We start from the raw sequence: 1,153,433 nt of genomic DNA, 5'->3' as shown, positions 1-1,153,433 counted from the left end.
ATGATTGGGGTCATTCTTAGAATGTGCCTACCATGGATACTGCAAACCGGAAACCCAGCCTAATGCTTCACTGGGAGCCACATGGCCTCAAAGCAGGCACCAGTATCCTGGTAGCTCTCCTGCAGCCCATAGGCTTCCTAAAAGTGCCAGGAGAAGATTCTCATCTTTTCTTATTTCAATCTCCTCCAATTCCAAGAGATTCCTTCATTCTCTCCAAGAGCTGGCTGGCCTAAACAGGAACTGAACCAATAACTAGTCTAAAGGATAGGATGATGACAAAGAAGTTGGGGACCAATAAAAGTAAACATTTAAATGTATTTATATGTCTAACTAGAAACTAGAGGACTATATCAAGAAATAGTAGCGAAAATTATTTTTCCTGTCTTTATAAAAAATACAGTTGGTACTATGCTTCCCCCAATAATTTTTGTCTTCTCCAACTTCACGTCAGCTCCAAGCTGCAAGAATGCAAGCTCTCTGCTGGTTCCCCACACAATGAAACCTGAAATGTCTGAAATGGCGACCAGCAATTGGTGCTAATTATGATTCAAACCTGAGGATATAAAGGTCTCTTCAACTCAGACAAGGCACACTGCTATCTAGAGAGCCACTGGCTCAGCTTTTCCCCTACCCACCACAGCACACAACTTGACGGGATGACACATCTGCCTCAGATTTCAATAAATGCCCCTGGGGTAGAATGCAGAAAGTAGGCATTCTTACTTGAAAGAACAGAAGGATCCTATAACACTCCAAAGTATAACAACATGTCCTAATGGAACACTTTAACCAGTAAGAACTTTCTGTCTAGCCTAGGATTTCTATGTCATCTTTCAAACCTCCAACAATTAAATGAAAATTTATAGCTGCTAGTTTTCTAAATAGCTCTCCTCTGTGGCCTTTCCTGAGACCCTGAGAAATTGCAGAGTTTTTTTTTTCCTCAAGTCTGTAAGAGACTGTGCATTTTTTACCTTGTATTGCCATTATTTTTCTTATCACTTCTTGAGACTATTACCCTCTTGAGTGTGGAAACTATGTCTTGTACATTTCTATATAAGTCAATGTCTGGCACATAATAATTGATTAATAAAATGTCTAGTGATGCATGACCAGTCTGCTTAGTGTTCTGTGTTATTTTTCCTGTTGTGCTGTTTTGCTTCTAAGTCTTCTTTAAGTCCAAGGTTATATATTTATAAGTTAGTGGGTTGAATTAGGATATTGACTTTTAGTGTGAGCTAACCAAAGAGACTGGCTCTGTTTCTCCTTGCAACTAGTCACAGTGTGAGCTTACTGGGAGCACCTAGGATGGATTCACAAGGATCTAGTGAAAGCAACAAAACCACAGAAATTGATTGACAAAGTTCAAACAGGGACTGGTAAATCCCTCCAAAGAAACACTGAGCTCCAAAGGAAGGTTTAATTTGCGTACAGACAACCTCTCACACCACCCAGATCCATTTGCTCTCCTCTGTCATAGGAAACTCCAAGACTATAATAGATGTCTTTAAAAAAAAAAAAAAAACAAAGAAGGGATTCACCTTCCTTTGCTGAGAAGAGAGGTACAAGTCCAATAATTCATATTCAATATGGTGGCCAGTTGTGATATCCTGGAAGATTAAAACAAGAGTTTCTAAAACAAGCTACAGTCTTACTGATTTAGTTGGTCTAGAGGGAAAATTTGATATTCATCAACTCCTTTATCAACTATGCATCCTAGATTCCCTTCACCTTTGTCTGGTATGTTAACTGGGCTTGGTTGTTTGCCTAGTAGTGTGACCTAGACTCTAAATCTTAAGGGATCTTAGTTCTTAGTTGTTCATTATTCTGCCTTTGTTTAGACATGCTTGCTAGAGTTGACCATAGTCATTACCAGACATGGAAGTATGAAGGGACACCTCAGAGATTCCTCTGGATTATAGACCTGCCCTCTTAGTGTAGCAGTCACTCTTTCTCCTTATAGTGATAGGATAAATTACTGTGGCCATAATAGTCATGCTCTTCTTAGTCTATTGGTCTACTGACATATGAGGAGTCCAAAGTGATTTGGTAGTAGTTACAATACCTAGTTTAGTAAAAATTCACTTTATCCCCTGGAAAAGAATTTTCCCTCACCATGAAACTAGGTTCTGTAACATGGCAGAATCTAAGATTAATGGAATGAAAGCACAGTTTCCATAAGTGGATCACTGGGCATGAGTGGTTGGTGGTCATTTTCACTTTCATTTCTAATTCTCTGGAGCAATGTATTTGAATTAAACAGTTGAATTAAACTACCAGTTCAAAATAAATGCTATATCTTGAAAGATAATATCTTATACTGTAAGCATTGTCCCACTGCTCTGTCCTAAGGCACTCGGGTGAGTTTTCACTGGCCTTTCCACTTTTATCAGACTGGCTGTGTCTAGGGAATAAGGCGCATAGCAAGATCGTAAACCCATAACCATGAGCCCATTGCCATATTCCCTTTGATATAAAATGGGTCTCTTTATCAGAGGCCATGTTGTGTTGGATCCTTATCAATGGATAAGACTTTTTGTAAGCTTGCAGAGGATCCTGATGGGAAAAACTCTATAGGAAGGGACATTAAACTGATATCTGGAGTATGTGTCAATTCTAGTAAAGGTAAATGACTTCCTTCTCCAAGCAGAAGGATTATGTGATCTGCTACTAGGTGGTTGCTTGGTCTTCCTGAGGATCTGTTCCTTGATTTTTGCTTCTGGCATTTGCCTTCAGCAGTGACAGTGGTTATATCAGCCCAGGGGAGGAGTAACTTGTGTTGTTGAGCTTATGCATAACCTACCTATATATCTCCACGGGGTATCTATTAATTTTCCAAGCACAGAGATATTGAGGAAAGATGTATGGCTGACATCCTAAGCATAGGTCATTCTGCCTTCCTGCATTAGATGCTTTCTGGTAACATTAAATGAGAGACACAGAGATCTGTACTTTCTGACCACTATTCCTTCCTGTTCTTCCTGATACACATCAGACAAATCCTTGAATTGCTATGACTTGGGAATTATTCTTTTCAGACCTAACCTTGTACTTTTCTATCATGGCTATGCTGAGACCTAACCCTGATTGCCAACCAAGAGGGGTGGTAGAGGTGAGTCTGGAGATAAAGAGAATCACTTTTTGAGACACCTGCACCAAAAAGATAATTACATGGTCTCCAGGAAAGTAGAGACTATTCTCTTCTAGAAAAGACAGAGATGTTACTTTTACTGGCCAGAAAGATCCAAGAGAATTGGTGGGTTCCAAATTCTCACATTTATTTCCTCAAATGTTACTTCCCTTGGTCTTGTGCTTCTATTCTTTTTCTATCAAGGACAAGATTTAGGCAAAGAGACCTATTTAGACTATGTATGTATCTCCTTTGTAGTCCAGTCATGCTTATAGTAAGTTCCTGGACCCAATTTAATCACATTTGTACTCCGAGACTGCCAGAGAAGACTGACCTAAAAAGCTCTGATAAAAATCTTCTGGTCCTCATATTCTTCCTTATGTTGATTTGACTATCTTTTGTCTTTTATTTTCTCAACCATATCTCTAATGTTATCTAAGGAGCCACCTAACTTTATAACTTTTATTTAAAAAAAAAAAAAAAAAGCTTTGCTGCCATACCAAGTAAGAGCTACAACCTCTTGATCTCCTAATGGCTTGCCCTTCAACTGCACTACACCAATATCCACAGGTAAAAACTCAAGTGATTACAATTTATAGAATCTTACTACCAGAAATGGGTCTTACTGTTTCTAGACAAGTGGGCAATATAATTTTAAAATCTTGTTTTCTAGAACCACTTCTGGTTTTATCCAAGTCCCTATAAAGCAGAGCTTAAGGCAATGATTGAAGTGATAATACCTTATTTAGAAGAAACAAGCCTAAAGGTACAAAGGTGAGAAAAAATAAGTAAGTGAGGGAAGGAAATATGAGAAGCAATGCAATGCATTTTGTCACACTGGCCACTTTCTCTCAGTAAGTCAGGAAGACTTATAGCAGTTTGCTGTCAGATATGTTTGCTTGACCTGCAGGATTTCTTTAGAGGGTTTACAAAGAATTTTTCACCTCAGAGAAATCCCCCAAAAGATAAATGGGGTGAATTTATCTGACTAGCTCCCTTCTATCTCTCATATGTCATTGCTCTTGGCTTGCCCCATTGCACTAGATCAACTTTATAGCAAATACGAGCCATTGCATAGTGTTTGCAAAAATATCTAGCCTTGAAAGCAACCAAATATTTGGAAGCCATATAAAACAATAACAGTTCATGAAACAAAATAGACAGATATGTGAAATTGACTCTTAAATAAGTTATTATATAACTTATAAGTAATTAACATTATGGAGAAGAGTGAAGAAGAAAAAACCAAGAGAACCAGAAATCCATAGAGAATTGGTAGGAATTTTCTTCTGACCTGATTCTTTAAAAAAGAAAATCCAAGAAAAAAAAACAACATATCTTACAATTCTACCTTAACAATAAATAACTTCGGGGCACCTGGGTGGCTCAGTGGGATAAGCCTCTGCCTTCATTTCGGGTCATGATCTCAGGAGCTCCGCATCATGCTCTCTGCTCAGCGGGGAACCTGCTTCCCTTCTTCTCCACCACAACACCCCCCACCCTGCCTCTCTGCCTGCCTCTCTGCCTACTTGTGATCTCTGTCTGTCAAATAAATAAATAAAAGTATTTTTTAAAAATGAATAAATAAATAAATATCTTCTACTACAGAGAAACAGCAATGATTTGAAAATTAGCATACAAAAATTAAAATACTTAAATAGTTGGTGTGTACTCTTTTACAACAAATTTGTTTTAAAACTTTAAAACAAATCAAACACTTGGTGTAAAGTAGAGGCAAAGGAACAATTTAAGGAGTTCCCATTCTTGAGTGAATGGATAACCTGTGTGGGCTCAAAATAATAAAAATGTACTAAGAAGGGTGTTGTTTCTTTCCCTGGAAATGTAGAAATGTCATTCTATAGGGTACTTGAGAAACTTCCTACTTGTTCCACGGTATCCCCATATGTTGCTGAAGTTCAAACCAAATGGGAATGAGGATAATGACCCGCAACACAAGGGAGCTCACCAATTCTCCATTCCAGCAGAAGTATTCTTGCCCAAATTTAATCAGTTTCAAGAGTCAACATTTTTAATATATGATGACTTTGTCAACACGAACCAACTGAAAATATGTTGGGAGCATTGATTCTTGGAAGAATATGCAGTTGGGGAAGTTCTTGGAGAACTCCATGGGAATAGAAAATGACTTCCTGGCCAATAAAACATCAAAGATATGAAGAGAAGGAAGATATTAGCTAACAGTGAAGGGAGCCAAGTGCTTTCCATCCCTGGTGACATCAGACAAAATGTCCATAATATTCATGCTTCAGGAGGCAATTGATGCTAGACAGATAAGAGCTAATGGGGCTAGCTTCTTTTCTTATAAAAAAAGGTGTGACTAGATCAGAGCTCAGGCAAACTCAGTGGGACTGTACCCAGTTAAATGGAAAGATGCTGGTTAAAAAGGGGCACAACTGAATTTTCTTGTTTCATCCAAGGCTAAATTCACATAGTAGAGTCTTGGGAGAGTTGGGAGTCTGAACACAGAAATCTCTCAAGTTGTCCATGACTATATAGGAAAAGGAGTAAAACATCAGTTGTGCAGGTTAGCTGAATAGCTCTTAAAGAATGAAGCTCTTCAGCAATTATCAGAACCTAAATCCACTTACTCATTTCTAATCTAGTGTTGTAAAGTATGATCTGCTGATTGAGCTTCTTAACATATCTTCAAGATATTTGCCAATATTCTAAAAAAGAAAGAAATAGGAAGAGTGAAAGAGAGGGAGAAACGAAGAGAAAAAGAAAGATCATTTGTCAATATTGTAGTGTCAGAAGCAAATATTATTCAAGCCCACATTCCATGAAATTTAACAACCTAGTAAGGTCAAAGATTGCACAGGTTAAACCTTCCCTTTTTTAGTGTAGGCAAATAAGATTTTTTTTTAAGATTTTATTTATTTATTTGACAGACAGAGATCACAGAAAAGGCAGAAAGGGAAGCAGAGAGAAAGGAGGAAGCAGGCTCCCTGCTGAGCAGAGATTCCGGATGCAGGGCTCGATCCCAGGTCCCTGGGATGATGACCTGAGCTGAAGGCAGAGGCTTTAACCCACTGAGCCACCCAGGTGCCCCAGATAAGAATATTTTAAGATCTTTTCTTTCTCCTCTACTTTTTCTCCAGTAGAATTCTTTAACAGTGGATTTTTCCGATCTATATTACTAGAGAAGTGATCAATATTCTTTCTCCCATCTCAACTGAGCAACCCTCAGGAGCTCTAAGACTATTGGTCTCCCTGTCTGTGTCTCTGAAAGCCAGTATGATAGAACTATAAAGATCATAGAGCTGGAGATGGGGCACAAGACTACTGATCACAGCTCTGTCACTAACTCATGTTGTAACCTTGAACAAGTCATTTTTCTTTTCTAGGTCAAAGTTTTCTCATCTGTCAAAGGAACACATTCAGTGAATAATTGGTAAGTTCAATTTACAACTTAGAGATTCTTTAATTCAAAATGTAATTTGGGATCTAGATTTCCCTGATACTTTCAGACAGCTCATTTACTTCAATCAAGATTGGAGTTTCTGGATATTCAGTATGTCTATGTCACAGGTGTATGAAAATAATTATTAACTTTCTTAAAATTTGTGAACTTTTCCAAGTTCACTTTGGGTACTTTTGAGGAACTCTGGAAGAACTTATTTGCATATCCAGTCTCAGTGGCCTGAGTGATTTGAAACATGTCTCTCAGGTGGACAAATCAATTCATTCTCATAAATGGGTCAGTACTTGTTGGTGCTCTTTGGGAATAGCCTTTCTGCTTAAGAATATTTTAAGAAGGAAATGGGAACTATTCAATGCCTTTTGTCTTTCAAACTCTGCCTCCCAGGTCCAATGGACCTTTAGCAAGTACCCAATATGAGAGAGAACCAGCGGGTTACGAAGGCATTTGCAAAAGAGTATCCATTTGGATTCAGTAATTAGTGCTGCTCAATTTTTTATTATCCTCACTATGGTTGATTGAATGCAAATTCTTCATATATACAGTTACTCAATGGTTTTCTTTTTTTTAAGCACACACCCTAATATGTAAGATAGAGAGAGATGAAAAGGATCCCTCAGGAAGCTTTACTCTTCTTACATTGCTAGAAAAATGCTTCAAAGTTGGCGAAAGACCAATTTTTAAAACCGTTTAGAATATTGCTTCAAGGAATGAGGTTGTGTGATATCAGATGCTGCAAACTCTCAGTTCCCATCTATAACAGAGTACTCTTTCAACAAATGTTTTATCTTTTTTTTTTTTTTAGGAGCATTATCAATACCGGAGAATTGGCATTCTACTTGATTCAACCCTTTTCCCTAAAACCATATCCTCACTGGAGTTATAAGGGTTGAAATGAACAATTATATTGTGTTGGAGATCATCTGTTTCTCCTTCGGATTGACTCTCTACCCTTTGTGCCATGTGACACAGGAGACTGGTCTATATGAATGTATTATTGGACTAACCTGCTCTCTACCTTCCGGTGGGTATGGTCAATGGGGAATACCATCAGGAAATCAAAGGGCAAAAGCAAAGTGAGGCTGAGTGTTTATTGACCCACACCTTCCCATTATAACTGGTGACTTTCCATCAACCAAAGGTCTAATCCTCGGTCAAGCAGTTTTCTTCTTCCAGCTTTCTCTGCCTCTAGGTTAGTATCCAGTCATTCCTCTTGCCCATCAAGCTAGTGTTTCCATGCTACTAGCCAGACAACACTCCACTATTCTTTATGATTTACCTGTACCCAAGAACACATTGGCAAATAGTCATTTTTTTTCAAATTTCTTTTTCTCATCCAGTTTGTAGCATACCTCTCTTGACAGAACCCTGCCAATGCACATGGTCTCTAGGGATCTCTGTTTTGAGTTGTTCACTGCTATATCTCCAGCACCTAATACAGTGCCTAATAGGCACTCAAGTAGTAGTTGTCGAGTGACTTGTTCTCTAAATAGGGCTTTTGCACAGGCTTCATGGAGCCAAAGCCTTTACAATTTTGGAGGTTCTCCTTAAGGAAAAAAAAAAAAAGACTATCTCAGCGTTGCCAGGTTTACAATAATATATGACTTTATTTGTAATGCCTCTCCCAAGACCCCTATTGAGTCCCATAGACGAAGGGCCCTGAAACTCAAGCTTCTCCAGCTTCAACTTGCCTCTCCTTGGAACAAACCCAAAGTTTCAAGGAATCGGCCAGTTGTCTGCACTGAAATATGAAGAGAACAGCACAGTGTCATGCAAAATTCATAGAAGTAGGAGTCAGATTCACAGTGGGGTTTCAACTCCTCTGCCTATTAGTTATGAACTTGGATAGGGGACTCAACCTCCAGGAGACTTGGTCTATTTCATCTCTAAAATGGAGTTAATAATTCTACCCTCAGAGGACTGCTGTGAAGATTACCTAAGATCACAATGTAAAGTTCCTGGCATACAGTAGGTGCTTAGTGATCCTTCAACCTTGCCTGGTGAAGGTCTTTTCCCAATAGCTTTCTTTTAAGCCTTCCCTAGGCCCATTTCCTCTCTGCTGGGATTGAATTGGATTTTACTCCTAACTCCCCTGAGAGCCAGCTAAGCAGCTGCTACTCCAGGGCCAGATCATGGCCCTATTCACACCAAGTTCTGGAGTCAATATTTGCACACTGGAAAGTCTAACATGCAACACAGTTTGCCTGAGGCCAAATATTCAGTCTTATTTGCCAGGGATTCCTTTATGTCACCAGCCATAACTCAGCCAGATCTCTGAGGAGTCCTTTAGATGCTCCAAGCAAATTTTTTCATTCCTTTCTCTGAGAAAAAATTCTCCCCATATTTCATTTTCTAAGTGATCTCAATGGCATGTCATTTGCCTTTTTACACAAACATTATGGGGTTGAGCAATCCACATTTTAGAGCCTGGCTTACAATTTTTTTTTAATCTATGTGCTCTTTTATTAATGTTCTCCTCTTCTAGTTACTCAGATATGAATTACACCCAAATCCTTGCTTAAACAACACAAAATCCATGAGGACAGGGATGATATGTGCTTGATTCATCACTGCACTCTCAAAATAGAACATAGTGCCGGGCATGTAGTAAATGCTCAATAAATATTTTTTGAATTAACAAACAAATTGTTGAATATATCATGCAGAAAGGAATACAAAAGAATGACTTGAGGGATATTGGTTACAAGGATAAACTTAGAAATCAAATATGGGCAACATTTTCTACTGTATAATCTTTTCTACTGTATAATCAAGGGTTACTATCTTGTAGGGCAGTAAGGTCCTCATCCTGGAGGACTGAAGTAGAAACTGGTCTCAGGAATTCTATAAAGAAAAAGTTTGTATTGAATTGAAGGTAGAAGTTGGTCACCTCTAATTTTAATTCCAACTCTGAGTATATAGGATTTCATAGAGTAATATTGCCTAAGTTTAAGTAGTGGTTTATGGCAATTTGGGAACCTAATTTGTCTGTGATCTAGCTTCAGTTCCAGTATACTAGCTTCAGTACCTTGGCCAAGTTACCTTCTCTGAGCCTCAGGCTCTGCATCTGTAGAGGAAGCATAAACACTGGCTTCAGGATTATTGTAAATTAAATGAGATATTAAATTTAAGAACCCTCAAGTGCCACTCTAAGTATCTATTAATCATCCAACAAATACCAGATTCCTCCTCTACCCCCCCATCCCTTAGATGTGCATTCTTAATAAAGGTAGAACAGTTAAGGAGTTCCTTTTTTAAAGAGGTTGCTACTTCAGTTGGGAAGACCTGGTCTGTTAGTCTATCCCTGGACCTAACCACCTTGGTGACTTTCAGCAAATTGTCATATACAATCTTTAGTCTCTGGCTCTTCAATTATGACAGCAAAGCCTTAAATTAAGGCTCCTCAAGTTGTCTTATGTCCTGAAGATAAGTTTCTTCAGAAAGTTCCATTCACCTACATTTTGGGACTCCTTAGATACTTGGGAGTGATATCCCCCCACTTCTTGTTGATTTTTCTGACCATTATAGGCAGGATCCCAGCATATGGCTGAATCTGACCTGGTCTCATGGGTATAGTACAGCACACTTTGGGCTTTGTAAAGTACAGTAAGCCACGTGTGTAATACATGAGCTAAAATCAACCCAATCTGGCTGACATGCAGGTATCTTTTTTGAGGCGGACCTCTTTCATGATAACTTAATTTCTTCCTGGAATGAGATTGAAGAATAAATACACTGAAGCTATTAGGATAAATATTCAATTTTTCAAAAGGGAATGTTCTTAACATTAATGGCTCTGGTATCCCTCTTGCACTACACAATAGGGCCTTCCACTCCCTTCTAGAAGCCCTCCCTCTAAAGCCCAGAAAACTTATTCTCTGTTAAACCTGTACTTCCATAGGCACAGCAGGGACCAGATCATTTTTGCCTCCTTCCAGGAAACCCTACAGCACACTGACTTCTCTGCCTCAAATCTGATTAGTTCTTCAAACAAGAAGCCTAATACCTTGTCATTGTAACCTGCCCTCCCCTGGGAATAATTTTCAAAAATAATAATATGAATAATAAAGCATAACATTAAAATGGGGTGAGCTATTCAATAAAGATAAAGAGCAAGGGGTCAAGAAAAGACTCCTTTGCTTCTAACTGGGAAATTAAACTACCCTCTCCATTTTGGTTATAAAGCAAAGCAAAGATTTCATTCAACTGTGAAGGCAAAAGTTCTGATTGATAGAGCTGTTATCCTTGGTTAGCGTTATAATAACTTAAGTTGGATGGGTTGACTTTAAGAAAAATTGATTTCGAAAATGTGCCTCTGCCTCCATGTCTGTGTTGAAGTCATAGCCACCCTTCCCCCATCCCACCATAGCACTTGCTCAAAGCACTGTCATCATTAATGAGTGGTGTTCAGGTTCCACATGGTTTCAGGCCTCCATCCACAGGCACAGGCACATCCTGGAGTGTTAAGCTTTGAGGTGCTCTTGTCCAGAGGTTCCAGTGAGACCCACATGTTTCTGTCACTTGTTCTGAATTTCAGCAACTTAACTTGAAGGTCTGCCACACTGAGATTTTCAGGAACCTTCTCCAGAACTATGTTGTCCCAGCTCAAAGGGTCCATTAGGATGTGACTGAAGTTTGAGTCCACAGGCACAGGAATGCTGTGGACTAAAATAAAAAATGGAGAGGAGGCCACAATGCAGACACCAGCCTCCAAAAAAGGAGTAGAAACCAAAGCACCTGAGTTTCAGCAATGACAAATCCCAAGCACCCTCTGTAAGTTGGGCTGTTTCACTTAACTTCAACCCAAAATCTCTATTTTAAGGTGTCATTTTTAACTCCATGTTATGAGATAGGCAATGAAGCTCAGAAAGGTTACATGACCTTAAGGTCACAAACTTGTTTCAGAGGTGAAATTTGAACTCACATCTTCTGACTTACAGTTTTGTTCTTTTCACCATATCACAGTATTTCTTCATTGAGGTTGGAATCCTGGCTCTGCTACTTGGTAGCTGGGGGTCCTTGGTCAAGCCACTTACTCCCTCTGTGCCTTTTTCTATAAATATTGAGGATGGACCAGAGGACTGTTCTGGTCCCAAGAACCACTGAAAAGGACAAATTCTCTGACTCTCTGATGTAAAAAGAATTGTTACTGATTGTCTCTCAGAACCAAAAGAACAGCATTAAAACCCCTCTTGGAACAGAATTAAAACCATTAATTAAAACCATCAAACCATTAAATTAAAAGTATCTTGCAATCAGTAAGAATTTTTCGAATGGTCATGGCTGCCCATAGCTTCAGGATAAAGTTCAAAGTTCTTACCTTAACCTACAAGGTCCTTGATCGCCTTTCTTCCTATTCCTTTGCCTTCCTCTCTCCTTAATTCCCAAAGCAGGTCTCCCTATACAGCACTACCTCTCATCCCAGGCCATAACTGCAATTTCCCAGTCTGCATGCCAATCCTCCACTAGGTGCCTTCTCCCCTTTGTTCATCCAGATACCCAAACATATCTTTTAAAAAATCAACTCTGCAGTCTCCTCTTCTGGGAAGCCTACCTTGAGTCTGGCTACATTTAGATTGCCTCTCCTGTGTTCCCCTACATACTATGGGGACCTTACTCATAGCAACTCTCCATAATGGCCCGTTGACTTGCTTTTCTTATTTACCAGATTGAGAATTCCTTAAGGACAGGACTATGCAGAATTTGTCATGTATCTTCAGCATCTATCACAGCAACTGAGGCATAAAGAGTGATTTATAAATGAATTTGAGTAAAATGATTAAGTCAAGATCTATTAGGAGATGGCCAAAAACAAAAATGGAAAACACTTTCTATTTCTAAGAGCCAAATTCTTTCCGCCACCTTGGGGTTTTGCTTACCTACACAATTTTATGTATCACTCCCTTCTGTGCCTTTCTACCTCCTCCTATCTTATAATAGAAAGACTATTTCCTAAACTCATTCATAAGTATCTTTGATACGTTCAAGCTTAGCATGTGCTCTTGACTTTTACCCACAATTGCTATGAAAAAAATCTCCCTAAAATCCCACTATTGTTTCTTGTGGATTTCCACATTGGAAGTTTTTATAGAGTTGAGCCCTAGGTAAGTTTAATTTTCTCTCAATGAATTGGTATCATTTCTCCCTTTTGACAATATAAGCTATAGAATTAAGGATAATTTCATTTTCACTTTAGCTTCTAAGAAGTATTTAGAGCCAAATTTCTGGTCTAATCAAAGGAACTATATAAACCTGGTGTGTGTATTTATATTGTTATTGTATTTTCAGGTCTCTACTTCAATTCAACAACATTTATGGAGAGCCTACTGTATGCACAAATCTGTTCTGGGGGCTCGATGTATACCAATTAACAAAACAATTGAAATTTTACCTCATGGAACTTACCCAGTTTAAACATATATAATTTTTATGTATGTCATATGAATTAATTCCAAAGTTAATGCAGTATAAATGAAAGCTGATATATCTATACCTATACTCATATCCATCTATCTACTTATCTATTTATCTCCCTGTCTATATATATAGAGAGAGAGGGAGAGAGAGATCAAGTTGATGCTTATATTTTTTAAATACCTGGCTCCTTCTTTTATAATGCATTTATTAGAAATATGTCACTCATCTCAATTTTATAAATGCTGACACTCACAGATTTGAAACCTATAAGAAAATTATAAAATGCTGGTGGAATTAGAACTAACTCATTTCAGAATTTCTTAAATAATGGTAATAGAAAGTTTATAGGCAGCTTCAGTAATCCCTAATCAGCGTTTTCTAACACATTAGCAGTTGGTGTCTGGAGTCTGACATTTTCTGTAAATGAGTGCCTGACAGTTTTAAGTTTGGGCTTCTTTTGCCTAATAATTCACTCTCTGCTATCTAAGGAGGAAACTTTATTTTCCAAGATGCCCTACAAAGTGTCAAGGTCAGTCTCCCAACCTAACCCCCAGGACTCTCAGCTTCCTACCAACACCAACTACCTTGATTTGAAGGCTTCCTAGCTTTAGGTCAGATAGTACTTCTGCTAGGATTAGAAGGGCTTCTTCTGAGATGTACCTGTCAGTCTTTAGAAATATCTAGAGAGGTTGTTTGGTGTGGTTTGTGTTTCATGGGGAAGGGTGTTGTGGGAGGAAGTAAAATGGGCACTGTGTTGTTTTGTTTGTTTTACATTTTAGGACTTAAAAGATAGCCAAGGCATCAGTTAAGAGCAGAAACTACTTTACTGACTAAGAATATATAGTTTGTAATATGGTTAACAAAAGCATAATGTACATTCCATTGTACACATGAAACAATGGGAACCTCATATATATGTCCTATTCGACTTCCTGCAAAAGAGTTAGAGAATACCTTTAAAGTAAAATGGCTAAGTCAATATGATCAACTGTGTCTATCCTCTCCCCCGACTCCGGCTGTTGTTGAAATGCTTCCTTGGGGCCTCATGCTCTTAATTAGTATGCTAGCCCTAGATCCACACTGCTTGATCTGTCAGAGTAGCAACCAACAAGGGCCCTCACTGGGGAGGAAAATGGAAATCCATTCACTAAATCAAACCCAACCTATACCCCATCTCAGCTTACTTTTCTTTCTCAATACCATATAGAGTACACACACAACAATGCTATCTAATCTAGCTTAATTCACCAATCAAAGATTTAATGAATTACTACTGAATATGCAAAACAGGCAGATTGACTAAAAAATGTGGATAGAAAAAGCACCAAAGACAGGGACCTTATACAAGGTCACTCCTGATTGTGGGATCACAGGATATTGCCACTTGTTGACTGGAAGAGTTCACAGTTTTTCCTTTTCTTTCTTTCTTTCTTTTTTCTTTTTTCTTTTTTTTTTTTTTTTTTTACATATTGGAAAAAAATGTGAGTTTTGTACTACTACAGCAAAACAAAGAGCAAAGCAAGTCCCTAGTTCATCATTTACATATTTGGTTCCATTTCCTTTTGAAAAATGTACCACATTCCCAACAACTTATTTTCTTTTCCCTTCAGGAAATTGCTGGGAAAACGTGCTCCCAAGCTATTGATACAGGAAACATCAACATATCTTGAGTGCATTTTACTAGATAAAAGAGCCCCTCCCCAAAGGCTGCACACTCTCTGAATTCATGCGTGCAGTATTCAGAGAAAGGTCAAACTGTAAGTGCTGGAGCACAAATCGATGGTTGCCATGGTTGGGAACAGGGACTGGGCTGCTCTAGAAAGAAACTATATGACAGCATTTTGGTAGAGAGAGAGAGGTAAGTCTGTATTGTGATTTCAGGAGTGTTTGCCTTACTTTCTGTGTTTATCAAAACCCGCAGGATTATATGATCAGGAATTAATTTTGTTTTATATAAAATAAAAAATAAATAAATGTTAAAGTCCATGTAATTTGTTTGGATGGTGTGATAAGAAATCCAGTGATGTATCTAATAATTATGAATTTAGTATACTAATTAAGATATATATTTATATCATCCTTAGTCATTAACTTTTAGCTATAATGATGTCTAAAGCAATAGCAGAATTTTGCTAAGATAGATCCAACTATTTAAGTAACTTGTAATCATAGACACACAGAATCTAAGGGTTCTAAAAGATGTTGAGAGTCATTCACCAGTAGATAGATTAACAAGAAAAAAAAAAGTCCTCTCAATACGTTCAGGAAAATCATCTGACAATAGCTAACATCCAATTCTGACTAAAAAACAAAAATAGAAACAAAACCCTCCCAGCACACGAGGCACAGAAGACAACATCCTCAATCTGATGAATCACATCTACAAGAAACCTAAGGCTAACATCATACGTTAACAGTAAAAGATTGAGTGCTTTCCTCTAAGATGAACAACAAGTCAAGACACCATGCTGAATGACTTCTCTTCAACTTTCCACTGAATGTTCTTTCCAGGCCCGTGGAGAAGCTTAAGGAACTTAGGGAATGATAGATATTTCATTATCTTGATTATGGTGATTTTTTTTGCATGGAGATATATACATTCACACACATACACACATACACATATATATATGTATGTATGATTTTACATATGTAAGATTACCTAATATATAATATATAATTTTATGTATTTATATATTATATATAATAGAATATATATAATATATATGTTATCACACCATCCAAACAAATTACATATATATAATATATATATAAAATTTATGTATACATATATATTATTTATAATAGATTATATATGTATACATAAATTTTCATGAATATTTACCCAGCTACCACTTCAAATATATGTTTTTTATATAACAGTTATATTTCAATTAAGCTTTAAGGAATGATGTGATTTAAGCCAGGTGCCTTCACCAGCTAGCAACCAAAGGAAAGAACTAATTATGTGTTTGGCACTATGATTAAGTACTTTATCAAAACCAGTGATACATGACCAAACTGGGGCATGAAGTACTTTAATGTATTGTTGAAAATTAAAAAAATAAAAATAAAAACGCCATTATTCCAAGCTTAAAACAAAAGCCATTTTATGGTAGCTCATGATTTTGCCGTTAAGTATAAGAGCAGGGCTCAGTTATATGATTCTTCTGTTCCATGTAGCATTGTAATCTCTGAGTGGTATTTATCCAGCAAATCCACTTTGGAAGATCAAAAATGGTATTACTCCTATGTCCGGTGCCTTGACAGGCATAGATAGAAGGCTGCAGTCAACTTCAACATTTTCTTAATTTTATTGAGGAATAATTGTATAGATTCAAAGTAAACAATGTGATGATTTGATATACATTTATACTGTGGAAGGATTATCAAGATCAAGGGGACTTTTGACCAGAGTGTCTACACATGGCCTCTCCACCATGATGGTCTCTGGTTAGTTCCAAAAGAGAGTGTCCTGGTGAGCAAGATGGAAGCTGCATGACATTTATGACTTAAGCACAAAAGCCACAGGGTCACTTCTCCCATATTATATTGGCCAAAGTAATCATAAATTCACACAAATTCAAGATGAGAGAGCATAAACTCCATCTCTAGACGGGAGGAAATGTCAAAGGAGTTATGATTATGTTTCAAGACCACCACAGGCACACAGGAAATATTGGAATTGTGATTTAAACCCATGGCTTTCACTCCAAACCCCATTTCTTTGCACTGTCTGAGGATCCACCAAGTCACAAGCTTGCAGGGAACTACTGCAAACTGGAAAGCACCAATTTAGGATTAGACCGAGAATCCATTGTTAGGTGTGTTGATCTATCACCAGAAGCTAGAAGTCCAGCTTTTTATGTGAAATCTCCCAATTGAAAACTGTTAGTAAATAAATTAGTAGATATTTATTAGTAGATCAATTTGAATTATAGTAACTATAAATTTTAATGCACAGTATGCAATGTTTAACTGTTTACCATATGGTTTGAAATATTCTGTTTAGTTTTGGTGTCTAGAGGTAATTATTTGTTTCCTTCAAAGCAAGAAGAACATAGGTTGCAAGTTCAGGTTAAAAGTCGGCCTTATGGTTCAGTCCCAATTTTACCACTTGCTAATTCTGGGCCTGAAGTTAAGTCACTTATGCTCTCTGAGCCTACATCCTCATTTGTAAAATGGGGATGATGCTAACAGCATCTCATAGGACTGCTCCGTGAAAAAATGATGCAGTGTATGTAGGAAGTCCAGCATAGCTAATGACACACAGTCAGTTCTGTCAATCAAACCCATCATCATGTAGGGAAAAACATCCTCCCACATTTTGGCATGAACCAGTGTGGAGAATTTTCACCAACAGTCAAAAGACCTGAGTTTTATTAGGGGTTCTACCTCTAGCTTTTTTTTTTTTTAAAGATTTTATTTATTTATTTGAGAGAGAGAGAGAGAGAGAGCACAGGGGGAGAGGGAAGGGCAGAGAGAGGGGGAGAACTAGACTCCCCACTGAGCAGGGAGCCTGAAGCAGAGCTTGATGTCAGGACTCTGGGATCATGACCTGAGCCTAAGGCAGATGCTTAACAGATTAAGCTGCCCAGATACCTCCCTACCTCTGGTTTTTTGACTTCAGTTTTTGGTTTTATCACTTCAGAGTCTTGGTGACCTCTTGTACAAAATCAGAATAGTAACATCAGCCCTACCTACCCCAGTATGCTAAGAGAACCACAAATTATCCTTGGGGAAGAACCTCATAAATTGTTCCCAGTATCTAAGGCATAAATATAAATACCACCATGGGTCACTGGACATTCTGACCCTTCAATCAGATGTCAGAATCAGAAAAAAACAAAAAACACAGGATTGACTCTTGGCTGTGGATCAGCAAACAGAGAAGCTAAGAGGAAGGAGGAGCTTGCAAAGCTGAGGACCATTTCAGGCTGTGAATCAGAGAAAAAACATGAAAAACAGAAAGCATGAAAACAGAGGTCATGGTCCACACAGAGACTAAGGACCAGGCAAGCAATATGATGTGCACTGGGCTGTGGAGATTAACTGAACAAGCTCGTGTGAATTCTATGACAATGTCTTACACATACATTCAATGAGTGTTTATTGAATTTGACTCTAAGCTATTATGAAGTCAGGCAGAAGACTAAAGATGTTTCCTCTTTAAAACTCAGAGCACACACACACACACACACAGTGCATCTAAAACTAGTCAAACCTGAATAAGCTCTGGGAATTGTACCAGTGTCAATTTCCTGGTTCAAATAATGTTGTACTTAGTTATGGGAGATGTAACCACTGAGAAAAACTAGTTGAAAGTATACAAAAGACCTCTCCATACATTTTTTTGCAACTTCTTATTAATCTGCAATTGTTTACTAATCTTTAAAAAATTTAAAAATAAGGCACAAACAATGAATTCTGGAACTCTGAAAAGAAATTTTAAAAAAATTAAAATTAAAAAAAAAATAAGGGGAAACAAAATATAAACCAGAGAGAGAGAGAAAAAAAGAAAGAAAGAGAGAGAGAGAAAAAAATCAGCAAGACACTAACAGCAGAAAATGAGGCAGAGAACAGGAAAGGGTGGAGGGAGGCAGAAGAAAGTACAGGAAATCCACAAATATTGGAAAAGGCTACATGAAGCCTCCAGGGAAATGAACAGCTGTGGAGTGTGAGGCCTAAGGTCTCAAATCTGAGGCCATTTTCTCTCACAGCCTAGAAGTTTCTTGCATGGTTACTATTCTACTAAGAAAAGTATCTCAGGACCCAGCCAGACTAACAGCTACAGATAGAAATAGGTAAAGGGAACACATGACTAGAAAGAGACGGTGTGCGACATAACAAAAAAGGAGACAGGGAAAGAAGAGTGGCCATCAGAAAAGTTACCATAAGTAGGTCATTCATCATGCTGTGTGTAGTTTATGTATGTCCCAGAGCTTGCTCTGAGGCAAAATCTTGAATGGTACATTTGGCTTTCATGCAGATTGGTGATCATTCTCTTGTTTATACAATCCACAGAAAGGTTAATTATGCTAGTGACTGTGGTTGGGAAACAATTCCTGGAAAATGCTTTGGTAACAACAGGTTGGCAGTATATGGAAACCATCTGCTTCCCACAAATGTTAAGGTAAACTTTCAAACTTGTGAGGTTAGCAATTACAGATTGTATACTAGTTTACTGGAGGGAAAATACATGCTGTGCTGATGTACACTTTCTGGATCTTCTTGACACCCAAACAAAAAGGAACACCGTGTTATAAGAAGGATGGTCTTTGGGCATATCAAAACTTTGGGTAAGTCATCTTTGTTTGCATGTATTAAGGCCAACAGAACAAGAACATCACACAAGGGAATACAGTATTTATACTGAATGTCTCCTAAGTAAATTAAGCCTCTCTGGTTTGCTCTTGCCTTGACCCACTAATGGGAACAGGATCATAGATGGAAGATTTGTTTCTTATAAAAATATTCAGTTTATTCTACAAAGGAACATAAAATGCTGCTCCTCTGACCCCGTGGCCTGAGCTGTTCTCAAGGGCTGCAATTGTGGTTGTTCCAGCTGCTTTGTCATGAAGCCGTCTACTCCCCAACTCTTCTGAAGGCAGAGCTACTTGGCTCCTACCTCCACTCTGGAGGAGAGAAATGGAAATGGCTAATGTGCTCCCAACTTAGCAAATGCTGTCAGGGCTGGTAATCCATCACTCTGAGGGTACTTCTCAAAGAGGCAGATTCTTGTGAAAATCATTCAGCTGAAGCTTAAGTAGAGTGGAATTCCAAATTATGAATGGCAGTAGGGAGTGGACACAAATCATATATGCTAATGGAAGTGAAAAAGCTAATTGGTCCCTTGTGGTTTCAGCCTGACTAGCAACACCTTATAATACTTAGGACCTAGGTGGCTTGTGTCCATTACATACTGGGAAATGGCCACATAAATATAAGTATTAAAGTTTTAGGCCATCTTAGATCTATAGATGATTAATACTTTCTATGTAGCATTCTTACCCTGACTGTGATGCTTCTGCTAGAGTCTGGGAAGGTAGGGGGGGAAATGTTGTTTTTTACCTCAATTTGTATAGGCGAACACCCTGTAGGAATGTTCATAAAAAAGAAAACTTATATCCCTATTGGAAGATTACAGATTATTAAAACAAGCACAAAATTGGAATCAGATGGCTTGTTTGAATAGAGACTCTGTCACTAAATGCTGCACCTTATGCTGGGTAAACTTGATCTCATAATTCTTGATCTCAGAATTCTCATAACTATTGTTATGATAGATGGATAACAATAATATGTTTCTCATAGGACTGCTGTGTGAGAGTTGGGTATCTCTCCCTGGGACAGATAACTATGAATCCCTCTTCCCTGTGTATCAGGTCTCTGTTTGGTATAGGGGTTCATAGTTTCCCTGCCTATATTCAGAGGAAGGACCTCTCCCTAGGCCTAAGTGGTTAATTTTGACCAGTCTAAGTGAAACATAATCATGCCATTGTCATAGAAAATATCTGGTTTAGGAGTAAGCATGTGACAAAATTCTGGCCAAAGAAACATCTGAGAAGACTTTGGGGGAAGGAGTTCTCTGTAAAATGGATTATTCACTCTTACATAGAGCCCCATAAAGACAAACTTCACTTTCCACCTCAAGACAGTTTCAGCTACACATGGCCCCTGTAACTTCATCAGCCATGTAAGGACCATGAGAACAGAGCTAAGAGAACTTTAGAGAAGCTTAGCTCGATCAGTGATAGGATGTGTTCATGGATTAAAAGCCAAAGAGCCTCATCCTATCTCTGGACTTCTCATTGTATAAGATAATAAACTTATTTTGCTTGAGCTACTTTTTTTTTCCTTTTTTTAACTTGTAGCAGCCAAGGTAATTCTACCTGCTAACAATATAAAGACAAAATAAATAATGCCTGAGAGGACTACTGTCTTAGGTATGGGGTAAACCAGAGACAAATGGAAACAAAGTAACCCAGCTTTCAGTCATGTCAGATTAGGACTATACTAATAATAGCTGTCCTCCACTTATTATCATGAGCATATGATAAACTCACTTTGGAGGAAAATGTCATTACCAAGAACTTCTATAAATTCCCATACATAGAATCTGGGATTCAAATAAACATGCTAGACATATTGACAAGCAGAACTAAGAGAAATACACAAATAATAGAAAAGGAACCAGAAATGACCTGGTTTGTGGAAGCTTCAGACATGAACTTTAAAATAACTAACATGTTTTTAAAAAAATAAATGAAAAATCTATCAAACCAAAGTCCAGGACCAGACGACTTCCCAGGCGAATTCTACCAAATATTTAAAGAAGAGTTAATGCTTATTCTTCTGAAATTATTGCAAAAAGTTGAAGAGGAAGTAAAGCTTCCAAATTCATTCTATGAAGCCAGCATCACCCTGATACAAAAACCAGATAAAGACACTACAGAAAAAAAAAAAGAAAGAAAGAAAGAAAAAAAAAAACCGAGATCTACAGCCAATGTCTCTGATGCCCATAAATTCAATAGCCTTAACAAAATATTAGCAAACTAAATCTGAATAAACATTTAAAAAAATCATTCACCACAAAAATCATGTGGGATTAATTCCTGGGATACAAGGGTAGTTCAATATTCACAAATCAACATCATACATTACATCAACAAAAAAAGCATAAGAACCATATGATCATTTCACTAGATGCAAAAAAGCATTTGATAAAGTATAGCAATCATTCATGGTAAAAAAAAAAAATCTTCAACAAAATAGGTTTAGAGGGAACATGCCTCAACATAATACAGGCAATATATAGAAAACCCCATGGTTAACAGCATACCCAAAGGTGAAAAACAGAGCTTTTTCCCCTAAGGTCAGGAACAAGATATGGATGTCTACTCTCACCACTAGTATTTAACATAGTACTGGAAGTCCTAGTCACAGCAATCAGACAACAAAAAGAAATAAAAGGCTCTAAATTGTTAAGGAAGCAGTCACATTTTCACTATTTGCAGATGGTATGGTACTTTATATAGGAAACTCTAAAGATTCAAAAAAAAAAAAAAAACCTGCTAGAACCGAAAATGAACTCAGTAAAGTTGCAAGATATAAAATCAGTGTAGAGAAATCTGCTGGATTTCTGTACACTAGTAATGAGGTAGAAGAAAGAGAAATTAAGAAAACAATCTCATTTAGAATTACACCAAAACTAGTGAAATACCAGTGGAATTCTGATCAGAATGGCATTGAAAGTGTAGATTGCTCTAGGCAGTATAGACATTTTAACAATGTTTATTCTTCTGATCCAAGATCATGGAATGGCCTTCCATCTTTTTGTGTCTTCTTCAATTTCTTTCATGAGTGTTCTGTAGTTCCTTGAGTACAGATCCTTTAACTCTTTGGTTAGCTTGATTCCCAGGTATCTTATAGTTCTTGGTGCTATAGTAAATGGAATCATTTCTCTAATTTCCCTTTCTGTATTTTCATTGTTAGTGTATAAGAAAGCAACTGATTTCTGTACATTGACTTTGTATCCTGCCACATTACTGAATTGCTGTGTGAGTTCTAGTAGTTTGGGGGTGGAGTCTTTTAGGTTTTCCATATAAAATATCATGTCATCTGTGAAGAGAGATAGTTTGACTTCTTCACTGCCAATTTGGATACCTTTTATTTCTCTTTGTTGTCTGATTGTTGTTGCTAAGACTTCTAATACTATGTTGAACAAGAGTGGTGAAAGTGGGCATCCTTGTCGTGTTCCTGATCTCAATGGGAAGCTGTGAGCTTTTTCCCATTGAGGATGATATTTGCTGAGGGTTTTTCGTAGATAGATTTTATGAAGTTCAGGACTGTTCCCTCTATCCCTATACTTTGAAGCATTTTAATCAGGAGCGATGCTGTAGCTGGTCAAATGCTTTTTCTGCATCAATTGAGAGGACCACGTGGTTCTTTTGTCTTCTCTTATTGATTTGTTCTATCACATTGATTGATTTGCGAATGTTGAACCATCCTTGTAACCCAGGGATGAATCCCACCTGGTCATAGTGGATAATATTTTTAATGTGTTGTTGGATCCTATTTGTTAGAATCTTGTTGAGAATCTTAGCATCCATATTCATCAGTGATATTGGTCTGAAATTCTCCTTTTTGGTGTGGCCTTTGCCTGGTTTGAGGATCAGGGTAATGCTGGCTTCATAAAAAGAGTCTGGAAGTGTCCCTTTTGCTTCAATTTTTTGAAACAGCTTCAGGAGAATAGGTGTTATTTCTTCTTTGTAAGTTTGGTAGAATTCCCCAGGGAATCCATCGGGTCCTGGGCTCTTGTTTTGGGGGAGGTTTTTGATCACTGCTTCAATCTCATTACTAGATATCAGTCTATTCAGGTTGTTGATTTCTTCCTGGTTCAATTTTGGGAGTTTACAGCTTTCCAGAAATACATCCATTTCATCTAGTTTGCCTAACTTATTGGCATATTACTGTTGATAATAATTTCTGATGGTTGTTTCTACTTCCTTGGTGTTAGTTGTGCTCTCTCCCTTTTCATTCATAATTTTATTAATTTGAGTTTCTCTCTTTTCTTTTGGATTAGTGTGGCCAGTGGTTTATCGATCTTATTGATTCTTTCAAAAAACCAGCTTCTAGTTTCATTGATACATTCTACTGTATCTCTAGTTTCTATCTCATTGATCTCTGCTCTAAATCTTGATTATTTCCCTTCTTGCATGCATAAACAATGAATTTTGTTCTGATGAAAAGAAATTAGAAAAAGAAAAAATAATAATAATAAAACTAATGAAATACCTAGGATTAATCTTAACAAAAGAGGTGAAAGACTTTTACTCTGAACACTATAAAACAATGATGAAAGAAATTGAAAAAAACAAATAGAAAGAGATTCCAAGCTCATACATTAGTAGAAAATTGTTAAAAATGCCCATACTACCCAAAACAGTCTATAGATTTAATGCAATTCCTAACAAAATACCAACAGCATTTTTCACAGAACTAGAACAAATAATCCTAAAATTTGCATGCAATCACAAAAGACTCCAAATAGACAAAGCACTTGTGAAAAAGAAGAAAAAAACTGAGTAGTATCACAATCCCAGATGTCAGGATATACTACAAAGCTATAGTAATCAGAACAGCTTGGAAAACAGACACGTAGATCAATAGAACAGAACAGAGACCCAGGAAATAAACCCAATCAATTTATGACAAAGGAGACAAAAATAAGCAAAGGGAAAAGACAGTCTAGTCTCTTCAACAAATGGTGTGGGGAAAACTGGACAGCAACATGCAAAAGCATGGAACTGGACCATTCTCTTATACCATGCACAAAAATAAACTCAAGTGGATTCAAGACCTAAACATGAGGCCTAAAACAATAAAAATCCTAGAAAAGAGCATAGGCAATCGTTTCTCTGTTATCAGCCACAGCCAAATTTTTCTAGATATGTTTCCTGAGGCAAAGGAAACAGAACCAAAAATAAATGATTGGGACTACATCAAAATAAAAAGCTTCTACATAATAAAGGAAAAAATCAACAACAACAGAAAAAGACAACCTACTGAATGGGAGAAGGTATTTGCCAACGATATTCCGATTAAGGTTTAGTATCCAAAATATATAAAGAACTTATGCAATTCAACACCAAAAACCAAACAATGTAATTTAAAAATAGATGGAAGACAGACATTTCTCCAAAGACGACATATAGATGGCCTACTGATACTTTAAGCAACCCTCACTATCACTTCTTGTCGGGGAAGTGCAGATAAAAACCACAATGAGATATCACCTCACACCCATCAGAATGGCTCCAATCTAAAGTACCAAGTGTTGGAAAGAACATGGAGAAAAAGAAATCTCCGTGCATTGCTGGTGGGAATGCAAACTGATACAGATACTATGGAAATAGTATGGAGGCTTCTCAAAAAATTAAAAATAGGATTGCCATATTGATCTAGTAATTCCCCTACTGAGTATTATCTAAAGAAAATTGAAACACTAATTCAAAAATATACATGCAACCTATGTTTACTGCAGCATTATTTACAATAGCCAAGATACGGAAGCAACCCAAGCGTCAATCAATAAATGAATGGATAAAGAAGAGGTGGTATGTATATACAATGGAATATTACTCAGCCACAAAAGAGAATGAAACCTTGTCACATACAACAACATGGATGGTTCTAGAGGGTATAAGGCTAAGTGAAATAAGCCAGGCAGAGAAAGACAAATGCCATATGATTTCACTCATAAGTGGAATTTAAGAAACAAAAAAAAAAAAAAAGAGAGAGAGAGAGAGAGAGAGAGAGAGACAACTCAAAACACAGACTCTTAAATACAAAGAACAAACTTATGGTTATTAGAGGGAAGATGGGGGGTGGGGTGGAATGAGTAAAATAGGAAAAGGAGATTAAGAGTATACTAATCCAGATGAGCATGGACTGATATATGGATTTTTTTCCAAGTCTTTATTTAGATTCATATAGTTAGTATATAGTATAATATTAGTTTCAGTAGTAGAATTTAGTGATTCACCACTTACATACAACACCCAGTGCTCACTGTAAGTACCCTCCTTTGAACTGTTGAATCACTATATTGTGCACCTGAAACTAATATAGCACTCTATGTTAATTATACTGAAATTTAAAAATACATACAGAAGTAGATTCTCTTCCTTAACAACAAACAAACAAACAAACAAAGACTCTGGAACTAAAAAAATATAATAACCTAAACTAAAAATCCAATATGAGCATCACAATGAAACTGAAGTCAACAGAAACTATTCAAGCTAATACAAGGGGAGCAAAAAGCATGGAAAATTCAGAAAATACCATTAGAATATATGAGAGATGATTAAAAGGTTTATCATGTATATAAATGGAATCACATAAAAAGAGAAGAGAAAGGGTCACAGGCAATATTTGAAATAACTAAAAATTATCCTAAGTAGACAAAAGACATAAAGTTATAGATTAAAGCAGGATATAAACAAAGAAAACCACACCTAAGCCTATCATACTAAAACTACTAAAAACCAAAAACAAAAATCATTTTAAAAGCTGCCAGAGGAAAAACCACATTTACTTTCAAAGGAGCAATAACAAGACTTAATGGCTGACTTCTCAGTAGAAACTTTAGAAGCTGTAGAACTATAAAAATGCTTTTAAAAGCGCTTCAAGGAAGTAACTCTCTACCTCAAAACTAAAACCAACGAAAACTGGTATATACTCAATAGAAATAAGGGCTTACATCTACAAAAAGAAGACATGCACAGTCATGTTCATCACAGAGTTACTCTTAATGGCCAAAAATGAAAAACTCTAGCATCCATCAGCCCTCGAATGGATAAACAAATTGTGGTATATTCATATACTGGCAATAAAAAAAATGAGCGTATAGTACTCATACAAGATGAATTACTTCACAGACCTAATGTTGAGTCTAAGAGCCAGAAAGAAAAGTAGATATTGTAGGATTCCATTTATATGAAGTTTAAGAACAGACCAAACTAACTCATGGATGAGAACATGGCATTGTAGTTAAATCTGTAGCAAGGGTCTTGTCTGGGAGAGGGAATGAGAGAGCATTCGAGGCATTCAAAACCTTGACTTGGGTGGCACATGCAAAAATTCATCAAGCCAAACACATAAGATTTGTGCTTTTTAATATATGCAAGTTGTTTCTCAATAAAAACTATGTTATTTATATCAAGAGAAAGAAAGCAAAGGGTAAATAAAGATATTTCCATACAAGCAAACAAACAGAAAACTCTCAGAAAACGTGTTGTCAACAGAATTACACTAAAAGAAATATGAAAAGCATTCTCTAGACAGCAGGAAAATGATCCCAGACCATAAAATAAAAATTCAGGAAAGCATTAAGGGCAATTGGTAAAGATACATAAGAATATAAAGTTAAATGACTACTCTCTGTATAAAACAACAATAATAATAATAATATCTTGTAAATGTTAAAATGCATGTATTACTTGAGTTGGCATTAATCACCAAAAATCAGGGAGAGAATAAATGAAGTGTAAGGGTTCTAGATCCTAGCAATGTCTGGGAAGTTATAAAAGATCTAATTAATATTATACTGTAATTAGTTAAGGATGCTTGTTATAACTTCTTGGTTACCCACTATGGTAAAAGAATGTATAACTAGTTAATGGAGAACAGATCATAAAGACATACACGGTAGAGAAAATTGAGCCAACATACCAGTATACACATTAAGTGGACTAAATATTTCAACTAAAGACAAAAGTTGTCAGGTTGAATGAAACACAACACAACAACATGCTCCTTATAAGGGACACTCTTTAAACATAAAAACATAGACAAACTGTAAGTAGAAAGATAGCTTCTTCAGCCAGGTTTCCACAGAAACAGACCTTGGCACAAGACTTTGAGTTTAGCTTAGGGGATGCCAGGATTGTGCATAGGGTAGTAAGAAAAATAAGATGGAGAAGAAAGGAATATGGGATCTATTAATGAACAGTTTAATTCTTGAGGCAGCCATAACTGAATCCTGGCATGGACAACTGAGAGATGGTATAAAATATGTACTGCAGTTGTCTCACCAGAGGGATAAGGAAACTGACGTATTTACCCCTAAACTCCCTACCTTATTGGTAGAAGTCTATCTGGGAGACCACTCACCACCTACATCCTCCCTGCCCCATGAGTCATACCAACAACACTTCAATTAAAAAAAAAAAAGAAAGAAAGAAAAAAGAAAAACATTTTTAAAGGTAAAACTGTCAGGGAGAGTCATGGCTGACTTCACAAGGACTCCAGAAGATCCTTTGACAGGTCCTGGAAGAGGGAACACTGAGGAAATATGGACAGGGCATCAGTAGCTTCAGCCACAAATGAAAAATGTCTATCATGCAAACACTAACTAAACAAAACAAAAACAAAAACAAAAAACGAGTGTGGCCACCCTAATATCAGACAATATAGACTTTCAGGCAAGACATGCTAGCAGAAATGAGTATTTCAAAGGAACGCCTGGGTGGCTCAGTCAGTTAGGTGTCCAGCTCTTGATTTCAGCTCAAGTCATGATCTCAGGGTCTTGAGATCGACTTGTGTTGGGCTCTGTGCTTAGCAGGAGTCTGCTTAAAGTTCTCTCTCTCCCCCTCTGCCTCTGCCCCCCCACCCATTCTCTCTTTCAAATAAATAAGTCTTTTTAAAAATTTCATTAAAGATTTAGCATTTACTAATTAATATAAATTCAGTTGCATAGCTTCACAATATATAAAATATAAATTGATATAAGTAAAAGGAAAAATCAATCAACAATCATAGAAATATCAGCATGTCTCTCTCAAAAATGATATGTATGCTGACAAAAAATATCAGTTAATAAAAAATGGCTTAGCCATTTGATCATCTGACTTGGTTCTGGCTCAGGTCGGGGTCATGGGGTCCTGGGATTGTGGGATTGGGCCCTGCTTCTGGCTCCATTCTCAGCATGGTGTCTACTTGTCCTTCTCCCTCCTCCTATGCCCCTCCCTCCTACACTCTCTTCCCTCAAAATAAAATAAAATCTTTTTTTTAAAAAAAGGACCTGAGTCACCTGGGTGGCTTAGTTGGTTAAGCAGCTGCCTGCGGCTCAGGTCATGGTTCCAGGGTCCTGGGATCAAGCCCCGCATCTGGATCCCCACTCAGCGGAGAGCCTGCTTCTCTCTCTCTCGCTCTGCCTGCTGCTCTTCTTGCTTGTGCTCTCTCTGTCAAATAAACAAATAAAATCTTAAAAAAATAAAAAATAAATAAAAATAAAACAAGGATCTGAGGGGTGCCTGGATGGCTCAGTGGATTAAAGCCTTTGCCTTCAGCTCAGGTCATGATCCCAGGGTCCTGGGATCAAGCCCCACATTGGGCTCTCTGCTCACTCGGGAGTCTGCTTCCCCTGCCCCTCTCTCTCTGCCTGCCTCTCTGCTTACTTGTGATCTCTGTCTGTCAAATAAATAAATAAAACCTTTAAAAAAAAAAGGATCTGAATAACACAAATAATACTCTGAAACTAACTGACAGAACACTGCAAATGAAAGCAAGCAGTAACATAACACACATTATTTTCAAGTGTATAAAACATTTTTCAAAATTGACCATAAGCTAGACCATAAAGTAAAGCCTCAACTACTGGCAAATATTTGAAATCATAGAGAATATGCCTTCTCAAAACAGTGGTTTACAGCTAGAATTCTGTAACAAAAATCTAAATAGAAGATCCCTAAAATTAGGACACCTGGGTGGTTCAGTCAGTTAAACATCTGCTTTTGGCTCAGGTCATGATCTCAGGGTCTTGGGATCTAGCCCAACAAAGGGCTCCCAGCTCAGCAGAGAGCCTGCTTCTCTCTCTGCCTCTGTCCCTCCCTCCCACTGCTCATGCTCTCTGTCTCTCTTTCTCTCTCTCTCTCACTCCTGTGCTGTCTCTCAAATAAATAAATAAAATCTTTTAAAAAAATCCCTAAAACCAAAAATTATGTAAAATATTTCTAAATGATTATTGAGACAGAATAAAAATGGAAATTAGGAAATACTTTGCATTAAATTACAATAAAACATATAAAAACTTGAAGGATACTGCTGAAGTATAAGATTAGAGGAAAATGTGTAGCCTTAAATGCACATTATTAGTAAGGAAATTTTAAATATCCCAAATCCAACATTTTAAGTAATTAATTCAAACAGTAGAAGGATGGAAAAGTTTTTAAAAAGCAACAAATAATGAAATGGAAAAAATACAATAGAGAAAGTGAACAAAGCAAATTGATTATTAGAATAACAAAGTGAATAAATTCCTAGCAAGGCTTAGCATGAAGAGAGAGATAAAGAGATAGAGATGATAATCAGTTATGTAAACGATCATTTCATAATATATTTTACAAATATATCTTTAAAAAAAGAAAGAAGGATAAGAGGATATTCTGAATAACTTTATGACAAAATTTTAAATTTTTAAAATTTAAATAAAATCACCAAATTCCTTAAAAAAACAAAACTTGCTTAAATTGATACAAGAATAAATAGAAAATTTGAATGAGCTATATCTATTTAAAAAGTTAAACCTCCAATTAAAACAATCTACCAAGGGTGCCTGGGTGGCTCCGTTGGTTAAGCTTCTGCATTTGGCTCATGTCATGATATCATGGTACTGCAATCAAGTCCTGTATCATGGTCCCCACTCAGCATAGATTCTGCTTCTCCCTCTTCCCCTCCCCTCTGCTCGTGATCTCTCTCTCTCTCTCAAACAAATAAATAAAATCCTTAAAAAAAAATCTAGCAAATGTAGAAGTCTCGAGGCTCAGAAAGCCTAAGTGGTTAGTTCTTTCATATATTTAAGGAAGAACTACCAATCTTAGACATTTTTCCAAATAATAGTAAAGAGAATTTAACTTTATGAGACCAGCATGACTTTGATTCAACAATCTAGCAAGAATAGTACAAAAAACGAAAATGTGAGAAAATTGCTCTCAAGAACATGTAAAAATCCTAAACAGTAAGAACAATTAAAAATTAACCAGTCCAATCTAGCATATGCAAACATGATTGTTCCCAAGGCCAGTTAGGGTTTATTCCAGAAATAAAAATCCCTGGTTGGGTTAGCACTCAAAGTTCAATCCATGTAACTCAGTATATTAACAGAATGAAGAATAGAATCACGACAATCTCAATAAATGAAAACATTTGATAAAACCTAACACATTTCATTCTAAAAATTCCTAGCAAACTTGGAATAGAGTGAACTTTCTTAATTGGATATGTATTATCCTTTAAAAACATATCAATTATCACACTAAATTGTGAAATCTTAAAAATTTTCTCCATGAAACTGGAATAAAACACATGCTTAAGGGGAGCCTGGGTTGCTCAGTCATTGTCTGCCTTCGGCTCAGGTCATGATCCCAGGGGCCTGGTATCGAGACCTGAATCAGGCTCTCTACTTGGCGGGAAGCCTGCTTCTCCCTCTCCGACTCCTCCTGCGTGTGTTCCCTCTCTCGCTATGTCTCTCTTTGTCAAATAAATATATAAAATCTTTTTAAAAACCATGCTTGATACTAATGTTTCTATTCAAAAGTGTAGTGAGGACTTGACTGGTAAAATAAGGGAAGAAGAAAAATTAAGAATGGGTATGGAAGAAATTAAAATGTTCTTATTCACAGATGACATGATTGTATGCAATAGACAATCTAAAAGAATATACAATTAAAAGTAACCAATGAAATTAACAAGGTTAATAGAAAATGTTTTTGTATAGCAATAACAAGTATAAAATAGCATTTTTTTCATTTTGTAAGTTTTTATCTAAATTCCACTTAGTTAACATACGGTATAATATTAGCTCCAGGTATAGTTTTCAATGACTTATCACTTAGAACACTGAGTATTATCACAGCAAGTGCCTTCCTTAATATCCATCACCCATTTAGCCCATGCCCCCACCCGCCTCCCCTCCAGTAGCCCTCAGTTTGTTCTTTACAGTTAAAAGTCTGTTTTCTGGTTCACCTCTCTCTTTCTTTCCCTCTCTCACTCTTTCCCATCTGTGTTCATCTGTATCGTTTTTTAAGTTCCACATATGTGTGAAATCATATGGTATTTGTCATTCTGACTTATTTTGCCCAGCATAATACTCTCTAGCTCCAATTGTAAATGGCAAGATTTCATTCATTTTTTATGGCTGAGTAATAGTCCATTGTGTATACACACATACACACACACACACACACATCACATCTTTATCCACGGACACTTGGGCTGTTTCCATAATTTGGCTATTTGATAATGCTGCTATAAACACTGGGGTGCATGTATCCCTTTCAATTGGTAAAAACAAAACAGTATTTTTAAAATGCCATTTACAGTAACATCAAAGATATGAAATACTTAGGAAAAATAATGAAAAATGTGCCATGCAAGACTTCTGTACTCACAATTATGAGACATTCATTAGAGAAATTAAAGAAAACCAAAATGAAAGGAGGGATATGCCATGTTTAAGTATTAGAAAATTCCTACTGTAAAAATGTTAATTCCCTTCAAAGTGGTTCACTGGAATCAATACTACCCCATTCAACATCTCCGGCTGAATTAGCTATTTGTTTTTGTGAAAATTGATTAGCTGATTGAAAAAGTCATGTAGAATACAAAAGACTAAAAGTAGTGTCTTGAGAAAGAAAATACTAGAAGATTCACCTACCAAATACAAAGACTCATTTAAATCTACACTAATTAACACATTGTAGTATTGGTAGTACTGACATGTAGCTAGACAAATTCAACAATAGAAGACTAGAGAGTATTCAAAATTAAACCTATACTTAGGTGGTCCCTTGATCTGGACAGATAATTCTCCACAGTGCAGTAAGGAAATAATGCACTTTGCAATAAATGGTACCAGGTCAACTGGAAATTATTATGGAAAAAGTAAGTCTTGGTCCCTTCCTAACTACAAAAACTATTGCCCATGAAATGTAGATCTAACCATAAAAAGTAGAACATTAAAACTTCTAGGAAAAGAGATAATATCTTTATGACCTGAAGGTAAACAAAGATTAAACAGGACACAAAATCAACAACATAAGAGAAAATGTTATAAATAACACCATATAAAACTTAAGTATTTTATATGCCAAAAACAGCATTTAAGGAGTAAAATGTCCAAACACAGAGTAGAATATATTTGCCAACATATATACAGCAAAGAATCCATATCCAGAATTTTCAAAATAATTTAAAAAAATAATTTTTTAAGAAACTTGAAAAAGTTTCATTTCATAAAAGGAGACATGCCAATAAGCATATGAAAAGGTATTCAACTTTGTTAGGCATTAGAGAAATGCAAATTGAAATTATAATAGCACTACATATCCAACAGAACAGGCAGAAATTAAAATTTTTTAAAAATATTTATTTACTTATGTGACAAAGACAGAGATCACAAGTAGGCAGAGAGGTAGGCAGAGAGAGAGAGAAGCAGGCTCCATGCTGAGCAGAGAGCCTGATGTGGGACTTGATCCTAGGACCCTGGGATCATGACCTGAGTTGAAGACAGAGGCTTTAACCCACTGAGCCACCCAGGTGCCCTGAAATTAAAACTCTGACCACGCCAATTGTTAGCGAGTATGTGGAGCTACCAGAACTCTCATTCTTCGCTGCTGAGTCAGTAGGTTGCACTACTCTAGAAAACCCCTGGAAGTATCCAATAAAGCTAAAGATTCACACACAGATGGTCATGCTAGCTACTGGAAACACAGACATAACCTGTCCTTGTACAAAAATACTTTACAAGAGCAGCAGTCAATTAAGTCCTAGGTAGCAGTCTCTGGGTTTTTCATCAATAAAGCCAAGTAGGTATTTTTACACCCAATATATAGAGGAGTGTAATGAGGCTTAGGGAGGTTGAACAATGGTGCAAACTCACAAAACTATAGTAAAGACCGAAAGATCTGATCTCTGTCTGTGGGATTTCCAGGCCTTATTCCTAACTGCCACCCTCTACTGTGAACACATTGCTAGTAGTTACCTATTTAGGTAAATAACCAGACCTAAGGATCTCCCACTTCCCAAATGATTTTCCTAGCACCTATCTTTCTTGATCTTTGATGAACAGTGTCGATGTGAGTTGGAAAAGGAAACATGTTAGGACATAGCAACAGCTTGATTTCTTACAAAGTTGTCTGGATTTGGGTCCCTAGAAGTGTTTTCAGGGTTTGCACATGCTGAAGCCAGAAGGGCTCTAAAAGTGTTTGTGCATGAGCACTCATTTCATTAAGTCACTGAAGAAGAAACATCCTTCACTCTCCAAGAAAGCTCTGGTCCTTCCACACTGTAGAAGAAACTTCTCCTTATTCTCAACCTGGTCTTGGCCTCAGGCTGCTCATTTAACGGCAGAGAGAAGACCACACTGAAAACCCTTCTGTGGGACATCTTCCTTTCCCCGTACACGTCTTTCACTGAAGCCAGCTCAAACGTTCACGTACTTACTCTGCACACTTCAGCACTCAGTTTCCTATTCCTCTAAAATCTCATTAAAAATGTGTTTGTTGTGGACTCCAGGCTGACTCAGTCACTTAAGCATCCAACTCTCAATTACGGCTCAGGTCATGATCTCAGGGTCATGAGGTGGGGTTCTGCACTCAGCAGGGAAACTGCTTGAGATTCTTTCCATCTTCCTCTGCACCCCCTCCCTGTGCTCATGTATGTGTGCACACATTCTCTCTCTCTTAAAAAAAAAAAAAAAAAAAAAAAAAGTGCTTGTTGTTCACCTAGTAGTGATTTTTATGGTCTTATCTCAATTAATCCTCATCACACATTATTAGGGTAACTTCTGAGATTTCCATTTTGGAGAGGAAGAGAGGGAAGGTCAGAGGTATGAAGAGGTACACTCAAGGCCACACAAATATTAAGGGACACAGTCAGGATCTATAGGATACTCGAGATCTCTCTTGCCTTTCTACATACTACCTAAATAAAGCCCACAGCCAGAGGTAGAAACACAGACAAATACCTTCGTTACCTGGGGCTCTGCAAAAGGCTGATCGGACATATTTCAGTAGCTTCTAAAATATTAGTAATTGAATTGCATTACAATTATTAAGGTTCATTTTATAATTATTTGGGCCAACTCCACATCCCTTCCAACACATGTTGTTTCCTGTCTTGCTAATTATGGCCATTCTAACTGGTGTAAGGTGATATCTCAATGTAGTTTTCATTTGAATCTCCCTGATGGCTAGTGATGATGAACATTTTTTCATGTGTCTGATAGCCATTTGTATGTCTTCATTGGAGAAGTATCTGTCTATAACAGGCCTCTTTGGAGAACAGTGTGGAGATTCCTCAAGAAATTAAAAATAGAACTTCCCTATGACCCTGCCATTGCACTACTGTGTATTTACCCCAAAGATACAGATGTAGTGAAAAGAAGGGCCATCTATACCCCATGCATTCATGTCAGGCCTTTAGTTGACACTGGATGCCAGGTACTGGGCTAAAAACTAGAAATTCACGGGATTATTGTTAAAATTATGACAGCATGTTACCCATCCTCACAGACCTTACTATCTAATTGGAAAAATATGCAATTTAATTAGCAACATGATCAAGTGTGCTATCTATTATGATAGGGACAACTATGACCTAGATTATCAAGTCAATATACAGTCATAATCAGAATTCTGTTGCCAAGAGCTATGATAGAGTAAAATATATTTTAGGTTTAAATCCAGGCATTATCAAAATAAACTTTGGGCCTTTTATATGTATGTACTTTAATAGCTAGAAAAATCTTAATTTTTTGGATGATTCAGAATAAATGAGAGATTATTCCAATATGATTGATTATCTGCCTTTGTTTTACAGTAAAACCAAAGCCCATTAACATGTATGGTTCTACCTTCTCTATCTAACAGAATATTGTAGAAAGAGCATGGTCTCTGGAAACACAGACACTGAGTGTAAATATCAAGTGTGTCTCTAGTTTTTCTAGTTTTTTATTTTATTTCTGTTAGAAAAAAAACATTCAAGAGAATACTGGCAGAGACTTGCTGTGAGAACTGAGGAAAACAATGTATGTAAATATACTTTGTTACGTGTTCTATCAATCAGAACCTTTTGGTTCTAAGTGCTAAAAATCTAACTTAAATTAGCTTTAAAAATGGTATTTATTCCCACCAACAGTGTAAGAGGGTTCCCCTTTCTCCACATCCCTTCCAACACATGTTGTTTCCTGTCTTGCTAATTATGGCCATTCTAACTGGTGTAAGGTGATATCTCAATGTAGTTTTCATTTGAATCTCCCTGATGGCTAGTGATGATGAACATTTTTTCATGTGTCTGATAGCCATTTGTATGTCTTCATTGGAGAAGTATCTGTCTATAACAGGCCTCTTTGGAGAACAGTGTGGAGATTCCTCAAGAAATTAAAAATAGAACTTCCCTATGACCCTGCCATTGCACTACTGTGTATTTACCCCAAAGATACAGATGTAGTGAAAAGAAGGGCCATCTATACCCCAATGTTTATAGCAGCAATGGCCATGGTCGCCAAACTGTGGAAAGGACCAAGATGCCCTTCAACGGATGAATGGATAAGGAAGATGTGGTCCATATACACTATGGAGTATTATGCCTTCATCAGAAAGGACGAATACCCAACTTTTGTAGCAACATGGACGGGACTGGAAGAGATTATGTTGAGTGAAATAAGTCAAGCAGAGGGAGTCAATTATCATATGGTTTCACTTATTTGGGGAGCATAACAAGTAGCATGGAGGACATGGGGAGATAGAGAGGAGAAGGGAGTTGGGGGAAATTGGAAGGGGAGGTGAACCATGAGCGACTATGGACTCTGAAAAACAATCTGAGGGTTTTGAAGGGGCGGGGGGGTGGGAGGTTGGGGTACCAGGTGGTGTGTATTATAGAGGGCATGGATTGCATGGAGCACTGGGTGTGGTGCAAAAATAATGAATACTGTTATGCTGAAAATAAAAAATAAATTTAAAAAAAAAACCTCCTCTAAACAAATTTTGCAAGCTAAGTGCCTCCTGCTTGAAGGAGTCACTAGAAATTATCACAAAATAGTCCTAGTTTTCCAGGCAATACTTTGGAGGAGAAGGTGGGACTGACATGCATCTGGACCTGCCGGGCACACCTACAGAAGTCAGACTCTAAAGGCAGTCAGCACGGAGTGGCAGGACATCCGAAGGCACCAGGGATGGAAGTCACATACAGAAAATGCCTATGGAAAATCTCTAGAAATTAATGTTTTGTTTTTTTAAGAAATATTTTTATTAAAAATTTCCCAATATTAAAAAAATGGTATTTATTGAAAATCATGTCCACACAGAAACCACACATGGACGTAAAGCTGCTTTACACATCGTTGCCAACACCTGGAGGCATCCAAGAGGTCCTTTAGTTGGTAAATGAATTGATAAACGGTGGTACATCCATGCAGTAGAATATGATTCAACTCTAAATAGAAATGAGCTATCAAGCCATGAAAAGACATAAAGGAACCTTAAATGCACACTCTTAAGTGAAAGAAGCCAGTCTGAAAAGGCTCCTTACAATATGATTTTGACTTCATGACACTCTAGAAGAGGCAAGGCCATGGAGACAGTAGGTCAGTGGTTGCTGGGGATGGCAGTGGGGCACAGGGAGGAGGTAGAGCCCAGAGGACTTCTAGGGAAGTGAAAATACTCTGTATGTCACTATAATAATGGATACATATCATCATACATTTGTTCAAACCCATAAAATGTATAACAGCAAGAGTGAACCAGAAGGTAAACTATGGACTTGGGTGACTATGTATCAGGGTAGGTTCACCAGTTGTAACCAAATGTACTGTAGTCAGGATAATAGGGGAGGCTCTGTATTGTGGGGTCTGGAGGATAGGGGAAATTGCAGTACTTTCAACTATTTGGTGAACTTAAATTTGCTCTAAAAATAGATATTTTGAAAACAAAAATGGTATTTACTGACGCCAGTGACTGAGAAGGGTGGGGTGGTTCTCACCCCATCCACCATTGGACCTGGGGGCAGAAGTGAAACCACTGGAATGCTCTCCATCTCTTGCCTTTGGTACTCTGTTGACTGGATTCTTTCCCACCATAAATAGTCTTCTTGAGTCTTCATACCTCATCCTGGTTGGCAAGGCTACAGAAAAGAAGGTGTCTCTCTTTCCACTCTTGTATATATAAATCCTAGGGATTCTGATTACCCAACTTTCATTCTTTCCCTACTCCTTGAGTCAATTAATGAGACTAGAGTGAATTATTGTGACTGGCTAGGAATGGTCATACTTTTACCCTATGGCGACAGGAAGAGGTATGTGGAATGATCAGCAGACCTATCAGAGCACTGTGGAATATGTTCTGCTGGAGGGGCAATTCTCCAAAGAAGAAGGGATAGAGGTAAGCAAGCTGGAGAGTCAAATCTATAAAATCCACTACCACTACCCAGCATACCTAAACTTAAGGTCTGTGGGTGTCTACAGATACCTCATGTTATTCTAGCTCTGTGATCTAGGCTTGGACCTTTCTCTGCTCTGTGCTTCATTTTCCTCAGCTATAAAATAAGGCACTTCATAGGGCCATAAACATTACATGAAATCATAAACCTAAGATGCTTTGTATCTTGGACATAGAATTGCTCAGTAGATGGTAGCCATTCATGATAATATGAATTCCCAGCTCAAAGATATGGGAACAAAGGCTCAGAGAGGTTGTGACTTGCCCTTGGCCACATCCCCGAACACCATGATAGAGAGATCATAACAGAAAGTACAAGAGCCCGGAGCTCTGCAGACATTCTTTGCATGCTGGGAATTACACCAATGATTTATCAGTGATGACATCTGGTCCTGAGGGAGATAAGGCTCACTTATAGCTGTGCTTATAGCTGTGCTTCGGGATACTCGTATAATAATCATAATGTCTTGTACTGCATGGTGCTTTTATTTTTCAAAGTGTTTCCCATCAATTACATCATTTTACTCTTAAATATCCCTATGAGTCAGGGAAGACATTATCACCATTAGTTGTTCTTATTATTGATTTTTTAATGCCCTGTTTGTTACAGAGCAAATATAGCCATTCTCATTTTTTAAGCTGTTACAATTTTTTTTTCAATGAATTCTGGTGCTTAGCTTTCTCTAACTTGAATTGTTGTCTCCAAGTTGAAAATGGCAAATTTCCTTGACAAATGCACAGCAAGATGGCTTAGAAGAGAATCGCTAAGGAGTGGGAGAGCTGAACATGCATTTTTACATGCAAACAAATGGATTACAAAATATGTGTTTCCCAATCCTGAACTTCTGCAGGAGCTCAAATCAGGAAGACCAAGGAATCTGTGAACTAGCTAATTCCACAAGTTAGCAGATGTTCACATGGGTCCCAGGCAGTTGCCAAATGAATACATTTCTCAATGTAAACAGAACCAATGGAAAATCTGGGCTTCATGAAATCTTGAAATCTGCCAAATTACTCCAGCTGAATGAAAATGAATTCTTACCTTTTCTCATTATTCAGAATAGAAAGTCTGATGCAGAAGGGGGAGGAAAAGGCCTAAAGTTCCAGATTCTACCACTCGGCTTTGCCACTGACTAGCTGTCTTACCATAGCAAAGTGATCCCTGCCCCCTGAAGCCCCAGTCCCTTCTGGAGAATAGAGATACCATTAAATTCTGAGGAAGGTAGATCTGAGTGTAAATCCAGCTTTCCTACATTATGAAGGCATGACAAGTTATCCAATTTTCTCAGCCCTAATTTCATCACTTGAACTGCTTATATTTGACAATTAAATAGTATCAATATACATGAAGACCTAACAATGTACCCAGCACATAACCAAGGTCAATAATCATTAATTTCTCTTTCACTAGAGCAAAACAATTAAGTCTACACAAACTTAATAAATACACAGATACATACATAGGTACATACCTACATACTTAGGTACATATATATATTTATATACACATATACACACATACATATATAGTATTATGCAGATAAATTAAAATACAGTCATTTAAAATGATCATAAGTATATGTAATATATAATGTGTAATATATAGTACATTTTTATACTCCAAGATTTTTGAATTCTTGAATAAATATTTCCTCTTCAAAAAAAGCATCACTGTGTAAAAGTAGGATAGGCTCAGTCTATTCTGTTGCACAATAATTATTGAATACCTCCTCTGTGCCAAGCACTTTCATGCATAAAACTACTAGTAAAACAGATGTGGTCTCTGCCATGTATCTAATGGATGTTCAGGCAGTGATAACAAAATGTTGCTCCTCCATGAGCAAAAGTACCTAGGGAGGGAATCTGGGGAACATGTCAAAGGGACCTAAACTCATTCTTAACAGAATTTAGCCAGATGAGCATAGAGGCAGAGGATTCTAGACAGAATGAAGGGCATACAGGTATTAGCTTTAAGGAAGAATCTGAGAGATGTTTCCTAAGGCAGAATCTGTAGGAACTAACTGGTCAGAGACAAAATCTTTATCTACACACGCACGATAAGCAGCTACCATATGACAAAGGTGATCCTTGCAAGGAATTTCAATTTCTCTTAAAAGAAAAAAAAAAAAGGTCAGTAGGCACATCTATAAACACAAAGCAGAGAAAAGCTTAGCTGTTTGGCATGCTTGGGTAGCCAAAAACCTTGAACAGGTCTCTAAAAGTAATCAGTGTCACTGCTCATCCAATGTCTAATGGGAAATCCGGTTTCGCAGTCTGGCTAAATCACCCATGGGTCATATGCCTTTGGGCATGTTGCTTAACACCTAGACCTCAGTTTCCCCATTCTTAAATGTTGACAGTCATAAACCAGTCCACTCCTCTTCTCGACCATTCACATAAGACCAACAACTTTAATGAAAGGGGTGTTTTGATATCACCTCCTGCCCTGTGATTTTATGCATTTAACATAAAACCTGATTTTATCATCAGCCAATAACCACTTAAAAAAAATGGAAACATCCTTGTATAAAAAGACTCTTGTGGGAATAGTAAAGGAATTGGAACTCACTTATAAAAATCAAGTAGCAAAACGATTTAGCTGTTGGTTCTCTCCAGCCCGGGCTGTGCTTTGCATGAGAAATGAGCTCATCTTTGAATGTAGCAGATTCTGCTTGTTTGGGTAGTGCTTCTAATCGAGGCATATATATTTTCCCTCAATCACAGGAAAACAAATTGTCAGTGGCATATTGCTTTGGTATTTCAACCATTTGTTGGATTTCCCGCCTCCCTAAATGTCTTAAACAGAAGCATGAAGCATGAATAGGCCAAACTAGAAAACCCAGGATTTATAAGCCTATTCGAACCTTGTAAAGATTTGATCAGCAAATATGCCAATTGATACACCATAATGTTTTACAACTGCAGTTGTCTTGGTCTATAAAACTTATTATAATTCTGAAGGGATTTCTGCTTTCTTTGCAGACATTTCTGTTTTACTGCCACCTAATGTTGTATATTAGAACTAGCACTTCTGCCGTTGGAGTTTCAGGAGGCAGATGTTTCCAAGTATAGGAGAAAAAAATGATTCCGACAGGCATCTTTCTCTCCTGTTCCACCTTGCTTTTCCCATGCACACGTACACTATTCCAGCCAAAATCTATAAGGTTCTAGGATGGATAATGGCCTAGGATAGAGAAAATATCCCAAATCTACTTTTGCCAAAAAGCCGTGATCTTTAATATCTACTGGACCATTAACAAAGCTGATATTCTGACTCCTATCTGACTTCTCTTTTCAAAATCTCTACCAGTTCGAATGCAGCACAAGAAGCTTCTGGTCTGAGAAGTTAGCAGCCAGGATCAGTTCCTCAGATTACTAGGCTTAACTTGGCAGACTCATTGCCCTGGACCAGCACACTGGGATAGCAAGTAGAGTTCTTTCCTAGGAGATTCCAGAAGTACAAAGCAAAGGAAGCAAGAGAAAAATCTCAGTCCCAATGTACTGAGCATACAGAAAGAAGAAAGGTCCTGTTCTACGGAGACTCAATGAGTTCCCACAGGAATATTGATTCTAAGGCTGCGCAGAAATGTTGAGTCCCAGTAGATCAATTATTTTTAATCCAAGAACAGCATCCCCACAGTGAGAATTTGAAATGGATGAAGGCCGTAGGGAGCCTGGGTGGCTCAGTTGGCTAACTATCTGACTTCCGCTCAGGTCACGATCTTGAGTCTCAAGCCCCAAGTCGGGCTCCCTGATCAGCTTCTCCCTCTCCCTCTGCTCCTCCCCTCCCACTTGTGCTCTCTCTCTCTCAAGTAAATTAATAAATCTTTTTTAAAAAAGAGATAAATGGATGAATGACTATGTTTTGATTGTTATACGGAATGGAGTACACTCGAAGAATCAAGGGTTCAGGGGTTAAAGTGGCTAAATGTTCTGCAATATTCCAGACTGTCTTGCACAAGAATGCCAATACCATCCCACCAGGATTGAGAAAACTCTTAATTCCTTCTTTCTTTCTTTGATAAAGGATTTTCTGAGCCCCTTCATGTCAGACCTCAGATTAGCATCTATAGATCTGATCATAAAGACACAGCTTCCCATAAATTTCAGAAGATCCTAGTGGGTAATACAAGTCTTCTCACCAACACACTCACACTTTACTGTTGTTTTCTTTTTTCCCTTCAGAATTTGGTATCTGGTAAGAAAGCCAGTTGAGCATAGCATCTCGCCCCTGTCAGAGATGAGGGTGTCCTCCAGGAGAAGGTTAATTACTGGCCAAAGATGCTATGGTCCAGTGCACTGAAAGCATCACACCCCCAAGAGACTCTAGCAGACCTGCCTTCTAATTGTTAGTGTTCATACCAAAGTGGAGAGAAACATCCTCTCTTTTTTCTTTTGTGTCACACTTTGTCATCTGCTTACCAAACAGATGCTGCTTGTGTCTCTGTCCCTTGGAGTCTCACTACACTATCTCTTTGATCATTTGCTTCTAGTTATGTGCAGATGTGGGCTACATGGGTGGGATACCTAAATTTCAGATAAACACCATAAGGTCTCTCCTATTTCAGGCTCAGTCCTACATAGTCACATAAAACCAAGTCATTTTTCTCCTTCATACAAACCCAACACCTCAGGTTCAGTTCATTGGATACTTCTAAATCTCAATGTGAAACACTCCCTCTGGCTACCCAGGAAGTGAATCAATGTCCTTATACATGTTAATGATAGACGGTTGACTGATAGATGGATGGACAGGTACACTAGAGTATCACATGTAAAACACCTGACATATACCTGGTTCACCATTTTAGCTATGATAATTAATACATCTTTGACAGCTCTAATGTTAGCAATGCTATTTCGACATAGGGCTTGAACTCACCACACTGAGATCGAGAAGTGGATGCTTAACCTACTGAGCCACCTGGGTGCCCCAGCAATGCCATTTTTAAAATGAAGAAACTGACACAGAAGAAGAAACAGAGTTAGGCTTCTAACTTATCTCTGACTCCAAAGCTCAGACACTTTTAATCAAATCCTACCAGTTCTATATTCCACACTGTGTAAAAATAATATCTTTGAGACCATGTAACATGTTAATATCACATGTAGGCCACTGTGTGGCTACTCATCAAGTTGGTGCCCTTAGTTCTTTAAACATGGGTTTCTCTCTCATCACGCTTTGGTGAGGGGGTGTTCCTCTGGAAGCTCTGGTCTATACTGGTTAGACTGCAGCTTGCAGCTGAAGCCAAAGGAGGTATCAGCTGTGTCTTGGCAGAGCCTACATCGCATGCAATGTATACCAATTCATGCTACTCTAGAGATAATAACAGGCAGATGACGGAAATAAGTGGATATCTTTCTTTCATTATGTGCTGTGGGTGGATAAACCGTAAACAACATTTCCTGCATTTGAAAGTGGTAAATGCAACAGATGGAAAATTTTCTGTTAATAGTATATTAGAAATCTTACATATCTTAATTTTGTTTGTAAATACAATCTTGTTCTGAATCATAGTAATTTTTTTCTGTAAGTGTGGATGTGGTAGACATTACTAGGGCTCATCAGTAGCCACTTCTCTCTTCTCAGGCATACAGAGACCATACTTCCCTGTCCCCTTTTTTATGATGTAGGCCATGGTACTCATCTGCCCAATGGGCTTAAGCAGAAGCAGTGCATATGTGATTTCTAGAACAAAGCACTTAGTTCCAGGTGGGTAACCTTCCACAACTTTCTTCCTTTTTGCCACAGTCATCACACAAGTATGTGTTGAAATGAGGCGCCGTGGGGTCCACAGAGACCAGATTGCTGAACCAACACATAGAGGTAATTGTCCTTGAGAACTGCCTAAATCTAGAGCAGAATGTGCATGAATAAAAATAAACTTTTCTTTTCTTAAGCCACAAAGCTTTAGGCATGGTCTCTAACCACAGCATAACTTGGACTCTCATGAGCAACACTATGGGTGAGGTCACTTCATTCATATTCTAAAGTAGAATCCATATCTCTCTGTCCAAATCAAAAATAATATATGCATTTTAATCTAATACTCAGTGTCTTCAACAATCTGGGCCCAACCTACTATCCAAATTTTATTTTCCACCATTGCCTGAATGGAACTAAACACAATCCCTTGACCACATCGTACAATTTTTTTTCTTTTTTTTTATTACCACTCCCCCCGCTTAGAATATTATCTCTCCCCTTTTCCCCCGTGTGTTAATATCCATCAACACACAGCTAAAAAATTTCCTTTTTGTGATGAGAACTCTTAAGGGCTAGTGGGCTCCTGGGTAGCTCAGTCAGTTAAGCATGTGTCTTCAGCTCAGGTCATGATCCCAGGGTCTCGGGATCAAGTCCCACACAGAGCTCCCTGCTCAGTGAAGAGCTTGCTTCTCTCTCTCCTCCTCCCCTCATGCTCATGATCTCTCTATCTCACTCTCAAATAAATAAGATCTTTTAAAAAAGATCTAGTCTCTTAGTAACTTTCAAATACATAATCCATTATTATTAACTATAGTCACTATGCTGTACGTTACATCCCCATGACTCACTTATTTTATAACTGAAAACTTGTACCTTTTGAACGCCTTCACCCATTTTTACCCATCCCCCATCCCCTACCTCTGGCAACCACTAATTTTCTGTACCTATGAGTTTTGTCTTTTGTTTATCAGATTCCACAGGTAAGTGAAATCATACCATATTTGTCTTTCCCTCTGACTTATTTCACTTAGATAATGCCCTCAGATCCAGTCATATCATTGCGAATGGCAAGATTTCCCTTTTTATAGTTGTGGGCGCCTGGGTGGCTCAGTGGGTTAGGCCTCTGCCTTCAGCTCAGGTCATGATCTCAGGGTCCTGGGATTGAGCCCCACGTTGGGCTCTCTGCTCAGCAAGGAGCCTGCTTCCCCTTCTCTCTCTGCCTGCCTCTCTGCCTACTTGTGTTCTCTCTCTCTGTCTGTCAAATAAGTAAATCAAATCTTAAAAAAAAAAAATTCCCTTTTTATGGTTGAATAATATTTCATTTTCTAAATATATAATAGTTTCTTTATCCATTTATCCATCAGTGGACACTTAAGTTGTTTCCATGTCTTGGCTACTGTAAATAATGCTATAATGAACATGAGAGTGTATTATCTTTTGAGTTAGCATTTTCATTTCTTTGGATAAATATCCAGTAGTGGAACTGCTGGATCATATGGTAGCTCTATTTTAATGGTTTTTTTAAAATTTTTTTTATTTAAATGTTTTGAGGAACATACATACATGCATAGTGGCTGCACCAATTTGCATTCCCACTAACAGTGCATGAGGATTCTCTTTTCTCTACATCCCTGCCAACACTTGGTATTTCTTCTCTTTTTTGATGCTAGCCATTCTGACAGGTATGAGGAGATACCACACTGTGGTTTTGATTTGCATGCCCTTGATGATGAGTGCGGTGAAATACCTATTCACATATGTAGTCATCTGTGTATCTTTTTTGGGGGGGAAAAAAAGTCTTTTCAGAAACCCTGCCCATTTTTTTTAATTAAATTGATTTATTTATTTTCAGAAAAACAGTATTCATTATTTTTTCACCATACCCAGTGCTCCACGCAATCCGTGCCCTCTATAATACCCACCACCTGGTACCCCAACCTCCCACCCCCCACCACTTCTTTTTAATTGGATTATTGGGGTGGGGTTGCTATTGAGTTTTTATGAGTTATTTGTGTATTTTGGATGTGACTCTCATATCAAATATATGATTTGCAAATATTTCCATTCGGTAGGTTGCCTTTTCATTTTGTTCATGGTTTCTTTTGCCATGCAGAACTTTCTGGTTTGATATGGTCCCACTTGTTCATTTTTGCTTTGTTGTTCTTGCTTTTGAGGTCAGATCCAAAAAAAAATATTGCCAAGACCAATAAGAAGGAGATTACTGCCAATTTTTTTCTTCTAGGATTTTTATGGTTTCAGTTCTCATATTCAAATCTTTAAACACTTTGAGTTGATTTTTGTGCATGGCATAAGACAGTGGTCTTGTTTCATTCTTTTGCATGTGGCTGTCCAGGTTTTTCAACATTACTTATCGAAGAGACTGGTCTTTTCCCCACTGTACATTCTTGGCTCCTTTGTAACAAATTAATTTACCATGGGTTTATTTCTGACTTTCTGTTCTGTTCCATTAATCTATGGGTCAGTTTTTATGCCAATATCACACAGTTTTTACTACTATAGTTTTGTAATATAGTTTGAAATTAGGAAGCACAATGCTTCCAGCTTTGTTTTTCTTTCTCAAGACTGCTTTATCTATTTGGAGGCTTTTGTGGTTCCTTACAAATTTTACAAATTACAAATTTTAGTATTGTTTGTTCCATTTTGTGAAATATTACATGGAATTTTGATAGAGATTGTTATTAAATCTGTAGATTGCTTTGGGCAGTATAGACATTTTGATATATTAATCTACCTAGTCATGGATTATGATTATTAATGAATAAACTCTAACTCTCCTATTGGTAATTTTGAGAGGATCATTCAAATCTGATTCATCATTGTATCCTCAGCAACTTGACCTGGGGCCTTAAAATTAAGCCCAGTAAATATTTAATAGATATGGATATATCCATGCTCTAATATAGTAAATTTTACCATAAAATCAATAGAGGCCTTTTTAGGTCACTATCAAGAAGCATTTCTTTTCTCAACTAGTTTCTTACCTCCCCTACAAAAATGCAGCATATTCTTAATCAAGCCATGCTTAGTAGCTGGTGGGGGTACTGGGCATTGAAAAGTCCTACATCTACACAAATTCTTCTTCCAGGACATGAAGCCATATTAGGAAATGGGGTTTCCCAAGAATTTCAGAATGGAGGAGTTTATGGCATCGGGCTTGGTGGTTGGCATTAAGTAGATTGGAACTTGGAAGAGGGTAGCAACAGCACTGATATTGAGAATATAAAGTGTGCCAGGGCCAGTTTTAGGTTTGTTTTATCACTTGTTCTTCTCCACACATCAGGCAGGTATTATAGAATGGTGGATGGTGCATAAGCTTTGTAGGCAGACTGCATGGGCTTAAATCCCAGCCTTGCCACTAATTGACCTGGGTCAAGGTAATTAAGTCTCCTCTACCTCAGTTTCCTTAATTGAAAACAATACTCCCAGCCTCATAGAATTATTGTGATGATAAATGTGCTGGTAAAAATAAAACAATAAAAAGAGGGCCTGCAACTACTGGGTATTTACCCCAAAGATACAGATGTAGTGAAAAGAAGGGCCATCTGTACCCCAATGTTTATAGCAGCAATGGCCATGGTTGCCAAACTGTGGAAAGAACCAAGATGCCCTTCAACAGATGAATGGATAAGGAAGATGTGGTCCATATACACTATGGACCTCCATCAGAAAGGATGAATACCCAACTTTTGTAGCAACATGGACGGGACTGAAAGAGATTATGCTGAGTGAAATAAGTCAAGCAGAGAGAGTCAATTATCATATGGTTTCACTTATTTGTGGAGTATAACAAATAACATGGAGGACATGGGGAGATGGAGAGGAGAAGGGAGTTGAGGGAAATTGGAAGGGGTGGTGAACCATGAGAGACTATGGACTCTGAAAAACAATCCTTGGGTTTTGAAGGGGTGGGGGGTGGGCGGTTGGGGAAACCAGGTGGTAGGTATTAGAGAGGGCATAGTTTGCATGGAGTACTGGGTGTGGTGCAAAAACAATGAATACTGTTACGCTGAAAAGAAACAAAAAAATTTAAAAAAAAAGAAGGCCTGCATATAATAAGTGTACAATAAATACTGCTTTGAAAAACAGAATGATGTAATTGTTATCATCCTTTCACAGATTAAGATGCTAGGCATGAATGCTAAACCCACACTCCAAAGACACACAGTAGTCTATGACAAGGTTGAGATTTGAACCCAAGCCTTCTGCTTCAGAGTCAATGTTCTGAATTCTTCTACCACAGCTTCTCTGAGGGCTTCAGAATCACTAGGCAAGCATTTTACAAAGAGCATCCATGCTCCATCTGGCTGGGGGGAGGAATGATTAGACAAGGTGCTTTGTGAGGATCCTTTCAACCTTGAGATTCTATGATTTAGAGATGTTCAAAACTAAAAGCAAGTAAGGTTCCTAACAATCTGGGGCAGAAGTGGCCAGAAGGGTCTTTCTGTGGTCTCAAATTTCTCTGTGGTCATTCTTTAGAACTTTTAATCCAACCACATTTTTCCAGGCCTCTTGTATTATACTATAAAGATTAAAAACCCATGTTCCAAGAGAAGATGTAATGCTTTAGAGTCACACAGATATGAATTTTCACCACTGCTCTGCCATTTATTTGCTTTAAGTCTTAGGCAAGTTATTCAGCCTCCTTTCTGTTTAATCTCTACCAGATTCCTATGTTTTGTGACCTTCTGGATACTGGGTGTACTGGTCTCTTGAATGGAAATGATGTAAACTCGTGAATTGTTATGGGTGACTTTTCTTCCAGTGGCCTTGGGATCAGAAAACATCAGTGTATAGTGGAAAAAAGAATAAACAATGCTGATGTACAGAGAGAAGTAGAAAAAGAAACAGTTAGAAAAGGAGAATTTTCCTCCATGTCCCTAATTGTGTCAGAGGGCTATTCATTTCTGCACTTGGGTTTCATGACAAAAACACCTTTTGCTAAAATTTGCTTTAGTGGACCTTCTGCCACTGGCCACCAATACTCCTGTATAATCCAGCACTTGAGACCAGATTCCACATCAGCAGGACAAATAAAATAATATACCCCTTATAGGATCATTATTGAAATTAAATGAGTGCCTCTCTCAGTGACTGGCACCTTAAATAAACAGAAGATGCCATCCTTTGTTAAATTGTGGTTACTTAACATTGTCATTATTATACTATTACAAATTATCCAACATGTATTTATGATCACGTACTAGGTATCAGTAATGTGCTTAGAACTGGCTACGTAACGAATAAGACAGAACTCACCATCAAAAGGCAACTCAGCAGGGGAGAAAGATCTCGAACCAGTAATTATAGTGAAGAGTAGTGGGCGGTAAGACTGCTGGTTTACTGAAGAGAGCACACTTACCTGCCTGGGGATATTGAGAATAGATAGCTTCACAGAGCTGGTAACATTTGACTTTACCTTCAAAGTTAGAAACGGGCCAGGTGGAAGATATTTCAAGAAAACACAACCACCTCTGCAAAGACGTAAGGGATAAAATTTATGGAAGTTTTAAGGAATTGCAGGTAATGTGGGGACGCTTCGGTTAGGTGATGGGAGACAGAAAGAGAGGGCAGAGACAAGGGTGGAGAAATGGGCAAGAACTAAATCAAGGGGGCCAGAAGAAAGGGTGTGCATATTATATTAAGGAAGTAAGGCTAACAACAACAAATTCTTACCAGATACCAAACACTGTTCTAAACGTTTGTTAATTCCTTTTGATCTTCCATTATAGTAGGTCTTGGTATTATCCACAAAGAAATAAAGGTACAGAATGCTGGAAGTAACACCATACTAAGGGCAGAGCCAGGTTTGGAGCCCAAGCAATTAGGGTTTGCACTGGGTTGAATTGCATCTTAGTGCTGTAACAAAAATACCACAGACCAAATTACGCAAATAACCACCACTCGTTTCTCACAGTTCTGAAGTCTGGAAAGTCCAACATCAAGGAGCCAGCCAATTCAGTTCCAAGAGTACCTTCGCAGGGCCCAGAGAAAGGGAGTACGCATCCCTTCGCTTCCTTATCCTTTCAAGGGAACTACTTCCATCATGAGGGCCTGCCCCTTATGACCTCACTTAAACCTAATTATCTTCTAAAGGCCCCATCTCAGATGCTATCACATTGGGGATTAGGAATACATATGAATATTTGGGGGGGGCCACATTCAGTTGATAGCAAACTCTATCCCCTTCAAATTAAAATCCTAACCCCCAGTATATTAAAATGGGAGCTTATGGGGAGCCTGGGTGGCTCAGTGGGTTAAAGCCTCTGCCTTCGGCTCGTCATGGTCCCAGGGTCCCAGGGTCCTGCTCCCCACCACCTGCCTGCTTGTTTGCCTATTTGTGATCTCTGTCAAATAAATAAATAAAATCTTAAAAAAAAAATGGGAACTTATATGGAACCAGGATGATTGCACAGGCAATTAGTGACATTATCCTGGAGTAGAGTGGGTTCAGGTGTGCACATGGGGAGAGCACTACGTGGGCAAACATAGAGGCTTAAGTTTACCAGCCAAGGAATGCGAAATATTGTCCATAAACCACCAAAAGCAAGAAGACACAAGCATGGAACAGATTCTCCCACACCTCCGTCAGAAGGCACCAACCCCACTGACACCTTTTTGGACTTCCAGCCCCCAGAATTGTAAAATAATAAATTTCTGTTGTTTCATCCCCCAGTTTATCGTATTTCATTATGGCGAACCTAGCAAATTAATGTAGGGCCCAAAACTGACCTATCTAATCAGTATGTGATATGATCACATGATAGTTTCTCCAGAACTATGGGAGGGGTTTTAAAAAGGAAAAGAAACTTGGCCATGTTTGCACTCCGTTATGAAATCAGCCTGCTGTTACTCTTTTTACCCGAAGTCCTCCATTAGTCATGACGATCATTGGCTTGGGTCCTGTATGTTTCTTAGGAGGAAAAAGTATGATGCCCCAAATTCTTTGCACTACAGCTCAAGTTAATGTCAGTATCTGTCCCCTCTATTTTTGAACAGGGACCTCAATGCAAAATCCTTCATTTTTATAGATCTATGATTAAACTGTTCAAAAAAGCAGTGTTTTATTTTTTAAACTTTTTGAAGGATTGTATTTATTTTAGAGTTGGGGGATGTGCAGAGCAGAGGGAGAAAGAATCTCAAGCCTACTGTGCTGAGCACGAAGCCCGTCCTGGGGCCTCAATCTCAGGATCCGGAGATTATGACGGAGCCGAAATCAAGAATCGACCCCATAACCAACTGAGCCACCCAGGTGCCCCGCAAAAGCAGAGTTTTATTGCTTCCTGCTTATAAATCCATTCTACTTTGACTTACATGGGCAAAAACAAAACATTGGAGACAAGTATTTTTTCTCCTTTTCCTTACTCTATTTGATGGTAAATGTAAAATCATGAAGTTTTAAGAGGGAGCATTCTTTGGTTTCCTTATTACAGCTATTCATCTTTCTTTGGGGAAAGAGGGAGCCGACTCTTTTGGAAGACATTTCTCTGGAATATTTCTCTGGTGACTTGTAATCTAAAGCTGTTGAATTCAAGGAAAGTTTTAACCACAGTATTTAATCTTCTAGAGACATTTATTACATAGCTTTTTGTTTTGCCTTGTTTAATATAAACCACTAGAGAGATGTTTCCTGGTTGTGTCATTTCATAAACCAGAGTGTGAAGTAGAAAATCCCAGATAAGAAGAGGCCACTCCTCCTTCTGAATTCTGTCAGAAAATCTGCATTCTCAAAGGGAACTAGAACCTTAAAACAGCGCTAATGAAAACATTAACATTAATAATAATAGTAGTAACAACAATAACAATGGCAAACTTCCACAGAGGAGGTATAGAGTAGTGACGATAAAGATACTTCTAGAATCAGACACACCTGAATTTTTTTGCAGCTCTTAGTCTTCCTAGCTACATTCTCTCTGAGCAAGTTATCTTCTCTAATCCTCAAATTCCTCATCTCTAAAATGGGGATATTAAATCCTTATTTCATAAGATTGTTGTGAAGATCAAAGAAGATATCAAATGAAAAGGTTTTAGCACAATGTCTAGCACATAATAAATATTCACTAAATGTTAGCTGCTATTGTTATGAACAAGAATGCAATTTATGAAAGCTTATTACATGTCAGGGGCTCTAAGAATATTATCTCCAATCCTGATAGCAATCTTCAGGGTAATTATTGTTTGTCTCCACCTCAAAGATAAGAGTGAAATTGCTTATTCAAGGTCATTTGGCTAGGAAGCAGCAAAGCAGAGGTTCCCTTGGGTCTGAAAAAATATATCACATTTCAAATGAATACCTTCAAACTGACAGAAGAGCTACAATGAAAATCTCCCTCTAGGTCACTGTGTTTCGAGTTGGCATTTATAAAATCTGTAAGTCAAGATAAGGTTAAAGGAGAGTCTTTAGTAGAATATCTGATCTGATCAAAAGCCACTTACTTCTTCAAGCTTCATCACAGAATTAACAATGAAACTTAGAATGGCATTGACTCACTGCACCCCACATATGAACCTTAGCAACCTGAAATCTGAAAATCTCTGCATTCACAAGGGCTCTTCAGGTAAAGATTAACAAATCTCACCTCAAAATATCTTAGAGGGAAATTTTTCACTTCTGTGTTTGGGAATTCTAGAATCTTTCTAGCTTCAGGCATAGCTGGATCCAGGCTCTTTGCTCTCATCCCTTTCCCACACTGGCTCCATTTTTCAGCTCTGATCTAGCTTCCTCCTTATCTGCTGAAAAGAAATCGATGTATTGATATAAATATCTTCCCACAGCCTCAATACCTTATCCTCACACTTTAGTGACCCCAACAGATAGGCCTCTTTTTCATCCAACAACTGTACATTGGTCATCAATAAGAACTCTGTTTGGCCTACTTAAGTCACAGACTTGTGGTCAGTTCTTTGAAGAAGTGGGTCCTTCAATAACATTGCAGTTGTTTCCTATGGGTGCTATAATCAGTTATCACAAACTTGGCGGTTTGTGATAATACAACTTTATTCTCTCAGAGTTTTGGACGCTGGATGCCCAAAATTAGTCTCACTGGACTGAAGTCAAGGAATTAGCAGGGTCTGGCTCCTTCTGGAGCCCCAGAGGAGAATTTTTTTTTTCCTTGTCTAGCTTCTGAAGGCCACCTGCATTCCTTGGCCCAAACCCCTTCTTTAAATCATTCTAACCTCTTGCTTCCATAGTCACATGTCCTACTTCCTCTTCTGTAGTCAAATATCCCTCTGCCTCCCTCTTCTAAGGACACCTGCAATCATATTTAAGACCCACCTGGATAATCCAGGAAAATCTCATCTCAAGATTCTTAACTTAGTCACATCTGCAAAGTCCCTTTTGCCACAGAAGATAATATTAACAGGTTTTAAGGATTAGGACATGGATGTCTGAGGGATCATTATTCAAAGTACCAGAAGCATAGTCCAGGAAGTTATGGCAACCAATGCAAACAAATAGTCATACCATCAGGCAAAGAAAGACAGGTTTTATAAAGAGAGAAACCAGATTATACAGAGAATGGAGAAACCATTTGCAGCTTCTGGGGTCTGACTTGGCTTCTGGACAGATAATTGTAATAATGATGATAGCAAACATTTGTATTGCCCACTATGTGTCAGCCATTGTTCTAAGTGGCTTACTTATATAACTCAGCTAATCTTCATAAAAAGTCATACTCATTTTATAGAAGAGGAACCTAAGGCACAAAGTTTTGCCTAAGATCACTTTGAACTAGGACAGCTAGGATTTGAACCCAAGGTATCTGACTCCCAGGTACATACTCTTGACCATTTGAGAGGTAACTTACAGAATGGATGGCAGGCTGTCATAATGAGTAAACAGAAGGGTCCTACAGAGAGAGAACAGAATGAAAAAGGCACAAAAACAGAAAAATAAGAAGCAGATTCAAACCAGTTGGTAGACTGTGTGGGACAGAGCATAGCAAGCCTGGGAGAAGTATTGGGAGATCAAACTAGAAATCTAGCCTGAGGATAAGGCAAAGAAGACTTTGAAACCATAGACAACCTCTGTGACTGGTGGGAGTCCTTTGAGACATTGAGCTTGAGGCAGCTTCTCAGAATTGTGCCTTGGAGGACTAATCTGAGATCAAGGTAAACCTGGGCTGGAAGAAGAAATAGGAACCTGCCCCCCTTCCTCTACTCTGAGGTACTTTGTATATCACAGAATGTGCCTGTGTGTCTTGCTCCCTGAGAGCGACCCCTAGAGGGAAGTTGAATGTATCACCATGCTGCATGTGCCAACAGATGATACAGAACCGCAAAACACAACAGAGCCAGAGGGCAAGAGGCAGGTAGTACGGATGCTGGGCTGCTGCTGGAAATAGTAGGAACATTTTAGAGTCAATTTAAAGTGTCTTTACCCATGTTTGTTGAAGTCTTTAAACATAACAAAAATTTTCTAGAAATTCGGGAGATACAGGAATATATATATATTCAAATCGAGGTTCTGTCCTTTGCCTTGGTGGGGTCTTGGGTAATTAGTCAACACCCCAAGCTCTATTTTTTAAAAATCTTTAAAATACAGGGGCCCCTGAGTGGATCAGTTGGTTAAGTGTCTGCCTTCCGCTCAGATCATGATCCTAGGGTCCTGGGATGGAGTTCCGCATTGGGTTCTCTGCTGACAGGGAGCCTGCTGCTTCCTCAGCCTCTGCCTCTCTTTCATTCTCTCTATAAATAAATAAATAAATATCTTTTAAAAAATAAATAAAATATAAATCAAATTATGTTACTAGTAATTGTTAATGTATAAGGTAAGAATAGTTGTCTGGCTCCACTGTGGGATCTACTTTTCCTCATTTTACAGATAAGGAAATTGAACCTCAGAGAAAAGAATGGATTTATCCAAAGCCATACAGTGGAAGGGTCTGGATTTGAAAGGACAAGTGCAAGATTCCAATTATCCGCCAATCTCACCAAGGGAAAATCAAGCTTCAGGGAAAGAGCAAGACGAGTGTGACTACACAGGTGAGCGGGATGAGCTTCAAGAAAGATGCTCACAGGTCTTGGAGAAGCTCCAAAGCACAGATTTGATAACGCGGATACTCTTTGCCTCTCTGCTGGAGCACTCAAGCGCCAGCGGCAGGGAGGCCTGAGCCAGGCACAGCTGGATGGAAACTTGGTCCCCGCCTAGCAACAGCCTCTGCATCCTTAGCAACCTGGGAGGAAGCTGCTGAAGGAGCCAGTGCAGTGATTCGCCTGACTCCGGAGCTCCTATCGCCTGTCCTGTTCCCCGCAGGCCACCGCAGTTCTCGATCCCCAAGAGTACCCCTGAGCTGCCTGGGTGGGGAAACGCTTGCCTCAGCAGTAATGCCAAGTCCCCTGTTCTATCTCAGGAAAGGGCTCAGGACTGATGCGCAACTGCTAGGCAGAGAGGGTACCCCACTGTCAGAAATTGTGGTTCCTAATATTTCCAGACAACTTCAAAGAGGCTGCAGGTCCCGCTGGAGAGGGCTACCCACTCAGAGCACGTCTTTCTTTCCTGTAGACCACATACTAAGTGAAGCTGGAGTCCAGGGAAAAGCGCTGGTCTACCTCAGACCTGGGCACTAGAAATGGGTCTAGTCATACTTGCTGTGTGAGTTTGGTCAAATGATACACCTCTCTTGGTCTTTGCTTACCAATCTGTAAAGCATTTGGATTAGAATGGTCTCTGAAGAGCTTTCAGTCTGGGAAAGTCTCTGAAAGAGAGTGATCAGCCTGGGGCCAGGTTTATAGAACTTCTAAGTTGTCCTTGGCCTTAGACCTGTATAAGCACATAGCATTTATCTAGTACAGGATCTCAACTTCAGATTCACCAGATTATTGCAGAAACACACAGCAACAATAACAACAAAAATCCCTCTTTCCTATGCACAGCACTCCTTCAGATGCAATCTTATTGGATTCACCCTAAATCCCAGAAAGGAGAACTGGAATTATCCCAGTTTTGTAAGCAGGGAGACTGAGCAGTGAGAGCTGAATATAAGATCTTCATATAACCCAATAAAGCCCTGGTTTCCTCTCTGACTTCATGGGAATCCTATCTGGCGTCAGGAAGGTAGCATCTCCAAATGACTCAGTAGACCTGTTTTGCAGATCTCTTGAGTGAGATTCCCAATTCTGCTCATTGCTGATTCTATGCTATTGAGTAAGAGACATAACTACATTATGCCTGTTCCCTCAACTGTAAATCAAGAATGATAATAGTAGTTAAGAATATCTTATTATGCCTTTATTAAGAATGTCAAGTGAGATAACATAGGTAAAGCATTTGGTCCTGCTATTGTTTTTGTTAATACGGACAAGGATGCTAAACCAACTAATGGGAAATCAAGAGGAAGAAAGATTTACTTATTTTCCAACCCAAGTATTTGAAAGGGCTTTGAGAAGAAGCATGCCTTCCATTTGGGAGACTCCCCCTGGATCAGAAGCAATGCATGAGACCCCAACTATTTATTTTTAAGGATAAAAAAATGTGGTGAAAATCATTGGAAGTAAACACTTTCGGTGCCTTCTGGAGAAGCCAAAGATGTAAGTTTACTGTTTGACAAATATCTGCTTCACTGGGAAGATAATGAAGTCTGGGTCTTTTTTTCTTAATCTAGAAATTTACATTTTTAAAATGTTGTCCATGGGAAATTAAGTCATTAAGAAGTAACAGTAGAAATAAAATAGTGTTGATAACTTCCATGAGCCTTGTTTTCCTGATATTTTTCATCTTTTTAATTCCCCTTACTCTTTAATTACTTAGGCAGTTTTCTCAAATTGATGAGGAATATGAACATTGAGACATTTATAACTATTAATGAGGTATTGCTGCAGCTTCTCATCACGTTTGTAATCTCCTATAGTAGGAATTTGGAGGGGAGAGGGGGAAATAGTGTTAGTCAATTTTTATGGATTAAAGGAGTGGGATTAATAATGAATCATAAATTATAAGATTTTCACTTAAGATTCTATACTCCTCCAAGTGAGGGCTTCTCAGAGCATAGCTAAAAGGTCTTTCTTCTCTTCAGGCTCATCACAGTCATATTTGAGGGAGCACACTCAGGTATCTCTAAAATTCTCCAGATACTTGGCACAGAAGAGTATGACTAGGTCTCTCTTCCAGCATTTTGGTGGTTCACAAAAGAAAAGGAAGGCACCAGACCTATCTTTCATGTAGTAGCCATTCCATTAGTAGCAGCAGTCAATAGCTTTTCCCACCTGAGATTATTTCCATAGCTTCTGCCTTTATTTCAGAAACCCACAGACCAAACAAATAGACAAGCAGAAAAGATCTGGCCTCACAGAACATAGGTGCAGAGAGTAGTGGATATCAAACCTGGCTGTCATCAGAAACATCCAGAAAATCCTTTAAGAATAAGGAGTTGGGGTCCAACCCAAGACCTACTAAATCAGAATCTCTGAAGATAAGGCCATCCAGAACACTGCTGGGGAGCACAAGCTTAGCAGGGGAAGTTGGTTTAACTCTCCACCAACACTGTTGTCAGACTAGAGAAATTCAAAAGTGAGTGCTGTAATGAATTAGTAATGTCTGTCCTGACACAGGAAGTGAGTTTTGCAGCCCATGAGTCCTGCATCTGAGATATCTATAGAGCTGACAGATATGGACTTGAATTCTGGTTCTGTGCCTTCCTGGCCTTTTGACATTGAGACAATTAATCTCTCTGGCCTCAGATCCTACCATCTCTTAAGTAAGGCTAAAACCCATATACCCAGTAGGGTTGTTGTAAAGACCAAATGAGAAAAAGTATGCAAAACCCCTTTTCAGTGCCTAGTAGTATGTGCAACATGCTCAATCCATGATTCTATTATTATGATTGAAGCATATCTTTCCAGGGATGTGAGATATTTAATAAAAAAATCAAATCATAAGTGACTCTTAATCTCACAAAACAAACTGAGGGTTGCCGGGGGCAGGGGGTTTGGGAGAAGGGGGTGGGATTATGGACATTGGGGAGGGTATGTGATTTGGTGAGTGCTGTGAAGTGTGTAAACCTGGTGATTCACAGACCTGTACCCCTGGGGATAAAAATATATGTTTATCAAAAATAAAAAATTTAAAAAAAAATCAAATCTCATTCTATGGAATGCTTGCCATCCCTTTTATACTCTGTGTCTGGGATGCAGTCTACCTCTTTGTTGTAGATGAGAAAACGAAGATGCTGTGATATAACCTTATAATAATCATAATTATAATACTAAGATCTTCCACCAAAGGCCCATGGTTCGTGAGGAACGTACTAGGATCTGTGTGGATGCTCTGCTCAGCTCTCCTCCCATCCAGAAGCTGACATTGCTACTAGACTAATTCCATTCCCATCCAGGGTTCTTTGTTTAGCCTATTTGTTCCAAATCCCTCCCCCCTTTTTTTCCTAAGAGTATCAGAATCTAATGTTCCTAAAGAGTTTGCTGGGGGAGGATCCTTGTCCTTTTAAATATGGAAGGAAAAATTCCCTCTGTCTTATAAAAAAAAGTGCCTTTTATTTTTTATATTCTTTAAATTTTACAATCTAAGAAATAAAAGAGTACATTAGATTAGATACATAAATTGTGAAATAAAAGGCATAGTTCTATTTCTTCTGTGATAATGGTAAAAAAAAAAAGTTTAAAAAAATATCAAGATAGGTTGCTTTGCTTCTGTTTTCTCTGGGCTTGATGTTGCTATTGCTGGAACGACATAGGACCCCTGACATGCTTTGATAAATAGTTCTGTATGGTTCAAAAACAAATGATTCTCAAAAGGGTTCTTATTGCCGAGGTAAGAACAGACCCACCACTATCATGTCATGTGTGTCCCAAAATCTGTCTCGGAACCATTTTAGTTGGGCTTTCTCTGTAGCTTTCAGCCTGAGCCTCAAAAAGGCTTTTTCTATGGGTTGAATCTGTTGAGTCCATTAGTAAAATATCTATGTATGAAACATTAGTGAGGCTTTTTCTGCCCGAGGTGGCTCAAATTCATTCTTAAGGAATTGAGAACATAATCTTTCAAAATGTTAATAAGACCATTTTATGCCTCACCTCCCACCCCAGCTCCTACAACACAAATGCCCAGCACACCAGAGTTTGTGGGATATAATCCATATGGTCATCTTGTCTGCAACAACTAGAGGCTGGGAGGGAACCTGGACATCAACAGTCAGGTCATGGCATCTTCTGGTATTATGATTCCAAACCCCCACAAACTACCAGATGAGCCACTGATGGCCTACATGAGGTACAGCAGAAAGGTCTGGGATCAAGTAAAATCTTCCAACCCTGATCTAAAGTTGTGGGAAATTGGCAAGATTATTGGTGGCATGTGACGAGATCTCACTGATGAAGAAAAAGAATATTTAAGTGAAGACGAAGCAGAAAAGAGAGAGTACAATGAATCTATGAAGGGCTATCATAATCTCCCTGCATACGTTGCTTACATAATTGCAAAAAGTCATACAGGAGCTGCTTTAGAGGAAGAAAGTCAACAGAGACTCTTGCATGAGGAAAAGAGAAGCTTACATGAGCATCCAGCCTGCCGAAGATCCAGATGGCTATGATGATGACTTTTCACTGAAGCATACGGCTACCACCCGTTTCCAGAGAAACCACCACCTCATCAGTGAAATCTGTAGTGAGAGGGTAGAGCCAGACGTTCTGTCAGTTGTCACAACAGCTAGTAGGCAGGTCCTTAAACAATGGGTTCAGTATTTAATGGTTCATCAGTGAAAACTAGAAGCTGAACTTCTTTAAATGGATGAGCGACCACCAGAAAAAGAGGAAACTTCTGGAAAGCACAGATTCATTTAACGATGAACTTAAATGGTTGTATGGTTTGAAGTGGAATGGATATGGAAAAAATTGTCACTGAAATTGCATAGGAAGAGGAACGGGCTGGTGAAATAAAGGAGGAAAGGGAGAAAGAGGCCACAGAGCAAACTGAATGCAGTCAGCATGGTTCCTGAGGAAGAGCAAGCTGTGAGTAAGACCTAGGAGGAGAAAGACCAACAAGAGGAAGCCTGGGTGGCTCAGTGAGTTAAGCCTCTGCCTTCCACTCAGGTCATGATTTCTGGGTCCTGGGATCGAGCCGCACTTCAGGCTCTCTGCCCAGCAGGGAGCCTGCTTCCCCCTCTCTCTCTGCCTGCCTCTCTGCCAACTTGTGATCTCTCTCTTTCTCTGTCAAATAAATAAATAAAAATCTTAAAAAAAAAACAACCAAAAAACCAACAAGAGCATCCCAGTGGAGACAGAGAAGACACACCTTGAAGAAGCACCAGAAAGACAACAGAATGGTGAAGAAGAAGACACATCTACTCCTGATGACAAGGAGAGCAGGCAGGAGGGGGTGAACAGTATGGCTGAGGAAGGGACCTGTGAGAGTAGCACTGGCTTAGAGAACAACAGTGGAACAGCGGAGGAACCCAACAGACCCCACCCCAGAAGATGAGAAGAAAGAATAAATGTTGCCTTGTTTGATGTGTTCTAAGTACTTGTTTAAATGAAAAAAAAAATGGTTTTTGAGTTTTTAAAAAAAGGAAACATAAGTGAAAGCAAAAAAAAAAGGAAAAAGTCTCTAAAAAGAAAAATCACAAATGAATAATGGATGAAAAACAGAAATCTTCCCATCTAACCACATTTAGTTCATACTTCCCGTAGGATATTTGGAGAGGATGGAATAGGATGGCAGACCTGAATGTGACCTTCATGGTGTCAGTGAGGGTATTAATTTGCTAGGGCTGCTGTATCAAAGCTCCACACATGGGGTGACTTAGACCACACAGAAATGTATTGCTTCACAGTTCTGCAGGTGAAAAGTCTGAAGTCAAGGAGTTGGTAGAGCTGTGCTCCCTCTGCAGCTGCCCAGGAAGGAGAGCTTATAGGTCTCTCTCCCTCCTTCTGATAGTTTTGTGCCTCGTGGCAGCATAACTCTAAAATTCATATGGCAGTCTCTCTGTATCTGTGCCTATGAGCAAATTTCCCTTTCTATAAGAACGCCAATCAGTTGGTTCGGGGGTCCATCCTATTCTAGTATGACCTCAATTTAACTAACTATATCTGCAATCACCTTATTTCCAAATAAGGTCATATTCTGAGGCCCATGGGGTTAGGACTTCAAAATATGAATTTTAGGGTTCAATTTAGCCCATAACAACTAATCTCCCATTTTACAGATGGAACAACTGTGAACTCTATTGGGCTTAAAGGGAGGCCAGTTACTAAGAACTAAGACTGGAGTCGAGCTCCTTTCCTCTTTTCTTAATTTAGCCTGTACAGTTATTGACAGATGAAAGGAAAATACTCAATACCCATTTAGTAGTCAAGTTCTTTACAAAGGAGATCAATCTCCAGGTTATAAAGAGTGAAACAAGTGTACCTGAGATTCATGACCATCATTTGCCTCTCAGATAACTCCACCAGACTTCCAACCTGCTCTTTCTCTCTTTCTCTAATCCACTTTATAAAGGCGTGCTCCCTAGAGGGTAACCTATGGACCACCAACATCAGCCTCACCTGGGAGTTGGCTAGATGCAGATTCACAATCTGCATTTTTGTTAATTCCCAAGTGACTCCTGTGTAACATTCCAATTTGAGACGCCCACTTCTCAACTATGGCCAGCATCGTCTTCCTAAAACACAGATCTAATGAGATGCCACCACCTCTAGGCACAGATTTACCCCTCCCTCTCCCCCATAGGTTTCCACAGCACTGTTAAGGGACTGTTATACTCTGTGACAATTTCCTATGCATTTCTGGCTCCTCCATTGGACTGTAAATCCCGTGTGCACAACTGCACCCCAGCACTGAGTACAAAATCTGATACATATTGAGAGCCTAATAAATGAACTAGAGCATGATGGATGCCAAGAAAAATAAAGATCTAGAAAGACAATACATAGTTGCTTTCAATCCAAGTCTAAAGGCCCAGGTTGCTAAAGTTGCATGCAGATGTTACCAGGGGACCCTGAGGAGTCATCTTTGATGATAGCTCATGGAAAGCAAGATAATACCAACTGAAAGGAGACAAATATTCCCATTTTCTAAAAGGAGATAAAAGTAGGTAATAAAACCACAAAACTAGAAGCTTGTGGGCAATCCCTGGCAAAACTGCAGGCCAAAGAATTAAATATATTCATTGTGAAAACAAAAACAAAAGTGATGGACACTAAGGTTGGCAACACGTTGACTAAAACCAGATTATGCTAACACGGTGGTGACTGAACAATTGATGTCAACATTCTGTGTTAGAGGCGGAGAGGCTGAGAGGATTGGTGTGGGGCCCTGTTTTTAGTCATTTTTAATCCATAACTGAAACCACTTCAGTAAACATGTAGGTTTACTTAGAGGAATGCTGAAAAGCCTTGGCAGGAAAATGAGCTAAAACCAAAAAAAAAAAAAAAAAATGAAATCAACGGAGATATACGCAAAGTCTGTCCTCAGGTAAGAGTGCATGTAAATGATCATATGGAATAAAAGTTTGGGTTTCACTTGCTGCAAAAGACTAGAAAATCTATCTGTCGGTCTCTGTTTCCAATTCCTGGCATGGAGCTCTTAGAACCCTTGCAGTTTCCCAAGAGATAAGAGCACCAGGTGCATCTTTTGTCCTAATATTTGGTCTTTAACCCTGGTTCCTGACACAAAGCCCCTAAATACCTTGGAATTTCCTGTCTCTACTCCCCTGAGGATGGAGAGCTCTGGAGAGTTAAGGATGGAGGCTGGTCACCAGAAAGACCAAGCCACGATTACCAACTTAGAACTTTCAGCTCTACCCTCTACCCTCTGGAAAGGGGAGAGGGGCTGGAGATTGAGTTAATGATTAAGCATAACTACATGACGAAGCCTCCCTAAAAATCTCAACTGTATGAGGTTCAGAGAGTTTCCAGATTGCTGAACACATCTATGTGCTGAGAGGGTGGTGTGCCTGGAGGGGCCATAGATGCTCCACACCCCTTCCCACATACCTTGCCCTATGCATCTCTTCCATTTGGCTATTCCTAAATTATATTCCTTTATAATATTCAGTAATCTGGTAAGTAAACTGTTCTGAGTTCTGGGAGCTGCTCTAGCAGTTTCATCAAACCCAGGGTGGGGTTGTGAGAATCCTATTTTATAGTGGGTCTATCAGAACCACAGGTAACAATCTAGACTTGTGACTGATGTCTGAAAGGGGTGGGACAGACTTGTAGGATGGAGCCCTGAACCTGTGGGGTCTGTGCTAAATTAGGTAGATAGCTACAGAATTTAATTGAATTGTAAGGATACCCAGCCAGTGTTGAAGAATTGTTTGGTATGGGGAAACCCACACACATTTGGTGACTGGCTGTATGTGGTAGTCGTAGAGAGTAGAGAATAAAATGGAGTGTTTTTTCCTTTACATTTCTGTTTGTGCTCAGCATGAGCCGAGAGCATCCACAGAGAAGGATGCGGGTGGCCCAATTATTCAGAATTGGATACATCCCCTGTGCAATACTGCACCTCCATTTGCATGCATGCCATAATTTAGAAGGGATCCTGCCACACTAGAAGTGTGGATGCTAAAGGTATAGCATGATAGAAGATCCAGGGTATAAATTGTGGCATAGGGGAACATTTACAGAATCTGGGGATTGAGTTGCTAAATAAAAAAGGAATTGGATCCATTTCAAGAAATTCCTGTGAGTAGAGATGCTTCCAGTGAATAAAGCTGGCTTCTCTAGTTCCTTCCAGTGCCAAGACTCAATGACCCAAAGCACTTCGTTCTAGTTACACTGCTGTTGGTATAGTATTGTCATGTACAGAAGAAGTGGGTTGCAAATTTTTATAGGAAAGGGTAGCAAATACTTGTAATAATATGTGTTGATATTGATAGCCTAGAAATATAAAATTTTGGTATTTTCCCACATGACTATCCTGGAGCCTGTCATTTTTTGGTCCCTCAAAGCCCTTCATATTAATACATTATTGTTTCCCTTTCTTGAACTTTTTAAAAGCACTAATGTTAACAGTTTTATAAATTAATGCATATATGGAATTCCATCATCATTCCTTCCAAAAGCATTAATTGAGCACCTACTGAGTGCCAAGCCTTAGGAATACAGCAGTATACCTAAACTTCTAAATGATATATCTAAACTTCTAAAACCTAAACTTCTAATGATGGGAGACAACATAGCAGACATATGAATAATGACTGTTTAACTGAGCATAGTGCCATGAAGAAAAATAGAGGAGGATCATAAAGGGATGTTGAGTCACAAAAGGTGCTCCCAGAAGGCCTCTGAGCAAGTTATTAGTTAGCAGTGAGCTGGCTAAGATTGGCCCTAATTTATCCAGGTGGGCAAGGTTCACCAGATTCCAACTTCCCATATAACTAGCAGTTCTAGTTTCTTCTTCCTGCTCCTGTCTCATAAGAAGAGGCTGCAACTTCCCACAGCCCCAAGTTCTTTAAATACTAGACATCTGGCTTTCCTAGCAACTGCTGTACACAGCACCTGCTACAAACAGCACCTAAATTGACCACCTGGAGCCCAAACAGATTTTTTTGTACAAGGCTGCCTTATGCTCACTTCATAAAAAGTGAGACTGTGTGGTTTTCCAGAAGCACAGTACTCAGAGATCAGGGCACCCATGTAGCCACCACTATCCTGCCCTGGAGGTTCACCCTGTCCCAAGTGACACCACAGGTGTTCACCATGATCCTGGTAGAAAGTAAACCATGAAGATCTCTGGAGAAAGAGCATTGTGGGCAAAGGGAACAGTGAATAGAAAGCCTTTGTGACATTTAAGAAGGAGCAAGGAAGCTAGTGTTGGTACAGCCAAGTGCACAAAGCGGGAGCGGGTAGAGAATGAGGTCAGAGAGGCCAGCAGGACTCAGGTCACGGGCTATGTGGACCATGGTAGGAACTTAGAATTTGTTCTATGTAGAGTGGGAAGCCATTGGGAAATTGGGAGCACCATAAAGAATAGTTCTGGCTGCTGTGTGGAGGACAAGTTGGAAGAGACATGAGTAAAGAGAGAGAGATCATTTAGGGAGTCATGATGGTAATCTATGCAGGAGATTGTAGCAATGACCAATTATAACCTCTATGTAAAACCTGGATAAACATTTGTGATTTATTCTTTTTTGAAAAGAAATAACTGATCATAATGCCTTATCTTTTTTATTGCTTTTCTTGCTATATAATCTACATACTTTAATATCCATGAACTCAATCTTTCCTTAAAACAGAGCAACATCAGGGCACATACTATTATATCCATTTTCACAAGTCCACAGTGATGGAGTATTATGTTAAAATCATACATCTCGTGCCTTTTTACTGCAGAAAGCTGTTTCTTTATAATCTCCTACAAAGGGTTGCAAGACATAGGCATGAAACCTACAATAAGAGTATATGGCAGTACGTAAATGAATGCCAAATCAGTGTTGTAAAAAAAAAAAAAATAGGCCCCCATTAATCCTAACTATTGAGACTATGAAATAAAAGTTGTAATTTTACCATTTGAAATCCTGTATTTTAAAAAATAGAATAAAAAGTAAACAGAAAAAACAAAACACTATGTACAAGATTATGACAGGGAAAAATTAATCCTCTTAAATGCGTGAGGTACTCCTGCAAATCAGTAGGAAAAGGAAGAGCAGCCCAATTTCACAAAGTGACAGATCTATGTGGGCAATTCACAAAAGAAGAAATAAAAATGAACACTAGATACGTGTGTGTGATGGGGTGGGGGAGATTCACTCTGAGACTAAAAAAAAAAAAAAATTAAACAGCAACTAGTCATTATTTTTACCAATAAAATCAGAAATATTTTTGTAGTGGAGATATCCAGGGTTGACGAGAATTTAGGGAAAAAGTACTCATATGCCATTGGCTTTTTTTTTTTAAAGATTTTTATTTATTTATTTGACAGAGAGAGAGAGGGATCACAAGTAGGCAGGGAGACGGGCAGAGAGAGAGAGGAAGAGAGAGCAGGAAGAGAGAGAGGGGAAGTTGGCTCCCCACTGAGCAGAGCCCAATGTGGGGCTCAATCCCAGGACCCCAAATCATGACCTGAGTCGAAGGCAGAGGCTTAACCCACTGAGCCACCCATGCATACCGCTATCAGCTTTTAAGTATATTTATTAAAAGCCTTAAAAGTACATGTAGTTTGTGATGAACACTGGGAGTTGTACCTAAAGTGATGAATCGCTAAATCCTACTGAAACCGATATCACACTATATGTTAACTAACTAGAATTTAAATAAAATCCTTAAATAAGTGTATGTACTATGGCATAAAACAGCTCTATCCATGAACCACTTCTGTAGAAACAATTATAGATGGATATATAGTTTGGTTTCAAAAATTTACATAATAATGTACAAATCCGCTAGTAGGAAATAGATGACCTAATTCAGAGGAGGATGATTCAGAAAGAGTTTGTTTATAAGAGTAAGAGAAATGCACGAATATAGCAGGAACTGTGGACCAGCAGAGGCGAAGTTGGACAGCCCCCTGCAATGTTGTCGAAGAGGGACACTCTGTAGAGGGACCCTCTGTAGCTCAGGCTGCTTAGAGAAATGTAGTGACCTTTGAGCAAGAAACACAAGAAGTTTAAGGCAATGTTGCACAACAGAGCCATCTTCTGCCAGGGCTACACATTGGCCAAAACCAGCCAGAATCAGAAGGCATGAGAGGAGATCTTTAGTCTACACAGATCAGCTTTCTGGGGTAAGGAAGACTGCAGGGAGCTAACACAAGGAACATGTCCAACAGGGAAGCAATATTTAAATGAGTAACATTGGGGCAACAGTAAATGTTCAACAAAATAGGACTAGTTAAATTAACTCTTGTATCTGCATGCAATGAAACACTAGTTACACATATAGAATGTTCTCACAGAGACTAAGTATCGATGTGTAAGGATATCGGCATTTTATGGTGGACTGGAAATTCTTTTAAAAGATTATAAAATGGTATAATTCTAGTTTGGTTTAAAAGCAAAACAAAACAAGTTCTTGTGTGTCTAGGTAGAAATTTTCTATAATGAAATAATGTAACACCTTGCCACATTTAATTTAACCACTTATAATTTTGGGAAATCACAGATTTATATTTACATAGTACACTTTTTTTAGAACTTAATTTTTTTAGAGCAGTTTTAGATCCACAGCAAACTTGAGAGGAAGGTACAGAGATACCACATACACCCTTTGTCTGGATTTTTGCATCATCTCCTCGATTATCTGCAGCCCCCACTGAAGTGATACATTTGTTACCTTTGAAGAACTCACATTGACACAGCATGATCCCCTGAAGTCTATAGTTTACATTAGGGTTCATTCCTGGGGTCCTTCATGCTAAGGTTTGGGGCAAATGTATAGTAGTAAGTATCCATCAACATAGTAGCATACAAAGTATTTTCCCTGCCCTAAAAATTCTGTGCTTCATCTATTCATCTCTTTCCTCCTTCCCTATAGCATGCTTTTTAATTCAATAATATCCCGATACCCCTAGTCCAACCTAATTAAACAAAGTAAAATAGCAATAATTATTACTCCCATTCCCATAGACCATGTGGATGTATCCAGAGGGTAGTTTATGGAAAGAACTGTTTGTGCTACATCCTCTCACAATATGGACAGAAGTCCTGGCTCAGAAATTGTGCCTTAAAGCACTGAGATAATTGGGGGAAAGGTAAGCCAGTTGCACAATCACTTTGCTTAGAGTAGCAAAAGCAGAACAGGCTAGACTGCTGTGCAAAGGACATTAAATTTCAAGCTGATAAAGACTGGCTCAAAGATTTAAAGGCAGCACTGTCTGCAAAACTCTTGGGTATAGGCTACCTGAGGACATCATGATGAGATGATGTTTGGTTTTTTTGTTTTTGTTTTTGTTTTTTTCCTGTAAAATGAAGGAAACAGATTCTGAAGAATTGTGCTTAATCAGAGCAGGTTTTGATACTGATTAACCTGCGTTGGTTTTTAAAGAGAGTGACTTCTAGAACTCCTATTCATGGTTACTCGTAAAATACAAGGTGGTCAGTTAGGTTACATCATCTCTTTTTATCTATTTAAATAAATTTTCCTCAGTTCTTATGTACTACAAAATTTTGATCTTTTAAACTTTAGTTTTGCCTATCAATAAAGAAAGTTCCAAGATTCCAGTGGCTTTCTTATACGCTTACAATGAAAATACAGAAAGGGAAATTAGAGAATGGATTCCATTTACTATAGCACCAAGAACCATAAGATACCTGGGAATAAACCTAACCAAAGAGGGAAAGGATCTATATTCGAGGAACTACAGAACACTCATGAAAGAAATTGAAGAAGACCCCAAAAGATGGAATACCCTTCCATGCTCTTGGATCGAAAGAATAAACATTGTTAAAATGTCTATACTGCCTAGAGCAATCTATACTTTTAATGCCATTCCGATCAAAATTCCACCAGTATTCTTCAAAGAGCTGGAGCAAATAACCCAAAAATTTGTATGGAATCAGAAGGGACCCCGAATCACTAAGGAAATGTTGAAAAACAAAAATAAAACTGAGGGCATCATGCTACTTGATTTCAAGCTTTACTACAAAGCTGTAATCACCAAGACAGCATGGTACTGGCATAAAAACAGACACATAGGCCAGTGGAACAGAGTAGAGAGCCCAGATATGGACCCTCAACTCTATGGTCAGATAATCTTCAACAAAGCAGGAAAAAATATACAGTGGAAAAAAGACAGTCTCTTCAATAAATGGTGCTGGGAAAACTGGGCAGCTATATGTAGAAGAATGAAACTCGACCATTCTCTTACATCGCACACAAAGATAAACTCAAAATGGATAAAAGACCTCAATGTGAGACAGGAATCCATCAGAATCCTAGAGGAGAACATAGGCAGTAATCTCTTCGATATCAGCCACAGCAACTTCTTTCAAGATATGTCTCCAAAAGCAAAGGAAACAAAAGCGAAAATAAACTTTTGGGACTTCATCAAAATCAAAAGCTTCTGCACAGCAAAGGAAACAGTCAACAAAACAAAGAGGCAACCCACGGAATGGGAGAAGATATTTGCAAATGACTGTACAGACAAAAGGTTGATATCCAGCATCTATAATGAACTCCTCAAACTCAACACACACAAAACAGACAAGCATATCAAAAAATGGGCAGAAGATATGAACAGACACTTTTCCAATGAAGACATACAAATGGCTATCAGACACATGAAAAAATGTTCATCATCACTAGCCATCAGGGAGATTCAAATTAAAACTACATTGAGATATCACCTTACACCAGTTAGAATGGCCAAAATTAACAAGACAGGAAACAACATGTGTTGGAGAGGATGTGGAGAAAGGGGAACCCTCTTACACTGTTGGTGGGAATGCAAGTTGGTGCAGCCTCTTTGGAGAATAGTGTGGAGATTCCTCAAGAAATTAAAAATAGAACTTCCTTATGACCCTGCAATTGCACTACTGGGTATTTACCCCAAAGATACAGATGTAGTGAAAGTTCCAATATTCCAAATGAAAGAGCACTCCTTTTGAACTCAGGTGATGCGAGAGGTGTTTAAAAGGAGACAGCACTCTACTTTATGACTAACATAAAATTATCATTTGTCAAAGGCTGAGAGAGGCTCTGTGCTAAATATTTTATATATCATATTTTGATAAGAATTATTTTTCTAACATCACAGAGGAGAAATTAAAAATTAGAGATGTGAAATAAAATGCCAAAGTGAAATGACATTTGGAGCTAGGATTCAGAATCAGGTCCATGAGACAGATAGTCCATGTCTTCAACTTCTATACTAATAGTGATTATAATTATGGGCAAATTTTGCACAATTATGGAAAAGATTTCTTTTTCTTTCTCTATGCTGTCCTTTCTCAAACTTTAGTGTACACAGGAATCATTTGACATGTTTGCTAAGAATACACATTTATTTGTCCTGTTTTCAGAAATTCTAACTCAGTGAGTTTGGTGTTATCCAAGTTTGTGTTTTATTATCCAGCACCCTGCATGATTATGACCCCCTCGGGTGGTCTGAGGTTCAAAGGTTAGAAATCACTGTCACTTTCTCCAAGTCCAAGCTCTTCATCCAATCTGGAGTATTTTTCTACCTCTCATTTCCTCTTTCAACTACATTTTATATGTCAGTTCCTTGGTGAAAGAAGATTCCAAAGTGAAGTAAGCATTTCTAAGAGAATCATTCACGGAGGGGAGAATATTGAGGAAGCAAGGCCTGTGCACTGTCTCCTGTTTCAATTTTTGGACTTTTGACTTTTGTCATTTGCAACTTGACAATTGCATCTCCACCACCTCTTGAGACACATCTTTCACCTTTGGACTAAAACCATACAATGTAATATCTATCAACTAAATAGCCACTGTCTATTAGTTTAACTCTGTCAGCACCGATCATAATTCCTTCAAAACAAGCTATATAATCTCGTGGCTTTTGCCTTTTTAAGCTTGCACTTCCCACTTGCAATTTAAAGCACACTTTCAATTTTGGTCAACCCTGTGTCTCTGAGATTGCAGTCCCTCAAGACCCCACACCAATGTTTTTGCCTGCTTTCTAGACTTTTCCCCTTGGCCAACACCTTCATAGAAACATTTCCATCCTCTTTAAGCAGATTTGGTTTGAAATTCCTCTATGATCTTTTTACATCCTCTATTTTTTTTTCAGGTATCACACTATTTTTTCATAAACTTGAAGACAAAATAGTCCATTGGATGCCAATACAACATTGACCAATAAAGTAGTAATGCACCGCTGAAGGACAAGTCAGATAGAAGGAAATATCCATGGTGTAAATATATGTCTAATGCTGTAGAACTGCGTGATTAAGTGAAGAAAGAAGGACGCAAGGGAGTAGGTGTGCTGGGGTATCACTTTCTATGAGCTAAAAGTACTTCCTACCAAAGAACAATTGTTGATTGGATGGGTTGCTAATTCTGTGTATAAAATAACCCTTTTATTTTATTCTTCCCTGAAAAAGTATACTTTGGTTATTTTCATTGTTTTCAGAATTTGGCTCAGTGTTTTAAGGAAAGAAATGAGATACACTGTAAATATCTTTGGGAACATAATGAATTCCTTGCACCTGGGAAGTTTACAAACCAAAGTTGAATGTCAGCCACTTACGTGTTCCAGAAGGGGACTTTAAGTCTAGCTGGGAAGATAGACTAGATGGCTTTATATATGTTTTCTTTATTAACACTAAAAGAGGATAAAAATCCTATTGTTTAAAACAGACAGTCTGTATATTATGGGTATAAAATTGAGGAGTCATGCGGAGGAAGGGGCATATGCTTTAGATCCACACAGATCTAGCTGTGAATCCAAGATCTCTACTTGCAAGGTGGCCTTGAGTAATGTACTTAACCTCTCTGACCGTCCATTTTATCATCGGCAGAATATAGTAATATCTACTTTTCAGTATTATTAGGATAACATGAAAGAATTTATGTAAATTTATATGTGGTATCTGACACAGAAAAGCACTTAGAATGTTAGCTCATATAGTTCATTGATGAAGAGATGATTCTGGTATAGGTTTGGGAGTTAAAGTACTTTAAAAATCTTTCTGAAGACTAAATTTCTATGATAATAATATATGGTATGGCTCTCTGGAATTAAAAAAAGAAGAAGAAGAAGGAGAAGGAGAAGAAGGAGAAGAAGGGGAAAATAAAAGCCTCACACTTCATCACAATAACATTTGCTACATTAACACAGACTTCACATTTCAGCTTCCCCATGGAGTTTGGTGAGATTTTCAGCTGCGCTCCCCTCCCCAGTCCCATTTTATATTTTTATTTGGTTGTTGTCTTTTTCAAAAAGGAAAGTCTGGTTGTGTTGATTATCTGCTATTACTTCCAAATAAGAACATGCTTTCATTTACTGAAATTAGATCCCCATTCACTGTGTTGGCACGCTCAGGACTGTCTTCTCCAGAGGGTTGGAGGCCTGTTAGATGGCGCACAGTTGGAAATCGGTGGCACTGAGTCGCTGCCAAGGCTGGCAGACCTTTAAGATGGCATCTGGTGACCTTTTTGCTGAGCCCCCCGGGTCCTCCATTTGAGATTTGATGTTCTCGGCAGGGGTGTAATCCAAATCAAATGTGAGATCTGGTGAGTTGGAGTCACAGGGGAGGTGGGCCTTCGGGCAGATGATGCTACCAGACGCCCTTGCAATGTTTCTTTCTAACCCTGAGCCTCTGAGCTGTGGTAGAGGGTGGCACTGTAGGGCTGGTTTGCAGGAAGAGCCCAGTGTGACAGGAGACAACGGAACAGTTTTCGCCTCATTTATTTATCATCCAGCAGTACAGTAATCCTCTCTAATTGCTGTAGTTCTGGGATGACACTAAACTCTTCACAGCATCCAGAAGTGCAGCAGCTGAGGTCAGAAGTCCCTATGAAGAAGCTAGTTCTGCCTTGCTTCCAAGAGAGTGTTGGTGGCATTTTTTTTTTCTTTCTTCTGAAATGGCAAACTCCTATTTCCAGTACCTCAGGTAGATAGTACACAAGTCTAGAAGAAAGAGCTAGGAGTGTGTGAAAAGCATAACAACCAACGCATATTGACACATTGTTTGTGCTAACAGGCACATGCCATTTCTCAGTTGGGGAGGCATTTCATGATAATTTTAAAGTGCTATGTATGTTGTATTTTGTTTTTTGATTTTTGTTTTTTTAAACCAGCTTTTACTTTGAACATATTTAACAGGTTATTTTTGGTTTTACATCTCCTGTGACTGTTTTAAAAGGCAGGCAGATACATTTCACGTTTCTTGGGCAATTCTATCCTGAGACTGTGCACAAAAGGATTCCACGGTGATTAAAGCAAAGTTGATCGCCTTCAGCCTGAGGAGTTAACTCTCAGCCCCAAACCCATCTTTGCTTTTAAATTTGCACTTCCTCCGCCTCTCCCTTCTGCTCCTCATATAATATAAACATCCATGGATTCTCTCTGGACCCTACTACCACTATGTGGGCATCGCGGTGCAGTCAGGCCAACTTAGGTTTAAATTCTGGTTCAAATTCTGAAAAGCCATGTACATTGGACAAACCACATAAACTCTCTGAGTCTTCATTTCTTCATCCTAAAATGAAAGTAATACAAGCACTTACCTAATACAAGTAATACAAGCACTTGATCTGAAGATTAACGAACTAGTAGTGTATGTTGAGTGGCTATAATGGGATTGTCATGTATTTAAATGCTCAGTAATATTATTTTTGCAACCATTGCAAATCATAGTTATTTCTCTTTTATTTATTTACTTACATATTTATGTATGTATTTATTTTTTATTAGAATTCAGTATTATATTATGTTAGTCACCATACTAGTCATCATTAGTTTTTGATATAGTGTTCCATGATTCATTGTTTGTGTATAACACCCAGTTCTCCATGCAATACATGCCCTCCTTAATGCCCATCATCAGGCTCACCCATCCCCCCACCCTCTCCCCTCTGAAACCCTCAGTTTGTTTCTCAGAGTCCACAGTCTCTCTCCTCCTCTGATTTCACCTCCTTCATTTTTCCATTTCCTTCTAATGTCTTCCATGTTATTCCTTATGTTCCGCAAATAAGTGAAACCATATGATAATTTACTTTCTCTGCTTGACTTATTTCACTCAGCATAATCTCCTCCAGCCCCATCCATGCTGATGCAAAAAAGTTGGGTATTCCTCCTTTCTGATGGCTCAGTAATATTCCATTGTGTATATTGACCACATCTTCTTTATCTATTCGTCTGTTAAAGGGCATCTCGGCTCTTTCCACAGTTTGGCTATTGTGAACATTGCTGCTATGGAGATTGGGGCAAATATGGCCCTTCTTTTCACTATATCTGTATCTTTGGGGTAAATAACCAGTAGTGCAATTCCCGGGTAGTGGGGTAGCTATATTTTCAATTTTTTGAGGAACCTCTACACTGTTATTTCTCTTTCCTATGAACTTCAAACAGCACTGATTCTTTGTAATATTCATTTGACATTGATTTATACACTAATTAGGTATGTTTCATATTTATGCAAATTTTATATGAATTTCTTAAAGCATGTTATAATAATATAATATCTATCTATCATATATACACACACATAAAACCACACATATTATATATATAGTCTCACTGAATTTTCACAAAAGTGATACACCCTTGTGACAAACACCAAGATCAAAAAAACAAAAAAACAAAAAACCAGAATAGTACAGATACCATGGAAGGCCCTAGGGCTCCCTTCTGGGCTGTCTATTTCCCTAAAAAGGTAACCACTACATAGAAGCTATCAATCTGACTTCTAGAAGCAAGTTTATACCAGTTGGTGGGGCACCTGGGTGGCTCAGTGGGTTAAGCCTCTGCCTTCAGCCCAGGTCATGAGCTCAGGGTCCTGGGATCAAATCCCACATCCAGTTCTCTGCTCAGCAGGGAGCCTACTTCTCCCTCCCTCTCTGCCTGACTCTCTGCCTACCTGTGATTTCTGTCTGTTGAATAAGTAAATAAAATATTTTTTAAAAAGTTTATACCAGTTGTTAACTTTATTATTTGTGTTGTTTTGGGACAGCCAAATGAAATTAAATTTCTTGAGGTCAGAGATCATATGTTTTATGTCTTCTCTCATTGCAAGAATTATTTGTTAAATATACACTATTTGTTCTCACATTCCCACCTTGCTCTGTTATCATTTGACTGCACCTGTCTGGCAAATCCCAGCCTGGAATGAGTCTGACTCTCGCCTTCTCCGCATCTCCACAAGGACGTCCAGGCAATCCTAGAGAAGAACATGCATCCTCTCACACTGAAGCCACAAAATTGTGGTCTCTAACCTTCATGGATACTTGTTCTGATCAGCTCTTCTCCACTCGTCATAGTGGTTATCTCAGGCCATCTGCCCTTAGTTCAGACTTCCTTCCCTAGTGCTTCCCCCTTGAGAGCCAACAGGTAAGCATATCTTCTATAACAAGATGAAAGGCAAGCTGTCACCTGATATACAAATAAACTTGCCTATAGCCTCACCTATCTCCCTACTACCCCCAATCTGAGATTTCATTTCTATCTCTGTTCTCTCAATGATACCCCATCTCCCTTTGTCAGTGTTCATCATATTTCATCAATAATGTCCTCTCTTTCCCTCTGGCCCAGTGGATTCTTAACCATTGGCATTTAATGTGTTGAAGTGCCCACAGTCCTTCAACATAAAAATAAAGCCCTATTTGAAACCCATATTGCACTCCAGTCACCAACCCCTCTCTCTCCTCTCTTGCAGCTAAACTTCTTCACAGAGATTATAATCCTGGTATTTGGTTTCTTGACTCCCTCTTTCCCCAACCCGCTTCAGTCTGGGGTCCACCTCCATTACCTCACAGAAGCACCTTTGTCAAGACGCTTGTCAGTGTCCTTAAGGCTTAATTCAATGGACATTTTTCAGAACCCACATTTCTTTAGACCCTCTGACACTGCTGACAATGCCCTCTCTCTGGAAACATCCTATCGTACTTTGCGTCCAAGACCCCATACTCCTGATTCCCCTGTACTTTACTGAGAATTTCTTCTAAATCTCCGTTAGGACTCTTCTTCTCTATGTAAACATAGGTGTTCTCAGAGTTCTTTTTTTTTTTTTTAAGACTTTTTTTCTATCTATGCTGCCATGACCAAGAAGATTATTATAAAAAGTATACATACATTCAAATCATTGTCTGTGGTTTGGCTTTTTCAAATCAGTAAATACCAGAGCGACTGTTTTATGCTCAGATAATACTTTTTTTAAATGGATCTTTTCCATTGCATCAGTACTAACGGCTAAAGTTTATAGAATACCTTCTATAGTTATATTGAAATTGACTTTCCTGATTTCAAAATAATATTTTATGTAAAAAATTTAGAATAATAATGTTAAAGATAGTATAGTAATATTCTGAGTTCTACTACCCAGAGAAACTTACTATTTACTTCTGGCATTTTTTTACACATTTTTCTCACATAAACATATATATATATTATGCACATGCATCTTACATAGTTGAGATAATTATATTTTTCACTTATTTGTATAACTGGACATGTTTTTGTGTCATTAAAATTATTACTATTTTCGTAGCTTTATAAATTCTATCATATGAACACAAATGAAATGCTCAACATATTCACCTATTACTAAATACTTAGAGTTTGAAATTTTTCTTCTTCTATATTTTTACCCATAAAAAACAATCTTAAATATTGATTTAGTAGGTTAAACCATTACAACTTCCTGACTGACTCTTCAAATGTTTTGTCAGGTCACCCACTATATTAATTATGTTTATTTATATGGCCATTAGCATTTGACTTTCTTACTTCCAAAGACATTTCCTAAATTTAAAATGATGTCTTATATACTTGTTTTGATTTGTGAGTCTTTAGTTATTAAACAAGGTTGAATCTTTTAAAAAATTAAAAAATTGTGCTGTTTATTTGTATCTATTTGAATCATTCCTACAGTTTCTTTTTTCCTTTTCTTTTCTCTATTTAATATTAAACTTAAATGGAGGACTACTGAGAGAAAAAGAAGCCACAGAATGAGAGACACGGAGCAAGACTGCAGCTAGCAAACCCCCTTGACTGGCCAACCCTAAAAATACCCATTAGATTTGTCAGTAAGATATGTGATAACCTGCAAGGTTCATTTTTTACACCACCATTACTTACCTTAAGGATCTGAGAGGATGTGGATTCTCTTCGTTCCACCATGCTGAGTTACCACTGTTCACACCACGAGACTCATACCTTCTGTTTCTTACGCCAGCCTGGTGTATGCAAGACTGCCCTGTGATTAACAAAGAATAAAACTGTTTCTTCACAGCAAGGAAAATGAGAACTTGAAGGCAGAACTCAAACAGTACTCCAGAAATCCATGAATGGTGGTACAAGGCAGATGAGCACAGACGCCCCAGTTCCTACTCATCCTACTGATCAACAATTCAATCATGACCCAGAGGATAAGGAAGAAAGCAAGGACCCAGAGAACAATCAGAAAACAGAGAACAACCAGAAAGTCCTAAAAGGAGCACTCAGTAGCGGATTTCTGGATAGCAAAGGAGTGACGAATACCCAAACTTTCCTTGGTAGTTGACTAGGAAAATTCAGGATTAGGTTGGAAACAGATTCACACCACAGGCTCTTGTTCTATTGGTAATTACTATATTATTCTTAAGATAGACTTGGAATTTGTTTCTTTTAAGTACAAAACTAAATTTTTAGGTCATTTTGTATATTCCATCCTGGTTGACCACCAACCATGTTGGCCAACCTACTCTATCGGTGGCTATCTCAGTGATACTCATACAGCAATCTGAGTAAATGTACATGCAAATTCAGGGTGTGTTGGGTGGGGAAGGTTTGTCTGCTTTAACTTTACAGGAAGAGATCATTTATTTTCAAAATGCAATGCAACCATTCTACATATCAAAAAATTATCAGCCAAAAATCTTGACAGAAATATACATCTCTGTACTCTGTTAAAAATCAACCAAACAATCCACAACAAACTAACATGATAATGATAAATCTATATGATTAGTAATTTGTAATTAAAAGGAAAGAATAGCAGCAATTGAAAACTGGATCCAAATCAAAACAAAACTAATGATTCATTGATAACAAAGTACCATTTCCAAAAATTGCTGAAATTGCAGTTAGACAGATACATAGAGTAGGAGTTTTGCAGTGCTGCCAAGCATTAAGTGACAGCCAAATATTTTAGTAGAATACTGAATTAGAGTCTGCAGTAAACTCTAACATAACTATTTTTAGTTTATAATTTTAATAGCCCTTGCTAAATCACTCAGATACTAGCTAGTCTTTAGTCATCTGAGAAAATAAAAGTCTATGGATTTGTGGTCTTTTGCTCATTAAGAATTCTGCAAAGCTTATAATTTAAAGTGGTTAATGGCCCCCCAGAGGACCTCAGACCATACTCTGCAAGGTCTAGTTGAATGTGGGTCCAGAAATGAAAGTATCTTGCCCAAAATGTCAGTGGCACAGCCCACACTGCAAGCTGAACCTTCGAAACCCCCAGTTAACGCATTCTTTTGACTTTTTTTTTTTTTTTAAGATTTTGCTTATTTATTTGGAGGAGAGAGAGAGAGAGCATGAGTAAGGGAAGGAGGGTGGGCAGAGGAAGAGGGAGAAGCAGGCTCTCTATTGAACAGGGAGCCCAACTCTGGGCTCCATCCCAGGGTCCTGGGATCATGACCTGGGTTACAGGCAGAGGATTAACGAACTGAGCCACCGAGGTGCTCCTTTTTTGCCTGTCTTACAAGTAGTTCTTGAATTTAAAGCCTGGTTGAAATAGGACATAGTACATCAGCAGAGGTAAAATGATCCATTCTGAACTTCTAAAGACATCTGAGTTTTTACATAATTTTGACTCTAGCTTTAATGTATTTGTTGTTACTCCCTAAGGATGACCTTGGTAATAATAATAATATAGTTATAAAAAATTTTATTACTGCCTAAGTAATTTATGATTACTTCCAGGTAAATTTAATATTTATTCCTTGGAATTAATCCTTTGCAGTAGAAACCGGTGTTTTTGGTATCACTATAGTGTAGATGATAAAACCAAGGCTTAGAAAAGTTGAAGTCACTCTTAAGTGTAGATATAAGATGTTTATCCAGGTTTTCTTCTCTAGTCCTTTCTTCCTTTTTAAAAAATCATCTTTTTTATTATTAAGTATTGCATACTCATGTACAATTTTGGCAGATGGAGAATATAAATAAGAAGAAAAGAAAACTCAATGAAAGAAAAAATAATAATAATATTTCTTTCTCTCCTTTTCTCTATGCATAGATATAGAATAATTTTGTATATAGCCTTCATTATCCTGCTTGATTCATTTCATATTAAGAAATTTCATCCTGGCTTCAAAAAATTCATACAAAGCATCATCTGGAAAGGCTATGAGAATCATACTCTCAGAGTGAACATTAAATAGCATTTACTATGTGCCGGGCACCATTCTAAGTTCTTTACATGTGTTGACTAACTTACTATTCCCAAGCACCCAAAGAAGTAAGAACTCTTATTGTCTTCAGTTCATAGATGACACAAATAAAAAGCAAGGTCAAGCACCTTGCCCAGGTCAAAAGGCTAAGAAGTGGCAGAGCCATAACCAAAGACCAAATCCTAAATCCTTAATCACCAACTGTATTCATTCCATTGTATGGCTATAACATGGCTCATTTGACTAATCCCTTAATGGTGGGCATTGAAGTCATTTATAGTTTTTCTCTTACAAACAGAAATTTCTTTCTTGATACTCCCTCTACCACATCAAGCTGCCCATTTCTGGTACATTCTGCATTCGCCATTATCATGGGCAGAATGTTCTTTGAGGAAGCTGTCCTTGGACCTTCAAGATCTGGATTCTTTGCTAACTCTGTCCTGCCAGAGGGAGATGATTTGCCCCTCCCCTTCTACAACTTGATGAGGTTTCTTGTGGAAGACTCAGCAGAGCTGACACCCAGCCACCAAATACAGCAAGACCTCCTGGGAGGTGTGGGGCCTGACTAATTGGTTCTGTCTGCCGAGTGTGTGGTGCTGGCCTGCCAGATGGCAGCCACAGTTGCCTGGTATGGAGACCCTCATTACCACCTTGACTAAGTGGTAAATGGAATTCTGCTGCAGTGAAAGAAGCAAACCAATCAGAACTCCTTCTAGATCCTTCTCCCTCACACATAGATGAAAATAAGCCTTCCTGCCTGGGATGTAACAGGCAATCTGGACTGCCTGAATTTGTTCCAAAAGAAAAGTTGCTGATAAAGACTGAGCTAACGTGGGTGAGGACAGGCAAGTGTGAAACTCTTTTCTAAATTACAGATCAAATTTGAAGATCATCATTAGTTAGTAGGAGGTAAGTAAAGCTGAAAATGCTATGAGAACCCATGATTTCACGTATCTGAGAACAGCAAGATATTTTAGAAATCAACAAGTACAAACCTTCACTTCAGAAGTGAAGAAGGGGGAGCCCAGAGAGCTTAAATGATCAGTTTGAGGTCTCACGAGTCAAGCACCTACTCGTCTCAACAGTAGCCCTACAATATTTTTACTCCAAATTCTGTACCTTATGTGTCTTTGAAAACACAAATATCATTTGTATTATTTCTCAGAAGAATCAGCTCAGCCTGCTCTCAGAAAATAAAAAAGAATGTGTGACTAGCTACAAACTCTGTAGCACGGTTTCAAAAATAAAATTAGAGTGTGTTTTTTGCATCTGGCAGCATGAAAATGAAAGTGTTAGTGCTTGCATTTTAATAATTATCGTAGTTGATGGGTTATGTGTTCTTTTCAAAGCACTTGTGTGTTTTATCTTGTTTGTTCTGCACAGTAGCCCTCTGAGATAGGTAGAGGCACATGATGTCATCCTCATTTCGTAAGTGAATAGACAGATGTCAAGGACATTGTCACTTGGCTGTGCATTGGTAGATTCACTAGGTTCAAAACAGAACCTTTTTTCTTGTTCTTTTTCTGTGGTCTGTGGCTCTCAGAACAGTTTCAGTACTCTCCCAATTATTCCAGCGAGAACCCTGAGCATGCTTTCTTCTTCCCTCTCTGAGTCAAATATCCATTGATATTTGCCCTTTAAATTCTGCCCCCTATACCTCTCAAAATACCTTCTTACTTCTGCTTCATCTGCCATCAATCTAGTCAAACCACCATACTACTTCAACAAGATGATTTTAATTATCTTCAAACTGACTCTGCTTTTCTCTGCTTCCCTCTCTGTACTGGTCAGCTATTACTATTACAGTGCAACAAATCACCCTAGCACTCAGTGGCTTATAACAATAAGCATTTGTGCTCCCAGCTCCAAATATGAGCTAAGATAGCTTTTGCGTTTTTTATATATATTAGATTTTTCTCAGCTTGGTTCCAAATGGTAGATTTGGTTCAAGTCTGCTCTGTGTTTTTCTTATTGTTCTGAATCCAGGGGACTCCTCAAAGCAAGTTCTTCTTATGGTAATGGAAACATTTCAAGAGGACAGACTCAACCACAAGTACATTTTAAGTCTTTGCTTATGTCATGTCCACTAATATCCATCCCATTGGCCAAGGCAAGCCACATGGCAAAGCACAATACCACTCAGGTAAGGATATATATATTCTGCCTCTTTTAGGAGGAACATCAAGATTACTCAAGTGTGGCCACTACTTAAAACACTTAAAACCATTATTTAATACTCTTTGCCCTAGTATAAAATGAAAATTCCTTGACCGCCATTCCAACTCACTTCTATCCACTCTCTACTTCTCCCCTTATCCACCCTTCCCTAAACAACCTCCATTTCCCCAATAGAGTTCTGTTCCATTTTAACTTCTAGGCTTTGCCAATGCTATTCCTTTAGTATGAAAATTTCCCTTCATCTTCATTTAACTCCTAATTATACCAGGGGTTCAATTTAGATATCAGCTCTACCAAGAAGCATCATTGACCGATTGCCAAAATAAGTGTTTTTCATAAGGTAATCATAAATCAGTCTGTACATTCCCTTATAGCAGTTGTTGCTATACTATTAAAATGGGTCGTTTCTTCTAATATAACATTGTGTGTCAATTGTGCTCAAAAATGAATTAAAAAATTCAAAAGCAGTGGTGTGAAGTAGGGGCTAATATCTCCATTTTATAGGTGAGAAAACTGAGATACAGTGACATTAAGAAACTTGCCAATGCTCATACAACCAGTCGAATATTGGTGGGTCTAGGATGTGAACCTAAGTTGTCTGGATCCACCACCCCCATGTTTCCCAATCTCTTTTTCATTATTGGACCTCACCACTTAGGAGAAAAGGAAAACTCTCCCTAAAGAGAGAGCAATTAAATAACAAGAAACACTGTTTTGTTGAGTAGAGTTGAACTTTGAAGCACTAGAAACCACTGTAATATTTTAGAAATATTTGCCCCAAAGAAACAGTCTTTACCACACTTAAGGGCAATTTTTAGAAAAATGTGTGCATTGGGACACCTGGGTGGCTCAGTCAGTTAAGCAACAGATTCTTGGCTTCAAATCAGGTCATGATCTCAGGGTCCTAGGATCAAGCCCCCGCATCGGGCTCTGTGCTCAGCTGGGAAGGCTGCATAAGGATGCCCTCTCTCTCCCTCTCCCAATACCCCTCCCCTGATCACATTCTCTCTCTCTCAAGTAAATAAATGAATCTTTTATTTTTTTTTTTAAGATTTTATTTATTTATTTGTCATAGAGAGAGAAGCGAGAGCAAGCACAGGCAGACAGAGTGGCAGGCAGAGGCAGAGGGAGAAGGAGAAGCAGGCTCCCTGCCAAGCAAGGAGCCCGATGTGGGACTCGATCCCAGGACGCTGGGATCATGACCTGAGCCGAAGGCAGCTGCTTAACCAACTGAGCCACCCAGGCGTCCCAATAAATGAATCTTTTAAAAAAAAATGTATGCATTACACTATAATGCTTCTCATAAACACATAATTTATGGTAAAACTTCTTGAAAATACTTGCAAATAAGTGAATAGGTCTTTTATAAATTTAAAAAAAAAAAGGCTTCCTTGTCTCCTTCCACAAGTCTGTAAATCTCCTGAAAATAAGAATTTCTTCTTCACTTTTGTTTCCAAAATGGTTCTCTCTATATATTAACCCAAAGCCAATATTCTATTAATTGACAAATGCTAGAGGCTTTCACATTGGAGTCCGGAAGAAGTCAAGGATATCTGTTATTTCCATTGTTCTTTAATTTTATGTTGGAAGTATTGGCCAAAGTAATTAAACAAAAGAAAACAATTATAGGCATAATAATTAGAAGGGAAGAGGAAAAACTATTTTCAGATGGTAAGATTATACATATAAAATTTCAAAACAGATTATGAAGAAACTACTAAAACACTAAGAGAATTTGGCAAAAACATGATTTTATCATCAACATATACAAATCAGTGTCCCTCACATATATAAACAAAAACTAGTTAGGAGTTAGGACAAAAGATAGAAGACAGCATTTACAATAACAAAGCATAATTAAATTAACTAAAAAAATAAATAAGTCAAATGAATAGCCAAACATAACAAGAAATGTCCAAAACTTTATGAGGAAAAAAAATAAAACTCTCCTAAAAGACACAAGAGTAGATTTGAACAACAGAAAGGTATAGTATGTTCTTATATGAAAAAAGTTTACATCATCAATCTCTATCATAATTCCAATGGCTTCTTTTTGAAGAAATATAAACCCATCCTAAAATTCATATGGAATCTCAAGGGACCCTGAAGATCCAAAGTAAACCTGAAAAAGAAGGTACTACAAAGGTACAATAATAAAACCATTATGGTACTGTCATAAAGACAGATATAGAGACCAACAGATTAGATAGGGTCCATAATAAATCCTCATATACATGGTCAAATGATTTTTTTTTAACAAGGGTACCAAGATGATTCAATGGGGAAAAGATGGTCTTTTCAAGAAATGGCATTGGAAAAACTGGATGTCCATATACAAAGTTTGCAGTTGGACCGTTATCTAATACCAAATACAAAAATTAACTGAAAATGGATCCACGACTTAAAATATAAGATGTAAAATGATAAAACTCTTAGAAGAAATATCTTCAGATTGAAGACAAAATCTTCAGATTGGACCTGACAGTGATTTTTTGGATATGACCCCAAAAGCATAGGCACCAAAATAAAAAATTGACAAATTGGGTTTTATGCAAATTAATTTAAAAAAAAAAAAAAAAAAGTTGTGTATCACAATACCCAGTTGATTGTAAAAAGGCAATCCACATGTTGGGAGAAAGTACTGGCAAATACCATATCTGATGTGAGATTACTATTCAGAATACATAGAGAACTCCAAAGCTAAACCACCAAAAAAGAAGCAATCTGATTCAAAAATCAGCAAGGACCTGAATAGACATTTCTTTAAAGATTTAAAAATGGACAGTAAGCACATGGAAAGATATTCAACATCACTAATTAGGGAATGCAAATCAAAAGTACAATGAGATACCACTTAACACCCATTAGGATAGCTACAAACATAGAAGACAAAAAAAAAAAAAAACAGAAAACAACAAATGTTAGCTGGGATACGGATTCATTGGAAACTTTGTGCATTCTTGCTGGAAATGTAAAGTGGTATAACTGTTGTGGAAAACAGTATGGTGGCTTCTCAAAAATTTTTTAAAAATTAAAAACTTAATTACCATATCATCCATTTCATCCACTCAAAAGAATTGAAAGGAGGGTTACATATCCATGTGCTTAGTAGCATTATTCACAGTAGCTAAAATGGGGAAGCCACCCAAGTATTCATCAAAGGTAAGTAGGTAAGCAAAATCTGGGGTATAGGCACATGATGGAATGTTATCCAGCCTTACAAAGGAAGGAAACTCTGACACATGTTATAAAATGGATGAACCTTGAGGACAGTAGGCCTGTTCCAAAGAGGCAAACTCTATGTAATTCCACTTACAAAAGATACTAAGAGTAGTCAAATCCTAGAAACAGAAAGTAGAAGAGTGGCTGCCAGGGACTTGGGTAAGGAGGGAATAGGTAGTTATTGTTGAATGGGTATAGATATTCAGTTTTGTGTGATGAAAAGAGCCATGGGGATGTATGGTTGGGGGGGGGGTGGCTGGACAATAGGAATGTACTTAATCCCAATGAACTGCACTCTCAGATATGTATATTTTTACACATACATATTTTTATGTTTTTATGTTATGTATATTTTACCACAATAAAAAAAAATCTTAAAAAAAGTTAACATAATCAATCCTCCTTAAGGTAATTTATAAATTTAATGTGATTCCAATAAAAATGGTACTATATTTTTGTTTCATTTTCTTTTGGAACTAGTCAAATTGATTAAATGTTAATTTGAAATAACAGTCAGGAAAGAAGAGTCAGGAATAGAAGAGAAATGGGTGTAAGGCTAGCCTTAACAAATACAAAACACAAAATCTCTGTATCTAAAAGAAAATGATCTGGGCCCAGGGATAGATAGGAGACTACAGAATTGAAAAGAAATATCAACAAACAGACTCAATGGCATATTACAGTTTTGCATATAATAAAGAGGATATTGCAAATTTGTAGAGAAAAGATGGACTTTTTAATAAATAATACTGGGATTATTGGATAGCCACAGAGAAAATTTTAAATTGGGCCTCTCATATATTGTACATATATATGATATACACTGGGATATATTCCAAATGGACCAGAGGCTGAAATATAAAAAAATAAATTTACACAATAGTACAAGAAAATGGATGATTTCCTCTGTAATCCAAGATAAGGGGAAATTTCTCAACTGTGACTCAAAATGCAGATACAATAAGAAAAAATGTGATAATTTTGACTAGCCATATGTGGCCAGAACCACTGTGTACAAAGTATACATACATACCTGACAAACTGAAGAAAAAAATCTGCAATTTGTATCATAAATATATCCCTAACATATAGCATCTTCTATCAAAAAGAAAAAAGAAAAAAAGACAGTAAACTATTAGAAAAATGGGCAAAACATATGGACAGTTCACAGCAAGATAAATGTACATGGTCCTTAAGCATATCAAAAAATATAGCGTTGCTCTTAATAAAAGGAACATAAATTAACACCACCCTGAGATATAATTTCTCACAATTACATTGGCAAAAATCCAGAAAATTGACAACATACTTTGTTAGGAGGCAGAAGAAATTTAAAGTAGAAAACTGCTTTGGCAGAAAATTTGGCAATAATTAGCAAAACTACATATGCATTTATTTGTTGACATGAAAAATCTCACTTTCAGTAATCTATCCTAAGGATACACTGGAAAAAATGTGAAAAGATTTATGTAGAAAGTATTCATTGTAACATTATTTGTTACAAAAAATATATACATAAAGACCTAAATTCTCATCCATAAGGGATTGGTTGAATAAATTACAGTACATCCACACAGAGTATTTTAAAACTTTAAGAAGGAATGAAGAATATCACAAGGAAATAGTTTGACAGTATATGAATATCACTGTGTATCATTGTATGGAGTAATCTAGCTAGATACAGCATTAACTAAATGAAAGCAAGGTGAAAAAAAATACATAGACTATGCTTCGAGGTATCTATCTATTATCTATCTGTCTGTCTGTCTGTCTATTGTCTATCTATCCTCTATCTATTATTTATGTTTTTCAAAATGAAGGAATTAATAAAAAGAATTTTTTAAAGTGATTATCTCTTGGAGATAAAGGGAAAATGTTGGAAGGATCAAAAACAGAAATAACTCATCTCTGAATTATTCGTTTTTTAGATTTGGCTTTGGAATCACATAAATATTTCACATAAATCTAAAACAAATTTAAAAATTAAAAAACCAATTCCTAAAAATCAAAAACAAAATAAGTCTCTGTTAGTTATCTATTGCTGAATAACAAATTGTCCCAAAACATAGCTACATAAATCAATATAATAACCATGTATCATCTTGCACTATATCTGAGGGACAAGAATCCAGGAGGAGCTTAAATGAGTGCGTCTAGCTCAAGGTCTCCCCTGAAATATCACTCCAAATGTTGGCCAGGAATACATTCACCTGAAAGCTTGACCACAGCACGAAGATGCACTTCTCTGCTTATTTGAGTGGCTATTGATAGAGGCCTCAGCTACTTGCTAACTGTTGCCAGAGATAACAGTCTTTTTTGTACTGGGGCCTCTCCATAGGGCTACTCAAGACATGGTATCTGGCATCCCATAGATGAGTTATGCTGGAAAGGAAGATAGAGAGATGTGCGCACCCAACCATAGCAGTAAGCCCAATCTCTGTAATAACCTAATCTCAGAAGTGACACGTGATACTCCAATATTATACTGGTTACAGAGATAATCCTCATGAGATGTGGTGGGGGGAGGACCACACAAGAACATGAGCCCTAGGAGGCAGGGACTACTTAGAGCCACCCTGGAGGCTGGGTACCACATGGACCTATGTACTCACTGAAAATAAAATCAAAGAGAATGAAACTATTATAAATGATTTTTTTAAAGAGGTATTTATTTACTTGAGAGAGAGTGTGCACGTGAGCCAGAGGAGGGTCAGAGGGAGAGAGAGAGGGACTCCCCGCTGAGCGTAGAGCCTGATTCAGGGCTCTATCTCACAACTCTGATCTTACAGCCCTGAGATCATGACCAGAGCCAAAATGAAGAGTCAGAGCCTTAAGGAACTGAACCACCCAGGCACCCCAAAATGATTTTAAAACACAATGACTTCACTGTGTGTCTCTAATGGGATGTATACCCTGAGGAAAATATTTTTTGAAAAACTGTCTCCAAGTGTTTTCAGTAACTGTTATGTTGACATTGTTATTGTGTGTATGTATTGTAGAATAAAGCAAATGAGTCATTATATTGGTGGTTTTAGATCTGGGATTTCTAGTGTAGGAGAAATGAAATATAGATATAGTATTGATGAGCTTTTATAAAACCCCAAAGTCCTAACATTTGAAATGGGAATATCAGTATGAACTCCTTTTAAGAAAATAGATTTCCTAACTTTGTTCACTGGAAAAAACACAGAAACAAGGACCAACCCTATAACAAGGACTACTTGAGTACCTGTATCGTGTTTGGTAAATTCTGAAGGCTGATCCCAGCTTTGAGCTGGAAAATCTATTTATACCAAAAGCAGTGAAGAAAACCAACACCACTTTTTGTCAAAAAAAAAAAAAAAGATTTGGAATCTAATTTAAAATGGCTCTCACTACAAACAAACAATCAAAAAAACAATCAAAAAACTCAAACCACTTATATTTGGCTATCAATAAAACAATATATACAATTATAGTGATTTAAACACATTATATATATTTAAATCTCTACCTTTATAGTGATTCTTAAGAAAAGAAAATAACAAAAGCTTATTGGTCACCTCTGAAGAATACTAGGGAACAAACTACTTTTAAAACTGTTCAATCAAAGGAGCATTTATTGTTTTCCTTTTCTATATAAACTGTATTTTAGATAATAGTTAATGAGGGCAGTTTCTCTGGAGAATAGTATTCCAATTAATCTATTAATAAAGGAAGATTTATAATGGGATAAAAATATCATCATTTCCAAAATTCTAATGAAAAAAATAAAAATTTAAAAAAAAATGGACTAAAGCAATGAGTAATCAGCACCTATGAAAAGAAAGACAACCTGACAGCATTTGTTCACATGAGGCAATGTACCAGCTATGTAAAGATCTTACTTAAGACAATTGAACTTGAAGAAGATCAAGACCCTAGTTCTGGCTATTATTTTACAATAAATAATGTGAAAGTCTGTTGAAAAACATAGAAATACAAGCAACAAAATCCAGACCATGGAAAATTTTATAGGGCAGACAACACAGCTTCTTCAACAAATAAATTTCAAGGGGAAAAACGGCGCACAAAGGGGCAGGGGGTAAAGGAAGAAGTAGAATTTTTAAAAGGTGTAGAAGATTTAAGTCAATGGCAATATATGGTTCTTATTGGTTCCTGTTTTGAATAAACAAACTGTAAAAATAAGATCTATCAGATAATTGGGAGCTTTTGAATAATTGCCTGGATATTAGATGATGTTAAGGGATTACCATTTTTTTTAAGATTTTATTTATTTATTTGACAGAGAGGGATACAGTGAGAGAGGGAGCACAAGCAGGGGGAGTGGGAGAGGGAGAAGCAGGCTTCCTGCTAAGCAGGGACCCCAATGCAGGGCTCCATCCCAGGAACCTGGGATTATGACCTGAGCCCAAAGCAGTCACCTAAGGACTAAGTCGCCTAAATCCCTGGTGCCCCAAGGGATTACTATTTTTTAAGGTATATAATGTTATCATGGTTATATTTTCAAAGAGTAGTTATCCTTAAGGCAATGGTTCTCAAACTTTAGCATGCATTACAAGTACTGGAGGGCTTACTAAAACACAGATTTGGGGACCCCAAGCCCAGAAATTCTCATTTAGTGGCTTTGGGCTGGGTCTCAAGAATTCACATTCCTAACACATTTCTAGAGGGTGCTGAGGCTTCTAGCCCAAGGACATCACTTTGAAGACCACTTCTTTATAGAGGCATCCTGAAAAAGATTCGGATGAAGTAATAACACCATCTGTGATTTCCTTCATTTCTGGTCGCGGGTGATGTGGGTATAAAAAAAAACAAGAATGTCAGTTGATAATTACAGCTTGGAGATGAGTATATGGAATTCCCTTATCCTATCCTGGACACATGTGTCTATGTTTGAAGTTTTCCATAATCATAAGTTAAAATCTAAAGAAAATATAAATTTTTTTAACAAACATAAACAAAACAATCAAATGATTAATTCTAATATCGTGTTGGTTTATGGTATATATTAACATCCTATGTTAAATCTATTAATTTGGAAATACTGCTTTTTTTTTCAATTCTACATTTCTTGAGAAATCTTATCAAGCTTTTTATATGCATCTTTCTTGTGGTTGTATTTATTATCACTAGCATCCCTTTTTGAGCCATTTAACAGCTTTCTAGAACACGTCAACACCTTGGTCTAAAATGTTGAAAAAACAGGAATTTTCAAATCTGCATTTGATGCTGTCTCTGCAGATTTTCTCACAAGCCCCAGCTATGCATTGCGCAATATTAAGATAATTTGTTGTGTCACTTGTCTTGGAGGAAAGTGTTCACGGACTGCACAATACAACCACCTTAAAATAATTTATTAGTGATCTGAAAAAAAAAAAAAACTTGCAAGTTTCCAACACCCCAAGAAGATTTACTAAATCTGTGTTAGATTTCTGTGCTCCTTTTGTAACAATTCCTCTAGGTAACTATCACAAAACTAGTATTATGCCCCAAACTCATTTCAGGCTATCGTGTCATCCACAAACACTGTTTTGTGATTCAAAGCAAAGCAAATGACAGAAACTTATAGTACTGGAGATTTTATAGATATTCTGCTAATTCCTAAAGTCAGAAACATGGTGATTCTTAGTCAACATTTTCCATTTTATCTATTTTGACACTTTGTGGATACATTGTTTTGAGAAACAGCAGTCTGGCGTGATTGATGTCAGTGAAGAGAGAAATGTAAACTCCCACATATCTGGGGCCTGAACAAGCCATCATCGCCACTCTGACACCATGTTTCTCTATTTGTTCTTCCAATCTGGTAGTGTTCTTAAATGCTGGGAGTCAGCAGGACACAAGACAGTTCTGGCCCACCCATAGCTCACACTCTATTGGAGGGAAACAGCAAATACCAAAGTTCTGGAATTCACAAAGTGTTTAAAATACATTATAATACTCATTGCTTGCAGCAGTCCTGGGAGTAGAAGGTATATTCCTCTTTCCATAGGAGAGGCCATAAAATTTATTCCGTGATAGTTGGGCTGAAAGATGAATGAGGGCCGAAATCCTACCTGCCTTGCTCACTTGTACTCATAGTGCTGAAAACAAAGGTCCTCGGTAAGCTTTGGTGTTTAAATGAAAAAAGGGACACCTTGACTCCATGGGCTTGATGAAGTATTGATACGTAGTCCTTCAGAATACTGCAGTGTAGAAGTGTATCAATTCTCAGAGACAGAAAAATATCTATATGTGGCTGAAAATGGAAATGTTTTCTATTACCGAAAAAAATTTCCAGTGAAACATGTTGTTCTAAGAAACACCTGATGGGACACCTGGGTGGCTCAGTGGGGTAAGCCTCTGCCTTCTGCTCAGGTCATGATCTCAGGGTCCTGGGATCCAGCCCTGCATCGGGCTCTCTGCTCAGGAGGGAGCCTGCTTCCCCCCTCTCTTTCTCTGCCTGCCTCTCTGCCTACTTGTGATCTCTCTGCCAAATAAATAAATAAAATCTTTAAAAAAAGAAGAAAGAAAGAAAGAAAGAGAGAAAGGAAGGAAGGAAGGAAAAAAGAAAGGAAGAAAGGAAGGGAGGAGAAAGAAACACCTGAAATAGCTAGCCAGATATTTAAAAGATGGATCTGCCTTGTGGACAGAATGCTGAATCTTTTCTCCTGCTGGGGTAGTGGTACAAAGCAGGGATCAAGTCTCATCTGCAAATTTACTAGGAGGTAAGTTTTGGAAAACTCTGACCTAGTAATAGCTCCGCTGAAAACATACCCATGGCTCCCACTGCCCTCAGAAGAAAGCAGAGGCTAATCAGACTTGAGGCAATTCACCCTCATTCTCCTGTCTCCCTCTGCAGCCTTATCTTTTGCCTTTTCAAAACTTAAACTATGCTCTGGAAGTATTCCTCTCTCTCTTAGGAGCCTGTGTGTACCGTTAAGGTTTTCAATATCCAGTTTCCTTTTCCTGGGCCCTTCCTTCTTCTCTTCTTCCCCTCTACTCGTTAGCCTATTCAAATCCAAATCTAATTCATCTTTCAAGCCTAGACTTAAACGTCATTGCCTCCAGACCTGGGCCACCAAGCCCACATTAGGTGGTTCTCCGGACAGTTCTGACAGTGACCCTCACTGCTCCATGTGGTGCAGTCATGAGTGCTTGCTGTCCCCTCACATCTACAAGCTCTGTGAGAGCAGGAGCCAAATCTGTTTTGTTCACTGTAGGGCCTATCACCAGGCTTGGCCCAGGTTAGCAAGCCATAAATATTTCTTAAATTATATTTAATAAACTTACTTAACTTCTGAAATATAAAAGGGTGCTAAGACTACCTGCCTTATAGGCTTGTTGTAAAGATTTTTTTTAAACAAAATATTTTATTCTTTTATCTAAGTTCTCATATCCACTTCATAGCCCATCTTTATTTTTTTATTATGTTAGTCACCATACAGTAGTACATCATTAGTTTTTGATGTAGTGTTCCATGATTCATTGTTTGTGTATAATACCCAGTGCATCACTGGGCTAGCCCATTCCCCCACCCCTGTTCCTTCTAAAACTCTGTTTGTTTCCCAGAGTCCATAGTCGCTCATGCTTCATCTCCCACTCCAATTCCCCCCCCCCCTTAGCTTTTCCCTTTCCTTCTCCTAATGTCCTCTATGCTATTCCTTATGCTCCACAAATAAGTGAAACCATATGATAATTTACTTTCTCTGATGGACTTATTTCACTTAGCATAATTTCCTCTAGTCCCATTCATGTTGATCCAAAAGTTGGGTATTCATCCTTTCTAATGGCTGAGTAATATTCCATTGTATATATGAATTACATCTTCTTTATCCATTCATCTGCTAAAGGGCATATCAGCTCTTCCCACAGTTTGGCTATTGTGGAAATTTGCTGATATGAACATTGGGGTGCATGTGGCCCTTCTTTTCACTACATCTGTATGTTTGGGGCAAATACCCAGTAATGCAATTGCTGGGTCACAGGGTAACTCTATTTTTAACTTTTTGAGGAATTTCCATACTGTTTTCAAAAGTAACTACACCAACTTGCATTCCCACCAACAGTGTAAGAGGGTTCCTCCTTCTCCATTTCCTCTCCAACACTTGTTTCTTACCTTGTCAACCTTTGCCATTCTGACTGGTATAAGGTGGTATCTCAATGTGGTTTTGATTTGAATCTCCCTAATGGCTAGTGATGATGAACATTTTTTCATGTGTCTGTTAGCCACTTGTATGTCTTCTTTGGAGAAGTGTCTGTTCATGCCTTCTGTCCATTTTTTGACATGGTTATCTGTTTTGTGTGTGTTGAGTTTGATAAGTTCTTTATAGATCCTGGATATCAGCCCTTTTTCTGTAATGTCATTTGCAAATATCTTCTCCCATTCCATGGGTTGCCCTTTTGTTTTGTTGACTGTTTCCTTTGTTGTGCAGAAGCTTTTCATCTTGATGAAGTCCCAAAAGTTCATTTCACTTTTGTTTCCTTTGCCTTTGGAGGCATATCTTCAAAGAAGTTGCTGTGGCCGATGTTAAAGAGTTTACTGCCTATGTTCTCCTCTAGGATTTTGATGGATTCCTGTCACACTTCAGAGTATAAAGGATAGAGGGAATACTCAACTTCATGAAAAACCCACAGTGACTACCATTCTCATTTAGGGAAAAGCTGAGAGCCTTTCCCTTGAGATCAGGAACATGACAGCATGCTCATTCTCTCCACTATTGTTCAACATAGTACTAGAAGTCTTAGCAACACCAAGTAAGACAACAAAAAGAAATAAAAGACATTTAAATTGGCAAAGAAGAATTCAAACTCTCTCTCTCTTCACAGAGGACATGATACTCTATGTGAAAACCCAAAAGACTCTATCCCCAAATTACTAAACTCATACGGCAATTCAGTAATGTAGCAGGATACAAAATCAATGCACAGAAATCAGTTGCTTTCTTATACATGAACAATGTAACTATAGAAAGAGAAATTAGAGAATCAGTTCCATTTACAATAGCACCAAAAACCATAAGATATCCTGGAATAAACCTAATCAAAGAGGTGAAGGATCTATATTCTAGGAACTACAGAACACTCATGAAAGAAATTTAAAAAGACACGAAAAGGTGGAAAAACATTCTATGCGCATGGATCAGAAGAATAAACATTGTTAAAATGTCTATGCTGCCCAGAGCAATTTATAATTTCAACACCATCTCGATCAAAAAAGTGCTGGAACAAACAATCCTAAAATTTGTATGGAACCAGAAAAGATCCCAACCTGCCAAGGAAAAGTTGAAAAAGAAAAACAAAGTTGGGGCATCGCATTGCCTGATTTCAAGCTATATTACAATGCTATGATCACCAAGACAGCAAGGTACTGGAACAAAAACATACTCATAGGTCAATGGAACAGAATAGAGAGCCCAGATATGAACCCTCAACTCTATGGTCAACTAATCTTCAACAAAGCAGGAAAAAATATCCAGTAGAAAAAAGACAGTCTCTTCAACAAATAGTGCTGGGGAAAATGGACAGCTATATACAGGAGAACGAAACTTGGCCATTCTCTCACACCATACACAAAGTAAACCCAAAATGGATGAGAGCTTGTTGTAAAGATTAAATGGAATGGCATAAACAAAGCATCTGTATTGTGCCTTGTACAGATTATGTGTCCAATAAATGTCTTGTTATTTTTATGTCTATTCTAGAACTCTCTGCCACTCCTGCTCACTCCTCCCACTCTAGAGAGCCTCTTGATTTTTCTTTAAAATGCTTCATGACTATAAAGCTCCTTTAGTTTTTTATCCATACTGACAGGTTTTTTAACATGCCAATCAATTGAGTACAGACATTGAGTTTCCAGTGAATCATTCTGGGATCTGTCTCCTTTCAATTGTCTGATACTAAAAATAACCATGTGTGTCAATTTGTACCCAAGATGTTATTTTTATCTGGTATGATAAGATAACAGATAGAGTGACAACCGCTTTTGAATGAATAGTTCAGTAACATTTCCCACAAAAAGGGGACATGAGACATCACAGGATCACATGGGGGAGCGCCACTCTCAGGACGCACAAGTGAGGCAAAAGCCCAGGCTCTAGCTTTTACTGAGGTTTCCACAACAAAGGCAAGGCAAGGTAAGGTAAACAGCTTAGAACTGGCTAGTCTGAATAATTCCAGCAGGCTTCAAGCCTAAGGACTGTCCCTAGCTGTTTAGTATCTGGACTGGGTTGATTTGGGGCAGGGGAAATATTTGCTTGAAGAGAAATTAATTAACCCTGGGAAGGGCAATCTCTTCCAGCCAGCAAGGCTACCCAAGATGTCAAAACATCATAAAATCTAGAAAATTTTTAAGCATAATTAATATACCATATTCCATTGCAAGAGGGAATGACACTTTATCCTTGACCTTTGTTCCATCATTTATTCCATTGTAACCTTTAATAACATTGCTCTTAGGATAAAACATGCTGAGCTTTTTAATCTCTTCTATCCCATTCTTGACAAAACTTCTAGTTGCCTTTGCTGCCCTTCCTCAATCTGCTAATTAAAACAGCCTAGGGAGGTGCCTGGTGGGCTCAGTCAGTAGACCATCTGACTCTTAATCTCAGGGTTATAAGGTCAAGCACCACTTTGGGCTTGGAGCCTACTTAAAAGAAATAAATAAATAAAAATAAAACAGCCTAGGATACCTTTATCTCTAATAAGAACTTTACTTTTGCCTATGAATACCTTATGTTAGATCTACTTTTCCTTTGTCTAACACAGACACCTCCTTTCTTACACAAAAGAAACAGCATTGTTTTATTGTTAATATATTTGTCAGACATGTTAATTGTGTAATGCTGAGATTGATGTAGAGGCAAGCTTTCTTTTGGGGGGACTGAATGATTCAATGACTATATGGGCTGAAGTTATTTGGAACTGGGAATGTGTTTTAAAGATTTGTTCTGAGGTGCCTGGGTGGCTCAGTGGTTAAAGCCTCTGCCTTCGGCTCAGGTCATGATCCCAGGGTCCTGGGAGGGAGCCCTGCACTGGGCTCTCTGCTCAGCAGGGAGCCTGCTTCCTCCTCTCCCTCTGTCTGCCTCTCTATTTGTGATCTCTTTCTGTCAAAAAAAAAAAAAAAGTGTGGTTTCCTTTTGTTTATTTTACTTATATCCATCAGAGTAATAGAATTAAAAGGTTGGTTTCTTTTTAAAAAATAACCTTTACTATTAAGCTATAAGATACAAAGCTTATTTTTATTCATATGTGAAATTCTCTAGTCAGAATAGACAAGAATAGAAAATAGATTGTCTCAGCTCTATTTGATTTCTTTTTCAAAGACTACTCTGTCCTGACTTTCATTGTCTGCTCTTAGCAATATTGAGGTGGTTACAGATTTAGGATAATGGACTCACTTGAGTCTCATTGACAAGTTGGTCAGTCTGTAAGTTATGAGATAAGAATGGTGAATTTGACTAGGATATATCAGGACAGTTCCTAGAGAGCTACAGGTGCGAGGTATCTTTAAAATATAATATAACCACCATTTTTCTAATTAGGAAACCAAGACCCGTAATTGGGAAGGAAATCGTGCATCACACCCAGAGAATTAATGGCAGACCCAGGGTAGAGATAAAGGCTCCCCAGTGATAAGTCCAGGGCTCTTGCTCTGAGCACTGCACTTTCCAAGCTTATACTTGTGGGTGGATACAAAGCACAGTCCAAGTGCAACCAAATTCTAGAGGAATATATTCTACAATAGGAAAAGTAAGAGCAGTGGGTAAATCATGAGTGAGCATGTGCTGATAGAAAACCAGGCCAAAACCAACCTCATAGGGGTAGTATGAGAATTTAGTAATATAATAAATATAAATTATCTGGTCATGTGCTTAGCATCCAGTAGACACTCAAATAAATATTGGTTGTCCCTCATGCCCATCTCTAACCAACTATAATTTGTTGTATACTGATGATAAGTATGTAGTAATACAATGTCACTTAGTACAACCACTATGAATCTTCAGCTTCATCAAATTCTCTGGTGTGAGACCAAGTTTATATCAGAACCTTATACAGCTTCCCTCCCCAACCATTACCTCCTCCAGCACTGTGGAGTTGTCTGCCCACCAGAGGTCCCTAGGATGTCATCTAGACCAGAAATGGAAATAGACAACATTCCTTCAGTCCTTTCCTGGGGGCAAAGAGTCGGGGAAGGGGAGGTTATTAAGATTTTTCACTTAGTTTAATAAGGCCTTTTTCTCAAATAATCTGAATATATCTGTTGGATATATCTAAATATAAGCCTATGCTATATATAATAAATTTATAAGAGATGTGAGAGAGACAGAAGCTAAAGGCTAGGTTAGGCTATAGTAACAAATAGTGTCAGTGGCCCAAAACAACAAAAGTTTATTCCTCACTTACATTTCTATAATTAGTCAGCAACCATATTGTCATCTTAGCTCCAAAACCCAGGCTGATGAAGCAGTGACTCTGGTATATTTTGGGATGTGCTGGCAGAGGGAAAAAAAGAAGGCTCTAGAGCATCTCATGTGAGCAGTTTAATCCTCAGCCAGAAGGAGCACACGTCACTTCTGCTACTTCTTCACTTCACTACTCATTGGCCATAAATGTTCCCATGGCCCTTTCCAATCACAAGGCAATCAGGAAGGGAGAATAATAGGCATAGTTGGTAAAAAGCACTAATAATTATTATATTCTATTTTTAAAGCCAGTTTAAAAACTTTTATTGAAAGGGTTTTTTTGAAGATTTTATTTATTTATTTATTTGAGAGCGAGAACACAGGTAAGAGGGAGCAGAAGGAGAAAGAATCTGAAGCAGACTCGGACTCTGTGCTGAGCTTGGAGCCCAATGCAGGCCTCAATCTCACGGCCCCGAGATCATGACCTGAGCTTGAACCAAAAGTTGGAAACTTAACCAACTGAGCCACCCAGCTGCCCCTTCATAAATTCTTTTATTAAGACATTCCCAAATGCTCTATCTCACCTGGCATTTCCCTTATGGGCATTTCTTTCTTTTACATATCCACTAAATGAGGATGTTCTGTTTCCTATTGGATTTTCAGGTGAATTATGGAAAGCTCCTCTGGTTTTTAAAAGCTGCAGCTTCCAATGATCCACCACAAAGCAAAGAAGCTGTAGGCAGCAACCAGAGGAAATCTCAGGGTTGTCGTCATCATGGCCAAAGGGTCTTTCTTTCTTTCCTTGGGCATAGTGCTCCTAGGCTTCTAGAACAGGTGGTAATTTTTCAGGTCATTTACCATAAAAGTTCACCCAATGTAGAATCACTGTGCCCTTCACCAACAGCCATCTTATGCTTGTCATTTCCCCTCTCTCATACACAGGCCAGCACAGAAATTTGTTTGCAACAATTGCATAGGTTTCTTGAGATCAAGCATGTGTCTTATTTTAATGAGGTTGCCATGTGACAATGAAAACCCTCATGGAATAAGAAATGATCATACACTGGTGCAGAACTCCAGTCTATAAAATGTGATTACAAAACTATGTTCAGTCAATGAACTCCTGGCTTACAGGCACTAGCAAAGAAGGGTTTCAGGTACCAGAATCAATAATGTAATCTAAAGGGTAAGAAATGACATAAAGTAAAATAGGATGTGAGGGGTATCTTCAGAGAGGAGGCACAGTAGAGCGTGCTAGTCTCTGTGTTCTCCAAGGAAATTGACAAACTACAGTGGTTGGGAGCATAGCCTCCATTACCAGAAGCCCAAGCTCAACCCCTGTTTCTGCCATTTAATGGCACTGTAACCTTGGGCTAGTCACTTACCCTCTCTGTGTGTCCATTGTGAAATGGGAGTCATAAGAGATACCCCTTCACTTCATAGATCTTGAGAATAACTTAACCAATGCAAAGTTCTTAAAAACAGTAACTGATACAAAAGAAATGCTATATAGGAATTTTTTTAAAAGATTTTATTTATATATTTGACAGAGAGAGATCACAAGTAGGCAGAGAGGCAGGCAGAGAGAGAGAGAGGAGGAAGCAGGCTCCCTGCTGAGCAGAGAGCCCGATGCGGGACTCAATCCCAGGACCCTGAGATCATGACCTGAGCCGAAGGCAGCGGCCTAACCCACTGAGCCACACAGGTGCCCCTGCTATATAGGAATTTTTTTTTTTTTTTTTTTTTAATTTTTTATTTTTGATAAACATATATTTTTATCCCCAGGGGTACAGGTCTGTGAATCAACAGGTTTACACACTTCACAGCACTCACCAAATTTTTTAAATTATTTTTAAACTATCCTACCAGAAGACACTCTTTTCGGTTACAAATAATGTGACATAGTAGTTAAGAGTTGCCTTATTGGAATTGATCCCTTCACTCTAGGATAGTAGTTTCCTGTAAAAATGGCCCTGGATCAAGTGTTGGACTTGCTTCCTTTCTACAGTGTGCCCTTTTAATGCCTTTTTATATTCATTGAATACCAGCTGCTGGCCAGGTGAACCTTGCCGAGCACAGTGAATGCAGAGGTTGGCAAGGTCCAATCCTTCCCTCAAGGCTAAAAGTGCAAAGAAAGACACTGTCAGGTAGGTATACCAGTCAAATATCTGGAAGCAGCTGTCCTACGAGGGCCATGAAGTCCCAGAAATAAATAATAGTCAGCAACCACACTTCATAAAACACAAGCCATGAGATCTGGGCCCTGTGAGGTGGCAGACTATGCATTAAAGACATGGCTACCCACTGGCAGATATGGGTCTTAGGAGTGCAGGACAGGATGGCACTCCTGAGCCCTAGACTAGGTTAGATCTCTCTGACACTCTGTGGTATTTGGCCCCACCATCCTTTCTCTTTCTGACAGCCATTGTACCTGTAACTACTCCCTTGACATCTGAGGTTAGTAATAGTGTCTATCCTGGATAACTCAGTATTTAGTATCATGCCCAGCACAAGGTAGACGCTCACTGAATATTGTTTAATGTAATTGGCACCTCCAATGATCCACTTGCAGAGACATCTGGATACCTACTCTATAAAAATGGTGTACACAGAGGGATCACTTTGAACTCATGGGAGAAGGTGCTGGTTGATACATACCAGACGGCATATCTGTGGAAGTGCAGAACTGATGGCCTATCATGAACCCAGGTTCTTTGTTAATTACCATGCTGCAGAAAAAGGCCCTCCCGTGTTCTGTCAGGAATAGCCTTTAGGGGGACAGCTCTGTGATGTTTAAAAAGCCTCCAGCATCACCTGTGGCAACAAGCGTGGCAACAGCTCTCTTTACCTAAGTTGGACCAGATGAAACAATGTTCCACAGCAGGTTTCCTAAGAAACCCCACCAGCTGAAGCAAATGGGTTCATACAACTCCTGCTCATTTTGTACTTGCTGTTCAGAGACAGGGGCCAAAGGTTCATGAATTCCTACCCCCAGGAACTGGCATTGCAAGAAAAGGAAAGAGGAAAGAAAACTGGCGATTCAGATCTGGGACAGATACATCTGATGACCAAGGTCTTGGTCATGTGCTCTCTCAGCAAAGAGAGCCTTATAAACCACATAGTTGGCATTTTCCTCCACTAGACTGAGAGAATCCTGAGCTGGAGAACATTCTGAATGGGGAAGGAGGGTGTAGAAACTTTATGACCTAAACAAAGTTAAACAGCCACTCCTTCTTTCCTGTAATAAGCTTTCAGAAAATATGAGCTATTAGGCAAAACTCAAGTAAAAGTCACAGAGCAAAAAGAAGATAGAGGGGCACCTGGGTGACTCAGTTGGTTAAGCAGCCACATCTTGATTTCAGCTCAGGTCATGATCTCAGGGTCATAAGATTGAGCCCCACATCAGGTATTGCACTCAGCAGGGAGTCTGCTTGAGATTCTCTTCCCCTCCCTCCATCTCTCCCTCTGCCCCTCATCCCACTCACATGTACACCCTCCCTCTCTCTCTCTCTCTCAAAAAAAATCATTTAAGAAAATACAATATGACCTCTAGTAAAGGTTAAATACATATAAAAATAATCAATTCCATGTACTGTATAAGATCCTCAGGAAATAGTAAGAAACAAAACAGACTTGAACCACATCTGATGGAACAGTCTAGCAGGGAAGTCAGACATGAAACAATAGCTAAAGAAATAAAAATGTGATTGCAACCTGAGGAAGACTTATTAAGGAAAAGAAGAAGGAATTATGAAAGAGCTGATCAAGCACAGGGTGCTAGAGAACCACTGAGGGCCAATTAGGAGCACCACTTCCAAGATCCTTATTCAGTGACAGCCTCTTCTTTTTTTTTTTTTTTTTTTTTTTTTTTTTTTTTTTTTTTTTTTTTAAAGATTTTATTTATTTACCTGACAGAGAGAAATCACAAGTAGATGGAGAGGCAGGCAGAGAGAGAGAGGGAAGCAGGCTCTCCGCCGAGCAGAGAGCCCGACGCGGGACCCGATCCCAGGACTCCGAGATCATGACCTGAGCCGAAGGCAGCGGCCTAACCCACTGAGCCACCCAGGCGCCCAACAGCCTCTTCTTTTTTTTAATTGTGTTATGTTAGTCCCCATAAAATACATCATTAGTTTTTGGTGTAGTGTTCCAAGATTCATTGTTTATGTACAACACCCAGTGCTCCATGCAATACATGCCCTCCTTAATACCCACCACCAGGTTCACCCATCCCCCTACTCTCCTCCTCTCTAAAATCCTGTTTGTTTCTCAGAATCCACAGTCTCTCATGGTTCATCTCCCCCTCCAATTTCCCCCAATTCACTTTTCCTAATGTCCTACATGTTATTCCTTATGTTCCTCAAGTAAGTGAAACCATATGATAATTGTCTTTCTCTGTTTGACTTATTTCACTGAGCATAATCTTCTCCAGCCCCACCCATGTTGATGCAAAAATTGGGTATTCATCCTTTCTGATGGCTGAGTAATATTCCATTGTACATACAGACCACATCTTCTTTATCCATTCTTCTGTTGAAGGGCATCTCAGCTCTTTCCACAGTTTAGCTATTGTGTCCATTGCTGCTATGAACATTGAAGTACATATGGCCCTCATTTTCACTACATCTGTATCATTGGGGCAAATACCCAGTAGTGCAACTGTTGGGTCATAGGATAACTCTATTTTTAATTTTTTGAGGAATCGCCACACTGTTTGCAAAAGTGACTTCACAACTTGCATTCCCACCAACAGTGTAAGAGGGATCCTCCTTCTCCACCACATCACCAACACTTTTTGTTTTTTACCTTGTCAATCTTTGCCATTCTAACTAGTATAAGGTGGTATCTCAATGTGGTTTTGATTTGAATTTCCCTGATAGCTAAGGCTCCACCCCCAAATTACTAGAACTAATATAGCAATTCAGTAATATGGCAGGATACAAAATCAAGGCACAGAAATCAATGTAACTGTAGAAAGAGAAATTGGAGAATCAATTCCATTTACAATAGCACAAAAAAAAACATAAGATATCTTGGAATAAACCTAAGCAAAGAAGTGAAGGATCTATATTCTAGGAACTACAAAACACTCATGAAAGAAGTTGAAGAAGACATAAAAAGATGTAAAAACATTCCATGCTCATGGATCAGAAAAATAAACATTGTTAAAATATCTATGCTGCCCAGAGCAATGTATAATTTCAATGCCATCTCAGTCAAAATACATTTTTCAAAGTGCTGGAACAAACAATCCTAAAATTTGTATGGAACAAGAAAAGACCCCAAATCACCAAGGAAATGTTGAAAAAGAAAAACAAAGCTGGGGGCATCACGCTTGATTTCAAGCTATATTATAAAGCTGTGATCTCCAAGATAGCATGGTACTGGCACAAAAACAGACACATAAGTCAATGGAACAGAATAGAGAGCCCAGATATGGACTCACAACTCAATGGTCAACTGATCTTCAACAAAGCAGAAAAAAATATCCAATGGAAAAAAGACAGTCTCTTCAACAAATGGTGCTGGGAAAAGTGGGCAGTTATATACAGAAGAATGAAACTTGAAAATTCTTTCACACCATACATAAAGATAAACTCAAAATGGATGAAGGACCTAAATGTGAGACAGGATCCATCAAAATCCTAGAGGAGAACATAGGCAGTAACCTCTTTGACATCAGCCACAGCAAATTCTTTCAAGACATGTCTCCAAAGACAAAGGAAACAAAAGTAAAAATGAATTTTGAGGTTTCATCAAGATCAAAAGCTTCTTCACAGCAAAGGAAACAGTCAACAAAACAAGAGGCAATCCACAGAATAGGAGAAGATATTTGCAAATGACATTATAGACAAAGGGCTGATATACAAGATCTATAAAGAACTTCACAAATTCAACACCAAAAAAACAGATAAACATTTCAAAAAATAGGCAGAAGACATGAATAGACACTTCTTCAATGAAGACATTCAAATAGCTAGCAGACACATGAAAAAATATTCATCATCATTCAATGATATTCTATTGGCACCTTGAAGTCATCCATGGTGGGAGTACTTACACCATGAAAATTAGTAATGCAATAAATTAGGGCATTATCTTTGAAAGCAGGTTATTAAGGTTTATTGACACATCACTGAAAAGAAGATGATTTACAGGAGTGGAGGCTTGGAGAAGTCACAGACTGTCCTTGTAGGGAAGTGGCACGTTATGTTGAGACAGTGGAAATTAGGAAAAGCTTCTCTGCCAAGAAGATAGCTGGATCCAGAAGGAGACATCACTTGAATGTTAAATGAGTAAACATCTCAAACTAGTTTCATAAAATAAATGACTATAATGCTTTATCACCTATCATGGGTTTTCACCTTTCATTTAAAGTTACAATAGTCAGTGAGATAAACAATCATAATTATTAGAAACATATGCAAAATCATTACTGCCAAAACTTTTCTGAGTTTTCCAGATACTAATTGCAGAGTCAAAGATAACATGGGAAGTTCACTTGATTCAAGATTTCCTTCTATAGAAGGAAATCCATGGTTACAGGGATCTGGCAGGATCCACTTTGCTTTGCCTGTGGCAAGGGACAGTTTGGAAATTTGAATTGCCATCAATAATTATATGGGCTTAAGAGAAGTAAGATCAAGCAGCTAAAGTAAACTACTGTGGTCACTTGTAATTTTTCTTCTCAACTTGGAAAAAAGTTTTGGTTTATGTTCTAGCCAAATTCATTGGTGCCTCCTTCAGTGGTCAGTAGAATAGAACAGATTGGAGATAATCTGTGAAATCTCCATGCAAAGACCCCATGATAAGGTTTCTGAAATCTAGAAGCTCTTATTGAGTGGGTTCTCTGGGTTCGTGGTGTATGTCAGAACTGAGAAATGTGGTATGGAAACACAGCAGCTTTGGGAGGTTCATGTGTCACAGACTTTCCCCTGCCCCTCCACAGAGTACTGCTCCTCCAGAGGCCAGCCCAAAGTCAGAAGTGGGCGAGAACCTACTGGAGATCCTGATGGCACTAAGGACAATCCATGGCAAACTCAACATAGAGGGCCTCAGTCTGAATTTCCAGAAGGAAGACTACTCTTTCTCTGGCTCCCTGCCCCCACCAAGGTAACCAAAATTAGAGTTCCAGTGTGTTCATCTCCAGAGCCCACCTCAGGATCTAGCAGAAAGCACAGCTATAATCTGTGTTCTGCCCGTGGATCACATTATACAATTGTTTGTTTTCTGTGCTTGAAATGAGAAAAACAAAAGGAGAAAGGAATTGTAGAATGTGCATAATTGGTCCAGGAATTACTTGGGCTGAGATATGTTCTATGTTAATAATAGAGAATATGACAACACTCAAATACTATTTCACAATGGAAAACAAACAATTTTTCCAAGGCCAAATGTTCATTTCTCACACGCTCTACCAGCTTCCAGTGACATCAGCATGTGGTATCCCATTCCTTAGGAACACTGAGTTTTTAGGAACTAATGTGATTTATCGCTGATAGAGATTAATGTGCTGTTTTGGAGAATTAACAGCGCAGATGTGTTTTATGGAAGAGGATACAGAACCACATAAACTCAAGTGTTGTCTTGAGCCAAAGAAACCCTAGTCATAAGGCTACCTTGAATACAGGCAAAATAATAATTACAATTATTACTACAATTCCATCAATAACAACTTATCACCTCCACTTTATTGAATTCTTACTAAGTAAGTGCCAAACCCTGCACTAAATGCTTTATTTACTCTCTCTCATTTAACATTTACAGATAACTATAAAATCCAGATGGATATTATAATACCAATTTAATGAAAAATACTGAGTCTCAGGGCAGCCAACGGAATCATCCAAGGGCCACAGCTAGCAAGTAGCAGAGCCAGGGTTCAAAGTACAGAAGAGTACTGGATATTGAAAGTCAGAATTTGAACTCTATTCACCAAAAGATATCTGGAACTATCCATTGAGTTAAGAATGTAAGACTTAGAATTCCAGAGGAGTAGAAGGGATTTACAATTTGGGTGGGGGGGGGGAGGATAACAAAGAATGTGCTAGAGAAAAGATTGGAAAATACCTTTCATCTAGTTAAACAGGAGTTAGAATGGAGGGGAATTAAGAGGAATACATGACATTTATTAAGGAAGCAAGGACACAGGATGCTGGAAGTAGATTCTTATTCCAGGACAGAAGCAGCTTTCTCTATGCTTTCATACAAAAACAAAGGTCATGATAGTGTGTACATAGTCTGTTATGTATGTGAAGATTACACATGCAAGCATGTTTCACTGGGGAGCACACTGCAGAAGTTTCCACACAACATAAATGGCTTTTATTATGTTCATAATATCAGTGGAAATAGAATAAGAAGCAGCAAATATTTGTTAGATTGGAAATTACGTGATACCATCAATGAAGCCTGTATGTTCTCAGGTGATATTAGTAGAATAACACATAAATAACTTGTAAAGCAAAATAAATTTGTTTAAACTCTTTTGAGTCTTCAGATTTTTCAGCTGGAAAAAAAAAAACTGGGTTCAAATATCTATTTCCTGTATCTGTTGTGAGGATTAAACAAGATAAGTGTGTGAAGGCACTTCCCACACTAATATAGGAGGCACTCAGTAAACACTAGTTTCTTTCTCTTCTAATAAAAAAAAAAATCAGTATTTGGTTAAATTATTACTCAAAACAGCCCAAGGAAGAAGGATATTTCCAGGGTCAAGTGATGGCCACATTGAGCACTGGCTATGAGAGCTGGCCCTGAAAGCTTAAATTTGTGGTTCATGTCCAAAGAAATGGGGCACATTTTCCTTGAAGCTGGTCTGTCTCTTTTGAGCCATCTGGCATCTCTTAAGACATCTGGAACTCACTCAGAGTATATTGCAGTCTGGGAGGCATGTAAAATAGAATTCTGTTTCCCCAGAACATGAGACAAATTGAGGCCCAAGGGACATTGGATACAAAAAGCAGCAGCAGCTGTACCCTCGCATTCATGTTCCTAGACATAGGACTTCAGGCTAGACTGGGAAAGGCTACGAGTTGGAAGGGCTTCTCTTTTTGAACAGCAATTTTTAATCTCCTTGGAGTGTAGGGAAAAGAATCACAGGATTCTTAAATTTCTCATGAAATCTACATTCCCTGTGCCCTTGCAGTGTGTGTGTGGCAGGGATACCACCCTTGCAGTCATTTCAGAGGGCTCACAGATCACCTGTAGCTTCTCAGATAAATAAATGTAGTCTTGAAGGATAATCTTGCATCTTGCCACTCAAATGAATGAAATTTTGCCATTCTCAAAGAATAGTCTAAAAACATGTCAAATATCTACCATCCCCATTCCGTTGACTCACACCTCCTGTTCCTCTAGTTCAACTTTGATGCAATGATGGCTTCTGGCAGGACTGCTGAGGCAACATAGATCCTCATCCAGTGTTCTGAGTACTCTTATAAGCCACTAAGGACAAGAGACTATTATGAACTCAGTTCCTGAGTTCTCCAGGAGCTCAGGGGAAAGGTGCCATTTTAAACATGACATAGTTCTGTATGACAAATGCAGTGACGGCAGTAACTTGGAACACAGAAAAAGAACAACAACATAGCCTGGCTCAAAACCCATCCAGAGGAGATGATGCAAATACTAAATCTTACGGGACAAGTGAATTTGGCAAAGAATTAGGAGGAAGGCAGAGACAATGATGGGAAAAGTATCCTAGGTAAAAAGAACAGTGTGAAATGGGACTGAAATAAGAGAGAGCACAACTAATTCAGGAAACTGGAAGTCATTCATATAGACAGAATATCGTGGGTGTGTGGTGGCTGGGGATGGTGGGAGATGCTGCCCAAGTTGATGTTAGAAAGGAAAGTTGGAGCCAATTTATGATGGGTCTTTCTAAGGAGCTGAACTTCGTCCTGAGGCCCAAAAGGATCATCACAGGATATTAAACAGTGAATGATATGATCAAATTTGAAATTTGTAAAAAGCACTCTAATGGAATATGAAGAATCAGAGGCAAAGAGACCCTCTGTACTTTAAATGTAGAAGGCTATTCCAATAATTCAAGCAAGAAATTAGGAGGTTTTAAATCAGGACGTTAACAGGAGAGATAGAGATATTAAGGAGGTAGGAAAGTATATCTTGGTGACTAACTAGATATGGGCCCTGAATTAGGAAGATCAAAATGATTCCCAGGGTTCTGGCCTTGGCAACTTGGTGAGTGGTGGTACCATTCTCTGTGATAGGAAACCAACAAGGAGTAGATTTAAAGGGATGGGGTATAGGATGAGGGGCTCAGTTTTAAACACTTTGTTCTTGGTTGAGACAGTAAAGCTAAATAATGATTTAAAGATCTTTAATATACAGGTCCTTTATAGATAGATATAGACAGATAGATAGATAGATAGATAGAGATATATCTTATATCTATCTATCTGTATATATAATATAAAGGTCTTTAATATAATGAAGCCATGGGAGTAGTTAGGGTTACCCAAGGACATAATGGAAAGTAGAGGAGGACACTTATTGTTAAGGAGTAGGTAGAAGAGAAGCCAACAAAGGAGACTAAAAATAATCACAACTGGCATGGGAGTGGTCAAGAAAGCCAAAAAAGAGATTTATAGAAGGATGGCATGATTAGTCATGTTATATGATGTGAAGAGACAATCTATAATTAGGACTGAAGGGTACTCATGCAATTTCAAACCATGGAAGTTACCAGTGACTTGGCAAATACAGTTAAAGTACAGTGATGGGGTAAAATGCAAATGGAGCTTTAAGTGGGAAGAGAGGAAGTTGAGAGAGCATCTGTGCACCACTCTTTCAAGGAGCATTTTGGGGAAATGAATATTTATTTCACATGTCATTTTCTAAATAACATAGACATTTTATTTACATTTGATTAAAAAACATTTCCTTACTAAACAGAAGAAACTACACATAATGAAATGTTTTCTTTTTGAACAAGGGTCATCATTATGAATATTCAAGCTTTAAGCAATTTTAGTAATAATCCTGAATAACACTAAGTTGCCAGGATTCTGGTAGATGTTTTTTTGCTCCTTTATAACTGTCAGCTCTTAGCAGCCATCAATCAATCTGCTTCTAGGAACCCTGATGTACTATTTCTAATCTGCTGTTCATTTTAGCCTAGAGCAAAACTCAATGTTGCCAGAAGTAAATGAACTGTTTTTAGAATAACCTCTTACACTGATGTTTAAAAATACATTAATAGGCTATAACTATGAGGATAATTCAATTTTTATTTAAGGAGTAAAATGGCATAATGTGACTAATTTCTACCTCTCTAAATTTATTTTTGCCACCCTCTGCCCATACACACTCTAGTCTTTACTGTCTTCAACTCATTCATTCACTTCCTTGTTCATCTATGTATTTGTTTGTTCAATAATTATTGGCATTTTATTTTTCAATGTGGTGCTAAACAAATGGCCATTGAAAAATGAATAAAACACAACTGCAGGCCTCACTAAGCCAGTGTCTTTTAAAGAAACTCTAGTGACCACATCATTATAAAAGGGTATAAAATTATAGTAGAATGGATAATGTCAAAATATATGCGGTTTCTAAAAAGTACCATACTCTATCTCATCCATTAATCACACATGGTTTTCTTCTGCCTGGAATTTTCCCTGACCCCTTACTCTTCTGTAAACTAACTCGTTGTTTTGCTTTGTTTTGTTTTGTTTTTCTGTTCCAAACTGATCTTCTTTCCTCTGTTAAGCATCCCTGACAGGACTTCTCCATACCTAGGAAGTAACATGTACAAGTATTGAACCTAGATGTATTGTTTGTTTCCTTCCATAAAGATAAACAAAGATTAGTTTTTATGTCACTGTTTTACGGTTTAGGTTCTATTATTATTCTGCTATGTTCCGACCAACAGATCAGGAGATGAGTGCCACTGAAGAGACAGTTTGTTATACACAGCTTCCAAGGCAAGGGAGCATGGCACACCCACACCAGCAGGGTTGGTCAGGCGGCAGGCAGAGGGGATGAAGGGAAAATGTGGACAGGAGCCCTTATCGTGGAATAGGAGAGGCAGGGTGAGCCAGTTTAGGATTGGCTAGTTTGAGCGACAACATGGATGGAACTAGAGCGTATCATGCTTAGTGAAATAAATCAAGTGGAGAAAGACAACTGTCATATGATCTCCCTGATATGAGGAAGTGGTGATGCAACATGGGGGCTTAAGTGGGTACGAGAAGAATCAATGAAACAAGATGGGATTGGGAGGGAGACAAACCATAAGTGACTCTTAATCTCACAAAACAAACTGAGGGTTGCTGGGGGGAGGGGGGTTGGGAGAAGGGGGTGGGGTTATGGACATTGGGGAGGGTATGTGCTTTGGTGAGTGCTGTGAAGTGTGTAAACCTGGTGATTCACAGACCTGTACCCCTGGGGATAAAAATATATGTTTATAAAAAATAAAAAAAAATTTAAAAAAAAAAAAGATTGGCTAGTTTGAATAATTTCAGTGATCCCTGAGGCATAGGGGTTGTCCCTATTTGCCTAGTACTTGACCCTGGGGTGATAAGGGTAGGGAAATAGTGGCCCCAGTGTGAGAGCCCCCCACCCCCCATAAAAGAAGAGGTTGCTTTGCATATGAAAGAAAAACACACTTTCAAGCCTGTCCTTTACCCTTGCTAGGAACTGGTTAGCCTTGAGAGGGGCAATCACTCCAGGGTCAGCACAGCCCTGATGTCAAATCATTAGAGTAAAAAAACATGCATAATACAGTCACTGTACTGAACCTCCTCTCAGAGTAATAACAGTAGCTACAGTTGAGATCAAGCACAAATTAGACATCTCTTTCTTTGCCCTTTCCTTCCTTCCTCCTCCCACCCTTTCCTTCTTCCTTCCCTTCCTTTCTTCTTTCCTTCTTTCTATCCCTTCTTCCCTTCTTTCTCCTTTTCTTGTTTTCTCTCTCTCCCTTCTCTCCTCTCCTCTCCTCTTCTCCCTCTTTCCTCTCTTGCCTTTCTTCATCTCTTCATTTCAACAAATATTAATCAAATGCATACTAAAAGCAAGGCATTATTCTAACTGTTTATTTTCTCATGTAACCCTCACAGAACCGTAGGAATTAGAAAATACTAGTCTTGTTCTGTAGATGAAACACTGGGCACAGAAAGGTCACACAAATCACAGGCAGCAGATCTTGTGTCCAAAATAACTCCTGTTTCATTCCAAAGTCTATGTTTAAACATTATGCTAGGGGTGCCTAGGTAGCTCAGTCAGTTAAGTGTCCACCTCTTGATTTTGGCTCAGGTCATGATCTCAGAGCTATGAGATCAAGCCCCACATGGGGAACCACACTGAATGTGGAGCCTGCTTAAGATTCCCTCTCTCCCTTTCCCTCCCCACTTCTCTACTTCCTCTGCCTCTCCAACCCCCACATGCCCATGCACTCTTTCTCTTTGTCTCTCTCTCTCTCTCTCTCCATACACACACACACACACACACACACACACACACACATATGCTAAGCACACAATATATGCTACCATACCCCTAAAGTCTGACATGTCACCCATCCACCAAACTGAGAAATGATTTGTCAGCTAGACTCAGAAAATATTAAGTACCTGGGAAACTACAGTGACTTATCCAACAAAAATTTACTGGGCATCTGGTTTCTAGACTAAGTTCCATCATTTATGAACTGTGTAACATCAGGGAAGTGACTTAATCTTTTTAAGTATTGGTTTTGCCATGTATGAAATGCAGATAACAATACTAGCTGTGCTAATATATCAAGCTTGTTTTATAAACCAAAGGAGATACACAAAAATATTTTACACTTTACCTGTATATTAAGTACATATAATTTCTAGGCCTTGACCACCCATTTCATTGCTGGCAAAAAAAAAAAATATTTTGAGAATATAGTTATCTTTTATTAAGACATATCAAAGAGAATAGCAAAAATGTGGCTGGCAAAAATTTAAGATCAGCATTTCAAAGTTCAATGGCTTCTGAGTAATGAACTGCACCTCTGCATCAATCAAATAAAAATTTGCTAATTTTATTTTAATTTTTTACATTTTAATTCCAGCATAGTTAACATACAGTGCTGTATTAGATAAAATTTAAATCTTAATTTCATTATAATGAAACTCCAAATCCTTTCTTACTTTGCAGGTCAGGACTATATATGGAAAACATGGATTATATCTAACTTTGAGGCTCCTGGAGACACTGCTAAATCATCAAGCTCTGGGTTACCATGGTGAAATAAAGTAAGTTGATTTTTTATTCTCATAGTCCTCTATTAGGATACCAAACACTGAGATCTGTTTTTAGAAGCTTCATGTGTGAAGCAATCAATTTCTATTTTTAAAAATATTTATTTATTTATTTTAGAGAGAGAGCACATGTGCGTGGGGAAGGGGCAAAGGGAGAGGAAGAGAGAATCTCAAGCAGACTTCCCACTAAGCATGGAGCCTGATGCAGGGCTTGATCTCATGACCCTGAGATCATGACCTCAGCTGAAATCAAGAGTTGGATGATCAACGAACAGAGCCACCCAGATGCCCCTGAAGTAATTTCATTAATTGAAAATACTTAAGAAATGTTTGCTTAAATTAAGACAGCCTTCTTGGTCATCAAAATACAAAGCAGAAAACTTTGAATTCCAACCATTATAGACTATCAAGAGTCAGATTTACCATTTCATCTGAAATAACTTAAAAATAGGACAAAATATATGAAGCAATGGTTTTTCAGATGTTTATACCAAGCAGCACAAAACCGTGATTCCCTAAAGAAAGAAAAATAAATGAGGCAAGCTAAGCTTATGGAACAAGAAGAGGAAATCCAGACCCCAGAATTCTTCTTCCACTAAAGAGATGGCATTTGGAGTTATAGAAGGCCAAGAAGGCTAGAATGCACAGTACAGAGAAGTGGAGAAGAGAGATCCCCCAGAGAGTTCTCTCTGGAGATTTCTAAAGAGTTGCTCTTGAGTACTGGCTAATGTATCCATTTGAGGAAACTACCCATGGCCCTGGGGTGAGGAGGAAAAAGAACAAAAGAAAGAGACAGAAAAAATTTTAGGTCTTGCACAAGGGTTGAGAATAGTTCAGGTCAACTTAAAATAGACTGTTATAAATATAAGCTGTTATATATAAGCCTCATGGTGACCACAAAGCAAAAAGCTATAGAAGATACACAAAAGATAATGAGAAAGAAATCTAAACATATCACTAAAGAATCATCAAATCACAAAGGAGGAGACCAAGAGATAAAGGAACAGAGGAACTACAAAACAACCAGAAAGCAATGAACAAAATGGCAGTAAGTACATACCCATCTATAATTACTTTAAATGTAAATGGACTAAATTCTACAATCAAAAGATACAGAGTGACTGAATGGATAAGAAAGAAACAAGATGCATTTATATGCTGCCTATAAAAGACTCAAATCAGACATAAGGATAACACACAGACTGAAAGTGAAGGAATAGAAAAAGATATTCTATGCAAATGGAAACCAAAAGAACGCCAGGGGAGCTATAATTACATCAGACAAAATAGACTTTAAAACAAAGATAAAATGGAGATGAGAGTGTTCATAACCATCAGAGCTATACTACAAATATTAAAAGACCTCAGGCAGAGGAAAAAGATAATTTTAGATCTACACCAAAACACTGAAAAGTACTAGAAATAGTAATATATGGATGAATAAAAAGTATATTTCTCATTAAAAAAAACTCTTTAAAAGAAAATTTACTATTTAAAGCAAAAATATTAACAATGAACTATGGGATTCAGAATATAAGTGCAACATTTGACAATAACATACACAGCTGCAAGGGGGAAAAAAAGATGTACTTGATAAGGTTCTTATATGTATTATAATTTTGTTTGAAAGAAGAATATAATAAGTTAAAATGCTAATTAAAAAGATAAAAAGGATACACATGCATACTTAAATAATAAAATATTAAAAAGAGGAAAATGAAACAAGAAACAAATAAGATAAATAGGAAATAAATATCAAGGTATTAGATTTAAACCCAACCATATCAAGAATTATATTAAGTATTAATGATCCAAATGTACCAATAAAAAGTCTGTGATGTTCAGATTTCATATAAAAAGCAAGATTTAACTAAATGCTGTCTACAACCAACACATTTAAAATAAAAGACATACTAAAAGTAAAAATATGGAAATGATACACCATGTTAACTCTAATGAAATGAAAGTCACCTTGGTTACATTAACGTCAAATAAAATGCATTCCAAAGCAAGGGATACCAAAAAGTCGATTCATCAAGAGAACATAACAAACCTAAATGTTCATGTCCTTAATAATATAGCTTTAATTTACATAAAGAGAAAACATAAAACTTAAAGGAGAAACAGACAAATTTACAATTACAATTGGAGAATATAATATCTCTTTGTCAGTAATTGATAATAAGCAGTAATAAAATTAAAAAATGGACAAATGATCAAATAACTTGATCAATCAAGTAGCAATTACAGAATACTCCATATAATAGCAGAATACAGATTCTTTTTCATCATACATGAAATATTTAAAAAATTAAATCATATTCTGAGCCATAAAACAAGTCTCAGTAAGTTTAAAATGATGAAATCATATAAAATATGTTCTCTGATCACAACAGAATTAAAGTAGAAATTAAAAGCAACAAACAAAAATCCTGGAAATCTCCAAACATTATGAAACTAAACAACACACTTCTAAATAACCTATGGTAAGAAAGAAAAAGGAAATTAGAAAACATTTTGAACTGAATTAAAATGAAAACACAACATACCTGTAATTTTTAGCTGTTCTCTTTTTCTCACATTTCCTATTCAATCCATCAAAAATTAATTAGGGAAGCAACTCGATCTTCATAATACCCCCAGAATCTGGTCACTTCTCACCACCTCTATTGTTAATTAACTACATTTCATTCAAGCTACCATTGTATGTCTCCTGGATTAGTATAATAGCCTCCTAACTGAACTAGATTTCTCCCTTGTTCCTAGTTTATACTCAGTACAGTAGCTACAGTGATTTGTTAAAACCTAAAACAGTTTATGTCATTGTTTTGCATGGAACTGTAAGAGAATCTTATTTCACTAAGAGGAGGAAAAAAAGAAAAAAAAAAAAACCCAAGTCCTTATAAAGAGTGCTACCTGATTTGCTCCCCGATTACTTCTCTAGCTCCTTCTACAACTACCTTTGCCCATTCTGTTCCAGTTACCCTGTAATCCTTGTCCTTCTGACACGTACCATGCATATAACCACCTTAGCAACTAACCTCTGAATACTTCCTCTACTTAAAACACTTGTTTACCCAGATATCTACATGTTAACTCGATCATCTTCTTTATTTTTTACTCAAATATCACCTTGTCCACCTAGTCCATAGCCTACACTAACCACCCTAGTTAAAGTTGTAGTCTCTCAGCCCCTCTTCCTCTTACCCTGCTTTCCTTCTGCTTTCTTCAACACACTTCTAATGTATTCGGTGATTTGCTGATATATGATGTTTATTGTTATCTGTTGATCTCTGATAGACTATAAGCTATACTGCCAGGGGTCAGGAAGATTATTTGTTTTGCTCACTGATGTATCCTAAGCGTCTAGAGCATGGCCTCTTAGAATTCAATTCGCACATATTAGAATTCAATAAATATCTGTGAAAGTGAACTGAACAAGGGAAGGGGTAGAATGTCAAGATACTCTCAGGGATGCCTAGTCAGACACAAATTCTGACTAGTCCCTCTCGTGGCCAAATTGAAGAAGGCCGTTCCTAAAGACCTCATCAAAATCAGGTTCCTTGTGCTATCTTCTTAGCACTCAGCTATTTTCTTTCTTAAAACTTATCTTTATTTGTAATTACATATTTATTTATGCGATTTGATACTTTAACGTCTAGGTAGGTATCCCCATGCTGGCAGGGAACATGACTGTTTCCTTCACATTATATCCTCAGCATCTTGTAGGCCAATACTTGGCACATGATAGTCACACAGTAAATATTTGATTAATTCATTTATTAATTTATTTAACAAATACTTATTGAGCTGCTACTGTATACCAAGCACTACTCTAATCACTGGGGACACAGATATGAATGCAATAGTCTCCTCTCTTGTGAATCTTGTATTCTAATGGGGAAGAGAAACAGTAAAGAAGCTGGAATATGTGACATATATTACATGATGATTAGAGCAATACAGAAAAGCAAAGAAGGGTAAAGGTTACAGCAAACATCAACTGATAAATAAATGATGGAAGGAGACTGAACCTAGCCAATGAATTTCCACCAGGCCAGCTTCAGGACATGGGGGTTTCCCTCATCTAAAACCTTGGAGGTGGCTGAGTAGCAGGGAGGAAGGTGGTTAAGCAAAAAAAGCAGAAAAGTGGGCTAAGAGCCAAGTAAAAACCAATCATCTAAAATTGGGAGTCCCAAAATACCCCCCAAAAATGGAGAAAAGCAAGTATCAGCACTCACATTATACCTGCTACATAGTATACTTGATTAAAAGATAGGGTCCAGAACCAAGATTCCAGGAAACAAATATATGAGAATAAAGGGATTGGGGAGCAAATGAGGTTAGGCTACATATATCAATATTGTCAGTTTCCCGCTATTTTATGTGCATATCAGAGAAGCACACTGGTTTCCTTATTCACCTGTCTTTGACCTTTGAATGTTCAAGGACATCAAACCATGAGAACTAGTAAAGAATTGCATTTATAAGTGATAAACCTGTTTCATCCTTAAACAGTCCTTGGCTAAAGCTTCTTCTGTTGAATTAAATCCATTCTGTTAAGGGTTTTGTATGCAAACCTATATCCTTAAGAGATTAAAGATGCAATTTAGACACACATTTTAGGAGCTGAATGCACGAATCATTATTTTAGTACATATTGTCCATTAATCTGCTGTTCAATTGGGAACCCATTTGGAATGTGGCTGCTTGCTAATTAGCAGGATTCTAGTGCTGAGCTGCTTCCTGATTAAATGTCCTTTAGAATCAATAAAACATCAGGAGGGATTATGGTGATGTGGGATTAGCCCCATCTAACCAAATAAAATGAGTTGTGTTCCCTTCTTAAACTGTCACGTTGCAAGAGCTGATGAGAGGAGCAATTTCACGAACGATGTTACAAAGTTGTTGTTTTTTGTGTTGTTGTTGTTGTTTTTTAAACTGAGATTTTGTTTTTTGCCATTTGCCTACCAATTAGCAGAGACATTAGTGAATGTCTGCTAGGGTAAGGCGATTTTGAGAAAGACTTGATTACGATTTCAAATCTCTACTCTGAATCACCCTTATGTAAAATGAGTTCAGGTTGTGTTGGATGGAAATTATTATCCTCATTCTTGGCCAGGAACACGTAAGTCAGAATTAGCATTTAATGTTTCTGTGTGACTTTGCAATAAATGGTAATTAAGGAGGGCAGAGAGAGAACAGGAGGCAAACTAATACCCTAAAATTGTATTGGCAAAATTAAATGCTTCAAACCCAGTTTAAAACACAGGCACACAAGCCAAATTGTGTTGGGGGAGGGGATAAATAATGAAGCTGCTCTGGAAGCTGCATAAATAGAATGCAGCAATTGACACAGCCACAAGTAGGACTTATCATACACATCTGGTCCATTATGAAGAGTGCAATTAGGTTGAAAAGGACCGGTTTGATAATCCCAGGAACAACCAGAGGATTTTAGGAGATAAAGCAAACATGAGGTGTCCGATTCAGCAATTACTTGTAAATGGGAATAGGAAAATTGGTAGATAGTGAGCAATTAGAGAAATGTTATGGATCTGCCCATCAGCTGGGTCTTGGGAACTGGACCTGGCTCTTAAGAGTTCACTAATTTCGTCTTCTTTTGCAGAAGTCCATATCCATATGGGGTCTGAATAATAATAATAATGATATTATTATTATTATTATTATTATTATTGAGTCAACATTTATATACTGGTAACTATATTATAGGCAATATTCTAAGTGTTTTATAAATATTACCTCTTTTAATCCTTGTAAATGCTCCATGAGGTAGGTACTACTATTTTTCAAAAGAGGAAACTAGGGCACAGAGAGGGTAAAACCAATAGGTAACTGATTAATGAATTCATCAATCAGTCTGAGTCAAAAGCAGGTTCTCTAGCTTCAGAGTCTTCACTCTCAATACACCATATAGACTCTCCTGCAAGTCCTAGGAAACTCAGACGCTTCTAGGACACTGACTAAGCATAAGGGCTTTAGGCAAACCCACTGAGTTCCGTGGCTGGCTCCATTCTTGGGCTTGGTACTGAGCAGTCTGGATTTGAGGAGCTCAGTATCTTCAGTCCTCTCCCCTAAGACCCAGGAGAGGTGTGAGATACAGATACAAAAGCAAGGAGGCTCTTAAGTTCCAGGGTGAGTCATGATCCAAAGAAGCCCAGGGCCCAGCCCAGGAGGCAACTTCCCCTCACTGGTGGAGCACCTCCCCTAGCCCTTCAGCCACTTACGTTGGGGAAAAGCAGCTTTAGTCCTGGAATCATATGGATCTAAATAGAAAACCTTGCTCTGAAATGCTCTAGTTTGGGAAAGTTGGGCAGGTAACTAATTTCTCTTAACCTTAATTTTCTCATCTGTCAAATGGAAACAAAAATTATTTTGATGGATTTAAGAGTTTATTCCCTTATGAATCAAGGAAGTGTTGTGCTTCTCACAGTTAACTGGAAGGCAAAAAGAATACAATGCAGGGCCCTCCATCAAGAAGGTGAACACAAAGGAAGATGGTGGAGAGGAATGAGCGTCCCAGTGGCTGAGTTAAATGACATAACAAAAATAACCTCCTGACTTGACGCTGTAAGGGACTGATTCACGTGGCACCTTATATGCGCCAGGCATGGGACTAAATGCTTTACATGGCTTATCTCATTTTACTCCTAATAGCCCCATGAGTTATGTTTTTATATCCACTTCACAGATGATCAAACTGAGATTCAGAGACCTTAAGTAAATTGTCCCAAAAGCTGGGCTTCATTGAATCTTTATTTCTGTTATGGGCTGAATTGCATCTCCCCAAATTCATAAACTGAAACCCTAACCTCCAGTAACTTACCCTATGACCCTGTTTGGAGATAAAGTCTTTAAAGAGGCTATTGAGTTAAATAAAATGAAGCTATGAGGGTGAGCCTTAATCCAGTCTGACGGGTATCCTTACAAGAAGAGGAAATTTGGAAATAGAAACCCCAAATATGGGTTAACACAGAGAAAAGACCATGTGAGGACACAGTGAGAAAGTGGCCATCTACAAGCCAATGACAGAGCCTCAGAATAAGTCGAACTTCCTGATACCTTGATCTTGGACTTCCAGCTTTCCAAGCCATAGAAAATAAATTTCTATTGTTTAACTTCCAGTCTATGGTATTCTGGTACAATAGCCTACCTGCCTCCTCCTTCTAGAATATTCTGTACTCTCTCAGCTGGAGGAGAATATTACAAGATCCTTAAGGGAATGGCATGATAATTAAATGCTTCAAACCATGGTATTTAAACTATGATTCTAGCAGTCTGAACAAGCTGGCACCTCAGTGCTATTTTACACTACATTTCAACTGAGCTTGGGGAGACCTGTAGGGACTAACCAGGTAAGAGAAGGAGAAGAGTGTCTCAGAGGGAAAAAGAAGCAAGCAAAAGTATTGTGGATTTGGAGAACTAGGACTATTATTATGGCAGCAGCATTCATTTCATAAGCTGGAGAAATGTAATGGGCTTAGGAAGTAAGCACTGACATACTTTTGGTTTAAGCCTTTATGAAACTCATAAAGAAACAGGTCACCTGTAATTAATTTAATCAAGATTACCAGGATGTTTCTATGAAATAGGCCACCTTTTGTATGTTTGGTATGTTTAGGCTTTTGTTCCATGTTATTTTGATATATAAGACTTACTATATAAAATTACTTATTGTATAAAATGTCATCCACATACTGTATAAAATATTAGCCATTTAATAATCCATAATTAAAATTTCAATGAATAAATAAAGAGGCAAAAACTTCACCAGTAGCCAAAACTAATAAGCACTCTAGTGCCAAAATCTAGAAGGAATCTCACTAACTATAAATAAATGGAATCTGGGAAAATCAGTGAGTTGGCATTCATCCTTGGCCCTGTCTACCTGTGAGAAGTACAACTGACAGAAGATCTCTCATTCTTTCACCAGACTTCCCCTTGATTTGGAGGCCCCAAGTCTTTTTTTTTTTTTTTTTTTTTTTTTATCCCCAGGGGTACAGGTCTGTGAATCACCAGGTTTACACACTTCACAGCACTCACCAAAACACATACCCTCCCCAATGTCCATAATACCACCCCCTTCTCCCAAACCCCCTCCCCCCAGCAACCCTCAGTTTGTTTTGTGAGATTAAGAGTCACTTATGGTTTGTCTCCCTCCCAATCCCATCTTGTTTCATTGATTCTTCTCGTACCCACTTAAGCCCCCATGTTGCATCACCACTTCCTCATATCAGGGAGATCATATGATAGTTGTCTTTCTCTGCTTGACTTATTTCGCTAAGCATGATACGCTCTAGTTCCATCCATGTTGTCGCAAATGGCAAGATTTCATTTCTTTTGATGGCTGCATAGTATTCCATTGTGTATATATACCACATCTTCTTGATCCATTCATCTGTTGATGGACATCTAGGTTCTTTCCATAGTTTGGCTATTGTGGACATTGCTGCTATAAACATTCGAGTACACATGCCCCTTTGGATCACTACGTTTGTATCTTTAGGGTAAATACCCAATAGTGCAATTGCTGGGTCATAGGGCAGTTCTATTTTCAACATTTTGAGGAACCTCCATGCTGTTTTCCAGAGAGGAGGCCCCAAGTCTTGACCCACTAAAAAATAACACAAGCACCACTTTCTGTAGCTGCAAGAGTATTGTTAGCCTGTGTCCGTACCCACCCAAGGGTACATACGCATACGCTTAGCCACATACTGCTTTTCTGTACCAATGCAGAAAGCACAACTTCAGAGAATGACAATGCAAAAGTTTGGGGTGGGGAAGGAGGGCAGGGGCAAACCTGGCTGTGATGTCTGCATTTGATGAGGCATAATTCCTGCCAATAAAGTCATGTGGGTTGGAGCAGAGAGAGGCAGATCCCTGGTAGTCATATATGCAAAGTATATTGATAATGACATACATGCTAATTTCATGTCTAATACTCAACCCACCTGAGCTGGTCCCAACCAAGGGCCACCAGGTGTCAGTGAGGGTTGGCACTCACTCTGTGACTGTAGGACTAAATAAGCAGCGAATAGGACCAAGGAAAATCTATGCAACTGATCTGTTGAGTTGTGCAGAATGTGAAGAGTTCCTCATTTGACAGTGAATATAGAGAACTCCAAATATGAGATCTAATTTTAAAAATAATGCAGAATACAGAGAAGAAATGAGAATCCTGCAGATTCCAAATAGCAGCAAATTCTTGAAAATGATTACTCTAAAAACTAGGAAATGTTTAGAAAACCATTAATGTTCTCTATAGGCTGTATGGAGCCATGTCCTCTATTGAAACCAACTGGAAAGTAATAAGCATAATAAACTACTAAAATGAAATTTAGAAAGCACTAAAGTGAACAGAAGAAACTGAAGGAACTTGGTAAACATGGACAGTTTCAAGGAGCGGAAGCTTTTATAATCCAAATTAAGTGATAATCAGGAGTGTAACTATATGTGCTGATATATGTCCACTAGACTAAATGGGATCCCTTGTCTATACTGCATCATTATGTTGTACACCAGAAACTAATATAATGTTACATATAAATTAGATCTCAATAAAAAATTATGAGACAATCAAGGAAATCTGATCATTGCTAGATAGTTGATGATATTAAGTTATTTGTATTACATTTTTAGGTCAACAAACTTTTTCTATAAAGGACCTGATAGTAACTCTTTGGGTTTTGTGAGTCTACAGTCTATTTCCACTACTCAACTGTGTCAGTGTAGCTTGAAAGCAGCCACAAACAATGTATAACAAATGGCTGTGGTTATTTTCCAATAAAATATTAATTAATTGATTTTCTTGAGAAAGAGAAAGCAAGCATGATTGGCCAAGGGAGTGCAAAGGAGGAGGAAGAGAGAGAATCTTAAGCAGACTCCATGATGAGTGTGGAACCCAACGTGGACCTCAATCTCACAACCCTGAGATATTGACCTGAGCAAAAACTTAGAGTTGGATGCTCATCCAACTGAGCAACCCAGTCACCCTCCAATAAAATACTATTTACTAAAATAAAAGAGGTAACCAGGGATCAAAAAAAAAGTAAAAGTGATACTAGGTAAAATCTATTAAGAATATCAAACTTGAAAGTTTTCCACAAAATTTAGAAACAAAAAACAGAGAAGAAAATGAGAGAAGATAGTAGACATAGAAGAGAAAAAATAGAAATTGAACCTAAGAGGCCTTGGCATTGTGGAAGAAGAAACTAGAAAAATGGAACAAGAACTAGCAACAAAACCTACAACTGAAAAAAAAAACTTTGCAGAGATGGGAAAAAAGAAAAAAACCTCTGTGTACAGATCAAAAGGACTCAGTATGACTAAGATAAATGAAGGGAAAAATACATCCATGTCTATCCTAACAAAAGTTTTGTGTTTACAGAGACAAGAAAATTACTTAAGGAGGCAGACCAAAACCAAAATAAAACTAAACCAAAGCAAAGGAAGGAAAACATTAATTTTAAATGAACCCAAATCAGATTGACCTCAAACTTCTGCAATAAAGAATACCAGAAGACACTGGAGCTGTGTTCAGGAGAAAAAAAATGTAACTGAAATAAAATTATATTACATTCACGTGTAAGGCTATATAATTCAATGGTTGAGCATGCAAGATTTGGAGTCAAACGGCCAGAGTTTAAATTCTGGCTACCTCATTGAAAACGTGGGTCCTTGGGCAACTCTTTTACACGTTTCATAGGATGGCTATCTCAATTAAATGAGATAATGCACACAAAGTACTCAGAATACTTACTAAAGGCCATTTTAACTTAATAACCTAGTGGAATTTAGAATTTGAGCTCAGATTTGCCTGAATATAAAATCAGGCTCATAGACCTTGTCCTCCAGTCCTGAACTCTCTGACTCTGCATTGGAAGTTTGGCACCTGCTTCTGTGATTAGATTTATAGTGCCTGTTATGGTAACTGGAACCCATTATCCCATTTATTTATTTATTTATTTATTTTGCTCATTAATCTGTGTATTTGTTTATTTCCTTCTCATTCTTATTATTCTTTTTGTTTTGTTTTGTTTTGTTTAAATTTTTTCAATTTATTTATTTTCAGAAAAACAGTATTCATTATTTTTTCACCACACCCAGTGCTCCATGCAATCCGTGCCCTCTATAATACCCACCATTCTCCCATTTAAATTGTCAATGGCTCTTTGAAGTTCCTAGGGTAATGTAAAGAATACAGAAGCAAGAAAAATTTAATTAGAAGGGTCTCAAGGATTTCATTGATCACATAAATCCTATACACTTGAATCAGGCAGTGTCCAGTCTCAATACTTAATAAACTTTTCTCACAGTCTCCTCCCCCTACTATCAGCACTATTCAAGAAGGGGCAGAAGAGTTTCTGGTGCTGTTGGTCCAGATGACTTGTCCCATATTTGATAACTCCTAACAGCTCTGAAAAAACAAAGGTTATGCAATATGGAAACATCGATGATCTAGATTTTTATTGTCACATTGTTGTGGCTGTTTTCCTAAGGGTCAGAAGATGCTGTAGGCCTAAACCTGGCCCTCCTAGGAGGACAGAATTGCAGCAAGCATCGAAGTCAGGAGTTGCTTCCCTTGTAGCTCACTTCAGATCTGTGCTAATATCAGACCTTTGTATGATCATTGATATTTCCCAACAGTGCTGCTTTTCCAACATTCTTTCCCTGTGTATCCCTTCAGCAGCTGATAGAGTCATCATCTTATCAGGCTTATGATTTCTGCATACCTCCACCTTATCTATTCTTGTGCCCAAACTGAAATGAATCTCCAGAGGCCAGATTTCCATACCAAAAAAAAGAACTACTCTGACTTGAAATGTCATGTATGGGAAAAGTCCTATGAGGTATAAGCAAAACAATGAATCGTTTTTATTTAAAGAGTAAAATCACATGATATTAAAACTCTTCTAGAAAATCCAGGGCTTCTATATCTCACAACTTGGGCTTTATATTTCCTTAACTACTGATGGGCAAGGAGGAGATAACAATTCTTACCAGTCGCAGTTTGGTGGCTAGCAACAGAAACTGCCTTTTGTTAAGCTAAATAAAAAGAAATATTTTGAAAAGATATGGAGTTATACACAAAACTGGGGGAAAATAAAACTTTGGGAGGAACCAGAGCCAAAAGTTAATGAGAGATACAGAGACAGGGAATGGGAGAGAAGGAGGAAGGTAGGGAAGGGTATGTGGAGAAAGTGATAAATAGATAGTGATTAATTAGACAAGGTGAGTCACAACACTGGCCCGGGTAGGGATATTGATTATAGTCCATCATCCCAGAGAAGACCATATTTGTATATAAATGGAGGATGGATGCCAGGCAAGCAAAAACAGGTAATTTTCATGACCAACATTTTCCTAAAGTACTTATAAACCTTCAATGACCGTCACACGTAAATATATGCTTAATGCTCTTCCTGCTTGGAGATTTCACTAAATGTTATCTATTTGAACTCAGAACTCCTTTCTATCCGCTCTTGTGTTTTTTCCTGTATCACAATAGTTCCCATTCTTGGGAAGACTACAAATAACATTTCTAACTCCCTTGACACCAAGGTTCTGGAATTGATTTAAGTTCCATCAGTGAAATGCAACTGGGTGAGATTTGAAAGGCAGAAGTGGCGGGGGTGGGGCCAGAGACATTTTAAGTATTTACTTATTTTCCCAAAGTAGTAGCAACTCCAGACCCTGGCAGGCAACAGTTTTTGCCTTGGCCAAAATGTATTTTGTACTGCCTAGTCACCAACCTCGCAGTCAGGGACAACTGAGACATTTGTCAAAAATTTCTGCAGTTCACTGGTCTCTAGAACTGTGAGGCCTAATTCTGAGCCTAGCAGCAGATGCCAACCTCCATTCTACTAACCCCTGAAATAATTCTGTAGGCACCAAATTTCCTATATCAAAGCCCTGTTCTAGTAGAGACCCCTAAAATAGTTTGTTTCCTGAATTATACCTTGAATGATACAGGTATCAAAAAGCTCCTTCAATATCACTATCAATATAAACATTGACCTTATTGCACATTCTTTCAGAGATTTCTACATTGAGTACCAATGCCACGTTTACTTCTCTTGTACAGATGGCAGAATTTTGTTGAATTGTTGAACAAAGCTTCCTCTGATTTGCCCACAGGTGAGTTTGGCGGTTTAGTTCCTTGAGAGACATCCCAGTTCTCAGAGCCACTGTTGACTCTGCTGCTTTGCTCCAGTAGTTTTCTAGTTGGGTTTCATCTTATTGCTCTCAGAAATGTAAATGGCACAGCAGTGCAGGAAAAATAAGACTCAGGATTGCCTCACTGGCTATTCTTTTAGACCAGGGGGATCATAAAAGGCATAATTCTCCAAGTTGTATTATATCATGAAACATTCTCTAGTGAGCACCCTTTCAGATGAATGCAGCTCTTAGAGAAGAAGTGGACATGATTTATTAGAACTTCAGTTGCACAGTCCCTTAGATCTAGGAATGCCACAGCTAGGTAATTACCCTACTGGCATCTCAAAAAAATAAAATTAGAGTAAAATAAAATAAAATAAATGTTCAGTGTATCATTTTTTGGTAAATGCCTGTAAAAACAGAAGTAAAAAATATTTTAAGTTAAAAATAAGAATGGAAACAATAAGAAATCCTTCAGGGACAATTTAATTAAATTACGGTATATCCAACTGATAAAGTTATGCAGCTGTAAAATAACATAGCTGGCCTTGATACAGGAAGATTTCCAAGACATATTATTAAGTGAAATTATAAAGATTAATTTGGGCAAAATATTTAGCAATTAGCAAGTTTTAAATGTGACAGGTGAAAAAATATGCATTGATATTAATCTGCTGTTGCAATTTCTGTTTACTACATTCATCAACCATTTAGTGATTACCTTTTGGATCAAAACACAAGGTACCAAAAGTTTGAGGGGAGTGGTGGTGTCTCAGTTTGCATTCCAGCAGAACAATAACCTTCCTGGGTATTTCAAACAGGGAACTTAAAACAGAGGATTAGGGGACAGGTTGCACAAGCTTTAAACAAGCAAAAAGAGGATAGTGTGTGTATTCATTTCCTTAGGGCCACCATAACAAAGTTCGACAAACTGGGTGGCTTAAAATAACAGAAATCTATTGTCTCACAGCTCTGGAGACCAGAGGCCTGTCCTGAAAGCAAGATGTCAGCAGGCCATGCTCATTCTGAAGTCTCTAGGAAAACATTCTTCCTTACCTCTTCTAGCCTCTGGTGGCTCCAGGCATTTCTTGGCTTGGCTTATGGTTGCTTAATTCCACTGTCTGCCTGCACCTTCACATGACCTTCTTCCCTCTCTCTCTTTGGTGTCTCTGTATCTCCTTTTTCATATAAAGCCACCACTGTTCATTGGATTTAGAGCTCTCCCAAACCCAAAATGACATCATCTTAACTTGATTACATATAAAATGAGCCTGCTTCCAAATAAGGTCACATTAACAGGTACTAGTGGTAGTACACAATTCAACCCATGACAGTTGAGGTAACCCAGAGCTTAGGAGTTGTGGAAACCAGCTCTCATCTTTAGTGCTGAAGGAACATAGTGAAAGGTGTACTGTTAGCAGAATCTTGGCAAGTGCTACTACATCGCTGATTCTAGGATCTCCAAGAATAGGCCAAGCAGCTAGAGAAAGAATTTTGAAGGAGGTGCCACACAGCTGGTTACACCATGTAGTTTGAAACTCAGTGTTTCACAAATAGGGCTGGTGCTTGGATTTCTGACAGAACACAATGTGGTGAATGCTGGACCTACTGAATGGGATGTCCTGTCGCTATTCATCTAGATTTTGAATTTTCACATATGACTTTTGCTCAAAATGTTGAAAAACACTTCAGAAGTCTCCTTCAGACGCAAGAATGAGGTTCAGGAGGCTTCTCTGACAGCTCAATCTTAGCAACAGCAGTGGCTCTCCCCTGATGATGGACAGATACTAACAAACTCCAAAAACAAGAAGAAAATACTTCTACTCTACTCTCCCCACAGTTTAATCTCCCTCCAAGCATCTCCCCTTTCTGGAATTTAGCCTGAAGCCAGTAGGCCAGGGAAATATACTTGTAGATCCCCATCCCAGCATTATAGAAAAAAGATAGAAGGGATGTGCTAGAAGACAATAGGGTAATAGCAAGTGAGGGTTCATTTTTCACGATGTCATCTATAACTTCAGAGAACTCAGTTTTGTTGAAAAAACAAAACAAAGACATTCAAAGGTGATCACAACAAACGTTTAAACCAAATGCTTTCTCTTTCTCGCTCTAATATAAATCCAGGTCACTTGATGCATTTGTTTGCTAGAGTCGCTTACACAATAGATGTTTACTTTCTCAGAGTTCTGGAGACTAAAAGTTTAAAGTCCCAGTGTCAGCACGTTTGAAAGTGTAGTGAAAAGAAGGGCCATCTGTACCCAAGTGTTCATAGCAGCAATGGCCACAGTCACCAAACTGTGGAAAGAGCCAACATGCCCTTCAACAGATGAATGGATAAAGAAGATATGGTCCATATATACAATGGAGTATTATGCCTCCATCAGAAAGAATGAATACCCAACTTGTATATCAATATGAACAGGACTAGAGGAGATGATGCTGAGTGAAAAAAGTCAAGCAGAGAGAGTCAATTATCATACGGTTTCACTTACTTGTGGAGCATAAGGAATAACATGGAGAATATTTGGAGAAGGAGAGGAAAAGTGAATTGGGAGAAATCAGAGAGAGAGACAAACCATGAGAGACAGTTGATTCTGAGAAATAAACTGAGGGCTTTGGAGGGGAGGAAAGTAGGGGGTTAGGTAAGTCTGGTGGTGGGTATTAAGGAGGGCACGTATTGCATGGAGCACTGAGTGTGGTGCATAAACAATGAATCTTGGAACACTGCAAAAATAAAATAAAATTTTTTAAAAAGAGAAAGAAAGAAGACTTTCTCCCCTTGCCTTGCAGATGGCCTCTTTCTCACTGTCCTTACATGGTCTTTTCTCAGTGCAGGCACATCCCTGGTGTCTCTTTGTGTATCCAAATTTTTGGTCTTATAAGAATACCGGTCAGACAAGTGTCTTCATTTTAATGAGTTCAGTTGAACTGAATCACCTCTTTAAACAGCCTGTCTCCAAATACAGTCACATTCTGAGGTACTAAGGGTGAGGACCTCACCATGTACTTGAGGGGGGCGCAGAATTCAACCCATAATGGATGACATAGAAAAGTGTACAAAAAGATGAGCCAAAGTCTCACCTTTGCAACTAAATAACCATCTTCTATTGGAACACTTATTTTACTTCTCTTGGACTCATTTTTCTCATCTTTAAAATGAACCCAAAGTAGGAAAAAAAATACCTGCTCTATTGCTATGAAAAAGTTTTTTAGGCAATATTGCACTCCACAGAGCATAGGACTTTGACTTTGGTGAAACTTCTATTGCACTGTTGTTGTGATAGCCCATAGCTTATTGAGAAATTTAATGCCTTAATCTCTTCCCATTTCTGTGTTGCTGGAGCTGTGATGATTAAGTGCTTCTAGGCACTGAGGGAGGTACATCTTACTTGCCTGTTTTCTTGAAAGAAAATACATTATAAGAAACTAAAGGCAGCTACTCCTTTTGGGTGTGAAGAATTGTGATTTTTTTTTCATTCCTGGAGCCTCATTTCACTCAAAAATTCTATAATGACCTATTAAAATGACTCCTTTTTATAGGTACTGCCTTATATAACAAATTTATCTCACTGGGACTCCCAAGAATCCTATTAAATTCTTTTTTAATGCATACATGATAATCATATAAATACTTAATATCTGTGACTTGGGCTAAGGTCTAGAATGCACTAGTTTACAGTTGGCAAGACCAACTAGAAGACTAGATAAAATATAAAACAACATCTTTTTTAAAGCTATTATTTGGAATTCAAACTGAATACCAGGAAAAAAAAAAAAAAGAGGAAAAAACCCTCTGGAAGAAGTTAACATCATATAAAACCTTGAGACTTATTTATACAAAATGTCCAGCATTCAATTACAAATAATCAGGAACGATACAAGACAGGACATGGATTTTCAAATAACTGTAATTAATATGTTTAAGAGAATGGATAAGATGGAGAATTTAAGTAAGTCATTTGAATTTATAAAGAATATCTAGAACAGAAAAACATAAAAATTAATTTTTAAAAACTCACTAGATGAGTTGAACAGTAGGTTGAGTGTAGCTGAAGAGAGGATTTGTGAACTGAAATATAGTTCATTAGGAAATATCCAGATTGAAGCATGAAGGAACAATGAGGATAGAACATACCAAAAAAAGTATATGAGACATAAAGGAAATGGCAAGAATATTCAGTATACATCTAAAGAAAGATAGGAGGAAGAAAATAGAGCTAAAGCAGTATTTGAAGCAATTATGATGAAGAAATTTCCAAAAGTGATAAAAGACCTCAAGCCACAGATTCAAGAAGTGTTATGAACTCCCATGGAGACAAATAAAAAAGAGCTTAGACCCCTCCAGATATGCTATTGTCTGAGGTCTAAAATAGTATTTCACGAAAATGAAGTATGGCTCCAACTTTAAATCTCTTTGTTGTAGAGCCTGTGAGTGAGGAAGAGGAAGAAAAAGCAGGAAGCACAGAGCAGGGTTATAGCAAGGCTGCTAATGGAGGGAAATTGGAAGGAATAATCATAATTTCAGAGTCTCATTGATCCCTCAAACATCTCTTGAAGACCTATCACTCAAGACAACACAGAAAAATGACTAAGACGTGAAAAGAAGGGGCATCTGTACCCCAATGTTTATAGCAGCAATGGCCACGGTCGCCAAACTATGGAAAGAACCAAGATGCCCTTCAATGGATGAATGGATAAGGAAGATGTAGTCCATATACACTATGGAGTATTATGCCTTCATCAGAAAGGATGAATACCCAACTTTTGTAGCAACATGGATGGGACTGGAAGAGATTATGCTGAGTGAAATAAGTCAAGCAGAGAGAGTCAATTATCATATGGTTTCACTTATTTGTGGAGCATAACAAATAGCATGGAAGACATGGGGAGTTAGAGAGGTGAAGGGAGTTGGGGTAAATTGGAAGGGGAGGTGAACCATGAGAGACTATGGACTCTGAAAAACAATCTGAGGGGTTTGAAGTGGCGGGGGTGTGGGAGGTTGGGGTACCAGGTGGTGGGTATTATAGAGGGCACGGATTGCATGGAGCACTGGGTGTGGTGAAAAAATAATGAATACTGTTTTTCTGAAAATAAATAAACTGAAAAAATTTAAAAAAAAGAAAATAAAACAAGGAAGAATAACCACTAAAAAAAAATGACTAAGAGTTTAAACTCCCTTTTATTAAGGAGAAAAAGTAATTCCTACTTAGAACGGTTTCTCTTGACAGGACAGAAAAGCTAACTCAGTTGGTTTAGACAATAAAGAGTTTTGGTTTATGTAAATAAAAAGTCTGGTGGCAGTAAGAGCCATAGGCTGGTTTGATGTAGTCATTAAAAATGTCAAAATCTGGGGGGCACCTGGGTGGCTCAGTGGGTTAAAGCCTCTGCCTTCGGCTCAGGTCGTGATCTCGGGGTCCTAGGATCGAGCCCCGCATTGGGCTCTCTGCTCAGCAGGGAGCCTGCTTCCCTTCCTCCCCCTCTCTGCCTGCCTCTCTGCCTACTTGTGATCTCTGTCAAATAGATGAAATCTTTAAAAAAAAAAAAAAAAGTCAAAATCTGGGATCTGGTTTCTTTCTGGCTCTCTGCTCTGCTGTATATGGTGCTGGCATCAACTTTAGGCTCTACATGGTAGTGCCTCAACTTCTCCAGACACTTGAATAACAAAATAGCTATGGTAGCCAAGGTCATCATATCTTGACAGCACTCTCTTTTGGCCAGCCCTGCCCAGAAGAAGAGAATTTTATGAGTTGAGAAACTGTAGCAGGTGTCTCCTCTCATCTCAGAGGCTTAGACTGAGTTTTATATCCACCCTAGAACCAAGACTGTGATTAGAACACCAGGATGGTCTTCAACTAATCAGAGACCAACCTCAGAGCTGGAACTTGGTGTCGTTCTTACCAAACCACAGCACTGGGGGGGGGGGGGGGGGCCCAAAGTAAAATATAGTTGCTATCACCAGAAGGGGGTAATGAAGAGGACAATTGCCAGAGAAGAAATGAATGATGGAAGAAAAAGAAAATCAATTCCAGTCACATGCATGGCCCATGAGCCCTTCAGTTCTGTGAATAGTTAAACTTCTCTTCCCCTTTCATCCCACTTCGGCTAAGCTGTCCTCTAAGCAATTGCCTGAATGTACCAAACACTTCTCCCTCCCTTGGACCTTTGCCTTTATGATAGCTTTTCCCTGAAATGCTCTTTCTGCAGACATTTGCATGCCTTTCTCCCATGTTTCTCAGGGCTCTATTTGAATGTCACTTGGAGAGGCCTTTGGTGAATTCCCTCCCTAAAATAGCAACTGCCACTGGGACACCTGGGTAGCTCAGTCAAGTGGCTGCCTTCAGCTCAGGTCATGATCCCAGCATCCTGGGATGGAGTCCCACATCCAGCTCCTTGCTCAGCTGGGAGCCTGCTTCTCCCTCTGCCTTTCCCTGCCACACTGCCTGCTTATGTTCTTTCTCACTCTCTGACAAATAAATAAACTAAAATTATATAAAATAAAATAAAATAACAACTGCCAAGGCATTCTACCCCCATAAATGGCTTTAGCTATGTGTCTAGCCCTTATCACTACTTGCCATTACTTTACATAGCTTTTGCCCTCACCACTGTAATGCACACACTCCATGGGAAGATTCTGTCTTGTTCATTGTTGTATCACTGTTAGCATTTAACGAATGTTTGTTGAATGAGTGAATGAATTAGAATCTAGACCTAACCCTACCTCTGTTGTCTTTTTTTTTTTTAAGATTTTATTTATTTATTTGACAGACAGAGATCACAAGCAGGCAGAGAGAGAGAAGGAAGCAGGCTCCCTGCCGAGCAAAGAGCCCAATGCAGGACTTGATCCCAAGACCCTGAGATCATGACCTAAGCCAAAGGCAGAGGCTTTAACCCACTGAGCTACCCAAGCGTCCCTACCTCTGTTGTCTTAAGCAAGAAACCAAACCTGGTGTTGCCTCAGTCCCCTCATTTGTAAAATGGAGGTAATTTCTACCTCACAGGGTTATTCTTTAGGTTGAGTAAAAAAACCTGTGAGAAATGTCTGGCATATATAGATATTTAACATATATTTATGCTTCCTTCTCATAAAAGTTTCGTTCACTAGGTCCAATGAGGCCAGAAGCCTTTATTCAAATCTGTTTTCTCCCGTGGCTTCACTTTAGAATTACCTAGGGAATTCTTTAGAAGTCCTGAGCTGGGTTCTCACCCTTCGAAATTCTGATTTAATTGGTCTGGTGTGCCGCCCAGGCACTGGTAATTTTTAAAGCTCCCCAGGTGGGAGCACATTAGCAGCCAGCGCTGAAGACCACTGATTCAAAGTCATTAGTGGGGAGCGGGGGAGGGGAGGGCCGGCTGTGTGACTGTCAGAATCCACTGGAAGCCCTGTAAAACCTGGCCCTTCCAACACCTGGAAATCTCTAGAAGCCAGCTTGGCTTATTTCCTCCAGTACAAATCATCAACTGGCAGACTAGACAGATGGTTATTATTTATCCTTCCTGCTGTGTTAGAAAGAAAAAAAAAAATTAGCTCTGCCTCGGGTTTCTCAAACCATTTTTACATGTGCAAACCATTACCTTTTTATATGCTCCTAGATATTAGAAGGGAGAAAGGGAAGCTTAAGTGAGATCAGGAAGACCAGCATTTATTTTCTGCTAATGTAACTTCAAGAAGTGCAGACCCCAGAAAGAAACTGGCCTGGGACAAAGACTAGGTTCTAGATCTTAGGCTAAAAGGGATACTATACAGGAACAGTGCCCAGAAAACTGCCTGGCACATGATAATTAATGTTAAGTCCTCTCTTCTGGGGAAGCCAGGTTTGTTTAAGACCACTGAGCATCTTCCTGTGTTAAGTATTTTTAGTTGGTAACTTTTTTTTTTTTTTTAATCTCCACAATCTTCCTGCAAACTGCTGGTCCACTTTTCACAACGGACAAAATTAAGATCTGAAAAGCTGCAGCTAGTAAAAGCGAGAATCAGGTTTAGCATTCAGGTTTGACACCGAGTTTATCTTATATGCTCTATACTGCTTCTAGAATCCTCTTAACTCTCAGCCTTGGTAATTCAGAGTAATTAGAACTTTTCTTCACTGGCAGCAACCAGAAGGCTTTTCTCTCATATACAGGGTGAGAAGAGCAGGGCCCCGGGCTGCCTGATGATGATGGGTTCCTATGACAAATTTGCAGCAATTAAAACAGATCTGCCTTAGCTGGCTATCAGGATTCTCATGAAGCATCTATTAAGTTGTCCTCTATCTAGCATCTGGGTTAGGGATGGGCAGATAAAGAAATGCAGAGAAAAAATCCTCCTCCCATCCGGTCTGAAAAGGAACTGGGAGAAATACAACTATCCACTCAGCAGCTTTAATTTCTAAACTTCCTATCAGGGCACATGGTCATTCATTTCATCTACAAACATGGACTGAGTACTTATTCTACTGCTCGGTGCCCGGGTTGTGGACATTCTGAAGTCACATTGTCTTCATCAGGAGACTGAGGGTAGGGGATTGATAATGAATAACAGGTGCAATATTAAAGGGGCAGCAAAAGCTTTTTTAATCTGATACGTACGTTAATTTACATGAACGTCCTTACACAGATGACACTATTAGTTCACATTTACTGAACACTTGCTATTTCCAGGTGTTTGCTTTACAGCTTCTAGCCCATTTATCCGTAATAAACTATGGGTGGTATTAGCCACCTTTTGCAGAAATGGAGAATGAGACACAAAGAAGACAAGTAACTTGCCCAAGGTCACACAGGTCATAGAGAAAGGAGCCAGGACGGACTCAATCCTAGGGCATCTGGCTTCAGAGCCTCCACTCTCTACCACAATGTTACACTGCCACTCTCCACCTTTTGAAAAAAAGAAAAAAACTTAGTAATTGAACCATCTTTATCGAAAGCGGTGAGAAACCATATACATTTGTTAATGGCATACTTGAATTATGCACCAAATACAGAAATCAAAGCTCCCAGAAATCGTTACGGTGTGGTAGTTGCTTGGATTTGTAAAATAAATGAGTAAGTCAACAAAGGTGCTAGTGATGAATGAATGATACCCACCATAAGACTGAAAACACCTGAGCAGAAGATCTGCATGTCTTTTCCTGGATCCTAAGGAAATTTCTATTCATAAGGCAACAGCCTGAGCAAGTAGTACCTGGACGGTAGAATCCTCCAGGTTAGGAATAATGTTCAAACTTCTGAACACTGACAGGAGTAAGGAAGGGGGAAGACAAAGTTTTTACCTGATCCTTGAGGCACACACCTGCATGGAGTGAGAGGCAGAAGTTCGTGCTTTGGGGAAAGAAGCTGAACTATGGAAAGAGGCCCCTTGCTGCTGCTTGCCAAACTCTAGAAGTCCTCCTGATTCAAGGCGATGCTATAGGCTATTGTCTCTGCTTATCTGGAACAATCTGCCACACAGGAGGCATTGCCAGCATCACTCTGACCTGGAAACTCCTATTCATCCCTCAGGGGCCCCCAGTTTAAGTGTCACTCCTCCAGCAAGCCTTCTCCGATCCTCCCCAACTCCTGCCCCATCTCAAAATAAGTGTAAATATTTTCACCTTTTCCTTGGTTGTGTTTATAGTAGTTTATAACCCAATAAAAATTTTGAGTAGTAATTTAGCATCAACTTGCCCTCTGTGAGCTCCAACAAGACAGGTACTAAAGCCCCAATCTACCAATGTATCCCTATCACCTAACACAATGTCCGCCACCTAACAGAGCCTCCACATTCTCTTGGCCTGGGTGCATACGTGTAGATGTTAACATAAGGAGAACAAACTAAACCCTTCCAATTTTTTCTTGCTTGTCTAGGGAAGAACTTAAAGAAAACCTCTGGCAACACAGGCTAAAGTCCCGGAGATGTCTCCAGGCAAAACAAAACATGTGGTGTGCACCTGGCTCTACAGAGCTGGAGGAGGGGCTTGGCCCATTTTTTGCCTTGTATTCTCTGGGGCTGGGTTGGGCCCTCCCTTCTGGGTTTTTGGTTTCCACCCAGCACCTTGATGTCAGGCTCCCTTTGACCTTGAGACTCTGCTGCAACAGAGAAGGGAGGCAGAACTCTGAGAGTCTGTGGATTGGTTCCTGTCCTTGCTGATATGCATGCAGAAATCACACGGTGATGGGCCTACTGTCTGCCCCAAGAAACTGGACTTGTAGCTTGTATACAGGTGTCCTTCCAAAGCCCGTGACCAATCCACCAACTGCCATCAAAATAAAAGATGGTTATGAGACCTATTTTAACATCGAAAGCCCAGCTTCCAGAAACTGAGGGTGACCTTTTCCCCAGACATCACATTTTAAAATGTAATGGGCTCTTTGATTTAAAAAAAAAAAAAAAAATCTGGCAAGCAGTTAAAATCCGTATTAATATTCCCAGCACTTAGCCAAAAGAAGATGCAGACGGAATTGAAAAACAGCCTGAGTTTTTCTGTTGTTGTTGTTTTTTAAATGCCCGGATTAGAACATAATTCATCTTAAAATGACGGGAGGCCTCTTCACGCACTTCACACTTTGAAATATTTTAGAAAATAGTATCCATTTTGGCAAGCCTCTTGCCACGCAAGAAACAACAGCAAATGCTTTTCTCCTTGAGTGTTAAGTCTGTTGTGAATAAGATTATAAAAAATATACTTTGCTCTTTTATTTTGCCTCTTGTTGAGGATTTTACTGCATCTCTGCAGTAATTGATTCTTCTCACATTCCTCTATGAGTAGCATTCATTGCCCCACTTTTAGAGAGTGAAATTGAAGCAGAAGTTTGGTAAAGCACATTTCCTCTTTTCCCAGAGAAAATCATTTATTCATTCCCTTATTCATTCAGTAAACATGTCTTTAGAACCAACTATGTGCTGGCCACTAACCAGACCTTGAAGGTCCATGGATGCCTACCTCAGAGGCCCTGTCTCTAGATCTCTGGTAGAGGAGACAGATACTCTAACTTCAGGTCACAATATCCTCTAATACATGCTGTGATGGACAAAGGGGTCTATAAGGAATCACCCCTCACACCACCTGGAGCTTTGGGGAAGGGTCCCCCACAAGAGGTGAAATATGAGTTGAGTCTTGAAGGATGAATAGAAGCCCAACCAATGAAGACAGGAGTGGTAAGAAGGGCTCTCATGACAGAGGGAATGGCATGTATAAAGCATAAAGACATCATACAGCTTTATTTTTTTCCTGGAAAAAGATGAGAGAAAAAGATACATACATACAACTAAAAGAAGAGAAGCAATAATGATAACTTGAATGGTCTTATGTGCCAAGTAAGGAATTTGGACTTTATCCTGATACAGTGGGACCAAAAGAGTATAGGGCATGTTACTTATTTCCTTACTACTTACTCATTTAGTTAAGCCTAATTGAGGTCCATACAACCACCCCCCACTGCCTTTAGTGGTCAAAGAGAATGTTGAACTATCTGAAAGAATACAAAAATTTATTTAAAAACAGTTTCTCAGATCCAAGGACCTCTCTGAATTCTCTAAAATCATCCACCAAAATCTATGCCAATGTGCATTTAGCTAAGTAGATTATCCAAGTATTCTTCAGATTTCTAAAGTGGTCCAAAGCTCTAAAAAGTATAATAATCCTATTTATTTACTTTGTGAAAACCTTCAGCTCTTTCTCAAAATTGATTTTATCAAAGTAGAATTCTTTTATATTAATCTCTTGACAATTTTCTGGCTGTTGGTCATCCATATGGTTATAATTTCATATAGCATTCTACTCTTTCAGATAAAACAGTGCTTCCCATTCCCCACAGCAGCCTAATGAGTGTTTGTTAACAAACTCAAAACTTGGGGTCTTATTGCAGTTTCCATTCTTCAGGCCTGTGGGATTTTCACAGCTTGTATGTGAGAAGTTTGAGACAAAGGTACAAAATGAGAAATTCAGATATTTGAAAATTGGGGAAAGCACAGATTTACAGAAGTTAGAGACATAATTCTATGGCAAATTAGTTAAGATTATTTGCATCAAGGTGAACAGAACGAACTCTACCAATTTAATACAACCTAAGGACAGACCCGTAACAATGAACTAAGATCAGGATCTTGGCCAACATCATGAATTCCTGTATCTTTTCCTCTTCTCTCTTCTGTCGGCTTCATAACCTCTATCTACCTATTTTTCCATCTGTCTGTCTGTCTGCCTCAGTAGACCATCTTTTTCTCATTTCCAATACAAAGAGGAAAACCGGCTAGAGTTCCTACATCTCACAGAGAATGGCCTGTTTTTCTATCTTTCTGTCATTATCACTCACAAATAGTTCCAAAACCACTGGACAACAAACATACTGTTCATTGGCCCATTTTGCATTTGATGCCCAGGCCTGCACCATGTACATACCAATTCTTTCCATAGCCATGGTGATAGGGAGGATGGGAAATTCCTGGAGCAGCAGGGTTCGGCAGATCGAACAGGTGATGCCACTGTCTCTCTTCACAGTGGATGATAGGATGTCTTACATGGTGCAGTGGGAACTCATCTATTTGTGCTAAAAGCATCTCATTTTGTGCTGGACACTTAGTTAGAATATCAAAATGAGCTGGATGTAACCTCTATACCCTCCTTCTAGTTTTGGGTCTACCATTGACTTGTGATCTTAGTAAATCACTTCCACTCCCTGGGCTGCAGCATCCTCTGTTAAAGGAGTAGGATTGCCAGACCACAGAGGGGCTTTATGGTTTGTTAGAATGAACCCATGAGCCTAAGATAATATCAATATTGTTTCAATCACCTTTTGTCAAGAATCTCACACTCATGATGCATTTTCCCATCAAGAAATTATAAGCATTGCCTGAAGCCTATCCTACTATCCCACTAGTATAAAAAAAAGTAGAATATCATGAAAAGTCTGTTACAAAAACCTTTGTTTTGTGTAAATCATAAGTTTAAACTGAATAAAGTCATGATTCCACCCTTCCCTTAAAAAAAAAATACTATTTATATACAGCAAGAATTGGCAGATATGGTCCTATGGCACTGAGGATTTGAAACACATCCTCTAACTTTACAAAACCAGACCTTACAATAAATATTGCTGGCTGTGTGGCCTCATCTTTGGCCAAGAGACCGGAGGAGCTCTGTGCAGTATATGTATTGCCAGTAAGATGCTTGTGTTATTTTGGTGGAAAACTCCAGAAGAAGAACCACAACCAAAAAACCTTCCTGCTGAGATTTCAGCCACCTAAGATCCCCTGAATGCTCTGAAGTTCAGGCCAGTCTCACAGCCTTTTTTAAGTCCAACCATGAAGAACCCGTCTGAAGAATATGAGACATGGATTGACAGGTTCAAGAAGCTGGAAAATGCCCTCTAGCAGTGTGATTGGAGTAATACAGGTAAAGTGAGAAGCTTAGAGCTGTTAGGACTTTCCATGTGTGTTCTAGTCTGGAAGTGGACACCTCCTTTTCTTTCACTTCTTAACAAACACAGTTTGTCCATAAACCATGTGCACTGGCACTGGGAGCACAATTGGGAAATACAGAGACGAATCAGAGGAAGACCTGAATCCCCCACCAAGTTACTCACAGTCTCTTTGTGTCTTTGATCCTCCTCCATTCAACTCCTGGAGTCTAACCTACAATCCAGTCTTGTAACTCCCAACTGAAATCTTCAGTGTGCCCACTGATAGGCTGAACTCCAAACTCCCTAGCAAGGCAAAAGCTAGCTCTGTCCACCTAACCAGTCTCTTTTTCTTCAGTGGGTATTCTCCCAGTATCTCCTACCCTATCATAATGGATAACCTGCCTTCCTCAAACATACCATGCTTTCTCCTGTGGCTGCTCCTTTTCTCACCCTATGCTCTCCATCTGAGTTGTCTGCTTTTCTTCTTCCTACCCCACCCCCACCAACTCCCTATCTTGTCCACTTGGCTAGCTCATGCCTAAACATGTTTCAGGTTAGAACTCAGGCTCTACTCCTCTGAAACTCCCCAAATTTCCCCAGACAGATCTAGGCTAACCTTTATCTGTCCTCCTAGAGTTCTGTAACAACTATTACCATATTTGATAAATATCTTTTTCATTTGGAGACTTACTACAATCTCACCGGTAGGCTATATTCCTTTTCCCACGCTTGCACCTTGCACAGTTCTGTTCAACTTTTTTTTTTTTTTGAGGGAAAGAAGAAAGGAATGAATGTAAACACATAAATAAATCCAAGAAGAAAGGTAATAGATACCATTACAGTGTGCAATGTGGACATTCAGAGAAAGGAGTATTCCTTCCTAGTGAGGCGGTCAGGGAAGGTTATCTCAGTGTAAAATTAACCATTAAGGATAAAGTGCAGTTTATATATAAAGAAATGAAATAGATCTTTCTGGCAAAGGTGTGCATTAGCCAAGAAAATTGTTATGTGTGAAGCTCAGTGCAAGAAGTTTTGATTGGAAATAATATAAGGGTTATTAAGAAGAATGTTAAATGATAAGGGTAGAAATGTAAGACTCCAGATATAGAAAGATCTTAGATGCCAGATCAAGGAATTCAAGTTTAGTTGCAAAAGAGTAAGTAGCATTGAGCATTTCTAAGAAAGGAAGGGTTATGATGAAGTTGTATTTCAGAAAGATCCTTGATGGCTATGTGCAGATGGAAGGAGAAAGAGAAAGTAGGGAAAGGGGTAAGGATTTGCAATGTCCAAGTGAAAATGAAGTCCAGAACAAGGTCAGAAACCTGGAGAAGAGGGAGCAGATACAAAAGGACATGGACTAAAATGGTGGTACTTTTTTTTTTTTTTTTTAGATTTTATTTATTTATTTGACAAAGAGAGAAAAATCACAAGTAGGCAGAGAGGCAGGCAGAGGGTGGGTGGGAAGCAGGCTCCCTGCTGAGCCGAGAGCCTGATTTGGGCCTCAATCCCAGGACCCTGAGATCATGACTTGAGCCGAAGGCTGAGGCTTAACCCACTGAGCCACCCAGGCGCCCTGAAATGGTGGTACTTAATTACATTCTGTAGTTATGGTGACTTAGTGTGTTACATGTGGAGCCTAAAAACATGGAACCCACAAAAGTGGCGACTAGAATGGTGGTTGCTGGAAAAAATGGGAGCTGTTGTTCAAAAGGCACAAACTTTCAGTTAGAAAATGAACAAGTTCCAAGAATTTAACATACAGCATGATGATTCTAGTTAACGATGCTATATTGTATACTTGAAAGTTGCTATGACAGTAGAGCTTTAATGTACTCACCACCATAACACAACCACAGTAAAGTGGTAATTACATCTGATAAAGGATATTTTAACCAACCTTATTGTGTTAAACATTTCCCAATATATACATGTATCAAATCATCACATTGTACACCTTGAACTTATAATATGGTATATGTCAATTATATCTCAGCAAAAAAATAGGGGATACATTAGCACTCTCTAGAAATAATCACATAACAGTAGCAATGCATTTTCTGTTTCATTTTGTTTTGTACTCTAGACCACATAAAGTATAACTACCATACAATACCTCAGGACTTCTAATAATCACTTTACCAAAGAGAGGAGGAGATGAAAATTTTAAATAAAAAATTCATCTGGTTTATTAAACTTCTTAAACATGAACTTTTAAGTGTTTAAACTTGTTAAACACAGAGCCCAGCACTGTGCTAGAGGCTGGACCAGAAGGAAAAACAAAAGAATGAGACATGATCTCTGGCCTCAGGGACATTTGGTAAGACACCAAAGGGGTCGGTTATGTGTCCGCCTTCAGCTCAGGTCATGATCCCAGGGTCCTGGGATTGAGCCCCACATCAGGCTCTCTATTCTGTGGGGAGCCTGCTTTTCATTCTCGCTCTACCTGCCACTCCCCCTGCTTGTGCTCTAACTCTGTCAAATAAATAAAAAATCTTTTAAAAAAAAAAAAAAAACGTCAAGGACCTTTTAGGTAAGACGCCAAGATAGATAATAGTTAAATGCTAAAAAACAAACATTCTCAAGGGCAACATATAGCAAAGTATTATAACTGAAGAAACAAATATGAATTGAGTTTTCCGAAAAGGTTCCATGGAAAGAGAGCTTGAGTGAGACTGCAGGAAAGGCTGAGGTTGACTTTGGATAGCTGGAGAAGGCATTCTGAGTTGAATGAAACCATCTCCTGCAAAGCTTAGAAGGTTTGTGCTAGATTAGATAGTAAAGTTGAGACCCTACTGTAACTCTCAAGTGCTAGGCTGAGGCTTAATCCTCTACCCAATGTTCACCAAAGTTTCGATCAGAGGAGAGCACCATAAAAGAAGAGACGGATAATTTAGGGAAGATACTGGAGAAAAGGAAATCATCAAAAGGTTACCGAAATAATCACGAGGATGGAGTGACAGGCATTAGGGAAGGCACCTGATGTGATGAGCACTGGGTGTTACATCACCTGATGGACTACTGAACTCCACCTCTGAAATGAATGATGTTCTATATATTGGCTAATGGAATTTAAATTAAAAAATAAATCACGAGTCTAGGTATTTATACCATTAGAGTGGTGACGGGGTTACAAACAAATACAAAAAAAATTCAGGTGGAAAGGGAAGACATTCCTAAAGAAAGAAGTGCTGAGTGGCAGTGAAGGATGATGGATCATAAACTTAGTTGCTAAGAGACTCCCCAAAGACTGGGACCTTTCTCATACTTCTGAACTGTTCTAAGGAAAAACAGAGTTTTGTTGACTTTGGAGGCAGATTCCGGCAGATTTGAAATGCCTCTCTCATGGCCTCTTCACTATTTATGCTTGTTTTCTCTGTTTCTATGAAATTCATTAGCTCCTTGTCAGCCAGGGAATGTGTCAGCCTGATCTATAACTATCTTTAATGAGGAAAGAGGATTAACTGAGGTCATTTAGTTGGTTTATTAACCACAGTATTTAGCTGACCACCACAGCTTCATTCGAGACACTGAGCAGATGATACCTTCTTTGCCTATTGATGAATCAGTGTTCTCTATTATGTGCAAGGAAATATGTAGGCCAGAGTGTTCTTCATTCAGGGTGAAGACAGACCATCCATCATCAAATTAGTGTTTCTGGGAACCTACTCTGTGCTTATGTTCTAACAGGGGTTGTCAAGAAAATATCCTTGAGGAGAAAGAATAAGAAATGACTGTGAGTAACTGGTCATGTTTTCTAAAGAAAGAAGGGGGTTGGGATAAATGCTTGGGTGAATGGTAGATTTGGAATTTTCCCAATGAACTGAAGGCTAGATAGAAAACGTTTTCCAGTTCAAGGAGGCCGAATGCAATGAGAACCCTCAAGGACATTCTTTGCATGAGTCTGGCCTTTGCACACAGCGAATCACTAACTCCTCACATAAACCACATGCTGAAGGGATTAATGGCCTTATTTAAGGAGGAAAAAGCCAAGCTCAAAGTGGCAAAAGACTAGCCAGTGGGAAGTGGAGGCATAATTCAAACCCAGTTCTGTTGGACTTCTCCTACACTAAACTCCCATGGCATAACAGAAAGAACATGAGGTTTTGCTTGTTGCTTTGTTGGTTGTTTCTTTGTTTTTACTGGGAGACTTAGATGCAAGTCCAGACTAGACTAATTGCTGAGCCCTGAAGACCAGTTATTTAGGTTCTCCAAGCCTATTTTCTCATCTATAAAATAAGACTGATAATAATAAAACATACCTCCCACATGGAGAGAGGATCACACGAGATTTGAGAGTTTCTTTGCAAACTATAGAATGAAGTGGATGTTAAGGAGTTTCTTCTTCTTATGCCTTTCATTTTGGCTCTGGTGGGACAAGAACAGGCTTTTCAGCACTAAAATAGATTGTAAGGGTTATTTTATGCAGCTTTCCTGGGCAGCCCCAAATGACAGTAAATTAGATACAAATTTCAGCCAATGGACTTTTGTTTGACACTAGGATTCCTCTACCAATAGTAAAACTTAGAAAATAGTAGAAAATGCCCCTACCCACACCAGTGGTGATTCCTACATGTATTTTTTAACACTACTTTTAATTTTTAATTAAATATAAACTCAATTTTATACATTTTTAAAATTTCTTCCTATTAAGACACATTCTTATTTATTTTGACTAATATTGTTGCTACAACTATTATAATCGTCCTATAAGAATGCTTGTATTATGGGTGCTTAATAGTCCTGAACACTGTGTTAAGATTTGTTATTTTATTGATTTTCATATTGTTTAATTATTCCTATTTTAAAGTTGAGGAAACTGAGGCTCAGAAAGTTCAAGTGTCTTCCTCAGTCAGACCCTTACTCCAAAGCCCATACCTTATATTTCCAGAGGCAGAATATGAGGAAATATCTTGAGGGATCCAACCTAGACCAGACCAACAGTAGACATCCAGTGGAGAAAATTGCAAAGATGTTATTGACCAACTCACAGAAAGATTTCTGCAGAGGAAAGGATCAACATTCTAATAGAAGAGAGAGACATAAACAACCCTACACAGAACAGAAGATAAGCAGAGATGGGATGGGGTGGGATGGAATGGGACAGGATAGAAATGAATTAGAACTGGATAGAATACATCACATTAGGGCCCCAGCTATCTGCAGCCCACTGTTAGGAACACCCATCACAAAGAGGTTCAGAAGGGAGCACCATGCCCAACAGTCCTTGCTCATTTAAATATGAACAATATTTGGCCACTTAAACAGAGTTAATAGGTGTCCAAACTCTAACTCTAATAGACTGGTTGTGGTGTTTCATTTTGTAAATGAAATGACAGGAGGACCGCATCTGGCCTCTTTGAGAAAGAAATTCACTATCATTGTTACAGCCTGTACAAGTACAGGATGATAAAAGAACAAACTGCAAGGGATGCATCTTCAATTCCTATAAAAGATACTGAAAGCTTTTCTTGACACCTGTGGTATAGATCTCCACAATTCAAAGAACATCTTTAGGAAACGATCTGAGCCTTACTTGCAACAATCTCTTCCCCCTTATTCTGTGATGGAGTGTAGTGGTTAAATGCATGAATTCAAGCAATCTTGGACAAATGACTTACCATGTCTATGCCTCAGTTTCTCCCTCTATAAAATGGGTTTTTGTGAGCATTAAATATATCACTACTGGTAAAATGTTTGGAGGCATAACTGAAATATAGTAAATGTTATATACATGTGTAAATATCAGTCACTATTGTGATACTCTAGCTAATTTTCTTCATATCTTACCATCTTAAAGGTTGGGGAGCTTCCTGAGGTAAAAGGTACCTTCTTTAAATCTTCTATATTCTTAAGCATAGTATCTGACATATATGAGCTCACAATTAGGGGCTTAAGAATGAGTTATTCATCTTTGCTGATGCCATGCTCCCCACTTAAAGCTCCTCTCCACAACTCCCCAAGTCCACCTACCCTTAACTTGGAAGGGACCTTGGCATTGATGCATATAACGGACGGGTACAAAAGAACATCCTGTGGTGATACACACTACCAGCCCAATTACACAGATTCAGACTCTGAGCCATGAGAAACGAGAGGATGTACCTGTGATCACACAGCAAGCAGGAGGGAGTCACAGTAAATGCATGAATAAATGAAATGAATAAAATGAGCTGTTTGAATCCTGCATGTTTAGGAACGTGTTTGGCGACTTCAGTAAGAAAAAAATAATAATAAACCAGAAAAATTAGAAATTTATTTTAGCAGGCACCCCCTTGTTTTAAAAATTGGCCTTTAAAGTTTTATAACCACAAAGAAGAAGCTTAAATTGCTTTAGGAAGCTGAAAGTGACAAAAATATTAGCATTTTGTTTTTACTCAGAAGTCATTCAAGCTAATATAGATTTTTTTTCTCTCTCTCTCTTTTTTGGTTTCTCCACAGGCTTTTCAAAACTTCCCACCCACCCAAACCAATTGCAGGAGTCCTGGAGAAGGAATAGGCCAGATGCCTCATTCACAACTACAATCTCATTTACAACCTGTCCCTGAGCCCTCAGAAAATTGACCAAGCCTTGAGGTAATTCCGCGCGGGAGAAAATCTGCTCTCGGAGCCAGCCCTTCGGTACTTAAAGGAGCTATGATAACAAGCCCATATTGTGAGAACAGATGTTTCTTTTATCTTCCTTTTTACCCAGACACGTGTTTCTCCCTGGCCTCGGTGAGGCTGATACGGTGACTGGAGATCTGGAGATGCTCTGGACTTGGACTTTTATTCTGGCTATAATGCTCCCTCATAAGCAGCTCAGAGTGACCCCCCCCCCAAAAAAAAAAAAAACAGGATTCCTCTGCCAAGATAGCAAGAGCCCAATTTCTTTAAGTCCCCGTCTATTCTAATAAAGCTCCTTATTAACATTACATTATTTTTTTCTATATTCCTGATGAAACTTTGTTTTTGCAAACCCTGCAACTCCATAGAGTAAAAAATATGCTAGATATTGTTGTCAACCCCCCAAAATGCCTGTCACATAAGAGACCTTGACACACCATTTTTGGATGAGTAAACTAGACTTTTCCTATACTTACTATTCTAGGAAGAATTTACATCATAAGAAAAATAAAGAATTCCCAGAGAGTTCTCTGAATAAGTGAGATATTTTCTATAATACAAAACTAGATGACGCTACACTGTCCCCAAAGATATTTTCCCAAATATATCTAAAACTTGGAAGTTTTAATGATTGACATATCGGACAAAGGGTTCTGGAAGTAGGTAACAGCTTTGCTCTCTCTGGCAGGAAAATCAAGCAAAACTTTCCACAGGTTCCCATAGTTCTTCTATCCAACTTTGCATCTCCCACAGAACTCGTACTCACACGCACATCACACCACACAGATAGTATGAGCTCACCAAAGGAATACTGACCCAGGACTTCAGAGAAAAATGTGTTCCCAGAACCATCATTAATGCTGAGTGACCTGGATTCTGGTTTTCAAATTTGTGTGGGAGACAGGACAAAGGGAGTTAGGTCAAGGGGGAAATTAAAAAGCTCTCTGAGCATCCCTTTTTATCCATTTTTATGGAGGGGGGGGTCTCATAAAATCTTATAAACAAAACCTTAAGAACAAAATAATTTTGATCCACAAACATTGAAGATCTCCAAGGGCTCCAAGTCTGACCTGCTTCAATTTTAATAATCCCTGAGTAACCCAGAAAAAGGCCTCCTGAGGCCAGCTGACCATCTCTCTAACATTCTAGAACCCTTGCACCTGATAGCTGCCTTTTAGGTCAGAGAAGTAAGCAAACAGATATGGCCTTTCTCATGCTACCGAAATGTCAAATGAGGAAAATTAGAATATTAGAATATTAGAAAATTAGAACATTAGATCAGACAAATAAGCATACATTGGGCAACTAACATGTGCTGGGAACTGGACATACTTTGTTTCATCCAACTCTGACAATTCAGTGTGGTGTGTTTTACCATATTGAGTAAATGGTACTCAACACTGTTGAGGAAAGAGAGGCTCAAAGAAGTAAAGGGTAGAAAAACTGTTGGGCTGTTCCTATTGATAACTGGCCAGGGGGATAGAGCCTTCTGGAGATCATTGGTCACACACCTAAGAATGTCCTGTCCACCCTACATCTCTGTGGGGAAGTAGACTGGAAAGAGGGTTGGATGATGGGAGGCCCTCAACATGAAGCCAGGGTTATCAGACTCAATCATGAGATTCTGGAAGCTATAACCTTACCTTACCCAATTCTTTGTGTGCAACATCTAGATAGCCTCAGCACTCACCAACTCACACAATTAGAGGAAACTCTGTTGACATACAACACAACATGAAAGATGCCCCAGAGCTATGCGACTAGAGGTCACGCACACCACAACCTCCTACAGAGCTGGCTGACTAAATGAATGCTTCTGCAAGTGCATGGCCATATCTGGATCCACAGTCACCCCACCACTACTACCTACCCTTCAACAGAGAGCAGAAAAAAGAAAAGGCTTTGTAACCAGCCAAAATCCAGCTCTGGCACTTGTAGGTGGTAGCCTTGGCAAGTGTTTAAGCTCTCTGAACTTCAGTTCCTTCAACTGTAAAAGAGGAATAATATAAATACTTAGAGTTTCACAGGAGTGTTTTAAACACTGAGAGTCATGCCGTTTGGAAAGTTCTTGTACAGAACTTTCTGGAGATGGACCTTTCTTGGGCCCTTTCCCTCAGCTGCCGAACATTAGGACATTTGAACGATAGTCCCTGAAATGACATAGGGACATAAGGCTACCCCATAGCTAAAACAAATTTTGAGGTTCATCTGTCTTCTAGAACCGAGAGATAATTGTTTTTGGATCATCTTCTGTCTGGAATTGTCCACTATTTTACCCCAAGGGGTGTGCGTGTATGTGTGTGTAAGTGTCTTCATGTGTGTGTGCACACAAATGTGCACGTGAGGGCCTTTGCAAGACTTCAACTTTGCAAAAGTAAATGCTCATTAGCTTTTCTCTGAGTAAACATTAAAAGAACCAAAATTCAACTTAAGTCATTGATAAATCTAGGATACCAAGGTGACAATGTGATAGCAGATTTTGGATGAGGTCTTACCTTGAGACAAACCACTGGACAGAGAAAGGAAAATGCTATGAGGTCATTATGCTTTAGAATCTGGTTTGACCTGTATCCCAGGACTTCTCCATGATTTGCTTATGGAAAATCTGTTACCTTTCTCTCTCTCTCTCTCTTTTTCCCTCAGATCAGTGTTGTTTTGTACACTCCCTGTAACGGTATCACTGGGATTTTCTAATACTGGGGAGAGAAAGTCTGGTGTCTGTGGTCTTGAACAGGTTTCTCTAGCAGAACCTTTCTACATAGGTATCTGTGTACAGTGGACTGTTCAAACTCCAGTATGCCCTGGAGAGACTCAGGGTCAACTGTGTCTGCCCTAACTGTCTGAAAGCCTCAGCCCCTAAAGATGGATCACTGAAGACATGGTAGAGGCTGTGAATCCCAACAGCTGGGCAGACTCCTTCCCAGATATATAACCATGAGCAATTCATGATCTATCTCACAGAATCATTCATATTGAAGGAGATAATGGGACAAACTGCCCAGTACTATACCTCTCACATAGACATACTCCATTAAGGGAAACTGGCTTTCTATTTTATTCTTATACAGTATCTCCATTTACCCCATTCAGTGAACCAAATCACTGATGCCTTTTCCAAGTACAGACCCCTTCCCAGCTAATAGGCGGCTCAATGATCATGTGGTCCTGGAGGACAGAGATCCAGCCCCCCACATTACTGTTCTCCATTCTCTCACTTGCTCTGACTCCTCCCAGTAACCCAGCTCAGGTGACATTACTACTATGCCCATTGTACAGATCAGAAACTCAGATCAGAAGCTCAGGGTGATCAAGGTACTTGCGTAAGGGCTAATAGCTATTGAATGACTGAAGCAGGATTAGAACCCACGGCACCACTTCAAGTCCAACAGCGACTTACAGGTCACAGAGCAAAGAACCTGCAAAATTCTCTCTAGGATGCATGGTCTCTCTCCCCAGTAAGGGCTGGTGTCTTTCCCAGCTTTGTCTCCAACACAGAGCACAGATTCACCCCCAAGTAGGCACCTGGAAAACACCTGTTGAATGGAGCCCCCGCATGAAACTTTGGAAGCCCCACAGCCTTCTGCCCTCTCCCGGCTCTCCCAGCTAGATCACTGCCTTGTGGGGACTTGAAGGAAAGGTGTTTTCAGAACTCTTGGCATTGTGTGTTCACACAAGCAGAAACACAACTGTATAGATCACGCAGTCCAAAGAGTTTGCTAAGTGCTCCCTGACTCTTCAGAGGAATTTCCCAAGATCATTAAGAGAAAGAATACAGGGTTTGATATTCTAATTGGGATCAGCAACTGGACAGCTTCGGAGCAGGCCAGAGAACTGTGAAGCTCTACAAACAAACGCTGGCCTTTCTTCTCTTTCTCTCCTCTCCCCTCCTTGTTAGAGCCTTTCAGCTACAGTTCCAATGCTCCCTAGCAACAAAGGCGGGGGTCCCCGAGCTGGGGTGCCTCAGGAATGCCAGCCATCCCTCTCATTAGCATTCAGGGCCCTTCATCTGCCTGCACAGTTAGCTGCAGGACCATGCAAAAGGCAGTGGCTTGGAGGAGGCCCCGCACTTAGCGTGGCTTGTTGGGAAATGGGAAGCCTCCAAGAAAAGTTTCCAAACAAAAGGCATCAATATTATTTGTGGAGCCATCAGACTGCCTGGGACACAATATGGCTCTGGCTCAGCCACATGCTCTCTCCCCAGGTTCTATGTGAAGTCCTGGTGGGGACTTTCCAGACACGTCATGGCCCTGTGTGCCAACACACTGGAAGGTCTCCCTTCTCCTCCCCTCTCTGCTGCACAGTCTCTCCTCAGACTCAGTTTATGTAGCTTGGACAATGGGTAGACTCTAGCTGGCAGTGGGAGAGTCCAGAGGAAGGGAGTTGACAGAGAGTAAATGGTCAGATGGAAGGGCAATCACAAACAGATGGTGCTGCTAGGAATGGATTCCAGACAAATTCGCAAGCAGATTGAGCTCTGACGAAGACTTAGCTGGTGGAAAGCAAGCAATTGGTGCCTTGCACCAAGCCTTGCTCAAAACACAGCTCTCCAATACACTCTTCAACAGTTCCACGAAGGGACTTCTACTGGGTTCTGTCTCACTGGAATTCCCAAATACTGTTCAACAAGCCAGTCCCTGGGAGATTCCAACCAGCAGAACCATTTTCAACAGTCTCATATTGTCTCTAAGTAGAGTTTCCTCCAGACTCCCTATGTTTGAACACCTCCAGGGATGTGGACCTCATTACTTGCCATCTCTAAGACAAGTCCTTCTCCAGACAGCTCCAATTTGTTCTTTTGCAATTGGTCTCTATCTTAATCTCCTTTCTACTCTCCATTGTGGCCAAAGAGTATGTAAAGTTTCATCAAGAAATCATGGCAACAGCAACTGTACTAACCTTGTGTCTGGCCCTTCCAGGCATCGGGGAGTTAAAAACAAAACATCACCACCACTGCCACCACCAACACCAACAAAAGCAACAACCAAAAAAAAAAAAAAAAAGAAAGAAAGAAAACTTTGTTTCTCTCTTCTAGAACTGACTCCAGTTGGGGAGGGTGCTAAGGAAGGGGCCCTTACTGTATAAAACTTTCCATAATCCATACCATGACCTACACTCTCCATTTCCACCTTCCTATGTATGTACCTCTGAATAAGAAGCCCATCCCAAATAAGTCATCTCAGCCTCAGAATACCCCCACCCCTTCCCTTGGTTAGCAACACTACTTACTCCTTACTCAACCATGGCACCACATGCCCTTGCATCCAGCGTGTGACAGAGAGCATGAAGCAGAAAGGCAGGTATGAGAGGCACTCCCCTTTGGGTCCATGAGTGGAGGAAGGACTGGATAGGTAGATGGATTTTGATTCAACCAGAGAGAAGACATGCTAGCAATCAGAACTGGTAAACAATAAAGCGGGCCACTCCCTAAGGTCAGTAGCTTTCTGTCCACCAGAAGCACTTGAGATGGATAAAAATTCATCAGGGATGGGAACGATGAGCAGGTCCTTCCAAGTACAGGATAACACAAATGATGGAATATTTGGGTTATGAAGCATCAGATAGCTTGCCAGGTCTTGGACACCTTCACCCAATGACAGAGAAGGAGAGAAAAGGTACCGCTATCCTTAGACAGGCTTAGTCTCCTCTGCTCTTATGTAACCATCATCACACTTGTAATTAAATCAGTATTTTCTTGCATTCAGTCTAGTCAGGCCCTGGCTCTTTCTCAGGCAGACCCAAAACAAAGAACTCTACACAATGGGAGCTTGCAGAGCCTGAGATCGAATCTACACCCTGCCTTTGGAAGACCCATTTGGGGATCATTATTCCCCCACCTCCTGAAGGAATTGATTTCTGACCAAGTCAGCTGTGATGTCCTGTGCAGTATCTAGGGCATGTTTCCAGGTAAACCCTCTATCCTGAGGGAAGACAAAAAGCGCAAGAACCGGCTGGGAGTGGAGTGAAATGCAAGAATGGTGGGCATTTTGCAGGTAAATATAATGAGCCTCCAAGAAATTCTGTGGCTTTGCTGAAGGTGAGGGAGCAGCTGGAAACAGATGAGAACTCTCCTTCCCTCACACCGCCCTTAGGGGCATTCCTCGCCAGTCCTGCCAGTCCCACTCCCTCCTGGCTTGTTTTCTAGCCGCAAGCAGTACGTCTGCCCACTCCAAGAGCCAGATTGGCAGAGTGCAAGAAACTGTGTTCCCACACACTGGACGCCTTGGGATCTGTGTCCTGCTGCCTCATGCCAAGGTTCCCTGAACCCAAGGGAAGGGGAAGGGAGCTCTCAGTATTACACACATGCTGTGGGCCCAGTACTATAATTTCCCCTAATACTCATGACAGCCTTCAGAAATGGGAATTATTCCCACGTCACAAATGAAGAGCTGAGGCTTAGAGGTTCCGCAAAAGAGCGGTAGGGACATGATTTAACACAGACCTTCCCAGCTCCAAATCCTGTGATGACCCCCACCCTGGGTTGTCTATGGGGGCAGAAATGACCTGGTGCTGCTTCCTTCTGGGGCTTCTAATAACCTCGGATCATTTGTGTCTAGGGAGAGAAAAGAGGAACTCAGACCTGTACAGTTCTCTCTTTTTTATTTAACAAGTATTTACTGAGCACCTACTATGGTCAGGCCTCAGTAAACAGTTTGTGTGCATTTCCCAAAATAGTTCTAAACTTCCCAGAAAAAATGCTTTTGCCCAAACCCTGCTGACCGACTTGGACTTCCTTCCTTCTAATACTGACCTCTGTCTGGAATTGGAGTGTTGGTAGCTTCTCTCCCTGGCTCTTTTTGGATCAGAAAATGCAAGCCTACTCCCATTTATCTCTCTCTCCTCACTTAATCCTTCTCACTCTGTGAACACCACTCAGCCAACACTATGGTTTCCCTGGGCCCTCTCTGGGGTCTCGATGAGGCATGAGTGACTTATTCCTACATGGATAACTTAGTTATTTGTTGGTCTGAGGCCATATGGAAACCACAGATATACCACACAGATCCTTCAGCAGGAAGCATCTGTCATTCCTATCCACCCATCCATCCATTCATTCATCAGTTCAACAACAGCAGCAAAAAGACACCCCACTGTGCTTAGATACCAGGCATACGGAGATGAATGAGGCAAGACTCACAGTCTGGAAGCAAAGGCAGACACTAGAGATGTCAAGTCCAACAGAGTCTAAGAGCTGTGCAAGAGAGAAGCCAGGAGTACCCGGCCACAACGGAAAGGCACACAGCTCAGCCCAGTGACCACAGCGTGGCTGTTGTCAGGGAAGGCTTCCTAGAGTGTTTAGGACTGAGCCAAGTTCTGGCAAAGGAGAAGCAACTGGCCAAAACGGGGATGGCATTGGCATGCTTGGGTGGCAGGGTGGAGTTCTCCAGGTAGGCCAAAGATGATGAACAAAACCCTTGAGACATGAATCTACCCTCTGTTCTGGGAACCATGAGCTGTGGTTACCTACACTTCAAGCATGATGCTCCAGGAGAAAGTGGAGGAGGCAAAGCTGGAGATGGTAGAATCAGGTCTTGAAGGCCCTTGATGCCCAGCCAAGACTCCATGCAAAGCAGAAAGGGCTGTGGTATGATCAGATGAATGTTTTGATCGCTCAGGGGCCATTTGGGGGGAAGCTCTGAGATGCAAGACGAGAGGCAGGAAAACCTCTTACATACGATTTGTGTGACTTGGGTAAGTCACTGAACATCACTGAATCTGAGATTCTTCATCAGTAAAACAGTAGGATTTAAAGTACCGATTTACCAGAATCATTATAAAGACTGGATATAAGGTGTGGAAAACACGCACAGTGCCTAACACTAAACAGGTCTCATAGAGTGGTAGCTACGTGTTTTATAATATTCATGTTCTAGAATAACCTGATCACAAAGACGAAGGACCTTGCCGTAAGAACAGCCTTTCTTAGGAAAGGCACGAAGGATAATGCCGTCAGCAGAGCCGCTTCAAGGGAGTCATTGACACGGACGCACACACACAAGTAAATAATTTATGTGTTTGAGCCATTTTTTGAAGGCCCATTATTATTCCTACTCCCTGCCTCACAGTGACGCTGGTAGTCACAGTGCATTAGTTAATTTCATGGCCCTGTTGTGAATCTTACAATATTTCATCCTCCTAATTCAAAATATCCATTCCAAGTGGTTCCAACTTCACAAATAAATAATTCCTGTTGGAAAATGGAGTTTTTCCATCTGCCCAGCCCATTTTCCATCTGTTCCTACGAGCTCGTGGTAGGACGGAGCTGGATCTTGAGGCCCCGTTGATTAGTCCTGATTTAAGAAGGAATGGTTTTCTCCCAGATGGATCGTACATTAATGATGAAGATTCATTTCCCCCGTTATTAGTTACTATGTTAGGAGACAGTTTTAGAGATCTGGAAGTGGACCAGAAGCATGCTAGATAAAAGGAAGGAGAGAAAAGTCACATTGACCTCACTCCCACCATGCACTTGACCTTATAGGCACTGTATGCGGGGCACCCGCGTAATTTGACCATTGCAACAGCTCAACAGGTAAATGTGATTACGTCTATCTGACACATGAGGGAACTGAGGGTCTGCAGGGCTTTAAAAAGTGCCTAAAATCAGATACTATGTAAATAAGGGAGCTAGAACTGAGTCCCCAACTCAGACTCTTTCCGTAACGCCAGGGATTCAGGGGAGTACTGTGCTTTTTGAATGGAAAGTACATTGACCAAAAAATTATGATGTTGTTTCTTTGGATAACCATGTCATATTATAATAGAAGAGTATCCAGTAAAGGAAAGATAATCCATTTTTAGGCCCTTACAATAACATGGAGCCGGACAGAGGAAGACATTCACGTATTGATACAGTCAGAATACAGCTCGATCTTAGAACTTACACCAGTGAACTATGAGTTAGAAAACTTGGACTCCTATTTTGGATCCCTGACTTATCTTTATAGCCAAGACAAATCACTTAATACCTCAGCCTCAGTCTCCTCAACGGTAAAGTGAATCTACCCTATGTTGCCTCTTCAGGGAACCCCAGAGTATGTGGAAAGGCACACCTAGAAGGAGCATGTAAGCTTACAAAAGGGAGGACAATTTGTCAATGGTTAAATTCAGTGCAAGTATTAGATGGCATTTTCATTTCTGTGCCTGCTTGCAACAAAATGTTGGCCCGCAACAAGATCAGGAGTTTGTGTCGGCGGATACATCCAGGCAATCCTTCCTTCACTGAGAAAGTCTGGTTACAAAAAGACATCAGTTAAACTAAATGGGGTGCTTAGTGATGCAGATGATTTAGGCAAACAGTCTATTGGCCAACACCAGCCTGTGGCCCACACACTGAGTTTTGCCGTCTAGACTACCTCCAGGAAAGTGGATGGTATAAGCACTGGCGTAGACAGTCTCAGCAGACTACTTACCAGCTTTATGTGATCTTTATCAAATTATTTAATCTTACTGTATCTCAGTTTCCTCTTCTAACAGAACAACACAAAACTCATTGGGAGGTCATAAAGATGAAAAGAGGCCATGACTACAAGTGTGACTGTGTAAAACAGGGCCTGGGACATAGTGGCCAGAGCAAAAGAGTTATTCACCGTCATCACCAACCTAAAGCATCTGTCCTCCTGGTCTACCACAGTGTGTAAATTCCCACTACTAGGGGTTGAATTTGGTGGTGGTACAACCAACTCAACTCAAGGAGGTTGTGGAGCTATTGGCATCCCGTGGACAGGGCCAGGGATATTGTAATACACAGGACACCCCCCACAATGAGGTATTATCCAGCCCAAAACATCAATAGTGCCAAGGTGAAGAATCTTGCATTGGACTCATTCCTTTGGTTTGAGGTCTCCTGCCATCATATGAAGATTTAATAATATACTTCAGGCTTTACATAAACTTGTGGTTTCATAGAATGGCAGTCCTAAAAGAGACTTTCGACCCTAAGAGTCACCATTGTGCCATACAAATACCCGTTTTACTGGAAGTAAACCTCAGAGGGGCAAGAACTTCCCTTCTCCCTCTCTCATGTAGTAACGGAAATGGTAATTCTGTTTCTTCTATCTTTCAGTCTTACCTCATAAAAACACACATGCCCAGATTGATCAGAGAAACCCAAGGTCAAAGTCACCAGGCTACCAACTGAGAGAGCTAAAATTACACCCCATGTTTCCAGATCCAGTGGCTAAGAAACTCAAGCAGGGGAAAGGTCAATGTAGCCCAGGGCACTTGCAGCTCAGAAACGAGGCTTCGGCATTTCTTGACCCTTCACATCCATAAAGCTCAGCACAGAGAAGGGAGGTGGGTGGGAAACAGGGTAGCAGCAAGAAGCAGTGAACTTGGAGTCAGTCTTGGAACCAAGTCCTGCTCTCTGACTCTTCTTCTGTGTTACTGACCAATTATAGGAAGCCTGGAAGACTTGCACCGTATCTGTTGAACACTCCAAGCCCAAGGTCGGCAAAGTTCATCCTCCTTTATTCCATCTCTCTCTTGGTCTCAGATTCTCCACTCATGAAATAATGATAATAAAATGTACTTATCTCAAACAGCTGCCTGTAAGATCGAATAAAATCAAAAGTGCAAATGCAACTTGTTATTAATGACTAAGAGTACAAACAATTATTAGCTGTATAACCTTGGAGAAGTCACTTAACCTCCCTCTGCCTCAACCTCCACATCCACAAATGGGCTTCATAATATTATTACTTTCCTCATACTGCTGTTGTGAGAATTTAATGAGTTAATATACATGACGTACTTAGAACAGTGCCTGACATGTAGCAAATTTTATGCAGAGAGTTAGCTAATATTGCAACTAATCATACTTTGCCCTCTGGATCTTTCTAGTGAGGTCTAAGAGCTATCCAAATGCAATCTTCCTAAGTAAATTGTGGAACTCTACGACAGCCAACAAGGACAGGGCAAGATTCTCCCAAAAACTCCATGATGGTCACCTTCCTGTGGACGTTATTTCAGGATCAGGAAACAACAGCTCCCTCTGCTGCTCAGAACTGAAACAGCACCATGGTCCCCTCTGACAACTTCATTAATATTCTGTCCTTTCTGCCCTGCCAATCTTGCCTCTTGAAAATGCTCTTCCCAGACTGATGAAATTGCTTCTATGTACTAATATCATCAGTGAGGCATTTTCCTAAGCAGCTGACTCATGACTTTTTTTCTTTTTTTTTTTTTTCCTCCAATCAAAAGGAACCATCCTTCTAGGCTCTAGTTAGAATTTGAATAGCTCCAGTTCCCATTCGGAAGCAATGCTCCGGAGCCTCAGTAACTGAAGAGGGCATTCTCCCCACTGGGAAAGAAGCAGTGGAATTGGAGCATATAACAAATTGTTCCCATCCAGCAATCACTTTGTAATGTGACTATTTTCAAGGTAAACTCATTCGTCTTGTTGAACAGATGGCAAAAAATAAATAAATAAAGGTCTATCTTTGCATTTCTGAGACCCTTAAAAAAAAAAAAAAAAAAAACTCTTTCCCAGATTCAGAGATGAGTAAACAGGATTTTTATCCAGATGGGTCCCATGGCCTGAGTAAAATGGGACAGGGTAAAATAAGTAAACACTTATTTCCTCAGTTGGAGGTTAACACTCACTGAAAATCTACAATGTCAAATATTTTTAAGTATAATATCCTTCAATCTTCACAAAAGTTTGGTCAGCTAAAATGTGCCATGCCCTGTTATAAATGCAGGAACTGAGACTCTGAGAGGTCCAGGCAGTCACATGATTGGCACATAACAGGGCCAAGGATTTGAGCTTTTTCTAACATACCATGCTGTCTCCCAAAGACTCAAAATCATTCCGGGAAGATGGCAGCCTACAGGTTGGTGAGATAGCCCCAGAAGTGATTGGAGAAGAGGAAAGGGATTCCTCTTTTCAAAGGGGCTTCTAAAGGGCTTGAGGAGGGCCACCCCTCCAAACCTACCCCAGGAAGCACCCTCACTTATCCTGCAGCCTCCTAGAACATGAACAAGCTTCCAAGTGATGGAGTCTTGCCTTGGGTCTGTGCCATTCCACCAAACATTTGAGGAAGAAATAATACCAGTTCCATCTGAACTCTTCCAGAATATAGAAGAGGAGAGAACACTGTCCAATTCATTTTTCAGATTACCCAGATACCAAACCAAAGACATTACAAGCAAAGAAATCTATAGACCAATATCCTTCACCACCATAGGCTCAAAAATCCTGAACAAAATATTAGCAAATGAAGTCCAACAATACATGAAAAGTTTAATGCCAAATAAGATTTACCCTGGGAATGTAAGGCTGGTCCAGCAACCACCATATCAACGGACTAATGAAAAAAAACCATATGATCACCCGGTGTTCTCCAGATGAGAAACTAAAGCCCAGGGTGGAAAAAATACATTCTCAGTGTAACAAATCTGGTGTGACAGATCTGACAAATCCAGATTTAGAATCCAGCTCTCCAGACCTCAGAGTTGTGTGGACCGATCATCCCACGGTGGGAGCCAGAGAAGGCTCTAAAGTATAGACAGACAATAATCCAGAGGCTTCTTAGCAGCTATCACATGAAGTGAGGCAGTCGGAATGAGCTCCCTCTAGGCCACACTGTGCTCAGAAACACCTGAGGTCCATGCACAAAGGCACAGACCCGAGAGAACACTGGGTTGGTGGGGAAGGACTATGTGCCCCCTGTAAACTTTCCAAAACAGGTCGAAATTCCAACGGGTGAAACCATGACATAAAAAATCTACTTTGTAATTTGAGAAATATGAGCCAGGCTTCTTTCGAGGCAGTTTTTATTTTTTTTTTTTTTAAAGATTTAATTTGTTTAACAGAGAGAGAGATTACATGTAGGTAGAGCAGCAGGCAGAGAGGGGAGGAAGCAGGCTCCCTGCCGAGCAGAGAGCCCAATGTGGGGCTCGATCCCAGGACCCTGAGATCATGACCTGAGCCGAAGGCAGAGGCTTAGCCCACTGAGCCACCCAGGAGCCCCTCAAAGCAGTTTTTAAAAAGTCACGGAATTTTTATTAAAAGGGTGGGGTGCGGAGGAGGCTGTAAACACTTTGGTATAGCAGAAATGACCCAAACCTCCCCATTCTACCACCGCGCTGGGGGCCGGATCAGCAATGTTCACTTTTGTCAATACCCTACACTAAGCCATTCAGAAAAGCTTTTTGACTCTTCCTTAGTAATCTGATATTTGAGTCACTATCCTAAAGCTGGTAGTTCCTTTACCTTATTGGAAAATAATGTTCAGATAAAAGTGTCTTTTTTTCCTCCAGACAAATTCTCAGTGGTTCTGTCCCCAGAAAACCTTCTCTCTCCCGGCCATTTCCCCTCCCCCAAACATAAATACACACACATACACACACACACCTCCTTTCTCTGCCTCTTCCTTACTGGATTCAGAATTGGTTAGGCGAGGTGAACGCAAAACACCTGTGTCACCAGGGGAATAATAGCTACAAACTAGCCCCAGCCCCAGCATCTTCAAAGTGAAGTCGAAATTCAGTATGCCTTTGCTCCACACATTTCCTCTCAGACAACTCTTTTAAGTAGACTCAAATTGCTTTTGAGCTTTACAGTTTAAAAGGGACTCAGATATGTAATGCTGCTGCTGATCTCATAACCCCAATTTACAGACAAGGAAAGTAGAGCCCAGCAGGGTGGGGAAGTTTCCTCCACTCCCCCAGCCATGAGCTTGGATCATGCTGCAAGGTGCAGAGGTATTAGAGCACCTGACCCAGCAAATATGTAAATAGTGAATTAATAATAGCAACCATTTAGTGAGGTTGTTTTTTGTTTGTTTGTTTTTTTTTAAGAGAGAGAGGGAGGTCAAACACAAGAGTGGCATGGGGGAGGGGCAGAGGGAGCGAGAGAATCGTAAGCAGGCTCCAGGCTCAATACAGAGCCCTACACAGGGCTCGATGTTAGGACACTGAGATCTTGACCTGAACTGAAATCAAGAGTTGGATGCTTAACCTACTGAAACACCCAGGCGCCCCCCATTTCATGAGTTCTTACTGTGTTCCACACACTGAGCTACTTACTTTCTCTTCAGTATCTCATTTAACCCACACGCCTACCCTGTGAAATAGGCGGGATTATATGCATTTTAACAATGAAGCTGGGAGGTCATTCAACATGTCCAAAGTTAGACGTAACAAGCAATGGCAGGCTCAGGACGGGAACTTGAGCCTGAGGCCAGAGTCTGTGCTCTCCACGGCCCTTGACCGAATCCTGGAAAGCCAGGGATACTGAAAGAGGGGCACACAGTCTGCTGTGGGGTTAGAGTGCAGTGGAAGTGGGGGTCCTGGAAAGTGGTTGAGAAGCGATCACATGTGCTTGGGGGAGGGCATATTGGAGAAGAAGAAACAGGAGTTGAAAGCTGTCTTGATTGAGGAACAGGATTTGAAAAGGCACAGATGAGTGAGAGAAGGACACCAGGATTCTGGATGGAGGCGATGCCGCCGACAGAGGCTCAGAGGTAGAGAGTGTACTTTGTGTGCAGAGAACAATAATCCTGTCTGGGGGGAAGACACGGGCACCTGCTCTCATGACCCAACCGTCATGTATTTTGCAAGAAATGTGATACTGAATGATACTGAATGATAAAGGATGGAGGTCTTCATTCTATGCATTTTTTATGAATTATAGTCAAAATCATTCCTGTAAATATGGTTTCTGCACTCAAGATACCTGCCTTCTAAAGAGAAGGTAAACAAATGAGCAATTTCAACCCAGCAGTAAGTCCTAGGAGAGGGTTGGAACGGGGTGATCCTACCAAGTGGGACCTCCTGAAGGCATGCCAGAGAGTGAGGAGGGGCTGGTGGGCATTGCCCACGTGGCGAAGGATGGGGTCCTGGATGGAGGCAACCATTTGTTTTGAAGGCCCAGGCAGGAAATGGACCAGAGCTTGTGTAGGGGGCTGCAGGTGTCGAGCACGGCCAAAAAGGAGAGAGCAGGTGGGAGCTGAGAACATGTGAGGCCAGAGGGGCCTGCAAGGGGTCAGCTCGTGATGAGGCTGTGTGCGATGTTGGAGGATACGGTGTCCTGGCCCAGCGCGGGCACGGGCGGGCTTCCCACTGCAGCCAGCAAATCAATTACGCCCTCCACCGACTTTCGCCTTGTGTGTTTAGAAGGCACGGAGCCAGCCTGCCAAACATCTGCTCTCGCTATTAAGCATGCCATGGTAACCATTGCACTCCCGGGCGTCAGCGCCACCAGGATCGGTAATAATCACAAGTGTCAAAAACGAGAAAGAATGGAGAGGGAAAGCTGGGCAAAACCCAGCGGCAAGATGATTGGGCTGGCGGCTCCACTCCGGGGCCCCGCCAGCTGCACCTTCTGCTGCCCCTGTTGGGGGCAGGGGAATTGATGCGGCTCTGGCCTCCTCTTGCCCCTTCTGTTGATCCCTCTCCCTGTATTATTCATCCGCTGCTTCGACCGACATTGGAAAATGCGCCTCGCCTTTGCCAGAACAACATATGTGCCCCTGCGTCATTGTGTGTGATAGATAAACCCGCCAACAGCTCGCCAGACCCGGGGGCCCTCTGGGTGAAGACCCCACATTGACACAGGCAGGCAGCGTGGTGTCCTGGCAGGAGCGCAGCTCGGAAGACAGAGCTGGCTGAGGAGTTCAGCCTCTGAAGTGGCAACTTCGCGGGCTTGAGACCAGGGGCCAATCTCCTCTCATCTCCAAACCCCACTTGTCTCTTTTGTAAAATAAGGGCATAGACGCTCGCCTCATCGGGTCGTTGGAGGACTCGGAGATCATGCGTGGGAGACGTCTCAATGCCTTTCACGGAATAAGCATTCAAGGTTAGCTACTGTGATCTTTTGTGAAAAAAACTGAGCTAAGAAAGAAAAAGGAAGGAAGGGAGAGAAAGAGGGAGGGAGGGAGGAAGGAAGGCTAGGCGCTATGCTGAATTCTTTCTCCAAATGATTGATTCTCACAACCTGCAAGACAGGCATCATTATCTCCGTTCTACCGAGGAGAGGACTGAGGCTGAGTGGTGAAGTGACTCGTCCAAGTCACAGAGCTAGCAATGGCAGGCCAGGGGAGCACAGGGCCTCCTCCACAGCCCACACCTACTGCTGGAGCCACGCTGCCTCCCAGCCCTACAAAGTTCTCCCTGTGTTCAAGGGAAACCTCCTCCTTGACCCATATCATTCGTAAGTCCCAGTTCTGCTGCTGGAGCCTAGGCTCTCTCCCAGACAAAGCCCTTCAAAACCTCAGAGCCAGATCTCATCACCCCAGTCTCCTTTTCCCCGGAAGGACAGGCCCTGCGCGGCTCGGTGGCTTCTCACAGAGCCCCTTCCTGCCTGGAGCCCCGGGCAGGATTCCCTGCAAGCTAGCTGGCCAATGCCTCTCTCCCAGGTGGGCCCAGATCCCGCGCTCCTGGAAGCCAGCCGGGGCTGATATGCTCACTTTGAGTCTCTGCATCGGGGTACACACTGAGTACCTGCATCCTCGAGCTGGCAGGGCTGGTGCCATCAATTGGAACACACCCAAGCCGCGTTTCAGCCTTTCCCCATGCTCGCGTCCAAGCCAAGCGCGCGGTACCGTGGGCTCCAGCGCCCTCTTGTGTAGAGGGAGAGACATCGCAGGAAATAAACACGGGACAGAGGGGGAAGAGGAAGAATGGGGGTTGTCTCTGTTTAAGAGCTGTGAATTGTGTAAGCCTGATGATTCACAGACCTGTACCCCCGAAGCAAATAATACATATGTTAATAAAAAAATAAAGAAAAAGAAAAAAATAAGAGAAATAAGAAAGAAAAAGGCGGTTGACCCAATCCACCCCCACAGCTGCTGTAAATTTGTGTTTCTAGCTTGAATGCCCTACCAGGTTGTTGGGAGGTGGGAGATTACCCTGCAGGGATCTGTAGGCAAACCTGACCCCTGATGACGTCAGTCTATGCTGGAGAAGGGAAGCCTAGCCCCATCCCCCCCCCCCACCTCATTCCTTTGGTAAAAATCTCATTTAAACCCCCATCTCTAGCATTCTTCAGCCATGCTAAGGACGTAAGGACAAGAATATGTAGCCATGCCTAGTCCCAAGTATCTGAAGTAGAGACACCTTCTCACCTCTGCCCTGTAGGGCCAAGGAGACAACTGTGTGAGAAGGTCATCCAAAAAATATGCCCATTGCCTGAGCAGTGAGTTAGTCTGGGGGCATTTGGAGACTCCTTCCCACCTCCCCTGTCCTTGGAATATAGGTTCAGCATCCTTTCCTGTCCTCAGGAGCTGCTGCAAGGATACAGCCTTGAAACAGTAACGGGGTACTGAGAACACCTGCCCAACATTCGTGACTTCACCCAGTTAAGACCTTTTTATAATCTTTTAAGGTTTGGTGGGTGGGTGGGGGCAAGGCTCCATTCCTCTTGCTCCCGCCCCAGGCAAGCCTCATGGGTAGGTTCCCTTTGCTTATTAAAATGTCCACCTACCAACCTGGAGTGGTGTGCCTCTGGGCTCCATCTCTCCCTGTGTTCCTCGTAGAGGGGCCTGGCTTCGCATTAGGTCTGGGAAGCTCCTGAGAGCGTTTCCAACCAACAGCAACACAGTAAGAGAAATGGATTGAGGAAGGCCATATCTGAGGCAGTGACGGGGAATAATGAAGAGCAAGCTGAGGTCGGAGAGCTCCTCAGGTTAACTCTCAGGGTTGTGGAAATACCCACCACTGGTCCCACTCTCCTGCTTTACACAAATGTTATATGGGAAGTTTTGCCCAGTAAATCAAGCAACCATTCCTTTCTCTACCAAAAACTCTCAGGGGGGGTCATTGGGCAAATCATTTCTCATCCTCTGTGCCAGGTGGTGTCAAAGGTCCCTTCAGTTCTAATACTCAATGAGCTCTAACATAGAATCATCTCCAGATCAGTTGCAAGTGCCCTGCAGACTCCTGAGAGACTGGGCCACAGGATGACCAGGATTTCATAGCAAAATACAAAAATATACAGAATACATTCCCATGGAACATGAACCATCATCAAATATTTATTGAACATCTACACTACTCAACAGACATGGTGTTGACATCATGGTTTTCTTCCTTCGTGGAAACAGGTCAGTCTTCAAGAAGCTGAGAATAAACAGCAATATGAAGGATTTTTATTGCCTTCATTGAGCGTCTTTACAACGAAGGGAGCTTGTATGTAGGAAAGGAACTCAAAATTACAGCTGTCTTATCCCTCATATAGAGGGCTATAGAGCATCAGCTTTCCCTGATCAAAACTTTTCAGTGGTTTCAAAACTTCATGAACGTAGCATGAGCCACTGAGTCCCACCTTGATTGGAGCCATGGGGAGAGGTATATGCCTATCAAAAGAAATGCCACATAACTGCCCTTTTTGCATTTTGTGTGCTCTGTCCCTCTACTTGTGCACCTCATGGCTCCCCACCACTCCCACAGATCCATCCTCTGACTGGTGACAACCAGTCCATAGAACCACACACAGGGTCCCCATCCATGCAACTGGTGCTGAAGACCAGAACTGCGGTACCCTAGAGCTCTGCCGAAACCCTCCATGGAGAAGCCCTGTGCGGTGAAAGCCAGCCACTAGCTGCCCTGGCCCCCTTCCGCATCTCTCCTCCCTAGTTCTCCACCAACCCTGCCAGCTAGATTCTCTGCTAGGAGAATCTAGTTACTTTCTTCTGGGAGACAACTGGGACAAAAAGGGGAAGGAGTGAAGTGGGAATGCAAGACAGAAAAGAGACAGGACAGAGGGGAGGGGAACGAGGGAGAAGAAAAAGAGAATGGTGAAAAGAGGGGGTTATAGCATAGTTTCAAATGAATTCATGGGATGCCACTCAGGTAATCCCATCTCTTGTTTGAGAATTTTAGAGATCTTTTGTAAACAAATATTTGGAGGAGGGGGCAAAGGGAGCCGGCACCACAAGGTTTTTGTTAAGAGCATAGTTTTGGCTTCAGATAAACCACTCTGGATTCATCTCTGCTTCCTTCAACACCACCATCTACCGATGGAGATCCCAGTGAGCATGGGGCTCCCTGCATCATTTTCAGTTCACACCCCACCCATTTGGGAAAGCACAGAGGAGTTGTTCCTTCAATAGGAGCTTTGGGGTAGATGACCTGGGGGCTTCCTGGGGATGTGAGCCACACCGTCCTGGCCAGGCTGGAAGATGGTCTGGCAATGTGTCTTTTTACATGGCTTGAAAAAGTTGAGTCTTTGACCTCGATCTCAAGACACAAATGATTCAGATTTGTAAAAATACCAATAAACAAGCATGATACTACCCCAAAAGGCCAGTATTTTGGTACTCAAAAACAGCATGTAGCAGCACAATTCCATCATGTCTACACCCAATGCAGTCCATTCTTTCTCAAGAGATACAAATACGAGCATGAACTTTGCCCCACGATGTAGACACAGGAGGCAGAGGCTGTGTTGAGTGTGTTTTCCATCTCATTCAAAATTAAAGCCCAAAAAGCCAAGCCTTGCTCACAGAGACATACCCAGAGACGACACACACAAAGGCAAGTCCCATCTGCAGGAGGCAGATAACAAGGCAGGTGCAGGCAAGCAGAGGCTTCCACAGCCCAGAAAGGAAATGCCAGCCCAGAGGACACCTCGATAACAGAATCCTATCCCTGCTGCTCGTGGTAGGCCATGTTAATGCAGCTTAAGGGTTATTTTCTACTTTAAAGAATAGGTCGAGTTTTAAAGCCTCGTCTTCTTCCAGCTGACAGGCTCATGCTTTGCCAAGCTCCGTTAAATACGGACTCATTGGAAAGGAACAGCCCTTTCTAAAGAAGAAATTGGATGTGTGTTTGTGTAAACCTCCTTTAAGAGGTTTGCATAAGCCCCTTGTGATTACATGGCCTGGAGATTTGTTCCTGGCTTTGTGGCTCCTCCGGCAAGAGCTTCCTTTAGTAGTTATCACAGCTCTTTCTTAAAACTTGTGTAAGCTTTTGTATCGGGAGTTCTCAACCAAAGCCATAAAACCGCATCTGCTCAAAGGCTGGCTGGCTCGGAGAGGGAGGCCAAGGTCACATTTCAATGGGAGGAAACCAGGGAAGGTGAGATAGATACTGGGAATGCAAAATGAATGGTTTGGGGAGTCCTTTTGCCTGAAGACCTCAGGTTTCCTTGATCGCAATACCTTGTCCCCTTCAGCCACCCACCACCAGCACTGCCTGAGACATAAACGCCCTATCTTCACAGTGTATTAACAATTACCCAGAAAATAAAATATTCAATCCCAGGTGTTTGGTTCGGAGACATGGAGCAATGTATACTATTTACCTCTTTCTTCCAACATGAATTTAGCCAACTTGGTCAGTGTGTGAAGACGGTCCCAAATAGAGCTTTCGTCTGTCTTCATGCCCACTCACTGTTGCCAAGAAGTTCCTACTAAAAAAATCCAGTAGGGGCTCCTGGGTGGCTCAGCTAGTTAAGCGTCTGACTCTTGGCTTGGGCTCAGGTCATGGTTTCATGGGTTGTGGGATCAAGCCCTGTGTCCTCTGGTTCCTTACTTAGCAGGGAGTATATGCAAACGATTCTCTCCCTCTGCCCCTCCCCCTGCTCACATTCTCTCTCTCTAAAAATAAATAAGTTAATAAATCTTAAAAAAAAAAAAAAAGAAATCCAGCTTTGGTTTTTATTGTTGTTGTTTGTTTGTTCGTTTGTTTGTTTTTTATCAGTCCCACTTGCATTTTCCCTGGGAAAACCTACTTAGTCCTCACCAACAACCACTAACAGTTTTGTTGCACATCTGCACTGATCACATTAGGTGTGTCATTAGTACAATAAAGCAAGATGAACAAGGACTTCGGAGTCAAACAGGCCTCTGGTTCTTAGTTCTGCCATTTACCTGATGCATGGTCTATCTGAATCTCGGTTTTTTCGACTGTAAACTGAGGATAGTAAGAACTAAAGAAAATGTATATCATAGGATTGCTATGATAATTCTTAATTAAATGAACTAATAAATATTCTTAAGGTACCCAGGATGAAGCATACTTTTTAGAAATGTCTTCATGAAAGATTCCAAGTAAAGACTGCCCAGAAAGGTCTTTGGACATAGGAAAAAATGAGGAAGGAGAAGAGAACTGCTCTGGAGGTTTGAGGCACCATCATAAAAAGTCTGGGATGAGCCTACATTACTCCCAGGCTGAGGGTCAAGCTTAACCAGCACTGCTTCTATCTTCCACTCTCTTGCTTCTGGGTCAACTAATGACAGGACAAATAAGGATCTATGATACATGTCAGAAGGTAGATCTAAATATCACAACTCTTCCAAAATAAATTAACCATGCCATACACCAAAACCATGGGACCTTACCAACTCACACAACTAACTGGTTACCAACTAACAAAATCTTAACACCTGTGATGCTCAGTTACACTATAACACCAAGGTCACTGCTATTGTTTCACTGGGAAGCTGATGGTAGGACCATCACACAGCAGCCACAGAAAAAGGGTATCTGGGGAGTCTATGCTGCCAAACAGACAAGCTGGACCACTGTGGCAGTGGCTGACTACTCTCAGTGTCTCTTACACTCTGTGCCTTTTCTCACAAGTATGATAACTCTCTTCTTGGAAGAAGTTGGAAGTTGGAAGAAGCCACATGTCTGCTCTCTGAACACTGCTCTTCTTGCTCCAAACACACCCTCAGTTGATTTCATCTGGACCACACCCTCAGTTGATTTCATCTGGACCATGGATTTGTGTGCCACCTACATCCAGTGTTTCTCATTTATATTTCCAGCCTGGTCCTCTCCTCTGCACTGCGACATGCAACTCACTACTCAATATCTTCACTTGCATGTCTAAGAGTTACCTCCAATTTAACAGTTCCAAAAATGAACTAATTCCCCACCGCCATCACAACTTCAAACCTACCCCACCCTCTTTCAAAAACATGACAACTCAGTTGATCAAGCCAAAAGTTCAGAATCATTCTTGATGCCTCTATTTTTCATATACTCCATATTTATGTTATCATCAAGTACTATAAATTCCCATCTCAAAATGCATCTTCATTCCACCATATTCTTGTGACCTTCCAAATATCAATCTAGCCAAAGATCCCATACATTATTACAATAGACTCTTAATAGACCCCAAGCTTCAACAGCAGCCCCCCAATATAAATCTTCTTTCCATATAACATGAAGAGTTAGTCTTTCAAAATATAAGCCAAATCATGTCATTTCTTGAACAAAACCTTCTGTTGGTTTTCCATGGCATTCAGAATAAAAAGCAATCACATTTTTTAAAGGCAATCACTCTTTAAATCTTTATAATCATTCAAATTTTACTGAATCAATCACACTGCAATTTTAAAGTAAATTCACAATATGGAATATTCACTCCATTTTCCAGAGAAAAGAAATCAGGACTTCAGGGGACATGAGTCTAATTAGTAGCCAACCATGAACTTTGGATATATTTCTTATACACGGGGAACTCCCCATATTATACATGTTATCTCCCCAAAGTAGAAGGCAGAACTCAATTTTTCTAGTTTCCCTTGAAACTAGGACATAGGCATGTGACCTAGGCCCACCAATTAGTTGCCACCTTAGCAAGACTTGCATTCACAGTATAAACTGAAAGTAAGCAGGCAATGCTTAAATCCATTCCTGGAGTGGGTAGGTGGCACTGATGTAAACTTCCATGGACCTCAGTGCCAGAAGTCCTCCAAGTAGTACTCAGCCTCCACACTGCCAGTGCCTGGTAGAGGTAAGATGGCAATTAAAGGCATCCAGAAGGCATATAGGTATTGTTCTGCCTGTGCAACCTTGGGCCCCATTCTCTGTCCAACCTGGAGTTTCTTTGACCTGCCTAATACTTCTCATACATTTTTCTTAAACCAGTTCAGATGGATTTTCTTTTTTGCCATGATTAATCAGAGATCAAATCTCTTAGAACCTTGAAAAAATTAAGTGGATGGTCTTGTGCTTTCAGAAAAAGATGCATTAATGGGCCAAATAGATAAAAACTCTCATTAATAGTCTCAGATTTCATTTCTTTGGTATCAAAACAGCATAAATTATGGTCACTGTTTTGTCTTATAATCTTGAATTTACAAAATATGTTTGTACTAATAGAATACAACTTTTTTTTTTTAAAGATTTTATTTATTTGACAGAGAGAGATCACAAGTAGGCAGAGAGGCAGGCAGAGAGAGAGAGGAGGAAGCAGGCTCCCTGCTGAGCAGAGAGCCCGATGCGGGACTCGATACCAGGACCCCGAGATCATGACCTGAGCCGAAGGCAGCGGCTCAACCCACTGAGCCACCCAGGCGCCCTAGAATACAACTTTTATGTGTTTATCTTTCAAGTGAAATCTTATGTTAAACCCTAGTATCTATAAGTATTCTAATAAAAAAAATTTAGAGCTATCTTGTATATAGATGAGAGAACTGAGCCCAGGGAGAAAGTTATTTGTTCAGAACTTACGGCAATTCATAGACAGATGCAAGGATACACTTGAGGCCCCCTGACTCCCAATTCCATGTAAGTTTTAATTCAAGATGGTGTCTCAGTGAAAAGTGGGGATTCAAACAGGTACTTCACGACCATGTTCATGGCACCATTCATCACAATAGCCAACAGAGAGAAATAACCCAAATGTCCACCAACAGATAACTATGTATAGAACATGGAGATCCATATACAAAATAGGATATCATTGTCTTAAAGACAGATGAAGTCCTAATATAACCCACAGCATGGATGGACCTTGGAAACATTGTAAGTGAAATAAACAATACACAAATGAAAAATACTGTATAGGAAACATCTAGAATAGCCAAAATTTTAAAGATAGAAAGTAGATTAGAGGTTACTAAGGACTACATTGTAGAGGCTTGGGGGAGTTACTACTTATTGTTTCTTAGACCTTCTGTATGAAGCGACAAAGAAGTTTCAGAATTAACGGTGATGGTTGCACTGAACTATACACTTGAAAAATATATATTATGCATAATATTATATGTAAATATAATATAGTATGTCGTATTGTATTTATATATGATTTCATTTTCTATAATTTGATAATGGAATACCAACAAACACTGAACCATACACTTTCAAGGAGAAAACTGCATCTCAAGTTGAGATTATACATATATAGGCGAGTGAATTATATCTCAATAAAACTGTTTAAAAACAAAACATCCAGATGACATGAAACAATTTTTAAAATTATTGGAACATTAGAAATGATACTGTCTCATCAGTTCTCACTCACTGGAACCACTTTTGAGTTCACAGGGGAAAACAAAAAAGTATTCAAAAGTCGAATAGTTGCAAAGAGCTGGAACTTGGGCTCTTCTCAGAAACTGATGGGATGAACCCTACAGAATAGATGTTTGAAACACCCTAGAGTGAAGTCAGTTATCACTTTTAAACCTGTGAGATAGAGTGCCAGCCCAGTGTTCTGGCAGACATTGAATTCAAAGAATACCCAGTTCAGTTCCAACTTAACCATGTGCTCATTGTACTACATTGTCTATTGTCCCCTGGGTAAGGCCAATTGTATCAATATTCAGTTATTTGTCTGGATAATGAATACAAGCTGCCAGCCTTTGAAACAGCAGGTTATATGAAGTTGGAATAAATCAGCCCTTAGAAAAACTGTCCGGTGTGTCTCACAAAGGCAGAGAAGGAAACGCCTCGTTTCCCTTGTAAATCTTTTCACCTGTTAAAATTAGTTTGGGTAAAAAGACAAAACAAAACCAAAATTTGGACATTCAAAAATCAGTGCTGTGCACTTTCCAAAATGCCTGATTCATGGGTTTAAATTCGAATGTGACCCAGGTTGCAAAAAATACACCTCCATTTATTGGATTCAGAAACACACAGAACTATGGACACCTGCAATATTCCTTCTGTGAAACCCTCTAACATCTTCCCAGCACTCCTGGAATAAAACCTATACTCCTTACTCTGGCTTACAATCCTCTACAAGATATGACCTTGACTGTTACTCCAAGCTCATCTCCTGTTCTCTTTCTTGGATTATACTCTGGCCACACTAGTCTCCTTGCTACGCGTTGACACCTACCAGATTTTCCCCTTATCAGAAACACTTTGCACACACCCTCCCCCACCTGGGATGCCCTCCTCACTACCTTCCCACAACCTCCTGCCTCAGTCTAGTTAGGTCCCCATTCAAAGGCCACTTTGTCAACAAGGCCACCCTTGATTCCAGTACCCCTTCCTTCCCTCTGACATCTCTCTTTGGCCACTTCCTCCATTTTCTTTCACAGCAATTATCACTACCAGAAATTATATTCATTTGTTGCTTTTTTTTTCTTTTCTTTTTTTTTTTCCTCTAGAATGAGGACAGTGTTTTTACTCTATCTATACACTCATCATGATAGCCCCAGGGCCTAGAGCGGTGTCTAGCACAGAGAATTTGCTCAATAAACACGGGCTGCACACATAAATGAATGCCTCCCCCACTCACCACCAGAATGTAAACCTCAGTAAGACGGTTACAGGGTCTTAGCAAACATTCCAGGGGGGAGTGGACCTGGACTCTGAGACAAAGGGCAGTCCCCCCTTATCAGAAGGGCTTTGATTTGCCCCAAACATCCTGGCCACCATCTGTATTCTAGCCCCAGCAAGAGCGACTATGACCAACCAGAGGAGAGCTTTTCCTGGGCTCTCCTAGGATTTCGCCAGCTCTGTGATCGTCCTTATCGCTCTCATTCTGCTGGCAACACAAACTTTGAGTCTCTTCCAGTTGCTGAATATCCTTCCCATGCCAGTTGCACCGCCTACCTGAACCTCTTCCTCTAAAGCTAAGTGACTCATTTGTTTGCTTAGGATACAGCATGCATGCATTTAATTATGCACATTCAAACCAGCCACAGATCCAACAAGGACCAATGTCTTGTTCACTGCTGTATCTCAAGTGCCTGGGTGCATTGGATGGAGCCTGGTACCCAGTTAGGATCTCAGCCCATATTTGTTGAATGGAATCAACAGCAGGTCCCCGTTCATGTTCCCGGTACGTTGACTGCATACCTGTCTGTGTAGTCACAGTGCTGGACAATGAGTGCTCAGAAAAGAAAGGAACTATTCTCTGCTCCGGAGCTGCTCCTGATTTCCTGGTTTCCATGGCCTTCCCTGTTTCTGCCTGGCTCCCTGATTAGGGTTCTTTCTAATACCCCCTCAGCTGTCCTCACTGCCTCCAACACCAATTAGACAATGCCTGATAACTTCACCTGGCATTCTGCGTGTCGGCATCTGGATTCCCCCACCCCTAACAAGTCCCATGCCTCCTCTTGAATCTGCCATTGCTAAGCACCAGCTGATGATTGCCCAGACAGAAGCCATCTGCTGGTTATTAAGGAAAGTTAAATAAGCAAAGGAGCTCCAGGGAAGTTTAGCAAGAAAAGAGCACCATATGCATAGAGAATTGGCAACCGGTTGGCCCCTCTGACACAGGGTTCATTATGGCTATGTTAAGCATGCTTCACTCGAAATTATTCAGCTTATTGGCTCATGGGAAGCCCGTCTGATAAACCTGCCCTGGTGATTCTCCCTTGCACAAAAGCCGCCCCAGGGCACTTCATTATATGCGTCTGTCATTCTCAAGCAGCGTCTCACCAGGGACCAGGGTGGGCCTGGCTCAGGACACCAGTAGTTCAAACGACATCATACTTTCTGAACTTTGTGTTTGTAGTGAGTCAAGGGTGAGCAAAACAGACACTGTCCCTGTTCTTGTGAAGATTATCTTGTGTTTGTAGTGAGTCAAGGGTGAGCAAAACAGACACTGTCCCTGTTCTTGTGAAGATTATCACCATCTCTCCCCATCTCTCAATGACAGACCTGGGAAGCAAGAAAGGAGATCCAGTCCAAAGTGGTTCTCAGAGGTCATTAAAGGTCAAGACCAAGAATGTCAAGCCATCACGTAAAAAAGGAGGTAAAGCTATGATACTCACCCAAAGGGGGAGAAATTAGCTGGATATGGAAGGGGAGAAAAGCAAGATCAAAGGAGAAGCCAGGAGCATCCTGAGTGACTAAGAAGAGTGGGACCCAGGCTCTGAGAGCTTACTTTTTTCTTTTTCTTTTTTTTTTTTTTAAAGATTTTACTTATTTATTTGACAGACAGAGATCATAAGTAGGCAGAGAGGCAGGCAGAGGGGCAGGCAGAGGGGCTGGGAGTGGGGGTGCGCGGTGAAGCAGGCTCCCTGCTGAGCAGAGCCCGTTGCGGGGATCGATCCCAGGTACCAGGATCATGACCCGAGCCTAAGGCAGAGGCTTTAACCCACTGAGCCACCCAGGCGACCCTCCTAGAGCTTACCATTAATGACCAGAATTTCCCAGTGCATAGAGAGGCTAGAATGGTGTTTAAGAAGCAGGGTGGGCTCATTCACATGTTTCTTCCTTCAGTATTAGCTAATTAACTAATACACTAGACCTCATGCTATATGATCCAGAAGATAGAGAGGCAAATAAGAAGCAACCCTAGCCACAGGGTTCTTTCAGGATTAAGTAAAAACCAAAGACACTGAAATACTAGACACTCACAAGTGTCTGATTTAGTTATATGAAATAGCGACCAGTTTTTTGTTTTAGTTTTTTAAAGTGAAGGACCTTTAAAGAAATGCCATGGAGGGTTGAGTTGAAACGCTATTTCAAGGTTAGAATAATAGATAAGGTCACATCTTTTTTTTTCTTGGGCCTTGAAAGCCACATGGAAATTGGACACACAAACACATAGTCAGGAAAAGCCTTAGGGATAAACGAAAGGAAACAGGTAAGGCAGTATTGTGTAAAGAACATAAACGTAGGGGTCAAATTGATGGGGGTCAAATTAATGGGGGTCAAATCTTGGCCCTGCACTTCCAGTTGAGTGACCTTGGGAAAGTTATTCAACCTCTCTGAGTCTCAGTTTTCTCAGCTAGTGTGGAGACTGTTTTCAAAATGTGGCTGTAATGTTCCCTCCCCTACTCCCTATAAAGTATCTTTGCCTCTCTTCCCTTCTTAAGGAGCCAAGAGAATATGGCAAACGTGATCCTGTACCAATTAAGGCTTAGGCTTCAAGAAGCCTTGTGGCTTCCGCTTTCTCCTCTTGGAAGCCAACCATCAGGGAAAGATACTCAATCTGGATGACTGAGTGGGGGCTGACCACATGGAGAGAGAGGCCATGTGGGTGAGAATCAAGGTGCCCTAGCCGACAGCCAGCATCCATGCCTCTGGTGGTAAATGACACCATTTTGGATCTCCCAGGCTCAATCAAGCCACTGCAAACAGCACGACATGGAATTGAGATGAACATCCTTGCAGAGCTCGGAAAGCACAACGCCCTGACCCACAGAACTGGGAATGATGAAATGCTGTTCTTCCAAACCCCTGTGTTTTGGGATGATTTAGATACCTGCTATAGCTGGCTAACAGCCCAACTATCTAACTCATTCCATACACCTCGATACCACAAGAGGTGGCTGAGTGTGGTCATTAAAACAGACTCAACTCCACATACTCTGACTCTATGGGAGTAAGGACTTGGGCATCCATTGCAACAGCTAGAGGAGCAAATGTCAGGGAGAGCGAATGTCACTGAAGGCTCAGCCTTGCATATTGCAGGGGTGGTTCTAAAGAGCTCAGCATAAAGCTGGTACCGATCTCTGGGAAGTTCCCACTAGCTGTGTCAGCCTGTAGCAGTAAAGCAAATGGTGCCAAGAGCTTGCAGGAAAACCTCTAAGAACCCCTAATCTGCCCTGGCTTGTGGCTGCAGCTGACCCTTGTTTCTTCTTTTGCTTGTCCTTCCAAATCTCCTGCTAGTGCCTCTCACTGGCCAGTTCTGACCTGAAACCCCATAGGAAGAGGACTCCAGCAAATGGAGTCCATAGCTGCCCAGGGTCCTTGGAGAGCACCTGGGACATGGAACTGACAACAGAATGTGCAGCCCAAGATGCTGGTCCATAATGGTTAGAAAGTCTTACTTGTCCTTTTTGGTTTCTAGAACTGGACCATGTCCTTCCCCTCTCCCCTCAAATCCTCTCAGGTTAGGTGATAGAGAACATGATGAAAGAAAGAAAAAAGAAAGGAAGGAAGGAAGGAAGGTGGAGGAATAGAAAGAAAGGAAGGCAATGGTGTAGGGAGGGTTGGAGAGGAAGGGAGGGAAAAAGGGAAAGAGAGAGGGAGGAAGGGTTTGAGAGGAAGGGAGGGAGGGAAAGAAAGAAATGATCACCACACAGATAATAGCAGCCATCCTAGGGCAAAACATAGACAATGGAGCAGAATACTCCTGGGTGACTAGGGCCAGTATGAAAAGTCCCTGGCAAGAAATCTCCTGCAAAGGAACGACATATCAGATAAAGGACTAGTGTCCAAAATCTATAAAGAACTTAGCAAACTCAACACCCAAAGAACAAATAATCCTATCAAGAAATGGGCAGAAAACATGAACAGGCATTTCTGCAAAGAAGACATCCAGATGGCCAACAGACACATGAAAAAGTGCTCCATATCACTCGGCATCAGGGAAATACAAATCAAAACCACAATGAGATATCACCTCACACCAGTCAGAATGGCTAAAATCAACAAGTCAGGAAATGACAGATGCTGGCGAGGATGCGGAGAAAGGGGAACCCTCCTACACTGTTGGTGGGAATGCAAGCTGGTGCAACCACTCTGGAAAATAGCACGGAGGTTCCTCAAAATGTTGAAAATAGAACTGCCCTATGACCCAGCAATTGTACTACTGAGTATTTACCCTAAAGATACAAACGTGGTGATCCAAAGGGGCATGTGCACCCGAATGTGTATAGCAGCAATGTCCACAATAGCCAAACTATGGAAAGAACCTAGATGTCCATCAACAGATGAATGGATCAAGAAGATGTGGTATATATACACAATGCAATACTATGCAGCCATCAAAAGAAATGAAACCTTGCCATTTGCGACAACGTGGATGGAACTAGAGCATATCATGCTTAGCGAAATAAGTCAAGCAAGAAAGACTACTGTCATATGATCTCCCTGATATGAGGAAGTGGTGATGCAACATGGGGGCTTAAGTGGGTAGGAGAAGAATCAATGAAACAAGATGGGATTGGGAGGGAGACAAACCATAAATTACTCTTAATCTCACAAAACAAACTGAGGGTTGCTGGGGGGAGGGGGATTGGGAGAAGGGGGATGGGGTTATGGACATTGGGGAGGGTATGTGCTTTGGTGAGTGCTGTGAAGTGTGTAAACCTGGCCATTCACAGACCTGTACCCCTGGGGATAAAAATATATGTTTATAAAAAATAAAAAATTTAAAAAAAAGAAAGAAATCTCCTGCAAAGGAAGAATAATGATGTCTTTTACCACAGGAGATTAAGGTGTCTCACTACAGAGATTAGGATCTGCCTCTCCCGTGATTGGAGGTGACTGAGGTTTACTCATGATGAAATTATTTGGGAGACATATGGAGTCTGCAGACTTCATGGTAGCTATTGGCATTCACTCATTCACTATAAAACCGTTTTCGGAACTCCTCCCATGAACTAGGAAGGTTGTCAAAGATAGTTTCTTCCCTCATCTTGCAGAAAACTGGGCAAAAAAAATCAAACATCTATAACACACACACACAAGTGTGTGTACATATATGTATGTATATATCTGGGTGGGGGACAATGTAAAAATGTTATCTAAGCACCAAATGAGGAAGCAATTGATTCTAGGGTTCAGGGGTGGAATTTGGAAAAGCTGAAAGACAAATGACTTTTCTATGCATACTTTTGAAAGCTGTCTAGAAACTCACCACAGACAAAGGAGGTCAAGGGCACTTCATACATATGCAAAAGCATGGAAATGTGCAAGTGTGCGGTGCCACCTGGGACCCAGAAGTTGTCCAGAAGGTCTGAGATCAAGTATTTCAGAGGAGACAGCCTTCAGAGTCAGGGTAGAAGAGTGGGTTGTGTCAAGCTTGAAAGACTCCTGAAAGCCATTTTGGAGAGTTCAGATCCCATTCTTTAGGTCAGCAGTTTCCAAATAGATTTTCATTCCAAACAGATTTTCATTCCCACCGAGTGTTGCACAAGACTCTCCACTGGGATACTGAAAAAATGTTTGAACTTCTATTATTATTGATGACAATAGCCATGAAATGGAGTCCCAATAAACCAAAACAGAATAAGGTGTTGAATAAAAAATTTCAAAAATAATCAAATATAACCAATCATATTGCTCTCACCATGAAATGTGACTATTAATACAGTGAGATGCTTTATAATGCTAATTAAAACATTATAAGAATTGTTCTTATTTTAAAGTTTTATTTTTATGTGTTTCATAACATACATGATTTATAACTATAGTTGTACCTAATAGGGTTTATAAATAAGTAAATAAATCTGTGTTGTGGGTGCATGCTGAAAAGAATTTTACTAATAAATGTGCATAATCAGAATATTCAAAGGGCACTCCAGCAAGTAACGGAAAGTCGGCAGAGAGTTTCATGTTACTTAGTAGCTGATATATGTCAGTTTTTGGACATTTCACTCTGGCAACTGTTCAGAGAATGACTGAAGGAGGGAAAAAAAAAGAAGCAGGGAAACCATTTAAGAAGATATTTCAGTAGTCAAAGTTGGAAGTAAGGGTGCCTGAATTAGTTCTTTCCATTGTTTAAAACTCTTAGGAAAAAATGCAGTTAAGACTATTTGGAAGCGAGGGCACCAATTTGCTTAGTGGGTTCTGTGGTGCTAGGTTCCAGGTTATGCAAGATCAAAGAAGCACTCCATCCCTTAAAAATAACTCAGGCTCTTGGTAGCAGGGACACAGGGGTCCATTGGAATTTTTTAACTGGGTTTTGAGAGGTTATGGAGATTTCCTCTATTATAAAGCGAGGCAAAGGGCGTTCCAGGCCATGGGATCACACATTCAAAAGCCCAGAGTGAGGAGTGTGCCTGGCCTGTGCAGAGAAAACAGAAAAATACCCTTACATGGAACCAAGGATAGAAAGGTTAGCTGGCCTCAGATCACAGAAGGCTAGGAATGCTATGCTCCCTACGGAAGTTTTATCTTGTGATGAATGTAAACAAGGGACGTTCTCTGAAAAAAATAGTGGCATAGCTAGATTCTCCCCAGTAGCCTTCATCAGGGAGCTTCGTGGGTGGAAGGAAACCAGGACAGAGCAAGAGTTCTCCCAGCAGCTGAACTTCTGTAATTTCACCTTATAACCACAGGGGGGCGGACTCAACCCATTGCATGTCGGATGTGCTCGGGCTCAGCTCAGAAGAGCCTTCCCACTGCACCTGAGCATCCCAAGAATCACGCACTCTCGAGCAGTTCTGTGTTGCTTGACTTGGGGAGAAAGCACTTTTCAGAAATTATGGGTGTTTTTAGGATTCTCGTGAATGTCCTTGGGATTCCTCAGCCCCAATTCTTCTCTGTTCTTTTAGCTTTCAAAGTGCACAGACGACATCTCCTAAGACTGGGTGTTGCAGCCCCAGACAGACCTCATAACCACCACTTGCTTCCCAAAATTCAGGACACCACGTAGCCTTACCCCATTCCCTCTATTTTCTAGATGAGAAAGCTAAGTCCCAAGCAGGGCCGTGACCAAAGCCAACAGTACAGGTGGGAAATGCACGCAGCTGGAGAGACAGAACAATAAGAAAGATCACGGGCGCCTGGGTGGCTCAGTGGGTTAAGCCGCTGCCTTTGGCTCAGGTCATGATCTCGGGGTCCTGGGATCGAGTCCCGCATCCGGCTCTCCGCTCAGCGGGGAGCCTGCTTCCCTCTCTCTCTCTGCCTGCCTCTCTGCCTACTTGTGATCTCTCTCTGTCAAATAAATAATCTTTTTAAAAAAAAATAAGAAAGATCAGGAGCACAGGTCATCTGGGTCCCATCCTGTCTTCTTCTCTTACAGATGACTAACCTGCGGCAAGCTCCCTCTTCTCTGTTCCTCCGTCTCCCCATCTCACCGTCCTCCGGTTAAATTAGTTTCTAAAACTCTGTTCAAAATGCTTCCAATGATGCCAATGTGTTTAACAAGTACCACATGTACCAGGTGTTCCTACATGGAAGATTATGTTTCCATGTGGAGAAGTTCCATTGGCGCTAATGGAAATAGAGCAGGGGTTTTTTTTGTTTTGTTTTGTTTTGTTTTTTTGCTATGTGTGAGAAATGTTATTTTTACCTTATGAGAGCTAACCTCTTCACTATCTTTTTGAATATTTGACCTACCTACGTTAATGTCTCCTTCAGATTGCTTTATTTTCTGTACTTCCAAAGATGTGAATTCCTCTTCTTCTCCTCCTCCTCCTCCTTCTTCCTCATTGCTGACACAGTCAGTCAACAAATACTTATTGAGCATCTATTATGTGCTAGTCACTAATGATATCACAGTGAATGAAACAGATTAACATCCTAGTTGGGAGCAGAGGAAGAGAGAATAAGCACAAATAAGAGTATACAGCATGAAGAATGAGAATTTGTGCTTTAAGGAAAAATGAAACAGGAAGGAGAGAAGTTGTCATTTTACACAGGGAGGTCAGAAATATCCTTTGTGAAATGATAGTTTCTGAGCAAAGACCAGAAGGAGGTTAGGGACACAGCTGTGCAGGTGTCTTGGGAAAGAGCTTTGAGGGCAGAGAAAAGAGCAGGTGCAAAGGCCCTGAATCAGGAGTGTGCGTGGCACATTCACAGATGTTAGCATGACCACAGCAGGCTAAAAGGAGGCAGGTAACAGAGAAGGGCAGGGAGATGAGAAGAAGCAGATGACACTGGGCCTTTTAGGACATCACGAGGCTTGAAGCCAGTCAGCTGCTCTCCGAGCGACTGAATGGTATGACCTGATTTTGGTTTTTAAAGAACTGCTCTGGGCACAGTCTCTCCCTTGCAGTCCTGCCCACTGCTCCCTTGCAGTGTATTCAATAAACTTCCATCTCCTTTGTTTTGCCTTGAGTGAGTTCTTTCGCCGCCCATACTGCTGGTCTCCACCCAGCCCGGTCCCCCCACATTTGGTGGCCCTTACAGGGACCTTCTGCCATCCCCAGACTTTGATGGGATTCGCCAGGAATTTCTCATGTCTTTCCCTGGGTGGACCAGCCCTAGGACCCTCTGGGGGAGCTGACTACTTCCTGCCGAGCTGACTCCTTAGCCAGGATCAGAAGCCCCAGGGGGGACCAGCCCCACCAACCTTGCCTGAAAGGGTGAGGGATTTCCCCTCTGGCCCTTCACAGGGACCCTTCCCACCCCTCCTTTCTGTTTACAGCCCTTTGGAGGCCAAACCCTAGTCCAGTTGGAGATCTCAGACAGCTGGAGATCTCTGGCCAGCGTGTGGAGGTCTGAGGGTGAACACGCCAGACAGCCCATGCCTGTGATGGTGAAGGACCCCTTTCCTCTCCTCTCATGCTCTGTCCGCACTGGGGCCTCTGTTCCCAACGTGCAGCGTATTTGGCAGTGGACCCTCATCCAGGGTCAGTCTGCGCACATTATGGGCTCGACTGGGACTTTCCCTGACCCCCTGGCTGACCCCCAGCCACCTTGCAGCTTTCTCAACCCTCCCTTTTTACTTTGTTCCTGAGGATCCAGCGGCCACTTTGATCTGCAGCCAAACTCCGCTTCTCCACTTTTGAGGAGCTTCCTTCTCCGGGACCGTGCAACCCAGCAATGGTTTTCCTGGAAAGAAACCTGGTCGTGTGTCACCTGGATTCTTCCCTTCTTAGGACCCCCCCGGCCTCAATACCCCTCCTCCTAGTTACTAGTCCCCTTCAATCTCTTTGTAGAATTTTTCTCTTCCAGAATCCAACACTTCTACATACAAGGGATGGTTCGACAAGGATCCCAGCCCATACCGTTGCAGAGTCCCCTCCCCCAGGTCCCTCAGACCTGGTCGCCAGGGGTTTTCACTCAGATTGCCTACCAGCATGTAAATACAATCCCAGACCATGCTCCGATCTGCAACTGCCCAGATGCCCTGGTGGGCCAGCAGGTGTGGGCAGGGACAGTGCACTGTGCCCCGCCTACAGGGGGCAGCTACTGAAGATGAGCCTTGCACCCAGATGCCAAAGATCTGTCACTATCCATCTGTCAGAGGGGAACCTAGAGGCCCTCTTGGGCTTGAGCCATGGAAACCTGAGTAAGGCAGGAGGCCCACAGTGACCGCCAGGCTGAAGCCAAACAGGCTCCTTCGATGGTCCACCTCCACACAGCCATAAGCCCCAGCTGACCCCCAGGCTGCTTAAAACAGGGCACGGGTACCAAAAAAGGAAAATTCCAAACATCTCCATACCTCCTCATCCCCTGCCTTAACGACAGCCCCCCACCACGGCCTCCTGGCCGTCTGTCCTTTGCTGTCCTGCTTGCTGCTCCTCTGCAGTATATTCAATAAAGTTCTAGCTCCTAAAAACCACCACCAACAACCACAACAAAAACCCCGAAAACCTGAAAGTGTATAAACACCTCAATGGCAGCCACAGAAGCAGGAAGACCAGCCTTTCTGAAGAGATGTTAGCAGCGGACGCAGGGAGAAATGATTGCCTTCTGGATGTAGTCTGGATTTCCTGATTAACATCTGAAGTATAAGAAAGAGAGAAAATGAGTTATTATTCAAAAGCTCTTTGCCTGAGAACCTGGAAGGATGGCCTCCTCACGCCGGAGAGCCAGGAAGGCTCTAAGAGGTGTGGCTCAATACAACGGAGTCAGGTTACCACCGAGATGTCCCTTGTAACTGACGAGGTCAGCGGGCTCCCCAGTCCATGATGAAAATCAAAATGGAAAGAAAAGCCAGAAAAAATATGAAATAAAAGAAAGTTGAGGAGTAGGGGGAATAAGACTAAAACTCTATTGAAGAAAATGATTAAGCTTCTATAATTTCATAAACAAAGGCTTCTACTAGTGTGTGAATAGACTGATCCACTGACAGAGAGCCCACATAACGTTAAATCCGTACATATGAGCGCAGGTAGACACAGCAGTTAAAGAGAGGGAGAGAGAAGGAGTATTTTTAAAAATCTTTTTAAAGATTTTGTTTATTTATTTGATGGACAGAGATCACAAGTAGGCAGAGAGGCAGGCAGAGAGAGAGAGGGAAGCAGGTGCCCTGCTGAGCAGAGAGCCCGATGCAGGGCTCGATCCCAGGACCCTGAGACCATGACCTGAGCCAAAGGCAGAGGCTTTAACCCACTAAGCCACCCAGGAGCCCCTGTATTTTACTTTTTAGAAAAAGAGTATTTCAGATTGGTAGGAAGAAGACAAATTAATTAGCAAATTGGATAGTCATTCTGGGGAAACATGAGGTAAGAGCTACACCTTCTTCTCATAGGAAAACAAGTGTCAGATGGGTCAAAAACATTAAAGTAAAAACCAAACCATAGCAGAAGTCAAATAAAATGTGGGGAAACTATATTATATTATCACATTTGGGATGGTTTTTCTAAGCATGACATGAAGCTGGAAAGCCCTGGGGGTGGAAAAAAATTGGTAATTCTGACTGTGTACATTTAAAAAACAAACATTTCTATATGGTAAAAAAAAAAAAAATACTATAACCAAAGTCAAAAGACCAGGAACAATGTGGGGAAAATATTAACAATGTAAATAATAGATAAAGGTTTACTTCCCTTAATGTATTATGGTATACACAAGTTAGTTAAAAAGAGAGCCAGCTAACCAATCGGGAAAAAACTGGGTGAAGGTCATGATTTCATAGAAAAACAAATGTAAATGTCTTTTACAGAGATAGGCACAACATTACTTTCATTAAAAAATTTAACTTTCATTAAAAGTAACGTAATTAAAAAAAAATAATAGGAGCGCCTGGGTGGCTCAGTCGGTTGAGCTGACTCTTGATTTTTGGCGAGGTCATGATCTCAGGTCCTGAGATCAAGCTCACATCAGTACGGAGTCCACTTGAGGATTCTCTCTCTCTCTTTCTGCCTCTCTTCACCTCCCCCATGCTCTCCCTCTCTCTCTAAAATAAAATAAAGTTTTAAAAAAATAATAATAACAAATAACAAAACTGAAGTCAAACACAATCATTCCTCATTAATCCAATTAGCAAATAACCATCAGCTCTAAGTTGGCAAGTCAGTAGGCGAACTGACACCCTTTTACATAGGTCACAGAGACTGGAAAAACCGGTCATATCAGTATTTAAATGAACCTCCTCTGATCCAATTAGTTTACTTGTATGAATTTAGCCCGTAGACATATTCACAGAAGAATTTTTAAAATGCAACTATATGCGCCTTCCCCAAAGCCTTGTTTATAATTCAGCTGCTAGAAACAGCATCAGTGCCCGTTGGAATAATTTTTAAAAACTACTTAGATCTGCACGTCCTTACATAAAATGATTGCCGAGACATGTCAGTACCTGAAAATTACAGGGATCAGGATCCTATCTATGGCCAGCAACACTGTGTCCATGAACAGGAGACGAACGCACATAGACATACACAGCTACACACGGAACACCGAGACCCGGGCATGGCCTCCCCTTCCTCAGCTCCTGGCCCTTCAGCATGCCCCAGTGGGGATTTCTCGCCACTCGAGGGGGACACGCTGAGATGAGCAGTGATTTCCACCATGACGACTCCAGGTGTCCCTTCTTCTTCTTCTTCTTTTTTTTTTTTAAAGATTTTATTTATTTGACAGGCAGAGATCACAAGCAGGCAGAGAGGCAGGCAGAGAGAGAGAGGAGGAAGTAGGCTCCCTGCTGAGCAGAGAGCCCGATGCGGGACTCGATCCCAGGACCCTGAGATCATGACCTGAGCCGAAGGCAGCGGCTTAACCCACTGAGCCACCCAGGCGCCCCCCAAATGTCCCTTCTTTGTTCTGGTCTGACTTTACCTCCACAGATCCTTCCTTAATGGAAGATCTTTCTTCTCATTGTCCTCTTGAGGCCAGTCCTTGGCAGGAGCTTGTTTAATCTAAAATCATGGAAAGAAATCCAGACTTGCTGACACTGTCTGGAGACTCTCAAAACGTCAACTTCTGAACGTACTCGCCCAGATTTGTTTGCCCTACTTCCAAGAACCACTGGCTCCTCTCCTTATCATCCCTGTCTCATATCCCTCTTTCTCCATGCCTATTTTCTCATGACCAATCTATACGCTGGTTTTAAAAAAAAAAAAATTGCACTTTCAGAACTCTCCCAGTGCCAGCAATTATGAAAGCCTTTTTCTGTTTCTCCACTTGACTTGTCTTTACTTCAGGATGCTGGTTTGTTCCTTCTCTCTTCCACGTCTAAGCGTTGGCATCCCCAAGACCCTCTCCTGGGACCTATTTTTTCCTCCAGGCATACTCTTCCTCCGTGATATATATCATCCAATCCCACGACTTAAACACACTTCTTCACAGAACACCAGACCTGAACATTCAACTGTCTACTTGACATGTCCACTTGGGTAGTCAATAAACACATCAAATTTAACATGGCCAAAAGGGAATTCTTTATAAACCCGATCTTTCTTGAGTTTTCCCCATCTTAACAAATAACACCACTACCTACAATCAAAACATTAAGCTAGTTTTTTTTTATTATTGTTAAAAATTAGGGGTGCCTGAGTGGCTCAGTGGGTTAAGGCCTCAGCCTTCAGCTCAGGGCATGATCTCAGGATCCTGGGATACAGCCCCACATCAGGCTCTCTGCTCTGTAGGGAGCCTGCTTCCCCATCTCTCTGCCTGCCTCTCTGCCTACTTGTGATCTCTGTGAAATAAATAAATAAAATCTTTTTTTAAAAAATCAGATGCTTTAGGGGCACCTGATTGGTTCAGTGGATTAAGGCCTCTGCCTTCAGCTCAGATCATGATCTCAGGGTCCTGGGATTGAGCCCTGCATCGGGCTCTCTGCTCGGTGGGGAGCCTGCTTCCTCCTCTCTGCTTCTCTACCTACTTGTGATCTCTGTCTGTCAAATAAATAAATAAAATCTTTTTTTAGAAATTAGATACTTTACCTTTCTGTGCCTCCATTTGTAAAATGGGGCTCATAACAGCATGTACTTCAGAGTGTGGTCATGTGGACTGAGGAAAACACCAAAAGATCTTGTCATCATTATTTTTGATTACTCTTTTTCTATCACCAAGCTCATCTTATCAATTCTCCTTCCAGAAAACTTCCCTGAATCCCTAGTACTTCTCTTCATCCCCCCTAGGACTCCATGCTAAGCCATTATCTACCAGTTTGCTTCCTACAATGATTTAACCAGTCTCCCTTCTTCTCTCTCACACTTAAAATGTATTTTCTTCAAGGAAGATAGGGTCATTTAACAGGAAAAAAAAAAAATCAGATCATGTCACTTTTTGATTAAAAAGCCCCGGTGGCTTGTAATCAGAACTAACATAAAACCTAAACTTCTTACCCTGGCTGAGAAATTCCTTGCCTGACATAATCTCCCTACTTCTCCCTCCCCCACGCCCCTTTTCTTCTTCAGCCTCTTCACTCTGCTCTGGACACACAAATATACCAAGATTCTTCCCATGGTAGTGGGTAGTGCTTCTACGTGGATTCTCTTCCTGTCCCCAACCACTCGAGCATTTCAAGCTCCTTCTTAGCATCAGATGGAAACTCCCTGCTCAGGGAGAACTTCCTAGGCCACTGAGTCTCAGGTAACCACTAGTCCTGTTCTTTGGCCCCTTTGTTATCTTGTTTTTTTTTTTTTTTCTGATTAGTGTTTTGGGCTGATTTTTTTTTTTATTGGCTTATTATCATTTGCCTTCAAGCAGAACATAACATCCATGTAAGCTGGGGTTTTATCTCTCTTCTGCCTCATTGGTCAGAATAGATACTGACCCATGATAAATGTTCAACAAATAGTTGTTGAGCAATAAACGAATAAAGTTCCTCAGCACGTGTAGTACCCACCTGCATCACCTCACCCCGCTCTGCAGTCTAGGGCAGGGTTAAAGGTCCTTAGTCCCTGGTCACTGTCAGGGTGTGTAACAAGTTTGATCAGCCACCGTATCGTTAGGCTTCACCTTGTTGAACTTCCAAAAAGAGTATAAATTAAACCAGATCAGCAAATTAGTATTATGAGTTCGTTGTGCACGTAATAAAAGTTCACAGATGGGGAGCTTTCCAATCCCAGAGCTGAGGTGAAGCTCGAGATGTGTCTTTGGAGAATGGCTTATGAAGTCAAAATGAGGAGGCTATTTAACTGTTACAAATGACCGGGTCTTTCAGTGGGGGGTTCCAGACAGCAGGGATAGGTAAAAGAGATTATTTTACAGCATTTCAGGAAAATGACTTAAAGTTTCTTTAGGGAGTATCAGAAGCATTTACAAAGAATAACCCAAGTTAACTTTTGCTTATGTTCATGAAAGAAGCTAGATTTTGTGTTGGTCACATGACTTAAACAGTATTGTATGCTCAGGGAATTTTCAATTTGGCCTCCATTTTGTATTTTACTTTGACAACCTTTGAACGTAACTCCTAACCTTTTCTGGACTAACATTACGATAAAATTGGCATCAGACACCGATGCCAACCCTCTAGCCACATCCACCTGTGTCCTTGTTCTTCTATTTAATCCATCCTATTTTGCCATCTCTTGTTGATTCTTATCACCTGAAAACATTTGTCCTTTGTTGCATGATGCAATGTATTTACAGGAGTATGTATGCATTGTTATGTACGTCAGTGTGAAAATGTGTGTATATTTATATGTCTTTTATATGTACTACATATATAGTAATGTGTATATATGTATATATGCATATATATAAATCATATATATATCTTATAGATATAACACATATATACATAAAACTTTGGAACTTTTCACATCTATTATATTTATATCTTAATAGCACCTGATTTTCTTTTGGGAAATTACAACTTCTCCATGATGCAGCATCATAATGGGATTATAAATCAAGGCACCTGATCTCCTAGCAGAGGCGCAAGCTCAGGACCTAAGCCAGGCCAGCAGGAATCTCAAATTTTGAAGCCCTGAAAGATTAGGAGAAAGGGGATAGAGTTCATTCTTTCCAGCAGCAGCCCTAGATGGAATGGTGGAACGATCTGGAAGCCTAGATGCCTAGAGATGCCTTAATGGGGTTCGGGGTGGGCTGCCCTCAATGTGTCACTTTGACATATTGATTATTTTGAATGAAAATTACTGAAGAAACAGCCAATGCAAGAAAGACATTCTGAATCTCCTTTGGCCTCCTGAAAGCAGAAAATAAATGTCCCATGTGAAGGGTGCCCTTCCTGCACCTGGAGGGTGTAAGGCATTCTTAGGGCCAGCTAGAGGAAATTCAGGACCAAGAAGCCTGGATAAACAAACTTTGTAACCTTTTCACTAATTTGCCATCCCAAACACAAACCCCTTTGTTTTGTCAGTTCTTCACAAATTATGGTTTCTTTGTCTAACAGGTATAAAAGCTGACCACTTTGGTCACTTTGAGCTTAATATCTTTGGGGTTTTCCTGTGTACAAAATTTATTTATTTTTTTTTCCTGTTAATCTGGCCTCTGTCAATTTAATTATTAGGCCAATCAAGGAAACTGAAAGGGAAAAACGGGACTTATTTTCTTCCCCTACAGGTTTTAATCCAGTCCCAGATCTTGTCCTGTTTTGAAGCCTATTCTCTGAATTTTCAATTAGTTCTCCAATCCTGTCCCTTTGTAAGTTTTCTAGAATTGATTTTGGGGTTTTTCTTTTTTTCTTACATGATTGTTTCTTTATTCTTAAGAATCAAATACTTTATTCCACGTATATATGCAATATACCTAATTTTTAACATTTCAGTTTCTATCTCCAATAGCTACTGAAATAATACCTTTATCATATTAACACTTCCATCTTTCCCCCTAATTTTTCTGAATTTATGAGACATGATGGATCAATAATATTTGTAAGTCATTTCAAAACTAAATAGAACAAAGCAAGGAACCCTAAAATAATAAAGCAAAGGTAGGCAACAACTTAAAAGTGCATGCAATCAATAACATCATTTGCATGGGCACAAGTGTGTTTGTCTGACGGAATCAATTGGAGCATTTGTTCTGGGAACTTTATGAAAGTTTCCAACTGCATAATTTTGGTGTACAGAGAATGTCAACTAAGTGCTGCAGAAAGTAAATGCTGAAGAGAGAGAAACTCCAGTTTCCCAAAACTTTCCAAAGTTTCCAAAATTCTTACAAAGAATGTAGGAATGTAAGATAAAATTATAAAGATACTTCACAGATCATTTTCACCCTCTTTACCTCACTGGAGTTGCCCTATGATTTCAAGGAAGATACTTAAGAATTGCTGGTGTCCAATTTAGTCCTAAAGAAAGTATAGCTCAGAAAGGCTAAAGGATTTCCTGAAAACCCTACAGGAATAGACCTTGTGTCCTTAACCTTTCACCTAATTCTCTTTTCATACATTATAGTTCCCTTTTATCTTTTTTCTCCAAAAAATTTCAATCTTATGAAAGAATTGGTCATAATACTCCCTTCGAATCCTCCCCTAGATTTGCTAGTTTTTCACTTTTTACTGCATTTGTGTTCCTGTTTTCTCCCCCTGCTCTACCTCTCCCTCTCCTTCCTCCCCTCCCCCTCTCCCTCCCCCAATTTCTGTTGCTCTGAACCTTTTGGGAGTTAATTACAGGCATCATAATATCAAAAGAAATTATGGCATGTATATACTAAAAAGAAGGATGTTCCTACATAATCATAATAAATTATCACATTTAGAAAATTTAGCATTGACACAATGAAAGTTCTGTAATTTGAAAAGACTTTTCTTAGAGCAGTTTTAAGTTTACAGAATACTGAACAGATACTACAGAGTTTCTGTATATCCCTTCTCTCCCTCACTCAGTGCCCCCTGTTACTAACATCTTACATCTTGAATTAGTGTGGTTCATTTGTTACAACTGATGAATCAGCATTGATACATTGTTATTATTAACTGAAGTCCCAAGTTTACATTAGGGTTTACTCTTTGTGTTGTATAGTTCTGCAGGTTTTGACAAATACAATGTCATGTATCCACGATGACAACATCATACAGAATAAATTCCCTGCCCTAAAAATCCCCTGTGCTCTAATTGTTCATTTCCCACTTCTCTCCCCAACAAACTCCTGGGAAATTTTTACCTTGTTACTGTCTCCATACTTTTGCCTTTTCCAGAATGTCGTGTAATATCTCGTCTTTCAGACTGGCTTCTTTTACCAAGCAAATTGAAGTTTCTCCCATGTCTTCTTTGGCTTGATAGCTAATTTCTTTTTATTGCTGAATAATATTTCATTCTATCCATGTATCACCATTTGCTTGTCATTCACCTTTTGAAAAACATTTTAGTTGCTTATGGTTTGACTTTTTTTTTTTTAAGATTTCACTTATTTATTTGACAGAGATCACAAGTAGACAGAGGGGCAAGCAGAGAGAGGAGGAAGCAGGCTCCCTGCTGAGCAGAGAGCCCAGGACCCTGAGATCATGACCTGAGCTGAAGGCACAGGCTTTAACCCACTGAGCCAGCCAGGCACCCCTATTTGGCAATTACGATAAAGGTATTATAAATATGTGTGGGCAGGCTTTTGTGTGCACATAAGTTTTCAGTACATTTGGATAGATACCTAGGGGTATGACCGCTGGATCATAAGGTAAGACTATCTTTAGCTTTGTAAGAAACTGCCAAACTGTCTTCCACAGTGACTATATTGTTCTGTACTACCATTGGCAATGAATGAGAGTTCCTGTTGCTCCACATCCTTACCACCATTTGGTATTGTGGTTTTTGTTTTAGTGGGAGATTTTTATTGTTTTATTGTTGTTGTTTGGTTTTTTGGTCTTTTGATGATTTTTTTGGCTTGTTTGCTTTTTTGTTTTTTCCTTTGCAATAGGCTGTGTTGGTATTTTATTTTGTTTTTGTTTTTTAAGATTTATTTATTTTAGAAAGAGAGAGAGAAAGAAAGAAAGCATGGGGGGAGGGGCAGAAGGAGAAAGAGAGAATCTCAAGCAGACTCCCTGCTGAGTAAGCAGCCTAATGCAGGGCTTGATGCCCCAACCCTGAGATCATCACCTGAGCTGAAACCAAGAGTCAGATGCCTAACTGGCTGAGACACTCAGGTGTCCTATATTGTTCAAATGTACAAAATTCCCTACTGACATACAATGTTAAGGGTCTTTTCATAAGCTTATTTGCTATCTGTGTATCTTCTCTGCTGGAGTGTCTATTCAGATCCTTTGCCCATTTTGTAATTGTGTTGTATTGTTAAGCTTTATGAATTCTTTGTATATTTTGGATATATTTAGAAGAATTTTTCCGAGTATGGTCTATGCAAATATTTTCTCCAAGTCTGTGGCTTGCCTTTCCATCCTCTTAAGAATATCACAGTGCAGTTTTTAAGTTTTAATGTAGTACTTAACTTTCTTTCATTGCAGTTGTATCTAAAATAGAATTGCCTTTGGCGGCCACAAGATGATTAGGTTTCCATACCTACCTGCCAAATCTTAAAAGTATATATAGAGGCCTTAACTAGCTTCAATCATGTATACCATCCAGATAGTCTCAATACCACTTTCTTTTAAGGTTGTATTCTTGGGGCAGCTTCCGGGAACACAGATGACAATCAGGTGTACATTCCAAGGACGGGGTGGGGGGGGGGTAGAAATGGAATCTCCAATTGCCTGGATCCAGTTCTAGAGTCAACTGACACATCTTCTTGATGACCTCCCCCAAAAATCCATGAGGGAAGATTTAATCCCATGTCCTAAAACAATTGCCCTTGGCCTGGCCTTTGATGTTTGGGCAGAATTTCAGCACATATCCTAAGCAGAAAGATTGGAGGGGAAAAAAGTAAATGGTAGGATAGAGCATGATACAAAAGTATAGAACATCACAAAGCAAGTAGGACTTAAATTGAGGCTTGAAAGATGAATAGGATGTTTAGAAGAAGCAGAAAGGGCACTCCAGGCAAGAGGTAAAGGTGAAAATAAATATGACTTGTAGAGAAAAGTGTGAAGTCAGGCTTACCTGGAGCCAAAGTGCTTTTTTGCAGGTAATTGGACTCTAAATCAGATGGGTTAGGCTGGATAGGAAGGAGGCTGGCAAGAAGTCTGGAGGCTTTAGAAGCTGAGAATGAGTGTTTACAGGTGATCCAGGGAAGAGGAACTCCCTCCTGACATACAGTTCAGGAAAACAACACTCATTCTTCTCTCAAACAGAGCTGGATTTGATTTTTTGCTTTGCTACTCACTGGCATTTTGAACTTGAACAAGCAATTTCACATCTATAAACTTCAGTTTCCTGATCTGAAAAGTCAGGACAATAGCACCTACATCTCAAGTCTGCTAGAAGGATTCAATGAAATAATCGTGTACAATGTCCTAGTAAGGTGCTTTGCATATAGGCAACCAGAGGATTAAAATTTTTATTTCGGGATTAGAAGACTTAAATGCCAAGGGTGTGGTGTGTTCCTTTAATCTAGCCACAAGATTAGAGTCACATGGGGTTTTTTTGGGTTTTCGTTTTCCGTTTTTTGTCTTTTTTTTTTTTTTTTTTTTTTTTTTTTTGTGACAGTATTTAATATTCCCAGAACTTAGCTCATACCCTGCCAGGGAGCAGTGAAGGAGCCAAGCTGAACTACCAGAGTCTGAGGGCATTATGTGAAAACTGACAAGCAGGCAGACTCTGAAGACGATATAGTTAGTAAGATGATCAAACACAAGAACAAAACTCAGTCCAAAAACAGCTAACTTAATCATTCTTGGAATTCTGGTTCCTGAGTAAGGCCAGGAAGAGTGCAGCTTGGTTCAAAAAGCATGAGACAATCCGGATTTTTATAAGCCAGGGTAAAATTTACCCCTGGGTAAGAGATAATGTCTGGAAATTGTCAGAGGACAGATTGCTGTGTAATATTTTGTTTCCTTTTTATGTGTTAATTATACTGGATGTGTTAGCTTTATGCCGACTCATTGAGCTGTGCACTTAGGATTTGTGCACTCTTCTGTGTGTATGATAGACTTCAAAAAACTGTAATGCTTTTTACACTACAAGCCCAGGCCAAAAGGGTCTACTCACCACACATTCACATAAATGAGAGAAGCATTGTAAATCTGCCTTGCTGTAGAAAAATGGTCAGTTTTTGTGGAATTAAAAAACTGAATCTCAATCATTAGAAAGTTGTGTGTAAATTAGAGTATCCTGTAATACGGATGGTTTTATCTTTTATGAAATGAAACCTACCCATCACCTGCAAAGAACAAAAAATAAGAGCAATTTTTTAAATGGTACGTAACTATATTCCACACTCTGTGTTTTCCCTGGAGAACCCATAAAATCATAGAATCTCAGAGTTGGAGAGTCTGAAAGTCCATTTTAATCCAGCATTCCACCTGACATGTATATTTCTCTCCAGCAATCCTGTTCTAATTTCTCTTTGAATGATTCCGGTGACAAACAACTCATTAGTGCCTGTTCCGCAGTTACTGTAATCAATTTTCTCATAGGTTATATTAGAAAATAATGAGTACAGGTCTTTGAATAAAGACTAGAGTTCTTATTTTGACTGTGTCACTTATTCTGCCTTTGTAAGCTCCATCAAAACACTTCATTGCTCTGAACTTACTGGACCATCAGTAAAAAAAGGAATGATAATTTCATTTTATTTTTTAAAAAATTTTAAAGTCTTTTTAATGAGAGCAGAGAGCAGGAGAAGGAGAAGGAGGGAGGAGAAGCAGGCATCCTGCTGAGAAGGGAGCCTGATGGAGGGGGAGAGCAATCTCAGGACCCTGGGAGCATGACCTTGGCCGAAGGCAGACACTTAATGACTGAGCCACCCATGTGCCCCATAATTTCTCTTTATAGAGAGGGTTATGAAAATTAAGTCTGATTCAGCCATAAGTTCCCAAATATTTAATACCTACCAGGTTTTCAGTAAAAGTATGGAATTTTACCTGCACTGATCAGTGGATGCATTCCACCGAAGCTCTTAACTATAATTATCTGAACACTAATTATGTGAAAGGAATAGTGAATGCATTTTTTTCTAACTCTCAAAAGTGTACTTTCATGTAAGTATGAAGATACCCCTCTGTTTTCTTATAGAAGCTTTATAGTTTCAGGGCTTATGTATAATTCTTTAGTCCACATTGGGTTGACTTTTGTATACGATGTAAGATAAGAGCCCAATTTCATTCTTTTGCAGGTAGACTGTTTTCCTAATGTCATTTATTGAAGAATTGAAGACACTGCCCTTTCCTCATGTGTAATCTTGGCACCCTTGTCAAAGATCATTTGAACATATGCATGTGGAGTTGTTTCTGGGCTATGATGTTCCATTGGGCAATATGCATGCTTTTATGCCACATACTATTTTGATTACTAAATATGTTTTGAAAGCAAGAAATGTGAAGCCACCAGCTTTTCTCTTCTGTCTCAAGATTGTTTTGGCTACATGGGGTCCTTTGTGTTTCCATATGAACTATAGTATTATATTTTCTATTTCTATAAAAAATATTATTGTGATTTTGATAGGAATTGCACTCAATCACTTTAGGTAATATGAACTTTTTAACAATATTTAGTCTTACCATCCATGAACATGGGATTCTTTCATTTATTTGTGTCTTCTTTAATTTCCTTCAACAGTGTTTTATAGTCATCAGTGCATAAGTCTTTGCCTCCTTGCTTGTTTTATTCTTTTTTAAGAAAAACTAATGTTATTTCTGTTCATAATTGCATAATCTTACATATAGAAAACCCTAAAGATTCCACACCAAAATAATAAACAAAACAAAACAAAACAAAAAAACAAAACTGTTAGAACTAACAAGTGAATTCAGCAAAGTTGCAGGATACAAAATCAACATAAAAAATCAGTTGCATTTCTATACACTGAACAAGAAAAATTTGGGTGTCGGGTGGCTCAGTGGGTTAGAGCCTCTGCCTTTGGCTCGGGTCATGATCCCAGGGTCCTGGGATCAATCCCCACATCAGGCTCTCTGCTCAGCAGGGAGCCTTCTTCTCCTCTTCTCTCTCTGCCTGCCTCTCTGTCTACTTGTGATCTCTGTCTCTCAAATAAATAAATAAAATCTTTTTTTTTTAATCTAAAAGAGGTCTTTTTTTTTTTAACACTCTGACACTCTTGATTAGTGTAGTTAGACCATTGACATTTGAAGTGATTATTGATATAGTAGGATTAATATCTGCCATATTCATTACTGTTTTCTACTCATTTCTCTTGATTTTTGTTTATCTTCAACTCTCCTTCTGCCTTTTCTGGTTTTAATCAAGCACTTTAAATAATTCCATTTACCCTTTTGTTTTAGCATATCAATTATAGTTCTTTTTTTTTAATTGGTTGCCATAGAGTTTACAATATACATACATGTCCAACAGATCCAAATCCATTTATTTTTTTTTCTTTTCAGCATTACAGAATTCATTGTTTTTGCACCACACCCAGTGCTCCATGCATAATACCCACCACCTGGCTCCCCCAACTTCCCATGCCCCGCCCCTTCAAAACCCTCAGATTGTTTTTCAGAGTCAATAGTCTCTCATGGTTCACCTCTCCTTCCAATTTCCCTCAACTCCCTTCGCCTCTCCATCTCCCTATGTCCTCCATGTTATTTGTTATGCTCCAGAAATAAGTGAAACCATATGATAATTGACTCTCTCTGCTTGACTTATTTCACTCAGCATAATCTCTTTCAGTCCCGTCCATGTTGCTACAAAAGTTGGGTATTCATCCTTTCTGATGGAGACATAATACTCCATAGTGTATATGGACCATATCTTCTTTATCCATTCGTCTGTTGAAGGACATCTTGGTTCTTTCCACAGTTTGGTACCGTGGCCATTGCTGCTATAAACATTGGGGTACAGTTGGCCCTACTTTTCACAGCAACTTCTTTCAAGATATGTCTCCAAAGGCAAAGGAAACAAGAGCGAAAATGAACTTTTGGGACTTCATCAAGATCAAAAGTTTCTGCACAGAAAAGGAAACAGTCAACTAAACAAAGAGGCAACCCACGGAATGGAAGAAGATATTTGCAAATGACAGTACAGACAAAAGGTTGATATCCAGGATCCATAAACTTCTCAAACTCAACACACACAAAACAGATAATAATATCAAAAAATGGGCAGCAGATATGAACAGACACTTCTCCAATGAAGACAAACAAATGGCTACCAGACACATGAAAAAATGTTTGTCATCACTAGCCATCAGGGAGATTCAAGTTAAAACCACATTGAGATACCACCTTACACCAGTTAGAATGGCCAAAATTAGCAAGACAGGAAACAACATGTGTTGGAGAGGATGTGGAGAAAGGGGAACCCTCTTACACTGTTGGTGGAAATGCAAGTTGGTGCAGCCACTTTGGAGAACAGCGTGGAGATTCCTTAAGAAATTAAAAATCGAGCTTCCCAAACCCACTTTTAAATAACACTGTCCTGCTTTATTGGTAATGCAAGTATTCTTTAATAGTTTTCCTACTTCCTTCTCTTAAAACATTTCATCATTTATATCACTTATTTATAAGCTATAATCACTGAAATGTTATTTTATTTTGATCTGTTATTAGATTAAGAATAAGAAAAACAAAAGTTATTTTACTTTCATTTATTTCTTCCCTAATGTTCTTCTTTTCTTTATGCAGACCTGAGTTTCTGACCTCTATGGTTTCCCTTTTTTCTGAAGAACTTATTTTAACATTTCTGGTAAGGCTGTTCTATTGGCAGCAAATCCCTTCAATTTTTGTTTGAAAATAATCATTATTTCTTCACTAGAAAAGCTTAATAATTATATTTAAGATTTACTTCTATATAAACATATCAGCAAATATTAAACTGTTATACTTGTAATTTGAATACTATAATATAAACACAAGACACAAACTACCCAATGTTAAATACTGATCTCCTCTGCCTGACTCTGTAAATATTGAGTATTTTATATTTTATTAAAGGAACTTTTAGAGTCTTGTCAATATTTACATTATGTACTATTATTCCTCACCAAAATCTTCATGAAATCTAAAAGGCTGGTATTAAGGTAATTATTTTTTTTCTTCTTGAATATTTTAAAACATGCCAGTTTAGATTAGACTTCAGATTTCCAGGACACTATGGATATACTAACACAGGACACATGGCTATTTTTTGCCCATTTAAGTTTGTTTGCAATATGACAGAAATGCCTTCAAATTTCAGATAATGGTAAAAAAGCATCCTAAGCAAATAAAAAAGATACGATGGGTCAAATTATATCTTAGTAAAAAACAATGCCTCATATCAATCAATTTTTAAACTAAATCCTTAAAATCATTTGAAAACATTTGTGTCTTCTAATTGTCCATGTACTTATGTCATGGAAGAAGATACAAGACAAGTAATAGAAGTTTTAAAAATCTTAAACTATTCTAATTTCTAAAATAAAGAATTTTCCAATTAAGAAATTATCATTATTGTTTAGAAAATAGGCCTTATGCATAATCTCAAATTTACTTTAAATGCTTGACATGTAATTTAATACCTAAAAATATTCTAGCTGAATAACTTATTAATATTTATAGAGTGTTCCTTCTTTGGATAGACAGGATTCACAACAGCTTTCAACTAATGCTGAAAAAAAAAATCACTTGATAGCTGTTATCTTAATTACCGATTAACTTACTAGTTCCTTATCACTTTATTCAGGAATTTATTGACATAAAGACCAATGAAGAGAATAATTTGAAAATTTCTCATTGTGCAACTGTGCCCATTAGTAAAATTAAGAATTTGATACATCATTATATATATTATATTACTTATACTTAGTTGCTTTACATGTTTCCATGTGTGTGATCTGACCAAGTAAAAAAATGATTTGACCAACAACAACAACAAAAGCCGCATGTCAAGCTTTTTCCTTTTTCTTGCTTTCTTTCCTTTTCTTTTTTTTTAAGAGCAAATCAATGATTTGGAAGATTTGTTAGTACAAGACAGAACACAGGAGAAAATCACAAAGTGGCACTGAACGCCAATGCCAATAATTATCTCATGTGGTTATACCTAAGGATATTAATAATGTTTGTGTTATTCACTATTCTTTATATTCTTTCTTTCTTTCTTTCTTTGGTAGACAGATCACAAGTAGGCAGAGAGGCAGGCAGAGAGAGAGAGGAGGAAGCAGGCTCCCTGCTGAGCAGAGAGCCCGATGCGGGACTTGACTCCAGGACCCTGGGATCATGACCAGAGCTGAAGGCAGAGGCTTTAACCCACTGAACCACCCAGGTGCCCCGATTCACTATTCTTTAGAACAAAATCAAAGCCATTAACTTGAACCTAAGATATACACAATTTATGCAAAATACTTTTAACAAGTTATGTTACATTTTAAAACATTAGGAACAAAATACCTGTACCAGTTTGTATTTTGACTTAATGGAACAAGAAGGGAACAATACTCAGCTACGGAAGGTTATATTAATAGTAATAAGTTCTTAAAGTTTAAAAATGTCTTCCTTTTCCTTTATACTTTCCACATGCTACACAATGCCCTGAAAGTATTCATTATAGGAAAACAATGTCAATCATAGACTTTAGACTTTGCTTTGGAAAGTGATGAGAAGCAAATTAGAAGGTGAGGTTTCATCGTTGTTTTTGAATAAGCAGTCTTAACTTTTCTTCTCATGGAAATTTAAATCATCTTATTATAAATCCAACTAAACATCAATTTTTGTGGCTTTCAGGTAAAGTCCAACATTTCATTTATATAGTCTGTGAAAAGAGGTCCTGATTTTGGAAAGATAGAAAAGAGACTTCAATTCTGTTCTGTTCTGTTCTATTTTATTTTATGTGACTGTTTATCTGTATGTTAAGACTATGTGTGTATGCTATTCCACTTCAAAACTGTGGTTCATGATTTGAGTCCCTCACAGATGGGGAGACACAGGATGGCAAGGAAGGTTGGAACCTGAGGCTCTAACACTGTTTGGGGGCTTCAGAGGAGGAATCTCACATGGCAAACCAAAAAGGAGAAGGAAGACACCTTCTTACAGTGTTAATTAAGCAACTGTTAAAGACTAGGCTCAGGGCTAGGGGCTTTGATGTAATGCTTTTTTAAATTAAAATTTAATTTATTAATATATTTATACATGTATACATTTATTTATATACATATGTGTGTATATACATTTATTTATATACTTAAGTGTGTATATACATTTATTTATTTATATGTTTGTTTGTTTGAGAGCAGGGGGCATTGGAAGAGGGAGGGAGAGAATCTTAGGCAGGCTCTACACCCAGCCCTGAGATCTGAACCTGTGGGCAAATCAAGAGTGCATGGTTTAACGACAGAGCCAACCAAGCAATCCTTGATGCAACGCTTTTCAATCTTCAAAAAGTTACAAATACAGTATCTTGCTCAGATGTGTGGCAGACCCGTGGATTTATTGATTCACCGCCTATTTGCCACTTAACATTTAGGTCTCAGTTTCCTCAACTGTAAGATGGAGCTAAGAAGAGCATTTTCTGTCTGCTTTTGTCAAAATTAAGTGATTCATGCACAGAGGCGAGTGTGCCGCCTGGCATTTAGTTAAGGCGCCCAAGAAACGCCTGGTGCTGCTGATAGCATCACTGTTTACCTGGCAAGATTCCAACTGTGAGATGAGGGAGGGTGATTGAAAAACACAGAGCTCAAAGGCCTGCGGTGCTCTCAGAGACGTGGAAGCGCTCCGTGGTCTCAGAGACGAGCTTCCTCAACGGAAAAGAGCAACCCTCCGAGCCTGGCCTTTTCCAAGACCTCTTCTGGAGGGCAGCCGGGCTGACGTGGGGTGTGGGGTCCAGGGAAGGAAGGAGGGGAGAGAGAGGCTCTCTGGGCGCTGCACGCGGCGGGTGGGGCGAACAGCTAGGACGGAGTTCCCACCCGGGGCGCAGCGGGGAGGGCGCCAGGGGCGGGGCAGAGTGGGGGCCTGTGGGGAGAGGCGAGTTGGGCGGGGCGAGTTGGGCGGGGCCAGCAGGCGGTCCTGCAAGCTCAGCTGCCGGGACCCGCAGGGACGTCGCCTGCTCAGAGCTCCGCAGAGCAAGAGGAAGAGAGAGCTATGCTTGGGGCGGTGGGCTCCCTGGTGGCCACCGTCTGGGCGGTGCTCCACCTCCGCACCCTCCTGCTGGGTGCCGTCGCCTTTCTGTTCTTTGCTGATTTCCTCAAAAGACGGCGCCCAAAGAACTACCCCCCAGGTCCCGTACCCCTGCCCTTCGTGGGCAACTTCTTCCATCTGGACTTTGAGCAGTCTCACCTGACGATTGAGCGGGTAGGAGCGGGCGAAGGTGCAGGGCTGTGCCGGGACCCTGACTTGCAGGACAGGGGCTATCCCGGGGATCGAGGGCGGGAGGCTGGGTGGCTGTGCAGCGAATGCAGGTTCCTTGGTAAATCCTGCTTTGAGCCTCGATTTCCTCGCTGTCTACTGGTATGATTACACCTGTCCTTTCTAGAAGTGAAATATTATTCACTGATTACTATTTAAGGGTGCCAGACATGTTACAGTCTCTAGCCCATTTAGTTGTGTATCTTGTTAAGTGGTATTGCAACATCCGGTTTATAATAGGATCACTTTGTCCTCTTTAATATTTTTGTCGTGGGGGTGGGGGTTTGGGGAAGCGGTACTTACCTTCTTCGCTGTATTTCCTGAGTGTAAAATGATACAGGACTCCCTAAATCCTCACCACTTGTCAGTAACTTAGCCCCTCCCTTTCCGTCTCCTCTCCCTGATATCGGCGCTCACCGAAGTAATTTGTTTTAAAGTGTCCCTCTGCTTAAATATTCTTAGCGCTTCCTACTGCCTTCCAGAGTTAGGGATCCACTTGGAACTTCTTCTTAGGGATCCACTTGGAACTTCTTCTTCTTCTTCTTCTTCTTCTTCTTTAAGATTTTATTTATTTATTTGACAGAGAGAGAGATCACAAGTAGGCAGAGAAGCAGGCAGAGAGAGGAGGAAGCAGGCTCCCTGCTGGGCAGAGAGTTCCATGTGGGGCTTGATCCCGGGACCCTGGGATCATGACCTGAGACGAAGGCAGAGGCTTAACCCACTGAGCCACCCAGACTCCCTGGAACTCTTCTTAACTCAGCCTCTTTCAACCTTTTTATAATCATGTCCCACCAGGGTTTCCTAACTGTCCTCTCTGATTTCCTTCAAATTCCCTCCAGCATCCAGCCCTCTCTCAAAAATCCTCAGCTGGTTTCTTGTCACTCAGCTAGGTACTTCTGTTATCTGTCACTACCTAGCTGAGTGACAACACTGTGGTAGGTAGGTGACTGTGAAGGTTAAATAAAACTATCAGTGATCAAACATGGCTTTTAGTAGGTGCGCAACAAATATTTGTTCCCCCTTTCCTAGAGGTGCCCCGGGCACTTTAAACACATGCTTCTATACTCAAATACAGGTGGAGAAGGTTTTATCAATTTCTTGGAGAAACACCCAATTGGGAACACTAAGTGACAGGAAACACTAAGTGACAGGATTAGTAACAGAATTTTAAAGCTAGGCTCCTAAACCTATACCCTTGTTTAAGAAATGTGTTGGGCGACTGGGTGGCTCAGTTGATTAAGCAACTGCCTTCCACTCAAGTCATGATTCCGGAGTCCCAGGATTGAGTCCCACACTGGGCTCCCAGCTCCATGGGGAATCTGCTTCTCCCTCTGACCTTCTGTCTCTCATGCTCTCTCTCACTCTCTCTCTAAAATAAATAAATAAAATCTTGAAAGAAAGAAAGAAAGAAAAGAAAGAAATGTAGATGTTGCTTAAGGGTGCCTGGCTGGCTCAGCTCAGTCAGCCGAGTATGTGACTCTTGATCTCAGGGTTGTGAGATGGAGCCTGAGTTTGGGTGAAGAGATTACTTAAAATCTCTTTAGGAAAGAGAAAGAAATATGTTGTTTAATTTCCAAGTATTTGGAAATTTTCCTGCTTTCTATTAATGATTTCCAGTTTGATGTCACTATGGTAAAAGGACATATGCTATATAATTTCAGGTCTTTTAAATTTGTTAAGGTTTGTTTTATGACCCAGCATACAGTCCCATGCATGCTTGAAAAAAATATGTATTCTGCTACTGTTGGGCTGAGTATTCTGTATGTATCAATTCGATCTCATCAGATGATCCTGTTGTTTGGTTTTCTATGCCCTTCTATACCCTGACCTCTTACCTATTGATTCTATCAATCACAAGGAGAGGCATGTTGAAGTCTCCAACTATAATTACAGGTTTGTTTATTTCTCAATTCAGTTCTGGTAGTTTTTCCTTTTTGTATTTTTCATCTCTGTTACTTGGAAGATGCATGTTAAAATTAATATATCATCTTGGTGAATTGACTCTTTTGTTATTATGTATAATAACATATGTATAATGTATAATATATCTCCTTATCCCCGGTGATTTTCATTGCCTAGGCTTTTGCTGATATGATACAGACACACCAGCCCTTTGATGATTATCTGCATGGTGTGTACTATATTCTTTCACTTTTAACCTATTTGTATCATTCTATTTGAAATGAGATAGTATATAGGTGGACCATTTTTTAAAATTCTGCCAATCTCTTTTATTTTTTAAAGATTTTATTTACTTATTTGAGAGATAGAGAGAGAACAAGCAGAAGGAGCAGTAAGCAGAAGGAGAGGCACACTCCCTGCTGAGCAAGTCCCCATATGAGACTCCATCTCAGTACCCTGGGATCATGACCTGAACTAAAGGCAGATGTATATCTGACTGAGCCACCCAGGTGTCCCAATCTCTGTCTTTTAATTGGTGGATTTAGATCATAATAGTTAATGTAATTGTTGATAAGTTAATACTTAAGTCTGCCATTTTGTTATTTATTCTCTATTTTTCCCGTTTCTTATTCCCATATTACTCCTTTTCTGTCTTCCTGTGGGTCACTTCAACTTTTTTTTTAAGAATTCCATTTAATTTATTTATACTGCTTTTTAGTATATCTCTGGATTGTGTTTAAGTGTCTGCCTAAGGATTATAAGAGGCACATGTAGCTTAATACAATCTACCAGTATTACCATTTTACCACATCAAGTATAATATCGATTCCTTACAACCAGTAGGTACTTTGGTTCTCCCTGCTTGATAATTATCTTGAATATTATTTCTATATATATTGAGAACCACATCAGACAATATTATAAACTTGCTTTTAACTGTTAAACACACTTTTTTTTTAATTCAAGAGGAGAATAGTCTATTATATTTACCAATTTACCCTTTATGTTGCTCTTCCTTCATTCCCAAAGTTCCTAATTTTCTACCAGTATCATTTCCTTTTTACATGAGGAATTTTCTTTAGCCCTTCTTCTAGAGCTGGTCTGCTGGCAAAAACTCCTCTTAACTTTCCTTTACCTAAAAATGCCTTTATTTCACCTTCATTTCTGAAGTATATTTTCATTTAACGTAGAATTCTAGATTGACAATTTCTTTCACTCAACATTTTAAAATGTCGTACCACTTCTTTCAGGCCTCTGTGATTTCAAATGAGAAAATTGCTGTGATTTGAATTGCTCGTCCCCAAAAGTAATAAGTTGTTTTTCTCTGCCTGATGTCAAGAAGATTTTTTTGCTTTTATTTTTTTAAGATTTTATTAGGTTATATCTTTTGTGTGAGAGAGAGGGAGAATCTGAAGCAGATCTGTGCTGAGTGCAGAGTCCAACCTGGGGCTTGATACCATGACCAAGATATCATGATGTGGGCTGAAACCAAGAGTCGGACACTCAACTGACTGAGCCAACCAGATGCCCCAGTTTTTTTGCTATTAGTTTTCAGAGATTAGATTATGGAATGTCCTGGTGTTGATTTCTTTGAGTTTATTGGATTATTAGATCTGTAGTTTGATCTCTTAGCAAATTCAAGAAGTTTTCAGTCATTATTTCTTCAAATTTTTTTTTATTCCATATCCTTTTTCCTCTCTTTCTGGGACTCTTGGATGGTGATGGTGCAAATGTTACATCTTTTCTTATTCTAACATAGGTCCCAAAGGGTCAGATTTGTTCTTTTTAATCTATTTCCTCTGTGTTGTTCGGGTTGGATACAGTCTATTGATCTGTCTTCAGTTTCACTGGTTCCTTTCTCATTTCTGTTCTGCTGCTGAGTTGCTTTATTGAGGTTTTTGTTTGGGTTATTTTATTTTTAAGTTTTAATTTTTCCCTTTGGTTCTTATATATATCTTTTACTTCTTTGGTAAGATTTCCTAATTTTTTATTTTTTAAAGATTTTTTAATTAAGGAAGAGAAGAGGAGGGGAGAGAGAAAAAGAGAGAGAAAGAGGGAGAACCCAAGCAGACTCTGTGCTGAGCATGGAACCTGATGGAGGGCTCAATCTCATGACTCTGAGATCATGAACTGAGCAGAAATCAAGAGTCAGATGCTTAAGAGACTGAGCCAGTGAAGTGCCCCCCAATTATTTTTAAACTTTTAAAGAATATTTGTAATTGTTTATTGAAACATTATAGCTGATTTAAAATCTTATTCCTATAATTCCAACATCACTGTCATCTCAGTATTGGTATCAACTCATTCAAACAGATTTTCTTGGCTCTTGGTAAGGTGAGTAATTCTGGAATATGTCCTGGACATGTTGTGCTTTATATGACTTGGGACATGTAAATTCTTCCATTGTGGTAGAGAGTCAACCTGTTTATGGTCAGAAGCTCACTTTTGTGGATTGTGGCTCAAATGCCAATTTAAATTATAAACCCTCTTCAGCACTTCTAATCTTTCCCTCTTATGTGTTATCCACGCACAGAGGACTCCATCTCCACATTCTCATCAGTACAGGCTAGGAAGAATGAGAATGGGGACAAAAGACCACCCCCTCCCCCAGTTCTGGGTAGGGTAGCCTCTTCCTTACTGTAGGGAGGATGGAAGTCAGAGATCTATCCATATATGCTCCATGGGGAAGGAACATCTCCTTATTTCTGTAGATAAAGTGTAGAAATAAGAATTCTTCCTCTTAACCCCTCTAGTTTGGGGGTGAAATTTACAGTTCAGCTCACAGACTGGGCAAGCAAGGGGCATCACCTCGTTACTACAAAGATCGGTTGGGTAAGGACAAGTTCCCATCCATGTTTTCCACTTATGCAGCACCCATTAGGGTGGGGGAGAATCACACCTTTTTTCATGCTGTTGTCTCCAGAATAGGGACGGAGAAAGGTTAAAAAGTTTCTGTCTTATCTGGACAAGCTTTTTCTGTCACTTTGGCTAGAGAAAACAGTACTTTCTTGGAGTTATTTTTGCTGTGCTAATTAGAGTAATGATTAGTAGAAGTAAAATGGAAATTCTTTTACTCAATCTTGTCTGGAAGGGAAATTTGATCTGTGCCCTTTTTTTACCATTAAGATAGAGCTGATTAGAAAGGGTAAATGATTTACCTGTCATAAAACTGGCTAGTAGTGAAACTGAGGCTAGGATCTCATCCATGGTCTGGTGTTTTCTCATCAAGTCAGACTGTTACATTTTACTCCATATAGGTTCCCATTTCTTATATTTTTGGTTGTAAAACAAATGGAGTCAAATGGTTCATTCAGTTACAATGAATTTTACATTCCAACAATTTGGAAACATTAAGTCCCAACGATTTGCTGGGTCTTGTAGCAGGATTTAGATGTTCATTTTCATTAATCTTCACACACACACACACAAAAAAAACACACAAGTCAGGTATTCTCTTGTGGTGGGTCCATTTTGCCATTGAGGAAACTGGCTGAAAATAATAAAGTTTTTTGCTTGAGTTATTCAGCATAGATAATGGCAAAATGAGAAATCTCTGGAATCCAAGGCTTCTTGACTCTTACACCTATCCTCTACTTATACCACTTGACTTTTCGTGGTAGAGGATAATGGATTCATTGATTCAACCCACATTTATGAAGTACTTACCATAGGACAGCCACAACACAAAACAGTGTATGATGAAATGTGTGGTGTAGACTCATGGTAACCAAATGAGGTATCAGGAGATGAGATCACAGAGAGTGGGGAGCCCTAGAGACAACCTCTTGTAGAATGTTGGGATAAATTGGGCTGAGCTTTTAAATGCATGTCAGGCAAGTGGCCATGTGGAGTTAAGGGGACAGGAGATTTTTTTTTTAAACCCGAGGAAGTGGCATGAGCTAAAACATAGCAACAGTACAGTGAGGAAACTAGCCTGTTTAAATGGCATGATGGGAACTTTTTGTGTGTTATTTCCCCTATTTTCTAAACTTTCTCTATCATAGCTATATGACCTATTAGATGAGCATTTATCAAAATAAGAGAAAACTGGACTAAGGTGGGAGAATGGTAGATAAGGTGGATAAATGAATTAGTTAAGATACACATTAAGCTGTTTATAACAGAGGCCTAAAAATACCGTAATGTAAAAAAAGATGTATAAAAGATGTAAAAAAGAGACTTACTTTTATTCCACAAATGATTTCAGATGTAGGCAGGAAGTCAAGGAGCAAGAGGCTGCTTTATATCTCAAGGTCATCCAAAAACTCCAGTTCCTTCTATGTTGTAGCTCTGGTCCTGAAACCCCTTTGTATCTGAGTTCTGCTCTGTAGAAAGGGAAGTAAGGAAGGTGGTGAGCAAGCAGCTTTCATTTAAGGCTGAGACCCAGAAGGGGAATATGTGTTCTCCATCACCACTACTCCTGTACCATTGTCTACACCTGGAGAAGCTGGGTAATGTGATTCTTGATTGGGAAGTCATGTGGCTCCTTAATTCTTAGGGAGTGCCATCACTCAGAAGAAGGGAGAATATTCATCCTTCCATTTAAAGATGAAAACTAAAGAAAGAGTTAGAAAGAGCCCAAACTTTATTCCCCCAGTGCTAAATCTCTGTGCCTCCTTTTCTGAAAACTGAAAATGCTTTCTAGGATGGTTAAAAAAAAAATCACATAACCCCATGAACATCAGTTTGTTGTCAGAGTGCCAAGCAGTTGATGCTTATTTCTGTAGCTATACCACTCTTCCCTTTTTTAAAAAAATTGATAGCAAGAAATTAAAGGAAAGCCACTGTGTTGCATAGCAGGCATACCTTCTCTGGCCTCCTCACTGGATGGGCTCCATTATCCCACTCTCTGGCCTCTTCCCCTTCATTGCTTTGTCAGTACCTTACCAGAGTCCCTTTGCTAAAATATGCTCCCAAATATATCAGTAACAATACAGAAGTTGATTATTGATATTAGTATTATGGCTAATCCTGCTATAACCTCCATTTTATGGATTTGGAAACTGAGACACAGAGAAGTCAGATAACTTGCCCCTAAATCACACAGAAACTCACAATTGGATTCAAACATTTGTAGGACTTCACAATCCAAGCTCTTAAATACTCAATTCTATTGTGTCTCCTATTCAAACATCTCCAGAATCTCAGTTACAAACAGGACTTAAACTATTTCAGCTGGCATGAAGGGCCTCCTCCATCTAGCTCAGATCGCCTTGCCAGCTTTGTCTCCTATCTCCTTACTCAAACGAAGAGCCTTGTCTTCTATCTCCTTTCTTTTCCCAGGAACCTGTCCTGGCACCTGATCCCCCTATGTGTTTCCTAACTTGGCCCCATTGAATGACTTATTGTACAGAATAGTAAAAAGAACTGATTATAGTCCTGTGTGCTCCTTTAGACTGTGGAGCTTCTTTAATATAAGAGCAGATCCATGACATATACTAGATTTTTTTTAAAAAATTTTATTTCTTTTCAGCGTAACAGTATTCATTGTTTTTGCACCACACCCAGTGTTCCATGCAATCTGTTCCCTCTCTAATACCCACCACCTGGTTCCCCCAACCCCCCACCCCCCTCCCCTTCAAAACCGTCAGATTGTTTTTTAGAGTCCATAGTCTCTCATGGTTCACCTCCCCTTCCAGTTTCCCTCAACTCCTTTCTCCTCTCCATCTCCCCTTGTCCTCCATGCTATTTGTTATGCTCCACAAATAAGTGAAACCATGTGATAATTGACTCTCTGCTTGACTTATTTCATTCAGCATAATCTCTTCCAGTCCCGTCCATGTTGCCACAAAAGTTGGGGATTCATCCTTTCTGATGGAGGCATAATACTCCATAGTGTATATGGACCACATCTTCCTTATCCATTCATCCGTTGAAGGGCATCTTGGTCCTTTCCACAGTTTGGCAACCGTGGCCATTGCTGCTATAAACATTGGGGTACAGATGGCCCTTCCTTTCACAACATCTGTATCTTTGGGGTAAATACCCAATAGTGCAATTGCAGGGTCGTAGGGAAACTCTATTTTTAATTTCTTGAGGAATCTCCACACTGTTTTCCAAAGTGGCTGCACCAACTTGCATTCCCACCAACAGTGTAAGAGGGTTCCCCTTTCTCCACATCCTCTCCAACACATGTTGTTTCCTGTCTTGCTAATTTTGGCCGTTCTAACTGGTGTAAGGTGGTATCTCAATGTGGTTTTAATTTGAATCTCCCTGATGGCTAGTGATAACGAACATTTTTTCATGTGTCTGGTAGCCATTTGTATGTCTTCATTGGAGAAGTGTCTGTTCATATCTTCTGCCCATTTTTTTTATGATTGTCTGTTTTGTGTGTGTTGAGTTTGAGGAGTTCTTTATAGATCCTGGATATCAACACTAGATTTTCAAAGGATTCTGTGACTCAGAATAGAGTAGGAACCCATCGTTAATGATGCTTTATTCCTTATTTCCTTAGGTCTGTTTTTCATTTCTTCTTTCTCTCTTTCATTCTTTTTCTTTATCAGATAGAAATATTGAACTATAAAAGCAATACAGGGATGGCTAGGTGGTTCAGTGGGTTAAGCGTCCGCCTTCTGCTCAGGTCATTATCCCACAGTCCTGGGATAAACTAATGCATGGAACTTCTTGCTCAGCGGGAGCCTGTTTCTCCCTCTCCCTGCCACTCCCCCCAGCTTATGCTCACACTCTCTCTCTCTGACAAATAAATAAATAAAATCTTTAAAAAATAAAAATAAACAAAAGGAATACAAACACATTAAGAAAATATTTAAGAATACAATTTAGTGAGAGGGAGAGAATCTTGCCCCTCCTTATGCCAACCCAGCCCCCACCACATACCCAAACATGCTGAGTAGCCGCTCTATAAGATTTGGTATATATCTCTCCAGACTCCTGTGTAATAAAATAAAAATATTCCTATTTGTAACTTTTTACTAGAGCTTCTACCAATCAGTGAGTAAAAAAGCTGAACTTCCCAATTAAAAAATAGTTAGAAGAGATAAATAATCTTTTTAAAAAATAATGCATATATTGGGGAAAAGGTGTTAAACCTTAGTAACATATAGAAACAGCATGCATTGTTTTGTCTATTAGAATGGTATGTGCATTATGAATGAAACCAGTTTTAGAATATGCATTCAAATAAACCAGTTACACTCTATCTTGTCTTCTCTTTCAAATTTCCTTGGGATTTCTGAGTCATCAGAAATTGAGAACTTTGGGGGAGATTGGGTGCTCATCGGTTAAGCATCTGCCTTTGGCTCAGGCCACGATCTCAGGGTGCTGGGGTTGAGCCCCACATGGGGCTCCCTTCTCAGCAGGGAGCCTGCTTCTCCCTCTCCCATTCCACCTGCTTGTGCACTCTCGCTCTCTGTCAAATAAATAAAATATTCCTTTAAAAAAAATAAGAATGGTATGTGCATTTGTGCACACATGTGCGTGTGCACACACGTGTGTGTGCACATACACACACACACTGCTCAGGGCAGGTCATATTTGGAAGGAGTCGACCTTCTCTTCTCCTGCCTGGGAAATGAGAATTGCTAGACTTTTACTCTTTTTCTTTTCCTTTGTGTCTTTGTTCTGTGGGTTTTTGAGTTTAAGAACTTAGAAGAAGTGGAATCTTCCCAGTTGTCTGCCTCGTGGGTATCAGGGTTCAAGCTGTTATCTCACTAACCCTCCCTTCTCATTTTTCTTCATTCTAAAAATTTATTTTGTTCCACCTTATTATGTAAGTACTTAATCCCACATTTGGAATTTTGACCATTTGTCTTAAATTTCCTGTCTCCTATTACTTTCGTTCACCTTTTATAGTTCCTGGGTGAATTCTTATCTCTTTTCTATCTTCCTTTCTGATATTAAGCCTATTTTAGCCTCCTGAATCGTATTTTTAATCTCTTTTGTTCTGTTGTTCTCTTGTTTGGGTAGTGACTTGGTGATTGTTGTACATTGGGCAGCATGCTCTACACTACAATGTTCTCAGGTGCCCAGTGTGTTACACATTTACCTCCTGTAAAGTGATCAGCAAGATTATGGGCACAGTGCACGTGAGAACGAGAGGCAGGGGTAGGGTCTACTGAGAGTCATCTCTTGAAGGAACAAGTCAGGAAATACCTTGATTAGTAGCCATTCACTCTCATCCAGCTCACTTGCACATACCTGCGTATTTGTGCATACTTGTGACACACCACACACTCTTCCGTTCTCTTCCTCCCACTCTCTCCCTCCCACTAAACTCTAAGGGTCTGGTGCCTTCTCAGGCTTGAGAAGCAAATCTTACATAATGCCTGACAAATTCCCTTCACCACCCAACAGCTTTGTTACCTTGGTGACATTACTTGGGCTAGGACTCTTTTTCCTTTTCTGAAAGACAAGGAAGATCATTAATGCCAGAGGGTGGTTTTAAGATTAAATAAAACAAACAGTGAAAAGGGCCTCACATGGCACCCTGTGTCTATGTGCCTTCCTCCAGCACATCACCCATGTGCTCTCGTCCTCTCTGTTGCCATGAGCCCAGTCATTCCTCAGAGACTCAGGCAGCTGTGCGCCAGGTACCAGAAAACCAAGTGCCTTTCACACAGTTGCTTTCATTCTTCCTCACCAAACTCTTTGAGGGAGTTTGTTTTGTTTTATTTTTTCCTTTCTGTAGCTGAAGCTCAAAAGAAAAAAGAAAAGTGAAACAACTTTCCCAAGAACCCACAGCTAATGAACCATAAAGCTAAGGTGCCCACATTAGTCAGAACTAGAGTGCTTTTCTGCACAGTTGGTCCCAGCTAAGACTTGAATTTTCAAGTTGAGGAAAGGGATATTGTCTTCTACTTCAACACTTACGATTTACTAAAAAGTCCATGATTGCAACTCCAGACTTACATTAACAATATCAGCCTTCTTTGGCCTGTCACATGTTCTGAATTATCTCCCCTCACTAGACTCTAAGCTAAGATGCTCCTGGGTTAGAGACCTTGTTTGTTTTATTATAGTTACATCTTCATGCCTTGTTCTTAGGAGAGTGGTGTAGGTTGAATATATGAATAAATATTTATAAAGAACATACACATCCTATAGTGAATTCAATCCAACTCTAGTAGAGAGGAGGAGAAAGGGAAACAGAGAAGAAATGTTCCCATCATGCCAAGGTACACATAGACTCTCCTCAGTACAAGATCTTCCCCAGCTACACAAACCCCCTCCATTCCCGGACACACAGACATGTACATATTCAGTTGTGACTATTTTTCAGTTTGTGAAGAAATATGGAAACATTTTTAGCATGCAGCTTGGTGACTTACCTGTAGTTGTCGTAACTGGATTACCCTTGATCAAAGAAGTCCTTGTCGACCAGAACCAAATCTTTGTGAACCGCCCTGTGACTCCTGTCCGAAGACGTATCTTTAAGAGCAATGGTAAGTTTCTTAACCAATGTAAGGTGGCTGTGTTCAATAGTCTATGATCTGTTAAAGATGCCTCTGTGGCTATAATTCTCCAACACTCTCATGGAGCAGGCCCATTATAAAATTTCAGAAATTAAAGAACGCTGGATGCTGGATGCCCACAATTCTCTACTGAAGGCATCTCTTAGAGAACCTGGCAGGTTCTGTCAGGGATTTAGAAGAAGCTGGGTCTCCTGCCTGAACTCACTCTGGAAACACTGATGAACAAGTAATTGCATTACTCAGTGATGGCAGAGAAAGAGGCAATGCATTTTCTTTATCTCTTTCTGCTTCCTGCTCCAATCTCTTCCCCTAGGCAAATCGATGCAGCTCTGCTTCCTTCTGATGCTTATGTAAGTCCCTCTTCTTGCCTCTAGTTCAGTGCTTTCTTGTTAGGGCTGTTACAGCATCTTAAGCCTTCCATTCTGTGTTAGAACACTTTGGCAAGAATACTTAAAATCGTCATTAATAGATATAAACACTACTGTATGTTGGCTAACTGAACATAATAAATGAATGAATGAATGAATAAAATCTCTGTAAACCCCCCAAAAATAGAAAATAAATGTTTTTTCAGTTTCTTTATTGGCTATATATATTCAAGTTTTTGTGTTATTTCTTAAGTTACTTTCAGTAATTATTTCTTGGAAAATTCATTTTAAAAAATAATAAATGCAAAACATTTAAAAATCTAAATGGATAACTCAAATCTATTACTCTACCAAAGCACCATTTCTTTCAGTTGCTTTCCAATTCCTTTTTGATATAGTTAATCTTCCAACACTACCAGGCACTACCTACAGGCACTACCAACACAACAGTTAGTAGTGCAGATAAAATCTGTGTCCTTAGGTAACTTACATTCTATTCAGAAAGACTGCATCAATTTGCTCTCATAACTTAAAGCATCAGTCTTATTAAGATATGTACAGGATGCATTTATTAGTGGCATCTAACCTAGTCCTTGGATTCAAGGAAAGCTAATGTAGATAAATGACAATCAAGTTAACAAAATGAAGAGGCAATCAGGCATATAGACTAGAATAGAAAAGTTCTTGAGGTGGGAAGAAGATCAGTGAACTTGAGGTAGTAAAAGGTAGCCAGTGTGGCAAGTGCAGGGATTAAATGGAGATAACGGAAGGAAGATGAACCTCTTGAGGTTGGCCAGGAATTGTTCACACAAGTTCTTGTTAAGTGTGTTGGGTTTTATGCTAATAAAAATGGAAATTCTTGGTTTTAAGTAGATGAAGGAATCACCATATTTATGTTGTACATTTTAAAATCTTGTGTAGTTTGCCCCATAGAAAATGGCATACAAGGAGCAAGAGACTATGGTAGGATTTTAGGTTAGAAAAGGTCGCAGTGTCATATGATCTCCCTGATATGAGGAAGTGGTGTTGCAACATGGGGGGCTTAAGTGGGTACGAGAAGAATAAATGAAAGAAGATGGGATTGGGAGGGAGACAAACCATAAGTGACTCTTAATCTCACAAAACAAACTGAGGGTTGCTGGGGGGAGGGGGTTTGGGAGAAGGGGGTGGTATTATGGACATTGGGGAGGGTATGTGCTTTGGTGAGTGCTGTGAAGTGTGTAAACCTGGTGATTCACAGACCTGTACCCCTGGGGATAAAAATATATGTTTATAAGAAATAAAAAATTATATTAAAAAAAAAAAGAAAAAAAGAAAAGGTCGCAGTGTAGACTAGGGAGATGGCAATAAATGACAATAGAGTAGATTAGACCAGGTTAGTAGCAGTGAAGATTCACGAATTTGAGGTATCCAGGGGGGTAAATCCAATAAGATATGATGACCTACATGGAGATGGAAAGCTGAATGAGGTGATGATGACACCAAGTGGGTAGATAATAGGAGGAATATTTGGAGTAGGACAGATGTTTAGCTTGGGTGTGGAGTTGCATGGAGAACATCATGGATATGCTGAGTTTGAAAGGCGTTTATGTAGTCTAAGCCAGTCAAACAGTGGTGTATGTTTGGAGCTCAGGGACAGAAATAAATATTCACTATCAATAGATGCTATTTAAAAATTTAGGAGTTGATGAGATTGGCGTGGGGTTTTGGGGAAGAAGAGGCTTTATAGCTTATCTTGAAGAACTCCATCATTTCAAAATTTGATAGAAGAGGATGAGCTAGCAATAGATATGGAAAGGAGGAAAATCTGTAGGGTGTGCTGCCCTACAGATTTTGTTAAGTATGTTGGGTTTTATGCTAATAAAAATGGAAATTCTTGGTTTTAAGTAGATGAAGGAATCACCATATTTATGTTGTACATTTTAAAATCTTGTGTAGTTTGCCCCATAGAAAATGGCATACAAGGAGCAAGAGACTATGGTAGGATTTTAGGTTAGAAAAGGTCGCAGTGGAAAAGTCCTCATACTGCTGAAGGGAAGGCTTCAGGGGAAAAGTCCTCATACTGCTGAAAGGTCAAGAAAAGTAAGGTTGAAAAGTTCCCCTGGATTTGACAAAGATGGCTATCTCATGCAGATTGTGGAGGCCAAAGTCAGGCACTCAGAGGAGTTGGAGTATTCTCTGGAGGTGAAGAAAAGAAAGGAGGGTGGCCTTATCTGTGTCGTAAAACAAATGAATTTTTTAATATAACAAGATTTTTTTTTCCTTTACCTTCCCGTGTGCTATTCTTTCTGCATGGAATAGTCACTCTTCCTTGCTTTCTTGAGTCATTCCTTATCTTTCAAGGTCCAGTTTAGATAAGATGTTCTTGGAAAGCCTTGCTTCCTTATGAGTGTGTATTTTATCTTATCCATGAGTGCATTCTTAGTATGTAACATAAAACAAATATTTCAGTATATTTATGTGACCAGTAATCAAAGCATGGACTTTGGAATCCAGCAGACCTGAAATGCCTCTTCAGCTGGTTATTCTGACCCTGCAAAGTAAGGGTTATGCCCATCTCATAAAGTTTCTGTTAAGTGCTAACTTACATAATGCAGTAAAAACACTCAGGTCTCTGCACTAGCAGCAATGAGGCTAGCCACTATATCCACTAGTTTGGGATTATTTCCCTGAATAGTTTTCAAGTGGCTTAATGCCCTTCGTCTTCCCACCAATACATAGTCCCATACCATTTGCCATATATTTACATAACAGAATAAGAATATCATAATGTTGGCTTTTTCATTTCCAGGATTGATCATGTCCAATAGCCAAACATGGAAGGAGCAAAGAAGGTTTACCCTGGCAACACTAAGAAACTTTGGTCTAGGAAGAAAAAGCTTAGAGGAACGCATTCAGGAGGAAGCCCATTACCTCATCCAGGCAATAGAAGAAGAGAATGGTGAGTTGTTTCCTAGGACAGATGCAGGAGATTGTGACTCATTCATTCACTCACTGAACAGATACTTACTAAGTGCCCAAGTACCTACCTTGTGCACAGCACCATGCTAGGCACTGAGAATATTACAGTGACCAACCAATCATGAACCTGCCTTCACGGAGCTCTAGGGTTACGCACAAGAAGACTGGTATTAAACACATTCCTGATTTTAAATGCTGGTCGTTAGTATGACTTCCCAGGTATTGACCGAGTTCTCGCTGTATGTCAGACCCTGTGTAGGGGGCTGTGGTCAGAACTTCACAGGCAAATCTATACTCAGTATGTTAAATGTCATGAAGAGCAGACTCTCAGTAGAAAACAGAAACAAGCGAATCAAAGGATTCATCTCTTCTTCCACCTCCAGGACAGCCTTTCAACCCTCACTTCAAGATGAACAATGCAGTTTCCAATATTATTTGCTCCATCACCTTTGGGAAGCGCTTTGAGTATGAGGATGAACAGTTTCAGGAATTGCTGAGGTTGCTGGATGAGGTCACGTGTCTGGAGGCATCAATGAGATGCCAGGTAAGGGGTTCTCTTTCTGCATCTTGGACAAGAATACTGGAGCTGATGTCAGACACAGATGGGTTCCAACTAAATATCATCTTTTTGTTTAAGCTAAAGTTATCACCTTTTATAATTGACTTCAACTCAAACTTATTTGAAATCAATCTGTTGACTTTAGTGTTTTTTGATAATATTATTGGATATTGACTATATACAAAGAACATTTCTAACATGCATGCAAAGAATAAAATGTCCATGTTATATACCTATACATCCATGTCATTTTATCTAAAAGCAAGATATTGCCACTGACTTTGGGTCCCGCCCCTCCATGTCCCTCTCTAACCCAGCCACTCTGCTGGCCCCAGAAGTACTCTTCTGTGCTTGGCTTCTCCCTTGGCAGGTTGTTTGCAGATTATCTGTGTCAGTTGCTCTTTTCCTTTTAAAATTCTGAATAGTATTTCATGGTATGAATATGCCACTGTTTGTTGCTCTATTCTCTATTGATGAACATTTGGGTTGTTTCCAGTTTGGGGATGTTATGAATAGCTGCCGTGAACATTCTTGTACCCTTGTTCATGTGACATGCCCACTCATTTCTCTTGAATTTATACCTGGACGTAAAAGATGTCTAAAGGTTTCAAAAGCAGTTACACTACTTTACCTGCCCATCCACACTTGACATTATCAATCTTCTCATTCCATATAGACCTTTGGGGTTCAAACATCACCCTTTCCTTGGCGGACCCTGCTCTCCATTTTGTCCCTCTGGGTCTGTGAGTCTGTCAGAAACTGCTCAGCTTCTTGGTCTCTCAACCACTTTCCTGGATTTGGAAGAGACTTCTACGGGAAAAGCGGCCCTGTTAAGGCCACCTCTCTAGTACCTAAAAGTGGATTTATTTTTATTTATTCCTGAAAAATATCTTTGCCTGGAGCTTTATGGACCCATCGCTTCAAAACCAATAAAGCAGTTAGCTTTTAGCAGTTAGCAGTTAGCAGCGTGATTCCTGACACATTTGAAGTATGCAATGAATGTGAGCTATTATTATTGTCAAAGCTATTTTGAATTCCTTGTTCTCATTTCTAATCACAGCAGTCCCAGTTCAATAATTCCATGTTCTCCAGTCCTATTAAGACAGAAAGTCATAAGAGTTAAGTGGGTACCCAGCTGATGTTCCCCAAGGAAAAGTAATTCCTGAGAGGGTAAGAAGGGGCAGTAGGGTAAGGTTATTAAGTATTTTTTGGAGTCTCAAAATAGGCCAGGCATCTTGATGGACAAATATAAACTTTATCTGTTAATTAAAAAAAAAAAAGAAAAAACCCTTTAAAAATGAAATGACACATCATGGTGTATACAAGCAGACCTGGGAATGTGTAAGTAAATCCAGATAGTGGTCCACTGGTTTTGTGCTAGGTGCTATATGGATCTCGTGTCATCCAGCCACCAGAATAATCCCAGGGCCCCACTGGCAGCTATTTAAACTAAGGAGCAACAAATTGTATCATCATCATCATTACCACCACCAAAATATTATAGTTAAAAAGCAGCAGAGCTAATGGACCTATATCTGTCTCATTTTAAGTCTAGGTGACTTTCCATTTTGTCATGCTCCTTTCTACCAGATATTATTAGAGAAAATATTTTTAAAAGTGCTTTCTTTCAGTAAAATGTCTTACCTACATGGAGCTTATGTCATAGCAGGGCAGGCAAATACATACACATGAAACACATATGTGTATCCTACACACACACACACACATATGAGTGATAATTCTCCTTATGAAGGAGAATAAAACAGGATAAGGGAATGGAGAGAGGGTAGCAGGGGTGCTTATAGGATCATTAGGTTTTAAGATCCCTCCAGGGTGGTGATATTTGGAGCAGCACTTTAATGAAATGAGGAACTAGAGTTCTACAGATTTCAGAGGAAGAGCATTCTAGCTGGAAGGAATAGCAAATGCAAAGACCCAAACAAGAACATCCTTGATGGCATCATAGAGGCCAGTGGTGCTACGCTGGAGTGAGTAAGAGAGAGTAAGATGGCAGGGAGTGATAGCAAAGGGGGAGACGGTTGTGTGGGGGGTGGGGCAAAGAGGGGTTGGCTGGTGCATGCAGAGCTTATGTCAGGAGAATGATGTAGAGTCATGGAAAGTCACTTGAGGATTGAGAGCCAAGAAGGAAAATGATCTGATTGAACTATTAAACGATGCCTCTGGGAGCTCTGTGGGGAGTGGGTTAAGAATGGAATCGGTGAAGCTGATGGAGGCTGTCACAGCACCCACGTAAGAAATGCTGGTGATTGGTACTAGGGGACAATATCGCTGGGGCAGCGGGATGTGGATACACTTCGGATGGAGTGCTGAAATGCTTTGCCAGCAGGTGAGAAGAGAATGAGAGAGAAGAGTTAAGGTGACCCAAATTTTAAGAGCAAATAAATGAAAGACAGAGATGATCAATTATTTTGTCTTAAAAAATGGGCATCAGATTGTCTCTATGAGTGTTTTGTTTTTCTCAATTAGCTCTACAATCTTTTTCCATGGATTATGAATTTTCTTCCTGGACCTCATCAAACACTCTTTAGCAACTGGGAGAAACTGAAATTGTTCATTGCTCATATGACTGAAACCCACAGGAGAGACTGGAACCCTGCTGAACCAAGAGATTTTATTGACGCTTACCTCAAGGAAATAGAAAAGGTGAGGGAACCAAACTTGTTTCTTTGTTCTTAAAGAACAAATGGGGGTATACTAGTCTCCCATTGCTGCTATAACAAATTACCACAAACCTGGGGTTTCCGAACAACACAGATCTATTCTCTTTCAGTTCTGGAGGTCAAAAATCTGAAAGCAGTTTCACTGGGCTCGAATCAAGGTGTTGGCAGGGCTGGTTCCTTCCGGAGGCTCTAAGAAAGAATCTGTCTCCTTGACTTTTCCTTCTAGAGGCTGCCTTGATTTACAGCCACTTTGTCTATCTTCAAAGCCAGTATGTAGCCTCTTCTCTGCTATCATTCTTACATCTTATCTTTATGACCCCCTTGCCTCTTTCTTATAAAGACTCTTGTAGTTACTTTGAATTATCCATAATAATTGTCCTGCATCAAGAATCTTAACTTATGGGGCACCTGGGTGGCTCAGTGGGTTAAGTCTTTGTCTTCAGCTCAGGTCATGATCTCAGGGTTGTGGGATTGAGCCCCGCATCAGACTCTCCTCTCAGCAGGAAGTCTGCTTCTCCCTCTCTGCCTACTTGTGATCTTTCTCTGTCAAATGAATAAATAAAATCTTAAAAAATATATATTAATCGTAACCACAAAGTCCCTTTTGCCATATAAGGTAACATCCACAGGTTTCAGAGATTAGGATATGGATACCTCTGTGGGTCATTACTTAATTTACCATGGGGCAGTCAATATAGAGGCAGCCTTTCATAGAGTATAAGAGCAGCATTTACTTAGGATTGACAAGGTAAGTAGAAATAAAGATAGGGGTTGAACAATATTTGGGTTGAGGCCTTGAGGATGCCCAAATACTACCTGTTCATCTTCTGTTCTCCATGCTTTGCCCATATCTGAAGGAGCTATATATAAAAGGAAAACTAACAAATAATCTTCAAAGGACTCTTTCATTTTTAGCTGGACCTGTGCCCAGTTGACTGTCCCTTCCCTTAGCCCCCAGCGCAGAACACAAGAAGAGCTAAGCTGGATGCCAGAGTTCAAGCTCAGGGCCCGGGTGGGACTTTTGCCTTCCTCCCTGATCTTCCTACCACTCACTTTCCAATATTATAGGAAAGACGCAGGGAAAAGCCACATTGGGGGGACTGCCTTCAGCACAGTAAACCCTGTGGTCAATGAACATCCAGGCATCAGTGTCATAATCTTTCACTCATTAGCTTAGTTGAGCCTCCTCTTGGCGTTGATAGATTGGTGGATTTCTATCCACCTCCTCTTTTATTTCACCATATTGGATAACATTAGTAGAAGCACTGATCTCTCCCCAGAGGAGGAGACTTTCCTTTCTATATGTTGTTCAGGTATGGGGCCACACATTGAGAGGTCGGTTGACAGATTGAAGCTTCCAGGGGAAGGTGACAAAGATGATGGAGGGCTGTGAGGTTGATGGAATCAAGCTTTCTTGGTTTCACCTAGAAAGGAAGAGATTAATAGGGAAATATGAGAATTGTTTTACATAAGAGGAGCTCAGTTTATTCTTCCTGGTATCAGTACAAGCATGTGTTGAGTATTTGTTACGTGCTCTTTATATCTCATGTAATTCATAATGCCATCTTAAAGGGCACATGTATTTCATTACTCTTTTTTGAAACAGGAAACTGAGGTGCATAGAGATTGACTTGCCCTCGGTCATGCAGATAGTTCACAACGATATAGCTAATATTGGAATCCAGGTCTGTCTTTCTATTAAGCTGTTTCTCTTTCCACTGTACTAATAGATTCTCCCAAATTATAGGCATAAACGAAAAAGTTATCTTGATTTTCATCCACCAAAGCCAACAAAAGCTTCCAGCATTTGGGGCAGGAGGATGCTAGTGATATTGCATAATAAGCCTCTACCTCTTGAGCTGGCCAAGAGGGATCTTTTCTTTCATGTTCTCACCCTAGGGTGAAGCCCCTGTGTATTGTAGCAACCAAGAACCAACTGAATAAACCAATAAACATTGTGCTTTCTAGAACAGGAACAATGCTACATCAAGTTTCCATGAAGAAAATCTCATCTATAGCACCCTGGACCTCTTCTTCGCTGGAACCGAGACAACTTCAACCACACTGCGCTGGGGTCTGCTTTACTTGGCCCTCAACCCAGAAATCCAAGGTGAGCATGTCAGGGAGTGTCCCTGGGCCCGGACAGAATGGTACCTCTTGGAGCATACTTCCCCCTAGCTGGGGCTAGAAGATAGCATGGTAGAATGAAAAGCTAGGACAATCATGAGGTGATACTTGAAAACGGGTACCTTCTTCAGTTTTTCTGTTGGATTCGGATGGGTTCACATCACAGCAATATAACAAAGTCCCTGCCCTCAAGAAAACCCAGAGTCTAGAGGGGAGTCAATGGAGTCAATTGACATTGTGGTGAGTCCCAGGAAAAGACTGACATTCTTACATGAAATCTGGTTACAGCCTTCCGTCCTTGTAAGTAATGTATTCTGTTTCCCTGTGGATAATGTTCAAACTCCTTAGTCTGGCATATCACACCCTCTGATGTGCCTCCTTCTGTCTGTCCAGCCTCAGCTCCACCCACCCTGCATGGTGGTCTCACTAAATTACATGGTTGTTTTTTAGTTTTTGTTTTGTTTTGGTTTTGGGGTTTGGGTTTTTTTTGTTTTGTTTTGTTTTGCACTGTCCTTATTTATGCCTCTGCCATCAGGACTGCTCTTCCCTTTACCACTTATGTAGTTCCACAGTTTCTCTATATGGCAAATCTCCAGATGGCGCTTGAAGAAATCTGCTCAAATACAACCTCCTCTAAGATGTTCCCTCATGCTTGTAGGAAACTACTTCCTTTAAAGATGACTTTAGGATTATTAGGATTATTTTCTTCCTCTAGAGATGCCATAATATGCCTCCACTGCTGTGCTGATTGCACATTATTCATGTATCTTCCCCAAAGACTATTGTCCATTCAAAGCAGTGATGGTTGCAATCTTCTTCTTCTTCTTTTTTTTTTTTTTTCCTCTAGGACCCAGAACAGTTTGAGCATAGGAGAGACTGGATATTAGGATACAGTTTTTCAAACTGTGGGTAACAGTTTGTTAATGGGACATAAAATCAATTTAGTAGACCAAGACCAACATTTTTTCCTAAAATAAAAATAGAATAGAAAAGATCAGAAAAGATTTTCCCATGTAGTAAGGATAAATTTGTTCATGAAACTATTTCTTTCCATAATTCTACATAGAAGTATGTTTCACATGTGTGTATATTTGTGTTTATGTGCCTTTAGTCATGATGTAAAATGCTTTTAGAACTATGAATTATATTTTCTAAAAAGCTGAAAAGCTACCTCATTAGGTTATAGATTTGGCTTCTGTAATAAGGTCTCTAAAATAACAATAGCTTAAAATGATGGATGTTTATACCCATCTTCATAGCAACTTTATTCACCACAACTAAAAGACAGAAGCAACCCAAGTGTCCATCAATGGAAGACTGGATAAACAAAACTATTCAGTCTTAAACAGGAAGGAAATTCTGACACATGCTCTAACAGGGATGAACCTTCAGGACATTATGCTAAGTTAAAGAATACAGTCACAAAAAGACATATACTGATAGTTCCATTTACATGAGGTTTCTAGAGTGGCCAAATACATAGAAACAGAAAGTAGAATGGTGGTTTCCAAGGGCTTCAGGATAGGAGAAAATGAGAAGTTATTGTTTAATGGATGTACAGTTTCAGTTTCTCCAGATAAAAATTCTGGAGATTGGTTGCACAATGTGATTATATATATATATATATATATATATATATATACACACACACACACACATATATAATATTTCATATATAATATATATTATATGTATATTTTATATATAGTATATATATAAAATGTATATTTTATAATATACATATATTATAATATACAATATATTTTAAAATATACATTTTATATATATATAAAATCACATTGTGCAACCAACATTGTGTGTTTATATATATATATACACACACATATGAGTATATATATATATATATATATAAAATCTTTAAGCTGTATGCTCAAATATGGTTAATATGGTAAATTTTATGTCGCATATGTTTTACCACAAGTTTAAAAATGTTTTAAATGGCCAGTGAGAAAGAAATTCACTTTATTTCTCTCTAAAGTAAAAAAGCCTGAGCTGGACTCTGCAGAGCCCTCTGAGCTCTAAGGTCCTCTCAGCATGTTGCTCTGTTGTATCTAGAATGATGCCCTTGTTTGCACTCTCAAAGATGGCTCACCTCAAGGGCTGCCTTTCCTCGAAGAAGTAGGGAAGAAGGGAAGAAGGAAATGCATACCCTTCCTTTAAGGATATGTTTTAAGTATTAAACATCCCTTTTACATAGAGTCTGTTGACCAGAACATAGTCATGTGGTCACACTTAGTCACAAGGGAATCTGGGAAATGTAGTCTATAGCTGGGCAACCAGGAGTCCTGCTAAAATCTCTACTATTGTAGAAAAAGAAAAAAGAGGGAAAAAAGGTATATTGGGGCACAGTTAGCATTTTCTTTGACTTGCTGGGTGCTCACCTAAACTAGTTCATGTAAATCTCAAGATCTCCTTAAGAGGAATGTAGATCATCCTCACTAAGAAGAGAAAACAGAGGCTCAAAGAGTTTCAGTAACTTGCAGCAGTAATGCTGCAGAGCAAGACTTTGCAACCAGATATATCTAAATCCAGGCCCACTTTTCACTCTGAAATATCTCCTGAAAAACCAGAGTCTATAATGCCTGCTATAGTTTTAGCCTTTTTTCTTTCTTTCTTTCTTCTTTCTTTTTTTTTTAGTCATTTTAATCCTGATTATTCCGTTCTTCAGCTTAATCAGGCTTAAGGAAGGTTGTGGAATAATAGAATAAAAAACTTTCTTTTCCAGAAAAAGTCCAAGCTGAGATCGACAGGGTGATTGGTCAGTCACAGCTGCCGAGCTTAGCCACTCGAGAGGCCATGCCCTACACCAACGCTGTCATCCACGAGGTACAGAGAATGGCAAACATCATCCCCCTGAACGTGCCCAGGGAAGTGACAGATGATACCACGCTTGCTGGATACTACCTGCCCAAGGTAACCAGGGACTCCCGGCCTCAGATCCTCAAGCCCATCTTTTTAAATGGTAGAAACTGTGACCAATACCCTTGTCCTAGGGAATCGCTTACATGAGAAGAGTGCTGTGTTACACCGGAGATAATACTGGCTTTTTTTCCCTATGTGTGGTCTTTGGAACGTTAATTCAACTAGACATTAACAGGTATTAAGCTGTATGCTCAATACCTGAGGGGAAGGGGGATTCCATGGTCAAGTATGATTAGGCAAAGACTGGCTTTTCTTTGCTGTGGGATGTCTCAGTTTTTTTGTTTTTTAACCATGTGATGTGCATTATGGATCTTTGTGCGGATCAGCAAGCAGCAATTCTCCGTCAGACTTTGTCGTGTGGCCCTTTGCTTTGCCAGGGTGGAGTTTCTCACAGCACTAGGGACCTGCCAGGCTTGGAAAATTTTGCCTCATAATCATGGGGTTATAGAATATTGAAGAATGAAAGGACATTTGAGACCATTTACACCATCTAGTTCCATCCATGTTGCTGCAAATGGCAAAATGCCATTCTTTTTGATAGCTAATATTCCATTGTTTATATATACCACACCTTTATCCACTCATCTATTGACATCTGGGCTCTTTCCATATTTTGGCTATTGCGAACATTGTTGCTATAAACATTGGGGTGCATGTGCCCTTTCAAATCACTAGGTTGGTATCCTTTGGATAAACACCAGGTAGTACAATTGCTGGGCTGTAGGGTAGCTCTATTTTCAGCTTTTTGAGGAATTTTCATAGTTTTCCAGAGTGGCTGCACCAGCTTGCATTCCCACCAACAGTGTAGGAGGGTTCCCCTTTCTCTGTATCCTCACCAACATCTGGTTTCCTGAGTTATTCATTTTAGCCACTCTGACTGGTGTGAGGTTGTATCTCATTGTGGTTTTGATCTGTATTTCCCTGATGCCCAGTGATGTTGAACATTTTTTCATGTGTCTATTGGCCATTTGTATGTCTTCTTTGGAGAAAGGTCTGTTCAGGTCTTCTGTGCATCTCTTGATTGGATTATTTGTTCTTTGGCTGTTGAGTTTGATAAATTCTTTGTAGATTTTAGATACTAGCCCTTTATCTGATAAGACATTTGCAAATATCTTCTCCCATTTGGCAGGTTGCCTTTCAGTTTTGTTGACTGTCTTCTTTGCTGGGCAAAGCTTTTGATCTTGGTAAAGTCCCCATAAAGCATTTTTGCTTTTGTTTCTCTTGCCTTTGGAGACGAGTCTAACAAGAAGCTGCTGCCGCCAAGGTCAGAGAGGTAACTGCCTATGTTCTCCTCTGGGATTTTGATGGGTTCCTGTCTCACATTGAGGTCTTTCAACCATTTTGAGTTTATCTTTCTGTATGATGTAAGAAAATGGTCCAGTTTCATTCCTCTACATGTGGCTGTCTAATTTTCCCAGCACATTTGTTGAAGAGACTGTACTTTTTCCATTGGATATTCTTTCCTGCCTTGTTGAAGATTAGTTGACCACAGAGTCATTGAAGGACCATTTCTGGGTTCTTTATTCTGTTCCATTGATCTATGCGTCTGTTTTCGTGCCAGTACCATGCTGTCTTGATGATGACAGCTTTGTAATAGACCTTCAAGGCTGGCATTGTGATGCCCTAAGCTTTGGTTTTCTTTTTTAATATTCCTCTGGCTATTTGGGGTCTTTTCTGGTTCCATGCAAATTTTAGGATTGTTTGTTCCAGCTCAGTGAAAAACGCTGATGGCATTTTGATAGGTATTGCACTGAATCTGTAGATTGCCTTGGGTAGCATAGACATTTTAACAGTATTTGTTCTAATCCATGAGCATGAATGTTTTTCCATTTCTTTATGTCCTCCACGGTTTCTTTCATAAGTGTTCTATAGTTCTCAGAGTACAGATTTTTTACCACTTTGGTTAGACTTGTTCCTAGGGAAGTTATGGTTTTTGGTGCAATTGCAAATGGGATCCTTAATTTCTCTTTCTTCTGTCTCACTGTTAGTGTATAGAAGCGCAATTGACTTCTATGCTTTGATTTTATATCCTGTGACTTTGCTGAATCCCGATGATCAGTTCTAGCAATTTTGGGGTTGAGTTGTTTGGGTTTTCTACATAGAGTCATCAAGCCATAGGCGAAGAGTGAAAGTTTGACTTCTTTGCTGATTTGGATGCATTTTCTTTCTTTTTGTTGTCTGGTGCTGATGGTGGGACTTCCAGTACATTTTAAACAATAGTAGTAAGAGTGGACATCCCTGCCATGTTCCTGATCTTGGAGGAAAAGCTCTCAGTTTCTCCCTCTTGAGGTTGATATTTGCTGTGGGTTTTTCGTATGTGGCTTTTATGATATTATGTTCCCTCTATCCCTACATGGCAGAGAGTTTTTATCAAGACAGGATGCTGTACTTTGTCAAATTTTTTTTCCCTGCATCTATTGAGAGGATCATTTGGTTCTCATTCTTTCTCTTATTAATGTACTGTATCACACTGATTGATTTGCTGATGTTGAACCAACCTTGCAGCCCAGGAATAAATCCCAATTGGTCGTGGTGAATAATCCTTTTAATGTACTGTTGGATCCTATTACTAGCAACTTAGTGAGAATTTTTGCATCCATGTTCATTGGTGATATTGGTCTATAGTTCTTTTTTATTATTATCTTTGTTTGGTTTGGGGATCAAGGTAATGCTGGCCTCACAGAATGAGTTTGGAAGTTTTCCTCCTATTTCTTTTCTTTTGAGACAGTTTCAGAAGAATAGGTATTAATTCTCCTTTAAATGTTTGGTAGAATTCCCCTGGGAAACCATCCAGTCCTTGACTCTTGTTTGTGGGGAGATTTTTGATTACTGATTCAATTTCCTCACAAAGGAAACTTTGTTCTCAAGCTGCCCACCAGTCTTAAGATCTCCGCGACAGCTCGGCCCTCTGGTGTCCTCTCTGCACACTGCACATACAGTTCCTTTTCTTTCTCAAGGTCTTGGCCGGCTTCTGTGGATCCATTCCAATTTGTCTAGGCCCCTTTGCGTGTGCCTTATCTGGGGACAGAACCGGAGGCGCTTACCCATTCCTATACCTATTCCTACAGCTGTTTCCATTCACTGTTTTCTTACTGATTGCCATCTTGTGGGTGAAGGCTGAGGTCTAAGTTATTTCACAGGTGCTGTTTGCATTTTTCTAGCAATTCGTTTAGCTCAACAGAGTCGTTCTACCCCTGATTTTTAATATCAGCTTTAATAAAGACCATGGGAACTGAGAAATCTGACTGTATCTTTTTTTATTTAAAGATTTTATTTATTTGACAGACAGAGATTAGAAGTAGGCAGAGACACAGGCAGAGAGGAGGCTGAGAAGAGGAAGCAGGCCCCCTGCTGAGCAGAGCGCCTGATGTGGGGCTCGATCCCAGGACGCTGAGATCATGACCTGAGCCATCCAGGTGCCCCTCACTGACTGTATCTTATAGAAGCATGGAGCCATGGCTTTGACATAAACTAGACCTTGAACAAATCATGGCTCTACCTCCTTCCACTGTATGACTCTGGGCATGTCACTTCATGTCTCAGAGCTTTGACTGACTTATCCGTACAACTTTAAAACTACTCCAGAGGTGGAGGTAAAATAAGATCATTCATGTAGTGTTTAGAAAATGCTCAAAATAGCCATTATTTCTTTAGTAATTTAATAAATGTCCATTAAGCATCTAAAATGCCCCCATCTAGGAAAACAACTCTGAATAAAGTAATCATGCAAGTATGTACTTATAAACCATGATAAATGCTCAGCTGGGAGAACTTGCTGGTTTCCATAAAGATATGGAACTAGGAGTAAAGGGCTTCCAAAGGGAAGTGTTTGAGTTGAGGATTAAAGGATGATTGAAAGTTAGATCAGTGATAGAGAAAAAAGGCATTCCAGGCAAGGTGAAGAGCTTGTAAAAGGCCCTGGAAGTGAGTAGGAACATAGCATTTTTGAGAAACTGAAAGGCCGCCTCTGTAGTGTGAGCGCAGATGAAGGAGAGTGGTCCAAACTGGGGGGGGGGGGGGGGCGGTCAGCAGATGGGTCTCTCAGCTAAGGGTGGTGGGAAGCTACTGAAAGGTATTCAAGATGTGGGTATGTGGATGGGTGGGGCATCACTAAATCCTGTTCAAAGCTCACTCTGCTTTTAGAGTGTGGAGCAGTCCCTGTAGGAAGATCCCTTCTTCAGACAATAGAATCTACACTTCCCTGGTCAAATGCCCTGCAAACCCATCACTTTAAGCTGTCCCATCACAAAGAGCAGGGGCCAGGGTGGGTGGGAGAGTGACTGGGCTCGAAAGACAGTGAGTTGGGGAGGGGGAGGGAGTCTGTGGGGTGGGGTGTGATCAGCCCCTGGTGTGGGAGTCAGGGGACTGCTACTCTTCTGAGTAGGTGTGTTGTGTGGGTCAAGCCTTGCCTGAGTCTTTGCTGCCTTCTCCAGGGGACCATGATCCTGACCAATCTGACTGCACTGCACAGGGACCCCGCAGAATGGGCCACCCCCGACACGTTCAATCCGGAGCATTTTCTGGAGAATGGACAGTTTAAGAAAAGGGAAACCTTTCTGCCTTTTTCAATAGGTGAGTTATAAACAAATAGGAGTGTCTGAATCTAGAGTCTTTCTCTTAGCCCGTCCCCTCCTCTTCTCCCTGCTACACGTTACACAGAGCCCTCACTAATGGAATACACGATAATCTGCTTATCATTAACTTAAAAATAAATAGAAATTGAATTTGTGGTCCACTGTCATTTTGGTGATGACACTAAGGCTTCCAAGGGGAGGAACTGGAATTTGAACCCAAGTGGTATGACCTGAAGCCCAAGGGGCATACCACCCTGAGTGTACCTGGACGGATTCTGATTAGATCTTTGTCTTACTTCACCTCATTCTGTCACCTTTGCCCACATTGGACAAGTCCTCCCTAATAGGAAAGCTGCTATGAGATGTAAGAATATCTTCCAGTCTTCTGTCTACAGTAGCTTCAAAGTTTGTATTTCAGTACCAAGTCCCAGCTGTAAATTTCAAGGATTATAATTATTCTTGCCTCACTGGTGCTCTGCTATTGAGAATTTTATCATACCCTCTTAATTACAGACTTCATTTGCAAGCACATGATCTCACTTAATCTTTGCAGCAACCCAGTTATTAATAATTAGACAGGAAAGTGAGCTGTATTTCCATTCTTAATATGAGCTGTATTTCCATTCTTAATATGAGGAAATATGAGCTGTATTTCCATTCTTAATATGAGAATAAGGGAGAGGTTTCTTATCCAAGATCCTGTGCCCCAGAAATTGGCAGAAGAGGGGCCCAAGACTCAAGGTTTTATACTTCTGGTCTACTGCTCTCTTTACCACAAACTGGAATCTAACTCATCTTCCCACTTAAAGGCCCTTCCACTTTGATTGAGAATTCATCCCACAGCTATCAGTTAGCATACGCATGCATAACAGTCCACAAACTCAGTGCCTTAAGACAATAAGTTATTAAAACTGTAGTATTGCTTACAAGTCTATAGTTCAGCTAGGTAGCTCTGCTGGGTCTTAGCTGAGTTTGTTTGTGTGTTTGGGAGGTCAGCTGGCTGAACAGCTGATCTAGGATGACCTCAGCTGGAACAACAAAGCTTTCCACATTACCTCTCATTCTGTAGCAGCTAGCCTGGTTTGTTTACATGTTGGTGTTAAGATCCCGAGAGAGAGAATGGAAGCATAAAATGTTTCTTAAGGCTCGGGCTGGGGACCGACATTCTGTCGCTTCCACGGCATTCTGTTGGCCAGTGCAAGTCATAAATTCAGTCCCACCTAAGGGAGTGGAAAATACTATAATTTTTGGTGGGAAAGGGTATGAAGTCACATATGAGTACATGGAGAAGAGGGGAATTAGAGCTGGTTTGCAGTCAGTTTTATCCCCATGATGGAGGAGAATGAAATTCAAAGAAGGCAAACAATTTGGGGATTCCCACAGGAGGGATGACAGAATGAGAGTTAGCTGAACAGAAGAAACAGAAATCTAAAAAATCCAATGAGTTAAGAAAATGTCAGCACACTATTTTTTTCTTTCCCACCCCACTCCCATCTTTGGCACACAGTTGCTTTTCCTGCTTCTTGGTCTAGCACTTTCTGGAGACAGCGTCCCTAAGAGAGATATGGACGGCCCCTTCTTTTTTCTTGGGAAAGAAGATCATGTGTGAAATTACTACTTGTACATAACCAGGGAATATTGTGAAGCTATTTTGGCAAATTCCTATTTTCTTTTCCTCACTGAAGTCCTTCCAGGTTGATCTGACATGGCAGCAGGCAGCTTCAGGAAAGGCAAGAGTTTGGTTCCTTATTTTTCAAATAAGATCGTTTGGTCACAGAAGATGAGGTTAGGAAGAACTTTGCTCACTACCCACAGCCGGTTACTACTGGTTTCTGACTATCTGGGTCTGGTTTTGTCATCATGAATGGATTCTTCTAGGAGAATCTTAGTACTCACAGGACAGCTGACTAGGTACCATTTTAACAAATTTGCTCATCATGCTACGTGTGATGGGTAGAGAGAAAGACAGAGGGAACAGAGATGAATGAGACACATGCTGGTAGGAAACACAGGCCCCAAATAATGTAGTAGCAGCATAATTGTGCTGCACGTTCACATTTACTAAACACTTCCGCAGGTGTTACCTAATTTTATTTCCTCAACAGCCCCTTCTAGGCAAAGGACAAAATGAAGGCATGCATACATTAATGAGTTTAAGAGTATTTGATTACATGGGAAAATACAAAGTAGCACATGCAGCACAGAGAATTATACCAGTTATAGTTTCCAGGGGGATCCCCATAAGGACCGTGAGGAAATATGTCAGAATGTTAACAAGGGCTCTTGTAAGGATTATGGGATTACAACCATCTTTTACATCTTTTATCATCTTCTTTATACCTTTCTTTTTCATGCATTTAAAAAAGAAGTCTGTGATGAATATGTATTACTTAGGGAGAAAGTAAGTTATCATAAACACACACACACAAGAGATGGCAGAAGTGAAACTGCAGGAGGCTGTTGCAAGGAAGAGGAGAGTAGAAGCCTAGAGTGGGGGTCAAAGCACAAGTGAGATGAGGTGGGGTCTGCGCAGGGTGGCTGTGGTGGTGATGGGTCGTATACAAGGGATACAGATCCAAAAAGTAAACCTACTGATAATAATGGGAGGAAGTTACAAATGGGGAAAAAAGAGAAGATAGAATGAACTTTGGTGTTGAGTTGGAACCAGAGGTTATCGATATGAACTCAGATTTCTGATAGGTAGGTTGGCAGATATAGAAATATAGATGTAAACATGGATACATATACATATATTTAAATATATACTCAAGTACATACATACAGATTCCCCAGCTCTAGCCTCTGATGTGCACTGACAGCAGCACAACCCTGATATCAGCAAGCATGCCAAATGCCCAGATCTTGGTTTCTAGATATCATTATCCACTAAAAGGAATTTGGACTTCTAGAAAGATGGCTGATTCTAGGGTTGGGAAAGGGTAAGATGAGCCTGAAACACACTGTTGTGCCCAAAAGGTAAGGAAATACCAGCTTGAATGGGCAGCTAATAGCCAAATCTGGAACACCTTGAGCATCAAAACAAATAGTGATAACAAATTATAACCCTTTGAATAAAAATAGGAATCTCTGAACTCATACTGATATAAATAAATGGGTAGAAAAGTGGGTATGAGTGAAAGAATTTCCTTTAGAAGAATTATAGCTAATAGATGTGGAAGGAATGATGGAATTTTAAAGCTCATGACTTGGCAACCATCAGAGTAATAAATAATTTAGCCAAGAGACAGCAATGGAAACTAGTGGATGAAAGGTCAGTGAGGAATGGCTCATTAACATAGTCTTAAAGTATTTACTAGTTACAAAGAGAAAAATAATCATTTTACAGGGGAAAATTTGGTAGACACCACCTTAATTGAGTGACCAAAGTTAACACCACCAATAACGGGACAAATCAAAACTGTGTACCACCCAATAGAAGGAAATGAAAACACAGCCTCACTTTGGTGTTACTCCTATCAGAAATGCATGACCTCACGACCTGAATCTAATCATGAGGAAACATGAGAGGCATTTATCAAGTAATCTGTTTGTTGTCTTCAAAAAAGCCAGTCATATAGACCTGGTGTGGATACACACACACACACACACACACACACACACACACACGAATAGCATTCAGCCATAAAAAAGAATGGACTCTTACCATTTGCAACAATATGGATGGCATTAGAGAGTATTATGCTAAGCGACATAAGTTAGTCAGAGAAAGACATATACCATATGATTTCATTCATATGTGGGATTTAAGAAACAAATGAGGAAATGGAAAAAAAGAGGCGAGAGACACAAACCAAGAAACAGACTCAACTATAGAGAATTCATGGTTACCAGAGGGGAGGGAGGTGGGTGGTTGCCTGAAATAGGTGGTGGGGATTAAGGAGCGACTTGCCATGATGAGCACTGAGCAATGTGTAGAACTGTTGAATCACTATGCCGTACATCTGAAACTAATATAATACTGCACGGAATTAAAGTGAAAAGCTCAGTAAGAAAAAAAAATGTCAGACATGGCAGCTTGTCACTTGCATGACAGCCAAATGCACCAGTTGATACTCAACTGGCCCTTTTCCAATAAAGGGCATTATTGGGACAAATAGCAAAATCTGATTGGGGATCTCGGGGGCAAAATGGTAGCAATGTGTCAGTTTGCCTGAATTGGTGGTTATACTGTAGTTATGTCAGAGAATGTCCTCGCTTTTAGGAAATCCATACTAAAGATTTCATAGGTAATATAGACAAGGCACTTTCAAATAAATAACTCAGAAGAAACAAGTTCTTTGTATTATTCTTGCAAGTTTTCTGTACTTCAAAAGTGTTTCAGAATAAAAGGCATGCTATGGAAAGTATCACAGTAAAGAACTGTAATATGCAGAAAGCTATTTTAGTAATCCCACCATCCAAAATGTTTTTACTGAAAGGTAGTCTTGTGATAGGCATTAAGGAGGGTACATATACCATGGACCACTGGGTGTTATTTGCAAACAAATGTACTGTATGGTGACTAACATAATAAAAAAAAATGTATAAAAAATAAAGGTAGTCTTTTAAATTGTATTCTTCCATTTTTTGAGAATTAACCAGAGGAAGTTAATGCTAAGCTATTTTATAGCTAGAATGTTTATTATTATCTAGGTGATGTGTTAAGCTAGTTTGTTTTTCAATGTAAGTTATTAAATTCTTTGATCTATTTGGATTCAGTGTATAGCCCACCCAACACATAAAATAAGGTTCCCATTTTTAGTGTGTGGGTTTATTTGTTTTGTTTTGTTTTTTTGTTTTATTTTGTTTAAGGAGTAGAGGACAGAGGGAGAGAGAGAGAATCTTAAGCCCAACACTGGGTTTGATCTCATGACCCTGAGATTATGATCTGAGCTGAAATCAGGAGTCTGACACTTAGCTGACTGAACCACCCAGGTGCCCCTAAAATAAGGTTCCCATTGTAAACACACACACACGCACACGCTCCCCCTGATGCCCAAATCACATGGCTAGAAGGCGCAAGGAGTTGAACTGGATCTCCCTCTGCCTCCAGTTCCTCCCTCACATAACAAGGAGTGAAATGGTGCCAACTGTGGGCCAAGGGATTCGGCAAGGGACACGCCCCCCTCGTTAGAAGCAAAATCCCCACTGGAGAAGGACTGCTATGTTTAAGGACTATTCAAGGAAAGAGCCTGAGAAAACTCCAATGTAGAGGGCCATCCATGGCCATGAGACCCGCAGTCATGAGGGAGGAAAACATGACATAAGGGAAAGACATCTTGCATTTTAGAAACTCTGCTCTGAACTTTATTGGCTTATACTTTTCTACAGTCTTAAGGAATGAATAAATTAATCAACACAGAGTTTTTTGTTTTGCTGTCTGCTAATGTTGTTTGCTGACTGATTTTTGAAAAGCCTTTCAGCTAACAGTTCCACTTTTGAGGTCAACCCAGGCCTCCTCCCTCCTCTTTTGTCCTACACCCTGTGCCTTCACCCTGTGGGGCAGCTGCCTGACCCCTGAAAGCATTGGGAGTTTTTGAGTCCAGACTTACACTTTGGCCTGGACGGTTGTCAGATTAAATGAGCCTCTGTACATAAAGCTCTGGGACCTATCAGCCCCTTCTTCTGCTTAGGTTTTGCAAGAAGTAGGAGATATCAGTTCCGGGTGGGCACCCACACCAGACGGAAAGATGATTTGTCTTGTGCTTTTGCCTTTCAGGAAAGCGGGTATGCCTTGGAGAACAGCTGGCCAAGTCTGAGCTGTTTATTTTCTTCACGTCCCTTGTGCAAAAATTTACCTTCAGGGCCCCCAACGATGAGAAGCTGAGCTTGAAGTACAGAACGGGCATCACCATCTCCCCAGTCAGCCACCGACTCTGTGCAGTCCCTCGGTCCTGATGTCGGAAGTCGCCGGGCAGGGAGAGGAGAAAGGAAGGCAAAAAGTGGTGCGCCCTTGAAGGCACTGGCACCTACTCAGAAGGGAGGTGATGAAATGGAGCGTGACTCTAAGGGACAGCCATAGGAATTGAACTCAAGAGGAAGCACAATCCAAATCCCAGCCTTGCTGTTTTCTCTGATGGAGCCTTGAGCAGATCTGTTATGTTGTGAATGATTTACCTTTTCATCCAGGAGATGAAAAGCAGATAATGATTCTTCCTCTAAAGGAATGGACTTTGAGTGGTTTGGTAACCATACAGCTTATCAGAAAAGTTAGAGCTGAAATCTGCCTTTTTCCTGCTTGCTTCTTTAGACATGGATTTGCTTCTAGCCTGTGATGGTGGCTCAGGTCACAGTGGTCCCAAATGTTTGGTAAGAGTTAGAATTTGGACCCTGGGGCAGCCAGAGGCTGCCCTCAAACGCTGTCACACTTGGTGGCACTATCCAAGCTTTACCTTGCTCCCACCCTAGAATGGCCCTCTGGGAAGTCAGCTAGGCAGCTAGTACTCCCTATTTGTATGCAGGTTTCTACAAGGAAGCAGTTTCTGTAGTTTACTTAAGGGAATACTACACTGGCTGTGGAATCAGGACCGAGTAGAGTGTGACCACTACCAATTAAATGCGGGGAACATGTTTGGGAAACAATGTGGAATTTACCTTCCATCCGTAAGAGTATCTGTTTGCCTCAATTCCTCTATCAGGCATCTTTCCTCAAGGATTTAACTATGGGGTGGGTGTGAACTTTTCTGGCAAACAGATGGTCAGCTTTTGAATGGTTAAATATTACCAGCCTAAACTCACCAGAGCCCTGGTACAGTATTTTATAGTAGGGAACCAGAAATGCCAGAATCTTGCTCAGTCCTTCTGCATGTAGTTGCTGAGGGGAGACAATGGGAAGAAGATTGAAGGTCAAGTAATGGACCATCAGTAACGCTGATGGTCCATGGAATTTGACGTCAAACCCCAATACAAACAAACACAAAAACCCCTGCCAAACTGGACTAAACCATATGGGAGGTCTTTTTCCCCAAGTTGGAGACCTTGTGTGCTTCTGCCTGCTCCTCTGGAACTCTGCTACCACCATGTAAACAAGCCTGTGTAACCCGATGGAGGATGAGAAGCACACTCTAGTCATTGCTGTTGCATCCCTAGCTAACAGCTGGCTGACCCCCAGAGCTCTGCTGAGACCATCTGAATGAGCTGGACCCAAGCATATCCAGAAGCTGAATGCAGACGCATGAGTGATCCCAGCTGAGACAAGAATTGCCCGGCCGAACCCAGCCTAAACTGCCACCCAGAGCTTTAGGAGTTAAATGGTTATTGTTTTAAGCCACTGTGTTTTCAGATGCACTGTTACACAGCAGTAGCTAACTAATATATTCCTTGAGGGCAGGAACAGTATCTGTCTTTTTCGAGAACAGTGCCTGGAACATGATAGGACTCAAAAAATAGTGAATTAAAATAAGGTAGAATCATTATGGGTGCTAGATTAGACCTATCACTCCAAATCAGATCTCTGCCACTACCCCTCTGTCCTTTTCACCTGATTCCAATGATCTGTTTCTCAGTCCTCATGCCAACTTCTGTTACAGTCCTTCAGGAACGAGGTAGGAGGAGTGCAGGCTTGTTCTTACCTCACTGTGTCTGTTCCATTTCCCAGGTGGCTTTCTGAAATGGGGCCACCAATTCCTTTCCCCATGCTTATTTCTTAAGAATAGGCTGATGTCCCTGGATGGGTATTTTATACTATTGGGGTCACACTGTGTTTTTGTGCATTCACCATCAGCTGTGTGTTCTGCTCTGAAAAGTTAAGAACTTTTCCCTCTGCTTTTAAAGCAGATAAGAAATTAAGCAAGAATAAAGGGTCGAATGGAAAGGGCCACTTTCAGGGGCTGGCCCGGGATCATTGATGATGCCTGTTGCAACAGTCAGGGTCAGAACAGAGGTCTCTCTTAGTCCAAGTACATCAAAGGTCCAAAGAGATCACAGGGCTCTGAGGTACCTAAAACAACATTAAAGATTCAAGGGGGTGGACTGCAGGCCATACCTAAATTCAGTTCAAGGTTTTACCATTTATTAACTTCTGCCTGTGAATTAAATAGGCTACTTTACTTTCTTCAACTCGTATCCTAATCTGAAAAATAGAATTAAATAATACCTACTTTGGTAAATTATGAAACTGATCAAAAGAGCCATTATCCCTCTCTGGGTTGTCTCTCCTTGTGGTACTCGGCTCCATGGAACAGTTATGGATAACCGTCTTGATGCATCCAAGAATGGCCATGTCACTTGCTCAATAAAATAGCAGAAGTTCCACAAGCTCAACATGTTTCTTTCTTCTCTGCCACGAGATCAGCAATGTCCCAGATAAAGTTCTGTCAGCTTATATCCAGGTGACAAAGACATAATGCAGAGTCCCAACTGATTCATGATGGACATGCAATAAGACAAACCTATTTTGTTGTGAGCCACTAAGATTTTGGGATTTTGGGTTATGCAGCGTAAGTTATCCTCAACTGTCTGATACATCAGCAATTTAATTGAGAGGACCATATATATTTGTGTTTGTAGTTACTGTGAATACCAAATATGCATGTGGGTCTCTCTCTATATATACGTGTATATACATATAATATATATACTATATATATAGTACTGTATATACATATATATATGTATATACACACACACTACATACACTTGGCATGTAATAGATTAAATTGTAGTTGTAATGCTGTTACAGTCCTTTCAGGCAAAAACTTGTGATTTATACAGTTTTTCTTCTAGACAATTTGATCTTTTCCTCGCTGGATCACAGAGCAATAGATTCTATTAACTATAAGATCATTATAAATCCTCTGATGGGCTGCCCAAACTCTGCAACCCCTGGGCCTTCGCGGGCAGTCTAGGGGAACGGCGCCCTGTGTGTGTGGACTGTGCAGGGCCCTTATGTGTGGACCTGCTCCTTGGCCGGGCGTATGATAACTTTTGTGATCTGAAACCTGCTTGCTTCATCAGTCACATCTTTTAATGTTTTTGCCCAACAAGTGAGCTCCTCTCAATCTCCTAGACGGACTAGGTCCTTTGTCATTGTCATGTTTTTAAAGATGCTTCTTTTTTCTGTAAGAGGTATCTCATGACACAGGACAGAACCAGTCTGAATGTCAACTCTTCAGTGACATTTTTCTTGACTCTCAGCCAGTTGGTTGCTCCCTCCTCCATTCTCCGAGGAGTTTATTCAAAAGTTTTCATTTCCTTTATCCAAATAATCTCCCAGTTACACTTGCTCACCCAGGCTCCATCCCTAACAGTTTTGGGGCAGAGTCGATGCTCAGTAAATGTTTGTTGGACTTACAGGATGGGGAGAGCAGCTGAGGGGCTGAGGCAGAGCAGGAGCACCAACGGTCCAGTGTCAGACATTTCCTGTGGCTACGTAGCGAGTCTCTGGGCTCTCTGTGCCCTAACCGCACATTCAAAGACTGTACACTAAGGTCCCTTCTTGTTCTAGAAATCTCACCTGTGCAGAGAAAATTCTGAAATGGCAAAGTGAGGACCTCCAAAAAGCCACTCTTCCACAAAAGCATCTAGAAAACTAACAAAAGTTGTCAAAATCCATATTCCCAGAACTCTGAAAAGTAATCAATGTCTTGCCATAATCTGAGCATTTGTTTAAGGTGGAAAAAAAAAAAAAAAACAAAAGAGCTGGATCTCAGTAAGAACAGCAAGCTCTGTGGCATTTAACTTACCCTAGTCCCATTCTATTCTCCCCAACTCTGCAGTCTCCTTAAAAAGCAGCAGCCTCGCTACCACAGAGCTGAGAAAACCAAGCGCCAAGGAACCACTGGAGGGGGCAGGATGGGTTTGGAGAACCCCAAAAGCCCGTGCCCAGACAGCTGTCACCCTTTGACCTGTCTGGCAGTTCACCGAAAAACCCCATTCTCAGGGCTTGTCTTTATTTGACCTGACTCAAAGTGGAGTCTGTGTGAAAAAAGTCTGTATTTGTTGAAAAAAAAAAAGTAGGTAACAATTGTGCAACACTATGGTAACCAGGGTGGGGATACCAGTTGGTGCTAACAAGAGGATTACAAGAGTAAACTGGGGAAGGAGAAGTCCATGGGAGCTTCCAACGGCTCTGACACATCTCTGGGAATCTAAAAGGCCAAGCACATGGAAGGAATCTGTGCATGGCCAGGAAGGATCTGAGAAGGCTTTAATATCTCATTCTGGCTGACCTTGAGTCTCTGCATGAGCAGCAAATTAAATCTAAGAATTGTGAACTACCTGCTAGCGTGTCCAAGACGTAACCTGCTTCATAGGCAGAGCCTCGAGAGCCTTACTGGTTTCAGGGCATTTAAGGAACCCTCTGTCCGAACCTGAGCTGAACACGGTACTAAGAGCAGAGCATCCAGTCGCTGCACATGATGAAAAACAGAAATTTTGCAGAATCCGTCCCAGAAAGTCACCAAACAAGAAGCAACACAAACTACAACAGTAATAATAACAGACCTACAACAGTAATAACTACCACCTCAGGGTGGTTCTTGATTTCCAGAATTTCCACATTATGTCATTTAATAGGTCAAATTTTTAACAAACCAATTATACACCACATAAAGAAATAGCAAACTATGTTCGGCACACAGGACACACAGTGAACAACAGAAGTTCCCTGAAGACACACAGGCACTAGATTTATGAAACAAAAAACTTAGGATAAGTTATTCTTAACAACTTAAAATACTAGTAAATTCTAATTAATACTATTTCAATTGAAAAGCCTTTAATAGGAGACATTTTTGCATATACTTATAATGTAGAACTTATTTTTATATGTAAGGACGCATTGTGAAAAAAATCACTACAATCAAGCTGCATAACTTATCCATCATCTCTATAGTTAATTTTGTTGGGAGGGGGGACAGTGGGCAGGGGGTTAGGAGCTATCCTTTCAGAAATTTCAAGTATGAAATGCAGCATTGTTAACTGTCATCATCACGACGTATATTAGATCTCCAGAACTTACTCATCCCACATGACTGAACCTTTGTACCCTTTAACGAACACCGCCCCATTTCTCCTACCCTCCAGTCTCTGGGCAACCACAGTTTTACTCTGTTTTTATGAGTTCAGTTTCAGATTTCACACTTAAGGGACATCATGCAGCATTTGTCTTTCACTGTCTAATTTCACTTAGCACAATGTCCAGGTTCACCCTTGTTGCCAACGACAGTATTTCTTCTTTTTTCAAGGTTGAAAAATACTCCTGATTTCTTCTGGTTGCCATAGGAAAGGACTGTCTTCCATTTCTATTAGCACTTTACTTTCTAGCCTGCTTTATTCTTTCTTATGGATAGCACATAGTCCTGGGTTTTTTTTTAACCCATTCAGCTGCTCTGTACCTTTTGTACCTTTTTTTTTTTTTTAAAGATTTTATTTATTTATTTGACAGAGAGAGATCACAAGTAGGCAGAGAGGCAGGCAGAGAGAGAGAGAGGAGGAAGCAGGCTCCCTGCTGAGCAGAGAGCCCGATGCGGGACTCGATCCCAGGACCCTGAGATCATGACCTGAGCTGAAGGCAGCGGCTTAACCCACTGAGCCACCCAGGCGCCCCCTTTTGTACCTTTTGTACTAATGTACATTATACATTAGTGATGTTGATAAGTTTAATCAATTTTCATTTAAAACAACTATTGATACAGAAGAATTTATTATTACCCTTTTATTAAATGATTTTATCGTTCTTTTTGAAATTCTTCTCTCCTGCTGTCTTCCTTTGTGTATTTTTTTTAATTGATAGGCTTTGATTTTTTCCTCATTTTATTTTATGTAAATTCTGTATTTTTTCTATGGAACTTAACATAAACTATTTTTTCTTTTTTTAAGATTTTACTTATTTATTTGACAGAGATCACAAGTAGGCAGAGAGGTAGGCAGAGAGAGAGAGAGAGGAGGAAGCAGGCTCCCTGCTGAGCAGAGAGTCTGATGCGGGGCTCAATCCCAGGATCCTGGGATCATGTCCTGAGCTGAAGGCAGAGGCTTAACCCACTGAGCCATCCAGGCGCCCCAAGAGACTTACATAAACTATCTTAACAGTCAGTTTCAAGTGTGTAATTTCACTTATAAACAATTCTGTACACTTTTACCTCTCTTTTCCCCTAACATTATACATTAGTGATGTCACAATTGACATCTATTTATATTGTGTGTCCCTTAACATCATTTATAGTTATTAATATTCTGCCGCTTACCCACCACTGTGAAGTAGTATCACATTACATTTACCTTGGCCAATGACTTTCATGCTTCCTATGCTCTTGTGCTGCATTTTAGCATTATTTCATTTCAACTTTAAGAACCCCCTTTAATACTTCTTTTCAGGCAAGTCTAGTGGTGATGAATTCTTTCAGCTTTTGTTTATCTAACCATCTTTACCACCCCTTTATTTTTGAAGGACTGGTTTGTCAGGGTAAGTATTCATGGGTGGTGGGATTTTTTTTTTTTCTTTCAGTTTTCTGAATTTATCATCCCTCTTCCTTCTGGACTGCAGGATTTCTGCTGAAAAATCTGCCCATAATCTTAAGGGAGTTTCCTTGTGTGTAACATGTCATTTTTCTCTTGTGTCAAAATTCTGTCTTTAACTTTTGACAATTTGATTATAATGTGTCTTGGTGTGAGTCTCTTTCATTTTACTTGGTATCCTTTGGGCCTCGTGGATCTGGATTTCTATTTTTTTTCTTCCAGGTTTGGAAAGTTTTCAGGTGTTACTTCTTTGAATAAGCCTTCTGCCCATCTCTCTTTCTTCCTTGTGGGACTTCCATAATGAGTATCCTCTAAGTCTCATAAGCTCTCTTCACTTTTTCATTCTTTTTTCTTTTTGCCCTTTTTACCAAATGATTTCCAATGACCTTTTCATTTGTTAATTCTTTCTTCTGCTTAATCTAGTCTGTCACTAAAGCTTACTTTTGAATTTTTCATTGTAGTTACTGTGTTCTTCAACTCTGTGATTTCTGTTTGGTACTTCTTAATATTTTCTCTTTGTTGACATTCTCACTTAGCTCATGCATTATTCTCTACACTTCAGTGAACACCTTTATCATCATTTTTTTTAGTTCTGTTAGATAAATCAGAAATCTCCATTTCATTAGGGTCAGTTTCTGGAGATATACCTAGTTCTTTTATCTAGAACAGATTTTCCTCTTTCTTCATTTTCCTTGAGAGTACACATCAGATAAAACACCCACCTCTCCCAGTCTTCACAGAATGGCCTCAAATAGGAGATAAGCTTCACTAATCAGCCTGGCCAGAGACTCTGAATGCCTCTCAAGCCTTCGTGCTTGTCCAAGCTGTCACCTTTGTTTTTAGTGGCCCCCAAGAGAATAGAGTATGCCAAATCCTGTCAGTGCTCAAGACAGATAAGATAAAAGCCAATTCCCCGAATAGCAGCTGGAAAAGTTTGGAGCACTAGGTGCAAGGTCCAATTCCTTCTCTTCTCAGGGAGAAGCTGGGAGCAGGAGTTCATCACTCATCTGCTCTACACTGAGTTTGGAGAGGAGTTGTGGCAAATCCCTCGCTCTCATGGAGACCATACACTCTTTCAAATGGCTCTTTTGTTCTCTGTTGCCCCCAGGGTCCTAGCAAGTGCTGGGTCATGCTCACTTTCATAGATAACTGGGTTAGAAGCCAGTCCGTTGTTAGCAGCTGAAAAGCCTGGGGGGGAGAGAGCCAAAGTGTGAAGTTGAACTGCTTCTAGGGAGAAGCTGGGGACTTCGTTTTATTACTATATCATGCTGGGTATAGGAGCTGTGTGAAGTGTGCATACACTTGTACAAAAATTCCAAAAGATTGGAGAGGAGTCAAGATGGCAGAAAAGTAGCAGGCTGAGACTACTTCAGCTAGCAGGAGATCAGCTAGATAGCTTATCTAAAGATTGCAAACACCTGCAAATCCATCGGCAGATCAAAGAGAAGAAGAACAGCAATTCTAGAAATAGAAAAACAACCACTTTCTTAAAGGTAGGACTGGCGGAGAAGTGAATCCAAAGCGATGGGAAGACAGACCCCGGGGGGAGGGGCCGGCTCCCGGCAAGCGGCTGAACAATGGAGCACAAAATCGGGACTTTTAAAAGTCTGTTCCACTGAGGGACATCACTCCAGAGGCTAAACTGGGACGAAGCCCACGCAGGGTCAGCGTGGTCTCAGGTCCCGTGGGGTCACAGAAGGATCGGGGGTGTCTGAGTGTCGCAGAGCTTGCGGGTACTGTAACGGGAAAGCCGGCTACAGAGACAGAGCCAACAGTAAGCTCACAGCTCGGGGTTACCTTGAACTGGTCACAGGCTTGGTGAGCTCGGAGCATGGCCAGAAGTCAGGCAGACGGGAGTTACTGGGCACTGTTCTCTGAGGGCACACGGAGGAGTGGGGCCCCGGGCTCTCAGCTCCTCCGGGCTGGAGACCAGGAGGCCGCGATTTATATTCCCATCCTCTGGAACTCTACGGACAGCGCTCAGGGAACAAAAGCTCCTGAAAGCAAACCCGAGCTGATTACTCAGCCCAGCCGCTGGTAAGGGCGGTGCAATTCCACCTGGGGCAAAGACATTTGAGAATCACTACACCAGGCCCCTCCCCCAGAAGATCTACAAGAAATCCAGCCAAGACCAAGTTCACCTATCAAGGAGTGCGGTTTCAATACCAAGGAGAGCAGTAGAATTCCAGAGGAGGAGAAAGCAAAGAACAGAACTCATGGCTTTCTCCCTGTAATTTTTTAGTCTTGCAGTTAATTTAATTTTTTTCTTTTTCATTTTTTTCTCTTCTTCTGCTAAAACTTTTTTTTAACTTTTACCCTTTTCTTTTTTAATGTTTTTAAACTAGTTTATCTAATATATATATTTTTTCTTTTTTATACTTTTCTTTGTTTTCTTTTTTTAATTTTTTTTTTCTTTCTTTCTTTCTTTTTGAACCTCTTTTTATCCCCTTTCTCCCCCCTCACAATTTGGGATCTCTTCTGATTTAGTTAAAGCATATTTTCCTGGGGTTGTTGCCACCCTTTTAGTATTTTACTTGCTCCTTCATATACTCTTATCTGGACAAAATGACAAAGCGGAAAAATTCACCACAAAAAAAAGAACAAGAGCAGTACCAAAGGCTAGGGACCTAATCAATACAGACATTGGTAATATGTCAGATCTAGAGTTCAGAATGACAATTCTCAAGGTTCTAGCCGGGCTCGAAAAAGGCATGGAAGTTATTAGAGAAATCCTCTCGGGAAATATAAAAGCCCTTTCTGGAGAAATAAAAGAACTAAAATCTAAGCAAGTTGAAATCAAAAAAGCTATTAATGAGGTGCAATCAAAAATGGAGGCTCTCACTGCTAGGATAAATGAGGCAGAAGAAAGAATTAGCGATATAGAAGACCAAATGACAGAGAATAAAGAAGCTGAGCAAAATAAGGACAAACAGCTACTAGACCACGAGGGGAGAAATCGAGAGATAAGTGACACCATACGATGAAACAACATTAGAATAATTGGGATTCCAGAAGAAGAAGAAAGAGAGAGGGGAGCAGAAGGTATACTGGAGAGAATTATTGGGGAGAATTTCCCCAATATGGCAAAGGGAACGAGCATCAAAATTCAGGAGTTTCAGAGAACGCCCCTCAAAATCAATAAGAATAGGCCCACACCCCGTCACCTAATAGTAAAATTTACAAGTCTTAGTGATAAAGAGAAAATCCTGAAAGCAGCCCGGGAAAAGAAGTCTGTAACATACAATGGTAAAAATATTAGATTGGCAGCTGACTTATCCACAGAGACCTGGCAGCTCATAAAGAGCTGATATTTTCAGAGCACTAAACGAGAAAAACATGCAGCCAAGAATACTATATCCAGCTAGGCTATCATTGAAAATAGGAGAGATTAAAAGCTTCCAGGACAAACAAAAACTGAAAGAATTTGCAAACACAAAACCAGCTCTACAGGAAATATTGAAAGGGGTCCTCTAAGCAAAGAGAGAGCCTACAAGTGGTAGATCAGAAAGGAACAGAGACCATATACAGTAACAGACACCTTACAGGCAATACAATGGCACTAAATTCATATCTCTCAATAGTTACCCTGAATGTTAATGGGCTAAATGCCCCTGTCAAAAGACACAGGGTATCAGAATGGATAAAAAAAACAAAAGCCATCTATATGTTGCCTCCAAGAAACTCATTTTAAGCCCGAAGACACCTCCAGATTTAAAGTGAGGGGGTGGAAAAGAATTTACCATGCTAATGGACATCAGAAGAAAGCAGGAGTGGCAATCCTTATATCAGATCAATTAGATTTTAAGCCAAAGACTATAATAAGAGATGAGGAAGGACACTATATCATACTCAAAGGGTCTGTCCAACAAGAAGATCTAACAATTTTAAATATCTATGCCCCCAACGTGGGAGCAGCCAACTATATAAACCAATTAATAACAAAATCAAAGAAACACATCAACAGTAATACAATAATAGTAGGGGACTTTAACACTCCCCTCACAGAAATGGACAGATCATCCAAGCAAAAGATCAGCAAGGAAATAAAGGCCTTAAATGACACACTGGACCAGATGGACATCACAGATATATTCAGAACATTTCATCCCAAAACAACAGAATACACATTCTTCTCTAGTGCACATGGAACATTCTCCAGAATAGATCACATCCTCGGTCCTAAATCAGGACTCAACCGGTATCAAAAGATTGGGATCATTCCCTGCATATTTTCAGACCATAATGCTCTGAAGCTAGAACTCAACCACAAGAGGAAGTTTGGAAAGAACCCAAATACATGGAGACTAAACAGCATCCGTCGAAAGAATGAATGGGTCAACTGGGAAATTAAAGAAGAATTGAAAAAAACCATGGAAACAAATGATAATGAAAATACAACAGTTCAAAATCTGTGGGACACAACAAAGGCAGTCCTGAGAGGAAAATATATAGCAGTACAAGCCTTTCTCAAGAAACAATAAAGGTCTCAGGTACACAACCTAACCCTACACCTAAAGGAGCTGGAGAAAGAACAAGAAAGAAACCTTAAGCCCAGCAGGAGAAGAGAAATCATAAAGATCAGAGCAGAAATCAATGAAATAGAAACCAAAAAAACAATAGAAAAAATCAATGAAACTAGGAGCTGGTTCTTTGAAAGAATTCATAAAATTGATAAACCCCTGGCCAGACTTATCAAAAAGAAAAGAGAAAGGACCCAAATAAATAAAATCATGAATGAAAGAGGAGAGATCACAACTAACACCAAAGAAATACAAACTATTATTAGAACATACTATGAGCAACTATACGGCAACAAATTTGACAATCTGGAAGAATGGATGCATTCCTAGAAACATATAAACTACCACAACTGAACCAGGAAGAAATAGAAAGCCTGAACAGACCCATAACCAGTAAGGAGATTGAAACAGTCATTAAAAATCTCCAAACAAACAAAAGCCCAGGGCCAGACGGCTTCCCGGGGAATTCTACCAAACATTTAAAGAAGAACTAATTCCTATTCTCCTGAAACTGTTCCAAAAAATAGAAATGGAAGGAAAACTTCCAAACTCATTTTATGAGGCCAGCATCACCTTGATCCCAAAACCAGACAAGGATCCCATCAAAAAAGAGAGCTATAGACCGATATCCTTGATGAACACAGATGCGAAAATTCTCTACAAAATACTAGCCAATAGGATTCAACAGTACATTAAAAGGATTATTCACCACGACCAAGTGGGATTTATTCCAGGGCTGCAAGTTTGGTTCAACATCCGCAAATCAGTCAATGTGATACAACACATCAATAAAAGAAAGAACAAGAACCATATGATACTCTCAATAGATGCTGAAAAAGCATTTGACAAAGTACAGCATCCCTTCCTGATCAAAACTCTTCAAAGTGTAGGGATAGAGGGCACATACCTCCATATCATCAAAGCCATCTATGAAAAACCCACCGCAAATATGTTGGTGGGAATGCAAGCTGGTGCAGCCACTCTGGAAAACAGCATGGAGGTTCCTCAAAATGTTGAAAATAGAACTGCCCTATGACCCAGCAATTGCACTATTGGGTATTTACCCTAAAGATACAAATGTAGTGATCCAAAGGGACACATGCACCCGAATGTTTATAGCAGCAATGTCCACAATAGCCAAACTATGGAAAGAACCTAGATGTCCATCAACAGATGAATGGATCAAGAAGATGTGGTATATATACACAATGGAATACTATGCAGCCATCAAAAGAAATGAAATCTTGCCATTTGCAACAACATGGATGGAACTAGAGCGTATCATGCTTAGCGAAATAAGTCAAGCAGAGAAAGACAACTATCATATGATCTCCCTGATATGAGGAAGTGGTGATGCAACATGGAGGCTTAAGTGGGTAGAAGAATAAATGAAACAAGATGGGATTGGGAGGGAGACAAACCATAAGTGACTCTTAATCTCACAACAAACTGAGGGTTGCCGGGGGGAGGGGGTTTGGGAGAAGGGGGTGGGATTATGGACATTGGGGAGGGTATGTGATTTGGTGAGTGCTGTGAAGTGTGTAAACCTGGTGATTCACAGACCTGTACCCCTGGGGATAAAAATATATGTTTATAAAAAATAAAAAATTAAAAAAAAAAAAATATCATTCTCAATGGAGAAAAACTGAAAGCTTTTCCACTAAGGTCAGGAACACAGCAGGGATGTCCATTATCACCACTGCTATTCAACATAGTACTAGAAGTCCTAGCCTCAGCAATCAGACAACAAAAGGAAATTAAAGGCATCCAAATCGGCAAAGAAAAAATCAAATTATCACTCTTTGCAGATGATATGATACTATATGTGGAAAACCCAAAAGACTCCACTCCAAAACTGCTAGAACTTATACAGGAATTCAGTAAAGTGTCAGGATATAAAATCAATGCACAGAAATCAGTTGCATTTCTCTACACCAACAATAAGACAGAAGAAAGAGAAATTAAGGAGTCAATCCCATTTACAATTGCACCCCAAACCATAAGATACCTAGGAATAAACCTAACCAAAGAGGCTAAGAATCTATACTCAGAAAACTATAAAGTACTCATGAGGAAATTGAGGAAGACACAAAGAAATGGAAAAATGTTCCATGCTCCTGGATTGGAAGAATAAATATTGTGAAAATGTCTATGCTACCTAAAGCAATCTACACATTCAAAGCAATTCCTATCAAAGTACCATCCATCTTTTTCAAAGAAATGGAACAAATAATTCTAAAATTTATATGGAACCAGAAAAAACCTCAAATAGCCAAAGAGATATTGAAAAAGAAAGCCAACGTTGGTGGCATCACAATTCCGGACTTCAAGCTCTATCACAAAGCTGTCATCAACAAGACAGCATGGTACTGGCACAAAAACAGACACATAGATCAATGGAACAGAATAGAGAGCCCAGAAGTAGACCCTCAACTCTATGGTCAACTCATCTTCGACAAAGCAGGAAAGAATGTCCACTGGAAAAAAGACAGCCTCTTCAACATATGGTGTTGGGAAAATTGGACATCCACATGCAGAAAAATGAAATTGGACCATTTCCTTAACACCACACACAAAAATAGACTCAAAATGGATGAAGGACCTCAATGTGAGAAAGGAATCCATCAAAATCCTTGAGGAGAACACAGGCAGCAACCTCTTCGACCTCAGCCGCAGCAACATCTTCCTAGGAACAACACAAAAGGCAAGGGAAGCAAGGGCAAAAATGAACTATTGGGATTTCATCAAGATCAAAAGCTTTTTCACAGCAAAGGAAACAGTTAACAAAATCAAAAGACAACTGACAGAATGGGAGAAGATATTTGCAAACGACATATCAGATAAAGGACTAGTGTCCAGAATCTATAAAGAACTTAGCAAACTCAACACCCAAAGAACAAATAATCCAATCAAGAAATGGGCAGAGGACATGAATAGACATTTCTGCAAAGAAGACATCCAGATGGCCAACAGACACATGAAAAAGTGCTCCATATCACTCGGCATCAGGGAAATACAAATCAAAAGCAGAATGAGATATCACCTCACACCAGTCAGAATGGCTAAAATCAACAAGTCAGGAAATGACAGATGCTGGCAAGGATGCGGAGAAAGGAGAACCCTCATACACTGTTGGTGGGGATGCAAGCTGGTGCAACCCCTCTGGGAAACAGCATGGAGGTTCCTCAAAATGTTGAAAATAGAACTGCCCTATGACCCAGCAATTGCACTATTGGGTATTTACCCTAAAGATACAAACGTAGTGATCCAAAGGGGCACGTGCACCCGCATGTTTACAGCAGCAATGTCCACAATAGCCAAACTATGGAAAGAACCTAGATGTCCATCAACAGATGAATGGATCAAGAAGATGTGGTATATATACACAATGGAATACTATGCAGCCATCAAAAGAAATGAAATCTTGCCATTTGCGACAACGTGGATGGAACTAGAGCATATCATGCTTAGCGAAATAAGTCAAGCGGAGAAAGACAACTGTCATATGATCTCCCTGATATGAGGAAGTGGTGATGCAACATGGGTGCTTAAGTGGGTAGGAGAAGAATAAATGAAACAAGATGGGATTGGGAGGGAGACAAACCATAAGTGACTCTTAATCTCACAAAACAAACTGAGGGTTGCTGCGGGGAGGGGGGTTGGGAGAAGGGGGATGGGGTTATGGACATTGGGGAGGGTATGTGCTATGGTGAGTGCTGTGAAGTGTGTAAGCCTGGCGATTCACAGACCTGTACCTCTGGGGATAAAAAATATATGTTTATAAAAAAAATTTTTTAAAAATTTCCAAAAGATTAGTCATTACCTGTGCAAGTCAACTCCCAGAAATAGGTAAAGTTAGAAGACAAACTATCAGGCAGCAATCGGAAAAGTCAGGCAGTAGTATAGTCTCTCTATCCAGATGCTGGATAATATTGCAGAGTGAGCCGAGATGAGGAGTCATAACAAGAGCCTGCAGGGTCACTCAAAACTGCTGCTTTCTCTGTAGACCCAAAGGGACTAGTGAAGGCTGTGCCTTGTCAACTCCTAGAGACAAGAAAGAAGTTAGACCATCAGGCAGCAGCTGGAAAAGTCAGGGTAGCAGATGGATAGTTCAACTCCTTCCAGAGAGAAGCTGAAAGCTAGGTTTTTCCCACTGGAGTGAGCCAGTAGGAGAAGCTACAGTTAGTGCTCACAAGCTTGCTCAAGCTCCCAGAGAATGGTAATTGCCTATCCCATCAGCTTCTACATGCAAGCTAGTTAGTAGGTAAATCCTCAGGCAGCCGGTAAAGTTAGAGTGCTAGATGTCCAGTAAACCCTTCAGGGAGAAACTCTGAGATTTACTGCCTGCTCCTAAGCACTGAGCCAGGGGAAGAGCCCCAGAAAGTGTCAGTGCACCCATTTAAAACCACATCCTTGTAACTGGAGGGTATTGTGCTAAGTGAAATGTCAATCAGAGAAAGACAATTATATGGTTTCATCACTCATATGTGGAACGTAAGAAATAGCACAGAGGATCACAGGGAAAGGGAGGGAAAACTGAATGGCAAGAAATCATAGAGGAAGACCAACCGTGAGACACTCTGGACTCCAGGAAACAAACAGAGTTGTGAAACGGGAGGTGTGTCGGGGGCTGGGGTAACTGGGTGATGGGCACTGAGCATGACACATGATGTGATGAACACTGGATGTTATAAGCAACTAATGAATCACTGAACATTACATCGAAAGCTAGTGATGTAATATATGTTGGTTAATTAAATTTAAATAAATACAAAATTAAAAAAAAAATAAATAAAACCACGTCCTGGCTCTTTGAGGTCCTAGGAGACTAGCAAATACCAAGCCCCATCAGCTCCCAGAGATGGCTTAGTTAGAACCTCATTCTTCAGGTAGCAGCCATAAAGGTTGACACGGCAGATGTATGGTACAAACCTTTCACTCCCCAGGGAGCAGCTGGTTGTTGGGGGTCTCCCTCCAACAACACAGCACATTGCCGGGGGCGGGGTTTATGCTGAGAGTCTGTTTCAGCTTTTCCTACCTGTTTCAATGGGAGCACATCCTTAGTCACCTAGTATGCACAAGTCTCCCTCAACTGTTTTTCCAGATTTCTCTCAGAGCCATGGATCCATGTGAGACCCCGTATTCGTTGAGTCCATGGACGGAGGGTTTCTTAATTTCTTGTCTATTCAGATGCTCCTTCAGTGCACTTCCCTTATCTCTTCAGAGCGTCTTGACACTGGATTTCTAAAGAAATTCTGTACCTCATCAGCAAGCCTAGTTTGGCTGGTACATATGTACTGACTGTGTAGAAGACACTGTGCTGCAGGGGAAACAGATAACCAGGTATGGCCAATGATCTCAAGAAACTTAGTGCAGCGGGGCAGACAGTTGAGGGAAAAACAAAGTAGATCACACTAAGGTCACGAAGACAGGGTTGGAAAATTTCAGAAAAACAGCTCTTACCTTGTTTGAGAAACCTTGGAAGGATTTACAGAAGAGGGAAATATTTGAGCTGAAGCAAGAGGCAAGACATCTAAATTGCCGCTTTTACCACTTACTGATAGCAAGGTGGCTGCAGCCCAGGCGACCAGGGAGTAGAGTGCTTTGTCATCCAAACCATAGACAGCTTCGGAATCCGACTGCAGCTGTATCCCTGAGCATGCCATTGTGTACAGCAAGACATCTGAAAGCTTTACTTCACTACATTTCTGTGATTGCAAAACCACCTGAAACCTCAGAGATGCAGAATGTATATATTCAACCTAGGCATCCAGAACAGACCTGTCCAATTCCATTTTCTGCAACGACTGAAATTTCCTTACTTGAACTGTCCGACACTGGAGCCACGAGGCATGTGTGGCTGTGAGGGAATAAAACTTAACCAAAATTTATGTTTTAATACCTGTTGTGGCTTGCAGCCACCATATTGGTCTGTGCAGGTCAAGAACCTTCGGTTGTTCTTCGTGAACTAATCACAAAATTATGTGATGATGTTGGCCCAGGATTTATTGCTAAGTTCAGAAAGTTAGATTTATAGAATCACGTAGTTTTGGGAATATGGGGATCAATCTAAATTGAGATGAGTTTTCACTTTTTTCACCATTTTTGCATATTTGGTGCATGAAGTTCATTCATGTGATAAAAGAACTATTTATGAGCATTTCTTAACAGCAACAGGGTTAAACCTTTCCAAGACCTGTTCCAAGAACATGGAACACCTGAATTTTCCTAAAAATTTCACAACTCATTTTAACAAACATGTAGAGATTGTGGCGGGGGGGGGGGGGGGAGTTGGATGCTGGGGGAAAAAATAAAGTAGCTTTTAAAAAAACTGCTTATGAGAAATTTGGGCTGGAAATGACAGCTGGTATGGCTGGACAGCAGTATCAGAGATCCAAGTGTCTTCTTCCTTGTTCTATTGTCCCTGAGGGCTCCCCCTCACTACTATTCACACCCTTTTGGCCAGAACTTAGTTAAATGGCCCCACCTAGTTACAATGGTGTCTGGGAAATAGTTATTCTCCCTGCCTCCACTCCCCATCACTGGATGGCACAGGTAACAAACTAAAAACATGGCATTCTCTTACTGAAGGAAGAAGGGGAGAATGGATGTGAAGAGGTAAGTAGTAATCTCTGCCAAAGAAAACCCCCAAATATTCTGGATTTCATGGTAATGCAAAATGTGTAGATTACAGTGATGAAACTGGAGACATAAAGGAAACATCAGCAAATCACTTTTACACATCTTCTTATTCACCAAAAAATTCAAATGAAAAACAAAGTGGAAGAATTAAGTTGATGCAATTATTTTTCTTTAACAAACTAAATATTTGAAGTCCTTTATTTAAAGCAGCAAATAAACAGTGCACTTGTACCCGCTAAAAAATCCACTGTAACTGTCAGACACAGAAATCAGGAAATTTATTTAAAACCTTTCACAACTATTATACTGTTATTGGACAATCATTTAAAATAATACCCTAAATACTTACAAAAATAAATCAAGTATTGCTTCTATTTTTCAAGTGTCAAAGTCTTTGCCATAGAAAATAGAAAGAACCTTTTATAAACTAAACATAACATTGAAGCTACATCAAGTTTAATAACTGCACGCTATTTTCTTTAATGGTTGTGCTTTACAAATTTCCAAACAACTTTGCGATGTACAGGTTCACAATAGGAATGTATGCATATAACCATACACACACATTTTTACATAGGAATGTTTTGCATTAAATATGCATACAGAGAACCTAACACAGTACTGTAACCTAAAAGCCACCCCACAGAGCCAAATGTGCCAAAATACAGAAAGAGGCGTAGATGTAGAAGCATTATCTAACGCTCAAATTAGCAATCCAGTTACCAAAGGTGATGACATTTTAATGAAGGATACTCAGTTTAGTGTTTCTAGATAAGACATTAATTCTTAATCTATATTAAATCATCAGTTCAATAGCCTTACTCATTGAAAAAATAGAATGAACTTCAAATTTTCTCAATATATTAACTGATCACTGTCATACATATACACACTTTTTATTTTAAAAAGAGGAATATTAATCTCAGAGCAATGCTCAAAATTACGGATCATTTCCAAATTGGTCTGTGGTTTAATCTTTTATCACTGAGACATTCAATTCCTTATCAGACAGAGAAATGCTGGATTTCTCCTCCCTGGCATATGCACTCAAGCCTCACAATACAGTCATGTATAAATCATGGTTCGTGATGAGTATTTATAATGCTGCACCACCCACAGGGTGTCAATCTCACTACATTAACCAGATGTGGAAAAGAATCTCACTTCTGATCAGTTCCTGAATTTCCATATGGTTAATCACAATAATACAGAACTTTACATTACTCTTGTATAAATACCTCTATATTGAGCCTCTTAAATTCTACTTATCAACTAGAAAAGTGGTAAATCACAAAACTTTTTCTCTATTAAAAAAAAGAATCTAGCCTTCTGTCCTAGTTCAGAAATTGCATGAATTATTTAGAAATTCCAAATATAATAATTGAAAATCTAAGAGTAATTGACTGTGAAAATACTAATTTATTGAAATTGATGTTTTACAATAAATTCCAATAAAAGGGAGCTTGAAGAGCTTGTAAAATCTCAAGTAGTAAAGTAACTACTACAAAGCAAGTAGTAAACACCAAAGGAGCAGATGTTTTACATTGACCAAATATACCAAAATGCCATAATATCTGGAAAATTTTAATAGCATGCTAAAATATTTTCAAAGGGCTATTTCGTTTCACTAAAAGTTGCAGGCAAGCAGACTCTAAGAATATACAAAAATGCAAACCAACACAAAAATTGCACCAATAAAAAAACATCAAAATCTAAGAGGTAGTCAACAGAAGTAACCCTGATGAGACAACACATCCCGGGAGCTGCTTCCTAGTCTTAAGAGACCTAACTGCAGTAGGTAATTCATGTATCGTCAGTGATTAGAAAAAAATGGACCGGCAGAAAATCTAGAAACCAAGTATTTAAATGAGTAATACTGTAAATGGAACAATACTCATATACGCTGACAATAAAATCCAGAACAGGGTCTACTGCAGGCCAAATCTGTCCTATGTCCAGTTTTTGTAAATAAAACTGTATTGAAACACAAAAATATCCATTTTGCTTATATATATATTTTTATGGTTGCTGCTCTACACCTAGAGCAGAGGCCAGTACTTGGGCCCGATCACATGGCTCAGACATCCGCGGATAGGTATGCAGTTGTCGAACGGCTGGAAAGGTTAACAGTGAACGTCACAACATAAACTATTCAACTCTAAGGAATGCAAACTGCTTGTTATGTCACAATTCAGTTCCGTTTCATATCTGAAATAGCTCTGACATTTTTCTTTTTTTGTCGTCAAATATCAAAGGGTATTTCAAAGTTACTATAAAAAGGTTTAGTAGAGCACCGTCCAACAGAACTTTTTGCAACGATGGACATTTTTATATCTGCACTTTCCAATATAGTAGCCACCAGCCATACGTGGCTGCTGAGCATCTGGAAATGTGGTTGATGACCAAGGAACTGAATTTTTCATTTTAATTAGTTTTATTGAAATTGCCACATGTGGCTTGTGGCTACGATACTGGAGAGCACAGATTTAACTCAAGTAAAGTTCTGAAGTGTGACTCATAAAAATGGCCCCCCAAATTAGAAAACAACACCTGTGAAAAGATGAGCTTTGGACAGAAGTGCACTGAATACCAAGAACTGAGTCCCAGACAGGTTCCTTAAATTCGTAAACAGAAGTAAGACAGATTCCAGACTGTTTCCTCACTGTACTACCTCCTTGCAGTGCATGGAAAAAACTATTATAGTATGTTTTTCAACAAAAGCCCTGATTATCTTGTGCTTAAAAGCAATAATTATAATCATACTAAAAACAGGTATAATGTTTCACACAAATTATACTTTTTGCCTTGCTTCCCACCAGAAAAATCACCTTTTGTAAAAATCCGTTCATTCCACACCATGAGCATGTCAACCATGCTGTACAGAAGCCCTCGTTTACAGCAGGGACACAGAAGAACTGTGAAGTCTCCTGGATCTGCAGAATCTCCAACTAGTCCCTTTTACTATGGCAGAAGTCACTGCAATAGTCCAATCTTCCATTACATGATAAAATAGACCCACCTGATGACAGATTTGAGGATAGAGGTAAAACCTTTTATATATATATATATAAAATATATATATATATATAGTCAAAAAATATAACTTGTATAGTTCTCCATGTACCTAACTCAAGACTATTTTTATAACCAAAACAATAAAATGAATAATAGATATGTTTTTAAATTACTTACTACTGATTACACATTGTAAATTAACCAAGTTACTGGTAAAACTGAAGACATTAAACTAAAATATACCAAGTCAATATGAACTTACAACACTCTCAGAAGACAACTGTTTGAGATGTGTGCCTAATTACCTCTTCCAATTACTCAAGTGTGCTCCCTTAGAGAAACAGCTAATTCTGTATTTTGTTTCCAAAGTCAGCTGGCGAAATTCATTTTATGCATACTGATTTTTAAATAGCTGATATCCACCACCATAAATTTCTTTTTCAACCTGGAAGTTAACTGAAGGATACAAACTATTTTAAGGGCACTTCTGTTTATGTTTTCTGTTGTAGTTTAATCGGGTGTGGTAGCAGGAACTTTGACAGAGAGGTTTCTTCTGGCGTTGGTGATGTGCCGCTGCTGTGCCAGGAACGACCGTGCGGGAGCACACGCCCCAGGGTCCTTGCAGGCACCACTGCTGCTCACGAGTCTAGATTCCATCCCCAGTTTCTGGAATGCTAGACTCTGAACAAACATAAGCAAACAAATAACAAGACTATTTAGAGTTTGTAAAATGCTTTTCACAAAAATTAAGTCATTTAATCCCCCAAATTCGATAAAGCTGCTGTCCTCCTCATTTTATGGACAAAGTAAAGAGTTCCGAAGCTCATTGACCTGGACATCATCATGCTAGCAAGGAAGAGGAAACGAAGGCATAAAATCCAGTTCCTCTATTTTAACCTACTGAATTTGAAGTCAATAAAAAGAGCAGCTTAAAATAATAAGGTTAACTTTAATTATAGCAATAAAAAAAGGTAAGTCTTTATGTTCGGGCCTTCACTCTACCCACTGTGAGCATACACAGCACAAGAGAAAAACTCAGATCAACGGATCTCAAATATGGTCCCCAGAATATCATTTGCACCAATGGGAATTTGTTAAAAATACAAGTTCTCCCCTGTAGACTCTGGCCAGACCTACTAAATGAGAAGTTCTGCACATGAGTACAACAACTTGTGCTCTAACATGTCTTCTGACGCATGCGTCACAGCCGACATTCACTATCGCCTATCTACATACTGCTGCATGACAAAGGACGGTGATTGCGGACGGTGAGTTTCATAGGAAGAGGAATCATTCCCTTCTCTTACTAGACACACAACACGATTTTACTAAGCTTAGAATCATGAGTAACTAGTGTAATACACAGAAAATAGTAAATGTTCAAAAGACCTGGGTAGAAAATGAATGAATAATGTGTATTTGGCTCAAATGTATTTAATAATTTATGTATCAAAAGACTACAGAGGAACAAAGACAATAATACACCAGTCCTAACTAGGCTGACTGACTCATGAAAGAAGTTTCCATGAACACCTCACCTATAATTTCCTTCACAGCCTTGCTAAATTAAGCCGGATTTTACCAAACAGAGAAGGGAAGGAAAGAGCAGACAAGAAGTACAGTGGCACAGAAGAGCAGGCATGTTTGAAGCAGGGCACCCAGTTCCGTGTGGTGAAGCACCATGTGCACACACGGACAGAGTCCATAAACTGATATTCTCTCATACTAAACAAGCAGCAGCTAATGTAGATAATGGCTGTGTCCACTCTCTCTGTAGATTGAAATAACCCAAAGGAACCATATACATCATGAAATATGATGAAAACATCTTGCTGAGAATAAGGATGATAAAACAAAATACACTTCAAATAATGTTATACTACTCTCTCCTTGTTATAACAGACTATTACTGAAGAGCATTCCTGATTAAAACAAAAACAAAAACAAAAACAAAACAGTGAGGGGCACCTGGGTGGCTCAGTGGGTTAAAGCCTCTGCCTTTGGCTCGGGTCATGATCTCAGGGTCCTGGGATCGAGCCCCACATTGGGCTCTCTGCTCAGCAGGGAGCCTGCTTCCCTTCCTCTCTCTCTGCCTACCTCTTTCCCTACTTGTGATCTCAACCTGTCAAATAAATAAATAAAATCTTTTAAAAAAAAAAAGTGAAAGATACAGAGGTTTTCAGGACGTTAAAATAAATGTTGAGTACTAGATGTACTTAATTTTGCCTTGCACAGATATTCCTACTTCTACAAAAACCCATATGAGGCACAAATTAAATATTTTCACTCAAATAAGACCATTTTTGAAATATTTATGAACTGTTGTATGTGTGCTTCATGAGTATCAACTAAAAGTTGATGAGTCACAAAATCAATTTAGTGATTCTGAGAAGGTCAAAATCAACCAAAAACATCAAACTAAAATATATATGTAAACATATACAGGTACTGATCTTTGGTATAAAATGTATTCCTCCTATGGTTCATGGTCAAAATGTTTGATAAACACAACATCCAATCACTGGCTGCATGTCAACTCACCTTATTGTACCAGGCAGAAACAATGAGTTTTTCTTCATAATCACGGAATTTTGCTACTTTACATTCACTCTGGAAAAAGAAACAAGGACTATCAAGATCCCAGAAATAAACTGAAACTACCAAAAATGGAATCATTTTTCACTGTGCCCATTTAGAATTTAAAAAATGCACTGTGCGGCATAAAGCAGTCAAAATCTGAACACAATCATGGAGAATGCACACACAATGCCCTTAAGAAAAGAGTAAGACCATGACTAGTAGATATTTATTTCAGAAATTTTGCTGGGAGAACAGATGTTCAATAAGAAGAAACTGAGATTTTCATGCTACTGTCCCTACCTCTAGAAAAGAAAGTAGCAAATGGCTTAAGTGACAAAACAGAGCTGCACCTATGGAGGAGTGAAAATGAAGGAGAGAGAGGATATAGTAGAACATATCCCAGAAAATCCTTTAAAATCCCTATAAAGCTTAACACAAATTTTTATCTCTTCATTCTTGGTGATCTGAATACTAGACTGCCTGTGGCCATGTTTGCATACTACCATCGACATCCATGTCTTAATTCTTCAAATATAGCAAATATTGTAATTTCACTGAGCACTTGATACAACTGACTCATATAAAAAGCTATAAACTAAACCATCAATGTTCCTACAGCAAGTTGCTCATGTGCCTCCCCCCTTTCTTGTATGCTTTCTGTACTGTGAGCATCATGCTATAATATATATGACAGAAAACATTTTGCAAAGGAAACTACAACATGCCTAATCATAAAATCTACGAACATACAATTCCAGAGTGAAATACGTAACCTAGCTGTAAAAATGATATCATCATTAGCACAAAAATAACTTTTAAAACTTAAAAGACTCAGCAGCTAATTAATGAAAAGATGTCATCACTACCACAGCTGTGCCTGATTAATAACCAATACTGCCACTTTAGTGCAAGGGCTTACTGGATTCTGTGAGCACTTTCTTCCCCTAGGAATTGCAGCTGAAGAGTTTACTTAGTTTCAAGTGTTCAAGGAACAGGGAGAAGAAAAGAGAAAGAAAATCTGGTTAACTGAGTACAGTAACTTTTTTAAACGGTGAGTTTGGTCCTTTTCCTCTCCTTTCCTCCCTTATTTCTTTCATATTTTCTGAATGAACTCTAATCTGTATAATTTTAAAAGGAGCTAATATAGCAGAGCTCTATTAGACACTAAGGGATATCCACACGATTGGCCATTGTGGGGAAGAGAGATACAAAGCAGCAGAGTACATACACTTGCAGAGACCAATCTCATGGGCTAGAGAGACTGTAATAAACACAGAGTGCTAAAACATGACATCTCTAACTTATGACCTCAACAAACCTCTTGCGAGACTTGATCATTTACAGCAGATATGTGACAGCAACTAATCACCAGGGTTACACAGGATAATTCAAAAGAAATGTGTGAATATGAAAATTTTACCTCTAGAATCTCAATTCTTCTCTCTTTCTCTGCCAACTGCTTTCTAAGTAGCATTATTTCAGCTGATGCTGGATTTAATTTGGGATCTAAAGTTTTTATTACCTGTTTAAAGAAAAAAAATTATATTTTACATTTACTTTATCTTATAAATTATGGAAATATAGTATCATCATCTATAGTATCTCTGTAAATAAAGTGGTAAAATATCCAGAAAGTAAAATTATCCAGGTACTAACTATGGATTACTTGGCAATTAAATTTGAAAAACATAACTAGCATTCCATAAAGGTCCAATGGTTATCAAACTTCAGTACAAAAATGGAAAGATCCCTCTCCCAAAATAAAATTTCCTTTCTCCAAGGCTTGGTACTCAGACAGTAATTTAGTGTTACTAAGCTTTGAGCACTAAGGTCTTGAAATAACACTTTCCATATTTATAATGATGAGTATTTTTTTAAATTAAGATGAATTTGATAATTATATGGGAACTTACTGATTGTACAAAGTATCAAAAAATTTCATAGAACAATCTTTTCTACTACCATTACCTAGTTAAATGTAATTCAATGCATAAGGATCAATATAATGGAAATTGGTGATTTTAATCTGCAAACCAGAGGGTGGCTCAATCACATTTATGGAAATTACTAAAAGCTAGGTAAAAAGACATTCAGTCAGAATGTTGTTCAGAGACTCAACCAAACTATGTAGCCAGCAGTATAACAAAAAATTAACTCAGAAATATCAGGTGTACATTAGGAACAAACAAATTTCCAATAATAAGAGCATCAGTATGATGTAATTACAAATCTATTAACAAAGATTTAAAATGATCTAAAGACTTAGGAAGATTTCACCTATATTTATAGAGGTAAAGGAAAAAGACTAAAAGGTAGTATGTTAAACATTCCTGCAGGTCGTTCAAAGCAATTTGCTGAGTGCCAAATATGGGAGGCACTGATGGGGACAGTGGGGATGTAGGGGACTTGGTATGTGCCCTCATAGAGGTCACATTATAAAAACAGAGTTTAAATCATAATTTAACTACAAAGACACACTACAAAGACACTGCTTGTGACTAAGAGCATTCACACTTTTGCAGTTGAGAGAAACAGGATGGTGGCAGCGCCTGACTGCATTACGTTTAGCAGGGGTCTCGAGGTGGGTGGGTGGAGCTGGGTGCCTGCATTCTGCCCATGAAATGAGGGTGAAAGTGGTTCACGGCTCCCAGGCCTGCCCCGTCATGAGTCTCCTCCAGTGCAGTCAAGGCTGGCCTCCCTCATCTACCAGCTGGACTATCTCCAGTGAGCTTGGGAACGCCATGTTCAAGGAGGCAAAGCCTCTGTCAGCTGGGGGCTCTGGCAGATTGCACGGAGCAGAGCCCCTCCCACACTGAACGATGGGCTTCCTGTGATCAAGAAGTAACTTTACCTTCTGAGATTGTGAGGTTTAGCTATTGATGCAGGTACGATACATAACTTATGAAGCTTAAACATAAAAAGAACAAAAATACTAGCAGCATTTTAAAGCTTCATCATATAATCCTTTTATTCAATAACTAGAAAAAATATATTAGCATTCTCTAAGAGAGAATACTTACAATTAATTAGGAAAATATCCAGTATTCATGGAATAGAAGATTTTATGAGAACAATACTTACAGATATTTAAGTTTCAAATAAGGCAAAAAATATTAAGTCTGGTAAACATCGACTGAATAGTGCTTAACTATCTCATCTAGACTGAAGACTAAAACTTTAAACAAGTCCCAAGAGCTAAATTTTCACAAAAGGCAAACTTTCACTTTAAGAGCTAACGCCTCCATACTTCCTAACAGTCATCTCCCCTAATGAGGTCACTCCAGTCCCCCCTGAAACTGTCCCAATAAAGCCCCATGTTTGTTTTACCCGATGCTCATGAGTGAGAGTGAGAGAGCACGAGAACTGACCCGCAAGGTAGGTGGGAGGGAACAAAGTGATGGGACCCAAAGACAGGAGGAACAGTCCCACAGACGGGACTGGCCTAATAAGAAACTGAGTCAGAAGACTTGGGCTCCAAAAGATTAGTCACTCACATTTCTAGCTTTCTCCAAGTACATTTTATATCTCTCCTCCATCGCTTTCATATCTTCATCTTTCTTCTGAAGAGCAACTTCAAGTTCACTGATCTTTTGTGCTGTTATTGAAAAGGGAATGAAACATGACCGATTTAAAATATTCCCTTTTCACACAAAAAATCAATCATATTTTTTCTAAAGACTGATAAGAGAACTTAAAAGAGAAATGTTTATTTCTTCTTTGTAATGAATTCTTATCTAAAACTTTTGAACTACAACCAATACATTCTTGATCAGTTCGTATTATTCTTTCTTAAAAAAATATCTATAATCTGCTTTATCTAGCTATTTTTCTACTTTGTCTCCAGTGTTTCGATGAGCAAACACACTTTACAATGTAATCACAAACATCATTAGAAAATAAAGCATTCCTTCTACACAATGTTTAAAGGTTATTTTAATTTGATTATACATTATTTTATTTATATTTCCATAGTATTAATTCTACTATATTTTACAATGTTTGATACTCCTATATATCAATCAGTTCATTTTATTAGATCTTTTTTTTTTTTTTGCTTTAAGATTGGATCATTTATTGATTACTTAAATCACTAGAAAATTATCATGGTTCTTCTTTGCAATGTATGTATTTATGGAGTGTCCAGAAACCGGTACACAGTTCTTGCATCCTTCAACTGAAGAGGGCAAGTCCTTAGACGCAGTCTGATCCAGGTTTTTATAAATACCTACCGTTCTGGTTTACATCTGGCTGAAGATCTTCAATGAGTTCCTGTTTCTTCTGTAATTCTTCCTGGACCTCAGTTAGTTTTTCCCTAAGTAGTGGAAAGAGCATGGAGTTTTGGAAGCAAACAGACCTAAGAATGAAAACTGATTTCTGCCACATAATATCTGTGGACTGTGGGCATATCACTTTCTGATCCTGAATCTTCTCACCTGGGAAATGCGAGTAATACCTGCCAAATATTATAGGGGTTGCTGTGAGAAGGTAAGCTGCCTGGCACATGATAGGTGCTAAAAATGTTAATTTTTTCCCCTTGCCATCCTTGCTTCCTAAGAAAGTCAAAGGAAATATTTTATTGGTTAAACATCCCACATCACATAGTCAAGTTGTGACAGTTGTCTGCTTTGTAAACTCTTCAAATGACATTAATGATTGAAAAATGTAGGATCTGGGATCACTGGGATGACTGGGATCACTGGCAGGCTGAACATTTTAGAACATTGTTTTTTCGCTTCTTGGTGGCAGTGATGAACCGTTCATTGCCATCAGGGGATTTTTCTTATAAATGAAATCAGAAAAGGACACTAACATTAGAAGTTTTTAAAACCCTTCCCCTTTCGTATTTGAAATGAAATATCAGTTTTACTTACATATGAGCTTCCAACTTCTGCTTTAGTTTGCTGGACTATAAAAATTAAAAAAAGTTGCTGTAAGATATCTATTGTGACAAAGATAAATTTTCCAGACATCAAAATCTCTTTACTTCCTTTTGAAGTATATTACTTAAAATTATAAATGTTTAAAAAAATTGTATTTCTAATAACATACTTGTAAAAACATAAAATTTTAGGTATTATTGACTTCAAAGGGAAAGGAAGTTAGGAAATGAACGAAGGATGGGTACAATAGTAAAAAGAAAAATACTTCCTATTTCTTCATATTTCAATACCATGAAAATAAAATTTAAACTTGAAAGAAAAATAGCAAATGCAAGCTGAATGTGATATACTGAGGAGTATCAAACACTTAAAAATCATTATTTAAAATATAAATTTTAAGATTTTAAGCCTTTAATGAAGAATAGACTTAAATAATTATCTTTAAAATAAAGCTTTAGCACTACAAATATAAGCACTTTAATATTAACATCAAAATGAAGTAAATTTTGTTAAAAAATAAAATTTAAAACATAAAACTTCCTCTTTAAAAAGGAGGACTTTAAATTGCAATACTTGTTCAAGATCCTCTACTGACTAGATAAATGAAAGGTTTAAAATATATGATCTGAAATATAACTCAGACACTAATATGTTTTAAAAAGAGAAACATAAAATCTTTAAATTTTTAAAATTCTGCAATCCAAAAATGTACTCCCCCAAAATAGATCCCATTTTAAAAGTATTCCCTAATGTGGCTTAGAAAAATATTTGTATTAGAGAGGTTACAATACCGTATATATGCACATACGAGATGCCGCCACGCATGAGACGATTTCTATTTTCCAAGCCCCCGGGGAAAAAAGAGAAAATCATATAAAGCATATAAAAGACAGAGAGGAAACACAACCCCTTCAGTCTTCTCCCTCATCTCTTCACCTACTCTTCATAACCATCTCCCCCGTCAACACAGGCACAACGATCTCACGTTCTGTCTACGGACACTGAGCCCTATCTTTTTGCTGTTAAATGCCTTCCTCCCTCCACTCTTACTTCTTTTCCCCACTGCACACAGAGATCCAACTACAGACACACTGCTAGCTATACTCAGATTTGGGCTGTTCGATCTCTGCTGAGTCCTCTCATCTGCCTCCTAGAATGTTTGCCATCTAAGCCCACTAGAAATGGCGAGGCCCTAAGCCCGCATGCAGGGAGGGAAGAAATAAGGAGTTACTGAAGTCTTCAAAACTGCATTAAGGTTTCTGTCCTCTGGAGGTTGGTGTGATTCACTTCTCCGATGCTCTTTAGTAGAAATCATTGTCTTACTCTCTCCTTCCTGTTAAGTTTTCCTCAATTCTGACGGCTGACTACACTTAGGCCTTTTCTCAAGCCTGAGAAAAGAGCTGTGAAGACCTCACTTGCAGCATGCTCTCAATCAGGAATTCCTATGAATTTAGGTGTAGCTGTTGAAGTAGGACAGATAGAAATCACCTTCCAAGATGTACGATTAACGTATAGGTTCCAAGTTGGCAAAATCACTGCATCTTTATGCAGATATATACGGTATTCAAGGGCACCCCCAAAGATAAGGGTAGGACTTTCAAAATACAGGACTAATTTGGGCATCAGGACCCATGGCGGAGAGTCCACACACAGCAAATTATGACAATACTTAAGTCACTTACACTTTCTCCTTCAGCCTTGGAGCCTTGCTCCTGTAAAGACTTCTGGAGGTCCTCAATCTGCTGCTGCAATTCCCGGATACGCTCTCTGCTCAGCCTGTTGTAGGATGAATCATACATATTTACTTGTATTGAAAATCAACATAGTTATGGATCTATAAAGGTACACCTGTGCAATTTAACTCACGAAGTATGCATTTCATAGCAATAACGAATGCCCAACAATTGTCAGTTGCTAGGTATAATAAAGAGTGTTAAGTATAATAGGCTACCAACAAGAAAATATTTTTTAAAAAGATGACATTTTATCATGGACGTACATATGTCCGCATTTAAAGATGTCAGATACTTACATGCCAGCTGTAAAAGCACATCAATTCTGCACTGTCTTCACTGGTACAAAAAAATCAGAAAACGAGCTCAGTTTTCCTATACTTGTATCTTTAATGAATGGGAACTAGGTTTCTTCTTGTTGTTTCAGACTTCACAGTCCACCATTTCACCATTTCCCAACCATTTCTTTTAAAACGCTCTATTTAAATTAAAGAGACTAACACTAGCAACCAGGGCAGATTTCTAACTTGGCAGAATCTCATTCTTTAAAAACCCTTTAAGAGTAACCTGAAATGAGGTTACCATCAGGAGAAAGCATCTCTGTCTTTTCATGTATATATGACCCAACACATCTGCCTATAATAACGCTCCACTGTTTCACGATTGCAGGCATCACATACATGCAGGCATCACTCACATGTCTATCGTCCTATAGTAATTCTTTGAAAGCTGACACTTCCCATCTCCAGTGCTGATATTGAACTGCATGGGATAGTAATATCTGATGGTCCCCTCAGAAAGCTACAATGTTGATGTAGTACTATACATACAACTTTGAGAGACAAGGTTCAAGTGTATCTAAAATTCCTGGTGGGCTCTAAGATCTAATAAAGTTTGGTCAAATAGAGTCAAATACTTTTATAGCAAAATATGCTATTTATACGAGGCAAGTTAGCATATTGGTTAAGAGTCTGGACTTAGGAATCAGACTGACAGAAAGTTCAAATGTGGGACTGAGAACTTACTAGCTTATATCTGTGGACGAGTTACTTAGCCTCCTTGAACCTCAGCTTCCTTATCCATGAAAGAGAGATATTTATAATTCTCACTTCATAGAATTCTTAAGAGGATTTCTGAGTGAATACCAAAAAAGTGCTTAGAAAAGTGCCTGTCATATAGTGAACACTGTAACAATGTTTTATATTTTTTTAACATTCTATTTCTTGAGCACCTCATTGGTATCAGATGAGTACACCATTTACTTTTATAGCTGAAGATACTAAGTGTGAGTCTAACTTGCCCAGCACAGAACAGCTAATAAATTTAAATAGAGGAGGGGCTTAAATTTGACTCCACAGTCTATGTTCTATCCATGTACACACTGCAGCCCAAAGCCAACAGGTCATGTATTCACCTGTAAACTTTCTGTGGATTTGAAGACATATAAATGAAATTCAAGAATAAGCAAACTGGTTAATAAAGTATGCTGAAATAATGAACACGAAAGGCTGAAAACAATTTAAACATTAAATCCTATTTTTTTAATTTAATTTTTTCAGTGTTCCAAGATTCATTGTTTATGCAGCACACCCAGTGTTCCATACAATACGTGCTCTCCTTAACACCCACAACCAGGCCCTCTCAACCCCCCATTCCTCTCCCTCCCAAAACCCTTAGTTTGTTTCTCAGAGTCCACGTGGTCTCTCGATTGTCTCCCTCTCCGATTTCCCCCAACTCACTTCTCCTCTCCATCTCCCCATGTCCTCTGTGTTATTCCTTATGCTCCACAAGTAAGTGAAACTGTATGATACTTGACTCTCTGCTTGACTTATTTCACTCAGCATAATCTCTTCCAGTCCTGTCCATGTTGCTATAAAAGTTGGGTATTCATCCTTTCTGATGGAGGCATAATACTCCATTGCATATATGGGTCACATCTTTATCCGTTCGTCAGTTGAAGGGCATCTTGGCTCTTTCCACAGTTTGGCTATTGTGGCCATTGTTCCTACGAACACTGGAGTACAGATGGCCCTTCTGTTCACTACATCAGTATCTTTGGAGTAAATACCCAGTAGTACAATTGCACAGGCATAGGTAGCTCTATATTTAATTTCTTAAGGAAATCTCCACACTGTTTTCCAAACTGGCTATACCAATTTGCATTCTCACCAACAGTGTAAGAGGGTTCCCCTTTTTCCACATCCACTCGAACACTTGTTTACTGTCTTGCTAATTTTGCCATTCTAATTGGCATAAGTGGGTATCTCGATGCAGTTTTGATTTGAATCTCCCTGATGACTAATGATGATGAACATTTTTTCATGTGTCTGTTAGTCATTTGTGCATCTGTTAGCCATTTGGATGTCTTCTTTGGAGAAGTGTCTGTTCATGTCTTCTGCCCATTTTTTGATGTCATTTCTGTTTTGTATGTGTTGAGTTTGAGGAGTTCTTTACAGATCTTAGATACCAGCTCTTTGCCTGTAGTGTCATTTGCGAATATCTTCTCCCATTCTTGAAGTTGCCTTTTTGTTTTGTTGACTTTTTTCCTTTGCTGTGCAGAAGCTTTTGATCTTGATGAGGTCCTAAAATTTAATTTTCCCTTTTGTTTCCTTTGTCTTTGGAGACATGTCTTGAAAGAAGTTGCTATGGCCAATGTCAAAGAGGTTACTGCCTATGTTCTCCTCTAGGATTTTGACAGATTCCTGCCTCAAGTTGAGGTCTGATCCATTTTGAGTTTATCTTTGTGGATGGCGTAAGAGAATGGTCCAGTTTCATTCTTCTACAGCTGTCCATTTTTCCCAGCACCATTTGTTGAAGAAACTGTCTTTTTTCCACTGTATATTTTTTCCTGCTTTATCAAAGATTATTTGATCATAGAGTTGAGGGTCCATATCTGGGCTCTTTACTCTGTTCCACTGTTCAATGTGTCTGTTTTTATGCCAGTACCATGCTGTATTGATCACAGCTTTGTAGTAAAGCTTGAAATCGGGCAACGTGATGCCCCCAGTTTTGTTTTTCTTTTTCAACATTTCCTTAGCTATCTGGGGTCTCTTCTGGTTCTGTACAAATTTTAGGACAGTTTGTTCCAGCACTTTGAAAAATGTCGGTGCAATTTTGATCGGGATGGCACTGAAAGTATAGATTGCTCGGAGCAGTATAAGCATTTTAACAATTCTTATTCTGCATCCATGAGGATGGAATGCTCTTCCATCTCTTTGTGTCTTTTTCAATTTCTTTCAAGAGTGTTCTGTAGTTCCTTGAGTACAGATCCTTTACCTCTTTGGTTAGCTTGATTCCCAGGTATCTTATAGTTCTTGGTGCTATAGTAAATGGAATCGATTCTCTAATTTCCCTATCTATATTTTCATTGTTAGTGTATGAGAAAACAACTGGTTTCTGTACATTGATTTTGTATCCTGCCACATAACTGAATTGCTGTATTAGTTCTAGTAGATTGGGAGTGGGGGGTTTTGGATTTTCCGCATAAAGTATCATGTCATCTGCGAAGAGAGAGTTTGAATTCTTCTTTGCCAATTTGAGTATCTTTTCTCTCTTTTTGTCATCTGATTGCTGTTGCTAGGACATCTAGTACTATGTTGAATAAGAGTGGTAAGGGTGGGCATCCTTGTCATGTTCCTGATCTCAAATGGAAGGCTGCCAGCTTTTCCCCATTGAGGAGGATATTTGCTGTGGGTTTTTTTCATAGATTTTATGAAGTTGAGGAATGTTCCCTCTATCCCCATACTTTGAAGCGTTTGCATCAGGAATGGATGCTATAGCTGGTCAAATGCTTTTTCTGCATCAATTGAGAGGACCATGTGGTTCTTCTCTCTTCTCTTACTGATCTGTTCTATCACATTGATTGATTTGCAAATGTTAAATCTCCCTTGCATCCCAGAGATAAATCCCACCTGGGATGGGATGCTGTACTGTTGGATCCTATTAGCTAGGATCTTGTGGAGAATCTTGGCATCCACATCATCAGGGATATTAGTCTGAAATTCTCCTTTTTGGTGGGGTCTTTACCTGGTTTGGGGGCAGGATAATCTGGCTTGATAGAAAGAGTCTGGAAGCTTTCCTTCTGTTTCTATTTTCTGAAACAGCTTCAGGAGAATAGATATTATTTCTTCTTTGAATGTTTGGTAGAATTCCCCAGGGAATCTGTCAGGTCCTGGGCTCTTGGGTTTTTTGGGAGGTTTCTGATCACTGCTTCAATCTCATTACTAGATATTGGTCTATTCAGGTTGTCAATTTCTTCCTGATTTTAGTATTGGATGTGCATAGGTTTCCAGGAATGCATCCATTTCTTCTAGGTTGCTTAACTCACAGGCATATAACTGTTGATAACAATTTTTTTAAAGATTTTATTTATTTATTTGACAGACAGAGATCACAAGTAGGCAGAGAGAGAGAGACAGAGAGAGTGGAGGCAGCAGTCTCCTTACTGAGCAGAGAGCCCGATGTGGGGCTTGATCCCAGGACCCTGGGATCATGGCCTGAGCTGAAGACCCACTGAGCTACCCAGGTGTCCCTTATAATTTCTGATGATTGTTTCTACTTCCTTGGCATTAGTTGTAAGCTCTCCCCTTTTATTCATAATTTTATTAACTTGGGTCTTCTCTCTTTTCTTTTGGATTAATTTGGCCACTAGTTTATCGAATTTATTGATTCTTTCAAAGAATCAAGTTCTAGTTTCATTGATGTGTTCTATTGCCTCTAGTTTCTATCTCAATGATCTCTGCTCTAATCTTGATTATCTCCCTTCTTGTGCATGGGATTGGCTTAATCTGTTGTCAGTTTTCCAGTTCTTTAAGATGTAAAGAGAGCTTGTGCATTCTGGACTTTATTTTTTTGATGGAGGCTTGAATGGCTATTTATTTCCCCCTTAGGACTGCCTTTGCTGTATCCCATAGGTATTGGACTAAAGTATCTTCATTCTCATTGGTTTAAATGAATTGTTTAAGTTCTTCTTTGATTTCCTGGTTGATCCAAACATTCTTAAGCAGGGTGGTCTTTAGCTTCCAAGTGTTTGAATTCCTTCCGAACTTTTTCTTGTGGTTGAGTTCCATTTTCATTATGGTCTGAGAATATGCAGGGAATAATCTCTGTTTTTTGGTATCGTTTAAGCCCTGATTTGCGACCCAGTATGTGGTCTCTTCTGGAGAAAGTTCTATGTACACTTGAGATGAATGAGTATTCTATCGTTTTAGGGTGGAATTTTCCGTATATATTTATGAGGTCCATCTGGTCCAATGTGTCATTCAAAGCTCTTGTTTATTGATATTCTGCTTGGATGATCTATTACTGAGAGTGGCGTGTTAAGATCCCCTACTATTAATGTATTCATATCAATATGATTTTTTATTTTGGTTAATAGTTGGCTTATGTAGGTGGTTGCTCCCATATTGGGGGCATAAATATTTACAATTGTTAGATCTTCTGGGTGGATTGACCCTTTAAGAATGATGCAGTGTCCTTCTCTATCTCTTGATCCTCTTTACCTTGAAATCTAATTTATCTGATATGAGAATCGCTACCCCAGCTTTCTTTTCAGGCCCGTTGGCATGAAAGATGTTTCTCCATCCCTTCACTTTCAGTCTGGATGTATCTTTAGGTTCCAAATGTGCCTCTTATAGACAGCATATAGACAGGTCCCCTCATTTTATCCAATCTGCAATCTTGTGCCATTTTATGGAAGCAGTTAGGCCATTCACTTTGAGAGTGATTATTTAAGGAAACATTTTTATTGACATCATGTTGCCTATGAAGTCCTTGTTTCTAAGATTGTCTCTGTAAATTTTGGGTCTATTTCACTCTTGGGTTCTTTCTTCTTTTATAGAATCCCCCCTTAATATTTCTTGTAGTGCTGGCTTGGTGGTCACATAATCTTTTAAACCTTGCCAATCTTGGAAGCTGTTTATCTCTCCATCCATTTTGAATGTTAACCTTGCTGGATAAAGTATTCTCGGTTGCATGTTCTTTCATTTAGTGCCCTGAATATATCTTGCCAGCACTTTCTGGCTTGCCAGGTTTCTGTGGACGGGTCTGACATTATTCTGATGGACCTTCCTCTGTACATTAAGAATCTCTTCCCCCTAGCTGCCCTCAGGAGCTCTTGTCTAAAATTATGATTCATGAATTTCACACTTAAGTGCCTTGAGGTCTTTCTAGATTCATTGATCTTGGTGGGTGTTCTTTCTGCATCTAGGACATGAATGCTTGTTCTGTTCCCCATATTGGGAAAATTTTCATCCAGAATTTGTTCAACTATATCTTCTAGTCTTCTGTCTTTTTCCACCCCCTCGGGGATCCCAATAATTCTGACGTTGGAATGTTTCATGGCATCATTCATTTCCCTAATTCTGTTTTCATGGCTTCTAAGCTGTTTGTTCCATGCCTCCTCCTGATCCTTTTTCTCTATCATTTTGTCCCCTAGATCACTAATTCTATCTTCTCCTTGGTAACCCAGCTGTTAAGAGTATTTAGATTAGACTGGATCTCATTGATAGCATTTTTAACTTCTTCCAGGTCAGCTGTCACTTCCGCCTTTAGAGATCCTACATTGTCATCAATGGTTTTCTCTAACCTAGCCATTGCTTAGATAATTGTTATCCTGAATTCCCTTTCTGACATAGTATTTATGTCCATATCCAATAGTTCTCATCAGGAGGGCACAGTCTCTGAATTTTTCTTCTGTTGGGTGTTCCTCCTCCTAGTCATTTTGGTGAGAGGTGGTTGAGGGGATGTATAGCTGAATATATCAACCACGATTCAGGCAAGGTGCATCCTGGAAAGTTTTGGAGCAATTGGAAGTCACCACCAAAAAGAAAGAAAAAAGATAAAAAGAGAAAGAGAGAGAGAGAAAAAAAAGAGCCCCAAAAGTAAGATTTATAAGGTATACAAACAGAAACAAACAAAAAGTCTGACAAAAGTTAATGACAAGGAAAAAATAGAACCCAGCCAAAATGAACCCCAAGGATGAGATTTATATAACACCAGAACAAAAACGAATACACAGAAACACTGACAGAAGAAGATGGGAGGTGGTTATAAATCTTCGAGGTGGGCAGGGAAGGTTATTTTGATTCTTCCTGGGTGTACCTTGATATCTTTGTTAAAAGACTCACCTTCTCGGAGATAAAAAGAGAATAATACTGGTTTATATATAGGGGTAGTATTGATTAGGGAAAGAGGATTACCTTGAAGCTTGTAGCTGTATGTATACTAAAAAAAATAGAAAAGAAAAATAAAAACAGGTATATGTATGAGAAAAGTTCAAGTTAAAAGGTTATTATGGAATATGTTGTATTAAACCTCTAGTTGTAATGGTAAGTAGGTTAAAAAAATTAAAAAGAAAAGGAATCATGAGAACAAATAAAAAAAATTTTATCTATGAAATATACAGGTTAGGGCAATACCAGGAGCTTAATATATTGTTTTCCCCCTCTCATTCTTTTGGCTTGCCTTCTGGGGGAAAGCACATTGCTTTTTAGTCAGTCTTGCTTGGGTTAAGTCATCCTGTCCCCTATCAAGGGGCTGGGCTCTGTGGAAACCCATTTTTCAGGGCTTTTGTTCTATGGAGGTTTTTGTTCTTCAGGGTCTTTTTGCGGTCTTTTTGCTTTTCCGAGGTTTAGTGGAAAGCAAACTGCACCCAGACCTCTGTCTCAGAGAAAAGCCTCAGTCTGCTCCCCTCTGGGTGGTCCAGAACACAGAGACTCCCCTTCTGCAAACTCCACTGAACTGTATGACCTCCCACAGGTGATGCACACACCCAGCCACCGTCTCAGGGGTCGCCTGAAGCACCCGCTTGCCTCTGCACTCCTATACCACTAAAACCATGAGCAATATTGGCCCAGGCAGCCCACTTCTGGTGACTGCCGTTGCCGAGACTGCTGTCTGGGGTCCAGACCTCACAGATGCACAGGTCACAGGAGGCTGCTACCACAGATGGATTGTGCTGGGTTCTCTCATGGGCAGGCTGGGAGTGTTCAGACCTTTGGCCAGGAGCAGGAGGCCAGGGTCCTAAAGAGGGCTGGCTGGCACCCACACCAAGCTCTCTCAGGCAAAAGGGGTGGGGGAGTGTACTCACAGCCAGCGGTCATGCAGGGTGTGCAGAGTGCAGAAGGCTGTGGACCTAGCAAGTTGTTGGTGGGTGCCCACACCAGACTCTCTCACATGCAGGCATGAGTGCACCCAGGCCAGCAGTGGTGCAAGCAGCCAAAAGCCATGAGCTCAGGGACCAAGGAGGCTCCACCACACTCTCTCCGGCATGGTCACCGGCAGTGGCCATCTTGGGTTTGTGGGCTTAGGACCATGCCCATGACCACCCGATTCCACCAGTTACCCCTTAGGCTCCTTTGCTCTTTTTGAGTGCCTTCAACCAGACTGCAAAATAACGCTGGCCACCCCCACCACAGGGCACTCTCGTATTGGGGTATTACTTTCCAATGGGTTGCTTCTGGTGGCTCCCTCCCCCTTCTGCTTATCCTCCAGTATCAGTCCAAGCATTCCTACTCTGCTTTGCCTCTCCACAGGTGTCTTCTGCCCCTGTAGAGATCCAGAAGTATACACTCCTACATCAGCCTACAGGCTGATTTCACGGGTGTTCAGAGTGTTCTAGTAGATATTTAGCTCACTTTAGGGGACCAGTTGAAACAGGGTCACCTACTTCTCTTCCATCTTGCCCCTCCTCCACCTAATTCCTACTTATTTTAATTACAATGACATCTCCCACTTCTGTGAGACCAGATTTCATGGCTAGCTAATGAAATTACAAAGCGGTTCACCTTTGCTCAGTTTCCAGTTCGTTCATCTTGCGGTGCTTCTGTTCCAGCTCTTCCTCAAGTTCCTCAATACGCTCGTTCTCGCTACCTTCCTGTTGTAAGCGGAGCATCTTATTTTCATGTTGCAGTCGAATAAACACTTCCCTAATGTTGAAGAGCAAAGTCTGTTTTTAAATTTTTTAAATGTACATTTTACATTTTTTTACATTCTTAACTTTAAGAGAATTCCTGTTCATGCAGTAGCTGTCATTTAAAAATGCCACCAAGAGAATTCCTGTTCATGCAGCAGCTGTCATTTAAAAATGCCACCAATGCTCCTGAAATTTTTTAAAAGAAAACTACATACACTGTAAGACTGTCTCAACAAACAAGTAATAAATTTTTCAAAGCAAAAGTATTTTATATTATATTATATATCATTAAATATTATGCAAATCCCAAGAGAAACAGGAATTATTTTACTGGTAACTTAGCTGCTATTCATTATAGCATATCTTCAGAAAACATATACATTAAAAGCAATGGATTTAAGAAATCAGTTTGCTTAATTTTTTTTTTAAAGATTCTATTTATTTATCAGATAGAGATCACAAGTAGGCAGAGAGAGAGTGGGGGAAGCAGGCTCCCTGCTGAGCAGAGAGCCTGATGTGGGGCTCAATCGCAGGATTCTGGGATCATGACCTGAGCCGAAGGCAGAGGCTTTAACCCACTGAGCTACCCAGGCACCTCTGCTTAACATTTTTTAAATATATTCTTATGACAGTCATATTACTGCACCTAGGTTTTTTGCTGTCAGAAAACAATTTTTATTAAAGGTTTACAAATACACATTTTCTCTCTCTCTTTTTTTTTTTAAGATTTTATTTATTTATCTGACAGAGAGAGATCACAGTAGACAGAGAGGCAGGCAGAGAGAGAGAGAGGGAAGCAGGTTCCCTGCTGAGCAGAGAGGCCGATGCAGGACTTGATCCCAGGACCCTGGGATCATGACCTGAGCCTAAGGCAGCGGCTTAACCCACTGAGCCACCCAGGCGCCCACAAATACACATTTTCTAAAATGCAAACAAGAGAAATGATATTAAATAAAAAAGTAATGTTCTCCTACCTTCTGCCTCCTTAAATGTAATTTCTTAAAAGCAACTAATTTCAATTAATCTCAATTTGTGTTCTTCTGAATGACAACATCATGACTTTAAAATACAGGCTCATATTATGGCTTTTTTTCATACAGCTATTTTTAAAGTGATATTAATATCACTGGGTATTAATGACGTTTAAAAAGTTGCTCTCCAGTCCAGCATGTAAAGAGCTCTGTCTTAACAACAAAAAATCTAACAGAATGAAAATTAACATATTTGCAAACTGTATCCTGAGTGAAAGCAGTCACAAAAGGCCACCTATTGTAGGACTCACATATGTTAAATTCCATAACAGAGTTGATTCTCCGCTGCCTGCTGCTGGAGCCTGAGGGGAGGCAGGACTGAGGAATGACTGACTACTCAGAGGCACAGGGTATCTTTTGGGGGGAATGGAATGTTCTCTAATTAGATGGCTGCACAACTCCATAACTATGCTAAATACCACTGAGCCATACGGTTTTAAATGGGTGAACTGAATCTCAATAAATCTGCTTAAGGAAAGAGTAGAGTCTGAAGTAGTAAATAAAACTGTTACCACAAAAAGGAAAGGAAAACCATAAAAAATACCAGATTAGTCAAATAGCTAGAAGCAAACATAGCAGTAAAATACCGCGATAAAAGTTGGTTAAGAGATTCTAAAATTTGTATTTTATTTAACTTCAGCGTAATCCTTTTGCCATTATTAACAGCTCTTCTCTTATTTGTTTCACCCACGTGGATTTGATGCCAGGTATAAGGTTTTTCCATTGAGTTTAGAGGTAGGAAAAGAAGTTCAACACATAAAAGTCATATTATAAAAACTAGAACATTTTATTCATATAGTTTGTGGAATTTTACTTCTAATAAATTCTAAAACTACTGTAGTAGCAGTAACAATCTAAGAAGTTCAAGTAGATGAGACAAAGTAATTTTGAACTCCATGACTAATAAAATGGAATATCCTGAAGGCTAATAATTTTTTTAAAGAAGAAATATTTCTAATATTAAGTATAGATTATTAATCAATAAAAACAAATTTACCTATATTCCACTGGCATAATCTCAGCAGCAAGATTCTCATAACTTTTTGTAGCAGAGGCATCTAAACAACAACAAGAAATGATTAACATTTCAGTATTTCTACCGTTAAAAAAAACTTTTCTAAATCCAGCAAAATTCACCTGTTTGGTTTAGGTGATCTTGTTGTACTTGTGAACATCGAAGTTCTTCATTTGTTTCTTTCAGAGTATCACGTTGCTCTATTAGTCTCTAAAAAAGAATTGTTTATATGAGTGAAATATTTAATTCTGCCCACCAGAAATGTACTTTATGCTTATAATAATTTATCTTAATTTCATAATTGTTGCTTAGTTACTTAAAAGGGACAATCTTTTAGTTTTCGTGCTAAGAGATAATCTTCTCTTACATAAATCCCATAATCTTTATACAACATAAATCTTGTGATTTCCCCACTAGATAATTTATTTGAACCAAACTGATATAATTACACAATGGAGTATAAATGTGCAACAGCAGAGTTTTTTAAAAAAAAAAAAAAGCATGGATTTTAGAGGCAAATAGATCACAGCTTGAACTCCAGTTTCATTATTTACTAGTTATTATATCACCTACAGTGAGTTATTTGACTTTTTGGCTTTAGTATCCACATTACCAAAATGGAAATGTAGATACATAACCCTTGCAGAAGTGTCTTGAGTAATGAGTGAGGTAAAGTTAGTGGTTACTTGAAGAACTGTGATCTTCATGATGGGTATTAAGGAAGGCACGGATTGGATGGAGCACTGCATGTTATACGCAAACAATGCATCATAGAACACTCCATCAAAAACCAGTGATGTACTACATGGTGACTAACATAACACAATAAATCAAACCAACAAAAAGGAACTGAGGCGCCGGTACTGATACACTGTTATTAACTAAGGGACATCAGGGTTCCCTCTATTTTACTTTTATGGGTTCTGACAAATGTATAATGTATCCATCATTACAGTGTCATGGCCAATTGATTTTCAACAAAGGTATTAAGACAATAATAGGGAAAGAATAATCTTGTCAACAAATAGTTCTGGGACAACTGAATAGCCACACACAAAAGAATGAAGTTTGATGCCTATCTTACATTATTTACAAAAATTAATTCAAAATTGTTCACAGAAACTGTAAAATTAAAAACAAATATAAACACAATCTTTATAACCTCATATTACTCCGTGACTTCACAGAAATACAGCCAAAAAAGCATAAACAAGGACAGAAAAAAACAGGTAACTGATTTCATCAAATGAAATTGTATATAGCACCACCAAAAAAATGAGAACCCACAGAATAAAAGAACATATTTTCAAATCGTATATTTGGGAAGGAAGTTATATCCAGAATCTATAAGGAGCTCTTACAATTCAATAAAAAAGCAAATAACCTAGATAAAACATGAGTAAGGGTTTTGAAGAGACATATCTCCAGGGAAGACATACAAATGGCCAATAAGTACATGAAAAGATGCTCGACATCATTAGTCATTAGGGAAATACAAGTCAAAACCACAATAAGATACCACTTCATACTCACTAGGATAGCTAAAATTAAAAGTCTGATAAGTGTTGGCAAGGATATGCAGAAATTAAAAACCTTTAGAAATTGCTGAGAATTAAAAATGGTTCATCTACTTTAGAAAACAGCATGGTAGCTCCTTCAAAGGTAAAACATAGTTACCATATGACCAGCAGTACCATGCCTAGGTATGTACTCAAATGAAAATACATGTCTACATAAACATTTGTAAATAAATGTTCATAGCCACATTATTTGTTTAATAGCCCAAATGTCCATAAAATGATGAGTGGATAAATAAAATGTGGTATGTCTACAGAATGGAGTATCATTCAGCATTAAAACAAAGTACTGATTCATGCTATGACATGGATGAACTTTAAAAGCATTAAAACTATGTGAAGGCATCTAGTCACAAAACTGACACCGTGTAGGATGACATATTCTGGACAAACTGGCCAAATCTTCAGAGACAGAAAGTAGATTAATGGTTTCAAAGGCTGAGGGGAGGGGAGCCAGAATGTAGGGCGCTGCCAGTACACACACTAACGAGGTGACGACAGTGCTCTAAAATGTGCCTGTGGTGAGGGCTGCACAACAGGGAATACACTAACAACCACTGAATCGTGCACTTCAAGTGGGTGAAATTTATGGTATATAAATTATATCTCAATAAAGCCACTAAAAAATAAAATCTGTGGCCCTTGCTCTCGAGAAGCCAATGGTCTAGAATGGGAAAACATGCAATGAGACATATGGCCTTGCCTCTGTGACTTCATCTTCCCTCATGAAGGAATAACAACACTGCACAGTAAATTTCTACTACTTTCTTCTACAGCAACACTTGGATTGGGAGTAAGACAGAAGATTTGATTTACATGACTTCCATTCTTAGAACAGCAAGGATAATATTAAACACTAAAAGAGAAGACAGACATATTACGCATCAACTATATTCATGTGTACCTCTTTTTCCTTAAGTAAAGCTTCATGTTTTTCTTCAAGCCGCTTCATTTCAAATGCTAGTGTATCTGCCCTTTTGGATTCAGAGGAAAGTTTATTGTGAAGATCTTGAACCTTTTGTCAGAAACAAAAGTAGATAACAAAAATATAAAATATTAATAGTTTTTAGAGTTTAATAAATGAGAAACTGATTGGAAATAAAATCTATAATAAGAATAAGTAATCCTAAATAGTTGTAGAAATAGCATGTAAATAAGAGCCTAAATTTTAAAATACCCAAATAATAATTTAGTAAAAAAAAAAAATCAGTCTTCTATTCCAATGTTTCTCCAGGTTGCCAGATAAATAGAAAAACAGAGTATCACCAGTTATAGCTCCATTCTCCAGGCAATTACTACTGGTTACCAGAAATGTTAATAAGCAATAAAATGCCCAAAAATATATATAAGCTCAGAAGACAGTAAAAAGGGAAAGACCTAGATAACTTAAATTCAATCATCAACCCTGGAATTAAAATTACAGGTAGAAGAAATCTATCATAAGTTCATAGCCAGCTACAGGCAATGTTTCTTCAAATCTCTATCATTCTGAAAGTATCAAAAGGAATCAAAAGAAAGCTGAGCTCTTTTGATTTTATTAAAAAAATTAAGATATTTTCTGGGGCACCTGGGCGGCTCAGTCGTTGGGTGTCTGCCTTCGGCTCAGGTCATGCATGATTCCAGAGTCCTGGGTTCAAGCCCCGCATTGGGTTCAGTGGGAAGCCTGCTTTTCCCTCTCTCACTCCCCCTGCTTGTGGTCCCTCTCTCGCTGTGTCTCTGTCGAATAAATAAAATCTTTTAAAAAAAATTAAGATATTTTCTTACCTGCCTCTTGTATGTTTCTAACTGTGTACGTGCTGCATTTGCCTTCTTCAATTCTTCTTCTAAGCTGACTGTATTATGCATATACATCATGTTTGTTTCTTGTAAAGTTTTCACCTGCTTGCGAAGGTCGTTCAGATCTTGTAGTTTCTGACGATATATCTCGACTGTTGACTCTAGTTTATTTGCTTTATCAGAGGTGGCCCTACAATAATAAAGACTGCACATTACTGGGTAAGAACCAGTAAATGCATAAAGAAATTTTATTCTATCTGTAAAATTAGTCAACCAGATAATCAATTGGTTGAAACAAGGAAAAAAAAGGAATGAAGAAAGAAAGAAAATGAAAAAGACAGACAAAAGAAATAAACTTTGTGGGAGCTTTGGAAAAAGACTAAAATCCATCATTGAACCTTCTTGTTGCAAAGGTATCAAAACAAAAATGTCTTGAATTTGGCATACTAAATTATCAAACTGTTTCATACAGCACAATGTGTAAAAAAGAATGGTTTTACAAATTCAACTGAACAATTCTAGGCTCCTCTGTAGCTTATAGGCCAATTTTGCTTTGTGTCTAGCATTTAGTAAGTATTTGATATATTTAGGATGTTGACTCAACTTACAATTTGTCTGACAAAGCACTTTGCTTTAGAATTGTATCTACCTGACCAACTAGGCTAGAGCAAAAGTAAATACATAAACCAAATCACTTTCCATCACATGCAAGTTCAAACGAATGGGTATAAATATTTTTATATCAAATGGACAGAAAAACTGTGCAACAAAATGGCCCATTAAGAAAATTTAACAGAAAATATAACGAGTATATAGATAGTCTATTTACTTGATTAACATTCCATAGGCAAAAGCCAAATAAAAATTTTATATACTGTCAAAGAGAATAAGAGAACCTTGGGATAACCCTGAAATAAATATTAAGATACTTACCTATACCTATTTTATATCAAATGCCAAAACATGGATTGAGAATGCTTTCCCTTATGTAAAAAGTTCACAAGATACACTAATGAGTACAAGGAGGTCAAGCTAAATGTATCTAAAGGTGGTTCCCAGCTTACACAGTTTTAAGAAAAAGGTATCATTTGGGGTTTATGAATTTTAACATGAAATTGTGCTACCACGGGTGGCTCAGTTGGTTGGGTGTGTTTGACTCTCGATTTTGGCTCGGGTCATGATCTCAGGATTGTGAGAATGGACCCCATGTCTGGGTCTGCGCTAAGAGTGGAGCCTACTTGGGATTCTCTCTCTCCCTTTCCCTCTACTCCTACCATCCCCTCATCCTCCCTCTCTTAAAAAAAAAAAAATTGTGCTAAAAGAATTGAATATTATCCTTAAACTGAAATTATCATCAACAAACATAAAATAAGTAAAGACTAAGAGCCTGGATAAAAACTGACCAGTACTTGATACACAGGAATCACCCTAAGAATCCCTGATTAGACTGTGGAATACCAAAATGACTAACGAATAACTTAGAAGTGACATCATTATATTTAGACACGCCATACCTAAGAACATCTATTTCATCTTTCAGGGCTCTTGTTTCTTCAGCAAGACTAGTCAGTTCATCATTCCTATGCTGAAATTCAATTAGTTGCTTTTCAAGTTCTTCACAGTGAACACGGTAATCATCCTTTGCAGCTTCAAGCCTTGAGTAAAGAAAACAAGTACTTATAATGTGATTTTCATCACTTGTTTTCTTACTGAGACATGTGCTTAGCAAGGCATACTTAAAAAAAAATTTTTTTTTTTTTAATTCCACACTCAACATAGAAAGGCTAAGGATTAAGACACTTTCAGCTCCTGGATTTGAAACTGGCTGAGAATAAACTTATTGTTCTGAATTTTTATTTTCACTTCTGAAACACTGTGCTTCATTATCTCTAACTCTAGTAAGAGTTTTAATATCTCATAAGATAAAGAGAAAATATATAGATATTTATTAAAATTACTCAAAAATATATATCACATGAGAAGTGGTAAAATAGTAACTCTAAGTAGACTATAATAAATTAAGGATAAATACTTAAACTCTATAGCAACAACAAAAAGTAAAAAGACAATATAGTGAATAAAGGCAAATATTTAAACAAGTATTTAATTTACCCAATGAAATGCAGAAAAGAAAAACAAAAGGATATGACAAATGAAAAACAGCAAACTGACAGACCTAAATATAACTGTAACAAAAATTACATAAAAGGGAAACAGACTGCACACCGATTAAAAAGGCAGAAAGCATCAGACTAGATAACAAAGCAAGGCTCAAATATATGCTAATAACAAGAGATGGTTTAAATATAAAGGCACAGATAGACTAAAAAGATTTTAAAAAAACACCATGCAAACAGTAAGCAAAAGAAACTGGGGTGGTTATGTTGGCATCAAACAAAATAAATTTTTAGAGTATTATTAAAGTATTTAATTAATTTTTAGAGTATTATTAAAGATAGAGATATTTCTCTATAAAAGGGTCAAAACATTAGAAAGCCATATCATAAAAGGGTCAAATCATTAGAAAGCCATATCATAAATGTGTATATGCCTAAACATAGCTTTAAAATACATGAAGCAAAAACTGACATATAAATATAAAAGGGTCAAATCATTAGAAAGCCATATCATAAATGTGTATATGCCTAAATATAGCTTTAAAATACATGAAGCAAAAACTGACAGAATCAAAGGCGGAAATCCACAAACCTACAATCATTCTTTAATACCAGTCTCCAATAAATGACAGAAACAAAAATATCAGTAAAAATACAGAAGAGCTCTGAACAACACTATTAACCAACTTGATTTGACACATATAGAACATGTCAATCAAAAACGACAGAATACACATCCTCTGCAAGTTCCAATGGAACAGTCATCACAACATGCCGAGCAATAAAATAATATTAATAAGTATCTAAAGACCAAAATCTTGTGAAATATGTTCTCTAAACATAAGAGACTTAAATTTGAAATTAGCCCACAATAAGAAGTCTAGAAAAGCCTTCAATACTTGGAAATAAAACAACACACTTCTAAATAACACACAAGTCAAGGAAGTTATCACAAAGGAAATTAGAAAATATTTGAGAATGAATAACAACAGACAGACAGGCAGTCAAACTTTGGACACCCAGCTAAACCAGTGCTTAGAGGAAAATTTACAGTTTTAAAGGCTTATATTAGAAATGAAGAAAGGCTTGAAATCAATCATCCAAGTTTCAACCTTAAGAGTCCAGGAAAAGAACAGCAAATTAAATTCAAAGTAAGTAAATAGAAAGAACAGAGATCTAAAACTAGTAATATGGAAAGCTAATAAAGTATTTGAAAATATTAATAAAATTGATGAAACCCTAGTAAGAATGACCAAGAAAAATGAGAAAAAACACAAATTACCGATATCAGGAATGAAAAAGTGAATATCAATATAGCTCCACAGTCATTAAAAGGACGATAAGAGAATATTATGAACAACTATATGCCAATAAATTCAACAACTTAAATGAAATAAACATATGCCTTGAAAAGCACAACTTATCAAACTGACATAAATGGAACAGAAAACCTGAGAAGCCCTATGACTACTAACAAAACTGTATTTGTCATTAAAAGCCCTTTCACAAAACTATAGGTCGATTGCTTTATTGATAGATTCTACCAAATATTTAAGGAAGAAATATTATTATTCTTACATAAACTCTTTCAGAAAATAGAGGAGGAGAGAACACTTCCCAATTATTCTATGAGACTAGAAGAACTCTGACAATAAAACCTGAAAAAGATATTACAAGAGAAAAAAAGTTATAGACCAATATCTATATGAAGATAATCAAAAAATTTTTCAACATATCAGCAAACCAAATCCAGTCATATATATGCAAAATAAGTATGACCAAACTGATCTAACCATGAAATATAAGATTGTTCAACATTCAAAAAATTAAACGATCATAATAAAAGAATGAAAAAGAAAAACTACACTGTCATTTCAAGATGTAGAAAAATCATGTCAAAAATCATACCAATTAATGATAAAAACTCTCAGCAGCCAGATATAAAGGGGAACTCCTCCAAAATGATAAAAAGCACATTAGAAAACTCTACAGTGAGTATTATACTTGATGGTACTTAACTGAGTGTTTTCCCCCTAAGACCTGGAAAAACAAATTAAGGAAATTTGTTTTCCTAAATTAAGGAAAAACAAATAGAGAGCAGAAATTATAAAAGGAAGATGTAAAGCTCTGTTAATAGATGAGATGACTGAGGATGCCTTAGATTTTCTATACAAACAAATTACTAGAATCAATAAGTGAACTAAGAAACTTTATAAGACATAAAAGTTTCAAAATAAAAGATCAATTTCAATATATAAAAAAATCACTTGTACATACTTGCAGCCACTTTTCAGAATAACTTAAATTGTATATGTAATAGCATCTACTATGGAATAAATTTAATAAAACACATACAAGACTTCTCCACTGGAAACAACACAACACTGCCGAGACAAATTAAAGATTTAAATAAATGAAGATACCATATTCATAGAAATTCTCAATATATTTATCAATTTTATACAACCTAAATCATAATCACAAAAGGTTTTTTAAATAGAAACTGACTAGCTCTCAATTTTAAATGAAAATACAAAAGACAGAATAGCCAAAACAAATTTTGAAAAGAAAGAACAAAGTTGGAATACTTATACTACCTGATTTTAAGCTTATTCTAGAGCTAAAGTAATCAAGACCATACCACATAGGTATAAAGACAAACAGATAAAGGAAAAAGAATTAAAAAGTCCAAAAAATGACCCAAATTTTATGGTTATATCATTTTTCACAAAGGTACAAAGCAATGTGGAGTAAAACTAAAATTCTTTTGAATGATGATACTGTAACAACTAAATACCCATATGGAAAATAAAAATAAAGTTTGACTGTACACTATTTTTATAAAAAAAAAAATCAATTCAAGATGGACCATAGACTTACATGTAAAAGACAACATGTAAAAGACAACACTGTGAAGGTTCTAGAAGAGAACAGTAGAGAGTATCTTCATGGCACAGAAGTAGACAAAGATTTCTTGGGCAGGATACAAAAACACTAATATTAAAAATATCGATAAAATAGACTTCATCTAAGAACTTCTACTCATTGAAAGTCACCATTTAAAAAATGCAAAGGCAAGCCACAGAATGAGTGGGAAAAAAAATATTACTACACACATATTTGACAAAGGACTTGCATCCAGATTTTTAAAAATTCCTACAACTAATTGATATTGACAAATAACCCAATTTAAAAACAGGTCAACAGTATGAAGAGACAACTCACCAAGTAAGATATATATATATATATAAAATCTTTAAATATATATATATTTAAAGATTTTATTTATTTATTTGACAGACAGAGATCACAAGTAGGCAAAGAGACAGGAGAGAGAGAGGAGGAAGCAGGCTCCCCGCTGAGCAGAGAGCCCAATGGGGCTTGATCCCAAGACCCTGGGATCATGACCCGAGCTGAAGGCAGAGGCTTTAACCCACTGAGTCATCAGGCACCCCATAAGATACATTTCTAGTAAGATGTATTTCTAGTAAGATATATATATATATATTATATATATAGCAAGATATATTTCTAGTAAGATATATATTTCTAGATATATTTTTAGTAAGCACAGGAACAGGGGCTTATCACATCACTGGTTATCAGGAAAATGCCAATTAAAGCCCTAAGGAGATACTCTTACTGAACTATTTAGTTAAAAAGATAAGAATTATGCTATGCAGGCAGAACAAGAGCAGACTCTGCTCATGGAAGGATAAAATGTTATGACCACAGTGGAAAATGGTTAGGCAGTGTCTTTTAAATTAAACATAGAACTATTATATAACTCTGCAATACCACTATATATTTACTAATGAGAAATAAAAAATGTCTACAAAATTCTTATATTACCATGTTCAGTCTAGTTTTACTTAAAACCTGGAAACCCAAATGCCCATCATCTAAAGGAAAATGGATAACTAAAAGTGTGTATGGGGCGCCTGGGTGGCTCAGTGGGTTAAGCCTCTGCCTTTGGCTCAGGTCATGGTATCAGGGCCCTGGGATAGAGCCCCGCATGGGGCTCTCTGCTCAGCAGAGAGCCTGCTTCCCCCACCCCACCCGCCTGCCTCTCTGCCTACTTGTAATCTCTCTGTCAGATAAATAAATAAAATCTTTAAAAAAAATAAATTTTTAAAAAAGTGTGTATAACGTGGAATAATTCCAAATATTTGAATACAACTCAGGCATAAAAAATAATGAATTACAGATACATTCAAAACATAGATGAAGGCTCACAAACATGCTGAGCAACGGAAGCCCGTCACCAAGGAGTTCATACTGCATGATTCAGTTAATGTTAACATTCTAGACCAGAGAAAACTCATCTATGGTAAAAAATAATCACAAGAATACTTAGCCTCTGGGAGGTGGGTGTCAACTGAGAAAAAGCATAAAGGAACTTTCATCTCAAATACATAAATCTTACCTTGCAAAAGAACTGTAAACATATTGAAGTCTTATTAATAGTTTGCTTAAGACAAAGATAAGGTTAGCTATTCTTAAATTACTTTCTATGTGCTTTGGAATTGAGTATATGAGTACATATATTGAGGAAAATGGGAGCCAGGTTTCCCATCACTGGAGAAGGAGTTTCCAGTATGGAAATGGAGAAGATCAGAATGAACCATGAAAACACAGAACTGAAATGAAGGATATCAAAATGAGATCACTGCTCACTGTTCACAGTGAGAGACATAAAAACCAATGCAGACATGTGTCCATATAAGCATATGAACACAAGCCGGTGTAAATGTGAACATAGGCAAGCATACTTCTTAGCTCTGTACGCTAAAGGGGCCTCCAAGCAATGACAGAAAAACTCATGTGGAGCACTGGATCTTTGTTTCTAAATAACACTGTCCATAAAAGGAATTAGAGATCCTTAAAGAAACGGCTGACTGCAGGGTAGGGAAAGGAAGAGACGAGTCTAGAATATTTTGTTGCACCCGAAAGTAAGAAAGTGCTCGAAGGACTGTAACCGGTGAAAGGCCACAGGGGCCAACTCAAAGGGCTCCCAGTGGTCAAATCTGGGACAATTTCACAATTAAATTAATGATGATACTACGGATTTATAGATCATGAAGAATCCATTAATAAATGCAGTGCATGATCCTGGATTGGATTCTGAACCAGGAAAAAAAAAAGTCATAAAAGACAATGAGACAACTAATGGAATTTGAATATGATCTGTGGATTAAATAATAATATTGTATCAATGACAGATTCCCTAATTTTAATCACTATACTATGGTTTAGAAGGGAGTTCTTTTTGTTTTAGGAAATACATGCTAAAGCATATAGGGATAAAGGTGCATGGCTCCAACTTACTCTCAAGTGGTTCAGAAAAAAATACGCAAATCCCTAAGAATATGCAGTGTGATAGCGAATGGGGAAAAAATGCAAAACACTTGTGGAATCTGAATAAAAGGAATAAAGGAGTTCTTTGCACCATTGTTGCAACTGTTTTTGTGTTTAAGTTTGATATTACAATAAAAGAAGGAAAAAAAAGTCATAGAGTGCAATTAGAGTGCCTATTTTCAAGGCCTTATAGCTCCAGGCTCAGCAGCAAGCACACAAGAGACAATGTTTATTAAAGGCAAGATGTGTAACACCTTTTTTTTTTTTTTTCCAAAGAAGAAACATAAAAGTTCAAAGAGCATTTTTTTAGCTTAAGATTTCCGTTTTTTCCATTTATTATCAGGTTCCCTTTCATCCAGAAGAAACACCCCATTCTCTCCAGGCCTCAGCAGTCACTCCCTTTAACTCCTATTGCATTTGCACATGGCCTTCATTTGGCCCTTATTACATAAAGTTATTTTGAATTGTTTTTTGATTTTATAGACATATCCCACTTGCCTACCTAGCTTGCAAGCCCTGTAAAGGCAGGAACCACCTGTACCATTCGGTATTTTCAGAGCTGGATTAGTGTCCTAAGCATGCTATAAAGCTCCAGGATGCTACAGCATACTGTAAAATGCTTAATAAGTAGTTGTTGATAAGATTTTACACCTCTAGTTTAACAGAACTCTGTGGAAGGATTTTTATTAAAAATGCTACCTGAAGTTTTCTTCCTGTAATTGTTCTAGCTGTAACTGTGCATGAAAATACTTTTTTGCAACCATTGTATTTGGATCATCAAAAGAGCCATCCAACTGGTCAAGTTTTTCATTCATCATCTCATTTTCAGAAACTAATGAATTCTTTTCATCTTGAAGTGCAGTCACCTAAAAAATAAATAAACAAACAGAAGAATCAATACCAAAAATCCTTGGAGTCCGAGTTCACATTATAATTGTGACTAAACCATTAAATTAGTTTGGTCAATCAGACTAGATAATTTTTAAGGATCCTTCCAAATCTGGAATTCTGGGTATAAGAGGTTTGAGTCAAACAAAAAAGAATCAAAATAATTGATTTTTATTACTTTATTAATATATTTATTAATTTATTATTAACTAATACAGAGAAAACAGAGTTCATTCATATAAGGAAAATATTTTCAAATTATGTGCTTGCCTAGTTTTGGGAAGAATATCATTCTAAGTCTCTAAAATTATGTACTGATAAACTTCAAAAAATTAATTTGTTCCCATTTTAGTTATAAGTTTGTTATTAGGATGTTGATACCTTCTAAGCCAAAATACACATGTTTATGCACAAAGTTAGTTTAGGTTCATAGTAGAAAATTATCAGTTACATACCATGCCTTCAGGGACAAGCACATTATTTCATTAATGAATCAATAACAAAAAGCTGAATTAAATCCATTTGCATATTAAGACTATTTGCTTACATTTTAAAATGGATAAAAATATGTAATTTTAGAACCACATCAATATCAGTACCTGATACGCTGTTATTTTACTTACATTTTTATGCAACTCCTTTTTCTTTTCCATTTAAAAATGTCTTTAAAAATTTATTGGTAGACTATAACCCTTTAGAAGACCAATTTATATATGATTTAATTACGATCTGTTTGAAAAAAATGAAACTTTGACCTCTTATGACTTTCAACATATTACTATATAGTCTTGTGGTTATTCTCTTTTCAATAGGTATAATTAAATCAACCCAGTTATGTGAATGAGACTATATATTGACACAGACAACTGGTAATAGAAAATTAAAGTCAAATGATACCTTTTTAAAAAAAAATTTTAATTTTCAGAGTCCATAGTCTCTCATGGTTCACCTCCCCTTCCAATTTCCCCCAACTCCCTTCTCCTCTCTAACTCCCCATGTCCTCCATGCTATTTATTATGCTCCACAAATAAGTGAAACCATATGATAATTGACTCTCTCTGCTTGACTTATTTCACTCAGCATAATCTCTTCCAGTCCCGTCCATGTTGCTACAAAAGTTGGATATTCGTCCTTTCTGATGGAGGCATAATACTCCATAGTGTATATGGACCACATCTTCCTTATCCATTTGTCCATTGAAGGGCATCTTGGTTCTTTCCACAGTTTGGTGACCGTGGCCATTGCTGCTATAAACAATGGGGTACAGATGGCCCTTCTTTTTACAATATCTGTTTCTTTGGGGTAAATACCCAGGAGTGCAATTGCAGGGTCATAGGGAAGTTCTCTGAAAAACAATCTGAGGAGTCTGAAGTGGTGGGGGGTGGGAGGTTGGGATACCAGATGGTAGGTATTATAGAGGGCATGGATTACATGGAGCACTGAGTGTGGTGAAAAAAAATGAAAACTGTTATGCTGAAAATCAAAAATAAGTAAATAATTTAATTTTATGCTTTTTTCAGTGTTTCAAAATTCATTGTTTATGCACCACACCCAGTGCTCCGTGCAATACATGCCCACCATACTACCCAGCACCAGGCTCACCTAATCCCCACCCCTCCCCTCCAAAACCGTCATTTTGTATCTCAGAGTCCACAGTCCCTCATGGTTTGTCTCCCTGTCCGATTTCCCCCAACTCACTTCTCCTCTCCATCTCCCAGTGTCTTCCGTGTTGGTCCTTAGCTCCACAAGTAAGTGAAACCATATGATAATTAACTCTCTCTGCCTGACTTATTTCACTCAGTATAATCTCTTCCAGTCCCATCCATGTTAATACAAAAGTTGGGTATTCACTCTTTCTGATGGAGGCATAATACTTCATTGTATATACAGACCACATCTTCTTTATCCATTTGTCCACTGAAGGGCCTCTTGGCTCTTTCCACAGTTTGGCAACTTTGGCCATTGCTGCTATGAACATTGTAGTACAGATGGCCCTTCCGTTTACTACATCTGTATCTTTGGGGTAAATATCCAGCAGTGCAATTGCAGGGTCAAAGGGTAGCTCAATTTTTAATTTCCTTTTTTTTCCTTTTTTTTTTTAAATTTATTTTCAGCATAACAGTATTCATTATTTTTGCACCACACCCAGTGTTCCATGCAATCCTGAATAGGGAAGTTCTATTTTTAATTTCTTAAGGAATCTCCAAAATGTTTTCCAAAAGTAGCTGCACCAACTTGCATTCCCACCAACAGTGTAAGAGGGTTCCCCTTTCTCCACGTCCCCTCCAACACATGTTGTTTACTGTCTTGTTAATTTTGGCCATTCTAATTAGTGTAAAGTGGTATCTCAATGTGGTTTTGATTTGAATTTCCCTGATAGCTAATGATGATGGACATTTTTTCATGTGTCTGTTAGCCATTTGGATGTCTCCTACAGAGAGTGTCTGTTCATGTCTTCTGCCCATTTTTTGATGTGATTATCTCTTTTGTGTGTGTTGAGTTTGAAGAGCTTTTTATAGATCTTGGATATCAGCCCTTTGTAGTGTCATTTGCAAATATCTTCTTCCATTTCATGGGTTGCCTCTCTGTTTTGTTGACTGTTTCCTTTGCTGTGCAGAAGCTTTTGATCTTGATGAAGTCCTAAAAGTTCATTTTTGTTTTTGTTTCCTTTGTCTTTGGAGACAGGTCTTGAAAGAAGTTGCTGTGGCCGATATCAAAGAGATTACCGCCTATGTTCTCCTCTAGAACTTTGATGGATTCCTGTCTCACATTGAGGCCTTTCATCCATTTAGAGTTTATCTTCGTGTATGGTTTACGAGAATGGTTCAGTTTCATTCTTCTACACATAGCTGTCCAATTTTCCCAGCACCATTTATTTTATTTCTTTTTAAAGATTTTATTTATTTATTTGACAGAGAGAAATCACAAGTAGATGGAGAGGCAGGCAGAGAGAGAGAGAGGGAAGCAGGCTCCCTGCTGAGCAGAGAGCCCGACGCGGGACGCGATCCCAGGACCCTGAGATCATGACCTGAGCCGAAGGCAGCGACTTAACCCACTGAGCCACCCAAGCGCCCCCCAGCACCATTTATTGAAGAGACTTTTTTCCACTGTATATTTTTTCCTGCTTTATCAAAGATTATTTGATGATAGAATTGAGAGTCCATATCTGGGCTCTCTACTCTGTTCCACTGTTCAATGTGTGTTTTTATGTCAGTACCATGCTGTCTTGATGATCACAGCTTTGTAGTAAAGCTTGAAATCAGGCAACATAATGCCCCCAGTTTTGTTTTTCTTTTTCAACATTTCCTTAGCTATCTGGGGTCTCTTCTGGTTCCGTACAAATTTTAGGATTGTTTGTTCCAGCACTTTGAAAAATGCCGGTGCAATTTTGATCAGGATGGCCCTGAAAGTATAGATTGCTCTAGGCAGTATAGACATTTTATTTTAACAATGTTTATTCTTCTGATCCATGAACATGGAATGCTCTTCCATCTCTTTGTGTCTTTTTCAATTTCTTTCATGAGTGTTTTGTAGTTCCTTGAGTACAGATCCTTTACCTCTTCGGTTAGCTTGATTCCCAGGTATCTTATAGTTCTTGGTGCTATAGTAAATGGAATCAATTCTCTAATTTCCCTAATCTATATTTTCATTGCTAGTGTATGAGAAAACAACTGGTTTCTGTACATCGATTTTGTATCCTGCCACATTACTGAATTGCTGTATGAGTTCTAGTAGATTGGGAGTGGGGGGTTTTGGGTTTTCCATATAAAGTATCATGTCATCTGCAAAGAGAGAGTTTGAATTCTTCTTTGCCAATTTGAATATCTTTTCTCTCTTTTTGTTGTATGATTACTGTTGCTAGGACTTCTAGTACTATGTTGAATAAGAGTGGTGAGAGTGGGCATCCTTGTCGTATTCCTGATCTCAAACGGAAGGCTGCCAGCTTTTCCCCATTGAGGAGGATATTCGTTGTGGGTTTTTTCATAGATAGATTTTATGAAGTTGAGGAATGTTCCCTCTATCCCTATACTTCGAAGCGTTTGAATCAGGAACGGATGCTATAGCTTGTCAATGCTTTTTCTGCATCTATTGAGAGGACCATGTGGCTCTTCTCTCTTCTTTTACTGATTTGTTCTATCACATTGATTGATTTGCAAATATTGAACCACCCTTGCATCCCAGGGATAAATCCCACCTGGTCATGCTGGATAATCTTTTCAATGTACTGTTAGATCCTATTAGCTAGGATCTTGTTGAGAATCTTGGCATCCACATTCATCAGGGATATTAGTCTGAAATTCTCCTTTTTGGTGGGGTCTTTGCCTGGTTTGGGGATCAGAAGAAGCTGGCTACTTAGAAAGTGTCTGGAAGCTTTTCTTCTGTTTCTATTTTTTGAAACAGCTTCAGGAGAATAGGTACTATTTCTTCTTTGAATGTTTGGTAGAATTCCCCAGGGAATCTGTCAGGTCCTGGGTTCTTGTTTTTTGGAAGGTTTCAGATCACTGCTTTAATTTCGTTACTAGATTCAGGTTGTTAATTTCTTCCTGATTCAGTCTGGAAAGTATATAAGTTTATGCATCCATTTTTTCTAGGTTGCTTAACTTACTGGCATATAACTGTTGATAATAATTTCTGATGACTGTCTCTACTTCCTTGGCTTGGTCGTGATCTCTCCCCTTTCATTCACAATTTTATTAACTTGGGTCTTCTCTCTTTTCTTTTTGGATTAGTTTTTCTTTTGGATTCAGTGGTTTATTGAGCTCATTGTCAAAGAATCAGCTTCTAGTTTCGTTGATGTGTTCTACTGTATCACTAGTTTCTATCTCCTTGATCTCTGCTCTAATCTTGATTATTTCCCTTCTTGTGCATGGGGTTGGCTTAATCTGTTGTTGGTTTTCCAGTTCTTTAAGGTGTAAAGAGAGCTTGTGCACTCTGGATTTTGTTATGTTTTTGAGGGAGGCTTGGATGGCTATGTATTTCCCCCTTAGGACTGCCTTTGCCGTATCCCATAGGTTTTGGACTAATGTGACTTCATTCTCGTTGGTTTCCATGAATTGTTTAAGTTCTTCTTTGATTTCCTGGTTGATGCAAATATTCTTAAGCAGGGTGGTCTTGAGGCACCTGGGTGGCTCAGTGGGTTAAGCCTCTGCCTTCGGCTCAGGTCAGGATCTCAGGGTCCTGGGATCGAGCCCCACATCGGGCTCTCTGCTCAGTGGGGAGTCTGCTTCCCCCTCTCTGCCTGCCTCTCTGCCTACTTGTGATCTCTCTCTCTCTCTCTGTCAAATAATAAAATTTTAAAAAAGAAGAAGAAGAAGGAGGAGGAGGAGGAGGAGGTGGTCTTTAGCTTCCAAGTGTTTGAATTCCTTCCAAATTTTTTCTTGTGGTTGAGTTCCAGTTTCAAAGCATTGTGGTTTTAGTATATGCAGGGAATAATCTCAGTCTTTTGGTATTAGTTGAGCCCTGATTTGTGACCCAGTATGTGGTCTTCTGGAGAAAGTTCAATGTGAGCTTGAGAAAAATGAGTATCCTGTCTTTAAATACAGTATAGGCAGATTACAGACACTGTCCTCCAAATGAGCAACACAAAGGCTTGGAAAATTGTTTCCAGACAGACTGCAGGAGAAAGAAGCTTCTCTTCCTAAATTTAAGGCATTCATCCATCCTTGCCATGCAAGCAGTTTAGTGACTATTACTTAACATGTACAATCCTAAATGACTGAGATACACAAAAGAATGAAGAGTTTGAACCCTCCATATCTTTATGGTAGAAATGTAAATAATTATGCAACAGAAAATATTCAAGGTGCTTTGATGGGAGCATACCATAACGTGGGGGTGGGACACAAAGAGAAGAGTAGCTCATTCTAGCTGGAGGTAAGACACTGTCACAAAAAGATCAACTAAAGAAAAACAATACCGTCCGTCTTCCAAAATGGGTCAGAACCCTCTAAAGAAGGCAGAGAAACAAGGGCAAATTTAGTTTTCAACAGCTGGTGCATAGTTAACCTGGTTCCTATCCATGTTTTACAATGCGTGTTCGGAGCTACCTTTAACCACAGACTGAAGGAAGGGGTAGTAAACATGCAAATTCCTTGTGCCACACCGTCCTGTCTATGCCTTAGAATGTCCAGTGGGGGGTTCTAGACATCTCCTTTAAGAAGCTCCCATGGTTATACTTTCTTTAGGTTCATAGTGTACCCATCTTTATCCCTCCCTGTTTTTTTTTTTTTTTCCATTTCTTTGTTTCTCTCCTTTTTTGCCATCTCTCACCCTCTCTCTCTTTCTGAGTTATTCAAGAGACAGAAACATTCAAAAAGTTTTTTTAAAAAGTCTCATTTTCTTATATCACCCAGATTTAACTTAATTCTTACATTCCATCTACATAGTTAAGAAGAATGAAATACAAAATTCTATAGCTACAGCTCCCCTTTATCACATTAGAGTCAAACCACTGCCTTGGACAGAACTTATCTTGTACCATGGTGGGCAGGAATATGTCTTCTCTAACTCATCATGAGCAGGAATGACCGGCCACTGCTCCCGCAATAAGTGAAGGATTGCTTCCTATCTCTGCCAGGTGGTAGGAAAAAAGGCTGGGAAAGGCAGAATAAAAGCCACCGGCAAACACATCAGAACTTGCCTGAAGGCCCCATAATAATCCTGACTACAACAGAACCAGATGGCCAAATCAGAGTTTCTCAAAACTTCACATCAAAATGTCACATGGAGATTTCGCTCTCTTTTTTTAAAGTACACATTATGGGGCCTGCCTCCTCATTTCTTGGATCAGAATTTCACTTGTCCCAATACTTAAAACTGTAATTTGCACAGAACCAACACAGTTCTGTCTTTAAAAGGATTCAATCTTTACCAGATCTTTCACCACGGAAAATCTCCACTTTTGCATTCTTTATTTCGGTTAAAACGTGTGCTACTGAACTGCGTCAACAAGTAGTTTCTTCAAAAAGGGCTCGTGAGGGGCGCCTGGGTGGCTCCGTGGGTTAGGCTGCTGCCTTCGGCTCACGTCATGATCTCAGGGTCTTGGGATCGAGTCCCACATCAGGCTCTCTGCTCAGCAGGGAGCCTGCTTCCTCCTCTCTCTCTGCCTGCCTCTCTGCCTACTTGTGATCTCTGTCAAATAAATAAAATCTTTAAAAAAAAAAAAAAAGGGCTCGTGAGTCTGCATCTGAACTCTGTCCGAGTGCACGGCTGCTTCCCTGCCTAGGCACTCTGCAGATACCATGCTTCCATATTCTGGGATTCAAGTCGTAGGGGAGCCTGATTTTTTCTTTGTGGACAGTGTGCCTTATTATCCTGAGTGACTGGGTACTTGTTTCCCTTTATTCTTGAAGTTCAATATCTTACCTAGGATAAAGCCTGGTGTTCAACATTATTCACTGATTTGTTTCTACAGATCTACAACTTCTTTTTAAACCTCACTTTGTTGTTCTACCACTTAGTCTATTTTACTGATGTGTTCCTATGAAATTGTTACACAACAGGAAGCAAAGTTTATTTTCTAAGCTTGGCTAAAGTCTTTTACATGCTCTTTAACCTGAAATGTTTGCACCAATGCCATACTTTTATTGTTTTCATCTAAATCATGCTTCACTGGCAGTTAAGACCGCCTATATTTTCAGTGTAGTTGAAGACTTCCTGGACACCCTTTCTACTGTACCAAAGTTCCAGTATATCTTCCCTTCTAAGTTATCATTGGGACTGTTTTCCCTCCACACCATTCTACAGCCTTGTGAATGGTTAGGAAAGGAGGCGAGTGAGCTGGGGCAATAGGCAGTGCTTTTTTTGTAATACCTGGGCTATGATCTCATGTCGGAGGTTTAAATACCTTCTACCAGGGTGTGAAAAGTGTATCTCATTCCCAAGAAGGCGTTTCTTTAGGCCTCAGACCATTCCCCCAATGCAGTATGTAGCTCTAAAGCCTTTGTTTTTATCAGGAGTCAGTCTGGGTGGCCCAGTCAGTTAAGCATCTGTCTTAGGTTCAGGTCATGATCCTGGGGTCCTGGGATCGAGCCCCACATCAGGGTCCCTGCTCAGCAGAGAGCATGCTTCTCCCTCTCCCTTGCCTGCCACTCTCCCTGCTTGTGATCTCTTTTCTGTGTCAATAAATAAAATCTTAAAAAAAAAAAATTTTTTTTTTAAAAAGGGAGTCCGGTCCCCTAAGCTCTTAGTCACTCCTCCTCAGTCCAGTGAAAGAAAACTGGAAGAAACAAAGGGTGGCTTCCCTCCTGACTGGGTAGACTGCAGTGAGAAGTATCAAGATTTCTGTGGACCCCCCACTCCCACATGGGCTAGGAATAAAGGTGGTGAGATCGAGCCCCATGTTGCTCTGTGAGGAGTCTGAGATTCTCTCCTCCTCCCTCTGCCCCTTCCCCTACTCATGCTTTCTCTCTCAAAAATAAATAAATAAAATCTTCAACATTAGCTTTGTTCAAACACAGGACTGTTTTTTTTTTTTAAGTTAAGGTTGAAAAGACCAGGATTCCAGTGCTGTCACTGCCTTAAATAGCTGAGTCATTTAGACCCGCACCTCTTCTCTTCTCCTTATTTGCAAGCCCTTAAGGATTAGAAATATTACTCAGCCCTATCATTATAGATATTTATCTCATCAAGCAAGGATAATACTACTACAACCCTTGTTCCTTGTCTTCATACTTTGCAGAGAGTAAATTATTTATGTAACTCAGTATTTGAACAAAAACATGCAATTTACATACAGCATATTATGATGGTACAGCTACCCTTTTGCATAATTTTTCAAGACTTACTGTATAACTTTTGCATATGCATTTTCATTTAACAATAACAATACATGTAAACACACATAGCACTTACATGTGTCAGGTCCTGCTCTAAGTGCTTGACATATATTAACTCATTTAATCCTCATAATCACTCTGGAGATATATACTATCATCATATTATTTCTCAAAAGAGAAAACTAAACTATAAAGAAATTAAGTAATTTGCCCGAGAGGACACAATCAGCTAGTAGCATAGCCTGGTCTAAGTGGGCTGGTTTGACAATCTACCCCACTACTAACTACTGTCTCTCATAGTAAGTTTATTTTGCCAACACATATGTGCATATGAACTCAAGAATTATATACACATGTTCAGATACATGCATGTTAGCAAAACTTAGCTGGTACTCCCATTTATGGAGGGGGGAGAGTCCAAGCACTTTTAAATACTTCCATAAATGACCTCCCTTATATATTCACATTCTCTGCAGTTGGTATGTTAATTTCTTTTTTTTACGAAAGAATCTAAAGGCTCATCTAAATACCTGAAATCTACAATTAAAACGATTCTCTCAAAGGAGTAAAGTTAGCAATTTTTAACTCTTAGAGAAAAATAATTATGAAATTCATACTTGAATATTCAAACCTGTAACAAATACTTTAAATTTGCCCTCCATGAAATGAAACCCAACCTCCAAAACACATTACCAGTGAATTATTTACAATACAACCTTTGTAAAGAGGACCTTTTTCTCAGACTGGTTCTTTTCCGCACCTGCATATCTAGTTCTTGGCATCTTTGCCTCAGTTCTTCTTTTTCTGCTAGTGCTTCTTGAAGTTCTTCCAATGCCCTTTTAAGCTGAAACACAAAATGTCCTGATTCTTAATAAGACGTGTTTTGACACAAATTGGAAAATAGACTATATTAAACATGGTTATATACACTATATTAAACATGGTTGTGAAAATGTATTAGCAAGTCTCCATTTGAAACTTTCTAGGGTTACCAAGCCAATTATACAATATAGGAAAAGGACTGAGCACAGTGTCTCTGGCACATAGGGACACTCAATAAATAACTGACTACTCAGGGTCGGCAGGAAGATTTTAAGGTAGTTGCCTTATGCAAATAGACAGCTGTGTGAAATAGCTGTTTGGGTAACGGGAGAAGGTGTTGATTAGTACAGAACAATGATGAAGGGCTAACTGTGGATGGAAATCATGCATTTATATTCAAACAAATGGCTGTGCTTTTCTCAACAGTGCTCAACTGTATGGATGTAGCAGTAAAGAAGGTATTCATTATAGTTTTGATTTGCATCTCCCTGATGATCAGTGATGTTGAACATCTTCTCATGTGTCTGCTGGGCATCTGCATGTCTTCTTTGGAAAAATATCTATTCATGTCTTATGCTCATTTTTTAATTGGATTATTTGTTCTTTGAATTTTATAAGTTAACTATAGAGAACAAGCTGATGGTTACCAGAAGGGTAAAGGGCTGGGGGATGGGTGAAACAGGCCATGGGGAGTAAGGAGGGCACTTGTCATGATGAGCAACGGGTAGTGTATCAAACTGCTGAATCACTATACTGTACACCTGAGACCAATATTACATAGTATGTTAACTAACTGGACTTTACATAAAAACTTTTTAAAAATTCACCTATTAACAAGTAAGTCTCAATGTTGTTTTTCTGTCAATAATATTCACACAGTCTCATTAATGTTTAAGGCCACAGTCCCACAGAAATAAAATTTTATGTAAATCTTAATGAAAAAAAATTTTTCAATGTGCCTTTTTTAAAAACTGAAATATCATTAACATACAGTATCATATTAGTTTCAAGTATACAACATAATGACTCAATAACAACAATGAAACGATGCTCAGATGCCATGAAATAGGTGGCAAAGCCTGAACTATGTTCGGTGCTATCAGGCCCAAGGGCCTCTTCCAACCCTTGTCAAAGGAAGTGCTAACCTCCTCCCCTTTCACAGAACACTCCTTATGAAATCTTTAAACCACAGCATATTAGAGGATATTGTTTAATTTCATCACAAAAAATTTAGAAAAACACAGTATGTTTAAATTCAAGTAAAAATTTCATAGAAAAAGTTTTGAAGTATTTCATGAGAGAGAAGTGATACTCATGAAAAACAGATGTTCAAAAATATAACAGAAATAGCACTAGATGCATTTCCCTGTCATTATACCTTTCCCCTACAACCCAGGTTGGGTTACATTTCAGAGTAGAGTGCCTTCTGCCCAGGTGAAACAGGCACGCCATAGAACCAGGGAAAAGAGAGCTGTTTCTTCAACAAGGCAAAAATATATTAACTTATTAGATAAATTAGAAATCAGCAGAATTTTTCCATTGTCTACTATTAACAGTGTAACCATCTAGAATGAGCCACATATGTATTACAAGTTTCAGAAGAAAAGTTAAATGTCACTCAGTTCTTTGAACATGAGCATAAAAAATTCTGGAGACCAACACTACTTGCAGTCATGAAGGAATGCATAATAATATTCAGCTGAGATATTACAGAATAAACAACCTAAATTTCATGGAGAAAAATATTCTTGTAAATGTTCTCCAATGAAACCCTTATGATACTAATTGGCCAAGCAACTGTATGACTGTTTTCAACATTTTCCCCAGTTACTGAGATACTCACCTGTTGCTCTAATTCTCCAACAGCATCATTTGTAGGAGAGCTCAATATTTCTTTACTCATCAACTAGGAAATTAAAATAGTAAACTTAAGTACAATAAAGAGATGTTATGAAGTAAAAATAGGCTTACTTGAAAGGAGAGTAAGATGTTTTACAGTTAGTTTTCCTTTGTCATAATTTGATGAACCTTACAATATTATTCAAATAAAAATTTTATTAGAGGCTTAAGCTAAATAACACAATGTTCAACCATTACATCAGTGAGAACATCAGAAGTAAAGTGTACTTGAAATACAGAAATATATTTAAAATACCTATATACTGAAAAATTACAATCTAAGTTCTAAAAGATGAACTACTAAATAAAATTGATAAATAATAATAATAAAGATTCTTCCATAAAATAACACTTTTAAAATACTGCCTTTAAATTAGTGATATGGTAAAATTCCTAATCTGAGAAGTCATTTTTAAAGTAGGAATTACAGGGCATCTGGGTGGCTCAGTGGGTTAAAGCCTCTGCTTTTGGCTCAGGTCATGGTCCCAGGGTGCTGGGATGGAGCCCCACATCAGTCTCTCTGCTCAGCAGGGAGCCTGCTTTCCCCACCCTCTCTGCCTGCCTGTGATCTCTGTCTGTCAAATAAATAAATAAAATCTTTAAAAAAAATAAAGTAGGAATTACAATTATATGAGAAAAATGGAGCCTATAAAAAATAACATTTTTGCACCTGAAAGGCAAATTTATGGCTGTGATGCTTTAAATTCAAGCCAACAATGCAAACTCAGAGCACACAAACTTAACTTCCTCTGAGAGATCTCCCTCCAAACCATGCCCCTGCCAAACTATGCTTGCCCTCCCTAATCCCTAGGTTTCTTCTGCATTCCACATCACTCACTCTGTTAAGAATTAACATGTTCCATGTGAATTCTGAATCCTTCTGGATGACTTTATACAACTGGACTGCCTTGAACCCAGGCTACCTGGCTTCCAGACATATCACCCACCAGTATTTGCTCCCAGTACTAACGTTCTGAAAATGAACACAAGATATATTTACACACATGCTTTACCATTTTGAGAAAAACTGTTCTCATTGGCAGGGAAAAAAGAAGAAATAAAAATTCTGTTCTGGTTAGAGGTTGTTTATCCTGCTTAGGTGAAGTTATCTAAGGGAACCTGACATTATAATCTTTTAAAATACAGAAGAACTAAAATTGTGCTTGAAGTCTTTTTAAGATATTCTGGGTAAAGAAAAGAAGGGAAGACACACTAGCTTAAGATAAGTAAACCTGCTGCAAAGGGCAAGTTTGTACAAATAAAGAAAAACATACATCCATAAGATTTTATGTGAAAAATTTTGTGCCATTTGGTTAAGGATTTTCATATATATGTAAACAAAATAAAAACTTACCTCTTGAATAGCAGTCATGACCACATGTTGAACAGATTCTTCCAATGTCATTATATTTTGAATATGTTCTGTGATTCAAAAACAAACAAACAAATCTGATAAAAATCTACCGTTTACCCATGGAACTTTAGTCATTCAATTAACAGCATAAAAGTTCATTTATTATACACACTTCTTTATGCAAGTATTTTTCCACAAGAAATAGGTCCATTAAAATCAGATAATCAGAACTAAAAATATTCATATTTTTAAACATTTTATTTTTCATAAAGAAGAAACCTCTAATTTTCTTATAAGAGAAAGAGAAAAAATTATAATCTTAAAACAATTATGACAATTTCCTCCCTGTTGTTATATATTCACTATTACAGGATGAATCCATACATATTAAGTGAATTCCTAAATCTTCGGCCTAGAAAGTTACATTTTATCACCTACTTAGTTCATTTCAGGAAGGCTTTTAAAGAAGGGACTTATATAACCTCCTTAAACGCATGCTCAATATTCATCAAGCCTCATCTATGCCTTACCACACACGGGCAGTAAGATGATTCTGTCCCAATAAGAGATGAGAAACCATTTCTTATTTGAACCATATTCAAAAATATGAAAAAAGTTTCATATTTTTGCATATTTCATATATTTGCATAATCCACTACAATTACGTTCTCTAGCTAAAACAATTTCCAAAAAATTCCCAATTTAAAAAAAAAAAGCTTACTATTTTCAAATGCTTTTATTGTTTTAATAATTCTTCTGGAAAACTTCTGAAAGTTCTTGTCTTTCTTTTATTTGTAAAGCCAAGAACCGGACAAAGATTCTGATAGATTCTGGTATGCACCTGATCACTAAGTAGGGAGTGGTTGGGAAAGGGGAAGAATTAAGTAGAGAAAGGACAGAGATGCAATTGTTTCCTTTAACTGGATTTTCTGGAAAATGGAGTGTTTCAAGCCTGCTAAAACCTTCAAAAAAATTATTTTTTCCCCCACCAAGATAAACCGGGTACTACTAGCCAAACAAATTCATTCTTTCAAAACTGAGATTGCTGCTATACCTTGGAATCATTTTGAACTCAATTTTCCCTACAATGTATAAAGGTGTGTTAAAAGAACACACATACAAGGAGACTAAACAATAGCTATTCAACTATCAATGGATTAACAAAGAAATCAGAGGAAATAAAAAAAAAAAAATACATGGACACACAATAGTAACCAAAACACTACAGTCCAAAATCTTTGGAATACAGCGAAAGCAGTTGTAAGACGGAAGTTTATAGTGAACCAGGCACATCTCAAGAAACAAGTCTCAAGCAACGTAACCATATACCTAAAGAAACTAGGAAAGGAAGAGTAAACAAAAGCCAAAGATAGTTGAAGAAAGGAAATAATAAAGATTAGAGTGAAAAAAAAATGACACTAAAAACCATAGAAATAATCAATGAAACCATAAGATGATTTAAAAACATAAAACTGAGAAGCCTTTAACCAGTTTCATCAAGAAAAACAGAGTCAACTCAAATAAATAAAATCAGAAATGGGCCGCCTGGGGGCACCTGGGTGGCTCAGTGGATTAAGCCACTGCCTTCGGCTCAGGTCATGATCTCAGGGTCCTGGGATCGAGTCCCGCATCGGGCTCTCTGCTCAGCAGGGAGCCTGTTTCCTCCTCTCTCTCTCTGCCTGCCTCTCTGCCTACTTGTGATCTCTCTCTGTCAAATAAATAAATAAAATCTTAAAAAAAAAAAAAAAAGAAATGGGCCGCCTGGGTGGCTCAGTTGGTTAAGCAACTGCCTTCAGCTCAGGTCATGATCCCAGAGTCACAGGATCGAGTCCCACATCGGGCTCCCAGCTCCATGGGGAGTCTGCTTCTCCCTCTGACCTTCTCCTCTCTCATTCTCTCTCTCTCTTTCTAATAAATAAATAAAAATCTTTTAAAAATTTAAAAAAATCAGAAATGAAGGAGGAGAAACAGTAACTGACAACCACAGAAATACAAAGAATTACAAGAGAATATTTTGAAAAACTATATGCTAATATATTAGACAACTTGTAAGAAATGAATGGATAAATTCCTAGAAACATACAATTTTTCAAAATGTAATCAGGAAGAAATAAAAAAATTTAAACAGACCTATTCTAAGTACTGAAACTGAATCAGTAATTTAAAAAAAAAAATAACTCCCAATAAACAAACATCCAAAACCAGCTGGCTTCACAGGTAAATTCTACCAAACATTTAAAGAGTAGTTAATACCTATTCTTATCAAACTATTCCAAAAAAATAGGAGGAAAACTTCCAAATTCATTCTATGAGGCCAGCATGACCTTGATATCAAAACCAGACAGACACACTACAAAAAAAGAAAATTAGAGGTCAATATCTCCGATGATCATAGATGCAAAAATTCTCAACAAAATATTAGCAAACCACAGCAATGGCCACGATCACCAAACCGTGGAAAGAACCAAGATGCCCTTCAACGGACAAATGGATAAGGAAGATGTGGTCCATATACACTATGGAGTATTATGCCTCCATTAGAAAGGATGAATACCCAACTTTTGTAGCAACAGAACTGGAAGAGATTATGCTGAGTGAAATAAGTCAAGCAGAGAGAGTCAATTATCATATGGTTTCACTTATTTGGGGAGCATAACAAATAACATGGAGGACACGGGGAGATGGAGAAAAGAAGGGCGTTGAGGGAAATTGGAAGGGGAGGTGAACCGTGAGAGACTATGGACTCTGAAAAACAACCTGAGGGTTTTAAAGGGGTGGGAGGTGGGAGGTCGGGGTACCAGGTGGTGGGTATTGGAGAGGGCACGGATTGCATGGGGCACTGGGTGTGGTGCAAAAACAATGAATACTGTTATGCTGAAAAGAAGTTAAAAAAAAAAAAGAATATGCAAAAAAAAAAAATTAGCAAACCACATTCAGTAACACATAAAAAGGAACATTCACCATGATTAAGTGAGCTTTATTCTAGGCACCCAAAGGTGGTTCAGTATTCACAAATCAATGTGATACATCATATCAACAAGAGCAAGGATAAAAACCATGTGATCATCTCAATAGATGTAGAAAATCATTTGACAAAGTATAATATTCACTCATGATAAAAACCCTCAACAAAGTAGGTTTAGAGAGAACGTATCACAACATAATAAAGGACATATCTAAAAATCCCACAGGTAACATCATGCTTAATGGTAAAACAATGAAAGTTTTTCCTCACGATCAATATCAAGATAAGGATTTCCATTCTCACTACTTTTATTTGACATAGTACTGGAAGTCCTCACTGCAACAAGCAGACAAGAAAGGAAATAAAAAGCACCTAAAGTGGTAAAGAAGAAGTTAAACTGTTACTATTTGCAGATGACATGCTACTATATATAGAAAACACTAATGATTCTACCAAAAACCTATCAGAATAAATAAATTCAGTAAAGTTGCAGGATACAAAATTAATATATAGAAATCTGTTTTGTTTCTATATACTAATAATGAAGTAGCAGGAACAGATATTAAGAAAATCCCACTTACAACTACACCAAAATAAAATACCTAGGAAAAAATTTAACCAAGGAAGTGAAAGATTTATATTCTGAAATCTTTAAAAAATTGATGAAAGAAATTGAAGATGACACAAACCAATAGAAAGATATACCATACCATACTCACAGACCTAAAGAATACTGTTAAAATGACCATAATACCCAAAGCCATGTACAGATTCATTGCAATCCCTATCAAAATACCAACAGCATTTTTCACACAAACAAAAAACCCTAAAACTCTATGGAGTCACTAGAAACCTTGAATATCCAAAGAAATCTTGAGAAAAAACAAGGCTGGAGGTATCAGAATCCCAGATTTCAAGACATACTACAAAGATGTTGTAATCAAAATAGTCTGGTACTGGCTTAACAACAGACACATAGATCAATGGAAAAGGATACAGAGCCTAGAAATAAATCCACACCTATATGGCCAATTAATCTATGACAAAGGAGGCAAGAATATACAATGGAGTAAAGACAGTTTCTTCAATAAGTGATGCTGGGAAAACTAGACAGCTACATGTGAAATAATTAAAGTGGACCCCTTTCTTACACCATACACAAAAATAAACTCAAAACGGATTAAAGACCTAAAACCATAAAATTCCTAACAGAACACATAGGCTGTAATCTCTTGGACTTAGCAACATATTTATGGATATGTCTCCTCAACCAACGGAAAGATAAGCAAAAACTAACTACTGGGACTGTACAAAAACAAAAGCATTTCCATAGCAAAGGAAACCAACAACAAAACGAAAAGGCAACCTACTAAACAGGAGAAGATATTTTTAAATGATGTATCCAATAAGGTGTTAATATACAAAATATGCAAAAAACCACTACAACTCAACACCCAAAGTACAAACATTCTCATTAAAGAATGAGCAGAGGGCCTGAACACTCTTCCAGAAAATAAATACAAATGGCCATCAGATACATGAAAAGATGATTAACAACACTAGTCATCACAGAAATGTAAATCAAAACCACAATGACATACTACCTCACAACAGTCAGAATGGCTAAAATAAAAAACACAAGAAACAAGTGTTGGTTGGGATGTGGAGAAAAAGGAGCACTCGTGTACTACTGATAGGAATATAAATTGGTGCAATTACTGTGGAGGACAGTATGGAGGTTTCTCAAAAACAAAGAGAAATCCCATATGATCCAGTAATTCCACTGTTGGGCATTTACCCAAAGAAAACCAAAACACTAAATCAAAAAGATATATGCACCCCTATGTTTACTGCAGCATTATTTATAATAGCCAAGATATGAAAGCAATCCAAATGTCTTGTCAATAGATGAATGAATAGAGAAGATGTAGTACACACATACACACACACACACAGACACACACAGTGGAGTATTACTCAGTCATAAAAGAAGAATGAGATCTGGCATTTTCAATCACATGGATGGATCCAAAATGTTTAATGGTAAGTGAGGTAAGTCAAATAAAGACAAATACCAAATGATTTCACTTACATGTGAAATCTAAAATAAAACAAAATAGAACAGAACAGAACAAAACAAACGAACTCCTAAACACAGAGCTAGCTGGTGGTTGTCAGAGAAGGGGTGAGTGAGAGGATGGGTTAAACAGATAGAAGGGATTAAAAGGTACAAATTCCCACTCATAAAATAAATGAGTCACAGTGATAAAAAGTAGAGTGTAGGGAATATATTAAATAATATTGCAATAACATTGTATGGTGATAGATGGTAACTAAACTTATCTTGGTGAGCTCTGAGTAATGTACAGAATTGTCAAAATCAATTTACTATGTACCTGAAACTAACGAATGTCAATTATACATCAATAAAAATAAAAAATAAAATTAAAATAAAACTAAGCAAAAATGTTATAAATAACCAGTAACTGAAATAGAAATGAAGCATTAATTAAATAAAAAATAAGAAGGATAAGAACAGAAAAATTCTAGATTTATAAATTAATTGCTATTTGTCAAGATGTAATTAAACATTTATGGATGTTTACCATGAGCAAATTCTTCTTATTTTGTGGGGAAAAACCCAATATATAGATCTTTGACACTATCTCTAAGTGAAAAATAAACGCCTAACGAAAAACACCTGCCCTAGGAAAAAAAATAGCTGGCTGATGATAGAGATGGACTAATACCAAAGTTTTCTGATACTCAGTCTTTGTTCTTTTTTATCAATAAGAAATTAATTTCATACATTTTCTTTTTCTCTGTCCTAAATTTGTTCTTACTGAATTTAACTGGTCTCATATTCTTACTTCATTAGTTAGATAAGACTGAATTTGTCTTCTAAGGTCCTGGTTTAAAGTACTATACAAACTTAAGTACCCAACATATTCTTATAAAGGTGATGTACTAAGACCAGGTTCGGACGAATCACATAAAAAACATCAGCATCAAAAATCTTACCACCCAGCCTGATGTACGCCCTGAGAGAAGTAAATCTTGGTCTGTTCAGTTCATCACTTCACTACATCCAACCAAAAATGATCTTTTGTACTCATTAGGATATTGATCACACCATTTGTATCTACCAGTATAATATACCGATTCCATTTATGTCATCAGACCGCTTAACTGGAGGATACACTAGACAGGCATTCTTCTGAAAAGAGCAGAGTATCACTTGAAGAAGCCTGGATTATAATTTAGTATCTGCATATTTATTTACAAAAATCTGAATCAACCTAAGCTTCTTAACATGTGAAACAGAAAAATGTATCAGATAAATAAGTAAAATTTTTACTGAATGTTCACTAAGTCCTAAGCACTGAATATGCAAATTAAATTAATTAAACTAAAACACATTTAATTTGGTCACTGATTATAAATCTCAGAATCCAGATACTAATAGAATACTCAAGATTTGTAGCTTTTTAATGACAGAACTGGGCTAGGCTTAAGATCTCCTGGTTACATTTCCAGGTACTCTGTGACAAGATACAATAGTAAATTGTTGTACTATGTTCTATAACAATGTAGGTTGTTTCTAGAAAGCAAACTTCCCCAAATAAACTTTGAATTAATTGAAATTCACTTACCTTGCTTCTTTTCACAATTGACTGCACAACCTAAAATAAGCTGGAGCAATCTCCCAAGCTCCACAGAATCCGAACATTCAGTTATTTGGTTTAAATCAGGGATAAGTTCTTCAGAAATCTGCTGCCCCAAAAACTGCAGTATTGAGACAATAAATTAGATAACTCATTTCTGTAGATTACAAAGAATTTATTATCTTTAACTATTACAAGGAAAACAAATTAAAAATAGGATTATGAAATGGCTCAGATAAATTAACAAATTGATAAATCCATAATTATTGACTAAAACCAGTTGGCAAAGCTCAAGCAGCATCCCAGAATTTTGAGTAACCAACCGACAGCAACTAAAATGATTTTACATCCAATATCCTTTGATCCCACCATCAGAGGGATTAAGAAAGCCCTAGACTGATCTTTTATGACAAAACTTAGGCCTTTCCAAAAATAAACAGATTTATGTTAAGCTGAAAGATAAGCATATTTTGGTGCATGACTGATTAATAGAAAAACACAATATAAACCATCACACTTGCAAATGAACAGCAAAAACAGCAAATCTAACTGGATTAATCTTTCCTAGCTTTATCTTTCCTTTTTTTTTTTTTTTTAGCTCATTAAGAAGTTTTCTTGGCATTAAAATAGCTCTAAAATGAGTTTGAGGCATTAATAGGTTGAAAAATTTCAGTCTTAAAATTGCTGGAAAAAATTACAAGTATAAATATGTGACAATTTTAAAAAACAGAAACCAGGTCTTTTGATGGCAAAAGCAAACCAAAAGTTTTCAAACATAAGCAATAAGCTTTCTTATATCAAATAATCATACTGGGGAACTTGTTATGATACTGAATAAGAAAAAAAAACCTACTTGAATAGTACTATCTGAAGTGACACTAATACAACTTTCATTTTGCCTTTTTCCTAATTTACTTGTACAAAAGCATAATTTCACAGTATACTTTTGCTGCTGTTTGCATTGAGAAGAAATGTCAAAATAATACTTTCCATAGGAAAAACTTCAATTTAATTATAAAGTCTACTTTATAGCATTGCATAAAATCAAATCATTTAGAAATGAAGGTAATTCTCTTGGAGAAAATAACAAATATCAAAAGTATTAATATAGAAGCAACATTATTTTACAAATCAATAAATTATGTTTAAGCCTGTTCATGTTCACAAAATTTGAGTGTTCTGAGAATAGCAAAAAAAACAATACTCTAATTATGAATTACGTTTTAGTAAGATGTTATAAACAAAAACCCAGGTTATTTTTTCTGGTGTCGATATAAATATCATATAGAATTCTGTATTTAAACAAAGTCAGATTTTTTCATACCTCACTGTAATAACTCATAATTCCTTGAAGTACCTTCTTTAAATTACTAGCCTAGTGGGGAAAAAAAGAGTAAGAATTCAATAAATTATTTCAAATTAGTAATGAAAGAAAATTTATGCCAAGGTGAAAGACATATAGAAACCCTGGCCTCATAAAAATGACAATAAAAAAACATGTATTAGAGTTTTATAAATACAAGCATATGATATTTTTAAACATGAAATCTTTGATCAAAGTTTGATTAAAAGTGTCTTCATGCTTCTGCAGGTTAACCAGAGTAGTTCTACTTAAAGTGAGGTGCAGTGGAGTACCAACTTTAAAGATTTAGCTATGAGCATGTCCATCTCCAAGTCACGAGTGAGTAACAGGGTTTCTACTTATTTTCTTGACACAAACAACAGATAACAGGACAAAATGCAAGGAATAATGTTTTCTAAGCTTTATCCACTAGACAGTGTGGAACTCTAATTTCTGAGAGAAGAAAAACAAAAAAGATGAGCCCAACTCTAGCCCAAGATTTCTCTCGGGAGGCAATTTTCATTCCATGAAATAAACTGGTAGAAACTAAACAAAGCCTGATGTTCTCACTGAGTTGAGGAGATAGACATCAGAAGTTCAGGAAGGCCAAGAGAGTTAGAATTTGCGGGGCAGACAAATAAAGAGGTAAGCACTATGGAGAGAAAATGCTTCAGAAATCTGCACAGTTTGTCACTTTCAGCTGAATACCAATTCACATGTGCATGGGTGAAACTCACTGAGATTAAACAAAAATAATTTCACTTTTTTTTTCATTTTTTTTTTCCCAGTCAAGAATAACTCCCAAGAAAAAACAATTCAAGGAAATTTAAGTGAAACAATTCCCAGAGATTACACAGGGCCACAAAACATTGAAATTCCCACCAGTCAGAGTGAAGAGACTATCTGCATCCACAAGCACTCACTAAAGACCCAGAAAGGTCACACCTTGGTAATTGGTCTAATCTAGCCCTAGAGGAAAAATAAATCTAGATCTGTCTCCTAACCTTCAAAGCTTTGGAAGGATCAAACCAATTCACCAACTATCTTAACTGCCTGCAAGAACAAAGTCCAACATTCTTTAAGGAAAACACAAAATTCAGTGCTCAACAATGAAATTCATACTATCTAGCACCCAATAAAAACTACTACACATGTGAAGAAACAGGAAAATGTGGATCATAAGGAGAAAACTCAGTCAATAGAAATGTGCCAAGAAATGAGAAATGAAAGAATAAGAAGACAATAATGTTAAAACTGCTAGCTTCAAAATGTTCATGGATTTAAATGAAAACGGGAATATAAGAAGAGAAATGGAAGATTCTCTTTTTTTCTTAAAGAAAAAAATAGAGATGGTCTCTAGATAAAAAAAGGAAGACTCAACTGTTAGGCATCTACACAAAAGACCTAATATAAAGACAGATTAAAAGAATTAAAAAAAAGATACACTCAAGCAAAAAATAATAAAATTTAATTTTAATTATTAATTTAATATATGACAAATTAAGACTTCAGAACAAAGATGGCCAGAGATTAAAAAAAGGCCATTCATAATGATAGATTCATTCATCAATAAGACATTCAAAAATTAATGTATATAAACTTAAGAACAGAGATTTGAATTATATGATTTAAAAGTTAGCAGAACTGAAAGGAGAAATCAACAAATCCATAATCATTGTTAGAAATTTAAGGACTCCTCTTCCATAACTGATAGAATAATCAGCCAGAAAAATCAATAAAGATATAAAAGAGGCAATAGTACTATCAATACATTTAACATAATCCATCTGCAGAATACATGTTGTTTTCAGGTACACAAAAAACAGTACCCAGACAGACCATATGTTAGGTATAAAATAAGTCTCAATATAGAGTTATGTTATCAAACAAAAACTGAACTAAATTAGAAATAAATAAATATAAGAAAAGTACCTTAAAAATCCTCAAATATGTATAATTTGAAATACCTACTTCTAATCTACCTGTGGGTTGAAAGAAACCCCATGGGAAATGAATAATTTTGAACTTAAGGAAAACAGAAACACAGTATGTCAAAATGTGTGGGATGTGTAAGGCAATGTTTAATATTAGGAAAATAAAAGACTAAAACTTGGGATTTCATTTCCCACCTTAAGACACAAGAAAAAGAAAGAGAATATGTAAGTAGAGGAAAGGAAATAATACAGAGAGGAAATCTATGGAATAGAAAACAAAAGCTAGTTCTTAAGAAGAAACCAAACGAATTTGAAAAATGTCAAGTCAAGTTTATCAAGAAAAAAAAAGGCAAGACATAAATTGCCAACATCAGTAGAGAAAGAGGATACATCACTAAAGATCAGAGTCATTAACATATATTATTATCAAAATAGTTAAGAACAACTATCACAGAAACGATTCCAAGATCCATCAGTAGGTGAATTGGTAGGTGACTGTGGTGTATCGATGTACTAAAACACTACTCAGGGGAAAAAAGAAAAAGGAAAGAATTCCTAACACAGGCAACATGGATGAGTCTCAAAAACATCAGTGACTGAAAAATGCCAGACACAAAGAATAGTAAAGAATATATACCGTCTGATTCCATTTATATGGAACTCTAGAAATCTACAGTGACAGAAAGCAGATTCATGGGCCAAGCGAGGAGTGGGGATTAACTGGGAAGATGCATATAAGTGCATGTTTTGGGTTAATGGAAATGTTCCACATCTAATTACAATGCTAGTTACATAGGAATATACATGTGTCAAACTCAAACTGTACACAATAAAATGCACCCTTAGGTTAATTTATTAAAAAAGATTTAATTGATCTTAGTGTTAATTTTAAAATCACTGTTTGGATTAAATGCTTCTACTACTTATTCTGCATACCTTTATTCTCCAGTTGTCACCAATATCCTCTTTAATTCGGCTTAACCAAGATTCATTGAACCAAGCTACATCACTGAAACAAAAATACAAAAGGAAAACATTAAAATGTTTTTGTTACATAGAAACTACTAAATTAAATAAATATTATGTTATAACAATATTTTATATCCTAAACCCTCCCCTTAATAAGAATAGTAAATATTATTTAAATGAATCCACTGAATTTTTAGTGATTCCTAAGGATTTCTTTTGATTTCTCATAATAAATTACTTAATTCATTAACATTTTCAATTTAATAAACATTTACTAAGTATGTCATATTAGATACTCTGATGGCAGGCAGATATAAAAGTCCCAATCCTCAAGGGGGAAAAAAAGAAGAAAACTAACATTTTTAATGTGCCTACTCTGTATCAAGCACTGTGCTTGCTGCTTTTCCATAGTGCAACATTTCAATATCATAGTAAGTGGCAAAGGATTGATTATGATTATCCTCAAACTTACTCTTCAGGGAACAAGATGAGAAAAGATAAGTGATTTTCCTAAAGTGATACTAGTACATGGCAAAGTCCAAAATAAATCTATTTGATTGTAATTGAGTAGAATAAGTGTAATGAGAAATCTACAAGGACAAATTTGGTTTTAAACTTGTAAAGTTAAGTCATATTAATATGGAATGGCAAGACAAAGAATTGCTATACTGATTGCTTAGGTTTTAAAGAATAACATTTGGCTAGAGTGAACTGTGCTAATAGATCATACATACTCTAAACAAATATTTGGATGTTTGATCTGAGTAAGCAATTGAGCAAGATTAAACTTCATATGCAACCTCATAACTCTCTGGACATACCCTTCTTTTGCTTTTTTGTACTGACACATCTACATATCTTAACTAGACTCTTGGCCCTAACATTTAGCTCCTTTTCTCATATTTCCCAGAACTTCAGTGAAACTCAAGGGACACCCAATAAGGGGACATAAGACTGAGAAAGCAAAATATGGATAAACTGTTTTATTAAAAAAAACTAAGAATCAATATAAAAATTATTTTTTAACTCCATGATGGTATTTGTCCTCAACAGTTTAACCAACTAAATACAGACAGTAATTAACACCTGTGGGTTACTATACACAACATAGTTGTTTTGCTTCAACACACACCCTGACACTTTCCTTCTTGAATAATCAAAAGGTTTACTTGCTTAACATATCAGACTGTGATCTGTACAGATGCATGTGCAACTGGACTTTTATGTATTAAGACCTCAAGGTAAAAATCTATCAGGAGAGGTTCAAGATACCAGATTTCAATGATTACAGCTGAATCCAAGCACTGGTGTTAAAGTCAGGCCAAAGCTATGCAAATCCAGGGTTTCAGATAATTACCTTATTCTTTGACTTTAACCTCCACTTCATGTATAGACTGAAGAATATCTGAGTACCTCACAGAACAGTAAGAACTAAATGAAATAACATATGTATAGGGTATATAACAATGTTTTATAGTTTAATAAATACTCAGATGTTGGCTATCAGGATTTATCATTTCAAATGCTCAAATATGTGCTGAATAAATGAATGAACAAACAAGTACATGGTACTTGAGGGCTCTGGGTTTCTATATTCTTGTCTCACTCTTTTTCCTCTAGCAAAAATGTCTAGTCAAAGGCAAAAGAAACAAGCAGAGAAGCTATCTATAGTTTAAAGTGGCCAAATTAAGCCTTTTAGGGGAAGTCACATGCTATAATATTTATAGTTCTAGTGGGTTGAATTGTGTCTCCAAAAAGATATGCTCATCTCCTAACCCCTGACACCTGTGAATGTGACCTTATTTGGAAATAGGGTCACTGCAGACATAATCAAATTAAGATGAGGTCAAACTAAATTAGGGGTAGGACCTAATCCAATATGACTGGTGTCCTTCTAAGAAGAGGAGAGGACATACAGACAGAGAGGGAAGACAGACACATGGAGAAGAGACAGAGATTACAGCTTTGCTCGGGTGGGGGTACCCAGAAGCTGGAAGAAGGAATGATCCTACCCTACAGTCTTTGAAGAGAAGAAGGCCCAGCCAATATCTTGATTTAGGATTTCTAGCCTCCAGAATTATGAGAGAAGAAATTTTTGTTGCTTTAAGTCACTTACTCTGTGGCACTTTGTTAATGCAAACCCTAGGAAATGAATGCAGTTGTAGTTACAGTTTTTCCTCTTGTGCTTTTTAAAGATCTACATATATTTTAAAAAGAGATATACACAGATTATGTATTCAGACCAGAGATAATAATTAGGGACTTGTAGAACCCTAATGATAAGCCCATGGTTCCCATGTCTAAGTTACACAGTTTGGGCACTGAATTTCTTTTTTTAAAGATTTCTTTTTGTGGGGGAGTGAGCCAGCAAGGGGGGAGGGGGTCAGAAGGAGAGGGAGAGAGAATCTTAAACAGACTCCATGCTGAGTGCAGACGCTAATGTGGCGCTGGATCTCATGGCCCTGAGATCAGGACCTGAGCCGAAATCAAGAATCAGACATGTAACCAAATGTGCCACCTGGGCGTCCCGGGCATTGATTTTATGACCTTATTCTTTAGCATACCTGCCTCAGGTGAATAATAAAAGAATTATTCATTTAATCCTGCTACTTCCTTAGAAAGCAAAATTTCCCTTCTCATCTTCAGTAACAACTTTGATGTGATTTGATACGAGTCACAGTAGCAATCAATGCAGTAAATAAACTGTAACATATACAAAGTGCTTGAAGTGTTCAAAGAAATATGGTAAAATGAGCCCTTTTAGCAGGAATATGAGAGACTAATGCAACTAGGAAAAAATGTATGCTTCCAAGTTTCACTATCCAAATCCAGACTTCTGGAAAGGAACAAAACAAGAAAGGAACTGAAAAAGAAAAATAAATTTTAAATATTCCTTAAATGACAAGGAAGCTTAGACAGCTAAGTACATGCAAAAACAGCCAAACAAAGCAAAAAAAGAGGTTTCGATCAATTTTAGGCCAGTCTTATGTTTTATGAAAAAAGAGAGCTTTATAATGGGTTGACTATTATATTATTTTTAGAGAGAAGTATTAGTAGACAGTAAGAGACAAAAAAGAAAACAAATAAGAGGAAAATCCGAGAGACAGAGGATCAGCAGTGACTGTAGAATCCACCAGATTATGGAAAATGAGTTGGTGATAAAGGGTAGACTTTAAATTTGAATTGGCCCTACTCATCAGGTACAGTATAGGGAGTCAAAGAGCCACTGTATCACATCTTGGCAAAAACAAGTCTCTTCCATTATGTTACAGTAGAAAAGCTATCAGAGCCACCACAACACATATAAATAAGAGCTTTGGATGACACTGTTGAATCAAAGAATGCATACCAGCCTTACAGTCTATACCAACCACAATGTAGCTGCATCTACACCAAAACCCACAACTTACTGCAATGAGAAAAGGCAAGGTGGACATTCTAACGACAAAAAACAATGAGGACTTTTCCCATGTCAATATCCAGAAGGCTTCCTTCTGACCAATGAAATCACTTTGAAACTAATCAGGGTATAAATTAAAAAATGTTTAAGAACCATTTTTAAGAAAACAGAGGAAGAAGGCATACTTTAGAATGACTACCAAAAAAATGTTAACATGTTAAGTTTGTCTCTTAACGTGTTAATCTTGAGTTAACCAAAAAATCTATTTAAATTACATCATGTTGAAGATGCCAAGTAACTAGAATTTTGACATTTTAAGTTGTTTTTCTGAGGGTGAGAAGGAATTTTGGCAAATCCACCTACAGGGTTTTCAACGTCAATCACAACAAACCTTGACAAAATGATGGCAACAATTAAATAAACAATCTCTGGCTATGAAACAAGTGACAGAGGTAGGATTCTTGTCTCATTGAAGGATTATTATAAGAATAAGCAAGTACAAAATCAATATGACTATCAATTAATAAATTGGCTCCATTTGTTCCTACAAGGTGTAGAGCTCATATTGCAGATGTTATAATCGTAATCCTTGCACAATGTTTGGCAAAAATTGGGAAATAATGGACTTAAGAGCTTTTGATACTATTAATTAAACCTAATGGGTCTAACCCAAACAGAATTATTAGTTAAGATTCCTCAATATTTGTGACTTCAAATTTCTTTTATACCTCATTTTATTAGTAGTAGAGTTATAGAAGTTCTACTTTTAATTCAAGTATAGATTTTAAAATTTAATATTTTCCAAATCCAGTATTTATATTTCAGTTATCTCTAAAATAATAATCTTCACACACTGACAGCTTCCAATAACAGTAATACAACTGGAAAAAATTAAAAGCAATTATACCATTCATTTAAACTATATACACACTATATATATATATACACACTATAACGTGTCTGTGAACAGAACAAGTTTAAAATTAAAATCTCTTAAATAGATAAGAATCTTGTTTGCTCATTTAGTTAAGATGGACCTCTGTGAATAAGCAAGAAATAATCAGGTTGTAAACTTTTTTGTTCCCCAGATGCAATAGTGTGTTGGTACCATATGGCTCTCAGGACTTTGTAGGATACAGTTTCAGTGACTTTTAGAATGTGAGTCTAAGCTTTCTTCCTCGGTGTTGGGTTTACAATTCTTTCAGAATCAGTCTAGACCACCACTTACATTTGATGAAGAACTTGTGCCATGGCAACTCCATTAGTCAGCTGTTTGACATCTTGACAAGGTGCAGCAGTATTGAATGTCTGCAGCTAAAATGACATAGAGCAAATTACTTCACTGCCTCTTTACACTTACAGGGTAGTGTTACCAACCCTCCCAAACATATATATACATAAATGAACATGACCGAGCTAAAAATTGTCCTGTTTTGTTTAAATTCTGATTGTGCCTAACAAATGAAACTATATTAATAAGTTTCTATGGCTATGTAATATTTTTATAAAAATAAACACTTAACAATTCATAAAATCATGAATAATCATACCTAAAATATTTAAATACATTGATGCAGTGTATGAAGTATTCCAGAATTTCTGAAAGCTGCATGTAATGCTCTTAAGACAGACAGCACTGTGTTCATTTTTAGGAGAATAACATCAAAAAGAGCTTTAGGAAAACCTATTATTTCAAATTAAAACTTCACTCACATCATGTGGTAGGACAACAAAGGCTAGAAATGTCAAGTCTAAAACTATGTAATTGACCACTAAGCTCTGAAATAAGGCAGGGCCTTAGCCTGCCATCCAACAATTAGTCTCAAAGCATGAACGGTCCAGAGCCCACCCATCACATCAAGTTGTTTCTATCCACTTCGGTTTTAGATACTACTCTTTTCAAATCTCTATGTTAAACATTCATGTTCATGCTAAAAAGAGAAGTGGGGGTGCCTGCGTGGCACAGTCGGTTAGGTGTGTGACTCTTGGTTTTGGCTCAGGTCGTGATCTCTGTCTGGGTTGTGAGATCAAGCCCTGTATCAGGCTCCACACTCAGTGCAGTATCTGCTTATGGCTCTCTCTCCCTCTCCTTCTGCCTTTCCCCTCTCAAATAAATCAATCTTTAGAGAGTGAGAGAGAGAGAGAAAACAATAAGCAAATACAAGACAGAAGAATTTTTCTAATAAGCAAATACAAGACAGAAGAATTTCTGAAAAGCAAATTACAACAGAGCTACAATGGTTCATATACTTCCTAGAAATCTCACCTGAACCCATTATGATCTTAAATTAAATACATTATGACTCTCTTTTCCTACACATATTCATCTCCTTTACTATTCAATCATTGTTCTTTAGTTCACCACTTAACTGTCTTAATCTGATACAATTCTCTCCCCATGATTCACATTTAGTGATTGAGATTCTATAAATTTATCTCCATTATGCCAATACAACATGAAAGGGTGACACAGACAAATCTAGACACAGTCACTTTCAAAGTATACACACAAAGATAGTTTACTGAGCTCCTACTCTCGTGGACACTGTAATATATGATGGGGTTACAAAGGAAAATCACCAGTTTTCTACCCTCAAGCAGTTTCAGTCAGGAGTTAAGAGGAGAGGAGAAAAAGACATAAATTATTTCTAGAAAATGCCATTCCCAGTCTCATGACACAGTATGCACAAATTGTTCTGAAATAGATGGGGGTTAACTAATTCAATTAGGGCTGTATTTAGGAAAGACTTCTTAGGGATGATGCCTGAACAGAAGGTCTTGAGTAAAGAAAGGGCCAAGACAAGGAAGCTTCAGGAAATAGAAACATTGTAAGAGTGCAAATACATGAAAAGAAATGGTATTTTTAGGCAACATACAGTTTGGTATTACTGGATTTCCAGTGCAAAGAGGAAAGAGAAGGGGTGACAACCAAGGAGGGGTAAGAAAACAGATATGGGTCAGGACTCTGGAGGGCTATGACAAGCCTGGACTTACCCTTGATGGTATGTATCATCCTTATAATAGGAAAGAGAATAGTTTCTACCTCAAAAGAAGGTGGTGAGAATTAAACGAGTTAGCAAACAAAGCAAACTTAGATCAGCACCTAGCACACGGTGCAAGCTCAACAGCTGTTAGCAATTAACTATGATTCAGGGTTTCTCAAAGTTTGGAGTCGAAGAACAATACGTATGAGAATCCCTAGACCTATTAAGTCAGAAAATCCCTAAGTGATTCTTGTGCACGCCGGTTTTTAGAACCGTCACTCTGGGTGATGATGAATCACTGAAGAGTAGTAAGGAAGAAAGTGACACCTTTAACATATTTTGAATAGCAGCAATAGTGACACAGAGAAAGGAAGGGAGTAATTTTACACCTGAGTCTGATAGAAGATTCCTGCAATGGTCTTGTTGATAAAATGGACGGCTTAAGAGATAATTAAGGTAATGCTAACTAAAAGGACAGAATGAATTGATGGAATTTAAAATATAAAATAACCTGGATTTTGTAATGAAATGGATGTACAGGGAAGAAAAACCCCAGGGGATCTTTAAAAAGAAGACAATCACATATTTTCAGGTAAACTGTGGCTCCTACTTTTCAACCCTTCCAACTGACCGTTTCCTTCACTGACTTTTTACAAAATGTATATAAGTTATCTAAAAAGGATAATTTTAGAAGCACAGAATATTAAGTAGTAAAGAAATATGTAAAAATGTACATATACTAAGTAGTTGTCTTGTCGCCCACCATGTCAATTAAGATTAATTTTTCCTTCCTACAAACACAGAAATCAAAGTGTCTTTTGAAAGTTCTTTAACTAGTTGCAAAGTAAACTAGATAACATAGATTATGAATTATTTGGCCAAATATAAAGGCTTTATAACTAAGAAGAGTGAATAAATTAAAAAGTTTGGTATGGGTAAGGAGGCCAAAACAGAGGGCAAAGGAAAAACATCTCCTTTCACAATATTCTTTGTAGAAGTGAAGAAGCCAAAGTCTTTTTAGTGAGTGGCCCAAAAGGGACAGACAGAGCTTCCTCAGTAACCACAGTGTTCTGGCAAATAACCATCTTAGTTTCTTCTTTATCTATAAATAAAGCAAATAATCAGAACTGTGGAAATGTTGTCCCTGAATTGCTTCAATGTAAATGTCACCAAGATCAAGGGGAAAGGGCGGATTTTCACAACTGACAGCCAATGAAAACTGAACTTTGGGTAAGCTCTATTCTCATATTCTCTTCCTCTACATGCTCATTTCCGGAAAAAGATTACTGTTTTGAGTTTCATGGTTTTCATAAAAATGATTCAGCCTTCAATATTTTTTGTTAATCTGGGCATATATTTGGCACGAGTTTTTCCTTTACCTGCCTGTCAAAGTCAAAGAAAACAAGAACTGAGAAAACCATTAAAACAAATATGGTTCAACTCTAATTTTATTGGTGAAATCAAAGTCCAAAAATTTTAAATTTCCAAAAGTCACCGAGCTGAGAGGCAGAATTAAATTTTTCTTCATATGAATATTTAAAACTCTCATATACTCCCTCTACCTTGTAAATGGTGCCCAAATTTATCCTTCAGCCCTAAGTTTTTTGCTAAGTAGCAGTATAACATTTTTAAGAAAATTATTTTAAGATGAGTTCCAAATTATAAAATATAACTTAATTGCCAAAAGAGGCACCTCTTTCCTAACCAGCTTTTCTTTATGAGTTCTCAAATTGTTAATGTTGATTGTTCTGTCCCAGAACACCGTCTGGTGCTGAAAGAACACAGTCCATTACCAACTATCTTCTCATCTCCATGATTTAGCCCCATCATAAATTTTTAATCTTTTATCTCCTACTAGTTCCCCTCAACATGTAACATCACTCAGTATGGTAGGGAACACATTAAGAGATGAGAGGTATCATGACAAGATGTGTGTATTCCACTAACTCTTTTGATCTACTGCCAAAGGAGACCATTTACATTACTGCCAGGGGTTCTTCCCTATGTTTAGAAATTCATTTCCCCTGATTTCTACTGAAATTTCTACTGCTGAAATCCATCAATCCTCTATAATACAGTTAGAAGTTCACCTCAGGTATCAACGAGAACCTACTTAATGGTGAAATACTAGTCTCTGAGGTCAGGACCAAGACCAGGATATTGACTATCACCACTTTGATTCAATGTTGTATTGGAGATTCCAGCCAGTTCTTGTTCATGGGGACAGAGCAGAAAACCAGTCATACAAGGGCTCTGACCCCAAAGAGCAAATAGGAGGACTTCAGAAACTGTTAAATATTATAGACACAAAGAAAGTGGGTAACAGGTTACAAAGTGATAGGAGTGGGGGCGGGGGGGGGGGAGGGCAGGTCAATCACTGTTAACTGATTAGGAAAGATGACAACAGATCCAAGAACCAAATGATGAAAAGAAGTCGGCCACTAGAAGAACTAGAAAGAGAATATTCTAGGCAGAGGAAAGAAAGGTTAAGAAAAACCTGATGTATTAAAAACTGCTTAACTTCCTCAAGAAATAGAAAGTGCAGCATATTAGGCATGGCGAGTGTGGCATCAGGAGAGTTTGGAAAACTTGGGGAAGTGAAGTGACATCAACAATGCAATGACTGGTAAAGACAAAATAAGATACCAAAGTTCACTGGGAATCAACTGGACAGGTAAAGAGAAGCCAACAGACAGAAGAAACTAAGGCAGAATATCATTTCACAATGGAAGCATCAAGTAAGATAAGGATAATATATCATAGTTTGTCAAATCCAGGAGGTGTAGGCCTTAGAAAAAAGGAACTCAAGTGCAGTGGGTTGAGGAGTGAATGACAGTTCAAGAAGTATAAAGGATGAGTATTAAAAAACTCAAATAATTTGACTGCACAGGAAAGTCTCCTGTGTGGTTTTAAAAGGAAGTGACGGCTCTTTGTTCTTTCTCTTTAAGGTAAGGAAGATTTGAGTAAGCTTACATGTAGAGAGGAAGGAACCAAAGGAGAGGAAGAAACTGTAAATACAGAAAGAGAATAAATGATAAAGCAACATTTTAGAACAGGTATAAGGGACAGGATCTAGAGCAAGAGCCAAAGATAAGGAGGAGGTCATTTTCCTGAGAGAAGAAAAGTTGGGGGCTCAAACAGGGTACTGACAAAAGTTTGCAAAGAGAAACAGGTGGAGCCGTGTGGTTGTTCTTAGTCTTTTTATGGCTGGGCATGGTTATGCCAACAGGAAGACTTCACTATAACAGCATTCGTAAAGGCAACAACGCTGCACAATAATTCCACCTTCTCTGCAGTGCTTCAGCAGCCTGGGAACTGGAGAAGCAAATAACCTGTTACACTCTGTCATCTATACCAGTTTTGTAGTTTTTGAAGGAATACTGCCTCTCATTGTAAAAGTACACAGCTCTACCACTCCAGCAAAAAAATAGAAATTTCTTTGATTATTCTCAGTATCTGTCTTCCTTAGTGCCCTGACCAAAGTAGGAACTCAGTAAATATTAGTTCAAAGAATAGAAACAGTCACATAACATTTTAAAATACTGTGAGACAATTCAAGAAAACCCTATACTTCCCCACCACCTCATATAAGTCAATGACATCATAAAGACTAAGTTTACTATTTAACTCAGATGTTTGAAGCAATAAAGTAACAGATTAGGATACACCCTTTAATTAGCCAAAAACACCTCATTAAAAGCAATGTTGCCTCATTTCATGACAGTTTTAAAATACAGCATCTAAATCCCAATACTTATTTTAAATGAAAGTACAGATGAACAGTTAGCTAATTGCTTTTAACTCAGAAATTCTATATACTTGTATTCCACTTATAACAAAAGCTATTTACCTCTATACTGTTTTAAATTACGGTTATTTCCAGTAGACTTCATACAGGGCCAGAAATCTTCTCTGATTTCTCTCATTCTTGTGAATTACTCAAATTAGGAGATTGCTAGGGAATCTCATCAACAAATTACTACCTCCTGATCCAGTCTGTATACATCCCATTGTGTACACACTCCTCCATACACAACAAGTTTGGGGATGGGCACCATCAAAAACACCTTGTGGACACACCATTAAGTATCAACCTTGCCCGATAAGGTTTATAAATAAACTACTGGCTGAGCACCTCCAAAAGGTGAGACATCATTTTACTGAGGGGAACACTGGAGACAGAGTCTGCCTGTCCAAACCAAAAACAAATTAATTAGAAATACTAAACATGCACAGGGGCGCCTGGGTGGCTCAGTGGGTTAAGTGTCAAGGACTTCATCTCTTGTAAGTTCAAGCCTTCCTGGGCGCAGAGTCTACTTAAAACACGCACACACACACACCCCAACCCTAAACACGCACAAAGTGCAAACGAAAATGCCAAGTCTCTTTCTTTAAAGAAAATGCTGTCCACTCAAGGGGGGAGGCAGCAAGAAAAGGGAAATATAAGCCCCCCACCCCAACATATCTTTTTCTGCACACAGGAAATATATGCAAATATCCCCTCTAAATGCCTTCTACAAAATCAGATGTCCTGGGATCCTGGAGGAGCTCTCATGATTCAGGAACCAAAACCACCTCTTGGCCACCTGCCTCCAAGCAGAGCAAAGTGGTTCCGGTGGGAGGGAAATTTCGGAGGGGGCCTTCGCTCCCGAGTGGCACAAAGATCCGTATAGGAAGGCTCTTCAGCAGACAGAAGGCAAGAGAGTCGGTGGCCCAGAGGGAGAAAACAGGGCGGCAAGGAGTAAAGGGGATGGACACTAGGCTCCAGCCACAGCTGTGAGAAGCACGATCAGGGGAGTAAGAGGAGCGTTCTGCGTCCAGAGCTCCCTTCACCCCTCCTTCGTCTCCCACAAACATACACACACACCTGCCTCGAGACCCGCAGGTGGCACTCTCACGGTCAAGGGCGACGGGAGGCGCGGAGGGCAATGAGCCGAGTCTGCGGCGCAGGTGGTGCGATTCACTCCCCAGGCTCACCTGCGGAGAACCCGGGGCGCCGGGCAACTCGCCTGGGCCCCTCGGCCCCCTCGACCTCTCGTACTCACCCAGATGATAAGGCTGTCGCACAGCGGCAGCTCGGACTGCGAAAGCGGCTGCGTCTCTTCCATGGTCTGGGCCGCCGTCTCCGACGCCGCTGACACCGACACCTCCCTCCTCCCCGCGCTCCGCCAGGAGCCGGCGTCGACGACCTGCGCGCCGGCCGGGAGAGCTTGGTAGCCAGGCCCAGCGCCCGCGCGGCTCACGCGCGGAGCCTCGCGCTGCCGACGTCGCCGGCGTAACCCCCTCCTCGCCACCGCCACCGCCCCGGTCCCCGCTCCGCCCCACTCCGCGGCTCGCCCCCTCCCCCGTCTGGCCAGACTGCGCGGCTCTGCACCTGAGCCCCGCCCCCTTCCGCCCCTCCCTCCCCTCCCTCCCCTCCCTCCGCTCCCTCTCCTCCCCCACTTCCCGCCCACTCCCGCACACCTCTCTCCGCCGTACTGAGTGACCAGAGCGCGCACCAGTCACAAAGAAAGTAGGTGCCCGAGAGGGGCGTGCGGGGCGGGAGGGGGCGGGAAGAGCGGGGATAGGTTGCGCAGGAGGGATTGCTGATTGGACGCACCCTCTTGGCTTTGACCAATCAATGTGAGACAAGACAGCCTCCGGGAGGGAGTGCGAGAGGGTGGGAAGGGGTTTGTGACCTGGCAGGTGCGGTGAGGGCGGGGGCGCGGAGCGCGCGTGCGCGGCGAGCGTTGTAGAGGCTGAAGCTCGCGCAGCCCCAAGGGCGAAGAGGCAGCGGGGCTCCAAGCGTAAGTCGGGCGGGCTCAGGCATCTTCGCGCCTCCTTTCTCGAGGTAGGGCAGCTCCTGGCTACACCTGAGGAGACCCCCGCTCTGCTGCCATGATGTCTTCAGAAATAGATCCCACCCAAGAATAAAAACCACTCGCGATAGGGAGAGCTGATTATCTCCTGGGCGTTCGTTGGCAAAGGACATTTTAATTTGCAGACATGGGAAAGAAATGTGTTTGCTAAGGAGGGAAAACTACCATAAAGCTGTTTTAAATAAGCTCTCACGAGATCACGAGCCACGGGCCACCGGCAATTTTATTTTAAATGGGGTAAAAGGACCATTTTCAGGTAGGAAAATGGAAAATGAAATCATCTTTTAGTTTTCAAAAAACATGGAATTTAACAATGTAAAATGCTCCCGATTTTGTCTTTTTTTGAGAAGGGGGGGCGGGGGGACTTAAAGTTGGAAGCTCTCCAAGGTACTGATGTATGGCTTAGGCAGTTGAAATGGGTTGGGATATTCTTAATCTTGCTGTTGATTTCCATCACTTCACTCATTCATAAACTCATCAATTCATGCGCTGTGTAAAAATGCAGCTGGCTCAGTTATATTGCCGCGTCTTTATATTTAGACATTTAAAGTTTAAAACTGATGGATGACTGCAATTAAAAGCCATCAAATGTAAATCAGTCTCATTCTAAAAATAGAGTCCTTGCATTTGCTATCAAGTCTCTTAACATTATTCCAGAACTTTCTTACCCCATGTGGAGTCATTTTATATTTCTGGACACTAGCAACATCAGTAAAGTAATTTAATGAAGAGGAAAAGATCTAGGAATTGAAGACCTGGTCTTAGTCTTGACTTTACTCCCCACTGCTTTGTGCTGTGGAACCCAAGGTCTACATTTCTACAGTGATGCTAATGACACTAACCTTCCCAGTCTCCCTCACAGGGACAAACTGATACTGGATGTGTAAGAGTTTTATGAATTGAATAGTCTTTGGAAATATGAGTTACTACAATCATACATGCTTATCAGGAAGAGTCACAAGTGAATTACTAGGAATATTTAAGAAGAGTAACTGGGGGTCAAATGAGTTATCCTTCTAAGCTCTGTAGAAGCAGAGAATAGATCCTCAGGGAAGGATGTTCAGTTGTCTTCATGATACTGGATCTAATAGAAAAATATGTGAAGGAAATGATCAGTGAATTCAAAGAAGAAGAAATACAAATAATTCAAGCAAATATAAAAAGGTTAGAAAAATGCAAAACATGAATCATTGAAATAAAACAATGAAAAAAATAATGTTCAGAAGAGTGAAGCACACTTTCTTTCATATAAAGCTGGAACAAACATTTTTAGAATGATTTTTCTAATTTTCTGCAATATTTATCAAGAAACTTTAAAATATCCATGCTATTTAAACCCATGATTCTGTAATTCCACTTCTGATCATAAATTCTATTGAAATAATCAGAAATGTAGTCAGAGGTTATGAACAATGTTATCTATTGCAATTCTATATATGCTGATCAATGTACATACAATAAACCAGAAAGGTTAACTACATTATAGCCAATTTATAAGATAGAATATTTGGCAACTAATAAAAATAATGCTTTGGAGAATATTTAATATAAGTTCATCATGATATATAACATTAAATTGAAAATTCATGTATTAAAAGTATGAGCCATATGATCTCAAAATTTTATTTAATATGTGCATTGCAAGAAGACAAAGGAATGTTCATTAAATGACTGTCATTTTTATTTATGGATAAAGGGATTATTTTCTGTAATCTGTATTTTTCATCCTGCAATTAGTTTGTATTATTTTATAATCAGAGAAATATATATATTTTTAAAGTGCCTGATACAAAATAGTCTATCATTTTCCAACTGTTGACATTCATTTCCAAAAGTTGGCATCTATATTTGGAGCATTGAATGAAACTGATTTTTAAACACTAGTTGTGGGGTTTTAAATTGGAATAATCTTTTGAAAAATTTTTGACAATATATATCAAGAATATTTAAAATCCTCAAAGTGTTTAAACCAATAGTTTCTACTTCCAGAATCTATTCTAAGAAAATAATCAGATGCAAACAAAATTGTTGATTGCAGTGCTAGTTATCAAAGTAAAAAAAGAAACAGCCATTAAATGTCTGAAAGAAGAGTGATTAAACACATTATGGTATATCCATACAATAAAATATATTGTAGCTATTAAAATATTTTGAAAGAAGTTTAATTGCTCAGGAAAAGGCTTAAAGAATAATACTAAAAGAAAAAATTGATGAAATAAATCTGTATATACAGTATGGCTCTCTCCCTCTGTTATATATATACTGTATTTGTATGGATCCCTATTTTTGTATCCATGTGAGTATACATATACACACTGAGAGAGAAAGAGTAGAGAGACTAAACAAACCAAACTATTAATAGTAATTTTGATGATATCAGGGTATTGAAATAATTCATAAGTTTTACCTTCTTTGTACTTTACAGTAATTTAAAATGTTTCTTTGGTGATTTTATTATCAGACAACAACCTGTAGGATGAAAATGATTAAATTTTTAATATGGTTAAAACTTAATTTGGAAGAATACATAGAAGAGTATACACAAACACACACACACACAATCTGTGTATCTGTACAGAAAGAGATTGAAAAGAGAGTTGGTTAGAATTAAGCACAAACTTTAGAGTTATGGAGACCCGATGATTTCTTATTGCCTGTGTGATCTTGAGCAAGTCAGTTCATTTCAGTAAGCTTCAGTTTGTCTCTGCAAAATAGAATAATACTTGTATATATTTCTGTCTATTTCTACATTGGTTACGGATTTTTTGGTGGGAAGTGGGAGAAATCAAACTTGGGCAACTTTATAAAGAACAATGTTGTTGCAAGGATATGAGAAATCTTACAGATTCAAAGGAGTATCTGAAGAAGCCAGCATGGGATAGAGCAGGTCCCAAAGCTGCTCATCAGAGGCAGGTAACAAATCTATGGAAGTCTTCTCAGGAGAACACCACCTAGATGAACATGATCAAATGGTTGCTAAGTTTTTCTCAGTCGTCTATTCAAGATTCAAGTTCCAGAGAAGGTGCCCAATTGGATTGTCATAGGATATGTGTTCAGCCCTTTGCCATACACAGAGCAGGTCCCCAGATACTTCTGCAGGACTAGTACCAAGGTGAAATTACAGGGTGGTTGATGGAGGGTGAGGGAGATGGATGCCTGCAGGCAAAAATAAAAACAATTCTCTCATAATTTCACATGGTTGTTGTGAAGATCAAATGCATATAAAATGCTTAACAGAACATAACTGCTCAGTACATTTTAGCTGTTATGGACACTGTGTATAGGTCTTGGGATGTGTGTGTGCATGCTTATGTTTCAACTCATTTTTTAAAACAAAGTAAATATATTAGAATATTAGCTGTGGTTATTCATGGTGACTATTTTTATTTTCCAGTTTCATCAAAGTGAACAAATATCACCTAATTAAAATAAAACAAATAAAAGATTAGCAAAATTTAATTAAAATTCAAAAATACATTTTCTTAGAGAAATATCGGGTCAGGATGAGATTTTAAACTCTAAATTGGGCTAGACGTGGATGGAGAAATGCTAAAAGAGAATCCCTGATTAAGTATCTCCAATAGAACTGCCATAGGCTCTACTTGTAAAGAGGAAATCTGTACTTTGCACCTACAAGTGATGGAGACGTCGAAGGTTTTCCCTACTGATATCTAGATGCCCTAAATAGCTGAGAGTGGACCTCAGATAGAGGAAAACTCTGGCCTGGACAGCCACCAATCTAGATATTCAGACACAGCACCCACTCCAGCAGAGTAACCAGCTGCAAACATTCCAAGTGGACCTCATTAACAATGCACTGATTCCTGAAGCAAACTATTGGGCCCCCAACACACAAGATCCTTACAGCATTATTTAGATGCAGCTGTACCTTGGGTAGTCCCTCAAACAAAAGTCCTACAGATGTTTTAGGGACAGAAGGAAAGAAAAAGGGGTAAAGAAAGGGAGGGAAGAAAGAAGGAGGAAAAACAATTACAACATAGGCTGGATCTCAGCAACAGAGAGAGAGAAGCAGCCAGAATGATGCAAGATCCATCATAGGGGTTAACTTGGTTTTCTGTAGGATACCCCCAGGACTGGTCTGCAGTCCATGTAGTTCCAAAGAACTATGGCGGACTTGGGTTATGTCCAGTCAGCATCAAGGTCCAGAGGCAGTTACATGTAACAGCAGATACTTCTAGATTGATAATTTTCAGAACCTGAGTGAGAGTTTGGAATGGTAGTGTCTAGGTTCTGGAAAAGATTCACAAGCCCTTGTCAGAGTTCTTGGGAAGAGAAATGATGACAAAAATTGACATTTTAAAATTGCTTCTACTTCTTAGGCCTGTGATCCCAGTGGGGGTTAGTGCCTAGCTCTACTAACTACTGTTCTGGGTGTAGGGAGTAAAGACCAACCCCAGACACCAGCCAGGCACAAGCTTTGGCTTTTCTAATAAAGAGAAAATCTTGGACAACGTTGACTTGGCCGCTCAGTGGATCTGAACGTTTAGGTGATGGGGTTGGGACAGACTTCATCTATCTCCACACATACTTCCAGCTGGGGGGCCTATTCAGGTAGAGATTGGAGGACGAGGATCAAGAATGGGGGCTACTTTCCCCTGTATAAAAGGAAACAACTTACCTATTCCTCACAGTGGCCAGGAACTGAGTCCTGTTATGAAACTAATGATACAAGGAGATTGTAGGTGGCACCAAGAATTTTGCTTCTGGTGCTTTTATAGTTCAAGCTTTAAGTTCAAGAGACTTTCATATCATTTAGTAAAACTGCCTTTTCATGCAGTTTTTCAGTTCAGTGCTTCCGAGCAATGTTATCACTAACCTGGTTGGCTTCCCAAAGAGAAGATTTCGATGGAGAAGTTCAAATTAAGGGTGAAGCCCTCTCTGTTACTGGGGCATGTACATCTATATAGTACAAGGGAGTTTAAATGTATGCTATAAGCAGAAAAACTGCAGGCAGTAGGTTCTGAGATGGAGATTAGCAGGCAGGAGGTTTATTAAGAAGCAGTCTTGGGAATTAGCTGTGGAGGAGAAGAAAGGGAAGCAGAAGTGCACAGAGGGAGAAAGCAGGCTGTGGGGCAGTCCTAATGAAAGTTTAAACCAGCTCCTGGGGAGCTCTGAAGCTAGAGTGGCCCTTCCAGGTTGTCTAAGTTTGGATGAAAGTGACTTAGTCTACAGGCCTCCATGTTGATCAATCTCTGGATGTGAGCTCTCCTGGAAAGGTGATGTACCAGTCAAGGCCATTCACAATAGCATCCCCAAATGTTGCAGGCCTGGGCATCACATCACATTATCTTCTGGGTGGACATGGTATGCTATCATTTAGAATGGTAAAGCATTATAGGGGCACCTGGGGGACTCAGTGGGTTAAGCCTCTGCCTTCAGCTCAGATCATGATCTCAGGGTCCTGGGATCAAGCCCCGCATTGGGCTTTCTGTTCAGCAGAGAGTCTGCTTTCCCCTCTTTCTCTTCCTGCCTCTCTGCCTACCTGTGATCTCTCTCTGTGTCAAATAAATAAAATCTAAAAAAAAAAAAATTTAGAATGGTATAGCATTCTAAGTGTCAGCAATGGAAAATTATCTCTAACTGCAGCAATAGTATAACTGTAAAGTTAAAACGGTCACAAAGGAAGAATGTTGGCATTGTTTCTTACATTGAAAAAGTTCCAAAATGGAAGGGGATTGTAGTCACAGATATAATTTCATGTGGGGACTTGGTGTCAAATCCCTAAACAGAGGCCTCCTTAGAGTGCTTGGGAAACAGAAGTTAAAAAAGATAAATCACAGCACAGGGTAATATTATAAATCATATTTTTAAAAAGACTTATTTGCTTATTTGACAGGGGAGGAGCAAAGGAAGAGGGAGAGAGACAATCTCAAGCAGACTCTCCACTGAGTGCAGAGCCCAGCACTGGGCTGGTTTCCCCAACCCATGAGATCACGACTCAAGCCAAAATCATGATGAGCCAGATGCTTAAAGGTGCCCCTATAAATTGTATTTAAACTGATGAAAGGGATGTTTATTCAGCTATTTATTGAATTAAAATTTATATTACCATTTTATTTATTAGGCATACTTAAATTCATCCCAAAGTCCTCCATGAAGTAATTGGACATAATTATTTTATTTTGTCCTAAGTAACTCAGATGATAAAAAAATAAAAAGTTGTATGTACTATTTTTTTCAAAAACTTAAAAAGGCAATAAAAAGACATATAGTAAAATGTACTGATAAGTGTAATCAATCTAAAGTATCACTGAAACTTATAAATCCTATACTTTATATTTCAGTTTAAGTGAATCACAAGACATGTCTTCATTTTACACTCTGTTAAAGAGATGATCTATGCTTATCATTCCATTGATGACCTATTTTTTATGTACAAAAATCCTTCTAATCCATGTAAGCAGATTTTAAAAATAAAGGCCAAATGCTGACACATAGTGGCTAATCATTTAATCCAGGGATGTCTATCTCTAAAAAACCAGTAAAATCTAACTTTACAGTATAACTATCTAAGGTACCTTCTATTGTCTCCAAGGGTATTGAAAATTAATATTTTTAAATGAATGATTTAATTTATATAAATGGAAAGTGGATAGAATCATGTCCTTGAGACAAGATTCACGGAAATAAGAAGAGCACGATTTCTAAAGAAGACATGGACCACTGTGCGAGAAATACTTCTTATATTTTATGAGAGCCTGAGAAAACTATATTGGATACCACTGTGGTTAAAGACAGTATTCTGAAACCTCTACACATGTACGAGTTGAAAATACATTAAAGTGATGTTTGCCAGAGGAAATGTATCTTGCTCATTCTCCACGTATTATATCACATAACTTATATAGAATGTAATACATCTTAAAATACAAAAATGATAGAAGAAATTTATCAGGGCATTCAAGGACAGAAGGAGAGGGGCTACCTAACCATAAGCAATAAGTGGGCCTTAAGAACAAAGAAGAAAATGCCAGGAAAAATGTGTGAAGGGTTTATTAATATGAGCCATTGTAGGAAGTACCTAGAAATCCAGCTACAGGAATTTTTGAAATTACTTAACTAAATAAACAAATACTATGTAATGCATTTGGAAATATTTTCCAGAGATAGCAAAATCAAAACAAAAACATAAAGTAAAAACAACAACAATAAAACTGATCTGGGCTTAGCCTTATATGGAAAAGAGAGAAGCTGCACATTTTATTAAAGTAGGAGATTTATACCATAGACAAAAACAGACTCTAAATGATGAAAGAACTCAGTGGAAGACAGGAATCCATCAAAGTCCTAGAGGAGAACATAGGCAGTAACCTCATTGACATTGGCCACAGCAGCTTCTTTTAAGACACATCTCCAAAGCCAAGGGAAACAAAAGCAAAAATGAACTTTTAGGACTTGATCAAGATAAAAAGCTTCTGCACAGCAAAGGAAACATCAACAAAACAGGCAATCCACGGAATGGGAGAAGATATTCACAAATGACACTACAGATAAAGGGCTGATAGTCAAGATCTATAAAGAACTTCTCAAACTCAACACCCAAAAAACAATCGTGTCAAAAAATGGTTAGAAGACCTGAACAGACATTTCTCCAAAGAAGACATACAAATGGCTAACAGACACATGAAAAAATGTTCATCATCATTAGCCATCAGGAAATTAAAACCAACCACACTGAGATACCACCTTACACCAGTTAGAATGGCAAAATTTGACAGGGCAAGAAACAACAAATGTTGGAGAGGTTGTGAAGAAAGGGGAACCCTCTTACACTGTTGGTCAGAATGCAAGGTAGTACAGCCACTTTGGAAAACAGTATGGAGTTTCCTCAAGAAGTTAAAAATAGAGCTACCCTATGACCCAGCAATTGCACTACTGGGTATTTATCCCAAAAATATAGATGTAGTGAAAAGACGGGCCACCTGAACTCCAACATTCATAGCAGCAATGTCCACAATAGGCAAACTGTGGAAGGAGCTGAAATGTCCTTCAACAGATGAATGGATAAAGACGATATGGTCTGTATATGTAATGAAATATTACTCAGCCATCAGAAAGGATGAATACCCAACTTTTGCATCAACATGGACAGAACTGGAGGAGATCATGCTAAGGGAAATAAGTCAAGCAGAGAATGTCAATTATCATATGGTTTCACTTATTTGTGTGGAACATAAGGAATAGCATGGAGAACATTAGGAGAAGGAAGGGGAAAATGAAGGAGGGGGGAATCAGAGGGGGAAATGAACCATGAGAGACTATGGGCTCCAGAAAACCAACAGGGTTTTAGAAGGGGGTGGGTGGCTTAACCTAGTGGTGGTTATTAAGGAGGGTACATATCGCATGGAATACTGGGTGTTACACATAAACAATGAATCATGGAACACTACACGAAAAACTAGAGATGTATTGTATGGTGACTAACATAACATATTTAAAAAAATAATAAAGTAGGAAACTTCACACTTTAATAATGTTTTATATGAACACAACTCATAACTAAGAAGATATCCAATCCTGAGGCTATAAACACCACCACCACCTAAAATGGGTTGAGCAGTTATTAGGTGCTGTTCACTATTCTAAGTGCTTCATCTGTGCTACTTCATTTGTCCTTAACAATCTGACAAAGTAGTAATATTTTTTATTTTCTAGATGAGGAAACTGATGTATAAGAGGTATACCCAAGCATATACTACAAATAACTTGAATACTTCAGAAAATCTCTTTTCAGATGTAAAGAGAATTGTCCAAGGGGAGATCGGAATGGCTTTTTTAACTCTTATTGAAGTATAATTGATACACAAAATTTTTCACACATTTAACAGAAACATACTGGTGAGTTTGGACATGTCCACATACCTATGAAGCCATGATCACAATCAAGGTTCTACACATACCCATCACCTCCAAAAATTACCTTGTAGAGGTAAAACCAATTTTTAAAGATAATCATTGCAAAATAAAATACAGCATGTACAATTCTTCAGTATTTATTGTGTCTATATTTTCCCTGTTACTGAAATATTTTTTCAGGCAGTCAAGATTCTTTTTGTGCAACACTGTGAAACAAGTGAAGCCATCACATCTCGTTGACTGAAATTAACTGTTACCTGTTAGAAATCTGCTGACTAAAGGCCAATGACAACAATAGATGTTTCAGAGACCTTAAAAATATTTGAGATTTTGACACCTGTTTTTCATTGAAGTACAGTTTACACAAAATGTTACATTACTTTCAGGTGTACAAAATAGTGATTCAACAACTCTCTACATTATGCTATGCTCACAACAAGTGTAAACTTGAACTTTTACTTCAAACATAATTCTTCTTATAAATTCCACATGATTTTTCTGAAGAATAACTGGCCTATTAATAAATAACTGGCCTATTCTTTGCGGTGTATTTTATTTAATGTACAAAGTTCTTTTTTGGTTATAGTTAGCCACATTTTTTTTCTCTCTGCGTATATATATTTTAAGAGTAACAAAAATAATTATCCTTTGCCCTTAAATACTTCAGCATCTATCTTCTAAGAATAAGGACACTCTCAGGCACCTGGGTGGCTCAGTTGCTTGAGCAACTGCCTTCGGCTCAGGTCATGATCCCGGACTTCCAGGTTCAAGTCCCGCATCGGGCTCCCTGGGGACAATTCTCTCCCCAGGAGTGGACTCCCTGTCCACTTCTCCCTCTGACCTTCTCCTCTCTCATGCTCTCTCTTGCTCATTCTCCCTCAAATAAATAAATAAAATCTTTTAAAAAAAAGAAAAAAGAATAAGGACACTCTCTTAAGATAACCATATGTAATGGTCAAACTTGGGAAAATTAAATTTAACATTATTTTTTTTAATTTTTTATTTTTTATAAACATATGTTTTTATCCCCAGGGGTACAGGTCTGTGAATCACCAGGTTTACACACTTCACAGCACTCACCATAAATTAAACATTATTATTTGATGCAATCCTTCTTTAAATTTACCTGTCCCCAGTTTTTTATTCTTTTTTTTTCCCCCTCTGGAACCCAAATCAAGGAATCAAGAATCATGCCTTGTGTTTATGGCCATGTCTCTTTTGTCTCCTCTAATGTAGGTCAGTTCTCCATCTGGGTGTGTGCGTGTTTATGTATTGTGGTATTTCATGAATGCAACATTTTTAAATAGTTCAGTCCAGCAAGATTTGTCAGATTGTTTCTTCATGATCAGACTTATTGCATGATCATGTTTAGCAGAGATGATGCTGTGAGCTCAGTGCATCATATTGGTAGGAGCATCGTACTGGATTGTCCAGTTATGGAAAAGGTTAATTTTTATCATTTAGATAGGATGGTGTCCACCAGATTTCTCCATTTTAAAGATGTTTTTCCCCACTGTAATTACTAAATAATCTTGAGACTCTGTGGATATATGGTTCCTCAAAACTTTATCAAACAGGGTTTTTAGCATTCATGTTACTGTCTGAATTATTCCTATGGTGGAATATGATTTTCTATTTCTGTTATCCCTTTTACATCCATTAGTTGGCACTACTCTGTTTTTACTTTTTTATTTTATTTTTATTTTTTAAAAGATTTTATTCACTGAGAGAGAAAGAGAGACAGAGAGAGCACAAGCAGGGGGAGAGGCAGAGGAAGAGAGAGAGGCAGACCCTGCTGAGGTGGGACCTGGATGTGGGGCTCTATCCCAGAACCTGGAGATCATGACCTGAGCTGAAGGCAAAACCTTAACCATCCAAGCCCCTAGGTGCCCCACTATTCTGTGTTTTAAAAAGAGTTTTTCCTCTTCTGTCCATTCCTACCTTTAATATTTTAAAGTATAAATATGGATTCATAAATGTATTTTTATTCAATATAATATAATCCATTCTAGACACTATTCATTTTAATCATCAAATTGTCCTAAGCTCAGCCAGTGGAACCCCTTCAAGTTTGTCTCTGTGTCCTTTCTGCACACCTCTCCTGTTTTTTAAATGCTTCTATACTTCCTGGGACAAGATGTTTCAGGTTTACTTGGTGTTTTCATGTCCCTAACCTGGAATCATCCATTGGCTCCATTTTGTGAGGAATGATGTTTAGTAAGGCTGAATTTCACTTACTGGAACCAAACCAGGTTCCCTTACCAAACCAGGTTCCATTTTATAGTTATTTCATTCATTGGACATTAGATTTTAGGTTCCCTGTTAAAATGAATATGTTCTTATAAAAGTTCAATATTGAACTTAATAGTCATTTATTATATTTTAGGGTGAAAGTATATATCATGTCATGTATTTTATAAGGGATAAGAAGCCAAGGGAATGACAACACTGAGCAATGTGAAAATGGAGGGACAATGGAGAAGTGAGAGGGACCCATGATGAGGAAAGAAGGCTGGTGTGAATTTTTCCTCTTCCAGGCCCCTCACATACAGGACATAAATTAATCCTCACATATATTCTTATTTCTGCAAATGAAGAAGTAACTTGTTCAAAGTTGCAAAGCATATGGCAGATAGCCCAGAATTAACCTCCCTTTTTTTAAAATTTTTTCAATTTATTTATTTTCAGAAAAACAGTATTCATTATTTTTTCACCACACCCAGTGCTCCATGCAATCCATGCCCTCTCTAATACCCACCACCTGGTACCCCAACCTCCCACCCCCCCGCCACTTCAAACCCCTCAGATTGTTTTTCAGAGTCCATAGTCTCTCATGATTCACCTCCCTTTTAATTTAATTGTAGAAGCCTCACCTATGCCTTCCACTACTACACCATGCCATTCTGCAAGCTGAGCGAGGAGGTCTGTGGGTTGAGAAGACAAAGTTCACCCACTTCTGTATTTGAGAAACACAAGCTGTGATCATGCTGTCTTCCTATTTCACTTGTAGTTATTCATTGTGATTTGCATGCACAGTCACCCTCACAAACTTTGTCCTTCAGTTGACAAAAAAAAAAAAAAAAAAAAAAAAGCAAAGCTTCAAGTGTTTCTCTGTACTGCTCAGGAAGCCTGTGGGAAATAATTCTATTTCATTTGCTTTCAGTGTTGATTCAAAACGAACAGATAAGCGTCTCAAATTGAATGCTGTCTCGGTTGGATTATTCATTACAAATATTGCCTGTTGCCAGAAGTTAGTGCTAATGGTGGGAAAGCTTGCTGCAGGCTTGTAAGAGATAAATGAGACAAAATGCCTGGAAAACAACGTTGTGTAGAAAGCCCCGAGGAACATGTTTTTCTTCCCTTCTTCTTATTACCTTGGTGGGGTTCCTGAACCCTCTTGGTACTCAGTTTCTCACTATAAATGCGGATAATAATAGCTTGCCTGCCTGAAGAAAGAAGGTAGTATATCTAGGGCAACATCACCATCACATTTTAAGTACATTCTATAAATAGAGTATTTCCTTTGACTCTGGAAATGTGGGGAATTATAAGGCAGAGTCTCTACCTTTACTATGCTTACCATGTAATTAAGGATGCTGGACTTGCACATCAAAAAGGCAAATGAATAATATAGAGACATAGCTGTAACAAATCATGTGTCAAAGAGGAGAGAAAGGATTAATCACTGAGGACATTATCAGCTTCCCAATTTAAAATAATAGTAAATTACAACTTTCTCTTTTTTCCTACCAATGTCTGAAAGAAAAGAAAGAACAAGGAAAGAATAAAGGAACAAAAGGATGAGCGAAAAGTGAAGGAGGAGAAGGGAAGGAAAAAAAGAAAACACAGCAGGAGCAGTAAAGGTAACTACATAGGTAAATGTACGTCAGTATTTTAATGTGTAACTCCTCATTTTTCCTATGTGATTCTTTAAAAAACTGCATAAGATAATTATAAATCTATGTTGATGAGTACACAATGTATAAAAATGTAATCTGTGGCAATAATATAAAGGGAATGACAGAGTTATATACAAGAAAACATATATAAAATTGAAACTAACTTGACACTCACTCAAAGTATATTGCTATAAATTAAATTGGTAATTGTAATCCCCTAATTAGATGGCAAACCACTAAGAAAATAACTTAAAAATGTGTAGGGGAAAAAATGAGAAAGGAATCAACATACTAGAAAATATATATATTTAACACAAAAGAAGGCAGTTAAGGAGGAAATGAGAAAAAAATATGACATATAGAAAATACATAGCCAGGGGCGCCTGGGTGGCTCAGTGGGTTAAAGCCTCTGCCTTCGGCTCGGGTCATGATCCCAGGGTCCTGGGATCGAGCCCCATATCAGGCTCTCTGCTTGGCAGGGAGCCTGCTTCCTCCCCGCCTCTCTGCCTACTTATGATCTCTCTCTGTCAAATAAATAAATAAAATCTTAAAAAAAAAAGAAAAAGAAAAAAAAGAAAATACATAGCCAAATAGAAGTCCTTCTTTATCATTGATTGCAATAAATGTAAATGGAATAAAAACTACAAACAAGGAGCACTGGGTGGCTCAGTCAGTTAGCATCTGACTTTAGCTCAGGTCATGATCTCAGGGTCCTGGGATTGAGCCCCAAATTGGGGTCCCAACTCAGTGGGGAGTCTGCTTCTTTTCCATATCCCTCTACCACTCATTCTCTCTCTCTCTCTCATAAATAAGTCTTAAAAAACAAAGATTCCAAACAAAAGGCAAATAATGGGAGAATGGAGTAAAAAACATGACTCAGCCACATATTTTCTACAGGAGGCCAACTTTAGATCCAAAGAAAGCTAAGTTGACAAAGGAAATGAAGTAAATTCCATCTAAATACTAACAAAAAGATAGCTGGATTGGCTATATTAATACAGACAAAATAGAGTTTAAGAAATAAATTGTTACAATGGACAAAGAAGGACATGACATAATGAGTAAAATATCAGCCCATTAAAAAATATACCAACTATAAACCAAGCCCCAAAATATATGAAGCAAAAACTGACAATTACAGATAAAATACTTTAATAATAATAGGACACTTAAATACCCCACTTTCAATAATGGATAGAACAATGAGACAAACAATCAAAAAGGAACTAGACATCTTGAACAACACTATAAACCAACTAGATCCAAGCGACATATAGAGAACACACTACCCAACAGCAGAAAATACATTCTTCGCAAGTGCACATGGAATGTTCTGCAGAAAAGACCACACATTAGGCCAAAAATAAATCTCCATACATTTCAAGTGACTGAAGCCATACAGTGCATTTCTTCTGACCACAAAGAAATAAAATCAGAAGTAACTATAAAACTCCTAGAAGAAAAATGGAGGAAAAGCTCATGACATTGTGTTTGGCAATGATTTCTTGCATATGACCCCAAAAAACACAAGCAACACAAGCAAAGGTACAAAAGTAATTAAACAAAAAATCTCCTACACAGAAAAGTAGGTGGCCAATAGAATGAAAAGGCAAATAAGAGTGGGAAAAAATATCTTAAAACCAGATATTGGATAAGGGATTAATATCCAATATATTTAAGAAATTCTTACAACTCAATAGTGAAAACAAGTAACTTGATTAAAAAATAGGCAAAGAACTTGAGTTGACATTTCTCCAGAGAAGGCAGACAGTTGCTAACACATATATGAAAAAATGCTCAACATCACTAATCATCAGAGAAATGCATATCAAAACCACAATGTGATATCACATCTGTTAGGATGTCTAATATATTTATTAGACATCACATCTAATATATTTATATATTAGACATCACATCTGTTAGGATGTCTAATATATTTATATATTTATATATGTACATATATATATGTATATATATATACACATACATATATTTATATATATGTATGTGTATATATATATATAAAACAAGTGTTCATAAGGATATGGAGAAATTGGAGCTCTTGTACATTGTTGGTACATGTAAAATACAGAATGATACAACCTTTGTGGAAAACATGATAGGATTTCCTAAAAAAAATTGAGATTAGAATCACCATCTGGTTTAGTAAGTATATATCTAAAAAAATTAAAATTAGGATTTCAGTGAGATATATGTACTCCCATGTTCATTGCAGCATTATTTCAATAGCCAACATATAGAAATAACTTAAACATCTATCAACTGATGAATGTGGAATATACATACAATGGAATATTATTCAGCTTTAAAAAGAAGGAAATCTGCTGTATGAGATGACATGGATAAACCTAGAGGACATTATGCTAAGTAAAATAAGCCAGTCAAAGGACAAATACTGCCTGATTCCACTTATGTGAGGTATCTAAAATAGACGCTTAGAAACAGAGTAGAATGGTGGTTGCCAAGGGCTAGAGAAGGGGAAAATGGGGAGTTGCTGTTCAGTGTGTACAAAGCTTCAGTTATGTAAGATAAATAAGTTCTAGAGATCTGCTTTACAACGTTGTGCCTATAGTTAACAATACTGTATTGTACACTAAAATTTTTTAAGATAGTAGATTTCATGTTTAATGTTCTTACAACACACACACACACACATACACACACACACACAAACACACAAATCCTTTTAGAAGGGAAGGATGGAGAGAGGGAGGAAGAAAGAATAGAAGAACTGGGAAATTCACAAATATGAAGAAATTAGACCACACATTCTTACACAGCCCATGGGTCAAAAGAGAAGTGACATAAAATTAGAAAATACTGTGAGATGAATGAATAAAGAAACATATGATACAGTTAGAGAGTGCTTGCTCTGAGGGAAGCTTATGGTTCTACATGTCCACATTTTAAGAAGAAAAATCTTATGTCAATAATCTCAACTTCCTACGCAACTAGCAAAGAAAGAGCCAACTAAACCCGAAGCAAGCAGAAGAAAGTAATAAAGATTTGAATAGAGATAAATGAAATAGAAAAATAAGTGAAATAAAAAGTTGGTTATTTGAAAAAGTAGCAAAATTACCAAAGCTTTAGCTCTACTAATCAAAGAAAAAAAAAGATTCAAACTAAAATAAAAAATGGAACGGGACATTACTGTTGACTTTACAGAAATGAAATGATTATAAGAGAATACTATGAATATTTTTAATGTGATATTTTACATTATTTTGTTAAACACACACAGTTTCTAAAAGTTGCACAGCAGTACACAGCTCACATGTACTGATTTCATGTAGCCATGGTCCATTTCAAGCCACATACTGTTATACCATGCTCTTTCATACTTGGCCCATTGCCAGCAAAAAGCCCAGATGTGTGTTCTTTTTTTTTTTCTTAAGCTTTTATTTATATTCCAGTACAGTTAACATACAATGTAATATTAGTTTCAGGTGTGCAATATGGTGATTAGACATGTCCATACAATACCCAGTGTCATCACAACAAGTGTACTCCTTAATTCCCATCACCTACTTGACCTATCTCCCCACTAATCTCCCCTCTGGGAATTATCAGTTTGCTCTCTATAGTTAAAATGCTGTTTCTTGGTTTGTCTCTTGGTCTCTCTCTTTTCTCCCTTTGCTTATGTGTTTTCCTTAAATTCCACAGATGAGTGAAATCATATGATATTTGTTTTTCTCTGACTTATTTCACTTAGCATAATACTTTCTTGCACCATCCAGGTTGTTGGAAATGGTAAGATTTCATTCTTGAGTAATACCCTGTTGTATACATATACTATCTCTTTTTGGTCAGCTCACCAGTCGACTCACATTTGTATATCAACAAATTAGATAACCTAGATGAAATAAACAAATTTCTCAAAACACACTACACACACACACACACACACACACACACACACAGACCAGCTATCAAAACTGATTCAAAATGAAATAGAAAATCTAAAACAAGTAAGGAGATTGAATCAAAAATCAAAAGCCTCCAACAAAGGAAAGCTCAGAACTGGATGGCTTCACTGGGAGAGTCTACCAAATGTTTTAAGAAATAACACCAATCCTCCTCACACTCTTCCAAAAAAACAGAAGAGGAGGGAACACATTATTCTATGAAGCCAGCATTACCCTGATATCAAAACAAGACAAAGATATAACAAGAAAAGAAAATGATAGGAAAAATATCCCTTGTGAATTTAGGTGCAAAATCCCAACAAAATGCTACCAAACCAAGCCAACAGCATATTAAAATGATTAGATCCCATGACCAAGTAGGATTTATCCCAGGAATGCAAGGGTGGTCCAGCATATGAAAAACAATCAATATATTATACCATATTAATAGAAGGAAGAAAAAAAACCACACCATCATCACAATTGATGCCAATATATTATACCAAATTAATAGAAGGAAGAAAAAAAAACCCACACCATCATCACAACTGATGCCAAAAAGTTACTGGATAAAATTCAACCATCTCTCATGACAAAAATACTCAGAATAGTAGGAAAACAGGGCAACTTCCTCCACATGATAAAGGCCATCTATGAAAATCCCACTCAGTGTGAAAGAATGAAAGCCTACCCTAAGATCAGAAACAAGACAAGGATGTCTACTTCTGCCACTTCTGTTCAACATTGTACTGGGAGTTCTAGTCAGAGCAACAAGACCAGAAAAACAAAATAAAAAATTAAATTAAATTAAAAATAAAAATAAAACACATCCAGATTGGAAAGGAAGTGGCCAAACTATCTCTAGCCACATATGACCTGAATATATCATATATACATATTTTTAAGTAAAAACTTTTATGCAAATGCTTATAGCAGCACTATTCACAATAGCCAAAATGTGCAAACAACCCAGTGTCCACATAAATTGTGGTATTCACATCCAATGGGCTATGAAAAAGCCATAAAGAGGAATGGAAGTACTGACTCACGCTACAACACAGATGAACCTTGAAAACATTAAGCTCTGTGAAAGCAGACAGACACAAAAGGCTGCATACTATAGGACTGTATTTACAGGAAATGGCACAGACACAGAAAGCAGATGAGAAGTTGCAAGGTGCTGCAGGGATGGGGGAATGGCCAGTGACTGTCCAAAGGGCAGAGTCTTTGTGGAATGAGGAAGGTATTCTGGAATTTTCAAGTTGTAATAACTGCAAAACATTGCGAATGTACTAAGCACCACTGAATTGTACACTTTAAAATGATTAAAAGGGTGAATTTCTGTGATGTGAATTTTACCTCAATTAAAAAATACAGAAGGAAAGAGGATATATTTCATAATTCTTATTTTATGCCCAGCCTAGTGCTAGTCATTTCCCAACTGTATCTCACTGATCCAAGTGGACATTTGTCCATAAATAGGTCATGACTTCATTGAAGAGAATTTGCAAACTGGAATTAAAACTTCAGAATTTGCTCTAATTCCACCTTCTCTAGGAAGCATCCCTCTTAACTCTTCTAAAACAGAAAAAAGTGACTACATTGTCCGTAATGCTTCTCTATCTTCACCTCCTGATATCTGAACACATCATGCTTTGGTCTTAACTTTTGAATTTCCTTTCTTTCATGGTGACGTGCTTCTTGTCTCTCTTACTAGTCTGTGAGCTCCTTAAAATCAGGACTTGTCCTTTGTTTTTACATTTCTGTGCTCAGCACATAGTACATGCTCAACAAAGGTTTTCATTGGCCAGCTGGAATTTCATATTTGGTTCCTATAAGTATACTGCATTAATGGCTCCTAAAATAGCCATGTCTGTTTGACTTGCCTGTGCAACACTCAGCATCTACTTCCCAGAATGAAACTAGGTCACATCTGGGACACATGAAGAGTTTTAAGAAAATTTCCCTCTGAAATACAAAACCCTTAAATGTATATCAAATAGAATCAAGCTGATCATGCCAAAAAATTGTAAAGGATTAAAACTTTGCTTCCTTATTATATTTTTGGGTTTTGCTCTTTTACTTCATTTAATAAGTTTTATAGCAACAGGATGATTTACACATGTTGAAAATCAAAACAGGATGAAAACGGCAAAAAGAAAAGCAAAGTGTTTTACTTTATGAGTCTTTTTCTTCCTGAATCCTCCTCTACACTATGGTTATTTTATACAAGATCTGTCTGTCTGGTTATGAAGATAATTTATAAACAAAGGATCTAAGACATCTCTGCTCTCTTGTAAAAAAAAAATCAAAATATGAAAAAATATGTATCAACAGAGAGGCTCTGAGGAAGAGGACCTCTCCTGACTACAGTCACAGGATGGTTTATTAAGAGAAACACTTGGAATGAGCTGACTTTGGTGATTTCTGGGAATAGCAGCAGAATTTGCTAGATCCCCATAAATGTTTTGTTGTGCCTGCTAGATCCTGGGAACAATACACTTTGTGGGCACTAGTTACTTCTGCTATTGTTTTAAGTCATTCTGAAAGTTGACCCCCTTTTTTTGTACATGAAAAAGAGGCAAAATATTTTCTGATGGTACATTATTTGAACATTGTAAATCATTCCAAAAAGTGGGTTAGGTACATGAGAATACTAGTCATTCCATTAGTCATATTTTGCCCACTCACCTCTACCATACACCCAAGTATATAAAATGGCACAAAGAACTATGACTTGCTCTTTGTCACCTCATTTGTATTTAAACTGTATTAAAACTGAGGACATTTTCCATCTTCAAAATTCTAGCATGCTGTTGTTGTCCAGAGTATATCAACTCTGATTTCCTTTCTTCTGTTCACATTCCATGTTGGGAGAAGGGGGCCATCAGGTGGAAAGGATCTGAGTCCTGTATCTCAAGTTCTTGAGATACCATGATTTCTTTTATCCTGTCTCATTCCCCTTTGTTCAGATTTATCAGCATTTATTGAATATCTATCATAAACAGTGTCTGTGCTTGGCCTGGATTAGGGACTCAAAACTAGGACTCTATTCCCTCCCTCTTCCATCTTGCTATAAATATTCATTGTATCAGTCAGGGCCCTGGCCACGAACAGAATGGATGCTCACAATGGACTCTGATGAGAACTTAATGAAGGGACTCAATACAAGAGTATGAATGCAGTTGAGGAAACAGAAAAGTGATCAGAGGCACCAGGCATCTAGAAGCTGTTACCACTCTTAGGCAGAGTATTTTGGGAGCTTGGTGAGAGGTGGCACTATGGAAGGCTTCTGCCATCAGTAGCTGTAGTTACAGAGGGTGGGGTTACCATTACTCTCAGCATTGATGCTAGGGAGAGGTTACTTCTTATTGGCTGAGCCAAACTGGAAGCCACAGGGCAAAGGGGTCCTGGGGGACGTAGTTTGCAGGGTCAGCTTCCCATGGCATGGAGCAGGGCAGAGAAGAGAGGGGAATGGATTTAGGTGATCAGAAGAAGAATAAAGTGCATTCACTTTAGAATTTAACTTTGAAACAACATGTTTCAAAGTAGTATTATCCAAATTTTACAAATGAAGACATTGAGGTCAAGTTTAAGTAATTTGCTGAAAGTCGCATGGCTACTAAATATAGATAGGATTTAAATTCATGCTTTCCAGTTCCACTTCTGTTCTTTTTTACCAACACATTTCTTTTATGCTTTCCTTACAGGGCTTTCCTTACATCTTTGACAATGTGGGTCTTGTAAATGATTTGTCTCCCATTTTTAATTTAGCTACGAGGAAGTTCAGAGTCAAGTTTTAAGTCCCCCTTTGCTAAGGGTGTAGGATTTTATGGATTGCATTTTCCAGTGGCCTTATCCCATTATTTGATCTAATTTTCCTTTTTTTAAATTTCATATTTTCACATTAAATATTTTCTTCCATTTTTTTTAAGAAGTAAAGGATAGGAAAATGAATAAATGAGTGTGTAACTGTGGGCCTGTGCTTAATCAGTCCTTTTCTCAATCCAGTCATGACTCACTGCATAGGGACTGCCAGCCCATCCCCTCCTCCCTCAAATATACACACCCATGATCTTTGCTTTAGAGTTTGATTTTACCACCACAGTTGTATTCTGCAAAGTGCCCCCACCAGCCATTGCCAATCAATTAGAATTGGCAGGGGAACTAAAACCTACTTACAATGTAACATGACCAGTAAATTAACTGATAATACCACAAGATATTTAATATGGAAATGCCCAATGGAGAGAGTGGCTTCCATGTTTAATGGCAGGCACCCTGAGAGCTTTTCACTCAGGCTCATTGTATGTGATGAGCATCAGTCTAGTCTGTTTCTCATACTTCAAATACATTAGTAAAAGTCAGGATGAACAATACGTGAATGCACTGCTTCTTTAAGTAATTGATTTTTCTTCTCCAGACTCAAATTTGTGGCATTATTCCAAGCATGTCTCAATGGTTATTTTTTGAAAAAGTGCTCTGCTATTTGTTTTTCTCATCCTCGATAAGGGCTTATTTGGCCTTATTAATAGAGTTAGCTCCGCTAAAGTTGAAGGGTCACAATTCCATTAACTAGCATCCTGAAGCAGCACTATACCATTCAGGAGAGAGTAGAATTCATTTTAGCAATCCAAGACTTGGATTCCACTCAAGACCATTTAGTGAAAGCTCCCAAGGGGCTATTATTAAAAACTCTTGCCCATAAGATTATAATGGCATGGAACAATATAACAGTAAAAATATTACTGATAGTAATACTTTCTTAGAGTTCTATAAGTATTTGTAGATTATGTGTTTTCATATGTAATATCTCATAACCTCAAAACAAAACTTTAACAAATTTCTTTTAAACACATGCATACTCTCTCTGTGTATATAAACATATAATCAAAAGAAGAGTTTGATTCTGCAGGGAAATCTATCCAAATTCACTGATTTGGCATCATGAGTTATGTTCTTAACCAAATTGTTCAACTCCAGCTGTTGTGTGAAACTCAGGTACAGTGACTTGCAAGCTTCGACCATGAGAAATGACTATTCCTTTACTCCAGCTGGTAGCCTGAGCATTTTCTCTTTCTCCCCCAAGTCAGGTTGATGAGACTTCAATATTAACACGGATGTGGCTATTTCTGCTTTAGATACAGAGAATTACAGACTAATATTTTATGTGTTTGAGACTAAATTAACAAAATGTTCAGGATTTTGACCTCTACTAATGATAATCTTCCTTGATGTCCTTTTCCATGCCTTTTCCATTCCTCTCTTTGTTTCTAAGATGAACAATGAGCATGTTGATGACGTTTTTGCATATTAAAGATTTTTCATATATTATCTCAATGTATTTCTATATTGTTCTATGTAGTAGGTATCATGATGCACACTTTAGTGTGGAAGATATTCATGTTCTAGCCTTCAGAACTAGACAAACTCTGGGAGGGCCCACAGATCCAATGGTGTCATAGTCATTGGTAGTTTTCATTTATTATTGATTCCAAAATATCCATTGTGTGTCTCTGTGTACAACACAACACCAGAGATTATGAGGGATACACAGATATACAGAACAACCAGAATATGTCATCTATGTCCCAGAAGTAACTTACAGGCAATATACTTCTTCCTACCCTCAGGCCATCCCAAGTGCCATTTTGTCTACAAGAGCCTTCCTAACTTTCCTTAAGTCTTTGTAACTTTTCTAAGCTCCACGAAGATGTATCAGGCTCTGTTCACTAGTATATTCCCTGTCAGCAGCCCAGTGCTTTGTGCATAGCAAATATGCCATCAGTGTTTGTTTACTGTGTACACTCAGCATATAATCTTGATGTCTCTTGAAGCCCCTATAATAATTACAGTTCCTGCTGTCCTGATGCAACAGCTCACATTTCTCTTGCTGTTGCTTCTGACTCTCAAAATTCTGAAAAATAGATGATTCTTCAGAAGGTCTCAAAAGTCTTTCCCCATGACAATTTGTACTGAAACTCTGCCTGGGCACATTGTCAGTCTGAAATGGAAAAGCTGATCAGAGAAATTACTGGAGCTCAACATAACACCTAACATAATTCACCAGTTAAGTGTAAAATTAACCAGTTTCTCATTTTTTTACTAGAAATAATAGCATCATAAATTATAACCTGTTTACAAGTCCAGAGTTTCAGCTACATGGTTGACATTCAGTATGTAATATCCATGACAAATTTAGAATAAAATTATTTCTTTAAATGACTAAAACTCCCAAACTCATTCTATAAAGCCAGCACTACCTTGATCCCCAAACCAAAGACCACACTAAAAGGGAGAATTATAGACCAATATCCCTGATAAACATGGATGCAAAAATTTTCACCAAGATACTAGGTAATAGGATCCAATAGTACATTAAAAGATTTATTCACCACAACCAAGTGGGATTTATTCCTGAGCTGCAAGGGTGGTTCAACATCACCAAATCAATATGATATACATCACACTAATAGAAGAAAGGACAAGAACCATATAATCCTCCCACTAGATGCAGAAAAAATATTTGACAAAATATAGCATCCCTTCTTGATAAAAATTCTTTGCCATGTAGGGATAGAAGGACCATATCTTAATATCAGAAAAGCCATTTATGAAAAATCCACAGTAAACATCATCCTCAAAGGGTGAAAAGCTCTCTGTTTTTTGACCTTTCTTGATTCCTGAGAAATTAAGGAATAGATCCCATTTAAAATTACACCAAAAACTTGAGTGCTGTGAAGTGTGTAAACCTGGTGATTCACAGACCTGTACCCCTGGGGATAAAAATATATGTTTATAAAAAATAAAAAAGTAAAAGTAAAAAAAGAGTTTTATATAAAAAAATAAAATAAAATAAAATTACACCAAAAACTGTAAGATACCTAGGAATAAACCTAACCAAAGTGGTAAAGGATCTGTACCCTGAAAACTAGAGAACACTCATGAAGAAAACTGGGGAAGACACAAAGAAATGGAAAAACATTCATGCTCATGGATTAGAAGAACAAATATTGTTAAAATGCCTATGTTACCCAAAGCACTCTACACATTTTGCACAGAACTGGAACAAACAAACCTAAAATTCGTATGGAACCAGAAAGACCCTGAATAAACAAAGGAATATTGGGAGGGAAAAAAAGCTGGAGGCATCACAATTCCAGACTTCAAGCTGTGTTACAAAGCTATAATCATGTAGACAGTATGGTACTGACCTAAAAACATACACATAAATCAATGGAACAGAATAGAGGACCCAGAAATGGACCCTCAACTCTATGGTCAACTAATCTCCGACCAAGCAGGAAAAAATATTCAATGGAAAAAAGAGTTTTTTCAACAAATGTTGTTGGTGAGAATGTGGAAAAAGGGGAACCCTCTTACACTGCTGGTGGGAACGCAAGCTGATGTAGCCACTCCAGAAAACAGTATGAAGTCTCCTCAAAAAATTCAACATAGAGCTACTTGGTGACCCAGCAATTGCACTACTAAGTATTTACCTAGAAGATACAAATGTAGTGATCCAAAGGGGCACTTGCACCCCAATGTTTATAGCAGCAAGGTTGAAAAAAGCCAAGGAGTATGGAAAGAGTGCAGACGACCATCAACCGATGAGTGGATAAAGAAGATGTAACATATATTTGCACTGGAATAGTACTCAGCCATCAAAAAATTTTTTGAAATCTTCCATTTGCAATGTTGTGGACAGAACTAGAGGGTATTATGCTAAGTGAAATAAGTCAATCAGAGAAAGATAATTATCCTATGATTTCACTCATATATGGAATTTAAGAAACAATACAGAGGATCATAGGGGAAGGGAGGGAAAAATAAAAAAAGAAGAAATCAGAGAGGGAGACAAACCATAAGAGACTCTTAACTCTAGGAAACAAACTGAGGGCTCCTGGGGGGAAGGGGTTTAGGGAGATGCGGTAACTGGGTAATGGGCGTTAAGTAGGGGCATGTGATGCAATGAGCACTGGGTGTTATATACGACTGATGAATCCCTGAACTCTACCTCTGAAACTCATAGTGTCCTATATGTTATTTAATTGAATTTAAATAAAATAAAAAATAATATTCTGAAGTTGTTACATAGATATAAGAACTATTACATATATTTTTAACTCTATGCAACTTTGGTTGTTGCCATTGTCATCATCATTATAACCACAGCCTTCTTTTCAAACATCTGCACATTTTTGACATGAGCATTGGGTCTGGCACATAGCTTGTGTTCAATGTTTTTGAGATCAATGCATACATATTTACTATGATTGATACTTGACAAGAACTTTACAGTGTACAAAGCAAACAGTTTTCCAGCCATTATTCCATTTGCACCACATAACAACCCAGTGAAGAAGGTACAGGAATGAATACCGACTCTTTTTTTTTTTTTTTTTTTTTTAACCAACTCTATCTTAAAAAAAAAAAAAAAAGCTACCTCCAGAGATTGATTGTCCAAGTTCAATAGCAATTAGTATGTGTGGAGTTGCCATTCAAAGTCAAGTCTTGAGACTCCAAGCCCCAGCACTCTCCTGGCTTGACTTTCAAACTTAAATTTATGCATGGGGGAAGGACTGAGAATTCCTTAGCATGTTAAATGGCACTCAATGGATTTTTTAAATATCAAAATAGAATTGGTGTATTTTTTTAAATTAGATACTCATTAATCTAAACAGACACAGGCACCATTAAAACAAATTTAGGACCTGAAAGCAATTTAATACATTGTCTTAGGACTAAAATTAGAGGAAACCGCAGGGTGTGTGGAACAAAAACAGCCATGCTGTTAGTGAACTGTCAGCATCTCTTAGACCGAAGGAGTGAATAATTATCACAAAAGGGAAAGAAAAATAAACCATAATTAAGCAATGGCTGTAATAGTGTTCCCCTGGGGATAATTATTTGTCTCTATTGCATTCTAACAGCACTACTCTAGAGTGATGTAGAATCTTCTATCTTCATTTTTATAGTTATATTTGACACGTGCAATTTTAAATTTTGCTTTTTAACAAGCAAATTATTTTCTTAATGTGTCTTAAACCTTTATATTTTACGTTAGACACTATAAACTCCTTAAACAACTAGTGCCTCATTATTTAACAACAACAGACCATTGTTTATTCATTTGGCACAACAATCAATAAACATCTAATAACTTTGAAGTAATTAGAGCTGTTCAGAAAAGCAGAACCACCTCAGGAGTTCCATATAACTGGAATCCTCAGGATAAGGCAGGTGGTGGATGCTAAAGAGAAAATTATTGCTCCAAGTAATAGGATGGGCCTCTTTATATCGTTGTTAATTTTTACAAAGTGTTAATTGTCCTAATTTCAAAAGACAGCCTCAATTTGCTTACAATGAAAGTACAGTTATTTATAATAATAAAAAATAACAACAATCCCAGCATTCACTTAAGGTAACTAATCAGTGAGGAAGAAGGAGAGGGGATATATTTTATCATGAATTCATAGGTTAGGAAAATGTAACTATGTAGAAAACATAGTCATGGAGCACCTGGGTGGCTCAGTTGGTTAAGCCTTCAGCTCAGTCATGATTTTGGGGTCCTGGGATTGAGTCCCACATCAGGCTGCCTGCTCAGTGGGGAGTCTGCTGCTCCCTCTCCCTCTGCCACTTCCCCTGCTTGTGCTCTCTCTCTCCCAAAGAAATAAATAAAATCTTATTAAAAAAAAAAAACAGTCATGAGTTTTTAGCAACTGAGTAAGATTGAGAACCATTGTCCCTCATATAAGTGTATGTTATAGATAAGGCCTGATGAAATCCAAAACCTAGAAAGGTAGACTATGGTGTGGCCTGGTGCAAAACTGATTGCCAGCAGAGAAAAGCTTATGGGAGGTGGGTGGAGAGATGAGGAAGTTGGTGAGGTTTCTACTTCACCTAGTTCTACATTTCTCGGTTAAGCAGGATGCATCTCCTTTCCTATCTAAAACCCTTTGATGGCAACCCATTACCCTTATGAAAAAATTTCAAATTCTTACCACGGTCTTCAAGGTCCTGCATGAACTAGCATTTGCAGTCACATCTTCCCAGGATTACTCTTCTCATATCATGATGGACCTCTACCAGTTCTTCAAAGGCATTGAGCTCTTCCTACCCAATGCTTCTGCAGGTACTGCTCCTTCTATCTGAAGTGCCTTCTCCATGCCCTTCCACCTGACTAATTTCTATTCATTTAATAGATTTTGGTTTAAGTATCCCTTCTGTAGAGAAGACCACACTGATTTCCACCTCACTCCCTTTATCTTAATCATACCTTTAATTCTTTTACGTGGTATCTGGCATTTTTCTTCATTTCTGCCATTAATAACAACCTATTTGTACCCTTATCTACTTGAAGTTTATCCATGGGTTAGTATACATCAACACATATATTTTCTAGCTCTTTCTTCAGAGAGTCTAGAAGTACATCTAGCCTGAGAACTTGGGTTTCTAATACCTTTCTTCAATAAAAGGATCCAGGCCTTCTTGGAGAAATAGTTGACTCCAGTACTAGGGCAGAGTAAATTCAAGGTGAGTCTGGAACATCTTGGAGTGACAGGAAGCAAGGAAGTGCTTTAAAAATAGTGATACGTGAAAAAGACAGTAGTCAACCTGCAAGAGCTCACACAGACCAAAGCTGGAAGAGTTGTTTCCAGAAAATAAATAATGATAGCACTGGATTATAACCTAAAGAATAAAATAAACATCCATGAATCCACACTGATATAAATGATTGAGGAGGAGGGATTGATGTTTCTTACAGATGAATTACAGATAATAAATGCAGTCGCTCCCTCCCTCCAGGAGGTAGAACTGCATTCCTCTCCCTTGAATGTGGGTCAGGCTTAGTCACTCACTTCTAACTAATAGAATAGAAAAACATTAAAAAAAATTAAAAAACTAATAGAATATAAACATAAAATAATAAAACAAAATAATATAAAATAAAATAATAAAACATTTTTTAAAAAGCCTTTACAGTCTGACTTAAAATACCTCAACTAAATGCTTAAGGTTAACATCACCAGTGATAAATCATGTTTTTGGCATGCATCCTGGACATGGGGTGATGAAAAAGGCTCTTCACTCTTATATTATCCATTCAAAAAAATCCATAACTACCATCTCTTATGAAAAAGTATCAGACAAACCCACACTAAGGGACTTCCTACAAAATACCTGACCAATAATTTTCAAAGGTATCAGGTCATATAAAACAAAGGAAGTCTGAGAAACTGTCATAGGCTGCAGAAGACTCAGGAGATGTGATCATGATATTGTCTATTGCAACATAGTTAATAGTATTGCACCATTGTGGAATGTTAGTAATGATAAATATGTTATGGTTGTGTAAGATGTCAACATGAGATACAAGGGGAACTTTCTGTGTTGTTTAAACTCTTCTCTAAACTGATGGCAAAATGAAAAGTTAAAAATTTAAAACTAAGGATGTACTATATGTTGACTAATTGAATTTAAATAGAGTTAAAAATATCTTCTCCTGGGGTGCCTGGGTGGCTCAGTGGATTAAAGCCTCTGTCTTCGGCTCAGGTCCTGATCCGGAGGTCCTGGGATTGGACCCGGCATCTGGCTCTCTGCTCGGCGGGGAGCCTGCTTTCTCCTCTCTCTCTGCCTGCCTCTCTGCCTACTTGTGATCTCTGTCAAATAAATAAATGAAATCTTAAAAAAAAAAAAATCTTCTCCAACGAAACTGTAACTCCACTAGCAGGAGTCATCCTCTAGTGATCACTGCTGTATGCCCATGCACAGGGGTGCATGCTGGATATCCCTTTGGGTTCTAGAGTAGGCTGTGTGTTTGATTCCTGGCTCAGCCACTTGTGGACCCTGCAATCAGCAAGTCCTGTAAGCATTCCATTGAAATACCTCAGCTTACTCATCTGAAAAAGGAATATAAGGTGGTTGTGAGAACTGGAGGCCTCAATATGTGTAAAACATGTATAACAGTGCAAGTTATCATTGAACCAATTCCCATTTAATCTATCAACACTGAGTGAAAGAATGAATGGCACAAGGCTTTTTTCTTTTTTGTTTCGGCTAAGAGCAAGTCACAATTCCATCAACATCAGAAAGAATCTGGAGAAGAGGTTCAGAGGACAGAGTAGGATGAATGGATTGGGGGCTTCATGAGGTACACAGTAATGGGTTGGCATCAGGATGGCAGAAGTAAGAGGATAAACTGGGGGATGGCTAAGCCAGGAGCAATACTGATATGGAAGTACATCTGTGGGCCTGTGTTTTGATTGGTAATGAAAGTCGACCAAAAAGAGCAATTAGCCTCTCTGGGGCACAATGCCCTCAGGTGGGTTCTCCATGCTTCCCCGGTTTGCCTTGTGTTTGCAGGGGTCCGATTCTTGCACATTGTATTTCTCAGCCTCCTACTTAGCTGGTTTCACATGAATGTGGCCAATAGGAGCCACGAGTGGGAGACTGGACGGTAGGAGAAAGTGAGAAGCCCGAGTTTTATCTCCTTTCTCTGTCTTGGACAGTAATTCCAGCAGCAGCTATACCTCTTCCATCAACAGACCTGCCATGGTCTCAGCTTCTGGCCAGAGGCCAGTAACACCACCTTTTCCTCTGTCCTTCCAGTCCAGGGTCTTGGCGGCTTCCTTCCGTAGTTATCCTCTGGGCTGCCTGTCTTCTCTTTGACTCTCAGCTTGTCTATCGCCTGTGTCACCTATCCCTGGTTTTGAAATCCCTCTGATGAAAGCTCAGGTAGCTTCTAGTTCCTGGTTAGACTACAGAAACAAAAGGCATGATGGGGCTCCCTGTTTTCCAGACTGACCGGAACTCTGAGGAGGGTTTTCCAGTACTACCACAGGCAGACGCTGGTAGTATTCCTAAGCATATATTACACAGTCATTGTGCTGTGAACTTGCCTGGGCTTTGGGGCATTGTCAAGTTTAGAAGCAGGTGCCAGTGAAAACCTGTTTACGTTTCCTCATACACCACTGTCTTCTGGGCGGTCCCACACAGAACTAACAAATCTGATGGGAGGCGGAAGTTTCAGAATCCTAGACACAACAACAGATCCAGTGGCAGGTCGGTCGGGGTTATGTCATCTGAAGAGCCCAGCCTGCTCTGAAGTATGCCAGAGTACTGGAGCCAGAGCAGGGTATCTACACCATTCTAGCCCCTGTAAATTCTGGCTGGGTCTTCCTACAAGAAGATGCTTCTATCAACAGCATTTTGTCTCTGGTATTCATTTAGACCACGCTTTGCTTGAGTCCTCCCTCTCTGTCCCCCTCACTTGGCCTCCATCTCTTCCGTCTTATTCCCCTTGGGAATAAGAATTTGGCTTGGCCAGCTATCCTACCCTTGACCTTGGTATCTCCTCCAGGACATCATCCTGGCATTTGTCTTCCAGCTTCTCATATATCCACCACTTTGATGAAGGATTCTACTGCTACAACTCCACTGAAGACCTCACCATAGTCTCCCTTTTACTTTATTTTACCCCTGAAAATAGGAAACCAAATGAAAGACAGGACAAGAGCTGATGATGAGACTGACAGCCATAGTCAGGCTTCAGTAAAGGAAAGAGGGATAGAAACAAAAAATTGGCTCAGGAGCTGTTTGCTATGGTTAGAGCCTAGACTCTAAGGTGGAAGAGGTAAAGATGCATGGGAAATCCAAGAGATTTCTTTTAAAGGATAGTAAAAGTAAAAAATATTTAATTAAAAGACACACTATAGCTTACAGTGTACCTAATTCATCCCTTTTAACCCCATACTGCTGGTTATATAAACATTCACATTCATCTGAGGGACAGCAGCAATAGTAGGTTTTTGGGTTTTTTTTGTTTGTGTTTTGTGTTCTTTTAGGGTCAGGAGGCTTTAGCTTCTCAACAACTTCCACCAGCTTTCCTCCTTAGTTCTTTGATCTGGACACTTGACATTTTCTCATTCTATGGAAAGGGATCTGCAAAAACAGTTTAGGACAAGCTGTTAGGTTTTCCTTTCTACCATATTGTGTTCCCTAAGAAATTTCTGTTTAGAAATTCTAGATTGTCTACTGAAAGTAGTAGTTTGGGTGCCTGGGTGGCTCAGTCGGTTAAGCCTTAGCCTTTGGTTCAGGTCACAATCCCAGAGTCCTGGCACAGAGTCCAGTATTAGAGTCCCTGCTCAGCAGGAAATCTGCTTCTCCCTCTGCCCCTCCCCCTGCTCGTGCTCTTTCCCACTTTTTTTCTCTCTTGGAAAAATAAAAAATCTTAAAAAAAAATAGCCGAAGTAGTAATATCTATCACATATTGACCACTGCACTTAAAATATATACTTTAATACCAGTGGGTACCATGTATTTAAAACACTATTATTCAATAATTCAGTATAACCAGTAGCCTTATGCTGTACTCTCAAACAAGTCACAAATCATATATGCCTTCTTTCTATCACGTGTAAAATTCGATCTGGCATTATTCACTTCCTCAGAGATGGCTATTTGATGAAGAATAATGAAAATCTTGATCACTACAAGCTGATACTCAGCTGTGATTTGCTCAGCCTAGACAGCAGACCATTATTAGCTAAGAGTGAGAAACAAAATGTATCTGAAATGGGATATTGTGAAGAATGGGTTTTGCATTCATGCAGACCTGGTCTAAGTCTTGGCTTCACTATCTACTGGCTTTGTGACCATCGATCATTTATTTAACTTCTTTGTGTGTCAGTTTATTTATCTGTAAAAATACAGATAATAGTATGTCCCTTACAGTGTTTTCTTTTCTTTCTTTCTTTCTTTTTTAGAGGATTAAATAAATAACATTGTCTGATCTGGTATTTCTGGCATTTAGTGGCTTGTTATTGTTGGTGATGGTGTTTTAAAGTATATTTCCTGGAGGATATTCTTTCTCACTCCTGTTCCATAGAGCCCCCTCCCAGAGACAGCACGAGGTTGGAGCCATAGTTATATTGAAATGGTTCTTTCTATTTATTTATTTATTTGATAGAGATCACAAGTAGGCAGAGAGGCAGGCAGAGAGAGAGAGAGAGGAAGCAGGCTCCCCCGCTGAGCAGAGAGTCCAATGCGGGACTCGACCCCAGGCCCCTGAGATCATGACCCGAGCTGAAGGCAGAGGCCCAGCCCACTGAGCCACCCAAGTGCCCCAACTGAAATGGTTCTTAATGCCAGGTGCACTTTAGAATTACTTTGGCATTTTCTTTTCTTTTTTTTATCATGAAAGATTTTATTTATTCATTTGACAGACAGAGATCACAAGCAGGCAGAGAGAGAGGAAGGGAGGCAGGCTCCTCGCCATCAGAGAGCCCGATGTGGGGCTTGATCCCAGGACCTTGGGGTCATGGCCTGAGCTGAAGGCAGAGGCTTCAACCCACTGAGCCACCCAGGCGCCCCTACTCTGGCATTTTCAAACATAAAAATGGGCAACATCCCAGAGAAATTCAGTTCAAAGTCTATTGACATAAGGTCCAAGCTCAGCAGGTAATTCTAATGTGCAGCTGGGAGTGAGGGTCAGAGTGAGGGTCAGAGGAACCATGGATCTGAATTTGGATGATGTGAGAGTTGATATTATTTGTCAGTTTAATAGGACCATGGGATGCCCAGATATTTGATTAAACATTATTTCCTGCTGTGTCTATGAGGGTGTTTTGGATGAGATTAGACCTGCAGACTGAGGAAAGCAGATTGCCCTCCTAAAAGTGGGTGGGTATTATCCAATCTTTTGAGGGCCTGAACAGAACAAAAGGGCAGAGGGAGAATCTGATCTCTGCTGAACTGAGTGAGCTGGGACATTGGTTTTTCTTGCCCTTCTACTGGGACTTAACACCATCAGCTCTCCTGGTCCTCAGGCGAGAGTATGCCACCAGATTTCCTGAGTTTCCAGCTTGCAGAAAACAGATTGTGGAACTTCTAGCCAATTCCTTACAGTACATTGCTTTAAATACACATATACATCTATGTGTGTGTGTGTGTGTGTGTGTGTGTGTGTCTTTATCTACATTTATATGTACTATTGGCTCTGCTTCTCTGAAGAACCCTAATACAGATAACATTCTTATGATCCTTGGTGCTCTTCAAATTTGAGAAAACAACCTATTCTTCTCTGTTAAGAAACATGAACCTCCATTTCCCTAAAAACACTAATTATAGTTGGGTATCACCCTAGACTCAGGCCCAAGGTGGAAGGATTTGGCCAAATATATTTGTATAAATATATGTACAGTATGCTGCGGAGTTATCTAGTGGGTAAGTATAAATTAAGTCATGTCTATATTCAGGGGCCACTCATGGATGTTTATATATTTGATATGTGTGTATTAATACATTGTAGTCATTACTTTTTTGGTGCAAAATTTTTCCTATCTTAGGCCAGTAGAAAACCCTTCATGTTGGCTCTAGTATTATTTTAATATGACCTAATAGTCTTTAATAGCGCTTATCCAACGTTAACCACTATTACTATTAGCTATACTTCTTGTTACATGGATGGTAATATTCTTGAAAATGAAGGCTGTGATTAAAATAGAGTCTGAGAAACAGTGAAGTTTAAAACACCAAGTTTTTATACAAATGTCAAAGGGTTATGGCGAGAGTAAAAGAATAGGGAAAGGCTTAAAAAGGGCACACATTGTTCTCTCATGCTACATTTACAGTCATAAAGGATTTTTTAAACTACTTCCTTACCAAGTCAATCACCTTTATAACAAAGTCAACATTGTATTTACTTCCTGCAGATTTTATAAGCTCCCAGAAGTTTCCTGGTAAGCCCCTGTATTAAAAAGAGCAGGTGATATCAAGGCCAAATGCATGTTCCTGACATAAATAGCAGGAAGTCTAAGAAGTGTTTGTTGTAAGAGGAGTAGGATTGAAGCATATGCTTGAATATCTATAAGCACAATATGTCCCACAGCACTATAGAGCACCTGTGTAGAACAGCTAAGCCATATGTTTCTGAAATCATACTTTAAAAATTACTATGTAGATGTCAAAAAGGAAAATGCACATTTGCACAAAAAATAAACATGTGTTTGCTATTAACATAACTCTTCATGGTTTCTTCAAATCTTTCTTAATTGTAACAAGTTTTTATCTTGTGTATACCAAAATGTCTTCTAAAATCATGGAAGTGTAACAAACTAAAAATCTTAGAAGCATATTGTCAAAAGAACGATACTAAAATTTCTATACAATATTGGACTTCAACCAGCATGTCTTTAATGCAACTCATGGAGTTAGTATTAAAAACTCCATGGGTCACAAAAGAACCAGCAGTCTATTAGCCTTTCGTATTTGTTTAGTCTCATGTGAAGAACCTTCTACTCTTTTTAGCCAAAGGCTTAATGTTATGTTAAGGTGATCTGTGAGGTCTGTGTACAAGTTTAGGGTTAGAGTGGGCAGGAAAGGGACATTAAGAGAGATGAGGGAGATGTCTTCAGCCTGCTGTGTGTGGCTAGAATATATAATGGAATATATAGAGAATATATGTAGAATATATATATATATATATACATATATATATAATATAACAGATAAGAGATATACCTGGAATATATAACAGATGAGAGGAAGACTTAAAAGTTAGAATAGATGGAAATACTAAGTTTAAAAAGATCACACAGAAATGCAGGATTGTATTATTAGTATTTGACACTTGCTATCCCAGTGGTTCGATTTATGGTTATTCTAGAGCTATGATTTAATTTAACTGAAAGGATAATTTAATTGAAAGACTTCTTACAATGCATTTCCAAATTGAGGTCTTCTTTGAACCTATTTTTAATGGCTAGCTTAGACATTGATAATTAGTAACATTCATTTGTAAGACATTATTTGATAAAGCAGTGAATATAGTAAATTGATATAGTAAAGGAGTGAATAGCATTTTGTTTCTATAATTAGGTAAGACAACCAAATTTCATTTAATAGCCATTAATTTGCTGAGTAAACCTATTCACAGTTCACATGAAAGAAAACATTCATACAACTCCGGTCAAAACATTATGACCTCTTGGTTAATTAGGGTCCAAATTACTGGGGCGGTTCTACATGAGTACAATGAGATGCTCTGTACAAACCTTTGATGGAGTAAGTCTGGGATATGCTTCACAGATCACCTCTCTCTTGGAGAGTCACAATGTACACAGCATATCAAAAGACTATTCTAAGATATTCTTTAAGAACAAAGCCTATTTAACTCACTGTTTTCCAAACTTAGTTGACCATGGCTCTTTCTTTTCCAAGGAAAACCTATCATTATTCTTGTAAAATATGTTGGCTTCCCTGTGCTCCCAGACTTCATTGGAATAGCAGCATGCCCAGTCTCAGTACAACTTTGCCAGTCCCTAGCGGTGGGCTGGGGATACGCAATCTGGCCAGGGAGACCAAAGAAGTCACTAAGGGGCTGTTCCTTGATTGAAAAAAAAAAAAAAAAGGTGGTGGCATAGAGAAAACTTATTATGCTTTGGATGCTGTTACCTGAAAAACAGGATGCCTCTAAAGGCTGTGGCATAGTGCAATCAGGAGTGACAAACCTGAGGTCAAAGGCTGGGGGAACAGAAGGATAAAAGAGCTTGTCTCTGGTGGGATGGTTGAATCCACAAGTCAACTTAATGACAGCTTGCCTCTATATTTCTTATAAAGGAAATAAATATCGTGCAAGTCACTATTAGGAAATCCTGGCATAGAAATGCTGCTGATTTCCTGTGAGATTGAGCATTCGGTGCATGGTTATGGGGAAATGACCCATGACGGGTTGTTCAGGGCTCAGACCACAGGGATGAATTTAGCTACAAGTCTTTCCTGATACAAGACTGAGCCTGTTGTTCTGATCATGGCGAAGTTGGCCTCATAGGGGTCAATGTAGCTCAAATAGTATAGGATATTAACAGTGAAGATCGATGATGCAGAGGTATGGAACAACCTTAAAATTCTGTTTTCCACAACAAAAGTTGATGTCTCACTTTAAGCTACGTGTTCATTGTGGGGTGCTCTGAGTCATTTTCACTCTGGAACCCAGGCTGAGGGAGAATCCCCATCTGGAACATTGCTAGTTGTTCTGTAACAGAAACAGAAAAGCTCTGGGGATTCACACACTGACAATCAAGGACTTGGTCCAGAAATAATACCCACCATCTCCCCACGGCTCATTAATCAGAACTGGTTACAAGATCCCACTTAACCACAAGGGGGCCAGAACAGGAAACAGAGAACACCCACCAACTGCTATCACTCACATCAGAATGGTTGCCACAGCGATAGAAGTTTCTAGTCAGAAAGTATGCCTGAGTACCTTGGATTCTTTCTGGGAGGTTTGTCTAAGGCCCAGGTTGGTGGCTAGAGCATTATAGGGCACTGGATTTGGCATTTGCCAAATGTTAGATAATGTATCAGAATTCTAGCCAAGCGGCCTCAAATTCAAGGCAGGATTCTAGCCCTAGGAGGAAGACTGGAGGCCCAGTGAGGCACTTAGCCTTGGCTTCTATTAGCTGAGTCTAGGGCGATAACCCTTTCACGTGGCTTAACTTGAGATGGGACGTTCTGGGGCCAGGTAGGACAGGAGAGATGATTTTAAGTCAGAGGAGCAGGAAAGAGAATTTAACCAACCTGTGGTTGAAGGAAAGCCACAGAGAGTTTCAAAAGTCAAATTTGAAAGAAGTAGTGAGGCCAGAAATAAGAGAATAAGTAAACAAAACCTGAGCTCAGGAGAATTGCAGGTGTAATGAAATGTAACATGAGGTGTGGACTTTGACGTAGGGCTTAGGAATAAAGCAGTGTGCTACGTGGGAGGACTCAACATTTCTCTCGCTTTGTGATTAGCAAAGGATCATGGCACAGCGTTAAGGGGTCATGCTGGGTTTGACAAACATGTATTTATATTTTAGGGGAGAAGTCTCTGATTTGGTGGGGCTCCAGGTGCCCAGGGGCTAATGGTAAAAAGATAAATTCCAGACCCACTGGCAGGAAGCTGGGGGTGGTCTGAACCGGATACATATGGCCTGCTCTGTCTTGGTTACCTCAGGGATGGAGCAGAGCTGAATCTAAAGGGAGAAGACGTTCAGTACCTAGAGCTTAACAGATCTCAGAAAGGCAGGGCTGGACATGTTTCCACTTGGCTCATTTCTGGATGAGTCTCTCCAGACATACCCATGTTACTGGCATCCTTGGGCCTCTTGAAGTACCTATCAACTCTGATGCTCATTGGCACCTCGCTCGACATTTCTGTGAAATCTGTTCCTGGATATGTCTGTCCCCTCTCTCTCAAGCCTAATGCTGGCCCCTTCGTGCATCAATAGGGACTGTTCCAGATCTCCTGACATTGCAAAAGCTCAATAGCTGGCTGGGTTGTTGATGATGGAACACAGAAGATTTACTCCTAGAAACAGGAGATGATGTTGTCCACCTTGACCTGAAGCAATGCTTCTAGAAATCTGCTAACGCAGAAACAGACCAGTTCAGGAGAAAAACTGGCATTTGTGGTACTTCTTTTTTATGTGAGGCATGGTGCCGGGCACTTGGAAACATCATCCCATTTATTCCTCACATCAGCCACGAGGCAGATTTTCTTTCCTCCTACATTATAAGATAAGAAACAGAGACGCAGAGGTCAACCGGCTCGCGGGAGGTCACATACCACGTCCATTAGTAAGCAGGGGAGCTGTGATGTGAAGGACTCAGTGACTCCGTGGCTGGAGGCTTTCTCACTTTACCACTCTGCTTGCCAAGAGCAATAACACAGGACTTTGATCAACCAATGAGCATCAGAAGGGGCCTCCTGGATATTTATACATCTGCTACAGAAGGGAACCGTGGAGGAGAGAGCAATTAGCGAACGAACTAATGAATCATCCTCTGTTGTGCAAATAAGCTAATTGAATTTATTTAGGAAGAAGCGGTGGAGTCCTGCTGCCTCTGTGTTGCAGTCACACAATCTCGGGCCAGTTGCTTAAACCCTCGGAGCTGTGGGTTTTGTCGCTGGAAGATGCGATCCCACTCCTTGCCAGGCCTCCCTCACCAGTTCATTACAAGGAGTTGCTGAGGTAAGGTATCGGCAATCAACATGAAAACAGTAAAGAAATAGGAGAGACATCCTCATTGGCTTTGTCTAAATATCAGACACACACCTTCCCCCTCAAATGTGTTAACGTTGTCCGGCAGGCAGCCAGGATCCCCCCACACCCCGCTGCCCCCAATTTTTAATAAGAAAACACCTCTACTGGAGGCTTCGGGCAGGACATAAGTAAATAAAACTGAGGTCCTTAGAAACACTTATTTAAATATGTAATCTTTAAGTGATCTTCTGTGCAGAATGGACATTGACCGTAAGATTTGGGGTATGTTAATGATACATAACACCTGAATTGATTAGTGGTAGCATTTGTTTTTAAGTTACTTTTGTTTCATGACTTCATACAATTGTCGAATATTCAGAAGTACTGGATAAAACATCCTTTTAAAAAATGCACTTTTTCTTTTTAAGTTCTCCCTCTAGAAACTGGAAAAGTGGGGGGGGGGAGTTTTTATATTTGACTCCCTCCTATTACTGTCAACAGAAGTTAAGTGCATTTATGAAGACGCAAGGCAGCACAAAGATTCCTCTGTGATTCATCAGAATGCCCATCTTAAGTATAATTACATTACACAGCCCCACTCAGTCGTTAGTTTCTTGTTTAGCGACAATGTCCTTCATTTTAAATCCTTTGATGGTAATTATCTGTAACTATGCCCTTGAATTTTGAAAGCATGCGTACTGTGGCCCTGCTGAACAATGGCTATTTCTAAACTAGGATGCAATTGGCTTCCCCTAAGGGACCGTACGGGAAATGATCTGGAACAACACTGAAAATCTGCAAAAGGTTTCGGAGCTTGAACTACAATCCACAATGAAGGTGTGTGGTTATCTGTATGTGTGTGCAATAAAATCCTAAAAGCAACTTGTTAGGTATAAGGCATGATTTTCTTAATCCTTAAAGGACGAACCATGTCCAGCTTTCAAGTGTTTGGCTTCACCTAAATGAAGGCATATGAACATGTATCACAGAGTGGCCCCAAAGTGAGGTACTTGTGAGGTATTTCTAGTTCTCCTAGTCTACTTTGTGCAGAAGAGTATCTTGTGTTTGTGTATTTGTTCATCCATCGAGCACCCAGCATGCTGGCACTGTTCAGGTGCAGAGGACACAGACCCTATGAGAGTCAGTGCGCCATGCAAGAGTTCACAGGCCAGTGACAGAGGGAACAAAGAAACAACCCCAAAGAACCTGATTAATCTCAGGCTTGGGAGAAATAGCGGATCATGTTAACATTTTAGCTTCCTCCCGGGGCACCTGGGTGGCTCAGTGGGTTAAAGCCTCTGTCTTCAGCTAAGGTCATGATCCCAAGGTCCTGGGATTGAGCCCTACATTGGGCTCTCTGCTCAGCAGGGAGCTTGCTTCCCCCTCTCTCTCTGCCTGCCTCTCTGCCTACTTGTGATCTATCTCTCTGTCAAATAAATAAATAAAATCTTAAATTTTTTTTTAGCTTCCTCCCGACACCTGCTGATTTGGTCCTTCTTTCCAGGTGGGAGTTTCCAGGATGTGTCCTACTGTGTTTTCCCCGCTCCCTTTGGAACTTCCATCCATCTATCTCTCTACTCCCTGCCGCAACTGGCACCACATGCAGGATACTCCGAATATCAAGTCCGGCAAGCAGTCGGGGTCTCCCCAGGAGAGGGCATCCCATCTGGATGCCTCGTTTGGACCCCAGCAACCTGCGGCGTCGGGTCTGAGGGTTATGGCACCTCTACAACATGTCAGACTGTTCGGCCGTCCTGGTCTTGCATTCCCTGCCTCCCTATCCCTGCTTTTGTTCTCTTGGGCTCTTCTGAAAACCACATTTATGTTCTTCACATATGGCAAGGATTTTTGGTCAAAACTAAAAACCTATACAATGTGTTCCTTGGCAAAAGGATTCGTTAAGCCAGGCTGGCTTCAACTTGAAAGAAAAGCTTTCAGTAGGCAGCAAAACAAAACAAAAATCCCACAAACCACTCTGGCCACATTGTAATTCTTATTCATAAAAGCAAAACATACTTACCCTTCACATGTGTGCATTAAATAAAGCCCCCTTTCCCAGGGCAGGAAGGTGAGTGTTGGAGTCATTAAAATTTTTGTTCTCAAGCTACACGTGGTTCTAGAAATCCACATAGACACTTAACGTTTTTCTAACATGCTGGCTTTATAGTAGGGAACTGAATCATTTTCTTAGGAATTAACCCTCCGGCCAGATGGCCCAAAGAGAACCCTGTAGAAGTGGTTATCTGGGGACTGCTATTATCTACAGGGCACCATGCTAGGGACCTTACACGTAGGTTTCTCAGATTCCTTACCACTAGCCCAACAAGGTAGGTAGCAGGATTATCTCATCCATGGACAAGGAAACAGAGGCCTGGAGGTTAAGAATCTTGCCCAAGACCTTTCAGCCCTTCTATCAGGCTCCTCATCACTGCTGAGATGCCAGAGGCTTCCTAGTGTTCCCATAATCTTTGCCTCATCTGGGTATGTTTTCCTTTTTCTATAAAGTGTTGGGAACCCAAGATCAGGTTTGAGGGGGACAAGCAACTGGCCTTGGAGCATGGGTCCCCCACAGCATGCGCCCTGGGACTAAAGAGTGAGTGCTGGGGGCAGAACTGCTCCCCAACGTCACAAGGGGGTGACCCCCAATGCTCTACCCCAGGGCGATTCTGAAAGGGCGGACTCTGGACAAGCCGCTTCTCCGTGCCAAGCCTCACTTTCTCAGCTGGGGCGCGAGGTTCGTGCTGCCTGCCTTGCAGCCCTGGAGCAAGGACTGGAGAGAACACAGAGGAAAACAGCTAGTCATTCTTCATTCCTGCCCTCCGTGTTCCTGCCGTGGGCAGCTACTGCATTCACTCCTGCTTTTCCAGAGCAGGCCCAGGCCTGTCCCCGTGTCCGAGTCAGTGCTGATCAGCGTTAGCGGTTGGAGCTCGTCTGGCTGTGGTCCTGACCACCTGCCTGGGTCCTGCTGTTCCGGACTTTTCCTCCAAGGTGCTGAGTCTGACTCCCCAGTCCTCCTCCATCATCCCCTCCTCTCCCTAAGCGCTGGCTGGTGTCTAGCTGAGTGAGCTGGGCTTTCTCCTGCTGCTAGACTGGACATCCACTCCCACCTTTAACCTGGACCGTATCTAAGATGTCGATATCCTTTGGACACCATGGAATGCCATCGTAGAGCCGGCCTTTGCAACTGGGTGGGGTCGTCCTACTCAGTAACTTTTACTGTTCTTATTTTGAGCATCTTCTAGGTACCCGGCCCTGCAAAAGACAAATGTGGCCTAGGCAGCTGAGCTGAGTGCTTTATGCATATCATCTCATTGAAGTCTCACTGTCATCCTGCAGAGTAGGTACTGTTAATTAATTCATTTTAAAAATGAGGGAACTGAGTCTTAGGAAGGGTAAGGGTCTTTCTCAAGTCACACAGCTAGTGAGAGGGAAAGGCAGCTCTGAGCCCCAAGCCAGGGCCCACAGCCCTTACACCATGCTGCCTTTCCCTCTACCTGTCAACCCTCTGCTGCCTCCTGCTTTTCTGGGTGTTCGATCTTCTTCAAGGCAGCAGGGACCCTCTTTTATGGGAGCGTCTCTTACAATGTACTTCGATGGATTCACTTATGTGTCTCTCTCTCATTAAAGGGGGACCTCTGGGCCCTGCTTTTAGATAATCCGTGTGCTCCAATGCTTTCCACAAGACCTGGAACAGAGTAAGTACTTCGAGATGTTTGCTGACTGACTCATAGTAATTCTTCCCTCTACTTGCTGAAGCCTATATGTCCTCTATCCAAACTCATCTGACTTTCGAAGGCTCTAGACTCAGCATTAGTAGTTACTCGTGGGTCTGAGATGGCGTGTGAGTGTGTGTATATATATACATTATATGTCTGTGTGAGTTTATGCATGTATTATGGTGTCAACAAAGGAACTCTTTTTTGTTTTGTTTTGTTTTCCCAAATACTTGTCTACATCAAAAGCTTTTAGCCATTATGTTTCTTTAGTTTCCTTTAATCTGGAAACTTTCCACAGCCTGCCTTTGTCTTTATTACACAGACATTTTTGAAGAATATAGTCCATTAAAAAATAGAATGCTGCCCATTGTGAATTTGTCTGTTTTTTTTTTTTAAATGATTAGATTCAGACTATGCATTCCTAGCCAGACTGTTGCTATGACCTCAGGCTCTCACATCTGGGGGCACGTGATATCCATCTACCCATCTGAAATTAATTTTGATGACCCAATCAAGATCCTGTCCCATTTCATCCCAATATAATTAATGTCATTTCTCCTCTTGTAACTAATAAACTATCTGTGAGGAGACATTTTAAGACCATGCACACACCCTGTGACTTGTCAAAATTCCCTCCTGGATCCGTTCACAACTCCTACCTGTACCTTTTTTTTTAATATGAGGATTGCAAGATGAGGAGTCTGTCATTAAATGCACTGTCTGATTCTAGTCTGGATCCTGTACAGGAAGGGAAAAACTGCCCTAAAGGACTTGGAGTTACTGACGAAACTGGAATACGAACAAAAAATTGAATCAAAGTGCTCTATAGAAGTTAAGTCTGTGGAAATTCACTCTCAAACGACTCCAAAATTCATATATACAGACATGTGTGCATACATGTGTGCACATGCATACACATGTGCAGAGAGAATGTACACACGATAAAGCAAATGGGGTGAAATGTAAAAGGTAGTTGCATGGGTGTTTCTAGTATCATCCCTACTCTTGCCACCTTCTTGTAAGTCTGAAATTATTTCCAAAATAAGAGGTTGAGAATAAGCTTTTGGACACCTACAAAATAAGCATTAGATGGCCTACCTACAGCCATGCAAGTCTTTCATTCAATGGCTGACACTCAGCCACCAAGTACGAGCTTCACCTGGACTGACTGAGCCCCAAGGTCTAGCGGCACAGGAGACCCTGGGACCCTGTGTGAAACTTGTGTCTTTCTGGTGGTTTCTGCAGAAACTGCCAGCTATATAATGGTGGTACTTTGAAATGGAAGACTCTAGTTCTGGTTGTACACGTCTTGGTTGTCTTTATTAAAAGACAATACAGAAATGATAAAGCGATACCTAAAGGATCTCGAATGTAAGATGAGAAGACAGAGGTCCCCGAAGGACCTTCTGGCACCGACACCTGCAAGGTCTCTTCAGTCTCCTTTCATGATCGCTACGTATTCCTTCTGGTGCTCAACCAACTTCAGGAAGACTTGGTATTTCTTGTCATAGTATCTGTGGGAGAAAAATGAGTATGCTGAATGGTCTCAGACCAAACCGTAATGCAGCTTCCCCTTATAATCAGAAGAACAAGGATGTAGCTCTTTGGTTGTGCAGACATCTCCCATTTTCTGAATGCTGAGAGCATCCCGAGCCATGGATCCTCATGACTCACAGCTGTTATCTGCAACCTACACGGGCTGTTATTATCCTCGTTGTAGAAATAAAGACATTTGCTCAGACAGGCATACTGAGAGTCTAGCTCCACACTGGCCAGGCTGGAATGCAAACTGAGGTCTGTCTGACTTCATAGCTTCTGCCATGACATACTAAAAGGGCCCAGGCTCAACACAGGCCCTTTCTCACTGCCAGCTTCAATAAGTATTTCATATATGAGTAGCCCAGGTTTGATGACTGGTTTAGAAACCACAGGCTGACCAGGGATAAGAATGAAGATTTTCATCACCCTTTGTGGATTCTACACCCGTTTCCTTTGTAATCCACAGCAACGTTTCCTTTGCAGACACCTTTATCTGGGAGTAAAACCCCGTGAAAATGTCCCTGATGTTTTCCCTCTAGATGTGCCTTGTGGTCCAGGCACCCCAGAGTGGACCCTGCCCTCCCTCTACTCTTTGTCTGGGTCCCGGTAGACCTGTCATCCCTGAACCTGTTTGAATGAGATATTGGCCCTGAGACAGAGGGCACAGCAGCCTGATTCTGAAAGGTATAATAGCAGCTAGAATAAGTTATAAGTGAACACTTGCACCTTTGTCCTTACTCCTCTTAGGCTGGGGGAGCTGACGTAGGGTGAGGATTGATGATGCCAGTTGAGCATGTCTCAGCAGATTCTGGAATGGTCTGGAAAGAAGTCCTCAGGAAGGAGTTTTGATGTAAGCTTGTGAATCAGAAGAAAGAGACTGCAAAAGCAACCCTGGGTATACACGGGGACTTCTTATAACATGCAAAGCTAAGTAGATTAATATGAGATCTACCCAAACCATTCTTATGAGCTGTAATGGGGCCAAATACAGAGTCAAGAGGTGAACTCTGAAGCCTGGGTTGAATCTCAGCTTGACCAATACTAGCTGTGTGACACTGGGTACACTACTTAAACCATCGGTGTCCAAATTTCCTTATATACATGTGGATGAGAGTAATTATAGGAGCTATCTCAGCAGAGCGGTTATGTAAATTAAATGAGGTAATGCAAGAAAAGTACTTCAAACAGTGCCTGGATCTTAGTGAGTGTTATTAGTACTAGTTACCGTCACTACATTTTTAAAAAAAATCCATATTCCAACAATATCATCAACCTTGTGGTAAATAATTTCTACTAAAAGCTGCTCTATGAGCCTTGAAATTTATTAATCCTAGAATGATTTTTTTTTTAATCCTAGAATGATTTGAGGGACAGAAATTTTATCCTTCTAATGACACTCTATGATGGTTTAACATTAAGTACTTCTTACATTATATGAGATGGATTTTGGGTTGTTTCTGGTTATTGAGTCTTAAGAATACTCTGTATATCCTACGTATTAAGTCTTTGTCAGATATATGATAAACAAATATTTTCTCTAATTCTGTAGATGACACTATCTGTTGATAGTGCTTTTTAAAGCACATTTTTTTTCCCCAGGGCACTTTCAAGTGGCTACTGTGAGTGCACAGATAAATTCGGCCAGACATAAGGCTGAGATTTGGGATCTTCCTAAAAAGCACATTGAACCATGGTCACCAGATTATGCTCTCTGCAATCCTGAATTTTAACATCCACTGCATCCCCTTGCTTCCAAATTCTCCTCACACTCAGTCAGTGGATTCTGTATGGCACAGACCTAAGCCAGTGTCTCATACAGAGAGTAATGTGATTTGAGGTAAGGAGATGCTGAAGAGAGTCATTCTGAAGGAAATGCCATCATTCTACTGGCAAACCTTGGGGCTGCCTGTAGATGGTGCCAGAGTACCACGTGTACTGCCTCCACAGAAGAGAGCTCCCAGCGGACTGAGAAGCTAAAGATTCTTTTCAAGAGAACATGTGGATTTACTGAAGGAACTTATAAATAGACATCCCTCAAAAGTCTTGGGAGGGTCAGCAAAGAGATGGAGAAGAATAATCTGTTTCTACAAAAGAAGGAAGCTGCTAGGCTAGGTTCCCAAGGCCATTGGGAGCTCAGACCTCTCCATGTTCCTGACTTGAGTTTCCCCCAGGTAATGGCCTGCTTCTCTGACCCCTATATATAGAGGGTTTTACATGCAAAGGGTTAACAATCCAACTCCACTTGGAGACCTTCTTTCAGAAAAGGAAAAGAAATTGGATTGCTTTTTCATGGACATTTCCAACTCTGTTAAATACCAATCATGCTTTGGTGGGATCAATACCTTTGCTGTTACAGAAGGTGGAATTTGTTTTCATGCTTAACTTCAAATACAACTGTAAAGTCACTTGCACAACTGTTCTCCATTTTTATTTTAAAAAAAAATGTTTTTTAAAGGATTTTATTTTTTAAGTGATCTCTATGCCCAGTGTGGGGCTCAAACTCATGACCCCGAGATGAAGTCACATGTTTTTTAGACTGAGCCAGACAGGCACCCCTACCTTTCCATTTTTTAAACTCACTACTTATGGCTTAACACAGGTCTTTTTCATCTGTCACTAGATTATTGCAAAAGCCTTCCATGTGGCCTCTCCTTTCCCCTGTGGGCCTTCTAATCCATCCTCTCAGAGGGATCGTTCTAAAATCTGCAGCTGAACGGGTCTATCACTATGTAAAGCTCAGTATCCCCAATCTGCCCACAAGGTGAGGTCTGAGGTCTTCAGGAAGGCCTCAGAGAGTTCCTTATGAGATGACCCCCTCCCATAATCCCTCCCCAGTGTTTTACCTCCTGCCTACCCCCATCTCATACTTTGTATTTCAGAATTCTGAACTGTTTATAGTTATCTGAACATGGCATGCTGTTCTCACCTTTATAACTTAGCATATGTTATTCCTTCCAGTGAGCACGTCCTCCCCATCTCTTTTAAGCATTAAAGTTAGTGAGACTTCATCTCCTCCCCAAAGTTTTCTCTCACATGGTCACACTGCTTTCTTCCTTGGGCTACTCTGTTACCTGGTAATACTTCTATTGTAGAACTTATCCTTTCCTTCTGAAATGATCTACGTGCACACATAAGATTATGTCTCAGTCTCCTGTAAGCCCTGCTTATAGGCAAATTAGCATAATGCTGTGAATATAGCAGGAGCTCAAAAAATTAGTATTTTGTGGATTAGGGTTGAAATACTGATCAAGGGGCGCCTGGGTGGCTCAGTGGGACCTCTGCCTTCGACTCAGGTCATGATCTCAGGGTCCTGGGATCAAGCCCACATCGGGCTCTCCACTCAGCAGGGAGCCTGCTTCCTCCTCTCTCTCTGCCTGCCTCGCTGCCTACTTGTGATCTCTGTCTGTCAAATAAATAAATAAATAAACTCTCAAAAAAAAAAAAAAAAGAAATACTGATCAAGGTCATGTTAAGTCCTTAGTGCCAAGTGATGCAAAGGGCAGAAGAACAGACAGATGTTACTGTGTCCTTTGGTGGAACCTATAAGCGATCCCCATTTCAGAACGGAAGCTCAGATGTACTGCTAATGACCTCTAGGGGAAAGAACCCTGGCCTGGGAGTTCAGAAGTCTGTATTTGACCCCCAGGTCTGGCCCTACCTAGCTCTGTGACATTAGGTAACAAAGTGACGTTACCTCTCTGGGACTTGGTTGTATCAGCTATTAAATGAAAGAACTGGATTCCTGGCCCCCAAGGTTTATTCTAGCTCTCCAGTTACATGTCTTTGTCCTCATTCCTCAGCACGGTGCATATAAAAATATAAGCTTACCTTTTATCCTCAAGTCTGGGAAATACGACCTTCCCAACTTTGCTCATTCTTGCCATTGCCTCCTGTCGAATGGAAAACAGAACACAAAGAGCTGAACTGGAAAGTTAAGATCAAAGCAAGAACATTCTAGTTAGAATTCCCTCTCCCTTAAGATATTTAGTGAGTCCATTTTTTTTTTCAACTTACTCTCTTTGATAGTAAGAATAAAACCCAATGAACATTAAAAGTTACACCTATGACCACACAGCCTGGGCTTAATAAATGATTCAGTCTTGAGGGCTCCGGGGCCTAACCAACCTCAACGGCAAGGCACTTTTGTGACCACCTGCAGGGAGTGGGGAGAGGAACTTAATTAAGTCTTCTTGTTACCTGGGCATGAAGGCTTCAGAAGGCAACATAATCAGCCACTAAGTGCATTGTTTACTTAAACTCAAGGTAACTACAACTGAATGGAAAATGGAACCCACTTTGCACCTGCTCTCTAGGATAACATCCTTAAGACCTCTTCTGTCAACATTTAAGTTCTTTTTCCTCAAACTATGAGCACAGATGTGAGGCCTCTGGGCTGAGTCTGATTTACTTGTCTTTACAATGGGGCAATGGAGCAGACAGCGAATGGCAGCATCTGGGTGGATGTGGCTGGTGTGTGTGGCACTGAGATCAGCCACAGTTATCATTATTAGAAGGCTCCATTATCAGAAGGAGAGGGTTAGGTTTCCTTGGGCAGTCTCCCCAAGCCAGTAAAGCAATGGAAAAGTTAGGGGAATGGAGTGGCCTCAAACTTTGGAGTCCGACAGACTTGCCTAGGGAGAGGGCAGGCAGTGGGGAGCCACAGTAGGCCCACCTGAGGAATCGTTATGGAGCCCTAATTGTTAAGGGTATAGTTATCCAGGGTTCACATAGGTATGACCTCTCATTATATTTATTAATTACTCAATATGTACCAGACATTAGGTTAGATTTGCAGAAGACATACTCTTTGTCCTGGGGAAGCTTACATAGTAGCTAGGGAAGGAGTAATTTATACATTATTTATATAAATTTATTTATATTTACATAAATGTACACATTCTGTTTATTATTTACAACTGATTCCCCTCTGGTATGCCCAGAATTTACTGGTTTACGTGTTCCTTCCTTCTCACTCCCTGCCCTCCCCAGAATGGAAGCTACTTGGGGCCAGGCACTCTGTCTACTTATTGCTTACCCAACATCTAGAATCTCCATAAAATAAACCAAGCCCCTTGTATGTGTCAAGAGCAGCACTGAACAGAAAACAGAGATGGAGACGGCATGGGTCCCTTCACCATAGGGAAAAGACATTTACTGTGATCAGAATAGAGGGTGATAAACTTTGCTTTGTTAGAAATAGATAAATTTCTTTTCAGTAGTTATTCAAGGGTTAGGAAACTTGGTATCGTCTCATGGGCTAATCACTTATCCATACTGCCGCTCTGGCGAGGATGCTCTACCAACTTTTCCCCAAGGATGGCATGAACATTCTGAATGAGTTCTCTGGTTTCCCAGCCCTCAACGGATTTAAAAGTGCTGACTAGGGAATCAAAGATGCTGACGTTAGCAAGCACAGTGACAACAGAAAGAAACAGCAGTTTTAAGAAAGGAGGAGATTTTCTAAATTATGAAAAACTACTGGAAAGGAAACCAAGGTTAAAAGAGCTGGAAAAGGACAATCTGGGGCCATTTTGTGGAGGGATAAACAGCCAAACACATCTTGAGGTTGCTGCCGTTCCAACTCACAAGGATATTTGAAGAGCTCTGCTCACCCTGTATTTTCCTTCACAGACTTAAGTTTTGATTCCCTTAAAGTAAGCCTCACTCCATCTTGTGGAGATGGGCTCAGCAATGCCCAGCACTAACTCTGCCCCTCGTTCTCTTGTCCTGTCCTTGCTTTTTTTTTTCTGAGTAGCACTCTTCAGGGTTTCCAGAATGGTTCTGCCTCTTCTCGCTCCTTGGAATCCTGAAAATGGCCTTGGGAAATACTCCTCTGGGTTGAGCTTACGCCTCAGCCTTAAGACGACATTCCAGGACTGCCTTCCAGGGTGGGACCCAGGAAACTTGTCTCATAGAAGGTGCTCCACACACGCCCCTTCCCTTCCTGCTGAAACAGATGTGTGGACACATGGAAGATGGTAAGGCTTTCTTCCTTTCTTCACATTACCTTTCCTGTTTTTAAAATAAATTACTGAGAAACAAATAAAGGCACTAGAGATTTCAAAGGTTTAAAAAGAGGTTCTTTTGTTCGCTTAAAAAAAAAGCACAGATTTAAACATTAAACTTAGCTCAGGTATTGACTCCACTGAGGAGGCTTTTTCTGACTCATCTCTGCTGCCTGCCTCCCACCAAGACTGAATTATTTGCTCCCACAGCAACTCGTGCTATGCCATCTATCCTAGCGTTTATGACATGGCACCACAATTTTTTGTTAGCACACCAGCCTCCCCAGCTAGACTGTGAGCTCCTTAAGACGGGAACTGTTATCATTATTTCCACTGCCAAACTCAGCATCTGGTATATCGTGTGCACTCAGGGAAAGACTATGGGATGAATGAACTTCAGGGTCATACACGTGACAGAATGCTAAAATGGAAGTTTTGGCTGAGATCTAAAGTTGACAGATAAAAGATACCAAAGCGAGCTGGAAAACAGACCACCCTGAAGAATTTGTAAAAAGGGTGGTTGAGGACCCATTAATCAACTCTTAAACCTTTTATCCACATGGAAGGACAGAAAAAGAGATTTTTTTGTCTTCCTTTCTTTTTTTTTTTTTTGAGCTAATTGTTGGCTTATTGTGCGTCAAGCTTACTTCCAGGGGAGGGCTGAGAGGAGCCTCCCTCTTCACAAGTCAAGAGAGCAGGGCTTCACTGAGGACAACAGGGAACGGATCTGCTGTATCCCTGAGGTTGTGGGACACTGTGGACTGAGTGGGATTCCCGTGTGGAGGAGAAGGGCTGGCGGCAGCTTCAGTGTGGAAGTGACGGAGCCAGCACTGGAATCAGCCAGCAGTGCCAAAGTCTATCAGACTCCAAAAGGCATGGCTGGTCCCCATGGACCCTAGGTGCCCCACATGTGGGAGAACTGTCATGGACTGTCTCAGACACTGTCTAATATGGCTACCGCATGAGGCAGAGGGAGTCTGCATGAAGAAGCTTGAGTTGACCTACTCAGTGTCTTAGGAAGGAAGAGAAGAATAAATAGTCTACTAGAGTAGCATTAACAAGGACAAGATACTGTATGTGGGAGATTTCCAAAAGTAGAGGATTTCCAGAAAAATCTTTGATGGAGCCTAGTTACAAACACATAGTAGGCAAAAAGAACTAATCAGATAAGAACTTTTTAGACCTCTGACCTCTCTTCCCATACGCCCTCCAACTACCTCAAGGAATAAGAAAAAAGTGAGTCTGCTAGAGAGGCTCTGTGTGGGGAGGAGAAGACTAATCCCAGCTTTGTCCTCTCATGTGCAGCAGACCCCAGCTGGGGAGTGGGGAGAAGCCTCATCTTTAGAAGAAAACTCATGTGATGATTATTATATATTCCTTGATCATCACATTTCTGAATTTGGGCCATGTCTTACAACTTAAAAAGGCCCTAAAGCTTGTGCTACCTAAGAATGACTTTGTACTTGATCTAAGAAAGCAATGCAACTACAAGCATTTTTAACCAGGGCAGAGAAAAACTTGTTCTACTGCACAACAGTGAGGGGACGGTGGGAGTCATAAACACAGTCGTTTCTCACTTCTATCTCAAGAACCGTGTTTGTCCTAAACACAAGTTATATGTGCACAATAAATACTGGATGAAAATACATTGGAATGTTAACAGGTTCAAGAGCATGGGTGGTAACTTTTTTTTCTCTTTTTTGTCTTTTCTAAATATTCTGCAGTGGCAAATGTGGATCTGATAATTTAAGGATAATAAAAAATACTGCATTCTAAAATATATATATAAATATATATATATATATATAATGCTTCTATAGTCACTCAAAACAACTCGTGTTCCTTTCGTATCCTGGGAGGCAGAGCTCATCACTGGTCCTGGACCCGATATAGAGGGTGCCCAGGGAGTCACTGCTGTCATCAGACACAGCATTGCTGGCTTTTTAAATTTCTCCAGATCACTAACATAAAGCCAAAACCTCAGGAACCCGCCGGCTGCAATAAATCTGGAAATTACCACAGCATAACAATATGAATTTATTATGGGAATGCTGACACGTGCTAAATATAGTCACCCCCCCACAATATATTTCTGTTCAGAAGGGTTTGTTTGAAGTTGGCCTCAAAATTCATACTTTTTGTCAGCAGGCAGGGGCTGGACAATCTTAATTTGCAGCACGCTACCCTCTTTGTGTGAGAGTCTAGACAGCACAATGAATACAGTGACTTTTCTCTTTCCTTTTTGCCCACACAATGAAAGCTTTTTACAAACAAAATATTTTGTAAAATCGCATTTTAATCACTTCTTTTCTTTCTCTCTATAAGGCAGCGCTATAAATAAACCATGAAAGTTCACATTTGATCGTCACTTCTGAAAGCAAGTGAAGGGTTTCTGTAGGAAAAAATAGGGGCCCTGTACCATGGTCATGAAAGATCGCATTCATGGGGTTTGACCCTGCCCTGCTGTGTCAAGGCCGCGCTACCACTCTGCAGGCCACAGCACCAGCAATCCCCAGGCCTGCGTGGGCCTGGGAGACACCCAGTTCTCATGTGTTACAGCCTGGCCTGGGAGCTAGCAAAGGGCTTGAAGCCTACACTGGGTGAGTTACCCAGGGAAATTAGGTTAAGGGAAGAAAGGGGCTCTTCAACACCCACAGAGAGGATGGGGATCCCCTGAGTGGCAGACACACTAATATTGGTAATGTGAGGAATGGGGGATCTGGTACCTTCTGCACTAGCCAGGGGAAGCGAAACAACAGCCTCAAGAATTTGGGAAGGCCATCAGGTAGCCTAGACCTAAGCACCAAAGGCCACAGCAAGCTTGGCAGTGTCCATAGTCACAGTCTACGGGGAAGAATGATTGGGACCTAGCCTGGTGGGAGCTATACCGTGCGTTCCCCAAAGGCAAGAACTGTGTTACTGCAGGTGTCAACCCTAGCTTGGTCCTCGTACTCACAGGTGCCTGGTTAATGTTTGCTGAGTCGCTGAATGAAAGGGTGAGGACTTTCATCACGGAGGCAATGTAAGATCATGTAAGCCAGTGTTTCCGAAACAGCGTATGCACTCCAGGGAGTGCACAGGAGGACCCATTAGGATTCCAGGAGAAAATACTAAGAGTATCATATGATTTCTAGTCTCAATAAATTAGTTAAGCTTTACCAGCATTGAGTACGCAGATCATCACCAGACTGGTCAGTTGGTCCACACACTGGGTAGACATGAGGCACGCAAGAAGCGTGAGGCTTCTTAAAAGCAGCACGGGATCTCTACACCACGCAGGGCAAGAGAGCACGGTGACTGCCCGTGTTCCCAGCATCCAGAGACATGTCCATGTTGTCACTTACACATTCCAGGCTACTGGATTTACAGGTATTACATAGTTTCATTTACATTAACCTTCACAAAATGGACAAGCAGATGAAAAAGATTTAGTCAGTGGATTAAAGGTAACAGTGATCATTCAGATCCAAGTAGATTAAAAAATAGTGACACTTTTACTTGGTACTAACTCTTCATATTACAATACAACAGCAATGAAGACCTGATCAGATAAGACAAGAACTGGGAAGAAATCAAAATGATCTAGAATACCAGCTGAGATATAAGTACACAGGCACATGCACAATCATTCGGAAGTCATCAAAAAACTAAAAAAAAATCATTAGAAACTCATCTGGCCATAGATATATAATAGACCTTGATGTACTGCATAGTGTTAGTATGAAAGTAAAGTAATAGGCAAGAATTGGAAATATTTTATTGCAGCTGTACTTCATCTGCCTTACAGTGCACGGAATCTACCATTACAGTAGAACACAACTATGCCTTTACATCAACAAGTTTCCATGTATTGAAGATCCAAGCTTGAACGTTTTTTGACTGATTGAAAAAGTGTGCTGTCCATTGACTTAGCAGCCAACTCCAATGGCCATTGCTATGTTACTGATTCAAACCAACATTTCCCAAGTACTTTCTACTCTTATGCTGTGCATGGTGCTAATGGCTTTATGTATGTGACCTTTTAAAGCCCCAACATGACTTTATGACATCGATATCATCATCTATCCCCACTTTATGAATCAAGGAAGGGAACACAGTACAAAAAGCCATAAAGCCATTTGTCCAAAGCCATAAAGCCAATATGCAGTGAACCAGAATTCCAGTCCAATTCTCAGTCCAGGCCATTGCTTAGTCCCACACACAGACTCAATGCTCCTGTCCTCCCTGTAATACAGAAAGCTTGGCCCTTGAGTGAGTCCCCTAAGCTTGAGTTCAAATCCTACTTCTGCTGCTTATTACTTGTGCGAATTTCCCGGGTGAAAAGTGTGTGTGTGTGTGTGTGTGTGTGTGTGTTTGTATGTGTGTGCACAATAAGCCAGTACACAGTCCACAGCACCTTTTTCCAGAGATGCTGACACATAGTTCTGAATACATGAATCTGCCTTCTTCACGAACTCTGAGTCATTTTACTGGAAAACAAGTTCACATGGTAAAGTGTGGGCTGAGGCACATGACCCCTCCATAGAAAAACAGAAAGTAGAGCAATGTGATTTTGTTCCTCCAACAAACATGAAGAAATGGCTAGTTGTTCTCGTATTTATTTTGTTTTGCTTTGCTTTTGGATACAGTCATCTTTTGACCTGCACCTGGTATTCTGTGAACCTCCAGACATTGATGACAACAATGTCAATTGAGAAGAAGGGATGAGAGGAAGGAAAGAGTGGGAGAAATCTTCATCATTCATCATGATGTGGAGACTTGCCCTTTGTAATTTTTAAGTTCTATCCATATATCTGTATACCCACCTACCTATCACATGTGTGCACACATAGGTCTTGTTTAGGGTAGAAATTACACAGGTATAAACATTTACCAAAATTCATCACAGTGTGTGCTTAAGATCTGTGTATTTCACTTTATGTATAATCTATCTTAATGCAAAAATTAGAAAAAAAATATATATGTATATATATATATACATATATATAAATGAATGTGTTGGAATATTCATATTTTTTGTAATTTTTAATTATATAATACCTTCCAAACAAAACAAAATCTAAACGCCCAGCTTTCCAATCTTGACTGCAAATACACCTCATATTAGCCTCCTGATCATAAAGGGGGACAGGTATGCCGAGGCCCTACAATGCTTCAGGAGATGGAGATGCTAGCAGAAAAGATACTGGGTTTTTGAGATAGGTTTGGCATTGTATCTGGGCTCTGCTAACTTAACAGATACGTGAACTAAGCTTCAGTTTTCCCATTTATAATGTGGGAAGAATAACACCTCTTTGCATTGCCGATGAAAATTCCCATATCCCACTCTCTGATTAACCTGGGCTAACTTGTCTCCTGATTTCCACTTTGGTCCCCTAAGACCCCCAAGCTCAGTCAGATTGATTTGCAGAAAAAGCAAATGTAGTGCCTTGATTAAGACAAAAGACTGACTACAGCAAACTGCCAGGGTTTGAAGTTGGGCTTGACCACGTACTGGCTGTACAATTGTGGACAAATGATTTAGCTTTTGTATTAGCCTCTGTTTCCCCTTCTAAATATGGGGACAGTTAATAGTATGCCTCTCCCTGGGCTGCTGTGAGAGTCACACGAGTTTTTCAGGTAAAGCACTTAGTACCAGTACATAGTAAATGCTCCATGCATTTTTACGTATTTATTAGCCTACTAGCATGTGGCCAGGAGTTGTTACTGGATTCATTCACTGCACTAAGAACTGTGCCTGACCTGAAGAGGGGATCAATAAACATGTTGAATGGATCCATGAATGACCTAAGTTAGATTCTGTCTCTCTGCGCTGTTTTTACACACAGTACATCTGACACCAAATTTGTGGTTTTTTTCCTCACGCCAATCAATTTCCCACCTCTTGAGACACCAACGGGGTGTCCTACAATTCAATCCAATTCTGACACCACCCAGAGTTGGCATTAGACTATAGACTTACGGGTTTGGTCCCACATGACTACCTCCTACCCTAGATGCCAGTCACAAGTCCCTCCGTACTTCTGACTGACTATGAACTGGGGGTTCCCGTGACCAGCTGTCCTATGTAGGATTGGATAATTTGCTAGAACAGGTCACAGGAAACCAGTTCACCTACTCTTATGGGTTTATTATAAAAAATGTGATTCTGGAACAACCAAATAGAAGAGATTCATAGGGAAGGTTTGGGGGATTGTGGGATGTGGAACTTCCATGCCTTCTGGGGGGCACTAACCAAAGCTCTCCAAACTCTGTTGTTCTGGGGTTTTTTATGGAGGTTTCATTACATAGGCTTGATTGATAAAAATCACTGGCCACTGATTGAATCAACCCTTGCGGAAGCTGTCCATGATTCCCAGCCACCAGTCATCTCATCAGTATACAAAAGACACTTTTTACACCAGAGATTCAAAGGGTCTCAGGAGCTGTGTGCCAGGAACCACGGACAAGGATAAAATCTTTAGTTTTTGTTCTATTACAGTTACTCTCACTATTAAACACGCAATGGACCGCTACTGCTTTTTGAATAACGTTCAGATTTTACAAAATGGCCTAGAACCTCGAGATGGTGCTTTGCTGTCATCTACAACCTTATTCCCATGCCCTCACTCACTGTCCTGCTCATACTGGAAACAACCAGTATCTTGCTATTGACTGAACAGGTCAAGCTTGCCCCTGCCTGCTCTTGCTCTCCCAGGAATGCCCTATCTCTTGGATGTTCGACAGCCTGCCTCTTTCATGATTTAGGTCCTCCTCAAATGTAATCTTAAAGTGGCCAGACTTTGCCATTTGTCTGAAACTTCTCCCAAACATTTTCTATCAGATCGTCTCATTTTCGTGTCTTTAAAACCCTTCATAGCACTTAGCATCACCTGAAATTATATGTTAATTTATCTGCACCCTCATTTACTGTCTACCTCTCCCTTTGTGGCCCTCACCTCTGCTCCTCCTTTCTGAAACTAAGCTCCACCAAAGCAGGGTCCTTGGCTTTCTTATTCTTTGATGTATCCCTAGCTTTTAGCAGGGTTAATATTAGTTAATTGTTAGCTGAGCATACATACTCAGTGAATTCTTATTTTAGCAAAGGCACTGTGTATGTCTCGCCTCACGTGATGCTCAAAACATTCTGTGACAAAGGTCTTGGGATTTAAGTTTACAACAGAGGCTCAAAGAGGTTAAGTGACTTGCCTACGCTAATAAGTAGCTTAGGTAGGATTTACAACTTGCCTTAACTCATGAATAATGCCAGGCCTATTCCTTAAAGAGCTCACAGTCAGTCCATAGGCAGATCTTCAGGTTAGTTCCTGATAACTTATCTTCCGCTGATGACAGTAGGGCCCTGCAAAACCCTAAAAGCTTGCTTTCTCCACAAAGACAAATTCAATTACAGCCATCAGCCATTATACTGTGTTTACAAAGGCAGGAAGGTGGATTTATTGATGTATAGAAAGACTGTTCATATTAATTTTTGAAACAAAATGACTGCCAGCTGTATGACCCTGAGTGAGCCCCTTCTCTTCCCTGGGACTCCCTTTCCTTATCAGTAAAATGAGGGGGTTGGATTAAACAATTCCTAAAGTCTTCCCAGGTCTGCAATCTGTTGGTACAATGCATGTAGCTTTTTAAAAAATTATCTTAATTTTTTTCAGTGTTCCAAAATTCATTGTTTATGCACCACACCCAGTGCTCCATGCAATATGTGCCCTCCTTAACACCCACCACCAGGCTCACCCAACCCCCACGTCCCTCCCATCCAAAACTCTCAGTTTGTTTCTCAGAGTCCACAGTGTCTTATGCATCATCTCCCCCTCCGATTTCCCCTAACTCACTTTTTTCTGTCCTTCTCCTAATGGGTCTTCTTTTGATTCACTCTCAGTTGACAAGTGAAATGGTGAACTCCCGGTGGTACATTTTAGTAGGGTTTTACTAGGTCCACTCGGAGAGGCAACATGCCCACTGTGATTCTCCAGCAAGGCGCAGTCTCATTCCAATTTCAGTCACATGACCCTGGGAGGGTTTCTACCATAGGGAAGGCTACCCACCATTGCTGTAGTATCTGGAGGCCAGGGTAAGTACTGGGGTCCTAATACATGGCGTGGCTGCAAAGCCCTTGGGTCTGAATATGAATGGCTGAGCAATTGCCCATCCTATTTACCTGAGTTTCACTCGCCTTCTATGGGTTTTCTAAAAGCCAGAATATCAAGCTTCTTAATATAAGCACCAGACAGATTACAGACTCAAAATTGCAAGCCATGACCCATCCAGTAATCTATTATCGACTTGGGAAAAAGGGTCCTGCTGATATTTCTGGCTGAGATTTCGGCAGTGGGCTGGAACAGAAACAGCCATAATAATAACCATCGACAATGACAACAACAACAACAATTAGTAGTAGGAGCTAACATGTACTGTTACTTCCTGCGGCTCAGAACAGTATTAAACACTTTACTTACTTTATATCCACACTTGAAATATGGGGGAAACACACAGCTTTGGAACTTGTACCCTTACGCCTTCACTGTAGAACAAGGGCTTCAGTGATAACTGAGATCGTAACTCCAATCCTAGCTCTACCATTGAGCACTCTGAGTCTCAAATTTTTCAATTTGAAAATGGGAGTTTTGATACTTACAAGTTTGTTTTGTACAAATTAAATGCATAAATCTAAAGTTATTATTACTACTCTTATCTACCCATCGACCGAAACAAACCCTATTTTCCCAGGAACTATTAAAAGGCAAGAGTTGACAAGCATATACTTGGGTATATGTTTCAGGCTGGTGACGTGGGTGGGCTGGGGAAGGTGTTGGGTGTCAATATTCTTATGGCTCTGCAGAATTATTTCTAGACAATTATTCCTCCATCAGCAAGCAAAAAGCTTTGCCCCTTGGAGGTTTGTATCACATGATGACAGGCATACAATCATACCCGCCTCCTGTGCAGCTCACGGCTATCACCCTCGGGCCTCTTGCTTTGATCCCTATGTTAGAAGAAGCTGAAACCTACATCACCTGGTCTTCTCATCTAGTCATTATCTTGGAAGATTTGAGCATCCAATTACAAGACCCAACCAATGCTTGAGTCTTATGGTTTCAAAATGCTTCCAACTCTATGACCATTCATCTCCACTTTACTCCAGCATTTATCTCCACAGCCATACTCTGAAACTTGTCATCCACTTACTAGTACATTTATGTATATTCCAATGCTCTAATAGCCACTTGCTGGCTTCAACTACCCATCAGTCCAATGATCTCATTTGTCCCATCATTCCTACCAAAAGTCCTTCTTCACCTCATGGTAATTCTCAATCCCTTCCTTTTCTTTCATTCTGCAGATCCTTTCTGGCTCTAATTTCTCTGGTTAGCTAGGGTCGAATCCACCATTTATTATATCAAACACATTGACAAATAAGAATCATCAAAAATACTTTCTTAGTTGCAAAGTTCAACTGGTACCTCTAATTCACAGAAATTATATGGCCAGGATATGCCTCATTTATAACTATAAGACAGAAACCTCTATTAGGGCAGAGCAGGCCAGTGGGAGATTGCTACTCGAGAAAGTACAACATCCTGAAAGTTCTCAGCATTTGAACACCTTAGAAATTTATACCACCTGTCTCAAGTTAACTCCATACAGAGAAGATTCTCTGGCCAACAGATCAGGATTCATAACTAGCAGCAAAAAAACAAAAACGTGACAGTATTAAGATAGTGCACAATGACTGAGCTGCAAGGAATGTTGGGTAACTACTAGGATCAATTTCTCTGTTTAGGTTAGGTGGTAAGAAATCAAATTATTGAAGATATAAAGTATCTATAGACCCATCCATCCCACTATATTCTTTAAAGCTCCCTGTACTGGATATCCAACTCTTTGGGGCCAAAGTCATATTGAAAGTTGGTCCTGGACGCCCTGGTTTAGCTTTGGGGGCTGGCCTCTGACTGTCTTTAGTATAAGAGTCCTTCTGGCAAAGCCAGAATTCATTTCAAACCAACTTCAGGAGGGAGAAGACAAGGAGGGAGCTTGAATCAAAAGCCAGGAGTTGGGAAGGCCAAGGAAGGTACCAAAGGACTAAAGCAAGACAAGGGCTGGAGGGAAACTGAGAAGCCAGGGGAAAGACGAAGTCAGACAGAGAGAGGGAAAGGAGTGGAATGCAAGTCCTGAATAAACTATCATGGTGTCCTTTCAATTTGGTTTATAAGCTTTCTTTGTTCCCAGAGCCCCATGGTTTCCCTCTATCTGAGCACTGAACACACAGTAGGATAAATGTCTATTTACTTATATGTCTCCCAACTTGACTATGAGATCTAAGAAGATAGAGGCCAGCAATTTTTATCAGTATTCCCAGTAATTGATATAATGTGACTCTTCAATAAATGTGTGTTGAGAGAATGAAAAAAATGAATGAGCAGATGGACTAATGAAATAATGAGTAATCAGGAGTGGGGAATCTGTATAAAGCAACTTTGGGATCTCCCTCAGTTGAGCTTTTTGGTGTTTCCTAACTCTCATTTCAACAGTCTTCATTGTCAGATGTCATAGTTATAGTTCTAGGCTCTGGACCAATTAGATGGGAACCCTGGCTCTTCTAATTGAATGGCCTGGCCAATTTACTAGCCACTTTGTGCCTCAGTTTACTCATCTTCAAAAGAGAAATAATGGAACTACTCACAGAGTTATTAAGATAAAAAAGAAAATGCATGCAAAGCATTTAAATTAGTACTTGGCACAAATTACTAGCTTAAAAATTGGGATTATTTGTATTGTTATAATTATTATACCCATCTCCCCCCCAGCACTATACAGGACCCTGTAATGTTTTCTTGAGTGCTACTATTTAAAGACAGTACAGTACTTCCTAATCTTCTGCTCCATGTGACATGCTGCCTGGGCTGGGGAGTGATAAAGAGCGTGGAACGAAGAAACTATCCAACAATGAATACCAGCTGATTCCTCTGGTTCATGAGGGGAAAGAAGATGAACAATGAGCACAATGGAGGCTGTGGAGATTAAAAGTTTAGGAGCTTCTGGGTTTAGAAATATGGCATCTATTTTTGGATTGGACTTCTAGGCCTTTTACCTATAACAAACAAAGAAAACAACAACTATGTCACCTGTAGTTATGACTATGAGCTTGCTGTGGCTTTCACAGATGTAGGGCATTCAGTCCACTTCTCTCTAGTGACTAAATTATAGACAGGCACATGATGTACTGGAAAGAGAACTGATCTGGAAATAAGGAGGCTCTGGTCTTGCAATAACCTTAGTCTAGGCTCTATAACTCTGAACAAGTTGTTTCCTTTTGTTGGACCCCAGTTTCATTCTTCTCCAAAATGGCAAGTTTGAGCCAGATGTTACTTTCATGGTTTAACAAATGGTTACTGAATGTTTGCTGTGTGCCCCAGGCATTGTGCTAGGCACTACGGATACATCAGTGAGCCTGACAGCTCTGATCTCTAGACCTCATGGAACTTAGAGTCTACAAGAGGAAAACTGATGCTATAGGAGAAGATCAGAGGGAGATAAAACTACTTTGAGGGAATGACCTACAGGTACAAAGGGAGTTGGCCCCAAAAAGATGGCTGATGAAGAGACATCTACACTGCACAGAATGCATATTTGAAGTTGAAATATTATAGCACATTTAAAGGGCTGAAAGAAGTCCAAGAGTAGATACAATGAACAGAAAGAGTGAAAACAGTCAGAATTTGATGGTCTTATAAATCATTATGCCAAAGTGAAATGGAAGCCACTGGAGGGTTTTAAGTAAGAGCAATCCTATTCAAATTGTAGAAGGTCACTTTGGCCAATGCACAGACAATGTATTAGAGAATGGTGAAAATGAAGGCAAGCACACCATTCAAGGGGCCCTTGGAGCAGTCCAGGTGAGAGATGACGGTGACCAGAAGAGCATGGTGAGTGTGGAATTAAAGCCAAGTGCAATGATTCAAGAGACATGAGGTGTAGTTACAAGGTGACTGTGAGAGACTGAAGTAGAAAGGAAGGAGAGGATGGGTTCATAATGTCCTTGAGGTTCTGGCAGAGGAGAGTGAGTAGATGTGGCCCCATTTACAGACTGTGCCATGAATGAGATGGTGCCAGTCCTGCAAACGAAGGTCGAGTTGATGAATTCAGATTGAACACGTCTGAATCCAGGTACCTGTGAGCCCTCTAACAGGTTATATGGATAGCTGCTGAGCTATGGGCTGTAGACAGCAAATTAGTCCTCAGAAGTAGATAAGATGGACAGAACCCTCTAGAAGATCAACATATAGTGCTGAGTGGAGGACAGAGGGGAGCTGGCAAATGAATCTGAAAAGCAGTGTTCAGAGCAGTGGGAGGAAAATCATGTACGTACGTTGTCAGTGGAAGAACGTGTGATTGTGGGGACTGTTCCATGTTGCAAAATGCTGCCAAAGGTAAAGCCGGGTTAGGACTCAAAAGTCCTTTGTGCTGAGCAACGGTCTAGGTTAGCATCAGTGACCTAGGCTAGTACAACTGTGGAAGTAAAATCCTGCAAATCCTTGCTTAAGGTTACCACAGAGAGCAGTAGTGAGGAAATCAGGACAGTGAGGATAGTCATCTTTTAAAACATTTTGATTGTGAGAAGATAAGAATTGGAGGGGGCTAACAGGTAGGAGAAAGGATTTTATGTTTAAGATGAGAGTATGTGTGGTAGCACTGTCCAACAGAAATAATGTGAGTTATGTTAATTTTAAAGTTTCTAGGAGTCACTTAACAAAGTGAAATGAGTATTTTATTAGCTTTTATTTAATTTATTATACCCCAAATATTATCATTTCACAAGTAATCAATACAATTAGTAGACATTTGATGTTCTTTTATTCACAGTGACTCTTTGAAATCTGGCATATATTTTGCACATCTCAAGTTGCACTAGCCACATTTTGAGTGCTCAGTCATCACATTCAACTAGTGGCTGTTATATTGGACAGAACAAGTCTAGAGCACATTTCCATGCCGCTGAGAAGGAGCTAGCAAATAGATAGGAGTAAGAATGGATAATGGATTGAGTGGGCTGCCAGAGGCAGTGGGGGATGGAGGAGTCTCCAATAACAGGCTGTTCCATTATAATCTCTTTCAACACAATAAATGTGAAGGAGAAAAAGTTTGCATCTGGATATAGGCAGTGATGTGCTGATAAAGGTTAACAACTGGCTCTACGAAAAAAAAAAAGCCTACTTTGTAGCATCTGCCAATTTCGCTAGTGTAAATCCTTCCACTGTGGCCATCTTCAAGCTACTGATGTGATGTCAGTGAACACAGAGCTGGGAGGAGACATATGCAGTCAGCTCTCATGCCAGGTGTGAACCAGCAATGGTACATATGACTGGACATACAGCTGGATGGCAGTTATCTTTCTAATGGCTTCTATTTTCTCTTTAAGGTGGATGGTAGCTGAGAATAAGTAGGTCCTGTGTCTGAACATGAGAGGGAAGATGAGGCTGGGAATTGAGGGAAGTTTGATGGGGTTATTACAGAAAACAGGCAATTGAGCTGATATGTTAGCTTCCTGTCAGGCAACAGAGGGACACTCAAACTGGGCAACTGAAGCAAGGCTTAATCATGGGTTTGTTTAAAAGAAGGTTTGGGAAAAGAAACCAGCAACCCGTGACTAGCAACAGTGGGGAGCCATGACTGCCTCCTACCCTAAAGGAGCAAGGAGAGGGAGAGACTCCCAACACCCAGAGAGAAAGCCAGAGCGAGAGGGCCACCTGCAGGAACCGTGGTCCATGGTGGATGGATTGGCTAACCTGTGGGAATGGAGTAAGGAGGGAAGCCATAGCTTCCATCTCTCCTCTAGGCTCCCGCTGGTGCCTCCCCAGGGGCCACACCCAACTCCACACCTGGGTAAGGGAGGCTGGCTGGGGACAATGACACAAGCCTGCCTTATGGTTGTATAGTACTTCCTCACAGTGCTCAAATGCCTTTAGGAAGGCAGAAGGCAGGCAAAAGGCTGGCTTCATCCTGGGTTGGGGTTTGGTAAGACAAAAATGATGGGTAAACAAATAAAACGGTCATGTAGATACTGGCTAAGTGGAAAGAGAGAAGAGGGACAGGAGGAAAAGAAAAGCATTCCTTCAAAATGCATGTTAACTCTGACAGGCCAGGAAACTGAGCAAAGCAGTAATGTGGCTTCTCCAGACAAAGCTTTAGTGGTGGAGTCAGGAGATATGTCTGCCCAGCTTGAAAGCATTTTAACCTACTGTTGCATCCACAAGCAAATAAACTGCTCACTTATATACACAAATCATTTAAGCAAACTATTTCTTTTAGCTTTTAGTTGAAACTAAAGCACTATTAGAATTCTCTACCTCCAATATTTAAACTAATCTACACTTAAAAGTAAGGATGCCCTTGGGTATTTTCATTACAGAAGCTCATCCCAAATGTACAAGCTAAGAGTTAAAGTAGGCTAAGATGAGGAAGGTAAAGGGTGTCTTTACCGTCCCCCCTCCCCCTAAGATTTTTATTTATTTGAGACACACAGAGAGGGAAAGAGCACAAGCAAGGGGATCAGTTCAGGCAGAGGGAGAAGCAGGCTCCCCGCTGAGCAGGGAGCCCAAAGCAGGACTGGATCCCAGGACCCTGGGATCAGGACCTGAGCCAAAGGCAGAGGCTCAACTAACTGAGCCACTCAGGTGCCTGCTCTGGTCTTTTCTGAAATAAAAGGGGAGTCAAGTTCTCGGGCATGCTCAGTTCCTCGCTCCATGTCTGCTCTGGCCGCCCCTTCCAGCATGCCTGACAGAGCACTTACGAGGGCTTCTTCATGCCCCACGATGTGGGCAGACGGGGACAACGTGCCATATGACCTCCCCCATGTGTGCCACACGGACAGAAGCCATGCACGTTCCCTGCGGCTGGCACACGGGGAGTGCTCAGTGGTGATGGGTTGAACGGAATCTTTCAAGGACCACGTTTTCTGTGTCCAATATTACACGGTCTGACAGCAGGATAAGAGATTACAAACCTCAGCTGTGGAGCCAGAAGCAGTGCCCAGGAAGACCTGGAAACAGCTAGGCTGGAATTCCGAGGGCCTCCTCCCTCTTCGCTCATTTATGAAACTTCCTCATTCATTCAACGTGACTGATACCTGACAGGGAGCTGTGAGGGTTCGGTGGGCCCAAGGACGCAAAGCTCCTGGTACTCATCAGTGCTCCGCCAAGGCCGATTCCTTCCACCTCCCTGTTCTCCTCTGCTCCTTCTTCCTTTCTTTCACTTCCCAGCATTGTCATGTTTTTCTGACACTGTATTCCATTCACTGAAGTTAGCCGTGGTTGTCCTACAGCTTCCTAGCCATGATCACTCCTGGGTGTGTGTGTGTGTGTGTGTTTTGTTTTGGTCACCTTTGGGCCTCGGTGACCCCAGGTGACCATTTTGTGGAAACTGCGGCATTTTGGATTGTGGCTTTTCCCCCTTTGAATAAACACTGAAAGCTTTCTTTCCCACTTATTCCAACTCTCGTTTGCCATCTGGTGCCTGGGTTGGCCGCATCTGTGTTTGCTTAATGACTTTAGGCAAAGGCCGAGTTTACATATGGGAAGAAGGAGAGGGCTTTGCTGATTTCTTCCATATGTTCATTTATTCGTATATTATGATTTTTGTAATCTCACCAGCAAAGATCCCTTCAGACAATCCTCGCGCTGTTCCCGGGGACCTGCGTCTCTGTGTGTTCAGCTGGGAGCTGCCATGAGAACATTTTTGCAGCGTCTGTTACCTTTAGCATAGCTCGGTGAGGCTTTCAGACAGGTACAAAATTAATGTTCGGGAGATTCTTCTTTTTGAACTGAGGAGGAGGCTCATTAGGCTTGGGTGATTCTGTGGAGCTGGGAGACCAGGGTTCGAGACCCTTCTCTCCATCTGTGAATGGGGTGGACGCAGACAAGCTCTGTGACTCTGGCCCTCGGTCTGCTCACTGCGTGTCAAAGGGCTTGGGCTGGGTGGGCTCCCACCCCTGCAGGTCCCATGAGGACACAGCTTTCCCTCTCCCCTTTCCTCCTCTTCCTCTGGTTCTGGGCTTCCGGCTCTTCTAGAGCTACACCTCAAATGTGTGCTTTCCTTCTCCCCAGCTCCTAGGCAGAGGTGTGCACGGAGGGAAAAAAGCCAAGAAAGGCATTCCATCTTCTGCGTAATGCAGGAATGGAAAAGGACAAGCTCTATTTCTTGTTTTGGAAGAAGACATCTTGATTTCTTTTTCTACAATACACTTGGGCCTCAGCTTAGGGTGATGGCTCACGAGCTCTGGAAAGACACAGACCTGGATTGGAAACCTACCTCTTCTCTTCCCAACTTGTGGCCCTGAATAAGTTTCTTTCATTTTCCTAAGTGGTAACTTCCTTCTCTAAAGTGGGACTACTCCCTGCCTTGCAGGGCTGGTGAATGGAGAAGTGATCATTAATCCTAATGGTGTTTTGCATAAAGCAAGTGCTCACAAATGTTGGTTACCTCTGTGCACAGTGGATTCAGTGGTGAAATACCACAGTGTTGGCAATGCCTCAGAGCAGGAAATGGACAACGCCCAGGGAAGATCACAAAATCAGCAGATGCTGATTTTGACCTAGAACTTGGGACTTGGGAACTTGGGACTTCTGACTCGTAGGCAGCAGATCTTTCTCAGGAGCTGAAGAGAGCTGGGGAAAAATAGGGGACTGGGTTGGAGTCACTAGAGACCAGATGATGGCTAAGGAAAGAAGGTGGCCTAAGCCTTACTCGAGAGGGCTGGTCAGTGGAAGAGAGATTCTCCAGGGAACCAGGGATATGCACAGGCCGGTGGCAAGGGGGACTGGACCTCTTTTTGTGAATGTCCTCACATTGCTCTGAGACGTTTTCTCTCTCTTTTTCACTCTCCCTCTTTCTGTTCCCCTCCCCCTCTTTCTGCCCTTAGTCCTTCCTGACTAGTCTCTGTACCCAGGAGAGTGAAACCCAAGAGAACAAAAATTATTTGAATGAATGTTTTTGGATATGGCCTGACGGGTGAGGTTTGATAGTTTAGGCAGGAAAGCTTTGCTAGTTTATTTGAAAACACCAAGTTAATCTGAGGTAACTGAGAAATAATCAGGTCAGAGGCATGAAGAGAACGAGAAACTATCTTGTCCACAGCCTCTTCCTGTGGCCCTCTCTGCTCAGAAAGATGAGGAAGAGCAGTGTGGGAAGGGCGCTGTCTCTAAATCCTTTTTCTGTCACAGTGCTCTCTTTTCTGTCAGAGATGAGGGTTCTCTCCTGCTCCAGGGACTGTTTCAGCGTATGGAGAAGCAAGGGTGGGGGGCGGTCTTGGCATTCCTCGTCCTCCACCGCCTCACGTTATGTATGATATATACGTATGTATAACACCTGCATCCTGTGTGTTCTGGCTTAGCTGACATTAAAGGGACGTGCAGGCTTTAGCATGCATCCAGCAGAGGACAGATGGAAGCAAGGAAAGACACATGTGAGGAATGAGAAGACCAGTGTGGTTGGAGCAGAGAGCGAGGTCAAGTGTGGGTGAGAGAGAACCCAGAGGCAGGCTGGGACCAGGGGAACTTGCAGTTTCCCGGGAGGCCCTGGGAGGCCACAGGGGCCACCAGAGGGCTGCCCTGCTACATTCAGTCTGCCATGAGCCAGGTGCAGAGGTTGGGGGAAGGGGACTCTGGGCAGCGCTGGTAAATGAGGGAGATGCACATAGGTAAGAGAGGAGTCCGGGAGGCTTGGGTGATGGATCCAAAGAGGTGTTAGGGGAAAAAGAGTTGTCAGAAGTAGACAAGAACTCTTAGATTTTCGGACTTAGGCTTTTGCTCCCATTTCTCCCCACCTCATACGTAGAGGCAGAGTGAGAACTAGTAGGCACCAAGAGGTGTTTGCTTCTACAGATTTAACCTGGCTCCTTCAAGGTCACTGGGTAAGGGAGAAGCAGAGCCTCAGCCTGGCCTCCTGTTCAGAGAACAACAGCTACAAGAAAAGAACATCAAGAGAAATAATGTTGCAAAATTCCTCACAGACCTGGCCAAAGCTTACATCAGCCAGTCATGTGCCTTTTAAGCTCTATTATTCAGTTAAGAAATGAATTTGTCCTTGCCTTGTAAGTGCTACAAGATCTGGCATTTAACACCTGAGATGTGAAGGCACTTTTTTTTTTTTTTTTCTTTTTAAAGTAGCAGAAGCTCTGGACAATCTGGGAGTCCTAAGTGCAACCTCTGGACAGCCAACACAGGGCCTGAGGCTCAGACCCTTCCACTGAGGCATCTTCCAGTTTCCTCAGGGTGTGAGCGGGAGACGGAAGGACAAGAAATTGCCTGTCAAGACAGAAGACATGAGGCCATCGGCAAAGGTAGGGCCCTTATGCACGGACATCTTGGAGTAAAACTATGGCTGCCTGGAATAAGCCTCTATCTGGGTGGGGGTGGGGGGGCAGTGGTGGGGAGACTCCAGCCAGGAGTGAATGTGTGTGAGATTTGGGCAGGCAATTCACAGTTGGGGGAGGTAGTCAGCAGTTTTTTAAGGCTAGAATGCAATCAGGAGCTCCTTTTAAATCAGAAACTGGAAGAAAACTTCCTCTCCTTCCCCCACACGCATCTGCATCAGGTTCCTACTTGGGGACCACACTTCACCTCCACCTTTGTGGAAAAGGTAGAGACAGAAATAATCATTGCGACGCATGAAGCACTCACTAGTAACAGTGGCTAACATCCTCGGGTACCCTGTGAGCTTGGCATCATGTCAAAAGTATACATGTCTCATCAATATTTGCAGCAACCCTGAGAGACTAGTATCACCATTACTGATTCTGTTTTATAGGAGAAGAAAAGAGAGGTGAACAGAGGATGACTAACTTGCCCAAGGTCACCCAGATAATAAATGGTAGTATGTTCAGGATTCAAACCCACGCAGGAGAATCCATTTGCTTAACTCAGGGGCTACCGAAGGGCAAGATGGTGGACAAGGAGTGGGGACAGGTGTGCACTGTCTCTAAAGAATTAAAATATAATAATAAAACCTGTTAAAAGATCCATTTCTTTTTTCTTTTTTTTCTTTTTACCATTACATTAACAATACATGAGTAGTAGAATCTCCCCTCTGGAGCAAACATCTCTTACTGGATGAATCCCCACCCCTCCTAAGCCACTGGTTCAACCATTCTAGAAGGTAGAAATTTTATGTCACATTTTGCAGATTTCTAATCCCATCCGAACACTCTCATTGTACTCTGTGCGACTCCTTTAAGCCCTAACAAGTATACTGGCTATATGCGCCTGTGTTTCTTTCTTGTGTATCTCTGCCACTGGACCATCAACTCCGTGAGGGTAGGGGCTGTGTCTACAGTTCAGGCTGAAGCACCTGGCTTAACATTTTGGTGGGGTTTATGCAAAAAAGATACTTGCTGAATGAATAGATGGGTAAAGGAATGGTCAATCTAAAATGCCGCTTCCTCCATGAAGTCTTCCTTGAGGGAAGAAAAGCCTTGCTCTTTAGAGGGGAAGGTGGAACAGGTAATATTGGCAGAAGCAGTCAGAATGAGCTGGGCTCTTCTCTCCAGAGCCGCCCTGGAAGTTCTCTGTCAGGTGTGAAAAGCATGGGTCCCCAGGTAGCTTTGAGTTTCATGGCACCCCAACATTCCTTAGGGAGCCACCATTCCCAGGAAGGAAAGACTCCACTCTTGGCACTGATATTTGAGAGCTGGTACTTTCCAGACCTGTCTAGGGCCAGAAACCACTCATACTAAGGCACATATTTAGGATTATTTTTAGGATGCCCAAATCCTTAAGATCTGGATACAGAAGATCCCAGCGTGTTCCTTAGAGAATCTACTTGGTTTTTGGCACGTTTCTAAGTTGCTAGATAAATGGAACTTTACAAACAGCTCTTTGACCTGGGATGTTTTTATTTTGAAAGGGGAACATGTTCGTTTATAAGTTCGGTAAAACTAAGATATATTTTGCTAAAGCACTGTGGAGTCAGCATGCCTTCAGCAGGTCTCTTCAAGCCCATTTGTTAAACAAGACTGTAATCCTTTGTACAACATTCTAGATGTCATGCTATATAACGTCCTCTCCTTTTTTTAATCCTTTAAAATATATTTCTGTATTTTGCACCTAAAAATAAAATGATGTACGTTCCAGGCAACCTTTCTGGGTGGTCCACTGTGAGAGAGGAGTTCCCAGGTCTTCTCTGCGAGGTGGGTCACGGCAAGGTCAGTCCTGCTCAAGGCCAACACCCAGGAGGGGGGCTGCGTGAATCGCTTGGTAAGGTCGCACACCGCAGGCAGAGGTGCTCTGGCATCACGGAATGGTCTAGAGTTTAACATGGAGTCTGGCAGAAAAGCGGCAAAGACGAGGTCACGTGGAAAGTTTCCTGAGCCCCAAATTCTGCCATGATATATTTGAAAAGTTCCCTGGGGTTGAGGGAAGGGTCCTAAAGAGAAAAGACCCCGGTGAACGGTGACACCGAAAAGCTTGCCTATTTCTCTGACTCACTACCTGGAGTGTTCAACCTACAAGTCACTTTAATGAAGGCAGTAACTCGAGAAGATGAAGGCTTACACATGTGTTATGTCTGGCAAGAAAGGATTCGTGGAATAGTCCACGTACTACAAGGCACGTTTATTGTATCGACTAGCTCTAAGATGGGGAAGCCAAGAGCAGGGTCCCAAGGGAGTGGGACATGGTGGGGGGAAAGAGAAGTGTGGCTAGCAGGAACTGGAGGGCCAGGAGGTTCTCTCCAGCCCTTCCGATCTTAAGGAGTGGGAGACCACTAGATCCCAGGCAGAGTGAGCTTTAGGAGTATTTTCCCCTTTTGCCCAATGATGATCCTATCCTTTCCCCTGTCCCCCTTCCATCCCCCTCTCTCCTTTCCGTCTTCCCCTCTCTTCCTTCATATGTGTTTATTGAACATCTACCATGTGCCAATTACTATTTTAGGCTCTGGCAGTCACTGGTGAACAAAATCAGCATGGGCCCCGCCTTTGGGAAGCTTGGAGCCTTGTGGAGGAGACAGACAGTCAACAAATATTCCGCCAAATATCTGTAATCACGCGTTACAGTAAGTGCTATGAGGCCGAAGGACAAGGGGCTACACCATGTTGTGACAGCAACACCGGCTTAGATGCAGGGAGAGGGGGCGGTCAGGGGATCCTTCTCTCCAGAAGTGCCATGTAAGCTCACAGCTGAAGGAAGAGGAAAACCTAGGTCAAGAAAAATTTATATGTGTGTGTGGGGGGGCTGCTGCATTACAGCCAAGGGAATAAAAGAAATAATAATAACAATAACAATGATGACTCAAGCAATAGGTAAGACTTAATGAACAGTTACTATGTGCCAGTCACATCTCTAAACATCTAATAACTACTTATTCATTTAACCCTCACAACAACCCTGCGAGGCAACTTACCATTATGGTCCCCATTTTTCAGATAAGAAAAATAAGGCCCAGAAAGATGAAGGGGCCTGCCCATCACATAGTGAGAGGGTAGAGAAACCTGGATAAAACTCAGGTAATCTGGCTCCAGGAAAGGAAGACCTGGTGGACTAAGGGAGTGAAGGATAAGACAGCGAGGCTGAGCTGTAGCAATTGCAGGAGTGGAGGGAGACGGCGCAGCTAACCACTCAGGGACCATCTGTTGTAGAATTTTGCCTAAATTCAATGGTGGAAACCCACTGCAGGGGTCTTGGGAGGGGGTGGGGCTCCCCTTCTCCTGGGCCTTCTCTGGCAGTAGTGGGGAGCCTGGAGCAGGTGCCCAGCTGGGGGAAAAGGCAGCAGTCCAGGTGGGAGTAACAGGGGTTTGGGTCAAGTACCTGGTTATGTAACTAAACAATGAGCTGAGCTGAGCTTCTCAGTGCTTTCCTTCCCTTCTCTCTTTGCCCTATCCCCACGCTTCTCCCTCCCCAGGCTCTTTGTTCCTGCCCCCCTCAGCAGCAGGCAGAGGACCCCTGGTAAGAGCCCGTTCCTGTTCTGTTTGCTAAGCTGCAGACTCTGGCATTCTGTCACCTTCCCCAGGGCACCCTTCCCGCCTCCCAGACTCAGGATCCTTGTCTCCCTCGCCTGTGTGCCTGCCGGGAGGGAGCAGCTGCTGGTATCTAGAACCCAGCTGTTCTCCCAACTTCTCGCAAGTGTTTCTAAGCGTCAATGCTTCTAATTAGTTAAAATAGGAAGGGGGGGTGGTAAACAGAGGAGCAAAAGAGATACCTAATTTTAGCTGTAGCCAAAAGGACTTTCCCTCAAATACACTGTGATCTCAAAATACTTAGCTAAGCGCATATGGACACGGTGGGGAGAGGATCTGAAGAGCTGCAGAAGGAACACTCAAAGCCAAACGGGACAGCCCCTGCCTTCCCGGAATGCGGGGCTGGATCAGAGAGGAAGGCAGTGCGAACAGACTGGATCCGGACCCTGTGCCAGGCACTGTGCGAACCCCGGGTGAGCCTCAACGCAGCAGCGCGCCGCCCCTTCCCAGCCCGAGGATGCTGCAGGGACTAGGACCCCCCTCATTCTACAGAGGAGGGAACTGAGGCTCCGTGGGGCTGAAGGTGTTTTGTCCAAGATGACGCAGCTAAACCTGGGTCTCTCTGACTTCAAAGTGTCTGGCGAGAGGAAGATGGGGTCTCAAACTGAGGACAGATCGAGGGAAGTGGGGGAGGCAGCTTTCACAGATGCAGGGCAAAGCATGAGGACAAAAACCCAGAGGATGCCGGCTCTCAGAACACACAGTGGCATTACTGTAGAAACTGGCATGGATCACATGGGAGCCTTGATGTTCTCCACTCCTGAATCCCCTTCTAGCCCTCACGAGATGTCGTCAGCGATTTACAGGTAGATCAATCATTTGGTGAATGCCCCCCACCTTTCACTATGGCGAAAAAAGAAAAAAGATTAAAATAAAATCTCCACCGCTTTCTGCAATCAAAGAAGATACCATTTGGCAAAAGAATCTGAAGTGGCTAATCCCACCCCCTACCCCCAGTCCACCTTCCTAAGGTTGTGATGGAATCTGGGCTCCTTCAGAAAATGGGCCACCTGGCAGGACTCATCACGTCAGCTTCCTTCATCTCAGTTCAAGCTTAAAAGGCCTCTTCACTGGGAAGCTCCCCAGTGAGGTTTTCCACACACACTTGGAGACTTTCCACAATAGGCCTTTGAAGCGGCCTGAAGGATTCCGGGAAGCCCGGCTCGCTGGGCTGAGGTTTGAAGAGCAGAAGCCCGCATTTATTTTTCTTTCCCGCCTTCTTTGACAAAACTCCCCCCCAGCGGTTTGTGGGCCCTCGCCGAACGGCCCTGATTTTCAGGTTACTACTTTTAGGGCTGAAGTCTTAAAAGAAAAACGACAATAAAGCACATTGTAAGGAAGCACTGATACCATAAAGATCTGTTTCTGTGTTTGGCTCCTCGGCCAGACTCTGAGTCGTGCCTTAGTCATCGTTGTCGCAGAAGGAAAATGAACACTGGCCCAACACAGACTCGCTGCATCACGCAGCATGGGTGACATTCTGTCAAGTCACTCAGACTTTCGGATGGGTGATGGGAGTTACTACTCCCTACCTTGTATGGAGTACTGATGCTTATCTGAGGCGGGGTGAGAAAATCACTTCACACCTTGTCTGCCACGGACTTTATCAGGTCCCTGCTCTTCCTCCCATTCCCCCCTGCCCTGGCCAGGGTGGCCCTTGCTCACATGGTCTAGCCCCTACTCATTCTCTACAACTCGACTAAGGTGATGCTCTCCTCTTCTGGAAATGTTTTACCTCCCTCTTGCCCAGGCCAGTTCCAGCACATTGCTTTTTTTTTTTTTTTTTTGAATTCACAAATTCAATTAGCCAGGTATAGCACATCATTAGTTTTTGATATAATGTTCAATGATGCATCAGTTCAGGATAATACCCAGTACTCATCACATCACATGCTCTCCTTAATACCCATCACCCAGTTACCAGAAGTACATGGCTTCTGTGCTTCAATACCTCCCTATCCCCTAATCGACAATCTGTGTTTTTTTCCATTTTCAGTGTCTGCCCACCATGCCCCCTACCACCACCGGAACAACGTAGACATGCGGTGTTTTCTTGTTCATTGTTGTATCTCCTTACTGAGTACAGTGCTTGGTACACTGACGTGCTCAGTGAATATTACCTGACTCATTGAATTACTTAATTTTACTTACCTACTCTGAGCAGGTACTTAGTCTAGGTACTGAAGGTAGAGCAGTGAATAAAAGACACATAGTCTCTGTTTTTCTGTAACTTTAATCCTGGTATGGAAAGTCAGGAAATATGTTAAGGAGAGTGCTTCGGTGGCTCAGTTGGTTAAGTGTCTGCCTTCAGTTTAGGTCATGATCCTGGAGTCCCGGGATCGAGTTCCACACTGGGCTCCCTGCTCAGCAGGGAGTCTGCTTCTGCCTCTGACCTTCCCCTTCTTATGCTCTCTCTCTCGTTCTCTCTCTCTCTCGAATATATAAATTAAAAATCTTTTTTTTAAAAAAAGGAAATACATTAAGGAGACAGACAGCTATCACTTGAACACTACAGGGGTTTGAGGCACCAACCCTCTACACACCTGAAAATCTTCATACAACCTCTGACTCCCCAAAAACTTAACTACTAATAGCCTACTATTGACTGGAAGCCTTACTGATAACATACACAGTCAATTTATACATATTTTGTATATGCATTATACACTGTGTTCTTAAAATAATAGAAGATGTTAAGAAAATCATAAAGAGAAAATGCATTTACATTACTGTACTGTATTCATTCAAATAATCCACACAGAAGTGGACCCACGCAGTTAAAACCGGTGCTGTGCAAGGGTCAACTGTATGGAAGGATTCCTGGTGATAAGCTCCAACATGTAAAAACATCAGAAGTCCTTACTCCCTTCCTTCCAACAAGAAAAAAGCTAAAACACTGAAAATCACTGATCTTTCTTGGACTGACTGGAGAAAAGAGGTTTCAGGACAAGCCACCACCCTGAAATCTAGAGAGACGAGAATCCAGACAGTGATAGCCGAGATCTTCTACTGGAACAACACACTGGTATGGGCCATTCAGTGGTCATTTTGAAGCACTAGGGATGAGTGTGAGACTGAGAAACTTAGGGGTCGCAGTCTTCGTAAGAAGCCCACGCTAGCATCTGTGTTTACTGCCAAGAACCTACAGGATCTCACTGTGAAGAGGCAAGAATGTTGCCCCCTTGACTCCAGCAGGGGGAGAAAAAGACTAAACGCTGTGAAGTATGCCAGAGTCCAGTGTACTCCAGCTTTCCTGTCTCACCTAAGAAGGAGGAAAAAAGACAAGAAACATTAGTGAAGGTCACAGTCCAGGGACAAAGGTTCAGTAAAAGCTAAGATTTAATCAAAACATCACAGAGTTCTTTCCCTTCTTTATACCTTAAAACTACACCAACAGGCCTCCAGTATAATATCTTAGAACAAAAAGAACTACAAGAAACAGCCTCTATCTAAGGAGGAGCTCCTGGGGAAGGGCAAGGACGGAGCGGGCAGTTTAAGCCTAAAGTAAGAAGCAGCAACCAAGAAAAAGAACAAAGAAGAAAAGAAGTAATAAAAAGATAAAAGAAATAAAAAAGCAGAAATCAATTAAATTGAATACTGGAAAATATTAGAGAAAATGAAAGAAACCAAAAGCTGTGAAAGAAAGAAAAAGACCAGTAAAACTGATGGAACTTTTAGCCAGGCTAACCAAGATAAAAAGAGAGAAGGCACAAATTACTAATAGCACAAATTAAAGACAGGTCATTACTACTGATCGTACAGACATTAATCAGATAATGTAAGAATCCTATGAGCAACTCTGTGTCCATGAATTTGATAATTTAGATGCAGTGGCTTATTTCTTTAAAAGATGTAAACTACCAAAGTTCCACAAGGAGAAATAAATAATCTGAAGACAGCTATATCTATTAAAGAAATGGAATTAATAATTAATTACTTTCCACAAACAAAGAACCAAGTCTAGAAGGTTTCATAGTGAATTTTATCAAACATTTAAGGAAAAAAAATTATACCAGTTCTTTACTACCTCCTCCAGGAAAATGGAAGCAGAGAGAGACATCCAAACTCATTTTGAAGTCACCATTAGTCTAGTACCCAAACCAGATAAAAACATTACGAGAAAGGAAAACCAAGAACCAATGTCTCTCATGAATATAGATGTAAAAGTCATTAACAGCAAATCAAATCCAACTGCAAATAAAAAAAACAACACATCACAGCTAAATGGGATTTATTCCATGTATACAGGATGGTTCAACATTCAAAAATCAATAATTTAGTTCACCATATCTACAGATTAAAGAAAACAAATCATATAATCATATTAATAGATGTAGAAAAAGCATTTGATAAAATGCACACCTTAAAGTTCATTCTTTGCACTATGATGTTCAACTTTTTTTTTAAGATTTTACTTATTTATTTGTCAGAGAGAGAGAGCAAGTGCACAAGCAGGGGGAGCAGCAGAAGAAGAAGGAGAAGCAGGCTCCCCACTGAGCAAGGAGCCTGTTTCAGAGCTTAACTCCAGAAGTCATGACCTGAACCAAAGGCAGACACTAAGCCAACTAAGCTACCCAGGCATCTCCAATGGCTTTAGCAAATGTGCAAGGTCACATATTCACAATGACAGTATCGTGGTAGATTCACCCCCCACCCCAAAAAACAATCCCTGTGCCTTACCTATTTGATCCTCCTCCCACTCTCCCCAAGTTGACAACCTCTGATCTTTTTACTGACCCAATGGTTTTGCCTTTTCCAGAATGCCACATAAGTGGAACCATGCAATATGTAACCTATAATGGAATGTGCTGTATGTGTCAAGCAAGCCAACTGTATTACGAGTATATGAAACAATCTCACTGAAGGTTGTGGAAGATAAAGGCGCTGACCTTAGGAACTTTGGAAATGAGAAGAGTTTGTAAAATTGAAGGCAAAAGAGACTGTATAACAGCACTGTACTCCAGCTGATAAAGTCACAGTGCACAGGGGTGTGGGTTAAAAATTCTGGTATTTCTACAACTGGACAATTGCAATTAAGGAAATGTAGGGTGGATGGTAGGAGCCAGGTCTCTCAGTATTTGAGTGGGAACTTACAGATAAGCAAGAGAGGGAGGCTAGGATGATCAGTGTGCTAAGAGACTATGGTTGGAGATAAAGTAAAAAAATGGTTAGTTTCATACAGACAGAGCTAATTGCACATATACATATTTATAGATATGGTTATACACACTGGTTAGTACACACACAGGTATTGGCAGGGAGGGTCCAGAAGCAACAATAGCTCAGTAGCAATGAGCACATTTAGTGGCCAGATCTTGGTTTCTGAGATCATACTCCAATAAAAAGAATCAGGGCTCCTTGGAGAAGTGACTGATTCTAGTACTGGGGCAGGAAATATGAAAATGAGGTTGGAGGATCCTGTAGTGTCAGAAAGGAAGGAATGAATGAAAAAGATCACACACAGTTAGAGGTCATTCAGAGAGATAAAGGATCCAACTGAGGAGTTCCATTGGCCAAAACCAAAAAAACTGAGGAACAGAATAAAGTAGTACTGGGTTATAGCCCCAAATTGCACATAAATATCTATGAGTTCACACTGTCCTAAAGAAATTGAATGAACAAACAAATGAATGAATGATTGAATGAGAGAGAAATGTCCCATGCAGAAGAATCCCAAAGTTATATAGATATCTCAGCTTTGAGGAAGTGCAGCATAATTTTCTTATGTGTGGGCTGCACACAGTGACTACAGGGAAAGAGGGAAAACAAAGGAATTTTACAGTGGAAAAAGACGGCACACAATGATCTCAGCTAGATGATCAAAGTCAATGCTAACAGTGATAAGTCATGTTGATAGTATGTATCTCGATATAATGTGATGACAGTGGCACTTTGTCTCTGTGGTCTTCTCCCCCAAAAACTTTAACTCTGGTCGAATCACAAGAAAAATATCAAGTAAATTCCAACCGAGGAACATTCTACACAATATCTAACCAGTACTGCTCAAAACAGTCAAGGTCATCAAAAACCAGAGAAGCCAAAGGAGACATGATGACTGAATGTAATGTGATATTCTGGATGAGATCCTGGAACAGAAAAAGGCCATTAGGTAAAAACAGAAAATCTGAATGCATCAGGAACATTAGCTAATAATGTACCACCATTGGCTCACTCATAACACCCCTAAGACGGTAACAGTAAGGGAAAGACGGCAATCTGAAGGGAAGCTGGGATGGTGTTTATAAAAGCTAGAGCCCCACAGTTTTTCTATAAGTAAACAAACAAACAAACAAACTGTTCTAAAAAATAAAGCTTGTTAAAAGAATATATATGCATGTACATATATTCCAGGACACACATATTATGTCAGGCGGTTCTATGACCTAGAAGGAAAAGACAAGTTGGGTGAGGACGATGGAGAATGAGGGGGACAGGCAGTCTGCATGGGGAGCCAGTAAGAGCATCTCTCTGAGAAACTGGTATTGGAAAGGATATCCGCTAAAGCGTTATGGGAGGAGAGACGGAAAGGGAGTCAGGGAAGGGGCTGCGTGAACATCTAGGGAAAGAGGATTCCACGAAGAGGGAACCAGAAGTGTGAAAGCCCTGAGGCTGGGGGTGTGCTCAGCTCGCACAAAGAAAAGAAAGAAGCCAAAGTAGGTGGAGTGGCCTGGGCCAGGAGCAGAACAGCTGGTGATGGAGTCAGAAAGGGGGTGGGCGCCAGGCCAGGGAGGCCCAATAGGCCATAGGAAGCAGGAAGCCAGTGAATCAGTAAATGAGATGAATGAAAACTCTTTCTCCTGAAATTTATTCTAGGTCCTCCAGCCTTTTTTTTTTTTTTTTTTTTTAAATGAAGGGTCATCATAATACACCTTCCCACAACCCCCCACAAGAGCACACACAAATATTCTATCATAATAATGCCAAAATTTCTTAGCCTGCAATTATTCTGACAAAGCCCTCTAGTCCCGGAGAAGCTAAGGCATGCCATCTCCTCTCTCAAACAAAAATCTCCGATGGTTTCTAGGCAGGCAAAGTGAAATGAAGGCTTGAGGCCAACTTTTCACATAATTCAATTGAAAAGAAACTTACATATGCCTGAAATCTTTAGATAATGGAAAGAAAAGTGGATTTTCCTCTCTTCGTTATTAAAGTAATTGGCTCAAACTCTCATTTCATTTTGTACTTGTAGGCACAACCCAGAGTCTGTAATTAGTTTCAAACCACCAAAGTAGAAACAGAATAAAACCTCAACTAACTGAAGGGCCTTTTTTTCCTTGACATACTTGGCTTTGAATGGCTACAGGCAAAAGGCACCAATCCAAAGAGTAAGCTTATGACTGGGACTTGCTTAAAAAAACAAAATAGCTTGCAAAGTATGTCTTGGGTGAGTCCAATATGAGACCCTCACCAGTCACCTTCTCCATCTCTACTCCTAGTCCCGTGTTACGAAGAGACAGTGTCCTGGATGAGGACAAAAACCCCACTTGTCAGAGGCCAGCCCACCAGGCTCATCACCTGCATGCCAAGGTGGGCACCAGAACTCTCATCAATAAAGATGAAATTAAAGACACCTTTCTGTGAACTTTCCTGTAATAGAAATGTACATAAAGACATTCTACTGCATGAGCATGGGCGTAAAATGTGGCTCTTAGTAATGGGGACTCCATCTCAGAATATCTTGATCTATTTAAGATCAAGGTGCTACACGCAATCATTGGACATGTCTTTGGGGAGCGAATCCTTCTGAACCTCAATGATTCCATCTGTAGAATGACAATTATGGTATCTGCCTGTGAAGCCCTTATCAATATTAAATGAAATAATGTCCCTAAACCCCTAGAACAGGGGTTTTTTTCTAGCTTTTTTTTTGAAGATTTTATTTATTTATTTCATAGAGTGAGAGAGAGAGGCAGGGAAAGGGGAGAAGCAGTCTTCCTGTGCAAGCAGGGAGCCCAAGGTGGGGCTCGATACCAGGACATTGGGATCATGACCCTTGCTGTAGGGAGACGCTTAATGACTGAGCCACCCAGGCATCCCAGTGTCTAGCTTATAATAAGTGACTGATGTATGTTTTTTATTTTCTTTCTTTTTAAAGATTTATTTATTTATTTTAGAGAGAGAGACAGGATGGGGGGACAAGGGAGAGGAAGACAATCTTGTTTTTAATTTATTTATTTTTATTTTTTTTAAAGATTTTATTTATTTATTTGACAGAGAGATCACAAGTAGGCAGAGAGGCAGGCAGAGAGAGAGGGGGAAGCAGGCTCCCCGCTGAGCAGAGAGCCCGATGTGAGGCTCAATCCCAGGACCCTGGGATCATGACCTGAGCCAAAGGCAGAGGCTTAACCCACTGAGCCACCCAGGCGCCCCAGAGGAAGACAATCTTAAGCAGACTCCCTGCTGAGCACAGAGCCCCTATGGGGTTTGATCTTAGCCTTGATCATGCCCTGAGCTGACAACACGAGGTCAGACATTTAACTGACCATGTCACCCAGGTGCCCCTGTGTGTTGCTTTCTTTTATAAACCTATTTCTATACCCTGTATTTGTATCTGACATGGATGTATCTCCTGATAAATGCTGAATACGTAACTGTCAGAACGAACTGTCTCACCAATGATACCTTCTGTAATGTCATCAAGCCAGGAATGATCCTTTCTGTAGTGACACTATGATGCCGATAGTCACAACCATTGATTGGGCACTTCCGGTGGGTCAGGGGCTGTGATCTGTGCTCACACACATCACTTCACTGAGTCCTTGCACCTGCCTAAGAAGGCAGGCCTTCTCTCAGCTCCATTTCATACGTGGAGAGCTGAAATGAGCAATTTTCTAGGCTGGCGCGGCTGGCAAGGAGCAGAACCGGATTCTGAGCCCACATCCTTATGATTTCAGAGATCATGCTCTTAACTGTTGGACACCCCGTACAGTCATTTTAGAGCATATTTAAAACATAAAAGCCACTTTTGGCTTCTTTCTTAAGACAGACTCAACTAGGGTGAACGAGGCTTCCTGTTGCTCCCCAGAATAGCCTCATCCAGCTGGACCGGTGGCTACCAGGAACAAATGGGACTGGTCGGGCTGCCAGGCACTGGCCTTGAGATGTCTGAACAAGTCATTCAGTTCTGCTCTGAGGAGCATCAACCTGGTGGGGAGGCCAGGCATGCCAGCGCTGGCAGGAGAAGGGGGGATCCCGGCTGCTGGGGGCAGGGTCATCTTGAGTAAAAGAAGTCAAAGTGCCCCAAGGGCAAAGCAAATTATTCCAATAAAAGGAGCTGGAGGAGTGGTCCTGGGTGACTCCCTACTGTGGCAGGAAGCTAAAACTAAGGACATGGGGAGTGGCCAGGAGGCGAGGGGGGAGGGTCTGGGGTCAAGGGATGCAGTGAAAGGTTCTAGACAGGCTATGGGAGACACCAGGCTATGGCAAGCCTTCTGACTTCCAACAGTTCTCAGGGATTTGCTGGGCTTGTTCCTCTGGGATATTTCTATTTCTGCGTCTTTTCTCTGTGGCTCCTTCCCATGATGCCCTAATAGGAGCTTCTTCTTTTTAAACCTGCCTTGTGTTCAAGGGCCCCCAACCCCGATGCTGGGCCATCTCCTGGAAACTGTCCACGCACCCCACGCCCCTGGTCCATCCTCCTGTCCTACCTCTCTAGATTCATAGCCACCTACAGTCCGGACTAAAGAACTTTTGAATGCTTGCCGTTGTTCTAGTATTTTGATTTTTTTCACCCACTTAGACTGTAATTCTTTTCCCAGTAACAGCTGAGATTGTTTTCTTTAATGTCAGTTGCAGCATAAAACAAATGTTCTAAAAGCTCCTACTGACTTTTATTCTGAGGGTTCCCAAATGGAGTGTAAAAATTCCTGGGAGCTCAGGGGCGCCTGGCTGGCTCTATCCGTTTAGCATCCAAACTCTCCATCTCAGCTTAGGTCTTGATCCCATGGTCGTCTGTTCGAATCCCACCCTGGGCTGGAGGCTACTTAAAAATAATAATAATAAAAAAGAATTCCTGGAGTTCAGAGGTCGGGAGTGATTTCTTCTATTTATTTATTTATTTAAAGATTTTATTTATTTATTTGCCAGAGAGAGAGCACAAGCAGGCAGAGTGGCAGGCAGAGGCAGAGAGAGAAGCAAACTCCCCGCTGGACAAGGAGTCCGATGTGGGACCCGATCCCAGGACCCTGGAATCATGACCTGAGCCGAAGGCAGCGGCCCAACCGACTGAGCCACCCAGGCGTCCCTAGTTTCTTCTTTTAAATCAAGACAGTAATACCAATTCATAGAGTTGTTTGATGGATTGAGATAATGGGTATAAGCCTGCTGAGTTGAAAAGACAATCTGGCAGAAGAGAAGGAAAAGGCAGTTGGAAGTAAGAGGAGACAAGGGAGACGGAAAGGAATTCTATGGGAGGATGTGAAGAACTGCTAGTGAAACTGATGAAGTCAGTGTCTTCCGTGTATCAGGCACTGTGCTAGGTGCTTCATCTACATGACGTACAAGACACTGGTAAAGAGCACCCATCCTGGAACCAGGTTACTGGGTTCCAATCCCAGTTCCATCTGCTACCAGCTGTGTGAGCTGTTATTCAAAATGCCTACGGCGTATTTTCTTCATCTTTAAATTGGGATAATTTAAAGCAGGAGTTGGCAATTTTTTTTCTTTCTGCAAAGGGCTAGATAGTAAATATTTCAGGGTTTCTGGGACACACAGCTTCTGTTACGACTCAGCCCCCCAGTTGTAGCATGAAAGCAGCCACAAACTCTATGTAAGCAAATGGGCATGACTGTCGTCCAATAAAACACTGTTGGCAAAAACGGGCAGCGTGCAAGAATTGGCCCACAGGGAGTGTTTGCCAGCCTCTAATATAGCATCTACTCCACAGGGTCCAGACGACTGAAGAGCTAATGAAGCTTGTGCTTAGAACAGTGCCCTGCACAGTAACCACTCCGCAAAGGTAATTATAATGAACCCGTGCAATAGGTGTTGGAGTGCCCTCTTACAGGGAAGAAAACTGACGTTCAGAAATGACTGAGTAACTTCTCCAAGACCTGGCATCTTCTAAGAGTGGCAGGGTCAGGCTCAGGGCACAGACTTATGAGACTCTGATGTCTATAGCTGTCCACTGTGACTTTTATTAGCTTCCAGGATCTTATCAGAATTGAGACCTTATTTCACAGACCCAAAGGGAAACTGGCTCTAGTCCTGTATGTGCATGTGTTTGGGGACTTGACTCAATCATGGGGCACACCGCGGATGATGAAATCGGGCCCGAGATCCAGATGGGCATTGTCGGAAAGTCCCCAACTTCACTTCCTTTCCATCCTGATTCCAGTCAGTGGAGAACAGGTGTGGAATCCGTGTTCACTACCCTCTTGGGTGCTTACACAGTTCTCAGCCTTCCCCGGCCTCGGCGTCGGTTTCCTATGACACTGGTGGATCAGCTGCCTTTGGGGAGCCCTAATTAAGTGCACAAATAGGGCAGCTTTCCCAAATCCCACATTCGTTCTGCTTTGGAATGCCAGAACTCTTCTACCATGGAAAAATGCTTCATGCCCTGACTCTTAACAAACCCAGCAAGTTCAAATGCATTTCTGGGGTGGGGGGTTGGGGGTCAAGAATCCCAAGCTGTTATGTGAGAAGGCAAGGAAAGAAAGGGCTTTTCTTGAAAGAGGGAAACAAAGGGCATGCAGAAATGTCACCCAAATGCCCGCAAACCCTCTAGCTTGCCCCAAGTTGTTCTTTTGTCTGAAAGCCTTGAAACTGTGATTTATGTAACTCTCTCCTCAGGTCAGTAACTGGCTTCTTAAGCCTGAGATTATGAAGCCAGTGATGGCGATTTCTTTCCATATGTCATACACACGGAATAACAAGAAAAAGAATCTCCATTAAATGGCACAGACTTGGTGCATTTCAAAACCTTTCAATTTTATCACCATTTTTCTCTCTTCCTCCTCCTCCTCTCTCCCCTCTTCCACCCTATAGCCACGTCTACTATCCAGTTTATTCTAGGGAAAGTCTCTCTGGTTCTGAGCTGAGAAGACACCGTAATGATGGGTTTTGTGCATGTGGATTTAATAGCAATCGGCTGTCTTCTTTATGTTTAATTCCACATCTTCTGGAGTAAAACCGTTTAGGCTGCAGTCCCCCAAAGGCACTCTATGTTGTCTACATCCACAGTTCAGTGGACCACTGTGTGGATACACTTTCCCTCATCAAAGGATGGAAAGTGGCTTTGCCTTCAACTTGATGTTCCTACGAGACAATGTAATGGTAGAAACCACTGGGCTGGGAGTCACCCAGATCCATCTACCACTAAGTCTTTGAAGCCCAGAATCTAAGTGGATCTTCCAGGCTCCAGGCTCCAGGCTGACGGATGCAACCATTCCACTGGCTGCCATGGGCTTTCTGCTCAGGGAAATAGCGGCCTCTGTGGGGCTTGCTTTCTCAGGAGACATGAAGGGACCTTTAGTTAGGGTGGCCCTAGTTTATTATTATCCCAATAAAATTCACCTTTGAGTCCTAAGGTTTCTTAATTGATTACTAATAACTACACCAGGACACAGACATAGGCTGGGTCTGTGTGGGATGTATAAACTGTCAGTGGTTGGGTGATTTGGAGAAGTAACTATCACAGGCCCCGTTCTCTCTAGAGTCACAGGCTATGGGGAAGTTTCGAACTCTTCATTTTGATTTCAATGCTCCCATTCTGTGTTTCTTCTTCTGACAGACTGCCCCAGAATTCAGACAAACCCAACTCCTCAACATGTACTCTGACCATTATGTCGTAACAAACAGGAGATCTTAACATGAAACAAACAAAAAAATCACCATGACCTCAGAATAGATCGATTTACATTTAGCTTTGTTAAAAACTCAATACACTGCTCTTATTTTTTCAGTTCCCATTGGCTAGGGAAACTTCGTTAGGGGCCGGCAGGGAGGGCCTGCTTCATGGGTGTGTCCTCTCTCTGTCGCCCCCGGCCCCGCGTCAGGAAGAGCCCAAGCTTGGGGCTTAGTGATCTGTAGTCATTGTCATGAAATCCTTCATAATTTTATTTCTGAATCTGTGCTTTGCAAGTGAAGGCTGATGGGACAACGGAGCGTGGGCTGGGGGGCCTGCTGCCGCCTTTCCTTTCCTAGAGCTGATTCTTGGCCTCCGGCTCCCTGCGCTCTGCCCTAAAGCATATCCCACTGCTGACCCTGCACCTCAGGGGCGGTGACAGGGCTACAGAAGGTGGGGGACGTGGAGGGGCAAGCACTGATGTGGGGAGATCCAGCATTGAGCCTGTGGCGTCTCGGGGTGGGCCAAGGCAGCGGCTCTCCCTGCCACCTCCACTGCCACCGCGAATGGGGTGGGTGACGGGGAAGCTGGAACCCCCCGGGGGTCACCTGTCAGCCAGGAGCCGAGGCATCAGGCCAGTGGGAAGGGGAGACTCCCCTGTCTGTGATCAGGGCCTCCCACTTTCATTCGGCACTGGACCCCACAAGCTATGCAGTCGGTACCGCCTGCCGTGGCCCTCGACGGCATCTCAGAACTACCGGACTACTCATAGACCCTTGTCCCTAAGTAGCTCCCCACTTCCTCTCACTTGTGGGTAGACTCTTGGAGCAGCAGCTGTGAGTCCCAGACTTTCTTGTGGAGGGCCAGTTTCCCCAGGGGCTCAGCACTGGCCTGTCGGGAGCCATTTTACACTCGGCTGGCCTGGGTGGCAAACTGTCATATTTACCATCCTTCCCTGGTGGCGGCCCCTCACGGTTTAGAAAGCACTCTTGTCCTGTGTGTGTGTGTGTGTGTGTGTGTGTGTGTGCGCGCGCGCACACGTGCGCGCACACACTCATTAATCTCACTTTCTCCAGCTGGGTGAACGTGAAAGAGTTTATACTTTAGATTTTCAGACAAATCCAGGTTCGGGTCCTGACACTCTCAGTTTCCAGCTCTGTAGCTTAGAGCAAGTGGTTTGCCTTTTTCTCAACTTCAAATTCTTCAATTTGTAAAGGGAAATACTAACATCTACCTATCTCACTATGCTAACTTACAGATTAACTGTGGCTATATAGCCAAGTAAGTGACAGGCGATCCATTGAGAGATGAGTAACAATGCCCCAGGCATCCTTCTGACTGAGGGGACCCCCCCACTGTTCATGGGGGCAGCACTGCCTTAAGAGGGAAAAAGCCAATTCTTTGACTCAAAAAGCCCATTTTTACTTGAGTCAAAATGGGCAGAAGACATGAACAGACCCTTCTCCAATGAAGACATACAAATGGCTATCAGACACATGAAAAAATGTTCATCATCACTAGCCATCAGGGAGATTCAAATTAAAACCACATTGAGATATCACCTTACACCAGTTAGAATGGCCAAAATTAGCAAGACAGGAAACAACATGTGTTGGAGGGGATGAAGAGAAAGAGGAACCCTCTTACACTGTTGGTGGGAATGCAAGTCGGTGCAGCCACTTTGGAAAACAGTGTGGAGTTTCCTTAAGAAATTAAAAATAGAACTTCCCTATGACCCTGTAATTGCAGTACTGGGTATTTACCCCAAAGATACAGACGTAGTGAAAAGAAGGGAAACATGCACCCCAGTGTTCATAGCAGCAATGTCCACAATAGCCAAACTGTGGAAGGAGCTGAGATGCCCTTCAACAGATGAATGGATAAAGAAGATATGGTCCATATAACAATGGAATATTACTCAACTATCAGAAAGGATGAATACCCAACTTCTGCATCAACATGTATGGGACTGGAGATTATGCTGAGTGAAATAAGTCAAACAGAGAGAGTCAATTATCATATGGTTTCACTTGTTTGTGGAACACAAGGAATAGCATGGAGGACATTAGGAGAAGGAAGGGGAAAAATGAAGGGGGGAGATACTGGAGGGAAAAACAAACCATGAGAGACTGTAGACTTCAAGAACTAAACTGAGGGTTTTAGAGGGGAGGGGGTAGGGGAATGGGTGAGCCCGGTGATGGGTATTAAGGAGAACACGGATTGCATGGAGCACTGGGTATTACACGTAAACAATGAATCATGGAACACAACATCAAAAATAATGATGTACCGTATGGTGATTAACATAATTTTTAAAAATTAAAAAATAAATAAATAAAAAATAAAAATTAGAAAAAGAAGGAAAAAGTTCTGGATAGGTGAGTGGCAAGAACTCTGGACATCTGAGAAAATGCTTCTTGAGGAGCGAGATTTGAGCACACGGCCCTAGTTATTTTGGCAGGTGAGAGGAAGTACTGAAATTGAAGGTAGAGTAGAAAGCATCAAGTATAAACACTACCTCCTTCTCATCACTTCCACGTTCTTGCCCTGCCTTCTGGAGAGGCCAGCAGACCTTCTGTGATTGCACTGGAAAGGTTCCGGAGGGCAGCATCAGATGTGTTTGGGATGAAGATCCAGATTCCAGTCTCAGGCTGTGTCTCTACAACCTTGGAACATCACCTCCCACTCGGGAACCAATGTCCCTTTTAAACGCATTAGAACTAGATGTCTTTGAAATGCATCAAACTAAACGACTTGTTCAAACTTATTTCAGCTTTGACAGAGAAAGGACAGTTGTAGGCACATATTCTGTAACATGCTGAGCCATGCCTGCTGAACTAGGGTGGGCCCCGTCAAAGCAGTGGCTCTCGTCCAGGGGTGCTGCGGATGCCTGGAGCAAGGCCATGGGCTGGGGCTCCGCAGTGGCATCTGTCTGAGGACTCCCGCATCTTAATTCACACCAAGGCACATGTGTATACTCGAATGGGCTGTGACTGACTTCGTGACCCAGCCATTTTCACATGGGGTGTTTGAACAGTCACCACCAAATGGAAAGAGCACAGTGGGCTGTAGTGATGGGAATTCTGGGAATACTATTTATGGCTGTGTTTTGGTTTACCTTTGGTCTAGTACACAGGGTACAGTTGGAAAACAGCCTCAGCTGAAAACACTCTTCTGTCTTTCAGGGCAAAATTTCCCAATCTTTACACACAGCCGGTCAGCTCAAGGCTCCTACCCCTGCCTCTGCCTCCTCTAGTCTCACAGAAAATCGGGGTCATCCCTCCCTCCTGCACTCCCTCTCACTTGGCCTCTGAGTCATTCACAACAGAAGCAGGACATATATTAACAGCAAATCATGAGAAATTGGGGGCTCGACAGACCTGGGCTGAAATTCCAGTTTCTCCATTTTTTAGTTGTATGACCCTGAGCAAGTCAGTGAACCTCTCTGACCCTTACTTTCATACGTAAAAATGGGAAATAATAGCTCCTACGTAAGAGGACTGTTTTCAGAACCAAAATGAGACGCGGCACTGCAGATAGATGCTGATTGATATGCTTAATTGTGTTTTTCTCTCTGCCCTAATCATTTTGGCTTGCTCCACAGAAACCAAGCTTCTGCCTCAGTTTCCCTTCCTGACTGCAAGTCTCTTTTCTCTCTTGTGTTCCAGATGCAGCAGAACGGACTGAGGTGGGAATGTGGCTGAACAGCCATTCCTTCTGCCGAGGGATCTGTCCGCAGGCAGGGATCCTCCCATGGATGAACAGGAGATATGAGTATCAATAATAGCTCATTTTATTAAGCATTTTCTTTGGGCCAATTTATTACCATATCCCCCTTATAAAAAGCCTAGAGGTAGGCACCATTACCCATCCAGTTTTACACATCAGGAAATTGCATGTTGGAGAGGTTAAGTTCAAGGTCCCAGGACCAAGAGTGGTGGAGACTGAATTCTAACCCAGTGTCTGGACTCTAGAACCTTCTTTTGTAATCACCAGCCTCCCTGCATGTTCACTCCTGTCCTTCTCTAGAATCGTCATCACCGTAGCCACCACTGATTGAACACCTATAATCAGTACAGATGTTATGCCATGTGACTTTCCCAGCAATCCTATGAAGGAGATGTTTGCACATCCATTTTACAAATGAGAAAGCTGAGTTAGAATAAGTATGTCATGCAGAGTTAATTGGCTATGAAAGGAGCAGATGGGATTCAGATATTACATATATTCTCCTTATAGTTCCTTGAACACTATACAATGGGCCACCTGCTTTATAAGCATTAACTCTTTTAAGAGCTCTGTGAGGCAGGTGACACTAGAATTCCCATCTTAACAGACAGGAAGACGGAGGCAGAGAGAAATTAAGAAACTCCCACCCAGGACTCACAAGTAAGATTAGCAGAGCTGGGGAGAGGGTGGTTGGGTTATGGACACGGGGGAGGGTATGTGCTACGGTGAGTGCTGTGAAATGTATAAGCCTGATGATTCACAGACCAGTACCCCTGGGGCAAATAATACATTATACGTTAATAAAAATAATTTAAAAAACAAGAGTGGCAGAGCTGGATTTTGAAGGCAGCACTCAGTCCAGCTCGAGCGCCTGAGCTCCCAGCTTCTAGAGCACTACATTGATATAAGAAATGAATGATGCCAGCAAGGTGAGGGGAAGTGGGGAGGGTTTCAGAGGCAGAGGGAATTACCTCTGCGTGGGTTAAAGGCTAAGGGAGCCCAGGAACTACAAAAGCTCTGGAAAAAGGAACTCTCCACCCACATGGATTGAAGCAGTCCCCCAGAGCCCTGCCTGGCTCTCTCCTCCAAAAGGGGTCGGCCACCCTAGAGAATTTTCCAACATTGAGCAATGGTGTAGGTGTTTTGTTTCCCTTAGGCCCACTGAGATGCATCATGAGGAAATTGCCTTAGTTAGACTCTTGAGCAAGCTGATTCCACTATTCAGCTACAAAATCCTCAGAAGAGATGGAAGTCAAGTGTTTTAAATGGCCAGTTGTATTGAAATATCCAGGAGGGGGGAAAAAAGGCCTTTTGTCAGGAAAGACAGAAACAAACATGTATTGAGCAGTGACCACATGCTGAAACGTGGGAGTTGTTAAACCTCATAATAACCTTTGAAATGGTGATTCACCCCATTTTACAGAGAAATAAACCAAGGGACAGAGCAGCAGAATCATGTCCCCAACTCAAGTAGCAAGTAAAGGATCCTAGATATGGCCCAAGGCCCATATATATGCCTTTAGGCTACATGTTCTCAGCTGGATCTCTGTTGCCTTTCATTCTTCTATGACTGATCCATATGGTTTCAGAATTTTCCCATAATTAATGGTGAAATGACCAAAAATGTCTGCATAAACCCACAGACCATTCTGCTAACCTGGTGTGTTCTGGTCTAAAATGTTAACATTCCGAAAAATAGCTTGAGAAGAAAAAGTACTTTATAGGGAACATTTCCAAGAAATCCCAAAGTCATAAGGACAGGGAAGAGCAGATGTGAGTATATGAAAATTTAAAACTTCTGTACAAGACATCATAAGCAGAGGTAAGCAGAGGTAGATGGTGTGGGACATATTATAAGAAAGTCTTCAATATAGATGACAGAAAACAGACGGATATATAGAGCATATGAAGAACTCCAAATCAGTGAGAAAAAGACAAATAATCCCATAGGAAAATGAAGAAAGGATATTCATAGGCCATTAACAGAAAACAGAAATCAAGGGACCAAGGATACAAAGAAAATGTTCATTCTCACTACTAACAGAGCAAAGGCAAACAACTATGAACAGTCATTTTCTGCCCAAGAAATTGGCAAAAGTGTTAAACGACTGACAATACCCAGTGTTGGCAAAGGCACAGGGCCACTGCTGGCAGGAATACAAATCGGGACAGCCTCTTTGGAGGATATTTTGGCCACAGTTAACAACATTTTAAACATGCACAATCCTTCCAGTAGTAATTTTTTTTTCTATCTCTCCAAGAGAGATTTTCATACTTGTATATAAAGAGCCATACCAAGGAGGAGCCTTGTATCACCGTTTACAAAAGCGACATACTAGGAACCACCTAAGTGTCTATCAACAGGATGACGGTTAAATAAATTTTTAGTATACTCAGACTCTGAAATTACTATCAGTGATAGATCTGGGGCAGCTCTATGTGCAGTAACACATTCCAGGATATCTTGTAAGTGAAAACAAAGTTGTAGAACAATCTATACCATACTATTATACATAGGCCCCTCTCTAGGTCTGTGAAAGCATTAAAAAGGTTAAGAAAACATATACAATGTACAATAGTGATTACCCCTAGGAGCAAGAGAGGTTTGTGCCTTATGTCTTTTACTCTACAGTTCTGTACTGTTGGAGGTCTACTATCATTTTCCCCATACCTAAAAAGAGCAAGTTGGCCACTGAGAGGGAAGCACTTGCCTTGTTCTATGGGTTCTGTTGAGCCAGGACTGAGAAATCCTCTGACTCAGGGCTGAGGTGTCCGCCTCTGCTGAGGGAAATGGAAAGCAGCTCACTTGGAGGCTGCCTTTCCCTCCTTCTCTCTCTAGGAGCCACAGGTGCTTAGAGGTCGGGACATGTGTGTGCACACATCCCCATTCTCTCGTACACAGTGCCACTCGAACTACTGCACAGACTAGTGCACGGCGCAAGAACTTCTGAATCATGGGCCAAAGTGATTCTTGTCATCCTGATAAAACTTGTACACAATCACACCCTGATGCAGCCACAACAAAAATAACAACTTGTCAGACCCCGTCAGCACCAGCCTTGATTTAAACCACGGGGTCCGAGGGGCACAGATTGGATGTGGAGTTCCTTAAATAATGGCTCTGCTGGCCTAAAACATAGCAGATGTTCCCTTAGCCCTAGCTCGCCCAAGACATAAACTATGTGTTCGGGGGAAAGCAAAGTCAAATGACTCATGACAGAGTTTGTTTTTAGTATGAATTATTTTTTCTGGCTCCTTGCTTTTAAAGACGGATCTTTTTCAGATGGGCTGAAGCAAGGGCTGCTGGGAGCTGGGCTCAGGAGCCTTGCCTTCCCACTGCTTCTGAAAGCAAAACGTGGAGCCCTGAGCAGAGAGCTTTATTCCCCATCAAGTTCACTCCCAGTGTGCTTTGCTGCTGCTTTTTCTTCTCAAAATAAACCACGTAAGGGCGGCCTCAGGGTAGCTGGGTGAGCCGGTGGAAAGAGCCCTGGATTTGGGGTTCAAGGGAACTGAGCTCTGTTTCCAGCACTACCATTTACCAGTGGCAGGATGCTGGGGAAGTCACGTGACTTCTCTGGGCTGCAGTCTCCTGGGGTGTGAATTGGGAAGAATAAGCATCGCATTGGGTGGTGGTGGGAATTCAATGAGGTAGTCCAGGCAAGGTGTCTGCTCCTCCCAAGAGGCACTCAGTTAATGGCACTGTACTGGATTCCTCAGGGCAGAGATGGTGTTCTATTTGCCTCAGTATCCCCACAATTTGCCCAAGAATGGGGCAGAAATATTTAAGCGATGAAGGTAACAATGTACTTTGTACTGTTTTCACTGCTTTATAAAAATTATCTCACTAGTGTTACAATTAACCCTATCAGGTAGAAACAAATGTTACCCACATTTCCTGATTGACAGAAAAGGCAGAGAGAGATTAGGAGAGCTGACTGAGGCCACGGAGGTGGTCAGTAGAGGGGCTGGGATCTGAAGGCTTGCTGTCTGGCTCCAGCCAGAGCAGGAAGAGGAGAGGGAACATGGACAGAGCAGAGGCTCCCCATGTGGAATCCGAGGGAAGGCTACATCAGGAAGAGCCTACCTCTTGGATCACTTCAGAAGAACAGACACAAGGGGAAGGAGAAGGACATCAGAAGTGTGGTCATTCACAGCCCTGTGAGAGCACAGGTCATGGACAGCCAGAACTAACATGTGTGTGGCAGATTAGAACAGCTTCTCAGGGTGCTCTGGGCCTGGAGATGCCCATGTTTCTGAAGGAACGAGTACCTCAGGATAGGGCTGCTGCCCAAGAACGATGAGGGAGTTCCTCAGCAGGTGCCCATTTATGTTTGCCATCTCCCCCTCCTTGGCCGACAGAACTAAAACAAACACAGAATTCCAGGGCTGGAAGGGACCTTGGACATTGCTTGGCATTCCACCGTATGGGTTAGAGAAACATTATCTACTCAGTGCCACACCACAAGTTAACAGTGGAGCAAAGACTGGAATTCAGATCCCTACTCCCCAAACCAGCAATCTGCTTCTGGCATCTAAAACACACCTGTAGTGGGGTGCGTGGGTGGCTCAGTTGTTAAGTGTCTGCGTTTCGCTGGATCGAGCCCTGAATTGGGCTCCCTACTCGTCGGGAAGCCTACTTTTCCCTCTCCTACTCACTCGGCTTGTGTTCCCTCTCTCTCACTGTCTCTCTCCCAAATAAATAAATGAAATATTTTTTAAAAATTAAAAAAAATAAAACACACCAGTAGCCATTGTTCCTTCTATGCACAGCCCTTAGGTGAAGACTTCTTATTTCAGTCATTCATTCATTCCATAGTTTTCATTCAAGCAGTGTTTAGGAAAGACAGGAATGTTGGCCATTGGATGTGGGGTATGTCCCAATCCCATTGATAAAGCCATCCCCAGAGTAAGATGACTGCTTAGCCTGCTACCCCAATAAATCACTGAATAACCTACTAGGCAAGCAACCTCTTGAATAAGAGTCTGCTTACAGGAAATAATGGGAAAAATCTGGAACAGTGATTTATCAAGGTGAATTAACAAAATACCTTTTGGCTTTATGCTTCCATCCCCTGAGCTGCCCCTACAACGTGTGTGTAAACAAAAACGCTAAGCATTAATTTATTCATTCATACACTCAAATTCACATTTTCTTCACAATATACAGATGAGTTTATTTCTGGATTCATAAATCCTTTGTTCCCAAGATCCACAATTCTTCATACCCTTCCATCTCAGACTCTCTCTCTCTCTCTCACACACACACACACACACACACACAATGTATGCACTTTGTTCAATTAATATTCCCAAACTTTGTCTCAACTATCATTCCTTCCGAATGCTTTTCCTGACTCCTCAAGGCTGGGGAAGCTGCCTCATCCGTCCTAGCACACAGCCCCTTCTATCAGTTGTCTATTTCACTGTATTTCTCCTCTGCACTATTGTAACAAACTTGAACACAAGGACTGAGTCTTTCCTGTTGTGATTTCTGTGAACAAAGAGACAGACCCTCAAGAACCATTTGCTGAGTAAATGAACAAACTCAAGAAAACACACAGGAGAATGATGATTATGAATAGACTCTGCCCTCAGGAAGCTCCCAGTCTCGTGGGAGGCAGACACACAAAGGAGCATCACCACACATCTAAGAAGTATTCTATCCAGGGTCTGCCCTGTGCTGTGGCAGAAATGACTCATGAATGACTGACCACCAATAAGGTTGGAGTTCACTTAGGCCATATATTTACCTTAATCTGACTTTATAGAGTACAAACGTGTGGCATAGGAGTCTATGTGGAAGACACACAGAGTGTAACTTTTTTCACTCCAGTTCTCTTGCTTGTGAACTTCCTTGTCCCCTGACTGCCATGGATGGTATCTCAGGATTTTTCCATTCCAGACCACTTCTTTGGATTCCGTGAAATCAGGGTCTGAGACAGGGAAAAAAAAGAAAAGAAAAGAAAAGAAGAGAGAGAAGAGAAGAGAAGGGAAGGGAAGGGAAGAGAAAATGCCAGACAGCTGAGAAGGAAAGACAGAGGAGAGATTCACATCACAGAATTCTCCGTACTCGACACACTCCAGCCTCCCACGTCTTTCTGCTTTTCCTCGGACATGTTCAATTCATTCCCATCTCAGGGCCTTTGTACTTACTGTGCTGCCACTCAAGCCCCATTTCATACATCTCTTCCTCAGGGAGGCCTTTACCACTGCTCACACAGCTGGTCCTTCATGCTCCTTCTGCTCAGTCTCTCTTTGTTCCCTTGTGTTGCTTTACTTTATTTCACAGAATTTTTTGCTAGCTGAAACCATACTATTTGTTGTGATTACTTGTTGCTACAATTACTTGTCACTGGATTCCTCGCTACTAGAATCTATGAGGACAGACATTGCTTTCACTTTCACTCTTCTTTTTTGACATTTCTTTTTCAAAAGACACAGCTGGAGGTACTGAGCAGGAAGAGACAGGTATCAAAGGGTGAAAGAGATGCACAAGCTCCCAAAGGGAAAGGCAGTTAATGGGACAAAGAAAATGAACCAAACTGACTCTGAAAGCTCAAGAAAGAATTAATAATATTAACTCTTTTATTGCACACTAACATAGCAGGCTCATGCAGGCCAGTGTTTAATTTCCCTTTTGGGAATGCATAAGCTTTCTGTGAACATATGTAAAATGGGGGTTACCTGGCCTATGATATTTTTGTGGTGACTAAAAGAGTTAATTCAGGTAAAGTGATTTGAACAGTACTTCGCAAAGAGAAATCATCAATAAATGTTGCTTATCATCATCACCACCATCTACAAAGAGACATGACATACAGGTACTGATAAGAATTTTAGGGAGGGGGGTGCCTAGGTGGCTCAGATGGTTGGGCATCTGCCTTCAGCTTGGGTCATGATTTCTAGGTTCTGGGATCAAGCCCCGAACTGGGTTCCCGGCTCAGCAGGGAGTCTGCTTCTCCCTCTCCCTCTGTCCCTCCCCACACTCATGCTCTCTCTCTCCATCTCAAATGAATAAATAAAATTAAAAAAAAATTTAGTTGTTGTGCACTGCTGTGCACTGTATTTACTTTTTCTTTTTAAAATGAAGCGTAGAATTTCTACAGTAGACAAAATTAAATATATGTCCCTTGTTTTGAATTGAATACAGGACAAAAACAGTCTTATAAGAATCATTCATCCCTATTCATCACCAAAGGATCTTATTGTTCTTTAATAAACACATTTCTGATGGTATTCATTGAAGATGCAGAAGTTCTCAGACACGGAGACATGAAGAACCAGGTAGGAACTCTGAGAAGCTGCAAGAAGACAGAATGAATCATCCGTGGAGAGGATACATAGGCTGACAGGCCGAAACAGAACTTTCTAAGGACTAACACAGAGAACAGTGAAGAAAGATAAGAGAAGGACATTTAGATAGACGAGAAGCAAGAAATTGGCACAAGACAATGAATCGAACTGCCACAGCCAGTAACCATTTTAGTGAAATCACTGTGGGAAATCCCTGTTAGCAAGGACAGAAACAGCAAAGAAACTGCTGAAAACAATAACAAGAGTTAAACACTTAAATAAATCCAATTATATTTGTTAAGAACTTAAAAAAATAAAAATCAGCCAGAGAAGAATATATTACTCTTAAGTTTGGCTCATGCTTTATAAAAAGTTCTTCCTAGCTCCAGCCCCTTCTGGTTTGTCGCCAGAGTGAAAGCCTGGTGGATGGAACTCACAACCTACCTCACCAGGCTGACCTTGCCTTCTCTCTCCTTTAACCCCAAGACCCACAAGCATTTTTGTCATTGCACCTGGAAAGAAGAACAGGGGGATTCCTTTTTTAAAGGTTACTGAGAACCTGCTAGCAGTACATGTCATATTCCCTAAAGCCCCTAGGTGTCGCTAGTACAAAACAGAAATCTGAAGCGTCAAAAGAAAAAAAAAATCAAGAGTACATTTAGTACAAAACACTAAAAGCAATAACAGCTCAAAGGCAGACTACATTTATTACAGAAGCTACGATTTAGCATCTCTAAGACAATTATTAATTTCCTTTTTAATTCAACTGCTCATCCCACAAAGAGACATCTCATTTTTCAGTCAGGAAAAAAAAAAATCTCAGGGTTATTTTCTCACTCTAAAACATTTACACTGATGGGCTCAGTGCAACCCCACACAAGGCTAACAGTCTGTAGTCGAAATTGTTTTATAATCAAGATTGGTTTGATAGAACAAAAGAACTAGCACTCAGAGTAAAAATATAAGACACAAATGAGGGTTGGCCAGAGTAAAAATACAGTTATGTTGGTTTGATAGTCTACCAAAAGCTGTAATCTTATTAAATATATTTAAACATGGTTTTCATTTAGATTTGGCAGCTTGATTAATGGGATGTATTAAATAATACCTGGCTGCTAAGAGTCTATTTGGGAATCCGTGCCACATAAAACACGCAACACGTACAATTCAGTTTCATTGTTATTTAAGGCTTCTCTGTTCTCTTGGCGGTGTGCACACACATATTAAAAATTAAGTACAAACACTCAATGTATGCTCAAGCCTTTTAAAAGGCTTTCTCTTTAAACAGAAACATGCAATGGAAAATGAACTCAACTGTTGAAAGGTAATGGATTCATCCCTTTGGGAACAGCTGTCCTGTTTATCAAAAGAGAAGGGGAGGGTCAGAAGCAGAAAAAAAAAAAAAAGAAAATTCCTAACTGGTCTGCAAAGAGAGATGCCCAACTTCAGAGAGGAGCCGAAATCAGTTTCTAGAGCCAGGCTTCCTTCTTTGCCTGAGTTGAGAGGTCGCATGAATGGTAACTTTCACCAGGAGGCCATGGGGGTATTGGAGTGGGAACAGAGTATCTTAAGATTTGGGGAATGTGTTAGTAGCCAAATAAATGCAGGCAGATGCTGCCTGATTCCCAATTCATTAAAGAAACACTTTTATTTTTTAATGGTGTGGGGGCATCTGTCATTTTTTGGGGAATTCCATTTGGCACTGCTCAAGGCGTTAAGAGTCTGGGGGTGGGAGGGTTCTTAACCTCCGGGGTGATTAAGAACAATCCGGGAGACAGATCATGGGAATAATGCAAAGAGCCATGTACCATGATACAGTTCTAACCAGTGTGTCTGATGGAAAAATAATATATTTGACATGGAAAAGCTGCACAATAATGAGCATTCTCTTTTCTAAAGTCAAGAGGTTCCTTAAAATCCTCGGGATGGAACAAGACATATCAGAGTGGCCAAAATGTCAGATGACTTCACATTATATCCCTGAACAACCCAGTGAAACGGGTCACATTATTATTATTTTTTAATTTGAGAGACTATGTTTAAGTCCAGAAAAGTCCAGAAAAGATCTTAAGCCTCAGAAAGAAAAAAGAGCAAGCTTTTTTGATACAGGTATCATTCTGTCCATTTACAGATGGCAGGATGGAGGCCCTGAGAGGTTCAACACATTACCCCAGATCATACATTTAGTAAGACACAGAGGGTAGCAGTGGACTCCAAGGCCATTTTACTTGGAAATCCACTTTTTTAAAAAAAAATTTTATTTATTTATTTGACGGAGAGAGAGAGAGAGATCACAAGTAGGCAGAGAGGCAGGCAGAGAGAGAGGGGGAAGCAGGCTCCCTGCTGAGCAGAGAGCCCAACATGGGACTCAATCCCAGGACCCTGAGATCATGACCTGAGCCGAAGGCAGAGGCTTTAACCCACTGAGCCACCCAGGTGCCCCTACCTCTGCAATCCCACTAATCTCCCCATCACCTCCTTGCAAAACAATGGAGGAAGAGGGGCCGAGGCCTTTCAGAGATTCCTTCCCCTGCTGCCACCATCTACAATGAGCTGTCTATGCCCCTCGCTGGATATAATGCATGGAAATGTTGAGCATGCTGGTTTTCACAGCTATGATGGGTACAATCAGGAACCACACGGAACAGGCTGTGCTGCATTAAGAATACGACCAGGAAAAAAAAAAAAGAATACAACCGGGGAAGAACGGAATTTGGACAAGCCCTACCACCACATGGAGGAAACTTGAGACCACAATGCTAAGTGAAATGAGCCCATCACAAAAAGGCAAAGGCTATATGATTTTATTGATGTGAGGTTCCAGGAGTCAACAGAGTCAAGTCACAATCATAGAAACAGAAAGTAGAATGGTGGTTGCTAGGGGCTGGGGTGGGGGGATGATTGTTTAGTGGGTACAGAGTTTCAGTTTTGCAAGACGAAAAGAGTTCTGGAAGTGGGTTGCACAATGATGTGAGTAATATTTAAGACTACTGAGCTGTACGCTTAAAACTGACAAGGTTTTTGTGTATTTTGCCGCAATTAAAAAACAAACAAACAAAAAACCAAAATACAATTAGGAACACCTTCTCCAGTGGTCACTTACAGTAGTCTCTTGCCTGGCATGGTATGAAACATGACCTTCTGAATTATTGGATTTGTGGAAGTAAAACTCCTTTTATGGTACATCCTGGCTACTCTTCTGAAAAGCAGGAAGTCTGGAGGAAATAAGTCTTTTTTTTTTTTTTTTTAAACATGTAAAACTTTATATCTGCATGCTTTATATGAATTCTTATCTTGGTTTGACGAGCTAAGGCTCAACAAAGCACTTCCCGGCTCTTGAGTTCCAACCTCCTCATCCATAAAAAGAGGGAGTGAGTGAGGTGATCCCTGAAGGCCCTTCCAATTCGCTGATTCGGATTCCTGTTTTTCCAAATGCGAACACTGTCTACCTCTTCAGTATACTTCATTTGTTATTGACATTTATCAGAACATTTTTGCAAGCCACTAGTTGCTTCTGAATGACCTATTCATTGCAGGGAGGACTAAAGCAGGGAGGAAGGGTGCAGGAGGAGGTAGGCTGACAGGAAACAGAAGAGTTAAAAATGTCCCGGAAGGAGCACTGGACTGGGAGTCTGAGCCTGTGAGGTTCAGCTGGGACTCTGTCATTTGCTAACCGTGTGACTCAGAAGGGAAGAAAGCATTTACTGGGGGCTTCTCTGCATGAGGCGCTTCCATACACATTATTAATTTACGATCTTGGCACTCACAATCATTTCCATTCCCAAGTTCTTCCTGGAGTATTTATTATATATAATATTTTTTCTAAATTCCAAATAAACCCCTTTTTCTCTTTGCTTTAAATGGCCATGTCTATATCTAAGCACTAATACCCATGAGAACCCAAGTATGATGCTGGTGATACTTCTTCCTAATACACTAAAATATATACCCAACTATTAGAAAAAGAGTGTCTGCTTGCCAACTCAAGTGATCTTGGGTGCCGTTGGTGGTGTATGTGTACGTCTGGAAGATGCCACACTCTCGTACTTAATTGCCAGTTATGGCTGCTGGACACTTGAGACATAGGCTTTAGAACTCACTCAAGTTTGAACCAACACACCCAAAGCAATGTGCTGGTTCACAGTCCTCTTGTGTTTAGAATGAGTGGGTTCTATAAAACAGACTAGAGAGTACTCCCAAGATTTTCCAATTTCAGGGACACTAACATTTCCAAAATTACTTTGGAGACTGACATACAGTAAGCACATTTTTATTTTGCCAAGTAAGAACTCAAAAAAGTATTCTCCTACAAGGTAATTAAAAAAAAAAGAGAGAGAGAGAGAGAGGACTTTCTATACCAAATGAATGGGAAGAGAATGTAAATCATTCAAGAAAAATATTTATAATGTTCTGCTTCCTGGTCTATATTTCTCCATCTGGTGAAAACTGCCACGGGCCTGCCACAGACAGGCTCAGCACCATGGGCCCCAGATATAATGGGAGACAGCTCTGGCGTCAGTGGAGTCTGAGTTCAAGTCCTGGCTGTGCACTCACCCCATGTGCACCTTTGTGAAGCCCGAGTCTCAGCTTTTCGGGTGTAAACAGCTCACTGTGGTGAAGATCAAATGTGGTTCAGTGCAGAAAGTACCTCATACAGTGCCTGGCCTGGGGTAGGAGCCACAACTTAGCTTTTTTTTTTTTTGCCTTTCTCATCCTATTGCAAGGAGGGCTGCTCTCAGAACACAAAATGGTGATGTACGGGAAAGTGCATTGAAAATGTGTTCTGCGGCTCTAGTTGTTTCTGTGGATCTCAGCTTAGCAGCTACTTCCTCTGGGAAGGGAAACTTTCCTTGACCCACCAAGCTGGGTAAGAAGCCATTGCTCCTGGTACCACAGTGCTCTGTGCCCTGCATCTGTCTGTTCACTTGCCACACTGTATTCAAATTGCCAGGCAACTTCTCCCTTACCCCAGGAGGCCCCAAAGAGCTCCCAGAGAGTGGGGACCACAGAGGTCTTACTTATTTTGCTGCTTTTCGGCCATCTTACACATACTTGCTGCCGAACTCAACAAAGGTGCACTTTTCATTTGTTAAATGCACACATTAATTGATGGGAACATTGGCAGAATTTTTCAAATTGCTTTGTGGTACTGCTTGTAGTATGCTTGACGCTTTGGACCATGGGTTTATGGCAGCATTCCCAATGTTTGGTCCTAGAAACTTTAGCAAAGTAAGGTGCTCCAAAGCTAATTCTTTGGTCAAGTAAATTGGGAAAGACTATGCTCTATATGCCTCTCTGTCCCAGGAAATTCACTATGTACATTTACATGGTAAAGTCTTATAAGACTTGCTATAAGGATACCTAGTTATCTTGAACATAGCATTTTTCAAATGAATTCCTTTCATTTTTTAATACCCCAAAGACCACTCTTTGGAAAACTATGGCCTATAGAGAACGCGAGCTCTGAGCAAATTTTCCTGATGGTTTCTATCAGTTCTTTGTACTGGTTCTCCTTCCCCCACTTAAACCAAGCAGCTGGAATCAGGAGAGACGTAACATATTGGGTTGGACCAAAAGGCAATGCAGACAATAGAATCTTTGAGAAAACCAGACATACGAATGAGCTGACCAGTCCAGGAACTGACCAAAAGTATTTTGACAATGACCAGAATGCTCTCATCTCTGTCCAATGTCAGAGCTTTTATATGTCCATGCAAATACATCACTGCAACTGCATTTCTTCCCCTACTCTTCCATCATCATCACTGCCATCACCATGACCACCACCACCATGACCACCACCATGCCTTCAATCACCATGACCACCACTATGATTGCCATCACCATGACCACCACCACCATAATCACCATCACCTCACTTCAGTTGTATGGTTCATGGCCTGTGCCTGGCTTTGCTCTAGTTACAGGTACTTCCTGTATTAACGTATTTAATCCTCACAAAAAGCTCTTAAGGGAAGGGCTAGTGTCATGTCTGTTTTCCAGAGATGGAAACTGAAGTGTGGAGAAGTTAAGGAAGACTTGCATTTTGTAGGATCGGTAGATCAATATACAGATCTGTGCTAAGAAATCTCACTGATTAAGAATCTGAGCTTGTGCATTTCAGTGACTGTTTCAAGGTGAAGCAGTCTGTGAACAGCCACGTCTATCTGATTCCGGTGCAAGCCCTCTCTACCACATCAGGCTGCTTTCTGGTGTTAATAATACTTGATCTTTGTGAGTTATTTTATGTTTCCTAAGTACTTCCATACCCTTCATTGTTTTTAAATCTCCTGACAACACTTTAGACAAATATGATCATTTTATAGATCTTACAACTGAATCTCAGAAAGTTACTACTGGTCGTAATAATGATGACAATATTAATGATCGCTACCTCCCACTTTTGACAAACTTATTGTTCAAGGCAAAACTGCTCAGAAAGGGTAGATTTGGGGCTCAGATGCAAGTCTTCCCATGCCAAGTTCAGAGTCGGCTCCACCCGTGAAAGGCGGGTCTCTCCAGCAAGATTAGCCCAGCTGTGGCCGAGGAGAGAGGTTTACAGCACCAGCTCGGCATTCAGTTGGTGTGGTTTTTAAAGTAACTCAACATCTGTCATTAATTAGAGTTCCTGTTGCCATGGTGATGGTTTATTATTGCTAGGCTGATAAGATGGCCAATTCAAGAATACTATCTTTCTCCTTTTCCCTCTCACTCTCCAACAAAGATTTTTCACTTTCTTTCTCCTTTTACTTATCAAACATAACTGACCTTTGGCCACAAAGCATGATGCCGTGTTCTCAAGCATGGACCCCTGTTGGTTCCCTAGAGATAATCTCTGGAATTTTTTTTTTCCCTTTCGCTCAATGCAGAGGCTTTGTCAGACCAACTTTGATTCACATTTCATTTCTCATACTTATTAGCTCTCTGAACAAGTTAATTATCTTCCCTGGGCTTTACTTTTTCATCTGGAATAAGTGATAAGGAGGCCTAACTGGCGAGTTTATTTTGAGAATTTGATGTAACAAATATGAAGATGCTGGCACAGGGTCTGGAAGGTAGTGGATACTCAAGACAGGATAGCAGACGTGATCATTAACATAACAGCAATAATTATTATTTACAAAAAGATGAGACAAAACAGGCATTTAGGGTTGGGGCCTGAGGTCATTTAGCCTTCACTCGTTCATCAATTATTCTAATTTCTTCTTCCTCTGAAACTGTCTTTTTCTTTACAGCTCCTAACCCAAGGCTCAGTGTATATTTACTTGTATTTATTTATTTAGCTGCCTCTTAGCACTCAACTCTAAATGTGATGAGAATTGGTGCGAAGGTTATTTTGCTTATCATCGTACCTAAGGGGATATTTGTGGAATGAAGGAAGAAATATTTACCAAGCTGCTATTCCAAGTCAGTTTCTGTGTTAGGCACTGGAGATATGGAAATAATTAAAGCACCATTCCTACCCTTGAGGCATTCACATAAGGGATCTATGAAAATTGACAAAAATAAAGGAAACGAGGCATTCATCCCAACTCCAGAAGGGGTTCTGATAAATCCAGTGGCATAAATGGATTTAAATCTGCAGTAATCTTCTAGCACAAAGCATCAATGTGGTGTGTGGTGTGGATATCTCAAAGCTCTAGGTGCCAAGAGGGATTCAAATTGGTGGTGTTAAGCCCCCCAAAGGAATTAGAAATTCTCTTTGAAACACAGAGTTTATAAAGAAAGAAAGAAAAAGAAAGGGAAGGTCTTTCAGAGGGCTGGCTCCCCGGCTCCTCCCAGAACAGTCTGATCCCCTCTGCCGGTGAAGCAAGAGGTCAGATCCCCAGACGGAAAATCAATCTCTAGTAAGAGTCGCTGGATAGAATTTCTAATTCACCAGTGCCATGACACGCAGTCTGTTTCCAGCCAAGGAAGATGAGGCCCAGAGGCTTTCACTTCCCCAACCCACTGTACACGGTCAAGCCGAGCTGACACCCCTTTGCTAGCAGCACACTGCGTCCAACCGTCACGTAGGCACAGAGGGCCCGTCGTGACAGCCCTCACACACACCTTTCTCTGGAAGGATTGGGTCTTCCATTTTTATTTTATTATTGTATTATTAAGTAATAGCATTAATTCTGGGTTGATGCTTTTGAAAAAATCGAGTCCATTGCTGCTAATGCTCTACAGAGCCCCTCCAAGGCTGCCATGCTTACGGTGGGGGGAAGACAGGGAGTGACGGGGTAAGCAGGAGCCATGGCTCCCCACTTGTCTTTTCAGGTACCAGCCTCCCACATGTCCAACTGCTTTACATTTTTTGAAAACTAGACCTGATTCTTTCAGTGTAAATATGAGGAATCAGAGGCCTGAAGAGGTAGACCTGTTGCCCCAGCTCACACATTAGTCTGTTCTGAACTGGACCACTAAGGATGGGGAAGCTTATTTTTGAAACGTGAGGGTAACTGAGAATCAGAAGGAGCAGTCTGGAGCGAGTGCTGGTGTGAAGAGGGAAAGCTGTTTCAGCTATAATCTAGGTGGTCTTGGATCGGATTTTATCTGTTAAAGACTTTAAATCCAAGTCTATCCACAGAGGCACCACAGCTTTAAGCGGCTGGCTTTCTGTGTAAGCAGCCAAGTCTCTATAAAATTTCACCCCCAATTCAGTATAACATACATACATCCAGCACCTACTACTGGCTAAGAACGAGGAAGACTTGGCCTCTTATTCAGAACTCCCACTCAAATGGGGTAAATGGGACACTGAAACATCTAAGCACCAGAGATAAGCACAGTGGGGTAGAGAAGGGTAGAGGTGAACCTTACTAAGAAGAGTTTCCCAAGGGACTTCACAGAGATGGGCTTCAGTATTATCCCAATGAGCAGACTCTAGGGTCAGAACATCCAGGTTCATAGCTCACCAGTCTTGTGACCTTGGGAAAGTACTTAACCTCTTTGTAATTCAGCCCTCCTAGAACGCAAAGCACAACTCCTATCAGGACTTCCTGGCACTCTGGTGAGTTAATATACAAAAAGTACAGGGACAGGGGCCGTGCATACTACATGAATCATTTTCAGAAGCCCCCTGAACAGAGGGGGCCCCGGCAAACTACAGTACACTGGATCCACTACTGCCTGCTGTTTCCTCGTAAGCCGAAGCACTTGCTTGAACCTCCACTTCGGGGTTGTCTATGAATTTCTCCTCCGGCGTCTGTAGTGGTTAGTCAGCTTACTGAGATGAAGACAACCGCTATAATCCAATTATCAAATTGTCTGGACTGCCAGGATCTCTCCTCATCAGAGATGCTGACAGGTGAAACTGACACGGCCAGCTTGGTAGGAATTTCACTCTGACAGGCTCCATCCAACACACGGGCTCCTCCCAGCAGAGGTGTCGGCTGACAGGGAGGGTGGTGGGGAAGGGAGAGGGGGTGATTCTGAGCTGGCGCATGGTGGGTTGCTTGCTTCCCACAGCCCAGCGGCATTGTCTCAAAAGGTGCCTTCTCCATCCTGAAATCCTCAAACATGGTATGTCCCAAACCCCCTAAACACAGACAGATGTGCTCTAGTGAAATGAGACAGTATCTGGGGGCATCTGAAGAGCGTTCCCTTCTATTTCAGGGACTCCTCAAAACTGGAGATAAGTAATAAAGCTTTGTTATTACTCCCAGCCTAAATTAATGTATAGGCTATTTTATTAAGCAGGAAGCAGTGTTATCACCCAAGCACTATTATCACCTAAGCACTAATGTTGTTGATTTTTTAAAAGTGAGACTATTAGCCTACAACGTTTTTTGTTTTTAACAAGAGAATCAAGGGATGTTGGGCAAAGGATTCTCCCAAGACTCCTGATCAAATTCCTAGTTGATCTGTTTATAGTTAACCATCCCCACCTCCAAACAACTCAGTCATTACACACAGCCTTCTCTCTGGCTACACCGACCTGGGGCTCTTCCCAGGGGTTCAGCTGACTGTCCTCCCATCCGTGTTTATTCCTTTGCTCTCACCAGCACCTCCAGAAAAGTCCTCTTCCTATTGCTTCTCTGCTTGTAGGTTAACATCTCCATTTCAAGCCCCACTTCTTATCCCAAACCATGCTTCTCTTTCTTCCCTGCTCTGGCTGTTAGCTATCAGAGAGCAGATGATGTACTGACATGCTCTGGCTTTGGGTTGCTTCATTTTTACTCATCTAGCCTATCAGGCGCTTGACAGGTGGCTTTTCCTTTTTAAAAAAACTTTTTTTAAATTTTATTTGTAAAAAACATGCTTGGCCCTATACCACATAATCCAGCACTCTGATATCACCCATAGAAAGAGTGTGTGCTTGGGGACAGAAAAACCTGCATTCAATTTCCAGCTTGAATGTTAACACCCAGTAGGACTTGGGTGAGTTCTTTCAGTTTTGTGAGTCTGTTTACTCATTTGTGAAAATGGATACAATACACTTTCCAAATATTGTCAGAATTAGGTAAGAACAATTAAATGTCGTCCCATAAGGAAATTTTTACAAGAAGACCACAGCAAGATGAGTCACACATGAGGCCTCCTTACTATCTGCTTTGAACCAGGAAGAAAGCTTGGAAAACTCTGGGGAACGGAGGCAATTCTCCAATAAACACAGGCTCTGAGACATATAAACTTAAGTTCAATTCCTTAATATGTGACTTTGGGCAAATCACTTGCCCTCTCTGAGCTTCCACATCCTTATTTGGGGGAGTCTGAGTAATCACATACCGAACACAGCGACTCAGGGGGTCAGGGGGATGACGGGCGGCTGTGGTGTGGCTAGAGCTTAGAGCTGGGGACGCCAGGCTGGGGCTGAAACTAAAGCAAGCCTGAATGGCCAGAAGTGGAGGATGAAAGGAAGAGGCTGGGAGCTGGAATCACACGGGAGCTGTGGCAGCTGCTTTTCTAGTAAAGGGAGAGGTGACCTAACGATGCCCCTCTTCCTGCCCGTCAGCCTTCCACCGGTGTCCCCCACTGGCCAAACCTACTCAGGGACCAGCTGCAAGGGAGCCTGGGAAATGTAATAGAGAGCAGAGTGTGGCCGGGAGTGGGGGAGGGGAGAATAAAGCTATCTGAGACCAAATAGGCAAATGACCAGCCCAGCCATCTTTGAATAATACATCCAAAGCAATGGCACAGCGTGATTTAGACAGTCGGCTATTAATAGTATTGATATAGATATCACTATAATTTTGTCCAATTCGCACCGAAAGTTTATTCATACTGGTAGCTGTGCTAAATACTTTATACGCATCATCTCCTTGAATCTTCACAACAAACTTAGGAAGACGCACTCTTAATAGTCTTATTTTCACAAATGAGGAAACCAGCTCAGAGTAGAGAAGGGGTTGACCAAAGGCATGGCTATGGCATCTGAACACAGGGTTAGAATACAGATGTAGGGGATCCTGTGCCATTAACTGTGCTCTTGGCTGTGGTTCTAGCTATGACTTATAATATGAATCATAGTGCTAACAGAAAAAGGGAGGGTACTGGAAAAGCGGAAACTTCTCATAATTACTGGGAGGATATTTTGAAGACCTACACTTCCAGGGATGAAAGCCTAGAACACTGTGAGCATTAAATGTGCCCTTAAAAAAAGTAGAGATTTTTTAAAAATGCATCACTTAATGCAGTTTATATAAGTCCATGGTGTTCCCGCTTGAAGGCAACAGGGTATTTTTGCTAAGAGGATGCCAAGTTCAGTGGCCTCTGTAGGCTTGCTGTTTACTGATACTTGATATGCCTCAACATCTGTTGCCCTTCTCGATTGATGGGTGCTTCATTTTAGCACTTCCCCGATGCCAGGCTGCTGAAAAGCTTTGGTACTGAGGTCCCATAAGACACTCTTGGGTCACTGACACAGCTTCACTTGTAAAGCTGGCTGAAGGCAGGAATACTGAGGGAGGAGAGGTGAAGGGCCATGCCATCCAACAGCCCTGCTGCGTGTTCTCAGCTGTACCCCTAGGTCAAGTAACACCTTCAGAAAGTTATAAACCCCCGTGATCCTTTACTTGAAGTCAAGTTTCAATATCATGCTCCAGGCTCTTCACAAAGTAGTACATGATGAATTCTGCTGCTTTTGTGAAAGTTCCATGGAAGGAATTTTTAGGTTGAATTTTAAAGGAATAGCAATTTTAGAATTTGGTACCAGGGAAAATGTAGTCTCTTTTGGTGAGCTGGTATACTTTCTTGAGTCCATGGAGACCATATGACTTGACACATTTCCCAGTTTCGTCTTGGCCGCCTAGAGGCTCAGAGTAATTTCCTTATTTATGGGTCAGAGACCTAGAGGCCAATCTGCCCCATAAATCTGTTTGGTTTGGCACTCACCAATCCAGGGTTAAAATAATCTGAATTTCAACGTCCTCAGGCAGAGTATACGCTCTACAGCTTGGCGAAGAATCAAATCATTTTTTCCTTTGCTGGTATCTTCCCATGTTTATATGGATCACCTGGCACCTGAACACCTATGAATTTGAGGATCCCCTGGTCTAAGGGTTGGTGTATTCTCTTCTTTCTACATAGTTTCTGATTTGTGAGTTTTATTTTGCTTAGTTTTATTCTGCTTATTCAAATATCATAAGCTTCCTCAAATCCTTTAAGAAAGTAGAGTATAAATGATAAATAAAGAAATTGTTTTCTTCCCTGAGCAAAATGACCAAGATCAGTACAAGCAGCTGCATTTTCACGGCAGCCAATGGCCAGTCATTCCTCTGGTCATTTAGCCCCACCTGCTCAAGGGTTACTAAGACTAAAGGTTACTATACCATGGTGGGCTCGGCCATACCTTTCCCTCAAGCACAAACAAGAGAGAATTTCTTCCTTACTCGTGAGTGACGGGCCTGGACATAGTCACATGATGTCTGTTCTGTCTCTAGCACGTGTGACATAAATCTAGCTCTAGGTGCTCTCCCAAGGGCCGCAGGGCGCCAGTGGGGTGGGCCTGCCATGAGACTGCCTGAGTTGAAACCCTCATTCCACGCTAGCCCCCGTTGTGACCTTAGGCCAGTATATTGGTGTCTTGATGCCTCAATTTCCTGCTTTATAAAGCGGGACAACAGCACCGCCTACTTCACAGGTTTGTGACGAGGATGAAATTAATACAGGAAATGACGTTAGTGTTTTCTGGTGCACCAGGCAAGTTTGCAGCGACTCAGTGGGTCCATTCCTACGAAAGTGAGGCTCAGAGAAATTAAGTAGTTTGCCCACCTGGGTTTGTTCACAGAGCTAGCTGGCCGAGAAAATGCCACACGCCAGAGTGTAGCAAAGTCACTTAGAGGGCTACCTTTTCTCTTCCGTCCCATTATTTCCTCTCATAAGTCCAAAACAGATTCAGCTCACTTAACCCTCTTCCACGCACCCCCATCCCTGACAGGCAGCTAACAGAACACCACACAACTGAAGCTCCAACAAGTACTAATATTTATTAGGTGGAGCTGAAATGGAGAGAGATTTGTGTAGGAGTGAGGCACGGGTTCCTTTCTCTGCTTTCTAGAAGCCCCTCCACTGCAAAGCTTAAGAGCAGACCTGGGGTCATCTGGCCCCTCCCCTAAGTTCCAGCTCCTTCACTAGCTAATCCTCCATGGCCCAGTTCAAATGGACTTTTAAGGACTTCCCCAGAAGACACGTGTTTATTGGTCCATCACCCCACTGTATAGCAACTGTAGTCTAAACAAATGATATCCAACATTAACTAAACACTTCACATTACATGTCCTAACGTGTTCACTTCTTACAACATGAATTATGAGATGATATCTCTATGATGCAGATACTACGGTGATCTTTTATAGATGAGGGATCTGAGACACAGATAAGTAACTCACCCGAGGTACATACAGAGCCATGATTTAAGCCCAGGCAAGGCCCTAAAGTCTTTGCCATTCACTTAGTATAGAATTTTTCATAATGGTATCTGTCTGTGTCTATTTCCCCCACACTAAGTTGGAACTACCTAGGACTGTCCTTGTCGCATAAATGACTCCTGCTGCTGAACCCTAGCTTAAAGAGTTATAAAGGGATGGGGCACCTGGGTGGCTCAGTGAGCTGGGCATCTGCCTTTGGCTCAGGTCATGATCCCAGTGTTCCTGGATCGAGCAGACTCCCTGCTCAGGGGAAAGTCTGGGTCTCTCTCTCCCTATACCCCTTCCCTCGGGTCATGCTCTCTCTCTCTCTCTCTCAAATAAATAAATAAAATCTTAAAAAAAAAAAAAAAGAATTAAACAGGGATCCTTCTCACCTACTTGAATCAAGGCCTACATGCACACCTTTCCCCACTGAGTCTGCTGGCATCTGGCTAGCAGAGCCCACCCGAACCCCTGCAGCAATGGAGAGCAGAAAATGCATCCTGACACCACAGGAAGGACCGAAGTAAAAGGTACATTAATGGGGACAAAAACAAGCCAGTGGAGTGATTAATTTGGCCTCCCCTTCAATATTATGTTTACACAAGTTGATTATATAGCACTTAATTACTAATTTGCCCTACTTAAACCAAGAGTGCTTTTAATTTTTAATGAGATAAGGGAAGAAAATGCCTTTACTTAGTAAGGAGAGCTATTTTATTTCCTTCTCTTGTTTGGCCCAGCCAATTAATAACATTTCTAAGGAAATGCATCCCTCTCATGAATTCTTTCTCCCCACCATCTTCCCGACCTCCCAGGTTTACAAAGAGATGGAAACAGACAACAGGCCACTTAGAAACAAATCAGCTTCACCTTCTGATCTGGCTGGCTGGGTCAGGAAAGGCCTTGTGAAATGTAGAAACATGGGACCTATAAATGGTGCTATCTGATTCTTGGAGCATGGGGTACATCTTTCCCAGAAACCATGAGTTGGTAGTTACCGACAACACAGAACACAGCCATGGGCGTCCAAACAAGCCAATCCCCTATGATCCTGCATTATTTCCTGGATGTGAATGTCAGGTAATTTTAAGAACACCCCAGGGCAAGTCCAAGATTGGCATCAGATCTGGACTTGACTGTCAGCTCTGCCGCTTACTGTCAGAACATGGACACATGACTTAAACTTCCTGAGACTGGGCCGGCACCTGGGTGGCTCAGTCGGTTAAGCATCTGCCTTTGGCTCAGGTCGTGAACCTGGGACACTGGGATTGAGGCCTGCATTGGGCTCCTTGCTCATCAAGGAGTCTGCTTCTCCTTCTGACCCTCCCTCCTCTCATGCGCTCTCTCTCTCTTTCATTCTCTCACTCTCAAATAAATAAATAAAGTCTTTTAAAAAACTAGAAAAAAAAAAACAACCTTCCTGAGACTCAGTTTCCTTACTGTAAAGGTAAGGTGAAGAATCTAACTTTTGAGAATTAAGTACCATCGTTATAACACCTTAGCACAGTGCCCTGCTCAGAGAACCTGCAGGACAGTATTAGTCATTTTTTTAGTGGAGGTACGGCAGGAAAATGGAAGCAGGAATAAAGGAGCACCTTTTGAGGGCCCTAGGATGTCTGTCCTTGTCTGCTGTGGCATCTCCATAAGTCTCATTCAGATAGCCTGGCCATAATGCTGTAAGGAGCCTGCCCCAGAATGTGAACGGATACCCAGACTCTTTCACCGAGAACACTGCAGTGTGAATGTTCTGATGCAAGTCCCTCACCTCATCACCAATCAGTGACAAACCATTCACAGATGAGCCTCTGGTCCATAGTCAACCTAACAGCCCAGCTTAGATGCCTGAATTGGTCCTTTGTATGTGCTCCTGAAGACCCCTTGCCCACCCTTCTCTGGGCCTTGCCGGTCTCACTTGTACCAAATGTATCAATGAGTTCCCGCTAAGTCCAGCCAATGAGGAAGCCAGCTGTAAATCAGAGAGTGGGAGGAAAATGAGGTCAGTTACTCAGTTTTCCTTCCCGAGTCACCGGCAAACAGGCTGACTCAGTAGTCTCCACACAGGCCTCTATTCTGGGGTTCTAGAAACTGTACTCTTCACCTCTTACGCTCCAACTGTTACAAACCCCAGGGTACCACATCCTCCCTTGTGACTTCTCCATGCCCTGGTCTACAGTCTTGTACAGAGTCCCTCTACTAAATTCTCTCCGATTATCCTAATATGAAAGTGCCTTCTGTGCAGGTGTAGACTAACACAGTGACATTTTTAGGTATATCTAAATTCTAGTGGTCTATTTTTTAAACAACTAGTTATTTATTTATTTTTAAAAGATTTTATTTATTTGTATTAGAGAGATTGAGCCTGAGGCGGGAGGGTCAGAGGGAGAAGCAGACTCCCCAGTGAGCAAGGAGCCCAATGCGGGGCTCAATCCTGGTGTCCCAGGATCATGACCTGAGCCAATGGCAGACGTTTAGCCAACTGAGCCACCCAGGCGCTCTGTAAACAACTAGTTTTTTAAACCGGTAGTAGGTTCTTTAAACAACAGCAATCACACTCAGCCCCAGAAGAATCCATTTTCATTCATGACAAAGCTGAATAACCCTTCGCTTTGAAGTCCTAAGCCAAGCCTTGGATTCCGGCTCCATCCCTTTCAGCCACTGGCTCTGTTTGGTAGGTCATTTCCCCTCTGCCGCCTCCCTTGTAAAATTATTCTAACAGGATAGGAAATGTCCTCATATACGACTTTTAATGTCATATCAAATTTCTAAATGTTCGAATTTCTTGGCTATGCATATTATGACAGACATGCCATTCCACTTTCTGAACACAAGGTTCTTTCCTACGCCTCACTGCAGAGTTCCAAATACCTCAGATAAACAAATGCAAAAAATTTTTCTTTCTTTTTGAATATTTCTTGATCACTTGCCTCCATGTTGCAAGCAAAACTCTTTCATTGACCTCAGTACACCCTCTATACATCCCATGACCCAGAATCCAACTTTGTCCAATGGAACGTGGTATGTAGGTATGTATGTACGTGTGTATGTATGTGAGTATCTGTGTGTATCATCTTTTTGGGCCTTTTCCCAAGTAAGAAAAATTCCTGACTTACCTAAAGTTCTTGTTTTTCCTGGTCTCCTATTTAGGTTCACAACCCAATCTATTGTTCTGAACACTAAGCTCATACATCAGGGGTCTGCTCTTCATGAGTTATAAGAAGGGAAAAAAAAAATTATATCCAACTTACTCATTTCCAGTTTATTCCAAAAGGGGATTTTATTATGGATGACCATTATAATAGGAAATCAATTACTTGCAAGCCTTTGTTTCCACAGAAAGATCTTATACAGCTTTTTAGATTTGCACCAGTATGAAACAAATGGTATCTTGAACAAAACAAAGTTAAATAGTTTGGTAAACTCTATTTTTACAGTTCTGTAATCCTTCTAAGTTTCTAAAGGTCTCAGTTGAAGTTTGGCCCCTGTTTGCTGTTATAAAAAGTCCCATTCTTAAGTTGCTAACTAAAAAAAATGGGAGGGACATACTTGGGGAAAAAAATGTTTGTTAGCTTAAATCTTTGTATTAATAACAATAGCATAAAAAGTGTCTCTTAATTAAAGCTCTGAATTAGTTCAAGTGCTTTTTTGTATCTACCTCCTTAAAAAGTAAATATAGGTGGATTATGATTAAAAGGAAATAAATAAAATAAAATAAAATAAAATAAAATAAAATAAAAATAAAACAATACAGGTGGGCAGGGTGTGAAGTCTTTCCCAGGCAAAGGAATTAGAAAATTTCCAAACCAAAGAGGGCATACTTCCTATTTTTTATTTCTAAACTTGATACCCAAATGTGTGCTGTTGAGAATTTCTGTAAACCACACCACCCTGTGAAGGGCAGCTGCACTGCCATGCTGAAATCCATGCCTTTCCCAGGCAAAGTGTGTGTATTTACTGGGATATGGTTTGATGGAATAAAAAGAACATTGACTTTGTATCAAGTACATCTTGATGTTTCAGAGTCTCATCTGCACACCAGGGACTGTCATACCCCCACTTGATCCACAAAGAGTCTATGAATGGTAAGGGATGGAAAGTGACAGGCTCTGCTCCTACATCACCCTGGAAGGAGCAGCAGAGTCAAATGTTATATACTCTCTACTGAAATAATTAGAATTTTGAGCTAATGTTTTGACTTTCATACCCATAATTCCATTCTGCAAAATAGATTGGAACAGGAGATTTACAATTAATCAGAATCTGAATACGTCACCTTTTTTATTTTTTGAGAGTGAGCGATACTTGAAAAGAGAAGAATGTACTGTTAACCAGGTGTGGCAATAAGTCTAATGAATGTTAGAGCCAGCATCACATTCTTAATTTAATCCTTCTTTAAACTACTAATTCTCATTCCAGGATTTTCTGTTGACTTTCTATGAGGCATTGACATGTGGGACAGGACACTCAGAAAATTCAATCAGAAATCTGAATCTATTTAATTAGAAACCAGAATCTTGTATCTCCAGAAACACACGCTTAAGCAGCAAAGGGCAAAAGGCAACTAAAGAAAGTTGATAATATCAGGACCATATGTGAAATGAATAGGATTATAAAGGGCCTCGGGATGAAAGCTAGATGGAACTAAAATTCACAGCAGTAGACTCCTCGTATGAGAGAAATGGGAGCCCTGGATTTTCATCCACCGTCGGTGGGAGGATAAGCCATTAATATGGATCCGAATTCTAAAAGTTGGGAAACTTTTCAGCCAAACAATTATATCTCCTTAATTTATTTTATGGAAATAATTTAGGGTATCTGCAAAAATCAGCTACAGAGATGTCAGCTGCTGCATTCTTTAAAATAACAGACACAAGGTAAATATTTAAAATGAGGGGATTGCTGAAATAAGCGGATATAGCCCATGGGATATAAAATTATGCGACCCATAAAAATGACAAATAAAAATGTTTACTACATATTTTTGGGTGGGAGAAAAACTACAGAAGATGATACATTGTATGAACACATTTTTGAAATTTAAAAAAGTGTAAAGCGGTTTAAAATTATGTATAAAAATACTAGAAGTATAAAAACCAGAGTCTTACATACTGGCAATTTTAGGCTAGTAAGATCAATGTGTTTGTATTTTTTTTTTCAGCTTTGCTGAATTTTCTTACTTTTTCCCAATGAACACAACTAATAATTTGTAGCCCAGGAAAAAGGTGGGGGGGGAGCAAATGAAGAGAGAATGTGCCAAGAAATGGGATGGTTCCCAATTTCCAAACATCCCGTGATGTGTCAGTCTCTTCAAACCTCTAGCAATGAAAATCACGATCATCAGCCTCACTTTGCAGAATGTAATCAGGCAAGTAGCTTGTGACAGAAAGCCAGACAGATCTCAGACTCACAGAGAGCGGGCTCCCACAGAGTAAGACAGAACGGAGACATACTGGGTCATACATGAGATCACAGGCTTTGCAGCACAGGACAGGTGAGGAAGAGAACTGGCTCTGAAGGAAGTAAACTTTTTTTTTAAAAAAAGAATAGGAGAGGCTTCAGCGAAGCCATGCGGATGTCTGTAAAGGCCTGACCTCCAGGCCAGACCACTGTGGTCAGTGCGGATGGTTTCCCTTGTGGGCGCACATCACAGCAAGGGTGAGTAATCACAGCTCTCAACAGGCCACTTACACGAATTGGTCTGCAAGACACAGGAGTCTGTCTGGAACACGACAAGGAAAGCTGATGGTGGGAACACACGGAGTCAATGGTTTACAGAGGTGGCAACCCTCACGCCATGGGGGGAGAAAGGTTTTGATTAATTGGTTGATTCCAAGGGTTTATTTTCTTTATAGTGGTACGTGCCTTACATCGGGAATTCTTTATCTCTTGTTACAGTCCCCTTTTGCTGATTTCTGTTTCAGAGGCTTCCTCCGCTGCTTTTTTTTGGGGCGGGGGAGTAGGGAGCAAATGTCCACATAAATAGCACTGTTAGAATTAAAGCTTTTTTTGAATAAATAGATTGGGAACAACAATAAGAAAGCTTTGTCTTTTAAGATAAGAAATTACAGAAAGCTGATGACATCTGCAGGAGCTTGAAGGAAGCAGAAAATGGAATGTCATTTTGTATTTCTGCCTCTTTGCCATTCGACTGAGTTTTCTTTCATAGCATCTTGAAACTGGTTTCTCGTTTCACGTGTCCTTTGCATTTCTTCAAACTTCACTACTATCTGTGCTTAGAGAATGTGAGCACATTGGTATTTCATGAACTTTTTTTTTTTCCCCCAGTTTGTTCCTTTTCCAAGGAGCAAAAAAGAGGGTTTTCTGGGAGCCTAAAGAAGGGTTATGGGTTGCTCCCAACTTTCTAATCACTATTATTTGCTTTCTAGGACATTCAGAATTAGAGAATCATTTCATAGTGCATGGACAGCCAAGGGAGTGATAAGGGGTGACTTCTGGGAGATCAGGAGAGGTCAGATAAAGAGGTCACAGAGGTCAAGACTGCATGGATTCCATATTCCAGTGAATAAAAGGAGCAAGGAAGATGCCCCCTTGAGTCTCCTCCCACTTACTCAATAGTTGATCTTTTACCATGAGGTGGCATCTCTGTGGTTTGATTCCATTCTACTGATTAAGCTACAGATCTGAGCTATCTGTGAACATAACCATGCCATGGTACCTGCCACACTATCTATTGGAATAGAGTTTTGAAAACTACTAAATGGAGAACACCATTTCTAGAGAGAGACAACTCTTTAAGAATTATTAGTCACTCTAGTCTTTAATGCAGATGGATGGCTACATCAGTACCCTCTGTGGGATTCTCATTTGAAAGGGGGACTAGCAGGAAGCTTTTGATGTCTAAGGTATGGGAGGGCAGGAAGGAAGCAGGAGGTAGTGGGAGAGAGAGACTATGAGGATGGCCACATGAATGAATAAAAGAATAAGAAGTGGAGGCCAGGCACTGTTGGCAGGCTTTAAAATGTGAAATAGTAATGGCCCCCATGCTGACTAATCTCTCCCCTTAATATTCCACCAGAACATTCTACCCACGATCCCTCTTCATCTGATAAAATTTCCCCAGGATTGCAATAGACAGACAGGTTTTCAGTTATTATAAATAATAAAACTGCAATTCTAAATCTTTCTGACCTATTGCTATCACTATAGGAAGGCAGAGGGCTCTACCCCTTACTCATGGGCCCAGAAAATCGGGAAACCCTGTCTTCCCTAAGATCTCTTTCCTAGGTCTGTAGTCTGGGTCTTCTAAACTCTTCCTAGTCTTTCATTCTTCTGGAGGAGATGAGTCTGGCAGGGTCTACCAAAGTCTGTGCACTATGGTAGTGTAAAGTGAAATCCTCCTTCCAACCACTGAATGTGTGGTCTATGAGAAGAGAAAGCAACATTGAGTTGCTGGCAGGAATTGCTCAGCTTTCTTACAGGAAGGGGTAGCAGGCACCTTGAAGACCAAGCAGGATCTCTCAAGTTCAAAGAACGAACTGTACTGAAGTTCTAGTTGAAAAATATGAATCACAGGGAGAAAGCAAATCCATCGATTTGCCAGAGCCTTCAGCTCATCCCCAGACCTGGGGCACATGGGGTTCGTGCCTCTTCTTTGGAGAGGGGTGAATGAAGACAGGCCTAAGTTCATTTACATTTCCAAAGTGGTTCTGAACATCATCGCTATAGCGATGTTGATAATTATACCTGGGGCTCATTCAGGTCATTAGAGTTTTCAAGGCTCTTTATCTCAATAGTCCCACATGAGTGGCAATTTTAAAAAGGAAATAAGCAAATTAAGCAAGTACCTGGAGAGGCCAGGTGCCACTGCCTGAAGACAACAGCAAGCAAGCACAAGGGTCAAGACGACACGGTTCTTTTGGGGATACAAGGACAGATGAGCTTTCAGGGCTCTCTCAGCTGGGGACTCTCTTTACTAGATTATAGCGTCTCCTAGAAATTCTAGTCACATGGGGCTCATATTTCTTTGGTTTTAACAGGAGAGAGGAGCTTGTCTTTAAAATGCTGTAAGACTTGCAGCTGCTACTCGAATCACCAACCCCAATATTCGATGCACCCTATCTAAGATTCTGTTCCAGAAGATTCACAGAAAATCTCATGTACTGACGATGATGTCAGTGCGGAATTAAGTTCAGTTTCCACTTAGGGAAAGATGTGAGCGGAATCGTCTTGGAGCTAGAAACTCCAGACTTGACCAAGATATCACTGAGGTCCCTAAAGTCACGGTATTGCATTATCTATCTCATGAAGCAGGCCCCCTCCCACATTACTCTTTGTTCAAGCTGCAGACTGACTCCTGATTTGTGACCGACGGCATTTCTTTTCAGAAAACACAGCTTTAAACATTTAGGAAGCCAAAAACAATTTTTAACACAAAAAGAGAGAGAAAAAATAAAGTGAACAAAGTATAAAAAGAATGAAAAATCGGGAAGGGATATAGATCCAGAGGACCTCAGTTTCAATTTTGCGTCTGCCCTGTATTAACTAACTGCAGTCTTGGGAAAATTACCGAAAACCCCTCGGAGCTTTGGTTTCCTCTATACAGAACACAAGAATGAAAACATCTTCTCTTCAGGCAGAGAGGCCATCAAGATCAGTGAGATGCCTTAGTCCGCCCATGCCACTGTAATGCAGTGCCATAGACTGGGCATGTAAACAACAGAAACTTATTTTCTCACGGTTCTGGTGGCTGGACACCCAAGATGAAGAGGCCAGCAGGGTCAGGTTCTGGGGAGGGCTGTCTTCCTGGTTTGCAAAGGGCCTCACTTGGCAGAGAAAGCCCCAGTTCTCTGGTGTCTCTTCCTAGGGAAGGGCACTAAGCCAGTCATGTGGACCCCACCCTCACAGTTTCACAAGACCCCAATCACTACCCCAAAGACCCAATTTCCAAATACCATCACACTGGGAATTAGGGCTTTAATGCAGACACATGGGGGGACGTGTTCAGGGAACAATATGATGCCAGACTATGCAGGGCCCCTCGGAGCATCTCTATGGTTTTGGTTTAGCTACTACTTGTCCCCGGAAGGGCATCTCGTGTGAGAACATCTCCATAAGTGGACCCATCAAAATACTAACTGACAAGTCATTGACAGTTCAACAATAAAGAACTCCATGCAGTGTTTTTGAGAGAATACCAGAAAATCCAGAAATTGTTGAGAATTGAACTGTACCAGTTGATTATAAACTTCAGTTAAAAGCCACTTAGCATTCATGACTTGGGAAAGGTATTTCACAGACATCGTTCCCCAGGTTTGGCCACTGTGCAGGACATCACACGTCTCAAAATGTGTACAAAGTGCACAGATAGCGAATTAGACTTGTGCACCTGTGTTTCTAACAGTGTCCCCTTTGGTTCTGTTACCTTTTTGGATCTCTATTGTCTAAACTCTGTTGCCCGTGTAGATTACAGATGCCAGGAAGATCACAGGAAGAGCTCCCAGCACAGTTACTAGTACACAAATAGCACTCTAGTGACTAGGTTTCTGGTGGAAAACCCGGCTTCTCCTCCGGACCTGGAGACCATGGATAAGTCATTTAAGCTCTCTGAACAAATATTTCTTGAACTCTCTGTTGAGGCTGGGTAGCCAGACTCCTTGGTTCTGGCATTTACTAGCTCTTTCAACCAAGGCCAACTTATTTCACTTCTTCATGCCTTAACTTCTTCACCTATAAAACGGGAATAACGGGACTATTTGTACATTCCTGATCTAGAGAAAGAACTCAAATGTACTCCTTATGATTATTACAGATAAAGAAATGGAGTGAAGAACAAAATGGTCAGGTCACAGAGCTAAGGAGGCAGTCAAGACAGGATCTGAGCCCAGGCAGCCGGAGTCCTCCTCTGCTGCTTCTCCACCTTTTCATGAACCCATTGTTAATATTATTATTTTATCACTCAGAGTCTCTCCATAAAACCTACGTATGAGATGTCTTTTGCAATTTGGTGGCAGGAAAAGCCTTGTCTCCCACAAGAAACTAACATTTCCTCTTTTTTGAAAACAAGAATTACGCAATTTATCATGGGTTCGTTTTTTGTCTTGGCTGCCAGGAAGCTCAGAATCAAATTCTGTGCTCCATCACGGCCACTGAGTTATTTCCTTCTTCCTATATCTTTGTTCCCTATTTTCCTCTTTAATTCTTCTTCTTCTTCTTCTTCTTCTTTTTTTTTTTTTTAACACATTCTCATTTGTATCCCTTATTGATAGAGCCCTCGAAATTATTTGGAAAGTGGTGGGCGGAGATGAAATAAGCAAACAGAAATCTGAAATTTACATGAAACACTGACATTTTGAAACTTACCTGTGTCATTTGCTACAAGAAATTTTAGAAAAAGGTCAACAGGAAATTAAAAGAAATAATTTAAGAGCTATTTTAAAGGAGAAAACAGAAAACTAACAGAAAAACAGAATGACCAGCACTAACAGAGGCCAAGTCAAATGAAAACCGCAATAAATATGTCTGAGGCTAGAAGTGTTTGTGCTTTCCCTGGCTGGAACCTATCATTTCTTAATTATATCCTATGTGTGTTTTGCAAGATGTGAGCTGCTGTCGAGAGGAAGGATAGCCTCAGACAGGGGAGGAGCCACGTCCCACCCTTTGGTCCTTACATACCTGTACAGAAGCGAAATCTCCCGAGGCACAGGCACCCAGAATAGCAGCGCCCACAAGAACAGACTCCACCTCTTGCGACAGGACCACAGGCATGCCTGCACAGGACAAGGCACACCTCGGTTAGGGAGCCAGCAACAGAAACACCTGACATGATGTGGCGTGAAGGCCACAGTGGGCACCCTCTGCCTCCTCCCCAAGTGCTCAGGTCCCTGGGCTGACCTGATTCTAAAGGATTTCACAGCCTGCTGGTAAGGCACCCAGGAGCCCCAAGGGACCCGCCACCCCATGTATCAACTCATGAGACCTCTTTGCCCCGGTCTCCCAGGCTCCTGCTAGCTGCTACCTGCCATTTGGTTCAAGTTCCCTTCAACAAACACTTCTTGAGTGCCTCATGGAGCGCGGCGAATACAGAGATGGATCTGACCGGGTCCAGCTATCCGGGGCTCAAAAAGATGGTGGATAAGAAAGAGATAACGACCATGCTGGAGGTTGGTTCTCCAACTGAGATGCACTAAGAATGGGGAAGAGTAAGGGAGTGTAACTAATCCTTCTGGCAGCTTCCTATTTCTCTGCCTATAAGCCTCGGACCTGATGCCCACCCTGACTGTCCCCTCCTCTCCTGGCCATGCTAGCCTGGCCTCCTTGTTTTCTTGAATCAGCTTCAGGGCACTTGCCCATGCTGTTCCTTCTGTCTGCGTCACTTCCTCCCAGATGCCCACACAGCAACTCCCTCTGTGTCCTTCGTGTATTTGTATAAACCCCCATTTCTCACTGCGGCTATCCCGACCCACGACTCCCCGCCCCCCCCACCCCCATTTTCTCAGCATCTTCCAACACTGCATGATTACTTATCTTGTTTACCATCTGTCTCCCCTGCTAGAACAGAAGCTCCGTGAGGCCAAGCACAGGGTTTCGGCCACAGCTGAACTGAGACTAGTTAACCACGATCTAGCACATGGTAAAGGGCTTAAATGGTGAAAGAACCCATGTCCCAGAGAGGGAATGGAGGTTCACCAGAAAGGCGATGGGCATTATGGAGGCATCTGAAGGATGGACAGTGGTCCACCAGGCAGCAAGAAAGTCCTCCACATGCTAGCTCCTGGAAGTGGAGGGTTCACAGTGGGTTTAAGGTGAACAGAAAGAATTTAGAAGTCTCAGGATTTTCCATGTGTGTATATATGTATAATATAAATAAAAAATGTACAAAATGTAAGTATAAATGCATTTGCTAATCAGGAGGTGGCAGCAGACTCCACAGAGGTAAGCTCTGTAGCCAGACCTGAAAATCTTCTACTCTAGACATTAGACTGACTTTTCCAAAGACTGGTCTTCCTGTCTTTTCTGGGAAGAGCTCCCTGACACATTCACCCTGGGGGGTGGGGGGCTCCCACTACCTCCTGACTCCTCCTGCTATTTCCAGGCTGGGTCAGCTGCCCAGGCCACCTGGACAAAGGGCGGAACTGAATCACCACCACCACCACCACCCCCGCTACAGCCCAGGGGGCTCGGGAATACCAGATCCCCAGACCGCAGGGCCCACCTGAGATTCTGCTGGAAAGGATTGGGGGCGGGGTCTCTGGGAAAAGCTCAGAGCCAGTTCACTGGCCCTGGGTCTTTCAGAAGTTACTTAAAGGTTTAGCTTCGGTTTCCCAGTGTGTAAAATGGTGATGAGAGTAAGTCTTGTTCAGGAGAGATGCACCCACGGGGCTCAGCACATCTCTAGCCTCTGTCAAGCCCTTGAGAACGGTGGCGGCTACCATCCCAATGAAGACTGATGGCGAGTGAAGGCCTTTTATGTGCACTTCAGCTGGGCTGGAAACGGGAACAGTGGGAAGGGACAGCGCAGGTGCCCACCCACTATCTAGAGGGGAAGGACAGTCACCGGGCCGCCCAGAAGGGCTGTGTTGGCCAAATCAGGAGAGCACTGCATGCCTTTGCAGAATCCAGGGTTCACACGGACGGGAGAGTGACTGCGGCCATCCCTGTGGACCCAGCCTCTATTAGAAGACAGCAAACACCTCCAAACGCCATTCACCTCCCAGCCCGTCCTGACCCTGTCAAAACCCTAACAAGCTCTGAGCAGGAAGGAGTGACCTGCAGTGTTCCCTCCCCTTGGGAACAGGAAACCAGAGTGAACCTGATGAATCCCCCATCAGCTCTCCAGCTGCACCCTAAGTTATCTAGAGCCAGACGGGGAGAGTTTGAATTCTGGCTTCCTTGCTGATCTAGCTGTGTGAGCCGGGGCCAGTTACTGGACCTCTTTGTCTCTGTTTCCCCATCTACAAAATGGGGTTAAAAATTCACCACCCTCTAGGGCTTCTCCAAGGATATTGTAGGCAAGGCACTTACAATACTGCTTGGGTTGGAGAAAGCACTACATTAGCATTAGCTGTTAGGATTCTTAGTATTGACCTGATCTCTAAAGGCTCTTTTCACCCCGGCCCCCCTGGGGGCTGAGGTGTGGAGGGAATCCAACTCACTGCTTCCACGTCTCCTTCAGATCAGTCCCTGCCCACCTCCAGCCTCTGTGGGTCTAGGGACACTGGCGTGGGTAGACCTCATCAATGGCTCGCTTGTCCTCATGGTCATGTCCTTGACCAAGCTCTAGTCCAGCAACCTCTTTACATAGCCCCTCAAGTCTCAGGTTGGTTAGGTCCCTGCCTAGACCCTGCAAGCTTCGGGGTGGTAAGACTGTGGGTGGCCCCAGGGGGCTGCCTGGTCATTGGGGTTTCCCTACAGCCCACCCACACCTCTGCAAGTAGACTCTTTGTTGGACTTTCCTTTAAAACTCGAGTGTGTCAACTGTTCCCTGCCAGGCCCTGCCTGGGCTTGACTTACACTGACACCAGCATCCTCTGGTCCCCAGTCTAGTCTCTGGACATTGGGCAGAGTACCCAGAGCACTTTCTCTCTTTGCCATGACCCTTTTGGCAGGACGTTAGTGTTCTCCTTTGCACCCCCCCGCCAAGCCCAGTGCTTGGTACACTGGTGTGCTCCGAGATGGCCTCTGACTTGAATAAATGGAAAGACAAATGATGAAAATACTGAACAAGACAGAATGGGGGAAACCCTCGCTGTAACTGCCAGAGCTGAAAAAACAAAATTCAGATGGAGGAACATTTAGTCCTAAGTCAATGGGGGAAACCTACAATTACTTAGCACACACCAAGTATTTCTTGAAACCACAGTGAAACTAACTGCCAGAGGTCCAGGGAGATTCTTCCTCCTCACGTAGAAGACATTTTCCCAAGTTGGCAAAGCCCCAATCTCTCTGCTTGCACAGAGGAGCCTGCTCCCCAAATGGCAAAGATTTGCTTACAAAATATTAAACTGCTTTTTTTTCCCCTCAAACACACTTTTTTTTTTTTTTTTGCATGGGGCTGCTTTAAGGGAAGAAGCGAATGGACATGTATTGAAACTGACTTTGAGCCCCCACAGAGCTTGGTGCTCACATACCCGTCAGCGGGTACTTCTCAGCGGGACGTATGAGAGGAAGAGAATATTCTTTCTTTCAGAAGAGGACAGCGAGGCTCGGAGAGGTAAAGCAATTTGCCCAAAGTCACAGAGGGGATCCCTTGCTGTTTCCATGACTGCACACGGTCTCCAGAGAATCTTCTAAGTCCCGTCGTGTTTGCGACAGGTATCCCTAAGACTCCAGTAGGTCCAAAGAAAACTAGAGCAATTACAATGTTGAAAGGCATCTAAGACGCTACCTACCCACCCGCCGCTGTGTACGTGCCTTTTACAGGAACAGATGCAAATGTGTTCTTTTCTCCCAGCACTGGGTGAAGGCGAGGAAGAAGGCAGCTCTGCCTGGAATGTGAACTATTTTATCTGATGCATTAATGAGTTGAGCAGAACCCAAAGCATCTAAAGGCAGATGCACTTTGCCATCACTTGTCAGTCACAGCTTTCCAAAGCAGAGGAATTCTAGCCAAAGAAAAGGTCCCTTTGTCTGGAACTGGAACTGTTCCGCAGCCAGAGACAAAGGGTCCAGTTTCAATCGGAATCCAAATAACGATGAACAGCCTTTTCATTTAACAGCCTGAAGACCAGTTTCCAAAGCAGAACTTTCTGTAAAGCTGCTGCACCCCCTACTTCTGAGTCAGCTCAGGGATGTGAGGCCTGGAAGAGGACCCACTTTCATTAAGGCGGGAGCCACAGTGCAGGGTCAGGACCCAGGGGCACTCAGACTGCTCTGCTCTCTCGGGCCCTCTGCCCCATTTCCCGCAGGTGATGTCTTAGACCAGGGGGATCTTCTCCTGCACCCAGATAGGAAGGCTTTGTGGTTTTGAGAGGGCAGCAAATTGGGAAGTCACTCACAGATCACATTTTAAAGGGGGATCTTATCTGACCCACCAGCTGACTTAGATAAAATGTGGTTATTGGTTTTCTCTTGGGGAAAATTACAAGGTAATTGGGCTCCTTTTTAAGGTCTTTCTACTTTTTGCCTCAGAATGGCCCACATCCATAGGCTGTAGACTCTTTTTGGTAAAGAAACAGTAATCATCACTTGATTACAAACTGCTCAGAAAAGCTAAGAAACCTGGATGGGCAGTGCAGTGTAGGGGGTGCTGGGCCTAGACACTCCCGGGTCACGGTCCTAGTGCCACCCCTCCACTCTCACTGATGTCTGACTTCGGACAAGCAATTTCACCGACCTCCCTGAGCCTCAGTTTATTTGTCTCTAAGATGGCACCAATTTCTACCTCACAACAGTTCATGAGGTTTAATATATAATGACTCCAGCATCACACGGTGGGAGTTTGGTTAATGGTAGTAATTTCCATACTAACATTCTGATATATTTACCCTGGGACTAGGTGCTTTTTTTGGAAAAGTCCTCTGGCTTGTACCTCAGTCTTCTTACCTCTATCTAAAACGGGGATAAGTATATTAATTAGCATTAATAAGCATATTAATTAGCAATTAATTTGTCTCACAAAGGACAAGGGTTAACTATGCCCTTGGCATTTGGTAAAGCTCTCCTTTGCAGGGATCTGCATGGTCTGGAGGGGGCACTGGTGACATGATGAGGCAGCATCCAGGGCAGGGACCTTGACCCACCCAATTGCCAGGGAAGGAGCCCACGGGATGGGGAAGAGCAAGAGACCATGACGAAGAGATGCCATTGAAGGGTGGGCTCATGTCACGCTTTGAGCTGGGGCTGTGGGCAGGGTTCATTCCCCTTCTGCTTCCTTTCCCTTGTCCTGCTCTGGTGCTTGGCCATGATGTGTGGGTCCCGGGCTGGGGTGGGGAGGATGCCAGTCTCTAGGAGACACCATGGGAGAAAGGAGCAAGAGGCCAGAGGCCACGAGTTCCCGAGGGATGGAAATCCAGGCTCGGCTCTGTAATACTAGCATGCCTCTGGCCAATGGGGTCCCTTTCTTAAGGTCCAGGGATCTGCACAAGCAATCCTGCTCTGCTGTGCTCATATCACAGAGGAATCAGCCCATGACCCTAGATTTTCTCTGTGTCACACGCTATGAAAGAATCGTAAGATCTTGGGGTCTCAGGGCTCAAATTCCCATCTGCAGCCAGACCCCTGTTCCCACAGCAGTTGGCTCTGTCTTCTTTCTTCAAGACAGCTTCCTTGTCCCTTCCTTCTGACCACTTGCCCTGCCTCATCGCAGGTCCAAACCAGGGTGCAGTACCCCACCATGTCCCCATAAAACTCCATGTATTTCTTACTCTGAGCTCCTGCCACACTACGTTTGCACATCCGTCTGTCCTTGTCAACAGACTTCGAGATCTTTGGGGACAGGAATCCTGTATTACTCGTCTCTGTCTCTTCAATATTCCCCACAATCGTGCATCAGAAGAGGTGCTCAGACAGTTTCAGAAGTGCTTAAATTACAACCTAGCTCTTGCTGACATCTCTCATCTTGTTTCTTGGGATTATTCAATCATTGGATTCACAGAGAAGTCACTTTCTCTATCATGACTATAAACACTTCACAGTTATCAAAAAGAAAGAAAATACATTTTTACCTAAAGATTCAAAATAATCTATGGGGCACCTGGGTGGCTCGGTGGGTTAGGGTCTCTGCCTTCGGCTCGGGTCGTGATCCTGGGGTCCTGGGATCGAGTCCCGCATCAGGCTCTCTGCTCAGTGGGGAGCCTGCTTCCCTCTCTCTCTCTGCTTGCCTCTCTGCCTACTTGTGATCTCTCTCTCTCTGTCAAATAAATAAATAAAACCTTAAACAACAACAACAACAACAAAATAATCTGGCACATCACCCCTAACCTCTGCTATTTCCAACCCCGTGCGGCCCTCAGCCAGGGACATCTGCTGCCAGGCCCCAAACGACCTATTCTCTTCCTCCCCAGACTCACCAGTGATGTCCGCATGCATCTGTACAAAAAGAGGATTCTTGCTCAGGCCACCACACAAAAAAAGCGTGCTGATAGAGTGTCCCCCCGCCTCCATGGCCTCTATGATGAGGCGGGTGCCAAACTGAAAGGGAAAAGCAGAAGAAAACATCAGTATAGCGGCGCAAGGAAAAGCTCTGGAGCATTCACTAAGTGCTTACCCAGCCCCAGACACCACACTGAGAGCTTTGCACACAGTCTCAGAGCGCTGAGGCTCCGAGAGTTAGGCTGCTTCTGATCACACAGTTAATGAAGTCGCAGGGCAGGAATTCCAACCTGGGCCCGTCTGACTCCAAACTTTCTTAATTGCTCTACCATGTGCTTCCACCAGTCGTTACACAACATTGGCAAAACCAACCGACAATGTTCACACAGTTAATATGAACGGGCTTCCCCGAGGCAAATAATTACGGAGTGTCCACTGTGGCCTGGATCCTCTAGCAGGGATGGGGGCTGGAGGAAGTGGCCAGGGGTCTCTGAGTCAGTCTTCCTGCCAGTGATAGGAGCTAAAGAGGTTTGTTCTTTGGAAAAGGGTGCTCAATTACACCAGCAACAGGAACAGGGGAAGAGAGCTCTAATCGCATGAAGTGAGAGTAAGACGTCAGACTGACAAAGGGCTACGCTGACCTTTGTTACCACCTGAAACCAGGTAGCGGTTCTCCAGAGATGTTTCAGGAGCCAGAGCCCATCCGTCAGTCCTTTGCGGTCTGGGATGTTGTGAAAATCACACATTCTGGCTTGCTTGTATTTTCGTTTCTGACCTCATGTGCCAATATCTCCCTAAAATCTGCTATGCTCATCCTTGCTCAGTCTACTCAACCCAGTCAAAATCGTGGATGCCTGGGAAAAGGACACCACCGTAGGGTCGCCTGGGTGAATGTTAATGTGCAATTCTTTAGTTTTAACTGGGCTACACAAACAGCTAACAATCTTAGTTTATCCGCAAGTTCAAAAACGAGAAGCTCATGAATCAAATTTACTTGCGTCAAGGATTAAAACCAAAAGATGAACTGTGACATTACTTCAGGAGGCTGCCACATGGCAATGGTTGAGGAAGGGGCTCTGGATGGAAGTGCGAGAGAACTGGTTTGTTTCTGGTGGAGAGAGAGCTCTTGAGGTGTTTAGAGAGTGATTAATTCTGAGGGATGACACAGTGCCAGGTGTGGACAAGGGGGTGAGTTGACAAAGCAGAGGGAGGAGAAGGTCAAGGATCTGGGAGGCCACAGATGGGGCAGCTGCCAAGAAGAAGGAGGGTTGGGGCTGGAGAGAAGATGCGAGCCAGTGTCACAGACTTAATGACAGTGTTGCTGGGAAGGTGGTACCCAAGCATGAGGAGAAGGAGGTAGTTCAGCATGAGGGCGGGCTGTATCAGAGGCTTAACCAAAGTGAAGGAGAGCGTTTGGGAATTAGTCAGGATGTCCCCCGACCACTGTCCCCTTGGGGTGAGATGTAGGGCAAGTGAAGCCTCTTTGGACCTGGCTGCTTGGAGAGCTGTCTCACCCGCGCCTGGGGGCGCCTCTGGGAGACGGAGTGGCTAGAAGGTGTTCTGGGGACCAGGGGTCATGAAATCCTGAACGCTGCGTAGTAAATTAGGAGAGACGGGGGCAGTTCGGGAGCAAAAGCACAGCAGTTCCAGCCCAGAGGCCTTCAGCTATTAGCGAATCTGGTAAGAATATGGATTAGGTAAAACTTGGGCCTCCAAAAATAATCCACAGATGTAGTGTGTTAAAAAAAAATTAAAACATGTTGTACCGTATAAGGCCAGATCCTGCTTATTGCATGTGGCTGATTACCCACAGATGTTCTTTCTTAAGCTTTTGGGGGGTCATGAACCCTCTTGAGAATATGATAAAACCTACCGACCTTTCCAGAAGAAAGTCACTGACAAAATGGCATAATAAATGATTTCGGGAGGCCTACAGACGCCCTGGCGTCCACCATGGATCAGTCAGTGTCTGTGGACAGCAGGACAGTCTAGTCTGCTGGAGGGGCAGCCAAGAGCATGACTTCTGAACTCAAGAACGCTAGGATGGCATTAGGACATTTCACCTCCTTCTCGAATCCAACCTGTATCCAACCTTTCTAAGACTCAAGCCTCATTTTGTTTTAAGTAATAGTAAGATCATACTCATGCATTGGAAAACTCCATGAATTGTCAGAAATGTTAGCACGCAGAAACAATTTTAATTGCGGTCTTAGATTTGATGAAATATCAATGCCTGCCTCGCAGGGCTGCTGTGGACAGTGTATGCACAGCACACCCAGGAGTGCCGAGTACATGGAAGGGGCCTGGGGGTGAGTGCCATTCTGGTTATTAGCTGTAGTCTAGGCACTCTGCTATGCACTTTGCTATCCTCGCTTGTCTTGGGATAAACTAAAAAATTGCACCTTGTTATCCCCATGTAGGGGTTACGGGATTTGCCTGAGGCAGTATGGTCGGCCTTGGGAGAGGATGGCTGTACCAAGCCTCCCCTCCAAACCCGTGGAAATACCAGGCAAAACTGGTATTTCCCATACTTCTAAAACCACAGACCTGCGGCTCACGTGATTAGCAGGCCAGAGCAGAGGGTAACACAAAGCACATTCCCTTGGGAAAAGGCAAAAGAAGTATCAGAACAAGAGGCACTCCCTTGGGAGGGGCTGAGACAGCCTGTGCCCACCCCCCTTCACCCCCCCCACCCCCACCCCCGGGGCATTGTTGGCTGGAATTTCCCACTAGGGCTGGCAGCTAGCAACAGGGCCTTCCCTTCGGGTGTCCCAGGCTCCACTGGGTGAAACGTTCCACCCTCCTTAAATGCCCCGCCACAGGGCTTTGTGCTAAAATGATTTTGTGCTCACCTTTCTGGAAAAAATGTTTTCACAGAGAAATTTAAATTAAAATTAGGCTATTCCACTGGGAATGTACAGAACTAAATGCAAATCGAGAGACTTCAAATGCAAATAGTACTTTTTAAGGGTCTATTCTGAAAGGAAAACTATAGATGAACAGGCTATGGATAAACCGGTTGTCTGACAAGTCTTTCAATTAAGTGTGATCAAGAGAGAATTTTACTTCACCGAGAGTTTCGCACAGGCCTAAGTTAACTTCATTACAATGTCTCTTTCATTCTCTTCCTACAAAATACCAACCACAGATATCACGACAGAGAGCAATTTGTTTAACTTTAACGTATTCCCAGCAAGCAGAGGCTAGGGTAATCTTCGGAGCCAGTGAAACAAACAAACAAAAATTTTTTTTATTCAAGTTGAACATCATGGGAAAATATCGGTGCTCAGACTCCTTCATTAAAATGCACATTTTTGCCTGAAAGATCAGCAGAGCCTGGTACCTTTGCAAAATGGACTGAACTCACAATTCAACAGACCCTGCGGAGAAACCTTATCAAATGACCCGCCTCAAATTTCCTCCCCTCCATGGTATTATAAAGGTCATTAAACAACAGACAGAATAAATATGATAGCTCTTAATACACATATGAGCCATTAAATACAAGATTGATTTTTCGAGTGTGTGGTGTTTGGGAAACTGGAGCTGGCTCCATCCAGCTCGTGTCCCGTTTAGCCCCATTTATATATTCTTGGACGACTGCAGCATTCTCACCAGGAAGGGGGCCTCTTGTGAGGCGATCCCGGCCAAAACAACAACGTTTGCTAAGATGTGTGAAATAAAAACTGGTCTTGGAAATGCCTGAAAGCGGATTCCATCCGTGTCGCTTTTATAAACATTTCAAAGGAAAAGGCAGGTTGGCGGAGTGGAAAAGAGCGGAAGAATGGGAGTGAGGCAGGCAGTCCTCGGACGGGCTTGGGTTCTGACTCGACCACGTGCCGGCTATCTGACCCTGCAAGGCGGTGCTCCCTCTGCCTGGAAAACCAGGACAATCCCACCTCCTCACAGGGTGACTGCCCTAAGCCACTCTGGGTAGGTACTCTGGTCCTGGCACAGCAAGTGGGTGCCAGTGAAAGGTGACAGCCCTTACATGTGACGGTGCCCCTTGGTCGGCCTCTGAGCGTGTACTCAGAGGATGAACAGCTCACAGCTCTCATGTCCCATTTCTGCACAGTCCCTTCATTCCACTCTAAGACTTTTCTAAGACACTAGCACTGATAACCAGAAAATGAAAGTTCCTCAATACCTCATATACCTTTATTTCAGAAAGCCGCGGCTTCCCATCCTAGCTCTGCCCCTTCCTAGCTGTATGAATTTGGGCAGGTTAATGAACCTTGCTGAGGCTTAGTTTTCCACTGTGTCGAACAGGAATACTCACGTCTATCTCACTAGGTTACATCATGCAATATTTGTAAATATTTAGCACAGTGCCTGTCACTTAATACCCCAGAACTATATTATTTATCGTTATCATCATTATTACCATAAAACAGGATCACTGAACAATTATCTTTACCACTGATGCACATTTATTTCTTCCATATTCATTTTACCCTTCACTCCCTCCACTTTGATAGATGCCAGAATTGTGTTTTTGACCAAGTTCCCATAAATAGTGCCAACTGACTGATTTCACTGAACTGGCCATGCTATTAAATCCATGACAGTTGCTTCAGGAAGATACAGTCAAACTGGCATATGATCTACAAGGACTGTTTCCTCTAATCAAGTTGGCCTGTTCCACGAAAGACCATATGTTCCCTTCATGGTCGGGAGGCTCTGCTCTCTTATCCCACCTACACGGCACCTGGACAAACGCGAACGTAAGACACGCCCTTCTGTTAGTGGTACGGATGTATGGAAAAAATGTATGTAGTTCTGGTATTTGAAGGAATGAGGCTTTGAAGGAAGTGGCATGGAGAGAAACGAAATAACTAAATGGCATAGAGTATGTCCATGTAACGTTAACGAAAACAAAAAAAACTTTGTGTGTCTCTGAAAAATAAATTTGGAATCAGAATTGAGTGAACTGATTTTTCTTTTCTGTTGGTCCATGCTCTCTTACCAGAGTGGCTAAGCCTCACTTAATTAATTGTAATTTTGGGATTCCTCCCAGCTCTGAAACCTCGAAAGCCACGACCCACTCCTCCAAAATGTACTTCCTAACAGACGCACACATACAGTCGTCTGTGCATATACCCCATTTTTGGATCACCGTGGGAGAATAAGACCCTTTAGACTGAGATGTTTACGCTTCCAGGATTTTGTTTTCATTTTGGATTGATCTTCAGCGTAGGAGTTCCTAATACGTTTAATTCTTCCCTCCTTCTCTCCCTAACCATCCAAACCTCTCATTGAAGCAGCTAATTATCTAAAAACAAACACTAAGGATGCTTACTATTTAAAGGAACCCTGTAATGAATCCTTTTGCAAAGTGAGCGATATCGTGTGTTTTAGAAGTCTGCACATTCTTAACATCGGCTTTTCTTAATGCAAGCATAAATGGCATCTGCTTCTCCTTAATTGAACTTGGAAGACAAATTAAATAAATGCCAAGAATGATGTTCAAAGACCCGAACTCCTTTCAGCTTTCATCTATGTGAGGTGACTAGTAAAGCAGGTGAAGACCTTCGTCAAGATTTCCTTCCGAAAAGACACGCATCTCTCTTTGGCAAGCTCCCTTTTAATTAACAATCTCTGTCCCACAAGCACATGACGTATCCTGGAGGAGCATGTGGCCTAAGGTTTATTGATAGCCCTAAGTCTCTTTAAAAATGGCATTAAAGTGTCTTACAGCAATGGCTTGAACTGTGGCCAGGTAGAGAATGGCAAGATCATCGAGGTCCTGAGACAGTTTCAACCCGGTGACCTGTAGGGAGGAAGAAAAGAAAAGAAGGAGATGGCCACAAGGAACTGCCACGGATAGAGATAGTTCCCATGAAACACGTTCAGATGTGTTTTCTTGCCCAAACAAGTTCATATGCAAATCCCCTTTTTGTGAGCTGAACGTGAAATGACTACCAAATTGTTTAATCTCCAGATCTGGGAAAAACTATCATTTCTTCTCCAAGAGAAAGTGCCCTGCCTTGTATTAACGAAACAAAACAAAACAAACACTCCACGGAGATCGTGTTTGATATTCCTTAGCATGGAATTAAAGGTCTTTCTTCCCCTTTAAAGAAAATGTTCTTTTATGACAAACACCCATTTTCTTCGGCTTACAGAGATCAACATGGAGCAGTGGCTTCTAGCAAAAGATGATCTTATTTCAAGTTCTGCCGTTGTCAGAAATTCAGTGTAACAGCATCCAGGGGGTATTCAGGGTAAAATAATATGTCTTCTATAAATGTTATACCTACTAGGGAATAATTTACAATCTGTGGTTTGCAAGGGAATCCCATTAAAGTCAATCGGAACCACATGCTTCTACAGAGTATGTCAATTTCTGAGAGATTCCAGAACTGAACAGGATGCTGAATTTGGATGCCTTCAAGACCTGTTCAAGACAAGTCCCTCCTTCCCATCACCCATTCACGAATGCCTTCTCTTGGGACATCCTTAGATGGTGAAGAACTGTGGGGTTCTTGAAGCCTGCTCTGAATTTCATGGGCATCAATACCAGAGTTTACTTTGTATTTTCACATTACAAAATTAATTAACATAACATATGTTTACTCATGGCCTACGGTGGGTACGATCCTAAGTGCAACAAGGCGGCGACAGGCAGCCTGCATTCAAAGTGGGGTAGCTGAGTGGTCTACCCAGGTCCCTTTCCTTCATCTCTCCAGTCCCCTTTAATTACCCTTTCCAGAATGCGCCCTGAGCCATGACAAAAGGGGGGCCAGTGTTGACCTACTCAGGGCACAGACACCACGCCATGGCCCAGACCAAGACCTGTCAGCACTCCTCCCCGACTTTTCCCTTCTTCCCGTATTTACAGTGTCCATGTTTTGCCCACTTGCTCCCCCGAATCTTTAGTGAATCCATCCCTTCTTTCCATGCTGTCACTCACTTCCTCAATCCAGGCCACCATTCTGTCCTTTACGTGTGCTGAAGGGCCCTTCCCTAATATTGCTCTTCACCATGGAGTAGTAATTGTTCTCCCAGGAGAATCTGATCATGTTCCTCCCTGTTAACACTTCCCTGCTACCCTCCTCTAGAGACAGAAATGCCTGTGCTGTTTTAGGTGCATCCTTCCGGGCTCGCCGCTGCTTACTTCTCCAGCATCCGTGCAAACCCTTCCTCACTTAGAATCCTGGGCTTCGGCTACTCTGATCCCTCATGGAAGTCTGCTGATGCAGGAACTCCTGAATTCTGCAGAGCCACCTTTGATAATATCTCTCAGCAAATAACTGGGTAAGCAGATGAGAACTGTGTCTTTGATTTTAACACAAGGGAACACGGAAGGTTTGAGTGAGAGGCCAGAAGGGAATTCTGGGTATGCATCCTTGCAAGCCAACAATCCTGAGGAGGAACATCCCTTGTGAAGTTCCCCGGAGATCTCAACGTACAGTAGAAATGCTGGAAGGGAGAACGTGAACACTACTGACATTGCAGAAGTTCACTTCGTCACGTGTGTAAGGAAATAATGTGGCCCAGGGAACGCAGAGGATGGAAACCGACCCTAGCTGATACTCGCGCAGCAACCTCCATGCCTAGCACCGAGTCCAGCACCCAGTAGGCACTAGGTTCCTATCTGTTCAATGTGTGAATTAGTGACAATGCTCCTTTTTCCTTTTGTATACCACTGTCTTTCCTGACATTCTAGCCTTTTGTGTCTAATGCAATGATTATAGGGTGATCATGTTTACCACCTTGGCTCTTCATGTATTTGCAGAGGGGAGGGTCATTTGCTCTGTGCCCCAAGAAAGAACACTGGCACATCACTCCTAGTTGCTCATTCCAGGCTTCCCATCGACCCTCCTCGCTACACTTAGCTTTCCTCGTCACAGTGGCTTTTACGAGGTTGGGGCAAGAGGACTGTCCCTGTAGCTCAGATGGAACCCTTGTATGAACTAGATAAAAGTACTCCCTCCAGGTGGACTAATGCAGAAGGCATCCCATCTGGGAGAGTGAACTATGAAAAGGAGCACAGTGGACAAGATCTCAGCCCTGTCATATGTCCCTTCATGCAAGTACCCTGTGTGATCAACCAGCTACTTGGCATGCGATGTCCCTGGATAAACCATACTCATCCCGAGTGTTCTCCCTCTTCTGTACTGGCCTGGCCTCAACAGCATCTCTGCCACTTGTCTGTTAGAAAAGTTAAGTGGGCCCAGGCCTAGACCTCTCTTCCAGGCTATCTCTGGCTCCTTTCTGGGGTCATGACTACAATGGAAATCAAGCCACGATCCTTTGTGTGACTGGGTATGCATCTGCTTAGCAGACTCACATCTCCTGCAGGTGGGTTCTAAAGACAATATTTGGATAAACTGTCACTGAATGGGGAAGAAATTTGACTTTGTACATGAGATTAGTTGACTAGGAACCCCAGTGCCGTGTAGAACACTGACACTGTAACTGCTTCTGATATCCTCCTTGATCAGTAAGAACCCCTTACTAAGAAAGAAAGGGTACAATATCACCAGATTTCATTTTCTTTATCCCCAGTAAATATTCATGAGAACGTCCCCCAAAGTATGGTATTCAAGCAAAAAAAAAAAAAAAAAAAAAAAATCAATCAGTCAATGAATCATGGCCCCTTCTCTAAATGTCTAATACCTCCAGAGTTCAGAAATCATAGAGGAGAAAAGAAAAGACAGTTACTTTTCTCCAGAAACCAAGAATGAGCTCATGCAAATGAGCACTAAATTTAACTCGGGAGCTTGCTAATAGCTCCGGCAAAAGGGACACAGGATGGGTGACATCCTTTTTCTTTTTCTGATAAATAGAACATGGCTATCCTTCATAAAGGAAAATGTTATTCTAGGGAAGAAGGTGCTCAGCAACAAAAGGGAATAAGCAAGCACAGCTCTCCCATTGCCCCCTCCAACACCTCGAACATCAGAGCCACAGAGTTGAAATGTGACTCCGCGGAAGTGTGAAGTTACTATGGGTTGGGGCCCTCTTGCTTCACATCTCATCTGATACGCAGATGGAGACTCTGGATGGGCAGGTAATCAATTCCATTTGATTTTTCTCTCTAGTAAGAGGGACCTCAGTCCTGCGTTGGCAAAAGTCAAATGACTGTTGGCCCAAAACAGAACTATCTAAGGAATGCCTAACATGTGGACCATTCAGGAGGCTGCAGAGTCCCCTTGGGAAGTCATCTTGGCAGGGAAGTGGCAGCAGCACCCGGCGAATGCCAGGAATGTGCTGGGGGACATGCGGCTTTGTAACCAGTGACAAAGCCAGGGTGTGACAGATGAGCAGAGAGGGCTGGATGGTTCCATCCATAAGAGGAAGTGGGAAGAAAGAGTAAGTGGAAGCAGTGCGTTTATAGAATATGTGCATGTCCCCATTATGAATGTTTGGGCAAGACAGTGAAATGTGTGGGGGAAGCCCCATGGGAGAGTTGCGCTGGTAAGCACATTTTATTTATTTTGCTACTATGTAATGAGGAGAATTGCAAGAGAAAACATTTACAAGTAATATTTAGAGATGTGGGATGTATATGGTGGCCACAGAAATGCAAACTACAACTAATGCCTTCAACATCCTATATAATGGTTATAAAATACTTACATAAATCTTGGGATTTTTGAGCTTGGAAGGGAAATGTGGGGGAATGGAAAGATGACAACCTATGAAGGAAGACACCAGGGTTCAGATCTTGACATTCTCCCAACTGGCTGCACAATGGTGTGAGTTTTGTGACCTTTCTGAGCCTCAATTTTTTTTCCCTCATTTATGAAATAGGGATAGTGATGCCTCAAGGCATTTGTGTGAAGATTAAATAACATTTGCAAAGTGTCTTACTTTTTCAGGAAGCTAGACTGCATCTACCAGAGCTAAACCCTTATAGCGCCAACCCCGTGAGCATAGGTGGCAATTAATGTTGATTTTCTTTCCCTTTCTCTCCATAAATGTTCATTCTCTCTCTCTCTTAAATGCATGTAGGGTTCGATCCCATTCATTAATTGGAATGTGGCAATAAAGCATCTCCTTCAACACAGTATGGGTACCCACAGGGTATTATGAGGGGCACTGAAGACTAGTGTACATACAGCCTGGGAAAGACAGGGCAGAAGGCATGCTGACTGTCAGCATCAGGATCATAATGGTGAAGATAAGAACGACAAGAGTGTGCAGAAGCAGTATACCCCTGATGTGTGCCCAGGGATAGGATAATGAGGGACTCACCTCCAAGGACTCCTTAGAGAAGCTTTATCTCCCTACACACTTTCATTCACTCTAAATAGGAAGCACAGATGAATTTCACCCTGGACTTCACCTTACATCTTGCTGCCACTTAGTAGCTGTGAGAGCAATGCACGTCTCTAACCCTTCCCCAGGATCCTAGCTGAACGGAGACTTCCTGAGCTCCAACTCCAGATTTATTGACTCTTTGGTGTAGGCCCAGCAATTTGCATTTCAGCAAGGTCCTAATGTGCAATAAATTGTGGAAATAATTGTCCTTAACCTTGGCATTGTGAATTATGGGGGATAGGTCCTAAAATAGTTGAAATTACTTAAAAAAATGTAGTAGTAATTTAGTTAGCTCTTCTTTTCCTTCTTAGTTGTTAAAGGAATTAGTTACATTTTTTAGTAAGAAAAAAAAGCTTAAAAAAATTCTGAAGGGGTCTCTAAAGATTACAAAAGACAAGAGAACAGGATCCCCAGTCCGGAGATTTTTCTAGAGCCATCAGAGCTTGATGGGGTAGTATCCAAGGCTCAAGGGAATTGTAGAAAGATTTTCAGAACACGAAGAGCACAAAGTTCTGTTCGCTTAGTCAATAATATAGGCAGAGCTGATGGAAAGATAGCAAGGAAATGAGAAGGACGGGAGAAACAATTATAGAAAACCTCTGGAGAGAGAACAGGTCTGAAATAATCAGCAGCCTGGAAGAAAAAGGGAACAAATCTCCCTGAGGTTTCAGTTAAGTACCAGGAATCGAGGCTAACACTTGGCATTGCCTAAAACTCACCCAGATTTGGGAAATGCGATAAATGTGTTAACACAGTGTGGTGGTGGAACTCTAAAGATGCTCCCCAAGATTCCTGTCCCCCAGTTACGCAATCAACACCAATACAGACACTGCTGTAAAGGGACTCTGCAAATGGAACTAGTTCCTAGACAGGTGACCTTAAAATACAGAGATGATCCTGGATTATTCAGTAGAAACCCAAAGTAATCATATGAGCCCTTAAAAGCAGAAGAGGAAAGCAGAAGAGTCAATCAAGTAATCCAGTCAAAGGCAGGAGAAATGAGGCAGAAATGGAAACCAGAGAGATTCAAAGCCTGAGAAGGACATGATTGGCTACTGAAGGCTTTGAAGATGGAAGAAGGGGGTAATGAGTCATGAAATGCATGCAAGTGGCCTCCAGAAGCTGAGGACCCCTGGCTGACAGTCAGCCAGGGAATAGGAACCTCCATCCTACAACTGTGCGGAGCTCAATTTGGCCAACAATTTGGATGAATCTGGTAGATTATTCCCAGAGTCTCCAGATAAGAGCCCTTGGTTCTATTCTTATGAGAACTGGAGCGGAGAAACCAGCTGAGGCAGCCCAGGCTTTTGACCTACAGAACTGTGAGATCATAACTTTAAGCCTTTAAGTTTGTGATAATTATTAAAGCAGCAACAGACAATCAATAAACTCACAATGACTAGACTGACATTCTCTCTTGCACCCTTATTCTATTGGCAAACCGTCTGTGATACGCTGGTCATTTGCTGTTCCCCAGATGGAACAGACATTTCACAACTTGGTTCCCCTTCTGAGACTCTAAATCTAAGTCACTTGAATATTCAGTGCTCTGGTTGCCAAAGCTATTCTGGTCAACTGTCCTGGCCCTTAGTGTGTGTCATCCAACCTGTCTTGATTTACACAAACTTGGATCCCATCTTTGGTCCCTTGGCCTTAGAGCTATCCCTTTATTTATCTGTTGGGTCCTCCCAGCAGATTTCTCCTGATTCACCCCTCAGTCTTGTACCATGCCATACTACCTGGGGAAGGACTCCTGCCTATAATCCATATTCCCCCTGCCTGCCTCCCCTGGGTTTTACTTGTTGTTCGGTATAGTTACAGAAGATAGAAAGCACTAAGAAAACAATGTCTGAATCTGACATAATTTTTAAAAAGTCCAGAAAATGAGGGGGAAATATGGCAGACACACTGAAAGCAGAGTAGGAGCCTGAAAACGCAAAAACCTAGGGTTTTTTTTCTCTTCCCCCCCAAAAGGATGTCAGTGACCTCAGTGTGAAATGACTAGATTGTAATACTTCTGTTTTCCTCTCCTCTAGGCAAATAACTGACTCTCTGGGCCTTAATCTCTTCACCCCTTTGAATGGGGCAACAACACTGTCAAGTAGAGTTCCTTTATTTTTTTTTTTTGGAAGATTTTATTTATTTGACAGAAAGAGACACAGTGAGAGAGGGAATACAAGCAGGGGGAGTGGGTGAGGGAGAAGCAGACTTATCGCTGAGCAGGAAGCCCGATGCGGGTCTCGATCCCAGGACCCTGGGATCATGACCTGAACTGAAGGCAAACACTTCACGGCTGAGCTACCCAGGCGCCCCTCAGGTAGGGTTCCTATTGGAGTTGGTGATGATGTATGTAAAGCATCTGTCATGGGACCTGACATAATGTGGTTCTAGAAAAAAATGACCCCTACTATGAAACCAAATACCAGCTGCTAAATAAGTTGTTCAGTAAGAAAACATATTAAGGGAAACCCAGCTGAAAGACACTTAGGATATCAAGCCTTGTTATAGGACTCAATTTGTCATAAGCAAAAACAATATGTAAAAAAAAAAATGGTGAGATGAAACAGCATTACATTGTAACAAAATCATCAACAGACTCACGTCAAAGAGTCCATGTCTTCATAAGCTTGATAAATGTACCAGTCCAGAGCTGCTTGAATTAGCTCATGAGCTTCCATCTGTGTCATCTATCTTCCCATCAGAGGAAACCACTGGGTTACCACCTCTGGCTTCTACCGAGCTCTTGCAAATACCCATTCGAGTTGTTGACTACATCCACATCTGACTCTCTTTAGTAATGCTCATCTCTAGCTGGGGTTCACTCCTCTGGGAACGGGCTGAGATCTCGACATGCTTCTTTCCTGACTCCCTCCTACTTTTTCACATGCACACTTGCTCTGTGCTTGCTTTGAAGAGCCCTTGGAGCAGCACTCAACCTCTCCAGCAGTTTGAGCAGCATATGGCCTTATGTTAGAAATCACAGCTCTTCAAAGCACCAGAAGATAACTTTCTGTTCTGGGTAGTGCTGTACTTGCAAAATGAAGCAGAGAAAACATGTTTCAACCCCTGGTGAATAGGGTGTTTTCATGGCCTGATACGCCTGAGGTGACTTGCACCTGTGATTAAATTTGATTAATTCACTTCTTGGATATTTCAGGAAAAGAGTAACACACACACACACACACACACACACACATCCTGAGACAAAGTAGTAGTATTAATTGGAGAAAGGAAATTGGTCACATATACAAGGAGGCAAGGACCCTTTCAAAATTCCTACAGTACTCCCTGTTTTGTACATCAAATGTGGGCTTCCCACTGTGTTGAGGGACTTGAGGGCCAAGGACTTAAATACGGAAAAAAACTGATCTCTGTACCTGTGTGAAACTTGGTCTGTATGGACCAGGGACTGCTGAGCCACACCTGCTGGCTGTCCACAGTGGACGGCCTCCACGGCTGGCGAGTCCAGCTGGTCCCCGGGCTATGGTGTGGATGGCTCGGGGCTGGCTGCACTCAAGGGCCACACTTAGAATCCTGCTAGTCGTCTTCTCACAGGCAGATAAGGGCCACTAAGCAGAAGCTACAGACTCCAAAGTATGTGCTGTTGCTGTCTGTCCATGATGGGATAGTCTCCCCATCTGATCCTTGACAACGACCCTGCAAGGAAGCCTCGTGCTCCTCCTGCTTACTAATGAGCAGACTGACCACACATTGCTAACCTCAGAGGTCACCCCTTTGCAGGCCAGAGAGCAAATACAGATCTGACTTCAAACCCTGGGCTCTCTTTGCTGTTTCGCAGTGGTAAAGAACTGTCCAACCAGTCGTTCCAATAAAACCAATCTCACACACACACACACACACACACACACACACACACCTGAAACAAGCAACCGTTCCTGATGGTTGGTGAATATTTAACTTCCTCTTTCCTTATGCGTGACCATGCCATGTTTCCTTAAAAGTATGCATTTTTCTTTTGCTTTTAAAGAACCTAGAGTCACCAGCATTAGATGTTTCGATACTGATGGCTATGACCCGAGCTTCTGCTGCCTTTACACATCACAGGCATGGCCCTTACCTAATTTACTAAGCAGAAAGGAGAATACTTGCCTGGGCAGCTACTTGGTCCAGGCCCACGAGTATGTGGCCCACGCACTAACCTCCATGCCTTTCTCGCCCAGCACCACGGGCCAATACCGCATCACCAAAGCAATGAAGCAGTGAGGCACAGGGCAGGGAGGCAGCTGCTACCCGGAGAGAAGAAAAGGATGCTCTCCCGCATAATGGAGAGTGTCCTGGGTCACGCCTCGCTCCTACTTCTGAGGGGAAGCAACTAAAGCAGGTCCAACCAGGAGGGCTGATTGCTCCTGGAATCCGAGTCAGCGAGGGTGCGAAGGAAACAAAAACCGTGACTGAGGAGAGAGCGGTCAGAGCTTAAATCCAACACCCAGGGTAGGGACAGACATGGAAGGAGTGAGAAGACTGGTTTTCATAGCAGGGAAGCGAGGACTAGGCTGCAGATTGTGGTTCAGGGTGAAACCACGTACAGGATGGCTGGTAGGACTCCCAGCTCACAGTCCTCAGCGCCTCGAGTGAGTCCAGAGGTGGGAGTTAAGGCAGTCCTGTGGGGACCCGCATGCTGGAAGTCAGGATGCACGTTTTTATTTAAGCTCCCCATTTCTTGTCATGGAGACTGACCTTAGGCAGGTCACCGCTCACTTCCCTCTTGACAAGTAAAGACTGACATAACTGCTTGGCTATAGGGGAATCATTCCATACCTGCTGTTGACCTAAACACCAATGAAATTCTAAAAGTAAACAAGCCATTGGTAGCCTCTACCCTCAAAATGTTTTTCTAATAAATGGAAAGTACAGGCTATGTCATATGGCAGCTCTGATATTAGTTTCTTCTGTAAAAATTATTTTGTATTGCCTTCAATGCATGCTTTAATTCTGCTGCTGTATTTTGTCTTCATCATTTCCTTTTTCTTCTCATTCCACTGCCTTTCCATCTGAGCTCATTTTTCCCCCACTAAGTTTCTGCCCTATTTCAGAAACGTGCCTTTAAAAAAAAAATCCTACTGAAAGTGCCAAAGAGGTTTTAATATTTTCTTTTGGTTTCAGCAGTATCTAATTCTTTGAGGCCTTCCCGTAAGTGTTCCAACGCTATTCCTTTTGCCTTGTATGCAACACATTTTCCTAATGGACTCCCTTTCCTATTTTTTGATTCATTTTAACTTGAGAGCTATATGTATTCAGTGTTTCCCAGCAGAGTGTATGTATGATTTACTCTCAGCCCTACTCACTGCAACATGGATTTACCTCTTCAGATCTACACCTGGTTGCCAGTCCCCAGAGTCCAGCAGTTTTTATTTTAGGTGGCTTGGGTGGCCTCACCATATCCCCGTTTTTCAACCCTAGAACAAAGAGCAGACATGCAAACCTATACCCCTCCTTCAAATTCCTACCTATGTCCCAGTAACACAGTGTTACTCAGGATCCTTAGAATGCAGGGCATCACCCGCCATCCCAAATCAGACTTTGTGCCCAGTTGGTTTCCTGGGTTGGCAGTTTTCTGATGGATTGAGCTGAAAGGGACAATAAGGTCTGGATTGTGGGAGAGTTCTGGAAAGTTAAGCTCACTGGCTGCTTCCAAAAAACCAAAACACCCTAAAACCATTGGCAGGGGAGGGAGGACTGCCCTGTTCTGAGGCTTAAAGGGCCCTCGCGACATTCAGCTGAGGAGCAGAAGGTAGAGAGGTCCGAACTCTGGTAAGGCCAGAGATTTACTTTGTCCTTATGTCATAGATTTATCCAACAAGTCCCAGTTAGTCTTTTAGATTCAGGAAATTCTTCCCAGATTCTCTCTGAGGCTGTCAATTCTAGTGTCGCTCGTTGAATGACATGTGAATTTTCAAAGTCAGCATGAGTTTATGCTTTTTTTTTTTGCATCTTCACATATATTTTCAAATGGAGTAGAGGAAGGCGGCATTAATGCTGGCATTAAATACTTATATGGATAGTAGGAGGAGCAACTGATCTATTTCATATTAGTAAATTGTTTGTACCTATGTTTTTAAAGCCATACGTGATTTCTTTCTCATCTCCATGTTGACCATCGATTAAGTACATATTAATTACTTAGTATATGCCCAGAGAAATGTTTCAGGAGCCAAAAGAAGTCATGTAGGTCTCTTTCCCTCCTGGGAGTATCCTGAAAATTCTACCTGCTATTATACACTTGATCAAGTACTTCCCTCTCCTCCCCTGAATCGTGCTCCAGGAACGTCCTAATTGCACCTTCCTGCAGTTGGCACATCTAGGTACCAAATAAGTATTTACTGAAGGGTGCTGGAGACAGTAGTCACTGTAGGTTCTGGCAGAGGAGAACATGACAAGAGAGACTGCAAGGTGATTACTTTGATGTTATCTGAAACTAACTGAGTGAGAGAAATATTGGGAGAAATTTTTAGCCCAGAATTTCCTTCCTTCCATCTCATCGAGGTCACCTTCTCCTTCCAGCGTGGTGATGTAAGCCAACGGAGTGGCAGCTATTCCGATGTAAATCCAACACAAGAACAGTTACAGAGGGAAGTCAATGCTCAGAAATACCATGTGATAGATGAGGTTTGCTTACTAAACAATAAAACATTTTCGGGGGCGCCTGGGTGGCTCAGTTGGTTAGGCGTCTGCCTTTGCCTTTGATTCCAGGGTCCTGGGATCAAGTCCTGCATCAGACTCCTTGCTTGGTGGGGAGCCTGCTTCTCCCTCTGCCTCTCAGTCTGTCTGCCCCTCCCCCTGCTTGTTGTGCTCGCTCTCCAAATAAATAAATAAATAAATAATCATTAAAAAAATATATATATAACACAATAAAACTTTTTTAAAAAAGTAAACAGACTAGGATTTTTCTGATACAACTGGGGAGATGTCCCCATATGCAAGGGGTCTTCTTTGGTGGGTACGTCCTTAGCTGTGTTCATTATAATGAGCCAAACATTCTTCAAAGCCCTCCACCGACTCCTTGGGGATTACATTCTGGATCTGGGTTACCTTTCTAAGAATATCCTTATGAGGGTAACTCTTACATCTTTGGATATCAGGCTTGGTTTTAAGAAACAGAGAAAAGCCACTGGGAGCCATGGGTCTAGCCACGCTGGGTATGACAGAAGTTGGCAAGAGAGGGCCCCCAGGGAAGGACTCAGATCCAAGTCCATGGACTCCAGACCCACAATCATTTCACTACATAGTCCTGCTTCATTATGGGGTCATTTTATGAACTGGCCATGTTTTTTTAACATCTCTCACATTGTAAAGGCCCATTATACTTAGTTTCAGATACTTGTCTTCAATTCAGACACCAACTTTAACTTTTGTATCTATACAAAATGTGCTCTTCCCCAATCCCTGGTTGTACCCAGAGAGTCAGTTTATCTGCAAGTACAGCGCTCTGGCCGCAGCCTGTGGCCACATGGTCTCTCCCAACATTCCTCTTCTGCTTCCACAGGCCAAGTAAGCAGGCCAAGTTCATTATCTGTTGTGTGGGCACGCTTCACGGACTCCAGACAGACATAACTTACGCTATGTCCAATTTTCTTCTCTTTTCCCGTGATTCCATTTTATTAGCAGAAGTTGATTATGTCAACTAGGTAATGAAAATAAAGATCAGTCTTCTTGTTGGCATCCCAAAAACAATGAAAACAATCTCAATAAAATGAATCACAAAAACCATAGAATTCTGAGCCTTGGAGCTCTCTAAGCCAGCGGCCTGCGCCACAGTCACGCCACGTAAACCCTGCGATGCTCACAGCCTCCACTCTGAGCTCCCCGCCTCCGTTCACTGCATACTCTGCTTCTCAACTTTTTGAAATCTTCCTGGATTCTGAATTCCTGGCTTATATTCTTATTTGCGGCCCCTCTTGGCCTCTGAAGCTTGGTTCTATTTCTCCAGCTTGAACATGCTTCCTCCAGCCTCAAATATATTCTCCATGATTATACGATTCTCAGCGACCTACTCTCGCCTGGCCACCAGGATGTCCTGTCTTGGTGTAGGGGGCTATGAACGCTGCCCCAAGTTCACCCTGGCCCTTCTGGGGGGCCCAGAATCTTCTGCACCACCAGTGATCCTGAAGGTCACACACAGCTCCATTTATCTCCCGACATAAGTCATTAATTTTATTTTACTTCTAGCAAAGTTGAACCGAACTCCTAATACTATTAACATGCACTCTGAACAACTCTGACTCAGACCCTGAGCAGACATGTGGTTGTGGCAATCAAGACCATGGGTGGTAATATTTACCACTTATTTACCGGGTGGGCTGGGGAGGGAGACAGAAAACATGACTCTGCAAAGTGAGGTAAATAAAAATCACACGGGCAGGGGCTCACGACTTCCAGCCGCTCCACAGGACAAAGACGCGCAGTAGCTAAATGTAAGAAATAGTGCTTTTAACACTTTCAAGGTTGGCTCAGAAACAATGAGAACTTTCAGCAGCTCATGCTGGGGGGTGGTAAGAGCCTTCGCACCAGCGGTGCAGCTGCAACAAGCCCGTGCGCCCTTGGCCTGTCCTGGTAATTTTTCCTCTTTTCCTTTCTCGCTTTGCTTCTTCCAGACTTTGTAACCCTTTGGCCTGCCTTCACCTTTGTGCAAGGACTGGCTGTTACTTACTTACCATGCCCTTCAGTGTCAGATCTGCTAAGGGAGACCGGTTGCCATGGAAATCTGGCCAAACATGTAAATCAACAGTGAGAAAACCCACAGGCTGAGCCTTCTTAATCAGATCCAGGTGACTGTTCAAATATGCATATACACTCTGGCATCTGGAAGAGAAGTTGATTTTGTTTTTAGAAGGGGGGGGGCAGGGTCAGGAAGCAAACTGTTCTGCAGAAAGAAACGATTTGTACTTCCATATCAGATCCAGAAACAAAGCAGGGTCCCCAAACCCTTAGCAGAGAAACTACCCAAACCCACAGGAACCAGCATACTGCTCTGTCTGATCGTACTGGGCCATCACCGAGAACAGGTTGTGTGTCTCAGTACAAAGTGGAAAGGCTTGGAATCAGCGCACAAGGTCCAGGAGTGGCTTCTTAACATCTGTAAAAACAGATATTATAATCCCTCTCCAACTTACCTCATAGGGTTATTGTGAGGATCAAAGGAGACTATGTATGTGAAGATAGCATATTTTGTAAACTGTACAATAATGTACATATGTAAAGGATTTTTAAAAAATCAGTATTCCTAATTGTAACAATAATGACGAGGTGACAAAACATAAAGGTAAGTTTCGAGACTCGGGATGGGAGTTGGCTAAAGGAAGTGATAGGACAGAGGAATGCAGTTAGATCAGGAATTAGGAGACTTGATTTCCAACCCCAATGCACCAAATGGCATGGCATATGTTTCTTCTCCTTTCTAAGGCTCAGGTTCTTTGGGTGAAGAATGAGGGAGTCTCACCACCTTTCAGCCTTCACATGTTTGCATGAGAGGGAGACATAGATGAGTGGACTAGAGCCAAGGTAGTCCTGGGCTCAGATCTGGGTTCCACCCATCCTAGCTGGGTGACAGGGACCAGTGACTCACCCTCTCTGAACTTCAGTTATCCCATATATAAAATGGGCATCCTAATACTTATCTCACGGAGCTAGATCTTACTGCATGGCATCAAGACTGAAGTGGGTTACCCTTCCCCTCTTTAAATGGGCTTCCTTCTTCAAGTCGTGAACCAATGATTCTAGAGGGAAGTGAGTTTATCAAAGGGTGGCATCCATGCCACTTCTCACTGGTGACCTTGGAAAGATAGCTTTAAAGCTTAAAAGCATGGCTTGAATAATGGCAGGAAAAAAGTATAGGAAACTAATGTTCAAGGGAGGTTAGTATCTGAGATACCCAACATGATACTATTTGCATTTTAAAAACGCAAATAAATAAATAAATAAATAAATAAAAATTTAAAAAATGCTTTAGGAGTGCTTAGAGATTTCTAATTCCAGTTTTGTGACACTGTGACTGCTCCTATGGAGCCAATGAAGTTCCCAAAAGTTTTCCAAATTAAGCTTAACGGAAGAAACAAACAAGCAGAAGAGTGGTTTTCAATTCTTCTGTTAAATAAAAATTTTGTGTGTTACCTCAATACAGAAAAGATAGCAAAACAAAATTGGTCTATGAAAGTGCAGGAGTGAGTACAAGTGTGTGTGCGCGTGCCTGTGCATGTGAGCCTGTGTGTGTGTGTGTATGTGCTTGTGCACGCATGTCTGTGCATGTGCACGTGAGCCTGTGTATACGTGCCTCTGCGTGTGGATATGAGCCTGGGTGTGTGTGTGTGCGCCTGTGCATGTGAGTCTGGGTGTGCATGCATGTCTGTGTGTGTGTGTGCCTGTTCATGTGCCTGTGAGCCTGTGCACATGTGCCTGTGTGTGTGTGCATGCGAGCCTGTATATGCCTTTGCCTGTGTGTGCTGTGTGCCTGTGCGTGTGCATGTGAACCTATGTACATGTGCCTCTGTGTGTAGATATGGGCCTGGGTGTGTGCGTGCACCTGTGCATGCGAGCCTGGATGAGCATGCATGCCTGTGTGTGTGTGTGTGTGTGTGCCTGTGCATGTGCCTGCGAGCCTGAATGTGGACGTGTGCCTGCGCATGTATATGCAAGCCTGTATGTGCCTTTGCCTGTGTGTGCTGTGTGCCTGTGCGTGCGCATGCAAGACTGGTATGCACGTGTACCTGTGCATGTGCAGGCATGCCTGTGTGTGTGTGTGCCTGTGTGTGTGCACAGGTATGCTGGGTGGAGGTAATTTCTTTGCTTCTCGTTGTGACACCTCATTCCCATCTAAAAATCTTCCGCTTTGGATGCTACTAGGACAACGATGTTGTTGGAAAAGGGCTGCGCGACACAGCATTGCAGTTGCCACTCCCTGCCTGACAGCACACAGTCTTCAACCCCAGCCCTGATACCACCCCTTCCCAGAAGGATGCTCAAAGTGAAGACCTCGAAAACCCAAGAGAGAGGTTGAAATTAAACAAACACTCCTCTGTGTGACTCTCATGCCATGTGCTTTCTGCAACTAAGGTCAGAAATAACTGGTCAAGGCCCACATTTGAACCCTGTTTTAGCATGACTCTAGGGCAGTGTTAGGAAAGGGTCCCAGAGGCCTCTGTGGAAGGCCAAGCCGAAGCCTTGCACTTGGGGAGAATACGATCACATTCCGCTTTTCGATTTCCCACGCTCTCTGCTCACAGTCCAATAGGAACCACAGTGACAACTAAAGCCACGAGAACGCCCTTTCAAGCCGGAAGTCGAGTCTTTCCCAGTTCTACCAACACCCCACTTCAGAATGCCGTCACGTCACGGGACTTAAAATGAAGGGACTTTGTTTTTTTAAAGCACATGTCTATAAATCTTTTCATTTGCCTCTCAAGGAATCTCAGGCCAGGGCATTCGGTTTCAGACATCTGGGTCAATAAGAACCTATAGGCCTAATTACTATTGATTCGTCATTGTCTCATTTACCGCGGGTCTTTGCAAACAGTGAGATCCGTTTAGCCTCTTACATATATGGTCACTCATGCACTAATGAGATCCCTGGGGGACGGGGCATAGGCTTACCCCTTTGACTCCTAACCTCCTCACAGCTGTATGTTTATTCTTTGAATGCAGCCATTCTCCTGCATGTTTTTTCAATTATACCTTACCATGTGTGCTATCTGAGTATATCACTCAAAATGAAATGCACTTGGAAAACATTAGAGTAACAAATGCACATCATTATTCACATAATTTTAACCTTACATGATGCCTTTTTTGGTTCTGACTTTGCTTCATTTGGGATTTTTTACCAATTCCTTCTCAAAAGGCGGTCTGCCCTCTTCCAGCTCGGGAATCACATGTTAGCTGTTTCAAGTGGGTGGTTCTCCCTCCCTCTCACAAACTCCAGGCTCACATACTTACTCTTGGAGAGAGGAATTCCTGCAGCCCTCATCCCCCCTGTACATGATGAAGAAAATACAGTTTCAACAACCACACAGTGACTTCACCGTGTCATGACTGGGTGGTCAGGTACCATTAAACCCCCCAAGCCCAGTTTACTTTTCTGTACCTGGGGCTAATTCTATCACCTTATAGGCTGCTATGAAGATTAAATATTGAGCCTGTGCACTATAAAATAATAGGTAATCAATAAAGAATTCTCCCTCCGTTCTTGTCATAGGAGTTTCATTTCTAGCTTTAAAAAATCCAAGTCAGGGTGTCTGGGTGGCTCAGTGGGTTAAAGCCTCTGCCTTCGGCTCAGGTCATGATCCCAGGGTCTTGGGATCAAGCCTTGCATTGGGCTCTCTGCTCAGCAGGGAGCCTGCTTCCCCCTCTCTCTCTGCCTGCCTCTCTGCCTACTTGTGATCTCTGTCTGTCAAATAAATAAATAAAATCTTTAAAAAAAACCCAACAACAACCTAAATCCAAGAGTCAGGGACAATTTTTGTCAGACTTCATTGCTTACAATCCTAAATGAGGACAGCATCCCTACAATCTCTACTCTCCCCTGCCTCCCTATAAGTTATTTAATTCTTAGGATTCTTGGACTGCCCAGAAATTCAGTGACCATATTTTGAAATGAAAAATCAGAATACATGGTCCAACCAATAGACATCTGTGCCCCTTCAGGAATTGAGAAAGTCTGCCAGTCTCCAGTTCCTCACTTCTTGGCCCGCCATAACACGGAGTCTACTGAAACTGGTCCCACAGTGGGGGATAGCGCCCTTTGCTGCCAACTCCACTGGACCATGTTTGCCTTTATTTCACTTGAGTTTTCTCTCATTCTGCACCACTTGACCACTTCTTAGTCGTTTGTTCTCCTTGCCTTGATTCCAGACACTATACTCATTTGGTTTTCCTGCTTCCTCTCCAGCTGGCTCTCTTCCATTACTTGTCCCTTAAATATTTTCAGCTTCCCAGAGATCTGTCCTTGTCCGTCCTGTCCCTCTTTCTGTACCCTATGTGATCCATCCTCCTCTCATGGCTTCAGGTACCATCTAGGACTAAGGACCTTCAACTGTACACTCCTAACTCCTGCCTATTTCTCTTATGAGTTCCAGGTCAGATAGCCAACAACCCACCCAATGCTTCCTCTTGGATGTCCACTGATGAAATGTAGAATTTATCTCCTAAGTCAACACAGTCCTCAGTTTTCTAGAGCACTTTCTTATCCTTGCATGACCAATAGAAGCCAAAGAAAGACATGAGAATTTCGATCTTATTACTGTTTAAGAAACATTTCCCATCCAAGAGCCATCAAGAATTTAGTGGTTATCCCGGCACACCCTAGGGAATGAAAGGTGTGAATATCATCACCCTTGTTCTACGACTGTCGTAGCTCAGGGGAGCCTAAGTAAACACTTGCTGATAGACTGATGGCCCCAGTTGTCAGATGGACAGACTGAGACTGAAGAAGCCATCAAGGCCAAGAAAGCAATATGAGAACACCAGAGCAGCCTGGCAAGTGAGAATCATCTTTGGAAGTGGAGTCTAAGAGTTACCTATAATCCTCATTTCCTTATCTAGAATTAAATGAGATAACATACAGAAAACTAGCAGCAAGTACAGTGCTAGGAACATTGCATGTTCTCAATAAATGTACTTATCTTTTCTGTTGCTTTCCTTGCACAGCCTTTAATGGGGAGTTTTACACTTGATCTTAGCCCAAAGGCCAAGGAGCGATAATGGGGAGTTTTAAATGTAACCGAGATTTGACATATGGGGGGTCAGTGCATTTGAAGAAATTGATCCTTAGTGGGATTATGGGAATCACAGAGGCAAAGGGAAAAAGAGCCCTGAGGAATAAATCAGATCAATGATTGTGGGGTGCCTGGGTGGCTCAGTTGGTTAAGCATCTGCCTTCTGCTTAGATCTCACGCTCCTGGGATTAAGCCCCGCATTAGGCTCCCAGCTCAGCGGGGAGTCTGCTTCTCCTTCTCCCTCTGCCGGCTGCTCTGCCTGCTTGTGCTCTCTCTCTCTTCCTCTTTCTTTCAAAAATAAATAGATAAGGGGCACCTAGGTGGCTCAGTGGGTTAAACTGCTGCCTTCGGCTCAGGTCATGATCTCAGGGTCCTGGGATCGAGTCCCGCATCGGGCTCTCTGCTCAGCAGGGAGCCTGCTTCCCTCTCTCTCTCTCTGCCTGCCTCTCCATCTACTTGTGATTTCTCTCTGTCAAATAAACACATAAAATCTTTAAAAATAAATAAATAAATAGATAGATAGATAAAAGCTTAAAAAAAAAAAAAGACATTGATTGTCCTTACAGAAATGACAGAAAAGTCCAGGGGAAGTGGGAGAAAACAAAGGTTGGAAGAAAAAATGTGAATTAGGAAAATTTCATTCTGATAATCCTAAATTAGGACCTGAAACCAGCAGCAATCACAACAGGAAATGCTTACAAAAGTAACTCAGAACAGGTGGGCTTCTCTGATTACAGTCCTTCTCCTTCCAGTACACTGTGAGCTCCTGGAGATCAGGGGGCCCTATCTTCTACTCTGTCCCCCCCTCCACAGAGCAGCCAAAGTAATCCTTTTAAGTTAAATCTGATGGTATCTTTTCCCTGCTTGGAGACTAAAACCTGGAATAGATTCTAGTGTCTTTACTGTTATCTACAATGGCCTCCATAGTTTGGCCTTCGCTAATTTTCAAGCCCTCACCTGTTTGCAGCTCCCTTCCACTCTGGTCTGGCCACAAGGGCCTTTATAGTATCCAACAGCCTGCCAAGCTGGCTACTGCCTCAAGGCCTGGGGCCTTGCCGTTCCTTACGTCTTTTGGGGTGACTTGGAGCTCTCTGAACATAGAACACCCCTGTCTCAGAGCTTGGCATCAGCAAGTCATATCTGCAAGTAGAAAAACAAGTACTGATAAACAGATTTTGTATTTTATACCCCTGATTTGCCACATAACCCACAGACGCATGGTTTGCTCCCATTCTTTATTCAGAGGCCCTCTTACCTGTTACCTTATCAAGGATGGCTTCTTTACCTGAAAGAATTTCCAACACCCCAACACCCCTCATCCATCTCTTTACTCATTTCTGTTTTTCTTCAGAAAGCTTACCAATTCCTGGTCAGCAAATGTGCTCTTCCTCTATCTACACACACACACACACACACACACTCGTACGTACATATGTGTGTGTGTGTGAAATTTACATGAAAGTAGGGACCTTTCTTCTTTTATTTTATGATCCTAAATGCTCATAAGAGTCATCACCTTTGTTCTGCTACCAACCTTGAACACTTGTGGTTTATGGCAACACCTTCCCACCAAACCATGCTATCACTAGAACCTCATTCTGAGATGCTGGGAATTAAGGTTCGCAATAAGAGAACTAAGGTTCCCAATATGGTTCCTAATAAAGGAATTAAGACAATAATGGGACGTTTAGAGGAAAAGGGCCAAAGTTATGATCAATGTCAGGCGATCGCTAAGGCGTGAAATCTCTGGAAATTTAGCCTCACATAGAGAAAGATTCTGCTTGCCAGTGACATGCATGAGTACATGTAGTTACTGCTGACTTAATTTATAAGCTCACAAAACATTATTCTTCAGGGATGGATCTGAAAATATAATGGCAAATCAAGAGTATAAAATACTGTGATAAATCTTTTTATCAACACTTGTTCCTACAGTTTTAAATAGGATTTGCCGATGTTAAGCTCTGAGGCAGGGGTGACTTGCATTCTGTTTTCAGAGAGCCTCAAGCCACACCAAAACAGGCATGCAGTTTCTGATTCCAAGGAATTCGCTGTCCTTTCCGAACAGCCAAATTCACTTTAATAATAGTTATGCCTATTTCTTCCTAAGACCCAACGTATAATGGGTCCTATAGTCTTGGATTAGTGTATTCGTATATCTGATAAGACAGAGATGCACTTTCTTTTACAAGACAATAGAAAGAAAGTGAAAGGAAAAAGAATCAGCATTTATTGAATACCTACTAAATATACAAGCTGGGTGTAAAATTTGAGAAAAAGAAAGAAATGAAGGCAAGAATTAGATGGGACCACCTTGAAAGAGATGACAAAGAAAGAAGGGAGGAGGGCCAAGACCCTAGCTGTAATGAACTTTGATGTAGGGGTAGAAAAAGATCTTGAGGGGCACCTGGGTGGCTCAGTTGGTTATGTGTCTGCCTCTTGATCTCAGCTGAGGTCTTGATCTCAGGGTTGTGAGTTCGAGCCCCACACTGGGCTCCATGCCCATGCCCATGTGGAAGGAAGCTAGGAGGGAGGGAAGGAAGGAAGAAAAGAAAGAAAGAAGGAAAAGGGAAGAAAGAAAAAGATCAAACTTGAGCTTGAAAAGGAGACTTAGAAGGACAAGCCAGAGATATTGGAGGAAAATTGGGAGGAGGCAACATTCCAGAAAGAAAGCCAAAGGAAGAGAGTGTTATAGAGGAGAGGAAGGTGGGATCATTGGTGCCACATCCTGCTGCGAGCCCAAGGATGGGGACTGGAAAGCACCCTACAGACTCATCAACAGAGGCTGCTGAGGACCTTATCATTAACTGTTTCAGGGGCCAGTGGGGACAGAATTCAAATTGAAGTGGGCAAGGGATGGATGCAAAATGAGGAAGTAGTGACCAAGAGTATAGGCAATGCACTGGAGAAACTTAGCTCTAAAGGGGAAAATTACAGGGAGGTAGTTTGAAGGTGGTATGAAGTAGACTAGTATGTGGAAAGAGTTGGGATTTAAAACCAGTTCTGACTCCACATCTGAATCCTATAATTGCTGCTTCTGGACCCCCCGTGCTGCTGTTTCTGGTAATCCATAAAGCTGCACTGGTAATCCATAAATCTCTCTTTCTTCTCCTCCATAAAAACTACTCACATGAAGCTCATCTACAGAAGAAAGTTCTGGAAAGTTTGAGTATTTCAATGCAAAATCTAACTACCCCTTAGGTTTGTGTTGGGTTTTAAGATCTTCAGAGACTGGGACTTTCGCAATCTACTTTCCTCCACAGTATTATTGTGGTTTTATAGGCGAGGGAACTGAGTCACAGAGACATTAATGGCAGAACTGGCACAAGAATCCGAGACTTCTGATTCTTAATCCAGGATTCTTACTACTTTACCACACTTTGCACAAGAAGGTTTCAGCCCTAGAACCACCACCACCAAGTAAGTTTTCCTCTTCTATAAAACCATTAGTAATAGTGGCAGAAATAGCAGTGGTGCCTGCTATCAGAACTGTCATTGTTATATTTATTTGCTTAGTTGTAGCATACACCATAAAGGATTTTCAGAAGAGCTAACCCAGAAACTCATGAAAAACAAATTTAGGAATTATACTTAAAATTGTTTTAAGGATTGTATTTATTTATTTATTTGAGAGAGAAAGAGGAAGAGAGAGAAAGGGAGAGAGGTGAGAGAGACAGAGAGAGACCAGGAGCAAAGGCAGGGGCAGAGGGAGAGGGAGAAGCAGGCTCCCCACGGAGCAGGGAGCCCGACGTGGGGCTTGATCCCAAACTTGATCCCAGACCCTGAGATCATGACCTGAGCAGAAGGCAGATGCTTAACGATTGAGCCACGGAGGCACCCCAGAGTATAACACTGATGTACAGTTATTTTATCTTCAGTTATACATCATACTGTCAAAATATTCTTTCCCAAAGTTACTTGGATTAGTTCTTTTCTTTCTCAATTCCTTCTTACTGCTATTACGTTATTCATTATTAATACAATAGGTTTAGATTTTGCCAATTGTATTTCATTTTGCCCACTCCCACTATACAAATAAATCTTGGTATCCATCCATCTACCGACCTACCTACCTACCTATTAATTACCTATTACGATCTAACCTACTTACCTATCTACTTTCTATTTTCAAGGGGCACGTAAAGCATCACCATGGTTCTAAGAATTACAGTTTTATATAAAGACCTACTCGGAAAAGTACCATCTCCACTTCTTACCCACTTCTCACTCCCCCATTTTTCCATCCCATTCCTAGTTCCCACACTAGGGCACTAGTCTCATCAGTTTCTGGTTTAACCTTCCAGCATCTCTTTTGCACAAATGAGTAAATGCACATATAGTTTCTTATCATCTCCTCCTTTTTCCATGAAAGGGAGCACACTGTAAACACCCCTTTGTGTTGTTCACTTAATATGTCCTAGAAGTCACTTCACATCACTTATTATCCTCTGTTGTACAGAAGAAGAGACGGGCATAAAGAGGCTGGATAAGCTGCCCAAGGTCACACCCCCCGTAAGGAGGAAAGCTGATTTAAGCCCAAGAAGTGTTGACTCCAAAACCCACGTTGCTTCCACTACAATCGGATTCTCTCATCCTTGGTTCCTGGCATATCCTTTGGGACGTCTAGTTCCTCTGAATTCTCCTTAGATAACTTTGAAAACTAATACAAATATGTCTTGGATCATCTAGATGACGGTGTTCTAACCCAACACTGCCGGGCATGCTCAACGCCCAAAGGAACTGAAAATCACCCAGCTGCCTAAGGGGAACGCCCTCACGCAGGAAAGGGGTGGAGGGGTGGGGGCTTTAAGGGGACGGGGTAGCAGGTACCTGGCTGTGGCCTTGGCTTGTAGTTCAGGGAAGGCAGCATGACCCTGCACCATGTGGTCTATCTGAAAAAGAAGAGAGATAGGTCGGTTTTACAGTTTCTCTGATTTATGTTTAAACCAGAAAAAGATACATTAAAATGTCAGTTTCTTTCAACTCTGTCCACAGAGGATCTAAGAATGTTAAAGTGCTAACTCCACTAGAGTGTCTCAGCTTTTTCAGAAATTCAGCTTTGCTTCTTCACCTAGTGCTGGCTGCTCGATCCACAAGAAACAGCAGCAGGAAATGAAACTCTCAAGGCTAACCTGGTAGCAGAACGTCCAAAGTAACCTGAAAAGCAGAGGTGTGTGGACAGGAGGGAGGAGTAACTGCAGGTACGTGGTGAAGGGCCTGGGTGTTAAAGCCCCCCAGGTCTGGATCACACCATTTCCGCCTCCTGATCCAGGCTGTCACCCCAGGACAAAGTCAGACCTTGAATTACTCACCCAGGCTTACTAAAGGAGAAGCTGAGTGAAGGAGATGAGGAGGAGGGATTACCAGTTCAAAAACCAACACCAAAAAGTTGCCCTAGAGCTGTCAAGAGGACCTCTCCTAATTGTCAAGTTGTCACATGAAAAAAAAAAAGTTATTACATGAGAAATGGGGGTATCGCTCTCCCAGGACAGAAATGTCTAAGCTCTGTGGATAACTGTCTTCTCATTTGAAATCCCTTATCTAGGATTTTATTCCTTAAACTACTTGGTAGCTCTGAACAAAATAATTGTATCAGAAGGAGAAATGTCTCCCCGTGATGCTCCCCTGCTTGCTGAAACACACCCAACAAACACTGTGTTTGTGCTCCTGAACCTAATCTGGCTGTCTTCCCGGTGTTCACATGAGTCTCTAGGACTCAACCATTGGGCCAATTCTTTTTCATTCAGACTATGAACCAATTGGTTATTTGGGCCTCAAGGAGATAGTCTCTCTAGTATGTTTCCAGACAGCTAGGGTTGTGTAAAGGTGGAAAGAACTTTTTCTGAGCCATTGAGGTCAGGTCTGGGTTGAGCTAACTACTCCAGAGCCTACCTACCCCTACCTCCTCTATGGGCTACTGCTTCCCTGATCTAAGCACCCCAGGGCCTGGTACCACAGGGAGAGGGAAAATTCTGTGGCCCCATATGACGGTATGGTGTGCCCCCTCCTCTTGAGAACTGTGGGCCATGAACTATCCTTTCAGTGGCAATCATCCCCTGATCTGTTGGCCTCATCATATGGGAATAATAATACAATCTGAATTTTACAAGAGTGGCTTAGTGAAAAGAACACAGGCTTTGGAAACAGACAGATGCAGGTTTGAATTCATGGTCTATATTCATATTTTGTGGTACCGAGGAAAGGTTACTTGAATTCTCAGAGCCTCATCTCCTACAACTGTAAAGTGGTGATAATGAAATTCGCCTTGCAAGAGTGCCTGCTATGGAGGTGGCTCTCAGTTCCCAACATATATTATTAAGAAGGATGTGTCATCAAAAGGGCAAAAATGGCTCGGACAGCAGAATCTCCAATGGTCAGTTGCATTTCTTTTTTCCCCCTAACAGCATCTGGTAGGAAAGGTCCACTCTGGTTAGTGAAGACCAAGTCAGTTTTTCAAATAAACGAGCACTCATTTCAAAAGCCTGGAGTGCCTGATCCTAGGGCTGATCTCTCTGTTTATGTTCTATTCTCCAGCACATTTAGCACAGTATAGAACATAGTGTCCTATTAGTGGTTATTTGTTTCCCAGTGAAATAACCAGTTTAACCACAATGACTGTATTTGCCAAGTGGCTGCCTCAGAAATATACAGACAGAGCTTGCCTAACTTTATGACTACTTTTTTATTTCCCCCATCTGCTCAGATTTCAGCTCTGAGAGCAAGCAGAAAAGTCCGCAAATGATATGCATAGGTAGGAAGCTTGAGCTGAGTGGAGTCAGATCTTCTTCAGGATGGCTTTCTAGATCAAGAGGGAAAAGTCGTCTTATACACCTAGGGTTGGATTTTTAGGTCCTTCCTCATAAGGTGGCATGCATCAGCATTTGGAACACAGGGGAAACAGAAATGCATTACAGTATAACACACAGATCATAAATGGGTAGTACGAGGGGACATCTGGCTCACAGATGTATTTTATTTGGGTTATATAATGTTTAAAAAAATCAGCCAATATTTTTAAATTGGGAGATTCCACTTCAAACCCAGATTTTGGTTTCTCCTGAAGAACAGGCAGATGCAAGATATGGGGCCACCCATAGTCCCCAGGGCAAGAGTCGGCTGGAATCCAGTGATGACTGATCCTGTCAGACAGAACTGTGCCCTTTAGTATCTAGAAGACACCACCACTCCCCACCCCTCCACCCCCAATAACAGACATCAGATTTCACCAATTTCTCATCACGACTGCACAAAGGCTTTACTTGTAGGGGAGCTCTATTTTTCTGTGCCCATCTCTCTGTGAAAGGAAGGAACATAAAATCATTCCCTAGAGTGCCATGAGTTAAAAGAAAAACTTCTATGTCAAAGTAAGAAACAAAACAAAACAAAAAAACCTGTTTGCCTAATCTGTTTATGCTATCTGTGTGACTCCTTTAGGCATCTGAGTTTCCTATTCTTGAAATGACAGAACGCAGACAAGGGAGTCCTGAGACCTGAGTCAGTTCTGGCTCAGGGAATGACCTTAAACAAGACCATTTCTAATTTTCTCCCTCTACAACATTTAATAAATTAACATGACAAAGAGCCAAATGTTTGTAAAATTAGAGGACTGCAATTGCCTGAGATCTCAAAACTGTGGGCACAGAGTTCCTAGGCAAGAAAAACACATGACAAAGCCAAGTTTAGAATCCCAGAATTCTAGGTTCTATGATCATTTTGCTGAGACAAAGCCATCTGATGGCATGATGGGCTTTTCTCTATTAAAATCCATTTTATGTATTCGTCTTGAGGCTTTACCTTGCTTTGCAGATAATGAAATCATTAGGCTCAGATACATGTTCATGGCTTGCCACAGCTCCCATTTTGCCATTTGCATTTACCTGAAATGTCACTTTTTTCATCTCAGTTTTTCCAACGCTTTACTTAACTTTGTCTTCTTATCTCAAAGTGAAAACATTTTGTCCGATTTTTTTTCCCAGCCTTGAAATTCTCATAAAAATCTAATGAAAGAAGAAAGCCCAGCCTAGACAATGTCTTTTACTTTGCTGAAAGAACTGTGGAACTGTGGGTTTCAATACTGAATGGTTCCTAAGAACAACAAACATTCCTGAAAGAAAATGTAAACCTTTTTTGTTTTCCTCCCACAACTTTACTATTAACTTGTGATAGAACAACTTTACTTACAAGTGGACAAATTCTGACTTAATCCAGAGCTAATTTAGTCAGTTTCATTCAAATCATTCAACATCAAAGTTAATAGCTTTGTGCATTTTTATACTTTGTTAATTAACTCACTTATTGGGGAAACTAATATGATATGTGGCTACCCTGTGCTAGGCTAGATACGAAGATAAACAGAAGTCATTGCTCTCACAGAGCTCTGCTTGTCAGTGGAAAATGAGCATGCCAATATTCAAATATGGTCTCGACTGATTAGGCTCTTCATAGATTCTGCAAAATGTTTACTGAACATTTACTCTGCTCTAGTCATAGTAAGCACAGCCATAGAAAGGCACCTCAAGACTTCATACAAATACTACTCCAACTTCTGGATGATCTCTGAATTGCATTATAAGTAGCCCAGCTGAAGCTGAAAGAACTCAACAGAGATTTCAGTAAGTGCTCATCACAGGAAAGACAAAACTTGAGAGTTTGAGTTTGACCAAATAAACCAACTGTTAAAAAAATACTCTTCAGCGGAATAAGAATAACCCAGTGTCTCTCCAATATATCAATCATAATGTTCAAGATATGATCTCAAATTGCTAGCCATATAAGAGGGAAGGAAAATGTCATCTATACTTAAGAGAAAAGCCATTTAATAGCTTATGATCCTGAGATGACACAGATGCTAGAAATAGAAGGCAAGAATTCAACAGTTTATCCTAGATTTGTCTCCTGTGGCAAGGCAAACAAAAGCAAAAATAAACTCTTGGGACTCCATCAAAACAAAGAGTTTCTGCACAACAGAAAAAACAGTCAACAAAACTGAAAGAGGACCTACTGAACAGGAGAAGATATTTGCAAAAGATGTCTCTGATAAGGGATTAGTATCCAAAACATATAAAGAACTTATACAAATAGGTGAAGGGGATTGAGAGTACATCTAGCTTCATGAGCACTAATATATGGAATTGCTGAATCACTATATTGTATACCTAAAACTAAGAGAACACTACGTTAACTACACTGGAATTAAAATAAAATAAAGAACATATACATATATTGCTAAGTGAAATGTGTGTGAGAGAAAGACAAATACCCTATGTTTTTACTCATATGTGGAATTTAAGAAACAGAACAAAGGGGAAAAAAAGACAAACAAAAAACCAGATTCTTAACTATAGAAGATCAAACTGATGGTTACCAGAGGGAAGGTGGGTGGGGAGTGGGGGGATGGGTGAAACAGGTGAAGGGAATTCAGAGTACACTTATCATGATGAGCACTGAGTAATATATAGAATTGTTGAATCACTGTATTGTACACCTGAAACTAATATAACACTGTATGCTAACTATACTGAAAATAAAAAAAAATAAAGAGAACAAAGTCAACATGAATAAAAATTCATCATACATCCAAAAAAGGAGGCGAGGTTAGAAGAACACTATAAAGTTGTTGCTTGATCTGAGCACTAGTATGTTTGGACATTGTTGTATGTCAATAAATACTGCTTAAATATCATTGCACACCTTAATAAAGAAATAAACATATAAATAAATAAATAAATAAATAACAAATGAATTTAAAACATGAAATCGATGGTTTAGTAATGCTTTTTGGGATATAAATGATAATATTCTCATAATCAGTAAATAGATAAGAAACAAAAACTATTAAAAATGGAAATTCTACTACTGAAAAAGGCAATATCTGAAATATTTAATGAATAGGCCTCACAGCTAATTGAAGATCATAGAGGAAAGAGTCAATGAACTTGAAAACAGACCAACAGAGACAGTATCTAATTGTGAGAGGAAAGAGGGGGGAGGGACAGAGCAAGGGGGGAGGAAAGGGGTGACAGGCAGAGGGGGCTAGAAGGAGACAGAGAGAGAAGTCAGAGAGGTAGAGAGACAGAGAATGAAAAAAAAAAAAACATTCCTTCACAGGCTTGTGGGACAATAGCCAAGGGTCTCATATATATGCAACAGGAGTCAGAGGACGAAGAATAAGAGCAATATGTGGCCTTGGTACTGAGGTAGGGCTGTTAGTATGGGTACGAACTGAGATGCCCATATATAATACAGACATACCCTCTGATGATATTCAGGGGAAAATATACAGTTTCATCCTCCAGGGAAAATACCTCAGCCAGGGGTGGTACTGGCTCTTGAGGACCAACACTACACTACTGTACTTGATACATGAAGATGTGCCGTGTCTACTGCCTGTAAACATTTGTCATATTGCTCCAACTTCGCAATACTAATGTTTCTTACTACTGCATTAGGGAATGTATTCTTGCCATGGCCACCACCTGTGCTAAGTTTATAATCACTTCAAATGCTGGGTCTATGGAAAGAACCTCTTCCTGAGACGGTCACTGGGAACCATAGTTCTAAGTATTTTCTTTTGTCTCATGGGTATATTAATCTTGTGTTGTTGTTTATATTGCTTCTATGGCATATGGATGCAATATTTATTTGTTTTTAAGAATAAATATTAACAATTTCCCCAATTTGGTGAAAGACAAAAATTTATAAATTCAAGAAGTTTAGCAAACCTGGGAAAAGAAGGATAAATCCAAAGACCACCACGTGTGGGCATAACACAATAAAAATAAAAGATTAAAAGAAAATCAAGAAAGTAGTAGAAGAAAAATTATAGACTCTAGACACAGGAAAAAGCCATACAAATGACGGTTGACTTCTCATACGAAACAAGGATTCCAGAATATAAAACAGTAACATCTTTAAGTGCTGAAGGAAAACAAACAAAGAAAGAACCTGCCAACCAAGAATTCTATATTGAGCAAAAATATCTTTTGAGATATAAGGTAAAATAAATTCATTTAAAAAAAAAAACTAAGAGAATTTTTTTCTTTTTGTCAATATCTGTAAGAAAGAATAAATGCTGAAGGAAGTTCATCAGGCCAAAGGGAATACGAGACAGAAATTTAAATTTTCAGAAAGAAATTCAAAACCATGGAAATGGTAAATATGTAGGTAAATAGAAAAGATAATGTTTGTTTCTCAGATCTCTTTGAAATACATATGACTGTTACAGATATCCTCCCAAAATTCAGATGTGAAGCCCCAACCTTCCATGTGACTGTATTTGGAAATGGGGACTTGATGGAAGTAAATAAGGCTCTATGAGGTCATAAGGGTGGGGCCCTAATCCAATAGAAATGCCGTCCTCATAAGAAGAGCCAGGATCACCAAAGCTCGCTCTCTACATGCATGTACCCAGTAAAGGCCATGTGAGGACACAGTAGGAAGGCTGCTGACTGCAAGCCAGGAAGAGAGCTCACATGAGAAACTGTACTTTCTAGCACTTTGATCATGGACTTCTATTCTCCAAACTCTAAGGAAACGAGTGTTTACTGTTTAAGCGACCCGGTGGATGGTATTCTATTATGGCACACTGGACAGATGACTCCATTATTGAAAGCAGTTACTACATTGTTGGATGTAGAGCATATGTAGGCATTGAACATACTATGACTACAGCATAAAGAGTTGGGGGGGTGGCAAAGGGAACTCTAGAGTTGAATACTTTTTACATTTTACATGAAAAATATGTATATTTTACAATAAATACACATATAAAACATGTATATTTTACATAAATAAATATACATACAAAATACGTATATTTTACAATATACAGTCTAAGGTTGAAAAGCTTAGGACATTTATTGTATGTCATTACTAAAAAAATCATTTAAAAAAGGAATTCAAAAAATCATGCCTGGAAAGCAAACAGGAGAATCCAAATGGAATTCTGAAAACTGAAAGATACCTGAATAATCCAAAAGATGGAAGAAAAGGAGAGAGAGAGAAACAAAAAAACCAGAACCACCACAGAAAACAAACAGCAAAATGGAAGACCTAAATCCAACAATATTCATCCTCACATTAAATCATGGAGAGTTTTCAACACTCTCAGTAAACATCAAAGATTACAAGATTGCAGAAAAGCGAGACCCAGCTACATCCTGTGTATAAAAGATGTACTTTACACAGACTGGGACAGAGGTGATGGTGCTTTGACTGATGGTGTTGGGAGTCAAGTTACAAAACTACCAAAACAGATGGAGTGGTGAGATACATTTCGGCATCAGAATCCATAGGAATTTCTGATTGGATGAGGGCAGAGAAGGGAAAGGAGGAGTAAGGAATTAATCCTAATTTTCTGGCTTTAATAAAAATATAAATGATGGTGGTCTTTACTCAAATGAAGACAAATACTTGAGGATCAAATAGAGACTGTATCAGTTACTAGAGTCAGAAGACCGTAATTCCAGAATCCTTCCTCCCTCTGCCTCCCTGACATCGAACCCATCCTCTCTCCATCGACAGCAATGCTATCCTTCAAAACCTTGATCTCTCTTCACTTCACATCCAATCCATCAAGAAACCTCATCATCTCCACCTGCAAAATATATCCCCAAACATGACCACTTGGTGACCACTGCCACCACCCTCAAGTTTCAAGTGGTTTACTGATACAGTAGCCTCTCTCTGGCACCCCTGCTGCCATCTCCCCCACCCCCACCCCACCATTTATTCCCCAGGGAGCAGGCAGCAGTCTGAATGAGCCTTTAAAAACCAAGTCCTGGGGCACCTGGGTGGCTCAGTGGGTTAAAGCCTCTGCCTTCGGCTCGGGTCGTGGTCCCAGAGTCCTGGAATCGAGCCCCACGTTGGGCTCTCTGATCAGCGGGGAGTCTGCTTCCTCCTCTCTCTGCCTGCCTCTGCCTGCTTGTGATTTCTGTCAGATAAATAAATAAAATCTTTAAAAAAAAATAAAAATAAAAACTAAGTCCTACTTGGCCTGTGCTCATTCTTCTCCAGTGGCTTTCCATTTCACTCAGAAGTAAAAGCCAAAATTCTAACAGTGGCCAAAAATATAGCCCCATATTACCTCGTGAACTGATTCACAACTCTGATTTTGGTTTATTTGGCTCCATCTTTGTGGCCTTGTTTGCTATTTCTATAATATACTGCAGGCAGGCCATCCTCCCTCAGGACCTTTGCACTGGTTTTTCCCTTGGCCTGGTATGTCCTTCCCCTAGGTTTCCAAATGGCTAACTTCCTTCCCTTCCTTTTTATGTTTGCACGTCACATCAAAAAGGCCTACCGTAAGTAACCACCTTATTTAAAATTGCAAACTGTTCACCTGAACCCATAAACTTACTTCCTCTTTTATTTTATTTTATTTTATTTTTAAGATTTTATTTATTTATTTGACAGAGAGAGATCACGAGTAGGCAGAGAGGCAGGCAGAGAGAGAGAGAGAGAGAGAGAGGAGGAAGCAGGCTCCCTGCTGAGCAGAGAGCCCGATGTGGGACTCAATCCCAGGACCCTGAGATCATGACCTAAGCCGGAGGCAGCGGCTTAACCCACTGAGTCACGCAGGTGCCCCACTTCCTCTTTTATTTTTAACGACTTACACCATAAAATAAACTTTATTGCTTTCTCATTTTATTTATTTTGTAGGATCTGTCTTCTCCTGCTAGAATGTGAGCTTGACAAGAGGGCAGATTTTTGGAGTGAAGGGCAAGAGGAACTGTTTTATTCTCTGCCTATTTCTCACTCAGAACACTACCATGAACATCGTGTAAATAAGCATCCCTCCAAAGAGTTTAGATTTTTATTCTACAGATAACTTGGGAGGTATCAAGAGTGACAGGGTCAGGTCTATGTGCTTTCACCACAATCTTAAAAAGGATGTTGTGGAAAGTTTGTGTTCCTTCAAAATTCGTATGTTGAAATCCTAACCACCAGGGTGAATGTGCTCAGAAGTAGGACCCTTGGGAGGTGAGTAAGTCTGAGGGTGGAGGCCTCATGAACAGGATTAACACTGTTGCAAGGGTCGGAACGAACCAGAGTTCTCCCCTTCCACCATGTGGAAGAGAAAAGTCAGGAAAAGTCAGGAAAAGACAAGGAAAAGTCAGCCCTCTACAAACCGAAATAGGTTTGCAGGAACCAACCTTGCTGCTACCTTGATCTTCGACTTCCAGCCTCAGGAGCTGTGAGGAATAAAGTTCTGTTGCACATATGCGCCCCACCCCCCATCCTCCCTGTCTATGGTAGTTTGTTCAAGTGGCCAAACTAAGACACAGGGCTTAGAGAATTGGAAGAAAGAAGGTAATCAGGGAGCTGTGCAGGAACTGTTTTATTCTTTGACCCGGGTGGGTATACAAAAAACAAACAAACAAACAAAAAACAGTGCAAGCCCGGGTGGGAGGGAAAGCAGAAACATTTTTAATGCAGAGCTGGTCTTTGTATCCACCAAGTCATTCAAATTAGCCAACGAACAATGCTGGGGACACACCTGTCTATACATACCTTCTGTCAATACTACACACATACATTTCCTTTCTCTCGTGGCCTTATGAAGCCTACCAACTGAATCTGCTTCGATGTACCTGAAAAGTCACACTAACTCACAATAATTGCTTCTCCAGGGACTGTATAAGACAAGTATAAGAAAAACTCAAAAATGTGGCTCCACAAAAGTCAGGTCCAGTTATAGAGAGATCTGGGTCTTGCAGTAGCTGACTTGGATTTGAATCAAGGCTTTCCCACTTACAACTATTAAGATCTTGATCAAGTTACCTCATTGTTCTGAACGTATTTATGCACTAGTAAAACTAAGTCAACAACACTGACCACACAGACATGCTGTGCATATCAGAACGCTAAATCTTATTTTTTTTTTAAGATTTTATTCATTTATTTGACAGAGATTACAAGTAGGCAGAGAGGCAGGCAGAGAGAGAGGAGGAAGCAGGCTCTCCACGGAGCAGAGAGCCCAACGCGGGGTTCGATCCCAGGCCCTGAGATCATGACCTGAGCTGAAGGCAGAGGCTTTAACCCACTGAGCCACCCAGGCACCCCAGAACGCTAAATCTTAATGAAGGGCCTGAAAGTATTTGTCCCATAAAGATCATCTCAGGAGGCTGCAGGGGTTGTGCAATCTACTTCACGTGCTACGCTAACTTGTAATCATCAGGCCTGTATTCAACCTTCCCATTAGATGATAAGTTACTGGAGGACAAGAATCATGTGACTATTCTCGCCTGGCCCAGAGTCATCCCTGTCACATGATGGAAGGAATGAACAAATAAGGAGTTGAACTCACTATCTCCATCCATGCACAGTATGTGTCTAATCCAAGCTCTTCATACACCCACTTGTCGGGGACGGGTGGACTTCCTGAGGCTAGTCCCAGGCTGAGTGGCACTGGGGATAAAGCGGGAGAGAGTCATCTCAATGCACAAATGCTAACATTCTGAACACACTGCATTTTGCTACACGGTGACCCTGGGGCTCAAGTTCATAAATTTAAATTCTGGGTTCAAACAATTCAAAGGTGGGGTACCTGGGTGGCTCAGTTGGTTAAGTATCTGCCCTCGGCTCAGGTCACCAGTCCTGGGATCAAGCCCTACATCGGGCTCCCTGCTCAGCGGGAAGCCTGCTTCTCCTTCTCCCTCTGCCACTACCCCCTGTGTGGGCTCTCTGTCAAATAAATAAATAAAATCTTAAAAAACAAAAATAATTCAAGGGTAACCCCCACTCAAGCTCCATTATTCCAGAAAGCCAAAGCCACCACCGCTTTGGAAGAAGAGGCAGCTTAGGAATTTGACTTCGGCTCCTTACTGCACACCTCCCCCAGTGAAAAGGACTCCAACCTCCGAGAGTGCCTGGAGAGAGGGATGGCCAAAGGCCAGCTGGAAACCAGCATCGGCATCTGGACGCAGTGACTGCATGGGCTGGTGTTCTATGGAAAAGGTCTGGGCAAAAAAGTGATGTTTTCTGCACAGCTATTCTGGAGAGAGTATTGACAAGCACGAGGCAATCCCTGCTGGGTGCCCGACTGGGGCAACTAAAATCAATCATCCATGGGCTGGAGGCATGTGCCCTTCTAAGAGGAAATGAGTGTCAGTGGCACAAGCTTGAAATGAGTGAAAAATGAATCCAAATCTCAGTCAATTGAAACGGCAAGAGTTCCAGAGCCAGAAAAGATCCTATTCTATTTTTTTTCCTTTATCCTTAAGTTAACCAGATGGAGATTTTTTTTTTCTTTTTCTTCTTCTTCCTTTTTTTTTTTTTTTTAAGTACCAAGCTATTCACATACTTGGAATGAAGAATTTGCTTTGGGATGAAAGATTTTTTTTTTTTTTTTAAATTGTAAAAATGAGACAAAATAGCTATTCCCCCCTCCCTCCCAAATCTAGAGTTTAGGTAATTTTTTCTTGTTTATTCTCTTCTTTCTCCTCCTTCCCTTCCCTCTTCCTCTACTTTCTCTTCTCTTCTGCTGCAGATGGTACATCTGTGTCTGTGTTTAGAATATACTGTGGACAATGTAATAATGGGACAGTTTCAGACCCAGCATTTCAGGCATGTGTGTTTGAAACAATGAACACAAAACATGCAACTTCCTCTCGCCGTGTTCTCCGTGAAAACAATGTTGTAAAACCAGAGATTAGAATTTCACAACAGAACAAACAAGAATAAGTAAATGGAAAGGAAGGGCAAATGTCAAAGGAGTCACATATAAAGGCCACTGACAATGCACCAGGGACCTCTCGGTTGTGCTTGCTCCCCTGAGTCTGCATTCTTCGTCTGTGTATTTGGATAATCACTGTACCTATTTCATGGGGATTCTGAGAGAATTAAATGAGATAGTATATGCCAAGCACTTGGCATCGAGACTGGGAAAGAAGCCTTCAAAATAAATATGAGGCATTGGGATTATTATGTATTAATAAGATTATGTATATAATTATGTAAGATTAATAAGGATTAATAAGATTATGTATATAAATCCTTTTCTCAGAACATTCTCAATAAGGTAGGATTTTTATTATTATCATCATTATGGTATTTATTTCATTTCTTTATTTTGTAGGCTGTTTCTGTCTCTTTGCTTGCCTCCCCTGGACTGGACTGCTGCTTTACTGGGCAGTTTCTTCTGTTCTTGATTCAGATTTTGCCCCATCAGGCTAGCTTTTGCTCTCTAAACTGCACAGGTCAATCACACCCACTTGTACGGCCCATGAAATATAAGCAGAATTGCTCAAAGTGGAGCTCCAAGGGCAGCTTGGTTGGTGATGGTGCAAAATCACTAACTAGAGGAAAGGCCACAATTCCCATGACTTCAAAAGTCACAGTAGACTATTATGAAGACTTTATTAATGGCCAAAAGGAGGTCACATTTTTTATTTAAATTCTGAAACAGGCATAACCAATTCTTCTCCACAAAGATATGTCATAATGTTTGGGCAAAGATGGCTTATATCCATAGCAACAGAGCAAACTTTGAGCCAAATACTGGGGAAAGTATTTCCAGACTGACACAGATGTTCAATTTGCATACTAAGTCTCTGAAAACCTGTTGATGGACAGCTTCATGAACAATGCACTCTGCACAAAGAACTGGTTTACTGGATCATTGTACTTGTTTTAAAAAAAAAAAAAATGCCTCTGGATTGTGCCCTCTATGAGTTCTGGGTCTGCAAAGGGTGATTATACCATGAGGCAGGGTTGAAACAGGCTATATTTCAGCAATGGGCTTTTATTATGTCACAGAAAGGGAATGGATATTTAAGTTAAACACTGTGTAAACACATGACACTTACTTCAATAGGACGATGCAAAGTCTGAGTCCCCTGGCACCTTCATAAGGCTATGTTGTCTTCTCAGTGTATCTAGCATAGTGTTCTTACAGACCAATCAGATGTTCTTTCTTTTATAGGCACTGAGATTCCCTACTACATAAAGAGCTCCTCAAAACCAGAGCCCGCGGAGGTCTCGCTCATTGAATGCATCTCTGTGGCCGGGCACAGAACATGGGCTTCAATGCCAGCCACACACCTATGTTTCCACTGACTTTGAAAGAGAATTTGAGGCAGCTAAGTATAAAATAGCCATATACTAAGAAATGGAAAAAATGGGCATTTGCATCCAGAGTGAGCTTTGGATCTGATCAACTATCATTCAGTTGAACATTTGGAAGAGTTGGTATGGGAATGAGACCATAAACAGACGATGTGAGATTGGCTAACTGAACCTTGGTCTCCTTTTCCCTTGCGTTCCAATGGAATCCTTCCAAGGCTTGCTGATCTCCTGACCTCAGTTCTTATTAAGCACTGCCCTGGTCCTCATTCAAACCCGCATAGCTTTCTGTTTGTGGACTAACCGACTAAAACCGGTCTCCCCACCTTCAGCCATGTACCCTCAGGCCTTCTACTCAAGGCTGCTAGCCAGTCTGTCCACCTGAGACCTGAACATGAGCATGTACTCTTCCAACCTTGCACTGCTCTCCCTTGGTCTACCAGAGAGAGATCAGTTTCTTAGCATGTTCTCCAGTGACTTATGATGTGTTCCCTATCCAGCTCTCTAACTTTCATTGTCAGTCATTCTTCTAATAACAGTTTATGTCACAGCCTATGTGCCATAACCTCAAATATGCCTTATTATTTGTCACTCCCATATCTTTGTTCCTATACCAGTTCTCCTGCCTAGAGGAGTATATCTACCCTTCTTTGCCTGGTTGGTCTCTATTTACCTTTCAAGACTCAGCATAAATGCCTTATCCCCTGCCAAAAGTTTTTTTAGCTTTATGCCAACTCTGTGCTTTGTCCCTCTGGTACAATACTCATCTCGTTTTTATGGGTCTTCCATCTTCCCTATGAGACAACCCCACAAATTCACCAAATTTTTATCAACTACCTTCTATAAACCAGCCACTGAGCTAGATGCAAAGAAATGTCAGATATGGCCTTTGCCTTTAAGGAGCTCCTAGTTTTCTGGAAATGACAGATTAGTAAACCAATAAGAATAACAGAATATTCTAAATAGAGTTGTGTCTTGGGGTGCCTGGGTGGCTCAGTGGATTAAGCCGCTGCATTTGGCTCAGGTCATGATCCCAGGGTCCTGGGATCAAGTCCCACGTTGGGCTCTCTGCTCAGCAAGGAGTCTGCTTCCTCCTCTCTCTCTGCCTGCCTCTCTGCCTACATGTGATCTCTCTCTCTGTGTCAAATAAATAAATAAAATCTTAAAAAAAAAATAGAGTTGTGTCTTAAAGGACAAGTAAAATTATCCAAGTGGTAAAGAGCTTTCTGAGCAGGGAAAGAAAAACATCCAAAGGCACAGAAGAGTAGAATAACATAAGTCATGGGGAAGCTGCAGGTAGGGTAATCTAGACTCAGTGACAAGTACATGCGTGGGACTGGGGGGGATGGACCATGAGAATATGACATGCCCAGAAAACTATGTGAATGATATCCCCAAGGCTATGGAGAACCACTAATGGGTTTCAGCTGGTAAGTTAGTTGGTCCTTTTTACAAAGTAAAATACCACTTTCACTGCCATGAAAAAAAAAAAAAGGATTTTTGTGTGAAAGATAGGTGACAAGATGGGTTAGTCATCATTGCCTGGACCAACATTTATTTCTTTGGCAAATGCATGCTGCCTATGCACCATATGTTAGGCGGTATGCTAAGACAAAGCTAAGTGTTCTGATTTAGGAGCCTGCAAATCTTCCAGATACTGGGTATATGGTTAACGTGACAGAATGGGCTGATCAAGACTATAAAAACATTTAGACCATACTGAGAAAGTGTCAACTTACCAGTTTTCCAGTAACGCTCTGACCACCTTCATTCAACCAGAACCCAGGGACCATGGCTGAGAAATAAGGGCCCCAGACACCCGGTACAAAAATTGGATCTTTGCTGATCTGAAAAGAAAGAGGCAAAGTAGATGAAAATAACTGATCCTCAGGGCGAGTAAGAAGCCTTAACCTCCTTCTATCTGATGTTTCTATGACTGTGAAATTCAACTTCCCATTAAATACCTTCTTTGAGGGGCACCTGGGTGGCTCAGGGGGTTAAAGCCTCTGCCTTCAGCTGAGGTCATGATCCCAGGGTCTTGGGATGGAGCCCCACATCAGGCTCTCGCTCAGCAGGGAGATTGCTTCCTCCTCTCTCTCTGCCTGTCTCTCTGCCTACCTGTGATCTCTGTCTGTCAAATAGATGGATAAAATCCTAAAAAAAAAAAAAAAATACCATCTTTGATAATAAAGTCATTCCTTCCAAAGGAAGGGCTTGGCTTCATCTCTGGAAGCCTTCCTGATAAATTTATTTAGATGTCAGGGTAGCAAAAGAGATCATTTTGGAAAGAAACTGATGAGACACTTCCTTGTTGGCTCCCTCTCTGTGGCAGACTCATTGCAAAAATGGTCCCCAATCTCTACCCTCCATGTATCCAACCCCTTTCCAAAGCGACTTGGCAGCTCCTCTCATTGATGGCGGAGTCCCCATCCCTCGAATCTGGGTCAACCTTGTGCCTTGTTTTGGCCAACAGAATGAGATGGAAGTGACACTGCACCAGTTTTCCAGGCTTAGGCCTCAAGAGGACTGTATGCTTCTATTCTTCCTCTTGGTTCTCTTCCTTTGCCAGAAGAGCCCAGAGTAGCTTGCTGGACAGAAGGACAAGCAAGTGATGTCTCCCATATACGAAGCAGCCCAAACAAGATCAGCAAATCATCCTAGTCAACCAGTACTAACAAGCCCAGATCACCAGAATCACCCAGTCAACTGGTAGACCTGTCAACAAAAATACATGACTTGTTTTACATCACTGAAGACTGTGTGTTTGTCATCTAGGATTTCCATGGTGAGAGATAACTGATACATTCCCTTCCTTCACAAATACTCACTAGTCACAACTAACAGCATGCTATCTCCCTTAATTGGGTGCTGGAGATACAGAGATGAATCAGAGTTCCTGTCTTCAAGAAGCTCCCTATCGAGAGGGGAGCTCTACAAGTAAGCAGACAAATAGGATACAGTGTGGTCTACAGGATGATAAAGAGAAAACACAGAATGTTATGGAGGGACAGAGCATGCAAGGCATGGATGGTCTTAGAGAACAGGACATAGACCAGGCATGCATGCTAGGTCAAGGGAATGGCTTGAACAAAGCCATGTAAGTGAGGGAGAGGTTCTTAGGATTCAAGACACTGTATTCCACAGAAGTTCTTTCAGGTGTCAGGAGAATACACCAAGACACGAACCAGGTCAAACAAGGATGGACCACGTGTTACCTCATCTGAAATGGTACATGCCTCTCATCCTGCCCATCTAGCAGGGACGTATATTTCTGGTTGTGGAGGCATGTAGTTCAAGGGTGGGGAAGAGAAGGGAGTGAAGCATACTAGGTCTACTCCCACATGTCTTCTGGACAGGTAGCAAATCCATTCATTTATCCTACAAATATTTATTCAGTCCTTATTATATATCTGGTACTATGTCACATCCTGGCGATATTGAATTGAACTGAATATTCATGATTTCTGTCCTCATGAAATTTGTAGTCCAGCATTTTGACACTGGAACAAGCTTTCTTTAAATGTCTTCACCCGCACTAATCCAGTTCCCTTTTTACTAAACTTGTGAGTCTTCAAAGCAGTAGGATTTCCAACCCTCAGATATGAAGAAAATGAGGGAAGGCAAGGGAACTACACAACACTGTCAACTTTAAATCTTGTGAAATAATATAATTTACAAAAAGGGACGTTTAACCCCTAAAATAGAAAGAATGTCAGGGAAAAAAAGAAAGACTTTTACAAGAAAAGACAGTTTGGCTTGCAATGCCATATTCATTCATTTTGTGGTTGGTTGAATAGGTATTTCCTGAATTCCCTCTGTGGTACAAGCTGGTGCCAGGCACTGGCAATGAATATGAAACAAAGCAGCATAGTCCCTGTCCTCATGAACCATTCTGTCTTGAAATGGGATCAGATGAGAGTGGCCCATCCTTCAAGTTTGGCTGGGAATCTCCTAGGTTTAACACTCAAGGTCTTATGTCCTAGAAAACCCTGCAGTCCTGGGCAAACAGGACAAATCTTTGGATACCCCAGATAGCTATTAATCAGATACTTACACAGATGTGTAATTATAAACTGTGATAAATAAATGAATGAAAATCAAAAGGTATTATAAGGGCAAATAAGTGAGGTACCTAATTTAGTCTAGGGGTCTCGGAAGGCCTTTTTCAGGAGGCAATATCTGAATTAAGATGTAAACCACAGACAGAAGTTACTCAGTAGGTGTGAGGGTGTGTGTGTGAATATACATATGATTGTGTATAAGCATGTGTTTGTGTATGTGTATATGATACAGAGACTATTCTAGCCAGAAGGAGCACACACTAAATGGTCTTTGTTTTTGTCACTTTGTCTTTGCTCATAAAAATTGATCACATGCCGGGCCTAGACACTACTCATCCCAGAGTGGCTCTGGGGTGGATATGATAGCTCATATTCACAACCACTTAGGACCCAGTGTTTGAACAGGAAGATGGATAGCCACCAAAGTCAAATCATCTCCTGTCAATGCCCTGTACCCCTTCCCTTCCAGAACTCTTGGCCCCATTTGATAGATTAGTCTCAAAGAGTTTGTTGTATAAGACCTCTACAGTCACACAGTAACCACCCAAGGCAGGATCTGAACCCAGGCAGCTGTTGCCCTCAAATCGTATGATATGTTTTAATTTTAACTCATACACATAAATTGCTTTGGAAGGTCACGCATCACCCCCTACCTCCACCCCATCTCACAATTTCTTTAAGCTTGTTGCTGAGTCAGCCAGGGCAGAGCTTCACTGGAAGATGAGGGTATGCTGCTCAGAAATGTCAGGTGAAGGCTCAGCCTGGCTCTGTCCTAGGGAGAGGTTTTGAGCTGACTCCTGTTTGTGCTCACTCCTTTGCAATGGCACATGCTTCTCATCAGACATCTGAGTAAAGCAAGGAAACCAACACACAAAAAAGTTTCCCAGAGCGTTTCCAATCGCCTCTAAACCCTGTGCTCTTGGAGAAAACAAGTAATTGTTTTGACGGGGGGGGGGAGGGGGGAACACATTTGTATATTGCTGTGTGCTTTAATTCTTTGCAATAAACCTAAACATTTAAAGATATTTTTGTGAAAGCTCTTTCTCATGCCGATGGCTATCTTGGCCTGGAGGCTGTTCTGTTACCCAAAGAAGGGAGTTCATTTTACTCCACTGATAACAACTGTCTGTAGAGGACATTGATTTCCTAGTCATAGCAGTGCTATTGGCAACAAGAGTCAAGATTGACTGGGTACTTACTAAAGGCCTCCTTCCAAGCATATTATAGGAATTAAACCACGTAACCCTCATAAAATCCCCGAGGGAAGATTTCATCACAATTTCTATTGAATAGATGTGTAAACTAAAGCAGAGAGAGTTTAACTCCATGTCCAAGGTTATAAAAATGCAAAGCAGCCAGGCACCACACTCTGCAGGTTCTAAATTTGTCTCTGCCAAAGTATGGTCTTATTTTTAGGCTACCATTGCTTCTTTGAATCCTTCTTAGGCTCCTAAGGGCAGAAAGCAAGGGCCATCACATAGCCAACACAGACTCTTTCAAATGGAACAAACCTTCTGGCCTTGACGACAAGTCAGGGAATCTGCATTTCTAAAAAGCTTTTGAAACATTTTCCCCAACAGGCTTATGAAGGGCGGAGGAGCGAGTGTGGGGTGAGTCTAAGACCTATCTTGATTCTATTCCAGCCTGCTGTATTCTAGCCAGGTGATCTCACACAACCTCATCTTTCTGGGCTTCAGTTCCCTCAGTTCAAAAAAGGGAGGACTGATACAAACGTTGGAGGACTTTGGTGAAGACAGAATAAGCCATCAACTACAAACAGCTAATTATATGTTTAATACCAAATACACATTGGTTCTCCTTGAAATAAAGCTTATGATGGAATAGTCAGGGGACAGAGTTGAATGACCACAGTCAAAAGTAATTATGGCCTGGTAAGAAGGTCTCTAGATTGGCCCGTGGTCTGATTTAGTGAATATGCTAAACAATGAAGTAGACATGATTCAGAAGAAAAGCTTATCACGTTTTCAGAGGATATAAATGTGGCCGGATATTATGCTCCACATGATAGAATACGTTCAAATCAAGATTCAAATTCAAAACTACTTCTAAGAGCTAGGACATTAAGCAAAATACAAGAAACTAGTTAACATTTGTTGAATTGTATGGTTAAACCTTCATACTTAAAAGGTACTAGAAATATTCTCTTCCATAATACTCTTTCTCATGGGTGGTAGCACATGAGTATTCAATTTGGTAGGGTTTGAAGCACCATGTAGACTTTTGCTATATTCTTTAATTATGTGTGATATAAATAAAATTATAGAGAACTGCTATAAAACAAAACATTTGGTTGCTCACTATATGCCAGGCACTGAGATTAGGATCAAGCTTATAAAAATGATGAAGTAAAATAATAATAACAATGATAATCACTAATAAGGAAGGCATGACCCGTTTCCACAAAGAGCTCCTCATCTAACTAGGGGTCTGACAAGCGGTGGAAATGTATAAATTACAAAAAAAGTGTGTAAAGTACTACGGTCAAGTTGGGGAGGGCAAGCGTGGTAGAAACCCAAGCTGCAGGCACTTTCCGGAGGTGGTCACGTGTGAGCTGTGTGAGCCAGGCCCTGAAGGAGAAGTAAGTGTTTCCTCAAGTCAAGAAGGAAGGCAGCCTGGGTGGAAACAACTGTTTCCAGGCTGGGCTCACACTCATTTTGGTTTTCATGAGATCATATAGCTCCTAATTCTACTTTAATGTAAAGGTCATAAGGTTGAAGGATAGGTATATTTTTGTACCAATACACCCTACTGTTGGTCAAAAATTCAATTAAAAAAAAAAAAACACGGTTTTTGAAAAGGTAAAGAGTCTCAGTGAAGCCACTCTCTAAGTCAGGCAATGACAGTAAGAAATAATAGTACAGAAATAAGGGTAACAATAAGAAATAATAAAAGAGTAGTTGCTAACAATTACTGCAGGCTTACAACATGCCAAATACTCTCTTAGGCTCTTTACAGACATTCTAGCATTTAATACTCATGACAACCCAGTGAGGTAAGTCCTATCATTATACTGACCCCTCAAACGAGGAAATCTAATGGAGGAGGTCAGATGGCTAGTATCGAAAACAGGAGTAACTTCAGATCCAAACAAGATCCAGGCTATGAACTTATTTCCCTCTGCAGATCCTACTTTCCTCATCTATAAAATAAACAGATTGGATGAGAATGTTTAGTATCTCCTTTGTCTTTGAGATTATCTAAGATTCCATGAAGCTGAGTCATTCCTCTCCAGTTGGCCAATCAGAATTCTCTGGCACGCTATTTCAACACACACTCTGCCTGGTGGCTCAGGGGATCCCACTCAGTGGTCTCTTGGGGCTTCTCTATGCATCAACTTTGCCCAGCTACCCCCGTGACCATGTCCAGGACTACCAGGGGCCTTTCTTGATGACTGACACTATGTATCTAATATATTTAAGGGCTACTACCCATAATATTTGACACTCACTGAGCAAATACTCAGCAAATATTTCTTGGATACACACGAAGTTCAAACTATGGCTTCAAATATGAAGAGACACAGAAAGATAGGCATCAGAGGCATGTATCATCCCAAGGTTTGCAAGCTAGTAGAAGTTAAGGTACGCAATGGGCTGGGGGGAACTCAGGTATGAAGTGATTTCTAAGTTTATATTTGTATTGAAACATGCAATTACCCTAGATAGTACATGGAGTCCAACAAGCACAGCCCATGTGATAGCTGAAGACAAAGGCATGAGGAGGGTAGGCCAACTACCCAGGATCACAAGGAAAAGAGATGGTCGAGCAGGAATTAGAAGCCTCTCTCCGTTTGTCCCAGCCTCTTCATGCCTGTGCCCAGGCTGGCTCTATGCGTGGATGCCACTGGCTACATTTCACCAAAGGCTATGCTCTTGTCAGCTGAGTTGCCCTGCAGTGCCTGCTCACACCTCTTGCTGGGAGAGATGACTGGGCTCTGAGCAGGGAGCCACTCTAGCAATTTCCATTCTGCCTTGCCCCCACCCCATCACCCTGAGGTTGGTCTAAACCTCTGGCAGGGGCAGCAGGCAGGCTCCAGGCGCCAGTGGTCCTGGGAGGGAATAGGAGGTTTTGTTTTGAGTGCCTCCAGCCAGGTTGGGAATTTCAGAGGGTAGCCGCAGGTATGTGTGGGGCTGAGTATTTCCGTGGTGGCTCATCTCTCCCTCCAAATGGACTGTGCTATCGTCTTACTAGAAAAAAACCATTTATACACATTCCAGCCAACTCCCAACTCACTACACAGTACAAAAAAGAGCACAGAGAATGTGGTTTTTGAATGGAGCTCTTAGCCTTGACCTCAAGTTCTGTACTTCTCAGATGAAATTGTAATGAGTTGTTTGCCTCTCCTACGAAATAGTGAGGAGATACCTCTTAGCTCAAAGACAGTGAACATGACTTAGTAATGTGAGCACAGACCTTGGAGTTAGAAAAACCTGAGTTTCAATTCTGGCTAGGCTGTTTATTAGCCATGTGCCTTTGAATTTGTCTGAGACTCGGTTTCCTCATCTATAAATGGGATAATCTCACCTCCCACAGAGTTCTATGTGAGTCCTAAGTGGTATAATGTGTATAAAGATCTTAGGACATAATATGCTCTCAAGAAATGTGAAATAACAGATGGTTTAACTCTATTTCCTTTTGGGACAGTGGAAGGATCTGGAGTCCCAAGTCCTGGGTTCAGGTCCAGGCTATACCCCTTCTTAGTTCTGTCCCTTTGGGAGGTTCTCCTTCCTCTTCCCTCCCGGACTCACTCATCCATGCTTGTCATTCACCACATCCCATGGGGTCAGACCATCTACTCCCATGGATGCAATGACAATTTTTATGCTGTTGAATCCCAAACTGTTCTCCCAAACTCAGTCTTTGCTGTTGAGTTCCATATTGGACACTTGACCTGGATGTCTAATCAATGTGTCCAAAACAGAACCCTCTATCCTTCCTCCCAGGGATGCTCTTGTGCTGGGGTCCCTGTCTTCCCATCTACCCAACCACTAGGATACCATTCTTTTTTCTTTTTTAAAAAATTTTTAATTTATTTATTTGACAGACAGAGATCACAAGTAGGCAGAGAGGCAGGCAGAGAGGGGGGTAGGGGAAGGAGGCTCCCTGCTGAGCAGAGAGCCTGATGTGGGGCTTGATCACACCACTCTGGGATCGCAACCTGAGCTGGAGGCAGAGGCTTTAACCCGTGGAGCCACCCAGGCGACCCTAAGATACCATTCTTAACCTTATGCGGAGTCATCTTTCTCCTCTGCCCCACATTAGGCCTTAAATACTGTCAACTCTATTTTTTAAACAAAGCTTGTTTCTCCCCATTGCTATATTGCTCTAGTTCTTTATCATCTCTTGCTTGGATTAGTGCAGTAGTAACTAAGCTGGTTTCTCTGTCTCAAATCCTGCCCTTCTCCTGCACCCCCAAAAACCCTGCTCAGAGAATTCAACTTCCTTACCTCCAATACAATGATCCTTCTAACACACAAACCTAATTATAATTGTATCACTCCCTTACATGCTTTAGGACTTCCCCATGGCATATGAGACCTTTCTGACCTGGCTTTTATCTATATGTCTTAACTTATCACACATGGTACCATTTCTTCACAGTATCGTCATTTTTATTCCAACCAGCCCATCACAGCCTAGAAATTCCCCTAGCTGTGCCATTTTCTTTCTCATCTCTATGTCTTGATAAATGCTCCTCTTTCTGTCTAAAAGGCATTCCTTCTGACCTTCCCCTGACTAACTCTTCCAAGTCCTTTTATAGGATTTAGCTCAATACTATCTGCTCTGGGAAGCTTCTCTAAACCCTGACTGGCTGAGTTCTTTCTTCTTACATCTTCCTTTACCCTCTGTACTTCTATACTGTCAGCTGTCACAACATATGTTATATGTGTTCATATACATACCTGTATCTATAAATTGCATATAATGTGTATTTAGTATATAAGATGCATATAAAATGGTTTTTTTTTAAGATTTTATTTATTTATTTGACAGAGAGAGATCACAGTAGACAGAGAGGCAGGCAGAGAGAGAGGGAAGCAGGCTCCCTGCTGAGCAGAGAGCCCGATGTGGGACTCGATCCCAGGACCCCGAGATCATGACCTGAGCCGAAGGCAGTGGCTTAACCCACTGAGCCACCCAGGCACCCTATAAAATGTTTTATAAACTAAATCACCCACTGCAGCACACGGCTAAAGTTATGAACAATGTCACTGATATTCGGAGCAACAATAGCACAGGACACATGTTCAATCACCTATAAGTAGCACATAGTTCATAAAACTCAGGCTTGCCAAATTTTCTTGTTCTCTGTTTGGAGGTTTCTGAAAGGTTAAGAGTCCTCAAGTAGAGAGTATGCCCTTTCTAAAAATCCAATCCCCTTATTTGAGTTTAAGCAAAACAGGAAGACGTGAAACCTGTCCACAGGTATCTCCTGGGGCCGAGCAGTTCAAGCTGGCAGGCAGGGAGGGCACTGAACGGGTTTGTCACCCAACCAAACAGTCCCCAAATTTGGGATGGAGAGAGGCAGCCCAATGCTGCTTGCAATGTCCTGAGTTATTTGCCAACTATTTTGGACTCGCTAAACCTCGAATTCCTTATTCTTCATCATTTTGAAATCCGTATGTGATCACAATAGAAACTTAATCCATATGCTTCTCATTCGCATACACTTAACGGACACCCAAAGTTGCTTTGCAAGAGACGGAGGAGCCATGAAAACTTTGGGGACTGCCTAAGATCTCCCACAATTTTGTCTCCCTTGCAGATAAGAAGCCACCCTTGGCCTCCTCTATACAGATGCCTGACTGGCTCCAGGGAGCTCAGACCAGCTTGAAAACTCCAAGAGCTGTGGGACCCCAAATATGTAAAAATCATAGCTTGCATCTTTTTCACAGCCTAAACAATCTGTGATGGGTAAACAATTCCTGGTGGATCCCATGAGTCAGGGAGGAGGGGCTGGTGGCATGGGTGGGGGAAGGGGAGGCAGCGAGTGAGAGGAGAGAGGGCACCCTTTCTGTGTGCCGGTCACCAGATGGACTCTTAGTTCTGTTTCAATGTCACATAGTGACCTGGACTCTTGGTGTCAGAACCGTGTCTTCTATTTCTGCCACAACCCCAGGAATGAGCAGAGGACTAATCAAGTGCTTCTCAAATATGACATAGCCAATGTCCTCCTTTGATTCTGAGCCAGCTGTTAGGGAAAGCAGCTCTCCCTGATAGACTTCAGTTAAAAAGATGCCTCCGGCAGCCTTAGAGACAAGGCTGATAAGCAGGTGCAGGCAAGGATGACACAGCCTTTCCCCTGTAACAAGCACATGGCACCCAACCCACAGTACCTCTCCCAGATAGCCCTGATTTCTGACCGCTGAACTGCAGACACTTTCTCCTCCTGCTTGGCTCCTGATTGGCTTCTGAGCTTCCCTTGTTATGACTTTTTGCTTTGATACCACTGTCTAGTCTCAGATATTGTCTCATAAATCTGACCACAGATTGAGAGACTGGTCTGACTCTCCATGTTTAGTCCTAAGTTGCTGTATGTCATCAGTCCTCAGGGTGTTCATCTGAAAAATGGGACAGATAGGACCTCTTTTATAGACTTGTAAAGATTAAATGTGGCATAGTCTATTATAGGCCTTGGTACAGTGCCTGGTACATTCAGTGACCCAGGGAAATGGAGCCTGTCCTAATATCATCACCCTTATACTGGCCAAGCTGCACTTCTTATTTATGGACCAGATTACAGAGAGGCATTTAATTTTCAAAAGTAAGATCTGACACCATCTTGACTAGAATTCCGAAGCAGGGTACAGGGTTTGTATTGGCTCTGGAGAAGAACGAGATAGGAATCAATAGGATCATTCAAATGAATTAATTTCTATTTGGAAGATCTAGGAGTGGGAACCAATACAACTGAGACACACCCTGTTAACAGAGTATGGGATAAAGGCAAAGAGAACCTTGGCTAAATTATATTGGGGCCTCATTTGAAAAAAGTCAGAACTGCTGGGCATACTCATCAATCGCTGCCTTCCCAAAACAACCTCCTCCTCTCTTCTCAGGTTTAGCTCAGGGAATCTGGGACATGTCCATACAAGTCTGGACCTGAAGGATCCCAATCTTCAGAACTCTCTCTGCACTTGTGGCCTAAAACATGACAAGAAGGCAAAAGGGGCCAGGCAAAGAGAACTAAAAACTCTGCATACACACCTGTGTCATCCCAGAGTGAAGGACTGCGAAAGTACCAGAAACTGACCAGTGTTTATCGAGTAGTAATTAGGGTGAAGGACTTCATCCCTCCCATCTTCTCTATGACAAAGCAGGTTGCCAGCACATTAAGAAATCATGATGGTTAGATGAGAGGAGGTCAGGAGAAAGATGGAGAGAGAGGGTGGGAAGCCCATGTACTTTGGTTACCTAAGAAGTCACCAGGGACAGCACATAAGGGGCACATGGGCCAGAACGTCCATGTCAGACAGCGAGCCGGGCCCCCTTCCTGCTGTCGCTGGGCCAGGCCTCAGAATCCATCCCAGATTCGCAGAGCGCCTGGATGCACTTCTATAGTTCCCACACGGGGCACTGTTACCTCCATTTCCCCCACCTGAGATGCTGAGCAAGCCCATGTCCCCCAGCTTCGATGAGAACTGAGTTTCAGAGACATTAGGAGAGTTCCCAGGCTCACCAAGAGGGCAGAATCAGCTCTTAGACACATATCTGGCTCGAGTCCACAGGCTTTCTGAGACTTTTTTTTTTAAGAGAAAAAAGGCTATAAACAGGCAAGGCAAGGACAGAGAAGATAGCACCATCTTCAACATCTAGTCTGGGGCCGGCCCAGTGACCCTCGTATCCTGAGGGGAAGATGTCCCCTGAAAAGTCAATGGACATGAGGGGATTTTCCTACGTCAAGAGGGAGAAAGAGAGAGAGAGAGAAGGAAAAAAAAAATCACACATTCCAGAGGGAAAAGGTATCTTTTCCCTCTTCTCCATATTCAACAGCAGTTCCTTGAAAAGGCTAAGTGACTCTCATGTTAAAGAAACAAAAAAAAAAAAAAAAGGAAAGATTTAAAAATTGCTTCCTTATTTGAACGAGTCCCTGTGAAAAAGAAACGGCCCACAGAGGTAAGGAGACTAAAGGAAGAAAGGGCACTGAGAGGGAAAGCAGATCCTGGGGGGTTGCCCTCAGCTTACAGTCTATAAAAGACCACGCTAATAAGTAAGATATGTAAACACTGCGGCACAATCAGAAACAAATGAAAGGAGGGACTGAGAGGAACAGTGTTTGGCTGTGGCCCAGGGCCAGGAGGCAGCTTTTGTTATGAATAGATCATCTGCCTGTGAAACAGACCTGATTTTAACCCTTGGTGGAGGCGACCCAGTGTGTAAGAACGTATCGGGCCCATCTGGACTTCCTTAGAGAGAAGGGGGAAGAAAAGGGGGTCACAGGGAAGAAAAAAGGGGGTAAAAACAGCTATCTGTGAAATGCTATGACACGATGTAGGGCAGGGTTATGGTTCTGTGAGCGTGCTTTAAACAGTTTCTGTGTTATTAATCAGTAACACATGGAGCTCACAAAATAACAAATGACAATTATAATGGCTTTTTTTTTTTTTTTAAAGGCATTACAGGTGAATGGATGGGAGTGGGGTGTGGAAGGGAGGGAAGGCAGCTAACACAGGCCAAGCACCTACTAAGAGCAGTTTTATACACATCCTCATGCATAATCTTCACGACAATCCAGCCATTTCCTTCGGTTTACAGATGAAGAAAGGGTGACTCACCCAAGTTCAAAGACACGTTTATGGTCATATAAGTGCCAAGTGGCAGAAGCGACTGAGTCAGTCTGATTCCGAAGGCCATGCTCTTATTATACCCAGCTACTTGAAGAACCACAGACGTCAGATGAAAGGAAGCGGCCAGTGGAACCAGCCCTTCCCCTTACCGGACATTTGAGCTGTTGCTATGGGTTGACAGAGAAGGCACAGGGCAGTGCCTAAAGGTACTCTGAACAAGCAAAACAAACCTGGCTTCTGGAGATCTGTGTGCTTCCTACTGTCCTGCCTTCCTCTCTCTCTCCACTCACCACGCGGCCATCAGAGGCAAGATTAAATGAAACCGGCCACCAATGCCAGCCTGGCTTCCAGGATGTGCGAATTCCAGCAGAACTCTCTGTGTGCTGATACCCAGTGTGCGTGGTGTAGACCGATTTGCCACTGGCCTCGCAATTTGAGAATCTGGCTCTCACCTGAGGGAAAGATGCCAGAGTGAGGAGTAAGAGCTATTTTCCACTTCACTGGCCTATGCTCTTAGGGTGGTGACTGAGCACTGAGCTGCGGGGAGGAAACATCCTTGCACACCTGCCTCTGGGGGATACAGAGAAGGCGTGGGGGTTGGGGGCGGTCAGGGAGGCCTGGGGGCCAGTGACATTATTTCCTCCAGACTGACTAGTGCCGTGGAGAGAGAGAGTTGTAGTTCAGCCTGGTCAGGAATCACAGCTCCACGAATCCAACTCTGAGACCCTGAGAGATGCCAGTTTCCTCCAGCGTAAAAGGCACACGAGAACATTCACCTTCCAAGATGTTCGGAAAGAACAGAGCCAATGCAGAGAAAGCCCGGACATGCCACCTGTCCACAGTAAATAGTCAATAAGTAAGAGCTGATTATTTAACTCTCTGTACTCTCCTTATTTAAAGCCAGGAAATGTTTAATCTCTATTTTTCTGAGTTCAGAGTATAGACTGGTCTCGTTAATCTGGGTAAGGTGCAAACAACTGCAGTGCCCGTAAAGGGTGGAAATAGCCAGAGATAGAGAACTGGGTCTCATTTTTCATGCCAGACCAAGAGGATTGTTTGGATCTCAGTTTGGGTTCCTAGTGGGTTCATGGTGAAAAAAGTCATCTAATGTTTACACTTGAGGCATTTCTGTTCATTGAAGCTCTGTACTCATCTGTCAAGAGTTTACATAATAGCTGCCTTCTGGGGGCAGGCGGGGCTATTAGCTGAGATCATGCAGGCCAAGCTCCTCATGTGGTTTCCCCATATACAGTAGGTGCCTAATATGGGTAAAGGGGGGGGGTGGTACTCATGAAGCATCTGCTGAGAATCAAGACTCTCCAGAATAGAGACACTTCATGCATTTCTTCAGCAAACATTTAACTAAGCACCTACTACGGGGGTCAGGTTCTGGGGAAACAGAGACGAAAAGATACTGTCCTTGTCCTAGTTTTTAATGTAGTTAGGGTGTGTGACAGTTACTCTACAAATGACAAGGTACTCTGATAAGCACCTCAAAAAAGGTCCAAGTTTGTAGTACAACAATGGCTTGAAGAGAGCGCTACGGTTTCACTGGAATGTGTAGCATTTATAGTAATAATTACAAAAATCTCACAAATGTCAAGTTTCCATATACTGTCAGCAAACCTCTGTTAGTGGCTTTCCGTGCACTCTCTCATTTAATAGTACAGGCCTGTAAAGACAGGTATTGGTATCCCCATTTCACAGACACAGGAACTGAGGCTTACAGGGGTAATATAACTTGCTCAAGATAAGGCTTCCATGGAGCAAGAGATTAAAAAAAAAATCAAGCCTATGAGCGGGAGGACGGGCACAGGACAGATCACCAAGGTTCTTTCATGACAGGCTGAGTAGCTGGAACTGTTCTCTTGAAGGCAATGGGGAAATAGTCCCAATTAGTGTTTTGGTTACTTTGTAGCTCAAAGTCTACACACCCACCGCCATCCCCTGTCAAGCACGTATTCAGGATTACCAGAGGCTGGATTTGCACAGTGGTTCATTTTACTTTGCTCTGATTCACAACTGAACACGTAATGAATGATAATCACCCGTTATGTTGCCCAAAAGTTTGTGGTCACAGGCTATATAAGTGTTTCACACAGAGCTGGGCCTTCCCTGGCCCTCCGGAGCCTCCGAGCTCCAGATCAGCTTCGTGGTGTGGACGTCTGTGTGGTTTCTTCTGTTTTGCTAAGTCGACAGTTCCAAGCAGGGGAAAAGAGGCTTTGCCTCAAAATCTGTTTCTCTAAAAGTCCTTCAGTGCCTCACCTCATTCCATCCATCTCTTCTTTCCCAATTCACCCTCTCCACAGCCTTCAACTCTCCATACTTTAAAGGGCCCCAAACTGCTACCTTGACCTTGGACTTTTAAACCACCTGATGTGCCAATACATAAATGGTGATCCCTGGACATTGCAAAGGGGCAGGGGGCAACAGTCAGCCACTTCAGACGTGCTTCTGCCCTGATTTGGTTAACATCTGGCCCAAGATTCTCACTTCATCCCTCTTCCATGACATGCCTGGTCCAGAGGATTAGCATTTTTGAATTTAGTCTTCTAAATCCTAACTGTACCTGATGACTTTGGCTTAAATGCACTCTATTAGCTCTCCCTATTCTGAAATTCTTATTGAGGATCATCACCCAGAGTTGGACTTAGATGACGGTACCAGCCTAGGACCCAACACCCTAAAGAGGGGCTCTTGCATGTGGCCAAAGGTAAAGGTACTCTTCCATACAGGCAATACCCCATATCCAGTACGTTCCCCACTAAATATCCCCACCTCCTAGTCTGCTTCAATGCACCTAAGATGTCTCCTTGCTACAGAGGATTTCCAGACAACTGTTACAATCACTAGTTGAACCAATGCTTGATACATCTAGAAAGTAGGAAAGTCCAGTGCTTTTTATTTTAATTTTTTAAAAAGCTCTATTTATTTGGGAGGGGTGAGGGAAGAAGGGCAGAGGGAGAGAATCTCAAGCAGATTCCCTGCTGAGCAAGGAACTAGACATGGGACTTGATCTCACAATCCTGAGATCGTGATCTGAGCCAAAATCAAGAGCTGAACACTTAACCAACTGAGGTACCCAAGTGCCCCAAAGCCATCACTGTTGAGATAAAGAGATGGAGGCTCTGAAAAATCAAATGATTCACGCAAGTTCACCTAGACAGAAAGTGTCAATGTCAAAATTAAGACTGTTCCTTTTATTTCTAAGGCCAGCAAGTTCTCTGCTGGTTTAATATTGAGAGTGGATGTATATTATTTCAGAGAAGTCAAAAACACCCTTATATTCCCCCCAAAACACCATCCTTCTGGTCTCCTGTGGGATGATGCACTGGAGGAGAAACTCATTCACTTAATTTAAAGCTTTGATTTTGGTAAGAAGACAGATGTTGCACAGGGATACATACTGTAGTCAGTTATGCCACACTACGAAAAGAACACAGATGCATTATTTTCCCCTTAGTGACAGTAAAGAACAAATACTATGAGATCATCAGTATTAGGTGAGAGGATCTCCTGCATAGGCCATGCCAGACCCTTCTACAGAAGTTCTTGGTGCAACTCAACAAAAGCACTCAAACATTACAAATACCAGTATATAGTTGCGGCATTAAGATATGGTGGGGTTCCTTTGGCCCCCTCAATACTGAAAGAGTCTTTAAGAACACCTTCGAGATTGAAAGAGTCTTCAAGAACAGCTTCAAGATATCAAGAAGGTGAGCCTTTACCACCACTGCATCTCCAAAGCTTGTCACCCTTCACAGCAGTATCCTGCCAAGTGGCTGTTTCATTCAAAATTACTGAAAGCCACCTTTGATCCAGGGACTGTACTAGATACAAGTGCTATAGAAATGAAAGAGCCACAACACCTGCCCACAAGGAATTCACAGCCACGTGAACAAGGAAGACAGAAACCCAGGTAACGAACACCTAACAGCTGGGAGTGTGATTTGTGCCAGAGCTACGTGCCAAGGGAACGCAGAGACTCCACCTCATTTAACCTGAGAACTTCCGGGACGAGATGATGCCCAAGCTCAGATCTGAAGGCTACGTGGAAGTGAGACAGGAGAAGGAGTGGAGGGAAGGGAACTGCAGGAGGAGGGAAAGGAAGCAAAGGGAGAGGCAGCAGAGAGTATAGCGAACGGGGCCAGAGGACAGAGAACGTGAGGAGTAATTCCCTGGGGAGTTGACTGGCCATCACGCACCATGCTGTGCAGACGGTCATTAGAATGCTAAGGATTAGGGCAACAGAAAGGAGAAGGATAACATGTTTCGAACTAGTAGGAGCAATTCTGGCTGAGATCTTTTTTCTCTCTGAGACTCCACTGTGTCATAAGTGAGAGTACTGAGTTAGATGATATTTACATGTTCCTTCTGTTCATCAAATGGACGAATAGAGTTACAGGAATTATTTTTCATGTCGTCACAGAGCTGGTAGCTAAACATTAGAGAGGGGTGCATGAAAAATGTGTTAAGCTCTAATGAAAGAGACAGAACACAGAATATGGCTTCAAGTGACTTGAAATGAAAGCTAGGTCTGCCACTCATTATGTGATGGAATAAATCCCGCACCCGTTCATCTACAACAGAGCGGTAGCTATGCTTGGTTGGGAAACTATAAGGAATAGAGAAGACCAAATATGTTAAAATATAGGGCATATAAGCAGTTACTCAACAAATGTCCCCTGACTCTACTGCCTGGACTAGACAGGCTGTAGTTCAGTATATTCTTGTACTTGTACTTGTACAGTCTGTTACATGGAAGACCTTGGGTATGCAGAGGTGCATGAGCCACAGTGGTGGCCCTGGGGAACTCAAGGTCTAGTGGCAGGGACCCACATTTAGTACCTTTGTATAAAACAAAATGAGTGTAACAGACATATAAATAAAGTGCTACAGTAACGCAAAGGAAGGTGAGACTGTTTTTGCCTGGGGTCATGGGAAGAAGCCAGGCCAAGCTTTGGAGAAGAGGCAGTGTTTACGCTGGTGACCAGCAGTCCATAAATAAGGTGCCTAGCTACCATTTAATACATGTCACTCAGCACGAGCTGTGAGGTCATTTCATCTCTCGGCCCAATTTTGTCCAATGAAGCATTTTTCACCTGGGGATTCTAAGGAAATTCCTCCTCGTGGAAATGGTCTCAGAGAATAAAATTATTTTATTATTTTTATTATTTTTATTTCCTTATTGGAATATGTTAAAAGGAGGAAAGGAAAAAAAAAAGCATTAACTCATCTGTAAATTTTTAACTTTTCCAAGTTCTGTCATGAAATATTACCAGGTTCTTTGCCAAAAACCTAATGGGACCTTACTAGGCAGGCACAGAGCTGAGGTGACTGATCGGCCTCATCCCCCTAACCCTTTCCGGGAAGATCTAAAATGACCTCATGTGACCCACAGTTCCAAGTCACTGCCCCCGTTCACCTAAGCCATTATTGACTGCCACCACTCAGTATTTGATTGTAACTGATCAGGGGCATTTCAGCATTTAAATACGCCAAGTGAGAGGAAGAATTCTCACGCCCCACAGTCATGGGGAAGGATGCTCAGTGGAAGAGGTGGGCTTTTTCATTAACATTAAACAAAAGAAGCTTAAGAAAATGATGGATTTGTCATGTGCCCTTGAGCATTTGCAAGATTATGACGATGATGGTGATGATGAAGAAGGAGGCAGAGGAGGTGAAAATCAACAGGAGAAAGAGAAGGAGGATGGAAATACATGTGGCAGGCCTGCGGAACTGAAGATCCTAGATTTAGGATGCACACCTTTGCACAGAGTTCAAAGACAGCCACGTTCCAGTTCTATACCATGGGAAGGACCTGCAGTTGCTGAGTTAGTCATTTGTAAACCTAAAAATCAAGAACATGTAGGTCTGAGAGGCAGTACCATGTAGCGGTTAAGAGCATGAACTTGATTAAAGTGAAATAGAACTGAGAGCTAGGAGTGAGTCCTGGGGATAGAGATTCAATCTGCCTAGGGCAGTGGCACAGAGGAGGGGGCATGGAAACGCAGCCTCAAAGGATGCCCAGAATCTTAGCAGGCTCAGCTGGGGCTCCGTTGTAAGGAAAAGGGGTAAAAGGAAGCTTTCTTGCCTGAAGGAATGGCATGTGGAAAGGCTAAAGCAAATAGAAAGCATTCCTTCATTCAAGAAGTATCTCTTGAATGTGTCTACTATTTCAATGCACTGTTCAAGGGGCAAGGACACAACTATGAAAAAACAAACTCCAACTTTCATGGAATATAGGATTTGATGGAGAGGGGGTGATGAAACACATGAATATTCAAATATATAGTATGTCAGCTCTGATAATGCTATTGAGAGAAATAAAGCAGGAGAGAGAGGCTAAGTGGTATGGGGAGGGCAAGTGTTGTTGTTTTAATAAAGGGTGATCTGGGTGGACCTTAATTATGAGGTTGCATTAAGCAGAGACTATACGGGAGGGAGGGAACAAAGCATGCACTTAGGCATGATATGAGCAGAACGGTAAGAGCAAGTGCAAAGGCCCTGTGCCAGGGATGTGCTTGCTATCTTATATTAGTTCTATAGCTGGAGTGGTAGTATGAATAAGGAGAAGAGTGATAGAGGAAGGAAAAGTAAAGATGAGCAGTTAAATGGGGAGTTAGGAGTGGGATATGGGGTCAAGAGAGTTTTTTTTTTTTCCCCTCTGTCCTTCCCTCTGGTTCTTTCAAAGGCAGCTATTACAGCATGCTTAATCTTAAGTGCTCAAGTAGAAAAAGAGATTTGTCAATGCACGAGACGGAGAAGGGACAGAGCTTTGTGTATGTCCTACTTTACTGGACCTTTTCAGGTAGGTGTACAGGGGGAAAACAGCTTTAGTCACTGCACTACTCCCTGTTAAGGTTGTTCCTTGAACTGTTTTTCCTTGTCCTGAGATGGAATTTTAAGTGGATCCATAATGTTCCTCTTAAATAACAAAAAAGTCTACTTTTTATTACTAAAAAAGTTTACCTTCAAGCACTCCACTGTGATAACGAAAGCTCCCCATCTCACTGAATTAAAAATTCCCCCTACTAGAGTGAGAGTTTATTTCAGGCTTGGAAGCATACCTGGAGAAGGGGGTGGGGAGCTATCCTGCCTCTCTGTTTTCTTGCTTCACCTTCTCCTCCATGGGCTCTGTACTCCACATAGGGGTGGGTTGCCCAGGGAAGGTTTTACTTAACGACTTTACTTAATTTCGTGATTGGGCTTCCATATGTCCTCAGGGTGGGGTGCCTATCCAATACAGGTTCTCTTGTCCTGTGGTCTTGGTGACTCACTACAATGTCCCCACGAGGACTCCCTCCACCTTCCCACAGTAGTATGCTTGAAGCTAGCTTGCACTCTGTCTGCTGTTCAACTCCCAAGTCCCTTTCAGCCCTGGTCTTCAGATGGTTTACCCGTCTATTGGGATCACACTGCTCCTTCAGTTGAACCTTTTGGATGGGGTCCCACTCAAGATCCACACAGCTGGCTCCTTTGTGCTCGACCCCCACACATCTTTGCCTTGTTTTTAGTGGTCATACAGCCTGACCCCAAAGCAGCCCTCACTCTCTGCTTACTATTTCAGATACAACAGTCAACCTCAGCCTCTTTCCTGAGTCCTCACTTTTGACTTCTTCCATCTCTACTTAGTACCCCAGGGTGGGTTGTGCAAACTTTTAGCAAGTCCTGCGTAAGTGATCTGGTCTCCGGGGTTTCTTCCAACAAGTCCAGAGAAGACCCCCTACCGTAAGAACCCATTACATGTAGCTGGAGCAATGTGTGTGCAGGGAGAGGAGGTGGACAGAGCTGGAGATGCCTAAACAAACCGACCTTTACTTTCTAGGGAAAAGGGTATTGTTGAAGGCTTTCTGAACAGAGTCCCAAGATAGGAAAAGGTAATCCATTTTGAGCCACTGGATATTCTAATATTGGGTGTTACATGAACTAACTTACTAAATGAAATTCCCCCTTTGAAATGGATAGTACCTACAGGATTTGAACTACCATCATCAGGTATTTAAAACTACTAGACATTCTTACCTCACTTCCTGCCTCTCTGAGGACAACCAACCTCCCCCAGTTGTTCCCCAGTAAATCTGTGTATGTCCTTACTCAGTTGTTCAACCCTGTCTTTTTGATGTAAACTCTAAGCCTACCACTGTACCCAACCCCTCTCCAGGTTAATACTGGAATTCTAAACTCTCTCGTCACACAATAGGACAGTTTTTTATGAATACTTTTGACTTCATTCAGAATAATCACTTTCATTACCCTGTGGACAACATATATAAATTGAAAGACAGTGGTAGGAGATGAATGGCTAACTTTAAAGAGAAAATGAAATAAGCAATTATTCTATTAAAGAGCGCATTTTATTTTTGTCCTGATTAAATCATCTTTAACCACCTGGCTTCAGTTCAAATAAATGTGAATCTTTAGGGGCAAAGTCTAATGGCCACGGGCAGAATTTTCTGGGATGGACTCACTCATTTATTCCTTCATATGTCAAATGACTAGATGACCGTGCCAAGGGCTGAGAGGAAGCAAGAATGGCAGCACCTGGAACTCAATTTATTTTACAAGGGGTATGGAAAGGAGTGAGATATCTGGCTCACTTTAAATAATAATTTGCTAACTTTAATTCCTTCATCCAACAAATACGTATTAAGTATCTTTCATTCATTCATTCATTCATTCATTCATTCAATACAGAATGCCTAATGAAGTCCCAGGCACTGTGCCAGACACTGTGGATACCCTAACAAGTTAATGGTCATTGCCCTCATGAAGCTCACAGTGACAGAGCTCTGTGACTATGGAATTAGACTGCCAAATAAAATAATCCTTAGTGGCTATTCAAGTTCAAGCTACTGATCATCCATCCTGAAGGCTGTAGAAGATCATTTCCTCAATGTCATAAAGGGCATATGTATCAGAAACCTTCAGCAAATATCATGCTCACTGGAGAAATTTTAGATATATTCCCTCTAAAATAAGGAACAAGAAGAGATTACTTTTTAGTATCCTAACTGATCGACAAAATACTGGAGGTCTTGACAAACACAACTGGACACAAATTCACACAACAAAAGGTACTGAGGAGCAAAGAGACAACATTTTGCAGGTGGTATGATCTTACAGACATAGCTCAAACCGTCCCCTCTGCCTGGAGCACTCTTTTTTCTAACCAGAATATTACAGTTCAACCTCACTGGCTAACAGAAGCCTTCTCCGACCAGTCAGACCACATCAGACCGCTGAGCTCTCCTCCAACCTGTCAATGTTACAAGGCAAAAAAAGGATCTTGTGGATGTGGTTACAGTAAGGATCCTGAGATGGGGAGATAATCCTTGATCATTCAGGTGGGTTCTAAGTGCCGTCATAAGGGACACTGGCCACAGATGTTGAGAAGGCAGTATGGCCATGAGGGCCACGATGAGTGATATGGGACAAGCCAAGATAAACCACAGCCACCAGGATCTCAAAGATGCAACAGACTCTACCCTGGAACCTTCAGACAGAGTAGGCCCTGCCGACAGCTGATCTCAGCTTAATGAAACTGATTTTGGACTTCTGCTCTCCAGAACCTGAAGAAAATAAATGTGCATTGTTTTAAGCCACCAAGTTTGTAGTCCTTTGTTACAGCAGCCATAAGAAACTAATACAAAAGGTTGAATACTTTTTAGATACTTCCCCAATTAACAGGTGTGCACGTGTGCACGCACACATAACACAGATTTTAGAGTAATACAGAATAGAAGACTGATGAACATCAGAGTGGAAATATGGCACACAGAAGGTTCCGTACTTTAGCTTGAGGGTTCAATTTTAACTCTGAGCTTCCTGGCTTCCAGGGTTACAAGAAAAGATGATCGGGTGTACAGCTTTTGTTACTAGAAAACAGAAAATATTGTGAAGTTCAGATTAAAAATCACTTTTCCAGTCATATAGATTCTAAAATAAACTCTCCAGCAGGACTTTAGAGGGGGTAAAATGTGTGACATATTATTAGCCCGTCAGCATGGGCATAGCAAATACAGGCATGGCCTTTATATGGCTAGTACATTTTTAGTTGTTTTATTTTTTTAAAATTTTTTATTCAAGAATGATTTCAGAGTTACAGAAATGTTACAAAAACAGGAGAATCCCATACACCCTTCACCTAGGTTCTGCCAATACTTTGCATAAGCATTGTACTTATATTTTATATGTGTCTATAAATTATTATTATTTTTGAATCATTTGAGTAGGCTACTAGGCCCATTTACTCCTAAAGTCTCTTATCCAGCCATAACACAACAACCCTATCAGGAAATAAACACCAATACCAAATTATTTAATCTACAGACCTTATTCAAATTAGATCAATTGTTCACAAAATTTCCTTTACCTGAAAAGAAAACTGCAAAAGCATACACAGCCTTTACTTGTCTTATCCCTTTGGTCTGCTTTAATTTGGAACCCTCCCATTTTAACTTTTTTTTGGCCTGGATATTTTTGAAGAGTAGAATAATTTACAAAAATTATTTTGTAAAGACCTCTCCAATTGGGTTTCTGACATTTCCTCATGATTAGATCTGGGTTAGGCATTTTTGTCAGAAGTAATCATGTGTTCATAGGGCTACTTCTTGGGGAGACCTTTGCTAAGAGGCAAGGGCAAAACACTGAATTTTTATATAAAAAGAGAGCTGACACTGTTAACAGAAAAAAGTCCTGTCAGTTGAATCTGTCCAAGGAATGCCTAAGATCCTGCTGCTGTCTAGCCAGACCTCTGTTCACTAAGCACTAGCTGATCCCGGAAGACTGGGTGACTCACCTAGGAAGGCTATATAGCATCTATTCTGCAAAGCTGGTGTTAAACTTCCAAAAATGTCACTGATTGCATCTTGTAAACATTCTTCAAATATATCCTCTTCTCCCCATCTCCTCCACTATAATCCAAAGCAAGCTGCCATGATCACGTCTCACCCAGAGCCCTCATCTCCTTCTACATGGTCCCCTAGCATCCACGCTGATCTCTCTCCAACCTGTTCTGCAAAATTGCAATTATTTGGATTCTTTATAAATTCAAATACGTTACCTACTATCGTAAGACCTTTCAATTTCTTGCAGGATAAAAGACCAAAATCCCTTATAAGGCTTATAGATCCAACCTGTCCTGCCCCTCTTTGCTTCTTTGGCCTGAACAGGTACCACTCCACTCTCCTATGTCACCTTGAACCTGCCAACTTCCCTCCCATTATCCTGCAGCAATTTCTGGACCACTTTCTTCTCAGCCACTGCCATGCAGATACCTCCTTCCTTCCCTATCACATTCTGCTTAATTACTTAATCAAAGTATCTCAGCCCAAACATTACTGCCTTACAGAAGCCAACTGCGCAAACTCTATTGGTCACTTGGCTTTATGCTCTTGTGGTTGTTCCTTTGCTTTACAGCACCTATATATCATATACACAGAAGCATGTATAAAACATAGGTGTACGTTTTAAAGACCGATAGTAAGTACTCATGCTGGGCACTTGGGTGGCTCAGTGAGTTAAGCGTCTGTCTTCAGCTCAGGGCATGAGGATCTCAGGGTCCTGGGATGGAGCCCCGTGTTAGGCTCCCTGCTCGGAGGGAAGCCTGCTTCTCCCTCTCCTCCCTGGTAGTGCTCGCTGGTCTCACTCGTGCTGTCACTTTGTCTCTCTCTCAAATAAATATTTTTTTTTTAAAGGAAAAAAATAAGTACTCATGTATATTTCACCAGTAAATGCCAGCTCCTCAGATTCCCACGGGAAGGCTTCTTCCCACCTCAATAACCAGCACCCCCCAGCCATGTAATGAACTAGCGTCCCGATACTTGTGGCAATCATTTCCTGACCTGTCTCCCTAGGTTTGGCACCTATATACGCATTCTGAAAAGGTACTGCTCCTCTTGCCTCTTTTTGAATTTTATATGAATAGTTCTGTATTTCTTCCATGTCCTGTTTCTTTCACTTAAAATTAATTGTTCTATGTTGCTCATATAGCTTTACTTCCTTCATTTTAAATAGGCATACCACTGTAGGAATATAATGTAATCTAATGAACCATTCTATGACTGGTAGAAGTCTGGGATGATTCATATTTGGGGCTAGTATGAGAAATAACACAATGAATTTAACTGTCCCTGGGTACACACAGGTACGCGGGTGCAATATCTTCTCCAGATTTTTACCAAGGAACGGAACTGGTGGACTGCAGGGTACATGCATATTCAAAAGGCATCACTTTGCTGTTTTCCAAAGTGATTGCACCAATTCATACTCCCACCGCCGGATATGACTGTAAACCATTTATCACGGTCTGTAATCATATATTTTTGTGACTGCTTAATATCTTTCCTTTCCAGTAGCCTGTAAGGTCTAAGGCTACTTGTGCTATTTTTCACTCCAGCACCTAGCACAGAGTAGATTGCTCAGAAACAACTGTCTGAATAAAAGGAGGCACTCTGGATAAAAAAAGTCTTTGAAGTGAACATAGGTCTGACATCAAAACCCATGTCTTCCCTACCATGTTATATGTTATATTTTCCTTATCTCAAAAGGTGATGATCATTTGTATCCTACTTACTACTTTCCAATGTAATGGTAGCAATCAAATGAGAGTACAGATGCCAATCCAACAAACACGGAGAGCACTCCAGCCGTGCACCTGGACCCAGAGATCCACAGATGGGGTATATGCAAGCTGCCTGTCAGTGGGAAAAGCCTTATGAATGTATGTGGACTCAGATTACTTTGTAGAGAAGATGGGGGGGGCGGGTCTCAGATATCACGGCAGGGAAAACCAGGGAGACCAATTAATGCTTTCAAGTCCAAGCTGCACCTGTGTCCCAAATTATTCACCAGCACAGACAAAAGAAGCTTACTCCAATCCCTGATCAGAACAAACATTTTTAAATGCTTTTACCCAGGTGCATCATCTTTCCTCTGTGCTAGGGATCCAGGAAGGGCTGGGCAGAGAACTGGGTTAGACACTTGGGTTCAGCTTGGCGCTGTGGGCTCAAAAGTAAACTCTGACTTCCTATTTACACGGAATGATCTTAGGCCTTTGTGGTTTCCTGCTGCATTCTGGTGTGTCTGTGCTTTGGTCTCTGTGTTTGCCTTTGCAGACCTGCAAATGGGGTGTCTGTTTCACTTCATTCTGCTTTTCAGGAGAAAACAAGAATTCCACAGTCTCTAACTGTTGGCAGATTCTACCAGCTACTCTATCTAGGTCCTGACTTCCCATGCCATCCGCCCTTCAACTCACTGAGAGAGACCTTATTTGAAAGGAAGGGGATTCAAGGAACCTCCTAGTATGTCCCAAATGGACGGGGACTGACTGTCCTAACTTGATTTCCTTCATTTTGCAGTCATTTCACATTCACTGACTTCACGCTTACCTTCATCAAGTGTAAATTTAGAGTCCTCCAATGTACAAGATGCTGTGCAAAACCCAGTGGAAACACTCACAGGAAGATACTGGAATGCTGCTCGGGAGAAGCGGATTGCGGTTTTTCCACAAGTCCTCCCTTACAAGCACTGGGGTACATGTTCCAAGTATAGATTTGCAGATACTCTTCCCAGGCTGACTTACCCCATCAGACTCTGTGGGAGTGGGACCTGGGTGAGTGTCTTTTTAGGGAGTTCCTCAGGTCCCTTGTATGCAAGTGAACTGAGAGCAAATGGCTTACAGATCAAAGAATTTCCAGTCACAATGGAGACTACTGACAGAACCAGGAGTCTTTCCAGTAATAAACCAGGTCTCCCCCAGCTGCCTGATTCTTCAATTTAAGTAAATAAAGATGAATCCACTAAGCACGCAGAGGAGAAGGCTCAGGGCTTCCTCAGAGAGTATCTGAGTCTCTGCCCTATCACTTGCTAGCTGTGGGACATGGAACAAATCACTGTTTCTTTGAGCCTCAGTTTAAAAAAGAAAACAGCGCCTGCTCTGAAGACCTCATGTAGTTATTTTGAGTATCAAATTCCACTAGGCATTTAACAAATTTCAAAGCACCAAGAAAAACTTAAATCTTTTTATCATTACAAAAATGTCAATAAATAAGAAAATAAAGCCAACTGCTTCTCTCAAGCAGTCAGAACTACCCCACCTTCTAACTATCCCAAGCTCTGAGAAATCTTTTCTTTCCTTTTACTATAAAGGACATTTTGTGGACAGGTGATGTAATTTGAATAAGGTCCATAGATTAAATAATAGAATCCTATCTGTGTTTATTTCCTGGCAAGATAATTGTATTAGGCTATATAAGAGAATATTCTTGTTTTTATAAAATAGATACTGAAGTATTTAGGGGGAAATGAGCATTATATCTATAGTCTACTCTCAAATGATTGAGGAAAAAAATATTTATACACACATAAAAAGTATGGGTACAATGCTTATGCAAATATTAAAAGAATCAAGGTAAAAGGTATACAGAATTCTTTGTTCTATTTTTGCAACTTTTAAAAAATATTTTATTTATTTATTTGATAGACAGAGATCATAAGTAGGCAGAGAGGGAGGCAGAGAGAGAGGGGAAAGCAGGCTCCCCCCTAAGCAGAGAGCCTGATGCGGGGCTCGATCCCAGAACCCTGGGATTATGACCTGAGCCGAAGGCAGAAGCTTTAACCCACTGAGCCACCCAGGCGCCCGTATTTTTGCAACTTTTCTGTAAGTCTGAGATCACTTTCTAAATATTTTATTTATTTGAGAGAGAGACCTCAGGAGCCAGAGCTGGAGCAGGAGAAGGGGCAGAGGGAAAAGCAGACTCCCCGTCTGCTCAGCAGGGAGTCCCAGGATTCAATCCCAGGACCCTGAGATCATGACCCGAGCCAAAGGCAGACACTTAACCTACTGAGCCACATAGGTGCCCCTGAAATCATTTTTTAATAAAAAGATGAAAAACAAAAAAGGGGGGAGGCAGTTTCTCCTAAACATTATAACTGTGTATTATATGCTTCTTTCCAGGTTTAGGTTCTCTCAGATTTTTCTGAAAGCAGAGCTCAAAGCCAGGCCCAGCCCCTGGTAGGCTAGCAGGATACATTCTTAATAGCATGTTAACGTTTTTAAGGAATAGATACAAAAGTCAGGAGCCTATTCAGATCTCACTTCCCCTAATATGATCTTGCTCTCCAATCTCTTCAACCTCATTTCTGTCATCTCTTAGATGGAGTAATATACTCTCGGGGGCCATTTTAGGTTACTACCTTCTAATGACATTTACTTTCTGTTTAACCTGAATATATTAGTATTACCTTTTATTAGGATCTAAGACATGGCTACTACATCTTTCTCCTTCTTAAATTAACCTTACACATCACAACAGTGAGGATTAGACCGGCACAGAATCCAGCACATGGTCCACAGGGAATAAATTCTAGCTGTTATTAAGTATAAACCTATTCCTTGCTCATTTTTGAAATGCTGTCCCCAACAAATTCTTCTTTGCACACCAGGCAGGAACCTGAGTAGACTTTTCCTTTCTGAATATTTCTTTCTATTTTTCAGATCCAAGACTTTACACCCTTACACTTGGGGTTTGGTGTTTCATATCTATTTCAAGGGGGATACAAATTACTTGCTGCTAGCATATCTCTGGGGGTTAGCCTGATTATAAACTATGTGTCGAACACCTAGGGTGTTCTCTAGAGACAGAGCATGAAGTAGGTTTTTCCCCAACTGCTCAAGGAGCTCAGGCTTATGGGGAAGACACACAGAATGGCAAGTGCTGGGCTGCAGCGGTGCAGAAGAGCCAGGAGGGTCTGCAGGGGCATGGCAGACTAAAGTTGGCGGAGGAAGGAAAGAGAGCCTCAGAGAGACCCCTGAGCTGCGACTTTGGCAAAGACGCACACCAGGGATGGCACAGTGTCTGAGGACACAGGCTTGAGGTCCCTGTGCTTCAGTATAACCTCAGCTCCACTCCTTGCTCTGTGACCTTTCTACACCTCAGTTTACGCTTAACACCGGAGATCATAATAACTCAATGAGAACCACCCCAGAACTTACTTTAAGTATCAAGTAACACAGAAAATGCTCAGTAAATGTGAATTATAACAATGGTGAGGATTCTGGTGATAATGGTACTCACCATGAAGAAAGGAGATGCAGCAGCCGCTCAGGGCAGAGAAAACACAGGCTCAGAGGCTGGTCAAAGGAGAGCACACGGACTTTTCTCCAGAAGAGTAATCACAAGTCTGTACCACTTCTAAAGCATTCCACATGGCAAGTTTTTCCCTGATTCATTTGATGGTCAAATCCAATGTAAACTGATCAAGAGATATTTAGAATCTCTTTAATTGGTGTGAATCCTCTCAAGTTTTTTTGTTTTTGTTTTTTATTTCTTTTCAGCGTAACAGTATTCATTGTTTTTGCACCACACCCAGTGCTCCATGCAATACGTGCCCTCCCCAATACCCACCACCTGGTTCCCCCAACCTCCCACCCCCTGCCCCTTCAAAACCCTCAAGTTGTTTTTCAGGGTCCATAGTCTCTCATGGTTCACTTCCCCTTCCAATTTCCCTCAGCTCCCTTCTCCTCTCCATCTCCCCATGTCCTCCATGCTATTTGTTATGCTCCACAAATAAGTGAAACCATATGATAATTGACTCTCTCTGCTTGACTTATTTCACTCAGCATAATCTCTTCCAGTCCCATCCATGTTGCTACAAAAGTTGGGTATTCATCCTTTCTGATGAAGGCATAATACTCCATGGTGTATATGGGCCACATACATCTTCCTTATCCATTCGTCCGTTGAAGGGCATCTTGATTCTTTCCACAGTTTGGCAACTGTGGCCATTGCTGCTATAAACATTGGGGTACAGATGGCCCTTCTTTTCACTACATCTGTATCTTTGGGGTAAATACCCAGGAGTGCAATGGCAGGATCCTAGGGAAGCTCTATTTTTAATTTCTTAAGAAATTAAAGTTCTCCAAAGAGGCTGCACCAACTTGCATTCCCACCAACAGTGGAAGAGGGTTCCCCTTTCTCCACATCCTCTCCAACACATGTTGTTTCCTGTCTTGTTAATTTTGGCCATTCTAACTGGTGTAAGGGGGTATCTCAATGTGGTTTTAATTTGAATCTCCCTGATGGCTAGTGATGATGAACATTTTTTCACGTGTCTGATAGCCATTTGTATGTCTTCATTGGAGAAGGGTCTGTTCATATCTTCTGCCCATTTTTTGATATGATTATCTGTTTTGTGTGTGTTGAGTTTGAGGAGTTCTTTATAGATCCTGTATATCAGCCCTTTGTCTGTATTGTCATTTGCAAATATCTTCTCCCATTCCATGGGTTGCCTCTTTGTTTTCTTGACTGTTTCCTTTGCTGTGCAGAAGCTTTTGATCTTGATGAAGTCCCAAAAGTTCAAATCCTCTCAGGTTTTACTGTAGAAATACTAATGTGTTTCATTGGGGTGCAGACCCAGACCTGTTTGGCAGTGTCATGCAATACACTGCAGACACACAGTATAAACTTTAAAAGTCTCTATTTTCAAACATCTTGGGCCCCATGGAATTCAGATAAGGGTGTGTGAACGTGCCTGCCAGACTATAGAGAAGTGAGAGACAGGGAGGGATAAAGCTAGAGGTGGGTATGGCCCAGATCACATGAGCTCTCCCATGCCCTGCTGGGATTCTGGGACTCAGGAGACACACTGAGAGATTTTACTCGAGACTGTGAAGCCACCAGACTTAATACAGGAAACAAGACCCTCTTCACTGTGGGTCTGTCATGGTGGTCAGGGCCATATAAACTAGTGTCTGGCACAACCACAGAAAAACAAAAATACATAATAATAAAACTGGCCAATTTGTCTCTTTTTCACAGGCCATTTCCCTAATTCCAGAGAACCCTAGCCCTGTATTCCAAGACCATAGTAAATCTCTCATTAAGGAGTTACATGGAAACATAAGGAAGTTTCAGTAAATTTTAACATGCAGGCAAGAAGACAGATGCCCAAGTCAGGGAGGATCCACGACTGCTCTAAGCCAAGCAGCACCTTCCACCTAAATGTCCTGTTGACCTACAGAATCAAGACCCAGTGCTTTCCTGGCTCCACACAAGGCCACACCCAATGGCTGAGAAGCCCACACATAAATTTGGCAATTGGATATAGTGGATACTTTTCTATCAGTTTTGTGTTTTTGCTTTTGGCCAGTTTCAAGCCAAAATTCACTGAAAAACTCAGTTCTCAAGTAGGTGGAGTTCGGTTGCTGGATTGACCAATGCTCTGTGTCAACTGGGAAGAGTCTGTTGATCAAAGAAAGAACCAAAGCCTTACAGAAGACTAGGTAGTTCATATACTGTTCTCCCTTTCACATATAGCCTTAAATACATTAAAAAAAAAAAGTAAATCAAACTGGTATGGCATGATCTGGTCTTCAATAAACTTGGATGTGTATGTGGTATACTATATTTGGCTACCTAGTATGTTTCTGTCTGTCCTTCTGTCCATCTATCAATCCAACAGGTACTGGTCCCAAGCACATGTCAAAGACTGGGCTAAGTGCAAGGAAATGGAAACCTACTATTTTGAGATCTCTTTCTGTCCCCTCCCTAAGTAATAAAGGCTACATGCCGGTATCTTCATCGTGTAGCCAAAAGGATGCACACTATAATTTTCTCCTTCTCAAATACCACTGATCTCAGTTCTATAGAGGCTTTAAAGATACATGGTAGGGGTGAATTTTAGAACATGTGAATGATCTTTCATTAGAACAATTTTTAAAAAAAATACATATGACGGCATGCAGTCACTTTCACCTCCACTGGATTTAAGACTCCTATTTTTTTTCTAATTGAATGTATCCTAAATTTTTAACAGCATGGTCAAATGCCCATTTAGTTTGCTTTTGAATAAATTTTTCTTTTGGCAGTAGGGAGCCACTGACTAGTCATTAGGAAGAGACTTTCAGGCTCAATCTTACAGCCTTCACTGTTCAATAAACTTCTCATGGGTCCTTATTCTGGGATCTTTGGTTTCTTAGATGTTTGTTCCTGCTCCTCACACTCTAACACTGTTTAAGCAGAAGAAGAGACACTGTCCCTCACTTATAATGGCTCTGGAGGACAGAATTTATGAAAATTTAATTAACATGTGAAAAAAAGAGGCCCTTGGAGCATACAAGGAGAATGGGAGAAGGGAGTGAAAAAAAGAAGAGGACATCTACAAGGCCAAACTACTAAAACTTCTGAACTAAATGCACACAGAACTAAGCGAATGGGAACGTGTCAAGGACCATGGCACATACCTGGTCCTTGGAGAGGGCTCTAGGAAGGCTGTCTTCGGCATCTTTTTCACCCGCCCTGAGTCTCTGGAGAAGCACAGATACTCCTATAACTGCAAGATCGCTCTCAGCGGCCACACTACCACAGTTACCCCCACAGCAGATGAGTGGTAAATGGGAAAAGGAGGAACAAAAAAATCAATGTGGTTTTCATTTCATGCTCTTCCAAACCAATATAAAAACATCTTCATGAGTTGGGAGGTTGGCCGCCTGTCTTCAAATTGCCTTTTCAAGTACTTGACCACAGAGCAGCAGGGAAACAGAGAAGACTCATAAAGACTCTCTTCCCCAGGGACGACGGTGACAAGCGATGCTGTTTATTTTTATTGTTATCATTAGACGGGTGGCCTCTTGAGAGGCAGTGACTTGAAAGCCCAGGAAGTGGGGAAAAGAGCACTGTGGTCTAGTTTTGATCCAAGCCTAACTTTGCACTTCTCATCAGGCATTGGAAAAGATGTACCTTGTAACCACTCCACCCCCATTCCCACAAAACACACGTGCTCTCGGCTAGCTCGCCCTGCCGCCTGGGTCTCATCATTCTGCTAGGAGTTGAGAATATCAGTTCTGCAATCGGGGAGTTGGAAACTGACCTCTAGGACTTGCTAGCTCTGTCTCCTTGGGCAAGTACTTGGTCTTTCTGAGCCTCAGTGTCCACTTGTAAAATGGGGGGGGTAATTTGGATAACTGCATAAGATTATTAGGGAGGTTTGACCAGAAATTTACATTTCTCACCCCATCATAAGCATGTAGTACACATTAGCTGTGACTCTTGCTGCCGCTACTTTTATTGTTTCCTTGCTTCGTTCATCATTCTTCTGTCTCTGTGGACAGCCAGGCCCAGGCCAGTTGACAAAAACCACCAGAAGCTTTTGTCTCTGAACTTCTGAGAGGCCTTGGGTCACCTCACCTTGTGTTGTTCCTGTCTTCCGGGAAACATGCAACCAGACAGCCCTGCCCAGCTTTTATAGGAGTGGAATGGCTGGGTCACACAGAAGTGTGACTTTGTAAGAAAACGCTAAACTCTTTTTGAAAGTGGTGTGCCGGTTCATGTCCCCACCAGGAGCATGTAGGAATTCAGTCCCCACATCCTTGCTACAACTGTGGCCCATCTAAAAGCGTGCAGTGGATCTCAAGGCGGCGGCAATTTGCATTCCCTTCTAAGTAATGATGGGGAGCATCCTTTGCTCCTCTAACTCTGGCCTGTGTGCGAGAGTGGCCCAGGCCCAGGCCACAACTCTGCTTTGGGGGATCATCTTCTTCCCTGCTGTAAGGAAGCTGCAGAGCTACACCACAGCCATCTCCCAAAGAGCAAGGCTCTAACAACATGGCACAGTCTGATGGGGGCACAGATCTGGTCAGAGTCCAGAGCCTAGGGCTCCTCAACTCTCTTTTCCCAAGAGAACAGACAGCAGGCTATAGAAGGACTCCGAGCCAAAATGCGTCCTGGTGAGCTGGTGGGGAGTGTCAGTTCTACTCCCAAGGGTACAGGGTATGAAGGAGGGTGGACAGAGCACAGGAATGGAAAGCTCTGGAAGGCTGTCATGGTGGGTGAAAGGAGAGAAAGCAAGTACGGCTGGCCTGTGTCTCCCAGGCCTCACTAAATAACATCACTCAATGAAAATCTGACTTCCCAGAGAGGCCAAATGAACACCCAGATGTCCCGGATAAGGTGAAGTGGACAACAGAATGCCAGCAGCTCACACGGGGTGGCGGTGGGGGGGTGGGGGCTTCTTCCACTCAGTCAGGCCCCCTCAGCAGAGAAAAACGATGAAAGGCGATGCCACTGGGTCAGGAAGGAGTGAAAAGAGCCTCTGGAAAATGCAAGCACTTGCACACTTCTGGGGTGGTGGGCCACATGAGTGGGAAGCAATCCAGCCATGCAGTCACCAGGCATCAGATAAGCCCGAGCTCCCAAAAGGACAGGATGGGCCAACAGGGGCACAGGAGACACGGGCCCACTAAGCAAGTCTGCTTCACCGAGATACAAGTTGGTACCAGTAAAACGCAAATAACAGTAACTATTGGTCTGTGCTAGTGGCCAAAAGAAGAGAATCATAAACCATGTCAGAGTAGTTGGAGAATAAAGCTGGGCTGGAAGGAAACAAGTGAAAACTAACATTTATTGTATGGTTTTTTAAATGATAATGAAGTAATTTTTCTTTAGCGATTTAATTTATTTCTTTGTCAGAGAGGGAGCAGAAGCAAGGAGAGATGTAGGCAGAAGGAGAAGCAGGCTCCCCACTGAGCAAGGAGCACAATGCAGAACTCGATCCCAGGACCCTGGGATCATGACCTGAGGTGAAGTCAATGCTTAACCAACTGAGCCACCTGGGAGTCCCAATGATGAAATAATTTTAATAGATGTGTTTAGAATAGGGCCTGAAATACAGTAAGCACTATAGAAGTGCTTAGATGATAGCAGATAACTACAATTTTTACTTTGTATTTTTTTTTGTCTTCTTTTCTGTTTTGTTTTTATTTTTCCAACAAGCTTTGTCGAGGTGTAATTAGCATGCGCCAAGCTGCATATATTGAAAGTGTCTGATGTGATAAGTTTTGACATCGCATACACCAGTGAAGACATTACCATAATCAAGGTAAACATCTCCATCAACCCCCAAAGTTTTCTTGTGCCATTTGTGTTCTGCCTATCCTCCTGGCTGCCACTGTGCCTGCTCTCCCACCGCAGAGAACCAATGATCTGCTTTCCGTCATTATACATTAGTCTGCATTACTTAGAATTTTAAATAAATGGCATCACAAAGTCTGTACTTCTGGGGAGTTTGGTTTTTATCAGCATACTTATGTTGAGATCAATGCATGCCGTATCTTATATGAACAGCTCATTCCCTTTTATTGCCTAGTAGTAAAGCTTTATAATGGACATCCCAACAGCGTATTCCTCTAGTTACCATCAAAAGGCATTTGGGCTGTTTCTGGGGGGTGGGGGGTGAGGTTGGCTATCACAAATAAAGCAGCCGTGAGCATCTCTGTACAAGTCTAGGAACAGACATAAGCTTTCGTGAGTGGGATGGCTGGATCACATGGTGGGTGTACGTTAACTCCGGCAGAAACTGCTCAACTCTTTTCCAAGGTGGTTGTGCCATTTCACATCCCCAAAAGCAGCGTGTAAGTTACAGTCCCCAAATCCTCACCCAGAGGTTGGCCATTCTGGTAAGCGTATACGCCACTGTGGTGTGGGGTTGCCTTTTCCTCATGACAAGTGATGATGGTTACCATCTTCTCAGGTGCTTGTCATCCAAATCTTTTCTTTGGTGAGAGCTCTGTACCAATATTTGCCCATATTTTCATTGAGCTTGTTCTCCCTCTCCTCTGTACCTTTGGGAGAAGCCACAGCTAAAAGGAAGAGCGAGGACTCTGAGGTCAGTCCCCTAGATGGCTTGAACATGGTATGATCCACCGAACTATTGTTTGCCTCAGTCTTCTCACTTAGGAAATGAAGACAGTAATGGTGGCACTGTTGATTACCTTACATAAAGGATCCAGCACAGTCTGGGTACACTATAGGTACCTGATAGATGATAGCAGCTAACACCATGGTCTTTCTCCTCATAATGACTGAGGCTGGGCCAGAGATGTTCAATGACCTCTGTCCAGCACAGTGTAGAACTTCCCTAGCCTCAAATACCAGGAGAAGCACTGCCCTGAGCTTCCTGAGCTCAGTACTGGTCACTGAACCACATCAACCCTCCCCTTGACAAACTGATACCTAGCATGTAATCTGTTTTCAATAGATGTGGTTATGAGGTCCTGGGACAGCCTCCACATGGAATGCTGGTGAATGAAGAGGGAGCGGGGCACTTCATGCACAGAACCCTAACAGGTGTCCTATTTGTACCAGGTGAACCCCCTTCCCTGTCCACCTTTCTCAATGACCTCTGCCAACGCCACCTGCTAAAGAGACTAAGATAGAGAAACTGGTCCTTGTGCCTACTCTCTTCTTAGCAGTGACACCTGCGAACAGAACGTCATCTGTTCAAGGCCTGTGGCTGTTCTGCCCACCCATGGTGCCCTCCTGATGGGCTTTTACAAAACCATATCCCATCCAGACCACAGAAGTCACCTCCATGATGTTGTAGACACAGAAAAGAAAAAAAAAGTGCAGAGTGAGGACAGGGCATGTGACCTGAAACTGGGCTGGCAGGAAGTGTCCCAGTGGGATCAGGGGAACATTATATCCAATAGGAAAACTTTATCTACTCAAGACTTTGGGCAGGCCCTTCTCCTTATTCCTACCACACTACAGTCATGCATGGACCATAGCGATCTCCATCTAGGCTGAAGTTGTCTCCTTGTTTCTTTCTCAATGAAGGCAGGCATGCCATATCCATCATAATGATCTTAGTACCCTTACCACTTAGCCAGGCAAGTACAAGAAAATGCTTCCGTCATGAGCAAATGATTTAATGAATGATTTAAAAATAAACTTTTCATTTTAGAACAGTTTTAGGTTACAGAAGACTTATAAAAATATACAGAGTCCCCATATACCCCCACACCCAGATTCCTCTACCATTAATACCCCACAGAAGGTATAAATATCACAATTACAGATAATATTGATATATTATTACTAAATGCCTTACTTTATTTAAATTTGCTGAGTTTTCACCCATGTCCTTTTTCTGTTCTAGGACCTGACCCAGGACCACATATTGCATTTAACTGTTACAACTGTTTAGGCTCCTCTTGGAGGTGATGGTTCTTGGGACTTCCCTTATTTTTTTGATGACCTCCCCAGTTTAGAGGAGTAGGGGTCAGGTGTTTCATAGAAATTCCCTCAACTTGGATTTGCTGATTTTTTTCTTAGGATCACACTGTGGTTATGGGTTTTGAGGAGGATGATAAAGTGCCATTCTCATTAAATCATATCAATAGTACATATTATCAACATGGCTTATCACCATTGATGTTGACCTTCACCATCTGGCGGAGGTAGCATTTGTCAGACCTCTCCACTGTAAAATTATATGCCCCCCTCCTTTTTATACTGTCCACTTTGAAAGAAAGTCACTAAGTACCGCTCACCCTTAAGGAGTGGGAAATTATATTCCACCTTATTGATGGGGAAGTATCTACAGACATTATTTGGAATTCTTCTGCAGGAGACATCTTTCTTATTCATTTAGTCATTTATATGTATCACTATGGACTCATGACATTTGTGTCATACTTTAGGTCATTATCCAATACCACTTTATTTTGCTGCCCACATTGTTCCAGTCTTGGTCACTGGGACCACCTGCAGTTGGCTCCAGCAAATAACAACTCAATACGGGTTATTATGGCAGTAAACCAGGTAGAAAACATTTGTCTTTTAGGACAATGGCTGGCATATGGTACAGATTAAAACAGTACAAATAATCCTTATTTTTACTGTTAATAATAGAAGAAATGGTAAGATAAGAATTGATATGTGTGTGTACCTACATATGCACGCATGCTTACACACGTACACATATATGCACAAAGTATAGAATACATGGTAGGATTACTTGTGATCTATAACGAACTTAGAATTATAATCAGTTATATATAATTATAATCAATTATATAGAATTGTTTTTGAGGGGTGACTCTATTTCACAAGTGGATACAAATTATTAGGATTTGGAAGCTAGACTGGAGTCAATTGTGACACTGGTGGGCCCCCAGTCCACCGAACCTGCTGGCATTCCCATCCTCATAGAGTTCCATATTGACTCAGGCTTGGCTAATGTGACATTAGCAAGAATGATGCAGGTAGAGGCTTATTCAGGGCCTGTACAGTGGGGCTTGTCCTCTTGGAACATTCCCTGGAATTCAGCTGCCATGTGTAGGGAAGCCCATAGAAGGGTACTTAATGTGGAGAGGACCCTGCAGGATAAGAGATGAATGTGCATGTTCCAGCTCCCACCACACTGCCGGTTCGATGCACCTGAAGGAGTGACCTCATCTCGTTGAGCCCCATCAACCCAGAGCATTTCCTCACTTTTTTGGTAGTACTAGATGCCCCAGGCTTAGCTCATCCATTTCCTGTTCCAGTCCTAGAATCAACCACTTCTCCAAGGAGTCCAAGCTCTTTTTATTGGAGAAATACATTAGAAATCAAGATCTGGGTATCGGCGTGCTTGGAACAACTAGCTGCTGGGGTATCCTAGTTTCGAGCTCCTCTCAACTGTCAGAGCTAGGAAATAGAAGTATGTTTACTAACAAATAGACATGTGTAGATATATATACGTATCTATAGATATCTACAGATACTTGCATACTTTATATATATATGTAGATATATGTATCTACAGATATTTGTATATACTTATATATGAACTAGATGAAGCTGAACATGACTTCACTCTGATGCCTCTAATTCAAATCTATTACCAAATGGATTATTCTGGCCTTCACAAATCATTTTTTAATAACAGCACTGTATTTGGTCTTTTATGCTGGGCATAGTGATGAACTGTTTGTAAAGATCACCCCACTTAATCCTCGAAACATCTTTAAGGGTAAATATTACCACCCACACTGAACAGATGAGAACACTGAGGGAGTGGAATAAGGAGTATCTGACCTAAAGGAAGTAAGTGGTGGGGCTCACATAGGAGCCTACGTCCTTGAGATCGACAGAGGACCACCATCCCCACATTCATCTGAGTCCTTGCAAAAACCGCAATTCTGAGTGATTTACGATGCAGACATAATTCCCAGCCCTCAACAGCCAGTGTTCTGTTCACATCTTACCTCTTCAATACTTCTTTCACTTCCCAGGGTCCTCTCCTCATCTGACATGCTAACCACAACACAAATTGCCAAGTTACAACCTGACTTGACGACCCCAGGGAAGGGGTGTTGGAGCTATGGCAAGGATCAGCTCCATCTGACCCCAGGACTTTTTAACCTCGGGCTAACCCCTGCTGTGTGTTATGTTGGGTTTGGGGGACTTGCTAGTAATTAACTCTGAGCAAGCAGCTCTGCTTTCATGGAGTTAAAAAAAGAACAAGCATTCTTTTTCTCTTGTTAATTAAATCACCTAAAGGAAGATAAATGTACAGCCCACACCTGTATCTTACAAAATATCAAAGGTCTGATTAGTCTAAGTCTTAAGTTCAACCTCAAGCTTTTTTTCCAGATTCCTGGAAGTAATAGGGACCAGGAGGTAAGGAACTTCTAAGAATTTATTAGTATTTGCTTACTTGGACATTCATTCATTCATATGTAGAAAGAGGCAATCTGGATCAGGCACAAAATATTCTTGGGAATTTTGACTCAATCAAGATACCGAATCAGAAACATCAGTGAACAGACAGGAAGAAACAGAATCCTTTAGACCAGGTTGAACACCACTTTTTGAAAAGCCCAGAGTCCCCTCTGGTCCCTGTGTTCTGTTTGGTGAATTTTTCCTGACAGTTGGTGGGTTTTTTTTGCCAGAACCACAACAAAGGGGGTCCTTGAGTTTCCCTGGGAGTGTTTCCTTAGACCTGCACCTCTCCTAGACCTCACAAAGGTGTTATTGTTGCTGGCTCACTGGGCGCCTGGCACCTGAGCAAGATCAAAGGCATTTTCTGATGCCGGCATGACCACAGTCTCGCCCTCGCCACATAACATTAAAGCTGATGATTAATCCCGTTGGCCCAGAAGGTCCCTTCCCACTCCTAAGTACAAAGCTGGATGGGGGTGGGGACTTTATTTCCAGCACAACACGACCATAATAAAACCGGCATTTTATGGCCCTAATTCATTGCAACCAACTGCAGCTGCCCATCAAACTCGTTAAAGCACCAACAGTTGCTTCATGTGAGCCTTATATATCACTAGGAGAACTTACTAAGAATCTCCACCATTTCTGAGTGTCTGCTCTAGACTAGATACATACGTGCACAATTCACACTAACCAGCAACACCAGCCCCGATGGGATGGAGGAAGGATGTGAGATTTGGAGAAGTAGCTCACCTCTCCGGTCACAAGCTCAAAAAGTGCATGAGCAGGGGTTCACCCCGCATCTGGAGAGCTCTGAAGCCCAGGCCAGCTCCATGTCTTTGAGGGAGGGACCATGGGGCACAGCACTGCGAGAGGCACTGAGTGGGATCTGAGTGCTGGGTCTGAGTGCTCTGCTCCAGCTTAACAGCTTGTGACCCAGGGAACATTTCTGGATTTTTCTATGCCTTAGCTGCCTAATTGGCAAAATGGATCCTGTAGGAAAAGGGAGTACCAATCCCATTAAGAGACAAGGAGAATGTGGAGTGGGGACATGACAGAGTCCCTCAGTTTCGTTTGGATTTGCGTCTGCTCAGAAGTCTGAACTGAGTGTAGTTAAAATGTCTGAAATTCAGATTTCACAGGAGGAACCAGGTTAGATGCGTCCCTGTGAAAATGGGAGTGATTTTAAATAGGTTTCAGTCGGAGAGGGCGGGCTGCCCGGCCTCAGGGTACCTCCTGGGCGAGGCGGCCGGAGGCCTCTGCAGACCTCTCCCTTCAGGGACAGCTGGGCCCTACAACAGGGCGGCTGAGGGGATTTTAAAAACTCAATTAAAAAAGTTTCACTTAAGACCTTGTCCATAGAAACAAACAAAAGGAAAACATTTTTTGTTTTGTTTTGTTTTTTGGGCTTTCTTTTGGCGGGGGGGGAGGGGGGAGGGCAGGATCAAGGAAATCTATGACCTTAGAATCCAACATAAATGTCCCCTCAGGGAGGTGTCCCTAACCCTGGACCCTTCCCAGGCAGAGTCAGTCCCTGCGTCCTTTCTGCCTGACAGCACCAGCCCAACTCTTCAAGAGCTAACCACCATGGAGCGCTCCCTTCACGGCGAGTGCATCACGGCCTCATTTCACACTCAGAACACCAGGAGCTGTGTACTTGGACTCTCCACATTTTGTAGAGAAGGAATCTGAGCCCCAAAGGGCTAAGTGCCTTGCCGGGGGCCCCATACTTAGTACGCAAAGGAAGTACAATTGGAAACCAACGCGGCTGGATCTACCATGAAATGGGAAGCAGTGGACACTGCGTGGCACATGGTAGGTGCTCAGGATCCCGGGTTCCATGTGCACGGTTATTCTGGGGCCTTGTACTGGTAATGCCAGCTAGGATGATGCCTCATCGATAGGAGGACTTCTGTCACCCTTATGTCCCCAAGGTTTAGCACAGCTCCAGACACAAGAAGGGAGAGGAGTAAATACGTACTCAACCAGAATATTTCATGGTAAAAAAGGCTCACTGGTCCCTACTGCTATTCACCATAGTTTGACATGGCACCTGATTCCCTCCATGGTCACAGAGATTCTGCCCTGGACTGGGTCCACGCTCATCCTCGCCCACCTTCCCCCTCTTCCTCCCCCTCTCTCCCTCTATTTTACCCATCTGGGAAAATTCCAAGGAGTCGTCCATCTAAGTTTAACAGAGTAATGACTTTTAAATAAAAATATGGTAGAAATGGGTACTTATTGAAATGGAATGCTTTCAGACTCATGCATTTAAAGGAGATATAAATTTTAGGGCAGGCACTAAATTTTAACTGCAATCTTGGAGAACGCCTTTCCACTAATTCATGGAGAAAAATTAACAAAGTGAAAATTGCTTATCAGTGTTCTTTTGAAGTCATGATATGCAGCCCAATTCTATAGATCATCAGGGCGCTTCCAGGGAGATGGATTTATATTGATTTGGAGAGAACTCAGCGGCCAAGGAAAACAGACACCCCTTTGCAGAGAAGACTCAGCAACCCATTACGGACAGATCAGCCTGGGAGCAAGGTGTTGTCACCCTTGGATCCAATTTCAGCCCTCACGCCTGAGCTTTCTGACCAGGGAGATGTCAAAGACAGACTCAGACTTCTACTTTTTAAGAATCTGGCCTCTGAACAAAGATACAGCAAATTTAAGCACAGCTTTTGGGAGACGGGCTGGGCTTCTGGCTACATAGAGCAGGCGGGCAGGGCAGCAGGAGGGGAAGGAACTGACAGGCAAAGGCGCCAGCAAGTCACATCTCCTCTTAGGCTGCCCCCCTCCCCCCACACCCCGCTCCCCACCCACCTGCCGGTGGTCGCCCCGCCCTCTACCCAGCAGACTCACCCCCATGTGACAAGAAGATGTTCCACAGATGACAGCCAGCCGTGACGTCACTGGCTGTCCCTCACAGGCAAGGCCATACCCTCTCACATCTGCTCCAATCACTCCTGTGAGAAAGCAAAACAAAACAAACCCCTCTTTAAAAAAAATAATAAAATAAATCATGAGAAAAGAACACTAAGAACAAGCATACAACAACACTCCTTTATATAGCCAAACACAGAGAGAGCGTTCCTGTGTAGGCCAGTGTGGGGAACCTAGGAAACATGTGATGTCTGTGCTTTGTCTGGTCCATGTACAGCATCTAACTGTTGTAGGAATCCTAGTCACTGTCATTAGAATAATCAAAGCTGTCAGGAAATACCAGGCACTATGCTGAACATTTACGTGGAGGACCTTAATGTGAGACAGGAATCCATCAAAATCCATCAAAATCCTTGAGAAGTTTTATATTAACCCTGTCAAGTCCGTCTTGTCAATGCCACACCCATAGGTGGAGAAACTATACAGCATGTGTCAGGAAGTGGGAGCTGCAGACATGCCAACATTCCTTATTACAACACAGGCAGGGGTGCAGTGTGCTGGGGCAGGGCAGAGACTGGGCTCCGGGAGACCTCCCCAGCTCCACCCAGCACCAGCCTTGACCCCACTCTCCACTGTCTTTTCCACTTCAAGGCCTTTGTACTTGTTCTTCCTTCCATCTGAAATGCCATTCCCCAACCTCTTTGCCAGTCTACTATTTATTCCTTACTCAAATGTTACTTCCTCAGGCGGCTTCCCTGGTCCTCCAGGAAAGATGGGAGTCTCCCCGTTCAGTATTCAAACACACCCTTGAACTTCCCTAGCACACAGACATATATATATATATATATATATGGCCAATATATAGCACATCATTAGTCTCAGATGTAGTGTCCAATAATTCATCAGTTGTGTATAACACCCAGTGCTCATCATATCACATGTCCTCCTTAATGCCTGCCACCCCATTACCCATCCCCTTCCCAGTTACTTTCCAGCGACTCTCAGTTTGTTTCCTATAGTGAAGAGTTCTCTCATAGTCTTCTATGGAGAAATACCTGTTCATGTCTTCTGCCCATTTCTTGACTGGATTACTTGTTTTATGGGTGTTGAGTTTGTTAGGTTCTTTGTAAATCATGAACACTACCCATTTATCTGATATGTCATTTGCAAATATCTTCTCCCATTCCATAGGTTGCCTTTCGGTTTCTTTGTTTCCTTTGCTGTGCAGAAACTTTTTATCTCGATGAAGTCCTAAAAGTTCACTTTTTGCTTTTGTTTCCCTTGCCTTTGGAGATGTGTCTATCAAGAAGTTGCTGTAGCCGAGGTTGGAGAGGTTGCTGCCTGTGTTCTCAAGGATTTTGATGGATTCCTGTCTCACATTAAGGTCTTTCAACCATTTTAAGTTTATCTTCATATATGATATAAGGAAATGGTTAAGTTTCATTCAGCAACATGTGGCTCTCCAATTTTTTGGGGTGCACCATTTATTGACGAGACTAAACTTTTTCCATTGGATATTCTTTCCTGCTTTGTTGAAGATTCATTGACCATACAGTTAAGAGTACATTTCTGGGTTCTGTATTCTATGTGTGATCTATGCGATCTACGTGCTACCAGGTTTGGTTTTCTTTTTTTTAACATTCCTCTGGCTATTCAGGGTCTTTTCTGATTCCATAAGAATTTTAGGATTATTTGTTCCAGTTCTCTGAAAAGTGTCGATGGTATTTTGATAGGGACTGCACTGAATGTGTATATTGCTCTGGGTAGCATAGAATTTTAATAATATTTATTCTTCCAAACCATGAGCATGGAATGTTTTTCCATTTCTTTGTGTCTTCCTTAATTTCTTAAGTGTTCTGTAGTTTTTAGAGTTCAGATCTTTTGGCTCTTTGGTTAGATTTATTCCTAGTTATCTTAGTGGTTTTTGATGCAATTGTAAATGGAATTGATTCCTTAATTTCTTTCTTCTGTCTCATTGTTACTGTATTGAATTCCAACTGATTTCTGTGCATTGATTTTATATCCTGTCACATTACTAAATTCTTATATGAGTTCTGAAGTTTGGGAGTGAAGTATTTTGGGGTATTCCATACTGAGTATCACATTATCTGTGAAGAATAAGAGTTTGACTTCTTTGCCAATTTGGATGCCTTTCTTTTTGTTGTCTGATTGCTGAAGCTAGGAGTTCCAGTACTATGCTGAATAACAGTAGTGAGAGTGGGCATCCCTGTCATGTTCCTGACCTCAGGGGAAAGCTCTCAGTTTTTCCCCATTGAGAATGATATTTGCTGTGGGCTTTTCATAGATGGCTTTTATGACATTGAGGTTATGTGCCCTCTATGCCTACATTGTGGAGAGTTTCAATCAAGAAAGGATGTTGTATTTTGTCAAAAGCTTTTTCTACAACAATTGAGAAGATCATATGGTTCTTGTCTTTTTAAAAATTTTTTATTAATGTGGTGCATCACATTAACTGATTTGTAGATGGTAAACCACCCTGGAAGCCCAGGAAAAAATTCCACTTGGTCATGGTGAATAATCCTTTTAATGCACTGTTGGAGCCTACTGGCTAGTGTCTTGGTGAGAATTTTGGCATCTGTGCTCATCAGGGATATTGATCTATAATTCTCCTTCATAGTGGGGTCTTTGTCTCGTTTTGGTCAAGGTAATAATGGCCTCATGGAACAAGTTTAGAAGTTTTCCTTCCCTTTCTGTTTTTTGAAACAGCTTCAGAAGAGTAGGTATTAAACACTGGTGGTTTTAAAAGCCTACATTGCCTGCCTCTTCTATAATAAAAGCTTCTGGAAGCTGGCACTTTGTTATCCACATGCTGAGAAGCCCAGCCCCTACATAGATGCTGGTGAAGAGCAGGAGACAAAAGTACCAATGCGTGGGAATGTAAGGATAAGGAAGACAACTCCCTGTCCTCGGAGTGTTCCCAGTCTGGTGAGAGGAAAGAGAACCCTAAAGGTATGGGGGTTAAGTATGGGGAGTCAGGATAGGATGGAAACGTGGAGACCAAAGGAGCAGCCTAGCTAAACCAGCAGGGGTCAGGGAGGTTTCCCCAGAAGGTGTGTCTACACTGTTCTGCAGGAATTGGCTAGGGGAAAGGCAGGGTGGGGGTGCCTCCTCAGGCCATAAATCCCCAGATATTGACAGTATTGGCTGCTCAGCAAGCAGGCCTTTCCAGAAAGCAGGATCTCAAGGGCCAATGAGAGGCTCTCACATTCCAACAACTTCCTAGGTTTTTCCAAGGCTTTTTCCAAATTCTACCTTCCTAAGCACAGCCACTTAAAAACCTGGGCCATTGTTCAGAGGCCCAGCAGCAGGGGGAGGTAAGACTCTTTTAAACTTCCTGTGGTGATTATCACCGCAATGAGGTCCCAGCAACCGGGTGATTGAGGTCTGAGACTGAGCCCGTAAAAGTCCTGGGCCTACAGGTTTTCATCAGGTCCCTTGCTCTGCTCAGCACTGTGGGATCCTGCAGACTGCAGTTCAACATCGGCCAGGAGATCTGAAGGCTGTAGGAAGTAGAGAGCCAGAGTGTGTCTCCTTCTCCTGTATGACTTCAGTTCTGCTGACAGGGCCACATGGCTCTGATATCTGCTGACACCTTTGGACTCTGGTAATGTCCTCCTTCCTTTGTCACTCTGGCCTGGTGTAGTAGCAGCTTCCATTTTGCTGATCGCTGGCTAGCTTCACAAGGATGTAGCCCGCCCTGGCGACTTCGTTATTTGGGTCACCAATTTTCTGTACTAAATTTCCTATTTTTTAAATACTTAGTTTATATTTTTCTAGGTGGACCCAGAGTGATACAGCTCCCCGCCCAGGGCACGAAGGGTTTTGCACAGGAAGAAACCCTAGATCTGAGCTAGTATTAACGCGCTCTCTCCATAACTACCTCATTTTATTCTTAAAACCACTGAATGTGACTGTTGTCATCCTCATTTCAGAGAAGAGGAAACTGAAGATTACAAATGAGGGGTAACTTAACCACGTTCACATAGCTCACAAGAAGCAGGATTAGCATTCATATCCAGGTAGGTTCGTTCCTAGGTTGTTTTCCAAGATAAAAACCCAATAACTGGGTGGCTGATATTATCTGTAGATCTCAAAATACTAGGGTCTTAAAGATACTGATCCTGAGATCCCTGACAGAAGAGGGGTCAGCCACAGTGTTATAAATAAGTTCAGGGAATTCCTGATGATGGCCTATACTTACTAACTGTACATATATAAAGCACAGGCAAAGCATATCTCACAGGGTTTCAAATGGGAAAGTGAGAAAAAAATAAGTCTATAGTACTATTTCCTTGTTTCTTCTCCAGTAGTTTCATTGTTGGTACATCTAGGCTTGGAATCTGAGGACTGTAATGGAGGAATCTGTAATGGGATAAGAGTAGAATTTGGAGACAGGAAGATCAGCTATAAAATGAAGACAACAGCAGTATCATATGGTCACTGGGATACTAAGGAGATTTCAAAAATAAAAGTTTGAGTAATGGTAGCTATGTCTCCATTGCTACTATCACAACGACCCTCACCACTAGCACCATCATCAGCACCAACAACCACTCAATGATTTCCCAAGAGACAACTGTATTCTTTCTTCCCTCCTAGCAAATATATCAGACATCTAAGATAGGCTGAGTGCTGTGCTGAGCTCTTTAAATATTATCTCATTTAATTTCCACAATGCCTACCTTCTTTCCCTCCCTCAACAGATGCAGAAGGAAAGGTTCAGAATATTCAAGTGACAAGCCCAAGAACATGATGCAGATAGGAGTGTCGGGACTGGACGTTGTCCTGTCTGATTCCAAAGCCCATATTCCTTCTACACTCCTTCACTTTTTGATGTTATATTGTCTCATGTGAGGGAAACACATTTGTAAATATCGGCACACCACAGAACACTGGTAAGAGCCATGGGTTGAGAGTTAGAAAAGCTGAGTTTAGTCCCAATTGTGCCACACTACAACAAAGTCTGAGCCATTCCTCCACATCCACAATGTATATGTGAAGTTGCAAATGGGGATCCTTTCTCTGCTCTTTTCGACATACAACACACGGTGCTTCTTCAAAAAACCAAGTAAAGGGTCTCCTTTTCTAAAAACAGGAAGGCGGAAAAATGCTTCCCCAAATCTTACACTCTCCAGCTCTGAGATGTTGATCACCTCAGGCCAGGCTCACCTCACATGGGCAAGAGGCAGGTCACGCCCAATTCCCTCTGGAGAAGCCCTCTAACCCTGCTTCATGTCCAGCCCAGTCCCCAGCAGGGCAGAGCCGACGCCTGCTCTGAGGCCACAGGAAGCAGAGAGCTGATGGATCTCATCTCGTTTTTGCTTCAGACACACAGAGCTTGGAGGGGCCTTCCCTGAGAAAAGAGGCTCAAAGCAGGGAAAGCAACCAGGCGCAGGAGGAGCTTTCTCGTTTCTGAATAAATACACTGCACAATCCAGAGAGAACTCAGGCTGCACGTGTACATCAGGAAACAATTCACAAGACGAGATTTTGACAAGCGCAGCCCTCAACGCTGCTGGGGCCCTTCATGGGACTGTAAAGTGTCAGTTTATTCAGCATTCTACAGAAAGTTATTTAAAGGGCAAAATTAGCAGCTGAAGAAATAGGGAGGCCAAAGAAGTGAGACATTCAATCTTATTTTTCCTGAAACTTGCACAATGCTCGGCTGATGGTAGTTGCTCAATAAATTTTTGTTGAATGAGGAAAAAAAAAACAAAACCCAGCAGGAAAACAAGCTTAAGGGTCACTGAATCAATGCAAGCCTTCTTATTTAACGATCCCTACCCCTCCACATACACAGAACACAGTTTGTACTAAGGAACAGGTTTAAAATGAAATTAAAAAGAAAAGAATTAAAACTTCACGTATAGCTCTCCCATTTTCCCTTATAAGCTGTCTCCCTCCCTCTCCCCTATCTACCAACCATCCATCCATCCTTCCATCCATTTTCTGAACATCTACTACATTTATGTAAAAGAAAATGGAAACTTTGCAAATATTATGATTAAGAAAGCCAAACTGCTTTGAAAACTTTAAAGGATTTTATATGGGAGAAAATCAACTCAAGTTCTAGCCTTTGTGTTATAATTATCTGGTACTTTATAAAGTACCTTATAGCTTACAAAGCATCCTCAAACACTGTGCCCTTCATTTAGCTTTTAGAAAATCCCATGATATGTTATTTTCTCTCTAGGTCATAGTCAAAGAAACTGAATTTCAGAGACATGAAGTAAGTCAGTCAAATTTATTAAGCTACTTAGAGGCAGAGGTAAGAACTCAAACTAGGATTTTCTAAGTCTGTAGATTTTGTGTTTTTTTTGCGGGGGAGGGTTGGTTTTCATTCTGGTTTTCCCCTATGTTGGAAAATAAAAAGGTCTGCTACAGATGTGTTGGCATCTTGAAAAAAATTCCCTTGAAATAACAGTCTCAGACACATTTTCTGAAGAAAAAACAAGACTATCATCTTTTGATCATGGATTTGGCCATTTGGAGGGAAGAATAGATTGATAATTCTATCAATCTATTGATAAGAGAATTCTATCAAATGAGTTGTTCTACTGTGACCCTATCAGCCTCACCGGGGAGGAGGCTCTCTGGAGACCATCAGCCTCACGTTTATAAGGCCTGCACCAGCAACAGTCAGCTCCTGGAAGGGTTAGAAACGTCTCGAAAACGTTTCACTCTGCAGAGGACAAAACACTAGTCTCTGCACAAGAAAACATGGCACTCTATTCTTCTAACTCTCTTTCAGGCTATCCGGAATAGAACATACGAGGTCAACATTATAGTGCTGTGCTTAAAGACATGGGCTCATTCGTTGTGTGACCTTAATCACATTTCTTCGTCTTTGTTTCCATTTCCACATCTGTACAATTTGAATAATGGTATCTTCCTCTAGGACTGCTACAGGGATTAGATGTGTGAATATATGTAAAGTGCCGTCCAACAGAGAGACAATGCTCTGAAATGATGGAAATGTTCTAGATCTGCACAGTCCGATACAGTAGTCACCAGGCCCACACGGCAACTGAGCACCCAAAACATGGATTGTGCAACTGAGGGACTGATGCTTCTCTCTCGTTCAGCTTTGCTGAAACAGCCACGTGTGACCTGCAGACGCATCCAGCGCAGGGCAGAGCGCGCCCAGCATATATGAACATCTGACTGTCTTTGTTACTGAAGTTATTGTTGTCCTCAGACTGTGAGACTTGACTGTCACTTATATGCCCTTGGGCAAATGCCTTGATCTCAAAGAACCTCAGGTTTGTTATCTGAAGATTCTGGAATACCAACACTTACCTAACAACATTGCTGTGGGAATTAAGTGAGATGCATATGGAACATACCAGTACTTAATAAATGAAAACCCTTAAATCCAGGACCTATGGAAGTGCTTGGCAAAACTGTACAGTCTTTCTACTTAGTCCTGTGTCTTGCTCATCCATACCACTGGTCATTTGCTCGTGCTGTTCCTTCTGCTGAGAATATTCATTCTACAATACACTCTACCCCCTGACAATCACCCTGACAAAAACAGACTACATTTTGAAGACTCAACTCTTTCAAAAGAAGTCTTCCCTGACCACATTTTCCCTCATCCCCCCAGGTACTTCGGCCAGGGAGAGCCAGCAGAGCCTCTCGTACACCCCACTCCCTGACACTGTCCAGATTCATCCGTGTATCTGTGATTTCTTTGTGTGCACAGCTGCCTCCCTCTACTACACTATGAGTAGACTGAGGCCAGGGCAGTGGCTCACTAAGTTTTGCTGCTGTTGTTATTTTAAGCCTTTTTTTGTTTTTCCAGTACTTTATTATTTATTTGTCAGAGAGAAAGAGAGAGAGAGAGAGAGACAGAGAGCACAAATGGAGGGGGGGCGGGCAGCAGAGGGAGAGGGAGAAGCAGACTCCTTGCTGAACACAGAGCCAGATGCGGGACTCGAATCCAAGAATCTGGGATCATGACCTGAATTGAAGGGCAGACACTTAACCAACTGAACCACCCAGGTATCCCACTATTGTTGTTTAATGTATGAATGGATGGATGTGGTAGAAGGCAGAATACTAGTAAAGCCCAAGGCATTTTCTAGAAAAATGTGGCAGATGTAATCATGGAAAAATGCTCTATGTCTTAATATGACTAACGGGGAAAAGTGCTGAAGCAGTTTGAGTGACAACTCCTGGGTAATAGTAAAATTATTACTAGCGCCTCACAACACACCTTGTTTAGAAGAGTTAAAATCACTGGCAAAGAGGAAAGTTCCTAAGATCCTTATGCTTACTGCAAGATGGCTTTGTGCCTGACACTTGCCAAAACTACGGTATTAACTCTTCTCACAATCCCAAGAGGTAGTTATTACTTCAGTTTTACTAACAGGGAAAATGAGACCAAAGTTGTCAAGTAACTTGTTCAAGATCCCTCAGAGGGAGAGTGGGGGAAGAGGGTATCACAAGTGGTTCCACTGAACGCTAAATCCTAAAGAGCCCACAGAAATTAGTTCCTTTCTTTTCAACTGTGTGCAAGAATGCGAAGGATTTACACTCAGCATAGCTGAACTCAGATCCCTTTCAGGATTTATTGTTGTAATGCCACTACAGCAAGCCCACAGGGGTCATCTCAAGCCCAACACAAGAAGGAGAATGAAACAGCTGAAAAGATTTCTGTGAGCCTAGCGTTTGATGAAATATCACTTTGGCTTTTAAATTCGGTTTAGACTTCACCCATGTCTAAATCCTGAAGTCTACTTATCTTTAAAAACAACAACAATATAATCCCATACGTGAAAATCCTACAAAGAAATTTTACACACCTTGGCACGGTCACTGTCTCCTGTCCCCACACTGCACCCTCCACAGAGCCAGAAAGGGAACAGTGAGGGGTCTCCATCTGAATGAGAGGTAGACAGACTTTCACTGGCTACTTAAACTCATTAGGGTGTAATGGTTAAGAACAAGGGCTCTAGAACTGGACTACCTGATTTAAAGATTACTTCACCTTCCTGTGCCTCAGTTTCCTTGTGGAAAAAATTGGAATGATGACCATGCAGAACTCAGAAGGCTATTGGGCAGATGAAGTACGGAGAACATGGCATGGGACACAGTTTACTCAGTATATTTTTGCCATTGTTGTGACGACTGGCAACTCTTGGTCGGGGGTGTTAACAGCACGGCTTGGCAAGAGAGCAGATGCTCTCGTCGGCATAGTTATTTGGGTTTACTTGGATTGACTGGAACATTTTTGTTTTCCTACCCTTGCGTACACAACCGGTGACAGAATAATGTGGGGCTCCGGGGAAGAAGGAAGATGAGGTACCAGATAGCAGCAACAATCCGGGCTAACATTTTAAACATTGTTGAGAATAAACCAAAAGCTGTTTTTATCTCTAAAAGCTGCAATAACATGTAGCACTCCTCATACCACAATTCTACTTGGCGATGGCATTTCTCACTTCTTTCTAAAAGCTACACTCTTCCATGATTGGCACCAATCAGAAACCAATACAAGAGCCCTGGGAGGGCCAGAGAACAAAGAACCAACCTTCAGAGAACTGGGTCTTACTCCTCTGTCCCTCCCTTCTGGCCAGAAAGATCAAATCTCGAAGGTAGACTAATACGTAATAGCTTGGAAATCTGAGCCTTGGGAGAATGCTAGCAAAATCCACAGCAAAGACAAAGCAAAAACTTGGTTTCAGAAATTCCTTTCTCCCCAACCTCAGTACGGCCTCCAGACTACTTGGACATTCTCATCTATGACCTCATCAAAGACAATTTTTCACTTGCAGCATTAGACATGGTAAAGGGTCAGGCTGAAATCCAATGCAAATAGCCAAGTTAACACACAAAAATTACTTTTAAAATAAAGAAAGCAAAAGAAAGAGGACTGGTCCAAGTATAAGAAATGTATCTTATGAAATAAATCCTTAAACAGATCTGAAACTGATTCTAAATCACACAGCTTCCTTCTGATATCTTACAAACTAATTCAGCAGCTATATCCTGAATCCCAATTATATGCCATGCACTGTATTAGGGGTTAGAGATCTACAGATGGAAGATGTTTCCTTTTATTCTACGAGGTCCCAGCCCAGTAGGGGTGGAGAGATATATAGGCAGACACATAGAAGACAGCATGGAGTAAGTCATGACTCAGACCCAAGCAAGTCTAATGGCAGTATGGAGCCCTGGCCCCCGACCTGGCTTGGTTAGTCAGGGAGGGCCCCCTGGAGGAGGTGAGGCAGGAGTTACGTCAGTCAGCAGGGGGAGGAGAGAGGGAAGGAGAGGCGTCTCCAATAGACCTCGAGACCAGACAAAAACACAAGAGAAAGAAATAGAGGACGCATGGCCACTGGGCCACACAATCTGAGGAGACGAGAGTCTTGTATTCTGAAGGCCTTGGCTGGTATAAAGGTCTGGGTCCGAATCAGACAGATCTACACTCGGTTCCCAGTTGAACAGTGTGCTCAGCAACCTTAGACAAGCTAACTTATCTCAGCTAACTTTGAGGCTCGGTTTTCTTGGCTGTAAGGTGGGAAGAACGGTGCTTTCTTTACAGAGTCATTCTTCCTGGCTTTAGCACTATATGTCCAGTGTCCCAGGACACCTCTCCACAGTCCCAAGCAAACTAGAATGGTTGGTCACCCTATGTATAGGGCAAGTGGCCTTGTGCCTGGCATAGAGGAACTGCCAAATAAATGTTAGTGTCCACTGCTCCCTGGAGAAAGCAACAGTATGTTTCCCTCAGCAAGCTTCTTGCCCCTAGACAATGATCTCATTTATAAAATTCTCGGATGGCTCCTTCAAGGTGGAAAGAGGAACCAGCAGCCCTGATAATGCCCTCAAATAGAGAGCAGACCAGGGAGATGCTGCAGGAAGACACGAGGAGAGACACAGGACCGCTCGGACAGCTTGTAGGACATTCAGATTATGGGGCAAGGCCTGAAATCTCAAGAGAAAAAGAACTCATCTCTCCCCAGCCTCTGACGCCAAACTCAGCACCTCCTCCCTTGGTATGATTTTCGGTTCCATCAAAAACTTCCAGAGGTTTTGTGGGGTTAGTTGAACATTGACAGATTCTTCAAAGCCTGGAATTCAGTCTGCCAGCCAAAACCGAGCCAAGTTTCTGTGGGGCGAGGAGCTCCCCCAGGGAGGGTCACGGGGCTCCACCACACGTAGACTGATTAATCTACCCTTACCCCAAGCTTCAGACAACAAGGAGACAAGAAAGAAAAGTAGATCCTGAAGCTGGATCCTGATTCAACACCCCCAGCCCCACTCCCGGGAGAGCGTGGGTGGGAGTGTAAGGTGACCCTCGGCACCGGATAGGAATCAGGCCAGAGCGGCAGAGAATTAAAAGTGATACACAGAGCAGCTGGAGGTGGGGGGGTGAAGAAAAACAAAAAACAAAATCTGAGCAAGATGAAGGGCCCAGGTTTTAACACAATGAATGACATGTGGCTGAAATAGTTTCAAAGAGAACAAAAGCTTAGATAAATAAATAGTGTTGGAAGATGAGAGCAAAAATGAATTACAGTAAATCCCCCGAGGAATACACACGCATTTCTCAAAAACTGCAGTTGAAACAGCATCTCTGCTTTGGCGGAGATCAAGATTCGGCTTTGGCGGAGATCAAGACTCATAGCCTACCTATGCACCTGCTCCTGAAGCCTGCTTCTTGGGAGCAGGGCCCTGGCTAAGCATGGCTGTCCTTCCTCTGAGCCCATTCCAGGCTCCATGGGGGTAATGGGCAACAGCCAGAAAGGGAAACACTTCCAGGCATCCCAGTGACTCCCTGTATCATCTCAGGCCAATGAGCTGAGCTCCTTGCTTCTCCGATACCTCATCTGTAAAAGGTTAGTGATGGCTTTAAAGTAAAAGTAAAAATATAACCTTGGTTTGAAAGCACAGTGCTCGTATGTGTGAGGCCCTGAGTAATGTCCCCGACCTACTGCGCTCAGAAGGAGTCAACGTGAGCAGCATTTATCCAGCACCAGCCTACGTCCAGGGCTGCACTTGGCATTGTGTGGGAAACAGCATTCGCAGAAGCCCAGTCACTGTCCTCGATGAGCTTACAAACTCACAGGAGCCACAGCCGCCAGAACACAGCAGACTGACAATGTCTGCAACAGAAGCACCAACAAGCCTCTGGCAGGCAGAGCAGAGGCCTCTCCGGTGGGGGTGGGGGTCACAAGCAGGTCTCCTTCGCCCTGATGACTTGACACACCTGTGCTCCAGGTCCGGTCCCGGCCGATCTCAAAAGCCTTAGCACTTCACGTCACTTTACATCACTCGTGTGTAGTACCTACCCGTGCCAGGCACGGCGCTAAGTGCTTCTTGGAAATTAACTGATTTCATCCTCACGACTACTACTATGATGCCCACCTTGGAGACGAAAACTGAGACCTTCCAGGTTCAGTAACGGACATTCGATCGCACATGGAGCAGTGGGTGATGACGTGGAACGTAACTCAGTCTGGCATGAGGAGTCATGCTTTCCCCCAAGCACTCGGCCGCTGGAATGCTACAGGTGTCTCTGGTGCACATAGCCACACTTTCTATTGGATAGACGCTCTCTACCCACATCACTGTTCACTCTCTGTCTCCTCTGAAACTCTGGATTTCAAAGGGAAGAATTCTCCAGCGATTTAAAAAGTAACTCCTGGTCTGCCACCTCAAAGCACCTGCAGGCAAGTCCAGACTGCGGCCAGCTCGGGGCTGTTCCCTCCTGAGCACGCCACAGCAGGGACTCAACAGCCCCTTTCCATGTGGTCCAGACGCAGCAACCAATGGGAGGATGTGAAGCAGATGCCACTGGCCAGGGGCTTCCAACCTCGTGGTGACCCCCTGGGCACTGTCCCCAAAGTGAGCCTGTTTTTCTCATCACCCATGTCCTCCCCATAGCCAGCCTTCTGCCTGTCACCCTACAGCCTCAGTGCTGGCAGGCCAGCAGGCATTCCCTCATTTTACCCTCTGTCACCTTCCCGTGGGGCTGTGCGGCCTGAGTCCATCCAGTTGTTGACACAGAATGGCGTAATCTGCTGGCTGAAACAAGACACATTTCTCCCTCACAGTTCTGGTGCCTAGGCATCTGGCTGAGACCAAGGTGCCGGCAGGGGCAGGTTCTGCTGTCAGTCTTCTTCTTTATCTACAGATGGCTGTGGTTTGGCTGTGTCCTCACAGCAGAGAGAGAAGTACCAAGCTTTCCCATCTCCTCTTAGAAAGGCACTAACCCTGTTCACAAGGGCTCCACCCTCAGGAGCAAATTTTTTCTCAGAGGCCCCACACTTACTTACTTACTTACTTTCTTTTTTTTTTTTAAGATTTTATTTATTTATTTGACAGAGAGAGATCACAAGTAGATGGAGAGGCAGGCAGAGAGAGAGAGAGAGAGAAGCAGGCTCCCCGCTGAGCAGAGAGCCCGATGCGGGACTCAATCCCAGGACCCCGAGATCATGACCTGAGCCGAAGGCAGCGGCTTAACCCACTGAGCCACCCAGGCGCCCCACTTTCTTTTTTTTTTTTAACGACTTTATTTATTTATTTGACAAAGAGCAAGCACAAGCAGGGGGAGAGGCAGAGGGAGAGTGAGAAGCTGACTTCCTGCAGAGCAGGGAAAGCTCAATATGAGACTCGATCCCAGGACTCTGGGATCATGACCTGAGCTGAAGGCAGTGGCTTTACCAATTGAGCCACCCAGGTGCCCTTCTAATACCATGATATTTGTGCTTCGAATTTCAACATATGAATGTGGGCAGGGGGACACAAACTGTTCATAGCACACATGGTCCCAGATAGAGACAGAAAGGGCTTAGAGTCCTCGCTTACACATACAATGGAAGGTCCCTGTGTTAATATGCCGTGAAGAGAGCAGTAACTGATGACCTCATTTGAGCCAAGGAGGTTGGAATTCTACTTAACACATTGGTAAAGGGAGGCTTCCTGTTTAGACATCAAAAAAGAAAAAAAAATATGAAAGAACTTCCTGGTTTTAATGTAGTCCAATTTATCAACCCTTTTCTTTATGGTTGTGCTTATACTGATGTCCTATTAAAGAAATACCTCCTCATTCTAAAGTCATAAAGGACTTCTCCCAAATACTGCCTTTTAGAAACTTCTTATTTTACATTTCATACGAGGCCTATAATCCATTTGGAATTCAAGTTTTCCTGTATCGGCATCTGACACAGCCACTGTCTTTTTCTCACTGTTCAGTCTCTTTTTAATTTTTTAATCTTTCCCTCTTTTCCTTTCCTAGTGGTTCTGCCTTGGGCCCAACATTCAACACCTCTTACCTCAATGCTCTCTTATCCTGAGCCATTAGATCTGTGGTCTCTAGAGTCTCTACTTAAAAGCTATTACCTTAAGGATAAAAATCCAACTCTTTAAGATGGCATTCAAGGCTCTTGGAACCCTGGTCCCCACACGTACCTGTTTCCACATGCACACTCTGGATAACAGGCCTCAGTACTGTGCAGCCCACACAGATATCCTCATGCTTCTGGATTTTAGCACACGCCATCTCCATCTGCCTCCCTCTCCCCTCTCCCCATCATCCCTGCCTGCTCCACACCTACTTTACCCATCTGATAAATTCCTTTCTTCTCTCTCCTATTTGTCTTTCAAATCAAATCAATATCATTCCTGAAAGAGACATCTTCCCGATCTATTCGGGTAAAATGAGTTTAAACTCCTGGAATATTCCATGCATGTTTCTATCAAACAGTTCCCACACCACATTGTGACCGTTTACTTGTCTGTTTCTACAACTAGAATGTGAGTACCTTGAGGGCAGGGACTTAGATTTGTTCATACGTCTATCTCTACTTCCTAGACCAGTGCCTGCCAGTTAGTGAGGGTGTGTTACCTGCTGGCTGAAGGTAGAAAAAAAGAGACTATATTTTCACCGCCAGTTATTATTTCTTACTGCCAATCTACCGTATTTTACTAAAATTTTAAGTCAGCAGTGCTGGGTGACAGCTCAGAACAGTCCCTGGACTTTCCTATAGAACGTGGACTCTGAGACAAGTGTTTTCTAAACTTTGGAAGGTCTTGTGTTTTGCTTATTTTACGTTAGGATCCACAGCTCTGCTTTAAATGGATGAGTTCACTGCATACCTCCACCAAAAATAAGGGACTTTAATGAATGCCCAGTTTAGAAATCAGATGAATTACTGACTTGAAATTAATAAGTTATTACCTTCTTGCAAACACAAGAGAAAATGTATTTCAAATAAAGAAGTCACTTCCTGGGGCGCCTGGGTGGCGCCCAGGTGGAGCCTGGCCTTCGGCTCAGGTCATGATCCCAGGGTCCTGGGATCGAGCCCCACATCGGGTTCTCTGCTCAGCAGAGAGCCTGCTTCCTCCTCTCTCTCTGCCTGCCTCTCTGCCTACTTGTGATCTCTGTCTGTCAAATAAATAAATTAAAAAAAAAAAAAAAGAAGTCACTTCCCTGCATTTAATTTAATAATCGCTAGAAGTCATACAAAGAGAATCCAAAAGTTTAAGTAACTCTTGCCTAATCAACGTATTCAGAAAAAAAAGTTGTCAAATTCCCTGTCTTTTCAAATTCCCTGTCCTCCCTTCAAGGCCCACTGCCACACCCCTATTCCAGGTTACCCCTTCTTTACCGCTCTTTCGTCCTCCCCAACTACTGTGTATTGAACTACATAAAGCACTGCTGGAAATGACTTGGGTAAAACCGCCTTCAATGGCTCACCAACGCCTGGAGGAAGAGGGAGGAGCACAAACTTTTCAACATGGCGCTCAAGGACGGCCATCGTGCCTACTTCCTGGATGCTGATAGCCTCGTATTCCAGGAATCCCTTAGGGACATCTGAAATTTCAACCAAACTGCAAAGCTTAATCATTTCCCAACCCCTTATCCCCACATTTATGTTACACTGTTCATTCATTAGACTCTATATTTCATTGCTTCCAGTGGAGATAAATACCTATGGTCTTATGCTCAGTTCAAAGCTACTCCTCTGTGAAAGTAAAGGAAATGCCATTACAAATGGAGTTGGGCAGCCCTGCGGAGGGTAGCTCTCACACATGTGCCGCTCACTGCAGCTGGCAACACCAGCAGAAAGATGGAGGAGAAGAATTATCTTGGAAGGGAAGCCATTTTTCACACAGGAATTTCATCTCCTGCTCGTAAGAAAAAGGAAGAGATCCCTCCCTGCCCCAGCAACAACACACTAGCCACCACTTACAGTCACTGAGAAACCACCGCGCCTCGAACTCTTATTCTTCTCCAGTGAACTTTTGTTCAAAAACAACCCTCCCCAATTGCTTCCTTCCTGCTACAAACATGAGCTTCTCTCCTTTGTTCTCTAGACATGTCAAGGGTTCGCCATAGTTAGCTTGTCCCATACTGCAACTCCTCTGACATTCCTGAATAAACTCATTCTGCTAGTTAGATAACTGGCTGTTTTATTTTTAAGGCTGACACCTCCCACTTCCCTGGAGGAGCACGGTACCTGATACTCGGGGGTTATCATTATGAGCTGTGGTGACCCGGAGCAAGCTGCGGGAGTTGCCATCAAGATTACACATGGAGATGATCCAGCACCCGGTTCTGGCACACGGAGGTCATTCAATGAATACTAGCATCTTTGTCCTTCCCCTGCCTTACTGTTTCAACTGAGAGATTTCCTCCTTTTTCAAATCCCTGTATAACCTGGTCCACATTCTATCGTTAAATCACTATCTTCACCACAGTTACTAGTATCGTGCTCAGCATGTTGTTGATAAACAAACCCATTAACTACTGTATATAATCATTCATTTAATGAGTGAAAGGCTGGGGTCTGAAGTTACAAAGACGAACAGACTGCTTTGCCCATAAGAAGCTCACAGTCTAAGTGGGGCAGAGAGTAATGCAACCATGTCTTCAATCATTTCAGTGTTACTGTTCATGTGTTACCTGTACTGGTGGACAGGCACAGGGGGAAGAACAGACAGGCCACACACATCAGACTGGGCAATCATGTCACACCACAGTCACGCAGACAACTCATGAACAAGAGCCACATTATTCGGGCATATTTAATATATTTCACAGAGTTGAGTTGTGTGGGTATTTCTTTACAACTTTCAGCTGTGAGAGGCCTGAATCTAGAAGGCATGCAGTTTCTGCTCCTATGACCAGTTCTTGTGGGGGAGGCCCCCTGTGGGCTTTACAGTGGGGGAGCGACAGGTTGGTATACTTTTAACTCCTGAAACTAAATTCTGCCCAGGGGCTTGCAGCACTACAACTCCATGACCCCATCCATCCTACTTACACCAAATCTAAGAGCTGAGGCTTTCCCTAGACCTGTGCATTAGATGCAAAAATTTTCCATGTTTTCTGTGTTTTGAAAAATTTTTAAAATATTATCTATGGCTAACTCAGTTAACACAGGCTTGGGGAAAGCTTTACGATGATAAGACCTGAAGTTGGACAGACCAAGGTTCTCAAAATTCTGCCAGACTCACTGCCTGAGCCTAGGTTAAGTCTCATCTTTGTCTTTATACAGCAGGGGTAAGAATGTACACAGCTGCAAGCTTTTGTCGCATCCATACCATGAACTGCCTCGGTGAACACTTGGGTAGTGTGTGGCTTGGGAGAAGTGTCCCAGACCCAAGAGCTCTTCATTGTTCTGCTTTTGAAAAAAAATTTTTATATGATATACACTTTCCATTAGCCTGGGTTTAATTTTGCTCCTCTTGGACTATACACAGACAACTTTTGATGGTAACCAACTAGACTTTAGGCTACCCCCTCATGCTATCTTTTAAGATACCAGTGGTAAAGCACATCAGGCTTATGGGAGGATACGCTCCCAGGGACACCCGGCGCTGGTTGTGGGGAAATCTGCATTCTAACTAGTTCTTGGGGCAAATCTGCTTACTCATGCTTGAAAAGTAAACAAGGACAGAAGTCAGATAGTTTTTAAAAACACCTACAAATCATTCTAAGTTTAAATTAAATTTAAATTTAAATTAAATTAAAATACTTTTTTGTGGATTAACTGCATCATGAATTCAATTTATTATGAATCATTGGAAATAATCTAAAGAACCCATTCTTTCATGACATTTCTCCATTTTCCATTCTCCATCTCCTATAAACGGTATTTGCTAAAATGGGAACAGAGAAGGGGTATGCGAAAGTCTGTCTTGCCACCAACAGAATGAGGATGGAACATTTCGAAGTATGGGCACAGAACTCCTTAGGGCTCTGGGAGAATTTCCCCCAGTTCAGACTTTAGTGAGCACACACAAACTCTGCACATTCTCTGTCTGGATCTGAAGCCAGAGAAGAGCGAGCCATGTGAAGAGAAAGGACTAGAGATAAAATTCCTTGCGCAAAAGACACTGGCAGAGATCAGAGGAGGTAGGAGACAGTAAAAAGGAGCCCTGCCTGGCCTTAGACCCGGAGGATGAGGGAATAATCAGCTGGAGATGGGTAAGTCAGAGATGGGGAATCAAGTTTCCCTTCCAGCTACGATGCTGCAGGTTGGTTAAGGGAAGTTGCAAGGTGGAGTACAAAGTCCTGGCAGGGACTGAGTTATTTCTGAATCCCCAGAGCCTGGCAAAATACATACCCGCTTAACTCTAATGAAGGGAGCTTTTGCTCTAAGCTTAAAATGAGATGGTATCTTTCTTACTGGACATACCCTCCTTTTGGAGTACCATCCATTGGTATTAAAAACCACAGCTACACCCCCGAAGGCAAACACCGGCTGCAGGACACCTGACATGGTTTTCAGATGACAGTCAGCGCCGAGGAAGCTTTTTGAACGGGTAGGGTTGATCCAACTTCGTTTTAGCATCCCGGCTCCTTGGCTTGGAATTCCAGGACATTTATAACTGAGCTTCTCACTGGGAAGGGCTAAGACTGGATGGTCACCCACCACATGTCAGGAGAATGTGTCTATACAACCACCCAAGGAGGTACCATCATGATCCCCATTTAGAGAAGAAAAAGCTGAGACACATAGCCATTCCGCAACTTGCTAGTAAGTGGAAAGCTGGGAACTCTGGTGTCCACAGGATCTGCTTCACGGCTTCTGTCTCCCCACCAGCTGCTGGAGCCCTCCAGAGAAAGGGCTAAGTCATCAGCTGCCATTCCCCATGCCTAGGGCATTACCTTAGGCCAAGCACGAGCCTAACACAGATTTGCCCACTGAATTTGTCTCTACCTTCTTTCTTACGCCATGACATGTCCCCTCACCATATTAAGGTCTGTTTCCCCAATGTTAGCACTCTGGACTAAACTTCAGAACTCTCTGTACTGGTAGCAACACCTGGTACTTTCCATCACTTACATAAATCTTTTCTTCTTTTTTTTAAGATTTTATTTATTTATTTGACAGAGATCACAAGTAGGCAGAGAGGCAGGTGGGGGGGGGTGGTAAAAATACACATGCATATGTTTATTTGGGGCTTTAGAAACCCCCCCTGCAGATAAACGCTCTAGGAGAAGATGAACTTGTCTTTGTTCACTACTGTATCCAACACACCTATAAATGGTACACGACACATAATAGGAAGACATCATGTATATGTTAAATAAAGGAATCAATCTTTAAATCTCTCTTGCCCACTGCTATCATTCATCCTGCAGATCTGTTGAGATCTTATCAATCATAGCTAAATATATACAGTACTGCCACACACTGCTCTAAGTTCTTGTCTGATATGAGTTCATTGACTCCTGAAACAACTCTATGACGTAGGTACTATTATTATTTGCATTCCATAGATGGGGAAAGTGAGGCACGGCATGTCAGGTGGCTTCCCAAGGTCACACAGAAAGCAAGTGGCACCAGAATTTGCAACAGTCATGTGTTCTTAACTACTATGCTGGGTTTCCTCTAGATCTTTCATTTGCATTATCTTCTGAAGCCAAATTCTTTTTTTATTTTTTTTTTAAAGCTATATCTATTTATTTTAGACAGAAAGAGTGAGCATGAGTGGTATGGGCAGAGGGAGAAGGACAGAGAGTCTCATGCAGACTCCACACTGAACATGGAGCCCAACGCGGGGCTCGATCTCACGACCAAGACCTTGACCTCAGCCAAAACCAAGAGTCGAACGCTTAACCAATGGTGCCACCCAGGCATCCCTTCAGAAGACAAATTCTTACATCAGAGTCACAGTCCAGAGTGTGATACAGACTAGAGTCACGCAAAGCATGCTGTTGAATAACGTAACTGGAAGCTACTGCAATTTTTCTATATTTCAAGGATGTTTCCTTCCTAGTTTATCCAGACATCTACACTGGCCACAGGGTGCCATGAGGCAATCCTCAAGATCCCCCAGGGTGGGGAAATGGAAAATTCTTTCTCTTTGCTCTTTATACTGACTTCTCCAAGTGACCAGTCAAGAGGAAAGTGGACCGAAGAAAGCAACCATGCCCGTAGGCCAATGCTGAGGAAGGAAGCAGCAGCTCAGACGGGAGGCTGCCACTGAGGGTGCTAGCTGGAGAGGTGCATTTTCCCACCAACAGCTGCTGGTGTGCAAGCCCCAAAGTAAACACTGGTGCTCCGAAATGTTATATGGACCGAAGTGCCACGTGGTCAGTTCCTGTGCCATGAAAAACAGTGGGCCTTTGGGGTAAGCCTACTCTTGTCACCAGTGACGCAAGTGTGGTATTAGACACTGGGCCCCCAAGCAAACACTTGGCTAGCAGTCTTCTACCTTGGAACTTGGAATGGGAAGGCCTCCTAACAGGTGGCTGGCAGGGTCAGAACCTGGGGCTGTGCTCGTGTGTGTGCTGTTTTTGTTCCCAAGCTCAGCAAAAGAAAACAGCAACTCATCTTTTTAGTCATCTATTAATACTGAATATTAGTATTAATATTGCTGGAGCTAAGGAGTCAGTAGAGATTTGCTTACAACTGGGGGCTCTGGGCGCGGGCCCTCCTGCTGGGTCAAGACACTCTGCTCCATTTACTAGGCAGCACTTGCTCCCTTGTTTGATGCAAAGGCTACACCAAAGCCAATGTGAAGTCACAGGAAGAAACCCACAGATCAGGCTCTGGGCCTCAGAGCCAACCCTTTCTGGTCCTGTAACCTTAAGCAAATCCCTTCACTTCCAGGGTGACCATTTGCAAAATGAGTAAAGGAGGCAAAAATAGGGGTGTCTGGTTGGCTCTGTTGGTTAAGCAACTGCCTTTGACTCAGGTCATGGTCCTGGAGTCCTGGGATCGAGTCCTGCATCGGGCCCCCTGCTCAGCAAGGAGTCTGCTTCTCCCTCTGACCATCCCCCCTCTCATGTCCTCCCTCTCTCATTCTCTCTCTCAAATAAACAAGTAATATATTTAAAAAAAAAAAAAAAGGAGGCAAAAATACCAGGTGGTGGTTTCCAAATGACAAGTTACCCCACAGAGGAGATTAATTTCGACATTAATCAACAAAGTTAACAAAATTAATACCCTCTTGAATATTACTGATCTCACCAGGATGCAGTCAAAAAATGACCAGGCTGGTCTAGTAAAAGCCTGGTCTTATTCCCCATGACCGACAGAGTCCTGGAAACCTGTGCTGCTTTAAGTATTCATTATTAAGTCACTTTCCCATTCTGGGCCTCAACTCTCTCACCTACAAAATGGATCTAGAGATACACCTGCCCGGCAGAAGGTTAAACAGAAGCCCTATCTTCTGTTACAGATATCTATATCAGTATAGGTGCAGGCAACCATAAGGAAGCCAGGGCAGGCAGGAGAAAGCTCTGAGTCAGAAGGCCTTGGACCTAGAGCCCAACTCCATCATTTATTAAAATGTCCCCTTGAGCAAGTTATGGCATTCTGATCTCCTTATGCTAAAATCAACAAACAGGGGTCGCTCCCAAGGAGGCTGGGAGCCGATGGCGCTGTTAAAGTGGCCAGTGCCACACTCGGCATGTTCATTAAGTGGTGGTTCATTAAGTAGCTGTTCATTAAGTGGTGGATGAAATAAAAATACTACTTTGAGATCTTCACAAGGAACCTGAATACCAGGTGCTTTTATTATTACCAGGTTTTGATGGAGACTTAGTGCAGGTTGTGACAGCCAAACAAAGCAGCTTGTTCATGTGTGGCTGAGAACGGGTTTACTTATTTAAAAGCTCCCCCGCCCACAAGACTGACTGTGGCATTAAGTGGGACAGAATGTGTAAAATGGAACAGTATCTACACATGTACCACAGTACACATACACACACGGACAGATACACATGTATACAAGCACATGCAAACACGTGCGATGCATATACAATGGTCTACGGTTGTATGCACACAGATACACACACATACTGTGTGAAAACACTCTTCTTCTCCTGGTCTAGTAAGAGCCCCCCCCACGTGGAATCACTCCCCTTCCCTAATTTGGAGACAGCGCAGCCTAACAGGGGTAGAGGCGCTGGCAGACGAATAAGGAGGCCTGTTTCTAGCTTCAAGTCTGACAGTGACTGGCCAGGATGACTCATGGGTCTTCTGGGCCTCAGCTTTCTCATTTGCAAAGTGAAGAATCTGAGATAGAAGATGTCTGAGTAATCTTTCAGTTCGAAGCCTGTGATCATTCATTACCGAGCAGAGCAGGTGTCATCACACTGATGATGGTACCGTTTCTTAGCAGGGCACGAGGGGGTGGGACAGGGAGGGCTGGCCGTGGCCCCAAGGCCCCACATCCTCTCCACTTTCTGACCACAGATGAAAAGACTTGTCTCCCTGTTGAGGCTAGCACTTCCCAGTCCAGAGAAACCCAGCACTCCAAGAGAGCCTGGAGGCCTGGGGACAGGAACCCCAAGCTCTCTCTCCCTTCAGCTCCCCTAGTCCCTCACCAGGGTGCCTGCAGCTTCTAAGGTCCCAGGCAGTGGTGGCTCTCATTAACACAAACCTCAACTTAAAACAATAAACCTGGAATCCACATTACCACGTTCTGCCCCCACCCCAGCTAGGATTCACATCCGGAGACTCCAGGAGCTGCCCTTGCTCTCTCTGCTCAGGCACTGACACCGCTGTTCTCCTTCCAGATTCCCCAGCATGGCCGTGTCTGCTCTTCATTCCCCTCCATTTCTTACAGACCGCCTGCCTCTCTGGACCCACCTTCCCTTCCCCATTGGATATGTTTCCTCCTGCCCGGCTCCTCCGCACACCTCTGGTTTTTTCTGATCTGTCCACTTGGCAGCACCCAGGGACACCTTCTGTTTCCTAACCAGTTTTCCAGGTCCCACCTGATGTTTAGGCTTGAAATCCGTGGGCAGTGGGGTGGGTGGGCAGGGCCTAGGAATCTGGGTTTTTCAAACTCTCCTCCCCCAAAATAAAATAAAACAAAATAAAATAAAATAAAGGCTTTCCCTGGTCCGATTTAGCAATCTTTGATCTTTCAAAATCATCTCATGGCTATTATGTTCATCGATTCAGTGTTGACTGAGGACAGACTCTGTGGGTTGTAGGTTGGACGGGCATAAAAAGGTGAGCAAGATTTCGGGCAGGAACACTGAAGTAGAGGCAACGTGTTGCGAGTGGGGAGGGACTCGTTCTTTTCTAGGAGCGAGGTCAACTTTGGAGGAAGTAACATTTAGACTGAGTGCTGACACCTGAGTAAGCCAGTGCAGGTGATGAGGAGAGGCCACTGCAAACAGAGCAGACAGCAAGAGGGAAAAAGGCAAAGGGGTGGAAGGTACGTGGTGTGCAGACAGAGGAGGACGGGAGGTCTGCTGAGGCCTGCCTCTCAGTGAGACACACGGGGGACGAATCCTTTTGTCCCTCTGCTCTTTGCTCCCACTTTCGTCTTCTTACCTCCCAGTTATTTTCACCTAAGAGTTAAATGCATAAAGGACATGTTGACAATGTACTAATCTATTAGCCAAACCCTTACTTTGGGCTGCTTTTTGGCTTCCATGGAAATAAGCTGGTGCAGAGAAATGCTATCCGTGAGGGCGCTGGGTCTACAGCGGGCCTCGCGTCCTCAGCCCTTCCTGATGTCGGAGGCGGTGTCACTCGTTGCCGTGGGCCTGTCCTGAGTGCTGCAGGGTGTTCAGTACCGTTCCGGTCCTCCCGCCGCCACATGCCAGTCTGACAACCGAAAACTCTCCAGATGTGGCCCCATGGCCCCTGCAGCGGAGGTAGGGTTAAAAATCACGCCAGGTTGAGAACCACCGGTCTAGAGAAACAGAAGGTGAGCTCTGGAGTCAAACGCAGACCTTGCCCAGACCTTGCCATGACCTGAGTTATGTGGTTACGGAAGTGTTCTGCCTCTGGCCTTCAATGTCTTCATGTACAAGACGGGACATAACCTCTCTGGAGTAGGATACTTGTGAGGGACAAGAGATAGAGCAGGTAAAGGGTCAGGCCGAGCACTTGGCACAGAGGGCAAGGAAGAACGGTCCTAATGGCAGCAGTGCCAATAAGAGTAGTGGTTCTGCTACTTGTTTTTATTAATCATGCTGATGTCATCCTTGCTGGAGTGATTTTTAAGAAGAGAGCCTAACTGAAGCTAAACAGTTACAATGACTAAATAAGTTCTGTTTTACCAAGATGCCCTAACAGGGCTGTGAAATGCTGCGCTTACATTGCCAGATACCATGTCCTCTAGGGATCCTTTTATAATTCTTCAAGTCTCAATTTGGGGTATATTCTATATTTTTCTGAAGCTCGCCACACTTGGTACATATAACTGTTATTGTTTATTGAATGTTTACTTTTTCTATTAGACCATAAATGCCCAGAAGTCTAATTTTCTCTCAGATTCACCTAATACTCCCATCAACTAGTAATTGGTTATCAATAGATATTTACTGAAATCCTTTTGGTACTATTTGTTACTTGAGAAAATGGTATTAAGGGTCAAATTCAAGAGTAGACTGGATCCCATCTTAATAGATATGCCATTCCATATGTCACAGGAATTAGAATGTGAGCTCTTGAATCAGAAGGCATGGATTTAAATGACTTACCACTTATTAACTGCGTGGCTTTGGGCAAGTCAGGTCGTCTTTGTGAGCCTCATTGTTTCATTTGGTAAATGGGAGCAAAATACTAGAATGCATAAAGTTGTGCTGAGAATCAGCACTGCTCCTAGATGACTGATTGTGGCCAGAGGGGCAGCTGACAAGTTTTACTGCTCACTGGAACAAACTAGGTTTTGCTAGGAGGGCATGGACCAGAAGCTCTTTTTATCAAACTGGTTAAACCAATTCTTCTGCTATTGAGGGAAAAAAATAAGAATGGAAAATAAGAAGGGAGGGAAAGAGCGAGGGAGGAATTCAAATATCCTCATTCTGGTTTGACTCTGAAACTCAGATGAACAATTTATGCCAATTCAACACCTGACAAAGAATCCAGTATCTGGAAGCAAAGAGCAATGCTAAACCTAGGCACAAAGTCTGCTCTTAGCCAACACCTGCTAACATGATGGGATCCCAAGGACACCAATTTCCAGACATCCAGGAATGGATCAGGGACTGCCCAAACCCAGCTTTTGCTGCATGGAGAACTGAGCTAGCGTACACCTACTGTGTAGGGATAACTGCCTCTGTAATGAAAAGTTACTCTCTCTCTGTGTTGTAGCATCCATCCCTTGTGGAGGGGATGCGCTCATTCCTTCCATTCACTGAGTCACTAAACATGCATGTGTTAAGGGTCCTCTATGGGCAAAGCCCTGTGCAGGCTGCCGTGATAGAAGGATGAAATGACACAGTACTCTCTCTCAAAGAGCTTTCAACTAGTAAATGAGACCAAGATGCACATACAAGACTGGGTGACATGCACAGTAAAAGGGAAGCAAGTTCAAGATACATGGGAACAGGGAAAGGAGTGCTCAAGTCAGCTCGAGGGAGTCAGGGAAGGCTCCCAGAGGAGGTGGCACTGGAGTCAAGATTTGAGGGATAATCAAGAGGTTGTCTGATAAATTTAGAATGAGAGCCTGAGGCAGAAATCGGGTTGTTATTGCCTTTCAGGACAGCTGGGGTGCTGGAGCCAAGAACAGACCTGGAACAAAGTTAATACTATTTTTATAAGCTAGAAAAATATCAGCAGCAGGAGCCCTGGCCAGAACCGCCCCCACAAAGAGCAAACAAAGCTACTCCTATCTCCTGGCTGTCTGCTGGAGAACTTACTAACCAGCACCTTGAGAACAACATGTTCTTTAATCTTTGATTTTTATTCCCACAAAGTCCTTCCTCTTCTTTTTCTAGAATTGGAAAAAGCATGGCTTGAATTTTACTTATCTCTTTGATCTTTATCCTCCTGTCCCTGGCTCCCTTAGACTCCCTTAGCCCAAGGAGAAGTCTCCAAAGCAGAGTGCCGACCCCTCCTACCAGTCAGAATGCAGGGTCCAAGGTAGGTCATGCCGGGTCAGCACCCAAAGGGACCGTGACTGTCAGGGCCTGGTGGCGGGAGGCTTGCACAGCCTCCAGTTCTGACCTCCAGAGCTGGATTCTGAACCTGACATTCAGCAATTTCTTAGCATGGAGTTCATCTACCCATTTCTTGAGATTGCTTCTGGCCTCCACCAAAACACTATCTAAAGCAGTGAATCCTGCATTCTGTTACCAAGTGCCAGACAAGGACAGTTAGGGCACATTTGAGGAAGGCACACAGAGTCCAGAAGCCTGAGGTTCTTCTCCAACTGTCCACCCAAAGAGAAGACAGTTCTCCTAGTACACTTCTCACTACGGTAGTAACCTGGAGAACTTCTAATGTGAAAGCTCTTACCTTGCATCAGGTATTATGATTCCAGAGTGAGAAAACCAAAGAGAGATGCCTCATAACAACGTGCCTACTATATGCCAGCTGCTTTACCTACTCACATCACTGGCTCTCTAAACAACCCTGTGTGTGTGTGTGTGTGTGTGTGTCTATGTGGTGGGGGGCATTGCTCTCTCTTCTTGCAGAAGAGGAAACACAGGAGTGAAAAGAAAAGATATTTGACCCAAGGAACATGGGTAGAGAGAGTAAGAATGTACATCCAGATCTTCACATTTCACCAGAGCCATTACCATAACATCACAACAGCAGCTGTCCCCAACCAGTATTACAAAGCAATAAATACGCAAGCCAGGAAAGAACCAACAGAATTTTCTCTTCAGAAGGCATGGAGTTTGGTCGCTCTGTTGACCGCCATAACCCCCAGAGCCCAGACCAGTAACTGGCAAGTTTGCAAGCACTCGGTATGTTTCTTAAGTGACTATGCGGCTGGATGGTGGATGATCTTTCCAAGACCCTTAGGGATTTGGAGGGCACAGGCAGGGTGAGAAGCAAAAGGAAGTCTCTGTTTTAGGCCTCCTCTCTTTCCCAGACACCCTAATCCTGAATTGGCCAAAAGGGGAGAGGAGGAAGTATCAGAAAGTACACAGAAGGACAAAACTTGGTTAAAAATATGATCTTGACTGACTCACAGTTGCCAGAGAAGGCCCTCCTTGTGCCTTCCCGGAAACCGCTAGCGCCTATGCTTAGCCCTTTAAGAATCCAAGGTCCTTATTCTACCTTTTCACATAAAGAACTTACCTGTGGAAAACACAAGGGAAACTCACTAACTGATGAGCTTAATTAAAAGGAACAAAAAGCCTCAGCCAAAGCCTCAAGGAGTAAAATTCCCATCACCAAATGTCTCTAATTTAAGAAAAAGGCGGTCGGGGGGTGTCATGTAATAGCCTGGATTCCCCCAGTACAATTCAACCCACACTTTCTGAGTATCTACACACAGCAAGTGCCCTGTAGGGCACAACAAGTGCTGGCCAGAACTGAAAAGGCGTGCTCTGGTTCGTCCCTTCCGGAGGTCTGGGAAACTGACAAGGAACCAGGAGCCCCGTAGGTACAGCCCATCTTTCAGAACACAGTGGTCCAAGCCCAGCACTCGGCACCTGGGTGGGGGCAAGAACACTGAAAAAGCATGATGGAAAAAGATTCCCTGGCCTCAAATGTGGTACAGGATGTCAGGATTACGAGGGGACAGGAAAACTCCCTATCTCTCCAGACCACAAGTTCTCTCTGTGCCTGCTCTCTGAAACCACAATCATGCCATGCTAATCAAAAGCACACACTGCTTACACTAAAAAGGGAGAGAATCACCCTTGTCTCTAACTCAGTATTATCTACCATTCAACCGACTCACATGCGTTACTGGCTGTTGACAACTTCTCAGGCATTGTGTTAGATCCTGAACATGCAAAGATGAACAAGACAGCCATGTCTGTAGACTGATGAGCACTGGCCTGCCCTGGATGTCTGTGGACTGTGTAGAAGAACCAGACACTACTTATTATCCTGTTGCTTAAGGAAACATGAACCTCCACTCTCCAGGCTAAGGTCATTTCACCTTATTCTTGCCTTGATGTGACTGTATTCATTTACTGAATTTATCAAGCACCCACAGGACCCTGATCCAGGGCTCAGCACAGGTGAGACAAGAATAATAATACAATGCCCTCAAGTCGCTCAGGGTCTATTAAAAAAGACAAGCAGAAAAAAAAAAAAAAGACAAGCAGATAAATCAGTGATTACAGTCCGATGTGATCATTTCTCCACTAGGGGTAGATAAAAGTGTTGAAAGAAGTATAACTTAGAGATTTTTACAGTAAATCTGAGTGTTTTATGGAAGGCTGTGCAGAAAAGAAAACCTCTGCTACGAACGAATCTTCAAGTTAGAGTATAAGGTAGCCAGCGGGAGCAGTAGAGGACCAACCAGTCAGTCTGAGAAGAGAGAAACACACGTGTTTACACAAACTGAGTTCTGGAAGCACAGGTCTTCCTGTGTAAGTCTTTGAAAGTCACCTCCAGCCTCTGATACAAAGTATGGGATAGGGTACATTTCCACATTTCTTTGACTATAATCCATAGTAAGAAATTCCCTTTCATTAACCGGCCGGTATGCACATGCACTACACACAACGCATAAACATAAGTTCCATAAAAACAGTGTTCCTCTTACCGTGTGACACGTACTCTGTCTGATGTTTTCTATTGCAGTGGGATCTATTCTGAAAATGCAATGCTCGTGACCAACCACGCTGATCGCATGAAGCCTTAACCATAATTTGAAAAACCAACAACACTGTTACAGAGAAAGGCAAGGGGGAAAAAATATGGCTCTGGTCGCGTAGAGATATTGAAAATCTGCATGCCCCCGTCCCAAAAAAAGAATGAAGGAAGAAAGGGAAGGAGGGAAGGAAGGGAGGAACAAAGAGAAGAAAAACAGCAGTAAGGATAGAGAAGACAGAGTCATCACACTTGACGGTAGGCCTTATCTCACTGTCCACTTTCCTATTAAGACGTGGGGAAGAGACCCCTGGGTTTGGTTTGGTTTCAAATTCACTGCTCCCGAGCACCATGTCTAGGACTCAGTGAGCATTTATTGGGTCTTTGAAGTAATGACGACATTTGAATGCCAGATGTGAGAGTTACTTAGGGGATGAAATGAAGGCTACACTCAAGGAACTGGATATAGGATGGAAGCCAAAATTATGAAAACAAATCAATTAGACATGTCTGGGTTTTGGAACACCTTTAGAAAAAACATACATAAGTCTACCGTCACCATACATGCTAGCTAGAAGTTAATATTTCTTTTTCAAATTTTCAGTTAACCAAAGAACCATCCAGATATTAATTCAGATCCTTTTTTCCCCTGTTATTCTGTATGGAGAAATCAGTAAAATTATAAGTAAATTCTCCATTTGATAAAATTCTGTAATTCTATCCAAATGCCTAACTGTAAAAGGGCTTTCCGTTCCTGTATCTTGATCCTTGCCCTTGATCCCTGCTTTAGAAATAGGAAAACAGTGTGTTCGGTTTGGAGGAATATTCCACTTGAACCCAGTGTTGCTCACACATGCAGAGTGAGCAGTTACCTAGGCCTCCTGCGTGGGCGTCAATCAGCGAAGCTGCCACCGCAATTCCAGCAGGAAGGCCAAGGTCCTTCGCTGCCTCTGGTGTGAGCCCATTTCCAAGAGAAGCTCCAGGAGGCAGCACTTGGTTTCCTGCGTAGACAGGAGGAAAAACAAACATCTGTCAGTTTGAAGAACACAAAAGCAAACGTAAGGCTTTCTTGAGGGAACCTCTCCACTCCCTCCCCTCTCTTCTGCCTTTCCTCAACATCATGAAGATAAAAACCATGCACCCACAAACAGTCCTTTTTGCTCATTTGGTGACTTAGGTATATGTCCTTGGTTCCTATGGGTTATGCTCTGTGGTACTTTATAAAATCAAGAGCTCCGAGGCACCTTTCAAACTGGAGAAAGATTCCATTCACGGGAAATTCCAAAAGATATAAACACAGTGGCCTCTTAAAGACTAGGTTAAAATGGTTAAACTGTTCCAACAGGCTTCCTAACACAGCAGCAGCTCTACAAGCATACCCTACACACACGCACTCGTGCATACCCGGTCCCTGATGAACACAGTTTCCTAAGGAAGTTGAGAACATTTACTTGTATAGTTGCTTCCTGTCAGAGGATAAGGGGGGGAATTATTCTGTTCAATAAAAAAAAATGTCTTGAAAGTTTTTCTCTGATGAAAAAGAGAGCCCAGTCTAAACCCTGCAAACTTGACAAGGCTGCTACTTGCACAACAGAATACAATCTGAATGGTGTTCTTTGGGGTTGTGCAACGCCACAACCCTGATATTTCAAGTGACCTTGAACTCCTGCAGTCAGTCAGGCTTTCAGTTAAGAATTTATTGATTGTCTTGCTTTGTGTGCACACTATGGTGCTGTAAAAGGCAGTCCTTGCCCCACACCTAGTTAGGGTGATGAGATCAGGACCCCGAGAGCCATGTAAGTCAGAAGAGAATGAAGAAACCTATCTGTTCTCAGGTGTTTAGAAGAGGCTGAATCCTTCCCTTCCCCCTGCCAAGAAATGTAAACTAAGTATTTCTGCATTGCATATGTGGGTCCACCCCCACCCATGTATGGACCCACATATATGCTCAGAGCCCTCTGAGCGCCAAGATTCTAAGACTCTGAACAGTCAGTCAGCAGTCTGCTCAGCGCAAAGATGCCTATCACTTGTTAATTGTTCACGGAGCTCCAGGGGTAGGCTGAGGTGTTTCAGGACTCCTGGAGGTGGAGGAGAGGGTGGGGCTGAGGGAAGCAGAAGGTTGAGGGGCTGACCAACCTCCTCTAATTAGAAACAAAAAACCCCTCCACAACACCATTTTTATCCATTTTAGTTAATGAGCTTCTTCTATAATTGAATCTGAAAAAAGTCTATCTAAGAAAAGCAAGCAGAAGACTGAAACCCCTACGATGCGTTCTGTGGCTTCAGTGCCCAATATGGTAGCCACTCAGCACGTGCAGACGGAGCACTGGAAATGTGGCTGGAATAACACCAAGGACCTAAATTTTCCATTAATGTCATTTTAATTCATTTCAATTTAAAAACTGATACTCAGGGGCGCCTGGGTGTCTCAGTCGTTAAGCATCTGCCTTCAGCTAAAGTCATGATCCCGGGGTCCTGGGATCGAGCCCTGCATTGGGCTCTCTGCTTGGCGGGGAGCCTGCTTCACCCTCTCCCACTTCCCCTGCTTGTGCTTCCTCTCTCGCTGTGTCTCTCTTTCAAATGAATAAATAAAAATATTTAAAAAAAAGAAAAGAAACGAAAACAAAAACTGATAATTCAGTTACTGAAAAACTTTGAATTATGTTTGAAACCACACTGGTGTGCAAATCTACATTTTCAATGTTAACTGAAGAAACCTAAGTATTTATTTACAATGAAAATTTGGTGTCAGAATTGGGATGTACCAAGTGGCAAATACGCATTAGGTGTCAAAGACTTTGTACGGAGAAGTAGAGGAAAAATGAATGTAAAATGTCTCATTAATAGCTTTTACATCAAATATACACTGAAATGATGTTTTGGGTGTTTTCGGTTACATACGATACACTTACATTAATTTTACCTATTGCTTTTTACTTTAATGTGGCTATTGAAAAGTTTTAAATTATGTATATGGCTCATATCTAGGAGATAAAGTCAGGATGCTCCAGTGATGGGGCGGAGGATATTGTCACTGTCCACACCGCACAGATGCACGGGGAAAGTCAGTTTAAATATTTTTTTTTAAGATTTATTTATTTATTTATTTGACAGACAGAGATCACAAGTAGGCAGAGAGGCAGGGAGAGAGAGAGGAAGGGAAGCAGGCTCCCTGCTGAGCAGAGAGCCCAATGTGGGGCTCAATCCCAGGACTCTGGGATCACAACCTGAGCCGAAGGCAGAGGCTTTAACCCACCGAGCCACCTAGGCGCCCTTAATTTTTTTTTAAACTTTTTTTTGAAGATTTTATTTATTTATCTGACAGAGAAAGATCACAAGCAGGCAGAGAGGCAGGCAGAGAGAGAGGAGGAAGCAGGCTCCCTGCTGAGCAGAGAGCCGATGCGGGACTTGATCCCAGGACCCCGGGATCATGACCCGAGCCAAAGGCAGAGGCTTTAACCCACCAAGCCACCCAGGCTCCCCGGAAAGTCAGTTTATACAGGGAAAGTAATTTCCCCACAGCCAAGTGGTGTAAGTGTTGGAGTACAGCCCACGGATTCCATTTTGATGGATACAAACCTGCACTCTCATTCATTAAATTACACATCAGTATATGTATTTTTTAAAAAATTTAGGTGAATGAAGAAAACAAGTGAAGTTCTTTTACTTTTTTAAGAATCTTATTTACTTATTTAGAGTGCTCGAACATGCGGGTGGGGGAGGGGCAGAGCGAGAGAGAGAGAATTTCAAGCAGACTCCCTATGGGTGGGGCTCGATCACAAGACCCTGAGATCAGGACCCCAGCCAAAATCAAGAGGCTGGATGCTCAACAATCCGAACCACCCAGGTGCCCCAAAAGAAGCACTTTTGGAACGAATATTGTGTTTAAAAAGTAGCACTGTTTGGAAATCATGCTCACTACCTTCAGACTTTTTTTAAAGAGTTAATTTTCATAGGAAGGTAAAAAGGTTACACCTTCATCCCCGAGTTCACAAACATAAAGGGTATAATTTTCATTAAAAAAGGATTCTGGAGAGGAGGATTAGCAAGATGGCGTATGCTGGGAAGACTTCCGGGCAGTAGTTTAGAAAGGCTTCCGGAGGACCACAGGTAGATTCCTCAGCACAGGCGGCATCTGGAGCAGAAGTCAAGAAAACACAGGACACGGCCAAACGCACGGAGTGCGGAGGAAGAGGAGCTGGGCGTGGAAGGGCAGATGAGGCTGGAGATGAAGTGGGGACGGGGCTCACACTGCCTACAAATGGAGGGGTCTGACCTCCATGATGAAGACCACCGTGAGCCTCTGGAGAAGCATTCAGGCTGGGGCGTAAGTGGTGGGATTTGTGCACTTTCCCAGATATCTCTGGGACCACGCGCAGCAGGAGACAGACCAGGTCAGGGAGAACACTGGTGGAGCCATTTCGGTAAGAGAAAAGATGAGGACCTCCATCAAGGAATGGGCGAGAGAGATGCAGAAATAGGCAACAGGAGAGATTTTGTGAAGAGGCTGTGACAGGCCGTGGCAGTCACCTGCATATGTGGAGTAGGGGAGCTACAGAGATGCCAGACTTGTGGCCCAGGAATGCGAGAAAAATCAGCAGATGGCTGCTAGCTGCCAGCTCCTTTGAGCCGCTGTTCCAAGGTGACCCCTTTCCCAGGGCAGCCACACCCGATGACTTAGCAAACTGGGAGCAGAAGGCCTCTGATGAGCACCACTCACTCCAGAGCACTCCACTGGCCTGGCCAAGGGGCGTGGGACTGTATTATAGCCCTGATCCTCCCTCTGCGCAATGCCCCTCTCTCTCCCTTCCAATCACAGGGGGCAGCCCCAAATAACCACCTTGTACCCCCAAATCTGTCTCAGCATCTGCTGCCAGAGAAGCCAATTTAGGGTAGTCAGCCAGGCCTTCTCCTCAGACCAGTGGTCCCAGAATGAAAATAAACATGCACAAAGATTTACATCCTCAGCCTTCAGGAACAGTCTATCTCTACTAAAAGCAGGAAGAAGCTTTGTTGAATTTCAGACCAGAAAGAAACAGCTTGACGTTAAGAGAAGATGGTAGAAAACGAAGGACTCTCTGAGAAATCACCCCATCAGATCATGCTTTAAGTTTATCATCCAGGGGTGCATCTGAGGGACTAGAAGGGCTGTCAGAAGCAAGCTTTAGTACGCCTTGACAACTTTCCTGGAAATAATCCCCCTTTCGGTTCTTCCTTGACCATGAAATTAAGTTAATCACAGCATCCACTTCCCAGACGTAATCAAGAGCTCACAGCCTCAACACCGGCTGTCTCCTAGCCTTTGTTCGCCCGTTCATCCATGCATCAGGGGTGGCCACTGTGTATTTCTGCCCACCTGTGGGAACACTGACATGCGAGGGCGAAGTGAAAGAGGTTCACACAGGGCTCTGGGTAAACCAAGGCTCTCAGCCTCTCATCAAGGGCTTGGCAGGTGGAATATACATGGTATTCACAGAGCACAGAGGAGGGACAGTGAGTTGGCCCAAGGGAAGGCAGGAAATCCAGATGCAGGTGACATATGAGCCTCATCTGGTAAGACAGGTGGCGGATAGCTGGTTTCACAGCTAGAAAGCTCAGGGGAAATGGATGCCATTAGAGCAAAAAGCAGTTCGCTGCAGGGAGCCCTGAGGGGGACAGAGGGTTTGAGGCGTTCAGTGTGTTGGCAAAAGGGGCAACCAGGGAGGAGCGGAGAAGTATGGGTCTCCAGAAGGGGAAGGAGACCCAACTAAGGCAGTAAGGCCCTGACGGCCAACAGCTTTGAGCACCAAGATTTGTTTTTTAAGAAGATAAACCTGCAGTGGAGAAAGGCTAGAACAGGAAACAGTTTGTATCTGTGAAACTATCAAACCAACTGAAATGCAGGCTGTAAAACATGACGCAGAGTATGACTTCATCTTAAGAACAACAACAAAGGGGGTAGATGGACTATTTGTAAAAATTCATTACTGAGGGAAAAAGAAAAGAAAATTGCTTCTGGATGAAGAAATTATAACTACTTTTTTTTTCTTTTTACCAGCCTTGTAATTTCTAAAACTCTTCTTGAACACACATTCCTTGTGTACATTTTTTAAAGGTGTTTCCCCCACAAATCAGGGTAAATAAATCAGGGCACATGTATCCAGAAAAATCCCAACACAGCCATTAAAATGAATGAGGAAGAATTAAGGTATGAACTTGGAAGAAAGTTCAAGATAAATTTGGTGAAGCCTTCAAGACACAGAAGAGTATTCAGAGTGTGATCCCATTTGTGAATTTTGTTAAAGTAGACCAAAACGCACGCATGTCTACTTCCATGTCCTAGAAAAGTATGCAGAATATTATTACAGCAGGGACTGGGACCCAGGGTATGGCACTTTCCCTAAGATTGGTGCTTCCTTTCTACCATGACCTTGTATTTCCTTTGTGATCTAAACTTTTAACTAGCTTAAGTTAAAATAAAAGCAAAATGAATTTAAGGAGTACCCTGGGCACATTTTCCAAACCCTGCTCATCAGCCTGAAGGCAGGAGAGGTCCAAGGCCAAGTCACGTCTTTTCCTGATTTGGCTGGCTTCTGTCCCTATCAACACACACTCACGTTGGGGTATAAAAAATTAATCACTCTGAGGGTTTGTGGGTTCATGTCCACTGAATTCCTATTCAGATGGGCAGATGCAGTGGGAGCGGTCAAGAGCTGGGGCCTACAATTATCTGGTGGTTGAAGTCCCTCTCCACAGGCGGGGGCTACTATTACACCAAATTTTTCCCTACCAGTTTTTCAATTATCTATGACTAATGAGCACTTTGGGAACAGTTTCAGACACACACATAATCCTCCTTCCTGACGTCAGCAGGAGAAATTAATGACTGTGTGGATTGCTGGGAGACAGAAAATGCATTATAATGGTCAACAGAACTGTTATCCTCTCCAGGAAGAGGGAGATGGGGGAGGGGCATCGTATTAACTGGAAGGTTCAGTGTTCTTTTGTATCCGACACACAGGAGATGAAACCCAGGGTAAACGTTGGCTCACGGCCTTGGAAATGTCAGAGAGAGGTTTGGGCACAGGCGGCATGCAACCCTGGTTCCTCTGCACTTAGCACCAGGGCGGTGGTCCCTGCTCAGCTTTGCCAAGGTCAATAGGCCAACCAGACTGGCTGGGACGGTGCTGTCACCTGGCCCTGCCAGCAGGTGAGGCTCTCCGAGTGTTCTGGGACTGAAGCCGCTTTCAATCTGGTTTAGGAGGGGAACAAAAGATACAAATGTAGTAATCTAAAGCAACACCTGCATCCCACTGTTTATAGCAGCAACGTCCACAATAGCCAAACTATGGGAAGAGCGTAGATGTCAGTTGACAGATGAATGGATAAAGAAGATGTCACATACACACACACATACACAGGACTACTATGCAGCCATTAAAAAAAAGGTGAAATTTTTAAAAAAGGTGAAATCTTGCCATTTGCAATGACGTGGATGGAACTAGACGGTTTTTTGCTAAGCGACATAAGCCAATCAGAGAAAGACAATTATCATATGATCTCACTGATATGTGGAATTTGAGAAACAAGGCAGAGGATCATGGCGGAGAGAGGGGGAAAAACGAAACAAGACAAAACCAGAGAGGGAGACAAACCATAAGAGACTCTTAATCTCAGGAAACACACTGAGGGGTGCTGGGGGTGGGAGGGAGGGATGGGGTGGCTGGGTGATGGACATTGGGGAGGGTGTGTGCTATGGTGAGCCCTGTGAATTGTGTAAGCCTGATGATTCACAGACCTGTATCCGTGAAACAAATAATCCATTATATGTTAATTTAAAAAAAAAGAACATGAGTGAGGGAACAGACACAGGATTGTACTCTTATACTGTCCAACACTAGGCTGGAGTTATCTTAAGTTATGTTAATACATGGCAGTGTATGTAAGGTTGCCATTTCATGCAGCCATCCTCTGGGCTGCGGTGATGTCACAGGTGGTTACGACCCAGTCTGACTCTGGCTGAGCTCCAGCCTTTGGGGAGATACGAACGCTCACCAAACAAGACAAAATAGCATCATGTGTGTATGGTAGGCAATAGACTGGATACTGATACTTTAAAAGAAGGGACACGATTAGGGGCTTGACCCATACTCAGTACCTAAATTCCTCTGTAGAGATCTCCATTTGGGTAGGTTAGATCAGGGAGCCTTCTGGAACCACAACTGATAAAAGACTGAAGGACATTCTAGTAATTCTTGCTCCGGAATAGGAGTCACACACATCCACAACTATTCACTCAATCAGGGAAAGTCACAAACAACTCAAATCTGATATGCTCCACGATCTGTTGAAAGACAATTCCTAAAAGGTTAATTTGTTCATTGCCTTTCATTTGCCTTCTAAAAATGACCTCATTTTAACTAGAAACTAGACTACTTTCAAATATTAACTAAATGTAAAACTTTCTGATGATAGTTTCATCATTCACTATTTATTGCAGAAGTGTTTACTGAGTTCCTACTATGTGCCAGGCATTGATGTGATACAGAAAGGCATTAAGGAACTTCTCTATTTGAGAAGTTCCCCACCCTCAAAGGGCTTACTTTTGGTAGACATTGGATTCTCATCCAACAGCTCTTCTGAATTACATCTTGTAAATAATTTTATCTTCTAAGCTCTTCCATAGTGTGGAATAGTGTCACAAATCTTTGTATCTCTTGTCTTATATTTTGACCTATAGGTCGTATTTAATAAACATATCACACAGTTTAAACCAAATTCTGAATGATCCTTACCCTATGTTTTGTTTTTTTCCCCATGCTTCTCTCTTCCTCTCTCTCCTGCTAAACGCAGAATTACTCAAAGATGGTTTTATTTCTCACTGCATTCAGGTCCCCTCCCCTCCAGGACACAGCAGTGTCTAGAACAGTTCTCAGTAATATCCATTCAACTGAATTGATAGCTTTCTTTTAAAAAGAGAAGGCCACAGACACAGATCAATCAACTTAGATAAAAATGTTAAACACACACACACACCCCCCACACGATCCTGCACATCAGCTAGGGGAGTAAAGAGAAAGGGAATGTTTCCTAATATAATCCCACCAGTAACACATCCTCACCTCTCCAACTCAGACAATGTAAGGTATCAAGACCCATGGGTATGCCTAGAAAATGGGGACCAGCAGGCTCACATCTCTCACCAAGCACCCAGATGTGATGGTGCCGAGACATTGTGGGCATCACCATCGAGCGGAACAGTGGCTCTCAAATTCTCCTTGCCTGGTCAAGTCTGATTCAGGGAGTGGATGGTGGTGATCCTATAGGTGAAAAGCCGCAGGTCTCATTGCCAGGTGGGTCTGAGGAAGGCAGGATGGACACCAGGCCAGGTGTCTGGACTTGTTCTGACAGGCCACTGCTAATTATTATACAGGTCGGCGAGGCAAGGAAAGGTACACACAACTTGTATTTTAGGAAGAGAAATATCACAACAGTAATAATGCCTGTTGACCAAAACCTACAGGCTTTCTGGTCATGTTTCTGGCATTTTTCAGCAGCTCTCACCTTTCATGCTAGCAACAGACCTCTGAAGCTGTATTAGAATCGCTGCCTTGCCGCTGTAGAAACAAAAGCACAGAAGCGGTTATGTAATTTGTCCAGTCACCTATCTGGTGCGGGGCACAGTCAGGCTTCCGATCCAGGATTCTCAGATTCCAGAGTGGAGGATCTCCCTACTAGATCATGCAGATTAGAAGGGGCTGATAGTGGAGCCAGGAAGAATAATCCCAAGTGTTTGTTGAGTCATGAGCAGAAAAGGAAGGCAGTTTCATTTGCAGAGGCTCTCCTGGTGGGTCATGTCCAGGGACAAACCCCCAGGAGCCATGAAATCCCAGCATCCTCAAATCTCCTAGCTCCTTCCTTTACTCCCTTATGCAGGTTCCAAAAACCCTGGACTTTGAATGGCCTGTCGCGACCACTGACCTCAGCATCTTCCTTCTGCTGTAGAGAAAACCAAAGTCAGAGAGGGAGGTGGCTTCTCTGTGGCCACCCTTCTTGGGGGCGGGGGGCCAGAGTCTCTACTGAAGACTGCTGTGGCAGTCCACACCTCCTGCTGTGGCAATACTAGCCTGTACCCACCCCCAGCTGGGGCAAGGAGCTCACCCGAGCCAGGACTCAAAGTCACAGGGCAAACAAGAGGGTTGGCAGAAATCCAGCGGATTCCAGCGGTGTAGGCTGCCGATTCTCAACTATTCAGAGCTTACAGTGCAGGCTTTTCAGCTTGAAATCATCCACTTTGACACCCACAGTGACCTAATTCTCTAGATAATTGCCAATGCCCTAGTTTGCTCTCACCTAGCCTAAGGCCACCTCCAAAAGCCTTTCCTGGGTAGATCATAATTAATCACTTTTTTCCTCTATAACCCCACAGCATGTTTCTTGGAATTACATCATTCTGTTCTACATAATGACTTTTTTCCTTGCGCCTCGTTCTTTGGTGTTAGATGATAACCACCTTGAGGGTATCGCTCTTTTCACAGGTGTATTTGCAGGAGTTATGCAGTTTAGCAATTCCCCTCCAGAGAGGGAAGCTTTGTGATGGTGGGTGAGTGATTTCATTTCTTTGCTCCTGTTTCTTCGCCTGTAAGATGGCTACAATAACACTATTATATCATGTGAGAATCAAGCAAGGTCGTACTGATAAAGTACTTTGGATGCTGTCATATGGCAAATGCTCAATTAATAGGAGACACTCTGATGGTTACAACAAAAGTTCTGTGTTCCTGGTCTATGTGGTATCGCCTGGCATAGAGTGGTCACTCAGTTCATTCGGGCTGAGTTTATAATGCTTGAGGAGAATCCTTGATGTTATAGCACGTGGAGATACATATGCTTTGGGGGTCATGAGAGCAAACCACAGAGACTGTGAAAGCTGTTAAAATATTCACAGTAATGGAATTCAGTCTTCCAACACAAAAAGTGTCCCCCTGTAGTCATATCTCCAGAGTGAAATGTTTTAAAAGTGCAGAAGGTGTTCTCTTTGAAGTTATTTTAAGGACTAAATGCTTGCTCCACAAGGAAAAATTATCATTTTGTCATCAAAAGTCCTGACTGTTAAGATGACCCATGCTTTCAAGACCCAGGCCAACAGTTCAACCACAGACAGTTTTCCCACTTTGAGGGAAAGGCAAATTTGGGAAACAAAAATATTTTAACTCTCTCTCTTTTTTTTTTTTTTAAGATTTTATTTATTTATTTGACAGAGAGAGATCACAAGCAGGCAGAGAGGCAGGCAAAGAGAGAGAGAGAGAGAGAGGAGAAAGCAGGCTTCCTGCCAAGCAGAGAGCCTGATGTAGGACTTGATCCCAGGACCCTGAGATCATGACCTGAGCTGAAGGCAGAGGCTTAACCCACTGAGCCACCCAGGCACCCCAAAAACATTTTAAGTATCATTATGCTTAAGATATTACCGGGTTTAAAGCAGTAGTCTTCACAGTTTTGGTTGTTTTTGTTTGTTTGTTTTTGGTTTTGCTTTGTTTTGTTTTTCCTGTAATCTACTAAAGAAGTCACATAAAGAAAACTGGGACTCACACCTTCATTTTTTTCTTTAGCTCAAAGAGCCATTAAACACAAACATTAGAGGGGCTCCTGGGGGGCTCAGTAAGTTAAATGTCTGACTCTCTATTTCGGCTCAGGTTACGATTTCAGGGTGGTGGGAAAGAGCTCGGCTTAGGGCTCTGTGCTCAGTGGCGAGTCTGCTTGAGATTCTCCCTTTCCTCCTCCCCGTCCCCTTTGCTTGTGCTCGCTCTCTCTCTCTCTCAAATAATCTTAAAAAAACCAACCCCCCCCCAATAAAAACCCCAAACATTAGAATCAGGACCATTTAATAGAACATTTTATCACTAAAAAGATAGGAAGGACATGATCTCAAAATAAAGAACGTTTTAAAAAATTAAGTACAATTTCCTTTTATGACCTAATTTTCTCATCCTATCACACATCCCTTTTTCAGGGGCTAGCGTTGGGTCTCTAGTCTAGACTACTGTTTGCAAACTGCTAGTTTACAGAATACTAACAACCTCCTAACAAGGGGCTGAATCTACAGGATACTGAACTGCACGCTCTCATGTGGAAAAAGTCAGTGGGTCCGGTGTTCACCACACAACATCAAACATCTGGTGATCTGAAGACATCTGGGGCTTTTTTATCATGTAGACCAAACATGATTCAGGTAATTGACCAAATTTTTCACTTCCCAACCAGATGTCTTACTTTCATATAAATGAAGCCAATCTTGTACTTTCATGTGCAAATAAGCTAGACAGAAATTCACCCCTGGAGGGCAGAATTAATTGCTCATTCTCAATGAATACTAAATTACATATTATTTTTTCCCATGATTCTACCTTTGAAAAAGGTTTTCCACTCTTGCTTTAAAAGCATATATTTCATCTTAGAAACATTCTGTCTTTTAAAATGTTTGTTCCTCTTTGTGTCTTTTACAGCAAGGCAGTGTGCTGTAATGAAAAGAGTGTGGTCTTAGGAGTTTGGATGAATTGGGTTCTAATTCTATGCACACCGCCCTACCCCCAATCTTTTAAGGGCCTTGGAAATAGTTATTTAAACTCTCTGAGTTCAGTTTGTTTTGCAGTTATAAATCATTAAACCCATCTCTAAGGGACACCATGAAGATTTAAGACCATTCTTTCATTCTTGTGATACGCATCAGGCACTCATTCTATGTGCCTGTCACTCAGAAACAAACAGAGAGCCACCATGCTGTCCTCTGGGAACTGTCAAGACACAGGCAGGTGCTCCAAAGGGTGTGCTAGAAGAGTCACGCTGAATGGCAAAATACTGTCCAACAAAGGCAACACTTTTATTTAGGATTTTTAATAAAAGTATAAGCAGCTTCAACTGTGGATAATTTTTAAAGGAAGTATCAAATTAATAAAAAGGAAGGACCTGTCTGAAGCCTTTCCTCTTCTTGTACTGTTTTCAAAGACAGACTGGGATTTGCTCTCATGGTATTTGTTTAAAGAATTCATGTGGTTATCAATGACCCTCCACCTTCTATGCCGTTGTCCTGACAACCAACCATTTACTAGACAGAATATGGAAAGCAGACGACAATGTATCCCTTCAGTCTGGTTTGGTAGGTAAAACTCAACAGTGCAGAGACAATATTCAAAAGACCAAGGTCTTTGTGCATAAGATCCTTCAAGAGGAAATAAATACATAGATATGAACTTACAAAAAGGAGACAGCACTGCAAAGAGAACTCAACAAAGAGAGGAGAGGCTGCCATGTGGACCTCACTTCTGGCTTAAGAGCCCTTGTGGTTCAGTAGCCAGGCTACAATAAACACAGCACAGAAAGACAAAGGGCTAAGTTTGTTGTTGCTATTGTGTTTATCTTGAGATGTTAGATTCTTTTATCACCAACGCCCAGAAACATCTCAAATATATGAAGAAATGAAATGCTATTATGGTTTTTTAAACTTTCTTCCAATCACCAGAGTTTTGTTTTGTTTTTTTTACCCCCCAAAAGGAATCTCTCACAGAATCCTAGCCTACAAATCTGATTTAGTTCAAGGAAAGAAGGAAATGCCCAAGAGCAATGTGCCCTAGCACTGATGTTTGAGGAACACTGAGATATAAGGGGCTGAGCAACAGAGGTTTGAATCTAGAATTTAATCTACGGTAGAGACTGCCAATCTGGACACATGAAAGAGGAGAGGAATGGGAGTCTGGAGCTGTAATACTAAGCCCCTTCTCTCAGGCTTTTCTGTAACACAGGAGCTGAAGAAGTGGAAAGTGTCCACTATTTAATCAGAGAGACCATGACCTCACCCTAGGTGAAGGAGGACCTTGGCACTGCAGCATCCAAAGAAAGGAGTGGAATTTGCCAGTTTGGCATTTAGCCAAAATGTTAGAGTACAATCCCTGAAGCCCTCACCCACACTGCCATGTGAATTCAGCAGGGGAATATTCCAAAAATGATGCTCTCACTTAATGTCATTTAAATCTCCAACTATGTCATCCGGTGTGTATGTTGTGCACTGGGGGAGGCTCATGCAGCTCGTGGGGACAGCGCTCCAGTGCTACGATGCAAGCTTCAAGCTTCGTCAATGAAATAGAATCTGATTTCTCCAGTTTTTGAGTTTCTCATTCTTTGGACACAAGACCCATGAGAATGAAGGACCTTAGGCAAAATGGAAAAGGCAGACTGGCCCAAAGCCCAGAAGTGTCCCCAGCCATCAAATCCTTTCACAGTGGCCCCACGGGCCGCTTCTAGAGGGAGCACTGAGGGCAGAGGGAGGGCGATCCAAGCTCCAACAGGCTTCAGTGGATGGGGCTGAGAGGAGAGACCGATAAACCGCACGACTTCGCCCTCTGGCGCTGTCTCCAGGGCAACACTTAGGGATTGTAAGGCCTCTGGAAGGTGATAAGGGTGGACATCCATGGAAAGGGCATCCAAGAGGCCAGTCCCCTGGGCCCTTGTCTGTATGATCATAATTGATTTTTTCAAAAACAAAAATCAAGATCACAAAACTATTACTCAATGTGGTTTTCCTTTAGTTTACAAAGACAATACAGCTTCATTAGAGATCAAACAGTACAAAAAAAAAAAAAAGGAGAAAAGACCCTCCCCTTAATTTCCCTCCTCCCAGAGATAACTACCACTGAAATGTTAGAAACTATTTGAGACCACCATGCCAAAATATAAAGATACACACATATTTAATTGTAAATAAAAGGTATAATATAAGTGTGCAATTTTATATTCTGCCTTTTGAAGTCAATAGTATGTCACAGACACCTTTACTCACCAATAAGTATAGTACATTCTTCTTGGAAATACATCATATTCTGTAATTTGAAGGTACCATATTATTTAACCAATCCCTTAGTACTAGACACTTAGTATATTTCTGTCAAATTAAAAACACATACAGACTTAGTAACAGGTGGCTTAGTAAGGATTACTATAAGGAGGTGAGGGGCTTTGCAATTAGGGAGAGCAATTATTGTGATACAGAGAATGTTGTGACCAAAGATCTGCAAGTGTCTCAAAAGTTAGACAAAACGGGTCTTTCTTTTACATAGTGGAATAAACAAGGTGAGAAAAAATGTAGGGAAATGGGGTAAAAGAGTGGTGTGCTGGAAAGTAGACCAGAGAGTGTTTTATTCTGAGGTCAGTATATTATGACAGAGGGACCTGTGAGAGTTAATTTTATATATCGCCTTGACTGGAAGTTTGGATCTGTAAGTTACAATTTTATCCCAGATATTTTGGTCAAACATTATTCTGGATGTTTCTGTAAGGGTGTTTTAGATAAGATTAATAATTAAATCAATAGACTGAGTAAACCACTGAGTAAAGCAGATTGCACTCTGTAATGTGGGTGAGCCTCATCTAATCAGCTGAAGGCCCGAGTAAAACAAAAAGGCTGACACCCCTCCACAGTCTGGGTCTCCTCGGTAAGAGAAAATCCTTTCAGCAGTTGCATTCACCTTCCTCCTCCTCCTCCTTCAAGATTTATTTATTTATTTGACACAGAGACACAGAGAGAGGAAGTATGCATGGCAGGAGGGCAGAGGAAGAGGGAGAGAGAATCCCAAGCAGACTGACAGGCAGCCTGACACCAGGCCTGCTCTTACAACTGAGATCACAACCTGAGCTAAAACCAAGAGCTGGATGCTTAACCAGCTGTACCACTCAAGCACCCCATGCCTGATAATCTTCAGTTTGGTACATGGGCTTTATCCTGCTTTGTGATTTGAACTGAAACATCAGCTCTTCCTGGGTCTCTAGCTTGCCAACTCACCCTCGAGATCTTGAAGCTTGCCAGCCTCCACAATCTTATGAGCCAATTCACTGTACTGGACAAGTGCACACAATATGTGCATGAAAGCACAAGCGTACACACACACACACACACACACACACACACACACACACACACACTAACACACACACACTCTTGCTGTTTCTCTGGAGAGCCCTGACTGGAGCAGGACTCTTAAGGAGGACTATATCCTGGCCCAGGGTGAGGATGGGGCAAAGTTCAGGGCCCTGGCAGAAGAACAGAATTGTAACCAATGTTTGGTTAACAAGCATTTTGTTCCAACTGATCAGTGAGGCCAGGCAGGTCAGCTAATCATTCATAAGACAGAGAATGGGAGTTTAGAGGGTCTGTGTCTGGTCTTGACCTAAGTAAAACAAGGGAGGCATCAAGAAATTTTATCAAAGTCAAATGGTTAAGAGTAATTCTTTGCTGTAGGCCATCTCCTGGAGCACACAGCATGGTGGGATTTATTAATTTTCATGGTTTTCTAGGAGCACAGGACTTAGGGAAAATCCAACACTGTCATTTAATTATTCTTATTATAAACAATACTGTAAAGAACATCATTGAACATGCATGCTTGCCACAAGGCATCATGGCCTTTTTGAGGAACTTAGGAATGGCACTTCTGTTACCCTTCACCTAAGAGGAGAAGCCATATATAAACAGGTGCCTGATCTCCTCCAGCAATCCTCGAGGAACTAGGAAAACAAGGCAAAGTATGAATGGTTTCCTCTAGCCTGAAAAATCGAATCCGAAACAACCTGAATCCTTCCTTTGATGGATGCTCTCCCAGTTTCCTTGCTCAGTGTGATAGACTAGACCTAGCCCAAATGTTGGATTCAGGCATGCTCAGGTTCAAATCCACACCAACATTTTCCAGCCCTAAACCTTTGGGTTATGTAACTGCTCTATTTCTCCTTGTCTAAGATGGGAAGAATAGTACATGAAAGGAATGCTAGAAAATGAATGACATGATGGACATGAGAGCCCAGCACACCGTATGCCCGTTAATTGATTTTCCATATTTTACTTTCCTCTCCCCACCCCCACCCCCCACAGAGGACCTTATATAGAGGACATCATGAAACTAGGGAAGGGGACCATTTTGTACTAAGTGCCAACTATGATCCACGCAAGGTATGACACCCTCCTTTACAGCTCTTATCTCACTGAATCTCATTAATCCTGTGAGGGGAGGGTGGCCATCCCCATCCTGAACACAAGACAGACCTGTAACTTGTCTGAATCCCACCTTCCAGGAAACATCGGGAATGGACATAAGATAATAGCTGCTCTGGTTAGAGAGCCCATTTCTTCTGTCAGCCAAACGAGGAAAAACACTGGCCTCCCAAGGCCCAGGCTGTAGGAGTTCTTAGTTCTACCCATTCCTTCCGGGAAAACTACCCTCTCCTAAACGCGGCACTTGCAAATTCCCTCGCTAAGGTTCTGCTTGGTAACCTCCAGCCTCCCTCTGCAACGCAAGACTGGTACTGCTTTCCCCTGGGGCCTAGAATCAGTGACCCAGGCCACCGACCAGCTGACTATCCAGCAGATGCGCCAGGATCCCACTGTCTTCCCTGTCCCTTGCGGTTCCTCTTGGGAACAATGCGGGCGCATGCAAAAAGGCCGGGAGAAAAAAGCTCCATCAGGCCTAAATAATTCACAAAATGAATGCAGAACCCAGCTAGCTCCCACAGTGCAGATAACATCCTGCAAAGTGAAGCCTCTGGGTTTTCACAATTCTTACCCCGAAGTGAGTAGGAAGGGAACAGATGAAGACAGAACCATTACTGACTGAGTCCCTGGGCGGGCAGCTATTGTCATCTCCATGTCTCAGCAGAGGGAACCGAAGCGCGGAGACTTGCTAAGCACTGAGGTTGGGAACTGATCCCAGCTGCCTGACTCCAAATCCTACTCTAGGGCATCGCCCTTCCTATTTCTTAACTTAAACCTTTGGTTAAAACCTCAAGGGCTTAAAAAAGAAAAGGAAGAATGAAAAAAAGGCATGAGCACTATTGCTGCTAACTCTCCAGTTCTTATCCCCTGTCCAGTTCCCTTGGTTCTCACCTGCTGCATTAGGCCAGCTTATCAAAGTGGGTTCCCCAATAGGCAAGCTTCTGGGAGCTTGTCGGGAAAGCACAGGGCAGGCTAGACCCACGGAGGCAGTTTTGATGAGAACCCCTGTACTATCACTGGGACCCCATCCCCGACTTCTGGTCAATGGTTATGAAGGGAAACTCTAGAATCTTTATTTTTAAAAACTCCCTGGTGATCCTGATGCCCAAGGAAATGGAAGCACAGACTCCTACCAAATGATTATAATTAGCCCATTTAAGGGCGTTCTGTGCTAAATGTACCAACTTTATAACTGCCCCTGAGGTGAAAGTGATGGCTTCTTTTCTAACCAGCTGAATGACCCCGGGCATGTTCTCCTCCTTTGTAAAACAGAGTTCATAAACACATACTGCAGAGTGTGAAAATGAAAAGGGTAACATAAAATCCTTATTATCGTGTCAGGTATGCAATAGATGGTAAATCAAATGGGGGCGATTTTTATTAATCACCTGGAAGAAGGAAGCAAAAATAACCCACGGAAAAAACAAAATAAAACAAAACAAAACCTCCATTATAACCTATATTATAACAAACAGAATGGACTGGCTGCACAGGAGAGAGACCTTTGGCATCTGTGAACCTTTCTAGTTCGCTTGGGTCCTGCCAGGCATGCAACTCTCTCTCGCAGGGAAACGCGACATCCTCTAATTATGCTGCCGCTGCCTTGCACAAATCAGATGCAGAAATGAACCTGGAAGGATGTGGAAGGGAAAACGCGGTGCAGTGTGAGAGCATTCAGATCACACTGTGAAGACAGAAACAGCAGTGCCGACAGAGCTGGAGGTATGAACAGGAAACCCACACTTCTGGGAGGGCTGAGCCATCTGACACACGGGACAAAGGTGCACAGCAAGGGGATTGCTGTCTGGCTTTCCCAAGACTGAGCTGCACAGCATGTGCAAGCCACAGGAGGAGAAAGGTGCAGAAAGAGCACTGGCGACACGCAGACAGGCAGACTGTGGCAACAGAGGATGGCTGAAATCAGCATTCGGACTCAAATCCAGATGAGGTAGATTGCATTCTACTCTGTCTCCATTTTAAAACAACCACTCCCCCAAGGCATGAAAGTAACAAACTTTTCCTCTTCCTCTCGAAATCTGCAAATCTATCTTCCCAGGATGATCACGTGCTTTTTTTTGGGGGGGGGGGTTCACCGTCTGCTCTGGCTGAGCTTTCTCCATGGAATACCTTTCCTGCCTCTTCACATGCCTAACCTCTATTCACTCCTCAGAAAGCAACTCAGCGGTCACCTTCTCCAGGACGGCCACCCTGAGTCCCTGCCCCTTCCACATCTGAACTGAGCTAGATCCCTTCTCAGGACAGCTGCCACACCTAGCACATAAATCATATAAACGAGTTCAAAAAGCTGCTGTTATTTGAAAGCTGATCTCAGTGCAAGTTAAGTTCGGGAAATGCCAAGCTGCACTGAGACAGGTTTCTATACCGCAACGATTCTCAGACACTTTAATATGCTGGTGTGCACTGAGAATCTCTAAGGAGATATGAAATATGAAGCCCCAATATGATTTGATCACAGGAAATTTTTTTTTTCCCTGAAAACCATCTGTAGTTCCAGGGTGCACATGATAGGCTATCCTGCTATCTTTTACTGACACCGTCTGCTTTCGTGCTTCCCAGACTGTAACTTCCTTGGGGGCCACAGTATCTGTTCAACAGAGCACTTCTGGTATCTCCATAAGCACCTGTTATCAGTAGACACTTGCTGAAAGCCAACTGCATGTTACCAAGCTAACATCACATTTCCCTCTTCAAAACTCTACAGTGGCTTTCTCTTATTACCCCTTCGGGTAATTACTCCAAGGGTCACGGGGCTCTACATTTTCAAAATCTCTTACCCCATCTCTTGCCATTCCCCTTTTGGACTGCATTCTACTAAACTGGCCTTTTTTACTTCCTCAAACATTCCTACCTTCTCTTTCCCCCTGGGACTTTGCACATGCTGTTGTTTTGTTGTTTGCCAAGAACATTGCTGCCCCCATGGTCACATTGCTGAAACCATCTCCATGATGAGGCTTCAACCCAAAAGTCTTCCCTACATTTCAGCCAGCATCTTATTTCCATCATAATACACATCTATAGTGGCCTACTGACATATGTTCAAGATCATGTTTCCATGATGTTCCCTTGTGTGTTCTCAGTCGGAAGTCAAGCCAGGGAGGAGCCTTGGGGCAATGGGACTGGCAATGGGGAAAGGAGAGAAGACCATTGGAGGTGATGATGAGCCGAGGTGGCCCAAAGTTCTGTAGGCCCTTAGAAGTATCAGGTATCTCTGGATAATTATGTTTCGAGGGTTTCTATGGCATTAGAGCGCACAAGCCCAGGCAGGTTTCTCTCTACCCTCGGCTTAACTGAGTGCCCCTGCTGCTACAGATGTCAGCACTGAGGGACCGAGAAAGAGGTTCAGTGAATCTTCTTGAAGGCAGGAGAGTAGGAAGCCATAACAATGTCTGGAATGGACCTACTCCCAAACTGGGCCAGGTACTGTGTTGATGCTGGAGCCATAGCAACTAATGAGGGGGACATCGCCCCTGCCCTCATGGGATGTATAAACTAGCAGGAACATTAAGCCCATAATTACAAACAATCCATGAAAATTTCCAATTTAATGAGCATTATAAAAGGAAGTGCAAAAGACCTGTGGTTTGCACAAACATGATACTCAACTCAACTGTACACAGGATTCAGGAAGCAAATGTATTTCCCTCATTCCTTGCTTTTTCTAGAGTGTTTCAGGCCTTCTCTCCTTGACCCACCTGTGGGCTTCTTCCAGGCAGAGCTCCCACTAACACATCTGTGTACCTGGCACAGTGTCAAGCTCAGTGTGCATGGCCCACAGGCCTGCTGAGGGACTGTCTTATTGGTGAAGAGTTTGAGGCATGGGGAGTTAAATGATACGATCATTTAACTCATAATCACTGACAAAGTCAAATCTAGGGGATAATTCTCTTATATGCAGAAAAGCTGGAGTCTGAGTACAGCTTTTTTTTCTTTTCTTTTCTTTTTTTTTAAGATTTTTATTTACTTGAGAGAGAGAGAGAGCAGAAGCAGGGGTGAAGAGCAGAGAGAGAGGGAGAAGTAGACTCCCCACTGAACATGGAGCCTGATGCAGGGCTCCATCCCAGGAAGGCAGATCCTTAACGGACTGAGCCACCCAGGTGCCCTGCTTGTTTTTTAAATATTGTCAAGTCATTCTCCCACACTGATTTCAGAGAAAGTTCCAGAGCTGACTAACTGGCTTCAGCTTGGCTTGGGTGCATGCCCTTAGGCAAATTATTTAACCTCTCTATGCCTCTGCTTCGACATCTGTAAAATGGGGATAATAGTCTCTTAGAAGACTGTTGAGTCAGTTATGAGAGTTATTAGAAATAAAGCTCTCACAACAGTTCCTGGCATATAGAAGATACTCAATAATGGTAGCTAAACTGATTACATTAATGCACTTGCTCTTTTCCCCAAACCTGATGAGTCACTGTTTTTATTAGTTATGATTAAGTGCAGCTATAAATCCACAAAATAGTAACATAAGAAAAAAACAAATTTCTCTCTCTGTCCAGAGATGGCAAATCCAAGGCTGGTATGGTAGCCTGATCACAGCTCACTGTTCAGCCTGCCTAGAGAATGGCCTTTGTCTTCCTTACCTAAAATGGCTGTAAGAACTCCAGCCACCCTCCCTGATTCAGGCTTGCAGGAAGAGAAAACACATCTGTACTCTCCCTACCCACTCCTTAAAGGGACCTCTTAGGAATGCCATGGATCACTTCCACTTATATCTCATTGGCCAAAACTCAGAAGAACCTGTGTAGCTGCAAAGGAGGCTGGGGAATGCAGTCTTTAAAAGCCCTATGTAGGGGCACCTCGGTGGCTTAGTGGGTTAAAGCCTCTGCCTTCGGCTCAGGTCATGATCCCAGGGTCCTGCGATGGAGCCCTGCATCTGGATCTCTGCTCAGCGGGGAGCCTGCTTCCCTTCCTCTCTCTCTGCCTGCCTCTCTGCCTACTTGTGATCTCTGTCTGTCAAATAAATAAATAAAATCTTAAAAAAAAAAAACCTATTAAAAGCCCTATGTATAGTTAAAAGTCTGAGTCTTGTTAATAAAAAGGATAACAGGGATGCCTGGGTGGCTCAGTTGGTTAAGCGGCTGCCTTTGGCTCAGTTCATGGTCCCAGGGTCCCGGGATCGAACCCAGCATCGGGCTCCCTGCTTAGTGGAGAGCCTGCTTCTCCCTCTCCCTGCTGCTCTGCCTACTTGTGCGCTCTCTCTATCTCTCTGTCAAACAAATAAAATCTTTAAAAAAATAAAAAATAAATAAAAAGGATAACAGTATGAAGATTAAGTGGGCCTTTAGCACTTTCTGTACTGCTGGTCATATAGCACTAGCTAGTGATGAAATTGGAAAGTTCATTCCAGTCCCGTTCCATTTTACCAACGTTTTGGGGTTCATAACAAATCAGAAGACATTTTCTGAGCACACTTTCTCAAGATCTATAATGCTATCTCTACTTTAATTATTTTGAAAGCACATCCTCTTTGAGGGAAATGTAACTATATGGGTCTGATTCACTCTAAATTATTGAAAAATTGATTTTCTAAAAAGGTGTTTGCTGGCCAAGACTTTCTGAACCATCCTAATGAGCTTAAAAAATAAAACCACAAACTCTTTCTTCTGAATAGCAGAATGTTTTCACCATTTTGACTTTCCAAAAAAACCCTCATGTTCTCATCACTATCACGATGACTTTTATGTTAAAATGCTTATTATTTACTTCATATTAATTATGGATTACCAATAATTTGAGTGCTTTTATTGGCTAATCTTTTACAATAATGGGCAAGATAGTGACTCTTCATGGAAGCATTACTTACTGATGTATTTTTCCAATCACATGGATATAGAATGAAGCTCATAAAAAAGTCAAATCTATGATTGAACATCCCTTTCAAATAAACATTACAGTCCTGAACAAATGCACTTCTATTCCCTGGCAAGCTCACCAGACATCTCTCGGATCACAGAAACAGGCCATAAGAAGCTATTCCTTTAAGGGCAATAGGAAGAAAGATGCCAGAGCAGGAGGACTGCACTCCTCTGGAGTGCAGGAAAAAAGGGCCAGAATAGAGAGGATACAAGACCGAGTGCAGAAGATATATCGGGTCTGGCCCCGTTCGCTGAGATGACTCAGAAAACCAGTAAGCCAAATGATTCAGCAGCATCCCTATGAAAAATGCATGGAAATGACTGGAGGTTTAATTGACTGGTAAAAAGCATGCGCTTCTGAAGTCACACAGCCCTGGCTTTGAATCCCTGCTCCTCCATCGGATAAGTAGGAGATTTGGGGCCAGTTAATCTAACCTCTGTGAGCCTCGATTTCCTTATCTGTGAAGGAAAATAATAATCATAATAATACCTGCACCTCCTGGGTTTGCTGGGAAGCTCAGCTGGGAATTCACATATAATGGCTTGGCAGGGGTCCCTGGCACATAATATACACTCAACAAATGATCACCGTGATCAGTACATGACTTCCTTCTTTCTCTTTTCAGATTAGATATCCTCCCTTTGAGAGCCCTCTATCCTTCATCTTCTATTCCTTAAAAAAAAAAAGGGAAACAGCTGGAGGTGCAGGTGGCGGTGGGGAGGAATATCTGAGTTCATCTCCCTAGAACCTTCTAATTTCATTGAGGTGAAGAATCAGAGTAAGGAAATGGCTTTAGACAGGGTTTCTGCTCTTGCTGTTGATTTAAACTGTCACTATCTGCTAAAAATGAAAATGCAAATTTTGAACAAAGCCAAGGTTTCATCTAGGACAGGAAGGCAAAGTTTGGGTTGGCAAAAATTAGATGAAAATGCCACTCACTGAGCTGGCACAACAGAAATATCTCAAAAAGCAAAGAACAAAAGTCACACTGGATACAGAAAAATGGGCAATTTACCACTTAAGGCTACAGCAGCAAATAAGCCTCTTTAGGTGAAGTATAGTTATAACTACTAATTCCAGAGGGGGATATTTTATTCTTTATAGGCCCATGCATTTCCTTTTCAATAATAACAAAAAATACTCTGTTTCTTCATAGTCTGTTTTTCAGTAATAATAATAAATTAATAGTCTGTTTTCTCCACAGTCTCTATACATATCACATGCAGGGACCTAGGTCTTCTTAATCACACTGTCTCTCTCGCATCTAAAACGATGCCTGGCACTTGGAATGCTCCATAAATATCTGTTAAACAAATGAGTAAATGAATATATGAAGAAATGATTTTCCACAGCATTTTCCTCCATTCAAGCTAACAGTTTTCCTGGAGAACCACTAAACTTGGCCAAAGCAGCATAGTGTTTCTGATCACCAACCAATACAGGACTAAAGAAGCTAGCCAGGCTGCTGACCTTCCAGTATGTAACAGCTGGAAGAAATCTGAGACACCATCTACTCCAATGGTCTCAAAGTATGGCTGGAACCATCACCTGGGAACTTCTTGCAAATGCCAGGGCTCTAGTCCCACTCCACATCTTCTCTATTGAAACTCTCAGTGGGACCCACAGATCAGCATCTCAAGAAGCTCTCCAGGTGTTCTGACACATGGTCCAGTCTGAGAGGAACTGATACAGTTCAGGGCCCTCAGTTCACAACAGAGTAATGGAAGCCTAGAAGGGAAAATCAGTTTTTCCAACTGAAAATCAGTTTTTCCAACTTCTGTAATAACTGGACAAAGAAAAGGTGACAAATTTACCACTTCTTGGCTTTGTGCCATTATTTTGCCTCTCTGAACTTCAGTTTCCTCACCGTAAAATGGGACGACTACTAGTTACTCACGGAGGTAATAGTTATTAAATTACACTATATATAAAGGACATAGACCATAGTAGATACTCAACAAAGCTTAGTTCTCATGCCACCCTATTCCATGATGCTCTAGGGGAGACTGCTAGTGTCATAGGATTTAAGATCCATTACTAGAAAAGACAGAAAAAAGATGTTGGAAAACTCACATTCAACTAAATCACTATGGTGGAAACTGAGAGTTGGGTCCTGATTCTCTCTTCCTCCTCTGGTATAGGACATTTCAGCTGTGTACATGGCCTCCAACTAGAGAATGCATTTCCCAGGCTCTCCCACAGCTAGTTCTGACCTTGTGACTAGGTTCCGGTCAACAGGATGAGAGCAAGAGTGATATGTACAATCACTTGTTCCTGACCTTAGAGGAAAGAAACATGTTCCCCTTCTTATTTCCTTCCTGAGGACTGGAACGGTTTTCCCCTCAGTCATGTGGACCAAACCCTATGGAAGGCTGAACACCAGTGAAAAAGCCTGTATCTATGAATCCATTCAGGTGCCCACCAGCCTTGGACCAGGAGAAATAAAATCCTTTCTTGTTTGAACCCTGGAATTTGAGATTTTATTACGGCAACAGTCTAAGTTATAAAAATCAGGAACTCTAGTCATATATATGTTTATTCAAAAACAACCATACAATTATATGGTATATACTAGATTCTTTCTTTTTGGACCCATAAGCCATTAGAATATTCTAGAAATGCCCATATTTCAATATTCAAACCAAATCTCCTAGACTATGCAGGATTGTCAAATAAATTAAAACTCTGTTATAAGGTCCTATAACTATGTTTGTATATATGTGTATACATGTACTATGCATATATATATATTATATATACATATTCTATTTTATAATATAAAGGGGAAATTATCTATATAATTATATATTATATAAAATAATATATATTATATGCAATATATATTATATATTAAATTATATATATTATATATGACATACCATATATAATATTATATATGCCAATACTATTATTAATTATATTATAATATATATATAATTTCATATACAATGAGGCAAGAAAAGTTATATATAAACTATATATCTATATATATAATTTCCCCTTTATATAATTTCCTTTTTGGGAAATTAGTCAGGATTCTTTTTTTCTTACCAGTTAAGATTCTTATATCTAAAAATTTTGTGTGTGTGTGTGTGTGTGTGTGTGTGTGTATAGTCATTTTGGGAGGGGCAAGAACTTGCTCAAATATGAAAACATATGTTCAGGATTCATACAAGTGGGCTTGAGGCTGGAGTCTGCCACCAAGAAGACAAAAGACTTCACTTTAGATTCGTGTCTGGCAAGCCCACAAGAGGCTCTAACATTAGGCTGTTTTTGAAATAATTCCAGGGTGACCTAAGCCATTAAAAGAGGACTCAGCTGGTGATAAAAGGATCTTGGTAAACATGATCATCAACTTGACAAACACATTCATCTGGAGACATCTAACCCTTGGTCTGTACCCCTATAAACTGACTCTCCTGCAGAGTTTAGCATACCCAGGAGAGTCTGGCTCTTGCTTGCCACCTGGCTATCAGAGAGTCTCTGCTTTTCCCATACTTGCAGCGCTGGGCTGGGGTGGCATGGTGGAAATAAATCAGTTACCTTGGCCGGGAAGTAGTTAACAGAGAGCTGAACGAGCATTCCCGGCATCAGGAAATAGGATTTTATAAATCAGACGTTTTTCCCTATCCATTTTTACAAGACACTCTCTATGAAATATATCCAAGCACAGACATGGTCCCATGGGAATACCTCTTTCTTCTGATGCACAGAACTGCATTAAGTGAGTGATGCACCCCGTGGATGGTCTCCCTCTTCCCAAGTCAGAAACCTGTTCTATTCAGTCTCTTACTTTCGACTGTTAGTCTCTTACTTTCGACTGTTAGCATGGCAAGGACAATGTCAAAAGGCTTGCCAATGAGCTAAACTGTGGATGATTTGAGCCTCATGGAAATAGAATCTTTGGTTATCCATGCCCCAAAACTTCAGGTGGATAGCAAAACGGTTCGTAGAACCCTGAGCGAAGTGGGTAATTCATTTCCACGCCACTCTATTTGGTTGGCATTTATGTTTATTAAAAATGTACACCCTTACTCCCTTCTTGGTGCTCATGTGTCCATGGTTCTGATGAGGCACAAAAGTAATTGCAGAGAAAGAGGATGAGCATCAGGAAAAGAAAAGAATCCTGTCGAGAAAACACACAAAGGATGGATGGTGAGGAGATGGGATGTGGGTTTGAGCCCCAGGTCTGGCAGACTGATTCAGAGATCATCCTTAATTATTTCACCTCCCTGACCTTCAGTTACCTTCCTTGTAAAACAAAGTACATGTGCGCTATGTTCCTTTCCAAATACTAACACTCCGAAATTATTTTTTTTCCTTGATATAAGTTTATTTATTTTATTTTTTTAATTAATTTATTTATTTTCAGAAAAACAATATTCATTATTTTTTCACCACACCCAGTGCTCCATGCAATCCATGCCCTCTATAATACCCACCAGCTGGTCCCCCAACCTCCCATCCCCCCGCCACTTCAAACCCCTTAGATTGTTTTTCAGAGTCCATAGTCTCTCATGATTCACCTCCCCTTCCAATTTACCCCGACTCTCTTCTCCTCTCTAACACCCCTCGTCCTCCATGATATTTGTTATGCTCTACAAATAAGTGAAACCATATGATAATTGACTGTCTCTGCTTGACTTTTTTCACTCGGCATAATCTCTTCCAGTCCCGTCCATGTTGATATAAAAGTTGGGTATTCATCCTTTCTGATGGAGGCATAAAACTCCATAGTGTATATGGACCACGTCTTCCTTATCCATTCGTCTGTTGAAGGGCATCTTGGTTCTTTCCACAGTTTGGCAACCGTGGCCATTGCTGCTATAAACATTGGGGTACAGATGGCCCTTCTTTTCACGACATCTGTATCTTTGGGGTAAATACCCAGGAGTGCAATTGCAGGGTCATAGGGAAGTTCTATTTTTAATTTCTTGAGGAATCTCCACAGTGTTCTCCAAAGAGGCTGCACCAACTTGCATTCCCACGAACAGTGGAAGAGGGTCCCCTTTCTCCACATCCTCTCCAAACATGTTGTTTCCTATTTTGTTAATTTTGGCCATTCTAACTGGTGTAAGGTGATATCTCACTGTGGTTTTAATCTGAATCTCCCTGAGGGCTAGTGATGATGAACATTTTTTCATGTGTCTGATAGCCATTTGTATGTCTTGATTGGAGAAGTGTCTGTTCATATCTTCTGCCCATTTTTTGATATGTTTGCCCGTTTCGTGTGTGTTGAGTTTGAGGAGTTCATTATAGATCCTGGATATCAACCTTTTGTCTGTACTGTCATTTGCAAATATCTTCTCCCATTCCGTGGGTTGCCTCTTTGTTTTTTTGACTGTTTCCTTTGCTGTGCAGAAGCTTTTGATTTTGATGAAGTCCCAAAAGTTTACTTTCACTTTTGTTTCCTTTGCCTTTGGAGACATATCTTGAAAGAAGTTGCTGTGGCTGATATCGAAGAGATTACTGCCTATGTTCTCCTCTAGGATTCTGATGGATTCCTGTCTCACGTTGAGGTCTTTTATCCATTTTGAGTTTATCTTTGTGTACGGTGTAAGAGAATGGTCAAGTTTCATTCTTCTACTTATAGCTGAAATTATTTTTTAAAAATTAAACAACTTTATATTCTAAAGGAAAACAACGGCACAATGGACCACCTCATTTCACCGTTCAGAATTCAACAGGTCCCTGATGCCTCATGCAATGGTTTCTAAACATTTTCAGTGTGCATCACAATCAAAAGTCTTCAGGATGGATTCCCAATGTATATTATTACTTATCAATTATGTGCATGGGCTAGTGGATTTATAAGGTATATGTGCATATTATGAAATGTACATAAAAATTAAAAAGAATGAAATAAAAAGTAGAACTAAATAAAAACTCTAAATTTCTTTCCATTCTCATTGGACCATCTTGCTTGACATCACCTGGGCCATGAAACCCCATTTACAGAACATGGATACACAGATCAAGTTTAAGCAACTCCTCATGGCACAGAAAGGCCATTTTAATTTGGTCCCTGTGGGCTTCTCCAACTTCACATCTTTTTCCTGCGCCAAACTCAATGTTCCAGCAACTCCTTGCCTGCACAGACCATCACTCAGCTCTGAATCTTTACTTAGGCTCTGACTTCCAACAGCAGTAGCCTTTCCTCAGCTCTTCACCTGAAAACTACCTCCTCACCTAGAGCAGAAAGACTAAGTTGCTTACTTAGCACACACCCTCCCCTTCTTTCTTAATAATGCAACTCCAGTGTTGCTGGGGACTGCAGTGCAACCAGGGAAAAACTTCTCTTTCCCAGCTTCCCTCACGGACGGTGGCATTCATGTGATATACCTCTGGCTTCACAATGAGATACACACAGAAGTGACTGGATGACAGGTCTGAGGGGACATCCCGAAATGGAAGCAGCCTCATTGAGCCCCCCCCCCACACACACACTTCTGCCCTTTGTTCTTGTCCTTTTTCCCCCTACAACATGGAGGCAAGACAATAAGACCAGAAAAGCCTGCCATGTGGTGAGGGGGTTAGGTGCAGAGAATTAAAAGAAAGGCAGTGAACTGGGGGACAGAGATCAGAGGGGAGAATGGTGCCAGAAGGGGAGGCCATGGTGCAGGGGTGGGGGGCTTTCTGTTTTGTGCACTGGGAGAAATTGGGAAGGTTGATATTAGGGAGTCACGGGATTAGATTTTTATTATGAAAAGCACATGTTGGTGGCCATGTGCAAAATGGGAAGAACGCAAGTTTCTATTCAGTGAGACGTTTAAAAGCCTGTGGCACCGTCAAGGTGGGAGGTTCCAGGAACCCAAACATAGAGCATTTAATATGCAGAGACTGTGTGGACGACATGCGAAGCACAAAATGGCCAACATGTGGCCATTCCGATTCCGGTGGTCAGGGCAGAAGCTGGACGGGTGGTATTACTATTCACTACAATGAACAACACAGCAACTGAACAGCCCCTGTCCGTGCTTTGCAACCCGCAGGCTGTGCATAGCAGGGAACAATCACACAACAGGGCAGATTAATGATAAACTCATGACCGCTCCCCAGCAAGGCTCTCAGTATCACTCAACAACCCTCCAAGGTTTCTCTAGTCCTCTTGCTCCCCACCCCCCATTCTCTCTCTCAAACCTTTTCCACGCTTCTCAGACTTCTGACTCCCCAACTTCTTCACCACACTCTCAGATGATCATCTCACCTGCTTCACAGAGAAAACAGAGGCCACCCATAGAGAGCTCCTTCCACTTCCACTTCAAGCATAACCTCCCCTTCCAGGTCTGCCCTCATAGCCTTTTCCATAGTGCAACAGGATGACTACATCCCCACTTCTTTCTAGAAGCCATTCCTCTTGTTTCCTCTGGAAACTCAGCATACTCTATCGTCTCTCTAGTATTGTGTCAATCTATCGCTCTACTACCCGAACATTTCCACCAGCTATTAGAGCTGCCCAAGCAAATCTCTCTCATCTTCAACCAACTGACCAAGAACAGGAAACTCCAACCACTTTCAGGCATTCTTTCTCCTCTAGCCACTGCCTCCATTTCCCTTTCTTTCCCTCCCAACCAAATTTCTTACAGAGATGTCTAAACTTGGCTGTTTTCTCAGCTAGTACTCTCAGTCCGGCACCCAACTGTCTTGGCTTGAATCCACACTAGCCAGCTGTGTGACTCTGGGTGATTAACTTCATTACGCCTCAATTCTCCTCTTCTGCAAAAGAGGGGAAAGAGATAACATTCCCTCATAACATTGTTGTTGCTACATGTTAATCCATATTAAGCACCTGGCACCAGGTCTGGCATCTAATAAATGCCTGGTAAATGTTTGCTGTAGTTTTTATTAAATTACCATTTGCTCCCAACCCTTATCTTCTACCCCACTGTCACAATATTATAATAAAGTGGGTGGCTTTCCCTGAGGTCTCTAAGTCACTTTATCAAATGGACAGTTTTCAGTCCTCATTTTCTTATCTCCCATTACTCCTTGGCATCCCAGCAGGCACCTGGCCTTTGAGTGCTGAGATTCCCTTTTCCCGGATCCTGTCTGCTAGACTCTTTCTACATGTACCCACAGCTCTAATACCATCAACACCAATGAGTTCCAAACCTCTATTTCCAGCCTCATGGCTCCAACTTCTTACTGCTTTCTCCAGGTCTTTGTTTGGATATCTTGGAAGCATGAACTCATGGCCTTCACCTTCTTTTACTTGTTTTCACTCTCCTCTGAACCATCTGTCTCTGAATGTATTCTCTAACACTTACTCATTCGTACATTTATCAATATCTATGGAGCACCTGCTACATTCCAGACTTTCCTCTATGTGCTATCTTGTCTTAGTAAATATTTGAGGGAGCTTGTAACTAGTACATAAAGATGAAATAAGGTCAGTGGGATTAAAGGCTAAATAAAACCACAGATGGGAACAAAATTAATTGAGGCAGGGTTAAACATATACACCAATGGCTTAAAAACCCACTACAGAGGAGTCTCAAATTTGCCTTAAATCTTCAAGCAGCCAAAGGGATGAGGATATCTTGTCAGTTACTTAATATAATGCCCATGAGAGACAGAGAAAATAAAGAAACTATTCAGAAAATCTAGGATAAACCAAAAATAATTTAGGTACTCAGACTGGACCAGATTTTTCCCATGAGACCTACCTTATGAGGTATCTGTGTGAAGTCATCCTAACTACCGGATACTACTCAGATATTACTCAATGTGGCAGGTAAGTGAGTAGACCCTCAGGGGTTAAATAACTTGCTTGATACTAGTCACACAGGTGATAAATGGCAGCACCAGGATTCAAACTCATATCTATATGGCTCCAAAACCCATTTTCTTGCCACCACCCCAAAGTGCATTTCAAAAATAAATATCCCCACCCAGCAGCACCAAGATCTCTACATACAAGGTTCATAATAGGACAACACATGACACTGCAGAAACTCTGTATCTCAAAGATCCCCTGGCAGCTTCTGTACTTTCAATTTAAAGATAGATGCATGGTCCTTAGTAGAAAAGAATGGGGGGAGGGAAGTAGAACATGAAGTATTAATAAACATCGTAAGATCATTACCTGGTCCCTTAAGTAGCCTCTGAAGTAAGAGCAATGAGGAAAAAAAATTGCAAGAGGCTATTTTCCCCTCCTAATAGATTGTACATTTCAACAGCTAAAAGGATATGAAAATTTAACGGAATTTTTAATGTCTTTCTAGGTTTTATGATACCACAAAGAGATCATCTTTGTTCTCCTTGCCATGAGAACAGACGGGTGGTAGGGGCGTTGGGGCCGTGACTCACCACCTCCTCATGCCCACAGAGGCTATACATGCAGCAGGCCAACTTCTGGGATCAATAGGGTTCACAACAACGCAGTATCTGCCAGCAAACCTTGAAGGGGCCATTAGTCAACCAGTGACCTGCCAACCTGACCACAGCAGCCTTCTGATGTGGATTCTCAGAAAGGTTAGCGCATGCTGGGAAACGGAAAAGGTCATGGGTACCTCACAATCAAAATCCACAGGACTGGGGTGAAGGGCATCACAGACGAGCTAGGAAGTCAGGTATAAGGGCTACCCTGAAAACCAAGGTCACTACCTACCGGCTACATGCCCAAGAGAAGCTTAGTAGAAGAGGCAGCAACTAGGACAGGCCACACACAGCAGACCAGAGCAGCCACTGGAAATGGCTGCCTTCCAAGAACACTGAACTAAATGACCTCTCAAGGACGGCAATGATGGCAAGAGGTCAGATGTCCAACTGGGGTCTGGATGCAAGTCTCAAGTTAGTAACTTTCAGAAAAGGGGAAAAATCCAAAACTGACTTGGAAATTTTTTTTTTTTTTAAGATTGTGTTTATTTGACACAGAGAGAATGAGTACAAGTAGGCAGAGAGGCAGGCAGAGGGAGAGGAGAAGCAGGATCCCCCCGAGCAGGGAGCCCGATGTGGGGACCAATCCCAGGACCCCGGGATCATGACCCGAGCCAAATGCAGACGCTTAACGACTGAGCCACCCAGGCGTCCGCTGACTTGGGAATTTTAATGTGAGTGAAGCACGTGGCTTTGCAAGTGTCAATCTCTCTACTCACTCTCCGCCTGGCATTTCAGAGAAGCCAAGAGAACTCTCATCCTCCGAAAGCCCTATCCTCAGGCCTCTTTTCTCTGTACCAGTTCAGAGCGAAGGAAGAAGGAACCTCTGAGATGGGCTTGCATCTTTTGTTATCTTCTTGAGTCAGCAAAGAGGAGGGGCTTTGGTGTCTCACGGATCTGAGTTAGGATCTAACTCCATGACTAATTCATGTGTTTGACTTTGGGCAGATTTCATCAGGTTAGACAACCTTAGACTGGTCAGCGGTTTTGTTTTCCACATTCACTAGATCTAAATGATCTTCTTTATCTGGGTCATTCTCCTGTGGATACACTATTTTTTTTTTTTAATTTTTTTCTGTCCGTTGGCCCTTATAGATGTGAGACCTGGAATGGGACACAGAATTTCAGATATAATCTGACCAGAACTGAGGCTCTTGTTGACCTCGACCTGAACGTTGCAGCTCTATTAACACAGCCTAGCCTCAGGAGGCTCTGCAGCCTTGTGGTTAGAGATGGAGGCTCTAGAGAAGATGTATCTCTGGCTCCGTTACTTACTGTGTGACCTGAGCAATTTACTTAACCTCTCTGTGCCTCAGTTTCCTCATCAGTAAAGTATAATAGTATCTACCTAGACTGGCTAAGAGGATTAATAAGTTAATAGTTACAAAGCATATAGAAGTGACTGGTACACAATTAAGTTTTCAGCTAATACTTATTGGTTCATTGCTCCTTGACAATCAGGCATTCTCTAAGAAATCAAGGCTACTACTGAGATTACGTATAAATTTTTGTTTCGTTTTGTTTTTAATTGAGGTATAACTGACATATAACATTATATTAGTTTCAAGGGTATAACATAATGCTTTGATATCTGTATATATTGTGAAATGATCACATTAAGTCTAGTAAACATCTGTCACCTTACTACAAATTTTTTTGTGATAAAGACTTTAAAGGTCTACTCTCATAGCAGCTTTCAAATATGCAATACAGTACTACTAACTACAGTTACCACGCTGCACATACATCCCTAGGACTCACCTGTACTAACTGGAAGTTTGTACCTTATGACCTCTTTCACCCATGTCACTGGTCCACCAACCCAGCCTCTGGTAACCACCATCTGTTCTCTTGTATCTATGAGCTGCTTTTTTTTTTTTTCTTTTTAAGATTCCACATGTAACTGAGATCATATGGTACTAGTCTTTTTCTGACTTATTTCACTGTGTGTAATGGCGTCAAGATCCACCCATGCTGTCTCGCATGGCAAGACTTCATTCCCTTTGTACCTGAATAATATCCCAGTGCACACACGCACACACACACACACACACACACACACACACACCCCTTCTTGATCCATTCATCCACTGATGGACATTATGTTTGCTTCTATGTCTTGGTTATTGTAAATAATGCCACAGTGAACATGGGAGGGCATGTGTCTTTTTGAATTAGTGGTTTTGTTTTCTTTAGATAAACAACCAGAAGCAGAACTGCTGGACCAGTTGGTAATTCTACTTTTAGCTTGCTGAGAGACCTCCACCGTTTTCCACAGTAGCTGTGCCAGCTTGCACTCTCAGCAACAGTGCACGAGGGGTCCTCTTTCTCTACATCCTCACCAGCACTTGTTATTTCCTGTCTTTTGGATAACAGGCAATCTAACAGATGTAAGGTGGTATCTCATAGTGGCTTTTTATTTTTCATAGGGGATTTGATTTCATTTCCCTGAGAGCTAGTCATGCTGACCATCTTTTCATATACCTGTTGGCCATCTGTGTATCTTCTTTAGAAAAGATGTATTGTTCTTTTATTTTACTTTTTATTTATTTTATAACATATAGTTAGATCTTCTACCCATTCCTTCCATGAATTTTTTTAATGAAAAGACATACCCTGATAAAAATTCACATTAATTTAACTTACCCTTCTCATCTGTTGTTCTTTAAAAACAATTTTTTTTGAGGGGCAACTGGGTGGCTCAGTCGCTTAAGTGCCTATTTTGGGGTCAGGTCATGATCTTGGGGTCCTGGGATGGAGTCCCATGTCAGATGCCCCTGTTCAGCGGGGGGGGTCTGCTTCTCTCCCCACCCCAGCATGCGCTTGTTGTGTGTGTGTCTCTCTCTCAAATAAAATTTTTAAAACTTTTTTGAATTATGGTATTTAATGTATTAATTATGGTTCCCTACTTTGTATCATTTACATATTTATTCAGCAAGTCCTCTATGTGTTCACTCAAGTTGCTAAATGAAAACATTATCAAGGGCAAGTTAAAAGGCAACGAATGTCATGTGTCTTGCCACCAGGGGCTCACAGAGACTTGAGATGAAGTCCTTTACCCATAGTCTTTGAGGTAGTTTCTCAGCCCTTTGGGAATCTATTCTGAATGTATCACTCATTCCAAGGTCCTCTTTTTTAACTAGGAGAAAACTGCTGGAAATTCCTCAAAAATGTGTAACACACCAGATACGTTTCATCTATGCCATTTTATCAGTAGTTCTCCAACTCAAACTCGTTTATTTATTCAGTATATTTAGTGGACAGCTAGTCTGTCAATCAACACATAAATACATACAAGAATAAGGTAGTGACAAGTACTGAGAAGAAATACAAGAGAACAACAATACTGCCGGGGCAGGGACAGGAGTGGTAGCTCACAGGGTGAGGAGGCTCTTCTCTAATGCATTTAACCCAAGATACAAACAAAAAGAAAGAGATAACCCTGCCACTATTTTGAGAAAAGCCAAGGCCAACAGAGGGCCATGTTAATGCAAAGGCTACACGCACCAGGAATTTGGGGAAACAGAACATCACTGTGGTTAGACAGTAAGTATGTGGACGCATGGCAAGAAATAAAAGAAAGGGGGTATAAGGAGAGAGCTGTCACACAGGACTTTGAAGAGCATATCAAGGCATTTTTATTTATTTACTTTTTTGAATTGTAATAGAAAGCCACTGGAAGAATGTGGCCATGAGAGTAGCATCATCTGACTTACACTATTAAAAGAATAATCTAACTGTGGCAGCAAAAGGATTATCAGGAGGAAGAACATAATCAAGGAAACCAATTAAGAGGCTGGTACACAAATTCTGCAAGAGATGAGAGAACTTTGAACTAGGAAACTCACAGTGGGAATGGGTAGGAATGGCCTAATTCAGGGTTCATTTTGCAGCCAAGCATCCAGGACTTGCTGGTGAACAGAATGTAAGATGAAAGAAAAGTATAAAGAATAACTTCTGGGTCTGGGTCCTGACTAAGTGGGAGAGCTATTGTACCTTTTATGGGAGACAGAGGAGACAAGAAGAGGAACATGCTGGGTGGTTGGGCTGTGTGGGCAAATCAAGAGTTCTGTGTTGGATCTCCATCTCCAGCAGCCAGCTAGCCAGCCAGCATTTATTCAGAGGTGATGCTGGGCAGAGGAGATAGCATAAGCAGTCTGGTTAAGGATGTAAGAGCAGATGGACAAGATGTAAGCACAAGATGCTACTGGAGTTTCGACTATGCCCAGCAATCTCAAGGAGAGTGTTCCTGCGAAAGCAATTTCAAGAAAAGACAACATCTGAGGTTAGGTTAGCAGAACTCATTCATAGTGAACCTGTGTGACTTCCTCATGACATTCTCTTTTATAATTATATGCATAAAAATCACAACCAAGATACCTTGTGTCATTAACGTGAAGCACACAGGTCATTTTTAAGGACCAAACTTTTGGAAAACTGGAAGCAGTGACTTATCTAAGCAGTGATTCAACCTTGCTCTCCAGGGCTCCAAGATCACATCTGCAACTTATTTTCTTAGTTGTGAATACCCAGCTGAGCATGAATATACAACACTGACTGAGATGTCAAAATACTTCCCTAGATTTTCCATTTCCTCTCAACCACATTCAATCTGAATGAAGCCAGTTCTATGAGATCATGATTTCAGCATCGTCTTACAACCTGTTTCAAGTTTCTCAGCTCTAGACACAGTGGTCTTCCTTCACCATGCTTCCTCCTGCCACAGTCACTGCAAATGCTGTTCCCTCTAACCGAAACACTGTTCCCATCCTTCTTCTCTGAGTGAACGTGTATCAACCTCCTCTAAACATCCATTCCTCAAAAATTTCCTGTTTCCCTTACAAGGCCATATCCCATTACTACACACTCTGAAATTTCCCATGACCTATTCTTTGTGCCATTTATTTTAGTGCCGATCTTCTGACTGAATGCACTCTTTACTACACTGAAAACTTGGAGAAGGCAGGAACACTGTTGGTGTTGCTTCATCATTATTCTACTAAAAGTAGCATGATGCCTAGCATTAAGTTAATGAGTGAGAACAAAAAAAAAAAAAAAAAAAGAGTGTTTTCTCTCTCTTTTTTTAACAAAATCCTTAATATGATCTAATCTTTGCAAACTATTAACCAAACCTTCTTAGTTTCTCCTCCTATGGATACCAGTATCAAAAGTATTTTTAGGTTGCTCATAGAATTTGACATTAGGGGAGCCCAATATTACTTCCCTTTATTGCTACAATATTTTATATAGTATTAAATTTTCTCATATCAATTAATTTAGCTACTATCTACTGGGGTCTTACCAGAAGTCAGACACTTTACATACATCACCACTCCATCATGAAGACTATGCAAGGTAGGTATTCCCACCTGTTTAATAGATGAGATCAAGTCTCAAAAAGACTTAGTGACATCCACAAGGTCATACAGTCAATAAGTGCTGATTCTGGGATTCGATTATAGGTCTTTCTATCTCAAAAGCTTCTAACTTCTGGTTTCCCCAAATGCAAATCTGGAATAAAGACTATTTTTCAAACTGGACAGGAAATCAGTGTGAGAGTGAATGAAAAGAAATATTCTTTTAAAGTCATAAAGCATTGTAGGAATATTAATCACTGAGTTTCTTACCTCATTATCACCTATGTATCCTTTATTTTTTATTTACCTATGGATATGTGCCCTTTTGTTCATGAGAAAAAAACTAAAGATTGCCAGTTATGGTGCTGAAGAACTTAGGAAAACCTATAATTCTGGTCAACGTAAGCTCTCAAGGAGGTAAAGACTGAAATGTGATTATATTTTGAAGCAGAAGTCTGATTATTTTATTATATGCTGCTTGGAACAAAAGCTGTGTGAACCCAAGGGTACAGCTCAGGAAAAAAACAAAAAACAAAACAAAACAAAATTCCCCAAAGTCAGAAGAAGCTGGCAGTAATTTTATGGCATTATTCATGGGGTACTAACTTTGGCAGACATGACCTATTACCTAGGGAGGAATCTGAGTTCAGAAGAACGAACAGTTATTAAGATAGTAAGAAGTGACGTTTTTTGAGGACTTCGTATGTGCTAGGATCTTTACCTGCATTATTTACTTTAATCCTCCTAATACACTAATTAAAGCTCAAGAAAATCAAGTACCTCAGCCAACAATACACACGGCAGAGCATGCATGGCTTGCAGATGGCAGAGTCATCTCAACTCAGCCCCGACACTGGTAACCAATTCTCAGCCATTAAAATAGGCAACAGCTAATATAGTATTTTATTATTTTAATTTACCTACATCAGTAGCTTAGGAGCTTGACTGCTATATTCCTAGATCCAACTATCCCTGGTTGCTTGGGCACAGTCCAATTTCTGCATTCGCAAGGCTGAAAAGTGGACTCTGGATTGGGTGAATTCACATATGTAAGCTCATCCCTCAGGGACATTATTCTGGTGCTTAGTCCCTTCCAAATGACAGTAACCAGACTGGTTAAATGACCAAAATTTGTTGGAAAAGGTAAGACAAGGATAGGCGACACAGAGTACTGGGCCAGCTACAGGACTCCCAGGAGACCCAGTCTCTGGTCCCAGCTCTATCACTAAAGGGCTCTAAGATCAAGGAAATTCAACCTACCTCCCTGAATCTTGGGTTTTCATCTACAAAATGAAGACGTGAGAGCAAAATCTCTAAGATCCCTTTCAGCTCTGCTATTCTCTGACTGCCCAGCAGATGCCATACTGAAAGGAAGAGCAGTTCCATGAAACCTTATACACAGCAAGCCTTCTGAAAGCCATTACCTTACAGCACGATGTGGTCATCACTGCTCCCTTGCCCTCCTGGCTCTGCACGGCTATTCCTGGAAGGGTTAGCAACTGAAACAGTACTTCTGGGAATCTAAGAGTGGCAGTGGTGGTTGGGGAGGGCACAAATACTTTTTTCAGGCCCAAAAGGCAGGGAACAGAATGCTGAGAGAGTAAAGATGCTTGTATTTTTGGTGCCAAGATACATTTAAAAATGATAACAACTAACAGGTCTCTAGGCTTTGTAAACCACATGTCCTGTGCTATGTGATATCTCCTTTCGACCCCCTCCTCACCCAGCAAAGCTCTATGGTAAGGAGGCAGTTAACAGGTACTGGATGTGATTAGAGGAAAGAAACAGACCTGGTGGGCACATGCACACACACACACACACACACACACACACACACACACAATCATCTTCACAGGAGCTACAAAACTTCTAAAACTACCCACAATTTTATTTACAGCATGGGCAAGAGTAATAATTAGAACTACCTCTTGGGAGGAATAGAGAAAATTTTGTTGAGTCTCCAACCAGTGGCCCCTTCTTTAAGGAAGGATAGAAGCTCCATTAGAAATGAAACCCAGTCCCTTGGGGCACCTGGGTGGCTCAGTGGGTTGAGCATTCGACTCTTGAGTTCAGCTCAGGTCATGATCTCAAAGTCATGAGATAGAGCCCCATGTAGGGGCATATGTAGTATGCAGAGTCTGCTTGGGATTCTCTGTCCCTCTGTCCCTCCTCTCACAAATAAATAAATAATCTTAAAAAAATAAAAAGAAATTAAATCTAGTCCCCTCTCCTTTCCCACCCTAGGTCCACTATGCTCCAGCCACATCCAGAAATTCATGCACACTTAGTCTTCTGTGCCTCCATGCCTTTGCCTGGGCAGTTTCTCCTGCCTTAAAAATCATCTCCCACGTGAACTACTACTCATAATTTTTGGACATCTCATAAGAAGACTTCCTTCATACCACCTCCAGTCGTGACTTTATACTCTGCTTGCCCACAGTATTTTGAACATGGCTAGACTTACTGAAAAGCAAGAAAAACACTGAGAATATTAATTTGCCTGTTCCCTAGATATGAGATGTCCAAGGGCATGGACCATGATGAGTATAGTTTTATATCTCCCAAATTTAGTTTAGTGCCTGGTACATAGGAGGCACTCAGTAGTGTGGCTGTTTGGACGGATAAATGATTGGATGGATCACTAACATGAAGACCTCTAGGTCATTCTCCATTAGGCAGAAGTCTTATTTTAAAAGATAAAATAAGACAGTACAATATTCAGAGGATATGAACTTGCCTCAGACACTGAAAAGACCTTATTCTATCACCTGGACAGGAATGAGAAGGGTAATAAGAAAAAGTGGGGTCAGACCAAACACCCAGGGTGAAGGGCAAAGACAGAGCCTAGTCCAGGGCACCCAAAGGGATGGCCACCCCCAGAACATGGGATCTAGTGATGTGAGAGGCCCCATAAATCCTAGAAAATGCTGGGATTACCTGTGTCCAAAGATTTCTCCAGACCCCCCAAAATATATTACAAAAAAAAAAAAGCACCAGCCTCTCATGATATCAAGGTAGAGCCAGCAGTTGAGCAAAATTCTAAACGGAAAGTCTCATATTCTAAGGAATGAATGGATAAATCCTTGCAAACATATCTAGTTCTACGGGGAAAATTCAGATCATTGGGTATTAATAGCCATGAAAGTATATAATACCCACAACTACGGATAATAGGATATCCCTGGATTCAGGCTCCCAACGCTGGCCATGATGCCTATCACTGGTAGAAACCCCTTAGGCACATTTCCACATGCCAATTTCCTTTTCTCTCCCTCACAGTGGAGCAACATTCATAATGAGCACTTTCATCTCATACTTGCATACTCTTACATATTCCATCCATGGGAAGAAGATCACTTAGCTGATCCATGAGGCTTGAAGAAAACCAACCTCCCTGGGCCATTTTAACAAGGAAAGGGTGCCACTGCTCTGACATGGAATCAGTGCAGGCTTGGCATGGGTCTCTCTTCTTGAACTACCTAGATCCAGGCCAGCAGGCTCTTTCAGTTTGTGAAGTAAGCAGATCAAGGCCCCAAGCAAGCCCAGCCAGGTCTCATCTCTTTGTGGGAGCTCCTTGGCCTACCGATGAATGGATTAGGTAGGTGTCATGTGGGTCCCAAGGTCTAGCCATGTTCCGAAAAGAGGTAGGATTTCTCTACCGTGTTCTTTAATTCAGTACTGCACTTTGCTTCAGCTGGCTCTGAGAACTGTTCTCTATTGTTCAGACTTTATTTCTCTTTTGTTCATTTATTTTTTTATTATGTACATCAGTCACCATACTATATACATCATTAGTTTTTGATGTAGTGTTCCATGATTCATTATTTGAGTGTAACACCCAGTGCTTCACACAATCCATGGCCTCCTTAACACCCATCACTGGGCTCACTCATCCCTCCCACCCCCTTCCCCTCTAAAACCCTCAGTTTGTTTCTCGGAGTCCACAGTCTCTCATGGTTCATCTCCCCCTCCAATTTCCCCTCTTCATTGTTTAGACTTCAGAGCAGACCAGTGGTGAATACTGGGGCAACAATACCTTCAACCCATACTTGTGAGGAGTCATGAGTCTTTGTCTCTAGGGTGAAGCCTACATGATAAAAATATCTCAAATGCAGCGTTAGTTAACTGCAGGGTTACCTGACTCTATGGAAAAGCGATAGTCCTAATCTTCTTAAAGTAAGTCTGCTCATTTTTTGTTTGTTTTCCATCAAGGAGTTTGAAATTATTTTCTGTCATGGAAAAGTCTCAGAGAGAAATGCTACAGGAATGAGGCTGGACCACAACTCTCACTCAGGGTTGTGTGTCCTCCACAGAGTCCTTTCTCAAGTGGCAAATATATTCATGACAAAAGTCATGTGAACACTGAAATTATGAAATGAAATCACTGCCTGTCACCTAGTAATGTCACATAATTCAAAAACAATTTATAGAGAATACGTAAGTACCTTGGACAACTGAGGCCAAAAAAGGAACTGTTTATCAAATCTGTCATTCAAACATATATTCACTCATTCACCAACTATTTCGTCAGTCTCTACTACATGCCAGATGGTAGCCAGTGGCCTATGCCTAAAAGAGTCTCCCAGAGGAAGAGAAAATAAGTTTAAAAAGGTAGCCTTCCCGCCCCGAGGGAATGGTCTTCTTTCAGGGATGCCTATCTTCATCTTTGCCTCACTTAAGTTAGGAAGTCCTTCTACCTGAGCTTGTAAGTCTGTTTTTTGCCTGATTTTCCTGACCCCACATAATGCAGGATCTGGAGGCTAGCACATTACATCCTTATACATAACAAAGCTCTTTCTGTAATGCAAATAAGCACTCTGTAATTCTGCCTTGTGCACAGGAGTTTCCATGAAGTGGCCTGCCCCAATAACACAGGGAAGCACTCTGCCCAGGAAGTAAAAAAGCAACAGGGATGTGCTGAAAGACAGCCTGGATAATGGATGAGAGCAGGTGGGATGCCGCTTGTCTTCCTAAGGGTCCTTTCTCCCCACAGATCTCTTCCTTCCTGTTGCTTTTGAGAGCTATGTAGGATTAGATGGGTGACCAGCAGATGATTCACGTGGAACTGAAGGTCAACATTTATTGGCACAGATCGTTTTATTGGACCATGGGTAGATGATTCCCTGCAAGACACTGGGTTGGAGTGTTTCCCATCAACTCTGAACATTCAATAGTTCGTCAGTATAGTTTCAATTGTGAAGAAATGTCTACTATATTCTTTTGATTCACAAAACTATTTTTCACCTTACTTTGTATAAATGTTCCCTAATCAAACCATCCAAATACCTCCTTGAAAGAAGGCATTCGGTGGTAACATTTTAGCTTTGAGAATTTGCATGTAAGTTACTTAAAACACTGTAAATTTCTTCCCCTGTCCTTCAAATGTACCATATAAATATTGCATTTCATCCTTAACTTACACTCCATCAATAATTTATTTCATAAATATCCCTCTGTAAGACCATCAGTTGCTGAGGTGTTCAGTTTTCGGGGAAAGCATTTATTTACTGCACGAGCCCAGGAAGGCTGGTAAAGACTTGGCTAAAAGCTCCACATGGAGCGAATTATGGTAATTGTATTAATGCTCAAATCCACGAAGCTCTGCTCAAATCTGCTAAAAGGTTTTGCACTTTATTGCCCGCATCTTGACGGGCAATGAGTCCACTAGAAATGTTTAACACTTCACAGGGAAGCTTCCGAGACGCATTTCTCATAGTTACAAGAATTACTGAAGAATCTCTGGAGGTATCTCCCAGAGCGATCTCTGAAAGTCACAACTGAGAGTTAACAAACTCTTTACTATCTTCCACTTTTGAATCAGACTGAAACTACAAGTTCAAGTCACCAGAAATGAAAATCAAAGGAAATATCACACAAATAATTTTGATGAATGGGTAAGTTTTAATTCATGTACGGCAATATTCTGGTTAATGATATGTCTCCTTAGGACATCCATTAAAAATCCATTAACTTAACAGGCTAAATCTAATAAAGTTACTCTGGAAATCTTCTGCTAGATTAACACTATGGATTTTTAACGAATATTTCCTGTAGGTATTGCTCTATTAGCAAACCTAATATACTAATTAAACATGGGTTTTGTGTTAGGGCTGGGGGGAGCAGCAAATGTTAAAATTAAAAAAAAAAAAAATCAGAGTTGAAGTTGGACCCAAGTCACCAAAGATATTATTAAAATCAGTTAATACCATTATAGCTTTTAAAAGCAAAAAGTGCCAACCTACCAGGACCAGCCATCTCAGGTCAATTTATTTACTTACTAACCACATAGTATTTGAGCTACTGAAGTGTACCATCCCCTACACCGGAACTGAAGACACAAAGGTAAATTAGTGAAAGTCCTGAAGTCAAGGAGCTCACAGTCTAATATAGAATCAAGACACATACAGGTAATCAAAGTGTACTCTACTAACATACAGTTACTACATCATGAGAACACTCAGAAGGAACAACCAAATTTAGGGGATGGGGGGGCACATACATGTAACTGAAGTTTAACTCTGTGTTCCAGTAAGATATTAGCTCCTTCTAGGGCCTCCCATTGGGAGGGTTTACCATTTATTTTATTACTTCTGCATGGGGTTAGATGAGATTATTTATCAAATTTTCATCTGCAAACAAAGTAACATTACTTTTGTCACAGACCGTGAGAATTACATGCAATAAGGTCTGCAACAGCACAGAGAGATGTGCTTGAAATATAGGAGGGAAGAAGCAGGGTTAGTGCTTATTTGTCGCCTTCCATTCATAGGTACATAATGGATATTAATTGGAAGTCAATATAGCAACATGGCTCTGGATTCTGCCTCTACCGCTTGCAAACTGTGCAACCATCATTTAAACACTTTTCCCTTTTCTGACCGTTGGTTTCTTTAGCTGTAGAAGAGGATAAATAAAAACAACTCCATTACATAGTTTTTAAAAATCTACAAAGATAATGGTTAAAATGCAATAGTATCATGTCTGAGAAGCAGTAAACTATTAGTTTTAACTGCTACTATTAATTATGCCTTCATGGGTAAGAATTTATGGTATGAGACTTGTCTAAGTTCACACCATTAGTGCCAGAACTAGAACCACTCTAGCCCCCGGTTCAGTGTTTTAGACCCATCTTGCCTATACCCCTCAATTATAAGACAAGAGACCTTCTCTTGGTTCTCAGTCCTGGTGGTTCTCCATCAAGGCAGCAAGCTCCTGGGGTGCTTCTAGAACAGCAGCCTAGGAACTCAGGACTTGATGTCCCTGCTCTAGCTCTAATGACCAGTGTACTCATACTCTGGTGCTATGGGCTGAACTGTCTCCAAAATTCATATGTCAAGACCCTAATCCCCAATGTGACTACACTTGGAGAGAGGATGTGTAAAGAAGTAATTAAAATTAAATGAGGTCAAAAGGGTAGGGCACTGGGGTGCCTGAGCAGCTCTGTCAGTTGAGTGTCTGATTCCTGATTTCAGCTTAGGTCATGATCTCACGTGAGACTGAGCCCTGTGTTGTGCTCCGTGCTCAGCAGGGAATCTGCCTGTGAGTCTCCCTCTCCCTCTCCTCTACCCCTCCTCCACTTATACTCTCGGTCTCTCTCTCTCTCTCTCAAATAAATAAATCTTTAGGAAAAGGGTGGGGCTCTGAGCCAACAGGATCTGTGCCCTCAGAGGAAGAGGCACTAGTGAGGCACTCTCTTGAGTACAGTCTCTTCACATGTACAAAAAAGAGATTACATGAGCACACGGTGAGAGGCAGCTGCCAACAAGCCAGGAAAAGAGGCCTCAGAACTAAACTTACCTTGTTGGCACTTCCCAGCCTCCAGAACTTGAGAAATAAATTTCATTGCTCTAAATCACTTAGTCTGTGGTGTTTTGCTACAGCAGCTTCACAGATTAAGACACCCAAGACATCTCTTTGCCACACTTTTGTCTTCACTCTTGCCTTCCGTCTCCACACCAGCAACTGTGTTTGTGTCTCACACATTCCGTCAGCAGATACTCAATGTCACCTGTGCCAAGACACTCGGGGTAAGGTGCAGTGATCCCTGCCCTCCGGAAGCTTCTGGTTTAGCATTGGCTTCCTGTGTGGCTGCCCATTCTCTCTGGTGAACCGGAAGCACTGTCTAAAAACCCAGCCCTGTTGGCAGGAGTCCCAACACTCCAGCCTCTAGTCACCTCACTCATCCCCCAGAATAAAAGTCTCACCCTATTTCTCAGTTGATGTCCAAGCTGCTGCTTCCAAATGGGTGGAACACCCAAAATTTCAAAGCCAACCAGCATATGACTTATGGTATTAACACCTTTATACACCTTGTGAAGTTATACTCCACTTATCAACTGAGATCCCATCATACCTTTCTTCTGTTCAGGTATGTGCACTTGTTCCAGTCTAGCTGATACTGACTTTGGGGGCTCAATCCTGGACTACTGTGTAATCCCACTGGAGGCCAACCATACAGACACACCAGCTCCCTTAGTCTCATATATCCCAATAGTCAGTGTGCTTTGGTACCAAAGTGTGGAGTTAGAGACCCCAGTTCTAATACTAACTCAACAACTTAATGGTGGACAAGGAACTGAATCCCAGTTTCCCATTCACAAAATGGGAATAGCTATTACGCCAAAAGGTTTGTGAGGGCCACATGAGATGACGTACATAAATCAACTACCAAAGGACTCAGAATATAAATGATGATGAATGTCTGCTGCTTTGTTTTCTTCTTCTCTTCTCTGGTTCCAACCTCCTCCCCTTCTCTACCAGCTCAGATATAGACGTGACTTCAGTAGAACCACAGAAATCCCAGAATGACTCTTGCTGCATACTACTCTTTTCTTTTACCCAGACTTAGCAATTAGCAGTTGAAGAGACCACAGACAACCAAGTTAAGCTATCTACAACATAGCAGGATAGGTGCTGCTTGAATCTTTCATGTTTCTATCCTTAAACTCTTGCCCTTCAATAGATGGGTCATGAGGATTTCCCCAGAACAAAGTTAAACTGAAATGACCTACCATGTGACTTGCTTATCAAGGGCAGTCAGAAACTGTAGCACACAGCAGTTTTTCCCCAATATTTAACAGCACAACTCTCAAGTTTTAGCTGGCCACGTTCATGGACACATGGCTGCCCAGCCCATGCCACAGTCCTCAGCCACACTTGCAGCCTCATGGGGCCATAGTGCTGGTTAATGGGATGTGATCAGAAATGATGTGGCTCATTCTCCAGAAGAATGGAGATGGATTCCTCTGGTCCTTTTCATTCCTCCCACTCACTGACTGGGAACTGATGGAAACTGGAGTGACTGACTTGGACCCAAAGTTGGAGGCCATGTTGTGACAATGACAGAGCTGACCTGATAGTCACTTCCCTCTATGCTATTACGCCAAAAAAGGGAATTACCTTCCATTTTGTATAACCCACTGTCCTTTTCATTTTACTGTTACAAGACCTTAGCTTAAACACGAAACAGTATGGAAGGATTTCTATTTAATTAGGGATAACTGCCTGCCTGATGACAGCTGACTGCAACTGCAAGTAGTAACTACAGGAAATCAACAACTTCCTGTGAAATGAACATGCCAACCTTTGACTGTCAAATGCCAGCTCCTGTTATAGGTATGTACCCAGCATCGCAACGCTTTCACCAAGGAAATCCCTCCTCGTCAACCACATCTTTATTAGCTGGCCACATAAAATGACGTCTGGGACTCTAAGGCCTGAGTCAGAAATCATGCTGTACACCTCATGCTGTAGTTTATTCTCACTTTTATCTTTTCAATTGTTTTTCTTTCTGTTCATGGCCTTGTCTGGTTCTTTGAATCTAATGCACAAAGCATCTTCCCAGCTGATTGGGAACGATCTATATACACCCTCTTGATTATGCTATTCCCAGCTACTCCATGTGACTGTCTTCCTCAATCTAGTCCAATGTCTACAATTCTATATTTCAATGAAGACTTCCCATACCCTGTACCTCCACACAGTTCCTATGAGCCCCAACACAAGGCCCAACTGGATATGGTCTATGGTCTACCCATCACAATAGACTCATTTCTCTTAGAAAAACAGGGCTGAGTCTCTGCATTTCTTTTCTTTTCTTTTTAAAATTTACTTGAGAGAGAGAGCACATGAGCAGAAAGAAGGGCAGAGGGAGAAGGAGACTTCCTGCTGAGTAGGGAGACCAGATGGATGGGAAGGTTGATCCCAGGACCTTGAGATCAAGACCCGACCCAAAGGCGAACACCTAACCAACTGAGCCACCCAGGTGCTCCTCTTTTTTATTTTTTTAAAGATTTTGTTTACTTATTTGAGAGAGAGAGAGAGAGAGAACGCGCACACAAGTGGGGGGAGAAGCAGAGGCAGAAGGAAAATGACAAGCAGACTCCGCACTGAGCAGGGAACCTGACACAGGGCTCAATCTCAGGATGCTGAGAATATGACCTGAGCCAGAGTCATACACTTAACTGATGGAGCCACCCAGGTGCCCCCTGCATTTCTATTTATAAAAAACAAACAAACAAACAAAAAGACAATATCCTCACACACACACACACAATTACTCTCCAGATGTTTTCATTTTGTTTGCCTTTTACCTATTTTGTTGTAATTATCTGCAACAAAATCTTCCAATCCAATCATCTTCCAGAAACTGTCATCCCAGCCTTTCTCGGCAGAGTATGTCCATTTGCACACCAGGGAGCAGAGAGACCTAAGTAAATGGGAGAAAAGTAGAACCAATAACATAAGTCAGGCTTCCTCTATATTTCACCAACTAACTACCCGGATATCTGCATTAGTGTTAAAGAAGTAGAATAAACCAAAGTAAGTAATTACACACCCCTATTCAGATACAAAGTCTCCCTTTCTGCCTGGGCATGCGTTGGTGGTTGTGGGGCTGAGTGATGGGTAAATGTGTTCGTGATCTACTCTGTTCTGTGCATGTTTAAAATTCTCTATAATAAAAAAGGTAAAAAGAAATTGAGAAAGTAGCTGGTATACTTTTACAGCCTAAAGCAACATTTAACAGGAGGAAGACTGGAATGCTGGAAGGTACTTTCCTCTCCAACTTTATTTTTCATACATTTACCCTTAGTATTCTACATTCCAGCAATTAAAAAAAAAATCATTTGCAGCTTTCTTGAACAAAAAAATTCTTGCACATTTCTGTGCCTTTGCCCTACTCCTTTTTGTTTGGAAAATTTTTCCCAGCTTATTCCCCCTAGTAACTCAAATACTTCTCCAGCCTAGGCTGAGTTTCCACTGACTTCAACATCGGCCATAGAAGCTTCTTTCAAGGAGTTCTCCAAAGGCAAATGAAACAAAAGCAAAAATGAACTTTGGTGGGGCACCTGGGTGGCTCAGTGAGTTAAAGCCTCTGCCTTTAGCTCAGGTCATGATCCCAGGGTCCTGGGATTGAGCCCCACATCGGGCTCTCTGCTCAGCAGGGAGCCTGCTTCCTCCATTCTCTCTCTGCCTGCCTCTATGTCTACTTGTAATCTCTGTCTGTCAAATAAAATAAATAAAATCTTTTAAAAAAATGAACTTTGGGAACTTCATCAAGATAAAAAGCTTCTGCACAGCAAAGGAAACAATCAACAAAACTAAGAGGCAACCCACGGAATGGGAGAAGATATCTGCAAATGACATTACAGAAAAAGGGCTGATATCCAAGATCTATAAAGAACTTCTTGTACTCAATACTCAAAAAACTAATAACCCAGTCAATAAATGGGCAGAAGACATGAACAGACAAAAGACATACACATGTCTAACAGACACATGAAAAAGTGTTCAACATCACTAGCCATCAGGGAAAAACAAATCAAAACCACAAAACCTTATACCAGTTAGAATGGCAAAAATCGACAAGGCAAGAAACAACAAATGTTGGAGAGGTTGTGGAGAAAGGGGAAACCTCTTGCACCATTGGTGGGAATGCAAGTTGGTGTGGCCACTCTGAAAAAGTATGGAGGTTCGTCAAGATGTTCAGAACAGAGATATCCTATGAGCCAGAAAAAGCACTATAGGATATTTACTCCAAAGATAAAGATGCAGTGAAAAGAAGGGGTACATGCACCCCAATGTTCACAGCAGCAATGTCCACAATAGCCAAACTATGGAAGGAGCCGAGATGCTCTTCAATAGATGAATGGATAAAGAAGATGTGGTTCATATACAATGGAATATTACTCAGCCATCAGGAACAATGAATACCCACCATTTGCACTGACATGGATGGGACTAGAGGGAATTATGTTAAATGAAGTAAGTCAAGTAGAGAAGAACAATTATCACACAGTTTCGCTCATATGTGGAACATAAGCAATAGCACGGAGGCCCATGGGGAAGGGAGGGAAATCCAAAGGGGGTGAAATCAGAGAGGGAGACGAACCATGAGAAACAATGGGCCCTGAGAAACAATCTGGGGGTTTCGAAGTGGGAGGCGGGTGGGGGGGAAGAGGTAAGAGGGTGATGAGTATTGAGGAGGGCATGAGCTGTGATGAGCACTGGGTGTTATATTTAACTAATGAATCACTGAACACTGCATCAAGAACTAATTATGTACTATACAGTGGCTAACTGAACATAATTAAAAAAAATAAAATAATTACCAAAAAAAAGGCCAGGGTCCTTTCATTCCCTGAGGTGTTGTGTGAGCAGCTTGCAACTCCCAGAATAACTTGTCACCATCAGGCAAGCTGACCTACCAGCCCCCTAGGGGTGGAGGATGTACTTTGTAGGATTACAAATGCAGGTAGGGGGCTGTGAAAGACTGTGGGGACACTAGCAGGCTGAGCTGTGTCACAGATGGGCAGCCAGGGAGGAGCGTAGTCCCCAGGGAGAAGAGGCCACTGGCTCTTTGTTCTCTGGAGCCAGAGTGCCAGGGCCGACATTCCTGGGCTTTCATTGCTCTCAGGTTTGTTAATGCCGAACAAACTGTAACATCCAGGTGTAAGCTGAAAGAGGAAGCGATCGGTGAGCAGGGAGAACAAAAACAATATCTAAGTTCAGGGACTAGTTCACATGAGAGTGTTTTCCAGGAAACATGTATAGGAGGCAGGTCACTCTGAAGAGACAATGGTGAAACTACAGGGACTGAGCATCACGAAGGGACACGGAGCTCAGAAGGAGGCAAGAAAGACTTTCTGAATGAGAACCACTGATTTTCAGTTTTCAATTTAAAAGTTTCTGCAGAAGGACTAAAAAGAAGATCAGTGGCACTGTTGAAATTCAAATGAATGATCTGGAAGACCAAATGAACAACATATCATACTACCCAGAGCAAAGACAGGAAGAGAGAAATGATGAGAGAACAAAGAGGCGTGGAGAGCAGATCCAGTAGCGTAACACGAGAATAACTGGAATTCCAAAAGGGACTTGTTTTTTTTAAGAGAAAAGGAAAAATTTAAAAAGATACACACACCCAAAAAAAGATGAAAAGAGATTCTATAATTAAATGAATACAGTACCAATTTGGGGTTTTTGTTTTTTTGGTTTTTTGTTTTTTGTTTTTTAAATATACCGAGCTGAAGCAGGATTTAAGCTTGCAGGTTAAAACTCTCATTAAGTCCAGGAAGTGAATCCAGGAAATACTTGAATTTCAAGCGTAAACATAAAATTATACAAGCTTCCAGACAGAAAGAATAAGTTACTGCAAAGGCAAGAGATTCAGACTAGCTAAGGAATTCTCATCTACACCTCTGGAATGTGGAGGACAGTGGGACAACGTACAGACTATTAAGAAAAATGATCCAAGAATCCTATGCCCAGACAAAATATTATTCAGCTGTCAGGCCAAAAGAAAAACATTTTCAACATGTGAGGATTCAAAAAGCAAACTTCCCATATATGTGCTCTGAGGACAACACTTGAGAATGAACTTAAACAAAAAACAAGTGATTCACATAAGGGAAATCAAAGACTAGAGGAGCCAGCGGTGGTGAGCATTGACCTTCACTCTCTCTCCATATGTGTGCACACACATATGTGCACATACAGACATATTTAAATCTACATAGATCATGATAAATAATGGAAGCAGGAATTTGTAATGCTAACTTTTCCTGGAACACCTTCCTGCTATAGAAGGAAAAATCTAGTAACGGCCGGGAAGTGAAAATACTATGAGCAGAACCTCAGACCCAGAAACTAAAGAAGGGGTACACAGAAGAAGTACGCAGATACATGCACATGTAAGTCTGGGCAGAGCGTTAAGCTTAGTACGGAATGAGAAGGTAATTTCTAAAAGAAACAAAGAGCTTAGTAGAACTCTCAAAATAGCAAGGAATAAAAAAAGAATAAAGAGAAAGATGTCAATGAAACCAAACTAAACCAATCAAAAGGGAAATGGAAAAAGGGTACTGGAATACAAATAGAAAATAAAAATACCATAAAAAGAATAGTCACTTATTTCAGTTATCACAACAAATGTGAACAGGCTGAATTCCACATGTGGTTAAAAGAGAACAGTAATCACATTGGGGTAAAACTGAGTTACATCTTGTTTACAATACAGATTTTCTTAATGTGATAAAAAGATTTTTTATAAAAAGGTCAACAACAAGGTATGCCTGGGTGGTGCAGCTGGTTAAGTATCTGACTCTTGGTTTAGGCTCAGGTTCTCATCTCAGGGTCATGAAATTGAGCCCCCCATCAGGCTCTGCAGTTAGCATGGAATCCGCTCAGGATTCTCTCTCCCTCTCCCTCTGCCCTTCCTCTACCCTCCCCCAGCTCTCTCTCTAAAATAAATAAATAAATATACTCTTTTTAAAAGGTCAACAAAGAAATAACAAACACAAATTTTTTTTTTAAGATTTTATTTATTTATTTGTCAGAGAGAGAGAGGGAGAGAGAGCGAGCGAGCACAGGCAGACAGAGTGGCAGGCAGAGGCAGAGGGAGAGGCAGGTTCCCCGCCGAGCAAGGAGCCCGATATGGGACTCAATTCCAGGACGCTGGGATCACGACCTGAGCCGAACACAGCTGCTTAACCAACTGAGTCACCCAGGCGTCCCCAAACACAAATTTTTAATATGACAATTTAAATATCAAAGTAGAATACAAGATCAAAAATATTAGCCAAGTCTAAGAAGGGCATTCTATAATGACAAAATACTCCATCTGAGAATATCATTGCACATTCAATCTCATGAATGAAAAACATAATGCGAAATATATAAAACAAGAGCTCCCAGGTTAAAAAAATAAAGCCACTTGAAAAGAGAATTTATTTAAAGATTTTACTGCACTTTCAGAATTTAAGGAAATAGGTAAACCAAAAGAATAATAATATTACTATTGAGGAATTAAAGGACTGAAATACAATCAGTAAGCTAAACTCTGAATGTTCACATAGGGCAAGAGAAAGGGAGAACATTTTATAATACAAGCAGAGACTAGATAGGCAAAATGGTATTTTACAAAGAAATTTTTAATTTAAAAGTTTTTATTAGAGGGGCGCCTGGGTGGCTCAGTGGTTTAAGCCTCTGCCTTCAGCTCAGGTCATGATCTCAGAGTCCTGGGATCGAGTCCCGCATCAGGTTCTCTGCTCAGCGGGGAGCCTGCTTCCCCCTCTCTCTCTGCCTGCCTTCTGCCTACTTGTGATCTCTCTCTGTCTATCAAATAAATAAATAAAAATCTTTAAAAAAAAGTTTTTATTAGAAATGAAACAAGTCTGAAAATTAATAACCTAAGCAGACAACTTAAGAAATTATGAAAAACAAAAATAGATTAAATTGAAAAAAGATCAAATGGCGTAGTAAAGATAAAAATATATGAAAGATATAACAAGATAAAATTCCAGTAATCAGAGAGCCAAAACATGATTCTAAGAAAAGACAATACGAAAAACAAACAAACAAACAAAAAAACCTCTGGTAAAATTAAGGAAGGAAAAAGGAGAGAAGGGAAAAAATAACAAATATGATGAATGAAAATGGGGGATATAACTACAGAAAAAGCAGATATTAACAGAAAAAAGGAGATTAAGTAAATAACATTATGTTAGCACATTTCAAAATTTAGATGGGACAGATAATTTACTAGAAAGACAGAACTTACCAAAACTGACTCAAGAAAACACAACAAAACCGTAATAAACTTATTACCATTAAAAAAATAAGCCACTAGTTAAAAATTATCCTTCAAATAAAATTTTAAGCCTGCATGGTTGTACCAGAAACTATTAACAAATGTTCAAGGAACAAAGCACTCCACGTTATTTCAAAGACTAGAAGAAGAAATGCTCCCTAAGATATTTATGAAGGTAGGATAACTATATTATAAAACCAAACAAAGAGAGCATAAGAAACAAAAACCAGAGGCCACTCTCACATTACGAATGAGGGCATAAAAATTCTAAGCAAGATATGACCAAATTTTACATAAAAATGAGAAAAAAGTACATCATGAACAACATTCCAAAACATTTTAATAACTGAAGATCTATGCATGTATTCTGCCCTAGTATTTTATTAAAGGAGGGAAAAATGATCAACTCATATTGAAGGGAAAAAAGTATTTCATGAAATTAACGGCCACATCAAGATAGAAACTCCTTTTTTAAAAAAATATTTTCTTTATCACTTGAGAGAGAGAGAGAGAGCATGAGAGGGGAAAAAGTCAGAGGGAGAAGCAGACTCCCCGTGGAGCTGGGAGCTCAATGCAGGATGTGATCCCAGGACTCTGGGATCATGACCTGAGCCGAAGGCAGTTGCTCAACCAACTGAGCCACCTAGGCACCCTCAAAATAGAAACTCTTAATGAAGTAGCAACAATAGAAGCTTCTGCTTCTAAGTATGATGGACTAACAGGAATTGTATTTTACCTCCCCAACCATACCTTGAGAAACTGGAAAAGTAGGAAAAAAAAAATTATGACACAACTGCTCTCAGACCCTGAACAACAGGCAACACAGAACTGTGATCCCTGAGAGAAGGAAACAAATGAGGTGAGCCTGAAAATCACTCTGGCTTTCTGCCAGGAAGCCCATACCTGACCACAAAGCAGAAAGAAGGATGCCAAGGACAACAAGTCAGGTCACAAAGCTGAGAAGACTGAGATGAGAATTCAGGGAATCCAGGTGCCTGGAAGCCATGATGGCACAGACATGCGAGGAGGAGGAAGGTCTGCAGAAAGAGGGCCTTGGAAAGCTGCACAGGAGTCCCACAAAATCTTCAACTATGAAGATGCAGATAACAGACACTCTAAGAGGTCTGGTGAGAAGTGACTGAAAGGCTGTGAGCTGAGACATTCTCAGGGCTCACAAAGACCTGAGAATGGGAATCCTCTGAGTGACTAAAATTAGAATGGAACATCTTCATTGATCACTTGGGACATTCAGTGGAAACCCCAAAGAATGACTTAGAAGTGTAACTGAACTTTCCTGTGTAAAGGTTACAATAAACAAAGTTTTGAAGGAAGATTCCAAAAGATAAAACAAAGCCAAACATTATCCAAAAGATAAGACATTAAGGGCCTACTAGAAAAAGTAGCTCCAACATTCATTAGAAAAAAAACAAAACCCAGACATTGAATAACATAAAATTAACAATGTCAGCATCCAATAAAAAATATTTGAAGAAACAATGTCCAATTTTTTTTAATTTGATAAAAGCTATCAACCCACGGAGCTATGCTCACTGAAACCAATGCAAGATAAACACAAAGAAAACCATATTAAGATACATTACATGATCAAATTATTAAAAAAAAAAAAGTTGAGGATCTTAAAAGCAGTCAGAAGAAAGACACATGATAGAAGAACAGTCCAACAACGTCAACAGACTTTTTACCAGAAATAATGCAACCCAGAAAAAAGTGAAATAATGTCTTAAAAGTACTGAAAACTTTTAAAAAGGAAACATCAAACTAGAATTCTATATTCAGAATAAAAGCTCTTCAAGTAATTAATATGAAGTAGTCTTTAAAAAAAAAAAAAACTGAGAGAATTCATTTCCAAGAAACTTGCATTGCAGGACATGTTAAAAGGCATTTCTTTAAGGAAGAGGAAGAGGATACTAGTAGAAATATGAATCGATAGAAAATAAGGAAAAAGTATCAGAATCAGTAAATATGTGAGTAGATGCAAAAGCAGGTTTTCATTTTAAGTTTCTTTAAAAGAGAATTGACTATGAGTCTTCATCTTTAAAAAATAATTTAGAAAAAAACCCCAATGTACTGTGAGGCTTATATGTACAAACAAAACATGACTATAAAAGCAAAAATGATAGAGAGATATGAACGATCTTATATGTGATGGGGTGTAAAATTATTTTAAGGCAAACTGCGATAACTTAAAAAATGAGTATTATAAATCCTAGAGGAGCCAGTTTAAAAAAAGCATATAAAATCAATAAGCTAATTTGGGAAATAAAATAGAATACTAAAAACATTTCAGTTATCTGGAAGAAGGCAAGAAAAGGAAAAAAATTACATAGAATAAAAGGCAAATGGCAAGATGGTAGATTAAAACCTAGACTAAAGGGGCACCTGGGTGGCTCAGTGGGTTAAAGCCTCTGCCTTCAGCTCAGGTCATGATCCCAGGGTCCTGGGATTGAGCCCCGCATCGGGCTCTCTGCTCAGCGGAAAGCCTGCTTCCGTTCCTCTCTCTCTGCCTGCCTCTCTGCCTACTTATGATCCCTGTCTGTCAAATAAATAAATAAAATCTTAAAAAAAAAAAAAAAACTAGCCTAAAAATTTCAATGAAAAGGCAAAAATTGTCAGGCTGGACTAAAAAATTAAAAAATGAACTCGAACTCCATTCTCTCTGTAAGAAAGTTATTTAAACACTACAGACAAAGGCCTGATATCTAAGATCTATAAAGAACTTCTCAAACTCAACACCCCAGGACAGATAATCAAGTCAAAAAGTGGGCAAAAGACATGAATAGACACTTCTCCAAAGAAGACATACAAATGGCTAACAAACACATGAAAAAATGTTCATCATTGTTAGCCATCAGGGAAATTCAAATCAAAACCACAGTGAGATATCACCTTACACCAGTCAGAATGGCAAAAATCAACAAGGTAAGAAACAACAAATGCTGGAGAAGTTGTGGAGAAAGGGGAACCTTTTTGCACTGTTGGTGGGAATGCAAATTGGTGTAGCCACTTTGGAAAACAGTGTGGAGATTCCTTAAGAAATTAAAAATAGAGCTATCCTATAACTTGAAAATTGCACTACTGGGTATTTACCCCAAGGATATAGATGTAGTGAAAAGAAGGGCTATATGTACCCCAATGTTCATAACAGCAATGTCCACAATAGCCAAACTGTGGAAGAAGCCGAGATGCCCTTAAACAGATAAATGGATAAAGAAGATGTGGTCTGTATACACAATAGAATATTACTCAGCCATCAAAAAGGATGAATACCTAACTTTTGCATCAACATGGATAGGCCTGGAGATTATGCTGAGTGAAATAAATCAAACAGAGAAAGTCAATTAACATATGGTTTTACTTATTTGTGGAACATAAGGAATAGCATGGAGGACATTAGGAGAAGGAAGGGAAAAATGAAGGGGGAGAAATCGGAGTGGGGGATGAACCATGAGAGACTATGGACTCTGGGAAACAGGGTTTTAGAAGGGCGTGGGTTGGAGCAATGGGTGAGCCTGGTGATGGGTATTAAGGAGGGCACCGACTGCATGGTGCAAGGGGTGTTATATGCAAACAATGAATCGTGAAACACTACATCAAAAACTAATGATGTACTGTATGGTGACTAACATAACACAGTATAAAAAAAAATAAAAAAGATGCAAGACAGGTTTAAGAGTGGAAGGAGAGAAAAATATATGCCAGGCACATACTGATAGTAAGTACAAGTGGCTGTATGAATATTAGAAAATAAAGTTCAGAACAAGAATTATTACCAGGGAAAAAAAGAGGTGCATTACATAATAACAAAAGGGTCAATTCACCAGGATGACTTGTGGGGTCAAGAAAAATTGTAGTTTGTCAGAATGGCAACTTAAACTCAACTAAGTTTGATTTCTTCCTGTTTTGTTTTAGCTCTAACAAGCTTGCATTAACAAGCAATGTGAAACTGTACATGACATCAAAGGTTCACAACGGTGTAACTGGATGTGACCACCTAAGGTCCCCCTCGGTTTGTTTTTTTTTTTTTTTAACACAGGTCTGCCTAAAACTTCCCAGTCTCAGCAGTCCATGTTGATTAAAAGGTGTGACGGGCTGAAGGGGTCCAGAACTGTGGGCTTTCTGTCTTTTTATTGTATTTTAGATAAGAGCCTGTTTGAGTGGGGAAGGTCAGGAGGGACTAAAGCACCTACCTCCTTCTGATAAAAGAATGTTACTTTGTTTCATTTCCTGCCGCTCCATCGAGCCTTCTGGGAATTTCAGCACCTCTGGTCTGGCCATGACCTCCCACAGCAGGGACCCTATCTGCTTTATTCATCACGCCACTCCCAGCACCAGGCACAGTGCCTCGCTGGCAAGTTTTTTGAGAGTTCAATCCATGTTTATTAAGTAAATGAATGAGAATCCTAGGATGTCAGTTATAGGAGGAAACTTTCAGGCTCCTAATAAGGCCTGGATCTCCAGCTATCCCTCTCGCATAGGCTCTAGAAGAGAAAAGGCTAGATTCTTGACTCCTGGAGCGACCAAGAGCAGCAACAGAACACTGGATTCTTTGCACAAACCACCCACTTTGATAGAACAAGGACCACTTTTCGAAAATGTGATTCATCTGCCTTCCATACCTCCCATCACCTACTTCCCCAGCCACAAAAACACGTGGAATCTCTAACACATCCTCCTTTCTTTCTTGAAAAAAAAAAAAAAAAAAGCAAAAACCAAAAAACAAAAAGGGCCCTCCAGCTAAAGATGACAGATTAATGACACATGTTGACCTCTGCTCCCTTTAAAGGTTCCAGTAAAATGGCAGTATAAGGATATTTTAAGAAAGCAAAAACCCACAATGACAAAGCTAACAGGAGAGATGACAGCAACAGAGATGTGAAAGGCAGAAAACACAGATGGAAGAGTTGTAAGGCCCTTGGCAGACTTGGAAAGATAAAACCTAAGTAGCAGAGAGAAAAGTCCAGAAGCACAACAATTTCCCTGCAAAGGTACCAGGTACTTCAGAAAGTGGGAATACAGGTGGGGCTAAAAACGGCAAGATGGCTGAAAGCTGCGTAAGCAGGGAGTAGACCCCCGTGTGCCCTCATGAGGTGCAAGCAGGGTACTCCGCCCCCTGCACCCTGAGAGACAACAAAGATCCGTCTGAGACTGAGTAGGGTATAAGGACCTGCCGCTACAAGTAGGAGCACTTTGACAAGAACAGGAGATAAAGTAAGGAAATGCCTCTTTGCAAGTCAGCCCTCAAGTTCTTTCCCCCAACTCAACACCCAGAGCTCTGGCTGCCAGGTTTATAGCCCCAAGATTCATTTTTGGGGAATCACAGCAGACAAAAGGAAAGACGGAAGGCCAGCAGGGAGGGCAAGCTGAGAGATAACCCACTCTAGTCTTAGGAGGAGTAAAACAGCAGTAAAACCCATTTTTGATGATGACTAGTAGTAACTGATAGAATGAATGATCATCATCGCCATCATCCTCCGCCTAATAAAACACAACAGCTCAGAAAATATTGCCTGCGGACCCACTGTGTTTATATCAAGGCTTTTCCAGGCAGGAAGGAGCCCCTCAACTCTGAGAGAAACAAAGGCAAAGTGCCACCAGGATTCTAGCCACACTCCTGAGACCATGAAGAAGCCTTAGTAGGAGCACAAATTTCTGATTTCTCTGCTTTTACCCAGAGAAAGGCACACATCAAAAGCACACGCCCACGGAGTTCCAGAGTTCAGATCATTGCGATGCCTTTCTCAACAAGATTTGATAAAAATGAAGTCGGCACTGCTGTATTATTTATATGCAGTTCACTGTACTGAGATTGCCAGGCCCCCACTTTCAAGGGAAGCCTTTTGTTCTCTGCTTGGGGAAGGCAGGACCTGGAGAGTCTCAATGGAACAAGCCAGTGAATAACAGAATACTCAGAGCCCAAGAGTGGGGATAAATTACCCAGCTATTCCTGGCTGCAGCCTTCAGTACCTCCCAGGCCTGCGATGGCTCTGTTCTTCCAGGCCATACAACAGACCGGATCCCCATCTCTGAAGGCAGAGCTCAGCGGGGAGATATGACTGCGGCTGGATTGCCAATCGTATCAGCAAAGACACCAAGATGGCCTTCTTTCTGAAGAAGCACCCTGCACCAATCAGAAGCCACTTCTGAGAAAGAGATGTCCGACTCCAGGCTCGGTCCTACCGGCTCTGCACCTCATCAAGACGTGCCGACAGGTCCGTGACAGACCGAAATAACGCAGGCAATGATGCAACGCAGGGCAATATGAAACTGCCTTTTCAGGGAGACCTGCTGATAACATGGCTTGAACATGGCTGTGACAAGATGGGCGGCAAGAAAGAAATGAATAAATAATCCAGTTCAGGGAGTTTCCCCATCCTCCCAAGGAAAAAGAGATGTAAGAGTCAGAAAACAAAAGATCCTAGAGTCACTGCTGAAACATTCTAAGCTCTTGGGGAAGCCCCTGGATTCGTGGACCTGGATTTATCTCCTAAAAAATAAGAATAATAATGATTAGAGGCAAAATGGGAGGTGGGGGAGGAAAAGGGGAAGGGAAGGAACCTAGGGACAGGTCCTAAGTCCCTGCCACAGACCAAGCACTGTACCCAGTACTTTTTTTTTTTCTTTTTTTAAAAGATTTTATTTATTTTGTTTGTCAGAGAGAGAGACAGCACAAGCTGGGAGTGGTAGGCAGAGGAAGAAGCAGGCTCCCCACTGAGCAAGGAGCCCGATGCAGAACTCGATCCCAGGGCCCCAGAGTCACGACCTGAACCAGAGGCAGACGCTGAACTGACTGAGCCTCTCAGGCATCCCTGTGCCCATACTTTGATGTAGGTTATTGCAATTGATCCCATAACAAAATGGTAAGGATGTCGTCAGTATCCTCATTCAAACGAGAAGGACATGAGGCTCACATGAGTTGGGTAACTCATCTGAGGTCATACATTAGGGAAGAGCAAGGCAGAAGTTTAAACACCCTGGTCTGCTCAATTAAAAGTCTACATTGGTTCAACATGTGCTTTTTCAGGTCCATTCATGAATAGATATTTACAAATCAGAGCATGGGAAAAAGTGTAATACATTTGAGATATTTGATTTCACTGTTTATTTTGTCTGTTATCTCCTTTTCTTAATATGGGGGAAATATAAAAATAAAAGCAGACGAAAAAACACAGAGATCTAAGGGGCAAAGAAGTAGCTGTTTGCGGTTGCCTGTGAAGACGTTCCAGTAAGATGTTCAAGAGATGCATACCATCATCCAGGACACAAGGACAAGAGTGAGATGCTCCCTCAAGAGGCAAAAATGGACATTGCTTTTGAGAGTTAAAGCTGTGAAGTCAACTCACATTGAGGAGGAGTAGAAACAGGCAAAATTAGCATGAAAAGACACAGTGGCTTCTAGAACTCAGGGTTCACAGTGAGAAGACTGAAGGCATTTAGGTGGCAAAAGAAAGAAGCTGCAATTGGACGGATGGTTAGTTTTCATGGAGCAGAAGGAGAGAAGCCAGGGAAGTGCCCATGGGGACATGGACTAGATGGGAAGTTTTCAAAACTTTCAAGATACCGTGTCTCTAAGAAAAGGAAGGAAAGGAAAGGAACTGAAAAATGAAATGGAAAAGAAAAAGAAACAAAGAGAAAAACAGCCTCAAAACTAGATTCTAGAGGGATGAATAGGCAGAGCACAGAGGATTTTTAGCAATGAAACTGTAGGATATTATAATGGTGGATACATGTCACATGTTGGTTCAAACTCATCGAGTAGCCAACACCAAGAGTGAACAGTAACATAAGCCATGGGGGTGCACCTGGGTGGCTCTGTCGGTTAAGCGTCTGATTTTGGCTCACGTCATGATCTCTGGGTTCTGGGATTAAGCCCCACATTGGGCTAACTGCTCAGTAGGGAGACTGCTTCTCTCTGGATTCCTCTGCCCCTCCCTACACCTCATTCTCTCTCTCAATAATAAATAAAATCTCTGTCTCCTATTTATTTATTTATTCCTGATATATTCCTAATATATTAAATATATTCCTAATATATTAAATATAATATATTTAATATATAATATTAAATTAATATATAAATATATTTAATATATAAATATATTATATATAATATAATATAATTTATATATAATTTAATATATTTATATATATTAATATATATCAATATTAATATATTTATATATAATATATTATATATCATATAATATATAACATAATATAATATAATAGATATATCATATTAAAATATATTGATTAATTAATTATTAATATTATAAATATATTAAATATTATATATTTATAATATATATTTAATATATATATTTAATATATCATATATTTAATATATTTACTATATTAGGAATATATTTCTATTTTGGAATATAAATATATATAATATATTTAATATATAAATATATTATTCATAAATAATAAATAATCTTTTTATAAAATGTAATATATATAAATATATTATGTATATATATGTAATATATATATATTATTCATAAATAAATAAATAATCTTTTTTTTAAAATGTAATGTAAGGGGCCCCTGGATGACTCAGTGGGTTAAAGCCTTTGCCTTCAGCTCAGGTCATGATCTGAGGGTCCTGGCATTGAGCCCCGCATAGGGCTCTCTGCTCAGCAGGGAGCCTGCTTCCCCCACCCTCTCTGCCTGCCTCTCTGTCTACTTGTGATCTCTGTCAGATAGATAAATAAAATCTTAAAAAAAAAAAAAAGTATGGTTTAAAAAAAAAAATGTAATGTAAGCCATGGACTTTAGATGAACACACGATGACGATGTATCAACATAGTTCCACCACTTGTAATGAATGCACCACTCCAGGAAAACATGGATAAGGGGCAGACTGTGCATGTGTGGGGCGAGGGGCTGTACTGGACGTCTCTGGACCTTCCAATCAATTGTGCTGTGAACCTAAAACGCTCTAGAAAACTGAAGTGTATTAAAAACAACAACCAACCAACCAACTAACCTCACTTCTCAAATGTCCCTCAAGAAGCAAGACCCAGAAACTAGTAGAAACAATATGTCTGGTCTTCAGGAAAATGCAGTCCAGCTTGCTATTCACATCAAGAACGCGGTGATTTTGTAACTTAGGCATCTAAGCCACTCTGAGTAAATATCATCCCTTGAGGCCAAGGGATTCACAGTCTCTCAGGGCCAGAAGAGCACCTGAGATCACCTGTTGACATGGGCAGAGCTGGCACACGAACCCAACAGTTAGCTTCAGAGCTCTTATCCTTAACTACTACACACACTGCCTCCAGGAACATACCCCTAGCACAAGAAGGGGATTTCACAGATAAGAGGAACACCCGAGAAGGAGGGCAACTCTACTTGGGGAATATTAAGGGAACTTCTCACAGGGGAGTAGCTTGAGCTGTGAGTCCTGAAATAGGAGGCCCTCGTCAGGTGGACAGAGGGTGCAGAGACCTTTCAGGAACAGTGCATATATCAAGAAACTCAGTTCAAGCATGATCCTGCCTCCGGAGAAGAGATGGACTAGCAGACTCCTAAGGACTCTTCCTTCGCTGCTGATATGAGGAAGACATTACCAAGCAGTACAAACCACAGGTTCTGGATGGACATGGTGATGCCATCATTCACTAGTGAGTGAGAGAGCCTCCCTGTATTTCATTTCCTTCATCTATAAAGGAGAGCAACAGTACCAGATAAATGGGACCAGATAAACAGGAGTTTGCCTCATAAATTCAATAAAGTTGAGTTAATCCACATAAAGCAGGTAGCACAGTCCCTGGTCCACAGCACATGCCCGACAAAAGGTGGTAAGATTTTCTTCTCATTTTCATCCATGTGAGCAGTTTCCTCAACATCTCATAGCTTCCTCTGAGGAAGAAAATTTCAATGAAAGAGAAATAATCAAATGAAAACTCACTTTGATGCCATGCTAAGGACACTACAAATAAGATGGGTTTTCAGCTCTAACTTGATGAGCATTATCTGACCTAAATGAGCCTGATGACATAAACCATCCAGCTCAGCCCTGCTCAACTCAACATAAAACTGAGTTGAAAACCCAATTCTTGGGGTGCCTGGGTGGCTCAGTTGCTTAAACCACTGACTTCGACTCAGGTCATGATCCTGGAGTCCCAGGATCAAGTCCCACATTGGGCTCCCTGCTCAGTGGGGAGCCTGCTTCTTCCTCTGACCTTTACCCTCTCATGCTCTCACTCTCTCTCATTCTCTCTCAAATAAATAAATAAAAATAAATAAAAGTAAAATATTTAAGAAAACCCAATTCTTGATTCATATCTTGAACTTAAATGCCAATACTGGGCCCAAACTGGGCCCCTTCCTCAAAGTTAGGAGTAAAGCCACTCAGAACACTCCACCTATTCATGGAGTGGTTCATTATTCCCCAAACATATTTTTGCCAGCACTGAGCATGGTGACACAGAGAAACAGAGGTGAGGACTAGATCTCTTCCCTTGAGTAGTGCCGAAGACAGAAGGTAAAGAGAGACATGCAGAGGGACATGCAGAACGTAATTTGAGAAGGGTCTTCATATGGTATATACAATGGTCTAGGGGAGCACAGTAGGCTAGAGAAACTATCTGTGGAGGTTCTAGAAACCTCACTGAAATACCAGAGCAAAACGAAAACCTGCCTCAGATGTGCGTCTTAGGGATCCCAGGGTGAGGAGCATGAGGGCATCCCTGGTTTGCCTCTTTTCTGGTGAGAACACACCTGTGAGAACACACCTGCGACTTCCAGGATAGCGAATGCCTGCTCTCACTTCGGTGCTCGCTCATGCCGGAAACACCTTCACCTTACTGAGCCCCAGTAAATCTTCATCATCTTCAGGAGAACTATCCTTTGGGAATTCGTCCAACAGTGTGGACAACTATGCTTCCAGCATTCCCTGCTGTGTGGTGCCTACTGCATTTCCATCACTACCTCAATGATCCTCTCTCCCACCCTGGACAGCAAACCGGAAGGACCGTTCTTCCCGCATCCTTGGCTTCCGAGGTAGGTTGACACATAGAAGATGTTTACTAAGTGTTTGCTGACTGGACCACCTGTCACTAAGGTCCTCTTTAACCTACTACTGCATACAAATACAGCCATTTGGTTCTTGCCCAGGAAGCCTGCTTTGAGCATTGAACTGGAGCTCAGCCCGTAGTGCTGAGACTTTAAATGAACTCATGCTATAAACAAACAAAACAACCGGCAAACTAAAGGAACCAAGGGCCTCTGCTCAAGTGTCAACCAATATCCTTGCTAAACTAAACAAGGAAAGGAAGTTGCTTGTTTGCTATCTTTCTTAAGAACCAGCATGAAGGAGCATGTGGGGTTTCTTAATTGGGAAACCATACAAAAAGGTAAGAGTGCACTCGGAGTGTACCATGATCTTTTTTTATCTCTTGGAGAATTATCATGTGTTTTTCTAATTGAGAAAGACTTATTTATAAACCAGATCTGAAAAAAAAAAAAAGGCCTAAATTTATTCTATTTCCCTTGTGCATCATTTCTGTTTCTTTTGAACCCTGCACGGCAGTTTATGACAAATAAATCATGTCTTATAAATTAAGCAACTGGAGAAACTGAGATGGGAATGGCTGATGGCAGACTTAAAAAGACACCCCCATATATCACCTGGGTCATAGCATTTTAGTCACCCACCAATCTGGCTGGTTCAACTGATTTTAATGGTATGAGACATATTTCCAAGTACACCTGAAATCAACGATCACTCACTAATCATACCTAGCCTGAGCTTGTGTGTGTGTGTGTGTGTGTGTGTGGTGTTTTAAGCAAAAGACCAATAAATTTAAGAAGTAGCATTCCAATAGTTTGGAAATGGAGAGAAAAAGAAGAATGTCAGATACTAGGCAGAATTACACCAGGGGAAGAGAAGGATATGGAATGATGGAATAACCATCTTTAGGAAGGGAAATATTTTCAGTTGAAAGCAGCTGTTTTTCATTTCTATGAAAGCAATGAGCATAAATTTCAGAAAGGGAGGATTCAGGTTAACAGAGGGAAAGCTGTCTAACTTACAGGGTCAGAAGACAGGAGGGGTTGGTATGAGAAGATAATGGCCTTCTTTGAAGGGATCTTTGAGAAAGAAGAGACCCCATCAGCCTCAGGTGACCAGGGAAATGTCTGGATTGAAGAGAAGGAACTACACTGACTTCTGGTGTTTTTATCATGATTAGTGTTAGAATTCTGGTTTGAAGATTGATTCTGTGATTCACTTCATTTACTGTAAAGCCAACCTCTTCGATTGCCACAAAAGAACAATACTGAAGAATACCATTTCTGAGAATTTTGAATTCATGAAGACAGCCGTGCCAAATTTATGAGCTTATTTAAATAAAAGCACACAAGTTTCCTTTTAAATTTCAATTTAATAAAATATATTGAGTGGCTATGAAGAGCAAATTCCATGCAAAGTGTCAGGAGCATGGAGATAAAACATGAGTCCTAGTCCCCCATCCACTGGAGAGAAAATAAGCCCATCAATTACTGTGATGGAAGTAGCAATGGGGTACAAAGAATAGAAAGACAATACGTAGTACGGCTGTCAAGCACTGGACAAAATTTGAGGAAAAAGTAGCTTATGAGGTGGATATTAAAAATTTGTAAAACAGGGACGCCTGGGTGGCTCAGTTGGTTAAGTATCTGCCTTCGACTCAGGTCATGATCCCAGCGTCCTGGGATCGAGTCCCACATCGGGCTCCTTGCTCAGCAAGGAGCCTGTTTCTCCCTCTGACTCCGCCTGCCACTCTGTCTGCCTGTGTGCGCTCTCTCTCTCTTTCTGACAAATAAACAAGTAAAATCTTTAAAAAAAATTTCATAAAATGGTAAATGTTATAAACCTTGTAGACAAAGACATAGACACATGAATACTTGAATCATGCCTGGGAAGAGGCAATGTCCCTGTTTAATGTGAACAAAGGTAAGTGTTGAGAGATTAAAAATTAAAAAACTTGAAAGTTGGCTTGAGTCATGTAAATGACCCACAATGTAAACCTCCAATTGAGAGGCAAGATTTATCTATTATCCCTGAAGCAAAATAAATTCATTTCCTAATTTTTCCCCCCTCAGCTGGACTAAATCAGGGCAAATATATTAGAGTATTATTTTTTAACAGAAATCCTCATACTGGAAAGTCAAATTTAGGCAATTAACTGAGAGCTGCCAAACACATGTAAAACCTTTGGATTCCCATCCACTAATGGATCCATAAGGGACCCATATGGATATGATTGTCTAGTAGAACAGTCAACGGGATGGACTTGGCACTTTGAGTAAGGACAGAAAATGTTATCACAATATATATCTGATTCCAAAAATCTTTCCAAACCAGAAGCAGAGAAACACCGACACCAGCCATTGTTTATAAACCTATGATGTGCCTAAACCCCTAAACACCAATGTCAACAGATTTTGTAGACCACTCTGGGTTGTCCGGTGAAAGAAAGGCCTAAGTTCCTGACTGGTACTTATCTCTCAAGTAAACAGAATGATTTAGGCTGCTGTGTCGTATCATGGAAAAAGCGAAGGCTTTGGAAATTGGTGGGCATAGATTTAAACCCCAGCTTTGCTCCTGGCCATGTGATCAGGTTTGGGTAAATCTCCGAATTTCTGGATTTTCTCCCATCTAAGGTGTAGGTAAGGACAAGAGCCTAAAACCTTAATGTGAGGAAGAGATATACTGTAAAAACAAAACAACCCAGCATGGGGCCGCCTGGGTAGGTCACTGGGTTAAGTGTCTGCCTTCACCTCAGGTCATGATCCCAGGGTCCAGGGATCAAGCCTCAAGTCAGGCTCCCTGCTCAGCGGAGAACCTGTTTCTCTCTCCCCTTCAGCCTGCAGCTCCCCCTGATTGTATTCTCTCTCTCCTCTCTGTGTCAAATAAAAAAATAAATCTTAAAAAACAAAACCCTAGCACAGCAACCCCCCCATATAGACCCTCAATAAACAATATCTATTATTAGCAGCACTCGTATTTCTTTACCTTAACTCACCACATTTAAACTCACACACACACACACACACACACACACACACATGTACTACTGAAATCTATGCATCAAACTGAACAGAAAAACCTCCACATTAACTGGTCTCTTCTGAAACACCAAGATCTCTCCCTGCCCAGTTCAGAGACCACGTGGAAAGGGCAGGTGTTAACATCATTTACAAAAATCTCTTGACAGCCTATCAATTGGCTCAGATTCCCTCCAAAGAGCAATTCGGTTCCCCTCAATCCTCTACAGTGAGAAAGGGTCTGAAATAGTCACATCTTGAGTGGGATTTCTGTCAAACCTACCAACTAGAATGTTGTAAGTTAAACCTCTACATTCACCCCAGCCCACCGGAGCGAGCCGCGTCCTGACACTCTTACAACATCAGCATTCAGGTATCTCAACCACTTCCCTCACAAAGCAGTCCCCACACCCAACACTTAGGAAGGAAGATGCGGCGCAAATATATTCTCAGCCACTACGTGTAACAGCTACCTGAAAGTGCTTTTGTTTACAGTTGTCTGCCTTGAAAATTTTTGCCAGTAAAAAGTAAAAACAACTAATGAAGGACTTAATGGCATGGGATGTGCCTCATGCTGACCTTAGTGGAAGTCAGTCTGAACGCCTGCTCAGTCTGAAGGCCAGTCACGGAAGGAATTTAGATAGGGTGCTAGCCACCCTCCTGAGCTCGGAATGAAGGAAGAGGGACCAGCATTTAACATAAATATTTATAATTGTCTTCAGTGGGAGAAGTGCAGGTACCATGAAATCACATCAGAGGGGCCGAATGGACGCTGAGCGTCAGCAAAGGACTCTAAGTGGACACCTGAAGGATCAGTCAGTTCCAGTAATGATGGCGGGGAAGGGGAGGGAAAAGGCAGGGTCCAACCAGGGTGCAGCCACACCGATAGAGGGAACAGGTGGTGTCACATCAGTTCTGAGCCCAGCACCTTCTTGGACACTTTTCTCTCCTCTGATTTTTGCCTCACCACAGTCCTGGTAAGACAAAAATAAATTAAGTAACTAATGCACAGGTGTGTTGCCAAAACTTCTCACTAGTAGCACGAACTGGGATTCCTTTTCCAGACGCTCCCTAGCAGAGATACTGGTTGCATGACTTTGTAAGGCCCTATACCTATGTACACAGTAAGATGTGCACACATGAGTAGTTGTGCTGGGATTAGAAACCAATGAAGTTCTAGGTCTCGAGCATTTTTATTAGCTTAAAAACAAAAACAAAACTAAAAAATCTCAAAAGGGTTTGTGTGCCTCCCCTAAGCTTTAATAAGGTACAGGAGACATGAAGATGAGCTAGGAAGTGATCTCTGGATCTTACCATGACTCAGAATGCCTAGTCTTAAAGGGTGTAGACTGAGTGCTCAGCGAGTGCCTGGCCCATAGAGAGAGCTCCACCATGGGATGGGTGGTGTGAATTTTACCTCAAAGTTTTTACCCCAAAGGTGGGTTTATCTCTCTCCTAACCCTTTTCCTTCTGGCTGAATCTCTGTATGGAACTGGCTACCAATCACCAATCCAGAGGAACATCCAATCTGGTGGTCATGGCGGAGAGCTTCACATGTAATCCAAATTAGGCCACTGAACTCCTTAGGAGAAAAGAGAACTCTGACCCCCATGGCTCCCACCCCACTGCCCAAGGGCCATGAGGAAGAGAAGCTCTTAAGGAGCTCTTAAGCTCTTAAGGGCACCATACAACCTGGTGAGACACTGGGCATGAGGAAGACACCCTGGGTTCTGGATCCTTCCTCAAAGACAGAAAATAATGTCTTCATTTCCTCGAGTGGAACGTCGTAAGTCCCTCAGCTCTAACGAAGCGAGGGGTCAGGGAAATGAGGGCCTGCCTGCGGTGTGGTATTATGGGACAGTTTGGACAGAACTTGTAAACACCCACCTCCTGTCCAGTTTCTCTTGACCTTCCTCTAAGCACAGTGGCCTCAGGCCGTGGTAAACAAAGATCGCCCCCAGCGAGCTAATTTTAGCCTGAGTTTTAACAGTAAAAGACCAAGTTCTTCCCTTTCCTGTGTTGTGACAAGACAAATGCAAGGCTCTCTTGCTCCTGTGGTCCAGTTTCTCTGTTAGCACACAGAGGGAGACATCCACAAGGAGCAAGCGCGCCCGCCTGGGCCAGGAAATCTTATCCTGGATGAGGCTCCCCAGAGAGGGGAGGTGGGACAGAAGCAGAGTGAGAAGCTTTTCAATCACTCGCTCACGCTTTATTTATCCATAAATTCACTCATTCCCTCGACAAATGTTTATTTAGCACATGGCACCTAGAGGCCCAGGGGGAGCTCCTGGGTTGACAGAGATGAGCGGGACAAACAGGCTGCCAAGCTGGAGGAACAGGCAGAAGAGCCAGAAGTAGATGGTGGCATTTGTGATAAATGAATCACTTGGGGGGGGGGCAATCTTGCCCAGGAGCTTGGGGGGACAACTCCCGGAGAAGGGGTGTTCACGCTGAAACTTTAAGGGTTGCAAGGGCTGTGGGAAGAGAACTGACAAAGGGCATCCACTGAACATGACGTGGCCTGACTGAGGGATGGGGCTGTCATGTGGTGACACCGCAGGGAGGGTGTGTAGACAAGTGTGGGAGTGGAGGCCAGAGGGGCTGCTGGGGGGCCAGACATCAAGGACAAGAGCCCTGTCAGGTGCTAAGAGCAGTAGGAAAGCAATGATGGGTCTCAACCAAAGGACTGTGCTGATCAGCTCAAATCCTGACGAGGCCACTTGTTACTCTGTGACGTTGGTTAAATCCCAATCTCTAATCCTGCCCAGGTTAGTCTCTAACCACACGTTGTTTCATTCAGTCAACAGATACTTCTTCATTGTGCGACTTCCTGGTGCGAGCCCCTGTGTCACACAATGGGATGCGGTAGGGAATAAGCTGAGTCCTCACACGCCAGCCTACACACGGGAGGGAGATATTAAGCAGGGTGAGAGGACGAGAGTAACCTCCGGGCAGGACGGGCAGAGAAGGCCTCTGAGGAGGGGACACTGGAGCTGAGACGAAAGGATTGAGAAGCGTCCTTCATCATAAGGAGAGGCATTGGCAGAGGGGAGAGTGGCTGGGACAGCCTGGGACAGGGAAGGGGGGGCGGGGTTGGGTGGGGGGACTGTCCACCTGAGCTAGTGCAGCTGAATACAGAGCAGGAAGAGGAGGGCCAGGCTGGTGAGGAGGCAGCATCCAGAGGGCACAGGGCCTCAGTGGAGTGGGGACGATACAGCGCCAACTGGTGAGCTGCTGAGTGACGTGACCTCAGTGACAGGTTAAGAACACTCAGGCTACTGTGTGGAGGAGGGACAGGAAACGGACAAGAGTGGAACGGGTGAGATCTAAAAGGGGGCTTCTGTGCTCTCTCTCATCATGGCAAACAGCACTTTACACTTTATTATTAGCCAGCTACTGGCCTCATGACCCTGGGCAAGCAACTTAACTGTCCTCCTCCATGAACTAACATCCCCTACCTCACACTGGGCCATGGTGAGGGCTAAATACAGGTCGCTATTTGTAAAGGATGTAGAAGAGTGCTTGGCTGAGCTCTGAACGTTTCCTGGCTGGTCTCATGATTCGTTTCCTGCCCTCTCAGCTGCTGGAGTCCAGGCCCCTCGTCTTTACCTGCCAGCACCTGTCCAGCGTTTATCCTCGGTACTGTGTAAATTAGGAGGTGCAAATCGTTGACTGGAGACCTAAACTGGCCCAAAGACACATTCTGTCGGCTGACGCGGGGACTTCAAAACATGTGACTATGAATGTCTTCAGGTTGAATACGTGGGGGTGCCTGCCCATGCTGTCTGGTCTCACACTTTCCTACCTATGTACTGCCCCTACAGGCACTGAAGTTGGTGACCCCGAGTAAACACTGAATTCCTAAAAGCATGACTGTTGGGGATGTCTGTCGCAAATACAAGTGACACGTAAACCACACAACAACCCTCCCTCCTCCTCCTGCCCCCACTAGAGCAATGGACCCCACAAGATCAAACTTTCTCACTTTTCTTCATGCAGGTCATTTACCACCTGTTCTCCGAATACCTTCTAGGACCTGGGAATTGGGAGAGAAAGAAAGCACAGAGTCAGGCTTAACTGAACTTACAACCCAGGGCCCTTGAAAGATGAAGCCGTAGACTCCCAGGACGCCACAGGCACACTCACAGTCTACCACGCTAGGGAGTCCAAGACTTCTACACAGATCATCTTATTCTGCTCTTATAACTCTGTGGGGGTCGCTTGAACAAAGAGGTTACTCGATTTTGCAAACGAATGAAGAGTCCAAGCATCTAAGTTTACTGTCCAGACAGAGCTAATGAATGGTGCGCTTTGAATTCCCGACTCTGGTCATCCATAAAGGCATTGCAAGTGGGGAAGGGTTAACCCTATTAGTGAGATAACCTACCAAGTTTTCTCTTGCCACATGCTACGGGCGTGAGAATAAGAAAGGTGAAAATGCCACCCAAGCACTGCCCACCACATGGGTAACAGGACCTAGGCTGGCTTAGACAGTGGGAAAAGCATGACAACAGGGCTGGCGAAGAATAAGAGACTTGGGCTCCCAAGAGAGCTCCCGCTGGCCTCCCTGTGTCAGTGACACATCTGGAAATAGAAAAGAGAACAGAACACGGCCCCTGTTTTGCCAGATTTACAAAAGCGTATTTTTGGTTAAGGCGACGAGGCTCTGCCAGGTGGTGGCATGCCAGACAGCAGGTCTATGTGGCCCAGCGAGATCTGCTTCCAGAAGGACCCCTGGTGGTATTCCCCAAGAAGGCTTGGTGCACTCTGGGACTGCCTCCCAGCTGCCCCCACGGTGGCCTGTGAGTGCACTGCCTACTCTCTGCTCCAGACACACAGAAGCCTGGAAAAGACATCAGCATCCCGGGGAGACCCGACAGCCTCTCCGATCCTGAAGATGCCTTTCTGGATGTCAGTGATACTTGCAGCTTCTTGGCCGACATTTTATTATAATCAGTGATTTTTAACCAGAGGGATTCTGCCTCGAGGGAAACAGCTGTCAATGTCCGGAGATATTTCTGGTCTTCCTTGGGGAGGTGGGGGGCAGAGGGCTGTGCTACTGGCATCCAGCGTGTAGATGCCAAGGAAGGTGCTAAACACCGCACAGTGCACAAGTGAACAGCCCCAGAACAAAGAACAATCTGGTCCAAGATGTTCAAGAGCGCCAGGGTTAAGAAACCCTGATTTAGATGTCTCAAATATTTCCTGAGTCATGACTACATGCTCAGCCTGGTGCTAAGCTCTGCAAATACAAAGGCGAAATGGGTAAGTCCTTTTCTCAAGGAGTTCAGTCTAGTGGGAGCCCCTCAGTGGGACAGGACTAATATCAACCACAGCCTAATACTGGGCTTAGAAATTAAGACAGGTCTGCGTTCTAACGCGGGCTTTGCCCTTTATTTACTCACTGTGTGACCTTGGCCAGGTCATTTAACTTTTCAGTTCCTTCTGACACTGTGAATGGAAACTCACGATACTATTTCTGCTCCTCCCCCTACTCTTCCTCGTACTCTTAAAACTACAACTAGAGATCTACTGTTACCACCATCACCACTATCGTTCCAACTGCTGCTGCCAGGGTTGGGGGTGGGGGGAAGTACCAGAGAGCCAGGGGGCATGAAGACCTGGGAAGGTCAGATGGTATAGCATCTCAAATGGGCCCGTAATGGGAGTAGGTGTATTTGTTTGTCACCCGTGGAAAGAGGCTGTGGCTGGAAGCCACCACAGATCGTGGACACAAGGGCATCACATTAAGGATGGCTTGATGCAAAAACCTGCCTTCCTAGAGGACCCTGTGGAAAATATGCTCTCTGGCCTGCCACGTGAGAAAGAAGGAATCTATCTTACTTAAACCACCAGTAACACTATCACCTAATAATACAGAAGTACAGGAGTGGGCTGGTCAGGAAAGGCCATCACTAGCAGAGAGGATAGTACTTGCAAAAAAGTACAAGGAGGTGGAAGAGAATCAAGCTGAGAGAGAATTAAAGGGATTGCTCTTTGGATCTCCCCTAGCAGAGGAGAGTTGATGGGGCAGGAGACAGCAGCATCAGGGAGTAGCTGGAATCCCGTGGGCCTCACATGCCACACCAGGGAGTGAAGACTTAAATCCTGCAGGCATGGGGCACCACAGGAGGGTTTCAAACAGGTAAGGAATATGATATCTGCATTTAAGAAGAAAGGTTAGAGGTGGACTGGGGTATCTGTTGGATGGGGGTAGGGGAATAAGGAGTGGTAAGATGAGGTGGGGCAGAAGCTGGGGGAAAGGCAGGGAGGGTGGCTGGCACCAGTTAGGAGGCTCACAGATCCCAGAGAGACTGAAGAGGCTATATCATACTCTTTGCCCATCCTCTAGGTAACAGAAGAGATACAGAAGGTATGGCGCATCAAAGCTTTTGGTCTGGATAACTGATGACAGTTCCTTCACCACGACAGCAAATGCAGGAAGAAAGGCAAATTCATTTCAGCGACTGTCACCTGGAGTGGAGATGCCTACGAGGCAGCAGGCAGGGATGCCTGATGCTAAGCTTGCTCCTTAGTCTGGAGCACAGTACGGTGACATGGTGGAGCCATCAGTGGAGAGGGAGTGTTTAAATCCTGGGAAGGTGTGGCATTTCGTTGCACTTTGATGGGACTAAGCTCTCTGACAGACTGTCTTCCGGTCACTTCCAATAACAAATAAAAAGTCCACTGCCTCCCTGCATGTTGATTATGAGGCAGGATACTTTAAAAAGCCTTTTATTTTTCTTTTTTTCTTTTTCTTTTACGTTCACACACGGAGAATAGAGGCAACTGGGCATATTTCAAAACAGAGAAAGGTCTAGAAGACACAGGAACTTCTCAGAGACCATTCTCTTCTCAGACCCTTGCCTGTTCCTGAAGGAACTGTGATCTGGCCCAAACTTCAGTTTGCACGCAGGGCCCATGACGGTATCTGACACCTGCAAAAGCCATTCTCCTTTGTAAATAGGGTATAAAACGTCTCACTGCCCTGGGATCTCACTGCCCTGGGAACATTGCGATTGGGCTTTCAAGGCCCCTGGAGCAATATATTGTTTTAAATAGAAGTGGGCGTGGACACTGCAAGGAAAGATCTGCCTGGGGTTCCAGTTATCACAGGGCAGAAAAAGCCGAGTAATTATTTTCTCCCCAATTATGGCTAATTCTCTGCAAGCTAATTCTTGGCTTTTCTAAAACAGGACCAGAAAATTAGCTCTTCGTGTGCAAGACTGAACACACCGGACCCAGCAGCTTCTGGCCTGGGGTTATTACTTATTACTTCTTAAGGAGCGAGGAGCGGGGCAGGAAGTGGGGTTTTGACTTAGGCACCGTTTAGTCAAGTGAAGAGAAAAAAAATCTCCCTTTGGCTCTGAAACAGGATCGTGCAGCTATAAACTTTATTGGACACAACTCAGGCAAGGGTGTTGGGTAAAGGAATCAAAGGAAGAGCTATGGGCCGAGTTCAGAGGGTGGAACGAAATGTGCCCCTGTTGTCACTCACTTACTACCCCAGATCTCCCAGGCCGTGTAGATTTAAACCAGACAGGCCTGTGGCCCAGCCTAGATGATGCTGGCCTTTTCTCACCGACTAGCATGCAGTCGCAAACGTGTGCACGCACACATACGTGTTCACAAGGGTGTGCACGGGTATGTGTGGATGTCTGCTGGACACAGGCTGGGAAGGGAGACCCGGAAGAGGAAGAGACGGACTGTGGCGGGGAGGAAGGGCGGCGGAAGGGTGGCACAGAGGCAAGGGCAAATTACTTCAGCCTAGAAAAGGCAACGTTCAGATTCCCTGATGTTTGCGACTGGAGGACAGTGTTTTCAATCTGTTCTGATCAAACCTCCAGAAGTAATTGTTTTCACGAAAGGGAAACAATAGCACCAAGTGGACTGAGTTGACGGGGAAGACGGAAACTCACCCAAGGGGAGAAGTCAAGAGGAGAAACTGCTGAAGCGGAAAGTGATATTCACTCCTCCTCTGAAGACCCCTATTTGTGCCCCTTGTTTAAACCCCTACATGTATATTTAGGTATGTACAGTTATTATCGTTTGACTCTAAGTTTCTAAGGTAGTTTAAAAAAAAATAAAAAAACAACAATTAACTGAAATTAACTGGATCAGAGCCACCAGAGGACTCACTTTTCTCAAGGTCTATTCCAGGCCACCCATGTGCCACGTCACCTCTCTTCAACCCTCTGCCCTCAGCGAGGCCATTCATTGCAGGGTACGGCATTCTCCATTTCCATGAAAGTGAAGGGAGTCGTCTGCCACATAAGGTCAGTTGCTCAGGGACTGACCCTGAGTCCCTGGGCAGGGTCACTCCTAGACCGGAGCAGTTATCCCGCCCCCGCCCAGAGAAAGGTGCACAGGAGGGCCAGGGTCATTCTCTCTCCTGCAGCTGTGAGTAAGGGTCAAGATTTTCACTGAGTTCCAGAGAACAGAACAGGCATACTCGTGAGAGGTATCTCGGCCTCTCCCCTTTTATACTGAAAAAGCCCCTACTTCTGCTGAGCTGTCCACTGGGGACACTCCACTACCAGAAAATGTCACCAAAGACTCCAGAGTGGGTGGGCCTTGGCTTGGATCCCAGCCATGTGACCTTGGGGGCCAGCTGCCTTCCCTTCTGAGACTCAGTTATCTCACCTGAAAAATGGAGCAATAGCTGTACAAGTTTAAATGAAGAGAATCCAGGTCAAGCATTCTGTATCGTGCCCCATACGTCTCCAGCAATCAGCATATGCGCACAGTATTTTGAAACCACTTTGTGGGCTCGAAAGAGCTGTGCAGCCATCAGTTATAACAAGTCTTTCAAGCACGTTTCTGATATCTGCATACTGAAAGGCCATGCTGTCCGCACACTTTGACAGGTCATTATAATCTGTATGGAGGGATTCTCCAACTGGAAGTCGAACAAGAGGGTGGTAGAGCAGTTGGTTCTGGACGCAGACAGAGCTGAGCCTGGATTCCAGCTCTGTCTCAGATTCGCTGGATGACTCCCGGCAATTCACTTAATCATCATGAGCCTTAGCTTCTCCATGAAGGACGAGGGTTAGACTCTCAATAAAAGTCAGCTTATAGGTCTATGCCTTGGCATCCTTCATCAAGTCCTGTGCCATTATTAAGACTAGAAAATGTTCCATGTTCCCAGTGGAATCACCTGGAGGACACATGGAACCTTCAAGTAACAGAGGCAGAAATGACCATCAGTCAGGTAATAGCATCAGTCAGGCAGCCACTGCTGCCTGTCCTCACTGCTGCCTGGCACACAACAACAGCTCATTGTCCTTTCCCACTCAGCTGAGACTGGCTTCCCTCACACTCCTGCAGACAGCAACTTCCAGTCGCTAAGAACCGGCATGAGAGCTCGTCCATCTGCAGTTTCCAACCAGTCCTACCATCTAACGTAAGAGAAGAGAAAGCAGAAGCCCACTGAAGTTTTAAGGGACCTGCCACGGGTCTCCCATCTAGTGACAATCCTGGCCCAGAATGCACATCACCTAACTCTTCATATGCGGTCACTCCTCTCTCTGTCTCTCTGGGTAGATGGTGGAAGGTATTCTGACACCCTCCTGGGCATTGTCCTCAGGGCTGCCCAGAGGGGCTGCTACATGTAGCAAAAGACTTATAATCTAATTCCAGCAAGCCCCCTCGTGTGGCAGGGGAAGAAGGGGTGGGACCAACTAATTCTCTCTTCCAAATGCTTTGACTGAGGATGTGGAGATCAACAAACATTCCTGGCCATGTTTGATTCTCAGGAGCATGAACCTTAGAAACTCTCGCAGAGCAGCCAACCTGAACTGAAACTCTTGCTACAAGCAAAGTGAGTCACTTCAACTGAGGATGGGAATGTCCCCCGACTGCCCCTCACCCCCGCCGACCCCTGTCTCACTGGCCCATGAGTAAAGCAGTAGCAATGTGGTCCAGGCCACCAGACCAGCAGCAGCCTGAGGCCATCTGTTTCCGTCCCATAGGCAGAAGCCCAGCATGTGCTGGTTCCAACTGGATTTCTGTGGAGAGGGAAGCAGAGAGAGCCCCAGCTGCTGTCAGCAGACAAGGAGGCGCCTTCTCCTCACCTCTGTCCTGGGTGCCCTCTGTGGACCTGAGTTCCCAGCTGTCCTGTGGCTAGAGGCTCTACTTGCCTGACTCAGAATACTAAATGTGCCCTACCTCCAAAGGCAGAATGAAAAACATTTTTTGTTGTTGTTGTTTATTCATATCTGTGATAGGGAGAGGAGGGTTGGGTTTAAAAAAAAAAAAGACTTATTCTCTTTTGCAGGTGGTACCATCTGTTCCAAGATTTTTACTTCCCTCCATTCCACCACATGCCTGGCATCCTAAAAGGGCTTTGAAACAAAATAATAATCGTGATAATAATAGCCAAGCCTGTATCAGCACTGCCTGACTGGGTTCCTAGAACTGCAGGCCACTGTACCCCTTTTTTCAAGGTTAGTCTCCTTCACAGCAACTTGGGTTGCCATGATGATCCCCACGCGTTCCTCTGACAAATACTGAGTGGGACCAACTATTTTCTAGACGCAGTTCTAGGCACTGGGGAGAAGAGGTCAGGCCCCTGCCTAGACGGAGCTCAGAATACATTTCTGGGAGTCAAAAAAAAAAGTAAACAATATACTTCCAGAGAAACCTAAGTGCTATGGGGACATAAACTTGGACAGTTGAGGAGGCCACTCACAACAGGGGCCAGAGAAGGCCTCCCTGAAGAGGCGACTTGTGAAGCCACATGCTGGGTGAGAATTAGGGATACACCACCACATTCTGGTATTAAAGCATATTGTGCTATTTTTTTTAGTCCTGAATTAGCGCTATTTTTGTTGCTGTAATACTGTTATTTCAGACATCAGTCAGCAATTTCTCACATCCTTCTTGATTCTTCCCAACCCACTCCTCCTTCCTTTCCCCCTCGGCCTCCTCACCCATCCCGGATACCCTACTGACAAGCCTCCCCTTCCCGGGGCCCCTCTTTGCTACCCAGCCGGGGCAACTCCTCCACCTGGCCCATCTCTTGCTGGGGAAGGAGAGGAATTAAGTCTCCAGCAGGGCCATCCCCTCCAGGACTGGCAAGGAGAGGAATAAAACTGGCTGGAACTGGGTGGAGGAAGTGTGCCCCAGGAGGCCATACTGGGAGCTCCACAGGGTGGGGGTGGTGGGGTTAAACACCCTCCATGTTAGAGACGGTAGTTCCACAGGGAGCCCAGACGGAGGGAACAGACGCTAGGAAAAGTACCACCAGAAGCACTCAAAGGAAAGCTTACTAAACTATGCCTACATTTTTGTATTTGACACGTAATAAATTTCTCTGGTTTAAAAAAAAAAAAAAAGAATTGCAAACACTCTTACAGTATTATTCCTTGGTATTATGCAAAATAAACACGGAAAAACCAATTCCGTCCTTTTGCCCCAGGACAACTCCAAGGACCAGGAGTCTGCTGATTCTCTGAAAAATGGAAAGAGGCAAAGAATTTCCGTCCAAGGGAGGCGGAGAGTCAAAGAACTGGAGGCTGAAGGGCTGCATGTTCAGGGATTTTAAAGACGCAAATATGGCTGGAAAATGGTGTGTGTGTGTGTGTGTGTGTGTGTGTGTGTGTGAGAGAGGGGGGGGAAACAATGGGAGACGAAGTAGAAGAATGAGGCAGAGGGCAGAATCAGGAGCACAGTGAAAACTCAAATGTGAAGATCTGCAGGGAACCACGCATGCGCGCACATGCAGAAGGAAAGCCAGGTGTGTCCCTGGAAAAGTCAACAGAAAGCTCATTGCCACTGTCTCTTTTACACGTTAGGTGCCCGTCACCTTCCAACAGGCCCCAGTCTAAGGGACAGGGGATCTACATATCAGGTGAGTAGAACAGGGGTGCATACCCCTCCCCAATTTTCAAAGGCTTATAGAAAAAAAAGTATAGAAATGTGAGAGAACTCTATGAAGTACCTCAAAACGGTTAATGAAAACGGTGAAATCTATTGTAACTGCTCTGGGCCAGCAGAAGTATGCCATTTTAATCAAATTTAACAAACTCATCTAAATAACCTTTGTTTCTCAGGCATGTTAGTTGTACCGTAGCTATATTAGCTTTTACTTACTAGAGCCTCCTGCGGGCACACCTCATTTTATCGTGCTTCTCAAATACATGTTTTTTAAGAAACTAAGGTCTGTGGCAACCCTCTTGAATGCATCTGTTGGTGCCATTTTTCCAGTAGCATTTGCTGACTTTATGTCTATTTGTCACATTTTGGTTATTCTCGCAATATTTCAAATTTTTTCATTATATTTGTTAGAGTGATCTGCGATCAGCGATAATGACATGCTGAAAGCTCAGATGATGCTTAGCATTTTTTAGCAATAAAGTATATTTTTAATTAAGGTATTACACTATAGTTTTAGACATAAGCTACTGAACATTTAATAGACTACAGTGTGGTGTAAACGCAACTTTTGTATGTACTGAGAAGCCAAAAAATTCATTTCACTCACTTTAGTACGATATTGGCTTTACAGCAGTGGTCTAGAACCCAACCCACCATATCCCCGAGGTACGCCTGTATATGCTGAACATTGTGCCACAGGCTTTATATATGATATTTTTGTCCTCACGAGAATACTCTAAGGAAAGGAATACCAATTTCATTTTAGGGGTGAAGAAATTTAAACACAAAGATCTTGAAGTCACATAGCCAGTAAGTGAGAGAGTCCAAATTTGAACCCGGGTCTCTTTGGTTCTAAAACTCTTATTCCTTCCAGTATAGCAAGAGCCTTTCTAAAGCTCTGATTCTTAAGACTAAAACTCACGGGGTGCCTGGGTGGCTCAGTCATTGGGTGTCTGCTCAGGTCAGGATCCCAGGGTCCAGGGATCGAGCCCCACATTGGGCTCTCTGCTGGGTGGGAAGTCTGCTTCTCCCACTTCCTCTCCCACTCCCCCTGCTTGTGTTTCCTCTATCCCTATGTCTTTTTCTGTCAAATAAATACATCAAATCTTTAAAAAAAAAAAAAAAAAAAGATTAAAGCTCACAACCAGTTCTGCCGATTCTCAAAAGCCTAACCTTTACAACCAGCTTACTATGAAGGCCTCCTTGTCCACTCCAGTCCACACTAACCATGCCTTCCTGCAGCCTTGAAAAGCACTGAATAGTGCCTACCGTTCATTTATTCACTGAGCCCTCATGTTAGTGAACACCCACTCTGGACTGGGCATTGTACCACGTGAGATAATACAACAGGAGACAAGACAAAGCTCCTGTCCTCAGGGAGCTTACAGTTCAGGAGCAAAGACAGCAGACACGGAAAAATCAAACACTGCCAGCACTATGCAAGTTAGAACTAAATTGTGTATTTTCTTGGGATTCTTTTCCATTCTCTTTCTCAAATGGGTGGCACAGCTGTCCAGGGCCAATCTCTGGCTGTTCATGAAGTGGGAAGGAGTGGGAAAGGCAGCTGGAGAGACAGGGCCACACCAGGAAAAGCCTTCCCTGCTATGTTCAGAGGCTCAGAATTTTTCCTCAAGAACCAAGAGTCACTAAAGGGACTTCACAAGGAAGACACATAATCAGACCTGCATTTCTAAAAGGTTTCCTTGGAGGACAGTGACTTGGAAGGCAGGGAAGGCTGCAGGAAGGAAGACCAGAACATAGGCTGCAACAGTATGTCAGGGGAGTGAGCATGAGGACCTGGAATCCACTGGGGGACTTTCCCTTCCCATCTGACATTTTGGTCTTCACACCATCAAAGAATGCCAACAAGCTGGATGGTGTCCACAGCGGCACATAACTCTCAACACTCAGGCCTGTTATAAGGCGCCAAGGAAGAAATTCAGATATGGGCAAATATCTAGAAAAGGCTTCTGTCCCTCAGCTACCACTTTCCTTTGCCAAATAGTTCCCAGGGATGACCCAGTGATGGGCAGTGACAAAGGCCCTCAGGGGGACCTTTACCCCGTACTGGACAGGAAAAACAAATGTGCCGGTATAGCCTGGCCCAGGGAAACTTTGGTGGCCTGCGCCACTGACTGGGTTTCCTGATCTCTACACAGATTTCCCCTCCTGTTACACAATCCTCTGGGGCCAAGGAAGGACAGATAAACAAACAGGCTGCAGTGCTTAGAAAGGCTGCATGGCACAAGAGAAAGACACATCCGAGGTCAAAGACTCCTTTACCACAGGTTTACTGTGTGACTTGGGATAAAATCCTGAGCTTCTCTAAGCTTTAATTACACCAAATACAAAACTGGGTAATAATAATTACTTTTCATGCTGTGGCAAGCATTAAAGGAGAAGATAAGATGATGAGTCAAGTGTTCTATAATAACAGGTACTTGATAAACATTAGTTGCCCGTTGCTGCTCCTTTTTGGATTTGCCATTTACTTGCCTAATGCTTATATGATAACTACCAGATACAAGGACTTGTTCAGGAACAAGTCATCTTAGATAAAAACAATTAAAAATAATAATACCAACCAGAAATGGGCTACATCAGTTGTAGTAAGGCAGAATTACAGGGGATAATATCTTGATCTATTCCTTGAGCAACGAGAATCCCTCCATTCTATCAAAAACCACTGAATCTAATAGATCTCCAACCTAATGATCATGAGGCTCGTGGGGGAAGCTGATAAAATTATAGATTTTTCGTTTCTGTTGTCACTCAGACTTACTGAACAGAATTCCCAGGGTTACCCATGGATTTTTTGGTGTAGTACTTTTTTTTAATGAAAAATTGAAAATATCTCCAAGTGATTTTTGCCATCCTGACTTACTTTCTGAGGCTAGTTTGGGATCCAATGACCTAACCGTTTACCTACTCAGGCTGTGGTTAGGTAAGACCAATCTCACAGCAAAATCTGAAAGCCAAGAACTCATTCCAAATCAAAGATAGTAACAAAGTAAGAGCAAGATCCTAACATCCCGTTCTGCAAATCCAGAATATTGATAAAACTTCAATCCAAATCCTTCACATTCTAATCATGGCAAAATGTTGAAAAAAACACGCTGCTGTGACCAACTGTGGGGTGATCTAGGCAAGTTTTGCCCTCAGCCCAGGTCGACGACTTAGGGGCCGGGCAGGCCCTCCCAGTCTGCAACACTCTTGAGACTTCAGCACTGCCCAGCCTTCATGTTGCCATGAAAACAGGCCCCAAGTCTATTTACAACTTGATACAAAACATGTGTCCTTTCTTCTTGTCAGCCCAAATGACAGGAAAGGAAAAAGAAAGAAGAAGATAGAGAGACAGAAAGACAGACAGGCAGTGGGGAAGGAAGGAAGGAGACAGAAAATCAGAAGCACAGAGAATAGGGAGGGCGACCACCCCCTGCGTTGGGGAAAAGAAGCTTTGGAATAGAAGCTGAGGCAACCCAAGAAGTACCCGTAGGAACCCAAGACTTGCAGAGATTCCAAACTGCTAATTTCTTTAAAACATCTGAAGTATGTTAAATTTCAAGAATATTCAAAATTAGAAAGAACAGTGAAGTGAACCGTCATGTGGTTATCGCCCAGCGTCAGATCATTCCTACGCCTAGCCAGCATGTTGCATCTATACCCCACTTCGATTCTTCTTAAACCAGTTCCAGGCTCTGTATTATTTTTCTGCAAATAGCTCAGCCTGAACCCATACAAATGGAGAGTACCGGAACAGGAACTGTGATATGATTATCGTAATTAAAAATAACACTTTCCCATCACTAAATATCCATGCTGCGTTCATATTTCACCTCATGTTTTATTTTTCTACTTTTAACAGCTGTTTTTTTTTTTTTTTTGCAGGAGGGCTCAAATAAAAGCTCTGACCGCAAGCAATGCAGGTGCCTCCAGAGCTGAAAGTTCATTATAGCTGCCCTCCATCTCTCTTTTTACCCCCTCACAATTTGCTGTTGCTATTGTTAATAAATGAGGTCCCCTAACTAGCTTTTCATGCTGGAGGCTTTTTAATTCTTTGTCACAAAAAGGTTTCTCTGTTCAAAGAAAAGACTTGAGAAGCTTCATTAAAAGAAAAAAAAAAATGACTGCTGGACAGTTTTTTAAAACCTGCTTTTCTGATCAGGTATGTAACAAAGCAAATCAGAAACCCGTCCTAGAAAGCCCACTGGAACAAATAACCCAGGAAATACATATACCCAATGCTTCTTGGTGGCCGCAAGTTGGGGCCAATGGCGGCCTCTCTGCGGTCACTGGGATCACCCACATCTGTTAGTTTCATTAAAGCACACACACACACAAAAAAAAAAAAAAAATTCAAAAATTCAAAAGAACTTTCTGGACTTCAGAGATCTCAAAGGTACAATATTTTCATTATTCAAGGGCAGACAAATCAGAAATGTACAGGGTACATGGCTCTTAATAGACACCAATGTGCAAGCACTTGGCCAAATTCATATGGGCAAGTCCTAAACCCTACAAGCTTAAAAAAATACTCTACCGAGTTCGCTGAATCCTAAGTGCCCTACATTCAGTCTGTCCCTTCTGTTCCAGGGTGCTGGATTCAGAAAACAGATGAGGTTTCCTCAGCCCTCCTGGAACACCTGCACAACACGATGTGAAAGACTGACATTCAAGGCACATCATGGCCTCCACCCAGGAGCGTTCCTGGAGAAGCCGGGGAGCCCTGTTTCCACAGCAGCCTGTAGAGTACAGTGCCGCCCACCACCCGCCCTGGGGAAATGACTTCAGGAAGCAGGCCTGTCTGAGGGTCAGTTTCTTTTGATATTATCACCTCTGTCTGTCCTACCCTTGGAAGTACTCATAATTCCCACTAGACGTAGGCCTGGCCATTCAAAATGAGATTCCGGAGATATTTTCTTTTTTTTTTTTTTTTTTTTTTAAATATTTTTATTTATTTATTTGACAGAGAGAGATCACAAGCAGGCAGAGAGGCAGGCAGAGAGAGAGGAGGAAGCAGGCTCCCCACTGAGCAGAGAGCCCGATGTGGGCCTCGATCCCAGGACCCTGAGATCATGACCTGAGCCGAAGGCAGCGGCTTAACCCACTGAGCCACCCAGGCGCCCTCCGGAGATATTTTCTGATTCTCACAGCATTTGCCCTCTAGACATCCAGAGAGCAAAAAACTATGTATATATAAGATATTCATTCATTTTCCTGCCTGGGGTGAGGTGCAACTGTGCTCTGTAAAAGGCCCAAAGCTGTTTCTTGCAATTTATATTTTGTAATTTTAGGAATCAGTGAGGATTTAACTAGCAAACAAGCCAAAATGCTTTCTTTTAAAAAGGATGGTATCAGAGGGGACTGTCAGAAATCACTACTTACTATACCAGAGCATTCTGCAATAAAATTGTAAGTAGGAAAACCAACTATTAACGGTTTAGTAACTTTTATTGTAGTGTTCTTATTATTCAGCCTGCCAGACCAGCTTTGAAAATATGCTGTGTACTCACAGGCTACGGTTACCACATCGAAGGAAAGACCCGCAGATACAACGTGCATCTGCAATTCTCTAAGCTCACGTAGACAATTCATCTTTACTGATGGCAAACACTTCCATGCAGACCTCCACCTTGTTCTTAACTTGGGTCCTAACTTCACAAATTAGGGGTTCATCAAGGTTTCTTTTCCCCTCCAATGGCCTGTCAGAACTGGGTGGTAGAGAACGAGCTCATGTCACCATCTAGAAGTCAACTCTTCCAAGGCCACAGTGGGTCTCGCCTCGACCCAAGACCATTCTCCTAGCTCCCAAGAGTCACTGATGTTCTCAGGATAACCAACACTCCACACCAACTCCCTGGCCCACAGATGCCTGTCCTGGGACAGGAAAAGAATGTATCTAGTCCCATTCTTCATGCCTCACTTAAATCAACATGACTTCCTGCCCAGCCCACAGCCAATCGGTGAGCTGATTTACTCAATTCGCACAATAATCACCAGATCTTTATTTTAAAGACACACAGCCTTGACATGTGTCAGAATTACTGGTATATTGTAAGCACTGGATTACCTGGCAGAATTAGGGACAGGTATATACTTCCTGGCAGGACTGCTCACTTTTGGTCACGCCCTTCAACAGCTTCTTAACTGCCATCCTTTACCTTTCACTCTTCACAATGCAGCCAGAAGGTGGTCTAAAACGTGAATGTAATTGTATAATATCTGACTCCAAACCCTTTGATGGCTTCTTGTCACCTGCAAGACTTCTAAAAACAGACAAAAATACCACAATAAAACAAACCAGATATGTACTGAGGATCTTTAAAACTTGGTTCTGTCTTCTTTCTTACCTTCCCCACACCATCATCCTGAAAGCCTACTTTTCCAGACATACCAAATGTGTCACCATACTCTTGATTACAGCACACTGGCCCCTATAAGCTTTCATACCTTTCTATATAGAGTTCCTCACAAAATAAGACCTGGGGTCCCAACCCTGCCCACTACCAATTTTTGTAAATCAGTTTAACTGGAACACGGTCATGCCCCTTCGTGTAGGTATTGTCTCTGACTGCGTCCTCACTACAGTGATCACTGAAGAGCTGGGACAGATCCCACAGATCTGGCAAAACTGAGCATATTTACTATGTGGTTCTTTACCCAAAAAAAGTGTGCCAATCCCTGGTCTAGAGCTGTGTGTTCTCACCTACCTCCTGTCTGAGATCTTCCCTTGGGAAACATTGATGCATCTTTAGGAGAGACTAAGCACATCTATCTCTGTATGGACCAAGATGGCTAACTTTTATGGAATTGTGTTCCATATCCATTCTCCTCCTTCCTCAGCTTACCAAAACCCTAATTTTATTTAGAGTGGCCAGTTCCAAGTGATCAATCCTGATGGTCTAAGCCAGTGCCGTCCAGCAGAACTCTCTGCAACGATCGATATGCCTTACGTACGCAACTGCCCAGTAATGTAGCCCCTATCCACACATGGCAACTGAGTTCTTGAAACGGGCTCGCATGACTGAGGAACACGACTTCTGACTTTATTTAAATTCAATCAATCTATGTAAATAGCCAGCATGACTCGACAATAAAAAGACAACCCAATTACAAAATGGGCAAAGGATCTTAGAGACATTTCTCCAGAAAGATACATGAACAGCTAGTTAGCACATGAAAAGATGCTCAGTGTCAATAACGATTTTGTAAATGCAAACAAAAACCATAGTGAGGCACCACTTCACATCCACTGGCATCGCTAGAATCAAAAAACAAAAATTACAAGTGTTACTAAGAGTGTGGAGAAATTGAAATCCTTAATCATTCCCATCAGGATGTATCAAATGCTACAGCCACTTTGGGAAGACAGTCTGGCATTTTCTCAAAGGATTAAACATGGAGTTACCATACAATCCAGTAATTCCATTCCCAGGAATTTGCCCAAAAGAATTGAAAGAAAAAGGAAAATATATTCACACAAAAAATTGTACATGAATGTTCATAGCAGTATTATTTACAGTAATGAAAAAAGTGTCCTTTGACCTAAATGTCCATCAACAAATGAGAGATAAAATAAAATGTGCCACATCCATGCAGTCAACTATCATTAAGTTATAAAAAGGAATAGATTTTTAAAAATACTTATACTGATATGTTCTTTAACAAAGATGAGCAGTGAAAAAATTATGTTAGGTGAAAGAAGCCAGACACCAAAGTGCTACATATTGTATGATTTCATTTATATGAAATGTCCAGAACAGACAAATCCATGGAGACAGGAAGTAGGTTAGTGTTGCCAGAGGACGAAGGTAGGGTTAGGAAGGGCGAGTAACTACTAATAGGTACTGCATTTCTTTTGGGGGTGATGAAAATGTTCGGGAATTAGACAGTGATGATGGCTGTACAATCCTGTAAATATATTAAAAACCACTAAAAGGTACAATTAAAGTGGTAAATTTTACAGTATGTGAATTATATCTCATTTAAAAAAAAAAGCTTTAAAGTAGTCCTGTGTGGCTATCATATTACATTGTGTAGCTCTAAGCCAACCATGACCATATTATTCTGTACTTTCCCAGCCTCCCCTGTAGCTAAAAAGTAGCCACACAACCTAATTCCAGCCAATAAGAACCCAAGCAGAAATTTAGTAAGGTGAGGAAATGTCCTCTTCTCATTAAAACAAGGAGAAAGAAAAAAAGAAAGAAAGAAAGATTAATTCTGTTTTCTCCAGTTCTCACTCATCTTTCAGCATTAAAGGTGGATATAATGTCTCCTGCTACCATGAGGTAATTAGCAAGAAGGAAAAATCTGAAGAAATAAAGATATGCTGGCCTTGATATGATCAAATGACCTTTGGATTTGTTTAGAGTAAGAGAACAGGAACTCAAGCCTATTTATTTAAGATACCGTTAAATGGGTATATTGTCCCATGAGTTAATAATATATGTAAAGCATCTGAAACAGCTCCTGGCACATGGTCAGTTAGTACTGTAAGAGTTAGATATTATCACTGTCATTGTAACTTAGCGATTCTTAACTTTTTTTTTTTCTTTTTTTACCATCAGCCTCCCTGCAAAGTCTGTTCAGACATTCTTTTCCATATCACTGCCCCCATGACAGTTTAATACCTATCTACTGGTTTACATTGTTAGGTAGGGCTTGACTTTAGAAGGCTACAATCCATTGGAATAGCTAAAATCCTTTCATCCACCAAGAACCAGTTTTTGCCCTCTTGCAAATGTATTCTTGACACAGGCTTCTTCCCCCAGTGCAACCCGCTGATTTTAGTAAGTTTCTCAGTATTAACACAGCAGCTGAATGCATTCTTAATTGATTCATTTTCCTTCTCCTCTGCAATCAAATAATTTAAACTGGACCTGTCTTGATGGTACTGACCCCAGCCTGTTGGCCACCACAGATTCCCTGATTTCCCAGATTTCACTACAAAGGTGAGATCACGATAACATACCACTCGTGTGGCTACAGTCAAGCTAGCTGCTAATTCACACACCTCAGCCCAAAGAGCACAATGGGAACCAAAATAGTAATGGGGGGGGGGGGAAACTACTAACATATTTATTAATCACATCTATGGATATCTTTGTTATTCTGATGGTAAAAGATCTGAAATATAGAAAAATATAATGAAGGGGAAAAAAATCAAACTTTATCTCACAACACAGTCTATTTGTTTTATATAGGAAAACAATTTTGTGGAATGCCTGGTGGCTCAGTCAGTTAAGCATCTGCCTTCGGCTCAGATCAGATCTCAGGATCCTGGGATCAAGCCCCACCTTGGGGCTCCCTGATCAGCAGGAAGCCTGCTTCTCCCTCTCCCTTTGCCTGCCACTCCCCCTGCTTGTGCTCTCACTCTCTCCATCAAATAAATAAAATCTCTTGGGAAAAAAAAGGGGGGGGGAGAGAAACAATTTTGCTGAGGTGTCCTGCTCATATTTTACTAAATCCTCTAGCAACCTTCTCCAAGTCTGTCAAAAGCACTGGAATAGTTTCTGTTTTGAGCCTCCCCAAGGCGCTCTGATGTAGGCAGTACCCTTCTCCCATGATCCAATGAGGAAATAAGGCCTTGGTGAACTGAAAAGACCTGAGAATCACTCAGCGAGCAAGGGAAGCAGATGTGATTCTGCTCCAGACTCTCTGACTCCAAAGCACAGCCCCCACCACCACCTGACTCCTCCACAAATATCTGACCACAAGAGCCAACCAATCAAGAAGAATGTCCAAATGTCCCAGACATCTTCCACGTGCCTCTCTTGAACCTTCTCCACCCTGCTTTCTGCCCAAAGATGCTGACCAGAATGAAGCATACCCAGAGACTCTCCACCCTGTGGTCTCAAGCAGGTTCTAGTCAGAGAAGACAGAGGGATATCAGCAGGTGGAAAGAAAAAGCAGCCTGGCTGTGGTTCTCTGCACCAAAGGTCACACCTGTGAGACTCTCTATACAACAGTCTCTTTGGGACCTCGTGACCTGCCCGCCCCTTGTCTCTGGGGCCCAGAGCTGGTACCAGCTCCACTTTTGGTGGCCCAAAGATCCTGCATTATCCATTGTGGTTTCAGTACACTTAACCACTCTTCTCAAATTATCCCCTATGACTGTGCCACCTGTTTCTTGCAGGGACCCTGGCTGATACACTAAAAAACAGAAGGGACACAGATGTTCCAATGGGTACTGGAGGAACACCCTGGGAGCCCTCTCTTTCCATAATGGCAGCTTCCAGAAAGGCAAGACAAAGAACAGCCATCATTACAGGGAGATGGAGACGAATTGTACTTGCCATCCCCTTTTTCAGAATACTGCCTGATCTGGAGACCCTGAATGGACACACGATGTTACCTGGGAACAAGAATCTGGATAAGCAGTATTTGAGGGGAAGATCTGGGACTTAAAGCCTGAGCTGTTTGCCCCCTCCCACCCTTGTCCTCTCATGTGGCCTTGAAAAGCTGAATTTCCTGCACCAATGGAAAAGGACAAATTAATTGTAGCACAAGGAAGAGCTTTAACCCCAATTTATACTTTCCTTACCCAGTAAGAACAAGTGTCAAAATACTCATGTTAGAAGAAAAATTCAAACACATTTTGATAGAGATATGTCTCATGTCTCATCTGGTAGATTTTTATAAGAGATGTATGCTAAAGGATCAAGGAGTTTCTGGAGGGAGAAAAACATCAAGGAAAGGGCCTGGGAGAGCAATTAAACTGACTGTGGCCTCATACCTTTATTTCAAAAACTGAAAGTAAAAAAGCCTTTGCAAGTGAAAGCACCAAAGCACAAATGAAAACCTTCCTATATTTTTGCCCCAAATAGGCTGTGTACTACATCCTAATAAAATTACAAATAACGGGGGTGCCTGGGTGGCTCAGTCAGTCAAGCACCTGACTCTTGATTTCAGCTCAGATCATGATCTCAGGGTCACAGGATCAAGCCCTGTGTCAGACTCCTCACTCAGCATGGAGTCTGCTTGTCCCTCTCCCTCCCCGCAACTTGCTCACTTGCTCTATCTCTAAAATAAGTAAATAAAATGCACTGTTCCATCGGTAGAAATTAACAAGGGAGGTGATAATAGCACATTCAGTTATCTTTTAAAAGCCAATTTTCTTTACTTGCTAAATAAATCTTGCTCTGTCTTGTCTATTTTGCGCATCCTTTTTTTTCCTTGTCTCTCCTCTAATGTCTAACCATCACGTAATTCATCAGGTACGCCTGCTAATTCCACCTCCTAAATCCACATGGGCTCTACCCTTCTTATGATCACCCATAGTCACTTCTGAGCTCATGTCCTCTTCACATCTCAGTTGGACTGGAGCAAGGCTTCCCAACCTCATCACTCTTGATATTTTGGGCGTGGGGCTCTCCCACAACTTACCGGATGTTTAGAAGCCTCTCTAGACTCTTCCTACAAGATGCCAACAGCACACCCGCTCCTCACAATCAAAAATTTCTCTTACTTTGCCAAGTGTCCCCTGAAAAGCAAAACCGACCCAGGTTGAGAACCACTGGCCTAGAGCATAGTCTCCTAGCAGATCTACCGGCATCTACTCCTATGCCCTCTGGAACTTATCTACCTTACCACGGACAGAATGCAAGTCCAACCATGTTATTCCTTAGCTTAAACCAGGGACTTAAACCACCACTCGACTCCCCACTGACTAGAGGCTGAAACCCAAAATTAGCAAGAGATACAAAACAGCCCCACCACTTGGCCCTGCAGTCTTCTCTGACCACAGCCAACCCTGTGTAACTGCCTACGAGCTCTGGGCGCTTCATCTGGATAGGAACCACTCCAATCCTCCATGTAATTCTCATGACTCCAGGCCTTTCCACTCGCTGTGACCCCCTTCCACACCAGACTACCCCTTCCCTCACTTCCCCACTTAGAGAAATTCCAAATCACCCTCTACAGTGGGGGTCTCAAACTCAAGTGCACTCAAGGGTCAGGATGGGGAGCCGCAGAGCACATGCCCACACGTGCCTCTCGGCTCCTCCTTACTACATCATTTCATACGGGACAAGGGGCCCAGTGTGACCGAATCTGGGAAGCCAGAGGTCTGGGTGTTTACATTTGCTACCTGAATGATTTAAAAATAAATAAATAAGTAAATAAACATGGAAGAGCTGAAACAATGTGCTACCTGTCATCAGCTGTTTATGCTCTACATATCTCTAAGTATTTCTCACTGTACCCTGACAGGGTTTGCATTTCTGTCTTCCCTACACATGTGACAAGATCTCAAGGTCCCTGTGTCATTCATTGGTTCTTTTATTATTTTAATCCATGTGTCATTTCTTTCTCCCATCTACCCACCCATTCTTCCATCCAACTCACCCATACACAGAATTAAGTCCCCATGAGCACTTTATTAAGAATACAAAAGTAAACAGACACAGTCCCTACCCTCAAAATGTTCCTACTCCACAGGGGAGAGACATAAGCAAGCGATTATGATCCACACACTCATGAGAATATCATAAATAATATCAGAGCACAGCACACGGACAATAGAAAAAAACAAAAACAAAAACAAAAAACACTTAAATCTCCCTGGGGGAGTCAAACTGGCTTCTGATGAGATCTGAGCTAAAGGTAGGCATCCACCAGCTTGCTAAGAGAAAGAGAGCATTCCACACCACAGGAACAATCTGAGAAAGTGTGCAGGTAGGTGGAGAGAGGGCACATTTGAGGAACCACAATAATGCCATTTCAGCTTAAAAAGAGGTGAAACTTCATAGGACCCCATTCTTAAGTGTAGAGGGTTGAAAGTGTAGTTCCTGGCAGTTCCTGTAGAAGACACCCATTCTCTTTGTTTGATTACTTAATTCAAATCTGGACTGGAAGACATGTGGAACAAGAACAGCTGGACAGTAGTTAAGGAATGCTTTCAATGTGTGAGCCCTACTGGGAGAATACATCATAGCAGCAAACTCTATATCCAAAACTGTTAAATGAGCCAATACAATAATAATTACCATAATAACAACAGTAATAGCTAAAATTTACTGAGTGCTTGTTACGCACCAAGTACTCAACTAACACTTTCACAACATTTCACTTAATCCACATAACGATCCTATGCAGTACATACTATCATTCCCATTTTACAGATTAAAACTAGGCTCTGAGAAATGAGCTGGGGCTTCAACCCAGGAATGTCCGAATCCAAAAGTTAAACTAGTAACCATTATAGATTCATTTTTGGTGGAAAAAAATCCCTGCAGGTTTCTTGCAAAGCCTTTTGATTATGTTTGAACCCAGAGTATCAATGCACCAAGGAAGAAACTCATTCTCTTGGGGATGATGAAAATTGTCCTTCCAAAATAAAAGCTAGCCTCTGAAGAAGTAGGCAGAAAACCAACCACTAAGTGGGTATTGCCACACGATCAAAGTATAGTTGCCAGCGGTTTTCTATTGCCAGAAAAGAAAGAAAAAATCTGGAAAATGCCATGAAGAGGGGTGGCAGGCAGAATCTCTCTCTTGGAGCTGGGCCAGACCAGGCCTGTCTGCTGGAACAGCTGGGTGCAGGCAATAAGAGAAACCGGATGACTACAGAGTGCCCATCCGAAGGTGGGGCTCAGAGCCTGCAGGCAACCGGCCCCCCGTCAGGACAGGTCACTACTTTTTTCTGTCACACACCTGGACTCCCTTCCATCGACATATCTGTAAATGGTATTAAAATGATTTCAATGTGAATACCAAACTATCACAATTTATACTCAGTGTCTCTGTAATTCACTGATCTCATGGATACAACAAATTTGTCTAAAACAGGAGGAACTAAAAAAATCTATAAAAGAAAGATGTGTTTTCAAATACTCTCTGAGGATTTAGCAAGCATTGTTTCATAGCTAGACGATACTGTAATTAAAAACATATTCTTTTCTTAGCTTCTTTAAAGGTTTGATTCTAGTTGATGACCTCCACTTCTCTTTATGTGGAAATCATTTAGTTTTTATTTTTTTATGCTTTTGCCACTAAATTATTTTTTTCCAACTTTACTAAGGAACAGCTGATGAATAAATTTCAAGTATACAAGGTGATGATTTGATATGTATACAAATTGTGGAATGATTAACAAAACTATATACTTGTCATTTAAATCCCTAGAATAAAGATCAATTTATTATTTGGTACTGATGAACAGTACGCATTCTCCAATAATAATGCCTGTGTTCAGATGGCCGCTCTGATATTTGCTACTTTGTGGTTTGGTCAAATTACAAGTTTTCTCCAGATCTCACTTTCATTGCCTACGAAATGGGTATAAGGATGTGAACTTAGCCATATTGGTTCCAAAGCCAGATGAATGACCAAATTAAGTTGGTAGCAGAAAGGGACAGGAGGTAGCACATTAAAAAATATTTAGAAAGGGACACAAACAAGACATCCATGGATCTCTTAATAGGCAGTTTCTCAGCAGAGCAGGCAGCAGGAATGAAGGCAGGTGTCAGCCTGAGCCGCCGAGAAGAGATGACCCATCACTAAGACGCAACAGTCAGGAGAGCAGAGCAGCAAGGAAGTGGGAAGTCTGAATCCGGAACATGCTGGTGGGACACGACCGTGGAGAGCTCTGGAGCTAGGTCTAGCAGCTATGACACTTCCAAGAACAGAGCTGGGAACACAGACTCAGAAGTCGCTGGCCCATAAATTAAATCAATAAACCAAGCCACTGAGTAACCCCAGAAAGAGTATGTCTGCAGAAGCTGCAACCCAGTGGTCCAAGGACCACATCTGGAACACAGACTAGTTTCATTGGCCCCCACCACCACCCAGAGTTCTAAAAAAAGGTTCAGCCAACATACCAAAATGTTAACATGGGGAATTTTTAAAATCTGGATTTCTTCTCGCTTGTCTTGAAAACTCAGGAGATTCTGCGATCCTGGGCGCCAGCATTCCCACTCTGGATAACATGGGCAGCAAGAGCTCGTTTCAGGAAGCCCCCCAGACCGGGCTCAGACTGCACATCCTGCCTGGGTTTCCTGCCCCTGCTTGCACGGAGCCAGTGCACACCGGTATTCTCTGCCCCTGCCTCCCCTGTGCTGCCTTCTGGGATCCCAATCCCACATGAATGTGAGTCTGTGACTTGTGTTGTAGAATCGCTGATGAATGAGAAGAGCAGAGAGCTAAGATCAGAAGGCTCTGAAGACTGACACAGAAAGACTCCAAGAGAGAAGTCTCTGAATGAAACCGAGAAAGACACGTCAGAAAAGTGAGAGCAGGGGCACCTGGGTGGCTCAGTGGGTTAAGCCTCTGCCTTCGGCTCAGGTCATGATCTTAGGGTCCTGGGATGGAGACCCACATCGGGCTCTCTGCTCAGCAGGGAGCCTGCTTCCCCCTCTCTCTCTGCCTGCCTCTCTGCCAACTTGTGATCTCTCTCTCTGTCAAATAAATAAATAAAATCTTTAAAAAAAAAAAAAGTGACGGGACGCCTGGGTGGCTCAGTTGGTTAAGCAGCTGCCTTCGGCTCAGGTCATGATCCCAGCGTCCTGGGATCGAGTCCCACATCGGGCTCCTTGCTCGGCAGGGAGCCTGCTTCTCCCTCTGCCTCTGCCTGCCATTCTGTCTGCCTGTGCTCGCTCTCTTTCCCTCTCTCTGACAAATAAATAAAATCTTTAAAAAAAAAAAAAAAAAAAAAAGTGAGAGCATGTGTGGTACCACTGAGTCAAGGGTATAGAGTGGTCACACATTCATCTCTGACTGCTTTGCTGACATCTCCCTTCCCCCACATCAGCAAGGCTTTTCTGCACCAACTTTGACATATACCCCACATCTCGGCACATGTCCAAAATACCATCACTTTTCACCTGAGTTATGGCAATTGTCTCTTCTTTTTTACCACCTTTTTTTTTTTTAAAGATTTTATTTAGTTATTTGAGAGAGAGAGAGAGAAAGAGAGGGAAAGCTTGAGGGGGGATGAACAGAGGAAGAAGTAGACTCCCCGCTGAGCAGGGAGCCCAAAGTAGGGCTTGATCCCAGGACCCTGAGGTCATGACTTGAGTCCAAGGCAGACACAACCAGCTGAGCCACCCAGGTGCCCCTCTGTTTCCACTCCTATGGCCCAAAAACCCATTCTCCATACAGCAGATAAAAAAAGCTCATTAACAGGTAAATCAGAGCCCATCAGTCCTTTGCCAAAACTATCCAATGACCTCCCAGGACAAACAGAAAAAATGGAAACCCACCCCTATGGTCTTCCAAGAAGGGGTCTCTTTCTACCTCTGTTGGCTGCATCTCCAACAACTGGCCCCTCTGTGTTCAGTCACACTGAGCTCTTTGCTGTTCTCCCAATAGGTCAAGCATGTACACCTGCTTGAAGGCCCGTGTACTTGTACTTGCTCCTCCTCCTGAATGGATCACTCTTCCCTCAGCTCCTTTCTTCTCACTGGCCCCTTCTCCATTCAAAGGTCACCTTCTCACAGAGTAGTTATTAACCTTCTCAACACCATTCCTGATTTGGCCCACTTTCAACCGCTCTCCCTGCTGCATTTTCTTCAGAGCACTTATCAATCAGCTACATGTGTATTTGTTTAATTGTGTATTCAGTTAATTTCCTGCACTATAGTAAGTTCTATGTGGTCAAGGACTCTGTCTATCATTACACAATGCCTCACACAGAGATGGTGTCAATAAGTTAAGTTGTAGTGAATGAACGAATGGACATGCAATACTGTGGAAGGTAAGGGATTGTAGAGAATGGGTATTCAATACAGTATATCTTCGCTTGGATCCTCTGGAAAGCAGACCCTGAGTTTATGTAAGTTTGTGTAGCAGGGCTTATGTAGGGTTTATGTAGCAGCACTGCATTAGGGTTTATGTAGCAGCACTGCATTAGGAAGCGAAATCTCCGGGAGCAGGAGGAAAGTGATGGACACCGGGAGTGAGACAAATAAGGAGCGGGAGAGGCAAGATAAAGTTGTGTTATCAAACTGGTTCCACAAGAGTGACTCATTCTCCATCCACAGGACCACCCACACCCTCCACACTCCAGTCCCCCAAGCCATACAGGCTGCATCTTAGAACCATCCACAATGGGAGAGAAAGGAGCATTAATTCCCCACAGGTCCAGGTTGTGCACATGTGGGCAAAGAGTGAGACGCAGAGGTGGCATCAACCGGGAAGCATCACGTTACACAATGGACGGCATGTGAGGCAGGGGGGTGGCATGAGTGGCACGAGGTGAGGCCCTGTTTACACCTGCAGAACACCCTGGGCAGCACTGGTTGCCACACGGGCAGCTGGATCAAGAAATGATGTGACTTTTCTTTACTGCCCCACTGAGAGGATCTGACGCAGGACACAGAGGTGTCTGAGACACGTTAGCAGTGAACTTAACAGCAGCAGTGTCAGTGCACTAGAAAGGGTGAACATCATATTATAGCGGATGGAGGTACTGACAGGAAGGAGAGGAAGCAGAACAGCAAGAGAAGGCTTCTCTCAGGGTTCCTTAGAGTATGAGCTGATTCCAGACCTGGAGAAAGGAGATGCCTAAGTGACACCCAATGGTGTCATGACAAAAGGAAAGACATGCTCCAAAAGAAAATAAGGACAAATCAAAAGGACACAGAAGCCAACTTGAAGGGGTTCCCAATGGCGAAATCTGTGACTCTTTGAGCAAGATGATGATAGTAATGGACTGAAGGCAATAGAAGAAAATAATTCGTAAGTGCATACTGATATAAATAATTGAAAGAATAAATAAATGGGAAACAAAGAGAAAGCCACTGACAGTAAAGATCCTAACAAACATAGAAGAAATTATGAACAGAAAAATGCCACCTGGCAAAACCACAGGAATAATTGCTACAAGCAAGAATTAACAATGGATGTTAAAATTAGTAGTAAACAGTATGATAGGGAGTATGATATTTACAAAATCGCAAGGTATTTCCCCACAAGGCAGTTATTAATTACAAAAGGGAAAATGGTGCCTTTACAGTGCAGAGACTGAAAGAAACCAACTTAAGCAGGTACCATCCCCTGTTAACTTCACCATCGACAGTACAAATTCACATCATGTGCCTCCTGATACGGTGCACTATGGAGAGTGCAACATCGTTTCTAGGGTTTTCCTGCCAAAAATGCATAATCTGAATTTCATCTTGAGGAAGCACCACGCAAACTGAGAGATGACACAAAATAACTGTGTGATACTTCAAAAGCATCATGGTCATGGAAAGATGGGTAGTGACTGAGGACTATTCCAAGTCACAGGAAACAAAGCAGATAGGAGAACTAAAGGCACTGTGTGGTCCTAGGTTAGATTCCTACCCAGAAAGAGACCTTAGTAATTCAATGACAAAGCTAGGTAACAATGCAGCATGAACCTTTATCACCTGACTCGGACCGCTGCGGAGTGATTACATAAAACACTGGGGAGACAGACAAGAAGATGATATGATGGGGAGACATACATGGAGGGGCCCTAGAGTACCTTAGTCCACTTTTTCAGGAGGTGGTAATTAGCCCACTTTTTCAGGAGGTGATAGGTACACAGATGTCCATCAGATTATTCCGTATATTTTACATATACTTTATATTCTGTGTATATGAACAGGTCGTATTTTTTAAATGAAGAAAATGTAAACATACAATGAAAATATAATGGGTGCTTTTATGTTTTAGAGTCTGTTGGCTCAGCCTCAGAGCAGAGTACTGTTCTTTCTTGCTTAAAAGAACTAAAAAAGTGCAAATATTAGATAGTTGTTAAAGGCATCCTGGAATCTAACTAAGACTCGCGTAATAAGACAGTAAGACAACTAAAAAGGGAAGAGCCACTTCTCAAGCATGTGTGTCTATGTTCTTTAACCCGTGTCCCTATAGTACTATAAATTGTCTTACATGCCACTGGAAATACTATAAATTGTCTTACATGCCACTGGAAATTCCCATATACACTCCCAGGGGCAGATGTCCCATAGCTGAGAGGAAAGACTAGAGTTTTGGTGTCAGAAGTCTTAGGCTCTGATCTTCACACCTCCACTGACTTGGGGTGTGACAAAGGGCAGGCAAGTGACTCAACTTCCCTGTTCCCACATGTGCAAATAGAGAAAATGTCGGGGTTGTCACAAGGTTGACATGAAAGATGTGCATCAAGACCAAGTACTTTGGTGGGCACAGATACTCCCATTTGGTAGCAATACCAAGGCAATCACAGCTCTTATCTTGGTTTCCGAGGAGATGGAGACTCAGAAAGCAAGCCCATCTTTGCCTTAAACCTCCACAATGCTAGAAATGAAGTGAGATCACAAGAGAGCATGAAACACAAGTCCTCTGCCCCGACCACCTCGCAGTGACCGAGTCTGGTGTGAGTGGCCTTACGCCAACAGCCCTCCTCTTAATTTGAAGATCGAGTGTAGCAGACAGGCAAAAGTTCTGGATTCACAGCTGGGCTCAAATCCCAGTCACTCTTTGTGTCCTGTGTGATCTTGAGCACATGACCCGGCCCTCTAATGCTCAGGGGTTTTCTCTCTCAGTGGGGGTGATACCACCCCTTCGCCAGGTTACTAGAATGTACACTGCATCAACAGCTATTGCGTAAAATAGTGTCTGATGCATAACTGACTCCAGAGATCTCAAGGCCTCTCTCTGGCTGCAATATTCCAGGAAGGAAATCTCCAAAGGGCCCTATAAACCAGGGAGGAAAAACCTTGGTGAGAAAGAAAATCTGCTACCTGAGTAACCCAGACTTGTTGTATCCTAGTTCTTCCTTCCCTTTCCTTAACCACCCAGAGGTTTGGTTTCCTCATCTATAAAAGAGAACTCCTCCCTGCTTCTCCAGAGAGTTGTGGCGGGGTTAACTGAGGGATGTGGTATCCTCCCTCCTGCTGGGGACACACCTGGAGATGAGTACAGGCAAGCCGGAGCTGAGGGGGACTGTGAACTCCCTCACCCTCTCAGGTCTCCTGCTCCCTTCCTCACGAGCCTGAGTGATGGCAGAGTGTTCAAGGATCAGGGTCTGGAAGCAGTTATCCCTTCAATCCTTTCCTGTCTAAGCCATCCACACAGCCTTGGCTCCCGCGCCCCTCCCGAAGAAAGGAAAAGTCTGTATGAAGGCCGAGGGGAAGTGTCCTGATGTTTTCCAAAATCCCACACTCCCACTCCCAAGCTGCACCATAACCTCTGTCAGCGCGTTTCCGAGTCGACATTCTGAAACCTTTGTTTATCTTCCTACGAAATCCAGAAGACAGTAATGCTTGCTATGTGTGCGTTGTGTTTTAGACACTTCCTAAAGGATGGATTTAAATGTCACTCTCTTGACTTTGGAGGAAAATCTGAGGACAAAAGAGGGATTAGGAATTGTGGGATGGGAGAGGATGGAGATCTGAAAACTAAATTAGGTTTAAGGTTACGAGGATAAAAGTTAAATAAAAAGACAAAAGGCCAGTCAAGGCTGCCATGATGAAAGTTACAAATACAAACACTCCATAGATCTCCCGTTCCTGAACCCAAGCAAGCTCTCGGGAGCTTGAACAACAGGATTATTTTCAAGCAAATCAAAGTGGTTGGGCCCCAGGACAAATAGGTTGAAAGCCCAAGCATAAGCCCGGTCTCAGAGAGTTAAAAGGAATGCAGACTGCCCCAAAACACACCAGCCGTCTGTTTTTCCTGCTACCTTTCCAACGGTCATGTCTGGAGTGAGGATAAACGGTTCTGGGGGGAAGAAATGATGTGAAGTACAGACTTTAAGAAAACAAAACACTAGAAGAACCCTTCTTGAAGAGTTATATATGTGTGCCTGCATCTACATACATACACATATATACAGAGAGAAAAAAACACATGAACACACATATGTGAATGTGCATGTGTGTATGCCAAAAATTATCCAAACTTCTGATGTTTTCAGGTATGAATAAAAAGGGCTGAAACAAACCATGGAGATGCTGTAGAGTTGTTTTATTTATTTATTTATTTTTTTAAGCAAGGTCAAGATTTTTTAATTTTATTTTATTTTTACAAAAACATTCCAAAAATGGTTTTGTTTAATGAGATTATACTGGGTGGTTTTGCTGAGAAATGTATTGAAATGTATTGGGAAAGCCCCACATAAACCTATGAAGTAAGGAGAGTGAGGTGAGAGCTTCATCGGACAGCAGCCCCCCCACCCCACCCCGGGGCCGGGGAATTGTGTTCAGTGCTGGGCGTGTGCTGCCTCTTTGCCGCCTCTTTGCAAGAACACAACAAACTTGAACAGTAAATATCAGTTCCCCAAGCCCACACAGCATGCAAGTGGCAGAGCCTATTCTGCTTGCCCCAGAATCTGGATGTTTTGCCCCCATCATTGCTGATCAGGGCCCCTCCCCCAGTGAAAGGCTGACAGAAGCCATCTTTCCTAGTGTTTCCCTAAGGACAGAAAAATGTGCCTTATTCCCGCTACACACAAACAACTGGCGGCAGGGTCAAAAGCAGCTTCTCTGTGATCTCCACTTTAGCAGAAACGGGAGGAGAAACATTCTGGTTCAAGAGTTAAAGCCAGAAGATGAACAATTTACATGTGGCAGGTGATCAATATTTAATGCCGCCTGGTGTAGTGGTTCTTCAAAAATGCCTTTCAGCTCTGAAGGCCTTTCTGTTCACCCACACTTCAGTGGGTGCACAGCAGACTCAGAGAAAATGCATTTTTAATAAGGACTGTGCCAACACAAGAGGCTCAGAATGGAGTAAAAGACTCACAAGGGAACACACACTCTTGGGAGAAAGGGTCCTAAGGTGAAAAGGGGAATAAAAAGAAGCCAGAAATATGTATTTTTTACTCTTGGAAAAGAGGCCCTGTTAGAGCCCTGTCAGAATAATTATCAGAATAGATTTTTTTTTTTCTCCCTCAGTGGATGAGCTAGTCAAGTTTAAGGGAATCATATTCCAGACAAATAAGCTCCAGATGAGAGGTCCTGGGCTGTGTTCCAACCATCCATGGCATCTTAGCTGCTTAACCTGTGCATGCAAAGCTCCAGCATCATGCACTTGACACGTATGGCCCATGGCGGACCACTCCCTCCACCCCCGCTCAGTCCCTCTCAAACAGTGTGCAACTCTTGCTACCGTTCTCTCATTTTTTGTCCTGCCTTGGGTTTTGAATCTAATGTTTACACATGGGGACAGGGAAGAAACTCAGATTAGCAACAAGAGGAAGTTGAGAGAACAAGGGAAGGAGGTACAGTTGCTGGGCTCCGAGAGCCAGAGTCATCTGTTAGCATTTGGAGGCACAGGGGCCTGCCTGGAGGGTGGGAAAGCCACCAAGGGGATGTGGCCACTGCCAACAATGTTACCCAAGGCAGAGAGGGGGAAGGACCTCCCTCTTCCTCCTGCCCTCCCAACTCCCATAAGTGTCAAAATATCAGATGGCAGGGGTCGACCCCTAGCAATGCACAACGGAGCTATACAAGGACAGCAGATGGATCTGAGCACAAACAGGCCAAAGGTCAACACAAGTGCTAAGTTAAAACAGTGTGTCATCATTGCTAAATGTATGCGTATGTAATTTAAGCAAATGTATACATACTATATACGGTAGAGATTGAGGTATTGTCAGATAGAAAGATCAAGAAAGAACAAGTTGGGGGCGCCTGGGTGGCTCAGTCATTAAGCGTCTGCTTTCGGCTCAGGTCATGATCTCAGGGTCCTAGGATGGGGCCCTGTATGGGGCTCCTTGCCTGGCAGGAAGCCTGCTTCACTCCCTCTGTTTGTGTTCCCTCTCTCACTGCGTCTCTCTCTGTCAAATAAATAAATAAAAATCTTAAAAAAAAAAAAAAAAAGAGCAAGCGGAAGAGTAGAAAGATAGTCCAGTTCTCATTATTTGCCAGAGTCATGTTCTATAAACTCTCTGCAAATGCTGCATTAGTGAATACCAAACTGCTGTTCCCAAAGGAAACACAGGGTTAGGTTCCTGTGAGCCACTGGTCACGTTTTCATCAACGGATCAACACACAACCTTGTTTCATGAGTGCTTCTGTTTAGAAACATGCCATTAATTATATACTGTTAACTCGCTAACACTGACCGCATGGCTCTTAACTCATGTGTGTATCAAGCTTACCTTCATGAGTATTTTCTCCATGAGACACAATGCATCTCTCTTGCACTTAGAAACACAGCACTACGGCACAGTACTTGAAGGCTATTTTAAAAACTGAAATCACCCACAAAAGGCACCTTGGGGACACCTTGGGGCTTCCTGGGAAAATGAGAAAAATGTGGCACTATAAGACCATAAAAAGGACAATGTTTGGGTGCCTGGGTGGCTCAGTCAGTTAAGCATCTGCCTTCAGCTCAGGTTATGATCCCAGGGTCCTGGGATAGAGTCCCACATAAGGCTCCCTGTCCTGCAGGGAGCCTGCGTCCCCTTCGGCCCCCTGCTCATGCTCTCTCTCACTCTCTCTCAAACAAATAAACAGATCTTTAAAAAAAATTAAAAAGGATGGCATTTATAGTATGAGAGCAGAATTAAGAAGGTGGAGGGCATCTTGCTCAACCTCAGCTGGGAACATGTGCATCAGGAGACTGGAAAATTCTTCATCGCTCTGCACATGTCTAAGAATGACTGCAAAAACCCCACTTAGTATTGATTTGGGAGTTACAAATAAAATTTTACAAGTATGCAAATATGGGGTCCACAAATAATCAGAATCAATTGTACATCAAGAGGTTTTTTTTTAAAAGATTTTATTTATTTATTTGACAGATCACAAGTAGGCAGAGAGAGAGAGAGGAGGAGGAAGCAGGCTCCCTGCTGAGCAGAGAACCCGATGCGGGCCTCGATCCCGGGAGCTGGGATCATGACCTGAGTCAAAGGAGAGGCTTTAACCCACTGAGCCACCCAGGCACCCCACATCAAGATATTTTTAAAAAATTAAAAAGGCCCTGGATGTTATGAGATAGAATGCTACTTGTTTCATTATTTATCTGTCCTTCCTCGTATTCTCAAATGTTGTCTAGTTGGTGTTAAGTCTGCAATTAAGAGAGAGGATTCTTAATGTATGGTTCAAAAAAGGAAAGTAAAACAAGGGGCAAAGGCATTATGTAGTGGAATCACTTAGCTTAACAGCGGATTGCCCTAAATATGCCCCCAGGAAGCCCCAAGGTGTCCCCACTCTCCGGGCCAATGACCCAAGATGTGCAAAACACAAAGGCTGACTGTGGGCCAGGCTAAAGACAGGAGGGGCACTGGAGCTAACTTCCTGAGGAGACAGCAAACAATCCCAGAAAATAAGACAGCCTAGAGTCAGAAACTCACACGTGCCCCTTCTGCTCTAACCAAATCTCCCTAATGCTCATTTCACATTTACTAATGAGCTGATGTGAGCCTCTTTCGTCTCAATTCAGCAACTATGACTTGAGCCTCTACTATGTACAAAGCACTGTACTAAATGCTGGAAGGAATAAAATATCCTTTTGTCTCAAATCATGTTCTACCTGTTTTGCGAATAATCGAAGGGTCTGGATCCCTAGTTATATGATCTTATATATGTAAATAGCATCTATCTATAGAGTACCTTATATTTACAAAATTCATATATACATATTATCTACTGCCTCTAGTTGTGTTAATAATTTCGACCTCTCTGGCACTTGAGATGTATCTTCTGCTACAGTACAATACGTTACTCTGATTTATTTATTGGCCTATTTTCCCCTTTGGTGTTTGAGCTTCTTGAGAATAGACCCTCAATAACCCTTGCAGAATTACTGCATTCAGATTAAATCCTTAACAACACAGAAGTAAGAATTCTTTAACAATGTATACAGGTGGGAAAGAGGATCAGAGGGGAAGAGATTTGTTCAAGATCTCAGTTATGAAGTTAAGCATTTCGTGCAGTGTTCCTCCCACCATCCCAGACCCACTGACACTGAAGCATGCCGCAGGGTGCACATTATAAAAATGACATGAGTCCGGCCAAGTTCTAGAAGCACGGCTGTATAAACAACACCTGAAACATTTATCCGTCTTTTTTTTTTTTATGCATACTTTGAGGCAAGAGAGGGAGAGAAGAATATGCCCCTGGTTCTGCTTCTCTGTTTGTATTCAAAAACATTTACCGAGAGTAAAGGATCCTTCTGAGCTTAGAATGAAAATTCAAATAAATAGTGTCCTCTGAGTTTATTCTAGATGCACAAACCTACTCTGGTGATGGGGGTGGGGGGAAACAAAACAAAACTGAAAACCTAATCTATGAGATTCTTCAGTTTCAAACCAGGAATAAAACTAAGTTTCAGAACTGAAAAAGCATCAGAATAGCACAAAGGCATGGTAATTTAGCTCTGTGTTCATTCCTTATGCCATTAACGAGCGACTTTTAATCTTTAATCCTCCCTCACTAAGCTGCTTTTACTGTCCCATCTGCTCCTCTTACTCATGCCTTCAGGATCTTATAATTAAATTCTAATTAAAGTTTAAGGCATGTAATAAAGAAAACACTTGCGGAATGCCTTTGATTCAAGAGGCCAAAATAACATTTCAGCAGTTTGAAAAATGAATTATATCCTTTTGCTTAACAAGCATCTTTAAAATGGAATTGAAATGGGAAATTCCAATCTTCCATGATTTCACCAGCCACACATTATGTAAATATGTTCATCATCATGTGTTACATGGGAGTCAGCTGAACCCATGAAACCATCACAAAGAGAACACTGCCCAGCGTGCACAGTGTAGACGGGAGCTCAGCGGGAGCACGTTCAGTGGAGGTCTCACAAACGCCCTGGTGGTACCTCCATGTCATAGGGACCTCAGCATCCACCCAGCATGACTCCTGAATCTGAGAGAAGAGGCTTCTCCCCATCCTCACCTTATCTTCCACCAAAACCCAAAAGGTCTGCCTTCCTAGCATCTTCCAGATCTACCTTTGCTCTAACTATGTGAGCAGGACGCTCCAATGCTCCCCGGAAATACCATGGTACTTCCTGACCTCTAGCCTCAGTCCTCTGTTCCAAGTGACACTCCACCCCACACGGCTGCCAGTCACCTTTCCAGGCATCATCCTCACCAGGTCATTCCACTCTGACAGTAGGCTGAAATTTAAGAATAACTGCTAGCCACATAATTATACTATAGCATCATTCATAATAACGAATATTGCAGACATGTTTGAAGTGCCTTATGGTATCATTTCAATTCTCACAACCATGCTGTGATCTCGAATAAAGAAACAGGGACACAGAAAAGTTGGGACACTGGTCCCAGACCACAGAGCCATGCATCATTGGAGTCAGGGTTTAGTGCCATGCAGTCGGATTCCACTGCCCATGCCAGAACCACTCCTAGAGCCCCAAACCTGAGTAAAGTCTGGGAGGACTTTCTATTCTTCTCTCCAAATCCTAGGCATGCTCATGATTTTGCAGAAGGACCACAGTTTTCATGGCTACACTTTTGTACATGCTGCCAATTTGCCAGGTGGCCCTCACCTCCACCTCGTGGATTCCACTCATCTTTCATTTCATGCCTTGTAAGACCTTGCCAGAATTCCTGGATGGAGCTGACCACTCTCCCTTTTCCTAGTGCAGAATCTAGAACCTACCAGATTTCTCTTAGGTGCTAAGAGCACTGCCAAGTGACTATCTGGGGAACCGCTGCACTCAGCCCCCATATTCTATAAAGAAAGGGCACTCAGCAGGACTTTGATGAATGTATGAAGAATAAAGAAATGGAGGGCTCTCTAAATCTGTACATTGCCACTCTTGTTCAGCACAGTACTAGAAGTCCTAGCAACAGCAACAAAAAGAAAAAACTAGAAGTCCTAGCAACAGCAACAAAAAGAAAAAAAAAAGAATGAAACTGGCAATGAAGAAGTTAAACTCTCTCTCTTCACAGATGACATGATAGTTTATATGAAAAACCCCAAAGACTCCACCCCCAAACTACTAGAACTCATACAGCAATTCAGTAATGTGGCACTATACAAAATCAATGTACAGAAATTGGTTGCTTTCTTACACACTAACAATGAAAATATAGAAAGGGAAGTCAGAGAATTGATTCCATTTACTATAGTACCAAGAACCATAAGATACCTAGGAATAAACCTAACCAAAGAGGTAAAGGATATGTACTTGAGAACTACAGAACACTCATGAAAGAAACTGAAGAAGACTCAAAAAGATGGAAGAGCATTCCATGCTCATGGATCAGAAGAATAAACATTGTTAAAAGGTCTATACTGCCTAGAATGGGAGAAGATATTTGCAAATGACATATCAGATAAAGGGCTAGTATCCAAAATCTATAAAGAGCTTAGCAAACTCAACACCCAAAGAACAAATAATCCAATCAAGAAATGGGCAGAGGACATGAACAGACATTTCTGCAAAGAAGACATCCAGATGGCCAACAGACACATGAAAAAATGCTCCACATCACTCAGCATCAGGGAAATACAAACCAAAACCACAATGAGATACCACCTCACACCAGTCAGAATGGCTAAAATTAACATAGTCAGGAAATGACAGATGCTGGCGAGGATGTGCAGAAAGGGGAACCCTCCTACACTGTTGGTGGGAATGCAAGCTGGTGCAACCACTCTGGAAAACAGCATGGAGGTTCCTCAAAAAGTTGAAAATAGAGCTACCCTATGACCCAGCAATTGCACTACTGGGTATTACCCTAAAGATACAAACGTAGTGATCCAAAGGGGCACACGCACCTGAATGTTTACAGCAGCAATGTCCACAATAGCCAAACTATGGAAAGAACCTAGATGTCCATCAAAAGATGGATGGATAAAGAAGGTGTGGTATATATATACAATGGAATACTATGCAGCCATCAAAAGAAATGAAATCTTGCCATTTGCCACGATGTGGATGGAACTAGAGGGTATTATGCTTAGCTAAATAAGTCAATCGGAGAAAGACAACTATCATATGATCTCCCTGATATGAGGAAGTGGAGATGCAACATGGAAAAGAACAAATGAAACAGGATGGGATTAGGAGGGAGACAAACCATAAGAGACTCTTAATCTCACAAAACAAACGGAGGGTTGCTGGAGGGAGGGGGGTCAGGAGAGGGTGGTGGGGTTATGGACATTGGAGAGGGTATGTGCTATAGTGAGTGCTGTGAAGTGTGTAAACCTGGCGACTCACAGACCTGTACCCCTGGGGCTAATAATACATTATATGTTTATTAAAAAATTAAAAATTAATTTTAGAAAAAGGTCTATATTGCCTAGAGCAATCTATACTTTTAATGCCATCTCGATCAAAATTTCACCAGCATTTTTCAAAGAGCTGGAATAAACAATCCTAAAATTTGTATGGAACCAGAAGAGACCCTGAATTGCTAAGGAAATGTTGAAAAAGAAAAACAAAACTGGGGGCATCACGTTGCCTGATTTCAAGCTTTACTACAAAGCTGTGATCACCAACACAGCATGGTACTGGCACAAAAACAGACACAGAGCAGTGAAACAGAGTAGAGAGCCCAGATATGGACCCTCAACTCTATGGTCAAATAATCTTTGACAAAGCAGGAAAAAATATACAGTGGAAAAAAGACAGTCTCTTCAATAAATGGTGCTGGGAAAATTGGACAGCTATGTATAGAAGAATGAAACTGGACCATTCTCTTACACTACACACAAAGATAAACTCAAAATGGATAAAAGACCTCAACGTGAGGCAGGAATCTATCAAAATCCTAGAGGAGAACATAGGCAGTAACCTCTTCGACATCGGCCACAGCAACTTCTTTCAAGACATGTCTCCAAAGGCAAAGGAAACGAAAGCGAAAATTAACTTTTGGGACTTCATCAAGATCAAAAGCTTCTGCACAGAAAAGGAAACAAAACAGAGGCAACCCACGGAATGGGAGAAGATATTCACAAATGACACTACGGACAAAGGGCTGATATCCAAGATCTATAAAGAACTCCTCAAACTCAACACACACAAAACAGATGATCACATCAAAAAATGGGCAGAAGACCTGACCAGATACTTCTCCAAAGAAGACATATAAATGGCTAACAGACATATGAAAAAATGCTCATCATCATTAGTCATCAGGGAGATCCAAATCAAAACCACATTGAGATACCACCTTGCGCCAGTTAGAATGGCAAAATTAACAAGACAGTAAACAACATGTGTGATGTGGAGAAAGGGGAACCCTCTTGCACTGCTGGTGGGAATGCAAGTTGGTGTAGTCACTTTGGAGAACAGTGTGGAGATTCCTTAAGAAATTAAATATAGAGCTTCCCTATGACCCTGCAATTACACTACTGGGTATTTACCCCAAAGATACAGATGTAGTGACAATAAGGGCCATCTCTACCCCAATGTTCATAGCAGCAATGGTCAAAGTTGCCAAAATGTGGAAAGAACCAAATGCCCTTCAAGAGACATATGGATAAAAAAGATATGGTCCATATATACAATGGAATATTATGCCTCCATCAGAAAGGATGAATACCCAACTTTTATATGAACATTGATGGGACTAGAGGAGATTACACTGAGTGAAATAAGTCAAGCAGACAGAGTCAATTATCATATGGTTTCACTTACTTGTGGAGCATAAGGAATAACACAGAGGACATTGGAATATGGAGAGGAGAAGTCAGTTGGGGGAAATCGGAGGGGGAGATGAACCATGAGAGACTATGGACTCTGAGAAACAAACTGGGGGTTTTGGGGGGGTTGGTGAGGTGGGTATTATGGAGGGCACATATTGCATGGACCACTGGGTGTGGTGTATAAGCAATGAATTCTGGAACACTGAAAAGAAATAAAATAAAGTGAAATGGAAAATAAAGTAGCATATAAAGGAAAAAGTAAATAAATCTGTACATTGAACATGTACAAAGCATGGTTAAAGTCAGTAAACAGAAAAATGTTACTCTCTGGTATCATATATTTTAAAAAGTGATTTACTTTAGAAAACTGAGTAATATTTAAGCATCCAGCTCATTAGTATCTCATACCTTGTTTTACTTTTTGGCTATCAGAATGTATTAGTTAGTTCCTTTCGCACATGACCCCACAACCCTTCAGGAAAGGCCCATTTAGACCACAGCATGGGCAAAACAGTCATCTTACACTCAGCCACACAGGGGTCTGGACTTGACTGTGCTTCCTGCACCCCAATATTCGGTCCAAGACCTCAGAAGCACAGAGCTGCTGTGCCCAGGGGTCCCAGAACCCCTCTTCATCGGGTGAGGTGTGAACAGCTGACCATCTCACCCATTACTTGATTTGTACTCTGGGGCCCCAATGAGATGGAGCCTTTTCCTTGACCCTACGAGCCTGGGTGAGCCTTGCTTCTTTTGCCAAATAATCCATCTCCCAAGAGATTCAACCTCCCTTGACCGGCTTGGTACTGTTCCAGAGAGGCCAGCCATTCTGAACCACAGACCTGCTACCTTACCAACGCTCAGAGTCCCTCATGCCTGGAAGCCCTGGGCCTTGTCTCCCACTCAGTGAGTAAGTAGCAGGCACAGTACTAGGTCTTTTAAATGCCTCAAAACCTTCTTACAAAAGCCTATTGTTAACTAATCTGTTTGACAAATCTTTTCAATTAACTACCCTGTAACGACAAAGCCAGGTCTCACGCCAGTGCCACACAGCTGACAGAGTAGCAGAGGTGGGATATGAAAACAGTTCTTTTTAACTCTCATAATATATCCCAGCTTTTGTTCTTGGAAGTGATGAAAGTGTATTAGGTAAAAGCATGCACCCAGAAATCTACTAATATCTTTATTATGACGTATCTATACACATGGCAGACCCAACTCTTCTCAAGACTCCAGTCTCCATTTTCATGTTCCATCCACTCCACACTACCCACTGTTCCCTGAACTTGCAATCAATTGTCATACCTTCATTCATGTTCATGCGTTTGTAATGTCCTGTCTTCACCTGTCCACGGTATTCACCCCTGCAGACGTCATTTCGTATTTACGAAACCCATTCCTACACTAAGTGATAAAAATACAGCTTTAGCCCCTGTCCTTAGAGAGCTTACAGTCTACAGGGAAGTAAAGATCAGTAAATAAGTCAAAACACTAAATAGTATGTTCTATGGCAGGGGTGAATATAGGTTGTGTGGTAGCTCTAAGGAAAGGGTTGGGACCCAGAATCAGTGCCTCTTCTCTGAGATGCTACTCTCTCTCATTCCTTCCCTCATTCTGTCCCTAATCCCACCACAATTTACTGCCACTCATAGACTTCTTACTGTGCTGTTCATTCTGCAGTCACAACATTTTTCACATTGACTTACAGTTAATGATGATTATCTATCTTCATCACTAGAATCAATTCCTTGAGGGAATCGATTTCCTTAATAGACAGATACATATCGAGTGGCTTGCAGGACTGTAGTGGTTAAAAGCATGAGTTTTATCATTTAAATCCTGGCAAGTACTTAACTAGCCACATGACCTTGGGCAGGTTACTTAACATCTCAGACCCTTCAACATTTTCTACATGTCTAAAACGGGGATCAATCAAGAATATACTCCAGTTCAGCATGGCAACAGCATTTACCCATTACTACTATCAGCTTTATTGTTGGCCTCAGTCTCTGGCATTCTTATTTCAACACCCATTCTGGAATTATTTAACCTGTGTGTGACCAGTGGTGGGATCATCACAAGGATCTCTGCCATCAAGATAGTTTAACAATAGTCATTAATACAAAGCAGTTTGGGACTTATCGTTAAAATCATAATGTTCCTTTCTAAATATTTTTAAGTGGTCCAGATTCAGCTTGAGGGGCAGGGGATGAAACAAAATTCTTTATGGGCTTTGTATGGTGAAGATGTACCAGTTAGTTGAATGTAAGTATTTCATTATTCATTTTATTCATATTATTGTGAATGCAAAATGCTGTTAATGGTGATTTTGAAAACTGCTAATATCATCTACAAAATCAATTATTGATTGATTTTTGTTAATCATTATTAACAAAAATGTTAAATAATGTAATAATAATAGACTGATAATAGATAAAAGATTGACAACATCAAGAGACAGGGCATGGGGCTCCTGGGTGGCTCAGTGGGTTAAAGCCTCTGCCTTTAGCTCAGGTCATGATCCCAGGGTCCTGGGATCAAGCCCCGCATCGGGCTCTCTGCTCCGCGGAGAGCCTGCTTCCCCCTTTCTCTCTCTGCCTGCCTCTCTGCCTACTTGTGATCTCTCTCTGTCAAATAAATAAATAAAATCTTTAAAAAAAAAAAAAAGAGAGAGACAGGGCATTACCTAGTTGAATTGACAAAGAACACTGTATCTTTTATGAGACTATGAATCCACATTAAGAAGTTAAATAATATAAAGCAAAGTACTATTAAAAGTGAGATTTTATTCTCATCTTTACAGCACTGCTTGTTTCCAACACTTATAATGTAAAGCAAGAATAAAGAAACATACAATATGTGTCACATGGCCCCCAGATTACACTTATGTCAAAGGTCCCATCCCCACAAAAAGAAAAAGTTCCATTTAGGAATTCTTCATATCTTACAAAGGTAAATTAAAAGCAGAATGTCAATTTTACAATCTGCAAATTTCTCACCTGCGGATCAGGAAGCAAAACTCCAAAATTTTGTATAAGAACAATAATGATAACTCATCTGACACAAAATTTTAAGAACTATAAAGAATACATAAAATGAAAGTGTTAGAGAAAAATGAAGTTCCTACTTCAGAGAGGAAAAATTTTGTTCCTGCCAACCAATCTTTAAAATGATAAACTTTACAATATGCCCTAAGAGGATAATTCCTTAAAACTTTGTTTTTCTGGAGGATGTTGGCTGATCCGCAGGTGAGAAGAAATGTCTGGGATTTGTGTTAATGACCTAAACCACAGTAAAGAGATTAAGGGTGTCTCTATGGTGGGTGGTAAGGTTGAAGCTGTACCACTGGGGTGGAGAAGTGAAAGAGCTCAGGGGATAAACTAAGGAAGTGGGTGCTGATTCTTCAAACAGAAGTTCTGACTACAGCAGGAGAGGAAAGAAATGGAGAGGTGGTCCTCAGTCCAATTCTGTAATGTGTTCTCACTTACTAAGGTAAGACACAGAAGCTAAAGCATCACAGAAAATTACATGGACGGTTGTTGCTTCTGAATGCCTGAAATGTACTTATAATGCTGACCCCACCCTGCCATCCAGACTCACTTGATTCCCAGATGCATGGCTTTCACTGAGCTATTTTCCTCAAAACCTTTCAGAATAAACAGAAAAGCAAAATGGTGAGCCCAAGACACTGACCTATCCCAGTGCATGAACATTTGTGCTTTTCCTTACATGGCCCCCAGATTTCATATCCTTCCACTTCTAGATGGGACAGAAAGTACAATCCACATAGATGGCCCGGTATACACAGCATCAGATCAGGTGTATGATCCTAAAATTCTCAGAAATGCAAGAACCCCTCCTTGAGAACTTTCTTCCAATCCCTACAGATACCTCCATGGTACGAGGAACAGAAAAGAGAAAAAACAAAATTCTGTCATATGGAAACCTCTAATCAGAGAGGATAATAGTATCCCCGTGCCTCATGTCAACAGTGCCCAATAACTGCCAAACACTTCATGTAAAATGCATAACCCCTACAAATAATTATTGTTATTCCTATTAAAAATGATAAAACCATGGCCCGGGAAACCTATAGCTAACTCAGAGCAAGAACTTTAGAGTCAACTTTGCCAATGATCTAGCTCTGTTACAGTGGGCAAGGTCTTAAACATCTCTAAGCCTTACCTTGCCCATCTACAAAAATGGATATAATCTTACCTACTGCAGAGACTTACAGAAAGAATTAAGAGAGAAGAAATGTATATGAAGTCCCATCATAAGGCCTAGCATTGTAGATTAATAGTCAATAAATGGCAACCATTTTGATTGTTACTGTTATTGCCCAATACTATACAACTTGTAAGTGACAACACGGACATACAAATTCATATTTGATAACCAAGAGCATTTATGGAGAATTGATCATATGCCAGAATTACTATGTAAATGCTTTACACGTATTAACACTGTCCATGGTCACAAGAACCCTATGATACAGGGATGATCATTATCTCCACAATACAAATGAAGAAACAGAAACCAAAATGCCTCGTAGCTACCAGAAGCTTGACCAGCTGTCCTCACCCCCAATTTCAGGTACTTCCCATACTATGACCACACTCACATTTCCTTCGTGATGACATGCCTGCATTCTGAAACCCCATTCAACACTTCAGATATATTTTGGAAACAGAAGGCATAAACAAAGGGACACTGCCTTGAGTTCTTTAAAAAGATGGGAACTCTGGAAACATGATGTAATGCTATTCATTGATATTTTGCAAAGACATGAACAAGTTCCACCAGGAATTTTATGGTCCTAATTGGCCCATCGGGTCCTGGTCAAATCAAATCAGACTTCTCTCTAGCTTTTCTTTCCTCATTTTTTAAAATTTCAAAACATCTGGACTGCTTAAAACACACACGGAGTAGTCCCAGCCGCCACATGTGAACTGACCTTTATGGCCCAAAACCCCCAAACAGACCCATGTGGAAAGGTCAGTGTACTCTGTTTGCCCCTGACAAATGGCTTTTGGAAAGACTTTTTTTCTTTTTATACTTTTACAGTTCAATAATCATGATCAACAAGAATTAGATAAAATTGACTACAGCTGGAGGTTAAAAAATGCTGACACCAGTGGCTAAAAACATCGCGTGCAACTTGTAATAAAAGGGGACATGATCATAATGTAAGTCGAGGCCCCACAGACTCAATCCTTCCATACTCGCATCTCATTGAGACCAGAAGCAGCAGCTGGTTTCTCCCAAAACAACTCCTGGAGGAGTAAAATTAGAAGGGGCCCCAGCCTCTCGAAAATAAGGAGTCCTTGATGTAGATGGATTTGTACAGATGTTGACAGGTCAGACCCAAGTGGGCAGGGTTCCGAAGGTCAGAGAGGTGGCAGGAACGGGTGTTGGTGTGACTGTTGTCAAACAAGAATGAGCTCCTTTGAAAGGCTGAGGCTCTCACGAGCTGATTCCCCAGTGCTCGCTGACTGCAGCAAATGCGACAATAAAAAGATTTAAAAACTGCCCTGTGTAAGCTGAGACTTCTTTTAAGTAATGCAGAGTATACTTCCCCATCTTTCTATGCTAGCATGACCTGCCATGCAAGTCTGGGTGAAAAGGAGCAGCCCACGTAGTGGGATGGTGTCCGTGGACATCCATGCGGGCAGTCCACTGCCCATATCCTGCAGGTGTCCGTGAAGAGTACCCCCCAACAAAGTCCTTCTACTCCCCGCTTTAATCTGCTCAGTATCTGCCTTGTTCTCTGGGTATCTGTGCTGCCCTACTTCTTTTTCCTCCATATTCCTCCTTATTCTGTGAATAACCTCTGGCCAAACTTGCTGTTCTACCCACCAAATACTCAACTTGTCTCTGTGTCTGTTATCATTCAGGAACCTTGGCTATGTTGTTATCTGAACCTTCTCTGGCTTTCGGTTTAGTCAATCAGACTGACACTCCACCTCATTAATCAGAAACACAATCCTGCGTCGCTCGTCCCCACAGCCCTGGTAGTTGTGGAATGGAATACCAGTGGAATTCAGGGAAGTTCTTGGAGACTCAAGTATCACAGAAATGCAATAATTTGTCTTTATTAATAGAAGGTCAAATACCATGTACCTCTGACAGTTGCATCAATATTTTTACAGTCCTTAGGCCTTGACTTGCAGCACTGGCCTCTTAGACACACAAAAAAAAAACTTAGTCTAAATCCTGACATTGTTAAATCACTTTTAGATACCTTTCTGAAAACAAAAAGATTTAAGACATAAAGCGTTCAACCTGGTGCCTGGCTTTCTCTGGTAGTGGACCTCCCAGAACTCCACTCCTTGGAATATCAGCCATTTGGAATACTGAGGAGTCCTTGCTGCTCTGCAAAACCTACACTCCATTTCTCAGAACACCATCCGATAAAGAGGTCAGTGACTAAATTCTAGCTCTTTCTGCTTCCTCTCAACACAGTTACCATAGGCAGGACTTAAATGCTCACCATGTGCCTCTATAACTTCTCCCATCACCATCATCTTCATCATCATCATCAAGTAGGTATTTTATCCCCATGTCACAGATGAAGAAATTGCTGCTCAGAAAGGCCACTTTTCTAAAATCACATGTAAAGAAGCTGAACCTGGATTCTTTTTTTTTTTTTTTAAGAGAGTTTATTTATTTATTTGAGACAGAGAGAGACAGGGACAGAGAGAGAGGACAAACAAGGGGGAAGGTAAGAGGGAGAGGAAGAAGCAGGCTCCCCACAGAGCAAGGAGCCCAATGTGGGACTCGATCCCTAGGATTGTGACCTGGGCCGAAGGCAGACACTTAACCAACTGAGCCACCTAGGCACCCTGAAGTATTTTTAAAGAATATTTTAAGGTTTGGTGTTTTTGTTTTTGTTTTGTCTTTTAAGATTCGTTTTATTTATTTGAGAGAGAAAGAGACAGAGACAGAGAGCACAAGCAGCAGGGAGTAGCAGAGGGAGAGAGAGAAGCAGACTCTCCATGGGGCAGGGAGCCTGAGGTGGGGCTCAATCACAGAACCTGAGATCATGACCTGAGCCAAAGGCAGCTACTTAACCGACTGAGCCTTCCAGGCATCCCTGAACCAGGATTCCAAGTCCAATTCAGAGTCCAGTGTTATTTTTCCTACCCTGTGTAAACCAAGGGTCCACAGCAGCTGAGGATATTTCTGGGAAGTGTAATGACATGAAACTCAAGGTCCTCCATTCCTGATTCCACTACCTTCCCTTTCTCTGTAATGCCTGTATCTCTAGGCTCCTTCCTCACCCTCCAATTAGAGGAATCTGATAGAGCAGGGCTGGAGGAAGGCGGTATTGTATTCTTAGAGTTCTCAGATCCTGAAATCTATCAGCACAAAAACAAACAAACAACACCATCAAGCTACAGACCCACCCAGAACTTCAAAATCTCTCAAGAATCTTAGCAAGAGCATGCAGGAAGGTTAGAGCTTGGTTCCCCCATATAAATGTCACATAGATCAGGGGTACACAGAGGTGAGATATTAAAAAATATGACTCATTTTAAGAAAAGCTGTATCATCCAAAAGAGAGAAGTACTGGCAAGCAGAACCTCTCATGCACTGTTGGTGGGAACACAAAATGGTGCAGCCACTGCGGAAAACAGTATGGAGGTGCGTCATAAAGTTAAAACTACCATATGAACTAACATTCCCACTTCTGGGTATAGATCTGAAGGAAATGAAAGCAGGACTTCTAAGAGAGAGCTACACTCTCATCTTCATTGAAGCATATTCATAACAGCCAAGATATGGGGAAAAAAAATTCTAAGTATCCATCGGTGGGTGGATGGACAGATATAGATGACATGGTACATGCAGAAAATAGAATATTATTCAGCCACGAGAAAGGAGGAAATCTTGCCATTTGCAACAACATAGATGGACCATAAGGACATCATGGTAAGTAAAATAAGTCCGACAGAGAAAGACAAATAGTGAATGATATCACTTATAAGGTGAATGCTGAAAAGTGAAACTCCTGGAAACAGAGTAAAATGGCAGTTGCCAGAAGCTGTGAGGTTGGGGAAATGTTAGGTCAAAGTGTCCAAACATCTAGCTGTAAACTGTGGGGACCTAACATACAGTACAGTGATTAGAGTTAACAATGCCATATTACATACTTGAAAGCTGCTAAGAGAGTAAATGGCAAATATTCTCAACAAGAAAAGAAAGGATAATTATGGGATGTGATGGAGGTGTTTGCTAATGCTAAGATGTAATCATTTTGTAATACACAAGTGTAGCAAATCAATACAATGTATACCTTAAACACTTTTTAAAAACAATTATACCTTAATAAACCTGGAAAAAAAAATGTGGTTTTTTTTTTTAAATTTTCCAATCTGAAACAAAACGGAGAAAGAAAAGGAGAAAAAAAAGTAAAAAAAAAAAGGGTAAAATTCTGGAGAAAATAATTTTAGTCGTAGGAAGTGGTTCTCAAACTTTAGCATCCATCAGAAACTCCTGGAGGATCTGTTAAAGTACAGGTTACTGGGTCTCCTGTTTAAGTTTCTACTCTAGTAGGTAGGGGGTGGGGCTAGAAATGTACATTTCTATTCTGTATCCAGGTGACGTTCATGCTGGTCTGTGGCCCACACTTTGAAGAACTACTGATTTAAAAGAATAATCACCTAACAAATGAACTCTTTAGAAAAACAGGTCTCATTAGATGCTCTTAATAATCAGTTAAAAAAACACACTACTGAGCTAATCAGTACTAATCGGGGCAATTTACCACAGCAGTAAAAAGCCTGGACTCCAGGAATAACTGCCGGGGTTCAAATCCCAGCTCTATCACTCATTAACTGTGGGACCTTGGACAGGTTCCTTGGTCTCTTTGAACCTCCGTTTCCTTTGCTACCAAATATGCATAATAATTACAGTACATACAACACAGGATTACTGGGGGGAAGGAAAGGGTGAGCATATCTGAAGGGCTCACAAGGAGCCAGCACATGGTAAGTGCACTGTAATGAGTTTAAACTACTAATACTATTATTAATATACTTTTTTTTACCTCTAGAACTATTCCTCTATGCTAATTCCAGCGTTATGACTTAAGGATGGAGCTGTGGGCCAAACACATGCAAGGTCCTGTACTCACAAAGTTACTGTCTGGTGAGGAAGGCAACTTAAATAGTTGTTTATCAAGTGTTACCTGCTTAAATCAGAGGTTAAAAGCAGGGAGGCAAAGAGAAAAGGCTACAAAGACATTTCAAATAGAAGATCAATCAGATGTCAGGAACACGTCTTCAACTGGAGCCTAAACCAATGGAAAAACATGAATCTGTGCAATAACACCTTCCAGCTTTTCTGGAACAAAGTATTATGACTTCTAAGACATAAGAGCATGATTAAAGAAAGTCTTCCCAATCAATGCCCCCAAATTTCTCAGCCCCTAAGGCTTCATGTACTCTGCATCAGGGGCTGCAAAGGTGAATAAACTGTCATTTCTTCCCCCCAAAGCCTTCCAAGAACACAGGTTTGAATTGCACGGGTCTACATACCTATGGATTTTTTTCAATAAATACAGCACAGTACTGTAAACATATTTTATCTTCCTTGTGACTTCCTTAATAACACCTTCTTTTCTCTAGCTTACTTTTTTGTAGAATGCAGTATATAATACATGTAACACATAAAATACATGTTAGTCAACTGTTTATGTTATAGGAAAGTTCTGATCAACAGTTGCCTATTGGTAGTTGTTGAGGAGTCAAAAGTTAGATGAGGATTTTCAATCACATGGGGTCAGTGCCAGTGACCTCTACACTGGTCAAGTGTATAAAAGAGGAGTCCCGGGGAGTCTGACGGCCTTCACAAAAAACATGACATGGAACATGGACCCTAAGGGATGAACAACAGCAACAGCTCACCAAGTAGAAAAGAGTGCATGAGGGACATTCTAGAGAGAAGGAACAGTATGGGCAAAGGCAAGAGGACACGAAGAGGCGCAGAGACCCAGGAGAACGTCAAATGGGGCAGGGATGCTGGTGTGTGATGAAGAGCACCGGAACACGAAGGCAGCTCACATCTCAATTCTGGAAAAATATCACCAGTTTTCCATGTAATAAAATTTACTTGAAGCCATTTGGAGGATGGTCAAAGGTGGCAAAGAAATAAATGCCTAAAGTGATATAATCTGTAGGTTTTTTAAGGAAAGTCTAAAGCCGTCCTTGCACTCTACCCTCCAGAAGGTCAATGCTCTAATGGCAGACACTAGTGTGAGGCTCTGTCGACTGAGTCGAGCAGATGAGCAGCAGCAGGGCAGCTAACATCAACTGAGTCCTTATCAGCTGGACTACAAGCTCTATACACACTGGTTCTTTCTGTCCCCAGAACAACCCTGTGAGGTACAGAAGAGGAACATACAGTGCAGACAAGGTAAGTAACTCGCTCAAGGTCACAGCACCCATTCCTGGGCTCTCACGTTACCTCAGAATCTGAACTCAACCTTCCACTCTTCAGTTCACCTTCCTTCCTCTCACACCACTACCCAGGGCAAATCCAGGTTTGGGAGCTGTTAGGGGAACTCTTTGAGAAAAGGAATACAAAGTTACCCAAAAATAAAAATAAATAAATAAATAAATAAATAAATAAAATTATATATATATATATATGTATATATAAAAAATCAGATGTAATGACAAATTATTTACAATATGAAAAAATTAAAACAAATAACTAGAGCTTTGGGGATTAAAGTCCCATTTTTTTTTTTCTGAGATCAGAAAAGTAAGTAGTAGGTAGAACTACTTCCTACAGCAACCTCGCCTCACCTGAAATGAAATATTTTACAACTCCCAACAACTCCCAGCACTCAGAAGGGCCCATGCAAGTGAGGGTCAAGCTTAAGGTTCACTGCATTCACTTAAAAGGACACCCATCTCTGGCACTAACCAAAAGTTTCTTAAGCTTTTCCAACCTACTGTAACAAATGCCAGATTTGGGGAACTAAAAGAGGCGGTAAGTTCACCCCAAGACAAAAAAGAAGGTGGAGCCAAGTTCTGTGTGAGAAGAACTAGGGTTTAGCATCCTGCACCCCTGCTAGTAAGATGGGCCACAACAAGGGGCATGGCTTGGGAACCATGGGAATCTAGCTCCTTAGTAGCTGTGTGATCCTGAATGCATGGCTTGACCTCTCTGAGTGTGATTTTCCTCATCCATAAAAATGATATATGGCAAGGATCAAATAGCATAACACTGCCAGGAATGTCCGCTCTCTTCCCTCTGGAGATGCCTCTCCTGTGCTTTCTTCTGCTCCACCCTCCTTTCCCCACGCCAAGTCTGAGGGTGAGTAGGTTGATCTCCTCTCCTCTCCGCATCCCCAGCAAATCCGGAGGAGATCTCCAGCAAAGCGTATCATTCTCTTGTTGATTCAGCAAGCCCTCTGCAGATATAAAGATGAAAACACACACACTACTGTCTTCAGGAAGCTCATGGTTGGTGGATAACCACGGACGGTCATGGAGCCTGTCTCCACTTTGAGGGAGATGCTTGCAAGGGCAGGAGCCATGCATCAGACACCGGGCAGGTCGGACCTAATGGAAAATACTGAGTTCACTTCCCACCTCTCAGCCAGGGCCCTCGCCAGCCTCACTCTGGCCCACTCGCCCGACTCCACTGGGCCCTTCTCCCAACAGGCCCCAGCAACGCTGGCCTGTACATCCTCTGCATGGCTGGGTTGATGGAGTTTGGTTTGCAGGGAACGAGGCCCATTGTTGGCACTCACCTCTAGAACAAAGAAGAATAGTGGCCCTTCCAAGGCCAAACAAAAGCAGACTTCTCTCCCATGAATCTCTGCTCCTTTATGAGCAACAGTATGCAGACCCCTGGTCCTCCACCGAACTACATTTAAAATAGCTTTTGTGAACGACAGACACAGTGGCCATTTTTGTGTATGTGTGCCAGCAGCAATGAATTGATTGTAATACGAACAATGTGCACTTCTTTCCACTTCTGCCAGAAGAGATGACATTGAGTCGCAGGCTGGGGAGGGGGGAGGGGGCGGAACTAAAGAAACCAAGCCTTAAGGTTTATTACACAAAATTCTGATAAAAAGCACTTCGAAGCCTCTTTCCCATCATCAAAAAACCACACTGGGCAAGATCAGAGCTTAACAGCCAACAAAAAAACACATTCAATCCCTGAGATCACTTTCCTGAAATAGAAAACTACATATGTTTCTCAAATTTCACATCAAGCCACTGCAGAGGCCAGACTGCAGGGCTGAATTGGGCCAAAGTGAGTGAGTGAGAGAGGGAGAGAGAGAGGAGCGGAGAGGAAAGGGGGATGGGGTAGGAGAAGGAGTAAACAGAAGAAAATGAGCCCATTCTTCCACATCACCACATTTCTCTAGCACAATCTAAACTTACAGACACCCCCAGTTTCACAGAACTTGTAGTCAGGGTTGCTTATCGGGCAGCCTTTACTTTGTCAAATTAAGACACATTGCCTTGGATTAGCAAGACTCCTTAAATTCAAAATGACTTCATGGTTGGCTCAGAGTTCGGTGTCTCTGGGGCCAGCCGCCAGGAACATATCCACTGTGGAGCCTCCCTCCCCTCTCCATACTGACCTGCCTGACTTTTCCATGGAGACAGCAGAGCAAAATCCCAAGCAGACAGGCTGTCAGTGTTAATTAAAAGTCCAAACACCTCTTTAGAAACTATCTCCAGCTCAATATTTATACAGAATATAAGAGTCCTAACAGGCAGGGCTGGAGAGAGGAGCGGGAGGTTGAGGCGGAAATAGGTTTGAATGGCATTTGGAACCCATTAATTTTTAAAAGACAGGCTGCCACCCTATATAGACCCGGAGAAGTTCAAAATGTAACGAAACCAGGAAGATGAATGAGCCGAAGATTGTTTAGAAAGCCTGGGGAGAGCGCTCAGCTTTTGAAAAGAATAATATCAGGGCAATAATGGGAGCTGATACTTTTTATTGGTGAATGCGGTTTTTGGCACATTTTAATGACACAGGTTGACAATTTTTTGTATTTAACAAAAGGCAAAGCAATCTTCTAAGTGGCTTGGGAACAAAGGACTCCCTGACTGCAATTTCTTAATAACCTTTAAGAATTCTCTTCAAAGGCCCTTGACAATAATTTAGAGAGAGGAAGAAAGGGAAATGAAGAAAACAAGAAAAAAAATAAGGTATATATAAAAGAGAAACTAAATAGAAGTGAAGACGAAAAAAAGAAGAATAGGATACAGCATTCTGACACCAAATCCTAGCCCAAGGCTTGAACTGCAGAGTTTAACAATAACTTTTTACAAAGGAATGACTTTCAAGAAAGAATCCAAAGACAGACTTTGGTCCATACCAATACATCTCACAGACTGAGAACTTCAGTCCTGGGAAGGCTGAATGGATCAGCTACTCCAGCCACCGAGTTGTACAGACAAAGAAACCGACCGAGGACCATGGGGCCCAGGGTGACCTGGCTGTGCCAGACACCAGTCTTCCCAGTTTTGAACCATGCCACCTTGTGCATCTCGTGATATAGGTCCTGGGCACCAGCAAGCCTTTCCAGTAGCATGGGCCCCTAGGACTGAATGTTATACCTTTCATCAGCGACTGAAACTGGACCCCCAGAATCACAGAGGTACAACATATCCCAAAGGCCCAATAGCAAAGATCACAAGAGAATTATCCAAGAGAGGCAGTCACCCTGGACCAGAAAAAAATGTCAGACGCCACAAGGACCATGATGCCCTATCCGTCTGAGGGATGCCTTCTCAGGGCACAGAAGCGACCCTGCAGCGATTCATGATATGGGGATGGCCCTTTAAAATCTAGCCACTACTCCATCTCTGGGTTCAGTCACGTCACCTGGAAAATGAGATGTCTGTTTAACGCTTTCGGTTTTAAACCATTTCCAGCAGAGAATTCACCATCATACTATTTGTAAATGTGGAACCATATTCAGAGGTGTTTCTACTTTACCATACTGAAAGAGCACATGGTGTTATATTCTAAAAGTGAGGCAAGGTCTTAACGAGCAAAGTATTAGGTAAAGGAAACGCTATAGTGCTGCTCGGTTGGAAAATCACAGTCACATCGGCTATCATCTTTCAGGCATAGAAAATTTATGTCTAGATGTATGCAGCAGAGAGCTGAAAAAAAAGTGCACAGACGCTGAGCAAATTCAGACTAGTGGTTCTTAACAAAGGGTGCACAACACAAACACCTGAGGTCATACATTTTTATCTCCTCTGTTCCAAAGGACAAAGGTGGGGATTCTTAACCCTTTTTGTCCAGATTTATTTCACTGATGAAAAGTGAAGGAAGAAACTCATCCTTCCGCAGCAGGTAAAGAGGGACAGTCAATGATCCCACAGTCAAGCATCAGTGTAGGGCAGGAGAAGTTCCAGTCCTGGAGGATTTGTGCCCAGACTCTGGTGTTTCTGTTAGGGATGGATGAGAAGCCCTCTCCTTTCCACTGATAGACCTGGAACATTCCATCCTCTTCTGCCTATCTGGACTTTCAGCCTCTGGATATTGACTTTTCTGTGGTCTCTTGACATCTACCCTGGGACTGGGAGGGATTAAATGACTTGCCCAAAGACCACTTGCCCAAACCCACCCAGCTGATAAATGACAGAGCGAAGTTTTGAGCTCCAATCTTCACATACATTGGAATAGTTTAAACAAATGTGTACCTACCTGCTGCTAGATTAGAGGGAGGGTACTTCTTGGGTACTCTATTAATATATATGCAAAGAATAAGTGAAGAATGAATGAATGAATGACAAATTGTGAGCTACTGTTACTTCAAAGCATATACCACTTTCCCCATGATTTCCACCATCCTCAACCTCCTGCTGATTGCTATCACTGATGAACTGCACATTGGTATCTGCGATACAGGTCAACATAATTTCCTAAGAAATGACAATTCTGCAATTATCTTTTTACCTACCCCATGCTAATTCTCCTTTTTAGCTTTAGTAGTAAATGAAATCCAATTTCATTCAGGTATCAATGCCTCTAGCTAAAAGTCTACTTCATCTGGGCTCCAATCAAACTTGGCATAACCATAAACCTAAGAGCTGGCCAAGGACAGACAAACAGAACAAGTATTATGTAGATCTTCTATGAATGTTTTTTAAAAAAGGCTGACTCAGGTCTGTGGGACATCCTTTCTACGCAACCCTGCCTTCCTTCTCCCTGCTACAAAGAATGGAGACTGGACAACAGAGACTCCAGCACCCAACCTGGACCATGGGGTGACCTTGAGAATGGAAGTCAGGGCTAAGGATGGTGAAGCAAAAATATCAAAAGAGCAACGGTCCTTGATGACTTCATGGGGCTGACACAGGAGCTCAATACTCCATATGTCTCATTTATTTACAGAAGAGAATGAACACTTAAATGTTTAAGCAACTGTTTTTTTTTTTAATTTTCTATTACGTCTGTTATTTCTCAGTGAAGACATAAAAATCATATTTCTTCTTTAGAGAGTGAAAGCACTCCTGCTTCCCAAGAATAAAGGCAAAGGAAAGCTAATATTTACAGGCCATTTCTCAGCACTATGAGATACACTAAAAAATAAGATGATGTGAGAAGATGGCTGAATCATTCTTCCTAGAACCCAGAAGCACTGTTTTATACCGTTGTTCTGGAAATCATCTTCAGTACAGTCATAAAATAATGCAAGTCAAAGAGCCTCAGCATTCGTCATGTCAAGAACAACTGTGATCCCCCCCCCACCAGAACTATTTAATTTTATAGCACTCCTCGAGTATCCTTATCCAGTTTCAACTAAGGTCTAGCCAAAAAAATGTTATCTCTAGGATGATTTAAATTCCATCAATTTTACTTTCATTCAGATTTCTAACATTAAAAAAATCAAGCCTTAAGTCATAATGAGAATTTACAGTTACAAGGATGTCCATGATAAAAAAAAAAAAAAAAAAAAGAAAGAAAGAAAGAAAGAAATACAAAAGGAAATAAAGTATTAGTGAAGAGACAGAAAAACTGGCATCCCCAAACACTGCTGGTGGAAATGTAAAATGGTGTAGCCACTACCAAAAAAGCTGGTAATTCCTCAAAACGCTAAATGCAGATTAACCGTATGACCCAACCATTTTACTCCTAGGTATATACCCACTAGAAATGAAAGCTGACTCAAATGGATACTTAGAGTCAATCCTTACTACATTATTCACAATAGCCAAAAGGAAGAAAGAACCCAATCATCCATCATGGGTTCATCAACAAATGATGGAAAAGCAAAATGTAGTATAAGAATACAATGCAGTATCCTTCAGCCACCAAAAGGAAATTCTGGCACAGGCTACAACATGGATGAATCTGGAAAGTGTAATGCTAAGTAAAATAAGCCAGACAAAGAAACCAAATATTGTATGATCCTACTTCTATGAAGTATCTAGAGTAAGCAAATTCATGGAGACAGAAAGCAGATTAGAGGTTACCAGGGCTGGGGGAAGAGAGGAATGGGGAGCTACTGCTTAAAGGCTACAGGTTTTTGTTTGGGGAGAAGAGTAAATTTTGAAAACAAACAGTGGTAATGGTTGTCCAACACCACGAATGTAATTATCGCCACTGAACTATATACTTCAATTATGGTTGAAATGGTGACTTTTATGCTATACTTATTTTTACAATTTATAAAACTTAATAATGTAATCTATCAAAAGCAATGAACTATAGATTTTAAATGGGTGACTTACATAGGCTGTGAATTATACCTCGACAAAACTTTTTTTTTTAATCAGTCTTATCTTATCTTATATACCACTATAAAAGGTAATCAAGAAGTAAAGTACTAAGTAAGGGGCATGGATCTCAGGCATGTCACCAAAGGCAGATACTGGAGTGGAAATGTCTCCTTTCTTCTGCCATGCCGCTGTCTCAGCCCTCAGGATGAGACTGCCACCCAGCCTGCTCTCTTCACGCAGAGTAGCACCAGAGGAATCACAGAGGACTTCCCACCCCATGCCCTTAATTTTCCCCAAGAGGGTAAGGGCTCATCTGATGGCTGAGAGACTGGGATATATTAAGCCACATTTTAAGGGTTACTCTGTGAAAGACAGGTGACAAGCCATGCCTTGAACAACATCAAACACAATCCTTCCAGGGAGCCTGGTGGCTCAGTCAGTTAAATATCTGCCTTCAACTCAGGTCATGAACCAACGTCTGGCTCCCTACTCAGCAGAGGAGTCTGCTTTGCCTTCTTGCTCTGCCCCTCCTTCTGCTTGTGCTCACTGTGTCAAAGAAAGAAACAAAGATCTTCAAAAAAAAAGGAAGAAAAGTGCACTCTTTCCTTTCTGTGTCCAATTACAACCAGCACGCTTTGGCTTCAGGTAAGCACACCTGAGCAGGGTCTACGGTCATGCTGCTGACTCAGTTCCTTAACTAGAGAGCTGGTTGACATAACTGGTCTTCCTTCCCCCATATACATTCAGTTCAGTTCAGCTCACTTCTGAGCTGCATTCACGATCCAATATACCAGAAGCTCTACACATTAGAGGCTAGACTGTCATTTTCTGAAATAACAAGGTAGTTTCCATACTTCATTTAGCTAATATGCTTTTTTATGTTGTCTCTATCAGTCAGAAGCCAAGTGGCAATCAAGAGTGAGTGACACTTCGAACCCTTAACAACAGGAATATCTGTTAGGAATTCAAATAAAGAACATCAGTGTTAATTGTTCTTAGTGCAGTGATAACACTGTGGTTACACAGGAGAAGGTTAGTTCTCTTGGGTGTTCACACTGCAGAATTTAGGAGGACGTAGGTGACTCAGCTCATTTACAGATGGTTTAGCAAAACCATTTGTAAGACAGCACTTGAGACACAAATGGAACAAAATGTGGAGGAAGGTAGGTAAAGATAGGGCGTTCAATATGCCATTCTCTCTACACTTTCCTGTAGGTTTTAATTTTTCTTGAAAATAACACCTGGGGAAAATACCAAAACAAAAATTCAGTGCATCTGATAGATAATACAGAGTTCTCACCAAAACCCAATATAAATATTAGTAATGGACATTTATAATACTAATGGACACAATAACTGACAATGACATAAACTAATAAAACCAGTGATTGCTAAACATTTGAAAAATAAACTGCATTTAATAGTTAAAAATGGAAATTAAAATAATATACCATTTTGGGGATGCCTGAGTGGTTGAGTCAGATAAACTTCTGCCTTTGGCTGGAGTCATGATCCTATGGCTCTGGGATCAAGTCCTGTGTTGGGCTCCTTGCTCAGCGGGGAGTCTGCTTGGCTCTCTCTCCCTCTGCCCTGGCCACTGCTCATGCACGCGCTCTCTCTCTCTCTCTCTCTCTCTCCCTCACTTTCTCTCACTTGTGCATGCTTTCTCTCTCAAATAAAATCTTAAAAAATAAATAAAATAAAATAAGCTACCATTTTAATCCTAAAAACTTGGCGAAATTGACAAAGACATTATGCTAACATAGCGTAGAATATTACACAGATATCAAAATTATTTTAAGTATTGTACTGGTATCAAAAACATGTTTTCAGATAATATTTAATGATATGGAAAATAGAATACTACATGAAGTAAAAAACAAATTACACAAAGTAGATTTATAATTTTTTAAAGAACAAAAACACAGTAGAATAAAAGTCTAAATATGACACTATTTTTGAGATCCTGGAGATTATGCCTGGAAAATAATTACAGGTCTGGATCAATAACCTGACCAGAATCTTCTCCTGATAGACTGGCAAATAACCATAAAAAAAATAACAGTACAAAAATATCTACTATAAACTCAAAACATAAGAAAAGAATGCAAATCAGGAAAATACTTGCTATTTTAAAAGGGATTTGTTTCTTAAAACCATAAAATTCATCTCTTTAAAGTAGAAGACAGAAAACTGACAATTTAAACAACTATACACCGTAATGGAGAGGAAAGGGAAGGAAAATAAATAAACATATAAAGAAATCTAAGGGGGAAATCAACCTGCGATATTAAATCAGCCCTCTTTTCTCATGTGCCATAGAAAAATCTCAGAAATTTTAACATGTAACTTCTTTTTTATTTAAATTCAATTTAATTAACATACAATGTATTATTAGTTTCAGAGGTAGAATTTAGTGATTCAACACTTGCATATAACACCAAGTGCTCATTACTTCAAGTGTCTAACATGTACGTTCTAAAGAAAACTTATCAATGTGTCCTTTATGCTTAAAGAGCCTGGCCATCAACTTCTTTAAGTCCAAAGAAATAAAAATAAGTGAATTGGAAACAGACAAATCTCCCATATAGAATAATTCAAAATACTATATGTAGATATTCCACTCTCAAGGAAGTGAAGCATAACTCCCTGCTCCTGGAAATGTGGGTTGTGCATGCTGACTTCCTTCCAAAAAGCACCATCTAGAAGGAGGAGAGGAGTAACTTATGGATGGAAAAATCTAACAAACAATACCTTAGCCAAGTGATCAAAGTCAACATCAACATGATGTCATACTGACAGCATGTACCCTTGATATGATATGATGAGAACAGTACTGTGGTCTACCAAAAACATACTATCCAAGCCTCATCATGAGGAAAACATCAGACAAATTCCATTAGAGGGACATACTACAATACACATGACTAGTCCTCTTTGAAACTGTCAAGGTCATCAGGAACTGTCACAGCCAAGAAAAGCCTAAGGAGATATCACTAAACCATATACATTTATGGTATCCTGGATAGGATCCTGGCCATTAGGTAAAATATAAATAAAGTATGGAATTTAATTAATGATAATGTCTCAATATTGGTCCATCAGTTGTAACAGAGGTACCATACTAATGTAAGATACTAATAATACGGGAAACTGGGTGTCAAATATTTAGAAATTCTCCTATACTGTCTTCACAACTTTTCTACAAATCTAAAACTGTTTTAAAATAAAAAGTATACTGGGAATTATAATTAAATTTAATAGGTCACATTTTTAAATAATTTAAAGACTACTGCCAACCAGGAGAAATTTCTCTTAGCCTCCAGTGTTAGAAACTGAGTTCTACTTCTGAGAGGCAGTGAGGTTCTTATCTGTTTACTCAGTTAATCTTGATAATGCTCTAATCTTTGCTTTGGCCACTAGGAAGCTTGGATACAAATCTATTAGTAATTATGAAGAATCTTAGAGCTTTTACAAAGTTCATACCTTCACCTCAGTTGCTCTAGTAATATTTTCACTCCTTTGTGATTTTTCATACATATTTTATCACTTTTAATCTTATCCTATTATCAGTCTTCTTAAATCTCTTTAGAGGGAGGATTTATATATATATATGAGACTATGTTTTTGTCTGATGATATAAAACTGCATTGTTGAAATTGCTGACTTCCCATTTGTCACGTCACTAAAATTCTGGGTAGTGACCCACTCAAGGGTTAGAACTGCTTCAGCTGCTGAAGCATCCAGCTTCAGCTTCTGAACTGCAAAATGGTGGCAACACCACCTGCTTTAACCAATGGTCATGAGGGCTAATGGGGTTCACATCTGCTAATATGCCTAGCACAGATAGAGAGAAGGAGCCTGAAAATGATAACGATCACATTATTATTAGTAACAAAAATAGAAATCATTATTTTCATTCTTAAAATGTAAAGAATGGAGCTGAATTATAAATTAATCATAGGCCAGGTGGTGACTTGCTCGGTGACCCAGACACACAAGGGAAACTACCAAATTTAGGGGAATGAGAACAATAACTAAAGGTGGGTGGACAATATGGGGAGGGTAAAGCCAAACGGGAAGAGGAGGAGGAGGAGGAAGACTTCTTACACAATGTCATTGCCAAAAACAAGTCTGAAAGCTTTAAGACAAGGTGAAATCTGATCACTCTTTAGCCTTGACTCCACTAGAATAATAAAAAGCGAAAAAGAAAGAAAGAAAAAAAAAAAAACACCCTCTAGTTTTACTGGCACTCATTTCCCCAAAGCCTCCCAAACACAACAATCTCAGTAAGAGCCAAATAAACACCAAATCTGAACCTCTCCTTAGCCCAGACGATGCCAAGTTTATGTTTCACTGCCCCAAGTTTTTTGGTATTAGCACATTCAAACTCACACTTATTCTAGAAAAGGAGACAGACAATGGGGATTTTTCATTAAAAGAACCATGCACTGTTGCCGCACTGGGTGCACAGCACCTCTAACTCCCTCAGTGATCCTAAGAGAACACATCCAGATGAGAACCTGAGGCTTAGCGGTGGAACTAGTTCACTCCAGGTTCTTATAGACAGTACATGTCGGAGAATACTGAGCCCAGGTGAGTCTGACTACCAGGATTTCCCTCTTTCCACTATGCAAGAAACGTAATGCAAATATCCCCTGCCAAAACCCATAGAGAAGGGGAACTAAATAAAATAGCTAATTCCTTCAAAAAATTTCTCAGCAGTGTGTTGGAAGTTCCTCTGTTACCTTATCAGCTCACACAGTAACACCCCAGACTGGGTGCTGTCATTGTCCTAATTCTACATGTGAGAAAGCACAGAGGGCTTACTTGTTTCATCCTCACTGTGCAAGTTGAAACAGAGAAGGGATAAGGAATGGAGAGAGTAAGGAATCAATAGGAGAGAAAGACAGGGGTAAGAGCCAGGGGTTCCAGGGGGAGGGCAGCCACCTCGCAAGAGAAACTCTGCACCTGGTCCCCAAGGCCACCAGTCTCTGCTCGAGGAGAGAGACGCTGGAGAAAAGGCCTCTGAAGGTGCTCATGACTCCGGGGCAATGGGCAGATGAACGTGGGACTGCAGATTCGTACTAATGAAAACAGAACGAGTCACGAGTGTCATAGCCAGTAAGAAAAAAAAAATGGCAAGGAAGACTGGACAGCCAATATATCATTTCTGAAAAGTAAACCTTCTGTTTCCTGAGGGTTTCGGATTGTTGTGGGTGGGGATGGGAGCCCCCAAGCACATTCTGATGGGCCAGAAAGAAGCTCGTTTTTAAATTTAAAGTTTTTAAATACTTCCAACCCCTCACCGGTGAGAAGTACCTTAGAGTCGTACATCACTTCCCTGTATATTCTGTTAAGCAATGTTGTCCAAAACTACCTGATCATATATAGTCTTCTGGAGTACTTGTTTAACCTATACATTCCCGGGTACCCCAAGGAGATTCTGTTCAGTAGGCTCAAAATTGGAGGCCCTGAGGATCTGTGCTTTGAATAAACAAGTCAACTGATTCCTATCTTCAGGCTAGTTTGGAAAAACTGCTTTAACAGGACTCTCCCAACAAGCATTCAAGGTAGATATCATGATCCCCATTTTAAAGATAGGTTCAAAGAAGGAGAGGGCATGCCCAGGGTCACACAACTCACATCCGGCAGAATGGAGAACTACAAATCACACTGTGACTTCACAGTCCGCATGCATGCCACCACACTGAAGTCTGAGCCAGAGCTAGCTTCGAAAGCCCACTCCTTGCTATCATAATACGGTATCTGACACCAGGAAATGCGAGTAGAGTACTACACAGCACCAGCAAGAAGAAATCAACTCCCTGGGTTGAGTAACACTCAAGAAAAAAGGGAAGGAAAGGAGGGTCGTCCTACTCCATCTGCAGTTCTTTTTTTCTTTTAGATTTTATTTATTTACTTGAGAGAGAGCACAGAGGAAGAGAGAGAAGCAGACCCCCAATGAGCAGGGAGCCCAACACAGGGCTCAGTCCCAAGATCTTGGGATCATGACCTGAGTTGAAGGCAGACACTTAACTGACTGAGCCACCCAGATGCCCCTACAGTTCTATTTTGCCCTCAAATTTTGTGGGCCAATGGGGTACTGCCAACACCCACACTATTAGCAATGCCTTGATTGATAGGTCCATTTGGCTAAAGTGATGGAAATATTTCTTCCACTATTGCACAAAGGTAGAAAAAAAAGGTCCCTCTAGAAATAACGTTAGACAATGTCACACCACAAGAAGAATGCCCTAGATGAGATCTTCACCCACACCCTGACATCCCCATTGGTGACAGCAGTACAACAGTGACTAACTGTACCATCTGTGGTAAAGCTCAGACACACACACCCCCACCAGAGCCTGCTCCCACTGGCGGGCTAAGTAGCTGGGGTGTGCAGAGGTCATGTTTATGCATGGGTCCCCACTACCCTGAGACGGGCGGCTAATGATATTTTCCCAGGCGGCAGGGGAGGATAATCACATGAAGAATGGCGTGCTTGTGAAACATGTCCTCTACTATCTCCTTTCTGGAAGCCTCTCAGGCTGAACTCTTATCAACTCTTATCAAGAAAAGGTCCAAATATGTATTTATACAGGCTTACCTGTCCTCTGAGAAATGATCCTCTTCTTCACAGATCTGTTCAATACAGATTATCTAAATCATTTTCAAGATGAGAAAACCCCTCCCCGTCCTGCTGTCTCTCATGGGTATCCCCTGAAACCTGTTGTCAGGATGACAACAGACTTGCAGACTTTGAGATTTCATGTTCAACCTGTCTCTACACACACACACAGCCACTCTGTTAATTATAGCAGCTGCTACTTCACACCAAGTATATCTTAAATTGTCTCTGCCATGTAGCACATACGCATTTATAACATTCACAATTTATGGAAAAATATTGTGACTTCAACATATAGACCTCTACACTCTGCAATGATTCAGGTACATTAACATAAAAAGCAACACACTCATCCAGTTAAAATCAGCTTCCTCGGAAAACAGATCTCTTCCCTTCATTTTAGGGCCCCCCCCAAACTCTTTTATTCATCATGTAAAAAGTGCCTTTGGGAAAATGGTCACATTTCATGATGGACTGTTCACGTCTCCTTCAAATGTGTCCAATTTTAATGAATGGTCTTCACCTTGGACACCAACATTCCAGGCATCGTAGGAACAATGGTGTTTGGGCATGTGCAGTGGAGGTGAAAGATGGATTCAAGATGTTTCAAGTATGCAAAATCGCATGCAGATGTACAAACAGTACGTCCAGTCAAAGCGAGTTAAGAAAGCAATATATATACAGACACCCGAGAATGGATGAACGCAAATAAAATCCAACTTGTAATTAACATACCGTGCTGTGACACCTGTTGCCTTCCACGATAAGAAGTCTGGGAGATCAAAGAAATGTCCCGCCTTATCCCAGCACGTCTCTCTCAAGTTCTGCCAAATTAAATATATATTAGAATCAATTATGGGCCTTTTTCCCCTATCCCTCCCCTCTTTCAATAATGTTTCAAATTTTTCAAAACAAAAGCACAGCCAACAATGTCCCATAAAACATCTGTTCAGGGGCTGGGGGCCGGGGGCAGGGCAGGGATGGTATGTATAGTACCTATACAGGAAAGAAAAACTGGCAATTATTGATCCTTCTAAAAATGACCATCATTTCCCTTTTATCCCCTTGGCCGGGCTGGAGGGGGAAGGAGCACACTCTGTGAGGGTGTACAATCCATCTTCCCAAGGAGGGGTCACAGAATACACTTCAAGACACACAGCAAGATTTCAAAGCTGAACGGTCATCAGCTGGGAAGAAAACTGCACTAAGAAACTACCCCATGAGATGGAATGTGTTCCGCCATGCAGAATTCTCCCCACGTCAATGGGTTCCAAAGGCAGGAGAACAGTTGGTCCCTGCCTTCAAAGAACGTCCAGTCTGAGCCAAAGAGAAGGGCACATATCCAAATTATTCTTATAAAATACCTAAATGTTTGTTTCTTCCAGTGTCTTCCACATTGCCAGTGTGGTCAGATTTTTTTCTTGCGATTGGGCTTTTTCTTCCCTCTGCCACCTCTGCCTAGGACACTGATTCCTCACCCACCACCCTGCTGCCTCCCGGGATCCATATGACCTGCCCCTGTTGGTTAACCCTATGTACCCTTCCTTGAAGAAGCTTTCCAGGATCTCCCACTCGGAGTAGGTCTGAGTCGCATATAACCCACATCACCCCGCAATTATTTCTGTACCATCTTTCTTTACTGCGAGAACATAAGCTCTACAATGTCAAGGACCTTGTCAGGCTTATGGACGATGATATACCCCACAACTCTCTCCTCTCCTCCCCTCCACAGGACTGGACGGTTAGCCATGAGGCAGACTCCAGTCCCCCTTACACATTTAACTGGACCAGGGATGGACATGTGACCTAACTGAGCCAGTCAGGATCCTTCTACTCAGGATCCAAATGGAGTCATTTAACTTCTGCCTATGAATAAGGGGAGATAAACCTGGAAACTGTAAAGTGGACATTTTCTGCCAAGTACCTAGAGAAGTAGAACTTCACAAAGAGAAGAGTAAAGCAGACAGAAGCAGTAGCAAGAAAGGTTTCCTACCAACCAGGCAACTCTCCAAGTCCTGGTTTCAATTATTCCCTTCCCAAGAGGCTACAATAAAAGGAATGTATCATAAGCACAAGAGTATCTTGGGGAACCTTAGGGCCACAGTGAAGAAGATCCACAAGAGAGATATTCTAGAATCTGTGAGAGGGTGACACACAGCAGACACTCAATAAATATTTGCTGAACAACTAGACAACCTCTCACTTTCACCTTCCAACCTTTCATTTGAGGCGCGCTTCAGAGTCTAGAAATGGATTTCACCTGTGTTATCTCCTCAGCATGAGGGAAAGTTCTGAGTATGATTACATCTACTTTATAGACATATGACTGGCCTTTATCTACATTTGCCCTCAAATTCTCTGAGTCCTTCCTACTTCCCCCCCTTCCCTATCACTACTATATAAGCTATTAATGTGCATGACAGCAAAAATATAATCCCAGGTCCGGGGTCCCATTCAAACAATAGTAATATCAAAAGGGTTCAGCAGTAAATGACAGTGTGAAGCCCATATTCCATTACTGTTATTTGTTTTAAATTCCTAAGCACTGAGGTGAGAGCTTACATCTAGAAAGAGCTAGGCTTCTCTTTGAATACCCATACGTGTTCATGACAAACAAGGCAAAACTTAGAGCTGACTAAATGTGCCTATCCCATCTATAAACTAGTGGTATCCTCAGGCCCTAACAGGGTCACAATCAGGAAAATGGTAGCCTTTGAGACTGTGTGAGTCAACCTAGCAGTCTGCCTTCTTCAGGGCAGTCCCTGACATCTCTTTCCCTGTGCTCTGTGGTCTCAGTGATCAGTTTCTAGGGAGAAGGAGAAAAGGTAGGCTCCTTCCACGGGCTCCAGGAATCCAGGGCTGGTCACTAGAAATGAATGGCTAAACCACAGCAGCAACAACCAGCGCTTCAAGCCAAAGCTGAACAAGATTCCTAAACTCTGAAAACAACTGCTTCTGTTAGATCTTGTATACGGCCATTAAGGATTTCGCATAATGAGAGCTTTCAGTCTGGACAGCCTGGAGCCAAGCAGACAGCCACCGTGGACAATGGGACCTGAGCAAATGATTCCAAGAGAACTTCAAGCTTCTTGACAAGAAGAGATACACTGCAATAGGAAGCTTGAGGAAGCCAGGGAATGTCATTTCTTCTTGAGACCAGGCCAGCTTCACCTACCAAAGCCACAGACCCGAGTCCAATGTCTGTCTATCGGATGAGAAACCAGAAGCATCTAATTAGAAGCATGAGGTATCCTTAAGAACACACGTGGTCTTGGAGGAAGAGAGAGCAGTCTGGTCCCTGCTTTCTCTAAAAGCAGTCTGGAGATTAGCCAGCAAAGAGAAGGGGGCAGAGTTTGCAGGGATGAGAAGGAATGTCTCCTGATGCCTGATCTCTCACTCTGAGATGCTGACAGACTGTATGTAAGGATCCCATGCTGTTCTCATGTTGGGCTACATGATGCACAAGTGCATTGTCATCGGATGCCGGGTGGGCCAAGAGCATGTAGCCCCATGCATGGATTTTTAATGCAATTCTGTGGGGAAAATCTCTCCTTCCCTTCCACTCCCCAGCCAGTACACAGTCCCAGCTGAGGGGCTCAATCTTATTGAATTAATTCTATTTTTTGAACCATCGGGCCTGTCACTATCTTTCCTATATTCCTCCACAGCTCACAAGAGAGCCCCCACACACCTCATCTCATGTGATTCTCAGGGCGGTTCAGAGGTGTGTAGGTGAATATACAGTCCAGTTTCAGACAGGGCTTAGGCTAAAGTCACATAGGACTTCTAGCTCTAAAGTGAATGTTCGTTTCTCCCACTGCACCACAGTCACCATCCTGAGGCTCCCGGACCCATCAGAAATGTGGGGTTTGGCCTCTGGGGAACATCATGATAGAAGCCACTGCCATTCTTTACTGAAGAAAACAAACAAATAAGACACATTTCTGTACACTAAAAACTTTCAGAGATTTCTTCCAATCCTGATCAGCTCATTTAACTTCCACCAACTGAAAAATACCTTCCATACACGGAGGGTGAATGGGGGAGGAGAAGCCCAGAGCAGGCCCTCAACACTAGTCAGGCTTAGCTGTATCCCATCATGTGACAGCTGAAGCCAGTGCACACTAGACACTCTCCGTGCAGAAGGAGTTAAGCCTATCTTCTGGTTACCAAGCAACTAACAAAAACTAGTCTTTTCAAGAAAAAAAGAAATCGGTGGTGATTTGGGATGTATGACTTGGCATGAAAGGCTTCTGCATTCCAATAACAATCCTTTGAGCTAAGCAATCCCCCAGGCTTGAAAGCAGCTAAAGAGAACAACTTCTTACTTTTTTTTTTTAATCATCTATTACTTCATAAAACCACAGCATTTCTTGGGAGGCGGCTACAACTCCAAGTGCACACAGCTGCAGGTCTCAGCAGAGGGTGGGGACAGAGCAATATATCCAAGAGTTGGAGCCAGGCAGCAGCCGCCCTGCCCGCCTCGGGGTAGAGCGATGTAACTTTCTCCCTTGCCCTTTCCTTGTGTGTCCGGGGAGGCAGGGAGGTATCTTCCAGCTTCTCGAGGCTGAAGGAACTAATGGGGAACATGAAACAAGTCCTGCAGGGTATGTCAGAAGACACCAGGGTGTGGGAGCAGCATGAGGAGGTGGGGAGGAGCGGCTAAAATGGGATCATCCAAGGATTTTATTATGAGTTGCATAGAGATTCTGTCTGGGTATCTGCTGCATGCAGTGAAGAAAAGGGAGGAAACAGAGCTCCCTGATTCTCCACCCACTGAGTGATCCTGCCTGAGCAGCCCAAGTCCTCACAGTGTCGTTTTCCAGCATTTAACTTCCAATGAAAAAGCAAAACCTTAGCCTCACTCTACGTCCAAGACTCCAAATTAGGGCACAGACTGATAGGCCAGAGAAGAAAGATGTTTCAGTAGGAAACGTAATCCTCAACGTCATTCTGAAAAGAAAAATGATGCTGAAAACATAGAGCGGGTCATAATCTTCAGCCAGAAACCTCCCAAAATGAATGAAACAACTGTGTGTTTCAGACTCCCATCCACAAAGAAAAGACCAAACACCAGACATATTTCAGGTCAGACAGGCAGATACACGGAGAGGTTTGTGCTACTAGAGGCGTCTTTCTAAAAACTGAAAACTTACCATTGCGTTCCTTTGTTTAAAATGATCCAACAGTTCCTCATGGCCTAGAATCGCTGAACTCCTTGGCATGGCTCTCAGGACACTCAACACCCTGGCTCGAGCACGGCCATTATAATGATGAATCCTTCCGGGCTCATCTCCTAGCACGCTTCAGCCGGCACTCACCTCATTTCCTCCATGTGCCCAAATGCATTAAGCTCCTTCCACATTTCCACACCTTGTGTGGAGGCTCGTGCCTCTACTTGGATTGCCTTCCCCACCTTCTCCCATAACCAAACTTCTACCTTTGATTCAACTCCAATTCAAATGTCATCGGCTCAGTGCATCCGTCCAGGCCCTCGCTGTATCTCAATTATATATACATGTGCCTAAATCCACCTGAAAATGACAGACTCCCAGAGGGCAAAAACCAGCTCAAAAATAAAAAAATAAAAAGGGAAAAAGTTTCGGGAGTTATAAAGAAATTTAAAGTCAGGCCTTTTCAAAAGAAAATGACAGCAGGGCTGGAGAAAGATGTGCACAAAAGGAAAAGGTAATTAATAAGATGATGTATGGCAATAATGTAATGAGCCTGATACCAAGGTTTGGTGAGTCAGCCTCATAACTTTATCGTAATATTTTGTGTAGGTCATATATTTGCCTCTAATGAGTAATCACAGACAAGGTTCAGAGGAAGGAAAGGGCTTCGGGGTTGGATTAGCCAGAAAAGGTTCCATGGGGAGGAGATGTGAGCAGAAGCCTAGAGGTCAAGTTGAACAAGCATCTATGCCGCTACTGAGAATGAAACCCAAGAAACAAAAATCTGAATTGACAGGATTGCCCCCATTAGAGAAGGATTTATTTAACTGTACCATCATAGAACTTATTTGGGAAATGAAATAATTCCATTGCATAATTTAAATTAATCTTTAGGAACTCGATTTGTACCCATCCTTCCCCACCCTCTCCCTAGAGCCCTACGGTTGTACAGAAAGGCAAACTTATAACCCACAATAGACTTGATTTCCCAACCATAAAAAAAAAAAAAGTTAACCATTTTCACAAAAACCAATCATATTTAGCAAAACTGACTTTGCCAGGAATATGATACCACCACATGCATTAGGAAAACAAGGCTGTGGAATGTGGGCTCTAAGAACACTGGAGTCAGGCAGACCTGAGTTTGATTACTGGCCTCACCCCTTCACAGCTGTGTAGCTTTAGGCAAATTAATTCTCTAAGCCCCAGTTTCCTCAAGTGCCATATTACTAGCATCTATCTCAAAGGATGTTGTGAGAAATAAATGAAATAATGTAGAGTGCCTGATCAGTCAACAAGTTTTACCCTCGTTACTACTATAGAGCCCCATGTGTTTTAAAGCACTTTGACATGCATGATCTCATCTGCCCTGTATAATTCTGTAGGGCAGGGAAGGCAAGAAATGATCAACCTTATCTTGTAGGTTGAGAAACTAAAACCCAGAAAGGGAGCACACTGTCCTAAAGCTACACACAGATCAGTACAAGGCAGACTAAAATGTAGCTCGCTAATGAGCCCAGGACTAGTTCAGGTGCCCACCTCCCAAAAGCATAGTAAGATGCAGAAGGACCAGGAGGAAAGGGGGGAGGTGATGGTGATCTAGACAACATAATTCTTTGTGTGTGGTACTGTCAGTGGGAAGGAGGGATGGACAGGGTCCTAATATGAAGAGAAGGCCTTGGAAGGGGTTAGAAAGTCTTGAAACAGACATGAAAGAAAGCAGAAGATCTGGACCAGTGAGAGGTTTTCCCTAATAATTCATTCTCCTGGATCCCTTGAAGCCCTTCTCATTCCCCACCCATTGCTTTTCTACTTCTTAAGCAACTTTTTCCTTAGCTGCCCTTTATGGATATACCCCAAAGTTCCTCCCTCACCATTCACATGCTGCCTGGGAACTCTCCATTACTACCACCGTTCCAACCAACTACAAGTCAGATGACCTGCCAAATCTCAAACTCTACACTCCCCTCTGCAATGTGCCTCCCGGATGTTCCACCACACCCCTAACTCAACATGTGCAAGGCAGACTCTGTGGTCTTTCCCAAAATGTTTTCCTCTGTCTTGATTTCTATATCAGTTGATGCAGGTACCCAAAGGGTCATCTACTTCTACTTCTCCTTCTCTTTCATTTTGTACATCCAATCATCCATCTAATTTAAGCTCCAAATTAATTGATGAAGATGTCCCTACCACTTCATCCTCTATTAATATTAGTCAGGGCTCTCCAAAGAAACAGAACCAAAAGGAGAATAAATAAATAAACAAACACACACACACATAAGTGTGTGTGTGTGTGTGTGTGTGTGTGCATCCTTCACATATATGAAATTTTATACATATATATGAAGAAAATTATTATAAGGACTGGCTCACACAATTAGGGAGGCTGAGAAGTCCCAAAATCTGCAACAGACAAGCTGAAGACCCAGAAGTTCAAATCTGAGTCCGAAGGCCTGAAACCCAAGAGAACTGATGGTGTAATTTCTAGTCTGAAGGCCAACAGCTCAAGACCCAAAGAAAACCAGTCCAAGTCCAAAGACAGGAAAAGACCAATGTCCAGCTCAAGGAAGTTAGGTATAAGAAGTTCCCCCTTGCTCAGCCTTTTTGTTCTACTCAGGTCTTCAACTGACTGGATGAGGCCACCTTGGGGAGGGCAATCTGTTTTACTTGGTTTACCAGGTCAAATGTTAATCATATCCAGAAACACTCTCTCAGATACACTCAAAATGATGTTTGAACAAATGTCTGGGCACTCTGAGGCCCAGTCAAGTTGACACATAAAATTACCCATCCCACTGTATCTTAGATAATGATCCTATTTTCAGGCCATCCCATTCCACTGCCTAGATTACAGCTACCATACCTATAGCATACTCTACAAGTGGCCACAACTCTTCCTTTCCCTGTATTAATGCCTTCTGCAGTATATAACCCTGTAGCTCTCCATCAAAAGGTCAATCTGTTTCTCTACCACTTTACTTGGTCTGCCTTACAATTTACTTTGACCAGTGGAAGGGAGCAGAGGTGCCACTTTGTTACTTCTGAACAGAGGCTCTTATCTTTTTGGGGTGGAGTGCTGCCTAGTGAGGCAGCTCAGGCTGGCCTACTGGATGACAAGAGAACCCATGGAACAGAAATGAAACACCCAGTCAAGGCTCCAGACATGCAAGATTGCTAAGCAAAGCCAACACCAAAACCTTACCCAGGAAACCTACTCTACTCTTGACTGAGTGGAGATCAGAAAGACCGTCTATCTTAGCTCATCCCAAATCAGCAAGCTGCATAATTACAAAGTAAATAAATAGTTGGTTTTTCACTCCATTAAGTTTTGAGGTGGTTTGTTACCATCCCAACTGATAACAGCAGCTAACTTTACATCTCACCCCCTTTGATTTTCACCACCTACAAAGCCAATTAGAACACAATCACCTATATAACATGTACATTTGACTATAAAAATCATTCACTCATTCCTTCATTAAGTATTTACATGGTATTGTCTACATGTCAGGTACTGTGCTCAGTGCTAGGGAAATGAACAAACAACACACAGCTCCTACCTACAGAGAGTTTTCAATCTAGTATACTTTGTACCCTTCAAAGTTTTCTACCTTTGTAGTTAAAAATAAAATTCACTAACATGGCATATACAATCCATGTCTTACCAGCTTCATCTCCGATCACTCTGAGATACTATACTAGAATCACCCACATACACCGTGCTTTTTCTTACCATAACATCTTTATTCCTAGTGTATCCTACTCTTCCCTCTTCAACCTGGCCAACATGTACTCATCATTCTGTACTCAACTCAGGTATTACCCACTCTACACATTCTTCCCCGATTCCCCTAAGCTGAGTAAGGTGCTCCCATGCTACACCCCCATAATACTCTGTGAATATCCCCATATGGCACCTCCCATCATACCCATTCATGGGTCTGTCTTCTTCATTAGACTGAAAGCCCTAAGGGGGGGGCAGTGAGTCGGGGGGAGACTGTTGGTTTTTTTTTCCAGTCTCTCTATTCCTAGGACCTAGGATTGTATCTGCTTTATAGATGACGAATAATGTTAGCTGAATGGATGAATAAATTAGTGAGCAGAGATGTACAAGCCTTTAGAGTTTGTGGAAATGGGAATAAGGAATGAATGAATAAATGAATGAGACTGTGAATAAGAACGGTCCCAGACTCTCTTTCCTCATTCAAGTTAATGGCTTTTCACCGTCTGTCTTAGGAGCAGAGACATTCTAGCCAAGCCAGACTGCCAGGAAGATAAATTTCTCTTCTTGGGGGTGAGTAGGTCTTTGGAGAAGTTTCATTTTAATTGGAAAATGGATTCATTCACTTCCTGGCTTGGATTCCTGGGTCAGTGCAACCCCATGCTGAATGGCTGCCAAGTACCACTGCAGAGGGGGCTGAGGCGGGAACAGCATTCCATCAAATGGGCAGTGTTCCGGGACACCTGAGGACAACCTGGCGTCAGGTCCAGGCTGGCCCTGACATGGATGCACCCTCCTCTTTCTTCCCCAAATTTCCTTCAACGTGAAATTTACTTATCCCCTTCCAGTAAAGGACAGATACACTCTACTATTCCATTTGGTGTTTCTCTGGGCCTTATTTGGGCAGGCATATCCCACTGTTCAAAGTTCCACTGTCATTTCCTGCAAGGCACAGACAAGGTCCACAACGGAGAAATCCCTTCACAACTCAACTAGTAGAAAGAGATCGTAACTTCATAACCTCTTATAATGGATGCGGACTAGCTCAGCATCACAGAAAACATCCCTTTCATAGAACACTTCTAGTGTCTTTTGTGAAGGTCTTTGTAGAGCGTACTGAAAACTATGATTTCTGTGACCCAGCTCCAGCTTCCTCTCGTGCCTCATCTCTCAACACCTTCACCTGTCAGCTCCCCACCACCCCAGTCCCTGATTCTCCAAATGGATTGAGGCAGTGGCAGTTCTGAAAATGCAATATGCTGCTCTCCACAGAGGCGCCTTGAACATTCTGCTGCCTCTTCTCCAGAGACAGAAGGCAAGGGTGTGTATCCTGGCTCTTAACACTTCATAGCCGTGGGACTTTGGGAAAGCTATTTCACCACTCTTCACTTCAATCTCCTTGTCCTATAATAACTACAGAGAACAATACTGCTACTTACACCATTGAGTTGTTGAGAGAACAAATGAGCAAATGTCTGTGAAACGTTTAGAGCATGGGGCACAGAGTAAGCACTTCTCAAATGACTGTTCTTATTATTAGAATGTCAGAGGCGTGACTTGGTTCCATCTTCAGGAAGGAGCAGGAGCCTTAGAGACTGACCCATTCAGCTTCAAACCTTGATTCTTCTCCTTTTTAGTTGTGTCTCTTCTGGCCAGTGAGTCGCCTACTCTCTGCGGGTCTCATGTATGTACACGGCAATGCCCAGTTCACCGTTCTGTTAGTAGGATCCAACTTGATGAGTTTATAGACATTAATGTGCCCATCTTGGTACATCCCCAATAATGGTTAGTTTCCTCCGCAATCCTTACTCTTCTCAGATTATATGGGGGCCTATCTGTCTCCAACTAGACTATTTCCTCCTTTAAGGGAAGGACCATAATTGTCTCATCTGTTCCACTATAATTAGCATGAAATACTTATTTCTCAAATGAAATATTTATTGACTATGCTACAATCTGTCTACAAGCCCTGGTTTGTGGTCAAGTTTGTGCTAAGACCATGCATGAAAAGGCAGGTGTATACTGGCCCCAAGTCTCATGTTGTTTATTGGGTAAGTGGAACAGAGTCTGCGTATGAAACACTTGGCAGCCATGTATAAAGAGTACAGAATGGTCCAAGTTTAGGGGTGCCTGGGTGGCCCAGTCAGTTAAGCAGGTGCCTTCGACGTGAGTCATGATCTCTAGGTCCTGGTCTTCTGGGATCGTGCCCTGAGTCAGGTTTCCTGCTCAGCAGGGAGTCTGCCTCTCCCTCTCTCCCTGACCCTCCCCCTGTTCATGCTCTCTCTCAAATAAATCAATAAAATCTTTAAAAATAATAATAATAATCCAAGTTTAATCATACCTGTTATAAACTAAGGATACTGCATGGTCATGAAAGAAAGAGATGGCTGTGGGCAAGCAGCCAAGGCAAGGTGTTATGTGGGAGGTAGTGTCTGACCTCAGCGTGGAGGGAAGGCACAGATCAGGAGAGATGGGGTGGAGGGTGGTCTAGCTCGTGCTGAGAAACTGCCTGAGAGAAGCTCAGGAAGAAGCATCAGTTGTATCCCCAGCCATGGAAAAGGAATCCTGAGAAGTTCAGCCTGAGAGAAGGATACTGAAGTACAGTAAGCGGAAATCTGAATTTGTATTAGACACTGAGGTCGGAAGGGAAAGGGAGACACCGTCAGTCCTCGTGGGGAGTGGTTTGTGAAGGCGGTTTTAGGAAGTTTGGACAGAACGCCATGTGGGCAGTCTGGGGGACGGAAGACAAAGGAGGCAGGACAGAAGGCATATGCATTTCTGACACAGAAGGAGGAGAAAGCACAAGAAAAGGAAGGGAGGAAGAAAAAGACAAAGCAAAAGATGGACAAAAAGAAAGGGGAGATAGGGCAAAGTACACTAAACAAACAGGTTAAACAAGAGAAATGAATAAAGTAAGACAGAAAAGAAACAGAGAAATGAAGACGTGTGGAAAACAACAGCAGGACCATGGCAGTGTCCCCGACGAGACACACCATGGAGAATGCAGCGCAGGAGCCAGAGTCTGCTGTCAGTCTCTCTCCTCTGGGTGAATGAAGTCATGGCTGATGTCACCGCCTCTGAGTCACATGTCCACCAAGGGAGAGGTGGCAAGAGCCCCTGCCTGGAGTTTAGTTCCACCCTCCTGGACAAGAGGGGTTCAATCACCGCTCATTCTCTGGGGTACTGTCTAGTCTGGCACTGAAATGAGGACACTTCTCCTCTGTTCAGGGAGGACACGGCAGCCACGTGAGCCCTGGGTTTCAGCTTCAGGATCTTGAGATGGGAGTATCAGAAAAGAGGAGACAGATAGTTCCTAGCCTCTCTCTGCCTGTGACTGGGGTATGGTGGCTCTATCCATGTGTAAACAGGAAACTCCCATCAGGAATAGCATTAAACACACAGATGGGACTCAAAAGGTGCTTTCTGAATGACTCGCTTCACTGCCTTCCCACGCACAGGACTTGCAGCCCCGCAGAGGTCTCATCTCCGCAGATCGGTAGAACTTGACCAGGGCCAAATCCATGTACCCAGCCTGCCTTTTGCAACCCACCCCACCTGAGGGCTTACTTAGCTCCCCTCCACCATCAGCCCCTGCCTACACACCACTTCCTCCTGACTCCTCCCCTCACTGGGGTGTACTTCCACAGTGACCTGAATTCCATCCAACTTGCAGTGCACTGTGACTTCCTTTCTTCATTTCTGTCCCTTTTCTAGAACAGAAGGACCTGGGGAACAGGGCCTCTTATGTTCACTGCTATAGTCCCAGCACTTTTCTGAGTTCCTGGAATACAATACATTTTCAATAAACATCTGCCAAATGAATGAATGTCCCTGACTGATTCTGGTGGGAACTGAGGAGCATGCACTGTTCATAGAGCACTTCTGAAAGGTGTCCTCATTCTCATAGCCGTCATCCTGGGCATGTTTGTTGCTGAAGACAACACCCCATAAGTTACCAGTAATAGGGGAAGTGAGACTGCTCTGGGGCATCTGAGGATGGACTGACCCTCTCCCAAGCTCTTCCGCTCTCCCCGATCCTTGGTCTGTGAGCTGTTATGAGCACGTGCTTGAGGAACTTCGAGCTGGATCCCAGCCTGACCACACATGAGCTGCAGGAGGTGAATGCTCTCAGCCTGTTGCCACCTGTTCAAACAGGACAGTAATACCCACACCCCAAGTTGTCCCTAAAGATTAAGCACACTTTCTTTGTTAATTGCCTGCCCTCACAATAATGTGAATTTTTCCCTTCCCTCTCAGCTTTCTCAGCTGCATCTAGAGATAAGAATATGAAAAATAGACCTAATTTTCTTTCCCCAAATCAACTACTTCCATCATATTCATCATTTGAAAATATGTCATTATATTAGCATTCTACAACTTACCAAACACGCCCCCCCCACCACCGGCCAAGACACAGAGAAACAATATTGCCACTAACACCATTTTATAGACAGAAACCTAAGGCCCGGAGTGAAGAGAATTGCCCAAGATCATGAAGCGCGTAAATGAAAAGCCTGGGTGAAACCCCAGCCACTTGAATTCCAAGGCCACTGCACTACTGTCCAGTTGCTGCTCCCCAGGACAAGGGCGGTTCTCCAAAAACACTTGCACAGTGATTCACCGTCTTTCTCAGGTCCATGGGCTGGTCTCTGACCCCCAGCCAAAGCCAGAACACATGGCTTCACACCAAGACAACTGCAATAGGGTTCAGTCGGGTCCCAATACTCTTCTCATGTATCTTAGATCCACAGAGTGCCAGGCTTGCGGGAGAATCTCAGGGCTCACAGAGACCCCCTGCTTGCAAATACCAGACCACGGATGGGTGCGAGTCCATGACCCATCATTTTCACTAATCGATGAAGCGAAAATAATAAATATATTGGGGAAGCTAAAATACTTATTACTAAAAATATATGAATAATTAATTGGTAAAAAGATCATCTTTCCTAATTGCTCGCTTTGCTTTACTTGGCTTTACTTGGGCAAGCTCCAATAGGCTTTACATGCCTTGCAACTGGGAGAAAATGCCTGCGCCACAGTTCAGACCCTCTGGCAAAGCCCGAATGAGAGGCAGAGGCCAGGAAGGGCAGAGCCACTGACTCAGGCAGCTCGCTCATTCCCTCTGAATACTCCCTAGTCTTGCATTTTTTGAGCCAAAAGACACTGACTGTTGAGATTACGAAGCTTGGAAGGCAAACTAAGGCAGCTTTTGAAGAGGGTGTGGGATGGGTATTGATGAGGCTGGAGAGCTGAGATCAGACTTTTTATTACTGAGGTCCTTCCCAAGTTTTACCAAATCTGTAGCCTCTCCATACAGGAAGGATTCGGGAGACATGGGGCTTGAAGGCGATCCCTGAATGACTTTATCATTCGGCCAGGAGAGTGGCCACAGCTCGGTGCACAAAGATAACCCTTGAGTGAGGTCTTAGCTGCAAAGGTACCTCGAGGACCCCTGGGTTCAGAAGAGGTAAGGAACTAGTTAAATAATTTACTAATTTTTTTTTTTGAACTATAAACACTTTGAGGTGAATGCCAAGGGGAGGAAGAAGCCAGCTCTTCAAGAGGTAACTAACGTGCTGGAGAATGGACAAATGGACAAGGAGGAATGGGTTGGAATTTGTGTCATGGAGGGTCTCAGGCATGGTCCTTTAACTGGGAGTCTAACTTGGGATGACTAAGATAACTTTTTATTCTAGAATTCATATCTAACTTCAAAATTTCAGTCAGGTAAATTTGTTATCTGGGATTTTCAGCCTGAACTATGGGAACTAGCTCTCTCTACCCAGGTGTTTCATCTGTAGAGAAGACCGGGGACCGTGCCTGATAAAGGCTGGAGTTGGACCAACTAACCTCTGCAACTTCTTTTTTAAATCTATTTCCCGGAGTTAGAAAACCTAGGTTTAGATTCCAGCCCTGCCCAATGCAAACAGTCAGTAAATGGTAATCTATTTCACTTCCTCTATCCTCACCTTCTCTACCTGCAAAGTAAGTGAGAACATGTACCTCACAGGAATTTTGTAAGCATGAGGTCAGACAGCAAACTTAAAAGCACATAGTAGATATCTTACAAGTTCTAGTACAAGTGTTAATGATGTTTGCAGACAGCAATCAAACAGGGTCACTATCTTAAATAGAATTTACTAAGCTTCTCAATAAGGTAAAAGGGCTTTAACATTTCAAACTGCTTTTAGAAGTTTAACAATGTCTTAGTTTATTGAAAAAACTTGAGGACTGACGAATGGATGGATTGAAGGGCAGACAGATGGACATACACATGATAAAGCAAGTAAAATGTTACTGGCAGAATCCAGGTGATAGTTCTGAGTATGTACAATAACATTCTCTCAACCTTACTGTATGTTTAAAGATTAGATCATAAAATGCTGGGGGGAAATCACTTTTATAGCCTCTTACTGGTCTTAGACTTGGAAACAACTTGAGATAAAGGTCACTCTTGGCTTCTACTTTGTCTCCCATCACCAAGCACAAGTTAGCAGCGGAAAGTCTGTTTCACTGTTGAGAGTATGTCCCTAGAAGAGCAGAACAGCTTTCTCATTTTGAACCAAAAAAAAAAAAAAAAGAATAAAACCAAGCCATATATTCAGAGAAATGAGACTGACTTATCTTTCCAGAAGACTCCCATCCATCTAGCATCTTTTCCTGACTTCTGGCCTGCCTCCTCTCTTGCCTTGATCAACATCTATCTACCTGGAATTTCCAGATTTCCAAAGTGACCGTTCACCTCCACAGGGCTGACTGATCTGAGTTCCTCTATCAGGATACACATTAAATGCACTGTCTTTCTTCTTGTCTTTTCTAAAGCTAATATTCCCTCCCATAGGTGCATTTTAGCTACTATATGAAAAGAATGTTGTTCATTTTCCTGTGGCATCATCTATAAGGCATAAAAGCAGCTGAACTTAGCAACCTTGCTCTTGCCTCTCCGGTTACACTAAAAAATGTCTGGATGTAGCTGACATCCCTGCACAGTGGTCAGGAAGGCAGCAGCAGAAGTGCTGGGCACATGGGACTTCCTGGTACAGCCATACATGTGGCTCTGACTAGGCAATGTGAATTCATTTAACAGGTATTTACTGAGGATAATTTTAATGCCAATCACTGTGTTTGGCTCTGGAGAGACAACTGCCAAGTATGGATAGAGAGATTTAGTCCCTGCTCTTACTGAGCTAAAAACCCATCGACCCAAAGGAGAAGGAACTTGGTTTAACGGGGGGTGGGGGGAGAGAACAAGACCTGATTTAGGTTCATGAGAAGGTTCATGAGAACCTTCACTGAAGACCCAATTTTAATCCCTGTAGACAGTCACTTCATTTCTTTGAGCCTGTGTATTCACCTGTAAAATGTGGCAAATAGTAATATTTATCCCACAAGACTATGTCATAGATCAAATAAAGAAAATATACATCAAAGTCTGCCATAAGCCATAAAGTAAAATACAAAATATAGTACAATAATAGCTACCATTTATTAGATGTTACTAGTTATCTGACCAAGTCCTTTAATGACAGGGGGAGGGGTCTCCTTTTTAAAATTACTTTGTTGGGACTATAAAACTAAAAGAATACCATACATACTTGGCACAAATCAAATATGCAAATGCAAGGATGATGAGGAAAGGACTCGCTGTCCAGGTAAATGAAGGCACCAGCCTCAACACTCCGTATATTTAGTTACGAGCCCAGTTCTTGGGCAGACCCTTCCCCCTCCCCCCTGCAAGAGAGAAAATTCACAAAAGATGCCCTGGCAAAAGCTGACGACACGGTCCACACTGCTCAAAGGCTAGGAGGAATCTGGTCCGAAGGTAACAGGGCCCCTGGTATTAACATTCAAAGAGAGGCTGTTGGATTCCATATGTTCACCTCAGAGTCTCTCTCACAGGGTAGAGGGAGCAGCTTCGAGGGTTGAGCTCCTCAATACATAGAGCCACGGAAGAGAGGCCAGGAGTTACTGCCTCCATCTGGGGCCTTCACTGCCCACACAAAACAAGCCAGGACTCAAGGTAACAGGACTGCAGCCAAGGGGTGGCTCTGGGTAGAAAGGAGTGGGAATACTCCAAACTTCTTTCCACAATGGGGAAGAGAAAAGGAACTAATACATGGTGTGCAGGAGATATGTACTTTAGAACGGAACTATTGGTCAGTTGTATACAACAATTAAAAATGGCATAAATAGTGATTTGGAAAATTCAGCCACCTGTTCATCCATCCATCGGTTAAAATATCCACTGAGTGGTTAGTGTTAGATGCGAAGCAGTGCCCTAGACATGAGGGACACAGAGATAAATGAGGCACATGTAGTGCAACAAATTCCAAGGTAGAGGTAAGGGGGGGAATGCCATGATGGACAGAGGGCAAGAGCCTCATCAACCCCCGATGGAGAAAGTCAAGGAAGGCTTCCTGGAGTCTTGAAGAATTAATACAAGTTTTCCCAAGTGAAGGACGAAATCGTAAGTTTGCCACAAAGGAAAAACCTAAGCGAAGACTCAGAGGTGTGGGAGAATGTGAGTACAGCATTGCTAAAGTCACTGACCGAGAAGCTCCCCGTCTGGAAAAGCTTTCCACTTCTCTAAGCATTTTGTTATAGGAAAAGTAATGATGGATTCCTTGAACAAATTCCCAAAGCCTGGGTCTCCAATCCAAACGCCTAGAGGGTAGTGCTGGGAAAGGAAATGAGCAGAGTAAGCTGGGTGGGGGGACACTCGCCCTTCCTAAAGGGGGCAGCCCCTGCTCAGCACCAGCCAATTCCTTCCACATGGGAATGTGGGCCCCCGACTGCCAAATCCTTTTGTTATTTCTTCTAAAGAAGCAGAAAATGTAGATTTTTACGTGAAGTTTCTTAGTTTTTAATTGTTGAAAACTAATTAAAAAAAAAAAAAAGTTGTTGGGGTGTGTGGATGTGTGTGTGTGTGTGTGTGTGTGTGTGTGTGTTTTTCCAAGCACAGGATAGGTCAAACAAAACGCATCTGGGGTCCAGATTTAGCCTGTGGACTGCCAGGCGGCAGCCCTCATGTGTCGCAAGAAATGAGCACTATTTGAGTGCAGCCAGTAGGGCCGGTGGAGGCCGACAGGATTTGGTGAGAATCCTTGCGCCACCCACATTAGCTGTGTAGCTTTGCAGAAGTTATTTAAGCCTTCTGGATCTTGTTTCCCTCATCTGTATAATGGGATAATAATACTGTGTTGGTGCTTTTAAGGAAAACAAGCCCAAGTAGAAAAAAAAAAAAAAAATCCTATGCTAAATAATGAACTAGTATAAACCCGAAAAGTTAGCTAGGACTACAAGATCTTTTTTTTTTTTTCATGAAAAATTACCAAGAAGTAATAAAAGCATGAGCACTATGTTATAAGAGAAGCAAACTCTTCCAACCATAGATACTGCACCCCATTAGTAACGTTTTTTGTACACATAGCCAGTTTTTTTCTATACTGATAACTTTTTAAAGATTTTATTTATTTGAGAGAGGGAGCACACATGCACGAGTAGGAGGGAGGGGCAGAAGCAGAGGAAGAACCAGACTTTCCCCTAAGCCGGGAGTCCAACTCCAGGTTCCCTCCCAGGACCCCTGCATCATGATCTGAGCTGAAGGCAGACACTTTACAGACTGAGCCACCCAGACATCCCTCTATACTGATAATTTCTTAAAACAAAAGTATCCATAAAACTGCATGTTCACTTTTATAATTTTTCCTTTTAACATTATAATGTAAACTTTGTTGTCATCATCCAAATGTTTATTACCTAACCAGTACTATCCAGAGTGATTCTAAGTCATAAACCAGAGATCACGTCACACTTACCATTAAAATCCACTGACCCTTTCCCTTCTATTAGAATAAAATCCAAATTCCTGCCCATGGCCTCAAGGCCATGTAGGAGATGGTCCCTACCCACTGTTCCAACCCACTTCCCACTACTCTGCCTTGCTCACAGCCTCAGCCCTGCTGACCTCCTCTGCTGATCTCACAGGTACTTTCCTCCCCTCATGAATGTGCTGCCCTTTCTTCCTGAAATCATCATCATTCAGGTCAAAATAAAACCTCCCAAGAAAGAACACATCAGCCATGCCAAATCTGTTCATCTGTATTTTTCCTTCAAAGCATTTTCCAGAAAATAGAATCACTGTGTGTGTGTGTGTGTGTGTGTGTGTGTGTGTGTGTGTCTTTGTCTATTTTCTGCCTCTCTGTACTAGAATCTTAGTTCTCAGAAGTACCCAGGACCCTCATCTGTCTTGCTTACTTTGGAATCTCTAATGCCCAAGACAGTGCCTATCGCATAGGAGAAAATAAACAACATTAGTTAAAGGGGGGAAAAAAATGAACCCACCACCCATTGTTCCTGGCCTCAGATCCTCCTAAAGTTATCACTTACAAATTTCTTCCCCGAACTAATTTATCCAAACCCTGCAAGGCAAGCACTTGAAGACGGCGGGAGGGAAAAATGGTGACAAGCCCAGATTTTAGATCTGAAATGCCAAGGTTCCAATCCCAGCCTTGTCACTTATTAGCTGAGTCACCTTGGGCAAGCCTCTTAACATCTCTGAGCCTGTTTTACCATCTAATACTTACTTCATAGGGTAGAAGTAAGGATTAGAGGAGTTTAACAGATAAAATGCTCGGTAAAGTACTAGATAATTAGCATGATACATGCTTTAGCCACTGTTTATATCTGTTCCCTCACTCTGATCCGATTGCTCAGGTGAGCTGTATCTTTCTTCTCCCCTCAGACTATAATCTCCTGAAGGCAAAGACCACTTCTGGGTCCCTGCAGTGGATTAGAGGCCCTCACAGGACGGGGATGGGCGTGGAGCTACGGTGGGGCTCCCCGTGTAGGCTGGCTCACCCAGTACGAGGCTGTATGTCATTTAATGTTTCTGAGTTTCAGTTTTCTTACCACAAAAAGAGATCACGTCGATCTCATAAGACAGGTGTGAAGATTCAATACAATAATCTTTGTGAAATAAAATAATGCTGAGGCTGGAGGCAATGGTGAATTTCAGAGGCAACAGCAGAAGGTATTATGTGAATCTGCTTCCAAGTTCAAAGCCGGCTGCCTTGTGATATAGGAATTACACATAGGATGTGGATGATTCACATACAGGAATGACTCTGAAAATACGTTTTGTTTGTACTATTGTACTGGATATTTTCTATGATTGCCTCTGACAACCTCATGATGGTTTTTAGAAACTATCCTTAGTTATTAGTCAAACAGGAAAAATACCACTCGTTACAGCCAACTGTGTGAAATAAGATATTCTAATGTTTAAAATTCTCTCAGTTCGTGATAGGAATTACTGACATGCCCATCAGTAGAACACATTTTTTTTTTAAGATTTTATTTATTTATTCGACAGAGAGAGAGCGGTCACAAGCAGGCAGAGAGGCAGGCAGAGGCAGGGCGGGGTGGGGGGGGGGAGCAGGCTCCCCGCCGAGCAGAGAGCCCGATGCAGGGCTCAATTCCAGGACTCCGAGATCATGACCCGTGCTGAAGGCAGAGGCTCAACCCACTGAGCCACCCAGGTGCCCACAAATATTTTTTAAACACAACGGAAGTGAAGATGTAACTGCTATCTGAGTATCTACTTTTGCATAAAGGGCTTTACAAATATCTGACTCAATTATAACATTTCCACAAGGCTGACACTGCTCTTCTCATTTTACAGCTAAACGCTGAGATGCAGAGAGGTTGACTTAGTTTGTCTGAGGCCCCAGGATAGGTAAATGGCAGAGAGTGATTTAAATGCAAGTGAATCTGGCTTCAAATCCTGCACTTCACTTCTGTTACAGAACTGTGATTTATCCCCCAAATTTCCCCAATATCTTTTATCAGCTCTGCTGCAAAGGTCAGATGAATGTGGGTGGACAATAATAGCCCTATACATGCAGTTTAAAGCCAGAATCACTAAAGAGAAAGACCGAAGTCCCCACCATAACTGCCATTAAAAATGAAATGGTATATTTCAAAGAAAGGAAATTAACATTATCTTCCACAAAGTTTGAAACAAAAAGAAATCAAAGATAAAATAATAGGTATTATTATATAGTCAAGAAGAAGGAAAGAATGAGGCCAAACAAGGAATAAAAATGAGCTGGGACAAGCCTCTTACTTCACAGGACTAGAACCAGGCTTTCCTGACCTCTAATGGAGTTGTTTTGTTTTTTTCCATAGTTCCTCACAAAGAGCACTCTACTCACACCTTCCACAGCTAACAGGAAGCTATCAAACTACCTCTCTACGCATCCCGACTCCCTTCAAAAAATCTATATATACAGGAAAAGGCACATTAGAACCAGAGAATCATTTCTTCATTTTCCCAGTACACTATCAGGGCAACAGAGCAGAGAGGCATGAACTGGGGAGAAATGGGAGGGGCCGACAGAGCATCTAAACCCATCAACAAAATCCTCTGACATTCCAGCCCATTGGTTCTAGTTAGAAATGAACAATGAAAATCTCAAACTATGAAATGATTAGCTTTCTGCTCTGCTGACAATGGCAAAAAGAGGAAATGAGTTAAAAGTCGGATTGGAAGATCTCCACACAGCCCCTACACACCAGTTAATTATCTTCCATTAACACTGAGCTGTCAGGATCTGCATCAGCCCTTAACTCTCTTGACCTTCCCCAGTCTGCACCTTGTTACCCTGCAATGTTTCATGTTTATAAAGATAGGAGACTCCAGCTGTTCCAGCCTGACAGAACTTAATTTACATTTGGCCTTCATTAAGATGAGAGTCAGAATCATTGAGACCAAATGGAAAAGCCAGACTGCTGGGGGTTATGAAAAATTCAAATGGCATTTTTCCTTTTATCTGACAATTCTTATTAAGGAGACATACATCAACCTGAAACACACAAACTTTAAATGTAAAGGACATGATTAAAATTCCACATTGCAAAACCAGGACCCGCGTGACTTTGCCCAAGAGCTGCGGTGGTCCTAGTCTATCACCTGGGTCTTCTGGGACGGCTGAACTCCTGATTCTGCCTGACTCTCCATGTCATCAGATTCCAGGACAAGGAGTCCACGAATGACAGCAGTACTAACGTGAGTGGTCAGCTCTAACTCTGCCATCTTGCTTGCTCCTAATAGCCAATCAACCTCCACGTCCTGCTGATAGTATTCCCTAAAAATTCTAGAACCTATCTCTTCTCCACCCCACAGTACCTACTTCAAGCCTCATGCCTTCTCACCTAGGGGAATACAAAAAGCCCCCTTACTGAGTCCCTCAAATTATTCAAAACTACTACAAATTATTCAAAGACTACCTACTATATACCAGGCATTTTATTAGAGTTGGGAGATAGCCATGAATAAAACAGATAGGCTCTCCATGCCCCCCATGGATTACAAGTGTTGGAAGATCCATGCACCATGGGAATCATCCTTACAAAAGGATACATCACTACAACTTATGAAAGATACAGTGAAGTAATAAGAATGCAATAGAAAGAGTTCTCTAATTTATTGGAGGGTCAGGCAAGGCTTTTCTGAAGACATAACAATAAAGCTGAAACTTGAATAATTAGTTAGGATCGGCACTGAGTAGAGGGAAGAATATTCAGGGTCAGAAGGCACAGCATCACATCACCAAGACCAAGGGATCAGCAAACTTTTCTGTAACCATCCAGAGTCAGTATTTGCAGCCTTGTAGGCACACAGTTTATATCGCAACTACTGAGCTCTGTCATTGTGATGCAAAAGCAACCACAGACAACACATAAATGAATGAGTGTGGCTGTGTTTCAGGAAAACTTTGTGTCCCTGCAACTCTGAATTTCACATAATTTTCACAAGTCACAAACTATTTTTCTCTTTTTGAATCCTTTTTCCACCATTGGAAGTGAAACTCATTCTTTGCTCCCAAAGCATTCAAAACAAGCAGCAGGCCAGATGCAGCCAGCCCCTAGTCAAGACAGAGGTGGCAGAGCAGAGCATGTCTGAGACACCCTGACTGAGTCCCGGTAGAGAGACTGAGCAAGGTGAGGGGCACACAGTAAGCAGAAAGGGAAAGTGAAAATGACATCACAAACCATCTTCTGCGCCGTGTTACAAATTTAGGAATTTATCCTATGAGCAAAGCCAAGCCAACAAAGCGCTATAATCAGGAAACTATGAAAACCAGTTCTTAACTCACACACACACACATTTCCTCACCCCTAATCCAGTCTCTTCATCCCTGTCAAAGGTACTGAAGACATTTCCTTCCCCTTACTTAAAAACCTTCTATCACCAAATAAGGCAGACTACTTACCTGGCCTCAGCTCCTACTAACTTCAGAGAAGCAAGCATTCAGGGCTCTCAGCCCAGGACCTATGTACCTTACCAAAAATGAGCCATAGTCCTTCTCTAGCATTTCCTCCCTGTCTTCTCTAATAGGAAAAACCTCCACTCCTAACTTGAGACTCATCTTCAAGAACACCTCTCAGAAGCAAATTATGTTCTCTGGAAGCAAATTATGCTCTCTGGAAGCACTTTGCATATTCCTTTATCAAGGTGCTTAGAACATCTTCTAACAGTTCTGGTTCCATGTCTCTTTCCTCCACCCAACACCCACCCACCCCCACCTTTGCTTCCCCACCACTGCCCCAGAGGACACTGGGCCCCTTAAGGGTAAGCCTGAGTCCTCTTTGTGCTTGTGACCCCAGTACCTGTGACACTGCTGGGTCCTAGCAGAGCCTCCATTAATATTTGGTGAATTAAAGAGTTAATAGGGGAGTAAACAAATGACAGCCCATGAGCTTAGCAGAGTCACACTTCTGACTTTGATGTGCTGTTAAACTCTTTGAAAGCTACCTTTCTGGCTCCCAGTCTCCCATTGCCCCATTCAAAAGAAGGTACTATATCCTGATTCTCCACCAATGTATGCTCTTCAAGATATAAAGGGCAGAACACTTTTTCATGTGTCTGTTAGCCATTTTTATGTCTTCATTGGAGAAGTGTCTGTTCATGACTTCTGCCCATTTTTTGACATGATTATCTGTTTTGTGTATGCTGAGTTTGAGAAGTTCTTTATAGATCCTGGATATCAGCCCTTTATCTGTAGTGTCATTTGTGAATATCTTCTCCCCATTCCGTGGGTTGGCTCTTTGTTTTGTTGACTGTTTCCTTTGCTGTGCAGAAGCTTTTGATCTTGATGAAGTCCCAAAAATTCATTTTTGCTTTTCTTTCCTTTGCCTTTGGAGACATATCTTGAAAGAAGTTGCTGTGGCTAATGTCGAAGAGGTTACTGCCTATGTTCTCCTCTATGATTCTAATGGATTCCTGCCTCATGTTGAGGTCTTTTATCCATTTCGAGTTTATATTTGTGTATGGTGTAAGAGAATGGTTGAGTTTCATTCTTCTACACATAGCTGTCCAATTTTCCCAGCACCATTTGTTGAAGAGACTTTTTTCCACTGTATATTTTTTTCTGCTTTGTCAAAGATTATTTGACCCTAGAGTTAACACATGAAACAATGTTCATCATCACTAGCCATCAGGGAGATTCAAATTAAAACCACATTGAGATACCACCTTACACCAGTCAGAATGGCCAAAATTAGCAAGACGGTAAACAACATGTGTTGGAGAGGATGTGAAGAAAGAGGAAACCCTCTTACACTGTTGGTGGGAATGCAAGTTGGTGCAGCCACTTTGGAAAACAGTGTAGAGATTCCTTAAGAAATTAAAAATAGAGCTTCCCTAGGACCCTGCAGTTGCACTACTGGGTATTTACCCCAGACATACAGATGTAGTGAAAAGAAGGGCCATCTGTACCCCAATGTTCAGAGCAGCAACGGCCACAGTTGCCAAACTGTGGAAAGAACCAAGATGCCCTTCAACGGACGAATGGATAAGGAAGATGTGGTCCATATACACTATGGAGTATTATGCCTCCATCAGAAACGATGAATACCCAACTTTTGTCTCAACATGGACGGGACTGGAAGAGATTATGCTGAGTGAAATAAGTCAAGCAGAGAGAGTCAATTATCATATGGTTTCACTTATTTGTGGAGCATAAGAAATAACACGGAGGACATGGGAAGATGGAAAGGAGAAGAGAGTTGGGGGAAATTGGAGGGGGAAACGAACCATGAGAGACTCTGGACTCTGAAAAACAATCTAAGGTTTTTGGAGGGGCAGAGGGTGGGAGGTTGGGTAAGCCTGGTGGTGGGTATTATGGAGGGCACATACTGCATGGAACACTGGGTGTGGTACATAAACAATGAATTCTGGAACACTGAAAAGAAATTTTAAAAATAAATTAAAAAAAAAAAAAAGATATAAAGGGCAGAGCTTCTAGAAGTGGTTCTATAAGTCTGTGGGCCAGCCACATCAGCATCGCCTCAGACCTTGTCAGAAATGCCAATTCTCAGTCCCTATTCCAGGACTACTAAATCAGAAATCTACAATTTAACAAGATTCCCCAGGTGATTCATTTACACCTTAAAGTTAGAAAAGGGTCATAAGCCATCTGGGTTTTAAGGAGAAAATGCTAAAACTGGTATTAGCAATATCTTTTATTTTGAATTTGCAATCATGATAAAATCAAAGAAATTCTCAGCATGGATTCCTGTACCAGCTTACCAAAAATAAATAAATAAATAAATAATAAATTTAAGAAAATTTAAAAACAGATTAGAGGCTCAACCATCAGGTAGTTAAATACACAATGAGATAATGTTTCAGGCCTTTCTCAGAAAGCTCTGAAATGGAACTGATTAGTTAGATGGATGGATGGTCAGTCTCAGGAGGCCATAGTCACGAACACCATGCACTCTAGAACCTAATTGTTTTCTGTGTGCTTTCATTAGGGCAGTTTGATCTCAAGCACACAGTACTGAGCCTCCAGAGAGGCTTGCACCAGATGTGTCATCAGACCTCCTGGGATATACAGTCCAAAGCGGGCCATGAAGCAGGCGCCCAGTAAGGCCCTGATGATGTATGTACCAGTGGCCACCTGCCTGACCCTCATCCCTTAATTCAGTACAGCTCTTTCTTACTTGAGGCCAAGAAGGGGGTGATGTATCCAACCATCTATTTCCTTGCACCATGTTTAGGCTGGTTTAAAAACACCACTGCCCCTGTTCCTGGTCCTATCCTAAGCAACATAGGCTTTTAAAGAGGGATTTCAGAGCAGAATGATATGATGGGGTGAGCTGGGGTTTGGAGGCCAGCAGACATGGGTTTAAATTCTGGCTCTATCCTCTGTTTAGGAAAATCATACTGTTCTCTCTGGCAGCCTCAGTTTCCCATGCTTTCCCATATCAGAGCTTGCTAAGGCTAAGCTGAGCTTGCTAAGGCTACATCAATTAACGCCTACAGAATGCAAAGCAGAGGGTGGGGCCAGTGTGGAGTAGTTCTGTATTCTGATTGGTATTTCAGAATATACTGATATCAGGTTTTCAAACTAGTCCAGAACAGCTCTCTCACTTCATAGATGGAAAAAATGAGGCCTGGGATGAGAACTCCTTTGCTCAAAGTCACACAAGGTGGTGCCAGTAGAGTCGAAACCCCTGACTCCTAAAATGCTCTGTTTTCAAACTCTTAATAAATATAGAATCTTTTTGGCAAATTAAAGCTTACACAACAGCTCGATATGCTAAATAAGAACCCATAGCTCCCTTGATTACTGATGCCCTCTCTGCTTCCATCTCTTCTGCTCCCGGTGGCAATCCAGGGACATGTTCTCAACACCCTTACGCTCACCCACCCCCAAACACATTTTGAGTAATCGAAGACTCAGCCCACCTGAAACCCCAGAGCCAGTAAATGAACCATTCCTGATCTTACTCATTAGATGGATCCTCACCTCACCAGACCACTGAGGGATTTTCAAGTCCCTGAGGTTCCTAGAGGACATGAACTTTCTCGCACATCCATCCCTACCAGGCACCATGGAGTTGACATTGCCGTTATCCACACTTCATAACAGAACCGAACACCGTATCTTTCAAGGACATGGAAACTCAAGTTCACGTGACATGAGAAACCCCAACATGCCACCAAGGTCAGATTAATCCTCGGAGGATACAAGTACACAGAGAAAGAAGGTTCTGGTCAAAAGATGTGAACTTAAAGCCCAGCTCTGCCACCTTCTCTCTGGAATGGTCATCAGCCTCTCGTAACTCCAGGAGAGTCCTAGATAGTAAGAGAATAGATTTTGGAGTCGGCCAGTCTCAGATTCCAACCCTGGCTCTGCCACGTACTTACTATGTCATTTTGGGTGAGTTGGTTCATCTCTAAGAGTTTTAGTTTTCTTGTCTACAGACAACCATCACACCCTCAAAAGAAGAGAACAACCAACCCTTAATTTCGTAAGGCGGCTGCTAGGATTCAAAGAGATAATCTGTGTTAAACACTTATCACCGTGCCTGTGTACGGTTAGCATCTAAAAACAGGAATGATTTAACTGCAACCTAATCAATAAATTGGGATCAACCTTCCTCAGAGAGGTGCTGGGAAAAATCAAGCGTAACAGACTTTAGCACGGCGCCTGGTACAGAGGGGTTCGCAATAAATGGCATCCCCAGCTGCGATGAGCACGCTCACTCCACCCTCGGCGCTCACCTCTTTGAGCCACAGAAGCTTCGGGGCCTGCATCTCCACGGACATGACGCCGCCAACAAACTGCAGGACGCTGTGCTTGGTCTCGTTGATCCTGCGGACCTGACTGACAGCCCGGTGGTCCAGCCACATGATGATGTTTCGGTGGGCATCCCCTAGCAGAAATGAGAGGAGGGGGACACACGCATAATCTTAGCCTTCTAATTCACTTCCTGAATCCCAAGGGCACCAACCTGCACAGCTACCATAATTCCACACGTCAACCACAGCAAGGGAGAGGGCCACCACTAACACAAGCCAGTACACTCCACCCAGACCCTGGATTTCCCTTCCAGCCATGTGTCTGTCCTTTGAAGTGTCACCTGGGGTTAAATGTCGACACTAAAACCCATTGAGATCTACCAATTAATTAGATTCTCATTCATTCTCTCCCAACTTCTTCCCCTCCTTTCCTAGCCCTTCTGTTCCAGAAAACCTTTTCTGGGTCTATATTCAGGAAAAGAGCCTATGAAGTAAGCCTAAAACAATATGTTGGCTTTTTTTTTTTAAGATTTTATTTATTTATTTGACAGAGATCACAAGTAGGCAGAAAGGCAAGCAGAGAGAGAGAGAGGAGGAAGCAGGCTGCCGCTAAGCAGAGAGCCCGATGCAGGGCTCGATTCCAGGACCCTGGGATCATGAACCAAGCCAAAGGCAGAGGCTTAACCCACTGAGCCACCCAGGATCTCCCAATACATTGGCTCCCAATACAGGGCTCGATTCCAGGACCCTGGGATCATGAACCAAGCCAAAGGCAGAGGCTTAACCCACTGAGCCACCCAGGAGCTCCCAATACATTGTGCTTGGACAGACACATCAACAGAATAATATATCCAATATAACACACCGACTACCTCCATACAATGGCTTTTATCTGCTTATAGTTCCACTACTTCTAGTCATTTTGATTGAGATTAGTTAACTTAGGTGTTTTAATCTCCTCTCTCGGTTTGGTGGAGTAGGAAGCAATGGAATTTTTTTCAGTTTGGGGATCAGGCAGACCTCATGGGGAACGTGCACTATTTCAGTTTCAGGTGGAGATAGAGTGAAAGAGTCTTTAAGTTTTTCTTAGCCTAAGTGTCCTTACCTATAAGACAGGGATAACACCTAAGAGCATATAAGGGTTAATCGAGATTTTTCTGTTCACCAAACAAGACAATGCACATAAAGACAAGTACCTATCACATAGTAGGTTCTAAAGAAGATGAAGAAAGAAGAAACAGAATTTAAAACCAGGTGGAAAAGCAGCATAGGCAGGCACCTCACATCCTTCTGCTACAATCCTGCAGCCCATATGGGAACGAACTGTCCCCTTCTCCCTTCCATGGCCGCGATTAATTCCTCACATACTAATGGGCAAGCCAATATTCTTTTTACAGTTCTCTGCTTCCTCAGATGGCAAAATGCAGAGAGCAGCAATGACTAAACTGGGAGATAATAAAGGGGAAAGATAAAAGGGCCCCAACAGTAATCGAACCAGGCATTTCACACATTATTTTGCAATTGGAGAATAGCCGCAGCAATTCTGTCTTTGCTAATAACAAATATTTATAAAGCTGTGTGTGTGTCTGTGTGTCTGTGTGTCCCCCAAATGTTTTATATGGATCATCTCATTTAATCCTCAAAACAACTCTCTGATCTAGGTCATTTTCCATGATAAACGGACTCTGAGATTTAAGATATGCCTCCTATCTCACAGCTTGGAAAAGCATACAGCATGCTTTGAAACAGATCTGTGCAGAGAACAGATAAATAAATTGGTACAACAAACTTAAACTCAAGCTACACAGATCAACATGAATAATGATACCAACTGGGATATTTTTAAACACCATATATACTGTTTGTTGTTGCGGGTATACACATGTGTTGGGAAAGCACAGAAACGATGTGTTTGCGAACACCCACTACAGCCGCATGGTCACCAGCCAGGCAGAGGGGGAGGGCAGGAGCTGAAGCTTCAAGTAATTCTCCTTTAAAAAATGTCTGTGCAAAGAAGGCAAATTTTCACCGGTTATCCTCAGTAGCGGGTACATAGGGGGCTGAGGATTTTATTTTCCTTACTTTGCCATGTCTCTGAAAAAAAAAAGAATCTTTAAAACTGAAAGAAAAAAAAGCCAACCTAAGAAAATATGGAAGTCAGGTGATCAGCACCATGATAAGAGAAGGACTCAGTCTCTGCTTTGCCTGCGGGTGGGGGGGATGGACTGTTCAGACCCACAGAAGCTCCTCACTACAGTAATACTTTGAAAATAAGAGGAAGTACCTGAAACCTTCCAGAAACACATCTAAGATCTGTTTTGTTTTGTTTGTTAAAAAATTTTTTTAAGATTTTGTTTATTTGAGAGTGAGCAAGAGAGAGAGAGCACAAGTTGGGGGAGGGGAGCCATGGAAGAGGAAGAAGCAGGCTCTATGCTGAGCAAGGAGCCTGATGTGGGACTCATCCCAGGAACCTGGGATAGTGACCTGAGCCAAAGGCAGACGCTTAACCGACTGAGCCACCCAGGCACCCCTAAGATTTGTTTTTAAATAGCTGAGTGATTACACTGTATAGTATCACTGCTTTAAGTTTTGGTTCTCAACCCTTCTTGTACATTAGAAGCACCCAGGATAGTTTTAAAAACAAAATGATGTCCAAGTCTCATTCCAGAAACATCATGGAATCAGACTGTGGGTATGTGGGCACACACACACACATGCACACACACATACACATGCATGTGCGTGTGTGTGTTAAGGGGGACAATGTCGGGGCACCTGGGTGGTGCAGTTGGTTAAGCGTCTGACTCTTGGGTTCAGTTCAGGTCATGATCGCAGGGTTATGGGATCAAGTCCTACTGCGAGCTCCACATTCAGCAAAGGGTCTGCTGAAGATTCTCTCTCCCTCTCCCTCTCCCCTCCGCATGCTCTCGCACGCTCTCTCTCTCTCTCTCAAATAAATAACTCTTTAAAAAAATGGGGGGCCAATGTCAATATTGCTTCTTAAATATCATAAATGCAACTGCAGCTGCTTCAAGACGTCTGTCACCTGTTGCTGAACTTTCAACTGGAATGCCTTTCAACTGGCAGCTCCTACTGCCTCGACAGGAAGAGGCTCCCAGAACAAACACAAAACCACACAATGCAGTTGTGAGAATCAAGAAGCTTATTACATATATTGGAAGATTATTGATTCATGATTCACACTGTGGACAAAAACAGGAAGTTAATCATTTTTCAGCTCTTACAGAAAATCACAAAGAAAGGATTCCACTGAAAGCTTGTTTAAGTACTCACTGAGCACTTGTCATGTGCCAGGCACAGTGCTGGGTGCTAGGATGCCGCCAAGAATATGTCACAGTCCTCCATGCACAGAGCTTGTGGCTGCCTGGGAAAAGCCAGTCTGTCAGGCATGTCAACAGTCAGAACAGAAGTGGGACATGGAGCACAGAGGAGGCTGTACACAGCTGAGCCCCAGGCTGCACAGAGAGCTTTCAAAAGGCACGGAAGCTTTCCATTTGGTTCTGAAAACGACGGGCCACTGGTTAGCCAGTGGTGAAGAGAGGACAAGGAAGCAGGCTCTGACACAAGACAGTAAGCATGTGAAACAAAGCACCGGCCTTAGAAAGTGTCATGTTTTCAGAGAATTAGAAGCAAGGGCTAGAGCGGAATTTGGGTTATACAATCCGTGGACCCACGGGCAAGACTTTTCATCCATGTAGTCACTCTGTTAACATTCTGCATATCTCACAGGAGGTGTGCCAAGCATGCTTGTGGGAAAGCACTATGAATTAGCAAAAACATCTCAGTATTAGGTTTCCACTGCAGAGTAACCTAAGTGGTAATTCCCTTCCCGGCCCTGAATTACCACCCTTGCTGCTTCTTGTTCCCAAGAGCTCCTGCGGCTGGGATGACCCAAACAGAGCTGTGCTGGGAGTTAGGGGGAGCAGGCAGCCCTGACACCACAGTCCAACCTGGTGGCTCTCTGATCTTCAAAGGAAGGAAGATCAAACAAGAAAAAGCTAAAATGAGAATAGTTTATCATGGAGTAATGATTACTGTTAAACAACTGTACTTAATTTATTTGGGGTTTTTTCCCTTTTCTTTTTCCTTTTTTTGTTTTTGTCTTTTATTTTTTTGTTTTTGTTACCATCTTTACATTTTTGCCTGTGTTGGGAGTTTTCCTTTAATGGTAATGGTTAATTTCCTGATCCCACTGCCTACTCCTCACAATTACTCCAGTTAACCAAGAGGTGTTCACTACCACACAGGTGTAAGAAGCCTTGAAACAGCCTTTGAGTCACCTTTAAAATTCAAATCTCATTTTCTAGCACAAGATAATCCATTTCAGATAAAATCTAACAGGTTCTAATAGAACCTGTTGAAAGGCAAGAAGCTGGTAAGGGGCATCTGACACTGGACGCATTTGATGAATGGGTACACTTTAACCTTTTGGGTGGAATAAAATTATTTCAACACTTATAATTAGGGTTGCAACCTAACTACCCTGTTAATAGAAAGCCTGTTAACAGGAGGCAATTCCACCTACACCAAGAAAAAGATGGCACCCAGAGAGGGTGCATATGTAAGCAGGCTTAACAAGAAAGACTTCTCTTCCACTTGGAAGTGTTCTTGCTCCTGGTATCTTAGCTACCCATTTAGCAGCAGCCAGTGATTCTCCACATACCAGAACGATGGAAGAAACTCTGACAATGCTGATGATACCGAGCTCTCTCCACAAGCCAAGTGAATACAAATCTTGGGGGTAAGCCTCATGATTTGGGGATTTTAAAAGATCTAGGGTTAATTTTAATATAAAGCCAGAAATAAAAACCATGCATTTTAGCAGATCAGAGATTAGCATCCTTGGAATGCAGGGCTGGTAACATCGAAAGTATCACCCCAAATGAGAATTCAACCAGCAGCATCCCTAAGAGACCATCGCCTGGTCGCTACCGAAAGGAACTCAATCGAGGAAATGCTGACAGCCTCCCAAGGGGCCAGCTCCGTGGCTGGCCGTTATCTCGTAACTGGAGAGTGCGTGTTGCTGCTACGAGCTGAGGTCTACTAGTCCAGGCCCATTTCTTTGGTCTGTGCTTTCCGAAGTGGCCCAGACTAGAGCTATTCTGCCCTCCTAGGCCAGAACAATGCCAGGGGAGCCAGCAATCAGCCACTAAGAACAGGAAACATTCATGTCTGTCTTTGACACCCCAACACTTAATGAGACAGGGTATGGCACACAGGAGGTACTAATAAATGTGGCCAAAAGGGGGGAACGTGTGTGTGTAGAAAGATGGGCACCATGACCACTATGTTCTAACCATTCATCCACCTGTGTACTTTTACCAGCACATGTAATTTACATAAATCACTATTCTATGAATTAGGTCCATAAAAGTCAGTGGGACACATTTTTTTTTAGGAATTCAGGATCGGATGGAAGAAATGCTTCTGAGCATTCAAATGTCAGGTTCTCTATCCTCAGAGCAAAGCTACAGTTCATTATTCCAATTCTTTCAGAAAATGTAGAGGGAAAGTGACTCACTCAAGGTGTTATATACAGCATCAATAGAGCTCAGATCTGGGACCTTCCTGACTCCAGTTCCAAGGTGTCCCAGAGTACCATGGTATCCACTGCTGGACTCTCAAACACAGGCTTGGCCTAAAACACATTTGCAATGGCCACCTCGGCAACACTTTGCTGGGGATGCCTAGAGCCACACTCAGATGGAACATGCAATTTCCAGTGTGCCGTGGTCTCCACCACTCCCAGATGTCTTCTGTTCACGAAAAGGTTAAAAACTGGTTGAAATTTATCTCCACACATGCACTATTGTTTTTGTTTGTTTGTCTGTCCAAACCTGGTATACATTACTCATTTTTGTTACCTATATGACCTTTATGGGCTTTTGGGTTTGCAACCTCAATGCTAGTGCTATTTGCTAAAATTTCCCAAGAGGGAAAGATCTTGACCCATGAGAAATTTCTGATGGCAAACCCAAGTGGCACATACATTTGAAACAGCTCATTACTGTACTCACAAGTCTCTATAAGGACAATATCATTAAATGGGAATGTCCTTTGGTTTGGTTACTGAAAGAGAGAGGACAATCTGTTTCCAGCTTCTGTGTGATGCATGGTCCTGTCTGCCTTATTCTATTTCCTTTAAATGGACTTGGCTCACCTGTTCAAATGCTGTATGATGCTACAGGACCATCATACACAAAGCAACTAAGGCACTGACACTACCTTCCCAGGAAACACCCAGACCACTTGCCCATTTCAAGGCTGCTTACTCTGAGCTAATGATCCCATGTCCTTCCTTCATTCTCCACTATGGCTTTTACACATTAGAGAGCCAAGTCTCTCCCTAATCCAGACCCGATGTCACCATTCCCACCAACTGTTCTCCAAGCATATAACCTCCAGGACATGATTCTGGCCTCTGTGCTCCATCACTGTATCTCATCCTTGGCAATAAGAGACACCTGACCTTGTGCTCCACCTGGGGCCCAGCCAATTTCCCACCACCAGGGAAAGAGAGTGGAATGGTCCTACCTTCGTGGTTTACTGGCAAAGGACGAAACTGCTTATCCAAAACCACCAGAGAACACGTGGCATCAAACCCAAGCCCTCGGATTTGGTTTACATCAATCCCTTGTACAACTTGCTGTTTTAAAAACAAACAAACAAAAACATAAATTACAAACAGGCTTTTACAAAACTTAAAACAGTTATGACTAGAAAAAAAGGCGAATGGCTAAATTGAATAAATATTTACAACAGAAAATAGATAAAAGTTGAATATAAAATAACAGAAGATCCTATAAATTAATAAGACAAAGACAACCAATTTAATTGGAAATCAAGCAAAGGACATGGCAAGTCACTTCATAAAATAAAAAAAAATAGTCAAAGAGCATATAAAAAGATTCCCAACTCCAGTTAAGTAAATTAATGCAAATACAACACACCAATCTCTGCCTTCCACATTGGCTAATATGTATAAAATTAACAGTATGCAGTTGTGGCAGACAGAAGGGGACCTTCTCTTACATTATTCTAACAGTGTAATAACTTGGCACAGACTTTGGAGAAGAACTTCAGAGTATTTAGTAAAAATAAAAACATGCATAACTTTTGCCCAGCCAACTCACTTCTAGGATCATACGTTAGTGATTTATTAGCATAAGTTACTATGTAGATTAAATTTAACTATAGCACTACTTAAGAATATATTTAAAATTTGGAAAAACTATTTTTATTAGAGTATGGTACATCTGCAAAATGGAATATTGTGCAGCCATTAAAAAGCGGTCGAGAAGTAACTCCTGAGTGTGGTACTCTGAAGGGGTGCAAATTTTTTTAGCAAAATAAAAATATTAAACTGGACAAAATCATCAAAAACAAACATCTGGGGGCTAGGGAACATGAATAAAACCACATTTATTTATTTATTCTTAAAAAAATCAAAGCATTTAATTTTTAAGGATTCATTCTTGAAAAAGCAAAATTGTATTTAAAACATTCACACAAATACAAAATAAAACAAAACAAAAAACTCTAGCACCAGATGGCTCCACGGGGGGGATTCTGTTAAGCACTCAAGGAAAAAATAATTCCATTCCTTCACAAACTCGTTTAGGATACAATGAAGGAGGGAACATTTTACAACAAATCCTACATGGCAAGCATTACTCACATACCAAAGCCAAACAAAGACATCAAAAGAAAAGAACACTATCGGCCATATCTGACACGAAAACAGGTGTAAAAATCCTTAACAAAATATCAACTACAAAACATGTATTACATAATATGACCATGTGGGGTTATCCCAGGAATGCATGCATTGATTTTACATCCATAAATCAATCACTGTATTATACATATTAATAGAATAAAGCACAAATACCAAATGGTCATCTCAACAGATGCAGAAAGAGAAAAACAAAACGAATCAATAAACTCAGAGACAAGAGAACTTCTACAATCTGATAAAGACAATTACAAAAACCTACAGCTAACATTAAACTTCATGATAAAATGAATGATTCCCTCCTATATTATAAACAAAAATGTCTCTTTTACTTCCATTCAACCTGTAGTTAATGTTTCCAGCCAATGCAATAAAGCCAGAAAAGAAATTTAAAGCAAAGAGATTGGACAGAAAGAAGTTCAAACATCTTTTTTTGCAGAAAATATGATCTCATATGCAGAAAATCCTAAGGCATCTGCCAAAAAAAAAAAAAAAGCTACTAGAAGTAATCAGTAAGTTTAGTAGGATCACAGGATACAAGATCTGCATATTAAAATTAATTATATTTCTGTATACAAGCAACTAACATGTCAAAACTCAATTAAGGAAATAATTCCATTCAGAATAGCATTAAAAAAAAAAAACCCTGAGGATGAATTTATCAAAAGAAGTTCATAACCAGTGCTCTGATAAGTATAAAACATTGCTACAAAAGCAGCTACAAATTAGAAAAATATGCTATATTCATGAAATGGAAAATTCAACCTTGTGAAAATGGCAATGTCCTCAAATTAATCTACAGGTTCTACATAATCCCTACAAAAATTACAGCAGGCTTTTGGATATTTGGGGTTTTTTTTAATATTGTTACAAATTGACAAGCTGCTCTTAACATTTATACAGAAATGTAAAGGATGAAGATGAGACTAAGCATTTTTGAAAAGAAAGAACAAAGCTGGAGAACTTAAGCTACCTGATTTCAACTTTATATAAAACTATTACTACTAAATCAGTGTGGCATTGGCATAGGATAAATTTACAGATTAAATGGAACAGAAGAGAAATATGAGAAATAAGCCCAAACATTTATGGTTAATGAATTTTTTATAAAGGTACCAAGACAATTCAATTTAATAATTGACTATTTTTATTTTTATTTATTATTTATTTATTTATTTATTAAAAATATTTTATTTGGGCACCTGAGTGGCTCAGTTGGTTCAGCGACTGACTGCCTTGGCCTCAGATCATGATCCTGGAGTCCCAGGATCAAGCTCCCTGCTCGGTGGGGAGACTGGCAAAAGGACAGTCTCTTCAATAGCAGCACTGGAACAACTAAATGTCCACATGCAAGAAAAACACCAACTTATACTTCTAGACTTTTATCTCACACGCACACAAAAATTAATTCAAAATGTATCATATCTCCAAATGTAAAAAATAAAACTAAAAGACTTGGAGGTGAAAATTTTCTGACATAAGTTAGATAAAGATTTCTTTAAAAATAAGATTCATAAAAGAAAAAAATGGATTTATTTGACTTTATCAAAATTTTTAAATTTTGGTCTTCAAATGCAACCATAAGAAAATGGATAAGCTACAGATTGGAGAAAATATTTGCAATTCATATATCTGATAATAGATCTACATATAGAATCCATAAAGAACTCTTAGAACTAAAATAATAAGAGAAAAATAACCCAATTACAAAATTGACCAAATATTTAAATATACATATCACCCAATAAAACATACAAATGTCCAATAAGTACATAGAAATATACTCTACATCACTAGTTATTAAGAAATTGCAAACTAAATCACATTTGGAAAATACTGACAGTACTAAGTGTTAGAAAATTCAGAAGAAAGGGGAAGCCTCATACACTGCTGATGGAAATGGAAAATACAGCCACTTTGGGAAAACAGTTTGGCACTATTTAAATATAACTCATCATACCACCCAGCAATTTTACTTGAGCATTTACCCAAGAAAAATAAAAACATATGCCAACATAAACACTTGTATGTAAACAGATATAGCACATTATTTATAATACCCCCAAACTGAATACAAATCAAATGCCCGTCATAGTTTAATCAAAGGGCTAATCAGTGTGGTACACCCGTACAATGGAATAGTACTCAGCAAGAAAAAGGCACCAACTATTAAGTGCAACAACATGAATGAACCTTAAAAACATTATGCTTAATGAAAGAAGTCAGACACAAAAGAATGCATGTTGTAGGATTCCCTTTATATGAAATTTCTGAAAAAGATTAACTATAAAGACAAAAAGCAGATAAACAGTTACCTATGACTGGGGCTGGGGAATGACCAGAAACAGCCACAAAGGAATTTTTTTAAAGTAGCAGAAGCATTCTAAAATGTGATTATGGTAATCATTGTATGAATGTGTAAACTCAATAATATCACTGAATTATATACTTAAATGGAGGGATTTTATGGTATGTAAATTATACCTCCAAAGTTATGTATTTTTAAGAGGTTCAGCTAAAGATGAAACGAAGACATCCATGACATGTTAGTAAAGTTAAAAAAAATACAGATCTTCCTCCACTTTGGATGTGGTTACATCGGATAAACCCATCATAAGCTGAAAATAGCTTTAAGTCAAACATCATAGCTTTGCCTAGCCTACCTTAAATGTGCTCAAAACACCTCCATTAGCTTCAGTTGGGCACAATCATCTATCACAGAGCCTATTTTACACTAAAGTGTTGAATATCTCATGTAGTGTGTTGGATACTGCATTAGAAGTGAAAAACTGAACATTTACGTGGGTACAGAATGGTGTAAGTATGTTGCTTCTTTACGCTCATGATTACCGGGCTCACTGGGACCTGCGGCTCCTTACCACTGCCCAGCATTGGGAGAGAGCATCATATTGCATTTCACTAGCCCAGGAAAAAAAGTCGAAACCCCAAATTCCAAGTACGGTTTCCATGGAATGCCTATCACTTTTGTACCATCATAAAGTTGAAAAATCGTAAGCTACAGACAAATTTGTATACAACAAATCATTAACAGCAGTGATTGCCTCTGAGAGCAGAAACTGCAGTTGGAAGAAACTGGAGACTTTTTATGCTGTCATATAATTTTTAAAGTAGTAAAACAATAGATTATTTCTATTTTTAAATTTTTGTTTCACAATAGTGAAATGGAGCCCCACATGGGGCTCCATGCTGAAAGTGGAGCCTGCTTAAGCTTCTCTCTCCCACTCTGCCCCTCACCCCTGCTTGGGCATGCAAAACCGCACACCCGCTCTCTCTCTCGCTCTCTCTCTGAGAAACAAAAAATGGTAATAACCTCTTAATCCCACAAAAGTCAGCTCAAAAGTGTCCACATCCATTTAAACTACACAATTCTTCTTTTTCCTTGTTTTAGAATCCCAGGGTAAATGGGATTTTAGGGTATTATTTAGGGTAAATGCCCTAAATACCTTTATGACATCTACTGATCTACATGTATACCTTCATGAAATCTTTCATATGCAAAAAGCACAGCACACTCCGTGTTGCGTAAGCACATGTACAGGTGACAGGCAAAGGGAACAGTGATCAAGAACACTGAATAAACTCAAACCTTCTCAAGGATTACGGTGTGACTAACCTCCCAGTAGGTGCAAAGAAAATACTCTCTTCAATCTATTTTATGAACCCTTCTGAAGATCTAGAGTTCTATATTCTATTCATGGCCTTTCACTCACAAAGGCCCAACCACTCCATCTCTATAATAGAAATTCATCACAAAGAACTAGAAGACTAGTTGTGACATGCATTTAAATCTGATTTGGTTAGATGGCCACATCCCCAGCCTTACCTAAAAATGTATTATGATCATGCTGACCCAGGAGTAGGACCAACCTACTCCCCACCCCCACCCCCACCGAAACCATCCCAGAAAGACAGCTGTCAAGGTCACACTACCCAGAAGGTACCTGGCACTTGACCTGCTGACCTAAGGATTCCTTTAATGCTCTTATTAATGGAAGAAGAAAGCAGTCTAGTAAAACCACCCCAATTCTTGGCATCGAGGGATTTTCCACAGCTAGAGAGAAAGCACATTGCTCTTCTAAAGAATTTCCAGAGAAGATTTCTGCAACTTCATTTGGTAACCTGGTCCATGTCTAACATCTGTCAACTCGTAGCTATGGGGCAGCAAACAAATATTTGGGAAAGGGATTGTGCATAGCTTTGTTCTAATGGTGGGAACCAGTTCAATCCTACATGTGTTTTAAATCAGCAGGCTCTGCCATATTGGGTGGGGAGACAGTATTCCTTTGAAACCCTCCAAACTGAGAACTGGAGGGTCAGAGGCATACCTGGCTTTTTCTTTAACTCTATTTGGAGCCAAGGGTTAAAGCCTAGTGCCTCGCCGAGTCCAACTTGCAACTGAGTTTTGTGGCTGGTACTGTATTCTTTTCGATCTTGATCTGAATGCCTTTGTCAGCCTTGAGGGTGTGTGGGGTTATGAAATCCCTGGTTCCCTCAGGCTCATCACTCCCTGTTGCCTGCACGATTCAATTACTCACACGTTCAATCAGTCAGCAAATATAATCAAACCTCTTCTAGGGTCAAGCTGAGCACTCTTCTGGGTATTTAGGAAACAAAGAAGAGAATATTAAAAAAAAAAATCTTTTCTCCTTTGGAGACTACATTTTATTAGGAATAGACAACACCTAATATAAATAAAACACAGAGTGTACTAGAAAATGATAAGGGGATGAGGAGTGCCAGAAAAGAGGGAGGTAGTTGCTGAGAAGTGAGATTGGAGTTAACACATAAAGGACCTGAGGTGCTGACCTTATGGAAATCTGATGGGAAATTGTTGCAGGCAGGAGAACAGCCAGTGCAAAGACCCTGATGTGGGAAGAGCAAATGGGCTAATATAGCTTGTATGGGGAGTATGTAATCTGCAAGGCCCCCAGAGACACTCTATTTAGCAAAATTAACTCTAGTGACTAATCCAACGCATAAATACAATCTTGGACCATGGCCTACACAGCATCTTAGCTTAGGTGTGGTGCTGTCCCTTAAAGACAAACAGGGAAATGGACACCCAACACTTCCATTTACATCAGGGGCACCAACATTCTTCTAAGAAGGGAAATTCTGAAACTACCTTCATCTCCTTCCTCTCCACTTTCACCAAGTCCTATTAGATCTTCCTTCCAAAGTCAGTCTTGCCATCTTTATTTATTCCTCTGCCAATATTCTCATCCAGCCATTCATCATTAAAGAAAAGTTACTGAACTGCCTGGGTAGCTCAGTAGGTTGTGTCCAACTCTTGAGTTTGGCTCACATCATGATGTCAGGGTCATGAGATCAAGCCCCACACCAGGCTCCCTGCTAAGCAGAGAGTCTGCTTAAGATTCTCTCCCTCTCCCTCTGCCCCGCACCCCCGCTGTACACACACCCTCTCTCTCTCTCAAATAAGTAAATAAATCTATAAAAAGAAAAAAGAAATTATTAAGCACCTGTATGTGCCATCATGGAGTACATATGCTGAATAAGACAGATGTAGTTCTAGCCTCCCAGAGCTGATAGTTCAAAGGAATCTCAGCCTCCAGAACTTCATTAGAAGAAAAATGCCTCCTCACTGGCATCCTTGAATTTAGTTTCTGTTCCTTGTAAGTCATCCTGAATCAGCTGCTGGTCAATGTAAAACTCAGGATGATTCTAGAAGATACCCTACTGGTCTCAAAACTGGCTATCCCAGGTTTGCCCCCTTATGCAATGCAGTCTCCCCTCCTCCTCCAACAATGCAGTCTCCCCCCCTCCTCCTCCTGCCCCAACCTGGGCTGGCTCCTTTACAACCCCTTGTCAGCACTTCTGTCCATGACATTCCTCCAGCTTTGAATGTCATCTCTTAGAGTTCTCCAGAGTCCATGTTAGCCATATACCCTTTCTCAAGCCTTCACCATTGACTGGGAGTAGAGAGGTCCCCATTTTTTTACTCATTCGTTCTTTTGATACTGGAGTCTACTAGATTTTAGGACCTGGGTGAGCAAACTGTAGTTCTGACCCCACAAAACATCAAATCTAGGAGATAAGATAGAGATCAACTAAAAAAAAAAATCAGATTTATTATTTGATTATAAAATGACTATTATTTTGTTATTTATCAAAAAATGGATGCTTCACAAATCATGTGACATTCTATAAAGGAAAAGTATAAGATACTGTGACAACATTCAGTAAGTAAAATAGAACTTAGTTTGGAGGTGATATTGGGCAAGAAAAGGCTTCTTCCTTGAAGAACTGGACTTCTGAGCTAAGATTCAGTGCAGCGCCATCCAGTGGAACTTCCTACAGTGATGGAAATTTTCTGTTTTTTACCTGTAGCCACCAGCCGGGCCTGGCTCCCAAACATCTTTAATGAAGGGGCACATGGGTGACTCAGTGGGTTAAAGCCTCTGCCTTCGGCTCAGGTCATGATCCCAGAGTCCTGGGATTGAGCCCCAAATCGGGCTCTCTGCTCGGCAGGGAGCCTGCTTCCTCCTCTCTCTCTGCCTGCCTCTCTGCCTACTTGTGATCTCTGTCTGTCAAATAATAAATAAAATCTTAAAAAAAAAAATCTGAAATGTGTGGCCAGTGCATCCGAGGAACCAGACTTTAAACTGTTTTTTTGTTTCAGTTAACTTATATTTAAATAGCCACATGTGCCTAGTGACTACTGTATTAGATGGTGTGAATCCATGGATGAGGAGGAGTTAGATACATTGGCAGAAGGTGGGAAGAGTCTGTAGAAAGGAGAAAGAATGTGACAAAGGTCCTGAGGCTAGAGTGAGCATTGCCTGCATGTTTGGGGACAAGACAGAAGGACAGTGTGGTGGCAACACAGGCAGTGGAGAGAAGCATCCTGAGATGAGCCAGGAAAGTAGGGGGAATCCAAGCCAGACAGGGCGTGAAAACCTCAAATTAAGGATTCTGACTTGTATCCAAATAGCAGTGTGATGCTATGGAAGGATGGTGAGCAAAAGAGTGACATGATCAGGTTACACTGGGGGAAAAAAAAAAGCATTCCGGCTCCAAGAAGGAGAAGAGATTGCAAAGTCAAAGTGCATACGTGACATCAGTTAGGTTCTTGCATAAATCCAGACAAGTGACAAAGGTATGTGGCACTGGACACGGAAAGAAGGCAAAGATGTGGCCTGAGTTGAGGCTTATCACTGACTTCCTAAGTGGCTTAGGGAAAGGCCCCTAACTCTCTGGGTCTCCATTTCTCTCTTCAGCTGTAAAATGGGAACTACCACCCTGCCCCACCTACCTTGCATGACAATCAAATGGCTATGAACACACTTTGTAAACTACACAGGTTCTGTGACTGTGAGGGGTTAACATTATTGCTCAATCCCACATGGGTTACTCCCTCTCTGCTCCTCCTCCCTCCAACCATTACTCACATAGCTAGTACAACTTAGAACAAAACAGTACTTCACTAGCCTCATAGGTGCTGGGTTACAACTTAGAACAAAACAGTACTTCACTGGCCTCATAGGTGCTGGGTTTTTCCATCCAGCTGGACTATTTCATCCTTAGGGGCACAGAATTTGTTATATACCTCTTCTGTACACACTCTGGGACTTAACAAAAACCACAGCACATAGTAGTGCTCAGAGAATAAAGTGAGAACTAGAGGATACTTGACAAATGCCTCTTGGCTGAAAGACATCTCCTGCTTATCTTTTTCCTTTTTGCTAATGGAAGCTGGTACTGACTAGAACATTTTCATGTTGAAAATGAAATGTTGAACATTTTCATCTTCTTGGGATGATTAAGATTGTGGGTCCAAAAAGAGATAGAGGTCCTTGAAATTAGGGACAGTATATATCGCTAAGACTTATGTGTTCCCACTGCACTTTTTAAATATGCAACGATCAACCCAATAAAGACCCTCCAATTTGGGGGGCAGTGGAAGTAGTCAAACAGAATATAGGATTTGGAGCCATCTTGCTGGGAGTCTTGTCCTGTCTCTAATACCTGTTAGTTTCAGAGCCTCAATATTCTATGTGTCAAACAGAAAGAACGGCAGTCTATCTCATACAGTTACTATGATACTTAAGCAAGATGAGGGATACCACCATTTTGCTTGTTTGTTTTTAGCTCCAAGTAACATTAATGCAGTGACCACTGACTGAGCAGCAACACTGTGTCAGGGAATGTGTTAGATGCTGGGAACAAAGGGGTGATTCTCTTCAAGAGTTCAGCTCATGGTTTTGAGGAAACCAAAGAAGTCACCGATTACAGTGCAATCCAATAAGGACCAGATCAAATGCTCTACGGTGAGGACAGGGTGAAGAAAGTGCGCTCTGGGGCAGCAGAGAGGGCTTTCTCACTCTCTCCTTCCTCTCAGGTTGGCAAGAGAGGCAGGGGTCAGAGGTCATCAAAGAAGGCTCCCAGGAGCAAGTAATGCTGAAGATTACCAAGTACCTGTGTACAAGGTGGGCAGCTGAGTGAAGAAGGTAAGAGAATATTCCAGATAATGAAAATAACAGACATCTCATCCATGCATGTACTCAACAAACATGAAGCAGGCATACCAGAGACAAGGAACTCTGGAACTACAGATAGATAAGGCCTGACCCCTGCTCATGGGGCACACAGTTTCCACAGGAACAGATAGTCGGAAAGGCACCTGCAACGCAGTACGGTTAGTACAACAATGAGGGTGAGCTCAGGGTCCCCTACACAGTGGCAAATTCTGAAAACTTCAGGGAACTTAATAGGACTTCCAAGCAGGGGGCATGGGGAGTGAAATGGTACTGGAGAGAGGGGCAAAGGGTAGAGCATGAGGGGGGCAGCAGCAGCCCACCCCTTGCTCATATTAATCGTGTGACCTCGGGTTGGTTCCTTAACCCTTCAAAGCTCATTGCTTCCAGCTACAGAACAGGCAGAATAATACAAACTCTCTCAAGAGGCTGTCACATGGACAAAAGGAAGCGACGGTAGCAAGTATTCAGCACGGTATCTGGAACGTGAATGCCCAAGAATGTCACCATCGCCACCATCTTATTACTTTTGTTGCTGATGTTCTGATTAACTGGACTACGAGGAAAACCATCTCCAGCGGTGGGAACCACTCAGGGAAAGGAAAGTACTACCGCCACTCTCAAGCTCTTCCTTAAGTCTTCGAAAAAGAAGACACAGAACAAGATGTATACTGCGTTGCCCTCTGCCCTATGCCAGCACTTGCCAAAGCCTCCCACACAGAGAACCCTAACCAGACAGGGAGGGAGCAAAGGGTTCCAAAAGGCACGTCCCTAATCGACTCTGACATTTCAGGGTTTTATCTTCGAAGTTTTCTCCTCCGCAAGCTACCCATTTCTGTGACTGTTAACCTTCCTCATTGCCACAGGAAGAGGCCATGCTTCTTCATTTCCAGGCACTGTTAGGGTACTAGGAGTTTACTCACTTAGTCCTCACAATTACCCTTTGGAGATAAGCTACAATGATCATTCCCATTTTACAGATAAGGAAACTCGGGCAAGAAACCTGAAGTAATTTGTCCAGGATGATGAGCTCATCAATGTTGGCAACGGGCTATCAATCCAAACAGTCGGACTGGGGCATCTATCCCCTACAGTGAGCTACCTCCTTGGTATAAAAATGCTTCCTTCTCTAAGTCTCCCACCAGCAATGAGCTGCAAGTAGTTGGGTCACGCCCATGCTATGCCTTCTGGCACATGGCCACGCAGCCATACTCCATGTGAGGGGACAGCCTAAGACCCAGCAGCTTTACCCTAGGAGCCTCGATAAAATAGCCTCACTTAGGACAAAAGCCCATGGCACTCCTGGGGCTCACGGGGTTCACACAGATGACGAGCTGGCCGCCGCCGGGAGGTGATTAAAAATCTACCATTAAACCAAGCTGTACTTAGAGCAGACCTTTTTTAAAGTAGCTTTTCATCAGGGGATTATATTTTCTTCTTGACAATTTCCTTAATGGCAAGAAAAGCTATACGTTAGAAGAACAAAGGAGACCCAAGGGCAAAGAGTAGAAGATTCTCACCAAGGCAGGGGTGGAGAGCAAGGAGGGAGGTGGAAGATTAAACAGGCAGAAGGCATGTGCCCCCACTTTTATTCCTATAGAAGGCTCCGGCTCTGCCCACCCCCACCTCCCCTCTCTGCCTTCTTCTCTGGGGGCACTAACAGCAGCCCAGAGCTCATTAAAGTTTAAACAGACTGATCAATACAGACAGAATGGTGAATTGTCCATCTGCAAATTACCAAGCTCTTCATGAATATTTAAGGAACAAAATTAGGAACAGGGAGAAAAGAAAAACCAGGACTTTATTTTTCCCTCTGAAAGAAACAAAAGACAAAAGTATCTCTGTCCTTCCTGTTCACCAGGTTCTAAAACCAGTCAAGTGTGACAAGGGAGCGTCACTTCCTTTCCCAAGCCAGCGGGCAGACTACAATCCAAGGCCATTCCACATCAGCGGGTGTCTGGCACAACTCGATGTCCTTGCTTTCTCAAAACACACCACGTGTACCTGCCACTCGGGCCTTTGCACATGCTGTTGCCTCTGAATGAAATGAGGCTCCTCCGACCTGTCCACCTGGAAGGTAGGACAGTCCAGCAACTCACAGTGCAGCGTTGGAGTCACTCCCGCCTACCTTCTAACTGCATGAACTTGGGTAACTGACCTAACCTTTCTGCACCTGCTTCCTCCTCGATACAAAAGGGGTTGTAATAGGGCTACCTTCCTACAGTCGTTGCAAGGATTCACATACCTCTTCCACATTTGGTTACATGTGAACAGAACCTCTGCATGTTCCACACCCTGGGTCCTGTCTCCCTGAGCTCCTCTGGATTACTCTTTCCTCAGCTCCAGCCATAGCCACTGAGGACCCTGCAAGTACTGAGTCACAGTTTAACCGTCTGCTGTTCTCTGCCACTGGACTGTGAGTACCCGAAAGTCAAGGCCTGCATCTAAAGCATCCCAACACTGTCCCTGGTACCAGGTGTGCACAACAGACATGCTCAGCAGGTGGGAGCAGGGGCGCATAAGCAAGGATAGAACAGCACAGCTGTGGCCATACCTTTGTGACAACACAGCATGCAGCCCAGATGTCCTCGGAGGACTGCTCATGGTGGTTGAACTGAGGCTCCCACTGGTTGATCGGCTGGTCTGCAAAAGCCAAAAGGATGCCCCTCTGGTCTACCAGAGCCGCACGCACACTTCCTGTTCCAACGTCCACACCCACGTAGTAGTTCCCTGGTTCCTGATCTCCGCCAAGCATTATGGTCCCTCCACCTGCAGTGACCAAGGACAAAAACCACATGAAGACCCAGTGGGTCTGCACAATCAGGCACAAAACACCTTCAAGTGGAAATGAAAGGGGCGCAGCTGACCACTGGTGGTCATTTACTTATTCTACCCAACTGCTCACAGTATGCCAACAGGTAGGTGGTGGGTAAACAAGACAGGCAAGGCCTCAGACATGGAGTTTCCATGCTTGGAAGGAAGTCAGATGTTCAGCAGTTGTGAGTTGCATAATTAAGTGAAGTCATGATACTGGGTGAAAAGGGCTATACAGGAAAACATGGGGCCGTGGAATCCGGCCAATCCAGAGGTAACAGACATGCATTTATTCTCACTGAATTTGACTCAGGAGGAGGACAGTGGCCACAGGACTACAAAGGAACCTCATCTACCCTGTCAAAAGCTCACTCCAAAAATGGTCTACTAAGTACCTGTTACATGCCCAACACAGTGAAAAGTCCATGCACCCCCTCTATCCCTCACTAGGACCCTGGAAGGAGTACACTTAAATCTCTAATTCACAGGTTATCGGGGGAAACTCCAAGAGGCACATGCTACTCTCTTACAGCAAGGTCCACACATGTGAGAAGAATAAATGTACATGATGCACACTGTACTGATGAGGAAACAGGTCTCAGGGAAGCGAAGAGAGGTGGCGGCATCACTAACAAGCAGCCAGGACCCGCGGTCTCCCCTCCGCGCACTGCCAAGTCCCAGGCCTTTCCCACTCGCTTGCTGAGGTCGTTTTGGAGAAGAGGCAAATACACTGCAGCCCAGTGTTGAAGTGACTGGGAATGGGGAAGGAGCCTCACGGGAGACAGGATCAGGAATTTGTTAGACAATCTGTTTTCTTTACAGACCCCTTGTGAGTTACAAGGAAATCGGACCAGAGAACACTCAGGAATTCCTTAGCCTTCATTGCTGCTCCAAGTCCCTCTGGTCAGATTAGCCCACGTGACACAGAAATCTCACAGGGGCTTTCATTTCCCAGATCAGCCTTCCACTGAGTAAGAACAAACCCCCAAGACAAGCACTCGGGTGAACAGGCTACAACTCCCCAGGTGAGCCCAGGGCAGCCGCAGCACCCGGAGTCTCATTTCCACCCAGAAAGCTGTCTGAGCCCTTCCATTTCAAAAAGGTAATGTTTCCCTGGCAAAGTCACACTTGGGGTTTCTAAAACGAGGCCAGCCCGCAGATGTTCAGTTACTGCTTCCTGGATATTTATCCCAGTCAGAATCAGCTTCATTAAAAGTGATTGCTTCTGGCTTAATCACAATGATTCCCCAAAGGTATCTGCCCCCTCCGGCTTGCAGGCTCCCAGGCAGGTGGAGAGGGAAACGGGGAGGCCATGGTGAGCCTAAGTGCTACCTTCAGCTGGGCTTCGGGAACAGCTCCTGAGCTCCAGCCTCTGCGCTTTCCCATCATCCTGCCTCCCTCCCTTACAAGGTTTCAGGAGCTACATGGGACCCACGGCCCCTGTTATCAAGCTACGCATTCCTTCATTTTCTTCAAGCCATGACTCAAAAAGAAAGTTGAGCTGTTCCCTGTGAAACAGGCTCCGTGCCTCCCTTCCTCTCCGCCTCCCCAGAGCGATCCCTCTGGCCCCTCTGCAGGGTCCTTGCTCAGGACTCAGGACGGCTGCAGAACAGCCTGATGACTGGGGCATGGCATCCCAGGCCCACCAGGAGCTTCCCTCTGCGGCAGTCCTTGAACACAATCCTGCCCATTCTCACAAGAAACGTCAGATGTCCTGGAGCTCCTCCAAACCTCCTAGGGTTCCTCGCAGGTTCCCAGGTGCGTCTGGCCCACTGCTTTGGACTTGCCCTTCCCTTCCTAACCCCTTCTTCTCTTGTGTGCCTGGTGATCACGGACTTACATTTTCAGTTCCAACTCGACCAATCTCCCCTTCAGGAAAGACTTCCTTGTCTTTCTCCAACCCTTGGTGCCAGGAGAGTAGCACATTCCTACTTTCTTTTAAATCCTAGCCATTCTGAAATGTGATTTATTTTTGGTTCCAAGTCTGACTCCCTTACTGGCCTGAACCTGAAAAACAAAGGAATTTAGTGATTTCTGTATCCCTAGCTCCTAGCAGTGTCTGGGATAGAATCAATTCTCAATAAATGTGTCCTGAATGAACAACTAGCTCCGTGAAATCAATAGAAAACAAGGATGAAAAGGTTCCTGCTTTAATCATTTGAATTCTTAACTGTGTACTTATGGGCACTAGTGTTTGCCTTTGATTCTAATCTCTATATGCTTCATTCATTCAATTAACAACTTTTCTGAATGCCTACAACCACATTTTATTAATTCTAGGATACTCTTTTTTTTTTTTTTCACATTTTGCTTCTCTGAGATCAGTGACTCCCACAATCAATGGCATCTTACAATTAATTGGTAACATTGTCTTTCTTTCTTAGTGGTAAATGAAATAATAATGCATCCTGCAACTCCATGATGGATCTTCAAAGAAATGCAGAGGATGCCAGGGACCAGGCACCCCTGCTAAGAGCTAAGGATCCCTTAAAGGACAAAATAGAATGGTACACTGGCTCAGAGCTTCCTCAACATTCTTTACCTGCAAATAGGAGGAAGACTGACCAAGCCAGCTGCCACACTCACATCTTCTTCACTTGGAATTCCCTCTTTTCACATCTCACTGTCTCAGGTGTGAAGGCCCAGGGATGCCTTTCCTAACACTGATCCTAGCGTACCAACAACCCTCTGCCCTTGGCTGGAGCCCTCCAAGACTATTCTAAGAGAAACAAGGAAACAAATAGGAAATGAAGAATGCATACAGGCTGCCCAGCCATCGCCCAGGCTGCTTCCCACTCCTGCCAGCCCCAGTGACAAGACAGATTCCCCCAAGAGACGGGCCCCGCTCCTCGAGTCTGAGCTCCTTGCTTCTATCTCTATCTTCCTCAGTTGGGAGCACAACATCTTATTACCCACCACCCAGGCATCGATTTATTTCCAGCAAAATCCAAAGGCAGATTTCTACTCTGCAGCTCACCCAGGGCTTATCCCAGTTCTGAGTTTTGGACCCATGTCTTCACTAAACAGGAAACAGCCTACCTTTTAGGAGAGCCCCTGCCTTTTATGAAGGCTGGAGTTTTAGTGGTAAGCAATTAACTCCATTGCTGCTGGGGATCACAGCTGGCCCCTGTGCCAATGGTGCCTGGCACACAGCAGGAACTTGATAATTCTTTGTGACTCCGTGGATACCTTTAAAACCTATCCTCAGGGAATAATAAAAGGTACTATGTTTACTGTATCTCCAATGCTCTGTTCCGTAGCTTGCTTATATTGCCATACCACTTTTAATCCTGACCTCAACTCCTAAAGACAATTCGGAAAATACCATCCCATTTTATGGATAAGGAAAATTGAGTCCCAGGCAGGTAAAGCAGCTTGCTCCTGTATGTCATATAACTAGTAAGCAATAGAGTTGACAGCCATCCCACTTCCTCTGGTTCCAAAGTCCCCAACCATTCCTAGGGTGCTATACCACCTGATTCTCCTCCATTTATTAAACGCATATTTGCCAAGGACTGTCCCTCCTCTATCTAAGACTGCCTACCTCTAAACTCAAGCCTCCTACCTCTAGAGCCTGACCCTTCCCCAATGCCAAGCTGCCTCTCGCTGACAACCCCCCGCCCCCCATTTCTAGACCACATTACCAAGGCATCGGTCAGAGGCAGTCAAATCCACAGGGACCAGGGCACCAAACCTCCCAGCACTGTTCCCGCACACCTCCAAGTTCATGTTTTTCTAAGAAATAGATCCTAATTAAATATTTCAGGTTCACCATGTTTCCCATTACTATAGTTTTAAGTGATCTCTTTGTGATTGTTTCCACACCTGGACCCTGAAAGCAGGGAAGCAAGCAAGTTCAAGCCCTTGGGCGGCTTCCCTGAAACTTGACCCTGAGAGTTTTAAAAACCCTGCCAGAGAATTTTCTGCACCTCAGATCCCTTGCCTTGCCTTCTGTGCCCTTTGTTCCTCGGTCACAAGTACTCGGCTGTGTCCTGGACTCCAAACTATATCCAGTTCCCCTTCTCAATAAAACAACTGCAAAATAGAAAACATTCCATTTTCTAATTTGCTAAGAAAAAAATAATAATAACGTAGGATCCGTCTGTGTGTCTGGCATTTGCACATATGCCTTAATCTCTTCCAAATGAAACTCAACCAAGTTGGTAAACCTATCACCACTTTGTAATTCAGGGGGATAGGGAAATTCGCCCAAGCCCCACAAACTGCTAACAGCAGCCCCAAGATTTGAAGCCCAGCCTGTACCGCAAGCGTAGGGCTCCCTCCACAACACCCACATAAAACTGAAAACAGAACTGTTATCTTCTTCAATAACAATTATCAACAAATAGCAATTTGTTGCTACAAATGTAGCAACAACTAGCAATTATAAAGCTCTACTCTGCAAATCACCTACATGATTTTGCGATTCCATCACTCCCTGTGAGGTAGGCAGTATGAGCCCAATTTCCAGTTAAAGAGACTGAGGTTCTCAGCAATAAAGCTGTTAAGGTCACACAGTACAAAACCTGAGGAGCTGGGATTTGAAGCTAAGTTGGAAAGGCTGTAAAGCCCAATTTGTGAACAGTGAGGGTCAGAACTCTGGTTCTATCTCATTCTTTCTGGGTGAAGATGAAAACTCTAAAAAGAGAAATTACTGTTAGGACTACGGGGATGGTGACCGGCAGACAGAAATGAGGACGTGGGCTGTGGGGACTCCAAGAAAGAATATAACAGAGAAAAAATTCAAGCTGTGCTGGACACAAGTACTGGGACACCTAACTTCTCAGCCTGCAGCCTCCCATCCAAGTCCCCAGAGCGGAAGGTGAGGTAGGAAAGACATTAGGGTTGGAAGCCAACAGCCAAGAAAGAATTCTTGGGACATCTTTGGTGCAAAAGGTGGTTTTAAATCAAAGCATGGTGGGACAGGACCCTGCCCTGGGGTCAAGGGGAGTGGCCCATTATATACTTTCAAGCTGGGAGGGGTTAAGGATAGCACAAGCCTCCCAGGTGTTTTGGAAACAAGGTTTCCAGGATCCCGATCTGGGCTAGCTATTGATGGGACAGGTCATTTATTATCGTTAGTAAACCCTCAGTCATGAGACCCTTCAGATGCATATGGGGAGGGGGTCACAAGCTTAGAGGATGATTGCTGACCTGTATCTGCGGGGGAGAGATAAAGGAAGTTTCCAAAGGCATTTTTATATGTTAAAGTAGACTCACAGGATCCTGAGGGTTGGGCTATGCCCTTAGCAAAGTATTAGCATAGAGGCAGCTGCTTCCTAAAGGAATGTCACTCTGCCTGTTTCAAGGACTTGCCAATGGGCTGTAGATAGTGAGGAAATGTAACATTTTTCTTCTGCCTTTGTTTCCCACATCAGACAGGACTCATTTTTAGTCCCTACTCATGATCCAAATACTGTTCCTATGATAAATATTTACACAGTTCATCAAATAATAGCTTGTATAAATATTATTAGTAATATGCTGCAGGAAACCACAGACTTCACGGCTGATTCTTCAACAAACGTGCAAGTTGCTCAAATGCAGCATGACAAAGGAAGAGGGACATGGGCTTGGGGGGCCGTTCTCTGCAAAACTACTTCAGCAATTCTAAGAAGGGGGTCAATGCTACAAATACTGTGCTGAAAACCCCAAAACCCACCACCTGGGGGTTGTTCTTTTATCTTTCCTTCCTCCTTTTCCCCTCCATAACTTAATAGTAATAATATTATTTCCTAAGACTACAATCCTCCAGAGTGGGTGAGCTTACCTTCAGTCTTATTTCTTAAAAAGTCACTCCTCCAGGACCAATTAGTTGACAGTGTGAGCAGAAACAGTGTCCCAGGGATCTGAAAGGGAATGCAGTATCCTCTTTCAACTTTGATCTTTGGACTTTGCTGGGAGCTCAGGTACCAGAGTCCCACACTATTTAGTTAGTCATACTGCAAGCAGACAATGGTAAGTTTGGAAAGAAAAATATAAGCAATGAGTATGCCTGTCCACTTCAGTCTTCTAACAGAAAGAACTAAACAGCACTTTATTATTTTTTTAAAACAGGAAACAACAAGTGTTGGAGAGGATGTGGAGAAAGGGGAACCCTCTTACACTGTCAGTGGGAATGCAAGTTGGTGCAGGCACTTTGGAAAACAGTGTGGAGATTCTTCAAAAAATTAAAAATAGAGCTACCCTGGGGTGCCTGGGTGGCTCAGTAGGTTAAAGCCTCTGCCTTTGGCTCAGGTCATGGTCCCAGGGTCCTGGGATCAAGCCCCGCATCAGGCTGTCTGCTCAGCAGAGAGCTTGCTTCCTCCTCTCTCTTCGGCTTCTCTGCTTACTTGTGATCTCTGCCTGTCAAATAAATAAATAAGACCTTAAAAAAAAAAAAAAAAATAGAGCTACCCTATGACCCTGCAACTGCACCACTGGGTATTTACAAAGATACAGATGTAGTGAAAATAAGGCCCATCTGTACCCCAATGTTCATACCAAAACTGTGGAAAGAGCCAAGATGCCCTTCAACAGACGAATGGATAAAGAAGATATGGTCCATATATACAATGGAGTATTATGCCTCTATCAGAAAAGAGAGAAAGGATGAATACCCAACTTTTGTATCAACATGGACGGGAATGGAAGAGATTATGCTGAGTGAAATAAGTCAAACAGAAAAAGTCAATTATCATATGGTTTCACTTACTTGTGGAGCATAAGGAATAACACGGAGGACGTTAAAAGAAGGAAAGGAAAAGTGAATTGAGGGAAATCGGAGGAGGAGACAAACCATGAGACACTGTGGACTCTGAGAAACAAACTGAAGGTTTTGGAGGGGAGGGAGATGGGGGTTGGGTGAGCTTGGTGGTGGGTATTATGGAGGGCACGTATTACAAGGAGCACTGGGTGTAGTGCATAAACAATGAATTTAGAACACTGAAAAAATAAAATTAAATTAAAAAACCTAAGTAGCACTTTAAATAAATCGCACACATGGTATGTAAGATGGTAAGAAAGCTTGGGATCGGAAGAAAAGAGCTAATCTGGCAATAATAACTGGTTGTCCATTGGTTTTACCAAGAATACACAGGGGAGAAAACAGTACAGGTCACTCACAGTTACTTATTCTCTTAACATGAAATGCTGTCTCCTACAGTTCCAATGTCATAGTGGTTTTTGATTAATTGAGATTATATAACTGAAGTTATTAGCATGACTAACCTGATGTGCGGCACATGCCCTGTCAACGGCAGGAATTACTAGGGCCATTATTATGTCCCTTACAACAATAAATCACCTCTGGACGTCTGCAGTATACAAAGTCTAGACCTGGGTGTTCTCACAATATCTAACATCTCCAATTCCAGTAAATACAGCAAATGTTAAGTGCTTTCTCTGTCCTGGGACAGTAGGACTAGGAAGCAAAAAATACAGCATCTCTGATTTTAGAGTCAACAACTTAACATAAGAATCTGATTTTTGAAAATCAAATGGTGATGACAAATTATTCCTAGTTTTTGTACTTTAAGCTAAACCGAATGCACCTAGTGAGTTACATAGGACAGTAAAGTGGCTTCATGCTGCCACCAGAATCCTAGCCACACTCCCAGGGCCAAGCATCCTATTCCAGGACCACCTTTCCCCACAAAATGCAGAGATGATGGCTAGAAAAGGAAGTACCAATTGACTGTCTTCTCCACTGTTCCAACCACTAGATCAGACATGGGATTTTTCAGGATGCTGAAGATCTTCACTATACGTCCCTTTTCAAATACAAGCCCCAGGTGATTCAAGGAGGTATACAGTATTAACAGCAGAAAGGCTGGCTATTCTTTTAATTCAAAGTTGGGTTCCAAAAGGCGGGGAAGTCAGAACTCATCCAACCACGCTGCCTGCCTCACCATGTGGCAGCCACAGAATGAAAACAGAGCCAGTTCTGCATGTGGGCCGAAACCACCACTCTCCGCCAGCCACACAGGCAAGACACAAGAGCTGACACGAATGCCAAATCCAACCATGTTGGGGACAAATGCACAGCATAGGTCCTAAAGAAATCATGGATGGAAAATCTGACTCATGAGAAGACATCCCCAAACTCCAACAACAAAGAGTGCCTTAAGAGCAGATGAAACTTTGCATTTCCCACATCCTCTTCTGTACGACACTGCTGGCTCCCTCTTCTTTTCAATCCTTGTGATCTGATAAAGCAATCCCTTATTTGTAATAATGCCTCCCAAGATCCTTATAATTTATAATGCCTTACCAAGCTACTCACTCTGCAGAAAAAGGGAGAAGGGATGCCACATTTAGAAGACCCAGTTAACTGTTTCTCCCAGTTACAGATGGGAATGCTGAAATTCTGCAAGTATCAATCTCCAGTTGAGGGTCACAAAGCCAAGAGAGGAAGGAGGCTGTATTCAAATCCAGGTTTGTCTAAGCTGGAGCAGTGCTCTTGCTACTGCTGTCCCTGAAATGACTTGGTTTTCCACGTGAACCAAGTTGCCTTTATCCTGGGCTAACTCAGAAGGCCCTTCCAACTGTGTTCATCCTGTGAAAACTTCTTGGACACACAATCATTAGAAATGGCTTCTCCCTGATTCATAAAGACAACTTATATCACTATTCATGCCACTCTAAGAAACATTAGGTATTAACCGAGAATGTTCTGCCTGCTACTTCCTTGTACCTGCTGATAGGCACAGTATATCTTAATATAATAACAGGGGAAGTACTGGGTTGTGGGAGAGGGGAAGATTCTTAATGTATAAAATGGTCAAATACCTTGTAAAATAAATAGCCTCTAAGGACTCAGTCTCTGGAGAGTTCCAGAAGCACTATCAGCAAGCCTCTCTTCTGTGTGTGGCACCCCGCTCCTCCCCCAGGACAACCTCCCTCCTTGGCCAGGCATGTATATAGAGGGGAGAAGGAAGATAGAGAGGGTCCTCAGACCAGGGGTCTCATCGGAGTCCGTCTATCTTCTACAAATCCATTTTACAATGAGTTCACTAAAAGCCAGAGTATAAATCTGATAGTCTCACACTCCCAGGGTCCTGGAAGCAGAAAAATGGCAAAAAAAGAAAGACAGTGAAGACTGGCGTCCTGATTCTAAATGCTAAGTTATAATATTTTAACCCCAATATGCCAATTACCAAGCTAAGCCCATAACAGGGAAAACTGTACACACACTTAATGATTTATTATTACGTGGACTCTTCTTTTTGGAACATGAATTCCTGACCTCTGAGTTCTGCATAATTTCAATATACGTGTAGTTTCTCTCCCTCTGTCACTTTCTTCTCCAAGAGGCTGCTGTTGATTTGCTGACATAATTAACTATGAAATGATTTTCTACTGAACTAAGCAGCCTTTCAAAGCAAGGCCATTATCATTAGCATATTGGCTGGAATCCACGGCTTTTCTGAGAAAAATCACTCAAATTAAAACAACAGAAGAACCCACCAACCTCAGTGACTGCTGTCAGATATCAGCAAACTCAGGAAAGGCTGAGGGCAGTATTAGCTAGAACAACAAAATCCCTTCCCTGCACAATCTTCCAAAACTCCTTCCTCAGAGACCAGGGTCAGCCAGAAGCTGGCTGAGGTCTTTGGCCTCTTCTTGTGTTTACCTATTTATGAAACATGACCAGGTGGATTTAAGGTCCAAGGTGAAAGGCATAAAGAACGAGTTATTTGAAGATTAAACTTTACACTTGGGGAACTGGACAGCGCCTTTCACAAACAGGACCTGTTGAAATTACCAAGAGCTACAGGACAAGCTCAAATTGCTGACTACAACAATGCTGCTTCTTCCCAAAATAACCCCAAGGACCTCAAAGCTCTGGCTCCTGCCTGCCTCCCTAACCTCATCCTCCTACCTCCCTACCACTTCCCCCTCCAATCTCAACCCCCTATTCTTCAACCCAAGGAGCTGTTAGCAGTCTCTCAAATACAGGTTAGGCACCTTTGTTCAGACTGCTCCTTTTTCCTATAATGTAAAGAATACAAATGAGCACCTCATAGAATCAGAAATATAATGAATACGTATGAACCTTTAGCCCCACAAATAATGAAGAAATGCAATATAAAACAATATAATTTTACATGTAACAAGTTGGCAAAAATGAAAAATATTGATACTACCCAGTTTGGGCAAGAGTGTGGGGAAATAGGCAGTTTCACATACTTTTAGTGATAGAGTAATGGGTTCAGCCTTTCTAAACAATCTGGCACTATCTGTCCATTTTTAAAAATCAACCCTTTTACCCAACAGTTTAACTTCTAAGAATTTATGGATTGCCAAAAGGTAGATATCAAAAATATACATTATAACATGTTTTTATCAAGGCAAGAGCACAGTCATAAAAACTCTGGAAACAAATTAACTGTTTATGAATAGGGGACTTGCTAAAACCTACACATAAGCAGCTATTAAAACCAGTGAGGAGGAGCTGAAGAAAAACGCTAATGATATGTTATTAAATAAAAGAGCAAGTTCTTCAAGATGCCAGTATGACCCCATTTGTACTTTTTTTTTTTTTTAAGAAGACTGTAAGTGGTTCTCAAACTGTGATCTCCAACAGAACAACGCCAGCATCACCAGGGAAGGCACTAGAAATGCAAATTCTCAGGCTCCAGCCCAGATCTAGGGATGCCAAAACTCTGGGAGTGCAGCTCCAAGGCCAGTGCCACAGAGGCCCTCCAGCGATCCTGACCCACGCTGCAGCAGGACAGCCAAAGCATCCTATAAAGACCTAACAGACGAGATTCAGAAAGAACACACAAACTCCGACTTCCCACAGGGACACCCAGGGAAAAGAAAGGTCATGGAAACTTGGAGGGCTATCTCTAAATGCCTCTCTCCACTGCCCCCATTTTCACAAGAAGCACCTATTACGGTAATAATAAGGAAGATCTTCCTAATATGGAGTAGAACTCGTTGTGCATGGTTCCCACCCTCCACACCTCATTCTTGTAACCACAGGATCATCCAAACTACCTAATCCCTTTTAGGTAAGCTAGCCCTTCAAATGCTTTGAGATGATTCTTGTGACCTCCTATTGGTCATCTCCCTCCATGCTATAGATTTCTGGTTCCTATAACGGCTCACCCATGCCCTGGCTTTTTCTAAAATAAAAGGGATGAGGCACACTTGATATATTTCACAAGAAGGATCTTCAGACTCTCGTGTTCCCATATGACATTGTGCAGAGCCAAGGTAAGTGGACTGAGAGCACACAGTAAGCACATAGGTCTCCCATCTGTCTGGAGAACACCCCCCAGGATGCGACAAACACCAGGACAAATCAGGGGCCCATTCAGCCCAATATCCAATCTCTGACACTAATATCAGAATAATCTGTTCGGGGGAAAAAGGAAAGGGAGCTCAAATATCTTCACAAACTATGATGGAGGGTTCTGAGGGAGCCCTCATCTAGTACCCGAGTCTTCTCCTACTAAGTCCCTAAAATTAGTGCAACCGATGCTTTATCAGTATGTATCTTCACACCAGTCCAGATGTTTCTTGTATGTGTTTTGAGTCAAGCCTCATCATGGATCAGTAAACTTCTTAGGAGCACTTACTCTGTGCCAGGCACGGTACCAGTGACTTAGGACATGGGCTTGCTATTCCTCCCAAAACCCTAGAGGGGTCCATGCTTAGAAATAGGATAACTAAGGTTCTGTGCACTTGGGTTACTTAGCCGCCGTCACCGAGCCAATAAAAACCAGAGAAGGACTTCAATCCTATGCCCCTTCCTCCACGCCACACAATACTTCTATACATTCTAAGAGTAGCCTCATTCAAACATCAAAGTTGGTGAGAAATTCTATAATCCCAGAATTTGGTGAACCACACCAAGATTAGTCTGCTGAAATCACACTTAATTTTATAGAGCATCTTCCTCTCAGCCTTCATCCCCCACAACCCACCAGTAACGGAGTCCTTTTTAAAACTCTCCATCCTGTGGCCAGCTGAGCAGAATGCAAGCTACTCAGCCAACAGCCTGGTCTGTAACCAGAGACCCAAATCTGGATGGCCAAGGAGCTGGTAACACATTGAGCCTGAATGATTTCTACCTCATTTCTCTAGTCTCCCTAAACCTACCTCACACATACATCACTGTATATGTACCCGCTGTTTGAACTCGTGCTTCCTCCATATTGATACAGACCTCGTCAATAATTTAAGATGATAGGGTGGAGTGGGGGGGAAGGGTTGTTATAGAAGTCTCCTGAGAGAAGTATGTCTCATTCGGGAAGGAAATTTCATCATTTCTCCCTCGCATGTCAAACCTACTTCTCCAAAATATACTATTCCCTTCTCTCCTCTCTCTCAGTGAGCGGCACCACCAACCACCGGACTACTTAGCTGGGCATCTGGAGGTTATCACGACTCCCATGCAGTTATTCTCAGCTTCTCTTCCTCCCTACACTACCTACTCAAACCCTTTCCTGCCTACCCTGTGTCCCAGGGACTATAGTTGGGATTTCCAGGCACTTCAATCCTCTGTCCTCTAGTTGGGGTTGGCCAATGAGAGCACCAGCTTCAAGGAGGAAGGAGAGTAAGGTCAGGACTCCCTTTGCTGGGAGATGAACTGAACTACCTTATCTCTTGAACAAAGGTGCTGAATCCTCTAAAGGCAGCTCTCCACACATAGTTACTCCTCTGGGATTCTGGTAACCATTCCTCACCTTGCGCCCTTATTTTATTTTTTTTTTAAGATTTTATTTATTTATTTATTGGACAGAGAGAGATCACAAGTAGACAGAGAGGCAGGCACAGAGAGAGAGGGCGAAGCAGGCTCCCCGCTGAGCAGAGAGCCCAATTCGAGGCTTGATCCCAGGACCCTGAGATCATGACCTGAGCCAAAAGCAGAGGCTTAACCCACTGAGCCACCCAGGCACCCCAACACCTTGCCCCTTTAAATAGAAGGATAGAACAATCCTATTGTTATTAGCCCTAGGGATGATTCAGGAGGCCCACATTCTCCTTAAATAGTTTGATTACTGAAAATTATCCTAATTGGAGGGTGTCTTGTTTCCTTTTGATCTACTTCCTGGATTGTGCCCTTTTGGGCCTTAAGAAATAAGTGGTCCTATTATTGCTGATGCCTGGATACTTCAAAATCCCTTCCTCACACCCTCAAATAGTCCCTTCTTTAAATTTTCTTCAGAAATTGAAGTTGAAGTTGAAGACCTCTACTGCTAGCCAAGATGGAGTTACAGGAACTGTATTTACCCTCCCACTAAAAACAACTTAAAAAAAAAAAAAAAAGGAAACAAGCTTCCAGAACTGTGAGAAAATACATTTCAGTCATGTAAACCACTCCCCCACCCCAACACAAACACACAAAAGGAAACAAAATATAGGAAACAAAGGTTCTCAGGACACTGGACATTAGGCAATGAAGTACAGTGTGGGGGAAAATGAAGGTGGGGGAAAATGAAGTGTCCTGAATTGGCTCAAGCTTAATGTGTGGGACTATGGCACAGAGGCGGAAATCAGCCAAGCCCTACAGTCTCCCTGAATGGAGGAGACAGAGCCAGGAGTTTACAGAAAACAGGTTAGATTTCTTGGGGCAGAGTACAAGAAAGGAGAGAGTTGCACAGAGGGAGAACTCCAGAGAACTGCAAAGGGTGCTCCTCAAGTATTCAATAGAGTACCAACCACTGTATGCATGTGAAGAAACCATCTGAGCCAGAGGCTCCCAGAGTGAACAACTTCACATAGCACCATGAATAGTACCTATTCACACCAGCCACAGTGGAAAACCTTGTCACTGGGTATAGTACATAGAAGAGTTTTACCTCAGCAGTAAGGAAGGATTAGCCCTGGTCCCACCTAACAAAGCTTAAAGCAAGACTCAAAAGAATCCAATGGTTTCCTAATACCTCACACATGCCCCAGAATAAAGTTTGAGGGTATTTATAAAGTTACAAAAATATCTAGCACCAAACAAGGTAAAGTAGATAATGTCTGCTATTCAATCAAAATTAACCAGACACACAAAGATGAAGGAAAAGACTAACCAAAATGAGAAAAAGCAATGGGCACTGACCTAGAATTTACATATTTGATAGAATTAGTAGACATAGATATTAAAACAGCTATGATACCTGTATTTCATATGTTCAGAAAGCTAGAGAAGAGATTGAACTTGAAAGTTCAGACATGGAAGATATAAAAGACTCAGGCTGAAATGCTAAAAATGACAACTAAGATGTCTGTGATAGAAAACTGTATAGAATGGGACAATACAGAAGAAAGGATTAGTGACCTTCAAAATACAGTAACAGACACTATCCACTGACAAAAAGAGAAAAAAGATTTTTCAAAAATAAACAGCCATCAGTGAGCTGTGGAAAAACTTCAAATGGCATACTATATGTGAAATGGGAATCCCAGAAGGAAAGAACAAAGATTTCAGGAGCAATATTTGAAAATATATTGGCCACAAATCTTCCAAATTTGATGAAAACTATAAACCCATAGATTCAAGAATATCAATGAACCCTAAGCACAAGAAATATGAAGAAAACTAACCCAAGAAAATCATATCCAAACTGTTCAAAAGCAATGATAAAGAAAAATCTTAAAAGTAGCTTAGGGGAAGGGGTGGCAACAATATGCACAAAAGAAAGAAACATATGAGAAGGGCAACAGATTTCTCATCAGAAATAATAATTTAAACTAGGAGACAGTAGAGTAAGATCTTTGAAATACTGAAAGAAAAAACTTCATATCTAAAATTCTCTACCTTGCGGAAAAAAACTTTCAAAACTCAAGCTTTAATAAAGACTAATTCAGACATAGAAAAGATGAAAAAATGCATCGCCAGCAGAAATCCCCACAAGAAGCAGAGAGGAAAATGTCAGCACATGAAAATCTGGATCTATAAAATGGAATGAAGGCCACAAGGGTAAATATGTGGGTACATATACTTTCTAAAAATTACTTGAATGTCTTAAAAAGATAACTGACTGCTTAAAACTAAAATAATAACCACATATAGTGGGGCTTAAACTTATGTGTAAGTAAAATGTACTACATAAAACACAGTAGCACAAAGGCTAGGAGGCAAGAATTATAAACATACTGTTATAGGGTTCTTATATTATATGTTAAGTAGTATAATCTCACTTGAAAGTTGACTCTAATAAATTAAAGATGTATACTATAAACCATACAGCAACCATTAAAATAATACCAAAAGAATAAGTTATGTCTAATAAGGCAATATAGGAGGAAAAAAATGAAACTATAAAAAAACTAATCCAAAAGAAGGCAGAAAAAGGGAATAAAAAAAACAAAGAACAGATGGAACAAATAGAAAAGAAAAAAAAAGCTAGATGGTGTATTTAAAACAAACCATATGAATAATTATATCAAATATAGTCTAAATGCCTCCAATTAAAACACAGAGATTATCAAGCCCTACTTAGTTACCCAGTATAACTATATGCTGCCTACAAGAAACCCATTTTACACATAAGAAACACACAAGTCAAAAGTAAAAAGAAGAAAGATATGCCATTAAATAGCATTCAAAAGAAAGCTCAATCATTATCATACTAAGTAGATTTCAGAGCAAAAATACTATATATATATAATTATATGTATATAATAACTAAGTAAATTTCAGAGCAAAGAATATTATCAGAAATTAAGAAATAAAAAAGGGGATGATTCACCAAGATAACCCAACAATCCTAAATATTAACACACCTAATAACACTGCATAGAATACATAAAGCAAAATCTGATAGAACTGGAAAGAGAAATGCATATATCCACAACTATCCTCAGAGATAATACTATTATCTCAATAACTGATACAGTACATAACACAAAATCAGCAAGTTACGATGTAATATACCATGGTCAATATGGCTGTCATAATTGATATGTAAAACGCATTCTGCCCAACAAGAGCAGAACACACATTCTTTTCAAGTATACATCAAACATTTACCAAGACACACCACATTCTGGTCCATAAAACAAGTCTCAAGAAGATAAAAGGATTCAAATCATACCAAAGTACCTTCTGTGGCCACAACAGAATTACAAATCATAATAAAAAGATGAGTATAAAGTCCTCAAATATTTGGAAACTGAGTAACACACTTCTATCTAACACATGGATCAAAGAAGACATTTAAAAAACAGAAAGTACTTTAACTGAATGAAAATAAACATGTAGCAAAAGTCTTAAGATGCACCTGAACCAATAAATTTATAGCATCAAATGCCTATTAGAAAAGTCATCTCAAATAAATAATCTTAATTATCCACCTTAAGAAATCAGAGCAGAGTTAAAGGATCTCAAAGTTGGCAGAAGAAAGGAAATAATAAATTTAAGAAGAGAAATCATTAAGTTAAAAAAAAAAAGAATATAGAAGATAAATAAAACCAAAAGCTATTTTTTGAGAACAATAAAATTAATAAATTTCTGGACAAAATGATCAGGAAAATAAAGAGAGAAGATAACAACATTAGGAATAAGGGAGATGAAATCACAACAGATTCTATAGATATTAAAATGCTAATGAAGGATTATCATGAGCAATTTAGATATGTACAAATTCCTTAAAATACAGAAACTATCAAACCTCACTCAAGGAGAAAAAGATGATCTCAATAGTCTTATATTATTAAATCAATTGAATACTCCCTCTTCTCCACAAAAAAATAAACAAACTAACTCCTCGCCTAGATGGCTTCATAGGTGAATTCCATCAAACATTTAAGCAAGAAATACACCAATTCTATATAAACTCTTCCAAAAAATTGAGTTGGAAGAAACATTTACCAACTTATTTTATGAGGCCAGAATTATCTTGATAACAAAACTTAAAAGACAAGGTAAGAAAACTATGTCAATATTCACCATTAACACAGATGCAGAAATTCTTAAAATTTTAGCAAACAGAAGCCAACTAAACATAAAAAGGATAAAAGGTACTGACCAAGTGGGATTTATCTCAGGAAGATGTTTTACGTTTAAAAATAAATAAATAAGTAAATAAATAAATAAATAATCAATGAACGTAACTCAGCATATTGAGGTTAAAAAGATCTTAACAAAAACAAAACAACAACAAAAAAAAACAACTGGGGCGCCTGGGTGGCTCAGTGGGTTAAGCCTCTGCCTTCCAGTTGGATCATGATCCCAGGGTCCTAGGATTGAGCCCTGCTTTGGGTTCCCTGCTCAGCAGGGTGCCTGCTTCCCCCTCTCTCTCTGCCTGCCTCTCTGCCTACTTAGGACCTCTTTCTGTGTCAAATAAATAAATAAAATCTTCAAAAAAAAAAAAAAAGCAACCAACAATATACAACATTTATTCTTCAATAAAAAAAAAAAAAAACAATGTCTCAGCAAAGAAGGTATAGACAGGAACTTCCTAAACCTTCCTAAAAGACATCCGCAAAATATGTTCAACTAATATCATACACCATAGTTAATGATGAAAAAAATGTTTCTCCCTAAGATCAAAAACAAGACAAGGTGTCTGCCCTCATCACTTCCTTGCAAGAGTAGTGGTTCTAGCCAGTGCACTGTATCAAGAAAATGAAACAGGAGGCATCCACACTGAAAGGAAGACATAAACTGTTATTTATTTACAAATAACATGATCACCTACATAGGAAATCTGATGGCATCTGTAAAAAGCTCTTAGAGCTGACAAATAGTTGAGCAAGACTGTAGGATATGTGATCAATACACAAATAGCCACAAACTAGAAGTTAAATTTTAAAAGATAATTACATTTACAATGGCATCAGGAAATATGAAATACCTACAGATAACCTGATAAAGATGTGCAAGACCTAGCTAATGAAAGCTGCAAAACATTGCTGAGAAAAATTAAGACCTAAGTAACTAAATAGATATACTGTCCATGCATCAGAACACTCAATCTCTAGGATGTCAATTTGCCCCCAAATTAAGGTAGAGATTCACTGAAATTCCAATTAAAATCTAAACGGTCCATTTTTCTGAAATTGACAAAATGACTTGTGAAATTAATATGGAAATGTAATGGACTTAGAATCACCAAACAACATTTGAAGATGAAGGATCTATTCTACCTGACTTCACTACTTTTTACAAAACTATAGTCATCAAGATTATGATACTGGGATTAAAACAGATGAAAAGATTACAACAACCAAATAAAACATTCAGAAATGGGCCCATATGTATCCGTAGTCAATTGATTTTAGCCGAAGGCACAAAGGCAATTCAACAAAGAAAGGATAGGCTTTTCAGCAAATGGTGCTGGAATAATGACACATGGGAAAAAATCAACTCTGTTCCATATCTAGTGTTACGGATTAACTTAAAATAACTCAAAATGGATTGTGGATTTAATGTAAAACAAAAACAATGAAGCTTCTTAAAAAAACAGAAGAAAATATTTGAGCGCTCAGGCTAGTCATGACATCTTAGACACAATGACCAAAACCGTGATCCATGAAAGAATAAATTGATAAAACAGACATCATCAAAATTACAAACTGACAAATTAAGCTTCACCAAAATGGAGGACCCTGCTTATGAAAAGATACTGTTAAGAAAATGAAAAGCCAAGTCATAACGTCGGAGAAAATATCTGCAAATTACAGGTGAAGTAAAGAACTTGTAATGAATACATACAAAAGCTCTCAAAACTCAGAAAAACAGAGCTTTTTTTTTTTTTTTAAACAAATGGACAAAAGATTTCAAAATACCTCACCCAGGAAATCATGTGATATATATATGGGCAAGTAAGCACATGACAGGAAGCTTGAAAATATCAGTCATTAGGAGAATGTACATTAAAACCCCTGAAAAAAGGACTCCACATTATTAGAATGGCTAAAATTTAAAAAAAGAGACCACACCTGATACTGGAGTCATCACAAGTTTCATACACCACTGAGGGGAATTAAAATGGCACAGTACAAGGGCACCTGGGTGGCTCAGTGGGTTAAGCCGCTGCCTTCAGTTTAGGTCATGATCTCGGGGTCCTAAAACTGAGCCCTGCATCAAGCTCCCTGCTCAGTGGGGAGCCTGCTTCCCCCTCTCTCAATGCCTGCCTCTCTGCCTACTTGTGATCTCTGTCAGATAAATAAATAAAATCTTAAAAAAAAAGAGAAATACAGTTTTTTAAAAAGTTAAACATATACCTACCATATGAACTAGCCGTTCCACTTCTAGGTATTTAACCAAGAGAAATGAAAGCACCCACCCACAGAAAGATATATATGTATATGAATTGTCATGGCAGCTTTACTGAAAGTAGCCAAAAAGCAGCAAATAATCCAAAAACCCATCAACAGGTAAATAAACTACGATATAGCCATACAATGTATAAAAGGAATGGGGCCCCTGCGTGGCTTAGTGGGTTAAAGCCTCTGCCTTCGGCTCAGGTCATGATCCCAGGGTCCTGGAATGGAGCTCCGCATCGGGCTCTCTGCTTGGCGGGGAGCCTGCTTCCTCCTCTCTGTCCACTGGCCTCTCTGCCTGCTTGTGATCTCTGCCTGTCAAATAAAATCTTAAATAAACAAATAAATAAAATTTAAAAATAAATGAAATGAACTCTGTGTGCACACTCACCATGGGATCCTAAGATGAAAAGCCAGCACGCAAAAAGAGATATATATTGTATGACACCACAGATATGACGCCTAAAATAATATTAAATAATTTCTAGTGGCAAAAAGCAGATCACTGTTCCTGAGGGGTATCGGGTGTGAAATAACCAGGGAGGGAGGGATTATAAAGGAGCATGAGAAATCTGTATGGGTATTAAAAGTGTTCTTTATCTTAATTGTGATGATAGTTTCACAGATACCTACATATGTCAAAACATCTCGTGTTAGACACTTTAAATATATACAGTTTACTGTATGTCAAGCACACCTCAGTAAAGCTGTTGAAAAAAGCCCCAGCTGGGAATGCCTTTTCCTGGATGGTAGGCTAACTGCTACATTCTTTCTCCACATGGTATCTTCAATCAGTAGTTAATTCCTAATCATTCCACAGCCAACCTTTGAACCATGCAGGGGCTAGAGGCAATGACCTCCTGCAATGTCAAAAATCTGTATATAACTTTTGACTCCCCCAAAACTTAACTTTCTAATAGCCTACTTTTGATGAGAAACCTTATCCAAAACATGAGGTCGATTAACACATAGTTTGTATGTTATACGTATAAGATACTGTATTCTTATCATAAAGTTAGTTTGAGGAAAAAAAGTTACAAAAATCCTAAGGAAGAGTAAATATATCTATGTAAAAAATCCACGTAGAAGTTGACCTGTATTCAAGCCCATGTTCTAGGATCAACGGTATTCTCATCTCTCTCTCTCTGTCCAGTCCCAGAACTATTACCCTAACCCATCTCTCATCCGTACTATAAAAGTCTCTTCCCAGTCTGCACCTCTCCAATTCTTTCCACCCTGCAGCCAGAATTAACTTTCTAAAACACAAATCCATGTCACTTCAGACAGCTCCTGATGCTCAAACTCCCTTACTATGCCTCACCTGACCCTCCCTGATCTGGCCTTTTCACTTTCCCCAGCTTTCTTTCTGGTGATTTCCCATCTCATCCTAACCTATTCAGCCACACTAGTCAACAACGGGCCAGGTTGTAGAGTTTTGCACACACTGTTCCCAAGTCAAATAACCCCCTTCCCTTTTGTCATTTCCCAGCTCACTCAAACTGAGGCTTCAAAATTCTGCTCACAGCATTATCTCCTCCAGGGAAGTTTTCCACAAAACTCCACACCGGGCCATTTGCACTTCTCCCAGTTCCTGAGAATTTCCCGCATATCTTGCAATGGCACTCATCTTGGTATGGTATAATCTCCCTCATCAGATTAGACAGAAGCAGACTGAGTGAAAGAATAAAAGTGGAGACCAAGTCTTGCTCATCTTTCCTTTCCCAGAACCTGCCACAGTACCAGGCTCAGAATACACAGCACAAGATTAGTGAACAAATGAATGAATGAACAGGTTTGGATGACCCCTTACATCACCACCTGGATTGATCCTGTATTTCTTCTAATAAAGAGATGGGCAGGGGAGGTAAATGATTGTAGTATATGCTGGTAAAATGATTATTTCAAATCCCCTGGCAGGAGGCCAGGGGTCCCCACTCTGGCTGGGCAAGATTCATTACCTCAAACTGTTTTCAAAACCAGCTGGTAATTGACTGTGATTTGAACTAAGTGAAAGGTTAGGGAAACGGAACCAGATTCCAGGAAAAGACAAGGCCCACAGCAAAAATTAACACAGCCTGGAAGAAGGCCCAGTCTCCTCCCAGTAAACTTAATTTCATCCAGAAAGACACAGATCTCCACCCTCAGGGTTATTCCCTTCTCCTAATACACATGTTTTGATTTCCAAATCCAACAAGGGGGGTTCCCAAGCTCCCTTCCCCTCAAAATCAATCTCCAGGCCCTTCTCACCCTCTCTGGTCTGTTCCCCCATCATCCTTCATCAACAGTCCTCTGGGCCTCCCACAAGCAGGTCCTCCTCAGCTGATCCCACCAAGAGCCAGGCCAGTGATCATCAGGCCAAGAGCCAGGCAGAGAGCCTCATTAACAGGAGACTCCCAGAAGACCAGGAGGCAACCAGAAGGCTGCAAGACCCAGCTGGCAACATAAAAAGTTTAAAAAAAAAAAAAAAAATCAGGATATGCATTTGGTGGATCATTTAAAAAAAGGAGAAACGCAAGCAAAACAAAGCATAACTGTACCATCTGTGTAAGAGTCACAAACGTAGAGAAGACGTGCCTTCTTTCTTACTAATTTGCAATTCAAAAGTGTAATCACTTCCTCCCTCCAGATCTCCTATTTTAAAAAAATTAACCTAATGCCCTTCCATATCTTGGTAATGACTGACCCTTTCATTTAGGGACAAAATTAGTTAAGATTTGAGAAGTGCTCTCATGGAGAAGAGCCAACGATTAGGGAAATTCACCATTTTTGCATCTCGTCAATCCTTCAAAGAAGGGAAATGAATTAAAAGGGAAAGATAAGCTTAGGCCTTTCCTACCCAGGATAGCTGTAACCAAACAGCGTTACACCATCTAAACTAAAATGCACCTCAAACATTACAAGCTGCTGAAAGCTTTTGAAGTTACAAGCAGCACTGGCCTTTACAATCCTTTAGGTAGCCAGATTTTTATTAAAAGTTCCAAACTGCCTGGGAAAAAATATCCTAAAATAAGGGCCCGGGGGATAGGAAAGAGTGAGGAAAAGGGGGAGCGAACACAGTTAACTGGACAGGAATGGCAGAGAACCCCGGGTTCCCGACATCTCAAACGCAGCCCTGGGGGATGCAGTAGAGGCCGACCCTTGCCGTGAGTAGCCGGAAGCCTCACCCAGGAAAGGACACAGGGAACTCTACTTCGTCTCGGGGGGCCGAGGCTGGGCTGGCACGAGACTTTAGCGGCTGGAGGCGGAGGGCGAGCAGGAAGAGGCGGCGACTGCGGGAAAGGGGAGGGAAGCTGGGGCTGGAGAACGTGGGCGCTATGAGCCTGCGCGCCTGCAAACGCCCCTACTGCACACGTGGGACTGGGAGGAGGGTCACTTACTTGTCCAATCTGAAATTACATTTTAGCTAGCGGGGCTCTGCAGGTGGCCGCACCGAGCTGCACCGCGTGGGGTTGGGCGGTCCCCGAGGGCGACTGAGGCTGGGCCCCGCCCCCGGCCCCGCCTCCGCCGGGCGCGACCCTTGTAAAACGCGCCCTGATTGGTCCTTTGAACGGTTCCGGCGATTGGCCTGCGTGCCCGCCCCCGGCCAGGCTCCGCCGGCTGGGGGCGTGGACTGCAGCCTGCCGTGGCTCCTCCCACCTCTAGTACTTTTAAAGGCACCGAGCTCACCCGCGCAAACTCTGCAGCCTCTGTTGCGCGCGTGTGTGTGTATGTATGTGTGCGTGTCGAGTGTGTATCCTATGACCTCTTCCCGACCATTTGCTGAACTCCAGGACTGTTTTAGGCGGATATAATTAATAAAAATAATATTTTCTGAATGCTTATTTTATGCGAGGTCTTGTTTCTGATACTTTAAATGAATTTACCCATCCAAACCTGTGGCCAGCCCTCTGAAGTGCGATCACAGTCTTCAAATCTACAAAGCAGATAGGTCCTGCCTTTGTCCATGTTACAATCTGTGGGCCCTGGGCACCTCCACCTCATTTAATCCTCACGATGCTTGCCTTTCCTATAAATTAGGTAGTATCTGTCCTTATCTACAGATGCAAAGAGTTGGAAACGTTTTTTGCTTGTTCTGAAACACACAGCGAGTTACTAGGGAACCAGGAAGAATTCCAACCTGGGCTCCAATCTAAGCTGTTTCCCTTGAAAAGGCAGGTTCCCAGGCTGATGGGACCGGAGATTTGGAAGATAGTTTAGCAAGTCCCTGGAGCCAAACCCTTTGCTTTTCTAGAAAAGTAAACTGAGGCCCGGTAAAGGGAAGGGAGTTTTCAAGGATACAGCAGATATAAGAGGTAAGCCCAGGTAATAGCAGTGATTTCACTGAACTAGCCTATTTACCATGCGCATTAGAGTCCTTGACTGCTGTTCTCATAACAACCCCTAAAATCAATAGATGCTCTTATCTTCATCATATAGGTAAGGATACTAACTCAGTGAGCGTGAGGTCCTATGATTAGTTATATCTGCTCGGGGTCTCGTTTTGGGGTCGTTTTCTTTCTTCTACACCAGTACTGCTCCCCTTTCATTTCCAACAAATATCCAAAGATCCAACTATGGACTCTCTGGGATGATAGGAGGGATCTGGGATCTGATTACTTACCACCTGGTAGAATTATAGTATACAATAGGAATAATAATATTAAGACCTGTTTATCTTAACCTATTGAGAGAACTATGAAGAGCAAATAAAGTGATAGTTATGGAAATACTTTTTAAAGTGTTAGATGCTGAATACACAGAACACGTGGTTTATAGATCTTCCCCAGCACACCCCAGGAATAGAACACGCAAAACACACTTGTTGCCTCATGAGCTATGGCAGGAGGTCTTATTTTGGCTAGACTTGAATTAATGTGGATTTGCTGTCTAGACTATGTATGTCTCTGTTTCTGGGCTTTTTGTATTCGACTTTTGGTTTGTTTCCTGTTGTCATCAAACTATCTTTAGTAGTAATAGCAATAATAGCACTGTGGCTAGAGCTCCAGTAGCTATTTTGGCCCATGAGAGAAACTTGGGAATAAAAGCCACGCTCAGCAAAGCAACAGGGTGGGAAGGCTGGGGTTGCTGACACCGCCCCACCAGACCAACACCCACTGCTCACTTCCACATGAAAGAAAGACACTGCTGTCTTATGCAGGACCCCTTCATCCTGTGTCTTCTGTCACATGGGGCCAAACATAATCGTGACTGATACATATACCTTACCTGGTGCAAATCCTACAGCAAGTCTGTAAGGTGATAGAGGCACAGAGAGTATAAATACCTTGTTCAAGGTCATCCAGCCAAGTGTCAGAGGTGCGATTCTGAGACCGATTCTCACTCTCAGCTTCAGTTATGACCCACTGCCTATTATGAATGAATGAGTCCATTTTTTTCTATCTACTTCCATTCCATTCATTTATTCTAGGAGGTAGTAAACTTTTTCTGTATGGGACCAAATATTCAATATTTTACACGTTATGAGTCATACCTTTTCTGTTTCAACGACTCAACTCTACCTTTGTCATGCAAAAACAGCCATAGATAATAGTAAATGTGTGACTGTGAAAAACTATTTACTAAAGCAGGCATGGGGTAATGTGGCCCCTGATTTTTTGATATTGATGTTTCATCACAAAAATGCATTAGAATTACATTCCAGAAGGTGGGGGATTGTGACATCACAGACACCCCCCCACACTGTTGACCAATGTAGTAAAGGGTGGTACATGACAGAAGATCCCTAAATTGAGAGTTGTGAGACTTGGGAGTGAGTTTATATCTGCCAGTGAAACCAGATCTATATCCTGCACCACCACTAGTTGCCTCAGTTTCCCTGTGTATGAGGAAGAAGTAACAATACAAATGCTATCCAGCCATCCCCCTTTTCAATGGCTGCAGTGAGGCTAAGATGAGATGATACACATGATCATATTTTGAAAGCTGTAAATATTAGCCAACTGTGTGTATATTTCCTCGTCTCAGGCATAACCATACATCCTCTTCTGTATTCTTCAGTTCCCAGTCCTTATTCTTATCATGGAATTCATAGAATGTACCAAATGCCTAGTAATTATTAGTGCATCTATTTATATCCCCTTTCCTCCTCTCCAGCTCTACATTAGGGGTTATTGCGTTGCATTAGGTCAGAAGACTTGATTATTGGAAAGTCTAGACACCCCTCCGAGTTATTGCCGTGCAGTGTGAGGATCATGCAGAGTCATTGTGCACTAGGCAATTCACAAGTCACAATGGAAAAAGCAGCACCACGGATTTAACCAAGACAGAAGGAAATGAGTTGTGAAACCCTGGAACCAGCTGAACTAGAAGTTTGTGTAATTTCCTTCCTTCTCAGGAACACTTATGTAGAGCACCAGGACACACACACAGGAGACCTGGGGCTCCCTCTGATCACCCGTGAAGCCCTTGTGACTCTCCAGTGTCATTCTTTGAAGGCTTTTCCTTCCATTAGCAACCCACCCCCTCACCAGAGAAAAAATGGATTTTCCCTGAGATTCTTAGAGTCACAGCACAGAAATAGATTAGTTATTCATTTACTTATGAATTCATTTATTCATTCATACATTCCTGTATCCATTCATTAACAAAGATTTACTGAGTGACTACTGTTGTAGGCACTAAAGAGATGGTGTTGAGAAGAACAGAGAAGAACAGATGTTGTCCCTATCCTCACCGAACTTACTGTCATGAAACAGACATTCAATAAATAAGCGTGCAGATATGTAATTGACTAGATTGCAAGTAGAAAGGGAAATAGGATACTGTGAGAGAAGGAACTAATTTATATTAAGGTCTAACTTAGATTGATGATTTTTGAGGAAATAGGGGCTTTATATACATAATATATATATAACATATATTATACAATATATATTATACATAAATTATGTATATATAATATACATAATCTCAGGTCTTCAACAATACTATGATGTGGCTATTCTCACAACCATTGTACAGGATAGGGAAACTGAGGGTCAAGGAAATCAGGTGGCTGGTCTAAGGCTCTTACTAAGTTTGGAGCAGGCTGTGCCCTCTCCAATACTCCACAAATCCAGAAGGTGAAAATTTTCCTACCTCCCACCTTTGGACATGCTATGCCTCTTTCCTCCTTGAAAACCACCCCCTCCCTTATTCTCTTATTGGGTTCATATTCTGCCTTCAGCATCTTGTGAAAGACCTATTCCTCTGCCAATTTGCCACTTCTATTTGAGGCTTCTATACATCTCTTTTGGACTCCTACAAGCATCCTTATCTACTGCGCACATGGTGCTGAATATAGGACACCTTGTAAAGGGAATTCTCTTTTTTATAGACTTGCCCTGATGTCCTTGCTCACAATCCCAGGAACAGCATAGGCCACTAAAGTCAGACAGACCTGGGCTCTTCTCCCCATTGTGCGTGTTTGCGGGGTGACCTACAAGAAGTTTCTTAGCTTCTCTGTATGTTATTTTTCTTAGAGAATAATAATATTGAACTTCTTGAGGTATACCCTAAAACATTTGTCCCAGTGCTAAACAGGTACTAAGTGAACCGCAGTTCTCAGTCTTCCATCAATTTCCATTCCATAGATTAGAAACTTCTGGAAGGTAAGAACCATGCCTTCTACTTTATAGCCTCAGCAACTAGCACAGTGTTTTATAAGAGCAGTTTTGTGATTAGTGTATGATTATGGCAGTGATAGCTTTATCGGCCAGCTGGGTCCCTCACTGCTATGAAATTTGTTTTCTCCTGTCTTTCTTCCTTTCTTTCTTTATCAACTTAGACTCCTTTAAACCTTCCTTAAACTTGATCTTCTGGCAGGAACAAGTGCCACTGCATATACACTCTCTTTTTCTCAAATCTGTGCATCATCTCAGGAGGCAAATAACTATAATAGTTCACTGGAACCAAAAGAGATGGTCAATAAGGGGAAACCACTTGCTAGAATGGCCCACTGAGCTCTCCACTCTGACTACCACCTAGAGCCATACTTTATACACAAAATCATGATTTTGTCCAGCCCTCATCTCTGAGGGATGCCCGTAGCTCATTTCCAAAGACAGGAGAACGTTCCAACCTAACTTTATTATTTACTGACTACTTACTACCTGTCCTCTGGCTGCCTGCCTTCATCCCTTCACTCAGCAAACATCTACTAAATACTGAGCACTTGCTAGAGCTGCTGCTATCATAAAAGCACAGACAAAGTGCTATGGGCACCCCAAGGCCAGTGAGAAGAAGAGGGGGTATGGAATATAGGGGAGAGGAAAGATTGCATTAACTTTCCACTGAGTACTATGTTCTGTACCTCCTCGTGCAGTCTCAGTGATTCCTCCCAAACTCCTACATGACAGGGTAGGTACTGCTGTTGAAGAAGGGAGGGCTCACAGTGGTGGAGCAATTTGCCCAAGGTCATCGATCACAAGACCACATGTCAAGCTGCCAAAGAGGGAGTTTCTGCTGAGGAGCTAAAGTGGGCAGAGAAGCTCATGCTTGATTTAAAGGTTTCTGATGAAGCAAGTCCTAGTAATCTCACTGATTTCAACCCACAGCCTCAATTTCCCCCTATGGGTTTGAACTTCCCAGTTCCAAGGCCTCACTCACCATCGAAACCAATTCCACACCATCGGTATCTTTCTCCCCTATCACCACCCGATCACAGTCCCACAGCCTCCTGGCCATGAGTCATTTTAATAAAAGTGCAAACTATGTGATGAGCCATGGCAGCAGCATGCAACCCTAAACCCCCACCAGTGTTTTTCAGCAACAAAGCAACAGGTGGAAGCAGAGTGTCCAGGGCCAGGAGATGATGACAAGGTCAAAAGAGAGGTGGGAGGCAGCCTGTTGAATGAGCTCGCGTGTAGTCTCAGGAACCGAGTCAAGGATGGAAGCCCCTGGAGCCTGCACAGGATGCAGACTTTGGTTGGAGGAAGTGTGCCATGAACTTCTCTACGGTCATGTCATTTGGAAAGCATTAGAGAGCATTGGTTTGGGTAGTTTTCAGAGTTCCTACAGAGCAAAGGAGAGACTGAATGAACTTTTGTGCCTTCCAAAGTGTCCCCCTTTCCTGCCAAATTGTTCTTTTCCCCAAGACACAGGACTAGTGGGGGCTGATATCCAGTCTCCACTCTGCTAGCCAAACTCTGTGCCTGCGAAGCTACTCTGCCCCACCAGAGAGGTCAACATTTCCCAATCTGCACAATGTATAAAACAGAATGTTGGTAGCTTTGTTCTCCTCCCAGCCCCCACCATGCATGCATGCAAACACATGTACACATACAGCCACACAACACAGACCCACAGACCCACACATAGAAGCACAATCATGTGCACATAATTGTACAAACACACCTGTAGACATCTATCCACACTATACACAGAGCACACAGACACATGCAAACATGCACACACAAATTCACATCACATACCATACATGCATAAACAGACACACACAAATGCAAATCAGACCACAATAGGGGGCACAAATACCCACAGACCCAAATATAGTCACATGGAAATATAGACACACACACAAACCACACAAACACATGTACCCTCAAACACAAAGACACATACACATATAGTCTCAGACTCACTTTGTACACTCACCTATAAATAAATACACTTAAATATAGACACACAAACCACACAGATACATACACACAGAAGTATAGTTATATACAGACACACACATACATACGACTGTACCAGGAACAACTTTGTTTTTTCTATTTGACATGACAAATTCTTTATGAAATACATTGGACAAATGTTCCACTACTGAAAGAAAGGGAATTAACTTGCTCTTATAGAGGATTCATTTTTTTAAGTCCACTTATCAAATATTACTGATGACAATATGTAGAAATTAAATGATAGTGGGAAGAAAGGTACACTCAGCTATGATAATAGCAGGTCTTCTCATGACAGGAGTCTAGCAATTAATTTTGTTTTCTGCTTATATCATGATGAAAAATTTGTAATTTTCAATACTGTTTCATAACATATAGAATCAGGACCCCAGCAGTGCCTGGGTTGCTCAGTCGTTTGAGTGGCTGCCTTCGGGCTCAAGTCATGATCTCAGGTCTTGGGATGGAGCCCCATGTCAGGTTCCTTGCTCAGCAGGGAGTCTGCTTCTCCCTCTGCCGCTCCTGCTGTTCATCTCTCTCTCTCTGTCTCTCTTTCAAATAATTAAAAATAAAATCTTAAAAAAAAAGGAGGATTCCTGCTTTATGGTTTATACACTTTCAGAACTTACAAGTATTGTAAGTATTGTATTGTACAAGTATTGTAAGTATTGTACAAGTATTGTATTCTTCCCCTCTCAAAGGACTTCTGCAGCTGTGTAAAACATTATAGGGACTTGGCTGTAAGGGTGTAACATTATTCAGGAGTATACTAGACAGGAACGTTTTGGTCATAAGAAATAAGAAATAACTCAGACTTGATTAAACAAATAACAAATATACAAACAAACCAAAAGGCAATTTACTGTCTCATATATTTTGGTAGTTCAAAAGGTAGGTAAACTTCAGGAAAGGCTGGATCCAGGGATATGGATTATGTCTTCAAGGATCTTTATTCTCCATTTTTTATGTCTCAATTCCTATGTTGACTTCATACTCAAGTAACATCAATTCCTGTGGTAACAAAGATGGCCAGCAATTGTTTTAGCATTACAATGTCCTTATGAATCTTGATGGGAGCTGGGTGAGTGTCTCTCCATGTTCCTATTTCTTGCAAGACTCCTGGACAAAGCTTTAATTGGCCCAGTTTTGGTCATGTATCCATCCCTAGGGATGGATTAGAAAAAGATCATCTTCATGTAAACCAGAAAAACTGAATAATGAGGGTTGAGGATGATTCCCCAGAGAGATAATAGACAGAAAAAGGAATATTTATTTCCTCCTCACTACTTCTATATTCATGGGTCAAGATCTGTGCTGGAGGCTGGGGGGCACAAGATAAAAAATGTTCACATTCTTTTCCTCTAGGAATTCACAGCCTAGTAATAGAAATGGCATGTAAGCAAATACTATAGGATGTGGAAAGCAATAACCACAAAATAAAAATCTGAAAAAGTAAACTTCAATACACAACACTGAGAAAATGAATAGGCAAGCATAGAGTGGGAAGAAATATTCATAAAACATTTTTATTTTTCAACAGACAAATACCCCAACCATTCCAATTTTTAAAAATAGGCAAAATACCTGGACATTTCATAAGAGAAGGCACATGAGTGGCCAATAAATCCATGAAAAGTTGCCCAACATTATTAGTTACCAGAGAAATACAAATTCAAACCACAGTGAGATACCACTACCTAACATCCAGAAGGGCTAAAGTGGAAGAAATTGCCAACAAATATTGGAGATAATATGGAACAGCTGACCTCTCCTATATTCTTGGTGGGAACATAAAACAGCTCAATCATTTTGTAAAATCATATATTTACACTATGACCCAGCAATTCATGCCTAGGTATTAACCCAAGATAAATGGAAATACAATTTACAAAAAACATTTATGTGTGAAAGTTCATAGAAGCTATATTGTTAATAGCTCCAAATTGGAAACAACCCAAATGTCCACTAACACGAGAATGGAAAAACAAAGTGTGGTGGACCCATACTTAGTCATAAAAAAAGAATGAAGTATTGATACATGTAATGACATGAATGAATCTCATAGAAAGTACGTCAAGTGAAAGGAGCTGGCCATAAAAGAGTATCCACTGCATGATTGCACTTTCATGATGTTCTAAGCTAACAAGATGTGAAGTAATTTACAAAGGAAAATAAATGGCATGGGTTTGTCTGGAGGGTGCAGAGATGGAAGTTAGGAGGAAGACTGACATGAAAGGACCCGAGACATCACTCTAAAACAATGGAAATGTTCAAAATCTTGATAGATGTGTGGGTTACACAAACATACCCATTTGTAATTGTGCATTTCATTACATGTAAACTTCACATTAAATTAAATAACTAGTTATAAATTAAATAACTAAAAAAATAGGGTAAAGAGTGATTGAAGGAGTAGAAAAATCAGGAATAACACAATGCTTATAACTGTGGAAGCTGGATGATGGGTACATAAAGTTTTGCTAAACTGTTTAGTTTATTCTGTGTTTATTTGAAATTTTCCATAAAAACAAGTTTTTAAAAAGCAAATCAATTCATATTTAACAATATGATGACTTCCATGAGAAACATGCAAACCAAAACCACTAAACCTAGGGCAATTACCTGCCTGCGGAGTTAGCGGTGGGATCAAGGGATGAAAGTGGCTCTTGGAAAAGACATTCAAGTAGAGAGGACATTGAATTTGGGAGTTACTGGCCAAGAAGGACTAATGTGGTTGGAAATGCCCAGAAAAGCCAGTGAGCCATTAGAGAGCACTGAGGAGCTTCTATGACAGGGAAGCACCCAATTGTCAATGATGCTTATAGTTATGAAACTCCCCTTCCCCCTCAGGAACCACGGCAGCTGAGAGTGCAAGGTAGAGGAAGTACAGTCAGCATCTCCTACTCCCCAAGTGTCCTTGGATGGTCTAAGTCACAACCCTTCTCTGCACTTCATTTTCCTTACCTGTGAAGTAAGAGGATTCAACAAGATTGTTCCTAAGGTCTCTCCCAATGCTAGAAGGTTTTCTGCAGCAGCAAGCTAGTTGTGGCAAAGGAGGAATGAAACAAAGGTCTGAGAACCTCTAATTCCCAGACTTTTCCTACGGCCGCATTTCATGTATTCCAAGGTGCAACACTCTTATTTAACATTTAACATCCCAGAAATCAAGGCATGCCTTATAACCAATGACATCAGATGGCCAGGTTTCAGCGATGCCATAGTCACATTTCCTGCCTGGAGGCCCTTGGTTATTATTTTGGGGTAAAATGACTGACAACTGCAACCTTTGACGTTTTAGTCAACAAACCACCTGTGGACCTTTGGAGGAAAAAATGTGAATTGCAGTTGTTTTCTGGAAAACTTCTACTCATACCTTCTAGTGGAATAAGAAAATGGCACCAACATCAGAATTTGCAAACTGGTACCAGCGGGCTGACAGAATCTTCCCAAAACAACAGCATTCGTTGAGGAAGTGCTGCATGCCGAGACCCTCTCAAGGACTCAGCTGACAATATTGTGTGTGAAACGCATCAACAGCTCAGCCAAAAGAGTACTGTGGAAGAGGTGAACCATTCTGTGTGTGAAGAATTCTCGGTAATATTTTCACCAATGTATTTTGCTTTTATTTTCCTTTTTACATATACCCAAGGGTGATACGTGATTTTAAAAATGAATGTCTAAATAAGTCTAAAAGACTCTCATTCAAAATATATCTAAATCATGTCTACTCATGTCTAAAAGATTTTTCCATATTAATAAACTAAACTAAACTTGAAGTGATTAGAAAGCATCTTACAGCTTAACTGGTGATGCTTTTACTTTCTAAGAGATATGTAAATTAATAGTCTAGTTGGTAGTCTTAAGTGTGATAAATTATGATAGTGAAACCTAATGCCTGCCCCAGCCCTCACTTCCTGCTTCTCTATACTCTTTTAAGGCTCTAGATAAAGTATCAAGTCGGAGGGCTTTCTGTACTAGGAACTGTCCGCAAAGCTTTGCAAACATCCCCTCACCTATCATACAATAACCTTATAGGAGATACCATTATCATAGCCTTTAATGTTGAAGAGACTGAGATACCTTGTCCAAGGGCACATAGTTTGCATCACTTCCTTTCTGAAATTAGTGGAAAATCACAAACTTAACTTTTCTCAGCTTAGATAAGCTTTCTAGAATCTGTAAATAAACAGCAATGCGTGGAGCCCCTGTGACTTGGGGCAACACCACAGAAGGTTCTCAGGCTTAGAACAGGCTCTCACTTATCCTCAAGGGAGGTCAGCAGCACACAGCAGCACAGAGACAAGCTTTGGAGTCAGGCAGAACCAGGTCTTAATCTCAACTCTAGATGAGTCCTAGAGGAGGACAAGAAAGCTCAGAGAGGTTAAAATAACTTATTTATAGGACCAGCTACACAATTTTCAGTGCCTAGGGTAAAGTAAAAATGCAGGGCCCCATCTGAGAAATTATTATAAATTTCAAAATGGCAGAGCACCTGGGTTGCTCAGCTGGCTAAGTGTCTTCCTTTGGCTCGCAGGTCATGATTCTGGGGTCCTCAGATCAAGCCCCTCGTTGGGCTCCCTGGTCAGCAGGGAGCCTACTTCTCCCTCTCCCTCTGCCCCTCAACTGAGCTCATGCTCTCTCTGGCATGCCCTCGCTCACTCTCAAATAAATAAATAAATAAAATCTTTTAAAAAAGAATTTCAAAATAGCAACAGCAGAACATTAAAAAAAGTTCAGAATCCTTCTGGGCATGGTTCTCCCCCTACCCTCAATCCCATAACTGCCCAGGTCATATGCCCATAAGGTTGGTCCAGCTTGCTTAAGCTAGTAAGTGGCAAAGCTGAGACTTAAAGAGCACTTTTTGATCCAGAAGTTCACAGTCTCAATTTATAAGTAACTGTACACTGGGAGTGCCCCAGATCAGAATGATTCTGACACCCATTCCAGATCGTTCAGATTGGCTAGGCATTGCCCTCAGCCTCTACCCCATAGAGGAGCTGAGAGACTCAAATGGAAACCAGATAATGATGAGGACCTCAGAGATGTCTAGGGAAAAGTCATTAATCTAGGACAGATTGTGACAAGCCTTATTGTCCTCTGCCTGCCTCTGGTTTTTCAACTAAGGCCCCACCCTTTGAGAGGGTTCTAGGCCAATTAGAAAAAATGTGGAAGAGCGTAAGCAGGATGGTGAAGGAACTGCGCACAGGGTTTATGAGATTTTAAGTGGCTAGCCTGTAGACCAGAAGAATCACAGTTGCCATCAACTCTCTTCCCTTCCAAGACAGAAGCTCTGTGAGAAGTGAGCTCTCTCCTGCTTACCCCAAGTGTCTGGCATAGTTCCTAGGCCCTAAATAAATAGTAAATGAAGCAATTAATTAAACAGTTTGCTGAACGTCTGTCAAGTGGAAGAGGGATTAGATGTGTTTTTTTTCCCCAAGGAGGAGCATCAGTTCCAATGGAATAGACAGGTATTGACTCTCAGATAGAGGAAAGCTCTGCATCCCCAGGATGGAACAGGCTCCCAGGTCCCCTTCAAAAGAGGGACTCAAGTGTGGAGATGTGACCAGGGTATTCCCCAAATGCATTTCCTAGAATACCAGAAATAGCAAAGAGGTTTCTTCTCCTAAGGTATTTCCAACTGATTGATGGTGGTAGCTACCTCCACTTCTGTGGGAAAATTGCTCACGTGGAAGGTCAGAGAGAAATACTGTTGTTCTTGAGACATCTCTCTAAACCTTAATGTTTGTGAATCCATGACCTTGTATATTTTATTCAACCCAGAACACTTGGGTAAAGCTAACTTCAATGCTCCCATCAATGTTAGGCCAAGAATGGAGACTAAGTTCACCAGAGTTCATCTCCATGTTTAGCCAGACCAACCTGCAACTCTCCTGCTTTCAGGAGAATTTTCTACCCTAATTGGGACAGTTGTTTGAAACACATCCTCATTTAATTCTGATTAAATCTGTAGTTGTGGGGGTTTTGAGGGTTCTTTGTTTTTTGTTTTGTTTTGTTTCAGTTTGGGGCTTAGATACTGTCTCTATAATATCCAACCCTACTGGGCAATGCTGGATGTCAGATTCACAGCACTTACAGACATCTGTGGGGAGAGAACTCTGAATAAATCTGTCTAAATAGTAATGATGAATTACATTACTTCATAGTGATGTTAACCTTTGGAGGCAAAAGTCCAGACAGGTTGAGGAATGGAAAATGAGGACATAAGTGGGGGGACAATTCCATTAGCTGTAATCAAAAGAAAAGGCCAAAAGGGGATTAAAATCTATAGCATGTTCAAAAAGGGCAGAGACTAAACCACTCCAACTTTGAAGAGGAAGGATTAAATATTTGCCATTGTTTCCTGTTTCTTCCACCAAAAGAGTTTATTAATTTACACTTAACACTCTGCCTGCCTCACTTAGCAAGAGTTTTTAAAATGAATGATAGCCTTACTTATTTAAAACCAAGGAAAAAATAATCTGCCAGTACAGTTCCCATCTCCTCTAACTCTTATTTTATATTTATTTAGATCAGGGATTTTAAGCCAGGAGATCCAAACACTCCATTTTTAAAAATACAATCCAGAAGATCGCTACAACTTTATTAGAATTTTAGATTATACACACACACACACACACACACACACACACACATATATATATATTTTCTCTCTCCCAGGTCAAGTGATTCAAAGTTGTATACCACTCTTGTTCAACATAGTATTAGAAGTCCTAGCAACAGCAGTGAGACAACAAAGAGAAATAAGAGGTATCCAAATAGGCAATGAAGAGGTCAAACTCTCTCTCTTCCCAGATGACATGATACTTTATATGGAAAACCTAAAAGACTCCACCCCCAAACTACTAGAACTCATACAGTAGTTCAGTAATGTGGCAGGATACAAAGTCAATGTACAGAAATCAGTTGCTTTCTTATACACTAACAATGAAAATACAGAAAGGGAAATTAGAGAATCGATTCCATTTACTATAACACCAAGAACCATAAGATACCTGGGAATAAACCTAACCAAAGAGGTAAAGGATCTGTACTCGAGGAACTACAGAACACTCATGAAAGAAATTGAAGAAGACACAAAAAGATGGAAGACCATTCCATGCTCCTGGATCGGAAGAATAAACATTGTTAAAATGTCTATGCTGCCTAGAGCAATCTATACTTTTAATGCCATTCCGATCAAAATTCCACCGGTATTTTTCAAAGAGCTGGAGCAAATAATCCTAAAATTTGTATGAATCAGAAGAGACCCTGAATTGCTAAGGTGATGTTGTTTAAGATTATTAAAAAAGAATCTCTGATTACACTTCTAGAAAAAAATATTAAGAATTCCAGATGGACAATCTCACTTTTAACGTATCCTCTTTTCTTGATTCAGGTATTCAACAAATATGGAGCCACATGCTAAACACTATTCTAGCTATTTTTACTAAATGCTTCCTCATTTAACCCTCCTTAGAGATAGGGAACATTGCCTGCTTCTCATCTTTTTCTTTCTTATAGAAAACAGACTGAGCATTTGAATAAAAATCATTGTCACCATCTACTGAGTACCTCTGAGATGCTCATGGTTTTTACATTCATTTAATCTTACAATAGTCCTATGAAGTAAATGTTATTCTTTGCCCATTTGTACAATGATAAAGTAAATCATCTAGGAAGTTTTAACTTGTCCGGGGATATTTAAGTTGGTATACGACACATGGGTTTGAGCCCAGGCTTAATTTCCAATCCAGTTCATTGGTCACTACACCCCACTGTTCTTTCTTGATAGCCCGTAGTACTTGCTCATGTGAACCCTTGACCCTGAGCGTTAGAACATAACCAACTAGCAGGGGTTCCACGGGTGTTCGATTTCTGACTGACCTCACCTATTAAGCAGTCCTGTCGGCTTCCCTTCCATGGATGCACACTTTCAGAAGAGGAAATATGTGTCACCAAATGGGAGCAACATAAAAACCTCCTATAACTTTCCACCTCTGGAAATTGTTCCCACGCCACCCAAAGTTGTATCTACAAGTGCTTGTGTGTTTCCTGTGAGACTCTCTCACAAGAGAATCATCTTCTGCCTTACTGGAACCCAAAGGAGCTCTGTCACTAGGAGGGGGATGGCTCCTCTGGGTGCAGATCAAAAAGATAACAACTAGGGACTGATGCTATCACAAAGAAGATATCCTCTTTCCCATATTTCTGATCCTCCAAGGCTCCACACAAAACCCCCTTCTCTGAGAAACCTCCCAGCCTGGACACTGGATGTCATTAACACTCGCAGGCAGCACCCCATCACAGTCAGAACAGCCAGTGACAAGGGAGGTATGAAACATTTAATGTAACAATCTCTCCCCCACTCATGCATGCAAGCTTTTATTGGCCTCTCTGTGACGTTCCAGACACTTCTGAGATGGAGTAGGTATAGTTCCTCCTCAGGAGTGTTGGAGGGGGCATTTGTGACTTCATAGTTACAGTAACTGTGTATGAAGAGCTAAAATAGTGGTATTTTTCAAGGAATATGAAAGCATAGAAGAGGTAGCAACAAGTCCTCCTGGGGGTATTCAGAAAATCTTCACAGAGGAAGTCACATTTCAGTGTGGTTCTGAAAGAAGCATAGAAATTTTCTGAGAGGAAAAAAGAAGGGGGGGATAAATGTATTCCAGAAGGGTCCGGCACAGAGGTAGAGCAATTACAATGTGTTGTCTGTGGGCAGACACCATGACTTTCAGTTTGACTGCAATGGAGAGGTCCAAGACGCCTGAGTCTGAGTCTGGTGTGAGACTGTGAAAACCTTCTGTGCAGGTTCAAGGTCTTGATGTTCTCTTATTTGTATGACACCACTCTCTTCTCAATTACTTACTATCTTACTGCATTTCCCCCTTATTATATTAGAAACGTGAGGGGGAAATGGAAGTTTAAAAGGACTCAGGACAGAGAGGAGAAGCAAAGGATTATTTCAGTAACACAGGGTCCAAAGATGGAAACTATTAAACAGAGCTATACCAATAATTTTCAGCTTTAATTAAAGACATGTGGGATAAGGGACTGTGTATACAATGCGAAGAAAACAAATTACATCAAAGAAAATGCTTTGCTCTTTTCTTCCTTAATTTTTCTTTTCTTTTCTTTCTTTTTTTTTTTTTTTAACATTTCCAGAAATAGAAGAACTTCAGAGAAGCAACCTGAGATGGGAAGGTATAGTTACTGAGAGTCTGTTCTGTGTTATTATTGCACAACATTGAATTCATTTTAATTCTTAGTTTATAATATACTCTTATCATTTTAATAATGAGTAATCCTCCTCATCATCATTAACAGTAAAATAATCTATTGTTGCACCTTCCATGGAACCTGAGAACTAGGGTATTGGTGCTTACCTGTGTGTTCCTCTTCCCTTCCTCCTCTAGCCTCATCCCAATTAACCACTTTCCAAGCTCTCCAACTTGCAGAGTGAGTTCCCTTCATTTGATGGACGGTATGAAAAAAAGGGACAGTTTGCATATGCACACATTTATATTTATTATATTATGAAGACTCAGCCACTCAGGTGCATATAATTTTGGTTAATTCCTTTCCCTGTGCAGTATTTTGTGCTCATATACCACCATGGACTTATCTATTCTGCTGTTGAGGGGCTGGGGTTGGTGGGGGGTGGGACCTGGGTTTTTCCCCGGTTACCTACTCAACAAAGAACTCTCTAATTTTTACCCATCTTCAATTTCAAATCTCCCTCCAACTCTGTGAACTGGGTATTATTAGCTTTACTATATAGGTGAGAACATGGAGACTCAGAGAGGGTAAGAAACTTCCTGGCCATCACATGGCCATTCAGGAGCAGGGCCAGAGTTTAACTTTAACCCGATTCTCTGTGAATTCAAAGCCTGCAGGATCACTTCCTCCCTTCCTTGGAGGCCCAGTTTTTCCTCTCCATCCCATGTGTTCAAGGCTCAAGACACTCTCCTCCAGATCACTTTTGGATTTTCTGAGTCTATTTTATGAGTCACTGCTGGGGTGAAGAGGGGATTTCCTGAGCTGCCCCTGCCAGGGGATGTCAAAACAACCTGCTCACCCGAGCAATTCCATGGCTAATAGTCAGCTACACTGAAAACTTTGGGACCAGCCAATTGGGTGGGGCTGCTTTGACCCAGCGATCTACTGGAATGGGTTTCCTCCTTTCCACCATGTGTGTCCTCAAATAGGTAATAATAACAATAATAACCCTTTACTTGGGAACAGAGCTGTACCATTTCCAAAGCTCTCTCTCTGAGTAAGAAAAATAAGTGTTATTAGCCCCATCTTGCAGATTAGGAAGCCAGGTGTCAGGGAGATAGTGATTCAGCTGGTAAGAGGTGGCTTGGAAAAACGGACTCGGGTGCAGAGCATAGGTTCTGTTTCTCTATATGCACATCCCCTCCTTAAATGAAATTTATCACACAGTGATAGAGATTTGAGGAGAATCTGAAAACCTGATATTCAGGACATTCCCCAATATAATCTTTACTACTAAGAGTCCCTTTCTTTCCAGAGGAAAAATACCCAGTCAGCTCTCTAACCACATACTGTCTGCAAACCACAGATTTTGCTAAATGACAGCCACAATACAGAAAGAGGCAGGTGACAACATGATGTGGTTTGAAGCTGCCAGGACAGAACCCTCCCTTTCTGTCTCTTTCCATGGTCTGTCACAGATACCGAAGGCTCAGTACTCCTGCACTGGTGGGTTGTTATTTCCACCTCAAAAGTGTGAGCTCTAGCGTAGGTCGCATTAAGAAAAGTTACTGACAACTTAGACCTAACATTAGCTGTGTGTTCTTTCAATATCATACCAGGACATTGTCCAACAGGCTTACCCTAGGATTATTTAATTTTCTACTGTTTAGTACATCATGTACTATGATGTCTATATGTTGGTGAAGAAACACCAACATATAGACTCGTTTTTCAAGCCAGATGAAAATGATATTTGTTTGGAAGAAAAATAACCCCAAAGATTACGGTTTTAGTGCCCTGCCGGACATTAACCAGTTTTGTCTTATTTGGACATTTGTTTCTTTGGCACACATAAATACTTTCCACCTGACATGGTTTTTTTTTTAATGATTTTTACTAATCTGTTGGTTTTCTCATTAAGGATTTCGATTAATCTTATATATGTGTTCACTTTATAATTGCTTATATTTTTAAGAAATTATACTTAGACAAGCCTAATGTTTAATGCCAAAATGAGAGTTTCCAGTCATTGCTACCGCATAACAAATCATCCTAAAATTAGTGATGTAAAATAGCATCCATTTCATTTACTCACCATGTGGGTTGGGACTTTGGGAAGGGTTTACTGGGAAGTTTTTATCTGGGGTCTCTTGTATGGTCACAGTCAGCTATCTGCTGCAGTTGTGGGCATCCATAGCCTCCACTGGGCTGGATGTCCAAGATGGCTCATTCTCATGGGTGCAGTTGATGCTGGTTGCTTCCTAGCAGCTCAGTCGGCCTATCAATAACTTCTAGAGCATGTTAGTCTCAGGGAGTCAGCCTTCTTACACAGTGGCTGGCTTATCTCAGGACAAGCATCCCAAGAAAATCAGGTAGAGCTGCATAGCTGTTACTGACCTAGCCTGGGAAGTGCACAGTAGCACTCCTGTGACACCTGACTGGTTCAAATAGAGCCATGGAGAAAGAACACACACCCCACCTCTTTTGGGGAAGAGTATCAAAGAATTTTTGGACTATGTTTAAAAAAGTCACATGAGAGAACCACTTTGAACCTTACAGTGGGGAGGAATACACACATCTGAGTTATTACAGTATCAAAAAGATAGTTGGGGACAGATAGAGAGGGCAAGAGGAGGTAGGAGCTCGGGGTAAGGGAGTCAGAAAGTAGAGTTTGTACCACTAGAGGTTAAGAAGTGATTGGAGCCTTGGTTCGTTCAGTATCATGGGAGGGGGAGGGAAGAGGCACATATTAGAAGTAAATCAAATTAAAAATTGAAAAGATTTAGTAGCTGATTAGCTAAGGCTTGCCCTATTAGCTCTGTAATAAAGAGTCTGACCCCATTTTCATTATTATTTTTAAAAAGTATTTGGCTGCTGACAGCTTTTAAGCCTCACCCTGCCTCTGCTCCTTCTTCCCCACAACCGGGGAAGCTGATAAGAAAGCCCAGTACTCCCTCCTTTGGCACCGTGGGAAGTTTAAACCAAGTATGGAAACTCTCCCCCCAGCCCCATCTGACCACCATAAAAACCCCAGCCAACTCTCCTGTCCCTGCTCTCTCATGCCATTTTTGGATGGGCTTGGAAGCCACCCTGCTCTCCCCAGAAAGCCTCATTGTGAGAATAAGAGACCTTTTATAATTACTCCCTTAGCACATGAATGCCGTCATCTTCTCTACAGGCCAGCCACAGTCTGACAATGATGAGTTCCCAGTCATACCTTATGTATGCATTTTGGTTTCTGAATAGAAAAATAATAATAGTATTTATTGCCTTCTATACGCTACGCACCGTGCTGACGCTTCTATTTGTACTCCTTTAACCCTCACAAGAGACCTCTGAAGTGGTACTGTTATTATCCCCACTTTACAGATGGGAAAATGGGTCTGAGGAGAGCAACCAGTGGAGGGGAAGGATTGACCAAGATAGCTCCCTCCCCGAGACTCGAAGTGTAATGAAGTTGGTGGCCCCACTGATTAAGAGAAACTTCCACTTCTATGGGAAGTTTTGCTCAGTTTCAGGCAGGTTTAATTTCTGATGAAAGAGAGTATACAAATTAAGACATCCTTTGGCATTTAGAGATGGGAGTGTATTCAATAGAAAATATATTGGGCTCCAATTAAGTGCCAGACGCTAGATAGGTCTCCAACAGAGCTCTAGTAAAGGACCAGAGTCACCAACATCCTGGATGCTGGAGGTAAGATGCCAAGAGAAGGAGAGAAGCCAAGGGTTATGAGCTCACATTTAGAGCATGGGAGAAAGAGGAAGAGCCAGCTAACCAGACAGAGAAAGGACAGTCCTCTAAATAGTGGACCCCCTGAGTAGGTGGGTCTGAAAATATTTTTTTAAGAAGCTGCCATTTAAAAATTGCACAAAGCCTAGAAACTGGTGGAGTTATTGTCTTCGATCTGGAAGTTCCTCTTCGCTTGATGACCCTTATGCAGACAGAAGTAAATGGATACCCACTGCCAGAGGGAATTCTAGAGCAAAGCACTTTATTTTTGCCTTTGGGAGGTTGCCCTCCCTTGCTACTAAAGAGCTCACTTAGGTGGAGGTAGGAAAATTAGCAGAGACCCCAAAGGCTTGGGGATCTGGACTCCCTTTAAAAAGTTCAACTTTGCAATAGGAGAAAGACAACTATCATATAATCCCCCTGATACGAGGAAGTGGAGATGCAACATGGGGAGGGGGGTGTTAAGGGGATAGGAGAAGAATAAATGAAACAAGATGGGGTTGGGAGGGAGACAAACCATAAGTGACTCTTAATCTCACAAAACAAACTGAGGGTTGCTGGGGGGAGGGAGTTTGGGAGAGGGGGGTGGGAGTATGGACATTGGGGAGGGTTTGTGCTATGGTGAGTGCTGTGAAGTGTGTAAACCTGGCGATTCACAGACCTGTACCCCTGGGGATAAAAATACTATATATTTATTTTTAAAAATAAATAGATAAATTTATCTTTAAAAAAAAAAAGTTCGACTTTGTTACCTCTTCCCAGTGATCAGAGATGGCCCCAACTGAAGTGTACTGGCCAAAGGACACCAATGGTTACTGAAAAGGGATTCCCCATGAGGAAATCTCTGAACTGATTATCCAGATTTAATATCAGTATTTAGGCAGTGGAAGAGCAAGGGTCATTTCCGTCAAGTGTGTGGCCTGTGATTCCGCTGGTGGGAACACTTTGAGCACAGTTAGGAGCACAAAGGTGCAGCAACCTTGGCTGAGAATAACAGTGGAAGAGAGTATGGACCTTCCTTAAAGCTCTGCAGCTTCAAAAGTGTCTAAAACAGCTAGAATGTCACTGAGTCAGGAAGTGAGGGTGAAGGTAACCAGCTAGGACCAGACCATGATGATGACCTCATGCAGCAGTGTCAGAAGCTAGAACCACTGAACATGAAAATGTAACCTTATTATAGCCCAAGTTGATGAAGCAGGTCATGCAGTTAAAAGGAAAAAAAAAAAAAAAAGGCATAATCTTAACAATCTTGCTACCATTCTTGGAATACTCATTATGCCCATTGTCTCGTAATGTTCCTGATATAGGAAAGGAGCTTAACCTATGGTAACTGATCAATAACATTCTTATTCGTCTCAGTATGTTGTTGCTTCTGATGGTTAAAGCACTAACTTGGACTTAGTGGTCAAAACAGTCCTGGTAGAATAATCAAGTGACGATGCCAACAGCCCCCTGCCTTTCGAATCTCATTGCTCACTGAGAACAGTGCAAGAAGAGCTATTGTTTGAGATAAGGAAGGAAAGGCTGCTGCCAAAGGCATCATCACAACCCCACCGCAAGTGGTGACGATCTTCTTCCTGCAGCTGGAACCTTGACGGGAGAAGGGAGGTAGTCCTCACCCTCTAGGGACCATTATTAACCGGGTCCAGGATTAGCGGCAGGAGGTGGATTTGTTTGCTTCTTTTTACCCTGAACACACAGCCCAACTCTGGGGACTTTGCCAAGGGGAAAAATAATTACTTGTAGATGGGGGCAATCTGGTCAACCTGCGGATTTGGAAGGGGACATTTCCTTCTTGTGGATGTCTGTCCTCCTCTTTCTTATGTTTCTCCTCGGCTTCCCTCTCATACCTCCTCCTCCACATCCTTGACTTCTCTCCATTCTAAACACAAACCCCACATTTCCTATACTCCCGTCCACATGACCTTGGGAACATTTCCTTATCCCACAGATGTACCACCAAGTATGGCTCTATTGTGTAAGCAGTTTTGGGAAACCCAGGACACCAGACACCTACCTTTCCTAGAAATTCACAGGGCAACTCACCATGCCCAGGGCTCTGGGAAATCCTGTGGTCAAGGCACCATTTAACTCTTGAACCTGGGGCTTCCTGATCTCCTTTGTTTACAAATGCAATCACATTTAATTACTTTTCCACAATGTTTATTCATATAGCTCAGCACTAGGACTCCCAGGGATTCAGATTAGGACAATCCAGGAAGAGGGGGACAGTACAAGGGCACAAAAGTGTGGGACAATTTTGCTGGATGGGGCAATGTGGAAGGAGTGCTGGGAGACAGTGTTAAAGAATTGTGTTAGGGCTCATATGCATAAAGAAGAGAAAGTGGGTGCATAAAGAAGAGGCTACTCACAGAGGGCCCTAAAAATTCTAGTCTGAAAGCAAGTAAGGAGGCTGCAAGTGAATTCCATTGTCCTAGCTCGCCGTTGAACCTCATATGCTTCTCTTATATCTGGGGGGTGAATTGGGAGATGGTGATGGATGTGTCCAGCAGGAAAATTAGGGAAGAGACCTGAGTTGTAAGCTAGATATTTTCATGTTATTCTCTTCAGTACTTTCCAGCTTTTGTCTCATTGTAGCACACATGAAATGATCGTATTTTGGTTTTGTACAGCACACTGCAGTAAACAGAGGATGCTTGGTCCAGAAGAGTAGGGATCAGGATCTCAATCATCCCGTAAGCCATTTGTGCCCTGATGCGGCTGCGAAGTGCTATTCCAGGTGCTAGGGAGTACCTGAAGAGTTTTAAGCATCTAAGTGATCTGATCAGGGTAGCATCAAGGGCTCTCGTAGGTCGCAGCTGAGACCCAAAAAAAGATCAGGAGCAGCTGGTCCATCTAGTTCCACAAACTTGCCAGCGTCCTCCCACTGCAGGATCTTGGGCATATGTTTTGCTTCTGCCTGGAGTTGTTCCCTTCAGCATCGCTGATCTCCACTTTGTCCTCCTCCTCATCCTTCTGCTCACAGCTCGAATATCACATTTTCAAGGAAACTATCCCTCATTCCTCAAGATCAAGTCTCCTTCATATCTTCATATGTATTTTCTCCCATGTCGCTAATTTTAATTTACAGTTATGCATTCATGTTATTATATAGGTTGCTCCCAGAGAGACCAGATATTTGTCATGCTGCTTCCCCACTCAGAAAAAGCCCCCCCCCCCAACACTTCTCATAGCCATCCTTCAAGATCATTCTTGGTTCCATTTCCCACCAATCTCTCCAGCTGCAAATAATTTTGCCCTTCTTTTCTGGTATGCTATAAGTATGATTTCTGCACATCTCCAATAACTTTGTAGAACAGACATTTAGGGATGTTTTGCCTACCACTGCTGTTTTCTGGGACTTGCCCCCTGGGTCCCTCAGGTCCTAGTCACTGTGGGAGTTGCCAGCTTCATTCTGTGTGACTCCACCTGATGCCCCAGCCCAGAAGAGAGCAGGATGGGTACCTGAACCAATCAGTCCTTTCTCCGGGATTTTAAGGTCTGAGTTAGAAAAGGTTTCATCAACCTGTCTTATATACCAACATTCTAAGATGCTGCACTCTGGAGCTGTGAAGGGCCATGGTTTTGCTTTGTAGAGAACTGGGTCTCCAGTTTTCTGGAAGGAGAAAAATGAAACTCTGCTCAGAGAGAAGCAGGGACAAGACAGTGTCCCATTAGCACTGGTGTCTCTGAGGCCAATTGTTCCTGAACCCCAACTACACCCAACCCTCACTTAGTCTTGGAACTGTGACCTCTCCATGGATGCTTCCAGTCACTTCTATGTGGCTTAATTTGAATGGGTGTTTGCCACTCTGTCACTAAGAATACAAACAAAGTCTTCTGTGTAGATCACTCTTGAGAGCATTTTGGGGTGGTATTCATTGCTTGGATCAAGGACAACCAAGATGGAGAAAGTTAAAACTGCAATGAAGTATCACAGAGTTTAATTTCTCATTTCTAAAATATGTTTATCTGAAGTCTCCACTGGGAGACTTCAGTACAATGGGAAGATTATGGGTTTTGGAATGAGATTTGGGTTTGAGGCCAACTCTATTTTTCTCAAGCAGAAATTGTGAGTCCAGGCAATTGACTGTACTACTTTGAGCCTTATCTGTCAAGTGGAGATGCTAATACCTACCTTAAAGAGTTATTATCACTTGGAAACCTGAGTGATCTATTGGAGGACTTGACACAGAATCCGGCTCAGCACAGGTGCTCGGCATTCCACATGTGACTGGATCTAAGACACCATCAATCATGGCAGAAATCACGATTTTATGTACCACTGAGAAAAGAAAAGCTGATTAATCTATGCCATGCAATCGCTTCTATGAGATATTCTGATTTCAGAGCTGTTAAACTACCAAAAAGACCTGTGGCCGAGAATCAATGAAATGCTGCACGTGTATCAAGCATGGTGATGTAGGCAATGATGTCAGGTCCTGGTGATACAGGAGTGAACGAGGCTGAGCTTGCTTCCCAAGGTGCTAGGAGCTAATAACTAATACATTTCAGATTTTCAAAAGGACCCCAGATAACCTTAGATGGTGAGTTTATCACCATTGCAAAGATGTCCAGGATCAAGAAATAAAGCCACAGAGAAATACTAGACTTTAATCCTCTTATATGTTGTTAGATCCTATAGCAGTTATATTTTCATACTCTGCATACAATCCAAAACAAATTGTCTGCTTACAATTAAAATCCTGCTGAGTTTCCAAGAGTCCAGCCCCCAGGGAGCTATTTGAACCCCATGTCTTATCCACAATGACGCCATTCTACTTTTAAGGGACAATTAAGGGGTTTCCTTGTAAGTCAGGCCAAACTTTCTCCAAAATTCATGAAGGAAGTGCCTGGAAAAGAAAACGTTCAAGACTTGTTTTCATACTGTCACTTAAGAAGAACAATTTCCAAAATGGACTGATTAAAAAAAAAAAAATCAAATTTGGAAGGCCTGTGCTTTATAGCCCTTTACAGCCTTTTAGTAGAACAGAACAAAGTCCCTTAGGAAACTTAATGTAACAGTAACCAAATGTCCTTGTTAAGCAGCCATTTATTGGTCTATTAAATCTGATCTGAACTGTGATATTTTGTGGTAAATCTTTTCTCCAACATAAATTGCTCAGTATGGGCTTCTTAAGGCGTCTTCCCCTCTGGAGACGGCTTTACATCTCCCAGAAAAGGCAAGGCTCTTTGCATCATCCTGGGCAACTTCTGAAGGAGGGGAAATCTGAAAACATTTTCTTTACCTCACTTGCTTCAGAAGACTTTAAAGCAATTTTGGAAATACTTCAGCCCATTCCTTCATTTTATAGATGAGCAGGACCGACCAACAATTAATTAATAAGTACTTAGTATAGATCAGGCGCTGTCTTAGACCCTGGGAATGCTGAGATAAATAAGAGGTTTTCTCTGCCCTCAAAGCACTACCCATCCAGTAGAGAAGAGAGATCTGTAAGCTCAGTGGTAAATGCTAGACAACCAAGGGAACCCCCTACAAACTAGAGCTGGCACCTGGGAGAGGGAAGGGAAAGGATCTGTATTGGTCAAGTGCATTGCCAAGGTCCCTGCAGGGACCAGGACTCATGCAGATGCTTTAAAAGAAGTGATGAAAGGACTACTTACATAGAGCAGAGCAGAGAAGGGCAGAAAACTGGGTCTGAGGGAGAGGATAAATGTGGGCTAGCCAGCACATCTGCCATTCACAAATCTCTCAAGCAGCCTAGGTGTGCAAGTGTACACTCACATGCATGGGCGCTCACAACCACACCACTTACTTACTTAGCAGACATTTACCAATTACCTATCACGTATATAGTATAAGTAAAAGCTGCTGGAGACAGGGTACTTGGCTTTGGAAGTGCAGGATCAACAAAATGAAGACCATTTTTACCTATATATGGGGCTTCTAGTCTAGTGAGAGATAGATGAATAAAGTAAATAACCCATAAAGCATAATGAGTATTGCATTAGGGAGAGGTCAGGAGGCCTTGGGAGTATACTGGGCAGGGAAGGAGCTAATCCAGTCCAGGGCCCATAGAATGATCCCCTGGGAAGGTGACATTTCAGAGACTTGGTGAGGGACAGAAACCCTACTCACTCACCTACAGGAGTGAGTAGCAGAGAGGAGTGTTTCTGGTGGAATGAACACATGCACAAAGGCCCAGAGGTAACAGTGGGTGTCAAGTTCAAGGGTGTACATCCAGTGTACTTGGAGCATGAAGAGTAAGTGCTGAGAGGTGAAGATGGTGTGACAGATTGTTTGGGGCCAGATTTTGAAGACTAAAGATAATGAGGAATCATGCAAAATCTTCTTTTTTTTTTTTTTTGAAAGCGAAGGTCAAGCAAAGCTTTATTTCGCGCCAAGAATCAAGAATCTAACAACGTTCGGGGCCGCACCTCTTACTAGAGAGGGCGACCCTTCTCGGTTTCACAGGCTAGCTTTTAAGGGCAAAGGCCATGTGGTCGGCCTGGCCACGCACAGGTGGCCAATGAGATTGTAACACACACAGGAAACTCCATAGTGATGCTAGGTGACCAGTTGAGTTACAATTTACCCTAGTAGACATTTGAACCAGCCTATTACACCTTGATTGGGATTGGTGCCAAAAGGGCTCCAAAAGGGCGGGGCCCATACTCCTTGGTAACCAGGGAGACAGTATGCTTGCCCCCCACTGATCGGATGTCTCCACTTGGCCTGACCCACCTTTTTTTTTTTAGGTCGTAAGGTCTATTTTTAATTTTTTTTCATTTATTTATTTTCAGCATAACAGTATCATTATTTTTTCACCACACCCAGTGCTCCATGCAATCTGTGCCCTCTATAATACCCACCACCTGGTTCCCCCAACCTCCCACCACCCCCTCCACTTCAAACCCCTCAGATTGTTTTTCAGAGTCCATAGTCTCTCATGATTCACCTCCCCTTCCAATTTACCCCAACCCCCTTCTCTCTAACTCCCCATGTCCTCTATGCTTTTTGTTATGCTCCGCAAATAAGTGAAACCATATGATAATTGACTCTCTCTGCTTGACTTATTTCACTCAGCATAATCTCTTCCAGAAAGGACGAATACCCAACTTTTGTAGCAACATGCAAAATCTTTGATTAGGATTTGCAGATTTGAAGAGTCATACTCAGGATGTGTTTTTCTCTCAGTCATCCTGATTTAAGGGCATATGGACATGGTAGCACTCAAGATGAGTCCTACGGCCAGTAGGAGCTAGTCAACTAATAACCATTGAGGATGGTGGTACTGGTCAAAGGAAGAGCACGTTCAAGGGTTGGGAAACAAAAGAAAGCAGAGCAGGACCCAGGAATTTGGCGAGTCATGAATTGGTAGAACAGGTGAGAGATGGTGTTCTATCTCATGCACCCTGAATTTCTGGGTCACCAACCCTCTTACCACCACTATGCTCATATGCCTTCATTTCTCTTAGGTAAATACTTGGAATTGGAATGGCTGAGCCCAGGGGTGGGCGTAAGTTATCTGTGTCTTTGCTTGTGCTCATTCCTCTGTCTGGAATCCCCTTTCCCACCATCTAAGAAAGTTCCTCGGCAGCAGTTGTGGAAATATTAAGAGTGCCAGGGCAAGAATTGGACCGCCAGCAGTAGCTGAAGTTGGAGCGAGATGGGGGAAGCACAAGGAGAAGGGCTCAGAAAGGACAAGCACTGAAGGAGTGATGACAGTAATTTCAAGAGAGAATCTTTAAAATGAGGAGCTTACAAAGCAGTTGAGTTTTAAGTCATGATAGGGCCATTAAGTCAGGGTCATTCTGTGCTTCCCTTAAAGCTGCAAGTCTTGGTGCTTGTTGCCAAACCAAATGATTTGTTCATTCCCATTAATATTCAGTAATATGCGAACACGGCCTACTTTGTTATCACCTGCTGGGTCCTCTCTCAGACCTGTGATTCCAAATGTAGACTGGTACAAATCATTTGAGAGAAACTTTGTGACCTGTATGTAAGAATTTTCAAAATGTCAATATCTTTAATCCAGGAATTTCACTAATATTTTTTTAAAAATATTTTATTTATTTATTCAACAGACAGAGATCACAAACAGGCAGAGAAACAGGCAGAGAGAGAGAGAGAGAGAGAGAGAGAGGAGGAAGAAGGCTCCCTGCCGAGCAGAGAGCCCGAAGCAGGGCTCGATCCCAGAACCCTGGGACCATGACCTGAGCCAAAGGCAGAGGCTTTAACCCACTGAGCCACACAGGCGCCCCCAGGAATTTCACCAATAATAATAGCTAATGCAACTGTGGTAGTTAATTTTATGTGTCAACCTGACTGGGCCATCAGGTGCTCAGATATTTGATCAAATACTACTCTGGGTTTTTCTGTGAGGATGTTTTTGGATGAGATTAACATTTAAATTAACAGGCAGAGGAAAGTGGATTTTCCTCCCTCGTGTTGGTGGGCCACATCCAATCAGTTGAAGGGGTGAATACTACAAAAGCCTGACCGTCCCCTAAATTACAGAAAGCTCCTGCCTAACTGCCTTTGAGTTGGGGCATCATTTTTTTCCCCTGCCTTTGGACTTGAACTGAAACATCTGTTTTTCCTGGGTCTTGAGCATCCTATTGTTTGGGCAGAAACTATCCCATTGGCTCTTCTGGGGCTCAAACTTGTACACTGCAGGTCTTAGGGCTTGTCAGCCACCACAACTGCGTGAGCCAATTCCTTAAAATCAATCAATCCATCCATCAATCAATCCAGCTTCTATGGTTTTGTTTCTCTGGACAACCCTAACACAGCAGCAAATATTTACCAGATACAGGTAATATTTTAAGTGTAATAGGACAGTTACAACTCATTAAACCCCCTGAAGTAGATACTATTATTTCCATTATTGATGAGCATAAAAGTAAGAAAATAGAATTGACATGCCATGCTCACACCTGGCATGCCAGCTCTAGAAATACAGAGTTGGAGTTTAAACGGAGGCAGTCTGACTTTAGAATCAGCGTGCTTAACACAGTACCACGTGGCCTCTCCAATCTATGTAGACAGTTTATGTGGGTTAAGATCTCTGCACAAAGATATGCACTGTCATATTACTTATCCTAGGGAATATTTTGATACTTTTCAAAGGCACAAAACATTCACAGTAAAGACGTACACATCTTAAGTGTTTAGTTCAACAAATTTTTTCATATGTATGTAGACCCATGTAACCACCACCCAGATCAAACTACAGACATTTCCAATTCTCCAGCCATTTCCTGCTTGCCTCTTCCTTGTCAATATCCCATATGCAGAGGTAATCACTAATCCAATTTCCATCAACATCATTTTGCCTCTTCAAGAATATCATATAAATAGAACCATACAGTAAGTGTATCTGGTGACTGCTTTTCATTATGCTTAATGTTCATAAAGTTCATCCATTTTTTTGTATGTGTACTCAATAGTTTGTTCATTCTTATTACTGTGTGCTGTTCTACCAAAGACATTCTTCACAATTTACCAATCCGTTCTCCTCTTGGTGGACAATTGTGTCATTTCCAGTTTGGGACTGTTATGAACAAGTTGTTATAAATGTTTTTTTACGTGTCTTTAAAGATTTTATTTATTTATTTGACAGAGAGAAACCACAAGTAGTCGGAGAGGCAGGCAGAGAGAGAGAGGGAAGCAGGCTCCCTGCTGAGCAGAGAGCCTGATGCGGGACTCGATCCCAGGACCCTGAGATCATGACCTGAGCCGAAGGCAGCGGCTTAACCCACTGAGCCACCCAGGCGCCCCTTTTTACGTGTCTTTAATGGATACGTACCTTCATTTCTCTTAAGTAAATGCCAGTAAATTCCTGCTTCACTGTCTTAATTTATGCTGAAAAACAGTTTTCCGAAGTGCTTTAATTAGTTTACAATGTCACCACTAATGTATGAAAGTTCTAGTTGCCCTACATCCTTGATAGCACTTGATATAGCCAGTCTGATTAATTTTAACTGTTCTGGTGAGTCTATAGTGATATTGTGGCTTATCTTGAATTTCTCCTATAGCTAATGAAATCAAACATTTTTTCATGAGTTTAGCCATTTGAACAGCCTCTTTTGTGTAGTACTCATTTAAGTATTTTTGCTTTTGAAAAAATCAGGTTGTTTGTATTTTTCTTATTGATTTTTAGAAGCAATTCTTTACATATTACAGGTCTGAATTATCTGTCGGATGTATGTATTACACAAAATGCCTTCTAGTCTGAAGCTTGCCTGATTACTTTTTAATGAACAGAAATTCTTAACATTAATATAATCCATTTTATTATTTTTTTTTCTAAGCTAAGTTCTTGTTGTGTTCTTTCATATATCAAAGTCAGGAAGATATTCTTCAATAAATTTTGCTAGAAGCTTGTTTGTTTTAGTCCTCACATTAGGTTTTTAAAGCACTTTGAATTAGTTTTTGTGCATGCTGTGAGGTATAGAACAAGGTTCATTTTTTCCACATGGATATTTAATTTTCCCTGCACCATTTATGGAAAAAATTATCTTTTTCCTACTGAATTTCAGGGTTACAAATCAAAAGACCCTATATGTGGGGATCTATTTCTGGACTCTATATTCTGTTTCACTTGGTCTATTTTTATAACTTTATTTTCAGCACCAATATTGTGCTGCCTTAATTATCATAACTTTGTAATGAGTATTGAAATTTGCTGAAATCCATCAGCTTTGTTCTTCTTTTATTTGTTATTTTTTTTAAAGATTTTATTTATTTATTTGACAGAGAGAAATCACAAGTAGATGGAGAGGCAGGCAGAGAGAGAGAGGAAAGCAGGCTCCCTGCTGAGCAGAGAGCCTGATGCGGGACTCGATCCCAGGACCCTGAGATCATGACCTGAGCCGAAGGCAGCGGCTTAACCCACTGAGCCACCCAGGCGCCCCCTTGTTCTTCTTTTAAACATTGCTTCAATGGATACATTTTTAATTTTCAATACCAAAACAATAAAGAAATGGCATAAATCATATTAAAGCCATAAAAATGCAGTATTATGCATCCATAAAAATCAAGTTTATAAAATTTTGAATGATGGGGCAAAATACATAAGAAATAATATGGAGTGCAAACAGAAGGACATCGACTTGCAAAACCTGTATGATCTCAATTATGCAAATAAAAATATAAGAAGACGAGAAAAAGGAAGTATGCTGGAATGTCAACCGTGGCTCTCTCTTTAAAGTGAAATTATTGTTAGGTTTCTGTCATTTTTTTGTTTGTTTGTTTGATCTCAAACCCATTCACCACTTCCTATGATCTTTTTTGTATTGTAACAAGGTAAACCTGCAAACTACATTTTCCATTTCTCACACATTTTGGCTTTTGGTCACTCTGCTTGGACTGGCCAGTGCAAGGCAACAGACAGAGGTTAGGGGTGGGAGGTAGAGAGAAGACAAGGGATTTCTCTACTCCTCGCTGCTTGTTCAGAAAGCCTAGACAGGGTTCCTATGGGTTCTCGGTGGTTCCCCCTTCCCTTGTCAACCCTTCCTTCTAGGCAGCTCTGTGTCTTAGGTCTGTTAGCACTACTTCTTTCCTTTGTCCTGCCATCCTTCAGGGTGACAGTGGGTTTCTGCTAATTTCTGGGTTACTTCTCCATCCCCTGTTTGCACCTTTAGCTCTCTCAAGACACGCGAAATGAGTTTCTCATATTCAGTTTCCTCCCTTAAATTACTTGGTCTGGGTTCTGTTTTTCTCACTAGACCGTGACTGACTTGGTAATTATTATTGGCGTAATTGTATTTTCTACATTTTTTGACCTTTGTTCAACTGTACGTGGAGGGCTGTTCTAATTTTTTTCCCCAGTTTTTACCCGAGATGCTAATGTGGAGATCAAGCATTTGGGAAATTAACTAAAAATTAGTGTCTACTGTGCACCAGGCACAAAGTTATCAGTGAATTGGCCACAATGTTTGTCCTAGAAGGTTTAGATAACAGAGCTACAAAAGTTGTTACAGCTGGACTGAGAGGCTATTTTATTTTATTTATTTACTTATTTACTGATTTACTTATTTTTATTACAGAGAGAGCACACACAGGGGTGCAGAGGGAGAGGGAGAGAATCTTAAGCAGGCTCCCTGCCCAGTGCAGAGCCCGACGTGGAGTTCAACATGAAGGTCAATCTCATGATCCTGAGATCATGACCTGAGACGAAATTAAGAGTCAGACGTGTAACAGACTGAGACACCCAGGAGCCCCTGGACTGAGTTGTTATAAACGCTCTTCCCCCCGCCCCCGCCCCAGGAAATTTATTTATTAAGCTTTTGTTTTAATCCCAGTATAGTCAACATACAGTGTTATATTATTTAAAGCTTTTCTGATCTGGGATTCTTTGTGTCTAATTTCTATAATCACAGTGAGCAGAAAGTATATCACAGAGGAAATAGAATAGAGAATTAATGTATTTTTAGCAGAAATGATAGACAAAATTTGTTTGCATCCTAAAATCATGGAGAAAGGGCAGGCTTGAAGTGTTGGCTCTCAGGAAGGAGTCCAGAGACAAGATAATGAGAGACCCAGAGCGAGAAACAGGGAGAGAGAGAGAGAGAGGGAGAGAGAGAATATGAATCTGGAGGGTTTTCCTGTTACTGGTTGAGCTCTTCTTTTGAGGGCAGAGCTGGAGAGAGCAGCCCCTTCTCCTCACTGCAATTTACTTCCCTTCCTGTCAACATAAATCCCTTAAGGGGCATAGGCAGAGAAAAGTGTGGTGGTTTTGTTTTTCAGAAGTTGGGAAAGAAAAACTAACCTCTGTAGACCAACAGAAAAAAAGCTCTGGGAGGTAGGCAGAGGCCAGGTAAGTGTTTCCTCAGAGACAGAAGCACATGGGGCCTCTGCACTCTCCATGTTACACGTCTCTGAAATGACCAATGATCAGGACTTGGCTTCTCCCTTTCACAAGGCATTGCTCTCAGAGACAGTATAGTGATGTCTAACGAACTTAGGGTTTGGATTCAGAGCACCATAGTCTTGGTCTAGGCTCCTGCTCATTCTCTCTCTCTCTCACACACATACACACACATACACACACACACACACACACGCACACTGGCTGACATGAGCAGTTATCCTGTGAGCCTCACAGTTGCCCCATCTCTACTGTTGGGGATAATCATACTCACAGGACAAAGTCCATCTGTGAATGAACTCTGTGAAGAGAGTCCCTGCTCCTTGTGAAGAGAGTCCCTATTCCTTGATATGACACAGCTTTCATCTATCACCTAATTTTCCACTCTCTGTTCATCTCACTCTCCTCTCTGTCCTCTGTGAGAGACTCACCCTGAAGGACGTGCATGCTTCTCTCTGCCCCAATTCTTTCATGAAAATACTTCTCTCTTCAAACAAAGCCCCTCTCCCCATGATCTGGATAGCAAGCCTCCCCTCTTACTTGAAAATTCAACTCTTACGTCTTGGTGAAATGCTCCCTTGTTCCACAGGCTTAGCTAACTGTTCACTCTTTGTTAATCCATTTCATCTGTGTAAACCTCCAACGTCCTGACTATAACTGTGTGTGCATCTATCTTCCCGGAAGGAGTAGGAGTTCCTGCGGTATAAACCTTTGTGTTCTCAGTGAGTAAACCATGAATTGTCCCACAGCTAGTGACAAGCAAATGTAGTGAGTAAATAAATACAATTTCAAGTTTGGAGGTGAAACATTTCTAGTAAAGTGTCAGGGACGAGCAGAAAAATTGAAAATCCAGAGGTGGATTCTGAAGCCAATTTTGTCTCAAGTGACCTCCATCTCTCTGGGCCTTGGTTTCTCATCTTAAAGCAAGAACATGGACCTAAATGGTCTCCAAGATCCCGCTCAGCTCTTCTGATGGTCTTTCCCTTGTGAAACATAGCAGAAGATTCTAGCTCTTTGGCTAAGGGACCCACCTCTGAAGGCAGTTAAAAACTAATCACAAAGTGAAGCCTGAGGTGGACAGGCTTTGGAATAGTGGGAGGGGAGTTGGAATGGGTAAGAAAACCTAAATTCAAGTCTTATCTCTACTACTTCCTATGATCTATGTGATTTTGCACAGAGGAATCGTTTCTTTTCTGGAAACTTTATTTTTCTCATAGTGTGTGGGAGAATAAAGTCTTAAAATCTGTGTCAGGATTAAGTTGGTAATACATTTTAAAACTTTAACTCTTTCTACAAAAAACAAAATATTGTTATTTTCATTATCATCTCTTTTGTCAATTTTGGGCCTTAAGAGATCCACCATGAAACTCAAAGGAGCTTTTTGAGACGATTTCTTAAAAGGGATCATTGACCTTAAATTACTGTCCAGGAATTCACACTCTGAATATGGTAGTCAAAAGCTTTACAGTGCTCACCCTACCGTCTGCTTGATTGCTCAACTGCAGCCCTCAACTACTTTAGCTTTGAAGTTAGACATGAATTAAACTGTCTCCAGCTTCTACATGGATGGAAATTATTCAGTGGTAAATTGTCTCATAAACTGTGGTCAAATGTACCATAAAGCAAGCACAATGAACAATGTAAGCTGTATAATAATTTCTCAGTGTTACCAGGATGGAGCATGAGGGCTCCCGGAACTTGGAGAAGTTGATACATATCTGCTCAAATAAAGCAGTATATTCTTCTTGACTGTTATTTCAGTGGGAATACGCTAAGATATCAATTGTCTGTCTGCATATTTCTATATGTATATATGTTAGTGTATGACCGATATGATCCAGGCACCAAAAAACATACAGTATTTCATAATATTTTCATCATAATGAGGACTGAGAAGAAGATGGGCTTTTTACTATCTTCTGTTCCATATTTTTCTCACAATTCATCTATTGACCTACAACTGAGCTTTCTGGGTAATAAAAGAGAGGAAAATGCAGCCACCAATAATCTATATGAGCCCATTCATCTCTTCTGTCTCTATTAAGGACACTGAGAAGCAGCAAGCCAGACAGATCTGAGAATCATGGAGCACCACTCTGGAATTCCTGCCGAGACTATAGAATTATAGGTTGGCCAGTAGGGTTCTAGAATGACCTAGAAACTCAGAAAGGAGCTGAACCAGGAGGAAAGTGGCCATTTGTGTTCTTCTCTCATCTCCCACCTACCATATCCCAGAGAAGTGGGAGAGAGATGTGCTTTCCAGAAAACAGGGAAAGGGAAAATTGTGGGAGTCATCTTGCAGTTGGTCAAAATATGAATTTGTGTGCATCATCATTTTAGCAAAACAGCATTAGATTTATTGTCTATTTACTTCAAGAGTTGCTTGGCAAAAAAAACCCCTGCTTTCTATTAGTGATTATGTCTTCATATACAAAATGTGAATTACTACTCATATGATGATGAAGGGCTCACAGAATAACGGTGAAGGACTCAGGCCCTGAGATCAAAGGACTTAGAGTGTAATCTTTGTTCTGCCACTTATTAACCATGTGTCTTTGGATGAGTTACAAAAGCTCACTGGTCTCAATTTTCTCATGTGTAATGGGAGATGTTCTTAACACTATATTTTGTAAGGATGCTGTGATGAAAAATGGGATACTCCCTGTAAGCCACTTAGAAGAGTAGCACCTAGACTTTTCCTGTGCATGTTAGTTGCTTACTATTCTACTTTGTGAGCTTCTTAAAGGCAGGGACTATGGATCCATTCATTTAACAAGCTATTACCAACCATGTACTTTGTGCCAGGCATGGGAGTTGCAATGAGATGGTTAGCACACAGGTGCTGAAGAAGGAGCTCAGTGTCTAGTGGAAACAAATAAGTACTTCTCTGTAATGACTCAGATAAGTACTCTACAAAGTAGATGGAAGAGATTAAGAGAACCCAGAGTTGAAATGACTAATTTGGACCTAAGAGATTCAGAATTCAGCCTTGAAGTTCAAAAGGCATATGCCAGATTAACAAGACAGAGAGAACTTTCCAGGGGTGTATATATTCTCTGTGTCAGATACTTACATGTGTGTAAATGTATGTAGACTCAAGACCTCTAAACCATCTTTGAGACAGATGATTTTAAATTTGCAGTCCTGATTACAAGTACTCTGATTTGCCCATGTTCTCTATGTTTTCAGTCAATTTCAGGTAAACATGAGTTTATGACTCCCATATCTTCTTGGCAGAGGTTCTTTTAATTATCTAATATTTTTTATTCCACTAATGCTTTTTTCCTTAACCTGCTTTTGACTTAATACTAATATTGCTATACCAGCTTTATTGGATTTATATGTGACTGTTATATCTTATTTCATCCACTTAGTTTCAATCTTCAAGCCATTGTGTTTTGGATATGTTTTTTTCATGAAGCATGTGGCAGGATGTCTTAAAAATCCAATGTGATAATCTCTAGCTTTTAATAGATGAGTTTAATTCATTTACAATTAACTTGATTGCTACTTTTTGGATATATTTCTATCTTTTAAAATATTTTCTTTTCTTCTTATCATAAATAGCATTTGACAGTTCTTTAAGCAAGTATCTATAGGTAATAAATGCTCTATCTTTTGTAACTCTGAATATGTCTTTATCTCTCTTACTGTTTGTTATGGACTTAATTGTGTCTCCACTCCACCCCAGAATTCATGTGTTGAATCCCTAACTGCCACTGCCTACATCAGAATTTGACTGTATTTGAAGGTATGACCTTTAAAGGGGTGATAAGTTAAGATGAGGCCATTAGGGTGGCCTCTCATCCAATCTGACTGGTGTCTCTATAAGAAGAAATTTGGACACACAAAACAAGTACAAAACAAATATCTATTGTTTCAGCTACCCAGTCTGCAGTATTTTATTATGGCATCCCTAGTAAGCAAATATATTTCTGAATGATAGCAATATAAGATGTAGGAGTCAAGGTTCAATCTTTTCCCCATCAGCACCTTGTAGACACCTATGGAGCTCTGGCTAAGATTGCCACTATGAGTTATCTGCTGTCCACCTCACAGTTATTCAATGGTAGGTAATCTGCCCTTTATCTGTAGTACATTTGAAGATTTGCTTGGTATCCACGATGTTCTGCACTTTTTATTTAAATACAGTTTGTTCTATTTTATTTATCTTTTGGCCCTCATGGTGCTTTCAGTCTCAGTCCAATGATCTGGTGTGTCTTCCATGCTGAAAAATTCTCATCCATTATCTTTTCAAGTACTGCCTTTCCACTCTTGTCTAGAAGAGAATCAACAGCAGATAGCCTGGCCCAAATCCTAGTTGCACAGCTGTTCTGCTCCCTCCTGGAGCTTTATACAAACCACAGCTCTGGGCAACAGATGGTAAGACTTTAAGCCTCCCTTTATGGATTGGAGAGTCCTGCCCAGACTCTCAGTTTTAGTTCATGGGATTCACTCTGATTCTCTGCCACACTTGGTTCTCCTTGTTCCAGAAATTCAGCTGCCTGAAATCTTGGCTGGCCAGGAGATGAGCCTAGTCGGCCACACCTTTAGACCCTGATTAATGCTACGTTTTGGTTCTATTCTGGGTGTGGCCACAGAGATGCTTATCTTTCTTTCAACTTTTATTTTAAAATAACTATGGACTCATAGAAGAGTTTCAGAGATAGAACCGACAGTTGCCATATACCTTCCATCCAATGTTCTCTCTAATATTAGCATGTTGCACAACACAATTGGGTTTTTAATATTTTTCTTTTTGTAGCTTATCTCTTAGTTCTTGGTTATTGGCACTCAAAAACAGTGGAAGGATGAACTCATTAAGGCATACTGACCAGAAGTTCTGGGCCAGGAATCTTCCTGTTGACTAACCACATAATCATTCATTCATTCATTCAACAAATATTCAGACACTTATTATGTTCCAAGCACTTTCTTAAACACAAGGGATATAACGGTGATCAAAACAGGCAAAAATCTCTGCCCTGGGGTTGCTAAGATGTTAGTGGTGGAGACAGGAGATAAAGAAGATAAAAATGGCAAAATACTAAGTGTGTTAGATAGCGATAAGTACTGAGGAGAAAAAACAAAGCCTGGGAAGAGGATCTGAAGTGTTGGGGGGAGGGAGGGATGACTGTGGTATTAAATATGGAGGTTTAAGAAGGCTTTACTGAGAAGGACAACTGCATGAAGGCCCAGAGTCCTACACATATCTGGGGTGGGAGTGGGGTGGAAACTGTCCTCAAAAAAAAAACTTGGGAAGTAGGCATTATGGCCACAAGAAAACCAAGGTTGGGAGGCACTAAATAACTTGCCTTTGCATGCGGCCTGTGATTTGGATCCAGGTCTCCCTGACCCTAAAGCTTGTGTTCTTATCTGGGCGGCTAAGCACAGATTTACAAGGAGACACACACCCCTTCAAAGGGTGCATTTTGGTCCTTTTACTCACAAAATTCAGTGCTAAGCCATGGTGTTCTCATAAACCTTTCAAGAAAACCCTAGAAATCTATTTACAGAGTACTTGAGGTTTTTCAACAAAATGTTTTCATTGAACTAGCTGAGCTTCATAAAATATGACTTTGACCTTTCCAGCCAGTGGTCTGGGAGCTTGAGTGGTCATGGCCAGCCTGGAGGGTGGCCAGTGCCTCTGTGCAGGGCAGCTCGTTTGTCAGCTCCCACACTAATAGGGAAGCTAGTAATTCTTTCCAAGAGTGTTTGTTCTTATTCTGCTACCTTTGGCCACTCATATCATCTGCTTCTATCAAAATATATCATGGAAAATGACCCCATATGAGCAATCCCTACTGATTCTTATAAAGCAGAGAGACAGCTGTTTATATTGTAAAAGGTTTGGATTAGGGGGATTTTAAAGGACAGCACATATAATTTGTTCTTTAAAAGGAATGCAGCCATAACAAACTGCACACCAGCAGAGGTCTCCTGAAGTCATTTTCATGTTTGTAAGACTCTCCCGGAGAGTTTAAATGCAGATTCCTGAGCCTGACCTTCAGGAGTTGGATTCAGGACTAGGATGATGACAAGGAGTTTTCCTACTCAACAGTTACTCTCTCACGGGTGAGATTCTTTCATCCAGGAGGCCAAATGCTCATTCCTGCTGAGGGAACTAATGGTCTCTCCAGGATCAGCCTCAACCTACCATGGTTGCCCTACTACCCCTTCCCCTTGCTCCTTATTCTTTGCCTCTTACACTCATCAACTCCTGGACCCATGCCCCGACCAGTCTCAGGAATTTTTATTTCCTTGGACTTCCCCACTAGTATAGTTTTATTTCACTGGGTCCCTTGATAAAAAGCTTTTTTTCTCATCTCTGGATATCAAAGTCCTTCCCCTTGTTCAAGGACTGACTCAGGGCTCTTCACTCCAAACGTTTTCCTATATCTTCCAGTTAAAATGACTTTCTCACTTTTCTGTGTCTCCATTGTTTGAAAGAAAAGGAATAAGGAAAAAGAGAGGGAGAAGAGAGGGAGGAGGAGGGGGAGAGAAAGGGAGGGAGAGAGGAGAGAGGAGGGTAGAGAAGATGGATGGGGAGGGGGAGAAGGAGAAAGAAAAGGAGAAGGAAATTTTCTGTGATGGATCTTTTTTTTTTTTCTTTAAGATTTTATTTATTTTTTTGATAGGCAGAGATCACAAGAAGGCAGAGAGTCAGGCAGAGGGTGGGGGAAGCAGGCTCCCTGCTGAGCAGAGAGCCCGATGTGGGGCTCCATCCCAGGACCCTGGGATCATGACCTGAGCCAAAGACAGAGGCTCTAATCTACTGAGACACCCAGATGCCCCTCTGTGATGGATCTTAACATGGCTTGGCTCAATAAGTCCAAATGAGTGATTTTATCCTTCTATCCCTCTGAAACCCAGCACATTTTTTTTTTTTTTTGTACAAGATGTTCACTAAATCCTTGTTGATTCGAAAGAACAGATGAATATTAGTAGCGTCAGCCCATTAATGATTAGTTTGAAATAAATGAACTTCTACCTGAGTCACAGGAATCACTGGTCTCCTAAGTAAATTAAACGACCCTGCAAAAGTTTTGCCTATATACTTGTACACTTGGCTAAGAAATTACTTACTTACTTATTTATTTTCCTTTTCACATTTCAGCTTTCACCCTAAGCTATGGATCAAATCTCATTGGAGTTTTAAAAGGTCACTAGTAGATGTACTTTTTGAGACTATGTAGTATACTGGGGTTAAAAGTAATAAACATAGACTCTGCAGTTAATACTTCCATTCATTGTCAATCGCTGAATCTCCCTTATAGCAAAACAAGTATGTTTTCTCTCTATTTCTTAAGATGTTGACAATTACCCCCCCCCACAGGATTTTATATGCATTAAATTAGATAATATATTAAGAACATTAGCACAAAGGCTAACTCAGAAAGTAGAAAATAAATGGTATAATTATTATTACAATTGTTCATAATGGTTCCCTCTCCTGCAGCACCTTCAGAAAAGAGCTGTACTCAGTGGGGTAGCCTTTGTATCTAAAGGGTCAGACACTATCACAGGCACGAGTAATTCAGGCCCAACTGTTTTGTGGTTGCCCATGCCTGTGATGGTATGCGACCTCTTCTCATGAACTTTGTCAAAATGATCACCTTTTTCTGCTGGCTTCTTCCTTTCCCAGCTAAGTAAGGACCTACCTCTTCCTAACTCTGTGGAGAACTGTGCTTGAAAAAATGAAGCTAAGTGTATGTACAGAGAAAGTACAGCAATGGCATTCTGTGTATTAAATGTTTTATTTTTTTAACTACATTTTGAAATAATTTCAGAATTGCAGAAAAGTTTCAGAAATAGAACAAAGAATGCCTTTCTGCTTTTTATCCAAATTCCTCAAATGTTAACATTTTTTTTTTCACATAACCATCATACTGTTAATCAAACTTATAAAAGGAACATTGATATAATATTAGTAGATAGTGTAAATTTCTCTAATGCAAATTTGCCCCAATGCAAATTTCCCCAGCTGACCCACAGATGTCCTTTCTCTGGTCCAGCATCCCAACGAGCACATCACAGGTTGTGTTTTATTGCCATTATCTCCTCAGTTTCCTTGAATCTGGAACATGTTCTGAGTCATTCCTTGACTTGATACTTGATACATAAGCTTGATATTTGAGGAGAACTGACCAGTTATTTAGTAGAATTATTCCATAATTTGTCTAGTATTTTTTCATGATTACATTTTGGTTATGCATTTTTATTAAGAGTACCACAGAAATGATGTTGTGTCCTTCTCAATACATTTCATCAGGAGGCCCGTAATGACCATTCTTCTCTGTCTTGGTGATGTTTACTATGACCTCTTAGTCAAACTGTCCTCAAAAACGAGATACTGTGGAAGTATGCAAAAGTTTTGTTTCTCACCTTTTTTTTTTCCCCTCACTAATTTTATCATCTGTTGAGGATTCTGGCCTGAAACAATTATTATTTTTTCTGGTTGCCAAATGATGATTTTCTATTTTTCTCATTTCTCATACATTCATAATTTAGAATTCCATGCTAATAAAGGATTTCTCTTCATTCATTCATTTTGTCATTCATATATACATTCATTTGTTTCAATATGGACTCATTGATTCTTATTTCAGTCTTTGGTTGCAACATATTACAGCTAACATTATCCTAGACTGGCTATCAAGAGGGCAGTGCTTTCAAGTTGGCTCTTGAATCCTTTTGACATATTCTTACATATTACATTGTTTTTCCTTCTAAGGGTTGTATTGGGATTCTGTTGATGCAGATGAAGAACATAAAGGCTCTCTGATCCACCGCCCAATGAATTTAAACAGCTCTGGTGGTGAACCTGTCTTCCCAATGACTGTGACTTAGCTGTGCCCACTGCTACTCCATATAAGCTACATGTAGGTGCTATCCAGATGGTGTTTGTGTGTACATTTGATCTTTCAGTGACTCCTATGTGGTCTGCCATTACTGCCTTTCCATTGGTAGTTTTTTTGAAACATTTTGTAGGAAACCCAACAACATAATTCTCTCTGGCCTCTTGAGCTCCTAACCGTGCTCTTTCTGCATCGTTCCTGCACTGGATTCTATTTAATTAACATCTGATTTTGCATTGCAAGACCCAGATATACATTAGGAGGTCACCACCCAGCCATTTATCTTTTAAAGTAACTGGGCTGGTTATTTTTTTAAAGTTCCATCAGGTTAAAACAGTTAGCAATTTTTCTCCTTGCAGTGTCCCTTCAGCCTGGACCAGACGGATAATAGATCAGTATAGGTTCAGATGCATTACAACATTAGTCATCAATTAGGTTTAAACCAGCACTGTAATATATCATTTATCTTGCCTGCCACGGCTCTTTTGAACATTTAATTTTTTAAGGCCTCTTAGGGTTTTTTTTTTTTTTTTTTTTTAACTGGCCTCCTGCCTCTCTCCTCTGTCTCCGACACAGCCATCTCCTTAAGGAACAATAAAAATTAGATTTGTTTGACCTGCTCTCAGGGTTCATTTCAGCAAGATGGATTTTAATAGCTTTGACTGGTTAGGCAGACAGCTTTTATGTAATATTCCAGACATTTACGCACTGTCTTTTGCTGAGCCCTGAGCAGGTGTGTATGTGAGAGGGTGTGTCTGGGTGGCACTGAAGAGCTCCTTATTATTCCTTTCACATCAAACAGCCCTCTGGGAAATTGCTTACTCCTAGCTATGATGGGCATCTCATTAAGGGCTCAAGTCATTGGCATGTCTTTCTTCTCCTAATAACATTTTTCTAATCTCCTGCTTTTGGCATTTATTGCATTGTTCATATTAAACGGATGCTTTTTGTTTAATGGGGTATTTCTAAGTTGATTTGAGTTGTAATGGGTTGTCTCTTTTTTTCTAGGTGTGCAATGACACCTTCCCCATGAATATTCGGATTCAGAGATGGGCATTTTCTGATGGAAAGGTGGGTTGAGTTTATGGGAAGAGCTACAATTTTGAGACCACATGACCTAGGGTTTAAATAGTGACCCAGTCCTTTATTAGATGAACTGCTCTCTGACTCAACGTGGTTACTCCATCTGTGTGACTCTCAGTGTCCTCCTTGCTAGAATGGTAAGACCTTACAATGTAGTTACCGGTTTTCAGCAAAAGCCTGCTGAACTTGGAATGCCTGCCATGAGATCAGGGATTTTTATTTTATTTTTTTTTTTGTATCTCTAAATTAAGCTTTTTCTTTGCAAAGTAGAGATAATAATATTTATTCAATATTCATGCCATGAATGCTTACTGAACCTATATTTGATACTATGTTGTTTTCTAGGCAAAGGAAGAAGCAGTGAACAAGACAAAGATTTCAGCCCTTGTGGAGGCTAAATTCTTGTGGTGGAAAAAAATAGTAGACAAGGTAAATAAGGAGAATATATGGTATGTTCAATAGTGCTAAGCATTGAGGGGAAAAAGATAAAGCAGGGTTGTTGAAATAAGGTAACATAAAATGTTGTTAGCCAGTGTCTTGCACATAATTGATAGTCCATTCGTGGAAGTTACTCATATCAATCATTCATTCATTATTTCACATAGTTATACCACACCTGCTGAAACCATACTTTTAAGTAGGCACAGATTTTATAATTTTGGGTACTTCTGGAACTTTAAGAAAAAAATCATTCATTCTTTATTGTATCAGTTGAGCTCCTACTCTATGCAAGGCACTTTACGAAGTGCTAGAACCAAGAGATGAATAAAACAAGTCTTTGTCCTAATGGAATCTCAACTCTGAGAGGAGCCAAAGACATCAGAGGAGAAGTTTGATTGGGGCTGAGAAGGAGCTAGGATCTGGGAAGGGAGAATAGAAATAGGGATGAAAGAAGGTTGAGAGATCCAGCCTGATTTGCTCTGGCTTCTAGAACAAGAAACTTATAATTCCTTTTTTTAATAATTTTTTTAAATAAAGATTATTCTTTATTTATTTGATAGACAGAGATCACGTAGGCAGAGGAGGGGGGGAAGCAGGCTCCCCGCTGAGCAGAGAGCCCGATGCGGGACTCGATCCCAGGACCCTGAGATCATGGCCTGAGTTGAAGGCAGAGGCTTAACCCACTGAGCCACCCAGGCGCTCCAAGAAATTTATAATTTCTTGGTGCTGATGGTAATGACTTTTAGTGATTTAGGCTGCTGGACAGCCCCCTTCAGCTTCTCAGGACTGTCTTGGAAGCTCACCAATAACTGAGTTGGAGCAGAGACCAGTCTTGTGCTGACACTCTAACCAAACTGTTCTGCTTTCAGAGAAGCTTTCAACTTTGTTGGAAGAAGAGCTATAAACTATAAGCCGAACCCAAGTTTTGTGTGCTAGGAAAAGGTCTTTGGAGAACATGGGTAAAATTAGTCAGGATTTTTACCACATTTTAGTATGAAATGACCCACTTTTAAACCTGACCCTGCCAAGAATTTGTTGTTTGAATGTGGGGTCTGAAAAGTGCTGGGGTTGGACTAAAGAAAATCCTAGCTCTATAAAGAATCCTACAAAATTGGTTAATTTAATCACTATATACTCATTTACATAGTTATTCCTCTAACTATTCACTTATTCATTGTTTTATTTATCTAGCCAGGGTTTTCAGCATGGTCTTTCTGCCACACACTGTGATGTGTTTCACTACAGTACGACATGGTTCCAGGATTAAGAAGATAATACTCTAGATCACATTTTTCAGAGATTTTTAAAATTTCCTTTGACTTGGTTAGACGTAATCAAAAATTAACAATAACAATCCTCTCTCAATATTACTATACAGAATAATAATCCTGTGAACAATAGGACAAACATTAGCCTCCTTTGTTTCCATTCTATAAGGAAGGAAGTCGAGGCATTGAGAAATCCAGGGGCATAGCCGAGGCTCATCACATTCCAAGGGCTGGCCTGGGTCTGAGGAATACAGTGGTGAATGAGTAGAGTAAGCAACCATTCAGATTTTCCTAACCCTGTGTGTGACTTTAAACAGAAAGACCTACATCATGGGAAACCCTCCAGTCCTGGATAAACCAGAGCAGGTGGTCATCTAAGATTCTTATAGAATTACTCTTCTATCACAGAACACTTAGTGTCATGCCAGGTTCATGAAATGAAATTCAGTATGATTTTATTGATTTGGATTTAAGCAAATAGAAATCACACTAGAAACATTTAAATTCTTACCTAGGGACCCCAATTTAGATAGCTATTGAATAGATGAGAGAGAGTCCCATGATGAGAAACTAGGGGTAAGAGAAAACACTGATAGAACGTTGGAAATGACCAAGGTAGACCCCTTCCCTTCACACTCTGAAATACCAAGAACAAGGACCGTGGGATCTTCTTTGAAGGATATATCACTCAGGCATCTTTGAAGGATTATTTTACTTAGAATGCAGATGGGGGGATGGATGGTGGGGAGATGAAATTCCCTGAATGCTATCAACCATGAACAAATCACTTTACATTCTGTGTAATTTCACTCTTCTTGGATCAGAGAACTCCCTGCCTCTAGTTATTTTGTAAAAATGACATTATTCTATGGGTTATTTCATGGAACAAAGGCAACGGTGGACAGGGGATTTGGAAAGGTCTGGTCCTTTATATAATTTGAAACCCTAGGCTACTTCCTTTGTCTTCTGGTCTCAACATTTTTACCTCGAAAAAGGGACAGCCCTATCTGCATTTCTGGAGAGGCAGAGAAGATAGAAGTTAGCCCATCCCTTGCAAAATATCCTGAATCTGATTCTTAATGAACACTATTGGTAGAAATATTTGGCACAAAACAAAGTTGATGATGGATATAGCCACACATAGTATAATGTGATATTGGCTACAAATTAACAGAAATGTCAATTCTTCTTAAACAAGAACAGATTTTAAAACTGAATTTTATGGAAGCAATGTTTACAAAAGAAAACTGGCAGTGGCAGAAAGCTATAATCAGCTCAGTTTGACAAGAAAAACTGACTGATCAATAAAATATCAGTTTTGGGGGGCATCTGGGTGGCTCAGTGGGGTGAGCCTCTGTTTTCAGCTCAGGTCATGATCTCAGGGTCCTAGAACTGAGGCCTGCATTGGCCTCTGCTTAGTGGGCAGCCTGCCTGCCTACTTGTGATCTCTCTCTGTCAAATAAATAAATATAATCTTTATTAAAAAAAAAAAACCCAAAATATCCATTTTAGAATTTACAAAGAAATATTTGATTCTAACAAAATTTAAATGGGAAAATCATAAATAGTGAAACATACTATATAAAAATTCAATCAAAAATATAAACTGACTCAATAAAAGTTGCTCCAGAAAACAAATTTTTGACCCATTTATGTTAACATAATTTAGATTAAAAGAGTTGTGTTTTCTTTTTTAAAGAAAAGGAGAAGGACCATTAGTATTACAAGGAGGTGGTATGGCATAAGTCAGAGTCAAAGCAGTGGAGTCAAACACTTGACTTCTCTTCCTCACCCTGGATGGAGCTCCCCACACTGGCATTTGCTTGAGCCCCACCTGAGCTGGCCTTATTATTCTTTGGACATGAAGTATTGGAGGAGAGAGCTGCATTAAAGGGCTTTGTAGCCTTGTCTGTTTCCCTATTCACTTCTTGCTCAGTGCTAGCCTCCTTTCCTTTGTCAACTTATTCCAGGCAAAGCTTGCAACTGAGTTTGAATAAAAAAAAATTATTTTGATGAAAAAAAATTTTTTAAGATTTTATTTATTTATTTGACACAGAGAGACACAGCAAGAGAGGGAACACAAGCAGGGGGAGGGGGAGAGGGAGAAGCAGGCTTCCTGCTGAGCAGGGAGCCCGATGCAGGACTCGATCCCAAGACCCTGGGATCATGACCTGAGCTGAAGGCAGATACTTAACGACTGAGCCACCCAGGCATCCCAAAAATGTTGTTTTGAACCCAAATTTGTCATGAAGAGGAAAAAAGAGCCTGTTGACAAAAAGTCTCCACATAATGCCTACCATAGTGGTCCTTCAAATGTAGAAGTTTGTTCCTATATCCTTGTGCTCTGGCTTCTTCCCTTCTCAAGGAGGGAGCATAGCTCAACAGAAGGGGCATGGGCTTCAGAATTAGACTGAGCTAGGTAAAATCTTAGTTCTCCCATTTTGTAGCTATGTGTTCTTGAATGAGTTATTTCATTTCTTTGACCTTCAGTTCCACTGACAATAGGATGGAAAGAAAAAATATTACTTCCTTTCTTGCATTGTTGCAAAGAAGAAATGACAGTGCATGTGAAACATTCATTCACCCAGACACTGAGAACACATGATGAACACAGCCCCTGTCTGCATATTGCTTAAGGAAGGACTCAGACTGCTGCAAACAATGATCAGATTGATACATTTTTACAAGCACAACTGCTGCTATGAAAGAGATGCTTTAAGGGCAAATAACAGGGATATCTAATCTCACTGAGGGTTGGTTGGGAGTATCACTGAAACTGTCGTATACAAGATGATCATGCCACACTTTCATGTATACGAGTGTAGGGGGATGTATGTGTGTGATGTGTGTGTGTGTGTGTAAAAAGTGATTTTAAGTAGAGGCTTTAAAATTGGGCGGACATGAGCTTGAATCTTGGATTTCCATTTATAAGTGGATTTTGGCATAGTACTTAACTTTCTAAGTTTCAGTGTCTTATCTGTAAAAAGAAGGTCATAACATATTTACCACATAGAACTGTCCTGAGAATGTTCTTCCTCTTCTCCACCTTTACTGAGTGCTTTCTAAGAGCTGGGCACCAGGGGCCCGTGAAATTGGGACTACTGTAATGCCCCAGGGAAACAAAGGCAACAAATGTCTAGGGAAATTGTCCAGGGTTGTATACTTGTAAGCAATGGACTAAGATGGAATTTCAAGCCCAAACTGGCTTCCAGGGCCCTGTTTTTTACATTCTAGTTGCATGGAGAGATAGCTCAATACTGGGGAGACCTTCTCCTTATGACTCTTTGCCATTGGGTTTGTTTTCTCCAACAAGGGCATAGGAATGTGCATTATTCCCATCCATCTCCTCAAGACGTATAGGATACAATTGGCGCTCTGTAAATGTATCCTGAATGGATGAATGTACCAGGCCTGGAAAAGGCCGTGGTGTTTTAGAGTGGGCGGGTGGAGGTGGGAAAGGATTAAGGCCCCACACCCCTCCTTAGTACTTTCAGAAAGGCTTTCAACACCCTTGATTGCTATGTGCTCTGACAAATGCATAAAATATGGTCCCCTTCCAGCTGCTTGCTCGGTCCATTTCTGGAGAGGGGCCAGCCGCCTATTTGATCAGCTTCGAACAGCCATGAGGTAGTTAAGACTGAGCAGGGTGCAGTCGGCTGAGAAATGGGTAAATATTTTATAGACTGTATAGTAAATAATGTATACATTCAGAGAAACAAGGTGAATCTTTTATAGGCCTGAGCCTCTGTTAAGTCTGCAATTAAATGCTGGTGCTAGAAGAAATAAAAGTGAGTCCTAAATCTCCCTACCTTACAGAGGTCGAAAGGCTGCCTTTAAGCCCTGAGTATGGAGTTCAGGCTCTGTCCTTGGCTGCTTTGCTCAACTGGGAGTGTCTTTCTGCAAAGAAGAAAAGTCCTTTTCCTTATCCCAACACCACTTACAGACATACATTTACAAACTTTCCTTTATGTACGTTTATATTTTTATGTTATTTATTAGTATTGCATGTCTGCTGTTGAGCTTGATTCCTTCTCATAGAAGATTTATTTTCATCCTTAAAGTGATTTCAGTGAGGTACATGTAATAGGTACGTATCAATATTGGTATTTTATTTATATTTGTTTGGGACCTACTTTGTACCAAGACCTCTTCTGGGGAATGGAGTATCCTAGGTCTGGAGTATACAATCTGATAGTAGGAGATGGATAATATATAAGAATTTCAGGTGCAGATAAGTGCTGGGAAAAAAATGAAACTGGGTAAGAGGAATAAAGAGAGCCAAGGAGAGGCTTCACTGGTAAGATGACACTTGAGCTGACACTTGCAGTGTGGATGGTGGTGGTAAGAGCATTCCTCTATTTCACAATATCGTAGAGAATGTTGAGTTGTGTGACCCAGATCAGAATCAAGGTACTCATTCTCCCAGCTTCTGCTCCCTTCCCCTGAAACTGCCCTTAACTGGAGGAGCTAACTTGACCAGATTTTGCTCCTCTCTCTAGGAGCTGTCCATATCTAGTGACAGGTTGAGGCAGAAGTGTGAAAATTTGATGCCTTGTTTCTGGGGGGGATGACCTGGAATAAGCATCCTGGTTTGCAATAAGAAGCTATCATTTGTGGTATGTGAAGCCTGGATAGCCCTGGGAATGCTTCAGCCATACAACTGTTAACACTTCTGTTAGTGGTGCTTCCGTTAGGGAGAATGGGAGACCGAGAGAGAGGAATGCACTAAGCATTGCAATATCTCAGCCATTTAAGAGGTTTAGGGAAAAAAATAATTAGAAAGATAATGGAATTGGATGGTTGAGTACAGTTAATGCATTAGAAAAACATATGAGAAAATATATGAAGGACTGGAGTGTATAATCATCAATTCATAGTAAAATATAAAAGAGTTTCTTGGCAACACACAGGGAGAAGTTCATTTACGATAGCCAGAGGACAGGAAAAAAAGTGAGGCTGAGGCCCAAAACTTAGTTATAAAAGTACCAGAGATCTGGAGAAGACTGGATCCTCAACCACAGTGAGCCAACTCAACCAAGACCAAGGACTTGACTGGGGAAGAACAGGATCCTGAGACTTGGGGTGGGAAGAGCTACACTGATTGCATGTGAAAACCTTAAGACTCCACATATCTCTGAACCCTCTTGGCCTGTAGAATTGGTATACTCCTCCTTGCTAAAATATAGTGCTGCCTTTGATGATGTTGGAGGAGCCTATGCCTTGCAAGACAAAATGCCCCTGCCAAGTATTCAACTCCACTTATCCTCATGACCACCAGACCAGTAATTTTGTCAAGACTTATCATCACCAAGAAGAGGAAGTGCTGGGCCCACTAAGGGAGGAGAGCAGCTATACCTTAATAAAGCTGAAGGACCTAGACAACCTAGATGGTACAAAGCAGCAAGACTGGAAGGGTACATTAGGACATGAATCCAAAGTGTGGATCAAGGAAAGCAGGACATAAGGTGAGATAAATGACAGTGTATTGGTATAAGAATACTATCTTGCGATACAGTATTTAACACTCTGGAAAGTTCCTCAGAAGATAATACAGTAGATCCAAGACACTTTGATAAAAGAATTAGCCAACATGGAGTAAAGTAGAACTGACTGAATGGCCATGGCAGATGGTGGAAGAGGGGATTGAAAAGAAGTGAGTACATTAGAATGAACATACAAGAAAGGCCAGAAAACCTACCAATTATTTTTTGTGAGGTGATTCCCTGTTTCCCAACAATAGGAACTATCTGGACAGAGGAGGACAAACATTGTTGAGAAACCTAGCTTCCTGTCCTATAGGGGTGTGAGCTAACAACAGAAGATGGTATCACAGAATTGGGCTCCCTGGCAGTATTGGAGATGATAGAACCTTCAAATTATAGGGGTCACTTGGTGGCACATAATCTGATATAGGTTTGCCTTTTCTGTTTGCAGGTTGTTGGCCAAAACAGTCATCCAAAGATTTATAGAATGTTTGATCCATCAGTAAGACAGTCTGCTTAATATCACATTACACAAACAAACCTACTTTATAGCAAAGGAGGTAAGGCAGGGCCATTTGTCCTATCATGTATTGTACGGCCTGAAGCTGCTCCTTGATAGAGTGATAGAACGGCCTTTTGAAGAATCATCTAGAATACCAGCCTTGAAATGATACTTTGCAAAGATGGTTACCATCTTCCAGAATGCACTATGCATGCTAAATCAGTGACTATTATATGGTGATGCCCCCAATAGGTAGAGTTCATGGGCCTAGGATTCAAGAAATAGAAGTAGAAGTGTTTTGTTTACCATGACTTTTAAATGGTCCACTTGGAGAATTTGTGCTTTTTATCCCCACTACTCTGGACTTTGTGAAATTTGAGGTCCTGGCTCTCAAAAGAAGAAAACTTCCATCAGGTTAGACTCCAAGAATCCCATTAAACTTTAAGCTATCACTAGTCGAGTGACTATGGTCACCCTGGGCTTTTTATGTCAAAAGACCAGCATGTAAGGAAAGAAGTCACCATTTTGTCAGGGTTCATTGATTCTGATCACCAACAGGAGGTGGGATTGCTATTATATAATAGGGACAGGGAGGGATAGGTCTAATACCCAAGGGATTCACTGGGGTTATCTTTTGGTACCCCAATGCCCAATTTTGAGAGTAAATGAATAAGAAGGACATGATGACCAAAGACTCAGATTTCTCATGGATGAGAATCTGGATTACCCCTGTTCTCCCACATAGATCAGAAGAGGTGTTAGAAGGTGAGGAGGATATAAAATGGGGTAGGAGAGAGAAATGATGCAAATATGTTCTTCCTAGTGGGATTATGGACATTGGGGAGGGTATGTGATCTGGTGAGAGCTGTGAAGTGTGTAAACCTGGTGATTCACAGACCTGTACCCCTGGGGATAAAAATATATGTTTATAAAAAATAAAAAATTAAAAAAAAAATATGTTCTTCCTAGGAGACAACTAAAGTGGCAGTGACTAGTTCATCCTCTAATCTTCTTCTTGTAAGTTTCTCCTGGGAAGAAAAAAGGCAGGATCTGAAAGAAGCTGTGCAGTTGAGTTGAATTTGTTATATAAAGCACTGAGTTGAATTTGTTATATAAAGTACTGTAGTACTATGCCCACCAGTATCCTGTTTAGGATTTGGGCACTCACTTTCCCAGCTGTCAGGTGTTTGATGAACTTCCATGCTGGGGAACTGTTGGAGGGGGAGGGGGCAATTGACTGGATGCAAGAAAGAGGATATCCAATTAATCTCAAGTTCTAGTACCAGTGGTTCAAAGATGTGGGAGAGAAAACAGCCACCACTTGAGGGACTTGCTGAATATTGAATGAATCAATTTTTTCTGTTTAACAAAGAAATCAAGGGTTAAGGTAAGGTGTGGTTAGGAGGCTGAATCACCAGAAGTTACAGGGTAGGTTTGCAGCAAGTGTGATATTTGAGCTCAAGGATTTGAATTCAAGACCAAATGTCCTTCAGTCATCTCAGAAAGGTATTTTCAGGCTTCAGATCTTAAGTACTGGTTTTACAATGAAGGAAACTGAGGATGTGGCAGACCAAATGACTCGTACCAAGACTTGTGACCAACATTTCTGACTCAGAGACCCAGATCCATTCTGCAATACCGTTTTCAGTACAATTCAATGTGCTGAAACATGTTAGCTGTATGTCCTTGAATGTAGGTTTTGAAGAATTGGGCTGTCAAAGATTCCCAGTGTCATCTCACTAGTCACCCAGATCTGTCTGACTCCTGAGGGATGGCTCTTTTGTGCTATCCTCCTTTCTATATTAATAAGAGTGACTGAGGACTCCAACGCTGGTCACCCTGCGGCCAAAGGCTTCCACAGGTGAAGCTTCATAAATGTTTGTCACTTAGATGAAGGTAACTAACCTGACTCAAGGAGGTTGTGGGGACAAACGGAATGGCCTATGTCTGAGAATATCAGCTTTGTTATTAGATACATCTGGGTTCGGATCCAAGTTCAAGACCATTTCCTGGCTGGCTGACTTCAGGGAAGTCACAATCTCTTTGACTGTTAGTTTCCTCACTTGTAAAATGAAGTACAGTCATGCCCACCAGAGAGATGCTGAATTATTAAATGGCATCATGCATATTGAACACTTCCAGAAGGCTTGCACACAGAAGGGTTCAGTCAAGATGAGCTATTACAAGCTACTCCTTGGCTTGAATCTCTGTTCTCTCTTTGTACCCCAGGTTGTCTGTGAGTTCTTTATGTTTGCTCTGTGGCCAAATGGGCCCAGGTTCCATACTTGGCATTGACCACTAGATCCTGTTTTTCCACCTTCACACCCACCCTAAGGTCTCTTTGTCTTTGCCCACTCATCTCTGGATCTAGGACTATGCTTCTGCCCTGGTCATAGAGTCCTTGTCATCTACCCAGTCAGTCTTTTTCTTGGGATCCCATCTATATGAGCCTGCACATTCTGGCCCTGGATATTCATAGGATAGTAGCAATCTAATTAACGACTCACCTTCACTAAGCATTTACTCTGAGCTAGGTGCTTTGCTAGTGCTTGTATCTATCATCTCATTTAATCCTCATAGCGCCCCCAGAGTGGCATTCTATGTGTTTTAATCTCTTTTGTAGAGCTGGAGACTAAAGTTCCAGGAGGTTAAGTAATATGCCCAAGGCCTACAGTTTGTAACTTGTGGAGTGAGGTTTCCTCCTTGGGCTGTCTGCCATCAGAAGTTGTGCTTCCAACTTGAGTAACTGCGAGTTGCTCCTGCTGCCCACTCAGGGACAGAGGCTGCTGATTCTATGCCCTACCTGGCCTTCTGTCTCCCTTCAGAAATTGAGGGTTGACTTGTCTGAGTGAGGGAAGTACTATATTAAGTGGCCACCTGAAAAATAGTGGGTATTTATTTTTGTTCCTCCAATAGAATGTCAGCTCCAGGAAGTCAAGGACAATGACTTGTTCTCCACTATAACCCTAGTTTCCAGAACCAGTGGCCGCCATGCAGTGGGTCCTCAGTGGAGAGTTATTGAGTGATTACTGGCTGAACCCCACAGAGCTTACCACACCCCTTAGACCTCACCCTCCCTGTATGGCTCAGGTGCACATCCATTCAGGCTCAGTAGCCAGACCTGCTCCCCTGGCCACTTGGCCTCTTGGAAGCTCTCTTTTGCCCTTTATATTGCTGTGAAAAGTCTCTGTTTCCCCTCCCTGCACTTTAGAGACCTCTGCTCTGTGGTTGGAAACCAAAGCTAGTCTCATAATTTGTATAATTCCGTCGGGAGGCAGGATGATTCAGAGAGGGCCTAAACTGTGCATGCGGCACACAGCCACTCCACCCAGTTGCCTCTTCCAAAACATTAGCTGCCGTTGATGGAGCCCCTCCAAGGATGCGGGATGAAGGCATTATTACATTATTTCATTGAGTACTTTAAAAAATGTTGGAGAATAGATGTTTGTATTCCTGCTTGGCAGATGAAGACATTGAAGTTCAGAGAGAGGAGGTCACTTGCCAAAAATCACATATTAATTAGCAGAGCTGGGTCTGGAATCCAGATGTTTGATCCTAAAGGTAGTCCCCTTATCTAGTAGGCAGAAGTTGGAGACTGTCAATGGGTGTGCCCTGGAAAGGACTCCTGTATACAGAAGACAGGAGAGAAACAAAGGAAGAGAAGTCCCATCTTGGCACTACACCATATTAATATGCTTGGATTCCACTGGAAACTTCACGGGGCTTAGCCTGTGGCAACTCCAGCTGCTCTCCTCTCTCACCTCAGTGGGGTGGGTGGGGTCCCTGGGGTATGCCATATTTCTCTCTGACATTCTTGGAATATTTTATGAATCATTCTTGGAGTGTGAACTTTTTAACTCTTTTCCTGAGGAAGAATGTCTTCTTCCTTAGCAGCAGGTCTGCATGGAAACTCGCAGAACTTACATTTAAAAAAAAAGAAAGGAAGAAAGAAAAGAAAAAAGGAAAGATACCCTTTGGTGCTTCAACTCTTATTACCCTCAAAGTGTGACTTACTGGAATCTAATGATTTATTAGCTTGTTCTGGAGACCATCAAGATTGGAAAGGACCTTATTTTTCAGAGAGGGGACTTGACCAAGAGTATGGACAGAGTTAGGAGCTGAGGTCTTACTATGTCGAGTTCTGGGTTCTTTACATTCCAACTTAATAAATCCAGGGTGTCTGACTTGGTGTGTTTTACTAACATAAATTCAAATGAGCTAAATGTTTTAGTTTGGTCAGTGGAACTCATATTTTCACACAATACTTTCCTAATTCTCTTACTAGGGCAGAAACCTGAACTGAGTGGGCCCAGAATGAACAATAAGTAAAACACCACAAGAAGAACTAAATCTATCCTGCCAACAATTTATAAACATTTTGTTCTTTGATGGTCCTAATAACTCTGTGAAACATTATCTCCCTCTTATAGATAAAGAAATGAGGCTCAGAGAAAGTAACTAACTTGTGTAAGGTCTCATAGCTTGTAACAAGGCCAGGACTCTGGGACACCTGGGTGACTCAGTTGGTTGAGCATTTGCCCTTGACTCAGGTCATGTTCCTAGGATCATGATCAAGTCCTGTTCCTAGGATCTTGGGATCGAGTCCCGTATCAAACTCCTTGCTCAGTGGGGAGTCTGCTTTCCTCTGTCCTCTGCAGCTCCCCCTGCTTGTGCTCTCTGTGTCAAATTAATAAATAAAATCCTAAACAAACAAACAAGGCCAGGACTCAAATCCAGATCAACCTTACTATAAAGCTTGAACATCTATGTCTCTAGGAGTAATTGGGTTTTATATGTGAAAGGTTGGATTTCTCCAAAAGTGCAAGGACTTCTTGATCAGTGGTCCCAGGGGGTGATCTGTAATTTCTCAGGAGGGAAGGGGGGGACAGTGATAGCAGCTGTTACACCCCTTCCATTCCCCATGTCTCACCCCTCTGACATCATGGGCCTGTAGCTCATTTCTAAAAGGCCCCACCCAGAGAGGCTCCACCCAATGGCCCAATACTATGGAAGTGAGCCCATGGTCTGGGCTAGGGGTGTCAGTCTCTGCTTCCAAGGCAGAGAATAAAGCCAAAGCCTGCATGGATTTCAGGCTGGACATCAGAGGCTAGGACCCAGAGGTAAGCTGTTGGAAGCATCCAAGAAATTCCAACAGTTCCATCTCAGTGACTTAAGATCATAGTTTTGTGGGATGTTCTTCAAATGGCTCCCAGAAGCATTCAGAATGAAGCTTAAACTCTTATCCTGGCATACATGGTCGTTCATGACCTAGCTCTAGGCCTTGCATTTGTCTCCTTCCCACTGATACCTTTTCTCTAACATACCAACTACCATCAATATTTCTTGCTCCTAACTCTTTTCTCAAGCTGATCCTACTGTCTAGAATGGTTGTTACTTCTTTGCCTGGATGACTCCAGCACGTCTTTCAAAACTCAGCTTCTTAGCTCACCTCCTCTGGGAAGTCTTCTTGAAAGTCCACACCTGGAGAAGTACCAAGCTGTCCTTCATTATGCTTCTGGGTTTATCTGTCACCTCTCTCAGGATATGAGTGATCCATTGCAGGTACTGGGTCTCAATCCATGCTGGTGTCTCCAGTGCCTAGGCAAGCTTGGTTATAGTTTGAACAACACGTCTGGACGAGCTGGTGGATATTTCTCATCATCACAGTGAAAATCCCTTCCATGGCTGGGTGTACATAAACATGATGGGAATATTTATTTTCCCATGTCACCATCTCCCACGCCAGAGTCTAGTTCACACAGACATTTGGCATTTAGGGCCTTTCTTCCTCCCTTGCCTTCCCCTTGTTTTTTTTTTTTTCCCCCGATACCCATTTCCCACCTGTACTTCCCCCTCCCCTGCCTGGAATCTTAGCTTCAACCCAAAGGGGCGGCATTAAGTCTGTCAAGCTCTAAGGCCTTTTCAAGTCTTCAGAGTGTAACATCAACAAGCTAAATCAGCACTTCTCTTCCTGACACCGACCAGCTTTCTTAATAACCCTTTGATGCATTTTTGTGCTGATACAAACTTTATGTCTTTACTCTGTCTTACTAATGATCTCTTCTCTGCAAAGGGTTTGTGACAGGAAAAAGAAGGAAGTGAGAGGGAAGTCAAACACTTTCTTTCATGTGAATATTTAATGTACAAGGGAATAGATGGATGGTTGGATGGATGCACAAATGGGGGGGCAGGACGTGCAGATGCATGAATAAATGAAATGCCCCTAGTTTCGCCACGGCCCCTGGCGCAGCAGGGCTGGTCATGCTCCCCCTTGCTCCCCATTTTTCCTCACTCTCTCACATACCAGAGCCCTGAGCTTGAATATTGATGGAGATTCAATTATTTGCAGAGTCCTACTTGATGCCGATCGCAGACTTCTTAATGTCTCCTAACTCAGGGTCCCATGTTCCTAGTGCACCCTCTTTGCCAAGAGAGTTACAGAACAGATTTGCTCCTCTGTTTGCCCAACTTACTGCATTTTTAGGTCCAGTTTTTAGCCTAAGTTGTGTATTACAGAAAATTTCTAGGGAGCACTTAGGAGACCCTGATGGAGACCCCCTCAGTGAGGAAGGGTATGATGGGAAAGACAAGCCTTTATCTTGCCAGGAACTATGATGGTTACAGAAAGTCCATGGAGATGAGATGCCAGTGCAGCCATTCCTTGAGTTTGCTTCCTGTCTTTCTCCCACCGTTGGAATTCCTAACCCTTTTTTTTTCTTTCCTGATTTTAACTCTCAGCTCTAAATGCCCCTTGCCCTCCTCCTTTAGGCAAAATCCTTTAGGATTTGGTGTCACCTCCCTTTTGATGTCCTTTCCATGCTCTTCTATAAGAGTTATGTGCCCGCTCATTGTGACAGATGCAGGAACCCACAGCCCAGATCCCCTGCAAGAAAGGAGTATGGTCAGCAGGTCATCTCCAGCTGTCAGCTCCTCCAGGGTCAGCCCAAGCTATAGAAAACCACTTTGCCTGGAATCATAACCTTCTATTCATTAGTACTGAGCAAGGCAGTGACATAAAGGATCTTCACTGTAGCCTCATGGAAGACCTTGCTGTTGGACAGTTAGCTCTAGAGCACTTTGGCAGGTTGTTCTGTATTGAGGTTCACCTTCTCCCTCTGCCCAGTCCTGCTCCTGCCTTGCACAAATGTCCACAACCAATAAACACCTTGTACTCCCAAATCCATCTCAGTGTATTACTCTTGAGACTTCCCCGCCCCGGGAAATCCATCTCCAAAGAACAGAGAATAGCAGGAAACTGAGAGCTTTAGAGGGATAGAAACCACTGTTTGAATCTAGTCTTTCCACTTACCTAGGTATGTGATGATGTTAGGCAAGTTAGTTGACTTCTCTGAGCCTCACTTTGCTCATCTGTAAGGTAGAGGTCGTAGTCTGTATCTCATTGGACTGCTATGGCAATTACATAATAAGTACATCCAAAGTGCCATGTGCACAGTGTTAGCGAATATTAAATTTTAGTCCCTTGTGCTTCTTTCATCATGGTACTTATCACACTTACAGTTGTTAAAAAATCGATTGTCTCTATTCCTTGAAGGCAGGGGCCATTTCTTATTTCTTATTGTGTCCTTTGTACCTAGTACAGATCCTGCATGGAGTGAGCTCTCAGTAAGCCCTTGTTCAATAAGAAATTTGTGTCCTAATTTTGTAGATTAGAGGACTGAGCACAGAGGTCACACCAATAATAAGTCACAGAGCCAGAATTGGAACCTGCCTCTGACTTCTTCAGAGCAAACAATATTCTAATGTAGACTTTCAGAGCCTGCATGTAAAGACAGAGTCTTTATAAATGCTAAAGAATTTGAATGTTATTCTAAAAGCAATGGAGAACCATACCAGATTTTTAATTGGGGAAATTTCAAAGTCATATTTGCATTTAGGGAAGTCAGAAAGGGTGCAGGGTGGAGGGAGACAGAGAGAGGCCCAGTCTGAGGGGAGGGAAATGTATCAATTGGCTATTACTGCATAACATATCCCCCCCCCCCCAATTAGTGGTTTGAAACAACAGTACTTCTCTAGCCATGACTTATCCAAGGATAGCTTAGCTAGTCCTCCATTCCAGGATCTCTCACATACCTGCAGTCACGTGTTGGCTGGAGTCAGTCAGCTTGGGGCTCAACTCAGAGAGGAGTGGTATCCAATCTAACTCCCACGGTTCTTGGCAGAGTTCAGCTCCTTGCTAACTGTTGGCTGGAGGCTGCCTTCAGTTTGTTACCAATGACCTCTCTGTTGAGAAGTTGACAACAGGGTGATTTTCCTTTACCTAAACAAGTGACAAGGACCAGAGAGAGAATGACAAAAGTCATACTCCTTTGTGTTTTTGTTGTTGTTGTTGTTGTGTGTATATGCTTTTTTTTTTTTTTCTTTTAAGAGGGAGAGAGTTCATGAGAGTGAGGGGAGGGGCAGAGGGAGAGAGAGAAAATCTTAAGTAGACTCCACATTCAGTGTGGAGCCTGATGTGGGGCTTCCTCTCACAATCCTGAGATCATGCCCTAAGCTGAAATTAAAAGTCAGATGCTTAACCTAGTGAGCCCCCTGGGAGCCCCCCAAAGTCACACTCCTTTCTAACTTTATGTTGGAAGTATTGCCCTGTCTTTTTCCTGTCTTCTGTTCTTTAGAAACAAGTCAGTAGGTTCGGCCAACACTCAAGGGGAGGAGATTGCATCAGGGCATAAATACCAGTGGGGTGTTATGGGTTGAATTGTGTCATCCCAAAATTCATATGTTGAAGTCTTAACACTTCATACTTCAAAATGTGACAAAATATGACTTTGGAGATAGGGGCTTTACAGAGGAATTCAAATTAAAATGAGGTCGCTAAGGTGAGCCCTAGTCCAGGATGACTGGTGCCCTTGTAGGAAAGGGAAATTTGGAGACTAGTATGCACACAGGGAGAACACCGTGTGAACACTAAGACAGCCACCTACCAGGGGAGAGGCCTGGAGCAGACAGATTATCCTTCACTGCCCTCAGAAGGAACCAACTTTGCCAACAACTTGATCTCAGACTTCCTGTTTCCAGAACTGTTGGACACTAACTTTCTGTTGCTGAAACCATTCCACTGGTGTGGAGCTTTGTTATGGCAGCCAGAGCCACCTAGTACAAGGATCATTGAGAACCACGTCAGAAGCTGCCTCTCACAGTGCTACCGTCCGGGAGTTCCAGCCTGATGCTGAGAAAGGGCTGACCGGAGATGAAGTTAAACGGAAATCGCAGGTCTTGGTGGCTGATGGACAGAGCGGGAGAGGAAAAGGAAGGGTGTCTGCTGTGCCCATCTACACACGGTCTAGGTAACGTTGGTGAGGACTGAGGAAGGCACTTCCGGTGGAGTGTGTCCATAGGCAGAGAGACACGCTAGAGCTGGCTTGCCACCAAGGAAAGATGTGTCACACCACCTAAGTGATGAGCCCAGATTACTGGCTCCTGTGAAATATGGAGGGCCTGGAATACTATCCTAAGGAGGTAGTAACTACTGTTACTCCGGCACTGTAGCCCGGACACAAAGTTACTTAACAAGTTAGAAGAGAATGAGCATGCGCTGTGCCTACTCTCACGGCCACCTCTAACTGCTTGATTCCCTCCCTCCACCACCATGTCTGTCAGGATTTACAACTTTCACTCACATTTTTATCAAATGTAGAAGACCATTTTATTACATTTACCTACCCCCCCTCCCCCCGCCACCCGGATGAAAAGTAGCACATACTCATTAAAAAAGGAAACAAAACTGGAAAGTATCTTTTTAAGAAAAGAAAACCTTGCATTATCCTGTGTAAATAAATAAGATCTTTGTTTAGATATTGACATGTTTTTATCTATTTTCTGAACATAATCTGAAAAAAAAAAAAAAAAACCCCACAATTTTGTATCCTACAGTCTCCTCTAATAACACACCACAAACCCTCTCACGTGTTATTTGTTTGGGAAGGAACCAGTTACGAAGAATCTTCTCTTTACTAGAGACACAGGGCGCAGGAGGCAGATAGAAAGAAGGGTGCTGGCTCTAGGGCTTCAGATGTGCAGGCGACAGGCCTTCGTGCTGCCTTCTGTGTGAGGCTTCCCCACACTGCCGCAGTTGTCAACAGGCTGGCCTGGCTCCAGAAGCCCTGCCCACCCCTATCCTCTGCTCCAGCAGAGGATGGATGGGCGGTAGTAGTGGCAAGCTGTCCGTGGATAGGCTGGTCCACATGCTGAGGTGGGCATGTCTCACACCAGCTCCTCAACTCCGAGAAGCACTCATCCAGGGAGAGGAGAGAACTTTTCCTTCTGGCAGAAGCCAGGGACTTTCTCTCCTCTCAGCTGCCCACTTTCCTTCCTGAGCCTGGCGCTCACAAAGCCAGAACAGTAGGTTAAGGGTAACTGCTGTTGGAAGCCTTCTCCCCAGGAGCCCCTGGGTTACCTGTCACGTGTCTCCAAAGCTCCCTTAACTCACCTGCATCACTAGTACTTGGTTTTTGGCATGAAAATGACTTATTGTCCCCTCTTCCCCTCACGCTGAGGTATGAGCACCCTGAGAGCAGAGAGAGACCCATGATTTGACTCACTCTTGGCTTCTCAGAGCTCAGCATAGAACCTGGTTCAGATCCCGAATTAATGTTTGAGAGATACAATGAAGATCGTACTCAGCTTCCTTCGTTTTGTAAACTCCTATCCCGTCCCTGGCTCTGCAAAGTTCCTATGTCTGGACTATTCTGGGCCTCGGCATCACCTGTCAAGTGAAGTCAGACTTTCAGGACAAGTAAGTCCATCGACTGTGAGGGGGTGGATGGATGCCTGTGCAGCCTGGTCAAGTCCAAAGGCAGAGCCCCAGGGGACCAGCTGGAAGGCGTGTGATGTAACCACATCTCCAGGCCTGGTATTAGACCCCTCTAATTTGGTTTTGAAAACATGTGGTTTTGTCCTTGTTCAAATATTGATTTTAGGTAACTTGAGCCTGGCAGAAAAGGCCGCTACGGAGGCCAGTGGGGCTGTTTGTTGCCTTAATGACATTTCTGTGTGTTTGTATAACGCGGGCTAGCAGCCGAGTTGTCGCTCCCAGGGAAGATTTACGGGACTTTACACTTTGGAAGATATTGAGGCAAACTGTTGATGAAGGCCCAGGGCATAAATCAGACCCACTCAGGCCAACAAAGGACACTTTGGAAACCTTGCCAACTGCCTCTCTTGGTGTGAGTGAGGGGTTTGGATGAGGTCACCTGGTTATGGAGTGTGCTCCCTACAGCCCTTGGATTTCAAGGAGCAGGTGTGGGGAGGCAGAGAAGCAGAGTGCTTTTTGGTGGGAGGCTGAGCAGTCAGGGTTCCGTGGCCTTCTAGAACTTTATCGGTTTTAGAATCATTCTTACTATATCTCTGCAGGTAAGAATAAAGATTTGAGAACCATAAGAATAGAAGACTTTTGACACACCTTCCATATTTAAAACTCTAGCACTGAATTATCCTGGGTCCCAAAGGAAATAGCTCAGCCGAATGGGGCTCCTTGAGAAGAGTTTAATGCAGGAATTATTAACAAAGCTATGCGTGAAGCTAAGGGATCCAAACAAGGGATGATGAAGTACCAGCCACCGGTAACAGTGCCCTGAGAGAGAGCCAGAGCTCTGTGGTTTAAGCAGAGAGCTACCTGATAGAAGTTGAGGCCTTTGGTAGACGAAGACAGCCACAGCACATCAACCAATGACCCCGAGGGAGGGAGTAGAGAATAAATACCTTGACCTTTCTCTCTCTCTTTCTCACCCCTGGATCTTCTGCAAGTGCCTCCCACTTGCCAAACTCAGCTGGGAGCCAGAGGGTTGATGGGGTCAACAGAGGCCAGGCCCCTGGGCTGAGAAAGACTTTGCAGAGGTGAATAAAAACTACAAAGTCTATATCAGATCTGTAAACCAGATCTGTAAGATAGCAGCAGGTGCAAAGCCCTGCTTCTCCTCCCATGCTCTGTCTACTGCCAACCTTCAGCAGCACATCTCATAACTTCAGCTACCTTGTTTCTCTTTTTAATACAGTTGGAATCTGTTGATTTCAAATCTTTCCCTATGTTAAGACAAATGATTCTGCATCTGCCTGAACAAGGAAGTGTTAGTCAGATTGAAAAAGAAACAGTAAAGGAGATTGACTAAGGACGTGAACCTTGAGGCATCCATCACTGTGTTTCCATATTGGCTCTATCTCTTAATGGCAGGTGACTTTGGGAAAATTGTGTTACTTCTTAGAGCCTCAGTTTCTCACTTATGAAATGAGACAACCGTATTGTCTTATAGCACTGGGGCAGTGACAAAATCAGTTGGAACATGTCATGCACTCAGAATCAAGCACGTGGTTAGGAATCACTTGGCAGTAGTTACTCCCAGATGAGACCCCACTGGAAAGTGCTCATAGACACAGCAGTATTATAGTCCTCATTCTCTACTAATTCTTTGCATTCTTGTGTCCCCTCTGTCCTCAGATCTTCTGGTCAAAATCCAATTTGGAGGGAGTTTTCTTGCATTAGTGCCACAAGCCAGTTAACGAGCTGCTCCGCAATCCTTGAGCCAGCCAGGTTATTGTGAAGTTCAATGTCTGCCCTTGAGAAAGTGGTCTCATCTCTCCGGAACGCAGTTCCTTCAGCTCTGCCATTCTGCATCTTCACAACAGACCATGGTCTCTTCAGGGTATGCCAAAGCATCTGGAGTCCCAGCTGAGCCCAACAGTTTTTCTCTTTCTCACTTTAGGTGTGAGAGGTTTTGCCAGGGTGGGCTAGCCCCAGCTATGCTCTTTGGCATGTAAAATCTCACCTCCTATCAAAGCCAAAAGAGAGAGATCTTGGGACTCTGGTGACCCAAAGCAACAGCTACTCCTCCCTGTTCTACTTAATGTCCCCTGTGGACTGGGGAGATAGATAACCAGCTCACATCTCAGCAGCTGGCCCCAGCTGTAAGTCTGCACGATTTAGCTTGGCTTTCATTGGCACTAAGGATGAGGTCATGGGAGGAAGGAGACAATGGAGAAGACCTCTGGAAGGGCAGCAGTAAAACACACTGTCAGGAGGCAGGAGAGGACCCTTGAGTCATGGGGTCCTTGGCTGCTGTCTTTGAGAGGTAAATAATTTCAAGAAGTCCTTGAAGGGAAGATAAAATGTGTGCTTTTATGTGTACCCAAGGCCATCTGGAGATTCTTCTTTCATTTGATTATTTTTATTAAATCAATTGCCTTACAGCTCAGAAGTATGGTATGGTAAGGGATGGGGATAGGGGAGATCCCAGAGTTCCAGAGCCAGAGAGGGCTGATGCGCCCTCTCCAGTACTTGCCTCCTCATTCCCCTGGGGTCAGAGTCACTGGACTTCTCCAAGCACTCCCTTGTCCAAGTTTCCTTAGACCTGCCCTCTTTCAATCTTTCTTCTGGAAAACTCTTCCTTCTTCCTCTTCCCTTGGATAATTCTTGTACATTTTTCAAATCTCAATTTATAGGAGCCTTTTCTCATTCTACGTCTTTGTTATTTTCTCCTTCCAGACAGATGGAATGCAGTTGTGATCACTGGAGCTTGAGCAGTCATTTTAAGCCAGGAGGCAGAAGGAAAAATTATAGATGGTAGAACTACAAAAAGAAGGAGCCTGGATCCCTGAACTTGTCATAAAGCTGTCTATCAATGCTGAATTTCCCAACTCTGGATTTCTTTTATTTTTTAAACTGATATAAAATTCATGTAACATAAAATTAGCTGCTTACCAAAGTATCCAATTTAGTGACATTCAGTATAGTCACTAGGTTGTGAAACAATCGCCTCCATTTAGTTCCAAGATATATTAATCATCCCAAAAAGAAACTCCCACTAGCCATCTCCATTAACCTTTCCTTAAGTCTTTAGAAACCACTAGTCTGCTTTCATTCTGTATGGATTTGTCTATTATGGACACTTCATTTAAATGGAATCATAATATATGTGACAGTTTGCATCTGGTTTCTTTCACTTAGTATAACATTTTGGGGATTCATCCACACTGCATAATGTATCCATATTCTCTTCCTTTTTATTATTATAATAGTTCATTGTATGTATAAACCATATTTTATCTATGTGTTCATCTATTGAAGGACATTTGGGTTGGTTTTACTTTTTGACAACTGTGAAGAGTGTTGCCACAAACATTTGGGTACAGGTCTCTCTAGATTTATTTTACAAGAGATGGGAATACACTTCTGTCTATTTAACCCATTATTATTTGGACTTTTGTCACTTTCAAATGATCATACTTTCAGCTGATACAGAGGGTCTAGCAATTACCATGAAAAAAAAAATCCACTTCCTCCTTATCCATCCTGTCTTGAAGTAGAGACAGTTAAGAAGCAGAAAGATCTATGTGATTTTTCTCCCTACCACCATTTCCTGTGTTTCTTTAGGCCTTAGCAGCTTTATCTATAAAATGGGGATAAACAGTGCTTGAAAGGAGAGGTCTAAACCAGATAATCTCTTGAGGGCTCTTGTATTTGAGTCTTCAAAGTGTGTTTTGAAAGGGCTAGAGGTTACAGGAAACAGTATGCAAGCCATTGAAATGTCATATCACTTTCTTTGGAATGTTGTTCCAAATTCATCCCCTTGCCTTGCCCTCGAGTTGGACTTACTGCCCTCATCTCCCTGCCTGGGAACACCTATAAAACTTCATCTTTCACAGTCTATCTTAAATTTGTTGTGTACATACCTGTTCTCCTGGTAGAACATACAATCTTTCAAAAGAAGTCCTATAAATGCAGCCTGCTCTTCTTCACAGAACAAACATGTAGGAGCCAACTATAGCAACAACATATATTCTAGGTATTTCCTTTTACCCAACTCCTTCACCTTCCTAAAGCCCTCTGGTTCCTTGGGCCTTGATACCTATGTTTCAGTATCTCTTCTAGTTCTCCTGGATGAAAATATTATCCTTTTACTTGGCAACCTTGTCCTAAGCTATGGCTTAGAACCATGTCATTGAAAGCCCTGGGCCCATGGAACTCTCAACGGCTGGTTCAGTCCTTGCCCGACTCCCCGTCTCCAGGGGAAAGGAGTTCAGAAAGGTTCTAAAAGGTGCTCAGAAAGTATTTATTGAAGGAATGCCTAAAGAAAGAAAGAATTCAACTGATCAAAGTGTTTTTATCAGGGAATAAAACTAGAGGCAAAGACCAATTCTGGTCCCTTTGGGAATCTAGATTGGAGATAGGGAGGAAAACAATTAATTGGAATTCTTTAATATAAGTCTGAAGATGTGTTGTTAATTCCCTTATTTCTCTTTAAACTAACCATCTCTTAGTTAGAGATGTCTCCCCTAATCAGTCAGTTCTTGATAAATACAAAGGTTACATTAAACGTGAAAACTTTTTAAAGTTAATGACATCTAATATCTTATACAAGTATTTATCACATGACAGGCACAATGACATTTCTTCACATGGATCATCTCATTTATTCTTTGCAAAACCCTATGTGGTAGGTTTTATGATAGTTTTTATTTTATATGCAAGAACACTGAAATGTCTCAGGCTAAGTAACTTGCCCAAAGTCTCATAGCTAATAAGGGAGGGGACATGGTTTCAGTAAGGTATCTGATTTTATTGTATCCACAATAAAATGTATTCTGCTATTCCCAAAATGTAATTCAAATTTGTGCAACTATTTCCTTATAATCTTTCCTTAATCAAGCTTGTATTAGGGTCTCTGCTGTGTCACTTGGTTGGGATAAAGAGCTAACTCGCATGGGGTTCTATACAAGGTAAGATGAACAATTTCAACATTATTATTTCTGGCACACTTCCATAGTCCTTAATTCTCAGTTTCAATCACAAGATTTTTCCAGTGGTGGGGTCCTTCTGGGATTCTATATCTCCTTAATAACCAGGGAGAAGTGAGTCAGTGTAAGAGGGACACTACTACTTAAACATCCCTAAGTGTAGCTGAATAATGAAATTCAGAGATACCAGGTCCTAACACCTAGAACCTGTACATGTTACCTTATATAAAAAAAAAACATTATAGATGTGATTAAGGTAAGCATTTTAAGATAAGGATATTATCTTAGATTTCCCAGTGCACCTTCAATGTAATCATACATGTCCTTATAGAGGAAGACCTGGAAACCCACTAGAAGAGGAGGACGCAATGTGACCATGGAGGTAGAGACTGTGGTGATGTACCAAGGAAAGCTGGAGCCCCCTCAGATGCTGGAAGAGGTAAGGAACCCATTTTCCTCTAGAACCACCAGTGAAACAGATTTCATACTTCTGTTCTCCAGAACTGTTAGAAAATAAATTTCTGTTGTTTTAAGCTATCCAGCTTGTGCTAATTTGTTACAGCAGCCACGGGAAACTAACACACCAAGATAGGATACTTTGCTGCTCTGATGGCTCCTGGGATCATTAGGACCCCGGACAGGTATGAAACACACAAAATATGAAAGTGAGTTTCAGAAACATAAGTTGACTTGCCCAGGATCAAATGGCTAGCCCACAGTGGATGTGAGATTAAAACGTGGTTCTAACTCCAAGTTTTGCAAATCATTTTATAATTTATAACCACCTTGACTTAATAGTCTTTTAAAGTTTTTCATGGAACCCAGAGCATACTTCATTCTTTTTTTTTCCTTTTTCTTCTTTCTTTCTTTCTTTCTTGTTTCTTTCTTTCTTGTTTTAAATACAGATAAGGAATCTGAGGTTTTGCAAGCTCAAAAGACATAACAGAAGAGCTGAGTTTGGAGTTCATGTTGGGCCTTTGAAGTCCCTGCCCTTGTGGCCACATCTCCTTGTCTATGATGGGTTCAAATACTGGGTGAGGGGGTCCTGTCATAAGCTTCCTGCCAGCCTGCCTGCAGACACCCCCAGCTTATCAGTCTGACCTTTGGTTTTCCATGGCAAACCCCTGTGCTGAGGAAGCTGCCAACAGGCAGCCAAGGCTTTGTATTGTCCTTATTTAGAATTGCTTTCACTTAAACTAGCCCTGCTCTTGCAAAACATGTTTATTCTGGTTTCCTCTCCCTCCTGGCTGCCTGACCAGTGTGGACCCAAAGTGCAGATGCTCCAGCTCTCAGAACTGGGCCAGACAGGGCAGGGCACAGAGAAAAACACGAGACTCCAGGGGAAGGACGTAGGAGGGCATGGTTCCCCTTCTGAGGCTCAGGTTGTGTGCCAGATGGGATGGACACCCTTTCTTCTGGGTAATGCTGTGGGTCCCCTGGGAGAAGGTGACCATTCAAAACACACCCCCCACTGAGATTGCCTTCAAGTTAAGATCCCAAGAGTTTGAGAGTAACAATACTAATGATGATGATAATTTTAATAAGATAACAATGTCCTTCTCTTAAATACTATAAACCAGGCACACTGTTAAATCTCTTATGTAATTCATTTCATTTAAGCCTCAGGATAACCACCTTAGCTAGGTTGTATCTCATAACCTTGCTTTATAGATGGGGAAACTGAGGCATCTGGTTCATACAGCTAGCAGGCCACAGGATCTGAGATCCAAAGCCATGTCTGCCTGTCTAGAGTGTGCTCTCTTACATAACACACTTCTTTTTTTTTTTTTTTTTAAAGATTTTATTTATTTATCAGAGGGAGAGAGGGGGAGAGAGCGAGCACAGGCAGGCAGAATGGCAGGCAGAGGCAGAGGGAGAAGCAGGCTCCCCGCCGAGCAAGGAGCCCGATGCGGGATTCAATCCCAGGACGCTGGGATCATGACCTGAGTCGAAGGCAGCTGCTTAACCAACTGAGCCACCCAGGCGTCCCCATAACACACTTCTTTAGGGACTTCCTGGTCCAGCCCCTTAGTGAGAGCAGAGCAGAGTTCAGAGAGTACGGTGATCTGCCCAAAGTCACACAGTGACTTCTCAGCAGAGCTCATTTCCCAGGATTCCAGAACCTTGTTCTTTCCAATAGGTGACGCTGATAGAAGCTGGAATGTAAAGAGGAAGAAAAAGCAGTCAGGGATTTCTCACTTGCAGTTTGAAAGGCTTCTTCTCTCCTTGCTTCATCCCACTGAATCCCATTTTGTTATTGTCTTTGGAGCCAGTGCATTTCTTCCATGGGCATATCTGGGTGGAAGCTGCCAGTGAGAGGAGAGAGGAAGCTTGGAAGTTGAAGGGGGGTTGTGCATGTCTAGTTCCTTATGATAAGTCTGCATGGAGCGCATTTTTACGACACCTGTCTCTTGGAGTCCTCTCAGAGTTTACCCACTCTTCAAGGGAGAATCCTTATTACACAGGTGAGTAAAATGAAGCTCAGAGACTGTAAGTCATTTATCCATAGCAAGCAGCTGGAAAAAGAGATAGGGCTCGTCCTCTAACTTGTGTTCCCTGAATGCTTGGTGGCAGTACCCACGTTTCCCAGGCCAGAGAGCTCCTCACTGAGCCCCCATCTACTTTTTTAATCATTTTGAAATAAGAATGTATTTAAAAAATTCTGATCTTCTTCTGTAAAGGGAAGGAGAGGGGAAAAGGAAGAATCTCAAGTGAATTTTCTTCATCATGGGGAGAAGGTGATAGCTGGGGAAGCTGGGGAACCCTGAGAACTTGACCCTTTATTTAAAGGTTATTCAACAAATGATAACTGGGTTGTTGATAAGAATGTTGATACTGGGAAGGCACTGTGCTTGGTACTGGGGACATGGAAGCTGGGATCTGGACTACAGACAAGAAGAGAGACAATAGGTGCACGTAGCCAGAATCCCCAAATCAGCATGGGGATGGGGAAGCACTGGGGCTCTTTGTGGGTCCTCTCACTCTCTTCCACTCCTGTTCAGGCTGACCTGGGCTACTTTTAAGTCCCTGAACATGCTGTCCTATTTCTCAGTCCTGACTTCCCTCATGCTGCTTTTCTGCCCTTCTGCACCTGGCAAGCCTCTATGCTCTTTCACTACCTCTATGGCAAATGGCCCTGCGATTGTCTGCAACATTGTGTATCTGTCCCTTTGAGTTCCTTCAAAGCAGGGATTGTCTTTTGCCATTTTGTCTTCCCTGCCTTTTGGAAAACAATAGATCAAATTTATATCATGGAATGACCTTGAATAAAAGCAGCAAAGCTGGGTTTGCAAATACAAACATCTTACATCAGGTATCACACTCAGCCCCGAGTGACTTCTGCATCTTGTTTTTGGTTGTTCATTTTGGAAAATCCTGACTTGCCCAGATGAGCAGTCACAAGATACAGTTCTTAAAGAATGAGCTTTGCAACCTTAGGGGAGTGGAGTTCAGGGAGGGGGCACGCAGGTTCTCATTCAGCACATGGCAAAAGGTGATTTGACTTGGCAGCATGTGAAATCATTAGATAATGATCTTGCAACCAGAAAGGAAAAGGTAAGTATAGATTGTGTTTCCTACTGACGAGACTGATGTTTCAGACAGTAACTGGGGTGCCGAGAGCAAAGAGGGGGTCTCTAGACAGCTGCTGGGGAAGGCTTCTTGGAAGAGGTGACCATTGGGGAGATAACTGAAGAGTGAGAAGCAGCCATGTATGCAAAGGGTTGAAGGAAGACCTTTCTGGATAGGTAAGATTAAGTGCCAAGGTCCCAGAGCGGGAAGAAGCCTGGGATTCACTCCACACCTTTGGTTTAGGCAACCCTGCCAGGGACTTTAGATAAACCTAGATGTCCTCAGAGGTCTCTTAGAAACGCCTGACTTCTTTTCTTAAACACAGTTTCCCTTGAACAATCTTGGGAGGCACTGGGTGGCTTTTACAGCTGAGTAGAACAGGCACGTGACAGTCACACACAGCTGGTTATTGATAGGCCATAATGAGGTCCCTCCAACACAGGTTTCAAGGCCACGAGTCCTAACCACAACATCGCACCACTCTCCAGCCAGAAGGTAGAGTCGTTCCTAAAGCCGAACCTTCTTCTACCGGAAACCAGGGACTCGGTGCCAGGCAGGATTTACGACCTAGTAACTGAGGACAGAAATAATTGGTCACATTAATGCCTGGCAAGGCCCCGCCAGGCTGCACTCTGGGGGGGCAGTGCTGCCTGAAACAGTGGAGGTAAGTTTACTTCTGTCAGTCCAGGTGCTCTGCTGTGGCCAACACAGCCCTAATGAGCTCTGCATATTCAGGACTCAAATAATTGATGGCCCAATTTAAAGTGTGCAGAGGCCACATTTCTTTCCAGGCTCTGAAGGAAAAATACCAGTGAGGAAGAATGAAGAACAGCCTGTTCTAAGTTATTTTCCTTCTGTGGTCATTCAGTCCCCAGGAAGACCATATCTACCCCATCAAGAGCCTGGAGAAAGGAGGCAATTATCTAGAGAAGCCAAGCAAAAAGGAAAGGACAGAATAAAATTCCTGCACAGGAAAGAGGTCTCAGGCTCTACTATGAAATGCCTACAGCCTTCAGCATACCCTGCTTCTCACAGAAGTTTGAGTTAAGGCCATGGACTGTGGGGTCAGACGGATCTGGATTTGAAAACTAATTTCACTCCCTATTGCACGTGTGGCCTAAGCGAGACTTCGCTTCTCTGTGCCTCAGTCTACTCGTTTGCTAAATGGAGAATAAGAGCACAGACTTTGGGGCAATGAGACTTGGATTTCAAACCCACCTCTGCCACTGACAGTGTGATAAAAGGCAAGTTACAAACCCACAGTGTTAGTTTCCTTATTTTGGAAGAGGAGGTGGTTAACTAGTTGCCTTGGAGGACTGTTTGGGAGGACTGACTGAGAGAAGACAAGCATGTGTGTGCATAGTGTTCCCGAAAGTCATGGTTAACTTGGTAACCGATCACTGGTTAAGCTCTAGGGCAGGCATTCTCAAAGAATGGTCCCCGGACCAGGACCAGCAGCATTAGTCTCTCCTGGGGACTTCTTAGAAATGCAAATGATAGATCCACTGAATCAGAAACTTTGGAGGGTGGGCCCAGAACTCTGTTTTAATAAGCCCTCCAGAAGATTCTAGCACATGCCAAAGTTTGAGAATCTCTGCTCCAGGTCATCATTCAGAATGCACCTGAGACATTTCAGTTTGTCAGCAACTGTCTCAGGCCTCTGAGTGTCTCAATGCCACAACCCTTCAAAATTAGCTCTCTACTCATTCCTTTCTGTCCCCAAACAGGAAAGAAATACCTCATTACTCAAGATTTTGAAAGGGCCCCTCAGCACTAGGTAGCATTTTCTACATGCTTTCTATGTTCTAGGCATTCAGATAATAGTTTCACATGGATTATTGCAATGTATCTCTTCAATAATCCTCTATGGTAGATATTATTGTTTTGCTGATAAAGAAACCAAAGCTCTGTGAGAAGAATTGCCCAAAGATTTGCAATCAGTGAATGGTGAGGCTGGGATTCAAACCCTAGTAGTCTACTGCTAGAACCCACGCACTTCCTAACTCACCACACTGCTTCTTTATACCAATATGAAGAAACAGGGATGTCTAGCTTAGTGAAGGGAAGCATCTGGAGAACACGTGCAAAGTTTCTTCATGGCTGTGAAGGGCCATTACAGTCATGGGGTCGACCAGTTTGTTGTGGTTCCACACCGCTGAATATGGAACCATGAGCGTGGCTCAACAGAAAGAATGGCTTTCAGCAATAGTCTGAATTGGCCAGAACTGTCTTGCCTTAAAAAGTAGTGAGCTCCCTGTCCCTGATGATGTCTGAGCATAAGCTGGGTGAACATCTGTATATGTGCTTTCATGTTTATGAAGAAACGAGACACATTTCACTTATACAGGAAGGAGACTGAAGTGAACTTGATCTGGAGAAGAGAGAATCCACTTTCCCGTAGCTCCAAGGAGCCAGATCCTCTCTGATCCTCTAGTGGGAAGGTGTCTTTCTTTCCTCTGCACTCTCCCCGAGCCCTGTCTTACTGCACTGTAGCTATTTATGGGTGGTTATGTTCTTTCTGTTAGGGAAGAAGCAAGACACATGTTCATGAAGGCTGATAGGTCCATGGGATCATGAGCAATTGTCTCAGCCTCTTGGGGCTCTCAGTTTCCTTGTGATATAAAGGGGTCAGTAGGGATTCCTTCCTGAAGCTAGAAGGATTCAAGGGGCCAGGAGTGTGGTGCCTCATACCCTGTGCTCCTCTCCTGTCCCCCATAGATGGTAACATGTCTTTAGGGAGAATGCACTTCTGATTCATTGAGAGACCCATTCTACTGCTCCCCATGACTCTGTAACCCTCACCTTTCCATCTGAAATATAGATATCAATATGTGGTACATAATAGGCATGTATATATTTATTGAAAAAATGAAAGGGAAAGAAACAAAAGAGAAAGCAAGAGACAGAGAGGGAGAGAGAGGAAAAGAAGAAAGAAAGGCAGAGAAAAATGTAACAAATAAATGCTCTTCCTCATTTGCTGCCCGTCACCTGGTAGGCACTCCACCTTGGTGGACTTTTTTCTTGGGCACACCATGGTATGTGTGTGTGCATTTAATAGAACAATCCATAACAGGCCATGGTATGAAGAGACCTATGGGAGCAGAGAGGAAACAGGAAAGAAAGACTTGAAACAATCCCTCCATAGGCAGCTAATTGCCATTTTGTGGTTATTGGAGGCAGTTGTTTACTGTGGAAGAAGCTGCCCTCTAGGGTAACAAGCCTTGCACATACTGATCTCCATCTTGAACCCCTTTGATAGGTGCCGAATGTTTCAGGGGCAGATTCTGGAAGACTTAAAAGCAGGTCTGGTTTTCAACACAGTGCCTATTGAACTTTCTCCACTGTGGGAGGCAGGCCAAGTGGTGGTTTTTGAAGCTTTTAAAGGCTCACTGGCCCTTCAAAAAAAAAAATGGCTGTTGTGGACATATGGTTTTAGAAGCTTTTTAAAAAGCCTTGTGGGCTTATTTTTAGAGCAAACCTTAACCTTATAAAACTTCTTAAAGGAGCTACGGAGAGCCCAATCACCAGAACCTCCTTCAAGCCCTAGGAAGGTACTCTCTGAGATTTCCAGTATAGGCCTTCCTTGTGCTTGATGTGTGTCAGGCCACCAGCTGAGCCTCAGATAGGCTTCCCCTTGAGAGGGTGTGTCCTGGGAACTAGAAGACCCAATACTTGGGCAACAGGTAAGTTACCCATGGAGGCAGAGTTTGCTTGCCCATGAGTGGAATCATAAACACACAAAATCTCAAAGAGTCTCCTAAAGGAAGAGAACCTTAAAAGTCATGCAGTCAACCCCAGTCTGATGCTAGAACCTCCCTTAAAGCATGCTTACAAAAAGGTGGTTCCACTTCTGCTTGCACATCTCCAGCTATAAGAAGATCACTGGGCATTCGTTCATTCATTCCATTAACACATTTGCGATTGAGTATATATTATGTCCTTGGTAGTGCAAAGCTCTGGGGTTATATTTGTGAATAAAAAATCAGACACAGTCTCAGTGTAGATTGAACATCAGTGGGAGAGGCAGACATGGGTCAAATGATCACATTAACACATAATAACAAATACAAAGATACTATTAAAAATTTCAAGGATTTATCAAAGCTTCTGACTGGACCTGCTCTGGTCAAAGATGTGGAGGCAGGTTTGGTGAAGAGGTGATCTTTGACCACGCTCTGAAGGATGAGTGAATATTGGCAAGGCAACAGAAGGTAAGGGAGGGCATGGAGGGCTGAAGGGATATCTCTGCAGAGGCCTTCAGGCAGGAGGAAACATAGCATTTTAGTGGGAATGGAAGCCCAGGTGCATAACATCAAAGGGAAAGACCTGGTTTGAGTCTGGGGGCATGCAGCATATAGGGCATGCATGACCTTGCTGCCACGTTGAGGATTTTTATCTTTATCCTGAGACATATTGGAAACCTCTGACTCCTTTTATACAGAGGCTAGGCAACTCACACCAGAGCCGCAAATTTGTTCTCAAGGTGTTAAGTGTGGTGGTCTTAAAACATGTCCATAATTCTCCTCCCTTCAAATGTCAGAGCCTAGTTCTCTCCCTTGAATGTAGGTCTGTCTAAGTCTAATTGAAAAAATGTGGTAGAAGTGATTCTATGGGACCTTAGAGGCTAGGATAGCTTCCCTGGCACTCCTTCCCTTAGGTGGCTTCTTTTGGAGGAAGTCAGGCGCCATGCTGTGAGGATACTCAGCCAGCTAACGGAGAGGCCCACAAGGAGAGGAACCAAGGCCTTGCTTTCTACAACCAGCACCAGATTGCCTACTTGGCAATTGGAAGTGGCTCTTCCAGCCCCGGTTGAACCTGTGGATAACTCTAGCCTCAGCTGGTATCTTGACTGTAGCTCCCAACAAATCCTGGGCCAGAACCATCCAGCTAAGCTGTTCTTGAATTCTTGACTCACAGAAACTATAAGACAATAAATGCTTATTGTTGCTTCAAATGATTGACTTTGGGTGATTTGGTAAGCAGCAATAGACATCTGGTTCAGTGAGATACCTCAGAAGAGGAGGAGGAAAGCAAGAACTTTGGGGTCGGAGAGACTTGGATTTGAAATCTGACTCTTCAGCTTCCTGGTTTTTGGACGAGAGGTGTGTTCTTTATCTCCTGGAGCTCCCATTTTTTCATCGGTAATGAGAGATGATACCCAAAGAACCCCCAGGAAATAGTACTGTGTGGCCATTCTCAGTTTCCTTGCCTTCCCCCACTTCATATCCAATTGAGACATGCCATTCTCAAAGTTGAGATTAAAAAAAGGCTGTAGAATGTGGGTATCTTGATTCCCCTTAGAAAGAGAAGGCTTGAAAAATGTTTGTCTGAGGCTGCCTTATGCCCTGTTCCATTCATCCAGTCTACATCTTTTCAAGCCTACTCCCCACTTGGGCTTAGAAGTTTTATGAGACCATTTCTTGCTGTGTAAACAGAATTGCCTTTTATTTATTTATTTAAAAGTTACCTCTTCGTAGTTGCATGTTTTATTTTCTTCATTTGCATTTCAGTAAGGAAATAGATTTATGATGAGTTTTCTAATGAAAGAGATTCACCAAATCAACTACTGTGTGTCATATACATTGTGAGGATATTTTTAGTTAATTCTCTAAGCACAACTCTGGGGTATCCATCATTTGTGCCATTTTACAGATGAAGAAACAGGTATAAAAGCCAGAAGTATTACTTTGCCATCAAGTATTATGTGATCTTGACCAGTTATTCAACTTCTCTTGTATCTAAGTTTCCTCATCTGCAAAATGGGGTAATAGAATAGAACTCATGCAAAACCAGGTTGATATGAATATTAAAGGAATTAGTATGTATAACATACTTAGAAAACGGTTGGATATTTTAGGATATATTCCCAAATAGCTCCTATCATTATTTTTCTTATTTTTAAACCAATATTTCAAAAAGTCAGAACAAAACTTCTGTCTAATCCATTTTGCTCCATCCGTGTTATCTCCCTTCTGATATAATAGTCCTTTCCATTTTTATGGCATTTTAAAAAATAGTCATTTTGTTCTTGCAATAATTCAGTGACTTAGCATCACTATCTTGATTTTTCAGCCAAAGTAAACTCAGGTTCAAAATGGTGAATGGGAATTTTTCAACATTGCTTTGGTGGCAAGCAACAGAAACCAAATGGATCTGGCTTCAGCTAAAGAAAGAAATTTCATTTTCAGATACAGGGTGATTTAGGGAACCAAGCTCATGAGCAAGCCTTGGGGAAAATCTCCAAGAATGATAGGAACTGGGGAGAAGAGGGCTACCCTGAACCTGAGAAATGGTGCTTCTCCTTCTCTCCCCTTTTCTCCACTTGGCTGTTGGGCTGCCTCTGTCTTTTCTCTCTGAGTCTGGCTTTCTCAGCTGCTCAGTGCAAATGGTTTGTGTGTGGCAGCCTCCCACAGCGTCCAAGCCCACAAGTTATCATGCCAACCATAGAAGAGATTGACCTTATCCTTCTCTCTGTTCAGATTCCCCTTTACTCCAGAGGGGACCCTGATTGAAACAGCTTTGACTCAGGGGCCTTTCCCCAGTCTGGTCAAATGCAGCTAAGGGGTGGGGTTACAGTGTACAGAGTGGGGCCAGTTGCTGCTAGCCATTCACTCCTGTAGATTCCTGTAGGAAGGTCATGAGGAAGTGAAAAACACTCCAGAGGGAACCCAGAACATGAAGTGAGTTTCCTGCCATTTTATATACTGGAATGACTGAGGCAAGACTCCCCTCCAGATCTTCCTTTCCTATGAGGTGAACACTTGTCCTATAAGGCTTCAGCTACATCCCTTTAGGAGACCAGCACCTCCTGGGATTCAGGTCGGGGAGGATTTGGGCACTGCTCTAATTGTGGTCAACCCAGCTCTAGAACTGTTTTATCTTGCAACTGAAACCTAGCCCTCATTAAACAACTCCTCCCCCTTTCCCCCTTCCCCCAGCCCCTGACAACCACTGTTCTAATCTCTGTCTCCTTGAATTAGACTACTTGGGATAATTCATATCAATGGGATCATACCATATTTATCTTTTGTTGATGGGCTTATTTCATTAGCACAGTATCCTCAAGGTTCATCTATGCAGTAGCATACATCAGAAGATCTTTCCTTTTGATGGGCTGGACAACATCCTATTGTATTGTATGTACCACATGTTATTTATCCATTCATCTGTCCATGACTACTTGGACTGCTTCTGCCTCTTTGGCATTGTAAATGGTGCTGCTATGAACATGGGTGTGAGGAATTGTCTTTTTTCGACATAGAGGACAGAAGGAAGATCCTGAGAACATAGTGTGAAAACAACAGAAGGGATGTCATTCCTGCTCTGTATGAAAAAGTGAGGGGAGTTTTGCTCCTGGTAGAAATGGGGATAGAAGAGAGGAAAGGCACCAGTGACCCAGAGTCACGGGTGAACTGGAAAACACCTGGGGAGAGGGGCCAGGGAAGGACTCCCACTGCTCTGTGGTCTATCACTCAGTAGAAAGTGGTTTCAGTGGTTGTTTTGTCCCATTCCCACTATGTAGCGAATTTGGGAACATTTCCTACACACATATACACAAATGCTCTGTATGAGTTGTTTTTTGGTATAAACTGAAGAAGGAATTAAGTCTTCCATCTGGTCTGATGTGAAGCAGACTGAAACAGGAGCACAGGAGGGCAAAGTCAGCCATATACCGTCCTATGTAGGGGAAGCAGATGTTCCAGGGGTGCCCCTGAGAGAGTGAGCTCGCTGGTAATTAATGGACAATTTGGGAAGAGATTTTGACTTCCATGGAACATACCTAGGAGTTGTGAAGCAATCTTACCTAGATCAGTGCTTCTTAAGCTTTAATTTGCCTGAGAATTGCTTCAGGGACTTGATGAGGTAAAGTATTTGATTCAGTCTGCAGTATGGCCTGGGATTCTGCATTTCAGACAAGCTCAAGCTCATAGCTGTTGGTGATACTGGTGGTCTGTGGACCACACTTTGAATCAGAGGGTTCCAGATCTCAAAGGGGTGTAAAATTCCTAATAGTGTCATAGTGCTTGTCTGTCTCTCTCTCCATCTCTATTTGCCTGTCTTTCTTTTCATGCATATACCATCTCCTGCTGTTCCTGGGAAAACATGGCTCTCCTGTCCTCTTAGGGTGAAGCTGTGACAGAGAAATCCATAAAGGAGCTATTGCTCTCTTGCTAGCTTTTCATCTCAGTCCTTGTTCTATCCCCACCCAGGGAGTGTGGAGGTCATGCCAGGGGACGCTCAGTGGTCCATTCTGCATGCTTTGGCCAGGGTATTAGAACAACAGTTTTCAGGGGGGAACCAAAAGCTCTTTCTCAGTGGTTGGCCTCAGAACTCCTCTCTCAGAAAGATGGAGAGAGGCGAAAAAAAAAAAGTTTTAAGTGGTATTTTTCTTGAGAAAGGTCATTCTGGGGAGCCAAGCATTAATTGAGTACTTGATTGTGAGAGGGTTGTGTGGTAAACTCCCTTGTTTTCCACAGATGTTGAAGGACTCTGAGCCAGAGTTCAGGAAAAATGTTTTCCCGCATATCCACCCCTGCCCCAGAGGCTGTGATGAAGTTGGCAAAGGACCTTCAGGTCAAGTGGGGCTCCAGCAACCTCACAGAAACAAGAATTCACAGAATCTGAAGGGGAAACAGTGGCTAGGGAGCATCTAACATGAAAAGAAAAGAGGAAGAGAGGTACCCCACTTCTACCCTAGCAGAGCCCTGTACCACGACCTTCAGTTAACACAGGTGATGAAAGAAACCCTCCACTGCTTTCTTGTCTGGGCACGTGTTTCTTTTGCTGGGGTTTGCTTCCTGCCTCAGACAGCGCATCTCACTTAGGAGCACTCACTGTGGAAGAACTGTCTTCACTTTGAGCTGAAATCTGCCTTTCTGAAAACATCCAAGCTCAGGACTTCTGTGCTAATGCTGCCCTTCAAAACTACAGGAAGTGAGAAACTATCACGTCTCTGCAGTGCATCCCACAGTTAAAGCATATCCCGGCACACCCATGGGCCCATTTGATCCTCAGAGCTGTCTGTAAGAAAGCAGGGGGGGCAAGTGGAAGCATTGCTCACAGTAGAGGTTGAGACCACAGGTTCTAGAGTCTGGCTGCCTGGCTTCACAACCTCGCCTCTCATGGTTGTGTATTTTTGGACAACCCCCTTGACCACTCTTATCCTGGGTTTCCTCTTCTGTAAAATGTGCATAATAATATTACGTACTGGAGAGGGTTGTGGTAAGGACTAAATTAAAGTGCTCAACCTTTGGTTTATAGAACTTCCCTTCTGCCACTGAGGAGAGAGAGGAGAAAAAGATGGAGGTCAAGTGATTTACCCAAGGACAGAAAATGGTGGCACCAGATCTAGAACTCAGATACCCTGATGCTAACTCTAATACTTTTTCCATTACAATCAACATTTTGCATTCGTAAGCCCATCAGAGATGGAAATTCTCCAGTGAACCTCACATTGGCAGGAGCTGTGTATACAATAGGAAGATAAATAGTTCTAGAGAGTTTGGCCTGCTCAGGACAGTTTATAGCTTCTCTCATCCTTCCTTGTTTGTTCTCTCTTGTCTTCTCTGTATCACCCCAGATGGGAAACTTAATCACTTCCTCAGTTTCCACCAAAAAAAAAAAAAAAAAAAAAAAAAAGTCTTATCTGACCTTCCCAATACTTTGAGTTGGTCACTGGTGCTCTTAATAGTATAGCTGATGAAACTCCAAAAGATTAAGTAACTTGCCTGGTAGTCATATAACCATTAACTGGGGTCTCAGCTAGCTCCTTCCTCTATACCTCTCTGCCTGCAAGCTTGCAGGCAGCAGCTAACACCCTGGGGGCCTTAAACAGATTCTTTTAGGATGTCACAATAGGTGCAAGGGGTTGAGCAGGCCTTTTGTCTAGCCCCTCCAGAAATAAGCCTCATTCACCAGGGTGGGGAGGACACCCAAAGGAATGTGAGGGCAAGAGTGGGGAGTCCAATTAAACAGGCAGAGCAGGTTTCCAGAGCGTTTGGGATGGCAGTGAATGAATGGTCCTGGGAGGTTATCAGGTGAGGAATTCCAGCTGCTTTCCAGAGGGTAAGTCCGCATCACTATGGATCTATAGAATCCAGCCACCTGAGTGTCCAGGCAAGCTAGAGAATCCACAGCACGTAGTTAAAAGTAGGTGGGAGTGTCCCACTGGGATCAAATGTCAAGGGTTTACAGATAGGATGAGGCCCCGGGGAAATAACTAGAGAGGTGGAGTATCCTAGCAGTCAGGAGGGAATTCTTGAGGCCATACTGCCTGGGCTCTCATTGGCCAGTTAAACCCTCCGTGTCTCAAGTTCCTCATCTAGGATCCTAATAGAGCTCAAGCACAGATTTTTTTTTTTTTTCAATCACAGATTCGATGTGAAGATTAGATAAAGAAGGAGAAAAGCAGACCCCAACATCTGTGAACTGACCTCAGAACGAAAGCAGGGCTTTGGTGGTGTTAGTTGCTGGCCTAGCATTTGCAGGTAGGCTGTGGTGTTTCTCTTGCTAAACATAAATAATCTCATAAGTAAGACACCCCCCACCCAAAGGTAGCCTTTTTTTCCAAGCACATACAAAAACAATCACTGTGCGAACCACAAAAATACTAAAAGTCCCCCCTCCCAGCTAGTATGAGTGATGTTACCACTTTACTAATTACTTCTTTAGCTTTCTATTATTCCCTCTTTCTGGATAAGATTCATTGAGATATCCAATCAAAATTATACAGAGTAAGCCCTGCCTCCTTCAAACCCTCCCCAAAATCACCGGGCACTGACTTTCATCCTATAGGTCCCTTTTAACATCCTCTACGGCAACACTCCATGGTTCCTTGGGATGTGTGGTCTCCCTCCTTGCAATGAGTCAAGCAACCCAGTGTTTCATTATAGATGTGTTCCTGGTGGTCTTTGGCTGGAGGGCATGGACACAAATTAATAAATGGAAGCATGTAGAAAGCACCATGTCAGTGATGCCATCATAATTACTGGTTAGATTGCCAAGGAAGCCTCAGGGACAAGGAGATCTAAGAGGGAAAGCTACAGGACAGAGGCCAAGTAGAATAGTAGATTTACAGCCGGGAGGCTTCAATTTAAGTGCCAACCTACCATTGAAAATAGTAAATAATTCTTCATTGCACACGTCAAAAGTACCAGACACAGAATGCATTTTTGATGTAGAGGGTCTCAGTTATTTATTAGGACACTACGGGCAAGTTCCTTAACCTTTTTGAGCCTCAGTTTCTCCATCTGTACAAAATGGAAAAAACAAAACTATTTCTCGGTTTGCTGTAAGGTTCCAACAAGAACATAAAATGTGCTGTAGGCCACTAATTTTATTAAAATGTTACTTGGATGGGCATAGCCTAGGTGATAGGCATAAGGCAGTCCTATAATTCCAATTTGAACCAAAGTTGGCAAAAATGCTCAGAAAGTTAAGTTGATTTAAAGTAAGTTTGCTGAAATCCCTGTATTATTATACCTTCTTATAGACGAGGACTACACTTGAACTCCTAATTTTGTTGTTCTAGAAGAATGGTGAAAAGACCTCTAGAAGGAATCCCTTCCTTGGCCTCGTTTCCATGTAGTTCCTTGTCCAGCGAGACCAGGAATGATGAAAAGCATTTGGCTCTGTGTCACTTATTAACATGAACAAGACACTTATTGAAGACTTGGATTCTCGAAATGGGAATAAAGTCAACACCTACCTTACATATTTGTGGTGAGGATCCAATAAAAAGTGTCCATGTTATACTGTGTTATAAGCTACAAAGGGGACACTATTAGTCCCTCTGAGGCTGCATCCCATAGAGTAGTCTCTCGCACGGGGACCCAGCTGTCTGCTTTCCAAGGGCCAAGCTAATAGCCATTGATCAAGGTGTTTGCTCATGTGTCTCCATGAATTACCACTTCCTGTAAAACTATCTGCATGAGGGAGGGTGTGGGGAGCCCCCACAATGGGCTATGTGAAACAGGTTTCTCTCTTCCCTAACAATCCAAAGGAAAGCATCAGGAAGATGAGTACTGATCAATTCACCCCTTGGGTCTCTGAGTAAGAGAGGCTCTATCTGTACTGAGTAAATCTCTGGACGAAAATAAGAGCAAAGTTATTCAGATGCTTGAATCACCCAAAGCCAAAAATCAAATATTTGGAACCATCCCAGTGAATCTTCATATTTTTTAGTTTCCTCCTAGATCTTGGCACTAAGGAGACAGAATCTTAGCCACACAACCCACTACATGAACACTCACATACACCCAAACACATATAGACATTGTGTGTGTTTCTACAAACCTATATACAAAGGCAATATAGATTTATACTTGCACAGATCTTAGTTTTGTACTAGAGGAACATAAGTGTTACCTAGTTACCTGCCTCTTTTCAGTGGGATCACAGCATTGTTGAAAAAAGTAAATACTTAGAAGCCAGAGGTCTAGGTTTAAATGCAGCCTACGTCATCGATACACATTGAAACTCTGCATGAGTTACTCTATTTTCTTGACTTCTGGTCCACATTTATAAAATGAATATTACACGATCTGTCTCAAAAAATTATTTTGAACATAAATAAAATGCCATACTTATTTGTCACACTCATGTTGCAGGTTTAGTTGGTACATAATCAATATTAACTGTTATTTTTTATGAGGCAAATGAGCGCCAGCACTAGTTAATGGCAGGACAGGAATTTTCCATCCTCTGCCTTAATATGAAGAATAATCCTTCCTAAGCTTGTACTGCTCTCAGCTATACTTACTTCAAAAAAGAGAAGTTGTTAAGATAATTTTTCAAAATTAATTGTTTATGGAAGTGTAATGTAGATACAGAAAAGTGCATGAGGGCGCCTGAGTGGCTCCGTTGGTTAAGCAACTGCCTGCAGCTCAGGTTATGATCCTAGAGTCCTGGAATCAAGTCCTGTATCCGGCTCCCTGCTCAGCGGAGAGTCTGCTTCTCCCTCTGATCCTCCCCCCTCTCATGTAAATAAATGAGATAAATAAATAAATAAATAAATAGTTTAACCGTGATGCCAGTAATTTGTGAGGAGTCCTGTAGTCTGCATTTGGATGACTTTTCAGTATGCTTGCACCTTTTGATTTGACCTAAGGAAGCACTAATAGGTTTTGAATGTTGTCTGTGTGTTTGAGAGACCTGAAGTCATTAAGATAAGATCTAATATCAAAAATTAGAAGCCAAGTAACTTGTACAGAAGGAATACAAGAAAACTCTGAGTGGTTTGGTAAGCAAAATTAGGGTGGGTACATATGCTAGATTTTGAGTAAGAGAGGCTCTCTCAAATAAATAAATAAAATCTTAAAAAAGAAAAAAGAAAAGTGCATGAATCATAAGCATATAGCTCACTCATTTTTCCAAAAGGAATCGTGCTCATGTCATCGGCACTCAAATGGAGAACCAGAACATTACCAGCACCCCAGATGCTCCTTCATTACCCTGTCTGAGAATAACTACTATCTTACATTATAGATTAATTTTATCTTTTTATACTTTATAGAAGTAGGATCACATACCGATAGTCTTACATCTGGCTTTGTTTTACTCTATGGAAAGATTGAGACATTCCTCCATATTGTTGCATGTAGTTGTGGCTTTGGTCAAATCACTCTCTGCCATACTGCGTTTCGGTGAATATACTACAGTCTATTGATCTCAATGGACATTTGGGTGGTTTCTGGGTTTTGGCTATTTTCAATAATGCTTCTACAAACATTCTCACATGTGTCTTTGGTGAATGCATTTCTGTTGAGTACATAAGGGTGACTGGAATTTCTCGGTGTTCAGATTTGTACATGTTCACTTTTTCTAGATCTGTCATGAAGAAGATAGTGGAAGTATTTCTTATTTTTTAACTAAGATTTATTTATTTATGAGAGAGAGCACACGTGTTGGGGGTAAAGGGAGAGGGAGAGAGAGTCTCAAGCAGAAATTGAGCTGAGCATGGAACTTGACATGGGGTTCGATTTCATGACCCTGAGATCATGACGGGAGCCAAAACCAAGAGTCGGACACTCAACTGATTGATTTAATTTGTGGAACCCTGAGAGACTTTGATAGTTCTATGCGCTTTTAATCTCCCTTATTGGGCCTGTATATCCTGGAATCCAGGGATATACTCTCATTCTTTGGAAAGAAAGAATCAATAGCTTCTGGATAACCCAAGGTATTAGGTATCTATTGTTATGCAACACATCCTCTCCAAACACAGAGGCCTAAAACAGAAGTACCTATTAACTATCTCTCACAGTTTTTGTAGGTGAGGAATTGGGGCATACCTTGGCTGGTGGTTCAAACTTAAAGTCTCCAATGTGATTGAATCAGATGTTGGTCTGAGCTAGAGTCTAAGGGTTTACTGGGGCTAGAGGGTCCCCTCTCAGATGGTCTCCTAGAATTGGCAAATTGGAGTTGGCTGTTGGTAGAAAGCCCCAGTGTTTCCCCATATGAGTCTATCCACAAGGCTGCCCTAGCGTCCTGACAACAGGGTAGCTGGCCCCCTCCAGTGTGAGCAATCCAAGAGCCCAAGGTAGAAGCAGCAGTGTGTTTTATGACCTCACCTTGGATGTTACACTGTCACTTTCTCAATATTTTATGGATCATCCAAGTCATTCTTGTTCAATAGGAGAAGGCTTTGCATAAGGGTATGAGTGTCAGAAAGTGAGGATAATTAGGGACCATGTTAGAGGCTTGCCACCACACCACACCACACCATTAAGCCCTTCTTGCCGCCAGATAAAGACTTTTCTATGATAACTGGATCCCCAAGTGATTAGCACAGGGAGCAGGTAAATTTTGATGGACAAGGAAAGAAAGAGAAAATACACAGAATAAGTAAGTCCAGGGAGAAAGGCAGGCCTGGATATAGTAACCATGAGGCAGTTTGTTGTAACATTTTGAGTATCTGAGTAGGAATAAAGGAACATGTGCTTGGGGCAGGGGTTTGGAAGATTATATGCAGGGGGCTAGAGAAAAATATTCCTTTGTTTACTAATTAGATCATGTTTTTGGACCATGAAGACTAAACTCTGGTATTGTTTGCCTGAAAGTAATAGCCCAAATTGAATATTCTCAAATTTTCTCTACAGTTTATTCAATTTGTCATCCACCCTTATTAAGCATCTGGCAAATGCCAGGTCTATTCTAGAGGGGGACAGGGGATGCAGAAATGATCAAATACAAAACCTGACATAGGGAATGGAGGAGAGAGAACTAATATTTATTATGCACCTACTGTGTTCCTGTACTTCACATTTATTGTTTTAATAATTCTCATAACTACTTCAGATACTGGGCATCATGGTTCCCACTTGGCAAATGAATAAAGAGACCTAAGAGTTCATTTCTTTACTCAGAGTTGGAGGTGAAAAGTGGCAAAGCTGAGTGCTCTGCAGATAACAATGGTACAAAGTAGAAAGAGATTAAATGCAAAAAAAAAAAAAAAAAGGTCTGCCTGCAGTGCAATGGCAGCTCTAGAGAAGAGAGTGAGTTCTTTGGCCTGGGGAGGTAAGAGAAGGCTTTATGGAAGAATTAGCATTTCAGCTGGATCTTGATACATGGGTAGGAGATAACAGAAAAATGTCATATGCCAGGAGTAAAGAATATTAAAAACAAAGGCATGAAAGCAGGAATAGATATTAGTAGTGATCATGCACACAGAGACAGATGATGTGGCTAGAGAAATGGGCATGAAGGAAAGAGATGGTTGATAGAGCTGAGCAAAATGAGCTCAGGCCACACAGAGATAGAGACAGATACCAGACCTAGCTATTCTGTAATGTGACAGGAAGCCAGGGAAGGCTAGAACATCACTGTACACCTGAGTGGGAACTCCTTTCAGACTTCTTGGATAACACCTTCCTCAAGGTTATTATTAATTCAATTATGATTGTACCTTCATGCCCAGCAACAATAACAAAAAGACTGACAAACTATATAAGATTATTCAAATTACTGAATAGGAATGAGAAATGCCATTGATCAGTAACAAGGGTAATAAATGTACTGATGTTGAAGTGTGCTGCTAGTTAAAGACAGAAGAAAAACGATGGGAAAAGTCAGCAGGCGCAGGGCTATTGATTCCCAGAAAAAAAATCCAAGAATCTCAGAGTGGGGAGTGACCTGGAGGATGTTTCCTCTAATTTTGCAGTTTACATTAGAGAAAACTGAGGTCAGAGAGTAGGAATGACTTATTCTTCTAGAGCAGAGCTCCTTCTAAGACACCTCAGCCTTTTGAGAAGAACAGAGTACAATCCTTGATACGAAGAAGGCCATGAGTACGGAGGGTGCTACGAAAATCATTAGTTATAAAATATGTCTGTTAGAGTTGAGTTGTGTTTTCTCCAAATTCATCATTTGAGATCCTAACTTCCAATACCTAAGAACATGGTCTTATTTGGAAAGAAATTTGGTTGAGATAAAATTAAAAGAAGGCCATATTGGAGTAGAGTGGGCCCCAAATCCAGTATGACTGGTGTCCTTATTAAAAGGGGAAATTTAGACATGTACACAGGGAGTATGCCATGTGAACATGAAGGCAGAGCAGTGTGTCTACAAGACAAGGAATACGGTTGCCAACAAACCACTAGAAGCTAAGAGGGAGGCATGGAACAGTCTCCATTTCTGCCCTCAGAAAGAACCAGTCCTGGGACACCTTGATCATATACTTCTAGCCCCCAGACATTCCTATTGTTTAAGCTACCTAGTGTGTGGTACTTTTTATAACAGTCCTAGGAAAGAAATACAATTGCTAAAAGAAAGAAGGTTCTATAAAGCCATGGGAAGTAGACGGTGTGAGGAAGGAACAGTGGATTAATGGGATAATAAAGTCATTCATTAATCTATTCAAGTGCTGTGTGTGCCTGAGGCACCTCACTTGTCCCTGGAGCTGATATATGAAGTGAAATATAATTTTCCTGCTTTTGAAAAGTTCGAAGTGTGGTCTAGTTAGGCTCACAACAGAAGTAAATGTTATGGGGACCCAAAGGAATGAGATAGGCAAAGGTCTGGATGCAGGAAGTAACATCTGAGCCAAGTTTTGAAGGATGAATGTGTTTGCTTCCTGGTTGTTAAATGGAGCTGATCATTTCTGCCACTGGAAAGAGCTTCCTAAAATCTCCATCCTGGTTCACAGAGCCATCAAAGAGACAAAATCACAGACTTGCTAAGTTTCTTCACTTAGCGTTTCAGACAAACAGCCTCAACAACTGAGGCCAGTTATCTCAATTTCCTGCCCTAGTTGGCCTGCCATTCATAGAAAAAAACAGGAACAAAGATGCTGACCTTTAGCTGCTCAGCCCAAGTCCCCTTGGAGTTTCAGGCTCGTGTAAGAACTGGCTTCAGAAACTCACCCCAGTGGGGGGTGGGAGGAGGAGTCTTCCTATTCTGGCTGCAGAGACCTCTCTCAGGGCTGAAAAGTCATATTTTGTTATTTATGTATAAAAACAACAACAAAAATAGCCTCTTCTTTCCAAATATTCCATGCATACGAAGCCAAGCCTTCAGTAGGTCATCGCTATGATATTCTGAAAGACTATGCTTCCAGGCTCTGGAAAACAAGCCAGGTCTGCTGGCCTTGGTCTTACAATGTCTTGGCTGTCTCCTATTAAGGACCCCCAGGCTCCCAAATTTGAGCTCTCAGCAGCCACTGCTCTGAGTAATGCTGGGAAGAAACAGAGCAAAGAACAGAGCCAATTGCAGCTGGAGCCACATCTGCCTCTGTGGAATGATGTCAAGTGTGTTAGGAGGAAGGCAAGGGGTGTCTCTTAACTCTAATTGCTTCCCTACTGGTCAGTCATGTTCCCTGAAAGTCCATGAAGACTATGGACAGATTACAGGTCACCTGGGTGGCTCAGTGGGTTAAGCATCTGCCTTCAGCTCAGGTCATGATCTCAGGGTCCTGGGATCAAGCCCCCCCATCAGGCTCTCTGCTCAGCAAGAAGCCTGTTCCCCCCGCCAACCGCCCCCGCCTGCCTCTCTGCCTACTTGTGATCTCTCTCTCTCTCTGTCAAATAAATAAATAAATAAATAAAATCTTAAAAAATAAAAAAGATTATGGACCTATTCCTTTAGGTTTATGAGCGAGAACAATGGGACATGACAGGGTCTGCGTACAAACCAGCAGTCTTTGCTTGGTTGATTACATTGGAAAATCTTACAGCAGAGCAAGTATGGTCAGTTGCCCCAGGACCTAGGTTTTCCCTAGAGTACTGCATCAAGTCTCATTCAGTGGTTGTTACCTGCCTGGCCCCTTTAAGCACTGGTTTTGGTAACCTCTGCTCAACTCATCCACACATATGGTTTTGACCATCACCTGGGTAGAAATACTTTACAACTTTCACCTCCAGTTCATACCTTTTTCTTCATGCTTTTGAATCTTCTAACTGCCTGTCCCTATGCACCTGATCTTCAACTAATTCATCATCTTTTCTCACAAAACTATCCTTCAGGGTTTTCTTTGTCCTACTTCCCAAATCAGAAAAATGGAAAACATCCTTGACCCTTCCCTTCCTAATATATTAAATCAATAATGTAAGATTTACTAACATTACTTCCTAAAAGTTTCTTTTAATTGTTCTTCCTCCCATGCTTTCTGATAATTCTCTAATTCAGGACTATATCATCTTTCCCTTAAACTACTAGAACAGCTTCTAAGAGGGTCTCCTTATTATCATCTGACCCCTACCCCAACCATTCTCTACTTAACAGCTGAAGTATCTTTAAAAATTATAAATCTTCACTCAAAAGTCTACTCTTGTAAGGAAGCTGCTTTAACATAATAAGGACCATATATGAAAAACCTACAACTAACATGGTATTCAGTGGTGCAAAACTGAAATGAAAGCTTTCCCTCTGTGATCAGGACAAACATGCCTGTTTTAGCCTGCTTTCTATTCAGCATAATAGTGAAAGTCCTAACCAGAGTAATTGGGCAAGAAAAAGAAATAAAAGGCATCCAAATTGGAAAGGCAGATGTAAAATTGTCTCTGTTCCCAGATGACATAATTTTATAGGGAGAAAATCCTAAAGATTCTACAACAATCCCCTATTATAGCTAGTAAATGACTCAGCTAAGTTACAGAATACAAAATCGACATGCAAAAAATCAGTTGCATTTCTATACATTAACAATGAACAATCTGAACAGAAAATTAAGGTAACACCATCAAAACAGATGAAATACTTAGGAATAAATTTAATCAAGCCTGCCAAAGAATTGCACACTGAAAACTGCAAAATACTCATGAAAGAATTAAAGAAGACACAAGTAATGGAAAGACATCTTGTGTTAATGGAAGGGAAAACTTAGTATTGTTAAGATGTCAGTACTACCCAAAGCCATCTATAGATTTAATGCAATTCCTGTTAAAATCCCATTGCTAGAAATGGACACACCCTTTCTAAAATCCGTATAAAATCTCAAGGGACCTGCAATAGTCAAAACAATCTTGGGGGAAAAAAAGAACAAAATTAGAGATTTCACACTTTCTGATTTTAAAGCTTATTACAAAGCTATGGTAATCAAAACAGCGAGGTACTGGCATGATCAATGGGGCATTGATATGACAATAAATCCTCACCTATATGGAAAATGATTTTCAACGACAGTGCCAAGACCATTCAATGGGGGAAAGGACAGATTTTTCAACAAATAATGTTTAGAAAATTGGATATCCAACCCCCCCCAAAAGTTGGATCTATACACCATACACAAAGATTAACTCAAAATGGATCTAAGATCTGAAGGTAACAGCTAAAACTATAAAATTTTAGAAGTATGTGTGTGTGTGTGTGTATGTATATATAATTTACTTTTATTGGTATCTTCACAATGTAATTGCCAAACTTTAAAGAAATTTTGTTATACAAAAGAGGAAACTGAGACTAGAGAAAAGAAGAAATTTGCTTAAGATCAACTAGGTCTTTTTTTTTTTTTTAAGAATTTATTTTATTTATTTATTTGACACACAGAGAGGGAAATCACAAGTAGGCAAAGAGAAAGGGGGAAGCAGGCTCTCTGCTGAGCAGAGAGCCTGATGTGGGACTCAATTCCAAGACCCTGAGATCATGACCTGAGCCAAAGGCAGAGGCTTAACCCACTGAGACACCCAGGCACCCAAGATCAACTAGGTCTTTAGTGGATCCTGAATAGATCATGACTCTTAAGGTTAGACCTCTAGCCAACACAACGTAAAACCTTATAAAGAACACAGACTTTAAAACCAGAAAGAACACTGACTAAAGTCATAATATTGGATGCTTTTAAACCTTTCTGTTGACCCAATGTCCTCATCATTAACAGGAAGATAATAATATCTGACCTTTTGAAAGTTACAGGAGGTGAGGACTAATTAAAAGGAGGCGGGGACAAAGAAGAAGAAAGCCCTATGACTTAGCCCTTCAGGCTCTCTAGAGCCATAGAAATTCACAGCTGAGTCTGAAGAAGAGCTGTGTGGGGAGGTGATTCCTAACTCTGGAAATGGGAGGAGATGGAAATAGAAATAAGAGAGGGAAGGAAAAGTAAAATGAAGGTGAACTCTGTTTAAAAAAAAAAAGTGGAATGAGAAAAGATTTTGGAATCTCTTTTATCTCATTGATCAATGAGAAAGGAATTAGAAATATGTATATCATGTAAATTATCTTTAAAAAAACAATTCTGAGTGATTTCCAAAGATGGTGTGACATAGCATACAGAGTATTCTAACTCCAGCTCTGGTTTCACAACTTCCTACCCTTGGTGACATTTGGACATGTCATGGAAGTGCTCCAAATTTCCAGGTCCCTCTTTCTAAAACAGGAATATTAATACCTACCTGACCTCCTGGGAAGAACGAAGTGTGAAAGAGAGGTACATATTACTTGAAAAGTTAAAATGCTATTTGGGTCCAGGTTAAAAATCAGTTTTCCTAACCAGATGACCCCATATACCACTTCACTGTTTTTGAACCTGTTTACTCACCTGTAAAAGACTTAAAAACAGATTCTACACCGTAGATTTGTTAAAGAGATTAAAAGAAACGGTGGAGGTAAATGCATAGCATGGCGTCTGGTACATATTAAGGACTAAATAAATGGCTATGTTCACAGTAGATATCAGCAACAACAGCCAAAGACACATTTCTTTACTGCTGGGAAGGGGGAAAAAAAAGTAAGATCTATGGGGAATTCTAGGAAAAGAATTCATGGCAATTTTAAAAGAATCCAGCTTGGTGTTCTTAATTTCTCCTTACCCCAAGTGACAGCAGGAGAATGGCATGCTGGAGGTGGTGTGTGTCTCTGTGAATTTTTTTTTTTTTTTTTAGACTCTGCAAGGTTAGAAGCTTCTTGTCTCCTGTGATTGAATACCCCCAAGACATTGGATCATTTCCTGAACTTCATTTATTTAATAACTAATCTTTTATTGCCTTTCGTCCTTTAAAGCCCACCGGCCAGTCTCATTCCCAACTCCGCCCTACAAGGTCTCACCTCTTTAATCATTTGGATAATGCTGAGACACACTACAAACCATCTTAATGGAGGGCTGATAAGTGAAGGCCATGTTTCCTCCCGTCTGCTTCTCTACCCAGCAGTATATCGGATGATTTTCCATAATCCCAGCAAATCACTCATGTCATCCCCCCCACAGTCACCTAGTTAATATCTCCAGTCAACAGGTTTCTTTTGGCTCTTTTGTCTGGGAAAGCTGGCTACACAAGGCCCCAGGACTCCAGAGGAATGAATCTGTATCTGGGATTTGTACAAACTAAGAACAACTGCAGGAGTAACATTTTCACTAGTTAATACAAAGAGCTACCATCTCCGAGCCGTAATTGTGGCCAGGCACTGTGCCAACAACTGTATCTTTATTATCATGTTTAATTCTCATAAAACCTACTGAAGAATGCTCTCATGTCCACTTCATGGATGGAGGCACTTACACCCTGGGCCACTGGTATTCAACACACTGTCCTCCAAGCAACAGTTTTATTTGGGAAACTTGGTTAACAATGGAAATTCTCCAGCTCTGCCACAAAACCAGTGAATAAGAATCTCTGGGGGGTGGTGTTCAATGATTTATGTTTTAACAAACTCCCCTGCTGATTCTGCTGCAGACCAAAATTTGAAAAGCACTGGACTACAAAAGGTGTGTAACTTGCCAAATTCACAGACCTAATAAGTGGCAGAGAGAAACTTAGAAATCAGAGTCTGACTCCTAACCAAGTCAGAGGGGCTCTAGAATGAGATGGCCCACAAAGTTTTAGGACTTCAAGTAAAATTTCCTCATACAATATAGACATCTAGATGTCATATAATAGATGTGCAGAAGTAGCTCAGTTCTGGGATTGATTTAATTGAGCACTTCAGTGCCTGTTTGGGTCCAGCTCAGAGGCATTGCTCTCATTCTCATAGATTTCTCTTCATGGTGATAAGAGGGCTGCAGCAATTCTGGGCATTACATTTTGTCCCTCAGTGCCCAGATGTCTGGAGTGGAGGCAGGAGGAAAGGACCTGTCTGTTCTTCCATGTCTTTTTGTGAGCAATATTTTTTTTTTCCCAAGAAGTACTTTCCCCAGTAGACCTCCTATCATGCATTACTGCTCAGCATTTCATCACATGCTCATTCTTAAATCAATCCCTGGGAAGAAAAAGGGAATAACATAATTGTCTAAGACTAATTAAGATTCATCTTACTTGGAGCACATGGGTGGTGCAGTTGGTTAAGCCTCTAACTTGGTTTCTGCTCAGGTCATGAACTCAGGGTCTTGAGTTCAAGCCCTGCATCAGGCTCTGGGCTCAGCATGGTGCCCACTTGAGATTCTCTCTCCCTGTCCCTCGGCCCCCTCCCACTCATGCTTTCTCTCTCTAAAATAAATAAATAAATCTTAAAAAAAAAAAAAAAGCTTCACATCCCTTGAAGCACATGTATGCCTATATGAACACAGAGGATGGAAGTTACAGCAGGGCACTGAGTACAAATTATGAAATGGTGAGAAAGAAGTTTGGATTCACAGGGTAACGTTGGATGATAGGAATCCAGATAGAAAAATGAAGAGTTCATGCCATAAGAAATAGACAGCCTGTAAATTTTTTAGCAGGGGAGACAAACATGTAAGGATATACACACAAAGAATCTGCTGTGTAGGATAGAAGGGTGTAAGACTCCGGAGTGGCAACAAGGAGAGGCTGTGGGAGGACCAGCTGTTGCTGTAGCCTTGGTAGAATCTTTCAAGGCCCTAGTTTAGGTAGGTGGTGATGGCTATGAAAGGTGGGCAAAGATAAGATCCCATCATTCAGAAGGAAAATTGGCCAGAGTGGGTGACTGATTGGCCACGAGGAGATGAAGGGAATGAGTCAGGGGTTAGAGGCCAGTTTCATGTCTGTGCCCAACTGTGTGTCTGTGCCCATGGAGCCATGATGGGGAGAAGAGTGTTGACTCCTGCAAAAGACATTCTCTGAGTTGCACAACTTGCCTAAATTCCTGCAAAAGGAATTTAGGCAAGTTAAAGAAACACTGTCAGAGGGACAGTGGGTTATTTAGGGGAATATGCTTAAATTCTCAAATTCACCACTTGGTTCTGTGAATAATAATAGTGCCACTTATTGCCAGTCAGATATGTCTTACTGTTTCATTTATTTAAATTTATTTTTATTATAGAAAATTTCAAAATAAAATGAATTTTATTATAGAAAATTTGTCCCTACAAAAGTAGGAAAAATCGTGTAATGAACTCCTGTGCACCTGTCAACCAGCTTCACCACAATCAAATCCTGATCTTGTTTCCACTGTTTTCTCTCTCACTCTTTCCCAAACCCTCCAGCCCATGTTATCATTGTTTCAAATAACAATGTTACTGAGACATAACTCACATACTGTACAATTCACCTATTTAAAGCATGCAACACAATGGTTTTTAGTATATTCATAGAATTGTGCAACCATCATCACAATTGATTTTAGGACATTTTGTCACCCCAAAAAGAAACCTCATCTATCACCTTCTGGCCCTGCATCCCCCTCCCCCCTACCCCAGAGCAACCACTCATCTGCTTTGCCTGTTAGGAAATTGCCTGTTACAGATATTTCATATACATGAAATTATACAATATGTAATTTTCTGTGACTAGCTTCTTTTACTTAGCATAATGCTTTTGGGGTTCATGCATCTTGTAGCATATATCAATACTTCATTTCATCTTATTGCCCAATTATACTCCACTGTATACATCTAGTACATTTTCTATTCATCAGTTGATGGATGTTTGAGTTCCATCTTTTTAACTATTTTAAATAATGCTACTAAGAACATTGGTGTACAAGAGCATTCTTGTACCAGTGGATATATGCTTTCATTTCTCTTTGGTATATACCTAGGAGAGGCATTTCTGGGTTGCACAATAACCCTATAGTCGACTTTTTGAAAAATTGCCAGATGGGTTTTCATAGCAGCTGCATGATTTTACATTCCCACCAGCAGTGTATAAGGATGCCAATTTCTCCACATCTTCCCCAACACTTTTTTAAAAGATTGTATTTATTTATTTGAGAGAGACAAAGAAAGCATGAGTGGGGAGAGGGAGAAGCAGGCTCCTCGTTGAACAGGGAGCCCAATGTGGGGCTGGATCCCAAGACCCCAGGATCATGACCTGATCTGAAGGCAGATGCTTAACCGACTGAGCCACCTAGATGCCCCTTCCCCAACTCTTTTTATTAGTTTTATTTATTTTTCAATTTTTAATTTTTAAAAATTTTCTTAAGGCTTTCATTTTTTAGTGTGGTTTTAGTTTCTCAAAATTAAGAGGAAGGTATAATTCCCCATATACCTTCTGTCCTCATACATGCAATGCATCTCAATTATTAACATTCTCCTCCAGAGCAGTGCATTTGTTACAACTGATGCATCTGTATTGACATATAACAATCCCCCAAAGTTTGCATTAGTTCATTCTTATATTGTACATTCTATGCATTTGGACAAATGTCTAATGACATATATTCATCATTAGAGTATCATACAGAGTATTTATACTGCCCTAATAATAATTCTGTATCCTTGTTGTTTTAATTCACATTTCCCTAATGGCTAAGGGATGTTGAGCTTTTTCTTCATGTGCTTATCAGTCATTTGTTTCTCTTTTTTTAGAAAAATACCTATTCAGATCATTTACCCTTTTTTAATTAGGTTGTTTATCTTTTTATTATTGAGATGCAAAAGTTCTTTATATAGTCAATATAGAAGGCCCTTATCAGATATACAATTTCTCAGTATTTTCTTCCACTCTGCAGGTCATTTTTTCTCTTTCTGGATCATGTCCTTTGAAGCACAAATGTTCTTAACTCTAAAAAAGTCCAAGTTAACCTATTGTTTTCTCTTGTTGCTATATTTGTGGTGTTCTAGTTAAGTAACAGTTGCCTCATTCAAGATCACAAAGGTTCACACCCATGTGTTCTTCTAAGAGTTTTATAGTTTTAGACCTTATATTTAGGAGTTTGATCCATTTTGAGTTACTTTTTATAGATGGTGTGATAGGGGTCCTACTTCATTCTTTTCATGTGGATATCCAGTTGCCTCCACACTATTTGTTGAAGAGAATAATCAAAAGACTCTTGCATTGTCTTGGCTCCCTTGTCAAAAATCAGTTGACCATCGCCCCAATTACTTTGAAGAAGATGCCAGATATCAGGTCAATGCATCTATAAATATATCAATATGCACCTCTAAATTGCAATGCCCCATGTTTTGTCTATCTCATCACTGATCCTCACAACAACTCTCAAGATGTCATTATCTGCATTTAATGGAAAAAGACACTGATGCTTGGTGGGGTTACATGACTTGCCCAAGATCAAGCAGCTACTGACATTGATAGAGCCAGATCTGCAGGCTGTGTTCTTCCTATTCTGCCCTCATTGAGTGTAGCCGAAACACGGTGGAATGTAGTAATAATGAGGGCAGGCTGACCCAGCCAATGCTTGCTTTCACTCTCTTACAAGTATCATTTAACTTGTTTACTTTCTTCATTGGCACCATCATCTCTACTTGTCCTTTACCCAGCATTTACCCATCAGAAGTGAAAAAAAGACAACTCTCAGAAAACCCAGAGATGATCTCCTGAGAACCCAGGAAATGTGAGGTGGAAAACCCAAAAGCCCAAGGTAGGAAGTCTATGAATTTGTATCAGCTTGAGAGGTGACACTGTTTATTGTGAAGTGAGGAGCAGGTTGAACAATTTTAACTTTCCATTGGAAACTGAGATTTTGTTTATGTGAAGGAAAGCTTGAATTACCAAATCTTAACATTGAAAGACTTCAAGTAAAATTCCAGCAGTAGTTTGACCTCTTTTTTCACTCATGTCAAAATTCTAGTGACTTCCCAAGGTCACAGGGCTGATTAGTGGCAGAAAGGGGACTGAAAGGCAGGTCATCTGATTCTTGCATTAGGGAATATTAGACTTTCCTATTCCTAAAGCATATTGGGCATTGAGTGCTAGATAACTTGCCTCACCAAACAAAGGTATATAATAATCTCATGAGACTCTATAAGAATTACAGGAATAGTGGAAGGGGAGAAAAATCACTGAAGAATGGGATTTTTTTCTTTTTTAAATATTTCATTTATTTATTTGAGAGAGAGAGAGTGGGCGCAAGGTGGGGAGGGGCAGAGGGAGAAGGACAGAATTCTCAAGCAGACTCCTTGCTGAGCCTAGAGCCTGACAGGGGCTCACTCTTGTAACCCTGAGATCATGACCTTTGCCAAATCAGGAGTCAGATGCTTAACTGACCGAGCCACCCAGGCACTCTGAAAGCTGAGATTTTTCTGAACCGGCCCATGGGGAGCAGAAATTTTCAAAGATCTACAATGCAAGAAGCAATCCAACTTCTGAGTCAGAGGAAAGATACATGATCCAGGAATTAGAGCGCATCTTACACATTCTGTCATTTTTTTTTTTTCAATAAGGCAAACAGTTACAGAGTTGAACTCAGACTCACCTGCAATGTACTACCTCAGGCTCCCCAGAAGCACGGTAGAGAGAAGATGGATCTAAAATACCTGGGGTGAGGAAAACTGTAGAGCCCAGGCTAGGATTGGTTATGTATACATCAAAGGGCTGAATCCCACCAAGTTAGGCAATGGAGGGGAGAGGACAGGAGCCAATAACACGACCGCCAGGACTGGTTCATCTTACCTCTCACGCTGCCCTAACACCACCTTTAGCAGAGAACAACCTTAGGAAGGGTTTTGATGACAGCTGAGTATGGGTGCTGTAACAAAGCTTTAGGGCCAGCCAGGCCAAGTTCAAGTTCTCGTTCATTTACTAAATAGCTATGGGATCTTAGGCAAGTCAGTCCACGTCCCTAAGCCTAGGCTCTTGCTCTAGCCACTAAAGGGCATTGTGAGGATTTAACAGAGGGAATGGTATAAAGCACGTCATCATCCCTGGGACTTAGTGGACATTTTACTTGTGAATACCTGCACCCCTCCTTGGTCTTCCTCAGATTCATATAAATTTTGGTCTCTGTGCCACTTCTCCAAGTACTCGTTGGATCTCAGGACCTAGATTTTTCAGTATGGAATTAAATACTTCACTCTCTTATTGAGAGAATTTTAGAACTGAAGTTGCAGAGGCCCTGCTTAGGAACCAAGGCCAGAGCGTTCATGGCAGAGCGGACGTCTGGACACCATTCAGAGCTCCCTCCTTAGCATCATTGTGGTGTGCCTGGGGATGTTGGTTGCCATGACCACCTAATTATTTTCTCTAGGCCTGACCACCATGACAAACTGAAACCCTTGCCAAACTCCCATATAAACAAGCAGCAGATGTCCAATTTGAAAAACATCATTCCTGAACAATAATGTTTGGTTTCCCATCCATCACATGGACCCATCCCCAGAAATGGATCAGGGAGAGGCAGCTCTGCAAGAGGCAGGAATAGGAACTGGGATGCAGAAGGGGGCCAGACTTATGGTCTGTGCCTTGCCCTGGACCAACCATGCAGGAGGCACTCCTTCCTGACATGACAGGCTGGTTCATTTATGGAATCACTAACAATGTTTCAACGGTCTTACAACAAGCTCCTCACAGCCTCATGGCAGCTGTGTCTAGACTCAGACAGCTGTGGATACCAATACCACTTTTGCCTCTGGCAAGATGGGTAACCCTGGTCAAGTTACTCCTCTGAGGCTCAGATTACTCATAAAAGATGAAGATAATGATACCTGTCTCTTAAAGTCATTGTGGCGTTAAAGCAAAATGCACAGAGTTGTACCATAGGGCTTGGACCTGGTAAGTCCTTGATGAATGTCAGTTATAAATTTGTTTTTAAATTATTACACATCCTGATAAACTCACTCTGCCATGATGCATGATGATGAGCCATTGCTTTTATGAAATACAGAATATCTGTGGACTCTGAGAAACAAGCTGAGGGTTTTGGAGTGGAGGGGGGGGTTGGGAGGGCCTGGTTGTGGGTGTTAAGGAGGGCACGTATTGCATGGAATGCTGGGTGTGGTGCATAAACAATGAATTCTGGAACACTGAAAAGAAATAAAATGAAATGAAAAAAAAAAGAAATAGAGAATATCATGCAAACTGAAAATTACCTTACGAATTGTTTCATACAGTGCTCTTATTTTATGGAGGACAGAATTGAGACCCAGAGAGCTTAAGGCATTCACCTGAGATCACACAGCTAGTGAACAGCAGGGCTTGGAGAGAATGCCAAGGTTCTGACATCCAACCCAACACCTTTTCCGTGTCCTATCATGCCTAAGAAAGGGAAGGAGGGAAGAGAATCAGCACTTATTGAGCATCTACTGTTCATTGGATATTCTTCATGAATTGTTTCCCTTACAGCAATAATAGAAGGTAAAGTATTATTACTTCTACCTAACATATGAGCAAATTAGAATATAAGCTTTAAAGAGCAGGAACTATGTCTTTCTTATTCATTCAAGTATTCCCAGCAGGCAGGATAGTGACTGGCATGTAATAAGTGCCCAATAAGTATTCGCCAGTGAGTAAGGAGAATTAATTTGCCGAAGTCAGATAATTAATAATGGCAGAGTCAGGACTTAAAATAACATCTGTGACTGCAATGTCCATGGTTTTTTCTGAGCTGACTTTCTTGTACTTTCTCCCCTAGGGGAAGTAGGATATGCAGGAAGGAACAAAGGAAGATTCTTTGAGAAACTTGTAAGTTCTAAGGTATTAAACGAGATGCGTTTATATATGTTATCTCATTTGCTTTTTGTAACCACTAAGGATAACTATTTTCCTCTTTGTTGGAAATTGAGAAGCAGAAAGCCTCAGTGACTCTTCCGAGGTAAAACGAGGTATAAGGAGAAACGAGGACTCAGATTCAATCCCAGATTTTCATCTCCATCCTGGGCTTCTCTCCTAAAATCACAGTTGCTTACCGAATGGGCCTTGAAGGAGGCCAGTGGTGGGACAGGAAGTAACCAGGCCTGTCATACAATGGGGGACAAGCATATCCCTTGCGATTTGCCACTGAATGGTCAGGATGCCAAGAGCTATGGTGGCCTTTTATGATCAAAAGCACCAAGATAGAAAACCAGGAAGCTGGGGATGGCTGAATGCTTGGTGACACTCTCAGGGATTGCAACAGACCTGGGAGCTGCCTGTCTTTTATTAGTTTTATTAGTTTTATTCTGTTATCTGCAGTCAAAAGTATTTTTGTCAGATTTGCTGTACTTTTCAGGAGTGAGGGAGTAATAAAATCCGTGGGGCTTACTGTCTATTTGCTCACAGACAGGCTCATCTGTCTACTTCTGGAACTCGCAGTGTTCGTTTTTTTATCGGTGGGAGAGATCTGTTGGTTGAAAGTGTCAGAAAAGGGGACACCTGGATGGCTCAGTCAGGTGTCTGCCTTCGCCTCAGGTCATGATCCCGCGGTCTTGGGATAAAGTCCCTCATCAGGATCTCCCCCTGCCTGTGTACTCGTGCTCTCTCTCTTCCTCTTGCTCTCTCTCTGGCAAATCAATAAATAAAATCTTAAAAAAAAAAAAAAAACCCAAAACCTAAAAACAAAAGTGTCAGAAAGGAAATTGAACGAGCTTATATGAATGAAGGCAAACTGTTACAGGAATAAGGAGTATCTCATGGAACCGAAGTATAGGCATTCCACTGAGCCTGGCAGTGGTCTGGGACAAGGACCTCAAAAGCATTTGGCTCTCTGTTTCTTTTTCATAATATCTGTTTTCCTCTCCCCCTACCCTCCTCTCTCTTCCCACCTTCTCCTCCTCCTCCTCCTTCTTTCTGTCTCCCCTTTCCCTCTCTCCACTGTCTCTCTCACTGTCCTCCACCAGCACCTGCATTGATGCAAAGCCAGTTCAACCACTGGAAGAGGGACTGAATCCCAGGGCCCCGTTTAGCACTTGTCAGAGGGCAGTTGTGACTGACCACACTCAGCACCCACTGCTGGAACACTCAACCCTTCCCCCAAGGAAGGAGGGCTGAGTGAGAACCTGGCTTCCTGGGGACAGTCCCTGTACACCATGGAGATGATGGGGCAGGGATGTTCCGAATAAATGGACTGGGGAGCTACCCCCAAGCTCCCCTGTCAAGGTCTGGTTTCAGCTACTGTCATGGCCAGGTGGCAACTCTGTCCTTGGTGCTGTTTGGTCTCTTACTCATTCAACATCCAACAGGTATGGGGCCTTGAGCAGTGGACAGAGCCGGTCAGGTCACTGCAACTCAGAAGTCTTACACTTTCCCCCTACAATCATGTGGGATCTCCCATATCCTTCCAAGTAGCATCTCTTTGCCTAAGCTTGTCTGAGATGGCTCTTTGTCACTGCTAACCAAAAGAGTGCCAACAGCTATAGGAATGGGCACAGGAAGGGGGATGTTGAAACAAGCACATCCCTGAATGTGAAGCTGAGTTGGGAAAGAGCATGGAGTTGTAGGGACTCTGTTATAAAGGGCTGGGATATCAGCAATCCTCACTTGGTGGTAGGAAAACAGTTGGTTAAAAAATTATCAGTTGTCTGTGAGAACTCAGACCATTGCTCACCAATTAGGAACTTTAGGAGGACTGGTACAAAAATGTCCAAGTATTGCTACATGTGGCTACCTTCTTCTAGTACGTTAGTGATTTGGGCCCATCTGATAGCACATAGAGAAGAACCGGGCAGGTTTATAGCTTTGTTTGGAGAATTAATTTCTTTCTATCTATAGTTAGCAATTTGAACCTGTGGAATCAGATAATCAGGTGCCTTAAGAATATAGCCTTAAATTGTGCACCGATCAGCCTACTGGGTATTGGGAGGATTTAGAAGAACCCAGGAGGCCTGATGGTTCAAGATGCTTCTAAGTAGCTCACCTGTGCCTCTCTGTCTGGGAAAGTAGGAAATGCACATCTGGGGGAGCAGTGATGTTGAGAGAGGAACCATAGTGTTAGGAAAAAGGAGGTTTGCCTCACAGCTCCAGAAGATTATTCTTCAAACTCAAAGGCAGAGGCCAATAAATAAAGATTTAGACCTATGTGCAAAGTCCCCCAAATTGGAGAAAATCCATGCTACCAAAGTGAGGTCCAAATTCAAAGTGCAATTTTAGAAAGATCTCTGGTGTTCATTGTCCCGTAAGAAATGCTCAAGCCTAATACACAGAGGCCGGTGTTCAGCCCTGAAAGCAACTCTGAGTTCATGTTCACGACTCAAACAGAAATGAACTACCAAGGTGGTACAGCCCCCTATCCTGGAACCCCTCAATTCTACTTTCAATTTCAACGTGGATTAACACTGGCCTAGTCGGTAGAACCCAGCGAATCTAGAATGGCTGGTTCAAGGAACAAATAGATAATCCATGAGAGTGAGTGGCCCAACTGAATTCAAATGGTGCTCCAGCCCATTGAGTGTCTATTGCTTCTCCCACCCGCACTAGGTGAGTCTTGCTATCCTTTATTTGCCTGACCTTTGAGTAATGAGTATATGAGGCAATTAAGTACATTATTTAACTTTTAGTTTGCAAAATCTCAAGGAACCATAGGGAGCTATGTTCAAGGGGAGGAATTGGCATTCACCAAAAAAGCTGAGCTTGGAAATCACTGGCCTGGCATTTCACCTCTGAATTTATCAGCTGGAAAGGTTGCCTTTGGATGAAATGAGATGATTTCTGCAATAATAATAGCTAATGCTTATTAAATCCTCACTAAATGCCAGGCAGTGGTCTCAGGGTTTATGTGCATGACTTATTTAAGTGTCCCAACTAACCTATGAAGTAGGTACGATTATTATCTGCATTTTACAGGGGTAGTTAAGTGCCTTGTTTAAAGTTGAGCTGAGATTTGGATATATGGCTTGGGTTCCTCACCATTACATTTGTTTTTAGGTTACTTACCTTCCTGGATTTTGCTTCGTCCTCCTCCCCCCACCTCCTACCTCTGCATCTTCTTGACACTGATTTTTTTGAGGTTCGCTTGACATACAATAACCAGTACAAATCAACAAGTTTTGAGATATGTTTACACTCATGAGAACATCACTACAATTCAATAAGGAACAGAGTCATCACTTCCTCCTTCCGTTTTCCTCCTATCTCTTTGTAATTGGTCTCTTCTCCCTCTCTTCCCCACCCCCAGGCAACCACTCTTATGCTTTCTGTCATTATGGAATGGTTTGCATTTTTTGGACTTGCCTGCAGTCAGCATTTACAGTATGTATTTTTTCTGCCTGCCTTCTTTCATTCAGCAAAATTGTGAGATTCATGATTTAGAGTATGTCAATCATTTGTCCTTTTTAGTTTCTAACTATTATTTCATTGAATGGATACTATGTGTCATAGTACACAAAACAGGGTTAGTATAGCTATTGTGAATAGTCATGGTCAAGTCTTTGTGTGAACATACACTTTGATTTCAATAAATATCTTGGGGAGCAAAGGCTGGATGGAATGTAGATGGAAATTCAACTTTTTAATTACTGTCCAGAAGTTTTTCAAAGCAGTAGTATTATTTTACATTCTCCCCAGCAACATTTGAGAGTTCCAGTTGCTCTATATCCTCATCAACTTTTGATATGATCGATCTTTTTAACTGTAGCCATTCTAGTTGTCATGCAGAAGTTTTTCATGGTGGATTTAACTGGTATTTTCTAATAATTAATGATGTTGAAAATCTTTTCATGTGCTTATTTGCCATCTATATCTCCTCTCTGTCAAAATGCCTCCATTGACAAACATTTATTCCTTTTATTTTTTATTGAATTCTTTATATTTATTTAAACTTTGTTTTGTTTTGTTTGGTCTTATTTCTTCCCTCTGGAGTCAGCTTCTTTTTTCTCTAAGAAGACATTCGACAGATTAGAACACAGATGAAGGAGATGAACATGGTTTAGTAGATAGGGCACAGGTTTAGAAATAATCAGGTCTATCTGTACTTGCATTTTAGCTCTGCTCTTTGGTAAGTCAAGTTGCCTTGGGCAGTGCAACTCATGCCCCTGCACGCCAGTTCATTTGTCTGTAAAATGAACCTGGTGACCCTATCTCCTACTGTTTCTACAGACAATGAAAAAACACTCTTCTTAAATGAGTGGCATGAAACAATGGGAAGAACCCTTGTTATGGCCATGTACTAAAAAGGAGACTACTTATGAGAATTTTGATTGTAAGAATTATTAGAATACCCTCAAGGCCAGATATCCCTGTAGAAGGATATCAGAGTGGCGTCTTATTTCCCTTTTTTCTTTCTTTCTCCTTCCCTTCTGTGTGCATAATATACACAGTTTGCAAAAGAGGTAGATCATTCACACACATCTGATGTTATACCCCAATACCCGCTGTGGTACTAGTCACTCACCAAGGAGCAGGGAACCCAGGCTCCTCTTCTTGGTCATCCTGTTTTTACACCGTCCTCAGGCCTTTCTGGGTCCCTCCCTGTCTACATCCTGCTCAGGTAGACAAAACCATGGTCTCTTCCATGTGGGTTATTTTGTAAAGCAATGGCAGAGAATTCCCAGTCTCTCTGTGCAGGGGCTTATAGACACAGTCATCAACATCTAATGAGGGGATTTGTTTTCCTCCATTGTCCACAAAGCACAGAAGGAGCCCTGTGGATCTCTACCCTGCACTCTGAGCATCAGTCTCCACCAGAGTTGAGCTGCTTGTGCTGTGCTCCTGTGGTGGGGGTGGGGGTGGGGCGCAGGGCAGGCGAGAGGTCCACAGCTATTGCCCCTGGCTCTGTGACAAGAAAAGAGCATCTTCCAGGTGGGGCTCAACCTGCAAAAAGGCTCCCCTGCTGTGTGGGAATTATTCACTCTAGGACATGCTTCCTGTGTAGGAACATCAAATATTCCCACTGGCTACAGAAGAGCTCAGAATAGGCCAGTTTAACTGCTTCATGTCCAGTCTGCAGGAGCTACAAAATCCCCTGCCAGGATGTTGGACATCTAATAGGTACCCACTCATGGCAATTTCCTCCTGAATTCTGACTGCTACTCCCAAACAGGCTTCTGTCTAGATTCCCCTGTGGTTGCTGTCTACGTAAGGAGGATCATCACTACCATTGTCCCAGGGAATAGATGAATTCTTGTGAGGTCTCTTCCCTTAGTCTTACCTGCCCTCGAGGAACCTAACTGCTGGCTTGGTAGGAGATGCTGAGGGGCACATGGAATGTCAAAGACTCATCAAAAGGATCCACAGCCTTCCCAGTGTTTCGGGGCCTAGGCCTTTCCTAAAGAACTTATGGTATTCTCTACCCCAAGGAAAGGTGGTGTATCTTGATGAAAGACTGGTGACATATCTGAGATAGCCATCTCTCTCACTAAGTGGAAAACTGCTGGTCCTTTTGGTGAAGAAATGCATAGCAATAAACCTGAGGTAGATTACAAAGGGCATGTGGAAGGAGACATTGCATTAAATCCAGAGTCCTCCGGGATACCACAGGAAGACTGGCTTAGACTCAAATGCTAATAGCCCCACTGATGAGCATGGACAACATGATTACACAGGGAAGGCAAGGCCAAGTTCTGCACTCTCTCCCCAGCTGGCAGGAGCAGTCTTCCTGGAAAGGCTCCCTCCTACCTCCCATCCTCTCTGCAATCAAAAAACTTCCGGGAATCTGATTTCCTGCCCCTCTGCCTCTTCAAACAAAATGAATGGATTGAGAAATCACCCTTCTCATAAACCTCAGTGCCTTACCTTTGGGCCCCATAATTAGAAAACAAAACACTAAATTAATGATTTTGTAGAGCAAAGTGTTAACAATAGAAAGAAAACAAGGCCAGGTTTAAGGGGTGGCAGGAAACAGAGGATCTGAAGGAGCTTGTGGAGAGCTGACCACGTGGCAGTTCCTCCCTGTGCAGGGTGGCTGATGCTTTGAGATAGGTTTTAATCTCCAATTTATGAGCAAGGGGACAGAGGCTCATGGAGTTTAAAGAATTTGTCTCAGGCCCCAGAAATTAGCAACAGACATGGGTTTGATCATGAGTTGGTCTGATTTCCAAAGCTCACAGGTTTCCCACTGTCTGCTTTTTAGATTTTTGCACTGACGAGGCCCCTCATTCCACATGTCTGTACCTCACACAGCCAACCCCTCTAGTCTCCAGCCACACTGTGCCTGAGACCCTGAGGGAGTGCCAACCAGTACTTGTTTTATCCATTCTTTACACTTTTCCTGAAGCATTCTGACAAGCCAACTGGTTGGAACTACTCAGTCTCTTCCCCTTCAATCTCTCGTGGCCTCTCTGTGGTTCTCCTCAGGGACCAGGGGTCTCTGTGGAGAAGAGTACCATCCCACAGTGAGAAGTAGGGCCTGAGTCTCCTGTTTCAAAGCTGGCACTGCCCATTCTTTGTTACTGGAGTGGTGGTGACATGTTTGTTGGTTGGCTAGTCTGAGAGCACTTTTCCCTCAAAGCTCACTTGGTGAACACAAATAAATGACCTGCCTCAGCACCCTCCCCCCCCCCCCGCCCCGCAATCAAGCCTCTCTCCACCTCAGGTTAGGGGCTCCACCTACTTTTTTAAGGGGTTCATTTTCCAGAAGCCTCTCTTAGCAAGGAGGAATAGGACATGGTCTTAGCCTACTAATAGCAGCTCTCAGCAGGGTGAGGGAGATAGACACTATCATTCAGTGCTCAATTCAAGAAATGGGAGCCATTCTAGATATTTCAAGCAGAAACGATTTTAATATGGATTAGATGCTAATAAAATCATAGCAAGTTTCTGAAGGAGTAGGTTGTAGGCTCCAGCAAGGACCTGTTACCGCTGCCCCATCAGGAAGGTGGAAATTAGGAGGATCCAAATTGAATAGTGAGTTCTAGATTCTAGAATCTGTAACAGATCACTAACTTTTAATCTAGGGATTCAGAAAGGCAGCACTGGGAAGTTGTGCTGCTGTTCAGACTGACTCTGGATAATCATGACACTGTTGACTAGTTCCTGGAATACAATGCATAAAAGTGTCCTATCTGTACAACTCTGCTCACCAGCAGAAAATATCTAAAACAGTAAGATTTTCTTTGTTTCTTTTCCACTTTTCCAAATCTTACATGTGTGCATCTGTTCGTGGAATTTAATTGGCATTTAGAACCCTATCTCTCTACAAAGAAGTCTGGAAAATGGACTTATACTACAGAAGATGAGCACAGATATTGGGAGCATAACTTGCAGTGTCTTCCATAGACTCATGAACAGATGTGTGCATTGAACTATAGAGGAAGCATGCTCTACAAGGAATGATGACACGGGTCATAAAGACGGGAGAGAACAGTTCTACCTGGGATTGGGGGAAAGGGGCAGAAAAAAGGCTCCTCTAGCTGGGTCTTGAAGAATATTCCTGAGTAGTTTGCCTCAAAGAGGGCTGAGGGCATTTGAGGCAGAGTAAGTATTATGACCTATGGCAGAGAGTATGAAAAGTGTAGCATACTTAGGATCAGGCTATGCTTCCTTTGTCTGAAGCAGAAGGGAGAAAGAGGAAAGCACTGAACAATGAAGCCCATAGCTGGCTAGGCCCAAATCAAGGCAGACCCCACGTGCTGTGCTCAAGAGCTCAGACTTTCTCCTGGAAGTGATAGGGGCCTTTGGAAGGTTTTTACACAGAGGAATGACAGGATGAGATGGGTTTTAGAAAGCTCCCTCTGGATGCTGTGTGGAAGATACAATGGAAGGGGTAAGAATCAGGATAAAGAGAGCCGTTGGAAGGATATTGCAAAATGGCAGACTAGACATGGCCAGGACCTAACCTAGGACCATGGATGTTGGAATGGGAAGAGAGAGCTTGCAATATATCAGGAAGCTGAATCAATAGGCCTCAGCTCAGCTAAAGTAATTAGGAACAATTAGTGTAGGTATACTACGTGCCAGGTTCTACTCTACACACTCTGCATTTATGAATTCACCCAATCCTTACAAAACTCTGTGAATTGGGCTCCAGTATCAACCCACATCTACAGTGAAGAGACTGAAGTGTGGCTGGCAAACAGTAGAGCCAGGGTTTGAACCAGGTAGTCTAGTTTTAGAAAACAAATATTCAACCAGTTTGCTATGGAACTGATAAAACTTCGCTTTCCTGCACTTACTGATAAAATTCACTTTCCTGTACTTAATGATTCTGCATTTCACTTACAAATTCCGGTTTTGACTCTGAATTAGGAGTTCTTTTTAACCTAGATGTTCATGGACAAATTTGTGCAAGTCTGACGAATCCTGAAATTATAATCAAGTTTTTACATTTTTTTCCCCCAGCATTTGTGTAATTGCTTTTTCTGGGAAGCGGTGGCAAGGCCTATCAGATGGGTTGTCAAGGATTCTCAAATGGATCTTTGACCTAAAAATACATTCAAAGATACATTTAAAATACACTCAAGAAAACATTCACCTGAGAGCAGGGTTCCCAAAGGGTGATCCCTGAACCAAAGCATCAGCCTCTCCTGGGAAATTGTTAGGAATGCCTATTTCCAGGCCCCACCCAAGACCTACCGGACCAGAAGCTCCCAGGGCAGGGCCCAGGAATTCGTGTCAATCCACCTTCCAGCTGCTTCTGATGGATGCTTAAGTTTGGGAACCCCTGCCCCAGAGGAAGCATGAGCCTGAGTGATACGGCAACAGAGGCCGCACCCCAGCCTCTGTGGGCCATTCACAGTGGGTGTGGTATCAAGGAGGGCAGAGCAAAATCTTAGAAGTCTGAGATCTTTTTCAGACATGCTCAGGAAAGAAATACTGCAACATAAGCTCTGAAGCGTGCCAATATTTTGCACAAGGCACTCCTTGAGGGCTTCTGCAATGCTCAGAACATGCATTTCTGGGAGCTGCTGTGCTCTGCACCAGCAGCTGAGAAGATCGAACCCGGAGACTGGGTACCAGGCCCGAGGTGCCTCAGTTGCCAGCCCCCCCCCCCCCCCACACACACGCTGCTGCTTCTAGGGCTGCAGTTCAGGGATCTTGTTTCCATCCAAGGTACACAGACCTCTAATGGCATTTCAGCAGAGGATAACCTGCTTGGCACCCAGTGTTAGTACCCACTGACACCTTCACTGCTCACAGGGAGGTGCCGAGGCCTCTGGTCCACACCTTGCCCAGTTGACAGGACAGCTGTGCCATCTCTGCAGGATTCATGCTGGCCAGTCTTTCTACATCTTCTTGGAGACTTGAAAAGTCACAGAAACCACCTGCAGCGCTAGATAAGGAGCCCCATAACCTCCACCCTGCCCCCCCCCCTCCCGCGGAAGGATCCCTGAACCCTCCTCCCCTGCATCCCCTCCCTTCCAGAAAGGCCCAGCTCCTCCTTTCTGCTAAGTCACAAAGCTGGAAAGCTCTTAGGGTAGGGAGAGAGCATGTGCCTGCTGGTTGGCTTGGAGAGGTTCTGGGAATTCATTCGGATCTAAACAACTATTCCAGTTACGCATGTGACTCAGCCCCTGAGAGCGGGATCTTCCTGTGTCCACAGGGCTGGGTGTTGCTGACTCAGTGCTGAAGAGGGCACCTTGTCAGCCCTCCTGGTCTCTGAGCTCCCCACCCCCTCCCCTTCGTCCCCAGAGGACACCAAAGGGAAGCAGACAGGGAGGGTGAGCTGCTCAGCGCGTTTGGTTTCATTTCTAAATAAGCAGCCAGCCTCCTCCCTTTACAGCTGGCACTGCACACTTCTGTCAGTCTTCTGGGCATTCTGGAAGGGACATAATCGGAAAGTTACCCATACGCATTCACGTATGCCTTTCACACATTTTATCCAGCACCTACTATGCGCCTGACTGACTGTTAAGGGTGCCCTTCAGGGAGCTGGTGGGGGAAAATACATGAGCGGTCATTCAGGAAGGAATGGAAAAAGCACTGTAGCTTACGTGACTAAAGAGCTTCGAGAATGCCAAGAAGCAACAGACACCCCTATCTAGGTACTTAGGATTTCTTTTCAACATGAGGAAAAATTCAGAGTGTGGTGAGAATTACTTCCGTCTTTAGAAGACAGAGAGAAGAAAATGCCAGGAACCAACGTGATACAAGAGAAGGACTTTCTGGAAGAATCAGGCAAGAATGAAGAAAGAGGCAAAAGGGCAGGAACACCAAAGTGGCAAATTTTCCAGTTTTGCCCAAGGGCCTTTTCTTAACTTGAACCAGCTGCACATTGTATCTACCACGCAGGATGGCTCAATTTCCCCAAAGTAAATAGCTTGAAGTTTTCTCCCGCCTTGGAGATGGAGGAGAAAATAAAGATCCCATGCATGAAAATTTTCTGGATGAAAATTAAAGAAAAGTGAAGACACTAATACAGACATCGACTGGGTATCAAACCTTTATATGTATGATATCCTACCTCATTAAATATGAAAAGAATATACAGTCACATGCATACATTCCCGGTTAGGTGTTGAGGCACAGAGGGGTTAGATAAACAGCTCGAGTGGGTCTGAGCTGAGACTAGGGTCTGTGTTCTTGACACTAGTAAACTTACGGAGTAGGAAGTACCTAACATAAAGAGATGCTCATATCCCCATTTTATGGATGGGGAAACTGAGGTCTGGAACTGCTGAAACTCTCCAAGGTCATGCAAATAGAAAGTGATTTAACAGTACTTGAGACTCAGGTCTGTCTAAATTCAAAGTCTGTGCCTTTCTACCACAACACCCTGTTTTGAGACCAGCTTTTATCTCTCTTTAGGATCTACTGTCTGAACCTCTAAAAATAAAACCTGATATCATCCAGGATTATGATTTTATCGATGGTAATGTTAGAATGAAAATGCTTCATCATGGCCCCAAGCATACTTTTTTATCATGCATTCCTTCATTCACTCAGTTTATATTGAATATTCATCCCCTTTGTGTCAGAAACAAGATCCTGAGACTAGAGCAAGGAGAAAGGTAGGCATAGTTCCTTCTTCTCATGAAGCTTGTAGTGTGGCAGGGATAAGGAAATGTGAAGTAGGAGTTACACAACCAAGCAGTTTATTACAGCTGCCGTAAGTGCTATAAAAATGATAGCTAACCCTTCTATTGAATTTTCTGCATGCCAGGAACTAAGTGCACTACGTGAACAAATGCACTTCATTCTCACAGGGCAATGAGGGGAAGAAGAGAAATCAATGAAGGCTTCCTGAAGGAAGTGTCAGCTCAGCCGGGAACAGGAGGAGTGGGGTAGACAGGAATAGGGGTACAATTGGGACTGTGTTGTCCCCGTAGCCACTAGCCTCACATTGCTAGTGGCTACTTGAAATGCAGCTAGTCTGAATTGAGGTGTGCTATAAGTGTAAAACAAATACTGGGATTCAAAGACTTAGTACAGAAAAAAAGAATGTAAAGTATGCCCTTAGTTTTGTGTACTGATTACATGATAATGTCTTAGATATATTGGGTTAAATAAAATATATTATTAATATTAATTTTGACTTTTTAAACTTTTTTTTCTTTTTTTGCTATTTAGAAAAATTTTTTAAAATGCGGTCATTCAGAAAATTTTAAATGACCTATGTGACTCCTATTATATGTTGGCCAGTGCTGCTCTAGAAGGCTGGGAAGGCTCGAGAGCAAGCACATCAGGGGAACTAGAGCCTGGAAGAGGTGTGGGGAAGGATGGGGAAGGAGGAGAGGATGCTGAAAGCAAACGTGACCTGCCAACCTTCCATCTGAAGGTCTGAATCGGTGACTAACTGCAACCCTTGTGAGCCCATATCTGAGGTACGGGGGTTGACTGACGTACTGAAAGCCACCTCTTCCTCAATCCAGCTTCAGTTATGAGCCAGGGAATGGTTAATGTTATTCTTGAGCCTCATGTTATAGATGGAAGAGGTGAGAACAACCAGGGCAAAAAGTCAAGAAAAACGCAGAAATATCATAGTATAAAAGTCAAACCCCTAACAATGATCCTTCCAACCCTAAAACATCTTCCTGCCAGCCCCGTTTCCCCTCAGACCTCATCTACTCAGCTCCTCCTTCCACCCTACCTCTACTCCTCCAGTGATGCTGGTATCTTTGCTGGGCCTCAAACATACCAGGCATGTTCCTGCCTCAGGACCTTTGCACTGGCTGCCTAACCTGGCTGAAACATTCTTCCCCCAGCTAGTATGTAGCCAACTACCTTAACTCCTGGTTTAAATATCACCTTCCCAGTAAGGCCTACCATGACCATCTTATTTCAGATGAAAACCCATCAGCACTCCCTTACCCTCCTCTTGTTTTTTCCCACAGCATCTTTACCTTTTAACATCCTCAATAATTTAGCCTTTTGCTATGTTTATTGTTAATATCCCTACTAGAAAGTATTTGCCCGAAAGGTAGTGACTTCATTTTATTTCCCACATTATCCCAGACTGAGACAGTGCCCAGTGCCCAACATACAGTAGCTGCTCAATTAATATTTTTTAAAATAAATGAAAGTGTCAGTGGCACTGATTAGGGCATCATGGGCTGATGCACAGGCACCCTCCATGCAGTCTTTGCCTTTTTTCCCCTTCCCTGCAGCCACACTTGGTTAACCGTGCTTCCCATTCAGCGTTCACTTCTGGGGGTTCTGCCCTGTTCTGGATCCCTCACAGGGGCCTCCCAAGAGACTATAGGCAGCAGCTGATGCTGCAGAAAGCATCCCTCCCCACCCCGTCCCCATCCTCTGGAAGTTGGGACTCCCAGGTGCCCTTTCCACTTTGCTCAAATGCAGGAGCCCCCTCCCCCTGTTTCTCCAGCTGTCAAGGATTCCAGGCTCCCTGGGAGGCTGAACAAGATACTTAGTGGATTAAGTGAAAGGGAGACAGGGCAGTGATTCTGAAGGGATGGTCCCTGGACCAGAAGCATCTGCATCACCTGGGAGTTTATTAGAAATACAGTCTCAGGCCAGACCCTAACTGCACTGAATCAGAAACAGTGGAGGGAGGGTAGCAACGGTTGTTAATGATGAAATCATTGACTTTATTTATTAAATTAAGAAAATTAATAAAGGTTCCGCGTAATTCTGATGCACTCAAGAGTGAGAATCCCTGAGCTGGGGAAAATAGGGGACTTTGTTAGAGCCTTGAGGCTTAAAAGGTCGGGTGAGAGGACCAGTTCCCGTAGGCGGGCTAGCAGTGGGTGGCTTGCCTACATCAGAGACCTGCCTGGTGGTCCCAGCCCCCGTGCGACCTAGGAAGCTTAAACGCCAGCGCTCCCAGGTCCTCCCAGCCACACCCAAGGAAAGTCCCCGCAGCGAGGAAGCCAGGACCTTCCGCGGCCACGTCCCACTGCCGGCTGCCTTGGGTTGGCGGCTCAGGGCCTCAGGGCGGAAGCCGCTGTGCTCTGCGCTCTGCCCTCCCCACCCCGTCCTGGGGTGCGGCGCCTGGTCTCCCTGCCCCAGCCCTTCTGCCCTGCCCCTCAGGCGTGGAGCCCTCTTTCTGTATCTCCCCTGTCGGATTTGTTCTCTCCGCCTGACTTGGCTTTTTCATTCCCGTTCAGTGTTTTTAACCAAGTTACTAAGCGCCCACCGCGTACCTGGATGTGCTTCCTGGACTCCGGGCTGTCCGGAGGCTGCCTCTGGCAGGGAGCTGAGTGCACCCCCTTGTTCTGTTTCTCCTCCTGTCCACTCTTCAAACAATTAACACCTGTTAAACACCAAAATTAGTTTATTAACCTAATGCAGACAGCCGTGTCCTATGGGTGTTAGCTAGCTGAGTGAAACTCACCTACTTTCACCTCCGTGCTAGATGCTCATTTATTCAAGAAGATGTATGCCTTTAGTACACGATTATTAAGTAGCTAGCTGTGCAGATTTGTTCAAGAGGAGCTGAACACTGTCCATTAGAAATGATCATATAAACAACAGTGTTCTCCATAGTGCTTTGAAGAAATTAAAACAATTACATAAATGTAATCTAAGCCTTACAATCCCCCTTCAAGTTGAATGATACTATGTAACCATTTTATATAGATGAAAACTGAGCCGGAGAGGCCATGCCAGTTTCCAAGTACCTGCAGCGGGGAGTGGTACGGCCGAAAATCAGACCCCAGTGGGGTTGACTCCCAGCTGGTTCTCACTATCCTGCAAGGCCAGGCTGAAGGCAAGGCTACCATAAAGAAGAGCGAGATGAAGAAAGAGGAGCGGCATGGCTTTGGCCATTACCCTCTCTGTGCTTTGGTTTCCTCACTGGTTAAGTAGTCATGATAATGACACCTCCCTCTCTGGTCCTTGTTGGGGAAAGCCACATTAAACAGAGTCATGGCTGGTGCAGAGTAGGTGCTCTGTAAGTTTCAACTCTTATTAATATTTCTGTCTTTCTTGCTTGACAGCAAGGACTGGGTCTTCTCCTCAGTGCCCAGACATATATGGGACGGCTTTAACAAACAATAGTAGAATGAATGACTCAGAGAATCCCACATGCCCTGAATTGTTTTGTCTCTATGCAGCCCTCTCCCCTCCCCACTGGGTTTGCCCACTCTCCAGTATTCCTTAGAAAATGGGTTTTGCAGCTTCTGCTTTCCATTTGGTGCCAGTGCTGCTTTCTTGGTCAGAGACTCCCCCACCTCTTGCCAGGCTTCAGTTCTTCCTATCCCATTCCCCATCCCCCCATAGCTCTGCTTCAGACCCAACCTGCTCACTCCTCCTCTGCTTCTGATTCCTCCAGATCTCCTGTTTTCTACTGAATTAATTCAGAGGACTTCACCCAGGGGTTTTAAGGTCCTCTAGCATTTGGGTCCCCCACAATCATGGATGCACTTGTCCCTTTCTTGCTGCTTGACTGTGCCCTTCTCTAGCATGGAAACCCCCTCACCATCTTAACCAGCCATCTACCCGAAGCACTCACCTGCCTGGACAGATGTTTGAGTCCCCCCAAGATTTATCTGTTGAAGCCTTAACCCTCAATTTAACAGCATTAGGAGGCTAATTAGGGGGCTAATTAAGTCAAGATGAGGTCATGAGGTTGGAGCCCCCATGATAGAATTAGTGATCTTTTAAAAAGAAGATACATCAGAGCTTCCTCCCTCTGGCTTTCAAGGACCCAGCAAAAAGGTGGCCCTTGGTGAGCCTTGAAAAGGGTCCTCAGCAGACCTGACCATGCAGGCACCCTGATCTGAGACTTCTTACCTCCAGAACCATGAAGGAAAAACATGTCTCTTCTTTAAAACCATCTAGTCTAGGATACTTTGTTACAGTAGCTGGAGCTGGCTAAGATGCTGTATACCAGGTTCCCATTCCTCTAGTTCTTCAACATTAGCTACCTCCTTGCTGAGAACATAGGAGTGGGAGAGAAAGAAGAGGGAGGACACCAGCCTTCACTGAGTACTGGGCGAGGCAGCACCAAGCTTTCGAAATAAGTGTATTATCCCTATTTTACAGAGGAGGACGCTCAAAGAGGAACAGCAAGGACCACAGCCACACAGTCACAAGGCGAGGATTTGAACCCAGGTCACCGAGACTCTGGGATCTGGGAATCTCTGCCTCCCTCCCAGGCTCGCCAGTGGATCAAGCATATCACTGAGTAAGCACTTTAGAGCTGTAAAACACGGCTTGCTCATGTAAGTGAAGATGTTGTTGTCTGGGCTTAGAGAATGTTAAAGGACTTCTACAAGCCTAAGGAATTGCGGTCATTAAATTTTCAACAGCCTCCAAAAAGAACGACCTTTTCCTGTGGATTCTGCCCATGTAAAAGGTCAGCGAGTGTTGGCTCTCTCCCAGAGTGTTATCAGGGCAGTTTCCAGGAACAAGGCTGGGCATGGGGCAGTCACTCAGCCAACCCTTGTGGGTGGGTCTGTTGGCGGAGAGGGGCTCCCAGCCCCCTGCCAGCCTGCAGGGTCCCCTCTCCTGGGGGGCTCCACCTGGTGAGGTCGGCAACCTGTCTTAGTAGAGCCAGCAGGAAAGGGGTAGCCTTGAACTGCCTTGTTGCCTGCCACCATGGGCCCTGCCGGCAGGACACACACTCCCAGGCCTGGGGGTGTCTCAAACTCTAAGTAAGCTTGAGTTCAGGCTGACCGCCCACCCAGATTTCTTCCCCTGCAGCCTTACGTTCCCCCACGCTCCCCCCATTGCACTAAGGAACCCATGGCCAAAAACCACTGGACCTCTTGCAAGGGTACAGTGAACCAAGTGACCTCTCACCTCCCTTCCAGTCACATAAGCCTGGGGTGGATTAAGGGAGAAAATAATTTTTCAACTAAAATTGTTTTCTCCTTGAAGGCAAAGACTGTATCATTCCTTGACTTGGCCTTATAACTAGCTTCCTCTCCATGCCCTTGGCCCTCAGCCGAGTCAAGAGCACAGTCATTGCCCTGAATCACTGCTACAACTTCCTAAAAAGTATCTCCCCGTGCATCTTGTCCTGTCCCAGCTGGACTCAGAAGCCAGACCGGTGCTTCAAGATGGACTGAATTCCATCTCTGGCTTTTTTATAATTCTTCAACTGCTCTCCTTGATGGATTTTGAGATCTGACGTTTTTCCAACTGCTCAAGTCTCCTAACTTATCCCTTTATCCCTTGTGTCTTTGTTCCCTACTCTCTGGCCTCCTCACCGTTCCCCCACCACAGGTGCCTCCCCTGCGCTTGTCTCCCTGCTCCTGGCACCCTCCGCTTCCCCGCTACTCTTCTCCACAGCCTGCAGGTCTCTGGCACTAAGACAGGGAACCAGTCCTTTCCTGGAAAACCTGCATCTCGGGCAGGTGGCCTCCTTGGGGCCCCGATGGCGCTTCTTCACCCTGTGTTGTAATTTTCTGGTACACTTTCTGTCTTTCTCACCAGCTGTAAGCTCCAGGCAGGATGCGCCCATTTGCCTGCCTATTGTCATCTTTCAGCGTCCAGCCCAGTAAGACCCTCACTCACATAAGAGGCCCTTCCTGGATCCGTTTTCGTTCCACAGAGCAGGACTCTATTCTGAGGCCAGAGTTGCCTTCTTCAGAGCCTGAAAGGCTCAGTTGCAGAAGGCCCCCCAATGTGGAAGCCATTAGCGCACTGCCCACCCCCCACCGCTCTTAACTGAATTTGCTCAAAACAGGCAGGGGGCCTTTGACGGCGCCTGAATCCTATTACAGAGCTTGGCCCCCACAGCCAGACATAATTGGGTGGCCTCCCCCGCCACCCGTTTTTAGCCGGATGACCACCATCCCCTCCCCTCCCCTCAGGATCCCTGACTGCCTCCCTGCCAGCATGTTCTGAATGTTGCCGCTGAATGGGCAGCTGCGGTCACATTCAGGGAGGATGAGGCAGAGAGACTCACTTCAACTCTGACATTCAATCTGTCCCTTGTGACTCAGGTTGCCACTTACCGCTGCGGCTGCAGGATGCAAGCAGGGATAACCCTTTCATTAGCTATGTGTGACATGGGAAAAGGTCAGACAGGCGGGCTGGACTGCTGAGTCACTGAGTGCAAGTGCCCACCCCCTCCGGCTCCACGTGGTTACTGGCCCAACTCAATCAGCCCCAGGTCCTCTCGCTGAGGCCGGTGTGATGCATGGCATGGGTTCAAGTCAGGGCAAGCAGGCAAGGATGTACCTTGTCTACCTCTGTAGAGGGAGGTGATAGTGATAAAATATGGTCGGGAGGAAAGCCTGCTGTAGGTCAGACACTCCTGAGTTAGGATCCCAGCTCCGCAGCTCGCTAGCTGTGGCACCCACCACAAACTGCTTAGCCTCTCTGACCCTCAGCTCCTCCTCTACCAGGTGGAGGTAACATTACCTAATGCACTGTTGTGAGACTTCATGAGGCCGAGTGTGTAAGCAGTTGAGCAGAGTGCTTGGCCGGCAGTAAATGGGCCGTGCCGTGAGGGTTATCAGTGAATATCCTGGGCTCTCAGGAGATGCTCGCTTCCCCCCTCCACTCCCCTCCCCCAGTCGCCAGGTTCTGGCCCCGGCTGCCCACATCTGCAATCATGCAGTCCCGACTTTGGAACATGGAGTGAAAGTAGGCTGAGGTGGGAAGAAGCAAAAGGAACTGAAGGGCTGGTGACATTTGAAAAATTTCACTATTTCAGACTAACAAACTATTTCCTCAACTTGAATGATTCCTGGGCGAGTTTGTCTGAGGGGAACCAGATGCACAGGTGGGCATGGGGACCACAGGAGCCCAGAAAGCAGGGTTTTATGGAGGCAAGTTTTTGCCTTAGAGAGCTAGGAAGAACAGAGCTCTAAGACCCCCGAAGCACACACACTTCCCTACGACTCACTGAATTCGGACTGAGGCTATGCCCTTTGCTCTTGGCTCAACATCCTCTCCCTGTTCCTCCAATACTTCTAACCCTCTGGAAAGAGAAAAGACATCACAGGACTCTTTGGACCAACATGGAGAAGACCGAATACGCTCAGCGTCAGTTGGCAAGCTGGTTAACCTCCCTTGTAACCTAGCTATCTTTAGCCTCCTTGATGCTATTTTGAAATGTCAAACTAGCAAATAACTGCTTCCAGAATGGTTCTGATCTGGGATGTGACAGGATGCTTGGGGGTGGGGAGACGAGGAGGAGGTGGGGACGGTAACAAGCCTTCTGGTAGAGGGTGAGATAATGCACTGACTTTATGACTGCCAAGATTCCCTCCCTTCTTCTCTCCTAGCCACTTTCTCCAAGGGCTGGCCCATTTAAAGGGAAGTGGGGCATTGAGTCCCACCTGGGCCTAATCTGGAGGGATGTCTGCCTATCTGACTCTGAAGCCAGAACTGGATGTCCCATTAGCCAACAGAGCAAATGGACTCTTGGGTGCCTAGCCCAGTTCTAAAAATGTTTATTCATTCACTCACTCATTTATTCATTCAACAGGTTTTTTTTTTTTTTTTTTTTTTTTTTGAGTAGCAACTACGTGCCAGGTGCTGTACTAGGCACTGGGGATGTGGAATCTTGAAAAGGTTACTATCCACTGGAATCATTTGGGGAGTCAATTAAAACACAGCTGCCCAAGCTCAGCCCGAAGAGTCAATACAGGAGGTTTGATGCACACCTGTTCTGATGCAGGTAGTTCAAAGTGTATGAGACACCCCCATCTAGCTTGTAGTAACCTTTGTTTCCTAAGAGGCTCCCCAGTGTGGAAAGCTAGGGATATAGAAATACATGTTATAGCCCCAGACCTTGAAGAGCTCACAGTCCATAGTATCCAAGAGAGACAGAGAAATATCATTTCAGGTGCTAAGGGCTCTGTTAGGCCCCATGGAGGAGGTAACTAGCTCCGGGAGAGCTGGGGAGGCTTCATAATGGAGGTGATATTTGAGCTGGTTCTTGAACATGAGTTCTTCATATAGAAAGAGTGGGTGCAGGAAGTAGTTTCCAAAGACAGACTCATCAAGGTCTCACTCCTATCCCACCTTCTCTTCTGACCATGGGAATGAAATGCCTCACAGGAGTGGGGCTCTGTGTTCCCTGCTCTTGACTCATGGTGGGGGCCTGTGACCACTTCCACCCAGAGGGTGTGGCAGAAGTGATGCCTGGGACTTCTGAGGCTAGGAGACCACCAGGCCATACGGCTTCTTCTGGGCTCTTTCTCTCTTGGGACGCAGGCCTCAGAAGCCCTGAGCTGACCTGTGAGAAGTCTGGCTTTCCAAAAGCCGCCATGCTGTGGATACCACGTGGAGAAGCCGCAGAGAAAAGCTATAGAGGGAGAGGCCAAAGGAGCCCACCTTTGGAGAACTCTAGGCCCCAGCCTTTGAGCCTCCGCAGCTGACAATGAGTAGAACAGGGAGGAGTTGTTCCCTCTGAGCCAGCCTACACTTCAGCTTTGTGAGTAGAAGAAATGTTCTGCTTTCAACTGCTCCCTCTCGGGGTGCTTCACTGTGCATTAGGCACCTGGAAGGGGTTGCAAAGGGATTCTGGGAAGAGGAAATGATTGCGGTTCAAAGGCGTGGAAGGTGAAAGGTGTGTTAGCTCTTTTTGAAACTTAGTATCTCATGTAGAGTTTAGGGGACTTGGTTTACTATAGACCAAAATGTACAATGAGGCCACCTGTGTGTTTGCCTCAGCAGTGAGGTCCCTGCTCTTTCCCCAGGCCTCGCCTCCCACGCACTTGGCGACGTCCCAAATCGTCATACATGGTTTCACCTGTCCTGTCTTTCTAGTGATGTAGTTTTAAGTGTGTGTGGGCTGGGGAGGGGGGTACCCTCTCAGTTCCTAGGGAAAGAGTTCAGAGGCTGTTGAAACTATAGTGATTTGGGTGTCATTCAGTCTAATAGCCTCTCAGTTCTGACCGCATGGACCACCGTGTCCGGAGCAGAGCAGGCCGCTGACCATAAGACCGAGTGTTTGAATGAGGCCAGTGTGTGAGTAATGACATCAGAACCAGGGCCTGCATCTATGGCTCGTGGGATCCCGGAATCCTGGTCATGGGAGAGATCTTCACAGCAAGCCTGTCGATATCAAGCAGCTACATCTGCTTACACACCTCTTCTAGCAATCATTCCTTCCTGTTACAAAGTTCTCTTTTTGACTGGAACCCTGTTGTCTTCCCATGAGGGAACAGAAATCCAGTCCATGAATGAGGAAATGGAAGCTCAGGAAAACCACCTAGCTACTGACTGATGTGACCCCTTAGATGAATGCCTTTCCACTCCCATAGACTATGAACCCTACAAATGGAACAGGAGCCCACCACTTCTGTACCTTTGCCCCACTGTTTCCCCACCTGAAATGCTTTCTCCATCTTCTCTCCTTTGAAGTCCCTGCTTTAAGCCGAACTCCTATGGGAGACATCGTCTATACGGTGTAAGACCCCAAGGATGAAGCTTGTGGCTGAACACTGATGTGTGGCCCTTTACTCCACAGGGCTCCTAGGAATCTGTCACCCCAGCTGTCACTCACTGGGGGCCCAGGTTCTTCCCCAAGTTCTCCTGTCACTGTGGCTCTGATATGACCACAACATTCAGAGTCCAGTCCAGCCAAGTACGAGAAAGATCTTTGTGCTCCTCAAAGGTTCAATATGGCAAATTGTTTGAATAGGAATTAGAAATTATACTGAGAATTTCTTTCTGTAGTTCCCATGAATTCTAGGGTTCTGTCTTTTCCATGATGCCAATAACAGTCTAAGGCACATTTTCCATGATCACACCTGCCTCTGACCCTGTGATCTCTAGTTGCTCCTGAGTAGCCCATTACATGTATATTACCTCCTGTGGGGCGCCTGGGTGGCTCAGTGGGTTAAAGCCTCTGCCTTTGGCCTCAGGCTGTGATCCCAACTTCCTGGGATAGAAACCCCCCCCCCCCACCTGCATCGGGCTCTCTGCTCAGCGGGGAGCCTGCTTCCTCCTCTCTCTCTGCCTGCCTCTCTGCCTACTTGTGATCTCTGCCTGTCAAATAAATAAATAAAGTCTTTATATTACCTCCTGCATGGCCCAAAACCATTCTCAAAATGCCTGATTTAGAGCTTATGCCATACCTTCAACGTAATAAGGCTTATTTATATAATTTTTTTTTATTTTGGATCTCACAATTAAATTTTTATTTGATTTCTTGGAATTCATATGCATATAGATGAGATGAGATGCCTATTAACACATGAAATAAGGAGAGTTTCTTGGGTTTTTAAGGAGAGAGGCTTGTGCCAAGAGAAGTCTGGCAATTTCCTGAAATAAGTGGAGGTATTTCAGGGCCAATTGTTACAATTGGAGAATCTCAGCCAAATGATAAAGTCATACTGGAGAAATTAAAACTGTTGTGGGTCAAGGTAGTTGAATTGATGGAATGAGCACTAACTCCACAGGCAATGGCTTCTAATGAAATGAACTATAAACCCAGGATCTAGGTTGTCAGTTCGTCCATCTGTCCATCCATCCATCCAGAAAGAAAGAAAGAATCATTCCAGGCAGATGAATAGCATATGTTTTAACCCAGCAGTAAGAAAATGTATAGCATATTTGGGAGAAGATAAAGAGGTTCCATATGGGGGCGCCTGGATGGCTCAGTGGGTTAAAGCCTCTGCCTTCAACTCAGGTCATGATCTCAGGGTCCTGGGATCAAGCCCCACATCAGGCTCTCTGCTCAGCAGGGAGGCTGCTCTCCCCTTTCTCTCTCTGCCTGCCTCTCTGCCTACTTGTGATCTCTGTCTATCAAATACAAAAATAAAATCTCTGAAAAAGAAAAAAGATGTTCCATATGAATGAGTTCAAGGATGGGGGTGGGTCAGGGCAACAAGAGATGGAGTTTGCTGGGTAAGCAGAGGCTAACTCTTAAAGGACTTTATAAGCCTTGCCCTAAAGTCTGTCTTTAAGGCAATAGCAGGGTTGGGGTTGGTGGTATTGAAGAGATGCAAGGAAGGGAATACTTATGTTATTTCATCAATTTATTATGAAAATACTTGAACATTTCAGGAATATTTTTGGAGCTCCTCATACTCTTCATGTTTTGGTGGTCCTGAGTTGTAGGCCAGAGCCAAGAATTAATTTCATTTCTAACTCAAAGCATGACTTGGGGAAATTGCTTCTTACTTGGGGTCCTTAGTTTTCTCACTTATAAAAGAAAAAGAAAAGGGATGCCTGGGTGGCACAGTTGGTTGAGCACCCAACTCATTTTAGCTGATTTTAGCTCAGGTCTTGAACTTGGGTCATGATCTTGAGTCATGAGATGGAGCCCCACACTGGGCTCTGCACTTGATACAGAGTCAGCTTGAGATTATCTCTCCCTCTGCCCTTCCTGCTCATGCTCTCTCTCTCTCTCTCTGAAATAAATAAATAAATATTCAAAAGAAAAAAAAAAAAGAGAAAGAAAGAATGAATGAAAAGAAAGAGAAAAAGAAAAAAACAGAAAAGCGAGGGGATTGGCAAGTTGAGCACACTAAATAGTTTTTCTTTACTGAACCATTCCCAGAGGGTCAACTAGATTTCAGTAGGTGTGATTAATAAATTACAAAAGATAAACAGAGTGCCTTGAAAGATTTTATGTCCTTATTTAAATTTTACCTGTCTTTACAGCCTGCCGGGAAGCCTGTCATTCAACCCTTAGCAATAAAACAGCTTTGCACAAATGAAGACAAAATAAATCAGAAGCCGTATGCTTTTAAAGTCACTAAATGAAAGCCCAGCATGCATGCTGCCTCCTTCCAAATTAATCACTGGATTAAATGCAAGACATGCACCCCAAATCAATAGCTTGTGACAGAGAACTCCTGCCTCTGCTTCAGGAAAATTCTACTTCCTTTCAGATGTTGTCGCTTGAAATGTCAGGAAGTCTCCATTCATCACCCACCCTTGAAAAGGCCACCATCACCATACTTCACATTTCCTTGCTGCATTTCTTCAAGGGAATCAAGGCATAATTCCTAGGAAGCGTACTCACTGTTATAGCCTCTTGTGGAGGCTGGAAGAGCCAGGGTGCCGAGGGGAGATGTATAGAGATGCCTGAGTTAGAAATAAGAAAACTAAAGTGTAAAGATGGCCAAAGTCTTGTCCCAAAGTCCCAAAGAAACAAGACTCATTTATTCCCTCGGATGGCAACACTGTGCAGTGGGAAGAAGATGGGCTTAAGAGTTTGAGAGATGTGGATTTAAATCTTGGATCTACCACCACCCTGAGCTTTGTTTTTCTTATCTATGAACTAGAGGAACTACAAATACAGTGTGTCACAAGCTTGTGCAAGTTGTGTAAGGTCTTTGTGCCCGAGCATCTTCGGTTGTAAATGAGGTCATGGAGGTTAAATGTCCATTCCATTGTCACAGCTCATCTCATGATGAGAATGGGGTGTTTCATCTCCAGATCAAAGCTCTACCCACTTTCTCTGCTTTTCAAAACTCAGTTCTGCCATCACCTTCTCCAGTAGCTCCCAGATTGGTTTACATCCCTTTTGCTCTATCATTACAATATTATTAATAGTAATTAAGAAAAAATTGATAATGACAACACTAAAAATTAACACTTATTGATCATTTACTATACGACAGGCTCTGATTTACTTGAATTTACTCATTCAGTTCTCAGACCAACCCGAAGTGTTGCTGTGTTCTACATTTTACAGAAACTTACGTAGCAGAGTTTACATCAGCTACCCAAGCTCTCGTCAGTGGTAAGCAGAACTGCCCTATCTCCCAGGACATCCTGGGCTTCACTCTTTGTTGATGTGACAGACTCATCAAGGTCTAACTCGCATCCCACCTTCTCTTCTGACAATGGGAATGAAATGCCTGTGACTGTATGACACTGATAATTCTCCTTATGTGACTTTCATTTCTACTGGACTTCAGGTTCCCCTGAAATAGTGACTGAGTGTTATCCAATTTTGTATTCCCAAAGATTAGCACAGAGTAGGTGTTACTGAATTTGAAATGAAAGGAAATTGACTCATCATGCAAAGATAATAGGCTCCCAGTATTTAATACCAAGGGCTCTGAATTGAGAAGGTGACTTCCTAGGTCAGAATGTTGCAGAGCTAGACATCATCTCACACGGAAGGGACTCAGACAGACTGGGACAAAGCAAAGACAAGAGCAGTACAGATGAGACAACCAAAAACAAAACCAAAAAAAAAAAAAAAAAAAAAAACAAAAAGCCCCAAAACCCACACAAAACTCTCCCATTAGTCACACAAATGAAAGACCCTTAATAGATGCTTGATGTTGCTGGAAGTTACCCTCAAAACTTCAGTGCATGGTGTGTATGGTTGTCAAACACAGCGATGCCAAGTAAACTCCAAAAGAAAGCAGTCGTTCTCAACAAATTCTTGTCAGTATCACAGTCTTGAATTGAAACTTCCTGGGGGTATTTGTAGAGATGGATTTTAGGACTGAGGGGAACTCATTGCAGGCAAGATTCTGATAGTCATGGCACAAAAGAAAAACCTATAAACATATAGAAAGGTGCTCAACTGCCTATTATTCAAAGTTTGAAAAAGTTACAAAGATCAACAATATAAAGGTTTGTGAGGCCCTGAGGAAATGGGTGTGATTATACCTAGTTAGTGGTGGGAGTAAAACCTTGGAGTCCTCACCAAAATTCCATTTGTAGGACTCGATCACAGAAATACGTGCACATGTGTTTGCAAATATATTTTCAAGTGTGTTCATTCTAGCCCCATTTTTAATAGTAAAATAATTAGATGTTTCTAAAGTAGGGATGTGGTTTCAAAATTATATTCATACAATGGTTAGGGAGTGATGACAACAAATTCAGTGGGTCCATATGTGTTGAAATGGAAAGATGGCCAGATTCTAGCAACCAAAACATGAACCCTTGTCTCCACAGGAGGCCTTTAGTAGTCTGCTCCAGCTCTTTGTTCTGATTGGTCCATGTCTGTACCGTACCAGACATGTAACTAGGTGATTATAAGGGATAGGAACGGGAAAGAAAGGGTTGGATGGGACTTTTTTTTCCCATTTGTATCTGTGGCTTACTCCCTTTCTTCCTTCCTTTACTCTTTCGGTATAATGAACATGCATTTTTTTGTTATCGATATTACTCTATCTGTTCTTTTTTAAAAGTTCTGGGATCCAGTGATGGCAAAGTCAGACTCCTGATGAGCTTTAGTTCAGTGTGGGCATACTGTGTGTTACAGTATAATCAAAGTATGGACAAAGCCTCGTGTTACTAGAGACAAAAATGCGAAACAAATGACATAGGCCTAGAAGCACAGGGGGAGATGTTACAGAGGAGGGTCTAAGATTCAGCCTGAGCCTTGACCTGGAAATAGGAAGTCTCTGAGGAGGTCTCAATGAAGGCAAAGCTTCCCCAGCGGAGGTGCACAAGGGCCCAAACCTAGAGGCATGGAACAGGTGGAGTATTGTGAGTCCATAGCTGGAATGACTCCCTCGGTGCTCAGACAGTTTTTCCTTCTTGGGATGGGGCACCAGAAGAAGCACAGTCTGAGGAATAGCCCACATTGAACTCTAGCTGGGGAGCAGCCACCGGGGAAGAAGCCGAGGAAGCCAGGATGAAAGGTTTGCTCGTTGTTTTCATCTGACCTGCTGTGGAATGTGGCTCATAACTCATCTGCATAGGCAGCTCTTGGAGTGGACAAAGGAAACCCAGCCAGTGGAAATTCCTGGGAAACTGTGGTGGGGCCCAAATAGGAAATGCCAGTCAAGAGATTTTACTGGTGCTAAGCTCAAACACTGATGTTGGGGCTGGGCTCCTCAAAGATCCTGCTTGTTAACTGCAAAAGAGACACTTTGGCAAAAGGGGTATAGATAATAATCAGGGTCCCATTGATACCATCCTTTCCAACCCTTTTGCTCTCACAATCTAACTTGAAGAAACTTTGAGCCAGGGGTGATTACCCACATTTCATATACCTCAGAATTGGGACTCAGGGAGATTTAATGACTTGCTCAAGGTCACATAGCTAAGGGAGACTGGATGGCATCAGAAAAACAAAAAATCTACTTTTGGAATGATACAAACTTGATTTAAAAATTTTATTCCATAACTCATTATTTGGGGTGATTTTGGCCAACTTACTTTCCTCTCTGACTCTATTTTCCCATATGTAGACTATGGATAACATTATCTACCTTATAGAACTGTTAGAAAAATGGAGTGAGACTATATATGCTGTCTACTTGTTACCTATTTGCCCCTTTCTTAGTCACTCAACCCTAATTTGGAATTCAGGGGGAAAACAAATACATTCTGTTAAAATGTTCCATTTCCCAGCTTCCCTTGCATTTGAGATTGGCCATGTGACAGAGTTCTGGTCAATGAAATAGAGCAGAAGTCTCTAGAAAGTGTATCTCATCCTAAATTAGAAAGTTAAACCTTTTTAGGAAAAACCTTTCTTCTCTGCTTCTCTCTTCTTGGAATGGAAATTCATTCCAAGGAATAGAAGAAATGCAGATTCAACAGTCATCTTGGAATGATGGAGGAACTCGTATCCCTGATGGTAATATTGGACTGCTTTTTCTTGGACCTGTCATTGCTTGAGACATAGACATAGACCCTTGATAGTTTAAGCAGCTTGAAGCTGTCCATATTCCTTTTGGACTCATGTAGGCTTTGACTTATCATACATACCCAAGGAATCATAGGCATTTTGATTAGAGCACGGACCTTTTTTTGAGGTGGAGGAAGAATTCAAGCCCCTGTCTCCTACCCATAAAAGAGCATTAACCTGCCCAACCAACCCCACTTCACATTCAGGTGTTCATTTCTCTCTTCTCTTCCTTGCTTATCGCCAAAGTTAGCCCTCTCCACCTGAAGACCAGTCTCAGTTCAAATGAGATAAGAGATATAATATCCCTAGCACAGTTCCTGACACACAAGTGTAAAACAAGTGGGATTTATTTTTCTTGAGTCAGGAAGTTATAAAGCAACCTCAGCAAACTGGAATCTTTTTACTTTAACAGATACGTATAGAGCAGTTTAGAGGGTCTCCTGATCTATAAGGTAAAGAAACTCAAGCAGCTTTAGCATGGCATTAAAGGCCCTAACTTCTGCATGCAGCTCTGGGTTTCTCTTTCAGAGTCCCTTGATAATGTCCCTTCCCTTGTCACAATAGGACCATAAGGTTTTGCTTTCCTTCTGCTATAATACTCACGTGATCATAGTCACTGTGTCTACCTCTCCCACTAAAGGTGAAGCTTGAATCTCATTTATCTCTGACTCCCTGGTAACCTTGCACAGCCCAGCACTTGATAAATTACTACTGAAGAAGGAAATACGTCTCTAGTCAGTGCCTGGAAGTCGAGTCATGTGGAGGTCTTGGCTTTTTCCTGAACACAGCTGCACATTTCCATGCTTCAGAAGCTTTGCACATGCTCTTCTTGTTGCTTAGATTTTTCTTCCTCCATTTTATGTCTGTAGGATTCCTACTCACCCTCACACAGACACCTCAAACATCACCTCTGCCAGCTCTCTCAGTTGCCCTCTGTTCTCTCTTAAGGCATCTGATGCTACTTCTGCCATCGCACGTAACTTGCTGCTCATTATTACCATGATTTGTCCACTTGCTTCTCTTCCTTGCCAGACTATGAACACTTAAGAGCATTTACTCGTATTTTTCTGTCACTTACATGCAACATAGTTCCTGGCACATGGTAAATATTGAGAATTTCCGTGAACTTAGTTACAAAAATTTTTGAATTTACACAAAATTGTGGTTTTGAGTTGTTGCCTATCCCTGGCTCTGTAATGAAGCTCATAACATCAGGTGTTGAGGTGAGGAATGAAAGGAAATGAGACTTGATTTAGTATCTATTGTGGACCAGGCATTCTTATTGTCTGTATTGTTTTCAGAGTAAGTATGAAACCCACCCTCACGAGCTTGTAACTTTATTATGGAGATGTACTATACTCATAAATGCTTTAAGGATTGGTATACATTTTGTTAACAGTCCCTCTGTCACTTTCAATGACACCTCCTGGGTTTGACGCATAAGGCACCCATAGTTCTAAGAATCTTCTCCAATCTAAGAAGCTTGGAGATAATTGAGGCCTGAGTGTATGGTAACTCTTCCTTCCCGCTTTCAACAGAGACCTGGGAGCCTGATGCAAGGTGGCCCAATCAGATTCTCTCCAAAAGAAATATGAAATTTGGAATGGATTGCTGAAGAGATTGGAGTTGTTGGGGGTGAGTCACATGTGTGGCAGTCCTCCAGGGTGAAAGGCCGTACAAAATTCTGAGATACCAGAACTGCCTTGGGTTCTCCTATCTTGGTAGTTCAGCATTTCCTTTGATTCTCTGAGACACCCCCAGCATCCTTCCAATAAATTTCCCCTTTGCTTTAGCTAGACAAAGTGCATTTCAGATGCTTACGGGTTTAAAAATAAAAAAAATAACCAATATAGTCTGAATGCCAAAAGAATTTCCTGTTTGGTCTCTGAATTGGTTAAGATTTGCATCAGCTGCAAATGACAGAAAACCCATAATAGTGGCTTTAAAAGGACACAAGATTATTTCTCTCTCAAGTGAATGTGGGCAACCAGAACTAGCTGCTTGATCTACAGGAATCCAGATTCCCTCTATTATTAATCTCAGGATGCTCCTTCTGTCTCAAGGATCAAGATGGCTGCTCAAATTCTAATCATTATGTTACCAATCCAGCCTATAGGAAGGAGGAAGACATGTCTCTCCCTTTTAAAGTATTCCCCAAAGCTCAACACACTATCTCTGCTCTGATTCCATTGACCAAAATGTAGTTACATCACTCTCATATGCCAGCTCTCTTCCATTTGCCTGTCTAGACCCACTGCCTACTCCTCTTCATTTTCTCTCTGCCTGAAGAGGCTGGCCTGTGTAGACCATATCAATGGGAGAGTATAAACTCTGGCTTTTATGGTTCTAGCTCAAACAACAGAGGCTCTGGCAGGACATTAGAAAAAGAGAAGAGTGAGGTCAGAGTATTTATTTCTCTTGGTCCCTTCCTTCCAGTTTGCATTGGGCTGGCCCTGTCCTTCAGATGAGGGTGACTGCCCCTTACAAAATGATTGAATCTACTTGACCCTCTCTTTTTCTAGGTTTTGGTAGCTATTTCCTTCCTTCATTCCATTATGTCCTAAGGGAGGCAATAGCCTAGATGCTATGAACTCTGGATTACTGCACAACAACTTAAAATTGCTCCACAGCCTATCTTAGTAAATAGCCCCTTTGTAAATAAATCCTCCTTGGCTTACCCCATTGAGTGTGTCATCTATTTTCTTTTGGGACTTTGACATACCTACATAACTACAAGGTTTTTATTATAGGCCAGTTACCTGAAAATTGACTGTATTACCAAAAGAGGAGAGGAGAACCCATACTATGGGACAACTGGCAATCTTTACCATGGACCCATCAGTCTTTCTCGATCAGTTCTTATATACAATTTTTATGAGTTCTTGATCAGTTCTTATATACAATTTTTAGGAGTTGAACCTTCTATCCCCTACTCCTAATATCCATAAAGCAAGGTGATCGCCATCCTTTTTATCTTATACAAAGTTAAATAAGGCTGTAAAAACTACAGATATCTATATATCTATATATATATGGGAGAGTTATAACTATTAATAACTTTCAAGGAAGGGTAGTAAAATCAACACATGTTTAGTGAATGTATAGATGAAATTATGAAACTATGTTTTCAGTTTTTCAACTGCAATATTGGTGTGTTGGGCCGTAGGATGTCCTAAGTCTTTTCCAGTACTGATCTCTATGTATTATTTTGTTGGCTGTGTATCACAGTTTCCCATGAGTTATAGAAAGAAATGTGGCAGAACTGTCAAGTTGGAGGCACAAGGTCCAAGGAACACATAGGAGAGAGACAGATCCAAGAATATACCTGACTTGGTAATCCAGGCACAATCAGGAGAGCAGACAGGAGTATTGGCTTCATGCAGATTCTGACTGCTGAAAGAGACAAGAGACAGAAGGCAAGCTTAGCAGACAGAAAGTAATCTCAAACACCTAGAGGAAGTACATAGGTCCAGGCAACCAGAAGGCTGGAATCACATATATGGCAAGATAATAGTCAACCTGGAAACCTAGACAGAAACCAAAAAAATCTGCTACCCCTTAAGAGAAAACTTGAGTCACCAAGTCAAACCCCCAGGTGCTATCTATGGCTCCTTCTTCTTTATCCCCATATCTAACTGGTCTTCAGACTTAGTTGATAATGCCTTCTAAATATCTCTTGTTCATGTACTCATCTCAGTTCCCATTTCCAATAAAAGTTCAGGCATAAATTATCTTTGGCTTGCATTAGTTTATTATCTTCCTAGTGGATCATTATTTCACCCATTCAACCCCATTTCCCAAACTGCCCCATGACATCTTTCTAAAATACAAACAGATTATGTTAGTCACCTGGATAAACAATTCAGTAGTTCCCTAGTTCTCCTAGAATAAAATTAAAATGTTTAACAAGGCCTTGTATTACTCAGCTCCATATCTCTTTTTAGCCTCATCTTACCCCACTCCTCTTCTTCCCACTTGACACTTCAGCCACTCTGAAATACTTATAATTTCCCAAAGAAATTAAATAGGCTTTTGCATGTGTATGCTTTACTCCCAAACCCTCCCACTTCCTTCCTCTGATGCATTCTTACTCATCCATCAGGACTCTACTCATAAGCTATTATCTCCTACAGACAGTCCATCTTGACACCCCCACCTTCACTCAGGTTGAAATAGGTACTTCTCTGTGTTCTCATAAGCTTATCTCTACTGTATCACTTATCATAGTATATTGTTATTTCCATGTTAGTTACCTCTCTCTCTCTGATCTCTGAGATTCTTAAAGGCAAGAGTTATATCTCATTTAACATGGTACCTCAGTGTCTAGCACAGAGAAGACAAGATGTTTATAAAATAAAAGAATGAACAGGATTAATAGTATGCAGAGTGGGATTAAGGGCACTACCACCTTCCTTGTCTTAGATACCACACTTCAATCAATGCAGACTAGGATCCCTTTCACATTTTAGATATTACTCTTAATACATGCTGTTTTGTTTTGTTGTGGTATGAATATTCCTGCTTCTAGTCTTGAGGTTTATTCTTTTCTCTCATGTACAAATAAATCACAATAGCTGAACTTCCATTTCAAGCCATGATGGAGTGACAGGGTTCAGACATATTCTCCCATCATAAACAATAAGGAAACTGGGAAAAAATATATAAAACTGTTTGCCATTGGACAACAGATGGTATGTTATTGTGGTTCTCAAGAAAAGGGAAGTAATGAGATAAACACTTGGCCTTTGCATAGAATCACATTCTGAATCTTATTGCAGGAAGTGAATCCTAAGCAGAGTACAACAATCTCACTACATTGAGGAGACAGAAATCAGAGATCTGGGAGGTTGAGGTTACTCCAAATTGTGGAGCAGAGCTTCAGAGAAGAGCAACATAAGAAAATACTTCAGAGCTTTTGCTGAATATTAGGTCATGTATGCTTAGGGCAAAACTCCAAGAGACCAGGCAATGGATGACTGGGGGACTGTAGACTGAGAAATACACAGAGATTACAGAATTAAGAGACTCCATCCTCCATGAGTGGAAGGTCCTAGCAGATCCCCTGGGACATTCAATAGCCACAGAAGTGTCATATATTAGTAGTGGGTTTAACTATCCCTGGAGTAAAATCTTCTCTATACTTGCCCTACAAAGTCTTTAAAAGAAGTCTGGAAAAAATTAAGCTAATCAGCAAGTAATTTATCTGCCTGTCGGAACAAAGCTCAGCACTCTTTACAGGATAACAACAAAATCCAGACACTCAACGTAAAACACAATCCTCAGTATAAAAAAAAAAAAAAAATGCTAGGCATGCCAAGAAGTAGGCAAATAAGTGGGACCAATCCTTGGGGGGAAAATCAGTCCCAGAAATAATAGAGATGTTAGAATAGCAAATTAGGACTTTAAGCAGCTATTAAGTTATATAACTACAGTTATATAACTTATATAACATAAAACTATAGTTATAACTATATTAAGTTATGTTCAAAGGTAAACATGAATGTAGTGAGGAGAGAAATGGAAAGATATTTAAATAAAGGCAAAATGAAACTTCTAGATATTTAAAAAATATAATATATGCTAATAAAACTCCTCTGGAAAGATGAAGCATTTAATACATATTACAGAAGGAAATATTAGTGATCTTGAAGTCATAGCAATAGAAGTTCTCCAAAGTGAATCATATAGAAGACAGTGATTGAAAAACAATGGCCTGTGGGACAATTTGAAATGGTCTGACATAGAATTCCAGAAGGAGAGGCTGGGGCAAGGAGAAATAGAAACATACTCAAAAATATAATGGCTAAACATTTCCAGACTTGAAAAATATAAGCTCAATGAACCTCAATGAGGATAACAAAGAAAACTCCACCAGGGCACATTATAACAAATTTTTAAAAATAAGTGATGCATGTGTGCAATGAAAGTATTTTATTGTATGTTAGTAATATTCCATAAACCCTGAACTTCCAGCAATCTTCCCAAGGGTTCCAAAGAGAGGATAATTCAAATTTCTGGAGATGGCCCTATGAACCCCTGCTTCTTTGTTCTGTGAATTCCTCCTCCACTGAAATTCCCACTCCCTTCTTGCTCTCTCATTTTTGCTCCTCATGGGCTTTTCCAGTTCTCTCTGGTATGTACCACAGGAAAATCCCACCATGTTTCTCTCTCCTTCATCTCTCAGTGCACCATCAGCAAAGAACTTGTATAGAGTGTTTTAAGTGATGAAGTAGGGAAGTCACGTTCCAAGAGTGCAAACAATTAAAGCTAAATGTCAAACAGCATGTCGGTGGTATACATCATCCACTCCTTGAAGGCAGTGACTCACTGTCTTGTCACTCTTGGCTATAGTCTGCTTCCATGCGGCCGGCCACGTTCCTATCTCTCTATAATTCAAACACCAAGACTCTGACAAGGACTGACAATGGGAAAACCCTCAAGTCCCATTAAGTTATGAAATAGAAACATGTAAATCTCATCCTTTTTTTGACCTTGCTCATCGAGTTGAGCCCTGGAATCTGTATGTGCAGAGCCCCAAAAGCCAATTAAAGTAATTTCTCAAGCAAAAGAGAATTTCTTTAAAAAAAAAAAAAAAAGAAGAAGAAGAAGAAGAAAAAAAAAGAGTGTTTCTGGATTAGTATTTTCACCTGGGATGATTATAAAAAATGCAAAAAACTGTGTTCACACCAGCACCACTGAACAAGAATGCCTTGGCCTGGAGCCCAAGAATTTGCATTTCAACTACGATCCCACCTCAACAAATTGCCCTGCCTTGATTTTTTTTTTTTTAGGCAGTTTAAAATAGAAAAAAAATTCATTATTTTGTGATTAATAAACCCTCCCGATATACTCTATAAATTGCCCTTTCAGTCACGGGACTCTTACCCTTGATTTCAGTAGTTGATGTTTAAATTTTATGTACAGGATTGGTTTCTTCCTATTCTCCCTCTCCATAGCCCTCCTTTGGACCACCAGCCTACCAGTAATGCAGTAGGGGTGGAATCAAAAAAATGTTGTTGTGTTCTAGGCCTTCCTTTGAGCTCCAAATTATATTTAATGCTGGTAGCCTGGGAAACATCTCAAAAGTCCATAGCATGAAGTCTGTCATTTCTGAAAGCACAATGTCACCCCAGTTATCACTGTTCTTACCCCCAGATTTTTGTGGGCTGCTTGAGCCCCCAGGATGTTTTATGGCAAGCTCTGAAAATACAAGTTAGCTTTTTAGGATCTTTTTTTTTCCTTTTCTTTTCAAAGATTTTTATTTATTTATTTGACAGACGGAGATCAAAAGTAGGCAGAGAAGCAGGCAGAGAGAGAGAGAGAGGAGAAATCAGACTCCCTGCTGAGCAGAGAGCCTGATGTGGGGCTTGATCCCAGGACCCTGAGATCATGACCTGAGCTGAAGGCAGAGGCCTCAACCCACCGAGCCACCCAGATGCCCCGGCTTTTAGGATCTTTAGACTAGCAGGATCTGATTGAAGTTGTTAGATCAGGATTTGAAAAATGGTCTGAGCATGGGTTTGTCTAGAGCCAAAGAAGTGCTTAAGGGAAAACCTTGAAATAGCAAATGACAGAACTTTCCCTGAAGTTCACAGATGTTCTCTACAAATTCTAGAAGAATGCCAAGAACTGAATTTCGTTTGGGGGGCTTCCTATCAGCAAGCACATGATGCTCAAGAATCAACACTAAACATGTGGTTTGATGTAAATAAAGTTCTCAAAGTCCCTCTGTCATTCTGACCATTGATTAAAGCACGATTCTCCCACTCCCAGACCCTGCCGAATTGCTTTGAGTCCTTCCAGGGTTCTGAATGTAGGGACTGATGATGTACAGATGCATTAAACTTGTCTGCAGCCACAGGTCTCTCAGGGGCATGTTGGTCTTTTGCTCATGAAAATTATGGTGTTTCTCATGGTCCAGAGATCACTGCATTTGCAAACTTCTCATTTTTAAAATATAAATGCTATATCTGTCCTTTCCTATTGCAAGTTTTCGATCTCACTGAATATATTTAAGGTGCTAGTTTTTACTAACCATAAGGATGTTCCCTTACAACTCCACGGATCATAACAGCAAGCTAACATTTATTTCGTGCTTCTCTGTTAATGTCACCTTATGTGTCTGTTACGGCCTTCAATCCTCCATATAATCTTATGAAAAATGTTCTATGTTCACCCTCATTTTGCAAACGAGGGTAGTGAGGCAAAGTTCTCACAGCTTTAGGGTGAGGGTTGGGAGGTACAACTTCAGAGCACTCATGCCTAACTATGAAGTTACACTCATTCAACAAATATTTGCTGAGTGTCTACTACGTGCTGGGCACCATGATAGGCCTGAGGTTACCACAGTGAACAAAAAAGAGATGGGGATTCCTACCTGATGGATCTCCCATTTTATTTCACATCTATTATGTGAATTTGTGACAATTTACCTAACTGATCTCTATTGTGGAATGTTTAAACTTTTTTAAAAAAAGATTTATTTATTTGAGAGAGAGAGAGAGAGAGAGAGAGACAGTGTTTCGGGGGGTGGGGGAGCGGCGGTGCAGAGAGGGAGGAAGAGAGAGAATCCCAAGCAAACTCCCTCCTGAGCATGGAGCCCAGGGCAGGGCTCAATCCTAGGACCCTGAGAGCATGACCTGAGCCAAAAGCAAGAGTTGGAGGCTTAACCGACTGAACCACCCAGGTAGCCCTAAACTGTTTTTGATTCAATGCTCTTAAAAAAAAAAAAAAATCACACCATGAGGGACAACACCCTGATTTACAAATCTGTATCCAAGTGTCTGTAATTTCATTAGGAGAGTTTCCCAGAGTAGGAATTATGAAGCTCAAGGGTATGAATACTCTTTCAAGCTCTTCACACATATTGCCAATAGCTCTCAGAAAGGGTGTAGGAAGTTACAGCCCCTCCGCGTGTGGCAGTTTCTGAGAATGTCCATTTCACTACAACCTTGCCAACATCGAATATTCTTCTTCTTCTTCCTTTTCAGGCCTATTTGACAGGCATCCTGTTCATAGCTCTGCAACAATAAATACCACACTGACTTCATTTTATTTAGAGAAAAATGGATGTCACAGGCTCAAAATAGTTGAAGAATAACAATTCGTTTCAAAAACACCTCCCATGCCCTCATAATCAAGTGGAAAAATTCCCTACCTCCCTCTTGGTGCATGTAGGTGTCTCTGTCAAGCTCAGCCACTGTTTTGGAGTAACGCAAAAAGTGCTTATTGACCTGTGAGCCTCTCTGTGGAGCAGCTCATGTATGTCCCCACACCTTGGTGCTAGGGGGTCTATGAGCAGTTGGCTCCTTTGTGACTTCGTGACATCCCCATCCCCAAAGGGATACGAAACTGCACTGAACGACATTCGATCTGGCCCTTTGTAGAGCCTTCCTAGAACTACATCTCTTCATTAGACGTGGCTTCTCCCTTTTTGGGATTTCCAGAGCACATTGGATAAACTTTGCTATGCTACTTAACATATCCAGTCATGCTCCGTGTGTACTTTAGCTGTCTGACTAGAAAGATGAAGTGATCCACACCTGTTGCATAGATCCGCTGCGAGAATTCAATGAAACAACGCACATGGTATCTTGGTGTGTGCCTGCCACAGAATTACCCCCTACGAATACTTGTGGAATGAAGGAACGAATAGTCAATGCACAGTAAATCTTGGACGCTAACTGGTGCAAGGTATAAGCAACCTTCATCAGAAGCACCTGTGAAAATGCCGGACCCAAGTTGCCTCCTTCAGAGAGTGCTGTTCAGGAAGTCTGGGGTGGAGGTCTGGGAATCCCGGTGACTCTGAGACAGGTGGCCTGGAGATGGCACGTAACTTTGAGAATCCTGGTGACATGTGAGCTCTGTGGTGGCAAGGATAATAGGACCGTCATCTTTACATGGCCCTGCGTCTATTGGCTCTAGCCCCCAGTGTGCAGTAAGTGCTCAAGGACAGTAACCTGAATGCCAGCCTCATTGTGTAGAGGAGACGTTATTTCCAGACCTATACGTATGAAAGCAAACAGACAACCAATGATTTTAAAATGTGCATGGAGCCTTGGAACCTCCCCAGATGCAACCTCAAAAACATAGCCACGATTGTCCCGGATTTGAATTTCCCCAAGTTTCATGTTTTCTCATGCCCTCCACAGCAGCACCCTATTTTGAGCTCTTGACTATGCGCCGGACACTTTATTTGATTTAATCCTCAGGATCTCTCCGAGAGGTAGGAAACTGAGGCTCAGAGTTTGTGCCCTGTCTGAAGTCTCATAGCAAGTGCCGGGCTTCAGACTAGGCGTGAGGGATTGCCAAGCCTGAGCATGTTCCCTATAGCTCCCTCCTGAGATGAACAAAAGGAATTGGGGAGCTTGGCCTGCTGGGGCAGGTGAGGCGCAGAACTCACTGTCAGTGTGTGTGTGTGTGTGTGTGTGTGTGTGTGTGCATGCATAGTGCCAGCAAATTCCTGAGTATAGGCAATTGCATCAAACAGAGGCGATTTTTCCCTTGTAAGTAGATATTATAAATATAGCATATTAAGCAACCCTGACTTCATTCCCAGCCAATCAGCCCCTGCCAGTTGCATGCTACATATATACAGCATGACTCAAAGGACCCTCAGGCAGTGGGTGGGTTAAAAATCAATCAGACAATAATAATTTTCATAAGTGCGAACTCCCTGGCTTCCCGATTGGCTGTTCAGTTACTCCTGAGTCATGAATTTCCTTTTTAGGGTAATATTTACCATAGAGCATGGCTGGTTATAGGGACTATGTAATATCCACTGTCTGATGGGGAACTTGTTATTAAAACATTACCTAATGATAGATTTCCCTGATAAATATTCCTGAGGATTAAACAATATAGGTTGGGGAGAGACTCGGGAGGGTTGCAGGGAACGAAAGATGAGTAAGGATAAGCTATGGTTTGGAAATACATTAAAAGGGGTTTAGGGGTGCCTGGGTGGCTCAGTTCGTTGGGCCTCTGCCTTCAGCTTAGGTCATGGTCCGGGAGTCCTGGGATCGGGCCTGGCGTCAGGCTCCCTGATCCTCAGGGGGCTGCTTCGCCCTCTCTCTCTGCTGCTCCTAACTGCTGTGATCTCTCTCTGTCTCTGTCAAGTAAATAAATAAAATCTTTAAAAAAAAAAAAGGTGTGTGTTTGGAGCTGGGTGTCAAAATAATCCTAACATAATAATCAGAATAAAGAGGAGAGAAAAAGAAAGACAGGGACAAAGAGAATAGGAGGCAGAGTCTGTGAGGATGAACACGGAATGGGTAATAACCACAATCCTAAGCACCTTTTATTGCACTGTTAGTATATGCAGGCGTTGGGCTGATCATGAAAATCCTGGATTAGTCTCATGAAAATCCTGGGGGTCAGTCCTACTACCATCCCCATTCCTCAGATTCCAGCCAGTACAGTGAAAAGGCTGAAAACCAAGAACGTAACGAGAGAGTGTTGAGTTTACATCTCAGCTTCCTATTTGCTAGCTGTGAAACCTACATTTTTTTTTTTTTTCTGCCTCAGGCTTCTCATCTATGAAAGGGAGGTAATGGTAATGTTGCCTCCCTTAAAGGGTTGTTTAGGGAAACTAACCTCGTTAACAAACAAGACCTTTGCAAACTCAATTCAGCTGCTGAAGAATCTGAGGTCAGAAGTTAAGTTACTCGCTAAGGTCACAGAACTATGACATGGCAGAACTGGGATTTGAATCTAGATCTGTCCGATTCCAGCCCCCATGTGCTCTCAAACTTTATATTTTGGTGGGTGGGAGCAGTAATGGTGGGCACTAAACAGTACATTTTCTGAGGCACAGGATGTCGACCATTTGAGTCAAACCACCTCAGCTTTATGGATGATTCTATAAGTATAGAATATAATCTCAAAGCCACCCTAGGGAAACCCTAGAGGAAATCATCTCATCCAAAGATTGCAAACTGTCAGGTTAGAGACCTCTCTCTCTCTCTCTCTCTTTTAACTATCTGAGACACCCAGGAACCCTCTCTCTCTCTCTTTCAAAAGAGAGAGAGGGTTCCTGGGTGTCTCAGATAGTTAAGCATCTACCTTCAGCTCAGGTCATGATCTCCAAGTCCTGCGATCAAGCCCAGCATTGGGCTCCCACCTCACTGGGGAGTCTGATTCTCCCTCTGCCTCTCTTGCTGCTTGTGCTCTGTCTCTCTCTCCCTTAAATGAATAAATAAAATCTTAAAAAGAGAGAGAGAGAGCACAAGCAAGGAGGAACAGTGGGAGAAGGAGAGAGAGAATCTTAAGCAGGTGCCATGCTCAGTGTAGAGCCTGATGTGGGGCTTGATCTCATAACCCTGAAATCACAACCTGAGCCAAAATCAAGAGTCAGATGCTTAATGAACTGAGGCACCCAGGCATACCAGGGACTTGTCATTTTCTACAGATATGTTGTGTTTGGCTGCCTAGTGTTGGTTGGTGCAGAGCTGTGAAAATTTTTGAAAAAGTTACCAAAACTAAAAATTAGACTTAACAAGAAAACCTAGATTTGTATTTTCTCTGAAAAAGCTGGAGGGTCTGGGCCCATATCCCTAAATGAAATAGTGACTACACTCAGCTGCCCGAGTATATTCTCACCACTCCCTTTTACCTCTTGCATCTTGCCCATGTCACTCAATTGTGTCTTCATGACAGCCCAGTGTGGGATACCAGAACCCATGCTCTCGAACCTCCTTTCCTCAGACTTGATACTTAGCTCAGTGAATTTTTCCAGAGGGGTGATTTCTTTTTTATTTTTTCCCACAGGATGGCTCACTCTTCTGAAACCCTTCATTTCTTCAAATCTCTCTCATAGAATGGGACTCTGAGAACTGAGCTCCCTGAGCTGACCAGCACAGAGTACTGGGAGACAGCTTACTCTCTTGAGATCTTCTTCTTCTTCTTTTAAAATTCATTTGAGAGAGAGAGAGAATGGGCAAAGGTACAGTACACTTGGGGAACAGGGACCAACTCTTCTGAAATGGAAGCTGTGTGAGAGGGTGAGGTGTGACCTGGGTATAAAGGCAGGAATAGTAGTGTAGGTAATGTCAAGCTAAGGAGCCTTTATCTAATTAAAAAAGGAAGCCTTGGAATATTTTGAGCAAGGGAGTGATATTGATGTCTTGGACAACAGTGTGTAGGATGGATGGAGGTTAGGGAAGGAGGGACTTTAGACAGATGCCAGGGAGAAAGTTGGCCCAACCCTTCCCTTCCTGTGAGATGTGATGAGCATGTGAACCAGAACAGAGGCCATGGGGACACAGAGTTCCCTCTACCTTGGACATCAGAAGGACCTCAGCCCGGCTGCCAATGAGACACATTCTTGTCCGTAACATCATCACTTATTTGCTGTTCTCCTCCACCTTCCTCTTGCCTTTTCACCTTCTCCTTCTCTCTTCTTCCCTCTTTTCTCCTTTATTCCTTCTTCTATAATTACCTACCTCTCAATAGTCCTTTCAGATTTATTTTCACAGCCATTTCCTCGCTGGGATGTTTTTGAATTTTGACTTTTTTTTTTCAACTCTGTAAGAATCAGGACTGGATTCTTCCAGAGTAACAAAAACTCCAAAATAACAGTGAAGGTTCTTTCTCTCCCCTGTAGATAGGCAGTACAGTCCTCATGCAGAGTTCCCACTCTCGTGCTCTCCTCCTGCACTGCCATGCCCAGCCCATGGCTCCCACCTCAAGTCCAGATGGCGCTCAAGCTTTCCCCATTAGCTCTGTCTCTCAGGCAGGAGAATAGCAGAAGAGGACACTCTCTGGAATTTGCATGCTCCAGTTCTGCATACTTTGAATTAGCAGACCTCATCCCATTACTACACTGCAGGGTCAGAGAGACCGGAAAAGGAGAACTCCATTCTGGGCTCCTATTTGCTAGAGTTGAGACCAGTTGTGTGGCAGAGAGAGAGATACACCCTGTGGGCTGGTCCTGGGGCACCCTGCATAAGGAGTCAATGGCATCTCAGGTGAAGCCATCCCCCAGCAAACATTGTCTCACCTGGCAGAGTGAGGTGCTTTAAGGCTGTGGAGAAATACCAAGACGGGTATATAGTCCACAGATGCTTCCACGCACATACCATAAAATCTCGGAATTGGAAGGGACAGTAGGTGCCATCCATCAGTCCATTCCAGTTCAGTCTGTCTAGAGAAATCATCTGCAGCTTCGGCTTGCCCGTGTCCAGAGTTGGGGGTCCCATCTGAAGCAGCTTCCTACATAAGTCACAATGCGGACTTCTTACCCTGAATAATACCTGCCTCCCAGCATCTTCTACCCAACAGCCCTGGTTAGGCTAGGGAACAGGTCTTGCTTATTCCTCACTCTAAAAAAGAACTCATTTTCTATGTGAAGGCAGCTCTCACGTCTGTCTGTCCATCTGTTTGTCCTCTGCTTTCCCAACCAGTCCCCCCCTTTCTAGAGGGGGTGTGCCATATGGCTAAGCTGACGTGCTTTGGAGTCATCAGGGCTGACTCTTCTACCAGCTTACTTGATCTTGAGCAAATGACTTACCTTTTCTGAGCCTTTATTTCTCCATGTGTAAAAGGAGGCTGATGTTAGCCAGCTCATGAGGTTATTACTGTGAGGACTAAATGAGCTAATGAATGCAAAGCACAGAGCTCAACACCAAATACAGCAGTCTATAGTCATTACTAGCATCTTCATAATTAATAATAATAAAACATCTCTGGCTCCTCTTCCCTCTTGAGGTATTAGATAACAGAGGAGAAGAAACCTTGATCACTTTGGGGGTAAATTAGCATGAAAGTACCACGCAGGATTGTGACAATTTTTTTTTTGCTCTCTTTACACATTTCACTGTGTCGCTGCTGCTGTCCATAGAAAATCGCCTCCTGGGGTCTATGGTTTGCTCTCTCTGTTTGGAAACTGCCTCCTGGGAAGCTCCATCTGTTATAGCGGGCATGGGCACTCCTTGGGCTAATTTGTTGGTGTTGTTAGCAGAAACAGTCAGAACACAAGTACACAAACATGGTGAAGTACTCGAAGTCTGTCTGCCTTGTAGAGAGAAAAGGAGTCCGGAAGCCTGGGTCCTGATTTCTACCTTGACACTAGCTAGCTGGGTGACTGAGGATAAGTCAAAGGGCCCCTCCACGCCTCTGAATTTTGACAGCCTGTTCAGCGGCAACATCCTGTGACCAGAGAAAGCATTACCATGGCTTGTGTACCCCTGGAGTCTCTCTCCCCACCTAGGGCTAGTCCAGGTGGGACCATCATCTGGGCGGAGGCTGGGTACATGCCCAGGCAGCCCGGCTTGGTCTGTGAGCCAGGCAGAGTCCGCCTGTTACCAGGGTGTGATTGTTCTTGTGATTTGGCAACACCTAGCAAACGTGTCCCATCAGGGCTGAACTAAAAATAGCTCCTGTGCTGTTGGGGCCCAGGAAAATTAGCGACCTCGCACACACAGGGTTGGCTAACCAGGCAGAACCAAGTGGCCACCACGGTCTTAGGGGCACAACGGCCAAAGAGAGAAGGGTTGGCTAATTTTCACACGCGCATCCTCTTTCCCCACCTTGCTCCCGCACCCCACCCACACCAGGGCCAGAGCCTTACTCTCCCTTTCCGCCCACGCCTCTGTTTCTAGAAACACTGACTTTTGCAGAGGTGCTGAATGTCACCACAGTGTCCTGGAAAGGGCTGGGGTTCAGGCATCAGTGGACTTCGGTTCAAATCCTGGCTCTGCTATTTTCTAGCTGTTTGAACAGGAGCATGTGATCCTCCTGAGCCTCAGTTGTTCCAGCAGCAGAATGGGGTCCATTGTACCTACGGCTAAGGACTGTTATAAATACTAAAGGCAGCATGGGACCAAAGCAATGATTCAAGAGCTTCATCATGCATCTGAATCACCTGGGTCGGGGGAATCTTGTGAAAACTGAGATGGCTGAGTCCTGCCCCCAGGTTGCTGATTCAGTGGGTCTGGATGGTACTTATTTTCTTCCTAACAAGTTGCCAGGTGATGCTGATGCTGCAGGGCCAGAAATCACCCCTGGGTTAAGGGTGAAAGTGTGTGAATTCTGGGGTTAGATCACTAGAGTTCAACCCCTGGTCCGGTCATCTCTAGCAGAGTGATTGTGGGCACGTTTCTAAACCTTATCTGGTAAATGGGAGATTAACCATTCCTATTGTATAGTGTTGATCTGAGGATTAAGTGAGTTAATTCATATAAAGCACTTAACACAGGGTCTGGCAAACTGCAAGCCTGAGTAAACATTAACGTTTACTAGTGTCTCAGAGTCTGCAGAGACTATGAGTTCAGTACAAGTTCTTTTTTTCTCTCTCTCTGTGGTTATTGTTGGCTTTGCTGGAATCTCTGTCTCCACTCTGCCCCTCCCAGGGTCTTTGCATTCTGAGCCTTGCCTAGTTGGGAGGGCTTATGCTGGGAGGGTTTGGGGCACCAAGGAGCACAGATTGAATGTCAAAGATTAGAGATCAAAGAAGAGCCTGAAGCCTTCAGGCTGAATGGGGCTTACCCAAGAGATTTCAGTCAAGAGGGGCAAAACTGGAAGTAGACCCAGGTTTCCTGACTTCTCAGCCAGAACACTTTCCATAGCACCGTGATGCATCCCCAGAGGCAGCCTGGCTATCCCCAAGCGTGCTTAGGGAACAACCAGCTCCCCGCCCTACGTCTGCGCTGTTGCTGCGCACGTGGGTTGTTTCTCCTGTAACTGTTTAGGATTGAAGAAGACACAGTTGTAAACATCTAACATCTGAGTATAAATGACTATTTTCTTTGGGCTTTTTTTTCCCTGGACTAATGTCCTCAGAGGGGAATTGTTGCATTAAAAAGTACAGACAGTGTTATAGCTAGAAGAAAGCTAGACATAGCAACTCTTCTAGGGGAAAGAGCTTCTCATTTCCCAGAAAGCATAAAATGGCTGGGGATTTTACTATCTGAAGCAAACTAGGGAGGTCAAGGAGGGCCCAGAGCTGAACCTTCAAATCAGCGGTGGGAGACAGCCATGGCTGAGAGAAGGGGAAGTAGGTAGCTCTACGAAGGGGACACCTGGCAATCACTGATAATTTCCTCCCCAAATGGTGTTGAGACTACTGCTTCACAGATATTAATGTGCATAGGAATTTCCTGAGGATCTTGTTCATATGTGGAATCTGATCCAGTAGGGTTTGTTGGGGCCCAAGAGTCTGCATTTCTTTTCTTAAGATCTTAAGATCTTTATTATTGATGGATGGATCGATCAATTGATTGATTGAATACATGAGAGGGGGAGGAGTAGAGGGAGAGAGAATCCCAAGCAGACTCCACACTGAGTTCAGAGCCAACTTGGGGCTCTATCTCATGACCCTGAGATCATGACCTGAGCTAAAATCAAGAGTCAGATGCTTAACTGACTGTGACACCCAGGTGCCCCAAGTCTGTATCTCTAATAAGGTCCAGGTGATGCAGACTCTGCTGATCCATGGACCAAATTCTGAAGTAACAAGAATTTAGCTGAGGTTACCCTGCCTTTGTTCACGCTATTCCTCTGTCTAAACCACCATTCCTACTATTTTTCAGACCAAGCTCCAAACACATCCCTGGACTGAGTTCATAGGTCAAGCTAAGTGCTCCTTGTATCTAGGACTATTGCAGCATTGATCATGCTGCACTAAACTGTCCACCCCTTCCTGAGGGCATGGACCAGAATTATTCATCACTATATTCCCAGCATCTAGCACAACAGCGCCAATCATGGTTTGGGTCTAATTATTATGATTGGGTAAGTGAATGGGTAAGTGGGTAGGTAAGTGAATGGATGGATGGATGGATGGATTAATAAATGGCTGTGAGGAGAGGGAAGTAGGAAAAGCATGGTGAACAATCAGATTTGGACTCAAGATTATTATTTTCTAACTAGACCATTTACTGAAAGCCCAGAGTCACTGACCCTCCTCTGATCCTTGCCAACTTTTTGCCCCCAGAATGTTGACCCTGAACCAAGAATGAACTCAGATAAATGAATAAGATCCAGAAAGCTCAGAGGTGCCTCACAGGGTAGCTCTAATAAGTACCAGAAAACAAAAAGCAGGTGTTGGCAATCTTTATTCTGCCCAAAGAGTTGTTTACACAAGTTTCCAAAGCAATCCCCTTCATCGCTTTTACATGCCTATTACATGGTTCTCTACAGAGAAAGGTCTGGAGCTGGTTAGCTCAGTGGATTAGAGAGTAAGTCTCTGAAAGCCAAGGGCACTGGGAGCCTTTTCCCTTTCTCTGCTCAAGGCCACAGGCTGACTGCCCAGTCCTGGCCAGAGGCACTGTGGTCCTGCTTGGTCCCAGTGATTAAGAGTGGTCAGTGTGAATCCATCCATTCACTCAAAATGGTAGGTGGTGCCATGCAGAAGAATGAACTTGAGTTTTGATATTAGACAGTCCTAGGAATGAAACAAGGATTCTTTATTCACTCACTAACTATATAATCTTCAAAAAAAATTTTTTTTTAAAGATTTTATTTATTTATTTGACAGACAGAAATCACAAGTAGGCAGAGAGGCAAGGAGAGAGAGAAGAGGATGCAGGCTCCCTGCCGGGCAGAGAGCCCCATGTGGGGCTCGATCCCAGGACCCTGGGATCATGACCTGAGCCAAAGGCAGAGGCTTTAACCCACTAAGCCACCCAGGCACCCCCTTCAAAATATTTTTATTTGAAGTAATTTTAAACTTACAGAAAAGTGGCAAAAAAGCACAGGAAACTCCTGTATATCCTTTGCCTGTATTTACCAATTTTTAATATTCTTCTACATTTGCTATTTCATCCTCTCCCTTCTAATTTTTTGTTTCAGTGCCTCTGATTGAATAACAAATGTTAATCAAAAACAAAAAAAAATTACATTCTGAAGCAAAAATGTTCTGAAACAAAAAATTAAAGTAAAAAGTTATTCAAAAGTAACAAAATTAAATACATATAAAAGAAATATAAGTCAACTTTAAAATAGAGTTGTTTGTGAGTTTGTAGCATTTATACTTTCTAGAGTTATTCAAGTTTAAAACTGCACTCAGATATTTGGGATACTCTGTAATGTTATATAATAATGTATAAGTTATGTTTTAGAGCCATTGTGGAGTAGATTATATATCATATCACATATATCACATCTCTTAGTAACTTTAGGGTGGATTAACTAAGAACAAAGACATTTTCTAATATAATCTCAGGTATGATTTCAGAAACTTGAACATTAGTAGAATATTTATATATACAGTCTGTATTCCAATTTCTTCAATTATACCAATAATGGCTTTTTCTTCCCTTCCAGTATGTAATTACTGGGTGTATTTATTTCTCTTTGCATTTTATACAAAATTTTTGTATTTTATACAAAGAGAAATAAATTTTATATTTATATTTTATATATTATTTATATTTATCATATGTTTATATTTTAATAATATAATTATGTTAATATAAATTAATACAATTATAATATTATAATATGTCATATATAATATTTAAATATTATATAATATATTAATATAATTATATTAATAATGTAAATATGTTATAATTATATTAATAATATAAATATATTATATTTATATTATATATTTTTATATTTATAAATTTTATATTTATATTTTATATTTTCCTGTTTATTAATTTTTTCACTGTATAGAATATGAACATGTTTCTAAAGTCAAAACTACACAAAAAGTTGTACTCAGAGAAGTGATCTTCCTCCCTCATCCTTCCTGCATTATTTCCTCAACCTCTTATGCATAACTAGTTTTATTGCTTTCTGGTTTATTATTATCATTATTTATTATTATCATTCTTTATTATTTTTTTTTTCAAAAATAAGCAGGCAGATACATGTATGTTTTCTTATTTCTCCTTTTTTGCACCAAGGGTCATCACCCTATCTATTCATTTTTGCACTTCCCTTTTTTTCCTAGAAGTCACTGCATGGGCATTCATGGAGATGTGCCTAACTTTTTTTTACAAGTGAGTATTTGTGGTAGATTATCATGGCCACAAATTATTTGCTGCTCCTCCTGCAAAAGCTAGAGTCTATTTCCTTTCCGCTTGAATTTGGGATGGCTTTGTGAATTGTTTTGAGCAATACCATGTGGCATAATTGATGTCCTAGAACCTCTAAATACAGACTTTCAAAGAACTATGGGCTTCTGTTTTCTCACACTTAGAAGTAAAGAAGCTTAGGATGGACAGCCAAGGGATGGTAATTCATTAAGGTGGCGAGTGGGTCTGGAGAACAGGAGACTATCTTGCTGTTTCAGCACTAGCTGAGCTCCCAGCCGAATATGGTCAGTTGAGTGGACTTACACTATAGCACAGGGACAGGAAAAACCACCCAACTGAGCCCAGTCTTACTCGCAGAATCAGAAATAATAAATTGTATTTTTAAGTTGCTAGGTTTTGAGTTGGTTGGTTATTGAAACAATAGTATTCTAGGGAGCACCTGGGTGGCTCAGTGGGTTAAGCCGCTGTCTTCGGCTTGGGTCATGATCTCGGTGTCCTGGAATCGAGTCCCGCGTCGGGCTCTCTGCTGGGTGGGGAGTCTGCTTCCCTCTCTCTCTCTCTCTGCCTGCCTCTCTGCCTACTTGTGATCTTTCTCTGTCAAATAAATAAATAAAATCTTAAAAAAAAAAAAACAATAGTACTCTATCATGGGTGTGCCCAGTCTTCTGTGTTGGGGCATTTAGGTAGTCTTTGCAACTACAAATAATTCATCAGTAAATAACCTCATGCATATGTATTTTGTATTATTGGAGGCCTGTCTTTAGGGTAAAATTCTGGAATTGGGATTGCTGGATTACAGAAAAATATCATTATTTTGTTAGAGATCACAAATTTCTCTAAGGAGTATATCATTCTGCACTTTACCTGCAATGTATGCTTGTGATTATTTCCTGAGCTTTTGAATTTTTGTCCATCTGATGTGTGAGAAATGATGTCTTTGTGTAGTGTTTTGTGTAGTGTTATAAATGTGCACTTATATTATTATGTATGTTATCTATTGTCAATAACAATTTATCCCAAAATTTAGAGACTTAAAACAATAAAAAAATATTATCTCACAGTTATTGGTGAGTCAGAGTTTGAGCTGTGGTTTGGCTGGTGCCTTTAGCTCAGGGTCTCTCACAAATCTGTGACCAGGCTGTTAACCGTTGTCAATACCTCAGGGCTCAACTAAGGCATGATCCATTTCCATATACTGGGTCACAAACAGTTCTCAACTGGTACCAATAGATTGGGAAAATTCCCTGCATATTTTCAGACCACAATGCTTTGAAATTTGAATTCAACCCCAGGAGGAAATTTGGGGGAAAGAACTTAAATGCATGGAGGCTAAAGATCATCCTACTATGAATGAATGGGTCAACCAGGAAATTAAAGAATGATTTAAAAAAAAATTATTGAAACAAAGGAAAATGAAAACAATACTGTTCAAAACCTTTGGAATGCAGTAAAGATGGTCATAAGGTTCCTCAAGAAACAAGAAATGTCTCCAATACACAACCTAACCTTACACCTAAGGGAGCTGGAGAAAGAATAGCAAATAAAGCCTAAACCCAGCAGAAAAAGAGAATTAATAAAGATTAGAGCAGAAGTCAATGAAATAGAAACCAAAACAAGAGTAGAACAGATCAACAAAACTAGGAGCTGGTTCCTTGAAATAATTACTAAGATTTGTAAACCCCTAGCCAGACTTATCAGAAAGCAAAGAGAAAGGACCCAAATAAATAAAATCATGAATCAAAGAAGAGTGATCACAACCAACACCAAAGAAATACAATTATAAGAACATATTATGAACAACTATATGCCAACAAATTAGGCAATCTAGAAGAAATTGGATGCATTCCTAGAGATATATAAACTACCATAACTGAAACATGAAGAAATTGGCAACCTGAACATACCCAAAACAAGCAAGGAAATTGAACCAATAATCAAAAATCTCCCAACAAACAAGAGTCCAGGGCCGGATGACTTCCCAGGGGAATTCTACCAAACAGTTAAAGAAGAATTAATACCTACTCTTCTGAAGCTGTTTCAAAAAATAAAAATGGAAGGAAAACTTCTAAACTCTTACTAGGCAGCATTATCTTGATCCAAAAACCGGACAAAGACTCCACCGAAAAAGAAAATTACAGACCAATATCCCTGATGAACAAGGATGCAAAACTTCTCATCAAGATACTAGCCAATAAGGTCCAGTGGTACATTATAAGGATTATTCACCATGACCAACTGGAATTTATTCCTGGGCTGCAAGGGTGGTTCAATATCCACAAATCAATCCATATGATATACTACATTAATAAAATGTATGATCCTCTCAATAGATGCAGACAAAGCATTTGACAAAATACAGCATCCTTTCTTTTTTTAATTAATTAATTAATTAATTAGTTTTATTTATTTCTTTTCAGTGTAACAGAATTCATTGTTTATGCACCCCACCCAGTGCTCCATGCAATACATGCCCTCTGTAATACCCACCAACCTGCTCCCCAAACCTCCCACCCCCAGCCCCTTCAAAACCCTCAGGTTGTTTTTCAGAATCCATAGTCTCTCATGGTTCATCTCCCCTTCCAATTTCCTTCAACTCCCTTCTCCTCTCCATCTCCCTATGTCCTCCATGTTATTCCCTATGTTCCACAAGTAAGTGAAACCATACGATAATTGACTCTCTCTGCTTGACTTATTTCACTCAGCATAATCTCTTCAAGTCCCGTCCATGTTGATAACAAAAGTTGGGTATTCATCCTTTCTGATGGAGGCATAATACTCCATTGTGTATATGGACCATATCTTCCTTATCCATTCATCTGTTGAAGGGCATCTTGGTTCTTTCCACAGTTTGGCAACCGTGGCCATTGCTGCTATAAACATTGGGGTACAGATGGCCCTTCTTTTCACTACATCAGTATCTTTGGGGTAAATACCCAGTAGTGCAATTGCAGGGTCATAGAGAAGCTCTATTTTTAATTTCTTAAGGAATCTCCACACTGTTTTCCAAAGTGGTTGCACTAACTTGCATTCCCACCAACAGTGTAAGAGGATTCCCCTTTCTCCACATCCTCTCCAACACATGTTGTTTCCTGTCTTGCTAATTTTGGCCATTCTAACTGGTGTAAGGTGGTATCTCAATGTGGTTTTAATTTGAATTTCCCTGATGGCTAGTGATGACAAACATTTTTTTCATGTGTCTGATAGCCATTTGTATGTTTTCATTGGAGAAATGTCTGCTCATGTCTTCTGCCCATTTTTTGACCTGATTATCTTTTCTGTGTGTATTGAGTTTAAGAAGTTCTTTGTATATCCTGGATATCAACCTTTTGTCTGTACTGTCATTTGTGAATATCTTCTCACATTCTGTGGGTTGCCTCTTTGTTTAGTTGACTGTTCCCTTTGCTATGCAGAAGCTTTTGAGTTTGATGAAGTCCCAAAAGTTCATTTTCATTTTTGTTTTCTTTGCCTTTGGAGACATATCTTGAAAGAAGTTTACAGCATCCTTTCTTGATAAAAACTCTTCACAGCATAGGGATGGATGGAGTATATCTCAATATCATAAAAGTCATATAAAAAAGCCCACAGTGAATATCATTCTTGATGGGAAAAACCTGACAGCTTTTCCCTTATGTCCAGGAATGCAGCAGGGATGTCCACTATCACATCACCATTGTTGTTCAACATAGTATTAGAAGTCCTAGCCTCAGCAATCAGAAAACAAAAATAAATAAAAGGTAACCAAATCAGCAAAGAAGTGAAACTCTCACTCTTTGCAGATGGCATGATAGCCTGTGTGGAACACCAAAAAGACTCTACCCCAAAAATGCTTGAACTCATACAAGAATTCAGCAAAGTGGCAGGATATAAAATCAATGCACAGAAGTCAGTTGCATTTCTATAGGGTAACAATAAGACAGAACAAAGGAGATTAAGGAGGCGATCCCATCTACAACTGTGCCAAAACTATTAGATATCTAGGAAGAAACCTAACCAAAGAGGTAAGGGATCTGTGCTCAGAAAACTATGGAACACTCACGGAAAAAATTGAGGAAGACACAAAGAAATGGAAAAGCATTCCATGCTCATGGACTGGAAGAACAGATATTGTTAAAATGTCTGTGCTACTGAGAGCAATCTACACATTCAAAGCAATTCCTATCAAGATAACAACAGCTTTTTTCAGAGCTGGAACAAATAATCCTAAAATTTGTATAGAATCAGAAAAGACCCTGAATAGCCAAAGGAATGTTGAAAACAAAAACTAAAGCTGGAAGCAACACAATTCTAGACTTCAATCTGTATTACAAAGTTATAATCATCAAGACAGCATGGTACTGCCACAAAAATAGACACATAGATCAATGGAACAGAATAGAGAACTCAGAAATGGACCCTCAACTCTATGGTCAACTAATCTCTGACAAAGCAGGAAAGAATGTCCAATGGAAAAAAGATAATCTCTTCAACAGATGGTGTCGGGAAAATTGGACAGCCATATGCAGAAGAATGAAGCTGGACCATTTTCTTATGCCACACACAAAAATAGACTCAAAATTGATGAAAGACCTAAATGTGAGATAGGAATCCATCAAAATCCCAGAGAAGAACACAGGCAACAATCTCCGTGACCTTAGGAGACAAACCATAGGAGAATTTTTTTTTTTAAAAGATTTTATTTATTTATTTGACACAGAGAGAGAGAGAGATCACAAGCAGGCAGAAAGGGTGGGGGGGTGGTGGTGGTGGTGGTGGAGCAGGATCCCTGCTGAGCAGAGAGCCCAACGTGGGGCTCAATCCCAGGACACTTGGACCATGACCCAAGCCAAAGGCACACTTGGACCATGACCCAAGCCAAAGGCAGAGGCTTTAACCCACTGAGCCACCCAGGCACCCCCCCATAGGAGACTCTTAATCATAGGAAACACACTGAGGGTTGCTGTGGGGCACGGGAAGAGGGTAACTGGGTGGCACATTGTTACTATGTCAAATGTACCTCAGTAAAGCTGAAAAAAAGATACTTAAAAAATTCAAGTAGTCAAACTTAACAGTTTATTCTTTTATCACATCTTGATTTTAAATCATAGAAAATCTTCCTGTATACCTAACCTATAGGGAATTTATCCATATTTTCTCCTTGTTCTTGTATAGTTTCATTATTTTGCATTTAGATCTTTGATACATTTGGAATTTGCTGTTGTATATAATGTGAGGAATAGATCTAATTTTATTTTTTTTCCATCTGTCTTACTAGTTGTTCCAACATCATCTATTAAAAAGTCCATTTTTGTCCTCAGAATTCAAGTTAATTCTGAACTCCGTAGATGATTTGGCCTATTTCTAGACTTCCTAATCTATTCTATTGGTTTGTCTATTCATATCATAGTACTAGACTATTTTAGTTACAGTGGCTTGGCAGATGTTTTATATTTGGTAGGACTCTTAGCTCTTACCTTTCACTGTTTTCCTAGCTATTTTTTTAAAAGATTTTATTTGTTTTCTTGACATAGAAAGATATCATAAGCAGGCAGAGAGGCAGGCAGAGATGAGCGGAAGCAGGCAGGCTCTCTGCTGAGCAGAGAGCCCAATGCGGGGCTCGATCCTGGGACCCTGAGATCATCACCCAAGCCAAAGTCAGAGGCTTAACCCACTGGGCCACTCAGGTACCCCTTTCCTAGCTATTTTTGCATGCTTCTTGTTCAAGAAGAATTTTAGTATCTGCTTATTTAGCTGCCCCCCAAAACAATTTGTTGATATTTTTTTATTGGAATTACCATAGGTTAATAGATTAACCAAGAGTGGACTGACTCTCTGGTGATGATAAGATATCTAAACCAAGAAGAAGAGCTGTTTTTCCATTTGTTCAAGTCTACTTGTATGTCTTTCAAGTGTGTCTTAGAGTTTTCTTCACATAATTTCTGAACATTTCTTGTTCAAGAAATTGAGTAATCTTAAACCAGTTACTTCCTTCTTCTGAATCTCCTGTTTCTCGTCCAGAGAAAAGTGGGATTATATGATCTTTCTTGAAGAGTGTGAAAAGTAAATGAGGTGAATTGTAAAGTAAGTGCTGTGTTGATCCCAGTTCCTTACTCCTTCACTGAAGCTTATGGTTGTTCTTGAGGAGGGGCCTGAGGGACATAATCTGTCACATATCTCTAGTAAGGGCATCATCTATCTCGGTCAATAAGTCAATCAATATTGTGGAGCTCACCATGTACAAGGGACAGCAAAAGTTGCTGGAGATATAGTGGTAAGAACATCAAACATGATTCCTGCTCTCATAGAGCTTCTGGTTCACGAACATTTCCCATTAATCCTACAAGATTTTATAAAACTGTAAGCCCAATTAGCAAGCCAGGCCCTACCAATCAATAGATTCTAAAATTGCATAGCATAGGGACGTGGAGTCTTTAAATACTTCTAGAATCCACATCCCAGTTTGGATCATTGTGCAAGCAGGGATTATCTAAAACAAGGGAGTATCAGAGCTAAAAGGAGTGTGTGGAGGAGGGAAGAGGGACAGTGGGTCATGATCTGACCAGGTTCACACAATTAATGAGTGACTGAGCCGGGACTGGAAACGGGTATCCAGGCTCCCAGGCTGGGATACTTTCCAACATGCACCCACAGTCATTCTACTTGCCATCTACATCTCTTGTCACTGCCACATACGTTATCAGGGTTTCAGCTACCCATGTGGGTCGTCCAGGAAACATTGGCCAGAAATGAACAGCACATTTCTAGGAAAGACCTGATAACACTGGAGTCACTACATCAGGAGGTAGCAGCTCAACCCACAAAGATGGAAAGTAAACAAAACTATACCAATACATAGAATGGGAATGTGGCTCAAATGAAACAAAATTAGAATCACTCTAGCTAATACCATAGCACTGTTTGAAATCAAACAGATACAATAACTTACTGCCTGTGTGACCTTTACCTGGCTGTTGAGCTCTGTGGAAGAGACTACTCATTTCTCAGTTTGGTTTTCCCCTTCCTCTATGGTGATAGAAGCCCCAGTTCTTAGCTGAACCAATGACTGTGTGAAAGGCAGACTATTTTTCCTCGGTTTTCATTGTAGCTAGGTGTGGTCATATGACTAAACTCTCCCTAGTGGGATGCCAGGAGAAATGTTAAATCCAACCTCCAGGAAACATCCTTAAAGGCCAGAAATATGACTTCCACTTTTTACCTGCCCTTGGTAGGAATTTAGTGGTAGAAACTTGAGCTAGAGGAAGTACGAGGCACCAAAAGGCAGCCTTGGGAATGAAGGCCATGTTCAATGAAGCACAGAGAGAAGGAGTCTGGGCCGCTACGGACTTCACCTTTCCTAGGTAGCTTGCCGATGTTCTGATGTAGGATTTTTTTCTGCTGTTTTTAAATCACTGCTAGTCTAGGGACTAAGATAGCTCATGTAGTGATGGAGAGGCATGATGGAAAATCCAATATGAACGCTGTTTTATTTATTTATTTATTTATTTATTTATTTATTTAAAGAGAGAGAGAAAGCACGAATAAGCATGAGCAGGGGGAGGGGCAGAGGGAGAGGGGAAATGCAGACTCTCCACTGAGCAGGGACCCTATGCGGAGCTCAATCTCAGGACTCCAAGATCCGGACCTGAGGCAAAGTCAGATGCTTAACTGACTGAGCCATCCAGGTGTCCCACAATAGGAGCTCTTTACTCTAATTGGTAGCCATTGCTTTTTTCTTCCTGGCTTCTACTTTTGCTACGTTTGTGATTACATTTCAAGTTTTCTTAGGAATGACCTGATCCCCATCCCATAGCTTTAGTGGAACTGTGAATTAAGCTGCATCATCTTTCCCTGAGCCGGGCCAGCTGGACATGGAATTTGAATGGAATTTTCTTGGACAGTGTAACCCAAGAGTAAAAGAAGTAGATATGTCCTAGAGGTGGGTGGCAAGGAAAGCTCTTCTTTACTGAAGAATATCAGTTAAGAAGTATAGTAGAAAAGCTAAATAGAAAAAGTCACCATAAAACTGGGTTCAAGCCAGAAGCATCAATGGTTGCTTATCAACTACACAGGTTTCACAATGGAGGAATCTGGAGAACACCCGAGCTAGATGATCAAAGAGAGCATCACCAAGAGCAGCGCATGTTGTGGCCCCTGACATGAAGCCCTGAGGGGCATTCAACATCACCTATGGAGTATTCAGAATGAAACAGACTAACCTGGATCTCATTAAGTAGAAATAGTCAGAAAAATATAATGTGAGGAATATTCTGTACAACAACTGGCCTACAACCTTTAAATATTTCATTGGTGACAAAGACTATAAAACCAAAAACCAAAAAACAAAAACAAATTATCTAGAAGAAAAGACACACTAAAAAAATGTAACAAGGGACACCTGGGTGGCTCAGTGGGTTAAGCCTCTGCCTTTGTCTTAGGTCATGATCTCGGGGTCCTGGGATTGAGCCCCACATTGGGCTCTCTGTTCAGCAGGGAGCCTGCTTCCCTCTCTCTCTCTGACTGCTTCTCTGCCTATTTGTATCTCTGGCTGTCAAATAAATAAGCAAAATCTTTAAAAAAAAAAAAAATTTAAAGTGGCACAGCCTATCTTTTTTTTTTTTTTTTTTTTTATTAAAGATTTTATTTACTCATTTGACAGAGATCACAAGTAGGCAGAGAGGTAGGCCAAGAGAGAGAAAAGGAGGCAGGCTCCCTGCTGAGCAGAGAGCTCGATGCGGGGCTTGATTCCAGGATCCTGAGATCATGACCTGAGCGGAAGGCAGAGGCTTTAATCCACTGAGCCACCTAGGTGCCCTGAAAATAAAAAAGAATTTTTAAAATGTGACAATTAAAATGTATGATCCTGGATTGGATCCTGTATATGACTGTTATATTATATTATAGTATAGTATAGTATATTGGGTTATATTAGGTTAGGTTATATTAGGTTAGATTATATATTATAATATTTATAGTGACGATATATCATATGATAGTATTCTATCAGTGTAAGTATCCCATGTGTGAGGACTCTGGTCATATAGGAGAATATTACTGTTTCCTTGTTCTTAAGAGATCCATATGAAGTATTTTGGAGCAAACTCTCATAATGCTTACAAGCAATATTCAAATGCTTTAGCAAAAAAAAAATTGAAATGGGTAAACATGCAGGTGAGAGAGAGAGAGAAGGAGGAGGAGGAGAGCAGGAGAGGGAGAGGAAGAACAAGGGTGACAGGAAACACTCGTGGGGCTGCTTGAAGGGCATATATTCATTATATTATTCTTCAACTTTTCTGTACCTTTGACATTTTCCAAATAATAAGCTATGTGTGGCCTTCTTGTTCCCTTTTCTCATCCTTAGAGTGAAGTATAAGACCTTGAAAGGGATGCCTGCCTCTTGTCGCGTGCCCTGAGCCCCGCATGCTGGAGAAGCTGGGGGTCGCAGTGGGGTGAATCCTGCCCTGTCAGCTGTGAGCCGTGGATGCTTTCTCCTGCGAGGGACACTTGAGGTCCCTTGAGTGGGTTTGGTGTGTGTGACAGTGACCTTTAGATGCTGCCAAGGTGGGCAGAGAAGCATTACAAGAGGGAATGGGAGTGGGGAAGTCGGGGTGCATCTCATCAGTAAGGAGGCCCTGCTGCTCTCTCCAATCTTCCGTCTCAGGCCATTCCCTTCACACACCTCCCCACCCCCCACCACCAACTCCCTAATTCCACAGACCTTCCTCAGCCTCCTTACACAGGCTCTCTGTTGCCCCCTCAGGACATCTGTGCTTATTGGTCTCAGGGTCTGAAATGCTTTTCCTCCTGAGCCTTGCATGGGTACCTCTGTCTTGTCATTTATTCTTGCTGTCACCTGTGTACCTCTCAGCTGTACTGCCACCTCCTCACTGAGACCCTTCCTGACCACTCGGTCTACTTTTTCCTGCCACCCGTGCCTGCTCTAGACTCACCCAAGCTTCCTTTGCAGCCTCTGTCACTGCCTGGACGCTCCCACACTGATAGGTGAGCTCTACAAGACTGAGACTTGTCTGTTGGGTACACGTCTGTGTTCCAACATGTACACTGGTGCCTGACTGCTGGTCTTAGAGTGGGCTGGGCTCCAGTGGAGCTTATGCTCAGGCAGGGGACAGAGGCACTGGATAAACGGTCAGGAATATGATGGTTTTTATGACCTGGAGATGAGCAATGGGGTTCAGGGAAGGCACATAGTCCAGAAGCTGGTGGGTGGTTTGCAGTCTTCCAGGGATGGAGTGATTCCCACCAAGGTAGGGTTTCTATTCTGCTTACTTCTTGCCTGTTAATAAAGCTACAATGAGAGACTGGGTCTCACTGAAAGTCCCTTCTTACCCTTGGAAATGTATCAGGAACCTGTGCCTACAGCCTGCTGTAAGTCTGCTCTCCAATACTGCTGGCTGGCCTACCTGCCTGACCCACTGGTCACTTTTAAGGCCTCATCTCTCTTGGTTTCCCTGTGACATCTGCAGGATTGACAGTTCCTTTTTCATGAAACTCCATCTCCTTTGGGTTTTTGTAACACATTCTCCTGATGCTTCAACATTTGCTAAGTTCTAAATAAGTTCAGGGTTCTTCCTTCTGTGTTCACTTGATCTTCACTACAGTCCTCTGAGTTCGATGATATTTGTCTCCCCATTTTGCTGAAGAGGAAACAGAGGCTAAGGGGTTATGTTGTCCAAGCTCACAGAGCTCATCAACGACAGAACCTGGGCTCAGATCCACATGTGTACAGTGCCCAAGTCTGTGGCCATAGCTGGACTCCTTACCATCTTTTCCCTCTACCCTTCACCCTCCGATCCTTCCTGATCAGTCTCTACCACTTCCCAGCAACAGGGAGAGCTCACCAGCTCAATAATATCCTCAGGCCTCTTTGCTCCCAGTACCTCTCTTGCAAAATCTCAGCTACCATCAAGTTCTAACTACCTACATGCTGATGACTCTCAAATCCTTATGTCTAAGGATACAGAACAGCTCCAGGATGTTATTGGGCATCTGTTATGAATGTTTGTATCCTCCCTGACCCCAAATTCATATGTTGAAACCCTCCTGTACAAGGTTGTGAAATTAGGAAGGTAGAACCTTTAGGACATGATTAGGTCATGAGGGTGGAACCCTTGTGAACTGGATTAGTGCCCTGATAAAAGAGACCCAAAGACATCTCTGGCTCTTTCTGCCTTGTGAGGACAAAGTAAAAATATGACCATCTAGGAGCCAGAAAGTGGGCTCTCAGCAGACACAGAATCTGCTGGTGTCTTGATTGTGGACTTCTCAGCTTCTAGAACTTTGAGAAATAAATGTTTGTTTTTAAGCCGCTCAGTCTGTAGTATTTGTTATAGCAGCCCAAACTGATCAAAGTGACATCTCTTGTCCCCCAGGTATTGCCATTCCAACATGCCTTAATCTGAACTCATCACTATCTCCTGAGATGTGCTCTGTTGCCGTCCTGTGCTCCCTGCAATGTTGAGGCATGTGGAGATCCACTCCACTTCCTGAGTCTCACCCTCTCCATCCAAGCAGCTACCTTCTCTCCATGCTTGCTCTCACCCCCCCTCATCCCAGTACTCATCATCCCCACCATGGATCACCATCTCTGGATTAATCTCCCCACATGGATACCTCCCGCTTCTCCTCCATGCAGCTTCCAGGGCCCTAAAACATAGAGGCCATCACCTCACTTTCGTGCTTCAATCTAGTCAATGTCTCTCCAGACACAATGGTTGGAACTCAAGTCCTTCCCATGCAGAGAGGGCCCTGTACCCTTGTGCTCCATCCAGCTCTTCTTTCACTCAGCTCTTTTCCAAGTTTTTGTCCCCAGGCACAAGCCCTTCTAAACCCTCTGCAGTGTCCCAGCATCCATACTTGCTGCTTCACGTCGCAAGGCTGCCAGCCTTCCTGACCCAGAAGTTACTGCTCCCATCAGTCTCCCCAAATCACCGACCCCAGTACATCCTCTCATTCTATTAAGGCTCTCAAAGCCCATCTCTCATGATTGGTCTGCTTTTGCCATGATCTTGTGACCCTCCAGATAGCAGGAATGGTGTTTGACTCATTCTGGTTTTGAGAACAAGGTCTGACTTCAGGTTTGTGAGTGACTGACTGACTGACTGAATGAACGATAAAACATTCTAGGTTTATTAACGGTAACATCAACAATAGCAAAGCTAGTGATGATAAATACTTATCGAGCACTTATTCTTGCCAAGCATTATACTAATTGCTTTTAACCAAATTCTTTAATCCCCAGAAGAATTGAGGGACATTGGCTCCAAAGAATAAAAGCCAACTGGTAAGGAGTTATTACCATATGTGTGAGCATTTTATAGTACTCGCTCATGAAGCCTCACAACAGCCTTATAAAACACCATAATACTATTATTATTTCTTTTTATAGATGATGATACTGAGCCCTCCACAAATAAAGTTATTTCGCCTCAGGTCACACATCTAGTGATGGAGTGTTGGGATTCACCTTCCTGGAGTCAATGGCTAGACTCCAGACTCCACTAAAACATACCTCCAAATGTTCTTGTCAATATTTACAATAACTGTAACTATAATGAATAGCCGTGATTATTTAGTGCAGTCATTGCCAACAGTCCCAGCTTCAAAACACATTTTTGGAGGGGTGAGAATGTGCCTCATGTGCCTATGCACAACAGCGCCTCTGGTTGCCTGCCACTTAATCCCAACCACCATGACATTTGACTGTTTTGGTCACATCAGCTGGAATAGGTAACGTGATAAAACCTCTTCACATGGACAAAAGCAGGAGACGTGATCAGGAGTGCTTTGGAAAAGCCATTCGTTCTGGATTCCTAAGTCATAATCCTCTAGTAAAAGGGCTTAAAATCCAGACTTGCTGGAAACAAAACAATAGACTAAACATTGCATGCTCACATCCATGCCAGAAGATGGGATGTTATAGGAATGAGGCTTGCCAGCTTCGGTCTCTGGCCCCTTCGAATATGGCGTAAAGCAGAGTCTAAGAAGTCCACAGTGTGTGCATTGATTCAGCATGAAGGCTTAAGGCTTAAGTGGGCTTCAGAGATAGAGCCAGTCTAAGGACTGTTGTTTCCTCAATCCAGAAATTTGGGGAGGTAAAGTCAGAGAGAAGGAGCTGCAGACAGTAGATGTAGTGACAATAAATGTACAGCCCTTCAGTTTGGGGTTTGAATTCATACTCTATGACTTATTCTCAGTGTGAACCTGGACAAACTGGTCAACCTCTGTGAGCCTCAGTTTTATTATCTGTAAAATTGGGATAATAGTTCCCACCTTATAAGTTTGTGAGAATTAAATAAAAAATGCCTGTAATGATCTTACTAATAATATATACATTTGTTGGGCTCTTCCATTGCCCATCATGCTTTAAGCAATTTTTTAAAGACTTATTTATTTATTTGAGAGAGAGTGTGTATGTGAGAGAGAGAGAGTGAGCGGTGGGGGAAAGCAGAGGGAGAGTAAGAGAATCCTCTAGCAGACTCCCCGTTGGTCATGAACCTGACACTGGGCTTGATCCCAGGACCCAGAGATCATGACCTGAGACAAAATCAAGAGTCGGCTTAGCCAACTGAGCCACCCAGGTGCCCCTGCTTTAAACATCTTTAAAAACATGTATTAACATATTTAATCCTTCCAAGAACCCTATGAAGAAGGTACCTAGAAATCACTAGACTCTTCTGGGACATTAGAGACCAGGGAGCCAGGGATAGAAGTGGTCAAACACACTGACTTTCCCATACAGAAGATATATCTTGGTAAATCTACTGCCTGATCAAATTCCAACCTGAGGCAGACCACCTTAGAGTCAGACACTACCTGTTCTCAGCCCAACTTTTCCACCAACTGCTGAATACCCTTGGGCAAATTGCCTAACTTCTCTGAGCTATAGTTTCCTTAGTTATATCTACTTAGCTAAGAAGTAGTGATGAGGATTAACTAAGATAAGATCTATAATGAGCCTAACTAAGGAGTGCTCAGGAAGGGAGATGCTTATCATTTTATTATTATTTCTCAAATGTAAGCCGTCCACGTCTGCAGCCCCACCCTTGCCTCAGACCAACCTTAACGCGGTGTCAGTACCTCTTTACTCTCCAGAAGATAATCATTCACACCAAACGTGGATTTTCAGAGAGATTTTATCAGGGAGATGGAAGAAGGGGTTTACCTTACACATCCCAGCCAGTACCTGAGATCTTCCTTTGACATCTTTCTTCTGCTTCCGTTTTCTGTGTTGCCCCTAAACTCACTTGTGGGCTTACCACCTGAAGCTCTGGTCTCCCACTTTAAATCCTCCCAGAGATAGAAGCCTCTCTGTCTTCTTAGTTCTTGACCAAACTTTGCATCTAAACTTCCACACCTTACTCAATAAACCCAAAGGGCTACCGCCATTCAGTTGATCCTCCTTAAATGTAGATGAACTCTTCAGGGGTCTTGGCCTTACCCCCTACCCGCTAAGCAGCCTACCAAGGCTCCTTCCAAACATGGAGTCCTCTCTGAAAGGTGTTCTGGCAAAATTTTCTTGATCTCATTCCATTTCCACTCTCCTCACTACTAATATAGGCCGCTTGGTGCGTAATAAGTACTCAGTAAACAGCAATTGTCTATTATTAATCACCAGCCATTTTTCTTTGTTCTTAGTAAAGCAGGTTTCTTTCTGACCTCCACTAGGACACCTACTGTTAATTCTGCACATTTGGGTGTCACAAATTTATAACTTTTTAAAAACAAGATACACTTTAGAGTGGCCTTCTCCAAGATTTGCTCAAATGATCAAAACTTTCCCCATAGTTTTATGTATAATAGCATTTTTTAAAACTAGGATTCACTTGAATATTATCAATTAAATAAACCAATAGAAAAAGTTGTATTGGTGTGGAAACATGCTTGTTTCCACACATGTGTGGAAATATGTGGAAAGATGTGTTAATAACAAGACAAAGTGATATCTGCTCTTGATAAAGTAGCAATCATTTTGGGGAAAAGGAGAAACAAAACAGCTTGATGTAAAGTATTGATGACCACCAAGAAAAATCAGCAATTAGGCAAAAATTCCAAATGTTATTAATTCTGGTTTCAAAGATTGGACTGGGGGTGCTTATGTGGTTCAGTTAGTTGAGCGTCTGACTCATGAGATCAAGACCCACGTCTGGCTCTGTGCTGAGTCTTGAGCCTGCTTAAGATTCTCTCTTGCCCTCTGCCTGCCCACCCCACCCCCCCAAAAAAAGATCCCTGCATCTCTTACAGAGCAACAAGGATGTGTGAATGTGTGGTGCATGTGCAGGCATGGAACATATAGAATGGGTCCTAAGCTGTTTCTGGTTATCCTACTCACCCTCCTGAAGCAGTTAATCTTGACCCAAAGCTGAGAAATCCTGCTTTCCACTACAGCTAGAGAAGAGATGTCTGCTGTTCTTAAACAGAAGAGGATTGACATGGGACTTGACTTTCTTTGTTAGAATGACCTGCTCCATGCAGGAATTTGCAGGTCTTGGTAATCTGCCATGTTTTCAAAGGATCTTCTAATTCTTTTTGACCTGAGGTGTCCCCAGTTTGGGGGCATGGACCCAAGGGATTAAGCATAAGGAAAAGGAAACTAGGGAGAAAAGACTGCAAGTGATGGAAACTATGGAAAAAAAAAACATTTTTAGAGCCCCTGGTATATTCCAGATATGCGGCCAATTGCTTTCAACTATATAGTGATGTTTAATCTTCACTACATTCCAAGAGATCGATATTATTATTTCCATTAAAGAAAGGAAGAAACTGAAGTTCATGGAGGGTAAGAGGTCTAACCCAAATTCTCAAAGCTAATGAAGGGCAGAAATAATTCTTGGTCTTCTGACTCCAAGTTTTTTTAAAAAAAATATTTATTTATTTATTTGAGAGATTTGGCGGGGGGGGGGGCGGGGGGGTGCCCGGAGGGGGAGGGAGAGAGAAACCAAAGTAGATTCCCTGCTGAGTGCAACCTTGAGATCAGACTTGAATCGAAACCAAGAGTCAGATGCTTAACTGACTGCACCACTCAGGAGCCCCTTCTGATTCCAAGTTTTAGGTTCTCTGCAGTCTACTACAATGCTGGGGAGAGAGAGACAGGAGACACTTGCTGCCATTTTCCATGGCCAAATGCCTTGCATGCCTTTTGAGATACATGTGGGGGTAATAAGAGCTCAGGCTTGAGAGATACACAGTTTGTCACTTACTTTTAAGACTGTACTAGCTGTTAAAGTAGAAAAACTGAGATATTTTCATATCAACTCATAAACTGCTGCTGCTTTGAGACCCTCAATGGTCCTCTCTGCTTACTTCAGCCATTCCAGACCCTCTTCCAAGATTTCTCTGACCTCTCCTTAAGTCAGTAACCAAATATTTAAGTCAGTACACATTAGGGTACCCCTAGTAACCTTAATCTAATTCTTTGGCCCATCTGTTCTGATTCATGAATATGTATCAGTTGTTAATAATTTTGGGTATTGTCTCTACCCTATCCTCCTACTTTACCTCCTTCACAGACCCAGTTTGTCTACGAGAGTCTTTCCTTTGTTAATAGGGGTCCTTGAGATACATGACGCTAAATCTGGAAAATGGGCGGGGAGAAACAGACCTAGAAAAACAGAAAGAGAAACAAAGTTGATCTATGTAATAAAGAGTTGATGAGGAGCGATAAGAAAGGAAATAGAATCTTAAAGGCTGAAGTCTGAAAGATGGTGACTATATTTGCTGAATGTACAGTTCTGGAACAACAGTGTAATTCAATGAGTTAGTAAGGGAGGAATGGTTTCTTGATAACTGTTGCTGAGAATTGTTCTTCCTTAAAGTTCCCAAGGACATAAGAAAAAAAATGGGAATTTGTTCATAATTACTGCTGGGCTATGCTTATTCATAGCCTACTTGATGTAGTTCTATGCCACATGGAGCCCTGGATTTATAAAATTTACAACATGTGATCTCTAAGATTCCTTCTAATGTCAGTCACAAACAGAATACCTGAATTGACCCCTCAAATATTGTTCAACTCCTATGGGTTCTACCGCGATGGGGATGCCTAGGACTGAACTCAGCAGGACAGTGACAGTCTTGGGTCTACCCATAGTCTACTGGGAGGTCTCAGGAATGAAAGCTTATCTTGAGGAGTCTTGTTATGTTTGCTTGTAAAATGGGGAAGACCATGTTTATTGTTTTTCCTTTCTTTGTAGTTGTTTTTGTCATTGTTAGTATTTTCTGAGTTCTGACTGTGTGCCACTCTATTTGGCATCTATCATTAAGTCCTTATGGCAAATCTGGAAATTACGTGTGATCATTTCCTTTTGCAGAGTAGACTCAGACAACATGAGAAATGTGCTCAAGGACTTTCAGCTAAGCAGTGGCGGAGTGGTGATTCACAGTGTCCTCCTGCTCCAAATCCAGTGCTTTTCCTTTCACAATGTATGGCTTCCCAACCTGTCTAAAGAACCTAGAATAAAGTCATGAATCAGATTTGTATGGGAGAATGCTTTGAAGAATGGAAAATGTCATGGAACTATCTGGGAGTTAAAATGCATTACTAATGACTCATCCTATAGGCACCCATCTGTCCTCTTTTAATCTGCATCAGATTAGCTTTTACTTACTCAGGGTGGACCAGTTTGCACCATCCAGATCCCATTTCGATGAAGTGCTTGTTACCATTCCAGCCCCTGGGAGTGCTGTTCCCAGGCAGGTGCCTTCCCTGATGCTGCCACTGCAGAGTCACCTCACCCAAGGTCACACCCCTTCCAGGGCAACCCACAGCCAGCGACTGATGCACACGGGGCTATGAAGCCTTGGCCATCTTGGCCTAACTTCGGACATCTTTAAAGGGTCATCCTGGTTCCAGAGCTTACATAATGTTTAAAATTTGCCAAACACTATTTTAAGGGCTCCAAAGGTTCAACTCAATTGCTCTCAGAACAATCCTAGGAGCTTATAATTGTGGGGTTGATGTTGGTATTGTTCTATCATCCTATTTTATAGATGAATTAAGGGAAGCAACTAATGGCTGTAAGTTCTGCCCAAGATCACATGTCCAGTGGTGGATGTGCCTGTAGATCTGCTCCTAACTACTGCTCTATAATGTTTCTTATATCCCTGTATGTATCAATGTCTCATCCACAAATTTTATTTTATTTTTAATCTTTTATTTACTTGACAGAGATCACAAGTAGGCAGAGAGGCAGGCAGAGAGAGAGAGGAGGAAGCAGGCTCCCCACTGAGCAGAGAGCCCGACTCGGGGCTCGATCCCAGGACCCTGGGATCATGACCTGAGCCGAAGGCAGTGGCCTAACCCACTGAGCCACCCAGGTGCCTTCATCCACAAATTTTAAAAGGATGATTGAAAAGTGCTAGGTAAGAGGACAGGGAGAAATAGTTCTCTATTCCACGACACCTGGAATCATCTCAGACCATTTCCAGGGATGAAATGTCAGCTCTGTGTGCCTAGCCCTCAGGCTTAGCATATTTAGCATGGAGGGCTCTGAATCCCCCCCACCCCCACCCAGGTGATCTGGGGTCACAGTGAGGTCTGGGAGACACTGATGCTGATGGCACTTTCAGGCACATAAGAGGAGGCATTTATAAAAATGCCAAACGGAGGCCCAGGGATGTGAAGTGATCTGGCAGTGGTCACCGTGGCGAGGAGAGAGAAGCCGCCAAGACTCTCCTCTGTTTCAGGGCCCAGCCCAGGGCTCTTTGAGCTGTACTTCCGGAGGCTGGGCCAGGAATCTGCCCTGGGCATGGGGAAACCGCATACCTCACGGGTGCATCTAATGATTACTCAGGAAGTGGAGGCTTTGGGGCTGACAAACGCTACACCGGAAAGGGGAGGGGAGGGCCCTTCAGGAGGGGTCAGCAGAGCTTGCTCCCTCAAAGCATTGTCCTTTCCTTCCTCCAACAGGATGCCAGGAGCCCCACAGAAAAGGGACTCGTTTGTCTTCATTCCCAGCACAATAACTTGCTGCTGGCCTTTCTCTTGGGCCTTGCTCAGAGCAACAGGATACAGTCTCTGCCAGGAAAGAAGGAAGGCGAGGAGGGAGGGGGGAATGACAGGGGCTCAGAATCTCCCGGCCCCCCAAAAGACCCAGAACTGTGAGGCCTAGGACCAGCCTAGCCTAGGAGCATCCCAGCCCAACTGGGGAGAATCAGTTTTCAGCTGCAGGGCAACCTTGAATCAGATGTAACCTAAGCAGCCATTAAAGGCTGAGCTGTAATTTCTGGGTGGCCTCTCTCCAATTTTTATCTTAATCTAGTCTTCGCACATTTAGAAGAGGAGAATAAAAAGGGTCAGTTCAGAATGAGGCCTTCTTTCCTTTTTTCCTTTGGTGTTAAAAAGAGGAATGTATGCTATGAAGCTCTTTTTTTTTTTTTAAGCTCTTTTTGCAGATTTTTCTGGGCTCACCCCAGACTTACAACATCAGAAACTCTGTGTGTATATGGGGGAGGGGGTGGTGTTGGGTAGGGGCATGGCAGAGGCTTAGCCATGGCAGAGATGAACGGAGGTAGGTGGTTTGGGTTGAAGAATTGTAATCAATACTGCAATCTACCATAGTAAGTATTATCAAAATCAATACATTTTAGCAAATGTTTATTGAACCCTGAACATATACCAAACATTGCTAGGGATGAGTTGTACATCGCTAACCCAGAAGCTTACAGTTAAGTGGTGATTTAGGTGACTCAAATGGTAATAGACAAGCAGAAATGTTAGAATTACTTACACAGTGAGAGTCAGCTGGCTGGGGGTCTGAAAGCCCCTTTTGAAGAGACCCCCTAGCCCCGGAGAAGCACATGGGGAAGGTGAACAGCTGAAAGTGGGTTTACAGTTGCCTTCCTCAAGAGGGATGGTTGCTAAAGAAAGTGCCATTCATTTTAGATTAACAATCTAGTCTTATCTCTAAGACTCTTCCAAGGAGCAAAACAAACAAACTAAAAAAAATCAACATCGTCGATTAGAACATAGGCACTTGATGTGAACTCTGCTTCCTGTCAAAGAAATCATCTATTTTTTTAAAATTAAAAGTATTCAGATTTTAGCACAGACATGTTTTAGTGATTGGGCTTGCACTCTTGCTCGCTCTCTTTTCTGTGTTTGCAAGCAAGAGCATCAGAATGCATATTTAAGATGGGTTAGAGAGCCTGAAGAAATCCTCTGTGGTGGGGCCTGGGAAAGAAGGGGCTATGACAAGGTTCCTGGCCTTCTCTGTGTGGCTCTCAGTCTGGCTGTAGGTCAGAGTTAAAAGTAGCAGACCGGAACAATTCTAGATGGACTCAATTCTAGATTGACCCTGGGCACTGTCATCTCTCTGCCACTCAGGATGGGCTTTGGATGAAACTTCTCAGAAGAGGTGAGAAAAAAGGCAGGGTCAGAAAGAAGAAGAGAGGGAGGGGGAAAACACTCATTTGTTGAGTATGAATTCTGTCAGACACTTCACACACAATTTCTTAGTTCTTATTCCAACCCTGTGAACTACTCATTTTCACCAGGGCAAAAATGGCGGCTCAGAGGGATAGATGACAGCAATTCACTCAAGGGCACATGGCTGGTAAGGAGCCCAACTGGGATTCTGCTGCAAATCACTCTCCTTCCAAAATACATGCTCTTTGACACAAAATCCTTTCCTGGTTGGTTGTGTACCATCTGATGTAACAGAGACATAACTGGATCTTGGATGTTGGATGAACCTGAGGAGAAACCTCTCAAATCTCCAACAGTAAAAGTGGCCTCTTTCAAGCCAACAAGAAAATGCCTTTTTTCTTTCAGAACTTTAATTATTTTACCACTTGTAATTTCTCCTTCTCTCCATAGGTATCTAGTAAGTGTTCCTTGACATTGGAAAGGAGGAAGTTTTGTTTTTTAAGAGTGACTGGGCTTTGCTACCCAAAGTGTGGTCCCTGAACCAGCAGCCTCTGCATCGTTTGGCCTGTTGGATGTTTGTTAGAAATGCAGAGACTTCAGCCATAGTCCTCTAGAAAAAAAGAACCAATGTTTACTTCAGTCCTGGTATCCAATAAGCTATCCATAAATGGTACTTCCTTTCTAGTCCCATGTTCCTTCCCTTTAAAAAAAAAATTTTCTTCAAGAGTGAGTACACTATAGGGGCACCTGGGTGGTTCGGTTGGCTAAGTGTATTTTTTAAAATATTTTATTTATTTATTTGAGTTAGAGAGAGAGAGAGAGATTGAGCATGCCAGGGGAAGGAGCCGAGAGAGAGAGGGAGAAGGAGACTCCCTGCTCAGCAGGGAGCCAGACCGGGACTCCAGGACCCTGAGATCACAATCTGAGCTGAAGTCAGAAGCTTAACTGACTGAGCCACCCAAGTGTCTGACTCTCGATCTCAGCTCAGGTCTCAGTCTCAGGGGACTGAGTTCAAGGCCTACACTGGGCTCCACACTGGGTGTGGAGACTACCTAAAAAAAAAAAAAGAAAAGAAAAGAAAAGAATGAGCATACTATGGAATCTGTGCTCTAAGAGAAAGAAAACACCTCTGAAATATTAATCATATCCATTAGACCTGTGCTTTCCAATATGGTAGCCACGCACCATGTGTGGCTCTATTAAAATGACTTAAAAATAAACAAAATTTAAAATTCCGTTTCTCAGTCATACTAGACACCTATGATTAATGGTTACCATATTGGACAGCATAAATTTAGAACATTTTCACCATCATGAAAAGTTCTGTTGGATAATGGGGCTTAGATTCTTCCTGTTTCTCCTGGGCATTAACTGAACAGCCCAGCTGTTCAGTTAATGCTCCTTGACTTGAATCCTGTAGTTTCACTTATTGGAAAAGAGAAATGGCATATGAGAGTCCCAAGATCTATTTTCCAGTTCCCACTCTGTCTACTCAGTAGCCATGGATCCTTGGCTAAGTCACATCCCCTCTCCCTCAGTTTCATCATCCTCAGATTTATTGAGGAAGAAGTAATGAGATTAGCTCATATTAGTCTGGAAGCTCTTGCACTTTTTATCTCCGTTAGTTTTGCCAACCTTACAGCCTGTAGGGTAACCGACTCATTCCAGGTAGACTGGGACTGTCCCAGTTTTAATACTGAATGTCCTGTATCATGAGAACTCCCTCATTCTCATGCCAACCACCACCTCTAGGTCCCTTCCCATTTTAAAATTCTATTAACTTGGGCAAGCCTAAGAAAGGTGGGTGCTAGGAACCTCAAAACTACTACACACTGTAGTGATTAGGAGATTAGACTTTGTAAATCAGAAAAGCCTGGTTTCTAATACTGATGCCGCTGCTTGATTTCTGTGTACGCTAGGGCAAATTAATTTCTCTGAGACTCACTTTCCCCATCTGCAAAATGAGACTGCTGTTAACAGTTCTTCCCTCTGTGTATCATTATGAGGACGAACTTAGCAAAGCTTTGCACAGTGCTGAACCCTCAGAGCAATGTAAGTGATTATTAATTCAGCAAACTCTGAAAAGAGGGGTGGGTAGGTCTATCTTTAGAGACACTGTGACCCTGACATTCACTTGTCGCCCAAAGTATCAGCTAAAAGAAAATGACTTGCTTATGACCTATTAAGCTCCCCTTCATCCCAAACTCCCACAATGCTTGCCCCAGACTAACCTCTAATAATACTAGCTCAAACTGGTTAAAGAGAATGCATTTCAACTCCCCTTGCGCCTGCTGGGATAAAATGACTCTGAAGAAGCAAGTTTATTGAAATACAAACTAATCATTCCTGTTGCCAAAGTAGGCTTTTTGGCAGAGCCCTGTGAAGAAAGAGGGAGAGAGAGAGTGAAAAAAAAGTCCCGAGCTGCTGAGACAGCAGTGTATTTAGACAATTAAATTTGGAAGAGCAAGACAGTTCCTGTAACTACCTCCCACACCCCCTCCTCCAAGAACAAAAGGTTTTGTTGAAAGTATTCATATGGATATTAATACCGACACTTTAATGAACCCCTCAGTAAACTCATCAGCAATAATTACACCCAGCCATGGTGCCACCAGTGGGAAGGTACAAAATCGCGCCTCCAAAAATGAGTCACTTGTAAGTTAACCCCACCGTCATGTCAAGCAGCCTACACTTGATGGCTGATTCACAAAGATTCCTTGACACCGCTATAGTCAAAGGGGCCAGATCACCATGGGAAGTCTACAGAAAGGGAAAAGTTCACATTTACAAAAGACCTGAATGTCAGAGCAAAGAGTTTTGAGGCAACCAGGGACAGAGCTTGAGGACTGGGTTGAGAGCAGCAGTGCCCTGGCTGGGGGCTTGCTAGGTCCTAGGCACAATGGGGATCATGGCACCTGCCCCATCCAGTTTAATCCTCACCGAATTCTGGGAGCTCCGGTGTTTCTATGGTGCCCATCTTACAGATGAGGAAATGGGGGCCAGAGGATTGGAAGTGTCAATGATACAGTGGCAGGCCGGGAGATTTGCACCGAGTCTCTGGGTTCGGTTTGAGCCTCACCCATAAAATGGGGAATGAAAACAAAAAAACAAAAACATAAAACAAACCTCGAGCATTTTCTTCTCATTTACTGGAGACATTTTAGAGTTTGGATTTTGCCTTGGGTCTGACCTTGACCCTCAGTATGTAAATTGATGGAGGAAAGACTCTGCCTTCCTAACCCTCCCCACTTGCTCTCTGATTTTTTTGCTCTCTGAGGCTCAGAGTCCACATCAGATGCCAGGGCTTAGACCTTTCATCTACTGCTCTGGCTGCCATATCTTTGTTCAATCTTCCCCCTTTCCTTTTTCCTATTTAGAGAAGTAGCATGATCTGGGACAGAACAGGAGTGGAAGAGAGAAGAGCAAATAAGAATGAGTAAAAGAAGGGACAAATTTCAGTGGCTCAATCTGTGCAGCATCTGACTCTCGATTTTGGCTCAGGTCATGAACTCAGGGTCGTGAGATCAAGCCCTGTGTTGGGATTTTCCCTCTCCCTCTGCCTCTGCCACCCCCCACCCCACCCCTCTCACAGGGACCTGCTCTCTCTCGAATAAATAAACAAACAAACAAACAAATAAGTAAAAGAATGAATGAGAGAGAAAAAGAAAGGAAAAGAGGAAGAGATCAGGCTTTGAAGTCCCCTGGAGTAGGTTGGAACCATTACTTTAACCAGCAGTACAATTCTGAGTAAAGCTCTCTGACTCAGTTTCCTCATCTGTAAAATGAGGGTGATGCTACTTATCTCCTTGGATTTGGGTGAAGATCAAATAAGTATTGTCCATGTATTTCCTGCCACCTAAAATACACTCAATAAACCTACGTACTTCCTTCTTTCTTCCCTCCCTCTGTCTTCAGGCACCACCTAAACCCCAAGTACAGTCCAGGGCATCACTATAAACTTTATCTGTTGAACCCTGGAAACAACTCATGAATTATGTGGTATTATATTCTTATTTTATAATGAAGCCTAAAGAAAGGATGTAGTTGGGGCGCCTGCGTGGCTTAGTGGGTTAAAGCCTCTGCCTTCAGCTCCGGTCATGATCCCAGGGTCCTGGGATGGAGGCCCCATATCCTATCGGCTCTCTGCTCAGCGGGGAGCCTGCTTCCTCCGTGCTCTCTCTCTCTCTCTCTGTCTGCCTGCCTCTAGGCCTACTTGTGATCTCTGTCTGTCAAATAAATAAATAAATAAATCTTAAAAAAAAACAAAAAGAAAGAAAGAAAGAAAGAAAGAAAGAAAGAAAGAAAGAAAGGATGTAGTAAACTAGAATCACCCAGCAAGTCACACTCCCAGACAGAATTCCAAAGCAGGTCCATCTTTCTCCAGGAGTGGGGAAAGAAAGAGTAAAGTAAAGGGGAGGAGGGTGCGTCAGAACTGAAGGGCTTTTAAGGTTTTCTTCTTCAGCTGCTCCGCTGGAGGGCTGTTGAGAAAATTATCCAAATCTTGTTAATGAGCAATTGAGTGCTGGAGTTTCTCTGAGGGAAGAGAGTGAACACAAAAGCTCTGCTTGGGGCCGGCAGTAGCTAGCTGTGATCATTACCTCAGCCGCTACCACCAAGGGGCTCTCACTCAAATAATTAACTCAATTGCCTCCTCTCAGGGGTGAAGTGGGGCTAATAAAACTTAACTACCTAGCTGTGGGGAAAGGATTCGGTGCTTATCGATGGAGTGCTTTCAAGACCATCTGGGTTAGAGTGGTGTCATCGCAGAAACTAAGATGGGTGAGTACTGGCTGGGCTCGGGGAGAGCCTCAAGGGCACTGGAAGAGCCCATCAGAGCCTTGACGTTGGCTCAACAGACATGGGTTGGAGTCCAAGATCCATCACTAATAAACGTGAGATATTGGGTGCAGCTTTCAACCTCTTTGAGTCTTGGTTCCTTCTCGGTAAAATAGAGCTAATAGAATTTATATTCCATGAGAGGTGTTGGGTGGATATAAAAAAGAAAAAAAAAAGATCTTGAGAAAAAGCTCTGCACACAGTAGCTATCAGCAAAGTTGAGGTTTCTTCCCCTAAAGCAGTTCCTTTCGGGGAAGGAGAATGAGAATGGGAAGGAAAGAGAAATGCAGACAGAGAAACTTAATTGCATCTCCTGTTTAGGGAAGTGAGTTTCCCTACTCTAAAACTTGTGGACTGGAGTAAGCAGATGGCTCTTACTGATGGTGTGGGTTTAAATGGTTTCATCCGGTTGGTCCTTTCCTTCTTCTCCCTGCCCCACTACTACAGAAATTTCTCCTTTTTTTCTCACCATAGTCTCCGTTTATTGAGCATCTATACTGTGCTAAGTGCCTTTCAGACTTATCTCATTTCACAATAGTAAACGAGTTACTTCATTGTCTCCCCACCAACCCAGTGGAGTAACTTCAGTGGACATCCCCAGTTTACAGTGTGGAAAACAAAGTGCAGAGAAGTGAAGAAGTAAGCCTAGGGTCGTGGAGAATATCAGTAATAGGAGGGAGAATTAGATCTCTCACACAGGTCGGTCTGATTCCAATGTGCTTTTAGCATGACTGGGGGCCAGAACCCTTCCTTAGAATATTCTACAAGCATCCAGCTGACCAGGCAGAGCAGCTGGTCTGTTCAGGAGTTCAGTCACTCCTTTGTGAAGTGTGATGTCCTACCATGCTCACCTTTCAGAAGCAGGTTCAGAGCTTCATTCAGAAATCACTGGTTACCTTTCTCAAAGGCTTGGTAGGGTTCCCTGATGAGCAAGACTGCACTGACCTTGCCATGCTGAGTGATAGCTCATCTTCCTTCACTCAGCCTGTTTCTGCTATCTTACCTTGTTGACCATTTCTTCCCCCACAGTAGGGACACTACTGGGACACAGTAGGTCCTTGCTCTGGGCCTCCAGGGTCTACGGTCTGGGCTCTTGCCAGGTCAGGGTCAGGGTCAAACTCCTCAGTATAGCAGTTGAGGCTCTTTGTGAATTCAAGTATTCTCAGATAACTCTGCTATAGAGCTTTCCCTGCCTTTGCTTACGTGGTGCCCTCTGTCTGGAAGATTCTCCCCAGGCTTCTCCATCTAGAATCTCACTCCTTAAAACTCAAATGCCATTTCAGTGAAGACTTTTTAAATTCTCATCTGTCCAACACCCATCCCTACTGGCTAATTAAGCACTCTCCCCTAAATGTGGAGAGGAGTTCAGTCCTGGCACTTACCATACCGCATTGTCTATTTTCCATGAGACTGTGAGCCCTTAGAAATGATGGGGGAACTCAATTAATACCTAGCACAGTGCCCAAACACTAGCACTTATGATTCTAGCTTTGGATTAAATGTCACACCATCTCTTGGAGATGCTATCTCCAATCTTCACATCTTAATGAGGGCTCCACACACACCTCATGCTCCATCATCACAGTACCTAGGAAGATCGTCAACTTTCAGATAGACCCTAGGGTTAGAATCTGGCTCTTCTGTCAAATGCTGAAGATCGGGTCTTTGCTTAGTCATTTGATAGCTATGGGACCTTGGACACATTGCCTCATTTCTCTAAGCCTCTGTTTCCTCATCTATTAAGTGAGCCTAATTACACAGGACCTGGTAGGAATATCTTCAAGATTAAGTAATATTTGTAACATGCTTAGCACAGTGTCTGCCACAGGGAATGCATTCAAGGTGGCTATGTGTTTTTAACTTGTTATCTCTAGAATATTTATGACACAGGAAAAGGACCATGTTTTTGCACTTTTTGCTGTCGATTTTCCAAAACTTAACACTACCTGACACAGAACAGAATCAATAAACATTAATAGATTGTATGATGAGTAAGAAGAGAGGCGTGGTTCCTAGGAGCCTCTTCTGTAACAGGGATGCCTCCCTAACTGAGGGGCAGTAGCTAAGTTCTAGAACTCTGGTCAGCCCACCTGCACCTGACCTCTCACTCTGCCTCACAGCAGCTTTGTGCCCCATGACCAGCTGTTAATCTAAACCTTTGATTCCTTATCTGTATAAATGGATAATAACTAGCTCTTAGAGTTTTGTGAAAATAATAATATTAAAATAATATTATATCATTATTATACAATGATATTAATGTAACAGGCTTGAAATATGACTGGCATGCAATTATTGTTAATGACTGTTACTCCACATCTGATAATTCTGTTTTCTATCACATAGTAAGGTAATTCTTTCTCTTTCTTTCTACCCTCATCAAATCGTGAGTTCCTTGAGGGTAGAATAATCTGTGTCTGCTTCATCCTTGTGTATCCTGTATCTACCACAGATGAGAGATGCCAGTAAATTGATCTTGAATACATTATGGTTTTCAAAAATAATCTCAATGATCTTCCAGGTGACTAGGGCAGGCATTGTTATCTTCTTTTTAAAGACAGACACGTCTCTTTTGCCCTGAAGCGCAAAGATGAACTACATACACTGCCAAGATCCCACCACTACTTTAGTAGCCTGACCAACTTGTTGAGATCTGCTGAGGCGCCATCAGGCTTCTGATAAGTTCTTTCTCCAGCCATAGGAAGGGGAGAGAAATCCAAGGTTGGCAGCGTGTTTATACATGAGCAAACACAGCCACCGTTCTCTACTGGAGTTGTTCTAGAGGTTGCACAGAATGGGGGCCCATTTCACCTGGAAGGTATACCAAGATTCATCTGCACATTCCTGCTCTACCACTGCAGCCGTGAGTCCCAACCCAAACCAAGGTAGCTCCAAATTCCAGCAGACAGCTTCTTGCCCCTCATCTCCCCTCATATGGCTCCATCCCCCACAGGGAGCGATCAGTTGATTAAATTCTTTTCTCTGCAGGTCTTGGTTCTCTTTGAGTTTCAGACCAGCTTCCATGAATAGGCATCAACGAGCTTCCTTTGCCCTGTATCCTCCTGACCAGGGAAGGATGTATATCAATTCAATTCTACCAATATCTATTAAATAATCATAAGCGACATTTGTTTGGTGCTTCACCATTTAAAAATAATCTTCATGTTCGTTTTCATTCTAATGCCAGGAACCAGGTGCCAGGGCTGTTGAGGTTGAATAGACATGGCCTTATTCTCAAAACATTCCAAAACTCTAGGGGAAACAGAAGTGTGCAACTGTATTAATACAATGGCTATACTACAAACTCTGATGGCCACTATTTACTGTTAAGTTACCATATACCTACCAAATACTGTCCAAACTCATTTAAGCTTTACCATACCCCATGAGATAAATATTCTCAAATATAAATAAGAACCCCACCAGAACTGAAAATACAAAAACCAAAAACAAACAAAAAACAAAGCTGAGTTTACTGCTTGCCAGGTAGAGGAAAGTTATGTACTCAAAACGTGAGTTTAGCTGGTCTCCCAGAGCAAAAATGGAAAGGGCTGTGTGATATGGCAAAAAGAAGTAAATTCACCCACGAGGCAGGACGCTGAGTGCAAGTCTCTGGATGGTTCATGAACTGGATTATTGGGTTATACACTCCTATACCTTGTCGTTTCAATGGTGTGGGTCACAAATCCTGGGCACAATTCTCCATGAGGTCTGAGGAAATTGCACCAAGTCCCTGCTGGGTCCAGAGTCACATGGCAGGTAAACATGCACGTGTTTAAGCCTCAGCTTGCCAGTGTTTTTCAACAGTTTGTTTTTATTTCCGTTTGATAGAAAATAAGACTGAAGCTCAGACACCAAATCAGATTTCCAAGGTCTCCAAATTTGTAGAAAAAAATAGCACTTAAACTGAGATATCCATCCCAAATATATCACTCACTCAGGATATAATTAAAGAATGTACTGTGTAAGTCCAGAAGAAGGAGTGGTGAATTCTGATTAAGAAGAGGAGGCTTCACAAAGGAAGCAGCATTTGAGCGGAGACTTGGGGGATGAGGAGAATTTCCCCCAGTGAGGAAGCAGGGAAGGGAACCCCATACAGAGAGTGAGCAGCAAGTTCTCTAGTGTATTAGGGGAAAGAGTGGTGTGGTCATTTGTCATGGGGACTGGTGATGTCTTGGTCTTTCTCTACTGAGACAGGAGTGGTTGAACTCAATCATAACAGCCATAATTAATAAGGGTATAGCGCCTTGAGTTGGCAATGTGTTTCCACATCCAAGATTATATTTGATCTCAGCAATACTTGTCTTTGCCATTGTCTTGCAAAGGAGCACACTGAGACACTCCATCTGAAGAAATTTGCATATTGTCACTCAGAAAATGATAGAGCTAGAAATTGGTTTCCAAATTCTAAGACCCATGCTGCCCTTCCCGCTACACTGTTTTTGAGTAGTTGCTCTGAGCTGATTCTGGGCTGAATTTGCTACACAGACAGATGTTGTTCACCTCCAGATTAAGAAGTCATCTCTCATAATGTGTGTCTGTCTAGTATTTGTGAATTCTAGGGTCTGCACTGGAGGAGGATGGCCTAGAGGTTGGAAGGAGTAAGCTAGGCTGCTGATGGGGTCTCACCTGCCTGGTCTTGCTGGAAGAGAGTTGAAAACCTCCTTTTCTTCCCCTCCCTTCCCTGGCACCATCTCTCTTCCTTTGAGAAGCTTTTATGGATTCCCATAAGGCAAAGGTGGGGTCCACTTGGAGCCAGGCAATTGTTTCGGGATGAATAAGAAGATACTGTATGGGTCATGTTTTTACAGTCTTGCTATGTGACCCTTGGGAAATCACTTAATATCTATGAACCTCAATTTCCTTATCTATAAAAGCAACAAGGGAAGAGAGAAGAATAATACCTGCAGAAAAGAAATATACTTCGAGATTAAGAGCATGGACCCTGACTGCCAGAGTCCAAATCTTTCTTCTACCAGCTTTGAGACCTTGGCTGGCATACTTAAATTGATTTCATTGTGCCTCAGTTTCCTTTACTGTAAAAGAGTTGAAAAATTATATTACTACCTACTAGAGCTATTGTGAGGATTGAATAATTAATATATGTAAAGCACTTAGGACAACCTTTGAAAGGACTATTTTCAGAACTTAATAAAAATATAACTAGCACTTATATCCTATTACAGAGTGTAAGACCCTTTCAGAGATCCTGTCCTTTGTCTGTCATGGCACCCTCTTTTCTTAGGGTTGAGATAGAGAATTGGGGAGGCCAGTGATTTTTTTCCAAGATCATATGCCCTGTGAAAGACTGAAAATGGGTATAGACCCAGGACTTCTTCGTCTTGCAAAGGCAACAAAGCAGAGCATGGTAGAGGAAGGCTTAACACCCTGGTGAGTTTCTTTCTGTCTCTCCATCTTCTCCCAGCCCTGAGAAAGTCTGCTTCATCTAACCTTTTATTTCCTCAGCCATAAAATGGGGATGATACAACCTACTGTCCCCTGGGGTTATTCTCTTCCCTCATTCCCATATCACCAAATTCCCAGAATAGGTAGCCTACAACCTTGCTACTCAGAGTGTGGTCCATGGACCAGCAGACTTGGCATCACCTGGAGCTTGTTAGAAAGGCTGAGTTTCAGGGGCGCCTGGGTGGCTCAGTTTGTTAAGCGACTGCCTTCGGCTCTGGTCATGATCCTGGAGTCCTAGGATCGAGTCCCGCATCGGCTCCCTGCTCAGCAGGAAGTCTGCCTCTCCCACTGACCTCTCTCATCTCATGCTCTCTTTCATTGTCTCTCTCTACCTCTCAAATAAATAAATAAAATACTAAAAAAAAAAAAAAAAAAAGAAAGAAAGGCTGAATTTCAGATCCACTGAATCAGAACCTGCATATTTGACAAGACCCCTGGTGATTCGTATGTACACGGCAGGTTGAGAAACCTTGAGCTAAAGGATGTGAGAAACGTTGAGCTAAAGGATGTGAGAGTGTTTGGTAAACTGTAAATCGGTGTGCTGTGCTAGCAGTGATCATCAGAGATGAGTATCAGGTGTGTTCGTACACACACAGTATTTCTATTCTTGCAGCCCTTGCTGGCCACTTGCTCAGGAGGAAAGTGTGGACAACAAAGTAATGGAGGAGAGGCACTTCCCCAATTTAATAAGCTGTTTCCTGGAGAATATACTTACATGGAATATAGTTACACAAAAACTATTTGTTGCTTGCCTGAAATTGAAGTTTAACTGGATGTTCTATATTTTATTTGGCAATCCACTCCTAAATGGATCCAGTGATTTAAATGCTAAGTCCCTGAAGTTATAGGTATTCATTTAGCTAATAGTGGAAGTAGCTGTCGTGTTCTCATCCAGACCTCAAGTGTGACAGAGAAAGGAACCACATTAACCATTGTCCCACTTGGTTGAGCACTTACCATTTCCTAATCCCTTTACTTAGACAATTATTGCTTCCCATCTTGAGCTTTGCAACTCCAAGTATGGTCATGGACCAGCAGCATGTCTTGTTAAAAATGCAGATTCTCAGGCCCCCTCTGAACCTACAGTCACCTGTAGGTGATTCATATGTACACTTATGTTAAATAACAACAACAAAAAAGTACTGGGTTAGACAACTCTGGGTAAGGAATAACTAGTCAAAAAGTCTTTAAAAAATGTATGAATTTTATGTTTTCAGAACAGTTTTAGGTTTTTCAGAAAAAATAATAAGAAGTAGAGTTCCTATATATCTCCTCTTCCCTCTACAGTTTCCTCTGTTATTACTGTTAAACTGATTAAGCCAAGAGGTCATTAGACTGAGGTGGTTCTAATGCTTTAGCAGCCTACAAAAGCAAGCCAAAACCTAAGCTTGCAGATGTCTCAGGCTAAGAAATCAGAACCTAAAGACAACCAGTCACAAAGAGCCACATAACCTTTTCCAAATAGAGCAACCTCTATAACTGTCACCAATGAAATTAACTCCCTTGCTTTGTTTCTGCCCCGAGCTCTTGTTGTTGGAGCTAACCATTTCTGGTTTGGTGCTGTCCTATTGGAACTGATGTTTGCTCAAGAAAATGTAAACATTTTCCTGTGCCTCAGTTTACTTTTTAACACTCGCATTTTACATTGGTATGGTCCATTTGTTAAAACTGAGGAACCGAGAGTACATTATTATAAACTCAAGCCCATAGTTCATGCAAGGGTTCACTCTCTGTGGGTCTTGACATAGCATAATGTCATTTTTTTTTTGCCATTACACATCATACAGAATAGTTTAACTGCCCTAAAATCCCCTTTGCTTTGCCTGTTCATCTCTCCCTGCCGCCCCCCAAATCCCTGGCAAACACTGATCCTTTTATTTTCAAATACACTTTTGATTTGCTAGAAAATAAAAAATCTTCCATATAGTTGAGAATATTTTTCCAATCATCAAACTGATACAGAGGTTAAATCACTTGCCTAGGGTCACCAAGCTAATAAATATAGGAGCTAGGTTTTCAACCTAGTGTAATTCCAAAATTTTTGTTCATTTTAATATGACCAAGTCCTTTCTACTGGGGCTTGCACTTCTGTTGCACTTCTGTTGGACTTGCTATTGGAGAGGTCCAGAGGGCTTGGTGCTTGGTGACTGTTTTCCCCTATGGAAAGTGTGTGTGTGTGTGTGTGTAGACAGATAAGGGGCAGGCAGTCAGGGAGACAGGAACTATGTTGCCTACTGGGGTTCCCAAGGATTCCCAATTGGTACTTCGGTGGGAGCTATAGGGAATTTCTAGACTGACTCCCCAGGCCAGCTGTTTCTGCACCTCCTTCAAGTTGGTTATGATTTACAAATGGGAACTTAGAAATGCTAATGACCCTGACTGGGCTTGCTAATTACCCTTAATCAACTGCTCCTGGTCATTAGCTGCCAGCCCTGGGTGGCTGATAGGGCTCCAGCTGGCCAAGGTTAAAGGGAAGCTGGTTGTCAAAGTGTCACTGGCCTTGAAAATAGAAGGAGGTCATGGGCTGGGGTGGAAAGCGTGCTCTTTCCATTTACCTGTTCTGCCTTTGTATCCCGATGATTTGGCCCAGTCATGAGGTATTGTAAAGGGAGCAAAGATATCTGAAGGTTGTAAGGAGCCAGGTAAACCCAAGAGTAAGCAGTTAGTAAGCAGGAGATTATAGACAGTTAGAAATGATTCTTGAATGCCAAGTACTGTGTTGAGTGCATTCTTCCTGACCCTGTGAAGGCTGTGGTTTTGGAGGAAGAAACTGGAAGCATGGGAAAGTGAATATTTATTTATATATATATGCGCACATATATTTATTTATTTATATAAAATATGCATATAAATTTATATATATTTATATAATTTTATATAAATGTATATATTTATATAAAATATGTGTATATATGAATTTATATAAATTTTATATACTTTTATATAAATATATTTATATAAAATAAGTTTTATATAAATAAATAAATTTCATATAAAATATATTATATATAAAATAGATTTATATAAAATAAATTATATATGTTTATATAAAAATTTATATAAAATATATATGTTGTATGTATATATATATATATTTTTTTTTTCATGTGACTCTAAGGAACAAGCAAGAGATAAGTCGAGAATCATGAATCAGAAGCATCTGCAGCCTGGCAAGAGGGAACAGGAAGGAAACTAACATTTACAGAGCAAAGTCTTAAAATACCTGCCAAACAAATTATCTAAAATCAAACACTGTCTATGTAAGATATTGTGATAATAACACCTTCCAGGTACCAGTCTCCCACAATGACCACTGTAAGTAGAGGTTTACTATACCTATTTACAGATGTAGAAACAAAGATTCACAGAGGCGAAAGGTCATACCCATGGTCACACTACTAGCAAGCAGCTCTGCTATTTTCCTGATTGTGAAACTTATGCTTTTTAAAGACAACTTTATTCAGATATAATTGGCATGTAAAAGTTGTATATATTAAAGGTGTGTAACTGATGTTCTGCTATATGTATACATTGTGAAATGATCACAGTACAGTTCATTATCATATTTATCACCTCTACATAGTTATCATTTTTGTGTGTGTCTGTGTGTGTGTGTGTGTGAGAGAGAGAGAGATTTAATTTATGTTTAAGCTCTTCACAAATTTTAAGTATATGCTACAGTATTGTTAACTATCACCTCCATGGTGCATATGGTATTTCCAGAACTTAATTATCTTGGATAACTGGTACTTTGTACCCTTTGACCAACATCACCCTATTTGCTCTTCCCCTTAGCTCCTGGCAACCACCATCCTACTCTCTCTTTCTATAAATTTGACCATTTTAGACTCTGTATATAAGATCATGCAGTATTTTTCTTCCCATATCTTGCATATTTCTTGTAGCATAATGTCCTTCAGCTCTTATCCATGTTGTCACAAACAGTAGAATTTTCCTTTTTTAAGGCTGAATAATATTCCATTGTATATACATTTACACCACATTTTCTTGATCCATTCATCCACTGAAGAGCATTTAGGTTGTTTCTATATCTTGACAAGTATCAATAATGCTTCAGTGAACATGGATATACAAATATCTCTTTGTTAGCTCATTTTCCATTCCTTTGGATATATACCCAGAAGTAAGATTGCTGGATATTTTAAAATTTTTAACCTCTTTTAAATTTTTTGAGGAATCTCCAGTAATATTTTATATAATGGCTGTACCAACTTAAATTTTTACCCACAGTGCACAAGGGTTCCCCTTTCCCATCCTTTCCAATACTTATTATCTCTTGTCTTTTTGATAATAGCCATCCTAGTAAATGTGAAGTGATACCTCATTGAAGTTTTAATTTGTATTTCCCTGACGATTCATGGGGTCGAACACCTTTCATATGCCAATTGGCCATTTGAATCTCTTTTTTAAAGAAGTGTCTATTTAGTTCTTTTATCCATTTATAAACCAGCTCTACATTGATGGCTATGTACCTTGTATTATACTTAGACACATTTAAGTTTCCCTGAGGGCAAAGACAACATCATGTATGCCTAGGACAATAGTGGGCCAAGTATAAGCCCTTATGAAATCTTGCTGCTTTTTCATTCATAGACATTAGTCATGTACAGCTCATTTCTAGCTGCTTGGATCTTTGGGTTGCATTTTCAAGTTTTTGATCTGCAGCTACTGGTGGTCATCTTGAAGGACAAAATAGGGAAGCTCTAACCATACCTAGGCATGCCAACCATTTAGAGAAGTGCTGCAGAGCACAGGCTATTGATTACTTGGGTTTGAAACCTGGTCCTACCACTTACACTACACACATGCCCTTGAGAAAGTTTTCACTGTATTTCAGTTCCTTCAACTCTAAATGATAATAATAATGCCTTCCTTAAAGAATGTATATTGAGGTATTCATATAAAGTGCTATTGTAAACACTGACGCTAATGGAAAAACCCCAAGACAGATGTCAAGTGCTCTGCTTATAAATATAACCATACAACAAATATTAGCACTTACCTTTCATAAATTTTACCCGTAATGAGGCACCACCCATATCCGCTGTCAATCTCTTCCAGAACAGAATTTATTATAAAGCTCACCCTGATACGAAATCTTTATAGTCTATCAACACTACCATAATGCAGCCTAACCTGCCCTCTTTATTCACTTCACTCCCAAGTACAACACTCAGTTCTTTTGCAGGACAATTCTTACATGTTAATTTGGATTTTTCAACTGCATTGGATATTTCTCAAAAGCTACATCTCTGTCCTCTGCAATTTTGTTTGTTTGCATGTTTTGTTTTGCTGATGAGACCTTGGGACAAACCAGGCTTAATAGCTGTTGCTGTTTTCCCAGCACAAAGTAGAAGCCCCCACTTAATGTCAGTGTAAGTAGCTATGACAGTTAGCTTTCAGTTGTAGAGCATGTAGTTCTTCTAGCAAGTTTAAGAAGGACAGACAGGTTAAGTTTTTCTCACTTGTTTGTTTGCTTGTTTGATTAAAGAATAGACTATAATTCACTACTATCATTTTTCCTTTCCTTTAATGCTAGAACTCCATCCCCTTCCAAGTTTTAGCTGGGCATTTATTTGGCTGCCTACATAACAACTATATTTTCTATTCCCCTTGCTGTGAGGTGTGGTCCTGTGGTTAAGTTATGGTCAATGACATGTATTTGGAAGTAATACATGAAGTTTTAAGTCATTTCCTTAAAAGGAAACTTTTTCCCTTCCATTTTTTTCTTACCCATCTCCCACATACTAGAATGTGGGCATGGAAGTAGTGAGCAACTTCAACCGAGGGATGAGGGCAGTCTAGCAGTAGACGGAACACTAAAAAAAAAAAAAAAAAAAAAAAAAAAAAAAAAAAAAAAAAGACCGAGTCCTTGAATGACCAGGAAAGACAGTCACCATTCTCCCCTGGACTGCCAACCAGCTCATAGTTTTACACAAGAGAGAAACAAACGTTTTACCTTAAGTGACTATATTTGTCCTGGTAAAGCAACTGAAACAATATCCTAACCAGAAACATTTAGTATTAAATGGCTAGTGGAGTTATTGAGAGGATGGAAGAAGCAATGTAGACAGAGTTTTTAGAAATGAACCTGAAGAAACACAAATCAAAACCACAATGAGATACCACCTCACACCAGTCAGATTGGCTAAAATGAACAAGTCAGGAAATGACAGATGCTGGCGAGGATGCGGAGAAAGGGGAACCCTCCTACACTGTTGGTGGGAATGCAAGCTGGTGCAGCCACTCTGGAAAACAACATGGAGGCTCCTCAAAAAGTTGAAAATAGAGCTACCCTATGACTCAGCAATTGCACTACTGGGTATTTACCCTAAAAATACAAACAAAGTGATCCGAAGGGGCATGAGCACCTGGATGTTTATAGCAGCAATGTCCACAATAGCCAAACTATGGAAAGAACCTAGATGTCCATCAACAGATGGATGGATAAAGAAGATGTGGTATGTATATGCAATGGAATACTATGCTGCCATCAAAAGAAATGAAATCTTGACATTTGTAATGATATGGATGGAACTAGAGGGTAATTATGCTTAGTGAAATAAGTCAATTGGAGAAAGACAACTATCATATGATCTCCCTGATATGAGGAAGTCGAGAAGCAATGTTGGGGATCTGGGGGGGTAAGAAAAGAATAAATGAAACAAGATGGGATCAGTGGGGAGACAAACCATAAGAGACTCTTAATCTCACAAAACCAATTGAGGGTTGTTGGGGGGAGGGGGGTTGGGAGAGGGTGGTGGGGATATGGGCATTGGGAGGGTATGTGCTATGGTGAGTGCTGTGAAGTGTGTAAACCTGGAGATTCACAGACCTGTACCCCTGGGGATAAAAATACATTATATGTTTATTTAAAAAAATTAAAAAAGAAAAAAAGAAATGACCCTGAAGTCCTGGGCAATCCAGAGATCTTCTATTTCTTCTCGGACCTTCTATGAAATAGAAGCTTTGGTTCCAAACTGCTATGACCATGGAGGGACATGTGGTGCCAGCTATAGTCTGTGTCTACAGAATGAATGCCCAGTGCCATGCCTCTTGATCCTCATAAAACAAGTGGCCAGCATTGGGCTCTCCACCAATGGGGCTGCAGAAAAACCAAATACCCTCACAACTAAGCTGGTCACAGAAGCAGCAGAGGCTACAGAAGCTTGTCCCTGCACTTCCGTCTTCCAAAACGCACATCCTTGCATCTGATTGGTCAAGCTTAAATCCCACTTCTGAGTGGGATCCACATGGGAGTCTAGGACATGTTCCTTTTACTCTCCTAGTCCCCACATCATAGGCATATACACCAGAAGGAAATGGATTTTGAATGCTAATTCACTCTATCTGGCAAATAGATTTATCCCATCCTGAGAGTATATAGTCATTCAATAGGTATTTTCTACTGAGCATTTATTACATGTCAGGTACTGCATTGAATACTGTGGTCACAGCTGAGTAAGACACAGTCTTCACCCTCAAAGAGTTCTCCAGTACAGTTTACAACTCAGCATGCTAAGTTCTAGGAGGGAAGTCTAGGGTCCCAAGGGAAGGCAGAGCAAGGCTGCTTAAGCAGGTCTCCTGTGCATATGGGGGAAAGGGGAGCACTGCTGAGGAAGGACTTTGGCAGGTGATGCCTAAAGATAGTCCTTAAGGAAACATGTTTTACAACTTTATAACAGAGAACTTGGGCTCTGGGCTGAGACCACGTTGAATCCCCCTCTGCCACACATTAGCTAAAACCTTGAGTAAGATCTCCTGCAGGCTTGAATATAAGGCATTTTTTGTTCCCTCCTCCCCCCCAACCCCCACCAAAAATCTCTCACACGGAAAAGAGGAAATGTCTTGGTCTGCTTAGCCTTCTAAAATACCATAGATTAGGTAGTTTATAAACAACAGACACTTATTCTCACAGTTCTGGAGGCTGGAAGTCTGAGATCAAAGCACTAGCATGTTGGGTGAGAGTCTTCTTCCCTCTTCTGGGTGGCAAACTTCTTTTTGTGTCCTCATATGACAGAAGTGGGTGGGGAGTTCTGTGGAGTCTCCTGCAACAACAGCACTAATCTCAGCCACAAGGATTCCACCTTCATGACCTAAGCGTCTCCCAGCGTGCCTACCTCTTAGTACCATCACACTGGGCATTAGAATTTTAAAATCACATTTTCAGGGGACACATTCAGATCATAGAAGGGGGTAGCTTTAAATTCAACTCCTTTTAAAATTAGTGCTTTATTTTGAACAACAAAAAAAATATGATACTAACTTGAAGTAATATCCATAAATTTGATGTATGATGCCTTTGAGAAAAGAAGACACTCGCCCTACTAGAAACTGGTAGAATCAGCATGGGCACTCTCTTCATAGCTTAGCTCTTAGCTACCAACCATATCATTCTTCTTGCCTCCCGGGTTCTCCCTGGTGCTTATTCCCCACACCGCAGCTAATTTCCAGATAGTACTTCTGATGCATAGGACGTGAGTTTCTTGTGGATTTTTGGCCCAGCCTGTAATTTTTGCTTCCCCAGGTATCCCCCAAAGTCTCAGGCAAAGATTCCTTGACTCCAAATATCTGGCCCCTCTGTTGGTTAGAACTGGACTCAGATTTTTCTTGAGTCAGATATACCCCAGTCTGAGGATGTCTTTAGATCAATAGTTGCAGCCAACACTGAGGACTCAGCCTTTCTTCCCCCAGATGTAAGAACAGGCTGAGATGATCTGATCTGAAGAAGGAAACAGAGAGAGCTGGGTTCGAACTCTACATAGCTGGGCTGACTAACACTTGTATGAGTGATCACAGGTGATTCCCTTCTTCATAACACCGTAGCCAGCATTTGACTCATTTCAAGGCCCTTACAAATGGGAGCCAATAACTAAAGGAATTCCTGAACATTGCCCCTGTCCCTGAATTTCCAGAGATACCCTAATATCACCAGCCCTATTGGTTTTCCCACCTGCCCTTGTTCCTCAAATCACCTTGGGTCTCTTCTCACACACTATTAGAATATGATGTGGGGCTCAATCCAAGGCTAGTGGACCCCATCCCCAGCCTGCAGTACTCTTACTTAGCACTATGAGCTGTATTGAGAGCCTAATTTTCACTTTCCATGTTGTCCTGAGACCTAGAATGTATCACATGTAAAATCTAGAAAAACAAGTAGAGGTTCTAGGAAGACCATAGAGGGAAAGGCAAGCAGAAGGCAGGAAAAGAGTCCTGGTCTGGGAGTCTAAAGACAGGAGTCGAAGTCCTAGTTCTGATGCTGACAAGCTATGTGAACTTTTGGCAAATGTTCTGCCCTACCCCTCTGTTTCTTTAGCAGTAAAAATCCAGAAGTTAGCTGGACTAGAGCAGGGCTTTTCAAATGTTAATATGTATACAAATGACCTGGGAATCTCTTAAAATGAAGATGGTGAGTGCTGTGAAGTGTGTAAACCTGACGATTCACAGACCTGTACCCCTGGGGATAAAAATATATGTTTATAAAATAATTTTAAAAATAAATTTTAAAAAATGCAGATATTTATTTATGCCAGCCAGGGCTGCTCTGAGAGTCTGCATTTCTAACAATTTCTCAGGTGAAGCTCATTATGCTGGGTCAAGGACCATAGGTGGAGTTCATAAAGTTCCCTCCTGCAACCTGTATACCTCACAGTTTTTAGTGACAGGAATAATGTCTCCAATGGTTTTAAGTATGTCTTTATACATGTTTGTTAAACTGCACACATAATAGAGGTGGCTAAAAATTTAGAACAATACAGAAATGTAAAAACACAGAATGTGGGAAGTGCCCTAGTAATTCTGCTCCCGCGAGAGAACCACTGTTAGTGGTGTATTTTTTTTTTTAAGATTTTATTTATTTGACAGACAGAGATCACAAGTAGGCAGAGAGGCAGGCAGAGAGAGAGAGGAGGAAGCAGGCACCCTGCTGAGCAGAGAGCCCGATTCGAGACTCGATCCCAGGACCCTGAGATCATGACCTGAGCCGAAGGCGGCTGCTTAACCCACTGAGCCACCCAGGCGCCCTGTTAGGGGTTTATTTAAGCAACATGACCACCCACCAAAAGAGACACTCAGCTGCTCCTGCTCCCTGAGCTTCCAGGACCTTTTGTGAAAGGAGTTTCTTCTCCAGCTTCAAGTCATTGCAACACCTTAGTGCAGTGGGCGGCAAGGTAGTGAGTTTGTGCTTACAAAGTGGAGGAGTGGAATTCTTTCTGTTGTATTTGCCGATGGGGATTTAGAGTTTATGATGACTTTGGAAAGGGATCATCACAGAGCTAAGGGAGGGAGAAGGAAAACACAGAGTGTCAGAAATTTGATCACCTGGGGCTTTCCAAATAGGGGCTTTTTCCTCCTTAATTTCTCTGTGGGGGCTCTACCCAGATATTAGGGGGGAAGTTTGGCCTATATTTTCCCTAGAAAATGCCCTGTGACATCCAAGAGTGATCTACTGGAACCCCAAAAGGTATGAATTTCTTCAGCAATGCACTTAGGGCCAATAGGTCCTGGTAATTGGAGCAGGTTCCTCTTGATCCAGGAGACCCAGAAGAGGGAAAGTGTTTATCTTCTGCCCCCTTAAGCACACAAATGAGAAGGCCAGATGCAAACTCTGGCTTTACTACCCTTTCAAGAGCAACTCAAGAGACAAGATTTGCTGACTGCCCTCAGGGCTCCATTCAACCTATACAAGATGGGTGTTCTTGGCTTGGTATCTCTCTCTTTCTTATACAGTCTCCTCCTCTCCACATTCTTCAGGAGGGAGTCTTAATGCACTTTCAGGAGCATTTTCCCCACTACCTTTTATAGGCTGTTCCTCCTTCCTGGAACATATCCCTGGTCCTTTCATCTCCTCCTCACAGTCCTCACTGAACTTCCTTCCCTCTTTTCCTTCCCCAAGTAGAGTAAGGGAAAGAGCTACTGGCATCTTATACCACTTCTATAATAATATTTCTTACATAGTATAATGAAATTTTTTGTTTCTGACATTAGACCAGAGGTATTTGAGGATAGATACCCTATTTACAGTTTTCTCTCCTTCCGCAGCATAAAGTGTACTCGCTAAATATTTGTTGAATGAGTGGAGGAAACTTAAGTCACTCAAGGAGAATTAAAGTGATAATTACTAAATATTCTTGCATTAGTTAATTTCTGATTAATTAAGGATTTAATAATAATGATAGGGTCTTTGATTCATTTATTTTGTATATAAATTTTGAGAGGACAGTGTGATATAGTGAAAGACACTGGACTTGAGGTTGAGAGACCCAGGTCTACCATTTACATATTATATGTCATTTGGAAAGTGCTTGACTTTTCTGGGTGCCATTATCTTGAATAGGCAAATAACGATTCCTATCATTTTCTTAAGATTAAATGAGATAACAGGCTTGAAAAAAAAAACTGTAGTGAGAGATCCAATGTCAGCACTTCTTATAGGAGCATTTAAGGAAATTAAACATACCAAGTGACTGCCACCAGTGTTGAGCATGGCTCCATGTACAAGCTATAAAGATTTTGTCTCTTGGATTCTACTCCCACCCCCTCCCCCCAACTTCAGTACCCTGCTTTGAGACCTTGGGCTGGGACTCTACAAACCAAATGCCTCCTTTGCCAGCAGGTTCTTTTTAGGCTCTGCAGATAGGGGATGCTAGAGAGACTGTAGACTGGTAGAGCAAGAGACTTCCTCCATCCTGTTTGCTTCCTGTTCCTGTCCATGTCAACCTTGCCTTGTTTCTGCACCCAGGCAGCAGCAGTTCCCTCCAGTTGGATCCAGGGGGTTAGTTTCCAGTACTTGGAGAACCTCATTACCTCCCCTCAGAGACATCAGCACTAGCTGCTGATGTCAGAGGCCTGGGTTGCAGCCCTACAGAGCTCCTCCTCCAAGCTCAGAGACCTCAGCACCAGCTGAGCAACTCCACCTGGGGTTCCGTCCTGGGGCCCCCAAGTTTCTACATTTTAATATTCTAACCTCTTCCTTTGGAACATGAGAGTCCTTTAGCCAGAGGAATCTAGCTAACCCACACCCAGATTTCTGAATATAGAATTGCAATCATAAATGTGTAGTTTGGTGCTACTAAGTTTTGAGGTAACTTGTTATACTGCAATCGATGACTAATAAAGTTCCTTTGATTGAGAAGCTATAGAAGGACAAAAGGAAACATTTTTCCAACTTTATTTCCTGAATCAGTGAATATGGAAAACTGGACTAAGAATCAGCAGTTATACATTGCATTCAATTGAATATTCATTTAGTTCCTATTACTTTGTTTCTTCTAAATCTTAGTTTCCTTCCCTTTGTGAAAAGTGTGCTGGCAGAGAGGGAACCGGGACAAAAAGAACTGAACTACATTTTCTAAAAAATACTTTCTAGCTCTAATTTCCGGCAGGGATACCCTAGACTAGGGATTAGAGGAATAGAAAATAGGTTTCAAATTCTAGATCTCATTTTTATTAAGACACTTATGAGTTGAGTTGATAAAACCTGGATAAAGTTTAGTAACCCAGGACTAAGTAGGATTCTTATGTGCAAATGGTGTACTTGTCAGAGTAAATTAACTTGCTTAACAGACAGGCAGGGACAATCAGTGCTTTAACATTATAAAAGCTCATTTCTGGGCATGTGGAGCAGGGAGGGACTCACTCTACATACTCATTCAAGAACTAGAGCTCAGGCTCCTCCTGTCTTCTGGGTCTGCCCTCTTCTAGGTGACTGCAGTGATCAGCTGGGAAAGAGATGTGATGATGTGAGAAGTTTTTATGTCTAGCCCTGGAAGCACCTCATTTTTTCCCATACTCTGTTAAACTAGAAGTTAGTCATATGGAACCATGGAACTGCAAGGAATGCTGGGAAATGTAGTCAGCTATGTGCCCAGGAGGAAAAGGAAGAAATGCCTGCTATTAATGAGACCAACTCTCGTTGAATTCAGTAGAAAAGAAATAGACTGGAATGGTATTTGCACAGTTAATGCTACCAAGTAGAGTTTACTAGTTGTGTCCTGCAGAAAGGCAACTGGATGAGGGAGAGGGAAGGATGTGTTCAGTGTAGCAGAAGGTTTTCTTCTTTCTAATACTCTACTGAGAGAAGTATGCCTTTCAAATTCATGCAAAGGCTAGTGACGCTGTGCCTAGCTCAGAGAATTGATGGGAAGGCAAAAAGGATGAGACTTGGAAATAAGAAGAGAACCCAATGCTGATTTTAAAAAACGGTCTAATTAGGATATTGCTACTGACTCGGTCATCAGTGGACATTCACAGCCATGCTGACAGTCCCACCTGGAAACTCACTATTTCCCTGGAGACTTTCCAAATCACTGCATCGGTAGGCTTCCTTAGGTTCTCGAAGCAAAACATTTCACACACACAGCAACTGCTCCAGCTCATATACTGCATGACATAGAAGGCTGTCAGTTTTAAATGGGGCTCAAGGCAGACAGACTTTCTCAGGAGATTCAGGGTGTGGTGTGCTCAAGCACTGCCCTTAGAGCACCTATCTGTCAGATGATAGGATGTTGGAGGAAACAGGGTAGGAAAAACTTCACTATGAATCTTATGGCATATTCCAGTGCAAGAATCACAATGCAGAGATTCTGTTCCTTCCAGTATCACACGTCTGCAGCAGAGAATTGAACAACTAGGTCATCAATCTAAATTTGGTTTAAAAAAAGTGTGTGGCGGGGGTGGACGCCTGGGTGGCTCAGTCGGTTAAGCATCTGCCATCAGCTCAGGTCATGATCCCAGAGTCCTGGGATCGAGCCCCACGTTGGGCTCTCTGCTCAGCAGGGAGTCTGTTTCTCCCTCTCCCTCTGCTCTTCTACCTGCTTGTGCCTGCTCTCATTCTCTCTCTCTCTTTCAAATAAATAAATAATATTAAAAAAAAAATGGGAGCCACAAAGTGAAATTACCAGAAATGACAAAAACAAGAAACAGCATGCCTACCACAGTCCAAATTATCCAGGAAATGGTTTAACTACTCCTGGTACATATTAACCCGAGGCATTTGGTTTACTTAAGAGACAGAACATTGAGCACATAGTAGGTGTTCAAATAACATTGAGTTAATAACTGCCTTAGTGGAGTGGACATTTTTTGAGTTAGCAAGTATCAGAAAATTCTTCTTAAACTGGAATAGGAGCATGACTTTGTCCCCAGGAAGAAAGACATTTCCTTCTGTCATCCAAGACAGCTAGAACGGGGGTTACCAGCATATTTTCCACACCATAGTACATGTAAGGACAGAATCCTTGGTTAAATAGCATGAAGGGTAGAGCCCAGATGACACTGCTTATGAATGAAGCTCTTGGGCCCTGCCCACTGTCTCCAAGATGGTACCTTCCTGGTTGGGAAGCTGTGCACTAGACCATGATAAACTGACCTACCCTGGCCCATTCAGATGCTTCAGCCCTAGACATGAAATCTTGAGGGAATGATGACTAGGTACAGGGTCAACTGGAGATCATCACCACTACTAAGTATTTGTGGTAGATGCAAAATGCAACAATTTGTCTTTTACTTTGTTAAGACTATCCCCACATGTCCTGAGCCACTGGATGCCTGAAAACTTCACTGAAGTAACAGGTCCCTGAACTTCTCTGTATGGCGGATCTCCCTTCCTCTGGAGTGCAAGTGTCTAAATAGGACCTCCTGCACACCAGCCACTGTTTGTGCATTTTATCCAATCAACATGATGTGATTGATAGAATGTACCTGTGTCCCGGTCTCCAATTCTCACAAGGTTGTATTACAACAGAGGCCAGCAAAGGTGACATAGTCTTAAAAAAAAAATGAGTATTATCCATCCAATGTGAATGCAAATTGTTTCTGATCCTGTTTTTAAATTGAAATGAAAAAGAATGCTTTCCCCAAACCAGGGGTAGCTACCATATCCCTGAAGTCTTACTAATCAGTTCTTGAAGGGATACCATGTCTGGCCCGGCCACAGGAGGAAGGGCTCCTTTGACTTTGTTAAGTATGCAATAGTCTTCAATCTGAAGGATCTATCAGCTTTTTGATAAATTACATGGGACCACTGCTCCTGCAATTTTTAAGTGTTTAATGGGGAGACTAATCCCCCACTCCCCCAGGATTTGATTATTTTTTATTTACTTTCTTGGCTGGGCTGGAGGGCAGTTTCAGAGTTTTTCTCTTTGCCTCCCTGCCACGATGACCCTTACCTCACAATCTAAGGATCTAATGTGGAATTACTCCAATTGCCAAATATATATTCCAATTATATACTTATGAACTGAAAAAATCACTATTGGGTGGGTCCAGGAGCCCAGTGGGCTTACTCTGAGTCAGACTTAAGCCAGAATTTTATTTATTGCCTGTCTCCTGTGGCAGGACTAACTAAACAATTTGCAGAGCCCAGAGTAAAATGGAAATGCAGGGTCTCTTATTCAGAGTAGGAAAAAAGTGCCATTAAAAGTACATATAAAGATTTTTCTTTCTTCTGTGGGCTCTCTCTTAATTTGTTATAGTATTTTTATTTGCTATTTAATGTAAGTAAAAATGATAATTGTAAATTATTAGCATGAATTTTACTATTCATCATGCCAGCTTTAAATGCAAAAATCAGAATATCCAACTTGTATGCACAATCACCACAATTACACATTTGTATTTCATGGCTTGTCCCTAAGGGTGTCTCAAGATGGCCAAAAGATGCAAAGTTAAGACAGATTCAGGAATGTTGGAAAGAAAGAAAATGATCCCCTAGATACAGCCAACTGATGGAACACTTCTGAATGTGGAGATACTTGTAGGGTGAGTGCAAACTCAGCCTTCCAAAGGAGGGTACACATTCTCTCACTCTAGTTCTGTGGCTGCAAGGTTCCCTCTCACTGGCTACTGAACAGTCCTGACCACAGGCAGGGTATAAGGGCATTAAGCTAGGCATCTTAACTTCCCAAGGCCCACTATCCCAGCTCATGGTAGATAGGTAGCCTCCAAAGATCTTTAAACCTCTGCCTCAGAACATAGTTGGTACCAGGATCAAGGTGAACAAGAATCTTGCCTTCATCAAGACATAGCCTCTGGCCTTTCACCCACCAGGTATACTGTAGCACTGTTAGTCAAAGGCAGGGACAGCAGCTTCTATGACCTGCCCCAAGATGCTGTGGGATGTTTGAGCCTGGCCCACCTTCTGCCCACACCCAGGTCCCTCCCAGGCCTGAAAACAGCAGTGACTGAAGGATAACTGGGTAGGTCCTGGAGGACCAACAAGCAGGGAAACAGGTGACAGAGAACCCATCTTTTGGAAGCAGTGAGAATGGGGTCATGCTGAGGTCCATTGTCCAATGGGGCTTTACTTATAAAACAATATCAAAGAGGAAAATATATTCAAAGTTTCAAGAGAGCAATCACAGAACATTAAACCCCTTGTGCAGGCCCTTCCAAGTATGGGGCTTTGTATGGCAGCCCTGGTCACAAGGCCAGTCCAAGAAATTGAACTTGCCTATAGGCTCCCACTCTAGTAAGACACTGTGATAAGACTTTAGATCTCCCTGTGTCTGATAGTGCTCCAAATGTCTGTATATTCCCCCTTTTCTCAGAGGACAGTCATCCAAGTCGGTGGTCACAAGTCTATTTAGGAAGGCACTAGATAAAGCATCACAATATATACCTGTCATAGTGTTGCAGGATTTTTCCTCCTAAGAACCCAGCCATCTCTTCAAATAGTGGGTTCTAAAACTGAAAACTGGCTCAGGTGTGGAAACTGAGAAGGAACCATGACTTTTATTAAGGTAACTGCCCTCAGACTCCTGCCCTCCATTTTTGTTTTTCTTGGTAATAGATATTAAGCATCACCTTTGTTGACCAACAATCTATTTTTGCCGCTAGGAATATCATGAGCAATTAATCATATCCTCCTCCCTGTGGGTCAGACTCCCTTGTTCACCTCTCTGACCTTGCTGGTTATCCAGTAATTGTGGTTTCCTGGCTTTGGGTTGTTAGTACTACCACCTGACCTCCATTACTTGGGTGGATGAGTGGTGGGGAGAACCGTCATCCCTCATGGTTATTAAAGAGCCCTTCTCTATGATGACCTCTGGCCTACTGAAGAGGCCACCACTGAACTTCTTAGTGATGCTGTGTTTCTCTCACCAATGCATCCTTGGTGGCCTTGGAGAATGGTGTGTCTTCTGCTCAGTCTTCTTATATTAATGCCAGTGAATGACAGCCCGCAGTCCCCCACCTTCCAGTCCATTTACCAGGGCAATTCAGGCACTCCCCTGAGAGTTGGTCATTGTTTTTTTCAGTAGTGAGTTTGTCCCATCCTAGGGGTCCCTTATGGAATGTTAAATCCTGTATTCCAAGTCAATGAATTCTTGCTCAGTCAGTCAGTATGGTTTCCTTGATTCACTATCTTCAAAACCCAGTCTTGGGGTAGTCCCCGGCTCCTGTTGATATATAACAGCTAATTCTTGTAAGTCTTCAAGTGTGTAGTCATTTTCCTCCCATACTAAGATCAGCAAGTCTCTGGGTGGGTTTACCTCTGTATATGAGCTTGGGATTCAGCAGAGTCCGTACCCTCAGGGACACCCACAGTTCACAGTCCCACATTTTCATACCAGGACCCTGTCCTTCATAATAACAGACCCCCCTTGACTGGAGCTTCTTAATTCTCAGGGATTCAGCATATTCTTCAGTCGTTGCCTTTCAGCCACAGGTGATGGGAGGGCCTCTATGGAAGCTGCCACACAGGCCTGATGACGCTCACACTTAGCCATTAACTGATTGTTAAATGCCTTCACTGTCTCACTATTCTTCTGCAGAGTGTTAATACAATTTAGTAGCAACCAGCCAACTCCCTCTTTTAGGCATTGTTCTCCCATATATTTTTTAAATGTTTATATCATTGAATTTGCTACAGTATCCCCTTCTACCAGGATATTTTCCAAGGTCACCACTGATAAAATCTTTATTTTATTTTTTAATTTTTTCAGTGTTCTAAGACTCAGTGTTTATGTGCCACACCCAGTGCTCCATGCAATACATGCCCTCCTTAATATCCACCACCAGGCTCACCTCCCCTCTAAAACACTCAGTTTGTTTCTCAAAGTCACAGTCTCTCATGGTTCATCTCCCCCTCCAATTTCCTTCAATTTACTTTTCCTTTCCTTCTCCTAATGTCCTCCATGTTATTCCTTATGGTCCACAAGTAGATGAAACATATAATAATTGATTTCTCTGCTTCACTTATTTCTTTCAGCATAATCTCCTCCAGTCCCATCCATATTGATGCAAAAGTTGGGTATCCATCCTTTCTGATGGAGGCATAATATTCCATTGTATATTCGAACCACATCTTCTTTATCCACCTGTTGAAGGGCATCTTAGTTCTTTCCACAATTTGGCAATTGTGGGCATTGCTGCTATGAACATTAGGGTACATATGGCCCTTATTTGCACTACATCTGTATCTTTGGGTAAATACTCAGTAGTGCAATTGCAGGTCATAGGGTAGCTCTATTTTTAATTTTTGAGGAATCTCCATACTGTTTTCCAAAGTGGCTGCACCAACTTGGATTCCCACCATTAGTGTAGGAGGGTTCCAAACATCACTTGCATTTTTCAAAGTACTGGATCAAACAATCCTAAAATTTGTATGGAACCAGAAAAGCCCCCGAATCACTAAGGAAATGCTGAAAAAGAAAGCCAAAGCTGGGGAGGATCATGTTGCCTGATTTCAAGCTTTATTACAAAGCTGTGATCACTGAGACAGCATGGTACTGACACAAAAACAAACACATAGACCAATGGAACAGAGTAGAGAGGCCAGATATGGACCCTCAACTATATGGTCAAATAATCTTCAACAACACAGGAAAATATATACGGTGGAAAAAAGACAGTCTCTTCAATAAATGATGCTGGAAAAGTTGGACAGCCATGTAAAGAAGAATGAAACTGGAATATTCTCTTATAAAATACACAAAGATAAACTCAAAATGGATGAAAGACCTAATGTGAGATAGGAATCCATCAAAATCCTAGAGGAGAACATAGGTAGTAACCTCTTTGACATTGGCCACGGCAACTTCTTTCAAGACACATCTCCAAAGGCAGGGGAAACAAAAGCAAAAATGAATTTTTGGGACTTCATCAAGATCAAAACTTCTGCACAGCAAAAAACAAAACAAAACAAAATAGTCAACAAAACAAAGAGGCAACCCATGGAATGGGAGAAGCTATTTGCTAATGACACTACAGACAAAGGGCTTATACCCAAGATCTATAAAGAACTCCTCAAACTTAACACCCAAAAAACAGATAATCATGTCAGAAAATGGGCATAGGACATGAACAGACACTTCTCCAATGAAGGCATACAAATGGCTAACAGACACATGAAAAAATGTTCATCATCATTAGCCATCAGGGAGACTCAAATCAAAACCACATTGAGATATCACCTTACACCAGTTAGAATGGCAAAGATTAACAAGACAGGAAACAACAAATGTTGGAGAGGATATGGAGTAAAGGGAAACCTCTCACACTGATGAAATCTTTTTAATTGAGCCACCACCATGTTCTGGGGACCATCTGTCTCACCTTGCTATTGTGACTATGCCCCCTTCATCTACTGTGTGGTGGATGAGCCAGTCTCAAATCCCTATCTTACTGATTGTTTTTTAAATCACTCTCAGCACCATTTATGTTATTCTGGATCCTCTGAGAAGCAGACACAGGTGTGTGTAAATGTGTGAGAAAATTATTATGAAAGAGACTGTAAGAGAAAATGGGAGAAAGGAAGCCAGGGAAGCCTGAGGGACTGTTAAACTCCATTACTGGTCTGCCCTGAGAAAGAGGGCATTAAGGAAGGAAAGTCATGTGGAAGTGTCTTGGACTACAGTGAAGTCCCACAGGAGGCTTGGCAAAATTATTGACAGTTGTGAACCCATGGTACTCATCAGAGGAATCCCTATCTCCTAGCAACCAGCCTGTCCTATTCCTGGTGTGTTCAGTTTTTGGCCAGGAGTGCCCTTGGGAGCATGACTCAGGTGCTACAGAAGTGAGGGGCCTCTATGCTCCATGCAGTCAATGGTCTGAGTAGCTCATTTTCCATGTGCACTATAGCTGCAGACAACTAGAGTGCTCTAAATCATATCTGGACTCAAGGAGTTTTAGAATCAAGCCTCATCCAACGTTCCAAAGAGTGAATGGTGAAAAGCCCACTAGATTCTTGTGTATTATTCATGCAAAGGTGAGCACTGTCTCCACAATATTTTACCAACCTACATATTTTTTAAAACATTAGTTTTTATCAATTAGAACAGTCTCTAAAATCTATTTGGTAATTAACAAAACTATTGGAGATAAAAGTAACTGAAATGTTGTCTCTGGAGTCTGGCCTCTTGACTAAATGCCATTGATGGAATGCTGGTTAGATTCCCGTGGAGTGTGCTTTCCTATGTAGGGCAACTGGACATCCCTGGGTGTAGAACAAAGTACACTAACATAGACTTACAACTCACTGAATCTACACTGAATCATATTAAAGCAAATTGGAGATATAATATGAAGACACTCATACTTGGCAAAATTAATAAGGTGGATCAAAAAGTACTGAAATCTTAGAAACATGGAGCTAATCCACACATATTCCTTAGACATTATTATTATAATATCTCACCATATTATAATATGATATAGTCTTGTGGCATTATGGAAAGAAGACTTAGATGATATGGGACAACCAGGACTTCCTCATTTCTCTTTGCCAGGACATGAATAGAAGCAGGCAGAGGATAAAGCTGATGATGTCTGTGTTAGGAAAAAAGAATATGCATATCCAGGGTGTGTTTGAGCAGGTGGTTAACTTAGGTGATCCTGGGAGGGAAGACTACACCCTTGACTCTGTGCACAGGTGTGTCATGGGCAGAGAGCTGGGGAAACACCGATCCATTCAGGTAGAACTCGTGATTGATCAATATCTGTCTGTCAACATAACAATGAATATTTATACAGGGCTTTGAAATTTATAAAGCCTTTTCCCACAGTTCATTGTCTCATTTAATCCTGATAACCCTACAAAGTGAGGAGTATTTTGTCCCCATTTTCCAGATGAAGAAATATATGACTCAGAGATTAAGTGAGCTTCCTACAGTGCACATAGTCATTCATGGTGAAGCCTGAACTGGAACCCCATTCTCCTGCTTCCCAGAGCCATGCTCACCTATCAGGTGCCACCACTAGTCAATCTGAGGGTAGATATGTCATTGGGATACATTCTGTGCTTCTGAAGAACTTTTCCCTACAAGAATATTTGGCCCTGCTGGGAATTCTAAGAAGATAGAGAAAATGTATATATTATGGCCTTTTTCTTGGAAGAGTTTATACTCCTAAAGTTTTTGGGGGGCTGGGCAGAAGTTGGGGGGGGCAATTTTAGATTTACGGAGAAGTTGCAAAGATGGTATAGAGATTCCCATACACCCTTCACCAAGCTTCCCCTGCTGTTAACATCTTGTGTAACTGTGGTAGGTATCTCAATCCTAAGAAGTTAACATGGTACATTACTATTAACTAGCCCACAGACATGATTTGGATTTCCCATCTTTCCACCTGTGTCCTTGTTTCTACTGCAGAATCTAATTTATATTACCACAATGCAGTCACTTATGGCTCCTGAAGCTCCTCTGATCTATGACAGTTTCTCTATATTTATTTGTGTTTCGTGACCTTGACCTTGATACTGCTCAGGTATTTTGTGGAATGTCCTTCAATTTTTGTTTGTCTGATGTTTCTCTTATGGTTAGACTGCTGTTTTGGATTTTGGGGAAGAATACACGGAGATATTGCTGTCTCATTGCTTCACATCAGTGAATGAACCATATCAACATAACTTATCACTGGTATTGTTAACCTTGAGGACTTGGCTTAGGTATTGTCTGCCAGGTTTCGCTACTGTAAAGCTATTCTTTTTCCTTTCCTAGGCTTTATTTATTAAGAGTGAGGCAGTCGTCTAACTCATAATCAAGGGCAGGAAATAAGTTTAACCTCTGGAAAAAGGAATAAGAAGGAATTAGGAGATATGCTAAAACCACCACAGTAATTAATACATACTTGAGAGGTGATATAATTTAAGACTACACAAGTATTTTGTTCCTCCTGAAGGTTTCATCCGTTAACTTAAGCATTCATCAGCAGATTTTACCTAAGGTGATTATTGTTGATTATTACAATTGTTACAGTTAATATTTTGTTGCTTAAATTGTAATACCCTTGGCCATTGGGAGGTCTTCTCAGGTTGGCTTCTATGTCCTTTTAACATGTTCCCATCTTTTCTATTGTCATTTTGAACACTTGCTTCATTCATTCATTCATTCATTCATTCATGCCACTCTAAGATATTACAGGTTCATTTTGTATTTCTTCAAGATCTCTTTTATTGGAGAATGGTTTTTAGAAACCTGGGCATATAAGATGTACTTATTGCTATCAGAGTGTCACTGCTTTTGGGCCCTCTCAGTGGACACAGCCAGGAAAAGAATGCATGTCCATTAGCCTATACAGACCCACGTCTCTACTCACGTGCATCTCATTGATTGGAATGGCATTTCTACTGATAACACCAACTCCAACCCAGCACCATGGACTGCATCCTAGCACATCACTGTTGCTCATTTGTTATTTCTTCCTACAACCATGAGAAACCTCAGAGGGATGATCTTGCAAGCTGTGCAAAGATTCTACAACCATACGGATGTGGAACTGTCTCTGAGTAGAAGAAACAGGAAGTACAACAAGAGACCACAGAACCCATCTGTGGGACTATAGGCAACGCTATTGTGTAGGACAGATTTGCCCAAACTGCAGAATATTTGGGGGGGGGTGTTAAAAAGTATTTGGGGGGAAAAATCCACATTTAATGGAAAACACTGATGTTTCTATATTCCTCTGTGTCCTGTTCTTCTATTCCCTCCTGTTGCCAGAGTAGCCCCAAGTAAATAGCTGACACTTCTTTCCATGCCCTGGATTAGAATTCCATCTGTTGTGACTCCATTTTATAGGTGAGAGTACCTGAAGCTCAGAGAGGGAGAGACCTCCCTAAAACCCTACAGCAAGTGAGCAGCAGAGCCAGAAGAGTCTGGTCTCCCAGCTCTAAGGCCAATGCTCTTCCAAATAGTAGAACACGGTAGAAGTGGGAGAAGTCCATTGCAGATGTGGAGTACAGATCCCCTTGCTTCATTTTGATAAGGGTCTTCAACTGCCATGATAAAAATGGATACTCTTTATTGAGGGCTACTTCTGTGTCAGGCACTAGGTTAAGCCCCAATATCTCCTTAAACAACCCTATGAGGCAGGTATTACGATGCCCATTTGCAGAATAGCAAACTGAAAACGAAGTTCATAAGCTAGCCCAAGATCACAAGTAGTACTGGGATCCAAGCCTGGACCTTCGGGGTAACCACCAAGCTGCTGTTTCCAAGCTCTTGACTTGTTCCTGGGCTGTGGGAGTCACCTCAGCCCTCCCCCAAGAGGGAGTTGTGTCATCTTTGCTGGGGGCTAAGCAAGCACTGGCCTGGCAAAGCACTGTATGATAGTACAGCCAGGAGTGCCTTGCAAAGAGGTGAGGAACACACAGAGAAGCTGTGGAAACACGCTGGCCTCCTGCTCACTTGCTCACTCCTCTCTCTCATGCTCATACACACACACACACACACACACACACACACACAATCACACACACTACCCTTCCTTCCTGGTATGACTCCTCCGCCGCACTTTCTCAGACCCAGCCGTCTTCAACTCTGGCCAGTTCCGTACGCTTAGCAGATCATTGGCAAAAACCAATCTTAGGCATTGTATTGCTAAGGGTCAGAAAGGTCTGGGTTCTGATGCTCCGTCTGTCCTCTATGAACTGCCCCTCCAAGGAAGTTGTGTGACCCAGAAAAGTTGCTCAAACTTTTTCAATGGGCTGATAATACCTGGCTATAATGTTGGAGTCAATAGAGAATGTACCTTGAGTTCCTCTGTTTACCTCCTCTTATCCTGCCCCCAGTCCGAGCCACTGACATTCTTGCGGAGATTATTGTTAAGAGCCTGCTGACTGTCCTACTTGTCCTCTCTCTTGTTCCCTTTCAAAATTGCCAACTTATATTGAGGAATAATCTTTTAAAAACGTGAATCTGATCATCTCAGGGTTCCTGCCACTCCCCCCAATATTATCATCAACAAACAAACCTGGAAGATTCCTCACTGCACTTGGGATAAAACCCCACATCCTCATCATGGAAGGGCCTCTGTGATACAGCCTGTCCAGCCCTCCACCGCTCCTCAGCCTCTTCCACAACCCTGCTCTCTTTTGTCATTTGCTCCTAAGCAGGGGCTCTTTCCTGACCCAAGGGCTTCCTGCCTGCCCTTCTAGTGGCAGGGTATCCCCTGCCCCCTCTTCTTGCCTGGCAAATGCCTACTCACGCTTGAAATCTCAGCTTACGTTCCTAAGAGAGGCCTTCCATGCATGTTTTGTTTAGACCCAACCCTCCCCCTTTCATTGTTTCATGTCGCTAGTTCTCTTCCTTTGTAGCTCTTAGCATGATTTATAATCATGCATCTGATTATATAATTCCTTATTTAATGTCTCTCCCCTCCATAAGTGGAGACCAAAGAGTGTTTCTCCTTTTCCTTTCTGATTATCCCTCTGGTCAGTCACAGTACCTGGGACATAACAGGTGCTCAAGAAATCCATGGTGGGGGCACCTGCGTGGCTCAGTGGGTTGAACCTCTGCTTTCGGCTCAGGTCATGATCTCAGGGTCCTGGGATCAAGCCCCGAGTCCTGCTCTCTGCTCAGTAGTGAGCCTTCTTCCCCCTCTCTCTCTGCCTACTTGTGATCTCTGTCAAATAAATAAATAAAATCTTTATTTTTTAATTTAAAAAAAAAAAAAAAGGAAATCCATGGTGAGGGAGACCTGGGTGGCTCAGTCACTAAAGCATCTGCCTTCAGCTCAGGTCATGATCCCAGGGTCCTGGGATCAAGGCCCACATTGGACTCCCTCCTTAGCGGGGAGCCTGCTTCTCCCTCTGCCTGTTGCTCCCCCTGCTTGTGCTCACTCACTCTCTCACTCTTGCTCTCTCTGTGACAAATAAATAAATAAAATCTTGAAAAAAAAATCCATGGTGTAGGAAGGTATGATAAAGGCTGTGGGTAAAGCACATATATTGAACATGTAGTAGACTTTTGACAGGTCTCTGTAGCTGTGTCCCCTCTCTTCCTCTCCTGGTGGATGCTGTCCGAGTGCCATTCTCAGGAGGGGTGTTGTCCCTCCCATACCCCCAATTCCCCAGCACTGGGGAGAGTCCCCAACCAGACCTCATGAGGCTGGCTGGGCATAAAATCCCTGAGGCTGTGGAGCCAGGCTGGGCAGGGCCAGTGGTAGGCCTTGCCACCCCAGAGAGCAGGGAGTAGGGCAGGGCTGCTGGAAGAGGGCCCCTTGGGTCTTCATCAGGCTCGAACCCTCCCTGTCCTTTCTTTCCCTACTGCAGCGAGCAATTTTGCCCTGGCCAATGCCAATTGGGCTGCTCCTTGTTTTGTTGTACACGCTGCTAGGCAACTGGCCTGTTTTTGCTTATTTACCTCCCCTGGGCCGTTTCACAACACTTTGTAATAGGCCCTGTTCTCTCTGGTGCACATCTGGTTTGGATTTAGCCTGTCAGAGCCCCCTCTGCAAAGAGAGCCAGGACTTTCCCCAGCAGTCACCAGGATGGACCCCCAGGCTCTGGCTGTGCAGGCCTCCTTGGTTGGACCACGCCAGCCGGGATGACTTCCACTTGCCCAGCCCTGATCCTCCTCTCCGCCCTGAACCTCTTACTTCTTTTTGTCAACAGTGTACACATTTCAAAGCTTGAAGGTGGGGAAACTTTGAAAAGGAAAAAGACTGATGAGGGTCAAGCAATAGTAGAACAAAGGGCCAGAAGTTTAGAGAGAATGAAGTATGAGCCCTCAACCCAGCACTGTTCTCCCCTGACCCACAGAGAGGGGTTCCCTTTCCCAAGGGGACACAAGGAAACAGGCTCAGACCCAAGACCAGGTTCCTTGGCATCTCTCTCCTTTACTGGGGAGACTTCCCATGAAAACCACCTTGGGGATAGAGTGGGTTAAACTGGACGTTCTTAGATTTGAACGATTTAGTAGGTTTATTGCTCTCCCCATCATACTCCAAAAATTCTGGTGGGATTTCTATAAAGGACCCATAGAGAATCAGAGGTTTGGTAGATGTCATTTTATAGAGAAAGAATGAATGTTTCCAAATTCCTCACCCTACAGAGAACATACTGGTCAAAGCAGGGCAGGGTCAGGGATTGGAGAATGAAGTAGGGATGGGGACAAAACACAAGGCACCTTTCTTGCTTCCCCAATCCCTATTGTTTTGACAAATTCATCACACTCAGAGTAAAACCCAAGGTTCTGACAATGGCTTATAAGGCTCTACAAGACCAAGCTCTTTGACCTCTGTGACCTCATTCTTGCCTCTCCTCTTGTATATTCAGCCCCAGTAATTTATGTCAAGAAAGAAGAAGAAGGCTTCCTTGGTGCAGAAGCAACCAGCACCTGGGCATAGATCAATGAGCAGAGCAAAGATGGGTTTCCCCACTCACTTCCTCCATTATCTGGCCCCACTGGACAGAGAACAAAATGTTTCAACTGCACAAAACATACAAACTGCTTATTTTTCTCCATAGCACTCATTTGTCCCTGACACATGGTTATATTACTTATTTATAGTTTGTCTTTTCTTGTCAGAATGTAAATTCCTTGAGGTCAGGGTGTTTTTTCCATTTGTTATTATGTCTTTGAACCTAGAACAGTTTTACTTGAAAATTGTACTCAATAAGGATTTGCTGAATGAATGAATGAGTAAATGAAGTCTGTTTTTCCTCCCAGCATGTTCAGCTCAACTGGGGGTGTTTTCTTATTTTGACATCTCACCTATAAAATAAAATGCTGTCCTATTGTCTATCACGAATACCCTTGTGTCTCTGTTCTAGCTCACCATGATCCTATCATCTCTGAACTGTTGGATCACATGGCGTTCCTTGGCCTGGAATGACCCTCCCAGTCCAACTCTGCATATCCTGGTGGGATTTCACCTGGTAACTTTTGATGCCAGGATGGACCTCTTGATAGCTCTGCATACCTCCCTGTGGTTTTCATAATGGTGATTACTTGTCAAGCTGCTCCACATTGATTAATTAATGAGAGATAAGCGACCAGATGACCAACTGGGTAGCAACTGAACTGCAGCCAGTGGTCTCTGTCCTCAGGTTTTTATTGATTCTTTTTTTAGGTAACTTTGTCACTTGCTGACCTTAGGGAATGAACCTCTTATACAAGGATTTATTTTTTTCTCCTCGATTCTTTGTCTTCCCCAGTTACCAAAAGTGAATGGAAACACCATCTATTTCTTAAGTTTCTTGAGGCAAGAACCTGGGACTTAGCCATTGATTGAGACTGGGTCGACCATCCACCATCCCTAAGCCATAGGCGAGTCCTATAAAGTCTACTCCATAACACACTTAAGATGCATCTTCTACTTTCCCCCTCCATTGTTCTACCCTATTCCAGACACCAGCATTCTTGCCTGCACATCTGGCTCTTTTTATTTTCACTCTCTATTCTCCAACAAGTGCTCAGAATCAGGTTTGTTTGTTTGGAGGGATGGAGAGAGGACCAGAGAGAGAGTACAGGTGGGGGAGCAGAGGGTCAAAGAGACAAAGAGAGAGAGAATGAATCTAAGCAGACTCCACAGTGCATCTCAGTCTTGCAACCCTGAGATCATGACTTGAGCTAAAATTAGGAGTTGGATGCTTAACTGACTGAGCCACCCACTGCCCCTAGAATCAGGTTTTTAAAACAAAAATTAGATCATGTTTTTGTGCCAGTACCATGCTGTCTTGGTGATCACAGCTTTGTAGTAAAGCTTGAAATCAGGCAACATAATGCCCCCAGTTTTGTTTTTCTTTTTCAACATTTTCTTAGCAATTCGGGGTCTTTTCTGGTTCTATACAAATTTTAGGATTGTTTGTTCCAGAACTTTGAAAAATGCCAGTGGAATTTTGATCAGGATGGCCTTGAAAGTATAGATTGCTCTAGGCAGTATAGACATGAGGAAGGAATCTATCAAAATCCTAGAGGAGAGCATAGGCAGTAACCTCTTTGACATTGGCCACAGCAACTTCTTTCAAGATATGTCTCCAAAGGCAAAGGAAACAAAAGTGAAAATGAACTTTCAGGATTTCACCAAGATCAAAAGCTTCTTCACAGCAAAAATACCAGTCAACAAAACAAAGAGGCAACCCACAGAATGGGAGAAGATACTTGCAGATGACACTACAGACAAAGAGCTGATATCCAAGATGTATAAAGAACTCCTCAAACTCAACACTCAAAAAACATAATCAGGTCAAAAAGTGGGCATAAGACATGAACAGACACTTCTTCAAAGAAGACACATAAATGGCTAACAGACACATGAAAAAATTGTTCATCACCATTAGCCATCAGAGAGAGTAAAATCAAAACCACATTGAGATACTACCTTACACCAGTTAGAATGGCCAAAATTAATAAAACAGTAAACAACAAGTGTTGGAGAGGATGTGGAGAAAGGGGAACACTCTTATGCTATTGGTGGGAATGCAAGTTAGTACAGCCACTTTGGAAAACAGTGTGGAGATTTCATAAAAAATTAAAAATGGAGCTACCCTATGACCCCATAATTGCACTATTGGGTATTAACACAAAGATACAAATGTAGTGAAAAGAAGGGCAATCTGTACTCCAATGTTCATACCAGCAATGGCCATAGTTGCCAAACTGTGGAAAGAACCAAGATGCCCTTCAATAGATAAATGGATAAAGAAGATATGGTTCATTTGTACAATGACATATTATGCCTCTATCATAGAAAGAGAAAGAAAGGATGAATATCTAACTTTTGTATCAATATGGGTGGGGCTGGAGGAAATTATACTGTGTGAAATAAGTCAAGCAGAGAGAGTCAAGTATCATATGGTTTCACTTACTTGTGGAGCATAAGCAATAACATGGAGGACATTGGGAGGAGAGGAGAAGTGAGTTGGGGAAATCAGAGGGGAAGACGAACCATGAGAGACTGTGGACTCAGAAACAAACTGAGGGTTTGGGAGAGGAGAGTGATGGGGGGGTTGGGTGAGCCTGGTGGTGGGTACTAAGGAGGGCACGTATTTCATGGAGCACTGGGTGTGGTGCATAAACAATGAATCTTGGAACACTGAAAAAATTAAACTAAATTAAAAAAACAGAAATCAAATCATGTTCTTTATTTAAAACTGCTGAAATGGCTTCCTGTTACACTAGAATTAAAACAAAAAACAAAAACAACAACAATAATAACAACAACAACAAAAAAAACAGTTCTTTACCTTAGCCCCCAAGTCCACAATCTAGATCCTGATGACTTCTCCAACTTTAGTTCACATCAACCCCCTCAATTCCCCACTATTTTCAGTATGTTTCAGCCACATTATTCTTCTTTCTGTTCTTTCAACAGGTCAGTTCATTCCAACTTCAGGGCTTTTGTACAAATTGTCTCCCCTCCTTCGAATGCTCCTCCCTCAAATCTTCACATGGTCAATTCCTCCGGCTATTCAGATCCTGACTTAAGTGACACCTCTTCAGAGAAGCTTTCCCTGACAACTCAATTTAGAATAACATGACTCATCCCTACCACAGTTATACCCTCTAGTATATTGTTTAAGGTGCTTCCTAGCATGCACCACCACACTGTCTAGTGTTTATTCTCTGTCTTCCCCCTATTAGAATGAAACTCCATAAGCGCAGGGGCCACTGTGACCCCAAAACCTAGAATAGGGCTTGACACATAACAGACATTCAAAATGTTTCTTGAATAAGTGAATGAATTAGTCCATTATAGCCTAACTGTGGGCTGAGAGTCAGGAGTCTTGTGTTCAACTCTATCCTGGTTGCTCTCAAGCTATGTGACTTTGAATATGTCATGTATCTGCTCTGGACCTCTGTCTCCACATTTGTAAACTGAAGTCTGATTTCATGATCCATAAAGTCCTTTCCAGCTTCCAGATATTCTGATCCTATCAATCTTTCCATATTGTTGCATAAAGCTGTCAAAGTTGGTGTTGACAGCAATGACCCAACTAAAGTTGATGAATCATTTTCTTAATTTCATGCAATATCCTAGGCCACCTTAGTTATTTCTGATTTATGCTTAAGCTACATATCCCAGAAGGGTTTGTGTGGCTCAGGTTTCAGACCCACTTTCCCACCCATGTCCTTATTTGCTTTATTTATACAGGGAGAAGGGCAAATACTCCTATTAGATTTGTTCGACTAGAATGGACCCTTGTGATTGCAAATGACAGAATCCCAACCCAACTCAAGGATAAACATGAGAGATAGGTTTTGGCAATTCATGAGATCCAAGGAGATCTGAATAAGCAAGGTGCTGAGAGGATAGCAAGAGAACAGGGCTTCAGATGTTGCTGGAACTGGATGTTTGAATCCCACTAGTACTCCCTCCAGCTGCATCTCTGCTTCTATCATTGTGCTGGCTACACCCTCCTCTCTCAGTGTAGTCTAGCTCCTTCCACATAGCCCCAGTACAGCATTGATCACACTGACTTATTTGCCTGCTAGTTTCCAGTCTTTTCCAGTACAATAACATTCATCGAGGGAGAAGATCTTGTCCATTTGTTAATTTCTATATCCCTAACCTCCAAGACAGTACCTAGAGCATAGTAGGTGCTCAATAAATACCAACTGGATAAGTGAATGGTAGAAAACACGGTCACCAACTGCTCCAGAATTTAATACCAAAGCACTTCAGTTATTGAAAAGCTAGCAAAGTTCCCTAGGATCTACATACCACCCACCCAACCCACAAAATCTCACAGAAAAGATTCTTTGGTCCACCTAGGCCATGTGCTTACCTACCCCTTAGCAAATAATAGTAGCCACTGAACATGCTGATGTCTCCGCATCCATGTGAATTCAGGGAGAAGCTTTTCAAAAAGAACTGTGGAAGTAAATCCCATAGGTACCAACGCACTTACAGAGCTATTGTGGAGCTCAAATGACACATTGCAAGAAAGGGTGCTTACAATGCTATTATGAGGTTGCCATTTTCATAGGTCAAATATTGGCAATTTTATGTTTCAACTTATTATAGAAGTATTAAAAACATTACATGAATGTAAGATGATTATTTGATTATAGGTCAACAAAATAAGAAAGAACACCATGTTTTTAAGGTGAAAAGTTAATTTCTTTTTAAAATGATGATACCTAAAATAGTTCACTATGTGGTAGCTTTGCAATGAACAATGCTAATTGCTTACATGGATTATCTCATTATTTCTCCCAGTACTTCCAAGAGGTGGACACAATAATTGGACCCATTCTACAGACGAGAAAGCTGAGGTTCAGTGAAGCTAAGTTATAGGCTACAGATGATACAGTTCAAAATGTGGATTTGAATCTAGGTTTCTGGGATCTAAGGCCATTTGTAACCCTACATTAGAGAAGAGGCTGGGAGTATGACTTCTCCATGAAAGCTAATCCACCGGTACTAAGAAGAATAACTCTGTTACCTATGATGCTATAGTCCTGGGTCCACTCTGCTTATAAGCCATTTGCATTATATTATAACTAGTAGTGAGTGTATCTGGTATCCATGGCCATACAAATTTCCTTAATGATCCATCTTGTTCACCTTTTCGCTTAAAATAAACCTTACACTCTGCCTTGCATGTAAAAGTCATTCTCCAGAGTTTATTGAACTGAGCAAGGTGGGCAGACAAAAAATGATTTGATATCTCCAAAGGATATAGTCTTCGCTTTACATATTTTCAGTAGTGTAGGAGATGGAACAATGGGAATGTGGATAATTATAAAAACATAGTTACCACATGTGGAGAGCCTGTTATGTTTCAGGAAGTTTATGTCCATTGTCTTTAGTCGTTATAATACCTTGCAAGGTAAGTGATGGTATCCCTGGGTCTTACCTTTTCAAAGCAGCAGAATGTATTCTTTCTAGAGATTACAAATATCTCCTTTGTAATATCAAAGCTGGACCAAGAAAATGTGTTTGCTCCAACCAAGAGCACACGGAGCTTTGAACCTAAAAACTGTTCTCAGCCAGAATCTTAAAGAATTCCATTCTGGGCAGGCCCACAGTTTCCCCTAAATGCAAGCCTCACCCACAATCCAGAGCCCTACGACTCTGTCAAACCAACGTTTGACTTGATTTTGTACGTGAACTTGATTCTGAGCCATGGAATTTCAAAGCGGTGCTTGCAAGTCAGGAATTTAAATATTAGTCTTTCTGACCTGGATTGCTTTGATCTCCCAAGTTTACATGTACAAGTATTGATAACACAGCTCAGATCACAAGCAAGAGCACAAGTCTACAGTCCAGAACTGCCAAGTGCATGCATGGATACAAAGATCTGCTGAGATCAAAATGGATTTAGGTTATACACGGACTCATCTGATGGTGGAGGAAGCCCCACATATGGGCTGGAGAGACAGAGCTCACTTTCGTGCAGCCAGTCATGCTTGCTTCATCCTATAGGACAGAAATCAAGAGTAAACTGCCACTGAACTCTGGCAAGACCAGGCTCTTCCAGTATGGCCCAATCTACCTTAATTTCTTTAAGTCAACTTTCTCACTGGGGAATGGATGCTATAGTTAGCATTTGCCAAGCATCTATCTTGTACCAGGTACCTTAAGTGTTTATATAATATTAATCATAATACATAAAATGTATACCTGTTAGCACTATCCACTGAGTTTTATATTTATATTGTTTCATCCATACAAAGGTCATATAAAGGGGGAAATACTATTGTCTTAATTTCTTAGATAAAAACTGAGGCACAGAGAGTTTTGTCAGCAAAAGTCACACTGCAAGTGGATAACAGAGCTAGGAGTCAAACCCAGGCAGTATCTCTTTCTATCCTCTCAACAGCCTGGTGAGGCCAGTGTGGTCATTTGACAAAGAAGGGAAAGAAGTTTAAGTAATTTGCCAAAAGTCACACAGTCTGTTAGTGGCAGGACCAAAATTCAAATCCAGGTCATGCTTTTTAAAATATACTAGAAAGCAAAGAAAAGGAAAAAAAAACTAGAAAGGTCTATTTTTGTGTGGCCTGGTTTTATATAGCTGGCAACCTAATAATGAGTTGTTACCTTTATAAAGGGCTGTTTAAACATTTTATTATTTATTTATTAATTTATTTATTTAGGGGTTGGAGGGAGAGGGAGAGAGAGAATCTCAAGCAGACTCCATACCCAGCACGTGAGCCCAATGCAGGGTTCAGTCCCATGACCCTGAGATCATGACCTGAACGGAAAGCAAGAGCCAAAGGCTTAACCAACTGAGCCACCCAGGAGCCCCATTTTTAAAAAAAATACATATTTATTTATTTAGCTTAGAGAGAGAGAGAGGGAGAAAGAAAGAATGGGTGAGCAGGGGAAGAGGCAGAAGGAGAGAATCTCCTGAGTGAGAGAATCTCTGCTGAGTGCAGAGCCTGACGTGGGGCTCAATCTCACAATCCTGAGATCATGACTTGAGCTGAAATCAAGAGTCTGATACTCAACAAACTGAACTACCCAGGTGTCCCTAAACATTTTTTTAAAAAGAAGAAGTCATGTGGCAGAGATCATATATGGACCCTCAAAGCATAAAATATTTCTTATCTAGCCCTTCATAGAAAAAGTTTGCTGATATGGCCATGTTATACCTCTCCATGTTGGCCTAAAAAATCATTACAAAGATCAAAGGAAAGAAAGGAGGTGGGTGTGTCTGTATGTAACTGGGGAAGTCATTTCTCCTTCACAGGACCTCAGTTTTGCTATTTAAAAGGAGAATTTAGACATGAGTGTCTCTCCTTTTGGCTTTAACCTGTGCTAATGGCAGGTGTCATTCTGGTGCTGTACTAACATAAGGGAGTGTTTTCTCCCATCTAATTATTCTGTCACTTACTTTATTGCATGAAATGCAGATACAATTAGACTTCAGTGGTGAAGAAAATTATCACCCACCAAAATTATCCCCGGAAGCTAAGAAATGGCCCCTTCCCAGACATCAGCCCTTTCGTGATGTGCCCTAAACATGGGCATCTTCTTCTAATCTCAGGTGAGGTTCTTACTTGTTCTCCCAGACTCCTGACATTTCAGGTTGTTAATTTAATCAGCAATGTTTGCTTCTGATCCTCCCGAACTCTCCCAATCAACCTCTGCCTCTCCCTATTTCCCATAGTATTCAATGCTGGCAAACCATCACCATCATCACCATCATCACCATCATCACCGTCATCACCATCATCACCATCATCACCATCATCACCGTCATCACCATCATCACCATCATCACCATCATCACCGTCATCACCATCATTGTCGTCATCATCATCACAGAGATCTACCAGTTTCCCTCCCATTTGTTGCCTAGTGTCTGAGGCACACACTATTCTCCCTTCAAGATCCATTTCTTCCCCTGGACATGGCCTGTCACACATTCTAAGAACAAAGGCAGTTCCTTTTAATCTCTGGACCTCATCTCTTTTTCCCTTTCTCTCTTGCATGGTAAAGGCTGCCATGCAAGCCCCCTACAGATCTGCAATCTCTCCCAAAGTCTTCTCCTCAGTCTCTCTCCACCCAAAAGGAAACCAAATCCAGAACTGTCCCCAAGATACCATGACCTCACTCTGGTCTTCAGCACTGGGCCACCTCTGTCCCATGTATGCCCTTGAGGGCAGACAAGGGTGCCATGTGGAGGTAAGTCCAGGCTTCATGATGTCTAAGGTTCTGGTCTGTCTTCATCTTAATCAAGGAAGGATGTGCTCCTGTCTGATCAGACCCTCAGTTTCCTCTCTACAGAACTGGCGCAGTAAGTTCAATAATGGGTTCTTTTGCCTGTAGACCTCTTCTTGCTTGTTTGAGTCATTCACCACTCTGCAGTCAACAGAAGTGCTCCAAAACACAAACCCACTGGTTACTGCCTTCAGTGGTTCCTCAGTGCCTGCAGAATAGAGTCCCTGACTCAGCTCTCTACAACTTAGGCCCTGCCTCTTTTTCTAACCTCATTTCCTACTACTCATCTCTCATTTCTAGAGTCTTTGCCACACCAAGGTACTTAGAATATTCCAACCACTCTGCACAATATGCAATATGACTGCACATCCTTTCCCTCGATGGGGTGCCCTTCCCAGCTCTGCTTTCCAGAAAACACCTGCATATCCTTCCTATGGAAAGTTGGAGAGAATACCTACAGAATACCTTTTGTTTGTTTCTCTAGATTCATGTTTCATCATTCTTCATCTGCTGTATTCCCAGGAGGCTGATCTGTATGGATGCCACAAGTAGGTTCCTGGCTAATTGGGGGTCTCAGAAAGGGACCAGAGGTAGAGAGGGGAAAGTGTTCCTTTGACTCTCTCCTTGTAAGGTCACAGATCTATGTCCCTCACTGCTTCTCCTAAGCTGTCAGCTGTGTAGGATTCTCCCTACCCTTGTAGGAATAGTTCATCTTTTAAGTTCTTATACTGTCTCCTATAATTATTCCACATCTCCCCCTTTGCAAATAAGCCCTCCTCTAAATTTATCACAAGAGCTATCAGTGGGCTGTTGAGACTCTGATTGGTATATACCAACCCAGCACAAAACCCAGAGGGTCCTTTGTAGGCACCTACCTATTATATCACATGTTATCTGTTTGCTTCCCTGTCTGCCCCACCAGACTAGTTCATTTCACTTTGTTGTCTTAGATTTGTTCTTAGAACTAAGTTGCCTACTCCTATGTACTGAGCAGCTACTACACACTGGCCATGGATTAGCCACTACAGATTCAGAGATTAATAGATAATAATTCCTGACCTGGAAGATCCCCCACCCAACGTGCAGGAGATAAGACTTAGGCTCCATTTGTGGCTACGAGCTCAGGACCAGATAGCAGTCTGTTTGTGCTCAAATCCCAGCTGCAGCACGACTAACTGTGTGATCTAGGCACATTTACCCCTCTGAGCCTCAGTTTCCCCCTCTGTAGATGGAAATAACAGATGCTACCTCCCAGAGTGGTTGTAAAGATTAAGCAGTAAGTCTAGTGGCTGGCACTTACTAGGCACTCAGTGAGTGTCCATTATTATTATTATAGCAGAGGTTTCATTAGTATACATTAAATGAATGGACCAAAGCAACCCTTCCCCACGATATACATTCCAAATAGACAGGGAAGGAATTCTTTCCCCATTTCATAGATGAGGAAATGGGGAGCAAATGAATGAATGAATGAATGCATGCATGTCTAACCCCCGGGGCCTGCTGTGTCTCCCACCTTCTCCCAGCAGCCATAGCGAGGCTGTGCACCTAGAGAGTTGGGAGCCCTGGGCCCTGGAGAAGCGATCCTGGCATTCTCTCCAACTTTCCATCCACGGAGGACTCCTGCCAATAGCTCCCTGCAGTTCGCTCCGTGTGGAACACAGTCTGGATCCAGGTGCTACAGGAGTGTGTAAACACTGGGCCTGCTGGACTCTGCCACTGAAGCAGCCCGCTTCCCAGAACCCGCGGCCCCAGTTCCTGTTCAGCTGGGGCTCTTTCTGTAAGGCTCTGCAAGCCCCGCTGCTCCTTCTGGTAAGTGCAGGGGCCAGGAGGGAGGTTCCACTTTCACATTGGCCACCACACCCACAAGAGGGACATTTCTCACTGTGGAGGGGAAATTTCCTCTCTCTTTAGCCTCACCTCAAGCCTGCTCCCTGAGCCCTCATTTCTTCAGGACAGACTCAGTTTCCCACTCAAGGTTAGGTCCCCCTGAGATCTAAACTTGAATCTGTCCTGGGAATAAGGGAAAACAAACCCCTGCTGAGCTCTGGCAGCAGGCCTGCCCTGTGCTCGGGTGTGCTTACCTACACCGTGGGCGCTTGCCCTGTGCCCTTACATGGTGGCCATTGCCTCTGTTTTACACATAATCACTAGCGGTAGAATGCTCCAAAGGGAAAAATCTATGCATTTGAGCTGTAGAAACATTTGGAAGTCACCTCAGAACAGATGTCCCCACATGAAATTCATCTTTGCTGCTTCTGAACCACGTGCACAACGCTATTACTTTGCTTCCTGTCATTTGCATGTTTCTTGTGCCCCTCTCTGGCTCTTCTACTTGACTGTCCCTCCTCAAAGGACAGAGAAGGTGACTCACTCACAGCCCTCTCCTGCATCCAGGCACAGAGCCTGAGGCAGGAAGGGATTGCTGGTCTGATAAGTTAAAGCAGGCCAGTGTGGCTCGGCGTAGAGAATTAGTGGAGGAAAGATGGGAGGTGAGGCTGGAGAAAAAAATCAGTACCACCTCCAGCAGGCCGGGGATGGGGCCTGAGAATCTGCATTACTAGCAAGATCCCAAATGTTGATGTCCGTGCTGCAGATGCCACTGGTCCCCACTGGCTTTAGGATAGGAGGGGAAGGAAAGAATGAGTAAGACGTAGTCTTACCCTTAAAGAGCTCTCACGTCATGGGAGCACAAGGTGAAGAGTGCACTTCTAGACAGGTGGGCACATCTCCATTGTGACAACCCAGGTTGGTGCATCTCCTCGGGGTGGAGGGGAGCGAAAAGGCCAGAGGAAGCTTTCTGGAAGAGGGAACTCTTGCCCTGAGTTATAATATTTACAAAGGAGCTAACCAGGGGAGGGAGTTCAGCAGGAAGGACGGGAAGAAGTATTGGAGGTAGAAGGCCCGGCTTGAGCAAGGGCAAGGAGGTGAGAAATTGCAAGATGTGTTTGAACCCCTGGGACGAAGAGTCTCCAGAATAAAGCTGGTGCAGGTTCAAACTGTATCATAGGACGCTTTGCATGTCCTACAAAGTAAGGAGTTTAAATTTTATCCTGTGCAGCAGAAGTTTGTAAGCTTTTGGGGGAAGGGGGGGGAGAAGTCCCAGACTGCTCTGAGAAGCTGATCAAAGTTACTCTGCACACACATAGAACCAGAGTGTACCTTTCAGCCTGTTCAAATTCCCTAAAGCCCATCCATGAACTTCAGAAACAAAGCAAAAAAAAAAAAAAAAAAAAAAAAAAAATCTCTGTAGTAGATGATGGGTTTTAAGTGGCAGATGTCCTAATTAGATTTTATTTTAAAAGGATCTCTTGGTGGCTATGCAAAGAATGGATTTCAGTGGAGGCAACCAGGCACAGAAAAGCTAGGGGTCAATAGTCTGGGTAAGAGGTCACAGATGGCGGTGAGAGTGGGGACCACTTTAACACCTATATGGCATCATTTGGTTGGTAACTGCCAAGACCAGACTTGCTTTTTAGCAAGGTTACTCTGTTCAGTTCAAAAAGCATTGCTTGAGAGCTGAGCTCAGAGGCTGTCTTTGAATGGCCTGCATCTGGGCTGATGGGTAACATAAGCCAGCTAAGCAGGAAGAAGCCATTTCCACCCTCACCCCACCTACTGGAATCTGCCGGTCGGCGGTCAGTTGAGGCCCAGATATCCTATGCCTTCCAGGGCTGGAAGCCAAGGACGTGAAGGAAGGCAGCACTCTGATGAGCTAGGAGAAGCCACAAGGGTAAAGCAGGGTAGTAAATTTTTGGGAGGCAGCCGGGGTGTCATTCCTTCCAGAGGTTTTGCAATAGCCCTAGGAAGCAGACAGAGCTAGATGATTATCTTTTTTTACAGAGGGACGCTGAAGGCCAGAAAAGGTGAGAACTTGCCAAAAGACACGTAGCAAGCACACGATCAGATTGAGAATAGGACCCCAAGAACGCTGGACTCTATGTCAGTATTTTTGCCTTAGGCTGGCCATGGTACAGGTTTTGCCATGGCTATTCCTGGTGACTCTAAAACCCTGTAATTCTGTGATTCTAGCAAAAGAATAATTTCCACCCATTAGCTCAATTCCTTTCGGTTCTTTTGATTCCCCAAGACCTTACTTTTAACAACCTGTGAAGCTTGGAGCCAGCCCTGTAGCCTCTCTGCCTTAAGTTTTCTCTTCATCTTTAAAACAGGAGAATTACACTAAATATATTTCCTGAAGCCTTTTTCTTGTCTGAACTACAGTGGTTCTGCAAAGCCTTCTGAGACTCCGAATTCCTCCCAGCTTTGATGTGACACCATGATTCTCACCTGCCCAATGCCTTTTACATGAGGTTAACAGGGAATAATAACAACAGGGATAATGAAAACAGAAACCTTTCTTTCCTTGCTCGGGGCCAAACACTGACCTAAGTACTTTAAAGCTTCCAGAAAACTTTGTAAGGTGATGGCTCTCATTGCCCCCATTACACAGATGAAAAGACTGGAATCATGCAGAGAGATTACATTACTTAAGATAAAGTCATAAGGCCAACTATTTGTGGATCCAGAGTTCAAATCAAGCCGCTGCTGCCTCAGGGTCCGTGCTCCTGATCCCCAGGAGCTGAGTAGTGAGGAATTAAAGAAACAGGGAAGGAAAGCCTACTGAGCTTTCAGTGAGCTCTCCGTGACGGGGGCTCACGACCCCCCTGTGGCATATTCTATCATTATTCCCATTTTTCAAGTTGTGATCTGTCATACTACCTCTCAGCATCTGGAAGGGAACATGCTTGTAAGAAGTTTAGGGACGTGTGGAAGGAGTTGCCAGACATTGTGAATAAAAATATAGGCCCCTCGGTTAAATGTGAACTTCAGATAAACAATAAATCATTTTTTAGGATATCTCATGTAACATTTATAACACACTTATACCAAAAACATTTTCATTGTTTATTTGAAATTCAAATCTGGGCTCTTGTGTTTTATATGAAATAAGGATAAGTGACAGCAAGTTCCCTTTAGAAGGCTGAAGGAGCATTACTGTTCTGTTCACTGGCCCAGAATGTTTGGCATGATGGCCTTGGCTGAATCACTTTCAAGGGAAAGAGATGACCCGTCCTCACTCATTGTGGTTGGGAAGTCTTTGGGGGCCTCCAAAGTCATCCCTGCGGGGACCTGGAACAGCCCTTTCAACCGGAGCAGAACTCCTTGGAATGACCTGGAATAGGCCATGATTATCGTCCCCCCCACCCCCGCCCGTGTCCCTGGCTCAGTTTCTCACCCCTGTCCACAACTTGGAAGGTGGCTTAAACAGTGATCTTCCCTTCCCTTCTCCGATAGAGTCCCAGGGCCCTCTGGCACATTTGCGACTTCAAATACGAATTACTGCTTCTCTCTGACCCCTAGTAGCCTCTTCTGTGATAATTAGAGAAATTAAGGAAAGCACGTTGTTAATTTTCAATAAAGATGACTTGTACTCCTCCCTCCACCCCCTTGTCATTTCATATCCGGAATCAAAATGGGTCATTTACTTGGGCTTTTCTCATACTTAATGTGATGGAATTTGGGGAGAAGAAAACCAATTCCCAAGGACTGTCTGACCTTAACAGCATGCTGTGAATTCTCAAAAATCCCCCCACCCAGGAAATTGGTTTTGAAATACAAATATGTGGGGTTATTCCACACCAGAGACATCTGGGCTGAAACTTGCTTTCTTATGACCGGTATCCCAAGGAGACCCCATTGCTTGCCCAAACTCCCACCTCCCTCTTCATCACAACCTGACCCCCTGCTTCCCCCACCTTCTCCTGTCACTATGTCCTGCCCATACCTTGTGTGGAAAGTTTCCATCAACAGAACATGTTTCAGCTCACTAGGAAACTGACCTCTCACACACTTTCAATCTGCTTGTCTTCCCTGATTACGGAGATGTCCCAGATCAAATCATGTTTGGATGAAATGTGTTTGGGTGGGTGTATCCTGACTGCCTCAGCAAAAATATTAGAACAGCCACCCAGAGTATAGTTGAGACATGTGCAAAATATTGATCAGCATCCCACAGCAAAGAAAAACTTTTTAAAGTATATTCTATTAGTATTCTTAAATGTATATATTTGTAGGCATCCCGATTAGTCCCCAAGCAAAGGTCATAGCATTTCCTTAAAGAGGAGAATTCATTTTAAAAGGATTTAGAGGGGGCACCTGGGTGGCTCAGTTGGTTAAGCAGCTGCCTTTGGCTTGGGTCATGGTCCTGGAGCCCTCGGATCAAGCCCCACATTGGGCTCCCTGCTTGGTGGGGAGTCTGCTTCTCCCACTCCTCCCAGCCAGTGCTCTCTCTCACTATCTCTCTCTGTCTTTCTCTCTCTCAAACAAACAAACAAACAAACAAACAAACAAACAAAACAAAAATGGATTTAGAATAGGACAAAAACAAACTCTTTCTTGGGTTTTATAGCTTTGTGGGATGGATAGCGACTGTACCTTCCTCCTCACCCGTCCTAAGGTGCAGCCCTTCTCAGCGCAGGACTATGAAGGGTGGGATCCCAACCTGTCTTCTGAGGAGGTTTTTAGTGGAAGCCACGCAGTGGTCCTTATTAGTCAGATGTGTTCTTCGTTTTGTCAGCTAGAGCCAGAATATTCTCATCACCGTTTTCTTCATGATCCCATGACTGAGAGTCACTGATTATTTATTTTGTGTCAGGAATTCTGCCAAATATTCTATATGATGTATCTCATTTAATTTCACAATAATCTCCTATGAGGGGTACAATTTTCATTTTCTTAGAGCAGCTTAAGGTTTGAGGTAGAATTGTGGGGAAGTTATGGAGATGTCGCATATTATTCCCTGAACCTCCACGTGCATTGCCTCCCACTTTACCAATATCCCCCACCAGAGTAGTATGTTTGTTGCCATTAATGAACCTACAGTGACACATCCTAATTTCCCTAAGTCCACAGTTAACCCTTGGTGTTGTATGTTCTATAGGTTTGAAGAAATGTGTGATAGCATATATCCATCATTTTAATGTTATACAGAGTACCTTCATTGCCTTAAAAATTCTCTGTGTTCTACCTGTTCACCCTACCCCACCATCCCAACCCCTGGCAACCACTGATCTGTTTACCGTCTCTTTAGTTTTGTCTTTCCCAGCTGTCATATAGTTGAAATCAATACAGTACGTGATGTTTTCAGATTGGCTTCTTTTGCTCTGAAATATGCATTTAGGGTCCCTCCATGTCTTTTCACGACTTGATAGCTCATTTCTTTTTAGTGTTGAATAATAGTCTATTGCCTGGGTGTTCCACAGTTTGTTTTCCCATTCACCTACCCAAGGACGTCTTCCTTGCTTCTAAGTTTTAGTGATTATAAATAAAGCTGCTATAAGCATTCATGGGGAGGTTTTTGTTTAGACATAAGTTTTCAATCCTTTGTCTAAAAACTAAAGAGTGCATTTGCTCGATCTTATAATAAGAGTATTTTTGGTTTCATAAGAAACCTCCAAACTGTCTTCCAAAGTGGCTGTGCTATTTTGCACTCCCATCAGCAATGAATACAAGTTCCTATTGCTCTATGTCCTCACTAGGGCTGGTGTGGTCAGTGATCAGAATTTGGAGAACTCTGATAAGTGTACTGTGGTATTTCATTGTTGTTTCCACTTGTGGTTCCTTGGTGACTTACCATGTGGGGCATCTTTTCATTTGCCATCTGTAGATCTTCCTTGCTGAGGTGTCTGTTAAGGTCTTGGCTATTTTTTAAATCAGGTTGTTTATTTCTTATTATTGAGTTTTAAGAGTTCTTTGGATATTTTGGACAATAGTCCTTTATCAGATACATCTTTTGGAGATATTTTCTCTGATTTTGTGGCTTGTTGTCCAGTTTTCTTGATATTGTCTTTTACAGAGCAGAAGGTTTTCAATTTTAATAAAGTTCAGTTTATCAATTATTCCTTTCATGGATCCTTCCAGGAGATTTATAGTTGGTATCTTACATTTAGGTCTATAATCCATTGTAGTTAAATTTTGTGAATGATGTAAGGTCTGTGTCAAGGTTCAATTTTTTTTGTTGTTGTTTTGCATGTTTATGTTCAGTTGTTCCAACACCATTTGTTTAAAAAACTGAATCTGCTGCATTGTATTGCTCCTTTATCAAAGGGCAATTGTCTATATTTATGTGGGTCAATTTCTGGGCTTTCTATTCTGTTCATTTATTTATTGGTCTACTTTTTTACCAATACCACACTGTCTTGTTTACTGTGGCTTTATAGTTAAGTCTTGAATTCAGGTAGTATCAGTCTTCCAAGTTTTTTCTTCTCCTCCAGTATTGGCTATTCTGGGTCTGTTGCCTCTGCATATCAACTTTAGAATCAGTTTGTTAGTATCACAAAAATAACTTGCTGGGATTTTGATGGGATTGCACTGAATGTATAAGTCAAGTTTCAAAGAACAGGTATCTTGACAATATTGAGTCTTCCTATCTATGAACATGGACAGGATCTTTCTGTTTATTTAGTTTTTTCTTTAATATCTCTCATCAGAATTTTATAGTTTTTGTCAAACAGATCTTTTATAGATTTTGTTAGATTTATACCTAAGTATTTCATTTTGTCAGGTCCTAATGTAAATGTTATTGTATTTTTCATTTCAAATTCCATCTGTTCACTGCTGGTGTGTAGGAAGACAATTGACTTTTGTATACTGACCTCATATTTTGCAACTTTATAATAATTATTTATTAGTTCCCAGAGGTTTTTTTGTTTCAGATTTTCTACTTAGATAATCATGTTATCTGTGAGTGATCGGTTTTGTTTCTTCCTTGTTAGTCTGTTTACCTGTTATTTCCTTTCCTTGTCTTATTGCTTCTTCCAGTAAGATGTTAAAAAGGAATGGTGAGAGGGGACATCCTTGTCTTATACCTGATAAAGGTGGAAAGTTTCCAGTTTCTCACCATTAAGTAAGCTCCTAGCTGTAGGGTTTTTTGTTTTTGTTTTTGTTTTTTTTTTTGCTTTTTGTTTTTTGGGTTTTTTTTTTTTTTTTTTTTTGTAGATATTCTATATCAAGTTAGGGCAGTTCTCCTCTATTCCTAGTTTGCTGACAGTTTTTATCATGAAGGGGTGTTAGATTTTATCAAATGATTTTTTCTGCATCTATCGATATGATCATGTAATCATGTGATTTTTCTTTTTTACCCTCTTGATGTGATAAATTACATTGATTGATTTTTCTAATGTTCAACCAGCCTTATATATCTGGGATAAATCCCACCTGGCACTGGCATATAATTCTTTTTATATATTGTTGGATTTGATTTGCTAATATTTTGTTGAGGAGTTTTGCCTCTATGTGCAAGAGAGATATTGGATCTGTAGTGGGTTTTTTTTCCTTGTTTTATTCCTTTTTCTATTTTTGGCATTAGAGTAATGCTGGCCTCATAGAATGAGTTAGGAAGTATTCATTCGGCTTCTATCTTCTGAAAGTAATTATACAGAATTGGTATAATTTTAAATGTTTGGTAGAATTCACCATTGAACCCATCTGGCCTGGTGTTTTCAGCTTTGGGAAATTATTAATTATTGAATCAACTTATTTAATAGACATAGCGTTATTCAAATTGTCTATTTCTTCTTGCATGAGTTTTGGCAAATTGTGTCTTTCATGGAATTGGTTCATTTTATCTAGTTTATCAAAATTGTGGATATAGAGTTGTTTGCTATATTCCTTACTTCACTGTAATATCCACAGGATCTGTAGTAATATTCTAGGAGGTACTTTTTTTTTTTTTTTAAAGTAAGCTCTACTCCCAGTGTGGGGCTTGAACTCATAACCCCAAGAACAAGAGTCACATGCTCTCCTGACTGAGCCAGCAAGGTGCCCCATGAGAGGCACAATTTTTAATCTTTATTTTAAGACTAAGGAAACTGAGAGCTAACAAGATCAAATGATATGCCCAGATTCATACAGCTAATCAAGGGAAAACTGGTGTTCAAACCCCAGACTACCCAACCCAACGCTGGCACACTTAACCATGGTGCTCCTTACTTTCCAGGGTTGATGGCAAGGAAGTTCTGGGCACATTCTAAGTTGTGGTAACTTAAACTTTATAACTACTTGACTAAGGACATCAAAGAGATTCACTCATTTTTTAAAGCTCCTCTCAAAACTCTTCTGGATAGGCAAAATAGATCCATTCCTCCTTTCTACTTTTTTGCTCTATGAAGGCATTTATCAGTCTGAGCTCCTTTGAGGAGACAGAAAGGCATAATGCAAAAAAGAAAAAGAATGAACAATGTCAGAACTGTACTAAATTTAACCAACTTTGTAGAGATGGGACAGAAAATTTAGTTCTATAAAACTAAGTTTCCTCACCTGTAAAATGAGCACAATTCCATTTGCTTCATAGGATTGTCATGAAAGTTAACTAGAAAAATTTAGCCTGCACTCAGGCATTATTATTTTTTTAGCATCCCTTATGTGCAGAGGCCATTAAGAACTTGATAAATGAATAAATGAACTTTATAAATAAGTCATTACCAGCCTCTAAGGGCAGATTTTATATTCCAGGCTTTGCATTCCCAGGACCCAACAGAGAGCCTGAGATATAATGTGTTCATTAACTGTGCAGTGTATAATGCTTACATAAATTAATGAATGAATGCAATAACACCATGGCACACCTAGCCCATCCAGTATATATTTCTGGCCTCATCTATCACCCCCCACCTTCAGCTACACATGCTAATTAATATTCAACAAATGAGCCATGCCTTAGCATCAACACAGTGCTCAGATAACTCTTTTTGTCTCGAATGCCTACCATACCCCCGTGCCCACGTGGCAAGCTACCTTTAGTCCTAGTTTTTACCTTATGGAAAATTCTGAGTAAGTTTGCCTGCCAGACTTTCAAGTAGTTGAAGTCAGTCCTCATGACTCTTTTTTTGATCTTACTCTTCTAGGTCAAATTTCCCTCCTCCTGGGCACCTGGGTGGCTCAGTGGGTTATAGCCTCTGTCTTTGGCTCAGGTCATGATCCCAGGGTCCCGGGATTGAGTCCTACATCAGGCTCTCTGCTCAGCAGGGAGCCTGCTTCTCTCTCTCTCTGCCTGCCTCTCTGCCTACTTGTGATCTGTCTCTCTGTTAAATAAATAAATAAAATCTTTAAAAAAAAAAATTCCCCTCCTCCTTCCACATAATTCTTATTGGTGATGATCTCTGATTTTTATACCATCTTGGATACTTTCTACTTTGCCAGTTGCCTCTAAGTCATTCATTCACTGAATATTTAATGAGCACCTACTAAATGTAAGAGAAAGCAGATTTTGTCATTAGAATATAAGTTTATAAGGCTTATATTCCAGTAAGAGGAGCTGGACAAAAAATAAAAAAAAATATACATGTTGTCTGTAGATGTGTTAGGAAGAAAATGAAAGTGCATACGTGAGGAAAGAGAGGGGCTGTGAAGTTTATGTACAGCGTGGCCAGGGGAGACTTCCCTGATAAGATCTGATCTGGGGAGGATCCTGACGGGAAAGAAAGAGTGAAACACAGGGTTACTTGGGAGAAGTATATCCCACGTAGACGCAAGAACAAGTGCAAGGACCCTCAGACAAGTGTCTCAGAGCATTTGTAGCAGAGCTCAGGAGGCCCATGTAGTAGAGCAGAAGATGGTGCAAGAAAGAGCAGTTGGCAATGAGGTTCTAATAGGAAGTGTCAGCATAGCATGAAGGGCCTCGAGGACAATTAGAAGAATATTGTTCAAGGGAGAGGGAAATGTAATGAGGAGTTGATTTGAATCACATGAAGACTTCTCTCTGGGAACCTTACAAAATTGGGTATTAGAGAAGCATGTGTGGAAGCATAGAGGCCCATTTGGAAGTGATTGCAATAACCACAGCAGGAGATGATGGTGGCCAGAGCCAAGGTTGAGACTTCACTAGAATCCTAGGTGTGCTTTGAAAACAGATCCCACTGCCTTTGTTAAAGGATCATATGTGGGACCTGAGAGCACGCCTCAGACTGTATCTATAAAATACGGATAATATTTGTGCTGTACTGTTGTTAAGCTTCACAGTGGATGCTCAAGAAATGTGAATTTTCTCTCTCGGCAGTACAGCGCCTTGACTGGCAGTGACCACAGGACAATTAATCACAATAGATTATTTGAGGTTTGGATGGGAAAGAGAGATGATGAATTTTAAGTACCCATGGGACTCCCAAAGGAGAGGTTCCACTGCAAAGTGTACAGCACAATTTGAGATGAAAGCTCCAGGGGTGGAAGTTTGGGAGACGTCCTGTTATATAGCTTGCTGCTGAAACCACTGGGGCAAGTCAAGAATAGCATTCTTTCTCATTTCTACAACAATACTGTGCAAGACTCATGGGACTAATATAAACCTTAAAGAGAAAACCACAAGGTCATTAAAAATAGAATTAAAAGTGTGGTTATCATATGAAAAAAGGGAATAATTGTTCCAGAATATTAGGATGAAGGAAGCCAAGGAAACTGAGTTCACATGTAGGTGTGAGTTTGCTGGAAATGCAGTATAAAGGGAAACTGAGAAGTGGTGATCAAGAAAAGGAAGACATTGTAGGCAACATGGGTGTGAATCAGAGACTAGAGTCCTCGCCCAGGCCTTTTCCCGAGCCTACATTAACTGCGTTTTAGCATTAGCCATGTAACTGTCATTGGCTTTGATGAATTGAAAGCACATCTAGTTGGTCAGCATTTCTCCAATCGTGGGTGTGCTGGCTTTGTGTAGACGCTTGGTCCACAGGAGCCCTGAGGGACAGTACACACGTGGTAAATTCCATGCAAAATACTGTGTTTTGCAAAGGCTGGTCCCCTCTCTCACTGGTTTGTTAGCATTTCTCCTTCTACCATAGTACCCTGAAGTCTATAGAACCAGGCTTTGTCCTGTCTCAGTCACCACCCAATAGAATCTGTGAGTTGAGATGACTGATCTGCTCTCTACACTTGTATAACCATGCATTGTTCTGGCCCTACACTGTGTGAAGGTCACCAGTGCACTGTGATTCCTGAAAAGAGGGTGGCCAATAAGTCAGGGGAAATGGATGCCTGGAAAGCTTACCATAGAAGGATGAGCTGAAGGGAATGGGGACTTTTTCCCTTTGTACTGGTAACAGGATGTTCAAATAGGGTGTGATAATGTCTGCAAGTGTTTTAAGGGCAACTGTTTGGATGAGAAATTTACTTGTTCTTCTTCCACACTGACTCATAGATGAATGTGTCAAAGAGATGTGCTTTGGCTTATCATTATAAAAGATATTTCTAATAATCTGTGCCATCCAACAGTGAAATGAGCAGCCTCTGGCAGAGGATGACTGATGCAACATTCTTAGCTTGGGTGCAAGTATCAGATCTGAGATTGGACTAGATGAGTAACACTCCCTTGCCACTTCACTGCTTCCCTTCTATCATCTCTCCCTTCCTACCTCTGTGGTCCTCTAGCTCTGTCTCAGAGGAACCAACCTACACAGATTTCTCACTGAGAATGAGTCAAGCCTTTGACCCCTTTGTCCGCTAAGATGAAAACTGCCAACCCAAGATATTCGCTCTTATGAATGATTAATAGAGGAGGCAAATACCTTTCATACCTCAGGGCTACCAGGGACCATGTGGTCACTGACCTCATCTGGGTTCCGAATGGCACCCCACCCACCCCCAAGGGTTACTTCTCCCTGGTGCGGCCCCAGGTCAAGGCCGATCAATTTTGCCTTGAGGGGAGGAATGTGAGGCACGTCCTCTGTGGAGGCCCAGAACAGATGCTATGTTGTTCTTTCATGACTGCCTTTGCTAAGTGGTTTGTGAGCCAGGCCCTCGGAAGTCAAGTGAAGCTTTGCTAGAGAAGCCAATCAAGAGAAGATCCGTCCCCCTCTTGGACAGAAGGGGAGAGTCCAGGGGCAAGATGGAAGAGGAGGAGTTATCCCAGAAGCTTGCGCAGTGTCGAGGAGTTTCAAGACCCAGAGAGAACCTAACTTAGTTTTATGGATGGAGAGACTGAAGGTCAAAGAGACAGTGACATCCTTGAAGTCATGCAAAGCATCAGCCTATGAAGACTGGGAATAGGGGAGGGCACTGGCCTGGCGCTGACAGTAATCCTCCTTAAATTTTGCACCCTAGGCACTTTGCTTGCCTCGCCTTGGTTTTGGCCCTGAACCCTGCTCCGTGCAGACCAGAGAATACCTGCCACCCTCAAAGTCCTTCCAAGGAGATCCTATCCACAGAAGGTGCCATGCTTTCCACCTGATGATCCTGCCTTGACTGGACCAGAAATGAGCCCCTGCCAGAGGCAGCCAATATACAATCTGGAGGGCTGATGGGGATCATCTGGTATGGGCAGCTGTCTCATCAGAGCCTATGGTGGTGATTTAATGATTTAATCCAACAATCAGAGTTTCCCTTTCAGAATTTGAATCAGCAATAAGGAAAGATGGTCTTTAGTAGCTGAGAGAACAAGCCAAGGACATTCTTGCTTCTCAGTTATCCAGTTGTTGAGTTGCTTTCATTGTCCTCATTCCCATGATATTTGTGCTTGAGGAGAGAGATAGGGATGAACAGTCCTGTACTTCTCCCGATTTCTGCCTGTCATTGATGGGTACACTCCTTGTGCTATTGTTTGACTCTCTACCACCACTCTGGGGTCCACCTGCCTTCCCATTCATCCTTTTGACAATGCTAAAACAGCTCCTTTTTGCTACATACAAGATAATTAACACCGCATCTAGGTGCTCACACTTGGCAAGGGAGGTAAATACAAGAGATAAAACTTTTTATTAACCACTTGATGAATATAGTGATGGAGAAAAGCAGCACATATTGTTGGCGCACCAGGAAATGGCACATAATCCCTTTGACAGAACCAGGAATGAGTGCAAAGAGGGCTCCCTGGAGGAGGTATTACCTAAAAACTCATTTTAAAGGTATGAGCAGGATTTTGCCAAATGAGGAGTAGGGAAAAGGAAAAGGAGTTCCAGGCTTGATCCTGGTACAGAGCTGAGGACCAGCATGCATGTGCAGAGGAACTGCAAACAGTTTGACAGTTGTATGAATGTGAAGTCAGGGCATAGCAAGAAGGAGCCTAATCCTTACAAGCCAGGCCAAGGAGCTTGGACTTCATACTCCAAACCAGCTCTCATATACTGGTAGTCCAAAGCTACACTCATTACCAGGACAAGGTTTATTTGGCTCCAAGGGAATTTTACAGAATTCTAAGACTGAATGTCTTTAAATAGCCATGCTTTGGTTCACCACAGTCCCCACTGCTCCCCATTGCTTACCCATGGTCCTGCAACTAATTTCTGTTTGTTTTTGCCCTTTGCAGACTCTCAGGGTGTGGGCCCTGCTCTGGATGATGGAGGGTCTCTGATGGGTTTTTGGCAGCCATGATCAAGCTTCTGCTTTACAATAATTCCCTTGGTGATAATGAGGAAGAGCGTTCATAGGGGTGTTCTGGAGGCAGAGGAGTTCTTTGGAGGCCAGGGCCTGGAATTATGTCATGGAATAGGGCATGGTAGGCAAAAAGTGATGGCCTCACCATCCTCTATTGTGTGCCCTTGAAGCCTAGAGAAATGTGGGACAGAGTGATGGACACGGAGCCAGCAAATCTATGTCCAGCACCACTTTATTTATTTATATATTTTTAAAAGATCTTATTATTTATTTGACAGAGAAAGAGGGAGCACAAGCAGGGAGAATGGAAGGCAGAGAGAAGCAGGATCCCTGCTGAGTAGGAAACCTGATGTGGGACTCGACCCCAGGGCTCTAGGATCATGCCCTTAGCCGGAGGCACACGCTTAACCAACTGAGCCACCTAGGTGACTCCCAGCACCACTTTAAATGACAGATTGCCCCAAGAGTCCCTAACCTACTGGGCACCTCTTATGCCCCAGACATTTAACATTTATCATCTCCCAGTAATACTGTGGAGCTATTACTGACTCTCCTCCACTGTTCTACTAAGGCTCAAAGAGGTTAGGCAACCCCCATGGAGGGTTGATGCTACATGTTGGCCCAGGAATTCAGACCCAGAAGTTGCATGGCTGCAAAACTGAGTCTCCATCCACTATCATGTACTTCACATGCTGCCCAGTGGGTTCGTCTGGACATGAAAGCAGTGTCTTGGGACGCTGACCCAGTGGGATATTAGTATGAACTTTTGGAATCACAGGACAGAAAAAAAGAACTGAAGATATGCTACCCAAGAGGACAGGTCAAAAATATATGTTTGGAGCTTGTGCCATTAACTAGCAAAGCCCTGCTACCTTTCTTTCAAAATATAAGAAAAAAATTCTAAGTTTGTTTACACATTAGAACACAAATGCCAAGGCAAGAGTAGGTGGTATTCTTGGATCTACTGGCAAAAAAAAGTCTGAAGGGGAAACTAGGCTGGAGAGGATCCTTCTGGAAGAAACATCCCAGATGCCCTGCACTAAGAGCCCCTGCCCCCAGCTCTGCTCCCTCTTTTGTCCTCTACCATCTTTGAGGAGAATTCGAAAACACTGCTATAGCCCTAAAAGTCCTCCCTGGAGAGTCAAGGCCCAAGAGAGTCAACCACTCCCTGTAAGGCAGTGGTTCTCAAAATGTGTTCCCCAGGCCAGCAGCATCTCCATCACCTGGGCACTTGTGAGAACTGCAAATTCTCAGACACCCCCTAAGCACCCGGAAGCAGAAACTCAGGGGGTAGGACCCCCCCACCCCCACCCCACACTCAGTGTTTTAACCAGCCCATGAGAGGATTCTGATGTGAGCCAAAGTTTGAGAAGCACTGGAGTAAGTGACAATGTGATGGAATGAATGTTTGCTTGAATGATTGAATGAATCTCATGTATTTTTCCTGCAATGTCCTGGCCTTCCTCTCTCCAGATGAGTCAAGAATGTTCCCAGGGTTCACTTAGAGTCCGACAGAATCACAGGCATGGGTCAGTCAAAGAGCAGGCATGGGCAGAGAGACCATCCTAGGTGAGAATTCGGGTTCCATGTTGGCCTGTTTCATTTTGTTTTAATTTTGCTTGATCTGAACTCAGTTTCAATCTCACCTCCTCAGGAAAGGCATCCCAGCCTTCTCAGGCTCTGTTAGCAGCTCCTGTCCCATTTCCCTGGAAACGTCCTTACTTCCTGCTCATCATCACCGTGTTCATGGCATTGTCACGATTGCCTGTTTACTAACCCATCTCTCCCACTCTAAGGCCAGTGAGGATGGAGGCTGTACTTTTCCTGTTCATCCTCACACCCCCAGAATCTAGCAGAAGGACAGTCAGTAAATATGGATTTAGTTAACTGAACACAAGCTCATCTTTGCTTGCAAGGCCTGGTCATGGTGGTTTCCTCAGCAAGACTGTTCTCTCCAGCTGGACCCGTGGCTTTGACTATGTTCTTATTCCAACCTTAGCTGCCAGGTCACCATCTCCTGATTACCCAACCTAACCCAGGTCCTGAACTGGTCTCTGTCTTCCCTGCTGCTTTGATTTTAACAGAACATTTATTGCTGTTTGACAGGCTATTTGATTGTTTTCTATTCTAACCCCTACATGCATGCCCCTAGAGTGCAAGTTCCAGAATCAGGGGCTGGTCTCTCTTGCTCCACTGTGTAACCCCCGTGTGTGAAAACCCTCTCAGTAAATGATTTTTGGATCCTACATGACTTTTCACTGGCTCTCATTGTTTCAAATATTTACACATCATCTGTGTATGATCATCTTAGAGATGGAGAAAAATCAACCCAGAAGAGAGTGATTCACCCAGGGCACACAGCTAGTGGGTAGAAGAACTGCCCACTAGAATGCCCACTAGCTGCCAGCCTTTGAGCCAGTCCTCTTTCTACCACATCAGTTGTCTCTTACTGAACTAGAAAGGTTAGTATTTTTTTTTTCTGTACATTATGAGGGAGGGGAATTGAATATTTAAAAACCTAAAGAAGTGTCAGGAGGGGTTCTATTTTATTAATAAGCTTGGTCCCTCTCTCCTCCTTCTTGCCACACTGACTAGTCTTATTTCGAAAGCATCTGCTTTTCCACCTGTGGGTCACAAAGTCATTGCTGCACACCATAAATCCATCATCATCTTTCCTTGCAGCTGCGTTAGCTGACAGCTCTGAATCACTGGTGTCATGAAGATGCCAGGAGAGCTGGGGCGTAGAGCCCGTCAGTCAGAGACACCCGGAGGTTGTCTGTGGCTGCCCCAGGGTTTCTGCAGTGGGGCAGAGACCCCTCCACCTTGCCTGGCTGCTGTGGGGAGGGATCCACTGGACAAGAAAGGATGTCACTTTGAGCGGCAGCTGATTTATGTCAGAGGATTAAATAGGACCCCATATCAAGTTCAAGTTCTGCGTGATCAACCTAGAGCTTCACGAGCTTTAGAGAAAGGTAGCCTCTGCTGTAACTCTGGACCACAAGGAGACCAGCACTGTTCATTGAAGTATCTTTGATACCAAACCAGGCTGGGAGTTTATGGAAGGCAGGTACATTTCCCTATTTATTTCATGTCCTCAGTGCCTAGCCCAGTGCCTGGCACACAAGGAGCCATCAGTAGATGCATTAGTGGTAACTCTCCCGGTTAACTCTTCATGATCACTCATTTTGCTAAGTACTTACTAAGAATTTGCTTATCCCCACAGCAGCCTTGTGCAGTAGGTCTTATTCCCAGTTTACAGATAGACAAAGTGAGTCTTAGGAGGCTAGGTAACTCAGCCAAGTTCACCCAAGCCATAAGCACTCGTGCCAGATTGAAGCTGAAACAGGTTTCAGTGCACTACTGTGCTTTTCTGTGAATTCTTTCACTCATTCGTTCCACCCATAAGGATCGCAGGCCTACCGTGTGCCAGGAAATGTTCCAGGTTAAAGGAATATGTCTGGCAGAAGTGATAAACAGGATCTCAGATAAACCCATGCCAGGTGAGAAATGTAAAACAGATGTGGGACCAAAGCGCAGAGCTCCGCAGAGGGGTGGGGGTGGGGTGGAAGGTAACTCCCATAGAGGAGAACAGGGAGCAAGGGCATTCGGTCCAGGCAGAGCGTAGGGCAAGTACAAGGACATCAAGGTGAGAAGTCTAGCATGGATGGTACACTGAGCCTTCCTCACTAGACAGTGTCCTTCTGGAGGGTGGAAAGCATATCTTAAACATCTCCCTTGTAATAACCCTCCACGGGGCTTGGAATGAGGCACCCCAAACTAGCAAGAATCTGGTGAATTAATAATATTGGTTTCCACATTTTTAAAAAAAGGACAAACTTTAGTTTTCGGGAAGACATTGGTGGCTAAGTGGGAAGGTGCTCCAGCTCGCAAGGGCAGCCAAGGATAACCAAAAGGAAATGACTTCGTGTTTATCAAAACCTCTTTGATTGGCTCAAAATATCCAGGTCCCCATCTGAAACCTACTCCCCTGTCAACAGAATGTGAAAACAAGCCCTTGTCTAAGGTACTGTGGCTTTTGCAAGTTGCTAGGATATCAATATATTTACCCACAGCCTCAGACATTTGGCTCAGGAACAGCCCACTCAGTCCTCACATGAGGCTAGATCATGGGGATTCAATCCACATGAGGTCCTAAGGGGGCTTTGAAATCAGCCAGGGAGTTGATAATTGCTTGGAGGTTTTGCTATAATAAGCTTTTTTTGTTGTTGTTAAGTTGATTTGCTTTGGTTTCTTTTGGGGTTTCAAATTCAGTTGTGATTTGCACCTGCTTTTTTTGAACCTAACAGAACATATGAGGGAGAGGATGGAGTCATATTTTTCCACTCCGCACTCCCTGGGCTTCCGACATGGGGATGCTCTGTGTCTGGCTACCCTAAGGGAAAACAGGACATTTGGGTTTGGGGACCCTTTAGGGAAATGCAGGAAATATGGTCTAGAACAGATTGAAATGCTGGCCCAAGCGCCAAACACTAAACCACTGGCTGTGCAGTGATTTGGGGGCATGGTGGGACAGACGGCTTTTGTCAACCTGCAGGACACAGGGCTGACTCAAGACCTATGCCAGGGCCACACACCTAGCCTCCCTGTGCCTCAAATGCAAATCTGTTTGACTGAAGTAGAGGAAAACAAAATAGACTCACTCCCTGATTTTTATTTCTTCCAAATCATTACGTTCTCTAAACAGAACACAAGATTCTACCATTTCGATTCTGTCATTTTTTAAAAAGAGCTGAAAATTTCCCTTGGCATCACCATTACCCATTTTTTTTTTTAAAGAGAGAGAGAACATGTGCCCGCATGGATAAGGGGGGTTTGAGGGCGGGGTGGGAAGAGGGGTAGAGGGAGAGGGAGAGAGAGCCCAGCATGGAGCCAGACATAGGGCTTGATCTCAAGACTCTGAGACCAGGACCTGAGCTAAAATCAAGAATCAGAGACTTAACTGACTGAGCCACCCAGGTGCTGCAGCCAATATATTTTTTAAAGATTTTATTTATTTGAGAGTGAGAAGGGGGAGGGGCAGAGGAAGAAGCAGACTCCCTGCTGAGCAATCCCAGGTCCCTGAGATCATGACCTGAGCTGAAGGCAGACACTTAACCAACTGAGCCACCCAGGCACCCCACAATATTTTTTAAAGCCCTCTTCATGCAGACCCCAGGGCTACACAGACCAGCCCTGGATCCTAGCTATCGTGGTCAGATGATAATCCACAAATGTGCTTATAGCAACTGGGCGGAACTCTCAGCTTGAAGTTATTATTTCAATGGGCAAATGACCTATCTAATTATTGAGCTTAATTATCAACACTTCTAGAACTCTATTTTGGACTGACAATCATCTAGAAAAATGTAATGTTACTTAGTCTATAACCGTTCAATAGCTCAAGTGTTTATGGTAATTTTAGTGACATCATTTATAACTAATCTAACCTAGAAGACTCATTGGCAAGTTATATTGCTCAAAACTATATGCTCTGCAGTATATTATTAAAATCTTTTCTCCAGTTCTAATGAACCGCAGGCAATGCGTGCTTTGGGAATGTTCAGGTTTAGATGATTCTGACTCTATCCACTGCTAGCTACTGGCTTTTTTCAGGGCTTCCTTTGCTAAACACAGTCGCACAAGAAGATCAACAAGTGTTGAGTTCTGTGATTGGTTTTGACCATGAAGCTGCACGACATCCAGTGAATAGTTCACCAGTACAAATCATGAGGTTCTCTAAGGTCTACGGACTTGTGTTCCCATGCCACCCCGATTTGGACAACTGTAAGAACTTTATTTTGTGAATCTTCCTGATTTTTTTTTCATATTTTGATTGACATATGATCGACAATGTTTTAAAATATTTAGTAGAAATCAAGAAACAAACTTAAGACATTATTTTAACATCACCCCTGGCTGGCCCCTCCATCTTCTTTCCCCATCAGAGCTTACACGAACCTTTTTAGGTGTATGTTTTCACTGCTTATTGAATCTAAGACATAATACTTGACCTCAAATGGTCACAGAGAAAGGGCAGGTGGAAGCCATTTTCTGTACTTCTGCTTTCCCATGGGAAAATTAGGGAAATAAAACATGCTCAAATCAGTTCAGGTCTGCTGTGGACATGCTGTGTCCATTCATGTTCTATGGAAATGACTGCTGATCATTCCAGTATAAATAGCATGATTGGTCCACAGCAACATGTATAGCTATTCTATATCACTGATTCCATGTTATCACTTTCTACTTCCCATCATTTGCCTGGTTTGGATTTATTTTATTTTTAAAGTGGATATCTTTTCTCTTCTATTAAACCCTGAGCTCCTTAGAAAGAGAGAGATGATTTACTGATTTACCTTGAGGACCCACGGCACACCGTGGATCCTCAAGGTAAAGGCGATGTCAGGAAAAAGGTAGCACCCATCAAACATACCTGCTGGGTCAGATGTTGTTCTGGACAGTGAAGTCACACTACCTCACTTAATCCTTGTCACCATGTGACCCTGTCTCTCCCTCTCCTGTACTGTGCTCCATCCACACTGGCCTGTTTATAATGCCTTAAATATACAAGCTTGTTTAACCTCTGACTTTTGCACTGGCTGTTAATCTGCCGGGAAGACTTTATCCCCAGATCCTTCCATGGTTGGCTCTTTCCTTTCATTCAAGTTCAAAATCACCTCCTCTGAGAGTCTCACCCTGATCAGCTCTGCCAGGGAACCTGACCTGACCCCTCCCCCTGGAACTTCTTTATTCTCTCCATAGTATTTTGTGCCTGAAATTATTAGCTTGTTAATGTATTATATGTCTCCTCCTGCACCTTCCCCAGTTGAAATGTAACCCCCTTGAGGGCAGGAGTTAGCCTGCCTTGTTTATGGTTATATTTTTAGCTAGAATAGTGTCTAACACATAATACATGCTCAATTGTCGTCCATGGAGAAAATAACCTTGAGTGGAGGTTGTTACTAAACCAATCTGAGAGATGAGGAAACAGGCTCATGGATGTGGGATGACATGCCTTCTGTGGGTAACTTGGGATTGGCAGATCTGAGACCCAAAGCCCTCCTCCAAACTCAGACCTCTCACATTATAGGATAACAGCTGCTCTGTGAGAACAGATAGATGCACTGATGGAAACATTATGTGTCTTCTACTTTGTTTAGATCCTCTGAAGGTTCTCTTGTTTCCTTGTCTATTTTTAAATTATAGGCAACCTGGCCTGTAGATCTCTAAGTTCAAAGAGTTTTATTTACCAGGGTAATAACAATAACTGTTTCTGTGTATGCTAATATGCTATGAGCTTTGTATATGCCATGTCAATCCCTATAGACACTCTATGAGGAGGGTCATTTTATCTCCATTTTCCACATGAGGAAAATAAAACTCAGGAAGACAAAGACCAAATATTAAAGTTAGTGGTATCAAGACAAGAATCAGACAAGAAGTGATTGATAAAAGACCACAGGAACCAAGATTTCTCTCTCTGCTTCCAAAAATGTTTCTAAGTACCATACTGGATTCAGGACTTTCTAAAAAATAGGATCTGAGCTGGGTACCAAGGATATGAAGAGTCCCTGACCACAACAAGCTCACAGTCTGGAAAATGAAGACATGATTGGAACAGGAAAGGAATCCACGGGGCACCTGGGTGGCTCAGTCGGTTAAGCATCTACCTTCTGCTCAAGTAATGACCCCAGGGTCCTGGATTGAGCCCTGCATTAGGCTCTCTGCTCAGTGGAGAGCCTGCTTCTCCCTCTGCCTGCCACACCCCCTGTTTGTGCTCACTTACTGTCAAATAAATAAATAAAATCTTAAGGAAAGAGAGAGAGAGAGAGAGAGAGAGAAAGAGAAAGAAAGAAAGAGGAAGGGAAGAAGGAAGGAAGGAAAGAAGGGAGGGAAGTAGGGACAAGGGAAGGAAGAAAAGAAGGAACCCAGGTATGGGGAGGGGATGGGAGTGGGGAAGGAGAAGGTCTGTGTCCTGCAGTCCTGAATGTCAGTGATTAAAAAGGCAAATGAGCTTCTAGTTTTTCAGAGTAACATGGGCCGTAGTGGGAGACAGGCCACTTGGAGCTTCCATTTCAGTGATGTGGCGGCAGGAGATAGCCCACTTGCCTACAGAGGCTAGAAAAGCATATGGATGAAGGGTCCACACAGCCCTGGCACGTGGCAGGAGGGAAAGTAGGAAGCTGAGTCAGGAAAGCAGGGCTACCACAGTGGTCCCCAGACCTGCTGGTCTACTTTCCCTCATGTCCTCAAACTGGTCACTCTGACTCATGGCCTTTTGGCTGCAGGAAATCCACACTGACCCAGTTTGCTGCCTGGAGCACTTGGTTTTGGTTTCATTTTCTAGTACGGAGTATGGTTATAATGTATATTCAATTTATAAATTTTCTTCATACTTTCAAAGCTTCTTACAGAATGAAAGAGAAGGGGTCTTGTGACAATGTGGTCACCTTGGTACATGTTCCATAGCTGACCAGAGAGACAAGGGCTCTTACCAGGATGAGGTCTTCTCAGCCTATGAAGCTACCAGCCCCAATACACAAGAAAAAGTTGTCAGTCAGGGTTCCTGCAGGAACAGAAGGTATGCTCAAATTGGGTTATATGGGGGACATTTAATGAAAGGGTTCTTACTTTGGTGCAAAGGAAAGCAGATCAGATAGCACAAAGGAAATCTTGGGGCTTGCAATAGTAGGGAGCCACTACTCTCACTAGGTCATGAAGGGACAAGAATAGAGAGCAGTTCCTGGAATCAAAGGATGGTAGTAGTAGAGAGAGAGCCTCCCCGAGAAGAAGCTGCTCTCAGTAGAGGAAACCAGCCAAAGCCCAAAAGCCCTGAAAGGAGGCAGCTAGGGAGAAAAAAAATACCCCAATCTCACACTCCTTCCACTCTTTGCACCTGCTGGTGCCTCCCATAGGCTGGACTCATTTGGAAGCTAGAGGGAAAGGGAACTTATCAACATGGTCCTTGGGGTGCAGAGTGCAGAAGGGTAGCAATGATGTGAAGGGATATGGACACTCACCAGGACAAGGGTTATGTTTGGTTGAGAATAGCTAAAAAACAGTAACGATTTGTCATTGACTATTTGCGGTATACCTAGCCCTTCAAAAGCACATCCATGGATTAGCTCATTTGATAATCAGAGCAAGTCCATGAAGAAAGCACTATTCCAGTCCCATTTTACAGATTGGGACAGAGATCAAATACTAGCTGGTAAATGGAAGAGTGTGGACTTGAACCCAGGTGGCTATGATTACATTTCCAGTGCCTTTTGTCTACTGGACCACCCCATCTTACCCAAGGGAAAATTGATGAGTTAGGTCACAAAGCATTGCTAAAATGGAGGGAGTGACTGAAATACAACCTAAGGAGACAAAGATGAGATAGTTCCATCACCCAAATAAAGTTATGTCAGATAACACATAACTAAGATTGAACAAATACACTCCATTTAAAAGATTTTAAAGTATAAACCAAAAGAAAAGGGACAAGGAGAGACCAAGAAAAAAAAAAGAAAGAAAAGAAAAAGAAAAACAGAGAGAGAGAGAGAGAGAGAGGCAGAGAAAGAGAGAGAGAATGAACTAGCCAATTGCATATAGGACACAGGCCAAATGTCTAATTATAGCTGATAAGGCCCCTTATGATCTGTACCTTGCCCGACTCATCTTTCCCCATTCCCCATGGGGCACTGTGTCCCAGCCAAACTAAACTTTATTTAGTTCTCTAAATAGCCCTCAGATCTTACCCATGCTGTCCCTTCTGCCTGGAACAAGTTCCCTTGCTGTCTATTCTATCTATCTTATTTATCTGTCAGGTCCTAAATCTGAACTTTTTCTCGTCTTTCTTCCCTCTCTTGCTTCCTCCTTCCCCCTCTAACTTAAATTTTTGGGGCTCAGTACATGCAGGCACAATGGTAGGTGTTGCTGATTTTGGCCCCCATTGGCCCCTGCCCTCATAGAGTTAACATGAGGAAACCTTCCCTTCATGCCCAAATGTGGGTTGGAGTTTCTCCTGTGTATTTTCTCACCGCCTGGTCTGCTCCTATTACAGCCTTTTCACTATGTGTTCTGGCAGAATACTCTGTCTTCTGGTTCTGCACCTGTCTCCTCTACGAGACCATAGGTTCCATGGCTGTGGGCCTATGTCTGTCTCATTTCCTATTGCTTCTATGACAGATTACCCCAAACTCAGTGGCTTATTGCAACCCAATTAATTACTTTACAGATTCTAGAGGTCAGAAGGTTGACACAGGTTTCACCGCCAAAAATTAAGGTGTGGGAAGTCTGCATTCCTTTCTGGAGGTTCTAAAGAGGAATCTGCTGTTGGCCTTTTCCAATTAGAGAGTTGCCCACATTCCTTGACCGACAGCCCCTTCCTTCATCTTCAAAGCTATCAACAGCTGGTGGGGTCTTTCTCACATTGCATTATTCTGACACTGACTCCTTCATCTCTTTAAGGAACCTTGTGCTTTTTTGAGACCATCTGTATAGTCTACACTACCATTCCTATCTTAAAGTTGGCCAATTGGCAATTTTTTTTTTCTATTTGCAACCTTAATTCCCTTTGCCATGTAACAGTGCATACTCATAGGTTCTAGGGATCTTTAGGGGGTCACCATTCTGCCAACCATACTGTGTATGCTAGTCCAAGGGCAAAAATAAAATATCTGAATATGCAGGGAGGTTTTTATATGTGTGGAACAGACAGAATCTCTATACATGTCTAAGGCATGTGTCTGTTTGACCCGTGTGTAGACTGAGTGTTCACATGGGTGGCTCTGTACACACACAAACACAAACAGGGGCATACACTGCCTGATCTCATATGTATGCATGTATGTGTTGGAGGTGGGGGGATGGCCCAAGGGGAAATATAGATGTTCTTGATAACCAGGTATTATTTTCTTGACAATTCAAGTTGTGAAATATTTGCTTTATCCTCCATATGGACACTTAAGCCTCAGAGACCTGGATGTTCTATTCATAGAGAAGGTAGCATCCTGCCTGGGCCAGAAAGGGCTTCTAGAAGGACCTGCATGAGTCAGCATACAGATCAGAGGCACATTCAGTGCTTCCAACAATGAGCAGATAAGTCAAATCAACATTTCCCATCTTTACTGTGAGAGTAATAGCTTCTGACATAGAATCTTGCTCAAATTGCCAGCCTATCCCCTACCTCATTTCATGAACCTAAGAACCATAGAGCCCTTAGGGATCACCTAACTCACATCCTTCACTTTACAAAGAAGATGTGGCCAAGGCTGCAGGTGACCTGTGTAGGTTCCGACAGCCATCCTGGATGGGACAGGGATGGGGACCCCTACTGCAGTTAAGATCCTTGTGAGGTGACTGTCAACTACTTGAGGACAGGGACCCCTACACTCCATGCTCCGATAGCACCAGGCTTCCTTGGGGCTTTCTGTTCCCCAAGTCCTTATGTTTCTGAGAGATAAAACCTAGAGATGTGCCTCTAGACCCAGCCTCTTTATTCCCAGGAGATGCTTCTGCTTGGAATCTGTCATATTTTTCACTTCTCATGGGAAGCTGGGCAAGACAGTGTAAAAATCTCAAGCTAGGTTTTTCTGACCTTCCCCTTAAAGCATAGATGAAGCCAGACAAAAACCATAACTTTAATTCTCAGGGTTTCCTGGCCCTGTCCCAGTCTTCCCAAGAAAATGTGTCTTCTCCATTTGTTTGATTAACAATATTTGGGCATTACTACTGAATGTAGTTGCTATGTGAGAAGTACATGCATTACAGTGAACAGATGTGGATCCCTGCCCTCAAGGGCTGTATGATCATAGAACTTCCAGGTAAAAGCAACTTCAATCAGTCCCAAAGTTGTTTCATTTTGGAAAAAAAGAGAGAGAGAGAGAGAGAGAAGAGAAAGAGGAAATGTGAGATGAACACTTCTGATCAGAGTAGGGGTGGGTGGAGAGAAGAGATCATGAGAGCAAGAAAAAGACAGTCAGAAGCACAAGAAGACCCAGAGGGACAATGATGTGGTGAAAGGTCTAGAAACAAAGGAAGAGAGCAAATTGTCTCCTATTCCAGAGTCTTCCTTTGCATCTGCAGAGAATCTTAAGCAAGGTTCTTGCGTCTCAGATGTACTATCCTTGTGTGCCTCCCTGCAGTGCTCAGGAAGAAGGAAGCCAAGATGGAAAGAGGCCCTCCACAGAAGCTCCAATATGCCCAAAGGAGCCTGGAGGGAGAGGTCAAGAGTCTATGGTCTGACTCTACCCAAGGGCTGCTCTGAGCTCCCCTCCTCCATGAGCCCTCCCAAGCATCCCTGAAGAGAAACCACGCTCTGTCCAGAGAAGACGGAAAGTAAGCCATCAGTCCCACAGGCCACCTTAGCTCATGCTGGTTCTGTCAGCTGTGGTTGTATGTGCCCGGTTGTGACACAGGTAAAGTACAGCAGGTACTCTTTGGCCTTTCTTGATAAGGCTGAGAGCAGAAACCTTTCCTTTATTCTACTTATCCAACCAATATTTATTGGCCACCTTTAGGATGATAGACACTGTACTAGGTGTGTTTGGGATGTGTATTTGCATCCCTAACCTTGACCTAGGGCTCCACATAGCAGGTGCTCACAACCTGTATATTGTAAACAAGCAAGGATGGGGATCCCTACTTCATAGAAAAGGGAACTGAGAGCCAGAGATAGTAAGGGCCTCAGAGAATGGCAAGACTCAGGTCCTCCCAGGACTGACCTTTTAGCTCTCTCTTTCCTATCCCAAGCCCAGGTCTATCCATCCTGTACATACACCCTGATTTCCTGGTTCTCAGGCTGGAACTGGTGCTGGGAAGGCCCCAGAGGGAACAAGGGAACTGCCCAGACTGAAGCAAGAACTCTTCTGAGACAAGGACACCACTGAATTCATCTTTGTAACCTGAACATCGAGCTCCACTCTCTGGCATGTACTAGGTTGTCTTTAAAGTGACTTAAATGAATGCATAAAGCTGTGTGGTTTTGACCTCTCAGATCCTGGAAACTTCCCTGTCTCATTCAAGTCTTAGCAGAGGGGTCACTTGCCTCAGCCTCACGGCCTCTCTGCTGCCCTGTTCCTGGATAAACATGGGCCAAGAAGCTGCAGTGAGATCATCCTTGAGGCATGCTGGGACTTCCTCATGAGTGACAGAAACCAGGTAAGTTGAGGAAGGCAGGACCCTGAGCTGGTGTGGTGCCCAGTTCAATTCTCCATGTTGTAAGGGAGACACCAAGGCCAGGCTTGGAATCTGGTGCTGAAGAATCCAAGATGGTTGAGGTGAATGGCTGCAGGTGGTTCCAGACAATGTGGGATCCCTGAAGTTAGGTGAGATCCGAGCTGGTTTTCCCTTTATTCTGAAAGGAGGACTCTGCAGAGGACACAGTTTGCAGCCTTTGATGACAAGAGCACTCCAAGTTAAGGAGGAGCAGGAAGCATGGAAGACCGTGGGGTGTATCTGGGGACTAACCAGCGTGGTGGGTGGGTGGATGTGGATCTTGAGTAGCAGGACAAGCCTGGGGAGGAGGCTGGAGCTAGCTCCCAAAGGCATTAAGGGCTGGGGGCCCTAGAACAGCCTGATTGGGCAATAGAGTAGAGTGAAAGGGTCAAGGTGATGTCCATCCTGAGGTCAGAGTGCTCTTACAGCTTGGCGGGTGCTCCCTTTAATGGGGGTGAGGGAATCAGATTTGCATAGATACTGCCTTAGTCCAGTTGAACTGCTGTAACAAAATACTGGTAGAATGGATTGCTTATAAATAACAGAAATTTATCTCTCACAATTTTAAAGGTTGGAAGTCCATGATTAAAGTGCCAGCATGGCTGGGTTCTGGTGAAGGCCCTCTTTTGGGTGGTAGACTGGTTTTCTCACTGCTATTCACGTGGTAGGAGGGGGCTAGGGAGCTCTCTGGGGCCTCTTTTGTAAGGGCACTAGTCCCATTCGTGGTAGTTCCATCTTCATGACCCAACCACCTCCTAAAGGCCCTACCTCCTAATCCCATCACGTTGGACATTAAGACTTCAACATATGATTTTTGAGGGACACACGCGTTCAGACCAGAATAGAGACCACTAAGGAGACTACAGCAGTGGTCTAGGTGAGAAGCAATAAAAGCCTGAATGAGGCAAATATCTTTAGGGAAGGAGAGAAGTGATCCTATTCAAGAGCCAGGGGGGCAGCTAGAATGGACAAAATTCAAGGCCTGATCAGGTAAGAGAGACGGGGAAGGTGAGATGACTCCAGGCTTCCTGCCGGTGGCCTCAGTAGATGATGATGCCCTACACAGAGGTAGGGAATTTGAGGAGAGTGCAAACTGAGGGTAAGATTGCCATTCCATTTTAGACAGTTGGGTTTGAGGGGTCCACTAGGAGAGTTGCTCAGGGTCAGGCCTGGAATTTCACACAACCGCTGACAGGATGGGTGAATCTGAGATTCTGGAACCGCTTACAGTCCATAAGGCTCTCTGGGGTTGGATGTATGGGGAGGCGGTACAGAAACCAGCAAGACACATAGGGCCATATAAGGAAGGAGAGAAACAAACAAAGCACTATCCTTTTGAGCCCCAAGTTCACCGGGAACCAAGGATTGCCACTGTTAGTTTCTTTAGTCTTCAAACTGAACACACAAACATCAAGGTTGGGGTCACAGTTCTTGGTTAAAGCAAGCCATCACCTGCCTCGCGATCCAAGATTTTGCTAAGACATACTAGCATTTGATTTTCTAAATCCTATTTCCGTAAAGTGCACCAAATTTCCATCTGGGTTTGGAGGCAGAAAGTTCCCAACTTAAAATGAAAAGTCGGTCATCAAGGCAGCCTTTTTCTCAGCGGAGACTTGGCACACCGTGTTGTCAAGGCTCCTTGTACAAGATCCGTCGAATTTCCTCCTTTCACCAATTTACATATTTTTCCTTCCGCCATGGGAAGGAGCGCTTCAGGAGTTTCTAATTTCCTTCTACACAGTAACAAAAGGCCACAGGGCCCCCAGTCACCGAGGCTCCCCGGTGCCGCCGAGGAGAAAATGTTTACGGTACAATTTAGCCTGCAGCAAATCCGCCATCAGCATTTTTACAAACCTCAGGGAAAGAAGAAGAAACAAAAGCTGTTGAAATGTGAAAATAATTAGAGAAGAGACTTTCCCAGGGAACAAACATGGCCCACACTGTACAGAGGGAAGAACAAACAAACTTTGGGGAGGTTATGGAGTTGTAAAATCCTTGTTTACTTCTGAAGAAAGAAATAAAGTTGGAGGGGAGCCACGGGTCTGTAGAATAATAAATCAAGTTGGGGTGGGGGTGGTGGGGGGAAGGAGGGGCCCGACTATAAATCCGGAGTCCAAAACAAAGCAACATTCCAGCAGTCCCTGGTGGCGTGTGAACCTGTACTGTGTGATTTCTGAGGAGATCTGGCTCCTGCCCAGTGTCACTGTCTTCACGATGTCAGCATGCCCCTACCCCAGCAGCAAAGCATTTGGTTTGGGTTAAGGTTTCTGAACCAAAGTCGCAGGATTGACTTTCAAAAAGAAAGGGGAAAAAAAAAAAAAAAACCCACCCTAGTTCCCTCTTCCTCTCAAGCTAAACTTTCCACAGCCCTTTCAGCAGTGACAGAAACCACCAGCGGCTCAGTCAGGCGCAGCCAGGGCCGGCCCAGGGAGGCGGGAGGAAATTCCCACCGCGGGGGGCTCACTCGGGAAGGGGCGCTCTGGGGCCTCTTCCCGCCCAGGCCTGAGGTAAATTTGCCTGTGAAAGGTCACAACTGAACAGCCTCCCAGGCTGAGGGATTTTTCTCCAGGCTAAGCCTCAGGTTTCTGGAAGGGAAGCGTCCTGTTTCCTGTTAAGTCAATCTCCTAGAAATGACACCAAAGGTAAGGAGAGTAAGGGAGAACCCGAGGCCTTTTTACAAGGGACACAAATACCAGGTGTGAAGTGACAGTTTTCACCTTCGGCTAAGAGCCCAATGACATTCATTGCCTAGACCTTCAGATGTTTTTCTCTCTCTTTTTAGATGGAAATGAAAGGGGAATTGAATTCACTCAATAGGGATTGAGTGCCTACTCTAGGCTCACTAGCTCTGCTAAACCCTGTGACTACATTGTCTTACATAATCCTGCTAACACACCAAGGAGATAAATACCATTATCTTAAATATCACCTTGCAGATGACAACACTGAAGTTCAGAAAGTTCGCGTGACTGGTCCAATGTCACACAGCCAGCAGTGCAAACAGGATGCAAACTTCTGTCTGCCTCTAACTTCATTTCTCTTAACCACTAAGCTCTACTATTCCCACAACACTGGTTCTGCAGGCAGGAGCGATAACAAACTGAAAAATACAAGAGATCTAATTTTGCTAAAGTTAATTAGCTTCATTAAGAGCCGGGTAGCAGTAGTAACAAATAATAATATTGCTAAGAAATTGCCAATCATTGAGCATTTACTATGCTCAGGCTAAGCACTTTACATATGTTATTTCAACCACCCCACAAAAGTAGCCTCTGAGGGGGGTGGTATCCCCATTTTGTATCCGAGTCAGTGAGAAGGCCAGGAGCTTCCCTAAGGTCACCAAGCCAGTAAGTGGCAGCATAATCTCAGGGTGTCAACTAGGCTCTAGCAGTGATCCAACACTGGTTCTGATGTAGAAGCTCAGGCTCTTGGTGGTCTCAGCAGAATATCACCTATCAGGAGAATTTTTTTTTTTTAACTTAAAATGACTAATGTATAATTTTGGGCTATGTTGGGTACCATCTTAACTGGTTTTGGTATGGCCAGAGCCCAAAGGCTAAGATTTCTAAAATGAAGTCACAGGGTTGTTCGACTTTCAAAAAGAAAGGGGAAAATAATCAAAACACCCCTAGTTCCTTCTTCTCAAGCTAAACATTTGGTATGGCCAAAGACCAAAGGCCAAAATGAAAGTATGAGAACAAAACACCAAACTAATTAAACTATCCCTTCTGACCCTTTTCTCCCCCTGTGATATGAGTAAGGGGGGGGGGGGTGGTTCACATGGACTTCTGTAGGTAACATCAGTCCAGTGCTTGTCTTCTGCCGAAGCAGAGCTGGCACCCCACCCCAAGCACCTTGCCATGAGACTCTGTCATTCTTTAACACTAAGATAATAGCAGCTGCCCCTAAGGAGCATCTCCAAATGACAAGTAGGTTATTATCCCATTTTCCAGATGAGGAGATCCTGGTTCAAAGGGGAAGGGATTTGCCCGAGCTGAAGCAGCCAGATGATGGAGTCATCAGGATGAGCACTGGGGTCTCTTCCAAGTACCCACACTGGCTCCACTACTCATCCTTATTTCATTTCTGCTACTTCTTTCCCTCACTTTGTTACATTCATTTCCTACTGCTGCTCTAACAATTAATATAAACCTGGTGGCTTAAAACACCACATTCTCTTATAGTTCTCTGGGCCAGAAGTTGGAAATCAGTATCTCTAAGCTGAAATTCAGGTGTTGGCAGGGCCACATTCCCACAGAGGCTCTAGGAGAGAATCCATTTCCTTTCCCTCTCTGTGTCTACAACTGCATTCCTATATCCCTTGGCTTGTGGCCCCTTCCTCCATCTTGGCAGCTAGCAGCGTAGCCTCTGATTCTGCTTCCCTGTTCTTGCTACACATGTGCTCTTCTCCGTCGTAGTCAAATCCCCCTTCTCTGTTCCCAACCACACATTATCTTCCTTTCCTTCCTTTCACCTGATATCAAAGCTTCCTCTGCTTCCCTCTTACCAGGATGTCTGTGAGTGCATTTAGGATCCATCTGGATAATCCAGGATATCCTCCCCAACTCAAGATTCTTCACTTAATTACCTCCTTTCCCCATGTGAGGTAATAGTGGGGATGAGGACCTGATGTCTTCGGGAGACATTTCTCAGCTCCCCATGATTGCCTTCCACCTTGAAAATTGCACATTGCGTTATTTTTCCAGTATCGCAAATAAGTTTGAGTTTGGTCATCCACTTCTGTTGCCTTATCTCCTTGGTGACCATGAATACTCTACTCATCTGTTTCTTTCCAGTTGTTCCATTTTGTGTGCCAGTTGCCCTGTTAGAGTATCCAGTCCCCGACGCTCCTTTCCTTATGCAGTTCTTCTGAGAAAGCTTGACATAAGGCAATTCTGGGTTGAGAGTCAAGTATAGGGAATTAAGTTCATGAAAAGGAGAAAAGTACCTTTGGGGAGCTGATGACCTAATTGAGGGAGTTGCATACGTATAAAAAATGATCTGGTAATACCAAAGACTGTCCACTAAATGCCAAGTCCTGAAGGGCAACAGCAATTAAGGGAAAAGAGTTCTGTGAGCAGAAGAGGTCATGAAAGCCCTTCTGGAAGGGCCACAGCCTGCAATGAGTTTTATACAATAGCTCAGTTTTTGAAAAAAGAAGGGAGCTATCTTACTTGAGCATCTTCTGCGAGCTAAGCCTCTTGTACCGACTATCTCATGATTCCTTGCCTCACCTAGGGTGGTAGGTATGATATGCTTACAAATGAAGAAACCGAAACTTGACCAGAGAGATTAGGTCCTTTTCTCAGCTGATAGATGGCAGAGCCGAGATCCAATCTTGCAAAAAGCACAGGAACAGAGACTACCATGTGAACACACAGATAAATGAACACCTAGGCCAACAGGGTTGGTACACAAGTGGTCCACAGCCTGTCTCAGGCTTGCAGATGTACTTTTAGGAGGGCTCAACCAAGGTTTAAAGAAAATCTGAAGCAGATCCCTGTAGCTAAATGAAAAAAAAAAAAAATCCATTAGCCTGGTGAAGGGGGTGTATTTTCATTCATGACAGGCAAAATCGGCTGGCGTTAGAAAGGACAAAACCTCATCACTTTGAGGCATTAATCTCCAGACGTCTAGAGTCACATGAGTTTGAGAGTTCTGGTAAAACAGTATCTTTAAACATTCAGACATCCAGTTGGAAAAACAAAATCAGATATCTTCTGCCATCGATGTGAATTATAATTTTTTTAAGACTTTATCTATTTATTTGACAGAGATCACAAGTAGGCAGAGAGACAGGCAGAGAGAGGTGGGGAAGCAGGCTCCCTGTGGAGCAGAGACCCCGATGCGGGGCTTGATCCCAGGACCCTGGGATTACAACCTGAGCCGAAGGCAGAGGCTTAACCCACTGAGCCACCCAGGCACCCCATGAATTATAATTCCTAAGTAATGTCAGTATATTGAATGAAAACAAGACACAATTATATTTTCAAGCAAGACTTCCCCACAGGACCATCACAGTGTGCTTCTGCAGCACCACTGGTATGACTCTATCTGAGATGAATGAGAACTTCTCAGAAACATGCTGCCTTAGAGTACAAGACATTTTCATATGCCTTAACTTTTATTATCCTCAGAGAAATAGTACGAGTTGATGCTTACTCTTCCTATCTGCAGATGAGAGAACTCCTAAAATGGCAGCAGCACCTTTTGGAGAGAACACTGGTGCTTGGGTTGAAGTGCTTTGTAAGATCTCAGTCCACGGCTTCCCTCTCCTGGACCATAAACTTTATATCCTAAGGGCTTGCCAGATAAATTGACTGGCATAGACCCATCCACCCTGAAATTCTATGAAAGAAGAGAAAAATTGTCTAACTCTAAACATATGCACTATTCTTTGTAATGGTTTAGAATTGTCAAAATTTGGAAGAAACTGTCTTGGTGGGAGGGCTTGGAAGTGTAACATCCATTTTGCTCTTTAGTACCAGTTCCGTCCTGTGTCTCTGTTGGCATGAAAGACTCTCCTGGGTCTCCACCCAGCAGATCAGATTTTTAGAAGGAATGAACCATTGACTGTGGAAACCTCAATTAGTGTTCTGAGGAAAGTGAGACTCAGAGAGGTTCAATAACTTGCCTGAGGACACACAGCTAGTGAGTAACAGTAAAGCAGAGTTCAGGGCTCCTAGCACACAGGGCAAGACTTTATGAAGAGTTCCAGGCAAGAGCCGTTTCTCCAGCTCTGAGTCTGCTTGGGGTTGAAGGTGGGTTAAATTCAGATCTGTCCTTGAGGATGGGTTCTTAGGTCACATTCAACCACCACCTACCCCTAGGGTAGGTCTGAGACCCTCCAAAAGGACTGACGGCATCACAAGGAAGAGTTATGGATATATCTGAGCCAATGAGGGCACTTGTTTGGGTCTAAAACAGAAGTTTTGTGATTGGCTGTCCCTCTGACCAGCTAGTACCGTCCATGAGATGCAGCCATGGGCCTGTGGATGGACACCGCCTAGGAGGCATCCTAAGGTAAGCTGCAGTCCGGGTTCATCTCCAACCACCCAGCGATCTGTCATATCTCCTCCACTTCTCTCTACTTTGGCTTCCTCATCTGGAAAATGGGACATTGACAGGAATGTCCAAAACCATCCTGAAGGCCATACCACCAACTCCGCATGAGCCTGGCTCTAGATCTCAGCCTGGTTCCTTCCTGGCCATGTGATTTGGGGCATGGTATTCCATTTTCTGAGCCTCTGACTCTTCATGAGTCGAAGGTGGATAAGAACTATGTTTCTGAAGTGTTGTTAGGATGAAATAAAATCACAAGGGCAAGGAGCCAGGCATTTAGGGCTGGCAGCCATTTTTGTTCCAATATGAAAGAGGTTTGTGAAACAGAAAGAGCTACTGAACTTTAAAGTGGAACATGATTATCGCTGGGTTATTGTTACGATCCTTCACAGATGGGCCTGGACAGGAGGCCTGAGGTGGTAGGAGGTAGGAGAAGACATGAGTCATGGGAGGGCAGCTCCAGGAATTCTCAGTCTAAGGGGCACAACATTTTTGGCCAGTGTAGAATCCCCCACTGCCTTTTCCACACACACACACACACACACACACGCACGCACACGTACATACACGTACACACACAATATTAAAAAGCAAACCACAGCATTTAAAAACCTCCTGTTGGTTTTGCCTTTCCTTCCCCCACGTATTGCTTTTGGGAAGAGCTGTTTCAGCCACAGCACTGCCAAGAAAACAGGGTGGTTTCCCTTGACCACTGGCCATGAATATGTGCCTTTTCCTCAGCTTTGGTGCAGGAACCCACAAGTGATTTTAAAAAATAATAAAATTCTTCTCTATAAATAAACCCTTATGCTTTCTGCTGTGGGTCTTGGAGGGATGAGTTTCCTCTCCTTTTGAACTAATTAAGGGCTACTTTCCCCTCCACAGAGGAACCACACATCATGAAGTGAGAGATATTCTGGGTAATGATCCACCATTGTGTTTCTGTCAACACAGGAATGGCAACATTCTGGAACTTTTACTTAAGGAGCCACCCCGCTCCTCATCAGACACACATCCCTCCACAGAAAACCCCATCCCCAGTTCCCCTAGAGATTTTTCTATTGTGGCCTTTACTGACTTTCCAGAGTTGGGCAAATTAAGCATTTGTAAGAATTTACTCAGTGACATGGAGCAGTAGAAGGGGATTAATTCTGGAGTCCAGAGACCTGGGATTGAGTCCTGACTTTGTCCTTGACTGCAGGGTGATTCTGGGCAAGGGACTTAATGTGAGTGAGCCTACCTTGGCTTCCTCACATCAAAAATGGATCCAGAACGTATGGGCTGTGGTGAAAATGGAGTGCAATAGACTGCATGTAGAGTCTTAAGCATACAGTTGGTGTTTAATAAATGCTCACTGCTATCACATTCTCAGGATGACTAATTGTCCATAAGAAAAAGAAGGGTCATTCTACTGGTCTTGTGGGTAATTTATAGGGATGGAGTGGGACTAAGGGACCCAAAAGGGATCCCGAGGCACCCAGAGACCTGCCGCTGGTGGGAGCTATCACAACCCTGTACCCGAAGGCAAAAGAGGAAGGCCAGGTGTTGCTGGAGCCCCATTAAAGGTAGAGCTGGAGGAGAGGGGCCACTGGCAGGAGCTGTAGATTTAGAGGTACATGGTCTTTGATAGACCAGAGCACAGAAGCAGGGAGGGAGCTTGGAGGAAATATCCCAGTCTCTTCTCCCCTGACCCTCTGATCTCTTGAGATGCCTGTCACTGGCTGAGCTCACCTGGAAGACAGAGGCAAAGCAGCCTGTCCCCTGATGCAATCACAAGGGGCAGCCTCCCAGGGCAAAGTGCAGACCAGAGAATAAATATCAGTGGAACGAGGGTGCAGATGGTGAATCACAGTCTGGTCAGAGAGCGGAATTCCTTGTGATTTACATATTGGCTAGTATTACTCAACCTAAACCATAAACAAAACTCTTGCAAAAACCCTCAAGTGGTGACTGCCATCCCATCACTTCAGGCCTCAAAACTCTATATGGTTCCCCACTGTCTAAAGAAATGAGCCCCTCCCTCCGCCCCTGGGATCCTGTACCAGGCCCCCTCTGTAGGCTTATCCCCCATCTTCCCCCTATTTGAACTTTTTGAAAAGCCCGGTCCCGCCACGCTTCTTGGCTTTGCACTTGCAGTTCCATTCGAAACTATTAATGGATGAAAGTCCTCACCAATCCCCCGATCTTCTCAGCTTTACTGACTTCTTGTTGAGCTCCCCCACTCAGGCAGGCACCACCTCCTTCAGGCAATGTGCCTGACCCACTTCCCACGAAGTTCTACAGGGGCAGCGTAGCGTTAACACAGAGGCTCTGGACCCAGCCTGCCCTGTGTGCTATTTCTGGCTGCAACATGTTCTTGCTGCACTGCGCCCGCCCTTGCCCCTAAACTTCTCTGTGCCTCAATATCACCGTCTGTAAAATGGGGCGATGTTAGCACCTCACAGGGTTTTTTTCCTAAGATTACACAAGTCCCTGTGTGCAACTCGAAGACTGCCTGCCTGGCATAGAGTAAGCACTTAGTATTAATCAATTTATTTTTATTTTTTATTATTATTATATCGTAGTACTTAACACGCTATAGTATAATTCAAGGTTTATTGGTCTGGTTCCCACATGGATTCCTTCAGCAATTCAACTATAGGGTCTATACGTGTATTCCCAAGGCCTGGTCCACACAGTAGGTGCTCTATAAATGACCGGCACGTGCAGGTATGAACGAGGGAATACATGAATGATACGAGGCCTCGAAGTGAGTTTCTGCCATCTGGTTTGGACTTCCGTGTGAGGCAGACCATAGGCCTTTTCTCAAGACTATGAAGAGCTAACGAAGTCAGATCCAGAAAATTCAAGCCCCTCCAGAGCAGAACTGGGCCACCCAGCAGGGCAACTCCCCTGTAGGCCTAGTTTGGGTGGGTGCCTGCCCTGAGCAGCCAGTCCCTTTCTCTTCTAAGTGTGTGATAAAAGAACTAGCTCCTCCACCCTTCCCGCTTCCTCCTCCCACATTAAAAACCCAGAGCGAGGATCTGCTGTCCTGTCAGAGCCCCAGTTGTCTCTGGGGAAGACACTCACATCCCCCTGTCCAGGCAAATTTCACCATTAGGACGTTCAAGGTGGAGGCATGGGATCAGAGACTCCCATGAGCCCCCCGGGGTCTGCCTCCATCTTCCCCAGGTCGCTGGGTGCCAGGAGCAGGTGCAGGCTTGGGGAGGAGGGATGTTGAAGCTCTGCAAAAGACGCACAACAGCCCTGACCCTCTTTGGGGCTTCCATGACCTCCCCCTTCCTTCCGTTCACACATCTGTGCTCCCTGCCAGTGCTTCCCATCATATTTGGGGCAAATAAAATGTGAGGTCCTACCAAGCCCATGTGATCTGCTTCCTGGCTGCCCCTTAACCCATGTGCTCCCCACTCCCACCCCCGGCCCCCCCTCCCACTCCTACCATTTCAAAGCACGCCGTTCAGTGGCATTAAGTACATTAACCCTGTTGCACAGTCATCTCTGCTATCTATCTCCAGAACTGTTGTCACCTTGCAAAACTGAAACTCTACACCCATGAACCGTGGACTCCTCAGTCCCACTCCCCCCCAGGCCCTGGAACCGCCATTCTACTCTCTACCTCTGCGAATCTGACTGCTCTACATGAAATTATACAATATTTACCCTTCTGTGGCTGTCTTATTTTGCTTGGTATCATGTCTTCTAGGTTTATCCATGTTGTAGCCTGTGTCAGAATTTCCTTCCTTTTTAAGGCTGGATGAGAGTCCATGCATGTATATGCTCTATCTTGTTCATCCATTCATCTGTTAATGGGCACTGGGCTTGCTTCTACCTTAGGCTATTACGAATATTGCTGATAGAAGAGGGGGTTACAAATGTCTGCTGACGTCTCTGCTTTCATTTCTGCTGGGTATATACCCAGGAGTGGAGTGGATGAACTGTGTGATAATTTCATGTTTAATTTTTTGAGGAGCCAGTATATCATTTTCCATAGTGACTATGCCATTTTGCATTCCCAGTGATAGTGCACAAAGGTGTCAATCTCCCTACATCTTTGCCAGCACTTGTTATTTTCTGTTTTGGGTTTGGAGTTTTATTTTAATAGTACCCATGTGATGTGGTATCTTACTGTGGCTTTTAACAGATAACTTTTGAGGACCTACTCTGATCTAGGTCTAAACTAGGTAATTGTCAGGAAATACAAATAAAGTCCATTCCTTGACATCCAGGAAGAGAGAGGGCAGCAACATTAAACCTGAAATGAGTCATACGTGGAACTAAATCCCTATAGATATTATCTTATTGAATCCTCACAATCCCCCTAAGGTGAGTTTAATTATCCCACATTAATGAAGAAACCTAGTTCATCAAAGTTTGGTGACTTCCAGAGCTATTATATGTGACAGAACTAAAAACACATGTTTTTGAGACTCAAAAGCCTACGCGCTCTTCTCTATGACAATTGTTCTCAGATACTTAAAAAATTTAGCTAAGCAAAAAAATATATATAAAAATAACTTTGAGGCACCAAAAGAGTGTTGCCAACTTTTTATTTAGCAAAACAAAGAACACTGGAGAGCAATTAATTTGCCATAATGTCACTATTCTTGCACAGGAAGAAAATTTAACCACATACCCTTTGGAAAGCACACACATACGGGGAAGTTTATTCCACTGAATAAACTTAGCTTTATGAAAACCTCACTCCACTGTCCAACCCTGGTAATGAGGATCGTTTCCCAAACCGTGACTGTCCTTGTCTTCTAGATGGCAGGTGCCCCAGCCCAGAAGGCCCTCAGCCAGGTGCTGTGGGAGATGCCAAGCTGAGTGTGAGTCGGCCTTGGGGGCAATTTGGACAGGCAGAGAACAAGAAAATTAAGTGTCCCTGCAGGTTAGCCAGCCTGCTCTGCAAGTGACGAGGAGGTAGAAAACTTCTCCAAATCCTGCCACTTCTGCCACCTCCATGATGTCTCTTAAATTCTTCTTCTCCCTCGCTCTTACCACTAATCAAGGTCCTGTTTCTGAGAGGAAATTTAAAACTTCCATATAACAAAAGCCACCATAAATAAAGGGATAAGATGAGCCACGAATGGCAAAAGCAGGTATTTATTAAAGAATTTATAAAACCAAGGTTTGTATTAAAAATATATAAGGTAAGGGGCACTAGGGTGGCTTAGTAGATTAAGCGTCTCTGCCTTCAGCTCAGGTCATGATCCTAGGGTCCTGGGATCAAGTCCCACATCCGGCTCCACACCCAGCATGGGTCTGCTGGAAGTTTTCTCTCCCTCCACTTTTCCCCTGCTTGCTCTCTCTCTCCCATCTAAAATAAATAAATAAAGTCTTTATATATATATAAATTTTCAGTAAGAAAAGAGTCTTAGACAGTAATACCCTGCTATGTCTCTCTGCCCCCAGCCTCACCCAAGTATAAACAGTCTCCCACACCCACACAGAGAAATGACTTGAAATTGGAATTGCATCAATTCATCACACCGCTCAGAAGGGCACAGGGCTATTCTCACAGTGGCCAGCTCAGGATTTGGGTCCAGACGGCCTGGTTTCCACCCCAGCTGCCCCTTTACTAGCTTCCTGACCTAGAGTGAGTTATTTAACCTCTCCGGGTTTCAATTTCTTCCTTTATAAATGAGGTTGGTTGTATGTACCTTGAAAAGGTGGCTGTGTGAAATAATTCAGTCACTACTTCTAGAAGTCACTACTTTATAACATTGCCTGGCCTGTGGCAAGGGTTTAAGAATTTTTAGCATCATCTGCAGGAAACCCTCCAAGACAGAACCTTCTTCCCCTCTTGCTAAGGCTTTTGTACTTCCATAAGATCCTGAGTACCCCTTCATTACATTTGGAGAAATGATAAGATATTCACCACTCAGGAAAGTATAAAGGATAATGTAATGATATATATTATTATATAATTATAATATAATGAACAGTCCTGTTTCTTCCGTTCTGCTCTTCACATCTTACCATTCGACCATGTCTGATTCAGGTTTTGTTTTGTTTTTTAAAGCAGGAAGTAAAGATATGGCCCTTTGTGAGCTTGTCTCCAATCTCTTCTCTTACTCCCCAGATGGGGCCACTGTTCTGGTTTTAATGTTTTCTATTCTTTTGTGAGCACTTACATGTTACCCACATAAGCAATATGTGGAAGTATTCTCCTGGGTTAAAAACCTTTAGTGATTTCCCTTCACTGACAATAGGAAGTGTAAGCTACTTTGCAGGACAAGTAACAATAAAACACCCCCAGGCCCGGCCCTTGCTGGCTCCTCCTGGGGTAGGTATAATTCTGTTAGCCTCTGGGCTTCAGACATACCACACTGTTCTGTTCGCCCCCAGCACACCAAGCATCTTCACATACTGACTTCCTTTGACACCTTTATATTTAACACAACTGTGACAACTCTCTCTCTCTGCCCGGCCTCAACATAATATTACCAAGGCTTCACAGGCGGGGGTGGGGGGTGGGAAGCTGGCCTGTGAATTAGCGACTGTGTGCGAGACTCTTCTTCTATGTTACAGTCACATTTAATTTTCACGACAACGCTGAGTATAGACCAGTGACCTCATTTTATAGACAAGGAGGTCAATGTTCAGAGATGTTAAGTAATTTGCTAAAGACACACAGCTATGCTTTCTACCATTGCAAGTGGCAGAGTCAGAGGCTGAACCTTCACGTGTCTGGTGCTCTGATTTGTGACCCACAGTTATCCTGGTTCATGAGGACCAGGTGCAAAACCTGGCTCTGCCCTTCACTTGTTTCTTGATCTTGGACAAATCACTTTTCCTCTCTGAGCCTCTGTTTCCTTATTTGTCAAATTAGAAGATTGTACTCAGTGATCTGGAAGCTCTCTTCCTTCCTAGAGACACAGAATTCTCTGCAGCACCCTTAAAATCCTAACCATTCCTTTAATCTACGGTGTTCCCACTGAGAATAGTCTAGTCTCATGATACCAAGTCAGCAGAAACCCAACAATTCTCTTCTACACTCCTGAAAGTTTCTATACCAGTCTTTCATCTAGCAACTCCTGCTACAGGTCTGCATGTCTAGGCTCATGCCTGGCTTGCTGCATCTCTTCCTGAAGCCAAAAAAAACCATAAGGGAAAGAGAAATAGGGACTCCAAAGATAACATTCTCATGAAATTACATTCAATTCTTTTCACTGAGTGACCATGAACAACCTACTGCCCCACTCTGATTCACGATGACCTCCCTCATAAAAACACTGGGGGTTGGTTTCCAGTAGACTGGTGTCCCTTCTAGATCTAACCTTCTGTGATGCTGGGATACTACAAACCACCTGTGGCAAGTACTTATAGAAGAATGAACCATTAAACAAAGGCCCAATCTCCACGGGAGAAACTGACCTCAGCATATTCAGATGTCTCTTTTAGAATCCGTAAGTCTCTCCTTATCTGCAGGGGGATATGTTCCAAGTTCCCAGTGGGTGTCTGAAACCGCAGGTGGTACCAAACCTTGTATTTACTATGTTTTTTCCCATACATACATAGGATAAAATTTAATTTATAAATTAGGCTCAGTAAGAGATTAACAATAGCAATAATAAAATAGAACAATTATAACAATATACTGTAATAAAAATTATGTGACTGTGGTTTCTCTCTCTTCCAAAATTACTTACTGGATTGTACTCATCTACTTCTTGTGATGGCGTGAGATGATAAAATGTCTGTGTGATGAGATGAAGTGACATGAATGATGCAGGCACTGGGACTTAACATTAGGCCATTACTGACCTTCTGATGGTACATCTGGAAGGAGAATTACCTGCTTCCTGACCATGGTTGATGGTGGGTAACTGAATCCATGGAAAGACAAAGCATGGGTGAGGGGACTACTGTAATGGGCCTCTATCCAAACTTCAAAGTCAGATTGGAGGGAAGGTTCCCCAAAGAGCAGGGATTCAAAATGGAGAAGAAGAAGGATAGAAGAGAGTAAAACAAAGTCCTATCCAACGAACTCAAGACATTACAGAAGGTAGATGAGTTTGCAAGGACTTCAGAGTCGGGTGGTCTTAGAGTCAACTTCCCTTTCCATCACTTACTAACTGTGTAAACTTAAGCATGAACTTAATAAATTTAACCTCTCTGGGCCTGTTTCTACATCTGTTATAAAAAAAATAGGCTAATCATTTTTATTCACAGTAACTTGTGGGACTTGAAGGAGATGGTGTGTGAAAGTGGCTGTTTCGGACAGTGAAGGTGTTCCAAATGGCTCATTGTTTTTATCGTGTGTTTTCTATTTAAAGAGAGTCAGGGATTGCCAAGAAAACACAAAGAAACTTAAGGCCAGATGTTTCCCAGCAAACACATCTATAAGAAACATGCTCTGGGAGCATCCTTCATCACAGGACCCTAGAAGTGGAAGTGACTCTAGTAATGATCAATTACAGAATAATTACACCCAATTCGGTCTTCTCTATCCACACTGCCCACCGCTGCTCGAATGCTGGTACCGAGGGTGGGATTTCACTGCTTGCCAGACTAGTATAGTCCTTGACAGACGGGAGGTGAGGCGGACCATTGAAACGTTGAATGTCAGATCCTGTGGCCCTTCCAATAAATGAGGCTTCTGTCTCCTTTACAACCCAGCTGTCACCAAACCATTTGCAGTTTCCAGTCCCCTCCAAGTTCTATTATTTCACCGAGCCTTTGTTCTTGCTGTTCTCTTTCCTGGGGACCCTCCCATCTTCTTGACCTAAAGAGACACCTACTCATCCTTTAAGATGAAGCTCAAACATCACCACCTCTGAGAAGTCCTCAGTGAACTCCCACCCCAAGCTGGGTTAAGTGTTCCTCTGCATCCCCAGCTCCTTCTACTGAGCACTTAATTAATACGAGCGAAATGGTTTATTTATGTTTCGGTCTCCTTGGACTGTAGTTCTTCAAAACCAAGGATCTTACCTTATGAGCCTCATATCCCTGCTCTTCCCACAGGGTCTGACTCAATGAACAGAATCTGTGTGAGATGGTGAGCCGCCCAAAGGGGCAGAGAGGCCTGTGTACAGCAGGCGGTAGCTATGTTGCATCGGGGGGAGCTGCCCAGGGAGTGTGTGTGGCAATAATTAGAGCCTGGATCTGGTCTCCTGAGTAAGAGGAAATGGAGAAGAAAGGTTTTTATTCCAGAAATGCTCTGGGAGTTGTTTTGGTTTCATGTCTGTCTGCCACCAGCTGAATTCATGGAGAAGCCTGTTGAAAGCATCATGACAGACGTTTCTTTTCTTCTCCATTATAGCCAACAAATTGGTGGGATGCTGGACACATGTCTCAACCAAATTATGCTCCAAGAGCAAGATGAGAGCTATTCTTTGAGACGGTTTTGAATAAGGTAATGGGGTATAATCCCATTACATGATAACCAAGTTATTTGGTCATTTGGGAGAAAGAAGGATGGACGTTCTGCCAATTTACATACTTGACATTGTGCTAGGCACTTTCTACATGTTAGTTTACAACATATCTGTGAAATTGGGGGTTGGTTGTCTATTTTACACACAGAGAAACTAAAGGTCTAGATGTTAAGTAACATGTTTGTGTGTGTGTGTGTGTGTGTGTGTGTGTGTGCAGAAAGCATCTTTCTTTTTCTTTTTTTCTAAATTTAAATTCAATTAGCCAACATATAGTACAGCATTATTTTCAGATGTTAAATAACCCTAAACTAGTTCTACATCTAGCTAGGGACTGATTTAGGTATAATTTTTTTATAGTCCCAGAACCAATGAGGTAAAGATTATAAGTTACCCACCAAATATCCATCTTCCCCTTTATGGTTGCATGTGGAACCCCTACTCTCGACTGAGCAGACTGCTGTTAAAAATAAATGTATTTTCTAGGCTCGCTTATGGCTGAAGAAGGTTCTAGCCAATGACATGTAGTTAGAAGGGGCAAGTAGGGTTTCAGAGGAGGCTCCTGGTAAGGGAAAGCACATACACCCTTTGTTTCCCTGATTTCTCCCGCTATTAAGCTAGAACCAGGTGTACTACATAGAACTCCAGAAGCCATGTTGGATCTTGAGGTGACCTTGAGGATGGAAGCCATATGCTCACATGGGAGCCCCTGATAACTATGGAGCCTGTAACCAGCTCTGCACCATCAGACTTCTTTCATATGACCAAAGAAATTCTGGTGTGGGTAAGCCTCTGTTTCTAAAGCTGAAATAATACTTATGATGCCTCAGCTCAATTGCAAATTTCCTGTGGACCCGTAGGCAAGCTGTTTAAACATTTTGGACCTCAGTTTTCTTGCTTAGAAAGTAAGTAGATTGTATTAGACAGGCATTTTCAAGGAACGTTCTTTCTGGCACTAAGGTACCAGATACACAGCATAACAGCGGGCAGCCAGCACCACCAGGTCTTGCAAAGGCCACAGAACAGAAGAGCCTCTTTTTCAAGGATTTTCAAGGTAATTAGAAAGAGAAACAGAGAATTCATTCATTCATTCATTCAGTGTAGTGCATGCTGGGGCGTCCTGTCCAGATGCCTCCTTAAGGCTATTTCCCCAGGTGCCAGGAGTATTGACTACTTACAGTTCACAGCTGACTTCCTCTCCGAGTTGCCTACTTGAAGGGTGCCTCCTCTTGCAAAGCCAAGCCTGCTTTCTGGCAGCCCAAATTCAATAAAGGATTGACGTGGATGGTTCAAGATCCTGGCCACCTTCCCTCAATTTGTGACAACTTAGAAGGCCATCCCACCTGGAGTCCCAGCCCAAACCCTCCCCCCTTGTCCCTTCTAACTAGTTCTATCCCACCCAATCCTACTTTGCTTACTCCATCATGGGTGATGCTCCCCAAAGCACTTACTTCTAAACTGTTTGCATAAAAATCCCTGCCTCGGAGTCTCTCTTCCAGAGCATCCAACCTGAGACTGTTGGTAGTAGCGTGGCTCTCTATGGGATTTTGGATCCCATCATGGGGACGGGGAGAGTGCTGAGAGCACCTGGCATGCTGAAGCCCTGAACTTGGGAAGACTTCTGCTCTTAGTGAGTCAGGGTGGGATCACAGTAAGAGGAAAGCACAGGCTGGTGCTTTGGAAGATGTCTGAGAGCTTTGCGGGAAAGTAGTTATCATTAAAACTATGGAAGCGATGGCTCAACTGAGTGTGATTGATGTATTGGAGAAAGTCAGTGAGAGGCTGGAAGTGATTAATCACTAATTTAAGACAAACTATGAAAGTCAGAGAGGATGGCCTCCTTGGCAGCATATCAAGAGATTCTCCTCGCCTACAGCTGGAAAGCAGAAAATCTGAGGACCACACCTGGACTTAATTAAAAGGGTAGTAGAGATCTAGTGAAAGTATCATTTTCTACCCTGCTGTGACTAAGGTCAGGGCCCTGATTAGGAAGGAGGGAGACCCTCAGATATGGGGTGAGCACATCTGGGTTGATGCACTTGAGAACCTGGGGACCTGACCCTCCAGCTGTGCTAGATCTTCTGGGCTGCAGAAGTGGTTCAATATAACGAATTATGGACTAACACCTTCCCCTACTTGAAGATGACAATGGAGGACTGGACCAAACAAAGAAGCAGATGTCTGCTTCAGGACTTCCCCTCAGGGTGACCAGACCAAACACCAGGACCAAGCCACCCCCATAATCCCACCTTGGAAATGGTGGGCCTTCAGGAAGGGCTATATCCTAAAGGAGCCACAGGGTCCAGCCCACCTGCATTGGCAGGTGCTAGGCACCCATGAATAGGACTAGATCCAGGGACAAAAGACCCAGGGAAAAGAGAGCATTTATCGATATGCAAACACTGTCCCCCACAGACAGAGGATTTATGCACGACAAAGACCCTGAGAGACAGTCCCAATATACAAGTAGATTGGCTGTGGGGATCTGGCTGAAGATCACCCTAAGGGAAATGGAAACGCCAGGACAGAGAAGAGAGGAAAAGATCAAAAGCCTCAGAAAAGAGGGCATGCTGGGGTGATTGGTCACAGAGAGGCAAGGAGCCTGATCTAAGACACTCAATGACTATGTACTGAGTAGTAACCCCTGTGGAGACAGGCATGGTGATAATTTCTTGGGATTCTGGGATGAATAAGCATGGTCTTGTATGATATCTGTAAACTATGATTATGAAATAAGGAGTCTGATTTTTAAAAACAAAATTATTCAGAATAGATGTTTCCAAATGGGTGTGACTCTTCTGAAAAGTCCTGTGGGGAAACCAGGCTTCTCACTGATGCAGGGGGAAAGCAGGGGAGATAGAGTTACATGACCTGAGTTTAAGTCTGGTTTGATAGGAGGCTCCCTTCAACCCCCAGTTTAAACCTGTGTGACCTGACGAAATGTTCTAACTTCTCTGAGCCTTATGTTTCTCAAGTATAAAATTCAGATGATAGTTTCTGCTCTGGTGGGATGCTTCCCACTTACATTAAAGTGAAATAGTATAAACAAATGTCTCATTCAGTAAATGCACCATAAATGCCTAATAAAAGCTGGTTCCTTTTCCCTCTCTTATGATTCTATTACTCTGTCAACTCTTTTTGGTAAAGTCTCATTTCAGTTTAGTTTAAAAGCCAAATAAGAAAACTAGTCTAGTTTTTTCTTCCTTCTGTCATTCTTCCCTTTCTCATACTCCTTTTTTTTTTTTAGCAAACATGGGCTAGAATACCTCATATTTCCTTCATTTGTCTTCTTCACATATCTCTGAAAGACTTTTGCCTATTGTTATACAATGTAAGTAGCCCTATGGGATGAGGATTCACCCCTCTAGGAGGCCCAGAAGTCTGTGCCTCTTGTTCTGAAGCTACTGGAAAATCTGAAGCAACAGAAGATTCCCTGAGAAGAACCTCAGCCTTCATGATGGGATATGTTTGAGAAGTCTCCCTTCATCAGGATGTCTAACCTACACATCAAAAGTGAAATAGGAGTGGCACCTGGGTGGCTCAGTGGGTTAAAGCTTCTGCCTTCAGCTCAGGTCATGATCCCAGGGTCCTTGGATTGAGCCCCACATTGGGCTCTCTGCTCAGTGGGGAGCCTGCTTCCCCCTCTCTCTCTGCCTGCCTCTCTGCTTACTTGTGATCTCTGTCTGTCAACTAAATAAATAAAATACATTTTTTTAAAAAGTGAAATAGGATAAGAATGAAGTGGCAATACAGAGCAACAAATGCAAAGATGAGCTATCTTATCTGTAAAATAATCGTAATACACGCTGAACACTTATTGAGCCTCACACAGACGGTGGACAGTGGCTGGGGAGACAAAGGTCCCTGAGACATAACTTCTGAGAGCTCAGAATCTAGGAAGAGAGGTCAGTGGGCTCATAGGTGACCACAGCTATGTGCTAGGAGAGAGAACAAAAGATGCTGGATGGAATTCCCTCCATCCCGAACATAGGGAGGCTTCACAGAGATGGCGCTCCTTGGCCAGAAACTTGAAGATGCAATGGACAGGGTGAGGAGGATGGCATTTCAGGCAGAGGGAACAGCATGTGCAAGCCAAGGGGCCAGAACAGCAAGGGACCTTTGGTGAACTACAAGTTATTCAATAGATGCCGGAACACTGCAAGCTGGCTGCAGAAGCAGAGAGGTGGACAGGTTACATGGGGACCTTCTGTCCTCGTTGGCTTGGTATCACCCTGCTTAGGCCTATTGTCTTAGCATTATAATAACAGTGTTCACTTTTGCCCTCTAACGTATCCCTGTTTGGGCGATAAATTATAGGCTCACCTGGTTTTAAGCAGGAGAGGAGTATGCTCCAGCCTGGGTCGTGGGTGGTCACTCTGGCTACCACGAGGACAGCTGGGAGGGGTGAGACTGGAGGCCTGATGGTGGCCTTTTGAGGTCCCATCTGACCCTGGCATTCTCTGATCCAGACAACCCTGGATGAGGCACCAATTCTAGAAGAACACAGAACTGTCTTTTACTAATGGATCAATGCCTAATGAGCCCATAGACATGACAGGGTTGAGAAGAGGGTCACAGGCCTTTGTGGCCTGAGGATTCTGGGCAGAATTCCTGGACAAGGCAGATCTGGACCTTGACCTTGAAGGATGGGTAGGATTTAAATAGTCAGAGGCATGGAGGTGGACCTGGTGTGAGATAAGATGTAAAGGTAGAGGTGATTAGGGAGAGCAATGAGAATACTAAGAATCCTACATAACATGTTAGCAGCCACAAACTGCCACCCAGTCCTACTAGTAGCTTATAAGCATATGCTGTTATTTCTCCAGACTCCTGCCATGTCCCTGGGAAGAGTACAGGGCAGTGTGTTAACCTGTGTATTTCCAGAGCACTTCGGGCACAGCACTGGGAGCCTTCCCATATGCACAAGGGGGCTCAGAATAGGCTCTGCCCCTTGCTGTAGCAGAGGCTCCCAAGGCCAGCACCATACACCCATATATTTCTGGGGCTTGGAGCAGACAAGGCATCCAAGAGGGTTGGTAGATTGACTGATCACACAGAAAACAGATACTTGGAAGTGTCGAGTGACTTGTCTAAGGTCATACCAGGAGCAGATGCTGACACTGGAGCTTAAGCCCAAGACTCTAGAACCCTGTGCTATGTGGCCACAAGTACTCAAATTACAGACCTTAGTATTGTGAGCCATCACAGTTAAGATGAGATTCTAACTATGTTCCTCTTTTTTTTTTTTACCTCTCTGGGTCTTTGCATGTCCTTCAGCCCACCATGACCCATTCCTCTGTCTCTCTGTTAAACCTTACATGTCCTTCAAGAGCCTGCAAGAATGTCCATCCTCTGTGGTGCTGTTCCCACCTCCCTGGCTGAGTGAGTGACCCCTCCTCTGGGCCGCCATAGCATCGTGCTCAAACAGCAAGTGTCTATTATAGACAGCATTGTAAGGTGGGGTATTATAGAGTAGAACTCAGAGTAGGCTCTGCCGTCCATGCTGCCCTGAGAGCCCATAGCGGGTAGGGCACTGTATCTCATTTATCTTTGGATCCATAGTACTCAGACCAGCTCCTGATCCATTGGAGGTATTTGGCGAATTTTCATTGAATAAATGAAGGTATCAGACCTTGGTGGGATCATATACTATTATATTATCAGTTTTTCAGCAGGGTTTGGCCCATGGGAAACCCTAGCAGCACATCAGAGGCTGGGAGGAGAGAGAGCTGAGCTATTTTTTCCCCTCTCCCTCTTTCAAGCTTAGAAGGCACTGTATTAGTTTGCTAGGGAACAGACTAGATGGGCTAAACAATAGAAACTTCTTCCCCCCAGTCCCGGAGGCTAGAAGTCCAAGATCAAGATTTTGACCAAGTTGGTTTCTTCTGATGTCTCTTTCCTTGGCTTGTAATTGACTTCCCTTCGTGTCTTCACATGGCCTTCCTTCTGCGTAGCCTGTGTCCAAATTTTCTCTTCTTGTAAGAACACCAGTCATACTGGATTAGTGCCCACCAAAATGACCTCATTTTAACTTAAGTATCTCTTCAAAGACTCCCATCTCCAAATATAGTCACATTCTGGAGTCCTGGGGGTTAGGATTTCAACACATAAATTTGGGGAGGGGGACACAATTCAGCCTATAACAGATGATTTCAAAGTCTCCCCACTCCTGTGACTTCCTGGGGGCTAGTCCCTAAACCTGCCTACACCTCCGCAAGAGCGTCTTTATAAATGCTATTCAATTTGAACCCTTTATGCGTGTGCTGGCTATTTCCTGGCAGGCCTCTCAGGGATCCGGATAATGAGGACCACGGTGGAAAAAACCTACAACCACTACAAAGTTCCTCAAAAGGGCAAAGTTTAATGCTAAACTGTGATGAATTCAAGGCCAAATAACAGATCCTTCCTTCCCTGTGCCTCATTCTCCTCATCTGCAAAATGGGAATACTAAAAGCAGTCCCAGGATCCTTATGAACATCCTGTGTGATAGAGGGCAGAATAGCTCTGCACACTGGAAAGGCAATGAGAGTAAAAGGCTACTTAGTCCACAGGGTGGACACACTTTTCCAGGAGCAGAGAACAGCTCGATAGCTCTAAGTTCCTAGGTCAGGAGGAGTCTGCAGATCAAAGTTCTGAAAAAAGGAGAGGGGTGTCAAAAAGGACCAGAGCTCGCTGCTAGCGGCAGAAAATGGGTGAGGCAGGAGGTGGGGCATTTTTTAATGGGCCTCTTGTCAGGATAAGTTCTAGACACAAGGGAGGGCCTCTTTCCTCCTCCTTGGTTAATAATGACCCACCTCATGGGCTTGCTGAGTATCTGTGGAAAATGGCCCAGGCAGAGATCCTGGATACGTCTATTTATGATGATGTTGACATAGAGAAGACCAGTATATTCATGCAGAGGCCATGTTTCCTGTTTTTATAAACATCTCCAATGTGAGAAAAGGCTTCAATGGGTCCATGGGCACAATTTATAGCTTGTTCTGTGCCAACATAAATCAAGCATGCATACCATCCCAGTGAAATAACTCAGATGGTTGATTTAGGGTGGTGAGGATCTGCAAACAGCCTGGATTCCAAGGCAGCTCATTCTTACACCCTGTGATGGGCTTAGCTTTTGTCTTTGGGAGCAGAGAGGGTCCATCCCGCCACACGGTGCAGAGTGGAAAGCATGTGGATTTTGGTATAAGACAGTATGGGTTCAAAGCCATGATGACGTAAGGTTTAGTTTCCTCCTCTGTAAAACCAGGCCATCAGCTGCCTCAGGAGGTTGTTGGAAGAATTAAAGGAGGCCACAGGGCCTTGGTAGGTGCTACTTTGGTGATAAAATCACCTTTCTTTCCTTAAGCTCTTGCATTCTGTTGTTTTTTATGTCTTCTAATTTAAAACTGGTCTCCAAGTTAGCATAAATGGAGTCAGTCACAAGGTGTGAACACCAAAGACACTCAGAACACAGTGTGCTTGAAGACAATGAAAGGGGCCCCAAGACTCAGGCTGAAGCTTTGTCCAGCAGCACATTGAAGACCACAAAGCCCTTTCTCTCGCACAAGCTTCTTTGGATGCGAATTCTTATAACTAGCTTTGTGTAGAAACAAATGATTTTACTTTAGAATAACAAAAGTGGAATAATAGCTTAATAAGACAAGTCACATTGCAGCCCGTAATATTGTACTCTTGGGGATTAAAGTGGTTTCTGAGCCACTGGGGATCTTTAGCAGTTTCTGAAAAAGAGTACTGCTATTAAGATTGAGCTCAGATGAATCCTCTGTGGATGGTTTTTTTTTGTTTTTTGTTTTTGTTTTTGTTTGTTTTTTGTTTTTGCCAGCCTGTTCAATGCCTATACAATCTTAGATGCTGCAGAAAATACATGTGCAGTGTCTTTCATGACTCAAACCTAAGAGCATGGTGTTTAGTGGATTCAGAAGATCTGACTCTGGCCCTAACTCTGCTATTCACTTACCAGGAGACCTTGCAAAATCATTTCCCCACTCTTGGCCTCAGTGTCTTCACTGGTGGAAAAGAAATATCCCAAGCCTAACTAACTCACAGGCAGATGGGGGAGGAGCCAAGGAGAAGATGAAGGTGTGGTAGTTTATTGACCATGACTAGCAGGCATCTCAGTGCCAAAAAAGAAGGCTGATTTCCGCTCCCCAAACCTCAGCCTCACCCACTTCAAAGGCATCAGCATCTTCCTACACCCCTGGTGTCCTCCCCTGCTGGTATTATTCCTCAGCAAGCTCTTCGACTGCTTCCTTCTACATAGAGCGGACACTGTTATTTTTAATATAATTATTTTAATGTATTTTCAACCTTTTATTTTAAAAGAATTTTGAGTTACAGAAATGTTGCAATACTTATGCAAAATATTTTAATGCACCCTGCACCTAGATTTCCCAAATGTTAACATTTCACAGGGCTTGCTTTATCTCTAAGGATAGATAGATAGATAGATAGATAGAGATACCTTACTCCTTCTGGCCATTCAGGTTTTAGCCAAAATGCCATCTCTGAAAGGTCCCCTTCCCTGACCAGTTAATCCCTTAACTCCACGTCCCCGCTGTGTCACACCATTCTCACTGAAGTTCTCAAATGATACTTTCTTTGACTATTTGCTGGACCCCTCTCCGCCTCCCTGGCTAGGATGGAAGTTTTCCATTTGCCTTGTCTTGCTTGCTGCTGAATTCTCAGAACCTAGAACAGAGCCTGCAAAGAACAGACACGGAACCCTATTTTGCTGAGTCAGCAACTTGGGGACTTACTAGGTCTGGCCTGTGCAGGATCCAGATGTGCGTATGGCCTGGTTCTCTATGCTCAGAGTGTAGATGTCCCCAAACATCTGCATGCCCTAGCTGCAACATTCACTTGCATCAGGAGATCACTGCTGCATCCTGTTCTCAGAGATTACCTAGAGCATGGCTACCATTTGCATGGAAGTCCTCTGAGAAAGAGAAAGAAAACTACGCTCACAGACACAGAAAGAGAGAGCACGGCCAATTTAGTGGTTTATGTACTGGCTCTGAAGACTGCCTTGTTTACCTTCAGGTTCTGCCACTTACTACTGGTGACCTTGGGCAAATTACTTAAACACTGTGTCTCGGTCGCCTTGTGTAACATACAGATAATAAAAATATCTTCTTCATAAGCGGTTCAGTGAGTAAATGCATTAATATATTTTACATGCTTGGAGCCATGCCTGGCACACACAGTAAGTGTTCGGCCAGTGTCAGCACAACATGTATTACATAATTGAGAGCAGACAGTATGTACTGCTTTACCATTTGGCCAAATATCCCAAATATTCCATGTCAATACATAGGCCATGGTTATTAATGGCTAATAACTTTCCATCATACAAATGCACCGTAAGTTTCCTAACCTGTCCCCATTGCTAGATATTTAAGGTGCTTCTGATTTCACTCTATTATAAACAGTACTACACTGAACATCCTTGTACACGTATCATCAGACCTAACAGTAACTATTTTTTCTCACTGTATTCCTAGAAGGAGAATTGCTGGGTGAAAGGCTATGCATAATTTCTGACCTGAGATATAGATTCCAAGTGCTTAGGACAGGTTTTCCTGACAGAGGCGTTTCCTCAGGGACCCAAGTCCAGAGGCCAGGGCGGCTCCCATTTCCAGCCATTTCCACATCGCCCTGTGTCCCAGGGCCAGTTGGGCAGCAGTCTGTATGTCTGGGGAGGCCACCACAGACAGGTTCCTGTCATCCTGTTTACTCTGCTCTGGGCAGGAAAACAACCTGGATGTTTTCTTCTCAGAAGGTATCAGAGACCTTTGCTTTGAACTTCGTCTAAGAGAATAAAAACAACATGTACCATGCCTGCTCTTTCCCTGCTGGCTTTTCCTCTGTTCTTTGACCTGTGATACCACATCTGCCAAAGCATCCATACTTAGACCCCTTTCAATCACAGCTTTCCCATCCCATCACCCAGCAGAAACATTTCTGTTTTTTATAGCTTAGCTCAAATGCCACTTCTTCCAGGAAGCCCTCTCCCCTTTCACCCATGTATCCTGGTGGGATGGGAAAAATACATCTAGTTTTTTACCTGCTTGGTCACAGATTGTGGGATGCCCTTTCTCACAAGAGGAGGAGAGTCTGCTGGTGATTTTCAGACAGTCCGAGCAGCCCTTACACATCCTCTCCCCTACCTCCCTAGTTAAATGGGGATCAATCACTCTGTAGCAGGAAGAGTGGGCCGACACTGGTACTCAAGTTGAAAAGGGGGAATGGCCCGAGTCTAGCAGGTTTTCTCTGAGATGGCAAAATAAATTGTGCAGCCACTGTCTCCAAAGAGGAGGACCCGTGTCCCATACCCAGGTAGTATCCCTCCCCCAGTGTGGGCAGAACCTCTGAGTCAAAGTAAAAGCCATAAGACTTAACAGGAAGAGACATGCAGAGAACACAGGAGGAACAGACCTAGGTTTTGTGGGGCTTGAAGCATATGCAATTGGGCTAGGGCAGGGTGGAGGGGGAGAGCTTTCCTTAAGAAAAATAACGATGAATGTAAAATATCCATAACCACTCCAACTTACCCAACAGGGGAAACAAGATGGAGGACAGGGGGTGGGGAATGGAAGAAGCAGCATGTTCATCCACTGAGCTTAAAAAAGTCCTTCTGCTACAAATTTTATCACTGAGCTATGGGCATATTCCAGGATCCCTCTCAGAAGGTGCTGAGCAAGCGAGGGGCTCTGAAGCTTGAACTTCATTGCCATCATCTGTGCGGTTAGAACTTTCTAGAGCTGAAGACCAGAGGAAGACTCTTCTCTAGACTCCATCCCTTATAAGCCTCCAGGGTTTGGGGCAACCTCTACCCCATATAGCTGAGATGAAATCTTCTGCCAAATGCAGGGAGATGGCAAGCCAGATTTATGTGGTTTAGAAAGATATAAATGAATATGATATTTCTTGCACTGAAGTATCCTGAAACATCTTACCTATACCATACTCTGGTGATACCTTTATTTTTAAAAGGTGATCAAGCAATATATCCTGAGAAAATTTTTCCCTTCACGAGTCTCAGTCTCCCCATCTCAAACATGGGGATGGTAAAACTGACCTCATCACTGGTGTGGCATGAGAAGGAAATAAGCAAATACAATGAAAGATCCTGGCATAGGGGAGCCATTATTTCTGAGCATCTGCTCGACCCCTGGCGCTTGGGGAGGTCCTGGGCACAGGCCTGGGAACTGCCAGCTCACAGACCAGAGGACCTTTCTTAGACTGAAGCCCCAAGGGTTCGGGAAACATAGGTCAGCTTTGGGAGCACACCCAGATCCAGCAGTCTGGGGGAGAAGATCCAAGCACATGAATGTCTTGTTGTCTTCCATGGCAAATCATGGCCCCTCTGAAGACCTCAATTTTCACCAGAATCTGGGGAGGATATCAGAAGGGCTAGCCGAGGTAAGCACCTAGCATAGAACAGGTAGAAGTGGAAACGTGTTCTGTTACATCCATTCCTACCAAGGCTGAGGTTCTTTGGTGGGGCCCTCCCTCTGGTTCCCTGGGAGGCACTTCTGAATCCTTTTCTATGACTCAAGCTCCAGGCAGAAGGCTTAGGATACTTCCTCCTTCCTCTTAGTTCTACTGAATTCTATTTAAATGAAGCATCCTCCTTCAAGCAGGAAACTCAAACCACTTCCTCCAACTAAAGAGTTTTTGCAACGTCCTTTTGCCTTAACATTTAGCCAGATGACCAGCTGTGAAAGCCAGAAGAAGCCTTTGATATAGGGGTGGCTCTGTGACACTTTTTCCTGGTTCCTGTGCTGACTCAGGACAATAGGTCTGGACTGAGAACCCAAGTCTTCATCCCCAAGCTCTTCCCCCTTGACTTCCTGGGACTTCCTACCTTTCAGCATCATTCAGTCCACAAGCAGCCTGCTGTCCAGATGGCAGGCCACATCGAGTGATACTTGTTCACTCCTAGTACCTACTTCCTTCATGCCTTTCTCCCCTGCACCAGCTGTGTCTTTGTCATAGTTCATTCTCATGAGGACAGGGGACATCCTGATATCATATACTGGGCACTTGACTGAGAGCCTGGAGCCCATGGCTTTGCCAACAATGCATGCAGTTTCAGCGATGTCCCTAAGCTTCCACTCAGGTACAGAAGAATAGGGGCTGAACCAGACTGGTCTGAGGGGTGTCCTAAAGAGCAGTCCATACACTCCTCATCCTACTTCTTGCTCTTTATGTTAAGGACCCGGCTCCCTGTTCATGTCAGCATAAGGCTTAAACTCCCATGCTCTTCTTTAAAGCTATTGTTCACTGAGCACTTGCTAGAGACCAGGCCCCATGCTAGGACCTGAAGATATTTAAATGAATAACATTGCTCTTACTCTGAGGGAAATCCCAGTGGGAACCAAGAACATTTAAAGATGAAAAGAAAGGGGCTAATTGCTAGGGAAAACAAACAAACAAACACACAACAACAACAAAAATCCAAATCACAGAGCTGGCTACCACAGGCCCATTGGAGGCCATTTCCCAGAGGGAGAACCACACTGAGTGTTGAGGATTCAGTAGGAGATCTCGGAGTTCAGAGCAGGTGAGGGAAGGGGGTTCCAAGAACAGGAAACAGCATGTGCAGAGATTTAGAAGGAATTCAACATGGCTGCCACTGCAATGCTCATGTCTTAAGCAGCAGAAGAGTCCAGGAAAGAGAAGAGAGGACGTGCCAGAGGTTTTTGGACCTTGAACCTCCCCACACAGAAGGAGATACCTCTGTCTAAAAGCAGTTTCTGGGAGTTTTCAGTGCAATGAGAGGTCAAGGCACTTGCCAAATTCAGATAGCAAAACCAACCTCCACGCAAGACAACCCAACATAGCGTGAGCCCAGGACTCTCAGATGGTTTCACAGCAGAATCTCTAACTAAGACTTGAAGAAAACAGTCTTAAAAGTAAGACAAATATTTAGAGTTTTAAAAGCTCAGCCTACAAATTAGGAGGAATGGGAAACTTGTTCTAACTTGTTGAGATGTGCAACTTTGTTCTAATTTAAAGCAGATTTTGTTCTCTGGTGGGAGATAGATTGAAATCCTCCTGACTGCTCAATAATATGATGGAAACCACTTCTGAGGAGCCAGTGTTTTATGTTAGAGACGACCAAATTTAATAAGGTAACAGAAGAAAAAAAAAGTGACGTCAATACAGCTTTATCTGAGAATCAAATGAAATATGCTATTGACCCGACTGAAGTTGTTCCAGTCTTAACTGCTATAGAAGGGAAAACTGAAACTTTTCAATCCCTTGGTCCTCTTTGCATTCCCCATCCCCTGACCCTAAGATACTTATTCCGCAAAAAGTAAGAGCTTGCTCAGCAGAAGGAAGATGGAGTTTCACTTCGCTTTTCCCCATCCCTTCCAGTGCAGGAGGGAACTAATGTTTCCTGACTACCTGCTCAGAGCCTGGCCCCTTATCCTCACTGAACTTCCATTATAATGTGGAACTCTGTGAGGAACTCACTATTTTCTCCTTCTTAAAGGGAGGCAACCAAGGCTCAGAGAGGTTAGGTGAACTTGTTAAGGTCACAGAGCTCAGTTAATATTATTCCTATGACTGACTGAGTTAGGATCGTGATCTGCTTCTTACCTGACACAAAAGCCTGTGCTCTTTCCACCTGCCCCACTGCATTCTGAGAATCTGCATGTTTGGTGCATGGAGCATGGCTGTCTACACATAGTGTCTGTGAATGAAGGGCTTTCAGAGCAATGGAGTAGTATGAGTCCCCTTTAGTCATTCATCCAACAAGCAATTATTGGGCGCCATGGTGCACCAGGCATTATTCTAGGCACTGGGAAGCAGATAGGCAAATCCCTGCCTTTGCATATTCAGACCCTAGGGGTTCAACAGTATGGTAGCTGTGAGTGAGGACTGAGGACTCAGTGAGGTCCAGACACCTGAGATCATGTCTTCATACTGCCACTGGCAACCTCTGTGACTGTGGACATATTACCTCACCTCTCTGCACCTCCATCTCCTCATCTGTACTGAGGGGCAAATAGTAATATCTCCCTTTATAGGTTTCATGAAGACTGAATTGGCTGCTATTTGCAAAGCTTTTAGAGCAGATGAGTATTGCTGAATAAATAATGGGGGGACATAGCCAGTAACAAAGTATGATGTTATCTGATATCAAGTGTGAAAGGGAATGGGGATAGCGTATGTTGGTGGTAGGTTTGCAATCTTAGTTACAGTGGCCAGGGAAGGCCACACTGAGAAGGTGTCCTCTGAACAAACACCTAAAAGTCAGTGAGCTGACAGGAGCCATGCTTGGGCCTTGCCTTGACGGTTCAGAAAGCAATGAAGGATTTTATGGGCCTACCCCTGAATCTTAATTATGAGTGTTGATTTCCTCAAACTATAGATTTAGTGACATGCTAAACAAATTAGATTATTATATCATGACATGATATAAATTATCAATGTGTTTGTAGAAGATTCCGCCTCTAATGTGGTCTCAGAGACCAGTGAGGGATAAAGTCATTTCTGGAATATTCCTTTATAGCAAGGACACAATTATTGAAGTTATTGTGGTTTATGAGGCACATTCACAGTCCTTATCTCCTAGATAAAGCTGGCCCCAGCTGTCTCCAGGGCCCATACCACTGTGCTGGTATTCCGCCCGTGACTTTCTCTTGGCTCATACCCTGCCGAGACTCTTGTCTCAGGATTGGATGTGGGCGCAAAGACATCGCTGAGTCTAGCTGTCCCCTGAGTGAAAATGATTAAGTCTGACCACGTGTCCACTGCCCTGATCATACAGAAATGGTCTTTTTAGATGATGGGATGATTGAAGAACAATTTTATTTGGTGGATTCTCCATATGCTCTCTGAAAACCGTTTTTTATGTTTCCAGGGTACAAAAGTTAGGAACCTGGTTAACAAATTTCATCCTCATTATTATAACATAAGATAAAGAACACTGGCCTGGGATGCTGGAGACAAGTGTTCATCTCTGGGCTCTGTCGTTAACTTCCATATGTCTGTGTACATCACGACTTCTGTCTCTGGCTCTAGTCCCCAGTTTGCAAAATGAGGTAAAAAAAAGGGGGGGCACCTGGGTGGTTCAGTTGGTAAAGCTCTGACTCTTGATTTATGCTCAGGTCATGATCTCAGGGTTGTAAGATTTGGCCCCAATCCAGTTCTGTACTGAATGGGGAGCCTACTCAGGATTCTCTCCCTCCCTCTCTTTCTGCCCCTTCCCATATACCCCTCTAACAAAAGAAAAAAAGAAAAGATAATGAGGAGGTAAGGGGACATATACCTGCACACACATATATAGCCTGTTCTTCATTTACTGATTATCTTCTCTGGAGGCGTAGGACACACACTATTTCAATCTTAAGATCACAACAATCCCGAGTGTCATTACTGCTACATGGCAGGTGAATTATTGTGCAGTGGAAAGAGGCCAAGAACAAGACTGGACCCCAGGCCCAACCTAGCTATTCACTGCAATTGCTTAAGGCATTCTAAGAATCTTCCTAAGACTGTCATTCTTAAATCCTGTCATTTAAGAATGCAGGGACTTCACCTGGCTTTCTGCAGAAGCCATCCTGTCCTCTTGACCCTTCCTTTTCTGCAGCTTGAGTTGTAGATAATCTCTCCTTCCAATGTCTATCTCGTGAGTTTCAGCCCAGTTATGAAGAACCCCCCTCCTCCCGCTGATGCAAAAGGAAAACAGAGGCACAGACTGGCATGCAAGTGACAGCCGCTGTCCAAGGCGATTCTCTGTTTCATCATCTCGCCCCTGGAGGCAGACCAGACTAAACACAGAAATGGTGCTTGTAAGTGGGGCCAGAAGCCTCCCACAAAGTGGCTCACTCAGCTTCACGGGAAGCCCGGGTCTCCTGGGGATCAGCTGTCAACCCTGGGACCCTTCTCTGGAAGCCCCTTCTCATGGCGACGGTGAGAGAAGATGGGTGGTGTGGTCTTTGGAGAGACACTGTATGTGTAGCACCACCTCTAATTCTCTGTGTGATCTGGGGCAAGTTGCCTCCTCCATTTCTAGGAAGACGGCATTGGAGCTGGTCTAGGGGAAGCAGGCATCTCAGAACTTGGGAATGAGCCAAACTGGGTTTGGACCCCCACTTTTGCCACTTATTAGGGCAATATGAGATGTGACCCTGCGGTCAAGGCAGCTGGCAACTCATCCAGAGTTCCTCTGCTCTAAACTTGAACCTGGACTGGAAGACAAAGCATCAGGCTCTGCTGCTCACTAGCTGTGGGGCAGTGGGGCATCACTTAGCTTCTCTGGGCCTCAGCCTCCCCATCTGTAAAACACTCAGCATAACAAAGTTCTGTGCACTTCAAACTATCAGCGGCTCCTATCAGTGCAACTGGCCTTGGAGGCTGTGGTGGTCTTCAAGTATATCAAGGCAAGACTGTGCAGTCAGATTTTATTTCTAAGTCAAAAAGGTATAGACAGTGGTGCTTCTCAAAATTTGGTATGTTTATGAATCATCTGAGATCTAGTTACAATGCAGCTTCTGATTCAGTAGGTCAGGAGAGGGGGGGCTGGTGCTGAGATGCTGCTTTTCTTACAAGTTTTCAGAGCAGGCTGGTCCAAGCAGGGGCCCATACTTTGAGTTGCAAGACTTAGAGTCACATGGCTTCCACAGCACAGATAATAATGAACCCACTACATGATGATTATGAAGCAACTGCCTGCTTTTAGTGGTTTATCGTTGAATTCATTAGATAAAGGAATGTTCACAGAAGGCCTGCTACAATGATGGAATCTAGGCACAATGGTGGAAAGTAGGATTTTAATGGGAAACAAGAGCCAGGGTCTGCATTCCCAGAGTAGTTATTCTAGTGGCAGAGATGAATCAAGCAAACAATTAGGAAACCCAGGTACAGGGTTTGGGCATGTCCAGCGTGTTGAGGGGGCAGATGGCTAGAGAGCATCAGGGAAGGCCTCTGGGATGAAGGGACATGGAGCCCGAAAGCTGGCCCTGAGCAGGTGGAGTACTGAGGCAGAGGGAACAGCATTACTGGGAGCAAGGCCACCCCGTCAGTCAGAGGCTCAGTCTTGATTCAAATCATGTCTGTCTGACCCAAGATTTACTCTTGCTAGTATCTTCCCTGATGCATGAATCAAATCTTGCACAAAGCTGCCAGCGGTCCTTCCCCAGTGATGTCAGAGCACCTGGCCGCCGAATGGAAAGATAATCTGGGGAGCAGAGGTCTCGGCATCACCTGACAGCCATGGCAATTACGAAATTTGTCTCCACATGAAACCTGTTGCACCACCAACACCATCCAGGCTTGGCTTCCAGTTCCTTTCTCTTGAAGACATGTGACTGGGAAGTGTGGTTGCCCTCCCCATCGCTGCTAATAATAACCCTTACTTTTTTTAACCAACAATGAACTTTGAAACTTGGCTGTTGGTTGTCAGTCACATCAGCTGGCTGTTCCTTGGGTGAAGTTCATCGGAAACTTACCTTACCTACCTTAGGTACATCAGTGTTCCTAAAATGCTAAGCTTGGTGCTTGGCATATTATAAGCACTCAGTATGAGAAGGAAAGAAAGTCAGAGGGGTTAAGTGATTTCCCTAGTCTCCAAAGCAGATAAATGGTAACTTAAATTTGAAATTAAGTCTACCTCTGGGGCACCTGGGTGGCTCATTCAGTTACACATCTGCCTTTAACTCAGGTCATCATCCCAGGGTCCAGGGATCAAGTTCTGCATCAGGCTCCCTGCTCTGTGGGGAGTCTGCTACTCCCTCTGCCCCCTCCCTCCTGCTAGGGCTCTCTCTCACACACAAAAATAAATAAATAAAATCTTAAAAAAGAAAAGAATTAAGTCCACCTATGAAGCCCAGCACCTTTCTCCAAATCCTCAGACTCTCCTTATGTTCGAATTATACCCTTTGCCATTGACTTTGTAGGGTCTCCCACTAGGGTGGGCAGATACATTGCCTTGCCCAGTGATACTGGGCTTGGCCATCTGACTTGTCATGGGCAAAGGAATATGCCTGAAAAGGACAGCATGACAGTTCTGGCTGGACACCTCAAGAGGCATTATCTGTTTCATGTTCTCCTCTGCTCACTTGCTCAATTACCATGAGAAGAGCAACCACAGGCTACTTTCTAGCCTAGCTGTCAGAATGAGACAGAGCAGATACAAACCTGACCCGAAGCTGCACCAAACCCAAGCCAGTCAACCCTCAAACTCGTAAGTGAGAAAAAAAAAATCCTTGTGGTTGTGACTGAGCATTGGATGGTTTGTTACCAAGCAGTACTGTGGTAAGATCTGACTAACACACTCCACAAAGAAGTACAGCCAAGCCAGCCCAGCTCTGCAAGTATTTCTTGAGTTCTTCATGGGAAATAAAAAGGAATTAAAGTCATTTCTGCCTTCAAAGATAGTTTCATTGCTCTTGTCCTTTGTTGATCGCAGATCATTATTTTATAACAAACAAATTAGTGAGTATGTCTGTTTGTCTTGTTGAAGAGAAATGCATAGTGTTATCAAATGGTATCTAGCAATATCAAGGCATCTATTTTCTAAGAACTCAGTTGAATCATACTATTAACTTACTCTAAGGTATAAAATCAATTAAGGTATTCAAGTAGCCTTACTGGGGATGTAAGACTCAACTCAGCTGGTTCTTAGGGATGGGAAGGGCTGAAAGACACTAGATACGCCTTCCTTCCAAATCATAGGGCTTTCGTGTTCAGGAGTTTTGGCTGAGGTGGGAAGCAACCAGAGGGATCTGCGTTCAAATCCTCAGGCTGCTGCTTCCCAGCTGGGTGACCTGGGGCAAGTCACAGGTCTCTGACTTCAGATGAGATTTCCTCCAACCCCCCCTCCCCACCCCCTGAGCTCTCTTCCCTTTACATTCAAAGGCCCTCTCCTGTCTGCCTGGGAGGACCTTTGTTGGCCCCCTCTCTGCCAAGAATTGAGACCTCCCCACCTTTAGGTCCCAGCTACACCCAGCGGAAATGATCCTGCCCCTGGGGGGACCCTGGGATCCTCCTTTGCACCTATGTCTCTTTTCTTAGGACAGACACTGAGCTCCTTCAGGACACGGCAGCCCCTCTGAATCCTTAGATCCCCAGTGACTTGCGCAGTGCCTGGCATGTGTCAGTAAATACCAGCTGGCGTTAGCTAAATTAAATGGAATTACCCCAAATATCATCCAGCAGGAAAGGAGTTTAAAGTATGGCTCCTACACTGTTTCTTTGTTTTTTACTTTTTAAAAGCATTTCAGGGCTAAATACATAAGTAAAAAAGAGACACACGTTTCAAAAAACAGATCCACACAAACACACATGTGGGCAAACAAACATACGCCAAACACAACCCTAGGAGGTTTCTGCAGACTTGTCTCTCATTTCAGGCCTGTAATTTCCCTCTTGGCCGACATCAGCTTTGGCCTGAACCATGCTTCGGATGGCTGGCAAGCAGCCTACTGGGTTTGGGTTTATGTTTTTGTTTTGTTTTTCCTTTCCTTTCATCAGACCTGAAACTAAAGCCACAGGCCTTTCTGATACCTCTCAGCTGTGGCTGTCTTGCTTCATGTCACCTGCTCCCCCCTCCCAGGCCATGTGGATCCATAAATACATCCAGAGGTAAGAAGCTGGTCAACAATGGCTTCCTTCTAGAAGGAGACAAACAGAGGGCCCGAAGGGACAGAAGAGTCTGGTCTGGAAAGTGGCTGTGACCCCGGCCAAGCCTCCACTCTTCCAGACCAGACTATAATTTGACAGCCTAACCTCCTGGCCAACTTTCAACAATCAAAGAGGTAAGGACACTGGGAAACTGAGGCATGCAAAAATGAAATAAAATGAACAAAGTTATGCTGGTGACATGGGCAGGGCTTGAAGAGCCTAAATCCTAGGGGAAGTAGGGACAGGTATCTTATTAGATAGAGCTCTGGGGTCAGACACAGCTTATGTTCAAATCCTGGCTTGGCTGCTTCCTCCCAGGCAAGTTACACAACTTCTTTGACCCATGTTTCCTCAGCCTTCGACTGGTTGACACCTACCTTGCAGAGCTGATACAAAGCCTAAATGAGTACATGTAGGGGATGGGCCAAGCACTTTGTAGGGAACTACTCCACAGAAGTAGTTCATGATAGCAGGGCTTCCCATCCCAGAAGTGAAAGAGCCCATCAGGATGCATCCGTCCCCCCCACTCTCCACTCCACCCAAGGTGAGGTCTTCCTGCAGCTGCCTCCCATCCCCAGCCTGCAGGTTCTCCAGGCAGCCTGCTGCCCCCTGGAGAGATTCTCACCACTAGAAAGTTCTTCCTTAGGCTGACTCTGAAGAGAGTCTGAAAATGGTCTCTCTGGAGCTTTTACCCATGGGCCCTTCCTCCTCAGGGCCATTCCCACATGGTAACCTTCTCCATAGAAGCAAGCTCCCAGGGCTTCCCTGAGGTGCCTCCAGAATTCCCGGGGCTTTCTATATATACACAGACACATATTTGTGTGTGTGTGTGTGTGTGTGTGTGTGTGTGTACGTGTGTGTGTGCAGGCAGTTACAACGAACTACATCGACACATGGAAGGGGCACCTGTCCAGGACATGGAAGGCCCAGGAGGCTCCTGGGAAGAAGGATGCTGAACCTGGTAACAGCTGGGGGAGGGGTCGTGCAAAGTCCTGCCACTAATAAGAAGAAACTGAGACTCGGTGAGGACCCTCGCCTGCTGTGCCAGTGGGTGATCACTGCTGTCTACAAAGTGTGTAAAGCTCGATATCATGATTGCCGAATTTTTATGGTTTTCCTTATTCTTCAAATATACCTTTCCTGGGGGTGCCTGGGTGGCTTATTCAATTAAGCATCTGCCTTCGGCTCAGGTCAGGGTCCCAATCCCAGATACGGGATTGAGCTCCACACTGGGCTCCCTGATCAGCAGGGTGCCTGTTTCTTCCACTGCCTCTGCCCCCTATCCCTGCACTTGCTCACTCATGTACCCCTCTCTCTCTGTGACAAATAAATAATTTTTTAAAAATTATTAAAATAGAGGTACTTGGGCTGCTCCCTCAGTTAAGCATCTGCCTTTGGCTCAGGTCATGATCCCGGGGTCCTGGGATGGAGCCCCGCATTGGGCTCCCTGCTCAGCAGAAGCCTGCTTCTCCCTCTCTCCAGGCTTGAGCTCTCTCTCCCTATCTCTGTCACTATCTCTCTCTCTAATAAATAAATAAAATCTTTTAAAAAAATTTTTAAACACACACACACACACACACACACGCACGCGCACGCACGCACACACGCAGGCACACACGCACACACACATACCTTTCCTGGTTCACTTTCTTAGCAGGATTGGACCAGTTTATCTGATAGCACGTTTCTCCATTCACCTCTTTTAAGTACACAGAGAGAAGGGCTGTTTGCATCTTGCTGTCACTCACAGCTGGGTGACTAATCCAAGTGAGAGGACTTCTCTGAGCCTCCTGTTCCACAGTGTAATATGGGGACAGTCCCGCTGACTCCCAGGGCTGGCACAGTTTGGAAAGTCACTGGGCATGGAGCAGATGTTTGGTGACATTTGCTTTTTCTCCTTGTTCCACAAGATGCTGCAGGCTGATCTGATATTAGACCTCTGCTAGCAGTTGATAATGTTATCAGAGGATGTGCCTTCAAAGGCATTTGCATTTGAACTAGAGAGCAACAAGGAGTTCAGGGACAGCCAGGCCCCTGCTGGGCTGAGGACTCAGGGGGAATAAACAAACCCTGAGGCAGAGGAACTCACCCCAAAAAGAAGAGGTCCCGGGAGGCCGACTATTATAGTTTTATGCACACAATAGGAAAGGGTGATCCCCTGAGGCTTCATGTTGGAGGAGGCAAAGGTCTCTGATGGTGGCAGTGCTCTAAGGTCACATAGGAGGTTCCCAAGTATCTTCTCTGGGTCTACACTCAACCCTCCAGAACCTCTCAGAAGAAAAATCCTCCACAATTACGAATCAGATTATGCCCCTCCCTCCCACAAAATCTATTGGGACTTATTGTTCTTGCAGTAAAACACCAAATCTTCCCCCAGCCCTTGAGGCTCCTCACGATGGGAACCTGGCTTCCTCTACAACCCCCCAGGCAGACCAGCAAGGCCTCTGGAAGCTAGAAAGCTCCAGTCCCTTCAGAACAGATGCGCAGACGGGACCTCCACCTGCCCTCTGAAAGATAACCAAGGTTATGAGAAGGTGAGGAGAGGAGCAGATTGGTGCCCTGCTCTTGGCTAGGGCAGAGTCTCTTTGAAGAACTCTGGAGAGCCTCCATAACAGTATTGATTAGAATCATAACACAAGCCAAGTGCACCCAGAAGGGCTGAGCTGCCAATAATCTAAGGGCAACACTGTTTGGAGGTGAGGGCAGGGTGAAGAAACCAGCAAGATCGGTGGAGACAGCCCAGGCTAGGGCAGCAGGCAGCCCAGACCCCTCAGGGGGTTGAGGGAAAGAAGGAATGTGCTCTAGTGGCCACACCAGCCAGAGCCAATGCCAGAACTGTGGAAGAAAGGGGGGGGGAGTGGACCCCCTCCCCTCTGTCTGCTCCCACCACTGTGCTCTACCCTTGGGCCCTCTAAATCCAGCTAGAATTTAGAACCTAAGGGAACCTGGGTGATATAGTTCTTAGGAGTTAGCCCTCCAGGGGCATAAGCTGGCAGAGAGGGCAGAAAATTAATTGGATGAGAATGACCACAAAGAAAGAATTACCAACACAGCAGGCATCCCAGCATCCTGCAGGGAGAATGAGAACAGCCAACCCCAAGAGGGTCAGCTCTTCCCCAAGAAAGAAATAATGCTACGTATGGGGAAGAGCGAGTCTGGCTGACAGGCAGCACTCCCAGCTAGGCTGGAGTGTCCACACAGCATCCAGATTCTGTGTCCAGAATACTTGCCAGACGAGTCCACATGGCCAGACATCTCCTACCTTGGCCCCTGCACACAGTGGCAGAAGGGGTTGTCCTATAATCCTGGACCTCACCCAACCTCCCTGCTCCTCCCCAAGACAAGACCTTGGCAGGCAACAGGAGCCTGAGGTGCCACCCAGAAGAGAGGCAAAGATGACGCAGATCCAATCATAGAATAATGATAAGAGTAAGCCATAGGACTGCATGCTATATAACGTGTTATCAATTGTTATCACTGCTACAATCACACAATGAAGCTCTACTTTTGTGCCCGAGACCAGTCTGGCTCTATTAAGTGATCCAGTCCTCTTCCAAACCCTGGAAGGTGGTGGCTATTATTATTCCCACTCAAAGAATGAGAGGAAGACCTAGAAGAGATAAGCAGGTTGCTGAGGTTAGGGTCAAGCCCAAGTTCGCTGGCTGCAAGCCAGGCTGTTAACTACCATGCCAGACTGTCCTCAAAGCAAGCTGGAACCCACAGATGAGTGGGAGAGGCAGGCAGGATTCACGCAAACCTCTGTGGTCAAAGGGTTGGAGTTTGCCTCTCCAGAGTGATCCTGGAACACTGGCCCTAGACCCTGTATTTTCCAATTATGACAATCTCTGACACCCTAAGCATTCTGCTTTCTCTTGCCCCTGGCCCTTTGCACAGGCTGCTCTCTTTACCTGGAAAATTGTCTTCCTCCTTAATCCCCTCCTCATGGCTTGATTAAACCTATCTCCATTTACTATTGCTTGCCCCTTGTTCCGCCCCCAAGTGGAACTCAGCCCTCCATAATGGCTCTGGGTGTTGACCCTACTAGGCTACAAGCCCTACCAAGGCAGGGACACAGTTGTCTGGCTTACCCCCATGTCCCAAGTGCCCAGTCCAATGCCTGGCATGTAATGGGTGCCTGGTAAATGTGTGGCAAAGGTGCTTAGATGCTTGCACAGACTCAACCACCCAGAGCTTAGAACACATTGCAGCCCACATAAGGAGAAGCACAGCCAGTGCTGTAGGAGCAAAGAGGAGGGGAAATCTCTCCACCGATCTGGATCTGAGGCTAGAGCAGGCAGGGCCTCAAGGAGGAACTCGCAGAGCAAGGGCTGCTGAGCTGAGATCCATGCATGGGCAGGCTCTTGGTGGCACAAAAGAAAAGGGAAAGGTGTTCCAGGTAGAAGGAGTAGCATATGCAAAGGCTCAGAGGAAGGAGCATGCATGGTGAGTCACTTGCAGTGAATGACAGGAAGGGCCTTGAGAGAGGAGACCTGAAAGGGACAGGGGCGTCTGGGCTGGAAGACAGGAGGCCAAACTGGGTGGCAAAGAACACAAGCTATAGGCTCAGAAAGACTGGAGTTTGAGTATGACTCCACAGCCATTTCCTGGCTCTGTGAGCTTGGGTGAGTTGCCTAATGTTTCTAAGCCTTAGTTTTCCCATCTGCAAAATGGGGTAATCACAGTACTTGCCCCTAAGAGAAATAAATGAAGTAATGCATGTAAAATGCTTTGCAGTGGCAAATGGCACGTGGTAAGCATCAGTAAGTGTCAACCCTTCATAGCCATGCTGTCCTTTCTGGCAGTCTAAGGGGAGTGGTTGGCAAAGGTTTGCCCTGGACGTAGATCGGGAGACAGAAGCTGTCCAGGAAGTGTTTGTGGAAGAGAGGAGGAAAGAGGGAAATTTTGAATAGGACCTTGAAGAAGGGACTTAGAGAGGTGAGGCAGGGGTGAGAGACACGTACGAAGGGTTGAGGGGACCGAAGCACAGGGGCTGTGTGGGACCAGCAGACTGGGGTTGGGGGAGAGGCAGAAAGTGGGACCAGCCAGGAAGGAGAGGGGAGGGATGTGGTGCAGTCAATGGAGTCAGCAGGCCAGAGTGTGTGTGTGTTGCACTGAGCAAAGCAAGAAACAACCATGCTCTCCTGCCTCCTCCATGGTGAAACCAGCTAGTCATTCCTGGGACAGGGGCCTGGTGAGGTCACCAAGTGGAATATTCTCTGACCCTGCATCTGGTGGCCATGGTCACTATGGAGGACATCATGGAGCGAAGAGAAGATACAGCCCTTTGCTCCCAGGAGGAGAGATTCCTTTAGCCCCTCCCCCTCACAGGCAGCCTTGTTGACCTTCCACCCAGCCACCTGGAGGGACAGGTGGAACCAGATGTGACCAAACTCTTTTTAGGATTCTGAATTCCTGTGTAGCATCTGGGGAGAAGGACTGAGGAGAGGGAAGACAACCAGAAAGGGTCCAGCATCCAGTCTGAGCCAACCGAGTGTTCCCTGTTCTGGAACTGTTGGGTATTATCATTACTGTCTCTCTGCGGTTCAGCAGGAAAATGAACCAGGTGCTTCCAGGGGCCAGACATCCTAGATGCGCAGTCAGAGCCAGAAGTCTCCTGGTTCCCACAGGAACAGAGGGGCCCAGGCAGGGTCGTGGACTTGCTCAGGGTCCCCAGCTAGTCAGGTGATGCCAGAACCAGACTATACCGAGATTGATGAGCACCACCCCCTGGCTTGCCATTGTACCAAACCACTTCCGAGAGCACAGTATTGTCTCTGAAAGCCCCTGGGAGGCAGCGACAGAACCAAGACCAAACACTGCCACCACCACCTTCAATAATAACAGCTGCATCCTGCTGACAACCAAGACAGGCAGGTGACTCGGCACTGCCTCCTCACTGACCCTCCAGCAACCCTTCAGGCCTCTTTAAAGATAAAGCTGTGTGACTTTGCCAAGGTCACCAGGATGAGCGTGGGGGTCCTGATCCAGTCTTCTCAGGCTGCCATCTGGTCTCTCTCTCTGTTAGTCTCTGGAGGAGCAACCTAACCTTTCCATAATCTGGTGACTTCAGATTCTGCCCAGATACCTACCCACTCTGTGCCAATTTTTTTTTTTTTTTTTTTGGCCAAACTTTGTTGTAAGCGCTCTTTGTGTAAGTGATCCCCATTTTCCACATGAGGAAACTGAGACACGGAGAGGTTGCGGAGCTTGCCGGGGTCACTCAGCCAGGTAAGTGGCTAAACTGGGAGTTCTTACCACAATCTCTGAATGAGGCAGACCGGGAGAGGTGCCCCAGACACCATCGCGGAATGTGATCACACAAAAGCACTGGCTCTCTTTGGTCAGCTCTCAAGTCTCCAGTGAAGAGGCGTCCTGTGGGTGGAAAAAAACCGCCCCAAACAGAAGCCATTCTGGACAAGACAAGCAATGACTCTTGGACTCAGCTCCCCCATCTAGAAAACATCCTCTCCCACTCTGATCACTTAGGAAGAAATCAAGGCTACAGAACTAGTGAGGGTCAAGCCCTGCCGAAACACACCTGGTTTCCTGGTGTCTCATCTTGGGTCATTTCCCTTGTATGGAAAGCTCCAGCCAAGGGATTTTATACACACACACACACACACACACACACAGGCACTGCTTAGAAAACTACAGGCCAGATAAATTCCCCTTCTTTTCTCACCATCCTGAAAGGGGAACATGTGACATACCTTGGGGAAGCAGACGTTTGGGTTGCTGGCAACACAGTTTCCCACTCAAGAGACACCCCGACAATGTACACCCTCCACCCACTTGTCCCTCCAAGGGGCCAGGGCAAGGTAAGGAGCATGGGCTCTGGGATCACCCTGGTGCAGGTCTCAGCTCTCTGCCTCTTACTGCCTGCTGTGTGACCTTGGGCAAGTTACTGAAACTCTCTGTCCCTCAACTGCCTCCTGATTATTGAGAGAATGAAATGAGATCACACACAAGAGCTCTTGGCCCAGAGGCCGGCTCAGAGCAAGCCTTCTGTCCACACCGGCTGTTGCTTACAGTCCAGCTGTGCATTCACGCTGGCCTTCACTCACCGATTCACCCCCTGCTCCAGACTATGTCAACAAACCTGGTTTGGAGCTTTCCTCAGTGACCTCCCTCCACCCAGTCCTAGCCCTGGGAGGGACCTAAGAGGAGAAGGAGACCATCCTCTTCTGGATTCTTGTATGAGCTCAAATGTGGTAACAAATTACCCAGAGCTCAGTGGCTTTGAAGAACACAGCTTTCACCTGTTAGAGTTCTGGAGGTCAGAAATCCCCATCAGTCTCACTGGGCTGCAGCCAAATGGTCACAGGGCTGGTCCCCTCTGGAGGCTCAAGGGGCGAGTCCCTTTCTTTGCATTTTCTACTCTCTAGAGGTGCCTACCAGCCCAGCTCAAGGTTCCTTTCTCTGTCATCAGGGCCAACAAGGTACTTTGGTCTGATTTCTGCTTCTGTTCTTACATCTTCTCCTGTTGACTCTGACCCTTGTGCCACCCCCACTTTATGAGACCCTGGAAACTCTAAGATAATTTCCCCATCTCAAGACCTTTATCTTAATCATATCCGCAAAGTCATTTTTATCTGGCCCACTAACGTATTCACAGGTTCTAGGGATTTGAATGTAGATGTGTTTGGAGAGGCGGGTCTTCTGCCCACCACACCCAGGCCGAGGATCCTGGCCCTCTGGCTTCCTCAGGGCCTTGGGAAAGAGAGAGACTTTATTGGGAAAGAGAGAGGTTGCTGGCCTTCATCCCTGGACACAGCTGAGAAGTCAGTGGACACCATTCCCTTTCCGACGCATAGACACTTTGGCCAATGCCACCATGTGCATTTCTCATTCCGTAGCCCGGAGACCTGGATGTGGCATAGCTCAGGTCAGGCCCCAGGTAAACCAGGGCCTCCCCTCTGCCAAGGTCAGCTCCAGTGTTGCCAGTTAGCTTCTTGATGTGTCCCCCAGGCTTTTCTTTCTCCAGCCCAACCCTGACCCAGCCTCCAGAACCATCTTGTTAAAACAGATCCCATCATCTGCCTCTCCTGCTTGAAATCTTCCCTGGGTTCCCTGCTGCCTCTAGGATGAAATCCAAGCTCCCGGGTCTGGCTCACTGGGGCCCTTTTGACCCAGATTCTGCCTACCCCATTCTCTGCTTCCTCTCCCATGGCTCTCCCCTCCCCCACCTCCACAAGCTGAGGCCTTCCAAGGACATCATTATCTTCATCATTTTCATCATCAGTCATTTTGGTAATAAAACCCACAGCTTCCTCTTACTGAATGCAAATAACTGCCACGGGAATGTGCTAACATTCAGTTATCTTTGCAAATGCTCTTTTCCCAGCTAGAATTCAGGACTCTCTCCCACCTGTTACCTAATAGACCAGGCTTGGGAGTGGGGGAGGCGAGGGGGGGTGGGAAACACAAGCCCACCCATCCCTCCGGGCTGGATTAAGCTTGCCCTCCTCCAGGCCACCGTGGAATGACCTCTGGCCTTCACAACTGCTCTCCACTTCCTCTCTCGCCTGTTTTTCACCTTGGGTTCCTTGGGGATGGTGATCTCTTACTCAACAGAAGCATCCGAGCACTAAGTGCCAGACATGATACAAATTCAATGCCCAGGGAAATGCTGGAAAAGAGAATGAATCCAAGCCCCCTCTCAAGCTATTCACCTCCTCTTTATCCAAGCCTCTGTTTGGCAACTGCTCTCCACGCAGGTGCTGGTTTCCAATAACATGAGGCAGGATTCTTTTGGGATTCTGCTTGATCCGGATCCAACACTGTAGTGGGGAAGGAGGTAAGAGAGAGCCTTCTAAGTGCTCTGCATGTCTTTAGCCTCTACGTGTTTAGTCCCTACAGCTGTCCTCCTGAGTAGATTCTGGTATTATACCCCTTTTAAAGATACAGAATCCAAGGCACTAAGAGCTTAGGACCTGCCCCAAATCTCTTAGCTCATCATCTGGGTGGCAGAATTTGAGATGTAGCTGGGGTCCATATGCAGGCCGATCACCTCCAGGGAGCCACATACTCCATCCCCCACCCCACTCCACTGCCTTGTACATTTATTTATTAAGCACTTACTGGGTACGAGGCATGACACCAGTGCTCTGCACACAATACTTATTTAATCTTCCTCATGATACTGGGATGTACTAATATCACCCTTGTTTTAGAGGTTGGTACAGCCCATTTAGGGTAAGATTCCACCCTTACAAGAAGGAGCTTCCTAACCAAAACACAAAGGTTGACTTTACCTTCTTTCTTTTAAGGCTCAACTGAAGAAATAATCCACGGGGAATAAACTAGTCCAACCAACATTGGGGGTTTCCATTTGTAATGGGCTTCTGCTCTATGGTGCCCTCTCAGGCCCAAGGACCCTGGATGGTTGCCAAAAGGCAGTCTGGCCATGTTGGGATTAAGGCAGGTGGTTGGGAGGCCAGCCCCTGAGCTGTGTGCTGCATGGAAGGAGAAAGTTGGGCTTGGGGTCAGTTGTCCCAGGATCAATATTATTGCCACTTTTCCCAGCCTCTTACTAGTTTTATGACCTTAGGCAAATCACTGAAACTTCTGTGCCTTAATTTCCCCATTGGTAAAATAACTTCTCCTTTGCAGAACTGTTCCGGGAATCAATGAAATGGGTGTGCAGAGCCGCCAGTACCTGCCTGGGATGTAATCACAATGATGTTAATAATAGCAATAAAAACTGAAGCTTGCAGAAGTGCAGGCCCAAGGTCACCCAGCATCCGGTCTACTCACGCTCTTCCTTTCTAGCTTCCCAGGACTCCAGCACTCAGGCAGTTCCTGTGATTTAAAACCACAGAGTCCTCTTTGACCCGTCCTTCTCCCTCATGGCTCACTCCGTCAGGACACATGGAAGTGCTCTGTGATGTGTGTGTCTGTGTCCTTGTCTCCTGCCCCTATCTCTGGCCCCTCTGCCTCTCCTCTGGGCTAGCTCAATAACTTATTTGAGAAGAGAGCCCAGCACAGTGTCCAGTACTTTCTCTGTCCTCAATAAATGTTGAGTGAATGCTGTCGTGCTCTCTCCAGACACTGTACTTCTCATTGTCCACTTTGCCCCAAATTCTTAATCTGGAGATAACTTTGAACGTCTTGCTATGCACATACAGAGCCTCTCCACACAGCCTTGGTGTCATCTCATGGGCCCCACTGACTAAGGACCTTCAGTGTTTCCTGCTGTGTCCTTCAAAATTCTCATCATTAGTCTCTCTTTTTTCATTCTATCCCCTGGGCTTAGAATACCTTTCCTATCCCTCCCAGACCCACCTGGTAAATTTATAGTCATCTTTTAAAACACTACTCACTCCACAAATATGTACTGAGTGCCCACGATGTGTCAGGCACCATTCTAGACTCTGAGGCTACATCCAGGAACAAAATAGAAGTCCTTGACCACAGAACACCTCTAGTCTATGGATAGTCTGGCAGTGGAGGCATCTCATCTGGTTAGAGATGGAGTGGGGAGAGGGGGTCCTGCAACTCCAGGAACCCCCTCCAAGATCCCTCTCCCCATACCTCCCTCTGTTCTCAGATACCACTGAGCTCCCTCCTGGTGCCTGTCTGTACTGGGATATGATTATAACAATCTAGTTACATGTCTATCGGTCAGATGGCCAGGACTATGGTTTCTGCATTATGGTGTCTGAAGTTTGTTCACAGTCTGGAAGGAAGGAAAGGCAAGGTTCCCAAGCAGTGGAACAGCAACTTGCAGACAGGTAGTGGGGCTGAGAGAGGCAGGGAGGCTGCAGACCCCTGCTGTAGACAGATAGGATTTACCCCTTCCATAAGCACACCAAGCTCACACCCAACCCTGGATGCTGCTGCAGCTTTTGAAGTGACCGCCACGCCAATGCTGGAAGTTTTCAACCCTACTAGACAGGATCTTTTGCATCTGGAGTGCTTCTGGGGCTCCCAACCCTCTTGGCGGCTTTCAGCCCACCCTTCCTTGATGTCCTTGGCAATCAGTCAGTCTGACAGCAAAGCTGAGATGGCTGAGGAGGAGGACGTGGGAGGACAAGAGGAGAATTAGCCCTTGGCCTTTCACAAGAGTAAGACCTTGTTTCTGCCACAGTCTCTCCACAGTGGTATGATCAACCCCCTTTTCAGCTGAAACAGTAGAGGTCAGAGGTTAAGTAATGTGCCCACAATTGCCAGCTGATGGGAGAGCCCAGGTGCACGCTCAGGTCATCTGGCTGCAGAGACAACTCACTCACCTCATTTCAATCCAAGTTTCAGGGGCTCCACCAGATTTCCCACCCTCAGCACTGCTGACATTTGAGCAACTGTTCTGGGCATTGTAGGGTATTTAACACCATCCCTGACCTCTACCCACCAGATGCCAGAAATCACCTCCTTCCTCCTATACACACACCAGTTGTGACAACCAACAAAGTCTCCAAACATTGTCCAGTGTTGCCTGGCGGCAAAAATCTCCCCACTGATCTGCTCCAAACTGAGCAACGTGGACAAGATTCATGGCCTTGGCCACCACTGCCCTCCCCATATAGCACAGTTCAAATGAGTGGTCCCCAAGGGCTCAACAACTCAATAAGGGGCAAGTAGCAATTTGATTCATATGTGTTTTAATCTTTAATCTATGTATATTTCATTTTATCCAAGATCCAAGAATTTGGTCTTCACCAGTGTTTGCTATTTATATTGCTGGTAGAACACAGCTATGTTTCTAAATAAATATGATGAGTGAGGACATGTCTAATATTACTTACAGAGAGAGGAGCAATCAGAAACGTTTGGAGACCATGCTACTAGATGGTCCCAAGTTTTCTGTCAGGTACCTATCCTAAGTTCTATGAGAACAAAGAGAGCCTCTTCCAATACTGTGATGTCTAGGACACTATTCCTTTCTGGGCTTCAGTTTCCCCATCAGTTAAATAAAGATAGGAAGGAGCCCACCTCACAGGGCTGTTGCATGGGCCAAAAAAATAATGCATGCACAATCTTAGCACAGTGTAGAATAATATTCAGAAATGTGATTTTCATATACAGATGAGAAAACTAAGGTTACAGAATCTTCCAAAATTCCCCTTAGGTCTTAAGCTCCTGTGTAGTGAAGGCCAAATTCAAAACCCCAGGGGTCTCACCCTAGTCCACCTCACTCCCCTTCCCCCAATGTGTGACTCCTGTGGAACCTCAGAATATTCCTAGTGCTTTTCTGCCCTTCCACACTTGTGTCCCTAGTACCAGCCACACAGCAGCGTGTGTCCAATTTCTCTTCAATGTTGTGGAATATATAACTGGTTTCCAGTCCCATTTTGGGCTATATCTTTCTGTTCACCTTAGTTTCTACTTTCTTGGGAATGCAAAATACAAAGCTACTGCTACAAAACATAGATGCTCACTACAATTTGTTGAAGGAATAAATAAATGTAGGAAAGAACTAGGACCAAAGACAGTTTCCGTTTTATGGGTCAGGCCTTTTTTAAGTCAGATTTCCCAAAATTACAAAAGAGCTTAGGAAAAGGCACTCTTGCAGCACCCTAGAATGTTCCTTCCAGGCTTGTATTATGGTTTATAATCGCATGATTGTCAGTCCCCTCCCCTCCACCGAAGGGGACAATCTCCATAAAGTCAGGATGGGTCCTTTCTGCTCATTGTCATATTCCTAGTGCCCTGTCCTTGTCTAGCACCCACAACTTATATGCTGAGGAAACATATGAGTCCATAAAGCAAGATATTATCCTAGCTTCTCCTGCCTTTTATAGCTGAGGCCCAGAGGATGAAGGCGACCTGCAACAGTCTCTCAGCCAGTTGCCATCAGAACCAGGTCTATTGCCACCTCCATTTTCTTTCTCCCTCCTTTCCCTTCACCAGGAATCCTGAGGTTGGTGGCACCACAGGTGCTCAAAAACCCCAAGGGTGTCTCTAAGAGAAAGAAAAGTAAACGTCTCAATACTTCCCTGCAGGAGTCCGTGGAAGCTGTATGACACTGGGAGGAATCTGTCCTTCCAGACTACACCAAGGTGAACCTGGGAACTTGAACAGCCCCCGCCTGCTGCCTACCCTGTCTCACCAGATAATGACTGGACAGTGTTTCATAAAGGAACAGGCACCTCTGTGGGAGAAACCAATGGCTACGGGCCAGCTCCCGGCTCACCAAAACCACACAGCCTCTCTTCGCCTGCCCGCTCCTCCATCGTCCCTCTGCTGGGATGATGCTCGACAGCAAGTGGCGGTCGTCAGCCATGCCACTTACTACTTGCGCGACTTAGACCAGTGTTCCTAACATCGCTTTGCCTCCGTACTCTTCAGGTAAAATGGGCACAACAACAGTATTTACCTCCTGGGGGTGTAATGAGAGTTTGAAGTGAATACACGTAAACAGCTCAGAGCAGCGCCCAGGACACATGCGTGCCATGCCAGTGTGGGTCTCTATTCCTCTGTGTTAGGTGCTGAGCAGACACTGCCCTGCCTCTTTTGCCCTTCTACTTTGACCTCTCCTTTGTGAGGATGGATGAGGTCTGTGCACATGGCAAACACCTGCTCCTCCCTGGGCAGCAAATCTCATCCCTTCTCATCTCCTCAAAGCCATTGCTCTAGCGATGTGTTCCCTTTTGGTCTGAATCACCACTTTTTGCCTCTAGGCTTAATGATTCTCATCGGCATGAAAACAAGCTCCCTCTCTCTTTCTCCACCCCCCACACACTCTTTCTCTTGAGCCCACATCCTCCCCCAGCCTCCACCTTGCATCTTTGCTCCTCTTCATAGCAAAGCTCCTCAAAAAGAGCTGAAGACAAGCCCTACCTCCAGATCCTTGCCTCCCTCCTGCTCTGGGAGTCCCTCTGGTCAGGCTTGCACCCCAGCCCTCCTCCAAAGGGGCTCTTGCCAAAGTCAGCAGTGAGCCCTCGCCATTGGTCTGAAGGCTGAGCCCCGTCTGGATCTTCATGAGCCAGGCAAGTGGTGCAACACACACCACTTCCTTCTCCGTGAGGCTCTCTCTCTAAGCTTGCCTTTTAAGACCAACTTGGTGGCTTCTCCCCAGTCTCCTTTGCTGGTTCTTCTCTGCCTTCCTACGTCCCCAAACACTACACAGGAGGCCCGGGGCTCAGTGCTTGGCCCTCTTCTCCTCTGTGATCTCCTGCAGCCTCCTGGGCTCAAATGCTGTCTGTACACTGTACACTGGGGGCTCCCCAGGGTCTTTCTCCAGCCCAGCCTCTCCCACTCCACACCTCCACAGGGATGTGGCATCTCGCATCAAACATGAAGTTCCTACTTAAGCAAAGGCCCCCAAATTGCTTCTCCTGCCATCTTTCCATCTCCGTTAATGACAGTTCCATCTTTCCATTTGCTTAGGTCCCAAATCCCCGCAGTCATTCTGAAATCCTCTCTCCCATTCACACTGCTTTCCTGTCTGTCAGCAGAGATTGCTGGTTCTCCCCCGCAGAGGGTGGTCAGAGTCTGACCATGTCTTAGCACCCCTGCCAACCCAGTCTGATGCCACCACCTCACCTGGATTGTCACCAAGTCATCATTGATGATCCTTCTGCTGCCATCCTCAGCCTCCTTCGGTGTTTCCAACACCGTCCCCTGAGAACTCCTGTTAAAATGGAAGTCATGTCATGTCACTCGCAGAATAAAAGCCGGAGTCAGCGTAATAGCCCCTAAGGTCGTGTAGGACCTATGTCCCTCCCGGGCGCCATGCAGCCCCCCGTTTCCCTGCTGCTCTCCCATTCCATGCCCTCCGCTCTGCTCTTTGCTGCTTCGGAGACCCATCTGGGCCTGGCACGCTCCCCTCTTGGGGCTTGTTCACGGGCTCACCGGCTCCCCCTTCACACCCTTGCTCCAGGCCACCTTCTCAGTGAGGCCTTCCTTGGCTCCCACTTCACTGTGTGAACCCCTTATCCCACCACACTCTCCACCCTGCTCTGCCCTAGTTTTCTCTCTGGCTCTATGCCCTCCTGATGCATGGGGTGCTCCCCTCATTTGCTTCCTGGGCGGTCCACTGGACTGTGAGCTCCATGCCAGTGGGGGGTTAAGACAGTTTTGTTCACTGCCAGGCACAGAGAGTCAGTGTGCAGTCAGCGTTTAATAAGTGAACGGATGTTCTCCTGGCTTTGTTTTTTTCTGCTCATTGTGAGGGAAGGAGCTTCCCCTTCTGCTTGCATACAACCCCCCTGGTGCCCATGGGAGACCCTCGCTATGGCCTCTCATGAGGATTTCTCAGAAGAATGGACAAGGAAGTATGAAGAATTCTGACATAGCAGAGGTCACGCTGGGCAGCATCTGTCACGTTCTTCAGAAACCGGCATCCTTCCTTCCCAATGTGCTTCTCAGTGACTCCCTTCTAAGTCAGGCCATGTGTGTGGGCTCCGACTTTGGAAGACATGGCGCCTGCTCTTCTCCCACCTGGGGGCTGCCTGCTTACAATACCAGGCCCTGCTGTCTTTCTGTGTCCACCTAGGTTCCTCACCCACCTCCATGAGGCCAATGCTGACACCCTAGCCCACCAGGCTCTCTCCGCCTCTCAGTAACCTTTCCACTCCCAAGCTTACCCTGCCAGGTGCCCAGTGAGTCAACAAGAAGACTTTCTCACACACCTCCAGACGGGGTGGAGGCTGTTCCCTGGGTGAGGAGAGTCCTATGTCTCCAGAAGTCTCTCTTGGCTTCTGCCCATGGGTGGGGCTGCACCATGATGGACATGGCTGGGAGCACCAGGAACTTCTCTTCTGTGGGCTTCTCAAAAGGAGAAGGAGGCGGGAAGCAAGCTCTTCAGCTGAAAGTGATGATGGGGAAGGAGGTGCAGAGTTCACAGGATAGAGGAGAAAGTTTGAAACAGCTGAGAGCACGAGAGTGCCTGGAGAGGAGAACTAGAGCTTGTCAGGCAGTAATGAGAATGTTTGGATGTTTTTCTCAGGCACTGGTTAATGCACAGGTGAGTAGGTGAGAGTCACCTTTGACCAGAGTTGGGTTTTTGCCCAACAGTATAATGAGTCAAGTGGAACAAGAGAAATTGTATGTCAGGGAGTGACTATAATGAAAACGACAATATGAGACGTGACAGTGTGTCATAAAGACACCCAGTGGCCCAAAGGCCTAAGTTTGCTGGGAAAACTCTGACAGTGGATTTGAAATTGGGACTGTCCCAGAACGCCTTTTCCAGAAAGTTCCTCGACCTACCCCTTTCCAGTGTGGGATGGGTCGCTGTCTCCTCTCTGCTCCCACAGCACCCTATGCTCACCTGTACTGCATTTTAGTGCTTGATTTCATTGTATATCTTCCTCCTGGACTGTGAGCACTCAGAGGAAGGAAACCAGTCTCACATTTCTTAGTGAACCCCAATGCCAGGCCCGAGGAGAAGCTCGCTGTGCAATCGCTGACTGACTGAATACAAGTATTCGATAGAACCCAGACCACCTTCTGTATAGTAACGAGTCCCCACATTCGTATAGTAATTTGCAGTTTATAAAGCAATTTCATATCCAGGATCTTCTTTCAATCTGACAACCATCGTCCAAGAGAGCAACTCATTCATTCATTCATTCATTCATTCATTCAACTAAGTAGGAGAACTCACTCTGCCAGGTACTGTCTTAGACACCGGAAGACAGAAGTGGAACAGACAAACACCGCTGCCTTCATGGAGCTTGCACTCCTGCAGAAGGGGCTACCTGATTTACAGATGGGCAGAGCGGGGGGTGGGGGTGGGGGTTAGCTCAAAGACGCTAAGCAACATGGCCAAGGTCACGCAGCCCACAGGCAAAACAATCTGGATCAGGACATAGGACTGACTACAAGGAATGCATTTTCCACCATACCACAGTTCCCCCACAGGATCGCAGGATCATGGACTTATCTGTGAGCTGTCTCCCCCCTCCCAACTTAACAAATGAAAGGAGTCTTGGCAGAAATCCACACCCCAGGACTACCTTGGAACTCCTTCCCTTGTCTGCTGCCTGTGTTTAACAAAGACGTGAGAAATACCTGCCAGGTCTCTTCTTGCCAGAGCCAACGACAGAAGCCACACCGCATTGTGAACACAGCGTCTGCTTGTGTGCAAACCCGCAGGCATTTTTAGCAACTTTGGGGAACATAAAGAAAGCTGTTGGTTTTGTTTGCACATATTTTTCGCCTCTGCAAAAGGCTTCTCACCAAGCAGCAGCCTAGGAGCTGCCTTTTCTTTGATCTTAAGACATGCAGTGTCTTTGTAACTCACTAGCTGAGAGACAGTGGAAAGTTGTTTCACCTGCTCTTGGTTCCCTCGCTTGGAAAATGGGTCCAGTCATGGGGTGGATTGAACGAGGTCCTGTGAAAATGCCAGCCTTTCTGGAAAGCTTTCTGGAAAGCCATGGGGGAAGACTGGGGAGTGAGGGCACTGGAGGCAGCCTGGGGCAGGAGAGGTCTTCTTCAGAAGCTGTAGCACCTGGACAGGAATCTCAGCTCTACCATCTAGAGCTGCAGGACCTTGGACAAGTTACTTAGTAAACACCCCCACCCCCGGCTTTTCCCACCTCAGTCTTCCTCCTCAGTTTCCCAAAGGATTGCACTGAGTATTAGAAACAATGCATATATAGTGTCCAACAGTGAGCCTGCAGTGAGACTTGTTCAGTAAATGGCATAGTGTTTGTTATTATTATTATTAATATTATTATTATTAGCACCATCACTACTGGCACTCATATCTGGGTGGTCGGGTCAACAACGATTTTAGGAATTTTAGACCACAAACCTCGAGGCAAGAATTATGTTTTCTGTATCTTTGTATACCCAATGCCTAAAACTCAACCCAGCAGTTAACAGCTGCTAATAAAAGTTTGGAGAACTAGAACAGATGAAGGAGGAAACAGCCTAACCCTCTCGGTGTGGTTAGCTGAGGCTTGGGCAAGAACAGGTGTTCACTGCACACTTGCTGTGGGGCAAACCTCAGTCTTCATGTGTTCACTCATCCAAACATACAAGGCAGGTATTATTGTTATCCACATTTAAAAAATTAGGAAAAGGATCCTCCACAGTCAAATGACTTGCCCAAGTTCACCCAACCAGCGGATGCCAGAGTGCGCACCGGAACCCAAGAGCATCTCACTCCTGAGCCCACGCTCTTACCCTCTGCCCTGTGCTGCCAGGAAGAGGTCTGCCTGGAGGTTTCCCCTGCTCTGACCTCGTTGAGTTCCTGGCGGTCTGGTTGTTTCTAATGTTCCTAGCAGGAAGAGTAAATCTTCTCTCTATAGAAGCCGGGGTAAATGATTTACGTGGCAAGCCTGTGTTGTGGTTTTTGGGCGATTGTTGTGTTTCAGTGTCTCCCCCACCCCCATCGTGGCAGACACTGGCATTGCAAAGGGAGACCATCACCCATCAATGGTCACCCTGTCCTTGGCAGTGCCCACCGACTCTGGAAGCGGATGTTACCCTCTTCTGAGAGGCACAGGGGTTCCTACGCATCCCCACCTCCTGGGAAATATGTGCTGGCCCCCAGAGTGGAAGGGGGGAAGAGGTAGGGCCCCCAGTGGGGAATGGGGAGGGTCACATTGCTCCTCTGCCCCCCAACTCATCAGATACTTCTGTTAGGGTAACACAGTGGGTATCCCCAATAGCCTACTGCATAGTCCAGATCTAACACAGAATCAGGGCTTCTCAGTCCAGAGAGTGGAGAAGCTGACCCCGGGTCAGACAACCATCACCACAGGAGCCAGAATAGCCACCATCCTCATTCCCAGACCTGTGATCTCTCTACAGTGCGATGTTAGGGGCTAGAGAGCGAATCCCAAAGGAGCTGTTTAAAGGACTCTCTGCTGCGTCTCTGAGCAGCACAGCACTGTAGCAGGCCACAGTTCTGTTTCTAAAGTGAGAGTGACCTGAATCTGAATTCCACCCTCGTGGCTAGCTTAGTGACGAGCCACGGACAAGCCACTCTGGGGACTCCCAAGTGGAGGAATCAGTACCCCTCCCTTGCAGGTTGCCTTGAGAAGCCGAAGATACAGTGCATAGGAGGTCCCGTGCCCAGTTCTTGGCAAACCTTACCTTTGTTTCTTCCTTGGTTCTCCAAACACTTTCCGGGTGTTAAAATGGTCATGTCACTTACAATATGTCACTCAATGCTCTAAGGTAGGATTAAGATCCCCAGTAAGCAGACAAGCAAACACAGTGTTAGAAAGTTTAGGTGACTTGTCCAGGGGACCATAACTCTCTGACTCCAGAGTCTTTGTTTTCTGTACTAGTTCAGAGATACATTTGGTTTCCTTTGGGTTTTGTTTTAATCCAAGGGTGGTGAAGCTGAACTAACATTGCCTTGTACGTTGTGCCATCAAACGTGCAGCATATGTGGGATTCCTATTATCTTCATGAACCTCTACCCTTCTTTGAGAAGAACAAGATTTCTCCAACATGTTTTCTCTTAGCATCTGTCTCAGAAGCACCAAGCAGTCTCATCAAAAATGCAGCTCCCAAGGGCCAAGCCCCAGAGCCATGGGACCAGAATCGCTAAGGGTATGGGCCCATTTACCAAGCTCCTGGGCTGATTCTAAACCACACTCAAGGCTGAGAACCACTGCCTTTGGGAGTCAGTCATCCCATAAGCACTGGTTGCATGAAAGAGGGAAGACAGTTTTCCAAAAGCTAAAGTCAAACAGATGGCAAGCTTGAAAAACCATCTTGTATGCCAGGATCAGGGTCTGACCATCAGAGAGAGGCAAACCCTGGGCTGGGGCAGACCCAGTGACCCCCAGATACCCTGGTTGTCATGTCAATGTGGAATTCAGGCCTGGAGGGGTCAGTGCCACTCCAGACAGTTGGGCCAAGCTGCCAGGGGTATTTCCAGCTGTAGGAAAAACAGCCTGCCAGCAGGGATGAAGGAAGCAGGGACCATACTTGGCCTTCTGGGAAACTGGCCGAAGGTCAAGGCAGGAGCCAGGGCTCTGGCACAGATATAAGGCAAGGTCTCCTTCATGAGGCTCAAGTGCAGTCTAAATGTCTAGAGCACAAGGTCAGAGGGGAGCAGGAACAGGGAGAACCTGATGCAAACCTCTGACCGGAAGCTCAAAGCAGACAGCTGGGGCGGCTTCTGGGGAAGGAAGATGAGAAGCTCCAGCAGAGGCTGTGGATTCGGGTCCAGGAGGGCCATCTGTACCCACCATAAGTCACCCAGGCCAGTCACCCTTCCTGGCATCTGCACTTGCCTCCAGCAATGGGATATGTCTTAATACTCAATCTGTGTAAGTAACAGTTCTTGCCATGACTGCGGTGTGACCTCAGTCCTGCCCCTTCATGACTCTGGGCATCCCATCTTCCTCTGCTCCATGAGGGACCACCCTTGCGGACCCCAAAACCCCTACCAGCTCTTCCATCTACCTACCGGCGGATCTGTGGAAATCAACGACTATATTTAGGAACAAGCCAGACCCCACCTGTTCCTTGTATCCATTATCTTGCTAGTTTGGGTCTGATCGGCATGGGCCCATCTTCCTTCTAAAGTTCTAGCACGAGCAGGAGACAAGGCCCCGGGCCATCGGAAACCAGGGTTTCTCCCACCGACTAGTCTGCCTTGCCCTGGTTTGCCACATGCGCATCAGAGGTACATGGGTGACGGCAGAGAATTTTGCCGGGGGTGTGAGCAGGCTCATCTTTTGTTAATACAAAAACAACAGGGGAAAAAAAGAGAGAGAGAGAGAGAGAGAAGAAGAAGAAGAGGGGGAGGAGCAAGGAAGAGGCACCCATCACACCCCAGTTCTTGGAGGGGTGCCCGAGTCTATGAGGAAAACAGGAGTGCTCTACGCAAGCGACAGACTAGAGGACGTGGGCCACAGAGGAGCTCTGGGCTCATTAGGCAATTTATGAGATGATGGGGGGAGACTGGTCTGCCCGCTCAGAGAATGTAAGGAGGAGGCAGCAAGATAACTCTGCCAAATAGTTCCAGGCTCGGCGGCCAGGAGAAGGGGGCAGAGCTTTGCTGAAAGGGGGCAGAGCAAAATTGACCGAAATCTTAGAAAGGCCTTGAAAGATGATGGAACGGACCTCTTGATGCTCTGGGTGGCAACAGAAAGGTGGGAGGGAGTGGGGGAGAGAAGGAGCCCTTGAAACCACATGGCTCTGCTAAGTGCGAGTCGGGGGTTTGAGGACAAAGTGGGTAGCCTTCTGAGCTTCGGGTTCTCAAAAGTACATACAGTATCACGTAACTTATTATAAAAATTAAGGATCCCTGTACCAGTGCTCTTACATTCTAAGATACTGATTCAGGCATCTCTAAAATTGGAGTGTGCCCCGTGATCTATCACATTTTAGAGTCCACAAAATTAATAGTAAGTTAAACTCATCCTACAAAGTGAACACTCAAAACTATGGACAGCTGTGGTCTAGTAAGGCCAGAAGATGTATTCCATAGCTCGCCCCACAGGACAGTGAAGGCCGCTAACTACGACGCCAGGACGGACAAGTCTCTGGGGCACAGGGACCACTTTTCCTGTTCATTGTACATGGTCCGTGATCTGTTGGATGAGTGGAGCCTGGGGTTACCGAAGGGCCCTGAAGGTCATTCAAACCCGAGATTCCAGATTCCTCCAACATTAGATCTGCTACCATAACTTTACCATGAAGAGTTCCCTATTCTCTGAATCCAAAATCAGGACATCATCATCACCGGATAAAATCCTGTCAATGTCTGATTGGACTCAAGTCATCTGTGGAAGCCTAGAACCATCCAGAACAACCCCCAATTCTTGGAACCCTATTGCTTCCCACTGCTGGATTCTACCTTCCTCCTTCCCTCATTCTTTCCTTCTCCTGTGCTGGGGGTATTGATGCAGCATGGGGAATGGACAGGGTTCCTGCCCACAGATTACCGAGAGCCTGGCAACGAAGACAGTTAAACAGGTAATAACAAGTAGTGACAGAAAATGCAGGGCGTGCTGAGATCAGGAAAACAGGGTGAACTTCTCCTCACACAGGCTCCTTAACAAAACCCGACTCTTTTCTGGAGACTGAGCTCAGCACACGCTCCTCTGTGAAGCTGTCCTGGGCCCTCCACTGGGGCCGACTCTCCCATGGACAGGCTCAGCCTATGGTGGCACCTTTCATTCTGGTCTCTGGACCTCTGACCCTGCTTCGAGACTGTGAACTCCTGGGGCACGAATGTGTCTTTTCACAGCCCTGTTCCTAGCATGATGGTGTGAGCGTAGGAGGGGCCCCAGGAATGTTTGCTGCCTGGAGATCCATTAATAAAGGATTTGTTTTGTGTTGGGTGGGTTTCTCCGTATGAAAAGTCCTACAAAAAGATAGAAGAAGCCAATTGCCTTCACGGCCTTCCTCTGAGCCTCCGTATGTCTCTTTAAATCGAAAGAAATTTACCAGTGCTTTTCTCCATTTGTTCCTTCTTCCCTTTCCTTGCTCACCCCCTTCCCCTTCCTTCCTTCCTTTCCTGCTTCCCTTTCTTTCCTTTTTTAATAGTTTCCCTTTGTCTTCTCCCTCTGTAAGTCGTAGAACACTTTAAGTGAAATCTTACAAAGAAGGCCAGTGTGTAAAGCAAACAAAGTCTGAGCTTCTCTGAATGGAGACGGAGGACCCCAACCGACAAAGCCCCCCTCTACTTTCCTTTCCCTGAGCCCAGTGAAGTCCCTCTCACCTCTCATGCCAAGTCAAGGCTGTCACTTCCTGCGTCTCGAGTCCCCAGACTCAGCAAGACCAGACGTTACCACCGGAAGATAATGCTAGATACACATCGAGTGCCTCATCCGTGCCAGGGCCGCTGGGCCCTTTAAAAAAATCACCTCATGTCCTCTTTTTCCCCCCTTGCCATCCCTTTCTCTTTGCCCCAAATTCTGCATTTTCAAGTTAAAAATAATCCTGTATTGTCGTTAGCTGCCTTGAATACTTTTGCAGAATGAGCTAGAGTTATAAATAGATATAAATACAAAACATGGTGTTGGCTTAATCCTCACCACAAACCTGTGGGGTTGGTTTTAGCAGTTCGGTTTCATAACTGAGATCAGCAGGGCGCAGAGAGGAAGCAAAGTTGCCCAAGATCATTCCAGGAAGTCGGGGAGTGCGATCCTGCTTCCCACCTCGTGGGTGCTTCCCACGCCTTAACACCACCCTCACTAAGAGGTGTGTACTTACTAATTTATTTAATCCCCACAAAAACCTTGTGAGATGGATACTGTTGCTACGGCGATGGCACAGGTGAGAGTCCAGAGGATTAGAGGTGCGGTCGCTGCTCCAGGGTCACATAATCAACAAAACCCAGGCCAGGTCTTGAACCAGGCCTGGGCTGGTTCCCGGCCAAAGCCCACTCCTTACTTCCCTCCTCCTCTGGAAGGTGCGCTGTCTGCCCTCCTGGGGAGCGCTGGGGAGAATGCAGACAAGTCAGGGACAGCACAGCACCCTGCAGAAGCCCAGACCAGGATCCTTGAGCAAACCAGACTTCCCTGGGGGCAGGTCCGTGTTTCCACTCGGGTTTGACTGTGTGACCACTGGCAAGCAATTTCACTGCCCTGTATCTCTGCTTTCTCAGGCACAAAATAGTGATTATAATCCTAACAATCTCAGAGGTATTGTTGTAAGGCAGGGAACCTTGTGGAACAGTATCTAGCATAGAATAAGTACTTTGTAATTGCTAGTTCTTAGGATGTGTATCTAAAATGCCCAGGAATGAATAGCAGCTCTCTCAGTGTGTCATTGCAGTGTCGGTAACGCTGACCCTCTGTGTCCTGGGGTGTCCCACACATCCGTGGCACTCGCAACAGAAGCTTTTACGAATTGAGAAACACTTCTGAGCGCCCACTCTGTGCCAGGCCCTGCTGGAGACTCTGGGGGTAGAAAAGTTATTGTGGCACAGGGGCTCAATGCCTCGTCTGTGTGTGTGTGTTGGGGGGGAGATATTCACAATATATTATGCATCATTTTAACTATTCGCAGTGTGGTGTGACCATGACTGCTATCTATACCCATTTTCCTCTCCACAGCAAACTCTGTAGCTATTAAAAAAGGATTCATCCTTCCCCTCTCATCCCAGCGCTTGGTAACCCCTATCCTAACTTCTGTCTTAACTTTATCTTTTTTTTTTTTTTTTTTAATTTTCTTGTGGTGAAGCCTATAACACCCAGCTTACCATCTTAACATTCGTAGGTACACAGTTCAAGTAGGTTGCCACTGTAGGACAGCCAGCTCCACCATCCACGCCCACAGCTTTTTCACTCTTCCAAACTGAAACTCTATACCCATTAAACGCCAAGTCCCCATTCTTCCAGCCCTCCGGCCCCTGGCAACCACCATCGCTACTTTGTGTCTACGAATGTGAAACTCATTTTCCTATCAGCAGAGTCACACGATGTTTGTCTTTGGGGGACAGGCTCATTCCACTTAGCATTGTTTCCCGAAGCTTCCTCCGTGTTGTAGCACGTGTCAGAACTCCTCCGTTCTCTGAAGCTGGGTAATATTCCATCGTACGTCGTATGACACTGGTTTATCCATCCACCCATCGGTGGATACGGAATGCTTCTAGATTTTGGCTGTTGTGAATGACACGGCTTTGAACGTGGGTGGCAGTTCTCCCTGCCTCTGAGCTGCTTGTGGTCTGATGTGGGGGGGGGCGATACGTATATTCATCAGCGTGAGCCCTTCGTCTCCTCATCTGTGAAATGGGGATAATGCTCCCTGGTGCGGGAATTAAATGAGATGATACATGACTCGGGGCAGGGCCGTCCCACTGTCCACACCTGAGAGCTGTTAGCCTGCTGCTCCTGAGGCTGCTGTCCGGGGAAAGTGTCTAGAGAAGAGGGGACTGGAACTAGGTGGCCGGCAGGCGCTCTCCCACACTGGCCCATCAGACGACTCTCACGAACATCCTGGCGGGTAGTAGGCCCAAAGATCTCAAGTTTCCAGATGAAGAAGCAGACTCAGTGAGACTAGGAATAGTACCGGTAGATCTGGACTTTGGTTCCTCAAGCCTTCCTACCTGAATCTAGTAAAGGCTCAGGGGAAGGCAGGCGTAGCCTTATCAAAGCTCCGTAATGTCTACAGAGCAGGCCTGGGAGAAGGGAACAACGCACTTGTCTCGAGTCGTCTTAGCGTGGTGGGGGAGGCGCCAGGGAGCAGAAGGGAGGAGAGCTGTTGGCAGACACTGAGGGCAGGGCCCGAGCAAAAGCCCAGACAAGGAAGATGTCGTGCCTACAGATAGGGGAGGAGACCGGTCTCGGGAGAGCCCAAGGTGTGGTGCATGGGAGGGTGGGGTCAGGTCACTAAGGGCAGGCGCGGTGACCCAGCCCAGTCCGGTTCCAGGGCTGGAGGGCTTGGGTGAACTGCCCACAGTGCTGTTTCAGATTAGTCAGACTGATAGGCTAGGGATGCCTGCTTCCCAACAGATCGCTACCTTCAAATCACAATGTTTAACAAAATGATGAGTGTTTTACCAAGAGCATGGGCTGAGTGCAAAAGGATGGATAGTTCTAAAAGGCCCTTTCCCTAACCCGGAGTCCCTACACACTCCAATCTTACCGCCCAAAGGCAGCCACCGGCCAAGACTGCTTCAAGTATTTAACTTTGTATTTCTTCTTTTTTTTTTTTTTTAATTTTTAAAAATTTATTTATTTGACAGAGTAAGAGAGAGATCACAAGTAGGCAGAGAGGCAGAGAGAGAGGGGGAAGCAGGCTCCCTGCTGAGCAGAGAGCCCGATGTGGGGCTCAATCCCAGGACCCTGAGATCATGACCTGAGCTGAAGGCAGAGACTTAACCCACTGAGCCACCCGGGCACCCCTTAACTTTGTATTTCTAAATCATGGGTTTAAACATCTCTTTCTTCGTTTTCTGTCTGACATGGGTCCTACTGACCTGCTACAATGGAGGAAGAGCATTGAATACCTTTCCCCACAAAGCCACCCTCCTCCCCCAGCTTCCCCGTCTAGTTCCAGCATATTATCTGGTTAGAATGTAGTGTTTATAGTCAGGTGACCATGTGAATGACAGCTGAACCATATCACATTAAGTCTTTATACAACTTTTTGCTTTTTGCTGAAATTAGGGTCTCAGTTTTTAAACCAATTGGCTTCATTCTCTAAGTACACTTACCTGTCTCCTCTCCATGAGAATGGAAGTCTCCCCTCAGAAGCTACAAGCACAATCGATCCAGTGGTCCATCTTCCTTCCAGAGTCGTCAGTGCTCCTAGTCTAACCTGCATACCTGTCTTCTGCTGGGTGAAGAGCTGAGCTGTGGCCACTTGCGCTTTAATGGGGTCCCTGGTGTCATCCATGCAGGTGAACAGGGTCAGATACATTTTGGCCCACCTGTCATTCGTCTGTAGATTTTATTCAGAAAATACTGCGGAGTCCTTTCTAGATCGCAAAGGAAGTCAAGTGCCAGAGGTCAGCAAGACAAAATGAATTAGATGTGGTCCCTCCTTTCCAAAGGGTCGAACCCTGAGATAGACAAAAATTAGTGCTGGGCCAAAGGAGGGCTCTGAGAGTCATGGGGCGGGCAAGGACAGCAGGTGCAGGAGGAGAAGCCCTTATGCAGCCTTTGGAAGGACCTGTGTGGAAGCCTGCCTGGAGGAGGTGAGGCTGAATCAGTCTCAGCTTGTTGGAAGGAGTTTTCTAAGTGTTCTGGGAAGACCATTTCAGGTGGAGAGCATCAGAGCACAGTCACGGGAGCATGAGAAAGCATGACTCGCTCCGAGAATTTCAAATAAGTAATCAGCCATGATCATGTGGGAGGAGTCTAGTCAAGGAGAGGCAGGGTCTCACGTAGCAGGCTATGGGACCAGCGGAACACAGGGAGCCACAGAAGGATCTATAAGAGGAAAGACATGATCAGGTTTGCATTTTTAAAGAGTCAGGATGGTAGGGCACGTGTGTGGCCCAGTTGGCTAGGCATCTGACTCCTGATTTTAGCTCAGGTCATGATCTCAGGGTCCTGAAATCAAGTCTTGTGTCAGTTTTGCACTAAGTGCGGAGGCTGCTTAAGATTCTCTCTCTCTCTAAGAATAAATAAACAAATAAAATAAGATAAGATATAAGGCAAGATGGCCTCAGGTCAGACAGATTAGAGAAAAAGACAGGTAAGTGAGGAGGACTTTGAGGCCTGGCAAAGGAGAAGGAGCGTTTGAAATAAGACGGGCACTGGGGGTGAGGCATGGGGCTCATGAAACCCTACAGACACCACACAGCCCAGTCTTGGGGTCACAGGCAGTGTGAGAAAGCTGACAGATAATTCCCAGGTGTCTGTCTCCTAGGAAACAGGAAGCTACTCTGGACTGGGAAGAAGGGGCATTGGCCTCTTGGGATGTTTGCGGGGCCAGAGGTGCTGGGACGATGGGTACCCAGGGACTGAGGGAGCAGGGCCTGGGCCTGGAGCTTTTAGAAATTAGAAGGCAGAGGTAAGCTCGAGAGGCCATGGGGTCAGAAGGGCTGGTACAGTCCAGCCGGTGAAAGCATGAGCTCTGGACTTGGGCAGCCCTTGATTTAAAGGCCACTTCAGCCACCTGCTCACTGAAACTCTATTTCCCCATCTGCAAAATGGGGACCAAATTTCTCCCTACTTCATGGGGCAGTGATGGGGGTTCAACAAGACCTTCGCTGTAAAGTGCTTGGCATGGGGCCTGGAATATAAGAAATGCTTCATTTACTGACTTCCTATTGTTTGTCTGGGGGAGCAAGGGCAGCTGCAAAGAGCAGGTGATACGCCAGTCGACCTCAGAAGAGAGGGAGGCAGACCCAGCTCCCTGGGCAGGCAGCTAGTGCAGTCACACCTAGCCCCATGCTCAGAAGAGCTCAGAACTTGGTTTTAGGCTCTGCATTGCCATCTTGAAGTTCTTAAAATTTTTGAACAAGAGGCCCCACATTTTCATTTTGCCTGGGATCCCACAAATCACGCAGTGGTGCTATGAGTCGGAGACCACCAGGCAGAGAAGAGGGGGTACTTTCGAAGGAAAGGGCACCCTGAGTATACACAGGCATGCTGCCCTGGACACTCAGCTTGGTCCAGAAACAGTCAGCGCCAGGCTCGGGGCATCTAGCCGGAGAGCTGTGTTGGGAGAAAGCAGTAGGAGTTCGGGGGGATCAGCAGAGAGAGGCCTTGATGCGACGTGAAGGGACTGGATGTTATGTTCCGTGGGAGCCTTCCCACCTCGGTGAACCTGGAAGGGCAGAGGTGAGAGCTAGCTCAGGGAGAGCCGGGGCACAGCCATGGTCCACGGTGTCGATGCTGCCGTGACCTGCGCTTTCCAGATGAGGGAACAGCCCCCAAGAGGTGCAGGGCAGGGCTGCAATGGGACTTACATAGGCTTTTTAGGCACCTGTGGCTTCATGGGCCCCTGTCCCCATATATAAATATCGACATAAATACACATATACATGTATACATACACACACGTGTGTGTGTGTGTGTGTGCGTGTGTATGTGCACAATTACACTTTGCAATGGCATGGGTATAAAGGCAAATGTATTAATACTACATACTAAAGCATTTTCTTTGACCAGAAATATGGGGCATCTGGGGTTTTCTGCCTACTTAGTTCAGCAGGGGCTGCACCTGGGACTACCAGGTTTCTCCAGAAGGGACACATGGTTTTTTTTTCTCCTCAAGGGGGAATGCTGGCCAATCTCTAGCACCCTTTCAGCTGAGACCTGCTGTGCCTCCAAGGACTCTCCATCTGCATGTCCACGAAGGGGGCTGATGGTTATTGGGGTCCAGAGCTGGCTGGTGAGGCTGAGTGACAGGTGAAGGAGAGTCCTGGCCTTGAAGCAAACGTCCTGGGCCTTGGGCAAAAATCAAAGGTCTCCACGTCTGCAGATGTCTGTGACTTGACACCTCGTGCCACGTACACTGTCAACCCTGGGGATCAAGCTGCCTGCCTACCGCACCCAGACAGAGGTGGAGAGGCTGAGTCAGTGGCAGCTGCTGAGGATGCTGTCTGGAAAGGAAAACATCACCATCTGTTTGTCTGTCTGCCTGGGGTTGTAAAGAAGCCTGCCTGGAGATGGGGGAAGTGCACAGGCCTTTCTTGTTCTGTCAGTTGCTCACATAGCCCAGGAGAGTAACAGAAGCTCGAAGGGGTATCCCCCACTCCACCACCTTCCTCAGGCTTTCTTCACGGCCTCCTCACTGGCCTTTTTGCCTTTCGTCACATACCCAGGTGGTGACAGGATGCCTAGAGTGGGACCTTCAGTCCAGTCCTCCCACTGCCCACCTTTGACCACTCCATGTACCTGGGTGGGCGGGCAGGAGATGGCATAGGAAGTGCTGATTTAGAAAGAAAAGAAGTCCAGCCTGGTTATCCCTTGAGACCTCAATCTTCTCTTCATCTTCAAATCACATTTCTCCAGGCTCCAGGCCCCTTCCTGCTAGGTATTTATGATGGATGGATGGATGGATGGATGGATGGGCGGTTGGATGGTTGGATGGATGCTCAGCCTTTCCCAGTCTTAGAAACCACTCCTACTGTCCTCCAATTTCAGTGGTCAGGAGCACAACCCCAGAAACCAACTACCTCTAAAACAGGAGGAGGTTGAAACTTGTAGATTTAGAGAACAGTGATTGGAAAAGTTCTACCTGATTGCTTCTATTTTCCCAACAAAGGCCAGGGTTTTGGTGGGAAGATAAAGGATACAGTTTAGAATCACTAGTGTATAGCAGTTCAATTGGGGATTTGCAGACACATCACAAAGTAATGACATGGGCCATATGGTTTCTGGTGGTCAGAGTAATAGCTAATATTCCCAGAGCAATAATCACAGGGCAGGCCCTGGGCCTGGTGCCCTCTGCTCACACGAACTCCTTTCATCTTCACACCCACCTGGAGTGCAGTTGCCTCAGTAAGGATGAGACATGTCATGCTGCAGGAATCTAAAACAAAAACAAAAACCATTTTAAGTGGTTGACAAACAGAAAAGTTGATTTCTTGCTCATACTATCTGTCCAGTGTGGCTGGAGAAGAGTCATGGCAAGGATAAGAAGCCAGGAAAGTCTGAAAGGCTAGGAATAAAAGGAGAGAGGAAGGTCTAGAGCCTGATATTCAGGAGGAGATCCAAGAACCAGGATGAGGAGAGCTCTGGAGTGATGAGAGGGAGGAAAGTGTTGGAGAATGGGACCCTGCAATTTGAAATTTCAGGGGTGGAGCAGCAGCCAATCCAGATAAGAGCCAGGTGTGACTCTGAATGGGGATGGCTGGAGTGGAGTGAGGATGAGGGTCCCTAGGACTGAGGTCAAAGGCTCTGGCAGATGGAGCCAGCTTCCATTCCTGGGGAAGAATGGGGATCTATGGGAGGATTCCTCGGCTGTCCACTTTACCAGGAGATGAGGTTTAGAAGCTATTTTCAAATAGTCAAACATGGAAACATGAAGTATAAGACCTCTAAGAAAGATGTGTGTGGAAACCCAACTTCCTCTGCACTGGAAAGCTGGAGAAGCACCCGATGGAGAAGAGCCACCAAAAAGACATAGATGAACACAACCAGATGCAAACAACCTAGGACCAGGGGTCTGATAAAATTTCCAATAGTCCTAAAATAGTTCACCATTCATGAGAGCTTATTACATGCTAGACACTGTTCTAAACATTGTAGATCTACAGCTGCTTCGCTTCTCTTGGGACACACTACAGAGTAGGACCATTTTTATTCCCACCATACAGATGAGGAAAAGAAGCATCTAGCACAGCAGTTGGCCAAGGTAACATGCCAGTGTGTGTTGGAAGTGGGATTTGAATTCAGGTAGATGGGCTTTAGAGCCCATTCTCTTACATGCTAACCAGCGGTTCTCCAACATGGATGAGCACATTAGAACCCCTTGGGGGGCTTCTTAAAGCAAGTTGTTGGGCCCCCTCCCCTAGAGGCTTGGGGTGGCCTGAGAATTTGCATTTCTGAGAAGTCCCCAGGAGATCCTCAGGCCACAGGCCCCTAGACCACACTTCATCCTACCTTACAAATACACATACACAGCAACTACTCAGCGCATAGCAGGTACAACGTCTCCTCCCAAACGTGGCTAACAATTGCCTGGTAGGTTGTGTGTGCGTGTGTGTCACAGAGGGCAAAGGATTAAGGTTAAGTAGAACTCGGGGACAAAGAAGAAATTGATCTTGCTTCTTGACCCTGAGGTTGGGGGATATAGAAAAATGGGCCATCTCCACAGAGAGAGCAAGGGATATAGGTTCCACTTAAGGTCTGGAGATAGGTACACAAAGCATCCAGGCTTTCAGTAAAGGGTATCTGGTGCAAATGGGGTCTAGAGGGCAGTGTGGGAGGAGGAGCAGAGAAGGCAGCAGAGATGGGCCAGAGTGGGCGAGAGCGAGGTGTTGTCGATGGCAGGCTGGTAAAGAAGAAGCAGTTATCTGAAGATGGCCATGCAGGGGAGAAGTGCAGACAGTTCATCACTGAAGGACTTCCTGAAGTTGACCATCTCCCTTCCCCTTCTGGAAATTTCCAGGGTCTAGTGATGACAAATAACACAGGAGCTGAAACCTGAGTCGAGTCGAGCTTCCTCTTAGGGAAAGGACTGAGCCAAAATAAGGCATCAGCTTTTACAAAGCCAGCCTTTAAATCTTAAATTCAGAGGTCACTGAAATCACCAACTCTGCCCCTTGAAGAAAACCTTCTGCCCTTCTCATTCACTGCCTTTAGGGAAGTATGTGGCGCCCCGATGGTTCCTCAGCAGCTGTCTCTCCTGCAGTTTGGGGTCCAGCTTAATTAAGAGCTCCACTGGCCGATTAGTCCCAGTCACCTCTGTAATTGGGCACCAGCTGTGTTTTCTCTTGACAAGTACTCCTTTATGGAGTTTCTAATGTAAATGCATTACATGAAAAAACATAACAGGTCCAGGGTTATATGATCATAAAACCAAGAACACTTGTTTTCTATAAAAATAAAGAGTGCATCTCTCTCTGTATTCCAGAAAATGATTTTTTGGAAAGCTGGGAGGGATGGTATCGAACAGCAAATTCTTCATTTGTTTATGTTCTGGATATGAACGCTGATGGTGGTTTTCAATGAAGTTTTGCATAATCGCAGGTGTTGGTGCATAAAGACTCGGGAAGTTTCCTGGTAGAAATGTGAGACTTGAGAAACTGAACCATGAATGGCTCCATTTATGAACAGCCACCAATGACTGACAGAATGACTATTAATAGCTAATATTAACTGAGCCCCTTCGTAGGGGCTCAACTCGAGGCCAAGCACTTGGAAGGGACTTTCTTATTTAAAGCTGGCAATAACTTTATGAAGTGGGTACAAATCTTCTCCCCATTTTTATAGATCAGGAAACTGAGGCATGTTCAGGGTCACTCAGCTCACCACTAAGTGGCCAAAATGGAACAGAAACTCAGATCTGTCTCCAGCCAAAATTCCTTTCTGCCTCTCAACAACTAAACAATGCAATTAACTAACCTGCTCTGTTTCCAACAATTAGAGTATCAATGATGACCCTTAACATCTGTACGGAGTTTCACAGTGGCTAAGTTCTTCTATGCTGGTTTTCTCTTGCTGTGTGATAGACCTGTGAGAGAAACAGAGCAGTTGCAGTCATCCCATTATCACACATCTGCAACCTAGGTGCTAATGGACTAGCCTACTCACCCAGTCACAGGTCAGCAGCAAAGAACAGAGTCAGACCTTTCTAATCCATGCTCTGAATCCAGTGCTCATTCTACTACTCTCCTACCCCATGTGTTGCTTCCACCTGAGGAAGCAAGATAGATGTATTTTTCCAGCCATTTGTTCATTCATTTGTAGCCCCTCATTTATTTACACAGTCATCTTGTATTTTTATTTTCTCTATCCTGATTACTTATGTTTATTTAGTTGCGGTCTCTCTCGCCTCCTTGGAATGTAAGCTCCATGAAGGCAAGCCCTTGTCCTTATTAATGGTTCTATATGATAGGATGATTTACAGCCCCCACCCAAATAATGGCCAGAACTTAAGTATTTATCTTTCAATTCATTCAAATAAATTTCAGTTTATCCACTCAGAAAATATTCACTAAGCATCTACTATGTGCCAGGTGCACAGGTGGGTCCTAGGGATCCTACACAGAGCAAGACAGTCATGATTTCCCACTTCCCTGGAGCTTACAGTCTAACTGGCGTGGACGGGGTCTTACATAGTAGTAAATAAATAATTGTTGATTGGAATTGGGGGGCTGAAGAGGGTTGAGAAGAAAAGGGACAGCCACTGAGTTCTTGTCCTGGAGCTGTCCACAAGCTAGTGGGGCAGATCACACATCCAATGAGAAGTCTCCATCTCATGGCAATGGTGGTGGTCTGCAAACTCGAAGGCAGTACGTTCTGCCTTGAAGTGCCAGGGCTGGGCAGGGGTGAAGGCAGGGGAGGCTGCCTGAGGAGGCAGCACCTGAGTAGTTTCAAAGACAGATAGGAGTTATCGAGGAAAGGGGTGGGGAAGATTCCAGGCCTGTGCAAGGACAGGTGGCAGGGGGCCAGCTGGCACAGTGCAAGGGGTGACTGAGCCTCGATTGTAGGGTGGGGAGAGAAAGAAGAAAAGAGGTGAAGGAGACAAGTGTGGAGCAGGTCCAAAAGTATCATGTTGTGATGGTGAGTTTTCTGTGTCAGCTTGGCTAGGCTATTGTTCTCAGTTATTTAATCAAACACCCTAAAGATGTTTTGTAGATATGGTTAACAACCATGGTCAGTTGACTTTAAGATTATCTTCACTAATCTGGGTAGGTCACATCTAATCCATTGATGTCCCTTAAGAGCAAAACTGAGGATTCCCTGAGGAGGAAGAAAGTCTGCCTGGGAATTACAGTGTCTGCTTCTGGCCATGAGTTTCCATAATGTGGGCAAAACCCCACAGTCATAGGAACCAAGTCCTTGAAATAAATCTCTTGATAGATAGATAGATGGATGATAGGGATAGACTCCTAACCTCAGACTGGTTCTCTTTCTCTGGTAGACCCCTGACTGACTGACACTCAGCCGCTAAATAGACCTCATCCTTAAGGTCATGAGAAGAAGCCACAGGAGTCTTTAAGCAGAGGAGTAGCATAACCAGACTCGTGTTTGTAAAAACCATGGCTCTGGCTGCAGTCTAGGGTAGATCAGAAGGGGCAAGACTGAAGGTTGGTAAACCAAGTCAACCAGAAGCAGTTGCCTGAACCATGGCAGCAAGAATGGCCTGGAAAGAGGGAGACCAAGGCAAGGATATGATGACAGTAGAATGGAGAAGACTCAGGGTCCAATTGCAAGTGTAGGGTAAGGAGGAAGGGAGCTACAATGAGTCCCTGGTCATTGGACATCTTGGCAGATGAATTGTAAATGCAAGGAGAGCAGGGCCTCTGTTCTGTCCCCTGCTTCGCATGGAGGACAGGACTGGGCAGCCAGAAGATGCCACTGCACAATCACTGAATGAATGCAGTTCTCTGAGGTGGGCAGGACGAGGAGCGTCAAGGGCAGGTCGGGGCATGTTGAGCTTGGTGGTGCTGTCAGACAGCCAGGAGGAGAGGTCCAAAGGGAGCTGGAGAGACGGTCTGGCTGCAGGAGAGCACTCCAAGATAGACTGAGTCCTGAGTGTGGGCGTGGCACCTGAAGCCAGGGGCCAGTGCTTCTGAGAGCGAGCCAAGTGAGGGGAAGGGAGGTCAGGAAACGAATCCTGGAGAAATCACACCTTTCAAGGACTGCAGCAGAGAAAGGACCCCTGAGAGGAGAATAAGAAGTGGGGGGTATGGATGGGGGGGACTGAGAGAGAGAGAAAGAGAGAGAGAGAGAAGGCAAACCAAGAGAACACAGTGGCAAGGGTTAAGCGGGAAGGGAGTGTTCCCACTACTGCTGGGAGGTTATTTACAGTTACAATAATGACCTTGACCGGCACAGTTGTGATGGGGGTTAGGTGGGGGCCAGAGACTGGACTGCAGATGCTTGAGGAAGACAGGAGAGATGAGGTAGGAGAGGCAGGGTCTCCACTGGCCTCTCCCAACCCTCATTCCAATAGACCACCAGAAATGACCAGCCCATATTCAAGGGAGGTGAAACTGAGGCACGGGAGTAAAGCTAGTTCAAAGCAATCCCACAGCCCTAGGGGGCTGTGTCCCAAGACAACAGCTGTTTTGACCACACACTACCTTTTATGGCTTGGCGGGACACAGACTTTGCAAAGAATGGTTGCGCAGGGTGGGGCCCAGGCCCTGTCCAGGCTGATCGCTGAGACGTGCAGGGCAAGAGCCTCTAGGGCGTGTGAGAACATTTTCTCAAGGGGAACCACCTTCCCTTGAAACAGCTTGTTCTGCTGAGTTGACAGGAGGGAGGAATGGGGACTCCTCAGTCCTGGGCCGGGTGCCAGACATGGCGCCAAGGCGGAAGACTCAGAGAGGCCGGGTCTGGCTGCCGCCTCCCAGGGCTCGGCGTGGGCCATACCATCTCCGCTCCTTCTCTGGGGCCTGGGGGAAGGCCGCGTGTGCTGGATTTGTGGGTTTTTAACTAACGTATAAAGAGCACTTACTATGGGCCAGACTCTCTAGTCATCATTTTACATACTTGGACTTATTTAATCCCCACAGTGTTCTTGGAGGAATGCATGCTGACTGTTCTTGCTTAAGGATGAAAAAACGAAGGCCCAGAGAGGTGAGGCTCCTTGCCTCAAGCTTCTCAGCTTGCTCTATGGGTGGAAGAGCAGGGATGCTGAACTCTAGAATCTGAGCAGATGACTAGCTAGCCCTGGGGGGTGGGTTCGCATCACCAGGCAAGGGCGGGGATGAAGCTAAAGGTCAGCCTTCCTCTCCAGGTCTGGGATCTTCGGTAATTGGATGATGGCTCTGAGACTCTATTTCCTCTTCTGTAAAATGGGGCCAGTGTGGCCCACATCATAGGGCTATAAATGAGGACAAAAGGAAATGTTTATAAAGTGTTTTGCAGACAGCGTCCAGCCCAGGGAAGGTGCTCTCTATAATTGTTAGTTCTCTTTGCCTTTTTTGTTCTTTTGCAGAAGCTTGGTCTTGAATCTGTAGGTCAGAAAATCAGGGCAAGAGCCCAGGACTCTGAATCAGACTGACCAGGAATCAGATGCTGCTTCCAATATTCATTATTTGATTTTAAACAAATCACTTTTCCTTGCCAGGGCCTCAGTTTCCCCAGCTGTGAAGCATGGGAAGATCAGTTTAGTCCAGAATAGCCCTCAAGTCCCCACAAGCCCCCCTTCACCCTTACACAGATATCCCCAGCTGATCATGAACTTGGTTTCTACTGAGCCCCTTTCAGTATGAATTCCTATAGTTTGATTACAATTCAAAAATATGTAAGATATATAATATATAAGATTTATAAGATAATAATAGCCACCTCCAGGGATTTCTATGAGGTTTAAAAGAAATAATATTTCTCTTCCTCCCTCCCTCCTTTTCTTTCTTTCTATCACCAAGCAATGGGTGAGCGGGAGAGGGAGAGGGAGAAAGAGAATCTTAAGCAGGATCCACACTCAGCATGGAGCCTGAAATGGAGGTCGCTTTCACAACTCTGAGATCATGACATGAGCTAAAAATCAAGAGTCATATGTCTAACCAACTGAGGCACCCAGGCACCCCTAAAAGAACTATTATTTCAGGGCGCCTGGGTGGCTCAGAGGGTTAAGCCTCTGCCTTCAGCTCAGGTCATGATCTCGGGGTCCTGGGATCAAGACCTACATTGGGCTCTCTGCTCAGCGGGGAGCCTACTTCCCCCCTCTCTCTGCCTTCCTCTCTTCCTACTTGTGATCTCCCTCTCTGTCAAATAAATAAATAAAATCTTTTAAAAAAGAAGAAGAAGAAGAAGAACTATTACTTCTAAAGCATGCAATCTTGAAAACTAAACACAATACACTGTAGTTCACATTAACTGTTCTGTATCCGCTTAGCAACTCCATGAAGTTGGTAACTATTTTCTCCATTTTACATGGAAGGGAATCAAGCCTCAGAGACTTCCAGATCTCAGAGAGGCTACGTCACTTGCCCAAGATCGCCCAGCTAACCAGGGGTAGAACGGATATTCAAATCCAGAACCACTGTCTCCATCAGGCAAACGTGATGCTGCGGATCACATGTTTCCCTAAACCTACAACTGGACGAGGAGCCGAGCAACCGAGAGCCATGTTCCTCCTTGGCATCTTACGCAACAAACCATATGGACCCTCGAGCTCTTACATAACAGCCTCAATGCTAACGAGGGGAAGTTTAACAACAACACAAAAAACAGATCGCATTCACAACAGACCACCATATGTTCTCCCGTTCCCTGACAGCAGCCGCACCAACTCCTCCTCGGGCGCCCACAGAAATTTTCTCGACCAAAACAGTTTTATTCCCAAGTGACTCAAACGATTGATGCCTTTATAAAAAGAAAGGGGGAGGGGGCCGTGGTGGAAGTCTATGCTTCTTCAAAATAAGTAAGTCTTGCTAACTCCTCGGGAAAGCCCAGAAAACTTCAGCCTCCGCTCTTTGGCCTTGGGAGATGTGGGCTTCTCTAGGGACAGTGTGGCCTCTGTGACCTGGCAGCTCCCTCCCACGGAGTGAGGGTAGATGCACTGATTTCTGGTTTCTAAGGCTCTAAGCTAAATAGCACATGTGTTTTGGGTCATCCTTTCACTTGGTCTTGAACTGTTACACTATCTTGTTCATCAAGAGTCTCAAGTTTGTTGTTGGCTTTCTGGAAGTGCCCTCTGGAACGGAACCCAGTCCATAAAGGGTGGTTTGACATGTGCACATTGGGGAAGGGTTTCTGCTAATGGCTCCAGGCCAGTCACAAACTTCCTTTTCCATAGTTTTTGCCTGGTCTTCTGCCTCCTTCACTCCCTGCCCTCCATTTCCCTGCCCTGCAACTGTAGCAATCCTGCTAATTAGGAAGTCTGAGCATGTCACTCCAAATTCCCTATGCCTCCCCGGCCTCTGGTCCTGCATGCTCTAACCTCTGCACCCCAGTTTGCAGTGCTCTTCTGCTTGTTCCCGGAGCTTCAGCAACATTAGCTTTCTTTTGGTTCCTTGTGGCTTTGCACAGGCTCTTCCCCCTGCCTGCCCATCCCCCCCACATATATATCTGCATCTCTGCCACTTGTGGCTATTGCATCCTTGAAATGTGGCTATTGAAACTGAAGAATTATAATTTTAATTTTATGCATTTTAATTAGTTTAAAATAACTTTAGCGTCTCACGTTGCAAAGGAATTTTCTTTTCCACATTTTCTTCCCGTACTTTATGGATTCACTTTCTATATTAGAATACCCGTGGCTGGGGCGCCTGGGTGGCTCAGTGGGTTAAAGCCTCTGCCTTCGGCTCAGGTCATAATCCCAGGTCCTGGGATCAAGCCCACATCGGGCTCTCTGCTCAGCAGGGAGCCTGCTTCCCCCTCTCTCTCTGCCTGCCTTTCTGCCTACTTGTGATTTCTGTCTGCCAAATAAATAAATAAAATCTTTAAAAACAACAACAACAACAAAAAGAATACCTGTGGCATAATTGTAATATGAGCTACTGATAGATGAAAGTTGTGTATCCAAATGTGTCCCCCTGACACTTCGTATTTTCCGAAGACAGCCACAGTGAAATATATATTCCATCCCATATTCTCTTACAATGTGACACTGACAGTGTCATAGAGATAGAACTGGGTGGAACTTTGTATCTGACGAAGAAAAGATGATGGCAGAGGTAGCATGTGTCTTCTAAGGTTAGGTCATAGAAGGTACTGTATCTTTCACCCTAGGCTCAGGATTACTCACTCCTAAAGTCACAAGCCACCACGCTGTAAGGACCCTGACATGGGGACGCCTGGGTGGCTCAGTTGATTAAGCGGCTGCCTTCGGCTCAGGTCACAATTCCAGCGTCCTGGGATGGAGTCCCACATCTGGCTTCTTGCTCAGCAGGGAGCCTGCTTCTCCCTCTGCCTCTGCCTGCCTCTCTGTCTGTGCTCACTCTGAGAAATAAATAAATAAAATCTTAAAAAAAGAAAAAAAGAAAGAAAAAGAAAGGACCCTGACATGGAGAGGAGTGATCTCAGCAAAGAGCCAACGGCATTTTGCCAATCATGTGAATGAGCCACCTCGGAAGTGGATTCAATAGCCCCAATCAAGCCTTCAGATAACTGCATACCCAGCTAGCATCAGATTACAATGTCATGAGACACCTCATCTAAAAGACCTGTCCATCTGAGCTTTTCCAGAAATCCTGACACTCAGAATCTGTGAGTACTATAAATGTCATGGTTTTTGTTTTGTTCTTATTGTTGTTACTGTTTCTAATAAATGTCATAGTTTGAAGGCACTAAGTTTTAGGGTGGTTTGTTATGCAGCCATAATAACAGGAACACTACTCATTTTTCTCCCAACACTACTTACTGAATAGTTATCTTTTCCTTCCAGATACAAGATGTCACTTTTATTATAAGTGAAATTGTTGTATCATGTGGGCCTATTGGACTCATTCTGTTCCATTGGACCAGAGTAATTCAAGCACTAATACCAGATAGTTTAAGTCACTGATGTTTTATCATCTGTGTTACTAGCTGTTAAAGGTAGCCACCCTCTAACACTGGTCTGCTTTTCCCTAATTTGCCTGGATATTATGGCTCCTTATATCATGAGAATTTTATTTATTTTTTATTTTTTTAACGATTTTATTTATTTATCTGACAGAGATATCACAAGTAGGCAGAGAGGCAGGCAGAGAGGGGGAGGCAGGCTTCCTGCCAAGCAGAGAGCCCGATGTGGGGCTCGATCCCAGGACCCTGAGATCATGACCCAAGCCAAAAGCAGAGGCTTAACCCACTGAGCCACCCAGGCGCCCTTTTAGAATCAGCTTGTCTAGTATTTTAAAAAAGAATATTTTTTTATTTAAAAATTTTTTTTATGTGCTTGTTTTAAATTTATAAAATAACATTGGAAAAATTGATGTATTTATATTGCAGGTTTTTATTCAGAAATATGGTATATATTCTCATTTAGGTTTTCTTGCATGATGTTCAGGAGTGTTTTAAAGTTTTTTTCATATCCAGTTGTGTATTTCTTATAAAGTCAACACTTAGGTATTTTAGATTTTAGTCAGTGTTTTAAGTGGAATTTTTTGTGTGTGTTATACCTGCTATTCTAAATAATTGTAACTTGTATATATGAAAACTATTGATTTCTATTTGTTAATTTTGTATATCACTTCCCTTCTGAATAATTATTTGTTTATTGTAGCTTTTAGTTGGCTCTCTTCGTTTAACTAGGCATACAACCATATTGTCTGCAAACCAATATAGCTTTATCTTCTATTATTTATTCCTCAAATTATTAGTTGATCTTTTTGCATTAACTAACACCTTCAGTATAGCGTAGTGGTGATAGTGAGTCTTCTTTAGTGAGACTACCTTTTAAGATTACATCTAGCCATGTGGAATTTTTGGACTCTTGACATGTGGCTATTGAGACTGAGGAACTGTATTAGTTTTACTTAATTTAAATTTAAATACCTATTTACTTAAGTCTTCTTTAATTTCTCTCAGCCATGTTTTGTAGTTTGCAGTGTATAGGTTTTGCACATATTTTGCCAGATTTGTCCCTGAGTATTTCACATCATTTGATGGTATTGTAAATGCTTTCTCTTACAACAGGAGCTACATAGAAAAACAATGGATTTTTAATGCTGATCTTGAAACTTGCAGCCATGCAAAAATCACTTATTAGTTCTAGTAGTGCATTCCATCAGATTTTCTATATAGACAATTATAGTATCAAAGAATAAAGAGAGTTTTATTTCTTCCTCTCCAATCTGGGTTCCCTTTATTTCTTTTTCTGGCCTTACTGCACTGGGAGAAACTCCACTGTAATGTTGATAAAATATGATGAGAGACCATACCATTGTTCCCAATATTAGGGGGAAAGTGTTTATGTTTTTCACCACCAAGTATAATGCTAGCTAAAGGTTTTTCATAAATACGAAAAACCTTCAGCTATTCCTAGTTTGCTGGAAATTTTTATCAGGAATGGATATTTTAACTATTGAGATGAACATATGGGTTTTTTTCCATATTTTGTTAATACGATAAATGTCATTGATAAATCAACTTTTCATTCCTGGGATTAAACTCCATTTCATCATAGGTATCATTAATTTTCTATATGAATGGATCCAATTAGAATTTTTACACCTATGTTCATGAGCAATATTGGTCTGTAGTTTTTGTTTGTTTATTTGTTTTTATTCCCATCTATGTTTATTTTGGTATCAGGTTAATTCTGGCATCATAAATGAGTTGGAAAGTATTCACTCCTCCTCAATTTTCTGGAATAGTTTGTGTAGAATTGGTATTTCATCTATGTGTTTGGTTGAAGGCATCCAGTGAAACAAATTGGGCCTAAAATTATATTTGTGGATAGGTTTTCAATTATAAATTCAATTTCCTTGATATAGGGCAATTCATGTTATCTGTGTCTTCTCAAGTGAGCTTTAGTAGTTTTCATCTTTCAAGGAATTTATCTATTTCATCTTACTTGTCAACCTTATGGGCATAGAGTTACTTAATGATATTCCTCAATATTCCTTTTAATACTGTAGTGATCACCTTTCTTGTTTCTGACTGTGAACATTTCTCTCCTCTTTTTCCCTGTCCAACTGAAGGTTTACTGATTTCTTTTTTTCTCAAAGAACCAGCTTTTTTTTTTTTATTTTGTTCATTGTTTTTCCATTTTCTATGCCACTGATTACTGCTCTGATCCTTATCATACCTTTCTTCTTCTCATTTTGGTTTTGATTTGCTCTTCTGTTTCTAGTTTCTTTTTTTTTTTAAGATAATATTTATTGAGAAAGAGAGAGAGAGAGCATGAGAAGGTAAAGGTCAAAGGGAGAAGCAGACTCTTCACTGAACAGGGAACCCAATGTACGGACTCAGTCCTGGGACTCCAGGATCATGACCTAAGCCAAAGGCAGTCACTCAACTGACTGAGCCACCCAGGCAACCTGTTTCTAGTTTCTTAAGATAGAAGCAGAAGTAATTTATTTGAAATCCTTCTTTACTAATGTAAGCATAAATTTTCCTGTAAGTACTTCTTTAGCAACATTCTATAAGTTTTAATATATAGCGTTTTCATTTTCATTCAGTTCAAAATACTATATAACTCCCCTTTGGTTTCTTCTTTGACGCATGAATTACTTACAAATGCATGTGTTGGGTATTGTTCCCTCTAGCTCTTCTGGATGATTCTTTCCCCAGTCTCCAATGGCTTCCTCACATGTGTGCACTGACCAAAATCCTGTGCAGATCATCAACATCCTGTTTCCATGTGTCTCTTTCCTGTCCAGTGCTGGTCCTATGCATTCGATCTGCCTTTGCTGCTCTTAAATCAGCTTCATCTCTTCAACGTGGAGTCTTCTAGACTCTGCCTGAGTTCCTCCCTCCTGCCACAGCCCGGAAACTCCCTCAAGGCAGTGATCTGGGGCAGTTGTAGGGCTCCTCTTATTTATTTCTGCCTTTCAAGGATCGTTGCCCTTCACTTCTTGAGGTCTAGTGTTTTGAAAACCATTATTTCATATATTTTGTCTGGTCTTTTCGTTGTTTCAGCTGGGAAAAGAAATCCAGTCCTTCTTACCCACTGTGGTTGGATTCAGAAGTAAGGCTAGTGAGCTTTGACTTGCTTATTTTTATTAATTTATTTATGCCATTTACTGTAAACTATTTTGATTTATTGTTTTTATGTGTAGCTTTTCTGTTATTTAGGATGGTTTGTATTTCAATTCTAGTGGTTACTAGTTTAATTATGTCTTTATATAATAATTTTTGTTCTCTATACTTTTTGGACAGTATCTATTAATTAGTTCATTACTCTAAGCCACGACACAGTGTGCTTATCTTCCTCTTACTCCTCTTCTTAACAAACCAGTGTCCGTCCACAACATTATCTTTCTTGGTGTGTATGTTTGCATGAGTACTTATGCAATTAAGCTTATATTTCTACTACTTCAGTCTTCAACTCCTCGCCCCCTCCCCCCATTCTTACATCTTCAGTATAATTTCCTGGTAGGATAAGGGAGGAAATGTTAACATGAACAGACATATTTGGATCAGAAGTCCCCAAAGCATCAGATTAGGATACAGAGACTTGTATCTGTGCCCAGGCTCCCTAATCACCAGCTCTATGGTGACCTTAAGATAGCTGCTTAAGCTGTCAGAGCACCATCCCCCAGTTAAGATGGGACACTAATATCTATCTTTTGAGGTTGTGATGAGACTAGAACGAGAGAATACATGTGAGATGCTTTGCATAAACCCAAGGCATATAAAACACCTATAAAATATTGGTTAGTAATAGTAGCCTCGGTAAGAAAAATCAATAAGAAAACATCCATGGAGTACAAACCACACACCAGGTACTGCACCAGCTATTTCACATTCTGTATTTCATTTAATCTTGACAGTGAACCTGTGGTCAATACATTGCCCTCATTAGAGATGAGGGGGAGACTATATAAGAGGTTAAGAATAAACCAAAGCCACTCAGTGCATAAGTGACTGTGGCAGAATTAAGACTCAAAATTCTGATGCCATGTCCAGAGCTCTCTTTCTCTCCCCACTGCTCTACAGCTACCTTTATGATCCTGAGCTCTGCCCTGCTAATGAAAGTGTGTGCACACACATTCACACGAACATGTGTGCACTCACTTTATTCTGAGAACAAACTTGGCCTCACAGCTCAGTATATAGACAGGATACACCTGGGCGAATATAATTTGCCTGTTTTTCCAAACTCTAGGTTCAGAGTCTGGCTTGCAGACAAGGTACAGATGGAAATCTTCCTGGATTCAGACCAAGAAGAGAAGAAAGGGTGGGAAAGGCTTGCCCCATGGCCTGTAGTAGCACTGAGTAAATCCAACTTAGACTGAGGTTGGGAGAGTAGTTGGAGGAATCATGCTATTGACAGCTGCTGGCTTGTCTAGCACTTGACCGAGTTCTTCAGCATCCAAGCCCTCTTGGACTTTCCATAGAAGTTTTATTGCCAAGGAAATGGAGGCTGAGAGAGGTTAACGTTTTGCTCGAGGCCACATATTTAAATTGGTGATAGGGCTTAGAGGACAATCTCAGATCTCCTCAACACTTGTCCCGTGCTTTTCTCATGACATGCGTTTGACTTCATGGGTAGCATTTACCTTTTCACAGTTCTGCTGGGGGTATGACTAGGCCCCATAGATGTGTAAGGGGAGAATCAAAGTTTAACTGGATCTGTCTAGTCTTTAGCACTGTATTATGAGTGGCAACAGATAAAGAGACATAAAAATGGTCTTTGTTCTCAGTACTCATTTATTTATTCATTCATTCATTCTAAAAGTTCACTGGATGCCAAGCTCTTTTAGGAGTTGGGGAAAACTCTTCAAGGGTTTTACTGTATGATGAAAGAAACAGATTCAAAATGCAACTGTTGCAGTTCAGTGGGAGAAGTTAAATTAAGAGTATTTGGGTGATGGGCTTATCACCAAAAGCACTTCAATGGGAAGTGCTATCAATGGGAATGGGGTCTAAGGAGGCATCCTCAAAGGAGGTGAGTGTGGAAGGATCCATAGGAGCTGTAGAAGTGGAATTTGCCACCAAAGGAGGCACAAGTGAGCATGTTTCTTTGAGAGGACCACAAGTGATTCCGTGTGGCCAAGTCCAGGGAAGGCTGGGAGCAAAGCTGAAAGCTACTCGCTGTTCCTGCAGAGGAGTTTAGACATCTCCTACAGAGGGTGGAAAGACAGTCTAAAATGTAAGAAGTGTAGTAATAGGACCAGCTTTGGCTGGAAAGCTCACTGTGGTACAGGTGGGAAGAATGGACTAACGGGGGAGGGAGCAGTGAAGAGGCTGGCTGAGGTCAGGGGTGTGGCAGTGGGAATGGGGTGAATTGCTCTGGCTCACCCCTACTCACATGGAAGGGTCAGCATAGACAACAGCTCAGGGAAGGACCTTCAGTCTGGCTAGAAGCTCTTCCTATGGCACCCTGAAAATTTTCTCCCATCCCCTAGAGCAGAGGCAGAGTTTGGTGGTGGTTAATAGCAATGGCTACGAAGCCAGCTTTTAGGACACTGCACCATACCTCCACTGCTAACTAGCTGTGTGACCTTGGACAAGCTGCTTATTCACTCTGTTGCCTTAGTTTCTTTATCTATAAAGTGATGATAATAAGAGTACCTAGCTCTTAGGCTTATTGTGCTTAAATCATTTAATGCATGTAAACCACATAAAACAGTGTCTGGCAGTGAGGAAATGGGAAGTTAAGCGTCAGGTTTTAGAATCATTGTACCCATTCAACGGAGGGGAAAGTGTATATTCCTGGGTGCACATGGCCAGTCTGAGAGCCCCCTGGGGACAGGTACCCTCAGTCCAGCAGAGAGCCTGGGACACAGCAGACTCTCAGTGAATATCTGCCGAATGGATTAACGGTGATACTAATGACAAAGAGATATTTAAGAGTTAAATCATGCATCACTGCGGGGAACTGATCAGACATTAGGGAGAGGGTTAAGTGAAGAAAATGAATAATTACTAAGGTTCTGAACAGGGCAGGAAGATGAGGTGTTTTCACGGCTGAGACAGGGAATTTGAAAGAAGGAGCTGAATCTGAGGGTTAGAGGGCCAACACGTGCAAGACCAAAGCTATAGGACAGAAAGAAGCTGAGGTGTGAACTCAGGTCTACTGAGTTCATATTCCATGAACAGTTTCTGTAACCTGCACGTCTATGCAGAGCACAGTACCTAATGCCGCAGGGACCCCACAATGCAGATCGAATGAGTCGGCGAATGCTTGAATGAGTGGACGCCTTTGGTGAATGCCAGGGGAGCACGGTTGCTTTTCTTTTCAATGATAAGTAGATGTCTGTGTGGAGGTTAAAATAAAAAATGGAAGAAAGAAACAAAAGTCGCCGTAAGATTTAAAATCAAAACCTAGTAACCAATATTGTACGTGAATGAAATGGGCGCCATCTTCCTTCTTTTTCCCTTCCTCTGACACATCAGGACATTTTTTATTCTCTCTAGCTTCACAACATACTCTTGCAAACTGCTAGGCAGGATGACTAAAACTACCCACCAGGAAGTTTTGCAAAGCCCAAGCCAAAAAAAAAAAAAAAAAAAGCAACATCAAGGAATCTAAGAACATAGGAAAATGCCTGGTGACGGGGGGGGGGGGGGGGGGGCGGTTACACAGGCTCCTCCACGGATGACTCCAAGTTCAATCACCACCCCTTTGACACAAGCTTAAGTGAAGCCACTGGAGGGACCCGCAGCTGAGCAGCAGCAGCAGAGCAGAAAGAACCATCTGCAAAAGTTCCTACTTGGAATCGGTATGCTCTCCCTCACTACAAGTTGCGTCGTAGAGTAGTCATCATAATTATACTAAGAATGCCTATAGTTTATCGAATGTTTACTACTTGCAGAAACTGGTAAGTGTTTTACAAACACTATTTCATTTATTTTCATGTATTTCATTTCATCCGTTCCTGCAAGAAACATGCCGCTACCCCCATTTGAAAAATGGGGATACCCAGCCTTGAGAAGGTAAAAGAACCTTACCAAGGTCAGGTGCGAGTGAGGTCACAGGATCTGAAGCCCAGCTTGTCTGACTCCAAAGCCCAACCCTAACGACACACGGTTTTTCTCTGTGATTCCTTTGCGGTGGGGCTGTACAGTTTAACTTTGTCCAAGCGAATCTCATTGAAGCATCAAGCACGAAGCCTACGTTCCCAATGCAGGTGTGACAAGACAAGAGTGTCCCCACTCAGAGGCCCTTCATCAGTCCCAAAGAATCAGTGCAAGGATCTAGAGACACGGGTTCAGAGAACTGGGTCCAGATCCTGACGTTACCACTTACTTACTGTGAGGCTTCCCCTGCATTCCGTAAATTCTTTAGGCTTCTGTTAGTTTCTTAGTTCTTACCCAACCCACCCTTTCCCCTGACTTTGGAATATAAAATAAAAGGGTTTGTCTAAATAATTTCTCGAAGGGTTTGAGAAACTGATATTTTTTGTTTGTTTCAATATTTGTATCATTCCTAATATAAACTTTATTACATCAAAAAGTAATTCGCCTCGGTGGCTCAGTGAGTTAAGCATCGGACTCTTGATTTTGGCTCAGGTAGTGATCTCAGGGTTGTGAGATCAGGCCCTGGTTGGGTTCCGTGCTGGGCCAGGAGCCAGCTTGGTATTCACTTTCTCTCCCTCCCTCTGCCCCTCCCCACCCCACTCTCTCTCCCCCCTCTAAAAAACATAATAATACATGCTTACTAAGGAGAAAACATACTCCTCAAAAAAAAAAAAAAAAGTAATACGTAATTGTTTCAGAAGGATGCAGAAGAGTGAAAGTAATTCCAATTCTTTTGAGCACAAATGGGATCACTATACAAATTCTGAATTTAAAGGACTATCAGAGAGGCTTCCTCCAGCTTTAATATTTAACAATAGCAATAAAAAGTCACGTTTGGATACTTTTTGTCACTTCCAAACACTTCTCGACTTTCCTTTTGAAGAGTTCTGTATTCATATCTACGGTTCAGTGCTCTCATCCAAAGATTTAAAGAGTTCTTATAAAGGCTTTTTTATTCTTTTGATGATTAGCTAAAATAAAACAAAACAAAAACCTTGTAGGGGGTATTTCTTTTTCCAAAATAATGCACTCCACAACCTCTTGTTAAGAACTTACCCTGTCTAGGACTTGTGCAGGGAGATACCCAGAATGCCGCGTGATCGTGGGTGAGCAGGTCCAGTGGCTAGAGGGAGAAGTGTAGGAAGGTAAGTACACAATGGCCTGAGTGTGCACGTGTGAGCTATTAATTCTGTCACAGAGGAGGGAAGGGAGGCTGAGTCTGAAAGAAGGAAAGATCCAACAGATGGCCAAGCCTTAGAGAAGCAACCACATAGGCAAGCTCCAGCTTGGTTAGCCGGCAGGTAGAATGACATAGGATTTCTTGTCTACACTGGGGTACTTGATGATGGAAGGGCAGTGCTGACAGTTATGTCAGGATACTGGGTGAAAACCAGAATTTCCTGGGCAAATGAGATCAGATGGTCAACTTCACGCTAACATTTTATTGTGAAAAATGGGGCTCTGAAATGGGTGTGATAGGCAACTGAGGAATCACTAAATTCTACCTTAGAAACTAATAATACACTGTCTGTTAATTAAATTGAATTTAAATTTAAAAAAAAAAGAATAGAAGAAAAATAGGGCTCTGAATCTCATTCTTTACACATTGAAACTATGATGAAAATGGCATGTTCAGAATGCCCCAGGGAAGGCTTCCCCACCCTGGCCAACTTCCTGAACAACTTGCAGAGCTTCCCCTAACAATGCCTTTCAGTCCTGCTGTGAGAATCTAGCATAACATCAACACAGCAAACAAATTGTTCAAACTGAAAAAGCGCATTCTTGTATCATCCTTAAATTAGTGCCCAAGCAATGTAAGACTTTCCAAACCACATTGATACTCAGCCTTGGGAGTTTGGGTTTTCCACAGCACTTTGGGGAGCCACTCAGAGCCCTAACTCTCAATGTTTCCACTTGATGTTCCTTGATTTGTTTATTTGTGCATTTAGTTATAATTCCAAAGAGTCAATGAAGATTTTCTCTGTGCAGACACTATTGGGAAAAGTCTTGGGAGTGGAAGAGGAAAGTCAAAATCTTTTTAAAACAAGACCGGTGTCTACTAGATGTGATAGCTGCTGGTGTACCCTGAGGCAAAAGGAACAGCATATGCAAAGGCACAGGGACAGGAACAAAGCATGGAGTATCCAGAGAACTGGGCAGAATTCTCTGGCTAGGAATGAGCCTGGGAATATGGTGGGAGAAGAGACTAAGTGTGGGTTGAGACTAGATAGCTGAAGGGCCTTGAATGCCGCCCCAAGGAGCTTAGACTTCATCCTGCTATAACTGATAAGTCTCTGGAGCTAGTCTAGCAGGCTATTTGTTTCTGGAAAGAGAGCAAACCAAACAAATCCAGGAAAAGTCACCCATCTTGGATCAAATTTCTCTCTTCAGGTTTGCAGTCCTGATTTGCTTTAAACTTTTTGTTAATGTATTCCCTGACTCCCTGTACCTCAAACACCACCCCCAAAGGAAGGTATCTCAATCGACTAGTGATTATGGGCACAAATTTCTGATGCTTTGAGTTCAGCCCAATCACAACGTAGGCTGGACTAGAGTATTTTAGCATCTCCCAGATCTACTCCCAAATGGGACTCTATGGATGAGGCTCTGGGCCAGACCCAGAGAGGCGAGAGTGGGGGGCTTCTGTCTTCTGACCACCCTCTTGGAAACTGCTCCCAGTGATTTTCTTTGGGGGAATTTATACTCTTAATTCCCTCCATTCTCCACCCCATCATATCTGCCTGAAGACCAAGTCCAAAGTCATGAAGCTCACGTGAAAATGGCAGCTGTATACTTTTCAGCTACTTGGGATGCTTAATAAATGGACCAACTTGAAAGATAAAAGTCTCCTTGTCCCCAGAGGTATTTGGACAGCCATGCTCTGGAACGGTTTCTTTCAGGCTGTAGGGAATTGGAGTCTGACAGATGTGGATTCTCCTCCTCGTCTAACTATTTCCAACCTCTGAGCCTCTGTTATCTCAGCTGTAAAATAACGATTATAATAATTCCTTCTTTAGAGGGTTTTTTAGGAAAAAAAACAAAAAACCAAACCAAAACAAAAAACGAGATCATGAAGTCATGTGGCCCAATGCCAGGTACTAGTATGTGATCAGGAAAAGCTGGCAATCATCACAGTTAGCGCGGGCATCCGCCAGTGGGTGAGCTTTGTGCTGCCAATGGTGAACCAGTCATCTATTTCTGCATAAGACCTCCCCCCGGGAACATGACATGGGAAAAGTCCTATAGGCAAAGAACTGGTCATCAATACCAATGAATATTACCCAATAAAGACCATCTAGCTGCAGGAGCCAAACTTCCCATTTTGCACAAGGAAAAGTAAATTCAGAGAGAGGAATCACAGGCCCAAATCCACTAAGTCCAGTAAGCTATAGAGAGATTCCTGATGAGACCTTAGGTCTCCTGGTGCTTCCTCCCATGTTCAGTAGTGTTCTTTTAATGTCTCTGTTTTCTGTTAAGAAGCAACATTCAGGACCTTCAATGATCCTATCTTCCTTACATATACTAACTCATTCAATCCTTACAGCAACCTCAGAAGGCTGATCTTATTGTTAATCTCCATTTTATGGATAAAAGAAGTGAGAGAGAAGTTAAGTTACTTACTCAAGCCTCACTTCCAGCCAGCAGTAAAGCCTAGATGTGAGCTTGGGCTTGAAAGCCTGGGTCCTTAACCACACACACATATACCAACCTTCCTAAAGTGAAAAAAAAAAGTGTATGGTGTCTCCTTCAGAGGAACCTACTTTCTAGAGGAGAGACAAAACCCCCAAGAGTGTGTAGTCACAGGCTTCAGGCCCCAGGAGAGCGAGAGAGGGAGGGTTTAACTCTGCAAGGTGAGGAGTGAGAAAACTAGGAAAGCTTCCTGGAGGAGGCGGCCTTTAGCCAGTTTCCAAAAGTGGCTTGTTTTCCTCTAAGCTGCTGAGCGTAGGGGTATTCCCTACAGATAGAAGCATCTTTGCTGAGATAGGCAGGTGGGAAGCGGCAGGTTTTCAGGGGCACCAGGGAGGTAGGAGGCCAGGACACCAGACATTAACTCAGTGTGTGAGAAGGACAAGTTACTTACCCTACAGAAACCTCAACTTCCTCTTCTGTAGAATGGGGATAATAATGCCTGCCTTGTGAAGCTGTTTGAATATTAAATGAGATCATGTGTATATACTTCTCAACCCAGTGTTGTTCCTCTTTCTTTATTTACCTATTATAAAACTATTTGCCTCCGTAAAAATTTTTAATTGAGCTTATTTTTTTGCACTTATGCTCACAGTGGCATTAGTAATAATCCCGAGTGGGTTATTAGTCATTCATAATAATAATATAATTAATGATAATGTTAATTGCCATTGATGGAGGGCATTAAGTACTTAATATGTATAATCTATATTTATCTAATCTACTCCGAACCTATCTTAAAGATAAGTATCATTATCCCCATTTTTTCAGCGAGGTTAAGAAATTTACACAAAGGTCACCGGCTAGGAAGTAGCAGGACTGGTTTTCAGACCCAGGTCTGTCTGTCCAGAAAAATACCCGGCAAACAGAGAATGCCCTGTGTTTTGAGTTCATGTTGGTCTTGGCAATGTCCCTCAGCCTCTTTCTCAGAAAGAAAACAAACATTCAAAGAGGTTTGCTAACGTGTTGGAACAAGAATGCCCTAGTGAGAGAGAGAAGGGGCCCGCTGAGGCAGGGAGATGCATCATATTTGGAGGGTGGGGTTGGGGGGGTGCCTCAACCCCTTCTCCCCAAGCCCAGAGGTCCTGAAGAGAGCCTAGCTTGAGCTGGAACCTTGAGCCGCCCAGAAGTCCTGGCATCTTGGCAGGTCACTGTGTGCCTTCTCAGGCTTCAGGTGGTTCTGGGAAGCCAGGGGTGTCCTGCCCGCCAGTGGAGATGCCAGGACTGCCAAGGAGGCTGCCTGCTGGTAAACCAGCCCTTCCCCCCGCCATGGGTGGCTCCCAGGCAGCAGGGAGTTAATCTGCTATCTGTTGGGAAGGCTTCCAGAAACCTCCCCGCCTGTGTTTGCTCAAGGCTGGGCTCTTCAGAAACTGAAACCAGCGGGACACCAGGCCCAGCCAGCCCTCATGGGATCCTGCCTGGGTTTACCTTCTATGGGGAAGGATCAGAGGGCTGGGCGGAGCAGAGTCTGGAGCCTGGGCCGCCTGCGGATGTGGCAGGCCTGGCTGCCTTCGGCCTGAGGAGGCCCTAAAACCCCCGCCCACGCCTCCACCACCAGTCGGGACCCGCTCCAGGGCCCCAGAGAAGCGCACGGGCAGACAAGCCAGGGTGGCTGGAATTCCAGGCCTGCCCCTCACCACCTCTGAGACACTGAGTCAACCACTGAACTTCAGTTTCAGTTTCTTAAGCTGTGAAATGGGGGTAAATAATGCCTGGCCTTTGGATTCAGTAACCCATGTGCAGTAAACTAACACACAAGAAACGCTTGGTTTATGTCCCCCGGTTGCTGTCCCTATTACTATTACTGCCGTTGTTGTGCCAGTGGGTCGGGCAGCCTACTTTGTGAGGTCGTAAGCTCCCATCGCGCAAGGAAGTCCAGCACAAGTGGAGGGAGATGAGGAAAAAGACAAAAACAGGACAGGAAGGGATTCACGTGTGCATACCCACATACTGACCTGGTCATTTCAGAATCCCCTGGGAAACTCAAGCACCACCTCCGACCCACTGAATCAAAACCCCCAAAGGCAAGATTTTCCAAAAGTACAGTTTCATTTTATAAACCACTCATCTGGACCAATTATGTCTACATTTCTCACCTTCAAAAGACCCTAATGTTAAAAAACAAAACAAAACAAAAAAACCCTAATGTTATTCCCTCCCATCCTATCAATTAAAGAGGGTAAATTAGATTTGTTAAGTCATAATTAATTCATTTAGTCACTACATAAGTTATGGACCAAAGGCCCAGAGTTCATTCCACAAATAGTCATTCACTCAACAAATATTTAGTGTGTAACTACCATGTCCCAGGCCCAGTGCTGTGTCCTGGGGGGATGGCGAAGGAGAAGGTGGACAAGACCTCTGTCCATCCCCCTGCACCCTCCAATGCCCCCCCCCCAACCCCCCAATCCCCAGCGCTTCCCAGTCTGGCAAGGGAATGCAGAAAATGGATTCAAATACTGACATTGAAGCCAGGAGAATCCCACTGGGTAGAAGACACCAATATTCCGACAGTAAAAAGATGTGGTTCCATCAATAGCAAATAATGTTGACATGTCATTATAGAGAAAGGTGGACGGCGGTCCTCGGCTGTGCGCACACATATGCGCCTGCACAAGAGATGGCATGATTATTTTTATGAAACCCAAAAGGTCCAGGGTCCTTGACTCCAGAACGGCTAAGTTCTTCTGAGGAAAGGAAGACCCTTTGGACTTAATTCCTGCTTATGTGGCCAGTCTCATGGCCTGGCCCACACATGAGGAACTCCTGGCCAGTGGCCCCAAACTCTGAGCAGAGTCGCTGAGAGCGTGGGCTCTGAAGCCAGGCTGCCTAGGGTTGAATCCCAGCTTGATTCCTTAGTGCTGTGCGATTGTGGGCAAGGTACTGTGAGAGCACAGGCACAGAGATGAGACCTCTGTGTGCCTGTGAATAACACCTGCTTACAGAGCAGGTACTGAAAGCCGTGGTAGGTGGGCATCGATTAATGAGCGGCTATTATTTTATGCTCCCTTTTGCCTTTGATGGTCTGTCTCTCTGCCTCAAGTACCCCCCTCGCTTTTTCCGTCTGGGGAGCACATAGTTGTGGGTGCCACGGCCCTCCTCTCTAGAGCCTTCCTTTCTTCCTTCAGCAGGCAGCGTGATGCTTTTTCATTTGGGTTCCTATAGTTCTTTATAGCAACCTCTCACACTGCAACTGTGTTTCTCATTGTCATTGAGGTCTTTTCCCTTCCTCTCTGGATTCTGGGTTTTGAAAAACAGGGGCTCCATTTTGTATCTTAAGGATTGTATTTATTTATTTGAGAGAGAGCGAGAATGAGAGAGACAGAGAGAGAGAGAGGAAGAGAGAGATTACAAGCAGGGAGGGGCAGAGGAGAGGGAGAAGCAGGCTCCCCACTGAGCAGGGAGCCAATCCCAGGACCCTGGGATCATGACCTGACCAGAAGGCAGACACTTAACTGACTGAGGCCACATCTTTTCATCTCTAGGGACAAGACGGTCCCTGGGATAGAATAAACTTGCCACTATCTGTTGAACTAACGAAGGATGGACAAGGGCTGGACGGACAGGCCCAGGATCAGAGAATTCTAATCTGCACTTGGGGGGTTCTGTTGGGAAAAGTGCTTTCTTGAGCTTCTGGCTGCTCATCTGGAAAGCAGATCTGATAATAACAATGCCTGTGTCTTGGGTTTGGGGGGATTAAACGAGGTGCATACAGGGCAACATTTGAGTATGAGCTCTAGAATCAGATTGTTTAAGTCCCAGCTCCACGACTCATAAGCTGCATGATGTCTGACACGTTTTTAACTGTGCTGTACCCAGAGAAGACAGATCTCAAACCAAAAAGAACGCATCGTTATTACGGGCCATTCAGAGAATTAAAGGAGACATTCTTTACAAAGTCACTGGTGCCTGGCATGGAGTAGGTTTTCAGTACATACATACTGGTTCCATCCACCCCCACTTTCTCCAACCCTGTAGGCCCTGGACTCTGAAAGCCCGAGACAGCTGTTCAAATGCCACATTTTGCTCTGAGTGACTAATGTCCCTTAAGCCGAGGTTGGAAAGCCGACTCCAGAACTAAGCTCACATTCAAGCACTGAATGAGATGCAGGGAATGTGGCTGTCCCATTTATTTAATTAATAAGGAAACTTGGGGGGAAAGGAGCAATTTAAAATCAACAAGCATGCCAAGGAAATTAAAAGGCAAGAGCTAGCCCACAATTTCATATGTGGGTTTCAAATGTCATGGGAACGGTCTCTTATGTAAAGACAGGAATAATGGGATCATCCAAACCCAAGCTAGTGTTTGACAAACTGTAAGACCAACGACTGGCACTCTGTTTGGGGAGCAAGCAGTGTACCACACTGTCACAATTCTCAAATTTCCTACTGCTTTATCATAGCATTTTCGAATAAACTCATTATTCAAAATTCTCCAGTGGTTACATGCCTGCTACTAAGCCAAAGGGTGTGGAAGAGAATCCCATTGCATGGCCACACCAATGGCCCCAAAGCTGCTTCGGTTGGTGGGACTTAGAAGAGGCTGACATGAGTGAGGGCGGCCAGGCCCTCGGAAACTGGGGTTGTCGGTGGTCCAGTCAGCCAGGACTTGGCCGTTGAGTTTAGAGAGGCAAGAGGAGAGGACAGGAGTCCCACGTGAAGTATAGGGTCTCAGCAGACTTGTGCGATGAGCTACACGGTGGGGTGGGGGAGGGCAGGAATCTTACTAGCAAAGCCAGCTGCCTGCCAAGTAGGGTGTGGGTCTGATTCTGCAGAAAAGAGAGAATTACAACTGTTTTAACCTCCAGCCTCTAAGGATTGGGAAGAAAGTGGGGACAGGGGTCACAGAGGAGACAAGTCCACTCCCTATTCCCTGAGCACACTCCACCTGCATATTCTACCCTGATCTCTCTTAACCTAAGCCTACGTCTCCAGACCTTGAGCCCAAGTCAGGCACCTGCTCCAAAAACTCTCTCCTGATCTCTCCAATTAGAGAAAGAATCTCTCTCTTCTTCCCCATACACCTGAGGAAATTTGGGTCTCCATTTTAACACTTCTTCCAGTTCTTTATGACATGTCCGCCACCCTCCTTCATTCTTTTTTCCTCTTATTTTCCTCTTTTTAAATAGCTTTAAGTGGTGCCATTGGCTTGCAATAACCTGCACATATTTGAGGTGCACCATTCCACAGGTAGGGACCTGAGAACCATTGGCATCACCAAGATAGTGAACATGTCCATCACCCCAAAGGTTTCCTCACAGCTCCCTTCTCCAAACCAACACCCAGCTGCTTTCTGTCTCTGTAGATTGGTTTGCATGTCCCATAGTTTTATACAAATGGAAGGACAGAGTATGTACACTTTTTGGAGTGGTTTCACTCCGTGAGCATCATTATGTTGAGATGCATTTATGTGCATTTATGTGATCTCCACTCCTCTCTGAAATGTGGGCTTCTCTGAGGAGAAACAGGCCAGAGCCTAGAGCTCGATGCTGGGCACAAAGGAAGACCCATGGTGGGAGACACTGTGGTGTGATGGACAGATCTCTCTGGACTTGGTATCAGAGTACGCACAGATCTCATGCCTAGAGTCATGCCCATACTTGACCAGCTGGGTAGCCGGGAGCGAGTCACTTATAATCTGAGCCTCAGTTTCCTTATTTGTAAATCAGGCTGATGCTAAACCTCTCCACTCCAGGGAGAGCTCTGTGAGACTCCACTGAGCCCAGAGATAAAGTGCTCTGTAAACTGTGAAAGGTCAGTCCTGGGCCAGGATTAGGCCTGAATCAAGCCAGCCGCACACTGGGAACGCCCCCGCTCCCAGGGCTATTTAAAGGCCTGCGTGGATTTCTTTCTGGGGAAGCTGCACAGACTGGCAATTCCTCACAGAAATGGCCAGTAAAGGTTATGGCTGGTGGACTTTGAGCCTGGCCCAGTCACCAAAATCTCAAGGATTCTTTTCCCTCCCACTCCTGGCTTCCTCTGCAAAGGCTGTGTTTATTGACAAGGTCGCCCTCCCTCCAGAGAGCTGCACGTGACCGTGACCGGAGGGTCCCTCCTTTGGCCTGGAGCCTGAAGATAAGGACAGCCCATCTGCTGGGGGTTCCGAGGCCTAAAGGAACGGGAACTGAGCAGAGGAGGGGAGCAGGGGGCAGCCTGCCAGGCCTGGCCGCAGCTTCCTTTGGCCAGGACTGACAGAGAGGGGTGAGGTGGGGAGGGAGAGAAGGAAATGGTTGTCTCAGGTTGGAAACTGACTTGACCTATAAAATCACACCAGATTTGAAGACACTTCCTATGTCACCCCTCCCCCTGCAATACCGCCATCATGAACTGAATTTCTTATTCGCTGCTGCTAAGGGAAGAGAGGCGCCGGCAGCTGCTAGGGCAGCCAGGATGGAGACTCCACTCAGCTAGCCTGGCTTAGGGAAGCCACAGGGCTGTCATCAAGTAGAGCTACCTTCTGCTGAATATCTTCTCTGTGTCAGGCATTAAATTTTCTCTATGCTTTACAGGGTAACCTTCAAAGCCATACGGCGGTGGGGGGGGTGGGGGGTTGGTGCTTCCTCTCATTTTACAGCTGATGAAGGTGAAATCATGGGTCCAAGGCCACCTAGGACATGAGCCAGGATTTGAACTCAGTGATGTCTGACGACGGAATCCATGTTCTTTTGAGAATTTGAGGATGACGATTCTCAAGGAATGAACTTAAATAAATTATTTCCTGATCATGCTCTGTGAAAGTGTCCCTGTTATAAAGACCTACAGTGGAGGTTGGTGTCTAGAAGGTTCTGAGAAATCTTAGGGCAAAGGAACTTAGTTTTTTTTTTTTCCCCACCAAAAATTTCCCATATTAAATTGATCACCAATCTTTTTCCTATAAAACATCTCTTCAGGTTCCTCAGAACAAGTGCTCCTCAAAGCCTTGTGTGAGAATCACAGCTGAGTCAGAACCGGAAGGGATTACAGGGATTATCCACCTTACTCGAATGAGTGCATGAACAACACCTTTTATTAACATCTCCAGCTTTGAGAGACTTACTACCTGCAAAGACAGATTGCTCTGTTCTTGCACCCATGCGGTGGTTCGAACAGCACTGACGGACAGAAGGAGATTGCAAGCTATGTACATAATTCAAGATTTCCCAGAACCTACAGGGGAAAAAAAAAAAGTGAAAAAAGAACAGGCAAAATTCACTTTAATAACATCTAATTGATTAACCCAGTGGATCTAAAAATAGTATTTCAACATGGTGTCAGTAAGAAAGTGGTTAATGGGATATGTTTTTCTTTGTTAAAAGAAGTCTTTGAAATCCAGACTAGCCCCATTTCAGGGGTTCGAAGGCCATGTCTAGCTAGTGTCTAGCGTGTTGGATGGCACAGGGTTAAAAGAGTCTTCTTTTAGGCCAAGCAAAACTCTTCCTGCTTGGGCCTCAGATTCAAGGGCTTGGCCTAAGGATACAGAACTTCACCACCCCCCTCCCCACCAAGATGAGGTCTGTTTTGGCTACTTATTTGTACATGCGTTTCAAGGATCCCCATCATGGAGCTTAATCCCCTGGCAGTGGTCTGCTCAGGTCTGTCTCCCCCTTTCAGAAGGCTTTCCAAACTTCAAACTGCTCTACAAATAAAAGGCCTTGTTCTCCTAACTCCTAGGAGGACAGCCTTAGAGTCACCCAGGAGTTTTAGTGGTCTCATTACATGGTTATGTTAAATTGATCCCACAGGCAGCTGCTGATACTGTGTCTGGCCCAGAGCTACTCCTTTCTGTTCCCTGGGCCTCAGTTTCCCTGTCTGTCAAAGTTCAGATTTCTATGATTCTGACCCATTCTGCCTCTTCTTATCCACACCCCTCTTTGCCTACATACTAAATTTCCCTTGAAACTAGGTCTTAATGTAGAGTTCAGGAAACAGTCATATCCTCCCAGATACCATCATAATAAGCATCTTTTGAAAATTTCTCATGTCTCAGGCACTGTGCTAAGAGCCTTATAAATAGCATCTCATTTAATCCTCTTCACACCTGACTGAACTCAACACTAGCATGATCCCCTTTTACAATTGCAGAAACTGAGGCATCAAGCGGCTGAGTCATAGGTCCCACACCCAATAAAGGGAACAGCTGGAAATTCCAGCCCAGGGGCCTTCTCCGGGTTCCCGAACCCAGGCTGGGAACGCAGGCCCAGACCATGGACCTGAGTGAGGCCCAGGTCTCAGACTGCGACAGAGGGAACAAGGGCCCAGGGTAACAACAACAACAACAACTACAAAAGTTTTTTGCTTTTATTGTTGTTGCTGCTGCGAAAACCCACCGAGTGTCCTCCTCCTGTTTGGCCGAGGAAGGAAATACTGTTATACTTCCCTTGCTAAGGAAATCCTACTCTTCACAAGTCAACTTTCGTCCCATCCCCTTGACCTTTCAGGAAAGGGCCCGCGACCCCTGGAAAGGCTCTGGAGGAGACCTGAGGAGCTCAGCATGCCCTGTCTAGGGCAGGGGTATTTTTAGCTCAGGCTGCACTGTTTACAAGGAAGCCAGTCCCCTGAGCCTGCCCTCTCCCTCCAGGCCCCACCCGCCACGGGCTCCTCCGGGCCCTTCCTCCCTCCCTCCTGGAGGCTCCTTCCCCACCATCTCTGTCAGCGTGTGGGCTCCATCAGCACACGGGTGCCCTGTCACGACCACCCCGGGAGATGACTGAGCAAAGCCACGGCCCTGGGCACCGACAGCCTTCTGGAAGGGCCAGCTGTGACCTGGCACTGCAGAAAGACAAGAAGCTGCCACCGGTTGAGAAAAGGCCTGGGCAGCTGGCGCCTGACTGGAAATCCTATAAATGGGTTCAGCCCTGCTGCCAGCACTACGGTGTGCCAGGTGCTCTTTGCTGTGACAGGTCGCTGACCCTCCTTGGCCTCCCTCGGTGCAGCTGGAGCGCAAGGAGGGCTCGAGGAGGGGCTCTGCCTGCTGAGCCTCCTCTGCTGTTAGGCGCCAATCCTTGCGCCTGCCCTGTGGAGGTGGCGGCAGGTGTTAAACAGGGGAATGGTGGAAAAGCCCACGCTCACAGTGGGCATGCGAGCCATGGCGGCCTCGGTAATAATCTCCATCTCTCCAGCACTTCACTCGGTGTCTGGCAACAAGGCGGTTCTCCACCGAGGGAGGCTTCCTTTTATTCCCACAGCTCTGCGTTCTCTCACGTCTAAGTCTGTACAGAACAGCTCCTCCAACCCTGCCCTTTTTAAAGTTTTCAGTCCTCTCGCCCAACCCGGCACCCCTGTACCTGCTGCGGCTCAAGAGTCTTCCAGCAGAAGTTCCTTCTCTGAGTCACCGTCCTAGGGCTTTCAGGGCAGGCTGCCCACCTGTCCCCTCACCCCACTGGCTCTTCAGACCCTGGGCCTGGCCCAGGAAGTGTGTCTTCTCAGGGTCTGCCCCTAAGGTAGCAGAGCTGGGAGGGGGAGCTCCACCCCGGAAGCCCAGTCTCTGCCCAGGCTTCCCCAGAGGTGGGTGTGGAGACTACCAGGCCTCCAGGCTCTCCTCCTGAGGGCATGCTGGGCTTCTCCAGCAGGTGCAAGAGATCCAGGGATTGGAGGCAATTAAGTTCCTACCATGAATCCTCCTCCCGCCTCCTCCGCTCCCCCTCCTGTGTCCCACTTCCCCTCTCCAGACCCTTCCCTTCCTCTCCTCCTCTTCCTCATACCCAGCCTCCTCCTCCTTGCTCTCCCTCGCAGTTGTGCTTTTGACCCAGGTGACAGCCTACTGTATTCCCAAGGGGAAGGACCAGTGACGAGGTGGGGCACAGACTTGTCTCTGAAGCCTTATACCTCTCCTTCTCCGAGTCCTTCCACAAAGATGCCCTGAGCCATCTGGTGTGCCAACAAGGCGCCGGTGCTAACCCCGGGGGCCAGGTAGCACCCCTGGTTTGGGGCAAGTTGCATATTAAAATGTACCTTCTCTACTGTCTCAAGATCCTGCATTCACACTTTTTCCAGTGTGGTTTTACTGTCCTACAATGCATTACCTTAACCTTAAGGAGAAGCTGACACTCTTGGAGAATGTCATTATGGAAAGAGAACGTCATTACGGAAAGAGGCGTCCCTCCTTCTCTCCCCATGCCCCGCTCCCTAGACAAAAGAAAGAGCATGTTTCACTGAACAAAAGCCTGAGTGTAGGACTTGGTTTAGGCAAGAGTGGATGGCAGGAGAGGAGGCTGCAGATGGATACGGGACAAATCATGCCGGTGGCCCCCGCTGGGAGCCATTGTTCCCCACCATGGTGCGTCAGGACCTGACTGCAGCCGGGGTGTGGCCGGGCTGGAAAAGGGACAGAAAGAACAGCAGCAGGGAGACTTCCTGGGAAACTGTGGCCACGCTTCTTGCCCCACTGAACCCCCTCAATCCCTAATCCCTGACCTCAGAGACCTGTGGGGAGGTGCTCATTCCCAACTCTCTGCCCCACCCACCCTGTTTCTTACTCACTGGGTGGCCTTTGACAAGTCCCTTAGCTTCCGTGGCTGGATTCTTCTCATCTTTAAATCAGAGAAAGTGTGTGTGTGAGTGTGTGTGTGCGTGTCTCAGCACACACACACACACGCACGTACGCACGCGCACATACACCCACCAAGGGTTTTATGAAGCTTAAATAAATAAGACCATGGAAGGAAGTCCTTTGGAAAGCACAGGCTGTTCTCTATCTCCCCTTGGCCTGGGCCGCTATTCCCATTCCCCAAGGGGAAATCCTCCTCCGGAAAGTGCTATGCACACTGGCATGGGGGCTGGGGGGGAGGCGGGGGTGCTCCAACAGACACCAGATCTCTCCCTTTCCACATTCGGTTTGACTTCCAGCCCAACTGCTGTTGGCTTGTGGACGGACGGGCGGCTCCCTGGGACGTGTCTCGTCACCAGGCTGATGTCCCACGGGCGCAAGCTCTGTGACTGACATCAAGGACCAGAGGGGCCCAAGGGGCTCTGCCCCGGATGGGGCCTTGTCGGTGTCCAGACAGGTTGAGGCAAGGCTTCTGACCTTCAGGCAGCAGCTCACAGATAACCTGCCACCTCTACAAAGGGCTTCTAGTAAAACGAAGAGGTGCACCTGGGGAGGTGATCTGAGCCAGGAAAGGGGGTGGCATGGGAGGAGAGGGGATCCCCAGAAGAGGAAGAAGCTTCTGCAAAGGCCCAGAGGTACCAGTGAGCAGGTGGTTTGCAGTCCGTGGCATCTCTTCCTCTGCCTGTCGAGGCTCACCTGTTAACACCTTGCTTTGATCGCTCCCTTGCTGCCCCACCCCGTCCTATCACAAGTTCTGCAGGTTCTCATGGCTTATACACGTCCCAAGTACCAATCTCTCTTCTCTAGCCCTATGGACACTGCCTGGAACATAAGAGTCCCACTGGGCCAGACTAATTAAAACAGCTTCCTACCTCTGCTTTCCTCCAGTTCCCTGCCCCTCCCCTCCAATCCATCAGCCTCACAGCTGCCAAAAAGATCTTTCTGACATACGTAGCTCTGATTGTGACATGTCCCTCTTTTGCTTAAATCCATCAAGGGCTCCCCCACCCTCCACCTTCCAGATCAATTCTGTAGCTTAGAACCTAGGACCTTCCATGATCTGATCCTATCGTCTGCCTCTCCTGCCTCATTTCTCACCCAGTCCTACACAACTCCTGAGTTCCTGCCACACGAAACTTCATCTCCCCCAAGGAGACAGACTGTTTCAAACTGCCTGGTGTTCTTCCCTTTACCTGGATTCCCCTGCACCCCTACTTCCCTCACTAACTCTGACTCCTCCTCCCTTGGACCGCAGCTATGAAGTTACCACCTCTAGAAAGGTTCTGACCCCTGGAGCCCACCATACATATACCTCTAGCACCCAGGTTCTTAACCTCAGGTGGAATTCGGGAGCTTTGAGAACTTGCAAGGGTGAGAAAATGCATTTTTATATTCACTAACCTCTGCCTAAAAGGTGACCATTCCTTTGGTTATGGATGTAGGCTCAAATCACACTGATAGCTACTACACGTGTGATTTATCAGCAATAGAATCACACAAGTTTTCATAGCCCTTTGGAGTTACTGCAGATGTCACAAACTGTCTATCCTCATCAATATTTTGAAACTTCCATCATTAATATACCTATAGATCTGATCATTTCATATGTAAATAAAAACTCATAAATATTACCAATTTGATGTTTCTGTATATGTTATTAATTCTTTCTAAAAATAATCAGCTTCATTTGCTGTTTTATATGTTTTACTTTATGTATTTTAAAATGTGACTCTGAAAAGAGGTCCATGGGCTTCACCTGACTGCCCAAAGTCTTCTCGTCATGAATCCGTTATTCTTCCTCTGACAGAAACCTGTTAACACCCTCCACTAAAACTCGGTTTATCTTGTCTGTCTCTATGAACAGGTCTTGAGACCCTGAAGTATGCAACCTTCGTCCTATCTGCAAGGTATGATTCAGCTCATGGTACCTAGCATAATCCTAAAAATATTTGGGATGAAGAAATAAATGAAGACAAAAAGAAAAGAAAGAAAGGAAGAGGGTAAATTTGAGCATCTGTTCTTCCCTCCTTCTGGGAGATTGTCCCGGAGCTCTCCAAGACCTGCTGCCCACCTCCTTTATATCTCCGCTCTCACGCCATCGTCTCAGTGAGGCCCTCCGTGGTGCCATATTTAAAATTCCGATTCTAGAACCACTGCCTCAGGCATGCTCTGTCCTTCTTCCCTGCTTTGTCTTCTTCACATTTAACCACCATCGGATATACTATCTTTTGATGATTTTTTTAAATTTATTGCCTATCTGAATATAAGGTGTGTGAAAGCAAGGACCTTCATTTCAGACTTATTTCTGTATCTCTGGCATCTGAAAGAGCATCTAAGAGATAATGGACATTAAGTCAATATTTGTTGAATGGGTGATGGAAGCAAGCACATGGTGAAGGCCAGTCAATTAAATCAGTCTCCATTCTGTGGATGAGGGAGCTGGAGGTAGGAGACTTTGAGGCCCGTGACCATGTACAGAGTGGATCACAGAGCTGAATGGATACAAAAGTTGTGGGACAAAGCATGGTTTGTTTGGATTGCACTTGGAACCCCAGGTTAGGAAACTGAGTCCTAAGGCCCCATGCATGTTTTCGGTGGAGAAATGACAGAGCCCAGCAGAACTGGTATGACCCCTGAACAGGCCTGAGGAGAAGACAGAGCCTCATCAGGGACATGTCTTACTTTTAAGCCATTGCTGTTGGATCCACAGTTTGGGTTTATAAAAATCCTGCTACTCTGTTCACCCTGTGAGGTCTGACTTCTCAAAGGACCCCTGAAGGAGTCAGGAGCTACAACAAGTGGATCCTCATGGATTCCCCATTGCTCTTATGCAAGCCTCTGCCACAGGGCTTACCCAGCTAGGCTAGAATGTTCCAGAACTATATCAAAGGCTTCTCTCTTTGGCTTTGAGAGGCCAGAGCCTAATACATAATAGGTTTTTAGTGACTATTTATTAGAGGAAAAAATCATAATTAGAAAAGTGCAAATGCTATAGTGATCATTGGGTTTAATTACAGAAAGAGTTCAATCATGAGCTTTGAGCCCCTACAGTATAATGGGTACTATACTGGGTATGGGAGCTACATTGTAAGAGCTCACAGCAGAGGTGAAGACCCATACATGAATGGGCAGTGATAATACAGTATGTCAAGAATGGAGGGGTTATGCCTAGGAAGGTATCCCCTGAATCCTCCCATACTTACCAACTTGAGTTAGGCTATTATTTAATTACTTCTACTCTGTCTTCCCGCAAGAACATAAGTTCCAAGAAGGCAAGGATTTTGTCATGTTCATGACTCTCCTCCCAGCACATAGTAGGTGCTCACCTAGGAAGTCTCTGGGAATGAATGCATGGCTTGAGAAAGCACAGAGGGTGCCTAACCCAGTTCAGGGATGGTGGCCACAGAAGACCTCCAGAAGGAAGCATTGTGTTCCAACCATGCTTCTTCCAACATTCCCCATTTCATGACTTCCTCCCAACTCAGTGGGGTCACACTCGTTTGTGAAGAAACAAATCTCAGTAAAGGGAAATCAGCTGGGTAAAGCTCACTCAGCTTGCAGAGCAAAGACTTGAGCTTGGATCTCCCAAGTCAGGAACCCACATATGGCTTCTCTTCACTGGCCTAGAAGACCATGCAAGAGGGAACTAATTCCAGAAGACAGATCATCATCCCAACATCAACATCCACCACCACATCACCACCTACTACATCATCATCATTTTTATAGCAGCTAAATTTTAATGAGTGTTCACTCTATGCCAGGCACCTTTCTAGGACTCTACATTTATTAACTCATTCTTCATAACCACCTTATGATGTAGGTCCCATTGTTGTTCTCAATTTATAGATGAGAAAACTGAGGCACTGTGAAATATGTTTGTTAGGTTACACTGATAGCAAGGGACAAGTTCAAGATTCAAACTCATGCAGATTGGCCTCAGAGTCTACACTCAACCATTTCTTCTTTTGCCTCAACAGGCCATGCCCACTTCCTCCAGGTATAGGAGACTTGGAGAGGCTTCTTGCATTTTTATCAGCATCTTTATGTTCTAGACACTAGGCTAGGTGTTGTGGGGAAAGTTAAGTTAAAATTAAGAAGAATTAAAAAGTTTCTGCCTTCAAGAGGTGACCAATCTAGAACAGTGGATGGATAAGAAGTCAATGCAATTAATAAAGGAGATACAGTGAAAGTTTCCAGAAGCCAGGGCATTTCAGCTGGGTTTTGTGAAGCTAGGAAAGGTGAAAAGGTGACTGATTCTCTATAAAAAGGCTACCGCATGCACCCTATGTGTCATCTCCTCAGGCACAGATGTAGACTTAGTGTTAGATAAACATCGAATCCCTTAGTAGTCTAGAGGACAGAGGGTATAGGTTGAAGGCAGAGGAATTCAAAGGAGAATTGTGGATCCTGGGGCATTTGAGCTACTACATTAAATGAAATTGTTCACTGTTTAGTAGATGAGCTATGAAAGTTTTATGAGGAAGGAAGTAATATAATCTGAACTGCATTTCAAGGAGCTAACAGGATGAGTACAAAGATACACTCCAGAAGAAGAAGGCCTGAAGGTGGATCATTTAGCTTTTGCGTATAATCAACCGTCCCATAATGTAGTGGCCTAAACTAACCACCATTTCATTATTGCTTTCAAGTCCGTGAGCCAAGTGGGCAGTTCTGCAGTCAGCTCATGGGCTGCTCACATATCTGGTGGTCACTGGAGATTGGGTGGAGCAATGGGGGTGACTGGACCACATGTTTGTCATTATCTTAGTCTTCTTTATAAGGCAGTGGTTACAAGGTGACCAAGAACATGAAGAAAAAGCAAGCCCCAATGCACAAGTATTTTTCAAGCCTCTGCTTATGTCAGGTTTCTTAATGTCTCATTGACCAACATAGATTTCAAAGGGTGGAACAATGGCACCACTTTCTTGTGGCAAGAACAGCAAGATCACCTAACAAAGTGCTGTGGATACAGGTATGGGGTGAATTTGGGGACATTTTTGTTAGGAGGCATTGTAATGGGTAAATTAATGTAATAGTAATAGTTGTTTAACCTGGGAAATGGCAGAAGAAATGGAGAGATGACTAGAGCATATTTGAAACATATTCAGATTATTTGCAGGGGAGAGAGAAGAATAAAGAACCCCCCCCACCCCCGCCTCAGTTTTTTGGCCAGAGCATCTGGGCAGATGGTCCCCTGTATCAGTGAAGGCAACCAATAGGAAGATTGGGCTTAGAAGTTGTGAACACATTCCAGATCATATCATTCCCCTGGAATTTATGAATGTGCTACCTTCCTTTGTTGGAAAAGATGTCCCTTCACTAACATTCCCTCCACTTTGACCATGTGATCCAAATGGAAAGTGAGAGTCCTTGCATGACACTGTTTTCTAGCAGTAGTGACTGGCCAGGTATGGACTTCTGATCCAAACTTGGCTAAAGAGAGTGGTCGGCCCCACCTCCACTGCCAGCCATGTCTACTATGTATGTATACCTGTGCAGGTTATGCCCTGCATAAGGTTGTCTGGAAGGCAGGGTAAGTGGAGGCTAGAATCCAGCCTATGCTGTGCTGTACTTATGGAGATACAGCACCCAGAGGATGAGATGCCTTCTTCTAATTCCCATAGAAGCACTCTTGGTGCTGCCAGTCCCATTTACTGCTCTGTGGCGGGGTAGGCCAAGGGGGTGGGAAATATGCCATGCTAGGCAAATTGGACTCCTCTATGAATTATCCTATTGGAGTATATGGAAAAGAGACTTTTTCCTCTCTGATCCTAGAGCTGTATAGATAGGAGCCCACAGATACCTATGTCCCTCTGATATAGAGGGAGCCGATGAGACACAATGAAGCCAGTACATCAAGGCACTCAGAGAAAGGAAGTGGAGGAGAGAAAGAGAGAGAGCTGTCAGAATCAGAGCCCCCTGTTCCAGCCAACCCCACCCTCCCTGGGTTTTGGTAGTTTGGTTTTGCCTTCAGTTCTGTGATTCTCCCTATAGTCTTCATTTAAATCTCCTCTTTTTGCTCAACTAAGTTTAAGTTGGGATTTTGTTTCTTTTATCCAATTCAGTTCAATACAGTTTTGAACAATAAAAGCAAGAAATTCATGAGTTCAAATTTGGAGAGAAAAGGAATAGGCATGAAAGACAGATCAGAGGCTGAATCCAAAGAATGTGGTAACCCATTTGAGGAGCCATGAAGGAGAAGCGGTGTCCAGGGAGAGGTCCCTGGGCTTTGGCTTGAATGGTTGGAGAAGGATGGTGGTGCCTTTACCAGAAGTAGGCAATCCAGAAGGTAAACTATTGGGGTGAGGAAGGGTAAATTCATTCATTCATTCATTCATTCATTCATTCATTCTTTTATTGGACAACTATTTTCCAAGCCCTCTCAAGGCACTGGGGATTCAACAGTTCATACAGTGACTTTGATTTGGATAGTACCTGTGGGCCATCATTGATTTATTTCTTCAACTAACAGTAAGCACCACCTGTGGACTAGGCACATTTCACAGAACTGAGCATAAATCTAGGCAGTGATGTCCAGCAGGCAGCTGGAAAGAGGGTTGAGTTGGCATTTCTGTGGTAAGCGTCATCCCCACGGGGATAATTTTGGAAGACGTGGGAGACAGTGCTTAGAGAAGAGAAGTCTAGCTCCACACGCCTTGTCCATCATGCCTTGGCTTCATTTGTGAGCTGAGAACACAGTGTTTCTTTGGCCCATGTCGAGGAGGCAGCCACAGAAGGAGCATGGGCTTAGGAGTCCCATCTGGTGCCAGCCTGGGTTAACACACCAGCCCTATCGGGTAACCGAGTGAATGACCCTGAATGAGCTGGCTTGCCTCTTGGAGTCTTGGTGTCCTCAGCTCTGAAATGAGGATAGGAACACTCATTCCAGTGTTGACAGTGAGAAAGAATGTAGGTGTGCATTCACTTGACCACAGACATGTAGCCAACGCCTAGATGGACCAGGTTCTAGACCATAGGACTTAAATGGAAGTCAGTACTAGGGGGCTCCTCTGAGAGAGACACGTGAATCTTTGGGGTTACCATGGCTGGGTTCTGATTTGCCTAAAACAGATTCTCTCTCTCTCTACCCACCAAAAATCAGCACCAATCTGCCCCTTCCCCAGCCCATACAAAAGGCAGCATTTTCTGTGATTAGAGAAGAAAGAAAAACGAGTGTTCTGGTATTCTCTTAGAGCTGTTCTCCAGAGCAGCAGGAAAAGGGCCCACGTGAGCCATGCTGTTCTTGGCAACCACTACACCACTCCTCACAGCCAGAGGCTTAAAGCTTTATTTGTGGTTTAAGTTACAAGCAAGGGCGAAAACCCCAGAAAAGAGGAACGGGGGGCGGGAGAAAAACTTTTAAAGTTGAGAAAATTGTCCTGTGTTCTCAAGTGTGGGCAATTTGTTCAAACACCTGAACTTTGTAGATTCCTAGTGGTCTGACTGTGGTTTTATATTCTGGGGCTCTGGGCCCAGTATCAGGGGTGGGGAGTGTTTTTTTCATGCACAGAAAAAAATCATAAGATCACTTTTTTACAATATATTAATGAGTAGCTGTACCGTTTCAATGGCGACATTGTTGGAGTTGTTTTTTTTTTTTTTAATCCAGATCCAGGTTTTTGGGATGTTTTTGTTTTGAAGATTGCCACATAGATTATTTCACAGACATCACATGCAGTGTCTGGGCGTTGCCCCCCAAGATGGAGAGTGAAGGATGCTAAACATTTTAGGGATAGAGTAGGCCTTTAAGGTCTTCAAGTCCAGCCCTCTCCTTACTCTAACGATGAAAAACAAGGCTCCAAGAAATCAGGAAACATGCCCAAGGTAGCACAGCCTGTTTGCGGTAGAGACAAGTCTAGACCCCAGGCTCCTGGACTCTGAAGGTCGTTCTGGCAAAGCCTTTGAGGCAGCCCAGAGGTGACATTCCACCTCAGAAAGCATGACTGGCCTCCCCTTCATGTTGACATTTCTGCGGCAGTGACTTTGAAAGCTGCCTTTTATGGCGCTGGCTTTGGAAGGGCAAACACTGTTATCAGTAGAACAACACAGGTGGCTTCCAAAGCTGGGCCCAGGTGGAGCAGGCAGGAAGGGAGGCCCTTGTGCACAGGCAGACATGACCCAATCACCTGTCTGGGTTCAGAAGGTGCACAGACTCTCCTTGGAGAGCAGGACAAGAGGCTAGTGTGGCGGTGAAGGGCTGGCTTAGGCACAGACGAGATGGGTTCTATTTCCCGGTGATCTGACTTGTCATCCGTGCCACGAAGGCAAGCTCCCGGGTGGGGCTATAAAACAGATAATTTCACCCAAGCATTTAAGAACCACATGTCCCTAGTGGCCACTGTGTTAGCACAGAATTACCAGTCAGTTGGTGTTCTTTGCTTGCTTCTGGGTCTTACCCAAACGAGGTGACCAGCTATAGAAGCTCAGGCTCCTGGCAGACATCAAGGTTCATTTCTCTTCCTCCTTGGTCCTCACTAACAATACAAGGATTTGGCTTCAAGATGGCAGCCTGTCTGAGTGTCCCTCTTGTGCTTCCTGGAGCTCAATCCCAGAGTGGGAGGACATGGGAGTCGGCGGGCAGGGGATGGGCAATGCCTGATGTAAATGCCTGTGTTTCGAGTCAGAAAGCCTTGGATTTAAGTCCTGGCCCTCTTGCTCAGGTGCTAGTTGCCCTGCCAGAGCCGCTGAAACTTTCTGAGCCTCGGTTTCCCCACAAGGGCTCCCTGCCTGCCAAGTCACGTACCGGTGAGAGAATGAGGCAGCAGAGGTAGAAACACTTTGTACTCTGTTAACAACAGGAAACTTCTAAAAGTAAGGGGTTAGCTTTCTCCTTGCTCTGCTTCTTTTTTCACTAAAAAGCTAAGGGCGGGAGGCCTTTGAATCTGATGTAAATGGATGTTGTATTACTTGGAAATAATCTCCAGAAGTCAGGGAAGTAGAAGAACCTAGCATCACAGACACACTCTAGAGGAGTTTCCCTGGAGGAAGGGCAGGAGGAGGAAAGGGAAGCCATTCTTTGAACATCTATTGTGTTCTAAATACCGTGACGCTCTCTTTCATATAGGAAGAGTAATGATGATGATAACGATGATGATGACTAACTAATTGTTTTGCATGTATTACCCCCATTTTGCACCCAACACAGCTAAGGCACAGAGCAGTTAAAATAGGGCAGAAGTTTGCCCTGAGCTACAGTTTGGTCGGAGTCAGGGCTCTGTGCACAAGCTTCATCTGCCTTGCTCACGTCGTCTGCACGTCCTTGGGTTCTTATGCGACTGCCACCTGCACCTTCCAGACAGGGAGACTGAGGCTCAGGAAGAAGAAGTGATTTGGGCAGGGTCACACAGAGGGGAGAGAAGAGGTTCCTTGAGTTTTTTGCTTTTATTTTTTTCCTTTCAAAATTATTTCCTTATTGGGCTGTCTTTTTAATTGATAGAAAGGCATCATTCCGTTTGAATCAAACTCTAGCTTCCTGTTAGTGCCTCGCTTGAGTCCCATTTCCCCGCATGGGTCAGGCAGAAGAAATCTAGGGCCTTACTTAAGGAAACCCCAAAGTCTGCTCTCCCCACTTCCTCACCACTTCCCTTCTTTTGGGGAAGAGGAAATGCAGGTCCTTAAGCCCAAACACAGATGACAACGCATTCCCTTCTGTGTTCTGGTTCTGAGCCTTTGGACAAGTTCCAGTTTGACTATGACCATCTGAAAATGTGGAACCAGACCTTAACCCCACATTCCAGCTTCAGTCTAACCACAGAGGAAGTGTAATATCGATAACCTTACTTATTTGACACTAGGCTCCTTGTGATACAACCAAACTTTACATTCTCTTTTGGCAGCCACTTCCATACTGCTGAGTCACGACACTGTCATGTCCTGATTTCCTATCCATTCTTCTTTCCTCTGCTTGGCCTGATTTCTTAAGACCTCTCTGGATCACATTCTGCTCAGATCCTTGAGGAATATGTTTCAGCAGTTACTGCAGAGGAGATCTTAGGATTGAGGCTAATCCATAGCCTCAAATTTGGCCCTCGAGCTCCCAAAGATAACTGGATCCCAGTGGGAGACTGGAGCCTGCTCTCTGACCATGCTAGGGGAGCCAGCAGACAGAGGGCTATTTCATAAAATGTCAGATCAGTAAGTGACTGGAAAACACCCTTTCCTGAGGAGCAAACACTGTTGTGGGCTTATCACTTTCAGAAGTCTGGGATTTGCCCAAGGGCTTGATGGACCACAGTCCATTTGCACATATATTCACTTCAAAGTAGTGACTGGTAGTTTGGGCTTTGGAACCCAACAGGCCTGGATTCACTTACTAACTTTGTGACTTCAGCCCAAGTCCCACCAACTTTAAGCCTCGATTTCTCTCTGTAAACCTGGGGCCACCATAGTACTTCTTTCCTCATGATGTGAGAATGAAGAGGAAGCATAAGTAAATGGCTTTGCTCAGTGCCTGGGCATGCAGTGGGAGCTCAGCATTGATGATGAGTTCTTCATGCCTATGTTCTCCCATTCGAGCATTTATTCGAGCAATCACCAAGAGTTGGCAGGGCAGGTGGCTGCTTTTCTGGAAAGAACACAGATGCTTCTGGAAGCTGGAGAGCGGGATCAGGCCCTGGTGCATAAATATGCTTCTGGGAAACAGCTAAATGCTCTGCAGGAACTCCTCTGGTTCTGGGTTTGTAATTCTAGGTGCCCAACCAATTCACCCACCACCACCACCAAGCACCATCTCCCTGCCCAAATCTGAGTGTGAAGCTCTTCAAATTACTCTCAATGTGACCTTGGGCAAATCCTGTAAGTCAGCCTCTGGCACACTTCCTATAAAACAGAGATATTAATACCTAAGGTGCTGAGTTTTTATAGTAGATTAACCAATAACAAATGTAAAGTGAATAGCCAAGTCTGCACTTGGCCAACACTTTAGAACTTTTAGCTGTATTCTCCCCATGGCACCCTCTGCTCATCAGTCCTCTGTGCCTATGTGCCAATCTGGAGCTAGATGCTGGTGGTCAACAGACTAATGAGAAGTTAGCCCTGCCTTTAGGGAGCTTAAAGTTTGTGAGGGGGGACCTCAACCTTAGCACAGCATGCTTAAAAACTGTGATGGAATCATGTTCAAAGTCATGTGGGAACACCAGGAAGGGCAAATCACTTGGCCTGGTTTGCCTTCATTTTCTTTATCTGTCGAATGGGTGTAATAGGTTTCTACTTTACAAGAGATGATTCAAATGAATTAGTAAACATGAAAGTATATTTTGAAAGTTGAATTGCATACTAATGCTTCTCTGTACTTCCCTGTTTCCCTGTTAAAATCTGAGGGAGGGCCTGTGTCTTATTTATTGCTTGTTCTCCAGCACCTTAGCACAGAGCAGGTCCTAGTCAACATTGGTTGAGTGAAACTGACGGAAGAAATTATTATCTAATTTTAACCCTGTTGACCCCAGAGAATACACTCATTTTATAGATGGAGGAAAACCAATACACAGGGTTCAAGGAGTTGCCCAGCAATCAGTGACTGAACAGAAGTCTTCTGACCTGTTCTGATGACCTTTCTCCTAGATTCCACAACAGGGACCACCCTGGCTTAGATGGGGTAACACTACTGTCCTAGTCATGACTCACGCTTCTCCATGGGTCAGAGAAAATCCATTAGCCTCTCACACTGAGTCACAGGCTGAGGTGAACCTGGGACCTGAGGAGAAAGCAGAGCTGCCCTGTTGGACAGGTACACCCAGGGATCCCTCAGGCCAGCTAAGCACAAAACCTGGGAAATCCCTTACAGGAATGAGGGGGTGAATTTGGGGTGGGTATAGGGATGTCACACCTCTATTTCCCTCTTTCACAAGAGTGTCTGAAGACAACACCTAGCCAGTCATGCTGCTCAGTGGGCTGTAACTCACAGGCATTTCTTCTTCTCCATTCCTAGTGCCAACACCCTAATTTATGCCCTCATCACTTTTGGTCTTGACTGGGTTCCCAGCATCCACTCCACTATCTCTCCTTCTAAGAAATTAATTAACCTGCCACAGTCATACGTTATGACTCTGTTGTGCTTATGATCCTTAATGGCTCCCTAGTTTGTAGGGAATAAAGTCAAAACCTCCAGCTCGGCATCTGAGGCCCTCTCGATCTCTTTTCCACCTGTGTTCAGTCCTCTTCTCTGTACTCCCTCAAATCCTTCCCTTTAGCATGGTCAAACTGTTACGATTGCTTGGAGTTGCCGTTCACTCTTCCTTCTCTTTGCTCTTGCTGATATACTGTCTTTCACCTTGTAGGCCTTTCCCTTGTTTTACTGATTGTTCAAATCTGAGCTTAAAATCTGGAAGCATTCCCTGATCTCCTCAGCCCAAAATGATGTAATACTAGCATTGATCATTTCTCTTCTCTAAGTCATCATGATTAGTACTTCAGCATGCTTCCTTTAATTTGATACTTCCAACAACCTTACGTGATAATGACTGTTATTATTCTCTTTTTATCAACATGGAAACTGAGATTCAGGAAGGAGACCTAACTTGTCCATACTTATACACCTCATGAGCATCAAGTATCAGTCTGCCTGACTCGGAAGTCACTCCACAACTTTGGCTCCCACTCAGCTTGTCCTATGTACTTTTTGGAGACATTCATCTTGCTGGGTGTTATGTTTTCCTACAGGGCCCATGAGTTCTACTATGATCTTCCAGAAGACAAGGGACTATTGCTTGTGTGCCTTTCACTCTCTGTGTGGTACCTGACACATACTGGGCCATGGGATAGAAAGCCAGATTTATGGAGCACTCGCTGTGGGCCAGCCCTGTGCTTATTGCTACCTTACACATGCATGCACAGCCATTGACGTATCACTAGTCCCATGTAGAGGAAGAAACAGAGGTACAAGAGGTTAACTGTCTTTCATCATTAAAAGCTATGTGTTTGAATTAGCTTTAATCATTTGCATGGGTTTCTTTTTCAAAAATAAAAATCAGTTTATTTGAAGTATGGACTCACTCACTCACTCACTCACTCATTCAAAAAATTTTTTTTAAATCACACCGCGAGAAGAATCCAGGCTTGGGCTTTTCAGACTACAGGGACAATTCTACTTTAACAATGTCATTTCTGGCATACCTGGAGGAAATGTGGATACATGTTCTTAGAATTACAATCAGCTGTGTATGACAGAAAACTCATGATAACCATGAGGTTTAGTCTCTCCCATATAACAGAAACCCAGAGGAAAGTGATTGTACTCCATGATGGCAGAGGCCCAGGCCCCTTCTATCTTGTTGCTCAGCCATCCTCCTTGTACCTTTTCTACTTCCTTACCCAGATGACTGCTGCCTCCAGCAAAATGGAGGCACAGCTGGACACAGGTCATGTGTCTTGCAATTAAGCACACTTCCCAGGAGTCTTGCACACCTCTTCGGCTCACATCCGATGGACCAGAACTCAGTCACGTGGCAACACCTAGCTGTAGTGGAAGCCAGGCCATACGGACTTCATTTCCAGCAACCACATGCCTAACTGAAACCCTGGGACTCTCAAGGAGGAAAGGGAGAACAGGGATGTGTGTACCACCAGCCATTCTCTGACATAGGTAGGAGTGTTTTGCTTTCAGAATGTATCTGTTCTGCTCTCTAAAACTGATTAATGATCGGAAATTCCTCTTGCTTCTGACATACTTTCAGGTCCTGTGTAGAGAGCAATATACACCAAGAGAATACAACTTAAACACCCAATTTCTAAACCAAGTGATCAGTGGGCTTTCTCTGAGACAAAGTCCAGTTGTATGATCTTGGGCAAATCAATGACTCTAAACCCTATGATCTTGGCCAAGTCACTTTACCACTGTAAGCCCATTCTCTATCAGTTAAATGGAGTTGAGAATAAAATCTCTTACCTCATAGGGTTGTGGACCACTTAAATGACATGGCAAGAAACATGAGAAATTAATTTTTATAGTGCATTGTATTTAAAGCAATATATCCAAAATGTTGTCATCTCAACATGTAATCAGTTTACGTTGCTAATGAGATACTTTACATTCTATTTGTCATACTAAGGCTTTGAAATCCAGTGTGTGCTTTATAGTTACAAGACCTCTCAGTTCAGCAGGCACATTTTAAACGTTCAATAGCCACAGGGGGCTGGTGGCTACTGAGGTGGCTAAGACTGGTTGAAACTAATTTTAAGTGCCCCACATGCCTTTACTACAAGGGCAGAAGTCACCCTCCCCCTACAAGTGTTTGCTTGACTCATCCTCAAGCAATTCCCTCGAGGAGAGGGAATGCGTGGTATCCCCAGGGCCTTGCATAGTACCTAGCACAGAGCAGACACTCCATAAATACTTGTTAAACAAATATTATTCGTTTCTCTCCCCCCAATACCCAGCCCAATGCTTGACCCTCAGTAGGCATTTAATGAAAACCTATTAAACTAATGAAGTAATGACCCAGAATTTTAATGGTAAGTGAATTTGTGATTTGTCAGCAGGTGAAAACCGGGCAGTTTATTGCTGAGAAGACAATGGTACCTTTCTAGTCCTCAAAGTAACACCTGCTAAGTCAAGTTTCCTCCACTACCTCCTGCCTCCCCAAACAGAAACTGAAGCCAGATGGGCAGCCACGGGCCTGCACATTCTGGTAAGATCACACAACGCCAGGCCTACAGTGATAAGCGAGGCTATCGAGTTCCCAGGAATAAACGGTTAACTCCCAGCTAAGGCTGAAGTTCTCTGTTGCACTTTCCTTTCCTCTCAGGCTTCATTCTGCATAGTGCAAGCAAGGTGAGAGGTTCCATGAAGTCACCGGTCATCCTGCGACAAAAATCTAGGGAACTTTACAGTAAGACCAGTTAACAATCATAATGCTGGGACTTTATGCCGCCCGTCGTAGGCAGCACGTGTGAGCTCGATGACATGAAGCAACTGGTGTTCCTTCCCTGGGCCATTCAGTTCCTCATCTGGGAGCTGGGAGGAATGGCACAGGCTTCTCCAGCCATGCAGCTGCGGCCGCTAGGAGGGCAGAGCTCCCTGCACTAAGCCACTACCGGTGTTCAGGAAGAGGGTCACTTGCATTGTTCCTGCTGCAGCCTTGCCCGGCTCTCCTGAATGACATCATTTTTGTCTTGACAATCAGCCCTAAGCTGGATGATTTTCTTAGAGTTATGTAGAGCTCTTTCCCCCCTCCTGTGGACAACTAAAACACAAACACTATTTAGAAAGATCTGGGCCGAGTCATCTCTTTGGAGTCTGGTGGCAGGCCAGGAGGCTGGTCACAAAGGCTGCATTCAGCTGCGAACAGCAGCCTGATGGGCAGGAACCTTGTCCCAAACATTCTTTACTAGGCTTGGGTTGGGGGTGGAGGCAGAGGCAGGGAGGTGTTACCGGCCTCCTCCAAATATTTGTTGCTGTATCTCCATAGCAACCTCAGTGGCCATAGAGAAACCTTGAAACTGCACATCGAAACTTGGGAGGGGCTACAAAGGCACGCGTGATTGGGAGAAGGCTTTCTCCTGGACCTCTCCCCCCTTCTCTACTGAAGTTTTCCAGTCTCCTTTCAAAGGGCATTAAAGAGAAGCCATTATGCTGGCTGCACACAGCCCATTGCTTGCCCTAACGACAATTGTGTGTGCAAAGGCTGTACCAATTGCCCAAAGCAGGTTCGGAGAGACTTAGACCAAGTTGAGCAACCTGGCGTTGTCTGCAGAGCCTTTGCAGCCTGGAGTACTGTCTCTGGTTCTGACTACCTGTGCGACCTTGGGTAAGTCACTTAGAGTCACTCAGCCCTTTCCCCAGCAAATAAATAAATAAATAAATAAATAAATAAATAAATAAATAAATAATAAAAACAGTTGAGGTCAATTCTCAATTCAGTAAATTCTTATTGCTGCCTATCCTGAGCTAGGCACTGGAATTGTAAAGCTAAAAACACACGGGCGGTGCCCTCAGGATACTCACAGAGTCTAGCAGGCATAGCCGTACAAGATATAGGTTGGATCAGGCCCACTTCCTGGCCCCCAGTGTGGAGCAGTCACACTCTAACTGTGTATTTCTCTCCCTTCTGCATTCTGAGCTGCTCCAAAAGAAAACCCCGGAAGATAAACAGGGGCCCATGAGCTTTGATAATGCTTGTCTCACCTCCAAAACAGATTAACCAATCTGGATACAACTGGGGAGGAACTGACCTTTTCATTGATTTTACATATGTTGGCTTCATTACAACATGCCTTCATGACTCTTGTATCACTGGATTTTCTGATCTGCTGAATTTGGAAGGGCCAGGCATTGTTTCTGCTCCAGACTGAAGGTGCTGAGGAACAAAGGTAGAGTGATCTGCTCAGGTCACATGGGGAAATTAGAGGCAAAGCCAGGATTCAAACGCACATTTTCCAGCTTCTTCTTTCAGAAAATATTTTTGAGTAGCTACAAGGTGCCAGCATTGTTCTAGACATAGAGGCTAAAGCAGTGAACAAAACAAATTTCTGTTAAGGAACTTAAGTTCTAGAGGAAGGAAGCAAGCTACTAGCCATCACATAAATAAATCCTATCTCAGGTAGTGATAAGCACTACGGAGAAAAAGTAAGCTGAGGGAAGTAGATAGTGATGTGGAATACTGTTTCTTATAGCCATCTGGACAGTCCTTTCCAAGGAGACCTGAGAGGAGGGAGTTGCTAGCCAAGTGGGTACCACGGTGGTAGAGCCCCCAGGGAGGAGGAGGAGGAGCCTGGAGACCCTGAGGCAGAAACACATCAGGATGCTTGTGAACAGCCAGTAGACCAGAGCGACTAGAGCAAAGAGAAAGATGAGGAGACCAGCAGGAGATGAAGCCAGATCAGGAGTGAGGGGTCCAGTTCATCTAGCCTGGTGGGGGATGGAATGAGCTTTGGATTTTACCCTGAGAGAGACTGGAGGCATTGAAGGGCTTTGGGCTAAGGAGTGATATGATGTGACCTGGCATTCCTTTGGCCCACATGAGCATCATTCTGAAGAGCAGCAAGGATGTTAGGAGGACTGGTTAGGAGGCTACTGAAACAAACCAGGCAAAAAAGGACGGGGGCTCAGAGAGTGGTGACCATGAGGTGGGGAGGTGACAGATTCTAGAACTGTTTTTCAAGAAGAGGTGACAGGATTTGCTAATGGTTGGAGGTAGGATGGGACCAAGAAGAGTCGATGATGACTCCACAACTCTTGGACGAGTAATTGACAGTGTGATGTTGCGATTTCCAGAAAGGGGAAATCCTGGGATAGGAGCAGGTTGGGATGGATGAGTTTTGTTCTAGATAGGGCACCTCTGAGATGCAGCCGGAGAAGCAGAGAAGGTGGAGCGTGGCATTCTGGAGATATTCAACTGCCATTCAGCAGAACACATGCTATTTGGGGAAGACACTGTCTTGGATTGAAATCCCAAAGAGAGTGAGTGGGGTACAGGAGAGGACCAATCCTTGGAGCATTCCAATAGATAAAGCTAGTAAAGAGGAAAAGGACCCCGAGAGAAAGCTATGCAGGAGGGACCTCTTAAGGAAGGAAAAACCCCAGAGACTCTAGTCCTGGCAACAGAATGAAGTGTTTCAAGAAAAGATCAGTGGTAGTTTAAGGTAGAGATCAGGAACTGACCTTGGGATTTGGCGGAATTTCCCATCTCTAGAAATGGTGAAGCGTGACCTTGACAATATCTGTTTCAGATATTGGGCAATTGGGCAAAAGCCCAGCCGAGTGGGTTCAAGAGAGAATAGGAGCAGAGAAAGTGAGGATGACAAGTAGGTTCAATTCACGGGAAGAGTTTTTCTGGAAACAGGAACAGAGAAGGGAGGGGGAGATGGGTCAAATGGAGTGTTTCCTTTTAATGATGGCATGTTTGTGGGCTGATGGGAGGGACCCATGACAGGGATACGTTGATGAGGCAGGAGATAAAAGGAAGGGCTGGTTCTGGGGGCAATGCCCGTGAGTAGATGAGAGGGATGAGATGAATTTCAATCCTGTTCTATCTTCTACTGTGATGACATGGCCCCCCGGTTGATAAAATTATACATTTGAGGATCATTTTAAACATCTTCCGAATGCAAGCATTCCTTTCAATTACATAGAATACCTTTACCAGGAGGTGGGCTACCCATCAGTGTAGGTATGTGAACACAGAAGCACAGTCTGGATGATGTCTGTGAGGAATCCCAGCATATAATGGTCATTGGGTTTCTTCACCTATGGTCCACCCAATCCTGGGGGTCCATGAGTCTAAGTCATATTATTTTATAATTGTATAACATGTAACTCAAGGTTTCTCATCATCAAAATAGAAGCATGTAGAACATGTTGTGTCAGGAGGCTTGAGAGCATGATACTTAAACACGCAGTGTCTAAAGTCATACTGTTGGGGACAAAATCTGTCTCCCCTGCTTACAAACCACACTGTGTGCCTCAGTTTCCTCACTTTCAAACTAAGAATAGTCAAAGCATATACCCCATTCTAAAATCCATCTCGAGTTCTTAGAATAGCATGTAGCACATAGCAAGTACTCAATATATGTTCACTTTTATTTATTTATTCAGTTCAGCCATCTTTTATAGGCTGTGCCGATGGGGTCCTGGAACCTGTGGGTATCCGTTATGACCCATGCTCATACATTAAACCAACTCTAGTTAGAAAGATTGGGCTCAGCAGACAAAAACCCTCAGGGACTGAGGTGTTTTCATGGGGGCACCGGTGGCCCCCGCCAAGCCTGCCCCCCGCTGCTCCACTGATGTGTCCATCTGCCCTGGTTGGGCAATGTGCAGAAATGTTTATGGCGACCTCGTTTGTTTTCCTTTCTGTTACTGCTGCCTTCCAAAGGCCAGGAACCGCTGAAATTCAACCAAGGCAGGGACCAGGGGAGCAGCCGGGGCCTGGGCCAGGGCCAGGAGTAATGAAGTGGAAAATGTTCACACCACAGGCAGCATTACAATGCACCTGTACAAATAGAATGAGGACCTGCCCACCCCCTTCCTCCCCGGGGGCCCAGCGAGCTCGAAGACTTCTCTTTATGGCTTCACTTTCTGCCCTACCGGATCAATGCTGAGGCCCACAGTGAAGATAAGAAACAAAGCCATCCAGAGAGTAGTGATGAGAGGAAGGACAGACTGAGAGGGATACCCTCAGCCCAAACATTTCCTGAAAGTTCTGGTGACTTCTCTGAAAGCCTGGTTGCCTCAAACAGCGGAGAAATGCACTGTTAATGTGTGTCAACCATGTGCTAGGATTTGGGCAGGACACGTTCATATACCTTGGCTAATTTCATTCAGCCAATGTGATTTCATCCCATTTTACAGACGTGGAAACTGAAGTCCAAGGAAATAAAGCTAGCAGGTGACAGAAGCAAGATTTGGGGCCAGGTACCAACATTCCCATTTTGCAATGAAGCGACTCAGAACCAGAAGGTCAAACGCCTTTCTCAAAGTCATCCAGCTGTGGAGCAGAAACACAAAGGGGCTGAGCTGTCAGTGGGTCGTCACTGCTGTACCCTTGAACAGATGGGACAGTAAAGACAAAGGGCCTGGCTTTCGCCGGGGTAGGGGTGCAAGGCCATATCTCTACCTTGATGGAACCAGAGCACTAAAAGACTCATCTCTGATAAGCCTTATATATATATTTTTTAAAGATTTTATTTATTTATTTGACAGACAGAGATCACAAGTAGGCAGAGAGAGAGGAGGAAGCAGGCATCCTGCTGAGCAGAGAGCCCAATGTGGGGCTTGATCCCAGAACCCTGAGATCATGACCTGAGCCGAGGGCAGAGGCTTAACCCACTGAGCCACCCAGGTGCCCCAGCATTATATTGTTTTTGAAGCAGCTTGATTCTGAGTGAGTCCTCAAACTCACGGAGGCTCAGTTTCATCTCTGAAATGGGTGTCTGTGATCATTAAGTGAAATAGTGTCTCTAAAAGTCCAAAGAACCAGGCGCCTAGGTGACGCAGTCATGTAAGTGACTCTTGATTTCAGCTAAGCTCATGAAGTCAGGGTCCTGGGATCAAGCCCCAAGATCCAGTCCCTTCACCGGGCTCCATGCTTAGCATGGAGTCTGCTTGAGATTCTCCGTCTCCCTCTGCCCTTCCCGCTCATACACTCTCTCTCCCTCACTCACACACACACAAATAAATAAATAAATCTTTATAGAGAAAATAAAACAAAAGCCCAAAGAGATGTTGCTCTTCACCTCTCTCAGGCTCGAACTGCCGTCACTCCCAACCCCTGCTGTTGGTGCCGCCCGGGGCTTCCTTAGCAACACGAAGGGAAAGGACAGCCAAAAGCAGAGGTCTTGCCCTTAACATGTACTCCAGGGGCTCCCCTTTCATCACCATTCTCTCTTACATAAGTCGTTAGGCTCCTTAAGAGAGCAAACAGACAGAAAAATGCATCCTGCAGAGCTTCTGGACATAGGGTGGGCCCTCGATAAATGTTAGCTCCCCTGACAGAACATGAGCACTTTGCAGACTGAAACACATGCTGCATTATATATATATATATATATATATATATATAAAACATCACATCCTCAGAGTGAGTGCTCAGTAAATGTCTGTCTATCCAGTATGTTAAGCACTTGGGAAGCTTCTTTCATTGAGTCCCCTTATCTCAGTTGACATCCAGCACCAACTTTGTGGCTCTCCAGACACCAGGAGCTTGATTCAGAGGTGTGGGGACCAAGGTGACTCAGTTCCCCAAGAAGGCACTCAATGGATTCAAAGAGCTCAACTTTACCTAATTCAGTATTAGGAAGGAACTACTTCTGTTTTTCTTCGTTGCTATTGATTTTTTTTTTTTTTTAATGGGCACTATAGGCTTATTTGCTTATTATTGTTGCATTAACCGAGGAAGAAATCTCAGATCTGTAATGTATCAAAAATCAGGACTGGCATGTGTTCATAAAACCCCTTGCACTTCCTCCATTTTTTCTTATTCCATAAACTTGCTCTGGTCTCTCTCCAGGTAGAACAAATTGCTCACTGTGCACGGAGAAGCAGACATTGGAGTAAATACCTTCCATACATTGGGACTTCTCAAATAATGGAAATAGGTACAGGTGGGAGAGAAAACTCAGTGCAGGAGTGGGCAGTCAGTGTCTGCCACCCTGCTGCCTCTACCACCATCATCCTGAGGGTGGTGATCTGAGCTGGGTTTGAATTCTATCATGGAATTCATGATAGAGGGGATGGTCCCTCAGTAGACCATAAGCACCTGGCTAGATCCTCTGAGCAGCTGTGTGGCCTGCATCTCCAGGGTGAAAAAGGTTCGGCCAAACAGAACATACATATGGTCTGTTTCCCTCCATGAAGTACTTACTGTCATCTCTAGATGGGCACCTTACAAGATGTGATCTAGTGTTGCCATTTAATAGTTTCACTTGAAGATTGGGCATAACAGGAGCTCCATAAACGTTGTCGACCCATCTGAATGATGAAGTCCAGTCCTACAACTGTAAGACTATAAGGTTGTGAAGATTAGGGGCACGTCTTACTCATTTTAATCTGTGTATCTACATTTTCTTTTCTCTACCCCCATAGCAGCTGACCCCTATTTGTCCATCAAAGTAGGATGATCTGCATCTCCCCAGGAAATCTTCCCTGATCCCTAGGACTGGCCGCTCCCATTGTACCCCAAGCTTCCACTACCACAGCACCCACTTGTCTATTTTCTTGTAGCAGAGAAAATTCAGTCATCTACTAGAATATAGCAGGTTGTCCATGGACACATGCTGAGTGTATGAATGAATGAGTACAGTCTCCTCTACTAGGGCTGAACTTCCCCAAATGGATGCTAAGTTCCCTGTGGATACGACCATGTTGGCTGTGCAGAGCTGGAGTAATCCAGGGCTCTAGGTAAAGAATGTTGACATCAGAAGAACAGAATGGTGCCAAAGGGTGAAGGAAAGAGATTCTATTTTTTTTTTTTTTCTTTTTTTTTTTTTTTTTTTTTTTTTTGCAGATTTCCCTCACCTTTGGGATTCTTCCTAAAACCTGGAAGTAATTCTTGAAGCAAAGCTCAGTGTGTGGTTTCAGGAGGACTCAGGCAGGCCAGGTGTTTCCTGTGAGGGGCTGGCCCAATCCACTCTTCCTGGCTTGGTGGAGGTGCCATGGCTGGGAGGATGTTCTGGGCTTGAATTAACTGTGGAGGATGGGAAGCAACTCAGCCTCCTTGGAGAAGAGCAGCTTTGAACACTCAGATACAAACGCCAGTTTGCCATGCCCCCAACAGCATGACCAAAGGTTGATATTTCTAGATTACAAGACTTTTTTTTTTTTTACATTATTCTATAAAAGCAAAAGAGAAACAGGAAAAGATTTCCTTTTCACAGTGGGGAATTCACTCAATGCAGCTAATATTCAATATGTTCCACATAAGAAAGACAGACCTCAGAAACACCACTGAAACATCACAGAGTATGCATGTGAAATTCAGAAGAGCTCCCTATTTGCAGCTGGCATCATGACAAACCTCCTTTAGATAGCAAGCAACCCTACAGCTTTGAAACATTTCAATTTCAAAGACGTTATCCACTCAAGAAACACCAGGCACACACTGGGGGTTAGGGGTGTCTAAAATGTCCCACTTTTATTTATAGAATAATGTAAATTGTGTGATACGATTTCAAGCAAACAAATAAACAAATATCAACCATTCCTTGTCAAATGTACAGAAATTTTAATCATTTTTCCTTTAAGGCTTCAACGTGCCATAACAATGTGACCTTTCTTGGTTCAAGTACAAACTACATGCACTGAATATCTTTCTGCCTTTTTTAAAATCGAAATGTTAGACCCAGAAGTAACATCAGAAAGCAGGGAAAACACTAGGTTTTGACCCAGCAGTGACTGTGTGGAGCAGGGCTGAGAAGCATTCTGAGGCCGTATTTTAATTCAGTGGTGAATGGGGGATGCACGTCCTGGGTATGCGAACACCACACCAGCATATATTTGCATATATTTGCCATCCCTGATTCTGTTTGAAAGTCTCAATCTATACAGATGATGAAACTGAGGTCCAGAGAGATAAACTGACTTGTCTAAGGCCACAGAGTGAATTTTTTTCAAAGGGCTCAGAATTACGGAGCTATAATTATTAAGCCATTTGTTTGACCTAGAGACACTCATACCAATATGAGCTCATCATTTGTGTGGCTTAGAAAAGACACCCAGCCTTGGCACAGAGGGTCTTGGGCTGCAGAGATTCCAGCACCATCCAGCATCCAAGGAACTATATCCCCATTGAATAGAACTGTACCACCCACTGGACAGCCTTCTTCAACTGTATTTGAAATTTAATGAACAGAAATTAAGGATACCTTATTAAGGCCTCCGAGACCTACCCCACCCTACGTTCTTGAAACTCCTTCATGAGTCCGGGACATTGATGGTCACCAGAGAGTGCAGGGAGCTCTCTCTAACAATGAACCCATATCCCTTCACAGACCATGCACAGCTAGAGGACTTCTCTGCAAGCGGTGGGTCTGGTATCCTCTTCTAGGACAAATGTTTCCTTAACTTATTTAGGCTTTCTCAGACCATCCTCTTGTACCCTGGCTGGGTGAGGCATCATCTCTATGCTCCCTTAAGCCCCTGTGAGTCCCTCAGTCATGGTACCTTTAACACCTTCTTAGGACCACCCACTAGAGGTAGAGCTTCTCATGGGCTAGAAGTACTTCTTTTTTTTTTTCCTCATTTATTTATTCATTTGAGAGAGAGAAGCAGGTGCCCCGCTAAGACAGACAGAAGCTGTGTAGCGATGTGGGGCTCGATCCCAGGACCCAGAGATCATGACCTGAGCCGAAGGCAGACACCCAACCATCTGAGCCACCCAGGTGCCCCTGGAATTACTTCTTATTCAACATCACGGCCCTAGAGTACAATGTCTTGACACAGAGTAAGTGTTTCATGAATATTTGTTGTAAGAAGGAATGAATGAATGGATGACTAGCATCTTCTTCAGTTTTTATCTTTCTTAGAACTGTTTTAATCCAGTTGCTCCCAGGCAAATTTTCCTAAATTCTATTCTGTGTGTGAAATGCTAGCAATTCATGAGATAACCGTTGTCCTGAAATTAATTAATTTTTTAAAAGTAAAAATAAAAATCATTCTTGGGAATTTTTTTTTCTGAAATACCATTTAACACATATACATAAGAAATGTGTGTGTGTGTGTGTGTGTGTGTGTGTCCTCCTTGTTATTACAGCATATGATGTGTGATGCTCTGGTCAGAAGAAATGGAGAAATGGCACACCCTGCATTAGGATGCCTGGTGGTCTTGTAAGAAATTCCTGATGCACAAACCTGGAACATTCCACAATAGTGTGATGCATACACAGCTCTAACCAACTCATGTCAATGACTTTTTTGATGATTGTTGGTACCTCTACCTTTTATAAGAGCACCATATATGTCTGATATTATTAGATGTTATACATTCAACATATGAATCAAAATGTAATGACTTCTTACAACAACTATTTTCATGAAAACAATAAAAATGTCTTATTCCTAATTTAATCAAAACATATCTTCTTGTTGTAAGTCTTTTCATATCCCATCAATATACTGTTTTTAAGTGTCTTAGTTATATAAATCTGATCATTGAATTGCTACTGTTCCAACTTGCTGGTTTCCTTGGGGAAATAGGCAGAAATTTGGAAATGGAGAGAAGAGAGGATGGGGAGTTGAAGGTAATAAAGTGAGAGCCCACAAAAGTTAAAGTTTAAAAAGACACGAAGCTCTTGTAAGCCCACCATTAACCACACTGTCGAGGGACCTGTGAAACATATGTGGAGAAGCAGAAATGAGCTTGTAGGATAGACACTTTTGGGTTAAATTTTAAAACAAAACCCAGTGATTTACCTGTATAAAAGACTAGCACACATTCTTGAGTTAAACTTTAAAATAAAACCAATGATATTTTTTATATAAAAGACTGGCACACAAACTGTTACAGAAAGTTTAAAAAGAATATGGATGCAACTTTGCAAGTCAGAGAAACACAGAGAGAAAGCATAATTAGTTAAATAGTAGACAAAGCAATTTCAAAAGGGGGACAGGTAACAATAACCATGTTATATTGCTAAAATTCATACTCCCCAATGAGGACATAGTAGTGATAAGTGCATTAAAATTTTAAAATGGCTTTTTTGAAAAATAGCAAAAAATATAAGTTGAAGGTTTCAGATGCTCACCAAAGCTCTACTTAATTTACTATTTTTAAATAGAGAAATTAATATAATAAGTGGTTCAATAAGAAGCAGAAAAAAATACATATATATATATATATATATGGCAATAATCCAGGAGCAAATCAAGAAAATTATCTTCAGGATCACTCTCTCTCAACCTTGCAGACTGCCCTAGGCTTTATATGGTGAATTCGTTTATAATTTAAGGAAAGATATTTTTATGCTATCTGAAATGTCTATAGTGTAGAAAAATATGAAAAATTATCTAGTTTATTTTATAAAACTATCATAAATCCTTTCATGTGGGTAAGGAGGCTCAAAAGATACAAACTTCCAGTTACAAAAGTAAATTAACTCCTGGGGATGTATGAACAGCACAATGGATACAGTCAATAATACTGTACTGCATATTGAGAGTTGTGGAGAGTAGATCTTAAAAATTCTCATTAAAAAAAAATCCTCATTACAAGAAAAAATTTTATAACTATGTATAATAACAGATGTTAATTAGACATTTTCTGGTGATCATTTTGCAATATATACAAATACAGAATTATTATACAGTAGCCTTGAAATTAATATAGTGTTATATGTCAATTATACCTCAATTAAAAAAAGAAATAATAGATCTTAAGTGCATTTACCACATACACACAAAAGGGAGCTGATGGATATGTTAATTAGCTTGATTATGGTAATCAATTCACATTGATTAATTTTATCAAAACTTCACACTGTACACCTTAATTATGTATAATTTTTATTTGTCAATTTTACCTTAGTAAAGCTAGATAGATAAATAATATTTTAAATCTGGCAGATAATACCCAAAATAGGTAACTTTAGCTCAACCTCCCATATATATTTTTGTAAAAATTCTAAACACAATGTTAGTAAGTTGAATTCAGTAGTATACTAAAAATAATAACTCACCATGACTACGTTGGGTTTATCTCAGGAATGCAATGATTCTAAAATTCCCCTTGATTAGTAAAGAGTGGAGAAATAAAAAGATGATTTGGACAATAACTATAGTGAAGAAGTACCCTTGACAAATATGAAAGCATATCACAAGACTATAACTAATAAAATAGTGTAATACCAGTATAAAAAGACATGGGCAGACAAATGGAACACAATGAATATGAGAATTAGGCTCCATTTGATATTTGAATCAAATGTATAATAATAATGACATCACAATCAATGGAAAGGGAAAACAGAAGAGAGCCCAGGATCAGAAGGAGAGGAGAATGATAACTGTCTTTATTATTTTTTTTATTATGTTAGTCACCATACACTATATCATTAGTTTTTGATATATTGTTCCATAATTCATTGTTTGCATATAATACCCAGTGCTCCATGTAATATGTGCCCTCCCTAATACCCATCAGCGGGCTCACACATAACCCACCCCCCCCAAATCCTCTGTTTGATTCCAGGAGTCCCTAGGCTCTCATGGTTCCTCTCCCCCTCTGATTTCCCCTCCTTCATTTTCCCCTTCCTTCTCCTAATGTCCTATGCTATTCCTTATGTTCCACAGATAAGTGAAACCATATGATAACTGCCTTTCTCTGTTCGACTTATTTCACTTAGCATAATCTCCTCCAGTTGATGCAAATATTGGGTATTCATCCTTTCTGATGGCTGAGTAATATTTCACTGTATATATGGACCACATCTTCTTTATCCATTCATCCATTGAAGGGCATCTTGGCTCCTTCCACAATTTAGCTAGTGTGGCCATTTCTGCTATGAACATCAGGGTATATATGGCCCTTCTTTTCACTACATCTGTATCTTTGAGGAAAATACCCAGTAGTGCAACTGCTAGGTCATAGGGTACTCTATTTTTAACTCTTGGAGGAACCTCCATACTGTTTTTCCAAAATGGCTATATGAACTTGCATTCCTACCAACAGTGAAAGAGGGTTCCCCTTTCCCCAACTTCTCCAACACTTGTTTCTTGTCCTGTCAATTTTTGCCATTCTAACTGGTATAAGGTGGTATCTCACTGTGGTTTTGATTTGAATTTCCCTGATGGCTAATGGTGATGAACATTTTTTCATTTGTCTGTTAGCCATTTGTATGTCTTCTTTGGATAAGTGTCTGTTCAAGTCTTCAGGCCATTTTTTGACTTGATTATTTGTTCTTTTGGGTGTCAAGTTTGAGAAGTTCTTTGTAGATCTTGGATACCAGCCCTTTATCTGTAGTGTCATTTGCAAATATCTTCTCCCATTTTGTGGGTTGTCTCTTTGTTTCATTGACTGTTTTCCTCTGCTATGCAGAAGCTTTTTATCTTAGTGAAATCTCAGAAGTTCATTTTTGCTTTTGTTGCCCTTGTGTTTTATTTCCAAAAACACATCTTTGGAGATATGTTTTGAGAGAAGTTGCTGTGGCCAATGTTGAAAAGGTTACTGTCTGTGTTTTTCTCTAGGATTTTGGTGGATTCCTGTCTCACATTGTCTTTCATCCATTTTGAATCTATCTCTGTGTATGGGGTAAGAGAATGGTTGAGTTTCATTCTTCTGTATACAGTTTTCCTAGCACCATTTGTTGAAGAAACTTTTTTTTTTTCCATCGCATATTTTTTCCTGCTTTGTCCAAGATTAGTTGACCATAGAGTTGAGAGTCCATATCTGGGCGCTCTATTCTGTTCCATTGGCCTATGTGTCTGTTTTTGTGCCAGTACCATGCTGTCTTGGTGATCACAGCTTTGTAATAGAGCTTGAAATCAGGCAATGTGATGCTCCCAGCTATGTTACTGTCTGTCATTATCCCAGGATTGCTAGCTGAAGAGGACTCCTTTTCCCAGTTTAGGCCTCAAAAGCTGAATTTGATCAAATGGACACCAAGGAAGGGAGATTTCTCAAAAAAAAAAAAAAGCATCATAGCCGTAAGCCTCCTCCAAAGAGAGATGCAGCTATCCCTAGAAAGTACAAGCAGGATTTGGTACTCAGTTTATGGGAGCTAGTGCAAAATGATAATGTGGCCTTCCTTGTTCCAAATTTTAGGACTTTCAAGATGGAGGCAGCAGAGCATGAAACAAAACATGATTGGGGACCTTAGGGGATACATCTGCCCTGGGTGCAAGTTTCCTATCACAGGAAACAGGCCTGGAAGAAACCTTGGTGTGGGCACTGTCAAGTGGCTTCAAGTATGACTGATAGACAAATTAAATGTTTCATTTAAGTTCAGCAATGATAACCATTCCCCTCGTTCTTACATTTTCATTAAAGTTAAAAAGTAGGACATAGACACACCCACAGGCTGATATTTCGGGACTTACCTCCTTCCCCATTGAATTGCCTGGAAGCATGCCAGTTTTATAATGCTCGTTCAATATTGCTGAAATCTAAAACATTACTTTGCATTTCATGACTATTGTTTTCGCAGCATTTCCACTCACATTACTTCTTATGATCATAATAGAAAAAATATTGTTTTGTCCATTCGCTTGAAAGGGAATTCAAATGCAAGTCTGTTCTGATGTGCCCGCATCACACAGCTGACAAACCGCTATCCAGGTCCTTTTGATGTTAAGTCATTCAGTTATTTATTCATCTGTCCTTCCATGGGTCTCAACACCTGCTCTGTACAAGGCCCCCTACTAGGCCCTGGTGACCTCACAGCTCTTGACCTTGGGAGCTCATGGTTTAGTGGGGAAGATAGCCAAGAAAACAAGTTCCACCATAGCATGAGATGAGCAAAATAATGGGAGTGAGTACATATAACAGAATGCTGAACTCTGCCTAAAGGGACCAAGGGAAGCTTCACAGAGACAGCAGCCATCAAGCAGGTTTTGAAGGATGAAACTGAGTGTATCCCATCGCATGGTTGAATTGAACAGACACAAAGAGAGGCACAGACTCCACTGCGTTCTCAAAACAATTTCGCTGGCTGAAAAGCTTCTCACCTGGTTGTTTGAGTCCCACCAATGGGAACTCGTACTGCAGGGAGCCATTTGTAGGACCAATTTCCCTTGCAAGTGGTCCTGGGTTAGAAAGGATTCCTGGGTTGGAACAGCTAGGAGCTTAGTGATAGTCCACACCAGAGACGTGCTTTCCAAGCATTGGGCAAATGTAATGCATCCCTACTGAACCTCATAGTCACACCCAGCCAGGTCAGCGGGGCAGGATCCTCTCCGTGTTCATAGACAGCAATCACACAGAACATATCTAGAACCTGTTCTGGATTATCCACTAATAGATATTAGAACCTGTGTGGCTTTCCAAATGTACATTCAAATAAAGGAATTCAACTTCAATCTCTCCTAAGCATCTACTCTGTGCACACTGTTGGGCCGTGTGCCATGGGGCAGAACACCTTGTCTACCCTGGGTCTCCCCCACAGTTCCTGGTGTAACATACGCCACATGGTAAGTGTGGCTGGTCTTTTGCCAAACTGAGCCGAACTGATTGTATTGTCCAAGTGAAGTTCAAATTCTCATACAAATGAAATAGAACCAATCATTGGGCAAATGGTCTGCACCACTGCTTCTCAGAGCGTTTATGGTGAAAACCAGGTTTTTATTCTCAATCTGTGGCCACTTTTTGTAAAACACAGCATCTAATGACTGAATGCCATGGCAATGCCAAATGGCTGTAAAATCTCTCTGCATTCACTCATTTTTTTTTAAGATTTTATTTATTTATTTGACAGAGAGAAATCACAAGTAGATGGAGAGGCAGGCAGAGAGAGAGAGGGAAGCAGGCTCCCCGCTGAGCAGAGAGCTGGATGCGGGACTCGATCCCAAGACCCCGAGATCATGACCTGAGCCGAAGGCAGCAGCTTAACCCACTGAGCCACCCAGGCGCCCCTGCATTCACTCTTAATTTCTGAACTTATCTCAGCCAGGGCCCATAACAGTTGGCAGAATGATACCAGGCTGATACTAGTACACAGACCATACTTTGAGAGTCACTAGCTTATATGATCCCCAACCCCTCATTACCTGGAAATCCCAGAATGACTGAGAAAATCGTCAAATTTTGTGAAACATTTAATAATGTTGATGAGAGTATCATTTTCCAAGTGTTTCCTATGTTGAAGGTACTGTCAATGATTAGGAACAAGCCTAATTCTATCTTTTCATGGAGGAGAATACTGTTTAGTGAAGGAGACTGATAAGTGCACACCTCAGTTCTTTTTGACCATAGCTTGAATAGAGCAAGAGAAGGTATTACTGGGAGTAGAAACACAGGGGCTCTGGAAGTTATAACTCTGAGTATAATCCCTGAACTATTTGTTTACCATCTACCTGACTGAGAGCAAGTGACCCCACATTTCAGAGCCTCAGTTTCCCTATCCAGATATAAGAGGCCTTCCATAACATATGATTATTGTTTCATATGTATGATGGCTTGTCATGGTGTCGTAGAAAGTGGCAACTGAGTTATTTGTCACAGGCTCAGATGAGGAGTAACGGACAGAGAAAAGTTCTAATGACACCTGATTACTACACCCTCAGTGTAGTGAAAGGCCTTGAGGTTCCATGGTAGAAAGCATCTGAAGGATGTGAGATATCCTAGCTTGAAGGAAAGATGATTCAAAGGACAACAGAGCTGACTTCATTTCAGAAGAGCCATTACATGGAAGTGAGCATAAGCCTCTTTTGGGTGGCCCCAAAGCCTGGAAACACAACCAGTATAAGAATTTGGAAAAAAATATATTTCAAAGGAAGGAGTTCAAAGGAAAAAGGAAGAAGTTTGAAGTAAGAAATTTCTGGCAGGCAGTCCTCCAAAGATGGAAGGGTGACTTGACAAGAGTGAACCATCACTGATATATAAAGCTTCTGTCCATTGTAGGGAAAGCCTAGTGTCAGGTCAAAGATGGGTCTAGGCCGTCTCCAGTATTCTCTGGACTTGACTTTACAACTCTGAAAATTCAGGAATCAACTTTATCATGGTGCAAAGAGCCTCCTCAGACTTCTGTGTGTTTGGGCATTTAAGGTAGGACAGCTGGAAAGATGTCAATCAATTTGTCAGAACTACTAAAATAGCAGTGTGTGCTAAAAAGTGGTCCTCATAGTCTATGATTAGTCTAGCCCTGTATAGCATGTACATGGCTCTTCTATTTGCCTAGCTCTGTACAGCATATGAAACATCTTCACATGTTGTCTTGCCTACAACTCTGAGAGGGATGTAGAGTTGCTATCCCCAAACTAGAGATGAAACATAGCTCAGACAAGTTCCCAGTTCAGAAAAGAACACAGATCCCTTAAGTTAGAGATCTGGGGCTCAAACCCAATGTACTGGTTCGCAATCCCTAACTCTTCTCAATGTCCAGCCTCCTCCTATCCTTCCCAAGACTCAGTGTCCTTACACTGGATGACCATTCCTACCCCAGCACTCAGATTGTTTGTGAAAAGGCATTTGAAAATACTTTGAAGAGTTGGAATGATTTCCTTCCTTCCTTCCTCCCTCCCTCTCCTGGTTTCTTCTTTACTTCCTTCCTTAAATGTTTACTGAACAGATTTAATGTTCCAGGCACTATGACAATCAGTTGGGATGCCAAGATGCATAATATACAGTCTTTGCCTTTAAGGAGCTACCAGGCTGGATGGGGGATACAGACATTGCTCAAGAAAAAAAAAATCACAAAGCATATCACTAGTGCAAAAATTAAAATTCACAAAATGGGAGATTGCTCAGAGGTAGGAGTGATTAATTCAGATGGGGGAGTGGGACCATTAGAGAAGTCTTCCTGGAGGAGCTAACATCTAAACTAGGTTTGGAAGAAGGACTTGCATTTCACCAGGAAGATTGTGTTGGAAAGGTGTTTGGACAGGGAGAAGAAGATATTCCAGAGGAATAAAGGAACACTTACTATGGCATAAAGATTTGAAATAGCATGATATATTCAGAGGCCTGGAAATAATGTAAAGAGCTAGAGTGTTGAATAAGAACCAGGAGTAGTGAGAGATGGGACAAGAGAGGTTGGAAAGGTCGACAGGAAGATTCAATGCCAGCATAAGAAGCTTTGGTTTTATCCTAAGTGCAATGGGGAGTTCCTATTGTGGTTCAGTTAAAGAAGAGACATGTCAGGGTTTTAGAACTTGCACTAGCACATGAGTATCAGAATATGGAATGCATAAGGGGGAGGAAGCTGACCATTCTCTGTCCCTTCTTCCATGTTCCCAAATCCATTTTCAGCCCCTCTCTGACTAGTTCTGTGTCCCAGGAGGCCAACCACTGCTAACCACACCTTCTGCACTCCCTTGAACTAGACTTCTGGGTTCAAACAATGAGAAGCACCAGCAAGAAGAAGGGAGATGGGTAGAAGGAGCATTGTGTGATTTCTTCCTTGTTTCCTCTCTGCTCTGCATAGGCTCTCTGGTATTTCCCACTGGGTAGCCCTTCATCCATGGTTCTGGTTCTCACTGGGTTTCAATATCTTCATTCCTTCCCCCCACGCCTTCAGTCCTACAAGTGGTAACAGCTTCCAGCAGTTGCTAGTCTCTAGATGCCTCCAGTAACCCAGCCCTCACTTCTCTGATAGTCCTTTATTAATGGTCCTTCATTTGAACCATGTGAGATGAGTTCTGTTTCCAGCCAAGACCCTGGAGGATACCTGGAACTGAGGTTAGACAGGGGTCTGCAGAGAGGCAGAGTCATTGCAGAAATCTGAAAGGTGTGCAGAGGTGAAGAAAGAGAGCCAAGTGGGATTCTTTCCAAGGGGGAAGCTTGTGAAGGGTCTCCCAGAAGGAGAATTCTTGCAAGGCTGAGTGGGTGGTGGAGCACTCCCCATAATGGAAAATACAGGAGGAGAACCAGGTATCAGTGAGTTGATGAGCTCAGTTGAGTATGAAATGCCTGTGGGACACCAGGAAGAGATGTCCAGGAGACAGGTGCACCAGAAGGTCTGGCCTAGAGATTCAGCCAAGACACCAGAAGCACAGAGCTAACAGTTAAGGTCCATGGACAACTGAAAAATGCACTAAATTTTCCACAGGCTCATCTCATTGGTTGTCTTAATAATTATTGATATAGGGCATCTGGGTGGCTCAGTTGGTTAAACATCTGCCTTTAGCTTAGATCATAATCCTGGAGTGCTGGAATCGAGTCCTGCATTGGGCTCCCTGCTCAGTGGGGGTCTGCTTCTCTCTCTATCTCTGCCCCCTACTAGTGATCTCTCTCTCTCTGTCACACTCTCAAATAAATAAATAAAATCTTTTAAAAATTTAATTATTGATATATAAAGAAGGAGAGTTATAAAACCTAAGATCTCACAAAAAACTCTGTTCAGAGACTGCCTGCCTTCCACCTTGATTGATAACCCCCCTCTTGAAGATGTAGGGGTTTGTTTTTCAAATCCACAATTTTCCCTGACATTCCATTTAGTCAGTCCTATTTTTCACCACCAGATTGTTTGCTGGGGAAAAGAACAAAAACAGCAACAGATGTCTTTGTTTTGGGGTTTTGCAAAACTCTCTGGTTAAGATAACACTTTCAATTAAAGAAGTTGTATCATCCAAATACCATATGCCAACAAGCCCTCATTTGCAAAAATCACCTGCTTCCAGAACTTGATGAGTCCTCTTAAACTATCACCCAGCAGCTAAGGTAGGCATCTAAACAGATCCTTCCATCTCTCCCCTGGATTCTGAATGCTTCCATCCAAAAGGTAGAGTCAAGAAGTTATCCTCTGATTGGTCCTTTGGCCTCTGCCAACAATCATTACCACTTCCTCAGTCTTCATGCATACATGCGCATGCGCACACGCACACACACACACACACACACACACACACTCCTGCATGTGTGTAGCCTATGTTATTCATTGCATATAAGGGCCTGGAACATTTTAGGCACTTAGTAAATCCTGGAGATAAATAAATTCATTCCTCCTTTCCTTCCTTCATCTTTCTCTCCATGTTTGTTTCTTCTGTAGCTTCACATTCTCTGAGACTTTCATGCTGCACAGTTGCTAAGCAGGGAACATATAAAGGTAATTAATGAGACTCCCTGTCCTCAGCATACCTGCCATCTGGGAGAGGGCCACATGCAAAAAAGAGCTCCAATCTCAGGAAGACTGTGAGCTCCTTGAAGGCAAGAACCAGTCCTAATCTCTGTGCAGCCCCTCTTTCACAGTGCTAGGATCTCCGCAGGCATTCAGTGTCTGTCGGGTGAAACGGTTGTTCAATGAAACATTGAACAAGACAAATGAGTGCCATGCTGCCGAAACGCGGGGTGGGGGGTGCCATGCTAAAATTCCGAGTGAGAGGGAGCCAGGCAGGACTTGGGGAGCAGTGGTATGTGCACTGAGTGCTGGATGGAGAAGGGCAGGAGGGCAGGGTCTGCTGGGCTGTGGGAAGCCCTTCAACCAAAGCATGGAGTCACGACTGAAGTGACCGTCAGTGGTGAGCCATCCGGTTTGGTCACAACATCAGGTGAGAGCAGGATTCCACGTGATCTGAGTCTTATTACAGAGGATCCTTAATGCTTACTTAGAGTCTGGGCTTTGTTAGACCCTGGGGAATACTGCACACTGAGAAAAATACAGAGTGGCATCACATCCAGGACAGCCGGTTGTAATAGGCTCACTGCACTCTAACCTGGGCTGTGGGTATTGGGTAAAAGTTTCATGTTCCTTTTTGACCATAAGCAATTTCAGAATGGGAACTGGAATTTGATATGGATGGAATACTCGCCTGGATAATCTCCATATGCCCATACAGACCCACGGTCTCTGTTTCCCCATCTGACTCTCTAACCCAGAATGCTGACTTTATAAAGACCTTATAAAGCTTCCCTTGCCCTCTGGCTCTCAGTCAGTTCGGGCCAATAGAAGTCACCAGAAGGAAATCACAAAGTAAGAAGAGAGTAAGGATGGCACTTGGGCTCCCTGCCTCCCTCTGGGTCCGGTTGCTGTGGGTTAGCTATATTCCTCTACCAAAGGCCACGGATCCTGAAAAATGGCCATTTCTAGACTGTTGCTCTCTTCTGGGTCCATAACGAACTAGCTCTCTGGGCTCAATTCCTCGTGTGGACCTTGGGATAACAATTCCTACTACATAATGTGATTGTAAGGATTAAACAAGATAATATTCACAAAGCACCCAGGATAGAACAGGTGCTCTATACATGATTAGCTTCTGTTATACAGAAAAAAAAAAAAAAAAAGTCTGTATATATTGTGATTAGTACTCACTGTTTAAAACCCACATGGACAGACAGCCTCAACTGAGTACTCTTTTCTTCTCTTACGAATTACTGCCCCAGACATACAGACAGACAGCTGTACATACAATTCCTCATGAGTTAAAGGAAGTTGTCAGTGCTTGAAGCTTCTCGTTTAGACTCTTCCTGTTTCCTTTCCTGGGTCGACTCAAAACTTCCATGTGGGAGACTGTGCAGGTGGAAGGGATACGACCAGAGGGAGAAAGAAGACAAAGGACATGTTTGAAAACTGCCACGTGCTCTGTATTTTCATGTCTCCTATCTCATTAAATTTTTACAGGAGCACACATCACATAGGCAGAATTCCTATTTTCACTGGTGAACTTGGTGAAGTTCAGAGAAGTTAGGGACTTTGCTCAAAGCCATGCAACTAGGAAAGAGTGAAATCGGGATTTGAGCCCAGCTCTCCTGGTCCCCAAATCACACTCAGCCTTCCTAGAGCCTCCTAGAGCCTCACTACGGAGTTCAAGCCACCTCTCCAGCCAGACAGAATGTTTATGTGTTTTTCTCTTTAAGCTCAAACTTCTTTGGCTGGAAGCTGCAAATCATTCCAAGACACGTGACAGTTACTCACTTAGGAGTGAGCCACAGGTCTTTCCTGGCTGGCTCTGCCAACTCTTCTCTTTTAATTGTTTCTGGGGGAGGGGAAAACTCCACATTAATGGAATTCCAAAAAAGAATGTTATGGTGACAAAGCAGGGAGAAAGCTCAGACAATGGGAGGAAATGTTGAAAGATTCCCTTTCATCTCCTAACGGCAGTTTGGGTCTGCACACATCCACCCCTGGGAACAGACTCCAAGAGCAAAGGTTCCCCACGACGAGCAGCCCACATTTTGTGAGTGCATAGTTACTCTTCCTTCCGTTTTTTAAAAATATTTTTCTAACCAGGTCTCCGGAATTGAATCTAAACACTGCAAGGATTGTTTCATCCTTTCCATTGCTGCATTTCACTCTCCAGCCCCTCTCTAACGCCCCTGGTGAGAATTTGAGTATCTAGATAAATGGACCCAAGCCTTTGAAATCTTGGGAAAAAGAGGTGTGACATAACAAAACACACAAGCCCTGTTCTGGTTCTGTTTCATCTCCAAAGCAACTCGGTGAGAGTGAGCCTGAGGGAAAATAGGACGGGGCTCTGATTTGCTCTGCACTGGTCCAGGAGGCTCAGCTGTGCTGAGAAAATGAGGCATTGTGAAGAAAGTGGATTTGGACTAAAAAGCCCTGCTTTTGCATCCTGGCTGCTGCATTATGAGCAAGTGACTCAACCCATCTGATTCTCAGTTTCTTTAGCAATGCAATGGGGACAATGACATCCACCCCTCAGAGCCCCTGTGAGGATTGGAAAAATCTCTGTTCTGTGCTTTGGAGACTCCAGGCTGGTCTCTTTTGGGGTAGGTCTGGAGCTGGTTGACAGGTGATAGCAACCTCATTGACACCCCCACGGCCATGTCTAACGGGAAACCATGAGCTCCTTGACACACAGCTGGCTGTTGACCAGAAGTAACCCCACGGCGAAACTTTTGAGTTTCAGTTACTGAGAGGCTGAGATATAACTCCTCAGACCACAGAAATTGTCCCAGTTCACTGGGTCCACCACTCTCGTTTTCATTTTTTTTTTTTTTTTTTTAAGTTTAGGAAAAGAGCACTGGCCCAAGTACAGCAACACAGATGTTCTAGGGAGTGGAAGCTGAGAGGAGTGAGGAGGGGGAGAACTGGTGGGAGACAGTTGCCAGGGAGACCAGACTAGCTAGAGATGCTGGTTGAACCAGCAGAAGCCCCTTAAAACCTAGCTCAGGCATCCCCTCTTCCAGGAAGTCTTCCCTGACCACCTTCTCTCAGGCTGAGTTAGGTTTCCTTCAGGATGAGAAAAAAAAGAAAGGTATCCTTCAGGGGGTTCCACAAACCTTCCATGCTTCCATTATCGCATTTGCATACAGAGCACTCTAAGTTTCCATTTGGTTTCTTTGTGAGCTAGTGATGAGATCTTATTAATCTTACGAACCCAACTGGCACAGTGCTTGACACACAGTATTTTGCCCGAAGTGGTAAATGTTATTGGAAAAACGGATGCCTAACTGCCTGAGTGCACCTGAGCTCACCTGTCCCAAAGGCAGCACCAAGGGTGTTCTAGCCCTCACTGGGACACAGCCACCAGAAATGTGCAAAACTGGGTGGGTGGTGACTACATGGGGCCACGGAAATCACCACATGCATGCTTCTACCCGCACAGGATGAGGAAAAACACAACCTGGCCCCTCCCTTTCCCCTGACCCTGCAAAGGAAAAGTAGATTCAGCAGGGGTTCCAACCCATCAGGTTTGAATTCAAGTCTGAGCTTAGCCCTAGGAAGAACCTGAGGTGTCAAGCAGGGAAATAGAGGCAGATGTCCAGAAATTTAGAGCAGGCAATCATGATGTCTCTTGGCCCCAAGAGCTGATATTACTAAGAGCCAACTAAGAGAACACAGGATAGCAGAAGCAGATGTGGGGAATGTCTTCATCAAAATGACACTAACATAGCAAAAATACCCCAGCTCTGTCCAAAAGTTATCAGCCCAGATCTCTGGGGAGCTATGTTTTCCTCTATGGGACTATATAATTAAAGGCAACCATAAAAAGCAAATCACTTCATTCTGAAATTCTCTCTCTCCCAATGCCAAAGATGTGAAATCACCTGGTGGCTTAAATGGAAACATCTCCAGGGTAAGACCCGTGTGACAATCCAAGATCAAAAGATGAATAAGATGGGGTCCTCTTTCGTCTCAACTCCTCTCCTATGTGAGGAAGAAGGATGCTAAGTGGAGAGGGCCCGACAGCCTGCTCAGGAGAGAGTAGATGTGGAGTCTGGCTGAACGCTTTCCTTGAATGCATCCAGTCAAGGGAGGGGAACAAGGTGTGAATGCAAGTTCTTTCTGGGAGATGCTTTGTGACCGTTGACAAGGACAGATCAAGATTTCTCAATTTTTGACCCCATTGACCTATGGGTCTGGATAATTCTTTGTTGTGGGGACTGTTCTGTGCACTGTAGGATGTGAAAAAACATCCCTAGCTTCTGTCTGCTAAAAGCCAGTGGCTACCAAAAATGCCTCGAGACATTGTCAAATATTCTTTGAGGGGAAGAATCACTGCTCTTCACTTCCACCGCAATGGAACTACTGGTGCAGCTAGACTATGAAGCTTACAGCAAAATTCTGGGCTTCAGTGTGGTTTCATAGCTGCAGTCTGGGATATATAGGACTCTGGATAAGAGACGGCCCTGGTAACATCATGAGCACTATTATTATTAAGACTATGTTTCCTCTACATCCAAGAAGAGACCTGTAAAATTGAACCACATACAGAGAGAAAAGTACTAAAATCACAGAATGCATTAAAAACAAAAACCATGGTACTCTGAATTTAACCCAAGAATAATATGAAATCGAGCACTGAATTTAATTCAAAGCCTTGGAAGCCAATGGGAAACTTGAGGAATTTTATAGTTCTTGTTTTCTGACAAAAGGAAGCATACCTTTTTTACTTGTCAGAAGAAACCCACTTTTGTCCTATAACTGGACTTTATGGGGGATTTATCGGAAGATCCTTGCGTAAGGATTATTAAAAGACAGAAGGACCAGACAAACACACTATGGCAACCAGGCTGACAGAAAGGAATCGGGGCCCCCACATATCCTACAAAAGGATAAAAAGCAGCTTATGCATTTATGTAGCAAGTTTTATTGAGCACCATCTGCAGGCAGGGCACCACACCAGACGCCGGTGGTAGATAGATCTACAGTTGTTGGAGGTATACCTCTGAATGAGACCATAACAAAAACAAGCAAGCAAACAAACAAAAACGCTCCAGTTTTCCTAGAGCTTACATTCTTGATAGTTCAGAATCAACCACTTAATAGTTGCACATCTCCAAACATGTCATTCCATTTCGTGGTGTCTCCATTTCTTCATCCGTTAAATGAGAGTAACACTCACCAGCAGGACCAAATTGACACTTGGAAGGCTTACATTCTTTGAATACTTGTTTAACATTTACTTAGAAGAGAAAGAACGAATCGGAAAAGGGAAGAGCTGATCGGGGAGACTACGGCAGGTCTCCCACGGATGGTTGTCTACGGGCCGTGTACCGCACAGGCTCCTCTATGTACACACACACGCGGCGTTATAGAAGCAGAGCACAGCCTCACGTGAATGCGTGACGTCGTGTCCCCAGGACAGCATCCCACCCCATACTCCACTGAGCAAAAGAAGGCTCTGCCATCATGTCACCTACCCTCTATGGAAGATGGTTAGGTACTTTGAGGCTCACTACTCAGGCCAGGCAGCTTTCCAACTCTTTCATCCACATATTCTACCTCAGAGAAGCTCTGGAAAGCATTCATCTTGCATTTCCAGGGATGCTTAATGCTTAATGCCCCTTGAAGACTGATGGACTGGGTTACCGTGTCCCACGGTATTCGTTATGGGCGTATACCAATACCCAGTTACTGGTCCACTGGCTCGCTGGGCTTGCCTCCAGGGCTTGAGGGTTAAATCAAAAAGAATGCAGAAGCCCCCTGGCAGGTGGGACCCACTCAACAAGAGATAGTCTTCATAATCTCCATCAGCCTCACCCAGGACTGTCTGAGAAGTGAATGAGGTGAAACAGAGCGGGTGGAGAGACTTCTTGTCCAATGCCCCATAGATCCTAGTCAGGGTCATTACTGTCTGCTCATCAGGAGCAGCAGCACGGCCAAAGAGCCAAACCCGAGCAAACTAGAGAGCTAAGGGTCCGAATCTGCGGAACAGACCTGAGAGTCAAGGACAGCTAGAAAGGCTTTGTAGCTTGCAAAGCTGTGGACATGCAAATTCCAGAGGAAACCCCTCCCCTTCCCCCCTTCTCCTCACCTCCTCCGCCCCAGCTTCCGCTGCCCAGCCAACATTATTTTCTGGACCCCTTTAATTTGGAGGCTTTTAGGGCCACATCCTGCCATCAATTTGGGGGCTGACTTCAATGAACATTCTGTGTGGGGAGGGAGAAGGGCAGGACGCAGCTTTCTCCTGGCGGGCCCTGATACAATAGGGTTTTCTACTGAGATCAATGGATTAATTGCAACCGCTCCATTTGGGGCCATAAGGAGATGTATTGTTTTCCCACAGTCGGCAGTCAGGGCCCGGGCTGGCCCAACTTCATTTCTGAAAAGTCGGGGAAAACAATTTTGTAAAAAGGGGTGGGGGTGGAGGGGTTCGGGAGAGTAATTTTGCTCATCTCATTAAAGGTCAATAACAATTACAGTGAAAATTCAGAAGGCCCATTTGTTCTCTGACTGGGGCCCTGTCTGGAAAATTCCATCCAGAAACAATTTGCTGTCTCTCTTGCCATCCTCCCCTCCCCCACAAGGCTCTTGCTCACTAATGCTGCCAGCATTGAGAAGGGGGAAGGTACTGGGGAGTTCTCTTCCCTACCCTTGGGAAGTTGAGGTGGGTACGTTGGCACCATTCCTTTCTCCGTCCAGTTATTGGAATGTTTTCCTGGCACTGGATACCGCCTGGGCAGGCAGGAATTGGAGCCCTTACCCTGCTGTTTCATAGCTGATGAACTTGGCAAAATTCAACTCTCTGCACATCCACAGTGCCATCTGCAAAATGGGAATAGTAATCCGGACCTGCCAGGTATACCAGGAAGACGAATGCAATGTGATGGGCAATGTCCTGTGAAGTCAGTGCAGCTCAAACACAGGCTAAATGAAGCCCTGAAACAAGGCGTTCTGATGGCAGCATGGCCATCAGAGCAAACAGTTCCCACACCATCGAGACCACATCTGCTGGTGCCACATTTCAAGTCCCCCACTTCCCAGCCCCCCTCCCTTTCCAGCCTTGTTTCCCTCTCCTCCTCACCCCCCAGCCCACCCTGCCTTGTCTGCATCATCCATTCTTTCCTTTATGCTAGCCATGCTTCCAACTCTGGACTCTCGATTCTGAAATGCACCTGTTCACACCTGCCCCATTCAAAGACTAAACTCAATTGTCAACTTCTCCAGAGAGTTTGATTGGGTCAGCTCGAAGGCTTTGATTCCTCTCACTACATTTAGCTCATTGATTATCGCCATGCCATCAGAATGCACATTCTCTTAGCAGTGGCTCTCCCAAACACTCACATATCCCTTAAACAAATTAGAAACGGGTTAAGCATTCTGGCTCTGGGGCCACGACTGTATGGGTTTGAAAGTCAGCCTCACTTCTTGCTGGCTGTGGCATCTTGACCTTTCTGTGCCTTGATTTCCTCACCTATAAAATGGAACTAATACCTGGACCTATTTCAGAGGTTCCTCATAAGGCTAAAGGAGGTAGTGCATGTAAAATCCTTCAAATAACATTTGGAACATAAGTGCTCAATAAATATTAGATAGTATTATCATTTAATATCTAGTCTGTTTCAGGGCCTGGGGACACGGGAATGAATAAGACATGCTTTCCTTCAACAAATATTTCTTACATGCTTTCTGTATGCCTGGGATTGCTCTGCTCCTGGTGGGAAGGGGAAAGGAGTGGATAGAGATAACAAAATAGGAGAAAAATAGAGAAACAAGAAAAATATCATCCTATGAAAAGCACCATGTGGCAAATGACAATAGATCAAAGTGATGGAGCGTCACTGAGGGTCTCTTTAGAGGGGAAGCCAGGGAAGGCCTCTTCGGGGAGGGGGCATTTAGGCTATAGTGGGAGGGCACATGTCAATTCAGGGCTCCGAGGAGAGAAGACTTGTCTGGTTCATTTCTGTTGTTACCTGCACCTGGTTCTGCGGTTGGCACACAGTGGATAGTGAACGGGGACCCTGAATTTAAACTCTAACTCTCACCCCCAGGTTCCTGGGAAGTTGTTTGGTGGTTAGTTAGGGATGTGCAGACGATGACAGGAATGAAACCAGATAACGTGTTGATTGGATGGCAAAAACCCCTGTATTCTCTTGAAGGAGTTGAAAAGTGTGAGCACCCCAGCTTTAGGGACTGCCGGAGCTGAATTTGCATCCCAACCCGACCACTCTGGCCTCAGAGCCTCACTCCCCTCTTCCAGGAAACAGTGCCAATGGCATCTCCTTTCAGGGGTTTGTGAACACCGCTAAGACCTTGAAGGTAAAGTGGCCTCACTGATAGGAATCCCATAAAGATCAACTCCTTTCCCCACACAGCAGAGCCCTGAGAACAAGAACCGCATTCCTGGACTCATCACTCTATTAAAAATCTATAAGAAGAAGTGAAATATTCTAGTGACCACTTGTTCATCTCCCAGTCAAATGCCATCAAATGTTTTTTCAGGGGAAATGAAATAGTAGGAAAAGGAAGAGAGTTTTTTAAAAAAAATTCTCTCTTCTCCACTGCCTTCCAAAAAAAAAAAAAAATGACTTCCAGAACATCAAAAGCTCCTCAAAGAATCAACAATATTTTTTGATGATGGAAGTATGAATAATCAAACATATGGATTACATTTCCTTAAATTATGCAGAGCCTAAAATCCAGGAGGAAAGGGACGGTGCTGGTAAAATGTTTTTCACATTTTATTAAAACCTCAAGGTCTGAGGAATACTTTTATGACTATTACACACACACACACACACACACACACACACTTCCCCACTCAAAGAAAAAAATGAACACGCTGAGCATCTTTTTTTCCTGCTCAAGGTTTGTCTTTGCTCTACTCAGCTCTAATTTCTCAGCACCAGCCTCCCTCATAGGAAAAAAAAAAAAAAAAAAAAAGGACCACAGTTCGGTCCAGCTTTCAAGCTCTTCACTTTACCAGCTGTGTGACCCTGAGCAAGTCCCTTCCACTCTCAGAGCTCAAGTTATAAATAGGAACGATGGCTCCTACTTTACACGGTGGGGAGGATACACGGTATGGGACGTGTGGACATACCTGGGGAACTGTGCAATGTCAGGTGGGTATAAAGGCTAGCCGTGCCTCCAGGAAGCTAGTCCTGCCTCAACAGGCAGACTGCTGTACCGGCAGAGGTTCGACAGCCTGACCGCCCACCTTCCAACTCCTGCTCTGCTGACCGGAAGCTGTATGTTCCTAAGCAGACCACTAAAGCACTTGCTCTCTTTGTGCCCCATTTACGTACTAGCCCGATGGGATGCCGCTAGGAATAGTAGTACTTCACGTACATACAGTGGTAATGAGGATTAAATCAGGAAACACCTATAAGACACGTAAGTGAGTGCCAGAGTTTGTTTTGAAAGGCAGAGAAGACATGAGAGGAAGGAAAGGAGAGAGAGAAGGGAAGAACAAGGTGGGGAGCGAGAAAGGAAAGAAATGTCTCACTGAAGATACCCTGTGTCAGAAACTCACCATTTAGTCGTTGCTGTTAGGTATTAACGTTCCCAGGGATCCTTTTTGAAAAATGCAAATACTCTTAAAAGGCATGGCATCACAATTGAGACTTAATGTGTATTTATTGAGCACCTACTGTAGGTAAGGTAGTGTATTGTGTTCTTTAATTCTTTGGAAAATATCTGACTCCTTGAAGGGTGGGGGAGGTGACAAGTGGGAAAAAGAGGAAAAGTCGGGGAGAGAGAAGAACCACTTCCCTACTATAGCTTTGGCATTGGACAGACTTAAGTCCATGGGTCTGCTCCGCCAGATATTAACTGCGAACTTGGACAGACAAGGGCAGATTGCAACAGCACTCCAAATTTGACATTTTTACCCTTGAAAATGGGGATGGTGACAATAGGTTGTGGTGGAGATAAAATGAAGCATTGTGTGTAGAACACCTCTTTTTCCTTCTCCCCAGTGCCACATCCTTGTCTCAGCACGACCCTCCCCCCCAACCACCACCATGGCAGACCTCTCAGAACAGGAAATCAGTTTGCCACTTTCTCTGTACAATAAAAAGTCCCCCCCACTTTTTTGAAGACAGTGCTGTGCTAACTCATAAGAAGCGCATTTCCTCCCCGTGACATCTCTGATCAATTCCAGCCAGAGTAATCAAGTGACTAACTCTGCCTCCAGAGGCAAAGAGCCAAAACTGGTGTTTGACTTCTCCCCAGCCTCTCAAGTGCAAAGATGATTCTTGCCAGATCCTGGTCCTTGGGGGAAATGGGAGAGAAATTCAGCCTTGGCTCTAGCAATTCCACCAATAAAGGAGGCAGGGAAAAAGCTGAGTGAGAAAGAGAGGCTACAAAGCCTCTTCCTGGATTCTGGCAGATGCCAAAGGAGGAATCAGCGAGTGAGTAACTCTGCAGCCGAGAGTCCAAAGCCTGCAACCAGGGGTCTGTGCCAAGAAGACAACACTGGGTTCGAGAGAGGTGGGCGGATCCTGCGCCAGCCTCAGCCGGATGAGGGACAGCTCAGCATGAGTCACAGACCCGGTCTGCGCTCCAAGGGTCTCCTACAGGCCACATCCATTCAGAAGGACCTCCCACAAAGGGAGCTTTTCCTTGTGGAGATTCAGATGGCCTTTATCGGGGTGGTGTGTCATCGGTGGGCATTGAATGGAAATGATAGAAAAGTCCTGTGATCTAAGCACAAGCAGGCACAAAATAGAATGCAGACAGTGCAGGACACAGGTAGCAGGTTGGTGCCCAAGGCTGAGGGCTGCCGAGCTCCCACTCTAGAAATGACCACAGCTCTCATTTACTGATGGCTCCCTAGGTTCTGGCATTGGGCTGATCGCTAGCCGTACTCCACAGCCCTTAAGGACAACTACGAAGAATTGGTATCTCCGAGAGCACAGTGATGCTGGGAGAATATTAGGTAAACCATTTCCTGTCCCATTACCTATTTCCCCACTACAAAACAAAGATGATCTCTGCCTACGTGAAGGGTTATTTTGAGAACTGCAGCCCAAAGATTCAAAATCCAGGCTTCTGAGTCAGAAAAATATGGGTTGGAGACCTACTTCCACTTCTAATTTGCTGTGTGAGCTCAGGCAAGTTTCATAGCCCCCTGGGCTTCAGTCTCTTCATCTGTGATCATAAAAGAACCGATCTCGAAGGATTAAGACAAAGATCAAATGAGGTAATGCATGAACCTGCTTCCTCATCTGTAAGCCAGAGAAAACACTGTGCATCTTTCATTGTGGTGAAGTGTAAATAATATCTTTAAATGGACTAATAAAGGACCTCTTGGTGAGTCATGGTTACTACTACTACTACTATTATTACTATTATTAGCATCAAATGATTCATTACATGGAAAGTTATTGGTAAATTTTAAGATGTTGTTTTTGATAAAATATATTACTTATTAAAACTCAAGGATGGAGTTGAATGTAGCAATTATATATTGATTAAACTGCCACTTCTTAAAAATCTCTGTGTTCTTTTTATAAGTTTAGGTTATATTGGGGTTTCCGACCTCAGATCCCTGGCCTCAATGGCAATGAGAGTGTGGTATCCAGAAGTGTTTTCAGTATCCCAAAACATACTTGTCAGAAGCGGCCTCCACAAACTTCCAAGAAGACCAAGTTCCTTTGCTGTCGGCTGAGAGTGTAGTGGCTTGGTTGGGCCCACTAGTTAACTGCTGTTCACCAAGATTTCCAATAGGCCAAGGTGTGAGTGATAGACTAGCTCAGTCAGTACCACGGGGCTCTGGAGCCAGAATTCTGGCTCCCTGCTTTTCACTTGTGTGGCTTCTCTCTGACCCTCAGTCTCTTCATCTGAGAATTGAGAATGACAATACTGGGTGATGATTGTATCCCCCACAGGGCTATTGAAAAGAAGGCAAACATGTAGAAACAGCTTGGTCCACAGTAATGACCCCATGCTGTGAGCTCTAGTGTCCCTGTTCTCGCTACCAGACTTCAGGCAACATCTTCCCACGTTCGAGCGTGGCTCATCAATGGTGACAACTGGGAGTGTGTTCAGAGTGAGTTTCTGTAATAGGAAAGGAAGAGAACTCACACCTCTTGGACATGTATGAGGCATTGAAAAGTGAACTACATGGTACAGATGCCATCCTTTTGGGTCTGGTCCACCACAGTGTGAGGTAGGAGGAACCAAAGCTAGGAGGGCTCCCCAAGTCACACAACTAGCAAGTAGAACCAGAATTCCAGTCCTGTCCTTCTGACCCCCACAGCATGAATCCTTTGGATTATACCATGGGGATCCTTGGAGAAAATTAAGTGAAAGGAGGAACTTCTTGGACCACTGGATGAAAGCCCTTCCTTTAGGGTTGTGAACATTTGGTGAAATGGGGGCATTCCTCTCCTCTCCTGATTTCAGCTACAGTGAGAATCACTTCTGGGCCCTTTTGGAAGAAAATGGGCCTTAAAATCTCCTCCTGCTGGCAGGCTCTGGCTTCCCCGGGAATCCACACCTCTATTTATGTGGCAACAGCATTAGGTAACCTTGAGAGACCCTGGGTGAAGGCCAAACTTTCCATCTTGGAAGTGGCAGAAAAGCAATTTTTGTTGCCCAACCACTTTGACTGGCTACTTGACTAATATTTTGAGCCCAGGTCTTGAGAAGGTGGCTCAGAATGACTGACACTTACTCGTTTGCTCCCGTCACCAACACGCTCTGTCTCTGCCCTCAGGTTTTCAGCTGTGTGTGGGGAACACAGCTCCATTGGTGGGGGGGTGGGTACAGATGAAAATACAGATGGTAACATTTACCATTTTAGTGGTAGGAGGCCTCTGAGCACTCAGGGTCCTGACCCTCTCCAAGGAGCCCCTGAGAAGAGGTGGTGTCTTACAGGACAGGTAAGGGTTTGTGAAGTAGGCAAGAGGAATTGCATCCTCAGCAGAGGGAACAGCATGAGGAAAGGAACGATGGTCTGAGAGATCTGAGTGGGGTGCTGTATGGCCGGAGCAGGAAGTGAGATTTATGGAGGGCCGAGCAAGAAGGCATCAGTTAGCTGCAGAAAGACTTGGAAAAATGCCCTGCTCAGAAGCTAGGATTTTATGGGAGAAGCCACTATAGCATCTTAAACAGAAAAATGACATGATGATTTTCTGAAGCTTCATGTGAGCCATGACCCCAGATAGGTTTTGTCAGTAATATTCCTGAAGGTCCCAGGCCAGCAAAAGCTTTCATCCATCCCAGGAAATTTGACGACAAGAATTATTAAAATAATAATCAGGATTTCATATATGGAAATTTCTTCTTTACTTATCTGTGAAGACCCAGAAGACAGAAACAAGGTCTTACCTGCCAATGCTTTCTCAGCCCCCAGCACAGTGCCAGGCACGAAGAGCATTTTCTCAATAAACTTGCGAATGAATGCATGAATGAGAGTGTTTCTCATTTAGCTCAGTTTGTCAGACACGTTCATACTTAAATCTCTCAAAACTCTTGTGAGGTAGGTATATGCCCCTCCCCCACCTCCTGTTTTACAGATAGGTCAAAACAAAACAAATCACCCTGCGCTCAAGAAGAAAAAGATTCTTGTGATGATACAGGGACAATGCAAGACAACACAGGTGGCATATGCCAGGGAAGGCCCAACGGAATGACTTTGGTATTCAGAGGAGAATGCACTTGCTGCTAGCTTGGATGGCCAGGGGAGGAAACCTTGAACAGAGACTTCAAGACCTAGCGTGTTCTCCTGACCTCCCATGACACTGGATCTCACCTTAACAGCAATTGGTAACATTTACTGGATGATGATTGCACTTACTATGTCAGGCATGGTGCCAAGCGCTTTGCATGCATGATCTCACCTAGTCTTCACACAAAAACTACAGTGGCAAATACTGTGACTAGGTCTACTTAGCGGATAAAAAGAACTGAGGTCTGAGATGCTATGTAATTTGATCAGTTTTCCACTGCTGGCAAGCAACAGACCTGTGATTGAAACCCAGATCTGTGTGACTCCAAAATACTTTGCCTGCAAATGGGAGTGGGGGGAGAAGGCCACAAGCGGTAGGTAACCTGCGTATCAAGGGACTGCATGGGAGCAAAGAATATGGAGAAAGCAAGCATGAACACCCCTTCCAGTACCTTTCCATTCTCATGCCACAAGGCTGGCATGAGATGACCCTGTGAGCTAGGTGGACGGGAGAACGGTCTTTGCATTCACTGCATAAGCACTGGGTAATAAACAGCACCCCAGACCGGAAGTCAAGGGATCCAAGCAACAATGGCAATATGTTTCTTTCAATCTGTGGATTTGGGAAGCCGGCTGACCTTTCCCAGTTTCAGGGTTCTTGCTGTGTAAGGAAGGGACTGAAATTGACAAATTCCGAACTCATTTTAAGCCTGAGTTCCCATGACTCATCCAGACTTCTTTTTAAAGTCCAGTTGGAGCTTTTCTGAAAGATCTTTTATGTATATGATTTCACCAGACCTTCCTAGCCCACATTTTAGCAGTCTCATATTTCTCCCTGAGGGAGTCTTAAGAGGTTTCTCATTGATGACCAATGTTATATTGAAAATCAAAGAGGAGAGTAATTGTTTTTCCACCTTGGTTGCAAGAAGAAAAATGATAATAATTAAAATACTGCTCCCTTGTGAAAGAGGTTTAGAAAACCTGACTTGAGTCCAACCTTTCTGTCCAGCTTCCTGCATGTCCTCTGGCATCAGGGATATCAGGTGTCCCTGTCTTTGGTTGGGGCTGGGGGTGGGGATAAGCTCTGTGGCTTAGCTGTTAAAGGGAATCCTCCTCAGGGCTCAGTTTCCTCCCACATAAAATGGAGATTTTCATGATGCTTGCTCTGCCTACATCACAGTGTTGCTTGGTGGATAAAAAGAGATTACAAAGTGGGTGCCAGACAAATACAAAAAAAGTTGTGATGATTAGGACTGTATTTGTCAGGGTTCTCTAGAGAAACAGAATCAGAGAAAGAGAGAGAGAGAGAAAGAGATTACAAGGAATTGGTTCACATGACTATAAAGCCTGACATGCCCCAAGATCTATAGCCAGCAAGCTGGAGACCCAGGAGGGCCAATGCTGAGACTTTGAGCCTGGAAGCTAGCAGGCTGGAGACTCAGGAAAAGCTGATGTTTCAGTATGAGTCATAAGACAGGAAATCTTCCCATGTCTCAGTTCAAAGTCTACCAAGTAGAATTTTCTTTTACTCAGAGGACAGGCAGTCTTTTTGTTCTAATCAGGCCTTCACCTGATTGGATGAGGCCCACCCACATTAGGGAGAGCAATCTGCTTCACCATGCAACCTTGTGGCATGAGAATGGAAAGGTACTGGAAGGGGTGTTCACGCTTGCTTTCTCCATATTCTTTGCTCACATGCAGTCCCTTGATACACAGGTTACCTACCGCTTGTGGCCTTCCCCCCCCACTCCCATTTGCAGGCAAAGTATTTTGGAGTATTTCATCCAGGAACACTCTCACAGATAAACCCCAACTAATATCTGACTGTATATCTGGGCATCCTGTGACCCTGTCAAGTTGACAAAATTAACCATTACAATGATGAAAACGTAAGCTCAACGAGGGACCCAAATCTTTGTTGATTTTGGTCCCTGCAATACCTTCAGAGGAGAGCCTGGAAAAGAAAAAAGCACACAATAAAGGCTTACAACCTATTGAATGAATGAGGAAGTGAAGGAAGAAAATTCGAGGCCAGTGGGAGAAGAAATTCTATACATAACAATTTGCCAAGTACATTTCCATCATTTTTCCAATCAACAATTGTATGTTTAACTCGCAAGCTCTTGAATCCTTACATCAACTCCATGAGTTAGCCATTATAATTATCTTATCAAATTCTGTCATTTGGTTCAGAGGTTCAGAGCCATAAAGTATTCAACCGGTATACTATCTCCATCTCACAACTTTCTAGGTCTCTCTTCCTGTCTCACCACTTAACGCAATGTGCGATTATGTCATTGCTAGTTTATTTAATTTTATTCTTGCCTCCTGCAATGGCAGAGGGGAGTCCCCAAAAGATATCCCCACCTGGCACCTGATAAATGTGATCTTATTTGGAAAAAGATCTTTGTAGAAAGAGACAAGGATCTTGAAATGAGGTTATCCTTTGGGCCTTAAATCCAGTGGCAAGAGTCCTAATAAGAGGAGAGAAGACACACAGAGCAGATCATATGAAGATAGGAAGAGATTGGAATGATGCAAATGTAAGCCAAGCAACACCAGAGACTGCAAGAGCCACAAAAGCTGGGAGAGAGGCCTGGGCCAGACTCTCCCTCCTTCCTCCAGGAGGAACTGGCTCCATCAACACCTTGATTTCAGGCTTCTGCCTCCAGAATTATGAAAGGACAAATTTCTATTATTTGAAGACCCTCGGTTTCTGGCATTTTGTTATGGTATCCATGGGAAACAAATGTCCTCCCTCCCTCCACTCTACCCTCCAATGACTCTAAGACTCTATTTTGTTCACCATTTATATCTTCTAGTGCCTAGGATCAATGCAGGAGCATGGCTAATATTTGTTGAATAAAGGAAAGCATGACTAACCAAATTTCAGAGGCTTGGAACTAGACAAATCTCTTAAGTGGAAGCAAGGAATCCTGGTTCTCTGTTCTGCTTTCACCAGGATATACTCATTCCCTGGGACTAGCATCAGAATGTTCTGTAGAGCTCATGGTACTTCTGGAGGTCTTGCCACATGGGAAGGAAAGGCTGGGGGAGGGGCACGGGAAGTGAGGGCAGGTGTGTGTCCATTTCCCAGTTTATAAAATGGGCACAGGCCTCCTCCTCCACAGCCTTTGGAGGTCAGCACCCAGTTTATCCACCAACATGGGTATATAAAACAAGAGCAGGTGGGGAGCCCTGCCTGAGGAGAAACTAATCTCTCCAGGATTCCCGGTCCCAGGCTTCTGCATCCAGTAGGAAGGAAATTCTCCTCCTCTGCTCTACCAGCCTTCCTGCCACTCCTTCCCACTTCTCTAGAAGTTGCACCATGGGGTCTTTCTACCATCCAGCTCGCCGAAACCTCTGCTGAAGAAAGGTATCAGAGCGCACCCAACCAGACATGTTCCTGCGGTGGCCTGTGAGAGGTGCCAGGTCAACACAGTTGTCCTGAGGCTGGGCATGCACAAGCTCTGGCTCTCCCCTGTCCCACCCCTCCCCCACCCACCGCATGCCCGGGCCTTGCCTTTCTCCAAACAGGTCTCTAGGACCCTCCTGATCGCCATAACCAGACTTGACCCAGGACCCCCTCGGGACTGAGTCCTTTCTGTCAGCAACACTTAGGAAGGGGTCTCAAAATTTGCGAGGAAAATTCATCCATATACTCCACCTAAGTAGAAAATCTGGGTTGAAATCCTTGGATATACTGCTTACGTGGCAAGGTACTTTACCCCTTTAAGGATCTATACATTATGGTAATAATATTAACCAATTTGAAAAGAGGACAAGAGATAGTAAAGGCATCCAGGATAGTGTGGAATACGCTAGTGGTGCTCCAATTGCCACTTTTTTTTTTTTAAGATTTTATTTATTTATTTGTCAGAGAGAGAGCGAGCGAGAGCGAGCACAGGCAGACAGAGTGGAAGGCAGAGTCAGAGGGAGAAGCAGGCTCCCTGCGGAGCAAGGAGCCCGATGTGGGACTCCATCCCAGGACGCTGGGATCATGACCTGAGCTGAAGGCAGCAGCTTAACCAACTGAGCCACCCAGGCGTCCCTCCAATCGTCACTTTACCTCCCTTCTTACTCTCTTCTCCAAGAGATAGTAGACCTTTTACGTTGATTCATTCGATTCACTCGCTGATGTATTCAAGTACTTAACATGACTGCTTAATTAAGGGCAGCTGCTATTTTTCACTCACTGAGCAATTACAGCATCTGCGATCACTTGTGATCAGAAAATGAAAGCACTGCAAGGGAGCAGCAAGAGCGGATCCCCTAGCCTTCACTCTTCAGATTTGGAGAGGGAAGCTCAGAGAAGGCAAGGGATTTTCCTGAGGTCACGCAGCTAGTAAACTCAGAGTGAGGACCCCACACAGCCTGTGGCTCCTTACCCCAATGACACATCCAGCCTCAGGCAGTGGTGATAAGGGCCACCCAGCCAACATCCTCTGGTATCTGCAGCACCCCGGGGCGGGACCCTGGAGGAGGCGGGGCACTGGCCATGCTGGGGCTCCTAAAGACCCTCAGAGGCCGCTGATCAGAATGGGGCCAGCTGGAAGGAATTACAAGGCTGGCATTTAGGAAGCAGTTCCTTTCCAAATCAGATGCATTCTTGCTGCTGCTCTCTAACACTCATATCCTAAAAATTGTTATTGAACGTGCTCTCCACATCCGAGCCTGACTCACTCTTTGAAATGGAAATCTGGGCGGTTTGGGTGGCTGTTCCTAAGGGCAAGCGACAGGATGGTGCTTGCTGGCAGTACCCACCCGGTGGCGGGTGGCCTTGTCCCCGGGCCAGAGCCTCAGCCTCCGAGGCCACCTGGCAGGTTGCAGGGGCTGCAGGGCTGGGGCCTGGGCCTGAGCAACCCTGACCTTGCCAGAGGCGGGATCTGTTTCTGATATGGTGCGGCAAATTTCTAAATCCTAGCTCTGGGATGGCATTTTGCTCCTTGCAGAGAAAGAGCAAGGGGCCCAGGGAGTTGCAATTGATTCCAAAGTAGAACCAGCTGTTGGAATCCTGCAGCACTGATTAGGAAAGTTCACTTCCAGGTTGCGGTTTCCAGTTGATGAAGCCCTCACTTGCCCGTCGCCCCGACGCTGTGCTGTCAGAGAGGCCCCCCCGAAAACCGAATTGCTGTATTCATCGATCCGGAGCTGGAAACCAAGCAGAGGCAGGTAGAAGGTCTAGAAACAATGGCCTCGAATCTGGTGTTCCCACTTACTCTGTGCCTGCCATTGCGTAGGTGCTTTGTGAATAGTATTTCCGGTTCTCGAAACCATGCAGCAACAGCAGCATTCCCAGATTTTCAAATGACAGAAAGAAAAATTCCTTGAATAATCATTATCATACTCTTTCTACCTCCCTGTTACGAGTGCCCACTCTACGTTCCTTAAGCACATTCCATGTCATCTGCCAATTTATCACATCAACTCGATGATCCTGGTGTTATTATTGTCTCCACTTTACAGAAGAAGGAACCGAGACTCAGGGAAGTGAGGTGACTCCTCACGTCCCTCGGCTTGAGATGTCCAGCACACAGTGGCTCGTGCCTGAGCTTGGATACAAACCCAGGTTTTTCTCACTATAAAATTAGTAAGAATGCCAACAGCTACCACTTGTAATAAGCTTACTATGTGCCACATACTGTGCTGTGTTTTTTTTCCTCCCCAAACAGGTATCACCTTGTTAGATCTCTTGCTGATCTTCTCCTATGTATTATATCTTCCTGCCTTGACAAGTGAAGAAACCGAGGTTTGGTGATTAAGAGAATCAGGATTCGAATGCAAGTGCTTGTGCTCCCAGAGGGATCTGTCTGAATCACTGTGATCCCTGCCTCTGAAAGTAGCCTGAGGGCTCCCATCCCCTGGGCTGAGTTTCTAAGTTTTCCATTCTTTGCTATAATGTTATCACATTATGGAAAAACGGGGAGCTGGCCTCAAGTTCAGCCCCAGGTTTCACGGTGACTATTCTGTCATTCTTTCCGATGTCAACCTTCAAAAGCCGAGGTAAAAGCGCATTTGCAAATTGAAACTTGTCACGAATGCTATAAACAGACCATTAGTTTAAACTAGTGTTGATTTTGTGGACTATTAAGGATGAAACAAGTTTGATATTTACTAAGTTAAAGGAACATGAAGTTTATGGTTTTTAAATTGCTTCGAGGAGGCTTACTAGAATTTTCCCTTAAATAAAGTCAGGATGAATACTATCTTTTACAATGTATATGTTCTCAAATAAGGGTCCCCTTGGCCTCACAGATATCCTTTACAGCAAGGTGATGTTCACCCATCTGAAAGGGAGCATAGTGACTATTGCCTATCTCATCAGTCAACCCACAGGTATTAAACACAGACTGGAGTGTCTGTGACCACTGGACACTTTCCAGGAGCTTCTGACATGTTTAGATTTATTTGTTAAACTTGCATAAGTAGGTGATACGGGTATTCATACATTCATGCAACCATTCATTTACTTGTAAATGTTAAGTGCTTCTCTGTGCCAGGCACTATGGTAGATGTTAGGCACCCAAGGGTCTTCCAGAATTTCTAAGTCTCCAGGGGCAACTGTACAAGAAATACCATACAGAGGTCACCACTGATGCCACAGGAGCAAATGGAAGCTCCTAATCCAGGCTGGATCCAGGTGCAACCAGGAAAGCTTTCCGGAGGAAGTGTCCTCTAAGCTGATAAACAAAGGACGAAGTGGAGTTGAAGAGAGATAAGCAGGAATTTCCGTGTGAAGCGAAAAGCTTTCCAAAATCCTGGAAGGAAACAGTCTTGCTAAGTGCTGAGAGAAGGAGACCAAAGACACCACCAGGGTCGAGAGGGGGAGCTCCATTTGAATTGGGAGAGGAAAGAGGGCCAGGAGAAGCTAGAGCAGTAGGCAGAGTGTTGAGGCAGGGTGGATGCTGGGGAGGTGTGAAGCACTGTGTATGTAAAAGCACCAAGGACAGAAGTCGCATTGAAGGGTCAATGAGAAAAGCCACGACACCGAAGCAAAGCAGGCACACCAGCACCACCCTCACCGCCACCACAGCTAACACTTACCGAGAACTTACAACACATGGGGCCCTTGTTGGCAGGTGATGCTCTGTGGGTCTCCTGTATTCTGCACATTTTGCAAGCAGAGGTACTGACTGCCTTTGTTTCAGACCATCTTTCCAGGACACTTTTATAGAAACAGACTTGGAAGGTACATTGTTCCTCTCTACACAGAGAGCAGGTTCCCTTGCTGTCCATTATAAAAGATTCAGATTCCTTGAGCTCGGGACTCCCCTCCTTAGGGCAACCCACAGATGTCAGGTATCCCCCGGCCTTCCTCATGTCACCCCACAGGAACAGGGGCTAGGGAATGGGCATAAGAAAACACTGATACTCTGGCTACTGCTATTGCTACTGCTATTGCTATGAGTTCTACAACCCTTGTCTCTGATTTAGCAGCAATGAATCGTGCCAGGCTGATATATTAGTTTGCAGGTAGAATGAGATCCCACAAACCTCCCAATTCTGTTCTAAGTGCTTTCCCAGCATGAACTCGTTTAATCCTCACAAAAATCCCATGATACAGAAATGATTGCCATCCCTATTCAGAAAAGAAAAGTAGAATAAAATAGTCCCCAAGGTAAGTTGGTGTGAGATCACGAAGAGTCTTGTGTGCCGGGCTAAGGAGCTTAAAGGATTTTGACCAGGAGAGGAATGGCGGGAAACCATTTTCCTGAAGCCCCTCTAGTCATGGTCTGTTGGAGGAATTGGGCAGGGAGGAAATCCTATAAGGAGACAGGCAGGCAAATGTTAGGAGACAGGATCCAGGCTCCAGACAGGCTTGACAGATGGGCTAAATGTACCCACACTAGAGTTTCACAAGCCAAAATGTCAGACCCTGGACAAGACTCCTGGAACACCAAGGGCTCCAGCAAATGGCTGGGCGACGTGACTTAGCAGCACAGCCCTTGAAAATGAGGCCTAAGCCTTCCAGGGACCAGACGACCTGGAGTGAGTCAGCAGGGGCTGTGCCTGCCAAAAGGGCCACCGTGATCCTTATGGCATGAATAGGCCAGTGTCAGGCAGGAGGCAACAATCCAGCTCTGGCTCAGCTTCCCCAGGTCCACTCGTCTTCAGTTCTGGGCTGCACACTTTGAATATGGCCAGAGCTGGATGTTTATCAAGCCCTTGTCTTGTGTCCAGCTCTGTGGCAGCTCTTTGCTTTCATGATCCCACATAAAGCCCACAGCAGACTGACAGGGCATTACAACCCTCTTGTTTCACATAGAGGGACACTAAGGCTCAGTGAAAATTGCCCAGGCTCTCCCAGCTAATAAGTGGCAATGCCATGGTTCATGCTTAGGCCTCATGTCACCATGAAGACTGTACTCTTCAGCCCCACACCAGCTGCCACTTTCAGAAGGACAGTGTCAAAATGGAACAGATCCATGACAAGCGCTCAGAGATGTCAAGGGAACTAGGAACTATGACACTAGTCAAGGAGGGCCTGTGAGCTGTTCCCATATCTAGGGGCAATCCTACAGAATCCATGTACGTATCTGTGGTTCCTCAGGGTCACCGAGACTCGTGAATAGATAAAATCCCCCCTTGTCCAATCCCTTTCTTCTAGTGCTCTGCATGGAAAATTGGTGTGCGTCTTTTTAGACCAAGCCTGAGCACCAGTCACCCCAAGGACTCCGTGGCCTGCTCCATGAACCTGCAAGGCCCCAGTCTTGCTTCCAACCACCTTTTAACCTTGGGTGGAGTGTTCAAGAAACCCCAGCCTGGGAATGCCTAGTGACTGTGTTCAACTCTACGCTCCCAGAGGCCTATCCCAAAAGACAGGTGCTGACTGCAGATAACCCAAAGATGCCCTGGAAAATAAAAAATGAAAGGCATGATTCCTAAGAGACGTGGAGGCCATGAAATGGATCCAAAAGTGCCGATCTGCAGAGTCTGGGGAAAGAGGCCCAAGACATGAATAACTAGCGCTGGCAGAGGGAGAGGATATTCTGGTTCACGGAATGACTCCCTCATGTTGG

General features: G+C 42.2%; 4 protein-coding genes, 4 long non-coding RNA genes, 1 other non-coding gene and 1 pseudogene across 38 annotated transcripts; 6 read left to right on the top strand and 4 right to left on the bottom strand.

Moving 5' to 3' along the window:
- The first annotated feature begins 54,562 nt into the window (after positions 1–54,562).
- On the top strand, positions 54,563–143,848 carry CUNH1orf87 (chromosome unknown C1orf87 homolog). Its single transcript, XM_004751684.1, is given in 11 exon segments — positions 54,563–54,695; positions 56,180–56,240; positions 76,511–76,530; positions 76,533–76,747; positions 97,085–97,156; positions 103,368–103,531; positions 108,280–108,343; positions 110,570–110,667; positions 123,779–123,831; positions 136,935–137,204; positions 143,688–143,848. Coding segments are annotated over 11 exon segments (1,311 nt in total).
- LOC101684979 lies at positions 58,706–60,148 on the top strand (annotated as a pseudogene).
- A 52,817-nt stretch (positions 143,849–196,665) lies between the features above and the next one.
- On the top strand, positions 196,666–232,831 carry LOC101684683 (cytochrome P450 2J2). Its single transcript, XM_004751651.3, has 9 exons — positions 196,666–196,969; positions 208,164–208,326; positions 211,516–211,665; positions 212,069–212,229; positions 214,732–214,908; positions 216,894–217,035; positions 219,799–219,986; positions 224,429–224,567; positions 230,289–232,831. Exons 1-9 carry the CDS (start codon positions 196,760–196,762, stop codon positions 230,465–230,467), a joined length of 1,509 nt encoding a protein of 502 aa, XP_004751708.1. The 5' UTR covers positions 196,666–196,759; the 3' UTR covers positions 230,468–232,831.
- A 15,508-nt stretch (positions 232,832–248,339) lies between these two features.
- HOOK1 (hook microtubule tethering protein 1) lies at positions 248,340–318,777 on the bottom strand. Of its 3 annotated transcripts, XM_004751650.3 has the most exons (23): positions 318,646–318,777; positions 318,228–318,371; positions 311,427–311,512; positions 306,766–306,838; positions 303,878–303,928; positions 302,542–302,674; positions 295,924–295,991; positions 294,514–294,576; positions 292,609–292,692; positions 282,883–283,049; positions 276,223–276,363; positions 274,697–274,898; positions 273,837–273,947; positions 271,478–271,565; positions 271,338–271,398; positions 269,182–269,322; positions 260,345–260,438; positions 258,654–258,688; positions 258,012–258,094; positions 257,277–257,377; positions 255,203–255,304; positions 253,744–253,812; positions 248,340–251,883 (listed from the first exon to the last, which is right to left on the bottom strand). In XM_004751650.3, the coding sequence occupies exons 2-23, from the start codon at positions 318,288–318,290 to the stop codon at positions 251,713–251,715; spliced, it is 2,187 nt and encodes a 728-aa protein (XP_004751707.1). In that variant the 5' UTR covers positions 318,291–318,371; positions 318,646–318,777; the 3' UTR covers positions 248,340–251,712. The 3 variants fall into 3 exon arrangements, with proteins under 3 accessions (XP_004751707.1, XP_012911094.1, XP_004751706.1); XM_013055640.2 differs by lacking the exon at positions 318,228–318,371; XM_004751649.3 differs by lacking the exon at positions 318,646–318,777 and having other exon boundaries at positions 318,228–318,540.
- LOC123387459 lies at positions 293,710–293,837 on the bottom strand. Its single transcript, XR_006601911.1, has one exon. It is a non-coding gene; the product is annotated as a U6atac minor spliceosomal RNA (small nuclear RNA).
- A 48-nt stretch (positions 318,778–318,825) lies between the features above and the next one.
- LOC101684020 lies at positions 318,826–358,841 on the top strand. 3 transcript variants are annotated; one of them, XR_006601769.1, is made up of 5 exons: positions 318,826–318,968; positions 331,686–331,780; positions 356,609–356,762; positions 357,510–357,611; positions 358,279–358,841. It is a non-coding gene; the product is annotated as an uncharacterized LOC101684020 (long non-coding RNA). The 3 variants fall into 3 exon arrangements; XR_001179217.2 differs by lacking the exon at positions 318,826–318,968 and adding an exon at positions 324,530–325,034; XR_001179215.2 differs by lacking the exons at positions 318,826–318,968; positions 331,686–331,780 and adding an exon at positions 355,009–355,051.
- Positions 352,267–1,049,857, bottom strand: FGGY (FGGY carbohydrate kinase domain containing). 19 transcript variants are annotated; one of them, XM_045064604.1, is made up of 23 exons: positions 1,049,661–1,049,855; positions 1,020,567–1,020,736; positions 944,328–944,459; positions 889,076–889,143; positions 872,432–872,541; positions 818,320–818,506; positions 743,774–743,852; positions 737,744–737,958; positions 725,473–725,584; positions 718,900–719,051; positions 692,163–692,251; positions 607,130–607,245; positions 559,793–559,921; positions 529,942–530,045; positions 488,457–488,564; positions 473,485–473,546; positions 463,603–463,750; positions 450,357–450,431; positions 444,640–444,760; positions 438,305–438,399; positions 365,858–365,919; positions 362,756–362,884; positions 361,783–362,004 (listed from the first exon to the last, which is right to left on the bottom strand). In XM_045064604.1, the coding sequence occupies exons 8-22, from the start codon at positions 737,942–737,944 to the stop codon at positions 362,773–362,775; spliced, it is 1,686 nt and encodes a 561-aa protein (XP_044920539.1). In that variant the 5' UTR covers positions 737,945–737,958; positions 743,774–743,852; positions 818,320–818,506; positions 872,432–872,541; positions 889,076–889,143; positions 944,328–944,459; positions 1,020,567–1,020,736; positions 1,049,661–1,049,855; the 3' UTR covers positions 361,783–362,004; positions 362,756–362,772. The 19 variants fall into 19 exon arrangements, 18 of the variants coding, with proteins under 18 accessions (XP_044920539.1, XP_044920550.1, XP_044920543.1 ...); XM_045064615.1 differs by lacking the exon at positions 737,744–737,958 and having other exon boundaries at positions 1,049,661–1,049,857; XM_045064608.1 differs by lacking the exon at positions 944,328–944,459.
- Positions 839,428–858,767, top strand: LOC101681501. The gene is made up of 5 exons (XR_001179219.2): positions 839,428–839,610; positions 839,919–840,032; positions 855,587–855,687; positions 858,155–858,398; positions 858,676–858,767. It is a non-coding gene; the product is annotated as an uncharacterized LOC101681501 (long non-coding RNA).
- On the top strand, positions 972,870–999,582 carry LOC101681328. Of its 3 annotated transcripts, none has more exons than XR_006601770.1 (3): positions 972,870–973,053; positions 998,733–998,925; positions 999,340–999,582. It is a non-coding gene; the product is annotated as an uncharacterized LOC101681328 (long non-coding RNA). The 3 variants fall into 3 exon arrangements; XR_001179218.2 differs by having other exon boundaries at positions 998,733–999,005; positions 999,388–999,582; XR_199323.3 differs by having other exon boundaries at positions 998,733–999,005.
- An 11,680-nt stretch (positions 1,049,858–1,061,537) lies between the features above and the next one.
- Positions 1,061,538–1,096,661, bottom strand: LOC101681142. Of its 6 annotated transcripts, none has more exons than XR_006601766.1 (6): positions 1,095,334–1,095,698; positions 1,093,110–1,093,216; positions 1,083,440–1,083,506; positions 1,081,499–1,081,619; positions 1,068,215–1,068,323; positions 1,061,538–1,065,677 (listed from the first exon to the last, which is right to left on the bottom strand). It is a non-coding gene; the product is annotated as an uncharacterized LOC101681142 (long non-coding RNA). The 6 variants fall into 6 exon arrangements; XR_006601767.1 differs by lacking the exon at positions 1,093,110–1,093,216 and having other exon boundaries at positions 1,061,538–1,063,967; positions 1,065,628–1,065,677; XR_006601765.1 differs by lacking the exons at positions 1,093,110–1,093,216; positions 1,095,334–1,095,698 and adding an exon at positions 1,096,529–1,096,661.
- Between the last annotated feature and the right edge of the window lie 56,772 nt (positions 1,096,662–1,153,433).

Source organism: Mustela putorius, unplaced genomic scaffold, assembly GCF_011764305.1.
Source record: "Mustela putorius furo isolate JIRA1106 unplaced genomic scaffold, ASM1176430v1.1 tig00003853_pilon_pilon_pilon, whole genome shotgun sequence".
NCBI lineage: Eukaryota > Metazoa > Chordata > Mammalia > Carnivora > Mustelidae > Mustela > Mustela putorius.
This window is presented reverse-complemented; position numbering and strand designations above follow the sequence as displayed.

Excerpts from the sequence above, each read along its gene's own strand:
- LOC101684683 (XM_004751651.3), top strand. The coding sequence starts at position 196,760 with ATGCTTGGGGCGGTGGGCTCCCTGGTGGCCACCGTCTGGGCGGTGCTC. Across the intron at positions 208,327-211,515 it reads ACGTATCTTTAAGAGCAATG|GATTGATCATGTCCAATAGC; the intron begins GTAAGTTTCTTA and ends TTTCATTTCCAG. Across the intron at positions 214,909-216,893 it reads ACCTCAAGGAAATAGAAAAG|AACAGGAACAATGCTACATC; the intron begins GTGAGGGAACCA and ends TGTGCTTTCTAG.
- HOOK1 (XM_004751650.3), bottom strand. The coding sequence starts at position 318,290 with ATGGAAGAGACGCAGCCGCTTTCGCAGTCCGAGCTGCCGCTGTGCGAC. Across the intron at positions 283,050-292,608 it reads GCCAAGAACTAGATATGCAG|GTGACTGCACTTCAAGATGA; the intron begins GTGCGGAAAAGA and ends TTTATTTTTTAG. Across the intron at positions 271,399-271,477 it reads AGATCACCTAAACCAAACAG|ATGCCTCTGCTACAAAAAGT; the intron begins GTGAATTTTGCT and ends GTTGTTGTTTAG.
- FGGY (XM_045064603.1), bottom strand. The coding sequence starts at position 759,469 with ATGATGGGGGAACAGACCAGAGAGG. Across the intron at positions 450,432-463,602 it reads ATCTGACACTGAAGGGCATG|GTCACCGGGTTGAAACTGTC; the intron begins GTAAGTAAGTAA and ends TCCTCCCTACAG. Across the intron at positions 362,885-365,857 it reads CCCAGACTTGAGGATAAAAG|CTTACATCAAAACTCCTTCC; the intron begins GTAAGCTTATAT and ends CTGATTCACAAG.